The sequence below is a fragment of the Sciurus carolinensis genome, chromosome 3, assembly GCF_902686445.1.
Source record: "Sciurus carolinensis chromosome 3, mSciCar1.2, whole genome shotgun sequence".
In the NCBI taxonomy this organism is placed as follows: Eukaryota; Metazoa; Chordata; class Mammalia; order Rodentia; family Sciuridae; genus Sciurus; species Sciurus carolinensis.
Window position 1 is genome coordinate 117273081 of NC_062215.1, and position 1153433 is coordinate 118426513.

Consider the following 1153433-nt stretch of genomic DNA (forward strand, 5'->3'; position numbering starts at 1 on the left):
TGATAACTAATAACTTTAAAATTAATTTTTTCTTGACCTTAGATTAATTTGTATGCATGACAATAGACATGATATTTATTGCTCTTACTCCACTATCAATTATTTCATAATGTTACAACCAAGGGTATTTTTTTAGTAGACATTATGTTTTACTTTTATCAGTGTATAATCATTGGGTTTTTTGGACTACTATCAACATTGGAAAATGTATGAGGAAAATGTGGGAAAATGATTTTTCATGTATATATGTCTAAATCAAAGACATTTTCTTCCTGAAAAGTCAAAATACAAACTTTGAAGAAAGATTATCATGAGTGAAATTTAAGAAACAAGTTAAAAACAAATCACTAAAAGGAAAAGAGAAATCAGGGATTTTGAAATAGTAGAAAATATGAGGAAGCCAGAATTCAGATCTTTGAGTCATCAGTCAAATTCCGAGAGAGCAAAACTACCATAAGTGTCACCAGCAACCATATGCAAATACAAGAATAAAGTGAACCTTATTTATAAGATGAACCTCATAATCTATAATGTGCCATTTTCTTGTATTTGCAACAAAGTAAAATAATAATTTGCTAAGAAAATATTATATTGGAGTAGCTACTACAACCTAATAATTATTTTATGTCCACTATCTTATTTAATCTTAACAACCACCATTTAAAGTTAGTAAACTTAGTCCCATTCAGTCACAGATGAGTAGAGCAGAGCTTCAACAACATAGGAAACTTGCACAGGTCACAGAGGACAGTTGGTACCAAGGCTGCCTTGACACCCGGTACTAAGTCAGCATTGTTCCATCAGACTCCCAGCAACGGTGCTCTGCATCTGCCCTGTCTTATGCACACTCCTAATGTGGTTACCAAAACTGAGGGACTGAATGTTTTATTTTATTTTAATCAATTAAAATTTAAACAGTCACATGTGCCTAATAAGCTACCATACTTGGCATCTTATCATTAGATTATTCGATCTTACCAGTTCCTGGCACTGAAAAACTTTGTGGAAAATTCAGGAAGACTATTTCAGAAACTTTTTCATGCTCAGGAGGGTGGAATATCACTCTTTGATCTACTTTTTAATAGAAACCAAATTACATATGGAAAAATGTATCTACTGATTTTTTTGTTTTGTTTTGTTTTTTGCAATACTGGGAATTGAGCCCACTTGTGCTCCACCACTGAGCTACACATCCCAAGTACTTTCTCTTCTTTATTTTGAGACAGAGTTTCCCTCCATTGCTGAAGCTGGCTTCACACTTGCCTCATGCTTCAGCCTCCCAAGTCTCTGGAGTACAGGCATGCACCAAAGCACCCAGCTTATGCTGGTTTTTATTAGTAAACAGTATGGTAAATAGCTTACTTGTAAGTACTTTGTATAAAATAAAGAGTATGTAAACTAGGTGTTTCTCTTATATTGAAGGACCATTTCCTCTTTATCTGGGTTTATGCAGGTATACACCCATTAGGAAGATCATAGAAGCAGAGGGTGGAGGGAGCTGGCTACTTTTTATCTACCTAGAAGGTGTTCCATGTTGGCTTATGAAGCTGACTGGCAATCCTAGCTGAGGTCCTCTCCCTTCTTCCGAGTCAGGATGGCAGAGTGCTGAGTAAGGAGGGTGGCAGCAAAGGGTATTTAATATGATTCTCTCAGGAGCATATGAGGTGACTCCTTTTCCCTGCCTGCTCTTCCTCATCTAGAAGGATTTAAAGCTAATATTAACAGGCAGGGATCAGGATTTAAGTGTGTTCTTTATTCTCCCTAGAATGTCTCTCATCCCTCTTCCTTGTCTTTTTTTAACCAAAAAAGTACTTTCTTTACTAGTGTTTCACTTTATAAGTGAAGTCTCAGAAAGCAAACTGTTTTACATATGTAAGAACATTTTGTGAAATGAAAGAAATGTTTCATCTTCCCAAGTACCCATGTTAACTATTCCACCAGAATAAGTTGGAACTGTTTTCTACCTGCTTTATTTTCATATTCCTTACTTTTAAATGATTACAATTATTTAAAATGTGCAAGTAATTCAAGGTCTTAATCCCTCCATTTCCTCTTCCATGCTGATCATTTTTTAGACTTCGTTGGGAAGTTCTGAGTTGGCTGGTGGTCATGGCTTGGGCAAGGGATTTTGATTGACTGCACATGTGTTAGAGCCATGCATACATTACCAGGGACACTATGAGGCAGCATGCCCTCAGAGACATAGTTCTGAAAAGAGTACTTGACTCAGGCTCCACCTATACAGAGCTCAGTTCCTAAAAATAGGTGCTAAGTTGCATCCTTTAGACTCCCGGCTAAAATAAATTCAGCCGTCCCATCCACTTGCTTCATAGACCCTCAGTGGAGCTGGCCTCCACTCTGCTGGTTGCCTTCAGGGGACTGGGAAATTTGCTGTACTTGGAACAAGGGAGGAAATTACTCAGCGAAGAACTAGAAAGACGACATTTCCACGAACTTGGGGTTAAGTCCAACTGTCACAAAAGGTACGTGTAATAGAGTCATTGATACATGTGTGCTTCCAAGGTTGTGCAAAGTTCTTGCTGGTTCCTAAAGATCAATGAAGACCATAAGTCAAGTTGCAATCAACCCAAAAGAAAATATGTAGCTGGATTTTGTTTTATGATAATATTTAGCATTGCTTTATATTATGAAATTTAGGATCTCACATATTAACATCTTTGTAAAAAAAGGATTTTTTTAATTAATAATGAAGAATAATGAACCCATCTAAATAAACAGCCATGAGTTAGAATTCTACCACAACTTACAGTGAAAAGAAAAATGGGGAAAACTTAGGTTGTCTTTTATGTGTGTGGATCGAATGAATACATTAAGAAATATAAACTGTGTTTCTTGGAATTTGGTGAGAGAAAGGAAGAGTCTGAGATATTTTCAACTGTTGCCGTTTGCTTAGAGAAATGTAGAAAAATTATTCTTTTCCAGTCTTAGTTTGATTCTGTAGTTCTTGTTTCAGCCATGGACTATCTCCTCTGGGAGTTTTACTGGAGTAAGGATTAAAGAATCAGGTTCTTACATGTTTTGCAGAATTAAGAAAAGCACTGCCAGTTGGATCCGCCAGCCCTAATTATAGTAACTACAAACTTAAATAGAGAAGACTGAGATTGTACTTTAAAGGTATCGTGCCTTATATACTATTTCAAATGGATTTTTTCTGTCTCCAATCGCCTGTGAACACCTTAATTTGGTTCTGTTTTGATTTAAGTGTTTAGATGTTAAGAGACAGAAGTGATTTGGGAGAGACATTATAACAGAATCACCTAAGACACCATCTAACAGCAAGGACACTTTAAGATTACATAATGCTGGGTTTAAATTTAGCCAGCTGGTGCTGAACTGAAAGCTATTTTATTTTTACCAGAGCTCTATTTGGTCACTGACGAGCTGTAGGTTGTTTGAATTATTTTAAAATTTTATGTACAAGGTGCCAAAGGACAAGTAAAATATTTACCTCAACTACACTCAGAGTCATGAATTTTAATATGAAAGAGCACCTGTTTAGAGTCAGAATGATATTGCTAGTGCCTGGCAAAACATGTCGGGGAGAAAGCTAGAAAGTCCCAAATTTTGTGCTTGAGTATTTTCCTGCTCCTCTGCCTAGTTTTGAATATTTTTTCCTTCTTTCTAATCAACATGTAAACTAACAACTAGATCCATTCTTAAAAGTCAACATTTCGGATGTCTACACAATGACAAAGTGCTACCAACATGGGAACAATGTAGTCTGGAGTTTGGACTGACTGCTTCTGTTTCATCTAGAGTTGGGAAATTTTACTGTACAGGTTTCCTCAGACACCTGAAAAATGACAGTAGGCATTCTTCAATGATCATGGAGGAGCTTTACTTTAGAACATATTCTGCACAAACACCAGCCCCGGGGTTGCAAAGGAAGCCTTTCTTCAGGGCTGCTTTTGGGCAAGACCCCACAAAGTTCATGGATGATTTATGGAGATAACTGCTACCTAGTCAGTCTACTCCAGCATTCCACCTCTCTCTATACATTTGCCACATTCAATAAACGACATCAGTACTCTTTTCAGTTACTGGGAAAACACTACTTAGATGGCATAATTTGAAACCAAAGTCTTCCGACAACTTCAGTTCTGTAAACTGATATTTCCAATCTCTGTCCCTGGCACTCTCTCTCTTTCTCTCTCTCTCTCACTCTCTCGCTCTCTTGCTCTCTCTCTCTCATAGACACACTCACAACTCTAGGTATTTAAGGAGATCATCTTGTAATTCCCGACTGAAGATTAGGAGTCATGTCTAGATTCTATAATTTATAGAGCTACTGGGAAAACACTACTTAGATGGCATAATTTGAAACCAAAGTCTTCCGACAACTTCAGTTCTGTAAACTGATATTTCCAATCTCTGTCCCTGGCACTCTCTCTCTTTCTCTCTCTCTCTCACTCTCTCGCTCTCTTGCTCTCTCTCTCTCATAGACACACTCACAACTCTAGGTATTTAAGGAGATCATCTTGTAATTCCCGACTGAAGATTAGGAGTCATGTCTAGATTCTATAATTTATAGAGCAGGGTAGACACTTAATAAGTGCCTGACAATATAATTGAATGATTTTTGATAGAAGCTGTGGGGGGACAGAACTTAATTGGCAATAAGTTGTCCTTTTTATTTGCTTCCCATGCCCTCTTTTTAAAGTACTCAAGTTACATTTAGAAATTTAATTAAATTGTAATTTGTTTTTTCCTATTTCTGAAGCAAACACTTGTGCATTCAAATCACAGTGTCATTCCTTGCAAAGTCCTAGCTTCAGCCTTTTCTAATTCAGAAATGATGTTTTTAGAGCACAGCTCTATTCCTCCTAGGTCTTCAATCTTTATAAGACCACGCAGGTTGTTGTATTGCATGTTTCCTGACACTACTTCTGACACCAGAGGTTGTGTCTTTGCCGACAACAAGCAATTCAATTCTCTAACACCAACAGGTGTCCCACCATCCAATTCAGTTCTGACACTAATTCTCAAACATAGTAAAGACATCATGGGTTATTGTCTCTGTCACACAAATCTGCCTCCAACTTAGGAACCAGCCACAAATGGAGGACCAGGCCACCAACACCTCAGCCCAGATTACCACTGATTCAGGGATTCTTATCACCCACTCCTCCAGTTTGATAATTCAGTAGAGTAGCTCACAGGACTCACTCAGCAGGGTGCCCTGTTTACCATTATTGCTGCATTATAAAGGGTACAATTCAGCAAAAGCAAAATGGAAGAAATGCATGGGACAAAGCATGGGGGAAGGGCAGAAGCAGAGCTTCCTTCACAGTGTGCCCCTTCTGAGCCTCTGCCATGTGTTCACTATTAAACTAAAACTCTTGGAACTCAGGGATCTCTGAAATGAAAGGGTCTATTGAGTTGCTCCAGATGCTAGCTAGAAAAAAAGATTAGGTCCTAGGATAAGTTCCTCCACTACCAGCCACAGGCTAAATATCAACTGGAAAAAATGTCCCTTGGATCTAGAACAATTTTATAATGAAAATTTAGGGAACAGGAAGCATAAGTCGCTTACAGTGAGCCTGAATTGACTATAGATAAAAGTAGAATGACATGAAGCAGAGAAAACTTTGGGATAGGAGGTCAGCTCCTAAGAAGTGCTTGTCTGTTCTGGATTGGTTGGGGCTGCAGGCCGGGTGAATGGCACCTAGGGAGTCAGCAGCCTGGGTTTTTGAGTCAAGACTTTAACATGCATTCAGGAATGTAGAAAAGTCCTCCATTGGTTTAACCCATAGCTGTTAACTGAAAACCTTTCCTTTTCTATCCCATCTTTCATCTTCTGGCACTTTTAATTTAGGATACTTCAGAATTTTTCTCTTATTATCACCTACCCAGAAACTCATTGAACTCTGTCATTTTAAGGCTTTTTATGGAAGAGTTCACCTGGCAGCCCTTCTCCCCTTCTCAGAGGTGGGGAGTGCAGCTGAAGGTTCTAATCCTCTCATCTCTTGACTGGATTTTCTGGCAACCAGCCTCCATTCTGAAGCTAACCCCCTGACCCCTGACCACCCCTACTTGCCGTGAGTCACCCTGTTAATACAAGAAAAACTGTCACTCAGGAAACTGCAGGCTGTCTGCACCAGGAACTGGGGACACAGACCGCATATTTGTTTTCTGATATATCACTTGTTTGCAATGTGGCTTTCTTCTCTGAAACACCGCCTATAAATCCCTGCCTAAAACTTTGGTACTATTTATTTTCCTAATCATTGGAATTCATCTTTGCAAATTTAATTAACCGGAACATTCTTCCATTTGTATAACACCATCAGTAAGAATATTTTAAAGAACATGCTGTGACAATTAGTCAAGAAGCAAAAGATTTTATTTTGTCAAAACAAGATCAGCAAATTCAATCAATTGTCTTAGCGGCGATTCATCAAGTGACAATAAGTCTATATTTAATGACTCTTGGGATTTTGTGGGCCTAAATGATGGCACAAAAATAATCTGGCAGTGAACAGCTGAGTGGATAATCCAAATTCTTGCTATAGTAGTTATACTTCTCAAAATACTGTCAAGGATAAAAGGAACTTATTATGTAGATAAGACATAGAACCTCAGTGACTGTATGGCTTACCTCCTTTAAGTAAGAAAACAGGCACCAGAACTCCAACTAGTAACTTATATAGGGTTTAAGCATAGGAACTAGGAACCAAGTCCCTTGGCTGACATTTCAGTGTTACTATTGTTCTGTGAGTCTTTGTGCCATAACACCCAACCAATTCCTAGGACCTGGAACCCTGGTCCAGTTGTATCTTAACAAAGCTTTGTTTTTCCAACAGCAGCCTTTTCTTGCTGTTTATTTTGCATTTGATGCATCTCTTAAAATCAGAACAAACTGCGTGAGAAGAAACCTAATCCACATAGTCTTTTAAAACTCAAAAGGCAATAATCAGTTTTTTAATTTCACTACACATTGGTGTTTATCTTCTGTTAGATTCAATCTGCCCCTCAGCCCCAGTGTCTGGCCACTGGTCATTTGTCATTTTTCACTGCTCTTTTTGGCAGATTTTCCAGTAGGTATTTGCCTTCCAGTTTTTCTAATTGTGTACAGGGTATTTCCTTGTTGCCTAGAGAACCAAATACTTTAGCTATGTCTGATTGTACCAAAGAAAATAATTGCCAAATTGCTCTAGGCATATATATGACTTAAAATAAGTGCAACGGCTAAAATAACTCATTTTGAGAAATTTCTTTCTTAGTCAAAGATCCAATGGCAAAATCTGAATGTATCAGCATGTGTATTTCTTTTTTTTTAATTTAATTATTTTTAAAGAATTTAACCTTTAATTTATTTATTTGTTTTTATGTGATACTGAGGATTAAACCCAGGGCCTCACCCATGCTAGGCAACCCCAGCCCCAGCGTGTGTATTTCTAAATGAGTTAACTGGGTAGTTACCAGTGTAGAAAAACTGAAAGGAAAAAACAATCTTTTTAAATGTGCTCAAAAACAAAACACAATTTGACATTTGACATTGCAAATGACTTCAAATCACATGCTCAGTATTTTTCATAAATTGTGGACTAAACATAGAATAATGTTCAATAGTAATGATTTCATATTTTAATTTAAAAGGAACTTAATTGTATTGCAATAAATTGAAGGTAGACCTCACATTAAAGCACTTGGGTTTTTTAAACTTGTGTTATAAACATTGAATTTTGATAAGTATATTCACATTTAAAGAATTTAATTGCATTATAATTTCATGGGTAATTTATCAATATCTTTGTTGTTTTTTTATTTTTAGTCAGCACTGTCATAATAAGAATTCAGATTTATGTTATCTAACTATTAGGTCATTTAGACAAATAATTAGAAGTTTGTAAGCAACTACAATAATTAAGTGCTCCAGAGAAAGAGTGAAAAATCTTTTTGTAAAGTTAAGGATCACCCATTGATTTATCTGTGTTGTATGTTGGAATTTCTGAATGTTGACCTAAGGTCATAGTATCAATTTGGAATGTTCTGGGAAAGGGACAGAATAAAGTAAGTTTGTTGACATTATTCAAGGGTGTTGATTTCAACAACAAGATTTATTTAAAATCCATTGCCTTTGCTTATTTTGCCCCCATTTTCCTGGTCACTATATAGGGAAGAAGTCAGCTGTTTTTCTCCTAGGAAAAAGTCCAGCAGCAATCTCCAACAGGACCACAGGGAACGCGGCAAGAGACTTATGGAGGAAAGCAACTGGCATCAGTCACTTCCTTCTTTCCTCTGCACCATCCTAGGGTGCCAGAGTGGAAACAAGACTTCATTAGGGCTAGACTTCTTTAGTAGGAAGTATGCTACTCCTCTGGGCCCTAGGAGGACTCAGAAACATTTATTTTTAGGAATGGAACTGTACTAGTGTGCTGTCAGTCACTGACTCATTGGGAGTGGAAATAATTTCAAGATTCATCATTCCCTCATCATCCAGAGTTGGACAACAGCCATATATTGTCTGTAAAATTTCAGAAAGATGAAATTTGGAAGGTATATGTCACATCCACAGCCCAGTTATGACAAGGTAATATTGCAGGTTGCAAAAAGTCCAAAGAAAGTGCCTGGAAACAGCATGCAAGTTATGATTTACTGGGTAAAGCTTACAAGATATCAGAGAGTACTCCAAGAAGAGTTCAGTGGCAATAGGCTGATCAGATAGTACCTCTGTCCCTCAAGATGCTTCGCCAAATATTGCCTCCTCTCCCTCAAGGAGTTTTGTCCACTGGTGATGGGCTGAAGTGACACATAATCTTTCCACTTTGCTCTCAGCTCTGCACCCTTCCCCACTTAGAGAGGGATTTTATGTTAGGCTGCAGGAGCAGAAATCATCAGCACAAGCTTGCTTAGTTTGCTTATATGACCAACATCCTGAGGAGCAACTGTTGTTGTACATGCAAGGAAGTAGCTTTCTATAGTTACCACTGACTTGCACTTATGCCCAGTGTGCATGGAGGAAACATACAAGCTAATGTGTATCTGGATTCTCTGGCCCTGGCCTGCTGTCATTGTTCTCTTAACTAGGCTATATTTTTAGACACGGAAAGATGGGCAATCAGGAACATGATATTTTACTGTGCCCACTTTCTTTAGGGATAATATATCATGTTGTTGCATCCAAGTTACACTCTTGTTTCTCAAAAGATCCAGTTGGCCTATTGCAGTTGTCAATTCAAAGCTACTCTATAATTCCCAATTCTGTACCCTCTAAATAGAAGCAATACAAAACTCAAGCTTTAATTCTTACCTCTTTCACTTACCTCGTCATTTCAGTCTAACTGGGTGCAGATACTCATCATGCTATGTTCTTACCATTTATTTAAGTCATGCTCAATTGTCCTCACGTATACACACAGATATGTATGTTTAAGTGTGCTTCCATGTACATGTACATCTGCTTTCCTGGAAAGCATAGTATGACTAAAGTCCATATCATTTCCTATTCTTGAAGTTCGTTTATATATTCAAAGAAAGATGGGTAGTCCTCAGATAACAACCAGTATCTACAATATCATCCAGAGTGACCCTGCTTTTATTCTTTTATGTAATTATAAATAGAAAGCTTGACACAAAATTTTGCAAATATCTGTATTGAGAACATGTAAAGCTAAATCTTAATAATATTAATAGTAAAATGATTCCTATAGGATTAATCTTCTAGGGGTAGATTATAAAAGGAGTTCCAGGATTGAAGTATAAAGTTTCATTATTGGTGCCATCTTTACATTTGGAGAAATACTTGACATTTGAAAAATTTCATAAATTTTTCCTCCTCCCTCCACCTCTCTCTTTCCCTCCCTACTTCCCTTTCTCCCTCCCTCCCTTTCTTTCTAAAACTTCCTTCTTTTTTATTTCATTTCTATGAAAGACCTCTGGAATATCTTCCCTGAGCCCAGAAATATAACCATGTTTGAAATATGTGAAGGGTTCTTAGTTTACCAGAATCACAAAAACATCATCTCCCAGAGGCAGAAGAAGTTCCAGATGAGCTCCACATACACTCCACTGGGAAACCAGTGATGCTGTCAGGTCAACGTTAATGGGTGGGACGGACTTTGGAAACAGCTGTATAGGTCTGAATTCTGGCTCTTACACTTTACTACTTGTTGACCTTGGGAAAATGAAAAACTCTGCCTCATTTCCTCATCTGAAAATAGAAATACTAATAGTATTTATCTCATAGGGTTGTTCTGAGGATGAAATAAATTGGTATTTGTAAGGTGACTAAACTTTAGTACCTGGCACATAGTAAGTGCTGTATAAGATTTTGCTTTTAATATCACTCATATTATTTAATATATGAGGTTAAGGTGACCTGGTAATCATTACTAATACATTGCCAGGCACAAGATAAGAATACAAAATGCAAAGTTACTCTATATGCTGAACATTCAAAATAGCAACACACGAAAAACTATTTAAGAAAGAAAATTGCAATTCTGATTTAATAAGTTATTCTGTTGTTAAAGGCATCTTTACCTTTCATAGATTCACTCCTCAGTTCAGACTAAATTTCTGTCCTCTTTGGAGTAGTAGAAAGCCTTTTAAGTTCCCTCTTTCTATTCAAATTATTTCAGCACTTTAAGCATGTAAACTTTCAGTTCTTCTTGGTGTTGTTTGCATCATGTTACCTCGAGAAGCTGAATTCTTCAACCACCTCAGCCCTAATGATCCAGTCTCTTGTCTCTGCTCACAGCCACGTTTGGACCTTGTCTCTAATTTGACCTAGTTCTTGGATTTGATGTATGCCCTCTTATCTCAGCTTTCTTTCTTGATATGTCTTCCATTCTTCCTTTTGAATGGAAAGTGCTCCCAGCCCTCAGGGCCCTCTCTACACCCTCAGCATGGACCCACAATCCCCTCCACCATTGTCTATCTCATCTCCCTCCATCTTGGATCTACTCTCAGTGGCCCAGTGAACATGGAGTTGACTCTCACTAGGAGGCAGGCTCTGACAGAGGGACTGGTGGACCAGACTTTATCATGAGAATCTAAAGTAGAAAAGGCAAAGAAGAGTCCAGAAGTTGAACAGAAAGCAAAAGATAATGAGCCATTGAGAAGGTACAGTGCATCAGGTTCAAGGGTGAAGATAAACCATAAACAGGAAAGTAAAACACATGATCCCAAATAAAGGAACAAGGTTTGCTGGAGCCTGCAGTAGACTAAGGCACCCATCTCCTAGAGGAAGTCAAGATCAATCCACATGTCTTGGAAATTTCTTACTGCAGATTTCAGGAGTAGTTCTGGGAACTTAAAAGAGCTGTGTTATTCCCAGTGCCCACTCAGCCTGGACCCTAATGTCAGCACTAGCAGCAACACTTCCATTGACCCTCTGTCTTCACTGTCCTCACATTTTGGGCCAAATTCACCTCACCGAACACCGGTTCAGTCTTTTCCCATAATGTGCTATTTCCATTCTATGCTGCTGTGTGCATGTGTGTTGGATAGTTTCACAGGTTTGCATATATGTGTACATTGGGCGCTCAGCAATCATTTTCTTCCCTTTGAAGTGACTCTGTATTATAACATTCTCATTATTCCTGTCAACCCCAGATGTTCTCTATTTTAATAGACAAATGAGAAATTTGAGAATGAAAATGTGTTTGCAGGCTATATTAAGGAAAACAACCCATGTTGAATTTTAAAAGTTCTCACACCATAAGATTAACACCAAGTTACCAGAAATATATACTGAGTGTAGTGTGGATGAAACAGAGCTGATGGAGTGTGTGCTATAAAATGAAAAGAAACACTGAGGATGGAGCCCCAGAGACTATTCATGGTTGGGTGCCAGTATTTGTGTGATTCAGGAGACAAGTCGCAATAGATGTGTGTTGTGTCTGGTCTCAGCCACTCACCAACTCCATGCTCAGGGTAAAGATATTGTAAGGATCTGTGCAGACAGTGCTGCAAAGCATCGCATTTTGAATTCCTCCCTCTGTGATACCCTGTCTTCTGGCAGCCAAGTGTCAGACTTGGTGAGGTTTATGATGTTTTCCTGGGCCCTTCACTGTTGGCAAACTGGATTTAGGGCTTTGTACCACATCTGCTCTCCTTGGCAGGCTTCCAACTCAAGAGAGCACTGGGAAACCCTGAAAACCTACTGCTACTGAGGTCTCACAAAACAAGAGGGACACTGCTTCTGACTGCATAGTCTTCCAAAGAAAAAAGTGTGTGTGTGTGTGTGTGTGTGCTTCTGTATGTGTATTAGTGCTTGCATTTTCTGTGTGTATTGGAAAACTGGGTTGAGGAGGCTGCTGAACTTCCTCTGGACTGAAATGTGATTAGGGCAGGAATATATGTGAAATTTTTTACCTATAAAACTTTTCTAATTGAATTCTGTAGTTATGTAATAACAGGAGAATTTCTGGCAGAAATTATATTTGGCAGAAAGCCTAAAGTTGACTGGTTTCACTTTCCAAGCAAACATTTTTACACAGTTCTAATTTTCACCTGCTCATGTGGTGCCCTGCTGAGCATTTTGGGTGATGAGCTGGTTTTCATTGTGGGAGACTCACAGGTTCACAGTCAGGCATTTATTTTTGCTGTCTCCTAGAAGCTTTAATTCCAACTTTCACATAACTTCTCTGTTCCTTAATAAATTCTGTTGCAGAATTTAAAACTTGTTTTCTACTCTTTAAAAATAGCTAGAAGAGAGAAGGTAAGAAAATATGTCAACAGGAACCATTAAAAGATGGGTTTTGGATTTTGTAATATTATTTGAAGACAAATTCATTCAATAAATGTTTAATGGGCACCCAATGTGTATAAGTCATCATTTTGTTAAATGTTAAATACCCTTGAATCTGGCCATTTTAATCTAAAACATCAATTTGCTTCTTGGCAATTTAGGAATTTTAGTTCCAGGTAATAATAAAAATTTAATAACCAGTTCTGCAAAAATGTCAGGAAAGGTTCTACCTCTCACTAGTAGGGCAAACGCATGCATGTAGTTCTTAGAAATACTTTACTTCTCCCACCCTCACTTAAGGGCCCAGAGGAGCCTTTCTGGCCACTTATGTGTGTGTTGGTCACTTATGTGTGTGTTGGCCACTTACGTGTGTGTTGGCCACTTATGTGTGTGTTGCCATCAGGTGAAAGAATGATCCTGAGAGACATTTTGTCTGAAATCATGGTTCATATTGTTGTGAAGACTCCTTGATCTGGAGGTAGAAACTCACTGATGCTGAGTTACTGGCAAGTGGCCAACAATCTATAGTTATAATTAAATGTGTAAACTTTAAAGGAAAAAAAAAAACATCAAAACAAATAAAGAAATGAATGGATAAAGAAACTGTGGCATATTTATACAATGGAATATTACTCCGCAATGAAGAATGATAAAATTATGGCATTTGTAGGCAAATGGTCGAAATTGGAGAATATCATGCTAAGTGAGATAAGCCAATCTCAAAAAACTAAAGGACGAATGATCTCGCTGATAAGCGGATGAGGACATATAATGGGGGGTGGGAGGGGCTAGCATTAGGTTTAGGGTTAGGTTTAGAGTTAGGCTAAGGAGAGCGGCAAGAATGAAGGAAAGAAGGACTGTGTAGAGGGAAAAGAGGGGTGGGAGGGGTGGGGGGAGGGGAAAAATAAAATAAACATCATTACCCTATGTAAATGTAAAAAAATAAATAAATAAATAAATAAAAATGATATCTACTTTAAAAAAAAAAAAAAGAAATGCTTAACTTTAAAGGCTGATTTTTACATTTCACCCTTTATAAACAAGAGTGAAATAAGCAACATAAACTTATAGGATTAGGTTTTGAATTTGAGGCAAAAGAAACAAATGCCAATGCCAAATTTTTAAAGATAAATAACTTTAAGTACATTAAGGAATGATGCTTACTAACTGTCCATCCATGGATATCATAAGCAGGGAAGACTATTAAATTACCTCCACTCTTTGGACTGTTCCTAGTATAAGATATCATTAGGAATCTGACATCATGTCTTTCCTTTGAAATAACATGTTGCATTTTTATGCAAATGGTATTTAGGTCATGTTCATGGTGACAGAGGAGAGTCACCCAGAACAAATTTGTTCAGTTTTGATACATTTAAATTATTATAGGTTTACTACATAAAAGTCCTTGTTCTAAACTGTAAAAGTCTTATTTGGAAGGTATACAATGTTACCCAGTGTCTCTTCTAATGACTGGGGACAGTAATCAGAAGACACTCTTGACCATATGAACATTTAAACAAAATGTCAAGTATCTTTTATTTTAGAACACAAGAGAGGAAACCTAGTTTTGGTAAGAAAAATAGCATCCCACAAGGATTCTTAATATTTCTTCTTGTCATTAGTAGTTTCATCTTCCCACCTGAAATTGAATGATTAAAGATGATATTGGTTTGAATGTGTTCAAGGCTTTGTGTATGTTTTTTCAAAATTTATCACCACTTTGAAAGAATGAATTTTCTTCCAAAAGAATAGGTTATTTGCCAAGTAATGTGCATTATTTAAAAATCTTTACTTTTCTCCCTGATTAGCTTAGTTTTTCCAGAGAGTGTTAGGTAAAGTACATGAAATTCATGTGGTTTCCCTTCTTTGACTAAGCCTATCAGCTATTAAGTTCAAAGAAAGAAAATATCAAAGTAAAATACAGTTTGTGGACTTAGGTAGAGAAAGCATTTTAAGTAAAGATGTACTTAAGATCATTAAAAAGAATTTTTTCAAATTCAGGAACTAGGTTTCTCTATGACAAAATTGCATTGATTTAAATACACTTATTATCCAAAAGAAAAGTGTGATCAGGAGAAGAAAAGCTGCTGCTGCCTCTATGTCTAAGTTGGTGAGAGAATCAGAGGACTTCGGCTTTCTTTTAATATCCTTTGTCAGAATAAATTTCTGATGCTAACAGAGAAGTGAAAGTTCGGAAGAGAAAAGAACTGGGAAACTGAAAAATAGATTCAGATTCTGGCTGCTCCAGAATACTTCCAGAGGAGAAATTATTTAAGGTAATATCAGTAAATAATTAGCTTTCCTACCTCTGCCTACGCTCATACAACTTAAAGATGGGCATGCCAGGAAGATATTTTTCAAAGCTGCTAATTATTAAAGTTTCCTCTCTATTACATAACTAATACTTATTTTTTGATCTGTTAAATACTAACAGCATACTTGAAAGTGAACAAAGCAGTTCAGTATACATGAACTAGCTTCATATGAAACCTGGCAAAGCTTATGAAAGACAAGCTGACCATTCTAGGAAAAGACAGAGCTAAAGCTCTATAAGCTAATATACATGGGTCATCCCCATCTGCCAATGACCTGTTTCTGTTCCATAATGAGATCACTTTTTGTGTATTCTGGAAGCCCTGGGGGCTTTAGGCATGCTGATGAACATTTTAAGCAGTCTTTCAGATGCATGTACATCTTCTGTTAGTCTTCTTTTTCTTTCCTTTTTTAAATTGTTTTTAGTTGTCAATGGACCTTTATTTTTTATGTATTTATATGTGGCGCTACAATTGAACCCAGTGCCTCACACATGCCAGAAAAGTGCTACCACTGAGCCACAAACCCAGTCATTCTGTTAGTCTTAGATTGACCTTGCTGATGGTCTCCACTGCTGAGGGAGTGAGCATGTTTGCTGCCGGTTTCTCAAGTCTTCACAGCCAAGCTTGGGAAACAGAAAGAAGATGAAATTCTCCACATAGGGCAATTCCTCTTAGAAACTATGTCATACAAAAAGGAAGATTTGGATGTCTGAGGATCAGATGAAACACTGGGGAAGGAAGGAAGGAAGGTAGGCAGGCAGGCAGACAAGCAATACTTTTAGAAACCAAAGGGTATAAAAATAAGTTATACCAAGGGGTAGCAATTCAACAAACAGTGGACTAATATAGACTGATATGAAATTTTGGGATTTCTAGAATTAGAGACTTTACAAAAACATGATATAAATCAATTTATATTAAAAACCCTTAAATAGAAAGAGGTTTTAAACTAGCCAATGTATCACCTCCTTATTTAGGGGTATATTCTTTCTTCATCACGTGAAGTTTGCAGCTCAAGGGTCACCAGTATAGCAACAGTGCTCAGGATCATAAACAAGGGATGCAGATTCCTTCTCTTTCTCTTTGTATCCAGGAGGGCAGCAGGGATTTGGAGAGGTGCCCAGTCATCAACACCTGAGCAGGTTCAGGAAAAGGCTTATTGTGCCAAGACCCTGCTCAGAGGCTCCATAGGAAAAAAAAATGAATGACTTTTTTGAGTGATAGTTTTATGTTTGTACCTAAAGTACATAAAGGAAGAGAAAACATGAAGAACCATTTGGAGGAAAAAAGAGAAGATCTGTCCCTAAAGTATGGTGTCAGAAGGTAATTTCATGCTTCAGAGTTTCAGAGGACTTTCATATTGCTTGCTAGTGAATAACTGGTGGTTTATTGTCAAGTGCCCAATCACCATTAAAACAACTCTTTGAATATCAAATATATTGAGGATTTTTTTTCTCCTTTCTGTTCTTTTTCCCAACACCACCACCACATAGGTAGGACTACGCCATCTTCCTTGTTACCATCACATTTAGAAATTATTCTTCTTTCAGACATCATGGTGGAAAGTTGTCTCAGGAAGAAAAATGGAATATCCTCTTTAGAGGAGAGAAAGCTCTAGATTCAGATGGATCAGAATCACGTCCTATCTCTGCTTAATAGTTCTGAGATTTGGAGTAATATCATAACTTTTTTTATTTTCAGATTCCCGATCCATGAATTTTTATCTGCATAACAGTGTTAGAAATTATGTTACTTACAATTTCTAATTAGAAATTGTATTATTTAATTTTAAAATAATTTTCAAAAATCTGAAATTTAAGATATTTTTTAAAATAAAATGATTTTTAAATAAATTTTAAATGTTAGGGGGAAATAGCAGAGGGAACTATTCACTGCCAGGAGTAAGTGGGGAAAACTGGAGAAAAAAGTTGAGCCACATGTGACATTTCAGTTCCTTAGTGTGTGATGGGACTTTATTCATTTAACCTGTTTTCATCCTTATGCAAATAAGTGAGGCTTGAGGGGACAGTGGGGAGATGTGTGCCACCAAGTTCCTAAAGACACCCCACAAGTGGAGAGTCCCACTTGCAGTGCCTTCAGACCAACTGGCTAGCTCAGAGCAGCAGTCATCTGGGAACTGATTTTGGTGGGAAGTCAGAATTGAAACCACAAAAACTTATTTTAATTCTGGTTTTAGAGATAAGGCCAGATCAATACTTCTTAGGATACAATAATTCTTGAGGATCTCTGGTGCTTTTTTTTTTTTTTTTTTCCTTCTCTTTTAAAGTGGAACATGACTGAATTATTATAATGGTGATTAAATTGTCCATGGCTCTGACCACTGTCACTATCCAACAGTAAGTGGAAAGTTTGCTGAATGTATGACTAAAGCCTTAAGAGGAGAGTGTGTACCAGGGGCAGATTTACGCCAAGGGAACTGTACAGAAGCATCTTACCACCTCCCAAGCTGTTGAGCAGAAGAGATCACTAGCAAATGAGAGCAGTAGCCCTGACCTTGCATTTTCCATCTCGGGCAATAAAGTTCATTTCTTTCTCTGTTCACTTGGATCTATAACTTTACCCTTTTTAAAGTGTGATCTCTATAATGACCAAAGCAGTAGAGCTGAACAATTTTCTTTGATTTCTAATTCTAAACTCAATCTTAAAAGAATAAAAAAAGGACCACTTAGAGCTGTAGAAATTCACTAAATCGGTTTCCACTTGATTTATCACTAGATTTCACTGAAATCAATGTCTAGGAAGAATTTATGTACAGATATTTAAGAAGCAGAAAGGAGAATTCATGCCCTTAATTAAAATTTTACTCATAAATAAAAATGTTATATTTTAGTGAAAATATATATATATATATGAGACTTGTGGAGCTAAATAAACTTGTATGCAGAAATACCTGCAGACTATCACTTTTTCTTATGTTTTTATTAGTGAACTATATTTACATAATATTGGGATTCATTTTGACATAATCATACAAGCATGGAGTATAATTTTCTCTACATCAGTCCCCAGTACTTTCCCTTTTCCTCTCCTCTGCCTTCTCCCTGTTCACCTTCCTCTATTGTACCCATCTTCCTTTTATTTATAGTATTTTAATTAGTGCTTTATAGACACTTTCTATTTCATTTTATCTTTTGATCATTACTTCATCATCAGTAAAATGGGAATGAACCACCTACCAGATATGGTTGCTATGAGAATTAATGGCATAATGCATGTAAAACTATTAATATATAATAGTTACTCATTAACTGAGAGCTATAATTATTATAGTGTGATATGCCTGATTGTACTAGGGAAATGGTCAAGAAGAGACTTAGACTATAAAAATATGCATCACCTACAGGCATTTAATGATTCTAATTTATTTGACCATTTCAAAGAAACTTAAATCATTTTATTCAAATATTGATTTTTTTAAAACTGGCCAATTCTCCAGCCTAAGCAATTAATAAAACTGTTTAAAAGCAGTCTGATTAAATTTTCAAGGATGTCCAAATTGGCAATATTTTTACACTAATGATAATCAAATTTGTGATTAAATTCTGTTCATTCATTACTGCACCACCACCAGAAGTACTTCCTGTGAGAAGATAACAGATGACAAGTCTATACAACAAGAAGTAATTACAATTCAGAATGGCAGTTCTGTTAGATTAGGACCTAAATGGACACTTAACCTTAATCTTATTTATAAATAGGTGGATATTTCTTCTTTCAGGCCCAAAGAGTAACTTCAGTAGTTACTATACATGTATCTGTGTGATTTGGAAGAGCTGGAACTGAAATGTGCCTTAAGAAGAATCTAGTGTGTCATAATTTCTGACTTGGGCAGATACTATATGTGTACAGTTAATGCTTATGTCAGTTTCCTATTGTGGCTGCAGCAATTCACCGCAAACACAAAAGATTAAATCAACACAATTTATATTACAGTTTTGGGGGTTCAAAGTCAAATCTGGGTTTTCCCCACACCAAAATTAAGATGCTGGCCGGGCCGTGCTCTTTTCAGCTCTAGAGAAGAATCTGTCTCCTTGCCTTTTCTAGCTCCCAGAAGCTTCCGGGATTACTTTCACCTTTAATCCAGCAATATAGAATATGCCTCTCTCCTCTTTTTCTGTCATCACTTCCCTGTTCTCACTCTCTACCTCTCCTGCCTCCCTCTTTCATTTACAAGGACCCTGTGATTATAGTGAACCCACCTGGAGAATCCAGGCTAATCTCCCATCTCAAAATTCTTCACCTCTTCAAAATCCCTTTTGCCATATAAGGTAACATACTCATAGGTTCTGAGAATTAGGATATATTCAACTGATTTTCTGTCTACCACAATGCTGAATCTAGTCAACAGGATTTGCAGAATCTCTTCTAGTATCTGCTTAACTAGAAGAGTACCTGTTAGGAAAGAGTTAGTAAGGAAGCAACAACTAATTCTTCTTTTTCTTTAACCATAAGAGATATGCTTTTGTAATGAAGAAAGCATAGCACAGTAATCTGATGAATGGATGGATTTGCGGGGAGAGTAATAGGTGGTAACACAATGCTTTGTGGGGAACAGGACCATGGAGAGGTCACTTTAAGAAACAGACTCTGATCTGATGCTGGATGACACCACAGATAGCTCTTGCACTGTGATGGCATTCCCTTCCACCCTCTCATTCCTGCGTCCCTCCTCTCCATGTTCTTAAGGTTTGTGAATGATGCAGGACTGTGCTGTACATTTGCCCTTTCATTTTATTCTCCATCTATATCTTGGTTTTATAATATTCAAATGAGGATAAGAATATATAAAACCCAAATTGATTACAAATTTGACTTGGCAGCAACACTTTGAATGTTTAAACTCCATGAATCTTCTTATTAGCTGAGGGATATGCAAATATTAAGAATTATAGAAAAATTTATTCCTGCTAATGGCTCTGAGCCTATGATATGTCTATTGGTAGGATAGCCTGCACACAAATCCAACATAGGTCATATATTTAGATTTGATAAAATTTAATTCTTTGCTCTCTCAATTTAATTGTAAATCAATTTTCTGAGTACTAAACAGTTGACTTCTTTATAACACATCCAGAATAAAATAGCGAGGCTGTTGCTGTGTCACTAAAAATGGGCTTGCCTTCCTGAAAGTGACATCTAGGCTTTCTTCAGCTTTGCAGGCTCCCATAGGGCTCGCCAGTGCGTTCTGCCTGTTTCTTAGTTGGGATTAAATAAAGGTTTCTTGAATTGCTTTTAGCAAATTTGAAAGAAAAAAAAACAAATCATAGTTTTTTCTGTCAAACAGCCTACATTGCCATTAAAACTTAGAATTTCTCTTAAGTCATAATTATGCACTGGATTAGCCATTTAGGAATTTTAAATTTTTATTGCATATATAATTTGAGTCAGTTCACAACAACAACAACAAAGGCATCTTGGTTGTCTGAATTTTCCTTCATTTGTTAACTGTGGAGGGTGATTTTTTTGGGGGGATGGGGCACTTGTGCTTCTTCAGAGGTAGCATAGAATTGTGGTAAAGCCATAGGACCTCCAGTCAAACTGCCTGGCTTTCCTTCCCAGCTCTGAAGTTCAGCAGTCACCTGACTTGGAGCAGCAAAGTGAAGATGAAAAGTCAAAATAGTCCCTCCCTCATAGGGCGATTGAGATCATTAAATGGATTAATGTCTGACGCATAAAAAGAACTTTAAATGTATTTACTATTATTTTTCACTTATAAATCATTCTTTCAAGTCCATTATCCATATTTCTAAAATGTTAGTATTTTTTCTGATCTGTCCATGTGCATGGAAAATTAACACTTAAGACTTTTATAATTGTCCCCTTCCAATTCTCCTTTTCTCCTATAAATTTTGTTTAAAACACTCCTACTCTGAATTTTAATATAGTCAGAAAATCTAATTGAAATAGTTTTATAAATTACTCATATTTCTGAGTATAAATACTGTTCATATTTCTGTAAGATTTTCATCACTTTCTCTCAACCTGTTCTACATTTGCAATATGCTACGAGGTGAGCATCTCTTGATGTTTTCCTCAAAATCATTACTCAATTTTCACTATCCAATTTCTTGGTAATGCTGCAATTTCATCCTTTCTTCATCTTTTGCTCTTACACATGCATGTTCACATGACCAACTCCATAATTCAGTGCAGATGTCCCATCTTTCAGGAAGACATCTGCCCCATGGATATCCCAGAGGAATTGTGTTCTCCCTATGGACTCCCAACCCACCTGATCTGAACCCAGGAACATATTGACCTGTAATTGCCCGTCTCTCTCCAGTTAGGTATAAGCTCTGGAGGATAGTGAATATGTTGTATGCTTTTTTTTGACAGTGTTCACTTAATTATACTGAATAACTACATTAAATAAATCACATTAATTATACTATCCTCATCATGTATTTTAGAAAACTTTTCAGGAAAGATGGAATGAGATGTTAGTCACCCCAAAATTTCTTCTCTTATTGCTAATGGTCATTCTATGTTTCTGTACTGCACTAATCTGCATGTAGTGGTCTACCATTGCTACATCTGTATAGTGGAATGGTATTTTTTACCAGTAGACTGGCCTCCTATGTCATGTAGTAAAATTCTTTTTTATGAATAGTTTGCCTGAAAAGAATATTACCACAATAACTTTTCTTCATTTATATTTTCCTGATAATTTTTTAACTTCCTAATTTTATTTGTTTCATTTATATTTTCAGTAGCAGCACAAGCCAGTAATTAATTGGTTTTAAATCAACACTTGGAGCTAGGATCACACATAGTAACAGTCATGGTACTTGAGCTTCTTTGGGATGATTTTCTACATGAATAAAAAACTATTTGGGGAACTTTCCCCTGGAAAGTTGTAATTATTTTAGTCAACTTTATCATTGCTTCAACCAAAAGACCTGAAAAGAAGAATTTTAGAGGAAGAAAAGTTTATTGAGTGCTCACATTTTCAGAGGTCTGAGTTCACAGATAGTCAACTCTGGCACAATTGCTCTGTGTCAGAGGTGAGGTAGAATATCATGGTGGAAGGGTGTTATGGAGGAAGGCAGCTCAGGGCATGCCAATCAGGAAGCAGAGAGAGTTTGCCTGATAATTTCACCCAATATTTTCTTTTTAAATTCTGTTATGTTTTAGACTTATTTCTTGCCCATATCATCAGGTCGTGTTCATTTATCTTTGTCTTTCAATGTGAAGTTTGGCCTATGATTACTTTGATAGCAAACCCATTTGCTTAAATGTCTACCTTCATGTTGAAGTATTATATTTTAAGAGTCTTTGTTTTCTTTTTGGTGTTTTTGCTATTCAATGGACTGTGTTTGACTTTGTGCTGCCTTCTCTTATGGATGTCAATGTGGATTCATATAAACTCTTTGGATCACAGAACTAACATTTAAGTAACTGATACCTGGTTCTCTAATTACCTTTAGTGTGCAGTATTGTAAAGGAAGTATCTAGGAATGTCTGGATTTTGTTTCACCATCATAGAACTATTCATTTGTTAGATAATGGTGTGTTTGAGTTTTATTTTTGGGTTAAGGTAAATAATTTCAATCTATAAAGAATCATTTTCAACAATATAGTTCTTTTATCATAATCATATTTATTCTTTCCACTTCCTGTCACAGTGAAATGCTTGTAGCTTAGACTTTGTTCTGTTCTCTACCTTCAATGTGCATTTTGATTCTTGTAAATATCTTCCTAGCCCTAGTTCCACAGCTATCTTGTCTCCTGAATATACCTCAGCTAGTTCCGTACTGTAAGAGACATTAACATAACTCCCTCACTCAGACACTGCAAGTAGTCTATTAACAAAATTAAAAGTTCAAAGTACTTTCTACTTTAGACCTTTACCTAGGCAACATACAGAAGGAAAAAGGGAAAAGAAATGAGGTTATTCACACAAATTTAAACACTACTGAGTAAACCGGTTTTAAACAACCTAGTATTTAGTATTTATCTTTCAACTAATAACATCCATTGTGTTGTTATACAGTTATCCTTTTCATATAACTTTATCTAAGTCTATGGTTTGAGAATGTATCTCTCACAGTCTGAAAGCAATAAGAAATATTTGCAACTAGAAAATGTGCTGAGGTGGAAACTTTAAAGCTTTAAAGTTAGAGAGTGACAAAGCACTTGGTTTCATGAAACTTGCCACAATAGGCATCATTTGCATGGGCATTTTTATGCTTCCGACTGAAAATCTGGGCAATACACTGACCCTGTCTCCATGTATCAAGCTGTTGATTTTTATTTCCAAATTGTGACTCTGAAGATTTTTAAATCATATTTATAACTTATTTCACAATTTTAGATAGCTGTTAAATGTGATATGAGAATAGGCTTGTCACTAGGTAATGTGGTATGAACATATCATTTTTATAAACCATTGAATTCCAAATCCGAAATTCCTGAACAGCTAGATTAGGATGGTTAATAATAGATATATCAATGTCCCATTTGAAATGTCTCCTAATATTCATCGTTGCAGATTCCTAAATTTTCTTTCTTTGACAATAGAACTTGTAAAAGCAGAAGAAAATTTCAGGGTGCATTGATTACATTGGTTATTTCTCATTATTTTCTGTCTCTGACATCTAAGAGCTATTGCTTTATCACTTAAAAGGAAACACAGAAGGGTGACCACACAGTTTCCTCTGTGACAGACTGAAGATATGTAAACAATTGGTTAAGAAAGAAAGAGAGGATATTGCTTATAAATATTGTACCACTGTGCATTTTTTAAGATGCTTTAAACATGAACTCTCCATACAAACTAAAAAACAGGAAGGCATAACAAATTACTGCAATCTTGACCAAATTTATTGATTGACTGATTTAATTTGTTTTCAAAAACTGTAGAAGAAAATCTTATGTGTGGTATTTCAGAAAACCCAATTCTAGTCCCGCAGTGTCTTGTGATTTCAGAAAATAATAAACCTAAGTGGGATTTACCTGTTATATAACTTCTTATACTACAAAAATTACAATGTAAAGTATTTCCCTAAAAATCTCAGAACCCTTATAGAAGACATTGCTATATTTGTTATCTAATAGTAGTCATCATAACAGATTGCACTTTTAGTATGTAAATACGTATATACCTCATTCAGTACCTCTTTTCAAGTACCTCTCTTTATGTTATTTCTCCTTTATGGTATTTATTTTATTACACAAAAAATTAATATTTTTGTGGATTGACGATTACATTTGTATATGCAAACAAATGAAAGCTTTATTTAGCGTGTGATCGATTCCAAGCACAGTTATCCCCTTAACTCTAGAGATTCAGGAAGATTCACTATACTTCTTGTATTTTTGTTTACTCATCTGCACAATGAATTACCTATAAATCCCAGGGACAGGAAACTTCTAACAAAATCATTTTGTGATATTAATATTTATAATGCTTTCTAATGGAAATAGACATCTGAAATTTTATTTTTCCCTTTCTCTTTGTCATAGATCACTTTAGCCTTTTGGGTTGTTACTTCCCTGTCTTATCTGCATACTGATCAGTTTCCTCATTGCCTATTTTTCCAGGAGTATTATCTGACAGCAAGCATCTTTATTTGTTCATCTGTCTCCTTTCTCCCTAAAAAATATTCAAAACTCATTTTGTACTGCTCTCCAAACTCAATTGCATCAAGTTTTCTGAAATAAGGTATTATGAGTTCAGGTGCTTCCTGACACTCTCTTCTTTCCCACACATCCCTAAGGATTGGGCTGTCTTGTCAGCCCTGAAAATTTATATCAGGTGTTATCAGCACCAAGTAAAGAACACATGGGTACAATGTATTGCCACGGACTAAGCAAGAAGTATTGCCTTGTTTTGCCAATAAAATATTGGCAGACATTGACTGAGGAAATTCAGAAAACAATAAGGAATACAATCATTTGGCTCAAGGTGATTTTTCTACTCTATGATCCTACCTGAGTATGTTGTTACTGATGTGGGAAAAAGAAAGAGAGAGATAAAAAAAAAAATGTAACTTTTTCATTAAAAAGTTACTAAAAAGCTATGAAAAAGATGCTGAAAAGCTATGAAACAATGAAATCTAGATCTCTTAATACTCAGGCCAATTATTTTCTTAAATAATTACGTTGGGAATGTTCCAGTAGGTTGAAATGTGATAAGAATTAAATACTTGAAAAGTAAGTACTATCTGTAAGTTTTACCAAAAATAAACAGCTTGAGTTTCTATTAAGAATAATAAAAGAATGACAATATATGTAAATAGTAAACAAAAAGATTTATATGTAAAGTGAAAAAATTTTAAGCATCGTGTTCAATAGAAACTACATAGTGTTCATTCACAACCAAGTAAAAACAGTACAGGGCTGGAGTTGTGGCTCAATGGTAGAACGCTTGCCTGGCATGTGTGAGGCCCTGGGTTCAATACTCAGCACCTCATATAAATAAAATAAAATAAAAGATCCATTGACAACTAAAACAAATTAAAAAAAATAGTACAGTACAATTCATAAACTGAATTCATCTGTGCAGACAAATAATCCACATGGGGAAAATAAAGATACCTTTTCTTTAGTATGTGAAAAACTTTCAGCAATTTACAGGAATTGCTTTTTAATCAGAATTGACTGGAGGAATGAACTTCTGTGTGAATATGATGTTTTCGGTAACAGATAAATTTCAAAGACATCTGACCTTTTTGTGAACATATTAGTTTTATACAATCATGGTGTTGATTTAATGCAACTTGTTATTCTTTTATATTTTATATTTTTATGGCATACTAACATATTTCTACAACTTTAATTAAAACATATGAAAATGCTTATTTAACTAAGAAGTCTCTATAGATCTCCAAATACTCAGGGAGGGGGACAAAACACAAATGATTTTTCATTTTTTCTGAGTCATGAAGCGATTTCAACTACCATTGTTTATGTAAACCTTGAAGACACCAATTAAAAGGGTTAACAATTCAATAAGATGGGTTAGTGTAGAAGGCTAAAGGCTAAGTAGAAACAGAGAAAGAATGGAATGACTTGGCTGTTATTCAAGGTTGTTTGGACCTTGGTTTACTATGACATCAAACTAATCAAAATAATAAAGTATACCAAAGCACCCCACCTGCTGAGTCTCAGAAGTTCTCAACCCTAAAAGTGAAAGGAAGGGATGCATGAATGAAAGATGAATATACATAAATATAGACACACACACATACATGTACATACATTTATATATATAATATATGTACACATATGGTACATACACTGTATGTACCTCATTCAGTTCACTGGTCTCAGAAAGAGCCCTTGATATGATTTTGGAATCAAAATCACCTAAGGGTGAATAGTAAACCATCAAGCAGAATGTCCACATAGCCAAGAGCACTAGATCCAGTAAGAAAGCCTACTTGGAGACCAGCTCTGGCATATATGCTAAATAATGTTAAAGAATCACATTACCATGATGATCTTAATGTTCCTTTCACTTAAGGAAATATTTAGGCAGATGATTCCTTATGCCTAAAAGGATTTGGTTAGATTCAGTTAGACCAGCTGATCTCTACATCTTTCTGTTTCTCTCAACCGTCATTCTGTGATCCTGCCATCAATCATTTACTGATTCCAGGTGTGTGATTGCTACTACGCTGCATTGTCAGGAGGATGGTTTAATGGGAAAATATCAGACTCTGAAATGGGTGACAGACAAAGCTGCTTCTAATGATGCTATTACTTCTTTCTTACATAACACATTTCTCTATGAATAAAAGCAAAAGCCTACAGTCTACAATTCTCACAGCACGTGCATATTTTAGCTAGATGTATCTCCTTGAGGGTTGAGGGGTGAGGAGAGAAGCAAAGAGCAATTTTTAGACTTGCTAAGGATTTAGTCTAACCATATTCAAATCTGCCCCTTATGAATAATGAGATCCTAGGAAAGTTTTTTTAACTGCTATAAAATTCTGTTTTCTCATATATAAATTTTAGAAAATAATAGCACCTACCTCACCAGGTTGTTAGAGGAATAAATGAGATAATACTCTTATAGTAGCATAAATACAACACGGTGCTTGAGGAATGTTAATTATTAACATTATAAACATTATATACCTATTAATAAATAGCTACTTGTCTTCAAAATAAATATGGGAGTAGGAGGGAGGGACAGATTTCTTTATGTTTATATAAGCACATACTCCTATTTAAGCATTTGTTAGCATTGCTTCAAAACTTGAAGTAAAGAGGGTGACCATGAAACATCAAAAATATTGTGACATTGCAGTTTGTTTTGTGAAGCCAAGTATTTTAAGTAAGGTAACGCTATGCTCTTTTCAAGCCTGACACATAAGTAAGAATGCTACATTTGCTTTCAGGAACTGTTGGCCCTACTAAGCCTGCAGAAGACAGTGCTTCGGGGAGTGAGGGTGTTTCGGATCTGCAGCAGGTGGTCTCCCTGAAGGAGCGAATGGCAAGGTACCAGGCAGCTGTTTCCAGGGGGGACTGCCGCAGCTTCTCAGCTAACGTAAGCTGCTTTTGATGATTCTGTATTAGACAATGTGCTTGCTGTAGGTCCAGACCCCCTCCTTACATTTGCAAGACAAGAATACTATTAGGAACTGGAATGAAGTCCAAAGAGGACAAAAACAGTGCACATCAAATTCAGATCATTTGAATTAAATCTTCAGTTCTGCTACATATTGGTTGCATGAACTTGAACTACTATCTTAACCCATTTTTGAGCTTCAGTTTCCTTAACTGGAAAATGGGAATAATCATCTACCACATAGGGTCTTGGTGAGAAATCAAGGAGATAATTTATGTGTAAGCCAGAAGGCACGGTATAAATGTGTTATTATTGTCATCATTATCACTTAACCTATAGCTATTCTCCTCAGGAAGGTTGGGAATTAATTTCAAATTTTAATAATGTGGGTTTGTATTGCTGCCCTCCTTGGTCTCATATACGGTTCATTTAAATTCTCCGGCTGTATAATTTCTTTTGCTTTTCTCTGTATGCACTAAATCCATTAGGAGAGGCTTAATCAACATAGAAATGAGAGAGATTAGCAATGTAGGCACTCTGCTAAACCAATTATGATTATAAGAAACTGCAAGATTCAGTAAGACCACCAATTTTTAGAGCCAACACATAAAAAAGCCATAGTCAAAAGAATTTGTTGGATTCTGTATTTTTTGCTCTTCAGCTTAATGGAATATAAGAATTTCTTTTATAATTACAATCTCCAAATTAGCCAAGTTGTGTGTGTGTGTGTGTGTGTGTGTGTGTGTGTTTATGTGAAAGAGAGAGAGAGAGAGAGAGAGAATTAGTCCCAAAAGTAGTATTTTAAAATAGCTGCTCTTAACATTCTTTACAAATTATTTAGATACAAGACTGACTGTGCCAAGCTCATTAACAATATTGCAATTCTAGATGGCATTTAAGTTTTTACATAGTCATTAAAGTACATTTTAGACACAGCATATATTTGGAATGAATGTTCAGAAGTGACATAAGTAACTAGTTGGCTTCCAAAACAAATAGTAGCATTACAATGCCTCCTACCAGTCTTCTTAGAGAGTGCCCCCTGCTGGATATTCAGAACTTCCATACAAATAGTTTAAATTGGAGAAATGATTCTTGGGAAAACAGTGGATCTTGAAATCACCTGATTAAAGACTGATTGTTTAGTAATCAACCTTTTATTTATGAAGATTTTAATCCTTCCAGGTACTCAGATAATATGTCATAAAATAATTTGGTATCATGTATGATTTGTATCTTTCTGGTGCAAAAAAAAAGAGTGTTTAAAAGGAGCACATAGGTAAATTAGTCTATTATTTAATACAACAATGAAAAAATTAACAACAATCTGAAAGTTGTCTATGCATAAGGACTTTAATAGTCCTCCTTTATGCCAATTTTACATGCCAAAACACTGACTGAAAATTACTTGAGGAGACTATGCAATTAGGTAGTAAGGAAACCAAGGTCAATTTGTTATTTTTTGAATCTGGTAATCTTTTAATTGGATTCAACTTTGTCCTTTCATACAAAAAAAAAGTATTCTTTGCCCCTAAAATACCCTATTAACAAATATTGTGATAAGAATAGTACATACATAATCTTATAGGAATCCTGATAAATATGTAAAGCAAGGTAAAATAACTGCCTTGTTTAGTCAGTTGCATCAAAGGCTTGTTCAATCCCTTACACACACCAGAAAAAGAAAAAATCATGGAAACTGCCCATAACTGATGTCTACACAATTAACTGAAATATTTTAGGTATAAAATCTGAAAGTCATAGATTCAGACCCAAAACGAATCCTATGCATTTCATTCGTGCAGAGTTAGCTGCCAAACATTGGTTTCCCTTTGCTTCCCTTTGTCTTACACTAAGTCAGATGGCATTTGCTGGGTCTTAGATGAAAGTCACGTGTGGTCTGCAGAAACCCCTTGAAGAAAAAGAGGAAGTAATGTTTGTTCAGCAATGGGTTAAAAATGCTAGATTCTGTGCTGTGTGTTTTTATTTCTTTTTTCTATTTTAACACTCTAAACAAACCTGTGAGAAAGATACTACTATTTCCAGTTATTTTAAAAATAAAGAAGATTCAGGGAACTTTAACTCCAAGTTTTGTCGGGATTAGAATTAGACTCACTGTCCAATCCCAAAATGATGTTATTTTTATCAGGTTCTATAACCTGTGGGCAGTTCTTTGTAAACAAAATTCATAGCTATCTAGTATATTTCCCCAGGTTTGAGCATTACATATTTAAATGAACTTCTTATTATCGACATAGCTAATAGATTCCACATTGATATCCAAGCCAAAGAATAAGAAACGTAGAATAATAGTAAACCTAAAAAATTTCATCACAGAGCAGTCTCAGTTATGTGGTCATTAATATTAACATGGGTTAGAGAGGATATTTAGAACATGGTGCTGAGCAAGGTAAAAGTCACAGGAATGATCCTCAGCTGAGCAAGAGGTGCCCCTCCACCTCTGACCACAGACCGTTACTTGAGCAAATCAACCATCTCACATGTGTAGACTTTCCTCCATAAGCTAAGATCAAGGAAACCTTAGCACCACACTACCCACATCTTGGAGGTTTTATCTCACTTGGGTAGATGAGCAGCTGCAGTTGTCGTATGAGTACCTGGGCCAGCAGGGGTAGGGTGAATACAGCTATAAAAAATAATCAACTGTTCGAACTTTGCATGGTCTAAGGTCAATGCACAATGCTGAAAGGAAAGGAATGACAACATATAACCTTTAATCTATTTGGAAGATAGGAGGCAACCTGTCTGGATGGGAACTGAAATTTTTTTGAAAATGCATTTAGTGGGAGAGTATCCAGTCATTGACATAATTACTGAAGTCAGAATAATTTGCACATGATTTGTACACTGTTTATAGTTATTTGAAACAGTGAAGTCCTTCTTCACAATAATTACCTGAATTTCTATAATACTGATATATTACTTGTATATGATCTACGCAGTCATTTATGTAAATTAAATAGCAGTGGGGTAAAAGAAATATTGTGACTTTGACTCTTCTATTTCTCTTAAATTCAAAAGAGATGCCATATCTTTCACTACCTTCATGTGTATTTCAAACAGCAGTAATTCATTAGGACTAACAATGTGTCACAGAATTCAATAGCATATATATCTAGTACATAGAAATATATAATCATATCTCTTCTTCCCACAGTACTCTGAAATACATAATAGTCCACAAAAGTGGGGAAAGGTATTAACTCAGCAATGCAACCACTTGAGTATTTGCTACTAATTCAGATAATGATGAATATTAATTATCCAACATTCTGGCATATGGGAAACTCAAACCCCAAGATAGATGCTGTATTTTTAGTATTGAGAAATTATATATTTGGGTAAAGATTCCAGGAACCCAGAAATGTAGGAGTCCACAGTCCATAGTATGGGAACCTCAACTCACCAGGGTTCAATTTCAAGGTCTCAGGGCTTTCAGGGTTATGTCAGGACTGGACCAGACCTCAGGAGACCCGCTCTAGTTTGAAGTGTTGCTGAGTCTCCTCCCAGCTGCAAGCAGAACTGGAAGCTTCCTGGAGGAGGATTGGCATGAAGTCTGTTTGCTGGAAAGTAGTCATCCCATCTGGGTTTGAGTGCCTTCTGGGCTCTGGAATGTGTTGAATCATCAAAACCAAAGGCCCTAAGCTACTTCTACACTTCCTGATGGGGCTGAAGACCCAACAAGACCCATTAGGGCTCTTCAAGTTTCCTTCAGTGATATGTATTGGAATCTATTTATTCATCTGTCGAATGGCAAGGATATGCCAGGACCCTTCATACCAATGCTCAGAGATGAGACCTGGGATGTGCCAACCCTGACATGGTGAAGCTGCTGTTTTCCTGCCCATTCTTTAAGGCTAGTGATTAAGACAGGCTGATGTGATGCAAACGTCAATGCTAACACTCTTGTCCTAGCTAAAAGAATTTAACAAGCTATTTTATTTCCCAAACCACAATTTCCTTACTTTAAAATATGGATAATAGGTGTCCATATCTCACAGAATATTGAGAAGCATTAACTGACAGAATACACATGAAGATACAGAAAAATCATTCTAATGCTGTGACTTAGCAGTTTTTATTATTACCAATTAATATTTTTACATAAAGGATAATCTAAGATTCTTTGTTTGGTTCCTATTTGATAATTTTTAAAAATTTTGAACTGAATAAAAATGATTTTTATAATTTTTCTGAATAATGTGTTACCTATAGAGGTATTTGGGATTTTAATGAAAACCTTATTTTGGTCAAAATTGAATTTATTATTCTCATATCCACTACATTGTATATTATTAATGAAAGACATTCTCATAGGCCAAGGGATTAGGTGTGTAGCTTAGTGGTAGAGCACTTACCTAGCATGCACAAAACCTAATTGTATCCCTGGAGAAAAAAAAAAAATAGGTCTCACCTCCAGAAATTAAAATTTATCTGAAAGAAGGAGAATTAATTCCATATTTTGAAAAGTCTTCCAAGGGTATATCAAGACTGATCAATGAGATAACAACTTAGAGAGTGACTATTTGTATTGAGGTTTTAAGTAAAAGCCTGCTGAAATAACTGTGTGCTAATATCTTTTTAATATACCACCCATCAATACTTGTCAACTGTTAAAAAAATAAAGTGCCCCAAGAATCTCATCCCATGCAGATAAAAAGTTGAATTTGCCTTTTTCTTAAATCATCCTAGATGATGGAGGAATCAGAAATGTGCACAGTGCCTGGTGGTTTGGCCAAGGTGAAGAAACAATTTGAGAAGGACAAAAATATTTCTTCTTCCTGTAATACCTTTTCTCAGTACCAGTATCAACACCAGAACAGATCTGAGCAGGTAAGGCCACTGTGGGTGGTGGGTACATCATGTGTGCTTGAACTGTTCTCACCAAGGCAGGAATCCTGCATTCTTGACAGTAGGTTTATCTTCATAACTCATGTTTTAAAATTGTTATTTTAAAATGTTTTAGAAAAAAATCATCTTTAACACGTGTCAATGTATTGATTTATTTACTTGGATCATTTTGCCACATGAGCCATGCTGAAATATTCCCTCTTAGACTCTCACATCTCAGACATAAATGAAGATTAAACAGCCCAGGTTAGTCAAAAAGTAAACAGAAATGTTGAGAACAGTGTTTGTATTGAGCCCCTGCTTCTAGGTTATAATTCATGACAAACTATCTGCCAGTTGTTTGCATAGATTAAAAGTGAAGCATTATTCAGCTATTTGTTGTGGGAAATATTTTTTGTTTTCTTTAAAATTATCAAAAATTGAGTAGTTTGAACCCAGATGTTACATAAAACCTCATAATGCTACTTCTAAATGTTATATAAATTTCTACCCATTTCATTACTTCATTATCATATATCACCAAATATTTTCATGAGACATAATGATTTTTGAATGTGAGAGTCTAAATAATAAAACTCATCAGACAGAGCTCAGCACTTGGAAAAATCATAATTTCACCATAAACAGCTGTACTCAGGCCTCATTTTCCATGAGGAAGGAAGTAACTTGGGTATGAAATTTTGTAATGGTTGTGTGTTCCTTTTTAAAATCCACAGGAAATATAGAATTGCCTAAATGTTTAAAAGTGATGAAGTTGAGTGGTGTGTGTGGAGAGGGAGAAGAGTGCTTCAGATAGAATAATCAAGAACTTAACATGTAAACTAGTATTTGTTTTCTTGTTTTAGCTTTTTTGGCAAGTGAAATATGTGCAATATAGCTAGTTCAATAAATTTGTGGCCATATTTCTTTCTAATGTTGCCTAAGGAAACAGAATATCCATAAGAAAGTCAGAGTGGGTCTCCCTGTAATCTACAACATAGGAGTGAATCAAGTGTAGAGATGTGTGTTTACTTTAAATCTGTCAACAGTACAAAATATAATTATGTTCACAATTTAACTAACAAATTCTCCATAGAAGTATCATAATGTATTGACAGATCCTTTACTGTGTAGGGAAGCAGGGTGATAGACACCAGGACTATGGTCTTTGGAATTTGCATTCACACAACATCTCTTGCTACTTGCAAAGTACATAGATCCATGCCACTTATGGATGTGGGTTATTTGCAGTTGCACTGGCTTCCATGTTTAGAAGGGCCTTGCCTTAATTTAACACTCAACTGTCTCCATCCTGAAATTCTCAATAACTTTTGAACAGAGGATCCCACGTGTTCATTTTGCACTGGATCTGGCAAATTATGTAACCAGTACTACATGGACCAAATTCATAACCCCCTCAAGCCTCAATTTCAGATGAGTAAGAAAGGGAAGCTGCTAAGTGATTTGCCTATCTCATGGTCTGTTGCAGGATCTAATATGAGAAAGAGCAACTTATGTAAAAGTATCTCATTATCTTTAAAGCTTGTTATTAATTAAGACTCTTTAATAGTGCAAAAGACAGAAAATTCCAGGGAAAGTGGCTTAAGGAACATTGTTCACAATGTAAGCAGACAATTCAGTGTGAACAAAAGTTCATAAAACTGCAATCTTATAGGAGATTGGATTGAATCTCCAGTGGTGTATCAGCTGTCTTGAACCAACTCTTCAATTATTAAATTTTGGAGAATTTTGCAAACCACATGATTTCTTCTTCTTAACTACCCAGTCTTACTTCCCCTGGGTTGACCCGGTTCTCATCCAGCTTTCTTGAAATAGTGATATGCAAAGAAAGACTGTGTCCTTTTCACGGGAAAAGCTTAGAGCACTTAACAGGCTCTGAATGGAACATACATGCTCATTCTTGAACAAATTGCTAGGACCAGAGCAAGCTGATTGGTTTAGACTTCTGCATCTTATTTACCTAAGAGAAAGTTTTCCATATATGTTTGTCAACAAAGAATATATGATGGGGGAAAACAAACCAAACAAAAAATATATACATATATTTTTACCACGAAATTTTACCTGGTAATTTCCTGAGGAATGAATGAACTTAAACCATACTGCAATGCAACATAAATATGACATAAAGGAATCATAGCTACACCTAAACTGGTAAACACCATTTATTGAATACCCACTGTATGCAGAAGTCTGTGAGAAAATGAAAGAAAATAAGTCACACTTTTAAGAAAAGACTTTAACTTATAATCCTCATTGAAAATTTGAGATAAATGCCAAATTTTAGGGGTGAGTGTAAAAATAATTGTCTTACATATTTGTTTAAACTTTTTAAGCTATATAAATGCATTCTAAAAATTACTTGTTTTATTAGCAGGTATTGAGGAATGACATTTGCTGGTAAAGACAGGTAGTTAAATTCTGTTCAGATACTATTGACTCAGTGTTTTCAATCTCTTTGCTTATTCCAAGTACTTGTGTTCTATCTCTCTAACTCTGTCTCTGGACAAAAAATATATATACTAATTTTGTTGACATACAGTAACCAATACTAATTTGGAAGTCAAGTTTGAGTTCAGAGAACATTTGTTTTGGATTTCTGACAACATTTAATGTCACAATTAGTAATAATTTCATAAAGTGTAATAATTAAATACAATCTGTCTCATTCCTTCCTAACTTATTAGAATCAGGTGTTTCAAGGTAATTAGATGACTATTTGGTTACAGTTTGTCTGGGAGATCAGAAATTGGCCTAAACAAGGTTTGAAAATTAAGCTATCTCTGAGATTAAAAGCCCCTTCTGTTTGCTGATGGCTCAGAATGTTTTATACTTACTGAAAAGAGGGTTTTAAAGGAGGGGGATATAAGATATAGGCACATTCACTGATGCCAGGTGTTTTAAGCAGACCGATGTCCCATTTACATACATTCTAGATTTATACTTTATGGTTCTGCCTCTTTAACAGCTAGCAATGTCATTGCTGGCCTGTGAAGCTTCTGTTTGAAAGTTAGACATAGGAAACATTCTGGAATTCCTGGGGTGGTGGGGAAGTGGTGAGATAAATTAAGTTTCTTAAAAGAATAGGGTGGGAACTCTTGACTAGGTTACCCTACTGGTTAGTACTAGCACTTCTTGGTATTAGTTATTTAAGCTCTGCTTTTCAAAACAGCTGTCACTGCTTCCAGAAGATAGGGAGGACATCCAACTATTTCTAAGCTATTTTAAGCCACTCAATATGTCTCCTGTTGATATTTAGATTAGAAATATCATACTAGCATTGCTTTTTATTTTGTCTTAGGATTGAATTCTCACTGTTCTGTGCCAGTGAAAACCAAACCAGTAGACTTTTAAAGCTAGACTATGCAAAGGATCACTTGAGAGGGATGTTCTTAATCCACTCACTACAGCAGTCTCCATTTGGCAGGAACATTTAGTAATCCGTCCTCCCAGCCTCAACAGAGGTCTTGAAATATCCTGGAGCAGATATTAGAATAAATGTGTTATGCGTGTGAAACTGCCATTGTCTCTCTCCTGAGTTCATTTTCACTTGCTCATTCTGTGGCTTCTCTCTGGTATATTTAGGACTTTTTTCCTTTTTTATTTTTTTCCCTTCTTCATTTTCCTTATTTAGCAGCATTGTGAAGATACAATTTACACACCATAAAATGCACCTCCTTTATCACTACAACTTGACTGCTTAGTATGTTTGCATACTAAGATTTACATACTAGATTGCAAGGTCATCACAATCTACTTTTAAGACATTTCTATCCCCCCTCAAAAGAAACTTTGAACCCATTAGCAGTCTAAGACTTTTTTTGTGCCTTTTTCTCACACACAAGTTTTGACTTTCATCTTCTTATGTGAATTTCCTCTTGATTTTCCTTCCCCCATCCTTATGCAGTACTAAGAAGCTCTTTGCGTATTAATTGTGAAGCCCTGGCAGGCTCTTCTTTTCTGAAGTTGTTTTTTTTTTTTTTTTTCTTTTTAAGTGGCTTAAGTAGGAAAGAGCAGATGGAGCTCCAAACATTTTGGAAGTAATCAGTGCAATCCAGCGCTTAGGTAATTGCTTTCATAAGAAATTGCTGCACTGAATCCATGTCAAGAGTCGAAAGCATCCCTGACCTTCACCCTGCCGCCCACTCTGATGTGCTGGGTGACAGTATGTATCTTTCCACCTGCATCTGCCGTTACAAAAAATCCAAATGTAAACATTCGTACTCTGAAAGATTATGTGGATTTGGAACAATCCCTGGACAATTTTAGGTCGATAGAAAACATTTTCGACAGCTTGTGACAGATATAATCTGACATCTGTGTGTTTTAGACTCTTTAAAGGTGACCTATAATTATTTTCTAGCAAACTAAATATATTTTTATCAACTAAATCCACATTGCAAAGTGTTTCTTATATGTGCTTTAAACCTACCTTTAGGTTCTGCCACATACTTCTCTGTTCAAGGTCACGGATTGCTATTAACAGCTCCAATCTGACCTAGATTGCTATCAGCACACAAGGTTACAACCAAGAATGTGTCTAATCCACAAGTTAGTGTCTTGTGGATTGTATTGTATATTAATTGTGTGCACTATTTTTAGATTACCGTTATAACTTACATTATAAATGAAGCAGTCTAGAATAATGGTTAGCCCTCTGGTTCCAGAGTCAGACAGCCTGGGTTATCAACCCCTGAGTTAGTCACCTATCTTAGTATTTTTGTTATGTTATAACAGGATAGGACAGACTGGGTAATTTATAAAGAACAAAAAATGTTTTGGCTTACAGTTATGGCAGTGGGAAAATCCAGTGTGAAGCTTCCAGCATCTGACTAGGGTCTTCATACTGTATCATTTAACATGGCAGAAAGGGGGAGGGGGAGGAGAGAGAGAGAGAGAGAGAGAGAGAGAGAGAGAGAGAGAGATTCACTACATTCATAAAGGTAAATCCTTCATGATCTAAACACTTCATGGAGGTCCCATCTGCCAATACCATTATGCTGGTAGTTAAATTCAACATGTGTTTGGAGGGGACAAGTATTCAAACAAGGGCACAACCTACTCTCTCCTGTAAAATGATGAAACGGGGTCACTTTACTAATAAAACGATATGGTCCATGAAAATCTTAGTATAACATCTGGCATGTATTAATTATTCAGTAAACATTGGCTATTGTCATCAATAGTATTGCCATTAAAATCGAGAGAGCATAATCAAGTGGTACCTACTCTCAGTTTAGAATATGATTCACAGGAACTTTAAATATATGTAAAAAGACAAAGAAGGTCTGCATTTTTCTGAGCCTCACACCTTAGCATTCTTTCCAGTACTTTCTTTAGCTCTGGGAAATGATAATTTCTTAGAAACTTCATAAATAATTAGAAATTTGCTTAAAATGAACATACCTATACATGCTTTGGACATAGGTTACACTGGAGTAGTCAGCAATATAGTGCATATTTTTAAAATTATGATAATGGGTCTTCTTTTGAAAAAAATATGCTTAACCTCATCTCTGAGAATAAGAAGATGAGTTGGACCTCTAAGAAGGTTGAGGAGAGGAAGACACATAAACATACTCTGCACAGGTATATGGGGTCCTGTTTGCCACTGTGAAAGCAATTTTGTGTTTTTTAAGTGTAAGCATATGAATTATGTAGAGTTTACTTTTTGAAGACTGCTTTATTCACAGAATTGTAACAAAATATACTGAGAATAAAATACTTTATAATTAATATATAAATTGAAGAGGCTATACTACTTGAGTAAATGAGGGAAAGAGGAAGAATTGAGGGTTTGTTTTTTTTTTTTTCATTTCTACTAGTGTTGAAGCTAGTGTCTTGGAAATTGTGGTTTCTCAGCACATTTTAGTTGATGTATGGAAGAAAAAGAAAAGAATTTGTAAGGGGAAGAAACTACCTCATGACATTTTATGGTTTGTGCAGTTGGAATAGTCAAGATAGATATATTTCTACAATTGTCTTCCAAAAATACAGCAAGTGTTTGTTCAATATACAAGACCATTATGTACAAATGCTAAGATATAAGGGTTTCTATTTACCAGAGAATCATTTATTTTCATTTGACACAAGTGAGGAAATCTTCCCAACCTTTCTCCAGATAGGCCAGAGAATACACTAACCTTCCACTGGCTACATGGTCAGAGCAAGTCAAAGCTCTGTCTCAGGAAAACGGAAACAGCACACACCTCGTCCTCAAGAGGCACATAAATAAGTCTCATCAACAGGCAAGATATAACAGGTTCACTATGTGAAAAATTAAAACTCTAACAGCAAATCTTCCACTGTTTCTTCTTCCAGACCCAGTCCTTTAATCTGTTTATCCACCACAGCTCTTTCTCAGTGCCTGTGGCTGACTGGACCTTGGCAATGAGAAGAACACAATAAGATTAACTTTTTAATACTGACTCAGAGTCAGAACTCAAAGTGTTTGCTAAATAAAGCACAATAGCCTCAGCCAATGATTATCTGCAACATACACGTGACTGGATTGGTCGGGGCTGCTTTTTGCAGAATTCAGTTGACTGAAGTTGTTTATTAACTAAGCGTCTCAGTTCCTGACTATGCCACAGAGCTAACCAGCCTTGCTCTACATTCTAACTCGGATTTCTTTCAATTTAGAAAGAAGTGAACATGTAAATTCTGATCCCATTTTGGGTTTGTAGATGCATGTTAAGTAAATTGACTTTTTTCCTCCACTTTTGCCTTCAGAACTGTCCTATCGTGATCATGGATGCCCACGTCACTACTGCTTCTCTAATCTGTGTTCATGTTCCTCTTGCCTGAATCCTTTGAGGCTGGTTCTCCAGTTTCTCCATCTCTGGTCTCCTCCTTCTTACCCATATCCATCTTCCTGTAGCTTTGCAGGTCATGGCAGAATCCCATACTATTTTTACAGAAACTAAATACATCAAATTATATTTTGTGAAATTTTTCCTTGCTCGAGCTGTGAAACAAATTAGCTGCACTTACTATGGAGAAAACAAAAGCAAAACCACAAACCTAACCACATGAGAGCTTGTATTTCTCAGGATGAAAGGTAAAAAGACGTTCTCTATAAACTCAACAAACCACAGGCTCTTCCCTTGCCTCCCTTAGCCTACATGGAACTAATCTGTCTAGAAATGCAGCCCATCCTCCTTACAAAACCCTTCTACCTCCTTTACTGCAGGCTCTCTCTGCAGGTTGAAGCCCAGGGAAGTTGGTAGTGGGTCCCAGTAAGTTCTGTCTTTGGGTTCCCACATCTCTCAGGGCCAGAAGCAGGGCATCTTTTCAGACTGCCTGACACATCTCCTCCTACCCCTACCCTAACCCTGAAAGGATTTAGAATCTTCTACTTACTGTTGGGGTGGGTCATGGAATCTGGGTGGGAGCTCTGGGTATCTAAGTTTGTTTCCATGAGGGCAGCCTGGGTAGTTCTAGTTTAATTGTTCTGTAGTATGGTCAGAGATCAGGGAATTTTAAAGCTCTTCAGGTGATTCTAATATTCAGCAGTGAACATGGCAATGCAAATCTGAGCTAAGATTTGTTATCCCAGAATTGACCACTTCCCTCTTAGTTCAGGTCTAAGGCCTGTCCCCTGTCCACCTCCCTCTATCCTTCTCACCACAGGGCTTCTCTGTTCTTGTGATCATTTCTCTTGAGATGTGTATTGCAACCCAAGAATAGAACACAAGACTGGGAAGAATGCAGGGTTTTAAAGAAATGGTGAAAATCATGAATATCAGCAATCAATTCATGGGTCAAATAATCAATTCATGGGTACCCAACTCCATTTAACACTTTTGTTAATGGTAGATATATTGAAATAGGGAATTTGTGCATATATATGATATATTAGGACATTATAAATAAATAGTTAAATGCTTAAAATTTTCTAGGTATATGTTAAAACATAATAAACTACCTAATTAGATTAGAAATAACCAATGAAATTATTAAATTTCAGTTATTACATTGATACTCCAGGAATTAAATTCATTTTTGCAATATTTTATTAAAAATTATCTCAATAGGATTATACAATCTATATACTTAATGTCTCAAGTTTTTACCTTTGATATTTCTAATCAATGATATTTTGTGATAGACAAAGAGTTTTACTTAATTATTAAGTGAAAAACCATATTAAATGACAGATTCTCATAGTTGCCTGGTTTTTTACATAACTAAGCCAATGTGTGATCTTTCCCTGGGTTATAAGGTGCGCTCATGAAATATAAGACTGTCTTCTGTGATCCACTAACATCAATCACGTTACTTTATGGTCACACACTGTAATCTCAACCTCTTCTGTCCTCAAATGAGGTTAGTGGTAATTGCTTACTGCCTGCTAGGGTGTGACTATAAAGTCTCAGTCATGTCCCTTTGCAATGTGCCCTTTCAGCTTCTTGCTACAGAACCTGTTGGCATATGAGTTACTCTGCTGGTGCATACAGGGTTCACTCCTCCCTCTCCAGTAGGAACACCACAGGCCATTCTAGTATATCATTATAAATAAAAGGAAACTCATTTTCACCCCACACTGTGCAGACAAGGGCAAACATTGTCCTGGGTCTTTTGTGAAAATTTCATCTTCTTGGTTAATAGGGTAGTTTGTATAGTACATTGATGGAACATCAGTTCCTTTTCTGCTTTCATATAAAACTAAGTGAACTAATGTTCTTCGTGTCTTCAATGGGTTTAGGAATATTAACATAGGAAGAGTGTCCTGGTCCTGTTTCTCAGGAATTCAGGGCCTCAGTGGATGGTACTAATACCAATAAGTAAGACTTATTTCAAGTGCTTTTAAAACATCCTGAATTGGTTGCTTTTTTTTCCTACAATTCATCTTATTTATTCCCCAAAATAGGATTTGTGGGAGTAAGGTTTACCCTAGTTATTGGAGCTCTATTACAACAGCTTCTCTTCTTCTTAATGGCATTTTTAGGTCTGCTATTTCTATAGACCTATTTGTTCTTAGAAAATACCTTTTCAATTTCATTTAGAGAAGACAATGCACTTACATTTATATCCTTCATTCCTTTAAAGTAAAATGAATGGAGATTGCTTTAGGAACCGAGTGGTGTGTTCTCATACCAGGGTCAAGTTGTTGAGGAAGTGATAACAAACTCCTTTCTGAAAGAAATAAGACCAGAGAAGAGTAGTTCCTCCATACTTGTAAAGATGATCTCGGAAAGAAATTCATATTGATGAAGAGGTGAATGAAATACAGATTTTTTTACATAATGGAATTTTGTATCTTTTATGAGAGGCAGTGGACATTTAGGAAAAGTTGAAATAGAAGAAATAATTTTGTATTGGCCTTTCTATCTAAAAGCTCATAATAACTTAGAAATATGGATGATCTTTTTGTATAATTACATTGAAAAGTGTATAGATAATACTTACCAATATACTAATTAAATTCAAGTATTTTCAAGTTTTATAATCAAATAACTAGTTACATAATTTTCAATTCTTAGTTTTTGTTATTTTGTGAAAAGCAAGGAAATATATAACAGAAGAAAGTATTAATATTATACAATCATAACACTAGTAAAACTTAGTGAAATCTGTAAAATGTCTTTTCCACATAGTTACTTTTTTGAAAATGGATGTTTTCTCTAAGTACTTGACATCAGAGGATATTATTAGCTCTTTCCGCTTCTTCTGGGTCTGTATTTCTCAAAATAAACCCATCCTCATGGGTCTTTGAAAATGATTGGATTGAGTCAAGCTCATCTATTCTTTTGGATGTTCATTTGGTTATTAATTTGCATAATTACAAACAAATTATCATGCTAAAAAAAAACCTGAAAGAACACAAGGCCTGAGAAAAGGAAGCAGCACTAAGAGGTTCTGTCCTTAGAACTACACTGTTGTAGAGAGATGTTTGAGAAATTCTTTATTTTTTTCCAACTTCTTCACAAAACACCACAGGGCAATGAGCAAGATTATATCTTCTAACTGCCTTTCCTTGAGTTTATTCTTTCTCCGTCTCTCCTGAGTGATCTACCTGGACTAGTAAAGAGAGAGTTGTTCATCTCCTTAGGAATGATGAATGAGTGGAGGTGACTTCATTTCCCACCCCATCAGGAGAGCAGGGCACTTTATATACCAGCCACTAGATCGATACCAACAGGGGAAGCCAAACGCTCAATCGACCTTTCTTATCCTGAGGTAAATACCAGTGCCCTCTAGAGACATAGTACATCCTGCGACAGCACTGCAATTTATTTCTTGTCCTTAGGGTACAAATTACAATAATCTAAGGCAGCAATTCAACATATTGCAATGTTTAGAAACATTTGAGGGAGTGTGTTAGGCTGGGGTTCCATTCATGAGTCTTTTATCTTAAACATTTTATATCATCATTCTGAAAATAAAAACAAATAGAAGCCAACCAAATATTAAATCCTTTCCTTTCCTTTCCTTTCCTTTCCTTTCCTTCCTTTGAAACTCAAGAGAGTTTTCCTTTTTCTCCCTTGAGTCTAATACGTTCTTGTCCTCACAATATAAGCATTTCATTACTGTGGAGGATTATGATTATGAAGAAGCAAATCATCAAGTATATATTCCACATCCTTACAAATGCCTGTTGAATACCTCCCTTACTGCTTTTAATTATTTAAAAAAAAACTTGGTTCAAATATCTGGTTGATGGTATTCTAGTAATATATTATGGTATTTTTAAAATTGTGAGTAGCATTCCTCCTTAAACCACTTTTACTGGTTATGTTGATGTGTAATCAATGTGTAGAAAGCTAGAGTTGTGGAATTTTAAATAAATTTTGTGTTATTCAGTGCAATGGGCCTTGTACATTTTCCAATAATTATGAACAACCAATGTGGTCCTTTTGGTTTCTTTCAATGCTTCCCCAACCTCTGTCTCAGCACCTTACCAATGAAGATACTGATTGAAATTAGTTATGACTTGTCTACCTGATTTCTCAATTTAATTGATGACAAATTCTAGCCATAACCCAACACTCCTGCCTCCCTAATCACTACCCATTCCCCAAATTCCTTGTAAATACATTCACCAACAAAATTACAACTCAGTACCCTTATAGATCTCCCCATATTTCCTTGTTTTTTAAAAAACTAACTGATTGAACTAATTTGCTTTTAATCATAATTATGATTTTCCCTAAAATGTCTTGTTTGCACAGACAGCATTGTAATGCTTAGATCAAAGCCAAATCTAATTCATTCTTCCTCCTTGTTTGGGTTTTATATAAGTATTAAAAATGTCATTCCTCCCAACAAAATCACTGATGGCCATAAAGACTCAGAGAGATAGTGAAAAACAGGAGGCAGACTTATATAATAAAAACTCATGACACTTGGCAGGCACAATGTGTTGACTCAAAGTCTTCCTATGCATCTTTGTACAGTCACATGAAACAAATATTGCCCTAATAAAAATAAAAAAGCCCAAATTAGTTTCATTATAAGAGTTGATTGAAAGTGCTTTCTGCTGCACTCTCTGTTGTTGAAAATGAGGGGAAATAATTTTGTGTTTTAAAATGGTTTCCATTTGGTTAAGAAGACGTCGGTGTTCATGACTAATACTTTCTTAACAAGGGTTAACTTTTGATGTCTGAACTTCCTTCTGTTCCATCACCCAATAAGGCGGAACCAGTCACCACTAGAAGCTATAAGCAGGCACTTCCTCTCCTAGCCTTCCTGGGATCCAGATCTGTGAACTGGACTGCATTGATAGGGCACCTCCAGCTAAGAATGTGCATAAGAAGTTAGTGAGATTAGACACTGGGACCCCATAGAATCAATTTTGGTGATGACTGTGGCAGAGAATCACAATATCCAATAACAAGAAATAATGATTCCAGAAACAAGGCACAGCATGCACTACCAATGTTGCTAGCAGTGAGCCTGTCTGAATCACGTGGTAGCAGCAAGGATGGGTTCACCAGATTGTTCTGCAATTGTATTCTTCACTGTTACTGGTTACAAACCCTCAAAATCCTGGGGCTTCCTTAAGAGGCTCTACACTCGCCATCCCTGCCACCAATATCTCTTCAATAAATTCCCTTTTTCATTTTAATCAGTCAAACTCCAATGCTTGAAACTGGAAGTTGTGACTGATAAAAAGACATAATCTACCGAAGTTAACATTCTTCATTGTTGAGATGAGAGTCATGCAACAGCGTCCTTTAGGAAAAGAATAAGTGTAGAAAGGATTATATAATAGTAGATTAAATCACTGTGAACTGACCATTCACAAGGTATTAGTTCATAAAAGAAACACTGGATAGGGATCATGAATCCACATTCAGCCATATCTCCAGGGAATACTTCCATGCTGCAAGGAGCTGAATGGTTTGGAATGGGTCATAATATGTACAGGTGTCTTTTTGCTTCTCGTTCTTTTAGTTAAATCCCTGATCCACTACTCTTTTAGCACAGAAAAAAAAAAAAAAAACTTATGCATTGGGAGGTGTTCTCTTTTAGTTTCTGGACTTAATTATATCATGAGATTATCTGGTAAAATTCATTGACACCAATGCACTTTCATTCAATCTCTGCCCCCCCACTTTTGATCTTGTTTACTACTGAATACTGAACCATTAGGAAAATGTCTGACATAAATAAGTGTGCAATAAATAAGTAAAGATATTAAACACTGGTGTGGCATTTATGAGTCAGGGTTTTGCAAATATTAAGTTATTTACTCCTCACAATAACCTTCTGAGATAGGTACTTTTATTTTTCTGGGTTTTGTTTTGTTTTGTTTTTTGCTTTGTTCAGCAAGAAACAAACACATGGATGGTCTATATAATGTTTCCAAGGAAAATGAACAAATATGATACTTATCCAGGAAGGCTAGCTCCAAGTCTGTCCTGTACATTTACTTATTTATTTTTATTCAGCTGATAATCACTAAGGACCCACCATATGTCAGTACCAAAAAAAATTTAATAATGAATATGACATTATTTTGCCCTCAAGGAACTCACTCTATCGAAAAGACAGACATGTAACAAATAATTGCAAATGAAGTATGGTAGATGCTGTGATAGAAAATATAAATGAGACACACAGGGAAACATGGACACTGTGATAAACTTTAGTCTGGGTGAAAGATGGTCAAGAAGGACATCTGAGGGCAGAGAATGCTTCAGTTGAAACTCCAAATAATTTTCCAGGCATACATACTGTGATTTATTTGTGAATATACTTAGAAATAATTGAGGCATGAAGGTAGAAATATAGGCAAAGACCAGATTCTAGAGAAAAGTATATGCCATGTTAAAGAATTTCTTAATGTGTTCTCAGGAAATCAAGAGCCATTGAAGAAATACAGAACTAAACCAAATAGATAAACTTTTAAGTAAAATCATTCTGACTCTATAGAGTTGACACAAAGGAAGTTAAGATTAGATGGAAGAAGATAAATTAGGAGACTACTAAAATAGTCCAGATTAAACATCTGAGGACTTCAAAAGGTTAGAAGCTCTAGGGCTTCTGGTTCAATGTAAACAGCATTAGGTAGTAAAGGTGTACTCTTAAAATTTTGCTCCCATTTATTGTACTTTTATGTTTATATCCTAGTTATATATATGTATGTACCATTAACATACACCAACATAAAATTTCCAGAAGGTATTTTATTTATTATAAATTGAATGCTTTAATGTAAGTTTCTTTTTTAATTCATCAAATAAATGTTGTCATTTAGGTAACTAATATGTTTGAGAACCTGATCAAGAGTACATCTTTCGTATGTTCTTTTTGTGAATCTTCATCTGTATTGGACTCTGGGATATGGTTCCTTAAATGATACTTTTAGATAAGAAAATAGTCAGGGTTCTAACAGTTAAAGCTGACTTTTGCTTCTATAGAATCCTCCCTTCTAGAAGACACGTTTTTTTTTTTACTTTAAACTGTTATGATTTAGATATGAGGAATCTCCAAAAATTTCATGTGTGAGACAATGCTAGAACATTCTCAGGTGAAATGACTGGGTTACGAGAGTCTTTACCTAATCAGTGCGTTAACTCACTGATAGGTATTAACTGGATGGTAACTGTAGGCAGGCAGGGTGTGACTGAAGGAAGTAGGTCACTGAGGATGTGCCTTTGGGGTATATATTTTGGCCCTGGGTGAAGAATGCTCTCTCTGCCTCCTGACTATCCTGTCCTGAACTACTTTCCTCCTCCACACCCTTCCACATGATGTTCTGCCCCCAAAATTGTTCTTGTCAGGTCTTTTGGTCACAACAGTGAAAAGACTGACTAAAATATATACTAAGTATATTTTATTAAAAGTGACATTTTCTCTTTAAGTTAAATATGACCAAATTCTGATTGTCAAGAAATTAGTCATGCCCTTGATTTTTTTATATGCTTTTTACTATTGCAGCATTATGGCTATGCATAATAGTGGGGTTCATTTTGACATATTCATAAATGCATATAGCATAATGCTTCATTTCAATTCCCAGTACTTCCCCTTTTCCTCCCTTCCTCTCTGTCCCAATACCCTTCCTTTACTATGCTGGTCACAGCTATATATATTTATTGCTTTTTAATTGGTATATGATAGTTATACATAAAAGTGGAATTCATTATGTTATATTCATATATGCATGTGCAAAATTGTTCAATATTTTTCCACAGTTCCTCCACCTTCCCTTCTCTCTCTCTTTGCCCTAGATCCTCTTCTACTTCACTGTTCTCTATTCTATTTTTATGATATCTACCTTTAAAAAATTAAAAATTTCTCATTTCTCTCTAGATTCTACACACAAGGGAAAACATTCAACCCTTGATTTTCTGAGTCTGACTTGTTGTACTTAGCATGATATTGTCTAGTTCCATCCATTTGCCAGCAAATAACATAATTTACTTCTTATAATGGAGTAGAACTTGATCATGCATTTATACCACATTTTCTTTATCCATTTATTTGTTAACAGGTACCTAGGCTGGTTCCATAATTTGCCTATTGTATCTTGTACTGCTACAAACATTGCTTCACATATATCACTATAGTATGTTGAATTTAGTTCTTTGGGATAAATACCAAGGAATGGGATAGCTGGGTCATGTGGGATTTCATTTCTAGTCTTTTGAGCTAACTCCAAATTGATCTTCAAAGTTGTATTAATTTGCAGCCCCACCAAAAATTTATGAGTGTATCTTTTTCCCCACATCCTCACCAAAACTGATTATTATTTGTATTCTTAATGATTGACATTCTGACTGGAGTGAGGAGAACTCTCAATGTAGTTTTGATTTTCATTTCCCTGATTGCTAAGGATGTTGAACATTTTTTTTTCATATACTCATTGGCCATTTGCATTTCTTCTTTTGAGAAACATCTGTTTAGTTCATTTGCCCTTTTATTGATTGGGTTATTTGAGGGGTTTTGGTGGTGATTTTTGAGATCTTTATGGATCTCAGATATTAATTCCCTGTTATAAAAGTAGTTGGCAAAGATCTTTCTCCATGGGGCAACTTCTTTCTTCAAGTCATAAGTCTTTTCTTTGGTGTGCAGGAGGATTTTTAACTTGAGGTCATCCCACTTATTGGTCCTTGGTTTTATTTCTTGAGCATTAGGAGTCATATTAAGTAGGTCAGTGCCTTCACAAACATGTTGGCCTGTTAACTCTGTGTTATCTTCAAGCAGTTACAGTATTTCTGGCCTAATTCTAATTCTTTGATCTCCTTTCAGTTGATTTTTTTATGCGGTTTGAGAGTTAGGGGTCTAGTTTCATTCTTCTATATATTGTCATCCAGTTTTCCCAGCATCATTTGCTAAAAAAGCTATCTTTTCTCTAGTGTATGTTTTTAATACCTTTATCAAGGATTAGAAGATTATATCCATGTGAGTTTGTCTGTGTGTTTTCTCTTCTATTCCATTGGTCTTCATGTCCGTTTTTATGCCAATACCATGCTGTATTGTTACTATAATTCAGTCTAATTGGAGATAAGGTATTGCTCTTATTGCTCAGGATTAGTTATTCTGGGTCCATTCATATAAATGTAAAATGAGGATAGCATTGCTTTTCATTGTCATCATAAATATCTCAACTTAGTTTTTTGACATCATAGTAATTCTGCCCAATGCAATCTATTGCCGTTTATATGATTTATCAGCTCAAGGAATAATAACAATTCACTGCAGAAAGGACATAAAATTAGTTTGTTTAGTGCCATGAATATCTTCTAAAGGTTTTTTTTTTAAATTTATATTCTTATTTTAAAAGGTCCTCTACCTTTGTGTATGTGGCTGTTGCCTGTGTACTTATTATTTTCTTGGACAGCCTTCTCCTCTGATGATTCCGACTACCTTTTACAGCATCATTGCACTGCCCATGTTTTTCCATAGATGTTCTGATCACTTGAACTATCATCAAGTGCCCTCATTTTGTATACACTCTGTAAAGTGGTTGACCATTATTTTAATACACATCAGCTTTAGTAACTTCACCTTCCAATTATGAAAATATTCAGTATCAAGACAATAAGCCAAAAGACCCAAAAATAATCATATGTAGAAAAATCCAGAATCTCAAATTTTAAAGCAAGATCAAAACAATTATAAAATTTTCACACACTAAGGGGGAAAAGTGACAATTTTGCCATGCATCAATCCTTGACATTCTATTTCACTTCTCCTGTGCACTGAGAAGTTAAACATTGGGATTTGAGAACCAGAGTGAAACTCACAGTTCAGTTAAAGGAGAGGGTCATATGAGAAAGTGATGACTGTGAAACATGAGGGGTAAATAATAGAAATATGTACTGACAGTCACAGGAAGAGAAAGAAAGAAGAGGGAGAAGTGCGAACAGCCAACCCTGTAAAGAAAAGTCAGGGAACATTTCAAGAAGAAAATAATTTTTTGAGCCAAGTTTTCAAAAGGGTATAGTGAATGTGAAAAACTCAAGCACAAAGGATGTCAGAAGGTGTATAGTAACTTTTTGTGTAGTGTTTCCAAAAAATAAAGAGATAAAACTCAAGCAAAGGAAAGCATGCTTCAATTTGATATACACAAATCAGGACAAGCATAATGTATCCACCACAAATTTTTGTCCTCATCACTTAAAAGAACTGACAGCCCTTTCAAACCTTGCCTATATTCCCAATTTGGCTATGATAACTAGCATGTTTTTGTAGTTTAGGTCTGTCTTGCACAAAAATGCAAATGATGATAAAATATCATATCCCTTTCTAGTTCTATTAAAAATAAGATTAGTTTACAGGGAAAAATGTTGAACTTCTATTTTTTCTACTCTGGTGAGACAGATATCTACTATTCTTCCAGTCTTTCCTCATGTGCTTTTTCTACTGGGTATATTCCTAAGAATCATTGTCAGTCACCATAAAATAGGTCTTTTTTCTCATTCATTGCATTCAAATGAATTTGTATTTTTATTGGTAAAAGTTTACAATGTCTTTGCCTATAATTATTACGACAATGACAAGTTGGGTAGGCAGAACATGAACTATTGTCTGTGCTGGAAAAATCTCTTTAGAAGATGTGTATATCAACAATAGATTTTTTGTAATATACTTGGCTAATACATGAACAGATTGATGTGAGCCGTGCAAACATTATAACGAGTGCTTTGTAATTGTTAGAATTTCTTTTTTATACTCCAAAGTTAGAATATATATGTGTGTGTGTGTGTGTGTGTGTGTGTGTGTATATATATATATATATATATATATATAACTTCTTTTCTTTCCTGTAGTGACTGCTTGAAATGAAAGAGTTGAATTTAAGTGTGATTTAGTTATTTGTCTTTGATTACAATGAACCTAATAGAGGAAGGAGTTAGTAATAATCCCTGAATCCTGGTTACATTAATCCACCTGTGAACAAAATAGCATTTTGGTCTCTTGCAGCCTGGTCTATATTTGAATTTCATTTTCAGCAACCAATTTCATGAATCATTTCATGTGAGTTTATCTATGGTGTTCTGACTAGAATTCTTTATTATATTTTATTTGTGTAATTTGATTTCTGCCTTAGCATTATAATGATTCATTCTTTTACCTAACTCTACACTCTATAGATATCAAAAATTGGGAAGAAAGAAAGTCAGATGTAAAATCCAAATTAAAGTAGTTACAAAATGGGAAACAGAAAAAATGATGGAAACAAAATCTTGGGATATTTTAAGACAGATTTTATGTAAGTTACAGCAACCAGGGGGGCACTAAAATTGATGCAATGATTCTAACATACCAAACTACTGTAGCAATTACAGTTCTATTTAGTAATAGTACATAAATGCTGAAGTAGAAACTTACAACTATAAACAAAATTTACGTATGTTTGTACTGCTAATGTTGTGCCATTTCCTACAAGAAAATATATTTAGAGATGATAGGCATAGATTGTTTTCACTTGAATAGATGCACACTAACTATAAAGTGTTTGCTCCAGAAGATGATAAATTTTGAACTACATGACAAAAAATACATTTCTATACAGTTTTCCTACTTAGAATAGTTTACATTTTTTCTCCACAGAGATTCATGTCACTTTACTCTCAGTATGACAATTGGTAGAAGGTACCTGAATCTAAAATCTCTATGAATATGAAAAAGGGTTTAGAAAAACACCAGCTTGCTGTTAAACATTAGGAAGTGATAGGGACAGTGGCCTGAAAATTATATGCCTAACCAAAAAGCCAGCCCCTCTTTGTCTCAGCCAGGTACTTTCATGTTGGAATATGGACCCACAGTTGTGAGATCTTCAGAGTTTTCAAAAACAGGAAGAAACATTGATTTCTGTAGGTGTTAACTAATCCAAAGTTTTAAAAATGATAGCAGGGATCATTTACAGGATGTCATTAGAACACAGATGGCATATAGACTTCTGGGCAGAGACATGACTCAATGAAATATCTATGGTGCCCCTCAGTAAAGACCTTGCCTCTGTTCAGGTTCTTTTATTCTTCTTTGCTGCTTCACAGTCTGTTCATTACCACTTCCAACTTCTGAGTGTGTGCATAAGAACATAAGAATCATGAGAGATTTACACCCCATCTCTGTAGGTAGGTAGACAGATTGTCACTGTTGTAAGGAGTTGTCCTTTCTACTCAAGCATTTTTTTTCTATCTGCCTTATTCAATGACTACTATGTTCCCTCCAGTCCAATGCTATTAACACCCTTAAATAAAACTGGATTATGTAAGGCATCTTATGTGGAATTCTGATCCTTTGAACTGAAAGAAAAGAACATGGATTGCTTAGTTTCTTTCTATAATCTTTCTTGAGAAAGTAAAGCATTTTGTTTATTGTCCTATCCCCAGTTTCTAGACCACTCTTGAAAAGTATAAGTTTCAACAGAATTAATTTACTAATTGAAGGTTCTATTTCATTCACTCATTTATTCGTTATGTGGTAATGGCAAGATCACAATAAATCACAGAGTTGATCTTAAAGGAGGAAACGGAACCATCTTTATTGACCAGCTGGCAGGATAGAGGGGTAGGCTGCAAGTCTGCACCCTTCAACCCCCTCCAGGGGTTAGAGTGTACTTTTATACCATAAGTAAATCAAGTCAGTACATTAATCTTAAGTGGCTGTTGCTATGACAATCAGAGAATGGTTACTGACATTTAAACAAATGTTAACATTTTATGTGGTTAGGGTACACTGCCCAAGAAAAATGGAACCCAGAGGGAGAACAATCTTACATTGTATAAGAATTGCCATTTTGTGTTGCCAAACATGCCATGCTGAGCAACTGTTGATGGGTACAGAGGCGGAGTGTTCCCATAGGTGAAGCTTTTCCTACATGACATGGAGTCTCAGGGACTGTTTGGTCACTGCCCCTCTAGCCTGGACCATAACAATGTGAACCTTTTTCTTAGTAAAGTTTTGGTTCAAACATATTATCAAATATCATTTGAAATATATAGATCACAAACCAGGGATAGGAAAACATATTCAGAAAAAGAAAAAAAAAAAACCTTTAGTGTACTTTAATGAGTTATATAACCTAAATTTAAAGTGTAAGCCCACGTTTCCACTTTATTTGCTTATAAAACTTTCAGGATTGTCTCAACTTATGCTTCTTAATTCTCCTTTCTAGAAAAGTACAATAAAACCAGATTATATTATACATCTCTAAATAATCAACTGCTCCTTGGTTAATTAGACCCTTAACTTTATATTCCAAACACGTGTGGGGCAAACATCACATACTTGTAAGTCTAGTAGCAAGGAAAGGACCAGTTGCGATCTCATTAATTAATTTTACAGTTACTCTTGGTTTAAGGAATAAAAATGTGATAGTTTAAAACTATTTAACCAACTGTAAAAAAAATTAGTGATCCTATTTAATTCTTAATGATAATACCTTTGCTCACTTGACTATTCTTTACTAAAGCACATTTTTAAATATCAGATGTCAAAAAATACTATTTGTCATCTGGATATCTAGATAAAAGTAAAGTTCTAAGTTCAAATACATTCAAATACATATGTTCTTAAAGAGAGAGGGTGTCCATATCTTTATTTTTTGATGTTAGGATTTTTACCAGCATTCTAAGTACTTTTTGATATCAACCAATATTATACTCATGTCACAATAATATTCTGTAATGAAAGCAAGGCTGGATCACCAAAATTTTCAGGAGCTCTAAGTTTCCAATTCAGTTACAGTCACCTGTTTTAACTTGACCAAAGTCAAAAGTAGTTCCATAAACAAAGATAAGGAAATGCATAGTATCATAATATGGCCTATGTGTATTGGTTATATTTAGAGGTCAGTTTTTAATTGAACTCTAAATAAATCATTATATTGGATGACCAAATTGAAGACCAGAATGTGTTTTTGATAATGAAAATGTGACCTATGAACAACAAAATATATTTCTTTTTCAAGAATTTGCATATTCTTTTTGAAGTCCATCTTTCTCATACCAAATACAAGATGCACCACTAACATTTGGGATCTATGTCCTAATCCCCAAAATGCGAATATGTAAAATTATTTTGCAAAGGGAATTACACTTGCAGAAGGAATAAAACTGCTAATTAACTGATATTATGACAAGGATATAATCCTTGATTATCTGGGTTGGTCCAATGTAATCATAAATGCCCTGAAAACTGGAAGAGAGGATCAGACAGGTGGCAGTGGGAGAAGGTCTCAACCTGAGAAGAGGGGACAAAAACCTAGGAAGGTGGGCAGCTTCCAGAAGCTGTGAAAGGCAAGGGAATGGATTCTCCCTCAAGAATCTACAGAAAGGAATACATACCTGCTGACATCTGTCAGGACTTCTGAAGCACAGAAATACAAAATAGTAACATTATGCAATTTTAAGCAACTAAATTTTCACTACTTTGTTATAGCACCCAAGCAAATTTCAGAAACTTCATTTTTTTAAATATATTTTTTTAGTTGTAGGTGCACACAATACCTTTATTTTATTTTTATGTGGTGCTGAAGATCGAACCCAGGGCCTCACATGGGCTAGGCAAGCACACTACCATTGAACCACAAACCCAGCCCAGACATTTCATTTTTTTAGAATCCTCTATGAAATCTCATTAGTTTAGATGTTCAAACTTTTCTTAAGGCTTTGTCTATTTTTGTTTGCATTCTTATTTTCAGGAGGTAATCCACAGCAGTCAGGAAATGAGAAGAAATGAACAAGAAGTTTCCAAATCACATGGAATTGATATTCTCCAAACAGAAATGGTAACTAGTTAGAGATACAATACTTGGCAAACAGTTTCCAAAACTTTGTGCAAGTTTTGACTTTGTTGTTTTTGTTGTAAGTTTTGTTTTTATTGTCCTTTACATATTTAATACCTCTCTCTCTCTCTCTCTCTCTCTCTCTCTCTCTCTCTCTCTCTCTCTATATATATATATATATATATATATATATATATATATATCAGTGTCTCTATTTTAAAGTTGAAATTCTTTTAAAGATAAAAGGTACCCTAAGAAAATGATTGCACTTTAGTGATTTGGATTTTTTCTATCTCAAGTTCTTGCATTAAAATAAGTGATAGAAACTTAATTAGCATCTCTCAATTTATACTGAAGTCTTAGATGAAAATCACTAAAATGAAGAATATTATTTGTAGTGTTCAAAGCACTGACTTTTGAAAAACAATTACTTAGTAAAAATTATCTTTAAACACAGGTGTCTCATCTTGAAAAGCACACCCAGGAACTAAACCAAGCTTCTCAGTTCCATCAGTACGTTCAAGAAACAGGTAAGAGCCTGTTATTACTGGGCCCACTATCTTTCTCTTATTGATGTGTGTCTGTGAGTTTGAATGGAGAAATTCCAAAGCCCAACTCTTCCCACTAAGTAACTTTAGTAACTATGACTCATGGTCCCAAAGAGGGCAGGGTAGTGTTTCTACATATAATTAGATTTTACCTGTGGTAATAGATGCAATATGTTTTTAAAGGAGTTCACTGCTCATTACCCCTATGAGGTTCATCCTTATAGGCAGAAGGTGACAAGGTAGTCACTTTTGAATTCCCACTTCTGAATTCCTTTTTTGCCTCAGGGATCTAGAATACAACTTGATGGTATCAAATTCCCTGGTAATAGAATTATCTGTGTTATGTTAATTTTAGTGACAGATTTAAGTACTACTAAGCCTAGTTCTACAAAGTACAAATAGGAGATTAGAATAATCTTATGTTTGCATAAGACAAGGTACTGTTGTTCAGCTTATACTAGGGGAAAGATTTTTGCAGCCCTGAAGAGGTGAAAGTGAAAATGTAATCCAATCATGACCAAAACATTACTCAAATGATTTGACTATCTTTATTTTGTTTAAGAAACCGTCTACTCTTCTTTCTTTTGTTTCTGTTAATATTTTTTCCTAAGAAAAGAAGTGGAACATTCTTGAAAAATATTTGGAAAATATTCCTTCCGTGTATAACCACCAAAATTTTTCTTCCTGCATTTTTTCCCTATATTTCTTGCTATATGCCTAAATTATATAATGAACCAATAGCATATGAATAAATGTATCCCTTGAATCTTTTTATTTATCTTACATTTTTCTTTAACATAATTGTATTCATTATATAATATCCCTAATGTTCTTATCTGTTTGTAGTTATTGATACACCTGAGGATGAAGAAGTTCCTAAGGTTTCAACTAAGTTTCTGAGAGAGCAATTTGAAAAATCTGCCCAGGAAAAGGTCCTTTATTCTGACAAAGAGACAACAACCCCAGCCAAGCAGATTAAGGTAAGGTAATTTCTCTACATGGAAATATATTAAATGTAAAATCAGATTTAAGTGTGTAAAATTTTCAAGTTATTGGCTATTTGAGGTGTTTTTTTCAAGAACAACAAAAAAATCTTGAACTAGCACTTATTCTGTCCCAGAAGAAGAATATTGATCTACACAAGAAAAGAGACAGAGTAAAAACTTTTCCCAGTAGAGCAAATGAGGGAAGAAAAATTACATTAAGCTCTAAAGTCTATAACTAAGAGCAGATAAAGTAATTAAGTCAATTTTAAATGTCAAATACTTACTCTCTTCTGTTTAAAATTCCAAGGAAAACAAAACAACTCTCAAAAGTACTTCAAGACTTTTACTATTTCCCTGTGGATTGCTCTGCATAACACATTAAGTAAAGAGTGAAAAATCAAGAGTATGTGTAAATATTAAAATACTTGATCATTGATATTTTGATCATTGATACATGAAATTTTCTAAGTAAAAGCATATTCTAGGAAAGATAGAAACAAGCACTGAATATCACTCTTAAGGGTGTCTTTAAGGGGAGTACATCACCTGTTTTTCTTGGTGAAGATGTCACAGCAGAGTCCTGGTTGTAGATGGGTGAAGGGCAGCACACGGGAGCCTCCATCACTACAATAATCTTTATGAGCTTTGATTTTCTCTCCCCTAAAGATTGAGCATAAATATGAAGACACTATAAAGCCATCATCTGTTGTGGGTTCCTCTTCCTCTACTTATACTTCAACTAGTCAGAGAAAGGAAACATCTGCTTCAAGATATAATGATCACAGTATTACTTCCTCAACTCTGGCACAAGTTAATGGTACTTCTTCAGGAAAGATGGAAGAATTTCCTCCTCCACCACCTGATGTACTTCAAACTCCAATAGATGCAACAGCATTTTCCCAGTCCCCTGAAGTCCCCAGTCCTCCTAAGAGATTACCAGTCCCCAAAGATTTATATTCCAAGCAAAGAAATTTGTATGAATTAAACCGCTTATATAAACACATTCATCCTGAGTTAAGGAAAAATTTAGAAAAAGATTATATCAGTGAGGTTTCTGAGATTGTTTCTAGTCAAATAAACTCAGGGAGCTCAGTTTCAGCAGATGTGCAGCAAGCTCGGTATGTTTTTGAAAATACGAATGACAGTTCTCAAAAAGATCTGAACTCAGAAAGAGAATGCTTGGAATGGGATGAAATTCTGAAAGGAGAGGTGCAGTCCATAAGATGGATCTTTGAGAATCAACCATTAGATTCTATCAACCATGGCTCTCCAGATGGAGATAACACTTCTAAGGGCATTGCTGATCAAGAAATTATTGCTGGTGGTGATGTGAAGTATACTACATGGATGTTTGAAACCCAACCCATGGATATGCTGGGGGTTCATTCTTCTGTCACTGAAGTAAATGCTGAGAAATTACCTGAGCTAGCCAGAGGAGATGTCCGCACAGCCCGGTGGATGTTTGAAACAAGGCCATTAGACTCAATGAATAAAATTCATCAAAGTCAAGAGGAATCAGCATTAGCTATTATTAAGGATATAACTGGGGGAGATGTCAAGACTGTGAGATATATGTTTGAAACTCAACATCTGGATCAACTTGGACAGCTTCATTCAGTGGATGAGGCTAACTTACTGCAACTCAGGTCTGAGCTCAAAGAAATTAAGGGAAATGTCAAGAGAAGTATAAAATGTTTTGAAACTCAACCATTATATGTTATTAGAGATGGTCTGGGTCAAATGCTAGAAATTAAAACTGTTCACAGAGAAGATGTAGAAAAGGGGGATGTGAGAACAGCACGTTGGATGTTCGAAACACAGCCTTTAGACACAATTAACAAGGATATTACAGAAATTAAAGTTGTCCGGGGAATATCCATGGAGGAAAATGTCAAAGGTGGAGTGAGTAGGGCAAAGTGGTTATTTGAAACCCAACCACTGGAAAAAATCAAAGAGTCAGAAGAGGTCATCACTGAAAAGGAAACAATCATAGGCACAGATGTGTCCAAAAAGTGTTGGATGTTTGAAACGCAGCCATTAGACATTCTAAAAGAAGTTCCTGATGCAGATCCTGTGTCACCTGAAGAGATCATAGGGGGTGATGTACAAACCACCAAGCACCTATTTGAAACACTTCCAATGGAGGCTTTAAAGGATAGTCCTGATGTTGGAAAGCTTCAAAAAATCACTGCCTCTGAAGAAGAAAAAGGTGATGTCAGGCACCAGAAATGGATTTTTGAAACTCAACCTCTGGAAGAGATAAGAGAAGGTAAAAAAGAATACACACGAACAGTGAAGCTTGAAGAAGTCGACAGAGGAGATGTCAGAAATTACACGCATATCTTTGAATCAAACAATCTAATCAAATTTGATGCATCACATAAAATAGAAGTGGAAGGAGTCACAAGGGGTGCTGTGGAGTTAAACAAATCTCTTTTTGAGACAACACCACTGTATGCTATTCAAGATCACCTTGGAAAGTACCATCAAGTAAAGACAGTTCAGCAAGAAGAAATCCTAAGAGGTGACGTAAGAAGCTGTAGATGGCTTTTTGAAACAAGGCCCATTGACCAGTTTGATGAAAGTCTTCACAAATTTCAGATAATTAGAGGAATATCTGCTCAAGAAATACAGACTGGAAATGTGAAATCTGCTAAATGGTTGTTCGAAACCCAACCTCTTGATTCAATTAAATATTTCAGTAATGTGGAAGAAACAGAAACTAAAACTGAACAAACTACAGACATTGTTAAAGGTGATGTCAAAACCTGTAAATGGCTATTTGAAACCCAGCCAATGGAGTCTCTTTATGAAAAGGTTTCATTAACGAGTGGCAGTGAAGAAATTCATAAAGGAGATGTCAAAACCTGTACTTGGCTTTTTGAAACCCAGCCACTTGATACCATAAGAGACAACTCTGAAACAACAGTCAAGTTACAAACTGTCAAACAGGAGGAGATCCAAGGCGGGGATGTTCGTTCAGCATGTTTTCTTTTTGAGACAGAAAATCTGGACAGCATACAAGGAGAGGAGGGGAAAGAAACCAAGCCTGTGGAAATGGAGATCCAAGCTGGGGATGTCTCCAGCATGAGGTATAAATTTGAAAATCAATCCTTAGATTCTATAAGTTCCAGTTCAGAGGAAGTTTTGAAAAAGATCAAAACCCTAAAAAGTGAAGATATTCAGAAAGGCAATGTTTTAAACTGTAGGTGGCTGTTTGAAAACCAACCAATTGATATGATAAAAGCAAGCCAAGATCACAATGGATCAGTTAAGACAGTGACAGACATACAAGGTGGGGATGTAAGGAAAGGGTGCTTCATTTTTGAGACTTTTTCTTTAGATGAGATTAAAGAGGAATCTGACTCTACCAGCACCAAGAAGACAATTACTGAAGAAGTAATAAAGGGTGACGTAAAAAGCTACAGAATGCTCTTTGAAACCCAACCACTCTACGCAATTCAGGATCGAGAAGGTTATTTTCATGAAGTGACAACGGTTAAAAAGGAAGAAGTAATTCATGGAGATGTACGAGGAACAAGGTGGCTTTTTGAAACAAAACCATTAGACTCAATCAATGAATCACAAACTGTGTATGTTATTCAATCTGTCACACAAGAAGACATTCACAAGGGAGATGTTAGTTCTGTCAGATACAGATTTGAAACTCAGCCACTGGACCAGATTTCAGAAGAGTCACATAATATCGTGCCCACTGTTGACTGCATTCAAGGCGGCAATGTGAAGACGAGTAAGCAGTTCTTTGAGTCTGAAAATATTGGTAAGAGCAATTACGTAAGGACAGTAAGTGTCAACGAAATACAGAAGGGCAACGTGAAAACATCCACTTGGCTATTTGAAACTCACACAATAGACGAGCTAAGAGGAGAAGGATCAGAATATGAAAATATCAAGACAGTCACCCAAGAAGATGTGCAGAAAGGTGATGTTAAGCAGGCAGTGTGGCTATTTGAAAATCAAACTTTGGATTCTATTAAGGAGGCAGATGAAAGCCCCACCAAAATGACTAAGGAAGAAATCCCTCCTTCTGATGTCAAAACAACTACATGGCTCTTTGAAACAACACCTCTTCATGAATTTAATGAAACTATAATAGAAAAAGTAGAAATTATTGGCAAGAGCATTAAAGAAACCTTGCAAGATCTCTACTCTCAAAAAGTTATTGAGGCTCCTGGAATTATCATTGAAGCTGATGAAGTTGGAGATGTCCGGATGGCAAAATACAAGCTAATGAACCAATCATCTCCTGAGATACAGAAAGAAGAAATTATCAGGGTAGATCTCAGAAGTATAATGATGAACTTACTCTCCAAAAGAGACTGTACCAAAAGAGAGATTTGGGTTAGTGAAGAGGAGAAGGGAAATGTCAATTTCACTAAAACTCAATTATTAAACAGGTCAACTGAAGTTCATGCTGAAAAGGAAGAGATAGTGAGAGGTGATGTACAGCAAGCAATAAAAAACCTGTTGTCAGAGGAAAGACCTGCAAAGAGAGGCATTGTAATTCAGGAAGATGAAAGAGGAGATATTAACATGACTATCTATTGTCTTCTTCATGAAAATGCCAGTGACACAATTGAGCGTGAGGAAGTCATAGGAGGGGACGTGAGACGTGCCATTCATAATCTGTTGTCTTCCTCATCAAACAGTAAAATATCTGAAAGGGCTAAAATCGATGCTTCTGAGAGGGGAAATGTTCAGTTTTTTACAACGTGCATAGAAACTGGAGCTCTGGATTATCTCAAACAACTCCAGACAGGGTCTGATGAAACACTAATGACTAAGAAACCAGAAGAGGAGGAGATAATTGGTGGTGACGTTGAGGGCACAAAACTGTTACTAAAGAGAAGGCAGTCTCAGGTGGAACGCACTGTTAGTGAAGCTGACATCATTCCGGGAGATGTGCACAACACTGTTAAAATGTTTATGGCAGAGCCTCAGAGTTCATCTCATGAGACACACAAAGAAGAAATCATAAAAGGAGACTTGAAATCAACCCTGAATTCCCTCAGCCAGGCCATAAGTCAGAAAGCAGTGGCTAAAACAGAAGAAATTGTAAAAGGTGACATGCTAGCCACACTCAAGTCACTTCAGGAGTCAACCCACCGATGGAAAGGATCTCAACAGCCAAGTGCCATCCCGTGCGATATTGAGCAAGCTATTGAGTGCCTTGAAAAGGCTACTAACACAAAGACAGAAATCCTGAAAAAGGAGCTTATTCGAGATGATCTTGAAAAATCCTTGAGGTCTTTGAAAGAAGTACAGAAAGGTTTTAAAGAAGTCAACAAAGAAAGTATAATCAGAAAAGATGGCCATACTGGGATGGGTGGATCCTCAGAAAGGCAGGAAACAGAAGTCAATCAGGTGGCTGTGCAGAGGGACAAGAAAAGTGTTCTTCAGCCAAGGCCAGGAGCATTTGAACCAAAAGCCAGTTGGCAAGGGGGGGCAGAAGCTCTCAGTGCAATGACAGGTGAATTATGTCATGGGACTTTAACAGAAGAAAGATCTGAGGTTTCTCTCCCAAAGGCCCCAAAAGGCACGGTAAAGATTGTCATAGATCGCGAACAGAACAATGATGCTCTTGAGAAAAGCCTCAGAAGACTATCTAATTCACACCACCAAGATATAACAAATGTGTTGGAAACAGGCAGTAGAATGGGTGTGCAGACCGATACCACCAAAGAACAGCAGCTCAGTGACAAGCACATGAGCAGACAATTAACTTCCACTGTGTCTGTGAAGGAAAACCTAAAATCTACAGAATCAGAGACAGTGAGGAAGCTCAAGAAGGATGAAGTCTTCAACTCCACTGGATCAACTGACAGAACACTTGAGAAGCAACAGGTTCAAACCTGTGAACTGAAGAATGGCCACCAGAAGACTGAGACTTTCCATGAAAAGAGTCCTAAAAAGACCAAAAACATTAAAATACCAACAGAGACACAAAGATTCACACCTGGTCCTACCCAGCATCCAGGCCACATGCAAATTGGAGAAATGTATGAAGTCACAAGGGACTTTCAGAAGCAAACTCTGTTAAAGCAAGAGATGCAGTATTCTAATAAGGATATAAAGAAAAATAGTATGAACCTTCAGCCTTTGCCTGTAGATGAAGACATATCCAATATAACAGGAGTGAAAGTCTCTGAGAAAAACCACAATAAATTCAAGGCAACTGACAAAAAGCAGAAAAGTGATATTCATCTGGAAAGTCAGGACTTTCTAATGAAGACAAATACTTCCAAAGACTTAAAGATGGCAATGGAAAGGTCCTTTAATCCAATCAACTTTAACCCTGAGAATAATGGAAAAGAAAGTGAGGGCTCCCTTCCACCTCCATCTCCACCTCCTCCTCCACCTTCCAATGCATCATCTGAAATTGAATTTCCTCTTCCTCCTCCACCTCCTTTAATACTATTGCCTGAAAAAAATGAGTTTCCTCCCTCACTTTCAACAGAGAAGATAAGGGCTGAATTTGAAAGCTTCTCAGGCCTCCCTCTTCCTCCACCACCTGCAGATGAGAAATCTGAGAAAGAATCTCTGTCAATATTCCTTCCACCTCCCCTTCCTCCAGCTCAATCTCAAATACCAGCACATCTTCTTTCCTCTTCAGTTCCAGAAAAGCACAGTGAAGCATTCATACAACAGTATTCCCAGAAAGAAGCCTTGAGCTCTCAGGAAACTCATTCTCAATGTAAAGTCATTACAGGAAAATCACCACCTCCCACATTACCCAAGCCCAAATTTCCCAAGAGAATCCAAGATAAAAAGAACCAGCTTCTCCCAAAAGTTGAACTGGAAGATTCCCTGTCCTCCTCAGTTCCAGAAAAACATAGTGAAGCATTCATACAACAGTATTCCCAAAAAGAAGCCTTGAGCTCTCAGCAAATTCATTCTCAGTCTAAAATCACAACAGGAAAATCACCACCTCCCACATTACCCAAGCCCAAATTTCCCAAGAGAATCGAAGATAAAAAGAACCAGCTTTTCCCAAAGGTTGAACGGGAAGATTCCCCATCAAACATGGAATGTAAAACTACTCCCTTAAAGTATGAGAAAAAAGTAGAGATGGCTATGAGCAGTGAACACACAGAGACAAAGCAGAACACATTCAGAAAGAGCCTTGATGAGAGAAAACAGCTATCTGTTGACTCTGCAAAGTCTCTCTCACAGACAGTTCCTGAAACTTCTGCACTCAAAGGAAAGCAGATGGTACCTCTCATAAAATCTCACTCATTTCCAGCAGTTTCAGGACAACAAAGTCCAAAACCTTATATGAGAAAATTTAAGACACCTTTAATGATTGCTGAAGAAAAATACAGGCAACAAAGGGAAGAGCTTGAAAAACAGAGAAAAGAGATGTCTTATTGCCACATTGTCAGAACGGAAAACCAAAATCGAGACCTATCAGAGTTGGAAAAGGAAACAGTCTTGCAAAAAACAAATAAAGAGGTCCCCCTACCCACAACTGATTCAGTGCTCCCTGTGGCCCAGCCCATCCCAGTGCTTTCAGACTCTGAAAGCAATATTCAAGTTGCAGGAGCACGCTCTGATGACCAGCTTTCAACTGCATCAGCAGTGACAGTCGCAGCCACAAGGCTCCAGCATGCTCAAGCAGCCTCAGAAGAGAAGACTAAAGTGAAAAAAGAAGTCTTACAGAGCTCTAGGGATACTACACAATCTAAATCTGCTTGTGAAATTAACCAGAGTCACCAAGAATGTAGTACACAGCAAACACAGCAGAAGTGCCTTAGGCAGTTGCTCTCGCCTCAGAGCAAATCAGGTTCCCCAAGTTTCAAAGTGAAAACCATCAAGCTTCCTACTGTAGATCATGTAGACATCAACTATGAAAGTCACCGAAAGCAATCTCAAGTAGACGTTCAAGCCATTACCAAAGAGCAGCATCAGGAAACCAAGAAAACTGAAGCAAGTACAGAATACAGTAATAGGCAAGCTGTGACTGAACAATATTACCAAATACCCAAAAAGGAGAAAAGAGTGACAATTCAACTGCCTTCAGAATTTTCAGAGAAAAGCCATGAAAGTAAGTTCAAAATTGTTCCTGAGAAACAAAGAGATTTTAGGGAACCTGTGAGAGGGAAGTTTCTAGAAACTGAAGAAAAAAATAGGGGAACATCAATGATTAGCTCAAAAGAAGAGAGATTGATAGTTGAAGGACAACAAGAACATCTGAGTAATAGGTCAGCACCGAAGGCAGTCAAACAGAAGATTATTGATGCACACTGTGAGTCACAGACTCAGAATTTTCAGCAAACACAAATACAGACTTCTGAAAGTACAGTTGAACATAAAAAATTGTCCCAGTCATGTGATATTCAGCAGGAAAAAAAATGCCTCAGAGACAAGGGCATCCAACAGAAGCAAGTCTCCTCCAATACTAAAGATTCAAAGCAAGAGATTACACAGAACAAATCTTCATTTTCCTCTGTGAAAGAATCCCAGCAGGATAATGGAAAATGTGCTGTAAATATATTGGAATTCTTGAGAAAACGTGAAGAACTACAACAGATTTTGTCTAGAGTAAAACAGTTTGAAGCAGAGCCAAATAAAAGTGGCCTTAAAACGTTTCAGACACTGTTAAATATTATTCCGGTATGGCTGATAAGTGAAGAAAAAAGAGAATACGGAGTTCACATTGCCATGGAGAATAATTTAGAAAAAGTCAAAGAAGAAATAGCACGTATTAAAACGCAAGCTGAGGATATGCTTGTGTACTGTGAAAATAAAATTCAAACAGCCATGATCACCTCCAAAACTGGATTGCAAGAAAATAAACCTATTAGTCTTAAGGAAGCATCCTCAAAAGTGTCTAATACTAAAGCCAGCTATAATGAAAACATGGAACAAAAAGAAAATAAAATTGTAGAAGAAAAAATAGCGCACCACCAAGAAGCAACTCATCACGAAGCTACTGTTCATAATTGCACAAAAACCCATGAGGAAATTAAGCTGGATGACAGCAAGATTTCTCCTCCCTCTTTAAAAACTCGTCCACCATCACCTACTTTTATAACAATTGAATCTACTGCCCGACGAACAGAAACCTCAGCTAAGGATGAGCTTTCTCAGTCCCCTAAAAAGGACAGTTGTGTTGAACCCCCCCCAAGAGGGCCAATGCCACAATCACCTAGAATTCACAGAGCAAACACCTCCCCTTCTCCACCCAGGAGTCGCTCTGAACAACTTATCAAACTCAAAGACACAACGGCAAAGTTATCCAGAGGAACCGTTCCGTGTCCGCCAGCAACCCCGGTTCCAATTGTAGAGAAGAGGACGGAAATCATCAGGTCCCCAGCAACACTTCGTCGTCAAATAAAGATAGAGAGTCGTGACAGGGTCTCTCCACCGACAATCACAATACCTGTGCATGTGAATCACATTGGTGGTGCTTCCTTCAGAGAATCCATGGAAGCTCAAGAGGAAGTTAGGAAAGTGGAGAAAAGGGCGACATATGTTCATAAAGATGGAGTGAATTCCATCAACGGCATCGTGCCCGACACTGAGAGTTATGATGCAGTCGAAGTCATCCGCAAGGTGGAAGTGCCTCGCCTGTCAGAGCACACACAGAGATATGAAGCGGCCAATCGAACTGTTCAAATGGCTGAAAAGTATGTGAATGACCGTGAAAATGAAATAAACAGGTGGTTCAGGGAATTTGAGGAAGGCCCAGTTTTTGAAGCCAAGTCAGATAGAAGAGTCTATGCAAATGGAGAAGCTAACCATAATATAAAACAAGAGAGTCGTACATTTTGTAAGGAGGAATTTGGAGTAACATCTTCAGAAAACACTAATTTTGCAGACTTTTCTTACAAATATCCCATAGAATTCCAAGAAAAAATTTCTGTTAAACAGCCCAAAGTACGCTCAGAAACAAGGTCTCTGAGTGAACATTTCTCAGGCATGGATACATTTGAGAGTCAAGTTGTTGGATCAAAGGTGACGGCTTCATCCTCACATAGCTCTGAAGCTGGTAAATCTGGCTTTGACTTCAAGCATGCCCCACCCACCTATGAAGATGTTATTGCTGGCCATATTTTAGACATCTCTGATTCACCTAAGGAACTCAGGAGGAATTTTCAAAAAACATGGCAGGAGAGTGAAAGAGTTTTTCAAAGTCTGGGATATGCAACCTCAGAAACTTCTGCAACTGAGACCACCTTCCAGGAGGGATCTGCATTTATAAGTGGTAAATGAGCTTGAAAAGTGTGAAAGATTAACCTGTTTAAAGGCACGTGTACCAACACGATTTAAAGTTAAAAGAGCAATAACCAAATAATATAACCTAAAACTAACAACTTTAACTGTATGCTTCAGTCTTTCATACTATGCTTGCTTTTTACTAATTTTTGTTTGCAAAAGAATCTAGTGTGATCTACCTGCATTGTGTAAGAATAAGAAATATATTGATTACTGAAACCTATATTTGTCAAGGTAAATAAGGCTTTGCATGAATCCACAGATACAATAATGATCAACATTGTGATCATATTAGTAATTACATAGCTATATATTTGTTAATTATAGAACATAGTGCATTATTAATATTTCTTATCTAAATTTATTATTTTATCAAATTGTTTTAAAATATATTAGATAGAATCTTTGGACTAATGTTAATGAATCCTTAATAGCATACTTAAGTCTTTACCATGAATTCAAAATAGCCTGGTAATAATCCAGGAGAACTTAGACTCTTCACATGGGCTTTAAGGATTTTCATGAATCTGATAAAAGTGGAAGTGTGGGATTACAGCTTTCATATATTTAATTATTGTTATTGCATTTTTACAAGTTAGCTTTCTATAATGCCATATTTTTCTATAACTGCTTATTCACCTTTCTGAAAATGTATTCAATTGACCTCATTCACAGATGATCATGAACAATACATTTTTAAAAATTGATTACATTTGGAAGGAGGGAGATTTAAATCATATGAACTTAATGCATGTTTTCTAACGTCAGAGAACAGCTCATTTCATTATAGTTTCCATACTTTTCACAGTTAATGAGTTTTCATGATAAAAGAATTTGACATAATTAATATGCATCATTAATATAGTCCATTCTTTTAGACAGATCGAAAAAATAGCAAGGTTAAAAATAAAAACTGTTGAAACTAATAATTATGCCTCTATCATATTTGTAACATATGTGTCTAGTTTATCAGGCTAATATGGTTTCTTAATGTGCTTGCTTCTGGTATAATTAAGAAAAGCTGTCTAATTAATTTTAGATGCTCAGTTTCTGTTAATACAGTTCAAAAGCACAGTAAATATAAGGAAACTAATGTTGAACATAGAAATATGTCCCAACTAAAATCAAGTAGGCAAAGGAGTCCTCTCAGTCAGTAGCCCACACTGAGAATCCAAGTGCCAAAGTGTTTATTTTTTATTTTTTAATATTTTTTTGGATAAAGGAACTTGAACGTATTTGCTCTTACATGTAACTAGAGTGAAAGTTATCTTCATAGGATTGTTGTGAGGATTAAAAGCAACACTAAAATGAAATTTCTGTGTCAATTTTGAACCACTATATAAACACTAGTTAGTAATGTACTAGTTAGTACAATTTTATTTATAAGGATTAACATTTGCATGAAAGCAGCAGGAAGTGACTGTAGGAAATGAATAAGAGAAGAAGGAAATTTTCAAGAAGTAGACATGAAATCCAAAAATCTCTAAAATCTAAAGCCATTTAAGAACAAATGTCCCTGAACATCTCAATAATCTAAGTCCCACTACATTACAGTTAAGAGTTGGTGTCATAGTGTCAACCCCAAGTTGTTAAAAAAATATTTTAAAAAAATACTGTAAGGTATCCTTGGCTTAAGAAATACATATGTGTTTTTAAGAAATCTATGCAGAATGCTTTAAAAAATAAAAATGTTAAACCATGCTCAAAGTGGTGCTCACATGTAATCCCAGCAACTATGTAGTATGAGGTAGGGGGTTCACAAGTTCAAGGTCAGACTCAGTAATTTAGCAAGACTCTATTCCAAAATAAAAAAGGGCTAGGGGGGGTAACTTAGTGGTAGGGCAACCCGGGGTTCAATCCCCAGTAAATAATACACATACACAAACACACACACACACACACACACACACACACACACACACAAATAATAAAATAAAATAAAACCTTTGGATCAAATTAGATATAAACTTCTATATATAGGGAAAGTTCAGTTATCTGCAATGATAAGTTTTCTCAGGGCTTCCCATGACTGCTTACTACATATATCTAATATATTCAAGTTAATAAACACTTGCACATGTATGTTTAAATACTAGAAGTCAATTTGCATCATGTATGAATAGTGGAGACTTTAGAGTGATGGTGCTCAGTGCACCAAAGCCCAGAACCTGTTGATAGCATAGAATATGCTCAGAAGCAATGTAAAGACAAGTCTTATAGCTGTCCACTTTAACTGCATGGTCAATAAATATGTTGTTGTTTATTTTGTTGTTTCTACAGTTGATTGAAAGCAACACTATTTAAGCCTTTGTAAATTTTTATTTTTAGAAGCTGCTACTCCAAGACAAGGAAATATGTATACTTTGTCAAAAGACAGTATATCCAATGGAGTGCTTAGTGGCAGACAAGCAGAGTTTTCATAAGTCCTGCTTCCGATGTTGTCATTGCAACAGTAAACTGAGGTAAGATGCTTTGTGCTCTGTGATGCAGATGTTCAAAAAACCTGTAGTACACATATACCACGTGTCTCTGGGAAGATGCAGATTTTTCCAGGTCTTTCTGCCATCAGTGAACACCCCAGGGGATGTGCTCATGATCTTTATGTAGTGCTCAGTTAGGCTTTGACCTTTTTCCTTTAGGAATTTTGCCTTCCAAATCAAATCAGAAAGAACCCTTTGATTCAAAGGTGGAAATCACATGGGTAAAGAAATACCAAAAGTTAGTGTGCAAGTCAAGATTTTTAAGTTAGTACTTTAAAATCTAGACTCTAGATAAGTAAACTTTTCCTGTAAAGGGCCTGATAGTGATTATTTTCAATTTCTCAGACCATACTGTTTTCATTCCGTTCAAATATTATTGGAAGGTAAGAGCAACCACTGGTAGCTGAACAAATGGGTGTGTCTGTAATTGTATGGGCCTGACTGCGTTCCAAAAAAATTTCATATATCAAAACAGATGGCAGGTTAGAGTTTGCTTATGATTAAGCAAGTCTATACAAGTTTAAAAATGGAATTTAGAATAATACCAGTGACAGGTCAGAGAAAAACTCTGTTTAGTCTCTGTAGCAATAGAAATGCCTCATTGACACAGTCACGAATGCACTCATTTTCCAACACTCTTGAAATTAATGCAGTTAAATGAATGTGACATTTGTTAAGACTTTCATTAAAGATGCTGAAATGGAGTTTATTTTGCTGAATCTAATGTGCATCTCTCAGATTATAGCTTTCCTGACATTAATTGACAATGTCAACGTCAAACACACTCATTGTGATATTCTTTCCCCTTGGCTTCCATGAAAACTCGGTATAATGGTTTTACCCCCCACCTCCTGGGTGTTCCTTCTCAGTCACATGTGTGGGTGATTCACTCTTTGTCTATCAACAATATGTTAGTGTTCTTCAGAAATCTGTTATAGAAATTTGCTCTTTTCACTGTTTCTTTCTGGTGAATCACATCCATTCCCATCACTTAAATGATTATCCATCCATGTGGTAATGGTTCTGAAATTTATAACAGTAGCCCAGATCTCTTCTCCATGCCTCATATGCTTCTATCTCAATGATTAGGGTATTTCTCCATAAGAACAGCAAATTCAGTAATACACTTTTTTTTCTACCAAAATTCCTTCTTCAACTCTAGGGTCTGTCTTCCACTGTATTAGTAAATGACATTAATATTAACTCAGTGACCAGTACATAAAATTATTTTTGACTCCTTCCTATCCTTCATTTGCCACATCCAAGCCATCACCAACTCCTGTCTCAAAAGTACCTCTTGAGCTGTATACTTTACTCCATCCCCACAGCACAGCTATTCTTCAAGTGAGTGTCATCTCTCACCTGGACTAATGCAACACCCTTCCCAGCTAGTTGGTATTCCTACCTCCAGTATTTCCTACCAAGAACAACAACTTATCCTAATGCCATGTTCCATAGTATAGTAAAATGATTTTCCTAAAATGCTACTCTGATGTTACTTTACTATTTAAAACATATAATGGTTTCTCTGTCAAAAAAAATCTAACATTGAAACATCAATTATAAAGCTATTCAAAATTTGGTCCCTACTTCTTTCTATCCCGTTTACATATTACTCTTTCATATAGACTGAATTTATTTCATTTCCCCAAAATTGTCATTCCCACTTCTTGCGGGAAGTTTCCCACACCCCTCCTTTGGCTCTCTACCAGGCTAACGTTCACATGTTCTTCAGACCTCAGTCAAGATTGTATCATCTATGAAGCTTGCCTTGACCTCACTTATGGGTCAGGTAAGCTTCCCATTAGCTGTCATAATGTCTCCTGTGCTTGCCTCACACTTGACACATCTAATGTAATCACCCCCAATATTAGTTGTGTAAATGTTTGTTTGCCTTTCTAACATCTAGTAAAGGTTGACATTATACTCAAAAATATTGATTCAATAACTAATATTTTTAAAAATATGCATTGTACAAAAATGACACAAAAATTTTCATAAATCTATGGTTAATAAATTGTTATACAGTGAACACTTTGTAGTCACTATCAAGTTCAAGAAATACAGCTTTGCCAGCCCCTCCAGTAGCCCCTTTCATGTCCTCTGTTCTGAACACAAACTGCTCACTCACTCACTCTCTCCCATGAGTAAACAGCACTCTCTTTAATAATCACTTCTTGCATTTTGATAGTTTTGTTATCCAAATGTGCTTTCCTAGACACCAGTTTTTCAAACTTTAATGTCTTTTAATTCTTTTTTAAAAATTTTTAAATTTTTTTCTTTTTTGTAATATGTAGTTTTCCCCTTCATTCCTTTTCTTAAAGAATTTGTGAAGAGCCCAGGACATTCAACCTGTAGACTTGTCCAGTCTGAAACTGCTGATTCATGCAGTTCAACATCAGCCTCCACTTCTGGGTCCCCACAAGATCAGCCAGTGTAGATTCTAGATTAGGCTTACTTTGACACCTTTCACAAGAACATAGGTAGTGTTGCCAAGAGTACATTGAGCACATAATGTCTGACTACCTCTTCTTCTGTGATCATAGCAAACATTAAGAATTAATACCTATATTTATTCTTTGATGTTTACAAAATGTTAATTTTTAATTCTGTTCTTTTTCACTTTTTAGATTACTTTTACAAGGAAACACTTTCTGTCATCTGCTATTTGGTTATACAGAGGTACATTTGGTGGAAGAAAGACAATAAATTCATGAGTCTTTTTCTTTATTATCAATTAATATATTGATCATCTATTCAACATTGATATGGAATTGTTCAAATACAAGAATTACCATTACTGAAGCTGACATTGCCTCATGACTTATTCCTGAGTCACTTTATACGAGCTTAACAAGCTGTCTATGAGATCTTCTTCATCTGATAAAACCAGATATTCCAGGATATCTGGAAAATGCACTGTCCCAGGCCTGGATTTAGTTCTTTCTGCAAGTCCTGGTTTATTTTAGTGAGAAATGGTATTGTGGAACAACAATCTTGATGCTCATTCTACTGGGTTAGTCATTGTTTCTAAACAATTCTTTTAGTGGAAAGAGCTAGTAAATACTTACATATACCATATATAAGAAATTCATAGTGATATTTCTAACCCAAATTCAAAATTGCACTCATCTACTTAGCCTTTTCTCTACTACCTCTGTATCTCCTTTCTTCCACTTCAAGACTCCTACTTCTCAAAGACAATGGAGAATTAAGATATCACACATTCATTCATATGGCAGTCTTAAGAATAAGAAAAAATATTAGTATACTACTTTATATTCCAAATATTTTTAAAAATTACAATTGATTTTCTCATTTACTTACTCCCCATTTTTTATTACATTGTCATAGTTTATCTTCAGGGTCAGATCACAAGTCACTACATACCATATTATTTTTCTCTTTGCCCTCACTTCCTCTTGGATAGTAAGAGGATACTGATGCCCACCAGCAATCCTGACATTGATATTTCTATAATTATTCTGGTTACTGAAGCTTGTTTTCAAGCCATTTCTTCAGAAAAGACTTGTGGAAATTGTGGAAACATTTGCCCTAAGATTTTATCTACTGATAGCAGTTTGTGATCTTTATTAGAAAGCTAGTTTTGTTGACATTAAATGCTTGACTTACAATTACTTTCATTGAGTATCTTAATTGCATTTTTTTTTCATTTTTTCTGGCATAAAGTGCTAGAATAATCTGTTAATAATCCAGTTTTTTTCTTTATAAGATATATTCTTCTTTTTAAGATACGAAGTTCTTTTCATTTTTATTTAAAGTTCAGTAATTTTACTAGAATAATTTGGTCATTCTGGGTCAATAGTGTCAATTACCTAACGTGCTCTTTCAACATATCATATTTTCTATATCAAGAAAATTAATTTAGCTTCTTCTGAAGGAATTCCCATTGTGTATACATTGGCTACATGGTTTTTTGTTTGTTTGTTTGTCGTCAGTGCTAGGGATTGAACCCAGGGCCTTCCCCACTCTAGGCAAACAATCTACCACTGAGCTACATCACCAACTTTACATTGGCAATTTTTCTTTCCTTTTTCTACATTTGTCTCCTTCTCTGAAATCCTTTTTTTATCTCTTTCTTTATTTCTCTTTGAGTGATAAAAATTTTACCTTTTTACTCTTTCATTTCTCATGTCACTTTCTGTTCTATTTATTTGATCTTCTATTTGTTTGGTTTTTATGACTGAGAATTTTTTAAAACTCTCTTATTTTCCTAATTTCTATTTTTTCTGATTTCTTAGATCATTTATGAGTTTTTCTAATTCTGATGTATGCTGTTCTTTCAGGTCTTTTACCATATTCTTAATGTCTTTTAAATTATTTTGAAATAGTGGGTTAATTTTTTAATGTCTCTTTGCAGCATGTTCTTATGGCATGTTTTCCTTGTCTAAAGGAGTAATATAATACTCATTACCACTTTATTTTCTTATAATAATTACATAAAATTTTATCTCAATAGATTTTTATGGTTCACTTTTGTGAGAACTAGTTTTCCATGCTTAGAAGGAGATGAAATTCGGGACAGCTTTTCTGGCTTCATACCACTACACCTAGGCGACCGGGCTTCTGGGCCTAACTTCTTTCCTCTGCCCATTCTTGGCCCAGACCTTCATCTTCATATCTGTTATCATTATTCCACTCAGTTTTAATCCTACTCCCATATTTTCTTTCTCAGTTTGGGGTTCTGTTCTAAAAGTGAACCCTAGTGGTCAGTTTTCAGAGTTCAGCTTCACTAGTCTGTTCAGTCTTTCTTACTACAGGGCCCTCATAGCCACTGGTTTCCTGCTTTAGCTGCCATTCTCTCATTGCCTGTGACACTTTACAAGAAGTCCTGCTTGGTTACTTTGTGGTCTCATATTTTCAGACCTTTGGACACCTTCCTTGCCCCTCTGCTGTCACCCATACGGATGAGACTATCATGCTGGTCTCCTGCCTGAGGGTGATTCATTCAAAACCCCTATATTGTCACTCAGTTTTGTTTTGAACATTGCCAGATGTAAGGTTTTTTTTTTTTTTTTTTTTTGGTCTAGTTTATGTATCTGCTTTTATGTGTAAGTTCAGAGATAGTTAAATCTATGCTATTGCCTCAAACTAAATTCAATTCTAATTTTATCAAGCACTCTATTTGTTTATCTCCCTAAAGAGACCTGATTAAAAAGATGGCATAAGTAAGCTTTCCAATTCACTCAAAATCTAGCTAGCGAGGAAGTTCACATAGTTGATTCATTTTATGTGTATGATCCTCAATCATTATTGAGAACCATAACCCCTCACATAAATCATTGAGTTAACACAGGCTTGGTACTGTCATTCAATAACTGCATGTGAATTACCAAAACCTGATGTACATCATGAAATTCTAAATAGTGTGGATTATATATTATGAGGAGTATCAGTGATCACTATTATCTAATAGCCATGTGTTCAATTAATAGGGTCATTTCTATTGCTAGCAAATTAATTTTACTAAGTCTCTGACTCACTGTTAAATAATTCCCTAATTTGCTATGAATAGTACATATACAGAACATTAAGTGTTTCTTTTTTTTTTATTTTTGTTTTTTGGCAGTTTGGGAAATTATGCATCACTTCATGGACAAATATACTGCAAACCTCACTTTAAGCAACTTTTTAAATCTAAAGGAAATTATGATGAAGGTTTTGGACACAAACAGCATAAAGACCGATGGAATTGCAAAAATCAGAGCAGCTCAGTGGACTTTATTTCCAATGAAGAACCAAACATATGTAAAATGACTACAGCAAACACCCTCAGACTTGGAGATCTGACTAAACATTTAGATACTGCTAAAGATGAATGGCAAAGGGATGATTTGAGAAAGTTGGAGGAGAGAGGAAAATTAAAAATAATCTGGCCTCCTTCCAGGGAGATGCCTAAGAAAATCTTCCCCTTGAAGGAGAGCTCAAAATGAGTAAACCTAAATGGCCACCAGAGGCGACAGTGTCTGAATCCTCTGAATTTGGAGGCGAATCGCTGATGGAACATGTTAAAACTCTGGAAAATAAGGGACAAGAACAAAATAACCTTTCTTTACTGCAGCCATTTCTGCAGTCCACCCATATGTGTCTGAAAGAGGAGGGTACAGGAATCAAAGAAATGAAAATGAATGAAGCAAGAAAAGATGAGAAGAAGGAAGGAAATCAGAATGTGCAAGATAAGCTGAATGAGGCTGAAGAAGCAAGGGATAAGAGAAAAAGTGAAATGGATCTTAATGACAGCAATAATGTGGTTGTGCAGAGGGCTGAAAAGGAGAAAAATGAAAAAACTAACGAACCTGACAGTGGAGAAGTTTTACAGGTTGCTAACACTGATGATGAGGTGGTGCTAGAATATCACAAAGAGAATTTGAATAAGAATAATAATAACAATTATGTTGCAGTCCCATATCTGAATGACTGCAGGCAGAAGACATCTATTTTAGAATTTTCTAATCTGTTACCACTCTCAAATGACACCGCAAGTGACTACCAAATTAAAAAGTTAGAAAATGCGTCTAGAATCTCAGAGTTACTTGGGATATTTGAATCTGAAAAGACATATTCAAGGAATGTACTAGCGCTGGCTCTCCAGAAACAGACTGACAGAGAGACTGCTGGCAGTCCTCTACAGTCTGCTCCAACCCCAGGCCTACAGAGGCGCTTAATAGCAAAGGGGAAAAGTTCAATGGTCTCTTCCGATGCACATCTCTTAAACATTAAAGGTAACCATTCACATAACAAGAATTTACACTTTTTCTTTTCTAACACTGTGAAAATCACGGCTTTTTCCAAGAAAACTGAAAATATTTTTGAGTGTGATTTAATAGATTCTGTGGATCAGTTTAAAAACATGTATTTAAGGGAATTTGGAAACAATGTTAATCATTGGCATGGTGAAGTAGTAGGAGCAGCCCATAGTAATGGAAACACAAGTTTGGATGCTGTGAGCTGTGAATATGCAGCACAGTCTTCGCTCCCCAGCAAGGAGGGCCAGTCTGAACAACTGACAGTGGAAGAGCAGATTAAAAGGAACAGGTGCTACAGTGACACAGAGTAAAATCACACTGGTCCTTTGCCTTCCACACTCAGGTGCAGAGAGACATTGGCATTCTGAAATAAGACTTGATGGACTTCGAAAAGCTTGTCATCATCAACATAATGTTCAAAAATCTCATGTGTTTCACAATGGAATATTTCTTGTATTACACTTCATAATTTTTTTCATAATTCATTTGGCTCCATGTTTGTTCTGAATGAAATGAAGAGATAAAACAATATGGCTCTGTTTTCCTCTCAAATGGCACTTTTATATATCACTCTGATTTCCTCTGTTACGTCGTGGGTGAGAGTCTATACTGCTGAGATTTATCACAGTTCCTATACCTTCTCTATGATTTCTGTTGAAATAAAACTGAATCACCTGAGGTGCAAACCAAGATACTTCTGTGACTTTTCCATAATACATGCTGTCATTCTAAGTATTATGTTTTCTTCCAAATTTAAAAAGTATTTGTCTTGGGGCAAGGATTTATGCCCTCCCCACACACATATAAACAGTCTTGAAAAAAATAAAATACTAAACCAAAGCCATGACATTAATAGGAAATGCAAAATTTTCATTCTCTTTTGTGTTCTATATTTAAAGAGGGTTGTCATGGTTCTTTAAATAATTAACTATATGAAACTATCAAAGAATATGTCTATAAACAAAGAAAAATATGTTTTCCCCTAGAAGAATATGGAATCCATACTCAGAAATTAACTGCACTAAAAAGTTTTCAGAATTTGCTCAAATAAATTATACATATAACAATGTAATTGCTTACTCTATGGGATAAATTAGTATAAAATCGTATGACCCTTTGTCAAATGTTTAAAAATCATATTTGATAAATGTTGTTTTTTTCTTAGAAAACATTCTTTTGAAAATTTGGCTCCCAAATTATCTGCTGACTTTGTCTTTCCTCAAATACATTTGATGATTCTAATAGGAAAAAAACTTCATGAATGTAAGTTTTCATAAATTCAAAGTATACATATATAAAACAAGCCTTCACCCATTTTCTCCTGCATAAACACAGTTTACTTTCTATAAATATGAAAACAAAATGCAGTGTTGAAAACTCTTTCTTTACAGAAAGTATAATAAATTTCTTCTTGTGAGTTAGAATATTCTCAACGGATATCTAAGACCTACATTGTATTTGTTCACTAAGGCTGTCATAACAAAACACCACAGAATGGATAGTTCAAACTAAAAAGAGTATTTCATCATGGCTTTGTAAGCTAGAAGTCCAAGGTCCAGGTGGAGGCGGCGTTGGTCATGCCTGAGGTCGCTTTCTGGACTTGCAGGTGGCTATCCTGTCATTGTGATCTCACATGCTCTGCTCTTTAATCTGTACACTCACATCATGGCTTCTCTTCCTCTTCTTGAAAGGACCCCTTGTATTTGATTATGGAACACCTGTCCTAGTCAACTTTTGCATAGCTGTGACCAACATACCTGACAAGAACAACATAGAAGACAAAAAGTTTATTTTGGCTCATGGATTCAGAGGTTCAGGCCAGGGTTAGCTAACTCCAGAGCTCTGGGTTGGAGGTGAGGCAGAACATTATGGCAGAAGTGCATGGTGGAGGAAAGCAGCACAGGACATGGCCACCAGGAAACAGAGAGAACCCTGCTCAATAGGGACAAAACAGAAATTCCAAAGGAAATCCCAAAGACACGCTCCCAGTAACCATTTTCCTCCAGCCACACCCTACATGACTTCAGATACCACTCAGTTAATCCACATCAGTGGATGAGTGCCTTGATTAGGTTGAAGCTCTGATAATCATTTCATCTCTGAAGAATCTAGTAGTGTCTCATACATGACCTTTTGCGAGACACCTCATATGGAAATCATAACACCTCCCGTATTACATCATTTAGTTTTAATTACCTCTTAAAGACCCTATTTCCTAATAGTCATACTGAGTATTAAAGCGTCAACTTAAAAGTTTTGTAGGAGCTCAGTTCAGTTCATAACACACATTTTTATCCAATATAATTGAATACTGTGAAAGTCTGCCAAAAAAAAAATGGCAAACCGTGGGCCTACAACAGCAGATTTTTTATTTAAATTGAATTACAACACCTTGCTCTACTCTTCAGTATTCTTAATGACACAGCATTATTTCTACAATCATTTATGCTAAGACAACACAAAGGTTTCTATAGAGGAAGGAATAATTTATGAAAGCTCATGACATAACATTCTAAAGTATAGTTTCTTAACGTCAGTGATCCTTTTACTAAAGTGACTATTGCTTTACAAAAATCCTCTCTTGGGACTCAGCTCATTTAAATCTTAGACGTTCAGTTCTTTGTTCAATTATGTTAAAACTTAGCATTAAAATAAGCTAATATCAACATCAGGGAAAACAATGAAAATATCAGTTGTTGTTCTTCTGTTTACCTTTTATTTAAGTAGCAAAATATTTTTCTTAATCTTTTAAATCAGAAGCAGTATTATAATTGTTGGTTGCATCATATTTTTTAAATGACATGTAGGGTTCTATAAAAATTCAAAACTGCTTTAAACATTCAAATACATTGCATTTAGTAATGAGTTCACTCTAATTATGACAAGTCTTCCAGCTAAGAAGCAAGCTTTAGGAATTAGAACAGTGAATGACTAAATCAAGAGAAATCTACTTTCTCACAATTCTGGAGACTAGAAGTACAAGATCAAGGTGTCAACAGGGTCAGTTTGTTCTGAGGCCTCTCTTTGCCTAGATGCGACCCTCCCCCTGTATTTTCACAGATCTTCCCTTGTGTCCATGTCCAACTTTCTGCTTATGATGATGCCAATCTTATTAGGTTAGTACCATCCCTCATGAGCTCATTTTATCTTAATTACAACTTTAAAGATCCCATTTCCAAATGAAGTCACATTCTGAGGTACCATGGGTTAGGACTTAAGCATACAAATCTTAAATAATAGGCATAAATAATGCCCATAATAGGCATTAACCACATTTAATCTTTAGGGTTTTAAATACATTACTATTACTCTTTTGAATAACTCCTAATAATTTTCACTTACAATTTACATCACAGAAATACATAATAGATAGATTTATGCTGTAAAAAATTCTATTTCCAGGAACAAAATTCTCTTACAAAGCAATCAAGACAGGCCCATGATAGACCAAATACTATACCAGAGGAAACTATCATGATAGAGTTTGGCACATAAAGGATTTTGCATTATTTATTCAAGACTGGATCTTCCAGTGATTCTTGTAAAGCATTCTGTATCCCAGAATATTGTGCTGAATTGTCTTTTGCAGCTTCTACACAATCAATCCTTGTGACAGATTTGGGGCTCTAGGCAACACAGTCTATGGATTGGGACAATGGTTTCCCCACAGTGCAGTAAAACTGAAGAATGCAAACCTGCCACCCATTCCCAAATGTACAACCAAAGTGTGAATCTGGCATATTTTCCCCCAAACTAACCATTTTCTACAAACATCTCTAGAGTAATTTCTAAAGGCACATTAATTTTTCAAGGAACTGGAATAGGAAAGATTATTTTCTCTGCTGTGTTTTGATAGTTACTGACTGCTGGTTACTATGCAATTGAAGAAAATGAACTTTAAAAGATAATCACAGATGTTGAAGCAAAAGAGAAATGTGATATATTTCTCTCTCTCTCTCTCTCTCTCTCTCTCTCTCTCTCTGGAAATGTTTCTGAGGAACAGGATGATTTCCAAATCTAATGTAAAAATTTTGAATTCTGCAGGCATTAACAATAATATGAAATCTCATCTTCAAAAAGCAACTTACATAGAGATTAAAAATAGGATACAGATGTGATGCTTGAATTCAAAATAAAAGCCATGAGAACATTGGAGAATTCCTGAGGAGTGCTGAGCCTCAATCCTCTAAAAATTAACTCAATCAGAGGACAAAAAATATTTTTGAATAAATATAATCTAAAAGTAATTTAAACTCAACATGGGTACAGGAAAGGCTTATTTAAGCCACCTAAAAAGGTCCATTTGCTGTGGATGTTCTTCCCCTAAAATTTACAAGAAATTTCAAAATTTGTAGATGTTTGCAGGCAAATGAAGTACTGAAGAGAAAATACTAGTAGAATATCCACAGGATGGTCATTTTCCTTAACATTGTACCTTTTCTAGAAGGTAAAATCAATAGAAAATGGATAAAAGTCCTGAAAATATACACTATGGCATCACCCAGTGAATAGCCATCCACAAACATTTATGGAGCTACAAGGTATATGTAGCAGAGTGAATAAGAAAAATATGGGTAAATCATGATGTCTTCCATATAAAATTCTCCATCTAGAAAGAGGCATTCAAAAAATTTAAAAGATAAACTTTTTAGTATTCCATATGACTCAAGATACCCAGAAAAATGTGAACCATAGAATTCTATTAAATTGAAAGACTGTAAACAGGTGGAAAGTGTTTGACTGAATGAAGTCTTCATATCCTCATAATTTACTTAGTTGTAATTCTGTTATGGACTCGGATGCACAGCCAAGATTCCTCTTCAAGAATGAAGGATTTATTTGCACAAATGCTGCCTAGAGGAAACTCAACTGTCAGCCTCTACAAGGATTGCTTTAGCTGCCTCTCTGTGGTGGACTATACGTACTATGTGATCAGTGGAAGGATAACTGAGCACATTAAAAGCTACTCCAGTTCCAAACTCCCTGTAGAGTTGGCTGAGACCTCCCTTGAGACTTCATATCAACTCCACTTCAGTTCAATTCTGCTTCTTTTCCATCCTTTTCATTCCCTTGATATCAAGAGCACACCCTGGTAAACCTCCTTCATATTAGTCTCTAGTTCAGAATCTACTTCTTGGAGAACATATCCTGGACCAGCTAGTTTAGGAGTGTCCCAAGAAAAGCAGAAACTTTTTGGAGCTAGATTATTTTCTGCCTGACGGAATATGGGCACAAGGTGGCAGTGCAATTGTTAAAATCCTTAGCAAGAGTACATCGGGATGGTTACACTGGTCGAAGCAAATGTCCAGCTGGTTCCATGCATCAAATATTTGGGGCATGTAGAGGAAATAGCAATTACATGGAAAATGGAATTGGGGGGGGCATTGTTAAACCCTATTTAACAATGGGGGAGAAATGAAAACAAAGCTGAGCAAGATTAATCAACAATTAAAAGCTGAGTGCAATTTTGTTGTAAGAATAGCTGAGTCTCACGGCAGGTTAAACTATTGGCCAAAATTAGGGACTTTTTTTGGGAAAAAAAAATGCGATCCAGAACATGAATGGAGATAAGTTGACCAATACAACCAAAAAAACCACAAAGTCCTCTGAATCCTCTGAGCTTGCAAAAGTGACCCATTCCTCCTTGTTAAGGGTTATCACCTATATGCATCAGCTAGTCTGTTGAGAGCTGTCTGTTTCTCGGCTGTGCTTGACAGGAGCTCTGTAGCTGGGACTGCTCTACACTAGGTGAGTTTTATCCTCCCCCTGCAACCAGTGAGCTTTTCTGAGCATGCTCTTTCCATAGCAATGGCAGAAGAAAGGGAGAAGGGGAAATATTCCAGGCTCAGAACTGGCACAAAATTTACTGCTGCTGCCTTATTCTGGTGGTTGAAATAAGTCTTGTACTCAAAGAATCAAAGTGAGAAAGCATTGCAAAATGTATGAATACAGGGAGGGTCAAAGAATGGAGGCCACTAGTGCAATTTATTACAATAAATATTCAAAAGTAAATACATTTTATTATAAATAATGACATGCCTTTAGTTCTTCATGTATAACTGACCTTGTTTCATTGGGTAGTCAGGTTGTTTTGCAGGATAGAATATAAGATGAGCATAACTATGATTAAAAGGCAGGTAAGGGCCACCTATGGAAGAGACCAGTGCATAGTTCCAGGTGATTGAGAACACACAACACATGCACCTAGTTAGGTACTAGAACATTTACTTACAACAAGAGGAGGAAAAATACACAAGATCTGGGCCACACAATGGGTCTGTTCCCCATGGTCAGTGAAACCATTCCGAAGGTGACTCTGGCAGTATAATTCCACACATTCTTCCTGCTGCAATGGACAGTCCCAATCTGTGATATCTAAAATTCAGAACCCTAACAGGGGTGGGCAGAGGATAGTGCCAGAAGGCAACTGATGCACCATAGCTAAGCAGTTCAGAGACAGGTTTGCATGTGACAGATACAGAGGTAACTGGGATGGATTGGATAAGCTCTTTGTATGCAGTGCACTTCCTGATCTTGCCAGCTAGTCCTGTACCCAGCACAAGGTTCTTCTTGGCAATGAGGGGGTGTTATTTGACTGTACTTAGACCCTTCCCTCAAATTTTTATTTTAACTTAGCATCTTTTTTGATAAATGAAGATTTGAAAAGTTCAAACAGACGCTCATTGGTAATGACCACTATTGTCTCTACTCTAATTCCCTACATTGTAAAGTGGTGGCAGATGTTCATTTGTAAATTTCATGCTGTTCCTATCATTCCTATTAAATGATTGCTTCAGGAGAAGAGCAGGCTGGTAAAAGGACTGTCTGGTGAAAACACCTTTCTCATTGTCTTTATTTGCACATAAAGAGATTTCCTAAAACAAATTAGTTAAAAAGCAAATTCTAAAATAATTCATTATTTCCTGAACTCTACCTAACCTAAAATATTTATTGCTCAATAAAAGCTTCAATGATTTTGTAATTGAGATGATATATAAAACATAATTAACACTGACAATCTCTAAGAACAAATAATGAAAAAAATTTATTAAATGCCATGCCCTAGCTCATGATCTTTTAAAAACCTCATCCCTGAGCTATAACACTCTGTGTATGTTTATAAGTGTGAATGTGTGTATGTTTAATACTTAATATCCCAATTATGAAAATATCAATATCAGCAATTTTCAATGCTGTACAGCCTGTTTCTAGTCAAGGCATTCAATCTTAATGCCATCAAAGTCAGTAACAGTGAATACAAATTTGTTATAAATTAATAAAAACATTAGTTGGGTAAATATATGTCATCAAGTGGATAATATTTTTGTGTTACCATTGCTAATATTTAGTTTATTCATTTTACTCCCCTCAATTCAGATAATACCTGCATTGATTTGCTGCTCTTAATTGTAGTTATTGGGCTTATAAGCAAATGTGTATCCATTAACATAATTTCTTACAGCCATACTATATGCTCAAACTCTCTTCCTAATCTGTTTAATTTCTTACCTGTGCTATTCCTACCCCTTTTGTCTGTGCCCTGGGCTTCAATATGTATACATATGGAAAAGTCTTAATATCAGTGGCTCACAAATATAAATTACCTGTCTGATCTCTTCTCTGAGTTCATCTGAATCATTTAGACAACCACCTGCTTGATAGTTTCTCTTGAATGTTTCGATGGCACCTTAAGTCCAACATGTCAAAATCAAGGCATCACTCACTCCCAACATCAAGATTTTTCATTTTCCAACATTTCCTGTCTCAGACCCTATTATCCATCCAATTGCGGTAACAAGAAAGCCAGGAGTCATATTTTATACCCTTATTTCCTTCATTCACACTTAACTAAAATCTGTTGCCAAATCCACTTGATATTTATTACATCTCACTTTTCAATTCTGACACATATCACTTTTGCCCTTTTGCATATTTTTGTAAATTGTTTGATTAATGCCAGTCACACTCTCCTACCTCCATACTAACTAGAAGCTTTACCAGGATAAGGATTTGGTCTAGTTTTACTCTCCACATTTCCCCAATTCCTACATATTTTGGCATATGGTAGGCCTTTACAAATTTTGTTGAAAAATTTACCATATAAATCTAAACAGTACACATAATACATAAAACAGTGGATGAGTGGGTAGATTTTATTATTTCAAATAGAGATAGACAGATTTTATAGAAAAATATGTGTAAGGTTGCCAAAATAAATACAATATTTAAGAATAAACAATATGCACAAGAACATGTATGAAATATGTGTTCATATCTATTATAATAGCTCTTAAAGTATACATTTCCCATGAATTTGTCATGAATATTTTTTGTACACTAACTTGTATAAAACATTCAGCTGAGTAACCAAAGATTGGATGAATAGTAAGTTTTGACTTGGAGACTACATCTGAAAAACTACACCTACATATAAATAAAATACTGTTATAGATGGAATTTTGAAGTAACTTCTTTCACCTTTTCTAAAGTACAAGGATTTATTTGGTAATACCACCACTATTTGTTGACCATAGAAATGTATATATGAAATTTCCATAATCATTTAAATAAAATTAGAAAACTGTGCACCACATAGGTTTGGAAAGATTTCTAACAAGTATTTAAAAGGAAAATAAAAGGTCTGGATTAACTATTGTTTAGCCAGAGATTTCAAACAAGCAGGGAACCAATTGCAGTTAGAAAATGACTATCTGTTTCTATATAAAAATAATATTGAGTCAACTAATAAGGTAGTAGAGTGATAGAATTCTTGCTTAGCATACATAAGGTTCTGGGTTCAATACCTAGCTTCACAAAAATAATCACACACACACACACATATACACATTCACATATATACTTATACACACACACACACACACACACACACACACACCAGTACATACACAAACATATGTACTATGGTATAAAGCTGCACACACACACACACACACACACACACACACATATACACACAGATATATATCAGTAGCATCTTTTGCTATGTTCCAAGCACAAAGCAAGGACAAGCATCATGGTGTAGTATGATAGGTTTTATTATTCCTAGAGTAGTACGAGATAGGTTTTATTTTTACTAGTGGAGTGTCTTTAGATTTGGTAGGTTAAGTTAACAAGTTTACTCAACTTGTAAGTGCTAAGACACAGACTAACTGACCAAAAATCCACTAAATAAGGCTTTTCCAACACAAATGATCTCTTAACATTTTATTGAGCATATTAAACTCTATTATATATACAAAATATTCACATGTATGCATAAATATAAATACACATAAGTAGGGTGCCTATAAATATATATATATACATATATATTTATATAGTATACTGAAGACATACATAATGCATATATACATTGCATTTTGTGCATTTGCATATATGTGAAAGTGTATCTGTGTGCATATGTGTGTTTGGACATGCACACATGCCCATGCAAACCTAATGGACCATGGACACAGTCAGATACCTATGCCTATATATTCCAGAGATATACTTATAATGAATGCAAAGCAGAGAACAAAAAAAGCATTTATTCAGAATGTCATCAACTACGGAGAATGAATGTGAAGGAAATACATCAGTCTTCCTGTCTACCTTAAAGACAAGCAGAAAGCAGAACTGCTCTTTTAAAATCAATGAAATTAGCAACAGCAATTGAATGTGGCAGAGAGATGTCAGGTAGGAAGCAGCAGAGGTTGGACCTGAAGACTGTGAATAACTTAGAGAAAGACATCAATGCCTCCACTGCTAGTGATTACCTCACTCTCCATGAGGCTGTAAAACATGGCAGCATTTGTCCCCGTGCCAGGAAATGTCAGGACTTTAAAGGTTTCAGCCCTGGTTACGTGAAACAGGACAGAACTATTTGCCCTAAATACTAAACCTTTTCATTTTAAAAGTTATAAAATATTTAAACAAGAAATACTTCCAACACCAGAAAATGTTTAAATGGCTACTTTTTAAAGAAGAAAGGAAGAGAATGTGCCTTTTTTAATTCATAAGAAAATTATTAAATCACTAGGTTTTCAAGGAACCTACTTTCAATTACCATGGAGAGACTGCCTACAGAAAATGTTCAATTCCAGGTTGGCATCTCCATCCTGCTCAGACCACTGCTTCCCTCTGCCTTCACTGGTGTCCTTAGGGAATAAGAATGAACTTCAATATTAACAGAAGTAAAACATAATGGCCACATTTATGGAATAATTTCCACTGATATTTTAATTCCAAGGCAGAAGGAAGGGAGTTGTGAGAATAACTGGCACACCTGGATTTCTGCGGCTCCTGCTGTCAACAGTAGTCTTTTATAAGATCCAGAGAAATGCTTTCCCCATGGTCCCCCTTTTTGGCTTTCTGCTGACCCTGGGGTCACTTATTCCCATGCCAGCTTTTCCAGCTTTTCTCATTAGTTCCAGCGTTCTGCCTCTGTCTACCTGAACACTAGCATATGACAAGCACTCAATGAATATTGATGGATGAACGAATGTCTTATGTTCTTGTGGGAAGCAAATGGCAGCACCTTGCCAAAGAATCTTCAGTCCTTTCTCCCTCAATACAGATAATAATAGAAAGTAAGGGAATAAAGAAGGAAGGGAAGGAAGCAATAATTTCAGAATGTTTACATTTCGCCAAAGCTCAAGTTGTTTAAAATAATAATCTATTCATATTTGTTATGCTTGTATGTGAGGCGTCCCCAAAAAACTCACATATGAAACAATGCAAGAGGGTTCAGAGAGGGAATGATTAGGTTGTGAGAGCCTTAAACTAATCCGTGAATTAATCTCTAATGGGATTAACTGAGTGCTAACTGGAGGCAGGTGGGGTGTGACTGGAAAATGTGGGGTTTTGGGAGTGTGACTTTGGGGTCTATATTTGTATCTGGCCAATGGATTCTCACTGCTTCCTGATGATGTTCAGCCTCATCTGGAGACTAGAGGAAAGGAGCTGGCCTTCTATAGACTATGACCTCGGAAACTGTGAGCCCTCAAATCAACTTTTCCTCCTCTACAATTGTTCTGCTTGGGTCTTTTAAACAGAGCAGCAAAACAGTTGGCTAAAACAATATTTATTTGATGCTTATATTAAAATATGTAGGATACATTTTACTATCATTTTTTAATTGAGGTAACTGATGTTCATTTAGTTTTGACAAGATACTTCTGAGACGTTATATCCTGCCAAAACTTGAAGTCTTGAAGAACTGCCTTCCCAAGGTCACCTGCCAAGATTGTGGCAGATCACAGTGAGCTGTGGGAGACCATGGGGACTCTGGGTAAAAATTAATATGCTTAAATCTAATCTTAGGTATTTGGGAAGATAGCTATATGGGAAATATTAAAGAAAAAGTCACCCAGTGAAATAGCTTTAAAGTATACATTTTTTAAAGTATACATTTGTTTTTCCTTTAAAGGAGGTATGAATGGTGGAAAGTAAAGCAGCAACAAGATTACTGTGACTTTATCAGTGAGAAAAAGTGCAAAAAAAAAAAATAGTTCAGATGCTCAGATTGAAACCCCAGAAACAAAGGCAGTTAAAGGAATGTACTGAATAGAGGCAGTAACTGAAGGTGTAACAGGTAAACCCTAAATCCCTGTGGTTTAAGTTAGGACAGTTTTCATTCTCTCACAGGGCCTGGTCCAGGATGGACTGGTCAGAAAGAGACCGCCTCACACAATCCTTCAGGAACTCAGTCCTTCCACGTAGTGGCTCTGCCCTCCCCTGAGGCCCTGAAGTCATCAAATGGATAGGCATAAGGGAAACGAATAAAGCTTACCTGAGTGAGGCTTCTATGAGCCAGGCCACAGGTAGTGCTCATCATTGTGGCCTACATTTCATTGATCAGAATTGTCGTTGGCTCTCTGTGGTGCCAAATCCACAGGTATTTGTCACTGCCTGCAGCAACACTTTGCGCGGGTATAGAGGATAGAGGAAATGAGGTTTGCTTGCTTTGAGAGGAGAGAGAGAGAGAGAGACTTTGCTTATCGGAGAGAAAGACTTTGCTTAAGAGAGAAAGAGACTACACTTTCAGAGATCTTATCTTCTTAGGCTTCTGCTGCTGCTTCTTAAAGGTGCGTCCTGCATCCTGTGAACTAAGGGTGCATCTAGAGGTGTGTTCTCAATTCTCTGCTCTGTGATCTGCCTTCCGCCGCTGCCCCTACTTGCTGTTTCTATCTGCTTGCCGCTTCTTCTTCTTCCTTTCTGCTAATGGCTTCTCTGCTTCTTTCTGCTAGCTGCTCCTCTTACTGTCGCGCCTTACTTCTTGCCACTTTTCTCTACCTGCTGCTGCTCCTTACTCTTCTACCTACTGTCAGCTTATATTCCCTCCAGGAGGCGGAGGGCAGAGCCACGCCAGTTGAGATCAGGCGAGGAGCCAGCTGTCCAATCACGAGCAGGCACGAGCATGAGCACTCGGGAATACCTGTGCACGCTTACCTCCAATGTGATCAAAACAGCTTCTGGCTGGCTGCCAGGCACCATCTTCGGCGAGTTCGCATGGCATAGCCCCCAACACAGAATGACATGGACACACCTGTCTGTACATGAAACTGGGAAATGTGCTCCATCTTGGGTCCAGAAAGAAAATAAAACATTCACATGGGTGAACCTCTGCCACAATGAAATGGATGCCTAGACAACCCAATCACATTTATCTTTTGGTAGCTTTTAACTGAATATTATTGTTTAAAGTTTATAACTATGGTTCAGAGTCTAATTTAGCAAACCTCCATAAATATCTTTACATGGATAGATGAAGTGAACTCAAAGCAGACATGCAGGTAACATCTGGGAGGTTGGGCAATAGGCACCTGGAGGATCTTCCAGAAGACTAACAGAACACAGCTTTAGGAGTTACAATTTGTGCGGTATAGACCAGGCACATGGATCCTTTAACCTGGAGAATCAAAGCTAGATGATCAGGAAGGGGAATTTCAATAAAACCTGAGTGTCTGGAAAGTTTAGAAGGCTCCCTGATGGGACACAAAGGGCAAGCTCTCCAAGGCATGAGTATTGGCAACTTGGAATAAGTCAACACCCCAATATGAGACCTGGGGATGTGACTGAGCTGGCTACTCCCCTTACCCAGGAATTTTTCAAAATGTCCTGATACAGCCTGGAGGACTACTGCTAAACCTGGAAGAACACAGAAAACTGAACAGTGATAAGAATAGAGCTTATGGATGGGTTGACAAAGCTCCAGCTCTAGCCTCAAATTCTAAGGGGAAAAGGGACAAGTTTCCAAGTTAGTTACTAGTGTTTTTAGATAAACGTGCTGGGGAGCAAAGCATTCTAAGCCTGAGTATGAATGGGCTAACACTGGCATTAGCTACTGCTTTGCATTATCTGTGACCTTTGTCCCTGGCTACAGCAGATGATGGAACAATGCACATATTTGGAACCAGGCGATGGCACGTGACAGATCCATGGGTCACATTAGGTTGTTGGTGCATTACCACTTCTGCTGCATCTAACCCTCCTCCATCTTCAGGAGCACCTCTGGATATTTTGCTAAGACAGTTTACTTTAGTCCTATACTTTACTCTGTGTATACCCTTATTTTTTCCTTCCATTTATTCAAATATTCTGCCTATTTAAGTTTTATAAATAGAAAAATCTGGGAATGTTTTGGCAGGTGTGTTTTTACTTTCAATCCATGTCTTCATGCATGTTGAAAGATGCATGTTCTGTTCCTGCGAAAACAATAGAAAAATGTTCTTTCAGAGCCTGGGCACACAGAGCAGAAGATATTGTTAATATACAAATGACTACATTATTTTTTTCTTTCAAGTATTAAAATGTAGTTATATTTATAGAGATACCTGGCTTTGATGCCTAGTCAGACACAGATGTTTTCTAAAGCCTATTTGAATTCTAATTGTTGAAACACACTTCAAACGTATTAATGAACAAGTTAATTCAATTCTATTAGACATAAAATGACTAGAACCTACTATGAATAGTAAGTTGAAAGAGTTTAGGGAGAATAAATGAAAAAATTCTGCCTGTGGAAGAGGATTGGGAGCTTTAATTTTCTCTATCAAATAAACAAGTGATTTATGATGCACTAAACAGGAATAAAATTAATAAAATTAATAGATTCAGTTCTTACCTTATAGAGTTGACTTCTTCAGTGCTGATTTTAAAACTGCACTGTTGATCTGTCACACTAAATGAGCTTATTATTTTGAACATTTTATTGTACTGTATTTAGACGTATATATGTGTTTCGCATAAACTCCTCTAAATTATGAGGCAAGGCCTTTATACTGTGCTGTGAAATTTCACTTTGTTTCATCATATTATGAACAAAATGGAGCAAATGAAAGTTCCTCTTTTCCCTCAGTTAAAAGTCTCTGGAGCTAAGTTGTGACTAAACTTTCTTCATCTCTTTGCCTTTCCATCAACCTGCTTTTTCCTGGATTTTACTTCATCACTTGTGCTTCCTGCCTCCTGGAACTTTGACCTGTTCCCTTTTTCTGTTATGTTCTCTTCACTTGTTTCTTAAACAAAAAGCACATTCTCTGGTTTAGGCTTTCCCCTTCAACTACTCACAGCTCTCTTCTTCACCATGAAGCTGCTTGAAAACATTTTTAGTTACAGTTCATTCCGCTTCATTGTTCATACACAGCTTCACCAACTGTTAACTGGGAGAAAACAGTTTACCAATGACCTCCTAGATACTGAACCTAGCAATCCTATTTTAACCTGTGTGGCTCTGACCCTGTAAGTTATACCACCACTCAGGCCATCTAAAGTGATTTTCCTTGTCCTCCTGGCTCTGGGACTATTTTCATACAGTCATTCCCTGGATCTGGTATTTGTTTTTCATTTTTCGACTTTACCTCTCCATTTATCTAGGACATATTTCTTCATGCAGGAATCCCTGACAGGTCCCTCAAACTGTGGACATTCTTCCCAAAGCTAGATACATGGAACCAGCCCCTGAATAGGAGTACCAGTTCCTTCATTCCTATTTTATGCAATATCTGACATCCTTGCTGTTCCAACATTGAAAAATTTTCTACGTTGGTTTCTTTGATATACACAGAAATTGAGGGTTCTGTTTCCTTTTTAGATATTCATTCTCTGCCTTTCCCACGTGCTCCTCCTCCTGTACCCCTCCATGGAATGTCTATTCTACAGACTTTTCTGTTCAGCTCTCTCTCCCCTTCAGTCACTGTACATTCTACCTCCACAATTTATCTACATCCATATTCACCTTGTGTGGATAAATCCCATGGACCCATCTCCAGCTCTAAGGACTGGACCTTCCTCCTAAGCTCTGATTCTTTGTTTCTAATCATTTACTCTTCCATAAAGACTTCAAAAACAGCATGTTGAAGTATTCTCCACAGACATTCCTCTCTTGTGAGTTTGTGCATCTGCGCAGTAAAGAGTTTTCATTGAATGGGATAGTCACCGACTCTACTGTTCTTGCTCCTCCCTTCCTCCCTCCCTCCCTTCCTCCTCCTCCTCCTCCTCTTCCTTCTTCTCCTCCTTTTCCTCCTCCTTTTTCTTTTCTCTCTCTCTCTCTCTCTCTCTCTCTCTCTCTCTCTCTCTCTCTCTCTCTGCAGCTGCTGCTGTTGTACTGTCCTTTTTCTATGGAGGCCCTTTCTCTTTCTTTGACTATATTAACTTAACCCCATGTGTTTCTCAACATCAATTAGAGCATCACTTCATTTTGAAAACATTTTTCCCCACCCTAGACTGACTTAGTTGACTGTCTGCTATGCTTCTTAACAGTCAAATATTTCCAGGTCTCCACATATATATTTACCATGTCTGTATCTTCACTTACACGACTAAAGGAAGTCAAGGATAGAAAACAAGGGACATAGAACTAGGATTCATCCAAACAAAATCAGTGTGGATGTGGAGGAAACTGCCTATGCAGAACACACAAGGGCTGGTGATTGAAACCATCAGAAGAGTATATCAGCACAGCAATATGTTGAATTTGAAAGTTAAAGTACTGAACTTTGTATGTGGTACTTATGAGCATTGGATTTAAGACAAACATCACTTAACACTGAAAAACGAATATACAGTACGAGCAAATAAAACAAACATGAAAATACATGCTCAACAAGAAACAAAAGTCTAAAACAATAAGAGCAGCCCAAAAGGTTTTTAGAGATTACTCTAGTTCATGCTGACAAAATAAGAAGCAAATTTTTAAGAAATATTCAGATAATAAGAAAAAATGATTTAGTTAAGATACTGGGGAGGGGATATGTAGTGCCAGGGAGAGGATGGTACTTATACAAATTAGAGTAGGATAATCAGAGAAAGAATAAATGTGCCAAAGTAAACATGCCAGAGTCAGGTGGGTCTGAGAGTAAGAAAACAGTAATCAAATTCTCAAATAATAAAGAAAATAAGACATTGTTTATGGCATGTTCTCTTCTCATTACTAATTTTTAGACTCTGAGGATTTATTCGGATATCTTAGATTCCTATTGCTACTTTAACCAATGTACCAAAAGCTTTGTGGCTTAAAATAGCACAAATTTATGATTTTACATTTCTGGAGGTCAGAAGCTTCCAAATCAAGATATCCACAGAGTTGTGTTCTTCCTGTTGGTTCTAGGAGGGAAGCTGCTCTTTAAAGGTCTCCTGCAAAGTTTGACTTGGGTGTGCATCAGAATAGCAATCGAGGGTAATCTCATGACTTCAGTATCTTTAACTCAATTACTTCTCCCTTTAGTCATATAAATAATATACTAATAGGTTCTAAGGATGAGAACATGTGTGTCATTGGGGAGAGGATTAATCTATCAGAGAGAGACAAAAGGATAATAAAAATTAGATCCATTTCTGAATTTTATTCATTTGTTAAAATTTGAGAGTCTTCTATATTTTAAAAAAAAAATTACTTGGGAGGTTTCAAGATGACGGAATAGAAAAGGTTGCTTTCCTGGCTGCTTCCTAGCATGAAACCAAGAAAGCCATCAGGCAGCTTCTCAGCAAGGTGAGTGAAACAGAAAAAGTGGGGGGAGCCTTTAAAACTGGACATTCAAAGCAGATTAGGGACTCAAGAGGTGGGATATAATAAAATAAGGAAGAAATCCCCAGTACCACAGCCACTGCCATAGTCAGAGGCATCACCAAGAGCAGTTTATCCCTTATCCCTCCAGGATATCACTCCTTATCCCTCCAGGAGCAAAGTGGAGGGACAAGGGAATTAAAGGCAGCCACAGTTTTAGAAGACCCAAGCTGTGTCTGGATACAGAGAAATTAGAAATCAAAGACACTGCCTGACTAAACCAAAAGGCGCCCTGCACAAAAACCTCGTGTGGCAAAGAAGCTGAATCTCTCCTACTGGTGGCATGTGGAGTATAGAGAAAGGAAGGAACCATTTTGCAGCCACGGAAACTGGGACAGCAGCTGAAGGAGCAGCTTCCTGGCAAACCTGAGTTGGGCCCAAAATAAGGGCCTAGAAAACCCACACTGCACAACAGAGAGTGTGCCTAAGGGACCAGGAGAAAATCAAATGTGGAGAGAGGTTTACAAAGGGGAATATTCATCATGGAAACTCACCCAACTCTCCCCATCCATCCTCGGATCCAGCTGCTTGCAGGACCTGCTGAGAGAGACAAGCTGACCGGGAAGTCAAAAGGGAAGGGGAGGAAGAGACTGAGTTTGGAGAAGGAACACAAGACCAGGAAACATGGGATCTGCAGGGGCATGGTGGACTAAGAATTGGCTCCTCCACCACAGAGTGGAACCCAGGGGAGATCCCTGGGGTGCAGTCTTCCAGGACTGACCAGCTATTGCAGGGCCTTGGAGGTCTCCAGACCAAATGCATTTAGTGAAGGGGCTGGAGTCTACCTAAGCCTAAACCCTGCCTCCAGAAGCTCCAAGTAGGGGATTACCTCTCTAACTCCAGCAATCCAGAGGATAGAGCATCAGGATCCTGAAGACCCCACCTAAAACTGCTGAGAGGGGAAGATGAGAATCTTCAGCTCCAGTGGAAACAATTCTTTAACTTTTCATCCAGATTTTATTTTTCCCCCTCTTTTCTTTTTCTTTTGTTCTTTTATCTGTTTAATTGTGACCTTAGTGGTTCATGGACGTTTATACATATTCATATTACTTTTTTTCTCATTTCTAGCATTTTTTTAAAAGCCAGTTATTTTCATTGAATCAGTTTTTATAGAATCAGAATGAATGATTAATACATTTCAGGTTTGTTTTTTATTCATTTATTTTTATATTTTAAATCTTTATATTTTTTAAATTATTTTTTTATTTTTTATTTTTTACAAACTGTATTTTGATTCATTGTACACAAATGGGGTACATCATTTTATTTCTATGGTTGTACATGATGTAGATTCACACCATTTGTGTAATTATATGTGTACATAGGGTAATGATGTCTGTCTCATTCCACCATTTTTCATACCCCAATCCCTCTCATTTCCTTCTACATAAAGTTCCTCTATTCTCCTTTCACTCCCCATCCTCCCACCCCCATTATAAATAATCATTCAGGGAAAGCATTTGGCCTTTGGTTTTTTGGGTTTGGCTTATCACACTAAGCGTGATATTCTCCAATTCCACCCATTTATTTGCAAATGCCATAACATTATTCTTCTTTATGACTGAATAATATTCCATTGTGTATATATACCAAAGTTTCTTTATCCATTCATCTATTGAAGGGCGTCTGGGTTTGTTCCACAATCTAACTATTGTGAATTGAACTGCTATAAACATTGATGTGGCTTTGTTACTTTGGTCTGCTAATGTTAAGTTCTTTGGGTATAAACTGAGGAGTGCGATAACTGGGTCAAAAGATGGGTCCATTGACAAATTTCTAGAGACATACAACATACCCAAATTGAATGAGGAAGACAGAAAATGTACGCAGATCAGTTTTAAGCAATAAAATAGAAGATGTCATCAAAAGCCTACCAACAAAGAAAAGTCCAGAAACAGATTGATTCTCAGCAGAATTCTACCAGACCTTCAGAGAACTAATGCCAATCTTCCTCAAATTATTCCATGAAATATAAAAGGCGAGAACCCTTCCAAGCTGAGTCTGTGAAGCTACTATCACCCTGATACCAAAACCAGACAAAGATACATCAAAGAAAGAAAACTTCAGACCAATATCCATGATGAACATAGATGCAAAAATTCTTAATAAAATACTGGCAAATCACATACAAAAGCATATTAAAAAGACAGTGCACCACAATCAAGTGCAGTTCATCCCAGGGATGCAATGTTGGGTCAACACTGGGAAATCAATAAACACAATTCATCTCATCAATAGACTTAAAGACAAGAATCACATGATTATCCCAATAGATGCAGAAAAGACATTTGACAAAATACAGCATCCATTCATGCCAAAAGATACTATAAAAACTAGGGATAGCAGGAACATACCTCAACATTGTAAAAGCATGCTAAACTCAAGGCCAACATCATTCTAAATGGAGAAAAATTGAAAGCATTACCTCTAAGATCTAGAACAAGACAGGGATGCCCTCTTTCACCACTTCTATTCAACATATCCCTGGAAACTCTAGCCAGAGCAGTTAGACAGAAGAAAAAAATTTAGGGAATATGAATAGGAAAAGAAGAACTCAAACTATCCCTATTTGCCAATGACATGATTCTATATTTAGAAGACCCAAAAAAACTCCACCAGAAAACTTCTAGAACTCATAAATGAATCCAGCAAAGTAGCAGGATATAAAACTAACATCCATAAGTCAATCGCATTCCTATACACCAGTGATGAAACAACTGAAAGAGAAATTAGGAAAACTATCCCATTAGTGATAGTCTCAAAAAAACTTGAGGAATCAATCTAACAAAAGATGTGAAAGACCTCTACAATGAAAACTACAGAACATTAAAGAAAGAAATTGAAGAAGACCCTGGAAAATGGAAAGATCATCCATGTTCTTGGATAGGCAGAATTAATATTGTCAAAATGGCCAAATTTCCAAAAGTGCTATACAGAATTAATGCAATTCCTAGTAAAGTTCTGATGATGTTCTTCATAGAAATAGAAAAAGCAGTCATAAAATTCACTTGGAAAAATAAGAGGCCCAAAATAACCAAATTAATCCTCAGTAAGAAAAATGAAGCAAGAAGCATCACAATACCAGACCTTAAATTATATTAACTATGAAGATCAATGTAACAGAATAGAAGTCAGAGCTAGCTAGGATTTCCAGCACTGCATTAAATAAGAGTGATGAAAGTGGGCATCCTCATCATGGTTCACATCTTTGAAGGAAAGTTTTTAGGTTTTATGCATTCAGTATAATGTTAGATATCGGCTTCTCATAAATAGCCTTTGTTATGTTGAGGTACATTCCTTCTATACCTAATTTGTTCCTAATTTGTTCAATGTTTTTATCATGAAGAGATTTGAAACAGACGCCTTCTCTGCATGTATTGAGATGACCTATGGTTTTGTCCTTCAGTTTGTTGATATGCTGTACTGTTTATTAATTTGTATATTTTGAATCATCTTTATATTCCTCAGATAAATCCTACTTGACCATGACAACCTTTCTGATGTGCTGATAGATTCAGTCTGGTAGTATTTTATTGACAAATTTTGTATCTATATTAATAAAGAATATTGGCCTGTAATTTTCAGGGTTTTTTTCCTTCCTTCCTTCTTTTCTTCCTCCCTCCCTTCCTTCCTTCCTTCTTTCCTTCCTTCCTTCCTTCCTTCCTTCCTTCCTTCCTTCCTTCCTTCCTTCCTTCCTTCCTTCCTTCTTTCTTCCTTTCCTTTCCTTTTCCTCCCTTCCTCCCTCCCTGCCTCCCTTCCTCTCTCTCTCTCTCTCTTTTTCTTTCCTTATTTATTTTTGTGCCTTTACCTAGTTTTGTATCAACATAGCTATGCTCCTAAAATGTGTTTGTAACTATTCCTTCCTTTTCTATTTTTTGGAATAACTTAAAAAGAATTGGTATTGTTTCTTTTTCAGATATTTAGTAGAATTCAGTCCTGAAGTCATCTGATCCTGGGCTTTTACTTTGATGGAAGACTTTATTACTAATTCAGTCTCATTACTTGTTATTGGTTTGCTCATGTTTCCTAACTATAAAGCAAGTGTTCTTTCCACTACTCTGTTATACTTTCATTTGATTAAAAAGGGAAAAATATTCTGAGTTTTCAGGAATTTTCTCAGCAGAAAGGAAATCAAACAGATAGCTTATATATTACTCCATCATTATGCCTTTTATAAATATATTCTTCATTTTGAATGAAAGTGAGAAATTCGAACACATTTTCATTCATTTCAAATTTTGGATCTAAGACTTCAGTATAGTCCTAGGATGCAAAGAATGTATAGACTGCTATAGGTGTCACTCACTGCTTTAATCTCCCCTTCATGTTTGAAAATACACATTGTGGGGTAGGAAATACAATGCCCATGAACTCAATCAGGGCTTCTGAATAATACAAGATTTGGTAGAATAGTGTAAGCTTAGTCCTAAATAGTCACTAATGCTCATCTTTCAGGAGACGGATAGAGGGGAGTGTGAAGTCATTGTAAAGGGGAAGCTCTTCTCAGTGCTAGATTTCTGTTACTTCTAGAAAGTGGACCCATTGTTGGCAGACAATCAACTTTATAAAGAAATAAGCCAGAAATTTAAATTTTTATATTGCTAATAGCATTTTAAGTAATTGTAAGGCACTGAATGGCTAGAGAAAGCATGTATGAAGACCCAAAAGAAAACTGTGATTTCTAGCATAAAGATATTGATAGTACTAGACATATCCATCCAAAAAAGGTATGAAATTAAAGCAATGAGCAGGTTTTGACAGATAGCCAAGGAGAGGTAGAGAGAGGAATATTGTCTTGACTAGTTTTACATTTTAAAATTGACAAATGTTCATTAAATCTCCCTCTCTTATTTTATTATTGGAAACCTCAATTATTTTTAGCATTAATAATTATTTCAGAACAAAACAAACAAATGGAAGGAAGAAAGATTGAGGATTTAGGTGCAGCAGTAAGAAAAATATACCTTTGTAATTTATTTTCTAGAAGTATAGACACAAAATATGTCAAAATCACCAAATATTTAGTCTTAAAGAGGTGTTGAGAGATTCTGGGGTAACAGATTTCTCAATATAGTGGCAGGTAGTCTAACATTCCAAGACAAGATCTGCATCATTTTTAAGAAGTCAAAAAAATAAAAAATAAAAAGATAGTCAAAAAGCCAATAGAGTCCAGTATCCTATAGCCAAGCTACAAGGACATTTAGGATTAAGTGAGGATCTCCTCTGCCAGAAATTGCTGGGCGGTCAGGACGGATCAGAGCAGAGAGATATCCAGCAGCTCTGGCACCAGCAAAAGTGTAGATGGCCTTGGCAGTTGCAGTTTGCTGCTGTACAGTAGGAGAAAGCTGGGAGTCAAATAATAATGTACTTGGGAGACTGGAGGGAGGGACAGTAGTATTAGGCAGGGGGAGTGGAAAACAGAGAAGAGAGAGGCCACTTCCTGTTTGTCACTTTGAAGATACGGACAGAAATGAGAAGGTGTGCTGTGCTGATGGTGAATGTCACTTTGAGTGTGTCAATCCTGGTAAGAAGTAGTGTTAAAAGTAGACTTGAGTGTTTGAGGATTGGGGAAAATCTTCCTGAATTTTGAGTAGTAGAAGTTGTATCAGTCAAGAAATGCTTCAAACGGGATTTAGAATTTTGATAAGGATACTTACTTTTCTTGTTTCGAAATAATTAGAACCATTTTCAAAAAAAGTCAATGTAATCTCATCATCAAGAGATACTTAGTGCCATTTTCAGAATATGTAAAGAATATATAAATTATATACACATATCTTGTGTATAGTTATATATATATTGCATAACATGCTGTGCAGTTTTATATATGTAATATATACATAAAACTACAGATTTATATATAATACATAAATAAAATTTTTATATATTTTTCATAAACATAGACACATACACACATGCACACACATACATTTGCAGAGATGGACCAAACTCATAAATGATTTCATTCTAGCTTGCATACATTAAATCTCTCTGTTTCTGTTGTAAATATCTCTATGAGTTTTGAGAAATGTGTCATGTAACCACCATTGTAATTTCATAGAGAATAGTTTCACTGCCCTAAAAAATACTACCATATTGAGCAATCCCAAACTAAATCCCCGGCAACCACTGTTTGTTTACTATTTCTATACTTTTGCCTTTTCTAGAATGTCATAAATATGGAATAACACAGTATGTAACCTTTGCAGACTGACTTCTTTTAGTTAGCAACATGAATTTAAGTTTCATTTATATCTTTCTGTAGGTTGTTAGCTTATTGTCTTTATTTTTCATCTCTGAATAGCATTCCATTCTAGGGGATATTATAGTCTTTTTATCCACTCATTTATTTAAGACCATTTTGGTCACTTTAAGTTTCTGATTATGAATAAAATTACTATAGATATTTGTGTGTAGGCATGACTTTTCAAATCAGTTTGTTCAGTGTTTTTATCAGAAAGGAATGCTGCATTTTATCAAGCCTCTTTTGTGCAGCTATTGGTGGCTTTTGTCCTTCATTCTGCTGATATGCTGTGTCATGTTGATTGATTCGTGTATGTTGAACCACCTCATATCCCTGGGATGAATTCCACTTGATCATGGTGAATAATAGATGCCAAGGAGTGTAATTGCTAGATCAAATTTTCAGACTATGCTTAGCCTTATAAGAAATGGCCACACTGCCTTGCATAGAGGCAGCACCATTGCATTCCCATCAGCAGTGAGTGGGAGGGCCATAGTACATCTTCTTCATCCATCCTCAGTACTGTCGGGTTTGGGATTTCAAGCCACTGTAATATGAGTGTAATGACATCTCATTGCTCTTTTAATTCATAATTCCCTCAGGACATATGATGCTGAACATGTTTCAGGGGCTTGTTTGTCCTCTATGTATCTTCTTTGGTGAGATCTTTTGTTTGGAACTTTTGTTCATTTGAAAATTGAGCCGTTTTCCTATTCAGTTTTAAGAGTTCTTTGCATAGTTCAGATACAAACCCTTTATCAAATATGTCTTTGGCAATCTTCTCTCTGAGTACATGACTTGTCTTCTCATTTTCTCTACTGGATGTTTTAGAGAGCATAAATTTTAATTTTAATGAAGTTCAACTTATCAGTGTTTCTCTTTCATGGATCAAGTTTGTTTATTTAACCTGATATTTCCTCTTAACAATGTGTTTCAAACATAAGTCTTGTAATAAATATACATTTTTATTTTTAAAAAAACATAAAAAATACTTCCAAGCACAGTGAAAAAATAAATGAGAAAGGAGTGCTTTCTAAGTTCATCTAGTATAAAAGTAGAAAAACTATTCTATAAAATATAATTTTATAAAATATCAATTTTATAAATAAATGTTATTTCAAACACAATTTACATTTTTTCTATTTTTCTAATTATTTCTCCTTAAGTTAATTTCTAATCTGCTATTACTCTTGTTACAATGTCAATGCAGATGTTTAAAGATAATCAAAATTTCACCATGTCTTTGGTTAGGCTTCTTAAAGGATAGCACAGTTCTCTGATACAAAATAAAAAGCTTTTAAATCTAACAATGAGACTTCAGAGAGGAAATGACAGTGTGGAAGTGGATCTGAGTGATAGAATTACTGAATTTAAAGATGAAATTTAAAATCAAATTCAAGACTATGGATTGTTTGAGCCTTTTGGATCACTCTAGATTGATAATAATCAGGACAAGGAGTCTTATTACTAATTAAAGCCTTGCATTTATTATTCCACTCTAGAATTTGCACACAAACTGTCTTTCATTTCTGGTAATGTTAATCAAGTAAATTAGTATGAAATATGCACCCCCCCAAAAAAAGATACCTTGCCTTGTGCCACTACCTCCTATAATTTTCACGATTTCCCTTCAGAGGAACTAATATTATTCCACTTTACAAATGAGAAAAATGGATGCTGCAGAAAATTCAGGGATCTGATGTAATAGCTAATATGGTGGAGCTGGGTTTTGAATGAAGGCCTGACTGATAGAAAAGCATGTGCTTTCTCAACAAACCTTACAGAAATATTATCACGCAGAATCAAGTGTGTCGTATGCTGACAAATACTCCTCATTTGGGTGGGACACACATATAGCTCTTGGTATGGGAGGAAACACCTAATATGGTGTGATAGCAAGTGTAAGGAGAGGCCAGGAAGAACTGAAATAAATGGGGAGGAAGAAGTAGTAATCTGTTTAATAAGCTGATTTCCTTTCCTTCTGGACAGCTGGACTACACTTCTCAGCCTCTTATAGTTATTCTGACCATGACTGCATATCATTTCCAGGCCTAATCCATAAAAAACACCTAGATGATCTCTCTCTCTTTCTTTCTCTGTGCTTCTGTCAGACTGTATTCTCGAATACTTAGTAGTAAGTGCTGCCTAACCCTGATCAGACTTCATCAGTACAAAAAAGGGACTTTCCACTCCACTCTGCCAAGCTAATAATAGTTCCAAATTTGTCTGTCACATCTGTTAGTGTTACCTTACCTTGACTAACACATAAATTGATATGAGAAGTGGGTTGCTACGAACAAAAACCTAAAATATGTGGACAGACATAAAAAATAAAATATATTGGACAGGAGACTGCAAAAAAATTAGTATCATGAGTTAGTTAATTTTATAATGATAACATTAAAAGCCAAAATGTTTTGAAAAATTGTCTGCAATCAAATGAATAATACCAAGTTCCCACCAAGCCTTTAAAAACAGGAGAAGTTGTGAAATGCAATTATTAATAGTGTGTAATATTTTTTAACAGTTAAATTTAGCAAGATAATTTTTTACTCTTTTTAAAATAAATTTTTATTGGTGCATTATAATTATACCTAATAACAGGATTCATTGTTATATATTCATACATACATGCAACAAAATTTAGCTACTTTCATTCCCCTTTACCTCTTCTTTCCCTCCTCTCCTCTCCCCGCCCCCGTCCCTTCATCCACTGTATTGATCCCCTTCCTTTACTCTGTTTTGATGATATCCCCTACTTTTTTTTTTTCATTTTTTTCTCTAGCTTCAACATGAGAGAAAACATATGATCCTCCACTTTCTGAGTTTGGCTTAGTTCCAAATAATGTTCTCAAGTTGCATTCATTTTCTTGCATATGATATAATTTTGTTATTCTTTGTGGCTGAATAAAACTCCATTGCATATAAATATCATATTTTCTTTAGTCATTCATGTTGGTTCTAGTTCATACATATTAAGGATTATAATTTGAAAACACATTGAGCACCTTGGTTAATTAAATTGAATTGTAAGTGTATCTACCCTCCCCATTTCTGTTGATGTCAAAGAAGTTTCCACTGGGTTGAAAGTTAGGACCAGAAGGGCAAAGATTAAAAACAAATAAATAAGGTTTAAGAATTATGTCTGAGGAGAACTTCAAGAGTGAAGACTGACACACCTGACCATGTGAAAATAAGACAAAAGCATATTATATGTTTGATAACTTACATTGTCAGAAAAATCAGACGTTCTGGTTTTTAGAACAACCATGACAACAACAAAAATTCAGGATTTAAACAACCATCAAATTCCCAAATTTCCACCAGCAAGAAAAAGGCTATACAAAGATGACTTATGCCTCATCACCAGCCTCACACAGGATCACTGAGGATAGTTTACAAGGAAGAAGTTCCTGCAGTGGAAGAAGGGTACCAGAAAATTCCTCCCAGAAAGTGGAATAGAGTCTCATAAAGGATCTTCCCCTCACCCAGAATGGGAGGTTTCTTCACTCCACAATAATGTTTTCTTTTTTTGGTGGGAGGTAGTGGGGATTGAACTCAGGGGCACTCAATCACCAAGCTACATCCCCTGCCCTATTTATATTTTGTATTTTATTTAGAGACTGTCTTATTGAGTTGCTTAGCGCCTTGCCTTTGCTGACACTGGTTTTGAACTCACAATCCTCCTACTTCAGTCTTCTGAGCTGCTGGGATTAAAATAATGTTTTCTCAGTTATTATGGAACAGTATTTCCTTGGTGTCTCCCACTATGGCCACTTCTAAGAAGGCCATTTTTAATTACTGCAATGCATACTGTTGTGTGTTGGGTATGCAGGTGCAGGAAATTGTCTTTTAGTTATAGTTTATGAGGAGGCAAATCAAGTCTGATGGAGAATAATGTGCAGCACATCTCGATTTTGAGTGGAATAAAAAAGAAAGGGGCAAACTATAGTAGAAACTGATGAGATGTTCATTGAAAGCATCTCTCTTTCCTCCTGGGTACATGGCTAGACTGCTATTTCCAGATTCCTGTCTAGTTGATGTGGACATGTCATTGAGTTCTAGCCAATAAAATGTTAGTGTAAATGACACATGAGTGATCCTTCTTGCATTCCTCTGTATTTTGATTCTCAGAATGAGTTTAAAATCTATGTCTTGAAAATGAAAGAGCCTGAATGACAGCATGGAGCAAACCACTTCATTGCCTCCTCACTACACCAACAAAACAAGAAAGCAAATTTTCTATAGTATCAAAACATTGATATATTGGGATTCCTCTGTTGCAAGGTAGTTACCCTATTAAATACTTCAGGAAAAACTTTCCAGAAAAAGAAAAAAAAATGAAATGGAACCCGAATTTCTCTTGCAATGAAGAAACATATGTATATTAGCAGGAAAAATGAGCAAAAATCTTGAGACAGGATTGAGCTTTAAAAGCAAGTAAGGACATGGTGTCAAGTCAACAAGTTCAACTTTATGATGATTCATGATCTAATATATTAATTAATAATAATGATGATTGCCTACATGGCAAGAATAAGTTGAGCATTTATCTTCAAGATACTCTAGTAACTTTATTGTTATACCCATTTTACCAGTGAGGAAATTAAGACATAGAGATATAAATAACTTGCCTTTATTTAACATCTCCTATGATGTAGACTTAGAATTGTAACTCATATCTGTCCCTCAAATCCATATTCCTTTTATTTTTTATATTTTTAAAATTTTCAACTGATATACAGAGGTAAACTAAATTCATAATGCTTATTTCATTTCAACATTTAGAAAGCTAAACAGTTTAAAATTTCCCTGCTATTACCAATTAGATATGAATGAAAATGTACATATGATGATTGAAGTCTTGAGGTTGAATGTTCCAAAATGATCCAAATCGTACTTCCATTAAATATATTTTTAGTTGATCACTAAAAGCAACACTCATCTTAATGCACCATTATCAGTCAGTTAATAACAGAAAAACCCATAAAATACATATCTCATCTATGTTTGTCAGTTTACACTAACCACTGTACTTCAGTGAATATAGACATAACACATGACTAATTTTCATTTGTCTCTTGTGAAAATCAAGCACAGAAATATACCTGCACACATTTTAAGCCCCCCCCCCACTTCTTTTGGCCAATCTGAAATTGTGCTTCATGTAATTATTTTGTTACTCTCTAGAAAATTATGATGTTCTTGCCCCCCAGGGGCTAAAGCCCAACAAAGAGAATCTATGGTCTAATGCCAATACCAGCTGTTGGAAATTATCTTCCAGCTCAAATTCAGTCTGTTGTTTTTAGATTTCAGGGGTTCTGGTTCCATTCCTAGAAACAACAATTTTTTTCAAAGGCTAAAATAACATTAATTGGTTACATTAAATTTTCTGAGTGTGTACTATTAAGGGATTTCCAAGTTGCCACAACATTTTTACTTGACCAGGTGCTGTGACCCTACGGTGCTGTTAGAAGGACTTAAGATGACATGTGGCTTGGCACTGGATTTCTCAGAGAGATTTCCACTGAAGACTTAAAAACTATAGGGCAGTGGCTCTATGAGAGCTGATCAAGCAGGACATGGTGGGGCAAGATAAATAGTCAAATGCAAGGAAAATACATTGCCTTCTAGTTTTCTCTTACAAAATAAGATTAATTATAATGTGACATATTTCTAGAGTACCTAAAACCTAATAAAGATGTTTAAAATGTATCATGTTGAGAATCTGACTTATCTTACCCTATGCAGCCATGTTTCTCAATGTTCTTGTTATAAATATTTATAATTAATGTCTCAATTGAAAAGTGCTTGATGAGAACCTGAATTGCTTTTCTAAGAATGAAGTACTTGACTTGAATCAAGTACTATATAGGTCTAAATGGTGAGTATAATTAAGAAAAAACTGAATACAGTGAATACACATAACATATTTTAATCAAAACACTGAGTAATAAAAAATAAAAGTTGTTATAACTGCAATTTTTAAAAATTTTTAAAAATTGTGAAATAATGGGTTTTGTGTTTGGAGATATTCATGTGAAACCATTAATAATTCCCATCTCTTAAGAAAGAAAGATCAACTGTAAAAGAATAGATTTGGAAGTAATTTCAGACAGGATTGTAAGACTGGAACATGAGGATCTGGGTGATAAAATTTACAATATTCTAATTCACATAAGTCAGATTTTTTAAAAATTCTGAAATGTGAAAGCGGATTTTCACTTTATGATTAAATGAATATTACTAAGGAAATTAGATTTTACTACCACTTTTAAAAAATTTACTTCCACTTTTGCTTCTAATCACAGTTATAAGTCCTTTCTGCTAGCAGCTAGAGGCAAATGGTACATTATATGGTATTAAGCTCATAAACATGCTCTCAACTTCCTAGTTTATTTTAAAGCCTCAAAGATTCTTGACATAGCAGGGGCATAAAATATTTTGTTGGGTGTTTTTATTTTAGGGCTTCAACAGGGAGATGTGCAAGTCTATTACATTTTTCTCAGTGAATGTAAAAGTGTTCCATGGTGCTCACTGGCTCTCTGTGTAGTCAACATGCAATAAAACAAAAGCAGCAATGGTTTTGCATGCTTCACTTACCAACTAAACAGCATAGCTTACCTCCCACTAACATCACCAGGTCAACAGTTAGTACACTAGCAGACTGCAAAAAGGTACTGAAATATTTTTTTGCAACTTGGTGTTATAACCATTTAGAGACGTGGATTTAAAATATATCCTGTTATAAAATATCAGTCCATTGATAAATAGCACAGTTTATGAATGGAATATAACATACGCATGCAGCCAACCTCCATCACAATATGACAAACAATAACAAAAAGAAATTGCTAAAAGATAATACTTTAGGTTTATCTTGCACTACAGGTACAAATATTAAGGCAGGCTTTTAGAGCAAAGAAAGATTTTTTTAAAAAAGAGCTTTGCAAACTTTATTTCTAGAAAGTAATTATCAAGCTGCATGGCAGCATAAAGTCCTATTGATCCAAATTTCTCTTTCTGTATGAACTTCACAGACTTGCATGACTTGGCATCAGTAAAAGCTAATGATGATTCATGCTATTGGCTTCAACAGGCCTGGTCCCTAGGAACTCAGCTTTGACCTTTCATTAGCACTTCTCTCCCAAGGCAAGTAGGATGATTCTCTAGGCATACTTCCTAATCACCCTAAAACACTTGGATAATCAGTTAAAAGTCAGGGTGAGGGGCTAGTATGCTAAGGGAAAGTGAAGATTCAGTCTAAGGGGAGAAAGCACCTGACTGTGTAGTCTGGTAAACAGTCCTGGAAAACCTGGAAAACAATTTACATGTTAAAATTTGAGTTAGGTAAAGTTAAAATAGCCATAAGTACAAAAAATATGTTTAAGTGCTATCAGTTGGTTTTAACTTTTAGTGGCATTTACTTCTCTCCTTGCTCTAAAACCCCATGTAACATTTATGAATGAATTCATTTTTCCTTGATCAAACATTTATTGAGCTCCTAGCACAATACTAGGCACTTAAATAGCATTCTGCTATGATTATACAGAAGTCATTAATTTTTTAAAATTAATTTTTAAAATAAATGTTTTAAGTGGCTCCTGAAGCAAGGATTGATTAAATGAAACATAAAGAATGGCTGCACAAATAATTTGAAAACTTTTCTCTTTCTCTTACTCCTTCTCCTCTCTTACTGCCCCTCCTTCAATCTCCCTTCCCCTGTAACACACAAAAACACACCTGTATACACAGCCTCCTTTCACTGTCCAACTTCATGTTGGACCAGTGTAATGAGCAGGTGCTTTTAGCAATCAAGGTTAAAGGGAAAAAAGCAAGTTTGAATTCTTTTAGTTAAACAAATAACCTAATTCTTAATTATAAAAATAGAAAATGAAATCTAATAAGGCAAAGAAGTATTTTTGTTGCAATATTGGTAATGGTTTGATTTTGATAACATTATAAACAAACACTTATTGAAATATTGCATTAACAATATCAGCAGTAAAGACTGCCAGGAATGACAGACTTTAGGTCAGTCGAAGTTCTTGTACAGTATACGTTCTACTGCATAAATCATTAGTCCACCTCTGTTTCAAAACATTGAACTTAAAATAACCTCACTTTTTTCTAATATGAAATTAAATCCCACTTGAATTATCCTTTCTTCATTCTATATGGATCAAACGCTTTTTGCCCTAATCTTTCTACCACAATTCTCCTTTCAAAAGAGACCAAAGGTCTTCTCACCAGTCTCATGATCTCTTGTCAATACTTACAGTCAATATAGTTAATTAAGTTAATATTGTTAATATTGTTCACCTTCCAGACCTTCAGCAATCTTATTTCCCTTTTTTTATATTCTGCAATACAAAATTACTTTTTGTTAGATTTCAGATTAATCCCTCCCCCCTCCACACAAAAATTAACACCATCCCTGCTTTCTCCCAAATATAAATGGTCTCCCAGGCTTGTTCTCTGCTTCATTTTGTCCTTGGATTCTTTTACGATAGCTTGGATTCTGTGATTTCTCTCTGTTGATGGTTCCCAAACCTCAAGTATGATGTGACAAGAGCTTTGAGAGAGAGGAGTCTGAACACCTGCCTTTTGGGAGTCTCGTTTCCTGTAAAGTTTTGATGAGCAACTTTTCTTAGTCATTAAGTGTGAATGTGTGTGCACATGTTCTAGTAATGAAGTACATTTTAAAGAACACTAGTTATGATGTAACCTGAAGAATTCAATTCTATCTGCTAGTTTCTGTTGTTTTCTTTTTTTGATTTTGCTTTACTCTTTACACACACACACACACACACACACACACACACAAACTTAAGTAGCAATCTTTTAATATAAGCACAAATAATACCCATTGTTACAGATGACTTTAGAGTTTTAAATATGAAGTTTTCTGTTTGAAGTTATTACATTATTTGGGCAAACAGATTTATTGAAGGTGTAACTGACATGAAATTTTTAAGTTTTGCACTTCATTTAACGTAAGATGCAAACCTTTAAACTTGCATATTTCAATCATATTGGAAGTGGCACAGGAAAGGAACTAAGAGGGTAAAATTCCTAGCTGGACAACATAAACAGATAAAGTATACCAGGTAGTAAATTTATCATAAAATTGGCAAAAGAACTACATTCATCTTTAGAAATAGGTATTACCTGCCCATAATGAACAGGGCTATTGAGAGAATTAAATTAATTCACAGTCAAGAGAGGGTAGTATTATCATTAAATTCCAGTTCTCCACCTTTTTAGAAGGGCTTTGCTGCCAGAGCCCATTGTGGCTTACAGTTCCAATTATAAGTTAATCCTCACATCTGAGAAAGGCAGGTATAGGTTTGATTTTGTTTTTAATCTCTATTTTACAGATAAGCCATCCTGGGAAAGTTTAAATGACCGGCCTAAGATTACTCACTCAGACATAACCAGAAGTGGAATTTGGCTGGTTTCTCTCACTTATTTAGTTTTCTGCCCGCTGGATGTAACTTTTGTCATAACTGACTCCAAAGAAGTAATACAGTTCCTGTTCTTAATAAATATAGATTTTTCTTATCAGTTAATGTAAAATTATTTGACATTTTCATGATTAGTTATTATTGATAAAAACAGTGACCAAGTAAATTTCTTCTTCTACTAACAATGGGAGTGAGTTCTCTCAATGCACAGGGAGGAAAAAGAGATATGTCTAAGTAGAAAAAAAAAACACAAAACATAAAACAGTTATTTAATTGAATACAATTGTTAATTTAATTAAGTTATATGGCTGTTAAACAGTCATATAATTAACTAACACTGGATTTTCTGTCCATTCCATGAAATTCATAACAAGGCACGATCACCTAGCATCAATATGTGAAATCTTTTCAGTTACTTCTAAATTTTTTTCTTTATTTTCATCTTCATTGATTTTTAAATATTTCAAAGTTTTCACTGTCAATAAGTTGGGTGTTAATTGTACAGATTTGTTTTGCTCAGAGCTGCTCATAAATAGGGCCAGTGGTGTGAATATTAGCATTATACCTACATATCAGCTGTTGATTTTTATTAGGTTCTTTATTCTGTAAGGTAGCATTTATCTTAATCACTAAGGAATAAGGTTTGTAATAGAACTATCTATTTTCAGGGATAACTTGCAAAATATTAGATAACATGGAAAAGTATTATAAAATACTGGAAAATAACATATTGGGTAAAAAGTATATAGATATTTGTGTATGGACATCTCTGCAAGTTTCTTCCAACTCTAAAATCAAGATTAGCTTTTCTTTGAAGGTTGTGTCAAATTTATCTTTTATCAGGGATGTTTCTAGATTGTCATTGCATTTTAATTTTCCAGTAATTAGGTTTAAATTTTTAGATTTGTACATTTTACAAACTTCTACAGCTTCCCCTTTGAAGTTTGAATAAAGCACACATTTGTCTTTCTCTCCCAGACTTAAACTTCATTCCATTGATTTCCTCATATGGGGTGTTGATTTTATTTCAAGTTACACAATATTAGCAAGAACTACATAAGTAATTTTGAGAAACTCAACAAACAACAGTAAAACCTTCTTCACTTTAAAAATTCAAAGAGATGTGGTCCACATCTCTATTTTTAGCTTTTAAAAATGAACTTATTATCTGTATAGTAGAGCCAATTTTTTTAGAAGAGTAGGTCAGGTTCCTAAGCTAGATTCAGTCTGACTGAAAGAGTGAAAAGCACAAGAAAACTGGGAAGACAATGAAGATATGCATGCATTTACTATTCTATGAAAAAATGTCAATATACAAGTATATACCACAATAACATTTTTTTTTCCTACTGCTAATAAAATTTATTCAGGGGTTTGTTTTGGAAATCACAGTATACATGAGGGTTCTTTGTGTTTAAAGGAAGCTAAGTGAAAAAGAGGTGATTATTACAAAAAGAAAAAGATCACTTAAAAATATAATTGGTAATAGCTGCAGCGCATAGCTAAAACATAGTAAATTCCAACTACTTGTCAGACTACTACGTAGCTGATTTATATACTTGATTGTTGACCCTCAGGACAACCTGGTAAGGTAGATATGACTCTTCTCTTCAGATAGTGAGGTCACTTGGGGAAGACCCCTTGCCTATTAACACCTTCAGAGGAACTGGGTTTTTATTTATTTTTTCCCCTAGAATGTGGTGCACAGACTTACTGGAACTTTGGATTATTCACACGTATTTGCACGGAAGGGACTTAAAATGATCCACAAGGAAAAATCATTACCGTTTTGAGGAGAGTAGCATGGGAGAAGAGTTTGTCACGTTTTCTTTCTTGCTAAATAACATCACTTTGCTGCTGTTGAGTCAAAGATACACACTAAAAACAAAATAAAAGCCAAAAAAAAAAAAACCCTCTTATTTATTAATTTATTTTTGTTTGGTTGGAGGGGGGTGCAGTTGGCGGAAGTTTATTTGGAGCGAAGATAAGGAAGGTCCGCTGCTCTACCTACAACTTTTAAGAACATTGCTGCCTTGGTTTCTTTCAAAGCTCGGGCACACTTCTGGGCTTATTACTAGGAGGAAGGCAGAGAAGTACCACTCTTTTCAGCTGCCGAAGGGAGGACGGGGGCGCTGTCTAGTGACTGCGCGATTCCTTCAAGGAGGCGACCACCCCCTGGGATTCGCTCTCCAAGAGTGCCTTTGGTGCTCGAGTCCCACGACCGCCACATGGCGATGCCAAAGCTCTGAACCTCCGGGCCGAGGCTCTGGGGACAGTGTCACCCCGGGACGCCCTTTCCTGCCACAGGACGCGCGCTGCTGGCTGTCAGAAAGCGCCCCAGGCCCAGCTCGGTGGACAGGGCTTTCTCACTGCACCTAAGGATCCGGTGCCAAAAGCCCCTCACAACGCCCCTCTCCCGCTCCTCCCCCATTCCAAGCCCCAGCAGCACAACGCCGCCACTCCCGGAAACAAGCCTGCTGAGCAAAGGCGGAGGAAAACCTTGGGCCTTCCGCTCTGATTGGTCTCCCCTAGCCGCGCGGGGCGAGGCTGCGATTGGCTGCCGGGCGTTGTCAGTCGCCGAGGCCAGAGCCATCGCCGGGGAAGCGCAGCCGGGCTCGGGTGCTCGGGCTGCCGCCGCGGCTGCACGACTGGTGCAGCTGAGCGAGCTCGCGCGGGCTCTTCCACCGCCGCCTCCGCTGCTGCCCACCCCGCCGCGCCGCCGTCGCTGCCGGTCTTGCAGGAGGCCACCGGGGAGGGGCGACCGAGAGAGCTGAGCACGAGGAGGCGGAGGCGGCGGAGAAGTGATGCTGGCGCCGGGGATCCGGGCAAAGGCAGCGGAGCAGCAGCATCTTCGGGACCCTGGCTGCAGCGTCCCTGTGGCCCGTGGGCCAGTCCAGCCGCCAAAGACCACGCGCCGGGCGGGTAAGGTGCGGCCCCCAGGACCGCTTCTGTGATCTTTGAGGGTTATGAGGCTCTCAGTGGCCGGGGCATCATACAAGGGTGTTTGGGACCCGGACAGCGAGTCCCGACGCTAGGCAAGGCTGATGCCGGTGCTCTTGCGGCTCCAGCTTGTGTGTTCTCCCTTCCGCGTTGACAGACTTTGACAGCGCGTGGCTGGCATTGTGTGTGAGTGTATGTATGTGTATGTGTGTATGCGCGCGCACGCACGCGGTTCGGGGCACTTTGCAGGGAGAGCGATGGGTCCCCTTTCATGGACCGATGTCCTTCAGGGATCCAGGCTGGGATGGAGTGAATAGGATGCTCTTGGCTCAGCAGGAGAGATAATTCACAGAGCCCACAGAAAAGTCTACCGTGGCTCGTAAAAAGCCGGGCAAATTGAACTTTATTGCCTTAATGAAAATGAGCTGTGGATCTAGCGCGCCAGGAAAGAGGCGCGTTCACTGAGGCTCCCCAAAGTCCCACTTTGCGCCGGGGACTTGGGAGGAGAAAAGGAAAGTAACGGTTGGTTCATCTCGCTGAAGAAAAGGAGGAAAGAGAAATCGGGGCGGGGGGCAGTGTAGACTTGGGGAGTGGCGACTTTTAGGTGTCTGAAGCTCCTTGTAGGATGCTCACTACACTTTCTGGAGTGCAGATTTGAGAGTGGAAAGAATTCAGCTCTGAGGGACTGGCAGAGGCTCCTCCCGCCCGGTGGCGCCGTAGGGTGCAGGTGTCCGACACCCGACAACTCAGCAGAGGCGGAGTGGGGCTCTGGTGCGCGATAACCAGGTGTCCAGGTGAACCCACTGCCTCCCCAGGCCTCCTTAACCCGAGTGCCCTCGGGTGTTGGGACCAGCCCGAAGTGCTTCTGCAGCTGTCAAATACCAGGTGGGAGGCTCCGCCCTCCAAGAAAGTTCAAACCCGCAATCCAGACCTTGAGCACGTTAACCACCAAAGGTAACCTGGTTTATGTACCCAGCTTCCTCCAGAGATATTTTGCTTTTATTTCACATCACATTATTTTATCTTATAAAGCCACTAGGAATTCCATGTACGCTGCAACCCCTTCCGCAGAAGGCGACGTTTATGCGCTGCTCCTAACGAATCATTGCTGTAGGACTAAGTCCAGATCTCGGTGGCTTAGTGCAGTGGTTTCTCCATCCCTGTTCAGGACGTACAAACTTAGTCTTGGCGATTATTTCCTATGTGACCCTTTTGTCTCCGTAGAAATCTTTGCTAGGAAAACTTCTTGCGGTATCTTGGTACTAAGAAACTGACCCCTTCCTGGCTCAGATGGAAAGCTTAGGTCTTTCACAGAGGCGATGGGGTTTCAGGAAGGAATGGAGGTGGAGAGGGCAGCTCCCTGCCTGGCAGCTCTTGTAAAACGAAAATCGGCCAGATTCTGAACTGGGAACTGTACTTTACCTATGTCGCTTCATAATTTCTTTCACTGGAGGAAACATTTGTTCAAAAACCAAAACAAATCTCGACACAAAAAGACCCAAATCTAAACCGCAGGAACCACTTTGGCTAGGATCATTTTTTATTTGAGAAAACAGAGAAAATGAAAGTAAGGCACCTGATAGGAATACTGTAGAAAGTCAGGAGGGAGCTGTCCAAAACGTCAGGGTGTTTTGATGGTTTTTGTTTGTTTGTCTAATTGCAAAGAGTCTGTTTTCCCCAATTTAGTAACTAAGTTATTCTAAAGCAGATAAATAACTTACAGTAAACTAGCAGTGATGTTTGTTTGGTGTCTGAAAACTGTTGAGTGTTCTTTTCTTCTTTTTACTCACTTATTTGATGAGCTGTAAACGTAATTTTTGTATGATCTTAGTTAAACACATATTGCATTTAGGTTAGTAGAAAATAGGTGCTAAATATTTCTTCTTAGAATTTATCATATCTGGCTAAAAAGTCTATTTTTCTGATATAATTAAAGTATAGAGGTTGTTAGGTTTCAATACAACATTGATCTCCCTTCACATGATATTGCTATTGTAGCAATTGAAACATTGTTCAGGACATTGTTAAGGTTATTAAGCACATTAAGCTGTTGGTTTTGGTTTTGTGTTTCATTTATGCAGTCCTGTGGGCTGGTAAAAACTGTATCCCCTCATGGGTTTTTATGATGGAAATTGGATTAAAATGTGCTATACGTTATTAATAAATAATTTGTAGATAAGCTTAAATTAAAACTAAGTTACCAATAACAGCCAATACTAAAAATGTTGCTTCTAAAGAAAATTATAACAAATTGACTAAGGAAGTGCTTTTCACTTTGATATCAGGGAACATCTTATAAATCTACTACGTTATGTATTGGGGTAAACCACATATCTTAAAAGGGAATGGGTCTTTGTACTCATTTTGAGGTGGTCTCTTTTTAAGGAGGGACTTTGAGAAATAATTTTGCAGATAATTAAATGTATTTTTCATATATAATGAAGTGTAGATAAATGTGTCAATTGGCCTAAATATTGGGATCAAGCAGGCGGTATGTCTAAGTGTAAGCAGAAATAATTCAGGGTGTGAGGGTCAGGGTGGGGCACAGGTTTATGGGTGGTAATGTGTAGTGCTAGTTAACTTAGTTTATACAAGCAATTAAAGTTCTGCTGGTTCTGCTAATGTACTTCAATTTTGACTTGTTTTGCTTCAGGGCAGCCCATGAACTTAGAGTGCCATATATTCTGGATGGATTTTAGTAACTCAAGTAAATGTCAACTTGTCAAAGCTCTAGGCCCCTAAATTCACTTTTTGACCTATACCAAATTTTAATTTCAGTACTTACTGGTCAACTTTTCTAAAAAGATCATACTTCATATAAAAAGTAATGCAATAGATAACATTATCTTTTGAAATAGAACTTGTCAAATTAGAGTTCGTATGTGGATAATTAAGATAATGAGGTTTGGTTTTCTTTTATAGCAATTTGTTTTTATTCATGTTGAAGTCATTCTTTTTCTAAAAGGAACAATTTTAAGGGAATTATAGCCCTCACCCAGTATTAAATCAGAAATTCATTCTCAATATCTCCCTGTCTCTTCTGTCTGCCTGCTTACCTGTCTCTCTCTCTCTCTCTCACACACACACACACACACACACACACATACACACACATACAAACACCGAGGCACAGAATATAACCAGAAATGAATTCCCAAGCCCACTCTGAATGGTGAGTGTCCATAATAGGGGAATATTTCATTGTCCTTAGTAATCAATTATTAATTAATTATGATACTGGTTTATTCAATTAAAATATAATAATTTGTACTGTGTTCCTATTCTGTGTAGACCACTGTTCTAGTTGCTTATTATATATCACAGAATAATTCTGAAAAAGAACCCTGCCCTCATGAGATTTATGTTCTATTGATGATAAAATAGATGATAAAAATGGAATTATAACTAATATAAAATAATTATCTCCTATCAATAATCTATTTCTAAACCTTCTATTCCATGGATCAATCTCTTTGCATTTCATTTTCTCTCCAGCTAATGTATATATGGCTACACAAATATGCTCAAATTAATGTAAACACTCAAAAGTAATCACAATGATAATCCAAAGCATGTTGTTCCTGCAGGAGGACCACAAAAACACTGCATTTGATATGAGGTTACAGGCAAAAGGGAGGGATTCCAAGAAGATTAAACAATGAAAGAAAATGTATCTGTCCTTTAAAATATCTTCAAAATCAAACCAAAATTTTGTTCAGAGAAACTAGGGTGAAAATGTTTATCCTTTAACATATCCGTTTCAAATAAACAACATATTAAAAGGCATTTATGATTATGACTATCCAAAGTCAAGTCTATGTAACCTCATCCAAAGGAGATAAGTGAGTTGGTATTGATAAGGATGAATTCAAAAGCATAATTCAGGTGAGAAATATTTTCATTTTCTGCATTAAAAGTCTCACATTCATGTACCTCTGTAAAAATTGATCAAAAACCCTAGTGTTTCAGGTCAGAGTTTTTCTAAAGCTTATACTTCAGAAAATTTTTCCGACTAACTTTGCCTTTAGTTAAATATTAATTTGAGGGAATAGAGATGTAGTTCAGTGGTAGATTGCAGGAGTCTATGGGTCAGATAGCCAGTACCACAAAAACAAAACAAAGCAAAAACCAAAAACAAACAAATCAATATGGTTATCCAGACAGTCCAATTATGAATAAAACTTGGCAAAATTTATCTAGGTTCTATTCCCTTAGGTATAAAAGTTGGCAATTATTATTTCAATTTTTAAATTTTTCTTCCATTTCATTATTTTCTTTAGCGTCTTTAGCTTGCATATCAAAAGAATTATTACTGAGGTGCAGTCTTGCAAGCCTGCTTGTAATCCCAGCAACTATAAAGGCTGAGACAGGAGGAACACAAGTTTGAGGTCAGCCTTAGCAACTTAGAGAACTTGTCTCAAAAAAATTATAAAGTACTGGGGACTTAGTTCAGTGGTAAAGCAACACTGGGTTCAATCCCCATTACAAAAAAAGAAGAAGAAAAAAATTATTACTCCACCTCATATGAAGAATGAGAACCTAGTTTGATTTTTAAAAACTAGTTTGTGAATAACATTTTCATATTAGAGGAAAACTGAAATTATACTAACTAGAAGCTCTACTATATAATCATTTAATGCCAACCATTTCTTACATTCTAATGTGCTAGGATTATTAGTACAGGGCACACAATGCTGACTCATTTCTGAATGAATTTCTATCACCCGAGATGGGATTCAAGATTTCTGTGATACAATCCAGGTTTAGGAAATGAAGAAATCATTCTGAGATTGTCATCTCAATAATTTATTTCTCCAGAGTTGAGAATAAATAAATCACTCACTTAAACTTTTGCCATTTTTTTTTTCTTGATTTTTCTCTTTTCTGATCCCAGTGCAAAATTTTAGGAAAATAATTAAAAAAAAAATAACAACTAAATTAAGCAAAAGTATACAAGGACAACCATGTTTGATTATGAAATTGATAAGAGCTAAACAGAATCTGATGTTCTGAGCTGGGAAGAATCAGGTCATTATCCCAACTTCTATGCATAAGGAAGAATACTACTCTAGGAAGTTGAATCAGTTGCCGAAAGTTAGTTGAATGTGGAACAGGTCTAAAAACACTGTTTGTTACTGCTAAGTACATATGTTTACCCGCTGCCATTTGCTCATTACATATAGATCTATATTTTGTAAAATAGTCATGTAAGGAGAAATGACTGCATCTATTTGTGCATGTACTATTTTAATATTTGACATAATGTTATACTGCATTAATATTATGTTGGAACAAAAGCCAAAGAAAGATAAATAGGAATGCATTTAGAAATGCTAAGATTTATATGACTGGGGTAACTTTGCAAGTAAAACACTTGAATTTAATTCCTTTCTTATGTCTATAGAATATAGACATATATACTCCATAGAGGTATATCTATATATTCTATAGAATCTAGTTTATAGACTAAAATCTTTAAACCAGAATTTTCTAATTCCTAAGGTATACAGAATTAATTCAAAGAGAATGATAGTGAGCTTCAGGGACTCCAGAAATTCCCAAATTATTTACAAGCTTTTATAGTTCTTGAATGCTCTAGAATAAGGAAACATGGTAAATAAAAGTTTAAAAGTTACTGCTCTAAGTTGGTTCTATAAAACAACACAAACATACAGACACACACACACACACACACACACACACACACACAGAACAAGAATCATCAGAGCAGAAAGGGAAAACCTATATAGATGATTAAAAGATTTTAAAGAACAAGAACTTTTCTTTTGGTAGTCAAAGAAAAGAAAAACTATTGCTACATTCCATCAGAAGACTCCTCCTGCATAGATATGAAGAGGCAAATCATTGTCATAAAATGTAAATTTTTAACTGAAGAGATGTTTTAAAAATGATGTACTGTACTTAGTTCTGAGTAATTAGCATTTTGTTTATTTTTCAGCTATGGAGTGCTTTTATAACATCAGGGCTATACCAGTTCTTCACTGAACAAGACATGCAGGCAACTTTTTCCAGGGTCCTAGGACTCAGTCAAGAACAGTTGCCAGAGGCAGTTTCTTTGTATACAATTAGTTATAAATTTAGTTGCTACTAGACTTGAAAAAATTATGTTAAATGTATACAAGTTGCCATGGCTTTGTGAATAGGCTTCCTGGATTCTGTATGTATCCATGCCAGTAGTAGTCTAGAGATTAAGCACCACAGCCTATCACTGCTTTAGGTTCATGTCTATGAAATTCTGGTAGCATCGCTGATTGATTGACTTCCAATTTTTGAGGAGTTAGACGAATCAAATATAAGTAATATGTTGTTTCCCCAAGTGAACACAGCTTACCTAATTACAGACAGGAGAGGTGCTATATTTAAAATAAGCAACAACTAACACACAATGGATGGTATAGGTAAAATTATTTTAGTCATTATTTTGGCCTAATTTTCTTTATCAAAAAAAAAGAAAGAAAGACAATCCTCAGTTTCTAAAGTTGCTGACTAAAATACAAAATAGGCCAATCTTAAAATTGCTTTAAGTCAGCTAAAAATAGTCTTTCTTTGTTGGTTCCTTCCCTCTCTCCATATATATATGGAGATATATCCACATACACACATATATATAAACTTTATATTTTAAATGTTACAATTATTTCAATGCTGCCTGAAATACTCTTCTAATTTTATGTCATAGCCAAGATATTAAAACTCAAAACTTTACTCAGGGACATTTACAATAAATGTCAATAAGTGGAGAAATTTACAAAATAAAAATACCGAATGTGTATATAAATGTCATTTTATTTTTCAGAACTGGAACTGAGCCCAAGGCCTGGTATGTGTGAGGTACTCTACCACTGAGCTGCATCCCAGCCCAAGTATATAAATGCTTTTGCTAGGAACAGACATTACTTTAATAGTCAATAAAAATCTATACTAAAACAAACAAAAGAATAGGTAGAAAAATAATTGTGGGTTGGGGCTTTCAGACAGGCTGATAAACTTAATTTAGGAAAAAAGAGAATTAATAGTAATTCTTTTTTTCCACATTAAATAAATATATATCAAGTGAAATTTGACTGGTTTCCTAGTTGGGTAATTTTTCAGGAGTAATTTTGGAGTTTGCTTTTCAAATCTATCTCAAATTAAATTAAAATGTACTTTCATTTTGTGGACGGAAAGAATTATTTTTGAAACAACAATTTTTGTAAAATAATAAAAATAATTATACATGTTTTATCAGTTACCTGGGTCTTTCTGAGTTACTTAGGGCCTCACTGAGTTGCTTAGGGACTCGCTAAGTTGCTGAGGCTGGCTTTGAACTCACCATCCTTCTGCTTCAGCCTCCCTTGCCACTGGAATTACAGGCATGCACTGCCGCTCCCAGTACCTATTATATCTTAAGAGCATAAGCTATAGTCTAGGTCTGTTCTTTATGAAGTGCAATTAAAGATTCCATTAAATTTGATTATGATAAGACTGAAAACCATGTTTTTATATAGGTCAAAAAATAAAAATAGATTTTGAATATAAGTTAAGATTTTGAATATTCTTTACTCTTGGTTCAAACCTACAGATCATAAATTATAACTTCTAAAGAACAACAAAGGGGTCTGAATATAGGGATGAGTGGAATTATTTGAAGAGCACAAATGTGTTCTTCTTGTAATTTATTTTTTATGTTGCTTATGTGAGTTTATTTACAGCCTAAATGTCTATAGAAAATCAACATATGAAATATTTTACTATTGTCACAGGTATATAATTAATAAGAGCACCTAATTTAAAATTTGTTCTTAAGTTAAAGTCAGATTTATATGGGCCGGTTGTCTGTGTGACCATGTAATTAACACTCAACAATTTTTACTGTGTCTTTAGCTATTTATCATGATTCTCTTGCAATGTACTTTTGAGCAACAATTTACTTATGTAGATTGACCCAACTCTGCACAGGATAATTTTGATGATCTCATGAACTGTTCTTGAGTAAATAATGAAATTATTGGAAATGAATAGAACAAGAAAAAGGAAATTGGTTGATCATTGGTTCATTGTTACAGTCATTGTCTTCCTGTAATTCATTGGAAGGTGTAATCCGACAGCTAATTCCGTTTTAATGTATAAGGTATGGCAAATTGTGTTGTTAATGTTTTCCTTTGTTAAATTGATGAATTTAATTTTTAATAGATAATACATACATGGTACCAAAAATACACAGCAAAATTTCTTTTTCCTTTATCCCTCTACCATATACCCAGTATCATCCCCTCAAATAGGCAACCACTGCTATAATTTCTTGGTATTTTTCTTGATTAATTTTATTTGTTAGTCTGATTTGACTAAGGGTGTGAGGTGTCTCCAGAAGAGATTAACATTTGAATTGATAGACAGAGTAAGGAAGACCACCCAGACCATCCAGTGGGTGGGCTCCCTGGGAGGCATTGAGAGCTGGAGCAGAACAAAAATGTAGGGGAGGGGAAATTCACTCTGCTTGAGCTGAGACAGTCCGTTTTCTCTGATGCTTGGACATAGGCTTTCCTGGATTTGAGGCTTTGGGACTCAGGAACTTCAAGCATTGTCCTCTCTCTTTTTCAATTCTCAGGACTTTGGACCCTCAGTGAGTTACATAATTGACTTTTTTTGTAGTTTTCTAGGTTGTGAGTTGCAGATCATGGGTGTTTTCATGCCCCAATAACTGCATAAGCTTAACCTGTAATGAATCTCATACATATGTGTGTGTGTGTGTGTGTGTGTATGTATATACATATACACATATACAGAGTCCATCACTATCTCAGGCAATGCAGGGTTAATTCCCTCAGATACCTCTGGTGTTGAAATACCATTGGGAGACCCCTCAGACTTTAGGAACTCAGTATTACAGTTTCATCAGGGTCTTCCTACACTTACTCATCCCAAATTACAACTCCATCCTTTTCCCAATTAATACCCTCACTCTATCAGCAGACATCAGGCAAGTTTGGAAATTTAAATTGTATTGTAGCTCAGCACTTTCAACTCTGCAGTCACAGGAAATAAGTTTTACTTTAGGGCATACCTAAAAGCTCTTAGGTATGGGGTTTGATCCAGAATTCAAATCTAGAAGCTCATTCTTTTCTTTCACTAATTCTCCCAGAATCATCTTAAGACTCACGAACCAACATCATTATATTCCTTAGTTTTATAAGAATTGTTTGGACGTATCATATACAGAGCCATTTAGCTCCTTACTTTCTATAAGTGATTAATTAGGAGTATCTAATACAAATATTTGATATTATCTCTCTTGCCTTTCATGCCATAAACATCAGTACTCTCTTTACTTCTTGAAATAGTGAATATCATTTTAAAATCAAATCAGATTTTAGAACCAATTCCAAAAATCTAAGAACCAATTTAGATAACTCATCCTTAAAATTCTGTTCCTCTAGATCCACTCTTAGTAACCAAATCTGTATAAGTAAGGGCTATTTATAAAAGATAGATATAGGTATAGATATTATTTTGAGAATTGGCTTACATGAATATGGAGGCTGATGATCTTCCATCTGCAATCTGGAGAACCAGGAAAACTAGTGGTGTAATCCAGATTTGAGTCGAAGGTCTGAGAGTCAGTGGCATAAGTCTACGTCTGAGTCTAACTCAAGAGGAGAACAAATTCACCCTTTCTACATCTTTATTTTCTGTTCTGGTCCTCTAAGAATTGGATAATGCTATTGACACTGTTAAAGGTTATCTTTACTCATTATACTAATTAAATGCTAATCTCTTACAGAGATACCTCAAAAACACATTGAGTAGTAATATTTTACCAGTTATTTGGACATCCTTCAGCTCAGTCAGAAGTTGACACAGGAAATTAAGCATTACAGTATCTTTCCAGAGATTGTCTTTTCACATACCAAACACTATTTTTTTCCTTTCCCCCCAATTTTTCATACAAACGGCAACATATATGTATACTTTGCTTCTTGCTTTTAAAACTCAACAACCTAGGAGAAATATCCACATTTATACATAAAGAGCTCACTCATTTATTTTTACAACTCTATAATATAACATTTGTTAAAATACCAAAATTTATTTATTAGGTGTTCTTGATGAACAATTGTATTTTTTCCAATATTTGGTAAACATAGTCTTCTCTCTCAGAAGAACAAATTCAAATTGTGTAATGACTAATCTTGTATGAAAATCTGTAGGACCTAGCAAAGGAATTGCTCATTTAAAATGTAAATGTGCTTGTTTACATGGAAATGTACATTTGTTCATTTTCACCTTTGCTTATCTTGTCTTTAACTTCAGTTGCATGATTAATAGTGTGAATAGGACCAAAAACCTGGTTTGATGGCATTTCTCTAGAAACCCCTGCCCAAGACAGCACTGATCGATGAATATTCCTTCTACGTATGTAGTTTATTGTGAAATAAAATCATGTGGTGATCTCCCAGCATCTATTTAACCATCTTGACTACAAATGTAGCCACTTGAATAGAGAGCTGTTGTCAAATAGTATTTTTTTTTTAATTTTGAATATTCTCTTTTCCCATTCTATGATATACTAGTATGAAAGATGTGAGTACTAGTTATACACCTACTAAAACTGATAATATTAAAAATAATCATGTCCCATGTTGGCAAGGATATGTGAATCTGGTGCTATCAGACACTGTTCATTGCAATTAAAATTGGCACAGCCCTTTTGGAAAGCAATTTGGCAGCATGTAGAGAAAAAAAACCTATAAAAGTATTCGTACTGTCTGATCTATTAGTATCACTTCTGGGAATCTATCCTAAAGAAATAGTACAAAATGTAAAAAAGGTCATATGTTTGAAGATGTTGATGGATATATTATGTATAATAAAATATCAGAAGTAACTCAAATGGCCAACAATACACTTATGCACATACATTTGAGGATTATATACAATCATTGCAAGTAAATATGAGGATTAAAATAAGTAAAAAACATAAGCTATAATGTTTCTTGGGGGAAATGTGGTAGAAAAATATGCAAGTTTTATAACTAGGTAAAACACATAAAAACTATGATAATGTTCTCTGAAATGGTAGGAAAACAGATTATTCCTTCCTTTTCTGTCTAGTTCCTGTCTTCTATATTTTATGAATTTTTGAATTTTGAAAATGGAAACAAAACCCACACCTTGATTTTCCCTTTTGTCCTTAATACTTTTGTACTGAATATTGGTCTCAGCTCTTAGTGGTTCCAACTTCTTTGCCACTATTAAATAGCATGAGGTTTTTCATCTTATCTTTTTTTGTACAGGCAAGTTCATTCCAGAATTTGCAACCTAACCAAGTTTTTCAGAAGTGTTCTCTCACCTCTTTCTGTATATCAAAGGACATCTTAATCATGAACTTCCTGTTAATCACATTCCTCATGATATCCATTCTTTTAGAAGAACAAACTCAAATATTTCCAACATTCTTGAGTTTACTTCCTATCCACTTCTCAAATTACTCTAGCGTTCTTCCCTTGTGTTCTAAGCTCTTATCATGCTGAGTTTTCATTTCCTCAAAAACAGAATCCTATGTTTTTTTAACGTTTTAAAGAGATATCGTATCTCTTATAAGTGGTAATCTCTTGTTAAAAAAAGAAAAACTAGTTGGAAAAAAGACAACTATGATCAATTTAAAAAAAAAAAAAGTTCACCCAATTACCCAATTTGACTGTCTTCCAATTATTTAGTTCTACATATTGCATTAATTTAAACTTGGGGAAATTAATAAAGTAGAAAAATACCATGTATACAAATATACCTAACCTGCAGAACAGATACTTAGTAGATCAGATTACCTGTGGTAGTGGTAATAATAGGGGAGACAGACTTGAGTGGTGGGGACATTGAGTTAAGGGAATAATTCTATAAACTGTGCCCACTGTGCTGATCTCCACATGCTTCCTTTTAAAAAATAATTTGCCTGAAGCTCTGCCTGGCTTAAATCAATAGGATAAGTTACATTCCCTAGCAAAGAAGCTATAATCTGCAGAAGTGCAGGCCTTATAAGAACAGTTACCCTTAAGGGAGTGATTTTTGTGATCCTTACCCAGACCAGATCTCAACACTCAGGTAGATAAAGATAATTCTCTTAACTATAAAATCTGTAAGTACCAGTTCCAATTAGAACCCATGAGCATCAGCCAAAGTGACCTAGAGTTGTCCTGGACCTTAACCATGAGCAGTAGGGACTTGGAAGTTGAAGTAATGCTACTGTTAGTCAAAAGTTGAGGTCAACCTGGGACTCTTAAAAATTCTCTGGGACCTCCAATAAAGCTGGAAGGCAGGAAGAGCAAGCCATCCATCTCCTTTATGAGAGGACCCACTCTCTGCCTTAAGAGTGTTCCCTTTTCCTGTTCCTTCTGATAAATTTTGCTATTCTTTACTAAATTACTAAGTCTTGTGTCTTGTATGGAGTCCTTTCAAGCAAGAAGACAAGAATCTGGGGCAGGGACCTCTGTATCTCCACCAGAGGGTCTCCTCTTTAACAGTATATCTGAAAAAAAGAAAGAAAGCAAGCAAATAATTAAAATATAATAAAGAAGATTTCCTTTTTATATATGAATTAGTTAACTTACAGTAAAATAGAAAGAAACGGTGTGAAATATGTATCTTTCCCCTCTTATTCTGGGAAATGAATGTGACATTATCTCTTTTTATTGAAATGCATTTTATAGCATAGTCTATCTTGTTATCTTTTCCAGTTGATTATCACATTATCTTCAAAGTATTAAGTTCACAGTTAATTTCCAAGAGAATACAATGAGAATAAGAGTGTCATTTCTTATTTGAAGCACTATATTTTACAGTGTTATGTACTTATCTTTCCTGTCAAATGAATTAATTTTGAATTTCTCCATAATAAAGATGTTATTTTCCAAGTCAGAGCACTAACGAGTAAATGGGCTCATTTTGAAGTGATGGTGGAAGATGGTGGGTGGGAGTTGGGGGTTGTGGTTCAAATACCTGCTTTTCCCATGCCTTTTCCATAGTTTACCAGGACTATCATCAAAGAACACATGCAATTTAGAAAATCCATTTTGCTTATGTGGTGCAAACTTCTTTCTCTCTCTGATGTGCCCTCCAGGGACATCACTGCCAATATCATCTTCTCTTCTTTTCTTATTCAAACTCAGAAATTTCATTGTTTGCTGTTCCAAATTCTGCATCAACACCTGTTGATAGTTAAAATAGTTGTGAATCTCTTCATTGAAAATACTTTAAACAAGTCTTGGTGTCATGCTGCATACCTGTAATCCCAGCCAGGAGGATTGCAATTTCAAAACCAGCCTCAACAATTGAGTGAGGTGCTAAACAAAATTTTAAAAAAGGGGCTGAGGATGTGACTCAGCACCCCTTGGTTCAATTTCCACTACCCCTCTGTCTCACAGAAAGGACTTTTAACAGCTTTCCAAGTTATAGAAACATATTCATTTAAAATTCCATTTATAGTTCAGCATTCAGTCCATTATAAGGAGTAGGGATGATATAACAAAGTTTGATGAGGGATGAGGATGTGGCTCAGTGGTAGAACATTTGCCCAGCATGTGCAAGGCCCTAGGATTAATACCTAGCACTACAAAAGAATTAAAAATGAAGTTCAAATGTCATTTTAGTAAATAGGAAAATAATAAGAATAACAGTAATTTTTGGAGTGTCATGTATTAGATATAGAATTGCTAATCATTTTACAGGTGTTATATTAACATGTAGCAACACATGTAGAGGTGAATACTATTAATAACTACATTTTACAGTTATTGAAATGGAGAACAAGAAATAGGTTACATAACATTTCCAAAAATCCAATACCAGAACCCCAATCAAAAAGTGCACTCCTTTCATTTGTTTGCTTTTGGAATAGTGATTGATTTTCATTCTTTTCCACTCTGCTAAACAAACCTGATAAAGAAGGAGGTATTTCAAATACAAACACATACTCCTCATGATCACATATGTGTATGAATAGATGTATGTATAACTATATCTGTCACTATAAAGCACAGACCCACAATATAACAATTAATGAAATTGCCTCATCTCCCTTAGGCATTGGCTGTAATTTCTGTTATTCATGTCTTCTTTCCTATGTTCATCTTCTGTCATATGCTATGCTATTCTATTATTTTATATTTCAATTTAAAATCATGAAATAAAGTAACCGACATTTTAAAATGAGATTCCAAAGAGATTCCTTCCATGTCATCAGTTTAAAAATGAAATTGAGAGATTTGGGTGCAAACCAAAGCTGTTTTGGATAAATGAGAGGTGAGGAGCTGAGTTCATTTCTACTAATAGATTGGCAGGGGGAGTGGCTCATTTTATGTTGATAGTTTTTCCTCTTAATTATTATGATGATGATAGATGTTTTCCATCTGTGTGAAATATTGAAAAATAACCAAAAATATCTAAAGCCAGGATTTCAGAAACTCAGTGATTAACTTATTTGAACTGGAGACATACTAGAAACTTGTTCCTAGTTATTTTAAAATTGTATTCATTGTCATATTTTTATCTTCAACTTTACCAGTTACAAAACTAATTTAGCCAGTAATATCTGGTTTAACAGGGCAGCATAAATCTCAATTATGAGTTCTTTTGGGTTTTTTACTAATATATTAATGATTTAATTCAAGAAATTGACTTCTCGTAGCTTATGATTAAAGGAAATCATAGCAGAAACTATTAAAAGTTACTTGGTCTAAATTTGACATTAGATGCTGTAGAGCAGAAAGGTTAGATTTGGCATTAATCATTATTGCTCAATTTTTCTTTCCCTACATTTGCTTTGCTTTCTTCCAGTTACTTTTTATAGATTGACTGCTAGTTCTAAGCTAAATTAATGGACTGCAAAATTTGAAAAAATTAGCAAGAGTTGAGAATTTCTGAGAATAAAGAAATAGTATATGAGTATAGAAAAGATAAAAAGAGTTTATGAGCCCTAAAATTACATACTTCTTTGGTATTATTTTATATTCATGAAGACACTTTTCTCTGTGTGGCAGAATCAGTGTATGTTACCAACACTATCATCAGAGAACACATGCAATTTAATTAATCCATTTTGCTTATGTGGTGCTAAACTTCTTTCTCCTCTGCTGTGCCCTTCACAGACATCACTGCTAAGATCATCATATAATCATATGTCCTTGTGGAGTTCCATAGCTACATTAATCTCACATTTAATAATTATTTAGGGCATTTGGTAATTTTGGACATCTAACGAGTTAGAAAAGACTTAACATCTATTCTCTTACATCTGTGAAATTATGTTGTTATCCAAGAACCCATTTCAGTAACAGTAAAGGGTGAAATGATAAAAACAATTTGTAAAAAATTTACAGGGATGGTTTTGAAAAATTTAAGTAGGAAAATACGTATTTAGTAAAGCTAGTAATGTGACACGTTTTTATTTTTAAATAGGCCTTCACAATTTAAAATGCTCATTTTTTATTCAATGTTATCTTTCATAACTGTCCAAAATAGGCAAAAGTCACAACTCAACTAAATTAATAACTCAGACCAAATATTTGTATACTCCATGCGTGTAATACATTACTAGATTTAAAAAGAAATGTTGTATACCTACTACAAAAGCAGTACAGAAAAAAATAGAAGAACATATGAAAGATTTTCTGAGTAGAGATAAATTAGTTCCTTTTAGCAAGTAATATTGTTTATGATATATATTTTAATGAGATTTTATCTGAGTAATGTATTTGTACTTCTGAGTCTGTATTTCACTTATAGAGTATTGTTTTATTTTTATTTTATTTTATTTATTTGTCTATCTTAAGAGTAAGTCATTCAAGTTGAGAGTAGTGACATACACCTGCCTATAATCCCAGCTACTCAGGAGGCTGAAGCAGGAGGATGGCAAGTTTGTGAGAAGACTGGGCAACTTGGTGAGATACTGTCTTAAAATAAAATGAAAAAGGGCTAGGGAGTTAGCCCAGTGGTAGAGCACTTGACTAGTATGCAGAAGACTCTGGTTCCATCCCTAACAACATAAGCAAAAACAAAAACAAGTCCAAATAATGCCTTTTGAATTCAGTACTTTTGAGTTATTATTGTAATTCAATTAATTACAGTTAAATACTCAACTATCATTTGTTTGGTGCCTTAGACATCAAGTACTACTCCAGGGTCTGGGAAAATAGCAGTGAGAAAAAAAAAGTCCTCTTGTGCTCTTCTGAGACGCACATTCTGGGACAGAGAGAGATGACCAACATATCAACAAGACCACACCTCAGAGAGGGTGTGTGCTGTGAGTGAAGGAAGACAGAGGAAGGCCAAAGAGCCTGGAGGCTGGCTGGGCAGTATATTTTCATTAGGGTTAACAACAGTTACTGGAAGATATGATCTTTGAGTAGAGACCTGGGTTAAATGAGGGCCAAGCCATGTGAATGTCCAGGAATGAATTCTACAGACAGTTGCTGAGAAGAAATCATTCTGGCATGTTAGAGGCACTTCAAGCCATCCAGTATCCCTGGAATGGAATGAGTGAGGAATAGTGACAGGAAGTGAGATTGGGGGTAGCCTGAACCCACTACTGAGACCTTTGTAGGCTGTAGAAAGGATTTTAGTGTTTGTTCTGTTAAAGGTTTTGAATGGGAAGGTGGAAGGTGGCTGCCATGTATAGAACTGATAATCAGAAACAAGGAAAGGAGAGACCTCTAGAAAATGAGTTTATTTCAGAGACGTTGGTGAGAGATATGGCAGCTTTGGAGGCTTAGACTAAAAACTTCTCAGCTGTGTTCAAGTACTTATGGAAGTTATTTATTTTGTTGGCTAATGTCTCACTTTTGACACAACACTTTATGTAAGGACAATGCAGATACCAAGGCGCTGTGGACTCATTTAAAAGCAGTTTCATGCGTTTATCGTGTATGTGCATTTTACTTTTCCAAAGGCTACTTATCAATAATTAAAATGTTAAAAGATTTGACTACATAAAAATTAAATGTGCTGATTAGCATTTCTATCTTTTCTCCATAGAATTAATTCTGACTTTACTGTTTATCATTTAGTATGCCTTCTCTTCCTCATTTGATTATTGTTTGCTTACCTGCAAATATTGAAAGGAGAGAAAAACTGTAGGTTATACACAAAAGCTTTTTGTGTACAGAGTTTTAAACTTTTGAATCAGTACAGAATCTGAGTGGCAAAAAATAGAAGTCTAATTCAAAATAACTTAGAAGAATGTATTGGTTTGCAAAGCTGGACAATCCACAGAGTCCATTCAAGCATGGATCAAAGGTTCAGGTATCTATCAGCAGAATCTAATGATGAAGGAGTATCTCTCTCACCCTGAATTTTCATATTCTTTTTGTTTCTGGTTGACTTAATTCTCAGTTGCGTATTATCTGCCACATAATATCTACTATATAATGTCTATAGATAGAATGGTAATGCAAAAAGGGAAAGTGTTAACAGTATTTGAATCAAGGAAAGGTTATGTAGGTGTCCTATCTACTGTTCTCTTAAAAAAAATTATCATTTAAAGATTTTTTTTCAAATGACAAAAAGAAAAAATAGACCCATTAGGACTTAAAACATTGAAATGATCAGATGTAAGCTATAATAAACTATTATAAAAGTATGTATTTATTATTTTTATTGAGAGTTAAACCCAAACTTGATATGTGAAGATGACAAGCAGATTTGTAAAATAATCATATTGAAATTTCAAATTTAAATACAATAATTGAAACTAAGATTTCATTGAATGAGTATAACAGAAAATTAGACACAACAGCAGAGAGAATTAGTGAGCTGAAGAGGGGTAGACAGAACAACAATGATTGTAGCATGAAGATCTAAAACAAAAGTAAGAAAAGAAACAGTGAGAGGAACTTACATGCATTTAATTGGAATTTCAGAAGAAGAAAGAAGCAGAAGCAATATGTAATAGAATAATGACTGACCAGAATGGTTTTTTAAAAAACCCAAAGATTTAACAAGTACGTGAAATCATAGTTTATTTAAAAAGAAAAAAAAAAAAAGGAAGTGAAAGCAAACTATGCTGAGGCACATCATACTTACATTGCAAAAACAGAAATACAAAAGAAAAACAGACAAATTTTCTCCATAAGTTAGATTTTGACATCAAGAAATTAGTGGAAGCCAGGATACAGTGAAATGTTATGTTCAGTGTACTGAATAAAAATGACAAGGAAACTGTACATTTATAATCAGTAGAAATGTTCTTAAAGCAGTACAACAGCAAAAAAAAAAAAAAAGAATATAATCCATCTTAGACAAAAACAAAAAATAAAACACTCCTGTTTGTCACTTTTGAACCTATGCTAACTAGCTACTTTATAGGACTATTATCCCAGACAGACAGGAAGCAATAAAGAGCAAAAAGGGTGATAGAATTGTGGATACATCTAAATGAAATTTGATCTCATAAAATAATGTTGAAATGGAATGAATTTAATTGAAGGAACTAAAATATACAATAAAAATAATATGAGTCAAAGAGAAACTAAATGAAGTTAAATTGGTTCTTTGGTCCTTGAATTGTCTGAATAGGGATATAAGTATTTGATAAGTTAAGGATGTGTGCTATAATTTCTAGACTAAATTGAAGAGAATAGAAAACTGCATAATGTCAGAGATAAAGTAAAATGATAATTAAAGATAATATTCAGTCTAAAAATAGACCAAAATTATGAGAGAAACTATAACACAGAACCACAGAGACAAGTGAGAATCAGAGGTGGTACAATCATAACCAACTATGTTGATAATGACATAAAATGTAAACTTATTAAATGCTCTTGTTTAAATGTCCCAGTATGATGATTTGGCAGAGTATTTCATTTGCTAATGTCTTGGCTTTATCACATTCTGATTTTCCTCTCTTTCATGGAGAAGCCAGTTACCATCACTTTGTCTCTTTTCTGTGGTTATCTTCTGGAACTAACCCTCCCCTTTGACTGACATGCTATACATTTTTGCCTACCTTTTCCCACCTTTTGAATAAGTGAAAACAATGGACATATTTTGATGTCCATATCTCAATTCTTAATCCATCATTAAGTAAATGACTAAGCATGTTTTAAATAACCTTACCTAAAAAAAAAAAAAAATTAACAGACTATTCTTGACTGTGATCAACATGGTTAATGATTAATAAAACAGTTTTAATTTAAACATAAATCTATCACTCTCTATATAGAAAGACTAAGGGTATTTTAGGTATCTAAATCCAAGCTGAATCTTCCATTTCAAGAGGACTCTGGGGATTCTGGTTCTTTGAAGACCCTAGTCTAAGGGGTCAGGTAGAGTGTCCCTGTCTTGCCTACAATCCAGTTTGTTTTTTGACCTGATTAAAGCAGGTTCTCAGTCCACTGTTTGGATACTGTTATATGGCCTAACTTGATTTGGGACTGTCTTATCTGTGATCTTTGGTCCTATTTCTGTTTATCAGTTATCTTTTCTATCACTGTGACCCTGATGGATGCAAAGCAAGTTAGCTTTCCTAACAAAAAATGTCCTTCTTATGCAGACCTGCCAAAGCCCAGGTTACTTGTCCTCACTTAGATTTTCTTTTACCAGTTTTCCTCTTTGAACAAAGAAAAGTGCACTTGACTCTCCTGATTGCAGTGTTTGAATCCTGCAGTATTAGAGTATCTTTTCTCACTCTACACCCACTAATGGAAACGTGGCTTTGTCTTTAGGTTAACATCCTCAGCCAGATCATATTGTATTATGAACTTCACAGGCTGGGAGATTGGAGGGTCTTAATTCTTCATGCACAAGAAACATTGTCAACAATATTAGAGCGAGGGACTTTCGAACTGAGCTTAACAATGAACGTTTTAAAATGTTCTGTACTCTTGTATATATAAATGCTGCTTGGTATTTATTTTCAGATTTAAAATATTGAAAAATGAAATTTTTAAAAAGAAAGTTTGGGGAAATTTGGCTAGCTACTAAGAAATTGAAGAGTGTCTTGGGAGGGGAGAGAAAATTGCTCAAACAATATCTTTGCCCTGTAATAATTTAACCTGGTTTCCTACCAGCAGCAGACTTAGCCAGTCACTGTGACTAGCATATGCAATTTTACTTTGACTTGTATGAACATTGTAACTAATTGGTATGTGCCACTGTGTTCTGTAACAAATCTTCTTCTGGTTGTATATGTTCCCTAGCTCTTCTAATAAAGACATAATTTGTTCGGGAGTTGATGTACTACTCATGGTTTTGCCAAATTAATTGTTTGCATGGAATCAAACTATGGATTTATTTTGTTATTTTCAAAAGCCAAAATACTCAAAATTTTGAATAACCATTTCTTTGCTATTTTAAATTATCACTTTTATTAAAATTCATATGTTGTCTCAGCTTGCATGTAAACAGGAAATATTTTTCTATGAAAAAAAAGTATTTTTTAGTACTGGGAATGGAACTCAGGAGGCTTTGCCACTGAGCTACATCCCCAGCCCTTTCATTTTTTTAATTTCAATACAGTGTCTTACTAAATTGCCCAGACTTACAATCCTCCTTCTTAGCTTCTGGAGTAGCTGGGTTTTAGACTTGAGTCACTGCACCTGGCTTTTTTCCTGAGTGACAAAGCTGTTAACTTGGGCTATTGAAATATTCTAGGACATTTATGTTGACTAAATCATAGTTATATCTTGTATTTTAAAACCCTTCAAGATCCTGGACTTCCTCCTTCTCATAAATAAGGACTATAGAAAAGATATTTTGCGTAAATTATATGAATATATAAACTCATATCCTAATAAAACTCTCTTAAATCTACCTAAGTGGGTTGTTATATGTTGACTATCCATTTTTAATTACAGAGCTGTTTCATGGCTCAAGTAAAGTGTGTCCATTAAATTGCAAAATCTCTCCAAAATATGAACACTTAATAAATTATATCTCTTGAATATTATTAGAATAAATTATGCATATTTATGAAGAACTCTGTTATGATAGAGTGATATACCTCTTTTGGTTTTTGAACCTTAATTGAAATATTTAATAAATTTTTAAGAAATGAAAAGCTTATTCTACATAATAAAATATAAACCAGCAAATAATAAATGTACTTTCTTCTTCAGGTTCAACTCATTTTAAAAATCTGTTTAATATCAGGGACTAAGTATATTTCAACCTATTATAAAGAAGGTCTTGGGGGAGTAGTGAATGTGGAACCAAAATGAAGTGAGAATTTGTTTTAGACATATTATGTTTGTTTATATTTCAACAGAAAACACTGAACCTTTTCAGTGGAGTTGGTCTCTTCCAGAGTGCATTAACTATGGCCTATGGCATATTTGGTTTTCTGTGACAAAGATAGGATAAGCAAGAGCAGCTGTCACCAGCTTCATCACCCCCTGCTTTAAGTTGCTGCTTTTCAGGGCTAGCATGGAGATCTTCACTGTTCATAAAAATTGCTATCTAGAAAACGGAGGGAAGCAACACCATAGCTAGCTCAAATAAGTTGAGTCAAATGAGATATTTGCACCTCGAAAGCTTAGACTGATGGAATATAATTACTATGAAATTCAAAATGTCTTTTCTCTCCTCCTTTTCTGCCTCTGCTGCTAAACATAATGCCATTTAACTTGGCAAGTCGAGCAGAATTAACTCCATCTCGTAGACCTGACTTCACGGTCTCCTTGTTTACTTCTGAGGCACCACGTTATGCCAGGAAAAAACCCTTTGAGAAAACTAATGATGGTTTTACTTCCACATAGGTTGAAAAAAATGGTCCAATTGGTTTGACATGATAGGATATATTTTGAAGCATTTCTATGCATTATATCATTTTTCAAAGTATATTTTATATAATTTCTTTAATAAGAAAATGAAAATGTTTTTCAATGTTAGGTCCTTTACACATTTATGTAACTCTTCATAGTATGAGAAATATCTTCTTTCACATTTAACCAGGACTTGGACATGAAACTTTAAAATCCTGCTGAATTTCTATCAAAGTTATGCTTTTTAACCAAGATTGTGAGAACTGAAAGCGATGCGGGGAGGCAATAGCTATGTTATTTTATGTAAAACATGCCTTACCAACTTTATTTCAACATTTCCCCCCTTGGTAGAAGATATTAAGAAACTAACATCTAAAATATAAAAATGAATGTATTATAAGAAAAACAAAAACTACAGTGGGAGGTGGCTATTTTGTTCACACAAAACTTTACCGTAGGATTTTCACATATCATAGTGTTTCATGACCCACAACTGATAACTGCAAAATGATTATTGCATAAACATCAGTCTTGCTTATTTCATTTAAAGAATGGCTTCAGATGTTCAGTCATCATGGATGTACCACACCTGTTATGTACCAAATCTGGGGTATCCACCTTTTATAACCCACTCAACATTGACCAAGTCATCACATTTCATGATGGCAAGTCTTGTAACTCTCCATCGGGGGCTTTTCCTCAGACCCCATACCGGGCAGGTTGAACACATTCAGAGGTGACTGCATTATCTAATAACATGTTGAAGTTGAAGATAAACATTCGGCTTCCTTACTCCAAGGTAGGATAACTCTGAGGCACATTCTTTATGGTCTACCTGCAATCTCCAGCTAGATACTAGCCCAAAGCAATAACCTACTCAATAGTACCCTTTGTTGACTCCCACCCTTCTTCATCTCCCCTTTGCATTCCTTTTGGTACTTGCTGAGGTCAGCTCCCAAATAAGCTACTTGCACTCAAATTCTCATCCAGTGTCTGATTCTGACAGAATCCAAATTAAGATGCACACCTTCCACACAACTCTGAGGGAACTCACAAGGGGGAAGTCACAGCACTATTACCAGGGGGATCTACTGGTTAAGTTTTGTTTTGCATGTGTTTTTAAATGATTTTCAATTTTTGTCAATCTCTTGAATGTTGGCAATGTAGCTATTCCACTTACCTGGACCGCTAAAGATTGAATAGAGTGTATATCTTAGGTTGAAAGGAATAAATAACAATACGAACAGCTCTAATTATTTCATTATGAAGCACGAGAGGCATTTAGTGGGATACATAAATAATATTCTTATGTCAGATGATGGACTGAAGCATGTGGGCTGTTACAGAATCGATTGAAAATTGATGAGCATTACAGATAATGTTAGAGAATCCAGATAATCACTGCAGCTACCTGGGATGTCCGTGGAACAGACATGAGTGAGTATTTCAAGCTTTAAAGGGAAGCATGTACCAATGGGATTCAGCCACCCTCCAGTGGTTGGAGAAGGAAAAGTCAGCCTGCTTCAACTCTGCCAACACAATATAGTCACATTTTTCCTGGTGGTAGTTTTCAGAAACACATAAAAGCATGAGAACTTTCAGAGTATCCAGACCAAGATGGTCTACTAAGCTTCCTACAAACGTACTTATTTGATTTGCAAAAGAAACCTTTATGTTTTCCAAGGGAGCACGGTCACAAATTTGGATGAGTATATATTTCATGTTTACAATCTAACCTATTTTCTTAAAAATCAAAATTCAGATAAATAAGGACAACTTTCATTACAGCAATTACAAAGGTTGCTGTTTCTTGTTCATAAATGGAATAGCAGTTGTGGGGAAGTTGTGTATCTTAGTTTGGATTCTACCAGAACCAGATACTTATTTAGGTAATGGAACTTATTTGAGAATTCTTGGAAGTTGAGCTTTCACACTGCAATCAACTTTAACATGAAAATGTAAAATTTATTATTAGAAGATGAATGGAATTTGATAAAATTTTTGCTAGTGTTAAGATTAGTTGATTAATCAGCACGCCCAATATCAAAAGTATTCACGTGATTGAATTTTGTGCACCTTTAATGTTCTGATGCTTACCTTAACAAAATATTAGTAGTTTTAGTCATCTTTTTTTGCTGCTGTGACTGAAAGATCTGACCAGAACAGTTTTAGAGGAGGAAAAGTTTATTTGGTGGCCCACAGATTCAGAAGTCTCAGTTCATAAACAGCCAGCTTATTCCTCAAGAGTCCAGGTGAGTCAGAACATCATGGCAGAAGAGTGTAGTGAAGGAAAGTGACCCAGGACATCACACCAAGAAGCAAAGAGAGAGAGCTCTCCTCATTGTGACAAAATATAAACCCCAAAGACATGCCCTCAAGACCCTACCTCTTCCTGTCCCACACTACTTGCCTTCAGTTACCTCCCAGTTAATCCTTATCAGTGGATTAGTTCACCCATTGGGTTAAGGCTCTCATAACAATCATTTTGTTCCTAAGCCTTTTTGCACTGTCTCACACGTGAGTTTTTGAGGGACACCTCATAACTAAACCAACATAACACTACTGTAGTCCAGGTAGTAGCAAGCATTTACCCAGTTCCATTCCCTGAATGTGTCCAGATGTAAAATAGCATGTCTGTATTATTATTTTCACAAGACAAATAAGTGAGTGAAATTCTTACCTTCTGTAGCTCTCTACAATTAGGGCCATATCCTATTAGGAAATTTGATGTTTACAAGGGGAGAAAAAAATTCCACCTAATGTTTCTGTACTTGTTTTCTATTTAAGGCAGTTAAGTTATTTTTTTAAAGTTCAGTAAGTTTTCATAATTATTTAAGGTTAACTTTGTTGATCTTAATTACCCTCTTTGGGTTCAGGAATGTAAGCCAACTGTGCTCCTCGCCTAAGGAGAGGAAAAAAACTTTTCTAACATCCTGGATTCCCTGAGATGCCTGGGCGTTTGGCCAACCTCCCTGGGAGAAGGACTCAGCTGTCCTGGCCTGTAGACTCTGGTATGTACAGAGGCTGAGAAAAGCCTCTCTGACAAGCTGAAAATCAGCCATAGAAAGCCAGTTGCGCACAGGACAGAAGGGTGCAGGAAACCCAGAGCCAGCTAGTGAGAACCTGCAGGGTGTCATTGACTATCCAGAAGACCCCCCCCCTTTTTTTTTTAAATACCTTTTCTCTCAGAGGAACCCTAGTCACTTCTATTTGTAGCCATGAAGAAAGAGGCTGACTTCCAGACAGACAGGTCAAATGGTCATTAGAGAACTTCAGCATTAGAAGCCATTGTCTTGCTCTGTGATGTTTTTAGGACTCTGTGAAGAATAACAATGACCAGGGCATGCTGAAGGTTGACCTCCTTTTGCTCATGATGCCTGCTTAGAGCACATTCGGAATCAAGCCAACATTTATCTCCATGTCCTTGATTTCAGGAGGCAGCTCTGCATAGAAACATCTCTACATTTCTAAGAGAGCTCTTCTAAAAACCTTTCATTCATTCTTATTGTAGTTTACCTTTGCTTCCTTGATACCTGAGGTTCTTTTCCAGAGAACCTAGGTTGAATCTTCACATTTATGGTTTGGAGATGATGTTCACACACAAATTCAGCAAAAGCTTGGAATGACTTTCAGTTATTAAATACCTGTGCAAAGATGCAAGTGACAACAAACTTTCTATAAATGATGGCCACTGCAATTAAACAGAAAATGGGAGAGTATATAAAAACCTTTATGACCTATATGTTGGACTTTCTAAGAATCCTCTTACAGGAATAACAATATTGGCCTAATTAGTTTTCAACATGAAAAATAAAACAAGCAAAAAAGCAAAATACTTTATCCTTAGTTGGACCTCAAATTAAAAAAAAAAAACTTATTATCCTTTAATAGAGCAGCATTAAAAAGTTGTAATACATATGATGTTTGTGATTACCTAGACATAACCATAATACATGATTATTATATATGCACAAAGCAGCCTATCATTGATTATTAATAGCAGTTAATGCCACTGTTTACTCCTTGCCAAGGTCCTGTACTAAGCCTTTTGTTTCTGACTCTCCCTCTGGATCTTCCCAATAGGTCAGAGCATTAACACCATTGTGGGACGAGAACACTGACGACTCAGTGGGTAAGTTCTTGGTTTCCACACACCTCAGGTTCCACATCTTAAAAGTGATCAAGGCATTGTTTAGACCCATATCTATTAGAATCCTCTGTTGGCATGATTAATTGCTGTCTTTATAATTGCTTGTCTTCTTTTTGAAATATAATAACCTGCCTTTTCCATTTAGGTTAAAGAATGTTCTGATAGTATGAATTTATTCAGTGTTTCTCCATTTATACAACTCAATACCCTAAGGTATTTTTGAGACTCTGCCTCTTGGGTTTAGATATGCGCTTGCAGATTTATCATAGAACTGGACATTGCCAGACATAAGTGAAAGAGTAAAATCTGCTGTTTGCTATTATCTTTTTGTTCTTCTTCTCTCACAATGCTCCCTCCAATACTCAAAAGCATAAAACCATTTTCAAGGCACTTTGAGTAACGTCTCCTATATAGATTATAAACTAATATTATTTGGCTATATTTTTAGAATATGGCATGTTTTTCTTAAAAAAAAAAGTCAATTGAAAACACTTAAGTGAATAAGTGAGACTAAAGCAATTCAGGAGTGGACACTGCAGTTGTATAATGACTCTTGAAGAAAAATGTTCACCTCGTGTCTGCTTTTAGTTTAAAAAGAAAATTTCTAAGTTTAAATTCTTCAATCACCTTGACAAAGCTACCCTCCCCTCAAATATCCTGAACAAATAAATAATACAAAGTCAAATATCTTTAGGCAATTCTGGTAAATGGAGCAGAAAGAAAATCATTAAGAAGGCTTTAAAAATATAAACCTAGGTCAAAAAGTTAGTGTACATTAGAAATGAAGAAAAAGCAAAAATACAGCAATAAAGTTAAGACAAGATCTCTGTGTCACTCTTTTTTACTATTTACTTTTCTATGTATGATGTGACCCTCAAAATCTACTATTATACGTTATACTCATAAAGTAAATGTAAAAAACTAAGAAAGGATATTCATTGAAATGAAATGCATAAATGCAAGAACCTTAGTACTTAAAAGGTATTGGAGAAAACAAATCTTTGAACATTTTCATTTATACAGTAAGTAATTTTAGGAAAAATAGTTCTACTGCATATAAGTTATTGGTTTTAGCAAACCAATAATTAGACTATTTGTCTTAAATCATGAAGCTAAATACTTGCAATGTATGATGTTGTTCTTGTCTCCTGTATGACCTGCATAAACAAGTTTGAATCCCATTTCTTTGCCATTCTCACCTTATAACATCTCCTGTCAATGCACAGAGAAAATCAAATTCAGATAGCAGAGGGGTTCTCTCAGCATCCAAGTATCACCTCTAATGAGACACCTGCATTCCACCAACCCATTGATCCTTTAACCAGAAGAAGGTGGGAGAAACATCTCTCACCTTGTGCTACCAAGATTTCCCCCTCATTATTTGCTCAGAAATTTTACTTCCTTCTCAATTCCAACTTCTTTAAATGCATTTAGGTATTTACTTTTAATCTTAAAAACAACAACAAAGAAAAAGTGCCTGTATTCCCTATACCATTTTTAACTACCACCCTTTCACTTCTCTTGCAAAGATGTCAAAGTGGTAATTTAACTCATGTCTGTTTTCCTAACTTCCATTCACTCCTCAAACAGTCCCATTCCAACTTCTGTAGCTATTATTCGTGAAATGTTTTCAGTGAGGTCACTAAAACCTCCCAGGGTCTTAATATATGGAATACTTGTACAGTATTCAATACCTTTGGTTCCTTCTTTACTCAGAAACTCCTCCTTGGTGTATTAGACACTACACTATTCTGGCTTTCCTCCTAGGATTTGATTGCTTAATCTCAGTGTCTTTTATATATTCTCTTCCACTGTCAATTCTTTAAACAACACAAGATACATTTCATTTGTTCATTCTTTCAGTCATTCGAGTGATCTTTAAGAGCATATCTCATAACGAAGTACTTTTCTGGGACTATGATTTGTAAGTTCCTTGACGTATGGAAAAAATACCTTTCTTATTCTTTACCATGTCCTAATTGAGGCATCTCACTCAAAATATAACTTTAAATGAATCAATGTGCTATATTTTTTACTTTAAATGAATCAATGTTATATTTTTGGTAATATGATAATTTTACAGTATTTATATACACATTAACATTGATTAGGTTGCAGAAGGGTAAAGAAATAACAGATCAAATGTATAAAAATTAAAATTGCATACTTGTGCTTTTAAGGACATGGTGGTTCTATTTACCTTTTCATAGTTTTATGGCAAGCTTTTCTGTTGTTGAAGGGTTGAAGAATGTTAACATGCTATTTATAAGATTGCATTTTCTGCAAGAGGGTTGGCATGCAAAGTGATTAATCTATTACTATTAATCTATTATTTTTCTTAGAACAAACTTAGAAACAATAAAAAAACATTTTTTAGAATGAAGACTTTAGTTTTTTTTTTTTACTTTTTAAACTTTAGATTACATTGTTTCAAGTTTAATTTTGGTTGTAGCAAGTAAAAAAAAAAACTTCTACTTTTTATCTCTACACTGTGCATCCTGAGAAGTTAGCTTTTAGAAAAGAATAATGATTATCTGAAACAATTCATAAAACGAACTAGGCATGTCTTTCAGAGGTTCCGGTGTAACGAAGAATCATAATAAATTACAGTAGATTGAGTTATCTGGGGATAACCATACGTTTAAAAAGTTCAAAAATATATGCTAGTAATATTTATAAGCCAACTAATGAAAGAATAATAATGTTGAGTAAGTGTTACAAGAATATTTCATATGAGAAATGAATTATCTTTTAGTATGTATAGTCTAATTTTTTAAATATTAAAATTTTGAATGTCTCCAAGAATCTATTTTACCCTAGTGAGGTAATAAAGTAAGACTTTCTCCTCTTGTGTATTACTTATGTGAAATGAAGACACTTATTTTGAGAAAACTTAGGTTCACATTATTTTGAATATTTAAACAAATTTGCTTACACTTAAATGTATTGCCTAATTTCTGTGAAAACAAATACTTGGGAAATGTTCTTCAATGACATATTTTGAAAGGAATTATCCTGACACAAGCTATCCGTACTTTTCAATTAAAACATTCCTGAAAATATAATGAACAGCTGAGTTTTTGAAAAGAAAAACTTCTGTTACCACTGGAATTCAACTCCCAGAAAGTTAAAAAGAGATAAAACTCATAGTTATTTTATAAACACTGAAATTTTATATCTGGTTTATAATCCTATAAACATTAAATATAATATAAACATTAAATATAATATAAACATTAAATATAATAAACATTAAATATAATATATTAAACATTAAATATAATGTAGAGAAATTCATGTCTAAAGTAATATTTCACCTGGACCACTTCTCCAAACAAATATGAATGTGCTGTATTTTTCCTATAAGGGACTGGAAAATTATACAGCTTACTTGAGTGGTATTTAGAAAAATTAAAATAAGTGATTGGAATATTGATAAGTACTTGGTGGTAATTTTGCAAGGGAAAGAATAAGAGATCCTGATGATTACTACCATGGATTCTCATCAGTTTCCTTCAGAAATTTGTCAAAAGAAATGTGAGTCCCAAGTGTTCAGCTACTACTCTATGACACTATGAAGCCATCTCTGAATCTGAATTACTAGTGATCTTTTAAATCTAGACTTCTAAACTTATAATTTAAAATGCTAGTTTATTTTGTTCATCATGGGGACTTTCAGACAAAACCTTCAGTGATAGAAATCTGCACTTTATTTTTACGAGTTTGGATTGTGTTATTTTTTTCCTCATAATCAAAAACAGCCCATCAGCTTAGGATCTATCCACTTTTGGCATGACTAACCATTTTCATTTTGTCTCAATTGCAGTATCTCCAAAACAATGGCTTTCGATTTCCATTTTCAGGTCATTTTTTCTAAAATGAAGGCAAAGCACAATAAAACATTATTACAGTTGCTCAAACAATCATTGCCTCATAGACAAAAAATGTGTTTTATGTGAAAGCATCACCATGCAAAGCAGAGAGGCAGGTAGTCCCTCTGTTCAATTGCTTGAGTTTTTTTTTCCAACTGAAGTTATAAGGTCATAATTTAGCTAAGAAAAGAAAATTAAGAGTGTGAGTATGTTAGGTATAAAACTGTGTGGCATGCTTGTTCAAATTCATGAAAGATGGATTTTTTTTTTGAAAGATGTATTTTTGATGATAAAGTATATCCTAAATGCATGTCAGTTTCTATACTGTAAAATTCTTGGTCAAGGCCTGTGTATTCTTGTTTGTTCAAATGATTGACTTATTCAATCACTTTGAGTAGATTGGTCTTCAGAAAATGTTTATTTAATATGTGTATGAGTAAACAAATGAATGAATGATTTTAAAAAAAATGAATGAATGATTTTAAAAAAATCTTATTTGGAAATTCAGTAATTGAGCAAGGTAGCCATGTTAATCTTAGAAAATGCAGAGTGGGTATTAATAGTGAGCATGTATACTCCAAGGATAGAATTGTGATGGAACTCTTTAGGAGGGAATTAATGCAGCAGAAAGAGCATATTTTGCAGTGAGGCACATCTTCAATCAGATTCTGCTTACAACATTGAGAACTGAGAATTTCAATAAGTCACTTATACTCCCTGTTCTCTCAGTCACAAAACTGAGGCTTAGTTTTTCATTCATAAAATGGAAGTTGTTATATTTTTCTCATTAAATTTTGGGTGTAAAATGCTTGTTATCTTTGTGCTTCATGTTTGCTAGATATTCAGAAACTCTAGGTCCCTTTTTTCTTAATTTGAGAAGTTATACTTGTCTTTTGCCTATGTCATCTTTGTTACTGAGTCTGAAACTTAATGTTACTGAGTCTGAAACTTAACATTGGCTCAGCTGTCTGATTCCTTTTAAAAATTTGGTAAATAATATTGTCGTGCTGTCAAGAGCTTGATAGAAGCAATCAAGACCACCACCACTCTTCATGGTGGATTATTGCTATAGGCTAACATGACACTTGATTGCCAAGTGGTCTTTCAGCAGGTGCAAGATTTGGCTGTTAGTTTGACTGGAAATACACCAGTACTCTGCTTCAGAGTGAACAGTAATATTGCTTCAAAATGCAATTCAAGTGATCAGTGGGGTTTGAAATGCCTATAGGATATTGGCCAGAATCAACATACCTATAGTACATTTTCCTTTTTATTAGGCTAGTAGTTGAAATTGACAATAGTATTTCTGAAAAAAAAAATTCAGGTATGTAGATGGAAAAATCTAAATCTCTCAGAGTCTCTACTTATTTTAACATCCTTAATTTATGACATCAGTTCACAGTGCAAGGAACATTACTTTAGAATAGATGATAGAGTGTCAGTTTGATATGATGACTATTTATAGGTTGTCCACACAGCACCAAAAATGTACTTAGCATTTCTGCCTGGTGCTGGCTTCATTTGTTATTGTTTTAAAAGTTTTTGTTTTGAAATTACCTGGTGGTGTATTCTAATTACTCATATCCAAGGCTCTTATTTTATTAAAATCTGAAACTAATGAATATGATTTTTACCTCATAATACACTAATTTCTTAGTAAGAAATATTATGAAAATGTACAATTATGTGGCTACCTATTGTACTAACCGTGGCAGTTTAGTGTTAGATTATTAAAGAAGACTTAAGATCACAAATGACAGTGTGCCTAAATTTATAGTTTATTGCCTGATACATAATACAATATAGCACCAGCATTTTATTAAAAATATGCATTACATGTAATGACTATTTAACAGTAAGGGGTCAGTAAAAGTGAGGAGCAAACTTCTATTACCCTCATTAGTAAAGACCCTTCTACATGTGCTTTTTCTGTTTTCAGATTAGTAATCACTGTCATGTACATAAAATACATTGAACCAAGAATCCAAATATGAGATCCTGGTCAGACAACTTTGTTGGTTATATAGGCAGACTTTGCTACATAGCCAGCCCTACAGCAGGCCCACTAGAGGCCTCATGGAGACCAAATAGAAGTCATCAATCTACTTTTTATCAACAAATAAATGCAGATAAGCTGTCGCAAAACTCTCCAAACTCCTTGGACCCATGCTTATAAAGCAGCATTGTAATTAGTATATTTCCTGTCGTAATCTAAGGTGTCAGTGCTAGGCAGGTACATTTCTTGTTTTAGTAACACAGCACAAGTCAGTTTCAGATATGTTAGAATTAGTTTGTATGGAATGTATTTTCTGAAACACATTTAAGAAAAAGTAACTCTAGGTAATAATACAAAATTGGACATGTGCATTTACTTTCATTATTTTCTGAAAATCTGTTAAAATGATAGTAAGGGGAACATTTCCAAGACATGAATTCACTAGAACAAAAAACCAAGAGGAAACAAAAGCAATCCATTTGGGGCACCAAAAAGTGGATGGGCAAGTAGTAGCTAAATATCAAAAAACTTCAAATCTTAAAAGTAATTACACTAAAAGCCAAGAAACTGGATAGATCCCCAAGAGGCTTAGTTCCAGGAGGTAAATTTGGAAGCAGATGTGAAGTAGAACTAAAACCAGGAAAACTGGTCAAAATTCCGTTTTAGAGTAAATTAAATCCCCGGATCTCCTACTGTCTCTGCCTGTCAGAGCACGGTACAGAGGCAAGATTTAACAGTTGTCAGACTGATATTGGTATCATGAGTCTAAGGTCCTTGAACTTGCAGAGTGAGTCAGTGACGAGGTTTCATTAGGACTATGTTTGAGTTTGTTGCTGCTCGTATTGAACCTACCCAGTATCCCAGAAGGGTCATTATATCCCAAGGTCATTACAGAGGAAATGGGACAGGGCAACTCAAGACTTGGAGCTGGACAATATCTTGAGAAATAACTGGGTTGGCAGATTGTGGAATGGCCTAGGTCAGACTTAGTAAGAGGGGAAATCACAGAGGATTTGATTTTAGGGAGGAATCAAACTAGACTTGCTCAAACTGTGGTGAAATTCCTGAGAATGAAATCACAAGGCAAATTTAAAAGACTTAAAAGAGAAACAACTGCTCTTCTTAGAGTCGTTTGGTGCTCCTGGGAATTTTCCTGTTTGGATTTGAGGAACTTTTTCTTCTTTTTTAACTTTTCAGTGTGAAAGCATTACATTTTTTCTCTTACCATTCTCTTACCTTCCAGATAATAGCTAACTTATTTTGGTACTTTTTAAATTACTTGTGTACTTATTTTGGTACTTTTTAAATTACTTGTGTCAATTATTATATTATATTGTAATTGAATACACTTTAGCATGACCCTGTTTATATCGGAAAATAAATATAACACTGGGATTCAAGTAATTTAGGTACTTATAATAATTAGTTTACAAGTGACCCTCAAAATTACTCACACTGTGCACAAAAGAACTTAGTGATAGCATGGACCATTTGGCATTGACTGCTTTTAAGATTAGTATGGATGGACAACTAACCATCTGGTATCTTTTCCTAATCGTCTTCTAAGAGGAATAATAAGTTGGAAAGTTAAAGGCACTATATTCACTTTTAAATAATCCCTGCAAGGTGATTTAACCATGCTTTATAATTCATTACATTAAAGACAGTTGATGAAGCATAAAGCAGTCATTTCTGGAGTTAGTTTTAAAGGAGGTCATGAGCTGATTTTCAAGTTTTTAATTCCCTCTGAAATCAGCTTTCAACCAAACCTGTTTGAGGGTACATATACATATAAATATGCTTCACTGTTAAATGCACATATATACACCTATGTGCACATGAATATGTATGTATATGCATGTTTATCAGCGAAACATATTTATGATCCCTCTTGGGGATCTATGATGTAAGCTATATAGCTTCTTGGAATATGCATATAGGTACATATATGTGTTTAGTAGGGAAGTATATATATATGTATATATACACACATGCATGACACATACACATATCATGTATGTGTACATATACTAGATGTTTTAACAACTGAGAGTATTTGAATATAACCAAAAATGTATTCACACAAACTAATTCAGTAATAATCTCTTACAAATTATATGTTATAGATATGGGATTGTGTTTCTTTGTGGCAAAACAATTTTCTTAGGACTATTTTCTCATAAGTTCCAAGCGATTGGATTCTCTAATTTTATTTCCTTAGTAGCTGCACTTAGTTCATATTCTCATTTTATTAGATTTTCTATTCAAGTTCTACTACTGTTGCTGTCTTGCTAGAGTACTCTTGCTTTTTATTTCCTGCTATATATTTCAACTTTAGGTATAATTTGTGATTAGGTCTCTATGTCAAGCTCTAGTTCCTTTAAGGAGCCTCAAATACTCTCATTGCTTCTTAGTATCTTAGCTGTTTACTCAGAGCCTTCTCAAAAAGGAAAAAAAAAAAACACATCTAATTTTATTCTAAAAAGTGAACTGGTTACCTGTATCACTAATGAAAACAAATATATATTGATCATATATTCATTTAATATAGAAGTCTTATTTTTGTACAGATACCAGTTCTGGATATACTACCCATTTTCAACAGCTTGACATCTCAGAAATCATTACTGATAAATATTCTCTTTATAGCCCACAATTACAGTTTTAATAGATAGGCATACAAAGAAGTATAAATTCTAGTTTATCTTCAAGAATCATAGGATTTTAGTGCTGCAGTAATGTTTAGAGATCTAAAAATTGATACCTTCATTTCAGAAATGAGAAAATCAGGATCTAGGAGTTTAGAATTTTAAACAGAGATCATCACCTAAATGGTTGCAGATACTTATTCATTTGTTTCATTTATTCTGGGCTAAAAATTAGAAAATAAAATGTTTGATTTAAAAAAAAACTAGGTACTTTGCAAAGATTCTTGCTTGTTGTTACCTTACCTCATGTATGTTTGACAGGTAATGAATGAACAGTTTGTTCATATCTCAGTGGGAACTCCAAAGGGAAACCTGATGGGGGTCTACTCTATGTCTACACACTATGGTTATGGAGACTCACAAACTGAAGTGGTTTTCTACATGTCAACCTGAATCCTGTTTTATGCCTTCTAAAATGATAAAAAGTCTTAGTAATCACACACATTCTGCCCACCCTTTCAGAGTAGTGTTTTGGGTTTACCCAGAAAGATAAGTTTGCCATCCAGAGGCACTTGATTGAATGCTCATCAACAAAGATGCTGATCTGACTAAGTGATGAGTTGGCACTCAGTCTCACCTCCAGAATACCCTGCTGGTGCATCTCTGTGAGTTCAGTGTCATGGCCAGTACACTTTCACGTGAAAGTAGATCAGGTCAGCCTGCAAAACAGGCTGTTCATCACCCACAATTAATTGATGATTATTTCTTCTATTCCTTTTTTCAAAAAAATTTTATGGTGCATTATAATCATATATAATAATGGGATTCATTATGCCATATTCATCTATGCACCTAGTATAATTTGATCATACTCATTCCTTTTTTTCAGGTGTAGACATTTTGGGGTATTTTCATTTTCTATGATAATTCTTTATCTCCTTTTAAAGTATAGATTCTTGTTAATAATTATTTCCATTTTTTAGGTCCTCATTAGTCTACCCAGAAATCTATGGTAGACAGATGCCATTTATATAGTAATTTTTGTTTTCCTTAAAGCAGTAAGTCACTTGCAATAATTATTATTATTCTAAGTTTTCCTTCATGAGCTCATAATCAAGAATTTTGTCCTGAAATTGACCCAAGAGGCCCAGCCAGTTAGGAATTAAGTTTGTAGCCACAATTGAACCAGTATTCTGCCTAGAAATTCCTTCCTCAGATAGTGGAGCTGAATCTTGCAGTTCTCCTCAGCTTGCCATGGTTTACTCCCTTCTTTATTTTTCAAACCCCTTCTGTGGATAGGAGATGTGGAAAAGCCAGGACTAGTTAGAACTGGATCAGAATATTGAACAATACCAGTCTCCCATGAATTCTGATTAAAAACTATAATTAGAAGTTAAACTGTTATTCCATTTTAACTGAAAAATAAGCTCTACTACCAAAAGATAAATAAATATGTATACGTATATATGTATGAAATATATTACACACAAATATATATAATATATATTATATTACTATGTATAAATATAAATATAAAATATAATATAATATATTTTATATATATATGTATATTGCTCCATATAATGCAAGTACTTACCAGGAGATATAGGTAATATATTGTAAGGATTTTAGTATATAAAATTGTTTCTGGAGAGTGTGTTCATCTATCATTCCTTCCTTTGCTATACAAATATACATATCTTCAAGCCAGACACATGTATACACACACTCTACAAGAAAACTTTTCCTAAAATACATCTGTTTTGTGAAGAAATATCTGCCCAGCTGGGCTTCCTGTATAATTTATCTTCTAGCATAACTTCACATTTGGTATATATAATTAATTCTGACTGCTGAAATAGATTTGTGTATTCACTTGTTGTCATCCTAACAACTTAGAAAATAACAAAGAATGTACCTCCTCTAGTTTCAAATGTCCTTTCCTGGAGTAATCTATCCAGAGATGATGTTGCTACTTTCTTAGTTGCTGCATGGGATATCTGTATTTAAATGCTCTGGTTTAGGTACTCATTTATAGTTAAGTAAAACTAACATCTCTTTCTGTTCTATGGCTTTTTAGCATTTATTATGGAAAAGGCACTGAAAAGTAGTCTATTAAGGAAGCAATCTTCATATGCATTTGTTTTCTGAAGTTATTAATAATAAAGAACAATCAATGTTATTACTCTTTTTGGACCTGATTCCCTGGATTCCCAGAAACCAATTACAGGTGCCTTCTAAAGTATACACTGCCTTTATTTTACTGCCACATAAGAAAACTGAAACCAAAGCAGAGAGTGGGTCTTGCAATTTGATTGCATTCTCCTGTGTGAAAGAGAAACACTGAGTGTGATGGACTAAAAAGATGACAGGATTGCATGTTTCCAAGATATTTTTAAAGAATTGGCCTAATTTCCAATTTTAGGAGATTTTAATAAGGTGAAAATGATTATACACAGCAAGAAAAGTCAATCTATTATGTTCTCTAATATGGAAAAGTATAAAAAGGTTAAGAAAAGACTTGTAGTCATGTTAGTTTTTGGTCGTGGGCACATAGAACTTGTCAGATATTAGGTAGACTATCAAATTTTGTGGTGTGAATGCATCAACACAACAATCAAATCACTAATGAGCATAGCCTCACCTATCTCAATTAAGAAAATTGTTAAAATATATGAGAAGCAGAAAAAAATGCCAATGATAAGTTTGAAGACAAATAGATATAAAATGAAAGAGCAATTAGATGAATGGCATTGAACAGATTTTCCAGAAAAAAAAAATAAGAAACCTAAAACCTCACTATGTAGGTAACATTGCAAACCAACAAAGGAAAATAAAAGTATATATTTACCTTATACTTCATATTTTTACCTTATAACTTATTCAGATGACAGTTTTAGGTGGATTTAAAAATGTGTAAGGATGTGCAGTTATAACTTTTAGAAGAAAATTTCAAGAAGAAAATTCTTAATGAAGACAAAAATCTATAAGCTGTAAAGAATTAAAAGTGATAATAATTAATACATTGAAAATCTTAAATGTTTGGCCTACTAAATGATTCAATAATCAAAGTAGAAAATGAAAACCAGAGTGGAAAAAATTTTTGTAATACATATAATCAAGACAGTGTTAATATTTTGCATTTATAAAAATCCTTTAATAAATCAAATACAATTAACAAAATGAGATACCAGTTAATATCATTAGATTGGCAAAACTGTAAATGCTGATTAATCTAAGTATCAGTGAGGCTATAGAGGAATAGCAACTCCCTGAAAATATGGATGGCATTTAAATTGTATTGTTATCTTAGAGAGCAATTTGCTGAAATTGAAGATATACATAATTTCCCCCAGCAGTTCTCCTTCTAGGTATAAATTGTGAGAAATTCTTACATAGGTGAAAAAAGAAAACCCTCTGAGGATACTCACCTGAGGCTATTTGCAGGATCATTGGTTGCAGTGGCAAAAGAACTGAAAATTTCCAAATGTTCTTTGAAAGTAACAAAAACTACATACATCAACATGATTAAGTTTCAAAATACAAATGATGAAGTTTTAAAAAGCAAATTGCACAAGTCATACAATGTATAATATCATTTGTAAAAATTTGGAGACATACAAAATACTAAATAGTTTATTATGAATCCAAGTGCATAGATTTGGGAAAGAGGGAAGGATGAGCATTTAAGATGTATGTAAGAATGATACATATTAAATTTAAGAGAATAAATAATTTGTAATGAGGGACTTATATTCAGGGCCTTCCAAGCGTACTTATAGTGATTTATTAAGTTGGGAAGTGGGATGATTGGCAAACATTTACTTTTTAAAGCATGTGGAGGAAACTCTGATGTTTGTTATGATTTTATCTGTGTTTACTGGTCTAAAGTACTATATAAGCAAATAAGGGTTTCAGTTAAGTACTGGAAGTTCAAAACTGTGAGAGTCTCTCGTTTCCGAGAAGTATTGAATAGTTCACAGTAGGCCACATGGTTTGCTTAAAACAGAGAAAACAATTACAAAAATATCAGGGAGAAAGATTCAAGAGTGAGCTGGTGATCTACTTAGCTGGGGCCTGTTACTGAATCTGCACACAGACTACAAGTTATGAATGTAGGCTAGGCCCAGGCAAAGGGTCACTGCTAGGAACAAAGAAGAAAGCAGAGCGCTTTACAGCCTCACTGGGCTGGACAAATGAGAATACCACTTGAAGGTTCTCACACACAATATATACTTCCCAACTCTGACACATCTGGTTACGATTTAGATATGTGTCTGCAAAAAGCTCATGTGTAAATCAATGCAATCTTTCCCTCAAAACACTTGTCAAAATCTGAACTTACCCAAGATAAGAACTAATGTCAAGTATTAAATATTTTCAGTCCATCAGTGCTCAGGACACACAAATTCACAAGGATTTCCAAAGTCATGAAAGTTCTTTTCTTGTAGGAATAAAGGTAGGAGAGAGGTGGGCTGAGCCCTATGAAAGTGGCTACCTGGCCTTGACATAACTCTCTCCATTACTACATTGTTTATCCTCATCTTACAGCCACCCTACTTGACTTGCAAAGCAGAAGAAAGACCACAAATCTTCTGTAGTTGAAGACATCTTCTTCTGGGGTCTCTAACATTTGATATTTTAAATGTACAACATCTGGCATTCAAACAAAAGTTAATAGTTATGGAAAGGGAAGAGAACCATGAAATTTATGTTGGAAAATTAAAAAAAAAAAGTCAGCTGTCAATGGTTGGTATTGGTGGGCATTCATTTAAAAATAGCTATGATTATTATATTCAGGATAAAAAAGAGAATGGTAAGAGAATGTAATGAGGGAACTGCAACTCAAAGCAGGAATGTATAAAAATTATCAGTTGGAAACTAACTGAAAATTGACATTAAAAAACTCATGGATTTAACAAAATGCAAGAGAAGATAGAATCACACAGTTCGAGACAGGGTGATAGAAAACATCCACACATCAGAGATAAATCGGAAAGACAATCTGGGATATGGAGACAAGAAAAACATCCTGAAAGTATTCATCTAAGGCAAAAAATATGTAGTAGAATACTTGATTCCAGGGCTTCAGTAAGATGTGAAGCAACTCTGATCAGGTTTAGGACTTGAAGTCCCATGCACTTCAAATATTTGTTCACCTTTTTGTTTTGGTTTGGTTTTTTAAGAGAGAGGGTGACACCAGAAAAAGGTAAAAACATGGATCACTGCTAAGTCTTTACTCTTTCAGTGAACAATTCAGCTATGTCTCCAAATATGCATTCTTCACTTGTCCTTGTAAATGTCCTTCATCAGACTCACTTTCATTAACAAACTATTCAGCCATCTCTGTCTTTACCTGAGTATGACTTTTGTGATTTCACTCTTTATACATGGAGATTATAAAGATAATTCCAACTACATGGAGCATTCTTTTAGAGTAATTCTGATAATTACAGTTTTCCTTACCTTATTTCATTCCCATTAATTCAGGGAGTTTTAAATAAATTGATGGACATTGCTTGCCTTCCTATACCATCATGCCTTGGCCAATTTATCTTGAATTCAGTGTTATGTGGTAAAATCACATGAAAATTATGTGAAGACTTTTCTGAAATAACTCAAATAAAGTGAGAAAGTCTTTGAAAGAATCTGAAAATACTGTTTTAAGTAATAAAATAAATAGTAAGTTTGTAACACTGAAGGCTCCATGAGGTAATAAAGTAAGTAGCATGAAGTAAATATTTTAAAAAAGCAAAATAGATATATTTTGAAAATATCTAAGTAAAGGCAAAAGATCTTGGAATCAATGCTTCTTAACCTGATATGTAACTTATAGTTCTGAAAGAGGCAAAGACCTTGTAAAATGGTGTCTAAAAATGAGTCCATGTTGCATTCCCTGAATATTTACTTCCCCCTTTTCTCCTCCTTCTGAGTTTTATGAAACCTGAACCTTTAAAGGGAGTCCCAAATTCAGTGTACGTATCCTGGTAAGGAAGGCTGTGACTGGTCACAGGGACATCTTTTTCTATGGATGTTATCACAGTGTGTAACACCTTCATTTACTGATTTTTTTTTTTTTTTCTCACTATGCTTCTAGGCTCTTAAGAATTTGCTCAAAGGAGAAAACATAAGGAAAACAAATGAGCTCTTATGGTGTCCCAAACACATGACACCTCATGGGAGCATTCAGGATCCATTCATTGTTCTTTCTCAAAACAACTTTCTTGTTCTGCCTCCTGAATTGAATGTCTGTGAATATTGTAAACTTCAAAAATTCTTAGTAGTTCAGTCCTTTCTCAGATAATATATAAATCAAAACACTTGAAGTATGAAACAGATTAAGTAAAAAATTGAATAGGCAGCCAGTGAAGGAGCAAAAGAGGAAACTCACTTTATATTACACAAGTTTGGGGCTAATATAACTGTATTAGTTTTTGAAACATGCTAAGAATTATTTCTCCTGATGAAACTTGAAAGTTAGCATGATTTTCATTTTAAAACAATAATGTGATAAAACCAATGTTAAAATAAAATAATGTTTCACTTTGAATGTGTTGTTCTAAGTTTGGCAGTCTGAAACACTTGCAAAATGTCTTTGGCTACACACATCAGAAAATAGTCAACAATGACTTAAACAAACATGGACTCATTTTAAGCAATCCTGGATGGACATGATGACTCCTCAGTTTCAGAAGGAATTAGGCTCTGTCAGTCTTCTGAGCAGCTATTTTTATGATTATAGAAAAAGAAAAGCTTTATTTCCAACTTAGTCTGACAGTCTGCTCTTCACCAATGTAAGTTAATATCTCCCTCCAAATTGTTCCCATTGTTTTCACATTCATTTCTCCAGAACACCAACCTTAATTTAATTTCAGGGATTTTTTTTTATTAGTAAACAAGGAAGGAAGAAAATAAGATGTAGATTTTGAGTATATGGCCATCATTACCACTTTCATCACTATTTTTGTAAGACAACTTCTGTTTCTTCAGGTGTCAGTTCTCTTTTTTAGGCTAAATTAGAAAAGGGAAGGATAAAACAATCTTAAAGGCAAAAGATAAGAGAAGATATGTTTAAACTCTACTATAGGGCAACAGTAACAAAAACAGCATGGAACTGGCAACAAAATAGGTAGATCAATGGTACAGGATAGAAGATGCAGAGACATACCCACATAAGTACAGTAACCTCATACTAGACAAGGGTGCCAAAAACTTACAATGGAGAAAAGATAGCCTTGTCAACAAATGGTGCTGGGAAAACTGGAAATCCATATGCAGTAAAATGAAACTAAACCCCTGTCTCTCACCCTGTACAAAACTCAACTCAAAATGGATGAAGGATCTAGGAATTAGACCTCAGACCCTTCATCAAATAGAAGTAAAAGTAGGCCCAAATCTCCATCATGTTGGCTTAGGACTAGACTTCCTTGACAAGACCCCCATAGCGCAAGAAATAAAAGCAAGAATCAATAAATGGGATAGATTCAAACTAAAAAGATTTTTCTCGGCATAGGAAACAATCAACAATGTGAAAAGAGAGCCTACAGAGTGGGAGAAAATCTTTTCCACATACACTTCAGACAGAGCACTCATCTCCAAAGTTTATAAAGAACTTCAAAAACTTTACACCCAATATACAAAGAACCCAATCAATAAATGGGCTAAGGAAATGGGCATTTACTTCACAGAATAAGATATACAGGTGATCAACAAATACATGAAAAAGTGCTCATCATCCCTAGTAATCAGACAAATGCAAATTAAAACTACCCTAAGATTTCATCTAACTCCAATTAGAATGGCTATTATCAGGAACACAAGCAATAATAATTGTTGGCATGGATGTGGGGAAAAGGCACACTCATACATTGCTGGTGGAGTTGCAAATTGGTACAGCCACTCTGGAAAGCAGTATGGAGATTCCTCAGAAATCTTGGAATGGACCCACCATTTGTCCCAGCTATCCCACTCCTCGGCCTATTCCCAAAGGACTTAAAATCAGCATACTACAGTGATACAGCCACATCAATGTTTATATCTGCTCAATTCACAATAGCTAGATCGTGGAGCCAACCTAGATGCCCTTCAACTGATGAATGGATCAAGAAATTGTGGTATATATACACAATGGAATATTACTCAGCCGTAAAGAAGAATAAAATTATGGCATTTGCTGGTAAATGGATGAAGTTGGAAAATATCATGCTAAGTGAAATAGGCCAAGCCAAAAAAACCAAAGGCCAAATATTTTCTCTGATAATGCATGACAATATATACTGATAAGGGGTGGTGGGGGAAGAGAAGAATGAAGGAACTTTGGATTGTGTAGAGGAAAGAGGGGTGGGAGGTGGTGGGGATGGAAAAACTGTAGAATGAAACAGACAGTATTATCCTATAGATATGTATGATTACATGAATGGCATGAATATACTTTGTATACAACCATAGAAATAAAAAGTTGTACCCCATTTGTGTACACTGAATCAAAATGTGTCTGTAAAAATAAAAAATAATAAAAAATAAAAAAATAAAAAAAGAGAAGATATGCTTTAAAAACTGCCTGTGCAAAACCTGTCCCCACATACACTCTTTGATTCCTATTTAGTAAGCATTAGCCAAAGCTGGATAGCATTTCCAAATGCACCCTTGTATTGTAGAAGAAAAGGTAAAAGGAATTAGTGACTTTGGGGCACACAGTTTGTGTCTACAAGTTATTTCCATCTGTTTCTTGTTTTTTGTAGCTCATAAAAAATTAAAAATGTGTAAAATTTGATTGAAGAATATAATGAATAAATAAATAAAAATATAACAGGTGGAGAAAGTAATTTAAGACTATGATTGAAATAAAACAGATATTACCTACAAAAATGGGATGTTTGAGTCATAGTTTCATTATATATTATTAAAAGAAATCTCATCCACTTGACCCCAAATAGACTCACCTTCCCTTCCAAGAGTGAAGAGAAAGGATAAATAAAGCTCCATAATTGTAGTTTGTGTAATTTAAATTCATTTAACATACTGTTGTACTGATATTTTATTTTGATCATGTACTTATAATCAACATCTTTTTTCTCACTTTTGCTAATCAAACACTCTGAAATTAAATTAAACATGGGTCTTTGGATGGATGAACCAAATGACAATCAAATGACTCTCCTTGGGGATGTTGATCTATCTAGGTGCAGAGCCACATGCCAAGTACAAAAGAAGCAAGATTTTTAAAAATAATATCCTCATGGATATTGTAATAAACATAAAAATAGACTCTAAAATAAGGAAAAGAGGACCTCTGCAATGAGAGTTAGAGAGAAAGGGGGAGAGAATATTTTTCATGCTCTTCAGAAAGCCAAAATGTGCTAAGGTTATGAAAAAGGGTAATTATTTTGCTACATAGTATTTACTGTCTGAATAATTTTATATATTCACTATTAAGTGTAATCAATTCCTTAGTTCTGTAGTGTCTCTTGAACTGAAAAACAATAATGCTGTTAAAATAGAAATAGAATGTCCAAAATAATGCAGAAAAAAAGAAAGCAAATATATTAACTCCTATACCAATAGAGTTACTTTAAGTTTCTAACAGTTGAAGTTTAAAGAAATTGACAATATAGTCAGCTACATAAATCACATTTGATGATAAAAAGGCACATACCCATACTGATTCTGGGATGGGGAACATTTTCCTGATTTTAAAGTCACGAAAAAGGAAAGAGACAGTTACTGCTTGGCTGCCTGCAGGGAAGAGAGCATGAGGGACCCACTTCCACAATCTCAGTTAATATTTCAAATAAGCAGAGAAGGTTGCACGTTATTCTATTTGGGTGATGATGAAAGTGAGACATAGAAAACATCAGACTACAGTCAAAGACTGTGTTGCTAGTTAATGGCAGAGCCAGGTTCACTCTCAATTTAAAAAAAATTATTTTCAAATCATTTGATTATGCTTATGAAATTAAGCAAGAAGAGTATTTTCAACATGGGACTTATACCAATATAAAATATTTTAATCTGGAGATGTCTAATATGGGTTTTTGGTGAAGAATGAAGAAATTTAAGATCTTAATAAAATATTTTAATTTTAATTATTTATTTGACACTTTCTGTGTGCTAATTACTGTGGAGTGTTAATGAAGGTCACCAGTCATGAATCAAGGATAATTGCCTCTGAAGAATGTACGAGTTGTCTGTCCTTATAAGCATCTGTCCTTATAAGCATCTCTCACACATATTTTTAAGTTGGATCATTGATAGGAATGAAGTTTATCATTCTTACAAGAACAAGTATACTCTACATTACAGGTGGGTACTAGATCCAAACAGTATGGATGCATGAAGTCTAGGTGAAGTGGTTAATTTTCATTTGTGAAAATCCTGAAATCTGAGATCAAATGCATTCATACAAACTATTGCAACATCTTTTCAGCAGAAATTGGTTCTGACCACCCTCCAAGGATGACCAAGATATTTTCTAAAAAATAGATTTTGATCTAGTCAAGTGTGTGAATAAGTGCTTGATTGAAACCCTGGAGGTGCACACTGTGGAGCCCAGCAAGAAGTACGTAATCATACATTTCTCCTCGGGATTTTCTGGTTTTGAGCATCACTGCCTCAAATTGAGCCAACCAGGAGTAATCAACCACAAAATGTATTTTCTCTGGAATAGCTGATTGAAATGAAGTGCTGAATAGTTGTATTGACAGTTGAATTTGAATTTGAATTTTGGACTGATTTTTTTTTTCAGAGAGTTGATATTGAGCCATCCTATTTAAGAGTTGTTAAGGTGATACTTTGCAGATTTGACTCAGTTGAGTAAAGCTATTTGTTTTGTCTCATACCTGACTTCTCGTGAATTTCTTCAATGGTAATTATAGTTCAGTATTTCTTCCCCCTCTCCATTTCTCCTTTTAGGAGTAAAGGATCTATGCAGGTAGTTTATATAGTAAATTTTGGTTGGAAAATTTAGAATGAAATACATCAGTTGTTTCTTTGGTCCACTTTCTGATTCTGAGCTTTGTAATAGCATATTCTCAGCATAGAGGGGAATGTTTGTCTTCCTATTTTATAATGGAGATGGAATGCATCCAAGGCATCTAAAAAATGTTGGAAGGTTTTCAGATAACATGACAAGCAGGAGTCCAGCTTCTGAGACTGTATCTGCCCACATTGATAAATAACCTAAGAACTAGGCAGAATTCATATAACTTGGAACACTGTTAATTTCAGTTTATGAACTCAAAGACAGTAGTGCAATTTTTCACCAATATGAAAAAAAAATACAGCAACAAGCAATAATAGAATGATGGTGTGTCAGAATATGTCTTTTCTTGGAAGATACTTCATTGAAATTCTTAGAAGTTAGTTAATTAACCATGAAGCTGGCACAGTTTTGACTGAATAAGCAAGTAAATACACCTGGTATGTTTCTTGCCAGAAAGAGGTATATTATCTACAGTCATTTAAAAATAAAAACAAGAATTAATTAGCATGACAACTTTGGTAAGACCAGGACCATTACTTAAAGTAGAATTTTTGAGGTTTTGATGATAAAAATTAACAAAATTATTTTTAATATTTTTGTTGATGAATCAGGTAAGTTTGGTACTCAGTTGCCAGCCTGCTTAGAAGAGTCACAGGATCTATGTATTTTGAAATAATTATTCCAATAGTGCAGTACCATGAATGTTAGTTATCTACAATGCATGTTTTGTACAAATATTTGCTCGCTCTTATATCAGTTGGTGAAGATAAGATACAATACTCACATGAATTGATTGGTCACCTGGTAGACTCATTATCTTTTAAAATAGAGTATACTATGGTAGGTTCAATAATAAATAGTATCTCAAGGGCTTTAGAATAGCAGAGGAGAATGTGTAGAATGATACTGGGGGTTTCACTAAGGGGAATCTTATAAAACAATGTACTGTATGAGTTGTCTTGTTTTCCTACATTATCATCTCTGAAAACAAAGTTAAGTGGACTCTGTACATTTTCATTGAGGTAGGCCTGATTCGTGGCATATTTTTCTAGCCTAATTTAACACACAGGCAGATTGCCATAACTGACCTACTCATATGTATATTTTTCTTTGTTTTCAAACTGTATCAATGAAAATTTAAAATATTGTTAATTCCTATAGATATTTTGGCTAAATATTTTGCTTTGTACTCCCCCCATCCCTGCAGCAATTTCAATACAAAAATAACTGTTTGTGATTTGTAGGGAGGAAGCAGTATATGTCACCTGGGTGTTTTCCCTGAAAGGCAAAATTGACTTTTATTCAGTTCTCCTATTGACTTCCCCCACATACACATATTCTAAAGCATGTCATCCTTGGGCTCAGAAAATCATTGCTGGCTGTTTTATAGGTGCTTTCAGTTACGTATGCATTTGCATTTGTGTGGTATATTGCCTACAATGTATTTGTTTTCTGATTTACTTCCAAAGATCCAAAACCAAAACATAAAATTTTTTTCTCATAGTTCTTTAAGAATCTCCTGATCTCCACTTGCAGAGCCAATTCTAAACTGATCTTTCATGTCAGTTTAATATATAATTCTAAACTCTTTGAGTATAAAGAATTACGCACAATTAGGGAGATTCTGGAATTAAGTACTTTATTTGTACAATGCCAAGACTCTTTGAAATGTTGCTTCATTAGTTACAGAGGTAAGAAATATTAAGGTTATCATAGTTTGATTAAATATCTTGAAGGTTCATTTACTTTGGGTATATAGAAACATGATCACACACAGAATATCAACTTTGCTGTCATTAGTTACTCAGGTTTTCTTTTTATTTTTTTAGGAAAAGGCAACTTTGGCATTTGCTTTAACCAAATAATTTTACATATGGAAAGGATATAAACTTTTTATACATAACTCAAAATTAATGATCAGATATATATCAGGCATTATGACTAAGGCTCTGATGTGTCTTTCATTATGTTAGTGGAAGAATTGTGAGAGTTCAGGAAAATATAACAGTTACTTTTCCTTTGAATATAAATTCTACTGCAATTGCATTGTTGACTTTTAATAGGCAATGTACTCATTAAACTTTGGTGTATTCATCACCCATTAAAATATTAGGTAATGTTGACTGAAATGTAAAGAATTTGATAATCAATCTAGTCATATGGATTCTACAGGAACTGAAAATACTTTGGGACCTTAAGATATAACCAACTTATGATAGTGCCTCACGGATCTAACACAAAGCCATCTTATGTAGGTTATTACATCACTGATTAACTTCAGTTCTTGTGTGTCTGGTCAGAAGGGTCCAATAGACTTATAATTCACTAGTCCTGACTTAGATTAGGTGATGCATATAAATCAAGGGGGTGAGCCTAACCAAATGAAACTATGTGAAGCCTCTTTTACCTCATGGCTTTTAAGAATTCCATCAGTGAATTCAGTTCTTCAAGTATTATCCTTTGCCATAGGGTCTTGTGACCTGTGTTGTCTCTCTGATTTTCATATTTTATTTCCACCTTGTTTGTAGAAGGTATATTTGAGATTCTGTTAGTATTTAAAATGTAGAAAAATTAAATTATATATGCACTGAATTACCCTTCAGGCTCTATGTAATTTAGGATTTACCAGAACTGCTTATCTTTGAAGTGGCTTGACATTTTTCAATATCTCAGTCACTGCCAGTAGAGTTTGAATAAAAAGGTGGGTTGTTGGATGGATTCCTAAAAAAATCTACAATTCTGTCTTATCTTTGCTATAGTATCAGTGAGTTTTTTTGCTTTTCTTTGTAGACATAATTTTAATTTTTTAACCCAGAAAAGCTGAATTGGTTTCTAGAAAACCTCAAAGTATTAATATCTTTCAAAAGCAGAAAAACATTTATCTTCAGAAATGTTAGTTTGTTGTTTAGAGTAATAGAAAAAAAAAAAAAAAAGGACTCTAGTTTTGTAGCGTGGCTGACCTGGGTTATCCTCCCACATCCAAAAGTTACTAAATGGCCTTGGACCTTTCTGATTCTTAGTTTTATCTTCTGTGGAGCAGTCATTCTCAAATTATAGCACTATTTTGATGATCAAATATAGTGTATATAAACCCAAATTGAACTTAGAACCTGGTATGTAATATATATTCAGTAAAAATTGACTCTTAGAATATTATTGTAAAGACAAAAATTTCAATTTAATGCAAATTCTAATTCACCTGTCATGCATACTTAACATTTACTCAGTTTTTAATGTCTTTTCAACAGTTTTTATTATTTCACCTACATTACATGAAACATGAGATTTCATTGAGGCAGTATTTTCACAATATATTCATTTCCTTTATATTCTTAATAGTTATCACTACCTTTAGTTGCATAGACTTTTTATGCAGACATAGAACTTCATAAGATAAATTATACTGATGAAAGTCTTAGGACTTAAGATTTGCCAGAAAGTTGAAGCAATTGATAGAACTTGGGATACCTAATCATATTAACTGAGCCTAAATCCAAACTTGTTGTCAAGGTCTTCTATGAGCTGGTTTCATTCTTCTGCTTCAAACTTACTTTCTACTAATCCACTCCTAATTCATTCTGCCATTATAAATTAGTTTTCTTCATTCAGGATGTCAAAGCATTTCCACTTTTCAACATGTTCACGTCTCCATTCTAAAAGACTTAATTCTTAAGTTCCCTTGTATAGGAAGCCTCTTTAGATTCCTCCAACTCAAAATACTTGTCTTTCCTCTGAACCCCATTGTTATTTCTGCAGAGGTTTTATAATATCTAGGCTTTCTCATTGTAATATAATCATAGCACCAATCTCATTTTGCCTAATACATTCAAAGCTTCTTAAAGTGGGACCCATGCTTAATCAATCTGTGTTTCTGCAGTGGTGAGCAGGGTTTTGCTCCTACTAGGCACACCATATATATTTGTTAAGAAATTGGTTGTAATTCACATTTTTCAGTTCAGGATATTTGTATTGAAATATCTATTTAAATGATAAAGTGATGGCATGGATAATTATATACTTACTATTCTATAAAAATTCAGTTTTTATTTCCTTCCTATTGAAATGTTCAATGGAGCATACTCATGTTGATAGCATTTTATATTTAAAAATAACTTTTTTCATTTTCCTGTAAAAATTATGCTGAAGAACTGAAAATTGCAATTAAAATGCAATCCTCATCAATATCTACTATAAATGGAATATAAAATTAGAACTCCATTATAAAATACTTTTATAAAAGATCTGATACCAATGCAAAGAATTGTAAATGTATTTTTTATATTTCTAATCACCAGTTAAGGACTAATCAGCCTTTTCACAGGGATAGCAAAAAAATTTTTTTATTTCCAATCTTTAAATCTTAAGTAAAATATGGTAGTTGAAAAAGATTTAAATGTTTGTCAAACTGACCAGAATCATAATGTTAAATAATTCAACAACTGATTTACAATGGGTTTTTGGTAGATTCCCAAATCTCTTTGAATTACAGTTTACCCATCATTTGAAAATGACGATAATAGCATAAGGATGGCCCACCCTGTGTGTTTCTGGAAAGATGAACTGTGATTACATAAGCAAAGGAAATTTTAATCTCTGAATTGCTTATGAAATAAAAACATTATAACTGATGAAAATGCTTATTTGTAGTCTTTTAAGAAAAATGGTTCATATATCTGAGGGAAAGGTTCACACAGCACCCAATACCTTCCCAAGAAGGACCTTGTACTGAGTACAGGATGTGCTGGAAGTCTCACTAATCTATTACATGTAAAGAGCTCAGGACACAGATAGCATATTCCTCTTCCCTTTTCTTGAAAATGCTTAGCTATGTGCACATTGGTGGTTTGTGGTGCCATCTCTCACCAGCATTCTGTATTTCAGCCCCTACAGGGTAAGAGTTGGGGTCACTTAACTGTAACACAAAACAGGTGCATATATCCACATGGCCCGCAGGGGTTTACTAGCCATGCCAAGTGGCCAACACATTGCAAGTGGCTAGACTTTGTATGTTTTCTCTCCTTTTGTCCTAAATAGAGGCCCTACCACTCAAGCCTGGTGAGCATGTTTCCTGTTCTCAGCAATCTCAACTCATATCCTGGTTCCTTTCCTGAGTGGTCCTTATTTGTCTTTTAATCTTGACTGTCCTCATTTAACATACTCTCCTATTACACAGCCTGACCACCTAGTGAAACAAAATTTCAATTTTGTCACACTGGATGTGTTTTTCTAGTCCGTGTTACAACTTCTTCATGATATTGCAGATATAGATGGTACTCATGTAGTTTCCTCTTCAGCCAAAATAAAATGTATCTCATGACAATAAAAATGAAATTTTATAATTTTGCATTAATTCTTATTTATGGCATATAAAACAAAAAGCACTTCTCTCTCAAAAAGTAAACTTGCCTTTGTGAAAACAGATTTGGTGTGACAAATTAAATAAAGCACACAAATATGTGTGAGAGAATGGTCAAGATGCAATATTTGTTTAGTGTTCAGTGATATTTTTGCAATTCCTAAAGTTTGCACGTGTAATAAACAACGAACTGGTAAAAGAAAATAAGGTGGATGTGAAAGGAACTAAAAACCTTGAGGAATATGAAAGATCCACTTTTCTTTCTCCCTTACTTTCCAAACTATGAAATGAAAAGAGTTTTTTTTTTTTCAATTTTTTTGAAGTCCATTGCTATTTATTTTTACTGCATTCTCAATTATCAAGAGATATGTGCTTGGTTTCTTTCTTTTTGAGGTGTAGTCCTGTCTATAGAGTTTGTCTGTGTATTCTGTGAGTATCTGGAAACTGTCCAGAGAAAAAAAAGACTAGTGGAATGATAAATGCTCATGGTCCACAGAAGAGAGAGTTGGAGAATGGTGAAAATCTCAGTAGAAAGATTGAAAGGAGATATCTACTGTAATGTTCTGATAAGGAAATATAATACTGTAAATATTAAAATGGTGGGATTTTGAACACCACAAAATTTGATTATTGATAATAAAGAATTTTTTAAAAGGAGTTTTGTGGGGGAAAATTAAGAATGGAGTAGTGGAAAAGATAAAGAATATACTTCCTTTATTATAAATATGTATAATTTTCACTGATTTATTCTATCTTGACCAAACTATGAAATAACTGCATTTCCTTTGGCGTTGCACTCACTCTGATGGTAATAAGGCAAAAATAGTTCATTCTCCTTTATTTTCTTGCTCAACTGGTAAAGAAAACGAATTGCATATGGGATGACTGAGAAACAGATATTTCTTACAGTTTTATTTGGGGTTGGTGATTTGAGGTCTTGAGGTAGTGTATTTTGAATACAAGATTATTGACCATGGTTCCAAGTGGAAAGTCAACAATTTGTTCAATAGTGTCTACTAAAATTCAAGTCATTCTGAAAGTTAAGTAACCTGTGACTTACTGTTTCACAACTTTTCAAATATCACTTTGTTTCAGATGGTCAATTGACTGTTTTGTAGTATCCAACTATTTTACACATCACCATTGCTTAATATTGCTATGTAGAGCATTTTTTAAGGTCTTGGGGGTCTCTTATCTACACAATACAACTCAGCTAACAGAATACAGGTATTATGAGATATAGCATGTTTTATTATTTTAGCTTATATCATTGCCAATTTCTAATACATTAGACAAATGATAGTATACAATTTATATTAAATTCTAAAATCAGATTGAGAATAACAAAATAAGTGAAATAAAATCAGTTTAGGAGTCCACTTCATGATTTTTCAATTCTGTGTATTTTTCACCATATTGTATCTGGCTGAATAACTAGCGCTACCTAATACCCACATATAATAGGTGCCATATTTGTTGATTATCTGATACCTCCTACAGGATTGGGAGTGGAACTTGATGTTGGCAATTTGAATGATGGAATATCATTCCTCTTTTTGTTTCCTGTGGTAATAAATTGTAGTATGAATATGGTTTATTTGTGATATTAGTGAAATCTTAAGTACTTAGTTCAATTCATGAATCATGAAATGTGGATACTAACAACAGTTTTCCAGTATTTTTCTGGTTTTGGGAAGATGCTACCATTGGGGCACACTGTCTTACCTACAGGATACTGTAAGCTAGGAGAACCTTTCCATCACCAGTGGGTCAACTTTTTTGTCTGATAGGCACATTCTAGAACAATGTCCTGCCCAGGTTGACATGTTATAGAATAGCTTTCAGTTTTGTATAAGTCTTTTCTTGACTTATAATCAAGCTGTAATGCCATGATCTCTCTAAAATACCTAAAGACTCAAGTTACTACCACCTTTCCTTATTTCCTTGCCTCTCAGTATCCAAAACAATAGTTGTATCTTCCTCTGGTAAATCTTTCGTCTGTCCTTTTCTTTCTACTTCCTTTGCCACTGCTTAAGCCAAGACCCTGATAACTTACTACCCAGTTTATTAAGAGCCCATGAACAGGACTTTATCCTCCAGTCTATCACAGAAATACAAGTTGTTATTCCTTGCCTCAAGATCTTTGAACTATGTTCCATTGCTTATACCACATGGACTGTCCACTTACCCATAGTACTTCTTATTCATTCCATCCTTTTCACTCTAGTATCATTACACCAACCATCAGTTCCCAGAAAATTGGTTTACTAGACCTCCATGGCTCGCAGAGTCTGGACTTCCACCACACTTCTCATTAAACTTTCTCCTCTTCTTCCTAAAATATCTTAGTTCTTCCCAATTCCTCATAGGAATTTTTTACTGTCTCCATAACTGATGGCTCAACAAAAGCAACAAGCACAATAAAGGCTTTAAATAAAACAATATAGGAGATCAGCTGCATTTGTTACCTAGGAAGGGGTTAATAAGCATGAACTTCATTACCTCTTCTTTGAACACATCTCAAACTGATAATGTAATGATTTCCAATTTAACCTTGGCAGTGACTATTTTGTGGACTTTTGAAGGCTCTGAGAGTCCTAAGAGTAATTTGAAAATTACTTAATTAATCTACAGTTAATCTACAGATAGTCCAGCTAACATTTACGGATCATTACTGTGGAACCTGTGTTGATTAGAACTGCGTTACTAGTCAGAGGAAGCAAGGACTGAGAGGGGGCAATGCTTTCATGGGGCAAGCTGGTGATTCTGACTTAAAAAGCAGAATATGGTCTGTAATTGTCAAATACATGCCTCTGTCTATATATTTAACAACTTTACAGGGTGAATAAATACAGTGTATTTTCTAGAAATATCAGTCCTTTGCTTTTAAAAAATCTGAGTGTTATATGATATATAAACATAGTGCCATTGTGTGTACACTCCTAGTTTTGTTGTTCATTATTAGCCTTCCACTCTTTATCTTCCATGAAATGTATTTATTAAAACTAGTCCTTGTCCATGTCTCTTATGTTTCTGAAATTTAAAATACCTTTCTAAAAACCCAACATGGGTTCTTTTTGATACTAAATTCTAATTTTCTCTACTATTATATTTGAAATGTGTGCAATTAATTTGAACATTTGTACTGAATACCAGATGTCAGTGATGGGCATATTGTTTTATTTCTTTTTTCAAAAATTTTGGAATGTTTGTATTAGTGCATTGTAGTTATACATTATAGTGGGGCTCATTATGACATAATCATACATTCATGGAATATAATTTATACCATTTCAGTCTTTAGTTCTTCCTGTTTCCCATCCTTCTCTCTCCCTCTGTTCCCCCTCCTCTACGCTACTGGTTTTCTTTCTATTTTTTTTAATTGGTGCTTTAGAAGTGTACATAAAGATATAACTCACTGTGGTACATTCACATATGTGCATAGGATGGTTTTGTCAATTTCATGCCACAGTTCCTCCCTTTTCCTATCCCTCCTCCTCCTCCTCCTTGATCTTCTTCCTCTCATACGTTGACCTCCCTTTCTCTTTTCATAGTGTGTGCCCCATTTCTCCCCTTATTTTTGCTCTAACTTCTCCATATGAAAGAAAACATCTGACCTTTGACTTTCTGAGCCTGACATATTTCACTTAGTATGATGTTCTTCCCCTTGCATTCATTTACAAGCAGTGTACAACATACAAAGCATTATTTTTTAATGGCTGAGTAAAACTCCATTGCTTATATACCTCATTTTCTTTATCCAGTCAGCTGTTGACAGGTACCTGGACTGGTTCCATAATTTTGTTATTGTGAATTGTACTGCTATAAATATTGTTGTAGCTTTATCACTGTTGTATACTGATTTTATTTCTTTAGGATAAATACCAAGGAGTTGGATAGCTGGGTCATATGATGGTTCTATTGCTAGTCTTCTGAAGAATCTCCATACTGCTTTCCAAAGTGGTTGTACTAATTTGTAGTCCCATCATCAATGCATGAGTGTTCTTTTCCCCATCATCCTCACCAGCATTTATTATCATTTTTATTCTTGATGATTGCCATTCAGACCAGAGTGAGAGAAAAATCTCAATGTAGTTTTTTTTTTTTTTTTGATTCATTGTACACAAATGAAGTACAACTTTCATTTCTCTGGTTGTACACAAAGTAGAGTTACACTGTTTGCATAATCATACATGTACATAGAGTAATGATGTTTGTCTTATTCCATTATTTTTCCTCCCCCCCCCACTCCCCAGCCCTCACTTTCCTTTCTACAATCCATCCTTCCTATATTCTTGCCTCCTCCCTCACTCCCCCATTATGTATCATCATACACTTATCAGACAAATCATTCAGCCTTTGGTTTTTGGGGATTGGCTTATTTCACTTTTTCTCCAGCTCCATCCATTTACCTGCAAATACCATAATTTTATTCTTCTTTATGGCTGAATAGTATTAGAACTGCATTACTAGTCATTGTGTATATATCACAGTATATCCATTCATTTATTGAAGGGCATCTAATTTGATTCCACAATCTAGCTATTGTGAATTGAGTTGCTATGAACATTGATGTAGCTGCATCACTGTAGCATGCTGATTTTAACTCCTTTGGGTATAGCTGGGTCAAATGATGGTTCCATTTCAAGTTTTCTAAGGAATCTCCATACTGCTTTCCAGAGTAACTGCAACAATTTGCAAACCCATCAGCAATGTATGAGTGTACCTTTTTCCTCACATCCTTGCCAACACCTATTGTTGTTCATATTCTTGATAATAGACATTCTAATTGGGGTGAGATGATATCAGGGTAGTTTTGATTTGCATTTCTCTTATTACTAAAGATGTTGAACATTTTTTTCATATATTTCTTGATTGCTTGTAGATCTTCTTCTGTGAAGTGTCTACTCATTTCCTTAGCTCATTTATTGATTGGGTTGTTTGTATTCTTGGTGTAGAGTTTTTTGAGTTCTTTATAGATTCTAGAGATCAGTGCTCTATCTGAAGTGTGTGTGGCAAAGATTTTATTCCACTCTGTAGGCTTTCTCTTCACATTGTTGATTGTTTACTTTGATGAGTAAAAGCTTTTTAGAGTAATTAGACAGACCAAAGAAATGAAAGGGATACAAACAGGAAAAGAAGAACTCAAACTATCATTATTTGCCAATGACATGATTCTGTATTTAGAGGAGCCAAAAAATTCTACCAGAAAACTTCTAGAATTCAGAAATTAATTCAGTAAAGTAGCAGGATATAAAATCAGCACTCATAAATCTAATGCATTTTTATTCATAAGTGAAGAATCCTCTGAAAGAGAAATTAGGAAAACTATCCCATTCACAATAGCCTCAAAAAAATAAAATAAAATACTTGGGAATAAATCTAACACAAGAGGTGAAAGACTTCTGCAATGAGAACTACAGAACACTAAAGAAAGAATTTAAAGAAAACCTTAGAAGATGGAAGGATCTCCCATGTTCTTGGATAGGCAGAATTAATGTCAAAATGGCCATACTACCAAAAGCTGTATACAAATTCAATACAGTTCCAATTAAAATTTCAATGATGTGCCTCATAGAAGTAGAGAAAGCAATCATGAAATTCATTAGGAAAAAATAAAAGACCCAGAATAGCTAAAGCAATCCTTAGCAGAAAGAGTGAGGCAGGGAGTATCACAATAATGGACCTTCAACTGTACTACAGAGCAACAGTAACAAAAACGGCATGGTATTGGAACCAAAATAGACAGGTAGACCAATGGTATAGAAAGAGGACACAGAGACAAACCTACATAAATATGGTTATCTCATGCTAGACAAAAGGTGCCAAAAACATTCAATGGAGAAAAGATAGCATTTTTAATATATCGTGCTGGGAAAACTGGAAATCCATATGCAGCAAAATGAAACTAAACCCCTATCTCTCTCCCTGCACAGAACTCAACTCAAAATGGATCAAGGACCTAGGAATTAGACCAGAGACCCTGCACCTAATAGAAGAAAAAGTAGGTTCAAATCTTCATCATGTCAGCTTAGGACCAGACTTCCTTACCATGACTCCCAAAGCACAAGAAATAAAAATAGGAATCAATGTAGTTTTAATTTGCATTTCCCTGATTGCTATTATGTTGAACATATTTCTCTATATTTGTTAGCCACTTTTGTTTCTTCTTTTGAGGAATATCTGTCTTTTTCTTTTGCTTATATATTGATTGGGTTGTTTTGGTGTTAAATTTTTTGAGTTCTTTGTTTGTTCTGGATATTAACCCCCTGTCAGAGTAACGGGCAAAGATTTTTCTCTCATTCTGTAGATTCTCTCAATGCACTTGTTTCCTTTGCTATTTTGAGGCTTTTTAATTTTATCCATCTCACTTATTAGTTCTTGGTGTTATTTCTTAACATTTAGGTGTCATTTTAATGAAATTTGTGTCTGCACCAATATGTTAGAGTGTTGACCCTATGTTTTCTTCTAACAATTGAAAAGTTTATGGTATAATTTCTAGATCTTTGATCCATTTTGAGTTGACTTTCATGCAGGGTGAAAGGTTAGAATCTAGTTTCATTCTTCTATGTATGAATTTCCATTTCTCCACTGTTTCTTAGAATGGGTATCTTCCTACATTGTATGTTTTTGGCAACTTTGTTGAATATCAAATGACTATCTCTGTGGATTTTTCTTGTGACTTCTATTCCATGCCGTTGGTCTTCATGTCTCTTTTGGTGCCAATACCATGCTATTTTTTTTACTATAGCTCTATGGTATCATTTGAAGTCTGGTAATGTGATGCCTATAGCATTGCTCTTCTTGCTCAAGATTTCTTTGATTATTCTGGGCCCTCATATTTATCCAAATGAATTTAGAACTCCTTTTTCTAGTTGTGTGAAGAATGTCATGGGTATTTTAATGAGGATTGCATTGAATCTATATAACACTTTTGTTAGTATGACCAAACTACCAAAAGTCTTTGACAACACTTATCTGCCTATCCAAGAACATGGGAGGTCTTTCTATTTTCTAAGCTCTTCTTTTGTTTCTTTTTTCAGTATTCTATCATTTTCATTGCAGTGCTCTTTTACCTCTTTGGTTAGATTTATTCATAAATATTTTATTTTTTAAAGGTTATTTTGAACAGTATAGTTTTCCTGATCTTTCTCAGAAGGTTTATTTTTGGAGCATATGAAAGTTTTAAATTTTTATTGACCTTGTATCTTGCCACTTAGCTGAATTTGGTTATCAGCTCTCAAACTCTCCTGGTGAAAATTTTGGGGTCTTCTAGATACAGAATCATGTCATCAGCAACCAGAAATAATTTCACTTCTTCTATCCCTGTTTATATTCCTTTGATTTTCTTCTTTTACCTGTTTGTTCTGGGTAGAGTCTCGGTAACTATATTGAATAGGAGTGGTGAAAGTGGACAATCGTAGTCTTTGTCCTGATTAAGGAAATGTTTTTAGTTTCTCTTTGTTCAGTAAGATGTTGGCCTTTAAGTTTATTATACATAGCCCTAGAGTGTTGAGATAAATTCCATCTATCCTAGTTTCTCCCGATTTTTGACATAAATGTATAGTGGGGTATTGGCACAGGCTTTTTCTGCATTTATTGAAATTATCATGTGATTCTTTTCTTTCATTTTATTCATGTGGTGGATCACACTTACTGATTTGCATATTTTGAACCAAACTTGCATCCCTGTGATGAAGCCCATTCTGTCTTCTTAAGGTGTTTTTGAATGTGGTTTAACAATATTTTATTAAGGAGTTTTGCATTCATGTTCATTAGATATGTTGGCCTAAAGTTTTCTTTCCTTGATGTATCAGAGTGACAGTGGCTTCATCGAATAAATTTGAGATTGTTCCTTTCTGTTCTATTTCATGGAAGATTTTGAGAGAGATTAACATGAGCTCTTTAAATATTTGATAGAATAAGCTGAAAGATATCTGGTTCTGGGTTTCTGTTGGAATGCTTTTAATTGTCACTTCAGTATCATAACTTGATAATAGACTGCTTAGGTTTTTTGTGATCTCTTTATAAAATTTGGATGTCATACATGTCCATACATTTGTTAATACTAAGTTTTCCTGTTTACTGGTTCATACATTTTCAAAATCGTTTCTAATGATCCTCTGGATTTCAGAAGTGTTAGTAGTTATATGTCCTTTTTCTTCTTTAAATTTGTTAATTTGGGTCTTTTCTCTCCCTCTTTTGGTTAGTTAGGCCTAAGGTTTGTCAACATTGTTTATATTCTCAGAAAACGAACTTTGTTGTGTTGAACTTTTTTATTTTTTTATTCTCATTTTCATTAATTTTGGCTCTTAATTATTTCTGATGTTCTGTTCATTTTTGGAACTGTTTTGTTCTTCCTTTTCTAGGGTCTTGAAGTATAACATTAGATTATTTGGGATCTGTTTTTTTTGATGTAGGCACTTAATGTTATAATCTTTCCTATTAGAACTGCTCTCATATTGTCCCAGAGATTTTGAAATGTCTTTTCTCTGCTCTTGTTTGTTCCTAAGGATATTTTTAGTTTCTTCTCTAATTTCTTCTATGATCCATTCTTCATTCAAAAGCGTATTATTCAATCTATTTATGATGAAATTTTTTCAATTAATTTTTTCTTGTTCTAATTTGTTATGCATGACAGTAGAATGCATTTGTACATTTTGATACATCATACATAAATGGAGTATAGTTTGTTTATTTTGTTTTTGATCACAATTTTATTCCATTATGATCTAATGAGATTCAAGAAGTTGTCTCCATTGTTTTTATGTATTTGCTAAAATTTGCATTGTGTTCTAAAAATAGTCTATTTTATAAACAGTTCATGGTGCAACTGAGAAGAAAGTTAATTCAGTTGTTGATAAATAGAATGTTCAATAAATGCCTGTTAGGTCCATTTGATTTTATTTTTAGTTTTGAAGAACCTTTCCTTAGTTTAGGTGTGGATTACCTAACTATTGGTGAGAGAGGTGTGTTGAAGTCATTAGGTAGTATTGTATTGGGGAATATTTGATTCTTGGTATTGAGTTGGGTTTGTTTCATGAATTTAGGTGCACCAACATTAGAGGAATAAATATTTAAAATCATTATATCTTCTGGTTGATTTCTTTAACCAGTAAGAATTGACCTTCCTTCCTCTCTTCTGATTATTTTTTACTTGAGTCTACTTTGTCAGATATGAGAATAGGTGCCCCTGCTTGCCTTTGGTCTCCATTTGTATGATGTATCTTTTTCCATCCTTCACCTTCAGACTGTGGATTTCTTTATGTGGAAGGTAAGTCTCCAGTACACAACATATGGTTGGGATTTATTTTTTGATCCATTCTGCCAATCTGTGTCTTTTGATTATAGAGTTTAGACCATTTATATTCAATGTTATGATGGAGAGATTATTTGTATTTATTTCTGATGATTAATTTAGACTTGATGCCCTGTTATTTGACTACTGTTCTACTGAGATTAACTGTACACTGGTTCTGCTATTTTTTATTTATTCTGCCTGAAATATAATTAAATATTTTGTAGTGGTGGCCTAGTGATTGTGAATTTTTTTCTTTCTGCTTATCATGGAAAGTTTTTATTTTGTAAATTCTGTGGGATAGTTTAGCTGGATATAGCAATTCTGGTTGGAAACTCATCATTCAGGGTTTGGTATATATTATCTCAAACCCCCCTCGTGAGGGTGTGGGCTGAGAAATCAGGGCAAATTCTAATTGGGTTACCTTTAAATGTGACTTTTTATTTTATTCTTTCACCTTTTAGAATTCTGTCCTTGTTCTATATATTAGGCATTTTAATTATGTGTCTTGGAGAGACTTTTCTCTGTTTTTGTCTATTTGGGGTTTTCAATGCCTGCTATTTGGATTTCCACTTCATTCCTAAGGTTTGAAAATTTTTGTAATATTCTTTCACTGAAAAGGTTGTGCATTTCTTTAGTTTCTGTTTTAGTGCCTTTATCTAAATATTTCCTAGGTTTGGTCTCAATGTTTTCTCAGATTTCTTGAAAATTCTGGTTATGGTTTCTTAACATATTTTCTTTATTGTCTACTTTATATTGAAGATTTTATATTTTGTCTTTGAGGCATGAGAATTAGTCTTCAGTGTGGTCTAATCTACTAGAGGTGCTTTCAACTGAATTTTTGATGTTTTGAATTTTTCTTTCCAGGATTTCTGTTTGGGTATTTTGCAGAATCTCTGTTTACTAAAATATTCTTTCACTTTCTTTATATTCTCTCTTAGTTCATCCCTTAGATCTTTTGTCAGTTCACTAAACATTTTTTTATTATCAACTTCTAAATTCTTTTTCTAGCATATCCTCCACTATGGTGACAATTAGGTCAGTTGTATTGTGAAATATTTGGAGTGGTTTGTTCCCTTGATTTTTCATGTTGATAGTACTTCTACTCATCTTCTGAGATCATTATCCCTTCTACTTTTGTTTTACCAACTCTTTAGTGAGCTGCTTTTCTTTAGCATATATCCTGGATTGGGTCAATGACTTGGTGTCAATATTTTCACTTAATTTTAATTCACTACTCTGTCATGTTTGTAACATCACCACATGGAGAGGAGATATGTATCCCCAGTAGTTATAACCACTTTGGAACAAAGCATTTTGCTAAGAAATGTTTTAGATAACTTATTAACAATGTTCTTCAGTAGCCAACTAATCTATTATTTTTGGTTAGGTTTTTTTAAACAAACTGTTTTCTTTCTGGGTTTCAGTTATTTTGTAGTTTGTTCATTCTCAGCTCAGACCCAAACTGGTCAAACTTACTATGGGAGTGTGTGTGCAGAGTTTCACTGCAGGGTTTCCCTTCTTGACTGGACAACTCTGATGATTCCCTCTTCCTGGTAGTCTCAGACCATGTGCCAAGTGGAGAAGAGTGGAATGCCTCAGAGTATATTCCAGCCCTTTATAGGTTTGGAAGAGGTGACTCAGGAATCATTGATTCGGTCTCAGTTCCCACCCCCACATTCCCCAGTGTCAGCCAGGCTCCTAATCTCAGCATTCAGATCACTTGTTTTGAGTGAAGAAATTCTTTGCTCTTCTCAGCTTTGTGAACTCAATGTGCCAGTGCTGAATTACAGTTTTGATTCACTCTTGGGGAGCTGCTATGATAGTGTGGCTTCCTCTTTACCACTTATTCCATTCCCCAAAGGAATAAACTCCTCATGAAGCCATCTTCCTGCCATTCATATTCCAAACAGCAAAGCAGGTAGGAAGTGCCTCTTTCCACCATCTTGTGATCCCCTCATGTGATCTTTTGAGTATTATCCTCATCGTATACAATACTGTCCTAGTCTTTCATTCCCATTGTGCTGCAGGCCTCTTCAAAGCAGAGGTGGTTTCACTTTTTCAATTTGTATCCTGAGCATGTAGCACAGGATCTGTCATAAACATATGCTCCATACATGTTTATCTGTGTCAATGATGGCATTTTAATAAATTGTAAAAAATGAACACCACAATCTTCCTTTTCTTTGAAAAACATGATTAATAATTAACACCATGAGACATACAGTTGGGGTGGAAAGGGTAGGAGACTATTTTTGTTTTCAGTGTGGAAGAAAGTGATCAAATCCTAGTACTAAAGATGATTCATACAGTACAGTGTTTCTAAGTGCACCACTGTAATGTTTACAGCAACTGAGTATATCAACTTCTTCAAGGAAAATGAGAAACTAAGAACAACTGGTGGAGTGTGAAGCCCAAGATTGGTTAAATCTCCTCTGGCAAGAGAGTTACTGCCCTGACTCCTCTCTTCTGTGCACTGCAGGAATTGTTCTCGGTTTGATGATAGGTCGATATCTCATTTATAATACATTATGAACAGTGATGTCTGCAATGGAGATATTTGCACGTATCTCAGGATCTATTTTTACTTTGCTTTAAAACTGACTACATTAATGAAAATGAAATAGACCTTCAAAATACACATAATGTCTTTGGCCAAAAGTTGGAGAATGAAGGATAGATGAAGAAGTAGACTAGAATGATATATTTGACTTTTTAAAGTATCATTATCTTGCAACTGTAGCATAAGGTGCACTATTTTTCAGAGAGATAAAAATGTGACAGTACAGTTGTGCTAAATTATGTCACTTCTGTCACTCTGATTTTCAATTTCTGTGTCTGCAAGACTGAGAATAAATTGTGGAGTATGAACAAACTGTATACTTTGGAATATTCATATTTAATGAGAGCTAGTTGCAAATCCTTTTTAAGGTGAATTTTTTGGTAATTTAAAGAGTTAAATTTTGTATATTCTAAAACTTCAGACTTTTCTAAAACATTTGATCCAAACTTGGCTTTAAGGTAATTCCTAAAATTTGGTTTTAATAAAATTTAAATAGCTATGTATATGGTTAAATACATAGAGGTGTTAAATATTTGTGTATTTAGATGGCAACATGTTGCTAGTTTCCAAGTAATAATTGAGTCATCCATCATTAGGGTGATATTTGGTTCACAGATATCCACAAAGCAAATAGCTCTCATATTAATTAATAATTAAATGTAAATAAGGAAATTGTAAAAATAATTAAAATGGACAAATTATTAATCTTATTTTTAATGAAACTTGTTATGGCATCCTCAGTTTATGTGTATATAAATGTATGTGTGACTATATGCTTATACTGGTGAATCTACACATATACTGAATTATTTTTCTAGTAGTTTCTATCACTTTGCATTAATAATAAACAGAATCATATTTATATTTAATATCATTTTAGATATTTATTTTAATTTTCTGACATTCTTGTTTTTCCAATTAATTTTTTATAATAATAAGTATTTTGAAGTAAAACAGGTCTAGAATGTTTAATTCATGTTGCAAATCCAGGATGGAAATCTATGATTGTAAAGCCACTTTAACAATTTTTAAAACTTTTAGTCTTTTGAAAGACCATTTCAGTATTTTTGTTAGTACCACAAAAATGCCTAAAAATAGTACTACTGATTATTTTTCAGTTTTACTGAGAATAAAACTTTTGGTATATTGAATTACATTTGGATATAATTTGTCATTGGATAGTTTGTTAAAAAGGAATTTTCTTCCTCCTTTTTTAAGTCTCTGCCACTATAACTTTGTGTCAAGAAGCCAATCAATTCTGTCAGGGACCAAGATGGTGCTTAAGAAATTGAAAACATTTCTGCTGGCAGGTTCACTATTCATTTCTGACACTGGCTGGTACAATATTGAGCACTTTAATTTATTGAAGTTGCTATTTGGAAAATAAAAGCCATACATTCTCCTACATGAAACCTATTTTAACATTTCTTTATATGTTTGGACACAGTTGGTAGCTTTTTAATAAAACATTGCACATTAATCTTTTTAAACTGCAATATAAATGATAGGTAAAACTATAAACTAATTCAATTTCAAGATTCATTTTTAACATTTACAAAAATCATGGAACATCGAACTAAGAGCATTTTGGATGTGAGGTAAAGTGAATTTCTGTTTTGTTTTCTTTGGTTATATTTTCATAGTTTGGGTGTATTTTAATAGGATTGAAAAGCTAGATGCCTGTTTTTAAAAAGCCCACTTTACTAGTTTTATTCAAAGTTACTAAAAACCTCTTTTTGAAAGAGATGAGGTGAAACCTACAGATGTGCTGATCTCTTGGATGGTTGCTGGTAACCAGAGGTAAGATGGTGAGAAACAAAGTGTAAGCTAGTGACCTCAGAAAGAGCTGAGGGTTAAAGCAGAGGAAATGACATAAGCCTGTAAGTCCCAGGTCCTAAAGAAAGAAACATGTGTGGAGAAGTATGCTTTTTTTAAAAAAAGATTAAGAAGTCTCCTGGGTGCTTTCAGTAAATGGCATTGAAGTTTGGGATTTGCCTTCATGGGCTATTAATTAGAGGGGTGTGGGCAGATTAGATTGGCATAAAAGTAGATCATCAGACACACTCTATTTGGTATATCTATTTGGCGGATCTTATTTTGTTTTGTTGGGAACATCTATGCACAAAGTTTTTTTCATTAGTTTTCTATTTATAAATAAGCTTTTTTAAAAAAAATCTATCCAATTTTTAGAGTATGTTTATGAATTTCTTTTCAGTTAATAACTTGAATATTTTACAAAAGGCTCAACTTGAAATTGTTAAATCTTATACTCATTAAATCATATAACATTAAGAATCCTTTGTTGCAATATGATACTATATACTACATTTGACTTATCAACACTATACAATATAATGTGACAGGATTTTAATAAATTTTGCCTAAGCATGTTGCTAATTTCAGGTGGTAGATTAGATGCTCATTCTTGTTAACAGTGTAAGGAAAAATGGATTTTTTAAAGCCACAATCAAATTTTTATAATCCATACATCATGTGGTATCTTTAAAAAATATCATTCTAAATAAAAGCTCAGAAAGTCCTGTTGTCTTTGAAGGCACACTGGGACTTCGTAATAGATTTTAGAATACATGAGGGCAAACTTCAATCTGTTGAATTAGGATTAGACTGTAGTTCAGTGGTCAAGTGCTTTCTTAGCATGCATAGAGGGGAAAAAAAAGTCTATTGTTTTGTACTTAACACACTCCCCAAATCCAAATTACTAGCTGTATGTTATTCCACTCTCAGTACCCACCATAAGTCTCTCTATTACCCACACCTGCAGTGGTTCTAAAATTTTTAGGGTGTGAATTTTTCAGATATAGTTTAAAATTGCCCATTCCTAATATGGTAGGACTTGCCAATAAATGCTTTTTACACATAGGAGCTCCACAGAGAACATTATGAGAAGAGCATCACAGAACTGCCTACAGATGGCAACAAACTGTCCTGTGCCAACAGTGTCTCCTTAGCAGCTAAAGATGGGAAGTTTGCAATTTCAGTATGAACGCTTAGCACCTTGTTCTTTTGCTCCTTCAGGAGGAACGTCTGCATACCCTCCCAGAAGCATGGGCTAAATCCATCTTAACAAATGCAGTTATTGGTTTTCATTGTTTTCACTATAACATTTATCTAATTGAGCCAAGAAAATATTACCTTCTCCAAATTTCAGTGGTGAAGAAAGTGACCCTTAGCACAGCTGGAAAGCATAAGTACCCTTAGTATTAACATTTTTATTAGGAGAAAAATAAAGCCTTACATTGTGAAATGAATTAAGATACATCAATCAAATACTATCACCGAAGAAAACACTCAAAACTGTCAAATTTCAAAGAAGGTTTCTGTCTACTTTCTCCATGCATATCTGCTTTTCTTTTAAATATACATAATGGCAAATAATGGCTAATATATTCAGATAATAATTCATATTAAATATATATAAGAACTCATTTAAAAACTGCTAGAATATAACAGGGTAATATAAAGAGAAAGGAGAAATGTATTGCAAACTCTTGATTTTTATATACTTTGTAATTTTTACATACATTTCAACAAAGATTTTTCAGGTTAGGAATTGTGCTTTGCTAGATACAATTAAGTGTATATAGTACAAAACTATTTTGTGATTAGTAGTGATGGCGACTACTTTAAACATGCTTTCCGATTAAGGATATGAGCAGAGAACATCTTCATAATAAAGGAAATTTAAGTTCACTTGCTGTTGTTCCAGGTAGAGGGTTAAGTCCTTGAGAAGATCTAGCTAGTAGTAATGATCACATCAGTGTTTACCAAAGTGCAATCCTCACACCAGCAGCATCAGTATCACCTTTAAACTTCTCAGGAATGCAAATTCCAGGGCCTAACTTCAGGCCTACTGGATCAGAAACTGTAGCTGAAGTACTGCATTCATCTTTTAACAAGCCATGAAGGTGCTTCTAATGCTTATTTATTTCAGTTTTAGAACTACTGATCTGCTCAAATGGATGCATCACTTCTAAAGGGAGCATATGATCAGTTGTACCACAAGAAAGCAAGAACATTCTCCACTGAGTTCTTTTTCCTTACTGAGTCTGAGAAAATTCTTCATAAGGAAACAATCAGCAAAAGCTGGTGAGGCACAGGAGTGTGGAACCCCCCAGAGAAAAGAGAACCAAGATGAAAGTCAGGTGTTACTCAAGGTCCTAATAATTACATTGCCTCCCTCCGCACAGCAGACTGTGATCCTTGAACAAAGACCCAACAGGACAAGTGGAAAGAAAAAATCCCCTGCTTTTCCTTTGTCAGAGCCTCTGACTGCTTAGCATTCGTGGTGACTGTTCATCTGTTTCCTTCTTGTCAACGTGCTGACAGCCAGCACCAATCAACACTTATTCCTATTTCCTTGTTTATCTCCCTCCTCTGCTTTTCATCCTAAAGCCTTCTTTGTCCCAAATCAGAATTTTAGATTCTAAGAAAATTACCTGTCACACTGTAGCAGAGATGTTTTTAAAAACACATATTCCACAATTCAAAGATAGATGATATTTTCTAAATCCTCCTAAAACACCTTATTGTTTTTTTTCCTTTTTTTACTTTTGACTTTAAGAAGTCCTCAGGCATTGTACAAATGACAAAGATATGGTGATATGTAAAATTATGAATAAAATGTAATTAGTACCATGAAATGTAACTATACTTTCCTCTCTTTTCTCTTTTAGGGGGGCCTTTATTCACTTTTCTCACTTTCTTCATTTCTGGCCTTCTATACATATCTCGTAACTCTGAGATGTTAGCTTCCATTTTCACTTTATTTTGTATCTTTAGTCTCTTAACTCCTTTCAAACTTTTCTGCTTGAACAAGAACAGTTTCCCTAAGTCTCAAGCATGAGATCCTTTTTGAGTCATTGTTTCATTTACTTATTTGCTTATTCATTTTTTTAAAATTTCTCTACCTTCCCTATTCACATCCCCTTCTTTCATCTACTTCCCTTTGTCTCTTCCTTCTGTAGACTACCCTCTTTCTGCTGGGTTTAACTTAACTGCTGCATTTTGTTCTCGCCTTCCTGAGAAAATTCTATTTCTTAATTTTTTCTCTTACTCGCTTTATTTTTTTCACTCTTTTTCAATAAGACTGTCAATGCTCTTAGCAAAATGCATATTGTGTGCAAAGCTCCCGACAGGACTCTTCATAGCAGGATGAATAAAGCCTGTTCTTGCTCACAGAGAAAGCAACGTTCTTAATAACTTCTGACTTGAGCCTCCCAAATACATCACCTCCGTTGTCGACTGAGCACTCAATACTTGGGGATACTCATTTTACATTTTACTCATCTCTCTTTCACACTTGGTCATTTTATTTTCTTTGTGGAAGACATACCTTAGTCTTTCTTGCTGTTAAAAGATGACCTGCCTGTAGATTGACAAAAAAAAAAAAAAAAAAAAAAAAAAAAAATAGACACCATTGGTCGTACATTTTCTCAATTTCTCAATTTCCTCTCCTTCTCTCACTTCAAGCCTACAATTCGCCTGGTAAATCCTCAAGTTCATATGAAGTTGAAGATAGCCCTACTTTGTTTTGGAAAGCTTCACAAGTAATGACCCTCCTTCTTCCCTGTGCCATGCTGGGTTTTTTATGCCCAGCACCTGGTCACAAGAGGATCTTAAGTGTTTATGGAACCAAATTAACCACCTTTTCCCACCCATAGCCTTGATATGGTGTCTTCACCTCATATGCCCCAGGCACTTACTTTTGCATGCTTTTGTTTCCTTGATTTTAGTTTTCTCAGTGTTTAAATGCAGGGTTTCCATCTGTGATTTCTCACATCTTAGTATCTAGTACATAACTAAAGTTCTCACAGTTTTGCTCAAGGAAGGGGGCTATGACTTGGTGAATTTATCATTTTGCCTACTGTGAAAGCTGAAGGATTCCTTACCCTACTCTATTTCTAGCTCCTCTGCCATTCTGTACATTTATACTGAAGTTTTAGGAGTAATGCTGAGGTGAAGGTAGCATAAGCCTGAAGGCTATGTTCACCCACAGCTGGGTGTTCTTTTACTGTTTTCATACACACCAAGGTACCCTTGGACAGAACTTGTGCTTTTACATTGAGCTTAAGTTATAAGAGCTCATCTCTTCATTTTCTTTACTGTGTCTTTTCCAGTTTGCATACCATATTTATCGATAGAATAGGTAGAATTAAAATACATATGGTATTTTCCTAAAATCCACTGTAATTTTTGGGAGTATTAGGTATTATTTTCATAAACAACCTAGAGGGTCTTAAAGTGCTTCTTAAAAGTGGTTGGTTAGTAGGGCGGAGATTTTCCTGGGACTTCAAATATATGAATGCAACAACAACCAGAAAAATGTGTACTTTGGAATTGTTTTCTGACAGACATTGCACTATATCATTTTATTGGTACTAGCTCAATAACAGACTCCAGAACAGTTTGGGGACTTCTTGACTACAAGTAGTTCCTGGGTTTTACAGAATGAATTATAGTCTAGGAGATGAAACTACAGACTTGCATTTAGGATCTTTGCCCACTTCTCTTCATAGATCAGGAGCTGAAGTCTAAGAACAGTCTCAGAATGGGAAAAGATCAGAAAGAATTATGTTCTTCCTGCCCTTTCAGTTTGAGCATTTGGTAAAGCTGCCTGGAAATCTGGCTTCAAAAACTAGGCATATACTGCAGGTTATGTTTCATTTATTCTCACTAAAATATGAAGAGCTTGTTTCACTCTGAAAGAACCAGACATACTGGCTTGAGCATGCCTGTTCTTCTTGTTGCTGCTGCTGCCATCATAATGTAGTTTTCTTAATCACCCCTAGTTTGCAGGATGCCGAACAAAAGATATAAGAAGATCTCATCTCTTTCTTTAGGGAGCTCATTCATAATAGAGCTATAAATACACAAACGCAAATGCAGAGAAAGAGTTGGGACAGAAGAGAGAGAGGGTGGGGGAGGGAGAGGAAGAAATCTTTGCTGAATTCTCAGAAAAACTGTGCCTTGTTTTTGCTATTTTTGAAATTTTTGGTTTCTTCCATTATATTGCTTCTGAGTGAGGATAAACAGATTGTCCTAAAATCTCTAAACCATAAAAATGAAGACATACCTACTAAAACAGTACATAAAAGAAATCAGGATGATAATAATGATGATAATTATTGACTGCCATTTATTGAATGCCTTTGTAGTGCCTCCAACAGCAAATACTTATGTAGGACAGCAAGCAAGGCAGAAATCGTTTTCCTTAATTTATATAGAATGAAAATGAATCTCAGCATGATTAAATGACTGGTCAAAGACTACACATGTGTAAGACTACACATGCTCCTTTATGGAGAATGTCAGAATTAAGAAAGAATTATTTGCAGAGAACAATATGGGGAAATGTGTTCTCAAAGGTGCATTGAAAAATTTGAGAAAAAAATTTTGAGGAACTAATAATTTTGAAATGCCTGTAATTGTTCTCTAAAATTAAAATTGGCCCACTGTGAGTACAAGTCAGCATAGTAACACCTTGTTTATGAAGTATTGAAGTGCAGGTGATTCTGGCTCACTGACTTGAGATCACATGCAAAAAAAAGATATCCTCTAAAAGTTTATTTTTATAGTAGGCTTAAATGTGTGAAACACTAGAATGCATTTTGTGTCACTTCATCCATTTGATAACCCTGTGGTAGTTGGGATTGTGAGAAAATGGAATAATGGGTAGCCAAGCAACCAGACCATTGGTAGTTAATCTGGACTAGAACTACAACTTCTGAGGTCTCTTACATTCTTCAAAAACTATGGTGACCATGAGTCATTAACAGTGATCAAGTACACTTTCAGTTGTCTGATATCCTAAAACATAGTGACTTAGAACAACAGTGATCATTTGTTTCTTGTTTGTGTGCAGCTTGGAAAAACGCTGGGGATAGCTCAAATTTGAGCTGGGATGTCAGCTGCCTCAGCTCAGCTGGGCTGGATAATCCACTCAAGATGTGGTTCACTTGGTCAGTCTAGCTCAGGCAGTTGGCTAGAAGATCAACTGGGTCAGAAACGTCACACCTCCTCATGGTGGGACTCTCCACAAATTTCAGGAAAATTGCACTCTTTACAGGCCTCCAGTAGAGCACAGAGACAAAAGTTGCCAGGTCTGAAGTCTAAGGCATAGAATGGGTACAGTGTCAAGCTCACCCTAGTCTATTGGTTAAAACTAGTTATGGGCTAATCCATACATGGGAGTAAAGTACACAATTGGGAAGGAATGGAAGGTTGGGCCATTGGAAGCCACTAATGTGACTTATAAACCATTATACTACATTAATCTTAAAATATTCACATTAAGAAGGACAGACATACATACACTTTTGAAAGATTTCCAACAAGTCACATATATATGAGGATAAAGTTTAGCTAATGAGAAATATCATTTTATTCCTTCAATTAGCCTAGAAAAAGAATCAAAAGCATCCACTGTAATTTGAAAGCAGTTCTAAAATAATGCATTTACCTTTTTTTCTTTTAACCTTTTGACAATGGAAGCAAAATCTAATTATCTACCTTCAACTAGATATTTTCAGTGAGGGTATGATGGATTATCCATTGCTTAGCTTTGGATCTTTTGGGGGGTGAATGTCCAGTATTCCCAAATTTCTCTACTGGATAGAAATCCAGGAGAACAATCTGTCATTCATGTTATTATAGTACCTTGGAGAAATCAACTATATTTCATAAAGGTCATATTTTTGAGGACTATTAGCTTATTAAGCTCTATTCATCAATAGGAATCTATAATTCTATTAAGAATTGAAAAATCAACCACTGTCATCAATTTTGTGTATGAGGAAGATATAAACCATCTGGGAACAAGGACCTTTCCTCTTAAACATGTAGACTGACCCTGAGGGAGTATCATCAAGAATTTGAACAATTACTTGCAAACTAAATAAAAAACCTCCCTTTTCTCCCCTGAGCAAGAGTAGCCTCCTTCATGGGATATTTATCAAGTGTTATATCTCCCTTGCTAATATCCCCTTATGCTTGTCTAGTCATTCTTTAAATCATAAATAAGAATCTCTGGAGTGTTTCAAGGCATGGAAAATCAAATATAGCAGTACTTCAAAAGCAAGAGTTTTCCCATTTATTCTTCTACCAATCTTGTGAGCAGGAAAGAGAATTTCTGTCAGTTCACACTAAACTGTGGCACTCTGCTACGAATGTGCCTTCCTTTACAGCTGGGCTAAAAAGCAAGAGGACCAAATAGCTATAAGGGACACTTTTTTCCTACGAATAAGAGAAATATGACACCTTCATCTCAAATAATCTATAGACCAGAAAATGTGGCGATTCTGGAAGCACTTAAATGGGAGCCAAGAAAAAACTAATTTGAGAGAAAAATTGTCTTCTGGAGTATGTGACCAGAGTGCTCAAGTTCACTCAAGTTTTATCCTTGGTTGGCTTGAAGTTTTATTCCAATTCCTTCTCTTTTATAACTTTACTTAATAAGAGATGGGTAGTTTAAATCCAGAAGCCAGTATGAAAAATTCTGTTGAGTCATTACTTGTGATGAGACATAAATCCTGAGGGTTATATTTAAATTTTGGAAACCTTAAATCCCACTGCCTCCTACCCATAATTTCCATGTGCCTTGTCCTTATTCCCTGTGCCTGGTTCCCTCAACAGCAGGAGTTGCAAAGATTACTGTGAGCACTTCATGGTGATACAAAGATTATGTAAGTAAAATAAAAGTCTGAGCCAGGACTTGCTGCACATGATTCAGGCAACCCTTGTTTTGTAGCTCTGCATGGATCTAGTATTTTTGTTGCATTACATTATGCAGTTTATAGAAAGAAGTCACGCTCACCTGAAACATCTGATTAGGGAATGTTAATTAAGACTTTATACCATCTGCAATTAACTCTCTAAATTAAATCTTGTATGTGTGCAAAAAATGTTTTCCACACTGACTTGCCTTGTCATTTATAGGCTTCCTATGAATTCATGCTCTTTTAAATCTTATCATCCATACACCTCCTCTGTCTCAATGAAAAATGCTGCAGTATTTTAGTGTATCTATTAGCTACTACTTTTCCATCCTCTGTGTCTCAGTAGTCCTAAGATAGTAGATGAGAGGTAAAAGCAATCAGTTTAATATAAGAAATTTAATCATCAGATTAAGTATTCATTAGTAATAAGCTTGACTGTTTTTATCACAAAAATTTACTTATTCAACACTCATTAACAAGATATTTTTATATCTTCATAGGTACAACTCATATTTTTGTGCATGTGTTTTTGTGTGTGTGTGTGTGTGAGTTACATATCTTTGAATAAGGAAGGTATCACTCAATTGTATATGTGTATATGCCTGGCTTTGCACACAGTGAGGCCTCTGTGTTGTTGGGTGAGTGACAGAATGTGATCAATCTGTTTTGGATGCCTTGCCTTTTACCATCTCCATCTTCAGAATAGCAGGAGAGAGTAAGGGGCAAAGTAGTGTATGATTTTGAACCCCAGTGTGATCAAAGCAGAAGTTGCTAAGAATGATAAGATTTGCAGTATTTTGTATTTACAAGATGTGTGAAAGATGAAAATTTCTTTTTTCAGAAAGGGGTTATAACATAGATGTTTTATTTTGGATGATAACAGACAAGATTAAAGTTTGAAGTGTTGCATTGAATAAACTAGGGATCAGAAATATTTTACATCAACTCACTACCAAATCAACTCAACTGTGAAACAGTTGAGCAAAAATGTATACCTTACAAAGGTAGTGATAGTAACACTCGATTTTGTTTTAACCATTCAAGCATAGATTGGAGTACATTAGGTGGAGGAAATGAGGCTAGGGTGATTTTGTATTCTGGAAGAAGATTGCTTTTAGCTTCAATACAGTATGTACTGCAGCCAAAACTAAAATGGATATGTGGTATAAAGTACAATAGTAGTTATGATTAAATAAAAACCAAGTTTTAGAGAGTATCTTAGCAGGATCACATTGGACTCAGGAGCAAAGTGAAATTCAGCATAGTGTAAAGAAAAAAAAGATCCATCAAGTCAGTTCTTTATATTCATTTATTTATTTTGGGAAGGTGTTAAAGTTCTTTTCTTATTGTTCCAGTTCAGTTGAAAAATTCATTTGGTCCCAGGTTTTTGACACCAAAATAAATAAATAAACCAAAAGAGACCTAGTCCCATTACTAAGACTTGGTTTTCCCTTATTTGTGTTGGGTTTTTTGTTTGTGTTTTTAGTAATGGAAGCAGTGATGGTTGAAATTAACTGTAATTGAAAGAAACTGCAAAGCAAGTTACTTTTGGTTTTTTAAGCCAAAGTTTCTATTGCTATACAAATGTTAGTACATTCTCATTGCTTGTATTATGAGATTTTAATATACTTTACAATAAGTATGCAAATACTTGATTACTGTACATACATAGGAGTTCAGTTTGGATTCAGTCTCTTAAAAGGCCAAGATTGTGTCCACTTAACTGCTGTGCCTGTACAGACAATAGTTCATTTTGCTGAGCAAATGTTTCTTGCAGGGACACATATACCTGATGGCAATATCAGCAAGGACTGGATGACAAGCCAAGAGTTCCTTTAAAGATTTCATTGTACAAACATTTGCTGAACATATGCTTTCAGTCACACATCCAGGACTAGGCCCTGTAGAAAGAAATATAAGGAAACACCCCTGCCCTCAGTAGACTGTACACAGACTCGTGCTCCACTTTGGTGATTATAAGATGAAAAGATTAGTCTACTGAAGGAATTAGGGAGTTAGAGGATGACTACTTTTGATGAAATGGAGGAGAGGAGTTGAAAATGCAGGTATGTAATTAAATAGTAATATTCTAATTATTTGTTTGGGCTCTATCTCCATGATGTTTATCTTTTAAAATAAAATACCCTCTTGATTGTATAAAATAATTTTTAAATCACATCAGGATTCATGAATTACAAAATTGCAATCCTGTGCACCTAAAATCTGTATCTGGAATGGGAGAAACAGTGATGTAGTAGAAATTGATCCTTTGGAGAAACAGGAAAGGATAGCAATCAATGGAAACAGCCTTTGCAAAACTTCTGTGAATCAGAGGTATCAGAGCTAATTTACTGATCATGTTCTTATTTGTATTCATGAAAAGGGCAAGGCATATGTGTGTCATCTTGTTAAATACTTATCCCTCGTGTCTTATACAGAGAGGATGCTCAAAAATATTTCATGAATAGTGACACAGTATGTCATAGAATTATAAGTCCCACATCTTTAAATTTTTTGAAAATTTAATAAATATGTCCCTATACTAAAGACTGTATATATTAAAAGGGCTACATTTAGAATTAAAAAGCTAATTTACTTACTAATAGCAATATGATTAAATAGATGACTTAGTCTTAAGTCCTACATAATGAAAAATTTCAAAAATGCCTAAAATATTCTTGGGAAGTACTTTACAAACTCAAAAATAGATTGCATTAAGATTATCGGCAGACTAAATTTATTCAAATTCAAGGTGTAAAACATTTAACACCTTGTCTGAGGAAGGTAGTAAAATAACTTGGAATCATTAAGTTAATGGGTTTGGGTGAATTCTCAGAGACTACATAATACATTCCCTTTATTTCATAAATTAAGAAATGGAATAGGAAGGAAGAAATAATGAATTATCAAATTACCTATTTTGTAATGGAGAAAATAAGTTGTTTTTATATTCTTATGACTCAATTCTAAATCTCTAATAACAGGATAAGTTTTTAGATAACATTTTGCTGCATTAATTTTAAAATTCCTAATCAAACATGAAATTTTTGGAAAATTAGGTATTTTATAAAATACTTGCTAACAAAACAAAGGAGTTGGGTCATCTTTAAGATATAAACATGTTTGTAATAAGTTTTCTCAAAGTTGAGAGTAATCTGTAAAAATATGGCTAAAAGATATAATTGAAGCTTCAACTATTTGTTGACTATATTATAGAAAATGATTTCATAATAAAAATATTCCCACAAATTATTATGGTTAATTATCTTTAAAGAAGAAATAATACTAATTTTGCACAAACTCACCGTTTTCTGAAGACTGCATAAACTTCATAACAATCATGATCAGATCATTTGAGGAAGAAAAATCGAATGTATTTGTGTGATTTGTTACACTGCTACCTCTAGGTTTGAGGAAAGATTATGTAAACTACAATTAATTTAAACCATGAAAATCTGGCTTACCATTGCCAACTTTATGAATACATTAGGCATCATACAACAGAAACCTATAAGGAGTCAGTATAACTGGAGAGGGACTAACAAGTAAGGATTTTATAAAAAGCCTTTGTGGTGTTGAGGCTACAACATTGGCAACCAAGATGTCATTTAAGGGTTTGTTTACCTATAGTTTTGATCAACTTATCTTTCTTACCCTGATGATGTAGACAGCAGGATCTTTTATAATTTGGATCAGATACAGTGGGAATAGCCTATTACTTCAGTCACCAGTGCTAATAGTTGTGTTTTATTGGAGGAGGTTGGTGTGAGCCAAAGGTGACTGGTTTTAACACTATCAGTCATGTTATTGGACTTCAGTTGAGGCTATGCACTTTATAGTTGCAGGATGTCATCTTCTCATGTCTCCATTTATAGTCTCTTCAAATCACCTTAAATCTCATTTATATGTCAGTGAGCCACCATTAAATAATTTTCTCTCACATGGTAAGACTTCATTGGTTTAGAATTGATGACCCAATCATAGTTTTAGCATTATAGCTCTTCTCATTTCCATTCTAACTTGTAGTATGAGGTTTTTTCCTTCCTTTTTTCTTTCTTTCCTAAAGATTTAAATTCTCTCTTAATCTTCTTTATTACCTTTCCATTACTTCTTTAGTTGGCATTGTTGATTATGGTTATATGATGGTTTTAGGGCTTGGTGCCTCCACTTGCTGTCTTTCTTCTTACCTCTCTCGCTCTCTCCCTTTCTCCCTTTCTTTTTTCCTCCACCCCCCATATACTTATCAAGAGCCTCCTTATGAGAATTACTCAAAAACTAATTTGCCTTTTAACTTAGAATGGAAATCAGTGCTTTCAAAAACCATCACTGTTAGAAATACAGTAGACAGAAGAAACTGCACTAAATTACATACCTTAAAATTAAACTTGGTGACCTTCTTTGCAAGGGGAATTAATGAAGGAAGACTTAGGATAGTACGGGAAGTGGGCAGAGAAAGTCACATCTGCAAATTTGCATGGGTACTAAATATTTCTTTTATCATTGAGGGAGGATTTTACCTAAATGTTAACCTTAGAGGCTATGTTCACTGTATACCTTAGTTGCAAATACTTCCTTGGTTCCTTATGTTTTCACTAGAAGGGTTAGATTTGATTCCTTTCCTAATCTAACATTTTATAATCCTATGTGCAGTGTTTTATTTTGACTGAAATACATTTAGTCCCCTTTAAATAATATTTGCTTCCAAGGGTCAGGGGCAACTATGTTGCAATTCTGAGTGATTTTTAATTATAAGAGAAATAACCATTCAAGAAAGAAGCTCTGAAATAAGTCAATATGAGGGGTCAAATCAGAGATCACTTCTGGAAATAGGAAGTTTGCAAAGAATGGGGAATGGACCTTGACTGCTCACTGTTTAAAATATGTTCGCCCAAATTTCATCTTGCTTAACTCCTGCAGAGCCTGCAGGCTTGGGACACCTACCTTCCTTAGTTCTAGGAAGGATGAAGATTCTCCATCATAACAAGAAACACTGTGGTATAATTTCTTGAGGTACTTTTCTGACTTCTCCACTGAGCTGGGATAAGAGAGTATATTTTTTAGCTCTGAAACGCCAGCATCTAAGAAAGTATGAAACATGTTGTAAATGCACAGTAACTTTTTTAACCCTTGATATCTGGTTATTATGTCTGGCTGGAGTAACGGTCCATGTGTGTTTGTGCAGAAGGCTACCACAGTACTAGTGAGGTACATATTTCACATGCCCTGGAAACTAACATTATGTGATGAATTTGAGTGCTCCTCAGGGTGTTCAGTGGATCCTTTGAGACCGTTGGGCAGCTTAGACTATAAATTCTAATATTTCAAACCCTCTCTCCTGAGCCTCATCCACTCATTTCCTCACATGGTTCCGATCTTCCCTGATTCATTTAGAAGAAATCATTATGCAGTTGGCTAGAAACCTCTGACTCCTCTTCTTCCCTCCCCACATGCTCTCAGTCACCAGATTCTTTCCAGAGGTCTGTCATCCCCTCTTGCCCTTGCTGTTCCTATCAGTGCTGCACTGGGGCCACCTCTGCAAGTATCTCCTGCACCATTGTTGTAGCCCTGACTGGGCATTTTCCTGGGCATCCGGATTCTGCTTTCTACACAGTCATCCATGCTGCCGCTTGATGATACTTTGCTGTGATCACAATGCGCATCCATCTATAGAACCTCCATCTTATCAATTTCTGTACACTAAAAACCTAGTCTCTAATTTGCCCCCAGAGTTCCCCAAAGAGGTTGATTCCCTTCCTGCATGTTTAGCCCCTCTTCTTCCAAATCATCAGGAATGTCCTCAGTGTCATCCCCACCACCACCCTAGCAGCAACTGACCATATGACAAGCACTGTGCTGAGAATCAGCCATCTGCTGTCGTCTTTACCACAGTCATATACAGTGGTGGTTCAGCAGAGGATGCCACTGAAGCTTGAGGGGAGTTCAGTAAAATGCAGGAAGCAGTGTTCCAACTCTGGGCCATGAGACCCCACAACCAGAGCTCTTAAACTACTGCTCTCTTGCCACTGTCCCCAAAGAACAGGCACTCTTACTCCCCACTGTTTCCCCTGCTATTTTTTCTTTCCCAGATGTTCTTACCTCACCTTTACCTGTCTACCTCCAACTCTCCCTTTTGAGGTAATGCCCAAATTTCACCTTCCTTGTGAATTCGTTCTGTAATGATTCCATCCCCCACACAAATAATCACTTCCTAATAGCACTTGAAAATAACTACATTTAATCTTATTATCATAATAATTTATAATTATTTACCTATATGCCTCTTTTAGACTAAATTTTATCTTACTCATCACCATCAACACTCCCCCCCACACTTTTTTCTTATCTCTAGCACTAATTCAGTACTCCTACTTAGTAGGTGTTCCATAGTTACTGAGTTTACTGTATTGAACTGGTTTTCTCTGGCCTGAAAATTCAGACCTAGGGTGGAGTGATTTGAGTAGCAATGAAAGTAATGATAACTAACATTCATTAATTACTTGCTAATTAGAGTGTCAAGTGACTAAGGGGTTATGGAAGCTTCTAAAGGCTACATTGCTAGGAAATAACAAAATAGGGAATGGAAATGAAACAGCATAATTTCAGAGATACAGCTTTCCTCTATCAAAATGGTTGCTTTCAGGTGCACCAACAGCAAAGATTTGGAAATCATCCAAGGCAACCCCTTGGGGACCATAGAATTCCATATTCCCTCTCAATCAGACTTCTTAGAGGATGACTATTAAAAAAGTTCCCCAGTCCCTGAACATAGTAATGTTTAGAAAGAGGACTGCTTATGAACTTTCATTTATATTTGTGAAAAACATAGTTCAAGTAATGCAAATATTGCCCAGTTTTTTAGGCCTCTTCCCCCTTTTCTTCTTTGTCTTTCAGGGTGCAATGGTGAAGTGAAAATAAGTTGATTCCCTAATCTAAGCATTTAGTGACCTTTGCTAATTTATACAGATACAATGAGAATTCCGGTTATCTTTTTTTCCCACCTGCAGGAATCTAGTGCAACTGTTCCTCACTAGATACTAATGAAGTTCAGGTGGGTTTTGAGAGCACACTGGGTACCTGAGCAGGATAATTTGTGTAAGATTGTACTGCTTCCTCTTTATGAAGAAAGTAAGGGTGAAAATAAAATCCTGCTTCCCAGTCTTAGTAGATTAGATTACTGCCAATATTGCTCCCAGGTTGAGTAAGAAGTGTTTCAGATTTTAGAATTTTTAAAAAAATATTTGCTTAAATATAATGAGATATCTTAAGGATGAAACCCAAGTATAAACATGAAATTAATTTGTTTCATTTATATCTTATACACATAGCCTGAAGGTAATTTTTTTTTCTGAAGGAAATTTTATATATATATATATATATATATATATTTTATGTATACAAATGGGATACTTGTTGTTTCTCTATTTGTACAAGGAGTAAAGGCATACCATTTGTGTAATCATAAATTTACATAGGGAAATGATGTTTGATTCATTATTTTTTCCCTTCCCCCGCACCCCTTCCACCCCTCTTTTCCCTCTATACAGTCCTTTTTTCCTCCATTCTTACCACCCTCCTTATCCCTAACCCTAAACCTAACCTTAACCCTAACACTAACTCCTCTTACCCCGCATTATATGTCCTCATCCACTTATCAGCGAGATCATTTGTCCTTTAGTTTTTTCAGATTGGCTTATCTCACTTAGCATGATATTCTCCAATTTCATCCATTTGCCTGCAAATGCCATAATTTTATCATTTTTCATTGTGGAGTAATATTCCATTGCATATATATATGCCACAGTATCTTTATCCATTCATCAACTGAAGGGCATCTAGGTTGTTTCCACAATCTGGCTATGGTGAATAGAGCAGCAATGATCATTGATGTGGCTGTATCTCTGTAGTATGCTGATTTTAAGTCCTTTGGGTATAGGCCAAGGAGTGGGATAGCTGGGTCAAATGGTGGTTCCATTCCAAGCTTTCTGAGGAATCTCCATACTGCTTTGCAGAGTGGCTGCACTAATTTGCAACCCCACCAGCAATGTATGAGTGTACCTTTTTCCCCACATCCTCGCCAACACCTATTGTTGCTTGTGTTCTTGATAATCGCCATTCTAATTGGGGTGAGATAAAATCTTAGGGTAGTTTTGATTTGCATTTCTCTTATTACTAGAGATGTTGAACATTTTCTCATGTATCTGTTGATTACTTGTACATCTTCTTCTGTGAAGTGTCTGTTCATTACCTTAGCCCATTTGTTGATTGGATTATTTGTATTCTTCGTGTAGAGTTTTTTGAGTTCTTTATAGATTCTGGAAATTAGCGCTCTATCTGAAGTATGAGTGGCAAAGATATTCTCCCACTCTCTAGGGTCTCTCTTCACATTACTGAGAGTTTCCTTTGCTGAGAGAAAGCTTTTTAGTTTGAATCTATCCCAGTTGTTGATTCTTGCTTTTATTTCTTGTGCTATGGGAGTCCTGTTAAGGAAGTCTGATCCTAAGCCAACAAGTTGAAGATGTGCCTACTTTTTCTTCTCTAAGATGCAGGGTTTCTGGTCTGATTCCGAGGTCCTCAATCCATTTTGAGTTGAGTTTTGGGTAGGGTGAGAGATAGGGGTTTCATTTCATTCTGTTGCATATGGATTTCCAGTTTTCCCAGCACCATTTGTTGAAGAGGCTATCTTTTCTCCATTCCATATTGTTGGCCCCTTTGTCTTGTATGAGAAAATTGTATTTATTTGGGTTTGTGTCCATGTCCTCTATTTTGTACCATTGATCTACCTGTCTATTTTGGTACCAATACCATGCTGTTTTTGTTACTATTGCTTTGTAGTAGAGTTGAAGATATGGTATTGGCGATACCCCCTGCTTTGCTCTTTCTACTGAGGATTGCTTCAGCTATTCTAGGTTTTTTATTCTTCCAGATGAATTTCATAATTGCTTGCTCTATTTCTGCAAGGTACATCATTGGGATTTTAATTGGAATTGCATTGAATCTGTATAGCACTTTAGGTAGTATGGCCATTTTGACAATATTAATTCGGCCTATCCAAGAACATGGGAGATCTTTCCATCTTCTAAGGTTTTCTTTAACTTCTTTCTTTAGTGTTCTGTAGTTCTCATTGTAGAGGTCTTTCACCTCTTTTGTGAGATTGATTCCCAAGTATTTTATTTTTTTCGATGCTATTGTGAATGGGGTAGTTTTCCTAATTTCTCTTTCTAAAAATTCATCACTTACGTATAAAAATGCATTGGATTTATGAGCATTGATCTTGTAACCTGCTACTTTACTGAATTCACTTATGAGTTCTAAAGTGTTCTGGTGGAATTTCCAGGTTCCTCTAAATATATAATCATGTCGTCAGTGAACAGGAATAGTTTGAGTTCTTCTTTTCCAATTAGTATCCCTTTAATTTCTTTGGTTTGTCTAATTGCTCTGGCTAGAGTTTCAAGGATAATGTTGAATAGAAGGGGTGAAAGAGGGCATCCCTGCCTTGTTCCAGTTTTTAGGGGGAATGCTTTCAGTTTTTCACTATTTAGAATGATATTGGCCATGGGCTTAGCATAGATGGCCTTTATAATGTTAAGGAATGTTCCCACTACCCCAATTTTTTCTAGTGTTTTGAGCATGAAGGGATGCTGTATTTTATCAAATGCTTTTTCTACATCTATTGAAATAATCATGTGATTCATAACTTTAAGTCTGTTGATATGGTGAATGACATTTATTGATTTCCGGATGTTGAACCAACCTTGCATCCCTGGGATAAAACCCACTTGATCGTGGTGCACTATCTTTTTAATATATTTTTGTATGCAATTTGCTAATATTTTGTTGAGAATTTTTGCGTCGATGTTCATTAAGGATATTGGTCTGAAATGTTCTTTCCTTGATGTGTCTCTGTCTGGTGTAGGTATCAGGGTGATATTGTCTTCATAGAACGAGTTTGGGAGGGTTCCCTCCTCTTCTACTTCATGGAATACTTTGAGGAGTGTTGGAATGAGCTCTTCTTTAAAGGTTTTGTAGAACTCGGCTGAGAACCCATCTGGTTGCTGACTTTTCTTTGTTGGTAGGCTTTTGATGACCTCTTCTATTTCATTGCTTGAAATTGATTTATTTAATTTGTGTATGTCCTCCTTGTTCAGTTTAGGTAATTCATATGTATCTAGAAACTTGTTGATGTCTTCGAGGTTTTCTGTTTTGTTGGAGTATAGATTTTCAAAATAGCTTCTAATTATGTTTTGTATTTCACTCGTGTCTGTTGTGATATTTCCTTGTTTATTCTGAATTTTAATAATTTGAGTTTTCTCCCTCTTTCTCTTTGTTAGTGTGGCTAAGGGTTTATCAATTTTGTTTATTTTTTCAAAGAACCACCTATTTATTTTGTTAATTTTTCCGATTGTTTCTTTTGTTTCGATTTCATTGATTTTGGCTCTTATTTTAACTATTTCCTGTCTTCTACTACTTTTGGTGTTGGTCTGTTCTTCTTTTTCTAGGGCTTTGAGCTGTAGTGTTAAGTCGTTTATTTGTTGATTTCTAATTCTTTTTTTGAATGCGCCCCATGAAATAAATCTTCCTCTAAGTACTGCTTTCATAGTGTCCCAGAGATTTTGATATGATGTGTCTTTGTTCTCCTTTACTTCTAAGAATTTTTTTATTTCCCTCCTGATGTCTTCTGTTACCATTCATCATATAATAGTGTATTATTTAATCTCCAGGAATTGGAGAAGTTTGTGTTTTTTATTCTGTCATTTATTTCTAATTTCAATCCATTGATGATCTGAGAGAGTACAAGGTAGAATCTCTATCTTCTTGTATTTGCTAACAGTAGCTTTGTGGCATAAAATATGGTCTATTTTAGAGACGAGTCCATGTTCTGCTGAGAAGAAAGTGTATTCATTCTTTGTTGGATGGTATATTCTATATATGTCGGTTAAGTCTAAATTGTTGATTGTGTTATTGAGATCTATGGTTTCTTTATTCAATTTTTGTTTGGAAGATCTGTCCAGTGGTGAGAGAGGTGTGTTAAAATCGCCTAGTATTATTGTGTTGTGGTCTATTTGATTTCTGGAATTGAGAAGGATTTGTTTGACGTACGTGGATGAGCCAATGTTCGGGGCATAGATATTTATGATTGTTATGTCTTGCTGATTTATGCTTCCCTTAAGCAGCATGTAATGTCCTTCTTTATCCCTTCCGACTGGTTTTGGCTTGAAGTCCACATTATCTGAAATGAGGATGGATACTCCAGCTTTTTTGCTGGGTCCATGTGCATGGTATGTTTTTTCCCATCCTATCACCTTTAGTCTATGGGTATCTTGCAGGCAGATGTGTCTCTTGCAGGCAGTATATTGTTGGATTTTTCTTTTTAATCCAATCTGCCAGTCTATGTCTTTTGATTGATGAGTTCAGGCCATTAACATTCAGGGTTTTTATTGTGATATCATTTGTATTCCCAGTCATTTGACTCATTTTTGTTTTTTGACATGATTTGGTTTCTCCTTTATTTGGCTATTCCTTTAGGCTAGTTCCTCCCGTTGCTGATTTGCATCGTTGTTTTTCATCTCTTCCTCATGGAATATTTTGCTGAGAATGTTCTGTAATGCCGGCTTTCTTTTTGTAAATTCCTTTATCTTTTGTTTATCATGGAAGGATCTTATTTCATTGTCAAATCTGAAAGTAAGTTTTGCTGGGTATAAGATTCTTGGTTGGCAGCCATTTTCTTTCAGGGCTTGGTAAATGTTGTTCCAGGCCCTTCTAGCTTTTAGGGTCTGGATTGAAAAATCTGCTGATATTCTTATTGGTTTCCCCCTGAATGTAATTTGATTCTTTTCTCTCACAGCCTTTAAAATTCTGTCTTTATTTTGTATGTTAGGTATTTTCATAATAATGTGCCTTGGTGTGGGTCTGTTGTAATTTTATATATTTGGAGTCCTATAAGCCTCTTGTACTTGGTTTTCCATTTCATTCTTCAGATTTGGGAAATTTTCTGATATTATTTCATTGAATAGATTGTTCATTCCTTTGGTTTGTTTCTCTAAGCCTTCCTCAATCCCAATAATTCTTAAATTTGACCTTTTCATGATATCCCATAATTCTTGTAGATTCTGTTCATGATTTCTTATCATCTTCTCTGTTTGGCCAACTTTGTTTTCAAGATTAAATATTTTGTCTTCAATGTCTGAGGTTCTGTCTTCCAGTTGTTCTATCCTATTGGTTATGCTTTCTATGGAGTTTTTAATTGGTTTATTGTTTCCTTCATTTCAAGGATTTCAGTTTGTTTTTTTTTTTTTTTTTTCAGTATCTCTAACTCTTTATTGAAATGATCTCTTGCTTCCCGTATTTGGTCTTTTAACTGTTGATTGGTGCGATCATTTAATGCCTGCGTTTGCTCTTTCATCTCCTCCTTCAATGTCTGCATTTGCTCTTTCATCTCCTCATTTGCTTCCCTGATTGTTTTAATTATGTACATTCTGAACTCCCTTTCTGACATTTCTTCTGCTGTGCTATCTTTGGGTTTTATTGATGTAGTATCTAGGTTTGTTTGGGACATTTTCTTCCCTTGTTTTCTCATATTGGTCAGATGTCAGTGGGACCCTGAGATATTGCAGATTTCCTCTATTGACTTATAGTGTCTCTGTAGATTTCCAGTGTATCACCTCCCAGCCTTCAGTAGCCTGAAGTCTTGGAGGAACTTGATAATGCAGTGCTTCCAAAGAAAGCTGCCCCTAGCCTCTTACTGGTTCCAGGGCTTGGAGCTGGCTCTGTGCGGAAAGGCTCTCACTGGGGGTCTGCACCTTGCTACTGGCTGTGTGGGAGGAGCTCAACACCGGAGCATGCAAGGCTACCTGGGAAATACTCTTGCTGCCCTGCCCTGCCCTGCTCTGATAAACTACCCCTATCCATGCCTGCCGCCCAGGCCAAGCTTCACCCAGTAGGGGAGACTCACCCCGTGGCTCTATTTTAGTCCGAGTCTCTCAATGCCTCCCCTTCTTGAGTCCTGGGTTCTGGAGCGACTGGAGATGCAGTCACCCTCTAGTCCGCCATCTTGGATTCTATATATTATTTTTAGTGTGCCTGAAGTTTGTGACTTGCCCATGAGATGTGGAGTTCTCTACTTGTGTTATGTTGGTACTCAAAGAGTCAGTCTTTGGAGTATTTCAGATTTCAAATTTTTAGTTTAGGCATGCTCAACCTCTATTTATCATGGAAAATAAAATAGAAAACTAAGGAGTGACAACACACAAGATAGTAATGTACATTATGTTTTTTAATTGAGGAAGAGCAACAGACCAACCCAGAATAATGTATTTTAGAATACCAGCACAGTCATCTCTCATTTCCTCTACCTTCTCACTCAGTATACTTGGGATGTTGCCAGGTATTAGATTCCACCCCCTCCAAAAGCTTTTGAAGTAATTGTAATATACTATAATAGATTGGAAATGGGGGTGATAGTCTCAAACCATGTTACTATTAACACAGCCATCCTCTAATATTAAAGTTCTGTACTTCAGACATGCACGTTTACTTCTGCTGATATGTGAATCTTGCTTTCCAGTTAAAGACCTAGGACACATAACACGGGAGCTGAAATCCTATTATACAATGTTCTTCCATTCTGAAACTGGACAAGACCTTGACCAATCTGCATTTTAATAGTGTTCTAAATTAGTTTTAGAAACAACCCTCCTTTTATTTTCAATGAAAATAGCCCTAACTATAAAATTGATGAAGAGTTAGATTGGATGAACTGAGGACTACACAACTACTTTTAAGTTCCTCTGGTTCTTGAGAGACCCCTTGGTTGTCCAAGAGCTGCAAAAGGCACAGTTGCAACCATTGGCAGATAATCAAACTCATTTCACAGATGAGGAAACTGAGAACCAATAAAATTAGGTCACAGACTTTGAAAATCAGTGTTAGAAAGAAAAGAGAGTCCTCACTGCCTGTGGAATGTATTTTACATTAGTGTATTTACTTCTGCCAAGGCAGGGCATTAAAAGATATCCTCATTAACATTTTGATCAACAATATACCATTCCTAAACTTGGATTTATGATTGCTAAAATAAACAGAAAAATACGTGTAAAATTAAATTAGTTGTATGATCCCATTAAAGGAACAATTTGATTTTGTCAGTTGGGAAAAATCTAATAAAATCAGATGTTATGTTAATTAAGTAGAGTAATATAATGAAGCTTCAAATTTGTAAAATTGGATCTGGATAAGGCCCTGTAGAGAGCCAATATGTTATGGGAGGAAATGAAATCTCATGGGGTTTCCTCTTGTATACACTCAACAGCAAAATATATAAGTTAGTTGAGTCTCATTCCCTTTAGCCTCAACAGACTAGGGAGCATTACAAAAGGAAATGACTGTAAAGAAAACCAAACCATTTAACTCAATGTTATTCCCTTATTTTAGTAACCACTAGACTTACCTTCAAAGCTTCCAAAGAGGCTTGTCCTAAAAACTACAATTTAACCTGTTAAAATTTAAAACCTTGCAAGTTTCATTTTAAATTAACTAGGAAAGTCATAAAATGTGTTACTTTACTTAGTTTTAATAACTCTGAACCATATAATATTGTGGGTATATTTTGTGAAAAGGAAAGAAAAATGGTTAATTACCACTGCCAAATCCCCTCCCCCAAAAGAATTTAAGTGACTCATTTTCTGCAACTGACAGAATACAGAATATTGCATTTCAGAATTTGACTTTCTTTATTTCATAATAGCGTTGAAGGATATTTGAAAGGAACATATGTAACTTAATGGGATGCCATCTATTACATCACTAGTGGCATTTCCTAAAGAGCAAACCTTGAATAAAGATTTAAAACAAATATTGAATATTTTTGAATGGCAGGTGGCCTTGGGCAGAGAGAGAGAGAGAGTTTTCCTGTCAGCAGCATCAAATATCATTTTTTAAAAGAAGCATTCTAGATGAAGGAGACCATTGGAGGCATTACAATACTAAATCCTGCATTTATTGAAAGATATAAAATAGGGAGGCAATATAGGCCTCATACAAGAAAGTGAGCCAGGCCTGCATTGTGCAACCCACTGACGAGAGTGCAGTAGGTTGTACCTGGTAGGATTTAAAATTGCCTTGAAATCTGCTTTTGATGCAATTGTGCAATTTGAGGGAAAAATCTGGTCTCGAATCATCAAAGAAGTTAAAAATAGCAAAATGTTTTGTTAAGACAAACCATCTGTTCTAAAGCTTTACAAGGAGGAGACTGAGGAAATCTCCCAGGCAGGAGGCTCCTGGGGTTCAGGAATAGGAAGATGGTCACTGGAATAATGCTGTTCTGGGACTCAACCAAATTTATCATTTATTCCAACCTCTTCAGATGTGGAGGGAATGACCGAGAAATATCAAGTAAACATACCTAAGATAAATATTCCTTTCAGTTAACCAGAATTCTGGGCTTAATAACTGGGAAAAATAAAAGCAAAGTCACACAGACTATATAGCATGGTTCTCAACATGGACAACACAATAGAATCACCTGAGAAGCTCTCAGGGGGTAGGGGTGGGGGGCAGAGCCCAGTTCCAGCCCCACCTAAGATCAATTAAATTGAAGTCCTTAGGGGATGACACATAGGCATTAGAAGGCATTATTTTAAAAAAACTCATCAGGTGATTTAACATGCAGCCAGTCCTGAGAACTTCTAACAAGAATAGAAGAGCAATACTTCCTGTTAAATGAAGGAGAGCCATCTCTAATAAAATTGTACACCAATATTTGGCAAATTTGACTTCTGCCAGTACAACTAAAGGGCATGGAGGTCTTGATCCTTAAGGGAAAATTCATCTTTTTGTGTGTGGATTTTTTTGGGGGGGTGATTTCTGTGGACAAAATAATTTCCTAGAGTGTAAATTATCTTTTTTCTTTCTTTTTAAATTTTGGAAGAGACATTTCCAAGAATATATCAGCTTTCTGGCTGATGGGAGGAAGTCACAATCTGGTTACAGAGAGAGCCAGTATATTATATAAGAAGAACATCTTGTCATGGACTGAGTTCTGTGATTCTGGTGTGCCCATGAATATTTTTGATAATAAAGCCAAGTCTTAGCTACTGTTTCCCCCATAGCCAAAAGTGTTGATGAAAGATTTTGTGTGTGTTCAGTATCATACTTCTATTTGCAAGTCAGAGAATGAATTCAGATACATAGACATCAGTAGGTTCATTCAATAGAAAGCAGAAAAAAAAAGTCAATGAACCAACCTCTGAGAGGAACCAAGTGCCTGTCATTGCTTTAGTGCCATTTTATTATTTTTTGTCAGTCTGAGTATCTGGAATGCCTTTAGAAAACAACTACCCTAAAAAGAGTGGAATGGAATGAGTTGAATTGCCCAGCTTGCTGAGGCTACTTATTACCTCCTGTGAGGTCAACCAAGTACTTTAAGGCTTAATAGAGGGCAGCCTAAGTACCAGAAATATCCCAGAAATGGGAGATTCTAGGTCATTGTACAGTGAACTAGAATTGCATTGATGGTTTTAGGAAATTGGTTTATTCATAAAGTACCCTAGTCAGAAACCAGTGGTATGAGAAGCAAAGTCCAGCCACCTTCAGAAAAAAAAATGGGCAGGTGAGTTTATCAAAAGAACAATCCAATGAAGGGAGTTTCTGGAAATGGCTCCTTTTTGAGAAAGTCATGAGCTTTATTAAGGAAGAATACAGGCAAAATCTGCACTATACGATAGACCATGGAGGAAAGAGGAGAAAATACTAGCTAGATAAATAGGACCTTGGCTGAATTCCAAGGTAACACCAAGTTCCAGTAGGTGAGACTGATGAGATTTCAAAGCTTGATGTTTCAGTTTGAATTTATTCCAGAGCCTGGACTGGTGTGCAGGTTGAGCTAAATTGCTGATTTGAGTCTGCAGGAGCCAAATAGACATAGAAGAAATGAGGCAAGAACTGACGAAGTTGTTCCTAGTGTCCTGATCTTGCCACCTCCAGAACATTGTCTTCAAAGAAAATGAACTCATTTTCATCTGCCAAAAGAATTTGCTTTTTCTTTCCCTGCTCTCCCCATTGCTGGTAGAGATGGAATACCTGACAGGTTGGGAAAAGAAGATTCTTTTTGGGAATCTCAAGCTTTGATTTAGACTCTGAGCAGAGGTTCTCAATTGGTATATATGGGTTAACACCAACTTTGAGGTTTTTTTCAAAGGAAACACACTACAACTCTCTTACATTCATATTTTCCTGAAATTCTGCTCTGTCCTCTCCTTCCATCACTTGACCTATATCCAGAAGATTAAATGAAACACAGGAAGCTATTACTTTAGATATTCCACATTATTCACGATCCTTCTAATTATTTATTTAACATATCTTCTGCTTGAATGTTAGCTGAACTTCTGATTTCTGTGAGGGAAGTGTCTGTTTCTTAATCAAAGGAGGCATTAGGAAATACCTGAATGAATGAACAAAGGAATGAATCAATCAGCTGATCAATCAACTTGGTGTTTTATTCAAGACACTCATTGATCCTCTTTCCTGCTTTAACAATCACAACATAAAGGATACTCTAAGACTTTTTACTTATTTCTAAATTACATTAAACCTTGACCATCATTCTCGTTTGAAATAACTCTAGATAAGGGAAAATAGAACAGGTTTATTCCAATCTATACAATAAAATTCGCTTTGAGATAAAATTTCTCTTTTACCAAAATTTAAGGGAAAGGAATGTGGATACTGTGTGGGATTCTAGTTTGTTTGAGTCCACAAATGACAATTGCACCCTTAGTCCTGTCATCTACTGTCCTTGGTAAGACTAAGTACTTCCATTGTATTATGGAAATTCTGTCTTCTCAGAACACATCATTACTATGCAGATTAGTGAGTGAGCTGGGTAACACAGTACACTGTGTGGTGGTTTTGATTATAGTTCCATAGTTACTGTATGGTGATTACTTTTTAACTACGTGAACTCCCTGAGGCTTGTTTTTTGTTCCTTTATTATAACTCATTTGTTATTCAGAAACTTTTACATAACAGTTTCACTGCTTTGATAAGACTTAGAATTACCTTGTAATATTGGATTTTAGACCTAATAAATCTGTGATGAAGTACACTTGTATGAATCATGGGAATAACTGATGAAAGAAAAATGAATGCTTTTACACCCACTGCTGGTTGCTTTAATGATAGCTCTCATTAGGTAGGTGTAATTTTGCTAAAGCTCAATCGAGATTAACCTAATATAATAGATTTTTATGGTAAATGTGAGCTTTTAAAGTTTCCTGGCTTTATAGGATCGATAATGTATGAGGATTCTCCTCCCAACTATCATTATGATTTTTTGTTGTTGTTGTTCTTTGTCTATGAGAACTTCTTTGCCTTTTTCCCTGCAATGTGTTTGTTTTACCTCCTACTATGAATGAACTGTAAATTCTGTAAGGAAAGAGGTTGTCTACTTTGTCACAACTTTCCATCTCCAGCACCCAAAGCAATGCCTGGGAAAACAGAGTACTCAGTTATACCTGTTGAATTCTAAAAATGATGCATCCTTAACCACACCCATTTTGTGTTTTTTTTCCCACTCTTTTTTTGGTGCCTTATAGTTGTACATATTGATGGAATTTGTTTTTGCATATTCAGATTCATACATGCACACAATATAACAATATAATATCACTCCCCAGTGCTTCACCCCTCCTCCTTACCTCCCACCCCTTGGTCCCTTTCCTCTACTGATCTCCCTTTGTTTTTTAGGACATTCACTCCTGCCTTTCTTTTCCTTTTTCCTCTCTAGCTTCTGCATATGAGAGATAACACATGACCCTTGACCTTCTGAGTTTGACTTATTTTACTTAACATGATGGTCTCTATAGTGCCATTCATTTCCTTCAAATGACATAATTTCATTTTTCTTTGTGGCTGAATAAAATTCCATTGTGTACATATACCATTTTTTTTTTTTTGCCCATTTATCCATTGATGAATACCTAGGCTGATTACATAGTTTGGCTGTTGTGAATTGTGCTGCTATAAACATAGGCATATATGTATCACTGTAGTAAGATGATTCTAATTCTTCTGGATAAATACGAAAGAGTGGTGTAGCTGGACCATGTGATGGTTCCGCACCTAGTTTTTTGAGGAACCTCCATACTGATTTCCACAGTGGTTGTTCTAATTTACAGTCCTACCAACAGTATAAAAGCATTCCTTTTTCTCTACATCTTCTCCAGCATTTATTATTTGTATTCTTGATGACTGCCATTCTAACTGGTTTGAGATGAAATCTCAGTGTAGTTTTGATTTGCATTTCCCTAATCACTAATGATGTTGAACATTTTTTCATGTCTTTGTTGGCTATTTATATTTCTTCTTTTGAGATGTGTCTGTTTGATTCATTTGCCCATTTATTAATTGGATTATTTGATTTTTTGGCATAAAGTTTTTTGAGTTCTTTATATATGCTGGATATTAATCCTTTGCCAAAAGAGTAGCTAGTTTAGGTTTTCTCTCATTCTGTAGGTTCCCTCTTCACACTCCTAATTGTTTCATTTGCTGTGCAGAAGCTTTTTTAATTTGATGCCATTATTAACTCTTGGTAATATTTCCTGAGCTTTAGGTGTCCTATTGAGAAAGTTGTTGCCTATGCCTATATGCTGGAGTATTGACCCTATTTTTTCTTCTAGGAGTCACAGTGTTTCTGGTCTAATTCTGAGTTCCTTGTTACATTTCGACTTGATTTTTGTGCAGTGTGGTAGATAAAGGTCTTGATGGATTACTAGTTGTCCTAGCACCATTTGTTAAAAAGACTCTCCTTTCTCCAATGTATGTGTATAACTCCTTTGTCAAGAATCAGATGACTGGAGATATGTGGGTTTGTCTTTGTGTCCATTCTGTACCATTGTTCTGTGTGTCTGTTTTTATGCCAATATTATGCAGTTTCTGTTACTATAGTTCCATATAATTTGAAATCAAGTATTGTAATACCTCCACTATTGCTTTTTTGGCTTACAATTGCTTTGGCTACCCTGGATTTTTTATTATTCCATGTGAATTTTTGGACTGTTTTTCCTAGTTCTATGAAGAATGTCATTGGTAATTTGATGGGGATTGCATTGAATCTGTATATTGCTTTTGGTAATATGGCCATTTTAATAATCTTAATTCTGCCTATCCATGAACATGGGAGGTCTTTCCATCTTCTGTGGTTTTCTTCAATTTCTTTCTTCAATGTTACATTGTTTTCATTGTAGATGTCTTTCGCCTCCTTGGATAATTTATTCCTAGATATTTTGCTTTATTTTATTTTTAAGGCTATTGTGAATGGAATTGTTTTCCTGATTTCTTTCTCAACAGATTCTTTGTTGGTATATAGGAAAACTATTGATTTTTGTATGTTGATTTTGTAACCTGCTACTTTGCCAAATTTGTTTTTTAGCTAAAGCAAATTTCTTGGTGTTTTCTGGATCTTCTAGGTATAGGATTATATCATCTGCAAACAATGATAATTTGATTTATTCCTTTCCTGGTTTTACTACTTTTATTTCCTTTTCTTGCCTAATTGCTCTGGCTAGAATTTCTAGCACTATATTAAATAGGAGTGATGAGAGTGGACATCTTTGCCTTGTCCTGGATTTTAAAGGAAATGCTTTTAGCACAACCCACATTAAAGGAGATGGTGAATCTGATTTGCAAGTGTACACACCTTGAAAGTGATCAGATATTGAGCCTATCCTGTGATCTTACTGAACTTGACTATTGGCTCTCTGAGGAGTCTACAGTCTCCCTTAATTCTGTGTTTATTGTTCTCTAGTGGCATAGGCAGTATCCAATCAGGCAGATCTCTGCTTTGATTTTTGTGTGTTCTTATTCCTCTCCTCTTCCCTTTCAATCCTACAAGTAAATCAGATCAGAAATATCTCTCACTTGCTACACTGTAACTCTTCCTTCAGATTACTTTTATAAATTTAAAAAATTATTGAACATGGGAAGTTTGCTTTCCAGGACACAGGGAACATGAAAGAATCTGAAGAAAAGACAAGCCAGAAACAAAATAAAAACAGTGCCCCAAATAGGATCTTCTCACATTTTAGGATTACATACTTTTCAGGCCATTCACTTAATTCTTTCATAAATCTTGATTTCATGGGCAAAAGAGTGTAATATACCTTATGTGTAAAATTGCTCCATGATAGAAATTCATGTTATAAATATTATAGATGCAATTGTAATGATTTCAGAATCACCCATGATAGGAAGGGTTTACAGTCAACAGAATCAATATAGATTTAATTTTTTAATTTGTCTTCACATTTGCTAAACATTGCTGTTTCGAAGTTGAATTATTTTTAATATCAAGGAAAATATAATTAAACTTACTTGGTTAATAAATAAAAGAATATTAAAAGTTAATGACAATAGCAGAGACAGTGTTTTAATGCATTATTTAACAATATACCATGTATTGACTCAGTGGATTATTGCCTCTTTAAATTCCCAGAAATCAGTCATGCCAAGAGCAATTGATATTAATGGACATATTGTAACACAGTCGCCTCTAGAATGAACATTTCAGAAAAAGCTGTATATTTCTGGCTATTAGTGAACTATTAAAAAATATTTCTTGGGAGTGGAACTAGACAGTGGCTCAGACAGGTCTTCTGATAATCTCCCCACAGGTACACCAGTTTGGACAGCTATTCATCTACCAATCTGTCTTTACAAGAGCTAAGGAAGTCAGGAGAGAGACCGTAGTGCCTAGATCTGGTATAATAACAAGAAAAGAAGCTGTGAAGAAAGAAAGCAGAAAGGAGAGGTGCCAGTGTCACTCCTCTACAACTCCAAGCAACATGGAGCGAGAGGCCTCCTGCTTGGGGGAGGGAGGGAATTAAGCCTGGACCTTACACTTGACACCCAGTAGCCACCATAATGAAAACCAACACTGGCCAGAGCCCCATGACCCCTGCCTCCAGGCCAATACCTATGCTCTGAGCTGCTGCTGGGCTTCTGTTAGTCAAGTGGTAGAGACTGCTGCAGCCTGTCATCCTCTAAGCCCCAGCAGTAGAACAGGGAGCGAGACCCCATCACCTAAGGAGAAGGGCGGGATTGCTGGCACTTGGCTTGTCTTCAAGCTCAGTGCCAGGCCCACAGTAGTGAGGCCTACCACCAGGCAGGAAACAAAGGTGCTGTCAGAGCTAGAGATGGAGTCTCTAGACCTATCCCAGAATCAGGCAGAGACTTGCATATCTGCAGGACAAACTCAAGTTTTAGCCTTCATCATTGCCACCCCTGGCCCATCCTGCTCCCCAGACTGTGTGGGTCTCTGTGGCTGTGGGACACAGGTGTGGGACAGCTTAGCATCAGCCTTTGTAACCTTTACTACAAAGGCTTTACTAGCTAATCCTCAGCTTTGGTCATCACAGCTACGTATAACCTCTGAAAGAGCCCGGCGACTAGAAAGACACAGTCCCAGTCAATTATCACTTCCAGATCAGCCAGCATCACGTGTGGCTAGTTTCAGCAGCTGCGGCACAAATCTTCCTAAGCAGCCCATGGCACACAGTGGAGTGGACCTTGGTCCTACACCAGTTGTACACTACTCTTGGTCGACTCTGGCTTCAGGATATGACACATATGCAGCTTTGGTGTCCAGAGGCATGACATAGGAGCCTAAGGCTGGACCTTCCATTTTGATTGTGCCAAGAGCCAGGCAGAATTTTTCAGTGCTTAACCCATAGGCCAGTGACTATGGAGAAGGCATCTGGCCTATCCCAACCCTAGGGAGAGGCTTGTGAGGACAGGTTCTTTAATTGTTCCTCAGATTCATGTTGGACTACATACAAGTGCACATTTAGTACAAACTTGGGTTTGGATTGCCCTCTCAAGAGGAATCAGTAGCAGCACACTAAAAACACCATCAGAGCAAATCTGGACTTAGACACTATCCAGTGCTAAAATAGGGAAGAAGCTACAGGCTCAAAGAAAATAAGTGGCTTGCTTAGAATTTCTGGAAAGATATGCACAACTAAAGTGAGGTTACAAACACTAAGGTAAAAATCTAATCCTTCAATACCCAGACAGCATTGCACATCAACAAGCATCAAGAACTTTCAGGACCACTGTGATCCAATCTAATGGTCAAAATAAGGTGCTAGAAAAACCAGACAATGACCCATATGAGGGAGCTCTGGGATGGAGAGCTTAAACAGTTGCTTCAAGTAAACTCAATAAACTTCAAGAAAACACAGATAAATGATTCAATATGCTACTAGAGAAATTTAATAGAAAGATGGAAGCAATTTTTAAAAATCAAGCAAATCCTTGGGATGAAAGATATACTAAATGAATTTTAAAATGCTATAGAAGGCTGCAATAGCCAGATAGATCAAACAGAACAAGATACTAGTAAGTTCCAAGACAGGTTTTGGGAAAATATGAAGTCAGATGATGATGATGATGATGATGATGATAATGATGAAGAAGAAGAAGAAGAAGAAGAAGAAGAAGAAATAATAATGAGGAGGGATGAAGGAAAACTATGGAAACTTTGAAATAGCAGTAAAGGAACAAGCATTCAGGTTATTGGGAATCGAGTGAGAATTGAGAATGCCAAAGGGGGTTTAAAGTTTTTTCAAAGAGATAGTAACAAAACTCCCAAACCTAGAGAGAGTGATACAGATATAGGAAGCAGCAGGTACAGGAAGGTCAAAAGTTGACAGCTGAACTCAACCAAGTCTACTCCAAAACACGTTATAATCATGCTTTCAAAGGAAAAAGGTAAAGAAGATTCTCAAGGTAGCAAGAGAAAAGAAACAACACGGAAGTGTATCCCAATTCACTTGACAGCAGACTTCTTAGCATGGAAACATTACAGGCTAGGAGAGAGTAGCACGATTTTCACATTACTGAATGAAAAGAACTGGCAGCTGAGAATACTGTACCCAGCAAACCTGTCCTCTAAAAATGAAGGATAGAGAAAGACATTTCCACACAAATTAAGTGGAGAGAATATATCTCCATCAGACCCGTCCCAAAAGAAATGCTAAAGAGAGTTCATCAAACTGAAATAGATATTAATGAGTTAGAAGCAAACATCAAAATATATAACTCTCCCTGGTAAAGAGTTGATATAGACAATTCAGAATGCTCTAATATTGTGAACATGGTGCATTAAACCATTCATATCTTTGGTATGAAGACTTAAAAAAACTAAAAATAATAACTACATTAATATTTTAGGAGATAGGCAATATAGAAAAATGTAAAGTGAGATTTAAAAACCTAATTGTGGGGAGGAATGGAAGTACAGGGTTTCTTAATAGCATGTTATCTCCCCTCATTTCTCTTCTTATCTTATGAGTCTATCATTTCAGAATAGTTTGTTATAATCCAAAGATGTTTCCTATAAAGCCTCATGATAAGGACAAATCTAAAATATATAAATAGACAAACCAAAAATCAGCAAGAAATTAAAAAAAGAACTAGTAAAACAAATCATTTAATCACAAAGGAAGACTGTAAGGGAGGGAGAAAAATCAAGGAACTATAATAAAACTAGAATACAGTTGCAAAATAGTTATAGTTAGATTTTATTGATAAATAGTTATGAAAACAGGTTGATTCTCCAATTAAAAGATATAAACTGACTGAGTGGATAGAAAAAGACCCAATTATATTTTGCTTACGAGAAAGGAAGTGGTCTGGCAGTGAAGTGGCCGTGAAGAACATGCATGGACTGGAAGTGAAGGGGGAGAATAAGATGTTCCATGCCAAAGGAATCTAGAAGAAAGCAGTAGCAATATATACATCACATAAAGAGACTTTTAAATCAAAAGCAGTAACGAGACAAGGGAGTCCATTATATAATGATAAAGGGGTAAATTCAGCGTGAGGAAATAGAGATTCTAAATATATATGCACTCAGTATCAAGAATACAAATATACAAAGGAAATATTAATAGATCTAAGGAAGAGAGAAGCTAATACAATAATAGTTGGGGACATAAACACTTTATTTTCAGCAATGTACAGACCATCCAAACAGAAAAACAACAAACAGAAAAGTTACATTGCACCCTAGACCTAGCAGACCTAGTAGACATCTACAGAATATTCCATTCAATGGTTACAGAATACACATCCTTCTTATCAGCACATGGAACTTTTGCCAGGATAGATCACGTGATAGACCACAAAACATGTCTCAGCAAAATTTAAGACACTGAAGTTAAATTGAGGATCCCTTCTGACAACAATGAAATAAAACTGGAAATCAGTGCAAGAAGCTAGAAATATATGGAAATTGAGCAATTTAATTTTGAACAACCAATGGATCTAGGAAGATATCAAGACAAAAAATTAAAAATTTCTTGAAACAAATAAAAATGGAGATATGACATGACAAGACCTATAAGACTCAGCAAAAGCAGTCTTTAGAAGAAAGTTGATAGCAGTTGGCGATCACATCAAAAAAGAAAGAAAGATCTCAAACAACCTTTTGCTACAGTTCTAGGAACTAGAAAACAAGAATAAGTCAAACACAAAATTAGTACATGGAAAGAAATAATAAAGACCATCATAGAAGTAAATGAAATAGACATTAAAAATAAAAAACCTGGTTCTGCAAAAATATAAAATTGACAAAACTCAGCTTTATAAGAAACAGAGACTTTAGGACATAAAATCAGATATGAAAAGAAACTTATTTCCAACTGATACCACATAATATTAAGTATCATTAGAGACTATTATGAACAACTATATACCAACAAATTACTTTGCCTAGAAGAAATTCCTGGACATATATACCTTACCAAGGTTGAATGATGAAGAAATAGAAAACTTGTGCAGATAATAACAAGATTGAATCAATAATAAAAAGGCTCCAATCAAATAAAGTCCAGTACTAAACCACTTCAGTGCAGAGTTCCAAGAAGCATTCAAAGCTACCACTTCCTCTATTTAAAAAACAGTTCTTTATAAATTACTCCAAAAAATTTCAGAAAATTTCTCCAAATTCATTGAATGAAGGCAGCATTATCTGATAACAAAACTAAGCAAGAACACACACACACACACACACACACACACACACACACACACACACACGAACAGGCCAGTATCTTTTGGAAAAGGTAGATGCAAAAATCTTGAAAAAGTACCAGTGAACTGAATCAAACAGCACAGTAAGAAGATTTATTCACCATGATCAGATAGAATTCATCCTAGTTGGGTAAAGATGGCTCAACATAAGCAAGTCAAGAAACACAATGAAACACATGTACTGAAAGATGGGCAAAACCCATATGATCATCTCTACAGAAGCAGAAAATGAATTTGATAAAACCCAACATTACTTCATGATCAAAAAAAAAAAAACACTGATTTTTACTCCTTCATTTATTTCTAATTTCAATCCATTATGATCTGATAGAATACAAGGTAGTGTCTCTATCTTCTTGTATTTGCTAACATTAGCTTTGTGGCATAATATATGGTCTATTTTAGAGAAGGATCCATGTGCTGCTGAGAAGAAAGTGTACTTGCTCTTGGTTGGATGGTATATTCTATAAATGTCCATTAAGTCTAAATTATTGATTGTGTTATTGAGATCTGTGGTTTCTTTGTTCAATTTTTGTTTGGAAGATCTGTCCAGTGGTGAGAGAGGCGAGTTAAAATCACCTAGTATTATTGCGTTATCGTCTATTTGGTTTCTGAAATTGAGAAGGATTTGTTTGACATACATGGATGACCACTGTTTGGGGCATAGATGTTTATGATTGTTATATCTTGCTGATTTATGCTTCCCTTAAGCAGTATGAAATGTCCTTCTTTATCCCTTCTGACTAACTTTGGCTTGAAGTCCACATTATCTGAAATGAGGATGGATACCCAGCATATCATACTAAGTGAGATAAGCCAATCTCAAAAAACTAAAGGACGAATGATCTCGCTGATAAGTGGATGATGACACATAATGGGGGGTGGGGGGGTTAGTGTTAGGGTTAGAGTTAGGGTTAGGGAGTGGGGCAAGAATGGAGGAAGGAAGGACTGTATAGAGGGAAAAGAGGGGTGGGAGCGGTGGGAGGAAGGGAAAAAATAACAGAATGAATCAAACAACATTACCCTATGTAAATTTATGATTACACAAATGGTATGCCTTGACTCCATGTACAAACAGAGAAACAACATGTATCCCATTTGTTTACAATAAAAATTTTTTAAAAAAAGAACTTATGAAACCACACAGGAAAAAAAAAAAAACACTGAGAAAATAAGATATAAAAGAAATATGCCACAACATAATATAGGCCATATGTAATAAACCAATAGCTAAAATTACACCAAATGAGGAAAAGCTGAAAGCTTGTTACTTTTTAAAAATTGTATTTATTCATCTACTTCTTTGGTTTTTTTGTTTGTTTGTTTTGGTAGAACTGAGAATGGAACCATGTGTTCAACAAGTGTTCTACCACTGAGTTACATCTCCAACCTTTTCTATTTTATTTTGAAATGGGTTCTCATTAACTTGCCCAGGATGGGTTCAAACTTGCAAACCTCCTTCCTCAGCCTCCTAGTGTTGTGTATTGTTTTGTGATTTGACAAAAATCCCTCCTCAGCACCAAGGTCTGGAAAGTGTAATTGGGCAACATGAGATGGTCAAGTGCAGGGAGAGTGTGGGTGCCCAGTGGGATGATTTGGGGTTAGGGGCAATGAGGGCAGGTGAGTCTGTGTCTCCCCTAACGGAAATACAGCCTGAAACTAAGACATGTTAGAATACCACACACTAAGGTCTATAAGAAAAACCCTTACTTCTCTTTCAAAAATTAAATTTTACACATACTTTTTTGAAAGTACAAATGATTATGATAAATTTAACTTCCTACTTTCCTCCTTTAAAAAAAAAAAAGGTTATTCCTTCTCAGGAAAAATGTTCTATCTTCAGTGACACGTTTCTCTATTGTGTGACCTTGTGGAGGTCATCTCAACATAATCTTTCAACATGATGTAGTGTCTTCAACTGAAGTCCTGCATATGCCACCTCCTAAATGCTCATCTCCTACAGCAGAGATGAAAGGTATTCAGTGGACCAGAGCATGTCTCATCTTTTAGAACCCTGTTCTACTTGTCTGGCTTTATACTAATTTTCAAAAAATTGGACATGGTGTGAACATTATTACCCTACACTATTATGTTTAAATTAAATAATTTACTATTTCACAGTGTATTGCTCTGCATATACAATATGGTCAGATTTCTTCCATGTTTGGAGTTAACTTGTCAAATTAGAGGTGGAGATGGCTCACACTCCAGAGACATGACTTTATTCCAGTGAGAATTCTTATCTAAAATAAACTATTCTTCATGCTCAATTTAAGCTGTGTGATTAATCCAAAGTAAATAGCAAAATAAATTGCTGCCTTAATGTGTACCTTTTTTTTAAAAAAGATCTCCTTCAGTTGTAGGCGGACAACATACCTTTATTTTATTTATTTATTTTTATGTGGTGCTGAGGATCGAACCTAGTGCCTCACACATGCTAGGCAAGTGCTCTGCCACTGGGCCACTACTCCAGCCCAGTGAGTAGTTTTTAACAAAGAAACCTCCATCTACCTCTGGGATGTGGAGATTTTCAATGAAGTTGTATAAAAAACAAATTTGGCATCAGAAAGAAAGCTTAAAGCTAATTATTTCCTCTACTAGTTGGGACATTCATAGTTTTAGTTTCAATGTATGCACTTTGTTTTTGGTATCTATGCAGAAGAGTTTGGGGAGGTTTTCTACTTATATCACTACAAAAGCCAGATTATCCCAAAGTCATCATTGTGTTTCTGTCAGAAAAAAAATTCCCTATCCCAATTTTCCGTTGCACAAGGTATTCTCCGCTATAGTTCTGAGATAATAGATAATTGTAGCAATGAAAATTTTTACATATTATGATAGATGTGTACATGATATTTTGATGGTGCAGCTTTGATGCAAACCCGGTAAAGCTGAGGTCATTTTTTTTTTTTTTATGTTGGTAAGCCTTTGAAGTGGTCCTTTTTGCTAGAAGTTTGACGTGAGGACATTTTTATGTAACTTTTTTATAACAATAATTTTGTTCCGCATTTCATTTCTAAGGATAGGCAAAATAGATGTTTTCCCTTCACCCCTGAGATCCCCTCCTGGTACTCCCCACTTCCCTCCAGTGGAATTGGGAAGATGTGTTGAGTGGAGTGAAGATGTAGCAGGCAAAACTGAAAACCTCAGAGTATTACTCTCAGCCACTGAAACCTAGTGGTTTGAGTTTGAACTTTGGATTTGAAATTGTTTAGGACCAGTGCTATCTTCTGTCCAATTTTCCTCCCTTAGGAATGGAAATTTTGGAAACTATTATCCTGTGCTCTTCCACCATTGTATTTTGGGAAAGTTTATTTGTTCTCTCATTTCACAAGTCTGCAGGTGGAGAGGAGGTTTGCTCCAAGATGGTTCATTCCCAGAGTACCATCCACACCTGATTTCTGTAATCAAGATGACATTTAGGCCTTTTGAGTAGACAGTATTTAGATGAATGTTTTGCTTTGAATTGATGCTGTGATGGGCAGACACTGTAGAAGATAATGGGATGGGGTGAATGCCTTTTCATTTGGGTGGCTACTAATCTTTGGGAGTTGCTGCAGAGATATTCGTGTCCTAGTCCCTGGAACTTGTGTAGTTTATTTATTTATTTATTTTGTAATTGGGGACTGAATCCAGGGTCACTTTACCACCGAGCTACATCCCCATTCCCAAAAATATTCAATTATGTTTTTGAGATGGAGTCTTGCTAAGTTGCTTAGCCCCTCCGAAGTTGCCGAGGCTGGCCTCAAACTTGTGATCATCCAGTTGCAACCTCCCCAAGTGGCTGGTATGACAGACTTGTGCCACCACATCCACCTTGTGAAGGTTACTCTTAAAGGAACTTTTTTAAACATATTTTTAAATTGTGGATGGACCTTTTATTTTATTTATTTATATGCAGGGCTGAGAATCAAAGCCCATGCCCTCACGCATGCTAGGCAAGTGCTCTACCATTTAGCCACAACCCCAGCCCTTAAAGGAACTTTTGAAAGTTATCAAGTGAAGGATCTTGAAATGGAGAGATTATTCTGGATTGCCTGGGTGGGCCTGATATAATCACAGTGGTCCAAATAAAAGGACACAGGAGGAGTCAGACTTAGAAAAGAAAGTGTTGTTTTGTTGAAGGCAGAGATTAGAATGATATGCTCTGAAGGTGGAGGCAGGAACCATAAGCCAAGGAGTGTAATGCCTCCTAGTAGCTGGAAAAGGCAAACGGGTTCTTCTCTACAACCTCCAGAAAGAACTGAACCCCACTGACAAGTTAACTTCACAGTGAAATTTATTTCAGACTTATAACCTCCAGAATTCTAGTGAACTTGTATTGTTTTAAGACAGTGGTTTGTTACAACAGCAATGGGAAACTAATGTTGGAGGGCCACACTTTATGATAATGGGTTCTGGTAGCAAACTCATGCCCCTTAGATATGGATTCATATGTCTTGAAAAAAATCAAATGTAAAAAATAAAACTGTCTAATACGGTTGGGAGGTAGAAGTGAAGAAAAAGGAGGAATATCTACTGTATACATTGCTGATTCATAACTAAGAGTAATTTTATACCTGGGCAAAGTTGTTTTGACTCTTTTCCAAAAAACCGCATCAAACCATTATCTTAGTTCAGCCTCACCCTTCCAGAGGATTTCAAGTTGGACCTGCAGAGACTCTTTTGAAGGTTAAATCAAGTTCAAGGGCTTCAATTCTTAGTCTCCCTGCTGAGACAAAAGATGCACTAATTAATGGCTTTTATGAAGACTTGGCTTTACTGGAAATAAAAGCAAATAATTCCTCTGAAGGGTTCATAACTAATTGCTACTTAGCATAATTTGATTTGAATTTCTTATGGAAAACAGCTGAATGGAAACAGAGTTGGTTATTATGAATCCAAAAGTTCCTTCATTTTAGGATTAGTCATGCTATAAAAGCAATATATCATTCTAAAATTCTGTTCTGCAATGCATTTTCTGTTTTCTTGTACTTTCTATGTGGGAATGCTTATTAAATAGAGTGAGGCTTAGAAGGAATAAAGGGCTTATTTTATTAAGTGGAATAAAATAGTTTCTACATGGAACTCTCAGAAAAGTAAAATTTTCAAAATTGGAACATTTCCTGTACAGAATTCTTTAAATTAAAATCTCTATGTGTACTTTTGTGTACTCGTGGGGTCTTTTCCTCTTTTTAAAATGTTTTTATGAGACAGTCTATATGGCTTTTAGAACTCATAAGTGAATTCAGTAAAGTAGCAGGTTACAAGATCAATGCTCATAAATCCAATGCATTTTTATACATAAGTGATGAATCTTCAGAAAGAGAAATTAGGAAAACTACCCCATTCACAATAGCCTCAAAAAAAAATAAAATACTTGGGAATCAATCTCACAAAAGAGGTGAAAGACCTCTACAATGAGAACTACAGAACACTAAAGAAAGAAATTCAAGAAAACCTTAGAAAATGGAAAGATCTCCCATGTTCCTGGATAGGCAGAATTAATATTGTCAAAATGGCTATACTACCTAAAGTGCTATACAGATTCAATGCAATTCCAATTAAAATCCCAGTGATGTACCTTGCAGAAATAGAGCAAGCAATTATGAAATTCATCTGGAAGAATAAAAAACCTAGAATAGCTAAAGCAATCCTCAGTAGCAAGAGCGAAGCAGGGGGTATTGCAATACCAGATCTTCAACTCTACTACAAAGCAATAGTAACAAAAACGGCATGATATTGGTACCAAAATAGACAGGTAGATCAATGGTACAGAATAGAGGACATGGACACAAACCCAAATAAATACAATTTTCTCATACTAGACAAAGGTTCCAAAAATATGCAATGGAGGAAAGATAGCCTCTTCAACAAATGGTGCTGGGAAAACTGGAAAACCATATGCAATAGAATGAAATTAAACCCCTATCTCTCACCCTACATAAAACTCAACTCAAAATGGATCAAGGACCTCGGAATCAGACCAGAGACCCTGCATCTTATAGAAGAAAAAGTAGGTCCAAATCTTCAACTTGTTGGCTTAGGATCAGACTTCCTTAACAGGACTCCCATAGCACAAGAAATAAAAGCAAGAATCAACAACTGGGATAGATTCAAACTAAAAAGCTTTCTCTCAGCAAAGGAAACTATCAGAAATGTGAAGAGAGAGCCTACGGAGTGGGAGAATATCTTTGCCAACCATACCTCAGATAGAGCGCTAATTTCCAGAATCTATAAAGAACTCAAAAAACTCTACACGAAGAATACAAATAATCCAATCAACAAATGGTCTAAGGAAATGAACAGACACTTCACAGAAGAAGATCTACAAGCAATCAACAGATATATGAAGAAATGTTCAACATCCCTAGTAATAAGGGAAATGCAAATCAAAACTACCCTAAGATTTCATCTCACCCCAATTAGAATGGTGATTATCAAGAATACAAGCAACAATAGGTGTTGGCGAGGATGTGGTGAAAAAGGAACACTCATACATTGCTGGTGGGGTTGCAAATTAGTGCAGCCACTCTGGAAAGCAGTGTGGAGATTCCTCAGAAAGCTTGGAATGGAAACACCATTTGACCCAGCTATCCCACTCCTTGGCCTATACCCAAAGGACTTAAAATCAGCATACTACAGAGATACAGCCACATCAATGTTCATTGCTACTCAATTCACCATAGCCAGATTGTGGAACCAACCTAGATGCCCTTCAGTTGATGAATGGATAAAGAAACTGTGGCATATTTATACAATGGAATATTACTCCGCAATGAAGAATGATAAAATTATGACATTTGTAGGCAAATGGACGAAATTGGAGAATATCATGCTAAGTGAGATAAGCCAATCTCAAAAAACTAAAGGACGAATGATCTCGCTGATAAGCAGATGAGAACATATAATGGGGGGTGGGAGGGGTTAGCATTAGGTTTAGGGTTAGATTTAGGGTTAGGGATAAGGAGAGCGGTAAGAATGAAGGAAAGAAGGACTGTATGGAGGGAAAAGAGGGGTGGGAGGAGTGGGGGGAAGGGAAAAAAAATAAACATCATTGCCCTATGTAAACGTATGATTACACAAATGGTATGCCTTGACTCTATGTACAAATAGAGAAACAACATGTATCCCATTTGTATACAATTAAAAAAAATAAATAAATATATTAAAAATAAATAAATAAATAAATAAAATGTTTTTATTGGTGCATTATAGTTTTATACAATTGTGGGATTCATTTTGACATATTCATGAATGCTTATGACATAATTTGCTCCATTTCAATCCCAAGCATTACCCTGTTTCTCCCCATGGTCCCCTATCTTTACTATGTTGGTCTTCTCTCAATACATTTATTTTAATCAGTTCATTATATTTATACATAAAAGTAGAATTCATTGTGATTTATTCATATATGCACATAGCATAATTAGGTAAAATTCATTCAGCCCTTTCTCCCTGTTCCCATCCCTCATCCTTTCCCCTCCCCCTTCCTCTATTGCACTATTTTCCTTTCTATTTTGATGAGATCTCTTTAAAAAAAAATCCTTATTTGTCTCTAGCTTCCACATATAAGAGAAAACATTTAAACCTTGAATTTCTGAATCTGCTTATTGTACTTAGCATTATGTTCTCCACCTCCAGCCATTAACTAGCAAATACCATAATATCATTCCTTTTTATGACTGGGTAAAACTTCATAACTTATTTATTACTGGGTAAAGCAAATTTTCTTTATTCATCTGTGGGCAGAAAACTGGGCTAGTTCTATAACTTGGCTTTTGTAAATTTCCCTGCCATAAACATTGATATGACTGTATCACTATAATATGCAGATTTTGATTCTTTTGGATAAATACTAAGGAGTGGAATAGTTGGGACATGTGGTTCCAATTCTAGTCTTTTGATGAATCTTCATACTGCTTTCCAAAGTAATTGTACTAATTTGCAGTCCCACCAATGATGTGTGAATATATCTTTTTCCCCACATCCTCACCAGCATTTATAGTTTGTATTCTTGATGATTGTCATTCTAACTGGAGTGAGATGAAATCTTAATGTAGTTTTGATTTGCATTTTCCCAATTTATATGGATATTCAACATTTCTTCATATATTTATTTTGTATTTCTTTTGAGAAATGTCTGTTTAGTAATTTTACCCATTTATTGATTGGGTTATTTGTTTATTTATGCATTTATTTGTTTTTGGTGTTAAGTTTCTTGAGTTTGTGTATTTTGGATATTGGTCTTCTGTCAGAAGAGTAACTGGCAAAGATTTTCTCCAATTCTCCAGCTCTTTCTTCACACTCTTGTTTCCTTTGTTATATAGAAGCTTTTTAATTTGAAGATATCTCCCTTCTTTCTTGATTCTTGGTTTTATTTCTTGAGCTTTAGGGGGTCACATTAAGGAAGTTAGTATCTGAGTCAAAATGCTGGAATATTGACCCTATATTTTCTACAAGCAATTGTAGTATTTCTGATCTAATTCTTAAGTCTTTATTTTAATTTGAGTTGATTTTTGTGCAACATGAAAGATTAGACTCTAGATCCATTCTTCTGTATATGAAGATTTAGAGTGTTCCCATTACCACTTGTTTAAAAGGTTATCTTTTATCCAGTATATATTTTGGTGCCTTTGACAAGGATCATATGACTGTATCCATGTGAAACTCTCTTTATGTCTTCTCTTGTATTATTACTATAGCTGTATAGTATAATTTGAAATCAGATTTTGTGATGTCTCCAGCATGGCACTTCTTGTTTAGGATTACTTTGGCTATTCTGGATCTTATTCTTCCATATGAATTTTAGGACTTTTTTTTTTCCTAGTGCTGTGAAGAATATCATTGATATTTTCATGGGGATTGCACTGAATCTGTGTAACAGTTTTGGTAGTATGGTCATTTGGTAATATTCTGTCTCTTCAAGAACATGGAAGGTCTTTCCATCTTCTAAGGTATTCTTCAATTTCTTTCATCATTGTTCCATAGTTTCCATTTTAGAGCTTGTTCACTCTTTTGGTGAGATATATTCTCAGGTGTGTGTATTTTTGTGTGTTATTATGCCTGGCATGATTTTCCTGATTTCCTTCTCGGTGGTTCATTTTTGGAGTATAGGACAGCTATTGTTTTTGTATCAGGATCTTGCATCCTGCTACTTTGCAGAACTTGTTTTCCAGTTCAACACATCTTTTGATGGACTGTTTGGGATCTTCTAGATATATGATCATGGCATTAGCAAACAGATGTAATTTGACTTCTTATTCTGTTATTTGAGTTCCTTCTCTTGACTGTGTTTGAGTTTGAAGAATGATATTGCTTAACAGTGGTGAGAGTAGACATTCCTGTCTTGTTTCTGATTTTAGAGGAAATGATTCCATTTTTTCTTCATTCACTATGAGGTTGGCTTTGTGTTTATCATTTATAGCTTTTTTAATGTTGAGGTAAATTCCTTGTGTCCCTAGTTTCTTAAGCATTTTCAACACAAATGGGTACTGAATTTTCTTGAAGACTTTTTTTGCAGGTATTGAGATGATCATGTGATTTTTGTCCTTAAATATATTCATGTGTTGAATTACATTTACTGATTTTAATATGTTGAACCAATCTTATATCCCTGGGATACAAGGAGATGAAACCCACTTGATCATGATGTATAAAGCATTATACATGTGTTTTGGGATGTAGATTGCTAATATTTTATTAAAAATTTTGGCATCTATGTTCATCAGAGATATTGTTCCATACTTTTATTTCCTTGATGTTTCTTTTCTGAGGTGGAGGGTACCAGGGAACTCAGGAGCATTTGACCACTGAACCACATCCCAGCCCTATTTTGTATCTTATTTAGAGACAGGGTCTCACTGACTGGCTTAGTGCATTACTTTTGCTGAGGCTGTCTTTGAACTCACCATCTTCCTGCCTCAGCCTCCCTAACCACTGGGATTACACTTGATGTGTCTTTGGGTTTCGTATCAGGGTGATTGTGGCTTCATAGAATGAATTTGGAAGTGTTCCCTCCCTTTCTATTACATGAAATAATTTGAGAAAGATTGGCATTTTTTATTCTTTAAAAGTCTGGTAGAACTTGGATAAGCATTCATTTTGTCCTATGTTTTTCTTTGTTAGAAGGTTTTTAATTGTTGCTAACCTCTCATTACTTGATATTAGTCTGTTTAGTTTTTCTGTATCTTCCTGGTTCAAGTTGGTAAGTCATATATTTCTAAAAATTTGTCAATATCTTCTAGGTTGTCTTGTTTATTGATGTATAAATTTTCAAAATAGTTTCTGTGAGCCTCTGGATTTCAGAGCTATCTGTGGTTATATCTCCTTTTTCACCTCTAATTTTTTTGATTTGGCTCTGCTCTCTATATTGGTTAGTTTGTGCAAGGGTTTATCAGTCTCATTTATCTTAAAAAAAAATCTTTACTACATCAATCCCTATTTTTATTCTCAATTTCATTAATTTTGTCTTTAACCTTAATTATTTGTGGTCTTTTACAGATACTGGAATTAGCTCGTCTTACGTTTCTAAGGCTTGGAGGTTTTTCAGATTATTTAATTGGGATCTATCTGATGGTTGTTCACTAGGGTTGTGTTTTTGCTTTTTTTAATGTAGGCATTCAGTGTTATAGACTTTCCTTTTTCTCAGAGATATTGATATATCTCTAATAATCTGTTTCTAAGAATTTTTTTGTTTCTTCCATGACCCATTCCTAATAAAGCATACTATTCAATCTCCATGTGTTAAATGGTTACTGTTTTTTAATCTTGTCATTGAATTCTAATTTCATTCCATTATGATCTGATAGGATGCAATAATTGTCTCTATTTCCCTGTAGTTTTCTAAATTTTGCTTTGTGTCCTAAAATATAATTATTTTTAAAAAAATAATTCCATGTGCCCCTGGGAAGAAAGCAAATTCAGTTATTGACAGATGAAACATTCGATAGCTATTTTTTAGATCCATTTGATAGTAGTACTTTTTAGTTCTGAAAAGTCTTCACTTAGATTATGTCTGGTTTACCTATCTATTGGTGAGAGAAGGTGTGTCAAACTCACCCAATATTATTGTGTTGGGGTTTATTTGATTCTTTATATTGAGTTGTATGTACATACTTTATATTGAATTGTATGTATGCCTCAGCCTCCCAAGTTGCTGGGATTATAGGCGTGAGCCAACCATCTGACTTAATTGTGATTTTTTTAAGAAACATATGGAATAAAAGTTAATCTTTCCTTGGTGATACCATATTAGCAATAACAAGTCAAATCACAAAATCCCCTGCCTGATGAAATATGTAAGACTGATAATACACGAAGTCTAAGATTTGCTCAAAAAAGACAGATAAAGCCCTAACCCTTTGAAAATCTAGTATAAAAAATATAGTACCACTTACATGGTGTTAAAAAAGAAAAAGGAAAAATGCAACTGACCTTATTCTTGCCAAATGAAGAAATTTCTCAAGTCATTAAAATGACATGCTCAGATCAGTGGACAAAATTCTCAGAGCAGCCTCCTCATTCTTATTACTACAGTTATTTTATTGGAATTTTTCAAATAAAACTCCTAATGGCCCATATAGTAAGGCCATATGTAAGGTTTGAATAAAACAATGAGAATCTTCCATGTCTCCCAATCCAAGTCTTCTTACAAGATTTTGAAATTATAACTTCTTGAAGACAATATTATTTCAAACTAAAATTTGTATTTGTTATGATCTTTGGGGAAATTTGATTTTTGCATTATCTTTTGTCTTTTATTTAAGTTGAATTTTCTTCCTGCAATTATTTATTCTTCCTCCCTGTCTTTCATCTTCCTACATTTTCTTCCCTCCCTCTTCCTTTCCTTTCTCCCTTCTTTCCTCCCTCTTTTTGTTCTGTTTCCTTTCCTTCCTTCTATGCCTTTCTCTATCTTTCCATTCTATTTAGAATTCCTTTTTAAAAGAATCTAAATGCTGGGTCCAGTTTTCTAGGGCAAATATAAAGAAACTATATTTAGGTGATCCTCAAGTCATAAAAAAGGGAAGGATAAAAACCTTCTCTCTCTCAACTCAGAAGACACTGCATTAAAATATGATTAATGTAATTTAAAGACCTCTTGAAACTCCCTCCCTAGTTGCATTCTCCAGCCCTGAATGCAACCAGATCCACACCCAATTAAGAAAGGGAGTGGGAGAGAACTGATACTAGTGACCATTTACTATTTAATGTTTCATATTGTGTATATAACAAGTGAGTTAGTAAGAAATGGAGCAGTATCTTTTTTATTTCTTTCTTGATATTATAGTCACCTATAGAATGAAAAATTGTTTTCCTCCTACATACTTTTGTGCTCTCAGGTTCTACATTTTCATGCCCTGTGTGTACATGGATTAACTTTTATTCCATTCTAAAACAATAGAGTCCTTGTTTTTTTATTTATTTATTTATTTTTATTGTAAACAAATGGGATACATGTTGTTTCTCTGTACATGGAGTAAGGCATACCATTTGTGTAATCATACATTTACATAGGGTACTGTTGTTTGATTCATTCTGTTATTTTTTCCTTCCCCCCACCCCTCCCCACCCCTCTTTTCCCTCTATACAGTCCTTCCTTCCTCCATTCTTGCCCCACTCCCACCCCCCATTATGTGTCATCATCTGCTTATCAGTGAGATCATTTGTCCTTTGACTTTTTGAGATTAGCTTATCTCACTTAGCATGATAGTCTCCAATTTCATCCATTTGCCTGCAAATACCATAATTTTATCATTCTTTATGGCTGAGTAATATTCCATTGTATATATATACCACAGTTTCTTTATCCATTCATCAACTGAAGGACATCTAGGTTGGTCCCACAATCTGGCTATTGTGAATTGAGCAGCTATGAACATTGATGTGGCTGTGTCTCTGTAGTATGCTGATTTTAAGTCCTTTGGGTATAGGCCGAGGAGTGGGGTAGCTGGGTCAAATGGTGGTTCCATTCCAAGCTTTCTGAGGAATCTCCATACTGCTTTCCAGAGTGGCTGCACTAATTCGCAGCCCCACCAGCAATGTATGAGTGTACCTTTTTCCCCACATCCTCGCCAACACCTGTTGTTGCTTGTATTCTTGATAATCGCCATTCTAATTGGGGTGAGATGGAATCTTAGGGTGGTTTTGATTTGCATTTCTCTTATTACTAGAGATGTTGAACATTTTCTCATGTATCTGTTGATTGCTTGTAGATCTTCTTCTGTGAAGTGTCTGTTCATTTCCTTAGACCATTTGTTGATTGGATTATTTGTATTCTTGGTGTAGAGTTTTTTGAGTTCTTTATAGATTCTGGAAATAAGTGCTCTGTCTGAAGTATGAGGGGCAAAGATTTTCTCCCACTCTGTAGGCTCTCTCTTCACATTTCTGATAGTTTCCTTTGCTGAGAGAAAGCTTTTTAGTTTGAATCTATCCCAGTTGTTGATTCTTGCTTTTATTTCTTGTGCTATGGGAGTCCTGTTAAGGAAGTCTGATCCTAAGCCATATGTAGTAAAATGAAATTAAACCCCTATCTCTCATCCTGTATAAAACTCAGCTCAAAATGGATCAAGGATCTAGGAATTAGACCTGAGATGCTTCACCAAATAGAAGAAAAAGTAGGCCTGAATCTTCATCACATTGGCTTGGGACCAGACTTCCTCAACAAGACACCCATAGCACAAGAAATAAAAGCAAGAATCAATAAATGGGATAGATTCAAACTAAAAAGATTTTTCTCAGCACAGGAAGCAATCAATAATGTGAAAAGAGAGCCTATAGAGTAGAAGAAAATCTTTTCCACACACACTTCAGACAGAGCACTCATCTCCAAAGTTTATAAAGAACTTCAAAAACTTTATACCCAAAATACAAAGAACCCAATAAATAAATGGGCTAAGGAACTGGGCAGACACTTCACAGAAGATATACAGGTGATCAACAAATATATGAAAAAGTGCTCATCATCCCTACTAATTAGAGAAATGCAAATTAAAACCACCCTAAGATTCCATCTAACTCCAATTAGAATGGCGATTATCAAGAACACAAGCAATAGTAAGTGTTGGCGTGGATGTGGGGGAAAAGGCACACTCATACATTGCTGGTGGAGTTGTAAATTGGTGCAGCCACTCTGGAAAGCAGTATGGAAATTCCTCAGAAAACTTGGAATGGACCCACCATTTGTCCCAGCTATCCCACTCCTTGGTTTATACCCAAAGGACTTAAAATCAGCATACTACAGTGATACAGCACATCAATATTCATAGCTGCTCAATTCACAATAGCTAAATTGTGGAACCCACCAAGATACCCTTCAATTGATGAATCAATAAAGAAACTGGTATATACACACAATGGAATATTACTCGGCCATAAAGAAGAATAAATTTATGGCATTTGCTGGTAAATGGATGAAGTTGGAAACTATGCTAAGTGAAATAGACCAAGCCCAAAAAACCAAAGGTGGAATGGTTTCTCTGATAAGTGGATAATGATATATAATGAGGGGGATGTGGCAGGGGGAAGAGAAGAATGAAGGAACTTTGGATGGTGTAGAGGAAAATGGGGTGGGAGGTGGTGAGGGACAGAAAGATAGTAGAATGAAACAATGTATATTTATATTTATGATATATATTTATCATGTATATGTATATTATAAATGTATATTTATGATTACATGAATGGTATGAATCTACATTGTGACAATCATACAAATGAAAAATTGTACCCCATTTGTGTACAATGAATCAAAATGCAGTCTGTAAAAATAAAAAAAGTTTAATAAAAAATCTAAAAAAAAAAACTTATCCCGCCCTTCAATCATCAAGTGTGCCTTAGGTGCCCACTCTGTATCAGGAGTTGTATCAGTAGTTGTAGCTACAAAGCAAGGAAAACTTAGTTCTCACTCACCACCTTCTGCAGAGTATTAGAGTGTAGAGTATCTTGAGTGTCCCCCTTCTAGAACTCCATCTCCAGAGACCTCTGCTCTGATCCTAGTATATCTAAGGTGACATCTCTCAGCACAGATCTTTACGTGTCAAGACCTTATAGCATTCACATCTCTCAGGAGACTGAGCCGCTCTAGTATGGCAAACTGCCCTGACAAGGTCTGGCAGAAACATTTTTACAGTCATTACAGGGCAGGCTTCTCATTTCATTGAGATGCCTTGGATAGCAGTGGGGCAGGTGGCTTCATTAGGTGTGTAACACAAGGCAGTCAGCCACAGTCTTCTGAAATTTTAGAAATGCAGACTAGCAGGGCAGAACACATCAATTAAGATGGAAATCACCACTCCCTGCCCCAGAAATGATCTTCAAAATATATGTCAGGTTTCCCTTAGAATGCATTCATTGTGATCTATTTCTTTGAGCTCCAAATAGTTGTTCATTTATATGATAAATAGAAATGAGTTGGATAAAACAAAGTTTAAATTTCATTTTTCCTCTAAAGTATGAGTATAGCAAATATAAGTCTAATACAATGACACTTTTGCCACTGGAAATTATATTTACAGTTTCAAAGTTTGCACTCATTCTTTTCTTCATTTTTTTTCTTTTATTTCAATTATATAAGCATATTATGTAATTCTTTCAATTACTTTTATTGTGTTATTTTCATCATTTTTTCTTGAGATTCTTTTTGTTACTTTTGGGTTTTTGGGTTTTTTTTTTTAATTTTTACAGACTGCATTTTGATTCATTGTACACAAATGGGGTACAACTTTTCGTTTCTGTGGTTGTGCACAATGTAGATTCATACTATTCATGTAATCATACATGTACATAGGGTATTGATGTCTTCTTATTCCACCATCTTTCATATCCTCACTTCTTCCTCCCTCTCATTTCCCTCTACATAATCTAAAGTTCCTCCATTCTTCTCTCACTCCCCACCCCGACCCCCTAACCCCATTACGTATCATCATCCACTTATCAGGGAAAATATTTGACCTTTGGTTTTTTTGGGATTGACTTATTTCACTTAGCATCATATTCTCCAAGTTCATCCATTTGCTGGTTCATAGACACAGTATTTTTAATGTAGTATTCAGATTATTCACTTTTTTCTGTCATGTTATATGAGGAGTCCCCTTTCACCTTAGTGAGATCCCTCCATAGTCCTTTATTTCCTACTGTAGTATGATTTATTTATTTTCTGAATATGCTACATATTATGAGACTTCTCTTGGCTGTACTTCTGTGTTACAGACACTGTTTTCTTGGACTTTATACCTTCTTTTGTCTTGTTTTTGCCCTCATTTTGCAAAAGTATATCCTCAAGTTACTTTCTCAGAAGCAGAGATTGAAGTGTAATGTAGTAAAAGTATGGCATTTGCCTGCCAGAACTCATCTTTACCATACTCCTTTTCCTTGCTTAATAACTTTGCAAAGCATAAAATTCTAAACCTAAAATAATTTCCCTTTAAATTTTGAACATATCACTCCAGTATTATTTAACATTTTTGCTTATCAGAAGTTTGATACCAGACAGTTCCATTACAGGTAATCTGATTTTTAATCTCTGTAAAATTTTCTCCTTGGAGTTATGAAATTTTCTGTGTATGTGTGGAAAGAGAGAGAGAGAGAGATAGAGAGAATGTATGTGTGCGAGCACACAGACCTTTCCTCATGTGTTCTGCTTGAAACTACGTGAACCATTTCAATCTAAGGGCTTATTTTTCTTGAGTGATGTGTAATTTTTTGGTCACATCTTTGATACTATCTTCTCCTGTATTTCCTTTGTCCTTCTTTTCTTAAAAGTTTATTGTGAGTTTTTTGACCTCTGATCTCTCCTTTATTCCTTCTTAGGTTTTGTTCACATTTTAAATCTCCTTTTACATTTTTATACAAATTTCTTCCATTACCTTTTATTCATTAGCATATCTCTGTCCACCTTCTGTCCATTCTACCTGCTAGATATTTAGGCTTTTTCCATCAGGAGGGCTATGTATTCCCATACCTCTTCAAGACCCTGAAGGGGCCTATCTTTCAGAAATACGTTACATATTCCCTCACTGAAGATGTCCCTCTGGTTCTGTTTTCTTCACTGTTGTAAATTTATGCTTTTCTTCACCGACAATTCAGTGGAGTTTGGAAAGGGCTGGAGGAACAACCTGTGTAGCAATGTGACCATATTGAACTGAATAGGATGCACATTTTTAATAGCTTAATTGGGTGAGAAGCTTACTTCAAAATCTGACTTTGTGTAAGAAATATATCCCAAAGGAACTGGCATCACAGACAGGAAGCAGAAACTACAACCTAGACTTATACAAACATGAATTTAATAGAAAATTCTCCTTCTCAGTCAAATAGCTGGATTGTCTAGCCGACTTTGTTTTCCTTCAGTAGTCTATTTTTCAGTTCCTTTTTTCATGCCTAGATATGTAATTAGCTTAATTCAGTATGCAGGTCTCATAGGATATGGCTGGAAATAATTACTGTTTTTGTCTTCCACTGCTTCCTGAAATCTGATTGAGACTATAGGTTCCTGTCACTAGAAAAACCTAAGTCAAACCAAGAGTCACTTTAAATTATGAGTCTCAAGTAACTAAGATGGGTCGGTCCCAGATAACATTTAAACATTTCAATTTTTATTTAAAATTAGTCTTCCGTCTTTCCTTTCCTCTGTTCTCTCAACAGGGCAACATCAGTTTTTAGCTCATCTGGATTTATTACAAAGCAAAGAAAAGAGGGTCTTGCATTCTCTGAGTTTAGTAGATCTGTAAAACCAGTTCTCTAGTGTGGAATCTTTTGTGAATTTTGTGAAGAGTCCCTCACTGGTTTCTTGAGATGGATGCTGCTTCCCCTTTGCCAGATTTCCCCTGTGCTCTCCATAGTGTAGTACACCAAAATAGACACTTACCACTGAGCTGCTCTTAGTTTGTGGAACTGCTTTCTAAAATGACCCTCTTGCCTTCCCAACTTCAGGGATACACATCAAGTTCTCTGAATGATCCTTTAGAATTCGCTGTCACTTTTGTTTGGAGTTAGAAGAGAGCATCCCCCTTGGCACTTTCCTTTCAGAAGATAGATTTTGAGCCTAGTTTTCTTTAAAGAAATCTTTGTATCAGATTTCACCATTCATGGTGATCTGCCTCAGAATTAATTGCTGAGCATCAGCCCTAGTCCTTGAGTACCTCAGTCAAACTAAGACAGGTTGAATCACATTTTAACAGCATAGTTTAATATTTCTTCGTACACAGTATCAAGGACAAGTTTGAGTAAATTTTGGGAAACTGTGAAATGAGAAAGACTATTTAAACTTTAATTCTGTAGAAACTGGAGTAGAATCTCATTAGAAGCAAGGAATTAAGTGAAAACAAGGACATTTTTGCCAATAACTAATTTGAGACAGCCACTAATTTGGAGTAAAAAGTTCTGAGTAAAAACTGAGAATGGAGTGGCTTTTAAGAAATTTAAGTAAGAATTTAGCAAAATATCTACCAAAGTTTGTTAAGTATTAGATGCTTTCTTTGTACTTGTTATTTTAATTAAGTAAATCCTCGCCTAAATATGAAATAGGTATTATTATTATTTCCATTGCACAGATAAAAAAATAGGACACAGGTAGTCTAAATAACTTCTGAAGATCACACAACCTATAAGCAACAGAACTTGAATTAAAGATCAAACTGGCTGGTACCAGAGCTCTTCTTAATCATGAGGCTGCTGGAAATGACTAGACCCTTGTGAGCAAATGGAAGTTTGCATGGTATTAGTTAACCAACAAATAGAGACCATAAAGTCAGATTTCGGAAGTTCCAGAGTTTCCTGTGTTTCCATTTCATGAAATTTTGGAAGATGATTTGTAGGGCTTTAGAAACTTTTCAATAATGCAATATTGATAGAGCAATTAAAATTTTTAAAAAACCTAACAAGCACAATGGAAATAATAGGAAGACCTTCCCCACATACACACATTCATTGTATTTGCCTCTAGATAATCAGAAAGATGAATTAGCTAGCCTATTAAGAGAATAAAGTTTGTTTAAAATGAAAGGCTCATAGATTTGGTGTGCAAATATGGCTTTGGTTGACTCCGTTCAAGGCCCTGGAGTTATGAGAGCAGTATCACAATATGGCCAACACAGTCAGGAGGGCTTGTGGAAGAGTGGCAGGGATGGGGAATGACGCACTCTAATCTGCACTGACGTGGTGAGACTGAAGTCTGCACACAAGTACAGACATACTGACATTTTCATAAAGGAGAAAACTCTACATGGAAAGAACTAGAAATCAGGTTGATAAAGAATAGCTAACTATTATCTTGAAAAGAGAAGGAAAGGAAAGGGGAGTACATGATTTTTTTAAATATACAGAATATATAGTCTCTTCATGCAGAAACTTTATCTTTTGTTTGTTTTGGTGTTTGTGTTTGTTTTTGCTCGATCCCAAGAGGCAAGAACAAATGGATATAAAGACCATATAAGGAAGTAATTTGTCATAGTCAGAATGGACAAAAGTAAAATGCACTACTTAGGGATTAGAGGACATTTGTGTATTAAGCTGGAGAAAATTTCAGTTAATTAACAGATTGTTTTTTTGTTTTGTTTTGTTTACTGCTCAGTGTAATTCGTCTGGGACTTTTTGGCTGATAAGCTCAACTTAACTAATTATTTTGAGATTGTGAAGATGCATCACAATCGGTATAAATATGCTCACTATAATGTAAGTTCTCTTTTCATTGTGAAAATTTATGTTAGATGACACAGTCATTTTTCACTTAGTATACTTTGCTCAAAGACATCTCCATTAACAAAAGTGCCTTACCTTTGCATAGATTTCAAATGCTTTGGTGATTTGTAGTATGCTGAAATAAAGCACATTCTGGCATGAAAATGAATGAATGCCTCCTGGCACTGTGTGTATGTATTCCTCAGAGTTTATGATAATTAGGATGCTTGTTTAATTGCTGTCTGCTTATTTCTGCTTGCTTGTGGCAGCTAAAGAGCAACTTTCAAACCATGTGTGTTACATACATAGCTAATTCATAAACTCATTTTTGCCATTGTGAGCAGAGACAAAAAAAATTCAAAATGCCAATAAGTCACTCTTTTAATAATTTTGTGCCCACAGTTATTACTGATGATACATTTGTCCCGTTTTTTAGACATGAAGGATGGCTCTTTTTGTGACTATTCTTCTGAACTCTGTCATTTTAATCCTGATGGATAAGTATTATCTTACTCCAATAGTTCTTATACAAAAGTTCTTGACACTTCTCATAGGTGTAGCCAGTTTACAAATGCACTTATTTAAAGGTTAAGTATACAGTTAACTGCCAATAACATCAGAAGTAACTATTTCATTCATATTAGTCTTATTAAATAATATTATAATTTAAAAGGACTATGATTTACTAATGGCTTTCATAATCCTAAATATATACAATTTATGGTAGGAATGTTTAAAGGATATTGAATTTCTGAGAGTTGCTAATGTTAAGTACAATGCAAAAATTATTTTCCGAATGCTAGTCTTATTAGCAATCATTTTTTATTATGATGAGCCCAGTATCCTGGGGCATTATTATTTGAGGGTTAGAGGTTGAGGTGGTATTCCTTATAAGGAGATCATGTGCAAGTTCACATTAGAGGCAGAATGAGATCAAGATAGAATCTGAATCCCTTTGTTCCATTATCAAACAAAGGCTTTTCTTCATGTATATATGTTTGAAGCTATGGAATTAATCACTGAAACCCTCGTACCTTTCATTTTTATGTGAAATGTGAAATACGAAATATAGTATGTGGTTCTATGTAATTTCATTTATCTTCAAACTTAGTTTGCTTTTGGCTGTGATTTAAATTGAACTTCTCCATAGAGAATCGTAGAATAAACAAATCTATTATCCAGAGAAGCTCAAAAAAGCCATAGAGAATTCCACACTTTAAGGACTCAAAGAGCGGAGTTATTTTCAACAAATGTGGTTGAATTACTGAAGTATGTCAACATGAATACATAGGTAAATAGAAAGAAAAAGAGTGGAAAGAAATATCAGGAAATAAAGCAGCTATTGTATAGGAATGGATGGTATCTGGGGAAATATTTGCATTTTGTTAAATTTTAGATTAATTGAAATATGTAGAAGTGATCACTCAAAATGGATGCCCAGTGCACTTTCTTGATTTCAAGCAAGATGGCATAAAAATCTTCAGGAAAGGAAAAGATTGGAACTAGCAGAAAAGATCTTAGCAGGGACCTGGATCTAAAACCTTGCCTGTTATAGCTGAGGAGACTGATGCACAGAATCTGGTTTGCTTCAATTTTGACCCCTGTGCCATGTGGAGGATCACAGACTCCTAGTCCAACACTGCAGCATGTCAGTGTTCAAAGATTAACACTGAGGGGTGGGATGTAGCTCAGAGGTACAGCACTTGCCTAGTGTTTTCCATCCCTACACTGCCAAAACACAAAACAAAACAAAGAACACTGACTTTGATGGCATCCTTTCTAGTTTGAAGTTCTTTTTAAAAGTTATTTTAAATCAGTGGCACTATTTTAAATGGATGACACCATGCATCATTATTTGCTTCAAACCTGAAGGCAAAACCTGAAGCCATGCTACAACCTCCGAAAAGGATAAACTAGGCAAAGCCTGCTTGTCCTGAGTCTTCCTGGTGCCTCTGTCTTTTGCTCCATTTCTCTGGGTATAGTGAGAACACCTCTTGAAAGAGAGTCTTACATCCTTCCTCAGGTAAGAAGGGTGAGAGGAAGATGAGAGCAATTGTTGTGCGTCTGCTATTTTCTCAAACCCAAGGTGCTGTGTTTTAGGGCAGCTTATACTGAATCCTATCTGTTTTTCCCTCTAACAAGGAAAATATTTCACTAGTTGAGGAAAAGTATCATTTGTTGATTTAGTATTGATGTATGTATGTTTTAGATTAAGATGTAAACTATACTTTGTATTTTGGCTGATGATCAAAAGCGTTGAGAGCTGCAAGTGTAATCTACAGGGCCTTTTGGAAGTTTGCCATACTTTTCTTAAGCCTTCAGTTTATTTCTCTGTTCCAGCACATTACCAAGACTTTGTTGTTCAGATATTTACCTTGACACACACCTAGCAGTGGGTGGGTCTCAGAAAGGTTGAAGAGCATTCAGCTGTAAACCCCACATTAGGAATGCCTTAGCAGCCCCCTCTACTGCATTTCTCACCAGGTCTGGATTCTCCAAGAATAAACAAAAGTCATTCTAATCTTTGAAAATGAAGTCTAAGTGCAAATGCCAGGAAAAGCCAAAATCATTAGAATTGTTTTGCCTCGTGTGTTTCTTTAAGGGAAAAAAAGGGGTGATGGGGGAGGTGGAGGTGTAGCTGAGTGGGACATGGTAGATGGTAGAATGCTTGCCTGGCACACGGAGACCCTGAGTTTAATCTCCAGTCTACAGGTTTTAAAAGCAATGTTTACGATTTAAGAAAAAAAATCTATGTCAATCATCTGATATTCAGAATGACATAGCCAGCCTCCTTCTGTCTAATCAGTAATGGTTAATGGAAGCAAGAGGCCATGTTAGGAGGTTTTTTTAATGAAAACAGACTTTTAAATATTTACCACTGTTATATAAGCATTATGTTTACAGTGATTTCTTATTTTGAAACATCATTTTAAAGTCATGTGTCAGGGTTGTGGGTGTAACTCAGTAGCGCAGTACTTGCCTAAAATGCATGAGGCCCTATGTTTGATCCCCAGCACTGCAAAAAAATTATTTAATTAGTTAACAAAATCTTTTCATTACTGGTTATTGCACTACAGATAATTAATTGTCTTTAGGAATTGTAGACACTATTAAAAACTTGAAAAATACAGTTTTTATTGATAGGTACTACATCTGCTGATTCACTTACTATGTATTTTGATTGGTTGGCACTCCTATGTCATATTTTAAAATACTTTCATTATAGTTGGGAGTGTAGCTTACTTGGGGAGGATGTATGAGGCCCTGGTTTTAGTCCCCAGCACTGCAAAAAAAAAAAAAAAAACCTTTTATTTAACATGAATGATTAAGAGTTGGTTCTACAAATTTAATTTTCACAATATCCCATGACACAGGTCAAATATAAAATGTATTTACTATACAGGGAAATGAGGAAAAGGGAGAAGATTAAAATTTCTAAGAATAGTTTTGCTTTGCTTTTCTTATAGATCACACAAATAGTGAAGAAAATTCCTTCTTTCCCAATTTTGGGGTCCTGAGCCCTAGTAGTTTCCATGAAAACACTGAATACCACTTGTTCCTTCTAACTACACTTTTTAAAAGAACACAATAAATGGAATGAATGTTCCATCAAAAAGAATCAAAAAGATTTGAGCATATATCTTGACTTAGAATTGACTGACCATATAATATTGACCAAGTCACATGAGCACTTTGAGATGCAAAAATTTCATTTTTGTTAATTAACTCTAATTTATAAGGCACAAATTACCAATTAAGCTATAATGTTCACTTTATGGCAGTCATTTTGTTTACTATGTGTTATATTACTCCTAATGTATCCTGTAATTAACCATTTGCCCCCTTTCTGGTTGAATGTTTTTTATAAGATTCACCCAAAATTAAAGATGATGAATCCTACATTTCAACACTAAAAAGTAAAGTGGATTTCCTCCCTAAAAGTCATTTCTGTGAACTGTGGATTTGTATGTGTGTGTGTATATGTGTGTGCTAGAAATTGAACCCTGGGCTTTGTGCATGTTAAGCATACAAACTGTGAAATCCTACAAAGAAAGGTTACATTAAAGATTCATTGCACTGGAAACAAATGCATACTTGAATGCATACTCAATATAATTCCAACTGTGACACTATTAGAAACCATCAGTGAACACCTCTTTTTAATGTCACCAATGAGTTAGCGGTGTTAACTTAATAAGCATATTCACTGAAATATGCTTCCATCTTTCACCAGAATTCCCAAGAATTATATTAACAGTCTTGGTAGCCACAGGCATATTCCCTTACAGCATATACATAGCCTAAACTTCTGTTTTCATTTTTTTACCAAACATTTTTCAAAGTTAGTATACATTTATGCTTTTCAAGGGAGAAGAAATCATATTTACTGAGTGTTTATTAGATATCTTCCATGTATTCTCTTAATTTTATAGTAACTCAATGAGATAAATATACATTATTCTTCCTTTTACCCATAAGAAACTGCATCTCAGAGTTGTTATGTCATTTGTCCAGATTTATGTGATTAGTCAATTGCCAGGTTAAGATCTGTGCTCTCTTAAGAAGTGGTTAGGGGCTGGAGTAGTGGCCCCATGGAAGAGCACTTGCATAGCATGTATGAGACAGTGCATTCAATTCTCAGCACTGCATATGAATAAATAAAAAATAAAGGTCCATCAACAACTAATAAAAATAAAAATAAAAATAAAGAAGTGGTTAAAGGAAACTAGTACTATTTACTCTTTTCATGGAAAATTTCTAGATCTCATTGGCCTATTTTTCAGAGATGACTTCAGAAATAATGGTTAGTCTATAAAAGAAAAGTTTCATGATTTTACTTTTCCCATTAGCACAGTGCATTACAAACTGGCAGTTGTGGTCATTGAAGGTATGGACTTCCTAAAGGAATACCAAGTTCTGTAGTCATGACTCAGGTACCATAATGAGCATTATGCAGAACTTTGTCTGGTAATTGCATGAAATGAATTTCATGGCATAATCAGTTCAATCTATTACAATGGTAGCTTCTAATGTTAAGTATTATATACTGTTGCAAAATTTTCATTGTGCTTTGCAGCTCAAATGTTTCTTAGCTCTTGAAAATGGAAGACTTTGTTCATAGTTTAATATTCACTTAGCACTTGCATTTGACTTACTTCCATCTTGGACCTCTATCTTGGGGCCTATTTATGTTCATTTAACTGAAAGCAATTTCAGAAATCTTTATTATTTCCATCAAGCCACATAATCCCCAAATGACACACAGTTCCAAATTTCTGTGCTTTTCTAGCCCTTCCAGAAATCTCAGATCTTTGGAAATCTGTGAATTAACTTTCTGACTTTTCTAGTTTATTTCACTTTATCTTTTTATATGTGGGCATAAAGCAGCAACTTAAATAGGAAAGACAGCTTGATGCAAAGCTTGGTATTATTATCCTCAATATTGGGGGAAGTAGACACAGAGTGGAAGGTGTGAGAGTTGGGAGAAGATAGTGAAAAATGAGAATTACATTTCCTTATGGTATTTCAAGGGAACTTGCCAGGAGAGAACCCAAATGTCCCAGTGCCATAGAAAACCAATTTTCTATTATCTTCAGTATTATTGCAGAACTTCCATAGATCCCAACAACCCTAAAGGTAATTGTAGAATCGAGTTTGTACTCAGTCGTGAGTCCCCAACCTTTTTTCACAATCAGGACTGTGATGTTATCAAAGGCTATAGAATAAGCTATTTTCCCAATCTCTCCTTTCTTCCTCCTCTTTTCCCTTTTATGCCTCTCTGAGCAGGGAGATACAGGAGTTTTGCTGGAAAGGCCCTTACTGCATTGGAGAGTACAGTGTGTCTGCCTTTGGTCAGTGCACACAGCACCCAGATACCAGCTAGCCCTGGGGTCCAAAGTTGCCTCCATTAGAGTGTCTCACTGTCAGAATGAGATTGTCCTCTGTGTTAAGTGGTTTTCTTACTGCCAGAAAACAATCGTTAGAAAAATTATTCTGTGCCCTCTGGTTTAAGAATACTACATAGAAATAAAAATAACTTGACCACAGATCAGGAAAATATAACCAAATGAAAAGAAGATCCATCATCTTATCAAATAAAGAACTAATAAATAAGGCTCAGAATTTATCTACTGGGAATTACTGCACTTCAAATATGATCACACAGAAAGGCAACTGCAATGTTACTTAACAGTACCTTACCATCAGTAAGTGAGGTGCTAATGTTTTTTTGCTGACCTTAAAATGTAATACCCTTTTAAACTCTAGTTCTTCCTTCTCAGGAAAGGTTGGCATTACATCTAATAATGATACAAAACCACTTAGTAGGTGTTTTCTATTTGTCTAGTACCATACTAGTCACTATGAAGCATATAGTAAATGTATGAGGCGTGCTCCTGTCCATAAGCAGATTATATATGTGAAAGGCAATTATAGAAAACATTATTAAACTGCCAAATTGAATCATAGCAACAAGTGCCTAGGAATTTAGAAAATATAAAAAACTGACATGAGGTTAAGAACTTGCAATAATCTTCAAGGAGAAGCTAGGACAAAATCCTGTTGTTCATAGTATCATTCATATGCAAAGAATTGAGAATATTATTAATCATACCTAAATTGATATGTTTTAGTGCATCAAGATGTATCTGATAACCTCTTTATCTCTGAAACCGTACAAAGATAATTGTACTTTCTATTTGCAGTGGGTATTGACTTTTTTCACCACCTTTACTCAGAAAGAGTCCCCTGGGCCTGATTGTGTCAAAACCAGTGGGTCTGATAATAATGTTATTTCCCAGTAGATTCAAAAACTGTTGTATCAAATGATGTTATCAGACTAGGCTAAAGCCACTGCTATAATCAGAATAGCTGGTGTTAATTTAAACATATTTTCTTTGCAATTTGTTCTGAGTATTTAAAAGGTAATTAAATATCAACTTTATGGGATACTTCTTATAAGATTATTCTGGCAAACTGATTCTGGCTTCCTTCCATCCCTTAGAAAATCACTCCAAAATGAAACTCTAGATTGAACTGAGGACTTTGCAGCAGTCTAAGGTGATGTACATGTTGCAGATTTAGAAATGATTAAAAATTCACATATGACTTCCATGCATTGGCATGAGTATTCTCTCTGTGCCGCCTATAGTTTCAAATGACAGGATTAATAACCAAAAAATCCCAGAATGTGCTCATAACATACACAATATCAATGACTCTTCATGTAAATTGGTCAATAATAGAGAGCAGGTGGATGATTGGGCAAACTAATGAATGGAAACTGCAAAACAAAACCACAGTGACAAAACCCCACAAACCAAGAAGCATGAATACTATAAATTTAGTAGATGAACTACAAATAATGTGAAGACTCTTAGGAAGCCTCAGGAGTAGCTAGTTCAACATAAAGTTACCAGGGATGGTATGGTTTTTGTTTGTATAGACTCATTGTGTATTTCAAGAAGCAAGGAGAGATCCGTAAATCACAAAAACTCACTGCTCTTGTTAACCCCAGAAAAGACTAGTGAGCACTTCATGACTGAAACATGCCCCCCTTGCATCTGGGATATTTTGAAATAATTCTCATTTACCCCATGCCCAACATGGCTATGGGAATTCCTACCTTCCATGTTCATTGGCCTTAGGAACCTCATTAACCACTGTGCTCTCATCTGTTCTCTCAGGTGCACATAGACTCAGTGTTAGAACATGTATAGTCAATTTTCCAAAAGTTCTTTCAAGAACAAATGATATATATTGTATCAAGTCTGACCTTCTAAACTTATCTTATTGTGCAAAGTAAAAGGACATAGGCACAGGGCTGCTATCAAGTAGAAAGGAGTATCATTTATATTAGAATATTATCAAAAGTAAGTGACTTTAAAGAAAAAGTTTCTTGTACTAATAACACCAATCAGATATATTTAGGTATTATTTGCTGAAGTAAACATGATGAAATTAGAGTTATTCAATATTTATTGAATAGTATTAAGTAATACACTAGTAGTAATATATCATTATGGATATAATTGTACAATGGAAAAAATTAGAGATCAAGATGCTAATTATTTAGTACTGCACTATCTGATATGGCAGGTACTAACCACTTGTAGCTATTTAAATTTAAGTAAACTTCTAATTAGTTAAAATGAAACAAAATTAGAAATTCTGAGCTTTAATTGCACCAGCTAAATTGCATGTGTTCAATAGCATTCACTGGGGGTAAATAGTGACTGCTGTATTAGACAGGGAAGAACTTTGCATCTTCACAAAAGATCTGTTGGACAGTCGGTTTAGTCTAAGGCCAAGAGGTTTCTCTGCATGTGAAGAAGACAGAGAACACACAAAGCCATCACACAAATATGAATCATTAATATCATAGTATAAAAATACTTAATCAACTTTTAGGTTCTTCTGAACTTAATATAGTTTCTCTTTGTATGTAGTGTTTGCACTGAAACACTCCATCCTTCAAAGACAAATACTGGAATTCTTTTTAAATGAGACAAGTCTTACAAATGTTTTTTTTTAAACATTCACATATTAAAAAAAGTTCCAATGCTATTCTTCCCTGTCAGAACTTCAACTAAAATAAATCTACAAAGATGATGAAAATGAATCAAAGCACCCCACCAGAAAGAATTCCTAAACTGCACATGCAGTTTTTCAAGTGGTCAAAGAAAGATGGCTTTTATGAGTATTGGTCCATGGACCTCTACTATGGGCTGAATTTTATAACGCCCCCAAATTTAGATGTTGAATCCCTAACCCTTGTGCCATAGTGTCTGTATAGGGCACCTTTAGGAGGTAATTAGTTCATGAGTGTGGAGTCCTTGTGGTGGGATCAGTGCCCTTATGAGGAGTGACTTGAGAGAATACTTTCTTCCCTTCTGCCAAGTAAGGACATAGCAAGAAGGCAGCAATCTAAAACCAGAAGGAGAGCCCTCACTGGGGAAGTGAATCTGTTAGTACTTGGAACGTGGGCTTCCCTCTTCCAGAACCTTGAGAAATAAATGTCTGTTGTTTAAATCACCCATCTAAGGTACTTCATTATAGCAGCCTGAAATGAGTAAGACAACCCTCTTTTGACATAAAGGTTGATGAAACATGGTGGGATAGACAGGGTTTCTTCAGAAACAAGCTGATTACAAGGTTGTGGCGTTTCCCATCTTTCAGTGCAGGGTTCACTCTACTCCCAGTGAGGTCATCCCAAAGAAACCTTGACCATACTTGACTTCAGTCTTCTAAAGACTGGGGAAATGGTTCTGACTACCTGATGTATGCCTGTAAAAATACAAAGGACTGTCAGCTGAACAGGATTTCCTACCGGTGATAGCAGAGCCAACATTGTCACTCTGGAAATGACCCCCACTTCCAGAGATTATAAAGGTAAAGGTGGATTTTCTTCGTGAACTTGATATGCATTCTACAGAAGAGAGATAGACTGAGGTCATCCTGAAATGAACACAGGTCATGAGTTGTGGATCATCTTTAGGGTGAGGTGATTCCACTGAGAAGGTTGTGTAGGGTGAACTGCTGAACAGTATGACTGAGGAGAGAGATGGAAGCATCAACCAGGAAAACATCACCATGTCAGAGAACTGTAGCTTGGAGATCCCAGGCCACAGGAACCTGAAGGTCCTTCAAACACACCTCAGAGGAGGGAAAACAACAACAACAACAACAACAACAACAACCAGCCTCTGGGCACGAAACCCTAAAGGGCACTGATTTACATTACACTCAGTCAAGTGAAGCAAGTTACCTGCTTTTATCTTCTCAGATGTCTCCTCATTCCAGTCAAGGGGGTATGAGAGGCAACTGTGTAAATGGAGGGGGAAAAGACTAGTGAATCCAGGAGTGGAGGAGAGAGTAGAGAAATTGACTATACCTTCTATTCATGTGGGGATAAGCCTGGATCAGGCCTCAGCTGATAGAAATTTTCAACAGAATTTCTCATTACATTAAAAACTGGACTGATCTGTGAAATACCAGAAAGTGTCTTTAAACAGTGGAGCAGAGGAAGAAAGCAGTTATAGAAATTATGTGAAGAGACTTTGGTGAGAAAGAATTTGTTGACTTTATGCTTACAGTCCACCAGGACCAGTCTATGCAACCATATGCATATACCAAAAGCATTTTTCCCACTACAAAGAATAATCTGAAGTCATTTAGTATAAAGAGTTTGCAAAAAACGAACATGATAGATTATTAAGCTGAGAATGTCCATTTAAATTAGCAAATAATTATTTCAGTTCAGGGTTTGTCATCGGTGTTTTTTGCAATTAGTATCCATCCAAAGAGGGTCGTTAAGTAGCCCAGGAACCAGGAGCAGGGCCCAGAAGAGTCGATTACTAGATTTATCCCTGTAACTGCACACAAGGGGCCAAACTTAAATTGTTATTACCTCTGTTACCACATTTGAAGATTGGAATGAAAACCTTTAGAATATAACCCCCTGCCTCCATAAAGAAGGAAGTTTTCTCTTATTTATCTTTTTACTTCTAGTGCCAATGACAGTTTCTGGTGCACAGCAGATAATAAATGTTGAATGCCTTTCCTGCATCACTCCCAAGAATACTGTGAACATAAGATGAGGTTGTAGATGTGACAACATGCTTTAAGTTTTATATGCATGCCAGAAATACACACAAAGTATTATTACACAGGATGAAATTGATTTGAAATGTCCAGATGCTCTCTTTTCCAGGCAGATTTGACACCTCTCATCATTCAGCTGCAATTTATTAAGTGCCCAACATGTTTCGTTGTCTGCTCTGACGTGCCCATTCCAGCCTCTTGAGTACTGCATGTGCCATAAGTGAAAGGTCCTGAAAGTTACCAAAGAAGTAATTAGGAAGAAGTTGGGGGGCGGGGATATGCCTCAGATTAAAACAGAAGGGATTTCAGGATAACTCTCATGCTACAAAATGAGGAAAGGTGCCAGAAGACCTGGTTTTTATAGGCATCTATAAATGATGGTGACAATAATGTAATTCTAGATCAGTAGACTGGCAACTAGTATAATATACAGGGAAGCGCAGATGCTGGGGCTTCATTGATCACTGAAATGCCACCTGCTAAAATGCCAGCAGGAAACATAATTAAAATTATATAATCCAAGGAGGAGTTTTTTTTTTCCAACTTGAAACTTTCAGAAGTGTTCTCTTCAGTAGTGTGTGTGTGAGTTCATAGTAGTAGTAGCAGTAGTAATGGTAGTAGTAGTAATAGTAGTAGCAGCATCACCTTCCAAAAGGATGAAGCATAAATAGCTTGCGAGCCATATTTAGATTGAGACAGGTCCGTAAGTCCTCAGGCTCCCTCTTCTGCTCTCATTTTTCTATAACTGACAAGGAGAATGTATACTTTTGTAACAGTCATTCCCTTTTATAGCCTAGGGGGTTGTTGTGAGGGATCATGGAGTTATGGCAATAATAGAAGACTTACATATACTACACCTGATTTCTTGCAGCAGACAGACAATGAAATTTGAAAAGTATCCTGTTTGAATTCTATGCCTTGGGGTGAGCAAAGAAGGAGAAAGAGAACTCTTTTCCCATCATTTTGAAGTCAACATTGCTTTTTAACCAAATGCACACACATATGCCTGCATTTCTTTCACCAGCTGCTCCTTCTGGTTAATTTGTTTACTTCTACAAGCTACATCTTGCCAGTGGTTTTATCAGCCTCTCCTGCTCCTATAAATCTACCCTATTACCTAATGCATGGCAGTAAATAATTTGTATTTGTGACTGAAAACAGTGTTGGCAGCCGGACTGGATGATGGGCACTTGGCACAGCCTGCAGTCTTCCTTCATCCACAGCAGACAGAACCCTGCTGTTTGTGTTCTGTATTGAGTGCAAATCCAAAAATGTGAACTTCATGCATTCCTTTGGCCATTATCCATTTACCACTTCAATTTTGAAGAAGATAACTTCTTTGATGGTTATTTTGTGCATGACTCATGCTTTTCTCATACTTTTCATAGAGTAATGCAGTTATAAGTTGCATAAAATAATCAAGAGATTCTACACTATGCAATATTGAAGAATAAATTCCACCAAGGAGGGGACAGCTATCTAAAAAAAAACATTTATTTCAAATAATATTAGTTTAATATAGTTTAGAAAAATCACTTTCTCATATATCTCCAGATGATATATAATTTTACAGTAGTGTGCTATGCAGACCACTGCCAAACTTGGGTTATTGGAATTAACTCTTCTGGCAAATTAGTATGGGAATAAGAGAATTACTATGCTGCACAGTCTTTTCCTTGATATTCAGTGCCAGATTTCTCAGGTTCTTTTTGTTTTACTTTTATTCTGCATTTATGCACACAGAATGTATATTTGTATCTGCGTACCAAAGCTATAATTATTCAGTGCCTTTGTACACAATTTATATGCAATAATTTTATAATTATGAGCACAGTTGATGCGTGTGTAAAACCAGAGGTGCACAGAAGAGTGTCCGTTGAATTTAAATGAAATGAGAATTCCTACTGAAAATTTGAACTGATCAAATATTATTTTAACATAAAATATAACATATCATTCTTTACTGCTTGAATGTACCTCTTCTTCATTCCATCAGTAACTTGTCAAGGAAAGACATGTAACTTATAACCTTTAAAGAAACAAGCCAGGGATTATTTCCTGTTACTTCAGAGAGAGTATTATGCATAAGCAACATATATTTTATGCCATGAGAAGGGAAGAAATTTGAGCTGCTGCTGAATATGGTCTCTAATTATTACCAGCCGTATGCATTGAATTCTTGGTCTATATAGTAGGACTCTGGAAATATCATATCCATAGTTTGTTGGCCCACTAGAGTATTGGTGGATATCTGAAGCATGAGGGGTACTTAAAATTTGTGTATCATTCCTTCAGTTTATAATGGACACAGTGAAGCAGTATCTATTGTTCTCACCTTTGTGTTCCCAATCACTAACACAGTACCTTGGATATAGACATTCTTAATGATTATTGGATGAATGAGTGAACAGGATTAGTCATGTAAAAAACCTGACAAATCTAGTTAGGCAGTGAGAAAGCTGTCAGGGATGCTTATACACTGCTGGGAAGTATGTAAACTGTCCAAACCAAAAGGACAAAGCTTAATCTAATGAAATTGAAGATATGCATGCCCTGTGACTTTGCATTTCATTCCTAGATATATATCCTAGAGAAATGCTCATGTCCTGCAGAATACCTGGACAGATTCATTCTTTGCAGCCTTGTTTCATCTTTGCTCAAGCTGGATTTAACCACTAGTGGAATGTATACATAAATTGTGATGTCATAGAGTAGCATATTATGTTGCAGTTAAAATTAAAGGACAATTATAGCCCAACATTACAAACATTATATTGAGCAAGACTGAAAACCACAAAGGAACACAAAATGTGATTCCATTTATACAAAGCTCAAAAATAGGCAAAATTAAACTATTTTGCTTAGGCAAGCTACACAAAGGCAGCACAATTATCATAAAAAGGAAATTAAAACCAGAGGTATCAGATAGGTACCTCTATGATATGGTATTGTGACCGGGCTGGAGGGGGGTTTTTGACCTGATTTATTGTTACATTAGTGACTCTTTTAAAATATTTGATTAAATTTTCTATGAAGATTTTATGTACTCTTTTGTAAATAAAGTTCAATCTAATCATATTTAACAGAATTATCTAAAGCTGTTAGAAAATATAGTTGTCAAAGTGTTGCCAAAGCATAGCAGATCACTGATAATTTTCTCTTGATAATTAATATCATACTTAACAGGCCATGATCACCTTTACTGTTAGAATCATAAAATATTAATGTTGAAAGTCAAGTAATCCAAATATTCTTTTTGTACTAGAGATTGAGCCCAGGGGTGCTTAACCACTGAGTCATATCCCCAGCCCTTTTTATTTTTTTGATTTTGAGACAGGGCCTCACTAAATTGCTTAGGGCATCACTAAATTGCTGATGAATTCACCTTCCTCCTGCCTCAGCCTCCCTGGCCGCTGTAATTACAGTTGTGCATCACCACGTCCAGCAGTAGTTCAACTCCTTATGTCACTAGCAAGATAAAGCCACTGAAACCAAAAAGAAGTGTCCAAATTTAGATAACTTTGAGTATTAAAGGCCAGAAATAATCACCTTGTTGTGCCATGTTATTCCTAAATTCCTTTCTTGTCAATTAAGTTATTGGAAAAAAGTTCTTCCCTCTTGCTATGTCTGATTCCAGGTGAACTTGAAGACCATGTGGCTATTTATCTTATAATACTTTTCATTTCAACCTTCTTTTTCCATAGTCTAGCCAAAGAAGGGTGGATGGGATGCGGCTATAACTTCATCATATTTACTGATGAGCTAAATGATGTGCAAAATAAATCATTAGTGTCTTTGCATGAAAGGGATCAAGTGAAGATTTTGACCAAAGATTTAGGTTGGTGAAAAAGTTCTTGAGCCCATTAGACTACTAAAAACCTAAGGTTGGAAGTGATACTTTGAGTTTAGATCCCATAACCTACCTTCTTCACAAAGAGAAGATTCATGAGATTCTGATGCTGTGGCCCAAGTGAAGTAAAAATTGGATTTAGTTGACATGAAATCCACAGATCAGTAAACTATTGATGAACCAAAGTTTCTGTAAGTTATTTAAAAATTTACCAAATACTTTTATAAGGTTATCTCAACTTCAAGTTACCTTTTTCTTTTTTAGTGTGACTTTTGAATCACATATTTTTAACTTAAAAGTATAATAAGATATAACACTATGTTAATATTTATAAAAGGCATATACCATATAAACAATAAATAAAAAATGACATTTTCCACTGCAATAGCTTTTATAGAGCTTATAAAAATAGCCTGGTGCTAGGCGCATGCATGTAATCCCAGCCACTTGGGGGGCTGAGGCAGGAGGATTACAAGTTCAAGGCCAGTATCAGCAACTAAACAAATCCCTAAACAACTTAGTGAGATTAGGTGTTTAGTTAGATTTTTCAATGCTGTGAGTAAAAGACCTGAACAGAACAATTGTAGAGGAGGAAAAGTTTATTTGAGGGCTCATGGTTTCAGAGGTCTCAGTCCATAAACAGTGACTCCATTCCTTGGGGCTTGAGGTGAGACTGAACATCATGGCGGAAGAGTATGTTGGAGCTCACATGATCAGGAAGCAGAGAGAGAGACTCCATTCACCAGATACAAATATATACCCTACAGGCACACCCCAAATGACTCATCTCCTCTAGCCATACCCTACCTGCCTACAGTTATCACCCAAGTAATCCCTCAAGTGAATTAATGCACTGATTAGGTTTAGGCTGTCATAACCCAATCATTTCACCTCTGAACTTTCTTACATTATCTCCCACATGTGCTTTTGGAGGATACCTCACATCCAAACCATAATACCATGTCTCAAAATAAAAAATAAAAGGGCTGAGAATATGACCCAGTGGTTAAGTACCTCTTGGTTTAATCCTCAGTATCATGAAATAAATAATTAAAATAAATAATCAAGAGAGTTTGGGCCTAAAATTTTTAGCTACTTTGGATATTTTTATGTAGCTTTTATATAGCATTAATTTTAGGTGGTTTAATTAGAGAAAACTAAATGTTAAAATAACATAATCAACTCTGCCTGAAAGACTGTTTAATCCAATGCTCTTTATAAATGGCAAATTAAAATAGGATGTTTTTAAGAAATGTAGTGACAATAGACCTGTTTCATAGGAAGAGAATTCCTAGCCTGTGCAAGAGTACAATGACGTGGTACCTGCATTTTCCAATCCTATGTCCTTAAGGAGAACCCAAGTACCAAAGACAGATGTCTCAGAGGGCCGTGAGACAGAAATTATAGGAAAAGCAAAATTTGTTTTATCTATGACCGTGCTTCCTAGAAATTTGCCCTTCCTTCTTTACAGAAGTGATCCAAATTTCAGACATAACCACTCAGAATTATACCAGAAGTAGTGTTGGAAAGACACTAAAAAGAGCCACAGTCATTTGCAAGAATGATTTGTTCTACACATACAAGAGAACAACATTATGTGAGCAGAGGAATTTAATAGTAAAATTTGAATTAACTCAGAACATGATTGTGATCATTACTATTCAGTTTCCCATATGCTATAACTGTCTATAAAACAGCAAAAAATTAACAAGTGAAGAGAAATGATGCCTAAAGATCATGTTTCAAAATTCAGAATATAGAATGAAAATACATAATTAAAATAGCAACAACTATTTAGGTTAATTAAATTATTGGTTCCTTAAATTATTGGTGGTTCCTCACAACTGCATTGAGATACATCTTTCAGGAAAGAGAAATTTGATAGGGCAGATTTTAATTCTGCCTTCAGAGTACTCAATAGGGAGATAATCTGAATATCATTTAGAGATTACACTTCTAACCTTCACCTTCATATTCTAATTTCAAATTCTTTATCTTTTATTCATATCACTTTGTTTTTTTTATTACATATGTGTTTATTGTTTAGTTTGGACTGTGCCTGGTTCGAAAAAGATCTTGAAGGAGCTTACATCCATGTAGGGAATATGAATCCCAGTCCACAAACGTTTTCAATAATGTCACTTTTTGAAAAATTGTTTTCTATGACTCAACTCTGTTTCTGACCCTGAAGCCCCAGAAGCTGGCAAAAATTAATCTCCGTCTTTCCTGGAACCTTCCTCATCCCTAGGACCGTTGCAGAGCCCCAATGTCTTTAGAGTGCCAAGGCCATTTTTTTCAAGTCTTCATGTAGACAAGTGTCTGTAGGGAAGCTTTGTTGTACTAGGCTACATGACCCTCAGCTCTGCGCTGCTTCAGAGTGGGGGTGGACTCCGGTTTCTGTAAGGCCAGGGGCATCCAGCCCGCAGAGACACTCCACAAAGCCTCTCTGGGATCTGTCTTACTCCCCATGGTGCTGCCAGAGCAGGGCCCATCTCTACTGTTCTGGCCCCTCAGCCATTCTCAGCTTTCTCTTATTCCTTCCTTTTGCCATATTTCTCACAAGTTTTGCAGAGAATTACCTTCTTTCTTCCTTTTCCCCTTTTAAAAAATAAAAAACAAAAACCCAAAAACTTCTATGTTCTTCTTAAAGCTATTAAAGCCATTGGCATCTGGAAGACAAAAGTGAGAAATACTTGCAAACTGGTCTCCTCACTGCCTTTCTTCATGTCTTCCCTGAGGCCATGGATCACAGTCTGCTACCTGCCAGAATGGGGCAAAGGGAAACAGAAAAGGTTTGGAGAAAACATGAGTGAGTGCCATTAAATTGTCTTCCACCCACACATAAATATAGGTGGTACCATATGCTAAAAAAGAAAATGAATAAATGATCAAAGCCATGGGAAAATTGTGATAGGCAAAGAATATGGTTCTGGGAGCAAAGTCAATGTTTAAATGAGATCTCCCATACCTGTTAGAAAATGAACAGAAAACTGGGCCTTGAATATGATCAAAACACACAGCTGTAAATGTCCATAAGAAAAAAAATGTATCAATTATATAAGAGGCCCATAGCATGCCGGAAAGTTGCTGTCATTTTTTGTTCAAAGAATACTGATATGAAGTGTACAAGATCCTAGACAACATTTCTTGTGTCTACTGAATATACACAAAGCTTTAATTCATTTGGTTTGTGTGTGTGTGTGTATGTGTGTGTGTGTACATGTGTATTTATTTTTGTTTCTTGGTTACTTCTCATAGTATCTCACTCACAAGAGAAGCTGAGAACATAACACTAAAGGACAATTGAGGAAAAGGAGATTTTACAATGGTCAAGATAATTTACTGCAAGAATACCATTCTCTGTATTAAATTAATAAATATATTTGTCTATATTGTCATCCCATTCCAAAGGGGATTTGAGAAAGTTACAAAAATACAACACCGCAAAAGATAAAAGGAAATTGGAGTGCATGTGGGGGCAGACGCTTTTAGAAAGTAGAATAAGGCAAGGGTAAAGATGAACGCCCAACCTTGAGTGCTAAAACATAGCTGAAAATTTCCCTCTGACTTTCCTAGTGAATAACCTAGGTAGCAACACAAACATTTAGATACTTTACAATCTTCAAAATATAAAAACAAATGAAGTATCTAGAGAAATGTAGCTGGAGACTTGAAAGAAATTTCTTCTACAGTTCTGTAGGAGGGGAAATTATTTCAAATAGTGAAAAATGCCTTTTGCTTAAAACCATTAACACATCAAGTGCTTTATGAGTTTCTGATGAAAGCTAGTTACAGTTTTGTGGTTAGAGCAGAGACATTGAAGATAAAGAGATGAAATTTGGATTTCAGCTCTGCCACTTCCATTTGTGACTCCAGGTAAGTTTCCCTTAGTTTCCTCAAATGGAGAGTAAAAGCACCAACTTCAGAGTGACGTGAGGTATAAATAATTCCTATAAAGAATGATGTCAATGCCAAGTGGCAATTTATGTGTGTCTTGAATGTTGTTGTTATTCTTAGTGATATTTATTGAATGCTTGCTCTATTCAACCATCATCTATTCCATCTATTCCATTATAGCATGCTGTATTCCATTCTAAATACTAAACATAGAGCAGTGAACAAAAAGATCTCAGTCAATGATAGTTTGAGTTAAACTAGGGAGCAGGAGATAACAAACAATTTGTAAGTAGATGCATAGTATAGTAGGATACCGTAAGTAGATGCGGGAGGGAGTAAAAATGAGGATAAACAGTGTCTACAGTAGATGGTCTCAATCATAAATGAGGTTAGAGTTTATCAGTTAGAGAGTAGATTTGATACTCCATCCAGAGTCTGGACTACTTGTGTTTGAGAAAAATTGATATTTTGATGGAATCATCTGATTTCTCTCTGGAGAACTAGCTGGGTATGATAGAAGAAGGGAGTAAAAATAAATCAAGAGGCTTTTGGATGGGTCCACATGAGTGCAATATTAATTTAAGTCATGGTGGTAGCTGTGCGAGTGGTGGAAAATACTCAGCATCCAGAATTAATTTTTAAAGTTAGAAAAGTAACAAGCTATGATGAAGGATTACATGGGAATATCAGAGGAAAAGAAGATGGAATGATGGCCCCAAAACTTTTGGTCTGAGCAAATGAAAGAGTGTGGTCAATACTAACTGGATCATCTCTCTCCCATTTTGAATAAGAATAATATCTGAGTCAGCATTATCATTGTTCCTGTTTTCCTTGTAGTGAAGTGATAACATACACCTAACCTGTGATTCAGAGAATGCAGTGTAGCTGTGCTGCTTGTTGATAGTCTACCTAAAGCAAGACTAGAATTTAGGGGACTAGGAGAAATGAACTGCGTATCCTTCAGGCAACCTTCTATATTATTTCTTATAATTTTGATGATATTTGAACAACAAGATAATTCTTTGGCATGGAACCGTTGTGTCCTTTATACTACTACCTAGGGAAAATGCAGGCGCATTGATAGTCAATTGAGTGGACAGTACAATTAATTATCTGCACTGGAAATGAAAAGCAAAAAGTCTATGTTGAATAGCTAATCAGCTCACCTTTACACAGAGATAAGTGAGGGAGCAAATGATCAGGAGTAAATAACTTTCGTAGGAAAAAAACACTTAAGCAAATGGGAAAATCAAGTCCCTGCAATTCTTTTCCATGGAGCATTGCTCTAATAACTTTAGCCTGGCAAAATTCCAAAGCAATTTTACCAATCACCCATCATAGAAAAATGTCAATAATAGACGCATGAGAGTTTTAATTTTAAAGTAATATAACTTCTTGATGAATTCTTCAGGACTAATTAAATTGCAAAAATGCATTTCTGAATAGCTAAGTGGGTTAACCTTCTATACGGTGTTATGATTCAATTTAGTGTTGGAGGTACCTCCTCCAAGAAGAGCTTTTTTTTGCTTTTAGAATATTAGTTCTTAGTCATATTTTTGCAATAATTGGACATCTTATCTGGTTGTCTATTGAGACTCCTTTGGGATAATAAATGTAGATCATTTGTAGCATCCTATTTACTGTGGTAGAGGTGCATGCATGCAAATTAGTCCAAAGCCATTTCAAGTCATTAGGATACATGTAAAGAAAAGAGAAGCCAGGCATACTGCTCTTTCAGACCACTTAACATTATTATCAGAAATTTTGTCAATCTTCCAGAAAAAGAAGATAGCATGAGAATTTTCTAGGGGATTCAAGTCCCTGTCTTCCAAGAAAATATACAAATAGGGAGAAATCTTCAACACAACAATGTCAACTAGAGAATAAAGTCATGAAACTGCTGCTAACTTAACATCCTTTTACATGAATCAAGGTGGATGGGACATGAATAAAGAAGGATCTACTCTTTAGTGACTAGCCAGGAGGATTGTTTCAGAGGAAGTACCGGTGGGTATCTTGGAGAACATAAACCTTACTGGGCATGGACATGGAGAAGTGAACTACAAGAATGGCCACATAAACATTACATAGGACCCTCTGGAGTCAGGTGAGTGGTCAGATCCTATACACTATAGGAGCCCTGGAGCTGGGAACTCAGATTAGCAAAAGCAGCAGAAAGCCTGCAGCAGTGATGAAGGCAAGAAGTTGGCACAGTACTCTAGTGACAGAGTACTGTGACTAGTTGACACAGTACTCACGATAAAACTGAAACAGGACACCAGTAGCTGTTGATCTGGAAGAGTGGTCCTCTGAGACTGAGTGGGAGGTTTTGTTGACTGAAAATTAGTATAATTCATCAAAAGGCATAAAACTGTTGATACACCTGGAAGAAGACTGGGTCTCAACAAGTGTAGCCACTGACCCAGACATGTCTACAAGGACAGGAGAATGCAGAGATGAAGTTGGCCTGCTACTCCCCTCCCCCTTAAACACTAGGCAACACATTAGAAGCAAGCCCTCTCTGGTCTGGGCTTTAAAAGACTGTCCCTAACAGCAAGCAAATAGAAAATGAGGAAGCCTAAGAAGAATTCCCTTACCCATTTTTGGAGGGGAACACCAGGCATAAGATATAGTTGCCATGTTTTAAAAGCAAAAATCAAAGAGGGCCTGTGAAAATATTTTACAATACAACAGAGCATAAAATATTCAAGAGACAGAGTAACTTATATTCCACACATGTATGACTATGTCAAAAAGAACCCTGATATTATGTTTAACTATAATGCACTAATAAAAACATTTAAAAAGAGATGGAGGAAAACATTTTTAAATAGACTTCATGTTTTAGGGTAATTTTAGGTTCACAGGAAAATTGAGCAGAAGATAGTCTCCATATATCCTGCTCCTACAGACACATAACCTTCTCCATTATTAACATCTTACAACAGAGTGAAACGTGTAACAATTGATAAATGTATGCTAGCCTATATTAGGGCTCACTCTTGGTGTAGAATATTCTATGGGTATAGACAAATGAGTAATGACAAATATTCACCATTATACTATACACAGTACTTTAACTGTCTAAAAAGTCCTCTGTGTTCCACATGTTCATCCCTCCCTTTTCCCAATCTCTGGCAACAACTGATTGTTTTGCTATCTCCATAAATTTGCCTTTTCCAGAATGTCATAAAGTTGGCATCTTACAGTATGTAGTCTCTCAGATTGACTTCTTTCACTTAGTAATTTGCATTTAAGTTTCCTCCATTTCTTTTATGACTTGATAGGTCATTTCATTTTAACCCTGGAAAATATTTCCTTGTCAGAATATGCCATGGTTTATTTATTCACCACCAAAGAACATTTGGTTATTTCAACATTTTGGCAGTTATGAAAAAAGTTGCTATAAACATCTAAAACCATATTCTTGAAAAAGTAATTTATGTCAAGAAATTTCAAACTCTATTTACTTGTTCTTTTGATAAAGGAAGAAAACAGACTATATAGGAAAGGAGAGGAAGGATAAGAGATTATGAAAATGAAATTGAGAGGCAAGTGCATTAGAAGAGATCAGTGAGCAGCTAAGATTGTGAAGTCATGGGACAATCTCAAATGCTTAAAAGTAATTAAGAAAGAAACTATATGACAGAAAATTGAGTTCCATTGATCTCAGAATACAGATAATAATAAACCTTTAAGCAGAAGAAAAAAGATATGACTTGGAGAACAACAGAAGTCCTGAATAAATCTGTACAAATTAAACAAAAATGATATTAAAACATTTAATAGAAGAAAAATTTCAAAGCTTAACTTGTAATTTGGCATATAAAAAACAGCATTAAATTTAAAATATCAAGACATGGACATAATAGATATATTGAAATTTAATCGAAAGGAATCCAACAAATCTTCTCAATGGAAATAGTGAATAATAACATGTGCTTGCCAACAAAGCTGTATTTTTAGCTCTTTCTTCCATGGTTATAGGAAAAAAAATAACACTCCATTTGTATCTTGTTCCATTATAGAAAATTTTTAAATCTATATAAAAATAGAGAGACTTATCTATAAACCCAAATATACCTATTCCCAGTTTCAGCATTTTTTGACTTATTGCTACCTGGTTTCCTCTGTATCTCCATCCACTCTTCCACCCCCGACCTTATTAGCAGTTCCAAAATATTGTATCACTACATCTATAAACTCTTCAGTGTATATTCTAAAATATAAGAAATCTTTTTAAAAAATATGACTGCAAATTACCAAAAAAATGAATACTTCTGATAAAAATGTTACCATTCAATAGCTGAGAGTATACATTTTTGCCACCTTATGTATTTCCTTTTGGTTTGTTCAAAGCAGGATCCCAAATACATTCAAAAATCATGATAAGTCTATAAGCATAATCTGTGACTGTCTATCCCATTGTATATCCTTGACAGTTTATTTGCTGAAAAATTAGTTATTCCTACCAGGAAATACCATAATTTAAAATTTCTGCATTTAGTTAACTAATCACTTATTTGTTTAAGAAAAGTAGATGTATTATCTGTCTCCTGAAAAGCAATGGAAATAAAGAATCTTAAGATGTAAAAGCCGTGATATACAACTGGAAATGAAAATAAGTTTAAAAATTAAAATCATACTGAATTTTACACCATACAGTCTAAATATGCTGAGTGATTCTGGAAAGTAAAGAAATATAATGTGGAAGTCTCTCATTCTCAATGATTTTGAGAAAACTATACTAAACTTATTTTTTCTTACCCAGAGGCTAGTCAGGCATTTCATATTGCTGGACATAATGATGCATGCCTGTAATCCCAGAAGCTCAGGAGGCTGAGGCAGGAGGATTGCGTGTTCAAATCCAGCCTCAGTAAAAGCGAGGCAGTAAGCAACTCAGTGAGATCCTGTCTCTAACTAAAATACAAAACAGTGCTGGGGATGTAGCTCACTGGTGGAGTGCTCCTGACTTCAATTCCTGGTATAAAAAATATCATATTAATTATTAAAGTGAATAATTTAAAAATACAAAATTTAAGAAAATGAAAGCAGATTTTATTTTGAGATGCTGGGGCTTGAACCAAACACCTGACACTTACTAGGCAAATGCTATACCACTGAGCCACATTCCAAGATTAATAGCAGATTTTAAAATATATAGATATAAATTTATTTTTCTTTAGTTTTTTCACAAGAACAAATATATTGAAGTGGATTTACCTAATTGTTTATTGCTTATTACTCAGCCCTGGGCTCAACATTTCTAAGAATACTACATTTTTATCTTACATCTTTTTGCAATAATAGATCATTCAAGAAATGTCTGAATTTTTTGCTCAGTTGGGTACTAAAGAAACTGAAAAGTTTCTTCCTAGTATAATTTTTTCTCATGAGAACTCCAGCTTCTTTTCCATTTTGACTTTAGGAATGTTCTATCCTTGGAGTGAGACTGAGGAATGAGTGTGTCATTAAATGTATTCTTTATTGAGTCATCTGAGAGTGTTATATAAAAATGAGTCCTCATGTGTCCTACAAGTGCTGTTCTATGAGTAATGGATTTCCAGTGTTTATGGCACTAAGTTTTTTCTCTAAATAAACTATATGGTGTTCTGCAAGTGGATTGCCTCTGGTGGTAAAGAGAACTCATACAAGTGAGAAAACCTGTGTCTGTAATCACTGTGGAAGATCCTTTAGTAACCATTCATCCTTCAAGCAACATGGATAAAGTCACACTGGAGAGAACCTATATGAGTCTTATCTATGTGGTAAAGCCTTTACAACACAAAAAGAAATATGCTAAATATGGAGGAGACTTCAACCCCAATGGTAAACTTGATACAGGTCAGAGGACTCATGGGGCATAGAATCCCTGTGCTGCAGCCTTCAATCATACTTATCCTTTAAAATTCATGAGCAAAATTATACTGGGTAGAAGTCATATGAATGTCACTGACGTGGACAAATCCGTACTGCACATTCTGTCCTTAGACAGTATCAGAGACGTCACACAGGAGAGAAAACCTATAAATGCAATCAATGAGAAAGAGCTCTCACGGCGCCCCTATATTGATGCCAGCTAAAGAGCACAGGGAGGGAAACTCTAAATATAATGAGTATAGAAAAGACGGAAGCCAGAGAATTAACCTTTATTTCCACCAATGAGCAGAGGGTAGAGAAACTATGTCTATATCATTATGAGAAGATATTGTTGAAATTTTTTCCTTTAAAGAACACAAGCAAGTCCATGTGGGAGAGCAGCTCCTGTCCTGCTCTCTGTGCAGAGGAGCCTTAGTCAAGCTCCAGATGTAGTGTGTGCAAACGTGATCTGCAATGGCACTAAAATAGGAAAGAAGGCAGGGAAGCCTTATCAGTAGATGCATGCTTCAAACATACGGGCCTCCAAAGAAGAGGTATACTTTTAAAATAATGGGAGGTGGAGTGTGAGGAGAAATGATAATGAGGCCAAGACAAAGAAAATTTTTTTCTTAGACATATCTGAGAAACTTAAGCCTCTTCATTTTGCAGACTTACTCTGTGCCTGGACAAATGAGAGGACTGGCAACGTGGGTCCTAGTTCATTAAGAACTTGTCAGGTAGTAAGCTCAAAATTACATAGAGAACTTAAAATGTTTTCAGTGGCCTAAATTTTTTATCTAGTTTAACAGTGTTCATTTTAAGTTCAGTTTCATTTTGGATAAATTTTTGCCTATAGCCATTGTAGTTTTTAGGACTGAGTTTTAATTAATTTCCTAGTAAGTGAATCACTTTTATAAATATCACACAATTGTTTGAGAAGGAAAATGTAGTCTATTTGGTGGGTGTGAATGTTTTCTGTCTTTCTCCATCTCTATTCTACACACACACACAAAACCAATCACCATTTGCCATTTTGACTACTACGATTAATCTTAACTAATTTCCATGCCCAATGCATGACCCCTTTGTAAGATACATGATCAGAAAAATACTTTAGAAAATGACTGATGTCATATTCTCTGTGAAAAGTCTTCATCTCAAAATAAAATTCCATGCACTTAACAAGACTGAGAATGACAAAATTCTGGTCACTTCTGCTACTTTTCTCCTTTCTCTAACTCTTCCATGTACTATGAACCTTGCTCTTCCTTCAACTGGCAGGAGTAGCCCCACCCCAGGACTCTTGCTAGAGCTGCTGCTTCTTTATCACACCTTTCACTAGATATGTGTAAGATTTATTCCCTTGTTACTCTCTGGTCTCTACAAATACTTGTCCTTATTAATGAGTACTTCTTTGTCCAACCAATCAAAAACAACACCACCTATTCTCTTACTATGATTTAATTTTCTTCATTGCTCTTCATCACTACCTGGAACACTACACATTAATTAATTCATTGAAAAATTAAAATTATTATCTTCTTCCCTCCATTGAATGTGAACTGTATTGTTAGATCTCCAGTTCTTAAAACATCACATTGACTGAATAAATAATTGCTTATTTATTCTCATCTCACCCTTTGTTTACAGGTAGACCTAACAGAAGACTTGGTATGACTTCTTAGTCAGCATCCACTTCACTCTTACCCTGCGATTTCTGATCTCAGAGCAGTGCAGCAATTCACTCCAGCTGGGTGCCATTAGTTAAGTAGCCCAACTACTACTGATAGAAGTATCATTCCTGAAATTTGTCCCCAAGGTTAGCTTCATACTGTTTTTTGCATATAAAATTTCAACCACACACATTATATAGAGATCAATGCACAGTTGACTGTGTTTTTCTGGAATGAAACCAGGGAGTAAGTAACTGCAGAGTTCTCATGGCATTTTGAAGGAAACATATCCTAAGGTCTGTTCATTCTTCTTTCCTTCCTTTCTTTTTGGGGTTTTTGTCTTTTTGTATCCATTTATTTATTTATTATAATTATTAACAAACATTAATTTTACAAATTAATAAGTTTGATTGTGATATTTCCACATATACGTAGATCAGGCTTTTTTCTGCTTTTATGATGGAGTATTATTTTACCATAGAGAGGAATGAAATCATGTCATCTGCAAGAAATGGGTGGTTCTGTAGGTCATCATCTTAAGCGAAATAAGTCAGACAGAAAAACAAGTGTTTCATGTTTTTTCTCATATGTGGAAGCTAACATCAACAACAACAAAAATTGAGTTACTACTTGAAAAGGGGAGAGCATCTGGGAGGGAAATACAGGGGAGTGTAAGCAGGGGTGACAGGAAAGTGATGGTAGGCAAGTGCTCCTCTACCAAGCTACATCTCCAGCCCCAGGTGCCATACTTGGATTGTACCCACTTTCCCTATCACCCTTGCTTACACTCCCCTGTATTTCCCTCCCAGATGCTCTCCCCTTTTCTAGTAGTAACTCAATTTTTGTTGTTGTCGATGTTAGCTTCCACATACTCCATTATGTTTATGTACCATATTTTCTTTATCCCTTCATCTATTGACAAGCACCTAGGCGGGTTCCATCCCTTGGCTATGTGAATAGTGCTGCAATAAACACGGACATGTAGTTATCTGTTTCGTATGCTGATTTCATTCCCTTTGGGTTTACACTCAGGAGTGGGATAGCTGGATCATACGATAGTTCTATTTTTAGATTTGCAGACCCTCCGTAATATTTCCCATAGTAGCTGTGCTAATTTACATTCCTGACAACAGTGTATAAGCGTTCCTTTTTCCCCACATTCTCGCCATTTGGGGGGAACACTCTATGCACCCATTTTCTTAGTAGATTTTCATTGAATTTCTTTTATCAAAGGTGCATCTGGAGAGGGAAAGTGGTATTCTGAATTTCTGAACTACCACTAGGTGGAGCACTTTCTATACCAAGGGTTTCTGGAAATCCTGCAGGTAGGCTCACAGAGTGAGCACCATTTTTGTTTGTATTTTTGTTTTGAGCACCAGTTTTATGCCACTAATCTTGTGTAGGATATGCTTGGGCCTAAAAGGTGACATTCAGCCATAGTTTCTAGCTACCATATTTCAAGGATAAAGACCTTTACACACGAATCCCAATGTTTTCTAAATTGCACTACTCTGGGTGGACCAAACATTCTGCTAGAAGCAACAGACACAAGTTTTTCATTAGGGTCTATTAACTTGTGCAGTGTGGTGATGGTGATGGGGAATTGATGTCTAAATTAGTTTTAAATGTTACTTCTCCATTTGTATATACAAAATCATGTAACATTCTCAACATCAGGGAGGTATTCATGAAGTAAAATCAATTATACCCTCTGACCTTGAATTGAAAAAACAAAGATTATTTTTGAACTTACTCTCTAACTTACATTTTGGGACTTGGACGTGGATGTGTCCATTTGTTCAAACAGCTTAAAGTTTTGCTCTTTCATTTATCACCTGAAGTGATGGAGGCAGTACACCTTTTTCCTATTGACTTATATTTGTCCCCTGCAGCCACATCACCAAATGCTCAGCAATTCCTTCATCAAGAGTGTCTTAATCAGCCATTGGATCCCAGGTTGCCTTGCCTGTCATGGAAAACAGTTTCTATCACCTCAAATGGAGATGTTTGCATCTTCACTCTGATTTCTGATCTATAATGGACACTGGAAAATTTAAAGTCTGCTAAGGTGAACCCATTGTGCCCAGTGCTGAATCATTATGTAACAGAATGAAATGTAAAAATGGGACTTTAGTCTTAGTTTCTAATGAGGATGAAAAGAGTAGAAAACAAGAGGTAGCAGTTTTCATGTTCTGAAGCAACATGCCATCTACACTTGCCTTGCAAAGGAGGATTGTAACTGCTAACTTCTGGTCACCCCTAAAAGAAGATAGAAAGGATACAACGGAATTAGAGATTGGAGAGAGAACTTCTTTCTAAATGGTTGTTAGACTGATGTGTCATATCCCCACATAGACCATGAGAACAGGAAGGGATTTTCCTCCTCTAACCTCAAGTGCATTAAGGGAGGTTTCTAAGAGACCATTCAGAAAGCATGATGTTTTCCCTGAAGCTTTAGTGGCACACTGTTGATTGGCATCTGGCATGGCTCAGAAAAGCAGGGCAAGAAACTGAAGTTGCTCCTGGCAGTAGAAGAAGACTGTGATTGGAGAATAACTGTTTTCTCAAAGTTTTATGAAAAGTGCATGTTTTCTATGAATATAAGCAGAGAGAACTTTCCTTGAGATTGTCTTACTGGGATTTTTCCTAAGAGTGCAACCTGGAGATCCAATGGAATTCCAAAAGACAAATTCTTGGATGGAAATGGATTGTTAAGAAACAAAATCTGAAGCCATTAATACTAGTCACCATAAACCACCAATAGAAAGTACATCAAAGAATTTCAGTGAGATCCCAAGCAGGGAGCACTCTTCAAGGAACCCACAAAGCACACTTAGGAGTGGAAGTCAGCACTAAACATGCTGAGTTAAAGGACGACTAACTACAGCTGAACACTCTCACAGCTCAGGAAGCTGTTCTCTGCTCTTTACTTTTCTCTTCCATTTTTCTTTTTTATTGTAAACAAATGGGATACATGTTTTTTCTCTGTTTCTACGTAGAGTCAAGGCATACCATTTGTGTAATCATAAATTTACATAGGGTAATGTTGTTTAATTCATTCTGTTATTATTTTCTTCCCCCCACCCCTCCCACCCCTCTTTTACCTCTATACAGTCCTTCCTTCCTCCATTCTTGCCACCCTCCTTAACCCCAACCCTAAACCTAACTCTAACCCTAATGCTAACCCCTCCCTCCCCCCATTATATGTCATCATCATCTTATCAGCAAGATCATTTCTCCTTTAGTTTTTTGAGATTCACTTATCTCACTTAACATGATATTCTCCAATTTCATCCATTTGTTTGTAAATGCCATAATTTTATCATTCTTTTTGGCGGAGTAATATTCCATTGTATATATATATGCCACAGTTTCTTTATCCATTCATCAATTGAAGGACATCTAGGTTGGTTCCACAATCTGGCTATGGTGAATTGAGCAGCTATGAACATTGATGTGGCTGTATCTCTGTAGTATGCTGATTTTAAGTCCTTTGGGTATAGGCCGAGGAGTGGGATAGCTGGGTCAAATGGTGGTTGCATTCCAAGCTTTCTGAGGAATCTCCATACTGCTTTCCAGAGTGGCTACACTAATTTGCAACCCCACCAGCAATGTATGAGTGTACCTTTTTCCCCACATCCTCGCCAACACCTATTGTTGCTTGTGTTCTTGATAATCGCCATTCTAATTGGGGTGAGATGGACTCTTAGGTTAGTTTTGATTTGCATTTCTCTTATTACTAGAGATGTTGAACATTTTTTCATATGTCTGTTGATTGCTTGCAGATCTTCTTGAAGTGCCTGTTTATTTCCTTAGCCCATTTGTTGATTGGATTATTTGTATTCTTTGGTGTAGAGTTTTTTGAATTCTTTATAGATTCTGGAAATCAGCGCTCTATCTGAAGTATGAGTGGCAAAGATATTCTCCCACTCTGTAGGCTCTCTCTTCACATTACTGAGAGTTTCCTTTGCTGAGAGAAAGCTTTTTAGTTTGAATCTATCCCAGTTGTTGATTCTTACTTTAATTTCTTATGCTATGGGAGTCCTGTTAAGGAAGTCTGATCCTAAGCCAACAAGCTGAAGATTTGGACCTACTTTTTCTTCTATAAGATGCAGGGTTTCTGGTCTGATTCCAAGGTCCTTGATTCATTTTGAGTTGAGTTTTGTGAAGGGTGAGAAATAGGGGTTTAATTTCATTCTGTTGCATATGGATTTCCAGTTTTCCCAGCACCATTTGTTGAAGAGGCTATCCTTTCTCCATTGCATATTTTTGGCCCCTTTGTCTAGTAGAGAAAATTGTATTTATTTGGGTTTGTGTCCATGTCCTCTATTCTGTACCATTGATCTACCTGTCTATTTTGGTACCAATATCATGCCGTTTTTGTTACTATTGCTTTGTAGTAGAGTTGAAGATCTGGTATTGACGATATCCACTGCTTTGCTCTTTCTACTGAGGATTGCTTTAGCTATTCTGGGTTTCTTATTCTTCCAGATGAATTTCATAATTTCTTGCTCTATTTCTGTAAGGTACATCATTGGGATTTTAATTGGAATTGCATTGAATCTGTATAGCACTTTTGGTAGTATGGCCATTTTGACAATATTAATTCTTCCTATCCAAGAACATGGGAGATCTTTCCATCTTCTAAGGTTTTCTTTAATTTCTTTCTTGAGTGTTCTGTAGTTCTCATTGTAGAGGTCTTTCACCTCTTTTGTGAGATTGATTCCCAAGTATTTTATTTTTTTTTGATGCTATTGTGAATGGGGTAGTTTTCCTAACTTCTCTTTCTGAAGATTCATCACTTATGTATAAAAATGCATTGGATTTATGAGCATTGATCTTGTAACCTGCTACTTTACTGAATTCACTTATGAGTTCTAAAGTTTTCTGGTGGGATTTCCAGGTTCCTCTAAATATATAATCACGTCATCAGTGAACAAGGATAGTTTGAGTTCTTCTTTTCCAATTAGTATCCCTTTAATTTTTTTGGTTTGTCTAATTGCTCTGGCTAGAGTTTCAAGGACGATGTTGAATAGAAGTGGTGAAAGAGGGCATCCCTGCCTGTTTCAGTTTTTAGGGGGAATGCTTTCAGTTTTTTTCCATTTAGAATGATATTGGCCATGGGCTTAGTGTAGATAGCCTTTACAATGTTAAGGAATGTTCCCACTATCCCAATTTTATCTAGTGATTTGAGCATGAAGGGATGCTGTATTTTATCAAATGCTTTTTCTGCATCTATCGAAATAATCATGTGATTCTTAACTTAAAGTCTGTTGATATGGTGAATGACATTTATTGATTTCCGGATGTTGAACCAAACTTGCATCCCTGGGATAAAACCCACTTGATCATGGTGTACTATCTTTTTAATATATTTTTGTATGTGATTTGCTAAAATTTTGTTGAGAATTTTTGAGTTGATGTTCATTAAGGATATTGGTCTGAAATTTTCTTTCCTCAATGTGTCTCTGTCTGGTGTAGGTATCAGGGTAATATTGGCTTCATAGAATGAGTTTGAGAGGGTTCCCTCCTCTTCTATTTCATGGAATACTTTGAGGAGTATTGGAATGAGCTCCTGTTTAAAGGTTTTGTAGAACTCGGCTGAGAATCCATCTGGTCCTGGACTTTTCTTTGTTGGTAGGCTTTTGATGACCTCTTCTATTTCATTGCTTGAAATTGATTTATTTAAGTTGTGTATATCCTCCTCGTTCAGTTTAGGTAATTCATATGTCTCTAGAAACTTGTTGATGTCTTCGAGGTTTTCTGTTTTGTTGGAATATAGATTTTCAAAATAACTTCTAATTATGTTTTGTATTTCACTTGTGTCTGTTGTGATATTTCCTTGTTCATTCCGAATTTTAGTAATTTGAATCTTCTCCCTCTTTCTCTTTGTTAGTGTGGCTAAGGGTTTATCAATTTTGTTTATTTTTTCAAAGAACCACCTATTTATTTTGTTAATTTTTCTGATTGTTTCTTTTGTTTCAATTTCATTGATTTTGGCTCTGATTTTAACTATTTCCTGTCTTCTACAACTTTTGGTGTTGGTCTGCTCTTCTTTTTCTAGTGCTTTGAGCTGTAGTGTTAAGTCATTTATTTGTTGATTTCTACTTCTTTTGTTGAATGAGCCCCATGAAATAAATCTCCCTCTAAGTACTGCATTCATAGTGTCCCAGAGATTTTGATATGATGTGTCTTTGTTCTCCTTTACTTCTAAGAATTTTTTATTTCCCTCCTGATGTCTTTTGTTACCATTCATCATATAATAGTGTATTATTTAATCTCCAGGTATTGGAGAAGTTTCTGTTTTTTTATTCTGTCATTTATTTCTAATTTCAATCCATTATGATCTGATAGAATACAAGGTAGAATCTCTATCTTCTTGTATTTGCTGCTGAGAAGAAAGTGTATTCGTTCTTTGTTGGATGGTATATTCTATATATGTCCGTTAAGTCTAAATTTTTGATTGTGTTATTGAGATCTATGGTTTCTTTATTCAATTTTTATTTGGAAGATCTGTCCAGTGGTGAGAGAGGTGTGTTAAAATTGCCTAGTATTATTGTGTTGTGGTCTATTTGATTTCTGGAATTGAGAAGGATTTGTTTGACGTACATGGATGAGCCAATATTTGGGGCACAGATATTTATGATTGTTATGTCTTGCTGATTTATGCTTCCCTTAAGCAGTATGTAATGTCCTTCTTTATCCCTTCTGACTAGTTTTGGCTTAAAGTTCACATTATCTGAAATGAGGATGAATACTCCAGCTTTTTTGCTATGTCCATGTGCATGGTATGTTTTTCCCCATCCTTTCACCTTTAATCTATGGGTATCTCTTTCTATGAGATGAGTCTCTTGCAGGCAGCATATTGTTGGATTTTTCTTTTTAATCCAATCTGACAGTCTATGTCTTTTGATTGATGAGTTCAGGCCATTAACATTCAGGGTTATTATTGTGATATCATTTGTATTCCCAGTCATTTGACTCATTTTTGTTTTTTGACATGATTTGGTTTCTCCTTTATTTGGCTATTCCTTTAGGCTAGTTGCTCCTGTTGCTGATTTGCATCGTTGTTTTTCATCTCTTCCTCATGGAATATTTTTCTGAGACTGTTCTGTAATGCCAGCCTTCTTTTTGTAAATTCCTTTAGCTTTTGTTTATCATGGAAGGATCTTATTTTGTTGTCAGATCTGAAAGTAAGTTTTGCTGGGTATAAGATTCTTGGTTGGCATCCGTTTTCTTTCAGGGCTTGGTAGATGTTGTTCCAGGTCCTTCTAGCTTTTAGGGTCTGGATTGAAAAATCTGCTGATATCCGTATTGGTTTCCCCCTGAATGTAATTTGGTTCTTTTCTCTCACAGCCTTTAAAATTCTGTCTTTATTTTGTATGTTCGGTATTTTCATAATAATGTGCCTTGGTGTGGGTCTGTTGTAATTTTGTATATTTGGAGTCCTATAAGCCTCTTGTACTTGGTTTTCCATTTCATTCTTCAGATTTGGGAAATTTTCTGATATTATTTCATTGAATAGATTGTTCATTCCTTTGGTTTGTTTCTCTAAGCCTTCCTCAATCCCAATAATTCTTAAATTTGGCCTTTTCATGATATCCCATAATTCTTGTAGATTCTGTTCATGATTTCTTACCATCTTCTCTGTTTGTTCAACTTTGTTTTCAAGTTTAAATATTTTGTCTTCAATGTCTGAGGTTCTGTCTTCCAGGTGTTCTAACTTATTGGTTATGCTTTCTATGGAGTTTTTAGCTTGGTTTATTGTTTCCTTCATTTCAAGGATTTCTGTTTGTTTGTTTGTTTGTTTTCAGTATCTCTAACTCTTTATTGAAATGATCTCTTGCTTCCCGTATTTGCTCTTTTGACTGTTGATTGTTGCAATCATTTAATGCCTGCATTTGCTCTTTCATCTCCTCCTTCAATGCCTGCATTTGCTCTTTCATCTCCTCGTTTGCTTCCCTGATTGTTTTAATTATGTACATTCTGAACTCCTTTTCTGACATTTCTTCTGCTGTACTGTCATCGAGTTTTATTGATATAGTATCTAGGTTTGTTTGGGACATTTTCTTCCCTTGTTTTCTCATATTAGTCAGGTATCAGTGGGACTCTGAGATATTGCAGATTTCCTCTATTGGCTTATAGTGTCCCTATAGATTTCCAGTATATCACTTCCCAGCCTTCAGTAGCCTGAAGTCTTGGAGGAACTTGATAATGCAATGTTTCCAAAGAAAGCTGCCCCTAGCCCACTGCTGGTTCCAGGGCTTGGAGCTGGCTCTGTGCGGAAAGGCTCTCACTGGGCTGTCTGCTCTGAGAAGCTGGCCTTGGAAGGAGCCTGCTGCCGGAGGGAGCAGGGCTGCTTGGAGAAGTCTCTGGCTGCCCTGCCCTGCTCCCAGAGGCTGCCTGCGGGCCAGAGCTCGCTGCTGGCTCCAGGACTTGGAGCTGGCTTTCTGCAGAAAAGCTCTCACTGGGCAACCTGCTCTGAGAAGCTGGCTGTGAAAGGAGCCTGCCACTGCAGGGTGCAGGACTGCTTGGGGAAGTCCCTGGCTGCCCTGCCCTAGTCCCTGACGCTCCCTGCAGGCCGGAGCTTGCCACTGGCTCCAAGCCTTGGAGCTGGCTCTGTGCGGAAAGGCTCTCACTGGGCTGTCTGCTCCGAGAAGTTGACCATGGAAAGAGCCTGCCGCCAGAGGGAGCAGGGCTGCCTGGGGAAGACTCTTGCTGCCCTGCCCTGCTATGAGAAGCCGACCCTGTCCTGGCCTGCCGCCCAGGCAGAGCTTCACCCGGTGGGGGAGACTCACCCCGTGGCTCTATGTTAGTCTGAGTCTCTCAATGCCTCCCCTTCTTGAATCCTGGGTTCTGGAGTGACAGGAGATGCAATCACCCTCTAATCCACCATCTTGGATCCTCTCTACCATTTTTCAAACTTCAAAACATGTTGGCAGTCTAGTGATGCATTTGCTATCTATGAGAATATCCAATCAATATCTATAACCTCTCCTGTGCATAAGACATTTAGAAAATTTTTATCCATTTCTTCTTCCTCTCTGTTTGCCTTTTGGATTTTGTAATAATTGTGTACAAGTTTAGTCCCAGTATGTATATGACATTTTCCTATTATTCCTCTTTCATGAGCCCTTATGTAATAAAAGAGGGCACCTCATAGCTACTTTATAAACAGTTACTTGGAGTTAAATACACATTTTCCTGAGCTCTTAGATACCTTCCCTTTATCCTTTTTATTGCTATGTCTTGGAATTTTGTTTTGTTCTGTTATTTTGATAAATATTATTAAGGAATAATTTTAAAGGTCCATAAATCCTAACATCTTACAACTTTAAATATATGAATGTGGATGTGAATATGAATATAAATTCAAACTACTGATTTAACTGGGAACAAGAGTTAAGGTTTGAATTAATCTTTCCTTCTGCCTTGTAGGTATTGCCTTTTTTTTACTAAAATGTAATGTTTTACCTTAAAAGTTTGATACAAATATAATTCCTGTACCTGTGGAAATAACACATTTTTATTCCTATATGGTTTTATAATATTTTTCTTTATTTTTAGTTCTTAATTTAACTTAGCTACATCCAATTGTTCTCTTTGTTCTCAACATTGCTCTTTATTTTTCTTCATTTCTTCCCCCCTAATAATTCTTTGTCTCTTTCTGAAGTAAAACCATTTTGGTTAGTTATTTGATATCATAAGGTGATTCTTCCTATCTCATATCTTATTTTTCATAAGTTTCTTTTCTCTTTCCCTTAATATTATATTGAGTTAATTTCTTGTTTTGACTTTCCACATCCTTAATTTGATCTATGCTTTTTTTGATCCATCTTTTTTCTTGTGTAATCTTTATTCAATTTAATTCCTTCCTTTTGACATTCAAAAATAATTATTGCATTTAAATTTTAAGAATTCTAATTAAATATAGTTATTGATTAACATGATAAAGGATAGAGCCTATGTTGATCTGTATTTGTTGCTTCACTGGATTTATTTATCTCTAAGTGTTCTCAGGGAAAGCAGACCTAGATTCTAAGATCCCTGGCTATCACCTTTTGTAGGTATATGTTTGACAAAGTGAACTGTATTAGGGTATACAAGAATAGGTGAAAATCAAGGTTCATGAAGTGATCCAGAAGTTGCCTCAGGCATGAATTCACTTTTGGCTTTGGTTCCAGCACCAACAGGATGAATCTTTGGTGAAAAATGGCTTACTTTAGAGTGCTATTCCTTCATCAGTAGCTGGTACAAACTCTGGAGCCAGCAATTCTGAGAGTAGGAGAACAAAACAGTTTTTCAGAGCCTTTTTATTAATGGACCCCTGATTGCCCATCCTTCAGTCTTTCTCCCTGTTCCTGCTGTCTCAGGTCTTATTGTTTACTGCAAAGAACTGAGAAAGTTCACCTTTCGGCAGTTCTGTTTTTTATACTGTTGTAAGTTTTTAATTTTTGCATGGTTTTTCCACCAATTCTATATTATGTACATATTATCTTCTGGATATTCTTTAAGATTTGATTTGCTAGTACCCCCCTCATTAACCATTGCTCTATTAGATTTATTTTTACATTTATTTATAGCTAACTTTTCAGCAGACATTGAGAAAAATATATTCAATGCCCTCTGATTTTAATGGCCTGCATTTTTGCACTTAGATATCTGATTATTAAAAAAGCAAATGTATCTTTTTAAATAAAATGTCTCATAAATTTACAAAATAAGTATTTGAGAGCCTTGGGTTTCTGACATTTAGTTCTCTGAATTATTTGACTTGTAAATAGTTAATATAAAAGACTTAGCTAATTTGAGTTCTCTTTCTCGATTTCTTAAATTGGGGATTTATTTTGAAAATCTGCCAAGATAGCACATTCAGAAGCAGAGATGCTCAGAAGAATATCAGCTGTCTTTGCTTCCTAAGTTCACATCAAAGATTTAAGCCTTCCCAAACAAGGGAGGGTGGGTGAGGAGAGAGAATCGTTGTTCCTTTGACACCTTCAGCAAATAATGGTATCATGTCTGCATTTTTTAATTCACTAAAACAAACAACTCTAAATATATTATTCAAGGTGCAAATTCTACTGGAAAAATGTCACAGCATAGCATCCTATACACAATTATTTGGTTATCAATAAATGTATTTTGGGAATCATACCTAAAAAGCTTACATTCAAATGGTTCTCCAGTGATAGCTCTTTCTTTCTGGGGTACTTCATGAGTGAGGAGGCTGAATTCATTGATGATCAGGTGTTTTTCACCATTTCCCTTAAATGACAGGAGGTTTTTTTATTCTCTTGCTTTATAAGAGCATGAACATTTAAGGACTTGTTATCTACCAAAGAAAGAAAAATGAATATGCACTGGGTAATTTCAAAGCACTTTGTCCTTTCCCTGGAAAAGCCTCCCAACCATGCAACCTTCAGAATGTAAACAAAAATGAATGAATGATTTAGCAGTAATATTGTTTTCAATTTTGATGTGAGTTAAAAAGTGAAAGTTATTCAGAGTATCCTTTCATTCAAATTAATCTTCCCTGGATCCCTCATACATTATTCAGAGCTCTGTAGTGGAATGACCAATTCTGCATGAATACTGGATGGTTAATTTTCTTCTGAATAGAGCCTTTGTCAGCTGCACAAATAACCATAACTCAATGACAGATTTTTTATATAAAATATTTTTAAATATTTAAAAAATTTTTTCCATTCCTTTTTAGTAACTACTTATATTGCCACACTGGCTTCTTAGTGGCTAAATAACATCATAGACTCATTAAAGAGAGAATTACCACTCCACTAATATTTTGGGGCTAGATAATTAATTTTAAATTATTTCATATTTTTGTAAATAACTCATCATGATGGTTTCTGTGTCTCTCAGGAGTATTCACAGTATTTTTAATGACAAAAGAGAAAGATGTGAGAAAGTAGTCTCAGTAGAAAGCTGGCTAGCAGCATACTGAGGGACTCATTGTGTTCAGTTTAGGTAAGGCCCACACATGTACATTTATAGCATCATTCAAATATCCAAGTATAGGAATTGTACTTTGAGAAACATTGATGCATATTGCTTCTCAAACTTTAATAGGCAAAAGAACTAAATAAATATTTTGTTAAAAATACAGATTCTTTTCAGTAAATACAAATTCTTGGACCTACCCCGAGATTTTGCATTTCTAAAAAGTCTCCCAGATAATGATGCTGATTCAGAGAATCACACTTCAAATTTAAAAATGTCTAGAGAATAGTCCTCCACCTTGCAAATCCAAAAAGTTCCAATTCGATTGTGAAGAAATGACACACAATAACCAGAGACAAGAGGCTGATTGATGTATAGTTCCACTTGCCAGCTTAATAGGACAATGGTTCTTATCCTTGGGTATCATGAGAATCACCTCCAGAAAGTCAACATTGAGGCCTAATTCCAGGGAATTCTGATTGAATTGGTCTTGAAGTGTCTGGCACCAATATTTGTTAATATTCTCTGGGTCATTTTGACATGCAGCCACACTGAGGATCACTGAATTACGTCCAGAATAATGCCATGTAGATGAAATTCCATTGTTAACTAATCAGCACCTTCTCTTTCTTTAAGTGATGTCTGTATATAGGGAGTCAATATAAAGTTGGTGAATTGCCTGAGGAACGTGACCTCACAAGACAAAGTGTTTAATAATCTATGGGACTGACCTAACCAAGCCTGATGCAAACACCTGCACCATATAATACTCTGGCCAGGCAGGTTGGGGTGCAAACAGGCCCAGCAGGACCTTCTCCAATCCATACATTCTTGCATCTTGAGCTCCTGTTTTCTGCATTAAAGTACACCATCCTGCCTCTCTTATCTTTCTTCTTTAAAACATATTCTCATCATTTCCCCCCAAAATTATAATTCATTTTGTCCTGTTTATTTTAATCATTTATTTCCAGCTCCCTCAAATTCTTAGTCTCCTAGAGGGAAACTTAATTTTCCAAAATCTCTTTCACACCCCACTTCATAGTTGAGTTTTTAGGGTGAGTTTCCTTTCCATATGTAGCACTCTTTTCTATTTCCTGCTTTTAAAATTTCTTCTTAGAGAGATTAAGACTTATTTCTAACTTGCTAAACAGGCTTGCTGACTTTATACTCACTAAATCACTTATTATTTATCAATTAAATAAATATATGAAATTTACATAGTGTATATGTATATGTGCATGTATGTACAGTATATGTATGTATTATATAATATGTAATATATATGTATTACTAATTTTCACAAGGATAATGAAAGAGTCGTAATATTTGAAGGCAAAACTGAAACATGGTTTATAGAAGATATCTTGGTTTGAGATCAAGAAATAATCCTACACTTTTATTCTATTTAGGAAAAAGTGTTTAACATAAAAATGAAATTACGTGTACAGAGACACTTTTATACAAAGACACTTCAACCTGGAAAATGGACAAGTGCAAATAGAGTGTTTAACTGACTTTCTTTTTTAGGTGGGGAAATGATTGACCAAGAATTCTTATTTTTTTTTTAGATGAACTTTTACTGTAATCAAACTCGGTGGAAATTTTAACAACAGATCATTTTTGAAGACATGTAAAAGGAAGGAATTAGTAATCAGGATTTCTTTGTGAAGTTCTGTCAGACTAATTGAATTTTCCTCTCTGTCAGAATGATAGGACTGATATATCAGTTAAAGTAACAGCTGCAATTTACCTTGACTTTAAATGAGTTTCAGTTTCTACTTGTTTGGCATACAAATTACAGATTTTTAGGACTAGACTCTTTCATGGTTAGAGTTTTATTTATCCACACTAGAGAATTATCCAAGGCTAAGATTTTCTGTATCTGTGCACTGCATGTTTTTTTAATAGTATAACTGTGTCCATGTTATATTTGTCAATCTCTACACATGATGGCAGATGAACCAGTTATCAAATATATGAAATAAAAAGAAATCTGTGTGTTTGTGTATGTGTGTGTGTGTGTGTGTGTGTGTGTGTGTGTGAAAGAAATAGAGAGAGAGAGAGAGAGAGAGAGAGAGAGAGAGAGAGAGAGAGAGAAGAGACAGAGAATGAAGCACAATCTACATATTTAATATCAACATATTTGGGACTGGCCTAGAGAAGCCAAAACACACAGCAGAAATGGATAGCCACTTCTACCTCAGTTCTCCCCAAATGTCTTTCCATTTTATTCCCTGCTGGCCTGGGAAGACCTAAAGTCAGACCCATCACTTAATAAATGGAGGAAAAGGAGGCATCTAGACAGCTATATGGTAGGATACATATTTTAATACTACAAGGAAGGTGTGATTTAGATTATGCCTCATCTAAATCTCATCTTCTATTTAAATATCAACTTTTTCTCCTAGAAAACTGAATATACTAAAAGAGGAAAGTAATAATTGAAATAATAACCTTTTGAATAGGATTTTATAGTAATAAACAAAACAAAATTCCCATCTGTTATCTCATTGCTCTTCAGAACATTCCTCTGAGGTGAAATGACATCTGCTACTGTAATACTGTGTTTTCATATGAGAAACTTAGGGTCAATGAATGTGGATCTTTACCGTGCTGTAAACAAGCAATTTAACATACATATATTAAATGCCTGCTGCTTTACAGGCAATGTTCAAGCCTCACAAACAGGGACCTGCAGATTCTGCATTCCTGTGCACAACACCAAACAGAGGGCAGCAATAACTCAGAGATTCTCCTCCTGGAGAACATGTTTCAAAGTGCCAAGCCTTTACTTTCATAATGACCAACTCCATTTGCAAGAATTTTATGTACCTAAGTCCAATATTTCTGAATTGAAACTCTCCCACTCATATGGGTCCAGACTTGGGACAGTCCATACTTGTCTTATGCCCTATGGTTGTTGTAGATTGAAACCCTTTGAAAAATATGCTTACAAGTGGTCCTTTCAAGTAGATGATGTTCACTTTTAGGAAACTGTAACTGGATCAAGGCTGGCTTTTAATATATCTTCAGATTTGAATCCAGGTTTCACCAGATTTGGAATATATAGCTAAATCATTTTGTCACAAAATGAGTCACAAAAATATGTCCAATATCATACATATATAGTAGATTCTGGTAGGCTTGAAGAATGAGGAGTAAAGTAAAACTACCATTGCTTCATCATCTTAAAGCAGAATTCTCCATTATTTTTAATGGATCACTTTTTAAATAGATTATTCTGAAAGCTTCTCTCTCTCTCTCTCTCTCTCTCTCTCTCTCTCTCTCTCTCTCTTGGATCCATATCTATCTATCTATATATGTATATGTATGCATGTGAGATTTATGATAAAGATACCTATGCACAATGAGGGGAAAGAAATATTTAAATAAGTGGTCCAGTGAATATAACTGAAATGAATATGACCCCTAACACAGTCACACATATAAGCTAACTACAAATGGTTTCAGATCTATATATGATGCATAAAAAATAAAGGTTTTGGGGAAAAATACAAAAACATCTTCCTGATAATCAAATATGCACATTTCCTAAATAAGAAACATTTTTCTTAGTGAAAAAGGAATAAAAATAATAATAGAACTATATTAAGATTAAGAACTTTGGTTCATCAAAACTCACATAATTATGAAAGTGAAAAGGTAGTGCAGAGACTGGGGGAGAGATAGATGACAGACATACAGATAGACAGACTGTAGTTAGATACACAGACAGATCCAATGAAAGCAATATCTCAAAGTTCAAGAATTGTCTTCAGAAATTAACATTGTAAAAGTCAGGGGTTAAGTCTTTTGTTAAAGCATATATGATATTAAATTTTCAGTTATTTTGAGAACTGCAATTGATAAAAACAACCTTGTTATTTTTGTGTTTTCTTGAGATATAAAATGCACATTTCAGGTTGGAATGTAAAGTATATACTTTTTCTTGATGGCAATAAAACAAACTGAAATTTTTTGCATTTAATTATGAAGTGTCACCTCAGGAACTTCTTATAGACTCTTTAAAAATGTTCTTAGTTGTAGATGGATACAATACCTTTACTAATTTTATTTGTTTATTTTTATGTGGTGCTGAGAATCAAACCCAGTGCCTTAACATGTGCCAGGCAAGTGCTCTACCACTGAGCCACAACCCCAGCCATAGACATTATTTTAAAAAGCAAAATGATCTCAGACACGTGACCAGGAATACTTTGCTTCATGAAGAATTTAGGTATATTACTTCAGATAGCTTGTGCTGTAAGGAAAAGAAAATTCAAATCACATTATCCTTAAATAATACTGACAAATTTAGGGATCTCTACTAACTGAATAAATTTGGAAGCAATTCATTTCTCTGTTCTTTTTGTGTCTCTGCTTTCTCTGTGTGTCCGTTTGAACTGTTTTTCATTCTCAACACTTTTGTCACCCAGATGCGTGGGGCTTGTTTTCCCCACACCAACCAATTATTTGACACCAACGAGGTATCTCTACAATTCAATTCAATGCTAATACTAACTACCTACAATTAATACCAGACTCCACTAGTTTAAGGATTCAGTCCCACAGGAATGCTCCCCTTTCAGAAGTCCAGATTACCCACACTTCTTGGATAGAAATCAAGGGTTCTGTCAGACTTGGATAGAAAGCCATGGGTTCCCTGACTCCTCCCTCAGGCTTGACAATTTGTTTGAATGGCTCTCAGAACTTGGGAATGTACTTTACTGATTATTACCAATTTATTATAAAGGATGCAACTAAATTAAAAAAAAAAAAGAAAAGAAAACAGCCAAGAGAAGAGATGCATGGGGAAAGATGTGTGGGTGGAGGAGCTCCCCACCGTCTCCAGGAATTCCAAGCACATCCACATGTTCACCTGTCCTGTTATTGTCCAAATCCTGTACTTTAGGGCTTATTGTGAAAGTTCCATTATATAGGCATGACTGATGGATTACATCATTAGTGGTTTAGTTAATCTCAGCCCCTCTTCTCTCCCTGGAGGCCAGAGGGTGGGGCCAAATGACCCAACTCCCTAATCATGCTTTGGTCTTTCCTGAAGCTGTCTAGAAGCTCCCAACACCAGTTAGCTTACTAGCATAAAAAAGACTATTATGACACCTGAAATCCCAAGGGGTTTAGGGGCTGTGCTGCCAGAACAAGAGATAAAAGTCAAATATACATTTCTTTTTATATCATGGTTATATCTAGATCTGGATTCAAACCCTCAAACTTCAGAGCAACTAATTAATCACAAAGGGTTGAAATGTATTTTAGATATAGCCATAAATTCAACCACCCATGAAGCAAATAAAATATATTTGTCTGATAGAGAAAATTTTTCAAAAACATCATGTTTTATCAAATAAACATATAATTTCTTGAAATGAATTCTAAACAAGATAAATTCTGGTTTATTTGGACTGATTTATATCATTTTTATTCAGATTTGAAATTGTGATCCTTTTAGATGATTTTAGAATTACTTTAATTTTTTTATGTATTAGATTTAACGTGGAGAATAAAAGTGAGTAGAATAGAAAATAGAGTAAACAGAGGGTTGGAAATGTATTTCAGTTCACATACCTAGCATGTGAGACCCGGAGATTAATCATTAGTACCACCAAAAAAAAAAAAAAAAGAAAGAAAGAAAGAGAAAATGAGTATAGCATTGTGGCATTTCATTTTAAATATATATTTATATGTATGAATATACATGGTTTACTAGATTGCAATATAGATGTTTAACAACTATCTCTCTGGGAGCCAAATACCCTGGGTTATTGAGCTTTCTAATTTCCACGGAAGAAATAAGCTGCCGCTCCTTAGGATATCAACCTACCAATGTGTCACCATTGAAGAGGGAGTTGGGCAAGAAGACCATGACACCATTATGTAATGTTTCATCAACAAACCTTTAAACACATAAGAGATGTAAATAACTTTAAGAGTATTTAGTAAAATGTAAAAAGAATGTGGTAAGCTTTCAGTGTTTACTACCTTTACTTTTAATACAATTTATTTCATTTAAAATTATATGATGCTTAATAATGGCCTTTCTTTAACAACTGTCTCACAGCCTTCCTGAACAACAGTCAGCTCCTAGGAGCTGCTATGAGCCAGCTCAAGCCCACAATTGAACTGCACTATAAAATTTGAAAGCCACTGGTTTAGGCCATTCCCATGCTCCTTACTGCTGACTCAAAATTTATGAGAGAAAATGACAAATGTAATAAACCATTTCAGGACCTTTAGCCTTTCTCTGGACTTACTAAGCTTCTCTATGAGAAGAAGAAAATCTGAGAGCTGGGGACACTCAAGGGAGATGGGAGATGACTTGCCTGGGACACTCAAGGCCCTGTGCCTGATCCCCAGCACTGTAATTAAAAGAAAAAATGAAGAAAAGAAGAAACTCTGATTTCCATCCACTGATATTTTTAAATAATCAAATTATTTCCCTCTAAAAATCGTGAACTATGTTCATCTTTGTTCTAGTACGCCTGTGGATTGGATCTAGACACTGAGAGAAGGATGATATTTCACATCACTAGCTCAACGGAGACAGGAATAAGAAATACGTGCAGTGGCCTCTGTGTTTGGTGTATTTTCACCCTTCTCAGGATTCCTTCAATATAGATTTTTCACATAGTAATCTTTAGCTCACTATCATGTATTAAATAGTTTAAAAAGCTAATGTTAATTGTACCCATTCTGTCCACATTATGTCTCAAATATTGTAGTAAAAGACATCAAAGGAAGCACTTTAATCAGGGAATTAAATTTCAAATATGGCAATTGGATAAGTGCCATATGAGTTTATTCTCTGGCACTTTTCCTCAGAGGTTTTTGAGCATATTAATAGTAATACAAAGGAGAATTTATTTGTGAATGAAATTTAATTTCTACTTAAGCTTCTAGAAAACAGCATAGCTTTTCCCTCAATGCACAACTTAAGTCCCATCTTCTTTGAAACTCTTTCTAATGACTTTCCCTAGTTTATTTACTTTTTCTTCTATCTATTGTACTCTGTGTGTGTGGCAAAATTAGAATTCCATTGCTTTTTCACCACTATCTTACATGAGCTAAATTTTAAAATCCATTAGAGCAGAATCTTTTACTTTGTGTCCCCCCATAACTCTTCCCAGCATCAGGAGCAATCATACTATGCAGTCCTTTTGAAGTTTACTAAAAGAAGTATAATGTTGTGTTCATGAATCTATATAATCATCCCCCCAATACTATTTGTTTGTTTAGTGCTAACTAAATACTGAGCACTATTCTAAGATTTTACATTATTCTCATAACTTAGGGAAAAAAAATCTTATTGTCACAGTGTATAAAATGGCTCACTGGAACCCAGACAGTTTAACTCTAAAATCTGGACCCATAATTAATCAGTTTACTACTTCACATGCAGATATGATTCAGCAATAGCAGCAAATTTCAAATGTCTGCCAACAAAATTCCTAACATTCATGGATTTCAGTGCTCTTAAGAGTATGTAAAATTAGAATGGAAAGTTTGGGAAGAAGCCAAGTATAGTGGCGTAGGCCTGTAATCCCAGCAGCTTGGAAAGCTAAGTCAGGAAGATCACGAGTTCAAAACCAGCCTCAGAAACTTAGTGAGGTCCTGTCTCAAAAAATAAAAAGGGCTGGGAATGTATCTCAGTGATTAAGCGTCCCTGGCCAATCCCTGGTACAAAAAAAAGCAACAAAACAAAAGTTTGGAAAGTAGTATAAGAATAGCCACGCAAAAGATATGAAAATGGTAAGCATGAAACCAAATGTAAGAATACACATGAGGATAAACTCAGAATAACGTAGAGAGCTGATTTGAGCTTCTTAGAGAGTGAGAAACAATGAATGCACTATAATTTATTGAAATATTACAAAAAATACAGGAAGCATTTGTAAAGTCAGACCTGACATTTTGGAACTAAAGAGCTATGATATGCTGTGCTTTGGGGTGGACCAACTTTTAAGCTTCTAGCTTATTCAACTCTGAGAAACTAAATTATTCCATCTTTAATTTAATTTCTGCGAAAAGTCAATGTGAAAGAAAAGGTCTTTGTCAAAGCATAGTTAATTTAAATGATTTATATAAGGAATTCATTACTAGAATCCTGTTTAATAATTTTTTGAAAAGAACCTATTTTTATTTAAAATGACTTAGGGTGCCAGGTTGGTAGCTCAGTGGCAGGGCACTTGCATAGTATATGTGAGGCCCTGGGCTTTATCCTCAGCATGGTAAAAGAAAGACCCCAACACATCATGGGTACAGTTATTTAATATTCTTATTGAATTCTCAGGTATTTCTTAAAAGGGTGTAATTGAAAATAAGACAATAGAAATTCAAGTTATTTTCAGACAAGAATACAGTTTATACTATTTTAAATTGACTTTTTTTCTTATGAAGTTAAAATTGTTTTTTCCTGCATCAGATTTTAGTTCATCAACTGAAAAGTTTCATATTATAATTAAGACAAAAAATATATCCAATCCATTTCTAGAAACAATATATGTCGACTGTTAATAGTGACCAGTCCTTACCTATGGGATAAATAGAATCAGAACTCATCCTGCATACAGTAGAGCAAAGCATCATAGCACAGTGGTTATGAGCATGGGACTGAAGTTAAATGATCTGAAATAAAGAGTTCAGCTTTCCTGATTATTAGCTGAGTGACTTTCAGTTAACTAAAATTGTCTGTCTTTCACTTCCAAATCTAACATGGATATGAATGGAAATGTTGACTCAAAAGATCCTGGTGAGAAATAAAGGATCTAATTGATATAAAACCTTGACTGCAATAAATGAAAGTTACAATGATATAATGTAAACTCCACATTCTGTGTTTCATTCATATGTTATTCACAACATAATTGATCACAAGAACATTTTTCAAATTTGTATTTGGCACTGTGGTCCATTCAGTTCAGTTCTTCATGTGATGACATAAAATACTTGCTTAAAATAACCAAGTAGTTCTTCAAAGAGAATATCCTTGAATAATAATTAAAGGAGTAAATAAATACATTGCTTTTCAAGACAAAGCATTCTCAAGTTATTCTGGAGGTACCTACTAATTGCTTTATTTTAGTCCTTAGTATGAATCCAATTTTTTTTCATTCTATAGTATAAAAAGGAATGTTATTTAAGTATTAAGAGGAAAGTAAGAAAGAGAAAAATCAGTCCATTAAACTTGTTTGATTTTATTTTTTGTATTGCTTAAAGTGTTCATAAAAATATTAAAGATATTGTTTCTGTCTGTTCTGGCTGCTATAAAAAAATATCTTAGACCAGGTAATTTCCAAATAAAATAAATTTATGCCTCACAGTTCTGGGGGCTGGAAAGTCCAAGATCAAGGGCCCAGCAGCTTTGACTGTGCTTCGTAGATGGTGCCTTCTTGCTGTATCCTCATATGGTTGAAGGAGTGGAAGGGGTAAATAGTTCTCTCTCACATTTTTATAAGACCATTAATTCCATTCATGAGGCTCCACCTGCACAAATTAATTACCTCCTAAAGGCATACCTTGTAATACTGCTGCATTGATGATGAAGTTTCAACATACAAATTTTGGGAGGACAACACATTTAGACCATAGCAGATATATCTGTTATATATTTGTATATATATATATATATATATATATATATATATATACATACAAATGTATATGTATATATAACTCACATACATACAAAATATATTTCAAAAAGAATTCCAATAAACAAATACACATGTAATTATCTAAAACACTGTCTACTGGTTCAGATTAAAATGTAAAACTTAATAGCATTATGTGATAGAATATAACATCATCTGAAGGGAAGGTGGACAATTTAATAAAGATGTGTCTGGATTTCTTTTTCTTCCCTTCAATAAGGTTATTTCTTTCCATCTCCAAGGACGTTTCTCACAACAACCTTTTGAAAGAGAAGTTCAATGACATTGCCTGAAGAAATCATCTGCTCCTTCCAAGTCAGTCATAGGTTTCGCTGCAAGGCAAAAAAACACATTGCTCCCAATCAGACCCCAATGTGCTGTCTTCAGAAAGCTCACTCTATTATGAATGCAACTCAAACTCTTACTGTGAATATTTTTAAGCAAAGAAATAAGATGCTAAGATATCAAAAACGGAAACAACAAATTTGATGATCAAATGCAGAGATATTCAGCATGCATTAGGAAATTTGCATGCTATTTATGAATATCTTAAGCAGGACAGTCTTGAAAAGAAAAGAAAAGCTACTAATTTGGTCTCAGTATGCGAAGTACCATGTTTATATAATTATTAACTGCTATCATAGTCCTTAAAAAAAAAAAGAAAAGAAAAGACACCACTGCTCTGTACGGGTAGGCCTTTGGATGGGTACAAATCTATCCACAGTTTCCTTTCTTAGTCTAATGGCCCAGGGATGGGAGGTATTCACATTCTGCAGATGAAAATGAATTGCAGGGAAGAGCAAGCAGTATGCTTAGCAAAGAAAAGAGCAAAGGTGACTAATCCACTCAGGGCCTCATTAATACCAGACATCTGTATCTGAGTTATTCTAGAACCATTCTTTATTCTCCCAGGAAAAGTAAAAAAATCACAGAAACCAAGTGTTCCTTTGGCTTAATACTTAATGTAGGGCCTTCCCCAGACATTATTTTTGATAACTCAAATGCTTTCCAGCAACTCTGTTGAGTTATAATAATACCTAGTAGAACAAACAATAAAGCACAAGAATGTTACTTTAAGATTCTCAAAAGAAGGCTGCCTTACTTATTTGAGTTATTTTCCCCATGTATTTGAAATCCCTATGTTATAAACTGTTGGCTGGTGATTTTTTGTTTTGTACTGTCAGACAGATCTGACATGATGACAAATGACTGGCGGGGTTATGTTCTTTGTTAAGGATGACAGCAGAAAGCCATTTTGTTATAAAGAGATTAATAAATCAGCTTTAAAATCAAAAGGCCATTTTGTATATTTTGTTTGTCAAAAATATTTGTCTTCCACAACTGGAAAAAAAATATCAAGTAAGCAAATGAATTTAACATAGACTTTATAAACTTGATAGCATATGCACATATAGATAAGACTTAGAGTATATGTTATGATATTAATATATTCATCCATTCAATACTGTACACTAAAATGTCTAGTATATGACAGGTGATGTTTAAGACATTCAAATAAACTGGTGACCTCATTTCATGAGCTAAGTCTAGGAGAAGAAAATAGAAAAACAACCCAATAAATTAGATGTCAGTTGGAGACAGTACTTGGAAGATGTATGAGACATAGAAAGGGAGTAAGAAGGGACAGATAGTGGTGAATTTGTTGGTCAGCAGAAGATGCCTCACAGACTGTGGAATTGTGAAGAGTAGGTCTTTCCAAACTGATGCCAATTTGGGGAACATTCTAAGGACTACTGACTTGCACTATATGAAGCACTATAATGTCATAGAGTAGGATCTTATGACCTTAGGTCTAGGACAGATAATTTTTCAAGATAAATTACTTTTGAGAAAAGGCTATTAAATAGTTTTTAAAATCAAATCTAATCAAAATCTGACATGAACATTACAATAAAAGGTAATTGGAGGCAATTCTTCCCCAAAAATAAATGCAAAAACTCTTACCCAAAATGTTACAAAGTTCCTTGGTATGGAATAGCACATGCACTCTATTCTGTACTGTTGATCTATCTGTCTATTTTGGTACCAATACCATGCCATTTTTGTTACTATTGCTTTGTAATATAGTTGAAGTTCTGCTATTGCGATACCCCCTGTTTCACTCTTCCTGCTACGATTGCTTTAGCTATTCTGGGTGTCTTATTCTTCCAGATGAATTTCGTGATTGCTTGCTCTATTTCTGTAAGGTACATCATTGGGATTTTAATTGGAATTGCATTGAATCTGTATAGCACTTTAGGTAGTATGGCCATTTTGACAATATTAATTCTTCCTATCCAAGAACATGGAAGATCTTTCCATCTTCTAAGATTTTCTTTAATTTCTTTCTTGAGTGTTCTGTAGTTCTCATTGTAGAGGTCTTTCGCCTCTTTTGTTAGAATGGTTCCCAAGTATTTTATTTTTTTCGAGACTATTGTGAATGGGGTAGTTTTCCTAACTTCTCTTTCTGAAGATTCATCACTTATGTATAAAAATGCATTAGATTTATGAGCATTGATCTTATAACCTACTACTTTACTGAATTTGCTTATGAGTTCTAAAAGTTTTCTGGTGGAATTTCCTGGTTCCTCTAAATATATAATCATGTCATCAGCAAACAGGGATAGTTTGAGTTCTTCTTTTCCAATTCGTATCCCTTTCATTTCTTTGGTCTGTCTAATTGCTCTGGCTAGAGTTTCAAGGACAATGCTGAATAGAAGTGGTGAAAGAGGGCATCCCTGCCTTGTTCCAGTTTTTAGGGGGAATGTTTTCAGTTTTTCACTATTTAGAATGATATTGGCCATGGGCTTAGCATAGATGGCCTTTACAATGTTAAGGAATGTTCCCACTATCCCTATTTTTTCTAGTGTTTTGATCATGAAGGGATGCTGTATTTTATCAAATGCTTTTTCTGCATCTATCGAAATAATCATGTGATTCTTGACTTTAAGGACTTAAAATCAGCATACTACAGAGATGCAGCAACATCAATGTTCATAGCTGCTCAGTTCACAATAGCCAGATTGTGGAACCAACCTAGATGCCCTTCGATTGATGAATGGATAAAGAAACTTTGGTATATATATATGCAATGGAATATTGCTCAGCCATAAAGAGTAATAAAATTATGGCATTTGCAGGCAAATGGATGAAATTGGAGAATATCATGGTAAGTGAGATAAGCAAATCTCAAAAAACCAAAGGATGAATGATCTCGCTGATAAGCGGATGATGACACATAATGGGGGTGGGAGGAAGGAGGGACTGTATAGAGGTAAAAGAGGGGTGGGAGGGGTGGGGGGAAGGGAAAAATAACAGAATGAACCAAACAATATTACCCTATGTAATGTATGATTACACAAATGGTATGCCTTTACTCCATGTACAAACAGAAACAACATGTATCCCATTTGTTTACAATAAAAATAAATTAAAAGAAATAAAATCTGAACCATGGATCAAAAAAAAAGAATAGCACATAATAGTCAAATTGTCTTTTTTCTTATGAGAGATTTAAAAAATCAATGTAACCTTCTACATATTTAAATCAAAAGAAGAAATGAACGTTCATCTAAACAAATACTGTAAAAGAATGTATTCAAATTCAGCATTTTTTTCATCATTTAAATACCAACTCTTAATCTATAACAAGAATGCATTTTCCCAATCTGACAAAGCTTCTGACAGTTGTCAAGTGTGAATTACTAAACTTACTCCATAAGACTAAAGTTGACATTAATACGATGAGCTCATTGCTGCACAATGCTGTGGTGGTTTGTCTATAAGGATGACCACCTACCATATGTAATCATATTTGCATAAAAAAAATAAATGTTGAACTTGTAACTCCTAGTGCTTCTGAAGGTGATCTTATTTGTAAATTGGGTTTACATGGACAATGAAATTAAAATTAAATGACTAGAATGGGCCTGATCTAATAAGAGTCACGTGCTTATGAAAAGGAGAAATTTGGAACCAGAGACATGTGACATATACAGAGAGAAGACAGTCAAGTGACTGGAGTGATGAAACCCAAAGTCAAGGAAAACCAAGGATTGCAGCAAAAACCCCAGCAGCCAGGAAGAGACAAGGAAGGATTCCTTACCAGTTTCACAGGATGTGGGAATCTGATGACACCTTAATTGCAGACAGTCTCTAGAACTGTGAGGTGACTTCTTCGCAAACCACCTTGTTTTGAGTTCTTTGTCATAATAGCTTAAAAAACCAATACAGTTCAATATTATTTGTCACAACTAAAACATTTGGAAATAATCCAAATATCTCTCAATAATATCATGGATTTTTGTTATAGTCATACATTGGAATAGGTGTTTTCACATTTATAATAGGAATAGAAATAAAACCTTACTAAAACACATACAAATAGGTGACAGGTAGATTCATTTATATAAAATTCAAAACCAAACTAATTTCTCATCTTAGAAGTCAGAATAATGATTATCTATTAGGAAAAAGGAAAGAAATAGTGATTTGAGGAGACAAGAGGAGTTCTTTTGTGGCACTGCTAATCCTGAAATAGCCTGAAGCATTCAATGTAAAACTAAGAATTGTAGAAGCCAAATATCTAAATGCACTGCTTAGTTGTATCCTGAGAGGCATGAAATTGGGCACTCTGGAACAAACTTACTGAAATACAAAAACTTGAACCTATGCTGGCTTGGAGGTGGTAGCTCAGTAGTAGAGCAATTGCCTAACATGCATGAGCCCCTGGGTTCAATCCCAAATAACCTACACACACATACATACATACATACACACATACACACACACACAAAAATTCAATCAATTGAAGTGTACCTTATCACTCACTAGCTAAGTAACTTTAGAATGTTACTTTCTTTGCTTCAGTTTTTCATCTGTGAAGTGAGAATAACCATATCTACTTTCTAAGATTAGTATAAGGATTAAATGAATTAATGCCCACAAAACATTTAAAATACTGCCTGACACATGTTTAGTGTACTTTTAATACTTTGAAAAAACAATTACAATTTGAACTATGAACCTTCAAAATGTTAGATTTAGAATCTAAATGATTTACTTTCTTTATACTATCTGTGGTCTAGTCAATAAGTAGTACATGTATAAAAATGTGTCCATGATAAAACGCATTCAAATATTAATAAAATATATCTTAAATCACTAAAAATAGCACTTAAGATATGATCTAACAAATACATTGTTTAATAAAAGTTAGAAATAGTTCCTACTTAAAGTTAAAGGACTTTGATTACATACTGTCAAACAGTAATTGCCACCCTGGAAACATGAAACTACATTGAAAGCAGTTTCTAATTATCATTCATATTTCCAATGTAAACACATGATTTAATTAATATGTATGATTATTAAAAATTCATGGCAGGTAAAAAAAAAGCTATTGTTCACACTACAGAAAAGACTAGCCTTTTATACTTCTAAAAATATTTTCAAATTGTCAAGTATTCTCTATTTCCTAATAGCAAATTTAATAATAAAATTTAGTAAGATTTGCAACAAAACTCTTTCCCATAATGTTGCTTCTCAAGAATATAATTGTTATTTGTTTCTTAACAGTCATTTCATCCACTTTCAAAAATGAACTACCATCAGAAAAACTTCCCATGAACTATAATCCTGATATATATTCATAAACTCCAGTAACAAGGGCTCAGCAGTGCATCTCACCAACTTCAAACCCCGTGTTTTTCAGTTTGATCCATGCTATATCTCAAAGGAATGTATTTGATGTCATCAATTTAATAACTCCATGAAAGCTCACCAAATTCACTGATATAATCATCCTTAAGAATGATCCTATTAATCTTTCTGCTGTCAGATATTTTTAGGAAACCCTAAAATTCTGTTAACTCAATGTTCTAGGTTCTAACAACTATAAATTAAACAAAAATAGTAGTCTTTATCTGTTCTCTCTTACCTTTTTATAATTAGGAAATAGATTTTAGGCCCAGCATCCTAACTTTAAAACCTTAATAATAATATGTAGATCTATTTTTGACCCAAAATTTAGTTCATCAAAATGTGAAGATTTGGATTTTAGATAATACTTTAGATAGTGCTGTGAGACTGTTTTAATAACTAATAGTTATTAAGTATTCTATTTTGATTAACTTTGATGTCTAAATTGCAGTTGGAACAGAAGGAGCTGTTCTGAGACAGAAGGAGGGCTGGAACTCATCTTTGTGAGTTGATATTTGCCCTCTCCCATAATTTCTACAGCTCACTTGTATGCTACTGAACAGTTATGATCCATTCGATGCATGTTGAAGACTATAACATAGTTCAGATTTATGCTCACCAGTTGTATAGATTTACTTTATGAGATACAATAGAGTAGTTTCTTGGAACTAATTTCTATTAAAGCATTGAGGAGTTGAAAAATTAGAAATAAAACATGTACTGACTTTTCCACAGGGCTTGATCAATTTTACATGGCTATTATAATGGAGTATTCACAACCTCTGTCCAAAGGATTCATTATTCTACATGGGAAATATGCTTTTTGAATTTTGGCAACTTGATATTTTGTTATGCAGGTAGGAAGTAGAGTGGACTGATTGAAGAGATTTATTATGATGAAGTTACAGTTCCTTGGTGCTATCCACTGGGGAAAAGTGAGGAAGAATCTGCTAAAAATAGATAAGTAGAATACAAACAAACAAAATAAGGAGGTCCTTTCTTCTTCAGGTTTCTTTCCTGCAATGGCCTGTTATTTGTAAACAAGACCGGCAATTTAATTAGCACATGTTAAACATATGTGCATTTTGAAAATAAAAACTGACATTTGATTCATTTGCTACATAAATAGAATTAAGACTGTTCTTTCATAGAATAGTTTTATCCTTTCAAAGTTAACTGGAAAGGAATAAAAATCTGTATAATGAAACCCATCTTCTAAATTACTCCCAATGAAAATGAAAGATGGGTTTTTGGAGTTGAAGATTTAAGAGAGCAGATGTAGAAACTAAGATTTTGGCAACCTCTGTCACAAACTAATGAGCTTTGGGGAAACCCAGCTGATACAGAATTTGGGTAGATTACTATCAAAGCTACAGAGTGTCTAACACCTATAGTGAACCAGATTCCAGGTGGCATATGGAAACTGACCAAGTTAGCCTTTCCAATTATTTGTAGGATTATTCAACGTCATCAAAATCTACTCAATAAAATATTATCAATATATCTAGAATACCTAGAACTATATTTCCTATTAATATATACATCACACACACATATTCTTTGAAGGACAATAAAAATTCACAGTACATTAAATTCTTGGTGGTGCTTTATATGGTCCATTGGTTGATGAAACTCTGAATGGCCTTTCTTTATGATTCCTATCTAGTCTAATCCTATGAATGGTATCCAGCTGAAGAGCTCTCAGTGAGAGGCCTTAGAACTTTTGACCAGGTGGTAGGAGATCAGAGCACCTAACCACCTTATGAAATAATATAGTACCTGAAGAAAGTCCATGAAAATTCAGGTTCTTACACTAGGTGGTCCCCCTCTGTGATTGGTTCCCCTAATAGTTTTGCACTTTCTTGCCATGAATGGCTATATACTAGTAAGCTAATTTCAGTGTGTGGGTCCTAAGTATAATTAGTACATATTTGATGTTACTGTTCTGCACATCTGGATTTAGGTTTCATAAGGATATACAAATGAGGCAATCTCTATATGTTGATGCTGTTTTGGGACTTCAAGTCAGAATTCATACATAAATATTTTCAGTTATTCAGTTCTGCTACATCAATGTGTGTGTGTGGAAGGGTATGAAATGAAAGTGGAAGTAGATGTTAACAAGAATCAGTAAATCCCTGTGCTAAAGATTGTAGCCCTCAAGCTTATTTGACCTTTCTAAATCTTTCTAGCATTCTACCAACATTCCCAATTTGTGGGTCTAAGCTAGTATTTCCCATAAAATCCCATCTTATGTGGGTTCTGTCCCTTAAGTCCTGCAGATCCATCTTGGTGATTCATACCCTGATAAACCTCCAATTACTTTAGGATAAAGTTTACATCTCTGAACCTAGTCTAAAATATTCTACAAAAGTCATCCTGTCCACCAAATCCTTGGTATTGTTTGGAAAATACCCAAGTCTCCTTTCTCTTCTGGAATGTTCTGTGTTCCTCCTGTTTCAGAGCGTTTGCCTTGTTCTTTCTCACTCTTCATTTTTATAACTGAAGTATAGTCTTTCTTTGGCAGCATCAAAGGAGCAAAGCTGTCAAATGTTAAGTGAAACATGGTGAAAAATGGCAGCCACCTGCAGTGATATCAGTATTTCCATTTGTTTGAAATTCCTTATGACAAATTGTCATATCCATGTGGGAGCTTTCTAAATGTCCTTCCTCTTTCTTGTGAAAAAAAAATGAATAGATGTTAAGTCATTTTCCATGTAGATTATTAAAGCTGCCTAAAGAAAATTTAGCCTAAATTTGACCCCTTATTTATATAATTAATTTTTTTCATTTGTTTTTAATTTTTTTTCTTCTTTTACTTTCTTTTTTTTCCTTTCTTTTCTTGTGGTATTTGGTATCGAACCCAGGGCCTCATCCACTCTAGGCAGGTGGTCTACATTGAACTATGTCCCCAACTCCTTAATTATGTAATTAATAATGAAATCTATATTGAGTACATTTTGTATTTAGAAATTTACTATGACTTCTACCTAGCACCTTAAAATCCATTTGCAAAGATTAATGATTCACAAGTTCAAGTCTTGTGAATTCATTCCTTCAATCAATAAATATGTATTGAACAATTAATATATAATATATTGTTGTATATGTGTGTGTGTGTGTGTGTGTGTGTGTGTGTGTATGTATCTTACCAAATTCCAAGTTTTCTTGTAGATTCTTTTAAAAATGACCTGAAAGAACAGACAGATTGGGAATAAGCTGTGAAGATATTTCATTTCTTACAGACGTTACCCAAGAATATGTTATGCATCCATCATTGAAATAGTCACTGAGAATTAGAGTCCTTGATTTCATCAAGCTCATGATCTTTGGCGGAAACAGATTTAAAGAATAATTTCAACATATTATTATAAGGACTATAACATAAACTTGTTAATGGTACAGTGTAATCATTATTTGGTTAAAAAAGGTGTCAGTGACTCATTGGGGACGTTTCCCTAGCCTATTTGAGAGTGTTTGAGTTTTGAAAAGAAAAAGAACACATGTAATCAAAGTGATTTTCTTAGCCTTTCTTTACTTGCCACTTGGAGATACAGGTGCTTTCCTTAGTTTTTTTTTTTCCCTCCACTGCTCTCCTAGAAAGGTTTTGTCTTTGGCTGATCAGTTCACTGATTATGAAAATCGAGAGAGGTAAGAAAGGGAATACATGAGTGAACCCGACTGGAGAGGAGTTTGGGGGTAATTTAAAAGGAAGATGAAAAAAGGTTGCTATTGTATGAGAGGAAAATAAACAGAAGAAAAATGATAGAATTAGTTTGGTTCTTCTAGATTAAGTATCAATTTATGGTTTCAAGAACTTAACTATCCCAGAGTAATGTAGAATTAATATAAACAAATATGCTCAACCCATTACTTTGAGGTCTTGGGTTGAACCATGCAGTGCAGAGAAAGGTAAGAGGACATTTACTAAGAAGGCAGAGGAATGACATCCAACTAGAACAACCTAAACAGCACAGGTACCATATATGAAATATCACAGGCTATTGATCTGACTCTAAGAAAATTGCTATGGGCTACTGCACAAAAGGAGAGGGATTCTGCCTCCAAAGGATGGGGACATTAGTAGATGAAGCCATGTCTGTGGAATATCCCCTTGAAATATTGAAAATTGCCAATAAATAAATGAGTCCATGACTTCAATAGTTATTTTGACTTACTGTTTGTATTAAATTTCCAGATTGGTTGGCTAGGTGATTTGGCTTCTTGGCAGTCTTACTTATTTACTTGTTGAAAGATTCTAGCATGAAAATAGACTGAATTGATCCCTGTAGAACATTTGCAATTTACTTTTGGTATTGCCATCTATCTTTCCTTTTGCACTGTGTTGATATAACCGTCCCTTCATCCCTGTGAATCTAGTTGCATTATCCTTGGGCCATAGGGTGGCTATCTTCTCTCCAGAGGTGGTTTTAAGTAGTATGTAATCAAGACAAAGCTTCAGGAACCATCACTTACGTGGACTCATTCTATGTGAATCTCATTTATGACAGATAATCTTTTTTTCTTTTTTAAAACAGGAATCCCAAAGTTGTATAAAATCCAGGCTCTCTAGAACCTGTTTCTACTCTTGCATTTACCTCTGATACAGAAGATGTTGTGCAAGCTGAAATATATATCAGCAGTACTTAAATCAGTTTTTGAAGCCACACCGTAGGTTCTTATTACACCATTTATTAGACTCCTAAGATTTGATGTGACAAACTCAGATGTTAAAATGAAAATTATTCAAGGTGTAGTTTGTTCTCTAAAGATAGTACATGAACATTATTCTAAAGTGATTCTAAAATTTTTGAGTTGCTAATTCAGGTGTCTTTACAGAATGATTAAAGATTTTGTCTTCTCATAATAATCAATATATATGCTATCCATTGTGAATATTACATCCAATTTTATATCTCCCTACTATATAATGGTATTAGCTTACTAGAGCAGCCTAATAAAGTACCAAAACTAGGTAACTCAAACAGCAGAAATTTATCATCTCACAGTTCTTGGAAATAAAAGTCTAAGATTGAAGCAACAGCAGAATTGGTTCCCTTCGCAGACCACGAAGGAGGATCTGTTTCAAGCACTATCCTGGCTTATGGTGGTTTGCTGGTGATCCTTGGTGTTCCTAGCTACTGCTGCATCATCCTGATCTCTGTTCTGGTTGTCACATGATGATCTCCATAACAGTACATCTGTGTCCACTTTCTCCCTTTTTATAAAGATCCCAGTCATATTAGATTGGAGGTTGACCCTACTCCAGTAGAACCTCATCTTAATTAACTGTATCAACAACAATCCTATTTCCAGAGGTCCCATTCTGAAATACTGGAGTTTAGGATTTCCTTATATGAGTTTGGGGTGGACACAAAAATTCAAGCCCTAAAGGCACAGGATAGTAAATACATGAGAAAGAACACTCAGTGTCCATTCATTTGGCTTACTCCTGCTGCACAGTGCTTAGCATTCAAGCAAGCAACTGTAAGCATTAATCATCCATAGCCACAGCCAGACTCAGGACAGCTGAAAGTATTGAACATTTCTATGATGTCATTGGACATTATTATAATCATTTATTATTTTTTGATCTAGAGTTCAGAAAATATCATATCTTGCCCTGTTGGTTGTAGCCTCAAATCACATCAATTTGGGGTCTTGCAATTAAAAACTAAAAAATCACCTCATGCTGAAAGATTCAAATCATGTCCTATTAAACTCTTAATGGTTTAGTTGTCCCCCAAAAGCTAATTTTTTTTTATAGGCAGGAAGGGTGTGGCTGGAGAAGATGGATCCCTGGGACATGCCTTTGGGGTATATATTTTGTCCACAGTGAGGGGAGTCTCTACCTCTGATTGTCACATCCTGAGACACTTTCCTCCTCCAAACCCTTCTACCTTAACGTTCTGCCTCACCTTGGGCCCAGAGCAAAGAATTTGTCTCCTTTGGACTGAGACCTCTGAAACCAGGAGGACCAAATGAACTTTTCCTCCTCTAAAATGCTTTTTGTCAGGCATTTTGTTCACAGTGACCAAAAAGCTGCCTGAAACATAAGCCTGTACAATTTGAAGGGGTTTTTCCTTCAAGGATGGAACACTGTTGTCAGTTGTGAAATTCTGTGAATTATTTTTGAGTGTGTAGACCTTTTTTGCATTTTTTAATTGGGTCTTTTTAGTTATATATGACACTAGAATCCATGTTGACATAATTCTAAAACCATGGAATGTACCTTGTTCTAATTCAGTCCCTAGTACCACTTCTTCCCCTTCTCTACCCCACACCCTGTGCCCTTCACTCTATTGATCCTTCTGCCATTTACTCATAGTTACTTATTTTTTAAAATTAATTTCTTGTGGGTGTACACAATGGGTGAGGTTCACTGTGATATATTCATATATGTACATACAAAAGTTATGTCAGATTTATTCCACCTGTCTTTACTTTTCCCATTACCCCTCCCTTTCCTTCATTCAATGAAACATGCTACGTGAATGTTTACTCCCTCAATGAAAAGTATAATAGCCATGAAGTAACATTTGAGAATTCTATCCTCAATCCCTCTCACTAAGAAAGTGGCTTTCTTAAAATTTTGAACAAAGTTAATCAATTAATTTCATCACCAACAAGACATTAATTTTAACTGATGAAACAGAATCATTAACAAGAAATAAATTAAGGAGAAAGAGGCAAAGAAGAAAAAGAGAGGATTTGCGAATGTAAAGAAAACACTTTCTTTTGATTTTCTGAAAGCCTCTCTTAAATCAGTATTGTAGATCTATAAATAATTCTGTCTACAGAGGATAAAAGGAGCAGATTGGCCAATTACTTTCAAACTGTTTGATATGTCTATGTTTTTATTAATTATTCGGGCATCAGGAGTCATCAGAGATCCTATTGCACAACTCAAATGAGGATGCAAAGCTCAAACCTTGGCAAATGCTTTTGTTTAAGAACTCCCCACTTAGGAGCTAATGTGCTTTGGGTGTTGGGCTGATTTAAATCCTTGTACATCAGAGAAAGGTTGACAATTTAACCTTTTGGGCAAAGGGTAAGAAGGATATAAATTGAAAGTGCTTTAAAAGCTATGTTGGCCATGTGTCATCTATGAACCAGGAAACCCTCACCAGACAGGATCTGCTGGGCCTTGATCTTGACTTTCAGCCTCCTAAAATGTGAGAGGTAAATTCCTGTTGTTTATAAGGAATAAGAAGAAGAAGAAGAAGAAGAAGAAAAAGTCCATATTAGCAAGTAGAGCTCAAGGTACAGTATAAAACACCACTGGGATAATGTACCGCCCCCCTTAGGTTCTGTTTCCTTGTGCCCACCCACTAGGCCTGGATGCACATCTGTTGCTCCAAACCAGATAGTGATTGAGCATACAGAACAATTGGACCTGAATCTTCAAACCAAACGTAGCTACAAGAAAAGTATAAGAAACCGAAGGGGAAGGAAATTACAGGAATACAGTGATATAGCGAGATGCTATCATGATGGGAAATTAAGTTCCAAAGAAACATTTTTACTAAGTCTGTAATATATTACTTCAGCTTTATCATGATTGTAAGTTACCAGACCATTTTATGTGCACTATAATGTCACCAGAAGTGCATGTCTAACAAAATAATAGAGTGCATTACCAATTCTGCTGTGATGACCACTGCAGAGAAACTATTAGAACCATTTGTCAATGTACCATGGTGTCTCATAGTCTTAAAGAATGGGTAGTTGTGAAAACTATTCAACATTTTAAAGATATTATTTCTCTTCAGACATCTTCCATTGAATCATCAATTTGGAGTATGTCTATTTGTTCACAGATGCCTCTCCAGTAAGCTAATTGAAAACAACAAAAACACATTTTGAATGACATAAGAGAAAATACTAACACTGTGTGAAAGGTCTATTTGTTGTTTCAAACAGGATGGATGTTTTGTTACAGTTTGGGCGTTGTGCAAGTTAGCACAGAACATTAAAATAACTTATATACAAAATAGATCTTCAAAATAATAAAGATCTGCTTTGCAGTGAAATAACTCAGAGAACAGAAATATTAGTATTGGTGCCCGTATGAAGAATCCCTTCACAACAGATATATTTTGCAAGCTTTTTAAAAGCATAAGAGTTTTTAGTAGTACATTTACAACAAGGGATTTGCTTTACCAACTCTACCCTCAACCTTCATTCATTGATCTTGTGTTCCCAGTCCTTTATTTATTTTCCTAAACACCAGTATTCTTTACCTTATAACTCTTAAAAATTACTAAAATGGGTAAGAAAACAAGAGGAGAAAAAAAAAAAAGAGAAAAGATAACATGAAGGGTTTCTCTTAAGCAAAAAACTATTCACTATCTATGTGCCCTTGAATAAGTTAATGTCACCAATTGTTAAAGAAAATTCTAGAGCAGACAATCCATAAAGTCCTTCCTAGATCTACCATGCTATGATACTAAGAGAAAGCACTAAAATAAAGACACTAAAAGACAAATGAAAACAAATAGCAGTGTGGAGCCAACTTTCGATAATTTCCTTAAATATTCAAGCACACTTTTTAAGACTCCGCATTTCAATATTTTGGATTATGCACTCTTCAGTTCCAGATATTCTATTTACAGTCTTTGGGATCTCGGGAAGATCACTTAGCCCCACAATTCACATTTCCTTATGCTCCAAAATAAGAATAATACTATTACTGCATAAGAAAATGAAGATTAAATAAGGTAGTACAAACAAAGATTTATTACCAACAAAATGTTTAACAGTATTAGCATTTGTTACTTATCCAGATGATATAGTCTTATCCTGATAATGATTAATTTGTTCTTCAGTTACTTATTTAAAAATGTCCATGTATGTTTTACATCAGTCATTGTATTAACTTTTGGTGATTCAGTAGCTACAGAACAATCTCTTCTGTCACTTACTATTTGATTATTGAAATTGAACTAATAAGTACTTATGGAAGAGTATATATTGTACATTTATTTGATATTATTTTAATACTGATAAAGAAATGTAAAAAGTCACAGATTAAAATGGGTAAAACAAAACTCTTATATTCCAATAAGTACAAGTGAACTGTCTGGTCCTTTTTTGATTAGTAACAGAAAATGAAGTCTTTCAGGTTTATGTAATTTAGTGATCTCCTGTCTTAAACTGACCCTCTTTGGATTCATTTCAAGATTTCCCACCACCACTTTTTTCTTCCCTCTGCCTTCTTCTTCCTGCTGAATTCTTATGTGTTTTCCTAGACCCAGGCTGTCTGGTGTATGGTAGCTGCTCCTCCTCTGTAGTCTTGGTTGTTCTTTGACATCTGTCATGTGAGTGATTCCACGAAGGCTGCTCCGGGGAACCTTGGAGTACTGCCACTACAGACCTAGGCACCTGCCTGGCTTTTACCTACCCTGTGGTCTTTAAGGGTTTAGCAGCACCTGAAAGCCAGGGCTACCCTATCTACCACTTTACTCATGTTTGGAGTCCCCTCATATGAAGTTCAGTGATTCTTCGGGTGTGCTGATTCTTAACTCTGAGCTCTCTTTTGTTCTCAGCCATGGTCTTGAGAATTTTTCTGCTGACTCTACTTGGGTGGGAGCTGAAGAAATCCTGTGTAGGATGTGAGCTTAACCTAGCACCTCTTTTTGCCTCCACCTGCCTGGCTGACGTTTCTACTTGCTGCCATTACCTAGATTGAGGAAGGGGAACCAGCAAGGATGTCTTCTCTAGTAGCTGCGGGAAGAGTCCTCTGTGACAGAGTTACTTCCGATTTAGGGAAGATTTGTCGTACAACTCCCTGGAGTTTCAACCCCAAAGAAGATTCAGTAAATAGGACCTGAGTCTTTTTGTTTTCTTTTTTCTATTTCTCTTTCCTTTATGTTGTTGGAAAATTGCTTCTGTGGCATCTCTTATTTTTGCCCCTTTCACTATGGACTAAACCCTTTGCTCCAAGTCCTCTAGGATTTGGCTCTTGATATTTAAATCCAAGCATTTGGAATAATTTTTCTCTCCAGCTGCTGGTACTTGCAATTCAAAGCCTTGGTTTTAAAGACTATTGTCTGCACTGTTGACTTACAAAGGTCAAATTAATTGCTCAAAGGCCAAAAATGTGGTTCTTTATTCTTTCTGAATCAACCTTACCCTGAGGCATAGAGAAACTCTTCTTTGCTACTTAAATATAATAGAAAAATAGAACTAAAATAAATCGAAAAAATCAGCACGTACTTTAACATAGAAATACCTCACTACAGAGCAAAATCCATGGTGGAATAAAATGATATCTCTTCTCTATTTATCTATATTCATTTATATCCATATGCTCAAATAAAAACCAAACAAAAATTGTGATAGTTATATTTGTTCATAAACTACCTTAAGTAATACTCTCCAATTACTGCTAAAATGTTTTTGCTACAGCAGGGCTACAGCTACTATCACAGAGTTGGAGTTTCAGAATCTTTTGAAATGAGTGTGCTGCCTTAATTTAATCCCTCTAGCTATAAACATAATTTATAATATTTGCAAATTTTGTACTAAGCACTAGTAATAAGTAAAAATCAACAAAGGATATATCCCTAATCTACTAACTGGTGAGAATTCCTTTGTAACCAAATGAAGGTCATCTCCCAGGCAGGAAAACTTCCTAAAACCTTCCTTTTCAAGAAATTCAGGACCACACCTGGTTCCTCACTTGTTCAGTCTAATAGAAGTTACCTGTATATTTGTATTTTTTCCTCCACCACTACAAAGAACACTCTGTGACTTTTATATATATATATATATATATATATATATATATATATATATATATATATTAAAGCATACTTCCAACCTAACAGTTATCCCTTTCCCAAGATACAAGTTGTTTTTGAAAAACAGCAGATGACTTCATTAGTTTAAACATGAATTCAATGTAAATCCTTTCTTCTTGATTTATTGCTTATAAATGGCTACAGCATAAATTCATCTCTCCTTGCAGTCACTTGCTAATAAAATAATCTCAGAGCCTGACTCTAATATTACTAAACTCAAATTAATAATAACATCAGAAATCTAAAGAAATGAACGTTATTTTATAGCTGTACTGGGGAACTTTCAGGGTTCTATTAGGTGTAGGTTTTTAAAACAATGACATTTATTTTGAGCCTTCTTTATCCTTAGAGTACATGATCTGATGAGAAGCCAGCACGAATTAAAATTAAAAACAGTAATGAATTCGAGAAAAATTAACTCTTTCAGGACACCAGAGTTTTATATCTTAAGGACTCAATTTTTAAAAATGCAAAATTTGCAATATACATTGTTCATAATCCTCTAGGTCACAGTTTCTCAATTATGTATAGTCTTAAAGGCAAAAACAAAGACAAAATCTTTTCCTTTGAAGACAGTGTTACATCGTTTTTATTACAATACTACCTAAAAATATGCAAACATAAATCCAAGCAGAGCCAGGAAGCTGAGGCAGGTGGATCACAAGTTTGAGGCCGGCCACAGACTTAGGACTTAGTACACATAGGACTTAGTAAGGTCCTATGGGCCTTAATGAGATCTTTCCTCAAAATAAAAAATAAAAAGGAAAAAGAAAAGACAAATAAAAAGGCCTATGGATGTAGCTCAGTGGTAAAACACTTCTGGGTTCAATCGCTAGTAACCAAAAATAAAAAGAAAAGAATGGAATAGAAAAGAAAAATATACAGACATAAATACCTTGTACTTATGCCTGCTACAAAACCTAATTACATCACAGTGTGTTGTGGGAGGAAAATTCTCCTAATGTCTAGGGAAGTCTCTCTTTGCATGATATCATCATTGGCATTAATAATAGAGCTTCTTATTAATATTTCTTGAAACCAAAATGATTATATCTACAAATGTGAACACTGGGTTCATATGGCAGAGTTTGATTAAATTATTGTAGCAAATCCAAATAAAGATAAAGGATAATTTTCAAAATATACCAACCCAAGGTTTTGATATAAATACTTTAAAGCTATTAAGCATTTTAGTTAATCATTAATTAGGAAATTAGTAAAATATTTTCAACTGATTTAATATAAAATTCAGATTAATGCACAGGCATTTATTAAAAGATTAGGAATCTAATCTTTCCCCCTAAAGTTGGAATGGGGAGAAAGTTCAGTTTTCCTTTCACCAGAAGGAATTTGCGTGTCTTTGGATAAGTTTCACTTAAATTGCTATTAGTTGTCTACAATTTGTAGTCAGTAAAAAAGGTCAGTCAGCCCTCATAGAATCAGATCACCCAGAAAAATACCTCCTTTTCCAAAGAAGATATCCAGTGTTCTTTTGGTACATTTCATCATCTTTCATAATTTGTCTATCCAGTAAATTTAAGAAGAATATGCATGGAACCTACCCATGAAATCTACTTCCCTATGGAAGCTCTAAAGACCTCCTCTCTACTGCAGACAGCAAAGCCCCCTCATTCAGCTATCTCCCTGAGAACTGACCTCTAGGCACATATGTGTCCCATGTGAAACCTTAGTCTTAAAGGATTATGTTGCTTGCCCCTCAGATATGAGCGCCAAGGAACCTATTGGCATGAGTTACATGATTTCTAAAAGAAGAACTATGAAAACTGTCTTCCCAGAGCTTTATACATAAAAACTTTTGCCTCGGGACAGATACTTATATAGATAAGCCAAGGCTTTAATAGCTAGCTTGCTTGCTTCCTTTCTTATTTTCCTCCCTCTTTTGTTCCTTCCTTCCTTTCTTCTTTCCTTCCATCCTTCCTTCCCAGATAGAGGCAATTAACCACATACCAGGTACTACACTAAACACCTTATAGATATTATTTAATTAAATATCATAATAATCCTATAACTGTGTACATTTTTTGGATGAGAAAAATTATGCTTGAAGTAGCCATATGGTGAGTATTAAGGACAATATTATTAAAAAACAAACAAACAGAAATAACCCAAGTGTATAAGTCTATGAGTGCATGAGATCTGTCAATAAAATCAGGACAGTATAAGAACTGGTTTCAATGATACCAGACATGTTCTTTTCCCAAAGTCAGATGCCCAGTATTTATGAAACATATTCTAGTCATTCATATTTCATGTAAGAAATTGAGTGCCCAGCCAACCTGTTTCATAGCCCTGTTTACACATTTATCATAGTATTTGACAAATGGCATTAAATTATCTTTATACATGTTTATGTCTCTTTATTTTCATGTACTAAGCTATGAGTTACTTTAGAGGAAGAACCATATGTCTCCAATACCTTGCAGGAAAAATGGCACATAGTAAGAGCTCAATATAAACTTCTGAATTTATGTAACCTATGAATATGTAGTAAAGTTTATCTCTAAAATTTGAACCTCCGGAAAAATTTAGTCCCCACTCACCAGTTCTAAAGTTCTAGTTCTGCTTTTAAAATGGTTTCAGTTCTCTGAAGCAGATTTTAGTACTCAATAGATTCAGTAAGTTGGAACTACTTAAAATTTGTTTAAAAGGACATGGGAAAGGATTATTCCACTGTATGTATATAAGCCCTGCAGAGTGAAGGTCTCTGGCAATCACTAGAGAAGAAATCTGTTAACTATTCAAAAATCATTTTAAAATCATCCAAAATTTTGTAGCACAATTATCTATCCAGTAAGTTGAAATTGGAGAAGACTTAAGTACTTGTATTTATGAGATTCTCCAAATCCTATAACTGCAAAACCTAATATCTTTAAAGCATTTCTAGAATACCATGTACATGAATGCATGAATATCAGAGAATGACCAGGAGAAACAGAGCCAGTTCTCACATTGTCAGAAAGAAAGAATGGAAGCCAAAAACATTAAACTGGGGTTGGGTAGCAGAAATTGGAAAGTAGAAGGGAAATTTTGTGAGCATGCTAGGGAAATGCTGCATTATGGTAAGTCTTCTAATCAACTCTTTGGTTCTAAAACACAAGTAAAACATAGATTTTTTTTTTTTTTACAGGGATATTTGTGCAAATTATATACTTTTCTTCAATATTAAATATGTGAAACACACAAATAAGGAGCATAATTCCTAATCAGAGACTTCCTTTCAACTTGTCACCAGAAAGGGTGAGAAAGTAAAGTGTCATTCTGCAGTATGGACTGAAATCTGTCAGTATTTTCTGAGATGGTGGAATGGCTCTCTGACTTGATATAGTACTTAGAGTCCCACTTACATTGGAGTTCAAGTGGCCATTCTCAGTCTGGCCAGAAGAATGTAACACAAACCCTTACTTGTTTGGTCAGAGATGGGAGAGATGATTAGAGACCAGTGAGAATGTGATGCTGTAGATGTTTGATTGACAAAATACACAACAATTGTTAACCATATGACTTTTGTTCAAAGTAAGCCAATCCCAGAAACCAAAGGCCAAATGATCTCTCTGATAAGTGGATGATGATACGTAGCGATGGTTGGAGGGGGACAAGAATGGAGGAAGGATGGATTGTATAGAGAAAAATGAGGGGTGGGGAGGGTGTTGGGGGGAGGAAAAATAATAGAATGAGACAAACAGCATTACCCTGTATACATGTATGATGACATGAATAGTGCGACTCCACTTGTGTACAACCCAAGGAACTATTGTTGCACCCCATTTGTGTATAATGAATCAAAATTTTAAAAAGTAAGCTTCTAAGCCCAAAGTTAATTTTTCAACGATCCTATTACTAGCATGTTCGTCCTTCTCTTACTTTTCTTTCTTCTTCTTCTTCTTTTTTGCAATAAAGGGGATGGAACCCAGGTCTTGTTCAAGCACTCTGCCACTGAGCTATGTCACCAAACTTCTTAAGTTACCCAGGCTATCCTGGAACTTGTGATCCTCCTGTCTCAGTCTCCCAAGTAATCATGAGCCACCAAACTTGTCTCTTAGGGCATTCTTTAGCAAATCATGTTGTTTTCCTCTAGATAGTTTCACAAAAAAAACAATAGAAGAGCCTTCCTTAGAAGGATTGAGAATTCAGTAACCTAATTGTGTAGTTCATATTTTATTTAATTTTACTCTCCTTAATTATATTCTTTTATCTGTTTAATCTTCTAAATAACTCCTCCCATTTGGAAAGAATTTTAGACAAATAGGTTACAAAACTGAGAGAGAAATTGAAACATGGTACTAGTTAGACTATGGTAATTTCCCATGTGCTTTCAAAGTGATCTCACCCGCAGAGAGATTTCATTTAAAAGTGTGGGGCTGGGTGGTGGTAAGGAAGATGTATTTACCTGAAAGCATTTTTACTGGAATGCTACTCTATAGAAAGTTATAATTTGTTTGTATATCAAATACTGCACCTGTTACAGCCTGGATTTATCAAGAGCATGCTTAATGCTGTTGTTAGGAGGGTCTACAAATCCCTTTTTGGCAGCAAAGTCACCAGAAGTAAATGCACCTGTCTTCCCAGCTGGGACTTACTCATGGGAAAGAAGGTCACTTAACACCATTTTATCCTTCCTCATGGACAGCTGTGAATATAAACTGCCTTGGGTGAAGAAAACCTAAATTCTTAAAAAAAAAAAAAAAAAAAAAAAGATCATCAATAGTTAAACAAAAGTTGATTCAAAATTATTTTGATTCACTACATTTATAGAACATACAGGATTGGTTTAATAGAAATATGTTTTTTGTTTTACTTTTTGGTCTGAATATCAACTTTTAATGACTCAGCCAACACCAATGTTTTCATTGCTGATTAGCTTGGGGTTTAGGATAGTTTGTTCTGTTTTGATTGAGCCCCTTGGTAAAATGTGGGCCTTCTCTCAAAGTTGCAATCATAATTCTTTATTTTGCCCATTTCAATTGTTTAGTTTGCCCCAACAGACGCCAGGCTTTGCAAGAGTGGGACTACTTTTATTTTCTTAACCACTATTTTCCCTACCACTCTGCCCTTGTGCTAATTCCAGTTATAGTTATGCTTAGTAAATCTTAAGTGGCTGAATAAATGAAAAAGATGAAGAATTGGTTTGTACTGGTCAGGAAAGAGGTAAAGACTTCTTGATTCAAAATCATTCTAAAAATCAATAAGTGCCTTTGAGTCTCATTGTTTTTAAACTGAGGCATAATTGTACAAATTTCATGGGCTCAGTTCCATGACATTTGCCAAGGGTAAAATCAGTACGATCCAGAATTTTTCCTTTATAATAGAGAGTTTCCTCTATATTGTGTTCCTGTTAATCCCCTATGGCAGTCATTGTTCTGATGTTCTGATTACCATTATAGTTTATTTTTGCCTTTTCTAGAACTTTATATATAACATATATTTAGTAGATATTTAATTATAGTTCAGAAATTACCTATGTTACAAATAACACAATTTGTAATGAAAGACTATGTTATTTATATTTTAAAAATAAAAAACCTATGCCTCTTCTGCAGGATTTATTGGTCTCATCTTCCCCAGTCTCCAGGGATTTGCTCTTAATTACTCCAAAGATAAACAGAATGATTCTTCCAAATAGAGTTTGGGAGTGCCGTGAATCTGACATCATTGTACTATACACCTCCATAAGCAGATGATTTTACCAACCAAGCAGATCAAGAGTGACCACTTTAGAGCAGGTGTCCCAGCCCGGGATTCCTGACCTTTCCCTAGCTTGTTATCCCTTTTCCTGCAGACACTTCTGTTGATGGTGACATATTGTGTAACAGGTTGTCAGGTTAAAGCAGAGCTCCAGAATTAGATAATCCACTGAAAGTCTTCTTTAAAATGTATTTTCAGTAGTACAGAACTTTGGGGGCGTAAATGGTGGTGTTTGGGTAGAATTGCTAAAAAGGTTTACAAAGAACTGTACTCAGTTTGCAGGCAGTGGAAAGAGGCTTGCTAAGGAAAGTCTGTGGAAAATGGACTCATTGAATTAGAGCACTTTGTGATCGACTGCCAAAGCCAGCTTATTTTCTTTGCTAGTTCCAAAAAAGGATGCCTGGAACTTTGAGTTGATGGAAGGCTATCGTATGGAACATGCCAGCAGAGCACAGTATTTCACTATCTTAGGTCAGCATTATTATAGACTTGATGGGGTACTTAGGGCTCTGGTAGGGATTTTTAGGTCAGAAAAAAGTTAGGCCTAGGAGATTAGGGACCAAAATGTGTTCGTTTATCTCACAGAAGAGTACAGCAATAAAATAGTCTTAGAGAAGCCACAGACAAGAAGTAGAATAAGCCTAACCATATTCCACTTCTCTTGCAGAAACTCCTGCTATTATTAACAAGACCACAGAATAAAATTCTGTATAGGAAAAGTAAGCAAATAATTGTGGGAAATATTTAAACTAACTTTATAATATGTAAAGACACCATTCATTCAAAAGTGTTTAAAAGGGAGATTATAATTATGTAAAGGAAGAAAATTCCCCTTCAAAGTGTGTGTTTTACAGATGTTTATTATTTTGCACAAGATAATTTGATGCAAAATATGTGGAAATTTCACTAAGTGGCAAAAAAAACAAATCTAAACAACTTGAACATGGTGCTAACATTCTCTGATGCTCTCCAGGGTTACTTACATACTTTTCTTTCTTCTCAGTTCTGTTAGAGACACTTCAAGAATTGCTCAATCCAGGAGTGAAGGGATTCTGTGAACACATGGACTCTTTACCCTGAGAGGAGTGCAGAAGTTTTCATCAGAAGGTAACGACCAATTCCTTTCTTTGGTTTTATAGTCTTCAAAATGTAATGAAACTGTAGTATAAAAATAGATGATATTATAGAAAATATAAAGTACAATTTGCATTTGTTTCTAGCCCTGTAGTATTTCATGCCTTAACCTCTTTCATGTGCAGTATGTTCAGAAATAATTACTCAGCAAATATCCTCCTTACCTTTGAAGTATGATGATATCTAGAAGCAAGGATAATTGCAGTGCACCAATCTGGCCACTTTTGAATAGAAGCACCATTAGCAGAGATTATGATAATGTTCCTATGATACATTGGAGAGGCTGCTCACAATCAGGGATGCCTGGCACTGCTGAACATCTCTACGGCTGGAGTGATCAGACCTTCATACATCTGTGAACCACCAGGAGAGGAGGCTCTTTGGGGAAGCAGTAGATGCTGTTCTTTTTGAAAGCCTCACAGGATTTCCTGCTTTTTATTATTCTCTATGATTTGATTCTGGGTTTAGAGGAGCTTCTTGTACTGAAGCAGCAGGTATTGCAATACCAGAACTTCAACTATACTACAAAGCAATAGTAACAAAAATGGCATGGTATTGGTACCAAAATAGACAGGTAGATCAATGGTACAGAAAGAATTATATTTTGAATTCTAAATTTTCTTATGAAGCTAGTTCTTTCTAAAGATGTCCAGTATCTCTTATCTTGTTTCAAGCTACAACTGAACTTAGAATATTTTCCCCCTCTCTCCATCATCATAATGATAAAGACACCCTCTTCCAAAGGACACAGATGCATCAAGGACCTCTTGTTGTCCTACAGCCCCAGGACAGTTTACACAAGAAAAATCTCCCCAAAGTTTATGAGGATGCCCCATGAGCTGAGATACTCTTATACTTCTAGGCCTATCTTCAATAGTCATGCAAGCCTGGGTGAGTCCCGACTCTGTAGTCATTCAAAAACTGATGATACATTCAATGAGTTAGGGTTTTATTCCATGCTGACTGCAGAATGGTAGGTTTGAAATGTGTGGAGCCTGGACACTGGTATTTCCTGTGCATTATTCCAGTGTCATTGAAGATTCTGCCTCAGAGATGAGAGGTATCAACTGGAATGCCTTGTACTGTCAACTTGAAAGATGCCAAAACTGCTGTCTGGTCACCATTATAGAAACTGTTCTAACTTACCAGGATAATTGTGTCTTATTTTTGGTTTTGTGTTTCCAAGATTTCATTTCTCAGCTTTTGCTTTATTATTATTAACAGATTCTCTTTTCTTAGAGCAGTTTTAGGTTTGCAGGGAAATTCATGGGAAGTACAAAGAATTACTCTATAATGTTCTCTCCCAACTCAGTTTCCTCCTTTATTTACTCCCTGTATGGGGTAGTGTATTTGTTGTAATTCAGGGCCCAATAATGATACATTCTTATAAAGCCCATGGCTACATCAAGTGTTCACTCTGTTACATATTCTGTGGGTGTTAACAAATGTATACTGATAAATATCCATCATTATTGTTTTATGCAAAATAATTTTATTTCTCTTAAAATTCCCTTTGTTCCCCCCATTTATCCTTCCTCCCTTGGCTGAAGCTCTGGCTATAGCCAGTCTATTACCTCCATAGTTTGCTTTTCCAAAATGTCATTTTTGGAACCATACTGGATAAAGCCTTTTTGGATTGGCATATTTCACTTAACAATATGTTTTTAAGGTTCATCCAGGACTTTCGATGGTTTATTAGCTCATTTCTTTTCACCAGCAAATAGTATTCCATTGTATGGAAGTAGTACAATTTTTTTATTCATTTGTCTACCAAATTCTTTGGTTGTTTCCAAGTTTAAGATTTATTCTTTCTTCAAAATCACTAGAAACACGTATCCTTACACTTTTGTATAGAAATCATTTTTCAATATAGGAGGGAACATACTTATTGGCTCAGGTAGTAAGAATATCTAATAACAAACTGCCAAAGTGTATTTCAGAGTGGCTATAACATTTCACACTCCCTCCACCAATGACTTCTGTTGTTCCTCATCCACAAACATTTGGAATTGTCAGTGTTTTCCTTTTAGTCATTCAAATAGATGAATAGTGGTTTTTCATTACTTTTTGTTTATTTCTGATTTTAATTTTTTATGATACTTGGGATTGAACCTAGGACCTTGTGCATGCTAGGTAAGTACTCTAACACAGAGTCATATCCCTAGTCCTGTCTTATGTTATATAATTAATTATAAATCAATTATATTAAAACAATGGTAATATCCCGAAAGACTCTGGGTTCTTAGCTATCAGCTGCTTCTTGAGTATTAATTTGGTAATATCTGAGTATTAATTTGTTAAAATCTTTGACTAAAAATATGAACTTTTTCCTGGCAATATCCACTACTCTAAAGTGATTTTGTGAGATAAGTGTGTGTTACACCTGTGTGTATGATGTGTGTATACTTACTCTTCTCTGTCATAATAGACAATGATTCTAATAGTACATCATTGAAATGAAAACATACAAAAACATACCAAAGATGTTTTTGTTTCTAAAAACAAAATGTGCACATTCTATAGATGATATGAAAATAAGCCATGTTTGATGCTGTTCAAAGCTGACTTCCTGCCATGAGCAGTGTTATATACAAGCCATATCAAACTAGCCATCCCTAATTTTTGTACAAATAGTCCCTTACTTACAATGGTTAAATTTATAATTTTTGCACATTATAATGGTGTGGAAGTAATATGTGTTCAGTTTATTGCATTCATTCAGCTGTTTGAATTTAGATTTGAAACACCTCCATGCTGTAAAGATTAGAAGTGGTGAGAAAGTAAGACCTGAAAACACTTAGTGGTGGTGAGAAAGTGTGGTACTATTTGGGGATGCCAGCTTGTATTAAAAGTATAAACCCTACAAGCACAAAACAACAGATGCAGACCTCAACAGATTCAGGGAAATCTTTTATTCATTCATGGACTCGGGCACCATCGAGGCACATTTTCTGAATGCAAAAATGACCATCAGTTACAGAGGGGATTTTAATTTTATAGGGTACAATAAGGATAGTTCAATCACTGGACACTATGGACATGCAGTTTGGACAGTCAAGGGCTAGTCCCATTGGTTAAACTTTTAACTTAGGAAGGCAGTTGTAAAAAGGTTGAAGCTCACTGGTGTCTGGGGAGGTAAGAGAGTCCAGATCCCGAGGGATGAGTACTCAAATCTTGCCCATTGTTTTTCTTTCTCTGGGATTCATTGTTTCCCAGAGTTTTTATATTTGCTGTGCATTTAGGACTGATCTGCAGTAGGGAAAGGTCAAAGTCCAGGACCCAGCATTCAGTATCTGCCCCTTTCCTTCAGGGCCTATTGTTATTAGGAATATTATTAGGAATGGATTTACTGGGAGATTAATCCTTGGCTAGTTTCCCCTCCCTCTCCACTTTTCTTTGGGGGCTATCTTTTAGGAATATTATTTTCTATAACCCTTCAAATCCCACATCTCTTTTGCAGACTCAGGTTCTCCTCCAGGCTGTTTCTCCAAGTTGGACCCTGGTTTTTCATTTCTTTCTTTCTTTTCTTTTCTTTTTTTTTTTTTTTTTTTTTTCAGTGCTGGGGATCAAACCCAGGGCCTTGTGCTTTCAAGGCAAACACTCTACCAACTGAGCTATCTTCCCAGCCCAGGACCCTGGTTTTGAGACAAGGAGTACCTCCTGGGAGGAAATGCCACTCAGAAATTTTGGATGAGAAGGCATATGTAAGCCACGTATCACTGTTTCTTATATTGAGAGGAAGGAAGGTGAGGAAAGGCACATCAGAATATTGCGGAAAGAGCCAGACATGGTGGCGCATGCCTGAAATCACTGCCACTCCAGAGGCTGAAGCAGGAAGATGACAAGTTTAAGGCCAGCCTCAGCAACTTAATGAGATCCTGTCTCAAAATCTCAAAAAAAAAAAAAAAAAAAAAAAAAGACTAGGGATGTATTGCCCCTGAGTTCAATCCCCAGAACCACAATGAAACACTATTTGTGGAAAGACAAACCATTTGTTAATTGTGAGGCTTAAGAGGCCTTTAAAAATGCACAGAATCAACCAGAATAAATTAAACTTGAATCTTTAAATATAGATATGAATTGCTTGCTTGGAACTTAAAAGTGGATACAAGAGGCATTTCAGTAATGTAACTGTCAGTATTTGGGAGTTCAAAGAGATCTCCAGGAATGGAAGGGATCTCTACTCCAGCCTTCCAGATGCTTAACCTGTCACAGAAAATAATTTAAGGTCACATGATTAAAAAAACTGCAGAGAAGTTTATTATAAAGGGAAGGTACATACTCAAGAATGGGGGTGTCTGCAATCACGGAGCAAGTTAAGTGTCTAGGTCCATGGCCCTACTCTTTGTAGTAGGACAGTGCTTAGAGGGCTGACCTAAGGGAGGAGTCAGGGTGGGGTTTTGGAGTTTGGGACCTGTGTTCCATGCATTTGAACACTGACTGCAGGTGTTCTAATCACTGTGTGTTTCCTACATGGTGCGTTTCATTAGCACCTTAAATCTCCATCTAGGGGTGTGTATCTTACTATTATGCTGAGGCTAGTGGTCATTTCTCACTCACAAAGTCTTTAATATTTAAATTCCGTAAAGGCATGGTCTCTCCAGATTCCTTGGGTGAGGATGAGGTGCAGGGGTGCAAGAACATAGGCTGGGACAGTTGCTAGAGTTTCTGAATCTGCATGCCAGTGGTTCATGGGAACTTTCTGCATTCTAGTGGTTCATGCACATATGTCCTTCGAGACTCAAGTGTTTTCTCTGTGACCTTGAATTCCCATCTCAGGACCACATACCTGAGTAAATAAGTCAAGTATCTTTCTTCTATGGTCTGTTTCTTAGTGCAAATGTTATTAAAACTTTCATTCTTCCAATTAAAGTTACCTAAACTCACAATTATTTTTGCTATAATTAGGACCTAGGAATAGGAAGTCAACAAATTTATCCTAAATGAAAAATAAATAAATAAATAAATAAAACCCCCACCGTACCAGCTTGTTTGAGTTGATTGAGGAGTGGACAGATAAGGTTGAATGTGAATGGTAGCCATATTGAGCAGAGGCTTAAATTCCAGAATAAGGCAATTTGACTTACAGTGAAGGTTTCTAAGAAGGATAATAAGATGATAAAAATTGGTTTTGAAGAAGAAAATTAGGCAACTGTAAAGGAGATAATAGTAAAGGAGTAAGGCGACCAGGAGCAAGAATTGCAATTAGCATGCTAATTAGCTAATTACCATAAGAAGAAAACTGGACTTAGGCTTTTGGCAATGGAAAGGAAAGGAGGTGGTAGACAATAGAAGGTTGTTGTTTTTTATTTTTTCTTTTTCAAACCTCAATTAGGGTAAAAATCATTGATCACCTACTAAGTGCTAGTCATTATTCCAGGCCATTTTAATGAACAAATTAGAGAATATATTCTATCAGCATGCTGTGAACTGAATGTGTGTGTCTTCCCTAGAATGCATATGTCAAAGCCCTATTTGACATTAGGAGTACTAGGAGTTGGATCCTTTGCAAGGTATTGGGAATAGTGCTCTAGTAAGAAGAGGCCAGAGAGCCAGCTTTCTCTTTCTGTCATGTGAGGGTACAGAGAGAGGCAGGGGTTCTGTAATTCAGAAGAAGGCTCCTCTAGTACCCTGATGTCAGACTTCCAACCTCCAGAACTGGGCAAAATAGATTTCTGTCATTTATAAGCCACTCCAGTAAACAGAGTAATTAACTAATAAACATAATTGAAGTATGTAAAATATGTTGAAATTTTGCAATGTTAGCAAAAAATACAAAATTGACCAGAGTAGGTATGTGGGAAGAGACCTGAAAAGGAGAGATCTGACCAAATAGCTCACCAGGAAGAAGGGAAGCTGGTGAGCTTGTACTCTGAGGGAGAATATTCCAGGCAGGAGGAAAAGGAAGTACCAAGAGGCTGTTGTAGGAGCATGTGATGATGGCCCAGAAGCAACCACAGTTTGAATTTAAAATCTTTCTCAAGGGAAAATGGTCAATTATACCAATTGCATAATGCTGAAGTAAAGACTTTACCTGCTAGAAGGAAAGTTTTTCTTTGGAAGTTCTGCTTCAGGCCAGTTGTTCAGTTTCTAAAGGACAAAAGAGATAGAAGATGATTGAATTAAGAAGTCTGCTTCTGGGCATGTCCAGAGATAAAGCCAGTTAGAGAAAATGGGTGAGATTTGAAAAGCCAGGAAAAATCGGGAATTATACCTGTCCTTGAAACTGTGTCAAGAGGGCTTGACTAAGAAACAGGATACAAGGTTTCAAATGCAGCAAAAGATTAAGGAGAATAAAGATGAGACAATTGAAAAACCAATGGGGTACACTCCTGGAATTCCAGCAATTCAGGAGACTGAGGCAAGAAGATCACAAGTTTGAGGCCAGCCTGGGCAATTCAGTGAGACCCTGTGTCAAAATAAAAGATAAAAAGGGCTTGAGATGTAGCTCAGTGTTAGAGCACCCCTGGACCCGGTCCCTAATACTGTACTACAACAACCAAAAAACAAACAAAATTGGGGTGGTTGGGGAATGAAGGGTAGAGGTTATGAAAGTCATTGTGTGAGCTGGTATCAGGGAGCATCCTGTGGTATCTTGCTGCTCTTATATTCTTGCAGGAGAAAACGTCAAACAAGACACAAAACACAGGAAAAGTATAGCAAAGTTTATTAGAAGAGAAAAGAAAATGTCCACAACAGAGGAGATGGGTCATTTCAAAGAGGATGGCAATAATACACCCTTGTTCCCTAGTTTTTAAACCAGTCTGACGGAAGTTTCTAGAGAGTACCCCACCCCAAGGTATCAGCTCAACTCTTAACACCCAGTAGGATGGCATCAGATTTGTAAGACCATCCTACATATGATTTTCCCACAGATTCCCAAGCAAAATCTATGGGGTGTTAGAGGGTAGAGATTTTCCTAACATAATGAGATTAAAATGACATACTAAAGATCAAGGCAAGTCATGGTCATTAATCGAAACTTGTTTTTATATATTTTGTGGTTGTCGAGCTGTGCTTTTAATTATTCTGTCTTCCTGAGTCTTGGAATCCTTGTTCTGTATAAAGGTCGCAAAAGTCCACTTTCACAGTAATTTGTGCTCTTATCAGCAGGGAGGATCCTTACATTCCTCAACCCTGAGAGAATAGCCTTGAAGATAACAGATTGTTTGTCCAGGAATGTCACATATCCTATTGACTTAAACCAGAGCGGGGCCAGAAAGACTTTTTCTAAAGAAAATATGTGGAGGGCCAGCAGGAAGCCTGAGTTTAAGAATTATCCCCTTAACTTCATATTCCTACTGCTCATGTCTGTCTTCTACGTATCAGTGGACGGCTCGGTGAAGAGCAGTTTCAGCTGATTAAGAGCACAGGATTCTGAAATATATAAAAGGAGTGTTTCCTATACTAGATACAATGAAAAATTTGAGCTGTGAAGAATTAGTCATACTTTAGACAAGGACTATATTAGTTTTTAACTATACATTAAAGATATTTTAATAACATTTTGAAATCCGTCTTTGGTAAAAAGTGTTGACAAGTTTGAAAGACTAAAATTAGATGAGTTAGGCTTCAAACTGGAGGTGTGTGCAACTTCTGCCTCCTCCTTACTCTTCCTGTCTGCTCTGATTTCATAACAAGGCACAGTATTGACATGCTCAAGAACCGAGGTCTCCGTGTACTTTGTGGAATGATATTGCTGGATTGTTCGGTTTGCAGAAAATCCTTGGCCTCTTCAGTTCATCACCAAAGTTTGTATTTTATTAATGTATAAAGCTTTTTTACACGTTGATTTTTTTTCTTCAAAAAGCCTGAAGAAAAACATAGTTATAATAGGATTAAGAGTACAGCCTGTCAATATTTGATAGTTTTCTCAATAGCGTCTTATTAGATTTTTTTTTTTTTAAGTTGGTGGGAATTAAAACACAGCAATAAGTAATGACTCAACACATTCCTGTTAGAATGTTAATAAAAGGGTATATGGCAATCAGGGATTTATAAAATTGGTACAGTCAGCTTTGGGTTTTGCTGTCTATATGACCTAGAATTCATTTTTTAAAAACATGTCTCTATGTTATATAGCAAGCCTACCAGAAAAAGTGCTTTGAAAGAAGTGGGGTTTTAGACATTTTAAAAATTGGAAGATATCTTATTATAAGAAAAGGATGGGCTTATTTTTCTGGGAAACAAATTGAGAAAGTGTGTTAAGGTTGATGTAATAGACAGCAGTAGTTATTTGGAATTGCAGGATTGGTCATAAGGAACTGTCTGAAGAAGATCAAACTCATATTCAAGGTCAAACCCTTTCCCCTTCTTCTCCTTCTTCCTTCACATCCCCATCATGCTGCCCCTATGAAAACTCCCTGACAAGAAAGGATTAACTATCAGTTTTTTATAATTTCATAACCTTCTAAGAATTTTAAACAGTTTGTTATTTCTCCAAAGAATATTTACATTTTAAACAGGGAAGGACGGTGGTATCTCCATTTAGAATAATTACAAAACAGCCTGCTCAGTCTGTATGCAAGACCTGAGGAATTTTATTGGCCATTTTTTTATTTGGTGGTTGCATTTTTATATTTATTTTTTGCTTCCATTTTACATTAAAGGAACAGTGTAGTTCCTATAATTGCAACATGATGAGATTCTCATTGCTTTTAATTAACCTGCTTTTTTCTTTCCCAGCTCCACAATTAATTTTGCTGTGTTTGTTAGCAAATGAAAAACTCTAAGTGCACTAGTTACTTGCTGCTTTCACTATTTACTACTTCCATTATTATGTTTTGAATGCAAAAAATAAAATCTCGGATTTTGTATTCTGATATAAATCACCATTTTATCCTTGAAGGCGTTGTCTCAGAAATGATTTTTTAAAAGGTAATGGTATGGTTTTAGTTCATCAGAAGGAAGAAAATGTTAGAATAGTAAGATTGTAATCTAATATATGTAGTATTATGAGTCTTAGGGGTTTAGTAGTAAAAATAAATCTTTCTTAAAGAAAAAAATGGCATATTATATTAAGAGAAAGAGATTTGAATTGTATTTGGCAGCAAATCCGGCAATACTAGAAGTGGTTACTTAAAATAAAGACTTTTTAAATGTTTTTATTTCAATTACTCATTGCAGTTCCATCAGAAAAAGAATTCTTAATTTCTATAAGAACAGAAATATGCATGAGTTTTTTCCATCATTATCACAAAATACTTAAGCCTTACAGAAGCAGAGTAAGAGAGAAAATAACATTTATCAAACATCTGAAAGCCCTACTTGAAAGACTGAAATAAATTGTTTTTCCTCTCCCAGCAAAGAGCAACAAAAGAACAATTTGGTTGGAGAAAATAAGTGAATCAAATGAGTGTGTGTGGCTGGTCTGAAATATAGGGATATCATAGTAAAATTAACCTATGTATTCTACCAGTAGAAGCAGCAGAATCCTGGGATGTAGGGAGGGAGGAGGTGGGTGTGCACATGTATGTGTGTTTCTCCATAGGAGAGACAGCCCAAGAGATAGGCAAAATGGCTTTTGTTGCTTTGGAAACATCATTTCACCTCCTTGCATTTGAATTTTTCTGAGAAAAACATCCACTTAATGTCAAAATAGCCTCAGAGGAACAATTTAATAGTTCCTGCTAAAAGCCTGTAAGGACTCTTAGGATATTGGGTGCAGTTTTTTTCACAAAGACAGTCTCAGTCTCCATCAATCTTAATTTAAGGAATCGAAAATCCGATGGATATATTTTTACCAAACCACCAGTGGCAGAAAACAGAAGTCAAGAATAATTCTTTGGGAATTGTGAAAATGTTAGTTAAATAATGGCCAGATAATTATAGGTTGGCTTTGTTCAGTGGTGATTTTAAAATAGTGTGTTCAATATGACCACTTTTACTTTGCCACTTTACATGACAACTAATGAGAGAGAATTCCCTTGGGGTGTCATTGAAATGAAATTTCCAGCAACTTCTTTTCCTTTGTATCTGTTCTGAATCGTGAGACCAGTACTGACACTCTTCTCAGTCTAGCCATACCTGGGTTTGCTGGTTTTATGGTCCAATAGAGTAACCACAAGGATCAAAGAGACTCTGTGCTTTGGTAGGAACTTAGGGCTTTACTTGAGAGGGAAAAATGCTCACATTGTACTTATTATTCTGGCAAGGGGGTTTTCCCATTAGTATATTTTTTTTGTAAATCTCATTAACTCTTAAATGCATCACTACTACCTGGAGACAAAGACAAATATGGCTGACCATCTTTGAGCTAACGACATTAGAACTTTAGTTCACTTGCTGCAACTAACTCACTCCTGAGGTGAGCAGCAATATCTTTTGAAGAATGAATCATAGGAAGAGACTGCTCTCAATTGTGTAATTAACAGATGATGTTAGAACCACAGTCCTTTTGTAATAACAAGTCTTTCATGCTGTCAGGGACAGTGAGACCCTTACTTTGAATCATTCAGAGTACATCACAGGTTTGCTGCTAAATTCCTAGATTGAAAACAGGGCACCTGTTAAAAATTGACATTTTGGGAGCCAGTGAGGTAATAAGCTTCAGGATAGATGTTAATAAGTTAAAGTACAACCATCAGTTCAATGACAATCCTTTTAACTAACTGTATAAGAAATTGTGTGGTAGAAATAAATCGAAATAGACTTGAATTTACAAAATTAGAAAACTCCCTAAAGTGAATATTTTGAATTACTTATTGATTTTTACTGCCATGATTGAGCACAAATTTATTTTGTTTCTTTCTAGTTTCAGTTCTCAAGTTCTTAGTTTTTTCCATTTATGGGTTCAAATTTTTTAAAAATTCTCATTTTTGATTTAAACTTAAAAAGACAAACATAAAACAAAGATTTTTAAAAAATCAATAAACTTTCTTTACAAAAAGAAAAAAGAAGGAACTTTAATAATATGAAGCAGTTTATGTCTGCCTTTCAGTTACAATGTAAATATAAAATCAATTTGAGCTTTTCCAAATATTGAAGATTTTTGCTTCTGAAGAGTGTGCAGAGCTATTAATTTACATATCTGTAAGTGCAAAAAAGAATATTGATGAGACTGGATTATCACCAGTCTGCATTGTAGTATTTAAATAACTTGGACTTTACTTTTAGTGCCTGTTTACTTTTTGACATTTAACTTTCAAAGTAATGTTGAGTTTGAGACAAATACATAAATGAATCACATATGACAATTTATGGCATGACTAGAGTATCATTTCTATTCTAAACTCTTCATCCCTTTTAAAATCTGTTCTGTTTAGATATACATGACAATACAGTATGTTTTGATATATTAAATATACATATAGTATAACTTACTCTAATTAGGATTTCATTTTTGTGGTTGTACATGATATGGAGTTTCACTGCTGATGTATTAATAATATATGAACATAGGAAAATATGATCCAATTTACTGTATTTCCAATTTCCATTCCCCTCCCTTCCCTTTATTTGTCTTTTCTATTCCAATGAACTTCTATTATTTCCATCCCCACCTCCCCTTATTGTGTGTATGCTACTGCTTATCTGAGAGAACATTCAGCCTTTGATTTTTTGGAGATTGGCTTATTTCACTTAGCATGATATTCTCCAGTTCCATCCATTTACCAGCAAATACCATAATTTCATTCTACTTTAAGACTGAGTAATATTCCATTGTGTGTGTATACCACATTTTCCTTATCCATTCATCTGTTGAAGGGCATCTAGGTTGATTTCACAACTTACCTATTGTGAATTGAGCTGCTATAAACACTTATGTGGCCACATCACTATAATATGCTGATTTTAATAATTTGGGGCATATACCAAGGAGTGGGATAACTGGGTCAAATGATGGTTCCATTCCATGTTCTCTAAGGAATCTCCATAAAGCTTTCCAGAGTGATTGCACCAATTTTCAGTCTCAACAGCAATGTATGAGAGTATCTTTTTCACATCCTTGCCAACATTTATCATAACTTGTATTTTTGATAATTGCCATTCTGACTATAATGAAATGGAATCTCAGTGTAGTTTTGATTTGCATTTTTCTAATTGCTACAGATGTTGAACATTTTTTCATGTATTTGTTGACCATTCATATTTCTTCTTCTGTGAAGTGTCTGTTTAGTTCCTTTGCCCATTTATTGATTGGGTTATTTGTTCTTTTGGTGTTAAGTTTTTAGTTTCTTTATGTATCCTGGAGGTTAGTGCTCTATCAAGTGCAGGTAGAAAAGATTTTCTCCTAGTCTATAGGCTCTTTATGTTTTTGATTATTTCCTCTGCGTGAAGAACCTTTCTAATTTGATAACATTCCATTTCTTAATTCTTGATTTTATTCCTTGTGCTTTAGGAGACTTGTTTAGGAATTCAGTTCTTAAGCTAATGTGGCAGAGATTTTCACCTACTTTTTCATCTAGTAGGTGCAGGATCTGTGGTCTAATGCCTAAGTACTTGATCCACTTTCAATTAAGTTTTGTGCAGAGTAAGAGAGAGGGGATCAATTTCATTCTGCTACAAATGGATTTCCAGTTTTCCCAGCACCACTTGTTGAGGAGTCTATCTTTCCTCTAATATATGTTTATGGCACCTTTGTCTAGTATGAGATAACTGTATTTATTTGGGTTTGCCTCTGTGTCTTCTATTCTGTTTCATTGGTCTTCATATCTATTTTTGTGCCAATACCATGCTGGTTTTGTTACTATACCTCTCTAATATAATTTAAGGTCTGATATTGTGATGCCTCCTGCTTTAGTTTTCTTGCTAAGGATTGCTCTGGCTATTCTAAGGCCTTTAATTTTTCCAAATGAATTTAATGACTGCCTTTTCTAGTTCTGTGAAGAATGTCATTAGAATTTTATTGGGAATTGTATTAAATTTGTATAGTGCTTCTGATAGTATGGCCATTTTGACAATATTAATTCTGCCTATCCAAGAACATGGGAGATATTGCCATCTTCTAAAGTCTTCAATTTATTTCTTTAGTGTTCTGTAGCTTTCATTGTAGTGGTATTTTGCCTCTTTTGTTAGATGGATTCCCACAGATTTTTTTTTTTTTTTTTGAGGCTATTGCAAATGGGATAGTTTTTCTGATTTCTCTTTCAGCTGATTCATCATTGATGTACAGGAATGCAATTGATTTATGGGTGTTGATTTTATATCCTGCTACCTTGATGAATTTGTTTTTGAGTTCTAGAAGTTTTCTGGTGGTGTTTTTTTTTTTTTTTTGTTCTTGTTGTTATTGTCTAAATATAGAATAATGTCATTGGCAAATACAGATAGTTTGAGTTCTTCTTTTCCTATTTGTAACCCTTAAATTTCTTTCTTTTGCCTAATTGCTCTGACTAGAGTTTCAAGGACTACACTGAATAAAAGTGGTGAAAGAAGTCTTAGTATAGTTTACAGAGGGAGTTCTTTCAGTTTTTCTCTGTTTGCAATGATGTTGACCTTGGGTTTAACATAGACAGCTTTTATGATGTTGAGGTATGTTCCTAGTATCCCTAGTTTTTCTCCTAGTTTTTCTAGTGTTTTGAACTTGAATGGATGTTGATTTTGTGAGAAGTCTTTTCTGCATCTCTTGAGATAATCATGTGATTCTTGTCTTTAAGTCTATTGATGTGGTTAATTATGTATATTGATTTCTGTATGTTGAAACAAACTTGCATCCGCAGGATGAACCCCACTTGATCATGGTGCACTATCTTTTGATATGTTTTTGTATGCACTTTTCCAGTATTTTACTAAGAATTTTTACAACTACATTCTTCAGGTGTATTGCTCTGAAGTTTTCTTTCTTTGATGGGTCTTTGTCTGGTTTTGGTATCGGGATTATACTAGCTTCATAGAGTGATGATGAAAGTGTTCTGTCTTTTTTACTTGATGGAAAAATTGAAGGAGGATCAGTGGTTCTTCCATAAAGTTCTGGTACAACTCAGTTGAGAATCCGTCTGGTCTGGTGCTTACTTTGTTGGTAGGTTTTGATGATGTTTTCAATTATATTGCTTGAAATTTCTCTGATTAAATTTTCTGGATTCTCTTCATTCAATTTGGATAGGATTTATGTCTCTAGAAATTTGTTGATGTCTTCAAGATTTTCTATTTTATTGTAGTATAAATTTTCAAGATAGTTTCTGATTGTCATCTGTATTTCAGTAGTGTCTGTCCTGATACTTCCTATTTTATCACAAATTTTATTGATTTTTCTCTTAGTTAACTTGGCTAAGAGTTTATCAATTTTATTTATTTTTTTATAGAACCAATTCTTTGTTGATTTTTAAAAATTTGTTGTTGTTGTCATTGTTGTTTGTTTGGAGTAATTTCATCTATGACATTTTTTGTACAGGGGATTGAACCCAGGTGTGCTTAACCACTGAGCCACATCCTGAGTTACTTTTGTGTTTGGAGTTATTTTGTTTTTTGTTTTGAGTTTTTTGTTTGGAGTTATTTCAGATCTCATTTTAATTATTTCCTGTCTTCTGCTTCTGGTGATGATTTGTTATTTTTCTAGGGCTTTGCAATGTAGTGTTAGTTATTTATTTGGTAACTTTCTATTCTTTTAATGAATGAGCTCAATGCAATGAACTTTCCTCTTAAGACTGCCTTCATAGTATCCCAGAGATTTTGATAAGTTGTGTTACTAATCTCATTTACCCTAAGTATGTTTTTATATCCACCCTGGCTACTTCTACTATCCATTGGCCATTCAATAGCATATTATTTAGTCTCCAAGTGTTATGGTAGCTTCTATTTTGAATTTTATCATTGATTTCTAATTTTGTTCCATTATGATCTGAAAGAATACAAGGTATTATCTCTTTTCTTTTCTTTTTTTTTTTTTTTTTTTTTTTTTTTTTGTTAAGAGTTGCTTTGTGGCCTAAGATTTGGTCTATTTTAGGGATGGTTCCATGTGCTGCTGAGAAGAAAGTGTACTCAGTCATTGATGGATGCAATATTCTACATATGTCTGTTAAGTCAAAATTATTAATTGTATTTTTTAGTTCTGCAGTTTCTCATTTAGTTTTTGTTTGGAGAATCTATCCAGTGATTTGAGAAGCATGTTAAAGTCACCACTATTGTTGTGTTGTGGTCTATTTGATACTTGAAATTGAGAAGGACTTGTCTGTTGTGTATAAATGCTCTACTGTTTGGAGCATATATATTTATGATTGTTATGATATATGATTCCCTTAAGCAGTATGAAATGACCTTCTTGGTCCCTGCTGATTAACTTTGGTTTAAAGTCCTGTTTATCTGATATGAGGATAGAAACCTGTTATGGTTTGGATGTGAAGTATCCCCAACTCATGTGTGAGACAATGCAAGAAGGTTTAGAGGAGAAACTATTGGGTTATAAGTGTCTTAATTTACTCAGTGAATTAATCACCCTGCAGGGATTAACTGAGTGGTAACTAAAAGCACATATGATATGGCTGGATGAGGTGGGTCACTGTGGGTGTGCCTTTGGGGTATTTATTTGCTATCTGGTGAGGGGAGTCTCTGCTTCTTCATCATCATGTGAGCCACTTCCATCCACCGTACTCTCTTCCATGTTGTTCTGTGTCACCTCGAGCACAAATGAATGGAGCCCCATATAAACATTTCCTGCTCTACTATTGCTCTCTTCAGGCCTTTTCATCACAGCAGTGAAAAAACTGACTAAAACAAAACCCCTGTTTGTTTATGTGATCCATGTGAATGATATGTTTCTCTAATCCTTTTACTACATCTGTCTGTGGATGTCTTGGCCTATGAGGTGAATCTCTTAAAAACAGGATATTGTTGGGTCTTGTTTTTTATCCAATCTGCCACTCAGTGTCTTTTGATAGATGAATGTAGGCCATGAACATTCAATGTTATTATTGAGAAATGATTTTTATTCATTTTGATTTATCATTTTGTCATTTTGATTTATTTCTGGTTTTTAATTTACATTTTTTCTCATTTGATTGCCTCTTCTTCTAGTGTAATTCCTCCCTTTGCTAGTTTTCACTTTTATTTTTCATTTCTTCCTCATGAATATTTTATTATGTTTTGTAATGCAGGCTTCTGGCTGTGAATTCTTTTAACTTTTGTTTATCATGGAAAACTTTCATTGTCAATTCTGAAGCTTAATTTTGCTGGAAATTCTTGGATGCAACCATTTTCTTTCAGAGTGTGTATGTATTTTTCCACAACCTCCTATCTTTGAGGGTCTGGATTGAAAAATCAGCTTAGATCCAGATTGGTTTCTCTGTAAATGTTACTAGTCATTTTCTCTGACAGTCTTTAAAATTCTATCCTTATTCTGTAGTTACGCACTTTCATAACAATGTGCCATGGTATTGGTCTGTTGTAATTTTGTGTATTTTGGGTTCTGTAAGCCTCCTGTGTTTGATTATCCATTTCATTCTTAAGGTTTGGGAAATTTTCAGATATTATTTCATTGAACAAATTGTACATTCCTTTGGTCTGTATCTCAAAGTCTTTGTCTATCCCAATAGGTCTTCAATTTCGCCTTCTCATATTATCCCACATTTCTGGGAAGTTCTCTTCATGGTCTCTTAACATGTTTTCTCCATGGTCAACTTTATTTTCAAAATTATATATTTTGTCATCATTGCCTGAAACTGTCTTCCAAATTGTCTACTCTGCTGCTGCTGCTTTCAAATGAATATTTACTTTGGTTTACTGATTCCTTCATTTTGATGATTTTTGCTTGATTTTTCTTTTTTTCTGAATCTTTTTCTCTTTATTGGAGTGTTCTTTCACTTCTTTTATTTTCTCCCTGAATTCCTACATCATCCTTTACCTTGCAGATCAGTTTATGCACATTTTAAACTCCTTCTCTGACATTTAGGTCACTGTGGTGTTGATGGATTATTATTGAAGTAGTTTGGTTCCCTTGATTTTTCTTGTAGTTTATATGTCTACCCATCAAACACCATGGATCTGAGAGAGTAGAGTTCTACCCTATGTACTTATAGAATCCCTGAAGGTTTCCAGTACCTCACCATTTATGGGAAAACAAATAATAACAACCAATGAAAACAATACAATGTTAAACTAAATAGTTCCTGGTATCACATCTACAATGTTAACTGTCACAATAAACAGAAATGATCAGTTATCACCCACAGTAACAACAGTAAGTTTGAAAAAGGGTTTACAATTTTAAATACAAAACAGGGAGAAAACAGAAGTGATATAGAATGTGATGATTATGAGGGAGGAGGAAAGCAAATAGAAGTAAAAAAAATTAAAGGAAGCATGAAAGAATAGAGATTGACTGGTAGCAGAGGAAAAGAGAGAAAGAGAATCAAGGGAAACAGATAGTGAGAGAAAAAAAATATGCAAAAAATAAAATATGAAAAAGTAAAATAAAAATAAAAGAATACCAGAACAAAACCAAAATATACTAATCAAGCAACAATCTTCAAAATACTGATTCATGAAAACTAACTGCCTTCAAGAAATGTCAGAAATGAGAAAGAAGAAACAAATTTAATATGTGTAAGTGTTTCAGGTCACAATTGAACAGAGAAAAGAAAAAAGAAAATAAAAATTAAAAAAAAAGATCTCAATGAAAAGTTATAAAGAATTGTTTTTGTTGGAGTTCCACAGATTCTTGTCTTCCATTCTCAGCAGTGTTAGGTGGGTTTGCTGGAGTGTGAGAGGAAATACTATATACAGAGCTCTTGGAGGGAAGGTTTAGACTTAGGTAGGCTCCAGGTTCTTCACTGAATGATGGTTGGTCTTGCTGAGGAATTGCCTATCTTCTTTCTTGGTTTTCCCATGAAGTAATCATGAAAGCATCCTCCTCTTTTCTGCCATCTTGAAACCCTAAACTATAAAAGTGTTAATTCCTTTGAAGTTTTAAGATTTTTACAGAAATTTGTGTATTTTACTGAAATATGTATAATGAAATGTCACATTACTTCTACATTCCATTTTTCTATCTGTGTATAATAAAAACAAATGATGGAAGATCATGGGTAATTCATTTATTCACTCAACAAATATTTACTAACAGTCTTCTGCATTCTAGGTATGGACGGTTTTAAAGGCTTACATTTTACTAGGGAAGATACACATTGATGAAAACATTTTGCCAATCTCTTCATAGTTACAATTATGAGAAGTGCTAAATAGAAAAGAAAATGATGAGATGTGTAGATGTAACAGAGTGCTCTAACATAGTAAGAGATTTGAGGAATCCCTATGAAAAAGAAGGGTAAATCTAAGAGAAACATCCCAGGATGAACAACCAATGTGTTCTAGGACTATATTCATTGGGATATTTCCTGACAAATAGTAGGGCCACAATGTACTCTTATATGATATTGATTAATACTTTGTGACATAAAAACTATTCCATGATACTTTTAAAGTTGAGGTTACTGACACACTAACCACTAAAACTTCTTAAATGTTCTTTTCATAATTCTTAGTGTGCAATCAGGGACTGACTGAATTATACAAATGCTGCACTAGCACTGCATAAACCTAGAAAGTATTGAGGGGTGATTATTTGTGAAAAGCTCAGCAGCATGTATAGTTCAAATCCAGAACTGCACAGCATCCACTTCCCTTCACTTGACTATCAGTGAGGCTCCTACTGATTTCTGATAACTTGCCAAAAAGAAAACCATATATTAAGTTTTTATCACATTAAACTCTAAAACCTTATAGCTGACATACTATATGACATAATGTCAAAGTAGAGTAACTTGCCCCTGAATATTCTTTACAATGATCTCTAATCTACATTTTCAGCAACATCACCTACTACCTTCAGACACAATTTGTATGCTTTGGTCAAACTAATTTTTGTGTGCATGTGTGACTATGTAACAACAAATCTCACTAATAAGCGTAATCATAATGCACCAATAAAAACATTTTTAAAAGAATACAATGCCCATGCAATTTTTCTTCTTCAAAAGGCTTCTCAGTCTTCATAATATCACTGGCTGCCTCATTTCAGAGTGCACTTGTTTTCATTGAATATACTTTGTACACTTTGTATCTTCTAATTTCTGAACCATATGAATATATTAACTAATAAAATTTAAATCCAATTTTTAAAATTATACAATTTTTCTAATACCATCCCCTCTGCCTGGGTGTCTGTCCACTTGGTAATGGATGTCTTTCACTTTGTATGATACTGTGGTTGTTTTCAGTGTATTATAATTTCAAGTGCACTTTATTCTTCTTATTCTGTACATAGGTTCCATTTACACAGTAGATTCATTTATTTTCTTATATTCTAGTGTTCTAAGTTTCAAATTCATTTTCTACCTTTTTTGTTTGTTTGTACTTATAATTGAACCCAGAGATCTTTACCACTGAGACACATCCCCAGCCCTTTCTATATTTTATTTTGGGACACTGTGTCACTGAGTTGCTTAAGGCCTCACTCCATTCCTGAGGCTGACTTTAAATTTATGATCCTCCTGCCTCAGGCCCCTGAGCTGCTGGGATTATAGGCCTGTACCAACATAACCAGCTTCTACCTTGTTTTTAAGTGCTTAAGTCAGAGTGCTCTCAGTGCTGAATGAATTCATGCTGCTGACATGGTGAAAGAGAACAGAGACTTAGCCATTAAGTGTCAAGCAACAGATCCCCTGCATGGTCACCAGAAACTTCCTGGCTCCCTTGGTTATTATGCAATGAAGATTCTTTTTTAATTCTGTGCTAAGTCTGTAGATTGAATGTCTACTATTATTTAGTTGCCTTATTTGTTTCAGGGTAATTATTTCCTGAGACTATGCAGAGCATTGAACTGAAATGGATACAATTCTAACCTAGAGTGTGTGTCCAAAAATTAGTTATAACTAACAGGATACTAGATATGTTATGCAATTATATGTCAACTATGAGAATAAACATTAGCCAGTTTTCAGAATCTCAAAGGTATTATTTTATGTTTCCATTGTGATTGGTTTACATGGGAAAGAAAATTATAAGACTATTTGGCACATAAAAAGGCCTCTATTCTCTTAAAGTAGTGATAAAGGAAGAATTGAAAGAAAATGGCTTATCAGAAAGGAAATTACTTCCTTCAATTTCTGTTGATTGCTGACTAATTAAATTATACTTCTATACAACATAATACATACAGCCATAGAGAGAAGAAGTATATATTTTTCTATGCACTGAAATAGACAGGTCTCCAAATATATTGAGTGAACAAGGTGCAGATCTGTGTGTATTAGGTGCTACCATCTGTATAAATGTAAGTGAAAAGGAATATGGAGAATCTACGTATGTGAAAAGGATGTTTTGGGAAGATTATCCAATGGGCTGATTATTCTGAATGCCTTTAGAAGGGAGGGGGGGATGATTAAAATGAAAAGGAAACTTCACTGAATATTCTTTGTACACTTTGTATCTTCTAAATTCTGAACCATGTGAACATATTAGCTGCTAAAAATATCCTTAAAAATAAGAGAGGAGGAACAAAAGAAAGGAATAATTTTCTTAAGTATGATGAAGCCAATGAAAGTTTTTTGAAATAGACTTCACATTGAGCCTGTAAGAACCTGAAAAAAAATCTTAAAACTGTATTCTTGAGATGGTCTACACAAATTTGCCAGTTTTGGACTCTGGAAGTGGGATTACAGACTCTAAGGAGAAGAGCAATGGAGTATAAAATCCTGATTCCCTATCAGAGAGCGTGGGCATAGATGTCTGTGCAGCTGATGTACTTGATCATGAGGTGTCCATTCTATGTGGAGTCTGAGTACATATTTGAGTCATGATAGCGAGCACCACCTAGAGCTCACCAGTTCCCTTTCATGAGGTCCAATTGCGGGGGTGGGGGGAATAGAGTACAGCTAGAACAAAAAATAGTACAGACAGACTCTGTCTCTACTTAGCAAATCTTAGGGACCCAGAGGGTAATTCCATTCCTTCCTAGAGTTCATCCACCAATTTAAGCAGTAACCCTCTGTGAAGTCTTTTCTGTCACCCCTAAACAAACATAGTTTTTCCATCCTCCACACACCAGGAGCAACCCCACACACCTGTTTCAACATTTAGACATAGTTCATGCTGCCCCACTGCAGGTGTCTTTCCATGACTGCTGTCCTCAAAGAGTTTTCTTTTTTGTCTTTATATCAGTAGCATATAATACAGTGCAATGTGTAGAGATTTAATATTTGTTAAGTGAATGAATGATTTTGAAAGGAAAAGGAGATGATGCAAAATGAAAGGTTTCCTAGAAAGATTTAAAATTTAGTTTGGTTTTCTGAAAAATGAATTGCCAGGACTCATGGCAAAAATAGAAATTAAAAAAATAAAATCAAATTCCAGAAATGCTTAGGGAAAAGTGTTAGGTAAGAAACTTGATGAACTGATAAGAAAAAGATAGAAGTAAACAAATTAAACTCCATGTGTTGAGAAAGGATGTAGAACCATATACTGTAAGGTATGGTAGACACGATATATGCTGAATCATTCATGTATGCAAGTGCTAGGATTTTTAATAGATGAATAAGACTTATAACTTATCAAGACTTTATTTTTTAATATAGGAGATAAATCATGCAAATAAATATCCACAGTACAAGCAACATGGCAATATAGAATATAAAAAATAGTCATTTTATGTGACCTTAAAATATGGGTTGGATTTGGTTAGTGGAGAAGGTTATTCAAGGTAGACACATGAGAACAAGTGCGAGGGCCTATGTTCTTGGCCCATATCACAAACATCAGATTTCCTTGACCTGAGTGTGGCATGCCTGAAGCAAATGAGTAGAAGATCAAACTAGAATGATTAGGCAGAGCAAGTCTCTGAAAGTTTTACATGTCCTACTATCACACTATGACTGTTTTCAGAATTAACTGTAGAACCATTAAAAATTGAGGGGCATGGTCATAATGTGCTTTAGCAAGACTTATATTATAGATCCAACATAAAAAAGAACGATGATGTAGCAATTGCCATATATTGCTTAAAGAGAATTAATACATCATTAAAAGAGTATAATTCGGCCCCAAGAACAGAAATGTCTGTGGAACAGAAGAGAAATTCCAATAGCTGACCTTAGCAAATATAAAAAAGTAGAATAAAGTAAGGGTGATGTTTAAAAAAACACAGTAGGATTGGAAAAACTATTTAGTAAAACTTACTGGATACAGCTGGACTCAGTGGTACACACCTATAATCCCAGCAGCTTGGGAGACTAAGACAGGAGGATCTCCAGTTCAAGCCAGCCTCAGCAAAAGCAAGGTGTGAAGCAACTCAGCCAGACCCTGTCTCTAAATAAAATACAAATTAGGGCTGGGGATGTGGCTAAGTGGTCAATTGCCCCTGAGTTTCATCCCCAGTACCCACCCCTCCAAAATAAAAACCTACTGAATCAGACATTTATTAGGGTAAACCTACCATTACTACTTATACATATATTATAGTAGTTAACCAGCACCAGCGGAGGCAAACATATTTAAGGGATCATAAAACTATATACACAAAGTCTGGTTTTATGTTTAGGGATGGCAAATACTAAGTACTTCACAATTACTTCATTTGTCTTATTATTATAATAGAGATTACAATCATCTTAATAATGACAAGACATTATGGTTAGAAGATGTCTTACTTTGGTCTGCTCAACAAAATGCTACAGACTGAGTGGATCATCATGAAATCAAATTTATTTCTTACAGCCCGAGAGACTGGATGTCTCAGATGGGGTAGCAGCATTGTCAGAACCTTTCAGGTTGCCACTGCCAACTTCTCCTTCTCTACACATGACAGTGAGAGCAAGAGAACTCTCTGTGGTTGCTTCTATAAGGATACTAATCTCATTTAAGAAAGCTCTACCTCAAGAACTAATTAATTCCCAAAGACCCCCATAGCCTAATACATTGGAGGTTAGGGTTTAAACCCAGGTTGTGTGTTGGAGGAGACACAAATATTTAGTCCGTGATACTAAAATTCATTTTCATTCAAAATATATCTAAACCTAGAGATGCTTCTATATTGTTTTCTCATCAGTGGATATTGGAAGTTATACTCTAAAGAGAAACTATCTTTCTTAGGGCTCCTCATGCTCAAAATTTGGAAATGACTGACATGTAGCAACATATATTCTATAAAGTATTAAATAGATTCATACAAAAAACAGTTATTAAATGTTTGAAAGAGGATATGTGGAAACATTTATTTTCTAAACTTAAATCACAAAGGAAATGTTTGATGAGATCTAGTTAACACCCATTAAGTTTTCTTATACCAAGTACATAGAAATAAATTCAAAGGTAAATGACAGCAATAAAATGCAATTTCAAGAATTGTCCCTGACATATTTACATAAGGATTTAATGAACTTCTCTCTCTTTTTTTCCAGATGGATTAAGGGAGATAACAAGTTACAGGTTTACTGTTAACCTTTTCATTCCCAGAGAGTCAAAGGTGAATTTCAGGGTTTTATTCCCCATCTTAACCACTGGAAGGATGGATAGCATTTAACTGAGACGAGGGACACAGTGTGAAGAGCGGTTCTCTTGGAATAAAAATGCATAGCAACTTAAGAAAGATTTAATGACATTCACATGCAAGAGTTCTTACAAATCAAAAGTAAAAAGATCAACACCCTGGAAGAAAAATGAGTTAAATCATAAACAGTTAATTTAAAACTAAGTAAAATGGCTAACAGTCATATAGAATTCAACCCCACTTATAATAAAATTCAAATTAAACACCACATACATATTCAACACTAACTAAATACCAGGCACTTTTCTAGATCCTGAAAACAAGAAATAGCAAGCAACAAATAACAAAAACCCCTGGAGCTCACATTGTAATGGGGGAAGACAGATTACAAATTATAATAAGTAAGGAAAAGACATTATATTAAAGAGTGAAATTGTTAGCAGAAAAAAAAGATGAATAGGAAATGTTTGAGGTGGAATTGCAATTTTATTAAAATGACCACAGAAAAGCTTTGTGGTTTTTTTTTCATTTTGAAAATCGGTTCATATTAGTTATACGTAACAGTAGAATGTATTTTAACATACTATACATGTATGGAGTGTAACTTCTCATTCTTCTGGTTGTATATGATGTAGAATTACATTGGTCATGTAATCATATATGCACATAGTTAACACCCATTAAGTTTTCTTATACCAAGAATTCATTCTACTATGTTTCCTATTCCCACTCCCCATCCCTTCCTTTTATCCCCCTTTGTGTAATCCAAAGTACTTCTATTCTTTCCTACCCCTGGCCCCTTATTGTGAGTTAGCATCAGCATATCAAAGAGAACATTCTGCTTTTGGTTTTGGGGTTTGACTTATTTCACTTTGCATGATAGTCTCCACTTCCATCCATTTACCAACAATGCCATAATTTCATTTCTCTTTATGGCTGAGTTGTATTCTGTTGTGTATATATACCATTTTCTTTATCCACTCATCTGTTGAAGGAGACCTAAGAGGGTTCCGTAGTTTAATTATTGTGAATTGAGCTGGCAAAAACATCGATGTGACTGTATCACTGATTTTAAGTCGTTGGGGTGTAAATCAAGGAGTGGTATAACTATTCTGACCGGAGTGAGATAAAGTCTCAGTGTAGTTTTAATTGCATTTCTCTGACTGATAGAGATGTTGAACACTTTTTCATGTATTTGTTGACTGACCCTATTTCTTCTTGGAATGGAACCACCATTTGACCTAGTTATACCGCAGAAGACCTTTCTGAGAAAGAGATAGTAAGTGAAGTCTTAAATAAAACAAGAGTAAGTAACATACATAAATCCAGCTGAAAGCATTAGCAAGTGCAGAGACCTTGATATGAGAGCATGCCTGGCATGGTCAATGAACAAAGCCAGTGTGGATGGAGCAGTGTGAGGTAGGGTCGAGGAGTGGAGGATGAGGAGGAAAAGTCAAGGGAGATGGAATTACCAATCACCTAGATTTGCAATTTTTTTAAAGGATCTTGACTTTTACTCAAAGGGATTGGAATGATTTGAAACTTTTAGAACAACTTTTAGAAACTTATATGATCTTATATTTTTTAAGGATTGATTTTTCTTGCTGCTGTAGAATAGAATGAAAGAGGTCAAGAGCAGAACTAGGAATGTCAGAAAGTTCATGAAATAGTCCAAGAAAGAGATGGTAGTGGTATGCTGGGAATCGGAGGTGGGTAGCAGAATAGCAGACATACTTTGAAGGTAGATACATAGGATGTACTGACTTATCAGACATGGACCATGAGATAAAATCAAGGGTCAGATTGTCAAAGCAGAATCAAGATCAATTATAGATCTTGCCCAGGATGAATTTTGTCAATAAATCATAGATAAAAATAGTAGCCAAATACAAACTAAGCATTGTTCATTTGGAAAGATGTGAAACTGCCATATGTGGCTTTCTGTTACATGTTCTTTTCTTAACTAAAGAAAGGGTCTGGTTTAGACTGAAACTTTTAAGTAAGCTATGTGCTATTTTGCTTGCACAGAAGTTATTTCAGTTACAAAACACCATCTTTATCTCTTTAATTATGTGACTTCTGTGATCTTTTCCTTGGAACAACGTCTTATAAATCCACAGGCTTGTTTTATTGTTTCCTTGGGTTTGTCTCACCATAAGCTGTTCTGGTAGACCAGATACATCCTATTAGGAGCATTCCATAGATAGGACTCACTAGTAAATACCATTTGTGTTTCTATAGGATTGTCATTGGCATGTTTACAAGGGGATCTAACTGGGTCATCTTTTTCCTTCCCAGATGGGTTAAAGGAGTAAATAGATTGCAAGCCTGTTTCTAACCCTTGCTTTCCTAGACAGCCAATGATTTTCAAGGGTTTTCACCTGAACAAGTAGAAGGATGGAGTCTCTGTTAACTGATAAGGAATACAATAAGAGGAGCAGTCTCTGTGGAGTAAAGGTGTAGGAGCTCAGTTTTGAACAGTCTAAATTTTATATGCAAATTAGACATTAGTTATAAATGTCAGTTAGACAATTGACTATATGAATCCAATTCAGGGACAATCAGGAATGTAGATATAAATTTGAGAATCATTAACATATAAGTAGTATTTAAAGCCGTGAGATAGGATGTGATAATCAAGAGAATGTGGATTTAAAAGAGAAAACTTTTAACATAGAAACAACAAATAAAAAAGGAAAGAGAAAAAGGTAAATCATGAGTCTTTAAATATGCATATTATTTCATTTAGAAATTTGGGGTTTTGTATATTTTCTTATGGAATAATCGTAGAAATAGCAAGTAAAATAGATTCAAAGTTCACTTAATTTTACATACACCAAAAGCATATAATTTTGCATATTTTTCTTTTATTAGTGCACTATAGTCATATATAATACTTGGGTTCTTTTTGGCATAACCATAGAGGCATGGGATTTCATTCAGTCCATCTTAGTCTCCGGGCCCCTCACTTCCTTCCTCCCCCTAATGCCTTTGCTCTACTCTACTGGTTTTCCTTCTACTCTTTTATTTTTATTTGGTACTTTGTAGATATTCATAAAGGTGAAATTTGCTGTGATATATTTATACATGCACATAGGGTAATTGCCTCAAATTCATTCTGCATTTCCTCCCCTTTCCTGTTCCCTCCTTCCTTCCCCTCAATCTCCTTCTACTCCACTGACCTTCCTTCTGTCTTTATGATATTTGGACCCTGAACCTTTTGTTTTCTTTACTTTGTTCTAGAAAACATTTGACAATTGATTTTCTGAGTTTGATTTATTTCACTTAGCATGATGTTCTTCAATTCCATCCAATTACCACTGAATGATATAATTTTGTTCTTCATAGCTGAGTAGAACTCTATTGTGTGTCTATCACATTTTATTAATCCATTTATTTATTGACAGGCACTTGGCCTTTTTCCATATTTTAGCTATTGTGAGATGAACTGCTGTGAGCACTGATGTGGCTATATCACAATAGTTTGCTTATTTTAATTCTTTTGAGAAAATACCAACCAATGGGATAGCTGGGTCATATGGTGGTTCCATTCCTAGATTTTTGAGGAATCTCTATACTGCTTTCCACAGTGGTTGTACTAATTTACAGTCCCCTCAATGATGTGTGAGTATACCCTTTCCCCCATATCCTCACTGACATTTATCATTATTTATATACTTGATTGCCATTTTGAGTGGGGTGAGATGATTTTTGATTTGCATTTCCATGATTGCTATGGATGTTGAACACTTTTTTCGTATATTTGTTGACCATTTGTGTTTCATCTTTTGAGAACTGTGTGTTTAGTTCTTTTACCTACTTCTTGATTGAGCTATTTTTAATTTTTATTGATTTATTGATTCATTCATTGATTATTTGGAGTTAAACTCTTTTAGTTCTTTATATATTCAGAATATTAATGCCCTGTCATAGGAGGTGCTGGCAAACATTTTCTCCTATTCTGTAGGTTATCTCTTCACACAATTGTTTTTTTGTTTTTTGTTTTTGTTTTTGTTGCAGTACAGAACTTTTTAAAATTTGAAACTGTTCCATTTATCTATTCTTGGTTTTATTTCTTATATTTTAGATCTTGTTAAGGAATTCAGTGCCTACATCAATATATTAGAGTGTTGACCTTATGCTTTCTTCTATCATTTACCATGTTTCTGGTCTATTTCCTAAGTCTCTCATCCATTTTGACTTTATTTTTGTGCAGGGTGAGAGATAGGGATCTAGTTCCATTCTTCTATATATGTATATCCAATTTTCCCAGCACCACTTGAAAAAGCTATCTTTGCTCTAACATATTTTTGACACCTTTGCCAAGTATTAGATAACTATAAACATATGGGTTTGTCTTTCTTTTTGTCAATTACATTGGGCTTTATGTCTATTTTGATACCAATACCATGTTGTTTTTGTTACTCTAGCTTTGTAATATAATTTGAGATCAGGTATTATGATCATACTACATCACTCTACTTAAGATTGCTTTGGCTATTCTGGGTCTTTCATTCCTGAAAATGAATTTTAGGACTTTTTTTCTAGTTTTTCTAATTCTGTGATAGGCATTACATTGAATCTATATAACACTTTTGGTAATATGGCCATTTTTCCATATTAAAGTCTCCTTCAATTTTTCTTTTTTGGTGTTTTATAGCTTTCATTGCAGAGGTCTTTTGCCTCCTTGTTAGATTAATTCCCATGTTGGTTGAGATAGTTTTCCTGATTTCTTTCTCAGCAGATCACTATTGCAGTACAGAAAAGCTATTGATTTATCAATGTTGAATTTTATATTCTGCTACTTTGCATACTTTATCAGCTCTGGAAGTCTTCTGCTGTCTCGTTTTAGGGTCTTACAAATATAAGATCGTGTCATTAGCAAACAAATTATTTGTCTTCTTTTCCTATTCATGTTCATTTAATTTCCTTCTCTTGCCTGATTTCTCTGTCTAGAGTTTCAAGAACTATACTGAATAAAAGTGGGGAGAGTGGACTTGTTCTTGATTTTAGAGAAAATGCTTTCAGTTTTTCTCCATTTGATATGATGTTGGCTTTGAATTTGTCATGTCTAGCATTTATTATGTTGAGGTAAGTTCCTTCTATCCTTAGTTTCTCCAGCATTTTTAACATGAATGGGTATTGAAGTTTATCAAATGTCTTTTATCTTTTGAGATGAACATATGGTTCTTGCCCTTGATTCTATTTATATATTGAATTACATTTATTGATTTGTTGAAGCAATTTTGCATCCCTGGGATGAAACCCACTTGATTATGGTGTACTATTTTCTTGATGTGATTTTCAATGTGGTTTGCTAATATTTTATTGATATTTTTTGCATCTGTGTTCATCAGGGATATTAATCTGTGTTTCCTTTCCTTGATGTATCTTTGTCTGGTTTTGGTCTCAAGGTTTTACTGGCTTCATCTTCTGTTCATTCATCTAATAACTAATGGAGAAAACATGGAAAAATAAGTAAATTAGATTCAAAGTTCACTTAATTTTACATACAGCAAAGCATATATATATTTACATTTTTTTTCCAAATCAGAAAAGTCTTCCAAATGTGCCAAGGACTTATTGCTGAGTGGTAGGTTTTCTTTTTTCTACTTTTCTATATTTTCCAAATTTTTACATAAATTATATATTCAGAAAAAAACCATCTGAAATCTGAAAGAGAAATGAATTATGTGAAAAACATAATGATAACTAAGAAAATGGGTTTGAATTTTAATAGAAAGAACATTTGTGAACTTGTTACTTTTACTCATTTAAGACACATTTATTACTAAGGTACCTACCATACTCCAGGCATAAAGTTCCTTCCCTCAGGGAGGGAAGACCCTTCCCTCATAGACCTTACATTCTGACAATGACAGAGATAAAAATTAAAATCTGCCTTTTTTATATATATTAAGAAATAGCGAACATTATGAATAAAATTAGACAGTAGAAAGGGCAAATTGCCAAAATAATGATCCATTTTGAACTGAAAGTATAATTTGAAATAGGTGCTATGATATCAAACATTCTTTTGGGAGAATTCACAATCTTATCTATGAACTATGTGTACTAAAAAATAATATACATGTTATTATTTATAGTTATAATAATGATATATATTATTTTTAAACTAATTAAAATTAAACTAATTTAGCTATTGGTTCCCAGAAAATTTGGGAGACTCAGGAATAAAGTAAATGATACATGAAGTAACCAATCGTACTAAATAGCAGAAATGTTGTAAGATTAATTGACCTAGTTTGTTCATCTAATTTAATGGCAAAATATTGAAATCTTTCCATCTAATATGAGGGATATGAAAAGGATGTTTGTGATTACAATTTCAACTTCAAATTATAATGGATAATTTTTAGTATATAAAGGAAAAGAGAGGAGTAGAGGCTTAAGAGACCCAACAAACATATATAAATAGAGATAATTTTTGAATTTTAATTTAAATAAATCCATGGCAAAAACATCTTTGATACAATGTGGAAATTTGAATAGAAACTGTCTCTTAGAAGACATTAAGAAATTATGGTTATTAAATATCATAAAGGTACTATCATTCAAAAGTTATCTTTTAGAGTTATATAATGAGGGTTTTCAAGGAAAATGAAAAGATTCCTGTGATTAAAACACTTCAGAACTAAAGCAAATAAAGGGAAATTGAAAGTAGGAATGGAGATAAATAAACCAAAAATATTGAACTTATTGAAGTGAAATTATATGTAATGTATAGATTCATTATTCTAGTCTTTTTAATTTTTTGTAAAAAATGTCTATAATTAAAAAGGGGTGAATTTTTTAGGGGTTAAAAAAAAGAGATTGCCAGTTTGTACATAAGCAGTGCTTGCTTCAATCTCATTTCTACTGCTGGTGTAAATGTATATTCCTTGCTCTTCTCTACTATACATGGTTTATTTTAACCTTTAAGAAAATTTTCAAGATTGATGACAAGCTACATTGTTTTGGACACTTAAACCACATTTTAAAGAGGACACCAATTATTCCATTTTATAAAATAAAAATAAAATGTTTGGAACTGAATAAGAAAAGTCATTTCTGTTTAAAATGTTTTTCATTCTTGAACGTCAGATAATTGTTTGTAAGCATATACAGTACTTGCAAGGAAACAGGTACAAAGGTGTCCTTTCTTTTTTCCTGCTTTTTTCTAGTCTCTTTAATGCCCCCTACCCAAAAAATCTCATTGGAAGCCAAATGGCAACAGAAAGTTTAGAGTCACGGCATCACAGAGCTGAGTACAACTGAGGCTATTTGGAGATGAGACATAACAATAACTGCAAACTCTAAAACCTGACTTTATGCAGGGAAATATAATCTAGCATAAAATTTTGTTTGTAATCAAATAATGTAAACTTTATAGAATAATGATGAATAATGTGGACTTGGGAATCAAGCAGCTAATCTTGGCTCCTAACTGAGAAAATAGGGTAAATTATTAAAACTCTCCAAGCCACAGTCTTTTCATCATAACATGCAAATAATAATCATATCTGCTTCCTAAGGTTGTTATGAAGAAAAGGTAAAATGAAAAATGAGCAGTAGTACCTGGTTAATTATTGTAAACTGCTGTATCTTTCTTTATAATAATTATCTTGTCCTCATACTGTGATTTGTGTATTAAAATTATCCAATAAAAGTTTAGTTAAAACATAAGAATATCAATATTTTGATAATTTAGATTTATTTGACTACTTTTAAAATTTTTCACATATTTATCTTACAGGTTATCATCTTTACGATGCTATGTTTAAATATCAAAAAAATACTGAGTAACAAGAATAATTAATGTCTTCATTCAAGATTAACCTTAAAAGCTTGGAAAATCTAGAGGGAGACAAAAATAGAGCCTTTCCTTTAGGGGTAAGGAAGTAAATAAATTTCAGCACCATACTTCTGGAAATGATGTGCATATCTATTTCAAATTTTATTATTGCATTCAACACACTTAAGGCTAATCAAGCATCCTTTAAAAACTGAACACTTAAAATAGGAAGGTGTTTACTTCAAATTGTCCTCATGTTTATGTTGGAGTTTACAAAAGAATGGTGTTAGTTAACATAGCTTTACTGATGAAGCATCAAGTCATAAGTCATAAAATTACAGTGACTCATAAATCAAAATGCTGGAAAGTGCCTCTGTGTACAGATGACTCCCTCAAGAATGATGTGCAGCTATTTATTGTTTTGTCTTTGCACTGAGAATAAAGCCACCTCCAACATTGTTTATTAGTATGAAATATTTATGTTGGCTTTGATTTTATCTTAAACTGCCTTCAATTACTTTATTTTCCTAAGGAAATTAAATGCATCATAAGACAAGTTCAAGTACAAACTTTATTCTAAAATGCATAATGTAATAACTTCATTTTTGGACCCTTTTCATGATATGTTTACCACATGAATCTCCTCAACTTTCTGAGCAATCAAGATATTTTTATCATAAAGTAACCTTTATGTTACATGGTTGAGGAATATTCTAGTCAAACAATTACTTTTAAAAATCAATTTTATTAGGTCACAAGATAAAACTTCCTAAATTTTCCAGGCCTGCCTATCTATTCTTTTTTGTCATTGTTGTTCTTTTTAGGTACACATATCAGTAAAGTGTATTTTGACTTGTTATATATACATGGAGTATAAATTATTTTAATTAGGATCCCATTCTTGTGGTTGTACATGATGTGGAGTTTCACTGGTCATGTATCCATACATGCGCGTAGGAAAGTTATGGTATTCTATTCTTTCCTATTCTCATCCCCACTCCTTTCCCTTCATTCTCCTTTGTCTAATCCATCCAGTGAACTTCTGTTCTCCCCACACCCTTTTTGTGTGTTAGTATTCACATATCAGAGAGAACATTCAGGGTTTTTTTTGTTGGGGGGGGGGATTGGCGTACTTAAAATCAGCATACTATACTGATGCACCCACATGGATGCCCTTCAACAGATGAATGGATAAAGAAAAAGTGTGGTACATATGCAAAGTGGAATATAACTCTGCCTGTTTATTCTGAAACAAAGATTAAGCTAAATGGATTTTATCTTCTTCTTACCATTAATTTTTATTTACAATATTTCCTTTTCCCCTACTTATTTCCTCTCTAGATCCCCTATTTAACTGCCTGTGACACTGTACATAGCTAGTATATTCTGTTAGTTATGCTGAAACATTTAACAGAATTTTTGGTTAAAAATAGAAATGAGTTGCTAGTGGACATTTGTCATCTGCCTCCTATCCAGCCCTTGTTATTTCCTGTTTGGATTGATGTAAGAACGTCATTAATGATGTCCTGCCAATGTCTTTTTTTCTTTGTAAGCCATGGTCAACGTGTCTTCCTAGAGAGTTCTCTAAAATACGTATTTGAGTTTTGTTTTTGTTTTTGCTGAAACTCTGTCAGGGTTCTATTTCACATGGCAACACACAGTCTGAGGCTTGCCACTCCAGTGTTTAACTCTGACTGAAGTGCCTATAGATAGGCAAATAACATGCTTAGAACTGTGCCTGACACAAAGTAGGAACTAAATAAAATTTTTCACTATTTTTATTTTTGTTGCTTTTTCAGTTCCTATTTGTTTGTTTTGTAAAGTGAGAGCCCTAGGCAGTCTGTGAACAAACATGTTGCAGCCGTAATGACCTGATCATACACTTCTAAACACTCTTAGTGTCTAACTCTCACTTGCTCTTCACAATTTATTTCTTTTCAATCCCATTCCCATGTCCATATAGATAATCTGCTTATCCTAGATGATGTATACTTACTTCTTTATAGTATAGCATTTAGCATTCTTAAATTTCTGTGTTACAAAAGTGTAAATACTTTCAGGATAGGAACTGGGTGATTGTGGGTTTTTTCATTTGCTTAAATCTAACAGAACAGAGTCTGGCATATGCTTAATAGATATTTCAGTGATTATTTTTTGTGAAATGAAGGGAAAGATACAGATTCTCCTCAACTGGATTTTTCTCTTATTAAGAAAAAATAGTTATCACTCCTATTTTGGCATGGTATTATTGGTAGTTTTTTTTTCTACCCAACTCTCAGAACCTGCCTTTCCATTTAGGACTGATTAAAACATTACTAGCAACAACCCTTGGTCATCTATAATGTGAACTTATTCTGTTTGTGTGTAGGAGTTAGAAAATCTTCTCAAAGCAAAATAGGTTTCAGTTAAGAAAGTGTTAAAATATAGCAAATACTATTGCTGAAGACATTTCTACTTTAACCAATTCTAGCTAGTTAGCAAACTGCCCAGGTAATCAAGAACTGGTTTTCTGAAGTTTTATATGCACTTTTTGTTTCCTGTTTTATATGTAAGCCTCTTACTTTTTCATTGATTTCCATTAGAGTGAGAAGAGCAATGGTCCAGAAACAACCCACAGATTGCATTATCTAATTTAATTAAGGTGAACTGGAAGTTTCTTTAAAGATTCAACAGTCAGCAGACAACTAAAAATGAAACTTTAAACTGGCTTTGTAGGGGACATAAGCTTCTGCCATTTGCCATGATCATCCACTATTACATTCCTTGACAGGTTTATGAATAATTCCACAGACACCATGGTGGATTTACATGAGCAAAGCAGGTGTTGCCATAGGTTAATCTATTGTCCTAAACAACCCTACAAATCCTTATCTTTAATTTTATGAGCCATACCTCTGATTGTGTGGCACTCAAGTCTATTAAAACTATTTTATTATACCAATGTAATCTCATTTGATTCTAGTATCTGTGAACTCTCCTTGCTATGGATTTTCTGGTCAGAGAATGCAATGCGCTTGCATCGATAGAACTTTGATCATAAGTGGCTTTCAGAGAAAAGATTAAGTTCCCAGGGCAAGGAGAAAGGTTAAGACTATAAGAAGAGAGAGCAGGCATTAACCATTTTTCTTCCAATGCATTTCTAACGAATTGACACACCTGGGAAATCCTGACAAATAGAGAATGAGAGATTGACTGACGGACTGCAAATCACCAGACTGTGTTCTAGATTTTCATCTGACTAGAGCAGACACATATCTTCCTGAGATAAAACATTGTGAAAGCAGTTCCCAAGTTGATGGTATCATCCACTGAATGCAATTCTTACTTAGTTATTTACTTTCTGTTACCTAGACAGAGCAAATATTCAGTACTCAATGCTTCTGTTTTTACTCACCTTTTACCCTAACATCCCAAAGATTTCTTTTTTCTTGTTGAGTTATTCTTTAAATCAATTTTTACATTTATTTTTTGTAAGATTTCAATTTACTTGTGTAAAAGTCTTACAACTTCAATGTCTTTCATTATTATAAATCTCTTGTTAGAAAGAATGAGTGGTGTTAATTTATACTAAACTTGAGAAAATTTTTTTTCATTTACCAACTTTGAAATAAGTAAGCAGGAGTCAGCTAAATTGGTTAGAACATGGTGTTAATGAGATTGAAATGACATATTTGACTCCCATATAGAGTACTCATATGTGGAAGAAACCTATTCAAATACCATAATTTGGATTCCAGTGAAATTCTTATTAAATAAGATGAAATGAACTGAGAAGAGCTTTTGGCAAAGTAAGCTTTACTTCTTGGGCAAAAGAACACAAATACAATTGTTTTTTTTTTAAATTTAGAGCATATAGTTTGTCAACTGATATCATTTTATATCAAACTACGTATTATTATTTAAGTGGACACTTAAGTAGAATATGGATCCACCTCATTTCTCCTTTAGCTCCACACCACTGGAAATCACTTAGAATCAGTGGGCATAGGGAGCACAGATCAGAACTGCAGAATGAAGAGCATAATTGAGAAATGACCCCCTGCTATAACAATTATTAAAAATTAGTCCTTAATTGCTATAAATGTTCTATCAAACTGAGGAATACCAACTTGAAAGTATTTATATTTTCATGAGATTCATATAAGAAAATAAATGTAACTGAATGCAGTTTTACCCTTTTTGTTTCCAATATGGCAATCAACACAGATATTGTAAAGTATATTTTATGCATGCCATATATTTTCTGCATATTAGTCAATTGTTGGTATATTAAAGGTTGAAAAATACAAACTAATTTTTGGCTTACTAACAGTATTAAATTACTTTTCAAGCACTTGATTTTTTTCAAAGTAAAAAGGTCTAGAGTTGGGACTGGGGTTGTGGCTCAGTAGTAGAGCACTCACCTAGCTGTGTGAGTCTCTGGGTTCTATCCTGAGCACCACATAAAAATAAAATAAAGGTATTGTGTCCACTTACAACTAAAATAAAAATATTTTTAAAAAATAGTCTATAGTATTTTCCAACAGAAATACATGGACATTGTAGGGAATTTGGAAAATATATAAAAATGTAAATATAATAAAAATATGAAGTATTCATCATTCTATCCAGTAAACTTAATTATGTCAATATAGTTCCTTTAGTTTCTTTTCTTTTCAAAAGAAAAAACATTAAAAATATAATCAAATATACATATGATTATATGTATATAATTGTTTTCTCTTCAAAAACGTCATTCTGCAAAAATAACACTTAATATCTTTATACTCTTCCACCTTAGGTATGTACTATGATTTGCTTAACTATTATGCAAATCCTATTTCATTGTTAGAAATGATGCTGCAGCAAATATCTTCACATCTACAAGTCTTTTCAAACTTTTCTTTGTTTCTTTAGTCTTAGGACCATTGTTTGGTTAAAAGTTTTAAATACTTTCAAGTCTTTTATTGATTGCCAGATTTCTTCTCTTTCTCTGAAATTGACCTTGTTTGTCCTGCCACTACCACAAAACAAGCATACTCAGTTCTTCATAGTCTTTTACTTCTACTATATTGTTTTAAAGTCATAAATACTACAATTTTATTGAGTTCCTAGAACTTGTTTTCCATAACTCCTTTTGTTTCTAAGAAAATTTATCTTGTAAAAGACATTTAAGTCATGTATTTTTATTTCATAATTATGAAATAATGATCATACTACATTGTTTACAATGATTAATTTCAGTCACAAAGCAATATTAGTTTTTTTGTAAGTTAATGAATATAGACATGTATCAACATAAAGTTCCTCTATTTGTGACATTTAGAAGGTAAAATTATTGAAAATTGCCCCAAATATATTAAGTATTACTAATATGGACATTATAACCATAAGAAGACTACAATGTGACATCAACCCAGAAGATTTTTAGAAAAGAAATTACCTAATTTCTATGAGACAAACTTTCAGAATCTTTAATAAGGTGTAGTTATTAAATACCCAGACTAGGGAGCAAAGGAAGTGCACAAATTCTTTTCCAGAGTGAGTCATGTGTTTCTAAGTTTTGCCTTTTCTTCCCCTAGCTTTGTTCTTTTATCATTTTTTTCCTTACAGCTGTTATCCCCATTCTAGACAAATGTATCAGTCACAATTAAAATCATATTCCATTGAGCATGCTTAGTTATCAGCAGATTGGCTAATTTTCCTATTGCCCTAGAGTTTTTCTATAACCAAACTCTAAGATGTTTGTGAAAGTTTCTGCCTCATTCTTGGGCTAATTTTTTTTTTTTTTTTTTTTGCTGTCCAAAGACATATTTAATTAAACAGAAGAAAGATTCAGCAGTAATATATTTTCCACCAACTGTGCATTTATTCATGTTTAAATACACTGCTACTAACAATTTTTAAGTTTCTTTCAAGCAAGACCTAAACAGTGTTTCAGAACCTGAAGTACAAAAACATCACTGCATATTGAAAAGGGAAGTGCAGAGATTAAGTCATAACTGAAGCTTTCTAAATTCAAAATGAAACTTTTTCTTTCAGTTGTCATTAGTGTAAAATTTTGAATGATTGCCAGTGTTTTTTGATTAATCTGTGCCTGTATGTTCCACAAAGCATGAAAGTGCTTTCAGTAAGGAAGGAAGATTCCTGTAAGTACTCTAGAGAGACTTCCGCATAGGCATCACCCAGAGCACAGTGGTGAACAGAACCATGTTGGTGATCTACGGCACTCTTTCTCTTTAGATGCTTGGACACCTACAACTCCCTAGAAAGTACCTGCTGTCTCAGGAGCACCTATCCTCCAACAGTTTTGACGTTCCCCCAGCCATAATTCCATCCTCATTTTCATCTAATTCTTAATTCCCTGCTAATACAATTGAGAGTACTTACCTTATATTTTCCGAAAGTATGATTTCTACAAATATTACAAAATCCCAAAGTACAAAAGGGTGCATAAGTGAAAAGTAATTTTCTCTGCCATTCTTGACCCACAAAAAGCCATTCCATTTCTCAAGAGCAGTCACTGTTGGATGTCTCTTGTATATTCCTCCACAGTTATCCCACTCATGTGTAAGTATTTAAGTGAATTCCATAAGGTTTTTATGCAACTGAGTGCAGTATATACATAATGCTCTGTACTTTGCTCTTTAAAATGTAACAGTATCACTGATGTACTTTAGTATATATAGAACCACCTTATTCTCTTTGATGAACTCATAGTCCATTGGATGATTCTTTGTCATTTATTTAACCAGTCACTATTACAGGGTAGAGAGGGTTTTTTCAAACTTTATAAGCAAAATTGCAGATGACTCTTCTTTAGGATACAAAATATTTTCTTGATCATAGAATGTAAACATTTTTTAAACTTCTAATATATGATGTCACATTGCCCTCCATAGAGATTATAACAAGTGTTCACCAAAGGTTGTCTTTATCTTCACCAACATAGATGTCAAGCATTTTGATTTTTGCCAATGAGAAGCAAACATTTTAAGAGTAAGTTACTTATATTTTAAGAATAAATTTCTTTTTATGAGACATTGAATAAGTTATCATATATATACATAGTCAATCATAATACATGCTATAGTTATTTTATCTTTTATTTTTATTAGAGCTTGATGGTTTTATATAGTAGTTAGGTTCATCCTGACAAACCCATACATGCATGGAATTTGATTTCAGTTCATGATTCCCCACTTTTCCTTTCTGATCCCTCCCCTCTCCTATCGTTCCTCTACTCTACTTTCTATTAATTTATGTTTTATTGGTTCTTTCTACCTATTCATAAACGTGAAGTTTGCTTTCACATATTTATATATGCACATAACATGATTTTTTAAAGAATTCATTCTGCATTGCCTCCTTCCACTCTGCCTCTTGATCTCCTTTGTCCACGTTACTGATCTTCTCTTTATCTTTATTATCCTATCCTTATCTCTCCCTTTCTTTTATTTTACTCTAGTTTACATATGAGAGAAAATATTGGATCTCTGAATTTCTGAGTTTGACTTCTTAATATGATATTCTCCATTTTAATCCATTCACTTGCAAATGCTATCATTTCATTCTTTTTTATGGTTGAGTAGAACTCCACTGTGTGCATGTATGTACATTGATATATACATATCATACATATATCATAATTTCTTAATCCATTCATCTATTGACAGAAATCTTGGTTGATTTCATAATTTAGCTATTGTCAATTGTGCTGCTATAAACATTGAGGTGGTCTTATTGCTGTAGTATGCCAATTTTATATTTTGGGTAAAATACCAAGGATTGGGATACCTGGATCATATGGTGGTTCTATCCCCAGTTTTTTTGAGGGATCTCCATAATGCTTTCCAGAAACGGTTCCTTCATTCTACCATGTATATTTTTTTATTTCGAATAATACTGGTAATAGTACTAATAACTAGTCTTATCTGTGTGCCCTTAAAAAGAAGATTCTGTGACATTTTTGGAACCTAGGTTAACGATTATCTAGAAAGAAAGTAGATCTAATGTGTATAGCAGGTTCATCACTGTTTAGTGAATCCCTTGTAATATGAAAATACTCTCTCAACATTTTCTTCTCATTGCAAACAATTCCTTTTCCAATGAGTATAAAATGATAAGTTAATATAGTTCATAACTGATTGATGAGTTAAAACTATTTATACTTCTGATTGATTTGTGAAAATATCTACAATTTGTAAAATTGTTTAACTCGTTAGAATAAAATCAAAATTTTATCTTCTTCATTAAGTGAATTATATTTTGGCAACATTTTGTTGATTTTTTTCAGTTTTCGAAATACATAATCCATTAACATTGTGCAAAAATCAAATTCAGAATGGGATACACGAAAACAACTCATTTATGCTCTTTCATCTCCCTGTAGTTTTTCTCCCAGGAGACAGCACTTAATTATCTGTTCCAGAAGACTCTGTGTGTGTGTGTGTGTGTGTGTGTGTGTGTGCATGCACAAGTACAAATTGTTATCAAACCAAATACTCACACTGTCAGTACCTTGCTTTCATTCCCCCTGCTAATATAGTTTGGACAAATTTTGTTTCAGTATGTATAAAGCCATATCATTCTTTTTAACAGTTATGTCGTATGTAGGGTAAAAATATTGTACTATACGATAGTGGACTTTTAGGTTATTGGCAACATAAATTACCTAAATTACAAAAATGCTATAGTGAATTTTCATGTAAACATGACATTTTATCCATGCAAAGAAGCATCCGTAGTTATAAATTATTAGGGAGAACTCCTAGGTAAAATAGTGGGTACATTTTCTGTTGATTCATGATGTTGAATTGCCCTCCACGACACTTCATGTCAATTATACTTCCATTGCCACATGCCTCTATGTCAGAATGCCTCTTTCCCATACTCTGAACCACCTAGTGTATTATCAATATTTTGATATTGTCAGTTTAAGAGGAAGTAAATTGTGTTTTACCATAGTTTTTGTTTGGGGATTTGTTTTTTTGTTGTTTTTTGATACCCTTTCCTTTTACTTTTCTAAGTTGGACTTATGTTGTATGTTTGATTTTTCAGTATGATTCGTTCACTTAGCAAATATTTATTAAATATTTTTATAAATAATATTTTATTAAACTTATTTTGGAATAATTTTGAATTCATAAAAACATCATAAAGATAGTATATTTAATATTTATTATTTATTTACATAATTATGGACAAATTAGGTAATGTCTATTTATATATCTATAATTATTTCTGTATCTGTTCTGTGTGTAGATTTATATACATGTGTGTGTATACATATACATAGATGACCTCTGGTTTATGTCTCCAACTCTAATCCATTCATACAAGCTTCATTCTAGTCTCCCTTTCCCATTTATTTACAACCTTTCTCTCTGACAGTGTAAATAATGTTGCTCTCTCCATCCACCATACATTGACTTATTTATTCAACTCCAAAAAAACATGTAAAGCAGTTTCAGAATTGTTAACCTGTATCCCTGAGAAAAACAATTTGAACAACTAGAATTTTTGTTGTAGTCTTACAGGCTCTTTTCAAATCATCTAAGAAATTGAGTGATCTTTTCATATGTGTAAGTAATATTTGAATTTTGCTTTTGTGTTAAGCATTTGTTGTATTCTTTGTGCGATTGAAAGTTGATGTATTATCCTATTTTTATTCATTTGTAAGTACATTACACACTAGGAAAATTAGCCTTTGATCTAGGATGTGAGCACAAATACCTTTCCAGTTTGTCATTGGACCATATGTACTTTTTATCCACATAAATGCTTTTATTTTATGAAGTTAAATATAGCAATCTTTTATATATCTCTGAATAAAAGAATTTTTAAAATTTAACTCATTTTTTTTCCTACTTGGAGGACATGCTTAATGTATTCTTCTCTATGATTGGGCAAAACAACTACATATAATACTTTTTTTTCAAAACCAAATGTTAAGAATGATTTCCCAGTCTTATATATCTAATCTTTGATTTTTGTGTATGTGTCCATAAATCTCACTTACATGAGATTTAGTATTTACTCAGTTCTTATTTTGGTTTGTATTTATTCCTAAAAGAACTTGACCTAGTTATTGTCTGAATCTCGACAGAACTCCTTTTTTTCCTGCTTAATGATTAATTTACTCTCACAGGTAAGTACATATAGTCGCACAGAGGTTTACAAACAGTTGTTGCACAGTCTCTTACAGCCTACCAAGAGCTCAGTCTATTTCACATCATTATAATTAAATAACTGATATTTTATGGAGAAATATCATAAAATAAATAAAATATATGTGATCTAACACAAAACAGGCAATGAGATGTTTTCATCTCTAGAGGGAAAACACCTGACAATTTTCCTTTGTCAGGTTCTCTTCTACACCTAATTACAGTTGTCCCTCCAAATACACAGAAGGGTGGATCCAAGACACACAAGGATACCCAAATCTGTGGATGGTATATAAAGTCTCTTACATAACATAGCACATATTTTCATATAACCTGTATAAGTCCTCCCATATTATTTAATTATCTCTAGATTTCTTACAATACCTAATACAATATAAAGGCTTTGTAAATCACTGTTACACTATTTTGTTAAGGGAATAATGACAAGAAAAAAATTATACATGTTCAATATTTTCAAACTAAGTGCACTCATCATGAAATTTATTTGACCCCATTTTATACTTCTATATGGCACAATAAGAAGCCTAACAGTGTGCATTTGTACATGATTTTTTTAGTATTTTTAATTCATGATTTATACAATCCCCCCATAATCTTATGTTTTTTTCTAATAGCTGAAGCCATAGAGGCATTTAAAGTTCAAGTGGCTTCACTAGATTAGCTTCCTATGTAATGGCAATATCTGGTGTAAGTCTGCATGTTCTAACATGAAAAAGAATGTTTTCAATGTTATTTGATTGTATTAAGTTATTTCTAGAATTGCTTTTTAAGAAAACAATTCAATAAATTGTTCTTTTTCAATAAGGAAGGGGAGAAATTGGGTAAGAGTGTGAAAGATAAGATTTAGTGAGAAATGAGAATAGAACGGAAAAGGTATGTTGCAATATTCCAAAGAGAGATGGGCCATGTGTTTTGTTTTCAGCTTCACAGAAGACAGCACAAAGAAATAAACATAATCTTTCACCTGCACTTAGGGTAAAGGCTATACTGCTTACTCTTATTCACAAGGCTGGACATGATCTGGTCCTTACCTGTCTCTGTGGCTATTAGTTTAATATTAAAAAAAAAAAAGTCAACTTTTTCATTATTGCAGGGTATTGTATTTTGTAGTTCTTCTACCTGGATCAAAACTCTGCATATCTGATTCCTTTTTATCCTGGATTGAATTTGCACCTCTGGAACTCCCTGGTATGGGAGGCTCTCCTCCATTTATTCTCTATCAGATCACCCTGTTTATTTTCCTCAAAGACACTCCTACCAATAGTTGAGGAGGGACCTGTTCACTTCTTAAGGAAGACAAAATTGATTACTGTCAAGTATATATACTCTGTGGCCAAATTCTACTTGATGGCTTAAGGTTGTATGACAATATGCAATCCACTTAGCATCTTTGTGCCATCTTTTTCTCATATATAAAATATTCTTTATGATATAGTCTGACATGAGATAGAGCTACATGCTTTATACAGGTATTTCTTTAATTCTTCTATCATCAGTTCAGGTCTATGGAATAATGGTAATGTGTAACAAGGAAACCTTGTACAATTTTACATAAAATAAGGCAATAATTATTGAAATAGTTTTTATTTTGTTTTGTTTTCAAAACAGAAATCTTAAAATGTTTAGAATTTCTAGGAGATCTCCCATCTTTCACTTTAGTGGTCTGTGGTCTTGACCTATGATCATCTTCTCATTCCTTTGCACCTTTTTTAGTAAAACTTCTCAAATGGTTTTCTACTCTCCCTGCCATTTCCCTTTATGTTATGATGCCATTTCAATTGGATTTTCTTCACTACCATTTCACTGATTTATTCACTGTTTCCAGTGACCTCTGCCTCATTCAAACCCATGTTATTTATCAGTTTTTATTTTGCTTGACCTACAACAGAATTTGACACATCTATCACTTGGTCCTGATTGAAGAAATTCTTCACCTAGCTCCTAGGATACAAACCTTCCTGGGTTTCCTTCTGTTTCTCCAGCTCTTCCCTTTCAGCTTTTATTGCTAACTGCTCCTCATCTACCTAATTCCGTGTACTGGAATACTGAAAGGCTAAACCTTTGATTCCTTCTGTACCTGCGTTATCTTGCTACGTGATTCTTTATCAAAAATTTTAAAATAGTATCTCTACACTGACAACATCCAATTAACGTCTCCAGTCCAGACCTTACCTTGGTGCCACATCCTTGACATTTACCTCCTTCATATTTCCAGTAGGACATCTCATCTGATAGAACTCTCAAACTCAGCGTAGGCAAAACTTCCCACTCTCTTTCCAAAAAATACCACCAATAGCTATCCCTATCTCAGTTAAGAGCAAAGTCATCTTTTCAGTAACTCAGACCAAAACACTTGGGATCATCCTCGTCTCCTCTCTTTTTCTTATGGCTGAGGGCTCATCTTTTACTGAATACTTTTGGTAACATCTTGAGATGCGTTGCAGCATCTAACCACTTCTCATCCTACTCTCCAGAAACCACTTTCGGCACTTCATTACCAACATTCTGGTAATCACCAATTCTCCCCTGATATTTTAGTAGCCTCCTAAATGGCTTCTCTGTCTCCACCCTTACCTCCAAGTCCATCCTTCATATGGCAGCCAAAGTAATTCCTTTCAGTTATAAAAACCATCTTCTTTCAGCTTGAATGCAATCCTATTTTGTTTTAGATAAAATCCAAAATCTTTACTTTAGCCCTTGAAACTTTACTTGATCCAGCCCATTTACTTTGGTGAACTCACTTCCCTAGGAATTTCCCCTTGACCATTCCTTCCTTGAACCCTAAAGCCCATCCCATCTCTGTGACATTGATCTGTGCTTTGAACTGTCTTCCGTAAGATATTTGGTGATCTTATACCCTCATTCAGGTTTCTGCTTAACTGTTGACTTCTTAAATATTTCATAACTCTACTTTGCTTTACTATCTAAAATGGTACTCACATCTCCCTGTCTCTTGAGTTTTTTAAATTACTCTTCCAGTACCTACTATATCTTTGTCTGTTTCTCCCAGTAGGATGTAATTTTCTTTTAAGCACAGGCATTCTATCATTTTCCAGCTCCAAAATCAGTGCTCATCAAACTTCTTCTCAAGGAAGAATGAAAGACTAAATGGCCTCTTTACAAATACAGTATATACATGGCATTATACTAATTTCTTGAATAGAATTTTGCTCCTCTCTGGCAGTAGATTGGACTGAATGATCCGCCCTCTTCGATATTTTTTTTCAGTGAGGCCTTGAAATAGCACTTATAAACATGAGAATGGAAGAGAACCACAGCACTTTTCTGAATCAGCTGCCATCCTCTTGCAGGTATAGCTCTCTGGGCAGTCTTTCACAACCTATGTGGGTAGACTTTTCCAATGCTTAATTATTCTTGCCTGTGTTTCAAATGAAATCAAATATGATCAGAAGAGTTAAGCTCATTTTTTTGTTGTTGATCTTTTGAGGAAATAGAGTTCTGCATACAGAATGCTCAGGGAGATAAGCCTGCATTTCGGTACAGGGGTACGTAGTAATGGCAGTGGTGCTTGTTACCTGTGGTAGAGTGAACTATGTGTATGGACAGGAAAGAATATTTAAGCTATTTCAACCACTTGAGGGTTTTGATCTTTTTTTTCCCATTTTTCTTAATTGTAAACAAATGGGGTACAACTTGTTTCTCTGTTTGTACATGAAGTAGAGGCATACCATTTGTGTAATCATACATTTACATAGGGTAATGGTGTTTGATTCATTGTTATTTTTTCCTTCCCTCCTACCCCTCTTTTCCCTCTATACAATCCCTCCTTCCTCCATTCTCTCCTCCCTTCCACCCCCCTTTATGTATCATCATCCGCTTATCAGCGAGATCATTCACCCTTTGGTTTTTTTTGAGATTGGCTTATCTCACTTAGCATGATATTCTCCAATTTCATCCATTTGTCTTCAAATGCCATAATTTTATTATTCTTTATGGCTGAGTAATATTCCAGTGTGTGTGTGTGTGTGTGTGTGTGTGTGCATGTGTGTGTGTGTATATATATATATATATATGTATATATATATATCTCCACAGATTCTTTATCCATCTAGGTTGGTTCTACAATCTGGCTATTGTGAATTGATTAGCTATGAACATTGATGTGGCTGCATCACTGTAGTATGCTGATTTTAAGTCCTTTGGGTATAGGCCAAGGAGTGGGATAAATGGGTCAAATGGTGGGTCCATTCCAAGTTTTCTAAGGAATCTCCACACTGCTTTCCAGAGTGGCTGCACTAATTTGCAACCCCACCAGCAATGTGTGAGTGTACCTTTTCCCCCACATCCTTGCCAACACCTATTGTTGCTTGGGAGGGTTTTGATCTTAAGACCTGTTTTTACCTACTTTGTTTGTTGTTTAGCTTTAAATACTCTGTTCCATTCTCCACCAAAACACAGACACTAAAGTTCACCTAGCAAATGAGCAACACTAACTTTGAAATATTAATTTCAAGTTGTTCAGTGTCAGGTAATAGTTTATCTCAATGGTATGTTATAGATTTTTTCTTTAATTTTTTAAATTTTTTTTTACAGACTGCATTTTGATTCATTGTACACAAATGAGGTATATCATTTCGTTTCTATGGTTGTACAAGATGTAGATTCATACCATTCATGTAATCATACATGTACATAGGGTAATGATGTCTGTCTCATTCCACCATTTTTAATACCCCCACCTCTCACTTCCTTCTACATAGTCTAAAGTTCCTCCATTCTTCTTTCACTCCCCACCCCCCACCCCCATTATATATCATCATCCTCTTATCAGGGAAAACATTTGGCCTTTGGATTTTGGGAATTGGCTTATTTTGCTTAGCATGATATTCTCCAATTCCATCCATTTATTTGCAAATGCCATGATATTATTCTTTTTTATGGCTGAATAATAGTCCATTGTGTAGGTATACCAGTTTTTTTTAATTCATTCCTCTGTTGAAGGGCATCTAGGTTGGTTCCACATTCTAGCTATTGTGAATTGCACTGCTATAAACAATGATGTGGCTGTTACTGTAGTATGCTGATTTTAAGTCCTTTGGGTATAAACTGAGGAGTGGGATAACTGGGTCAAAAGGTGGGTCCATTCCTAGTTTTCTGAGCATTCTCCACACTGCTTTCCAGAGTGGCTGCACCAATTTTCAACTCCACCAGCAGACATGTTATAATTTCAAATAATACACTTCTGTTTGGCTCCTCGAAGTGCTCAGCATAAATCTGAGGATTGGAGCGAAGGTGACAGGGGGAAATGGGAGAAACACAAGAGAAAGAATGATAATGTCTAGAAATTGAGGGTCTTATTGGCTTTTGTTACGTTGAAAAGGATTGAATGGAGGGTGGCACAGCTTTAAAATCTGATCATACTTTTTTCCTGCATAATGTCCTAGAGTGAATCAACTGATGTGGCACCAGGTTGAACATTGACGTGCAGCGGTGGGAAGTACCATGGTGGGACTGCATTATTAAAACCAGTCACAGAGGCATGTTTCCAAGATAGAAAATCTAGGTCAATCCTTTTTTTCCTTAAGTAGTACACAACTTACTTCTGATTTTAAAAATAATATACATTGTTATTAAAAAAACATAAATTTTAAAAGGAAAGTAAAACACCATAAGGCCACCATCTAGATAGAATAATTATTAATATTTTCACACTTCCTTGATGTCTTATGTTCTATACTTATTTTTAATCTTAATGAGGGTATGGTATTATACTCTGTATATCATGATTTAATTTACATGAACATATAAACATGTTCCTTGCAAATATCTAATTTCAATATTGTGTAATATCATCTTTAAATTTATCAAGGTCTAATAATTTATTTTGTCATTTACTTATAGAGATTTTAGTTACTTCTCCTGTTAAACACCATTCCTTTTTTTCTATTCTTTATTTGTTCTTTTTAGTTATACCTGAATACTAGAATCTATTTTGACATAATTATGAAAGCATGGAATGTATCTTGTTATAATTCAGTCCCAGTACCCCTCCTTCCTCTTCTCTCCTCTCACCCTCTGCTCCCTTCCCACTAATGATTTTTCTGCCATTTAAACATGGTTATTCCTTTAAATTAATTTCTTGTGGATGCACACAATGGGGAGATTCCCTGTGGTATATTCAGATATGTACATAGGAAAGTTATGTCAGATTCATTCCACTGTCTTTTCCTTTCTCATCCCCACTGCCTTCCCTTCATTCCCCTTTGTCTACTCCACTGAACTTCTATTCCTACCCCACCTTATGCATTTACAGGAAAATGTCATAAGGTCATTCTTCTTTATTGTTCAGTAATACTCTATGGTGCATATATACCACATTTTCTTTATCCATTCATCTGTTGAAGGGCAACTAGGTTGGTTCCATAGCTTAACTATTGTAAGTTGAGCTGCTATAACATTGCTATAAATATTGATGAGGATGCAGCACTGTAGTATACTGATTTAACTCCTGTGGATATATGCTGAGGGGTGGGATAACTGGATCAAATGGTAGTAACATTCCTAGTTTTGTGAGGAATCTCCATACTGCTTTCCCAGAGAGGTTGCATCAATTTGTAGTCCCACCAACGATGTATAAATGTACCTTTTCCCCCATACCCCACCTGCATTTATTGTTCCTTGTATTCTTCGTAATTGCCATTCTGACTGTACTGAAGTGAAATCTCAGTGTAGTTTTGATTTGCATTTCTTTAATTGCTAGCGATGTTGAACATTTGTTCATATATTATATTACTTCAACATCATTATTTTTTTCATAAAGCTTTTAAATTATAAGTTCCTTTTAATGAAGAAGAATTTGACGTCAAATATCTGAATGTTTGTCTTCTTAAGAGTAGTGGGTATTTTGATCTTGTACATTTCTCATAATTTTTAAAATTGTTGATCTAAATATATAAGTTTTCAATGGAGTCTTGTGGTTATTTTGATTTGGTTATCTTTGCTATAAATGAGGTTGAACATTTTCTTGTGTTTTTAATCCTTGTGTTTCTTCCTTGGGGACATTTTCATACAATATGTCAATTCATCTGTTGGGTACTAGTATTAACATGAATCCATCAATACATAATTTTTCCCATCAGGGCAAGAAAATTTAGTCTCCCACCTATTACTTATTTTTTTGCTATTTGGTTTCTGTTAGTACTATAGAATGTTAGAAGGAAATGTTCAAGACCTTGAAGCACATAGTGTGTTAGAAAATATTCTTTGTTTAGACTATATGCAAACATTTTATAAATCAAACAGCATAAATCCTTGAATTTATAGACAATATTGCTCTACACACATTTGTCATATGTATCTTTTGTTTGCTACTTCAAATCAAGTAAAACACTGTTTTCTGTCCACGCTTTCACATATTTTCTTACTTCACTCTGTTCTCACCTACACACACAAGCACATAAGCACATAAGCACACATTCACTCATTCACTGTTAGCCTTTCATTTTTATCCCTTAATTTTTGGAAAAGGTGAAAAACAAATAGAATTTATAATCACATACATGTTATGCTTATATAAAACCTAGGCATATGAATGCTTTTCTTTTAAAAACCATGTAAAGTTCTATTTTATTTTCAGATCCTTTTGTTTCTAATCAACAACTGTTTTGTTTTTTTTTTTTATATTTCACTTTTCTCAGGGCTTCCTTATGTCTTCATATGTCTGTATGTGAAGAAAGACAGTTTACTTCATCTTTTCCAACCTGCGTATCTTTAATTTTCTTCTTGTTTTATTGTACCAGCTAAAACTTCCCTTATAATGTCTGCAGTAGGAGTGAGCATCCTGACATTGAGTCTTTCAACCTTACATTACTTGCAAGTTATTCTATATACCTCATATTTTTACTCAATTTATTCTTAATTTTTGGAAACTTTATCATAAATGAGTGTTGGATTTTATTAAATACTCTTTCTGAATCTTTTAGTTTAACAATGTACTTTTTCTCCTTTATTTTATCAATATGGTATATTACTATATATAGTGAATTTCAGATATTAAATCAACCTTGTATTACACTGTTGAACTACAGTTGTCATGATCTACTATCATTTTTTTGATTTACTGTATTTTACTAATATTTTCTTAAGAATTTTTATATCTATGTCAATAAGGAATATAGGTCTCTAGTTTTCTCTTGATGCCTCTCTTATCATTAAGTAAATGTCTAGTGTTTTAGTTCTTTTTTTAACCACTGAATTTGGACATTATTATTATTGTGATAGTTAATTGTTTAGATACATATTTACCAATTTGTTTGCTCATTCTTCCTCCTTAAATTTCAGTCCTCCCCTTTACAATCATTTTCCTTCTTCCTGAAATACACCCTTAAAAAGTTCTAGTGAGGTACATTGGTGATAGTATTTTCTGTTTTACATTTGTCTAAAAATGTCTGTCTCTCTCTGTGTGATTGGTTAGGCCAGAGTAAAATTGTAATTTTCTCTTAGCACTTTAAAGATGATATCCCTCTGTCTTCTGAATTCATTGTCACTCTTGAAATGTCTGTTTTATAATAATTATTCATTTGTGGTAGTTTGACTTTTTATTAGTGATATTAAATCCTTTCTTTATCTTTGAGATTTTACTATTTCCCTATAAGATAGAGGTATGAATTTTTATTCATTTGGTTCAAGGCTTGCAATTCTCAGAATGCATGTCTTTCATCATTTTGTAACACTTACCTCTGAAGGTTTTGCCCTCTTTCATTCATTCTTGACCCCCCCCCCCTTAGATGTAGGTTGGGCCTTCATATTGTATCCTCTGCATCTCTTAACTTTCATTTCATATTTTATGCTTTTATTCTCTCTTTATTGCACACTAGTTAGTTCCCTCAGATCTATCATTTAGTTCAATTACTGCTTTTTAATAATCAGATGTTTTATGGAAAAGAGAAAGGGCAAAGATGTTGAAATTTGGGAATTGAAGAACTGAAAATAACTCATTCGTGATTTGCCTTGATTTATGCAACATATCTGGTTGAGAATTGAGAAGTTAAAAATACAATGAGTATTACAGGGAACAAACCAGAAGAACACCCCAAGGTCATAGTCAAACCAACTCATGAGCTTCTGAAAGGACCTTTAGTTTCTCTGTCAAGCAACCTATGAACACATTTAGAGAAAATAATACACAGTTGGTGTTTGTATTGGGGAGACACAGCTACAGTTAAATTGGATAACATAAGTAAATTCTTGAAGTGTTACTTGTATCTTTTCCTATAATTTAGTAATCAAATTTGTACTACTAAATGTAAGGGAGAGGAAATTAATATTTATTAAGCATTTATGATATTCTGCATTAGGGATGATATATGTCTAATGACATTCCATAGACATGGAGGTCTTGAATCTCAGGGAAAATCAATCTTGGTCAGCTGACAGAGTTAATCTAGTGCTTCAACATTTTACTGACAGGCAGCTCATTTTACTACAGTAAAAGTCAGCTTAATCCCTTGACTTTGTTCAGTCTAGAAAAAAGGCAAAAAAACGTAGACAAAATGCATAAGAAGAGGAAGGGGAGGCAGACCCTGTAATCCATGCAAATTTAAAAAGTGCTACATTACTTCCTAAGAATCAATGACTAGCATTGTGTTCTCAAAGTAATTAGATAAGCACATTTTTCTTCTGTATTAAAGATTCTGTTCATATTGTTTCTATTGAATAATTCTTATTATAGAGAATATAATAATAAAAGCCATTATGAGTCAAACTATATTTTGAACTTAATTAGTATACAATGTCAAAGGTCCAGTTTCAAAAGTACCTTACTCAACAAAATATGTCCAGTGTACCATCATTACAATTAGATATTGTGACTTGTGCTAGATATGCAGTTTCTTAAATGTTAGGGGGAAAAGTGAGAAAAGAAGATAGGAGAAAGAGTCAGCAAGATAGGAAAGAAAAAAGGGAAGGGAAGGATAGGGGGAGGAATCACAAAGGAAAGGAAAGGAAAAGGAGTGAAATGTAATCTAAAGTTCCTCCATTCTTCTCTAACTCCCCTCCCCTCCCACCTCCATTACATATCATCATCCACTTACAAGGGAAAACATGCGCTTTTGTTTTTTTGAGATTGGCTCATTTGTGTACAATGAATCAAAATGCAGTCTGTAAAAATAAATAAATAAAAAGAAAATATTTTAAAAAAGAGTGAAATGGCAATGGTAAGAATTCCTTTTTTTCAACATGCTGTCAATTTTATTATCCATGTCATCCAAAAGCACTCCAATTGACATTGAAACAATTGAGGCATGTGTCACTAAAAAGGACAATTTGTTTTTATAATGCTGATTGAAAAATGTTTTATTTGTCCTAAGATGGTCAATGTGAAAAAAGAAAATAAATACACAATCTTACTCATCTCTATCCTATAACTTCTTCAAACCTGTATTTGAAAGTTTCTCAAGGTAACTCACTACTCTTCCCTTCCTGCCTCCTTATCCCTTGGGCTCTTAACCAAAATATTCTTTTACTGGAGATTAGAATGTGTTTTCTGATGAGAGAAGGAAGAAGAGAAAGCAGAATGTACAAGAAAAAGAGAGAAAATGTCTGGTGTATTTTATACAGGGTTTGTGCTCCTGAGGGCTCCAGATGAGGAAGGGATAAACTCAGGCCCTTCCACTCTGCTACTCCAACTTCCAGGAAACAGGCTACAGTCATGCAGAAAGGAAAGAGCATCCTGCCACTTGTAGGGGAATGGGCTGACCAGGAAGCTGGAAACTGACCCAGTAAAGTTGCAGAAGTTTACAAAAGTTTTAGCTGCCTTTCACCCCATTATTGACACCATATTTTGGGTGGCAGACTTGACCTGCTTACACTTTGTCCAAATTGAATGTCTGAAAACCTGCCAAATGTCTTATATACCTGGCCAAAGAAACTCTTATGCTGCATGGTAATGAAGACAAGAAAATATAATGTCTGTAGAGGCAGCATCTCTGAAAGAATAGAAAGGAAAACAGAATAGGAAAGGATACAATCACGAAAAGTCTAAAGATTCCACAGATGACGGGTGTTCCTCCTTCAGTTCCCTCCCCTCTAAATCTATAAAAGGGACAATAACCAACCCACTCTGGAGCCAGCACATAGGGGTCATCCTCAATCAAGCCCCTGTCCTGCCCCACCAGCAGACTCTCAACTGTGCCTCAAAAACCTTACTTGCCTATTGTTTCCACAACTGTTTGAACTGTTCCCCAGCTTCCACTCCTATTGTGGTACTTCAGAAGCTCTTTCTAAATGTGATTCTTTAAATTCTTGGATGTTTGTTCTGAACTTGCATATGCCTCCAGGTTCTTACCTTGGTGAATGCTTCCTGTGATCCACATCATATTGATTTAGGTATTCTAAGATTTATGCTATACTGGATCCTAGAGGATTCTTAAAAATTTTATAAAGTATATATTAAAAACTTGGTTTTGCTGAATAAACTACATACTCACAAGCATACAAATACAAATATCTGTATGTGTATGTTTTAAAGTGTGTGTATCATTCTATAGGTATCAACATACATGTATATGTGTGTATGGATATGCTTTTTAGAGTTCTGATAATAGTAGACTGGTGGAATATGAAATCTGAAATGACGACAGCTTAACCTTGGTGCACTTCTTTTTATTATTTTGCCGCTCTCTGGTGTACTTCACTGCTGTGGACTTTAAAACATTAGTGATCATATCCCCTTTGAGTCACCTTGGATAGGACAGCTCAGAGCAGACGACTTGGATTATTGTCCAAACTACATTCACCTTACTCATCAAATAGAAACGTTAAAAAAGAAGACAACTCCATTTCACCCTTCTATAACTCAAATATGATTTTGAAACATTATTGAAATCAAACACACTGTTAAATTGAAACTAAAAAGATAGATTTTTAGTAGGAAATCCTTTGAAATACTTACCTGAGTTTTTTTAGTTTTCATGCAAAAAAAAAAAAAAAAAAAACATCCACCTATACCTGCAATACAGTTGATGCTAGACTTAAGTCAATAAACATCATTTATCTATCAGGTTTGATTGCACCTCAACATCTGTGTGAAAGATAATCCTTGTGCCACAATGCCACAAGTTATTACCTTGTTACTTGTAAACAATCCAAAGGAAACAGATCTGATTACACTCAGTTTATAACAGTGTACAAATGGAAAAAAAGTAAATATTCTACTTTTGTTAACTCTTAAAGACACTGTGCTAAAAATTAATGAAAAACGAAAGCATTACAGCAAGAACAATGAAAATAGGTTCATCTTTCTAAGCTGCTATGAATTTTGTCAGGTCCCATTCTTTTCCCCATAGTACAAACATGATTAGAATTCTTTTAAAAATGCTTTAGTAGAATATAGTCATTTCTTTTTTCTTTTTAAAAAGGATTTAGACTAGGACAGAGTAAGCTGTGTCAATGAAAAATCTTTGCAACTATGTACAAAGCAGACAAATGAGACACACAAAAATCGAAAAATGCAAATATTTATAATTTATCAAAGGGATAAAGGTATAGACATAAAGCAAAGGTTAGACAAAATTTTTCATTATCCTAAATGGCTCAGAACCATGCTTTACTTTGCAAAAACTGGTTGACCTCTTTAAACAAAGGGATACATACTTTGAACCTCAACCTGATATGATTTATGGTACTCATATATTTTGGAGAAGACAAGATAGTGCTGATTATTCTTTGACATTACTGCATAAACTGTAGGTCATATAAGATGCAGAATAAAATTATGGTAAAATCATTTGTGGAGCTATACCTATGACTTTCTCATATAAATCTGTTCAGATTTAACCAAAAAGAGCCTTCATTCTCTTTCATATAGATTTATTTTTGAGATTATTAGTAGGTAATATGAAGCAAAAAAATATATAATTTGGTTTACACAAAATATTAATGAAACAATAAATAACTAGGTACAATTTTAATAAGAATTAAATTAAATTGAAATGATTCCCTTGAATGCCCTTAATTATTGTTTTCCAAACTGTGACTGATCATCAAATCAATAATGAATTTTTTCTTTCTCCAACAATTAAAAATCACCTCTGTTCTTTTCAAAAAAGATGATTCAGATTTTCTTTATTAAGAACAGGTAGAATCCATTAGAACCAATTAGTTTAAAGTGATTACAAAATGATCATTTCCCTTGTCTTGGGCTTGGTAGATTACTAGTCATCATTCTTTTCCCTAAGGAATCCTGCTGTTTTTGTTTCCTCTGAGTGCCCTAGTCATGCTAGGATGACATCAGTGGGAAGGAGAACCATCTAGGTCAGAAGTTGCCTCAGTCCTGGTTTAGTTCATTCAACCCATGCACCAAAAAGCACCTGCAGTTGTTCCTACCCCATGTAATAATACCCTGATACTCAGCAAGTGGCTCCTAGAACATCAACAGTCTTGTCTCCTGGGATCCTATAGAAGACACAAAATTCTCAGGTGTGAATCAGAATTTACTTCTCAGGGTGATTCCTGTGTACATTAACCTTTGTGAGCTGCTCCTCTGGGACACTGTGTGCTCTCTTCCTGGCAATAACTCTAAGGCTCATGGGTGTTCTTGTAAGTATTAGAAACTATCATGCTTTTTTGATCCAATTTAAGCCAAAAATGCAAAGTTATTTTTTTCCCTGTTATCTCTTACAGACTGCAATTAGTATGAAATTACTTGTGTGGGTTTTATTATGATGATGATTATTATTTTTGTTGTCATGCCATTGGCTCTATCAGGTTGGTAAAGATATTTCATCTCACATATTTTTTTAAAACTACCATTAAATCTACTTTTATATTTTATCTCATTCTCCATGAAATCCAATTCTGGAGACTTAAATTATTTTATCTATCAAGACTTGAATAAAGGAGTTTGGGACAATGGGAACATGAAGACAACCTCATTCAAATAGGCCACCAACCAGTGACACTGGATATTCACATTAAATACCTGAAATTGTCACTTTATAGTTGTAACACATAAAAACCAGTCATTGAAATAATTAAAACAAAAGCATATTTTGTTTGAAATTCTGAAATTACTTTAAAACAGAATTATTTGCTCTACCCAACTTGTAGAATTTTTCTAATTAATGGCTCATTCTTATTTTATTTTAAATAATCTCTTCATGACTATTTTTTCCTGAAGAGTAAGTCTGAGCCTTAGTTTCAAACACACTTCTCATTTTGCTTTCTTTTTTCTTTTTGTCATGTTAATTTTTTTCTTTATTGGTCCCATACATTAGCTATTAAGCAGATAGAAGATATTAGGATAATCAGTGTGTGTCTAATAACAAAGGTTGTTTCTTACCATTGCACTCTTTAAGACAGAAAACAGTTTATTCCTCTTCTGATTTTACTCATTATATGATCAAGAGAATTGACTGTCAATTTTAGCTTTTCTGACTCACTTTGACAAAGATAACAGTTCTTGTCCAGGTCTTATTTCTTTCATTTCAGTTCTTCTCCCTCCTCCTTAATTAATGTTCTAGTGACTAACTTACATATAAACTAAATCAGATGAGAATTAAATATCCTATGTAGGTAAATTGAAGTTGGAAGATTTTTGTGAGTGGCCTTTTTTTCCCCACCCTTTTCCTATGTCTAACATCATAATTTGAACTATGTACACATTAATGAAGTAGGTAAACATTTGAAATAATTCAAGTTTTCCCAGAGTAATCTCAATATTTCAATTCTGACTTAGAAAAGTCTAAAAGATTTAGAAATCACTTCAATTCTCTGCTTCTTTTATTTCCATGCAGACAGAATTTTCTGGAATCACTGCAGTAGTGCCAACAGAACATTGAGAGACTGTCTCCTAGATTTTTATATGTGATGATTACATCATCCTCCATGTTTATCTCCTAGCTCAGCCCTGACTTCCAATTGTGGCCACATAGGCCGCAGTTATTTAACTCATTTTTCCTCATGAACCTGTCTTGAATTTCCATAGCTGTTCATTTATTTAATATGACACATTCCCTTACATGATAAGTCATCTAGTGGAAGCAGATTTGGATTCAGAAGTCACAACATGAGGCTTTTGGCCCTGAAGCTGCTACTGGTGACTCTGGGTCCAGAAGGAGCTAACTGAGCTCCACTTGTCTATGGCAGTGTTAACACTGGCCCTGAACTTAAAGGGCTATGTGAAGACACTAACTGCTTTTTATAAGTTCTTCTGAACCAATGTTTAAATAAATCTAAATTACAAACTGTTTTCTACTGCTTTTATTGAATCTCACCCATTTTTCTGTACATTCTTTTAAATGTTTCACTTGCTATCTTATATAAATGATGTAAAATGACTTTTCTGCCCACTCTGATAAAAGAATCTGCCTTTCATAATTTATATTCACTTTGTGTTTTGAATGATTTTGCTCAGTTGTATCCAATTTTCTTTTCTAAGATGTATCCAGTTTTAAAATAAGGATTAAGAAGTGATTCTGCTGTGAGGTACCCCACAAAATACAACTCTCCACCATTGGGAACCCAAGTGGAGGTCTTTGCCATATGCTTGTTCTGCTTAAAATGTGGTCCTGTCAGGGTCTCACATTTGGAAGAGGAAGAAAAACTCAGGCCCATTTTCTGCCAATGAACAGAAGGACAAATTGTGATTTAGAAACTTTTACTTGTGTTTATGCCAAAATAAAATGAGATGTAAATCTAGCAGAATGCTTTCACAAAGAAAGGAAATACTATTTGAAATGACATTGATTTCATAGTTTGAAAGGCACTCTGTGCTCAAAGGTGGTTAAGAACACACCCAGGACATTGATGGAAAACAAGTCCACAAAGTGGAATCTGCTGTGTCTATCTGGTTTATAAAATGTATATATTGCATAGGATGGGCAAAATCTTTTAAGTACTATAATATCCTATAGATCTTTGTATTATTTTGTATTAAGACTTTTCACATGTATTTTCTCTTAATTTTTACAATATATGTTAAAAATTCTCAAAGTAGAATATTTTAAACCATGAATTTAACGTTCTGCAAATACTCTCATAGGTTTCCCAGCTAAACGTGAATAATAAGGAATCAGACTTAAAAGTGATTGATTCATAGGTTGATATTTAGTTCAGACATTTTGGAAGGAAAATATGCTTGCAGCTGGGTAAATAACAGAGGGAAATTATAATTTATGGACTATATCCATTAGAATTATGGGATTTATCCTCGAGAACAGGTCTGCCTATTTTTAAATAAACATAATCTGAAATATATTTAATAATTAATCAGAAATGCAGTCAATTTAATATTTATTTAAAATCAAATAAGAAATTCATTTTGAGCAAGGTCTGCATAGATGCTTTCAGGCAGCTGAGATCAGATTGATACTGTTTTTCCACATTGGTGCATTATAGTTGTACATAATGGTGGGATTTGTTGTTACATATTCATACATGAACACAAGGTGATGCCCTTTTTGAAATTCTTTGAAGTCTTAATGCTCTGGCAAATGGAATAAACTGGATTTAAGGAAAAATATATATAACATGATTATGCACTGCATATGAATATATGCAGTATGTTGGGATGAGAGTTGGTAAATTTCCGGAGAAAATGATGTGTTAAAAATTTAAGAAAATAAAAGGTATTAGAAAATGAAAAGTTAAAATACTAACCAAGTTAAATCTCTTTTTTTGAGGTTCTGGTAATGGAACACTGAGCTATGTTATTTACATAACTTATGTAAAATTTCTGTAACTTGAACTTAATTAATTTTGAAGAACAGTGTATAGGACATTATGCCATTATGCTCATTGTCATTTGTAAGACAAGGAGTAAAATTGGGTCAAAAGAGTGTATTGGAAAGGTGTTGTGGTGGGAAGAGGCAGTCTTGGTGCAACCCATGACCTTGAATGTGGTGCTTTCCTTTTCATTCCTTCTGTGAGGACTTGTACCTATTTTAAGTGCAGTTGGCTACAACAGGGAATCAGATATTTGTTGGCTATAAACATATGCAGTTTTATTTCCCTCACATAACAAAAGTTTGAAAACGTGTAACCCAAGGCTAATTCAGTGGCTTAAAATTGTCATTAATGCCCCAGGCTCAATCTAGCTCTCTTAGCACATTGGTTTTCAACCTTCTTGTCTGTCCTCCAGGCATTATGTCACATTCAAGGCAAACAAACCAGCAATAGAAGAAACACTACACATGTCTCATCAGGAAGGCAAAATCTTTCCCAGAATACATGTACTCCCAGAAGGAACTGGTTTAGGACTCAGTGGCCAGAACTGGATCACATGGAGATGCATGGATAAAAGAGAGAACAGAAAACAGAATTTTTCATCATTGACTTTGACCAAAGCAGATCCAACACCTGGCTCAGATTGGTGCAATGCTGTCAAGGAAAAGGCAAATGGATTGCAAATGTCGAACTAACAGTATCATCCACAAGGATCTTATAACCCCTACAGAAGGAGAGGTTAGATGAGGGCCACCCAGAGTTTAACTCAAGATTGAAGCACAGTCCTCCAGATCACCAAGTCTTCCAAAGGTGTTTGACACCAACTGTAATGAGCTTGCCAAATATTGAGGCTGAGGTTGCATGTTCCACAAAACTGCCCTCACTTCAGACCCCAGCCACAAGTCCAGTGGTAACCAGGGATACCCATATATCAGACCATCCAGCTACATAGTCAGATTCCTTACAGACTTCCAGGTTCAATAATTTGTTAGAACAACTTTTAAAACTGAAAAAGTGCTTTAGTTTAAATTACAGTTTTATTAAGTAAAAGGAAACAAGTTAGAACCATTCCAAGAAAGAAACATGTAGGGCAAAGACATGGAAGAGTCCAAATATAGAGCTGCAGCCTCCTTCTGGTAGGAAGTCCTGAATGGCATCACCTCCTGCTGGGTATGATGTGTGACACAACTCAGCACTGCCAAGCCGGGGAACTCACCTTAGCCTTGGTGGGCAGAGCTTTTACTGGGACTCTGTCACATACTGCCCATGTGCTGACATCTGGTCTCTCTCCCATCCCAGAGGTACAGGGATTAGTTTCTAGTTCTGGAGATCTAATTTGATGAATTATGTTCGTAAGCTCCCATTGTATATCACATGGTTAGACTGTGGTGACCAAAGCCTTTGGCACTCCTATCAGGCACAACAGTCCAGGTGCTTCGATATCACCACCCCCAGTCTGGATTAAGCTGTCTTTGGATAAAGCTAATAATTTATTATACAAAAAGAACTGGAAACATATGATATACTTGCACATAAATATAGCTTCCAAATGTACCACCCACCAATTCATAGTGTGATGTCCCTGCTTAATGTAGACGAATATCCCTCTCCACATTCTCCATCCTCCATATATATATGATATAATCATACATATATATATATATATATATATAATTCCTTTTTTTTTTCTTTTAACTTTGAACTTTTCCTCCTGCTTCATCTTCCCCTGTGGTGTAATCAAGCTTCTTAAAACACCACGAGTGTGAAGGTGTGGGAAGTATTCTTTTTTTTTTTTTTTTTTTTTTTTTTTTATTGTAAACAAATGGGATACATGTTGTTTCTGTTTATACATGGAGTAACAGCATACCATTTGCATATTCATACATTTACATAGGGTAATGATGTTTGATTCATTCCATTATTTTTTCCTTCCCCCCCACCCCTCCCACCTCTCTTTTCCCTCTATACAGTCCCTTCTTCCTCCATTCTTGCCCCCCTCCCACCCCCCATTATGTGTCATCATCTGCTTATCAGTGAGATCATTCATCTTTTGGATTTTGGAGATTGACTTATCTCACTTAGCATGATAGTCTCCAATTTCATTCATTTGCCTGCAAATGCCATAATTTTATTATTCTTTATAGCTGAGTAATATTCCATTGTTTATATATATATATATATATATATATATATATATATATATATATATACACACATACCACAGTTTATCCATTCATCAATCGAAGGACATCTAGGTTGGTTCCACAGTCTGGCTATTGTGAATTGAGCAGTTATGAACAATGATGTGGCTGTATCTCTGTAGTATGCTGATTTTAAGTCCTTTGGGTATAGGCCGAGGAGTGGGATAGCTGGGTCAAATGGTAGGTCCATTCCAAGTTTTCTAAGGAATCTCCACACTGCTTTCCACAGTGGCTGCACTAATATGCAACCCCACCAGAAATGTATGAGTGTACCTTTTTCCCCACATCCTTGCCAACACCTATTGTTGCTTGTATTCTTGATAATTGCCATTCTAATTGGGGTGAGATGGAATCTTAGTGTAGTTTTGATTTGCATTTCTCTTATTACTAAAGACGGTGAACATTTTTTCATATATTTGTTGATTGCTTGTAGATCTTCTTCTGTAAAGTGTCTGTTCATATCCTTAGTCCATTTGATGGTTGGGTTATTTGTAGTCTTCGTGTAGAGTTTTTTGAGTTCTTTATATATTCTGGAAATTAGTGCTCTATCTGAAGTATGAGTGGCAAAGATATTCTCCCACTCTGTAGGCTCTCTCTTTGCATTGCTGATAGTTTCCTTTGCTGAGAGAAAGCTATTAGTTTGAATCTATCCCAGTTATTGATTCTTGCTTTTATTTCTTGTGCTATGGGAGTCCTGTTAAGGAAGTCTGATCCTAAGCCAACAAGTTGAAGATTTGGACCTACTTTTTCTCCTATAAGATGCAGGGTCTCTGGTCTGATTCCAAGGTCCTTGATCCATTGTGAGTTGATCTTTATGCAGGGTGAGAGATAGGGGTTTAGTTTCATTCTGTTGCATATGGATTTCCAGTTTTCCCAGCACCATTTGTTGAAGAGGCTATCTTTTCTCCAGTGCATATTTTTGGCACTTTTGTCTAGTATTAGAAACATTCTTAGTACCAGAAAATAAATGCCATTTTCACCAGTGTGTCTATGTTGAGCCAAACCTAATCAAGGTCAAGATGCATGCTAATCCTTTCACTTTCCTTTGCCATCCCCCTGGCCATCCCTCAGCATTCAACAGCCTAGCCTGAATTCTGCAGCTCTGCCCCCACAAACTGGGCACAGGCTGCTGGAACAAACCTCTCTCTAGCTTGGGAAGATGAGCCATCACCTGTGCTGGTTCATTCTTGCCACAGCAGCACATCCCTGGTCTCCTCAATACCATGAAGAGTTGCCCTGCAACAGATGCTCTCCTGCTGTAGCTGCTGCTACTGCTAATAGAACCTTCCACCTGGGGCACAGCCATATGTTTCACCAGATCAGTGGTCATTTTCTTTCTCACATGGCTAACCTGCCTCTTTAGTGCTCACCTGCACATTAAAATATTTGCGAGGCCCTCAATGAAGCAGGAGACCTGTGTGCTACATTGTTTTGTTGGGATATCTGCAAAAAAAAAAAAAAAAAAAAAAATGCACTTAGTAAAATTGAGACCCAAAGAAGTTAAATAGTTTGGAAAAAGCTACAGAGGTAGTAAGTGGCCAAGCCAGGAAAGAAATTCTGAGTCCTTTGCCTTCTTTGCCCAGGCTCCCTGACACAAAGAACTGGGTCCACTGGACTTTGCTGCATCAGATTTTCTGTGTGCAGAAGCTTGTGAAGCATCAGTTCTACGACTCTAATGACAGTTTCTCAAGCTGGGAATGAACCAAGACCAGTATTGCCAAGGAAGGGGACCTCTACCTTCCTGACTCTGCACTCAGCCTCTGTCTGGCTCAACGACCTAGTTAATTTATTAATCTAATCTTTTAAATTCTTGAATCTTTCCCATTTCATAAAGTCACTTGGTCCAGTTTTATCAGTCCGCCTTTACTCATGATGGAATTGTAGAGTTTCAGATCAATTGAAGAATCTAGCCTTCATTTTACAGATGAAAAAAGGAAATGGAGATCCTCACCAAATTAGCAGCACAGCCAGATAAGAATGAGAGCCCAAATCTGCTTCTTCCTTTCCCACCATCTTCTATGGGCATGTTTTATTTTTCTGCATTGAGAAATAAAATTATAAGTCAATTCTGTCAGAGACTTTCCACCCTCTTCTACAGTCCCACCAAATATTCATGTCTATCTGCTCTAATAAATGATTAAAGACTCCAGTTTCCGGAGGTCCTACATCTTGGTATAGCCAAATGACTAAGTTCTGACAATGAGCAGTAAATATAATTTGCTATTTCTAGAGTGTCTTGGAAGAAGTGGAGTGGGCTCCACCCACTACCTGGAATGTAGATATATTGCTGGAGCTGTAGCAGCCACTATGAACAATAAGGTAACAATGGAAATGGAAGCATTAAGATAGAGATCCTGGAGTTAGACGGCAAGAAGATGCCATTCCAGTCCTGGATTGCCTCTCTAAACATGTTTAGTCTATGTGTAAGAAATGAAATTTTGTCCCAAATGAGTTTGCTTTTATTTAGGTTTTCTGTCACATGCAACCAAACCAATTCAACTAAACTTCTAGTAGTAAACTGAATCTAAAAGGACTTAACCTGAGTGATCTCTGTTTTTATCTTTTGCTTCTTAATTAATAGTTAAAATCTCTTATTCAAGATTATATTTGATCCAATTAAATTCCTCTCTCATTTTGAATTATTCATCATATAACTCACATTCACACTTAACCAACATACAATTTTATATTAATACTTGTTACTCTCTGAGCATGTCTTGAATCTCCAAATAATGGCATGCATTGCTTAGCGAAGGGGACATGTTCTGAGAAATGTGTCAATGGGTGATTTCATCATCGTGCGATCATCATACAGCATACTTTTGCAAACACAGACAGCTGTGATGTCACTGGGCAAACTAATCTCCTGAGATTCATGTGTGCAGTCTATCCTTGACTGAAGCTTGGTTATTTGGCACATGATTGCATGTTATAACCTATTTGGGACCAGGTTCCAACCATCTCTTAGAATCACTTATAATTTCTCATTACTGAAAACACATACCTCAATATTGTATTATGAATTACCGATGTTTGTTATCAGTGTAAGTTATTTATAACAGCCCAAAGCAGCAGAGTGGTGTGTGTGAGAGAGAGACAAACTTGTGAAGCAGATATTACTGTCACGATTTTTCAAAGAAAGAAACAGAATCAGAGAGGTTCAGAATCTGCATTCTAACCTTCCTGGGATGCTCATCTTGGAAGAGGTAGAGCCCGACCAAGACCCAGCCTTCAGACACCTATGGAGCTTCTGCTGCACACTGCTGCCTTAAATTCACAAAAAGCATATGCTCTTTCTTCATTCTGTATTACATACCTCAGATGGGGTCCCTGACACCTAGAAGCTGATCATTAAAACCATTAATACAGTTCCCTCATATTAGTAAACAATCGTCCCTTTCCCCTGCTCTGTTCCACTCTTAGCCGCATCCCCTGGAATGCTGTCAACAGCGGCTTTGCTATCCACAGCAAGGCTGTTTCCCCTTCCCCAAGGCAGGTCATCTCTAGGAGCTGATAGCTGGCTTTTCTACTTGCTGGAATGTCACCTGGTCACCAGACTTCCATCTAGCACTCGAGGCCTGCTCATTGAATGTTTCAGTGTGTGTCACAGCAGCAGACTTTGCTGCCACATAGTGAGTATTTTATCAACTCAGGGAATCTGAGTCTGCTCCATCTGAAACTTAACAGAAATGACTATGGTCTCCCAATCTACTTTTTGTCCCTTTATATATTACCATTAAGGTTCATAATTGCATTTTCCCTTTTAATGTTTGTATTACATTATACCAAAATGAAAGTGCTTCCAAAGGGAAAATATACCATAAAATTATTTTCCTTCATTCTTGCTCTTTGATCAGATGAACAGCTGTACCAGAATCACCTTGCAATTTGATATTCTCTACAATATTTTAAGGTGTTTGGTTTTCAGTTCACAATTTTCAACTCTAGTCCTTTATTATCTGTAAGAGTATTTCCTTCCATTTTTTGTTTTGTTGTGAAGCTACTTATTTCACTATCATCTCAAAATTCATTGTAACAGGCAATCCTAATCTCAACCATGAACATCCTTGCCATCTTATCTCTCCTCTAAGAGAGTGGGAGAAAGCAATGAAATATGCAAGTTTATCTCAGTTAATTTGTTGAGATGAAAGTCTGAATAGAAGAAAGAAGTAAAGTTTAAGGATCCACCCTGGATTTTTTATCTGAAGTGTGATAAATCTCTGGAACTTAGTTTTAAGGATAGCCCAGTGGCAGTACAGCTAAGATAAAATAAACTCCATGTGTTATTTCCCAGCAATCCTGAAGGTATTTCAAGACCAGACATAAGTCAGTTCTTCATAGCAGCATGAGAAGGTAGAAATCACATGATATCCCAAATTTTGATAAGCTAGAGCTACTGTTCATTTTTCTTTAGCCTTGGAGGTAGAGAAAGGAGTTATGTTGTCAAGTTTCTTGTGCCACATAGGAATAGCAGCCTCTAGCAGACCAGTTCTTTCCCAGAGCCTAGCAAATGGTAGAAAATGGTACACTTTGCAATGGGTTTGGTGATGCTTCTTTTTTTTTCTCTTATTGGCATAATTTATTATTTTTATTTGTGCATATTAATTATTCATGTGTAAAACATAAATTGATCAATTTCACTCCTTATTATAATGGCCACTACCTCTCCCCCTGTCCCTTTCTTCTCTCCTGTTGGCCTCCCTACCTATGTGCCAAGAGGAAAGGGGAAAAGTATTGGCACACAACTGGGTAGCCTCTGCCATAGGATGATTATAAACTCAAAAAGACTCAGTTTACAAAAAAAAAATGTGAAAATAAGTAAAAAGATATTTGTTTAGGCTAACAGGAGATGAAATAGAAGTCATGGTGTAAACATTGACTTGTCAAGGGGTAGAAAAGTCCATTCTCTAAGTCCAGAGAGCAGGTAATATAGAATGCTGATAGGTACCTAATAGGGATCCAATTGAGGACTCTATGACCACGACATTGCATTCTAATCACCCAGGGACCTTGGGAGACAACCAACAGATTCAGAAGTAAGATCACCTTGCAGAGTTGAGCTGTTTAGGTATTGCACAAGAGTGTCCTGCCAAGAAAGCAGGAAGGGATGAAAATCAGCCAGTAGTCTGCCATTAAGCCACACCCTCTGGGAGTCGTCTGTATCTTCTGAATGTGGAGTATGTTTTTCTTGCCCAAAGTCATCTCCTGTCTGAGGAACTGCAACAAGATGAGGTTCAACAACCTAAAGGAGCCACCTTATCTGAAATTCACACAAAGGTGCCATGCAGGCTGGCAGCAGCCCGGCTCAAGAGTAGGGGTGACTTGGACCAGTGAAAGCAAATATGTGAGAAGTAGTACTTTGTATCCCCTGGGTGGGCTTCCTGGAGCACACTCAAAGGGGCATGAAAAAAAAAGGGTTCCAGTGTCCCAGAGCTTGGCCTTCACATTATAGCGTTGCTATTTTATTTGAGATAATCCTTATTTCCAGTACATAAGATGAACTATGGAACATTTCTGTTATGTTCTTGGGTTTTAAAGACTTAGTAGTGTAAGGAGATGTTTGTTCTTAGACCCTTATCGTCACTGCTTGTTACTGCTAAGAGCTTGCAACTACATCAATTTTTGCTTGCAATGGAAAATTCCCAGAATTCGAGGCAAGAAGAAGTGGGTCTAAGTTTGTCCCTAACTAGCCGAATGACCTTAAGAGTCTTTTCATGGTTATGAGTCTACATTTTCTCAGCTGCAGAATGTCCTCATTTTGTTAGTACTGACGATTCCTTGAGTGCCTGATTATCAATTTCCCCTTCAGATCTGACATTTCTAGATTCTAGGGTACATAACAAGCATAGTAGTTTCGACAAAGGTATTTTGTGTAAAAATTGAGAAGACCTAGAAATGTACAGCCTTGCCTTTATCAAGGAAATGAAACTTTATTTCAAAAACAAAAGTAAGATATCTTTTAAAACATGTGTTTTCAAAGATATTGTACTTAGTAACACTAATATTTTTACTTAGTAGATATTTCACTTAGCTCTAAGTACTAAAGATATTTTACTGAATAGTACTAATATAAAGCACATAAATAGAATAATAAATTCATAATTTAATGTGTGCTTATACATGTTTTAGAAGGGCATTTATTACATAGCAAACACACTAGAGGTATATATTATTTTCATTATAATTTTCCTGTTATGAATACTCTTTTCTCACTGGAACAAGTATTATACAGTAAAGATTCCAACTGTAATAAAAAAAAAATACTTGAAAACTGAAATTGCATTTTAGCAGAATTGGAATGAGTTTCTAGGTCCCTTCATTCTGGTGTTGCCTTCTCCAAGGATACCACTGAACCTTTAGGGAAATCTTTTTTCCTTTGGGAAAACCAACTAGAATGATTAGTACTAATGTGGTATATTTCCAGATAACATATTATCTTTACATCTTAATCAAATAGTGTGTTATATTTTGTTGTTCTATGAAACATTTCTAGTCCTTGAATTTCTTCATTGTTCACCTTTATCTTCTCATTTCATATTCTTTCATTGCTTATCCCTTAATAGCAGTCCTCATCAAGTCTTAAGTACTGAACGTGTTGTTAAACATCTTCAGGAAGATACTATTCTATCCCTGATTATATGATCAAAACATAGCACCAAATGTTTATTGTATCATCATTATTAAAATATTTAATCCCCATGCAAAGAAGAACCTTAATTTTAGACAAGAACGTCAGATTTTTAAAAAGTCTTCAAGGATAATTGAATCCAGGACAACACTTAGATCTTAACCTAAAAGCTATTCATAACATAAAAGTGAATGGGGGCATTGTTCAGAATGGGAAGAGTGGTAGACTTCAACATGAATAAATAATAACAGGGTCTACCTGAAGTAACCCAATAGGATATGATGTAAGGAAACTGTGGTTAATAAAATGTTAGAAGTAAACAGAACTCAAATAGTAAGGGGTTCTTTTCACATAAGGAGATTGAGGTCCAGAGAGGCTTGGCAACATCCAAGAGAGCACAGTTGTTGCGTGGCACACCTGGACATACAAGACCCCTAACCATAATCAGGATCTCTTTCTATCTTCTGTGCTTCCAAGAAAACATGCAGAATCCATGGCTGCATTCTACCCAGCTCCACCTAATGGTGTGCCCTGGGCACAATCAAGGAACCCTTCTGGACCTTCTGGACCTCCCATCTGTAATACTGTAAGCCTGGACCAGACAGGGGCTTAGAAACTTTCTTAGACCTAAATTACTCTGACTCCCCAGCCACAGTTCATTTTTCCTGGTAATAGAAACCAGATCTTTTTCTTTGGCACAATTTAAACTTGTACTTTTGGAACTATAACTATGAATGTGATGCTCTTAATCATCAAGGCTTTTTTCTAAGCACTTAAGTTGATGTGATTTTCAGAAATTCAGAAAACAAATTTTGCAATCATTTTCCTAGTGATTGAAAGGAAGGTAAAAGGATGGATAAAAGGGATGTAATTACATGGTACATTTAGTCAACAACTGTACCACCAAAATGTCAAAAATAAGGGCACCATCAGGTGTTTCAACTGTCCCATGACTCACCATGCTATGGATTTGCCTCCAGGGATCTATCTTTATTAGGAGAGTAGCAGCATAACCTACTTCAGATCATGACCTCTATGCACTGGCCTAGATTCCAATTATGATTCTCCTACCTGAAAATTATATGACTTTGAACCAATGATTTTTCTAAACTTTAGTTTTCTGATATGCATAATGGGAATAAGGACAATACTTACCCCATGGTGACAAAAATAACAAACAGTGGTAATATATAGAGAGACATTTACTATCATGCCTAACATGTAGTTAGCACTTTAAAAATGTGCTTTCTGAGTAGTTAGCTCCTGTGCTGTACAAATTGTTTAATACTTTGAACATCTCCTATCTACTGTGAAGAGTAATTGGTTAGGACAGCGACATTGCCTAGCACACAGCCTCTTGCTCGGTGCCAGCTCATTGAGGGTGAGCTCAGGAAGCAGGGGTCAGGTGAGCCAATGGTAGATGGCCAGTTAACAGACCAAGGTAACACTAAGCATTGTCTCAAAACCAGCAGTCTTAGATGTTCAGACTTCCCTGACATTCATACTCTTAGTTTTATCCTTTTCCCTCCCCTTCTATCATAGGGCTGGTATAAAGATAAATAAGTGTATGCAATGAGAATAAAGAGTATTTTAGCAATTTGGATCTCACACCTGATTTTCATTGCTAATCTATAAAACTCATAGCAAAGCTTCCACAAAAGGCTTTGCTTATTTGTCTGAAAATTGCTTTAAGCCTATCCTTTATTTTCTCCTTACCAAAGCATAAGACTATATTACTAGTTCAATTGAGCAAAATTATCTGATGAATGACTTGCATGGCACCTACTGATTTTAATTGAAAAAGTTCTTTCTTTATATTCATTCAGAGTATTATTTTACATATCTTTCCATTTGATCACCAGGAAAAAATACTACATCATTTAACATTTATTTATCACATATGAGCAATGCAATATTAGGTAAGAAGCATGGCTCTATCTTCTGGGTCTTCTACCTTAAAATAAATGGCACAGAACTGACATGATGTGCTAAATGATATACAAACCCAAATTTGTGTTATAGATTTATATGTCAAGAAAGTGACCTATGCCCAAGTAGTGCACAAAATACTTATACTGTACATAGGTTTTAGTTTTCAAAGTCACAGTTCTCATCCAGTCTATTAGGGAAGCCTCAGGGAGGCATGAGGATGTAGAAGATAGGACCAGACAGTTATCAAACATACTTCATTTTAATTCTGTGCCTGGCATCCATCTGTGTGACTTTTGCACATATCACCATGCATAAGTCTTGCCCAATCTCATGCAGTGTCCTTATCTCTCCTGAGTTCAGAAGTAGCTTTCCCACAGGTCACATAACTAGTCATAGCTGAGATAGAACTGCAAAGTCCCAGCACTTTCCATTATACCGTGTTTCTGGGATAAAGTGAAATTCAATCTTTTATGGCTATTTTCTTCTTACCAGCACATAGCTCAACTACTTGTCAATGAATTACCACATCTGGAGCTATTTCAGCTTTTTGCTTACATTTTACTTTTATGCACTGTTATAAAAGCTGCATTCCAGGAAGAAACACAGGCTTTTATTCAGACATAAAAATAGGCTAATGGCAATGACAGGGATGACTGTGAAGGGGGAAGAAAAGCAAGTGATATTGCCAAATCTATATTAGGAGTTACAGTCTTCATTAGAAAAGAACTCAAGCATGTCATATTGTGAAATAGCATATGATAGAAGATACAATGTGGTGCTACGATGAATTCCATTTACCATATGGTGTGTTAATATATCCCATTTCCTTGGGGAATGTACTAAGGATGAAAGGAGAATAGAATCCTTCAAAAATGTATTGAATAATCATCTCAGTCTGAATGGATTTTGATTATACCAACATGCACAATGACTCAACAAGGATAAGGAAATACCAGACTCTGAATGTGTGTTCACCCTTCTCTTAACTGTTGACTTCAGTCAAATATGAATTATTTCAATAGGATAGGACATCCAAGGAGTATTTTATGGACCTCAGGGACAACTTGGAAGGAACCAATGCCAAATGCTACTTGTTTGTGAATTTCTGTATATCCGATTATACAAATAAAGATTCCCATGTTCATTGGTAATTGGAAGAACAAATAAAAAGAAAAATCTCTCTTTGAAAGGATTCAGCAACATTGTTTAGAATATGTTAAAATAATAATTATGAAGCATTCACCTACTCAAAGGTTAGATAAAAAGAATACTGATTTAATTGTGATACTTAAAGCTTAGCACAAATGAGACATTGGAATAGAAGAAGCTAAACACTCTTGTAAGAATTGAATGAAGCACTTTAAAATATTTTAATGTGGAAAAGCTCTACTTATCTCCCTATCTATAGTGCAGGATAATGGAAATGTACAATTTTCTGGAAACAATTATTGTCAAGCATGCAAGCTGAAGTATTAAAATGTAATATAAGGACACCGTGAAGAGATTAAAGTGACATAGGAAGACCTTTTAGAATATTTCATAAATTTCTGTTTTTTAAATTTGTCTTCTTAATTTCATTTGAAAACTTATTGTGATCAAGACATTTAGACTCAAAAAATCTCACCGCTTCATTAAAATCTGAAGCTAAGACAGTGAAGGAATATTTTAAGGAGAAGAGTTGCAAAAACTGGCATAGTGAATAGACTCTCCATCCTTCATTTTCAATAGTCAATGATGCTCTTAGTTGGGAAACGTTCCCTAACAGCAACTTCATGGAGGAATGAACATTCTGCATCTGCTTCTTTACTCTTGATGCCATTCAGGGATAATTGTCCTCTGCAGAAAAACTGATTTATTCCTCATTGTATGGCAGCTTCCTACAGTTGACTATTGTATTTAATTCTCTCAATAACCCTAGAATGTAGGAAATATCTGTTTTACAGTTGAAATTTGGGGAGATGAAAATGTGCCCTTAGGTCCAGACAGGGTTCAATTCTGGATCTCTGAGACTCTAGAACATGTCCCTTGAAATATTTGCTACATGTGTAGGTCACTCTACATTATAGAATAAGATAGACCTACTGCCAGAATTACTGAGTAGACAAGCTAGATAAACACACACTCTTTAAAGATTCTGTTTGTATACCTCAAAATAAATTTTAAAGTGGGTTTGGAGGTGGACTGTGTGATCAATAACATTTTCATTTAAACATTTTTTGGTATACTTTATGAAGTAAAAATTGACCAACCAAATATTCTTTGTTGCCAAGAGTGTCATTTTTGCTAATGTAAAGACACAGATATTTTCACCTTCTCCACTAAAACTTTATCATTCTGATAAGTAATAAAATATTTGGCCACAGAATGGAAGTTACCATACCAGATTGTTTTATGTTTGTTATATGTTATTTAACATCTAAATTGTTTGACTTCAAAAATTTCAGTAGAACTGACAAATCGTATGTCTTGGATTCAACCACAAACAAGTATTTGGCAGGACATAGAGCAGCTCTTGTTCTTTCCTCCTAATCAGAGAGGGCAGAATGAAGAGTAGAGAAGTCTGTGGTCCAGCCCCAGCTCTGCCCCTGCTGGTCCTGCTGGGTCAGAGTGATGATGGACCCTCCACCCCAGCCATCAGATGTCTGTCACTCCACCTTGGTAGCTGGTGTGGGAGACAAAGGGCATATACTATTTCTTTAACTCGCCAAAAAATGAATATTATATACTTATCTATTCCAAATAAACAAACATCATTGGCTTGACTGGGACTAAGGAGAGTTTTTATTGAAATTTCATCCTGGAAGGGAAGAATCAAATCTATTTGATGGCCTCACTTTCATAGTGGTTTTATATATTTATTCTAAACCATGGCGGTACTAGGATCTTGCACCTAACTTCCAACTGCTTTCCCTGTTAGGAAAATGGAAGGAAACTCCAAAATGCATTGCATTCCTTTTCTTTATGTTTATTTTTTCTTCCTTCAGAATTTAAACCTTTCCTCTGGACTGGTGGCCTTATCAAGTCATTCACGAATTCAAGTGCAGTTAAGAGGAAATCATTTGAGTTCTGGTTAAAGTCATGATGATCTCTAATTTTATACATTGTTGATGTCTTATTTTTGGAAGAGAATGGAGACAATGTGTGGTACTGTGAAAAAGATAAACCTTAGGTTATCAGGAAAACTGCCTGCAAGCTCTTTTTTTGAAAACAAACAGTTAAAGTAAAATAACTGAGAAAAATGGAAAGGAAAAGCAAGTTTATGCCAGATTTACAGAATTTTGAAGCTAATTGTGATTTTAGGAATAATATAGTATAAGGTAATCTCCTTTTTTGAATTACATGAGCTTTAGTGAAGTTCAGAGGTTTGCTAGTCGGGTCATATAACTAGTTAATTCCGTTTCTGGATCAGGAACTTACACTTCCGGGCTTAACAAAGCATGACTGAGCACGGGTGGAATGGGAGAGAAGGGTTTATGAAGTAAAGAAGGACTTTTCTATGTTGTACTGAGAAACCCACAATCTCTCCCCATCCAGGGTCATGACTGATTTTGCTCTCTACGAGGGGGAAGGAAACAGAATTTAAATAAAACTAAAATTGGTTTCTCCTCTTGACTTGCTCTTCAATGACAATTTTGGAATATTGAATCATGACCCACCCTGTGACTCACCTGGGTACTTAATAAATTTGGCAATTCTAGTATTTCACCCAATATGACTGAATCAGAATCTCTGGGAAATAGCCCAGATAATCTGCATTTTTAGCAAGGTTTTTGGTGATTCATGTGTTCATGGGTTTGAGAAAGTGAAGTTGAATTTTAGAGGGAAGCGATCTTTTCCCTGCATAGGATCTGAATGTATCTTTTTTTTTTAAGCTGAAGAGAATATGGCTATATTAAATTGAACCATGACTTTGGTGATTAGAAAACTGTATTTTAAATCTTATTTTAAAATAAGAAATAGAATTACTCTACAGACTGTGGCTAATACTACTTGATTATTTTTCAAATGGTGCTCAAATAAACGTAATCCTTTGACTTAAATATGGGAATTGTCTTTTATTATGCAAGGAATTTTTATTTGCTTTTCATAATCCAAGGCCATCTCAAGGATGTATTAAGCTCTCTATGCCATTTTAATGAAGGAATCCTTCCTGATGTTTTGAATTTTAAATAAAGTGAAATGATAGTAGCAGTGATGAGTAAACTGATTTTTGAAAAAATATCTACTGTTACTATGCATGTTTTGGCAAATGCTTATTGTAGTGATTTTATATTTTCTTTTTAAATTAATGGATTCACTTTTTTAGATTTTAATGTTTTAGCCAAATTAAGAATCAAGTACAGTGATTTCTTACCTATCTCTAACCCTACACATGCATTGCCTCCCCCATGTCACCATCCCCCACCAGAGTTATACATTTGTTTAAACCAAGACTACACTGACCCATCTTCATCACCCAAAGTCCATGAAGTCCATGGTTTATATTATGGTTCATGCTGGAGTTTTGCATTGTACAGATTTGCACAAATGTGTAATGACTTTTGTCCCCACTACAGTATCAAACAGAGTAGTTTCACTGCCTTGAAAACCTGCTGTGCTCCTCCTATTCATCCTCACCACACCCCCAACCCTTGGCAACCTCTGATCTATCATATAGTATGTCAATTTTTTCAGACTGGTGTATTTCAGTTAGTAGTGTGCCTTTATATTCCCTCTTTATGTTTTCATGACTTGAAGTTTATATCTTTTTATGCACTAATAGTCCCTTGTCTGAATGTACTACAGTTTACCTGTACATTCACCTACTGAGGGACACCTTGGTTAATTCCAAGTTTTGGTGATTGTAAGTAAAGTTTCTATAAACATCAGTGCACAGGTTCTGATGTGGACATAAGTTATCAGCTCCTTTGGGTCATTACTAAGAAGCATGACTGCTAGTAAATTCCAAGAAACACTCGGTATGATAAGAGTACATTTAATTTAGTAAGAAATTGTCAAATTGTTTTCAGACATGCCTATAACATTTTTCATTCCCACCCTCAAAAAACAAGAGTTCCTAGTACCCCATATCCTTGCTAACATTTTATGTTAGTGATTCTAACTGGTGTGCAGTGATGTCTTGTGGTTTTAGATTATATCTTCCTGAAGACACATGATGTGGAGCATCTACTTATATGTTTATTGTCCATTGTATACCTTCTTTGTTAAGATGTTTGTTAAGAAGGAATTGACCTATTTTTAAATCAGGTTGTTTGTTCTCTAATTTTAAGAGCTCTTTGTTTATTTTGGAAAATAATTCTTCATAAAATGGATATTTTGCAAGTATTTTATTAGAATCTATGAACTTGTCTTGACATTGACTTTCACAGAGTAGAAGTTTTTAATTTTTATGAAGTACAATTTATCAAGTATTCCTTGCACGAATTGTCTTTGGTCTTGTATCTAAAAAGTCATTACTATATCCAAAATCATCTAGGTTTTCTCCTATGTTACTATCTAGGAGCTTTGTACTTTCCCTTTTTATGTTTAGGCCTGTAAGATGTCTTAAATTATTTTTTGTGAAAGATGCAAGGTCTGCGACTAGATGACTTTTTTTTTGCATATGTATGTCCACTTGTTCTAGTATCCTTTGATGAAAAGACTGTCTTTATTCCATTATATTATATGATCAGTTTCTATTTATATAGGATTATTTCTGGGCTCTGTATTCAGTTCCATTGGTCTATATGTCAGTTCTTTTGCCAATAACATACTTTCTTGATTACTGTAGCTTTTTAGTAAGTCTCGAAGTTAAACACTGTCACTTTTCCAACTTCATTCTTTCTCAATATAATATCAGCTATTGAAAGTCATTTGCTTCTTCATATAAACTTCAGAATAATTTTTTCCACATATACAAAATACCTTGCTGAGATTTTTATTGATTGAATTAAATCTATACAGAAAGTATGGAAGACCCAACATTTTGATAATAATATTGAGTCTCCTATCCATTAATATGAATTATCTATTTCATTATTATTTGATTTTTCTCATCCAGTTTTATTTTTTTCATATACATCTTACATATTTTGTTACATTTGTATGTAAGTATTTTATTTGGTGGGCATACTAATGTAAATGTGTTATGTTTTAATTGCCATTTTCTCTTATTGTTGGTATATAGAAAATCAATTGACTTAATCCTATATCCTGTAACCTTGATGTAGTTTATTAACTCTAGAAAATTTTTGTCAAGTTTTTTGGATTCTCTACATGGGTGATAATGTCATCTGGAAACAAAGACAGTTTTACATATTCTTTCTCAATCTCTCTAGTTTAGTTCCCTTTCTTGTTTAATTGCATTAGCTAAGATGTCCTGTATGATCTTGAAAAGGAGTGAGGAAAGGGTACATCCTTGCCTAATTCCTGAGCTAATTTTACCATTAGATAAAACTGTGAGTTTCTCACCATTAAGTATTATAGTAGCAGGAGATTTCTTGTGGATGTTCTTAAGTTGAGCAAGTTTCCCTCCAGTTCTAATTTACTGAGATTTTTTTTTTAATGATGATGAATGGGTGTTGGATTTTGTCAAATGCTTTTTCTGCATTTATTGATATGATCATGTGATTCTTCTTTTTTAGTCTGGTGATATGATAAATTACATAAATGGATTTTTAAATTTTGCGTACAGGGGCTTGCGGGATTGAACTCAGGGGCATTCAACCACTGAGTCACATCCCCAACCCTATTTGTATTTTATATAGAGACAGGGTCTCACTGAGTTGCTTAGCACCTCACTTTTGCTGAAGTTGACTTTAAACTCATGATTCTCCTGCCTCAGTCTCCTTAGTCTCTGGGATTACAGTCATGCACCACAGCGCCTGACTGGATTTTTAAATTTTTAAACAGTTTTGCATACCTGGGATAAATCCCACTTAGTTATAGTATATTCTCTCTATACATTGTTGAATTTGATTTGCTACTGTTTTTGAGGATCTTAGCATCTTTAGTCACCAGAGATGTTGCTCTGTAGTTTTATTTTCTTATAATGACTTTGTCTGGTTTTGGTAGTAAAGTAAGGCTGGCCTCACAGAATGAGTTAGAAACTATTCTCTCTGTTTCTATATTCTAAAAGATATTGTAGATGATTGGTATAATTTCTTCCTTAAATATTAGAATTCATCAGTGAATCAATCTGGGTCTGATACTTTCTGTTTGGGAATGTTATTAATTATTGGTGTAACTTATTTAATGGGTATATGTCTATTTCTGCTATTTTGAGTTTTGGCAGATTGTGTCTTTCAAGAAATGGGTCCAGTATATCTAGGTTATCAAATTCATGTACATAAAATTTTATTACAGTATTGCAGTGTTTTTAATGCTATGTGTTTGGTTTTATGTGTTTATGTTATTTGCTTTCAAAATATTGTAAGGGATAATTATAAAATAATGTAATTTAGTATAGGTAAGGATATATTGAATATTGAGTATTAAATAGACACTGAATTCTCTCAGCAATATATTTAGATATATCAAATATTGAATATTCAATTACATATTGAATACTTTCAATGATATATTTGAATTTGTGCTGCTAAGAAGTTAAGTTAAAAAACAGAATGCAAAAAATATATAATAGTGTTCAAAACCATGTCCTTTAGTATCTTTTAATTCTTTAGAAAAAATTAGTATTCTAAAAACAAAGGGTTGTATCCTATCGTATGGTGAGCTGCTAAATCTCTGTGGAGACTCTTGGTACACATTAGCAAATCAAAGTCCAGGACATCCTATAATTGAGAAATCTGTTTAACTTTTGAATTTTGATTTTGGAAACTTATGTAATTCTCAACCCAATAAAAAGAAAAGAGCTATGTTCAAGGGATGCACTTCTCCCAGGTACCACATTCTGAAAGAAATTTACCATGGGAACAGAGGTCATTGAAAAACAACAGAAACTTCAACAGAAAACACAGAAGTCCTTGTACAATCATGTCTTAAATATGCCTTAAAATGTCTGCATTCACAATCAAAGATAATACTACATAGGTGATTCTGTAGAGGATGATCTCATGTAGTTCAGATGTGCTCCTTTCCAATCATGCCGTTTGTCACAAGGCTGAACTCATGCCATCTAGAAAGAGCATGTCCCTCAAATATCTTTATTAAATATCATTTATGACAGCCAAATACTTGATATGTCTGGAGAGAACAAATAGAAGATGATACATGTGAATGTTCTGTGTTTCTAATTGAAGGGTAACACGAAGATAAGGAAACAGGGTAGGACTGACATTTAATTAGTAAGGAAGGAATCTCTCTCTCTCTCTCTCTCTCTCTCTCTCTCTCTCTCTCTCTCTCTCTCTCTCTCTCTGATCTTACACAGAGACCCTCAGACAAAGACATGCTGCACAGTTTCCTACAGGAGCACATGGCTCTGATCAGATACCTGGATTATGGTTAAGGTTATGAACCAAAGTTCCAATATATGGAACAAGATGCTTTTTTAACTTGGACTTCTCAGATAATCAATCATAAGGGTCGTAATAATATTCCTAAGGCACATCTGAATTTAAACAAGTTTTTTTTTTTTTTTGCAGTATACATGCCAACATCAGTTAACCAAAACATGCAACTCTAGAGAACTGAAAATAAATGACCTGCTAAATTGAGTAATTTAGAAACTTGAAATTATATGTAATTATAAATATGGAAAAGAATAGGGAGGAAAAAAGAAGAGAAAGAGAAGAATCCAAAATCAGAGTAGAAAGTACACAACATTTGACAGAAACAAATAAAAATATGCCACAATCTAGTTACATGAGAACTACAAATAACAAGAAAGAAAAGGTATTTTATACTGAGATGATGTTAAAGCAGTAAAGAATATGAGCCCTGGACATTGCTTCTTTACATTATTAGGAGTCAATATGCAATTAGTACACACAAAAGTAAAGAGAAAACAGAATAATTAAAATGAAGGACATTCTATTTTCATTATTAATAAGTATAGGCAATTATTATAATGTTCTTTCCTTCTGTAAATGTCTGCTTGCTTTTAAGTCCTTCTTCTTTAATAACAGCCCATGAAAAATACATAAATGCTATGTGTTCAGAAATATTTCTAAATAAGTAACTTTGCTATGACTGTTCCAGTTTTTAATTATTGGTCATAAAACATCCCCTTTTTAAAGATTGACATTTTCAACTTTATGGGAAGACTCTTCCAGAAAACATTTTTCAGATTTGGGATGTGGAGCAGACAGATGTTATACTTCTTTTATTTTATTGAGGATTAGCTATTCTAGTACATTAAGCTTGCCACAAACTATAAGCATATAAAACGAAACAAGATTTTGTCTTTTTACATATGTCTCATTGACCAAACGAAGATAGGAATCCATGAATATTTAAGTAATTCTTTCTGGCTGCTTGCATCTCTGGTACACATCTGTCCCCTGAGGTCACTACTTCCACTTTGCAGAGTGTTTCTTTGTCTGGGATTGGATCTTTTGTTATTAATACTGTTCTTGATGTGATCATCTAGTAGGTGGCTGTACTCAGTTTACAATGTATACATTCATACATTTTAGTTCTAAGGCCACAGCTTAGGTGCCAAAGGAGCCTATCAATGAGTTTTGAAGGTACCTGGTAAGTTGGTGAAATATGCTGGAATATGGATGCCATCGATTAAAGGGAAAGAACATTGCTAGTTGCCTTGTTATTAGAAATAATAAAAGAAAGTGAATTAAATCCTGCTATCTCCTTTCCCTGACTCAGAGAGACATTGATCAATTGAAGCTTCTGAAAGTTCCCTCTCAAATTATCCCAAGTCCAATAATAACTTACTCAAGTTCCTGTTCCCAAGAGTTTCTTCTGAATGTTCAATTTTTGCTGTGTCAGAAGGTGATCTGTGAATCAAAAGGATGGGTGTCAAGATAAAGCAGGTGTGAGACAAGATGAGGAGCTTTTCCCACTTGCAAAAAGACACATTTATCCTGAAAATAATTTCAGAAGAAAAGTAAGAGCTCTTTTCATTAAAGAATACAATATTCATATTCACAGAAATATACTTTCAGTGTTACATGATTATCCTAGAAACTACTTTTGGATTCCATTAAGTGAATTGAAACATACAAATTTATAAACTTTTAAAAACTATTTAGAAGATTATTGAATTTTGTTTGACACTAGAGATGACAGCAAATGTGATTAATTGCCACTCATAATTGCAGTTTCATTCCAGTGGTTATTGCTTGTCAGTATCAATTAATAGCTCAACGAAAACCTCATTCATTCTGGAATATTAAAGAATGAGGGCTTCTGGGAATTATGCTAAACTAGCACTTTCAATTAGATTTTGAATTTTATAGGGTACTGAATAATAGTTTATGAGTTTATAATAGTAATACCAGTGAGTTATTGTTCAATTGTAATTACTATAATTATGTATATTTATCTGGAGAGTTATAATTAGTATTGTCTTTGTGTTTAAAAATAGACTATTGTACTTAATTTTTCACTTAATGTATAAGTTCTGTAGTTTATTGTATAAGGGAATAGGCTACAAAAATGACATGTTATAATAACCTTGGAGTGTACAGAGCAGGACCATTGACTTAACCATGGGAAAAGAGATCAAAAAACAACCTGACCAGGTTCAAATCAAGACATAAAACTTTCATGCATCCTGTGCATAGCCTGAACTCTCTGTTGCAGTTTTCCTTTTGTATTGTATAAATAATTTGCCATATGAATTTATAAAAACAGGGATGTATGAAAGAGTAAAATGGAATGCAATACAACTTCCTAGCTGAGACAATGGAAAGCTGAGCTTTAGTCTGCTTCCAGAATCTCTTGGAATTTGTTTCCAAAATTATTTTGTTGATAGAATTCAACTTTCCATCAATTCTCAGAAGATGAGAGCATATAAATTTCAAATTCAATGCCATAAAGTAGGAGCTATGCACTTATGCTGTAATACTGTATAAAGAAAATAGGTTACAAAAGCATTTTATCATTCAACTAACACCCGAAAAATGTATCAGAGAATTCATTAATTCAAACCTGAATTTAAAATTCTAAACTAAAATCTGATGATATTGTTAATCCTGAATATTTGGAGTAAATTGAAAAGTAAATTCAGAGTAAATTGAACCTGCTAAATCATAGTCCAATTCCTTTTTTCACACTTGTACCAGTACCATTCAACTAAAAAGAAGAAGAAAATGGGATCATTTGATCAAATTAAATGAATGTTGAAAGAAGGTCTGATCATTTTAGAAAACTGAAGATCACTCAGTTGATCCAATTGACAATGTAGCAGTTGTACATTAACATGTTGAAAGAGAAATGAATCGACTAAGTCCCAGGGTGCAACTTCACTGTATCTAGATTGCTGCCCTCATCAACTGACTTTTTTGAACTGCTCAAACTTTCTCACAATTTCATCCATGGAGCTTAAGTTATTCCATGCTTTATTTTATGTAATTGTTTCTTCATCTTCAAATTAAGAATCTCATCAATGTCAGTGTAAGTACAGGAAGTGTGGAGAGTATAATATTACAGTGTGGATGGAACTACATAGAAAGTGTTTTCCCTCTTATTCTAGCTGACTTTCTTCCACCAGTGGTGTTGAGATACTGTGAACCATCCTGGAAACACTGATACCTCATGAAGGGCTATTAAACCATGGCCTAAGGATTGACTCCTGAAATGTAGAACTTATGGGTGGTGCCTATAGAATCAAATGGCCTGTGCTCTCTTCACCCATCTCTGCCTGTTGGCTCTATGATTTATAGAGAGGAGATTACTTCTCTTTGCCTTGGTTTTGTCATCTTTGAAATGGGAACAGTAGGCTGTGCCATTGTCCTATTTTCAGGATTAAATAAGTTATGCATGGAAATGTGTAGATGTGTTTTTGAACATAAGTTATGGCTATAGTAAAACGTAATATAGATTTTATTCTAAATTCCTTTTTGTTTATTTATGGCAGTGCTAGGGACCAAGCCCAGGGGCTTATGAGTGCTAGGCAAGTGCCTACCATGATTTTATTCCTTTTATATGAGGGATTGGATAGTCAATCACTGACTTCACAATCTTGGCTCAAACCTTGAAGTGAATTTTCTCTAGCCACAGATGCCTTCCCATTGGTTTCAGTAACTCATTCTAGCCTGTCAATCTGCGTTAGGACCCTGATGCTATTTTACAGTTTTTAGCTCTGCAGAATCTGCAAATATGACAGGAGTGTCTTCTACATCTTCATACAAGTCCTTCATAATAGTGTTCATCAAGACATGGCTGAGTACAGAGCTCTTTGGCACACCAGCAGGGTTCTCCTTGCCAGAGTGAAACTGATCACTAATCTCACACTCTTTATGCTGTGCCATCAGCTTTGCATTTGCTTAGCCAGTTTATCATTCAGTGCACACGTATCTATCTTGTGCATGAGGAAAATCATGACAGATATTGTGAAATGGCTTTCTGAAGTACATTTTAATAAAATTAACAATGTCTGTCTCCAAATCACCTCTTAATTAAAGTTTAACATAGGCATCCTGTAGGCTCACTCAATTATCTCATTCACTCTACATCATCCACAAACTAACAACAAATGAGGTTGAACCAACAATAAAAATTATTATCATCATTTTAATTTCATGGCTTCTCCGGATGTTTTAAAAACAAGCAGTTCATATTTCTGAGTTGCAGAATTCACATAAAATCTGTATGTTTAGGCATATCTCTTTGTTTTGCAGTTACTCCTTCAACCACGTTAATTATATCTAAATAATCCTATATTTTTAATAAACCCCATAAATGAAAATCCATGCATGCAACATATGATAAAATAAGTTAGAACCATAGTTCTCAAACTTCCAACTTATTAAGCTTTGATGCAGCCAGGAAGCTAGTTTTTCATTCCAGGTGACTTTGCAAGAAATTCATAGGCCTTTTTATTTAAACACTGAAGGAGGGATTTTATTGACATTCAGCAAAATCCTTCTCTTTCCAAAGATGATTCATTATAGATTCCTGTAATAAACATGCTTTTCTATTACTTTAAAAATTAATATGTCAAAATTTACCCTATAAACAATTTCTTGATCACATAAATATTGTGTATAGAGAAATATGTCTCTACAATTAAAACAGTACACTTTGAAACTTTAATTAGACTGCTCTGATTGACTTAACTAGGTAATTGCTGATCTCAATTATACACTGAAAAGGCACAGTCTAAGAAGATTTTTTTTTTTTTTTTTTTTTTTAGGGAGGGCAGGTTTAGTAGGCTTACTAGAATGGTAACCTTTTATTTCTTCAGTTCTCTGAGTAATATTTAATAAAATTCAGGGCAGGGGTCCTAGCAAAGTGTTTCAGTTCCAATCACAGTGACTGGCAAAAGACAGACAGCCACTGAATATTTGTGGAATGAATGAATGATTGACAGGGCATCACTTATAAGAAGCAGTGTTTGTCAGCAATTGACTGTTTGTCCTGACTATTTCCCTTGGCTTTGTTCCCCACTTGCATTGATACCATTAGATTCAAGTCTGCCTATTCCCTATCTATTCAAGAGTAAGGGGAACAGGAAATTAATGCCACTATCACCACATTCACACTGCCTGGATCCTTTGTTACTCTCCCATGATGGAACCTATCCTTACACTTCAAGTCACACAGCTTGTAAGGAGAGTGTGCTGAAGATTAAAACACTGCATGACCTGAGGAATAAAAGAGTCCCACCTCTGAGTTCTCTCACCTGTCATTAATCCAGACCTCCAGCAGCACCATGCTTAGTATATTGAAGGGCTTCATTATTATGTTCTCCCCTCTTTTCTTCTCCCTTTCCCCATACATTAAGCACTGTCTTCTTGAACAGGCTTCTTGGTCATGTGAACAGCATGTGGAAATGACATCTTCTTAGTATAACTGAATATGAAATCTTAATTAACCTCAAGGGGCAATCATGAAGTTTCCTTCTCCATGTGACATATGATACTTTTGCAACTCCTGCACTCTCCTCACTGCACCACAGTGTTTAAGAAGTGCCTGGTACATAGAAGGACTTATATAATGGGAAGACAATTAAATTGAATCAAGTGACCAGAATTCTAGTGCTAACAATAACATTTTAAAAGTTCCTTCTTTGTACCTCAAGATACTCATAAACTAAAAAGATGGGACTAGGTTAATAATGGTATATATATCAATTAAAAATGAGCACCTTCATTTTCATTTCTATGATGGATAAAGTGTGGAACAACATGCTTAAGAATGATGGGGCTTTCACTTGCTTTCAAATAATCAATCCAGATGCATCAATTAATTAATCAATGCTGCAGCTACCTTTCACAAGGAATGTTTCTATCCCTCCTTTAAAGCAATTATGTTTCTGATTTGTCTATAACATAGTGGCATTTTTGTGTGTGTACAGTATGGCTTCAGACCTGGGCACACCTTGGGGTGAGCCACCTACATCAACAGAGTTACCAGCTATGGAGAAGAGGCTCTGGGATGGTACTCAAGAAGAGAGATGGTTAGGATCATTTGCAACTTCAGTATGAGCTGCCGCCATGGGGCCACAGTTTCTTCCATTTCATCTTGTAAGTTTCCACAAGAAAAATGAACAAACAGAATTCTGGAGGAGCTGTTTCCAGAATGTAATCTACAAAGCAAGTGGATCCAGGTGGCACAAAGTGTGCAGTGAAATGGATTCTGTGGTGCTCCCCCATTGCCTCTTTAAGGCTGAGGGACACCCTACCACTTATTGATGGGTACTCTAAGAACAGGAGAAAAGTCAGTCATTTTGTGTCAGACTGTTTCTCTTTTGAGAAAGCCCAGATAAATTCAGTTGACTGCAGCCTCACTTTTGTCTGGGTTAGGATATGAGCCCCTTCTTCCTGCTTCAGGATGCAGGGGATCTTCCTGTCTTGCTGCCACTCAACACAGGTTTATATCTAAAAGTCCCTAATCAATTTCATTCTGTGAAGGAAAAAAAAAAAAAAAAAAGGATATGACTTCAGGGATTATAAACATTTAAGTGATTTCCTACAGGTCATGCAGTATGTTTTAGAAGAAATATCAAGCAGCTTGCTAAGGTTACTTCATTCAAGAACATTCTTAATTAGTAAAATTAACTTAGCTTCCCCATAGTAATTTATTGGAAAAGGGTAAGAGAAGTCAAGCAAGATGTTTCCTAGAGAACATACACAAAATCTGCCCCTATTATACACTTAACTTGTCAGTTGTCCTCTGAAAATGATTATAAAATTTTGCATAAATGAAGCAATAAAAATTTTCCTACCCACATAATTCTATGCAGAGATTTATTATTATGTTTCAGAAACCTTAAGTAACAGAAATGTTAGCAAATAAATTTTATTATTGTCTTTTCTTTTTATGAGTACTCAGCAAAACACTGGCATGTGAGTAACCACAGTAAGCACAGCATTGATTCCTGCAAGGCCATTCACATGTCACCTAACCTAGCTCCCTGGCAAGTGGAACATACCCAAATGATCTCAAAGGAATAAGAGGACACATTTCCCATTATAGATGCAAAAATTTGTTAGTGGAAAGTTCTAAGACTCTCCAAGAATAAGTCAAAATGCAGTGGTGGCAATTGGTTGTGTTAAGGCCCTAGATTCCCCAGACCCACATTGTGTTCATTAACCTTACTTCTCTAACGAGAAATGAATTGTAAATGCTCCTGAAATTAACACTAAATAAATGTTAGGCAAAACATTTTCCTCTTTGTATCAGTTCAAACTTAATTTCCTTGAGGTTTTCCAGGTAAGAAAAACTCACATTTCAATATAAAGTACAGATATCTTCAACTTTGTAATAAATGTCTTTTCTCCAGAGAACAGAGCAACTGAAAACACATATTGTAATAAGGGTGTCTTAAAATCCTAATAGGTGGCAAGGCATGGTGGCACATTGCCTCTAGTTTCAGCGATTCAGGAGGCCAAGGCAGGAGGATCTCAAATTCAGTAACTTAGAGAAACGCTGCCTTAAAATAAGGAGGGAAAGTGGTAGAGTACCCCTGCGTTCAATCTCCAGTACTGCAATAAAATAAAATTTAAATGTATATTTATATATATATACACACAAATACATTTACACATTATGTATGCACCTATATATATATACACATACCCACATGCATACATATAAATGTGTGTATATGTACATACACACACACTTTTTTTTTTTTTTTTTAAGAGCTAGAATGTAGCTCAGTCTGGGTTCAATCTCCACTACAGAAAAAAAAAAAGAAGAAAAAAAAAATCCCTTCCAGGGCTAGGGATGTTGCTGCTGAATAGTAAAGTGCTCCCCTAGCATACCTGAGGCTTTGAGTTTAGTTTCCAGCATCCCTCCCCCCACTCTACACACAGACACTCCTTGTCCCAATGTAAGTGAAGAAACAACACAGCCTAGGTGGAAATGACTTGATGCCCATGAGCTTTAACATGATCTTTCTTTTTTTTTTTTTTCCATTTAAACATATTGCAGGGAAATATCAGAATCTGAAAGTTAGTGGTGACCTGGAAGTTAACAAGGACTGAGAGAAATGGGGACATTTGGAGGGCAAATATTATTTTTCCTTGCAAAATTCTGATATTCAAACCACAGAACAGAATGTGTATAATAGGAAACCTAATAATATAGTGGGAAGCATTTCCTTTCAGTAGAAAAGAGGAAGATACAAAGGACCAGATGGTGATAAGTTTGTGGAAACGAGGGAAGCACTAAATAGTCTTTGACAGAACTTGCCCCCAGATAGGATGGCAGTGGCAGGACTTAAATCATTTTTTACGTTGCTCATTGACTTTCTTTGCCTACTAATAAGTCTTCAGAGACAGAATGTAGTTTGCAGCTTGACTTTGCCTTTCTCTGCTAATGTCACATGTCCTCTGCTGAATTTGTTTAACCCAATGACCCCAATTTTGGTTTCTGTACCCTTTTTCAGTCCTTTCCTCTCCTTAAATGAAGTTTTATAAAAAGTAGCTTTTACCCTCAACTATTGCTCTTTTCTTTTTAAATTGTGTGTGATAACCAGACAAAAATGGAGAAGGAGATGGCTCTCAACATTAATTACGCATCAGAATCATTTGGGAAATTGGGTTTCATTTTGTTTTCCTTTTTGATTCTGAAACCCTGTCTCTACCCCCAAACAATCAGATCTCTAGAAATCTGTAGGTTGGGCCATGCAGATGGGATATTTCAAAATATTCTCAGGGGAACTAATATTCAATAAGGCTTGAAAACTGCTGAGGTCCAGTCTCAAAATAGGAAAGGACTTACCTAGGCTTCTGATACTGGCCTGAGACACTGAGGGAACTAGTGATATAACTGAATTGAAAGTCACTGTGCCATCCTGATAAAACAAGCTTTATGTTATGATAATTACTATACTCTGTCTCTCCCACTCTCAGAGAGCAGGAATTAGATTTTATTATTATTTGTTTCTGTTTTTCAAGTCCCCAGCCTTTATAAAATATATTGTCGAAAGCCAACTCCTAGATGGCAGGTAAGGACTAGTTCTATTTTTTGTTGTCTTCTTTCAAGTTCATAAACTTTATGTAGGCAATTGATAGTAAGTGATTAATAAATGGTGGGGTTCAATATTTTAACTGAACTTCAGCTGTTGCAAGTGACAAGTTAAGTCAATTCATCCCTATCATTCATACATTGTTTTCACAATATGTGGTAGATAAAATAAAAATACTGTGATGAAGTTCCTTGGTATTATACTGCATCTTCTGCAGTCAGATTCATCTTATGAGAAGCTACAAATGGGTCCATGAAAGGATGACTATTAAAATATGTTTTTGCTTTACTTAGATTAAGTAGTCTACTAAGATTTTATAACCTTTTCAGATGATGAAATTTAAGAAAAAATTCTTATAGAAATACACTTTGCTTTAGTTCTGATAATAAAACCAGATTATTAAAAGTATTCCATTAATTGAATATTGTCTTATGCCCTTGACTTCTCTCAACTGGGCATTTAACAAGATTGTTATTTTTCCTTTTCTTTGTCTGAGAAAAAAAGAACAAATCCCACTATTCCCTTTTATTAAACCATTTCCAGACTTGGAAATCTTTCACAATGAGACAGAGCCCTGAAACCTGCCCACCCAACCATCCTGTAGAAATGCAGACCACTATGAGGGGGGTCCTGTCTATGTCAATATATAAGTAAGTGTTTGAAAATTTTACTTATTTTTGCATCTCTTTGTTTTGTTTAAACTGATAAAAAATTACTTCCTAACATTGGAGAGAGTGGATTTTCTTCATCAAATCCCTATAGTCTCTTTGGAGGATATGCTAAGGGTCCCAGATGAAGATAGAGTGAAGTATCTTCTAAAAGCCTTTCACTCTTAACAATGGTCAGGTGATGTGAAGGGAGAAGTTTCAAGAGACTAAATAGTAGGTCTGTAAGACACTGAGATATTTTTGCTATACTTTCTACTGTTATACTTCCAACAAAAATTGGTGAAGGGAGTCAGAATTGTCACTATTTTAGTTCCTTATACACTGCACTCTCCTTTTTCATTCACCCCATTCCAAGCTCATTATAAAAAATAATAGATTCTATTTATTGCAAAACATGTCTTATTAATAAACTCCTGAAGTTACTTAATGGTATTATAATTTGATGCTAAAGGTTTCCTTTCATACAAATTTAGGGATCATTTGTAATCATTCAACAGCATTGATTGAGTGCCAGTATCACAGTTAGATTTTTAGAACTATAGTGTTGAAAACATGCTCACATTTAACTATGGAAACCGCTACATAATTTATATATGTGTGTGTGTGTGTGTGTGCGCGTGCACATGTGTATGTGTGTGTGTGTTTACATGGATATATTGTCTGTGTGTGTGAATGTATATATATATATATATACAAACATATATATATGCACTTACATAATATGTATACATGCATGTATATATATTTATGCATACATACAAAATGTTAAAGGATAGACGTTCTTAGAAATGCTAAATTGCTAATAATCATTAATTTCATACTTCTCCAACTGCTATAAATTATAACAACTTATAATAATTTTTATACACTGAAAAATATATTTGCCTTGGATACAACTGAAACAGACTAAATATGCCTGTGCATTTTCTGTTGCTTTACTACATTTCTTAAACAAACACATCCAGACATCACTAGGTCTGATAGAGTTCTTATGCACTGGGTGTTTCCTGATCCGAGCCCTGGCAAGTCTCCTGTGCTATTCATGCACTTCTATCAAGTGAAAATCGTGAATAACAAAGTCCTGACGGGGAACTATATTGCACATCCAACATAATGTCTATAAAATCAGAACATTAATTTCAGGAATGCAAAGACTTTTGAAAAACCATAAAGTGGCTTGCAAATTATTTGAGGAGCCACACTCCAAATATTTCCAGAAGGTAGCTACCCTTGTTATTTATGTGTTTGTCTACTGGGAGTCACATGAGCCTGGAAAATTAGAGTGCCCAGAAATCATTCCTAGGTCTGCATTGTGTTCGTGTTTTGTTATTAACGGTCTCCCTGGATGTACTCTGTCTCCTATGTGTGTGTCATGGTGATACTGCAGTGTTCTTTCTCTGCCACAGGTTATCAGCAGTTTGCAGAGTGACAGTGTAAGATTAGAAGGATAGCTCTTCTCCAATGAACTGATTTACAATGAAAGGAAAACCAAGCCCATGTTTTCCAGTGTATCTCCCAGATTACAGAAACTGACTCATTAGTGATTAAAACACCAGCTGTTATAATCTTGGAGTCGGTTGACCAGTTTAATTATCCTGAAATCTGGCTAGAGTCCCCTTCTTTTAGCCAACATGGGGATTTCATTCCCTCCAAATTCACCCTAAAGCAAAATATTTCGAATGGTCCTCAAATGAGAGTGTCATTACCTGCCATGGACTTCCAGGCATGGTATGCTTTGGCTGTATTAATAAGCGTTATGCACCTGACTTTGTGGTGAATACTGTGCTAACATCTTAAATTTACTCACATTATACACAGAGAAGCCAAGAAAATATATTGTCTTTATTCTCTAAAATGGCTCTTAGCTCTTTCACTAGCCTTTACACACTAAGGAGTAGAATTAAAGTACTAAAGTTAGCCCAAACACAGCCTGAGGCCAATAATTTAGTCTCTCCTTTAAATCTAGTTAAATATTATTTTAAAAAAATATATTTGGCTTCACTCTCCTTCCCTTTCTTATTTTGATCTTTCCCAAGGTAGTGTGTGGGCAGTGGGCAGTGCTTGGGTGATCTGGGACATTGGCCTGGAGGGATCCTCCAAGCCCCTTGCTGATCCTTGGGAATGAGCTAATGGGAGTCTACACATAACTGGTTCATCCAGTCCCTCCCTGGGCACTCCACAGGGATAGGATTTAGATGCCAGTGTAACCCATGAGTGAACTTTGAAGGTCTCCTGTCTTTTTTCTATTCAACAACTCACAATTCATGATGTAGTTGAAAAAGGAGCATGGTCTTTACATTAGAAGAGAAATTCTATCATCGCTCATTTTCATAATTAGAGGATCTTGTTCATGTGAAGAAATTTAATACCCTGATTCTCTCTCCTACCTTTCTTTCCTTCCCTCCTTCCTCCTTAATCCCCTACTTTTCAAGTTTCTTTTGTTTTTGTTTTTCTTTTTGTTTTGTTTTTTCCTTGCTAAAGTGTCAAACACCTGCCCCTTCTCTGGGATATCACAAGACTAAGGGACTCTCTTTTAAAAAGCAATTTACAATGTAGCCATTTATATTTACAAATGTTGTATCTGTGACTTTAATTTCACTATCCAACTTCAGATATAAATACCTCAAACTAGTGTGTATTTCTCCACCATCTAGAGTATATGAATGCTTTAAAACTTGACAGCAGTACACTTGAGAAACTATATTTAATATTGATCACACATACTTAATCTGTAAGATCATAATGAGTCACTTTAAATATTCAGAGCAATAATTCTTAAATTTTAAAAATGCCATAGCATAACTAGAATAAGTTATACTCCAGGTACATATAATCTGTCAAAATACACTCTACTGTCATGTATATCTAAAACCAACAAATAAAAAATTTAAATTAAAAAAGAGAAACTGGCAAAAATTACAAATCCTCTGCTACTCTCCAAATATTTTCACACTCACAAAATTCTGCTTACATCTTAGAAATAATGCCAGGTTATGAGTCCCATGTCCAGTTATCTACCAGCCATGACAGAATAGCTTATATAATATAGGCATGATTGACTGGATTACCAGCCATTGGAGATCAACTCATTGTTCAGCCTCTCTCCCCTCCCCAGGCCTTCATCCTCACCCTCTAATAATCCCTTGGTCTTTCCAATGTCCATTTCACATCCTGAAGCTACCTAGGGACTTCTAGCCACCTCAGCATGCAAAAGACACTCTTTTCCCAAAGGATGTTCCAAAGGTTTTAGGATTTGTATGTCAGGAAACATACATTTACAGAGACCTAAGTATTTCACAAGATGACACCAAGCTAAAAGCAGAGCTCTTAGTAGAATCATGTTCCTAAGCAAATGGAAATTAAAGTTCAAGGTCCAAATTCAGAATGACCAGAGAATTTATGCCCAAAATATATATGTAGGTCCTACAAATCAATTAAACAGAAACAATAGAAACCCCTTTAATAAATGGGCAATTAATTTGACCAAACACTTCACAGAAGAGTCTATCTAAATGATCAGTAAACTCACAAAAAGAGTCTCATATTCATTACTTCATTTGTCATTGGAGAATTTTAAATTAAATCCAAAAAAGATACAAGAAAATACCCACCAGAATGGTTAACATGTAAACAAATGATAAATTAAAGGACTTGGAGCAATGTGAACACAGATATACTACTAGTGAGAACGTAAATTTATATATCTATTTTGGAAAATTGCTTTGCCAAGCCTAACCAATAGAAATGAATATGTGTCCAAAACACAGATACAAAAAATTAATGATAGCATTATTCATATTAAAAATCGAAACCAATTCAAATGGCCATCAATAATATAATAACTAAATTTTAGAACAATGTGGAAGATTTTAGAATAAATACTGTGGAAGAATATACAACAATAAAAATGAAATGGATACTTATCTTGAACATAATGTCATGGGAGTTAAGCACACTCCAAGTTTGAATAATTATAATGAAAAAGAATTCACATTATATCAATCTATTTTTATGGAACTGGAAACAGACTACACTGCTCTATGGTAAGAGCTCAAACTAGTGGTTATGCTGGAGGGAGTAGTGCCCAGGACAGCACAAGGGAAGTACCTGGGTAAGGGCCATTTCTTGGAGTGGCAGGTTGTTGCATGAGCATATTCACTTGGTAAACACTAATGAAGCCATGTACTTTTATTTATGCATTTTTTTGTATTTTTACTATGCTACCATTTTTTAGAAGATTACTTAAAAAGAGTTATTCAATTTATATGAGAATTTTTGTTTGAACAAAATCCTTTAATCCTTCCTTATTCCAGGAAGCAGTGATGAACAAAATTCATAATTCCCCTTTGGGATATTCTGTACAATAATGCAAAACAGTCATATTTTCATAGATGCTCTCAACTGCACAAAGTTGATCATAACAAAGAGCTAGGTGTTTGAAGTCATATGTTAATCAATATGTCACATGAGACAACAATAGAATATTAATATCCAGTTTTAAGGTGAGTATAGGAATATGGGGACTCATTATACTATTTTTCTACCTGTAAGTGCTTTTGAAATTTTCATAAACTTTTTTTTTCTTACAAGATGCAAAGCACAATCATCTGCCTATGTGAAAGAAACTAAAACTAAAAAACTATAGCCAAAAGAATGTCATGTCACAAATGGATTCCCATAGGGAAGGAAAAAGAAGAGTCAGAAAATAAATAACACACTAAAATTGGATGATAAAACTTGGTTTGCTTCAGCTGCAAATTTCAGTAAACATGTTGTACTCCAACTTTTTTTTACATTTTTATTGGTACATTTTAATTATACATATTAGTGGGATTTGTTATTATATATTCATACATGCACACAACATAATTTGATCAATTTAATTCCCTATTATATTCTTACCTTCTTTCTAGCAAATTGAATCCTATTCTTATTCTTAGGGCTTATTTTCACCCCCTCCTCTCTAAGAGGTCTTAATTACTACTCTTGTCTCTGAACTCCAGTTTCTCTATTATTATTTGTTATCGCTTAATTGAGCCTCATTATATTATATGCTGTACTATGCCAGTTATGTTTTTATAAAGCATTGCTATTATTCTTTGAAATACTTTACACATATGTCTAGGAAATACTTTACACATATGCCTAGGAAATGTCATGTCTGAGAAATATTATTCAATATATTTTTATTTATAATTTTCAATCAAACTCCTTATCACTTTATCGATTCTTTATCATTTAATGTGCACCTTCCCAGACATGATTTGTTCTTCCTGGATGCCACACATTAACTTATTTAATTCTTATATAACTCGTATGAATTGTTACTGTTGTCCTCATTTTATAAATCATGTAACTGAAGCACAGAGAATAGGTTGGAGGAAGTCACATAAGTGCAGTAGCTCCAGATCTGTTGTTAAGTCTACTATATATTTCTTTTTGATTTTGTTTTCAAGCCCAGGATAGCAAAGTAGGAAAGGAACCTTCCACATTCAAAAATCTAAAGGATTTTTCTTAAAAGTTTATTGCTTTTTTCTTTATTATAACAAAATTTACTTTAGAAACTATGACTTTTTATTATTTTTTTTTTAATTTTTTGCAGTTCTGGGGATCAAACCCAGAGCCTCACATATGCTAGTCAGGCAGTCTACTCCTGAGCTACACCCCAGACTGTTTCAAAAGTTATGGGACCTAAAGTCCATTCTCATTAAATAATGAATTTGTATTTTCTTCATAATACTATTTATATTACAGTAACAAAATTTGAATCTCATCATCTGCAATTAATGTTGAGCTATTCAAAACTAATTATTCTATTTGCAAATTCTCCAGTCTAGTATTTCAGTGTACTTATATTAGAAAAAAATTCTACAACCTTATGAATATAACTATTTTACCATCCTTTGGAAACAGAATCAGTTCCCTTAGCTTGTGGAGTCAGAGAAAATAGCTGCATATCATATCACAGAAGTCCATTCAATGGAAGGTGAGTGCACTGTTAAATATTTGAGGACCAGAAGTTGACACTGATAAGAATTTGTTCACTGATCCTGATAAAGTCATTGCACTTCTACAAAATGTGCTTTGCTCTTCTTGGTTACCATATATTCATTGTGTCAGGAAACCCACCACCCCTGAAAACAACCATCTCAGTATTATGCCCAGAGATGTGTGCCTGTGTCCAGGGCTTCTGGTCAAAACATATGGACACAAAAACAGAAAACTAATTTAAATCAACTGCAGTCAAGCATCCATATTACCATTTATAGCAGTAGTTTTGTCTCCTTTTCCTAAACAAAGTAAATTACTTTATTAATTAAAGTAAAAGAATAAAAAGACAGTGTCATAAGTTCCCATATGTTTGCATAATTGACAAATTATGGGTATAAAATACTGAAAGACTTGATTGAATCAATGCACTTTTGAGACATTTTATAGATACTGTTAAACTGCTTTCTTGAATTTTTGAACTAACTTATAATACCCACAATAGCATATGAGAACACCAGTTTCTCATAACCATACCAATGATGCTTATTAGTGTTCTAGCTTTACCAGATTAAATAGCATCTTAATATTTTACTTTGTGTTTACTTGATTACTGAGAGTCAAATGTTTTCCATGTTTGTTGACATATGAACTTTTTTTTGAGAGGAATGTTTATGTCATCTGTTGAATTTTTTTCCATTATGTTTTTTTAGATTTTTTTAATTTGTGAGATTTCTATCTTTATATATATACACACACCCATGTATATATATATCCATTTGTGTACATGTAACCATTTAATAAATATTATTGTTTTTCCTTAGTATATTTTTCTTTTTTATGATTTTGACATATAGAAGTTTTGAATTTTTAGTGGTTGAACCTGTCGGTCTTTTCTATTATGGGTTTTTGCTTCCAGTGTTATGCTTAGGAGAGACTTCCATACCCCCAGTTTTTAAAAAAAAATGTGTGCACCTCTTCTATTGTTTTATGATTTTACTTTTACTTTCAAAATAAAACATGCCTCAAATTTATTTTGTCGCAAGGGATAAGGTGGGGATTAAAATCTTTTTGATCTAGAAATAGCTTTTCACTAATTCTAATATTATTTGCTAAATAATCTACATTTTATCTAAAAATTTATATCCCAATTTTTTCACATACTTTTCATATAACTGAGTCTATTTCTAAACTTTTAGTTTTTTCCACTAATCTGTATTACTTTCCTGACACTAGTACTATTTGAGATTTTTATTAGACTTCTTTAAAATTATACATTATTTTGGAAATAATATATAATGTACTATAACCTACTTTATAATTTTATTATGGATACAATAAAACACTGGCAGTTTTTTAATGGCACAAAATAGAGAATTTTAACTCTTCTTATTTTGGGAGTGTCTAAAGTTCTTGTGCTGTGAATAATAAGTATCTTAGCAACAGTACTTGGGTCCATCCTCAAGAATTCTAGAGAGTTTTCCGTACTTATATAGTATATTAACCCTATCTTTAACCGCATCATTTTCTTCCATCTTTAATTTCTCCCCATCTGTTTCCTAATTTTATTATTTTTTAAGATATTTTGTATTGTGTTCATGTCTGCTAAGCACTTTACATCCTGTTTTGAAATGACATAGAAGTATACATAAAAGCTTTCAGCAGATTCCCAAAGGAATTTATAACTGTAAAGATTAAGAACCACTCTTCTAGACTATTTAAAGCATCTCATTAGTGGCCCAAACTGAATGTGATTTCACCAATTTCTTGACACAGAGCTACTTTAAAAACTCAAATGACTCAAATGGCTCTGACATTATTTGAAGAAATATATGCAAAGTCTACAGGGCTAATGCCAAAATAAAGTACCACCCACCATCTATAGCATATTTCTTGTTTTCAGAATAACTGTACTAAAAACTCCCATTAGTTCTTAGAAAAGAGAGAATATAAAACAACAGAGAGTGGTATCTGGTCTATACCACATGCTGTAACCTGATTGACAGGAATTCATTCATTCATTTTTCACACATTCATAAAATGTACTCCTTATGTGCCAGTCACTGATAAGCACTGGATTTATGGAAAGGAGCAAAACAAAAATCTTTGCTTCTGTGAAGTCATCTTTCTTACAGGAGGACATAAATAATTAAAACAGAAAACTTGAATGAGTTAAATGTTGCTAACTATAGTAGAGAATTGGGAAATTGGTAGTGTATGTGTGTGCAAAGGTAGAAATTTTAGAGTGGCTGGAAAATTCTTTCTGTGAAGATGATATGTGAGCAGTCTTGCTGTCCAAAAAGGTGAGGTGAAACAAAGTGAGGTAAGCAATGAGATCAGAGAGACAATAAGGGGGGATTTGTGAATAGTTATATACCCTTTATCTTCTTAGAGAGACATGTACAGCACAGTGTCACCTTAATCTGACCCATGTTTTATCAGGATCATGATAGCTGATGTGATGAGAGTAAGTAGAGAGGTCAGAGGCAGATCTAAGTTACTTCAGTGACCCCAAGGAGAGGAGATTGTGCTTTTACTAGAATGACAGACATCAGGGGAGCTATTGAGAGGTGGTCAGATTCTGAATATGTTGAAGGTAGAGCCAATATGACTTGGCAGTGATATGTTACAGGGTTTGAAAGGAAGAGAGAAACTAATGGTAGTAACAAAATTCTGGCCTAATCTGGCCTAAGGTAAAAATGTGCTGTAAGTTCCTGGGATGGGGAAGTCTATGGGAGATACAGGTTTGAAAGGGGAATATCATGATCACACAGTGTAGATATTGATGAGGTAGAATATATGCATCTAGTATTCAGAGTAGAGGTCTGAGCTGAAAAGATCAATTTAGAGGATTTCAGTATATGTGTAGTACTTAAACCTATGTGGAAATCCCATTGACAGTCACGCCCTACCCTAACAGTGGAATGACTTTCATGCTCAGTCAACTTCTGATACCTAATCTAAAAGGATCTCCCTTATCCATTGCCCTCCATCAGGCAAGTACTATGGAAGATACTTCCAGCAACAGTAGCAATGCACCACATATGTCTTTCAGCCCACTTTCTAGTGGTGCAAGTTTGGGATGGAAATTTCATTGAGTATGCCATGGAAGATTCAACTGGTTCAACAGACTTGGTGATTTTCTGCAATTACAGTGCTCTCAATTGCTTAATGATCTTTCAGTCTCTTTTCATTCTCTGAATTCTATGGACTAGTTATCAAAGCCAGAGATGTTGCACAGTCATGGCTCTGGAGGGTAGAACAATTTGTGTGAGTGTCTATTTCACAGAAAAATGTCCTTTGTTCTATCAGTCCTTCAGCCTGCATGTTAATAGTCTCCATCTTGACCTTTCCTTCCACCCTGGTTTCTGACTCTAGGCAAGTTAAACACCAGCCTAAAGTGTAGGGGCACATTAGGCAAAAGGCATTAGCAACGTATATGCCAGGCAAAGGGCTAATAACTCCCTTAACTTGTGCAGAGAATACTGCAAAGGAGAAGAACAAAGAGTACACAGCAAAAGAAGCAGAAAAATAAAAAATGGTCAATGTCATGCCTAATAATATAAATTTAAGGATACCATTTTCACCTATCAAACTGACAAAAGTTTGTATCTGAGACAGGAAGTGATAAAAAGGGGAGATTTAAGGGACAGCAAAATAGTCACTAAGATACAGATAATGCATAATTATTGCAAAAGCATAACAGATAAAGCATGACAGATAAAGCATAACTTTTTGTCAGGGAATGTGAAATGTGAAAACATCCATAACATGAGATCTAGTATTTCCTCTTAGATATCTAAATGCTTAAATGCAGAAGTGCTTGTGCAAGAATATTTCTAGCATTATTTGTAATAGAAAAAATAGCAAACTTTAATATATATAAATAAAGGAGAGGCTAGGTAAAACACAGTGTATTCATATGATATTGTATAGCAGTTAAAAGGAATGAACCCATTCTGTATACGTATCAATGTATTTGGATCCAAAGATATCATTGAGTGAAACAAGGTGCATAAATGCACATATAAAATAATTTATATTAAAGGTATGTATTCACTCATATAATACCTCTTTATTTTGTTACAAAGGTTTGTTTTAAATTAATTTTTTAAAGTCAGAAAGTATATTCATAAAATTTACAACCATGGTTATAGGGGGTGGACCATGAAACCAGAATGTGGATAATAGTAAAATGATTTCAGCTTTCTGATAAATTTGAAATATTTTAAAAATGAATTCATGTGTGCCCATGAGATGAAAAATTGATCAGAGGTAATTTAGTATAGTATAAAAGAAGAAATAGAGAAGAAGCATTTGAAATGAAAATTCAATAGCAAGAGATAATATGAGTGAGGAAGAAGGCCAAGGAGAGGTGAGCCCAGGGCAGTGCCAAGTCACACTGCCTGGGTAATGGGTGTGGTTCACGGTGAGCTCGGAAGAGGATCCGCTTTGGTAAGGAAGCTTTTAGGAATGATGGATTTAAAGTAATAGAAAAAAACTGCCAGGCACTGTTGAGCATGCCTATAATCCTAGCAGCTTGGGAGGCTGAGGCAGGAGGATCATGAGTTCAAAGCCAGCTTCAACAAAAGTGAGGCCCTAAGCAACTCAGTGAAACCCTGTCTCTAAAAAAATACAAAATAGGGCTGGGGATGTGGCTCAGTGGTCAAGTACCCCTGAGTTGTATCTCTGGTACAAATAAAAAAGGAATAATATCGAGTGAAGGGCAGAAGGCATCAGAGATATAAACTGGAGAGTTATCAGAAACAAATGGACTTAAACCATGAGAAGGGACAAACCACCTAGGGGTAGAATTAAAAACACACACAACAAAGCAGAAGCCTAAATATTTACATAGTTTCCATTTGCTTTGTTTTGACTGTACATTTATTAGAAAAAAATGAATTCTTATTAGTACCTGGCTCCAGAAAATAAGTCACTTAATTACAGGTGTACAATACAAGAACTAGAAAGCCCAAAGACAGTGGCCACCCCAGGTGGTGGCTGTGGGAGGCTGTGCAGTGCAGACCTCAAGGTCACAACTTGGCTGCTTCCTGCTTATGGGGAGTTCCCCACACTGAGACAATCCATCAGGCCTTCTCATACCTTGCTCAGCAAGTCTCAGAGGTGGCCTTCTCTGGATATATTTTGCATCGTTCCACAAATTTCTTTATAATTGGTATCATGAGAAGGTCAACACTGGAGGATTAAAATTGGCTGTGAGGTTCTCGGAGAATTATAAGGCAAAAATATACAAAAGTAAGACTGCTCTAGACCACCCACCCACACCTTCTGTTGACTCATTAATAAGTTTTGCTATTATAATTCTTCTTGGAATGAAATTAGTGGAGAAAGAATGATCCTGTTAAATCATAGACTAGTTAAAAACCTCAGACTGTCCAAATATTTTGAAATGTCATACCTTCATTCACATATGAGAATATGTACAGCAAGAATTGATTTAAAATATTCTACACTATTCTGTCTTAGATGTAAACTGAAAACTGGAGAACCTCTGATCTCGAAACTCAAAATACCATGAGAACTCTTTCAATGATCAGTGTCTTTTACTGATGACCTCATCATGGGGACACATGGAGAGGTTAAAGCATTCGCTTTAGAAATATAATCTTCAACATTAATCCCACAAAAATGTGAATACCACACAGTTTAGTACTTGTGTGAATTAAAATATAAGCTTATGTATTCTGTTGTAATAAAAATGAAAGTTGTTTTTCTGCTTAATCTCACAGACCCATGCCAGAGAGATTAAGAGGGTTGTATTGTCCCTCTTTGTTCTGGTATGTAATGGTTATTCTCATTTATTCTAGAGGGATTTAGACTTTTCAATTCTCCTGACTTTATCTTCTTACCTTCTAATGCTGCTGTTTAGTAGGAGAAAGGAAACAGTCCTGGGAGCCTTCCTAGAAGAGATAATTGTGCAGGACTCCCTGGTCTCCATCCTCAGCTGGTGATGGTTAATTAGTTTGCACTCTTATAGTTTGGTCTCTGGAGGAAAGAAATTTAATTTCTTCCTCTTAGCTTAGAAGAGCATAGTTTTTTTTTTTGTTTGTTTGTTTTTTTTGTATGTTTGTTTGTTTTGTTTTTTGTTTTGTTTTGGGGGGTTGTTTTTGTTTTGTTTTTAATGGTCTCATTTATACCTAAGGACAGTGCCTTGAGCATCAGTTGAGGGGAATGGAATGGAAGGACTTCAACTCAGAGAATAACAGGTCACATGCAGTGCATGCTGGTTATAGCAGAACACAATTGAGGTGTCCAATGCCTTATTTATCTTTGCCTGATGATGCTCACGTTGGACTCTAGATAGAGTTGCATTTCTACGTACTTGTTCATTTGATTTAAAAAAGAGTGGCAGGGTGCTACAGTTTAGAGAACACACTTTGGAGTCACTTTTTTATTGATTCTTTTTTGTTATATATGACAGTCGATCCATTTTGATAAAATTATACATGCATAGATTATATCTTATTCTAATTAGGACCCCATTCTCTCTCTCACCCTGCACAAAAATTAACTCAAAGTGGACCAGAGACCTAGGCATTAGACCAGAAACCCTGCACCTACTACAAGAAAATGTAGGCCGTACGCCCCAACATGTCAGCTCAGGAACTGACTTCCTTAACAAGACTCCTAAGGTGCAAGAAGTAAAATCAATAATCAATAAATGGGATGGCATCAAACTAAAAACCTTCTTCCCAGCAAAGAAAATAATGAAGAGCATGAAGAGATGGGAGAAAAATTTTTGCTACCTGTACCCCAAATAAGGCATTAATTTCCAGGGTATACAAAAAACTCAAGAAATTTAACACCAAAAAAGCAAATAACCCAGTGAGTAGATGGGCAAAGGAACTAAACAGACCCTTCTCAAAAGAAGAAATACAAATGGTCAACAAATATATGAAAAAAATGTTCAACATTTCTAGCAATTAGAGAAATGTAAATCAAAACTAAACTGAGATTTCACCTCAGAATGGCAACTATCAAAAATACAAGCAACAATAAATGTTGGAAAGTCACTTATTATCTCAGCCCAAAATGGTTCTGCTGCTTACTAGTTACACAAACTTTGAACATGTATTTAAACTGTTAGCCTCCTTGTTCTCATCTGCAAAACAGAGTATAGACCAAAGGATAGTTGATTTAGCAATGAAGTGTATGTACTAGGATAGTACATGAAATGTAAATATTCAATGATACAATTTTATCCTTATTATTCTTGAGATTCACATAGTTTCTCAGCCCCTTAGTTTTGCCCCTGTAATACAAAAATAAGAAATATTGCAGAAAACATTAAATAAATATACCCCTTAAATAATAGAACATGTTAAGATGACTGCATTGGTGCCACAGCAGCTTAATAATAATAATAATAATAATAATAATAATAATAATAATAATAAAAACCTTTAGCACATTTACTACAGGGTTTACTTAGGGAGGTCTCAATGTAATTATTTATAAAATAAGAATGGCATAAATAACAAACAATGTATAAATTAAGTGGTATAAGTAGAAATATTTGACAAGCTACAAAGGGTTACAAAAATGTCAAATTGGCCCTGGAACACCCTTTAAAGTTCATAGGATTCCCTATGTTAAGGATGTGAGCAGTGAGAGAGAATGTAAGACTTACCCAAGAGTACACAATTAGAGAACAGCTGAGCAAAACACTGGATTCAGGGACCACCGTTCCAGGGTATCTTTCACTGTGGTTGCTAATGTGTATTCATTGTCACGTTTTAACAGACCATTTCAAAACCTTCTAGTTCTCTAATACCATATTACTATAGCTGTCATTCAAGGGCAGAATGTGCAAAATCAGTATGAAGTAGTGTTACCATGGACATTTCAGAAGGTCTGAGACTGTCTCAGAGAAACAAGGGAGTCGTGGGATTTCCATATATCTTATTGCATCACCTGCACTTGCTGATCTAGCTCCACTTTGCAAAGCTACCACCACAGCTTGCCTGGCACATGCACTAGGATAAAGTATTATTGAAGGAAAAGCACTATGTTTTATAGTTTCATTCAAGAAATAAAAAAGTAATTCCAAATCTAGGGAGCCATTATATGATATTTGTTTGAGGTGACTCTTTCTATTCCTGGGACAAAACATGTAAAAGGAAACTCCAGTATTGCCATCTTTGAATATAATCAACAGTTTGGAGAAAATAGCATCCCCAAGTTATTTTCAGAAATCTAAATCTCATTGGATTTCTTGGCTTTTATATGAAAATGTATGTAAGGTTGAGAGGTAGGATGGCAGTTAAATCATAGGCCTGCTTCCTAAGAGGAGCTTGCACACACTAGCAAAATGGAAATTCACTCTAACCCTGATGTGAGGACAGCCTTGGTATTTAGTTAATCTGTATATCTCTGGAATTGATTGATTGATTGATTGATTGACTGATTGATTGCTGTTCAAAGGATTGAACCCAGGGCCTCCTACATGCTAGGCAAGTGCTGTACCACTGATTTACACTCCCAGACCTATTGGTGGAATTTACAGAGTATAGAGTACAAAGTACCCATGAATGTGTTGAACTAAACAATCCTGCCAGATACTATTTGAATCTACACTGACAGATAAAAGCTTATTTCATTATTGAAATGAAATGGAAATTGATAGCCTGATTAGTTACATAATAAAAGTAAACTTTATGTTCAAATCCTAAATTCTGATTTTCTATGTCTACTACATATATGTACATACATATATAATGTACATACATGTACACTGTATATGTACATGTATTCATTTGTATGTAATACTGCATATAATAGAATGTATTTGTTTTATTATCCCAAAGCAATGTCTAGATAAACTATTGATTTATCAAAGTCAGGGAGACATGGCTATTGTGAATGGCAGATTCATTGTGAAAAACTTTCAATATTGGTGTTATGTGGAATTTAGGTATTCTCCCTATAGAGAAGTACACACAAAATAAAGTTCTTCCATAAACCCTCAAAAATAATGTTTAGAAAATAGGCATATCATAGATTCAAACATAGACATGTATAACTAATTTAGCCTACTCTAAAAAACTAGAGAAAGTTGGGTCTCTCTAACATGTTCTGAGGTTATGTGTGCAATGTTGATGTCTTATGGAATAAGGCTTCCTTTATCAGATCCAGGCATTTATCACATATATAAAATACCTCTTTGCATTAGTACTGGAAATGGTTCAGTTATTTCACTCTTGTTAGCTTAAAAATCATAAAACTTAAGGCTCTTTACCAGATAAACTCAATTACAAAGGGGGCTTCATTAAAATGTATTAGAAAAAGGTGTGCATTCTCTTCTGTTTATTAACCTTTTAAACTATCAAGTGCCATGTCACAGAATTATAGACTTCCAGAGTTTAAAGCAATGTTGGGTAGAGAGAATTCATCTCACCACACAGCTTTCCCATAAATGAGAAGACTGAGGCTTCGAGGTGAGCCATCAACAAGTAGAATCAGTGCCCCTCAGTTCAGAATCCTCTCTATCACAAAGCCGCATCTGCCTCATTTGCTGTCAATACTGGCTGTTAGCTGCAAATTACACAGTTATCACTGATTCATAAATCATTATAATTAATAATATTTTATGATGAACAGAATTTTGTTCTTTTTCACTATGTTTTGTGTGACTTTTACAGCGTGGAGCATAGTTCATCAAATAGAAGATAAAATAATCAAAGAAGTGATTAATAATGAGATTCACATAACGAGATTCACTTTATGAAGATAACAAATCCAAAAACAGATCACTTTTCTTTTTGTGGTTTCCAATGATGTTATCCAGATCTCTATCTGTACATCATATTCAAAAGCCCATTCTGAGCTTTGTCATAGACTAGACTACACATTGCTTCAGTGGCAAATGACAGGAAATTTTTAATGATTTATGTGTTGTAGAAAGGTGTGATTTTGTGAGTATTCTCCCTAAATGTCATAAGTTTACCCAAATGAAATAATTTTGTAATGTGTCACCAAACTATGTGCCAGTTTATGTCAGTTGGTGGTAGAACATATCATTTTACATGATATTCCTAACTTATGTATTCCTAACATATATTCCTAACTTTAGATAAACATATACTAAATTCAGATCCTTTATCACATCATATACTGCTTTATTGCCAAAATTGTTACTGCAATAGAATTGAATGATTCAGATGCACTAATAACTGAACATTTGTTTTCCTCATCACTACCTGAGTATTTCTGTGGGAAAGTTATTTGTACCTGGGTATAAACATTTGGTTGTTGATCATTAATTATACTTATGGGAAAAGACATCAGTATGTGAAAATGGGACATTTATCTCATGTTTTTATCTATTGTACTAGTGTGCCTTCCATATGTAGCTTGCCTTTGTAAGCATTTGCAATTATACATTATTATCAATCTACCCTTTTGTTACTTGATGCATTATTTATTTCTTATTTCTGTTTTGAATGGAGAGAGCCAATTCAGAATAATAAATGTCTGAAAGGAGGAAACTTCTACCAGTAAGATAAAGATTGAAATGAACTTTAAGAGCAAAGTAGGAAGAATTTCAGCAAAAACCTAAGAAACAACCACAATGAAAACATGCCAGAATCAGGCCTTAGCCTTCTTTTATAACGCCAAGGCTACTCTGTTACTCTAAGAAGCCAGTAGGCCAGGGTAGCATTAAAGTTTCTTAGCTTTAGTAGCTTTTTCCAATATTTAGTCCTTACTTTTTTAATCAAGATATAACTCCTATACCATAAAATTCACCAATTCAAAGAATGCAATCCAGTGGTTTATAATCTATTCTCAGAGTTGTGCAACCATTACCACAATCCATTTTTTATAATTCTCATTACCTCAAAAAGAAACCTGTACCACTTCACTATCACTCCCCAATTCCCTCTCCTCCTGTTCTCCCAGATCTAAGCAACAACTGATCTATTTTCTGTCTATAGATTTATCTATGCTGGATATTTCATATAATGGAATCATATAATGTGTAGTCTTTGTGTTGGTTCTTCTATTGAGTGTAATGTTTTCAAGGTCCATCCAGGTTATAGACTGTCATTTCATTCCTTTTTAGCTGAAAAATGTGCATATGCATATACCATATTTTGTTTACTCATTAGTTGAAGGATGTTGGGTTGTTTCCACCTTTTGTTTATTATGAATAATGCTGCTGTGAACACATTAACAAATGTATGTGTGAATGTATTTTCATTTCTCTGGAGTATGCACCAAGGAGTGGAATTGCTGAATTGGTTAGTCACTTTTAAATTTTTTAAAATAACATTTATTTTAAAACCTAACCTGATCCTCTTACTGTCAGATTCTTTTGTTTTGACCTCTATGAGGAACAATTAGATCCTCCTTTATACCTGTGTCACAAGTCGTATAGAGGATGATATTATTGTTTCCTCAATTCAGATTTAACAATTTCAATTCTCTAAGTACTTCAGGTTTTAAAAATCTATTGCTCTGGTGACATTCGTTTTAGGCTGAAATTGCTCTCAAATCTCCATTACTTGTTTTTATGCTTCTGATGAACCACCTTTCACTGTGGAAATTTAGTGTCCATTTATTGATCACTTACTATGTGCAGGTTCTATGCCAAGTATCCTACCTATATTTCTTTAGTCCATAAAACAATCAAATGAAATAAAGTGTTAATTATTCCAGTATTACAGGTGAGGGATCTGAAACTCAAAGAAAGTAAGTAGCTTAGTCATAGCCTCCAGCTAAACAAGTGGTAGAGGCCCGTTAGAAACCAAAGGTCAGCCAACATTATTCTCACAGCCTGTTCTGTATTGAGAAGTAGTTGACCAGCATATTGTTTTCATAGAAATGCTTCAGTTTCCACTTCAACACAGACACATCCAACAGTGAGGAAGCAAATCTTAAAGATGACTCTCAACTATCTTCCAACACTTGAACACTTATATACCTACATTAAGTAACATAGACAAGTAACTTTCACTCCTTCTTATTAGAAGTCAAAAAATTTTATACCAAAACATAAAATACTACTTATAAACAGATTTTCAATCACAGATACATATTCCATGCAGATTTCAAGACATAAGGGTCTCCAACCATAATTTTTAAAACATTAGTGTAGAGTATATGCAGTTTGGAGCAGACATTTTTTAATGCCAAATTGATCTGAAAGTTATTCACTATGAAAACTTCCCATTGCCTGAGGAGCATAAAGCAGCTGAGTAAAAGTTAGGGGGTAGATTGGAGAAACAACAGTGTGAAAGAACTGCAGCTGGCGTTTTTCAGAGCTAAATGAGCTCCCAGCAAAGAGAGCATATCAAAAGAGAAACTCAGTGCCACACAAATGGAGAGTTCTAGGGGACTCAATTGCTCATCCTGGGCAATGTGTAGAACATCTTGAAAGAAATTAAAACTACAGTAGAAATATGGCTAAGACTCTGTTCTCAAAGAACTGCAGACTTGGAGACAAAAACTGGCAGGATTTTCTGCAATTTGTGTTAAAGGCTTTAATATAAGGAAATATTCTTCTAACAATAAATCAATGTAGAAACACAACAAGCAGAAAGTAGATCAATGATAAAGAAAAAGGGCCTAATAATACTAATACCAGTCTTGGTAAAAAAAAAAAATTCTATTAACCACATGTGTTTAAAGGTTTTTCATTAGTAAAAATTTATTATCCTAATCTTTCTGTTGCTTTTACAGAATCCCTAGGTTTTTTTTTTTAAGTGTTTATAGAGAAGGCTATTTATATTAGGTTGTCCCAAATGACAATTTGGGACAGATGTCCCAAGAGGGCAGATGAGATAAACAGCACCCCTGTCTATTTCTTTTGCGAGATTTGTTCTTTGTGTACTATATCCACATGAGTGAGGTCATCACTTGACTCAATAATTGACAGGATCAGATAGAATAGCACTGTTACCAGATCTCCTGTCTAGAGAGCTTCCATGAGTCTCTCCCTAAAACTAACAGGGATGTCACACAAGTGTGGTTTTCTACGCATATGCCATCAAGATTTTAATAATAAAATGTTTTAAAAAACATACCTCCTATTAAGATAACACATGCTAGTTCTTCATCAGTATCAAGAAGATGTGATCTTCAATGTGACTTTTAAACTTGTACCACCTCCACTCATACTTTATGTATCTCAAAATTGAATAGAGCTGCAGAATGATGCAGTTCCCTTCCCTAGGAAGGACCCAGGTCTCTGAGTCAAAAGAAATAAATGCTACCTCTGTCTTATTAGCTATGTTTTATTATCTCCTAAATAAGTTGTTGTGAGGACCAAATGAAAAAAGGATATGAAAATTCTTTGCAAGTTGAAAATTGCTACAGCAATGTAAAAACGAAAGGAACCTCACTGGGCTTCTTCCTTTGCACCTGTGACTCTTATGAGCTGATCGTATAAATATGACTACCCAGGATAATGACAAGTTATTAGAACTGTAGGCTTGGCCTCCTTGTTCAAGTTCAATTGCCTCCGTATGTGATCTTCACTTCTTTGATTTTTCTGGCTTTTAGATCAAGTTCCCTTTCCCTTAAAGTTTTCATTGTCTTCACTTGGAGATTTTACTATTGCAAATTGCAAGAGATTGCTACCACATGAATGCATGTAGCTGAGACTTGTATCCAAGGAGCAACCATGTAAAACAGTTTTTCAAACCAATGTCTTTAAAAGAAAGTTGTTGTTTTTTTTTTTTTTCAAAATCATATAGAACAAGAACTACTGCAATTTGTAACAGCTTCAAATTTCCATGCTTAGTTATCTCAATTAAAACAGAACAAGAAAATCTTCATAGGAAAATCGCCAGAGAAGAAATAATTAAAGGAACATTTTCTCTCATATGCAGAAACCAGACCAAAATAAGCAGTGGGAGAGGGGAAGCATGAAAAATGGAAAGGGATTGAGGGGGAGGTAGATGGGATGGGAAAAGAGAGGAAAGGTGGAATGAATTTGACCAAACTATGCTATGTACATATATGAATATACCACAGTGAATTTTGCCTTTACATATATCTATAAGCACTAATATTAAAAAAAAACATAAATAAATAGAAGGAAGACCACAGAGTAGAGGAAAGGGAACAGGGGGAGGAAGGAGGGAAGGGACAGAGGAAGTACTAGGAATTGAAGTGGAACAAATTATATTCCATGCTTGTATGATTATGTCAAAATGAAACCCAATATTATGTGTAACTGTGATGCACTAATAAAAAAAGAATTGCTAAGAGAAAATTTCTTGAACTGAACATCATTTCAAACTAAAAATCTTAAATCATTATACTCTATAGTGATCATTTTCTTCAGATTGCAAATGCAGTCAGAACTCTGTTCCTAAATTGACTATGTCCTCTTTTGGTAAAAGGTAGCTCCCAAAGCATAGAAACTTTATAAAGTATGGATACTTGGCATGCCACAAGAATTGCTCAGCTCCCCTGAGTTGTTGCATTTGATTACAAACCCCACGAAAGATGGCAAGAATTTGCTCCCTTAGAAGAAGGAACTTTCAAAGGATTCAGGAGTTTGGCTAAATATTAAAAATAAATTATCTAATTAGTTACTGAATATACAGTTGTATATTCTGTTACTATCACCTCTATTAGGAAATTTACATTGAGTCACTAACCATTTTGTTTTAGAGATTATTGCAATTTATGCACTATGTCTTATGGAAAAATTTTGTACGCATTTCACCCGAAATTAAAATAATATGGCAATAGGTAGGCCTAGAGTCACTCTTGGCATAGCAGGAACGATTTAGGGTAGAGATAGAGAGGCCAAGATTAGAAACTGAAAAGAGTGTTTATTAGATGTCATAGATTTATGGAGGTAACTAGTCAAGGTCAATGTGAGGGTGGGAAACCATGAGCAGAGGGAGTTTAAAAATATGTTAATAGGAAGATATGGGAAGTCTATGAAGGTAGGAATTGGGAACAGATAGGCGTGCTTGGTGTTGGTTCTGTGATGTTCATAAAGATCCACAGGGAGAGGAATGTGGTAAAACACAATATAAATCTGGGAGGGTGGAAGGCAGGAAGAGTGAGTGAGCCTTTGAAAGCTACACCCTTTAAAGAGGTTGCAGTATCTGATTTTAGGACAAATTTATTTTCCATTCTTCTGTTTATGGTCATGTAAGAACTCACCAGTGCATGTGAGATAATGAAAGGATGTTCACTACAGAGGGGGTTACAGAGGAAAGCACCAGTCCTTCTAGAGGTCTTACCTTTCAGTTTTTCTTCTTTTTTGGCACACCACCTACTTTTTGCCCCAATGTCTTGGCATCGATTGGCAGGACAGGACATATTGACACTAAAATCTATCAGTAGAACAAAGAAAAAATGCACCAACATATGCTATTTCTCCTCAGGGAAAACAGTGACAATTGCTTCATTTATTGAGTGCTGCTTTAGTTATCTATTTCTCTGTAACAAACCGCCCTAAACTTAGTAACTTCAGAAAATAAAACTATTATCTCTTACGCTTCTGTGGGTTGCCTAGGGGTCCCTGGATGGTTCTTTTGCATGTGTTGTTGGTCAGGGCTGCATTTCTCTGGAGGTTTGATACATCTAACACATCTAACACCAAGGTAGCTCACTGCCATGATCAGGGCTTGGTACTGTTAGCTGAACATTTAGAGAGGGGTTCCCAACCAAGTCCCTGTGTCTCTCCAGATAGCCATTGTGTATGGCATGCATTTCTCAGTACCTGGTGACCAGGTTCAAATAAGGAGCACTCCCAGCACCAGAGTGAAAGCTGCAGATCTCTTATGGCCCAGTGACTTTGGAAGTTACACAGTGACATTTCTGTCTTATTTTTTGGTTAAGACAAGCCTCTGGAGAAGCCCAGGTTCAAGATGGGTAGAAGGAGACTCTTGTTAGGTATAAGGAGTAGCAAAGACTTATAGCTATTTTACCACAACTACCTACCATGTTCCTAGACCTCTGGGAGATGCTTTATCTGTAGTAACTTTCATAAACCTTAAAACCACAGAGCAAATTACATAATATATGCTCAGTTTGTCAATTTAAAAACTTAATGCTCAGAAATATTAAATTATGGATTTAAAAATTGAATTAGATGGGATTTGTATCTGACTCTATCTCCAGAGCACAAATAAGCTATAAAGAAAGAATTCAGGGATGGCAATGGCTCTTGCATTTATTAGGTAAATTGTTTGGCTCTGTTAGTGATGCTAGACTGTGAGATGGTTTCCCTCCCTCATTCCTATCATCGTAAGATAACTAAGTTATTTTTTAAGCTTATAAGGCAAAGTTGATTAAATTGTCTAAGATTTTCAGTGGCATAATTTTCTGCACTAGCTGTCTATGCCCCTTCTAATTCTTCCAAGTAAATGGGTGCATTGAGTTCTCACTATTCATGGAATTACAAAGAGAGGTTAGGGCAAATCATACACCTCTAAGTTTTTCAATCATATCCAGTTCCGGTCTGATCAAATATACTTAATTGAAAGAAACCTAAGGGGAATGTGCCTAGCTGAATTGAAAGTAACTATTATTATGACTAAATTAAATCCAAACAAGTTGTACTATAAAATATGCATAGACATCTAACACTTTAAGTCCATGAAAAAATTATTCCCGTAAAGCCCTTCATTACAATTTTCCTTGAATACTCTCTTCCAGATTTTGTACTTTAAGGCTATAAAAACTGTATAAGAAAGAAGCATTCAATTAGAAGAGTTTTGTCTATATAAACAGCTGTTGGGATGGATTTTTCTGCTGCACTTTACTTTTCTACCAAATAGATCAATTATGTCAATGGTCTTATGAAAGAGAGATACAGAAAAGCTGGAACTGTTGGAAGTGTTGAAACTCATTCATAAGGAAAGATTAAAAGAAAGGTGCAATTTCATTTATCCCAGAGAAAAAATGGTTGGGGAAAAACTGAAAAGTGTTTTCGCTAATAGGAAGAACTTGTATGTTTTATTGAAAGGAAGACAAATGGAAAGTGATGAAATGAAAGTAAGGGGTGGGTAGACATATTTACAGGTAAGAATATTGTAAATGCTGGGTTCAACTTTAAAATAAGAATGTGGATGTTTTTTTCCATAAGTGCCTTTAAAAACAATGATGATTCTTATGTAGTTCATAGCCTTTAAAGAGACAGATTCTATGTGAAGGTGTGCAGATGGAGCAGTCAGCCTACAAAAGGTTCTATAGGTTATAATCTTATGAGATCCTATGATATGAACCCCTAAGTCAATAATTGGAAATATGAAGTCCAACAGGGCTAATGAGCTTAATCAAGATTCCTGAATCAAAGATGAGAGTCTAAGAAGGTGATTTCTTTCATTCGTTCTTTGGTGGGTACATTCCACCTAAAAACGTGGAAGGAAGGTCAAAGGAAAAAAGACACAAAGAAAGAGAATGAACTCAAGGTAAGTTTACTGTATTGCAATAAGTCCTACATTCTCAGAAATTTAATACTACAGTTTTCCTTAACCATCAGGTTTTAGAGTCCTCTCTTGAGTCTCCTGTTTCATGCATAGAGAATAAAAGAGAACGTGTAGAATTGTGGGGCAGGTTCTTCTGCATCATGAAATCTGCTCTCCTTCCATTAGTCAGAATTCAGTGATTTACCCTACCTGACTGACTACTGCTGATGTAGGGGGCACACATGGCCAGGAGTACTGTAGTGTGTGGGGTGGAGGGTTGTGCAGGCAGAAGACTAACAAAGATGAAAACAAATTCACATACATTCTTTCAAAGCAGGAGCTGTGGCCCTACTGGTGCAGTACTAAAATGTCTTATTGCCTCAAGGATAAAACCATTTTTAATCCTTTAAAAATACAGTTTGAGAAAGCCATTGAATTTTTTAGGCTGGACTCCTACTATAATTTCATTTGAAAATCAAACTTGCTGTGAATTCCACTAGAAATTCTTAGGGCTGAGCAATGAAATAGTGTAATTTTTAGCAAGTGCCAACAATTTCCATGTGAATGGGACCTTTATTAAACATATTTTAACACTCCTGTGGATTAATAATGTGTTAGCAGAAAAAGACATGTTGAGCTTAGTGCAATTATCCTTCCATCCCAATTATACTGTGACATTAAATCTTGTGACATTTAATAAGAAAGGCCATTTCACCCATGGCTACCTCTAGTGCAGACAATTTATGCAACAGTGTTCCTTTAGAAAAAATTATGAAAAGAAGGCATTCTAACATGCTGATATGTCTAACTGCCCATGTAAATTAAATAAGGTGTAGCCAAATATATAAATTGTTAATATTATGATTACCTGGTACCTGAGACAAAAGAAAGATGAACTAACAACCCTGGATTTTAATCCATTACAAAATAAAACAAATGTAAATGGATAACCAAAAGGAGTTGCTTAGTATGCAGAGATTCAGGAAGTTATTTTTCCTTCCATAGGAGGCATGTAAAGCTTTCTCTAAAATACATATTCATCTGGTATATTTAACCTATAACATAATATTTCTTGAGACTTAAACTTGACTTTAGAGTTATGAAGTGCCTTGGTTAACTTAAAGAGTTCAAACTCTTGCATTTGAGATTTAATTTCTGATCTCTCTCTTAAAGTGATTTGATGTCTTGAATGTGTAAAGTGTATATTTGTATATGTGTGTGTGTGTGTTGGTAGGATTATCTAAAACATGATGTGTCTAACACTGAAGATGAATTTACTAGTATTTTACTGTTAAGCAATTTTTTTGGCATCTAGTAATAAAAGTATAGGAAGTGCTGATCAAATACCTGTTAAAATCCTTATTTACCTTTATTTCTGATTTTTATATTGTTGACATGATGGAAGAAAAACATCAACTGTGACAGAAAACCAGTCAACTATATGTTTGGAGTCTTTGTTAAACCTCAAATGATAGGAAAAAGAAAGTAGAATGAATCAGAAATAATTTTCCTATGTATTTATATGAATACACCATAATGAATCCCACCATCATATACATCCATGAGAATGGGGTCCTAACTAGAATAAGATATAGTCCATGCTTGTACAATTATATCAAAATGAATTCTACTGTCATGTATAACTAAAAAAATAAAATAAATTAAAAAATTGTACTTTTAAAAAAAAATTCAAATAACCAAGAGGAATGTTTTTATTTATATAAATACATTTCTCAATTATCTTTACTTTTAAATAAAGCTTTCAAAGAAATTGCTATGTTTTCTAAAAAGACATATCTCGAGGAAGCTGAAAAGTTTGTATGATACTGTGACTAGAGAATTGGACCAGATTGATTTGTTCTCATCTGACAGGTAAAAGTTCCTCACTGACTTAGTGATGGGATTGGCTGATAAGGATCCTGGCCTAGTTTATCATTTGAGGAGAAAAAATCATATTTATAGATGATTCCATTTGCTTAGTCCCATCCTAAATGTTCCTTCCTGAGTACAGAACCCATAACTTATCTTTATAAACTCATGGCTACTATTTGGTCTATTACTGTTAATGTAACCAGAAGCTCAGTAATTATCATGATCATATAAATATTTTTTGGATATCCCAGCTACTTAATAGAGAGACCAATAATAATCCATTTTCTTCTCCATTTTCATGACTTAGACTTAAAGGCTAACAATAAAGAAATAAAGCCCTAGTTCCCATTATGGAAGTCTTCACCAATGTGACCACTTTCCAACCAGTAATATATGGAGCTAACCTTTTAAGCAATAAGGAAGCAGAGTATAAGATTGGGTAAGTGCAGCGGCTCCATAACGTCTTCAAGATCCTGGAATCTTTCTTTCTCTCTCTCCTAAAATTTAGAGTATTTTCTTCATTCTGACACTGGTTCCCTTGATTTAGGACAATTTCCAGTGGTAGCTGTGTATTCCCTCTTTAAGTTAAGAGAGAGATAGAGAACTGAGATTCAACTGTTCTCTCCTAAGAGTTAGGAAGAACTTTCTTAGGGGTCACCAACAAGTATCTCATATCTTGTTGTCCTTTATTGTGTCAAATACTATTCTTGAACCAATTGATAATAAAAAAAGATGGAACTCCTAAAGACCAATTGTAATAAGCTTAACTAATTAAACTTTTGCATCTTTTTTATTATTATTTTATTATTATTATTATCTTTTAATTTTTTACAGACTGCATTTTGATTCATTGTACACAAATGAGGTACATCATTTCATTTCTATGGTTGTACACAATGTAGATTCATACCATTCATGTAATCATACATGTACATAGGTTAATGATGTCTGTCTCATTTCACCATTTTTCATACCCCCCTCCCTCTCATTTCCTTCTACATAATTTAAAGTTTCCCCATTCTTCTCTCACTCCCCACCACCCCAATCCCCATTATATATCATTCTCCACTTATCAGGGAAAACATTCTGCCTTTGGTTTTCTGGGATTGGCTTATTTCATTTAGCATAATATTCTCCAATTCCATCCATTTATTTTCAAATGCCATAATATTATTATTCTTTATGGCTGAATAATATTCCATTGTGTATATATACCACAGTTTTTTTATCCATTCAACTGTTGAAGGGTATCTAGGTTGGTTCCACAATCTAGCTATTGTGAACTGAGCTGCTATAAACATTGATGTGGCTGTATTACTGTAGTATGCTGATTTTAAGTCCTTTGGGTATAAACTGAGGCGTGGGATAACTGGGTCAAATGGTGGGTCCATTCCAAGTTTTCTGAGGATTCTCCACACTGCATTCCTGTGTGGCTGCACCCATTTGCAACTCTTGCTTCCCCAATGGAAGGGAGTTAGAATGGATGTTGTGATACCAACCACACTGTTTACTGGATAGAATAAGTGCAAGGAAACTAAGCAGGGAGAGATTGGAGAAATAGATGTGAATGAAAGTATTAGGAGACAATGGACCACTTTTACAAAGAGAAATACAAACCAAGTACAAGAGCAATGTTAAAACAAGAAGAGAAATGCTAAATCAGTGATAGGTAAATACTATTTCATTTTAGAAGTAGACGGCTAAACATTTATTTGTATTTGTTAATAGAGATTATTTTATTTTTTTGAGAGGAAGATGAGAATATAGTAAAGATAAGATGAAATAAGGAGACAGTGCTGTCTTGAGTTATGTTAACTCATGTTTTGGGGTAGGTTTAGACATGGAAAAGACCGATTGTTCCTGTTTTTGTAGATGTCTTTTTTAGTATGAAAAGTTTTAACCACCTGTAGGTTGACATATTGGATGTTTGTTCCAAGTAAAGCACAGGTAATGAGACACTCAACTGCACTGAAAACCAAGGGCTTGTCTTTGTGGTATGCTGAAATAAGCTGTCTGTGCACTCTGGAAAGCAAGAGGTTTTTGTAGCAAACCTAACTCCAAATCCCCCTTTGGATTTCTGTTTCTAGGAAGATATTTATCATTTCATAACCAAAATTGTGTGCAGTACTACTTCCAAAATTGTATGCAGTTGCTATCCAAACATGTCAATAGTAGGCCAAGGAGACTGACAGATTCCCCTGTTCAAGGAGGAATTGTCTTTAAGGCAAGGCACAGTTAAGTACTGGAACCACATCTGGTAGCGAGGATCATCCCAGTGTCTGCCTCTTCAACAAGTTTAATCCTGAACCAACACAGCTCAAAATCTCAGGAAAGGGAGAGATATTTGTGTTTGGAACAAGTATCTGTGGCTAGTGATGAGACCAAAGAGGAAACCACATAGAATCTAGGGACCAAAATCTAGGTCACAAGACAAGCAAACTGTCAGATATTAGAGGTTGCAGAACTAAATTGTTTTCAGGATACTTCAGGAAATTTTCTGCCTGGTTTATTTGGAAAATTAGAAAAGTCTACTATCAAGAACCCAATTATGTGATTAATTATTATGTTGAGTTTTCTATTTAACTGTTTCTCCGATCATATTGGCTATGTAGCATAATCATAAGTATATGTATGCTTTCTCACAGTATATTTGTTTTTAAAAAAACAGACTTTTATAATATAGCATTTTATACCTGTTAAAGTATAGCAAGCTGCCCTTTCTGAAGGTTACCTAGAGCCCTTCTTCATTTTCTTTCATTTTCTCAAAATTCTCCTTCCGGCCAAATCGAGGCTGCATGTTGGAGTTTTGCTTATGAAACTGTTGAAATGTACAAAGATTATTTTTGCCTTAAGTACCTGGCAGGACAGCTGGTTTCTGTAGAAATATACATAGAAGGATTATTTACAGTGTAAATAGACTTTCTCAGGGAGTTGTAGTTAAGCAATGGTGTACCTGCTGTGTCCAGTGAAAGAGGGATATCTGAGAGTAGTCCCCTGTGCTAAGCCAATTGTGAAGTGAGGAGTGCCCTGGGGTCCCACAGGTCCTTCCCGACCAAACAAGATAAAGCTTTGTGGAAACATGAATGAACAATAGTATCACAGACCTGCAGTGCACCACAAGACAAATTGCTTTGTCTAGAAAGGCTGAATATTTTCCCATTTAGTATCCATGACTTCTAAAATGAACATCTAATATCCTCTCATTCTGTTCTATTGCTGCAATGGTACAACTGGGTTAGTGTACCTGGAACACATTACTTTAACGATTTTGCCTTAGCAAAGAATTTTTCCCCTTGTGGAGTTGAAACAGAAATATTTCAGATATGGCAATTCAAATAGAGTTTACAGACTGGGAAATGAAATCCATTATATTTCTACTCTGAAGAAATGACTATCTAACATATTGTTTAATTTGAAAAAAGAGAACAAGTGGCCAATTGATGAATTGCTTTAGTTCCTAACATTACCAGGAGACAGCTGATAAAAATGTCTTCACATATAATCATTAACAAGAAGACTTTTTAGGGGATTGGTGATAGCCTGTGGATAAACAAAAGAATTAACTTACTTCATTGGAAAGCAGAATGCAGATCCATCTTCCATTGTTAAAGGGCAGTTAAGAAAACTTCCAATTTCTTTGAGTGATCTACTTTGTGGATTCTATCACTAGATGGTTAATTTATGAATAGTGAACCCGAAAAATTCAATATTTTCTCTCCTGTGGTAATATGTTTGCAGTAAATGAGACATTAACCTTTTAAAAGCTTTTGCCTGAAACCAAGAGTCAAATGGTTTTAGCAGGAATTGTTAGGGCTTTTTTATTACCTTATTTTTTGTAGTTGTGAAGTATGTTTTCTAATACAGCTTGAAAACTGTGCTTTTGCATGATGTATGTGCATAAAATTCCATAATGCAAATCAATCAGTTTTCCAATGATCCTTTCTGTTGCAGTTCTCATCAAAACATTTAGTACACTGGGCTCTATACTTGATTTGCATGGAGTAGGTAATACAGCTTCTTTTGGAATCTTGAAGTCTGATATTGAAAATCCCAACTTCCTTTCATTTTCTTTTTAAAACTGTTAAATATTATTTACTATTTCTCATATTCCATAATATGCTTATGTGAGTTTTACAGTATACATGTTTTCAAATCCTTTATGCATTGAAGAATAATATGTTCATATTAATAACAATGTCAGATTCTAAAAGAGAATCTATTAGAGAAAAATGACCAAGATTTACTGACTCGAGGAATTATTTTTTTGTTGTTTGTTTGTTTTTTTGGACTGCAGATTGGACCCGGGGTGCTGTACCACTGAGCCACATCCCCAGCCCTATTTTGTATTTTATTTAGAGACAGGGTCTCACTGAGTTGCTTAGGGCCTTGACAGATTGCTGAAGCTAGCTTTGAACTCTTGATTCTCCTGTCTCAGCGTTTCAAGTCGCTGGGATTACAGGAATGTGCCACTGCACCTGGCTTAACTTGAGGAATTCTAAATCTTATTTTTACAATATGCTGTATTAGACATTGTCAAGGAGTTGCAGTTAACTACAACTACACAATGGTTTGTATAGGTAGCGACTTCTGTAATAACACCTGTTTTATTTTGAAAGCAATATTTAAATATTTTAAAAATATATTCTGTTTCTGAAGTCTCTCAAAATTAATTGCTGTTACTAAGCTATATTATTAGAATTCTATATAACAGGTAGAAAATAAATATAATATTTTAATCAATGTATCTTATTCTATGTCCATGTCTTAAGAGAGGTAACCATTCAGAAGAGACTATTAGAAATAAAACTATCAGCCTTGAAGAGCCCTGTGCTGGAGAGTCTCTACTACTCCCAATATCCCTGAACTGGAAAGTATGGAATTACTGATAGAAGCAAAGAGATTCATGACAAAAGAAAGAATTTAATTATTGTATATGAGAAAATAGAGAATTGGGCATCAGATATTTTCCCCAAAGTAATGAGAGACAGGTAAAGGAAAAGAATAAAAGCCTATAAAATACCAAGGAGAGAAGAAAAAAGTGAACTAGGTTAGCATGCTATAGAAAACCTTTAAAATGCACATGTTCCTCTGCACAATAATTCAACCTCTACAAATTGTATCCCAAGTAAATAATTTAAGAAATATGAATTTTAAAAATTAATATTAATAAAGTTCATTACAGGATTTTTTAAAGTAATATAGGAAATTCCACACAAAAATAACTAGTAATAGATAAATGATAATATAAAGTACAATACATCCTTCCTGTAATGTTATGAGGTGAGGGCCGTGAAATTGTAGCTCAAGATTTTATGACATAGAAAGCTATTCATGGCACATATTGTTAAGTAAAGGAACAAGAAATAAAATATATTTGTGTTTTTTAAAATATTTATACACACATATTAGAAAAAGAAAACATGTGAACCACAAATGCCTAATATTGAATGTTAATCATCTCCTGTTTATGAACTTATGAATTTTTGTTTCTCTTTTGTTTCCCATTTTTATATTAATGGAAACATGTTTCTTCTCCAAGGGAAAAAAACACACTGTTCTGGAGTTGTCTATGAAGACACATTGGAAGGGAAATCCAAATTTCACAGAATTGGAATTGGGCAACTAACTGATTTCTTTTAGTGCTTTTGTCTTTTAAGACTCAAAATAAAAATGGATTAAGAAACTGCAAAACTCCTCTATACTCTCCATACTCTCTGTGGATTTTATTTTCAGAAATATTTATAATGTATAAAAGATCTTACAAGAAAATATTGTTTGCATTAAGAATGTAATATTTTTAAATCAAGTGCTTTTGATTAAATATAAGAGAATGAACATATTTTTCTAATAAATTTTTTAGGAAACTAAAATCGAGATTTTTTTTCTTGACATTATAATCTATCAAAAGCCAGGAAACAAATATTAATATCAGACTTATTAAAGGCTGAGACAAAATTAATATTCCACTAAAACTATTCTCATTCAATATTTTTGGGAAGTTCTAGTACATAAAATAATAACAGTAAATAAATATATAAATTTAGAAAAAAGACCACATTATGAAAATGGTTATTATCTGTATATGATGTGAACAGTCTCTGAGCAAGAAAAATAGCAAGTAAATGTTTTATGAAAAATATTAAGTTGGCTACACTCAATTACTCAAAAATTCAGTGCCCCCAGTCTGTGTCATTTGTAATCATAGTGAAAAAAAATGGGAGAAAGGCCTTTCCATTTAAAAGAACTATTAGAGGGCCGGGAATGTAGGTCAGTATAAACAGGTACATAAAATAACTATTAGATGAAAAACCTAGGAAGATATTTAAAAGAGACAAATGGCAAAACCTTTTTATTAGTGACTAGTAATTGTCCAAGATAATGGGTTCACCGTGGCACTGGTACAGGCAAGAGCATAGTTTTCCCATATCCACCCCACTTCCCCAACTCCTTTCTCTTCACTGAGTCTCCCTTTTACTTCCCTGTCATCTTTGTTACCCCCTAGATTCCACATATGAGAGAAAATATATGATACTTTTACTGGGTCTGGTTTGGTTCACTTAATATAGTTATCTCCAGTTCCATCCATTTTTCTGCAAATGATAGAATTTTATTCTTCTTTATGACTGAATAGACTTCATTGTGTATATATACCATGCTTTCTGCATCCATTCATTTGTGGACAAATGATTCTATAACTTGGCTATTGTGAATTTTGAAACAGTGCATGGGTATGCAGGTATCTCTATAACAGTTTTTCGAGGAACCACCATACTGATTTCAGTAGTGACCATACTAATTGGCATTCCTACCAACAGTGTATAAGGAAGGGTTCTTTTTCCCTCCTCATCCTCTCCAGCATGTTTTTTGTTCTTGACAGTTGTCATTCTAACTGGGGTGAGATGGAATCTCAGTGTAGTTTTAATTTGCAATAAATGGCAAAATCATGAGGACAGACATTAAAACCAGAACTAGGTGTAGTGTCCAAATATTTAAGAATGATTAATTCTCCCTAAAGCCATTGTCAATGTAAACAAATCCTCTTGAAATTGTTGAGGAACTAAGAGATCTTAGAAAAAAATGAATCTCAAAGGAATCTAGCAAAATATTCTAAAATAGTTTTTGAAATATTTTGGAAACAAAGTTAATGCAAGTGAGCTTGTTGAAGTGTATTCTGGAGTGCTAATATTTGAAACAGTGTAAACATAAATATTCAGGAAATTTATATATTTCAGTTGGACTATGCAATGTCTAGAAGCTGACTAAAGTTCAAACACAAATTGGCAATGTGATAAACATATTTGAAATACAATAAAAGGGATAAAATAATTAGTAAGTCAGAGGCAATTGATGCACAGTAAAGACATCAGATGGATTTATAGATACATAGATGCATGGATGGTTGTATTCATAGCTTACTCCTAAATAAAGTAAGTTCCAGATTGACATGAATGTAAAAAATATGAACTATACTAAAGAACACCTAAGAGTTTAAAAATAAGTATTGGACTGAGTTGATTGCTCCAGGCTAGTACCAAAATAAGAAATGATAAATGAAAAAAAAATATTTGATTGATCTCATAAACATGAAAAACTTCATGGGTCTCATATGATAGCTTTTTCTGGAAGTACTGGGGATTAAACCTAGGAATACTCTATCACTAAGCTACACCCCCAACCTTTTTAATGAAAAATATTTCCTTTATCAAAATGGAAAAATATTTTTTCAAAAAAGAAAATATTATAGTCAATAAACCCTTAGAAAATGTTAAACATTAATGGTTATCTAAGAGCCAAAAATGAAAGGGGATTAAATATCTTATTTTTTCAGACCAGTAATGATTAAAATATTGATTGAATATCCTGAGGAATGAGATGTGGGGAAACAGAAAGCCTTATGTTGGTAAACATTATTATAATGTTTTTATTTTGTGACTCCCTCACTAAGTTGTCCTGGTTGGGATCAAACTTGAGATCCTCTTGCTTCAGCCTCCTGAGCAGCTGGAATTGCAGGCATGTGCAACTGTGCCCAGCACATATGACAGCATTTAAAAAGTTGAAATCAAGGGATGTGTATAAAGAAACTGTGGTATGGATACAAAATGGAATACTACTTAGTTTTGAAAAAGAAGGAAATTCTGTCATTTGCAATAACATGAGTAAACCTGGAGAATATTAAGTTAAGTAAAATAAGCCAGGCACAGAAAGAAAAATATTGCAAGATCACACTATAGGAGCAGAAAATAAAATAGTGCTTACCAGAGCCTGGGGAATAGGAAAGTGGGGGAATGGAGAGATAGATGAAAGGTACAAAATTTAAGGTAAATAGAAGTTCAGGAAATGTATTGTAAACATGGTAACTCATATAATATGTGTTGTGACTTGAAACTTGCTAAGAAAGTACCTTTTTTTTTTTTTTTATGGTGCTGGGGATTGAACCCTGGACCTTGTGCATGTGAGGCAAGCACTCTAACCTACTGAGCTATATCCCTAGCCCCAGAAAAGTACATTTTAACCACACACACAAAAAAAGTATGGCACATGATAGATAATGTTCCAAAATGTATTTATGAATCAAAACCTAGTGTTTTATACCATAATTTTACTTGTCGATTAAATATAAATGTAATTAAAAGTCAAAAAATAATATAGACAATGAGAATGGAATACAAATATCATTTAAAAATAAAAATAATAATAACCAGCCATATGTAGTGTTAAGCATGTATCTAGCACTGCTCTTGGGGCTTTAATTTAGTACCAATGCATTCCTATTAGAGGTCCCAGGGACTAGAGATATGGCTCAGGAGAAGAGCACTTGCCGAGCGTGCATGAGGCCCTGGGTTCAATTAAAAAAATTGAAGACCTCCCTGTGGTTGATATTATATTGTCCTCATTTTGCAAGCAAAGCAACTGAGATATGGATACATTTCTACTTGCCCAAAGTTAGACAATAGGTAAGTGGTAGACCCAGAATTCAAACCCAGAGAGACTGGATTTGAGACTGTTCCTTTCCCTTTCTGCTGGCATATGCCACTCAACACTGGAGTCACCATCAGTTAAAAAATAAAATAAAATAAAATAAAAGATAAAAAGTCACTTTTTCAAAAAAGGAAAATATTATAGTCCATAAACCCTTAGAAAATGTTAAACATTAATGGTTATCAAAGAGCCAAAAATGAAAGGGGATTAAATATCTTATTTTTTCAGACCAGTAATGATTAAAATATTGATTGAATATCCTGAGGAATGAGATGTGGGGAAACAGAAAGCCTTATGTTGGTAAATGAACACAACATTTCTATTGGGCGATTTTGAAAACCATATAAGAATTTTCAATCACATACTTTGACCCAGTAATTACTGCCCTGAAGAAATCATTTAGCAAGTGTGTGTGTGTGTGTGTGTGTGTGTGTGTGTGCGCGTGCGTGCACTTAAAGAAAGACATGCAACAAAATGTTAATGGTGGTTCTTACTGATGTGAATTTTTTTTTCTGGGATATTTTAAATTAGGGTTTCATTCTTATAGAAGCATAAAAATACAGTTCCTTTTGATAGTTTTTGGATTAATTCAAATTTTCATCCAAGAGCAAAACAATTTTATCTTACAAAGTAATGCATTTGATTACATTATATAACTGGACTGTTAGAAGGAGGAGTCTTCAGATTTGATATAGTAGCTAAGTAATACTATCAGGTAACCAGGAATTTCCTGTTTTTCCTTGCCTCCCCGCCCCCCAATCAGCATGTTGGGTTTTCTATTTCACACTGAAAACCTCGTGATTATAAGATGGCTGCCTCAGCTCTAACCATCACATTCATCATACAGCTGTGCTAAAGGATAGAAAAATATGGTGAGGGTGGGGAGAAATGTTTCCTCCCCGTGAATTTCTTTCTTCTTATCTGAAAAGAAATCTTTCCCAGAATCACTGTGTCTCAGCCAACTTTCCTTCATTATCATAGGCCAAACTCCCATATCTACCCTAAATGTACCACTGACAAACAGGCATGGAAATCCCACTGCGTGCTTAGAAAAATGACAAGTCAGCCTGGGGCTGGAATGGGTTCACCCCTGCACTCTCTCTGTAGCCAAGGAATAAGCCAGTACTCTGCTCTCACCTGGCGAGTCAGAGTTCTGTTAGCAGAACAGGGTAAAAAACAGAGTGAAGGCTGTAGGCAGGCTACCATTAGGGTCTGCCACAAGACTCAAGTGTTATCATGACCACAATAAAGCAAAAGACTACAAAACCTTGGAGAAACTTTTATCATGTGTAATTTGGAAGATACAGAATCATAGAACTTTAGACTCATAGGGGACCTTAAAAATCACCCAGGATAATTCGCTTAATTAACTAATGAGGAAAGTGGGTCCAGCAAGTTTATAATCTACTCATATCACTTAGCTAAAATTAAAGAGCCAGGGCCAGCCTCCCAATTTTCTCTTTAATAGATCACCTCTGATGTTCTTGCCTATAGCATAATTGAACCTACATATTAAAAGCAATGTTTATTTATTTGTTCTGAGCAGTTATACATGACAGTGGAATGCATTTATGTACTATGTACTTTGATACATCACACATGAATAGAGTATACTTTCTTATTTTTCTGGTTGTACATGTTATAGAATCACCCTGGTCATGCAGTCATATATACACATAGGATAATCATGTCTGTTCATTGCACTATTCTTCCTACCCCCATACCCTCTCTGCTCCCTTCACTCCCTTCTACCTAATCTAAAGTAATTCTATTCTCTTCCCTAGCCCCCCACCTTGTTGTGAATTAGCATATCAGAGAAATTTGTTTTTTTGGGATTGGCTTATTTCACTTAGCATGATATTCTCCAACTCTATCCATTTACCGGCAAATGCAATAATTTCATTCTTCTTTAAAGCTGAGTAATATTCCATCACACACACACACACACACAAAACATTCTTTATACATTCATCTGTTGAAGAACACTTAGGTTGGTTCCATATTTCAGCTAGTGTGAGTTGATGTGCTATGAACAACTAGGATCTGACTTCCTTAACAAGACTCCTAAAGCGCAAGAAGTAAAATCAAGATTCAATAAATGGGATGTATTCAAACTAAAAAGCTACTTCTTGGCAAAAGAAAAAATAATGTAAAGAGAGAGCCTACAGACTGGGAGAAAATCTTTACCACATGCACCTCAGATAGAGCATTAATCTCCAGGATATATAAAGAACGCAAAAAACTTAACACCAAAAAAACCCCAAATAACCCAGTCAATAAATGGCTAAGGAACTGAACGGATATTTCACAGAAGAAGAAATACATTCAACCAACAAACATATGAAAAAATGTTCAACATCTCTAGCAATTAGAGAAATGCAAATTAAAACTAAGATTTCATCTCACTCGAGTCAGAATGGTAATTATCAAGAATACAAGCAACAATAAATGTTGACAAGGATGTGGAGAAAAAGGTACACTCATACATTGCTGGTGGGACTGCATATTGGTGCAACCATTATGGAAAGCAGTATGAAGATTCCTCAGAAAACTTGGAATGGAGCCACCATTTGACCCAGCTATCCCACTTCTTGGTTTGTACCCAAAAGACTTAAAGTCAGCATATTATAGTGACACAGCCACATTAGTGTTTATAAAACCAATGTTTTAATGAACTTCTCATTTATTTTTTACCAGACATCTCCTTGCTTTCCCTCATTTTATTCCTTATTAAATTCAAATAAAAACTTGTTGAATTGCTAAAAAAACAAAAACAACCAGAAACAAAACTACAAAATACTTTGAAATTTCTTTTTTCTTCCTGATGCCGGTCCCATGTACTCATACTCTGCATTACCTGCATCTAATGTTCTACTTTTACCACGTTTGCTATATTACATCTATGGTGTAGATTTTTCTGAACCTTTTAAGAGTTTAGACACAATACCCCTTTAGATTACTTCAGTATGTATTTCCTAACCTAAAAGACATTTTATTGTATAATCAAAAGACAATGATCAAAATAAAGAAGTAACAGAGATGCATTGCTACTATCTAATCTATTTTATTCATTTTTCATGAATTTTTCCATTAATGTACTTTAAAAAATTCTGATTGAGAGCAATCCAGTGTAACATGTTTTATTTGGGTTCATATCTTTAAATCTCCTTTTATCTAGAGCATTTCTTAGTTTCTCTTTATTGTTTTTGGAAGAGTACAGGTCATTCATTTTATAGACTCTTTCAAAGTTAGTTTGTCTGTGTTATTTATGATTAGATTCAAGTTAAGCATTGTTGTTAGAAACTTTAGAGAAGTGAAAATGGATGGAAATGGAGAATATCATGCTAACTAACATAAACCAAAGAAACTCAAAGATCAAATGTTTTGTCTCCTATGCAGACGCTAGAGTAAAATAAAGGAAAGGGGCGGGAAGGGTGAGATTACATAAGGAATCAATCAAAACCAAATTAATAAATGAGTGAAAGGAAGTCTAATGGAGGAGAATGGGAGAGGGGATGGAGGATGGGAGGGAAAAAAAGGGAGGAAATGGGGGATCACAAGCTGAAATTGATTTCCATGCATGTATGAATTTGTGGGATGAACCCAACTACTATGTATGACTATAAAGTTGTAATTAAAGCAAATGATGCCAATTTTTCTTTACAGATGATGTTAATGGTAATCATTTTATTTAAAAGGTATTTAATATTTCTTTCCCTTTTGTAGGTAATATAGGAAAATAGAAACAATGTATATGTTCTCCTTCTCATCTACCACATCCATCACTTTAATAATTATTCCTTTGGTGATTGACAAATAATTTCCTGACTCCATTATTTCCAGTACATTTATTAGTTGGTGTTTGTACCCGGTGGGCACAGTACAAACAATCCCAGCAACTAGGGAGACTGAGGCAGGAAGATCACTAATTCAAGGCCAGCCTGGGCAATTTAGGGAGACCCTATCTCAAAAAATAAAAAGGGCTGGGGATGTAGGTCAGTGGTAAATTGCCCTGGGTTCCATCCCCAGTGCCAAAAAAGAAAAAAAAAATGTTGGCATTCTACTGTAAGGAACATCTTCCCCTTCTCTTCCATTTATTTATTCTTATCAACATAGATTTCCAGATTTTTTTTTTCCCATAGGGTATACTAATAATTATTTTGACATTCAAAATTTCCCAGATTTTGGCAGTGGAAATCTTCAAACTAACTTCTGTGTCCATCCCAGCTCTACCCTTTACTGGCTAACTGACCTCAGCATAAATTGCTTAACCTCTCTAAACACCAGAGTCCTCACCCAAACAGTCAAGTGCTTCCATGTGTATAGCACCTAACTCTATGCCGAACAGCATGACCACATGGGATGAAAACTTGGTTCCAAGACTGATTCATTGCAAATGCTCAAAATCTTTGTGAATTAATACTATTTACCAAAGGTATAGCTATAGACATAGAACTGGGGTAAGTGCAAGTTCTGCTTGAAGATGGGCAGGCTGATTTCTCTTCCTCTCTATGTGATGTCCATAATCACAGAGTTTTAGAACAAGGCTATATTACAATCTTAATCCTGTTGCTAGATGCCTAGCAACCACTCTCTGAAGTATTAGAAGTTTTTGTTTGTTTCTGCTCTGTTCTAAATGTGTTAAGAACTTACCATCTCCACTGGCTTTAAAACATACCAGGATTTTGATGACTTTCACAAGTTTAACCCCAACTCAAAAATGCCATCGGTTTCCCCTGCCCCACTGAATGACCACTTAGCATTTTCCCTTCACTCGCTGGTACTTATCACAGTTTGCAGTTAGATAATTGTGTGTAATTATATGTAATCATGTAGAATCGCCCTCACACTAAAGGGAACTAGATGCTAAGGTGCACGAGGGCAGGAACCAGGTCTCCCTCATTCAGCATACAGTGGAGTGCCAGGCTATAACAGCTGCTTTTTGAAAACACAATTCTATACCTGAAAATATTTTTAAGGACTTAAACCTGTATGTACATTATGCTATGCTTTCTTACCCTGGCATTGTCGCTGGAAAGAGATAATGAGCATGACAGATTAGGAAGTGGTTTTAACTGGTTCGCTGATCTTGCAAGGGGGCATCTCTTAGACATTTTATTTCTACCTTGCATATTTGTGTGTGGAGACCCCAATACAAAGAAATAATAGCATTGTCTCTCATTCTGCTACAATGTAATATTGTTGTCTTATATATTATCTTCAATGTCCTGTTCTAGGAAGGGGTGGTGCTCAGGAAGTATTTGTTCGATGGCTGAGTTTGTTTACAGAGCTGAAAAACTTGTTGGAGAAATTAAAAAAAAAAAAATGGCAAATATGTGTGTCTCCCTTCACAGCCGGCTTTGGAGTTCAGGTCCCCTGATTCTGTTATGTTTTGGCTGAACACCTTATTCCCCAGGCATGAGCCAGTGCTGTGTGTGGCACCTTCTGCCTGCAGTGTTTTGCGTCACACTGTTGCATTCTGCAGATGGATGTCACCAGCGCAGATTTCTGGGCTGAGTACAGGATTGATGAATGGTTTAAGTCTCACATAAGTGTTTTTCCCAGGTACTAAGTGTCAATTATAAGAAAATTTTTGTGTACTGAAAAGTAATTAATCCTTTAAAGCCTTATTCATTCATTTGTTCATTCTTTCAGTCAGTCAATATTTATTAAGGGACTGCAGTGTCCAGACACAATGACAAGGTTAGGTATGCAGTAGCCATCAAAAAGGGGTGTCCCTCTCTTCATCATGCATCAAGCCCAGTGAGAGTGATAGGCATTTAAAAAATAAATCTCTACCTAAGAATCTCTTTAAGCTATAAAAAGGAACAAAGTAAGAGAAACCTACTTTAAATTGGATAATTTGGTGTTTTTGTTTTTTGGTTTTCTGGAGGGTTTTGGGTTTCTTGTTTGTTTTTGCTTGCTTATTTTTGGTTTGTGCTTTTGTTTGGTTTCTTTGGCTTAGACAATAGACATTTGTGTCTCACAGTTTGACTAGCTGGGAAGTTCAAAATTGAGGTGCTGGCAGAGTCTGTTATAAAGGAGGGCCCCCTGCCTGTCTTGAGACACTGCCTTCCCTCCATTCTTTCAAGGGCACAGTGAGAAAGGGAGCACTCTGGCATCACTTCCTGAGAATAGAAGAGTTTAGCTGAGATCTGATGGACAAGAAGAAGGCATCAGCTGTGTGAGCAGTGTGCGTGCGCATGCACATTTGTGTGTGTGTGTGTGTGTGTGTGTGTGTGTGTGTTACATGTGAGCTAGGAGGGAAAGAGAGGACCACCTTCCAGAGTGGAAGTATAAATGTAAAAACAGGTATAAACATGAAAGTCTACAGGTGGAGTCAACCTGGGATGCCCGTAGAAAAGTGACCAACCCACTGCAAGAAGGACAGGTGCTGGAGGTGAGTTAAGCTTATCCTCCTAGGCTGTGTTAAGGACTTGGGTTTGTACTTATTTTTCTTAGGGAAATGGAAGATCATTAATGATTTTAAGCAGAGACGTCATGTGCCTTCAAGTACAGTGAATTCTCCTTGTTTGCAGATTTCATGTTTGCAAATTTACTTACTTGCTAAAATTTGCCTGTAACCCTCAAACTAATACTTGTGGCACTTTCATGGTTACAGAGCAGCAAAAGACTTGAGTCACTTGATGCTCTCATTCCCTGTGGCAGAACAAGGTGACACTATGTCCTCTTATTTCAGCTCTCATTTTGCTTCTTTTGTGGTTTATGTAGGAACACATTTTTCAAATGTTTGTGCTTTCTATTGGTAAGTTAGCTGTTTAAAATAACCCCCTAGTGTAGTGTGGAAGGGCTGTCGAGGGTTTCTGAGTGTAGGAAAGCTGTGATGTGCCTTACAGAGAAAACGTGTCGATAAGCTTTGTTCCGGCATGAATTTATAGTGCTATTAGCCATGAGTTCAATATTAATGGACTAATAATACATATTAAATATGGTGCTTTAAAGGGAAAAAAAAAAAGAGGTAAGGTTATCTATTGATTGGTTGATGAAAAAAGTGTCACAGGAAGGTAACACTGCATTTCCTCTAAGGGCTAGTATTCACTAACTTTGTTTTTACTTTATACTGATTTTTTAAAACATAACTACTGCAAATAATGAGAATCACCTACACATATTTAAAAGATTACCCTGCCTACAGTATCTATAAGAGTGGAAATCCTAGTAAGAAATATCTCAATGGCCAGTGTGGAGATGCATGTGGCCTATTGGGATTATGGTGGAGATAGATATTAACAGACAAATTAAGAATCTAGGATTGACTGGAGATACCCAGAGTGAGATTTCTTTAGGTCCTTTTGCCCATGTCAGATTTTTAATTTCAGGTACCCAGAACCCATTCTTCTAACAAAGTTCTCTAAATGTAAGTATTATGAGAAAATGAGAGAGATGTCTTATAATCTAACTATGTAGCTAAATATATAAATATGATTTTTAAAGAGTCCTCAAAGAATGGTATTGATATTGACCATTTTCAATGCACTGTGATTGATATTGTTAGTGTAGTCTTAATTCATTTATTGTTTTGACAGGTGTTTAGTTACCTTTCAATGGCTATCAAATCCTTCTCTGTCAGGAAATGTCTTTTTCATTAACTTGTAATACTGCTACTATTCATTCTATAAAAGCAAGATTTTTTTTGCCATATCATCATCTAGAGAACCTTAAAAAAAAAGTTATTTCCCTCTCCACCATCAAGCCGAAGATGCTTTCTTTTCCTTAATGGGGGGTTTGGTATATTAAGCAAAACAGTTCTTGCTGTCTGCAGTTGTGGTATCTATTAAGTGCCTATCATTTACACTTTTTTTTTTATCAATTTCTTTAAGGCTTTATTCCTTGATCAGAGAGATCTCTTAAAAGAAAGTAGTCATTGATGAATCTTTTTGCCACTAAAACTTAAAAGTCAAGAGATTTTAGTTAACAAAGATTAAATAGTGAAGGCAAAACACATTACTTTGGCAAAAAATAGCTTTAGAAATATATCCATAAGCAGAGATATGAATAAACACAGACCAGACTTGCTGGTTACCTGCTCAGATCACTACTCCCTTCTTATTAGCAGTGGGTCAGCAGTGTGTAGGTGATCTCCTCTACATGTTCACATCCTTGAGAAAGACAACTCCTCCCTAGATCAGGAGATTTAGAACTTGAGCCACTTTAGCCAATGATGATAACTGCATCCTTTCTACCACCAACTGACTTAGGAAAAACATAGGAACCATCACTGGTCAAAGAACCATGAGGAGAAGTCCATCGAGGTAACTTGTGAGAAAGAGTGTCCACTGATAAAAAGGTATATGAAAGGAGACACATTTCTGATTGTGAGGTTGTCTGTGGCAGTGTTTCCAGAAGATGTGTAAGCCGTTTACACCTATCATGACTCAAGCATGAGGACACAGCATTTAATGCCTCAGGAAATATATTTAAAACCTGATATATGATGTTACTTCTGAGTCTTTTAATTAACCAAACCTACAGAGGAAATTTTTTTTTCTGCAGTTTCTTATTTTCCATATTTAAGTCATTTCGATATGAGTCCTCTCTGACTCACAGCCTAAAGCATCCTAAGAGAGACCTCCATGTAGGATTTTACTATTTCATACTTTATCAATTGTGAGATGCACATATTTGAACATTTTAGTATCTCCGAAAAGGAGATTAATCTTAGAGTTGAGATTATCTTTGATTCAGTGAATTTGAGGAATTTTCTTCTTGCTAAGTTTAGCATTTGTTTTAGTCAGCTTTTTCACTGTTGTGACTAAAAGATTTGACCAGAGTAGTTTAGGAGAGGAAAAGTTTATTCGGGGGCTCATGATTTTAGAGGTCTCAATCCACAGAAATCAGGCTCCATTCCTCGGTGTTCAAGGTGAGGCAGAACATCATGGCAGAAGAGTGTAGTGGAGGGAAACAGCTCATATGATGATCAGAAAACAGAGAGACAGACTCCACTCTCCAGATACAAAATTTATACCCCATAGCCACACTGCCAAGGAACCACTTCCTCCAACCACATCCCACCTGCCTCCAGTTACCACCCAGTTAATCCCATCAGGGATTAATTAACTGATTAGTTTAAGACTGTGACCCAATCATTTCTCCTCCAAACCTTCTTGCTTTGTCTCACACATGAGCTTTTGGGGGATACCACATCTAAACCCTAACAGCATTCAGCATTATACAAAAGCATATGGTAAGCAAAGGCATGCCCATGACATGCTAAACCAATGTCCCATTGATAGAACATAGGGAAATCAATATTCACTTGATTAAAAAAATAAGAAAATCCATCACACATTAATTACAAAAAATGTTGATAGAGTACAAACCATAATCATGGACTTAAGATGAAAAAGGTTGTAATATCTTTTGATTTTCCCCAAATATATTTTAAATATGGTTACCATTCCTTCTACTGAAAAAAAAAGAATCTGTTTTTGCTGCACAAACACAAACTTATATCTGATTAATTAAACATAAATTATTGAATGCCAATTGTGAATATTGCATAGCAGGACGTTTTCACTGGGCATAAAGGATGCAATGCACTAACTTATAAAACTTTAGGGATGCTAAGACTTGCAAACAAGTAACTATAATGCACAGCAGTGTTTCAATCATAGTTTTAATTATTAACTGCTACCAGAACACAACAAAGTCAAAAGTCAAAGTCAAAATCCTTTTCAGGAGTAGTGAGAAGTATGCAAGGAGAGGAATCAATCAAGCTCAGTTTTGAAGAATGTATACACTTAAGCAGGTCAAGATTCAGCAGATTAGGATATTCCAAAGAAATTTGTCCAAACAAAATCAGAACCTACAATGGCCAGAAGGTGAGGCCTCAAAGGAAGGTGATAAAATGGATAGAATAATGGGGATGGAGTTAGAAGCCAGTAAATTGGAGCTAGATGTGCACTCACCACCAAGTTCCTTCTCCCAGACTTTCCAGAAAGACAGAAATTAAATTCTAACCTTTGAGCCCTGATGATTATCACCTTTCCCCTTTCATTTATATTGAAATTCCTCAAAAATAAGAATATCAAGTTTCTTTCATGTTCTTTACAATTATTCCAGGAAACAGAACAGCACAGTATAGCACTGGAAAGGAACCTGCAACTGAACAGTCACAGTAATAGCAATTGCAATAAAAATCAAGACAACAATCTGCTTATTTTGAGGATTGCAAAAGCATTTTACAGCTCTGTGCAAAGCATTTTACATATTACTTTATCTAGTATTCAAAACAACCTTATGACATAGACATAATCATTTTATTTCTGAGAAAACTGAGTTTAAATACCTTGCCCAAGGTCAAATAATTAGTAAACAAGAGCTAAAATTTGACTACAGGTCTGTCTATCCCCAAAAGTAAATTTACACCTACTTTGTGATTCTACCTCCCAATCTCTTTTCAAGCATGACTTTAAGTTGGTAAGTTTACCTCTTCATTTTGCCATATTGGAGAGTTGGTTTAGAGGTATTTTTCTCTTTCTTTTAGTTTATTTGCTCTTTTTGCAAAGTCCTGTTTGCTTTCCTGTCTTATTTGCATTAAGCCATATGAAGAATGTTTATGAGAAACATCTAGTATTTATTACTAGGAAATAGCCTATAATTACCTATTTTATTTATTAAAAATTACTGAATAGCTGTCTAAGGATTGGTCAATCCCAACTGATCAAGCAGCTAGTGATTTTCTATCAGTTTAAAGTATTTACTATTCTCTTGAGCCAAATTTCATTCCATAAAGAACAGAGGGCTAGGCCTAATTGGAGAATAAATCTCAGGCATGCATCATGAGGAATATAGATTTTATTATATTTTCTACAAATAACTTGTCATGGAGGTACCTTGAGCTTCAGAAAAATTCTGGAACTCTGCAGACACAAATGCAAGAGAAATAGAAAAGTATGAACCCTTCCATCTTTTTCTTTCAATAATTTAATATCCAAGTCATGTACTTTTTATTTTTTTTTTAAGTGTAGACCAGTCTACAACTCCAAAGGCCACAAAATGCCATAGAAATAAAAATGGATGACTAACCTTTCAGGCAGTACTAACCTGGCCGTACTCCTTCTGACCTTCACCAGTTCAATCCATTTATAACAGCTTTTTATTCCTTTATTTTGAGTGCTTTAAAATATTATATAATAGGCTAAATCAATTGTCTTCACTAAACATAGTTATTTAATGGAGCAGTGCAAAACATCTGTGCTTATATAACATGATTTTTTGATCAGTAAAATAAAAATATAAAAAGGCTAAATATCAGAGGAAGAAAATGGTTATTAAACACTAAATCGAAGCCACCCACACACTGATTTGTATTTTCACATTCAGATGGAAAAATTCACTAACACCCAACTATTTTCCATGTCAAAGGAGGACTTTAGATTTGTGTTGTAATTAGCCCTATGGCATGATTTATTCCAAACTCTGCAATTTGCTTGTAATTAATTTTCTTCTTTTTAATCTTTAGAAACTGACTTTTATTTCCTTCTTCCATTTAGTTAATGTAATGATTGTCCATTGACCTCAGAATTATCTCTGGGTATGGCAAATTGAGATGAACCTGCAGAAATCAGTATGTATATAGATATTTGGATTTTTTTTTTCTTCTTGAAACCAGGTCATATAAATTAGAAACCACCAGGATGACAGAAAAATCAACATCTATGCTTATATATATATATATATATATATATATATGCTTATATATATTATATTATATATATTATAATATATATATATTATATATATGTGTGTGTGTGTGTGTGTGTGTGTGTGTATTTTTTTTTCACATCAGGAATTTCAAAATCTAAACCACAGCAGTATTTGCTGAAAACTCCAAAACAATTTCACTTTGAAGGGAACAATTTTCAGCTCAAGTGAAACTACAATAAAGGGGTTAGGAAAAAGAAAACGAGAAGATCTGAAGAGAAACATAAAGTTAGTCATGAGCAGAATAAAAAATATTTCAGTAAATGCTATTTTTAATTTTTTTGTTAAAGCAACAGTTCGTCGTAAGCATATAAAGATATTTAAAATATTTTAGTTAAATAGTAATTTTATAAGGGATAGGCTTATAATAATAGCCCTAATTCTAAACCAACCTTGCATGACTCTTCTCTGCTGCCTCCTAGTAAGTGTGTGTAGGAAGGTACCCTCAACTATACTCATTTGCATCATCCTGCAATATTCCAAAACAAGCATAAAAGTAAAACTCAAGATTTATTTGTGGTTCCACGTCAGTAATTTTCGTGTCAGGATAATGTATTTTGAGGCTTAAAATGTTGCTAAACAGGAAGATTTTATTAGAAATACATCTGGAGAGATCACATAGTTTCTTTCAGTTCCCAATTCATTCACTTATTCTGAGACAGAAAACTGGAAGTAACAGATAAAGCTATATTTCTTTTCCCCTCTCAGTGGTTCTGGCTTGCCTTCTAATTTTCTAAGTAACATCAAACTAGAGAAGAAAGTTAAAATAATTGAAAAATGGTTATTTTATTCATGTGTCTCTTCCCATGTAGTATTCTGTGAGATACTAACAAGCAAATTAGTTCAGTCAACTACAATTAGTAAACATTCAGTAAAATGTATCATATAGCCACAGTGGAGACTCTGGGGGGTCCTTAATATGTTAACGTGATAATGAATATGTAATTACCACTTTATTAGCATATGTTAACATGCTAATGAGCCGGGGGAGGGGGCAGAAATGATAGATACCATGTATAAGTCCTCCTAGATTTATTTAATCAAGAACAGTCTACTTCATATAGTTTTCTTCGAAACATAAAACAACTATTACAGTATGTGATTTCATACTTATGCCATGGTTGAACTAATGTCGCCTCTAGATGAATACTCTAGGAAAGTGTGGACCATGTTGTTTTTCCTCATCATTTTATTTCCAGAGCCCAGCATCATGTAGGTGGTGTAGATACTGTTAGTCTAGTGGCGGTTTGAGGTCAGTAGGGCTTAGGTCTCAATAATACAAACGCATCCCATTTATGATGTGGTAGGTGTATTTGTGTGTGTGTGTGGAAGTAATTTTTTTTAGGTAGAATTTATATTTGATAATGTTTGATTTTTTAACATATCATTCTGTGTACTTTAAGAAACCTATTTGGTTGAGTAATCTTCACCACAATCAAAATAGAAAATATTTTCTATTAATCTGAAAAGTTCCCTTATGCTCCTTTATAGTTACTCCTATCCAATACCCTACACCATCTCCTCCAGTCAACCAGTCATTGAAATTGGTCCCTAGGTTCTTGTCCTTTCCAGAATGACATATTGATTCATAGTGTGTAGCCTTTTGAATCTGGCTTCTTTGTCCTGGTAAAAGGCACTTGAGAATTACCCATGTTGCTTCATATATCCAAAGTTTGTTCCTTTTTATCACTGAACTATGTATCATTGCACAAATGTAACACAACTTGTCTTTCTCTTTACCTTTAATGATATTTAAATTGGTTTTAGTCTTTGGCAGTTTTGAAATGAGCATTACTGTAAGGTTTTGTGAGGGCTTATGGCTTCATTTCTCTTGGATAAATGCCTGAGAATGGAATGTCTGGGTCATATGATAAGGACATGCTTAACTTTTAAAATAAACTAGGAAACCAGTTTCTGATGAAGCTGTACCATTTTTTATTCCCACTAGCAATGCATGAAAGTTCTAGTTGTTTTCCATCCAAGTCAGCATTTTACATCATCAGGTTTTTTTTTTTTACATATACCCTAATAGGTATGCAGTAGTATGTCAATGTGCTATGAGTTTGCATTCATCTAATGACTGATAATTTTGAAGAACTTTTCACGTCCTTATGTTCTATCTGCATCTATTTTTGGTGAAGTTTGTTTTTTGGAAATTTCTTTTATCCTTTTTTTAAAAAATGAGAATGATTGAGACTTGAGAGTTCTTTGCATTTTGTGACAAGCAATCCTTTATCATACATGTGTCTTGTAAATATTTTCTTCTACTTTGTAGCTTGTTTTTTCATTCTCCTAACAGTTTTGCATTGTGTTTTTGACCTCATATAATTTTTATAATCTCTGTGAATTGGAAAGTGGAGGCTTCCCTTTGTATAGCAATATACATATTGATTCCACTTTAGTTTTGGGGGGGCAGGGTTTTGATAGCTGCTTCTATAAGCATTCCCATGATTAGGAACTTGGCTTGTAATACCACTTAATCAAAAACTCCCATTGTATCTCTAACCTCTACTTTAGCCATCAATGGATATGTGGCCAACCTTTGAAGCTAAACTTTGAAGTTGGTCATACCTGGCCTCCAGGTTTCATGATTCATAGTCACCAGCAGGATTTATCTAAAATAGTAAAAATAAAAGTCAAACTGGTTAGTGAATTTAACCTTAGAATCGCTTAAATAACTTTCCTTGTTTTAATTTCAAGATCTCTCTACAGGCAGATGATTTACTCATCACACAGATGAAAGTGCCAACACACACAACTGCTCTTATTTCTCATCATGAATTAGTAAATTTAAACTCTAGCTTGTTTCATGCAGGAATTATGTTAACATGAGCTCACCCTAAAAGACAAAGCTCCTCTACAGAATCATTCCCTTCCATTATCAAATCATTATCATGATTTTCCCCCAAACTATATACCCTATCATTATTTTCTTAATGTTTTTCTTTCAGTTGACTCTAAGTTAATTCATCTTTGTTTTTAACTGAACCTCAAACTAAGTAATAGTATCTGGGGTTATTATGCCAGTTGTATCATTTCACTAAGATGTATAAAAATAATTAACTGTGAAAATAAAAATTGCATGGACTTAAAATTGGCTTCACTACCACACTTTGTAAATGCTGCTCTGTACGTTGACAATTTTGCAAATGATGTGCACCAGTGAGAAGCCAGTTGACCTTCCCCAGTGACACCAGCTCATTATGTAGAGTTCACAGCTGGAAGTGATGTACTAAATAATTACATAACTAGGCATATCACACAACTGGTCTCTCTGGGTCTCTCTTTTTCTTCATATTTAAAAATTAAATATGTCCTAGCTCTTAATCTTATTGTGGTATGCAAAATTATATGTGAGACACATAAAAAGAAGGGGAAGAAAACAATAGTATATGACCTCAGAGAGTTAAGTTAACCTGTCTTTCATTTCTCATCAGTAAAATTGATGTGCTAGCATCAGTAACATCTGTGGCTTGTTGTAAGGATTAAATGAGATTAGATGCATAAAGTACACCTACCACAATTCATGATATGTAGCTATATTTGTTAATTATGCAGAATAAGAGGGAGTAAAGGATCAAGTTAAGCAACAACCTGAGGAAATAGGCAAACAAGTTTGATTTGTTGATAAAGTCAATGTCTTTTTTTTTAAGAAGGTAAAGGGAAGCATTTTTCTAGATTATAAGACTTAAAGACTTGAAATCCAAATTCAAGATGTGCCGCTTAATTAAATACAAGTTCCATCAAAAATCAATTAATGAAAACTGGGAAATATTTAGATATACTTTAATAGTTACTAGGTATTAGATTATATTTGCTAATTATTGTTAATTGGTTAGGCATGCAAAAATGGCTATATAAGATAATGTTCTTGGTTTTGAGTAATAGGTACTAAAGTGTTTAGGAACGAAATGCCATGATATGTGCAGTTTACTTCAAAATGATTCAGCAAAAGAGAGAGAGCAAATGATTGAAGCATAGAATAAGGAAATAGGGCAAATTTTTTAATAATTTTAATACAAATGGAGGTATATGGGTGCTTATGGTACCAAATTTTCTGTAGATTTGAAAATTTCATGATAAAAACATTTTTTAAATGATCTAAATGAATTGATAGGGAAAGAGGTTCAGAAATACTAGAGAGAAAACGAAGCAAAAGGATAAGGAATATACAATAATCTCATCGTGCACATTTTTCTTCCTTTCCTCCTTCTTTCCTTCCTTTTTTCCTTCCTTCCTTTCTTCTTCTATTCTTTCTTATTCAGGAAGAAAAAACAGGAAACTCTCAATTCTGGTTTATTTTTCAGAAGAATAATTGTAGTTAGGGGACAAAAGAAAGGAAATGTTACTTTTCATTTTATTTTGTTAAATTTCGCTTGAATTTTTTTTCCATATTGCTGTAACTTTATTTTTCAGTGCTTAAATAAAGTCACAACCAAAAAATTTAAGTTCATTACGACTAGCTCCTTAACCAAACTTATTATTGTTTCCCTGAACACTAATATATCTTGGAATCTCCCCTTGGGTATGACAGGGCACACACTCTGAAATCAATGCTGTCACGCAGAATGACAGCTAGAGATTCAACCATAAAGAAAATGTGGGTTCACCAAAACACAACTGTGCTGGTGAAGAGAATGTGTTTGCTACACACTTGCCATTTATTTGAATAGAAAAAAATATCTAGATACTTGTCCCTTGGCTTCGTCAGTTTGTCTCTTTAAAAGTACAGGATTGTTTAAATGGTCTTTTTCACTGTGATAATGCCATTCTTAAAATTTCTTTTGTGGTATATTTTTCTTGGCTGCCTGAGTTGCACAGCAATTTTTTAGAGTAGGATAGCTACAAGTTTTCTCAAGCCTTTTCCCCCCTCTCCCTCTTACCTACCTCTCCTTTCCTGAAGAGATTAAAAAAGAAATTGAACTGAACTAGGAAGTAATGGGCAGGCTAAAAGCAACTTTGTCAGCAGCTGAGGAGATTAAGACTCTCCAGGCAATATTAACTTTCCATTACTGGTCCTTCTCCTGCCTGCTCTGAGCATGACAGAACAGCTCCAGAGATCAGTGAAATACAGAGGCTTAGCCCAGTCCCACCTAGGAACTAGGGAGGACCCTCTTCACCAGACCGAAGAGATGCTCTGTGACAAGGTAGATATCCTGCAATATGCCGCAGAGCCGTTCCCAACCACTCTGATTCATTACTGCCCAGGCTATTGTAGTTTGCTACTCTTTAGGAGTCTAAAACATTACAGGCACTCTTCTATCACCAGTGTCCCATCTGCCCCAGCGACATCACCACCATACTGATGCCCAGAGCAGCGGAACACCTCCACTTTTGATCCATTACTGATTTGCATGCTTGTATACAATACATATGTACTTTATACTTCTCTTTTCTGAAATCCCTGACCCACAGGTACCAGGTAAAAAATGAAAGTAACTTGGAATAAATCAATAATAGCAGCAAGGGTGAACAAGGCAGGAAGTCAGAATCAGGCAAGCTGTTTCCTTTATTAACCTGTGACAAGCAGTTATTATGCAAAGGACACTACATAATACTTCTTTGGCTTCAGAATAAGAGCAATAAGTGTCATATCTGTAAATTCCAGACCTGAAGATGTGTTATCAAGGTGGGTACATGGATAGACTAACTGGATTTTATCTAATCAATTCTCAAATTAAGCTTGGAGAGCCATAATTTCATGAGTATTTCAACAAAATAAAACTAAAATACATCTGTGCTATTCTAAGATAAAGAAATTTTTATATATTTTCATTGCTAAATAAAATAGCACTGGCATGGCTGTCATATTGTATAAATGAAAGTGCAGTTTAATGAAATGACATTTTATGAATTTAAAGCAAATTTGAATTACGTTGTTAAAGCAAGCTGCCATGCTCCTTGGCTTTCTATAGTCAGCGAGCTGTCTTGTTTCATGTTTCACTCTACCATACAATGAGATTTTTGTTTGAAACCTCATAAGTCAGAAAGAGAGAAAGAAAAGAGGGAACAAATTCTTGATGGGCCCACAGGAATGATATGGCTGTCAGCACTCAGTTTAAAATAATATAGCCATCATTCAATAGATGATGCAAGATCCTAAACTTTTAGCTTTTGATCAATGATTTTGAAATTAACACTGGATCCACTAAGTTCTATGATTTTGTTGTATCTTTTATCCCTCCATTCAAGAAAATGGGTGAACAAATATCCAAAGTTAATCAGAAAAAATTAATTAAAATATTATTTATAGTTGTCAGGTCTTTCTTAAATATCATGCTTTTAATTTTAAAAGCGTCATTAACACAATAAAAATAAACAGTTGAAAAATGTAGGATTTTAGTTGCAACCCTCCCATTGAATAGCTGTGCAAATTTGGGCAAGTTTCTTTGCTGTCCCCTGATTTCCTGGCCTCATAAATCTGTTCTAACATTAATTCCATAGGCCTGCCTATAGTAAGATCTAGAAGGTATGCCTGCTTAAAATTTTCACCTGGTTAAACTTTAGGACATAAGTTTTACTTGTGATTAAAAATGCTTAGAGATGAGAAGTATTCATAGATGTCTATATGGATTCTTCCCTGCTGAGACATATACCATTTCTAGGAGAGAGAAAGATAGAAAGTTACATATTATAAACCATGATGGACCACTGAGATATGGAAAGTTACTGTTATTATAAACCATAGTGGATCATTGTATTTATACACAGACCTAAGCAATGTCACATTGCAAATTTTTTTTTTTTTTTTTTTTTTTTTACGTTTACATAGGGTAATGATGTTTATTATATTTTTCCCCTCCCCCCCACCCCTCCCACCCCTCCCACCCCTCCCACCCCTCTTTTCCCTCTACACAGTCCTTCTTTCCTTCATTCTTACTGCTCTCCTTAGCCTAACTCTAAACCTAACCCTAAACCTAATGCTAGCCCCTCCCACCCCCCATTATATGTCCTCATCCGCTTATCAGCGAGATCATTTGTCCTTTAGTTTTTTGAGATTGGCTTATCTCACTTAGCATGATATTCTCCAATTTCGACCATTTGCCTACAAATGCCATAATTTTATCATTCTTCATTGCGGAGTAATATTCCATTGTATAAATATGCCACAGTTTCTTTATCCATTCATCAACTGAAGGGCATCTAGGTTGGTTCCACAATCTGGCTACGGTGAATTGAGCAGCAATGAACATTGATGTGGCTGTATCTCTGTAGTATGCTGATTTTAAGTCCTTTGGGTATAGGCCAAGGAGTGGGATAGCTGGGTCAAATGGTGTTTCCATTCCAAGCTTTCTGAGGAATCTCCACACTGCTTTCCAGAGTGGTTGCACTAATTTGCAACCCCACCAGCAATGTATGAGTGTTCCTTTTTCACCACATCCTCGCCAACACCTATTGTTGCTTGTATTCTTGATAATCGCCATTCTAATTGGGGTGAGATGAAATCTTAGGGTGGTTTTGATTTGCATTTCCCTTATTACTAGGGATGTTGAACATTTTTTCATATATCTGGTGATTACTTGTACATCTTCTTCTGTGAAGTGTCTGTTCATTTCCTTAGCCCATTTGTTGATTGGATTATTTGTATTCTTCGTGTAGAGTTTTTTGAGTTCTTTATAGATTCTGGAAATTAGCGCTCTATCTGAAGTATGGTTGGCAAAGATATTCTCGCACTCTGTAGGCTCTCTCTTCACATTTCTGATAGTTTCCTTTGCTGAGAGAAAGCTTTTTAGTTTGAATCTATCCCAGTTGTTTATTCTTGCTTTTATTTCTTGTGCTATGGGAGTCCTGTTAAGGAAATCTGATCCTGAGCCAACAAGTTGAAGATTTGGACCTACTTTTTCTTCTATAAGATGCAGGGTCTCTGGTCTGATTCCGAGGTCCTTGATCCATTTTGAGTTGAGTTTTGTGTAGGGTGAGAGATAGGGGTTTAGTTTCATTCTATTGCATATAGTTTTCCAGTTTTCCCAGCACCATTTGTTGAAGAGGCTATCTTTTCTCCATTGCATATTGTTGGAACCTTTGTCTAGTATGAGAAAATTGTATTTATTTGGGTTTGTGTCCATGTCCTCTATTCTGTACCATTGATCTACCTGTCTATTTTGGTACCAATACCATGCCGTTTTTGTTACTATTGCTTTGTAGTAGAGTTGAAGATCTGGTATTGCAATACCCCCTGCTTCACTCTTGCTACTGAGGATTGCTTTAGCTATTCTAGGTTTTTTATTCTTCCAGATGAATTTCATAATTGCTTGCTCTATTTCTGCGAGGTACATCATTGGGATTTTAATTGGAATTGCATTGAATCTGTATAGAACTTTAGGTAGTATAGCCATTTTGACGATATTAATTCTGCCTATCCAGGAACATGGGAGATCTTTCCATCTTCTAAGGTTTTCTTGAATTTCTTTCTTTAGTGTTCTGTAGTTCTCATTGTAGAGGTCTTTCACCTCTTTTGTGAGATTGATTCCCCCTAAAAACTGGAACAAGGCAGGGATGCCCTCTTTCACCGCTTCTATTCAACATCGTCCTTGAGACTCTAGCCAGAGCAATCAGACAAACCAAAGAAATTAAAGGGATACGAATAGGAAAAGAAGAACTCAAACTATCCCTGTTCGCTGATGACATGATTATATATTTAGAGGAACCTGGAAATTCCACCAGAAAACTTTTAGAACTCATAAGTGAATTCAGTAAAGTAGCAGGTTACAAGATCAATGCTCATAAATCCAATGCATTTTTATACATAAGTGATGAATCTTCAGAAAGAGAAATTAGGAAAACTACCCCATTCACAATAGCATCGAAAAAAATAAAATACTTGGGAATCAATCTCGCAAATTTTGACTATTATCATGTCCTATACTAGATATCCAATATCTGATTTACCTGTGAGTAAAGAACTAATCTACATTTTAGTAATGAGTTTGTGTTCTTAATTTGAACAGCGAAGCATATTAAAACTATTCAATTTTAAATATCACATAACAAAACTGCAAAGATTATTTAGTCAAAACAAACACATTAAGAAAAGTCTATTCATTTGGGTAATTTCTTCACATTGTTCATTCATTTTTTATGAGAAAAATGAATTTCCACATTTTATGTACTGTTATGACCATAATTTAATCCAGGAACTACTTATTAAGTGATCACTATGGATTTAACAGACAGATAAACAGAGGGAAATATGTACCATATTATGGGGAGTTGACTTCCCTCTAACATATGTATATGAAAATACAATTACTTTCCAACACCAACACACTAAAAGCCCCAAACTGCCTTTTTGGGATTTTTTTTTAAGATACATAATTTTTCACATAGAGTCTATCTATGTGAAAATTATATATCACTCCACAGACCAAGACAAAAATGTATTCTGCTACCATTGTTGATCAAAAGAAATAATTTAGTTGACATCCAAATCATTGCATGGCCCCTGCTTGTTGTTACCACCTCAGTTCCACACTCCCTTGATGTTAAACCCCAAAGACCCTACCAGCAGAAATGGTATGTCATGTATAAGTGGATAAAAGAGGTTTGAGGTTGCCTAAGAGACCAGAAAAGTCTCACTTTAAGATTAAATGATAAATTAGAATATTATTTGTCAGCACTGCAACAGGTAGTAGTTTTGTATAAAATTATGTTCCAAATAACATCTCTGCAGATATATTCTTTTGATCTAAGCAGTATGCTGTGAGATGTGCCAAGTCATGATAAAATATTTACCTGACTATAAAAGATTCTTTTTCCCTTAGAAAAAGATGACCTCATATCCTCCTATTTCTGTGAATGCTGCCTAAGGTTATCACCTCAACAGTTGTCTCAGAGTGGAGACAGGATAAGAGGTATCACAATTATAAACATTTTGGTAGTCCTCAGAGCCACCCCATGCATTTGGGTGCAGTTCTATGTTAAATACTATTGATGTTAGGTTATCTGTGTTTTTATTTTTTATGCTCATTGAAAGTCTTGATATATCTATATATCTCTATATATGTATGTATATACATGTGTATATATATATGTAAATATTTTTCCAGTGACATATTTTTAAACTATCAGTTGCTTTGTAAAATTCTGATAAACTATATCAAAAAATCTTTAAATCACTTGTTTTACTATAAATTTGTTTTTCCTAAAAAAAATCAACTCTTTTCATTAGCTAAATTGACACTATACATATTAGAAGTCATAAACTAGTGTCCTTGAACAGGATATATCTCACAGTCATGTTCTTTATGAATTAAACAGTATCATCAAAACAACTGAATTAGATGCCAGCATTTGAAAATGGGGAAGATTTTACATAAAACTTTTTATCTTCTGGCTTTTCTCCAGTATGTCCCAATCTCCTCATTCCCAAGTTTAAAATTGGCTCATTTTCCTCATTTCTATTGAGTCTGGTCTCTGTAGGCTTCTGAGCTTTGGACCTCCAATTTAGACAGACAGAGCCATCACCCATAAGTACACATTTTGTACAAATTACTGACCTTAACATTTTATAAAATTCTATATATTGAGCTTAGTAATGGTTTGACCATCTTTGAAGTATTATCCTTGGCCTTTCTATCATTCAAACCCTACCTATCTTTAAAGGCATCTCCACATGAATTTCTTTCATTAACTTGATCCTAATCTTACTTCCCATTTTTCCATAGACCACTTCAGCCAGTCTAGCTTCCACTCTGGTCAACCGAAAGAGCTCAGTTTGAGGTCAACAGCTTTCTCCATCTTCCTGGATCAATATAGTTGGATTCTATGACAAGGACAAGTTATTAATCTCTCTCCCACAGTTTTCTCATTTGTAAAATTTGTACGAGACAATCCATTTAAACCCTCAAAACAATGTTTGGCAGATAATAAGGGTATAATATAGGTTAGCCATTATTATTATTACTACATTACTATTATATTTTGTAGCAATAATTTGACATAGCTGGGCATTCTCTTCTCCTTGAAAGACTGTCTTTTGGTTTCCTTTTCCTGACATCACACTCTCCTGGTTTCTGTATAATGTTACTGGCCTTGGTTTTCTTTGCTGGCTACTTTTTTTGTCACATTGGCAAAAGTTAAGTGTTGCAGGGCTTGGTATGGTCCCCTTTATGTTTCTGTCAACTCTCTCCCCATAGTTACCATACTCAGTTCATAGATTTAGATGCCATCTATTCTTTCATAACTGCCAAAATATGCCTCCATCCTTGATATTTTTTTTTCTTAAGACCCAAACTGGAATAATCAAGTGCCTTCTCTGTGTTCCTATCAGGCATCTGCAATTTGAATTCCTGATTTCCTTCACATGTTTGTTCCTCCCATTTTGACTCTCTCTCCCAAGGATCCTTTTTCCATAAAATAGCAGAATGATTTTTAAGTTTCAAATCACTCAGTGCCTCTCTGCTGGTTGACTGATTGCTGTGAGTACCACGTAGTTTGTTGACATTCTTGCTGGTGTGTGACAGCTACTAACTCTCACTCCAGAAGTGGAGAGACTGAGTTCTACAGCATTCGCTGCTTCCAACTGCTTCCTGGGTTATCACTTGCTAGTAAAATTCTAGAAAAAGAATGGGTAGTGGTCACTTAAGGTTTCTTACTATGGAGTTCCAGTCAGAGATTTTTATCTTGCCTTTAAAAACTAGTGAACCTAAAGCCATAGCTCAGTTTACATTCATGTGCCATGATGCCAGCTAAAATAAAGAGTGAAAAGTTCAGACTATAAACCATTTGTTTTGTCCATGTTCATTAAACCAATTAGCTGATTTAATTTTATTTTCTGATTGCCCTCTTAGATTAGTGCCTTATAACTGGAATCCATCATGAGATGATACCTTCTTTCAGTGATTCTCAACCTTCTCCTTCCTGAAATCTCCATTCACATCTCTGCTCATGCATCACACCAATATGGAAGTTGTCCCTAATAAGCTGATGTGAAAAGATAGACCATCACTCTCTCACTCAGGAGAGGAGAGGGCAAAGTAAAACTAAAACCCAGCTATAGTTTTCTTCTAAGATACTATATACTTACTTATGGAATGTTTGTCATAGCAGTTTTTATTTGGGTTGTTATTGTTGTTACCTTCTCCCTCTTTAAAAATACAAGCTCTGCAAGAAGAGGGCTTCACATTACATATTTTTATTTTATTGCCAGCACACCTAAAACATTGACTACTATTAAATCCTCAGTAATCAAGTATGAAACATATAAATGGATGAACACTATTGACGTGTAAAATACATAAAAATGTACTGAATGAGTGCTTTCAGAGAGCTCACCCTACATCATTTACCACATAAGAATCTAAGACCATTGTTACATGTAAGAATGTAAGGAACTCTACAGGTTAAAAACCCTTTCAACATGAAAAAATATTTCTTCATGGAAATAAGTTTTATTTATATATCACTTATGAAATAATCAGTTACAAAGAAAACAAACTAATGTACAATAAATCTGTCTTTGGGTTTTAGAGAGAAATGATTTATCTGCGTTAAGAATGAGAAGTTCAAAGATTGTCCTTTATTTTTGCCGATGATACATAGATTTTGAAGGTTTCTTTTTTTCTTATTAAATTTTTCTAAATGTTGTATCAGCATGTATTTTTTTAAATTTTAGTTTTACAGACTGAATTTTGATTCATTGTACACTAATAGGGTTCAACTTTTCATTTCTATGGTTGTACTGTTAGTATGTATCAATGGTGCACATTAGTGGTTTACAATGTGATATTTCAGCACATGAATGAAGCATGTACTGATCAAATCAGGTTAATTAGCATTACCCTGTCCTTACCATTTCTTTATATTTGGAGGCTTTGAATTCTGGTGTTCTAGGTCTTCATAATATATATAATAATTTACTGTGAACTATAGTCTTTCCACTATGCTGAGGAACACCAGAACTTATTCCTTTCGGTTGTTTTATTCCCCATTATCCAGCCTCCCTCTATCTCTTCTCCCCACTTTCCATCTTCTAGAAATAATTATTCTATATTCAAGTCAACGTTTTTTAGTTCCCACATATAAAATATTGTTTTCTGTATTTTACTTAATTCACTTAATATAATGTCCCCATTTGCATCTATTTTGCTCCAAATGTAGGATTTCATTTTTCATGGCTGAACAATACTAGTGCGTATGTACTCTGCATATTCCTTAATTATTTATTACTTGATGGGCACCTAGATTGATTCAATATCTCAGCTATTGTGAGCAGTGCCACAATAAATATGGACATGCAGGTATCTCTTTGCTGTGCTGATTTCATTTCCTTTGGATATATTTACAGGAGTGGAATAGCTGGATCATTATGTTAGATCTATTTTTAATCTTTTAAGAAAACTATGTACTGTTTTCCATAATGTCTATACTAATTTACATTCCCACCCTAAGTATATAAGCCTGCCTTTTTCTCATATCCTGGCCAGCATTTTTGTTTGTTTGTTTACTTATTTATTTTCACCTTTTTAAGTAATAACCCATCAGAAGTGAGATGATAACTCATAGTAGTTTTAATTTCTATATCTCTGATGGATAATGATACTGGAGCTACAGCCCCGGCCCATGTATTTCTTCTTTTGAGAAGTGTCTCTTCAGATCACTTACCCATTTTTAGTTGGATTATTTATCCATTGTTAGGTTTTTGAGCTGCTTCTTATTCTAGCTGTTAATTCTTTGTCAGATAACTGGCAACTCTTTTCTACCATGCTGTGGGTTGTCTCTTTACTCCATTTATTGTCTCCTTTGTTGTGATATTTATCCCAGGGATGCAAGGATGGTTCAACATACACACACCCAAAAGGTAATATATCATATCAACAGAGTGAAGGATAAAAATCATGTGACCATCTCAATAGACACAGAAAAAAAATTTGAAAAATGTTTTATCATAAAGCATCTCTTTATGATAAAAACCCTGAACAAAATAGATATAAAAGTATTGTTCTTCAACATCTTAAAGGCTATGTGTAAATAAACCCATAATGAACATCACACTGAATGGAGGAAAGCTGAAAGTGTTTCCTCTAAGATTTGGAACAAGATTAAGTTATCCACTTTCACTGCTTTTATTCAATATAGTACTGGAAATTTTATACAGAGAAATTAGGCAAGAGAAAGAAATAAAAGGCACAAAAAAGAAGAGAGAAAATTAAAGTCTCCCTGTTAGCAAATGATATGGTCCTATATTGAGAAAAACCTAAAGATTCTACCAAAAGATCATTCGAACTGAGGAATGGATTTAGTAAAGTTTCAGTATATGAAACCAACATAAAAAATGAGTAACAATTTTTTATAAACCTATTCCAATCTTGCTGAAAGAAATCATGAAAGCAATTCCATTTAAGATAGCTATCAAAAAAATCAAATAAAATACCTAGGAATAAATCTAACCAAGGAAATGAAAGACCTCTACAACAAAAATTACAAAACTCTTATGAAAGAAATTGAAGAAGACCCCCCAAAATGGAAAGAACTCCTATGTTCATGGATAGGAAGAATTAATATTGTTAAAATGTCCATACTACCCAAAGCTAGTTGTAATCCCCATCAAAATACCAGTGACACTCTTCACAAAATTAGTAACATTCATCCTAAAATTCACATGGAAGCACAAAGGACCCAAATAGCAAAAGTAATCTTGAACAAATAGAACAAAAAAGGGAAGGGGAATCACAGTATCTCATTTCAAGATCTTCTTCAGGGTCACATTAACCAAAATAGCATAGAACAGAAACATAGACCAAAGGAACAGAACAGAGTAACCAGAAACAAATGCACACATCTACAGTCAACACATTCTCAACAAAGGTGCTGAAAACATACATCGTAGAAAGGACAGCCTCTTCAATAAAAGGTACTTCAAAATGAATCAAAGACCTAAATGTAAGACCTGAACTTGAACTACTAGGAAAAAAAAACACAGATACATTTCAAGTTGCTGGTATAAGCAATGAATTTTTGGTTCCCAAAAGCACAGGAAACAAAAGCAAGAATAGACAAATGGGATTTCATCTCTACTGCTATTGATCACATTTATAAGTGGCAGTGAACACATATTGGGATTGGATCAAAATCCATGACATCCATGATTTATAATATGGTGGGCATTGCTGGTCATGGAGGTGCACCGGCATGACTTGGGATCTCAGGACTTTTCTCATGTGAAGTGATAGAAGCAAGAAAATAAAAAGTGTGAAGCCAAAGCAGTCTATGAAGCATTGGACGATCATTCTGAAACCTGTACTTGGGATCCTGACCCAGGCCACTGAAGATAGAAAAAGAGGAAGGAAGAAAAAGGCAAAGATGCTAAATTACACCAGACTTACACAAGCATGTCAGAACCACTCCCTCTTAGTCATCATGCTAAATGAAAGAGACGCCACACCTACCCGATTCCTCTAGATGTAGCACATTCTTCCAACAAATTTCCCTTTCATGAGGTCCACTTAAACTGAACCTTGTCTGTTTATAAATGTAGTGTACATGAACTGACAATATGATTAGACAGGTCTCAGGACTTCAGTCACCATAAGCAGACAGGCCCGTGGGAGCAGTAATACTCCTGGCTGTTATCATAACAGGCAACCTGTGGTCACAGCTCTTTGCACAAAGTGAACTGGAGGCCTGAAGCAGTTATTCTGAATTGTTTTGTCATTGCCTCCATCTCTCTTTCATGTATAGATACTGTGAATGTCTGTCAATTGGATGGGATTAGCAACGCTGAAAGAAGAGGAACAAAATCCAATTCTCAGTCAAAAGTAAGATAAAACAGCACAAAATAACACTGAGAGTCCAGAGTTCATAGTTCTGAGGAAAGTGTTTAGAATTGTTAGCAGTAATTACTCTTTCTATCATGCTGATTTTTTTAATACTGGAAGTCAATGAAATGCCAGTTTTGGAGTCAAAAGACAGTTACATCTATAGCAACAACACATATGAACAAGGTTAATTAAGATGTTTCAGATGACAGAGGACAAGTTCTTACTGGTAGAAAACAAAGAACCATATCATGTGGTTAATCAAAATGGGGAAGAACTGTTTCCTATAAGACTTGAAAGAAGTACCACCATTGATTTGATTCACATCATTTTCCAATAAAAAGCCCCGAAAACCCTGTATCTCCAGACATTTAAAGAAACATCTTTCAAGCTCATCTGTTGAATTGATCTATAAAACATTTTACCAGCTTTCATTCTGACTAATATATTCCTAAAAGATTTTCTTTTGCACTTCCAAACAGGAGCCTCCTTTCCAGAATTCTCCCTATTGAGTTTGTTATGTAAGCTCTAGTACCATTCAGACTGAGAGCTGTGTTGAACTACAGTGCTTAATTGCAACTGAATATTTACTAGAGAAAGTTTGAAACTTCACTTTCAGAATACTTTTTAATGTTTCCAATTTGTTCTGAACAGTACCACAGAGAGGACCAAGCCAAGGGCCTTCTTTATCTCTTACCATAAGCCATTCCGCTTGTTATCTTTTTAAGCAAAACTCCTATTGAGAAGGCGAGGCTTAAGGGTCTGACTTTTGAGTGGGACTCAGCCATCCACTGCTGTTCAGGAAAGGCTGCCTGCAGAACTGACCACCATATGCTCACCAGCTGGATTTATTTTTCATAGCTTTTCCAGATCTTTTCTAGCAACACACACACGCACACAAATTACTATAATGAAACGTAATGTTTAAACTTCTTGGCAATATTAAATTCTTCTCTAAAAAGACACTAACAGCTTTTTTGGCAAAGCAAGGTGGTACAGACAAGATATAATATTTAACTACCGAATTATGAACTCAGAAGCAGAGAGCTGTGGACCTTATCGGGAATAACAAACACTGGTACACTGAAGGCTAAGTTGTCAACACATCTCACGATGCTTCAGTGGTTTTAGAAGCATTTGCACTTATCCAACCCTCTGCCACTGCCAATAAAAATTTATAATTGGGGTTGTGGGAGGGTACTTGGCGCTGTGGTGAAATGTCTGTAAGTTTGCCACAAGGAGAATGGCTTGAGAGACTGAATGAAAACGGAGCAGTGGCTTGGTAAATTGCGTCCGCCTCGAATGCCATTTCCTAGCGAACTGTTTTCTGTACCTTTGCTGAAATCATGAAATTTTAAGTTGGAGAAAAGCTTAGAGATTATCTCTTTTGCCCCTTCCTTTTACAGAAAGGAGGCTCAGTAAAGAGACACAGTTTGGCACAAATAGCGAATTACATTTCCTGCAGATAAACTGTGAGAGGCTACTGCAACCTCAGTCAGTGTTGCCACTGGCCTAGTTAAGATCCGAGAGCCACCCTAAGTGAACCAGGCAAGTTGGGGAAAGAAAGAGAAGGTCTCCTTGTTTCAGACTTTGGCTTGCTAATGGGTAGGACCAGAGATTCCTGCCAAACTCTCCTCAGTTTCATGTCTCCATAGGAAGGAGCCCTTTTCTTGGGGATAAGGGCACAGAAGGGGGTGACCCTGTCCCGCCCCCTCTCCCTCTCCTCATCCCTACCCACCTGGTGAGTTTCTGGTTGCAGGGTTTTGCTTTGTTTCCCTTCCCATCCTCAGCCAACATCACGTGATCTAATTAAGACTCTTGGCCACAGCAGTGGAAAATGAGATACTTGTAAAAATGCATTCATCTAGCAACACTGAATCAGCACAGTTCTGAAGACCTCCATTCACTGAGAGCGAGTGAGGACCCACTCAGCCTTGTGAGAAGAAAAATGGCAAGGAAAGAAAAGAATAGCAATAGACTGGTCTGTGATCATTAGTTAGCCAAATGTAACGTTTCTTTGACAATGAGTTTTAGAAGCTGGTGATGGTAACAGATTTGTATAGATTTTTTTGCAGCAGTTTTAAGATCTTAGTATTTAAAGTATGATTTTTTTTCTATCACTATGTTTCATATCCATATAATCCTTTCTCTAAATCTGTGTGACCACCCTAGCCCCATGATCACCTTGACTAGATTATCACCACACTGTCCTAACCAGTCATCTCCCTATTTTGATCTCTCATGTTTTAAATTCATATTAAATACTATTAAGTCAACCTTCAAAAGTCAGCTTTTATAATCTTATAGCCTGGCTCAAAACCTTCTAATGGATTCCATCTGCATGGAAGATAAAAATAATGACCAAACTCTCAGTGATTAGGAACTTTATCCGGTCTACAATGCATATCCAAACTTAGTATCTTTTCTTGTCCCACATAAACTATTAAACTCAACAAAGTCCTCTCATATATGATCTTTTCCCATGTCCATCTACTTCTGCTCATTACTATCTGTGACCAATTCCAACCCATTTGTTAGAGTACAATATAAATCCTATTTACCATGTAAAATTGCTCACACATCTTTACCCAACACTAATCTATAAATTCTTCTTGTGTTTAGAGAAAAGTTATGTACAATTTAGCAAGGAATTCTTTACTTCCTATGCACTCATTGTTCAAGTTAAGTGGGTGTTCTTAGTGGCACCCTCTTTAGCCAAAGCCACAAGTGCTTTATAAATGTTTTTAAATTACATTATCTGTATTTTTTCCATATGCCACTAATTTATCTTCTTTTGTGAAAACTCTCCATTTCATCTGATTACCCAATTTAATTACTTTGGCTCATTCTCTGCTTATCCTCATCTAAACGGACTAAAACTAGATGCTTTCCCTTGATTTGTTTTTCTCCTTTATCATTCCTCCCCAAACCCATGAACCCTACCCCCTGCCTGAATCAGGTCATAATACTTTTCCTGGGTTGATTGCCTTGCTTCCTGCCAATCCAGGACAGGCTTTGGACATATGGTCAACTCTTTTTTTTTTTTTTTTTTTTTTTTTTGTCTATGCATATTCATTTATATTTCTAATTATTTTATTAGTCTAGATTCTTAGAAGTAGAATTATTGAGTCAAATACCACAGACACTTTTACTATGAAGTACTCAGTGTTCTTATGTTTGAGACTGGCTATTGAATCATCCCACTGTAAGCGGTAATATTATATCTATCTTACAATATTGTATTTATCATTTGAGCTAAAAAGCTTTTTGTTTGTTAGTCACTTATACTCCCTCTTTTCTAAATTATTTATTTATGACCTTTGAGCATTCCTGGATGGGTGTTTTGTTTGTTTGTTTGTTTTTTGTTTTTTATTCTCCTTTTTAACCAAATCAGTAATTGCAGAGAGGGATAGTAGATTTTAGTCTTTCAAGTGCTCAAACAATACAATGTCATGCTGTAGACATAGTTCAAGCAAATATGCGTGTTGGTTGACTGATCAGGCCTGTAGTAGAGATTTTCCTGTCAACACAGCTCTGTGACCTCAATCTATCCATAGACAGTCCCTTCCTTTTTTATTTTTTTAACACTTTTATTTTCTTTTTAAATATGAGTCAGTTTTTCAAAAGTAAAGTTTAGTATTCTCCCATTTGCATTGACTCCAGTCCAAGAGGAACCAATGTGGTACAGAATTTCCTTCTTTATTTTTAATTGAGTCAAAAATTGCATAACAATATTAGCCATTTTAAAATGGACAATTTAGTAGCATTCAGCATATTCCCAATGTTGTGCAATCATTACTACTTTCAGGTTCTAAAATACTTTTTCACCCTCAAAGGAAGCCAGTATCCATTAGTCACTCCCTAATTTTATCTTTCCTCCAGCCCCTGGCAAACACTAATCAGATTTCTGTGTTTATGGATTTACAGGCTCTGGAGTATTTCACATAAACTGAATTATACAGTACATGATTTTTGTGTCTGCCGTCTTTCACTTAAAATCATGTTTTAGAGGAGCCTCCATGTCATGGCATGTATCAGTACATTTCTTTTTATGACTGATTAGTATTCCATTTGTATTGACATACCACAATAGAATTCTTCTTTTGATTTTTTTGTTATTTTTAGATATACATGAAAGTAGAGTATATTTTGACATATTATACATACATGGAGTATAACTTATTCTAATGACTTGTGGTTGTGCATGATGTGGAGTTACATTGGTCATGTATTCATATCTGAACATAGGAAAGTTATGTCTAATTCATTCTACTGTCTTTCCTATTCCCATCCCTCCTTCCTTCCCTTCTTTCCCATTTGTCTAATCCAATGAACTTCTAATCTGCCCCTCGCAACCCTCCCTTGTTGTGCTTTAGCATTCACATATCAGAGAGAATATTCAACCTTTGGTTTTTGGGGGACTGGCTTATTTCATTTAGCATGATAGTCTCCAGTTACATCCATTTAGCAGAGAATACCATAATTTCATTCTTCTTTAAGGCTGAGTAATATTCCATTATGTATATATACCATGTTTTCTTTATCCATTCATCTGTTGAAGGGCATCTATGTTGGTTCCACAGTTCACCTATTGTGAATTGAGTTGCTATAAACACTGATGTGTTTGTGTCACTGTAGCATGCTGATTTTAAGTCCTTTGGGTATAAACCAAGAAGTGGGAAAACTGGGTCAAGTGGTGTTCCATTCCAAGTTTTCTAAGGAATCTCCATACTACTTTCCATATTGGTTTACAGCAATTTGCAGTCCCACCAGCAATGTATAAGTGAATCTTTTCCCCACATTCTCACCAACATTTATTGTTACTTCAAAGAAGAAATATGAATGGCCAAAAATTATATGAAAAAATATTCAACATCTCTGGCAATGAGATAAATTAAAACTACATGAGGTTCCATCTTACTCCAGTCAGATTGGCAATCATCAAGAATACACAGTAGAATTATTTTTTAAATTTCACTTTTCCATTGACCATGGCTCTTTTTTAGATGTACAATTGTTTTTTCTGTATTGATTGTATATACTGCAAATTTACCCAATTTGGTATTTTTGGTTTTGTGGATTCTTTGGTGTTTTACATAGATAAGATCATTTTATTGACAAATAAATAGTTTGGCTTCTGCTTCTTCCTTTGTTGTTTAGATTCTTTTAAAAAATGTCTTTTTCTCCCTAATTGAATTTACACAGCACAATGGGGGGTAGAGTGATGGATGCAGGCCTCCTCTTGTTCCTAAACTTATGGGAAAAGGTTTTAGTCTTTTACCCTCAGGGATGATGTTAGCTCTGGGTTTTTAATAAATGCCTGAAATCAGGCTGAGGAAATTCTCTTCTATATTTACATTGTTGAATGTTTTTATTTTGAACCAATGTTGGATCTCGTTACATACTGTTTCTGCATAATTCAAGATGATTGTATATTTTTCTCTTTATTCTGTTAATGTGGCATAGTACACTGATCAGTTGGTTTTTGTGTGGTTTTTTTGTTTGTTTGTTTTGTTTTGTTTTATGATAAACCCCCCCTTTTCAGGGATAAATTCTTCTTGATTAGAACATATAACCCATTTAACACACTGCTGGATTCAGTTTGCTAGCAATTTATTGAGAAGTTTTACATCTTTATTTAAAAAGAATATTGGTCTGTAGTTTTCCTTTCTTGTGATGTTTTGGTCTGGCTTTGGCATCAGGGTAATGCTGACCTCACAGAATAGGTTACAAAGTTTTTCTGTCTCCTCCTCCTCCTCTCCCTCCTTCAGAAGAGTTTGATAAAGAATGCTTACTCTTCTTTAAATGTTTGCTAAATTTGCCACTATTCAGGAGGCTGAGGCAGGAGGATGGAAAGTTCAGAGTCAGCCTGGATAATTTAGTGAGATCTTGTCTCAAAATAAAAAATCTGAAAAGCACTGGAGATATAGTGCAGGGGCAAAGCACTTGCCTACCATGTGCTTGGCCTAGGTTCAATCCCCAGTGCCAATTGGAAAAAACTGACCAATGAAGTCATCAATAAAGGGCTTTTCTTTGTTGGAAGTTTTTTGATTATTCATTCAATCTCTTTTTTATTTGGATTTCCTATTCTTACTTAAACAAGTTTGGTAGCTTCTGTGTTTCTAGGTTCCCTTAATCATATTTTATTTTTTACATTTTCAAAGGTTAAATAAAGCTGATGGTCAGAGGAAAGATGGTCCCCATTAGGAAGTAAATCTAAATGGAAATACATTAACAGAACTAAGCCAGTTTTTCTCACCAAAACAAACCAAACGAGATAAAAAAGTATTTTCTCCTTTCATATAATAAATTGCTACTAATTATATGTTCTTGTAGCAAAATTCCTAAAGAAAACAGGTATTAGATTTGACTTCTCAGAGTCTTTTTTAGGGCTTTTGAGTTTTTGCTCTTTTAAATTTTATTTTGTTTTGTTTTGTTTAAGAAGGTAGATTGTCCTGAGATTCTAGTTGTACAAAGCACTTGGTGTGCACTGAACCTTTGGTAGGGAATTCAGAACACACTTCTCCAATCTGTTCTCTGGTCATAGTCTCTCTCCTGGAAATTGTGTAGCTGCTTTATATATATATATATATATATTTATCTAGAACTGGAACAGGAGAAAGGGCGTGTGTGCTCAGGTGATACTGAGAGAGAGAGAAAGAGATGGAGGTTGTAAAACAGATTCTTTGTGATTATTACTACTATGAAAAAGGTAGAATTTCATCAAGACAATAGTACTCTGTTATACACCAAAAATGCCCTCCGGTCTAACCTGTATCTTCATTACTCTTCGTATGTATCTATTCTACTACCTTTTATAATCTGAATCAAACAAATTATCTTTTAACCCATATAGTCAACATAGATAATTGTGCTTTTCCATTCAGAAGAAAAGAGATAAGTGCTATCACACACACACACACGCACACACACACACACACACACACACCTGCTTCTCCAAGTTCATTCATTCAATAAACTTTTATTGAACACCTTCTATGTGCCAGGCATGCATTATGTTGAACTTTGAATTCACAAAGGTGATCAAAACAGATGTGTTTTGTCAAAGATTCAGCTCATGATTCCTTTTGTTAAATACTCAGTTCAGGAGAATTGGACTTCCGTCATGTGCAGAGTTCAATAGTGCAGCTGAACAAAAATGAAGGCCCACGTACCAGTGGAAGTTAAAGGGTAATTCAACAATGGTCCCAGAACTTCTGCTGCCCAGGAAACAGTTAATGACCTTACCCAGGAAGTATTATGACATCATACAATGGGGCATGTGTTTGTAACTCTAACCCTGACAAAGAAGCAATTATTTCTGCCAAAGAGAGTAGAATAAATCTTTCCTTTGCCCCAGCAGGCCCCACACTGCCCATCCAGCAGAGAATGCAGAATGCTCACAATAGACAGAAGGCTGCAGGGTCAACCAAACCAAGAGCCACACCAGGGGTTAACAAGGAAAGCAGGAAGCCAACATTTTGCTGAACATATGGGGGAGAAGCAAACCTTTGAAGCCATTGATACAGGCTGTACCCCGCATAATCTCAACAGCCAAGAGTGACATAATCTCCCAATAGCTAAGAGGACAGAAAGAAGGAAGCAGCCAATCTCAGAACAGATAGCCTGGGAAAAGAGTGACCCTGGTCACAAAAGAGAGAATCTGCAGAGCCAAAGCCAGACAAGCTTGTTCTTGTTGTAGTGGCATAGAATTGTGGCCAGCCCTAGGATTGGATTCCAGCTCTGCCACTCTCCCGCTGTGACATTGTGTAAACCACTGAACCTCTCTGAAGCTTAGATGTTCTGTCTATAAAACAAACTTACAAGGTTGGGAAAATGAATGTAAAATAGGCATTCAATATATGGCAGCTACTCTTATTCTGAAGGCTGTGTTCCTTCATCACAAATGAATCCCTTGGTAGTGTTCTTAAAGTTCCAGTCTGTTTTCTGCTATTCAGAGTCAGGTTTCAAATCAGGATGCCTGCCTTACAGATGGCTTGCAATGTTTATCTCTGTCTCAGTATGACATACCTTATGATGCCCTTATTACATGTGTATCTGTCTCCCTCACATCTCCCGTCTCCTACTGCTCGATTTAGGTACTCCTTAGGGCTAGACCAATGCTCATTTTTCTTTGGCCCCAGTGACTGTCATAGTTTGTACACAGCAGGTACTCAATAAATACTTACTATTTTGTATGCCATTCCTTTATCACTATATGACACATTTGTGTACACTTTTTACTTGAAAAAGTCACACCTTGAGAAGATTGTTTATGTGCATACACATAAATATATGCACACGTGCACTTAGGTGTATGTTTTTGTGTAGAGTACAAAGGTAAACCTCCTCACCTGTGAAAAACTGGATATGTACACATTCTAAGGCTTCACAGAAAATTTCATTCCTACATTGAAGAGCATACCCACAAAATGGGACTGTTAAAGTATTTCTATATATTAAATGTTAAAAAAAAAAAGTATTTGAAGACTCTCCTACTGTGCATCAAAAATAAAGAGTGGTCATTTAATTTGGGTAATTATTTATCTATTTATGACATGAAAAGCTTTTAAAAAGTCTAAAGAAATGAAGATTTGAAACAGTAGGCAGTTACTCAGCTTGATGAAGGTGTACATTAGCCACAATGCCGAGTTGCCTATTCATTGTTGCTATTTTCAGTCTTCAGGCTCAGGTACAGCTGTTTGAAACCCTGAAAGTTCCTGGAGCTCCTTCACTAAGGCTCACAACCTTGCCGGTGATGATCTCACTGTTAATTATTTTTTTAATAAGTGGCTTCAAGCATTCCAGAACGTGTTTGAGCTGCCAGAGTTTAAAGATAAAAAAAATGTGGAAGGAACAGCAATATTTCTCTGCAATCACAGGATTATCAACACTTTAAAAGCAAGGGACTTTAGAAGTCAGTAGGTGCAACTTCCGTCCCAGATGCTGCAGTCCTCTACTATTTAATTCAGAGGAGATATTGCAGACTCGGCCTTCTGATAGCATCCTTGTCTGCTGAGCAGGGCCTGCATTCGGGGTTGAGAGTCTATGTTTGAGCTTCCTTGAACCCACAATAATTAAAGTATCTGAACTATTTTAACAGTAAACTTTGTATGTGTCACCACTATGAGAATTCCCCAGTTAGATCCTTCTAGAGCCTCCTCATTTAGTTCTCCATCCACCAGCTATCTGAAGTGCCATCACTCATTCTTTGATCTTATGGAAAATCACCCTGGATCACTGAAGTGGGAGCCGTCTAGATACATGAGGTTGTTAGGGAACGCCCTGAATATTACTCTTGATAGGAAAGAAGCAAGCTACACAAAGCCTGGCATCTGAATGAATCATCTTGAAAGACAGGAGAGCGGTGGTTAAAAATAGCCTCTGACCTTAGATTGGGTGGGTGACATCCTGGCTTCAACACTTATTAGTTGTGATCCTGGACTTCTCAGTTTCTTTGCCTTTGTTTCCCCTTCCATAAAATGAAAATAATAATATGGGGCATAAGATTATAGTGAGGATTAAGTAAGTTAATACTCACAATGTGCTCTGATTGTATGGTTGTTTAGATAGCTTTTTTGTCACTGTGACCAAAAGCAGCAAGAACACCATAGAGGAGGAAGAAAAGTTTATTTTGGCTCACAGTTTCAGAGGTTCAGTCCATGGATGACAGAATCCGTAGCTCTGGGTCTGAGGTAAAACAGAACATTAGGGTGGGAGGGTGTGGTAGAAGAAAGCAGCTTAGGACATGGCAATCAGGAAGCAGGGAGAGCTGTGCTCACCAGAGGTAAAATATATACCCCAAAGTCATGTCCCTAGTAACCTACCTCCTCCGACCATGCCTTACCTGCCAACAGTTACCATCCAGTTAATCCAAAGCAGTGGATCAGTTCACTGATTAGGTTAAGGCTGTCATAACCTCACATATCACCTCTGAAAATTCTTGCATTTTGGTCTCACACCTGAGCTTTTCAGGGACACCTCACATCTAAACCATAGCAATGGTACTTGGAATATATTCAATAGTAGTACTAGCTACAGTTAACCTCATTAAATGGAACTTAGATGAACAGAGTACATAGCTCTTCATTACCAACTTCTGCTCTGTGGTACATTGCTCAGGTTGAATGCTGAGATCTCACCCTGTGAATATTTTCCTAGGCTTTCTGCTTTCCACCTCTCCCAGCCCAGGAATAACTAAGAAAGGAGAGTTAAAAACTTACTCTGCAAGTCTGTATTAGAATTTCCTTTCTTCTACCTAAACCAACTTATTCTCTTCTTCTTCTTCTTTTTAACTGTAGATTGTCCTTTTTGACTTCCAGGTTCTATGATAACTTTCCATATAGTTTCCACCCCAGGTAACTACCCACTACACCAGAGTCAATGGCTCTGACTGCCTGGGCAGAACAGACAATTCCCCTGTGGTAGAATTAACCAACAAATTTAACCTGTACATAGAAGCGTAGGAAATTGATGACTATTCTTTGAAACAGTATTCTGTTATAAAATTTGAAACAACTTCTTACCTAAAGAGTTATACTAATATCTTTTTCAGACCTACTTAATCCTAAAGAAAAAATTTACCACACTCATTAAGATACATAAATTTCATCTGGTGGAAATTATTGGCTATACATGTTTTTAAGTTGGATCTTAGCACAAGACTAAGAAGATTAGCAATAAGACTGCTTACCTGTATAATCTAGAATCTCAAACAAAATTCAAGCCTAGGGCAGGCTGCTGTGTAGTGCAATTCCATGACACAGCTCTAAGGAGCAGGAATTAACTCAGTGGAAGGAGGTGTGCATTGAAGAGTTAAAAAAATAATAAAATTGAAGTAATAACCCACACATTTGACCTAATCCAAATCACTTTTCTTTGATTCTCAGCACAAATAACACTGTCTAAATTTGATTTTGCAGTCTTAAAAAATAATTTCAGGCCTCAAAGTCAACATATTGTGACACATATATAGAATTATGGAATCACATGGAAATTAAATACTATCCCTAGCAAGGGAGCTCAGAAAACATATTTTGGGCATTGGAAATTTATTTTGGGATGAGAATTCATTTAAAATTGTTTATTGACAGTTGGTAAATCATTTTTTCTCATTTTTTTTTCTGTGTGGTACAGATGGAAGGCTAACATCTTCCAAATTCATTTCTCGGTTATACATATGTGTAAATTAGCCTGTGCAAATTACAGTTTTCTTTTTGTGCTTTATTAAATTCTGTCAAAGCTGTTATTAGAACTGATTTTAAATTGTCTGGTACTTGTGAAAATTGACAATATAGTCCAGTGAGCTAGTAGTGCCTCCAAAAGACTTAAATGTCTAATCAAATGTCAACAAACTAATGAAAATGCCTGAGTGTATAAATATCCAAGCTCATTCACCACTAACATTTTCATTTATATAAATACCATGCTTAGTTTAGAGAGTGTCAGAGTACTTCATACATTGGGCCAGCCACTCAAGAACACTCTCCTCTTTTGACAAAGATAGTAAGTCCCACAGTCAGGTTAGGTATCAGAAAGTCGAGGGAAATCAGATAACCCCACTTTTCCTTTTCTCATCGCATGAACATCTTCCAGATTTATGGGTAGGCAGACTGTTAGGCCTTCAAGGTAGTATAGCCCTTCAGACTGAAAATCACTTGATAATCTCCCTCCTGCCCATAATTTACCTATTCATATGGTGTCTCCTTGCCCTCCCAAGGTTCCAGTAGAGCCTAGTTTCACTTTTGAGGTATTAATAGATTTTAGGTCTTGCCTGTGGTTCAATAGTTGGGTCTAATCAATGAGTCCATGGGGAGTTTAAGATAAAGAGAAAAAAAAAAAAGTAACCACAACAAATTTAGGCATAAAGTTCATTGTTGAAAAGAGAAATTTTAGAGTCTGACTTTTTTCCTTTTAGAATTGTCCTTAGTAGAGTTCAATTTGCCTGCAAAATATTAACAACTTTTCAATCCTCTTCTTATATGCATTTGTCTTAAAATTCTAAGGAATCTAAATTTAAATCACTATGATATTAAGGAAGAAGAATCGTACTTCAGTGTCTTGTGCTTCAAGCATGTAATTGGAAAGAGAAAGGAATAAAAAATGAGAATAATGACAAGGCATTCAGGCAATGAATTGGCATATTTGAAAGTTGTGAGTTATACTGGATTAGTCATCCTCAAGCTTATTGTTGGCACCATAAAGAGAAAACTGATTATAGTGTGCAACCTATACCAAATTTTACCATATTCACTTAAAAATACTCAATTTTGGCACTTCCTTAGTAGATGTAGCGGATTTTGGGGAGGAATAAAAGCATAAAAGGACCCAGAGACCTACTTTTTAATTCCTCAGTGAAATAATAGCATTCGATAAGTCTTAAGAACCTGTATTTGTTGTTCACAGTGCTGAATCCTAGAGAGAACACAGTGAAGAAGATGGAACTCACTTTCTAGTGAGGGAGAGAAACAGGAAAGAGGTGACTCAGAGAGCATGAATCAGGGCTCTGATGGGGAGAGGTGGTTTTCCCACGAGGTGGATGGTAGTACCATTCTCTGAGGTGGGCAAAATTGGGAGATAGGAATGTGATTTGTATAGAATAGAGAAAGACCTATTCAGTTTGTACCTTTCCCTTTGAGTATCTGTAGAACATTCAAATGGAGTTGACTCGTGAACAATTGTGTTTGCAAGGGAGAGATTTGAATTGGAGAGTAAGATCTGAGGAACTGTTGGTTTTTGGTCATTGAAACCTCAGAACTGGCTGAGATCAATAGGCCAGAGTAGACAGAGTGAAAAAGTAGAGACTCTAGGAAAGAAAGCTTAAGGTCATTACCATCTAAGGGATGGACTTGGGAAGGAAAGCCTATACAATAGCCTGAAAGTAGATATTCGTATTGAAAGATATGTACCAGTGTATCTCTACAGCAAGAAGGGAGCAAGGATCGCTGTGATGAGTCATCTATTACCAACCTGCGTAAGAAAAGCATCAATTTGAATTCCTACAAAATGGTATTGGCTAAATTTAGAGTCTAGTGCAAAATATATGATGTATTAAATTTAGAAAAATATATAATAATTTATTAACAAAAAGATATAGCCAAACAAGTAATCAAGTTTTTTGAATCCTTCCTGACCATTGGTGGTCACGATGTTTACCAATAAACATCAATTCAACTTAATGTTAAATTATAGCATTATGGCATAAATCAAATATGCAACGTGTAAGGATCTATAAAATAAAAATCCTCAAACATGTATTTTATTAGTTATAAATTATTATGATTCCTTTAAGTAACTGGTTAAAGTATTTTGATGATTCATGCATATATTATTACTTACTCTTTAGATGATAGGCCCACAAAATTGATTCATTTTTTTCAGTAGCCAGAGCATATCTAAGACCAATGGGTAGAATTAGAAGATCCATCCCCACCAGTGTAAAGAAGAAATTTTTAAAAACAAGGGCTATCAAAAATAAAAGTTTTCTATTGGTTCCATAAATCAATAACTATTTGTTAAGGTTGTACTGCATCTTAGCACTATTGTTTATTATGAGACAAGGCTGTGAAGAAGATAGATGAGACCCCTGCACATTTGAGGCTGGAAGGACGCAATATAAATGTGATTAAAAATTTAAACATACAAGAAGAATGATCAGGCAGTCCTAAGAGTTATTGAGAGAATAAAATAAGTGCTGTGATCATACATAACATGTTAGATGTTAGCAGGAAAAAGTTTCCAAAAAACGGAGAAATTGATGATGTAAAAAAAAGAGAAGTTTAATTGTAAGTGTGAAGTTTTTAGAAAGGAAGAAGGAATTGGACCCAAATCTCAAGTTGAGACTTTATCATACTATCACAAGGGAAGGATTATTTGTAAAATAAGAACAGATTATGTACAGCTCTTCCCTACTCTGCTTTCAGAAATTTCACATATTGACAGCCTGAAATCAGAATTTACACCATGGGAATCAGCAAGTGATACAAATTAGCTTTTATGTTTTGGACCTTTCCCACCCCAGCTCAGGCAAACTTTTATTTAAATAAGTAAATGACTTTGACAAGAACATCATAATTTATGAGTGTGTAAACTATTTTATTGGTTCTTTTTAGTTATACATGACAGTAGAATCTGTTTTGACATAATAATAAAAACATGGACTATATCATGCTCTAGTTCTTTCCTCTTTCCTCCCCTACCCCCTGCTCCCTTCCCTCTATTGATTTTTCTGCCATATTTCCACAGTAATTTTTAAAATTAATTTATGAGGGGGTACTTGATGGTGAGATTCACTTTCCTATGTACATAAGAAAGGTAGGTCAGATTCATTCCACTGTCTTTTCCTTTGCCATCTTCCTTACTTGCTTTCAATCCCCATTGTCTATTCCACTGAACTTCTACTCTTCCTTTCCCCCTCATTTTGGGATAACGTCCACATATCAGTGAAAACTTCAACCTTTGGTTTTAGGGGTTTGGTTTATTTCATTTAGCCTGATAGTCCCCAGATTCATCCATTTACCAGCAAATGTCATAAAGTCAGTCTTCTTTATGACTGAATAGTATTCCGTTGTGTATATAGACCACATTTTCTTTATTCATTCATGTGTTGAAGAGCACATAGGTTGGTTCCATAGCTTAGCTATTGTGAATTGTTCTGCTATAAACATTGATGTAGCTGTGTCACTGCAGAATGCTGATTTTAAATCCTTTGGTTATAAGCTGAGGAGTGGGATAACTGGATCACATGGCGAGTCCATCTTACTTTTTTTGAGGAATCTCCTTACTGCTTTCCAGAGTGTTTGCATCACTTTTCAGTTCCACCAACAATTTATGAGTATACCTTTTCCCCACATCCTCACCAATATTTATTGTTACTTATATTCTTGATAATTGCCATTGTGACTGGTATGAGATGAAATATCAGTGTAGTTTTAATTTGCGTTTCTCTAATTGCTACAGATGTTGAACATTTTTTTCAGGTGTTTATTAGCCATTCTTATTTCTTCTTTTGAGAAGTATCTGTTCAATTCCTTTGCCCATTTATTGATTGGGTTATTTGGTATTTGGTGTTACATTTTTTGAGTTCTTGGTATATCCTGAATATTAATGCCCTATCTGAGCTGCAGGTGGCAAAGATTTTCTCCCATTCTGTAGGCTGTCTCTTCACACTCTTGATTGTTTCCTTTGCTGTGACAGAGCTTTTTAATTTGTTTGCTTAACACTTACCAACACATCCCTGACAACATACAAGAATAAGCTAACATTATTCACTGTAGTAAGATAAGACATTTCCTGCATTATGATAATCTATTAATTTCTATAAAATATGAAGCAAGGTCATCAGGAGAGTAGTCTGTGTGAGATTCTAGACATTTAGATAAAATCTGAAAGGCTGTTGATATTGGATATAATGTACACACCAGATAGATTTATGTGCCTAGTAAAAGTTGGAAATAGATGATCCCAGAAGTTCTACGCAACTCTGAAAATTCTTTATTTTATTACAAAAAGTAATTGCAAAGAAGCAACAAATTCTGGTTCACTTTTTGTCTTTTAAAACTATTTTCCCCACAGATGTAAATATAAATATGAGTCACTTAAAATTTTTCCTGTTTCTGTTGTTTATCACTACTATTCAAGTTTTATTTTGAAAAGTCTATAATTCTGTGATGTAGAACTCTACTGCAATTCAGAAAAACAAAAGAAACGACTCAGAGATAGAACAAGAGGTATGTATTTGAATAGTTGAAATTGTGAAAATGGCATAAAAGCTTTAATTAGAGAAACTTGAGCTAACTGTATGTAGTTTTGTTTGTAATTTAGCCTTCTTTTAAAAAATATTTAATTGCTGACCTTTGCTAACCATTGTTTAGCTGTGTTTCTTTGACTCAGAGTTGCAATGCAAGGATTACAGGGTGGTTCAGTAAATATAATTAGACATAAGCTTTTGGCAAGTGAGCAATCAGATGAAAATTTCAATATCGATGTCTTCCTAAATGAAAACCCTGAAAATTTACCAAAATAAGACATAAGGGAAGCTTGAAAAATTGACAGCATGCATGTTAGAAATTTTGTCAACTCTCTGGAGAATATTTATTCTACTTATTGTTTCTCCAACACATTCTAGATGACCTTCATTCCTCAGTCAGATAAATTGTACAGACAAGAGGAAGAAATGTAAAGCAAAATAATGTTTCACGGGGATTCACGGGGATTGTGTGAAATTAAAAAGTCCACTTGCAGTAGGATCTCTCCTCTCGCTCCATGGCAAAGCCGGAGAAGCATTTGTAAAGAGATCATTTTAATCACTCCAGTTGTACAGTATTTCTGTAGTTGCACGTGGCTTGTTATGTGAAGGTTCTTTTTAGGGAGTCACTATAAAAAATCCTTCACATACCAGCTCAGCAGTAGCTGTCTTAGGGCATTTCAAAAAAAGAATAGTCTCCCCCCCTCCTTTTTTTTTTTTCTTTAGTGGAAAGGAAAAGTGTCACTCACTCTGGATGCTTCGCTCCAGCAAGTCCTGCTAGTGAACAATGACTGGTAGTGATGCTTCCCTCAATGCCAGAACTGACTGGCACCCAATTATAATATGGTGGTTTTAGGAGGCCTTTTGGTCTTGATCTGAATGTGGTCTTCTTCAAGAGAGTTGTTTCCTGGAACATACCATCACCATACAACTTCCCCATGTCACTGCCCAAGCCCAAGTAGGCAGTGTGCCTGTTTGTAAACTTACTGACATTTCCTAACATAGCTGTGCTCGTTGGCAGGAACACATGAAGATTTTTACAGCATGTCCAGAAAGTGGATTTTACCACCTGAGCTTTTAGAGCTCTCTCTTGTTATAGATGTTTCCTGATCAAAGATTCACACCTTAAAAGTTAGCAGAGGAAGCTGCCCCTACCCGACGTTTTGCCCTCTTCCTGTTCGTCCATTCTCCACTGTTTGGAAATATTGATGGGCACTGTGAGGTATTCTCGCCCTGTGTTTTAAGGGTCCAGAAACAGTCTGGTATATCAGGGTAGAACTTCAGTGCAGTTAAGATAAGTTCAGGGGAGATTCAGGAGCAGGAACTCACTTGCTCTTCACTAAGATTGGGAAGGTATCTTGAGAGAAGATTCCATTATTATGATTTGGTTTTTAAGGTCTCAGGAGCCTGAGTACTCTCCATATCCTAATTGCTTGCATACTATTTGTAGAATAATTCATGAAGGGGCTCTGGAATTAATATCTGTGAAGAATCTTTTAAAATACAAGTTATGAAGGTCTGGACCTTCCTTCCAGGGTACTTGTGAATCTTCCTGTTGGCAGAAGATGTTGGTGACATCCTGTGTGCCGACTTCTAAATAACCACCTCACACTGTTGAACATAAGAGATGCTGACACTGACGTTTTCTTTATCTTATCAAATGGGTTTCACATAGCTGCAGCATGGCCGCTACCCAGCTGACAGTGATTGTACAATCGTATTTCATCTTAAGATAAACCTTGTTTCAGAAAGGTTAAAAATTGAAAATATGTGCAGCTGAAAAAAATTGATGAAATAAGGAAATGAGGAAATTTTTCCTGTATTGCTCCATCACATTTACCAATTTGATAAAAAGCATTTGAAGAATTGTTCCTGATAGATTGTCGTTGTTAATGCAATTTGTAGTCGTCAAATGTGTGTTTGATCAACTGAAATGAAAAGCAAAAAGAATATGCTATGATTTCTGGTTATGTTCAGAGTGCAGTGGAGCTTAATCCCCAATCCAGGATGGACAGTCACCACGATCACTCAGGCCACAAAAGAAATTAATTGAATAAGTGGGAAAGTATTCCTTTAAATCTGGAAAGCAATGTTATCACCCTCTTATCCCTCAATTACAAAGTGTGAAATCTTGTTAGTATTTTATTGAAGATGCTTTTATAGTGTTCTGTGTTTCATGAAACCCCCAAGCAATTTCTGTAATACCTATGGCAAGTGGCGAACTGCTGCTTGAACTACTCTACGGAAAAGCCCATTGTGGAGTGATATTAACTCTCTCTAGCCCCAGGAAGACCCATCTGCATAGACTGATTTCTTCAAACTAATGAAAACCTTCAAAAGTGTAAAGGAACTTCCAAAAACACAGTATTCAACCTTCTTCACTATTCAATGAATCTTGGCAGTGTATTTTTTTTTTCACAGATGGTATTAAAAAAAAAAAAAACTTGCAAGTTTTTCATCAAGATAGAGAATTAAAATAGTGAAAAACAACAAAGACTTCAAAAGAAAAGATTATTCTAATAAGATCACCCCTGCCCCATTAGTGGTTTTTCCCATCCATGTGAAAATACTTTAACCTAGAGGCATACCCACACATACACCTTTTTGTATACCAGTAACCTGTTCTTTAGGGATTCAGTGGTTGAGCCATTAGTTGGCAATGGTTTCTTTATTTTGTTCTCCAAGAGTTTATTTTTGTAAAGAAGTTTTAAGTTCTCTGCAAAATTGAGAGGAACATAGAGATATCCCATTTATCTCCTGTCCTCACAAATACCCAACTATCCTCATTATCAACCTCCCACTCTGAATAAAACTAAGTATTTCATCCATGCCAACAATCCGTGCTCATTTGACTCTGATATAGATTGATATCCTATAGACTACTACAATAGCCCATTTACCGAATCCGTGTTTCCATCTTGCTCCCTTAAAGTCTGTTTTCCACTCCGTAGCACACATAGCAATCCTATGAACATTACAGGATCATGTAATTCTTCTGCTCAAAGCCCTCCATTGGTTCCCCATCATGCTTAATGTAAAAGCTAAAGACCATACAAGTCTCTACAAGGCTCCTACTCTCTAGCTTCACCTTTTATCACTCCCCCTTTTGCTCATTTCATTCCAGCTACCTTGGCATCAGGTGTTCATAGAACACATCAGTTCTGTCTCAGGAATTTTGCAACCAGCTACCTGTTTTAAGCATGATGTTCTTCCTAGGTTATACACAGACATCACTCCCATGTCTCAACATGTCTGCTTTAATGTCACATTTGCAATGAAGCCTCCTTTGAATGACCTCTGTAAAGCTGCTCTCCCTTCCCGTCCCTGCACCTGTGCCTTCTCTTCATCTCTTTACTTCCTTCCATAACATGTATCTCCTAATGCATCAATTCATTTTGGGGAAGGAGCAGGGTTGGTCTGCATCCACCACCTCTCCCATGAGCAAAATTAAATGACAACAATTTTGTCCCCAATTGTGTCATGAGAAATTTACAAAAGATGTTAGTATTTATTTACTGAATAGGCTCAAGGTAAGTTTCAAAGTAGGCTGTGACATGGTTTGAAATTTATGAGAATAACTAACTGATATTATAAATAAAATTTGCTTTCAAAGCATCAAAATCAGAGAAGTCCAGTAAGTTTCAAGAGACCTTGATATTGAATTTTTTGAAGAATGGAGCTTCAGATATGTGGGATATGGTCTGCTTTATATCCCTATTGCCTTAAGAAACAAAGCATTCAGATCTGGAGAGGAATAATAGATAACTCAAAAAAATTCTCATTAGGAAACATGAAGTTGATGAAATATTTTTTAAATCAACATGATTTTGAACTGCACATACATTTTGTACGGAAAATATCAATCAGTGGCTTATTATCTTTTGACTTTATCAAGTTGAATCTAAAATGTGTTGTTTTAATTAATTTATTTCCAAAAAAATGTATTAAATGAGGCTCACCATTGATTTATCTATGGGCCATGGATAAATATACATAAATGTACATACATACATGTATTTATGGATGTATGCATCTGTTATATATACATGTTATATAAAATAAATATATGAAAATATGTATAACTATATATATATTTTCTGAGAATTTTTTATTGTTTGTTTTATGTAGTTATACATGACAGTAGAATGACAGAATACATTTTGATTTAGAGCACACAAATGGGGTACAACTTTTCATTTCTCTGGTTGTACATGATGTAGAGTCACACCATTCATGTAATCATACATGTACATAAGGTCATGATGTTTGTCTCATTCCACTATCTTTCCTTCACCCTCCTCATCCCCTCCCATTTCCTTGTACATAGTCCAACATTCCTCCATTCTTCCCTTAACCCCTCCTCCCTCCCAATATGTATCAGCATTCACTTATCAGAGAAAACATTCAGACTTTGGTTCTTTTGGATTGGCTTATTACACTTAGCATGATACTCCCAACTTCATCCATTTACCTGCAAATGCATAATGTTATTTATTTTTATGGCTGTGTAATGTTCCAGTGTGTATATATACAATAGTCTCTTTATCCATTCATCTATTGAAGAGCATCTAGGTTGGTTCCACAATCTGGCTATTGTGAATTGAGCTACTATGAGCATTGATATGGCTATGTCACTGTAGTATGCTGATTTTAAGTACTTTGGGTATAAACCAAGGAGTGGGATAGCTGCGTCAAAATGGTGGGTCCATTCCAACTTTTCTGAGAAATCTCCATACTGCTTTCCATAGTGGCTGCACCAATTTGCAATTCCAACAGCAATGTTTGCATGTTCCTTTTCCCCACATCCTTGCCAACACTTACTGTTGCTTGTATTCTTGATAATAGCCATTCTAATTGGAGTGAGATAAAATCTTATGGTTGTTTTGATTTGCATTTCTCTAATTACTAGAGATATTGAACATTTTTTCATATATTTGTTGAATGGTTGTATATCTTCTTTGAAGTGTCTGCTCAGTTCCTTTGTCCATTATTGATTGGGTTCTTTGTATTTTGGATGTTAAATCTTTTGAGTTCTTTATATATCCTGGAGACTAGTGCTCTATCTAAAGTGCCTGTGGTAAAGATTTTATCCCACTCTGTAGGCTCTCTCTTCACATTATTGATTGTTTCCTTTGCTGAGAAAAAACTTTTTACTTTAAATCCATCCCATTTATTGATTCTTGCTTTCATTACTTGTGCTTTGGGAGTCTTGTTAAGGAAGTCTGGTCCTAAGCCAACATGTTGAAGATAGGCCTACCATTTTTTCTATTTGGTGCAGGGTCTTTTGTCTGTTCCTAGGTCCTTGATCCATTTTGAGTTGAGTTTTGCACAGGTGAGAGAAAGGGATTTAATTTTATTTTGCTGCATATGAATTTCCAGTTTTCCCAGAACCATTTGTTGAAGAGGCTATCTTTTCTCCATTGTATGTTTCTGGCACCTTTGTCTAGTATGAGATAACTGTATTAATGTGGGTTTGTCTCTGTATCTTCTATTCTGTATCATTGGTCTGCCCATCTATTTTGGTGCCAATGCCATGCCGTTTTTGTTACTATTGCTCAGTAGTACGGTTTAATGTCTGGTATTGTGATACTCCCTGCATCACTCTTCCTTCTAAGGATTACTTTAGCTATTCTGGGTCTCTTATTCTTCCAAATGAATTTCATGATTATTTCTGTGAGATATGTCATTGGGATTTTAATTGGAATTAAACTGAGAGATCTTTCCATCTTCTAAGGCTTTCTTTAATTTCTTTCTTTAGTGTTCTATAGTTTTCATTGTAGAGGTCTTTCACTTCTTTTTTATTAGATTGATCCTGAAGTATTGTTTTTTGAGACTAATATGAATGGGGTAGTTTTCTTAATTTCTCTTTCAGAGGATTCATCACTAATGAATAGAAATACCTTAGATTTATTCATATTGATTTTATATCCTGCTACTTTGCTGAATTTATTTAGTAGTTCTACAAATTTTCTGATGGAATTTTTTGGATCCTGTAAATATAGAAACATGTCATTGGCGAATAGTGATAGTTTGAGTTCTTCTTTTCCTAGTCATATCCATTTAATTTCTTTGGTTTGTCTAATTGCTCTGGCTAGAGTTTCAAGGATGATGTAGAATAGAAGTGGTGAAAGTGGGCATCCCTGCCTTGTTCCAGTTTTTAGAGGGAATGCTTTCAACTTTTCTCCTTTTAGCATGATGTTGGCTGTGGGTTTAGCATAGATAGCCTTTACAATGTTGAGATATGTTCCTACTGTATATAAATATATATATACTATATATATATATTTCAAAAGAAAATGAGTATGTAGTGCATGAGTGCTTGGCTTCCTCAGCCATGCAAGAAGACGGCTCAAGAAGCCCACTTCTTTTTTTTTTGGGGATTTATTGTACACAATGAATCCAACTATTTCTCTGGTTATACACAAAGTAGAGTTGCACCATTTGTGTAATCATACATGTACATCAGGTAATTATGTTTGTCTCATTCTGTTATTTTTCCTTCCCCCATCCTCTCCCCTCCCCTCTTTTTCCTCAATCCGTCCTTCCTCGATTCTTGCCTCCCTCCCACTCCCCATTATGTATCTAGCTCACTTAGCATGATATTCTCCAACTGCATCCATTTACCTGCAAATGCCATAATTTTATTCTTCTTTATGACTGAGTAATATTCCATTGTGTATATATACCACTGTTTCCTTATCCATTCATCAATTGAAGGGAATCTAGGTTGGTTCTAAAATCTAGCTATTGTGAATTGAGCAACTATGAACACTGATGTGGCTACATCACTGTAGTATGCTGATTTTAAGTCCTTTGTGTATAGGCCAAGGAGTGGGATAACTGGGTCAAATGGTGGGTCCATTCCAAGTTTTCTGAGGAATCTCCACCCTGCTTTCCAGAGTGGCTGCACTAATTTGCAGCCCCACCAGCAATGTATGAGTGTACATTTTTCCCCACATCCTCGCCAACACCTGTTGTTGCTTGTGTTCTTGATAATCGCCATTCTAATTGAGGTGAGATGGAATCTTAGGGTAGTTTTGATTTGCATTTCTCTTAATCCTAGAGAAGTTGAACATTTTTTCATATGTCTATTGATTGCTTGTAGATCTTCTTCTGTGAAGTGTCTGTTCATTTCCTTAGCCCATTTGTTGATTGGGTTATTTATATTCTTGGTGTAGAGTTTTTTGAGTTCTTTATATATTCTGGAAATTAGTGTTGTATCTGAAGTATGGGTACCAAAGATTTTCTCCCACTCTGTAGGCTCTCTCTTGACATTACTGATAGTTTCCTTTGCTGAGAGAAAGCTATTTAGTTTGAATCTATCCCAAATATTGATTCCTGCTTTCATTTCTGGTGCTTTGGGACTCATTTTAAGGAAGTCTGATCCTAAGCTGACATGCTGAAGATTTGGACCTACTTTTTCTTCTATAAGATGCAGGGTCTCTGGTCTGATTTTCAAGGTCCTTGATCCATTTTGAGTTGAGTTTTGTGCAGGGTGAGAGATAGGGGTTTAGTTTCATTTTGCTGTGTATGGATTTCCAGTTTTCCCAGAACCGTTTGTTGAAGATGATATCTTTTCTCCATTGTATGTTTTTGGCACCTTTGTCTAGTATGAGAAAACTATATTTATGTGGGTTTGTCTCTGTGTCCTCTGTTCTGTACCATTGATCTACCTGTCTATTTTGGGACCAATACCATGCCATTTTTGTTACTATTGCTCTGTAGTATAGTTGAAGTTCTGGTATTGTGATACCCCCTGCTTCACTCTTCCTGCTAAGGATTGATTTAGCTATTCTGGGTTTCTTATTCTTCCAGATGAATTTCATGATTATTTCTCTTTTTCTATGAGGTACATCATTGGAATTAATTGAAATTGCATTGAATCTGCATAGCACTTTTGGTAGTATGGCCATTTTGACAATATTATTTCTGCCTATCCAAGAACATGGGCGATCTTTCCATCTAAGATTTTCTTTAATTTCTTTCTTTAGTGTTCTGTAGTTTTCATTGTACAGGTCTTTCACTTCTTTTTTGTTAGATTGATTCTGTACTACTTTTTTGAGACTATTGTGAATGGGGTAGTTTTCCTAATTTCTCTTTCAGAGGATTCATCCCTGATGAATAGAAATGCATTAGATGTATGAGCATTGATTTTATATCCTGCTACTTTACTGAATTCATTTATGAGTTCTAAAAGTTTTCTGGTGGAAATTTTTAGCTCCTCTAAATATAGAATCAGCAAATGGGGATAGTTTGAGTTCTTCTTTTCCTATTCGTATCCCTTTAATTTCTTTGGTCTGTCTAATTGCTCTGGCTAGAGTTTCAAGGACAATGTTGAATAGAAGTGGTGAAAGAGGGCATCCCTGCCTTTTTCCGGTTTTTAGGGGGAATGCTTTCACTTTTTCTCCATTTAGAATGATATTAGCCATGGGCTTATCATAGATAGCCTTTACAATGTTAAGGAATGTTCCCACTATCCCTATTTTTTCTAGTGTTTTGAGCATGAAGGGGTGCTGTATTTTATCAAATGTTTTTTCTGTATCTATTGAAATAATCATGTGATTCTTGACTTTAAGTCTGTTGATATGATGAATTACATTTATTGATTTCCAAATGTTGAACCAACCTTGCATCCCTGGGATGAAACCCACTTGATCGTGGTGCACTATCTTTTTAATATGTTTTTGTATGCAATTTGCTAAAATTTTGTTCAGAATTTTTGCGTCGATGTTCATTAAGGATATTGTTCTGAAATTTTCTTTCCTTGATGTGTCTCTGTCTGGTTTAGGTATCAGGGTGATATTGGTTTCATAGAATGAGTTTGGGAGGGTGAAGTACAACTTTATTGATGGAACAATTGATGTATTTCTGTCAATAGTATTATAAACTGGGTCTTAAGATAGATGCAGTATGGATGCTTCCTGACCAAAGAAGAGATGTGCACCGCTGCCTCCTGGCCTAAATGAAAGTGATGTTGAATGGAATTCTGAAGAGGAAGCCATACTAGAGAAGTCTGAACTTAATTTACAGGAAGATAAAGAGGATGGAACCATTAGAGAAACAGAAATCTCCAATTTCCCTGCAGATGAACCAATTGGAAGCAGAGGCCAATGCAAATGAAGAGTACCTATCTGGAATTCCCTTAAATTTGTGAAACAAATTTCAAGAGTTGTATAAAGACATTCTGAACAGAAAACCTCAAAATTCAGAGGGAGAAAGAGAAAATGCTCCAGATAAATGAGCAGTCCTTAAATGAAATTCAGTGGCAGGAGCTTACTCAGTCTGTGGAGCCAGTGATAGATTTGAGCCCCCTATTAAAAAGAAAAAGTTTGCCAAGTCAGGCCTTGAAAAGAGGATAGTCCAGGCTGTGGAGGAGTAGAACTCAGCAACCAGCTTGCTACTTGGGAGCTTCATGTACAATTTGCCAAAGCAATTGCTTGCCACAAGTTTGTTAAAGCCAAAAAGGAGGCTGAAAACTTAGAGACTGCTCAAAATAAGGAACTCACTTGGGGGTTCAAAGCAAAGAAGAGATGGAAAACCAAAGCAACATGGGATATATGTAATTTGTCAGAGTTCTTCAAGACACTTGTTAGACTCCTGTGCTCAATTTACTGAAAAGATTTTCTTGCTTATGTTAAATATGTTAGAAAATTGGTAGAAATAGAAAAAAGTAAACAAGTAACTTTGGAATTGAGTGTCAATTCTTTTCAGTCTTTTTCTAAGGAGTTCATTCTATTAAAGTGAATGAAATGAAACATTTTGTTATTTCTGTAAGAAACCTAAGCATACATACAAGAAAAAAAAGAGGATAGGATTTCATTTGTGTAGACCTACAATATAAAATCAATTTTGCTTTCCTTGTATTTGGTATAGCATAATCTGTAAGGTCCTTGTACCTTCTTATTTGTTTTTTTTCTGAAAAAAGTTTTTAAGACTGTCTTTTGTTTATAATGGATTAGTCATACATGCAAATAAGTCTGAATTGCTACTGTCTTTACAAATGTCTTTAATTACTTTGATGCTGTAAGAATTCTTTTTATTCTTTAGAAGAAAGTATTGTAAAGGATTCAAGTTTGAGGATGAAGCTGCTCTGTAAAATGGGATATGGTTTATGATTGAGAAGGTATTGACCAGGGCCTTAGGATTATTCCTTTAATGTATTGCTTACCAGTGAATGTGGAGGTCTACATATATGAACTTCAGAGTGATACCTTAGAGAGTTGTCATTCTAAATTAGATATATAGACATATTGCAATTTCCAGGTCACTGATGATTTCAAATATTTAAAATACCCTCAGAAGTATTTCTGAACAACAGTTGTGAAAAATAGCATAAGCAGGCAGTATATGAAAGGAATGAAGAGGCATATTATATGTAGAAAATATTCTATTCAAAGATGTTAGTGTGATAATGTGATAAATTCTTGTGAGTTATCACTGTTTATAGGTGACTAATAAAAAGTTGAAATGGGAACATTAAAAAAAAAAAAAAGAAGCCCACTTCCTTCTTGACCCACCCAGAAACCTGAAGGTCAGGCACAGTGGAAGAGCCTTCAGGCATCTAGGAACAGAGAAACAGAGCATAGGCTGACAGCAATGAAGGTGCAGAATTAAACAAATAATCACCTCACCAACTACACAGAGAGACTTGCTCAAACATCTCATAGGATATATCCCCTGCTGATTCTTCCAGATGTTCCATGAATACCATCATTCCACATGCTCCTCCTTCCCCTATAACTGGCACCTAGCATATGCCTCAACTGATAGTGCTTGTGAGTCTCTATAAATTGTGCATGAATTCATACAGTTGCCTTGACTCTGCATTATTGGGAAAAGGCACTTTAACATTGAAATCTTAAGGGCACTGCCATAGGGAAATCAAAAAGGGGTTTCTCAGTCTGCTTTGCAGGATTGAGAAGGCATGCAATCCTAAGACTTCCCCTCAAAGAGTGAAGAAGAGGCATGGAGCAGGTGCACACATAGAAAAGTTCTGAAGATCACAAAATCTCTATCCAGGCTGACCAGTAAAGGTTCTTCCCAAAACCCATCAGTAAAGACTGAAAAAGTTTACTGTTTCTTCAAATGCAAAGACAATAATACAAGATTTTAAGAAACAAACAAAAAAAAAAAAATCAAGAAAGCATGACCACCAGAAGAGCATGTTACTTTTCCAGTAACAGTCTGCAAAGAAATGATGATGTATGCATTGTTTAACACAGAATTCAAACTAATAGTTTTAAAAAGCTCAGTGACCTACAATCGAACACAGTTACATGACAATGAAACCAGGACAATAGTATGTTAACAAAATGAGAAACTCAACAAAGAGAGAAAATTATTTAAAAGAAGCAAACTCTGCAACTGAAGAATACATGAATGAAATGAAAACTACAATAGAGGGTTTCAACGTAAGACTTGATTAAGCAGAATAAATAATCTGTGAACTTGAAGGCAGGATATTTGAAAATAATTGGTCAAAGGAAAAAACAGAAAAAAGAACAAAGAAGAGTCATGAATGCCTATTGGATTTTAGGACACAATGAAGTGAACCAATAAACAGATTGTGAGAGTTCCAGAAGAGGGAAAGAAAGTATGTACATTAGCTAAAAGTGAAGGGATAGAAAAATACATTCCATGAAATTGACAATCACAAAAGAGCAGAAGTGTTTTATATATACACACAGAGACTTTAAAAACTGTAACACGACCGAGAAGGTCATTATTGAATAACAAACATAGATATAACAACTGATAATATATATATACACTCCATATTAGAACACCTAAGTACATAAAGCAAATATTAACAAAACCAAAGGGAGGGACAACAATACAATAATAGTAGGGGACTTTAATACCCACACTGAACAATGAATAGATTATCCAGACAGAAAATTAATAAAGAAACAGCAACTCTATCGACAAAAATGGCCTAATAGATATTTATAGAATATTTTATCCAACAGCATAAGGATGTAAATTTTCAAGACCAGAGGGAATATTATCCAGCATAGATATGATAAGCCATGAAACAAGTTTTAACAAATTTGAGAAGACTGAAATCCTATGAAGTATCTTTTCTAAGCACAATGATATGATAATAAAAATAATGGTGGAAAAGTGGAATATTCAAAATATGTGGAAATCTAACGGTGTACTTTTGAATAGTCAATAGGTCAAAGAAAAAATCAGAAAGAAAAATATTTTAAATGTCTTGGGAGAAATGATAATGGAAATACAACACATCAAGTATTTGGGATGCAGCATAAGCAATTCTAATAGGGAATTGTATACTAATAAACACCAACATTAAGGAAAAAAAGAAAGGTCTCATAAAAGCAACCTAAATTTAGACCTCAAGGAACTAGACAAAGAATATACTGGACATAAAGTGATCAGAAGGAAGGAAATCAAAAAATTTAGAGGAAAAAAATAAATGAATTAGAGACTAGAAACACAATAGAAATAATCAACAAAATCAAGAGTTGACTTTTTGAAGAAATAAAGATTGACAAATATCTGACTAGAATTCTTTTTTTAAAAGAAGGAGATTCAAATAAATCATTTAAAGAAGAGACAACACAACTGATACCACAGAAATTTGAAGAATCATAAGAGATTACTAGGAATCATTATAGGCAAAGAATTGGATAGCCTAGAAGAAATGGACAAATTCCTAAAAACATACAACCTACAAAGACCAAATCATGAAGAAAGAAAATGAGATCAGGCCCATAACAAGCAAAGAAATTGAAGAAGAAATAAAAAAACCTCCCAACAAAGACAAGACTAGGATCAAATGGCCTCGCTGGTGAATTCTATCAATTATTTAAAGAATTAACACCAGTCCTTCTCACACAGTTCCAAAACTTTGAAGAGAAGTGAACACTCCTAAATTTATTTGATTATCATAATACCAAAGCCAGATGAAGTCACTATAAGAAAATTACAGGTCAATATCCCTGATGAACATGAATACAAAAATCCTCAATAAAATACTAGCAAACCAAATTCAACAACACCTTGAAAGATTCATACACTATGATCAAGTGAAATTTATCCCTGGATATGAGAGTGGTTTACCATGTGTGAATCAACTAATGTGTATATCTTAATTAAAAACTGAAGGACAAAAATCATATCATCATCTGAATAGATATAGGAAAAGCATTTGACAAATTTCTACATCCTTTAATGATAAAAACTGTCAGCAAATTAGACATACAAGGAATGTAGTTCAGTATAACAAAGGCCATATATGACAAGCTCAACATTAACATATTCAGTGGTGAAAAGCTGAAAGCTTTACTTCTAAGATTAAGACAATGATGTTGTCTCATTCCATTTATGCTGCTGTAACAAAAATGCCACAGACTGGTTATTTTATAAAGAACAGAAATTTATTTCTCACAGTTCCTGAGGCTAGGAACTCAAGAGCAAAGTGCAAACAAATTTGATGTCTGACAAGGGACCTAGTCTCTGTTTCTAAGATGGCACCTTGTTACTACATCCTCAAGAGGGGAGGAATTCTGTGTCCTCACGTGCAGATGGGGCAAAAAAGCAATAGAGGTAAACTCTCTCTGAAGTCCTTATTATAAAGACATTAATTCATTCATCAGGGAAAATGTTCCTTCCCCAAAGGACCCCACCTCTTCCTTATCACCACAAAGAAGATTAAGTTTCAACATAAATTTTGGAGGGGACACATATTTGAACCATAGTAGTTTACTACTCTCACTTCTAGTCAACATAATACTAAAGCCTTAGAATAGTTAGGCAAGGAAAACAAATAAAAAACATCCAAATTAGAAAGGAAGAAGTAAATTTTTCTGTTTCCAAATTTCATAGTCTTATATATAGAAAACTCCAAAAAGAGTCACCCAAAGCAGAACTAACAATGAAATTCAGTACAGTTGCAGGATATAAAATCAACATACAAAAATCAGATACATTTCTACATATTAACAAAGAACTATCCAAAAAAAAAAATTTAAGAAGACAACCTCATTTATAATAGCATCAAAAATAACAAAATGCTTAGGAATAAATTTAACCAAGTAGGTGAAAAATCTATACAATGAAAGTTATAAAAATTGATGAACAATATTGAAGAGTACACAAATAAATGGAAAGTAGCTTATGTTCATGGATTATAAGAATTAATATTGTCAAAATGTCTAGACTCCTCAAAGCAATCTATAAACTCAATGCAATTCCTTTCAAAATTCCAATGACATTCTTCACAGAAATAGAAAAACATTCTGAAATTTATATGGCACCAAAAAAGACCCTGAATAACTAAAGCTATCTTGAGGAAGAAGAAAAAAGATGGAAGTATCATACTTGCTAATTCCAAAATATATCACAAAGCTTCTGTAATCCAATAGATGCAATACTGGTCTGGAAACCAATAAATAGACTAAGGGAACAGAATAGAAAGCCCATAAACAAACCCTCTCTTATGGTCAACTGATCTTTAACAAGTGTTCCAAGACTATACAACAGAGAAAGGATAGTGTCTTTAATAAATTATGTTGAGAAAACCGGATATCCACATGCAAAAATTAACACTGAGCTCTTCTCTCCCATAGTATACAAAAATCAACTCAAATGAATTAAGGACTTACATTTAAGTCTTGAAAGTATAAAACTAAAAGAGGAAAACCTAAGAAAAAAACTTCTGGCCATTGCGCTAGCCAATGAATTTTAGATTTGACCCAAAATCATGAAAAACAGAAGCAAAAATAGACAAGTGGGATTACCTCAAACTAAAAAGCTTCTCCACACAAAAGGAAACAGTCAACAGAGTAAAGAGACATTCTATGGAAAATATGTGCAAGTCATACATCTGATAAGGTGTTAATATACAAACATAAATAAAACCTGAAAGAATTCAACAATATAAAAGTAAATAGTTCAATTTAAAAATGATCAAAGGGCCTGAATAGATATCTTTCAAAAGAAGACATATCAACGATCAACAGATATGTGAAATGTGTTCAACATCACTAATCATTGAAGAAATTCAAATTAAAACTATAACGAGATATCACCTCACTCCTGTCAGAATGGTGTTATCCAAAAGACAAAAGATAACTGTTAGTAAGGAGGTGGAAAATATAAACCCAAAGTACACTGTAATGTAAATTGGTACAGCCACTTTGGAATACAGTATAGATTTCCTCAAAATAGTAAAAAGTGCAACTACCATATGATCTAGCATCCCACTTCTAGATATATAACCAAAGAAGATAAAATCAGTATCTCGAAACTGTACCTACATGCCCATATTCATTACAGCATATTCACAATAGCCCAGACATGAAAGTAACCCAAATATCCATTGACAAAATAGTTGATAAATAAAATGTGTTGTATCTATATCTGTATATACATACAATGGAATATTATTTGAGATTTTGAAGAAAGGAAATTCTACCATTTGACAACATTGATGAAACCGAAGGACATTATGCTAAGTGAAATCAGTCAGACACAGAAAGACAAATAATGTATGATCTCACTTATATGTGGAGTCTAAAATTTTGAAATCCTAAATTAGGGAATAAAATGGTGGTCGCCATTGACTGGGATGGGGGATGAGATGGAGAATGTTGATGTCTAGCGATATAATCAATGCACTGCATAGTGACAATCATCTTACTGTATGCTATACTGGAAACTTGCTCAGATAGAATGTATTAAGTGTTCTACCACATACATCCAAAAAGGCCACTATGTGAAGTAATGGGTATGTTAATTTCCTTGAGCATGGTACTTGTTTCACAATGTAAATTTATATAAAACACCAGGTTTTGTGCCTTTAATTTATATAATTTTAATTCACCAATTCTACCTCAATAAAGCAGAAAAAATAATCATCATAATGAGTAAGTAATCCTTCAGATCTCCTTGAAGGCCTGGAAAGTACCAATATATTCTAGTGGGAAATCCATATACACAAAGAATTTGAGAACTGAATAAAATGTAGTGATTCTTGTAAGGCATGGGAGGAAGTTGTGAAATGAGGAGGAGAAAAAGATCCCTTCCTACTAGAAGACCTCAGAAAAAGTTTTGTGGAGAAGGTGATGGCATAGAGTACAAAGGAAAGAGGAAAATGAGTCAAAAAAGCAAGTTTCCATAAATGGTAAACTAAGGCACTGTACTTGTTAATGTGAAACTTAAAAACAAATGATATTCTCCAATGTCATCCATTTGCCTGTAAATGCCATAATTTTTTTATTCTTTATGACTGAGTAATATTCCATTGTATATATATATACCACAGTTTCTTTATCCATTCATCAATTGAGGGTCATCTAGGTTGGTTCCACAATCTGCCTATTGTGAATTGAGAAGCTATGAACATTGATGTGGCTGAATCACTGTAGTATGCTGAGTTTAAGTCCTTTAGGTATAGGCCAAGCAGTGGGATAGCTGGGTCAAATGGTGGGTCCATTCCAAGTTTTCTAAGGAATCTCCGCATTGCTTTCCAGAGTGGTTGCCCTTTTGGCATTTGCAGGTAAATGGATGAAATTGGAGAATATCATGTTAAGTGAGATAAGCCAATCTCAAAAAACCAGAGGACGAATGATCTTGCTGATAAGCAGATGATGATACTTAAGTGGGGAGTGGGAGGGAGGCAAGAATGGAGGAAGGAGGGACTGTATAGAGGGAAAAGAGGGGTGGGAGGGGTGGGGGGAAGGAAAAAATAACAGAATGAATCAAACACCATTACCCTATGTAAATGTATGATTACACAAATGGTATGCCTCTACTTCATGTACAAACAGAGAAACAATTTGTACCCCATTTGTTTACAATAAAAAAAATAATTAATTTAAAAAAATTGAGAGAGAGAACCAGTGTTACCCCTGGCAGAACATAAGGAGGTCTTGAAACAGAAACCAACACTAACTCTCACATGAGATCAAAGGGCTCCTTGTTTGATTCTGACTTTGGAAAGAGTAATTGCTGTTCATCAGTTTAAACACCCTAGTTCTACCCATTTACTCTCAATAATACATGCACTTAAGCATGAACTTGAACAAAATTAGTATCTTGCCCAATACTTTGCCATTAGTGAATAGTTAATAAATAGGCATTTATAATATTAACAACAAAATCTTTATGTTATGAGAGTCTAACAAATATTTATTTTTAAGAAAGTAGTAACATACCAAATTGTCCAAATAGTGATGACAGTCATTCAGAAATACCTACTTAGATATTTAGAATACATTTAGAATATAGGTAGTTATTATTATCTAGTTTGCTAACTGGCAAAACCTTTTGGGGCGAACTATTCCTAAGATCCTCTGAATAATCAGAATATCTGTCCCCCTCATTACATTGCTAAACAAAGATAAGAAGTCATTACTGGTTATTGTAACATTGCTATGCATGATTAATTCTAAGTTAGGTAACCTGGAAAATAGATATAAACTAGTTCTAAGATAAGCTTTGTTGTTTTATTCATTCATGGAAATGATTGTTTTAATTAAAGATGCAACCATAGTAAATAGCAATAAGTAGTCTCAGGATCTGCATGAACTACCAATTACCAGGATTTAGTATATAATATCACTAATAGTGGTATTAAAAGAGAAAGGAAATTTGCATTCATATTCAGGACCCCATGACTGTGAATCAACTATTTATACTTGTTATTAAGATGGTGCCTACCAACACTTTGTTCAGAAATACCCATTAAAGTTATAAAGCAAGAATTTATTTTAGTTTATTAATGGAAAGCTAATGAGTTGAAAGGATAGTCTCTGGCTCTCCCTCTCTATTTCCTATCTCATTGTAGGTATGTATCTACTGGGGGTGTATAGCTCAGTGGTGGAGCACTTGCCTAGCAGGCACAAGGTCCTGGGTTCCCTAATAGGACCAAGGTCCTTTGGTTCCCAGCACCAAAATAAATAAATAAATAAAAAAGATACATGTCTTCATTTTCTTGGAAAAAGAATTTTTAATAAGTGTTCTGATTTATTTCATGTAAGGCAAAGGTTAATGCTTACAAGTGTACTTGTAACATAAAATGGCCATTTTATGGGCATGAGGTCACATCTGAATTGAAAAACATTTTGGTCCAGCCTGCAGAGGACAACAAATGAATCAAGCAAATAGTTCACCTGGAGTTCAATTGTTCAGAGGGTACAGAACCAAGTTAACTCTAAAAGATCTAAAACATCCTGCTTTGGACATATGTCAATGAGATCCTGACAAGTGCATTATTGACAAACTGGGCATAACTTGATAAAAAAATATTGAACAAATGAATTGAAGGACCAAAGGGGAAAAAAACAAAATCTGTTTTTTTTTTTTTTTAAGAAATACTAATTTTAAAAAGAATTTAGATTTTCACTATTTTAAACTACTGGGTAATTTGATATTAAATATAATGGACAGTTGCCTATCTGTGATTAATTTTACATAAAATATTTTATCAAATTATTTCAAAACCACTTTCCTCCAAAACATAAGGCAAAGTGATAATATATCACTTTCTGAAATTATTTTTGACTGGGTTTCAAGACAAGCAGCTGGCATGAGACCTGATGCTGGAAGTACATTTTCCAAAATTACAGACACATAACAGCCTCAAGCATCTTGTCCAGAACTGTAATCTGGACCTGCCAGATACCCGCTCTGCACCTTGATGACTGAGACCTTGTGTAGCATTGATGCACATGGGTCTTCTTGCTGTTGGTGTGCTTTATTGTCTTACATTTTCTACAGTATTTGAATAAAAATGGTCTCTGCTTGGAAACATTAAAGTCAAATCAAGACGTGAACTTGATTCCCAATTCACAATAGTAGAAGAGAAACTGAATGATTTTGTTACTTTGACACATTGGCTCTCAACCTTGTCATACTCCAAGCCCTATTTTTATAGAAAATATTTTATGAGACATATTTATTCTCCTAAAATAAATTCAGAGACAAACTACTCACGCAGACTGTTTCAAAGGAATGAATACAATGCTCTACCTGCAATATAAAGGAGAAATATATAAATGCCCTGAAGCAGAGCTACATGGGTGACATATGAAGTAATTAGGTACATTTATCTATGCAGAGGTGGACTCGCTGTAGTTTCATGGTAAATGTGGCAGCTGCAAAGACAGATTGGTTTAATTGATTGTATTAGGAATTCAAATGCCATGAGCAGCGGTACTACCGTGTAGTTATTTTTCAAAATGGTGAACAGCTCCTAGCAGGAACAAAAACAAAACCCTAAACAAGACGTAGTCTTTCCTCCATTTATAACAGCTCCATTTCTGAGAAATTCAGTATATATTAACATCATACCAGGTAGTTCTATGCAAAAATACTTGGTTGTAATCTCTGTAGTTACATCCAGATTTTTCACCTTTGTACATATAGGGAAGCTTTGAGGGAGGAGTACTGCTCTGTACATTGTCTAGCATCCCTGGTCCCTTCCAAGTAGTATGGCTCTATTTTCGTATCAACCAAAAGCATCTTCAGAGATTTCCAAAACAGCCCCCAAGGAATGGTACTGAGGCTGCAGAAGACATTCCTGGTTCTTAGCTTGAACTTGACCACCCACCATGTCCTCCCCATCCCAGGACTGGCATGGCCTAGACCATGCCCATCCCAACACCCACCTATCAAAATGAGCAGACAGTGCCTTGTGGCTGTGCAGGTCTCTCTTATGCAGGCCTTGGTGGAATGCAATGCTTTTACCTCTTCTAGTACTCTGCATACTTCTCTACCAAATGCCTATTCTCTTTCTACAAATAATTCCCACCAAGTGTAATGTACAAAATAGTGAAAAACAAATTTCCCAAAATATTTTAAAAGTTTGTTGTTAAAAGTATATGAAGGAAAACTAAGTTTTCAAAGAAGCAGAAAGTCCTGATAAAGAAGGGCTTCTTTTTTTTAAAGTAAATACATAAAGGCTTTTGGAGATAAAGATGCATTGATGACTTGTTAAGGAAATCTCTCATCTTATTTTCTCACCTCCTCCCATTTAACTTCCATTAATTAATATTTATGAAATGTCTAGAGCAGCTTCTGACATGTTGTAAGTTCTATGTAATCTTTGCTAAATAATTAAATAAGTACTCAAAGTTATTCTAAAATTCAAATCTGATATTTCCTTTTTGATCAAAAGTTTCAGTGAATATTTATTTTAAACTCAAATATTTTTAAGAAAGCCAAGTATACAAAGAGAGAGAATAAAATAGTGATTATTAGGGACAGAGTGTGTGGAGAGGGAGGATATGGAGTATAGGTTAAAGGATATGAAGTTTCAGAAATGAAAGGAAAACAAGTATAAAGAGTGAATATACAAGAGGAGGACTGTGTAATAGCAGTGTACTGTACTGTTTTGCTAAATGAGCACATTATAACCGCTCTTGCCACAGGTGGGAAAATGAGCATGTGAGATGTTGGGTGTGTTAATTAATCTCATTATAGTAACTGTATACACACACATACACATACGGGCATGTATATATGTATGTATCTCATAATATGTTGTATACTTCAAATATACACAATAACATTTACTTTATAAGTTTTTTTAATAAACATCTTTTTCTTCAGATAAAAATTTTACATGAAAACACACTATACTCATGTGCTGCATAACAATATTCCGGTCAATGATGGATCACATCTACAATGGTAATCCTGTAAGTGTATAATGTAGCAGAAAATTTCCTATCACCTAGTATTTTTATTTTACTTTTTCTGTGCTTAGATATGTTTCGTTGAACAAATACAGATGTCACAGCGTCTGTAGTATTCAGTTCCGTCATACACGGCATGGTTTGTAGCCCAGGAGCCACAGGCTGCTGCACGCAGCCTGGATGTGCAGTGGGTCAGCCGTCTGGGTTCACATACGTAGACTCTGGTGGTCACACAGTAACAACATTGGCTAGCAAGACATCGCTCAGAACGATCCCCCTTGTTCATCAGTGCTTGGCTGTACGTAAGAAAGGGAAGCACCTCTGCTCTGGCTGGAACCAGGTTGAGAGCTGGCCCCATTCTGACCAGGCGTCTCCTTAACAGTGTCTGAAGCAATTCACAGAATTCTCTCTCGTAGGAGGACACTGAGCCCCAGGAGTCACAACCAGCTTTTAATAAGGCCCGCGTGGCCCTCAGGCTCTGGCCCCAGAACCCTTCCCTCAAGTAGACAGTGTCACGCTGCAGCGTCCAGCCAGACCCTGCTGTCTCCTTTGTTTTCACCTAAGGCTGTCTCATCTAGACACCATGCAGCCAGGTGGACACCTCCCCACCTTCCATTCTCTCTGGAATGTTTTCCTTCACACTCCAGATAATTGGCCTCCGCCCCTCTGCCTTCCCATCCCACTGCGCTCTGAAGTCCCTCACGGGTTTCACAGTGCAGCTGCTGCTGACAGACAGGGACTGTTCTCGGCTCCTCCCTACTTCAGCACAAGTCTTCTGCATAATAAACTTATAAGATAGATGCTAATCCTGTCCTCATTTTATAGACAAGGAAACCGAGGCCCAATGAAGCTAAACGACTTTCCCACCGTTATTCATCACCGGGAAGTGGAAGAAGCACCCTGATCTGAACTTAGGAAGTCTGCTGGATGAGGCAGCTGTGCTTTTCTTAATTTTAACGCCAGCTAACTTCTATGCTGTGACTCCGGGAAGCATCAGTTTCATCCTGTTTATCTTCCTATATGCAGCACTCAGTAAGTCTCAAGAAGTACTTTCAAAAGAATCAAAATGAGTGCTTTCCTCCTGGGCTCAACCCACGGAGGGACTTTAACTCAAAGTTCATGTCTATTGACTTTCCTACAACAATTTCTCATTTTCTAATTTTCCCCTTCTTGTAAACTGATAAAACTAAGAAAGCTAGATCCTAGTACAGCAGTTTGCAGCTTAAATAGAACAGAGATGAAAAATATTTCAAAGTAAATTCAAATAATAGATTTTATATTAACTTTATGTTAATATATTAAATGTGCTTATTTGATAGAGAATCTGTTTATGTAATATATATTATTGTGTTTTTATATTGAATGGACTTTTTTCCCTATAAGATATTTTAAAATAAGGAATGAATTTATTTCTCATTGTATTTTTTCTAAGACTTAGTTATGTATTAACTGTGTATAATTTGAACTTTCTCCATATTGTTATACCTATTCTTTGCATCACTCATATTGATTACATTTCTTTCTCATCAGCATATCTTCTTAACTCAGGGTATTATACAGGACTCTAAGATTTTCCAGATTTTCAGATTTCAGAGTGCTAGTAGTTAAGACTGTGGGTCTTGGAATCCATCAGCCTATAGCTCTGCCTTTTTAAAAAATTGTTCTAATCAGTCATACATGACAGCAGAATGCTTTTCAACTCATTGTACACAAATGGAGCACAACTTCTCATTCCTCTGACTGTACATGATGCAGTCACACCATCAGTGCAATCATACATGTAATTAGGGAATAATGTCCATCTCATTCCACCATCCTTCCCATCCCCACACCCCCTCTACTCCCTTCACTCCCCTCTGCTCAATCCAGAGTTCCTCCATTCTTCCCTTGTCACCCACCCCCATTATGAATCAGTATCTGCATATCAGAGAAAACATTTGGACTTTGGTTTTAGGGGATTGGCTTATTTCGCTTAGCATGATATTCTCCAGTTCCATCCATTTACTGGCAAATGCCATAATTTCATTCTTCTTTAAGGCTGAGTAATATTCCATTGTGTATATATACCACATTTTCTTTATCCATTCATCTGATGAAGGGCATCTAGGTTGGTTCCATAGTTCAACTATTGTGAACTGAGTTACTTTAAACATTGATATGACTGTGTCATGGTAGTATGTTGATTTTAAGCACTTTGGGTATAAACCTAGGAGTGGGATAGCTGGGTCAAATGGTGGTTCCATTCCAGGTTTTCTAAGGAATCTCCATACTGCTTTCCAGAGTGATTACAACAATTGCAGTCCCACCAGCAGTGTGTGAGTGAAACTTTTCCCTCAAATCCTCACCAACACTTATTGTTGCTTGTATTCTTGATAATTGCCATTCTGACTGAAGTGAGATGAAATCTTAAAGTAGTTTTGATTTGCATTTCTCTAATTGCTAAAGATATTGACCATTTTTTCATATGTTTGCTGATCAATTGTATTTCTTCTTCCATGAAGAGTCTGTTCAGTTCCTTAGCCCATTTATTGATGGGGTTATTTGGGTTTTTTGATGTTAATTTTTTGAGTTCTTTCTATATCCTGGAGATTAATGCTCTCAGTGCCTGTGGTAAAGATTTTCTCCCATTCTGTAGGCTCTCTCTTCACATTATTGAATTATTTCCTTTGCTGCAAAGAAGCCTTTTAGTTTAAATCTAACCCATTACTGCTTTAGGAATCTTGTTAAGGAAGTCAGGTCCTAAGCCTACGTGATGAAGATTTGGGCCTACTTTTTCTTCTAGTTCTAGTGCCTAAGTCTTTGATCCAATATGAGTTGATTTTTTGTGCAGGGTGAGAAAGAGAGGTTTAATTTCATTTTTCTACACATGGATTTCCACTGTTTCCAACACCATTTGTTAAATAGACTATCTTTTCTCCAATGAATGTTTTCGGCACCTTTGTCTAGTATGAGATAACTGTATTTATTAGGTTTGTCTCTGTGTCTTCACTGGTTTTCATGTTTACTTTGGTGCCAATACTATGCTGTTTTTGTTATATAGCTCTGTAGCATAGTTTAAGGTCTGATATTATGATGCCTCCTGCTTCACTCTTCTTGCTAAGGATTGCTTTGGCTGTTCTGAGTCTCTTATTTTTTCAAATGAATTTCATGATTGCACTTTCTATTTCTATGAAGAATGACGTTGGGATTTTAATAAGAATTACATTAAATCTGAATAATGCTTTGGTAGTATGGCTATTTTGACAATATTAATTCTGCCTATCCAAGAACATGGGAGATCTTTCCATCTTCTAAGATCTTCAATTTCTTCCTTTAGTGTTCTGTAATTTTCATTGTAGAGTTCATTCACCTCTTTTGTTAGATTGATTCCCAAGTATTTTTTTTTTGAAGCTATGTGAATAGGGTAGTTTTCCTAATTTCTCCTTCAGAGGATTCATCACTGATGTATAGAAATGCATTAGATTTGTGAATGTTGATTTTATATCCTGCTACTTTGCTGAATTCATTTATTAGTTCTAGAAGTTTTCTTGTGGAATTTTTTGGATCTTCTAAATATAGAATCATGTCATTAGCTAATAGTGATAGTTTGAGTTCTTCTTTTCCTATTTGTATCCCTTTAATTTCTTTCATTCATCCGATTGCTCTGGCTAGAGTTTCAAAGATGATATTAAATATAAGTGGTGAAGGAGGGCATCCCTATCTTGTCCCAGTTTTTAGAGGGAATGCTTTCAAGTTTTCTCCTTTTAGAATGATGTTGGCCTTGGGCTTAGCATAGATTTTACTATTTTGAGGTGTTTTCTTACTATCCCTAGTTTTTTAGTGTTTAGAACATGGCGGGGTGCTATATCTGTCAAATGCTTTTTTGGCATCTAGTTCTGCCTTTTATTAGCTGAATGGCACCAAACAAAGCTACTCATCATCTCTGAGCATCAGTTTCTTTTCTGCAAAACTGGGTTGCGATGATCTCTACCTCAATATCTTCAAAATGCTTACTTTAATATCTGGTTCATAGTATGTGCTCAATAAATGTTAATTACTTTTAAATTCATATTCATCTTATGGGCAAAGGTTGCTTTTTGAAAGCAAATGTTTCAACTTTCTATTAGATACAAAAGTGATTGAACCTTCTCCATCACTTCCACTGCAGCCAGCAGCGTATATTTCTTTCTTAGTTTTCCTTTATTGATAGAATGTGTTGTTATCTGATATTGGTCCTTCTAATTCATAAACATATGCATTCTTTCTACTTAATAAACCATATCAGTGTCTAAATTACTTTTCTATCACTGCTCTTTGTTGAAACCTTGGAGCTTGGCATTTTCTAAATGCTAATTGCTTTCTTTTCTCACTCTGGTAATTCATTCCAAACACACACTTTTGATGTAGGATTAGTTCTACATAACTATTTTGTGACTGCAAAATATCAAGTTAAAAAGTTAAACATTTGTTTTAGTTGCAGAGGGCAGATATATAAATATGTATCAGTGATTTAGAGTCACCACACCACCCAGGAACAGAGGTATTTTAAAATTTATTTTATTATTATCATTATTAATATCCTAATTATACAAATTAATGGGATTTACTGTGATATTTCCATATCACAGTAAGGGTCTTCTACCCTTACTCCCCACATCAGCACCCCTTCTCATTCCCTACTAATCCCATAATCCCTCTTCTACTATCCAGTTTCTTGGGGGGTTTTTTTGTTGTTGATGTTTGCTTGTTTCTACTATGAGAGAGAACGTGCAATATTTATTTTTCTGTGTCTTATTTTACTTAACATGATGTCCTCCAATTGTGTATTTTGCTGCAAACAACAGTTTTGTTCTTCTTTACAGTTGAATAGTATTCCATATATACACAATATGATAGATACAGATATAGATATAGATAGATATAGATATAGATGTAGACATATCATGTTTTCTTTGTCCACTTATCTGTTGACAGGCACCTACATTATTCCATACCTTACATATTATGAATGGCACCACAATAAACATGGACATGCAGGTATCTCTTCCTGTACTGACATTATTTCCTTTCAATATATAGCCAGAGATGGAATTGCTGGATCATGGAGTAGTTCTATTTTTATATTTTTATTTTTTGTGGAACTTCTATGCTGTTTTCATTGCAGCTTTGCTAATTTATCTTCCCACCAACAATGTATAGGGTTCCTTTTTCTCCACATTCTTACCAGCATTTTTGTTATTTCTTCTTTTTTGATAATAGTCATTATAACTGGGATGACATGGCATTTCACTGTAGTTCTGGTTTGCATTTCCCTGATGGTTAATAACATTGAGCATTTTTTCATATATGTGTTGGCGGTTTGTATCCCTTCATTCAAGAAGGGTCTATTCATATCTCTTGCCCATTTTTAATTGGATTACTTGTTATTTTGTTGTGAAGTTTTTTGAGTTCCTTCTATATTCTGGATATTAACCTTCTGACAGCTGACCAATACCTTCTCCAATTCTCTGGACTATCTCTTCACTCACTGTTACTTCCTTGGCTATCAAGGGTTTTTTAGTTTGATACAATCCCATTTGTCAATTTTTGCCTTTGTTTCCTGTGCTTTTCAAGTGCTATTCAGAAAATCACTACCTGTACCAGTATTGTAAAGTGTTTCCCTTATGTTTTCCTGCAGTACATTTAGAAAGTCAAGTCTTACATTTAGGTTTTTGATTCATTTTGAGTTGATTTTTTGTACAGGGTCAAAGACGGGATTCACATTTCAATCATCTGCATTGAATAGCCATTTTTTCAACATCATTTGTTAAAATGGCTGTTCTTCTCCAGTGTATGTCTTTGGCACCATTGTCAAGAATTACTTGGCTATAGATGGAAGGATTTTTTTCTGGCTCTCTATTCTGTTCCATTGGTCTATATTTCTGTTTCTATGCCAGTATCATGCTATTTTTGTTACTATGGAACTGCAGTATGTCTTCAAAACAGGCATGGTGATAACTCTAGTTTTGTTCTTTTTGCTCAAGATAGTTTTAGCCATTTGGGGTATTTTGTGCTTCCTTATCAATTTTAGGTTATTCTGGTTCTGTTACAAATGTCATTGGTGTTTTCATGAGGACTGTATGGAATCTGCAGATCGCTTTCAGTAGTATGGACATTTTAAAATATAGTGATTTTTCCAGTCAATGAACATTGTAAGTCATTCTACCTTTTAGAGTCTTCTTCAATTTCTCTCTTACATTTTTTAAATTTTCATTACAAAAGTCTTTCACTTTCTTTATTAAACTTATCCTTAGGTATTTGTGTTTGTGAATGTGTGTATCTGTATGTCTGTGTGAGTTGGCTTGCTTTCATGATTTCTTTCTTAGCAAATTCATTATTGGTGTATCACTGACTTTATGTTAATCTGTATCCTGCTACTTTACTGAATTTATATAATTTTATTTTGGTTAGGGGTAACAGGGATTGAACTCAAAGACACTCAACCACTGAGCCACTACCCCAGCCCTATTTTATATTTTCTTTAGAGACAGGGTCTCACTGAGTTGCTCAGCACCTTGCTTTTGCTATGGCTGGCTTTGAACTCTCAATCCTCCTGCATTAACCTCCCAAGCCACTGGGATTATAGGCATGCTCCACTACATCAAGCTGAATTCACTTTTTGAATCTACTAGTCTTTTAGTGGGGACCCTATGTTTTTCTATATAGAATCATATCTGCAAATTTGGCTTCCTACTTTCCTGCTTGTATTCCTTTCCTTTCTTTCTCTTGCCCTAAAAGCCCTGGTTAAAATTTCTAGTACAATATTGAATAAGAGCAGTGAGAGTTCACACCCTTGTTTTCTTCCTGATCTTAAATGAAATGCTTTCAGTTTTACCCTATTCCATGCAATGTGAGATCTGGGTTTCATGCATATATGTGTGTGTGTGTGTGTGTGTGTGTGTGTGTGTGTGTGTGTGTATAATTATGTATACATACATTATATATAGCTATTATATGTAATTTTTATATATATAAAATAAAATCTATGTATATCCAAATATATAGCCTTTCTTAGCTTGAAATTTGATCCTTCTATACTTAATTTGTTCAGTTTTTTTATCAACAGGATGTTGAATTTTATCAAATTTTTTTTTCATCTATTGAGGTTCTCTATGATTTCTATCCTTCATACTATTTATAGTATGTATTATGCTTATTGATTTGCCTTTATCAAACCATCCCTGGAATGAGACCAACTTGGTTTTGCTGCATGGTCCTTTTTATATGTGCTGCTGAATTAGATTTGCTAGTAATTTGTTGAAAATTTTTTGCACCTGTGTTCATCAGGGATATTGGTCTATAGTTTTCTTTTTTTGTTATGTCCTTGTCAGATTTGATAATTGTGTCACTGGCCAGGAGATCTAGTTTAGAAGGGTTCCTTTCCTTTAAATTCTATGAGATAATTTGTGTTTCTACAGTTCAGGAAAATGTTACATAAAAAGTTATTAAGAAGTCAATCTGTTGAGGTGTTTTGTGTTGAAATCAGGAAATAAGAACTTGAAGAGGAAGAGGTGTAGGAGGGAGGAGGAGAGGGAAAAAGGAGGCACTGAGGACTGAAATGGAGAAAATTAAATCCCATGCATATATGATTATACCAAAATGAACCCAACTATTATGTATAATTATAATGCCCTAATAGAAGCATTTTGAATAAGAATTTGAAAGAGAGAGACAGGATAATACTTTGTATGCATTCACAAGCATACATTAAAATCTACCAGTGGTTTGCATGATGCAACATGGGAGGGTAGACTTTCTAATGTCCAGATGACTAAATAACCAAACTTCATAAGCAGTGGACATTGAATGAGATATTTTTTGAAGGAGAGTGGAGTATAAACCTATTTCCTTCACTTCATTCAATGATTTTATGTATTCAAACTGTTTTCCTAAGTTCTTAGTTTATGAAAAAGCTAGGTATTTGTGTTTCATGTAGTTTTTAGTGAGTGAAGTCTATATCCCAAGAAGATAAGGAATTTTTCTAAGCCAAGGTGACAAAAAATGTGAAGACAGGGCTAGAATAAGGATTTAAAGACATTTTTCACATTCTCCCTGACTACTGATGCAGATTTATTCTTTCAAAGAAGTGAAAGCATGAAGAATTTTTTTCTCACTATACTTCTCATAAAATAAAATATATAAAATAAAATTAATCTTAACACACAGTAAGTTGAACATATTGCAGAAATCCGATCTACTATACAGAAGTAGAGGTAAATTGCTTTTTGATTCTTCTACAAAATGCTTTCTAATCATTTTAAAAAATTCTATAGGTAAGTCGCTTATTTTTTACTTACACTTACAAGGTTGTTATAATTACTGTTATTGTCTAACTGAAGGCATAAAGCGTGATAGCAAAGGCTATGACAAGAAACCCTGGGTAAATAGAAAGGAGACTGGGAAGGGATGGTGTGGTAATGCAAAAGCAGGTCATGCCCACTGCACCGTGGCCAGCAGGCAGCTTGGGAGAGGGCCACTGATGTAGAAATATCAGCCCCACCATGGCATTTTCCTTTCAAGGAATGAGTTTGCAGCCATCAGATATATTTTTCCATTTATCCCCCAAATCCATTTTAAATTGGCATTTTCTGCTGGGTAAAGCAGAGACTTTTGAGTCAATTAATTTTTTCCCTATCTCTGCTTTAATGACCCTAATAGTCTGTGAAACCGGCTCCATTGTGAAGTGCCTCCCACAATCTCCCAGTGACCCTCTGAGAGAAGGGTTCCAAGGCAGCCCGTGAGGTCCCTGAGGGGTTCCCATGGTGCTCCTCTCAGAGAGGAGTGTTGACAGAAATGGCAAGGGCAGGGGCTGTGGAGTCACACAGATCCAGGTTTCCGAATGTCTTCCAAGCTCTGTCACCTTTTAGTAGTGTGACCTTAAAGAAGGTATTTATATTTCTGAGTCTCCATTTATTAAAGTATAAAGATAACCTTACCTCCTATGTTCACCATAAGGATTAAACACAATGATATTGTGGAAGACTTAGCACAGTGCTCACATTTAAACAAACAGTAGCAATAAAGCTTTTTTGTAACTCAAGTTCAGACTCACTGAGCAATTATTTTCATTTAACCACTGAAGCTTCTTTCTCAGCTTCACTATGCACCATGATTTACATAGAAATAGGCTTGATGTTCATTGAACAACCAGTAAGGATACTTGCTGGTTTATATCAGATAACTCCATTGGACAACATCTTATTAATCATAAATATTGGAGAAAATAAAAGAGAGAGATAAACTCCACAGAAATAGAGGAAAAATGTTAAAAGAAATGGGCAATAGCTGGGGCGCGGTAGCATGTGCCTATAATTCAGTGACTTGGGAGGCTGAGGAAAGAGGATTGCACATTCAAAGCCAGCCTCAGCAAATTAGCGAGGCCCTAAGAAATTCAGCGAGACCCTGTCTCTTAAATCAAATATTTAAAAAGAGCTGGGGATATAGCTCAGTGGTTGAACTCCCCTTGTTCAAAACCCAGTATACCCCCTGCCCACCAAAAAAAGAAACAGAAATGGGCAATAGGTGTAAGTGAAAGAGTAAAATAAGCCCTTAATCAAAATAAGCCCTAAATAAAATCCTTTCCTGTTAGACGTAATGGCTCAGGAATTGGATTTTAAAACTTGGCTCTGCCCTGCTTAACCAGTGACCTCATACATCACCTGACTTGTATGAATCTGAGTTTTCTCGTTTATAAGACAGGTATTAGATGAAAGCACCTTGCAGGTCCCATCCAATTGTATACTCTAAAATCATCTTGAATTGGGAGGATGTTGTAAGTAAAGTCTTGAAAGTAAATCTGAATCCTTTGTAGTTCCTATACCCTTGTAAAGATTCAATTAAGCAAATATAGCTGCTGTCTTTACAAATAACAATACTTTCACTCTTTCTATGCAGTAGCTTTGCAGAAGTCAATCTGAAAGACCAGGGACAAACCCAGGTCATTTCTCCAAAGTCAAACTGATGGCTGCTGCAACCAGAAAAAACATCTGGAAAGCCATCTGCTACAGTTCACGCAGGGGCTCCCAGCCTCAGACTACTCCCTGCTATGACATGCAATGTCCTAATAACTCTGTGAATGACTGGAGCACCTTTCATTTGGCTTTTCCAGTGAAAAGTATAAGAACACCGTCAGAGGACAACAGATTTGTGTGGGGGGCATTTAGGTATGACCTTGATTTGAAAACAGAGGCATGCATTAAGGGTTCTGGGGAAATTATTTTCAACCAGAAAGTGCTACTTCCAATCAGAACCACAATTAACTAATCGATTTGTATATTCTAAAGCCATGCCTGGAGAGCCTAGTATCTGCAAATTACCTTAGCGATATACAAAGAATGTGAATCCTACAGCTGGGCTGCTCCTAGCACAGGGCCAGACTGGCACAAAATCATACCATTTCAACAGTGACTGAGGCCCAAAGCAGAACAAGCTTAAAGTCATAGATGCTAACAAGCTCTTGGTCATCAGTGCAGTTTGTTTTCAGAATGGTAAAAAAAAAAAAAAAAAAAAAAAAAATTATATTGAGCTGTATTTTTTTTGTCTGCTTCGCATTGAACCATTTTTGTGAGGTGATCTCATTTAACTGAATCATATTGAATCAGTTTTACATTCCAATAATTCCAAAATAATGAATTTTTTACTTTTAAATAAAGGCCACAGCTATTTTTTGCTCTTTGTATTTTCCATTTAATTGGAGACCAAATCCTTTAATTTCCCTTTGGTGCTGTGTGACTCCTCTCTCCCCATCCTGTTACCGTCACCTCACTTCCCATCCTCCTTACACACTTTCTTTGTTCTTGCCTAGCTCCAATTTATTGTCCTTTTTGTTACCTGATATTATTGTCATGGCCTTTTGATTCAATGGAATAAGGTTTTACATAAGATAAATAAGTAAAATATTAAATTTCAACTAATTAAATTGATCAAATAAGCTGTGAAGCTAATTCTTCATCCAAATCCTATATATCATTTCATCTCTTTGCATCTCCCATCTTTCATCCTATAATTGATGCTGTCATGTTATCAAAATGGTCCAGTTCACATTGCAAAATTAAAATGCCTGCTTCTGCCCCTCCACCAACAGTCTGCATACTGCTTGTCCAAGGCATCCAATGAGGAGTTACCTCATTCTACCTCTTGCCCCCAAATCTTCAAGGAGCTTTTAGTGCCAAAAGTTCTCACAGCTGAATATGTGTAAGAATAAGCTGAGAAACTTTTCTTAAAAGTTGAAATTCTCAAAGCCAAATGTCCTGAGGATGTGATTCTGATCAGTGGTCAGGGCTGCGCTAAGGAGTCAACCCACCACCACTGTGTGGTCCTCCTGGTGTCCTTTCCTGGCAGGGTTTCTACTTCTACCCTCTCCCTTGACTCTCCCTCTCTTCCCTGGCTGTACATTCCTCACCGGTGGGAATCTATGTCCCCAGCACCAACCAGAACCACTGGGAAATGGATGGCTTTCTGTAACTGATTTTAAATGAAAGAAGGAAGCACTACCTGAAGTTATTATTTGATTTGAAAGAACTAGAAATTTGTGAGATTTTAAAAACTATCTGAAAAGAGTGTATCATTTGCTGGGTGCAGTGGCACATGCCTATAATCCCAGCAGCTCAGGAGACTGAGGCAGGAGGATTGCAAGTTTAAAGCCAGCCTCAGCAACTTATGGAGGCCCTACGCAACTCTAAATAAAATATTTAAAATGGCTGAGGATGTGGCTCCGTGGTTAAGTGTACCTGGGTTCAATCCCCAGTACAAAAAAAAAAGAAAGAAAGCGAGTGTATTAGTTGTTCAAAGATTGAAAGAAAACATATAGAGCATTCAACTTTGATTCTGATGAACACTATTTCAGGATCTCCTTAGGGGAGGAAGTTCTAATTTATGACTCTTATGATTATTGGCAAGATGATTCATAAACATGTAGATTTTTTAGAAAAGCAATTCACTTGCTTTGAATTTTAAGAGTTGTTAATTTACAAAGGCACAGATTCCCTAAATGCTTTAAGTGATGTAGAATAATGTTGCTCATCCATAGCAGCATTTCGGTATTGTCAGGCAGAGTGCATCCTTCTTTCCTTTAAATGGCCTGTGGCAGTAGGCACCAAAGATTTTCAAGAAAGGCGGGGAATGGTCAAAATGAATATGAACCTAGATTTCTTCAACTATGTAAAGTTCTGCCCGTCTGCAGTTCTGGCCAGTGGAAGCTGTCTATAACCCACTTTGCCAGGGTGTCATGTTTGTTGTAAAGTGACATTCCACATCAAAGTACATCCCACGGGATCTGGTCACTGAAGTACCATGTGTGATTCCTCACAAAGAGTCATAGTTGACAGGAGCAGAGGAAAACAGGCCTGTTACCTTACTTTTGTCTCGTGACCTGTTGGATGAGAAGGTACACTCACATGCCCACAGCGCCTTGCACGCTCTTCTCTTTACCTGGAACCACTTTCCTCTTCATCCAACTATTTCCTGCTCATCCTTCAGATCTCAGCTTTGAAGCCATATTTTCCAGTGAACCCTTTTGTCTTTGCCACTGGGTGAACTGCCACAAGTCTGTGCTCCCTGGTGCGTATCTTTATCATAGCACCTGACCCAGTGTATCAAAATCACACATTTAGGTTGGTCACTCTGTAGGACTGTAGGTTCTCAGAAGGAGAAATCTTATCATGTTCTCCACTGTATCCCCGTGTCTAGAATAGAACCTGCAATAAAACAGGCACTAAATGCACATTTGTCAAGTGAATCAATGGTTTATACATGTTTAATACAAATCATGAATATAGTCACGTTCTACAAATTAAATTTTTCTCTTGTTATTGTTTTTGTGCCTCCAATCCCTGAAACATTACCCAGTGTCTGATTTAATTTCAATACAGGAGTAAATTGTATAAACTGAAAAAAAAAAAAAAAAAACTGAAAGGGCAAAAGAAAAAAAAAAATCTGTGAATTCAAACAGAAAATCTTCCCATTTCAGGAAAAATACCTGCTCTCATGATAAGACTTGATTGTTCTCCCAGGTTCAATAGAATTTTTCATGGTAATAATTATGTAACACAAAAACACAATGACTTTAACCAGATAGCATCTTTTCCTTTGATTCTAAGCAGAATTGAGGCAAAAGAAAGAAAAGATGACCCGTGCCCAAGAGGGGTGGCAATGCCTGGGCGGTCAGATCGGCAGCACTGGTGCCAAGTGCGGGAGGATTGGTTAGCAGAGTCCACACAGCCAACTGCAGTACATGTGCTGCTGCCCCATCAGTTAATCAGAGCCATCTGGGGCTCATAAAAAGTGGACATATGACAGTGAAGGGCATCAAAACAACATCAACCACTTAAGTCTGGGTCTGAGTCACAACATAGCCACTTTCTACTCTAAACGGTAGCAATAAGGATAATATCTTTACTTTAATTGCCTCTCAGGTTGTATAAGAGTCTAAGGATATAACAAGACATTACCCACTGAAATATCAGTAAGTTGTAAAATGACTATGCAAATGACAGTTCTTAGACAAATTCAAACTGCCATGGAGCCTTCCTTTGAAATAACTTTGGTCAGTGTGTAACTACTTGTTAAGCATGTGACAGATGTCAAAAAGTGCTCAGCATGGTTCTAAAAAGAAGCTCATTCATTCTTCAAGTGAATATGAAACAAGAACATATGAAAACAAATAAATAATTAAAATTGTCTTCAAGGCTTCTAAGAGGAGCTCAGAAAAGACCTATGGTTTGAGTAGAGAGCTGCCAAGATCTGATGAAGAGAATCCCAAGCAGATACAAAGGCTCTGAGGCAGGAATAAGCCAGACCATACAAGTGCATTGTGGACCAAGGTTAAGAGTTTTCCCTAAGCTGGGCATGGTGGAATGTGCCTGTAGTTTCATCTACTCAGGAGGCTGAGGCAAGAGGATCATGAACCAGGAGTTTGAGGCCAGCCTGGGCAACATAAGGAGACACTGCCTACAAAAAAAAAGAAGAAAAAAGAAAGAAAGAAAGAAAAAAAAAAAAAAAAAAAAAAAAAAAAAAAAGGTGAGCTTTACTCTAAGCAGTAGAGAGTTTTAAAGCAGTGGCCCAAACTTCTGCTCTTTAAGGTCCTTTTTCCCTTCAGGGGAAAGGGCTAAGCAGATAAGCAGAAAGGCAGTCTCTCAGGGAAATTTAAATCAACTAAGGACACTCACTGTTCTGTTTGCTTTCTTAAACCTGTTTAATATTTTATTCCACCAGCTTCACTTAAATGAAAAGGTCACTTTTAATTTATTTATTATTGGTTTGCTTTACTGAAAACCAAAATAAGATCAGGAGTCATTTGCAATAAGTAGTGAGTGTCATCTATGATCCTGGAATTCAAAATGAAAGATTATTGGAATTTTTTCCCTGCTTATATTTGTTAATTATTTTTCATGTTCTCTTTTGAGAAAAAATGGAGGCAGGAAGATTAGACAGTGCATTAGGGTTTGTGAACAACTGATTTTAATAAAACATTTTCATATTCTATGCAAAATTAGGTATACTATTAAAAACATGACCTACATATCATCCTAAAAATTCCACACATTTATCCACAATTGTTTACTGGCCTTTTCAGTAAACTTATTAAACTTATAAAACAACTAGTTTTATAGGTTTCATCAAGGTAAAAATCTCATCTATTTAAATGAAGATTTTTAATAGATATTGAAACATAATATTAGAAAATACATTAATACTTATTCATTTTTATATATTTTTCCCTACTAGAGGAACATGTTAGCTATCAGAAATATCTAGATATATTCGAAGGAATTATTTCAATGATCAAATCTAAGAGTCATCAAGAACAAACCAATTCTTTTTCCTTGTTGTATTGTTACCTAGCGATTTGTTTTTTATTTTGAGTCAGCAGTATTTGAGTAAGATACAACCCCACCTCAAAGACATTCAGTTTTTCTAAAAAGAGCATCCAAGTAACCTGGAGTATGCACTGTCCTCCCGTTGGTCCTCTTGCGTGTTCATTCCAGCTTGCCCATGTGCACGTGTACTTGCAAACACAGTAAATTCCTACCCTTGTTCCCTGAGGGTTCCCAGAACAGAGTTGACTCTCAGTGAACTCCCAGATGACTGTTCTGTCTCCGAAGAGCTGGCTCCAAGCAGCAAATCAACCAGCTCCCTTCACACCACCAGAGGGTGAAGGGACCCTGTCTATAGAGACATTTCTGAATCAATGGAGGAGACCTTATTGTCATTTCAGCATTTTTCCATTTTCTAATGTGGGTGTGTGACTGTGTTTTGTAGGAACCAACATCAGTGCATACATCTTGTAATTTAGGGAAGATTCTACAAATTTGTTTCACAACACAAAAATTTTGCTGTTTGTAGGGACAAATTCCTACACAACATGGAAAGGGCTTTTAGATGTTGGACTTTAAAAAAAAAAAAACTGGCTTTGGAGGAATTATGAAAACTAGAATAGATAGATGTTGCATAGCCAGCAAATCTCTTGCAATTATTCTCATTGAAAGAGTGAACTTGAAACTTATCATATAACCACTGTTTTAAACAAAAATTACAGAGTATCCCAAATTGCTTAAGTCACATTTCTAATTTAACAGTGAGCATATTAAAATGAAGATGAGCTAAAGGGTTTGGTAGTCATGGCAACATGATGTGAAAATATACCATGTCATTCAAGTCTATTAGAAAAAAATATATTATCATTCCAAAGGTTTTTGTTGTACTTTAAATACTGACTGCAGAGGAGGAAGGAAGAGAAGAGGAGGAGAGAATAGAGAAGCTTAGGAATATATTTAATTTTTATTAGGAAAATGCTAGTTTGAAAATAATGGGATTTAAATTCTAAGTAAATTGAACTAAAACCAAATTTGATATTAAAATAAAGAGCATGAGAAATAAATGGAAAACACATTTGCTCCCTTACAAAATATGCTAAATTGACTTCCTGCAAGTAAGAGTCTAGATGTGGAGAGTAATTTCATATTTTTTACCATTTAAATGAGTTGCTTCTAAAGTATGTAATTTGTGAATATTAATCTAAGAAACAAAACCCTGAGGCACAACTTTCAACAATTTCAAACAAACATGCCAGATATTCATCACTTTATTCCAAATCATAAGAAGGACTGGTGATTAAATGAGATTATTGTAGATCATTTAAGACACAGACAAAAATGGAAATCATCCAAGTCATATTCATTAAAATCTCAGCTAACATTTTGAGATCTATTCTTAACTTCTTTTCTATGCCAGAAATCCATATCTAGCTATACATTTTTTTCCTTATAAAAATAGAATCACACTCTACATATTTGCCTGTAATTTAAGAGCTTAAGAGCCTGGCATTTATGTCAGACACACTTGTATTCTACTTTCAGTCTCAGATCCATTTCCAAAGATATGTTCTGGGGCTCCTCTGAGGACCAGTTCCTGTATGTGGAAAAAAGACATAAGAAAAGCACGTCTGGCAAAGGATCATTGTTTGACCAGGAAGATATTAAACAATGGAAAAGGACCATCAATAGACACCAAAACAGGCCAGACAGAAATGTCAGAATCTTCTGCCAAAGATTTTAAAGCAGCTATCATAAAAATGCTTCAACAAGCAATTATGAACACACGCAAAACAAATGAAAAAATAGAGTCTCAGCAAGAATGAAAAGTCTAAGCAAAGAAACAGAAAATATAAAGAGGAGATTGGAACTGAAAAATAAAAGAAAAATTTGACAAGTCATTGAATAGTCTTAGCAAAAGAGTGGAGGGGAACCAGAAAAAAAATAGTGAACTTAAAGATAGAGCAGTAGAAACTGCTTAATATGAATGATATGGAGAAAATAAACTTTAAGAAAGGAACACAGCCTCAGGGACCTGTGAGACTCATACAAAAAAAAAAAAAAAAAAAAAAAAAAATCTAGCATCCTCTGAGGAGAACTGAAAAAAGAGGGTGGAACTGAAAAACCAATAGAAAATAATAATAGGTGACTTTTCTCAAATATGACCCAAAAAAAATCTATACATTCAAGAAGCTGAGCAAAATCTCAAATAGAATCAGTCTAAAGAAATCCATATCAAAAAACACTATAGTCAAACTTCCCAAAAGTAAAGGCAAAAAAATCTTGAAAACAGCAAGAGAAAAAGACATCACTTATATGGAAAAATAATTTGAATGACATTGGATGTCTCATCAGAAACCATGAAAGGCAACACATTTTAAAATGTTGAAAGAAAATAAAAGTCAATCTAAAGTCTGATCTAGCCAAAACAAACCACAACCGTGTGTGTGTGTGTGTGTGTGTGTATGTGTGTGTTTCAAGAAGAAAGTAGAAAAATTAAAACCTATCACCAATAGACTTACTGTAAAAGAACAACTATAGGAATTTCTCTAAATAGAGAGGACACAATAAAAGGAGGTATTGGGGAACATTCACAAGGAAGAAAGAACAAAGGAACAAAAATATGGATAAACAAAATAGTCTTTTGCTCTTGAGTGTTCAGCAAGGAGTGAGGGCTGGTCACTTTGTAACAACTTTTAGACTTCAAAAGAAATGGGAGGCATCTGGAATAGAGGAAAGATGTGATCAGACCCAGGATTTAGGAGTACCCTCCGGGCAGCTCTAGGGCACCAGATGGGAGCAGAGAGATGGATCATGGTAACCCAAAGTAAGGCAATAGGGACAGAGACCAGTGAGTCTGCAGAGGTGGTGATTAGTCATCTATTTCTGGATGTACTTTAAGGTAGAGTCAACTAAATTTACTGTTGGATTAATTGTATAGGAAGAGGGAAAGAGAGACTTTGTGCAAAACTGTGCCAGGATTTCTGGTTTCAATAACTGAATCAACTGAGATGGAAGAGGATTCTGGTAAAACAGAATTGGGAGATCATGAGTTTAGTAATAAGTAATTAAGAAATAAAATTTTGAGAAAATTTAAATTCCTGAATACTTTCTTCTCATCCAAAAATCCAAAAATTCACATTTATCTGTTTGCATATTAGCACCACCCTCAAATTTGAAGATTTCAAAAATATTCAAAACCATTAATGTTTTGAACTATAGCTACACAATGATTCAGTACAGGAGAAAAATGACTTAGGGTTTAGATATGATGTGTCTCCCAAAAACTCATGTGTCAGACAATATAAGAATTTTCAGAGGTAACATGATTAGATTGTAACAGTTGTAACCTAATTGGTGGATTAATTAATATGAATTGACTAGGTGGTAATTGTAGGCAGGTAGGGTATAGCTAAAGGAGGTAGGCCACTGGAGGTATGCCTTTGGTGTTTGTATATTGTCCCTACTGCCATGCCCTTTCAACAGTGTTCTCACCTGGGCCCCAGAGCTACGGAGTCAGCTGACTATAGACTGAACCTCTGAAATCAAAATAAACTTTTCCTCCTCTCCATTGCTCTCGTCAGTCTTTTGGTCACAGCAATGCAAAAACTGACTAAAATAATGACAAAATTGTCACATAAAAATATTCACAATTCGTATGTTTTAGCTACCCCTTTCCTCATCGTGACAATGCCTGAAAAGAACAGCTTAGAGGAGGAAAAGTTTATTGTGACCCAGGGTTTCAGAGGTTCATCCATGGGCAGTGGGACTCCATAGGTCTGGGCCTGAGGTGAGGCCGAACATCATGGTGACAGAATTTGGGAGAAGAAAGCAGCTCAGGACTTGGAAATCAGGGAGCAAGAGAGAAAGAAAGGGCTCCACTTACCAGTGAGAAAATATAACTCCCAAAGACACACCCCCAGTGACCTAGTTACTCCAGCCACACACCACCTACAGTTACCACCAGTTAATCCACCAGTGGATTAATCCACTGATTAGCTCACAGCTCTCATCTAAGCATGTACCTCTGAACATTCTGGCATTGTCTCACACGTGAGCATTTGGAGGGCACCTCATATTTAAACCATAACATTGAGATTTAAAACAAACAAAATATATTAAAATACAAACACCATGAAACATCAAGTAATAATTGACTATAAAATGAAGAATGATAAGCATACCTTAACATTCCAATGAAAATAATTTAACGTGTGCAAATGCAACAAACCACTCACAGGGTAAAACATAAATGAAATTTGACCTTTAAGGAAAACAAAGTGGAATAATATTTATTCTTCAAAAAACTGAAATCCTTAAAAAACAAGATGTTTTTTTTTTTATTTTTGAGTATTTTTTTGGTGCATTTATTCTAGCTCTTATAAAAAAAAGTGTCTTTCTGAATCTATAAGGGTTTGGGGAAGAGTCAGGACATTGTTATGAACCAAATCCCAATATCTTCGTTTCACTCCTTCATTTTCAAACAATTCCATGTCTTATTTGATGTTTGGAGATCATTTTTAACAACGTTTTGTTATACACAAGAGTTGAAATGTTTTGACTGAAAGCTGCAATTTGTGTTTCAAAGAATATAGTACCAATTTATCTTCCCTTAGCTTCGTCATTTACAGATGGAGAGTCCACTTTTCAGAAAGTCTTTGAACTAAAGTAAGAATTAATTGTGCAATTGAAGCTTTGCTCTATCAATTTTCATTGTTCTTTTTCTTTTGAAATTTATTCAGACGCCAAATGCTTTCTAAGCAGGTGCATCTCTGTGTATGTAAAATTTTAATGAGTTTAAATTTCCTGACCAAATTAGAAAATGGACATAATTCAAATTCACATATTAAAAAAAAAACTTAAAAAACAAAATTACAAATGAAGGTTGAGGGTGTAACTCAGTAGTTGAGTACTTGGCCTATCATACAAGAGGCCCTGGTTCAATCTCCAGCACCACACACACACATACACACATGAATACAAATAAAAAAATCAATATTTTGATTATTTGCAATAGCACAAAATAGCAGAGCATTTGAATATAGAAATTTGGTGTATTAAGTGTTCTACTAAATTACAGCTGAGTTCTCAAAAACTGAAATCCTCATAAGTAGTTACAAATGGCTTTCCTATTTCTTTCTTTCCTCTACCCACCTCTCCCCTCTCTTTCTCTCTCTCCCTCTCCCTCTTGCCTTTCTTTCCTCTTTGGAGTTAGTCAGAGCTCACCTTTGTGTTTGCTCAAGATGACCTTTGTTTCAAAGTGTATTCAATTTAAACTTTGAACAGTTTTAACTCCTTCCCACATGGGATGGGGCTTCTTTAATCACCATTACACATTCCCACCTGCAAGTGTTAAATTTGTCTCTTACCTACAACCAATATAAAAAAGTGACATTTTATTTTCACTGTGTAATCACCTTTTTTTTTCATTTTGAGAACATATTCAAAATTTAAGTATAGGATTAACTGAAATTTTTTCAGATTTAGTATCAAAGATTAAGAACAAAAATCTCAAAATGATTACAAGAAAATTTTAGAAACGTATTGGAGCATTATCATAAATGCAAAGTTTTGTGGGGTTTTTTTTGCATTCTAGGTTTTTTTTTATTTTTTATTTGTTCTAATTAGCTACACATGACAGTAGAATGCACTTTGACCCATCATACATAAATTGTACATGATATAGAATCACACTGGTTGTGTAGTCATATATGCATATAGGGTAATAATGCTTGATTCATTCTGCTATCCTTCCTATCTCCATACCCCCACCCCTCCCCTCTGTACAATCCAAAGTTTCTTCATTCTCCCCCACAATCACCCATTATGGATTAGCATCTGCATATCAGAAAAAAACATTCAGCCTTTGGTTTTTGGGGGACTGGCTTATTTCGCTTACCATGGTATTCTCCAGTTCCATCCATTTACTGGCAATGCCATAATTTCATTCTTCTTTAAGGCGAGTAATATTCCATTGTGTATATGTACCACATTTTCTTTATCCATTCATCTGTTGAGGGACACCTAGGTTGATTTCATAGTTTAGCTCTTGTGAGTTGAGCTGCTATAAATATTGTTGTGACTACCTCACTGTAGCATGCTGATTTTAAGTCCTTTTAACAGAGGAATGGGACAGCTGAGTCAAACGGTGGTTCTATTCCAAGTTTTCTGAGGAATCTCCATAGCACCTTCCATAATGGTAGCACCAATTTGCAGTCCCACCAGCAATATATGAGTGTACCTTTTTCCCCTCACCCTTGTCAACATTTGTTGTTGCTGGTATTCTTCATAATTGCCATTCTGACTGAAATAAGATGAAATCTTAAGAGTAGTTTTGATTTGCATTTCCCTAATTGCTAAAGGTATTGAACAATTTTTCATATATTTGTTGATCAATTGTGTTTCTTCTTCTGTGAAGTGTCTGTTCAGTTCTTTAGCCCATTTATTGATTGGATTATTTGCTTTTTTAGTGTTGAAGTTTTTAAGTTCTTCATATATCCTGGAAATTAATGCTCTGAGTTGCATGTGGTAAAGATTTGTGGAAAGTTTTGACCACTGAAAATTCACTAGAACTAAGAAGTCAGATGTTTTTGTCAGCTTTGTTCTCTGTTGTATCCTCAGCACTTATTAGTAGATATTTAATGCATACTTGCTAAATATATTTTGTATAAAGTGTGTTTTGCTGTATTTCAGAATATTTAATTCTGCTATGGAATACAAGAAAATAGAACGGATGTGTTAGGTATGGATAATGAATAATTTAGTATCTTATTCAGCATAGGCAAACTTAATAAGGTGTTTTATGTAGAAATAATGAATAAGTGAGCAGTTTTTGAAATACAGGCCGAACTTATGTGTCATTTTAAGTGTATTACGCAGGGTTCTCCAGAGAGACAAACTAATAGCTAGATATAGATATATGAAAAAAGAAATTGTTAGGGGAATTGGCTCACATGATTATGCAGGCTAACAAGTCTCATGACAGGTCATCTCTAATCTGGACACTGTAGGATGCCAGTAGTGGGTCTCAAGGCAAGTTCTAAAGCCTCAGAACCAGGGAAGCCAATAGAGTTACCCTCGGTACAAGAACAAAGTCCTACGAACCTGAGGGGTGCTCTGGTGTAAGTCCTGGAGTCCAAAGGCCAGAAAGCCTTCAGTGCTCATGTCTAAGGGAAGGAGAAGTGCTCCAGCTCTGGAAAAGAAGAGATCTTTTCTCTGCCTTCTTTGTTCTATCTGCCTACTCCCATCTTAGATGATGCCAGCCCATATTGAGATCTGATCTTCCCCATTCAGTCCACCAAGTCACACACAAATCTCTGGAACCGCCTCACAGACGTACCCAAATATAGTGTTTTGCAAGTTCTCTCTGTATTTTTTACTCCAATCAAGTCGCCATCTAAAATTAACCATCACAATCAATGCATTAATAACCTACTAGACAAATTAGTCATGCATAAAGTAATTAGAGCATTATGTTCTAGTACCTAATATGCATCATATGCTAAATATATGTGGATACACGGGATGGTCAATATCCAAGTGTATCAAGTTGTCCATCTCTGAATGACATACATTATGGAAAATAAGACCTATTGCTGCTCATCGAACTAATAGTAACCTCTAGTTGTAGCCAGGTATATTAACCTCTTTTATAAAGTATGTGTGTTGGTCTAGGTGCCTTCCATCTGCCAAGCCCTTCTGCTCACAATTTACCCTTGGTCCTCATGACCACATCATCATCGGAAAAGAGAGAGAGAATATATAACATTGCATCATCCAAAACTCCAGTAGTAGCCTCCTGCTGTGCCAGAGCTTTTTCTGTCCTATCTCATGCCTCTTTCCTCTTACTATGTGTTTAAATTGATTTAATGAACCAGGTGATTCAAAGCATCTTAATGTAGTCTGTGAGCCTTTCCGTTCCATGGCCTTTAGGGTAATTTGCTTAATCATGTACTCAGAGTCTACCTTGCATCATATCCCACATGGTATAATTTTCATGATATTATTATATATGCAAATATGTATTACTTGGTAATAAAAAGAGCAAGCATACTCACTTTGTAAAATTTTAGAACTCAGCACAGTTTCCCTTTCTTCATTTCAATGAATGGTTTGGGAACTAAAGTACACTTATTAACTTGCTGCAAGCTTTGTAAGTGCCCTGTAGTTTAAATTTTATGTCCTTCTTTGCACTTAAACAGATATTTTTACTTTCATCGGCTCAGATATTTTTTTCTGATTAAAAATAACTTAAGAATAATAGAACTTCTCAAGAGTTTTAAAATTACCCTGATCATAAAAATCAAATGCCAAGTGTCATCTACTTGATAACGTAACTATAAATAAGTGAATCTAAAAGAAAATATTATCTTAATTATTTCAATCATTTGTGGCTCTGCTGTTTTAACTCAGTGAACTCCTCATGGCCTGTGGGTATTCCAAGGGAAAACTGATGAGATGGGCTCTTCTTTCAAGTTCCCCAGATATGCAATTCAGGCCAATTTCCAACAAGTTTGATGAGCCAAGAAAAGAAGGAAGACTGTAAGAACTCAGACTGACAGCACGATAAGTAAAATTATAACCCTTAAAGAAATAAAAGCAACATAAGGGGTTGCTGAACGTGTGATTGAATCTTCTGGGGCTCTCAGTAGGAGCACTGAGATGTTGGTAAGCCAAATGAGAATTCACAACACAAGAGTGCCCAAGGTCCTGGTGTAATACCCTGTAGAGTGTGGGTAAATGGTTATCTAATTTCAGTCATTTCAAGAGGTTTTTTAAGAGCCAGACGGGCAATTGAATACCAACTTGAAAATCAGTGGGAGTTAGAACACAAAAGAGATAGTAGATGTTGTAGCAGATGCTAATGAGCATGACAGTCTCTCAGAAGAGCCTGGGAAACAGAAACCTGATATTTAAAAGGCACAGAGTCTTATGCCCTATTCCTTAGTGGAAGACTATGAGCGAGCACCATTAGTCCATTTTGTACTATAAGGGAACTTGAAACTGGAAACTTTATCAAGAAAAAACATTTATTTAGCTAACAGTTTTGGAGGCTGATAGTCTAAACAGCATGGCACTAGATCTGAGAAAGGCCCACTGGCTGTGTCGCACCATGGTGGATGGCATCATGGCAAAAGCATGTGCAATAAGGAGGTACCACATGTGAGAAAAGAACAACAGAGACTAGGGTTCTACAAGGAGAACTATATTAATTCCTTCTGAGGTCAAGTCTCAATGACCTAATGATGTCCCATTAAGCCCCACCTCTTTAAAGTTCCACTACCTCTTAACAACTCCACACTAGGGACCAAGCTTCCAATACATAAGACTGTAGGGAACCATATCCATACCACAGCTGTGAACTTGGACAAGCTGCAATAGACGAAGGAATCTAGAACTTCAGACTTCATCCAACCTCATGAAGAATGGTGAATAAAGAAAAGGAATGCTGTTTCAGGATGCTCAATCTACAAGTTCTTTTGCAGAGACAACCATAATTTTAAGGAGAGAAACTCTCATAATTATGCTTCATTAAATAGGACAAAGAGAAAATGCACCTTTTACAAAGTGAATACCCTTGACATGTTCAGATATTTCACTTTGCTGATCAACCCTCTGCATAATAATGATGTTTTTTAAATTTGGCATGTTGCCTGACCACTTGATAATATTTGATACTGTAGATTGGTCCTTATGTAAAATTCTGTCTTCCATATCCTTCCTTAACACTCCATGATTCTGATTCCTTTTCAGCTGGTTCAGATTTTTGTCTCTCCCACTGTTTCAGTCAGCTATTTCTGCACTATCAACCACTACAAAACACAGAAACTTAAAACAACAACTGACTATTTCTCAGAATAATACTGGTTACCTGGCATAAGCTCAACAGTTTTCCTTTTCATGTGATACTGGCTGGAATTTCTGTTCAGCTTGACTGAGCTCAGCTGAAATTGAACATTCAAGGTGGACTCAGTCATATGTTTAGAGAAGCTATGGCTATTGGAAAAGGTTAAGGTTGGCCAGGTCTTTCTCATCATTAATATGTTTAACATGTGCAGACCTTTAAGGTCACAAAAATGGAAGGTTCAAGACCTTCCAAGGTATGGGTATGAAAATTCTCCAGTGTTACTCCCAGCACATTCTATTAATAGAAGTAGGTTACCAGATTCAAGGAACAGCTAGGATTCAAGGTAAGCAGCATAGACCCTATCTCTCAATAGGAGAAATGGCAAAGAATTTGAAGCTCCTTTTATATAGCATATTGATCTGTTGTTCTTTGTATTTCCAACCAGTAAGTGTTTCTGTTGTTTAAGGGTTAGATTTTTAACCATTCCCAAATCCTTTGATTAGAGAACATCACCAGAAATTTCCTCATGTATCTCCTAACACTTTCTAGTCTGACTATTCCGGGTGGCTTTTGATCTTGGAATGGGCCATGCATGCTCTCTCATTCAAGCTCTGCCCAAAATATTTTCTACCATGTCACTTCTGTGTTCTTATCTTATTTACTTGTAGTCTCCCTTTAGGTCTCAGGTTAAGCATCACCTCTTTGAAATTTTTACTTATGGTCTTCAGTTAACATCCCATTTTCTCTTATTTGTGTGTGTGTGTGTGTGTGTGTGTGTGTGTGCGCACACTAGGAATTGAACCCAGGGTCTTTTGTATGCAAAACATGAATTCTTTTTCTTTTAAATTCATTTTTATTGTAAACAAATGGGATACATGTTGATTCTCTGTTTGTACATGGAGTAAAGGCATACCATTTGTGTAATCATATATTTACATAGGGTAATGTTGTTTGATTCATTCTGTTATTTTTTTCTCTACCTTCCCACCCCTCCCACCCCTCTTTTCCCTCTAAGCAGTCCCTCCTTCCTCTATTCTTGCCCCCTCCCTCCCAATTATGTGTCATCATCCGCTTATCAGCGAGATCATTTGTCCTTTGGTTTTTTAGCATTGGCTTATCTCACTTAGCATGATATTCTCCAGTTTCATCCATTTGCCTGCAAATGCCATAATTTTATTATTCTTTATGGCTGAGTAATATTCCATTGTATGTATGTACCACAGTTTCTTTATCCATTCATCAATTGAAGGACATCTAGGTTGGTTCCACAATCTGGCTATTGTGAATTGAGCAGCAATGAACATTGATGTGGCTGCATCACTGTCGTATGCTGATTTTAAGTCCTTTGGGTATAGGCTGAGGAGTAGCATAGCTGGGTCAAATGATGGTTCCATTCCAAGTTTTCTGAGGAATCTCCACAATGCTTTCCAGAGTGGCTACACTAACGTGCAACCCCACTAGCAATGTATGAGCGTACCTTTTTCCCCACATCCTCTCCAACACCTATTGTTGCTTGTATCCTTGATAATCACCATTCTAATTGGGGTGAGATGGAATCTTAGTGTAGTTTTGATTTGCATTTCTCTTATTACTAGAGAAGTTGAACATTTTTTCATATGTCTGTTGATTGTAGATCTTCTTCTATGAAGTGTCTTCATTTCCTTAGCCCATTTGTTGATTGGATTATTTGTATTCTTTGTGTAGAGTTTTTTGAGTTTTTATATATTCTGGAAATTAGTGCTCTATCTGAAGTATGCATACCAAAGATTTTCTCCCACTCCGTAGGCTCTCTCTTCACATTGCTGATAGTTTCCTTTGCTGAGAGAAAGCTTTTTAGTTTGAATCTATCCCAGTTATTGATTCTTGTTTTTATTTCTTGTGCTATGGGAGTCCTGTTAAGCAAGCCTGATCCTAAGCTGGCATGTTGAAGATTTGGACCTACTTTTTCTTCTATAAGATGAAGGGTCTCTGGTCTGATTCTGAGATCCTTGATCCATTGTGAGTTGAGTTTTGCATGGTAAGAGTTAGGGGTTTAGTTTCATTCTGCTGCATATGGATTTCCAGTTTTCCCAGCACCATTTGTTGAAGAGGCTATCTTTTCTCCATTGCATATTTTTGGCCCCTTTGTCTAGTATGAGAAAATTGTATTTATTTGGGTTTGTGTCCATGTCCTCTATTCTGTACCATTGATCTACCTGTCTATTTTGGTACCAATACCATGCCGTTTTTGTTACTATTGCTTTGTAGTAGAGTTGAAGATCTGGTATTGCGATACCCCCTGCTTCACTCTTCCTGCTAAGGATTGATTTAGCTATTCTGGGTTTCTTATTCTTCCAGATGAATTTCATGATTGCTTGTTCTATTTCTGTAAGGTACATCATTGGGATTTTAATTGGAATTGCATTGAATCTGTATAGCACTTTTGGTAGTATGGCCATTTTGACAATATTAATTCTGCCTATCCAAGAACATGGGAGATCTTTCCTCTTCTAAGGTTTTTTTAATTTCTTTCTTTAGTGTTCTGTAGTTCTCATTGTAGAGGTCTTTCACCTCTTTTGTGAGATTGATTCCCAAGTATTTTACTTTTTTCAAGGCTATTGTGAATGGGGTAGTTTTCCTAACTTCTCTTTCTGAAGATTCATCACTTATGTATAAAAATGCATTGGATTTCTGAGCATTAATCTTATATCCTGCTACTTTACTGAATTCACTTATGAGTTCTAAAAGTTTTCTGGTAGAATTTCCCGGTTCCTCTAAATATATAATCATGTCATCAGTAATAGGGAAAGTTTGAGTTCTTCTTTTCCTATTCGTATACCTTTAATTTCTTTGGTCTGTCTATTTGCTCTGGCTAGAGTTTCAAGGTCAATGTTGAATAGAAGTGGTGAAAGAGAGCATCCCTGCCTTGTTCCAGTTTTTAGAGGGAATGCTTTCAGTTTTTCACCATTTAGAATAACATTGGCCATGGGCTTAGCATAGATGGCCTTTACAATGTTAAGGAATGTTCCCACTATCCCTATTTTTTCTAGTGTTTTGAGCATAAAGGGATGCTGTATTTTATCAAATGCTTTTTCTGCATCTATCGAGATAATCATGTGATTCTTGACTTTAAGTCTGTTGATATGATGAATTACATTTATTGATTTCTGAATGTTGAAACAACCTTGCATCCCTGGGATAAAACCCACTTGATCGTGGTGCACTATCTTTTTAATATATTTAATATATCCTCAAATTTTAGCGATTTGTTAAAATTTTGTTGAGAATTTTTGCATCAATGTTCATTGAGGATATTGGTCTGAAATTTTCTTTCCCCTATGTGCCTCTGTCTGGTTTAGGTATCAGGGTGATATTGGCTACATAGAATGGGTTTGGGAGGGTTCCCTCCTCTTCTATTTCATGGAATACTTTGAGGAGTATTGGAATGAGCTCTTCTTTAAAGGTTTTGTAGAACTCGGCTGAGAACCCTCCTGGTCCTGGACTTTTCTTTGTCGGTAGGCTTTTGATGACTTCTTCTATTTCATTACTTGAAATTGATCTATTTAAGTTGTGTATGTCCTCCCCGTTCAGTTTAAGTAATTCATATATCTCTAGAAGCCTATTGATGTCTGCGAGATTTTCTGATTTGTTGGAGTATAAATTTTCAAAATAGCTTCTAATTATGTTTTGTATTTCACTCGTATCTGTTGATATTTCCTTGTTCATTTCGAATTTTAGTAATTTGAGTTTTCTCTCTCCTTCTCTTTGTTAGTGTGGCTAAAGCGTTTATCAATTTTCAAAACATGAATTCTACTCTGGATTACAACCCCAGCCATCAATCTCTTATTCTTGAATGCAGTTCAGTATGAAAGTCTCTAATTTGTATATCAGTACTCCATATCTATATTATTAGATAATCTAACTTGCATTCCTGTGTCCTGGCTATTTCTTACTAGTCATTTCACCAAATAATTAAATATTAGTTATCTCTAAATCTTTAAGAACAGAGATTTTTAATCATACCACTCAGACTACATATGAACATATATTTGATGAGGAAGTAGTGAATTAATAAATATACAAACATTTGCTCAAATCCCTTTGAATGTTCTTATTTACTAAAATGCAAATCTTGTACTCCTCAACTAAACCAAAGAACTTCCTTAACAACCTGAATTGTAATTTTAAGAATATTTTCTGCTGCACATCAAATGCAGCCTTGACTTTCATTTTTTCCCCAACATATTTTTTATTACTGCTTCTGCCTCTTAACCTCTGTTGTTTCACTTGATGAGTTCATTAAGATAACAGATATGAGGCTAGAATATTAAAATCTGAAATGACAGCAACTTAAGCAAATTGGAAGCTATTTCTTCCTTAAATAATAATCGAAAGATTCCAGGGTTGGCCTTGCTACCCATGGTGTTGGAAATCTCACATCCTTCTCACATCATTCGAGATAGATAGTCCAGCTTCCACTATCAAGTCCACTTTCCAGCCACAGAGAGAAAAGGGGGGGAAATGAAGTCCATGCACTTTCTCTGAAGAAGTTGTCCACATCCATTAGGTTATTTCCCACTGGTTAGATTGCAGGCACATGGCAACACTTTGCTGTAAGGAAGCATAAAGGTAAGTACACTTGAACTGGCAACCACAAGCCCAAGTGCAGTTGGAGGATTCTATTCCTAAACCAGAAGAAAATGGACTTTGGGAATAAAAAGTTATCTCTGCAACACATTATTTACATATTTGTCATCTTTATATTTCAACTATCTTATATTCTTGAATTGGACAGAGAAACATTCAAATCCCAGTCCCACTTCTTATTAGTAGTAAGACCTTAGGCAAATTATCTAATGTGTCTTAATCTCCTTGGCAAATGTGAAAAGAGCATGTGCTAGTCAAAGTTATTGAGAGGAATAATGTATATAAAACAGCTAGAACTACACTCAACGTGTAGGAATAGGTGGTCAGTAAATGGTAGTTACTATGGTGATCACACTGTATTACTTCCTTCATTAAAATTTTGCTGACTGCCTTACCTCTCAGGGAATTCCTTGTCCTTCGAAAGAATTTCAGACATTTAGTAATCTGTTCCATGCCATCTAATAAGGCTGCCCTTATTTCCTGTGTAGTGCTTCTTCTCTCCAACTATGAAAAGAAAACCATGTTGCATTTTTGTTCTATAGACTTTGCCCACTTTGTCAACCCAAAGATAATGACATATTTGGTCTAATGCCATAATAATTGAGGTTAATGTAGAGAAACTTTAAGCTAGGATCACGATCAAGAATCTTATCCACATTACAAGTTTTCCGTATTATTTTGAAAACATGTTGAAATTCTGCTGTACATGGGAACATAGATGAGAGCAGTGTCATATCACAGGTTTTATAGTTATTAATACTTTCAAGAACACTCATCAACCTCTTTTATCAAGAGATAAATTATGGCACAATGACTTTTGATACATTTGATCTAAAATTAATATAGTTATTATTGTGGCCCTAGGACTTAATCTTTGGTCCTCTATTTTTTTAATCTACAAAAACAGGTATAGTGATTCCTAAGGTTATTGTGTGGATTAAATAACATAATACATGTATATTATTTTGCACAGTTCCTTGAACTCAGTAAGAACTTAATAATATTGAGCAGTTGTTATTGCTGGTGTTGTTTTTCTTGCATTGCTCTCAAGACAGAGTGGCCTTGATGGAGTGATTCAGTTCTGATACATTGCAAAACCCTGGAGAATTAGAAAACTGACTGAGATAAACAGAGAATGAGTCACCTGGGAAAAGCAAACCATGTCTCAACTAGCCATTCAGTTGTGAAGAACCAGCCCCTTCAGTCTGAGCTTCAGAGGTCCACACCTGAGCTGTGACGGTTCTTTGCATCCCACTGTAACCTAATTGGGAAATTTGGGATCCTATTCAATGAGATAGCCCCCTGTGTCTAGCTTCCCATTTAAGCGATGTGTTCAGTCCTCCACATTGAGGGATTGTTGCAAACACATCTTGCTATCACTTAGAGTGAATTCCTCAGTCCTAGTTGATCTACTGTCTTGATGATACAACTTCCTTTTACTATTAAAGCAAAGAAGAAGCTCTCAAATGGTGAGAGAGTTAACCAGAAAATCAAGTATTATGATGCAGTGACCTAAGTGTTATAATAGATAGTTACTGTTCGTTTGGAGAAGAAAAAAAAAAAAAAAAAAAAGATCAGAGATGAGCTGCCCTACATTTTCCCAAGGAGAGCATAGCTGGAGAAGCAGATACATGAAAGTATTGATTATATTACTTCTTAGAAACAAAGAAGTTAACTAGTTGGTCATTAAAGAGTTTTGCCACTTGAATTGATATCTCGCCCATCAATACATTTTCTTCAGAAACACAGTTATGCAGTTTCAGTTTTCTTATTCTCCTGAGGAAAAGCTTTTAAAATTTAAATATGTAGCATTGAAAATGTATTTATTTACTGGAAATTGTTGTGATTTTTCTTCATAACTGTGAATTTTAAACAACCATGTTTATTTATGTCTGCTCTGTGGCTCCTGGGCCAGTCTTAGAAAGCTTGACAGTTTGACTAGGGAGTTATTTTCATTACTTAACAATATGGTTTTGTAAATTAGTAGCTTTATGTAAAGAATAAAAATATTTTGAACCATCTTGGTCAAAATATTTTGTTTTTTGGATATTTTATTTATAAACAAAATAGTTTGTGGATTTTTTCTTATAAGCAACTCAAAGTTTTGTCTGTGGTTCAAATTTTATTTATGGTTCATTAAGCCATACTTCCAAATTCAAAAGAGATAAACTTAGTGAGAAAAAATAGAAAGTGATTTTTAAAGCACTTATTTTAAGGTCATCTGCTTCCTATTCTGCAATCCATTAGTGTGTAAATGGATTTAGATGAAAAGATATTTTAAATGGGGTATTAGAGATGATCTCCTGCAAAGTCCCTCATGTTACAAATTATCATAGAATTCAAGGTTAAGGGACCTACCCACTCCAGGTAGAGGCAAGAACTGAACCACAGAGGTCATCCAACTACCTGTCCACAAGGCTTTTCTCCACCCCAAATCATTATTCCTGAGGAGAAAAGAAAAATAAAATAATAGATTCATTGACTTTTAGAGTTTCTGAAAGTTACATGAAGCTTGGAGTTTTGACAAGTTCATTCAAGGGTAAACCATTCCAAGAAAATCTTATGGAAACAGGATTGTTATAGCATAATTATTCACAATAAAATAACAAACTAAGAAAATACTACCATTCAAAACACATTTGCCATTTAGAGGTTTAGCATTTGCATTTTTGCCCCCAAAGGCCCATGGCTTGCTCTAAGGCAGGGATTTGAGGCCTTTCAGTACCACTGTATTTTTCTCTCCTTACCTTTGAATATATAATAGATCTTCAGAGGATACTCTTTATGGAATTTCGATCCCCAAATGGAATTCATTTGTTCTATGAATGGAAATGAAGAGTAAAGAAATCTAAAAAAAAAGAGTAAAGAAATCTAAAAAAAAAAAAAAAAAAAAAACTCTTCTTAGTTAAAATAATTTTAAACTAGTTATTATGGTTTAGATTTGGTATCCCCCAAAAACTCAAGTGTGAGATAATGCAAGAAGTTTTGTAGGAGAAATGATTGGATTGTGAGAGTCACTCCAATCAGTGAATTAATCCCCGATAGGGATTAATTGATTGGTAATGAAAGTGGTAGGGTGTGACTGGAGGACATGGGACTGGAGGCAAGGCTTTGGGGTATGTATTTGTATCTGGCAAGTGGAGTCTCTCTCTGCTCCCTGATCATCATGTGAGCTGCTTCCCTCTACCACACTTCTCTGCCATAATGTTCTGCCTCACCTCAAACCCCAAGGAATGGAGCCTGCTGTCTGTGGATTGAGACCTCTGACCGTGAGCCCCCAAGTAAACTTTTGCTCCTCTAGAATTGTGCTATTCAAGTCTTTAAGTCACATCAGTGAAAAAGCTGACTAAAACACTAGTCTATATTTAAAGAACCATCAGGAGTCAAAAGGGAATCCCCACTTTTTTCAATAATGGGAAAAATAGTATGCCATAAAGTCATTGTGAATTTTCAAAGATTTAGTTATCTTTATCTCTCTTTAGATTAAAAAAACATTCACTGTGTTTTTAGTGATATTATAATAACTGAATTTTTGAATGTTTTTCACACAATTAAAAAATAATAGAGGCACATCTATACATAAAAAGATTTGTAAACATCAGGATGGATGGACAAGGCACATATTTTGAAGATTTTTTAATTTGTTAGGGGGTTTTTGTCATTATTCCCAATTAACAACAGCCACCTGTGTTAGAGATGTAGCTCAGTGGTAGGGTGCTTGGCAAGCATGCATAAGGCCCTGGGTTCAATTCCCCATCACCATGAAAAAACAAAATTGTTGACTACAATCCCATTTATCCATAATATTATCTACTCTGTTTTTAGTTGAAAGAGCAAATGATTAAAAGATGAATAAGAAAATTTTGCAAATATTAAAGCAAGTTTCTCAGATTGTGGCAACACAGGTACATATTTAATTTGCTATAATAACTATGTCTAAATGTTTAAAAGTAACAACTGAATTTCACAAAAAAAGTTACTTTTAGTCACCATAGCGTCATGATTATCATTAAAATATTAGGGAACACAAAGTACACTTAGCTTACAAAGTCAAGAACGTGAACCAATGTATTTTGACAAATTTTAAATCAAATTTTAATATAGCTATTTCTATATGATATTTCATCAAGTATAACATTAGTCAGTAAAGTGATAAAAATGGGAAGGGTAAGCTTTTTTGATCATTTATGGTTCCTTCATTTATATTTCTCTCCACTGAAAAAATAACCTAGAAAAATAACTCCCAAGGAAAGTACATTGTCATCCACTAAAGAGACATAATTTTTTGAAAGATCAACTTTGGGAACTAATGACTAGAAAAAAAAGTGTGTTTTCTGAGATTTAAAATCTAGTTCTCAATGGATGAGTTTCTAAAGTTTATTGGTATCATAAACATTTATCTATAAAAAGAGAAACAGGGAATAAATTAGTGGAACACTTATTTACTGTTGTAGCTCACACAGTTTCAAAAAGTATGTTACCTTCTCAAGAGAGTCCAAAGCAAAAAAGAGTAAGCAGAAAGTCTCAGTGCATCAGGGTGGAATTACCACTTTGTGGAGAGTGGAGAGAGTCGGCCAGGAATAGCCTTGGCACTAAGTGTGGTGGAGTGAATAACTGAAGGTTTCCAGTCTAACAACCTGTGGGCAAAGAGACCACAAGTCCTGAAGCCAACAGAAGCCAAAGCTATCAACCTGTTCTTTATGAAAACTACCCACTTCCTATGAGGACACCTATGATGGTCATAAAGTTTCCTTTGTAAGTGCATCTGCAGAGTAATGAATGCTGGGTTTAGTAACAATAAAAATAAGTTATGTCTCAAACCCAATTTTCCCCCCTAAGGGTTGTTAAATGGGAAGAAGTGTTAAGAGCTTATGACTTCTTTATGCTCCTTTGTTTTTACTGAAGCAGATGTCCTTGATCAAAATTTAATTAGTTACAATATAAATCTGTGGTTTTTGATAATTGCAAATAGTGTTCAGTATGCAAGGCGTTTTCTTTGACAGAAATTCAGATAAGCTTTCAAATTTGGCATGAAGTTTCTCGGCCAGGCATTTTGAGGACAGATGCTGCTTGGCAGGGATCAACACACTCCATCAAGCCTCTTTTGAGTCCTTTGTGAGCACTCTGTTGCTTTACTACGGCATCATATTTGGACCTGTTAACACCTGTGATAATTTCTCATCCATTTCAAATTATGCCCACTAAAATTTGGCATGTCAGCTACCAGTCTGAGTTATGATTGAGTTCTAAAGGAGTTGAGACTTTGATCCTTTACAAAACAAAAAATATACACTCATAACATTAGGACCTACAATTGTAGTTTATAAGAATCTCTACATGATACAGTCTTCACTCTACCAGAAGTCCACCCACCTAGTGACTCCTTGAGAAACTCACCCTACTTTGTCTCAGGATGCCCTAGGCTCCAAATTCTTTCTTGGTCACTCACCAGCAACTCTGTCAAAAAAGACACAAGAGAAAATATCATATTGTGCAGTCAAACCTAAGTTAGATTCATTTCTGTACCCACCAAATATTATACATTATCCCTATGTAATATAATTTCTCTGAGAAATGTTTTACTTGATGAAGCAATATTCTTCTATCTTCAATTTCTGGGAGAGTGTGATTAAAATAATGTGCATATATGTTCAAGAGCAGAGGATGATATTGCTCAGTATAGATGGAAGAGTCATTGGTTTGTTTTACATCCTATGCATTTTTAATAAGCAAATTCCCATTTACAGGAATTAAATGTTCCACATGTTGAGTTCAAAGGGATAATACATAACATGAAAATAAAATTTGGTAACATTATGCGATGATGTGTAATTCAATATAGCTAGAACCCTAGAAAATGAATAATAAAGCTATATCTGTTGAAATTTTTCAGAAAATCAAATTCATATCCTGAAGTACATTGTAATAAAATTGGAACACTGTTACATGATTTACAGCCCTCTAATTCAGACTTTTAAAGCAATTTTATGTCAAAGCAAGGGATTATTTCTTCCCTTCTCTCCAATCCTATACATAGTCTGTAATGACATAAGAAAAGCTACAAAGAGACATTACAAAGCAGATGTGCTCCTAAGTTTGTTCCAGTTTAAACCTTAGCTTTAAGTATCCCATGGCTATAAAACATTCATATGTAAGTACACCTGGTTTAGATCAAAGACACTTGTGGGTTTTCTCATAAAATAACATATTTAATCTTATTATTTTCTATAAAGTAAATGTTCATTGTGTAGTTTTAAATTAACCCCTCAGGGCATTCAAGGGGTAACTAATTAAGTTTATTGGGTGCCCATAAGGGTCAGATACTCTTACAGATTATTCCACTTGCTCTTATTTCATCCTCCCAGGACCCAGACAGGTAGGTGATGTTTTTATCCCCACTTTTTAGGAGAGAAAAAATAAGCTCAATAAGGCTTTAATAACTTGCCAGATGTCATACAACATGGTAATGGAGAGAGCCAGGTTTTGGATTTAGCAAAAGGTGTTGCTCTGACCACCGGGCCACTCCAGTCTCCATCTGATTCCCAGAAAGTACACAGATGGCTGGGATAGGGGGACTGACTTCCATGAATGGCCATGAATTTGACTTATAAATCCCGTACCCATGCTAAAATTCCCAGGAGGAACCTGGTCCTGGGAAATTTGGTTTTATTTTTATTTTTTTCTCCTTGACAGTTGGTACTGATGGATTAAAATTATCTTAAGGTTTAAGAAAAAAAGAGTATTTGAGGATTGCAGAAAAAAGATTGTTCTGTTAAAAGAAATGACATCTGCCGCCTAGCTACAAGTCATTTTAAGATGACACAAAATGACGCTACAGAGACTACAGAGCTTTCATAAGAAAGCACAAATTCTTGGTCACTTTTCCTGTAAGTGACATCCCTTTATGGGAAGATGAGCTAAATCTGGAATGCCTAGAAATGATTGCAAGGACAGATCATTTTAGAGTAACACATATTTAGCAATGAAAGACCACAGGAGAAACTCAATTGGAACTAGAGCAACACAAAATAAAATCTCCTACTGAACCCTGAAAGACTCTTCCTGACCCCTCAAAAGCACCCATGTGTCCTTCTCCACTACTCTGAAAAGGTAATACACAATTAGAACCTAGTAATTCAAGGTAGCATGAAGTTTCTTTCTCACTTGCCAACTAAGACAGCCTGTCAAAATATTTAAAGTATAATGATGGGTAGTTTTTATTTTTAACAACTCTTTATTATCAAAATATTACTTGCTTACTGAGTAACCCTCAGACAATGATAGTATGCAAAGGATAAAGTGAAAATGAAACACTACCTTCATTTCCTAGGGGTAACCTAGCTTTCCTCATTTTTCTGAAAAAAATATATAATATCACAAATATCTATTTATATAAGTAATATCACACACACACATACACACAACTGTTTAACCTATTTCTTTAAAAGATAACAATGCATCGTTTGTATTAAAGATTTAGCTTCTAAAACCTTTGATTGGACTGAGCTGGGATTACTTTAGAGAGCTAGTGTAAGGCCTCAAATGGGTTAGCATCAGAAAGACAAAAGTTAAATGAGTGGATTTTTAAATAAAGAACATGAAAAACTTTAACAAAAGAGGAAAAGTAACAAAATTAACACATTGAAACTAATTCTCCCATTGCCTCCCTTGGAATATCAAATAAATTATTAAACACCACAGTGAGTATTCTAATTTCCAGATATCCAAAGTAGCTTACAGATTTGCCACTAAAAGGTGTGATTAAAAAAAAAAAAAAAGTTTTCCAAAGAAGGAAGTAAAAAAGAACCATGAGAGCATCATCTTTCCAGATAGAAATGGTTTTTGTTTGTTTGTTTGTTTTTAAGCATTGGTTCATTATCACTTCCAGAAAATAACAGGAAGGAGGAGGGAAGGAGAGAGAGCAGGGTAGAGAAAATGAGAGATACTGGCATAGTCAGGATATATTGAATTACTAGTCTTATTTCTTCACTCTTTTGTAGTGATGTTCTACATCTTCCATACCTTATAGTGGGAAAAAGGTATTTTCTCACTCTTTGACCCTTGGATTGGCTGTGTGATTTGCTTGAGCATATGACATCTCTACCAGAACACATCCTGAGATAGAGTGTATAAATCAGCTTTTCATCTCTATGGCAGAATACTTGAGATAATCAACTTATAAGAGGGAAAGATGTACTTTGGCTCATGGTTGGAGGTTTCAGTCCATGGTGGCTAGGCCTCATTGCCTCTAAGGAGGCAGAGTATCATGGTAGGGAGCACATGGTCAAACAAAGCTGCTCACATCATGGTTACCAGGAAGTGAAAGAGAGAGAAGAGCAGTTGGAGGTCCCAATATCCCCTTCAGGAGCCCACCCCCAGTGACCTTCCACTAGGCTGCATCTCCTTTTCTAGTAAAAACCTGCCATGAATTCCATGACAGTAAGATAATATGCATAGCTATGTCTTTGGTAAATGAAACTAACCTCATAAAATTTAAGTGTTCAAGATATAAATCCAGAGTCCAGTTAAATTCTTGAGTTCAATTCAGTGATGTGGCTAAACTTATAACTGAACATATCTAAACATAGAAGAGGTACAGTAAAAATACAGTGAAAGATAATAAAAATGGTACACCTGTATAGGGCACTAATCATGAATGGAGTTTGCAGGACCTGAAGTTGGTCTCTGTGAGTCAGTAAGTGAGTGAGTGAGTGGTGAGTGAATGTGAAGGCCTAGGGTGTCACTGTGTGCTACTGTAGACTTTACAAATACTACACACATAGGCTAAAGTTTTTTCTTTAACGATAATAAACCTTAGCTTTCTGTAACTATAAACTTTTTAGGTTTTAAAAATTGACACTTTTTTTAATAATACTTAGCTTAAAACACAAACACTTAGACTGTACAAAAATATTTCTTTATATCCTCATTCTACAAGTCTTTTCTGCTTTTAGAATTTATTTTTTATTTTTACTGTTTAAGCTTTTTTGTCAAGAACTAAGACACAAATGTGCACATTAGCTCAGTCCGACACAGGGCCAGGAGCATTAGCATCACTGTCTTCCACATGCACACTCTGTCCCACTGGAAGTCTTCAGGGACATTAGCACACATGGAGCTGTCATCTCCTGTGATAGCAATGCCTTCTTCTGAAATCCCTCCCAAAGGACTTGCTTGAGGCTCTTCTGGAGGACATGTCACTTTTTTCAGAAATATGTCCATAGTGGTTTGCTTGGTTTGTTTCTATTTTTGTCAAAGCCTTGCCAGTAATCACATAACACACCAGGAACATTCCTATTGATGGAAACCTTTCAGTGTTGGGCTCCATGTTTTCAAACATCTAAAGAACAAATTGATTTCTGAAAAAACTATTACTTAACCTTTTACTGAGAATTTTCTTGGCTTTTTTTGGGGGAGGGGGTTGTTTGGTTTGGTTTTTGTCTTTTGCTTCTCCTATTGTTTCCTTTACTCTAGGCTCTTCTTCATCTGTGCATTGCTGCTTGAATTTCAAATCCTCACAGGTCAATTCCTCAAGAACCACTTTTGGGAGCTCCTCTCCCACACACAGGTTAAAGCTGTTTGCCATCTCAACCAAGTTTTGTTGATTTTTGCAACCTTTTAATTCTTGGCAAATCCTTTAAAGTCATGGAGGAACCTCTTCAGTGTCCTCTTCCCAGATGCCATTCACACACTCCTTGGTGACTTCACAAGATGAAGCAAAGTTCTTGATGAGATCATGGATATTGGAATCCTTCCAGAATTGCATGAGTGTCTTCTCAGTGTCTGCCTCAGTTGCAGCAATGGCCTGGGGAAAGGTTATCCTCAGGCAGTAGACTTTAAAATCTGCTGGTAACCTTTTTATTCATTAGATGATTCAAATTAGTATGTAGCAGGAGAAACACCACTGTGATCATGAGGTAAAAAGTAGGATGTACAGGAGCATTCTAAACAATTAGAAAACCCTGGAGAGATATGTTATTCTCTAAAAAGCACTTTTCCATTTCTCTAGCATAGCAGTTCAGGAGGGCATCTTGGAAGAGGAGCTGGGTCATAACTGCTGGTTGCCCATGTAGCACACTGGCAGTGTGTGTGTACTGATATGCTCAAGGACCCTAGGTTCTCACTGTGCCTAGAACACAAAGCCTTTCAATATGGAGTCTACAACATTGTCCCCACGCAAGACTGTTATCCTGTCATTAAAAGCCTTGAAACCTGGCCTTGACTAGACCTCCTTATGGATGAAATTTCTTTCAGACATCTGTTTCCAGAATAGGAAGGTCTGGTCCACATTGAAGATTTGCTTTGGTGCGTAATTTTACTCTACTATCAGCTCATCTAGTATTCAAAAAATTCTTCTTCACTTTCACAGTATGTAATGAGTAATGATTCTTGAGTTGTTTAAGCCACTCAGAGCTAGCAGTTCATTCAGCTTCATGTGGGGGAAAGCACTTTGGGCCCAGTTTATAGAATTTTTCCCTTAACCTCACATTCCTACCACTCTCATCTGTCTGTTCCCTATCATGAAGAAGACCAATAGGCTATGGAGAGATATGTGCAGTCTAGAAAGTGTTCCAAGGCCGCAGCCACAGCTGAGTCCCAGCCAACTGGCTAACACCTAGTACAAATCTTTCAGCCATAGGAATGAACCCTCTTGAAAGTAGTCAGGCCCCAGAAGAAGCATCCAAGCTGATAGAGTATAGTACTGAGACAAACTGTCCTATTGACCCCTGCCCAAATTGCAGATTCACGACCAAAATAAAGGATCATTGCTATTAAACCACTAGTAATGGGGTAGTTTATTATGTAGTGAGAGATAACTAACACAGATATGCTTTTTGCTGCCATTAACAAACCTAATGGCTTCAAACAACACAAATTTTGTATCTTAACGTTCTGTAGTTAGAAGTTGAGCCTGAGACGTACTGGGCTAAAATCAAGATGTTGGCAAGGCAGAATTCCTTTCTAAAATTTCTACATGAAAACCTACTTTTTTTCTTCTTTTCTAGATTCTAGAGGTAGCCCATGTTCCTTGACTCTTGCCCTCCTCTCTTCATCTTGAAACCAACAATGGCACAGAGTCTTTCTCTCCCAGCATCATGCAGGGCCTTTTTTCTGCCTCCCTTTTCTTTAGGGACTACCTAAGTCGTCCAGAATAAACTGTCCTTTAAAGACACCTGATTACCAACCTTAATTCCAACTGCAACCTTAAATATCCCATGCCACTGATACTGGAGATTGTGATGTGTTCTCAGTTCTTCTGTTCTTATGTGAGAGAATTTTAGGTGAGACAGGAGACTTAGCCAAAAGTATAGCAAATTTTATTAGAAAGGGAAAAAAAAGGAGGAAGAGACACTCAAGGAAGAGAGAGGGATCCTCCCAGAGAGGAGTGACAACATGCTCCCTTTGTTTCCCAGTTTATTGGAGGTCTTGGGGAAGTTAATAGCTAGCGTCCCACTCAGGTACCATCTCTAGACTTTTGACTGACAATAGGATTGACAGGTTGCTATTGGACAGGTTCTTACCCACGAGTACCCAAGCAAAACCCACGAGGAGGATATTATTATAATGACATGCTAAAGATCTAAAGGAAATCGAGGTCACCTTGGCCTTGCCCTCAGTTCTACCTGACACTAATTCTTACAGAGTTCATGGTTCATGGTCTTTGTTTTAAATTATCCTGCCTTTATGAGTCCTGGAATCTTTGGTCTGTGTAAAGTTTATAGACGTTTCCCCTTCAGGGTAACTTGGGTTTTTATTGGCAAGGAGAAATCTTAAATTCCTGGAGCCTGAAAGAATAGCCTCACCCTGAGAGAACAGTCTGGAGGATAACAGGTTGTTTGTGGAGAAGTGAACAGGGCAGAACCAGAATGTTCTTAGGAAATTGCTTTTTTTTAAAGGAAGGCATGGATTTCCCATTTTTCCAGCACCATTTGTTGAAGAGGCTATCTTTTCTCCAATCTATGTTTTTGGTGATTTTGTCTAGTATGAGATAACTTTTTATGTGGGTTTGTCTCTGTGTCTTATATTCTATTCCATTGGTCTTCATGCCTGTGCATCCCCAAGACTGGGATCCTAATTAGAATAAGATATATTCCATATTTATCAATATTTATAATATATTTGTATAAACATATCAAGATAGATTATACTGTCATGTATAATTAAAAAGAATGAATTAAAAAACAAAATAAGATTAAAAAAAGAAAAGAAAGCTTGTGGAGGTAGCACAGCATCCCTAACTTCATGTTCATAGGGCTCACATCTGCCTATCTCCAAGTAAGCCCCAATATCCACAGGTTCTATGGTTTAGGATGTGGACATGTTTGTGTGACCACTGTCTGTCACCAAAATAAGCAGGGGTAAGAACAATTGAAATCTGCATTACTATTGTAAAATAGCAGTTGAATTGGTCAATGGCCTATGGGTACTAGCTGAAGCACCCCCCCATTGAGATGTAAATGAAATTGGTCCACAAATCTGGTACAGTGTGGGGTTTACATTCTTTCTAGTCATCCCAGGAATTCTAGTGAGGAAGAGGATGGCTTCCATTGTCCCCAGTCACCTCTATTTTTATACTCTTGTGTCTCCTAAATTTATAAGGTCGTGAATTTTCTCACTATCCTACACATAGGGTCCCAGTTCTATTACTATATCTCACTTAGTCATAGTTCCCCTCTTTTCCTTGATTGCTGTGAAATAGCAAATTAAATCAACCCAGATATAGACAAACCTGCAGACAGATTTTATGAAAGGTGCAGGGAGATGGAAGGGTCTGCCTAACAAGAGCAACTCAGAATTGCGTGTTCGACATTCCGATTGAATACCAGTTCTGCTACAGGGCAGTTGCCCCACAAGCCTCAGCTATCTCTTCTGCAGCAAAACAAAAGAAAATGGAATCCTTCTAAGGCTGCAGCCCCTGTGCCCTAGCTCAGCTGCAGCCCTCTCCTATGGACATAGAGTTCATTTCTGTGCTCCACTTCTCATTTCTCCTTCCCTCACCAGTGTCCCTGTAAGAGAAAGGGACAGAAGACTGAGATTTATATCCAGACTACTGTAAATAATGCCACCACCTCCCTCTATCCCCCAGGAAGGTAAAAAGGGTTAAATCCATTTTGCTGTAAAATATATTTCCCCTCCAGTTACATGAACATAAAGAAAATAGATGTAACCTTGATATTTGGAGAATCCTATGGATTCAGGGATCTAGGGACCTTAGGATAAATGTTCTTCTGAGTTGTTTTGATCCTGTGCTACTTATGCTCTCCTGGAATCCAGAGACCAAAAGCAGGCAGGACAGGCAGACAGGAGATAGCTAATCAGCAGAGTGAAGTACCTGTAAGGAGTGCCTGAGAAACAAAAAAAGCATTCTTACCAGGAGCTGGCCTTGGCCCAGGGTAGCATGACGCCAAAGGCAGAAAGGATAACAAACCCAGATGTAATGCGGAGTCTACAGGAGTGCTTTAGAGTTTCCAAGGAAAATTAAAAACTAATAGCCAGATTACACTTTCTGAGCCCCATGCCCTGTGGACTTCTGCTGAATTTTGAATGAGGTGAGAGAGAGAGGGAAACAAAGGTAACTGGGGAAAGAAATAGGCCTTTCAGGACAGTAGTCACAGGTGTGGCATAAACCCCTGTTCTCACCAGTACCCAGAGGCTCAAAAACTCGTGGGGTTTGGAGTATACTAAAATTGTGTTAATATTTATTTAGTAAGATATATTAACTTTGATGGAAATTTTTGGTGGGCCAGTAGTATGAATAATTTGAAAATATGAGAATGGCTACAGCCTCAAATAGCACAGAAGGTGTAGTGCTGCCTGCACCCCAGGCTGCTGCGGGAGCAGCTGCGGGGGACACTGAGTGCAGTGAGTGATTTCACATATCACATCAGTTTAATTCTCCCAGCAGCAGAAGTAGGTATCTTTCTCCCATTTCCAAGGATACAAGCCTGGCCAAGGCCACCAGCAGAACCGGGCTGCCATCCTAGTGCCACAACATGCTAAGATCCAGATAATTCATTTGTGAAATGAGGTAAACAACGCCTGCCACTTCTTATTGTGAGGATTCATTAAGCTGATATGCAAAAATCCCTCTTTACCACACGATGTGTGACCCATAGCACATGCTCAGTAATGGCAACCATGTTTATATTTATGTACATATACATAGTACATATTTCCCACTCAAGGGAGGTGACCTTACAAGGTAGTTACCCAGAAAGGAAAAACAAAAAAAAAAAAAAAAAAGCCTTCTTGTGAGAATAAAGGCAAGTATTCTAATTGGGGTTTATGTACTTCTAAGAAAAATAATTTACCCCAGGCACTGTGTTCAAAAAGCAATTTACTTTCTGTCAGTTCAGAAGAACTATAAATACTAAACCAAGAAAAAAGATTAATCCAGAATTAAGTGTGGGGATGAAACAGTAAAAAAACTGGAGATCTTTATTACCGTAACCTTCTTATTATATATGGCTTACACACTCAAGAGCCCTGGAATAGGCCAGGTGGGGTATTAAGACACAGACATTTTAAATTAAAACCAAACTTAGGGAATATCTACTTTAAACTACTAATGTCACAGATAGGAGGCTGTGGCTCTTCCAGCAGGGAAACTCCCGACTGTGCTCCAAAGCTACCCAAGGGCTGGTGGAACGGTTGAGGAAGTTTCTGTTAGGAGCTTGCCCTGTATACCTTTTAGAATTGATTGTACCTCTCAAAGTGTTGTCTGAAGGTCCTCCTAAGTGGACAGCAAATCAATCTCTTGATACATAAATGTTTAAAATAAAATGCATATACCTAATGCAATATAGATGTCACTTCACTGGAATTTCATCAAATGCATCTCTCTGTCATTCATTTTGAAAATTGGGAGTATTTTTACAGAGTTGTTAGGTCTATTTAACATGATCATCCTTGATTTTTCTTCACCTTTTATTCCTCACCCCATCAGATCAACCAGCAAGCTCTGCTAAAGCTGCCTTTAAACACATACCCTATTCTAAGATGCCATCATCTTTTGCCTGGGCTAAGATAAAAGCCTCACAGCTGGTCTCCTGGCTTCATCTTGTCTCTCACAGTGACGTGATCTTCTAAGTGTAGATCAATTTAGCAGATGTGTGTAAAATCTTCCAAGGTTTTCTGCTGCATTGAGATTAATATTCAAATGCCTCACACTGCCTGCAAGACCCTGTGTGAACTGGCTCCTTCTGCCCCATCAAGCTCATGTCTTACCCACCATCCATTTGGTCCTATATGTGCTCCATCCATACTCAACTTGGTTCTTTCTTGAACACTCCCAGTTCTTTCCCGTCTTAGCACCCTAGTGCTATGTTGCTTCTGTTTGGAACATTCGCCTACCAAAGTCTCCCGTGGCAAATTACTTCAAGTCACATCTCTACTTACTTGTCACCTCCTCAAATATGCCTTCCCCCAACCACCCAGTCTAAACAGGGTCCCTAGTCACACTCCATTACATCATTCAGTTTTATTTTCATTCTAGCGTCTAATATCTTCATGTGTTATTTACCTGACTTATCCTTGTAATCCCAGCACATGTATCAGTGTATGACAATAGCAGATGTTCAATAAACATGGATCTAATGAAGGAATGAAGGACAGGCACCACCAGTAGCAAAGATGATACGTGAAGTTCTGCTGAGTCCCTGAAGGAGCTCCTGGACTGTCAAGGATATATGAGAAAGAGACTTGGAGCACCAGATGTTAAGGGCTAAAGTGAAATCACTCAGTATTATTTCCATAGTCTTAACCTGCTATTGTAATCTCCAAGTAGTAGGATATTTTATCCCAACCAGTTATTTATAACTATCCTAAATCTGGTAAATAAAACTAAAAATTTAAAAAGTCACCATTTCCTTGAATATATAATGCAAAACTTTATCAGCTCTATTGTATTGGGTTTATTTTTGTTTTGGCTTTCATTCCTTATTTCTTAACACCTTTCTGAAGCATTCTTTCTGCCTTTCAGTTGTGGGTTCATTACCAAATTTTAACCCAAACTTTTGGTAATTTAGTAGGAAAACAGACAGTGATCAAGGAGCTAGGACCCTGAACCTGATTTTGCATCCTTGAATCAACCTACTATTTGCATTTTCAAAAAAGCCTCTAACTATGCTGCAGAATGCAGTAACCACAATACCTACCAGATGGTTTCCAAAGTACAAACCCATATGTGATTAGCATGGAATGAAGAAATGAGAATAGAAATTATGTCCAATCTACTGAGTCTACCTGCCTGTAAATAGCACTGCACTATCAAACCCTGCCAGTAGCCAATCATGCCATAGATCAGCCAGCCAACATTTTTCAGGAGAGCAAAACACAGCATTTTCTCTGAGAGACCTGATCCTCAGCTTGGCCCATGCTTGAAGTGCTTGAAATAATGCTTAATGTTTAAGACTTTAATTCTGTTGGGTTTTTGGGTTTCTTTTTATTTGTTTTGAATCTGTAGGTGCCTTATTCACTAAACATGTTAGACTAAATCTCTTGCAAATTGCAGGCTCTGTGCTTACTTGGGAGAATTTGAACTTGAAACAAGATCCTTTCTCTCTTTTCCTTTCAGATCCTATTGTGGACTCTACTGCCTATGACCTTCTTGAAGCCAGGAAGATTGCCTGAGGTGAGGGATGAAGTTATCTTTATTTCAAACTCTAAGGGAAAGTATTACTTCCTGTTTAAGTGACACCCATCTCAAATAGTGGAAATTAGGGAAATTCAATGTGTTCAAAGCTAAATTTGTTTAAATAGATGCAGTGATTAGCTTTTCTGTTGTCAATAGAAAAAAAAATTACCGAATCAAGGGATGAGATCAATAACCATTTAGAATAGAAAATACCCCATGAGGCTATTAGATAATAATTGGTCATTGGAGAAAGAGGCCTCATGAATTTTTCAGATGCACATATGGAAATTATCCCTTCTGAGCAGGTCAGACAAATGAGTATATGAATCTCACAATTTTAGTCACAATGCGTACTATTAATGAAACCCGGGATCCATTTATAAATTCTTGTGCTCATTTCCAAAATCTAGGAACAAATTATTTCACAGCTTATTAACTTACTACAAATTTACTTAAAACTATAATGGAAAAATATATTTAAATTCCAAAACTAAAATGTAAATAAGGTATTATGAAAGATTTCTTGGAAAGGGGTTCTTTGGATTGGGAGATAAAAATGAGTTCCAATTATTGTAACTAATCATTACTCTAAAATGACGTGAAAATATTATAATATGTTTGGAAAATACACAAGAAAACACACATTTCCATTTTCCTTTGTTGACACACTTGTCCTCATAATTATCCATTTTTACTTGGCAATAAAATATTCTATCAAGTACCTCGATTATAATTTAATTAATATTGCCACTAGTATTTGGTATTTAAGTCACTATCAGTATCAAAAATATTAGAAACGGGTATTTTCATAGGTCAGGTTTATTTCCCCTAATCCTTTGGTTGGTACCCTTCTCCCTTCCTTCTTTCTTTCCCTCCATCCATCTTTATTTTTCCTTCCTTCCTTCACTTTTTTCTTCCTTCACTTCTTTCTTTCTTTCCTTTTTCTTTCTTCTTTTTTCTCTTCTTCCTTCCTTGCTTTCTTTTCTTTCTTTTCTTGTGGTAGGGAATTGAAACCAGGGGTGCTCTACCATTGAACTACATCCCCAGTCCCTTTGCTTTTCAATTTTGAGACAGGGTCTCATTGAGTTATTCATTCTGGTTTCAAACTTGCATACCTCCTGAGCCTCCTGAGTAGCTGAGACTACAGGTGTACACCACCATGCCCGGCCTTTGGTTTCTTTTCTTAGGATAAATTTATAAAAGTCAGATGATCATATCTATGCTTCTGAATATTTTTACAACTCTTAGTATAGTATTTTGAAAAGGCAAAACAATTAATCCTTTCTCCAGTAATACATGAGGATTTCAGATTCACCTCAGTCTCACCAACAAAGGATTATGTATTCATTTTTTTCTCATTGCAACCTAAAATATAGTAAATGCTATTTTTTCATGTTTTAATTTTCCTTTCTGTTATTACTAGGGAAATGCTTTCAACATGTTAAAGAATAATTATATTTCTTCTTTCATATGGTTTGTTACAGTTTTTTGAAATTAGTTTCCCCATTGTGTTAGAGAGGTCTTTTCACCAAAAACCCAGGTAGATGAAGGCGCAGGTGCAGAAAGGCAGAGGATGTTGATTGGGTCGGATTATAGAATTTAGAAGAGGGAAGAGCAAAAAATGAAGACACAAATCAAGCTGTCACCACATAACAAAAGAAAAGGCAACTTTCTCAATATGACTTAAGGATTATTTTCTTGTGTCAGAGGTATATTAGTAGTTCTTAAATAGGATTTATCTAAGTTAGTTCATAAACAGTAAAAAATCCTATGTCCTCTCTTCCTTATCAGTCACGAAACAACTAAGTATGTCCTTCATTCTCCATGACAAAGGTGGTATAAAAACATGTTAGCGTCTCTCTGCTTATGTTGAATGCGTTCTCAATAAGAACTGCTTCAGAATGTCAATGTAGGACCATGTAGAGTAGAAAAGTAATGTCTTTTCTGACCCAGTATTAGAATCATGGCTGAGATTCCTACAAAAAAAGACAGATTAATAGGAAAAAGGCATATAAATTAATTCAGTGTAAATTTTAGGTAACATCAGAGCCTTCAGAAATGAAGACCCAAAGAAATGTCAAAACAGTGTTTTTTATGGTCAGTCATGCAAAAGTATGCTTGGAGGACAAAGGGCATGATCTGATGATAATAAACTAGGGGCAATTTAGCAAGGTCCCTAAGTTCAGGTTTTTTTTTTTTTATTTCCCTATGTGACATTCCTACCTTCCAGGTGTTAGGTCTGACACTCATCACAGGAAAGTCTTCAAGGGTAGAGGAAACAAGGCCTGCTTTAGGAGACAAGGGTAGGGAAATAAAAAAAACTTCTGCTTATAGGCAGTGTGTCATATTTGGGAATAGAATGTTCTAACCTCATCAATAGTTAAATAAGAATTCTGGCTTACAGTATAATAACATACACTAAAATAGGTAAGATATTTAATAAATGCCATATCTTGTCATTAATAGGTTTATTATCAATATATGAAGCAATCTGAAAAATAACATTACTTATTCTAGTAATCAAGGTCAAACAAAAAGGTGCAATATGTTCAATTTAACTACCAAAGCACATCATCACACCTATTCAGAGTCTGAAATTATCCCAAATTTCATAAGACAACTTAATTTTACACATTTTCTATTTTTTCTGCATCAGGTGTGTGTATATGTGTATGTGCTCATGTGTGTGTTGGTTTTGAGATATCTTTTAAAATAAGTTTTACTCCTTTAATTATAAATTTTATCAAATACTATAATGTTTTATGTACAGACAGATTCAGTGAATATGTTTTTAATGTACTTTAACACTAGTAATAAATAGTAACTGATTGCAAATACTTGCACCAAACTTGGCATAACATAATTCAATAAAAGCTTATCAAGTCTATAGAAAATACTATATCATATCTATGGTTACCATCTGTTCTAGCAGAAACCTAATCCCAAACTCATACCTACAAAGGAAAAAAATGGTTATTCACCCCACAACTGCTTCTTTTGAGAAGTTTAGTTCTTTGTTTATCAGAGCAGTAGGTGATAAAAAACAGATTGCAAATTCAAGGCCCAACCACAGCAACTCAGTGACACCCTGTCTCAAAATGAAAGAGAAAAAGTGCTGGGGATGTAGTTCAGCAATAGATTGCCCCTGAGATTAGTCCCCAGGACCTTAAGAAAAAGAAAAGAAAAAAGGAAAAGAAGTAGGTGATAAAGATGAGAGTAGTTTAAAAAGCCAGCCCTGGTGGCAATTTCCTTGGTGCATGAGAATAAGCAGCCACTGCTCTTGAGCAAAGTGAGTTGTATTTCCATTTTTTGGTTTGACCAATGATATGACTATCCTTATTAAAACAATTGCATTATTAAAATCCATACATCAAGAAGAGCAATGTTATGTGCTCTCTAAAATTCTAGCACCCTATACTGTAATTTTCTTTCCCATCCTATATAATGGATAAAATGTGATTTTTCTTCCTCTGAGCTTTCTTGGTAATATAAACATGCAGAACACGTTTATTTAAAAAGTACTCATTTTATCTCAACATGTTCTATTTAGGAGTGGTTTGATGTTGGCTATTTATTTGCTGATTTTGTCTTTGCTGGCAAAAGGCATATTATGGAGACATCAGCTGAAACATTTGGGTGGATGTTAAACATGCAATTATTTGAATACTTTACCTACAACGTACCAAATATCTGAACATGGAAAATTGTTCTTAAATTGTTCAAATGATTAGAAATCATTCCAAACTTAGTCACTGTCTTGCATTAAAGACTGCTTGCATTAAAATATAAGGCCCATATGACTTGCTTGTCATCCATGGAGTAGATCTCAGTTGGGGAGTTCAACAAAAAGAAGGTTGCTAAACATCTGAATAGTCACCAGGAAAGGCTTCCAAGGACAGAACATGTAAGAGCACCAATCACCAACTCAATAAGTCATCCAATAATATATGAAATGCTTATACTTTGGAACAGACTCTAGTTTTGGAGGTACTTTTAGAATGTGACATATTTAAACTTCCTCCAAGAAAATTTCCCCTGCCACACATTTACCCTTCTTATAAACATTGTAATTTTGGTTTGGTTGACTATTGACCAAATGTATTACATGGTACCTTCTGATTGGTAAATCCCTGCCTTTTTTGCACTGAGAATACAATATATTATTCTAAAAGTTACCCTAGAGAAGAGGTACGAAGAACCCATCATCCACTTGGAAAATGTATTGAGAACCTCACATGAACCTTCTTATAGAATTAACATTTAATGTGTATTATGATTGTTCAATCTCTCTCCCTCTCTCCCTCTCCCTTCCTCCCCCCACCCTCTCTCCCTAGCCCCCTTCTTTCTCTTCTCAGCTAGAAAATGCTGTGCAGGTGTTATTCATCATTTAAAATACACTCTGTTACAGACAATTTAGTTTATGTGCCAGAGCAAATACACAGTTACAGACAATTTGTTTAATGCAACCAGGAAGTCTTGGTATCTGACCACAGCTCCTATTGGAACAAGAGCAACTAAGGACAGCAGGAAAGAATTTAGCAAATTTAATGCAGGGAAGGGAGAGCTTGTATACCTCACTGCCTATATTGCCTTTGATGATTTCCTGTTGTAGAAATTCCTCTTTATGGACAAATAAGGACAGAAGTAGAAAATAACAGTACAATTTAGAAATTTTTCCCTGTCAAAGAACAGCAGATGTATCTTAAGAGAAGTACAGTGGTGTTATGTTTTGTGGATGAACAACTTAAGGGAACAAGAACCCAGGCAGCAGCTACAAATTGCCAGGATAAGAACTACACCTCAAAATGAGGAAGGGAAAAGAAATTGGGGAAGATGTGCAAAGTGCCAGAGCCTAAGCCCATGTTTCAAAACAAGAAAGACACAACTCAGGAGAGAAGAAGAAATCAAGGTAGATCTCAGGGACATGGCTGTGACTGACACACTTCAGGGACTCACAGATGCCTAGAGCTCCCAGCACACAGTCATTGGGCAGCAATGGCTCTGAACCTGAGCAGAACTGGTCCTGTCAAGGATGAAATCTGGTCCTGTAGAAAAGTAGAGGTTGAGAGCAGTCAGAGACTGGCATTTGCCTTAATAGGACTGTCATTTTCTTGTCAACGTCTGACCTCTCTGTGGGTAGGTTTATTTGACCCCAATCTTTTTCTAATGATAACTATTTTCTAATGTTAACTTTTTTTGATTCATTTTGATTTTAAAAAAAAATTACTTTTGACTGTGGTGTTCACTTTTGGTTGCTTTTATTGAAAAGGAAATGTGTTTTATCTAAAGGGGATGAAGTCTACTAATTAGTCTTCTCAAATTAATTGTAGTACCAGTTCTTATTTACTCAGAATCTTAGTATAATGATCATAGGCTCTGAAGCAGGCTACAGTCTAAATGTACTGTAATATAAAATAGAGATACCATTTGTAGCAGAGAATTTCCTATCAGATACTCTGAAGTTAATGAATCTATGTAATACATTTCAGACTAAGTGCTCCTTCCTTCTTTGATATGATGTGAGTGGATTATGAGTTACATAAACAATTGACTCCTCTTCTCAAACAAAGTCAAGAGGCTGAAATTATCACAAGAGAAAGACTTCTGTGTCTTTGACCTGACATTGACCACAATTTTCAACTTTCCAGATGTAAAGGATAAGTAGAAAATATCAGATATTCGAAAATCCTCATTCCTTTTAATTATCTTTTAATTAACTTTCTATGTCCTTTTAATGAAGATTCAAGTTTTTTATAATCATACAGAGTTCATGACTCCTGCATATCCTTAATGCCACTGAAGCCAGAATTTTACATAATAATTGGTTACTTAAAATGCAATAGCATAGTGGACAAGCTGTAAGCTGATGGCTTTGAATTAGCATAGTCTTTGATAAGATTTTCATTCCACTGCCTTGGGATTCATATGCTGTTGGACAGAGTTGTCTAAAACTGGACAACAATCACGAATAGTGAAAACTGAAATCCCTAAATCAAATGGCACAAACTTCAGTGAACCAGAGAAAAAAATCAAATTCGTCCAAGAATGATTACTTCTTTTCATTCTGTCTGCTCTCCACTTGCACCACTTCCAAGGTAACCCAGGAAAAAAATGTGTAAAGGACTTTAAAAACTGTTTAAGTAGATGGAAATGGTTAACAACCCTGATTTGATCATTACTCAGATCCCACAAATATGTTCAATTAAAATAATATATACATGTATTTTTTTGAAACCAGGGATTGAACCCAGGGGCACTTTACCACCGAGCCACATCCCCAGTTCTTTTTATTTTTTATTTTGAGATAAGGATCTCACTGATTTGTTTAGGGCCTCACTAAATTGATGACTTTGAACTTATGATCCTCTTGCCTCAGCCTCCAAAGTTCCCAGAATTACAGGCATGTACCACCACACCCAGCAATAATAATCAATTTTCAGAAGTATAAAGGGCAAAGAATACTCAATGGCAAGTGAGTCCAAAATTATTTTATTAAAAAAATCTAAATTCTTAAGGAACAAAAATTCTACTCTGTTTCAAATACTATTTTAGTCAGCATTTGCATCACTGTGACCAAAAGACCCAACAAAAACAATTAAAGGAGGAAAAGTTTGTTTGCCTCATAATTCCCAAGGTTCAAGCTATGATTAGGCAACTCCATACCTCTGGCCCTGAGGCCGGGCAGAACATCATGGCTAAAGGCCATGGTAGAAGAAACCAGTTTAGGACATGGAAAGCAAGAAGCAGAGAGAGAAAGATCTGTTCACCAGGGACAAAATATAAAACCCAAAGGCATACCCCTAGAGATCTGCTTCTTCCGGCTACTTCCTAGCTGCCTAGATTTACCATCCGGTTAATCCCTATCAGTGAATTAATCCACCTTTTAGGTTAAAGCTCTTATAATCTAATCATTTCATTTCTGAATCTTCTTGCATTGTCTTGCACATGAGCTTTTGGGAGACACCTCCATCTAAACCATAACATACAATAATTGTCTTTGAAGATTTTCTTCAGGTCCTCTATAAAATGACAATTACCTGGTGTTACCATTTCCCTATTTTTAATAATCTCATCTAAGGTTGTAATATCTGTTGCTTTTGAACTTTTTAACAAATTTAGTTTACAGTGTAAACAAAAATGATTATAACCCAGCAGTATACAAGTTTTGAACTACCTGAGACAATAGACTATACCCAGGAAACCTGCTCTGCTTATGGCTTGCATAGGAATGCATGTTAGGCCTGGTGATAATTGATGTAATCTCTTCATTTAGTAGATGTAAAAACTTAAAAGGAGAGAGACTAGATGACTTGCTCAAAATCTCAAGTTTTACTTTCATTAAGGTAAGTCCAGTAATTCATATATTTTTAAAATTTTTATTATTTAGTAGCTGAAACTATAACAAATGCTTCAAAACATTAAGATTTTATTTCCTAGGACTGGGGTTGTAGCTCAGTGGTGAGCAACTTGCCTAGCATATATGAAGCCCTGGTTTCAATCCTCAGCACCGCATAAAAGTAAATAAATAAATTGAAGGTATAAAAAGATACCATCAAATTTTTTAAAATTTTATTTCCTTTACTATTTTATGTGAAAGTATTATCATTTTAAATTTATATTCTATACTCCCGCTGTATGTTACTATACTGCCCTATCTATAGTATTTATAGTATTGCCATACTATATTTATTTTGGACTTCATCTCAATTAGCCTTGTTTACTGAGATTGGCCTATACTCATAAATCTGTTTGCTCCAAAGATAAAGCTTAACACTATTGTTTACTGTTTCCTGAAAATTGCACTCCAGTGAATTATTGAGAGATATTTATACATTTGATATATTTGTGTGATGAAAGTTAAACCAGTTACTTAAAGATATTTCAAAATATAATCTTTCACACCAATATCAATAGATTTTCCTTGCATATCTCTTAAATTTTTCTTCATTCAATTCAATCATGCAGGACACTTTCGTAGATCATTGGGTTATTCTAGAAACTGAAATGTAGGTGAATAGTGAAAGCCATTCATATTCTAAAGGTTGAGGCTTACTCTTAAATTTGAAGCCAACCCAAGGGGGAGAGTTCAGAACCCTGAAGGGAAAACCTCACATGCCAGATGGGTCAGCCCTTATCAAACCAAGTGAAAAATCTAACTATCTAGAGCCCACCCCTATGTCTCCCAGACAACTTAACATCTCCTAAGAACTCGGAAACTAAGAGTTTGTTCACTTTTACTTTGTTATTTAAAGACTGGGTACTTATTCAAAGAAACATTAATTCTGATACCTCTATAATCATGATTCTCAACCTTTTTGATCTCTGAACCCTTTATACTCTTATAAATTTTAAAGACCCTACAAAGTTGCCCCCCAGTACTGGAGATAGAACCCAAGGATGCTCTACCACTGAGTTATACCCCGGCCTTTTTTCTTTTTTTTATTTTGAGACAGGGTCTTGTCAAGTTGCTGAGGCTGGCCTTGGATTTGTTATCTTCTGCCTCGACCTCCAGAATCCTTGGGATCACAGGCATCACCATGGCCATCCCAAAGAACTTTTTATTATGCATGTTATATTTATCAATATTTACCCTATTTATCAATATTTACCCTAATTAAAACTGAGAGTTGAACTTTTATTTAATTTTAAGAAGCAGTCAACATACTATATATTAAAATAAGCGACATCTTTTTGAAAAGAACATAACTACATTCTCTAAAACAAATTAGTAGATACATTACTTATAATTTTGCAAATGTCTTTACTACCTGGCCCATTAGAAAAGAACTGGATTCTCATATCTTCTTCCATAACCAATTTTTGTGACCCATTATTTTGGTCAAATTATAAGTGAAATGTAGGACTTGTGGATATATGTAATTAGAAAAGGCAGAATATTTTGAACCTCCTCAAATGGTATCATTGACTCACAGGGGTTCAAGGACCACACTTGGATAATCACTGCTCCAGAAAATACAAGGCATTCTTCCTTTCAGTGGTTGGAGTACATGACCACTGAGACATCTCAATTTCATTATTCAGAAGTGAAATGAGAACCCTTTGCCCAGAAGAATACACAAGTCTCTCAGTCACATTTTTTCACAATGGTTCTTATAACCCAAAGTCTGTGCATCTGAGCAGGGGCATTTTATTCAACAGCTCTCCTGTATTCTGATGTAGTGCTCTTCAGACATATGAAACCTTGTGTGGTTAGACAATCTACTGAACTGGATGTTGAAACATTCTACAGTTGACCCCACTAACCCTAATTCTCAATATCAGAGTCATGTTGAGGGAGATGAGAACCTTCCTGACAGAACTATGAATTAGTTAAGAAACTTTAAGAATGAAGATCAACCCCAAGTAAAACCAATTAACGTCACAATAGACCTCCTTCTCTATCAAGGAGAAACAATTTAAAACAATTCTGTCCAGATGTTATGCCATTCATCTGTTTGGAAATATCCAATGAAAAAAAATTTCTTAGATATTGAGGATCAAATAAACCTTAATAGGTTTTGGTCCTGTCAGCACCTTTATAGTACCTTCGGCATAAAACCAGTTTTTTTTATTGTAAACAAAGGGGTACAACTTGTTCCTCTGTTTGTACATGAAGTAGAGGCGTACCATTTGTGTAATCATACATTTATATCGGGTAATGGTGTTTGATTCATTCTGTTATTTTTCCCTTCCCCCACCCCTCCCACCCCTGTTTTGCCTCTATACAGTCCCTCCTTCCTCCATTCTTGCCTCCCTCCCACCCCCCATTATGTATCATCATCCACTTATCAGCGAGATCATTCATCCTTTGGTTTTTTGAGATTGGCTTATCTCACTTAGCATGATATTCTCCAGTTTCATATATTTGCCTGTAAATGCCATAATTTTATTATTCTTTATGGCTGAGTAATATTCCATTGTATGTATGTACCACAGTTTCTTTATCCATTCATCAATTGAAGGGCATCTAGGTTGGTTCCACAATCTGGCTATTGTGAATTGAGCACCTAGGAACATTGATATGGCTGCATCACTGTAGTATGCTGATTTTAAGTCCTTTGGGTATAGGCCAAGGAGTGGGATAACTGGGTCAAATGGTGGTTCCATTCCAAGTTTTCTGAGGAGTTTCCACACCGCTTTCCAGAGTGACTACACTAATTTGCAACCCCACCAGCAATGTATGAGTGTACCTTTTTCCCCACATCCTCGCCACACCTATTGTTGCTTGTATTCTTGATAATCGCCATTCTAATTGGGGTGAGATGGAATCTTAGGGTAGTTTTGATTTGCATTTCTCTTATTACTAGAGATGTTGAACATTTTTTCATATGTCTGTTGATTGCTTGTAGATCTTCTGTGAAGTGTCTGTTCATTTCCTTATCCCATTTGTTGATTGGGTTATTTATATTCTTGGTGTAGAGTTTTTTGAGTTCTTTATATATTCTGGAAATTAGTGCTCTATCTGAAGTATGCGTGCTAAAGATTTTCTCCCATTCTGTAGGCTCTCTCTTCACATTGCTGATAGTTTCCTTTGCTGAGAGAAAGCTTTTTAGTTTGAATCTATCCCAGTTATTGATTCTTGTTTTTATTTCTTGTGCTAAGGGAGTCCTGTTAAGGAAGTCTGATCCTAAACCGACATGTTGAAGATTTGGACCTACTTTTTCTTCTATAAGATGCAGGGTCTCTGGTCTGATTCCAAGGTCCTTGATCCATTTTGAGTTGAGTTTTATGCAGGGTGAGAGATAGGGGTTTAGTTTCATTCTGCAGCATATGGATTTCCAGTTTTCCCAGCACCATTTGTTGAAGAGGCTATCTTTTCTTCATTGCATGTTTTTGGCACCTTTGTCTAGTATGAGAAAACTATTTATTTGGGTTTGTGTCTGTGTCCTCTATTCTGTACCACTGATCTACCTGTCTATTTTGTTGCCAATACCATGTTGTTTTTGTTACTATTGCTTTGTAGTAGAGTTGAAGTTCTGGTATTGTGATACCCCCTGCTTCACTCTTCCTGCTAAGGATTACTTTAGCAATCTAACAAAAGAGGTGAAAGACCTCTACAATGAGAACTACAGAACACTAAAGAAAGAAATTAAAGAAAACCTTAGAAGATGGAAAGGTCTCCCATGTTCTTGGATAGACAGAATTAATATTGTCAAAATGGCCATACTACCAAAAATGCTATACAGATTCAATGCAATTCCAATTAAAATTCCAAGGATGTACCTCACAGAAATAGAGCAAGCAATCATAAAACCAGTTTTGAGTTGCCATCTCTTCTGGGAGGAAGAAATGAGTTTCCATGGAGCTGTCCATGGTCCTTATCTCAGAGACTCACTTTTCAACCTGCCTTTCCAGCTTAGGTCTGCCTTGCTTCCAAGTATTTCTAGACTACCAAACTTCTTTGTGAGTCTTGCTATGATTATTTCTTGAAATGGTGCTTGTATTTCCTCTGCCTATAAACTTTTCATTGCAGGTTAATATCATCAGCCCTACCTTCTACCTATTCCTCTCCTGCTTTGTGATAGCTTCATCTTTGTCAAGAATCTGTCTACCAGCTTCTATTCCTGGACTGGCTTCCACTGGTCCAGGCATACTGCCCTGCTTGATACAGAACACCAGCCAAAAATGAACCTAAGAGTAACTAGTAAGCATGATTTAAAGATGACTGAAATCCTGCTCTGCCCCAAGGCATCTCCTTTGAGACTTGCAATGTGACTAAACTCCCAATTGAGAATGTAGCATCAAAGAACAATAGTGACTGAATTTACACAATGGTGCCCTGGATTACACAATGTTTTATGAATTTTGTCTAATTAATATTCACAATATCTCCAACAGATCAATATTATAATCTCCAACTTACAGTTGAGGCCCAAGACTCAAACAAGTTAATAAGGAGTCCAATTTAACACAACTAGTATATAGCACAGGTAGTCTCATACTGTCTGTCTCACTTCACCTAGTGCATTCTGCCTGGAAGAATAGTCTAGAAGAAACTGAGGCAATACTTAAATTCATGAATGTTTACATGTAAATTCATGAAATTCATACATGTGAACAACACATGGCATTCGACTTTTAATATCTCTTTGATTTGGGCACTTTTTCATTTTGATGCAGGTTTATTCATGTTTGACCAAGGGTAGGAAAGGTATATATGCTTTTTGCTAACTGACTGATTGAGTGCAGGTATAAAGCTATGTCATTAAAAACCTCTAACCCCTTTCTCTGTACCAGGTGCCAGGCAATTAAATCAGAGCAACTTGCTCCAGGTCAGAAGTTCATTGACCAACACAAGGCATCTTATTGTTTGAGCTTATAAATTCCATTAATGACATAGGCAGAATGAAGGAAAGTTTTGCAAGTGATGAGCTGGAATCATCCTTTGAGAGTCAGATGTGGTCATCTCCATCAGTTTTTTTCACACTTTTAAGAGTTCATTTTCTAGTTTTTATTCAATCTTCAATCCCTTCTATTTCAAAATTCCAGAGCTCAGAGAACAAACTCTGGATTAAGCACTTCCTTGGCCCACAAGCTAATAGTAACACAGGGTAATCACTTCCTTTCAAGGTCCTTTACTTAGTCCCATTGTTTGCCATATAAAGTATAGTCCACAGTTCTGGGAATTAGAAAGTATATTTTAGGAAGGGGCATCTCTTCCAGCCAACTGCAGCCCATCCTCTGGTCTCCAAAGATTCACATCCACTCATGTGCAAAATACACTCACACCATTCTGGCATACTCACAAATCTCAACCTATTACAGCATCAATTCAAAATCCATTTAAACCTCATCTAAAAGTCTCATCTAAATACCATTGTCTCAGAAGTCTCCAATAATTTAGATTTCTCATCTAAATCATCTATATCAAGAATGGGTTAGATGCTGAGTATGTTCCATCCTGGGGCAAAATTCCTCCTGTCACTTCTCATAACACACAATTTTTATCTAGATATTTTTCCTTCAGTGTTAATATTAAAGTTTTGAGGAAAATCAAAGCTTCCCAAAGACCTCATAGGCATTTTTTTTTCCCATTTGGCTAGAGTCAGTTTTGTTTTTTGCTTAATTGTATTACAAATGGATGAAAGTTAAACAGCTCCTCTTCAAAGTGAGCCAGAAGTGTTTGATATGTTGGTGCCTGAAGTGAGAGTCCATCCTGATATCTTAATCAGTCACATTAGCTTCTCCTGGCTTTGAAAATCCTATAATCTATTCCTGGAGATTTGACTGTTTCTGCTGCCTTTAGTTGCATTATCTACCATGTAACAGACATAATCTTCTCTATACACAATATTTTCTAAGTCAAAGCTGTATGAAAGAGTATTTTAAGATAATTAAGTTGACAATTAAAGTGATAATTAGATGTACGAACTTGGATGATGAAAATTCAACATGTGCAGTTGTATCATTTCAGGTAACTAAGTGACACACAGATAAACAGAAATCTTTCTTTACATACAACTACATTGCTCATGCAGACATCTTAGGTCACAACTGACTTATCTACTTAGCAACTGTTGAATTATTTGAGGTTAAGTAAGAGATATTTTCCAACATCAGAAATGTGAAAATGCAAGCCATGTGTCTCTCAGATTTAAGTTATTTCTATATAATGAAATATTCTTTCTTAGTGTCATATTCAATGCCTACACATTATTTTATTGTATTGTATACAACCAGTGCCTTTTTTTCAAACATGAAGGCTGTTTCCAATATTTCTTTAACTGAAGTTTGCAATATATACTTTCATTTGAAATAAATTTCACATATTTTAACATTTATTCCAGAAGGTAACTTAATGGGAATTTAGAAGATATCTTGTATTAATATGTTAATAATAATAAGGCATTTTTTAAGTCTCAATTTCTGATTTGTTGTCTTCTTAACACTTTTTTTAAATTTTTTAAATTTTTTACAGGCTGCATTTTGATTCATTGTACACTTATTTTAACTTGCCAAGAATATTTTTTTGTTTGAATAGATTGGGTAGCCCATTAACTCATTATCAATCATGAATATTTAGATGTTAGATGTCCCCCAAAAGCTTAGGTGTGAGACAATGCAAGAAGGTTTAGAGATGAAATGATTGGGTTATGAGAATATTAACCCAGTCAGTGAATTAATATCTTGATAGGGATTAACTGATGGGTCACTGTAGACAGGTAGGGTGGGGCTGGAGGATTAGGTTATCGAGGGCATGCCTTTGGGATTTATATGTGTGCTTGTTAAGCAGAACTCTCTCTGCTGTCATGCCTCCAGCTGCTTTCCTCCGCCACACTTCTGCCATGATGTTCCTTCTGCCTCACTTCAAGCCCTAAGTAATGGAGTCTGCCATCTATGGACTGAGACCTCTGAAATCATGGAGAAAAACTTTTTCTCCTCTAGTTGTTCTTATCTTGTTCTTTGGTCACAGCAGCAAAAACAAAACAAAACAAAATAACTGACTGAAACGAACATCTTACTTATACACTTGTCCATTGGAGGCATTTCTTTGTAATAGAATGACCTGGCAAAGAATGGCCCTGGTGAGCTGTGGGGAATGAGGGGCTAGGGGAAAGACCTGCCTCATGAGGGGTAAGTGTGTGAAATGCAGCCTTGCCCATCAGAGTCACCTAAGAATCACTAGCAGATAAGCTTGTTGAGTGGGCAAGAGAGGAAAGATGCTAGAAAGAATGATGGAGGATGGTGGAAGTCAACCAATATCTAATTCTTAATTTGCCCTAAGGATTCACCATGTGTAATTCAATACACTTACTACTACCCTTCCTCTGCTGTGAAAGGGCAGGTTCAAATAATGATCAGTACGCCATTATTAGGCCATTAGGAAAAGTGTAGGCAGCATATTGGCTTCTGCAGCACCAGCTCAGAGACCAAGTGTTCACAAGCATGGGGGGAAGGTCATAGTCTGGAACGGTGTCCAGGTTCACACACCATCCCCCCGAGTAGTGGGACTTTCTGCTAATGTAACCAAAAGCAGTCCTTCTTCCCAATGCCAATTCAATAACAAAGACATGATTTTTGAGAAAAAGGATAGAGAAATTTTATCCCTTTGCTATCAAAGGAAAAACAGAGGGTCTCTGGCCCTAGAGGCTGTGATTCTGCCCATCAGGGAAAACTGAGAACTTTTAAAGGAGCTATTCAAGGGCTATATACAGGTGTGCTCTGGTAGGGAGTCCCAGGGTGCCCTGATGGTGTTAGGATTCACTTGTTAATTTGGGAGATATTCACTCCCTAGATCCTCTGGCAGACATCTCCTTTCTGTGGAGCACAGATAACTCAAGGTAATCTTGTTCCCTGCCTCCAGGTTAAGGGTGGGGAGAGGGAGAAGAGGAAAAGAACAGGTCTTTTAAAAATAAGAGCATATATTCAAAGCTTATATTCAAAAGATGAAGTGGACCACAGTTACACTAAGAGAAAAGCATATCTATTTCACAAATTTCTTCCTTTTTCTATTACTTAAGATTTTTATTTAAATCTTTAATAAATGAAGTCTGGGTTTATTCTTCAATGTGTTGCTTTGTCCAATTGTATAATTCCTTTCTATAAATCACTGTATTCTTCCACCCTTTCTAATTTATTCCCAATGATCACTTCTTTTCTACCTTCTGTCTGTATACTCAAATCATATTCAAATAGAGCCAAAAGAGTCACGTACAGAGGTGAAATGGCCAAAACCCCTGATAAAGGCACAAAAAGAGCTAAGAGGCATTGTGTTGACCTGCAAGACTGCAAGTCAAGTTGTGGCCCTCTCCAGGTCTTCCCCTACAATTAGATTCCTTTCTCCCCAGTACATAGAATGCTAGGGAAGGTGTATGTGGTGGAATAGGAATCCTGGCCTCACAGCTGACCTGCAGTGCCCAGAAGGGGACTCAGCAAGCATTGTCCCAACTCCAAAGGAAGAAAGGAGCCCATTGTCTCTTTATAAAACCTTAAAATAGAACTGCCCTTTTAAATGCTGCATGACATTGTAAAAGCTCCCCTCTATTTTCTGGCTTGTTATAACCACTGGGTCACTCATCCATAATGTTGCTCTCTAGGTTTCTGGAATCTAATTCAGAGTCCTTTCCTCATGTATACCAAGTTTTGTTTTTTGCGAAGTTGAATTGCCTTTCATTTGTGTGTTTGTGTGTGTGTGTCTCTCTCTCTGTGTGTGTTTGCTTTAAGCTAAATTTAGTACACTGTGTCTCAATTCTTAATGGTGCCTACAACTCCCAAATTAGAAAGCTCTCCAAACTTTAACAGCAATGTTATTTTCTTGTTTCAAACCTTCTCACTTGTGTTAGCTTAGCATAGTAACTAATATTTTATAGTGCTTTACAGTTTACAAAATACTCTTAAACATATCATCTCCTGAAAGGATGTATTATCAGGAACTATCTTTACCAAGACTGTGGGTTTGATCCCCAAAATCTCTCTTTCTCACATGTGCACATACACACACATTAATTGGTTTGTTAAAGACTGCACAACTACAAATAGTGGGGATTGAAACTGGTCATCTGCCTTTATACAACACAGTGATGCTTCCCTTCTTGACCAGTTCCTGTCCATTTATTTGCACACATGAAGTTATGGACAGCAAATATAATTATTATTTAATGGAAAAGAGAACAAATCTCCGTGTCTAGAAGACTATTTGACCATAGATTTTGGTCAAAATATGTTTTTATGTTTTTGTCCACATGAAAGCAAGACACACCAAACAGTGGCAGGTGTAAGGCAGCTTGGGACCTGCAGCGATTCTAGCCGCCACTGCGCGTTCCCGCTGAACTGCTGCCCGCTCACTCGTCTCAGTTGCGGCTCGCCAATAACTCCCAGAAAAATGCACGGCAGACACAAGGTCTCACGCAAGAGACTTTATTATGTGGACGACTAACACGTCTGCTCAGGGTGAAAAGAAAGGAAAAAAGAGAAAGATGGCGTGTGCGCTTCTCCCAGATGTTGGAATCTCCCGGGCTGGAAGGAACCAGTAACGGAGGAGAATACTTGCAAGCTGACTGATGAACCAATAGCTATTTAGCATGTTAGGACATAACGTGGGAAGCAGGAAAATGGCGGCAGTGTAAGCCGGAAATTCCTGTAATGTAAGAGGCGGGCAGAGCGCAGATTGACAGGTGGTTGGGAGGCCGGAAATTCCTGTAACGTAAGAGGCGGGCAGAGCGCAGATTGACAGGTGGTTGGGAGGCGGAGTATCGGCTTTATATTACAGCAGGTGCTTTAAAAGATGTGAATGACTGACATTTATTCAGTACTATGGTGCACAATACTCATGAAGTGCTTTCCAAGTACTAGCTCAATTAATCTAATAACAAACCTATAAAGAAAGTACTCATGTTATAGACAAGGAAGCATAGTTATAAGAGATTATGCAAGTCTCTCAGGCATGTAAGTGGTAGGGACTTAAACCCAGCACATGTGGTTCCAGTGAGCATGCTATTAACCACTGAACCATTGGAATAAAGAAAACTGGTTCCATATTCAATGTTAAGTTAAAATTTCTTCTGCACATTGACTGATTGCATTAACTTAGGAGATATTTAATCTCCCTGAAGTTTGGCTTTTCTATTTGTGAAATTAATAAGTTTCAGAAATCAGCACCTAATTAGTAGACAGTAAATACCAGCTAGTGTTCTACTGACATTACCCACCTCAAATATGTATTGAGCAACTGCTTTGTATATTGGACTAATTCTCTGAACACTTTGTTTCTAGAAGTTCCTTTTCTTCTGAACACCAGAGTCCAAGGCTAACCAGGCACTGTTCCTTCTTTTCTGTATTTGAATAATTCTCTCACTGTACAGAGTCAGGGTTACTAATTTTCAGCCTGGTGTGGGTCACTGCTGTTTCAGGTGAGGGTGTAACTGTAGCATCTTTTGTTTTACAGCATTATTACCACTCCATCTTTTCTAAATATCTTTTCTTAATATGCCTATTTCATTTGATTATTTTTCTAGGGCTATTTGAGCACACTATACATAAAAGAAACCACTTTTCACTACAGCCATCCCTATTAATATAATTTAAAATCAGAGGCTTCATCTCAAGGTACCTCTCCTTCCTGATCCATCTTCTTTTTTTCTGATAGACTGGATCATGGACTAATCCCTTGGAGACAGAGCATGACTTTTGATGGTTCTCTGCACTTGGGTGGATTTGTTTTCAAACCCATTTGCCCCAACTATTAATGGTCTTCCTGCAAGATTTTATTTTTCTCCTTCATCAGCCCCTAGAATTTACTGGACAGATTTTCACTTTGCTTTTGATTTACAATGCTTTGATGCAACTCTTGTGTTAAGACTCACTTCAAAGGGCAGCATTTTATACACAGTATGGCAGTGTCTATTGCATTTCTCTAGGAATATGGCCAAAACAAAATCTCTAAGCTCAATGTCAAATCTAATGCCATTGCAATAAAACAAATTCAAAATGCCTTTAATTAGAACAGATGTTTTATGATCTGAATATTTCTGTAAACTCAGTCCATACGGCCAATGTAGCCAAAATTAGAACACATTAAAAAGCATAAAATTGTAAATTGGACATGTGGATAAGCTTTATTGATATTACAAGTTATTATAGTAAGACTTTTTGTCAGATTTCCTCATTTGGGGGCACCATATTGAAAAAAAACAATGCAAGTATGAGTTGCACAGACATGATTAGAAGTTGAACCTATTTGGATTCACAGTGCTCACTCCAGACAATTACATTTTTAAACTTTTAGCAGATGGCCAGAATTAAGTCATCAGTGGAGCCAACATGCAGTCAGATATACCATTGGCAAGGATTTAACTTCCCCTAGAAATAAGCTTGTGGATGGAATCTGCTGAATCTGATTCTGGCCTATCTGTAACTTTGGCAGGAAAGCTGCTTCCATTGTTAAGTCCTGGTGTCCATGCACAAGACTCAAGCCATATTCAACATGGTGGGAAACCTGTCATTGAATGGGGGTCGGGGAGGTAAATGAATCTGCTGAATTGGGGGTTTACTTTGTATAAAATATATACATAAATATATATATATACATACACACACACACACACACACACACACTTCAATGGAAGGCATTTTCCTTCCATTAATAATTTTCATACTCTTGACATAATTAAATGGAAGAAAAAAGAAATAGCAAAGAATATTCTTTTGTAGACTTAAGATGATTATACTAACAGCCAAAGCTTCTTGAGTGTTTATTGTATGTCAGGAATGGTACAAATTCTTTAGATGTTACCTTCTTAATTCCTCACAATGTCCTGTGAAACAGAACTGTCTTTATTCCCATTTTGCATCTAAAGAAAGTAAGACAAATGGATTTCACACAGTTGGTAATGGCAGGTAGACTAAAAAGAATCTGCAGAGTCTTGTCCTAAGGGGGTTTATCTGTGACCTCTGAGAGGGTAGTTTTAGGAGAGTTACTGGTGAGAGTAGGATGAGAACCTGATTTTCTTATTAGCAAAATCTTTGGAATCAAGGATATGAGGGAAGCCTACAGCACCTACACCTTCATCTACATAGTTGATGACAACCTCATGCTTCTCACCCAGGCTGTTTGGTTCTAGTGTGCTCTTCACCTTTACAGTACCTACCTCTTGATTTAAGTGGCTCCTAACTTTCTAGAACAAATTCAGTTACAGTTTGAATACTGCAACAATCCCGTCAGACATACCATCTTCTTTTTTGGACTAATAGCAGAGGCACAAAGAGATTTCAGGTGACTGATCAAGAATGCAGGGTTAGTAATTGGGGGTCCATATGAAAACTCATTAACAGCATGAGACCATTGAACTTATCATGGAACTATTCTTCAGAACTATTGTTAATCTTTGACTCAGTTTTCCACAGATGAGACTGGTGGGGTTGCTTCCTCATGTCTGCAGTGAAGTCCTCTATAACAATTGACAGGATCCATGATAACCTGTCACCCTGCAAGGTGCTAGGCCCATAACATGATACTCTCATTTGAAAGTAGCAGGCATTTTGCCATCTCCTGATTTTACCTAACTCATGTTACCTAGCTTTCAAAGCCAGGGAAGTAAGAAGGAGGCAGTATAAATTCAAAGTCATAGTGAGTCAGAGCAGATAGATCCCAGGCTGTTCAGTCCCTGATCAACACATCTCTCTCCCTGTGCATAGGCAGGACATTGAAATAATGTGTTTGTTGACATCTGAGACTCATATTTACAGGTTTATAAAACTATTGATTGCTATAAAGTTACAGAAACATGACTCCAGAGAATGCTCTGCAGAAAAAAATGCCTAGTCATATTTTTTATAACAAATCAGTAAGGAAGTAAACATGTTGGTCCAGTCACTCTTCACCCAAGCCATGATGTAAAGGTAGAAAAAAGTAGCAGTGGTCTTTCATCTCATTTCCTACCAGTACATAAGTTTGTTTGCTCGCAGGTGCTATTGAAACATCAAGTTAAAGCAATTTCAAGGCCATTATTGCTCTAAGGCAATAGCAAATTTTTAGTAGCTGTAGTCATGGCTTGAACGTCCAGGAATGCTTCAGAGACTATTCAGATAGCAAAAAGCAAATGATAGGAGGTGTTCCATGCACCATATGGATTCTTGGCCATGAAATGAGCACTAGGACCCATTGCTTTCTGAGGGCACCCAAAGAGGTGCTAGTAGTTCCAACAGCCACATGGTAATTTTTTAAAGTTCTCGAATATGCATCTGAAAGAGATAAGAATACATTTGAAAGCTTCTATTTCAAAATGTCTTTCTTGCTAACCATCCAGGTCCCCAGACATCATTTCCAGACTGCTTTTCTGTTAAATCAAATGGATAAAGTAAACAGGAGGGAGAAAAAGAGAAGAGAGAAAGAGAAAAAGATGCTTAAAGTCACATGACTTATTTTTATCATATCCTCTCTTTTATTCTTCCATTTTTTCTCATCTAAAAGGTTTTCTATATTTGATTTTCAACTATTTTCAAATATTTCATTCATAATTGCCATTTTCCTGCCTTTCTCTGATTTTTAATATGTTCAGTATTTTTACTTTTTTTCCCATTCTGGTTGAGATGCCAGCATCTCACTCTCTGTCCAAGTAACTGAATTTACACATGGTTTTATATTTTTAAACAATCACTCCAACAATATTCCAACTGTCTCTGGAGGAAGGAATACAATCTTAAATATAAATCAGCCTGTGCCAAGTGAAAGCATGCTCAAGTAAGGCATTAAATCCCCTTCCGATTTCCAAAACCACATTAAGAAATAGCTGAGGCCAGCTAGAGAGGATGTGGCAAAGGTGAAAAATGATAGTGTGAAGAGCCCCTGGTTATATCAAATTTTGCTTTTTTATTACTTTGGACTTGCCAATAAATTCTGGGAGTCAAGCCTTTTTAATATATTTCCTAGGTCCCTGCTAACTCCAGCATTTGGCAAGATGAAATTCCAGTAGGCTGTTTAGAGACCTCCTGCTCCTACAGCAGCTAAACATCTCAATGGGCCAGCCGTGAAGCAAGAGCAATGAGCGTGTGAATTCCAATCTATTTCTATGCTTCCTTGCTGTCTTAGCAGGACTGCTTATGTTTGATGATGTGTAGCATAATATTTAAGAAACATTTTCAATGGGCTCAAAGCTGGCTGTACAAAAATAGGGAAACATACATCTTTCCTACATATATTCCTATGGATCTGGAGAGATATCAGTAAACATTGGGAAAGGGGTAGAGGGAGGAGGAAAAGAAGAATGCATGATGATTCATTGGGTCCCTACTCTGTCCCAAGTATGTATATTTATTAAATTTAAACTTACAATTTGAAGTAAATATATATATATATATATATTTATACACCTATATATTATATATATAATAAGTAAATATATATTTACTTATATAAATTTAAATATATATAAATTTATATATTTATATATTTAAATTTATATATATAAGTATATATATAAGTAAATATATATATTTATATACCTATATATTATATATATAATATAATATATATTATATATATACCTATATATAATATATATATTATATATATACACCTATATATAATATATATACCTTTCAAAAAGGTAAAACAATAGAGTTTCAAGAAAATTAAGTAACTTGCTAATGGTAACCCAGTAAGTGGTAGAGTTATCTATGAATGAATCCATCAGATGAGGAGAAGGAAGACTAACATTTGTTAAACCAGACCTTGTACTTAGCACTTAATATACATTATCTCATTTACAGCAATTCTCTAATGTAAGTAATGTTACCTCTAATTTATTGATGAAGGGCAAAAAGATAGTATAGGTGAAAATAAAGTGTCTAAGTCACAAAACCAGTGGATGAAGCCTCCAGGATTTAAACCACAGCCAGCCAACTTTAGATCCTGCTGTGTCAACCCCAAATTCACATGCTTTTCACTAGATAACCAAGTCACTTGAGACATTCTAATGGAAATTTTATGGCAAAAATATTCTTATTATATTTAAGAAAACTGAGTCCTTACGGATACTATATTGAAAATTGATTCATTCATGAATAGCATGTCATTGTGGCCCAAATACTGAGATGATTATGTCAAAAGATAACTCCACACATCTGAAAAGTATTCCTTAACATCTTATCCTCACTACAACACGGGTAGGACTTCTCCAGCATGCATTAGGGGTTCTAGATAGTGATGAGTAGGGAGAGGAGAGAGCATTCTAAACTTGCAAGCCAGCAATCTAGTTGACTCTGTTACTCATGCAGAGTTAGATTGCTGTTGAATTGGATTAATAAATTCAAAAGATTTCAAGAATTCAGCTAGAATAAATTCTAGATGGTAGGTCTCTTGATAGAATTAAATCACTAAACTCATTGTAATCAATTCCTTTTACAGGAGCAATTAATCATGCCTTTTCTTTTCTTTACTGAAACTATTTCCAAGCAATGTAGATCATTTTTTTTTTTTTACAAAAATTGTTTTCTTGTTTAACTCTTTAGATTTCCTTATCTCTTTTCATGTCAGTTTTAAAGAGGTGAAGAAAGTAGGGATGTGCAGAAACATTCCTTTGTTGAGTATTTAGTCTATGTGAGGCATTGTGCCAGGTACTTTACTTCTAGTAGGTTATGTGAGGTAGATTTTGTTTAATCTCTATTGAAAGGATGAGGAAACCGTGGCTTAATGAGGTTTGTTAATTATCTTGTGTCACATCACTAAAAAGAACTCAGCTTCAAATCCAGATGTTTCTGACTGCAGAGCCTGAGCTCTTAATCAGCATTCATTGAATTCATAGCTGGTCAAATCATTATATTCAAAAGAAGTAGATTAAAATAGATCACCACCATCAGGAAAGTGCTGTGTATTCTGTTGAGTTATGCTCTTGCAGTTTAGACATAATACACATAAATTGGAGTGTGCTCAGAAAAGAACAATTTAAAGGGCAAAGGGCCCACAACCACTTCAGCTAAAGAAGAATCTCAGGAGTCAGCAACATTGAGCCTGGAGAAGAGAAAGCTCAATATGGTCCTGTCTTCAGATATTTGAGGAGCTGTAATGAAGGAAGTGAGGTGAGCCTGTGAATGGAGAGGCCTGGAAAGTCCATCTCCATGGTTCTTTGACAGTCTATGATTCTGATATGTTCCTTATGAATTTGAAGGCTATAGCCAGGGGAAGTTATGTGGTAGCTAAGCATGGAAAGACTTCTCTACCAGAGCAAGTTGATGATATCGGTTGTGCCTCAGACTTAAACCATCATTGGAGTTTCTTACATAGCCCAGAAAAGTACTTGGCAGGAATTTTAGGAAGGAAATTTAAATATGGAATAATTGATTAAGCTAGATGTCTTTCCTGGGTCTGAGAACCATAAATGGACACATAAATGCTTCATGATTACAAACCATCACAATAATGTGCAGAGAGTCCTCAGAGTATGAGATCCCATGTTTACTCTTCTCTTCCCGAGAAGCTTCTAGTGTAAAGAAAAGACTTGAGGAACAATGTATGACAATACCATCAGACTTTCAGATCTTGTAGTAGAGTTCTAAAATGACAGAGACAGGTTGTGAGAAAAGCCATGCAAGAACTAATGAGATAGCTCATAAGAAAATGTTTTGAATGGAACAAAAATCCATTGAAATCATAGGGAATATTAAGAACAATAACAAATTAGAAAGGCAACAGTCTTAATTAATAGGGAAACTTTCTTGATTAAATACCATTGTGCACTGTATATATGGAATAGGTCAATGAGTGAAAACTTCAAATTAATTGAAAGATCAAATTCATTTTTTAAATGTAGTAAAGTCTGTCTTCACAATGTGTGCAACCACAAGATAGGATCCACTCAGCAAATACCCTAAAGGTGGAGTCAGTTTTATCTCTAGCTTTTATCAAGGGATATTTTCCTAAAGAAGAGCACACATAATTGTTAGAAGTTATCACAGTAGCATTCCTTTTATATTTTTTCTCTTTTGATCTCAAATACACTAGTAGCTTCTATGTGACACATGCAAAAGGATGCACGCACACACACACACACACACACACACACAAATAGTTCAGGATCCTTCTCAGAGACAGCTTCCAATTCAAACCTCTGAGACTTCAAATAATACCCTGAGATTTCTGAGCCTCTCAGAATAGCTAGAAGTTTCAGAGAAAAGTTAAAATCTCCCTTTTGATTATCTTGTTGCTCATGTATTTTCTATTGTGGGACCAACTGTTACCTATATTTGAAAGCAAGAAACAATTGCACATTGAACTCCGTATATCCTTCATGTCTTCCACATTCTGATACGCATATCTTTCCAGGTTTCCCCATGATAGTTCTGGTTGAAACGTACAACTGTTTTAAACAGCAGTATAAAATCATTCCTTTATGAACATGAAAGATCTGTCTCACTATGTTCCACCTACTGTATTTCTCAGTTTCCTCCTGGTTAATTTCAGTCCAGTTTCCACCCCTCCCCTATTTCTCAAGATTATGATCCTTTCATTGCCTAAACTATAATAATTAAGGTCATGTAAAGAAGAAAAAAATTATCTGTTTTAAAACTGCACCCCCATTGAATGGGGATATGTTTAAGTTGAATCATTATTCCTAAGTTTTTCCCAAGCAACAGTAATTTTGAAATTTATGATTCACATATAATTCTAGTGTAACTTGTGGGATAGCTTGTATCATGATAAAAAGTTTAAGTAATTCCTAAGATGATAGATCAGAAACCTAGCCATAAGATGTAACAGCCTTCTTGTTTCAAAGAAGGAAAGCCTGAGGGAGGATGAGTGAAGATGGGAATCAGGAGACATCTGTCCACAGTGCCAAGGCCAAGGACTCTTCCTAAAGGCTGCCATCAAGAGGACTGTAGTCCAGATGGCTTTATTTCCCATATTTGGAAAAGTACAGAAAAATGACATGTGTTCCTTTCAACCACATATTTTCTACATATATTGCATTTTTCTCTTCTCTGATTCCAGCCTAATTTATTTTCTCCATAATACTTCTCTCCAACCAACATATTTATATTATCAGCCTATCACTAGACTTTAAGCTCCCCATAATTTCAAAGATGAGCCCAAAGTAGAAGCTCAGTAAATGCATATTCTTCTCCACTTGCAGGGTGGCCATGTCCCTAAAGAACCTATCGTGAGTTGAAAATATCATAATTTTATGTATTTAATACATCTAACCTACAGAACACCATAGCTTACCCACAAAGCACACCATGGAGTATTGGCTGTTTACTCTTGATTACATGACTGATTGGTAGCAGCAGCTCACTGCCACTTGTTGACTCTGGCCAGCATCAAAATAGAATCTCATACCACATGACCAGCCCAGGAAAAGATCAAAATTCGAAACCCAAAGTATGATTTTCACTGAATGAATTTCACTTTTTCACCATCATAAAGTTGAAAAATTGTTAGGTCATGCCACTATAAGAAGTCAAAGACTTTCTATATTTGTAAAATGAAGGAGTGCATAAATGGTGAGAGCTTGTTTTATTAAATTCTATATTGCTTTAAAGCAGGTCTAGTAGGGGAACTTATAAAGCAACATACTTGGTACTATTCAGATTGAGACATATGGAAAACATTTAATAGCATCTCTGAGAGGTCCACTTTTTGTAATAGTGATAACAAATGGTACCTACAATGTCTCCAATCAGGCCAGAAAGTGAAGCATATACTTTAATATATAAATTCTGATTTTTTTAGAGTTTCTTGACCTATTTCTCTCCAAGAATATGAGCACATGCTTCACTTGAACACCAGTAAAGTCACTGTATATTGATATGTGGTTGGTCCTATTGTCATTCTTGACTTGGATCCAAAATGATACTAAATTAAACTTTTATGGACTTTTCTTTTAATCAAATTATATGTGGCAAGTAAAACAATATTATTATAGGATGATAATAAATAACACTTTTTTAGATATTTTGAAAATGCATTATATAAATGACCCACATAGTAAATTGGAACAAATAGAATACTGAGTTACAGTATCTTTCCTGAATACTCCTCTGAATGATAGCAAGGAGCAGATAATATTCCTTTTATCCAAACACTCTAAAAAAGCAAAATATCACCAATATAAATAAGCCAATATATAAATAATAATTTTTTTTATGAATGGCTCATAGATATTGGATCATTTTTTAAGATTTTGACCAATTGGTCATCATAATCTGTCTTTCAATCAAAACCTTAAAACCCCACTATACAAGCAATTACATTTCAGTCATTTGATTGGCACTGCAGTGGCCCCTCAACTTCCATTCCTACTTCATCTGATAAAAATGGTAGTTTTCCTTCAGTCTCTGGGAGGAGGTCTGTTCTTCCCTGTCTCTAGATGTCTTTGATTCAGGGATAAGAATATGACCCAGGCAAAGCAATGAGAGAACACAGTTTGGAAAAGAATCGTCCTTGCTCTTCTGAGGACACTTCTGAAACCACATTTCTTTCTCTGTGTCATGGACAAGGACTTATGTAGCCCCTGGAAGTTTTGGCAACCAGTTTGTATCTATGTAGGTAATATGATATCCCACCTCATAAGGTAGGAAAAAGAAAGTGGGTGTTTGATGACATGGTTGAATGACTGAAGCAAACCTCTCTTCTCTGTCAGTTTATTTGCTTTATTGTAAATATCAGCATAAATTGGATGTTTGGTTACTTGCCATCAGGTAATTCCTAACAAATTAAATTCCTTTCTTCAACAAACATTTTCTAAGCATCTACTAGGCTTTGAGGTCCAAAGACAATTAAAACATCTTTCATGCCCTCAAAGATGTAACAATCTGATAAGAAACACCAGAGAGTAAATACCAAGGTGGGTGGTGATTCTGAAGTGAGATGGCCCATCAAAGATGCAGGAGATAAGGGAGTGTATTATTTACAGAGCATTTTAATGATAATAATAATAATATTGACTAAAAGTAATTTTTTTATCACCATGCATTCCCAATTTTAAACAATGTCAGTGTTAAAATACTCTCCCTGTCAGGGTAGACAATTTCTACTGCCTTCACAGCCCCAAACCTTGTACAACATTTTTAAATAACTACTTAAGAATCAAACTAAATATCTGTGCTAGTCAGCTTTCTGTTACTAGAAAACACCTGAGATAATTAACTTATAAAAGAAAAGCTTTATTTTGGCTCAGAATTTTAGAGGTTCTAGTTCATGGTTTGCCCCTTTGCTTTGAGCCTGTGGTGAGGCAGTACACTGTGTTAAGAGTGTGTGGCAGAGAAAAACTGCTCACCTCATCAGCCAGGACACAAAAGGGAAAAGGAAGAGACCAGGGTTCCATAATCCCCTTTGAGGTCATGCTGCCAATGACCTAAAGACATCCCACCAGTTCCCACCTTCATTATGTCTCATTACCTCCCATTAAGTGCACAAGGAGCTTTGGGGGACCCTTATCCAAAACACATAGCAACATCTTTGTGCCATAAAGTTCACACTTTACAAAAAAAAAAAAAATGCCTTCTAAAAAATACTCTTAAGCCATAGATATTGGATCACTTTTTAAGGTTGTGACCAATAGGTCATCCTAATCTCTCTTTCAATCAAAACCTTAAAACTGCACTATGCAATCAATTACACTTCAGTCATTTGATTGGCACTGCAGTCTACTACAGTAATGTAGTAGAGCTTTCTAGCTATTAAAATATTGGTAAAGAGAGAGTATTTCAGTGCTGGATGAAGGCAGCTTAGGAATTTATTGAAACTATATGAAGGTATATCATAAGATAAGGAAAATACGTGCCACAAAATATTAATGTCACAAACTGGAGAACTGATATATACTTCCAATTTGTCTTTACTAAGGAGATGATGATATCTCTTAACTAGATATGGCTAAACGAAAAGACTCTATAATGAACCTAAATGACTCTAGGAGGTTCTGCTAACACAACTTACATCTATTGAGACTCCTTTGTGCATCTTACATTGGGCTGAAATCTAGTCCTTACAGGAAGGTCACTCCTATATCAGTGCTTTTTACTTTCACTTTCCAGTGTAGTCATTATCCATTGTGCCCCAAGGTTGCTTTAAGTGTAGTCATTATCCCTTGAGGTATGAAAGATAGTTGCTTGACCATTATGACTTGACTGATTTCTACTGAAGGATGCAGAATACACTGCAGTATAGGTACAAGTAATAGAGTGGGGGGAACAGAAGCTGGAGAATCGAGTCCTTACGGGAAAGATGAATAGCTGGATCCTAACAGATGAGAATGGTTTTTATAGAAAATCTTCAATAAAGTGAAGGTATTGAAAACTAAGGAAATAGTTCCAGATGCAAGAACATAAACAATGTACATTCCATAAAAGATAATAAAGCAACAAGGCTAAAATATGGGGGAGTGGCACCAGATGGTGAAGTAAAGAAATCTGTTCTGACTTTGCATAAAGATGACCTCCCATAGCAAAAAGAAGCTGCACCTAGAACTTCATGCTAATTACTGAGGACCTTATTTGGTAAATAATAAGGACCCATTTTTAAAAAGGAAGATGGCAGAAATTGCATAATTCTGTTTTTCATTTTGTATCATAGAATATTTGAACATTCAAAACTATATTTCAAATATCTATGTAAATTTTTATTAATAATATGATTAACATCTATGACACTACTACCCAACTTAAAGAACCAAAATAATTCTTATACTATTGTGTATGTAATTTGCTTTTCTTCCAACCTGCTTTTTACCTCCTCCTCAGAGTTATCTACTATGAAGAATTGTTTTATCATTTATTTGCTATTTATAATGAAAAAGGATGTATCATATATATAACCCTAAATAATATATCATTTGGTTTTCCTTGATTCTGAACTTTATAAAAATTGAATTACTCTACATATAGTGGGTTTTTTTTTTTATATTTCTTTCCTCCAAACTTTATTGAAGTAAATTAACAAATAAAATTATGCCTATTTAAGATGTATGGTGTATGTATAACTTTAATGACTTGCTTTTTCTGTGAATGTTACTTTTAAGCCCTTAGCTATACATCACTCATTTTCATCACTACCTGATAAGCCAATTTGAACATCCCATATTTATTTATCCACATTGCTGCTAAAGGATGTTTCACTTTTTGGTTATTACAGCCATAGCTCCTGGTGCACATGAACAAGAATATCTCAGGTGTACACCTCAGAGATAAATTATTGTGAGTTAGGGTTATGAAGGTTCAACTTTACAAAATAGTATACCACTTTTTTCTATGGTGATTAAACCAACTTAAATACCCACCAGCATTGAACCACATTAGCACCAGTCTTTATTTAGTATTATCAAGCTTTTGTCTTCTTTAACCAAGGAAGAAAACAATAAAATGCTCACCATTATAGTATTTATTTGTATATCCCTGATTGTTAATGCAATTTTTAAATATATTCATATGCTATTATATTATTTTATTATATTATTAGTATAGTATTTTTTCTTTTAAAATATGTATGTTTTTATCTTTTGCCCATCTTTCTATTGCAATGTTTTTGTAATTTTAGAACTATTTTGCTTTTCTATATTTTAAATCAGTCTTGATAAGAACGGTTCCTGTCCTTTGTCTACATTTTCAGATTATTGCCATTACTTCCTTGAATATATTTTTGTAATTTTTAAATATCTGACATATCTGTTCTTATGGTCTCACTTACATTCTAATTTTTTTATTTGTATCTTCTCTCTTTTCCTCCTAATCTGGTCACTATTTAGAACATCTTAATAATTTCTTCAAAGAAATAACTTTAATTTGTTGTCTTTTGATTTTAATCTATTTACTTCACTTGTTTTTTAAAAAAAATTATCCATATTATATCTGTTATTCACTTTTTGGAGTTTTTTTTTTTTTCTAACGTCTTCATTTGCCCTAGAAATTTTAACCCATATGCTGAGTGAAGTCTAATGTCACTCAATATATTAATCCTACACTTAAAAAAAAAAAAAAAAAATACAAGGATCTTGAAATAACCTCGTGATTAATGTCCACATTGTGGTTTACCTGTTTTTAAATTTCCTAAATTAGAAATACTCTGGTTAGGTATCTCACAGACAGTGTTGATTTTTTTTATTTATTTACTCACTAGACATATTCTTCTCACCATCTTCTTGCATTTTAAACTGTTCTTTTGAGATCATTTTTCTTCTAAGAAGTATATAACTTTAATATTCCCCTAGTGATTACTTATTAGATCTCCTAAGAAGTTGTTGTTGTTGTTGTTGGAGGAAAATGTATCTACTTTGTGTTCTTCAAAGATAATTTTGATATTTATATTGAAATTATTTTTCCTTAGCACTTTGAAGACATTGCTCTATTGGCTTATGGGTTTTACTGGTGGCTGTTGGAAATTTTGCAATCAAATTTTCATCTTTTTCAATTGCCCTGTCTTTTCTCTCTAGCTACATTGAGGACCATTTTTGTATTTTTGCTGTTTTGCTATCTCAGATATTATGTCTAGATGTGCATTTCTCACATGAATCCTGCTGGCACATGGTGTGTTTCCATTATCCATTATTTCATTTTTTGTTTTTGTTATTGTTATTGTTTTTGTCCTAGGACTGGAACCCAAGGGAGCTCTACCACTCAGCTAATCGCCCATCCTTTTTATTTTATATTTTGAGATAGAGTCTAAGTTGCCCAGGTTGGCTTCAAACCTGTGATCCTCCTGCCTCTGAGTTACTGGGATTGCAAGCATGCATCATCATGCTGGGCTTAGAGTCATGTCTTTATTCAGTTCTGGAAAAAAAAGTCAACCAAATATTGAATTTAAATGTTGCATCTCCTCCATTATCTGTAGTCTCTCTTACTGTAACTTCAATTATAAATATATGATTAATATCTTATGTGTTCCCCCATGTCTTTTAACTTCTCTCCAATAATTTCCACCTTCTTGTGTCTGCATCTTTTTATCAAATCTAAATCTTCATCTACATCTAATTTTCTGAGTCTGAAATGTTGATCATGAATAGAAATGAAGTAGAGTGAAGGATGATTTAGGAAATGGTAGTCATTCCAAAAATAGAAGAGACATTAATTCACTTCCTAGGTAACTTAAATTAATAACCACTCTCATCACTCTTCTGTTTCTTATAGGATATCTCTAAAACTCATGCTATACCATTAACAATTTTTCACTTTAAAAGAAATTTTAACTTTGTTCCAAGTTTTCTGAAAAATATTTGTTGTATTTTTTTAAAGGACAAATTATTAAGTATCAAAATGCAGCAAAGAAACTAAAAGGTCCATGCAGTAACATGGATTTGCAAGCTTACTGAATTGATTTATTTGATGCATAATAATCTCCTAAGCCCACTGGAACCATTTCTTTCAATCCATAATATGGTCTGTGGGACCTAATCAAAGGCCAGCACCATGGTTTTTGAGTGTGTGATTTGTTGTTTTCCAAAATAAATAAAATAATTTTTAAAACTTCCTAAAAAATCATGAGTTCAGCAAGTGCAGCTGAATTTTCCTGTTATTGAACAAATTCTTTTATTACTGACCGTCTTCAGCAAATAATGACTGTGGAGCTACTATTCCACTATTCTTAGCAATAACAAATAATATTTGCTAAACAGCTCTGAGACATCTGTTTGTAAAAATTAGTACTTTTTGTTATGTACTAACTTAAAATACAAAGCTATCACTGTGAAATTAATTTTTTAAATTTTAACATCAGATTTAGTAGTCTAGCCCTTGAACATGTATATTTGTAGTCTCCCTTTCCTCCAAAATTGAATAAAAAAAGTAGATCAATACATATTTTGATCTCAGAAGAGCTATTTAGAACATATGAATTCTATCTACCTTTCATATATTATAATTATTCAGATTAAGGAAATAATTCTTGCACTCCCTATCTTGCTGCCTTCTCCCTGTCTTCCTGCTGTCCTTTCTTCCCCCTCCCATACCCCACTCCTATCTAACCCAGTCCATAAATGACTTGGAGTACTGTGCTCAACATTAGCAGTGTCAGCATTTAGGACTTCTATCTAAATAACTTCTTGATCCCCCTGGCGATAAAGGGAGACAGCATGGTGGGAGTGGGGTCCCCTGCACCACCAGAGCAGGAAGTCAATATTGTGGAGTGGGAAGGCTTTCTGACCCTGTTTGCTTCCCCTGACGACTTAAATTCTAATATTAGCGATTTATTCCTTTGGATCAGGGCATTGCCCCTTATCAAAATGCAAATCTCTTTGGGCCAAAAAAATGGCCTTAAGCTGCTATCATTCATTAACATCATGCAACTAATACATGTATTGGAATATTTCTAGCAGAATCAGGCTGGAAGTAATATTTTAAAGAGAACTAAAGAGATCTAGTTTGAAATTGATTCAGGACTATATAAGAGGTTGCTAACCATCCAGAGAGAAGTAGGAAGCCATTGCAGGCAAGGAGGAAAACAAAAGCAACCAGAGGTTGAAGAAACTCATCTGATTCCCAGTTTTTTTCATCCTTGCTCCTGAGTGTGAACTTTCCAAACAGTAAAGAAAACAATAGCTACCTGAACACCCCATGGGTCTAGCCCAGGGGACATGGTTTCCTGCATAGTTTCATCTGTGATCTTATAAGGCAAGAGTCATGGAGAGTGGAAAGCACCCATGGAAATGAACTTAGAGGTGATCAAAAGTGTGAAGGTGCCAGGGGGGAGCTAGAGGTTGTTCATTGCATTTACAGGAGTTTCTGACACATGAATAATTCTGATCATGACTACTAAAACTAAGCACAAAACTGGTCAAAGTCTTATTTCACTCTGGAGCTTCAATATGCATCTCACCAAACTATTACTGGGTATGTTTGGTGAGAACATGGTCCCTTGTTCTCTTTTTACATTTAGTTAAGTACTTCTGGTATTTTCATTTGTACAAAGTTCACTGCCATTGTTCAGGGGAATACAATGAATAAAAAATACAAAAGAGCTGTTCCCAAGTAGCTACTAAAGGGCTGTAAGAAGAAAATAAAACAATAAATATAATGCCAGTTAAGACTATGATGTGAGCTCTCTGGGAAATACAGATGAAGCACACATACGGTGTGCTGAGTGTTAAATAGTGCTCAACCCTTTAGTTATAAATAAACTATTCAGCCATTGCCATAAAGATTGGCAGTTGGGAGTGTCAGTTACTTTCATGCAGATCACCTAAAGCAAGCCATCAATTATCCACTGAGATGAGAAGTAACTAAAAAAAAATCTTGGAAATTTACCATTGATTAAAAAAAAAAAAAAAACTGTCTGCTCCCACCTCTGCTAGAAATTCCCAAAGGTCTCTAAAGCATAAAAAAAAAGGAAGTGGAAATTCGAATATCTTTTGAAGCTTTTTCTGACATTGTGCCTTTTGAGTCAGGAATGTTCCTTGTCATGTACAGTAGGGTTGGGATTGAGAGATGCCAGAGTGCTTGAGGTTAGAGCAGAGATCTAAGTGGAGGTAGCAGAAGGTATCGAGGCTAAAAGAAGGTTCAAAGTGGGCCACTATGTGGAAGGGCATGGTTCAGAATTTCAGAAGATGAAATTCAATGAAATGCAGGTGAGAAAGAGCCAGAAGCTGGTATTGAAGTCAGAGTACAAAGCCAGGATTCTATGTTAAGTGACATTGAACCCCACAATAAATGTTAGCACTTGAGACTTGCTTTCATGGAGTGTTCAGGAGAAATGCAGGAGGTCAAATTTGTTGGACCAGAGACTGAGTGAATGTTTTCAGACAAACCAGTCTTAGTTGGATAAGTCAGCATCTCCTTGTGTCCTCGTGTTGCTTGGTAATAAGTGAAAATCACTCTCACAGTCATTCATGTCATACACATGTATTAAGCAACTACTGTGTTCCAGGTTCCATGCTGAGTGTGCACAGAAATTCAAATGGAAGCAAAATGCAGTGTAACACATAGTCCAAGCATACAGTCGAGCTTAGCTGAATTGCACCTATTTTCCTGAGGCTGGCCAACAGCTGACCTTAAAAGACTAACTTCAACTTTCAAATAGTCCTGACTAAGCCTCTCACAGAACTCATATGATTAATCACAAATGTCCTTTGGTTCACAACCCTTTCAGAGACAGATGTTTTATAACAATTTAACCTTGAGGACACATGCGTTGAAGTACTGTTGAGCAAAAAACCACTAAGCTCTTTTCAGTTGACACCCAGATTGTTGTGTCTGTCCTCTTGCACCTACGTGTCCCGTCCTCCTGCCCATCTGTTCCTTTCACTCAAGTCCCAGAATCCTACGCCATGGGCAGGATTTTCACCTCTCAATATAGTACTGTGTATCTTACCTCATAGTTCAACTGACTTCCTGAGAATAAATCACTGTCCTTGTATTTCGTAAGCAACAACGAACATTGATTTTGTTGTTAACATATGTGAGGCTTTGTTCATTCAATAGGTTACATATTTTAATCACCAATATCTGTCCTGAGATATCAGATGATAAGTCCTGGAGGATCAACTTTTAATCACTTTATGATTACACTTTGAGAAGCCCCGTGTCCAGATTAAAAGCAGTGTGACTTGTCCTGTGGTAAGTAAATCTGCTCCATTTGAAGTCTTGAAGTTGTTTTAAGTGCCGTGAACCAAGTTTCTCCTGTGGTGGTTTTCAAGATTGTGACATTTTATCCTAGTTTTACAGTGAAAAGGGTTCTTTAGCAAAGTGTTGAAAGGCAACACGAGTTCACTCTGAGGCTTTGATTATGTTTAATAGCTTCGCTGTCAGACGATGAGTCATGATCTTTCTCTTCTGTTTTACAGTTTGTATTTACACCTCCTTGCATTTGATAAAAGCAATGTGACGGGCTCTGCCCATTGACAATGATGACTCCTTTATTTTAATAAGTGCAGAGGAAAAAATAAAACTTAGTGTGGTAGGGTGTAAAACCCCTTCCTTCAGCCATCTTCAATTTCAGGAGTTTTATTTGCATCCTGGTAAAATCACTACTTTGCGGCATTAAACCGTCAGCACATTCATCATTTAATTTACATGGGAAGTTTTGCTTTCTTTCCATCAGGTTCAATTTAGCATATGAAGTTAAGAAAAATTTCTTATCTTGTCTATTTGCAAGCCTGCGTGAGGTAAACATTTATAAGTATGCTTTTGTAATATTTAGTTTTTTGGGTTTTTTAATATTTTTAGTTATAGATAGGTACAATACCTTTGTTTTATTTATTTTTACGTGGTGCTGAGGATCAAAACCAGTGCCTCACATGTGCTAGGCAAGTGCTCTACCACTGAACCACAATCCCAGCCCCTAATATTTAGTTTCATGGGAAGAAATCAACGCCAATTCTCTCTCCAGTCCAGTAAGGCTGAATTTGTCTAGCAGCAGGGCGTGGTCAGTGTAAATGGTTCTAAAGAGGTCACCTACTGAGGAATAGAATTGGTATTTTTAAACTCATATTGGACTTACTAATTATTAATAATTCATACCAAGTTTATTCTTTCTAGGCAGCCTTTTTAAAAGTCATTTCTTTTAGAAGTCTTAGAATTTAGCTTTGTGTTAATTTTCCATATACCATCTTCAGTCAGATGTTACTAATTTGAAAAGAGGTTTCATCCCCTTTGGTGAAAATAATTTGAGGTATAACCAAGTTGGTACCTGAGTACCTGTAACTCACCTCTCAGGTAGGAGTCTCTTTAGAATTAATGAGAGAGATGAAGTCATGAGTGAGTATGAGAGGGTGGTAAACTTTTTTTGTAAAGAAGCAGATGGTAAATATGTTTGGTTTTGTGAGCCATACAGTCCTTGTCCCAACTACTCAATTCTGCTATTGCATCTCGAAAACAGGCATAAACAACATGAGCAAATCAGCATGACTGTGTTCAAATAAAACTTTATTTACAAACAACAGAGGGCAGAATAGATGAGGCCTGTGCAACGTAGTTTGCTGACCCCTGGTAAAAGATATCAACCATCTGGTGATTATATTTTGGCACATTGCTAAAGAAACAGTGACATGAGACCTTTTCCTGTTACGTTCACACAGAGAATATATTAGAGTTCCTAGATACAGAACAGGTATTTAAAATGTGTGCTAAAACCAGGTGAGTGGTGCACACCTGTAATTCCTGCTATTCAAGAGGCTGAGGCAAGAGGACCACAAGTTTGAGGGCAGCTTCAGCAACTTAGGGAGATCCTGCCTCCTATTTTTTTTAAGTATGTAAATAAATAAAGTGTGTCCTGACACCAGCAAGGCTTTGCTCAAGTTTGTAGGAGTTTAGGCAATAAGTTCTTGAGTGCAAGGCCCAAGAAAACCAAAGGAGATCCAGGCAGAGGCACTAGATACTTGTACACCATTATGTTCTCTCAGATATTAAAAGTGCAGGGTGAGCACATTGAGGTGGGAGTAGAAGAGGAAATCTGACTATGGGAGAAGTTCCAGACAGTCACTACTTTTGCTACTATGTCCATTCCAAATAAGAATCTATCCAGGGGCTTGGGGAAGTAGGAGTTACGCAGGTAATTGGGCCCTGGCCTAGTAGGCAGTTCAGAGAAGAGTCTATCCCAGTAGGAACAGCAGACTGCTCAGTAGGTGCCACTTTGGACTGGTAGAGGGATGCATGTTAGGTGGGAGGAAGTTTGGGAAGCTGATGGAAGAAAAGACATGAGAGAAATGCAAGGAGTGATTGATGAGTAACTCAGAAACCTAGAAACTGGAAACTTGTGTTATCAGCAGCTAACTTTATCAGGCAAATGCTTCCCAGGCACCAAATTCCTGGGGTATAGCAAGATTTAATTAAGGCACCTCTGGAGTGTATGAGCCAGTTGCTGATCAACAGATCAGGTAGATGCTAGCATGTCCTCTGCAGGGACTGGGGAAGAGGATCAAGACCCAGGAACCATGTAGCACTGACTGAATTAGGGCTATAGGCATTATGCTCATGTAGGGCCAAACTGTAAAAGCCTGAAATGGACACTTTTTTGATAAAGTCTCACTTGTACTTCCACAGGAAAATCAAAGACTTTGCCTAATACTGCATTGTTCCATGAGAATCTTATCTACAGAAAGTCATATTGTCTACTTTTTTTTTTTTTTTACACATAAAGAACTTTTACATTGTGAGAAGAGTTTAAGAGATGCAGTGAGAATTTGACTTGGACATTGAACCATTTTCAAGATGAAAAGTGGAAACAAAGAACAGCATAAAAGGTATTATGTACAGTAGACATTTCAAGTTAAGATGAATTATTGTAATGTAGACTACTTTAGAAAGTAAGGAGAATAATACTTTTAACCTTATGTGTATATTTAAACACTCAAAAAAGCATTTCTACTTTTTATGACAAGTGAAAGTAAAGGAAAATACTTGATATTAATTTTATAAAGGCAATATAAATGTAAAGCATTTTGCTTTTATAGCCACAAGGAGACCCACGTGACTTTGTGCACCATTTATATAGATTTAGTGTAGACTTTACAAAAAGAGATACTCTATTTGCTCTTTAATAAAATGCAGTCTTTCCCATCCTACAGAATAATAGCCCCCTTTAACATCACAATTAGTGGCTTCTCCAGATAAGATTTGCCTGGAAGGAAAAGTGTACCCTGGTTCCAAGAAATTAATATCTCCTTGTTGAACAGATTTCTAAAAAGAAAACACACACACACACACACACACACACACACACACACACACCTTAACTTAGAATCCCATAATAGTTGGAAACAAGAGAACTGACACCTTAGTCACATGGCTCTCTTACAACCACATCTGAGGAGCTGTAGATGTAGAGGAACTGATTTTGAGATAATCAAACTGTGGCATCTCCTAAGTGAGCCGGGAGAGACAGGATAGCTAGCTCAATTCTCACAACACTAATTGTACTGAACAACCTCAACAGCAAGGATAAATCTATATGTGAAGAGTGGGTATGGATAAGAGCCAGTTAGAACACTCACCTCCTGATTTCTGGAAAATAATCACATTCAGAGCAGCTTGCCAGCATTGACAAAGGTCCTAGTGCATGCAAAACATTGGAGAGAGGAGCATTTGCCATGTGTTATAGTCAGCTTTTTTGCTGTTGTGACTAAAAGACCTGATAAGAACAATTTTAAGGAGGAAATGTTTATTTGGGGGCTCACAGTTTCAGAGGTTTTGATCCATAGACAGCCAACTCCATTCCTTGAGACTTGGGGTAAGGCTGAACATCAGGGCAGAAGCTGTGACAGAGGGAAGCAGCTCACAAGATGATAGAGGTACAACATATCTCTTGTTGAGTATACCCAAAAGGCATACCCCCTGACCCACATCTTCCAGCCTCACCCTACCTGCCTTCACTTACCACTCAGTTAATCCCTATCAGGGGATTAACTCACTAATTGGGTTAAGGCTTTCATAACCAATCTTTTCACCTCTAAACCTTCTTACATTGAAGGCTTTTGGGAAACACCTCACATCCAAACCATAATACCACGGAAAGTGAGAACCCAAATGCAACAATACAAATGAGTGTATTGAAATGTAGGAATCTGAGCAGCAATCATTTTAAATAAAGAAAAATATAGTGAAACGAAGGTAATAGCGAAGTCTACTCACACATGTCCAGAATAAAGCAATGCCCAGAATCATGTCCCTCAGTAGAAACTGCTAGTGAGTCTTGGGCACCTCAGTCTGGGGTGGCTCTTAGACCAAAGTCATGCAAAGGCAGGAGTATCTCTGACCAGCAGAAACCCAAACATACAATTTTCAGAGCATAGGTTTGGTTTGGGCTCTGAGGTTCTTAGTCTTCATTGATCCTCCCATTTTCCATGCAGAGAGGCGAAATCAGACACCAAAATAAGCTTTATAAAGCTTTTTCACTTCCAGAAGCACCTGTGTCTCCACTGAGACAGCATCTTTTGGAGGTTCTGTCCCCCAAAACTCTTCTACCCTTCCTGTTAAACGTGCAGAGATTCACTTACCAAATGGTTTGCCTCCAATCCAAACAACCTTCTTTGTAATTATTTTTATTGTAACAAATTAGCTTAGCAATGATTTTGAAAGTGTTATTCTATATTGCAGACCCTTGCTCACACAAACTGCTTCATCACAGACCAATTTGGAGACTTTAGAGAAAAATAAACTCTTCTGGTTGCTAATCTCAGGGAAGACCTACCAGATCACATTCATTTCACCTCTCCACTCAATTTGCCCTGTGATAAACATGGCTTTGCTAGTTTTCTGCCTGTTTTATACAATAGGGATAATGGATATGAAATGAATACTTCAGAACAAAGGCAATGAAGTATTATTATAGCTGATGAAGGAATGATTTATTCTGAATGCCAATTGCTTAGAGCAAGGATTTTGTAAAAATCGAATAATAAATGCATACCATATTGGCAATGTATTCCCTTATTGATCTTTTATGGAAATCAGATTTCAGATAGAAAAATGCCTGACATGCTTAAGAATAGATTCTAGAGCAAATATCTATGATGAATTGTTATCAAGCTTCTAACTTGCTTACAGTACATTTTCAGAAGCACCCAGATACTTATAGTTTTCCTTATGTTCGTTGATTTGTAGGATCTATAAGTTAATAAACTTTGAAAGTGAAACTTTTGACTCAGAAGAAGCCTATAGGGCAGCAATTCTTGTGTTGCATTAGATTCATCTGGGGAGTTCATTTAAAAGGGATTCCCAGTAACTTATTCTCCAGTGATTCTGATGTAGAAGTTTTAGGAAGGCCTAGGAATCTGCATTTAGCCTAATAGCCCATGTGCTTCTAGCCTGATGGCTCTTGATGAGAGTTTGAGAAAAACCACAACAGAGTACCTCCTACTTTTGAATCAGGTTTCATAGGACACATATAAGAAAGAGGACAGAAAGTTAAGAGGCTTAAAATAGCTGAAATCAGAGCCGAGATCAAGCCTCTGGTTCAGAGTGCCAAAAGAGAGGAAAGGATAAAAAGAAATATATATAGCCAGGCCACTCACCTTGCTCCCCTTCACCTGATCCACACTGAGGCCACCTCTTATAAGAGAACCCAGCGCTAATCCCCTGCAGGCTCTAACACACCCACTGAGTTCAACACTCTTCATTTCTCAGGAATAAAGGCAGGTTTTAGTAAGCAGCACTGCAGATAAAAGATGAGAGCTACTTAACACCAAGATAAAATAAAGGAATAAAAACACAGTCACACAAATGGGTTGCCTACCCTACCAAGTATTTAAAAACATCTGGATAGTGTACTTAGTTTCTGTTCATCCAGATGTTCCAGCTCTGGGGGCAAAGCATGCCATTCATTCAAGCCTTCCATTCAGATGACACTTACATGCTCCAACAATGTCTGAAGAGCATATTACAGGGTGTGGGGTGATGGTACAGCTTAGAACCATACACAGGCACTCCCCAGTTCCAAACAGATTCTGTCCGACAGGTCGATTTGTGACCCAGACATTCATAATTCAGAATCTAGCTTCCTCTGGAAACCATGTTCCATGCTGTGGTTAACGGCTCAGGCCAGCCCACAGAAGACCCTTTAATCCATAGCACAGCTAGAGTAGGGTAGGCAATAAAACATCCAGCTGGGGTCTGGCAGTAGAATGCTCTTATGAAGCCCTGAGAAAGAGATGAAGAATTTTTCTGTTTCCTAGATTCAAGGATGATCCCAGGCAGAATTTTGAATAGAACAAGCCTGGTTTTGCTATTGCATTGCTTATTCTCCTGAGCATTGCTTCTGAGCCTTCCATACTCTCCTTCCTAAAACTGGCCCTCCCTTTCCCTCTGGAGGATTCCATACTCCAAAATGTACTGTCTCCTTCCCTCCCTTCCAATCAAAACTCACATTCCTAAATGCAGTTGGTATGAACTAAATGTAAGGAAGAGAAATTTGGACAAATTTGATTTAGTAGGTAAATGGTTAATAGCCCCCTAACCTTATAAGAAATATTTGCCCTTTAAAAGAGACTGATAATCTTTAAAAAGTGAAACCCTAATTGTTGAAATTGTAAGCAATGCAACATAATATTGGAACTACATGAACACTAAAGAGAAATATTCAGATTCTTTTGGGGGAAGGGGGATAATAGGTGAGATTTGCCTGGGAATCCTCTCCCAAGCTGTCCTTCAGGATGCTTCTCACATTTATACCAACAACTTCTTTTTTTTTTTTTTAATTTTTACACACTACAATTTGATTCATTGTACACAACAACTTCTATTATCCTACTTCCAAATGCCTAGATTTTACAAAGGCTATATATTAGGTTTTGAATCATCCAATATGGAGGCAGTGAGATCACCAATATGTTTGTGGTGGGCAAGGACCAGGTAGAGATATAATATATACCATCACTGAACATAAGAATCATTTCTGAATTGAGTTCTGCTGCTACCGAAAAATATATTGGCCTATGTAGACAAACACCCATGCTGATTGTATGTAAATATACTGAGTGTTGATGCTGAGTCATGTTAATTAACACAGACCAACACTTCTTGGTGATATACTACAATCAATATTGTTCTATTATGTTATCATCTCTAATTAATTTTGGCTCTGTCAGCAAAACAGCAGACTTTAGCTACACCAGGAAGGGAATTTGAAATATACATTGCTTTACTGTGGGCTAAGCTAGTGACTGACTAAGCTTTGCGGGGTGGAAGAAATCATTTCACATCACTGCTCTCTGTTGTTGTGTTTCAACCAGAAAGCTCTGCAGAGAGGAAAAAACATAATCACTGCAGGAGAAGAATTTAAGAGGCGGAAAAAGAAAGAAACTATGTGACTGTCCAAGAGAAGCTTGGAGTTTGAGTAGAATTCAACCGGAAGGATGGGTCAATTTACTGGCATTTATTGCAAAAGCTAAACACTTACATGTTTCACCCCATTCTCTTTGTAAGAGAGTGAAATGTCTCTTTCTAATGTTGGGAGGGAGTGGATTGTAGCAATAAATAGAGGGGCTCCTCAAATCTAAATGAGCAGGTTCAAATCCCATCTCACCACCACTTTTCAGACATCTACTTTGGGACAAGGTCCTTATTCTCTCAAGCATCCTTCTCCTCATCTGTAATATGGGACTAATAATAGTTATTATCATCCACTACCTTGGAGAAAGCTATAAGGAAGAAGACATGCCTGAAGGAGCCTGGCACCCTTTAAGCATTCACGAAGTGTAAGCTATTATTAGGTTGAAGGAAATAATTTTGTGGCCTGCTCAGTTCAGTGTAATAATGGGCTATGTATAATAGGCCCTTAGTCTACCCACCCAGACAAAATCGTTACATTCTAGGCCAACTCTGCATCTCCTGTGACCATGGGGGTTCAGGGTGACAAAATCCACTGTTCCTTAAAGCTGCCCTTCAGTGACTTCAGGTTTCTTCCAGTATAGGTAGCATGGTCATGGGTGGGGAAAAAATTGACTAGTTAACTTTCTGAAAGAATGTGGCCATCTCCATCATAATCTAAGGACAGGACTAATGCAATCTGAAAAAGAAAGGGGCCCTTTTGCTGCCTAGGTCTTGTATGTTTAAAAATCAGTCTGTGGTTGATTTAATTTGATTTCCTATTTACCTTTTAACTGTGGGCCAGAGTTAGCACTGGAACATCCGGGCTGCATCTCATAAAGTCAGCTTACAGTTCTGTATATGATTCTAGTCCCCCCAAGTCAAGGCAAGGAGCAAATTTCCTGGCTCAGGATAAAGCAGCCGTCACGGATTGCCTCTTCATTATGCACTGCTGTAACTCATTTGCTATTTGTCCCTCACTCTAATGAGCACTGAACTCACTCAAAATATACTAAGAGATAGTTTTTATTAAACATGATATTAAGAAAAAGGTTAGCTTCTCTTTTAGCACTGCAGGCAATTACTGAAATATATGAATTCAAATGGGAGTAGAATTATAATAGGTTTCTTTTTTTTTTAAAGTCATCCCAGATTCCACCCTTTCCCTTCCTCCCCTTTTCCTCCATTTCCAGCTCTGTCAAATAAAACTGTAATAAGAACATATAACAATGTCCCAGGAGTCCCTTTGAGAGAGCCTTAGAGAGATCATCCAACCAGTCCCGAGCATACTCAGTATTAGATTATAATCACCTGTGAGTATCTCTTCTACCTCATTAGATCATAACTCCTCAAAGACAGGGATCATATGTTTTTATAACTATTTTTTTACCTCCAGCTCCCACCCCTCCTTGTCCCAGTTCTGAGACATTCTGAGATGACCTTAGTGCTGGGGACAGAAAGTAAGCAAGCAAGCCCAGGAGGAACCCACAGCAGCTTGCAGCTTGCAGCCTGGCATTTCATGGAGAACTGAATATTTCCTGGGGACTCTATAGCACCTCTGTGGATGAAACAGTGACTCCAGCCTCCTCTCTGACTTAGCTGCCTCTGCTTCTGTCCCTACTGTTGCTCTGCTGTCTGCCCGAAAACCCATTGTATCACATCTTCCATTATTATCTCTTGGCCTGTTCAGTGCATTTTTTTCCTGTGTATCTCTTGGCATCAGCACTTTCTCTGTATGCCTTACATTCAATTTCTCAAAGAGGGAGGATATGCTTAACTTAATTATTACAGTAGCACCTATATCAAGTCATCTTGGAAGCCACTGACTGGTATATAGGAGGCCATATCTCTGACCAGCCAGCTCTGGTTCAGGGTAACTGTGTTCCCTGGACCAAATAAGTCCTCTTGGACATAGCACTCTGTACTAAAAGAAACTTTGGGTGTGGTTGGTTCTCAGCCTTATAGTACTTTTCCTCCAACAAAGAACAAAAATTAATTTCTCCAAAAATGTCTCCTGAATGACCAACTGGCTGTAGGCTAGACTTTTGCTTTTGGTTTGGAATAATAGACTTCTATGGAAAATTAGTACAAACCAGAAAACAACTGCTAAATGCCAACACTGCACAACACAGAAGAGAGATTGATTGAATAAAACCCACAGCAGCATTTCTGAAAGAATGTGGCCTGATCCCTGATCCCTGATCTCTAGATGCCCATGAAATAACAGCCTATGACAGTAGCTAAGAGCATAGGCTTTGGATACCAGTTCAAATCATGAATTTTTCTACTTACCAGTCAAGTGACCGGTTACCTAAGCTTCAGTTTCCTCATTTGTACAGTAGGGCTTTGCACTCGGAAAATACAGGGAAGTGGCAGCATCTTAATCAATTTAGTTTCTGTCATGAACTGTCTAAGACTGAGTAATTTAAGAAAGAAAGACATTTATTTTGGCTTATGGTTCTGGAACCCAGGAAGTCTAAAATCAGGTAGCTGGTAAGGGCCTCTTGCTACTTCATACCATGGTGGAAGTCAAAAAAGGAGAGAGAGCACATACACAAGGCACAAAAGGGAACCAAACTCCTGCAAAACTAACCCATTCCTGAAAGGAAGGCATCAACCCGTTCAGGAGGGCTTAACCCCCACCAAGAAAACCCTTCCATACTGGAGAATATCATGCTAAGTGAAATAAGACAATCTCAAAGAACCAAAGACTGAATATTTTCTCTGATATGCAGATGCTAATTCACAATAAGGGGAGATGGGGTAGAGAAGAATAGAGGTACTTTGGATCAGATATGGGGAGTGAAGAGAGGGGAGGGTATACAGGGGTGGGAAGGATAGAATGAATCAGATATTGTTACCCTATGTACATATATGATTACATGACCTGTGTTAACTCTACATCATGTACAACCAATGAGAAGTTATACTCCATTTATGTATGATGTGTCAAAATTCATTCTGCTGTCATGTATAACTAATTAGAACAACAACAACAATAAAAAAAAAAAATACCTTCCATTTGGCCCACCTCCCAACCCTGCCAGATTTAGGAATTAAGTCATCAACACATGAACTTTGGGGGGACACATTCAAACCATAGCATCTAGGAAATGGATTCCACAGCCACACAACCTGGTGCTTCATGAGAATCGGAATATGGGAACAATAATCCCTTACTTGGATGTTGCTATGATTTATAAATTCATACATAAATCATTTAACATAGATCCTGCAGAAGAACATCCATGTATTTTCCAAGGTAACCTAAATGCTAAAATGAAAATATCCATAAAGTGTCTTGGAAGGAGAAAAAGGATAGAGTGGGGATCAGAGAAGCCTCTACTAGGAGCTAGTTGTTAGGACCAAACCAGTTGTTGGGAGGGTTGAGGCTGAAACTATGGACACAGGAGTGCTTTTTGCCCTGTGGCATCCCAAGCTGTTGCAGCTTCTCTCCTGGGGTTTGACAGGAGACCAGAGGCAACCGTGGAGGTATACAATGTATTAAAGGGCAACTGCAGCCACATCTGTGGTAAACAACTCCAGTAGTTGCAAAGTGCATCTCCTGTTGTAATGGGAGAGGTCAGAGTTTCTATAGATTTGCATTGATTTTGTGTTCTTCTAGGCCTTTCTGGATGTTATTATTGCTGAGCCACCATTTTGAGGGTTTGTTTACTTAAGTTTAACTGCTCTTAGGGAAAACAGTATGAAAAATACATGACGATGCTCTTGGATTTATTTAGCACAAGTTTTTCTTCCTTGTTGGAGTCTCAACTCAGGGTACTAGTTTGAAAGTCTAAATATCAACGAAGAAGGTTGTTAGAGGAGGAAAGTTCATTTTAGGATACACCCACACTTAGTTTGCATCACATGAAAAGTTAAACACAAAACTGATAGCCACAAAGATTTGGTTTTGCTCTGTAATTGTCTTAGACCAGATAGGGAAAACTTACTCTTGTCTAAACTTCTGATTGAAGTAAAATGTCCTTTTTTCATAATAAACGAACAGAACTAATTTTTAACTAGAGGTCACAATTTGTACTGTTAATATGACCAGAATCATGATGGCAGTGAGGTTTCTGTGAATCACCCAGAATATAAGGACCCTGGGTGTGGGAAAACAAATTGTTTTGATGAATGAAGGAGCTAGGTGTCATGGCAGCAATTGTCCTCTGTCATAGTCAGGCCAAGCTACTACGGGCAACATGCTGAGCAAGTAGATGATCAGGGACAGTGCAATGCATTAAAATGACAAGGAAGATCTGCTAGAACTCAGGCATCACTTTCGCCATTTTATTTTTCTGAGATAAAAAGTGCTCAACTTTTTGTACTTCTTACCATCTTCCTTTTATGCATAAATAACTATCTTTGATTAATAAGATCAATTTTACCTTATATATTTAAGACATAGATCCAAAGAAGAGCAGTTGATTGACCCTTGAAAGACCTTGGCTTCTTCATTACTTTGTTAAGCTATCTAATAAACAGAACACTTATTTTTTGTAGTATGCATTAGGATGCATAATGAATATAATGACAATGGTTTCAAATTGTACAAAAGGAAGAATAAGGGAACACAGAAGTCACCCATGTCCCTGGCATTCATGCAGAGTTCATAACACTTTTACTAGTTGACACTAGTTGCACACATTGGAGGCAAGATTTGAGATGCAGCACTTTTGAACAAAAAGTGCAGCAGGGCGCCTTATAATTCAATGTCATGTGTGCCTCTTTGACCTTAAGTTCCCTGAGATCTAAGGTGCATTCTTTGGCAGCATGGTTCCCAGTCTCTAATGAAAGAGGAATTGAAAACACTTTTGAAAGTCATCACATGGTGATACTTCTCCCTGTTATCCATACCTTTTTTGTAATAACACAAAACAAATAAATAATACAAAATACAAGTAAAAAATAAATAATGCAAAAAAAAAGTTCAAGTTTGAACTTAAGAGGCAGTTTTTGGTTCTGAAACAGAACAAAAAATGGATTTTCAAATTATGAGGTTGGATTGATACAAAGTACTATTTCCCTCAGAACATTGTTCTCTTGCCATTATCAGATCTCCCTCTCTGGAGAAATGACATTCATGAAAAAGGAGTACATTTATAAAAGTTAGAAATAAAATTATAGGTTGGGCACATCTTCCTAGAAGTAATACACATCAGATCAGTAGATTCACTGCATTTTCCATTTCCTTATGTTTGCATTTACTTAATTTTATTCATCCTTATGGTAGTGTTTTGTGATACTGAGAATCAAGGTATTTTTACATTTGTCAGCTGGATATTTGAAGGGAAGAGGTGACATTGTGTGAAAGGGAACCCAGGGCATTGAGCCAACGCTCCAAAGATCTGTAACTAACCTGGGCACCCAAACCCCTGGTATTTCATAGGCATCTTTCTGGTTCTTTGTTCAGAGGTCCAATATTTCCAAAGAAATGCAGTCCCCCATCTGGAAATAAAAGAGATTGAGTCTCTCCCACTTCTAACATCTTCATAGAATAAAAAGTCCTACCAATACACTCAAAGTATTTAAGGAAAGCTGAGTTTGTGGCACACTCTTGTAATCCCAGCAACTCAGGAAGCTGAGGCAGGAGTATTGCTGGTTTGAGACTAGCCTGGGCAACTTATTGAGGCCCTGTCTGAAAAAAAATTAAAAGGTGGGGGGTACAGGGTCTCCTCTCATAGGCTGTCATATTTGTTACCTATCCAAATGCTAAACAACTTTCCTTTTGTTCCTTATTGATTCCCTACCACAATGCCTGGCATACAATAGACACACAATAAATGTTAGTTGAATTGAACTTTGAAGGATTAAGAAATCCGAAATTCAAAAGGGAAATTTTCCAAGAATTCAAATTTTTTTCCTTTTTTAATTAAAATAAACGTCCATATGGGATAATGCAATACACACAGACACATCCATATTTGTATACATTCATATAAACACATTCAACAAGAAATTTAAAACTGAACATCCCTGTAACCACCACCTGGTAATTTCAACCTCTTTGCTTTGATTTCAAATGTTTCACTTTTATTCCCTTAAAGTGCTTAACACAATGACATGTCATTTGATACTTGAGATGAAAATAAGAATTTAAAAAATATTTTCATGTAAATTCATTAAAATAATACCAATATATGAAATTAGTAGACCAAGAATATGGCATTTCCAATGAATACTGTGATTCCTGTGCAATTAATTGTAGGTACCTTTGGAGAGAAGTTTTACAGTCTCATGCAAAGCTAAGATTATAACTTCAGAAATTCCAGAAGAATAAAAATGAATCTTCTTCCTTGGGAGCAGGTTCCTATCCTGTCTACTTAGGTCAACCCAATGGCCTAGAAGTTTTAATACAACTTTAAAGAAAGAAATGACTGTGTGCATGCAAAAGAAGTCCAGACCAATAATAATAATAATAATAAGAAGAAGAAGAAGAAGAAGAAGAAGAAGAAGCACTAATGAATTGAAAAGGGAAAATTTAAGAAGATAGTTGTTTCTTACTTAGTGATTTATTTATATGCTTTTGGGGAGAGAGTCCTTTCACACTAGACTTTGGGATGGGTCCAGACTTCTTTCTGAAGAAAAGTACCACCAAAGTTTTCATGAGAACTTGGAGAGGGATTTTGGTTAACTCATTAAGTCCTAAGCTTTCAATCCTGGGAAAATAATAAATATTCAAATAGTATTTCAAAGTTACCATAAGTGGTATATTACTCAATTAAGTTTTTTGAGTGTGTACCTTAACTATAAAATGTAAATATAAAGTATATAATGAATAATTATATAATTATGCCATAATATGTTAATTCAAAAACAAACAAGTTCTAGATTGTGATTTCCCGCCTATTTCAATACACCTGTTTCATTTTCACTTAAATATCCACACAATTGTAAACATGGAATTTAATGAGTGTAACAGGCATGTGAAGGCTTTTAGCTGGTGCCATTTAGCTAACTTAAGATTGAAATACTGAAAAAAACAATAAGAATCTCACAGGAAAGATTCTTCTGTAAAATCGAATTTTTTGCCCCAAACTGCTTGCTTTAGAGCACAAAAAGAATTCAGTTACAGTTGAGAGTTTCAAACAGTTGCTATCATTCTTGCCCAGAGGGTGAGTAAACCTGAAACACATCAGCCATGAAGAAAAATTGCATCTGTTAATAAAATGCATTTTTCCTTCATAGAGGATGCTCATATGTATTCCCTTGTGACCTCTGGATTTCATAATTATTAAACTGCATTTATAGTCAAAGCACTTCAAAACAGTGAACACTTACCAAGTACCCAGACTTCCTATAGTATATTAGCCACTCTGAAAGTGCTGAGTGAATAATTATGCAGACTCTTTTTTTGTTTATATGTTTCTTTGTTTGGGTACCAGGACTTGAGCCCAAGGGCTTTCAACTACTGAGCCACATCCTCAGCCCATTTTTTTATTTTTTATTTTCAGACAGTGTCTTGCTGAGTTGCTGAGAGCCTCACTAAGTTGCTGGGGGTGGCTTTGAATTTGCAATCCTCCTATCTCAGCCTCCCAAGCCACTGGGATCACGAGCATGAGTTACTGTGCCCTGCTCTATCTTGAATTATAAAATAAATGCTGAAAATTTTTATGGAAGCAAAGATTGGAGAAATGAACAGTTTTATAACCTTTAGCTGACTCTTTCTACTGCTAGTGATTAGATGGGCATAAAGGAATAACTTTGTCTTAATAAGTTTATCAATAAAATTAAATAACCATTTTGGAATGTATGTGGTAGCTACAAATGTTAAAAAGCAGAGGCTGGATGACATCTGTGAACACAAAAGAGGAGACAAGTTATGGTCTGCTTTTCCTTCCCTATAACCTACTGTACATCCAACAGAGTCATTTTAAGATCTCTGGTAAAACTGCTCAGGTGTGTGAAAAATAGAAGCTAAGGTTTTTGTGTTTTTGAAAACAGAAAGAGTTTTAATCACTGGATTCATCTCCAGCACATACAGAAAAGTCCTAAATAGTCTTAAGAAAAGCAAAGGAAAACCTGAGCTGTGTCATGTCCTGAAGACAAGGAGTTCCCATTCTGAGGGTGCTTACACAGGATTAAAAGTAGAATAAAACATGGCCAGGAGACATTTACATGGAAAGATAGGAGGTGCTTTGGGAAATGAAATCACTGAATGTGTAAAAGACATGCAATATACATGTCTCAAGTTTGAAGTGCTCTGGGAACGAGCAGCCTGCATTTAAATATACAATTATCTCTATTTTCAACAGCGAGATTTGTTGCAACAGAATGTTATCTTTTTTTTTTTCCTTTCTTTCTTTTTTGGTTTAAGAGCTCCAAATATCTCTGGAGCTTATGCTAACCATCAAATGCTCCTTTGTTCTCACAAAAGTCTCCTGATCTGTTCAAGTCCCTAAATTCCAAATAATCTTCATTGGGTACCAACATTAGTCATCATTATCATGTTCAGAAAGTAATCTGGAAGGTATTTCAATCCTTCAAATTGGCTTCTCATTTTCCCTTTTCAATTGTATGGTATAGTGCACACTTCCTACTATAGTTATTAATAATAAGAGGGTATGGAGTATCAGTTGTCTGCACAGCTGGGGGAGAGTTACATAACCAGGTGTAGGTATGCAGATGCATACTCATGCCCAAAGACATGAATGAGTTATTCCCCAAAATAAGCCTGCCTTCTTGTTGTTTTATAAAAGTCTAAATTAGGTTGGCATAAATAAAAAAAAACTCATTTTTATTTATGCATCTTGAATTCACTTTTATAAATATGTAAAATAAATACATTTTGAGAGTTTAATGAGTTTTATAATTCTGTTTCTAGATAAACACACTTTTTGCAGAGAAAAAAACATAAAACAATTATTTCCTGATTTATTCCAAATTAGCTAAAGGGCCTAAAACATAAGAGAGCAAATAATGAATACAAATAAGGAAAGACTCCACACACTGCTTTCCTTCAGCCCCAAATGTATTAGAACATGAGGATATGAAAATAACTAATGACTTTCTGCACTGAAACTTGATCTATGCTGATACAATGACTATTTGGATCTGAACCAAGAAGGTTTGGTGGTCCTTGCTTTACAAAGGCCAGGAAAAGCCAGTTAGGGATAGAATAATATAACTTATTTCTTTAGGTATGGCTAGCACCCCTGCTTTTGAGTAACCCATCACCAGATAATGTAGAAAACAAAATCTTTATTCACTTCAAAAGCCGGTTCTCACTGTCTTTCTGGAAAGAACAGGTATTCCTTCCAGTTCTGAGGTCACCAGACTCAATTATCCTGGGAAGTAGCTTAACTATAAATGCAGCCTGCAGACCCAGAAGGGTGTGAGGGTGATGACCACCTGCAGTTGGTCTGCCTTGCAATTCATAATTCGCCATGGAATTACTACCTGGCTGACTGTGTACATTGTCGTTTGCATGTGTGCAAATGGAAGACGAACAGTTACATTGAGGGAAAACAGAGGCCCAGTTTGAGACCCTTTCATTGCACATGGAGCTCCAGAAAATGTGCGAGTCCAAAAGGAAGTGGGAGCCCTTCAGGTGTAAGTGTGTCAAGACCAGTTGAAATAAATGACATTTTGCTTACAGAGAAATAAGAATGTTTAATAAATCTCCTGTGCTTGATACAAGGTAATTCCAAATGGTTTTGTTTCTAAACAACTGTGTTTATAACTAGAATTTGCCTATTTGACCAAATGAACATTACTCTTTTCTTATTTGACTTGCCTTAGTTTAACTAAATTTAAAAAGAAAATCATGGGCAGGAGTTGTGGCTCAGTGGTAGAGCACTTGCCTGGCATGTGTGAGGACCTGGGTTTTACACTCAGCACCACACATAAAGAAATTAAATAAAAGGTCCATTGACAACTTAAAAAAAAGTTTTTTAAAGAAAATCATGAATATATGGAGAAAATATGCTGTCATGTCAAAATAACAGGATACCAAATCTGACTAGATAATACATACACAAAAAGATTCATTAAACCCCAAGATTAAACTCAGATGATACATCTTAGAAAATGCATTTTCTTCATCAGGTAGGGGTAGACTTATCAAACTGGGGACATTGCCTTTCCATATCTAAAGTGCATTATTTACTGATGAAACCTCTTGAGAGATTCCTCATACTTTGGCTAAGGATCTTTCACAAACATTCAAACTCTGCTGCTAACTATTAGTACAGAGAAGTGAATAACACCTTGTGACCAAGTGGCAATATGTCCTTTACCATGCAGCCAGCTCTCTGGGCAGCCTCCTGTGTCCAACAGTGAGGGAAGATATGGTTTTCCTAAATATTCCAAGGTATTTAAAAGGAATTCTTCCCTCAACCCTAGTAGGCAGGATGCAAAATGAACTGGCTCCCTTAGACTGCTGATGTATTAAAGATCTTTCTACCTACTTGTTCTGTATGCAAGGAAGGAAGGTGCATATAACTTGGTCTGACAAACCTATCAATGGGAAATCAAAGTTGAAACCAGTGTCAAAGAAAGGATTTGTGAATGACAGGAGGATCATGTAAAATTCAGTGATCTGAACTCACCAATGACACCTGAATCTCCTAGCATTATTTCTATTCATTACTTCTAGGAAATGAAACATAAGTCAGGGGAATAAATCTTACTGTAGAAACTTCAGCCATGTAGAAAAGTCTCATATATTTGCTAACTTTCTAGGTAGAAGAGAAACCTAGCAATTCATTGGAATTTAGGTTACCAGGAACACCCTCATAAACACACACCAAAAAAATGTTTGACCAGTTATCTGGCATCCCTCAGCCCATTCAAGTTGGCATGTAAAATCAGCCATCATAGAAGGCATTTGCTAAATATCTCCATGCTTCCCAACAACAAAAATCTTTGTCTGCTCCGAATTATAGGACTGGGTTTATTTGTATCTGCTTAGATTTTTTTGTTTTTGATTTTGTTTGTGGGGGAGGATTTTCCTTAAAGAAAATAAAGTCATCATGGTTTGAAAATATGGTTGAGAAAAAATCTCTCCACTTAGTATTTATGACGTTACCTTCTGATAAAAATCTGTTAACTTGTGTGGCACATTTCCTCTAGTTCAGAGGCTATGGAAGGATCATGTAGTTACAAATTCCTCTGATAATAGAAGCAATTATTTCGACGACAGGAGCATATTTATTCTTGAAGATATCAGAACATAAATTTAAATGTTATATGCTCAAATTGACATCGAGAAAAACAAAGGTGTGTAAAGGAGATATTTGCCTATGACAAGTTCATAAAATCGGCCTTTTCTTGGTATTGTCACCAGCAACTCACCTAGACACCTGAAACTTCCCTACTTTTCAAATACACTTAAAATTACCTGACGTTTATGAGAGACATTTGCAGATTGCAAGGTTTGACTGTGCTTGATAGTGAATGTGTAAAGATTCTAACAATAGCCAAGGTGCCTTTGGATCCTATTTGCTTTTACTAATGCCTTGATCATAAATTAGAATCTTTTGCTATTCCATTTAGGAAAGTATTGCTTAACAGGATCCTAGTCATTTTAGAAAAGTAATATACTTTCAAATTACCTAATTTTCTCACCTTTAAAGGACTAATATAAGAAATTTTTCTATTGAATCTGTCTTTAAAGGGTTTGGTGGAGGAAGGAAAAATATGCATTTGAAATTGCACTAAATTAGTCGGATTCTCCTGGGGGTAGCTGGTGCCCAGGGCAAGGCAAACCAGCAGCTCTGATATCCTGGACCAGTGGCAGAGAAATCTCTGAGCTCGGAGAACTTTTGGCTGCACCTTTAGCCTGCACAAGTCCTAGAGTGTACAAGATATGCCATGCTGCAAGAACTGTGCCTGCAGCCAGGCTGCAGCCCTGCCCCCGAGTGCCTTCCATGCTTCAACAAGGCTGTGTGGGGAGGAGTAGAGTCCTCTGCTGAACTTCATAAACCTTAGTGTCTTCTCTTCTTCTGGTTTGGGATTTTCATTTTCACTCTTTTTAAACTTTATGTACAGTCACATTTACTTTCTGGTGTAGGCATTTATGAATTTTGACACAGGATAGTATTGCATAAACACAACCACTATTTTTGTATAGAATAGTCCTATCACCCTAGCTCCCCAATCCATCATGCTACCTCTATCTAGTCAAAACCTCCATTCTCCGTTACTAAAGAACAAAACTATTCTCTGATCCTGTAGTTTTGTCATTTCCAGAGTATCACTGCTATAGCTTGGATCTTGAATAACCCCCAAAGCACCACGTGTTGAAAGCTTGGTCTCTAGCTCCTGACACTATTGGAAGGTGGTGGTACCTTTAAGAGGTGGGGCCAAATGGAAGGAAGTTAAGTTACAAGGGGACCTTAGGGCCCTGACCCTTCCTCTCTTCTCTGTCTCTCTGCTTCCCAGCTGCCATGAGGTGAACAGGCCTTCTCCACCACATATTCTTACCATGATGTACTATGCCACCATAGACTCAAAGCAACAAGTCAAGCAACCATGGATTGAAACTCTTGAAACCATGAGCAAAAATAGACCTTTACTCCTTTAAAGTTGATTGTGTCAGGTGTTTTATTACAGTAATAAAAAGCATATTAACACAATCATCATACTGTATGCAGCCTTTTGAGTCTGGCTTCTTTTGCAGCTCTAATGCATTTGAGCTTCATACATGTTCTTGCATATATCAATAATTTGTTCCTTTGTGTTGCTGTATTCTAATATATGAATGTACTACAGTTTGTTTATCTATTTCTCAGCTGAGGGACATTGGATTGTGCCAGAATTAGACATAGATGAACTACAAATTCAGGATTTTGTGAAAATCTGGATTTTCATTTCATTTGAAATATCTAGAAGTGAAATTTTGGGGTCATATGGTAAGTATATATTTAACTTTGTAAGAAACTATCAAATGTTTTCCAGGTGGCACAGGGCATTTCCAGCAATGTACGAGGTATCTAGTTGTTCTATGTCCTTCTTAGTACCTGGTAATGTCAGTTATTTTGTTCGCTAGTTTGTCTTGTTTTGTTTTTATTTTAACCATTCAACTAGATATATAATGATCCTTCTGTGTGACTTTCACTCCCCTAACTTTAATTAGGCATTATTTCATGTATTTGCCATTTATATATCCTCTTTGACAAAGTATCTGTTCAAATCTTCTGTCCATTTTTTAACTGGATTGTTAAAAAATTGTTGAGAATTCTTTAGATATTCTTGACACAAGTAGTTTGTCATATATATGATTGGGAGATATTTTCTCCCTGTGTATGTCTGGCCTTTTCATTCTGTTAGCCATGTCTTTCTCAGAGAAAACAAAATTAATCTTCATAATATATAATTTATCTATTTTTATCTTATTTTATCTACTGCTTTTTATTAATGGGTTAGACTATTTGGTATTAAATCTAAGCAATCTTTACCTAACCTAAGGTCACAAAGATTTTCTCTTATGTTTTCCTCTAAAAGGGTTATAGGTTTTATATACATATCACCAACCCTAATGAAGCTGTTAAATACTCTGTGAAATCTGAGTATTATACTTGGAAATAGAAAGTGTAAGATGTCAGGGAAATTTTTAGATTCCCAGTTAGATTTTTAGCTCCTTGAAGGCAAAGGCTGCATCTCACAGTGACATCACTGTGACTTGTCCTGTCCCTGTCCTTGTTAACAGCTGGATGTTTAATAAATACTTGTTAGGAATTAATAAATCCTCTTGGATAAGCTAACCTATTATTTTAGCATTGTTAGTAAAACAAAGATAGGCTCATATTTCAGCCTCATATCTCGCTGGTGCTCTGACGTTGGAGGAAGGTACTGAAGTTCTTTGGGCTGCGTGTCCTAACTTAAAACTTTGGACTAGTAATACATTCAAGAATATTTTGGAAACATGTAGGAGTGTCCTCATAGTGTCTGGCATATTTTGGGACTCTATGAAGAGCTGTATTCTCCCTCTTTCTTTTTCCCATCCCACTCCTAAACTACATATGTGTTTAACAGTCCAGTGGCTCTGGTTTTGAATAACTGAAACTACTATACTGTGAATTGGCATATTCCATATTTTTTCATTGAGTATCTTCCTTCATATATTCATCATTTTTAGTAAAGGCAACTAAAATGGCTAGATGTATCTATTTGCAATAGCTTCTCTTCTTAGGACTATCCTAACATTGCACAAATGTAGAGGGAAAGAGAAAGGTCCAAGTTGGTATGGAGAGTAGATAGAGGGAAAATCCTCGAGTGAAGCACTAATGAGAAAATTCCTTCTCATACATATTGAAATTTGGCAAGGAGTCTTAATCAGGACCTGACAACCAAAACTAATTATTAACTAATATTTAACTAGTTGTGAACTAATAAATAAATATAAATTTGAGTAAAATGGTTCTGCTCACGATTTGTGTACCAAATCACTACCGTTATAAGTCAAGTTACAATTTCTTATAAAATCCCAGAATTTTTTTCATTGAACTAAGAGGATTTTCCAAGTTAGCAGTATTCACTAATGACTAACCAAGGGAATCAAAAATGCTGGCATAGCTTCTGGTCCCAGAAATAAGGTTAGTAAACTAAATCTTCATGTTGCTTGATTGACAGGCAACAAAGTAATCCCCAAAATTAGTTAGCTCAGAAGCACAGGCCAATTCAATGTCTTGAAATGCTCCTAAAATTGATGTTTTTGAAAAATGACCTGAAAGAAAAGCCACAGTGATATTTTTCAATTAATGGTGTTATTTATTAAGCACTTGTTCAATGCAAGTCAGTATCATTGAAGCTTTTTGTATATTACCTAATTTAGTTCTCATAACAATCCTGTGAAGTGGGTGTTATTAGACTCCTTATTTTATGAACAGAAAAATTGCAGGCTTGTGGTAAATATCTGCTTCAAGGTCACACTACTAAAAAAATGATTAATGCCGAATTTGAACTCAAGGTTGTATAAGTGGAAGGACCCTGTTTTTAACTGCTGTCCTTTATCATCTTACCCTATATGGTTTACAGCTTGTAGAAATGCTCTCTAAAACATGCACCCTAAATATTGGAGACCCAGTGAGTCAGGAATATTCCAGACTTTTAGATATGCAGCACAAGACCTTTGATTAGGTGCATATATATTACAGTTTGCAATTATAAGATTAAAGGTCACTCTAGTTTTATGTTTCCTTATTAATCTCCAAACATTTTAGCCCTTTCAAATGCATAACATACCACGTGTGTTACTCTTCTCAAGATCATCTAAACATAAGCAGTGATACTGATTAAACATTATTGATACCTGTCAAAAGGTAATTATCATTTAGCGGAGCTGTCCAAATGTTTCCTAATTTGTAAAATACAGAATTTCTCCAGCCAAAAGAAAACATTCCCTTAACCCCTTAGGCGGAGAAGATATGGAGTCTCTACTTTATCAAAAGTTTTCTCAAGCTTCTTCAGGAAAGAACAATATCCTATTTATCAAGGCACAGTATACTAATCTGAAGAGAGAATCAATAAATATTTGTCATACTGGTGAATGAATGAATGGCAAATGTTAACTCAGTAAGTGTTTTTAGGATGGATGAATAAAAGAATTAATTGCTTTGTTTATAAATTTTAGTTCATAGAGCAAGTTTTAGCCATTTAAGATAGATTTTAGAAGTAAATAATTAAACAATTTTTGATAGTATCTATCATATTTGAATGTAAGAACATAAATATGTTATGCATATATGTTCAAGAAAAACATGACTATGAAGTTTAACTTGCTCTAATTTACTTTGCACTTTTATAATATTATATTTATAACTCAGAGATGTGTCACCATGACTGACATTTTTAAATGGCTTACTATAAAGTAGATCACCATTGCAGAAAAACTGCATGAAAGATTTATGAAATAACAGAAGTCATAAGCAGCAGGTGCATTTTGTTTTGGCACATTATATAGGACTAAAGATAAGTAAAACATAAATTCTCTGAAGAAGAGCAAGACCCCACCCATAAGATAGCGATCAAACCCTTCAATTTTACAACTTCCCCGCCCCTGGATAAAGACTCAAAATTCAGTGGCAAAATCATTTCATGCTTCTTTGACCTGGTAGATTTCTCTCTTCATGGAGCCTGGTCAACTACACTAAAGGCAATAGGGGACACATAAAACCTCAAAGACTTTTATCTCCCAACTCTTCTGTGTATGCTTCCTAGCAGACTTCAAAGTAAAACAATAGGGAAGCAATAATTATCAAGCTCAAGTGGCCCTTCATACTTGCCATTTGAGTAATCTGGATGAGATTTTTGTCTCCTGACCAAGAAGAGGCCCAACCCCAAGCCTGGACATATTGATAATTGAGCTAATGGAAAGGGTAAGCCAATAGCTAGTCATTCTGAGTGCTCAATTTAAAGATCCATGCTTCAGATACTCCATTTTATGGTGTTTGAAAGACTGTTGTTTATGCCTAAACTTTACAGCATGTTTTTTTCATAGTCTGATGTTCACTTGTTTATTTACCATGTGGCTGTTAAGCAGGTGATAATGAAATCACTGAAAAAGTAATTTCTTTTTGGTTCAAGAGTTCCACATTACAATAAAGCAACCGTGTGAGCCAGCATGTTCCAATTCTATAATAATTATCATTTGAATATTTATTGTCAGTCACTGTTAAGATAAATATGTACTTAAGAGTCAAAGTCCCTTACTTTTTTTAAAACTCACCTTGGCAAGCACCTATATCCCACTTGGCAAGCACTGAAAATAACATTGAAGAACCATTTTCTTTGCTTTTGTCATTCTAAGAGTTTTATCTTTCTGTGTATACCTGGAGAAACCACTAACCTTTGGATATTTGCTTCTGGAGCTTCCTTGTGTTTATTCTTAAGCTTGAACTTAAGCTAATGAACTGGGTTTTCTTAATTACATTAATAAATATATTAAAAATCAAACTCACTAACAATCAAAGGAATGCAAATTAAAGTAGCAATAGGCTATTATCATCTGCCTCTCAGAGCAGAAGCACTAATTTTTAAATGATAATGTTTAATGCTGATGAGGTTACCTTTAGATAATCATTCTCATCTCATCTTATAGTAGGAATTTAACCCCCTTGGAAAGACTTAAAAATGTTTCCATCTTTTGATCCAATAATCAGGTTTCTAGAACTCTATTAGAAGGATGATAAATAAAGATATAAAGATTTTTGAATAAGAAAATATATTGTTGAAGGGCTGGGGAGATAGCTCAGTCGGTAGAGTGCTTGCCTCTCAAGCACAAGGCCCTGAGTTCGATCCCCAGCACCGCAAAAAAAAAAAAAAAAAAAAGAAAATATATTGTTGAGACAAAAAATTTTAGCTAACTAAAAATTCATAATATGAAATAGTTAAATTATGATACATGCAAATGATAGCTTATGTTTCATGCAACAAAATCTGTGTTTAAAAATAAAGAAATTCATGATATAATGTTAAATGAATGTATAACTTTTAAAAAGTATAATTCTAATTTATTTTTTAAAGTATACCTAAACACATGGGTGTGCACTCACACACAAAGAAACTTAAACAGCTGCCTCCATAGCCAAATGTATGAAGAAATAATATGGCATGTATCACCAGTTTCTGAAAAACTAATTATATTACCAGCAATGTCTCTATGTAAGTCAAACAATAATAGGAAATGTGCTTCTGCTACTATAGATCTCTACTGTAGGCACTGTCAAAAGCCAAGAAAGATTATCAACCAAGTTCTTACACTTCAAGGACCTGTTATTAATGAAAGAGACTTGGGTGTAAAAAGAACATCAGAATGTTTAGTAAGTACCTACATACATAGATTATTATGCAACCATGTTCACACACGAACAATTACAGGAATCTAGAATGTTCTGTCACCTTTGCAGACTTTTCTGATTCCCAGCACCTCCAGACCTGAATATGGTCTCTCCCATCCATTTTTGAGCATGTATGTAGTTCACATGACTTGAAATACATGTGAATGAGGAGGGACTGTGGAGATGTAAACCATGTGGGGGAATGTTGGTGGGGAAAATCCCATGCCTTTTCCCCCAACCATCCTTCTCCTGAGATTAACAAGGTGTGGAGGGAAAGCCCTGACTTTAGAATTAAAAGACCCCTATCCACACCCCAGTTCTGCCGCTCACTGACTTTCTTAAATTACTTTACCTGACTACGCCTGTCTTTCTTCTCTCAAGTTTGAATGACGGAACTGATGACATGGGGTTTTCTGAGCAGTAAATCAGAGAAAACAAGTGAATGAGCTGGGGGTTGTATTGACCCAGAGTAGATGGTTGATAAGTTTACCTGAAATTAGATTCAGAACCTAGACATGGATTAACTGGGGTAGACAGACCAAAAGAATTCATTTTGGTTTCTTATCTTTATTTAGCACCCTAGTTGACATACATGCCACAGAATATATCTTCTTCAGCTGCCTTGGGTTTCTGGTTTATGAAATGGGAGCACTGTATAACTAATTCCTACTTTTTATATATCTGAGGGACTACAGAAGAAAATATGACTTAGATGGTAAAAGAATTGGGAGCAATATTTAGAAAAACTTTCTAAATATATTTCAGAGTTGTTTGCCTTACTTTTGGTGTTACTTGGTTTTGTTTTGTCTTTGAAAGATAAAAGCTTTCTCTTCAAATACTTTCATTTGGTTTTTGTCTCCACTTATGTGTGTTACTTCTATGTGTAGCTCTGAGTAAGTTTTTTTGTTTTTATTCTTTGTTTTCTTTTTTAAGATCAAGAAATGAGGGGCTATGTTGTAGCTCAGTGGTAGAGCACTTGCCTAGCATGTGTGAGGCACTGGGTTCGATCCTCAGCACCACATTAAAAATAAATGAAATAAAATAAAATAAAGGTATAAAAAATACATTAACAAAAACATGTAATGGTGACACAAGCGGCTTGGGAGGCTAAGGCAGAAGGATTATGTGTTCAAAGCCAACCTCAGCAATTTAGCAAGACTCTAAGCAATTTAGAGAGTCCCATCTCAAAATAAAAAAAAAGGGGGGCTGGAGATGTAACCCTTGGGTTCAATCCCTGGTACCAAAAAGCAAACAAAAATACAATAACAAAAACAAAAACCAAAGATCAATAAATGATCTTATAATATGAGTGAAATAGATGATAGTAACTTCCCAGTGATTGTTGAAGAGGACAAGAGGAATAAGAGACAAAGTAACTGTCGCTGTTCAATTTTTATGAGTATCATAAACATAGCAGATTTAAGAATAAATATACAGTCCCACAGTTTAACAGAGTCTGTGAAAAACAGCATATAAAAGAGTTTTTATAATAACAAAATTGGAAAATGAACAAATGAGAAATCCTATATTTAATATGGAAATGATACCCAATAACATTTACCAATGCATCAATTTTGAATGATCATTATTAATCATTATAGTCTATCAATAAATAATTTTTTATAAATAAAAAACTATTCTATTGTTGCAGAATTCTTCCAAAGGAAGACATTGGCAATCCCATGAGACCAATTAACTACAATGATTTCTCAATTACCAACATCGTACCATACTTTTATCCTTGTGTCTACACAGCTTAATAACTCTCAAGTACATTTCTTTGCACTGAATAAGTATATTCCAGTGTGCACCAGGATACAACAGCATATCTCAAACAGGCAATTTTGCCCACAGGAGACATTTAGCAATGTCTGGAGACATTTTTGGTTGTCAGAATTTGCAGGGAGCATAGTGTTTCTGGGGTCTCAAAGGCAGAAGCCAGGGCTGCTGCTAAACATCCTACGATGGAGCCCTCATGACAAAGAATCCTCTAGCCCAATATCAATAACTCCGAGGTTGAAAAACTGAACTAGAACAATAATGAACTGAGGGACAATTGTGATATTTCCACACATTTAATCCATATGTAGTGACTCCCAATGCATGGCACCACAAATAATTTAGATTTTTGGTGGATGAACATTTGTAATTGGACAAGATAGTTAAAAGGTGCTTCTCCTCAGCTCTGACTTGGTTCATCACTGTTCCTCCCTACTATCTCTTCTATATTTTATTTTCTCCATTTCTTTCCCCTTCTCTTCCCTTCCATCCACTCCCCCATATCAATTTTCTTGTTTCCTTACAGCCCACTCTGTGTTTTATCACCTTTCATACTTTCCATCTTCCTGTCCTGTTTTAATTTCTAATTTTGGATTAATTTTAAAGGATCTCTAAGATCAAAGTGTTTAAGCATTCATCTCTATAAATGTATAAACACTGTGGAAGCACAGAAATAGTATTACTTGTTACTGGACCAAGGAGAAGACTACAGTCTCTTCCACTGACACCTATAGTGACCCAACAGCTATTTGAATTATTTGGCTATCCTCTCCTTGTGTGAGTATTTTGAGAAACAGTATTTTTAGGTATCTTGGTCCTTTTACCAAGCAGAATCTTCTAGGGTTTTTTAAGAGCACATTTCACACACACAGAAGGAGAGTGTATAAAGGAGTACCAACCTGAATAAATGGGTGTGGGCAGCAAATCCTTTAGCATGCAGCTCTCTAGGGACTGATAACAACATTACAGCCATCCATTTTACCTAACTCAGCCTGTTCTTCTGGGCTGAAGAGAGGGGCCCACACAGGGTTGCTCAGCCCTTGTTGGAAAGGTCAGGGTAGATGGATACAGAGTCTCACTTGCATCTTCCCTTTACCTTCCGATGAGGATATATGACTAGGTTTTTCTGGGACACCTAGCAAATGCTGCCACTTAACAATAACAGTGCATGTAACGATCTGACCACAGATTCACAAGGAGGCTGATTCTATGCAGATAGACTATTCCAGAAAGCCCAGGAAAGCACCAAAAACGTTTACCAAACAGAAATATATCTTTTCTTTACTCGCTTGTTTTCATTCAATCATTGACTGTTACTATATGCCAGTTATGAGTAAAGAATTTGGATAGCACATCAGGTTATTTTTTCTCTCTTTTTCTCCACACATATTTGGAGGCTTTTTAAACAAGCCATGTAGTAGGAGAAAGACATTTGGAACCACTTGAAATTGCTTGCCATGTGTAGGTATAATCTGAATTTAATGATCTGCATGATTAGAAGGGAATGACAGGCTCATCAGGAAGCTAGTAGAAATGTTTCAGGCTGGTAAATATTTTAAGGCCCACAGATTTCTTTAAGTTACCTGCTATGATAGATGCATTTTCTTCCCATTGTAGAAAGGTTCTGAATTGCATAAAATACATACACAAGTCATTTCCTGCTTTTCTGATGGAGTTAGCCCTGATCAATAAGCTTTCTTTTTTTCATTGTTTGATGTTTATTGATCAGAGCTACTACACTGAGGCAGTTGAAATACAAACCAAGATGGATGCTCTGAAGGATTATTAGTGACTCTCACTAATTTGTAGGTACTGGTCATTTCAGGTGTCCAGGGTTTCTGCAGTTCAGTGCCTAGCATGCAGAGACAGACCCAAATGTCTGTTTATGAAAACAACCACCAAAAAGAACAGTGAGAACTGGAGCATCACATATTGTATTGTTCTCACTGTGCCACTCAAACTCATAACTGTTATTAATTTTAGAGTAATTACTAGATGATAGAGTTCTGTCCATCTGCTCAGAGAATTGTGGGAAACTACTAAGATACTTAGCACACATGTGGTCCCTTTCATTTAATATCACATATCCTAAGAACATTCAACATTTTAAAATATGTATCAAAATGGCATTAGGAGAATTATTTGATTGCTAATTGCCAAAGCCTGTCTTACTGCACGTATCGAAAATCTCAGGCAAGTTTCAAAGAGATTCAAGAAAACAACATAATATGAGAGTTTATCTTTACTGTGTAATCTCCACCATATTCTACAAAGTGCTTCCAGACTTCTAAGCAAGAGTCCAAAGCAGTTTTTGAGAATGCAGACTTTATGTGGCTAAGAGAATCCTGAATGACAGATACTGCACTGCACAAAATGTTCAGATTGGAACTCTCAAGATTGTGTACTAAGATATTGAGCTCTGAGTCCTAAAGGGGCATAAAGGACCTGGTGGCCAGAATCTCTGGTTCCCTCCAGACATAATCAGCTCTGACCAGTGAGCCCAAAGTGCTCTAGCATCATTTCCTGTGTGTCTATTGGCATGGATGACTCAGAGTGCTGCCCTTAACAATTAACTCTGGTAATCATACTATGCGAAAGGCATTTTGTACTGTTCCTGGCCCACTAGAATTTTAAGAACCTGCTGTCAAAGAGAAGGCAGCTATTTTGATGACATCTTTACATAGCCACCCATTACTACACACTTGCAAATGGGCCATTAATTTCAACAACAGTGCTGTAACCATAAAGCTTCTAGGGACTTTCGCCTCGTTCAGTTGGCACATCTTTGACATACTCTTACAGATGCACACTTTGTTGATAAAGCTGTATTCATTGACTAGATTACTATATTTTAGAAGCATAGTTGTTCCCTTGAATTGTTTCCTGACACTACCAAAATGCCACTTTTCTGAAACCAGAAATGTGATGCATGTTGAATTTCAGGTATGGACTTCAACTTGATTTCAACTCTGCAGGCATTACTATATCTGACAGGCAGGTTCAGTCAGTGTGTGAGGTGTTTTTCTATGGTCCTTGACAGAGTACTCCAAGAGAGACCGGGAGACGCTTTTCAGAGTTACCTACAAAAGTTACTATATCTATGTGTGTGAATCACAGGACTGAAGACAAACAAGAAGAAAGTTCTTTCAAATAAAAGAAGAATTTCAAAGTTGAAGATCTCCAACAGAGTATGACTCTTCATTTCTTTCAGTAACACCGGGATTGACTCAATCGATGCAGACACCACATGATGGAAAGACGCATTCTGTAGTTTTTGGGTACACCTACGCATTCCATTGTACTCTGTTTTTCTAGAAATTATACATAAAATATGTCCCCGTGAATCTATTAGCTTTGTGTTGATTTTCAAACCACATCTAGAAAGAATTAGGACTCAGGTGCTATTAAAAACACATGTTGTCCCGACCCGCGGGACATCAACGCGGACGGCAAACCTAAGAGAGAAGGAATGAAGGGACAAGAGATGCAGGGAGAGACAGCAAGACAGGAATTTTGATCAAGCTGCAAATTTTTATTGTTCTCACGGGTATTTATGCTGAGGGAATGAGGGGTATGACGAGGTGCAGCCTGGTTGGTTGTGTTCTTCTGCTGGGTTCCTGATAGGGTGCAAATTCGCGCTGGCGGGAAGGTGAAGTTCGCGCCGGCGGGAAAGTGTAGTCCCGGAAGAGAAGCCGTGGACGCCATAGGCGCCATACTGTCAGAATTATCAGCCAGGAGGGGGGGGAGGGGCGCTGCTGCTTATTGTAAAGGTCAGAATGTTCTCAGAATGAGAACTTCTTGGTCCCTGACAACATGTGGGAACAAAGTCCTGAGACTGCCACAACATGGAATCTCAGAGCACTCTGCCAAGTGAAAGAAGTCAGACACACAAGGCTTTAACATCTTTAATTTTATATTATGTGAATTCTATGAATTTAACCTCAATTTTAAAAATAAAAAAATTCAACACATTTGAAATCAGAGAAATGAAATATTATGGAGGGCTCAGAGCCCACCTATCCTAGCCCATAGAATACCCCTCAGGATAAATGAAGTTATATACAAAAGTTTTTCTTTTAAATAATTAAATAAGCATAGATTGTTTATCAGTCATCTGTAATAAATTAATGACTATAAATTAGGCCTGCTCAGAATTTTTAGTACTCAGCTTTCTGTAACATTAAATTCAGGGACAAATAAAGAGAATGATGACCATTTTTTTGGATCAAGCAAATACTTTTTAAATATTTTGGGCAGTGGACTCCTGGAAGACATGGTGGCATCCCATCCTTACTTCTCTGAAAAGTCTAGTAGATTTCTTTATAATATTTTTCCCAAAGCTAAAAGTTTGACTCCTATTTCTGCTTTAAGTTCAAGTTTGCCCAGTGGGTACAATACTCCATATGACAGGGCATATTACCATTCTTCTGAAAATTACATCTCTGTATAAACCTTCAGGAACCAAAGAGAAATAGGAAGATGCAAAGGACCTGGAAAGTCAAAAAGATTTTGACTCAACTTCCCATAGCCCCCTTCCCTTCCCAGGTAGAGGATGCAACGTGGTTGGGGATTTTCCTGATCTGAACCCCAGGGCTGTGAGGGGTATTGTCTGCCTATTGTGAATGACAGTGATGGGAAAAGTAAGAGACCAGAGACTATGACTCTGGCAGACATTTGAAATGGAAAACTAGAATAGCAAGTCTCAAACTAGGTCCAGGAGACAGATGCCTGCTTGGGCTACACTAACCCAGAGTCCTGGTTTAAGGAAGATGCTGAGATGAAATAGCAACCACAGAGCAGGCAAACAAAAGTGGCCTCGGGAATTCTGAGGAGGGATGGTGACATGGCTCTTGTGAGTGTTCAGGGCTGTCTGAATGAGTTCAAGTAGGACAGACATGGAGAACTCTGAGACTCAGCACGGGCCAGAAGGCAAGACCTGGCATCTGCTAAGTCACATCTAGGAGTGTCAGTAGTTGTCTGATAAGATAGGACACTACTCCTAATCCTCCCATGTGGTAAACACACATGCTATCACAATGTGAATTCCACCTTACAAATATCCTTTCCAAACAAACCAACTCCTGACTTTTTAGTACACTAATACCATAAAAGTATTTTCTCATCCAAATGACTGGTATATTTATGTCAGTTATTCCATAAGTAAGACAGGTCCTTCTAAGTTCCTGGGTGGGAGGAGATAAAAGAGCATTCATGTTAAGATTCTCAGTAGTAATATGTGCAAATATTTTTCTAAACATAATTTCTAAAAACATGGAATGTGTTGTAAAAACTTCCTAAATATGTATAATTATATTCTCTATCAAAGTCCCTTTGAAAGCTCTGTTCATAAAGTCACGAAATTATTTTAAGGTGAAGAAGAAAGAGAATAAGAAGAATATAATAAGAAATAAACATTGTAAATTAGATACTAGACACAGCTCCTGACTGTATGATCTGTGTGATTACTAAGGAGCTCTCCCAAATGTATGGGCAGAGAGTCTGGTGAGATGTTTAATTTATGGTGGTCGGACAGAGAACAAGAAATCAGGCTCTCTGCTGCAAATTCTGTATTCATGGGAGAGTTAGGGAGACAATTTTAAATTTACCACTTCTGCCTTCTGTGATACCCCTGATTTCATTGAGTTGAAATGAAGTTGGAAAGAAAAGTAAAAGTGATTAGAAAGAATAAAGAGGGTATAAAGAAAGTATTGCCTCTCTCAATGAGGTTTAATCATTGAACTCAACAGGAGTACACGGAGGGAAGAAATACCAAATGTTTGTGACCCACCGGGGGACATTTTTCTATTTATCTTTGTGTCATCGACAGCTGCTGGTGGTGAGGGAGAAGATGGAGAAGTCTGAGAGTTCGTACAGTCATTATTTCCATGAGCCAAGTGAGGTGCAAGATCCATTATACTCCCTTCACACCTCCACCCCACACCTGACTGAGTCACTGTGTAATGCTTCCACGGGTAGAGTGGGGGTGGAGTTGTTTTCTAGAAGCTGAAGGGGGGAAAAAAAATACAGTCATTTTCTCCACACTTTCTTGCCCTGAAGCCAGTTGGAAATTTATTTTCTTATCCCCAACAGAGCTGATGGCTTTAAGAGTCAATAGTAAGGACTGGCGCAATGACTACTTAGAACAGGGTGGGAAAATGGGAGGAAACTGATTCCCCAGTGACTGGAGGGTAGAGCAAGAATAGAGGTCAAAGACACCATGTGGCCCTCTAACTAATCTTGGTTTTAAATGCCAAGTCCTACAGTCAGGTGAAATAGAATTCAGTGAAGTTGCTGTGGTCATTAACTTTCTTGAGAACAATACCCATCTCATTAGATTTAAAAGCAGTTTTTCCAGGCCAATAACCTCTGGCAGAAGCCAGGGCTGGTGTCTGCATAGAGCAGAAATAAACAGGATCATTTGCAACAGCGACGGGCGGCAGAGGCTGGGGAGGAACCAGCAGCATAAATGGCTATGATATAGATGGCATTGAGGAATTTGAATCTGAAAACACCAAAATCCCAAGCTATCTTATCTAGTCTATTTTCTTCTCAAACTCCAAACCATTGTCCCTGGGTCTGTCCTCTTAGCAGTCCCCAGAGCGTTGAATTCCAGGCCATCTGACAAGCACAAAGGCCAAATGATGAGCAAGCAGGAGACACACACTGCAGCAAAGTCTGTTTGGCACTTGACTGCTGAGAATTTGTCCAAAGCCTATTGTTTGGTAGACATTTGAAGCTATGTCATTTTTTTTCATGATAGTATAAATATTCACAGAGGTAAAATTTAGAAGTGGAGATGCTCAGGTGCCCTCTTTCATTAACAGTGACACTGCTAATTAGAGTGTTATTTTTAGAGAGTATTCTGGCACTGCAAGGGCTCAATAAAATGAGCAAGGCCCTTGAGCTATGCATTCCCACCTTGGGGAATTGTCTAAAGAAAGTAGCATTTAAGCCTGCTTGTACAAAGCCTTTATAGCCACCCTGTTTGTAATAGTACATAACTGGAAACAAACCAAATGCTCAACAATTAGGGAGTGATTAAGCAAACTTTGAAACTTTAATATGGTAATAAAGTCTGTGGCAATGAAAATGATGAATTTCTGGACCATGCGGATACTCGGAAAGCCAGCATAAAACAATGTGGCATTAAACAGGAGACTGCATGGTATTCCAAGCACAATGTAAAATCACAAACTTGATTAAAACCATGTCAATCTCATTTCATGACAATGATAAGAACAGAAGAGGCCACAGTCTTATACAGGTTATGTATCCCCTATCTGAAGTGCTTAGGACCAAAAAAGTATTTTGGATTTTAGATTTTTTTTTAAATTTTGGATTATCTTCATATATATCTTGGGAATGGGACCCATATCTAAAATTTATTTATGTTTTAAATACACCTTAACACATAGCCTGAAGGTAATTTTATACAATATTTTTATAATGCCTGTGTTTTGACTTTGATCAGTCACATGAGATCAGGTTGGAATTTTCCAGTTATGGCATCACATTGGCATTCAAAAGGTTTCAGATTTGGGGACATTTTGCAGTTTGGACTTTTGGATTAGGGATGCTCAAATCTGTATGTATTTAGTGTTCAGTATAAATGAAGACTTTGTATTTTTAAGGTAGTTTAAGGTATTGTTTTCATATAAACTGTAAAGCTATTTCAAAATAAAGTATCTAACAATACTATCATTACTGTGATATAAAAAGCATCAAAACAATACACACATTAGTCTGCCTGTTCATTTGCCGTGTGCTTCTTAAACCATGAGATCAACATGAATTAGCGGCCCTGGGGGAGTCAATGAATTAAAACAATATATAACTGGCCTTACCTAGAAGTAAGTGCTAACTTTGCTTTTAGCAATGTTCACCACTTGAATCAAGATATAAATCAAGGTCAAAAATTCCATAGCCAAGGAGTCAAGCAGAGGGAGACTCAGAGCTGGGACACTGAACCTGAATTAGAAGCACAGGGGTCTGTGGAGAGGTGGGAGGCACAGGAGTGCAGAAGAGGAGCATAATACCAGACCCAAAGATAAACAGTGAATCCAATGAGAGGCAGAACCCCCAAAGGGCTTTCCGTACCAGATTATCTCAGGAGCAGCTTTAATTCTCCTTACTCTTGATTTCAGATTTCAGAGGCTAATGCCACAGATACCCCTTGGACAGGACCCACTTCAATCAGGTTGCATGATAGTGAAGAGGCCATGTGAAATCTGAGATTCAAATGAACAGTATAATTTTCAGTAAAGGACATCATGATGCACTGGAATAAACTGTATTATTAGCAATATTTTATTTTTAATGGGTGGAATAAATAACAGCTAATTGAAACAAACTACATAAGATCCTTGAATGACACACTTCACTAGGCATTTAGTGGTGGTGTTTGGATCTAGAATTATTCATATAGGGATTTCCTTGTGAATTCAGTGACCAGTCAAATTCCAGCTTCCCTCTTGCTGGGGGACTTCTCCTTTAGGGAGTGGTGTCCATTTTCACTCTGCTCACTGTTCACAAAGTCAAATGAGAGAAGTCAAAAGCCCTCTGTGTAGGCTGACAAAGCTTTGTTCACCCTTGGGGCTTTTCCACAACTGCTTTTCCAATTTCATATCAGTAAACTCTTAACAACTGTTCAAATCAGCAAGAACCATTGATTCATGGGTGCTACATTGAAAGCAATTTCCACTGCTCATTTCAAGTCATTCCTACTAGTCAGCTTTTCTGAATCACTATAGCTATTAAATCAACACAGATACAAATGGCAGACACCTCTTGCTCAGAATTTGGGTCAGGTTTGAAATCACAAAAGATCTCTTGAATCTGGATACTTCCTGTTAGCATGAAGTGGTACAAACAGTACAATTTTCATAAGAACTTAAGGCTTTAGCTCAAACCTTTTCACTACCCAAAATTTCTGAATCCTTACCTGTTACACAGGAATAATAGCATCACTTTTTTTTTTAACAGAACTGCAAAGAAGGTCAAATCAAATAAATATGGGGAAGTAGTAATTCAGCTGTACAGCACCATTTGGCTCCCTTGAAGGGAGTGATTCCGTGGCAGCTTTTGGGTTCATTTTCTATATTGGCTGCATTCTTATTACTCCTGTTCAGAGCTTATTCAATAATATGACTTCAGGTTATTGCCAGAAAATCTTACTCCTGTTTTTGGTCTTCCTTCTACATTATAATAAGTATTTTAGTCAGTTAAATGGTAATTTGAAATAAGTTAAGTGACGGGCACTAACAAATATAACTGAATGCATCTTCATTCCTTTGTCACAGGTAATAGCACAGAGTGGCACTTAGGAATGTGGAATACAGTATTTATAAATGAAAACCAAGGCTGCACTATTTTGTTAGTTTCCTTTTGATGTTCTAAACGTGTCTCCTAGTATTTCACTTTCAAAAGCTTTTGTCTGTTTTCGTAGCAACCATAATGCTCCCCTCTGATACAGGCAAGTACTCAAAGTAAGCAGAGAATACTTCTCAACCCAGTTGCAATTAGAAATACCAGGGAGCTTGGCACACTCCAGGCAGAAGCCCATCTGCAGCCTCGAAGACTCACTCGATTGATTTAGTGTGGGTCTCAGCCATCAACCAGTTCCCCTTTCTCTCTCTCTCTATCTCTCTAGGAGGATGTGTACGTGTGTGTGCATGTGCATGTGCATGCACACGCCTGTGTTTGGTTTTTGTTTTGTTTTGTTTGTAAGCTTCCCACATGACTCAACTGTGTAACCAAGGCTGATTAACTGGGCCATGATTATACCCTGGCCAGGCTGTTTTTTGACCAAAGAGAAGACCATCCATAACCACAATAACTAAATTCAGCTGTGGACATAAAAGGCATTATGAGTTTGTTGCCAGCCTGAGCTGAAATCTGGATTTGCCCCATTTTGTTACCAAGAGTGAGTGATCTGATCTCTCTGTCCACATCTGTCACATAGAGATAAGAGCACTTATAGGACCACTGTGAACTTTATAACAAGAAGTATATACCTGCAGTCTCTCAAAAATGATGGCTTTGTTGATACTTAATGCAACAAACCAGCTCCTATTTCCTCATCCTTGAGCAAACTGAATTAAGAAGGTTACAAATACCTGGCACATGATTATAACCTGATTGGCAAATGGAAAAATTTCCCAGTCACTATCTTTAGGGAATAAGGTCTGCCAGCTAAGTCAAGTGAAAAGTTTCTGATCAAAATGATATCTGATTACAGTTCTCTTGAAATAATAAGAGATTAAATGCAATACAAATTTGTCTCATTGTCTTACATCTCAGCTGAAGCCTCAAAGCTAACACATTAGGGACTCATGTACCATCACATGTTAAAGAGAAGTATTTTCCCACTCATATAAGACATAGCAGCATGTAGCAAACTTGGTTCTGTGACCCCAACCCCATCACCATGCCAGGGAGTGGCCAGTTGCTAAATGAAGGATTTCTCTCAAGAGGACTCTCTTGAGGGCAGAGCAGCCTTAGCTTAAAGATCAGGAGCTGAGAGTTGGTCATCTGGAGAATGCATCACGGGTATCAGCAATGAGCATATGTAGAGACTGGGGACATGGGGTGGGAAGTAGGCAAAGAGTGAAGAGACCCTATGCTTGTCCTATGAGCTAAAGAGCAAGCATTTAGGTATCTGCCCTTAATAAGAATACCTATTCCAGATTACAGGAGCCCCATTCCAGTGGGTCTTGCTTACCTCACTCATCTCCTTCTCACCCCTGGTAGGAGGGGGGGCAGCACAGTGAGTGGGGTGTGAGGAGAGGAGAGAAGAGGGTAGAACGGTAAAGTACAATAGTGAGGCAGAAGTCCATGCCCCAGCCCTGTCTAACTGCTGACTGGCTCCAAGCTAGGAAATGGTGTTTTTTCAAATTGAATGAAAGGTTGAGTTTTGATTTAAATGGCAGTTGACTTTTCAATAACTTGAAAACAAGACTCTTAGAATGTTGCAAAGTGACCAGCAAATCTAGGGGATGAACCAAGATAAAGATGGAGAGAAAAGGAAGAAATGATAGAACAGATTCAGTGCAGAACAGGGTGAGGGACGTGAATTATAATTTGTGACTGCATCTACCCTGTCCAGCCCATACCATACTCCCGTGTCTCTGTCCCTGCAGAGAGTTCAATGCTCCCTTGCCACTTCCAGATTCCCAGTGCATAGACAACTTGAAATGGCACTAGGGCTCTTCCAACACAGACCATTCTAGAGCTCCCTTCTTCCAAGCTAAAGACTTTCCTGACATTTAGATCACATGTCACATAACTTATTTAATTCTTATTTAATTTGATGCATCAGGAGACAGGCCAATGCATCACTTCTAGTTCTTCCTGCTCCAGCAGAAGATGTGTGGCATTGTTGTAGAACCCGTTCCTCCTGACGGTAGTCCTGAGCCCCTGGACACACAAGGATGTAGAGAAAGTTAGGAGTCCAAGGTTGGGCATCATATTGATCTGGAGTTTAATCCTGCCTCTGTCACTAACCACACCATATTGGTATGTTTCTTAGCCTCTCTGGTCTTGATTTCCTTGCCAACAAAATGGGCATAATATCTGCTTTATAGGACTGTTTAAGGATTGAATAAACAGTTTAAATGAAGCCTTTGGCACAGTGTGTTGCACACTAATGCTGCATAACGGAAGATTCCACACAGAAATGATGATTATGGTATTACAATAATAACCATTGTTATTGAAAGGATATTACCAAAGCCAATGTCTATATTTATCATTGAGTAATAAGTATTATTACATCAACACCAAATAACAACTTTTCTTCAGTACATGTTGGGGGAAAAGGAATGTCATTGTAGATCCCTCCAGAATTTTCCATCCCTCTCTACTGCTTCTTTATATTCCTCCTCCCCCACAGCTCTCAGCTACATTATGAATCTACATTATGTCCACTCCTGGGTCAGTCTGGGAATTGTAGATCTGGGCCCCTGGGCACAATATCATCAACCTGCACAGATCTACACAGAAGGGTGGGCATGGGGTTGGCCCACACCCCTTTTGCCTCATTCCTTTATTTTCTACACAACCACCACCATGCAAAGAGGGACAAGTGACCCCAAATCAGACCTCACTGGGGGATTGCTATAACCAAAGAGAATTGTGGAAAAGACAGGGACTTTTGAAACCACTTATTTCATCAGATTATCCCCTAGTCCAATGAAGCTCCAGAATAAATGAGTCCTCTCACTACTGCCCTCCATTCCCACGCTCACTCCCCTAATCAGACATGTCTACCCCTCCTTCCACGTCTCTACCAGCAACCTGCCAACTACTCCTTAGACCTCGCACTCTGTCTAGCAAGGGTCCCACTCAAGTCAGCTCCTTTTCCTGAAGGCAGTTTCCAAAGGATGAGTGTTTCAGCCTAGAGTTGCCCTCCACAGGGTCTCCACCAGGACAATCAGGCTGGTGGTCTGTGTCCCAGGTGCAGTGAGGCAGGACAGGTGCTACTGAGCCTGGATCCACACAGAGCACACTCTCCTGTGCTGAGTGCCTGACAGAAGACTGAGCCACCCATTGCATCCCCATCCCCACCTACCCACTTCACACAACCACAAACTCCCAAGCACTAACTGAGACTCTCAGAGGCAGAGAAAGAAAAGCACTTCCCTCATGGAAAGAGGAAAGACCCCATCTTCTCACATAGCACCCACAAGGGCATCAGGCACACGTTCTTGTACAAAGCCAGGTTAGTGCCTTCCATCAATCTTTTCCTCCTTTTCCTGTCTAATTGTGCCATTCCTTGTTCTTAGAGGAACTTTTTTTAAAATAACAATTTTCTACCTTTTAATGGCTGTTCCCTCAGCTATAATAAGTGCCCAGGCACAGCTTTGAAATTACAGTTTGTATTGACCTAATTAAGTTCTTAAACAAGGTGCCTCTTTTTTCCTAGTTATGTTATTACATTATTTTCTTCTAGTTGCCCTTTTATGTAGATGTGGCATAAACTCAAGGATCTCCACTTCAGATTTCTATTTGCTGGAACTGTGTCAGGAGATGAATACAAATTACTGTTTATCCACCAACACTTACATTGCATTTCCTGTGTGCCAGGCAGTATTCTAAGTGTTTTATAAACATCAGCACATTTAATTCCCATGACAACCCTGGATAGGCATTATCATCATCCCCACTTACACGTGGGAAAACTAAAGCCCAGAGAGGTTGAGTAACCCATCTAAAGTCACATAGCTAATAAGTGGTAGGATTCATACCCACGTAGCCTTACTCTGGAGACCATATGTTTTACCAATAGTCCATCCTGCCTGGTTTTGTTATATGAACCAACTTCTCATTCTTTATCTCACTGAAAAGAGAACTCCTGATGAAGGCAATTTTGTCATCATTTTTAGATATGGAAAGAAACTGGTCTTTAAATGGCTAAGTAGATTTTTCATGTCACAAATAGGCAGATCTTGAATTCAGGGCAGTACTGATAAATCTAAAATCTGGCTACAGTAGACTGCCTACTGCTTGACTGGGTTTATTCAGGCTAGTCTCTGGGGAATGAATGAGAGGGAAGTTTTGCTATAGAATCTTACTTTCTCACCTCACTATGCTATCAATACAGTTATTAGATCCAGCCTTTAACTAATACAGAGTACAGATGCCCAGAGGGTCCTGTAATGAATCCATTTTGTAAATTACAGAGAAAGCCATAAATTATCTCCATGTAGTTTGATCATAGATCAAGGCTGCCATATTCCTATGAGCATTGTGGTGCACACTTAACTGAAATTGTATTTTCTCCTTGTAAATGGGGATGAAAATTACATTGTTTGGATCTTTGGATCATTGGATCTTGTATTTATTTTATATATTTCTCAAAAGAATTCACAAAGATATTTAGTCATTTAACCTGCTCCTAGAAAAAATAAATAAATCAAAAATACGGTCCATGTAATAGACTTGCAGTAACTACTTCTTTATGGATTGAACTATTGAACAATTAATACTTTGATCATTATTTAGTGCAATTTATGATTTCTAAGAGGCCATTTATCAATAACTCCAGAATGATTTTCCAAAACAACTGCAAATAAAAAAAAAGAACAATTTACTGTAATCTCTTTGATGGGATTGTTATTATCGTGGTATTGATCTCACCTTATCATGACATAGGATTGATAGCATCAGGTAGAGATAGAAGGGATGCTGTATACATTTCTCACATTGACACTGTCTTCAGTTTAACTTTTCTACCTTTGCCCTAGAATCCTTTCTGCAGATTCAGTCATGAAATATAGGCATACTGGGCTGGGAATGTAGCTGATTGGTAGAGCACTTGCCTGGCATGTGTGAGGCACTGGGTTCAATCCTCAACACCACATATAAATACATAAATACATAAATAAATAAATAAATGTATTGTGTCCATCTACAGCTAAAATGTTTTTTAAAAAGAAAGAAATACAGGAAACCTTTGGTATCTACCATTTATATGGAACAGCACTATATTTGCATATAACCTATACATATCCTCTCATATACTTTAAATCTTCTATAGATTATTTATAAGACCTAATGCAAGGAGAATAGTAGGCAAATAGTTGTCATATTGTAGTGTTTAGGAAATAATAACAAGAGGGAAGAAGTATGTACATGTTCAGTGCTGGCACAAATTTTTGTTTTCTGGATATTTCCGATCTATGGAGAATGAATCTACAGATGAGGAACCTGTGGACTTGTTGGGCTGATTATACTTTTTTCTTTTTAATATAACCATTTTATTTACTTCCAATTTTGTGGGTCAGGAATTCAGAGAGAGCACAGCAGGGTGGCTCGTTTCTTTTCCTTGTGGAATCTGATGGGTTTGGGAAGTCCAAGGAGCCTCTTCCATTCATATGTCTGGTGCTACCCTGCAAGGTACCTGGAATGGTTTGGCTCTGGTTACAGTAGCATAGCAGGGTAAGTGGCAGCACCATACCCTTGCTATTGCTGGGTTCTTTGTGTTGCAGGGTCCTCCTTCCTGCCAGCAGATACTTTCATGTAGTCTTTCCACATGGTCTCTCCACAAGGTATGGAGTGGGAATTTCATATGTAGGCTGTAGGCTCCCAAGAGCACAACCAACTGTACCTGCTTGTATGAATATGTACACCTTGTATGAATAGTTTACTAGACTGAGCACTAGAGATGTGGAAATAAATAAAGCCTGACCTCTGACTGCAAGTAGTTTAGTAAAGTCAGGCTTGCAAACAAATACAAGAAATATCATGAGAAAAGTACTAGTGAAGTTACCTGCAAGGTACTGAGGTGGCACAAAGAAAGGGCGATCAGTTGACCTGAATGCCTCATCAGTAACTCAGAGAGAACCTCTTTTTTGCTATCTCTTGCAGGACAAGTAGGAAACAATTGAAAAATGCCTAAAAAGGGCATTTTAAGGTAGAAAACTTGGTGAGAACCAGATGATAAAACACCGTGTAAGCCATGAAAATAACTTGAACTTTGTCCAACATTCCCAACAGTTAGATACTGTGAAAGAATTTGAGCTGAAGAATGAGAGGATTTAGTTTGTCTTCTAGAAGTGGTACAATGATCGCAGGCTGTTGGGTGGATAGAGAGGTCCAAACAGATCAAAATCACTCTAAAAGCCCCAAAGAAAGACATTCAGGAACAAAACGAAGAAAAAGGGATGGGCGGGGGCAGGGGGGCAATAAAATAGGATTGGAGGAGAAGAAGGGGGAAAATGGAAGATGACTATTCACTTGTGTGGCTTGGTGGAAATAGTGTCTTTTTCTAAGACTGGGAAAGAAATCACTTAAATTGCTTTCAATAAAAAATAACAAAAAACTCAACTAAAAAGACATAAATCAAACTGGACTTTATCCTCTTGGGTAACCACAAGTGTGCAAGTCAGAGAAGCCTGGGATTGGTTGATTCAACCAAGACTGCCAGGACCTGGGTTCCCTTTCTTTCCCACCTTCCATCATTTCACTCTCCACACTGGTCACAGACAGCCTGGTCTGTGTCCTGGGTCCAAGTGTACATGCAGACACATCGACCTGGGTGATGGTGGCATGAAAGGAGGATATTCTCAGATAAAATGGGTCATTCCTAGAATTGCTCAGCAGCCCTCCTCTCAAGCCTCCCTCCCAGCAAAGGGTCAAAAGTCCTGCCAAACCCAATCAGTGACAGAGGAAAATGAGGCCCTTACAAGACCAAGGCCTCCACCAACTCTGCTGAGGCCTGGGGCCTTTCCTCAAGGACAAGGTAGACTGAAACAAAATCCCATGACCAAGAAAGGGTCAGGACAGAATGGGGGCTGGGCAGGAAATGACCTGGGCTGCTGCAGGGAGGTCACAGTCAGGCTGTGGAGGCCAGGTGCATGGGGAGGGCAGAGAAAAACTCTCCAACTGAGATGGTGAATAAAGTTTCCCAAGTACAAATAGCCCAAATGATCCATGTTTGGGAGACTAGAAGGATAAAGAAGACATCTTCCATTACTTTTATTTATAACAATAAAAACTTCAGTCCCCTAACCTGATATTCATCCTGCATCTCTAGCCCTGAATACTTAGCAGACATCTGAGTGATAGATATTCGTTCACCTCATTTCAATTGTTAAGATGTCCCTAGCTCCAGACTATATTTCTCTATAAATGTTGTGAACTCTTCCTCTTTCAAACAAGTTCCATTCAATCCCTCTTCACGGGGGACAGGTAAACAAATCAGACCTGAGACTTTGCCTTTACCTCAAAACCAGTCTCAAAGGAAACTTTTCTAAAAGGGGGGCATTTAGAAAGGTCTGCACCACCAGACATATTAGTAGGAAGGAATCTCAGCAGACATAGGCACTTCTGGGTGCTTAAGTCCTCATACCCACCATGGAAGTCTCCATTCTCTGCACCCTGATCAATTCTGGAGGTCTGTGTCTATCCACTTAAAAATATTTCTAATGTTTCCTGAAACCCAAGATTGTTCTGGGTTTAACACTCATCTGGTTCAATTATTTTTCAGCTTTATTATCACTAAATGAGCTAAAACCTCACAGTGAGCCTAATCAATCTGTGTTTTATTCAAATAAGTCTGGTTAAATTGGATGGTTTTAATAAAGAAATGCATGCTAAAGGACATGCCCCTTTAGTTCATGAAGTAAAAGAACAAAAGTATTTCTGTCAATTCACTACTGCATCAAAAATTGCATTAGGAGCACCAGGTCCTTTGCTAGAATTTGTATTTTGTTAACCAGAGCACTTAATAAGCAAGTTATATGTAGAAAATTCCCTCACTTCTCAGACACACAATTTAATTGATAGCTTAAAAAACTGACCCTTCCTGGCTAAAGACCAAAAGACCAGAAGCCTTTGCTGTCTCTCAATTATCATCCTCAACCTTGAAATTTATCCACAAGGAATTTAGTAAAGCCCCTTTGATGTAACAGAAAGGTCAACTTCATTGTCACTGTTTTTCTAATGTGCTATTTGTTGAACAAATCCTTTTTATTTCCCCTCTTAAAAAGTTGAAGTTGGAAGGCACTAATGTGATAAACTGTTGACTTTCATCCTGGTCACCCAATCCACAAAGTCAGACTGATCAAAGCCTAAGCTATTTCCTACCTTGCTTTAATCTCCCTGCCTCCATGGAAGATGGAAGGTAAACAGTCAAACAGAGCTTCAATTACCAATATCAAGATAAAAAAAAGAAAAGGCTTTCCTTTTCTACCTTTGAAAATTACATATGGATTGATGTAAAATAAATTTCAGAGCCTGAGGTACTTGCTGACTTTCTTGTTTCAAACAATAGGTTCTGAACAAGAGCAAATAAAACAGTTGACTGGGAGGAGAGGTGCCCTGGCTGCAGGGTGGTCTCGATGGGCGCCATGACAGCATGGGGAGGCCTGAACAGCTTTCCACTGTCAAACTCAGCTCTCCTTTGTTCCTTGATTATTTAGATTAAGATCCTATTGGCAAACAGTTACTTATATTTTCCCAAGAATCTGTGTAGAAGGTATATGATTAAGAGAATTAGGAGAGCAAAATTATAAGTAAAGATAGAAACACCGATATTATTTCACTCCAGAACAGAAACCTAAAGGAAGCATATTCTAGAATTCTATGACACTAATGCTCCCTTCTGAAATTTTTAATTAGGAGAATTTTTTAAAAGCCATGAAACTACTTTCTTTTGCATGTGGGGATGCTCCCTTTTTGCCCTGTTTAGAATCGTCACATGTTTTGGGGTTTTTTTGGCAGAACTACCCTTTATTTGCCTGAATTTACTAAAATAATTGGTTATTTTGTACCTGCTTTTAAAAAAAAATCCCCCACAAAACCATTTCTTCTCTGTTCTGTGGCATTGCTCAGGATATTCCTTCAAGCCTTAGAATCCATCCTGAGGTCTTTGGCTAAGATAGGTTGCGCCCACTCCCTGTGCAAGCAGGGGTCTCTGCCGGCTGGCATTCTCATTCTTTAGGTAAACTATAGCACCCATCAATTTAAATTCCAAACGTGTAGATCCACCATGATCAGCATTATAGAAAACTAACTCTCCAACATTTTCTCCCAAGAGTAACCTTAAATTATCAGGGATAGAGATATTTATAATGCCAGAAGAAAAAGTGATTTGAGGGAAAGTGGAGGGCAATTGATCTATCCATCTATCCATCGTGGGCCATGTATTCACATTGTAATGATCTGGTTCCTCCTAGAACTGCCTTCACTAAATTGTGTTTTAATATTTGTCCTTGGCTTTTATTGGAGTTCATTTAATAACTGGTTGTATGAAATATGCTTCAGCATTTAGATAGTACTTATTATATAATTTATCCTCCCCTCTCCATGTGAAATTTATCCAGAATCTAACATCAAACATAACTTCAAAAATGATATGGTTATTATTTTATTTTATATAAATATGCAACTAACTTGTTGCATGTCTTATCGTTACACTGGCTGTCAGGAAGCTCATTGCAAATCTAAAAAAAGAAAGACTTCCAGCTATTAGTGACAGTAGTAACTCTCATGACTAACTTATCTGATTCTTTTATAATTTTGATCTGTTTTTCCATCTTTTTTATTTGCCTTATGATTATGTCTTCTGTTTTATGTTCATGAAATCTTTGTTGCAAACAGATGGCATGTAAGTAAATTCAACAACTAAAATATTCTTATTTTGGTGTAATAATTTTCTGATTTTAAAATCTATGAATAGTTTATAAAGAAATTGCAATTAGGTATTTTACCTTTTTCTCTGAAAAACAGAAATGAGCATGATGTATTATACTAGACATTAAAAAGAAATGAGGAAAAATGAAGATTGAGCAAAAATGAGCTAGACTGAATATTTTTCAGAGGCCATGAAATGGAGGATAGGTTTGGCAATTTTTTCACATCTCTTTAAATATGTGATCATTATAGCACAGAGTGATACTTAGATTGTCTGTTTCTTGACTCCTCATTTGGCTGTTGGCCTCTTCAAAATATGACCCATGATTTAGTCATTCTCAATAGATAGCATAATATCTGACCCATCATGGGTCTCCAACAAGTATTTTGAATGCAAAATTATTTTTCACATATTCAGAAGCATTCCTCTCTTAAGAAATGTTTTAAAGGACTGGGATGGAACTCAGTCTGGTAGAGCACTTTCCTAGAATGCAAGTGACCCTGGGTTTAATCCCCAGTACAGGAAAAAAAAAAAAAAAAAAAAAAGAAAAGTAAAGGAAAAGAAGAAATCATTTCAAGGTGCTTTCCAATTTGATGATTTCAATGAGTGTACTTTGATCTTACATTGCCATAGATACCATTTCCTTAATATGGCTATTTTGGCAGTCCCTGATTTTGAAACCATTTCATTTGTGGGCAGGAAATTATCAAACTAAAAGAAGTCCACATCCAAGCATTTGTCTTCTTGTTGATAAAATTTTACCAAAATCAACTCTGAAAAACAGTCATCTTTCCAACTGAAGAAAACTAACAATCAATTTGGAATATTTTTCTTTCCTTTCATTCTTTTTTTTATACTAACTTTTGCTAAAAATTTTTGTCCAGAAAATAAATATAAATAGAGTTTGGAAAATGTTTCAAGCCAAATTATTAAACGTGATTTTGAGTTTTGAGAAGTCATGCTTTCTAGGACATCCTAAGCAGCTTTTTATGGTTTTATTTCTTTGCTTGGTGCATGTTCTTATTGAGCTATTAAAAAATGAGGGGAAAAGTTTAAAGTAAATGTTAAAGGGCAAGCTAATTGCTTTGTGAAATCTGAAATGTGTTCAAGACCCACAGAAGGTTGTTAGTTTTAACCAAATTTTCACCTGACTTCAATAAAAGTTCTATTAATACAACATAGTGCTGAAAATAGTACCTGACAGGAATCTGTTCTCTGTAGACATTTGTTGAATCAATATAAAAAGTTCATGCTGAGTGAAAGCTAGCATATCACTATTAGTTCATATATTGCAGTACAATTAAAATTTTCTCATCATTTTCTTTTATGGCTTTACAATCATTGGGACAGGAAGACCAGGAGGAAAATCATGGACTATAACGACCAGTTCCCAGACAGACAGTTCTCAGCATCTTTGTATGATGCCTCTTAAAATTCATAAACTCAAGATTATTTCTTCCTATGTTCAATAGCTTTTTCTTACACTTAAATTAAGTGTTTAGGAAAACTGCCACCTGAAGCCCCTTCCTCACAACCTTCCCCCTGGTCCTCCTCCCCAATGCAGCAAACTCTGAGCAAAACATAAAGACATACAAATGTAATTAAGTCCCAACCTAAAAAGAAAGTACTATAAACGCTAAAATTATTATCTTCAACTCAGCATCTAGCCCAGCTAGCCATGAATCTTTGAAACGGTAAAATTACCTCTTAGTACCTACAGGCCCTCTGAAAGCAACTTGGTCTGATGCTATTTGAACTCATATTTTCAGCTTCACAAGGGAGGTTGCTACTGAGGAACCAGAGGGAGTCTGTTGGTCCTTGTCTTTGTGCCTAGGGAAGGGCAATTGTCTGAATGAGACTTTAGAAGCGATGAAGAGCTTAAATCCACAGCTTTTGTGATGTAGGCTAGGGGCCCTAAGTTTATTTAGCTTTGAGAGGCAGAGTTCAGAGAAGTTGTTTACAGAAAGGAGACTCTCTCTGGACCCGTGTTTAGAAACCATACATGAAAAACTACTTCAAAAGAGTCACTCGCTGAATATATCCACTGAAGGTTGTTTCTGTGAGACAGAGTGACAGGTGGAACAGTCAATCAAACATGTAAATAATGAGTTGATATGTTGGCTATTTGGCAAAACCTGCTCATGATTCCATTGCAAGAACAATCTATTGGTTGGACATATACAGAGTCTCAAATACTCTCCTGCAAACATCAGGGCCTGAAGACATAATAACTTCAGGACAATGGTGAAAGCAAAAAAAGCTGATAAATATTGGTCCTAAATTAAAGAACACATCAACAAGAAAAATCACCCATCTTGTTTGTCGTACCTTTCAATGAAGAAGGAAAACCACTGTAGATATGGAAGATGGAAGAGAAAACATGAGCCTTAGATTTAAATAATTCATTTCCCCCAGACTACACTTAAAAGATAAAGGTCTTGTTTTTGGATAAAATAAGAAACATGAGTCATATTGATGATGTTTTTATCCATTTCACTTACACTTTACTAAAATTTGACTAAATTCCTTAGATTAAAAAAAAAATAGTGAATCTGCTTTCCATGTAATTTCCTTAAAGAACAGAAATGTTTTCATGTGCTAGATGAATTACCTAAATGTCATGCCATAATACAAAATGACAATACATAACCTAGGGTAATTCAGCATGGCAGCATTTGGGGGGAAAAGAATTTAAGTATTTTAGGTTCACTTACCAGACAAGCAAGTGTCGCATAGAATTTGTAACAGCAAATTCATTAAAAACCACACGATCCTTGTGCATCCTAACTCCAAATACCAGCTTTCACAGAATTATCTTGGGAAGAAACCACTATAGATCAGCCAACTATAATCTCCTGTTTAAGACAGAGTAGAATTTCCTAAGTGCTCCTAGAAATGTCCCAACACACGTTTGATGGCAGGAGGTAAAAATCAGTCTTTTTTCTCTGTACTTATTTATAGGTGTGCCATCAGTACAGCAGGAATATATTGTAGGCCAGTAGCCCTCAAATGCATAGACATATTGGTGTAGAAGCTTGCACTGAAGTCATCTCTGTAGATTCAGGCTTCATTTAAAGTGTGCAATCCAGGGCCCAGAACATGCGCATAGTATGTGCTTAACATGATTGCCAAGTTGGGGCAACCACTGAGTTTACAAGGAATGAAAATCAATTCTCAGTTTCTAAACAGAAGTGGTGGAGCCTAGTTGGGGGAGAAAAGGTAGAAGAGAGGGGCTGGAGTCAGTGCCTTCCAGGCCTCCACAGAGGCTGTCAAACTCATTTTATATGACTATTTTCATTTTCAGCATTTTAAAAAATATAAATATTGAATGCACATAATATCAAATGCTCATTTTAATAAAGAATTCAAACAACAAAGAGGCATAGAGAACAAAAAGAAATCCCTTTGCACTGACTGTAATACAGTTCCACTCCTTTCTCCAGAGGTAATTAATGCCTGTTAGTTGTTTTCTAAGTGTTTTATTGGGGGGCTATGCCTAAATATTTTAACTTAATATAACTGAGTGTTTTAATGATTATTTTAATGGGACTCATCATAATTTAAAAATTCATTATACTTATCATATTCCCATTATATTATATATCCCTATTAAAACCCTATTAGAACTATTTTATCAGTAACTCTTAAAATACACTAATACATCACCACTGGTTAGGGTATTGCATCTAATCCAAAAAACAAAAAGGACAAGTCCTCTTTTTTTTTTTTTTTTGGCACTAGGGGTTGAATCCTGGGGATCTTTACCACTGAGCCACACCCCCAAACTATTTTATTTTATTTTTTAAATAAAATAGGTTCTCACTACATCACTGAAGTTATTAAGTTCCTAAGGCTGGCCTCAAACTTGTGATCCTCCTACTTCAACCTCCCCAGTTGCCAGAATTACAGGCATGTGCCACCATACTGTTCTCAAGTCCTGCCTAATACTTAAAATTCTGTGGTTGCCAACCAGTAGTTGCTACATTTTTATAATCTGAGGACTGAAAAATAGTAATAACAAAAATTTACAATGAACTTAGCAACATTTTTAAATGAATCAAAAATTTTGATACCTACATGTATGAGACATTATTTAGGCTATAAATAATGACATACAGATAGATCATGAGATCATCTGAGGAAATAAATCAACTACTGTTAGCCCACAGCTACCCACCCACAACACACACACCTAGGCTGGGACGCAACAGCATCAGACTATAGAAACTCTCCCTGATATGGGAAATTCACTCAGAGTAAATCATGAAAAACTTGCAGTGAAGCATTTGTTCTAAATGGGTCATCATTTAATTTTTAGATATTTATGTGTTTTGAAGAGCAAATAGAGTTTCTCTTCCAAAATACCTCAATTATGTTTTGATTGCAACATCAGATTTTCCAAGGATCTTGAATCTCAAATACTGTAATCATTTATACATAAGTTGATAATTGCTTTACAAAAATAAAAACTGCCGCTGTGGTGGTGGTTATCATGTGGGCATATGTGGTGTTTTCTATAGTCCTTGAGATTTCACAATAGGCTTAGCGCTGTTGTTTTTGGAAAATACATTTGTTAGATTCTGGATGATTAAGGTGTCTTCATTTTCCAGGCAAGGAAGAGGAGAAATTCTGTAGGTAGGGGCTGTGTGTAGCTGCTCACCCATCTTTTGACTTTGAGCAGATGTTTTTGCTCTGCACACTAGACTTCAGTGGCTTCCTGAGCAAAGGCCTTATAATGAGAGAACTTTCTGCCCATCCTTCCAAACCCTCCCAAGGAATGCATTCTCCATTTATAAAGTGCTCTTAGTGATGCAGCCATGATTGTGTCTCACCACACATATCACCATCCCACTGAGTAGAGGCAGTTCTAGGGTACACATTTAGCCCATGAAAGGACTGTGTTTTACTCTAATGCAGGTATACTTCTTGGTTCCTCTTGTATTTATTATCACTTTTTCCAGAGGAAAATGTACTGCAAGGAGTATGCACACACATTTGCCCTGATATGTGACTCTTCTCAAAATTTCTCCCCCTACTTTCAACACTGAAAGAGAAAAGTGAACTAACTTATTGGTATTTAGGAGGCAAGACTGAGAAGGTTTTAATAGAGGGAACAGATGGTCTCCTTAAGGGACCATAGCTGAAGTTAACTATTGCGCTGTGTTTAGTGAACATAGGTAGAACCGGGTACCTCTTAATGTAACTTAATTCTAACAGAGATCACTCTAGCCATCTGTGTTCTGCAAAGCACATCATTGTTTGCTAGCTAGAGTTTAAGTAGCATCCAGCTAAGCTTACTAAGCCTCCTAGGTCCCACTTTTTGCCACACACAAAGAAAACGCTCAGACCCAGAGACAGCTTATCAGATAACTTTTAATAGAGTTCCAGAAAACTCCACATATTCCCCAAGGTCGTCAATTGTAATCTTGGCAGAAAAATAGTTTCTTCTCCTTAGATCTGCCCAGTTAAATGTGCATTGTCCTCTCAGTAAGAAATCAGGCAAAAATAATAACACAAGACAAAAGCATGAGGCTGCAACTCACTCACCTACTCTCAGGGAGGAACCGGCTGGCTATCTAAACATCGGAGAAGCTCAGTGCAACCAGAATGCAGTTCACCCAGGTGATACATTGCTGTTGAGGTAGAAAGATGTAAGAGCCTTTAGGATCCTTTGCAAACAGAAGGTTCTAGATCTCAATTATTAGAAAAATAATAGCATTCATCCAAGCACTGAAATAAATACAAAATTGCATTCAGAATTGTAGTGAAAATTGTAAGCCTTCTCTTATGAACCTATTTCTTGGGTAACTGATATTCAGATGTAGTTCTTCTGTGAGACCTTTAGTCTATGGGCTACAACTGTCTTTATTTTGAAAATAAAAGGACTTTAACCATTTGCCTATTTTTTCCATGGCATTTCTAAACTGACTTCTCTCACAACTTAGCCAAGGTGTGGAGAACACTTTCACAACTGCAGGTTTAACTCTCCAATGCTTAGGAAGGCCCACTGAGGAAACCGTGCCCACTATGGAAGTAACAGGTATACATTTTCCTTTCACACCTAAGTACTCATCAGTAAAAACCTAGGGTAAGAGAAAAGTTCTGTTTCACAGGAAAATACATACTGGGCCTATTGCTTGCCAGACTACAACTTTAGCAAGACTCATTAATCTTAGAATAAGGAAATCCCCCTTCAGTGTGGGGGATTTCAGTGTGATCCATGTAGGGCAAAGGGGGAACTCTCTGTGAATCCCAGCTCCCAGGTCCCTCCCTTCCATGAGAGCTGCCACAGGTTTCTGGTCATGCCTCTCTCAGGTCAGTGTGACTGCTAGCATCCATACCAGATGGACCTGAGTTTGGGGAACCACTTAAATAAGGAAGATCATTTTCCAGGCACACATCAGGTCAAGAAGTTACCCTTTGAATAAAGATACTGCTGCTTCAGCTATAGATAGGGCATGTGCTTAAGCTGTTGGTTTTACTTTGCTGTTTTTCAGTGCTAGTGATATATGTGTACAGATACTGGCCTATTGTCACATCCATTGTCCCTAGTGACAGATGCCATATCCATTTATAAAAAGATTGATCTAAACAAAATGTCCACAGAAAATAAAAAAGCAAAAAAACAAAAGCAAACCAACTGCCTATAGATGGTTCAGCCTCAATTCTCATCAAAGCTGACTGGATCCAGAGAGTCTATGTCAAAATCAGAAGTCATGTTCAAATTCCATGAATGACAGGGCATAATTTACCATGAAAGTATTTGCAAACTATATTGAGCACCTAAGAAATCCAGATGGGAAGCTGTGGGCTCAGTCAATATTCAAACTTTGCAAAACTCCTGGCACATATGCCTTATAATAATCTTATTCTAAGAATTAACTTCTGTCATCTAAAAAGACAGAGACCTAAAGCTACAGCTCAAAAGTCCGACAACCAAACATGAACAAAAGCCTACCACATTGTTCTGTTTGCTTGTTATAAAGGTAAATTCTTGTTTACCAAAATCATTTATGAAACAATCCACTTAATCTAGGCTGAAGTATTCTAAGTAGCTGTAAACATTTGTATTCCTCAAAAGTATCATGAAATTATATTAAAATTTTTAAAGACTCATGGCATACCAGATATTTGGAATTTCTTGTTTAGAAATACTTCTGGACCTCACATGTGACTTACATGTCAAAGGAAAATGGAAATATTCAGCTTAAAAATCAGGAAAAATAAGCCAGATTATTTTTAGGGCCCAGGCTATATTCCTCATCTTCCCAATATCCCCTATTTGATGAACAGAAATACTGACTGTCATATTTTTCAGTCAGAAAAAGGGAGTTTTTCTCTTAACTATCAATATTTTGAATGCCGCATTCAAAATAAAAATGCATTTAATCACACACTAAGACACACATACACAGGCATGCATGCACACAATTAGGGTTTTTCCTATATGCCTGGATATCTCCATCACTTTACCTTATTACCTGATTTATCCCTGTCTAAAAAAGGATACAAGTTCCTCCATAGCCTCATCTCCTGATAATATATGGTAATACAGGAAATACTAAACATAATTTTGCTGATAAAAACAAAGGTTATTACAGGCAAGGAATTGAGAAACTGATTATGGGATCTAATTGTGCTCCTGGCTTTATCTCACCCAATTCATGTATGAATATATTGAGATACACTGAGTCCCTACTGTGTGCAAGGCCTATGCTAAGTTATAATGTATAAGACAGCTTGCTTCCAATAATATTAAGTCATGAAGGAACATTTGTTGGAAATCTCACTTCCTGACCTCTTTGTGCCTGTTACAGAAATGTGGTAGATGATAGAATAGATATCAATTCTGAATCGCTTTTTAGTTATGAATTTCAGAATCAACCAAACACCTTACTGAGTTTCCTAATTCTTGTCCCATAGACTAAAATCATATAAACTTATTCATTCCATGCCTATTATTTTTCCTAAACTGGACTATCAATATTCTGAATACCTAATTTAATAGCAAAAAATACATTTAATTGTACACCAAAACATGCATATAGACACTGTTAAAGAGTTTTTCCTGGGGTTGGGGAGATAGCTCAGTTGGTAGAGTGCTCTTGCTTTGTAAGCACAAGGCCCTGGGTTCGATCCCCAGCACCAAAATAAAAAAAAAAAAAAAAAAAAAAAGAGTTTTTCCTTTGTGCTTTAATGTCTCCATTACTATACTGTCTGAATTTTATCGGTTTCAAAAAGGATTCCAGTTCCCCTCGATATATTAGGTTTTCTGGTGTTTTTGCAATTGCTACATTACCAAGATTTAGCATGGGTATAGGGGCTGCAGAGCAAAGCTGAGAGGAATTTCTATTTACCTTGTGTCAGTCAAATCTTGTCTTCCCTTATTTCCCCTCACCCTGAGTAGGGTAAAAAGATGCACAGTTTGGAAATAATTTTGATAGGTAAAGAAGAAAAAATAACTTTAATGAATGTGTATCTTTGTTCATAATAACCACCCCACCAAGTCTCTGCTGTCCTTGAACTCTTTCATATCAATTCTTTGAATTTCCTAAAGTTATAGGTAGTTATATACAGTATTTGACTTACTTGGTCTTCTCAGGAATTAACTTTGAAAATAGCTGGACTAATTTCAACCTAAAATCTTTGTATAGCTTGGATAACAGATCTAAAATCTTCTGTCACTTTATGATACACAAGCTAAACTAACTCCAAAAATATTTTATCACTTTATTAAACAAAGACATATTACAATTATCGGAGTATTTTTGCTTCATTAATATGAATGGTCATGTTTACTACTAAAGAAATGGCAGTATTTTCAAGCAAAATCACTTCAGTTTGTTTATTTTCTAAATATTTAATCCAGGATGTGGTTCAATCATTGTCAGTACTTACTTCTTTAATAACTTTGTCACTTAGGCTTTGGAGGTCATAACAAAGAATTATGCCCCATAGAGATGGTCAGCTGTCTCTTTCAAAGAAGGGAAAAAATAAATATCACTGACAACACAGCAAAACTAAAACATTAAGATTATAATAATACTCTGGAGAAAAGAGGACTTGGCCTGACAAAGTTACAGCAATACAAGACCCAGGAATGTAGTGTAGAACTCCCTTTCCATGGTCTCAAACATAATCAAGAATTCATGATGTGGATTTGGGCACACATTCTTTCCTGAGGGTTTGCTGACAACTCAACTTTGAGTTGAGGACTTGGCAGAAGAGAGTGGGAAAAGCTCTAATTTTCAGCATTTGCTTATGACTCTGTAGTAAATATCTGCAGGAAACCATCCATGAATGGTGTAAGACTGGGCAAAGTTGGAGCCATTAGACAGGAAAGCTGGTCTCAGGAACTCACAGTCTGACATCCACTGTTACAGAGTGCCTGAGTCATGTGGTATCCTGCGCTAGCTCACCACTCAGGTTCAAGCACAAGCACTGGAGATGGGAGTGATCTGCTAAAGCCAAACAGCCTGCTTACCCCCACCTTATCTTGTTTTTCCTCCAGGTAGCTTCTACCCATCCCTTTTGATCTGTACTGCTATAAATAAAGCAAGCACAGCCTTCTTCCTTTGTTAGACCAGACCCTGCTGTAGGATCAACCAGTCACGTCCCTGCTTTTAAGATATTCTCACCTTTGTCTTATTTTCTGATATATAAATCTCATAGCTTTTATTTCACAGCCAGCCCATCCCTCCAACAGGAACCCTTTCCCTCAGCCATGTAGGACATGAGTGAGAAATATCCTCGCACAATTTCAAGATACTATGATGTCCCCAGTGTGAAGTTGGAAAGACATGGGCACTCCCAGCTCTGTCTGGACCATGCAGTGGATTCTAGCTCACGTTGGATTCTGCAGAACTGTCCAGCTGCAGGGCTTCCTGGGGTTCAGCTCAGGTCTCTGTTGACTTGTGTCTGGCAGTGAGCTTCTCCCTTTGCCTTTTCCATCTCCTCTCACCTCAGAATCTGGTTTTGTTCCTAGGAACAGGCCCCAGTAAACTTTCTGCATGGGACTACCAGAGTCTCAAAGTCTTCCCAGGGACACCCCTTACGACAAAGAGAAATGGAAAGCACAGTTCATTGTCATTGAAATTAAGAGAGTGCAAGTTCCCAGTTCTCTCTCCTAAAATCATTAACTAATGAGATCAACTATTGCCTCCACCTGGTTTCCTACTAAGTCACATGGTAAACCTTGATAAGTTAGTAAGTGGGCAACTCAGAAGAGTTTGTTTGGTTCCGTTGGTCTCTATTCAAGTCCTTTACCCCAGACCACATACAGACCAGGATCAAATGTGGCCAGAGCTGACATTAAAAATCATGATGCAAATTTTTTTGTTGCCACAAAAAGTGCTGTAGCAAAACTCGGGAGATTAAATCTCATATCCAAACATTATTACTATCCTATTTATCCTATTATGTCACTAAAATTCACGCATAGCTAACCTTGTAAATTCACAAAATAAATGAATATCTTACCCACAAACAGCACTGGGAAAATTCCTTTTTTGCCACCAGCAGCTAAAAAGAAAGGACAATTATTAACGAAATGTAATATAATAATGTAGTAGAGAAACAATAATTTTTAGACCTGGTAAAATTGTAAACTAGATTAAAATGTGGGTGACAAATGTTGAGTCTAGGCTATTTCCCCAGAAAAACACAACAATTTATATAGTCAATTTTCAATTATCTGCCCAAGGAGAAATAGTAATAATGGCAATTATCCAAAAGAGTAGATAATGAACAAATTCATTTCTATATGACTTTGAAATATTGTTTTGTATTCTGAAACCAACATTTGAAGGTGGATGTACTTTATATTCTACAAAGTTATAAAGCTTCCAACTTAAATACTGAAATTATACCTTAGAAATCAGACTGTAAAAAGTGGCTATATTTTTCATCCTGTCTCATAAAATACATTCCTGCTTTCTATATTATTGCTATGAATAGATGTCATTATTTTTTAGGATAATGTTAAGTTTATCCTAAGGCAGATAAAATTTGAGTCTATATGTTTGCTAGTTACTATTTTCCTGGCATTGATGATAACTAATTATTTTGGTTTAAAGAACTTTTCTTACCTACCCGTATTTGGCAAAATCTAATATTTTTTAGATGTGTTTTAAAAAATTCAAACAGAATGAGTATTCAAGACCTAAGGGACAGCTAAATAAGACTCAAGATATTTAAAGTGTAATATCTACCCATGAAAAATTAAGGTAGCTAAATTCACATTTTCTACATTAATTTGTTTTGTTTTGTATTGTTTTGTGTTTTGTTTTTGGTTTAGTTATTTTCACTCAGTAAATGCTATGATAAAAATAACAGCATCTAAAAAAGTAATAAATAAATAAATAATAAAAAACAAGGTAACCAAAAATAACAGTATCCGGCCTAGGGTTCAACTATGGTTTCATTCAATAAGTTCTCATTTCCTTCTTCATTCAAGGAACAAAGTGTATATCATACACTTTTTAATAATGTTTATATTTTATTCTACTCTTTTTTGCATAGTAAATTTTACAAAAGCAAGGAAATTATTTAAAATATGCTGTAGTAAAAATATTACTGTTACTTCCACAAACTCAACATTCAGTACTTGTTTAATTTCTTAAAAGCAACTTCCATGGAAATTACTTTATCAACATTACACAAATAACGTATTAAGAACTATAGAGGGGCTGAGGCTGGGGCTCAGCGGCAGAGCACCTGCCTACACATGTGAGGCACTGGGTTCTATCCTTAGCACTGCATACAAAAATAAATAAAATAAAGGCATGTTGTCTATCTACAACTTCAAAAGAAATTAAAAAAAAAAAAAAGAACTATAGGATTTAAACATTTTTAAAGGGAGAGAACAAGGGTTCATGCAGACCTAAAATTAACTGCATCTTCTCGCATGCTCTTAATTACATGGAACATTCCCATTACTTTCTTTTTTTTTTTTTTTTTTTTTTTTTTTTCAGTACTGGGTATTGAACTCAGGGATGCTCTACCAATGAATCATATCCCAAGCCCTTTTTACTTTTTTTAATTTTTTCATTTGAGCCAGGGTCTTTCTAAGTTGTCCAGGCTGGTCTTGGAACTTGCAACCCTCCTGCCTCAGCGTCCTAGGTTGCTGGTATGATAGGTGTAGACTGCCACATCCACCGGAATAATACATTTTTAAAATGAAGTAAAATTGTTCCACATATTGTAGTGCTTTTGGTTGTTTGCTTTGGGACTTCTTGGCTTTGGTGTTTGACTTGGTGAGTATTTGATGCTGGATAAAATTTGATTTGCTACTGTTAGATGGACACTAAGGCACTGGAAAGGTGGGGTAGTGAGTAGGCAACTGAGCAGACCTAGGCTCCAACATTGGTCCTCAATACCTTTGCACAAGAGATTTGTGCAATCAACACCATTGATTTCCCAAGCATGGTTTTCTCTTTATTAAGTACAGATCATGTAAAAACTAAAAGGATTTTGGTGATGATGATAACAAATGTAAATAAATTAGAGCAAAGTAGGAATTCAGCAAATATTAGCAATTGTTACCATATTACAACAACTAACATTTATTTTTACAAAATGGATAACACTTTCACATACCTTGTGCAAGTGCCATGCCAAGCACTTTGTATATACAGATCATTTAACCTTCAATATGACTTCATGACTCAGACACTGTTGTTTATCACTCTTTTGCATATGGGGACCTAGAAAGGGTAAGTCACAATTAGTGTCTGAGTTGATATTTAAATGCAATTCACACATAGCCATCACAAAGCATAGCCTTTTATATAGGAAATCAGCAAATGTATCCAGTAGAACCCCAAACACCACCCTAAATAGGGTCCTGTGATCAGAGCAATAACTCTCCTCTCTTTTTTTCTTCTTCTATTCTTTTCTTTTCTATTTTTCTTTCTTTCTTTCTTTCTTTTTTTTTTTTTTTTTGTGCTAGGGGAATTGAACCCAGGGGCACTTTACCACTGAGCTGCATCCCCAGCCCTTTTGTTTGTTTGTTTGTTCGTTTTAAAGACAGGGTCTCTCTAAGTTGCTTAGGGTCTTGCTAATTTGCCCAGGCTGGTCTCAAATTGTGATCCTCCTCCCTCAGCCTTCTGAGTCACTGGGATTACAGACGTGTGCTCTGTGCCTGGCTCCCAGAGTACTAGTTCACATGAGGGACCATCATGTTTCACCCAAATTCACCTAGCATTCCTTCCAAAATATGAATTGTGAGAACAGAACATTACGGCTCCATGATGAAGCCTTATATACATCTTGAGATCAAAATATCAGCTCAACAGAAGTTATCTGCTACTTGGCCTCCAACCTACTATTTAAGGAGGTCCTGTAGCTTCAGCCAGTCTTAAAGTGGTCATTAATGATAGTGAAAGGTCATAAGTGGAAGGGAAAGTACTCATGCCTATAACCCCAGCTCTGCCGAAGATGAGCTGGGTGTCCTTGTTGAGGGGCGCTGGCCCTCTGAACCCATTTTCATCACCCGGAAGTGAAGACATTGCACTAGACCACAGATAAAAACTGGCCATCATGGGCTAACCCTGACCCTTGTGTGGTCTTTGGTTCCAACTGGCTTTGAATTGTTTCCTAAATTCTAAAATGTAAAACTCAAAAACTTCCACATAAAAATCTACACTTCTGTTTTCCCCTGAAAATCTGAAGTTGTGACATTGATGGGCCTGTTCTTACTTACAGCATTAATGGAAGTCATCAGTCAGACCTGGATGGCTGCCCCCTCCATGCAGGGCACGTGCTCACTGGATCACCACTGTTCCTACCATTCCCCAGCACCGCACATTCAGGCTGCTCTCACTTATCCTACTTGGCTAGTCCCATAGTCATTTGGGTTTGCAATTCTAGGGCTTCTTGAACACTCATTTATTCATTTATTAAGTCTTTTTTTTCAGTCAATTAAACTCTCTATTCAAGGCTTACCTACATGCCATTCTACTAAATAGAAAAAACAATTTTTTTAAAGTTACAGAATTCTGGTCTTCATTTCTCCCAACCCAACTATTTTTCATCATTTCTAAAGTCTTCCCTCTTCTTGGTGTCCACTTAGGATTCTTCAGTTTGCTAAGCAGCAACTTCTGCCAAGAGCCCCTCAATTCTCCTCAGACAGATGGAGACCATGCTTGGGCTCTGCACCTGTAGTAAGAAGAAAACAGCACACTTGGTCCAACAGGTAGGAGAGGAAAACACAGCTCATTACACAGCCCACCCCTGAGCAAAAATAACAGCCATCCTAAAAATCCAGAAGTCAGCATCTAAGGACTAATAAATTTTAAAAAGCTTAGTTTCTTTTTCTTTTAATTAGTTTTTATCTGCTACAGTATGTAAGATACCCTTGTCATAAAAACCTTTATTCCTGAATGACACAGTAGAAACAAACCATAGCTTAAAAGGGATGTTTTTTAAAATCATATTTACAAGTGTCTATGAAAACTTTGACTAATTTTAATAAAGGCCTCTTTTATGATGAACTATTAGGGACTAAAGTATGCTTCAGATGACCTGAGAGTATTCTATTTAAGATCCATTGCTCCAAGGCAATTGATCTTCAATCATTGATTCTTGAATAACCTTGTCTCAGAGGCAATTGTACTTCAATCATTTCTTGTTTCAGTTGAAAATAATAGAATTTTATATAGAACATGATGATATAGCTACTAAAATATCTAAAATAAATGTTACAATATTTTTATTGAAAGTGATAAAAAGTAAAACAAATACTCAGAAGATTCCTTTATATGCTTTTCACCCATAATAGCATGTTAAGTCAATAAGTCATTGCAGCCCTCCCTCTATCCTAGCAAGATGACACTTCTTTCCCCTATCGCCCCCTGTGACCTGAGGCTGACCACTTATCCTCTCTAAACTGCAGTTTCCTTGTTCACAAAATGAGCATTTATTTCAAAGTGATTTCTAGATGCCAAGCTCAAGTTGACATGGAAGTACAACAGTAGTACAAGATGTGGGATAGAGAGTTCAGAGCTCATTCCCAGCAAGCTCATTTGCCAAGAGCAAACTCAACAAAATGCCAATTCACCAAAATCCTTTCTCCTTCTCATTATTTACAAACAGCATTTTATACCCAATGGGTTGCTTTTTACAGCCTTTGTAGATTTCTGTGAGGTTTTAACTGATCATCTTTCCCCCTTTGCTTCATAAGAGCATTCAAAGGAATGCCCAGTGGTCTGTTGTAGGCCCTGCCACACGTAGCCAGGGGCCGTGATGAGGAACAATGGAACAGATTCAGCACACAGCCAAAAGGACGGTCACAGACTGAGGGGCACAAGGTTATAGCCATAAGTGATACCACCGTTTACCGGTGACAGTCCTGCTTCCTCAGGTGTTGAAGTATAACGCTAGAGAAGTACACCAAGGCAAGTGTAGAGTAGAAAGTAAGCTTTATTAAAGAAAAGTAGAAGCAGACTTCTCCTGGATGGAAGAAGGGGACCCAAAGGCGGAATCCATCGGACTGAGCAAATCTTGTCCTTTTATATGTTTTATTCTCCCGTTCTTTCCCCCTTATCTCTTTCCTTCCCGCCTATGTGATTAGTCCCGGTTTTGCATAAAATGAAAAGCGATGGGCAGGGGGAGGGCCAAGGTGATTCAGGGAGGTAAGGGCCCAGGGGGCATTCATTAGCATCTCCTTGCCTGTAGTCCCTGACAAGGGCAGGTAAATTTGGTTATCAATGGGCTCTGCAGGTCCTTGACATTCCATTCTCCCAGGGTGGTCTCCAACTTCCAGAGGCAGATGGCTTTCATGACCCCCATTTCCAGATCTGACCTATCCCCTATTTCTACAATAACTGCCTGTCCCCAGTTATGGCTTCATAAGGATTCTCAAATTCAAGACAAATGTATTCAGTATTTAAATATATCAGGCAGATTGAGCACATAGTCATCCTGCCTGTGTGGTCCTTTCTCTTAAATCTAAGAGATCAGTGGAATAAACAGACTAAAAACAGAAAGTAAACAAATAATGCAACTATGGTAAGTACCCTGAGAAAACAAACAGTGCTCAGACTGTGAACTACAGGATCACACGTTACAAAGGGTGGTCAGGAAAGGTGCCTCTTCCTTCCAAGTGTGTGATTCCATTGCAGAACCTTTTTCTCTCAACGGTTCCTTGGGATCATGGGCAATGATCTGGCCAATGAGTTAGTTATGAATAGAAATACTGTCACTTCCATGCTGGATCATTTAATTGTTGTTGCAAGGCACTCTAGCTCCTCTTCCCCATGGCATTCTGACTGATAAGATGGCTTAAGATGTGGTTCCACATTCAGCTGGAGCCTGTATGACCCCAAAGTGCACCCCTCCCCCAGCAATTCACAATGGACATGTAGCATGAGCAAACAACAAACCAAGCCACCAGGGTCTGGAAGCTTTTGTTAATGCAGCATAACCAAGACTGTCCTGACTATGCCAAGAGGCATCTCTGAAGAGGCAGACAGATGATTTACAGAGGTTTTAAGACAAAAGAAGGCTTAAGCTTGGCTGGTTTACAGACCTGAAAGAAGGCCAATATGGCTAGATTACAGTAAATCAGGACAAAGTAGCAAACAATCTTCAGAGTTCCCTTCTGCTCTAGGCTGACTGGCTCTTAGGCTGTTCTGATGTTTATATTCCTGGCAATGCTTGAAGGCAGATTAAGTAGCTTGACTCTAAATGCCTTTGATTTGTTTACACAAATCAAACTCTCATATTTTATCTCATGCCTCTGGATTATGATCATTTTTATCAAGAACTTTGCATGTGGGCTATTGATATGGTAATGTAATCCTTATGCTTCTCAGGAGCTAAAGGCCTCTAGCCTTCCAGTCAATACCAAGATGCATTTGGGTGTATAGGCCCTTCATAGCTGAGCTGAGGATCAGGATGGGCAAACCACAGCATTTTCCAGTAAATAACATGTAATGTTGTACTCTCAGCTTCTCAAAATCAATTTCTTAATATTCTGGCAATAAAACCTAGGGAAAATCCCAAATTTTTATGGGATTTTTCATAACTCCCTTAATGTTCATGTTGCAGAGCATGATTTTTTTACTCCTAAGCTCTTGTTTGCCAACAAAACAAAACAAGAAGCCCATAGCAAAGAGTAAACTGCATGAAATGTAGTTCATCCTCTTAGAAAGAAAAGAAGCGCTGAGTCAGCCCTCGTGGGATTAGACAACTAAGGCACTGCTTCATCCTTGACACTGCTAAGATAGAGCCGCTGATATTATAACTGCTTTTATTGAAGTTTGGTAGATTTAGAGGAAGTACATCCATCTGATATTACAGTCATTCTTATATGGTTCTTAAAGTCTTAAGGATTTTTATTTGAGGTGAATAAAATCCTGCTTTAGAAAAAGAAAGTAGGGGAAGGAAAGGGAAAGGTATCCAAAATTAAAATTGAGTCTTTAATATAATATAGGCTTAGTGCTAGATGCTTTCATATGCATTATTATCCCCATGCAGTGGAGGAAGCAGATGAGAAAGCTTATGGTCACCCAGCCCATGAGTGGCCGCGCACAAAAGGGATGGGGGTTTTGTCCCCCACCCATCCCTTCTGAAGACCTTGCTCTTTCCTCTGTATCATTTAGACTAGAGTGTAAAAGTGTCCTATACCATCGCCACAGTCAAACAAAATGGCCAAATCTGACACTTAAAATCTCCAGAGTTTTCCTCTCAAAGATAAACACTAGATCATTATTGATCTATTAATTATAGAGAATCAGAAGAGCTTCTAAATAGAGCTGGTTTGTAATAAGCTCTGCGCTGCTAATTGTGCATCTTCCTTTGTTCAGCCTCATCCTCTATAATTAGCACCGTCTTGAAAATAGAAGTTGTCTATGACATTAAAATTCTTGCAGAGCACAACCCCTAATTATTTCATATCTTCACATTAGGGACCAAGATACTTATGGTGAAGGGTGAAATTTTGTTTGTTATTTAATTACTTACAAAAGGAGCACAGGAAAACCAAGACAAAGAGATTATTAAAATAATTTCTACTTGACTCCGAAACACATACACATGATCAAGACACAAACACACCTTTATCTCCCATCCTGGCTTCCACCTGGCCTCAGACCTCCTTTCCATTGACACCATCTCAGCTCTCCCTGCTACCATCTCTTCCTGTCAAGGACCTACTTATCCTTTAAGACACACTCAAAACCACCTCCTTCACAGAACTTTCCAGATTCAGAGTGAAAATTAATCTCCCACTTCCCATGCCCCAGGGTGCTTTGTACTAATCTTAGAGCATCTCTCTGCCTTGTATTATAAGGATGGGGATGGGACAGAGACTGCTGGTGATTCACTCAAACGTTTTCTCCTTTGTTTTTCTGGGCATATAAATAAACAGCATTTTCTTGCCTTCCTTGGAGTTGCATATAATCATATGATGAATGTCTAGCATTGAGAAGTGAGCAAAAATGACATGCTTTGTTTGGGGACCAGGATTTTTAGGCAGTAGGTTATTACCTCCTCATGTCTCTTAACCTGTAGCCATCAGTCAGAGAACTCAGGCCCTAAGGTGAGGGAACCATGGGAGGAAGGGTATCTGGGCCCCTGGGTCACCCGATGAGAAACTCTCTCACCAAGTAGCAAACCCCATTAGGCTGTTACACAAATTAGAAATAACCATCCATTATATAAAGGCTCATAAATTTAGGACTTATTTGTTACAGCTGTGAGTGTATACTTAACACAAAGTATGTGAGTTTGTGTTTGTCTGCGTTAATCCCTCTAGGACTAGGACTAAAAAAAGAAAAAAAAATCATCTTAAACTGTGAGTAAAATTAAACTGAATTGATGCCTCATTTAGAAATGGAGCAGATGGTCATCAAAATGAAGAGTGGAAGATGCTCTAAAGCATCTCTAGGATTGGGAATGCCATCTTCTCATTTGCAAGCAGCTGTTTAGAATTTTGTAAACAATCTCATAGGTGACTAATTTGGATTACAGAACAAAAAGAATACCCCATTAGTTTCCATATTAAAAATGTGCCTTAATTCATTAGTCATTCAAATATTCATTATTTCAATCAACAGCTATACCAAACACATTTACATGCCAGGTCATCCTCTAACAGGGATGATCAATAATACCCTGGCTCCAGTTCACTCCAAGTTCACTGTCCTCTGGGGGAGCCAAGGATCTACTGAATTATCTCACTGCTGAATATGCACTCAGCTTATGACTCAGGATATCAGATTTTTTTCTGTAAAATAAAAATGACAATATTGCCTGCTTCTCAGATTTTGTTATAATTTTTAATTAGATAACACTTAAATATAATGATCAAGTATTTAACATTGTGCTTAACACTTGAGTTTAACAAGTTGATAAATCAACGATGTTAATACTCATATTAACTTAGGTTAATAGCATGGTTTGTGCAATAGTGGAATCTGATTTTACTGAGGGAGAGGTGTATGGAACATGTGTCCTTGAACATGACTCTCAATATAATAGTTGAAAGGTTGGGAAGAATGTTCCAATTTTTAAAAAGTGAAATAGAACAAAAAGTAGTATTAAACAAAGAAACTGTGATGGGGGGGAAACATTTTGAGGAATTGAAAAAAAAATAAAAAGTCAGGTAGCTAGAGTGTAGACAGTGAGGAAGACCATACTGCAGGAGGAGAGACCCATGCAGAGCCTCAGGAACCACATATAGTCATGCTCAGAAAAAAGCATACTTCCTAAGCACAACAGAAAATCACTGAATGGTTTCCAAAAGGTGATGGCACAGATGGTGTGATCAGCTTTGGTTTTTTGGAATGATCACTGTAGCCAAAGTGTGGAGAAAAAGGATTAGAGACTCATATAATATGCAGATAGATCACTTGACAAGTCACCATAGGAGCTGAGATAAGAGATGCCCACAGCTTGAGTAAGGTGGGTAAAGAAGAAAAGATGTCAGCTCTTAAGAAGGGCTGCTGGTCTCTATGATGGACAGAGGCACATTTCACAAAGATAGGCACCCTGAGGGTCAGGATTCCAGAATCTTGAATTTGCCTTTGTGCATATTGCATTCAGGTGCCCCTCTGACACCAAGGACCCAGTCAGGTATACAACTGGCTGGATGACCCTGGAGTTCTATCAATATCTCTGAACTAGAGTATCAGTTCAAGAGTTATTGCGATGCAGGTGGGAACTGAGACCATTGGCAGGAAAATATTTGCTTGGAAAACAAGCAAAACTTGGGGATGGTGGGGAAGGTTCTAGGACATACCCTGAGGCACTCGTTAGCAAAGGAAACTATATGAGACTTCTCCAGAGAAAAAGAACCGATAGGGTGGTGGTGGTGGTGGTGGTGGTGGTGGTGGTGGTGGTGGTGTGTGTGTGTGTGTGTGTATACATGGTGTGTGAAGAAATTTATTTTAAGGAATTGGTTCACACAATTGTTCAGGTTTGCTGAGTCCAAAATCTGGTGTGGGAGTCAAGCAGACTGGAGACTTGGAGAGGATTATAGTCTGAGTCCAAAGACAACTGCTGTAAAACCAGGAAGAGATGAAGTTGCTGATGAACCTCAAAGGCAGTCTTCTGGACAATTCCCTCCTGCTCAGGAAATGTTAGCCTTTGTTCTATGCAGGCATTCAATTGACTAGATAAGACTTACCCATATTATAGAGGGCAATCTAAGCAAAGTTCTCTGATTTATATGTAAATTTCACCCAAAAACCCTTACAAAAACATCCAGAATAACAGTGGACCAAATATATGAGTACTGTGACCCAGCAAAGCTGACTCATAAAGTTAATATCACAGAGACATGAAAGAAAATCCAGAAAAGTGACTGCTTTCCAGGGTGTACGGTAGGTAGTAGGGAGACGAACTATATACTACAGTTTTCAAAGAGAGCCCTGGAGTCAGACAGACTGGATTTCAATTCTAACTTCACCTTTTATTTGTCCTATGACTTGAGGCAAATTGTTCAACAACTCCTTGCCTCATCTTTAAAATGGACATATAATTGCCTACCTTCAATGGTTATAAAGACTAAATTAGCAAATGTAAAAACCATAAAAACTGACTAAACCTAGTAAGTGTTCAGTAACTGCTAGCTCTTATTCGTAAGATAAACAAGATTCATCATAGTTAAGGACTGGTAGCAGCAAGGTCTGAGGAGCACAGAACAATGTTAAGGAGAAAATGCTGCAGAGGCCACTGACCTCTTCCCAGACTTGGGTCTGACTCATAAAGGGGATATCTGCTGGAACCTGTTTATCTTCTACCTCCATTCCAAGATACCTGCCTCATGAATGAGTGGTGACACTTTTGAAGTAAATACCTCCTTCATTCTCTTTTGATAAGGCCCGAAAGGATTCCCTGTTAAAATGCAATTCTTACCTGAGACCACCAGTATCAACTGCTGCTCCTAGTTTTATGTGAATTCCTTTTCCAGTGAATTGCTCAGCTGCTAATGAAGTGAGGCCCTTCTCCAGCTGAAACTTAATGCAGGATTGTAGAGGCTCCTGGTGGTTAGGAAGTGAATGGGAGATGAAGTCGGAGGGAAGGAACTGGGAGGGTAGCAGGAGAAAGCCAGGAGACAGCAGGAGCCCTGAAGCTTCTTTCCCACTACCCCACCCCGCGAACACTCTCTACCATGTCTCATGCCTCCCACATGGTGCTTTTAAATTACTTTGTGAAATCCTTTTCCTGTTTGTCTATTTTAAATAAGTATTAATTTTGTTTTTGGTTTTGTTTTTTTCTACAGTGAGCCAATATAGTTTGTTCAGAGATAGGCTACCAATTCTCTTGCTAATTTCACATTGTCATACAGAATATGCCATAAATAGCTTTACCATAGGGCATCCTTTTCACTCTCACCTCTGAGATGAGGACTCATTCCTTTTCTCTGATCTATTTAGAGAAGTTGTTTAGAAATCACACCAATCTTTCCCTTAGCTCTTTCAGAAATTAGAGAAATTATGAATATACATTTTATTTTTGAAGTGCTGGGGATTGAACCCAGGGCCTTCGCAGCTCAACAAACTGAGCTATATCCCCAAGCTCATGAATATACTTTTGCTGTTCTGACTCCAGTGCTTTGCCTTTGCTTACCTGACAAGAACAACGTAGAGGAGGAAAAACTTATTTGCAGCTAAAAGTTTCAGAGACCTTAGTCTATGGTTGGTCTCCTCCACAGGTCTGGATCCCAGGTGAGGTCAGACATCTTGGCAGAAGGGTGTGGCAAAGGAAAGCAGCTCAGAACATGTCAATCACGAAACAGAGAGTGAGTTCTGCTCATCAGGGACAAGGCACACCCCCAGTGACCTAAACCACAGGTCACTCCAGCCACACCCTTCCTTCCTGCATTTACCACTTAGTTCTCTACACATTACAAAGGTGTTGGACAAATTTTTCAGCTCATAATTCAAGAGCCTCTGTGAAGGTGGCAAATTGTTTAGTTTTTATTTTTAAATTAAATACTGATAAAGATCTTGGACCATGATGAACTTATAGCTAATTATTCAAATGTTTTCCCTCTGATTCCATTTTTTTTTTCTTTTTATTCTAAATAGAGTCCTGTGCCACACAGCTTTCCTCAAGGTGAGCTCTTTTTGACATTTTTCAGCTGGGAATAGTGATAGGCCACATCTGCATTTGGTTTCTACATTTCTCAGCCACTTGTCCTCAAGTTACCTGGGGTAGGCCTTGGTCACACAGTGGGAATAAACCAGGTCCCCTGACCCCAATCCTGTGCTCTGTCCCCACCATCACTCTGCCCCAAGGTCCTCTGGCATATTCTTCTCCTGCCTAGAAATCAGCACCGATCAGGATTCCCCTCACACTTTCGGGGCCTGAGGAAGAAGAACTCAGAGGGAGGGAGGGCTCCACTACCTTTTGGTTTCTCACGAGCCCCTTCTTCTGGGACAGTTCCCCAAGCCTCTGAGCCAGTGCTGAGGAAGAGGAGATGGCAGGCAATTCTCTGATAGAATTAACTCCCTTGCTCTGGCAAACAGGCTTAGTAAAATATTTGCCTCTCTATACCCCTGAGGGAGTCTCTAAGGCCCAAACCGTCAAGGAAACCAATGAAGAAACACTCTGTCAGAGTGGGGTGAGGGCAGTGGTGAACCCCAGTATTGAATGAAGCTAAGAGGAAGGATGAAGGGAGGAGGTGAAAAGCAAGACTATCTGAAACACAATGGAATATTTGTAAGTAAAATGATTTTCTCCTGTAATCTACCAAATATTCTCTGCACCAAAGTAATCATGCTTCATGTTCAGAGGTGGAAGCCCAGGTCCCAAGAACACAAACATATCAAAATGCTCAAAGGTTGACTCAGCACAAATGGTACCTCTTCTGCATGTCAGTTGCCTCACAGGTCATCTCCTTTATTGCTCAGGAGAGTCCTGTGGGGTGGGGATATAGCTTGGTGGTAGACACTTGTAGCACACACAAGGACCTGGGTTCCATCCCCAGCACAGGTAAAAAGGAAAGGAATACAGCCCTTCTAGTAAGTTTACACATCCGTCATCCACCAGCCAATTGAGGAAACGAGGCTCCAAAGATTATAGTACAAAGAACAAGACAGATACCAGTCACAGCAAACAGCATTCGTGATAGTCCATTTTAGTCACCAAGAATAAAACAAAATGTAGTTGGTTTAGTTCCCACAGGCTGAGCACAATATCAGGTGGAAATCTGACGAGATTATCAGCCATTGTGTTACTGACTTCAAGCCCCTGAGTTCTCCCTGACTAGGGAACTGGATTGGTGTACCTTGGCACCTGGGTGAGACAAAACCAGCAAGATGAAGCTGAGCACTTCCCGCAGTGGACAGTAAAAGGTTAGGAAGCAGGAAGTCAGGCATGTTCTCTGCAAATAGTATTTGCCTGTACCCTCTCTCTGGCTGTGGGCATGGCAATTCCCCTTCACTGTCTGACCGCTGCCCAGCAGTTTGCTTTTCTGATGGTGTGTTTGTTTAGGGCCTTGAGTGTACTATAACCAAAGTCCTTCCCAAACTTCTCAACCACTGAACAAACTGGATTGGAAACCATGCCATTCCACAATTCCTGGGTTTAAAGATATTAAAGGCATTGAGAGTGGTTGTTGGGGTTAGGATTTGGCCACATCAGAGTATTCTTGGCTGGAACTTTGTGACAGCTATTCTCAGCACGTGTCAAAGAATCCTGGAGAGATTGCTAAAGAGATAGCACAGAGATCTGGAAACATAACGAAGACCTCTGTAGGCAGCAAAACTGCCACAAGCATATCAGTGCTTCTCCCCGACCTCTTAGTGCAGGATGCTCTGAGCTCTCAAACAATACTTAGAATTAAGTAGTGGTTTATTTCCTGGGTGCCTCAGCAAATATTTATTCATCTGTGAGCCAGGACTCTTTGTTTCTCATCACACTATGACACTGCCTGATGTGCCGTTGGTTCCCTGGCACCCAGAGTTTGAAAAGAAGTCAGTATTCGGTAGATGTTGACCAAATGAGTTGATATAAACTATACGTAGGATGTGGAGAATGTCCTCCAATAGGAATGGTAACAGAATCCTCCTTCACCAATGGAGTCCACCTGCCGTTCCACGAATGGCTTCTCTAATCTTTCCTAACAGCACGAAATACCCTTCAGACACGAGTGCAATGAGTCTAGCATTTGATGGACTGCCTTATGAATTAATGAACACCACTCTGTAGAAAAGGTTCTGTGAGCATTCACAATGGTCTGAAATATGACTGACAGAGGTCATATAGTTGAGGAGAAACCACCATAGTGGTTCCAGATATTTTTCCTGCTACAGTTCATGTAAGAGATGAATCTCTCATGGGTCATACAATCCTAACAGGCAAGGGAAGTCATGTCTTTTTTTTTTTCCACCCAGGGAAGTAAATTGGAAGCAAATGTGTCAAACTGATATTTCTACAAAGACAAACTTCAATCTGCTCTAATGATAAAACTGTAATCCCAGAAACAGCATTTAGTGAATATTTACTGTGCTATGCACTGTGCCATGCATGAATTTTGCACATATTGGAACTAGAAACAACCCTGAGTGGTTGGTTTCACAGAAAACACAGGTCTATAGAAGTTCCTGAATGTTTCCAAGACTGTATGTGTTTCATGCTCAAATTCCAACACTTGGCAATTACCTTTATAAATGATCCCTCCTGTCCCTCACAACTGACTACCACAATCTGCACATTATAGCAGAAAGAAACTGTTACAAAAACTGTGCTGCTTGTATAAAAGCTTGATTTTGCCCCCTGGTTCAAACCCAGTTCTCCTATGTTTGTGTGAGTCACTTCAGGTCCTGAAAAATAACAATAACCATCTTGTATTGAGTGTTTGTTATGTTCTACTCACTAGGTCAGCCATTTGGCTGAAATTATTTCTAAAAATAACAGATATCTAAAGTATTAAATATGAAGTTGGATCAGAGTAGAAGGTGGAGGGACGAGACCTACCCCTCTTAAAGAGTTTGATCTTTCAGGCTCCTGGGCCTCAGATTTCTTATTTCCCCATCTTTGCACATCATTGAGGCCTTTCCCCCTCCTGTTAATTTCCTTCTCCACTGGCCTCATCCCCAGCCCTCCCCTCCTCTGATTTGGGCTGTGGCTTTCTAATGGATCGTGATAAGTAGACGGTGTGGGGGTAAAGTCTTCTGAGATGTGTAGGAGGAAAGTAGACAACTGTATAGAATGTGGAAGGAAGAACTGTGAGAAAGAGAAGTCCTAGGAGGGTAAGTGCCCAGGAGGGGCACAGAAGGCCAATACAGTTAACAAAGGAAAGGAGCAGGTGGAGCAGGCAGTGAGCATAGGGTCCCCAGAGCCAGCTCTCTCCAGGAGGAAACTGAAAGGCAGCAGAGGGGGTTGGTTGTCAGCATCACAGAGTCTTTAGGAAAGAGAGGAAAGGGGAAAGAAATCTCTAGAGAGCACTGATGAGTTTTCATGAAGAAAAAGAACTATCAGAAAGAGGAAAAGTAGCTTTTCCCCGGCCAAACTCTGTCGTGTGTGGGAGTCCTGTGACAGATGACTGCATCATTTCTCTCTGTCGTCCTCAACAATCACCTGCCTCAGGAAGTTATGGCTCAGGGAAATGCCTTCAAAGATGGAGCAAAAGTGGGTTCTCTCCAGCCCTTAACACTGGAGCCCTTCTGAGTGACGAGACTCATGGGGACCAGCCCTTTTCTCAGACCCAGGAACAAGACCAATAGTGGGCAGGCTGTGGGGCAGGCATATCATTTTCCAGATTTAGATGTGGAAAGACATCAAGTAGGTATGGGGAGGGGTAGGGATGCATTCATGATAAAATAAATAAATAAAGGCTTTGGTCACAAGGAAAATCAAGGAGATACACAAAGTTTTTCAGCCTTTAGCAAATGTTTCCAAGGTTTCAGCTGAGAACTTTGCACACTCATTTTTTTTCTTTTAATTTTTTTATTTGCTCTAATTGGTTATACATGGCAGAATGCATTTGACACATGGTACACAAGTGGAGCATAACTTCTCATTCCTCTGACTGTACAGGGTGCTGAATCACACCAGTAGTATAATCATACATGTTTATAGTAAAGACATCTTTTTTAAAAAACTAAATTGACAAGTTTCAAAAAGTCACAAAATATGAGATGACCCATGAAAATAAACCCTATTTCTATATGCCAGCAATGGAAATTTAAACACAGGCACTATAACTTTTTATGCACAGGCTGTCAGGAGCACCATTCTGTTCTTACCGACTAAGTGGATTTGTGCAAATTACTTTGCACACTCATTTATTTCACACTTGTTCACAATTTTGAACCATCAATATCAAGATGAGTTCATTGTGCTGCACAGTTGTAGATAATGCTACCAGGGGTGAATATCTAGTATGTATATAGATTTACTTTAAAAAATTGGTTCATGTCCAGCAGTTTCTTATGTTGCACAAAGAATTGATTTCAAACTGTAATCATTTGAAAATATCAAAACCATTTTTACATCAAACCAAAATTGAGGGCGAGGGTTTGATATAAAAATAAACAAGCACTTCTTCACCTGTTTTTACAAACAGCTGACTTAATCACTTTGATTTTAAATTAACGAGTCAAAAGGTCAGTCAATTTGATTAAACACACACATGCACAGTTAATTGATTTGGCAACTGAACTTCCTATTCCTATGAAGAAGCAGGGTGATGTAATGGTAAGAAAAGAGAAGTGGCAGTCAGGCAGACTTTTCTTGGGCTGGGGCTCTGTACACAACAGCACTGAGAACTTGAATGAACTTCTGAGTATCCCATATCTACATCCAGATTCTGATGGTAATCAAATGAGATAAGTATGTACACTGGAAGGTTTCCTTGGAAATCCAGTTATTACCATTGATAACTGTCAAACCCTAAAACCAATTGTTCGTTAAACCTTAGAAATGCCAACACTTCCTTTCATGCTCTTACTTATGGGAACCTTCCTTAACTTGATGACTTCTGTCCTTCTCGTGTTTGAATCATACTTCCTAATAGTTTTCAATAGTGCCCTCTGTTAGTAATTTAATTCAGCACTGCTACAGATTATAAGCCTAACTACTGCTGCAGTAAATGGAAAGTCTCATTTTTATGAGGTGCATCTGTTGTGACATCTGTCTGAAACCCATGGAGATGATTCAGTGTTCATGAGCAAATTGAGTAATTACTATGTAATTACAACCTAAATTGTATAGTCACTGATCTGCTCTGAAAATTCATATTTTTGAACATGGTATTAAAACCATTTGGGTTCTTCCAAAATGAACAAACATGTCCTTAAAAATGGTCAAAATAAGTATTTGATGTAAATGACTATAAACCAAAAAAAACCTAATAAGAGTATTATCTCTGGGAGTGAGAAAGTGGTGGAGAGAGAAAAAAATGAGAGTGTGGAAATAAGATGTTAATAGGAGAAAGAACTGGGAGGGATATTTTAGAGGTGAATTTCTAAGTGTTTTCTCAGTCATCCCATAAAACTTGTGAAATCACTAAGTATCTCTGGTTAGAAAAATAGAGAAATAGGGAGAGAGAACCGAGATGCAAGATTTCACCTGTCCCAGGAAAAGTCCATCACTAGTGACAGCTACTTGAGCTTTGGAAAACTACTCTATATGTCAAGTAGAGGAATTAATGAAATCAAGACCGAGTATCTAACAGGCCTTGATAACCACTAGAGTTACAGTGGTACAAACTGGGACCAGTGCTTGGCTAATTTGTTACAAGACAAATCTGTGATATTTTCTTCAAAATCACTTAAAAATGTAATCAACAAATATTTATTAGCCATATAGTATATTGAGTGTGTAATACATGCAATCTCTACTCTGGAAACAAGACAGAATACAAATAAATAAGTCAGCAGCATGTGACAAGGGACGGAAGGCTGACATTAAGCCCTGGCTGACCTGAGTTTGAATTCTGGCTTTCCTGAGTAGTTAACAGGTTAAGTCATATAAAGTTGCTGATATTCGACCATTTTTAAGCTGCATAAATGATAATTGCAGGTGCCTACAACAAACAGAATTAGAAAAGTCTCTAAAATATTCTGTCCTTCAGTTTCATCATTTCTAAAAATGAGAGAAAATGTATAGTATCTGACACAAAGTTACTACATGTTAGTAGCAGTAATAGCTCAGTTATTATTGTATAAGCAAAGGAAGAAGTTATGTAGAAACCTCCCACCATGAATGTCAGAAGTGACACTATTACTATGCAATGTGAATGGGGACCAAGTAAAGACAATGCAGCAGAAGCTGCAAGGGTCTCACTTTTGACCACCATCTATTTAATAAAACGAAGTTTGTCAATAGTTAATGTTAAGACTTTCACTAAAATGAGAGGACTCATGTGCTGAAGCACAGGTATTTTCATAACCAGGCAAACAGGTATATGATGTGTGTGCTGATGGGGACAGAACCCACCAGGGCTTCGTGCCTGCTAGGCAAACGCTCTACCACTGAGACACACTCCCAACCCCATGCGTCCAGTTTTTAAATTGAAGTTCTATGCTGAACACCCACCTTTAATAAGTAGCCTATTAAATATCAGTTACTCTACAATGGAATTAACATTGTATGGTTACAGTTTTAACAGCAAAGCAGTTTCTTAACAAAGAAATTCCTCAAAGTCTTCAAAAGTCCTATCTAGGGGTGGGTGGGAGAGGTGCAGTGTAGTAGTTAAATTTATGAGCATTTCCCCCCAAACCAGTCCATCACATGGACATCAGCTCTTTTCTTTGGGGAAGTGGCAGCTGCAAGCAGCAACATCAGAAGTGGCAGCAGGGGACGAGCCAGAGCTATTAGTCAGTTTACTAAGTAGAGACAGGAAGCAAGTTCAATGGAGCAGAAAGTTTCCTGCTCTGTGGAGTTGATGGAGAGAAGGAATGTGATAGGTTTCTTAAGGGGCAGGCAGAGGGCAATGCGTAATTTCGCCTCCCTTCACTAAACATGCCTGTTTACCAGAGATGAATCAACACCTTAGATTACACATTATGCAAATGACGGTGGTAATTTGCCACCTAACATAGTCTCCCTGCCAGAATTTACATCCACTCCCACTGTTGTCTGTGCAAAGTGAAAATAAACACATTCCCCTTCCCGCATTTACTATTTTATCTTTGAAATAGAGTTTCCTCTCAGCTCACAGCTCAGGGGACAAGCTCTATGGCAGATGGCATCGTCTCCCACAGAGGTTTTGAACCTGAAACTCACAGGCTTGGAAATTAATTTAACAAAAACAAAAATAGAAGCACCAGTGACTCTTGAAGACCATACAGTGAGTATCTCAAATGAGATTCAGAAAGATCCTGAGAGATTTCAGTAATTACAGATCAGATAAAAATCACTACCTGAATGTAGCTATTTTCTGATTTGCTCATTGAAGTAACACTGGACAATAAGAACTATCTGTGGGGTAAAGTCCGTTTTCCCCCACCACTGAAATAGGCATGGGTTAATGTGGAAACAAGTTAGAAGTTACCGGTCCATCCTTAAATAAGTGCTATAAAAACATCACTGATTTGCATGTCCCAAGAAAAACTAGAAGATAGTTGCTGAAATTATATGAAGAGCTTCTCTACATATTAAAAATGATATCTGTAAGTAAACTTGATCAGATCCTGGTACAAATTCCCAAAGGAAATACTTAAAACTCTTTCCCTGTAGTTCCTAAAATACCTTTGCAAAAGGTTCTGGTAATCCCTGGAGTCCTAAATCATCTCATAAAACTACTTGCAACCTTGAAATTCAGGTTTTAAGGGCAAAATCAGAGTTTTTAATAAAGACAAGTTGAAGGTTGCATTTCTATATTACTGAGAGTTAAACTCTATTCTAGAGAGGATTGTTATAAAGAAAACTTTGTTGCACAAAATAGAGTGTGTTATTTTCCATTTCAAAAACACTCTAATGTTGATCAAGTCAAGGCAATGGTATTCTTGGGGCCATATGGTCTTTATATATTCTCAGATAAAAAGAAATCTTTTTTTCAATCATAAAGATTTAGTACATGTAATAGTGCCTAATATAAACATTATATAAATATCTGTCCACTTTGGAAAACAAAAGATTTATGTTGTCCAAATGGAGCCTAAATTTCTCTTTTTCAAAAGCCAGTAACGTCTGAATAATGATCACCACAGAGTGCATCCTTTGTAAGGGCACAACATGGAGAGATGGAGAAAGATCAGCTTGTCCCAGTTCATCTCTCCCTGAAAGCCACATTGGAATCTTTTTTCCAGAAGACAGCAAATCTCAAAGTATAATCAAAGACTTGTGCTCTAGCTTCAATTCCACAGGTTCTTTTTCTTAGGTCACAAACAGCTAATCTTTCTCCCATAATATACAGTCATGAAGTTTCTGAATTAATCATGTTTCATAAACATGATGGCATCCTCTGATTCAAACCCAGTGCTTAAGGACAGGGCTGACATTTTCAGGCATGCTAAGAAGCTCCACTTCCATCTACCAGCTATGTTAATTTTACTGAGAATGACAGAAGATCCACATGCCTTTGTGATACTCATAACCTCCTCCAAAAGATTTTTTTGAAACACCTTTTAAAAGAGCTATTCAGAACCAAAATAAACTCTTCCTTCTCTAAAAAACAAAACAAAACAAAACAAATAAAAAGAGATATTCAGGAACAATCTCCTACACTCAGTATTGGGGACAATAAAGGTAGGCACAAGATTCTCACCTTTCCCTTTCCCCTTTCCAGAAGAAAGTAGACTTTTCTGGTTCTTTCACATCTGACATTCAATCATTGCGAACCCCATTCGTGTCTGAAGAGAGACCAAAAATCGGGATAGTGCATTTAGGACAAGAAAGGCCATAGGATTAAACCTCTAATTTGGCAAATTCCCCAGAGACACTGAGATTATTCAGGTACTCTTTATCATTTTCCAATTAGCAAACCTGGCCAAAATGGCATCACTACACTTGCTTGAGCAGTTCTGCAAAAAGTACAAATGAAATGTATCAGCCTGATGAGAATCAGGCCCCATCCAGCTACCTCATTCTAATAGACAGTGAGAAGCATACACCAACTGATTTTTAGCCAGCAGCCACTGAGCCACGTTCCTAATTAGGAAACTTACCTCAGACAAAGCTACATGAAATCAGAATGGTTAAGATGAATATAGGTTTTGAGATTTTGTATTTGCCAAGAGAATATTTCAGGGGGAGGGAAAACAAGGTTAACCTTAGGAATTAAGGATGGGAATAAATAACTATCTGGATCATAATGTATTTCTTTTAAAATAACAATTGTCTTTTCTTTTGCTTGTTTTTGCTTCATTAAACAGTAGACACTATTGACTTGACTTTGTCCAGGTTTTTAAACACTTGAATAGGATGTGATTCAGCATAAATGTTAACCAAGCTGAAAAAGAAAAGACTAAATGAATTAAAATTCATTTCCTGAGGATAAAATTTATTCCCTGGGTACATAAAGACACGTCTTACTACAAAAGTTACTTTATACTGAGAATGGTGAGAACATACTTTATCACGTCTTCTGTAAGAAAATAAAAGTTACTGGTCAAAACAAAAGGAGATGAAAACAGTTCTTCAGATATGAGCCTGAGTTTAAAATTCAGGAGGGAAGCAGAAGTCACAGCCTTTCAGTCACATTTACTGCTACCTGTGAGTAAAATTCATTGCACATGCAATATGACTCCCGGAAATACCCTAGACTCTGCCTGCACAAAGCAGTCCACCTCACAACATCTCATACACGTGTCCATGACATTTATTTCATTACTCCCTGCACTTCATTGCAATAAATCCTAAGTGACTACTCTGTAGACTTCTTCTCCTTAGAGGATAGTAGTTGCAGACACATAGTAGGGATAATAATAAAAACATTCATAAAGGATAATAAATTACATTAAAATATTTTAAAGTATTTATGATTTTCTTTAAATACTAAAATTAATATTAGTACTTATTAAGCCTGATTGTCTGCGATTGGTATTGAGTGCTTTCCCAAGATTTATTTCATTTTATTTTTATGAATCTGAAATAGGCACACTTTTCCCATTTTAAAGCTGAGGAAGTTATTGGAGAGTAATGTTACAGCCCACAGACGGCAGAATTTGAACTCAAGTTGTCTGATTACAGGATCGACAGCTTTAACACTTCACAGTTCTGTCTTCTGGTTTAAGACCCTTACATGCTTTTCAAAACCTCTGACAAAATCTAAAATCTCAGAAAATTTTTACTTTTTGCATTTTTAAAAAATGTTTGTAGTTGCAAATTTTCATAAACTTTTAACAATCAGAAATAGCCAGGTATATCTAATCCTATTTGACTTCCTTTATATGAATATTATTTCAAGATGTTTCATAGATAGGTAAACTAAGATGTAAGAAAATCAAGATATGTCTGTAAGATAATGCGCCTGGGGCAAAGTTTCACTTGGACCAGGGAAATCCAGTGCACCAGGCTCCATTAGGCCACATTTGACCAGATGCCCAGAGGATTCTTGTGGTGAATCTCCAGACAGGAATACTCAGTACTTATCAATCAAATCAAATCATTATTGGACTTGATTCATCACTGACTACCAGTATTGCTGTTCTCAGCCTCATAATAACTGCCCCTATGATGCTGAAGATGCTATTTAAAGTGTAAGTGATATGGGCATTCATTTCAGGAAAAGTTCTGAGATAAATAACCTATAAGACTTCAAAGGAAACAGGGAACTGTTTTATACTGCCACTCTAAAGACTCCAGATTCCATACTCTTCTTATCTCAACACCAGAAAGGCTGACTTAGTGCTGTTCTGTGGATTTGAACCATAACCTACAGGTTTCAATGGTTGGAATTGTTTCTCTGAAATACTAGTGGCCTGGGAATAAGTTATAGTTGCAAATTGATGAGCCAGTTTGGAAAGTTATGACTGGCACTAGTGCCATGAGTATGATTTCAGGGACTCCAGACAGCAGATCTGGTGACTTTGTTCTCACACTCCACAATTGAGACACGTGAAGTCCCTAGGATAAGGCTTTATAGAACCAAGAACGTTGTCATCTGTTCCAATAGTCACTTCACTATAGTCTCTGAGAATGCTAATAGGTTAGACTTGGGAAAAGTGTTAGACTAAATATCCGACTGTGGAGGAATGATTACATAAATGGAATACAGCAGTCACTGGAAATGAATGGCATGAGAGTACATTATAGCATGCAAGAGTGTTGATGATGCTTGTTAACAAGGAAAAACAGACATGAAAGTGCACAGAAAACATGATCCCATACTTACAAAATACAAATAGAAAAACAACTACATCTACTTGTCAGCAATGCATATATCTGCTTGGTAGGGTTATGGTTGATTTTTCTTTTCCTTTTTGCTTCTACATTTTTTGTCTTGTGCTTGCATTGGTTTTGTAACTCTAAAACAAAAGCTTTCTTAAAATCAGCAGTCTTAAAATATGCTATTAGAAAAAGAAAGTAAAAAAAGTCAAGAGTAATAAGGTACTAGATTTATAGACTTTAAAAATATATATATTTACTCAAACAGAATTATGTTTACCCCATCAAGCAGACAAAAGACTATGTCCAGCCCTCCCCTCTCTTTTCTAAGAAACAACAAAAAAGTACATTAACAAAAAAGTAATGATAGTCATTTACATTTTCAAGAGGGAAGTCATGGAGTATCTTAACTGCCTACTAGGTATGGCATCCCAAACTGTGTCCTGAAGAAGGTTCTAGAAAGATGAAATTCTGTGGGCCATGTTAGAGTTCTGTCTTAAGATCTTCAAGGGAACAGATAATTTTAAAGACTTCCTGCAGTGACTAAATCTAATAAATTTTGTTTAACCCAATGCTTTCACCCATTAGCATCTCACAACCCAAAGTAATAAGACAGGACTTTGAAAAGTTTCTCTCAGACCTCTGTGAATATACTACTCCTACTGTGCATTTACTGACATGCCTAGCTCTATAACCCAAACAGAAGATCAGTAATAATTCTGATTTCTGACAGTTACTTAGAACAATGTTCTAGAGCTCTCCAGGGACCCAGAAGCATTGGTACTTCTCCTTTTGTCTTTTGGGACTGACATATGCCTGGGGAGCCATGGAGACCATTATTACAGTGGTGCATCATGCCCTGAAAACTTTCCAATTATCAGAGAATTATTCTTCACCCCATTCCTATTACCCCAAAATGCAATCTATGCCCTTGAATCTTTCAGTAAATGACTTCTGAAAAGAATTTTCAAACCAACTTAACAAGAGCTCTCAAGGTAATTTCCTGGAAAGGCAGTTTGGGCAGTGAAGTTATGTTGTCTTCAAACTTTTCAGTGTAGATATTCTTACTAGTAGTTTGAATATGACATGAGGTGAAGCATCTTGTTAGGGGATTCGTAGAAGAACACAGCACAGTAGCTATTGCAAATAATGACTGTGGCTATGGTAACTCAAGGTGAAAAATACTATTTGCATCACTTTATCACTCCTTAGAGATGCAATTTACACATGCTGCTGCTGTAGCTGGACAAGATGGATGTAATCACCAATGACCCACCACAATAGCAAGTCAGATAATATATTTTTTTAAAAATCAGTTCAGAAAGACATTCAGGAAAGAATAATTCAAAGATTTGACAGTTGACAACCTGTAAAAAACATAAATATTCACCTCAGAGAAGGGTCAGATGCTATATTATATTTCCTGAATTTCTCTTGTGTTCATGGCATGTGTATGTGTGTGTGTGTGTGTGTGTGTGTGTGTATTACTTCCATGAGGACTATTTTCCTAAACACAGAAATTTTATGTTTTATCCAGAATATCTATTTTTAATCTAAGAAGATTATAATGAAGTGGTATTTGTTCAGGAATTAAATCAGAGGCATTGCTTTGAATGGCATTGTGCAAAGAATCCAGTGTAGGGGAAGATATCACATACTGCAAATGTAGAACAACTTTTGGGGTATCTTCCCAGCACATCACATAAATACTTATCTATAATATCTCATCAAAGGACTCTTGTTGATGCTATTATCAGATAACAAATTACTGTTTATGGCCAAGTGAATGCCATTTACTCAAATTATTTATTCATCAATGAGAATGCACTTTGTACTTTGCTATTATGCTAAAGCATAGTGATAAAGATAGACATAATAATGAGAGGGGGAAAAATAGTGAGAAAGATACAATCATTGCCCTGAAAGAGATTATAGTTTATCAAAGAGGCACTGTTAAAAGCCATTCAGAAATTAGCCTATTGATTGAGGCATCTTCCCTTATGATATAAGGAAATGATCTACTTAAAATACAATCGATGGTAAAGTCATGGAGGTATACTGAAGATGAAGAAGTGATAATGTGTAATGGCGGAAAAGGTAGACTCTCAAGCAATGACTCCCTTTCATTCTCAATTTCAATTACATTCTACCATGAACCCCATGGTCAGCCATGCTAAACAGCTCTCTATTCTTGAAATAAATCAGATAATTAAAAACTTTGTTTCTTTGCAAATGCATTGCAAATACTTTCCCTTTACTATTCCCTAAAAACCAATTTTCTCCTATTGAGCTTTCTTTATTCATTTTAATTCTATTTAGTTATTTAGCAATACCAGGGATTAAACCCAGGGGCACTCTGTCACTGAGCTATAGCCCCAGTGGTTTTTATTTTATATTTGGAGACAGGATCTTGCTTAGTTGCCCAGGCTGACCTTGAACTTGAGATCCTCCTGCCTCAGCCTCCAGAGTTGCTGGAATTACAGGAGTATGCCACCATGCCTGGCTTCTATTTATTTTTAAATTTTGGATATCAAGTTAAATTGTGTCTCTTCAATGAATCATCCAGTCATCCCCATCGAGAATTAAGTGTTTCACTTATAATAACACATAAATAGTACCTCTAATTATCCCTCATTTTCCCACATATAATTAATATATCTCTAAGCTCCTTAAAGATAGGGGATTTACATTTTAGTTTGTATATTTAGTATAATGTTAATAAAATTTAACAGTGGAATTATCAAATGTAATATATGAACAAACACACACAAAATCATAGTGGTTCATTTTCAGTACAAAAAGGTGAAGGGGGATAGAGAACAATAAGTTGTCAGCCTGTCTCCAAAGTCACCAATAGGACAATGTATGCTGGCATGTATGATTACAATGTAGAATTAGCATATCGTAAAAAAGAACCAAATAAATTTTCAGCAATTTTTCAGAGTATACTTATGGCAGCCTATTGGAGGGGTAGGGGGCTGAGAGAAGAATGGAGGAACTTTAGATTACGCAGAGGGAAATGAGAGGGAGGGGGTATGAAAAATGGTGGAATGAGACAGACATCATTACCCTTGTACATATATGATTACACAAATGGTATGAATCTACATCATGCACAACCATAGCAATGAAATGATATACCCCGTGTGTGTACAATGAATCAAAATGCAGTCTGTAAAAAAAAAAAAAAAAAAAATGAAGCAAGACCTTCCTGGCAGATAATGGTTGTCATTCAGGGCAAGATCACATGAGGGCCATGGGACATCATCAAAAGACACATGCCATACATCTTTAGAAAACATGAAAAGAGAAAATAGTGCTTTAAAATATATTTCTCAGTTCAAAAGGCTGCTCTCACATGAAAATGCTATGTAATATTTTTCAATATGAGCACAGTAGGAATTTATTTATTTTATTGTGGTTTGTAATTCTGTCAGACAATGCCAAAGTGACCAAACATAAATATTAACAAAAATTAAACTCTATGTACCATTTTACAGTATAACATTTGCCTCACAGTCTGAAAATTAGATTATCATCATCTCATTTTATACTTAAAGAAGTAGAGAAAATGGTGTGTGGTGTAGGATTCTTCATTGCAAACAGAATCCACTCTATCAGACCGTGTAGAAAAGGTATTAGGTAGCCTGGGGCTCTGGGAAGGCAAGACCCAGATTTGGCAACTAGCCAGCTAGAACTGCAGGGTCATGAACAAGGCAGCCCAAAGGTACATGCATCCTCTGGAGGTGTTTCACTGGACACTCCGCCACCTCCTCTGCCTCTATTGCTATGATATTTGCTTGTGGAGGCTGCAAATCTTTTTGCTGCTCCTTCAGGACAATCAGACGCCCTTGTCTCCCATGTGCTTCCTAGGATATTCAAAGAGTCAGAAAGTTGCTGCCTCCTAGTGTTGCTCCCTCCTGCAGCTATGTCTTGCCCAGAGGTATCTGATGGTAGAAACTACGTCATAGGACTTTATCATAGTTGTAAAGGAGCCTGGGAGACTAAATTGTAGATTTCAGCTTCTTTTACAATTGGTCCATTTCCAGGAAGAAATGTTAAAGGGGTATTGGAATGAGAAGTGAGTTACTGAAACTAGCAAATCTTCCATAAATGGGGAAATTCTTGATGACAGTCACTTTTCTAGTTAAATAGCAGAGTCTTCTGGTACTAAATTTTATAGTCTTCCCAAATAAATGAGTGCCCCATTATGGTAGAGATGAGTAACTCACCTGGCCTTCAGAGCTTAGTTAAAATACACCTTAAGAACAACTGTTTTCTTTTTATGTAGAATTTCATGAGTTCCAAACATTATGACAGATTTGACTTCAAGATATCTTAATATTTTGAAGGGACTAGTCCAGCAAATGGAGATGGGTTCTTCAACCTGTGTTTAGTTCTATTAAAAATACTGACTGACATATCTACACAATGAAACAGAAGCTCAGAGCCAAGGTGAGAGGCACAGCTGCTTTAAGTCCATTTTCCCTACCCGTCATTACTTCACGGATAATTAAAGGAAATACGAAAAATATTTCTTCTACCTACTATGCAAAAAGTGAAATGCACAATGTGGTATAAAGATTCACATATTACAGTTTAGTGAATTGTGTTCAAATTCAGGCTTATTCACTCATTATTTCTATGAAGCTAGACAAACTGCTTTCTCTCTCTGGGGGACTCACTTTCTTCTATAAAACAAGAACTATGACACTTACTTCTTAGTAAAAAAAATTGTTAGCAAAATGTGTTAGACTGCTTTTTATTGCTGTGACAAATATCTGAGAAATATAACTTAAAGGAGGAAAGATTTATTTTGACTTACAGTTTCAGAGGTTTCAGTTCATGGTCAGCTGTCTCCGTTGCTCTACACCTGAGGTGAGATGGAAAACGACAGCAAAAAAGTGTGGAGGAGAAAAGCTGCTCAGCTCATGACAGTCAGCAGCAGAGAAGCAGAAACAGAGAGGAAGGAGCCTTGGACCAAGTTAAAGTCCTCAAGAATATGCCCCAAGAAACCATTCCCTTCTACTAGGTCCCATCTCCTACATTTTCTACCACCTCCCAATAGACCATTCAACTTATGATGCCTCAATTAACTGATCCACTGATGAGGTCAGAGCGCTTCTTAAAGACCCCTCCTCTGTCCTCTACTTTGGGGACAAAAACCTCAATATATGAAACTTTGGGGAACAACCCAGTTCCAAACCACAACATAACATTATATTTGTAAAATATTTTTATAGCCCTAAAAAGTGGTAGGTATTAATTAAATAGAAACCATTGGTTTAATATATTCATTCAAAAGAATTAAGGATTAAATGTTGTAAATCTGATTCTGCAAGTCTTAGGAATTATATGCCATAGTATTGTATGCAATCATGAAAATGGTTACCCTTCTGACTGAAGAGATAGAGGAAAGAATGGCAAGAAATATTTTTTTTCCTTTAATTTGTACAATCCCATGTTTATTTTTAAAAAGGACTATTTCCTTTTACAACTGACCTGTTTCTAACTATACTTAGAGACCTTTCCTAAATTCTCCTACAGAACTTGCAAACTGTCTGATGGAGTTTCAAATTATGTACTAAGAGAGAAAGATAGGAAATAACTTAAAATTTTCTTAGAAAAATCACCCGTACCATCTGACCAGGACTTACTGAATAAAGGACTATTAAAATGCAGTCTTTCAGCTGGGTGTGGTGGCACATGCCTGTAAGACCAGTGGCTTGAGAGATTGAGATGGGAGGATCTCAAGTTCAAAGCTAGCCTCAACAACAGTGAGAGGCTAATCAACTCAGTGAAATACTGTCTCTAAATAAATTACAAAATAAGGCTGGGGATGTGGCTCAGTGGTTAAGTGTCCCTAAGTTCACCTCCGAAAAGAAAGTCTTTAAATTTAAAATAACCTCAGAATTTCATAGAAAGTCATCTCTAATGGTCCAATTAAAAAATTCTCCGAATGGGAATTTTTACAATCTTTAGCAGTTTTAGAAATAACCTGGCATCTTAAATAAGAAAAAAAAAAGCTCACATCTATATAAGGGTCATTTATTTACTTATTAATTTATGTTTTACTTTTTGTTGTCTTTAACAAAATCTGTCTTACACACAGTTTTAGTTTGTCCATGAGACAAACTTCCCAGTTTGTAAGGAAAAGTAACAAAAGAATGAGAATTGAAAAGCGTTTGGATTAAAACACTGTGCTCTGAAATATATCATCTTCTTAAGGGGGGAAAAAAGGAAAAAAAAAAAAAAAAGAACGGAAAACTTCCTTCCGTATAAGAAAAAAGAGCGGTACTAAAAATGGGAAGGATATGAGTGCATTGACCCAGCTTCTGAGAAGCAGTGTTGGAGAGAAGTAGCAGAAGCCATGTACTCAAGGGTGTGAGCTCCCAGTGCTGAGGCTGAGGCTGTCGCAAGTGTTGCAGGAGTTAAGAGTGTCCCAGGGTTTCAAAGGCAGCTGACAGCAGGGAGGAAGGGGTTGGGAGAATTTCCTGCTTTCCTCAGAATGCCATTGTGTGTTGTACCGAGAGGTTCAAGAGTTAAATATGTGAGGAAATGTGGAAGACCCAGGAGAGAGCACTCATTTATGCCCTGGTGTGAAATCAAGAAGGAAACCGATAATAATTGAAGGTAATGCCAGGGTCAAGAGAAGAGCTGGTTCTTGTCGTTTTTCTAAGCAAAGGAAAGATAGCATTTCTAGAAACCAAAGAGGAGCTAGCAAATAAAACCCAAATATCAGAGGTCTTTCTTCAGGGGGTTACCAAGCAAGTACTGGCAGCAGAATTCCTCATCAGTGAGGGTGCATAAAATTTTGAACCTAAGAAATATTTTAAGGAAAAGAGATTCCCCAAGATATCATTGCAGAACTTCATCTGTAATGTTTTCTTTCAACTATTGATCCTGTGCTTTGTCCAGGAGACTAGGTTGTCCCATCTCTCTTTGATTATCAGCCTTTACACCAAAATGTTCTCAGACCCAGGCATAAAAGTAAAGATGGTGGACAAGAATGGAATTGGTGCAGAGGGGAAGAGAGAACAGGGAAGTAACCATTGAATGAGAATTTAAAAAGCAAAAGCCTTGAGAGAGATTAAAACTGTGATCCCTGGGCACTGAATTCAAGTTAGAGGAGTCCGTGTAGCTCAAAACAGATTTAAGAGCCATGTCAAGTTGATTGTGGCAAAGAGTTCAGAGGGGTGAAACCATAGGAGAAATAAAAATCTTTAGTTTAAAAAAAAAAAGGAGTGTACCAAAGGGGAATGTATAGATACAGAAGTTTGAAGCACAGGGTAATATCCAGTTGAGCAAATGTTGGGTGGATACCTCATGTGGAACAATGCTGGGGATGGCAGAAGTAAGGATCCTGAAGAGCCAACATAGACGGCTAAGGATGGGAAAGAAACAAAGGACAGTGATTTCATATGATTGGCCAGTATGGACTAAGAAAATCATGCACATAACCCAGAATTCAAAAACAAAAAGACATTGAAAAGCTACTCTGCTAAACAAGCCTGTCTGTCATCATCACCCAGGTTTCCATTTGAGTGCATTTCTATACCAATTTATCAATCCAATTCTATTACTAAAGATTGATAAATCTCATGGATAAGTTATTAAATGATAACATCCCAGACAGGCTCCATTACAATCTTGATAAACTTATGAAGAAAAAATTATAAAGTTATATTTGATGTTGGCTTTGTCTTAACTCTGCAAAATAATCATGGTATAACCATTTCAGACAATTTTTATGTGCATAAAATGTTAATTGTGGTTATGAAATTGCTATTCAGAAGACCAAATCTGTAGGATTCTAATAATCTGAAGCTATATTTGAAAAAATTCTAATATTGTGTCACTTAGTGCTAATGATAAATAGACATAATGACATTTCCTCTAACCTACATGCCCCTTCCTTTTTTCTCAACACAAGTGCAAGACCTTTTTATAATTGACCTTAAAAAATGAAACTGAAAGCTTCTTATGAAAACAGTCAACTGGAGATGCCAAGTCCTATTTTTTTTTCCTTTTGAGGAACAGCCAAGTAAGAAAACCACTTTTGTACCAATTAGTCAAGATACATTGGCTGATCTTTCCTCATGAAACATTTTATAGGCAATCCTTTCTGGTTTTGCCTTTATTTATCATGTTTATATTAATAGTGATGATGCTGTACATTCATGTAGCCTATTTGGCTTATAAAATATTTTCAAGCACAGTATTTCACTTGATCCTTACAATGACTCTGCGAAACCAGACCAGTTGTTACCATTCTCATGAGATCAATAAGGAAAAAGAAGCATAAGTTTGCATAGGCTTCAGATCTGATGACTAAAATTGAGGAGTTGAATCCAGGTCTTCTGACATAAGATTGATTAACTACAAAATAACTTCCACTGACAGCAGCTACATTAAATTATTTTTGGCCATTTTGGATTCTAATAAGCTGATATTGTTAAAGGAGCATTTGAGTTAGAAAACAAAAGGAAAGGAAAATAAAAATTCCAAATTCTCCTCCATATGTTATCAGTTATTACATAGTATTAAAATTATTCTTTTGAAATAGGACATAATATTACCTCTTTGTGATGAGCTGTCTGTGAGATATCTCCCTAGACTTTTACATTTTGGATAGTAAATACACTAAATACAGTGATATTTTTCTGGTTTCTAAAGATGGCCATTTATATCAGCCTCCCCCCCAAAAAAATAATATTAATGGGACAAATGAATACTCTTTTGGTATTGCATAGCTCATCATTTTAAAATTCTCCCAGCTGCTGTTTATATTAGTCGGATGTCTTTCCTCTCATCCTCTTCCACATTTCTAATAAAAAATACTGGCATTTCCTTTCCCAGTAGAGAAGCTCCACCGGAGGCCCAATCGCGCTTGCCAAGCTTCCAGGCGCCTATGATTAAATAAGTGATTGCTCTTCCCGTCTTTAAAAATGAGTCTTATATAAGATACAATATCCATCACTGCAAAGGAAGCCAAGCATTTATTTAAAATAATGAGATATCCTCATTTTCATTTTTCCCTGAGAGGATTGTAGCGATGTTAAGAAATTCTCTGAATTCTAGAACTAGGGCAACACATTGATTTGAAGAAAGCTATAATCTTCCCTTCTAATTTGAAGTGCACATTCTCCTTGTGAAATAAAGTGTGGCTTTCATAATAGCAAGAGCCCTGAGCCCACACGAAGACATTCGATCCCTCTTCTTTCTCAAGTTGGCCCTATTCTTCCCAATGCAGGGATTTATAAGATCTTTTGAATAAATGTCAAGATATATAAACTGAAAAGGAGAAAGGTTCAAATCATTTCTTCCAGATTTGGGAGGGAAATGATTTCAGCTGCCAAGTCATGATGAACTTACCATTTGCTTTTTGCCACTTCCTGTTGGACATGATCTATTAGGTAAGTTCAATTATGAGTTCTCTTTGAAAGATTCATAATTAAATTTTTAAAAGGAACAAATTAGCTCCTTGTCTGTCTTTGCTCCTAGAGGCACTCGGGGATTCCAACTTCTGCAGATGGGCTTTATGTAGCCAGGGGACTTGCTTAAAAGAAAGACCGGGACAAGTCATCCCCTTTCACTCAGAAAGATAATAACTTAGCAAGCTGGATAACGTAGTGGCTTATGAAATTCTTCCTTCAAGCACCATTATCTAGTGTTAATTGTACTTTATTTCTTTCTCTCCTGTGCTTATTTACAGCATAATTACCAGAACAAGAAAAAGGGAGGGAGCTGGGCACATCAGGCTAACCATATGCCAAATTAATGCAGCCTACTAGAAACTCTGGCTTAGGGAGCTCATTTATCAATTAGTTCTGTTGTGTCTGAGTTCCTGTATTTCCCCAAAGAATGAAGATACTTTGATTTCACTCATCTACCTGCTCTGAGGAAAGTCATTAGAGATGAAAACATTTTTCAGAAGGGAACTCTTTTTCTCAGTACTGTGAAGTACCAGCACCTCGCCCACTGCAAGAACATTTCATAAACAGAAGTAGTTAGTGCTTCCTTGCTTTTCCTCCCCTCTCACCCCATTTTCCTGTCTTGCTTCTCTTTTAACTGGTTACAAGGACTTTCTACTTTTTTTCAACTGTTCTCCCTTCACCATGTTTTTAATGTTACTATGCACTTTTTTGTTATTGTTTTTGAAACTACTTTTGTAATGCCATGTACTCTATATGAATATCCAAAGTTGGGTCTCGATAATAAAAATGCTAGTACTTTGAGATGACACAGGAGAATTGTCCTTTATCTCCAGAAATCAAGCAAGTATCTCTTGAACTGTTGGTTTGGGAACTGTGCCACAGTCCTGGCTTGACTTTCTGGACTAGTATGAATTTTGCAAGGACTCAGAGGAAAGAGAAGGTGGCAGGAGTAAAGGACTACTTTAAACTATGACACACTTCATATGGCCTTATGTTGACTTTTCTTCTTTCTTTCTTTTTTAATCTAAAAATAAACCAGATTTTGTGTCCATTTTCACACTTACATTTTATTCTTCTTCAAATGCTAATTACAAGTTTTTCACCCTTTGGAAGTTAGTTTACCAAAAACCAAGAATTTGCTTGCTTGCTTACCAGCTTAAATCAGGAAAAATTTAAGTGTGAAGGAGAAAAGTCTGAGGAACAAAGTATTTCATTGCTGCTACCCAGGAAAATGGATGCGACAGGTAGAACTGTGTCCTGCAAAAAAGAGACATGTTGAAGTCTTTAACCCCTATACCTCAAAATGTGACTCTATTTGGAAATAGAGCCTACACACAAATAAAGTTACAAAAAAAAGTCATTAAGGTGAGCCCTAAGGCAATATGGTATCCTTACAAAATGGGGAAACTTGAGAACCAAAGATAAGCACACAGTGAAATGCCACATGCTGATGAAAGCAGAGATCGAGTGGACACATCTACAAACCAAGGAACGGTAAAAATTGTATGCCAACCTAGAAACTAGGAGAGAGGTGTAGTACAGATTTTTCCTGATAGTCCTGGGGAAGAACCAATTTTGAAATCTCCTCAAACTTGTAACCTCCAGAACTGCGACATGATATGTTTATATTGTTAAACTTCCCAATTTGTAGTACTCTGTTATGGCAGCTCTGGCAAAATAATACAGCAGGTAACCTATAGCTCTGGATGCAGAGAGGATAGAATGGCCACAGCTGGGAAATACAAAGAGAACAAGATCCAAAAGAGCAGGAGGACAGAGGTCAGAAGTAGAAAGATACTCCTAACGAGGTACTAACCACAAAGAGCCAAGCAAAGGAGACAAAATTTTCTAAAAGTCTCAAAGGCTAAACCAGAGATAGCTATCCACTCCTTAGAGTATCACTGATTTATTTATTTATCTATTCATTCATTCATTTAGTGGTGCAAGGCATCCAATCCAGGGCCTTGCACATGCTAGCTCACTGTTGACATCACAAGTCTACAATATATCTTAAGTATCCCCTCTCTTTCCTACCTTTGTTTAGTCTCTGTCCCATCACTTCACTTTATTTGCTTAATGGTATTTCTTACTACCTGGGACTAATTTTCTACTTTTGTAACATATTATCATTATTTTTGGCCTCCTAGTCGTGGAAAATAAGCTCCCACATGTCCAACCAACTCAGTGCCTGGCACCTAGTAGGTGTTCAGTTCATCTTTGATGCACAAATGAAGCAGATTTTAAAATGCAAAGCAAATCAGAACTAGAAATATTGTTTGAGACAGTGGAGGTACGTGGGTCATTTGTTGAGGTTCCTGCGAACTTGCCCATGGTGAGGGAAGTTAGAACCATAGCTAAGCTAACTCAGTGTAAGTGGCAACCAAGACATAGGAAGTCAGTATTGACTTGTACCTGATTGTTTTAGTTAGGACTTTTCAAAGGCATAGAAACAATGAGATATAAAAATGCAATTTTTGATTAGCTTTGTTTTTCTGTGACCAAAAAACATGACAAGGACAATTAGAGGAGGACAAGTTTATTTGGGTTCATGGTTTCAGAGATTCAGTCCATGGTTGACCAACTCTATAGCTCTATGCCCAAGGTGAGCCAAAACATCATGGTAGAAGAGTGTAGCAGAGGAAAGGAGCTCAGAATATGGCCACCAGGAAGCAGAGAGAGCTCCGCTTACTAGGGACAAAATGTAAACCCTGGAAGTGCACCATCAGCCACACCCTAGCTACCTATAGTTACTGCCCAGTTAATCTATACAGTGGATTAATACACCAAATAGGTTACATCTCTCATAATCTAATCATTTCACCTCTGAAAATCCTTGCACTAACATATGAACTTCACATCTAAGGGACACCTCACATCTAAGCCATAGAGATATATAGGAAGAGATATAATGAAACATTGGCTCACAAGATTATGGAGATTGGGAAGTCCCATGACCTACCCTCTACAAGCCAGAGGCCCAGGAATGCTGGTGGTGTAATTCCAAACTTGACCCAAAACCCTGAGAGTAAAGGAGAAGCCAGGGCTATAAATCCCTGTCTGAGTTCAGAAGTACCCATCTCCAAGGGCAGAAGATGAATGTCTCAGTTCACAGACAGATAGTAAATTTGTTCTGCCTCCACCCTTTCATTCTATTCAGGTACTCAACAGACTGGATGGTACCCACTTGCATTGGTGAGGGAGATTTTTTCACTCAAACCATGAGTTCAAGCACTAATCTCTTCCAGAAACACTCCCATAGACACACATAGATATGATGTTTCATTAACTGTCCAGGCATCCCTCAGACCAGTCAAGTTGATACATAAGATTAACCATCACATTGCTTGCACCATGATGGAGATAGAGACCCAAATACACACAGTTCACCAGAGACACTACCCACGTTCCTGGGCCTCACCTCTGGATGGATAAAAAATAATTTTAGCAAGGTTTTGGGTCTTTTAAAATAAATTATTCAAAACAGCAGACAGCTTAACAGTTTCTAGGAGAAACATGTGCTTCTTAAATTGAAAATTCTGCCCCATTAACTTTCTGAAAGGTAAAGGTGGATATTTACTGGAGAGTTCTGTGAATGAGGTAATCTGCAATACAGTATGGCCCTGGGGGAAAATCTTTCAAGTGTTCTAGCTCAATGTTCCTATTTGGAGGGATTTGTATTTAATGGATGACAAGTTAATGTGTCATCAGTGTCTTGCCGTTGTGGTAAAGCTGCTAAAAGGAATGACAAATGTTATATGTGCACCTTTACATTTCACTGATAAATTAACTTGCCTGTTAAGAAGAAATTTTTAAAAATCCTGTAAAACTAAAAGAACCCCCCAGAAGATTCTACTTTGTGACATTCAATGACTTCCCCAGATCTTCTCCATTGATTTTTTTTTTTTTTTTTTGAGGGAGGGTCTCTTATTTTCCACTGGGCCTTTGGCTTTGAGTTTTCTAAGGGGATAAAAGATTTCTCTAGAGGAAAATCTGTATTGTGGGGTGGGAGTTGTGACTCAGTGGTAGAGCACTTCCTATGTGTGCACAAGGCTATGGGTTTGATTCCCAGCACTAGGGGAAAAAAATCTATAAAACACTGATAGCAATCCTACTAATTTAGTGGAATTTATCAATCCATGTGCCAGGTTCCCGAATGATGAACTGATGAACTGTCATCCTCTCATCCCCATTAGGTCCTACTCTTTGTATCTAACACTGCCTCCATAGAACCCTTTCCCCAGAGCTCAAATGATCTGCCAATGGTTGTTAATACAGCCAATGTATTTGGAGACAAGGTAGATAAAACTGCTTGCTTTTACCGTATATTTTTGGCTACTAAGAAAAAGAAAATCCAAATCACAAAATAGGATTACTCAGAGTCATCCAGAGCTTCTGGCCTATTACCCCCAACTTTGTCCAATACACATAAAATTGATCTTTGGAGTTCTGTATATCACATGACTCTTTCTTTAGTTGTAGTACTACTTCCTGCCCAAAGGTGTATTTTTGTATTTATTTGGTCACCTGAGAAATCTGTTCTGTTGTATGCAAAAAGGTAACTTTTTAACACTCAGGTCCATAAGTCCACATTTTCCTTGGCCACTCTTCAGATTCTACACTGGTTCCTTATCACATTTCTGGTTCTTCATTGTTGCTTTTTAAACAGAGGATTTGGTAAATACTAATTTCCATTTACTGTTGACTACAATGTAATACAATACCTATTTTTGATCTCATTTTTGAAGGAAAAAGGAAAAAGAAAAGATCAATAGAAATGGTGATTCTTTCAGTGCATTGTGTACATGCTTCAGGATCACAGAGAAGAGGACCTGCTAAACACTTCAAAACCTCTCCACCCAACCCACAGTGTCTTCAAGCTTTAATGTGCTTTTTGCAAAGCATTAGTTCTAGTGACCATGAATCTCTACAGTGGTAGCATAGTATAGTGTATAGCAAACCAGGATAAACCAGACGGACACACATATAAGGAAATAAATGTGTGGATCACTAGAACAACAGCAGCCTGAATAGACTGGGATGGCTTTCCCACCAGAGACAATACCGGTGATCCCAACACGCCTTAGGAAGCTGGGGAGTGACTACTTACAAGGTTATCCACTAGCTTCATGATCTTGAACAAACTATAATACCTCTGAATTTCCATTCTCTAATTTGTAAAATGGAGAAAATGAGACTTCTGTTATAACACTGTAAGGAATGAAGCTCTATAAAATAGTTTAGAATGGCATAGAACACAGCACATAGTGCAGTGTCTATGCATTTAAAATCAAAGCTAGCAATAATAATGGCAAGAAGTCTCATGGTTATTAGCTGTCCAGGAGAAATGTTCATTCTTCTGTAAAACAGTGCTTATAAATACATACATTTTCTTCATGTTCTCACCTGTTTCTCATATATCTCCCTTTTCCAGTCCTTTCCTAACCTTTCAGGTACCTAAATTATGCAGTCCCTTCCTCTAGAAAATCTCACAAAATGGTATCAAATAAAACAAATTCTTACTTATTCTTCTAGAATATAGAGCTACAGGAGAAAGAAATCCCTGACATGGAAGAAGTAATTGCTATTAAAGTCAGTGAGTAGGATTTGGGGAAGTAAAATCCTTCCTCATACCTTTTAGATTGCACAGATGGGTAACCAGCTACTCCAAGCAGAGTGTCTCTGGATGCCACTTCCCATCCGACCCTGCTCTCTCTATCCCTCCTCTCACACCCTTGCTCCTCAACACACTTTTTCTTCTCTCAGCTGTTCAGACCCTGCTGCATATCATGCTCTCTCTCCTTTTATACCTTTATATTTGATGTTCCCATTGCCTAGACTGCCCAACTTCCATCCTACCTGTCCTTGAAGATTTGGCTTAGCTCGCATGTTTTTCAGCTCTTCATGCCATGCTCCCCATGGTTCCCTCATTATTTGACTCTGGGATGGGGTAGGGAATGAGATGCACATTATAGCCTATGTGAATGGTGGCCCCTTGGAGCTGTCCTGTGCATGGGCTCCAGAATTATACCTTGTCCTCCCATGTTCTGGTCTCCACCACACCTCTCCTACCTACTCCAATAACCTCATGATAAAAATTCTTACATCATTTATGTAAGACCTCCTAGACTAGGAGTGTTTGAGACAGGAATATGGGTTCCATCTCTCTTCTCATTACTTCACATATAATAGGCCCTCAATAAATATATGATTAATTGGTTATTGGTGAATAAGTGAATTCACAAATGACTATGTAAATTCAAGAGTTAAATGAAGGATTACCTATAGAAGTGAGGATAGTAATTTGATTTCTAAGGTCAGAAAAGAGACAATAAGTAGGAGGTCAAAATGTAGAAGAAATAAATCCTCCATTAGTAGCCTGATTAATGCCTCCTGAAGATTACCTTTCCTGTTCCAGGTGAGGTTGTTTCAGAGTCCCTTGACATCTTAGTCATAGGTGCCTTGAAATTTAATAGTAAGAAGGGAACAAGAGCAATAGGATGAGATGTAGGCTAAGACAGTAGACGAAGTTTGGTTTCTAGTACCATCTTGGGACTCACAACCCCTTGGAATTGAATGGAGACAAAATTTGTATATCCCAAGTCGAGAAGCCCTTTTTAAAGTTCTTTCTTACTAGTTTTTCTCACTTTCCTTTTCTTACTGTCCCATGTTTCAAAGCTTCCTTCTTGACTTGAGATCATTTGTCATGTCCTTTTTATCAGCTTTCGTGCACCTTAGAGCAGAAAGTTCCTCCAGGAGGCCAAGAATACTGGATAGTGCAATTACAGAGTACTTACTGTGGGCCAATGGGCCTGACTTTGCCTGCAGTCGTGTTGCTGGGAGACACTCTAATATTCAGTTAGAACCCTAACCACACTGAGTTATTGCTGTCTCAGATGGATCGCACATTCATAGTTGGCTCTTCACTCATTTGAGAATATGTACTTTGTCTCTGCTATTGCCCATCGTGTCTTTTTATTTCATTCTGATTATAGTGCTTAGAAGCCTGATTTTCAATCTATAATCCTAGTGAAATTCCTTCAACACAGCTTACTTTTAAACATAGTTTTCTTTGAAGCAGACTTTGTTGAAATTCATATCTATCATCTACTATCTCTGCCTTCCAGGGCTACTACATTCTGCTCTAACTGGGAAGGATGAAATGATTTTTATATGAATGAACTTTGTAACCTGGCATATATTTTTAACTGGCATAAAATTTAAAAGTTCTAGGAAATACTAAATTTCTAGAAAGAATTAGTGTTCCTGAGGACGACTTCTTAATTTGAACACCAGTTACTCTTGTGCCACATTGGCATTGAATGTGTGGCCCTCAAGCTCAGTTGTCTCTCTCATTATACTTCTACAATGTTTATAGACAAGTGTAACTAAATAAAAAGAATTAAAAGGGGTCAGAATAATCTTATCTGGGGAACATATGGGTGAATTGTTGAAAACCTCAAAAGACAACTTAAACCTACTCCAAGGTGAATGCCACCAGTTGTCCGAAAGGATGCCTAGGTAATGGTTTTCATGCCCAAAGGGTAAGGATATCCCCCACGGGAAGCCTCATAGCAAGTAGAGTTATAAGCTAAGAGTTGTGAGAGCCAAAGTAAGGAGACAGTGAGGAACAGTTGGGAATTCTTTCTAGTCAGATCCAAGAGAGACACAGTATTAACAGAGATTTTCCAGTGCTGATCAACACATTGTCAAAGGTACATTTAGAAAAAGCAAAGGACAATTGATTCCTTCATCAGAATCAAGCAAACAAAAGCTCAGATATGAAAAAATGGGAAAGAGATCTGAGGCCTGTTTGACAGAGGACTTTACTGCCCAAAAACATTTAAGTGCAAAGAAATTCTCTTGTGAAGAAGGGGGTACTGTTTAAGTTTTTCTAATGCTGTTTACCTCATATTCATCTAGAGTTTATAGTCACTGTATTTGCTTATTGGGTATATAGATTCATAAACAACTTCTGTCATGGGGAGAGGAGAAGGGGAGTGATGATTGCCAGGAGTTTTTAGGACTTATGGAAATGAACGATAATGTTTATTTTAGTCATCACAGATATTTCTTATACCCCTACTATGTTTACTTGAGGATAAAAAAATGACAAATAAATCTGAACAAAAACTGTACTTTATTGATTTTTCAGAGTTAAGAGGAAGATTTATGACACATGGTAACTTCCGGCCAGTTTGGAAGAAAGTAGACTGAATACAGAGATGCTAGACTGCTGCTAAGGCCCACGGACAATCCCCAACTCACTCTTCTCTATGAGACTTAAAGATTTATTAATAATATGCTGCCTCTGCAAAACAAAAAGAGCCTAGTGCCAAGAAGGTGTATTCTTCAGTATTTGGAGTAGACGTGCTCTCAAGACAATGGCTTCGAAGGTCTCCTGCTTATATGTTTTGACCGTCGTGTGCTGGGCCAGCGCTCTCTGGTACTTGAGTGTGACTCGTCCTACTTCATCCTACACTGGCTCCAAGCCATTCAGCCACCTAACAGTTGCCAGGAAGAACTTTACATTTGGCAACATAAGAACTCGACCTATAAACCCACATTCTTTTGAATTTCTAATAAATGAGCCCAACAAATGTGAGAAAAACATTCCTTTTCTTGTTATCCTCATCAGTACAACCCACAAGGAATTCGATGCCCGCCAGGCAATCCGGGAGACATGGGGGGATGAGAACAACTTTAAAGGGATCAAGATAGCTACCCTCTTCCTTCTGGGCAAGAACGCAGACCCTGTTCTGAATCAGATGGTGGAGCAGGAGAGCCAGATCTTCCATGACATCATCGTGGAGGACTTCATTGACTCCTACCATAATCTGACCCTCAAAACTTTAATGGGGATGAGATGGGTAGCCACTTTCTGTTCAAAAGCCAAGTATGTCATGAAAACAGACAGTGACATTTTTGTAAACATGGACAACCTTATTTATAAACTCCTGAAACCCTCCACCAAGCCAAGAAGAAGGTATTTTACTGGCTATGTTATCAACGGAGGGCCCATCCGGGATGTCCGCAGTAAATGGTACATGCCCAGGGATTTGTACCCTGATAGCAACTACCCACCATTCTGTTCTGGGACTGGCTACATCTTTTCAGCTGATGTGGCTGAACTCATTTACAAGACCTCACTGCACACAAGGCTGCTTCACCTCGAAGATGTATATGTGGGACTGTGTCTTCGCAAACTAGGCATACATCCTTTCCAGAACAGTGGCTTCAATCACTGGAAAATGGCCTACAGTTTGTGTCGGTATCGCCGTGTTATCACTGTGCATCAGATCTCTCCAGAAGAAATGCACAGAATCTGGAATGACATGTCAAGCAAGAAACACCTCAGATGTTAGAATTTTTACCCATGTAAATATGTTTCTTTTCTTTTTTAAGAAATGGGGAGTAAGGTGTTGGTATTTTACAAGTGTCACCAGGGGAAATGAACCGGTGAAGGGGTTTTGTACAGATTTTGCCTCCCACTCCTAGCTCCTTCTTGGATTACCAATTCACAAATGCTAAACTTTGGTCTTAGAAACAATAAATGAGTTAGAAGGATCAGATTTCATTCTCAGGTCCTAAGACATGCCATTTATCTCAAAAAGTGACTTCCAAACAACTCCTAGGATTTATGCGCTGTGCATCTGAGATCAAAATTTGGTTCTGGGAAACTGAAACTCACAGTAATATCTTCATATCATCTCCGCAAATAAATAAGTAAATAACTTTTTCAAAAACAATTCAGAAATGATGCACAGTCAGGAAGACACACTGGATGTGATTATTAATACTGTGTGTGTTACTGTTACATTGAATTTTTACATATGTTGCCATGTAATGTGTACCGTATTCGTGGTTCCAATACTGGCAGGGAGGCTGCAGTGAAATGGATGGGAATTTAAACTTGAGAATCAAACAGTCCGTGTGTTTGAAAGACAACTCTGCTTGCTCATCCGAGGATTAAACCTGGTCAGCAGGTAGAATGTGTATAAAATGCAACTTAAAGTAAACAAAAAAAAATTTTTTTTTGCTCTTTTGGAACATTACATGGTGCCTCCAAGGAGACTTTGCCAAATGTAATAATCTCGCCTGCTTCCTTCTGCATAATGCTGCTAAGTGCATTTCAGTTTCTGCATCAGGAAAGCACATGTCTCCATATGTAGAAAACAAGCTGGTAGGAAGCCAGAGAACAATGAATCGCATTGAGAAAATATGAATTTAGGTATACATTATAATTAACATAAGCTTAGTAATAGTATAAGATGCCCTTCCCACACATTTGCAAGCTCATGAGAAAATCTTTAACAGGTACCATATTATTGAAAGATTTGGCCCTACTGTTGATAGAAGTGATAGTAACACTAGAAACATCCAAGTACCCTTTAGCAGCAAAGCTGTTATAAGGTGTTCTCGGGGCTATATGATTGAGTACCATAGGAAGGAAGGGTGGGGAAGCCTGGGTTCAGATTTTATTGATGCCACCAAACCACATGAGCAGGCCTCTTAACCTTGCTGTACTTCAATATGCTCACTTGTACAATGGCTGTTAAAAAACACCTACCTCACAGGTGCTGTGAGAGCAAATTGCATTTGCTAAGATTTTTGAGATCCTTAGTTTAAAAGGTGCTACATAATGCAATGTATTATGCATTATGCCAAATGCTAAAATGATTACAACAACTATAATGATGGTCATCAGTAGTAATACATCATCTTAATATAAAATCTATCAAAATAAAGATTAACTATGAACTATCAGTGTTCTTAATTCTTCCAAGGCTTTGACTTTTCCTTGGCTATAACTTAATTGTTTGGTGAAACTTCGATTTCTTTGCCATCTCTTCTGTTTTCAATGAGTAAGCTACCTTTTCCATGTGTTTCCTTGCTAACCCCAGGAGCTGTAGGTGAGGGCTTCGGTCTTTCTTAGGGGGAAGCATTGGCTGGGAGTCTATTACAGTAAGTGAAGCATACACTTGCAGAATGCATCATGGCAACTTAGATCTCAGGAAACGTTTCGCTTGAATTATCTTCAAGAACTTTGAGGACAGATAGAGTTACTTCTATCAGAAGAATAGGCACTCAGCAAACCTACACATTGTAGGTCTCCCATTCATTAGAAAACTCATTGTTCTCAAAGGAAGTCCCCAGCTGAAAAAGTACACCTTTTAATTTATTTATTATTTTTTAAGCTGACCCTTGGAAGCCCCCATAGAAGTTGATGGCAAACAGGCAAATAAAATGAACAAATAGAAGTCAAGGCCTATTTCTTGAAGACACTGGATCTCTCATCTCCAGCCCCCAAATTCCAAATTTAAGACAGAATTTCCTGTCCCTTAACACATCTCATTTCTGGTCAACAAGACTGATGATTTTGATTACAGAACAAAGTTAGTGACCTTGGGAGATATGGAGCAGCACAAGGTGAGCCTCCCACCCTGTAGCATCAACTGCTGTGAGCTCCAGTTACTGGGGAAGTCTCATTCTTGGCTCACCTCCCAACCATGCAGCTGAATCAAGTCCGCATCTCATACTACTGCCTTGCATCTACCCCATGCTCAGCCAAGCCACCTTTGGTGTCAAGGAATTGCACATTATAAACATCATATATGTACATCTATGAATTATTTTATATAGGTGTGTATAGAGTAAGAATAGAGCCCTAATCTTGAAAAGGAGCAAAAATCAGAAAATTCTATGTCTTAAAAAACTATCTCCTAACTTTTTTAAGCTAGGTAGTGCCCATGTGACAAATATGTAAATATTCATCAAAGACCACATGTATATATTTTAAAGTCATTCTTTTATTCTCCCCAACTGTATGTACAGCTAGAATCTGCCTGCTATGTAACATTTTCTTCTGCATGGAGCTCGGTAAGGCAGGGCCATTTGTCCAGTATTTCAATAGCCTTAAGCATGTTTGCCCTTTTGTTTTTGAATGTTCAAAAAAATGTTTAAGTGATCAAGGAAAAGCTCTAACTTTCTGCTTTTGTTAGTTTTATGACATGACACTGGCCAAATTGTCACAATTATTTGTGAAGCCATTATTATTATTTCCCTATTATTATATTTCATAATAATGGCAGTATTCGGGGGCCAGGGATGTAACTCAGTGGGAGACCTCTTGCCAACCATGTATAAGGCCCTGGGTTCCATCCCCAGCATTGCAAAGACATAAATAAGTAATGATAGTTTCCACAAAGAGTCAGTCAGACAATTTTTACAAAACCGTCCCTTCACCTATTTTTTCATTATGCACTCGAGAACAATGGGTACCAATTATCAATGTCTATGTTCTTAAAGGTTTTTTTTTTTCAAATTTATTTTGTGAAAAAAAGTTTTATCTTTGGTGGCTAGTTTGCGTGGCTTTGTGTCTTCTTATATTGGAGCAGTTTCAATACACAATGTTTGAAATAACCAGAATCAAAAAAAGAAGATCATTTTCAATTTGGAATAAATTCAGAAGAACAAAACCCCTTGTGTGATACGATATGGGGAAAATAAACTCTTTACAGAGAAGCCAAGGAAGGAGTTTTTCAATCAAATTTCTTCTATCAAAAGACAATGAAATATTTACGTACAGCATCTGGGATATTTTCTACCTTTCCTAATATGTGGGTTCAGTGGGGGAATTGATTATGTCATTTCTTCTGTAAAGGTGAAGATAGTTTTTATAAGCAACAAAGTAACTTGTGAATGAAAGAAGTAATTTACTAGAAACGCTTGTTGATAATTGACATTTAGGTATATCGTTATATATGAATGATTGTATTTATGTATTTATTTGTTCAAATTGTACATATGATTTTGCCAAAAGTAATTGTCTGTAAAAGTGCACTCTCCGGGTTTGTAGTACTATTTAGGGTTACATGGGTTGCCAATCAAGCTGCTAATCAGAATACTATTTTTTTGTATCTGTTATAAAACTAAAAATGACGAATAGATGCTGAAGATGTCTTTACATTCAGTTTCTTCACCTTCCTCTTGAAATGTAAACTGTTAATTGAAAGCACGATGCTAATGTACAGGCCCATCTGTCCTGAGGAAGAGTACAGTTCCATAAAGCTGATTTTTTAAACCATTGAGGTAAATAAACGGAAGGAGAACATAACCCATTTTGTTTCTTTTTTGCATGAATCTCTTTGGGGAAATGTGGTTGTGAAAATTAGTTGATGTTCCCAATTTACCAAGGTCTCCATAATCTCAGTGTAAGTGATGGCTCAACTCATTCACAGCTCATCCCTAGAGTCCAGAACAACCCCAACAGTCAGCTTGGAGCCTGTTTGGTCCTATAAGTAGAACTTGGGCCACTTAAGGATTTTAGAAAACAGGTGTCTCCCTTGCCCTTGATGGCCTCAGGGAAGCACTTTAACTGTTCTCTGTTTGAAGGACAAATTCAAATGGCATGGAGGAGCATTAAATTGATAATGTACCTGATGAATTAGGGCAAGTTAAATCTAAGACAAAAAAGATGTCATTCTTATACCTCACCCACATATATCCTGTGGAATACTGCATACATCCTTAAAGTTTAATGGGATTGAAAAGAGCTCTTCAGACATTCTTTAACCAAAGACAAATAGGTACTGCTAATGCTTAACTCTATAAGGAAGAGACTAAGCTATTTAAGAAACAAAATGATGTTTCATTGTTTGTTTTCTTCTTTCCAATCTTGATCTAGCTAAGCAGGTACTCATTTTTTAACTAAAAGTTAACTTTGGATTTATTACCCCTGTTCCTTGCAGTTCCAAAGGTAAAATCTATCAGGTAAGGTAAAATATGTGAATAAACAACAAAAACACAAATATACAGATTTGTATTTCACTTGACTTTTTTAAAGAACTAACATCAAAAGCAGTGTTCTAAAATATGGTTCCCAGACCAAGAATATTTTATTCATCTAGGGACTTGCTAGAAATGCAAGCAATTCTTGGGCCCTACTAAAAACTTGAGGGTGTAACTCAGCAATCTATTTCAACAAGCCCTGTAGGTGATTCTCATGCATGCAAACTTAGGACCTCACTATGGGCTCTTTATAGGAAAAGTTTGACAATCTCTGACCTAGAGAAATAGGGAAACATCTGAAAAGGGTGTTACAGACAAAATTTCTCCAGGTATGAATAAGGAATCACATCAATAAAGCATGTTGGAATCACTTCTCCATACAGCTAAGAAAATGGCAATGCAGGCATGATAATGAATTACATTAAAAACTGACAGCTGCATATATTTTTAAAATATTTCCTTTTTCCTCTCTCAGAGTGATTTTTAAAAATGATAAAAGCTTGATTCTAATTGTCACAATTACCCACAGTTTAATTAATATATTGCTTAAAGATGCATGGGTATCAGACCTAAGAGGGTGGGTTTCATATCGCTTGATTATCGTAATTACAAGCATTTTATTTTCTCATTTGCTTAATTGATTGTCATAGATTTCCAAATGAATTCCCACTGCTGGAAGAGAATTGAATACATTTCTAAGTGAAAAAAATATTAGAAATAGGGCTATTTAGAAGAGTAATGTGTACCAGAATATAATCCATGTGAGCATGAAAAATGGCCCTTGATAATATCTCCTCACCTCTTTGCTGGTTAAAATGGGCAGTTTTGTGAAATGAAAAAGAAATGAATGAAAAAGTATTATTGATTCGACAACATCTATAATAACACTGGCTTCACTGTCTCTTCAGCCAGAGTTGCCCAGCACTCAAGAAAATTTTTCCATTTAGTTTTCCTTATAAAATCTATTAGTTTGGTGCATTATGTCAACTATTTGTTATGCTTTTTGCAATGACCTCAGTCCTCACCTGGAGGGAGCATGGCATAAGAGGTGATTTATTCTCTCTCTGAATTTTATTCTAGGGCATTTACTCAGCAGTGGCTGAGGGATATGGCAGACTGGGCAGAGTTACGTTGAGGGGGTGATGACTATTTTTTAGCAAAGGCAAGGATGACCTCAGCAACTATGAGGTGAGGGGAAATCTGCTAGAGAATTTCTCCCATTGCAAAGCCTTAAGCTTTCAGTGCCCATTCCTCTGTGCTGTAGTCTGTTGTTTCATCCTATCAGCCCCATGAAGTATATTCCGTTGTTATCACCAGCTGAAAGATTAAGAAACAGGTCACAGAGAATATAGTAATTTACAGGGTGAATTCAGGTCCTCTGGCCCTAAAGACCATATTCTTAACCAATATAGCACATTGCCCCCCCAAAATAAGAAATAGGTACCCCACGCTACCCATACCACCCAGATCCTGGTTCCCGTGGAACTCAGTGGGTCTTATTTTGCTTTTCAGATTGAAAATGTGCTTCCCTTTAAAAAATAAAACTGAGTTATAATTGACATGCATCAAAATTCATTCGTTTAAAGTACACAGTTCTATGAGTTTTGACACATGCACCACCACCATAATCAAGATATAGAAGAGTTCTATCACTCCCCCAAATTTTCTGTTACCGTGAAAATTAACCCCCTCATCTTGCCCTGAGAAATCACTGTTCTCTTTCCAAACTTCTATTTTACATGACATGTGCATGTTTTCCAGGTGTTATACATAATGATGTAAATAAAATGGTTCTACAGAAAATCTATATGACATCTTAGTATGAAAGAAATGAAAAAACTGAAAAGGAGTAGCAAATGAGAAAAATAAACAAACCACATTTAAGTACAGGTGAAAGATTCAGGAATTTTAAAATAAATCACCATTGATTAAAAAATACAGAATCTAGTGAGTAATAATAATGACATGCAAGTCCCAAATCTATAGTTGTGCTCACCCAGGTCAGTCCAGTTCACTAGGAGCTTTCCTAGAGCTTCCATCCTTCAGAGCCCTCACACACATTTCAGTAGAGAAAACAATCTATAAGTTCAATTACACTTTATTTCCCTCTTGGAAGCAAAGGATCCTCTGGAGAGGTATCCATCACTAGCTAGCTCATCAAAAATGCCAGCCCTCTCTGAACTCTGGATTTGTCTCCACCCCTGTCTCAAACCGCACTCAGATAAACTCTTCTGTATCTGCTTGTGCCTCTGTTCCATTGGTTTCTTCAACATATGCTAATTCACAATTCCTTTAGGAAAAGGCAACTTCACAGCTACACGGTGTCCTTCAAACTTGACTGAGAGAAGCATGTGAGTTGACAGGAAAAGCATGCTACTTGCAACAAGATGCCTCTCAGTCCTTGTGGGAGTCCAAATCATAGGAGGCATGTGTAAGAACAAAGCAGGATACTGGAGCACACAGGATGAGGAATGTGCAGACTCCATGACACATTTCTTAGATTGCGTGTGCCTAGTGATTGCCTGGGAATCTTGTTAAAATGCTAAGGGTAGTTCTGGGTTCTTGGGTTATTTTCCTATAAACTCCCAGACAATGCTGATGCTGCGGGTGCATGGCCTGCCCTTTGAGTAATAAGGCTGTAAGACTCAAGGCTAAATTCTACACAGGTGTACTTGCATTCATTAACCATCTATTTGGAGCCATACCAACAGCTCTTGCATATATTGCCTCTTTAAATAGTCACAAAAACCTGTTGGAATTAAACTTTAAGATGAAGCTTGAGTCTCTAGTGCAGTTTTAGGTACAAACTTGACCTTTTTATTTCTTATGGATAGTTTTCCCTATAAACCTCATAGGGGAAGGTTGAGATCCTAAGAAGAAGCAGCACATTCAAAAAACAAAAACCCTGGAAGCAAACTATCACATTATTATTTTGAGAATCTAGTACCCAGTAGTCACACAGAATTCTTTATTAAAATGAAGTGGGAGCTCATAACCTAGCTCAGGTCAAAGTTGGGCCTGATGGTTTCATCTTCCCACTAACTACCAAACACTTACCAAGACAAAGAGTGGGCATGCCAAGCAGCAGGCAAAAGAGATCGAGAGGGAAAGCATGTATATCCAAGCTACTGGCCTCCTGATTCCAGAACATGGAAACGGGAAGAAAGGCAGAAGAAAGAACCCTATAAGTATATCACCTGTCAGCAAATGGCCACCCATGCATATGCCCCATGAAAATGGCCAAATATCATTCATAGAAAATGGCCATACAGGGGCTGTGGCTGTAGTTCAGTGGTAGAGTACTTGCCTACCATGCATGAAGATATCAGTTCTGATACCTAATTCTAAAACACAAACGCATGGAAAGAAATGGTCATCCGGGTCAGAAATATGACCGCTTGAGAGGACCAGATAGGAAGTAAGCTTGTTTTAGGCATAAAAAAGGAAAAGAAAACCTAGATTGTACCTCCCTAAAAAGGGATTCCACATTTATCATTGTCACCATTTTGAGGTTGAGGAATGCAAGAGTCAGAGAAGTTACGTGGTTTTTCTAATTTAAGAAATTATCATTTTATTATCTGGAGGCTGGGTATGGTGGTGCACACCTGAATTCCCAGCTACTCAGGTGGCTGAGGTAGGGGGATCACAAGTTCAAGGCCAACTAGAAGCCTTAGCGAGACCCCATCTCAAAATAAAACATAAAATGGGCTGAGGGGATAGCTCAGTGTAGAAAAACCCTGGGTTCAATCCCTCATAATGAAAAAAAATTGATAACTGAAGAGATAGTATTCAATCGCAGGCCTTTTTGAGTAGAGTCTAGTGCTTTTTTCCCATTCTATTGTACTGCTCTCAATTCTATTTGCAATTCTAGAAACAAAGTAGCAGAAAAACCTAGTTCTAAAGGTTAGAATCAGCAATAAATCCAAGGTCAAATGGGCAGTCAGTGCTTAAAGTAAGGGACAAGTTTGAAAAGTCAGCATTAAAAAAAAAAAAAAAATGATCTGGAGTCCAGACATGCGGCCCAAAGGACATGCAAATAGCTGTGACAATGGGGTCAGAATTCAGGCAAGAGCCAGAGAAATAGATTCAGAACATCCATCAGAGTTACTTAATATTAAGTGGCAAAACACAGAGAACCAGATTTTTCAGGCCGAGCTCTCATCCATGAACACTTCTAACCACTATGAGTTAGGTTGGTTAACAGGCAGAGAGCGGACTGTACCTCTGCTTTGGAATGTAGAAATAACTCAATCAAATGTAGCCATAAATAAGTGTTTTTCAACAAAACATAAAACACACTTTGCTGTGGCTCTGAGTGCACTTTTTATTTCCAAGGCAATAGAGGGAAGAAAAAATAACTCTAAAGTAACCAAAGGAGAAGGAAGAGTTAGCAATAGAGAAAAGGAATGTTAAAAAGAGAAAATGAGCCAGGAGCAGGGAGAATAGGGAAGGAGGAGTACAAAGCAATAATGCAGGGTGAGATGGAAGATGAGGGAAGAGTCAAAGCTGTTTTGGGGACATATTAGGCAACATTCTTTTGCTTTTGCCATTGTGAAAAGTGTTTGCCATAGATACTGTATCTGTCATAGCCACTTTCCATCAAGTTCTCTTTTAACTTGAAGAGGGATGGGAGGAGGTGTTTCCCTGAGGCGGATAGAAACCCATGCTTTCTGCTAAGGTAATATGTTCATCAAATCATATTTTCTTATTTATCAGTTTATTTTTTCCTTGTTTGTTTTGCTCATCTTTATTAAACTCGTTTGATTCTGATGCCCAAATCAAAAACATGACATTTTCTTTCATTAAATTTTTCAGACATGTGGTAGATCAGATCCCAGAGATTAGACCTGCTTGGATTTCCAAGGACACGGACTAAAGAATCATTGACATCTCTAACATTTTAAGTTGAGAAGGTTGTTATTAGATAATTTGCTCTCTGCTGCATTAGAAGGCAGTTACAACCGAAAGCAATTCTCACTTTAAAATCTAGCTTTGAAGCAAAATAGTGAGATTCATATTTAGCTTTTGATAAACTATAAAATCAATTTCAATTGAGAAACCTGTCATTTTGCTTTATTACCCTTGGATAGATGGCAGAATGTTGATGGAAGTCTATGGAAGCATAGTCATCAGTCAACCCTTTACTATTAAATATTTCTTGAAGGCTGACAATGACCAGACACAATGTTAGCACCGAGTACTGCACATTTAGGAGCTGGTGGTCCAATATTTGTTTCAACATTCAAGCTACTTTGTGAAAATATTCAAAATCAAAATATACTTCTTCAAATCACCAGTTCCTGGATGTCTTTGTAGGTGATGTTTCATTCTTAATCAGACTTGTGATCTGGGTTCACCAAACCAGAATAGTTTGTAAATTAGTTCTTAGAATCAGCATTTTTGTTTCTGTGAATAAACTCTATTGGGTTAGAATATGGGTTAGATTGGTGTCTGCTAGCCAGAGAAGAAGCATAGTAACACGCTTAGTCCTATGTATTTAAACCTCCCAGATCTTAAACTCATTCTCATTCTCCAGTCACAGCAAAGAGCCTGTAAGTTTAATATACATTTTGAGGTAATACTTAGGTGTCATTGAACAAATGGAAGATTAAAGAGAATTGAAAGTAGGTTTAATAACTTAAAATAAAAACATCTGTGAAATTAAAAGAAGCTTATGGTACAAAGGGCAATAGTATTTGATGAAAAGCTTTAGGGGAGCAGATATGTTCCAGTCCCCTGCTCTGAGTGGGAAGCTATGTCCAATCTATATTCACAGTCATAAATGTGCTGCTGGACATGATTTGAAATCTCCAGATCATTCATCAATTGCCCCCCAAGGGCTGAGGCATCTCTTACTTAGCTTTATTGAACTCCACATAAATACTCAGTAATTTTGAAAGCTGTCAGAAATATCCCCTACACAAATAACTTTTCCATGGTCTGGGATGACCCTACCACACCACATCTCTATTTCACCCAAACTTAAAGACCTAACTCAAATGCTCTCCACTCATGAAGCTCTTTGGTATCCTCTATCACTCAAAGATAGCATGCAGGTGGGGAAATCAATCATATGCGATGAGGGTTGTGGGCTCCTCAATGCTTTTGATAATGCCATTTAATCTCTGCAAACATGAAGTTCACCAGATATAATGCTGAAGCCACAAATACTTCCTGGTATCAATCCAGCAGTGTAAGAGAAGGTTTCCTGGATCATTTCCCTTCATGTTTAAAAAACTGGTGTGTTCCTTTAGAATGAATCAAAGCAATGATTACCAAACTCAGACCTTGCAAACAGTATTTATCATCTCTCAAATATGTCCCCCACCTCAAGTCCCAGTTGCTCAAGTTGGAACTGTGGGAACTCCCCTTGACATCTGCTTCCATCTCACCCAAGGAGTCCCTTAGCTTTTCTAGTTTTATCAGTACAATATGTTATTAGTAGCTTGATTGCTCATCTCCCTAAACTACCATCCCTTCCCCAATCTTTCACCCACAGAGCATCCAGCAAGAACATGTTTGCAGAGATTAAATGGCATTATCAAATGCATTGTGGAGCCCACAACCCTCATCGCATATGATTGATTTCCCCACCTGCATGCTATCTTTGAGTGATAGAGGATACTAAAGAGCTTCATGAGGGGAGAGCATTTGAGTTCTTTGAGTTTAGTTTTGAAAACATCAGAACATAGTATATTCATATAGCCTGCAAGTCTTGCACGATCCTATTTCTGATGAACTGTCAACTCAATTTCAGTTGGGAAACCTGTTCTTTGGAACTCTGACTACATATGGGACCTAGCCTTGTGCTGCTACTGCCTCTTCTCATGCCAGTCACACAGACCTTCTCTCCTTTCCAAGAACCTAGTCAGAACTCTTCTTCCTCAGAACCTACTTCTAATCTGCTCATCTGGCCTTACATCTCACAGTTCCCCCTCCCCAGGGAATCTGATAACTCTTAACCCACCCTATCCAGAACTTGGTATAGGTATCATCCTTCAGAGAGACCTTCCCAGATTCTTCTGTCTGAAATTAATCCCTCGTCACTCAGTTGCATAGTACCTGGCTATTTCTTTTCATGTGCATTAATATTTATATCTGTTCATCTCTTTGGGAATTTATTTTCTTAAAGTCTACCTACTTATCTAGACTGCCATCTTCATGAAGACAGGACAATGTCTGTTTTGTCCACATTTTCTGTCCAGCGCCAAATATGGAGTCAGACCAAGAAGGTATTCAGTAAGCATCTGTTGAATTAATTAAGTTTTCTGTGATCTCGAGGAAAATTCCAAATAGTTCTCTAAACTAAGCTAATTTTCCCTCAGTCTAATTTTCTTTTTAACTTATTCAATCCTTTCAAAGTGATAGGCGGGAAGAATCATAAATCTAATTTGATAATTTCAATATCCAAATCCATGCTTCTCCCCTTTTGCTTCACTCAAATGCAGGAGTTCACTCATTCCTAGGACCAACCATTTCCTTTCTGTGAAGATCACTGACTTTCCCTAGCTACTAGAAGATAATTGTTTTTGTCCCTCGGTCTTCTATTATATTATTTACTCCCCATTGTTTATTACTGGGAGACTGCAGAAGGAAGGACAAAGGCTTAAACAGAGTTGACCTGGTCTTGGTAGAGCTGGATCCTTTTTTTTTTTTTTTCACACCTTTCTCTCTTGACTCTGTACTTTTCACATTATCCTCTATGCTTATAACTCTGCATTAGTCAGCTTGTCATTATCTGTGACCAAAATACCTAACATGAACCATTTAGAGGAAGAAAAGTTTATTTTGGTTCACAAGTTCAGAGGTTCAGTCCATGGTCAGCAGACTATATTGCTCTGGGCTTGGAGCGAGGCAGAACATCATGGCAGAAGAACATGGCTAAGGAGAACTGTCCAGCTCATGGTGACCAAGGAGGTTAGAGAGAGAAAGGGAGAGAGAGAGAGAAGGGAAGGAAGAGCCATAACAAGATATATAATCCTCAAAACATGCCCCCAATGAACCACTTCCTCCAGCCACACTCCACCTTCCTATAGTTACCACTCAACACAATAATCCCTTCAATTTATTAATCCATCAAATAGATTAATCCATTGATTAGGTTTCAGTTCTCATAAACTGATCATTTTACAGCCAGCATTAACACAGGAGCTTTGGGGAACACCTCGTCTCCAAACCGTAGCAGCCTCCTTCCTCCCTCTTCTGTTCTCCTACCTGTTTACCTGATACCTGCTTCTTAGTTTGTAGTTTCCACTTCTGAAGACCTTCCTCTGGAAGATTTGCTTGACACACCCTCCATTTCACTCTAAACTTTCAACACACTCTTTCTAAATCTATTGCTCACACTTCAAGTTTATCACCTTCCTACCTCTCTGTATCTCCCACCCAGACAGAGCTCCATGAAGGCAAAAGCCTTCATTCATTTGTTCAGTTAGTCATGGATTTACTCAATCATTCTTCACGGCACCAATTATGTGCCAGCCACTATTTAGGCACTGGGAAAACAGCAACAAAAGAATAGACAAAAAAAAAATCTCTGCTGTTATAGTTTTCACTTGTTCATACAGTAACTCATTTTAGTAGTGCCAGTTCCTGGAACAGTGCTGGGCAGTTAGCATATGTTCATTTACTCGTTTGTTAATTCAACAAATATATACTGAACACTTGTATCATGCCCAGCACTGTGAGAAGAGCTAGGAACATAGTGCTGAATAAAATCAATTCAGTCCTTCCTGTCATAGAGCTTATGGCATAGTGGAGGAGACAAATTTAAAACTAATAAATCATATGAGTAAATAAACATTTAACACTCAGATTTCAAGCCACATATGGTGGTGCATGCCTGTAATTCCAGTTACTCAGCAAGCTAAGGCAGGAAAATAAGTTCAACAGTCAACTTAGCAAGACCCTGTCTCAAAATGATAAAAAAAAAATTTTTAAATGTCTGAGGATGTGGCTCAGTGGCAGAGTATATACCTAACAAATGCAAGGTCCTGGGTTCAATCCCAAGTACTGTAAAACAAACAAGAAAAACAAGCCCCCAAGATGTCAGATACTTTTCAGAGGGTTATTTATTTTATATCCTGAATTTAAATTTCAGGTCTTCATTAGAGTGAGAGTCAGCAAAATAAGGCCCACCACCTGTTTTTGTGAATGATATTTTACTAGAATTTCACTATGCCCATTTGTTTACAATTATTGATAGATGTTTTCATGCTAGAACATCAGAACTGAGTAGTCACAACAAAGAATATTTCCCCATGAAGTTTAAATTTTTACCATCTGATTCTTTATGAGAATGTTTTTCAACCTCTGTGATAGGGTATAATGAAATCAATTTATTGGGTTCTGTGAGCAAATTTCTTTTATGAAATAAGCGGGACAAGAATAGATAAAAATAGAATTAATCAGAAAAAAATAGAATAGAATAGGTACACCAAAGGTAGTAAGGATTTTATTTTGTGGGGAATTATTTCAATTTTTCATGTAAATACATATAAACACTGCATTGAAAAGTAAATGTCTTTTTTACTCTGAGCTGTTTGAAACATACTTTCTAACACATAAGAGTGAAAAGTTCGGTCTTACAGTGTTTCTGTTCTTCACTCTGGACTGTTCCTCAGTGTTGAGAGGTTTGCCTTGAGTCTGAGCTCTTATCTGGACAACTGCTCTCTGTGGTACTGGCTAATGCATATTTCTTTGAGTCCCATAATTCACTCCATGAAGGTTCTTGCCTTCTTGAACTAGAACTTCAATCACTGATCTATTTACTGTCTCTATGGATTTAGTCATTCTGGACATTTCATATAAATAAAATGAAATATGTGACCTTTTGAATCTAGCTTTTTTGTGCTAATTATAATATTTCAAGTTTTATCCATGTAGTAGCAGATAAAAGAGCATCATTCTTCTGTGACTAAATCATATGCATTGCATAAATCAACCACATTGGTATGGTTTTTTAGTATTCCCTACAATCATTTATAATTTCCATTTTGGTAGTGATATTCCTCCTTTCAATCTTGACTTTGGTACTTTATGTCTCTCCCTTCTCTTCTCTTGATGGTCAGTAAGATAAAATTTTATTAATTTGATTGATTTTCACAGATGCAAGATTCAATGTCATCAATATTTTCCCTATTGCTTTTGTTTCCCTATTATCTTGATTTGTACTTTGGTTTCTATCATTTAATCCTTCAGCTTACTTTTGGTTTAATATTTGTTTATTTGTTTGTTTTGATTTTTTTATGGTGAAATTTAACTTACTGATTTTAGGCCTTTCTGGTGTACCTATTCTATTTTATTCTTTTTTCTGATCCATTCTATTTTTATCTATTCTAGTTCCTTTTATTTCATAAAGGAAATTTACTGACAGAACTCAATAAATTGATTTCATTATAACCTGTCACAGAGGGTGAAAAACATTCTCTTAAAGTGAAGTTTAATTTACTAAATTTAGACCATTCTTCTTTTCTAATACATACTACTTTGGGCTTTATATTGCCTAAATTCACTCAGTTGAGTGCACCCCATAATTTTTTATACATGGTGTTTTTGTTTTCAATGAAAATATTTTCCAATAAATATCTTTTACGGTTTTTCATTGACTTATATATTACTTAGAAGTGTGTTGTTTAATTTTAAAATATTTGAGGATTTTCCAGTTCTTTTTCTATTACTGCTTTCCAATTAAATTGCAATGCGGTTGGCAAATATATTTTTAATTATTTCACTTATCGTAACGTACTGCAATTTGTGTTTCATGGCCAAATATGTGGCATAACCTGGAAATTGTTTCAAGTGCTCTTGAAAAGAATTATTGTTTAATTCCTTAAAATTAATTTCTCTGTATTGATATTCTTTTTGGTGAGGAATTGTTTTGTTTTAATATTTTTTTCTTCTTTTGAAATAGATTCTTTGATCTTTTTTAACATATTTACAATAACTGATCTAAAGTCTTTTACTATTAATTCCAATATCTGGACTTCCTCAAGACATTTTTTATTGACTGGTTTTATTCTTCTAACTGGACATTACTTCTTATTCATTTACATGTCTCATACTTTTGTTGATATTGGAAAATTAAAATAACATAATAATAAATATACATATATATTAGAGTTCTTAAAACTCTCCTTCTAAACATCTCATTCTCCATATTTCCTTTTTTTTTCTTTTTTTTTTTGTAAACAAATGGGATACATGTTGTTTCTCTGTTTGTACATGGAGTAAAGGCATACCATTTGTGCAATCATAAATTTACATAGGGTAATGTTGTTTGATTCATTCCATTATTTTTTCCTTCCCCCCACCCCTCCCACCTCTCTTTTCCCTCTATACAGTCCTTCCTTCCTCCATTCTTGCCCCCCTCCCACCTCCCATTATGTGTCATCATCTGCTTATCAGTGAGATCATTCGTCTTTTGGATTTTTGAGATTGGCTTATCTCACTTAGCATGATATTCTCCAATTTCATCCATTTGCCTGCAAATGCCATAATTTTATTATTCTTTATAGCTGAGTAATATTCCATTGTATATATATACCACAGTTTCTTTATCCATTCATCAATTGAAGGACATCTAGGTTGGTTCCACAATCTGGCTATTGTGAATTGAGCAGCTATGAACATTGATGTGACTGTATCTCTGTAGTATGCTGATTTTAAGTCCTTTGGGTATAGGCTGAGTAGTGGGATAGCTGGGTCAAATGGTGGTTCCATTACAAGTTTTCTAAGGAGTCTCCATACTGCTTTCCACAGTAGCTGCACTAATTTGCAGCCCCACCAGCAATGTATGAGTGTACCTTTCTCCCCACATCCTCGCCACACCTATTGTTGCTTGTATTCTTGATAATCGCCATTCTAATTGGGGTGAGATGGAATCTTAGGGTAATTTTGATTTGCATTTCTCTTATTACTAAAGATGGTGAACATTTTTTCATATGTTTATTGATTGCTTGTCAATCTTCTTCTGTGAAGTGTCTGTTCATATCCTTAGCCCATTTGTTGATTGGGTTATTTGTATTCTTTGTGTAGAGTTTTTTGAGTTCTTTATATATTCTGGAATTAGTGCTCTATCTGAAGTATGAATGGCAAAGATTTTCTCCCACTCTGTAGGCTCTCTCTTCCCATTGCTGGTAGTTTCCTTTGCTGAGAGAAAGCTTTTTAGTTTGAATCTATCCCAGTTGTTGATTCTTTCTTTTATTTCTTGTGCTATAGGAGTCCTGTTAAGGAAGTCTGATCCTAAGCCAACAAGTTGAAGATTTGGACCTACTTTTTCTTCTATAAGATGCAGGGTCTCTGGTCTGATTTCAAGGTCCTTGATCCATTGTGAGTTGATTTTTGTGCAGGGTGAGAGCTAGGGGTTTAATTTCATTTTGTTGCATATGGATTTCCAGTTTTCTCAGCACCATTTGTTAAATAGGCTGTCTTTTCTCTAATGTGTTTTTGGCACCTTTATCTAGTAAGGTAACTGTATTTATGTGGTAACTTGTATTTTGTACCATTGGTCTACTTGTCTATTTTGGTGCCAATACCATGCTATTTTTGTAACTATTTCTCTGTAGTATAGTTTAAGGTCTGATATTGGGATGCCTCCTGCTTCACTTTTCTTGCTAAGGCTTGCTTGACTATTCTGGGTCTCTTATTTTTCCAAATGAATTTCATGATTGCTTTTTCTAGTTCTATGAAGAACGTCACTGGGATTTTAATAGGTTTTGCATTAAATTTGTATAGCACTTTAGGTAGTATGACCATTTTGACAATATTAATTCTGCCTATCCAAGAACATGGGAGACCTTTCCATCTTCTAAGGTCTTCCTCAATTTCTTTCTTCAATGCTTTGTAGTTTTCATTGTAGAGATCTTTTACCTCTTTGGTTAGATTGATTCCCAAGTATTTTTTTTTTTTTTTTTGAGGCTATTGCAAATGGAGTTGTTTTCCTCATTTCCCTTTAGCTGTTTCGTCATTTGTGTATAAAAATGCTTTAGATTTATGCGTGTTGATTTTATAGCATGCTATTTTCCTGAATTCATTGATGAATTCTAGAAGTTTTCTGGAGGAGGTTTTTGGATCATCTAAATATAGAATCATGTCATCAGCAAATAGTGACAGCTTAAGTTCCTCTTTTCCTATTTCTTTAATTTCCTTTTCCTATTTCCTTTAATTTCTTTGGTCTGCCTAATTGCTCTGGCTAGAGTTTCGAGGACAATGTTGAATAGAAGTGGTGAAAGAGGACATCCCTGTCTTGTTCCCGTTTTTAAAGGGAATGGTTTCAGTTTTTCTTCATTAAGAATGATGTTGGCCGGGCTGGGGAGATAGCTCAGTTGGTAGAGTGCTTGCCTTGCAAGCACAAGGCCCTGGGTTCAATTCCCAGCACTGCAAAAAAAAAAAAAAGAAAAAAAAAAAGAATGATGATGGCCAGGGGCTTAGCATAAATAGCCTTTACAATGTTCAGGTATGTTCCTACAACCCCTATTTTTTCTAGTGTTTTGAGCATGAAGGAGTGTTGTATTTTGTCAAACGCTTTTTCTGCGTCAATTGATATAACCAGATGATTCTTATCCTTAAGTCTATTGACATGATGGATTATGTTTATTGATTTACGGATTTTAAACCATCCTTGCATTCCAGGGATGAACCCCACTTGATCGTGGTGCACAATTTTCTTAATATGTTTTTGAATACGGTTTGCCAATATTTTGTTAAGGATCTCTACATCTATATTCATCAAGGATATTGGTCTAAAATTTTCTTTACTTGATGTGTCTTTGCCTGGTTTGGGTATGAGGGTGATATTAGCTTCATAGAATGAGTTTGGTAGGGTACCCTCCTTTTCTATTTCCTGGAATACTTTGAGAAGTATTGGAATGAGTTTTTCTTTGAAGGTCTTGTAGAACTCGGCTGAGAATCCGTCTGGTCCTGGGCTTTTCTTGGATGGTAGATTTTTAATGGCTTCTTCTATTTCATTGCTTGATATTGATCTGTTTAAATTGTGTATGTCCTCCTGGTTCAGTTTGGGAGGAACATATGTCTCTAGAAATTTGTCAATGTCTTCGGTAATTTCTATTTTCAAAGTAGCTTCTCATTATGTTCTGTATCTCAGTGGTGTCTGTCGTGATATTTCCTTTTTCATCATGAATTTTAGTAATTTGAGTTTTCTCTCTCCTTCTCTTTGTTAGTGTGGCTAAGGGTTTGTCTATTTTGTTTACTTTCTCAAAGAACCAACTGATTGTTTTGTCAATTTTTTTGAATTGTTTCTTTTGTTTCGATTTCATCAATTTCAGCTCTGATTTTAATTATTTCCTGTCTTCTACTACTTTTGCTGTTATTCTGTTCTTCTTTTTCTAGGGCTTTGAGCTGTAATGTTAGGTCATTTAGTTGTTGACTTTTCATTCTTTTCTGGAATGTGCTCCATGCAATGAATTTTCCTCTTAGTACCACTTTCATAGTGTCCCAGAGATTTTGATATGTTGTATTGTCATTCTCATTGACCTCTAAGAATTTTTATCTTCTCCCTGATGTTTTTTGTTATCCATGTTTCATTCAATAGCATATTATTTAGTCTCCAGATATTGGAGTAATTTCTGTTTTTTTTTTTTATTTTGTCATTGATTTCTATTCTCAGTCCATTATGGTCTGATAGAACACAAGGCAGTATCTCTATTTTTTTGCATTTCCTAAGGGCTGCTTTGTAGCATAACATATGATCTATTTTCGAGAAGGTTCCATGTGCTGCTGAGAAGAAAGTGAATCTGCTCGTTAATGGATGGAATATTCTATATATGTCTATTAAGTCTAGGTTATTGATTGTGTTATTGAGTTCTATGGTTTCTTTGGTTGGATTTTGTTTGGAAGATCTATCTATTGGTGACAGTGGTGCATTAAAGTCACCCAGAATTATTGTGTTGTGGTCTATGTGATTTCGGAAATTGAGAAGGATTCGCTTGATGTACAGGGATGCACCATTGTTTGGGCATAAATATTTACTATTGTTATGTCTTCCTGATTTATGGTTCCCTTAAGCAGTATGAAATGTCCTTCTTTATCCCTTCTGACTAATTTTGGCTTGAAGTCCACTTTATCTGATATAAGGATGGAAACCCCCGCTTTTTTACTGAGTCCATGTGCGTGGCAGGTTTTTTCCCACCCTTTCACCTTTAGTCTGTGGATGTCTTTTTCTATGAGATGAGTCTCTTGCAGGCAGCATATTGTTGGGTCTTTCTTTTTAATCCATCCTGTCAGTCTTTGTCTTTTGATTGATGAGTTTAGGCCATTAACGTTCAGGGTTATTATTGAGATATGCTTTGTATTCCCAGTCATTTAGCTTATTTTTGGTTTTTAAGTTGGCTTGGTTTCTCCTTTGAGTGGTTTTTCTCTAAGGTAGTTCCTCCCTTTGCTGACCTACATTGTTGTTTTTCATTTCCTCCTCATGGAATATTTTGTTGAGAACATTCTGTAGCGCAGGCTTTCTATTTGTAAATTCTTTTAACTTTTGTTTATCATGGAAGGATTTTATTTCATATTCAAATCTGAAGGTTAGTTTTGCTGGGTATAGGATTCTTGGTTGGCAACCATGTTCTTTCAGAGCTTGAAATACGTTGTTCCAGGCCCTTCTAGCTTTTAGAATCTGGGTTGAGAAGTCGGCTGCTATCTGTATTGGTCTCCCCCTATATGTAATCTGATGCTTTTCTCTTGCGGCCTTCAAAATCCTATCTTTATTTTGAATGTTAGGCATTTTCATTATAATGTGCCTTGGTGTGGATCTGTTGTGATTTTGTGCATTTGGTGTTCTGTAAGCCTCTTGTATTTGATTTTCCATTTCATTCTTCAGGTTTGGGAAATTTTCTGATATTATTTCATTGAATAGGTTGTTCATTCCTTTGGTTTGTATCTCTGTGCCTTCCTCAATCCCAATAATTCTTAAATTTGGTCTTTTCATGATGTCCCATAGTTCTTGGAGATTCTGTTCATGATTTTTTACCATCCTCTGTGTTTGGACAACTTTATTTTCAAGATTCAATATTTTGTCTTCATTGTCTGAGGTTCTGTCTTCCAAGTGGTCTAGTCTTTTGGTGATGCTTTCCATTGAGTTTTTTATTTGGTTTATTGTTTCCTTCATTTCAAGGATTTCCATTTGTTTTTTTTTTTTGTTGTTGTTGTTGTTGTTTTGAGAATCTCTATCTCTTTGTTGAAATGATCTTTTGCTTCCTGCAGGTGCTCTTTCAGCTTATTGGTATTATCATTCATTGCCTGCATTTGTTCTCTAATCTCATTCTTTGCTTCGCGAATCATCTTAATCATGTATAATCTGAAGTCCTTTTCTGACATTTCTTCTAACATACTGTCATTGGATTCTATTATTATAGAATCTAGATTTGTTTGGGTCATTTTCTTCCCTTGTTTTTTCATGTTGTTCATGTATCTTCCCTTTTAGCAGTACAGATATGGGGTATTGCAGATTTCCCCCTATAGGCTTACAGTGGCCCTATAGGTTTCCAAAACCCTTTCTTTAAGGGGAAATCAGTATTAGCAGTGCCCACTTCAGACACTATGCAATCCTAGACCAATTAGCCCCTATGAGGACAATAACGAAATTGTCATAATAAACAGAATGAGTTCAAATATTATCTTCGGTAAAACAAACAGGTTTGCAATAAGGTCGGCAGTTTCTAATGGAGGACAAAGAGGATGCAGAGGGATGTAGAATGTGGCTGTTAATGGGATAAGAAAAGAATATAGATAGAAGATAGAAGTTCTAGATAATAGAAAGAAGATAGAAGTTCTAGATAATAGAACGGGTGAGAGTGTAATCAAAAGAAATTGGATATTAGCATGCAAAAAAGGGAGAAAGAGACTCTGAGGGAACAGGTAAACAAAAGGAAAAGAGAGCAAGAAAAGTAAAGAAATAAAAACTTAAAAATTTTCAATACGGAGAAAAAAGAAAATCTACGGTATAGCAGTCATATAGTAATGAAACCTCCCAGTGTCCAGTAGCCTGATGCATGAGAGGTACCTGACAATGAGCCTAAAGCCTCCAGCAGGTGTCTCAGGATGGGATTTGCCCCACCTAACGATCGGAGCTACGACTTCCAGGATTATCCAAGATGGCCACTCTGGCTTCGAAATGTGTTGGCAAATGGGGAGCTGCAGCTCGGGGTGTGGAGGTGTTCAGCTGGAGGTCCTGGAGGCGGGATGCAGTTGGTCAGGCAGGGGTCCTGGAGGTCGGGTGTGTTTGGTGTGGTTGCGGGATCCTGGAGGCTGGGTGCAGTTGGTCTGGGGTCCTGGGGATAGGGCGCAGTCAGTTGGTCTGGGCGTCCTGGTGGCAGGGAGTAGTCAGTTGATGTGATGGTCCCAGAGGCAGGGAGTGATCAGTCGGGTTGAGGGATCCTGGAGATGGGGCTCAGTCAGTCCGGCCAGGGTTCCTATGGGGCCTGGCTGTTGTCTCAAAATGGTGGCAGCCATGTGTAATCAAACCTGCAGGTACTGTAGCAGTGAACTTCCAGGCAACAGCAGGCAGCTGGTGCTCCACTGGCGATAGGCAATCAGTTGGCTGACTGTTGTCGGACAATCGGGAGGTGAACCTCGTGCATTGGATGATGGATAGGTGTAAGGCAGGCGATAGACAGGCGAGAGGCAGGCAAATGGTGGATGATAGGCACCTGACTTTGAGCAATCTGCACTCAAAAAATGCATCGATATGCTGGCAGACTGCAGTTCATCACAGCAGACAAATGGGGTAAACAGCAGGGGATCGATAAGCAGCAAAAACTGCCTCGCCGAGAAACAGATATCCTCTGCTTGATACCGGAGTTACAGAGCAACAAGGAATGCAGCCTCCCTCTAGTCCACCATCTTGGATCTCTGAGAGAAAGCTTTTTAGGTTGAATCTATCCCAGTTGTTGATTCTTGCTTTTATTTTTTGTGCTATGGGAGTCCTGTTAAGGAAGTCTGATCCTAAGCTGACATGTTGAAAATTTGGACCTACTTTTTCTTCTATAAGATGAAAGGTCCCTGGTCTGATTCCGAGGTCCTTGATCTATTGTGAGTTGAGTTTCATGCAGGGTGAGAGATAGGGGTTTAATTTCATTCTGATGCATGTGGATTTCCAGTTTTCCCAGCACCATTTTTTGAAAAGGCTATTTTTTCTCCATTGCATATTTTTGGCTCCTTTGTCTAATATGAGAAAATTATATTTATTTGGGTTTGTGTCCATGTCCTATATTCTGTACCATTGATCTACCTGTCTATTTTGATACCAATACCATGCTGTTTTTGTTACTATTGCTTTGTAGTAGAGTTAAAGATCTGGTATTGCAATACCCCCTGCTTTGCTCTTTCTGCTAAGGATTGCTTTAGCTATTCTGGGTTTCTTATTCTTCCAGATGAATTTCATGATTGTTTGCTCTATTTCTGTCAGGTACGTCATTGGGATTTTAATTGGAATTTCATTGAATCTGTATAGCACTTTAGGTAGTATGACCATTTTGATAATATTAATTCTGCCTATCCAAGAACATGGGAGATCTTTCCATTTTCTAAGATTTTCTTTAATTTCTTTCTTTAGTGTTCTGTAGTTCTCATTGTAGAGGTCTTTCACCTCTTTTGTGAGATTGATTCCCAATGTTTTATTTTTTTCGAGGCTATTGTGAATGGGGTAGTTCTCCTAACTTCTCTTTCTGAAGATTCATCACTTATGTATAAAAACGCATTGGATTTATTAGCATTGATTGTGTAACATGCTACTTTACTGAATTTGCTTATGAGTTCTAAAAGTTTCAGATTTCCTTTCTAAAATTTTTGGTAAACCTGTTGTCACTCCAACCTGGTAGCATTGCCAAGATAGCCATATTATTAAACAATTGCCACTGATTGTTTTGGACAAATTCCTGTGAATAGGGTTGTTTGCACAAAGTGAGATCTATGTCAAGCTCAGTAAATGCAAACCCTGAGAGTGAAACTGACTGGCAAGTTGCCAGACAGATTAAATGATAACATTTCTCTGGTAATTGGGTATTTTGGAAGCTCTAAACCCATTATACCTCGTCCAGTGCACTCTAGGCTGTTGGTTTCTTCAAATAATGTAATTACCTTTGAGGACATTGATTTTCAAGATTATTGCAGAGCAAGAGAGAGGTGGATGGGATTGGGTAAATAAACCTCTTCAAAGTCAGCTATTCCTATCAAGCCTAAGCCATATTTCTTAGATAAGCCTCTTCCTCATATTATAGCAAGTCTTCAGTTAAATTAAAGAGTTCTAAAAATGTTGCAAGTCTTTAGTTCATTTAGAGTTCTAAAAATGTTGATTTTGACACCTGATAGTTTTTGCAAGTGTTCTTGTTTTTAATAGATGAGTAGATTGTCAAAGGTCCTTACTGCCCTATTCTAGAAAAGGATGTTGACTATTAATTCAGTCATTAATTCACATAGTAACTGATGAATGAATGCTTTTTCATTTAACAAATATTTATTATTATTTATTGTGTGTCAAAAAATTTATCACTATGCTGTGTATAGTAAGATTAGTAAGGTAGCTTTCTTTCCCCAGAGGAGTTGAGTGTGCTGGGACAGAGGAAACAAACATTAAGTAAATCCTGATGATACAAAGTGATTATTTATGTATTAAGGATCAAAAAAAAATGTGAGGGAGGAGGAGGTGAGAAGGCAAGTCACCACATGGTGGCTTTATTGTAAGTGCTGTAGAATACGTGACTTCTAAGCTAAATAAAGTGATTAAAAGCTTATCAAGGAAGAGGGAAGACATATCAGGTAAAGAGAATAGTGTGAGCAAAGGCAGAAGAGATAAAAATGCCATGACATTCTATTTGAGTGAAACAGAGTGGCCTCAGAAAATGGGGAGTGGAGTTACTTAAATGCTTTAAAGTAGCGTAGGTAATGGCATTAGGGTACTCAAGTAGCAGCAGTGGACGTTGGACTCTTCAGCAACTGAGAGTCAATTGGACTCAAGTAAAACAAGTTTAGGTGGCCACCCTAAACTCAGTGCAGGACTGAGAAAGCAGGTGTAGCAACATTTTCAACATTCATTTTCCAGTGTTCCTCCTTGTTGGTATGATTTGTCAATATTCTTTGTAAGATAGACTATCTCATATTTAATACAATGGTCTAGGTATGCTTAGTGATCCAGCACCCCTAAGTCTCCTAAATCATTCGGGACAGACGATTCCAACTTTTAAATCTCTTTCTTATACATTTTCACCTTCTTTATTACTCTTTGAATGAAGGACTATGTGAGGAAAGAGAAGACAGGGAGGTAGAGATGGTTGCTCAGGCTGTGAGATGGTCCTCACTCCATTAGCACTCATTCTTTTTTTTTTTTTTTATCTTTTTTTCTTCTTTTTCTGTGGTGCTGGGGATTGAACCCAGGGCCTTGTGCTTGCCAGGCAAGCACTCTACCAACTGAGCTATGTCCCAAGCTAGCACTCATTCTTAACCACAGTGATAATTTTCTAAAGTGCCTTACAGGATGTATGAAAAAGAAAAAAAAAAAAAATGGCCCATCAATCCCACCTTTCTAATGTACTCATTATTTTTAGTATATTTTTATATTTTATTGATACAATACATATTTATGGACTATAGTGTTACCTTTCAATACATGTACACAGTGTAAATGATCAGATCGGGGTATCTGGTGTACCCATTATCTCAGACATTTATCATTTATTTGTGTTGGCAACATTCAAAATCCTCTCTATTAGCTGATTTTGAAATATTCAACGAACTGTCTTAATCGTAGTTACCTACTGGTCATGCACTTATTATTCTGTACATTCCCTTCAAATAATCTTCCTGTGTCTATTTTTACATATTGTAGTATTTTCCACATTATCTTGAATACTATTTTAAAGACATATTTTATGTATTATTCCACTCTTTGTAAATATTATTTTTAATGGGTACATTGTATTTCTGCGAGGATACATATTATGATTTTATCAAAATGTCTACCATTATCAGGTATCTCTGTCCAAAAGGTGAATCATCATTCCAAGAAGACTGAATCCCTGGGTTAAGAATTTTATATTTAAATTATTGATGATTTTCCTGCCTTTAAAATAGAATTGCTATCTGCCAAATAATCGCACTAAGTTCAGTGAGGACCGTTGCCTAGGCTGACTTGTCCTGGACTTACCTGTGGAGAGCAGAGCACAACCTAGTGTCTTGGGAGCAACCATTCTGCTGTTGTCCCCTAGGCTTGCCTGGTGACAGCCTAACTAAGGAAATATTGGTGTCCAGAAGAAGCATTCTCTTCCAGCAACTCCGGGATCACTAGCAATTTCAGACCATTGTGTTGCTCTCAGCTTCCCCTTAAGAGACCTAGGTAGGTCTTAATTTCTCACAGACAAAGGGAATCAAATGCATCTAGCAGGAACATTCATGTGGTCTGGAAGCCACACATCCCTCAAGGCAACTCTCTGCCATGCTTCTCAAAGTTTATTTCATTCTATTCCCAGGAAAAAAAGTCTGTGAAATTTGTTAAAAAGGAGTCCCAGTGTACCCTCTTTGTATGCAAGATCTCATTCAATTTATTTTAAAATAAGCTCACGCTGGGAAGGGTTGCTTTTTTATAAAGCTTGGGAAAGGAAAGAGACAATAGCAGACATTTACTTGCAGGTCCAGAAAGGATAGAGTGATCAAATACATTGTCAGCCTCCTTCATTAGATAATTAGCAATACTCAACCTATACCAATTATCAGTCAGCCAAAAAAAGAAGTAAGTTTCTTTTATCCCATTCCCGTTTCTCATTATGTTCTTCACTCTGGGGAGCACAGGCAACCCAAGTTTTACATGACTATGCGAAAACAAACCAGAAACTATTTTTTCTTTGCCTGAATAAGCAATTTCTTCAAAGACTCACTCCCAGCACAGAGATTTGGGGTGACTCTGGGTGCATAACCCAAAAAGAGGTTGGTTTTTGTTTTGTTTTGTTTTGTTTTTTGTTTTTTGTTTTTTTTTTTCTTTAGAAGAATGGGAGAGGATAAGCTTAGAACTGAAAAGGGCCGATGAGATCATCCATTCCAATGATCCTCAAGTGACCTCCACTTGCCAGAGCAACTGACTGCAAAACACTCACCACTGGAACTTTTAAAAACACAGACCACCGTACCTTGGCCCTGAATTCTAACAACAGGATGACTTTCACAGGTTATTCTCCCACTCAGTCAGGTTTGACAACTAATACAATAGTCCAACTTTGTTATACTTCAGATGGAAAAATGGATACCCAGATAGGATGATATTCAACTGGTTACTTACAGCAAGATCAACATTTCCAGCCCCATTACACTGCCTACCTAAAACTATAACTACCTGTAAGGGCTTTCTAAGACAAGTTGAGGGGATGCCAGGTAAAATACTGATGAGTTAAAGACCCAGTCCTTTCAAGAGCAAAGCTGTGCTTTCCTGAACACAGGCCCAGGTGACTGATTACATGAAAGTAGATTTCTAGTCATCATGACTGCTATATTTCCTATACCCTCCCTTATTACCTCGATACAGAATCACCTATATAAGACAAGGAATACAACGGGAAAAATTACTCAGCAAATATTTATAGGTAAATCCGAGCACCACTCAATGTATCAGACTGTGCTAGGCATCGGAATTAGAACTGATGAACAAAACAACAACAACAACAAAACAAAAACAAAAACAAAAAACGGCCCCTGCCATGATGGAGTTTACATTTTAGTGGTAAGAATTGTTTCAGTCAGCTTTCTCACTGCTGTGACTAAAAGACCTGACAAGCAAATTTAGAAGAGGAAATGTTTATGTGGGCGCTCACAGTTTCAGAGGTCTCAGACGACAGGCAACCAGCTCCATTCCTCAGGGTTTGAGGTAAGGCAGAATATCATGGCAGATAAGTGTGGCAGAGGAAAGCAGTTGGGGACATGATGCCAGGAAGCAGAGAGACAGAGACAGAGACAGAGACAGAGAGACTCCACTCACCAGATACAAAATATAGAGCTGAAAGGCAGCCTCCAATGACCCATCTCTTTCAGTCACTCCCTACCTGCCTACAATTATCACTCAGTTAATCCCTATCAGGGAATTAATGTACTGATTAGTTTAAGATTCTCATAATCCAATCATTTCACCTCTAAACCTTCCTGCATTGTCTTATACATGAGTTTTTGGTGGACATCTCATGTCTATATCATAACAACATTTATCATTTAACGTGGTGACTGATGTGATTATGGGGATTAACCACATCTGTAAAGCCTTTCTATAATTACAAAGAAATGGTTTTGACAAACAGATATTTCCTCAAAATGGTCAAAGAAAATAAAAGGTATGCATATGCACATAAGTAACTGTAATTTTTGCATTTCAAAACACCCAACCATTGGCTATAGTAGAGTGAGGAGGTTGGCAAATTCTCTCCCCACCCAAAATAGCAATAACACTGAATAAAATTACCATGACTGTTTCAGGGCTCTGGAAATGAACTAAAAGAAAACAACAAAAGAGAAATGTTAATTCAAAAAAGTGCTAGAAATCCAACAGTGGAACAACAGTGGGAGTCTATGACTTCCTTGCCCAAGTGGTTCATGGTCCTCCCTCCTACCCCCTGCCCATTCAGGAGGGTCACTTTGCCAGGGTAAGGTTAGCCACCAAAAGCTGGATGGGGCTGATTGGAGTAAAAGTGGTAATCCATGCCCCACTCAGCTATTAGTAACAGTGACGGTGCTGATAATCAGCAGCCCTACCAAGGTAAAGGCAGCAACTCTGCTAGCCAGAAGTTGCAGCCCTGGTTCTGGGAACAATTCAGAACTTTAGTAGGCAGTTCTGGAAAAAAAAAATAAGAGAGACATAGAATGGCTATAGAAACTCTCCTAACATCTCTGACTGGAGGGAAACTCACATAATTCACACTGGAGACCTAAGATGGCCGAGAAAATAACAAAAGTTGATGCAGACTTGACAACTGCCTGAAATTTGAACATATTCCCCCAAACCAAATACAGATCCATCAGCAGAAGAATAAGAACGATAGGCAATCTCTCACAAGTCATTAGCTGACCATTAAGCTATACAAAAGCAGATGTGACTCCCCTAAGCATCAGGGATGAAAATTAAAATAAGAATGTACATAAGCTGAATAGAGACATTAGTAGCCACACATTATAGTTAAAAAAAAAGAGTCCACAGATTAAATCTAAGATGCTGTGGCTGGGGATGTAGCTCAGTGGTACAGCACTTGCATAGCATGTGGTGGGTTCAACCCCCAGCACTGAAGGAAGAAACTAAGGCGCCAAATCACCCAACCAAACAAAAATTTACCACTAACAATTGACAGGGAAATGATAATCATAGCCCAAAATGTCTATAAAGTATTATTTATAATGCCCAGTTGTTCCAAGAAAATAATCTCTAAGACATGAAAAGAAACATTCAAGTATTAGCTATAATCAGGAAAAAAGAAATCAACAGACATTGATTCTGAGTGGGATTAGATATTAGATTTAGTTGACATAAAGTAGCAATTATAAATATATGGAACAATTTTTTTTAAACCATGTTTAAGGAATTAATAGAAAAGACAATAAGAATAGTTCATGAGAGGAAAACCAATAAAGAAATGTAAACTATACTGTGGAGATGGCAGAAGAAACAGTGAACACTAAAATAGGTTAATAGGAGTTATACATACTGAAAAACACAGAGAAAGATGGAAGAAAAATGTCCCTCAGAAACTTGTGGGACAAGCATGTAATGGGAGTCCCAAGAAGAGAGAGAAAATGTAAATAAAACACAGTGGTGCGCCACATAACTAGACTGTGATCAATGATGGGATCATGTCCATGAGAGAGGTTCATAGAATTACAAGGGGGTAAAAATAATTCTGTCACCTAGGGAACATATCACTGAAGAAGAGGCAAGAGAAAGGCAATTTTGGGAGAAGAGGGACCCCCCAAAAAATTCACAGTGAAATGTTTAGCAGAAGTGTTTGCAGACCTCAACAAGCTCATTATAAAGATTGAAGACATGGACCCCAGCACAGAAAGACTTTCATTAATGCAGAGGAATAGTCATGGTGCATTATCTGCTTGAAAGCAAATCCATGATACAAAAAGAAATGGATGAACAGCCCACATGGACATATTTCTGAAGACAGCACCACTTCATCAAAAAGAGCCTCAGGCAGGTGCTTTAGGAAGGATTCCAGAAGGAGGCATTGCTGTCGCAGGACGTGGCAGTTGCATGTCTGTTTCTGTTCCTGAAGACTTTACAGCAGGACAAGATGTAGAGGTGGAAGACAGTGATACTGATGACCCTCACCCTGTGCAGACTAGGCTCATGTGTGTTTGCATCTTGATATTTGTCACAAAAGTTTGAAAAGTAAAATGAATAATTTTAGAATAAGGATATAAACAAATTTTTATACATCATGTACTTTGTGTTTGAAGTTGTTTTGCAAGAGTCAAAAGGGGTTTTAAAAGCTAGTTTATAATGAAAAATTGTTATAGTAAGTAAAGACTAATTTAATATTGAAAAATAAAAAAATAATTTCATAACCTTAGTGTAGCCAAAGTGTATAGTGTTTTCAGTCCACGGGCCTTCACATTCATCCACTACTCACTCTCTGCATTACCTGGACCAATACTGCAAACACAACTCATGGTAAATGCACTATATGGGCATATCATTTTTTTCTTTTATAGTGTACTTTTACCACATTTTTCTACATTTAATTATGTCTACTTTTTAATTTTATTTTTTAGATATGCTTAGAAACACAAATACTATTGTGTTACAATTGCCTGCAATCCTTCCTAAAGCACCTGCCTGAGGCTCTTCCTGTATTAAGTGCAGATTCATAATGTACAGGTTTATAATCAATGTTATGTATATTATGTCATATAGCTCAGGTATGTAGGAGGCTGTACTGTCTATGTTTGTGCAAGTACAATCTTACAATATTTGCACAAGGACAAAATTGCTAATGACACATTTCTTGGAACATAGCTGCGTTGTTTAGTGACATGTGAATGTGCTACAAAGCCAAAAGCATTATGCAAAAAGTATTGCACTTCATGACCAGGTAAGATTCATCCCAGAAATTCAAGGTAAGTTTAACATTTGAAAATCAATTAATGTAATATACCATATTAATGAAATAAAAGCAAAAACTACATGAATTTTTCAGTAGACAAAATATTTGACAAAATCAAATAGGAAAGAATGCTTGCAATGAAGTAGGAATAGAAGCAAATCCCTCCACCTCATAAATAGCATCTACCAAAAAAAAAAAAAAAATACTACTTTTCTCCCAAGACTAAGAAAAGGCAAGGACGTCTACTCTCTCTGCTTCTGTTTAACACTTAACTGAATGCTTTAACCAGTGCAATAGGGCAAGAAAAGAAAAACTAAAAGATTACAGAATGAAAAGAAACAACAAAAATCCAACTTTTTACTGCTATCAGAACTTACAAATGAGTTTAGCTAGGTTTTAGTATATAAGATCAACTTACAAAAATTATTTATAATTCCTTTTTTTTTTTGGTACCAGGGTTGGACCCAGGGACCTTAACCACTGAGCATATCCTCAACCCTTTTGTATTTTATTTAGAGACAGGGTCTTGCTGAGTTGCTTAGGACCTTGCTAAATTGCTGAGGCTGGCTTTGAACACACAATCCTTCTTCCTCAACCTCCTAAACTGCTGGGATTACAGGCATGCACCACTGCACCACTGTGCCCGACTATAATTCTTTATACTAGCAATGAACAATTAAAAAATGGAATTAGGAAAATCATTCATTTATTATGGTGTCAAAAAAGAATGAAATCCTTAGGAATAAATTTAACAAAAGGAGTGCAAAATCTGTTTGCTCAAACCATAACAAATTACTGTGTTAAATAAAGAAAATCTAAATAAACAGAGACATTTCATACACACAGATAAGTTTCAATATTTAAAATCCAAGATGTTTTCTTTCTTCAGTGACAACCTGATCATAAGATTCATATGGAAATGTTAGGAACTCTGAATAACCAAAATAATGAAAAAAATTAAAAGACAAACTGGGGGAACTTACATCACCCAATATAAAAATCAGAGCAAACTAAATTAAGTGTGGTCCTCATGTAAGGACAGAAATATAGTTCAATGGAATAGAATTGAGATTCAGAAATAAATCCTTAATTTTATGGTTCCTTGATGTTCAACAAAGGTGACAGGCAATTCAGTGGGGGAAAGTATGTGCATTTTAGCAAATGGTCTGCAGCAGTCAGACATACAGATGGCAAAAAATGATTTTGGACTGCTACCTCACACCATACACAAAGGGTCACTCAAAATGAACCACAGACTTATACAAGAGCTGAACGTGTGGTCTGATTATATTATCCTAATTTTCAAATCCTGATAAATTTCACTTGTGCCACTCTGATACTCTTACCAGGGAATCAAAAGATGCTCAAACCCTGCCCCCACTTATAACTTCCAGAGGAAGATAAAAGCACAAGGAAAAGTGACCAAGGAAATCAAAGCAGCATTTTATGATTAACCTGGTAAAAGCCCCAAATCTGAAATTCTAGCAAACTCCATTGGAGAACCTGAAATTTTACCACCACCCGCTGCCTTCATCAATTGGTACTCTTCCATTTTAAGGAGCAGATGATCTTGTACAAACTGGTTTAAGAGGGAATTTATTGGTTATAAAGAAAAAGTTCCAGAGTGGTGTGGCTTCAGGGATACTTCATCTGGTAGCTCAATGTCACAAGACGGGGTATCTTTTCATCAATATCTGAACATATCCTGTGCTCTGGCTCCATCTCAGGCAAGCTGTCTGTCCGATTGTGATTGGAAGGCAATTTCCAGAATACATCACTTCTCAGCTCAAACCCAGTGGAAAAGAGTATTTGTTCTTAATAGTCCAGGAAAATTCATGTTGGTTTCTGATCCCTGAAAGAAGCACTGTGACCAGGCCTGAGTCACATGCTCCATGAAAACCCAAAGAGCATGAATTGAGGGTAGATAGGAGAGAAGTGTCCCAGAAATAAACTAGGTCGTTATTGAGTGAATGGGCCCTAGGAGGTAAAATCAACAAAGGAACAGAGCTCCACTACAACCTTATTTTTCTAAGCTTAGAAATCTCAATTTGTTTCATGGAAAAAGCAAGTAAAAATATCCATCAGATACAGAGAGAGAGCAAGACACAGCAGTAAAAAGTATTTAGGAATATCATACTAAAAAAAAAAGTTAGGAAGAGAGAGAAAAAGGAAGCAAAATTTAATTTAGAAAATTTTAAATACACCTTTTACATTTGTTTCCAAGTCCTGTTGCTTAACCAGACAAGCTGCCATAGCTCAGCTGGTATGGGGGAGAAAGAGAAAAAAGAGAGAAGAGAGAGAGAGAAGAGAAGGAGAAAGCAAAAGAGAGAGAGAGAGATGGAGGGCTGAACTGCTATCCTTTATAAAGAGGATCCTAGCCCTAATCACACCAACTGTGGTGAAAAGAAAACCAGAAGTCCAGGAAAAACCAATAGCAACCAGAAGGCAGGCAGGTCTGCCAGGATGCAGCAGACTGGAGCAGTCAACCAGATGAATGAAGAGATGACAGACCAAGGCGGCAGAGCCTCCTCTTGTGAGCTCCTGAGTCTGGATTTTTAATATTCAAGCCAAGAGAAAGAAAGGAATGAATGGAGAGAGCATCTTTTGATCTGATCCCTTGATATGCCGTGATTCTGCCTACACTGAAAGGAAGTCAATCATCAGATTGGCCTTGTGCCTTGGAGAGCAATAAGAAGAGTGTGGAGACATCTCTCCAAAATATCTACAAATTTGGAGGTGGTCTTCGAAGCCATGGATATGAATAAGGGAGATGGTGATGAGTCTTGGGGGTCCTAGGGAATCCCCAAACTCTAAGAAATGGATAGACTTTCTCTTCCTTCAGAGGTTTCTTTGTCTTTGGTTTTCAGAGTCTTTGAAGGAGAGGAGCCGTTTGTCCTCTTAATTCCTGATTAGCCAACCACAGGGAGCACGAACTGGCGCTGGAATTACACAGATATTTGACCACCACTGAACCACACAACATGCTCAAGATGGAAGCCAGAATAGCCCATACAGCTAGTGCAGAAAACTAATTGCATTTTCTGAATTTGAGAGGAAATATTTTCTTTTTTAGAAATCTTGTTTGGCCATTAGCAGTCTCATAAGGTACAACAATGAGAAAGTTACTAATTCAATGTTTGCCAGAATCCTTGAATCAGATTTTCTGAGTTAGCAGATATCATGGGAAAGCAGTGAGGTGCTGGGGAAGAGCTTTTGGGAGAGAAAGATATGGGCTGTCTTGTGAGAAAGAACATCATAGTCTAAGGATGGAATGCTAGCAAGGCAAAGGGACTTACAGATGTGAGGCTTTTGAACTGCCTGTATTTCCTAAGGGTAAACAGTGTCTGATGAGAGAGAACAGATTGGAGAAGAAAACTGATTGCTTTTCAAATCCAGAGTCAATTACCTGTAGACAGATTGTACCTGCCTTTGGGAATCTTTTGTTTGAAATCCAGGGGCAGATTGTGTTGAGGATGGAAAGGCATAGTAAAAAAATATATATCCATGAGGAAATCATTCCTTAAAACCCAAAATCACCTAAACCTTTTGCCAGGGTTCACCCTGAAACCTTACAAAGAAGGGGCTATGCATATTTTACAGAAAAAATAAGCTGTTTGTCCAAGGTCACAGATCTAGTGAGAAGTGGAAGTAAGACTAGAGCCCAGTGGTGCTGGTTGCAGAATCAAAACCTGAAACCATCAAGTCTGAGGTTGGTGTAGGGACTTACATCAAACCTAACATCCCAGAGGCTGTGGACAGAGCAGATACCTGTCCACACCCAGTGAATACCCCTTGACTGGATCAGAGATTTAGGGCCCTAGAGCTGCTTGTCTGAGAATGACAGACTGTCAGAGTTGGTGGGGCAAGGAAAGGAAGATTCCTATCTTTAAAGAAAGGGATGCATTTCACACCTGGCACTGAAGAATCAAATCTGTGTACTCCTTTCCAGATACATTTTCCCTTCACCGAGCACACTTAAAATGAAGAAAATAAATTCTGCCCACCGAAAAAGGGCACAATGTAATGAAAAACAGCTTTGAAGACACTTCAGCACATAAAGTCTTCGAGCTACATCACTGACAATGGTTTACAAGTTTATTTTCAATTTGCGGTTATGCTGAGAAGACATTTTGGGCTGTGCGGCAGTAATTTAGGCAGCATGCTGCAGCGCCGTCTCTGAGCGTCCATCTGTACAGGGCTGCGTGGTCACAGACCATCAGGTGCAGATTTACCCAGACACATCATCTGCAAGATGGCCAGACAAAAGAACTTTCAAAATTACTTTCCTCACCATTTCTGCTAAGTATACAATTCTAAGAAAGCAGGTTTTCTAGAGAAAAAAATGGTTTTCTCCATGAAGAATAGACTAGACTAAACAGAAGAAAAAAAAAAAAATGACCTTTAACTTTTTGTTTGAATCACAGCGCTGGCATTTGCTAATTGGCAACCCTTGAACAAGTTATGTCTCCCTCTGAACTTGACCTCTTCTTTGTAAGATGGGAAGAATACCTGGTTTATAAACTGGGGTTGTGGGAAAAGTAAAGGAGAAAATCACTATTATCTTCTTGGTCCACCGTTGTATCCCCAGCATTTAGCACAGCAATGGCACAAAATAGATGCTTAATAAATAATCACCTGGATGGATGAAGGTGTGAATAACACTGCATGAAATCTGACACTTAGGGATGTATCAGAGCTAGTTTCTTCTCAATTATTTCTTCCAAGGGGCGGGGGCACAGAAAACTAGCTCTCCTGTCAGTCTCTGTTCCAGGCTAAGGTGATTGCTTTCCACAGTTGCTCCATGCCTGTTGTCCTAAGAATTTCTTCAAGTACTGCTGCTTTGGTTTGGGGGTCGCGTTGTTCCATCGTGTGCCTTCTGCTTTATTTGCTTATTCCCTTGTTTTATAGTAAATCATCTTCCCTGGAATTTCTAAAAAAACGAAGTGAAGTTGAACTTTTCTGAGTAGTTTCATGTCTACACAGGTCATTTTTCTATCCTGCCCTTTAGAATTTTAAAAGCAATTTGCCATTGTTTTTTATAAGGTAGTAGTACCTATTGTGGAAAATTTGGAAAAGGTGGAAAAATATAAGAAAGAAAACTAAAAACATCACTAAGTGTACCACCCAGAGACAGCCCAATTAATATTGTGGCATATACCCTTCCAGGACACAAAGTGCACACACCTGCAATGGTGTATATATGTAGTTTCACATCATGAGTTTGTTTAATTTTATAACATGCCATTCTCAAGTCATTATAAGATCCTTTTTAATACTAAGGGTCGAGAAATCTGTGATTTCATAAGGATAGATTGTGACATATGAATAGTTTCAGTAAAAGTAGCAAACAGTTTAGGAGTTGGTTTCATTGATACCAGCATGAAATAGCACTGTGGCAAAAGAAGATAAGGTTAACTACCTGCCAAGTGCTTTTCATTTAGGGATACAGAAGGTTCTCAGACAGCATAAAGGAATCAAAGACATATTACAGATGAGACTCGATAAATCACCTGAGCAGAGCCTACAGTCAGAAAAGCATGTTAGGTTTGGAGAAAAAGGCACTGCCGGGCCCTCTGGGGGTCAGCGGGTTTATATGAATCCTTAAGGATAAAAGGAGGCCACGTGTAAGCAAAGTGTTTAAGGTCCTGAATGGGAATCAGGCCACCAGTGCCAGTTTCCAAGGCCCACAGTTAAAGACAAACAATAACATTAATAGCTGACCAATGGAACATAGAAAGTCTTTGGGGGCTGCAAGAGCACACAGCCAAGGTGGGCTTCAGAAAGAAATGGGAAAAAAATACTGCAAGTGGCTGGGGTGGAAAGCAGTTTGGAGAGCTGAAGGCTCCAGCTAAGGACAAAACCAGAAAGCACTACACAGCCAAGACATCTTACAGAGGGAACTTCAGGTTACCATCATGGTACTGATTCACCCCATTCAACATTCCTGTAGCAATAACAATAAAAGGCTACCATGAGTCATGAAGGTGTGACAGCACAGGAAATTGGAAATATTTATCAACAATTTGACACTCTGAAAGGATTTTCTACAAAACAAATCCCAGATGAAACCAAGTAGTGAAAATAGAAGTAGAAGGCAAATGCTTCAGCATGTGATAGACAGTAGATCCGTGGGGGAGTAGGAGACAGAGAGAGAGAGAGAGAGAGAGAGAGAGAGAGAGAGAGAGAGAGAGGGAGAAAGCATTAGTTTAAGTCAACTTGTTCACTGCTGTGAGCAAGAACAAAGACCCAACAAGAACTTACTAGAGGAAAAGTTTATTTGGCTCACAGTTTTACAGTTCTCAGTCCATAGATGGCCAACTCCATAACTCTGAACCCAAGGTGAGACAGAACATCATGGCAGAAGGACATGGCAGAGGACATTATTTAAGAAGTTGGTGCCAGGAAGCCAAGAGAGAGCTCCATTCACCAGGGACAAAATATAAACCCCAAAGGAACATCCCCGGTGACCTCCTCTTCAATCTACATCCTCCCTGCCTATAGTTATCACCCAGTTAATCCATATCAATGGATTAATCCACCAATTATGTTACAGCTCTCTTCAGTCACTTCACTTCTGAACATTCTTGCATTGTTTCACTCATGAGCTATTTGGGAACGCCACACATCTAACCCATAATAGAAAGAGGAGAGAGAGCGAGAGCGAGAGTGAGAGAGAGAGAGAGAGAGAGAGAGAGAGAGAGAGAGAGAGAGAAACACTTTAGCCTTATCTTTATCCAAATCTCACTCAGAAGATGAATACACAGATACACAGTTGGGTTTTTAGAGAGACTAGTTAGAGTTTGTTTTCTTCCTAGTCATCTCCTGAGCCCACTTCACAACACTGAATCCTATTGCTGTTATAACAAATTATTAAAAATATAACAATTTAAGCCAGTATAAATTTATTATATTACAATTCTACAGCTCAGGAGTCCTACCTGGTTATTATTTGGCTAAAATCAAGGTGTTGGCAGGTCTGCATTCCTTCTGGAGACTGGAGCAGGATTGATCTCATCTTTTCCAAGCTCTAGAGTCCACGGTATTCCGGGGTCATGATCCCTTACAAGGTCAAGTCCTTCTCATATCACATCACTGACCTCCTCTTTTTTTGGTGGTGGTTTTGCTTTTTTTTTTTTTTTTTTTTTTTTTTTTTTTTAAACAGACTGCATTTTGATTCATTGTATACAAATGGGGTACAACTTTTTGCTTCTATGGTTGTGCATGATGTAGATTCATACCATTCGTGCAATCATACGTGTACATAGGGTAATGATGTCGGTCTCATTCCACCGTCTTTCCTACCCCTGCCCCTTCCCTCTGTCATTTCCCTCTGTATAATCCAAAGTTCCTCTATTCTTCTCTTACCTCCCCACCCCCATTATGTATCATCATCCACTTATCAGAGAAAACATTTGACCTTTTGGAATTGACTTATTTCACTTAGCATAATATTCTCCAATTTCATCAATTTACCTGCAAATGCCACAATTTTACTGACCTCTTCTGCCTCCTATTCTACCTTTAAGAGTCCTTGTGGTTTTATCAGGTCCACCAAATAATCTAGAATAACCTGTATATCTTAGAGTCAACTGGTTAGTAATCAATTCTATCTGCTACCTTTATTCCCCTTTGCTATGGAAAATAATGTATAAGTTCTACATATTAGGGCTTCTGGAAGTGGGGGCATTATTCTACCTACCATAGCCACAAACAGTTGTTCTTTTGTAAAAGGAAACATTTTGAATCTTGGGTACGAAACTTTCATGAAGTGTCTGGTCCCTATCAGACACTCCCTGGGAAGTGGGAGGTGGGTTACTGGGAACATAAATACCAGCACCATTTATTCACTCTTTTGTTTTGTTGACTTTTCATTAATCAGTAATACATTCTTATGGTCAAAAACTATAGCTACTATTGATTTATTCTTGAGTATACTATACTGTTTATATATATTCAAATAATTACAACACATCTATTCATCTTTTAGCCTTTACTTTTTTCAGAGAAGTCTTACATTAATGGAAAAAAAATTAGCTAAAGGTATGGATATATGCCATTAACTCCTGCCTCCCTACAAGCATAGTCTCCTTCATTATCAACATCCACTACCAGAGTGATATTTTTGTTACAATCAATAGCAGTGACACATCATAGTTACCCAAGGCCATGGCTTACATTAGAATTCTCTCTTGGTATTGTACATTCTGAATATTAACAAATGCATGTGTACATGTGTCCACCATTGAAGTGCCATACTGAATATCTTCCTTGCCTCCAAAATCTCTGTATTCTTCATTTTTTATCTCTCCTTCCAGTCTAATCCCTGGAAACCACTGATCTTTTTTATTGTCTTCATAGTATTGCATTTTCTAGGATGTCATCTAGTTGGAATCAGTATATAGTCTATCAGATTGACTTCTTTTACTAGTACCATGCACTTAAGTTTCTTCCATGTCTTTTTGTAATTGGAACTCATTTTATATTAGTAATGAATAGTTCACCATCCGGCTCTACTGCAATTTATCCACTTATCAACCAAAAGACATCCTGTTTGCTTCCAAATGTTGAACTATTGAATATTGGTTATTATGAATAAAACTTCTATAAACATCTATATGCAGGGTTTTGTATAAACATAAGCTTTCAACTCCTTTAAGAAAATACCAAGGAGCATGGTTGCAGGATCGTATAGTAAGAGTATGTTTAGTTTTGTAAGAAACCATTTGATTATCTTTCAAAGTGACCTAGCTTTTTCCATTCATGACAACAGTGAAGGAGAAACCCTCTTGCTCCACACCATTGCCATCATTTGGTGTTGACAGTATCCTGGATTCTAATAGATGCATAGTGGTATCATTGTTTTAATTTGAATTTATCTGATGTGGAGAAATGCGGAGAAATATGATGTGGAGCATCTTATCTGCCATCCGTATATCTTCTTTTGTGAGGTGACTTGTAAGATTTTGGGCCTTTTTAAAAAATCTTATGTTCTTATTGTAGAGTTTTAAGAGTCCCTTGTGTATTTTGGGAAAATAGTTCTTCATCAGATGTCTTTTACAAATATTTTCTCTCAGTCTGTGACTTGTCTTTTATCCTCTTGACAATGCATTTCACAGAACAGAAATTTTGCATTTTAAGAAGGTCCAGTTCATCAGTTCTTTCTTTCAAGGATCCTGCCTTTGGTGTTATAACTAAAACATCATCACTAGAACCAAGTTGCTCTAAATTTTCTCCTATGTTATCTTCTAGGAGTTTAATAGCTTTGTTCTTTTACATCAGGTCTGTGATCTACTTCTCTGTGAGTTAATATTTGTGAAGGGTTTAAGGTTTACAACTAGATATGTCTTCTTTTTAATGTTGATGTATAGTTATTTGATATTATTGAAAAGAAAACACATCTATTTTAACCCATTTATTATCTCTGAATTTTCATACTCTGTACCATGATTTTTATTGTAAGAAAAATATTTATCACAAAATTTACCATCTTAACCATTTCTAAGTGTACATTTCAGTAGTGTGAAGTATATTCACACCTTTGTGCAACCCATCTTCAAAATGTTTCATCTTATAAAAACTGAAACTACCCATTAAATAACTCACCATAGCCCCAGGAAACCATTATTCTACTTTCTGTTTCTATGAATTTGGCTACTCTGAATACTTCATATAGCTAGAATCATATAGTATTCCTTTTTGTGATGACTTACTGCATTTAGCATAACATCCTTCAGGTTCCTCTATATTGTACCATCTGTCAGGATTCTCCTTCCTTTAAAGCTAACAGTCTATTGTATGTTTATGCTGCCATGTTTTATGTATCCATTCATCCTTTGATGGACACTTGGGTTGCTCCCATCCCTTGGTTATTGGGAATAACTATAAACATGGGTGCATCACATGCTGATGTTTTCATTTCATCATTGTTATAATTTGATTTTCTCAAAATCACATAGAGAGTTTTGCATTTCTTCCTTTTAAAAATACTATTCTAGTATTCTGTTGTGTGGATGGACCACCTATCTAGTCCACTAGCCCATGTTGATGAACATGTGTGCTCTTTATGCTTATAAGGGCTATGACGGTCGAAATGTATCACCAAAATATACTTATTTCCAAGTTGTTTTTCTTAGGAGAAATTTACAGTAAGTGACTTTCAGGTATTTTAACTGAACTTCTCTGAAATTTTAAAGATATAGTCTTGTTGATGTAGGAAAAAATATAAAAATATTACATTCAAGATTGGATTAGTACTGGTAGCTAGCATGGAAAGTTTAAACAGAAGATTAAGTAAATATAAATTTTATAATAGGGCTATATAATTTAAAATGTTTCAAAATTAGAAATTAAAGAAGACTCAATATTAAATTAATGATTTCAAAATAATCTGAATGAAAAAACAAAAAAAAATGTGTAACAAACACTAGAATGTATTAGAAAAATTGAGGAGAAATAAAGATTTACTAAAGTTCTTAGTCTCTGTAGAAAAAAAATCTTTTTTTTTTGTTTCTTTCTTGTTTTTGACAATTAAAGAAATATAAAATCAAGCCAGGCATGGTGGCACATGCTTATAATCCCAGCTACTCAGGAGGCTAAGGCAGAAGGATCACAAGTTCAAGGTCAGCCTCAGCAACTTAGTAAGACCCTATCTCAAATAAAAAGAGTCAGGGATATAGCTCAGTGGTAGAGTTCTTGCCTAGAAAGTGTAAAGCTCTGGGTTCAATTTTCAGTGCTGAAAAGAAGAATAAGAAATAATGTGTGTATGTTATACACACACACACACACACGTACATATGTATACATATGTATATTAAAACATGCACAACATAAAGATTAGTAGTAACAGGCTTTAATTATACACATGCATCACATGTTATCAGAAAATAACAATGCATCTCTACCTGAAAGCCTTACAGAAAGAAGAAAAGGCAAGAGCATTGAAAAAATAACAAAGAAAATGAAAATATTAAGGTAAACTGTAAAAAAATTTCAAACACAATATCCTCAATAAGGCAAAGAGAAGTCCTGGAGTCATGGAGAAAACTGTGAGGTCACAGGAAATCTTATCCAAACAAACAAAAACCACCCAAACTGGAAAAATAATACAAAAGAGTGGAGGAAACTCAAAACTGCTGATACTATCAAGCCATGAGGAAAGAAAAAAGCAAATGTCATATTTAAGTAGGGAGACTAAGAAAAATGTAGTTGATATAAAGGGGCTTAGGACTCCCCCAAATGCATATTAGGTAAAGAGGAACCAAAGGGGCTTATTCCTGGGTAAACTTTTGGATCATCAGTCATATGCTGGAAAATCAATTAAGTGTGTATTGAAAAGAGAGTGCACATATTTGAATTGGAAAAGGCATAAATCAGATTGCCAAAATGCATATGCTCCCGAAAGAAATGTGCAGAGGAGGGCTGTAGATGTGGGTCAGTAGTAGAAGGCCTGCCCGGCATCCTGAGGCCCTGGGATGGATCCCAGCACTATGGGGTGGGGGGCGCAAAGGTCTTTGAAGGTTCTGCTCTGCTTCCTCATACAAGATGGCATAACCAGTTCACTGCCTTCAGACAAACCTGGATGGACACCAAAGTAACCTCCAAAATTGAATATGTGAAATCATTGTAAGGTACACTTTTAGGAGAGGACACATCTTTAGGTATATGCTTTAAGAGTCCAAAATATAGCTACATAAGAAAAAGCTGGCTAGTAGCTTTAGTATAATTAATTATCAAGGTAAGGGAAAATCTGTAAGATATAAAGTGAAAGGCACAATCTTTTTCTGATGATGCTATGAAAAGAAACAAAATTCATTTATTAAAAGTGAATAATTCAAATTCATATGGAAGAGGAGGCAAGTCCTTGTGATTATATTTCAGAAATGGGAATTTAAGAAACATCCACATTAACACTGTATTAGAAAATAAAGACAAAACCATCTATGAGAAATAATGAAGAGGCAGAAAACAAATTAGCTTTTAAAATAGCCAACAAAAGCTGGTAATGTCTAAAACATTCTATTTTCTCAACAGAAAGAGTAAAATCAAAAGGTTAGAGGCAAGAATTTAATATCCTTATTTGCAAGTAAATTTAATTATGTGCATAAATAGAAAATATAAATAAGGAAATAAAGAATTTTTTTCAAAAGTAGCAAGTACTCTTGTAAAGATTATGGGGAAAAAAGAGAACAGAGGGCAAACAAAAGCAAAAGCTTTTTATATTCAGACACTTCAAATAATAAGTAAAAGTCTTATGGGTCAAATAAGTAAAAATAAATGATTTCAGATGGCATGGAAGGCAAATCCACAGATGACAAAGGAGGTCTCCAGTTCACACAAGGACAAGAGGACCCTGAAGGTGTGAGGTCATGGGAGAACTTTGGCTAGGATGGTTTAGGTGATAGAGAATGAAAGGACCCAATGAGAGGTGCAGTTGAACTGAGTCAGAAATGGCATCGAAGTCATCTGGCAGTGTGCTGTCTTCCCCACCCTCTGGTATGCTCAGAAGCTCAGACACTGGAATAGCAGGAAATTGGGAAGTTGCCAGTATGCCACTGGGATTTTCCCTGGAAAAGGAGGATTTCAAATCGACTCTGCCAGGGCCCCTGTGCAGCCCACTTCATTAGGACAGTTGGATCAGATCACAGGTACTGATGGCTCCTCTCTTGGCTCCGCACACTGCAGTTTGGGAAACAATTATCCTCTCCTCAGAAGTCATCAGAATAGGCACCTGGTTCCTTGGAATGATTGACTGGGAAGCACCCCAACCTGAAATGCCTCCTACCATCTCTGTAATCCCATCAGAGATCCATTTGTGCTTTGTCAAGCTTCCAGCCTTGTACGCACCCTCCCTGTGACCTCAGAAGCCCCTTTCCTCCCAGATCTGGCTGATCACATCCTCGTTACCCTTCACAGCTTAGCCTGATGTCATTCCTCAAGAAAGATGTGCCTGAATTCTCTTCACAGTACTGTCACAGCTGCAGTTATACCTCTAGGTACAAAATAAACTTGTATAACTTAGCCTGATCATCAAAGGACAAACCCAAACTTGGTTACTATTGAATCGTCAATAAAGAGCACAGTGCATACTGATTATGTGAATGAGTGAATGAATGAAAGTATAGAAATTCCTTAGAGGAGTAATATCTTAAAGCAGTGATTCTCACTTATAGACTACTGGTGAAATTGTAAATTAGCACAACCTCTATGGAAATCAGTACAGAAGGTCCTCAAAAGACTAGGAATAGAACCACCATATGACTGAGCTACACTACTCCAGTATTTGTTCCAAAGAATTAAAGTCATCATACTACAGTGATACATGCATGTTAATAGCAGCACAATTCACAGTAGCCAAACTATGGATCCTGCCTAGGTGTCCATTGACAGGTGAAAGGGTAAAGAAAATGTTATATATATATATATATATATATATATATATATAACAGAGTTATAATATATATAACAGAGTTTTATTCAGCATTAAAGAAAAATAAAATTATGTCATTTGCAGGAAAATGGGTGGAACTTGAGAACATTATGTTAAACAAAATAAACCCGACTCAGAAAAATAAGGGGCATGTTTTCTCTCATATGTGGAAGCTAGAGAGGAGAAAAAGGGGTGTCTCATGAAAATAGAAGGGATACCAGTAGAGTAGAGGAAAGGAACTGAGGGTAGGGAGGAAGGGAAAAGGGAGGACCAGGGAATTAAATCAACCAAATTATGTTATATGCATATACGAATATGTCATAATGAATCCCCATCATTATGTATGATGATAATGCACCAATGAAAATATTTTTTAAAAAGTCAGGGTTCAAAGGATGAATGATCTCGCTGATAGGGGGATGATGATACATAATGGGGGGTGGGAGGGAGGCAAAAATGGAGGGAGGAAGGACTGTACAGAGGGAAAAGAGGGGTGGGAGGGGTGGGGGGGAGGAGAAAAACAACAGAATGAATCAAACACCATTACCCTATGTAAATGTATGATTACACAAATGGTATGCCTCTATTTCATGTACAAACAGAGTAACAAGTTGTACCCCATGTGTTTACAATTAAAAAAAAAAAATGTCACAGGTTAGGGTTCCCAGGGAGCAGTCTCTGAGATGGAAACAAAGGTGCTGGATTATATTAAGGAATATTTGGAACTAACACCTGTGGGTCAGAGGACTTCCAATAACTTGGGTAATAAGTTCTTCATTTTGAAGGGGTTTTGGGTGACCCATCAAAGCATTTACCATGGGAAATTATCTCCATTCCAAGAAAAGAAAGCAATAAAATGACATAGTTAAAAAACAAAACAAAACAAAACAAAACAAAACAAAAACAACCAAAAAAGTCAGAGTTCTCAGGGTTACATCCCCCCTTAGGCTGGGGATGTAACTCAGTAGTAGTGCAATTGCCTAGCCTGTGTGAGACCCTAGCACCACAAAAAATGAAATTAAAAATAAAAGAAAGAAAGCAAACTATAGTCCCCTTCCCTCAACCTGTCGTATCAACATCGGCTAAGAAACTAGTTAAAGATGCAAATTTTCTGGTTTTGCCTGAGACCTATGAATCAGAAACTCTGGGAGATTAGTCAAGCCCTTTGTGTTTTAGCAAACTCTCCAGCTGATTTCAATATATGGTAGAGCTTAAGAACTACAACTTTAAAGTTAATTCTCACTTTATTTCTGCTTTAGGACTGGGGACACAGATTCAAATGCCAGCAGGAATAACAAAAGCTATATAAATGAGTGAACATAAAGGGAACAGCAAAAAGTTGTACAGATTGTGGCAAAACTAAGAGCAAGAGCATATGTCCAGCCTAATGAGGTGATGGCTGTGTTGTACTCTAATTCCCATAGGCCAAATTTTTCAGTTTCCCAAGAGATCCTGCATACTTGGATTTTGATGTGACGTTTACCAGTGGTTACCTCTGTACAGACTACACAAAATGCATTTGTCAGTCAAATGTGACCTATGAGGAATGCTAACTTTAGGGTTTACACAAGGATTCACAGATGCTTTGGGTTTATTGCTGGGACCCTAAGCAAGGGCCAAAATAATAGAAGAGACAGTAACATCTTGTGCCTGTTTAGTCCCCCAAACACATTGGATATGGTTGTGGTTATGAGACAAAAGGAAGGAAGTATTTGATCTTATCATTAGGTGAGTTTTAACTCAGCTAGCACAGATTTGATATAAAAACTTATTCAACATGGCTCTTGCTCTAAGAATTCACTGGGGGATTGGATATAGAAATTTCACAGGTGGGAAGAGTATATTACACTCACAACAAAATTATAGGGTTTTCACTCTGAATATCACCCCAACCCCAAATTATGCTGAGAGAAGTTGAGATTAATGGTTTGAAGGATTTCATTTCATTTTGTTTGGTCTAGTTTCATTTTTAGACAGTTCTTTTCCTTTACTGGTGATGTAATTGCTCAAACCTTTATGGGAAAAGCTAGATCTTTAGAAACAAAAACAAAGCAAGAGAACAAAGCCTCAACTAGCAAGTAAACCAAAAAACAAAAGACATATTTGCAAGTGTTTTATGCCCATCCCCCAAATTTGAAATGCACCAAAGCACCAATAAATTTCAATTCAGTCTCAGAAACTGACAAAGAATCTAATCAAAGGAGTCCCTGTCTGAGATATGAGACACAAATCTTGGGAGTTCTTTATTGAGATTATTTCGGAGAAATGGTTTTAATTTTTTAAGAGGTTTTATAATGACAACTTGTGTCTCCACATCAACAGGTAAAAGGACAACAAAAACTCAGAGGAATCTAGTAAAATCCACACATAAAAACACTAATGAGACAGTTAAATTACCCATTGAAGGAATAGCAAAATCAACAGGTTTTTATTTGAAGGAGTGTGAGTGAAGAAAAGGAAAAAGAGTACCCATTTTCTTAAGAACTATTTTGAGGAAAGCTTGGAGATGAGCAGCCATAGAAACTAGGAAGTACAATGAGGCCTTATGCCATGTACTGAAAGAAAAGAGGGGGAACCAAGAAGAGTGAGTCCCACACTCAGTTCCAGGCAGTAAGGCAGAGCCTGGCAGAGGAGTGCAGACAGCCACCTGGCTTCCTTCAGTCCAAAGTCTTGAAGACTGCACTCTCAGAAGACTATGTACCCTCCAGAACCCTGCCAGAATACTGAGGAGTACGGCAGGTGATAAGAAGCCCAATCCCAGCTCATGCCAAGATTGCTCAGTAATGACAGCCTTTGCCCAGTGGTTTCATCTTCAGAGAGAAATCATTTTTTGAGATTACAAAAATGATACATGCAATTATCAAAACCTGAGAAAATATAGGAAAGCACAAAGAAGAAAATCTAAAGAACCAATACTATGACTTAGGTATAACAATTAATTAATATTTTATGCACATCTTCCAGTCTTTTTTAACTATATATAGATGACAATGTAGCTAAAGACATGGTCATGGATATTGATATGAGATCAAATTATGTCATCTTTTTTGAAACTGGCTTTATCACTTAATATTTTATATAGAATATAAAATGCCTCTATTTTAAACATTTTATTAAGACATTAATATTCTGATTTAGTCCATCTGACTTTAATGTGTTCATTGATTTTGAGTATAGAATAATTTATGTTATAAACCTCCTGTTTTTTATTATTCTTACTTGTGAATCCTTGTTAATGCCCTGATATTTTTTTCTGATAAATAATTTGGATTGGAATTGCTAAACCAAACTCTATACCAAAGATTGAGGAGATATTTCTTTTTTAAAAAAGTAATTCAAACAGAATGGAAATGGAGAAGAGCTTAGCCACCAAAGCAGTACAAACAAAAAGAAAGCAAGGGTCATGATCTTAATATCAGGAAAGGTATAATTCAGGACCAAAAGCAATAAAAGTGATGTAGAAGGGCACCTTATAATATTAAAGGTGCATAATGAGGTTATAATAGCTATGAATATCTATGAAGCAAGCAACTTGACAGCAACTTTCATAAATCAGAAGTTTCAGGAATTTAAGGAGATAAAGGTAGAAACACACTAATAAGAAGAAACTTTAGTTCATCACTCTTGGGTAGTGACTAAGTAAGCAGATAAAAGAATAAATATGAATATCAATTTCTGTGTACTGGAAGCAGAGAACATTTCTACTTTTCAAGAATCTATAGAATGCTCATAAAAACTCTTTATGTTCCAAAGGTAGACACGGTCAGTATAATTACTGACCATGATGCATCAACTAGAAATTAATAACAAAAGCAGGAAACAAACCCAATTACCAAAGAGAAACTGCAAAACAAATTTTAGAATACCTTGAAAATAATAAGAATACTACATGTCAGAATCTATGCAATTGGGTAAAGCAGGACTCAGGAGAAAATGCAGGGATTTTAATTTTTATATTAAGAAAAAAAAGGACAAAAACAAGTCCATTAAATATTCAGCATTAGGACTTAGAAAAAGCAACAAAATAAATGGAAGAAAAGCAGAATAAACTAAAGATTTAAGGAGTAACAGTTTAAGAAACAAATAATAGAACTAAAAAATAATAACACATAAACCCATAACAAAGGTAATCAAAAAAGGAGGAAGCATAAATACACAAAATAATAAATACAGTCAAGAAATTATACTTAAAGGAAAAATTAATCACAAAACATAACTTTTCTCAACTTCATTCAATTAAATTTGAAAATCCTGATAAAGTAGATAATTTTCTAGTAAAAACAATTTACCAAAACAGATCCACATACAGGCAAAATATATAAACATATTAAATAGAAAAAGTAGAGAATTGTTTTAAAGAGTTGTTCCTGTTCCAAACCCTCCCCACAAACCATACACACACACAAAGACCAAATAGTTTTATGGGGATTTCTACAAATCTACAAAGAATAAGTTGTGTAGTATAGGAAAAGAAGAAAAGCTTCAACATTTTCTTTGATGAAGTGAAAAGTAGCTTAATTCAGAAATTCAGAACACATTTTCAAAACAAAAGTAGTTACAAGGCCTGGCATGGTGGCATATACCTATAATCCCAGAGGCTTGAGAGACTGAGGCGGGAGAATCCAAGTTCAAAGCCAGCTTCAGCAACTTTGGGTGGCCCTTAACAACTTAGCAAGACCCTGTCTCAAAATAAAATATAGAAAGGGTTGGGGATGTGGCTCAGAGGTTAAATGCCCCTGGGTTCAATTCCCTGTATCAAAAAAAAAAAAAAAAAAAAAAATTGTTACAAGCCAATCTGTCTTATGATTATCAATGCAAAATACACCTAGATAAAGTATTACCAGACTCATCAAGTCCATTGGTTATTTTCAAGAATCTTAATTAGAAATAGATGAATACTTTCACAACTTGATGAAATACTATGATGGAGAAATATTCAAATCATCCCCACTAAATTTAGGAAGAAAACAAACATTTTCATCATCATCACTGTTATTTAATATTTTGGGGCATTAGACAATGGAATTAGAAATGAGAAATAAATCAGACAAAAAACTATATAGTAAAAGATGAAAATAATATTGATGGTATAATTTATATATTGAAAACAGAAGAATCAACTAAAAATTGGCTTATGAACAATGAGGATTTATTGAGGTATCTGACATAAGTGTTCAGAAATTAAGTGCACTCATATAATAAGCAGGTATAAAATCTAATGAAAATAACGATCCCATTAAAAACAAATTAAGTATAACAAAATATAAAAAATTCTATGAATGGAATTTGAAAATTGTCTTAAATGAAACAAATAAAATTTTGTACTAATAGAAAAATATAACTAGTTGTTGATAAAATGGTTGATATCAGAAACAAAGATATCAATTCTGTCTAAATTAATTAATAAATTTAATGGGACCTACATATATTTCAAGGGAGAGCAAAATAGGGAATAAATCCATTCTTAGGAAGTTCAAGTAGAAAGTGAACAAGCAAGAACATCAAGAAAAATTCTGGGGGGAAAAACACAAAAGAGTAGTGAGGGGTGACAAGTTCTAATAAACACATGACCCACAAACTACAATAACAAAAACATTATGGTGTGTGCAGTCAGATCACAGTGACAGAAATTCAGAAACTGGGACTAACATGGAGATTTCATCTATCAGAAAGGGCAATTAAAATTAGCCAAGAGACAAAGTTTTCATTAAACAACTGGTAAACCATCTGAAAAACAATAGACCTAGAGGTCTTTCCTTACACTGCAATAAATTCAAAGTGCATCAAAGATGTGAAGAAGGAGGAGAAGGAGAAGGAAAAGGAGAAGGAGGAGAAGAAATAGTAGCTATAAAACTACTACAAGAAACAGTACAATTTTTAGAAAAAAAATAATTTCTAAGTGAATAGGCCTTTCTAATTACAAAACAAACCTCAAAAATGATGGGCTGGAATGAGTCTCAATGGTAGAGCCCTTTCTTGCATGCAGGATGCTCTGGGTTCAACCCCCATTTTCACTATGGGGAAAAAAATACTCAAAAATTTTAAAAGACTGATACTTTTGGGCGGGGGACTGGATAACGGGGATTGAATTTGGGTCACTAGACCACTGAGCCACAGCCCCAGACCTATTTTGTATTTTATTTAGAGTCAGAGTCTCACTGAATTGCTTAGCACCTCTGTATGAACTCATGACCCTCCTGCCTCAGCCTCCCAAGTGGCTGGAATTACAGGTGAGTGGCACCACGCCCCACAAAAGACATAATTCAACTACATAATTAGAATTGTGTACATTGCAAATGAACTACCAGAGAAGGAGAGTTCCACTCAACAAGGACAAAATAAATACCCAAATAATGCCCTAATAATCCACCTCCTCCAGCCACACCTTGCTAACCTACAGTCACCATTCAGTTGATCCTATCAGGGGATTGATTCACTGTTTGGGTTTAGGATCTCAGTCCCATCATCCCATCTCTGTGCCTTCTTCATTGTCTCACATATGAACTTTTGGGGGACACTTACATCTAAACCATGTCATATATAAAGAGAGAATTCTCAGGAACAATACCCAAATGACTAATTGCTGACCTCGTGCAAGAGACTTGATGTCTGTATACCTCAGATTTCACATGGATGAAGTGAGGACTGCAGGACAAACTACCTCCTTTAAAATACTTATGAAGATTCAATGAGTTGGTATTTGTGAAATTGTTCTGAACTGTTCTAGCACATATTATGAGCAGTCATATAATATTATAAAAGTGAAATAATCACAAATCAAAATTATACTGCTGTACCATTATCTTTCCTATCACATATGCAAAGATTAAACCATTAATAATGCATTGTTCATGGAAATATGAGGAAACAGGCAGACCTGTTTCTCCTACATGGATAAACTACATGGAAGGCAATTTGGCCATATGTATAAATGTTACAGATATACATACCTTGTGAAGTACCCATTTTCTTTCAGGGAATTTATTGTGTATTATGCCTGCATGTGAATGAAACAAGATAAGTACAAGGCTATTTATTACAGCAGTGTTAGCAATAGCATTTGATTAAAGACAACCTAAATATTTACAAGCAGGGAATGAATTAAATAAATTGTTTTATGTCCACATATAGTGAATCCCTTAAAAATAAATTTATCTTTTACTGATAGGTAAAAACATAAAATTTGTACATATTAATAGTATACCACATGATGTTTCAATAAATGTATGCATTGTATAATGCTGAAATCAAGTTAAACATTTCTGTCTCCTCAAACATTTATCATTTCTATATGGGAAAATTTCAAATCCCTTCTTCTAGTTTTTGAAATATATAGTATATTGTTATTATCCATAGTCACCCTGCTATGCACTAGTTTACTAGAACTTCTCTCTAACCATAACTTAGTACCCACTGATAAACCTTTCACCATTTCTCTCTTCCCCCTACCTATCCCAGCCTTTTAACCTCCACTCTCTTGGCTTCTATGAAATCAACTATTTCTAGATTCCATGTATGATTGAGATTACGTAGTGCTCTTCTGTCTGTGTCTGGCTAATTTTACTTAACATAAGATGTCCAGTTCCATCTCTGTTTTTGAAAATGGCAATATTTCATTTTTTATGGCTCAAGAGTAAAATATTTTTCAATGAGGATGCTTCCTTGGAAAAGCGGCATGAATGATAACCAGTGTAGTTTTGTGAAAAGAACCAAAAATCCCCAATATGTACAATGTGCTTTTATCAGTGTAAAAAGAAGGAAAGTGTTATTTATATGGAATATTTTTGGACAGAAACAAAAGAAGTGATAATATTGGTTATTGCTGGAGGAGGCAACTTGGTGACTGGGAGACATAGGCAGGAAAGACATGGTTTGTTGTACATCTGCAGTGAATGCTGTGGTGAGCCATCCCAAGCACATCACATTTTCCCAGCTGTGAAAGCATCAGGTACCCAGGTAAGTCCCTCTTTGGGAAGTGCCCTCGGCTGGCCAAGGGAGTCTGCTTTAATAAAGATGATGGTCCCCTTAACTCAAGGCAGGACACATCTTACCCCAGGACTCCTCATGGGTCTCAGATGGTTTTATCAACTGAGGCCTTTGTTTTTAACTGATTCATGGGTCAGCCTTTACCTCTGTCCAACCTGATTTCCTTCATTCCCCAACTGATGGAGATACCCAAGGCTCTGACCATTGACTTCTTATAGGCAAATCTCCATCTTACATTCTATTTACCTCCAGGACCCAACCTAAGATAATGTTCTTTTGAAATTTTGAATTTCAAATCTTTTTGGGGGGGGGAGAAGGGGAGAGCAAGGATATTTATGTAAATGGATTAGTCAATCTTAAATTGAAATTCTTTAAAATTTTTTCCATGGGACTGATGTTAACTATTTCCATTTTCAATATGATGATATTTACAATTTGTCCTCCAATTTTATTCCATGTTTTTTTGTGTTTGGAGATTTTTATATTTTGGTTGCACATCTTTCAATCAACAACATTCTGAGCACTAAGTATGTTGAAGAGCTGTGCTGGGTATCATAGAATATAACAGCAGATATAAAAGTTGGACTGCTGCCCTCAAGGCAGTACAATATAAATAAAATACCAGCTTCTCAAGATGATTATTAAATAAGGTGGTTTTAAAGTACCTAAAATAGTGCCCAGACTATAACACCTGTTCATTTAAAAAATGTTGAGGAAGAAATATGTATCATATAAAAATACAGGCAGGAAATGCTAAGTGCTAAATTGACAATCATTACTATAGAATTCAGAGGAAGGAGATTATTTCTAGGGGAATGTGGTCATGACATATTGATTGAATAAATAAGAACAGAAACTAGAGCCTGCAAGGTAAGTAGCCTATGGAAAGGGATTGGATACAGGAATGAGCTGAAAATGTTTGGATATGAGCAAGAACCCACCTGCAGTAGAGGACATACAGCTAGAAAGATAAATTGTGGTCAGATTAGAGCAGGCACTAAATGCCAAGCTAATGAGCCTGGGTTTTGCACATAGGAAGCTTCTTCAGATTTACGGGCAGAGTAATAGCATGATGGAAGTAGCGTTTTAGACTGATGACATTTTGGCAGCCGGCCATATAGATTGGGGTCAGCAGCAGAGGCAGGAAGGTCAGAGACTGGCTCAAGCTGTAGGTCAAGCATTAGCTAATAAGGGCACTGATAGGGTACAAATAGTGGAAAGAAAATGAACTAAGGGAGAATTTTGTGAGAAACATGGAAAAAAGAACTGGGGGAAAATATAATTTTGATTAAGTAATTCTAAATGGTGTCAATGTGGGAGTCTTTAGCAATGAAGTACACATTTGACAAGTAAGAGTACTGTTGAACAAAAGCAGAGGAGAATAATGCCTGAGCAATTTGGGGGAAATATGATTCATTGGTATTAATTCATAGTGAATTTGAAGTGCAGGTGAGATACTCTGGTGGAAAAATCCACCATGCAGTTGAAAATTCCCACCTGGCACCAGCAAGGACCTTAGAATCCGAGCTTTAGAACTAAGGTTCATTAGCAGATACACAACTGAAAGCATGAGGTGAAGGTTAAAACTGCTGGGTGGCAAAGTCTCAATGACTGGTGCGTGGGCCAAGCTCATATTTTTTAAGAGAAGGACATGGAACTACTGATGAAAAAAAAAGGAAGAAGAAGAAGGAGGAGGAGGAGGAGGAGGAAGAAGAAGAAGAAGAAAGAAAGAAAGGATAGTAAATACAGTAGCATACACTTGGGAAGCCAAAGGAGAGGGTCAGGAACAGAGGACAAAAACAGATCAATTGTCGTGATACTGCAGAAAGGTGGATGAGAAAGAGGAATTGATCATGTCAACAGACTCAGCACTCACAAGGTCAGTGCGCTTCCTGCATGTGGACTCAGAACGCTGGGGTAGGATGTTGGGGGCTGGTTGCAGGACAGGAGAGAAAAGCCATACAAGATAGTGGTGCATGCTGTGGTCCCAGAGATCAGACTGCCTGGGTCTCAATCCCATGTCTGCTGCAAGCCTGCTATGTGACCTATGGGAGCTATTTGACTCTTTTATGCCTCAATTTCCCCATTTTTAAAATAGGGACAATAATGGTTATCATTATACCCACATCACAGCGTTCCGTGAGGCTAAAGAACAATGTATGCACATTGTTTAAACTCAGTGTAGGCGCAGAGTAGGAGATCAAATGATATTTATCATTCTTATTGTTAGTATCACTGTTAGTGGATGGTGGGTGGCATTGGCCAGGGACCTCAGTAGGAAGAAGCAGAGGCACACACACAGGTGTGTGTCTATCTGGAGGCAATAGGGAAAGGACCAAGGTGGGAGGAGAAGCTGAAGGTCCAGGGAAAAGCAAATGTAAAGGAGAACAGCCCCTGAGGGGAAGAGAGAGAAGTGGAATTAAGAATTCAGGTGACTAATCAGCCTGAGAAAGAAGAGTCAGACACTACCTGAAATAGAAAGAGAGAGAAACAGAGAGAGAGAGGGAGAGAGAGAGTAGTCACATGAAGATGGAATTTTGAAGAGCCTGGAGGGAGAACAAGAAAACATAACATTTGTCCTACTGGTAAAAGGAAGCAATGAGGTCATTGGTCCAAAGTGAGAAGCCATGAGTAGGAAAGGGATCCCCGCAAGCATTTGCAAAGAATCATTTAAACATTTTTTTTTTTTTTCAAATTAAACTGCCTTCAAACACTTTTTCTCCCATCTTGGCTTCAAGTAAAAAGTAAAGAACAAAAAAGACTTGAAAGTAATCAGGAAATATGGCAGGATTAACCTTGTGCCACCCAGTAGTATTGATAAGGGAGCTGGCAGTAGAAATCTTCCCTCAACCTGGGAAGTCTGTGTGTTTCCTGCTGGGAGGCAAACCAAGGATAACCCCCCACAGCAGAGGCCATGACTCCATCAAAGAGCTAAGTGAACCATACAAATACTTTCATCTGATGGTTTGAACAATAAGCCTACAGCCTGGAAAAGCTGATTTCTCGTGGTCTTTTTAGACCTATGGTTTTAGGAAGTTTTCCATGCCCACCCAGAATAATATCTGATGCTAGATGGTCTTCCTGGTTTAGCCTCTTTACGAAACTAAAAATCCTCAAAAGCAACTTACCCTCTATACACACACACACACACACACACATACACACACACACACACACACACACACAATCTTTATACATATATATTTATTTATTTAAATTGTATCTAGTGTGAACAAACCAACTAAATCCAGTGGGTTGGTTCCTTGTTTCCTAAATGGTGGTTGGTCATTGGAAGGGAGCATATGGTCATTCTCAGGAATGGTCCTGGTAGCCAAAATGTATCCATATGTGCCTTCATCTGCTTCCTGAGTTTTCTCTATACAACAATTTCTGGTCATGCAACAACTTCAAATAACCCAAATGTGTAGGAAAGAGTTTATCCTGCAGGGCTACAAGCCCATTTGATCCCAAGAGAATATGAAGGCTTCAGATGCTTTAACCTAGCAAAGGGAAGAATCTGATGAAGATAAAGCACTGTATGCCATAGCTTGTTATTCTGAGCAGCATTGAGGCCACCTGCCCATTAGACTTGTTTCTGTTTTTGCCATCAATACTGCCCTGGAGATAGCTTATTTGTAAAAGGAGCAGGACATAGGATATGCATTCATTTGTAAAAGATGCCACCACACACATTCGGTTGCTAATACTGTGTTCGTGAACATTACCTGTGACTAAATACATTTTATTTCTTACAGCTGAGCTTCAGTAATTGGTTTTTGCAGCCTCCAACACATCCAGCAAGGAAAATATGAGAAGCCCAGCTCTCTCTCTCTCTGCTTTTTGAAATGGCTTTTGCTGCAGATGGGAAAAGCCATCTCCACTCTGAGTTGGCAGTTCCCAAGGTCAAATCTCAGAGAGCTGGCACCTGGGAACTCAAAGGCAAGGAGCAGGTGGCTGTGGAAGAGTAAGTGACCCTGAGGGTACACAGCCAGGGAGGGGGAAAGCAAAAGGGAGCAAAGAGAGCTGGTGGTCAGGGAGAGGGAGGACTGGAGTCCCCGCAGACACCAGCCTCACACCCGTAGTTCACGCGAGCTCAGGGCATTCTTTTCTTCCAGGTCTCATGCAGTCGGAGAGGTCTCCGGAAGTTGCTAAGCCACCAAATCATATAGAACAACCAATTCCAGATTCAACTGCCATTGGGGGTTGGAGAACATTATCGTGTTATGTGAGATTTGGCTGTGCAAAGAAAGTGTAGGCTCATCCAATGGACTGATTAGTTAATTTATTCAGGAAAAAAGGAAGGCTTAGTGTGCACCATTTGCTCTGGCCTTGAAAACACTTTAACGCTTTGGTTCATTGGGTCCCACGTTGCCAGAAGAATTAAACTAGTTCTTATACCTTTAATAATCTACATGGAAATCTGAGACTAAAATAAGCACCAGGACTCCAAAAATGCACTAATGATATATGCAGAGTGATCATCTTTTTTAAAGATAGTTATGATATAAGGAAATTTGTAATTCACCCACCCCTTTCCTTTATCCTTTCTTCCTCTACTTAATCAGGCAATGTCTATGGTCCTGCCTGGGACTCCATGTGGTAGGCACTTTCAAGTCCCAATCGTTGCCAACTCCTTTCTTCCCTGAAACTTCCTGTATAAATTATTTCATCCTATACTAACAGAGAAGGGTTGATGGAGAATTGTTTTCTTCATGTTATTTGCATTTTCACAACTCCTGAATTATATTAGAAGCAGAGCCAAGAAGGAGAATTTAGGAATAGGGGAGTTATTTTGAGAACATCTTAAATCATACCTATCAAAAAGGTTGTTCATACCACTATCTGCCTCTAACTTTCCATTGCTTTTTTTTCAGACATAGGAAACAGAACTAGCATATGTCAGTAATACTTGGTGCAGAGGCCCAAAGATGGAAAAAACAGCTCTTCTCATAGGCTCGAAATTTAGTGGAAGAGCAAGTCCATAAATAATCCATTTTAATGTAGTTTAGCAGGTCTTAAAACTGTGGTCAAGGTATCATCAAAGTCCCAGGAGGGGGATTCTTCCTGTCAAAAAAGAAACTTATCACAGTTGGTAAGGTTTAAGTAGGTATTTTTTTAAAAATTAGAAAATTGCCTGAGAGCAAAGAGTATGGATGTGAATCTACCAAATGTAACTCACAATCATTCTAGAGGAAAAACATACAGATGGCTTTTGATCAACTGTGCCAAATCTCCCCTACCTAACAATAAAACCAAGAGATTCCAGGACCTCAGCTATCAGGTAGCCCCACAATGGGAAGTGGGTGGAACACTTTGCTGGCTTCCTCTGAGCTTACATGTAAGAATGTGAAGGTGCCAAAATGTCAACACTAGTGACAGATTCTTCTTCTGAGTGATGAGAAAAAGAAACCCAGTAGCACTCAGCCATAAAGAATGATAAAATTATGGCATTTGCAGGCAAATGGATGAAATTGGAGAATATCATGCTAAGTGAAATAAGCCAAACTCAAAAAACCAAAAGACGAATGATATCGCTAATAAGTGGATGATGACACATAATGGGGGGTGGGAGGGGTTAGCGTTAGGGTTAGAGTTAGGGTTAGGGAGGGGGGCAAGAATGGAGGAAGGAAGGACTGTATAGAGGGAAAAGAGGGGTGGGAGGGGTGGGGGGAAGGGAAAAAATAACAGAATGAATCAAACAACATTACCCTATGTAAATTTATGATTACACAAATGGTATGCCTTTATGCCATGTACAAACAGAGAAACAACATGTATCCCATTTGTTTACAGTAAAAAAAAAATCAAACAAATCTTGTAATTGGTAAGTATGTCTACCCAAAAAAAAAAAAAAAAAAAGAAACCCAGTAGCAACCTAGAACCAGATATGCCAGACAAGTTTCTCCCTAATTAGACTCCAAGCCAATAGTGCAGCGCTCCAAATGGATCACTTTAGACGTCTACTTAGTTCCACTCTGTCTCCAGCCCAGGAGATCTGATGGTTTGGGGCATGTGGTACAAAGGCACAGAAAGATAATTGGATTTATTTTTCTCCAATTCTATTTGCTTAGGGGTCATGTGCTATGGATAGATGTATAAAAACAATCCCTCCCTGCTTTAGGCCTTGCTCACAATTTTAGGGGACCCAGAACCTAGGCTTGAATCCTTGGCACTATATTTGAGATAATAAAATAATACCATGGGCAAGACCACAGGATTTTCAAGATAAATGACCTGGTTCTAATTCCAGTTCCTTTAGTTACTACACATGTGACCTTGGCAAGGTCATTTAAAAGTTCCTACATCTATAACATGCAAATGATATGAGAATTAAATGGTTTAATGTGTATAAAAGAACTCAGAGGTATGCCTGGCACATTATAAACTTCAATTATTTATCTGTCTGTCTATGTATCCATCTATCTTAGCTATTATCTTTCTTATTACCAGGCATATTCTTTCTTTCTCATAGTTCATTCTATTACTTAGGTAGGATGAGATATAGTTTATTCCAAGAAGCATCAAGAATTTCCTGGACACATACCTAGGGGCCACCCAGAATAATGACTCTCTTATCTTCTCCCCTGGGTCTAGAAGTCAAACCTTTTGGTGGGATTGTAAGGTGGACATCCTGGATGGGGGAAATTCTTTCCTTTGCTACCTATCGAGTGGTAAAATGTGTCCACACTTGTCCTCTGTTCCACATGCCCTCAGTATCAAGGGGTAAGTACCCCCTGCTAAAAGAAAGATGAGGTCTTTATGCTCTTTGGGAAAAGTTTAAAGGGATCCTTGATGTTCTCAATGATCCAGACCAATAGACAGGATTCTGAAATCATATTAAGAAAGTGTCTCTGTGCTGAGTTGGGAGTATACTCTGTATTATGGCTATTGGTATCTATTGCCATGTAGGTAACAGAAATTAAGACATTAATATTTGGGGGGAGGGTTACCAAGGATTGAACTTGGGGGCACTGACCACATTCCCAGCCCTATTTTGTATTTATTTTATTTAGACCTATTTTGTATTTATTTTATTTAGAGACAGGGTCTCACTGAGTTGTTTAGTGCCTCGATTTTGCTGAGGCTGACTTTGAATTCACAATCCTCCTGCCTCAGCCTCCTGAGTCACTGGGATTACAGGCATGTGCTACTGTATCAATATTTTTAATTAGTCCACTTCTCCCACCTAGAACCCAATCTAGACTCTCACTAATTCTCATGGAATGTACAGGTAGCAGCCACCCAACTGCACAGCTTTCCAAGTTTGTCTCTCTCCTTTCTAGTTCACTCTCCCAATGGTAATCAGATTGATCTTCCTGACCAATCTCTATTGAAATCACCTCATTTTCCTTCCAGAAAATCTCCACTGGATGGGTAGTTGATACCTATCTTTCATTAAGACTTGATACAAGAAATAACTTACTTCACTACTATATGAAAACTCTGCCAGCCAAAGGATTGTGCAAGTTAGCATGTTGGTTTGATTGTTTAAAGGGAGATCAAAATATAGTAACACAAGATAGATGTATTTCTCATTCACATGAAGGTTTATACTGTCAGGAAGCCCAGGATGTGTGGGGTTAGTGGGTTCTGCTTCATAAGATCAAATGAGGATCCTGTTTTCTCTCTCTTTCCTCAGTAGTGGTTCTGAAAGTGAAGCCCATGGACTCTTGGGAACCCCTGAGAACCCACTTAAGAGTTTCCAAAGTCAAGATGATTATTATAATCATTTTATAACCTTTCTCGTTTCCATTCCCCCCTGAGTACATAGTGGCATTTTCGAAAGATTATTAAAAATAATGAGAAAGTTTGAGCTAACAAGGTCCATTTCAGTGAATGTGGATGTTTCTCATTTATTTATTTAATGATCAGGTATTAAGCATTTGTAGAAATGTGGTCCATTTCTGCATGTTCATGCGACAGATACTGATGGCATATTCATGGGTAAGGTCTAGTGTTAACTGCTGTCTTGTGGACTCTGAGGACACAGTGAGGAATGAGAGACACAGTCTTTGCCCTCAGGGGGACTACTGGTCTAATGGAGAAGTCAGATATCCAATGACTAGGAACACAATTATCTAATTACAACTGTGATAATGTTAAGAAGAAGGATAGAGCTATAAGAATGAAACACGGGGCGGGGGAATCCTAACGTGATGGGGAGGTCTGATGTAGGACATTCCACTGCAAGGCTGAACAATACTGATGTTAAAGCTGTGAGCTGCTTTAAAACTCCTCATTCTTAGACATGATTGATGATGGCCAGCCCTAGTCAGATTCTGAGATAGAGTACTGGTTAGACAGAAAAAGGAGACTTTCAACATCAATGCACCCATATTTCATCTATGTAGCCAAGGCGAACATACATCCCAGTTGGCTTAAGTCATATTTTTGCTCTTATCTCAGTGACATTATTAACATTTATCCCAATATAAACAGTTATATGCTTATTCTACTTATAGTTTTTACCAGATTGCTAACTCTACAGATGATTTTGACCACATTATCATTATTACATCTTTATCAAATAAGGAAGCCACTATTCAGCTTTAGAAGGTATTATGTATTGAGATATACTACCCAAAAAAAGATATGATGGCAGAAATGCATTGGTGCATAAAGATACTTTCTATGATGGTTAATTTTATATGCCAACTTGATTGGGTCATGGGGTTTCCAGACATTGGATTAAGCATTATTTTGGGTGTATCTAAGAATGTGTTTCTATAGACGATTAACATTTGAATTGGTAGACTGAATAAAGCATATTGTATTCCCCAATGTTGGTGGGCCTCATCCAATTAGCCCAGAGAACAAAAAGGTGAGTAATAGAGAAATCAGTCTTTCTGCCTGTTATGGTTTAGATGTGAGGTGTCCCACAAAAGCTTATGTGTGAGACAATGTAAGAAGCTTTAAAGGAGAAATGATTAGGTTATGAGAGCCTTACCTAATCAGTGAATTAATCTGATAGGATTAACTGAGTGATAACTGAAGATGGGTAGGGTGGCTATAGGAGGTAAGTCACTGGGGGTGTGGCTTTGGGGAATATATTTTGTATCTGGTGAGTGGAGTCTCTCTGCTCTGCTTCCTGATCATCACGTGGGCTGCTTCCCTCTGCCACACTCTTCTGCCCTGATGTTCTGCCTCATCTTAAGCCCCAAGGAAAGAAGACTGCTGACTATAGACTGAGACCTTTGAAACCGTGAGCCCTCAAATAAACTTTTCTTCTAAAATTGCTCTTGTTGGGTCTTTTAGTCACAGCAGCAAAAAGCTGACTAAAACCCTGCCTGACTGTCTTTAAGTGGGGACATCAATCTTCCCTAACCTTTAATTCAAACTAAAGCATTGCTTTTTTCTGAAGCTTGAGCATTTTGGGTCTCCAGGTTTAATATATATATCAGTTCTTCTGATTCTCAGGATGGGAATCACCCTCCTGGTTCTCCACCAGGACACACCCAGATCTTGAGACTTGTCAGCATTTGTAATTACATGAGTGAATATTATAATATCTGTTTCTTCCCAACCTCTTCCCCCCACCTCTCTCATTGATTCTTTTTCTCTGGAGAACTCTAATATATCTTTAGTGTTAAAAAAAAAAAAAATTCTGTTTGCACATCTACATATGTTCAGATCAAAAGGCTTTGTTAATGTCAAAAAGACAGTAGAATGAATCAGACATAACGTTCCTATGTTTATATGAATACATGATCAGTATAACTCCACATCATGTACAACCACAAGAGTGGGATCCTAATTAGAATAAATTATACTCCATGTATGTATCATATGTCAAAATACATCTATTGTCATGTATATCTAGAAAGAACAACAAAAGGCAGCATAGGACCCCTCCTACCAGTTGAGCATTTCTGCAATTCTGGGTATCATTTTGCTTTTCCTCCAGCTCCTAGACTTAAGTTTGAGTGCAGGAGTTAGAAGTCTCTTTGCGGTTATATTTATCTGTGCTCCATTCTCTGTCAGGAATATAATGACTGACACATGATAATACATTAACTGGTGTCTCACTATAAGGACATTATGTTAAAGAAACATAACTGAGTTTCCAAAGGGGAGGAAAAGACTCTCCACATCACTATGTACCCAGTTCAATCTTGCTTTCTTTCACTACTTTCACACTGTCACTCTGTAATCAGTAATACTTAAACAAGGTATTGGGGACTGGAGTTGTGACTTAGTGGCAAAGCACTGGCATATGTAAGGCCCTGGGTTCAATACTCAGCACCACATATAAATAAATAAAAATATTTTAAAAATCCATTGACAACTCAAAAAAAAAAAAGCCAAGGTATTGGGGGTGCAGTTGAAACTTGGAAAATATAGGTTACCATAAACATGTTTACCATGTAGCCAACTACAAAAGCAAGTAAACTATAAGTGGACTTAGTAACAATGTTCAATTGGATGGGGTCCATTCCCTGACCTTTCTAGTATTCAGGATTTTGGAAGATTCACAACTAACATCAAGCATAATTGTTTGCATCCTTAAAGTATTTAGCAGTTTCTCAGATGGATTTAGCACTTATGGAAATCCAGCAAGTCATTGGTAAAGTATTGGAGGGGTAACTGATGTGAAGGCCGACACCCTGGGAGTGAAGTTATGAGTTCTAATCTTGGTTCTAATCTTGTTTCTACTGCTAATAGTGAGTGTCCTTTTTTCTGGGTTTAGCTTTCTTCATATTTGAAAAGATATGACTGGGAATGGAATTCCCAAATTTGTGACTGCTATGGGAATGTTCTCCTGACTCTTAGCAAAGAAGCTCTCTGACATTATTATGTCCATTAATTTCAAGATCCAAGAAACGAAAAAAAAAAAAAAAAAAAGTAAGAGCTTAGTTTGACTAGATAATTATGTTTTTCCATTCCTTTTACTCACAAATATTTGGTAGGTGTTTGTTTAGCCCCCAGTCAGCTTAGGGAGACATGATTACTGACTATGGGAAAGATCTACCTCATCCTCAGAGCTGGCTGCAGTGCTGTTAGTACTTGCAATTGCAGATGAGAAAGGATAGGTTTAGCTTTAGATATGTTCACATGGGATCAGAAAGACTCCTTGAGTACATAAATTGGTTCATGGTAGAATTAGTATGGCTTGGAATTATTTTTCTACTCTTTCAATAAAAACTAAAAATGCTCATCTCTTATGTTCCTTTTAGTTTAATTGATAGTTTTGCTATATTTTGTATTTCCCATATTGGTTTCATTTTAAGTATCAGTAATAACTGGTACTCAATTTGAGTGCTATAATAAAAGCAATTGTTGGTTAGACACATTGTAACATACACAAGATAAAAAGAGCATATATTGACTAAGATATATTTGTAATATTGTTGTGTGGTAGGGTTGTAGGAATAAGGTGGGGTTTGAGAAGTTACATGTTTGGGATTGTAGTGGAGACAACGGGCTTAATTTCTTCACTAAAGAACTGTGTTTCATTAACATATCAATAGTTTGCCATCTGATTGAGTTTTAAAATGTAGTATTTGTGTGTCGACTTTTCAGAAAAATCAATATAGTTGGAAAATACAGGCTTCATTTTAGAGTTGGGACCTTTGTGTCTTTCATTTTGGGATACCATTTCCTCAAAAACCATTGCAGATTGGTTTTTGTGACAGTTTTTAGTAGTAGAAAAGCATTCCCTGGCAGCTGCACTGTGTCAAGTGTGCCAGGAGAGGCATATGGAGCAAGGAACTTCTTCAAGAAGACATCAAGTGGATCTAGGGCATCTATTGGGTTAAGGGAAAATTAAGAAAATGCTTTTTCTTTCATCTCTTGCTGTGTGTTGTCTTATGGGCCTTCTCATTCATCTTCCCTCCTATGATACCCAATGACATATGTAGTCACACAGTTCACCATCAAAGCTGAGCATAGACTTGATTTTTAAATATGTGGATCTTTTCCAGAAGCCCCTCCAAAACACAGAGCGTTAGGGGGTCTTATGTCCTGTCCCCGTTCAAGTAAAGAGAAGCATTATCTCAGACATTATCCCACTTTTTACCCACATGATTCATTTTCACATCCCCAAAGGTATTTGGCAAACAAAAACGTAACGTTTGTTCGCATTAACCCATTTTAAAAACACTTCAGGAAGCAATGCAAGGTTGCCTAATCCCCACATCAGTGCTACCAACTAATGACAGCTCTCGGAGCTCCTGCTTTAAAAGAGAAAACATTTGGTTCATTTTGTGAAGGAAATAAACCGAGACCTTGCCTTTTCTGCAATGCCTTTTATTCCTTGAAGCCTGCAGGGTACAGTGATGAGGTCGCTTTGCTACATGAGAGGAGAAATGCAACTCTGGGAATGCTTAAAAGAATTTCATTTCTTGGTGGCAAAGCCAGACACACCTTCCTGATCATGGACAGTCTACCTTAGGCTAAAAGTAAACACATTTATTAAAAATTTCTTTTTAATTAAAAAATCTTTTCCTACCCTCCTGTATTAGTGAAACATATACCCCAAACCCAATATCAAGACTGCATGAGGAAAATTTCTGGGGCAAAACAGTCTCTTGAAACACTCTCTCCAAAGACAGAGCCCAGAGACTCAGGGGACCTGGTGCCTGTGTGACTCAGTGAGACCAGGTGGAGGAAGGCAGGGGCATTAGTTCAGCCACTGCCTGGGACCCTTGCCCGGTCCCTTCTTCACTTTGGGAACCTGGGTAGTTACCCAGTTAGCTAAATGTTAATTTTTTCGTTTGCAGAACAAGGATAACACCCACCTGTAGGAGCTATTGTGAGGATTACATGCAGACTTGCTTGTACAGTGCTTGGCGAGGAGTGAGCATTGAGCAAATGGTGTAATTTATTGTATTATTTACTGTAGAAGATTTAAAATTCAGACTGGTTTGTAAAGGAATTTTCAGTATTTCTGCAAAGGCATCTCTCTGTTTGGCTTGCAGGGACACAATGCCCTGAGAATTCAGAGGCTTTCTCATTCTATTCTCTCTTCCTTGTTTATCCAGAAATCTCAAATCACACAACAAATACTCATTCAGTTTCTGGGAAAATGAGAGGAAAATGATTTCATTAAATTTCTCTATGGAATGAGAATAACTATAATGATCACGAACTTTATTGTGTGAGCCCCCTCAATATATGAACTCCACACAGCTCCTCATCATTATCCTAAAGTTGTTTGGTTCAGGTCTTGGACGTATCTGCAATCTCTGGACTCTAAGGTAGGTTGTGTTGACTCTAAAAACAGCTTGAACATCAACAATCCAACAATCATAAAACAGCCATAGAGCGATGTTTGTGTGGGCTGTGACATTGACATTATTCATGGTGGCCAAATAAATTATGGAAGTGCACAATGTTGGCCAGTGAAATCTGGGTAGCTAATCAGCTGGACTGGTCTGTAGTGAGCTACATGGGAAACAGAATCATTCTTTCTAGATGAAGCCAATCAGATAAACATTTTCAGTGTCCTGGCAAGAGACACATCAGGCGATCCAGGAAATCAAATACCCATCCCCAGTCCCATTTACTCCTCTGAACAAGTTGCTGCTGGGCACATTTGGGGACATAGGCTACATTTGGCCGACAGATGTTAACGATTTAAGGGAAGGGGTCATTGATCTAAACAAGTTTCTCTTGGAGAGATTCTAAAAAGATCATCACAGAAACTAAACATTAATATGAAAATGTGGTTTCACCACTCCCATCTCTCCAAGCTGAGCTCTACTATGCTGCTTAATGCCTCCCCATTCTGGCTTGCAGTCAGGATTTCCATGGTCCCTAAAATGATCTGTATTCTAAAGTTTCCTAAAGTCCCTCTGATAGTCCCGTTCTCATCAGGAAGCTAGTCTCTACAAAAAGGAGGAAAACATGGTAAGCTCAAATCGACTCACAGTATTGTGTTAGTAATTGACATAGCATCATTACCACAGCATTTATATGTTAAAAGACAAAATTCCTTAAATAAATCCATAACTGGTGAAAATTTAGGCTGTGTGCTAAGGGCATATAAAGAGCTCCAAGGTGGAACTTCCCTAGTTGTTGCTGGGTTCCCTTAGCTGTTGCTTCACAGCTTCCCCTTATGTTTTCACTTAAGAAATCCTTTGTATTCATCCATCATTATTCACTGAGAGCCTTTGATATTCTCCTTACAGTTCTGGGAGTTAGAATATATCAGCAAATAAAACAAAGGTCTCCAACTTTGGAGAGCAACTGAGATAGATAAGGTATACTAGACATAATAAGTAAATTATATAGGCTGTTAGGTGAAAAGAAAAGAGAAAAGAAATGGGGTCAGAGGGCTAAAGATGGGCTGAAGGTTACCATTTCAATTGTGGGATCCAGGGAGGGCTCATTGAAGACATTAGTGCAAAGACTTGAAGAAGAGGAGAGAATTAACCGAGGAGATGTGCAGGAAAGCAGTCTCTAAAGAAAGAAGGGCTAACGCACTAGCCCTCCTAGGGGAACAGCCAGGAGACCAGTGTGGCTGGGGTGAAGGGAATAGGGAGGATAGGAAAAAAGAAGGCTACTTAAGGGTCCTCAGTTCCCCACCCTGACTCCCAGCACAGCAAGGGGATCTTGACAGAGGTCAAGAAGACAGCAGCAGACAGGCAATTCATCTTCCACATAAGAAGCCTTCATAGGCTGGGGACCGCACTTTCTCAAAATCAATACAAGGTAATACACAGCTTCATATTCCAACAAGAAAAGGAAGTTAGAGAAGTTATTGGAACCTACATTCCCAACCTCATGTGTTCTGAGCTGGGTAGACAATGTATATGAAGACCATGTTGGATAAAGTCATCATAGTTGAGTGACTGACTCTTTTTCCTCATCTTAGCTGGACTGTGGTCAAAGAGCTTCTTAGAGGTTGACTTTACAAAAATATGGCCACCTTATAGACATTGATTTTAAACTCAAGGACAAGGAATGGATACAGAGCCTCTGTGTCATAGTCTTCAATGCCAAACAAAAGTGTAGACAAAGTTCCCTGGCTTAGTCATTGTTGAAAATTATTTCTCTGCAGCCAAGGGCTTCAAGGTGATTTGGTAAAACATTAAAGTTTATATGTCAAATATCTGCCTGTGTACTCATGTGCTTACTCTAGACTAGGTATCTCTGGGTTGACATTTTTAGGATCATTCTACATTTAAAATATTTCCTCTGTGATTAAAAGTTTCAGAAACATGACCTTTGGCCTCACTTGGAAAACTGATTTCATATTTGCATGATCTTTCTTAACAGTAGGTAAATTTCTTTCTGTGCATTGTGTAAGAAATACAAGGCTGGGAGTCAGAAGTCAGAGAAAGTTCCAAGGAAGATGGCCAGATTTGATTGATAATCTCTGAAATTCTGCAATCTATTAAAGGAGTTTAAATTTGAGGAAATTGGTATAAATAAGCCATGACCATTCATTTATTCATTTGTTCATTCCAAAGTTATTGCATAATTCCGATAAGTTCTATGTATCTTCTCATGGATAAAATAGATACAAGGTTCTTGTCTTTTAGGCACTTGATAAGTGCCAGTTTTAATTGGTTGGGGTTGTCTGAGTTGCTGGGTTGAAAAATACTTTAATGACCAATGAGGGTAAGAGCTGTGACTGATTAGACCTATCTGTTGTGAGCAAAGTTTCCTTGCATTAATGGGGCACAGACACCAATGATACACTTTTGAAAAGGCAACAATGAACTACTTCATGAAACTCAGAGGGCCCTACAAGATAGAGTCCAGCAATACATCACTGTTTAAAAACAAGACCCTCCTCTTCCCAATGGAAGGCAAAGAGCTGTCTAAAGGATTGACATTCAAAGGTGATCTCCTTGTGATTATGAGCATTGTCCCGTTGACATTTTGAAGAGCTGTTTAACTGTATTCTTTATCATGCTGGTACCAAAAAATTCAAGAAAAAATTGACTGATACCTAAGGTGGTTCTAGTAATAAGTAAGTCAACTCTTTTCTTTTTAAACCCATCTGTGGGTTAAAAAACAATGTATGTCTCACAACTCCTGGCTGATCTTTTCAGCAATTTGCCACTTAAGGTCTACTGATCTGTCAATCACTCTTCATTTTGCATGACTGACTGGGTTCTATGGCAGTCTTCTTCCTTCTAATGCATTTAATAGTTGTGACTTTGAAAGGCTGCCAATACAGAGGAACAGCAGAAAACATTACCCTTAGTCAGACTGACCTTTTCTAGATCTGTCTGCAACTACCATTTGCAATTTTTATATCCCGAATTTGTTCTTGGTCTGACTGCAATCATTGCCTTTCTATAATATACTTCTCCTGATGTTTTTTTGTTTGTTTAGTTAATTGGTTTTGCTAGTTAGACTTACTGGATTTTTTGACACATGTTGAATCAAGGTCCATACCAAATCATTTAACATCTCCAAGCTTCATTGGAAACAACTCCTATAAACTTACACTCTGTTGGTGGTGCTGAAAAGCAATCAAATAAGAGGAAATGCAAATTGAACTGGCAGGCAATGGGGGATGAGAAAGATACATGTGAGTTCAAATTCCAGTACTTCCATTTACTAGTGGTGCAGTCATGGGTAAGTTACTTGGCTTCACTGAAAAGTTTTTTTATCTGCAAAGGTGACACAGGCATACCTACCCTGCCTGATTATAATCTTAGGAGATATAAAACATACGACAAGTGCCTGGAATATGCAAGTGCTCTGGTTACTGTTTTTAGTAACTATCTTTAATATTTCTAATTATTATTAAGAATTCAGTAAATTAAAATGCTAGAAGTACTAGGAATATACAGTTTCCAAGATTTGGGTTTTGAATGGATGTGAGTAGTCAACATGGAGACCAGATGTCGCAGAAGAGGAAAGAAACAGGAGCATTCACCAGGCATCGTCTCCCTCACCTCTCCTGTCCACAACTGGCCCAAGATTTATTTTGACCATTCACTCCCCAACTCAAAAGAGGTAAGCTCAAAGCGAGAAGGATGATGCTTCAGACAATATCCACAGAGGCAGCTCTATCCTGACATGTTCTATGTTCATAGCCCAAGACTGTTGATGATGTCTGCAGTGAGAAGACCAGGGTGCACCTTCTCGCCCTCACCCCTCCAGCAGCTCTCTTTACAAGGCTCCAGCTGTGTGGTACAGCCCTGACCCTCCACCACGCCTCTCTCCCAGTACAGATCCCTTGCTGTAACAAAAGATCCAAGTTAGCTGATTGGAATTTCTAAAATCTAATTCAACAACAGCTCAACTGTTAAAAGGGAATGGATGGACCAGTTCAGTCAAGCAGCAACTGGTTTATTCCTTCTTCTGTTCAGTTAGGCCCCTAGAATGTTCATGTTGGAAAGGAAGTTAATGATCAACGAATTAATCCCTCTCAATCTAAAACTGAGTACTGTGCGCCTTAGTGGAGTGGAACGGAAGTTGAGTCCCTCTCACAGACAGGGAGGCTGGAGCGGAAGGCACTTTGGTTTTATATATTAACACCATGGAATGTAATTAATTTATTTTTTATTTAAAATTCTGTTTTTAAGGCTAAGATTAAAAATCAGACTGAAACGGTCTCTTCTCATTTGGCTGTCTGGTTTTTTTGATCTTGGGGAAAATGACTTACCTTCCTGGATTTAGAAGCCAGATCACAAGAGTCTGATGAACAACAAAAGTTACACTATAAACAATGACATGAAAAGCAAAGACAGTGCCTATAGCACTGTGGCAGTTGTCAGGGACAGTCTTCAGCACCCCTTCCAAGGCTCTAATTCTGTACACACAATTTTGTATCTGAAAATTTTGAGTCTCCTACTCCAAATTGTCTCAAATTCAGGGTTAACCATCCTGAGTCACCCTCAGAGAGCCAGCATGGTACAGGGGAATTGCTTTGGGCACTGATTTGGGTTCAAATCCTCTTTTATCAACTAGCTGGCTGACTGATTTCCCAGAGTTGTTATGAGGCTTAAGCAGGGTAATGTGGCAAGAGCCTCTGGTTAATGCCTGGAACAAACCTGCAATAAAATGCTCTTGTATTATATAATAGGAGGTAGATTTGATGAGTAAGCATATAGGCTTTGGAACCAAATACACCCACATTCCAATTCCTGCTTCATATCGCAATACTTATTGTGTTATCTTGAGCAGCTTAGTTTTTCCAAGGTTTTGTTTCTCAACTTTAAGATGGGTGTAATAAAATCTAACTGACAGAGTTGCTTAAAGTTAAATGAGATGATGGCAAGTACTTTGCAGAGTGACTGACTGCTTAGGGCCACAAATAATAACCAAAATAGAAAAAAAAATATATACACACAACAAGAAATAAAAAAAAATGATCAAAATGGCTTAAAGCAGTTTTCATACTTTTGGGCATACTCCATAGTAAAAAATAGATCTTATGTTGTGACTCAGTACATATATAAATACATCATCGCAGAACTATTGTGTGAATCAAATTTTTAAAATATGTAAAACTATGCTTCATTTATGTTCTAGAATGGAAAAATAAAGAGAGATGGATCCAAGTTCAGGCTTTCCTGGTAAGTGTTAGCAGTTGCCATTTCAGTATGTCACATGCTTATACTTTTCCTCATCCCTCCATTTCATTTTGATGAACTTATTTCTATTTTCTAGAATCCTACAAAGTCTGGAGGAGGAAAAGACATATGTGAAAAATCTACCTGAATATACTCAACCTAATTCTGATTACCTGTTGATTTTGAACTTTATATTACTTAACCCATAGAAATTTTGCTGCCAGAATTTTTTATTACCAAATTCTTTGGGTAAGGTTGGACCAGAGTAACGACTTTGCCGATTTTTAAAGAAGGGCACTATCCCACTTCTCCAAGATTATGGATCCACTAGTTTACGGAACATTCTATTTAAGGAGCCACTTTCCTCTGATACAAGTCTTGGTTTCTCAAGCTGACATTCTAAATGTGATATAAAAGTATACCATGGCAATAATTGTTCTACACTGACTTTTCATCATTATGTAGCAAATTCGATTTATAATAATATAAGATTGTAACTCAATAATATCATTGCTCTTTAATGAATTGTAAGTTAAACTATGTGGGCTCAATGATTGGCTAGTGATGCTTGTTTTGTGGGCTACATTCATGTCTGATGAAGTTCTGTGCACTTTTCCTTGCTATATGATTCTTGTTCACTTGCAGATGCTTGATTAAAATAGTACAGATGCTGAGAACAATGGGTACACCTGTAATCCCAGTGACTACAGAGACTGAGGCAGGAGGATCACAAGTTCAAGGCTAGTCTGGGCATCTTAGTGAGGCCGTTTCAAAAAATAAAAACGGATGAGGCTATGGCTTAGTGGTAAAGTGCCCCTGGGTTCAATCCCCACCACCACAAAACAAAAAAAACCAACTCTCCCAGCATCCACTGGCTTGGCATAAAATGCACAGTAGTAATGACGTGATTATGCAGATTTTTTTCATTGTTAGATTCTCAAATTATCCCTAAGTAGGTAGATAGGAGGTAGGTAAAGGGACATAGCTGTTGCTTAACTATGCATTCTTTCCTCAGCAAAATAGCACTGGGACATTTGGAGACAGGTACTTTTGACCATCTTTTATGGCTCATCCACTCTAGTCGGGGGTATGGGTCATCCTATTTGAGGTGGTATTTGGATATCAGTTGATAGATACTGTTTCTAGCATGATGAGGATGAGTCATTTTATCGTTTTAAAAGAGATGCTTTTATAATACACTTAATTTATATGGATTGACATATCCTCATTCCTGGTAGTGTACATCCCAAATGAGAACTCTAGGAAGTACTGCACAATTTAAAAGAAACACTCTGAAAACCATACTCACAACACCTGAATTTTTAGTTCATGTCAATACAAGATGGAAACTGTCAGTTTAAAACTATTTGTTTATGGTCAATGGCTGTCCTTCACTTTTTAAAGAAAAATTGTATATTGTTAAAGAGCATCATGATGTTTTGATACACTGAACTTATTACTACAATGAAGCCAATTAACATATTCACCTCTTCACATAATTACCATATTTTTTTTTACATGTGGCAAGAACACTCAAGATCTATTCTCTTAGCAAATGTCAGCTTACAATACTGTATTATTAACTATAATCACTGTGCTGTACTTGAGCTCTCTGGAACTTAGTCATCATATGTAGTGGACACTTGGCATCTTTGACAAATGTGACCCCATTTCTCCTGTCCTGGCAATCACCATTTTACTCTTAGCTTCTATGAATTGGACTCTTAGATTCTACTTATGAGATCATGCAAAATTTTCCTGTTTGGCTGAGTTCATGGAACATAGTATCCTTTAAGTTTGTCTGTACATGATTTCCCTCTTGCTAAAGTCTGAACAATACTTCATTGAGTGTATATGTACTGGATGTGCATACAACAATTTATCTGTTCAATCACTGATTGATGGATACTTTTCTCCATATCATGGTTACTGTGAATGCTCCTTCAATGAACACAAAAGTGCAGATCCTCTTTGAGACACTGATTTCATTTCTTTTGGATAAAGACTGAGAAGTGGAAATGCTGGATCAAATAGTAGTTCTATTTTTTTGAGGAAACTCAATACTGTATTCCACAGTGGCTGTACCAATTCACATCCCTGTGTATAGGGGTTCCCCTTTCTCCACATCTTCACCAATACTTATCTTGTCTTTGATGACTGTCATTCTAACAGGTATGAGGTAACCTCTCATTGGGGTTTCAATTTGTGTTTCCTTGATGATTAGGGATTTGGACACCTTTTCATGCACCTTTTAACCATCTGTATGTCTTTGAAAAAATATCTGTTCAAGTCTTTCATTCATTTTAATCAGGTTTCTGCTACTGAGTTGTATGAGCATTTCAGATATTTTAGATATTAACTCCTTAGCAGTTTTAAGGTTTACAAATATCTTCTTTCAATCTAGATTCCCTTCTCATTTTGTTGGTTGTTTGCTGTGAGGAAGCTTGTTAGTTTGACATAATAAAACTTGTTTTTACTTTGGTTGACTGTGTTTTTGGTGTCACATAAAAAAAAATTACTTCCAAGATCAAAGGCAGGGAGATTTTCTTCCTTTTCCTCTAGGCATTTTACAGTTTAATGTCTTACATTTTGTCTTTAACCCATTTTGAGTTGACTTTTGTATTTGGTATAAAGAAAGTTTTTAATTTCATTCATTTGCCTGTAGATATCTGGTTTTTCAATATTAATTGTTGATGACCATCCTTTTCCCATTGTATATTTTTGGCATTCTTGTCAAAGATCAGTTGACTGAATATGTGGGTTTATTTCTGGGCTCTCCACCCTGTTTATTTGGTCCACATGTCAGTTTCTTTGCCAGCACTATGTTGCTTTGATTACAAAAGCCTTGTAACATATTTCGAAGTCAGGAGATGTGATGCTTCCAGCTTTGTCTTTGCTCAGCATTGCTTTGTTTGTTCAGAATATTCTGTGGTTCCACAGGAATTTTTGGATTCTTTTTTCATTTCTGCAAAAGATAAAATTTTGGAATTTTTGAAGAGATTCCATTGCTTCTGTAGATCACTTTGCATAGCTGAGTACTAAGTTAGTATGATGTTAGAAAGCTGTACTCCAAATCTATATATTTTTCTAGGAACTATGCAGGTCCTCATGGTGAACTTGTGTATTCTAATATAATTCTTGCATTCACTTGGTTAGCCAATTCTTATTGCTCCTTCATCTTACATTATCTGTGTTTTAAAATCTTCATCCTATTATATGAAAGTATGCAAGCCACCTCAAATGCCATTAGGAAGGACATGGGAATATGGGTATAAATTAAATAGATATTAAATTATATTTATTACCATGTTGCAAAGTTCTCCGGTTATTCATGTGCATTTCCCTCTCTGAGTAGAAGATGAGGGTCTTGTTTTACACTGTATTCACCCATGAGTTGTACACAGACTGTTAAGAACATGCTCTGGATGACAGGAAACCAGGACCCCTACAGTCCAGCTCTGTAAACAGCTCTGTGAAGGGCCTTGGAGAAGCCATTTAACCGCTGCCTATTTCAGCATACCTAGCACTTAAATGAATGAGGCATTCAGAAGGAATGATTCTCTATTGTCCCCTGAAGCCCTATGTTTTTAATTCAAAGACAGTGTGTCTACACAGAGTGTAGATGTTTGCCTTTCATTCTCTCCTCAAGCCAATTCGAATTACTTGTCAATCCAACTGGATGCATGCCCTATTCTTCCTCTAGGGCATTTCTCACTAGTTAATTCTTACTAGGTATTTTATGGAAGTGCTAAATATCATTGCAACAGAGCAGATAATACCTAAAGGAGGAAAGAAATGGTGTGACACAGTTTCATTGTGCAATACACTTTTATTTTCCTTTTACCTTTGCAGTCATCTTTGAGTAATCGTTGTGTAAACAATAGAATGGAATGAAATTACATTAAATTGTATGCAAATGGCTCTAGAACACCTTAACAATTATGACAAGGCAATTATAAATAACTTTTTTTCCTTAGTAATATATATTTGCTTTTTAAAGTACATTAAAGAGCTGCCGTATCTAGGGTTAGCTAGGAAAGAGCCAAGGTGCCATCCTGGGAGCCCACCTCCCTGAAAGTTTAATTTCCAATTGTGAAAATCCTAAGGTGTACTAGTTCCAGAATATATAGTCAAGCAGAAGGCTACTTGGGTTGAAAGTATTTATTCTTGAAACTTAACAGTATTTTACCTTTTAGTCATTGCACAAAACCCTTTCTATTATTTTCACTCCACCTAGGTATTCTGCAGAATTTCAAGTAAAACTCAGATTCTGGTATTTTCAAGTTTATCACCTTTAGAATAACAAATCCTATCTTTTAAGGAGAGCCAAATCAGAGATGGTTAGCAACCTAACAGAATGGCAACATTTTTTTTATAGTATTCTAAACGTTCCAATGAAGCAGATCTTACATATGCCACCTTATGTAGAGGAAATTTTAGATCTGAGACTATTCCAGAGGAAAGCAGCCTCAGGCACATTCTCCATGTGAAAGTATGCAAGGCACCTCCCTCTCCCAAGAGACAATCAGGTTGTAGATTGGTTTTTAGGCAAACGAACCAAAATAATAAGCATCCAAGTTCCTAATTCAATCATTTCAAAAATTAGAATTTACAAATACTCCAAAGATAGACCTGAAACTTTTTGTTTAAATAACAAGAGATTAACTGCAAGAAGCATATAATCAAAAACTTTTTTTTTCTTATAGCTAAGGTGTGTAATGCATAAATATATGAAAAATAAAATTCACAGTCAGTTTTAAAACTAGAATTCAAGTTTGGCTAATAAATCTTAATTTTATAAGTATATTAATTTCTAAGTACAACATAAAAGAGGCAGTATTGTCAGATGAACAATTGAAGTATTATAACAGAAATAACAACAATGAAAGGAGAAATAGGCTTCTGATAGAAAATTCCTTTTGTTGCCAGTAAATAGGACCACCTGAGTGTATTTCAGATTCTTTTCATTTAAGGGTTATCCGAATTGAATGCTAAGAATATTAAATAGCTTTTGGAAAAATCAGCAACAGTCAGGCAGCTGTAGCATTTGCTTGTTCTCATACAGTGGATTGCTAGAGAATAAAGCAGAACTCGGAGTGTTGTAAGTTTTAAAAAATCATTTTTTATCCCATTTCATTGAAGCCAGCCTCTTCACAATCTTCTGATTTTGCTGGGACAAGGAGTGAGGGGGTGGGAGGAAGTGGACAGGAAGTGGGTGTGGGGGGGGCACGACAGATCAGGGTGACAGCAAGGAACATACATCAGCTCACACTCAATTGGGCAAACCCAATCAGCTTCACTTCATCAGGAATCTCCGACCCATCACAGCCAGAAGCCTGGAAAAGGGAAACCAAGAACGAGAACTTCAATGCCGGTTTGTCATTGCTGTGGGTATTTAAAAACCTGTTAATGTGAGGGCAGATCCCAGCAAAGGCACAGTTTGTAATGGGACCACGTGTTCCATCTTTTCCAGAAGAGATCCCAAGAGTCACCCTTTAGAATGACTACTGCTGTTGGGAATTTGGTCATTGTGCCAACTAGTACAGAGCAGAGGTGCCACCCACACCCAGGCTTGCAGCTCTGAACTGCTAAGGAAACATGACTGCCGAAGGCTGCGCTCAAGATTCTTCAACAACTAAAGAGTTATTCTAAATGTGCTTTCTAATTAGATCCTCTTTGTAATAATAAAAACAGCATTGTGAAAATATGCAGAAGGGATTGAATAGTTCACTCAAGTAATTTTGTTTTTTAACTCCCATCACTTCTATTGTAAATCTGGGAAGACAGGGAGGGAGGGAGTTGGAAGGGAGGGAGTCATCTAGTATTGGGATGGCTCATTATAGACAACTGCTCTTTTAGTGCTAGAGAGTACGTTTTGCAGGGAAAACTACTTGCTATAGTTGGGCTGCTGAGTGTACCCTATAGGTCTATGTGTTAAAGGCTTGGTCCCCAGGGAGGTGCTATTGGGAGGGGGTGGAACATTCAAGAGGTGGGGCCTAGTGGAAAGTTGCTAGGTCTTTGGGGAATGCCCCTGAAGGGAACAGAGGGACACTCTTTTGCTTCCTGACCATGAGATGAGTGGTTTTGCTCTGATTGTGCTCCTGCCAAGATGTGCAGCCTCTCCCTATGCCCAGAGTAATGGGGTCAAATGATAGTGGACTGGAACCTCTAAAACTGTGAGCCAAAATAAACCTTTTCTCTTTATAACTGGGTTATCTTTTCTGTTACAGTAACAGAAAGCTGACTATTATTACAGTGCTTTCCCATTAAAATTTTTGTTTGTAATATTTTAGGACATATTAATTGCCTTAAAAGGGACAAAATTATAGAGCATCAAAGGCTTTATTATTTTTCTTACTCCAAAATTAGAAGGAATTTGAAATAAGCCAATGCCCTGCAAACTGCTCTATGGTTCCAACTTTTCAATTTTTTTTTACTTCCTCTGTCACCCACTCTTCCCTTTCTTTTACACTTACACACACACACACACACGGCATTCAGATCATCATTCTAAGCTATAGTACATAGATTAGAATTGAACATTATATAAGTACCACAAGTAAGAAGAAACAAATTGATGGATGACTGGGAATGGATGATTAATCACCAAAGGACCATATAAACCTTTTCTGGGCCTCATTCCTGCAAAATTACTGTCACAGTGATTTGTTTGGCATGGAAAAGGACTCTTTCCAATCACCACAATTAACCTGTTTTGTATAACTTGTATGTGTTTCAGATATTCAAATAAATAGTACATAAAACCAGTCTTTATGAGCTATAGCATTTTCCATTTGTAAACAGTTAATTAGAACATACTTTAAATATTATTTTAAAAATCTAAATAACTGACTTTAAAGTTACATTCAGTGTAAGTTATTAATGCTTATGCAAGAAAATTAGCAGCCTAACAGGTAGGAATATTAGTATTTGGAGAAAAGCATCCACTCTGTGTTTGTCCAGTGAGATCTCCAGTTTCACTTGACAGATGAGCTCTTCAGTGAGGTACAAGGGCAATAAGATCAGAGGGGCTCCTTCATGTTTCACAAGCAGGCATTTAAACTGAGACACTTCCTGGTGGTGTCAGTCACACTGATGGATACTGGAATCTTCACCTACTCTCTCATCCTGCTGCCACTGGTTCTTCATCTACCTGCCAAGTCCTCTCTTCTGTCCTGCATGGCTCCTGCTAACATCACCTACTCAACCCACTGCCTGTGGCAGAGATGATCTTTGGGATGAGGAGGTGAGCAACAAACCTCTAAGGACAAACTCCTGCCACTGCTGGTGAAAAAAAGGGTCAGGTCAGGTCACTGGCAAGAGTGAAGTTTGTTTAAAGTGTCAAAGCTACACCAGAGATTTGGCAATGCAGATATCAGGGGAATAAAATGATGAGGAATAAAAATGAAAGATCCAACGGTAGTTAAACTGAAGAGAAACCAAAGAGAAATATGAAATCCACTCTCATGGAAAGAAGAGGAAGCAGGACTTCAGTGACAGCAGGTTCATCCCATGGGGTATCTTCCCACAGGCCCTGTTCCCCACAGTGTTACTGAGGCCTGGCAGATCCACTGACATGCTGGTTTCCTGGACAGGCCGCGTGGTTTGCTTGCTTCAAGATACTCGCCCTACCCTCTCCTAACCAACTTGGGCCCATGTCTCCCTCAGCCTCCAACACGAAGAAGGGCAACATGCAAATGGTCCTGAAACTAGAGACAAGGGACCAAAGATCCTTCTGAGTACCAAACTTTTGGGTCTCAGGATTTCCTGGTACTCTTAAAATTTAATGAGGACCCCCAAAACCTTGTGGTTTTGCAGGTTGTTATTTATTGCACTTAGAAATTAAACAGAAAATGTGAACAAATTTTGAAATTATTAAAATATATTAAAAAATAATATTAACAAAACATTTATGTAAATTACATTTATCATACTTAGAAATTAAGTAATTTTAAAAATACCAAATTCATTAAACATAATAATAATAAACTCATTACATGTTAATGTAAAGTTTTTATGAAAACTAATCACTGCCACCACCATCCCCACCCCGCCCAACCAAGAAACCATTAACAACAACAACAACAACAACAACAACAATAAAACCTTGGGAAAGTTGACACTGCTTTCCATTTTACAAACTTTTTTAGGGTCTTACTTAATAGACGGTACTAGCCTCACAGAAATACGTAGTTAGAAGAGCAAAGGGTATCTAATGGTTTTTCAGAATAGTTGTGGATATCATTGGCTACTATACCTAAACTTTCTTAAAGGTTAGCTGCAACGTGGAATCTGAAACCATAGCATTGAACTTTGCGTCCTCTGTTCCATTAAAATCCATTGGTCTCCCTTGCCCTTTGAATGGACCCTTTACCTGCACATGAATTTTAAGCATCACTGCATTTTGCAGATCTTTCAAATGTTGACATTTTTCATGATAAGATATGAAAGTTTCATTATACAATGTCAACAAATCATATTCATTAATATTGCTCATCACTAATCTCTTCAGAAAATTATTTAGGTACTGGGGGGATGTCAAGCAGATACATGTTTTCCAAAATTCTGTTTTTGCCTGAAAGCTCAAATTTATTATGGGCAATAGATACTGTCAGGTTTTTTAAGGGTCAACCATACTGTGTTCATTTTGGAAAACAAAATATGTTTTCCAAATACCTGAGTGTGAATAATAATACACTGTCAGTTATTCTTCTAAGAAAAAAGGTGTTTCATGAAAAACAAAAACAAAAACAAAAACAAAACGGAACAAAAGCTAGCTGAGCTCATAACCGATCAATTTCACAAGGGCTTTTCCCAGACACTGTCAATGTAATTTGATATACTAAAGAAGAAGTATTCCCATTTCATCTCACAGAATATTAAAAAGATGTGTCCTCGAGTTGAGAGTTAATAAAACAAAAAACACTGGGTGCTTCATTAGGAAATGAAGTAAAACTGCCATTACTTTTTTCAGTGAATAGGGAGTGAGTGAGCAATGGCCATAGTGCCCTTTGAGGTCACAGCCTGGATTAGTGCTGACATTATCAGTTTTACCCACTGGGGCTTTTACACCAGTATCAACACAGTAGGAAAGGCAAGTAACATCTTAGTAATGTTATGAAAAGGGTTTTGACTTACAGAATCCCCTGAGAGGGTCTCAGGGAACCTTAGAAGCTAGAGACCCAGCTTTGTGAACCTCAGCTTCAGAAGTGAAGAAGTTCAGACCACCATGCCACCCCAAAATATGCCCTCTGGCATGTGGACTCTTTAAATGAATGATTCTTTAAAAACAACAATAGCAGGAGCGGGGAGTACATTCTGATCTTCCTAAAACAGGAGCTGGGACTCCCATGTGGAAGCCATCTGCCCTGCACCTGGCAGAAGGTACTCTGATCCAGAGGTGGGGAGTCAAAGCCAAGATTAACCTGTACAAACCTTGTTAAACTAACCTTTATGCTCTGAGTCACTTGTCCATGATTAATTGTCCCCCTCCAAGCCTTCCTACCTCCTAACATTTTCACAATTTATTGTTCTTTGTCCAAATGCACGTATAAATTTTCAACTCTAATGGCTTCCTTTGGGTCTTCATTTTCTTACAAAAGTTCCCGAAACTTATGTTAACCTTTTTTTTTGAAATGGGGTTTCACTATGCTGCTCAGGCTGGTCTAGAACTACTGGACTCAAGCAATCTTCCTACCTCAGCCTCCTGAGTAGCTGTAACCACAGATGTGTACTACCATACCCAGCTTATATTAAATAAATATGAGTGCTTTCCTCTTAATTGTCACTTTAATTCTTAGGACCAGTCAAGAAACTCTTAGAGGGTAGGGATAAAATTTTGCTTCCCCCACAAAAGAAAAGTACACTGTCAGGGACTTAGTGTGACAGCATATGACATCATGCATGTCATCATTCAGTATCTACTATGATTTCTAAAAATCCTCCTGCCAGGCCAGTGGCATGGCCTGTGCCCCATGGACTTGCTGAGGATGTGGTTGCTTAGCACCAATCTGAAGAATTCCCCCAACCCAAATGTGTACAAACTGCAGAACAGACGAATTTGAAAACATGCCCGTGCCTGTGTCCACCCCCGGCTATGACTGGACTGGTCTAGGGTGTGGTCTGGGCACTGGGATTTTTTGAGCGACCCAGATAATTCCAAGGTGCTGCAGAAGAGAGAACCACTGCTCTACTCCAGCACTTCCCAAAGCACGAAGCTCCCTTTCCCACAAAGCCTCAATTCTCAAACTTTAATCTGTATCAGAATCACCTGCAGTTCCTTGAGCTTGGGAGGTCCCCAAGGTTCCCCCTCCTTGGGCCCCAGATGGGGCCTGAGCATTTGCATCTTTATCAAGATGCAAATTTTCCAAGCTTTTCTGTCTGGGAGTCATCCTTGCAAAGTCACTGCTATGGACTTGGAGCAGGAGGCACAGGGCGCAGGGCTGCCTCATGAACAAACCTGAACTGGCGGTTTCCCTTAAGATCACTGTGATATCTTTCTCTCCTTTCAGTACGTGTAGAAAGTTAAAACTCTTAGGAGGTTTTACCCCGTTTTGGTCTCAACTTTACCTGCACTTTGGCAACTGTTGCAGACTCTAAGTACACCTGAGCACCCTCTAAAAATAAGCCCTCTAGTCATTAATTGCCAAAATGCTTATGAAATCTCTAACTGCAAAGCATATAATGTTATCAAATTTCAGCAACTAAAATCTACGATGCTCATGTAAATGTGCACCCATTGGGTGGTAATTACATGTACTTCAGTTGGTATTCTTTCAAGGGTAAATCAAATATATTTCATTTCAAGTTTTCACTAATGCAATTTCAAAATCTTCACATCGAAAAACACCAAGTTTCACCTACATTACAAACTTCGAGGTATCAAATTTAAAAATAAAAATATTTGTAAAAACCTGTTTGAAGGCTTAGAAGAACATGAATGCAGCGCTGATAAGTCAAACTCAAAGCTCACACTAGAGCTGAAATGCCCTCCATGCATTTAACAAAAGTTAAAAGTGAAGATTCTAATCCTCCAGCCCTGGGCCATACCACAAAGGAAAGAGCATGTTTTATCTTATCTGTCAACTAAGAGGCTAAAGATCTCATTGGGTGGGGAAAAGGAAAAGAACACTTTTTTATATAACCAATATCCTTGGCTCTTTAGGCTATTGTTATTCTTATATAAGCAGATATATAAGATAAGGACGAACAACTTTCCAAACCTGAACCAAGTGGTGGTTAGGAGAGACAGTGATAGAGCCATCTCCAAATGGAATGCTTCTCTGCCTGGGCTAACACTGGAATCACTGAGAAGTGATGTCAAAATATTCAGGAGACCTGGTACAGGACCTGGGCATTAGTGATTTTCTTTTAAAGCACCCCTATGGGCCTGAGTGAAGCCCTGGTGCGGTGAGGTTAAAAAAAAAAAACAAACAAAAAAAAAAAAAACACAGTATCAAGATACTACCGTTCTTCAGAAAATTTTCAGGCCCCTGTCGTTCTCCTTTAGAAAGCAATGAAACCTCTGAGATTAAAATCATGATAAACAACTGAGAGATAAAAGGATCATGCGCAGCAGTGGCAGCAGCTTATGAGGAAAAGTGCTGCTGAAATACTTTGATCTTTTATTCTTCAATAAAATAACCAAATTGATGAATGAAGGCAAATGCATTTGAATCTCTGCAGTTTCATCAGGATGTGAGTGGCCTGCAGAAGATTAAGCCAAAAATCAGTTCAAATTAGCTCTGTCAAGTGGATTTCAACCTGGCCAGCTGCTGATAACAACAAAGAAACCCTCTCAGGCTCTAACGAAGGCTGGACAGAGAGTGAAGCGATAGAAGTAGAAGGTCACTCTTGAGTTTGGTTTTATTTAACATCTTTAACTATCTTTGGGAAAAAGCCATCAGTTTCCATTTACTGAGAACATCGCAGGACGACACTGTCAAGCTGTAATGGGAAGGAACACATGTATGGATTTGTTTCCAGGACTCTGCTGTGCCAGGCGGTAGTGCTCAATCTGTAAGGTACAAAGGAGACTCAGTCCTAGCCTAGGTCGATGTGTCCAGTCATCCAAAGGTGGATCCACAAAGAAACAGAGAGCTGTGAACCATGAGGCTGGGGGGCTGCCTTTAGGGGTGCACAGTGAGAGCATGGGCTCTGAGGCTGGACTGGAGTTGAATTTGCAGCCTCCATGTTGTGATCTTGGCCACCTGCACCCCACTGAGCCTTGGGTTCCCAAGACATAAAGGGACCCACAACCAAAGGAAAGGTTCAGCGGGGGACCTCAAGGTAGGTCTGATCAGGGAGAGGTCTGAAGCATGTTCAGGGGTGTGGGTTTGAGAAGAGGAGAGCTATTAACATCTTTGGGACCTTTTAGAACTACAGAAGGATTACTCTGGTTACAGCCATCCGGCTAGACACTGGTCAAATGTCAGCACACCAGTTTCTACAGGTGACAGTGTTCTACTAAGGTGCTGGAAATGGAGATGATGAGAAGCTGAGAGAATCGAGAGAGATCTACAAAACTTACAAACTGACTGGAGAAGGAGATGACGGAGAGTGTGACATTATTCTTCCTGTTTACCTAAAGACAGTATGCAGCCAGGGTGAAAACTTCAAATGCTTATCTTTGTCTACATATCCCAAATCAGGAAAATGTTCTGGAGATAGTATAAGAAAATGAATAAAGGGACATTATATCACAGGCAAATTAGAAACACAGAAGTGACAGTATTAGTCCCAAACCAGAAGATGGATTTTGCAACTTGTTAATCTAGCACTCTGTCTGAACAAAATGTTCTTTTATTATAAAAAGAAAAAGAATGTCTTCAGATATACTCTTTCTGTGAAAAATCTTTTGTGTTTTTCTTTTATCACATAGTCTAGTTATCTGAAATTAGATGAAAGCAAGACCCAGAAAGTTAATTAGCACTAGGCTCTCATTTACTATAACTAATCATTTAGCATTTTTGGCCACACACATTTTCCATTTAATTTTCACAAGAGACAAAAAAGGCAGCTCATCAATATATGTTGTGCACAGCAAAGTGCTGGTAATTCAAATCCTAAATTGCTTGTGGCATTCTGACTCGTTCTTGATAAGATTAATTTATAATTTTCAAAATGAGCCACTTATTCGGCCTTAACGTACTGTTTACTAAAACTTTCAGGCAACAGTCAACTTTTGAATATCTGGTCTTCTCTCCATTTCCAGCCATGACCATCATCTCTTGTCTTCACAATGACTGCAGTATTCTGTAGCTCTATGGCTCTGTGGACTTACAGACTGTAAGTTTAAAATCTACTGGTGCATAAAAACTGTTGGAATATCTGCTCTCTACTGAAACCTGTGCTGTGATTTGAAAGTTGAGTGTAAAATGTGATGTCTTTGTTCACCAGCCTTCGCTGGCCTGTTCTGCAATCACTTCCAATTACCTAAGCCATTTCTACAACAATCAGCCTCTATTTTTTAAAGTTAGAACCACTTGGCTTTTACCTCAGGAAAGCTTTAGTTAAGAGCAGGGCTCTGAATTGACTTTAATTTTGTCTATATGGTCAAGTTGCTACACAAACTGAAAGTCAAATGGAACACACAGGCTTAAAGATTCCTAATTGGCTGCTCTTTAGTTAAGATGTGATGGTGGAAGAATGAGGATATTCATGGCAGAGGAAATGTCCACTCATGATCAGAAAATGTTCCCAAATGTTGCAGAGAAGTAATGATGAAAGCAAACATCCATCCCAAAACAACGAAATTACAGAGCAGGTTATTAAACTATGTTATTACTTGTTGATGTCAAGAATATGGCAAAATATTACCCTTTTACGAAGCTTCCCACTTACCAACTTAAATGTCAATGTTTTTAAAGCTTTGGGATCATCTACGATCTTCTGTAAGTTAGCAGCCACTGTAAGATACAAACATGGAAGCAAAGAGTTCAGATTATTTCTAATGACACTGGATTTTCACATCAGTGATTCAGAAAATTTGGCTAATGATGCAATAAACGGTAAAATCATTTCTTTCTCAGACATTACAAAGTCCATATAAATTACCAAATTACTCTCATACGAATATATCATTTCAGCAATCTTGTATCTATGTGCATCTGAATTAATCACTGTATGTCAACCCCACGTTTCAAGTAATAAAATTTGAAATTAACTTCTACTGGAAAGTAGAGATGATAGCAGCCCTCAGAGTCTCAACCATTTGGTTTTTCTAAATACTCACGACTAAGAAATTTATTAGCCAGGAGAGGGCAGTACAAAAACAAAGAGGAGAGGTACTGCAAAAAAACTTTTTCAGGAAATGACAGGTCAGCACATTGAACTCCCGGCCTATAAATTCACTCGATTCTGTGCACCCATTTTTATCAGAGCAACAAAATGCAGTGGACAACCTCTACCACTCAGGCGTATGTTTTCATGCTTGCAGAGCACAGTGATCTGTCAAAACAATGAAGTGCCACCTTGAACAAGACCCAAGTCAGCGGAACAGGGTCAATCACTGGAGGCCGTCAGTCTGGAGCTCAGTACTGAAGATCTGTTCTCTGTGCCAGCTTTGGGACTCATCAGAGACCTGTCCTGCTCTCTACCGTGTTGGGGTACATTCGATACTTCACTAGACACATTGGATTTTCCTGGTTACTCCTCTAATTTAGGGCACTATTTATGAGCAGAATTATCAGAAGGTAATGGTGATGGCAATTTAAAACTCTGCTCCTTCCAGATCCAAACTTCAAGGATAATCCATGGAGAGTCACGTAAGGGCTACTGGTCAGGGAAGCTACTACTGGAAAAATTAGGGGAAGGAGGGTCCTGGTTATCATTTTTTACTTGTCATGAGAAAAATCATCTGCTGCTTTAGCAACTGGATATCTAAAAAGTTATCTGAATTTTCTGATATAAGAAATTTGAAGAGAACACAGTATTCAGAAATATTCTGAAGAGAGTCTCGAATAGGAAGTTTATAAGTAGAAAGAAGAAGGAAATCTGTGAGAATTTTATTTTTCTCTGAGGTTGACAGAAAACACCCTAAGTACAGGGATTTTCTGCAGATTAGTTTATTTCATTTAATTCATCAGCTGCAGAGGAGGAAAAAAATGAAAATTATATATTCGATGTGGCCTATTTCTCTTTATAAACCATAATTACAAGCATCATTTTATCTTCATTTGTTACCCTCTTAGTAGTTCCATTCTGAGCAATCTGCAGGGCTACATTTTCACCAGCACAACCCCCCCCATTTTTTTCTTTTGCCCAGACAAGCTGGCACGTGCGTGTGTGTGTGCACACACATGAGCGCGTGCACACACACACACACACACACACACCCCAGGTATCGAGGTAAATGCTGGGCCACCACCCTAGAATGATTATCACCACTAAGCTCCTTTTGGCCTTTCAACAGTTTCCTGAACATACTTTAGATGCTAAAAGCATTCAGTAGTTCATGTAGGAAACACTGACTCCCAAAAGTTCTGCTCTAAAATTCTGTTTGCTGAGGCTAGTGTGGGTGATGTCAGGCATTCTGCGTGCAAACCACAGCGCACAACCCATTTTCTTAAAACATAAAAGTGTTCTGAGATTTCCTCTGATTTGGGTTGGTTTTATGACTAGCCATAAAGTCTTCACAAGAATTTCAGTCCTTTCATTAGAGTCTCTGGGCTAATGTGGATGATTTGTCACACTGTTCTGGGTCATCTATTTCCAGGCTGTTCTTCAATGTTCAGCCCAAAGCAGGGCTGTGTCCTATACTAATTCATAACCCTTTCTGTGGTGCACATATGTGTGTACCAGGGACAAATTTCAGGGAATGGCTAAGCAAGTTGGAGACTGGAAGGCATGACTGAGCTGCTAACATCTTAAACAATCATCCAGGGATCCAGGCTCCCCAATTGTGAGTCCCACACCTCCAGGACATTAGAAATTCAAATTCTGTCTTCAGCTCAGAGCAAAAATAGCAAAACTGGCCACTTACCTGATTACTTATCCCAGCTGCTAGGCTTATTTTCAATTTAGTTGATTCTAATTTGTTGTAAAGTGCTATAAAACACCTTCATTTAACTGACATCACATAAAATTCAGGGTGATGCTAATTTCTCTTCCAGTAGCAATGCTCATTAAAAAGATGGGTGTCACTGTTTTCTCCCTTCTCCTCACTGTGCACCTGGATTTCAAAAATAAAAATGCTCCTTACCTGGAACGTGAGCTGAGAAGGAAGGGCTGGGTAGGGCTGGCTGTGACTTGAGGGCTTTTTGGTGCATGTGTGAACAGAAGTTGGTGCTTTGCAGGACACTAGTTTCCAAAAACTAAGGGGCTTCACAGACCTGCTTACTCAGGCCATCAGCTGATTTCCAATCCCTCCCAGTTTTCCCAAATAAAACTCACTGCCCTGGTTTCTGGTGCAGACTGTTATCTTCCTTCCCAGGCCACTGACTTCAGGACTTCAGGCCCAAGTGACAGAAGACAATGATGTGCCCTGTCCTTTGGGAAAATGTGGGCAATAAAATATACACTGAGGGCCCTGAGACTAGGGCTTTATAGCTCTGTTTTCTGTTTGTGTTTCCTTGTATCACACGATAGGACTGATTACCTCTCAGGGATAGAGGTTCTTATTTGCTTTTTTTTTTTTTTTTTTTCTTTTGGGAAAACATGTGGTCTAAGATGATAGGTATTATACTTTATCAAACTGTTATAATATTATTAGCAGCCAAATGGAGAAAGCACTGATGTTCAATACCTCCCTGGATCTAAACAGAGAAAGAAAAAGGATTGTCCAGAGATGATCTATCAGAGGCCACACAGTGCAGCCCAGGTTTCCTTGGAAAAGTAAGTATGGTGGTATTCAGACAGTTTCCTCTATGAATTCCTAGTACTACTCAGATGCTCCACATTTTGACAGTTAGAAAAGTAACCGTTATTTAATGACTATTTATAGTCTGTGATTGTATTCTAGTAATTAGTCAAAAGACACACTTTCCTCCCCAGATACCAGTTTAGTTTACAACAATCCATAGATTACTGATGTTCTAGAGATAGTGGGTTAATCAATAATTCAGGCGAGTTCCAAACAAAAGCTGTAGGGAAAAGAGGACCAATGGACCCTGAGTCTGAGGTTCTGAAAATGGTAAGAAATTCTAGGAGAAGGTGCAAGAATGGTCTGGGATACCTTCCAAGGCAATGACTTCAAAGTACTGTTTCACCCCTAAACATCTGCTCTGAATATCCCATTGATACAGAAAGGCAGCATGAAAAGACAAAGGAAGATGGAGACAACACAAGTTCTAGGCTAGGAGAAAAGGAGATGAGATGAGGGGGCATTTCTCAGAGGCAATGCTATGACACCAATGCAAAATCATGGCCATTTACATTTCACTTTCAGACAAAATAAGAATTGGCCCCATTCTTTTCCCTAAATTCCCAGGCTCCTATCTTCACAAGCAGCACTGAAGTGTGCATCACTATACAGTGTGTAAGAACCTGAACTCGAGAGCCAGAGGATCTGGGTTCAAATCCTGCCTCCTGCTCAGGGCCGTGCACCCTCCAGGAACTGGGGCAGGTTTGCCTTGCCTCTTTGTGCATGAGTACATCTGTGAAACACACATAGTAATGGTGCCTACCTGATAGGGTTGTCTTGGGATTAATCAGATTAATGCACATAAACTGCTTAGACTAGAGCTCTGTATGCTGCAAGTGATTAAGGAACACATGCTCATGATCTCTGCCCTGGGCACTACGATCCCGGAACTGTTTTCCTTGCCTCTGCTCAGTGCCTCATAGCCCTCTTCCTCACGCTTGTCAGTTACTGAGAGAATTGTGGTCATGAATTAGAACATGCTGCTTCCTTAGGTAACACTGCTTAAATTCCAGATAACATCCAAATTGTCATCGTGGTCTGATCTCAAGGTACCTGCCCAGTGTTTCTTTTGCCATCTCCTACCCTGATTCTTCCCAGGAACAGGTCCATAACTCCACACTCCTCTCGGGGTCTCTGCCACTGGTCTTATCAGTGTGTGCTGAAAACATTGGTACCAATCTGATTTCCTGGTCAGACTCAAACCTTCTGATAACCCAGAATAAATGTATATGAAGATACAGTTCAGAAAGAGATATCTCTTCATATACAGAATATATCTTTATATATAGAAAATGATAAATTTTCACTACCCAAGGGAGGCTGCCACCATCTCTCCACTCCATTTCCACTGGGGCTCCACAGCCAGCCTCCACCCCGCAGTCAGGTGAGCCTTCTAACATGAGGTCAGACAATGCTACTTTTCTATTCAAAACTCTCTGATGGTTTTCCAGTTCAGAGTAAAAAGCATGGTCTCATGCCGGGATACAGCTCAGTGGTACAGTGATTGTCTAGCATGTACAAGGCCTGGGTTCTATTCCTAGAATCATGGGGGTGGGGGAGAAGTCATGGTCTCTTCAAAGGCCTCACAAGCCATCTGACCTGAATTCCAGGTCTATCTCTGAGCTCATCCCTCACCATTCTCTCCCTTCTTGCCCCTGCTCCGGTCACAGCGGCCTACGTGCTGACTTCTGAGCACTCAAAGTAGGCTACACTGAGAATGCGGGACACGGCCACGCCCTCTGCTGGAAGGGATCCTCCTCCATGCCTGCCTCCTCCCTTCCAGGTTCTGCTCAAATGTCCCCGGATGCCCTGTCCACACCTCACATCCAACCTAACCTTGCCTCACTCTTTATCCCTTTCTCATAGCACTTATTCCTACCTGACATGTTAGATATTTATGAATTACTTTTGGATGTGCCTCTTTACCTAACTCCACGTGCCCAGAACATAAACTCCAATGAGTGTAGAAACCTTCTCCATCTCGTTCATTACTAGGTTCCTGGTACCCAGCAGAGTGTGTGTAACTCTGTATTGAATACATGACTATGTGAACAAACAAATCTTTAAGACAAGAGCACCCAGCTAAAGTTGGTAAAAATCCTATAGGCCCTCTCCCCAGAAGCATGCATGCAAAAGTTTGTATATAATTTTAGAGGGTTCCAAGACACTAAAATCCCAGGTTAAGACTCTCTAACAGAAGAATTATTCATATTTTAGAAAGATTTCTATGTGTCTCCTAAGCAATAATCCTGTCAGTTTTCCCAAAGCAGATAAATTAACTCTTGGCTCACTCAACTAAATATATTACATACTTAAACTATATACTTATACTATAAGTTATCATATATTACACGACCATGATTTTAAAGATTCACCATTTTCATTCATTTTTTTAAGAGTCTAGATTACATCCTCCCTTCCAGGTAAACCACTGAAACTAGCAGTGGCATTAGCCCTGATGGAGGGACTCTATAGTGGTTAGAAGAGAATGAAGATGATGAGTATCAGTGCAGCTGAGGACTAGGTGCTATGGTGTACACCATAATTCATGCCACTAATCTTACCACTTACAACTCCACCAGGAAAAAATATTGTTCTTGGAAGAACTGTTCCCAGGTGCATCTAAGCTGTACAAGGAGTAGACTGTAGTGATACTGTGGTGTGTTATCTGAACCTTTTCTTTAGGAATCTGAGGTCACTGTCCTCCCATCTGCTGGGGCTATTGGTGGCTGATAACTCAGCTTAGTCCCTCTTTAAGAACTCCCCTTGGCCACAGAGGTTGTCTCAGCCCAGTTCAGTTCCCTTTTCCAGAAGCAGGTTGTATTCAGTGACCGGTCACAAGAGTAAAAGGCTTTGTTGCCCCAAGGCTGAGCAGTCCTAAGGGGCATCTCAGCTTCAAAGCTCCCTTTGCTGACGGAGGTCTCTGTTGTAGCTTCAACACAATTTAATTTCTCCATCTGCCAAACTCTACTTCTTCTCTTCCCTTACAGATATTGATCTTGAAAGTACTACTCAAAAAACTACCTGCATACAAATCTCTGCCTCGGATTCTTTTTCCTGGAAAAGCCTAAGACTATGTCTATGGACAGACACAATACAGTCACCTTAGAATGTGTTTCACATTATTGAATTTATGAGACAATGCAAATGAAAAAATATTGGTGGAAAATGGGATATTACTGTAATTTTTCTTTGCATTTCACAATTAAAATTTTGGATGGTGAAAAAAAGCAAAAGTTAGAAGAAATTCTAGGAATATAACAGGTACTACAAGCAAGCAACTTTTGGAAGCAAAATGTCAAAAAGGCTTGAGTATTAGTATTATTTACATATGGGAGGAAGGAATTAAGGAAAATAAAAGAAACAAAGACATACACCTGCTATTCTCCTTAAGGTCTGGATAAATTCCAGTTTGGTAGCATTATCTTGGGCTATGTGAGCTCAGTGTGAAAATCTGAGGCAGTTTGGCATAGCAAAACTGACTCATACTGAATCTGTCCTTTAAAATATAGGCGTAAAATTGGTATTTTGATCATGAATTTCCTTTAATGTGTTTAAGGTAGAGTTTTATGAACTGGCTGGCAGCATGGTACTGGAAATGTCCAATAATCATTATGTTATTATTGCTCATTTTGAAAGCAATGAAATTGTATAATCGATAAAAACGTAGCCTCATTTAGCTAGTGGTGGTAATATACCAGTGAGTTTATAGTTCAATTCCTCTACAGAATGAAAATGAAGAAAGTAAAATAAATAAAGAAATGAATAAAAATAAAAATACCATGTGAAGGATGGCTAAAATTTATTTTTTTGAATTCCTTTTTTCTTCTTTTGAGATGGGTCTCACTATGTTACCTAGATTGGCTTCAAACAAGTGATCCTTTTGCCTCAGCTACTTGAGTAGCTGGGATTACAGGTACCCCACAAAGGATGTCCAAACTTTAAAGTCATCCTTGCTGGGAATCACCAACATTTATTTGAGATGAAGAATTAAGTTATTCGCTTAGAAAAACAAAGAAGATCATAGCTCTAAGACATTAACTGTTGAAAATTACTTTGTTTCCTTCAAAAATATAAAGAACTCTATAGGAAACCTAGGTTTTCAGTTTTAGAACTCTTTTAAATTGTGTGCACATTTTTGTTTTCTTTGTGGTGCTGGGGATTGAACCCAGGTCCTCAGGCACGCTACTAACTGAGTTATATACCCTGTATGCACATTTTTAGGGAGAGGATATATAGCTTTTGGCAGATACTTGGTGGGGCCATGTCCTTTAAAATCTTAACACCGAAAATGCTTCCTAATATCTTTTCTTATACTGACATAAGAAACTCAGAGGTGAGGTCTTTTATTTGTTTTATAAGAGCTTTAATGATGTATAACTGACATTCTCTAAACCACACATAACTTCAAATATAGAATATAAGTTTTGAGATCTGCAGACACTGGTGAAACCATCACCAAAATCAGGACAAAGAACATAGCCATCTCACCTTACCCTCCCTGTCCCTCTCTTTACTCTCAGGAAACCACAGATTTATTTTTTGTCACTATAGATTAGTTTGCATTTTCTAATATTTTAAACAAATGGAATCATATAATATGTACTCACTTTAGCACAGATAACCACTGTCTGTTCCAGTATTCTTATATATACACCCACATTTAATATGATCAGTGTTTAATCTTAGTTATTCTAATAAAGGCACAGTGGTATCTCATAATTGTCTTAATTTGAATTTTCCTAACAGGACATCTTTTCATGTGCATAGTTGGCAGTGTCTTTTTAGGGCTACTTTCTGACAATAATGTAAGTGTGGTTTTTGTTGCCTTTGTTAAGGAGCTATGGGTGTTTCTTCATCAGATAAGTGCCTGTCAGACTTCCACCCAGCCAAACAGGTATCAGACAGAGTTCAAGTGGCATCAGTCCACATCTTGGAAAATCTCCTAGAGCAACCTGTGTAGCTTCAGAAACCTCAGCTCTCTTCCACTGGGGATTTTAGATGCACAGGTGAATTTGAGTAGAATTAAAGAAGAAAAGGAAGTGAACGTATCATGAAAGGCAGAAGAGATATAACACAGGAAATGTGTTCCTCCTTGATTTCTAAAGGCAGAAAGGAAAGCTTTCCCAGGCCTTTACAGACTGTGGCAAGGTCTTATTTAATTTTGCTAGATGTCTAGATTCCCAAATAAGAGTTTTACACCCAGGAGCATATTCTGAGAATATCAGCAAGACTATCCGCATCTAAGGCGTGAAAGTAAAGCACTCAGGGATTCTACTGACAACCCCACAACCACTGTTGAGGGCCTGAAGACTCACAGGCAGCAAGTACTATAACTGAAACAACAGGACAAACTGCTCTCCAGTGTAGCCTACATAAAAGACTAAAAATAATGTGTGTCTCCCTCAATCCATATAATCACTTGATTAAAAACAAAAACACAGAAATAAGCTTTAAGCTGTCTTCACAACCTTGTCAAATCACACAAATTGCAGAAAAGTTCTAATCAGGCAGAGGAGATACAGCAGTGGAAAATGAGAAGCAATGCTCCACTTCATGGGATCAACGCTTTTTATCATCGCTCTCCATTTTACCTTGATGGTTTTATAGAGAAGTTTTTCACATAGTCACATATTAATGGGACACACAAAGCTTGAGATTTAGCCTAGTGGCTTCTGGACTGGGAAAAGCTTTGGAAAAGTTAAAATTAATGAGACAGTAAATACACTGATACAAGGAACACTACCTGAATTATGAGCCAACCCAGCCAACTGAGGCAGAGCCATCTGGTGCAAGCACAAAGCCTAGAGAAACCTGAAGGACTCTGAGCCCAGCACGTGGTGGCAGCCTTCCAAACAGAAGCATTTTCTTTTGCACTTTTACTTTTGTGGTGCTGGGGATCAAACCCAGGGCCTCGAGCATGCCAGGCAAGCACTGTACCACTGAGCTAAACCTCCAGCCCCAGAAATAGTTCTTGCACATGCAGCCAGGCATGTGGAGGGGCCACCTTGGCTCAGAGTATGTGGCACTGCCCCAGAGAAGGGCATCTACTTTATCTTCATGTCTTGAGTTATTTGTTTCTTTATGATTTATTCATAACCCTTTAAAAGATCAAGATTGGATAATTCACTTCTTTAATAACAAAGAATCAAATTAGTTCAAGAGTTAACTAGGCCTAAAATCTAAGGACTTAAAAATCTAATCCTATTTCTAATATTTAATATGAGACTTTGGAAAATAATTTTCCCTGTGCAGCCCAAAGTAGCCAGTTGCCAAAATATTTGTCACTGGTCCACATGAGGTATAAAGTATGTACCAGAATGTAAATCAACTGCTATTTCCTTCACTGAAAAATTCGTGCTACAAAAATGAAACAACAACAATAACAAGACAGTCATACAGTGTGCTTAATCAAACAGCTGGTTGATACTGAGGCCTTTACACCTTGAGTAGAACTGTTTTAGACTTCCCCTGAGTATCCTGCCCCTCTTCCTTCTACCATTCTTGCTGGAGTGGTTTGGACTAAGACCTCTATAGCAAAACCAGCAAGGTGTGCTATAAGAGCCAATATCAAGGTAGAACATCAAATGGAACTTCTTTGCAGAAACTTCACAATCAGTGGTAGAATAAGAGATGAATAGAGAAATTACAGGAATGTGAAAAGCCTATATGAAATACCAAAAACAAATACTTTGCTAAGAGCCAGGAGTGGTGGTGTGCCCCTGAAATCCAGGTTACTCAGGAGACTAAGGCTGGACGTTCGCAAATTCCAGGCCCACCTGGGCAACTTAGCAAGATCCTGTCTCAAAATTTAAAAAATAAAAATGAAAAGGGCTGGGGTGATAGTTCAGCAGTAGAGTGCTTGTCTGGCATGCATGGGCCCTGGGTTCAATCCCTGGTATTAAAAAATATTCAAAAAATTTTAAAAGAGAAGCATTAGCTTCTTTAGGGATTAAACCCAGGGCCTCACAGGTGCTAGGCAAGTGCTCTACCACTGAGCTACATCCCAGTCAAAGAAGCACTGTCATAGCCAATTTAACATTTGCCCCACATTTTTCATATTTAATTAAATTATTGTTAATTGTTTCAAGAATACAAGTTGGGATGGGTTTGGCAAACTTTTACTATGTATTTCCAGCTTCAAATTTGTAACCATACTGAACAAAGTCTCACTTTAACACAGGATTAAAGCTGGAGATCACCGTGATAACTCTGTCCCTACTTCCCCTACGCAGCCACTGCCACCATGTCCCTTTCCTGCAGCAAGGCTGCTTGCACCTCTTTTTGAAAGACAGAAGTAGGAAGGGGCTGCTAAGTGGTTCTAGTTTGGGAGAGGGTGAGTGAAAGAGTCCATGCCTGCCAGAAATTTGAGGGGCCAGCTGGTTGTTCTGAGGGTCATCAAAAGGCCTGAGAGACACAGAAAGCTATTAGGACTCCAATTGGTGGAACAGTGAAATCAGAGGTTAATAAACATAAAATATATGCAGAAATTAAAACCTCCCTAGTCCTGCCACAGGGCACAGAGGGACACTTGTTATAGTTATCCTGCCATTTGTTGTATGGTGTAAGTCTATAGTTATTTATTTATTTTCTTGATTAGTAATCCTCCTTTATTTTGCATTGAATTCTCTGACATCAATGAGCTTTTAAAAAGTGCATGTCTAGAGGTTGAATGTTTTCTCTGATATGTGGAAGCTAATTCAAAATAAGGGTGGGAGAGATAAAAAACAAGAAAGAAAGTGGATGAGGCTGGGGTATAGCTCAGTCGGTAGAGTACGAGGGGTGAGGGAATTTCATCAAAATAGAGAAAAGATTAGTAGAATAATTGAAGGGGATTGAGGAGGAGGAAGAAGAAGGAATGGGAAAAGGGAAAAACAATGGAATAAATCTGACTGAACTTTCTTATGTGTGTGCATGGGTGTGGCATGGTGGGTCCCCACAACAGGTGTAGTCACAGGACGCTAATTTAAAAGAAGAAAGAAAGAAAGCACGCTGTAAATGAATTGTGGAAGGATCTGCATTGTGGAGGGTGGGGAGCAGGGGAGGGGATGCTGGGGACTGAATCAGAATGGGCTGGATTCCATGCTTTTGTGATCATGTCAAGGTATATCCTGGTATTGTATATAACTAAAAAGAATCAAGTAAAATAAAACATAAAAAGTGCATGTCTAATACAAAATTAAGAGTTGGATTTGTTTCTCCAGAAAGCCATGGAACCCACACAAATCCCCATCCTTCCTGGGAGCTGAAATCATTTTCACTGATGCCACCCAAGACTTGGAAACATGAGTTGGCTGAAGAAGCATCAGAATCTCCTTGGAGAAGCGGCAATCACTTGCAGAAGGCTGTTCCCAAAAAAGATGACTCCATGCAGCTGCAGAAAGAATGTTTGTGTCACTCAGAAAGGGATGCCTTTTTACCCTGTACTGTCAAAATGCCCTAGTTTGGATGATAAATTGATATAGACATCCGAGTTACAAGGCAGCCAGACTGGGACTCCTGTACAGTAGACCCATCTGTCATCTCCAGGTTCCCAGTCAGCACCCAACATGTACCTGGCACCAGTAGGCATGGGATGAATTAACCTCTGTGAGCATGCCTGGTGGCCAAGAATAGGAAGCACCCTTCAGAAGTCTCCCATAGAGATGAAGATTAGCAGAACTGATCAGGATGAAGTTATAAAAGCTCGTAGTTTCAGATCTCCAGCTTCTCCTTTATGCTACCCACTCATCCTACAGAGATAACCGCCCCAACCTATGAGATGCTTAAAAACTCATTCCCTCTCTCAAACCAGCAATGGCCAAGGTAACACAAGGACAGAGACAAATGCTGGGTTCACTGCTATACACCCAAAATGTAGCACATAAGAATGGAATGAACAAACAAAAATAAACTAGGGGCATGTTATATTGAGGATAATATGTTAATGCTTCCAAGCATCTGTGACTAAGTTTGAGGTAGAAAGGTATATTTCATTTGGACGATCTATCCAGTGGTGAGAGAAGAGCGAAGCAGGGGGTATTGCAATACCAGATCTTCAACTCTACTACAAAGCAATAGTAACAAAAACGGCATGGTATTGGTACCAAAATAGACAGGTAGATCAATGGTACAGAATAGAGGACATGGACACAAACCCAAATAAATACAATTTTCTCATACTAGACAAAGGTTCCAACAATATGCAATGGAGAAAAGATAGCCTCTTCAACAAATGGTGCTGGGAAAACTGGAAAACTATATGCAATAGAATGAAACTAAACCCCTATCTCTCACCCTACACAAAACTCAACTCAAAATGGATCAAGGACCTCGGAATCAGACCAGAGACCCTGCATCTTATAGAAGAAAAAGTAGGTCCAAATCTTCAACTTGTTGGCTCAGGATCAGATTTCCTTAACAGGACTCCCATAGCACAAGAAATAAAAGCAAGAATAAACAACTGGGATAGATTCAAACTAAAAAGCTTTCTCTCAGCAAAGGAAACTATCAGAAATGTGAAGAGAGAGCCTACAGAGTGGGAGAATATCTTTGCCAACCATACCTCAGATAGAGCGCTAATTTCCAGAATCTATAAAGAACTCAAAAAACTCTACACGAAGAATACAAAGAATCCAATCAACAAATGGGCTAAGGAAATGAACAGACACTTCACAGAAGAAGATGTACAAGTAATCACCAGATATATGAAAAAATGTTCAACATCCCTAGTAATAAGGGAAATGCAAATCAAAACTACCCTAAGATTTCATCTCACCCCAATTAGAATGGCGATTATCAAGAATACAAGCAACAATAGGTGTTGGCGAGGATGTGGTGAAAAAGGAACACTCATACATTGCTGGTGGGGTTGCAAATTAGTGCAACCACTCTGGAAAGCAGTGTGGAGATTCCTCAGAAAGCTTGGAATGGAAACACCATTTGACCCAGCTATCCCACTCCTTGGCCTATACCCAAAGGACTTAAAATCAGCATACTACAGAGATACAGCCACATCAATGTTCATTGCTGCTCAATTCACCATAGCCAGATTGTGGAACCAACCTAGATGCCCTTCAGTTGATGAATGGATAAAGAAACTGTGGCATATTTATACAATGGAATATTACTCCGCAATGAAGAATGATAAAATTATGGCATTTGTAGGCAAATGGTCGAAATTGGAGAATATCATGCTAAGTGAGATAAGCCAATCTCAAAAAACTAAAGGACGAATGATCTCGCTGATAAGCGGATGAGGACATATAATGGGGGGTGGGACGGGCTAGCATTAGGTTTAGGGTTAGGTTTAGAGTTAGGCTATGGAGAGCAGTAAGAATGAAGGAAAGAAGGACTGTGTAGAGGGAAAAGAGGGGTGGGAGGGGTGGGAGGGGTGGGGGGGAGGGGAAAAATATAATAAACATCATTACCCTATGTAAACGTAAAAAAAAATAAATAAATAATAAAAAAAAAAAAGAAAGGTATATTTCATACAATATAAACTGTAAGCTATTAGAAACTAGTAGAGATGGAATTATTCTTCTTTGGGGAGGGGAGTGGTGGGTTCACTCTGTCTCTTCAATTTGGTTAAATCTAGAGAGAGTTCAGTCATCCTTGTGTGCCTCCTGATTACAGTGCACCCAACCTGAGACCTCCTCAATGCTCCCTCTGCATGATTTCCCAGATACTGGAGGTAGGGGATTCACTGCCAGATTACACCTTCTATCCTGACAACCTTCCTTAGTTATTTTCTCTCTTAACATGCACTATGGGATTTAAGTAAAGTTCTGCCTTTTCATGCCCACTTCCAGTCCATTTTGAAAATGCAAAAGGCTTCTGGTCCCAAATTTCAGTTGCTTCTAACCTGCTTCCAGTCCATTTTGAAAATGCAAAAGCCTTCTGGCCTCAAATTCAGTTGCTTCTAACCTTTGGGCATCTTCAGGGAACAGGCAGTAGTACTTCTTCAAGACTCTTCAGATTGTACATTTTATCATGTAAAAGTAGCTCATGAAGACAGCACACAGAGGACTTGGCCTCTCTGAATTGGGGTCAAGGTTGTGGGGGACTTAAGAGGGTGGGATGGTGAGAGACTGCATATGAGGAAGTTCAAATTGTTGCCTATTAAGGTGCATGGGTTAAAAAAAAAACAGGCCTGTATTCTAATATGTGCACTATGATCATTACTTTCCTAAATTATTTTTTATAACGTGTGCACCATAAGCTGGTGTTCCTGCTAGTTGTGGAGAGATATAAACATAAGTAATGCAAACTTCGCCTTGTGTTTTGCAAACAAATGAATACAGCACATTCCCAGGAGAGCACCTGTAGGAGCAGGAGCAAGGTACAACTTCAGCCCAGAGGCACAGTGCCTGGGAGGTCTAGGTCAGATCCCAGGAGCAGGGCACACTTAATATGCCTCTTGAAAACAGAGGCCCAGCACCCTGGAGCAGGAATGGAGCTGGGGGGCAGGGGGACGCAGGTGGATATACTGACACAGTCCAATATTTTTTTTTTTTTTTGGTATCAGGGATTGAACTCAGGGATCCTCAACCACTGAGCCACAACCCCAGTCCCCACCCCCACCTTTTTTTGTATTTTATTTAGAGAAAGGGTCTCACTGAGTAGTTTAGCACCTTGCTGTTGCTGAGACTGGCTTTAAACTCACAATCCTCCTGCCTCAGCCTCCTCAGTCGCTGAGATTACAGGCATGTAACACCATGCCCAGCTTGACACAGTTTAATCTTCTAGGTCTTTCCCCCAAAGACTGTGAACTTTATCTCATAGTCAAAGGTTTTAAATATGATTCTAGTTAATAACAATATTAACTATACACACTGAAAAATGTTATTGCTAGATAGGCTAATCATATTGATTTCATTACACAATGTACATATGTATTAAAATCTTACACATCCATTAAAAATGAAATTTTAAAATGTTAGTATTTACAAAAAGTTTGGGGGGAAACATCTAAAATTTTAGTTTGAATTTCATAAAGATAAAAATAGGTTAATAGTCATGATTTGCTGGTTGGGATTAAGCTTATCATTAAATATGTTGAACTAACTTTTTTATATGTCTTAGAATGAAAAGCTTTATATACATAAAATCAGTCTTCATAATTAATGCCCATGTAGAACGATATTCTCATTCAAGTGTAAAGAGACATTAAGACAAGGTGAAGGAGGCATTTTAAGGACCTGGCTGAAGAGCCTCAGGCAGCACTACCTCATATATTGAAGACACCTGTGTGCATAGTGCATGCGTTCTAATGCAATGAACCACATGCAGGGGAGGTTTTTCCTCCAGATGATTTGTGAATCGAGAAATTTACTGTATCTCAATGTATTCTACCAATGTATTCTACCCTAATTGACAGATAAGAAATCCTCTATCAGGGAATTCATTTTTCTTTCCTGATGTTGTTCTCTTAACACTAAGGTAATAGAGAAGATCCATTACTGCAAAGAAGATGCAAATAGGGATTTGGGGTGTAGTTCAGTGGTACAGCAGTGCTTAGCATGCACATACCCTGGGTTTAATCTGTGGCACTGGAGGGTGTGGGTGGAGGGATATAGCTACACTAGAAGAAAATCATTCTTCAGTGGAAGAACTTCCAAGTTGTTTTTTGTTTTTGTATTTGTTTCATACAACACTGCATGAATAAATTTAGTAGGGGAAAAGCAGCAATGATGTGTCCTCATGACTGAAGGGACATCTTGGGGTTACTGGCTTGAGTCTTTCATCTTCAGGCAGGGCTGTCTGTGTATCACTTATGATCAATAGGAAGCTGTTTATCCTACATTGGAGATTGTCTATAGAAGGAAGTTCCAGTCTTCCATAGTTACCCATTTCCACAGTACACTGGTTACAACTTTATTACCTAGCAGTGTATCTTAATGAAACCACTAGCCTTATTGAACTCCTGGTGGATACACGACATTAATTTGGGAGAAAAGTGGTTATCTACATAAATAGTAAAACATAGCCTAAAAGACTCTATACATGCATTACTATTAATAACAAATACTAACTTGCATGCTTTAGGAAATCAAAATATTCATTCAGCATCTACCATAATATAGAAGGTATTTTCCAAAAATAAATACTTTTGAAATGTAATAGCTTTGAAACACCTTTGTTTAAAAACTTTTAGCAGCCCAAGAGTCACTCTTGTAATGGCCTTCATTTTTATCTCATTCATTAAATGAAACATTATTTTGGGAAGAAAAGAAATACTTGGTATGCCAAATACATATGTCACAGCATCCACAGTCATGGCTCTTCTAAGTCTTTATTTTAGTTGTCAGTGGACCTTTATTTTATTTATTTATTTACCCGAGGTGCTGAGGATCAAACCCAGGGCCTCACACATGCCAGGCAAGTGCTCGATCACTGAGCCACAATCCCAGCCCTCTTCTAAATCTTCATCCCACTTGTATTTCTGTAGATTGGAATTCACCTGTTATAGGTACATGACCAGCACCAGTAGCTTGTACAATAAACTGATTTATTAGAAATTCCAGTCTTGTTTGAAATGGAGGAAACAGACACCCTCTTAAATGTATGCATCAGGAACACCATCCTTAATGTCAACTACAATCATGATCATGAAAGAGATTATTTGTTGTTGTTGCCATTATCAGAAATTGTTTGAAAAAGGGAAGAAGGAAGAAGGCAAATTGTAGTAAAGATGTGCTGGATTTCTAAGGACTAAAGGGGGCCTAGATCACTATTATGCTAAAACCTAGAGAACCAATGCAATCCAGGGAACAATCATTTTGACTTTTGCTTTGGACCCTGCAGTGATAATTAAACTTCTGAAGTTGGAACTAATTGAACTTCCAGAAATGTTATATGTTTATAGAGGGATGAGACACCACAAGTTCCTCACACACAGATCAAACATAAGAAAATGATTTGAATTTTGGAATTCTACTCCTTCCCTAATAGATGAAGGGCATCAATTTGCTGTCTTGCAGCCTTAGATACCTGAGCACAACAAATGGAGCAAGACTTTCCAGGTTAAAAAATGAGGGGAATAGACGTCACATTGATTTTGGGAATAAAATACAGAAGAAGACAAACAAAACCTGCTGGCAAGGAAATAGACAAGAAAGGAACACTGTGAGGTCCTTAGGAGATGCAGGGAGATTGCTGCTGTGTCAATAAAGCTGTTGGCTATGGTTGGGAAGGAGGCACTGGTAGGATGCGGAGAAGGGGCTCACGCATGTGCGGTAATGAGGGTAGGTGTGGAGAGGTGTCACAAGCAATCAAAATACACAGGAGGAGCCAGGGGACAGATGCTGACTTGGGGATGATCATCAATAATGCACTAAGGAATAAAAATCAGAAGAGTGTTTGACAGCAGTGAAAAGGGCAAACAAGGCTTTGGGCTGCACGTGTAGCACAGAGAGAAGGAGTTGGCGCTGCTTATGCCCGTGCTACTTAAGGCAGCCTGACCTCATTACCTCTAGGCAGATCTGGCTTTTTCTTACCATTGGGGAAAAAAAAAATTGACTCCAAAACAGTGAGCTGCAACTCAAGTCGATTAAAAAAACAGGGCACACGTGGAGACAGTGCAGTTCCCAGCCCACCACAGGTCTACTACAAAGCCGATGCCTCCCTCCTAGCCCCTTTCTTGGGCTTATCATAATCCTCTACTTTTAGGGTGTTAAGAAGAGGATTAACAGACTTAGATTAGCCAACTGTGGAAGAGTGAGGATGTCTATACTCCGCAGCCTTTTTAAATTCTGTGATAACATCATTCCTCTTTATAGAAGCTTCTATAGAACCAGGGTATTTTTAGAAGTAAAACCATAGAAAGCTCTGGAGTATTTATGGTAAAATAAAGATATGCCAATCCTGAGAATAAATAGAAATATTATTTCTATGTTTCCTTGCAGTGTTCATGGCTATCCAATAATTCAACAAAACAAATCATTAGGGAGATGTCTGCTGAGACCCTAAACAGATCCCAGGAGTGGCATGGCAGGGGCAACCCAAGATGGCTGAAATCCTGATGAAGTCACAAAGTCCTTTCTGCACTATATTCACAGACCTGCCCTGCATTCAACATCCCAAAGGGTAATGGAACTCTATGCCATGTCTATGTTCCCTTTAGTGAGATTTTAGTTTCACTGATGGCTAACGACTACTTGTTAAACAAGTACCTGATTTGGCAATTCCTCATTTTGACTTTGAGAAGTTCCACAAACTAGTATAATGAAATAATTCAGAATAAAAAAAAAATTATTATTAGTGGTCAATGATAACCTAAGTTTTTAGATTTAAATCCTTACAGCCACCCTGTGGGGCTGAACCTAGTATTTACCCCATTTTACAGAGGAAATTGAAGCACAGAGAGCTAAAGCAACTTGCCCAAGGTTACACAGCTTGTGAGAGACTGATGCAGAACTTTAGCACATGCAGTTTTGTCCCCCATCACTTGTATAAATAGCCAGAGTGCATGCTGCCTCTCAGTATCTACTCTCTTAAAACAGATGGCTATCGCTCTCAGATAGGTACTTAAAATAAGAGTCAGGAATTGAGAGGTACTACTGGTGGTATGCAAGGGTCCCCTCCCCCATATCAAAGAGCAGGTGCCAGTGTGACTTGCAGCTCATCCCAGGCTGTCTATGCTCCTGCAAAGCAGTCATGAGGCATGTGTGAAGATCACGTTGGGGACCCAAATAGTGAACCCAGAAACAGAGCGAAACACATCAAAAAGTCCTCCATATTCTCCATCATGGCCACTTTAGAGAGAACCGGAGCTAACACTTCCCACCATGAAATACCATCATTGTTTTGATCTTATTTCCTTTCAGCCAAGATTTTTCAAACACTTCAATACTCAAGAATTTGACAGCTGGTCCCATTTAAAGCTGTAGCAAAGTAAAGCTGCTTTGAGGATTATTTTGCTGTTGATGCTTCTACATCTTTATTTATTTATTTATTTTCGTGCTTTAAGGAAGATTAAAAAAAACCTCTCCCTGCTGTAAGGGGAAAATTTCTCCCCCCATAGATTAACGCTTCATCTTTATTAATATGCAAGAAAAAAAAGCATCACTGGAATAGAAGGTGGTGATGGAGGTGACAGGGTTTGTATTATTTACCAATTTTACACATTTATATGTAAAACTTGAGAGATCACAAGCATGTTTAAAACTACCTAAAAAATGACAGTACGCAGATGGTTTAGAAGAACCAAGAATACCAAATTTATGTAAATGTCACTCATCAAGATCAAAACACAGACCAAATCCAAACAAGCTTTGGAAATCACATACAATATGGACAGCCTAGCATAGCAATATAGCTTACCTCCCTACCCAGGCATCAATATTATGGAACACTTTTTCAGGACCTAAAAACTGGAAATATTTACCTAACTCATTTTTAAGGCTGTTTTCTTAAACGAGGGTCATCATAGCTGGTAATTTGTATAGTGAATTCCCACACCACAGCCAGGTTGGTTTTTAATTTTGAGCAGTCAGAAAACACCTATTATATGCTGCATACTCTATCACACACTGATTTTATAGAAGGGGCAGGAGAAAGGGACGGAGGGGGTGGTTTCCTGTCCTTCAGGAGCTCATAGAAGAGCAGAGAAGAAGTAAAAGGGCAACGAGAACTTCATTACATACTTAAAATCTCTTCTTCCTTGATGAAGATACTTCACTGTTGTTGGAATAGCAACATATGTAAGGTGTCCCCCAAAAGCTTATGTGTAAGACACTGCAGGAAAGTTCAGAGGAGAGTGATTGGGTCATGAGAGTCTTAACCCAATCAGTGAATTATTCCCCTGATGGGATTAACTGAGTGGTAACTGAAGGTGGGGAGGGTGTGGCTGGAGGAGGGGGTTTGGGGGTGTGACTTTGGGATATATATTTTGTAACTGGTAAGTGGAGTCTCTGCTTCCTGATCATCATGTGAGCTGCATCATCTCTGCCATACTCTTCTGCCATGCTGTTCTGCCTCACCAGGAGCCCCAAGGAATGGAGGTTACTATCTCTGGACTGAGACCTCAAAAACTGTGAGCCCTGAAATAAACTTCTCCTCTTCTACGATTGTTCTGGTTGGATCTTTAGTCACAGCAGCAAAAAAGCTGACTAAAACATACCCATCCTCAAGATGAATCATGATTACCTTAAGTTATTCAAAGTACTTTGATTTCCCTATGCTAAACCTCACTTTCCCAGATTCCCTTGCAAGTAGAAATGGTCATTAAGATGACATTCTGTCCAAAGAACTGTAAATGGACATCTTCTTGAAGGTTTCTGCGGAACGTTTTACTAGGTTTTCTCCAGCCTGCTGAGAAAACCATACACCCTTGGCCTTTGACCCATAAGTGTAAGGATGCCATGCCTGCAGCTAATGTAGCTACCTTGCAACCATGAGGCGATAAAAATGCCTCATGGTTGCATTTAGAACACACATATTCTAAATGGTGGAGCAAAAGAATGGAAACATTTTAATTTTTTTCATTAGATCATTGAGCCATTTAAATGGAACTACCACCTGGAACTTCCACCTCCAGACCTCATGATAAGTAAACAAAAATGTCCTATGGTTTAAGCCACCAGTAGGTTTTCTGTTACAGATAAAGGGATTCACATATATTGGGCACCTACTATGTGCAAGGAAAAATATGGTGCTTAACATATTTTATTTTATTTAATCATCACAATGACCCCCTCGGAATAGATATTATTCTTACTCTTTGAGCATTAAGACTGAAAAGAGGGTCAATATCTTGTTTGAGGCCACAAAACTATTCCATGATAGGACCAAGATTCAAACTCATGTATGTACAACTCCCAAATTTTCTATGTATCTACTACTAGAATACAAGACAGAAAGTAAAATGGTACCTGTTAGTTCTGTTAGTCAACTTTTGGTCACCATAACAAAATACCTGACATTATTAACTTATAAAAGAAAGGGTTTATTTTGGTTCACAGTTATGGAGATTCTAGCCCATGATCAATTGCCCATGTTGCTTCGGGCCTGTGGTAAGACAGCACATCATGGCAAGAGGATGTGACAGAGCAAAACTTCTTACCTCATCAGAGAAGAAGCCAAAAGAGAGAAAGAGGAAGAGGCCAAAATCCAAAAAATCCTTGTTGAGAGCATGACCCCGAAGACGTAAGGGCCTCCCACTAGGCCCTACCTTGCAAAGGTTCCACCACCTCCCAATAGCACCACTGTGCTAAAGGGACCAGACCTTTAGCACATGGGCCTTTGAAGGCATTTAAGGTCTAAAGTACAACAGTGCCTTGAGGGTCAAGCCAAAGAAGAGAATCTTTCCAAATAAAGAGGGAGGTGCCATGAAAGAAGTAACCTGTAAGCAGGGCCCTGAAAAATGGTAGGAAATGTTTTTTAAAAGGAAGAATAAAGCTAAAGGATGACCTAGGCCAGTAATTATTACCTTTTATTGTTATTTTTAGTTAATAGCCTCTTTTGAAAATCTAAGGAAAGTTCTGGATTCTCTCCTTTAGGAAAAAAAAAATCACATATTCAACGACTCATAAAATTCTGCACAAAATTTATGTCTGTTCATGGACCTTTTGAAGCTCTTCCATTGACCAACAAATTTCAAGTTTCTGCTCTAAACAAATGAAAGGAACATGAAGCAACACACTAAGATAGGAGGGTACAAGGCACTGAATGAGGCCATAATTAGGGTTTGGTTGATATAAAGATTACTTTAATGGAATCTGTGGGAATAATGTCACAGAGATTAAAAATGGTCAGGATTTAAAAAGTCCCTTGGATGACAGATAACATAATTTTAATGTTACCTGTAGGGCAAAGGGTTTTTTTACATACAGAAATGGTATGGTCAAAGGTCAAGAAAAATAATGACAGTATTTGGGTGTATTCAGAAAAATGCCTCTAGAGGACTTATGGAGCAAACAGAAGGTGAGAAGATGGGTTGCTTACCAGCTTGCACAGGGCCATGTTTTATGTGAAGGGCAGCAATAATGAAAGATAGGAAGCAACCGGTGACCTACCACTCCAACCAAAAGCAGCACTGAGGATACCCAGAGTGCTCAGCCCCTACAAAAGCAGCAAATATCTCTTACTGTTTCTTTTCTTCCTCATTGTCAACATCACTTAGCTGGTACAACTGAGAGGCTGGGCCAGGGAAGGGGTAGAGTGTGTGATCAATGTCCATCATTCATCAGCCACTCTAGGGCTTTGCACGTACTCTCATTCTCCAAGCAATAAAGGTAGCCACTTCCCAAAATAAGGAATAATCATCCGAGGTGAATGTGGGACTCTACATGGAGTTTCTAAAAGTCTAATGCTTGCTAATAATATCAGTTAGTTATCAAGAAGGTGAAACATCAAGTAAGTTGCCTTCACTAACTAGCTCTTCCCAGATGGTACTTCCTCTGCTACCAGCCCATTCCCATTCACTGTCCCCAAGCCACCATACCTGGTTCAGGGATTTCATTTGATTTTTATGCAAGAACAAGAAACACAAAATCAGGATGTTAAACAGTCAACCAAGGCTGCAGGAGAGGTGGTCAATTTAATACCTGAGAATGTGCGGACAGACAGAGAGAATGTGTAGGACTGTAGAATAATTATGCAAGAAATTTAAAAACAACTTTGGATCTTATAAGTTTTCTTCCCTATATACATATCCAGAAACAGAGATGTTCATCTAAAAAAGTAAAAATAAAGCAGTCGCTCAGTCCAATTAAAAGTTATTTATATCACATATATTTTAGACAGTAATTTTTTAAATTCCAGGAAATCTGAACCAAAAAAAAAAAAAAAAAAAAAAGGAGAAGGAAACCACATCAATCACCCCTTAGCAGCATAGTTAAATAAACAGGGTGCTAAGCAGTAGGAAAATCATTATCAAGGTTGTCCACCCAGATGCAAAGAGGAAGCTTATTTTTAAAAACTATTGATGGTAGATCAAAATTTCCAGTTGGTTTTAAAAGAAAACTTATGTGAGATATAATTCAAAGGCTAATGAAAAGAAGCAACGGTTGAAAGTTGAAGAAGAAATCAGAAGCACGTTTAAACACCAACTACATGGTTATCAGAAACTAAACTAAAAAGAAAAATTCCTCACCTCACACACTTCAATTAAGGTGAGAATGCTGCTAATGACAAAGGAAAGGGTGACAATAATTGGCCTTCAACAACCAGACAGTGAAGATGCAGCTTCCTGGGAGAACAGAAGCAGAGGGGACTGCAGTGGCCTGGCACTTGATACACAGGCTCTCCCAAGACAAATGAGGGGCTCTGTCCACAACCAAGTGACATTCTGGCAAGATTATGAAGAGGATTTATTTCTGGCTGGCTAAAGGTCTGTCACACATATATATTCTCAATTTCCAAAGAGTTAATCTGCTGTAGGTCCACAGTGTGCTGTTCAAACTTACATCTGATTCTTCGTTTAGCAGAAGCTGAAATTTGGCACTGTTCTGCACAAGATATTGGCATTAGGCTTTTAATGAGAAATGGTGAGATAAAAATGATGAATTCATTCTTGCCTGGGTAATGTAGTAAAAAACGATTGCACATCTAACTTCTGGTTTCTGAGACATAATTCTAGAAGATAGAAACCTCTAGAATGCCCATCCTGCTTAGCCTGTAAATCTGAGCTGTGCGAATGTGAACCCCCAGTTTTGCTGTTAGGACATGCCAGCAATTTAAGACCAACAACAAAATCCAATAGCAAAAAGAACCCCATATTTTTTTATACTATGCAGAATGGCATGTATTAAGTCAACTCAATAATTCATTCACTCAAATATTTACTGAATAAATATTTCATTATTTTAGTGCTCTAGGAAACATTGGTCAACAATGCCAACAAAAATTTGTGTACATGGAGCTCAGTCCACTGATAAATGAACTCCCTCTCAAAAAAGCCATAGAATGACCAACGTTTTCTAGAAATTATATTTTTACCAGGAATCACTAGCCACCGTGCTGAATTAGGGTCCAAAGTGGCAATGGTATCAGAAACCTGGGTAGTGGAGGGATGCCATGATGAAATAGCTTCAATTTTAAGGACAATTCAGATTACATAGCTAAGCAAAGTTAAAAAAAAAAAAAAAAAAGAGCCTGGTATATTCTTGGCAGATTTTATAACAAATTTTAAAGCTCTCTAGTCTGTTAAGGAAGTCTGATCCTAAGCCAACATGTTGAAGATTTGGACCTACTTTTTCTTCTATAAGATGAAGGGTCTCTGGTCTGATTCTGAGGTCCTTGATCCATTTTGAGTTTCATAGCTGCTCAATTCACAATAGCCAGATTGTGGAACCAGCCTAGATGTCCTTTAATTGATGAATGGATAAAGAAACTGTGGTATATATACACAATGGAATATTACTCTGCCATAAAGAATGATAAAATTATGGCATTTGCAGGCAAATGGATGAAATTGGAGAATATCATGCTAAGTGAGATAAGCCAATCTCAAAAAACCAAAGGACGAATGATCTCGATGATAAGCGGATGATGACACATAATGGGGGTTGGGAGGGATTAGTGTTAGGGTTAGGGTTAGGTTTAGGGTTAGGGTTAGGGAGGGGGGCAAGAATGGAGGAAGGAAGGACTGTATAGAGGGAAAAGAGGGGTGGAAGGGGTGGGGGAAGGGAAAAATAACAGAATGAATCAAACAACATTAACTTTGTAAATGTATAATTACACAAATGGTATGCCTTGACTCCAGGTACAAACACAGAAACAACATGTATCCCATTTGTTTACAATAAAAAAAAAAGCTCTTAGTCTGCAAAATCCTGTTGATTGTACAAATAGCATAATGGATAACAAAGTCACTACTGAGAGAACACAAAAATGTTTATTCCAATGTCAAACAAACATGGAACTTGTCATGATAACATCTAAAGCAGAGTAGTGAAACTAAGCCAAGTAAAGATTATACTTTAAGTGGTATGCCTGGTCTGTAACGTATTAGCCATTAACGTATTAGCCAGCCCTGGGCAGCCTGCTGACGTTAGGAAGGGTGTGGATGGTGACAGAGGGAGTAATGGTCTGCCTGAGGACAAATGCAAAGAACATGAGGTCAAATTGGAAAATGAGTCTATCTGGTGGGAGTGGGAAGAAGTCTTAGAGTTAGGTCAGACAGCAATGCCCAAGAGTAGTAGGGAATGTTGTGATGAGACTGCCGTCGTCTTTGAGCGAGAAGACCATGGACAGTACTGCTGTTTTATTATTTGGTCGTATTAATGTGGTCTGTAGGTGAATGCTGTGACTTTACATTTCAGGTGTGGAGCACAAACTGATTCAGTTAGTACTAATGAGTACTAACAATGAAGTTTTAATAAATGACCAGGTAAGCTGGATAAGAGACTCAGTATCAGAAGAAGTAACATTTACCTTGGCTGTTCTTGAATGGCTTCTGGTAGATTCGCAGGACACCCCACCTTTGGGAAACAGTTTAACAGGACAGGACTTCACGTTCTAATGGTCTAGCATTAATTAAGCCTTTTCAAAAACTGGACAATAAGATGAATAGTATATTCTTCTGGTTCAAGATCTTGTCTAAGGATGCTGGTGATTTCTGATGAGTTATCAGGGAGACAGCTGTAACCTCATAGGCTGGAACAAGCATGCTGGTATTTTGCTTAAAAAAGTATTCTTAAACTACCCTTATCTAAGTCTGAGGAGATGGCATGCTGTGTTTGTGGGATAAGCACAGGATGGCACCAGTGAACACGAATATGCTCAGAGGGCTCAGAGACTCCAACCCCTTCAGGGGCCTGGGAGTTAAGTGTACATAGGTGAAGAGGGCCATTCAGGATTTTATGCCCAACTGTTTTCAGATCTTCTGTGTTTTCTAAGACAAGTCACAGCCAGATTCCTATGTCAATCGTCCTACTTTTTTAAATGTTAGACACTAATTCCAAAATCTTGTTCGTCAAGACCAAATGAGATGTTTTTGCACCCAAGATTAGAACCTTGGTCCACTAGGCTGCAACCTCTACATTATGGAGAAACCCCAAAGAAACTGTTGGGAGCTAGAATCAGAGCAGAAGAAAAGGATGTGGGATGGATTATTGAATAAGATGTGGTTTAGAGGCTTTGTGGTAAAATCCTGAAGCTCAACAAATTTCAATTTGGGTATGCCAACAGAGGAAAAGAATTCCACAGGCACAGAGGCACTCAATTAAGGCTGCCTAGGTTCATTTCCTCAAGAACGGTGATTAAATTAAGACTTGAGATAGAAAATGTGGGCTGTAGTAATTTAAAAAATCAGTTTTTCACAGTTTGGGATTTACTTTTTAACATATTCAAACAAAAGGAGTCATGGTTTAAAGTCAGAGAAAAACCTATAATATATAATTAAGGTTGAAATTCTGCATACCAAATAGAGTTAAGAGAATGGAACAAAACAACACAATCAGCAGTGAAGCGCCAACTGCACACCCACTGTAAAAGAGGACTCGCCTATTAAAAATAAACACACATCGCACGCAATATCCAAAGGAAAAATGCATAAACAAACTAGGCTTTGCTCTCCTGTCAAGTACAAGACACTCACCAGTGAAATATGAGGACCATTGAAGGCACATGTTGGTTTCTCCTCCTCTTTAATATTCCTCACTTTTGAAAATGGGCTGCAAATAACACATCTCAACAGCACATTTGAAAGATATGTTATGCTACTGTGGCATAACCTAAAAGCAACATAATAAATTTTCTGAAGAACCGTCTACACCTAGAATGAGTGTTCTGTGCACGACGTTTTAAAAGAGCTAAGACGAGAGGATCATGGGGCCTGCAGTGGAGACTGTGGCTGATGCCCCACAGTCAGGCCCTGGGGGATCTCAACTCTGCACCCTGCTGGGCCTGGTTAGGGATGGGCAGTAAGCCAGCATGGACAGTGGGAGGAGAGGCTTAGCGGGGAGCTTCTAAGGGAGATGCCAGGCTCCTCACAAGCACCACGGAAACCTGTGAATCAGGAAAGATGCAGCACTGTCTGCCACTGGCAGCCTGCTAGGACTCTGAAAGGAAGGATCCCTAGAAGGAAATCAAGGCGAGAAGAGCTGGGCTCAGCAAAGGAAAGACCCAGGTCTCGGCTGATACCACGGAGATGCTAACCAACCTGAAACCTCCTTTCCTCTGGATTTCCAGTTAGGTGAGCTCAAGTCTTGAATTAAACTATTCTGAAGCAGAGTTTTCTGTTATTTGAAGCCAAACCACTCTAACTGAAAAGGCATTTTCTTCTAGAGAATCATTCAAATTCTTCAAAATGTTAAGGGGCAAGTTTTATACAATGTGGTGTTCTGAAAGGCACTGATTGTTTTCATGTGAAAGGTGTAGAATCAGAAGAAAACGTTCCCCTTGCCCTATCTTTGTCACAGTTTTATAAAACACCCTCAGAGGCTGGGAACAATCCATTCTATTTTGAAATGAATGTTAATAGGCTAAATACAAATGGAGATTTTTGTACAAATTGGTCCAAGAGACATTCTTTAGAGTCTCCATAAAGGAAAATTTACCTGGTTTGATCCGACCAGTGGTTTAGGTGGTTTATGACAAGGGAGGACATTCTAGTACCTAAAATACTATTTTAAAGTACAGAACTTTCCATTTTTGCCATGAGAAAAATGAAGCCACCATCTCAGATACTACATGAACCTAATTTGTTCTTGACACACAATTTATCTGTAAGGATTACAACCTTACAGAAGATATAAAACCATCTCCTGCCTTCCAAGGAAAAGCAGTACTTCAGACTGGGAATGCAATAAACAATATTTGTCAAAAAATTCCTATAAATATTAATACTACTGATTTCAATATCCTAATTCCCTAAATTCCATAAACCCAAAAAGTCATGTCACAACATTTACTTTTATTGAGATGAAATTTACATAATATAACATTAACTTTTTAGAGAGGACAATTCAGTGGCATTTAATACAGTCAAAATATTGTACAAGTACCACCTCTACCTATGACCAGAATATTTTCATTGCTTCCAAAGAAAATACTGTGTCCCTTAAGCAGTCGCTTCCTATTACCAACTATCACGCTCCCTACGTGGATTTACCTATTATGGATATTTCACAGCAATGGAATCATACAATATTGGACCTTTTGTGTCAATCTTCTTTCACTTAGCATAATGCTTTTTAGGTTCATTTCACAGAATTTTAATAAACTTAAATAGCATGCCAGAAAGAGAGCTGGTTTTAGAACTCCCTGGAGAGAAGTTTCCAGTATAGTGACACAGACTCTTAGGGACCCAAACAGAGTTAAAGTCTCAGGCCACAGAAATCAACTATACACATTATGAAAAAGAGCAAATCAGGTGAGTAATGGCCAGTTGGAAAAGATATTAAAAGGGAGGGACAGAGAGATGAAGTAGCAATTAAATCTCAATGAACAGTGCCTACATCTATAGTATTTAACATACTTTTCTCTATATTTATATTTCATAACAAAAACATTGAAAATTTTAAACAGAGTATGTTGCTAATAAGTTCTGAATAAAATAATGTATGTATTCTATCTAAAATTCTAATGGAGTATTTTTCCCGAGGTGCCTGCAAGCTATGCCATCCTCATATCACTGTGGGAGTTCAGAGTTTATATACAATGAGGGGGGTACTGCCCATGAGGACACAAAAAGACACCAAGAGAGTATTCAGTAATGAGGAAGAGAAGGTTTTAGAAACTATATTGCTACCCAAAAAAGGGCATTAGAAAAACAAAGGGGGCCTTGGCGGTTTCCAAATACTTAAAAAGGGAACTGGGTAAGTTTTGCATTGCTTCAGAGGCACAAATTAAAGGAGAATGGGTTTGGGCTCCGTATAAAGACATTCCAAGCAGTAGTTCACCAATGGGCCGCTGCCTCTCACCAGGGGAAGCTCTCTGGCACTTCTCAAGGAACAAGGCAACACTCCCCAGGGACCTTTCTTTCCCACAGCTTTGCATCCTCAAGGACTATGTTCTCACCAGACACAGAGGGCCCAGGCTCAGAGGGTGCTGGGTGTCTAAGGCTCTGCTGTACCACCTTGAAATTCTTAATTTTTGAAAAAAGAAGCCTACATTTCCATCTAGTACTAGGCCCCACAAATTTCATAGCTGGTCCTGCCTCTACTTATAGAAGAAATGTTCATATCTGATGAAGCTGGGAGTACCACCAAGTTGGTTAATGTAAATAGTTTCAGCAGAAATACATAAAACTATGATACAAATGAGCCTTAAATGTAATGGTTTAACATTTGCAGTCCAATCTTGGGGTGCGGGGCCCAGATCATATTAAAAATTCTGGATTTTAAAAACTCTTCTGTGTTTTTAGAGTTATCTTTCCCATACCTATCTAATAACAGTTTTTGTTTGATAATTGCCTTTATCAAGATTTCCCATTTCACTTATGTTTTGAAGAAGTACCTCACTGTTTGAACTCACATTTTTTTCAACAAATTAAATGCTATAATTCTAGTAAGAAGTAAACCTGTACAAAGAAGTTTGGGAACAACCCCTTTTTACATGTAGAATTTACCTGGTGGGTGCAGGAACGAGGGTAGGAGTGGCCACACTAGAGTGTCATCTCCCACAGATTAGCATCCAGCATGCCCTGGGCCTCATTGAGGCACTTTACAGAGGGGGCTGAAAACATTGCTTAACTCAGGGGATAAAGTTCCAGGTGGCTAGCTAGTCCTGGATAAATATTAAACTTACTGCCTTGTCTTCTAACTGGCTTATGAGCAAAGCTGCACACCATGAGGTCAGCACGCAGACTCCCCATGAAGCTGGTGGACAATCCTGTTGTCTAGTATGAGAGGTTAAGTGTCCAGCAAAAGAATCAGAACTCACAAAGTGACAAAGGTAGATCATTGGCTAAGGAACTGGAGCTCAAAGGATGAACCTGAGGAGGAAAAGGAAATCTGCACTTTCTCTTGGTTCTCCACTTATATCTAGATTTTGAGGCCCTGCACACATGCTGGATGGTCCTTCCAGGCAATGGGAAAGGGCAGAGGTGAGCAGGCAGAAAACTAAACAAGGACACAGCCCCAGAGTCACCTCCAGGCAGACTATAAGCAAACTATTTGGTTAGACAAACTTATTCAGTTGCCTATTTCTGAGTGTGTTTTCATTTTGTTGTTTTTACAGCTCTTATTAGCACTGTTTAGGGCAGAGCAATGAGGAGAGAAAGTAACTTCCACCACTAGCACAGAAGTGGCAGAAAGCAATATATGAATCTCACGGACAGTAAGTAGGGCTATAGTGGTTCCATCATTATTTCTCATGCAGAATTTCTACCTCTGCTCCTGCCAGGGAGCTGAGTCTCATTTTATTTGAGAAGTTGCAGGCTTGCTTTGTATTCTCTGACTGGTATGGTATTTCATAAAAGAAGCCTGGTTTTGGACAGGAGACCAGGTGAATTGACTCTAAAATAGAAAGAGGAAAGAACTACCACTTACTAGTGCTGCTGAGAGGCTATCATCACACTAGCCTCTCCTGTAACCCAGAAGTCCCCATATAACCTGTGAGCTAAGTGGGTCACCCCAGGGGTGGAGAGGACATTGAGGACAGGAGAGGTGAACAAACTTGCCACTGCCACAAACAGTGACTGACAGAACTGGGATGTGTCTGATTTTAACACCTGTGCTCCTTCCCCACACCAGATCCTGAAAGCCTAAATAAAGATGGAGATAAGTTTTAAATGATAATCACAAAAGAGTAGTATGAGTTGAACATCCATAATCTGAACATCTCAAGTCAGAAATGCTCCAGATTCCAAAATTTTTGGAGTACTCACATGATACCACAGCAGAAAACTCCACAACCTGAAGCACTGTTTCATGCAATCAGTGAAAATATCAAATAAAACGTCCTTCTAACTATGTATAAGGCCTATATGAAACAGAGACTGATTTCATGTTTATATCTGGGGTTTATTCCCAAGATATCTCATTATGTACATGCAAATATTCCCAAGTCTGAAAAATCTGATGTCTGAAACACTTCTGGTCCCAAACATTCCAGATAAAGTATATTCAACCTCTATACAATGTGGAGAGCCATGCAGTCACTCAAGACACAAATACAAATGGATTTTACTAATGACTATTTTCATTGGTTGCTGAATTACCAATAACCAATCTGAAATCAGTTATTTAAGGAACTATGGGAGAAGTCAGATAATGGAAACCACAGTTCTGCATAGTCATTTCTATGCTATTAAATGTGTTTATTCTCTTGATTCCTCAGAACTTTGCAAAGCTTTTTCCCTTGAAAGAAAGTATTGCAGAAATAATAAGTAAATTACAGGGAGGGTAAAAACAAAGAAACGACCAGTAATATCAGAAAGCTTTACCGACTTATAAATTTTCCCACAATTGTGGGAAAATATTGCCCCAGCCCCAAATCCAGTTCACCCAGACAAAAGGCAACTAAACAAAGACTTATTTTATTGAACCTGCAATTCTGAATATGAGGTCCACTTTAATTTAGATAATTAGAGTGTTATTCCCTGAAAGAAAATTCACGAAATTCAATAGCAATTAATAGACTTGAAATGGCAGGTTTGCTTTAACTCAATGAACATGAATATTTTATGTATTCTGTACTCTATTATGATAATAGTTCTACTGTATGTATAGTGCTATCTCAGACCATTCCACAATTTGTGTGAGAATAAGGCAATATTATGAAATAGAAAATACACTTCATCCTTTTGGGACTATACATGAAAGCCCTTTGGTTACCAATTAATATAAAGAAAATGCCTGCAATTAATGCCTAGGTTTTTACCTTTTCTAAGAATTCCAATTTCCTTTTGATAGAGTAATTGGATTCAGAATTACTAAATGGTATCTCTGCAATTCTCCTGGTCTCCAAACATTAAATTGCAAGTCACTTTTCAATGCCCTCCAACATAAAGGAACCTAGAATGTGGAAACATCATCTTGGCTTTTATTTCTCTGCTCCTCCAGGGCAGCGTTCCTGTCCCTCTGTAGTTCCTACTCACCTCGGTCAAATGGCAGTCAGTTCAGGCTGCAAAGGGACTAAACCCAGAGAAAACTGCAGAATGAAACAAGTCTAAAGAAAAGCATTCATTTGTCCTCTTTGATAGGAAAAAGATGAGAAAGGCACACAATTCATACTTTACACAGGGACTCAAACCTGAAAGACTGGGATTTCGTTTTCACAAGTCAGCATGGCTAATGGCTATTTACAAGGGCCTCATGATCTGGCTCCTGCCTCTGCCCAAGTCTTAGTTCATATCCATCTCTGCTCCCTCACCTGATCTGTTCACCCTGGTCATCTTTTACAAAGTCCATTATCTATGCACGTGCCCAGTGTAGACAGGATTGAACTCAGACTTCACACAGATGTTTCTTCAAGAGGTCCTTCCTTATTCTCAAATCCCATGTAGGACTTCTGTTTACTGCTCTTGTCTTTACTGAGCACATTGTTTGTCCCTTAAGAGAGCTTCTCACAGCTGGTGACTTCACTGACATCAGTGTGTCACCTAATGTCCACCTCTCATGCTAGACTGCAGACTTCATGAGGGCAAGGACCCTGTTTTGTTCATCACATGTACCCAGGAGTAGCCCAGATCATTTATTTATCAAATAAATACATATAGAAACTTTAGGACCTGGGTGACAAAGGTTGGCAGAAGGCCCTTCTCCCTACTTCTGGCCTGGGAAGTATTCTAGAAACTTCTGGAAGCAGCACTGTGTTGTGGACACTGGGGCTCTCACTGGGGTGCTCATGCTGGCTGGTGATACTGGTGAGCAGTCTCTTGGGAGGGGACAAGTGGAAGCCAATTATACCAGCACATGCTAATCAGCACTACCAAAGTGATTAAGGACCTCTGGGACATCTCCTTTTGGAGACTCCCAGTAATATCCCAGGCATATATCTATGAAGAGTGGCTCAAAACTATTTAGTCTGCAGACATTTGAACTGCAGAGGTATTTCAGATTATGACTAGATCAAGTTATGGTTGCTAATTAAACATACAAAGTCACTGTTCAGAGTTATTTTAAGTGCAGAGTTCTGTATTTTTGACATGAAAAATCCATCCTGAAAAAATATCAAAAATTAATTTCTCATACCATCTTTTACCTGATAAAAATTTTTATGAGCACTAAGAAAAGAGCCAACATTTTTTAAAAAAGAAATCCTGAACTGTGCCAGGGGCAGAGGACCCCATCAATCAGAATATCTGTAGCATTTTTAGCCTTCCCAAGAGCAACGCTGTCCAAATTAGACCTTCGTAACCTTTACTCTACCTTTTTAACAGGTGTTGTATTCTCACGTATGTCCTTCTCACCTTAGCACAAACAAATACAAGAACCAGAAGCATATTATGGAGAAGGATATGTGAAAGTTAACAGATAACCTGTTTGGGAAGGGAAGTCAGGTTAGTTAGTGCCTCAGCAGTTTTGACATCCTGTCCTGACCCTGCAAATAACAAAAGACAAAAATGTACAAAATCAACAGCAGTTTTCTGACCTTGGACCCACCCATCCAATGGAGAAATGAGTCATGGGCATATGGAATTTCTAAAGACCCAGTCAACAATCACAAACTGGTAGCCCTCCAGGGAGGGGTCTATACTGAAAAGATACTTTGAATCTGATGTCCCCATTTCAAGTAACAAATGTTTCATGGCTGACAAGTAGGGTAGGGATTATAGCATTTTACTATTAAGAAGTTAAGCAGAAATACACACACAACCACAAACACAACACACACATGCCCCAAGTCTAATGGACAGCTCCTTCACTTCTGCCATAGCAGAACAATGTACAGCCAGACCCATGAGTCGGCACCCAGGGCTATTTGAATACTTTTCCTGACTGAATTCCTGCTGGATGGATCTATGGCCATCAGATACAGAATACAGCAGGAAAACCTGCATTCACAGGATGATTACCATGGGTTATAAGACATACTGTGTGCTTCTGAAAACACTAGCTTAAGAACAAAATTGGACTCAAATATTGATCTTGCACTGGAGGGAGCATAAACTTCCAAGTTTCTCACTCCATTAGATAGAAGGTGACCAGATAAAGTGTCGCCTTGTCTTAAAATGAATCTGTGGTAACAGCATTCTCATGTAAACTGTGTGACATTAAACTTACAAAGTACAAGATTAAGAACTATGTTCTTAGGATTGGCAAGGAAGTCTTTGTTTAAAAAAACAATGGTAATCAAATTCAAGTTGCAGGATCAAATTAAAGTCATAACTAGACATGATGCCACAATAGCGATAAAAAGTCCACATTGAGCCAAAATGTGGACTTAATTTTCTTTCTTGACTTAAAAATTACTTTGATGAGGTAAACAAGAAGTTTGATTTCTTGTTATATAAGAAATTATTATGAGGCACACCAATAAAGTTAAAGAACAGCAGTGATATTTAATTTTGAAATGGGGAGACCTGTCTGTCAGGCTATCAATAAGCATAACTGACCATCTACTTATATCTAGAATATTGTACTACTGATGGTATAGTTAAAATGTATGTAGACCCAGAGATTTCTGAAGTAGGTAAGCACACACACACACACCCACACACCCACACCCACACACACACTGACAGTCAAAGATGGATCAAGATACTAATGGAGTAGGTTATTTAAGAAAAGAATAATTTAACTTAAATCCTACACAAATGGATTTTATATAAAGAATAGACTAGATTTCTTCATTCTAAGTAACCCTATTGTACTTCCATCAGAAAAACATTCTTATTATAGGCAGGGACTGGCAATAGGAGGCTTATTGTAACAGTCAGAAAGTTTGGTTGGATTGAGTGTAATCTTCAGGCATATCTAATTGCTGAGTTAAGAGATAGATTAACATTTTAATTAAAACAGGACAATTTGAAGTAATTGAAAAGAGCAAGACTCTAGTGACCAAGACTAATCCACTAGCAAGCTTTGATTTCACTTAAGTGAAATTAAGTAGAAGTCTTAACTGGACTCTGTTTGTACCAGTGGTTTTTAAAGAAGATACCCAACTCCTAACTAAATAAAAAAGGACAGCACTAATTGGAAAATCAGGGCTTGCAGTAAGCGTGGTTTACCGCTGTACTGATTCATAATCACCTAATATAGAAACAGGGAACATCTTTAGGGAAATTACAGATATGATTTTTATGCTAGAACTTCCTGGAAATATTTGTCCATATTTTGAAAGGTAGCTTTGCATCATCCTATTCTCTCCCAAATCAAATGTTCTTTATAAAGGACAGACCTGCCAACCCTTGTCTGGACAGCTGCTCATTTTGCCTATAATCTGCATGCAGATAAGCACAGGGAGTGGCTGGCAGAGGACTCATGGGGGAGCGCTGCAGCTCAGCTCTGACAGCTTGCTAGCCACACTTTCTTCTGGTCAGGGAAGTATGGTCACCAGATTATGAAGATGACACTATTAAAGCAAGCATTCTACCCATTTTGCTTCGGTCTACTTGTCTTTCTGTTGCAATTAGATAAACTTGAAAAATACATTAACCTTTAGGTCTGTAACCAAATGAATGCTGAATTTGTGGGGGGTGTGCGTGCCTATGCACAACCCCTTCTGCCTTGGTTTCCAGCATTCCACAAAGCAAGCAGTTTTGTGGATGGTGAAACAGTGACAGTGTAATTCCATCACTTCTCCAAAGAGTTCAGTTGCTAAATATTTTAACTCATTTAGAGATGGCATTCATTCATCTTAACAGAATTAGAATCAATAACCAATATGCATGGTACTTTTATATTAAAGTCTAGTCTATCACTCGTTAATATTTAAAAATAATTTTTGTATATCAAATTTTAATGTTACTGTGATATTTTCCTATTTAGGTAATAAGTGTTTCAATAAAGACTTTTTAAGAGGAAAAAAAAGGATATTTGGAAACCAGGAGCAATGAGTTATAATCAAATTGACAGCAGTGCTTTTTTGAAAATGGAAAGCCTGAGTCATATTTAATTGTTGAACATTTCTGGTAAAAAGAATATCAAGGAAAATAAGCTGGACAGCAGTCCCAAGGCATGCAAAGTTCCTAATTCCCGGAAGGATTAAACTTACGAAACAGGCCATTTAAAATCAGGAATTGCTGGACTGTAATTATCAACATCATTCAAGTAACTCCAAGTATGTCTAAACCTGGAAAATTCCTTATCCCATTATATCCTGATTTTTATAGGTATCCTATATATGGGGCACTGGGACATGAGGGGTTAAGGAGTTTTCTTCCTTTTTAAATGATTTAACACCATTTGAAAATCATAGTACAGTTATCAAAGACACCATTTTGTTCATGAAAGCTGCTCTTCTTCCCTAAATGTCAACATCAGTAAACACCACAGCATAATCACTGAACTGAATATAAGAGAGACACGTTCACTCTTTTTCTATTGTAAAAGTGCAATGCTGCTCAAAAATGCAATGCTGCTCAATAAATTCCAATCACTCATAAAGACTTAAATTGCCCTGAAAAGAGCTGGAGAGCAGTACAGCCCATATACATCCAACCATATGCTCACGGATGAGCTGACTCTGTTGCTTGCATACTCTGGAGCCTAAAGATACTTTGCCATTGCACAGGAAGATAAAAGCTGAAGCCACCTGGAGGAACTACTGCACCCTGAGCAGCAATGTTAGTTTTAATAAAAACTGTAACTACTCATTATGGTAAAAACTTAGACCAGTGAGGCTCTTTCACACATGCAACGTCCACACTGAATGGATTCATGCAAACATACTGTTTTAAAGTGGACTCCTAATGAGAGAAGAGAATCAAGTAAAGTAGAAAAACAGAGGTGATTAGCAAGATTGGGAAGATACAAGTGACAAAATGAGCTAACAGCAGTCTCCAAAGGTTACTACAAGCAGACGCTACACGTGTGACCATGAAATTCCAGTAGTATAAGATGTTCCTGGGATGCCTGTTAAAAATGCAGAGTTCTACTCCATGCCCAAGACTCCTGATGTCTTGACACTAGGCTGAAACCTGGAAATGTGCATGTTTAATAAGCACCCCAGGTAAGAACCTGATGCAGACATCACACAGCCCATGGTTTGAGAAACACTCAGCAAGCACTAGGGGACAGGAGGCCCTCTAGCCACCCTGTCATAGGTTATACGGTATATCAGTTTCTGAGATGGGGGGGGGGGAGGGAGGAGGGGAGGGGAGGGAGGGAAGAGAGGTAGGAGAGGGAAAAGGGTGGGGAGAAAAGAGCAATCAGGGTGAATCGCTCTTTCATTTTAAAGAGTGTAACAATATTTCCAAAATTATCAATTCACATGCTTATCCAGAATTACATCTGTCAAATAGAATTGAATGTATTTCTTTACCCATCATATTTATTCAACACCTCTGTGCAACAGCGATAATAGAGGCAATAACCGAAAGCAGGTCTCGCCCTAAAGGCCCCTTCGACGTCCTCATGAAGAGAAGACAGGACCAGGAAGCACTGTGTGATGAAAGCCTGTGTCACAAAGTGGTGAGAATCCAGTCCTTCACATTCTAGATGAGGACAGTCTGTGAAAGCGAGTGGCAGACAGACAGCAGGCTTCATGGAGGTAACATAAATGACAAGTCTTGCAAGGCAAACAGGTTTGAATATGATTCTTCTAGAACAGAAAAAGAACATTCCAGAAACATAAACGATGTATCCAAAAGTCCACAGAGCAAGTTTGTGGGAACACATACAGCTAAAATAAGCTTTCATTTCAGTGATAACAAACCAGCCAGGCTCAAAATCCATCAGAGGAAAATTGTACAAATGAATGCAGAAAGAGTTCTTTTATTAGGAAACAGAATTTCCAACATCTGGCTCTAAACTGCACTTAAAGGAAACAGACATATGTTCTTTATTTTTTAAATATTTTTTAGTTGTCAATGCATCTTTTATTTCATTTATTTATATGTGGTGCTGAGTATCAAACCCAGGGTCTCACACATGTGAGGCAAGCACTATACCACTAGGCCACAACTCCAGCCCCCAGAGATATGTTCTTACACAGCCAGGAAAAGGTGGTAGAAAGCCCCAACAGGAACATTCAGTAGTCAGGTCTCTGAGAGCATTGCCAAGGTTGCTTCCTCTCCTGCATGGATGCACAGTGTTCTACCTAAGACTCCGGTGGGCCTTGCAGGAGCTGCTGAGTAGGCCCTGCAACTAGCTAGCTTAATACATCTGCTCTTATCCCTTTTTTGTGCTGAGGCTCTGAAACTCATTACAAAGAGAATAAAAATATCATTTGTCACAAGGTCTGAACAGAATTTAGAACTTTTGTTTCCTTTTTACAAATGAATTTTTGTTCTTCTTCCCCGCTCCCCTAAACCCTTCCAGAGAAAACTTCTTTTGAATGGGTTGTTTTTAACCATAGGCAAAGGAGTGTCTCTACTGCCTCAGTATAAGTCATCCTTGGGAATCCTCTTTGAAACAAGTTGAATCCCAAGGACTCAGATCTGGTCTATTTACATTTTCCAGCCAACCCAGTCAGGCAAGATAAGTAAACTTGAACATGCACATCATCTAGTTTTTCATCTTGCAAACTTACTTTTTTCAAATCAACACCCACCCAGAAGGCACTGCCAACCTTACGAATATCTATTTACACAAAGCTTAAAAAATGTTTCCTCTTCTTGCCTAAGGTAGTGCTGAATATAACCACAGCTGAAGTGGGCTTATGATTTCAGTCTACAAACTGTGCATTTAATTTCTGCACTGCCCTGCTTCTGCATGAAAGTAATCACTCCATGTCACTATACTAGCCCTTCCTCAATCCAAACTGTGCTTTGTAAAGGTTGTATACTCCAGGCAGATTGCCCTGAAGGTAAGCAATGAAGATTTTTTTGTATCCTATGTTTGCTATGCTATGGTCAACGCCATAACAGTCACAGCTCCATAACATAGGCTACTGCTTTTTCAGTCCTTTCATGCTTCCATAAGCATTTACTTCAATTCAAAAGAAAATGATGATGGGGGAAAAAAAAGGATCAGATTTTTAATCTATTTAAATGTTAGGTATTTTATTTTATAGAAGCTGAAAAAATACACATGTAAGAAATCATCAAATCTCTACATGAGTTGGACTTTTGCACGGCCTTCCTTAAGTGAGCTTATTTCATATTTACCAACAATATCTGAGATTTTAATCTTGACAGTAAGATTCTTAGAACACTATAATCCTATATTCAGAGTGTGCTTTGTTTCTAAAGAAAGTATTATAAGACATCTATGTATTTTGGAATGGAATTTGTTTATCTCTTATGTATTTGTTGAGGATATGCTAAGAGAAATGAACAGATACGGGCATATGACAATTTGCAAAACATAAAAATCTTGACCTTCAAGAACCTGATGCTCAGGGGGAATATATATATATATGTATATATATCAAAATAATATATATTATTATATATGACATACAATATATTATATATCAAAATAATGAAGTGAAACATGCAGTCTCTGGACAGGAAGCAAAGTAAGTAAAAAAGGGAGAAGAGAGCTGGGGTTGGCATGCAATTTTAAATAGTCGGGTCAGGGAAGGCCATTTGCAGGTAGTATTTAAGCCCCAGGAGGCATGGGCTGTGCATACCTCCAGAAGGTGCATCTGGAGGTGGTTCAAGGTCAGTGTGGCTATGGGGAGGAGGAGCAAAGAGGAGAGCAGAAGTGACAGTGCAATGATCACAGGCCACTGATGTGTGGAATGGAATGCCACAAGAAAGTTCTGATTAAAGCATTAATGTAATCTGGTTCTTTTTCAATTGAGACGTAGCTGCCATCATAAATGTTACCATTTTAAAGTGCGCAATTCAGTGATTTTTTTTTTTTTTTTTTAGTATTGTCACAGAGATTTGTGTCCACTATTACTTTTAATTCTAAAGTATTTACCACCCCCAAAAGAAACTCCATACATATTAGCAGTCACTTCCCTTTCTCCCTTAATTCTAGTCCCTGGCAACCACTATTCTCTGTCTCTATGGGTTTGACTACTCTGGATATTACCAGGATCTCTCTGGCTGCTAAAATGAGCATAGGCTGAAGGGAGGCAAGGATAGAAGCTGGAACACCAGTGAAGGGACAAGTGTAATTTTAAAAACAAGAAGGGATTGAAATAGGACAGGAATCACAATGGCTGGTGACTAATGACACATTCAGATATGGCAGATATGGGGCATGAGGGAAAGAAAAGTCAAGCCCAAATCTCAGGTATGTGGCCTTTACACCTGGAAAGCTGCAGGTGATGTCCCCAGTGTGCCAGGCCACTGTAGGAATAGGTTGGGAGAAAATACCTGGTGCTGGGTTTTGGAGATGTGAATTCAAATTTCAGATGCCAAGTGAAGATGCTAAAAAGGGGACTGGATGTGAGTTCAGAATTCAAAGGAGTAGCCTGGATCAGAGATACAAATTTAGAAGCTAGAAAGCAGAAAATGTTTCATACCAGAAAAGCAGAAGAGATCACCAAAGGAGGAAGTGACTAGAGAAAAGAGAAGAGGTCCAAGGAAAGAGTCCTTGGACACATCAAGATTTACAGGTCAGAGAGATGAGGACCAACCAACATAAAAGAGTGGTCTTCCCAGTGGAGTGGAAGGACCAAGAGAGGATGAAGTCTTAAAAGCCAAATGAAAAGTGTGTCATGGAAGAGGGTCCTGTTAACTGTCAGCGCTGCTGAAAGGCCAAGAATATGAGCACTGAGGATCAGCCCCAGATTTAGGAAGACAGAGTCCTCAGAACACAGGTCTTCCCCACTTGTTCACCCCTTCCCAGCGGCACCTACCTTTGCACCTGCCATCCCATCTGCCAGGTGTGTCCTCCCCAGACAGGGCTTTGAGAAGAACAGTTCGAGTAGGAGCAGGGAGGTCACAAGCCTGGCTGCAGTGAGTTAAGAGAGCACAGCAGGAAAGGAATTGAAGGCAGGGGCAATTATTCTGACAAATAAGGGGATGAAGGAAAATAAAATATATCAAGAGGTAAGGTGAATAGAGGGAGAAATTTTTTAAGACAGGAGAGATAAAAACATATTCATGTGCTGGTTGGACATATCCAGTAAAGAGGGAAATAGGTGAGGAGGGAGGGAGTAAGAATTGCTGGGACGGGTTAGAAGGATGGGATCAAACACATTTTATCTTTCTGTCAATAATTAACAATTAAAATATAAAATGGTATTTAGTGCTCCAGGAAATAAAAAACAAATAAGCACAAGCTATTTTTTTTTTTCCCCAGGAGACCCAAGAACCACCACCCTCGAAATAACATGGATCCACCATACAAGGTTGAAGATGTAAGACAAATCGTATACAGAGTATCAGGGTCAAGGACAGGCTCTGGACTTGGAGTCCAGGACAAGAAATTCAAGGACCATTACATGCTGTGATACTCCAGGCACTTCTTTTAACCTCAGTTTTGCACCCATAAAACAGTGATTAAAAACAACCTGTTCTCTCTACCTCACAGAATCAATGTGATTATCAAATTGTCAAGTCTCAGGTACGATGTCCTTGTGTATTATCTAAGGAAGAGTTACACAGGCCTGTTCTTAACTCCAGCATCCTACACATGGCAATACTTCAGCTCCAAAGGGAAAAAAGGCAAAATGAAGACACTTTTAGAAGAATAATTAAGTCACAGAAAAATAGTAGCTTTCTGGTTATCTACTGTGCTTAAAATGCAATTTAATAAATTATACATGAACTGTGTCTTAAATTTTTAGTTTCTTCCTTTTAAATACTCAACAACCAAAAAACCTCTCTAGTTTAGAGTCAGTTGAGTGTGAGGCAAACAAAGAAGTACACTGGAGCAAGGCCATGCCTAAAGACAGATGTGACCTAATGCCTTCCCACAGATCTCTTACTTTCCATATTTCAACTGCTTGTCAGGATCAATGTAAATTAAGATAATGCGGTCCTTGACTTTGTGCCCAATGGAAGACATCAGCAGGTGTTTAAAAGAGGGTTTTTAACTATTATTTTCACTTCATTTGTTGATTAATTTTTAATTCTGGCTGCTCAGTATATGGGCCATAGTTCTCTTTAAGGAAAATATATCTTGCAGATTATTCTGATCTAGCCATTAACTGTTTTCTGTACTTCTGTGGTTGAGCTAAGATAAGAAAGTGTGTGCTTCTTTTTTCTAATGAGAATGTGAGTGTTCACCGCTATCAAGGAACTGGTGGGTTAACAGAAAGAAATCTGAGATGGAATTTAAAGTAGACACCCAAGTTGAATTGACCTTTTCTCTCTGCCTCCCCCTCACATTTGATCTGAAAACTTAGGCAAGAACTCAGCTGGCCATGAGATCTCACAAGACTGTAAAAGAAAGTGTGAAAGGCAGGACATATATGGAGACAAACATATAAATAAGTGTATGAATGTGTGTGTGTGTTTGTGTGTGTGTGTGAATTTCCTCTAAAATATGCCACCTCTCCTCTTGTGGGCATCACTTGGCAAAAGAATTGGAGCTTCCTCGAGAAGTCACTGTGAACACTTGATTATAATCAACATGAAAAAACATGTATTTCTAATTTTAAAGGTGTCTCAGTATTTATGATGTATTATTTGCATATGAATAACATAGATTCTGATTCTTTAGTCAGAATTATAATTTCCCACTATAAATCTAGTACATATTCTTATCTACATAAAATACAGTAATTTACTTCCTAATGATTTATGTTACAAGTTTATAGGAACAGATTATTCCAATAGTTGTACATATCTACCTCAAATTCCCTCTGTCACATACTTCAGCATTACTGGGGAAGAACTTACTTTGAATAAGTGATTTTTTTTTTAAAAAAAAGTAAAACATCATTTAAAGGGTGCATGTAAATTCAAACATTAATTTTGATTTATATATTTTTGAAAGAAGTTTTATCAGAGCATACATTCTTTTAGTTCACACTATTATAATTAATATATTTAATGTAATGTTTTAGCACTAATATGTTAAACACTCTTGATTACTCAGGGTCATGAAGATGACTATACACTAATAAATAACATAAAATCTTTATAAACTCAGAATTTGCTGAGGAGAAGGAGCTATCCATCCTCACCAGATAGAACCAGCTATCCCAGGTTTTCTTTGGTGACCTTGCCTTCCTCCTAGAGCATCTCTCCACCTCCTTGGCCTGTCAGGAGGTCCACCCATTGTTGCTTGTTCCTGTCAGTGTGCTCAAGTCCAGCAGGCTCTCCCACTTACATGCAGCTATCTTTTGATTCTCAAAGTGGTAGAAAGATCCACAATTTCAAAGTGAAGTGGCTTTGCCAAAACCCAGTTGCATGGCTCTGGGCAAAGCTCAGAATGTTTTGGGGAATTTGTTTCTTTAACTATACAACGAAAGAACTAGCTTGAATAATCTTAAGGTCCCCTCCAACCTAGATTTTATGATAATTACTGCTGAAGGCTGGGAAACTAACATCTAGATTTATTAGAAAGGCCAGAGAAACTCTGAGAAAGGACATCAGAGGTTCCCAAATTTAGGTGCATGGAATTTACAGTGTCTTATTTTTGCTACATGGTGGACTTTGGATCTTATTTCTGGATTCTTTGTTATATTTCCAATAAGTGAGGTTCCTCATTGGATAAATCACATTCAGGTAAATGGGAGAGAATTATATTAAGAGCTTTTGACTTTCACATAAAAGGTAAGAATTCATCAAGAATTTTTAAAAAATGTAGAATGAATTATTCCTTAGTGAAAATTTTTGCTTCTAAACAAACACATTTTCACGTGATATATCAAGAAAATGACACTACATACTAAAAAACAATTTACCTATAACTACATCATGACCATCAACGAGGCCAGCAGAGAAGAGCTCCTGAGATACACCATCTGCCGTATCTGTCCAAATGTGAAATGAATATGTATTAGTAACCATAAAATAAAAATCAACAATCCGGTACAATGTAAAATATATATTTTTCATTTACTAAAATCACCCACAAGAGTTTTAATTCAGTAATTCAGATTCTGTCAGGAGAAAAAAAATCAGAAGCAACATGAAATATATTTTGCCATGTACACTTTGCATCTTGCTATTTATTCAACAGATGTTTCACAAAGTTGTTGTTGGTTTTATTTTTTTCCACTTTTGATGAACCAAAAAACTTCTGCCTTCTGGCTAGCATCTGAATTCTTCCTCAAATGCACCTCTAGAAGATAAAACCATTCCCTGTGATGCTGCTTTTCTTCTAACCAAGGTTAAATCCAGCCGTCATCAACCCCTTTCTAGCTACTGAGTCAGAATTTATGGCAAAGGCCAAATGGGTGGCATCTGATACAACCTTAAATTTGGTATAAACAGCCCCTGAGCTTGTTGGACTATTAAGATGAGCCATTTAGTTTTATGCTATTAAGAAACTCCTTTAACATGACATTGATCATCTGATAGCAATAGATTCATTCTCTTAGAAAATGTGGTTGAGTAAAATAATGTAGTTTCTCGATGATAAGTGACAGGAGTTGGCAATCTCATAAAGACGGGACTGAACAGGCTGTGGCAAGTGAATATAGCTGAAATTGCTTAATTGAAGGGTTATGAATGAACATGATAACACTGTTATCTTCTATTTGAAGACTTTATGAAGAGGAATTGAGAAATTACCACAAGCTCAAAAGAACCATTACAGACCCCTATGTCTTTACAAGAGAGGTGACTTGGTCTCCGCAGCCTCTGATAGTGTCACAAACATCCAGAACTATAGCTGGATACAAAGAAACTGGCTGGGCAGCCTGTAGCCATAGATGGAGGCTTGATATCAGTGCCTTCCAAAGTCAGGAAGCATCTGAAAGTAAAGCTGTTGAATCCAACAGGCATCGAATCCAGATTACAGTTTGACATGCCAAAAGCTGCCCTCAGCAAAAACTGGCCCTGGTGGCTTGCAAATGAATTCCATGTATATATGTGTGTCACATGCACACACACATGTGAGTGTGCAGCTGGAGATACAGTTGTCTTTCACAATTCTTGGCATTTAAAGTGTTCTGGCTAGTGTCCGCCACATAGAAAGTACTCAAGAATGGCAATGGAGATGTCAATGCCAATGGCAAAAAGTTTATCTGAAACGCACCTTACACACTCTCCTGCTCTCTGTCTCCCTTTCGCACCTGGCCCAATTCCTCAAATCACCAGTACTGATTTGAAACTTAATGTATATTCTTCATACTTTCAGAGAAATCATGTTATTCTACCATTTTACTGGTTTCATTTCATAATGTAATTATCATACAATGGGGGGCACTATGAAGTAAATGGCAAAGAAATATATAGAAACCTTACTAACTATGAAATTCCATATAAGGTGAACTTATCTTGGGCCTTGTCCTTTTCATCAGCAGTACAAAAGGCATCTTATAAAGTCTCTTTGTGATGAAATGACCCCCTACAGTGGAACCCAGGCTAGCATAATGAAAGGCTCTACCCTGAATGTGATTTCACTTTCTGAAGCTGCAGGGACATTCAGCCTTGAATCTCCACCTTCCTGGATGCCACCCAAGTCTTCAGGAAGAGAAACACATTGAATTAAAGTATCTAACACCTAGTAGGCACTGGGCATGTAGAAGGCAGTCATTATATTTCAGTGACTGATCATCTGTTAAAGCGTTTCAATGTGTTATACCAGCTGTAAAGCAGCAATAAGATCTTACACCTGAGTAAGAAGCTGCAATCACAGAACATAGCAGAAAATGGAATAGTCAAATAAAGGCACATGGAGGGTTAGCACTAAAACAGTACCACAGTGACAGACATTCCCAAATGATTAAAGTGTACAGCATGTCCTTCTATTTTCAGGACTCTTGGGCACCAGATGAGTCATATCAAAATGGCAAACGTAATACTAAGCTGGCCAAAATGGGAAGAAGTCCACATCTGTGTGTGCCATTATGCACTCATCTTGTATGCATGTAAGTAAAGCATAAGTAACAATTTAGAACAATTTAGAAATGTGAAATAATTATTTCATGTTTCAGTAATCTATTTTTTCTTTCAGCTGTTTAACATTCTTTTTATACCTACACGGATCAAATAGTCAAATATTAAAGTCTGGCTTCCAGAGTATATAGTGACAGAGTAAACACAAAGGACTTGCCCTCCAATGAGGACAGAGAATATTTTACTTGTGTTATGTTTTATGCCATATATTCATATTTACATAGAGCACAAACATAGGGTCCAGCTGGTGTGCATTCACAGATTCACTGCAGATCAAGTCTGAAATACAGACAGCATAAGGAATCACAGAAGTGCAATGATAAGTATGTGGGGCTTCCCTTAATAACAGGCCTCTGCTTGGCTGCTCAGTAAGGGTATACTAGCATCAGAAAGTCAAGGCTATGGTTTCTGTCTGGGAAACAAAAGCAGACTCTCAAACTAACCCTGGAAAATGAGGCTGCTAAAGCCGGTGTGAATGAACCAGTAATGCAAATGCACTAATGGGCCATCCTATCCAATCTTTAACTTGGAAATGTGTTCCTTTGTTACCACTCAAAATTAAAATTGATTTTCATTGCCATAGTCAATTTCAAACAATTAGATGAAAGGAAGCGATCTTAAAACAAGAATCTGTTCTTTCTACTTACTGTATTTGAGATAGTGTATAATTATTGGATTTTGTCTCAACACTGCCTGGTATTTTTCTTTTTTTCTTTTTTATTTACTTATTTATTTTTGGTAGTGGGGATTGAACTCAGGGGCACTCGGCCACTGAGCCACATTCCCAGCCCTATTTTGTATTTTATTTAGCGATAGGGTCTCACTGAGTTGCTTAGTGCCTCGCTTTTGCTGAGGCTGGCTTTGAACTCGTAATCATTCTGTCTCACAGTCGTGCGCCACCACACCCAGCAGTATTTTTATATCATACAAAATAAATAGCTTTTTTTGATAACCATGACTAGTGCTGTATAATTTCCACAGACCAACTCTAAATTGTTAAAGATGGAGATTCCTGGAAAGAAAAACCAATTAGCAAATTCATTAGGGCCCTATGGACATTCATTTTGCAAAAGATACTTCATATTTTAGTTTAACATAAATATACTGGAAATCACTAAATCTCTGTCTTTACAGAAGACAAGAGAAAAAAACCAGGAGTCAATATCCACATACAGCCCAGGAACATATTTTGTTTAGCTGGTAGCATTTTGTTTTTTTTTTTTCAAACTGAGCATCCACGTAGTAAATGAGATTGCTCCATCTCCTGAAGTGCCCCACCATTCACTTTGGCTCCCAAGAGTATTTGAGTTTGTTTCTCTTCTCCTTGCAGGTGACAGAAACAGGATGTCAAGGCAGTTTACTGAGTGAATAGCTATCAAGCTAGAAAGTTCTTGCACCTCAGAGTTTTCAGAATTTTAGCATTCAATAAATTTATTTAGTCAAATTAAAATTTATGTGAAGCTCCAATAAATAAACTGTTATTACATATATTTGTAAATTAGAATGTATGAGACTAATGTATTTTAGAAAGGTCTTCAATATAGACATCGAGGAAATCGTTTTCATCTACGTAAAAATCTGAACCTAGAAATCACAAAAATCAGTTATAGTATTAACATCTGAGTTTTACTTCTCTAGTTATGTTGGTTATAAACTAAGTAGTGGAAACAGTAATACTTTTTTCTTAACAATTAGTATTGTGATTTCTGAAAACTGTTATAAATGTTATTTATCTATTACTATACCAAAGATTATTTTAGGTTCTACTGCAAGCCAAATTTTTATGCTAGGTGCAAAAGATAACATAAACTAATACAGGTCCTTTCTTTCAGGCATGAAGGAGCTGAAGGAACAATCAGACCAGCTTTCAAGCAGTTTGCATAACTTATTTAAAATACTCAAACTGCACACTACTAGACAACTGGCATTGTTCCTATCAAGCTTACTGCTGGTGCCCAGAGCTAAAAGAGGCCACAATCACACCCCAAGAGAAGTTTCATGAAACCCGAAATGAGACGGAGAGTAAAGTGTGCTACCTTTTTGGATGACACCATTGTTTGCTGCTCAACCCTCATTAGGACTGCTGGTGCTTCTCATTATATATTCATAATTTCCCATTACCATGCCAGTACTTATTTTCATGGTTGAGCTAATATATCCAATTTATATGTGTGTGTGCACTGTACCGCATGTGTCAACGGGATTCATGCAGTCGGTAGTGGTTCAATTTAGAATCCTTACAATTATCAAAACTCCTTTCTCCCTTCCCTCCCTTTCTCCTTCCTTCCGTTGCTTTTAGACAAAGCATTTTTGAATAGCAAATTATAACCACATGCTTGCAATCAATTTCTGAAATGCTTCTTGTAGCACTAAAATAATAATTTCAATTAAAACTCACCTCTTCCTGGAGTAAACTCAAATCGTATATCATTAAGTTCCTTTCTGGAGTTCCTGAAATACATAACACATAGCACATTAAAATCTAATGAGGCAGAGTTTAATCAAAGTAAATAAATCCCAAATTTTACAAGATGCTACTAACATATAGATAGCATTTTAGTTTGAATTACCTCCAAATATTTTCTCCACTGGAAGACCACAGTTATGACAAAAATGAGTGAAGAGATTTGTTCATTTAATTGAATTTACCTCATCTAAACACAATTATATCACAAAATTCCAAAAACAAAATGTTAATTTCATAAAATCTGTACTGAATTTGTAACCATATATCTGATTTCATAATTTAAAGTTTTATATGCCTCTAGTCTAAAATAAATAACCTATACTTTTTCATATTTTCCCTGGAAAAACAGTTTTTGTTGTTTAAAAAAAAAAAAAAACAAAACAGGGGCAATAGTCCCGTTAAGACAACACTATACATTAAATCAAACAACAAAATGCCTAAAACAAGGTATGCATATTTTTTATTATTTTATTTTATTTTATTATTTTTTAATGTGGTGCTGAGGATCAAACCCAGTGCCTCACATGTGCTAGGCAGGTGCTCTACCACTGAGCCACAATCCAGTCCAAGGTATGCATTTTGTAGTTTATCTAAATAAAACAGACCTCTGAATGTTGTAGAACTGTCCACTGAATACATAAAACTTTAAGTATAAAATGCTTACATAAAACTGTAACACACATACATATGCAATTAAAAAATAAATGACACTCTGGAGATAAACAAGTAATAATCCAGGATACAAGTTTTCTATTCATATGAATATCAAGAAATGATTATAAGAGGCAGCAAGCTGTAATCAGAAATGTTTTAAATTCTCATAATACTAAAATATTATAAGCACCTTTCAACAAATGCCAGAATTAAAGTTAAGGAACTACATTAGGAAACTAATAATTTCCATCAGAATTCAACTTAGCTCAGCAGCAGAGCGTCCAATACAGAGAGACAGAGATGGCCTGAACACCCTGCCCTGAAAGTCCTTCTGCCAGTGCAGGCCAGGCTGAGCAGACCCTGTTCCGTACTTCAGCTTAAGTTCTCTAAACCTCTGTAAGATCTCCTGGTCTCTGTGAACAGTGCCCATGCCATGACGATGTGGTCTCTGGGCCCCTCTTGGTCAAAGGCCTAATCTCCATGCTTTATGTCCTACCTAATCCTACTGCACTAAGTGCACAGCAGCCTTAAAAAGGCAAAGTACCTAACACCCAGTAGAAGAAAGACATTCTCAGTGCCTAGAAAAGCTAACACCTTTCCACAAGTGATATGAAGAGAAATAAAGAATGCAAGTTCCAACATGTGGGCTTGAGCCCTGATGTTGAAGCTCCCTGAAGGTTTCCCACCTGGACTTTATCACCACTCCTCTTGGGGACAGAATGGGACTAGGAACCTTCTGTAATTCCTATAGGTATGCTTCTGTTAGGATCTTCTGGGAATCTGACAACTGTAAAAATGGTGTATTCTTTTTTACCATAAAGAAGTAGACACATGATCAATGCATGAAACTGAAGATAATTATAGAGTATTCACAGATCCTCTTGGACCCCAGACTACATACTCCTGCACTGGAGGTAGAATGTGCCATTAACAGTGACTACAGTGGAAGGGCTGTCTGCATGCTGCATTATTTGAATAGCCTAACGTGACTTAATAAGCTATATGTATCATCACATATTCATATAGTGCTCTTATATATCTGCAGTTCTTCAACATTTTGGTCTTAGACCCACTTTGCATTCTTAAAAAGTATTAGGTTCCCTACAGGGCTTTTGTTTACAAAGAACTCTATCTATCAGGATTTACTGTACTAGAAGTTGCAGGGTACAGTGGCACATCCTGCAATCCCAGGTACTCAGAGGTTAAGGCAGGAAGAGAGGATAGCAGGACAGAAAAGTTTGATGCCAGCATGGGCAACTTAGCAAGAGCCTGTGTCAAAATAAAACATATAAAAGGGCTGGGGACATAGCTCAGTGGTAGACCACTTGCCTAGCATGCATGTGTGAGGCCTTGTGTTCAATATCCAGCAACACACACACATACACACACACACACACACACACACATGAATTTACTGTATTAGAAGTTAAAAACCATAAAAATTAAAACATTAATTGAACTGAGAAAGACAATAGTCAATTTATCTCATGTGTCATATTTTTATGAAAAATTACATTCAGGCTGGAGTTTAGCTTAGTGGTAGAGTGCTTGCCTAACATGTGAGGCCTTGACTTTGGTCCACAGTAGTGTGCAAGACAAAACAAAACAACAAAACAAAACGACAAAACAAAATAAAACGAAACATTTTCTTTTTCAAAAGAAAAAGTGCATTGCTTTACCTTTTTGCAAGCCTCTTTAATGTTTGGCTTAAAGTAGATGAATTTTTATAGCTGTTTCAGAGAACTATTGCAATGTTGAATGTCAGGTAGGTAGCCACTGAAATCCCACTGAACATGTGTGAAATAATGAGAGTGAAAAGGTAAAAAAATTCTTAATATTATTATAAAGATAGTTTTGATTTCATGAGCTCCCTAAAGATCTAAAGAACTCCCAGGGTGACCGGGCTATACTTTAAGCTTTAAGCAATACTGAGATTCCCCCCTGCCCCTCTTATATATATCTATTCATAGATGGATATCTCAATCAATATATCTCCATATATACACACACACACACACACACACACACACACACACACATGCATACACACAGTTAGTCCTCTGAATTCACACGTTTTGCATTCCTAGGAGTCAGTCAACCATAGGCTGAAAATATTCAGAAAAAAAAAAAGGTATCTGTACTGAACATTTATAGACTTTTTTCTGTTTATTGTTCCCTAAACATTATAGCAGCTATTTACATAGTATTTACATTGTATTAGGCATTAAATGTAGGCTAGAGATGATTTAAAGTGTGTATGAGAACATTTCATGAAAATACTATGACATTATATGTAAGGGATTTGAGCATCTGCAGATTTTAGGGGATCTATGTAGGGGATCCAAGAAACAATCCTTCTCAGATACCAAGGGAAAACTCTGTGTGTGTGTGTGTGTGTGTGTGTGTGTGTGTGTGTGAAATCTCATTTGATTCCAACAATCAGCCTTTGAGATATGCAAAGGGGTGTTGCTAATTTTACATTATTCATCTTTCTTCTGGCTCTGCCCTGCCCCATTTTTAGTTCATTACATTCAATGGCTTCTCTGAGTTTACAAATTTAATGAGGGGGCAGAGTGAAGATAAATAAGTCTATATTAGAAACCAATAAAAACAGCAATGCTCAATTCCTATCATTTTTAAAAGAATAAGATTCCCTAAGATTGTGTATATTACCATAAAACAACCACCACACATTCACATCTTTAATCGTCTTGGTGTGGTATGCTGCATATGAGCAGAGGTTAAATTAGAACTAAAGAAGTCCAATAAGAAAAAACGATCACTAGGAAAACAAGTATTGTAACGTATTTAATAATGAAATGGTGTACGGAGGAAAAAAATACAAAAGAATGTGATTCAATACTAATTGGTATCCTTTAACCTCTTTCTTTTGATTGGTCCTATTTAAATTAGTTTGTTCTACTAAGTCCATGGTAAGAGAGGTATAAAAACTGTACTGGGAATATCATCACACACTTCCTGATGCTTCATATATGAATATCGCAAAACTCACATCCAACATCCACGATATCTGCCTACATCCACTGTGGTTCAAGTCACGGGGATGGCCTAGTCAAGTCACTCTTTTATGACTCCGAACCTAAGATGCTCACCTTTGAAAAGATCACAGTGATTGATCGTGAGTAGTAGACTTGTCCCATCAAGTTGAAATATAGTTGGAAAAATGCCTAATTGGATCTAACTACTGAAGGTCATCCTTTTATAAAGAATTAATCTTTTCAGACTCATACTTAACACCTCTAATTGAAAGTACATCTACTTTAATTGATGTCGCACAGGACACTCTTGATTTCAGGGAAGCTGAAAATAGGTATGAGTTAAAGCTCAAAACTAAGTCAGTGCAACTTCACAGAAGAAATGATAAAAACTTGACAGTAACAGTTTTAAGGTCCAGCCTGCTTGTGATGACTTTTATTAAAAATCCTCTTAATTCTAAAATAAAAACACTTGCATTTGGTAAGGTATACCCCCCCACACACTTTATTGTTCACTGTATGCATATACTACATCGAAAAAAATGCCTATAGGGCTCAGGAGGAAATTTATTTTTTTAAATAGGTGATACAATCAAAAGGTTTTAAAGGTCAAAAGTACGATAGGTTATTATGTGAAAATTAGCTCTCCCACACACTTTACCCAAATATCTAGTTTCCCTGTCAGAGGACATCAGTATATTATACTTTTTGTAGATTCTTCCTAAGGTGTTCTGCATATCCTAGCCAACATACATAAATTAATGCACAGGATAGCATACTATACCCACTGTTTTGTATCTTGTCTTTCTTTTTACTTAATACTATCATATCTTAGAACTTCTCTATATTAGTTCATTGAAAGTTTTCTCATTCTTTTCTGTACAGCTACATAGTTTTCCTTCGTGTGCTATATCCTTTTTGAACTAGTTCTCATTCTATAAGCAAATTGTTTCCAATCTTTTATTATTATAAAGAATGCTTCAGAGAATAACCTTGTTTTCATGTCGTTTTGTAAATATCTGAGTATAACAATAAATTTCTAGAAGTGAATTGCTTGGCCAAAGTTTATGTGCATTTGAAATTTGATAGGTATTGTCAAATCTTCCTTCATTTAAGTTGCACCAATTTATACTCTCGCTGATGATTTTAAGCACTGTTGAAGGAACTTTAAATGAGTAAAGCAGAGAGTGAACTGAAAAACAGAAAGATGTGGGGGCTGTGCCAGCAGGAAAGCATCTTCCTTATTGTAAGGGAGGCAACCACTACTTAGCACCAGCTGGTTATGGCCAGGTAGGAATCTGGGCTAACCGTTGCTAAGTAATCAGATGTTTTTTTTTTTTTTTTCCCAGAGAAATAAGAAATTTGACATTATATATGAAATTCCATACTTTCAAAGTGTTAATACATAATTTAAAAACTTTGAGAGTTATGTGTGGGGCAGATTCCATCTATTATCACTCATTAAGGAGGTTAAATATAAGTTATAATTTCTGCTGATATTAACACATAAACTGTGGGCAGTAGAAGTGCACAATGTATCTGAAATACTAAGACTTTGATGTTATTTTTAAGACTCTACTAAAAAGAGTCAAATAAATAATGCATTGGCCTACAGACTGAGAGCACCAGTCAGTGCTTTCTACGAGACAAATTAATCACGGGAAAGAAAAATAAGGTCACGGGAATTTAACCAGATAGAAAATATAAGCAATAAACTAAGAAGCTTGAAAATGATTTATTTTTTAATTTTTGGTACAGGGATTGAACTCAGAGGCACTTTGTTACTCAGTCACATCCCAGTCCTTTTTATTTTAAGACAGGGTCTGGCTTAGTTTCTGAGGTTGGTCTTGAACTTGCAATCCTCCTACCTCAGCCTCCTAAGTCACTAGGATTACAGGCATGTTCCATTATGCCTTGGAACTGATTTTTTAAAAGTTTTTAGTGACTGCTATCCAGTACTGATAACTTTTGGGGGGTTTTTTTGCTATGTGCGTTCAATATAAGAAGTTATACACATGGAAAATTTTTCTTGTTCTTTCAGTTTATCTTCAAGTGACACAGTGAACACTCACATGAGCAGCTGGCTAAAAGGGTGGTGTCAGGGACCACCTGAGAGGGCAGAGCTCTACCTGGAGGTAGTGGTTGAGAAGGCTGGTGCGGCTAAAGTACAGATTTCACAGGGTGCAGCACTCATCTGTGTCTCTTAATGAATTGTGTCAGGACCATCTGACAGAGTTATTGCTCCAGAAGGTTCAAAAGCCAAAATGCCAGCTCAGGACTTTGCATTCTCCAGCTTCACATGGATATCTCTCAGTCTTTGCCAACAGAGGTACACGTACCCCAAGAAACAGATGTGGCTAAAAGGTATAGAAGTATAAAACCCACACACGTTGAGAGCATCAGAAAGAGTACCTGTCATTGCATTAGTGCCCTACAGCACAGAATGATTAAGGGTGAGGAATAGAGCCCACCATTTCCTGAGCTCTGAGGCTCTAATGCCCTGTGAGCAAGGCAGGGATCATATTTCCCAGGGACCCAGAAGTGGCCCCTTCTTCTAAGCAGCAGAAAATTTCTTACAAAATAGCCTTCTTATCCCTTATTTTTACTTGTAATTCCAGATCAGGGTATGGTCCTTGGTGTCCAGGGAACTCTAAAGAGACACCTGCATAACCAGCTCCTGAAATGTCTCTCTCAGTGAGGGGCAGAATGGAGACCATTCAAGCAGGCTGAGCTAGGGCTCAGTTAGGATGTCGTTTTAGTTCAGCCTGCTTCTCGTCCTACTCTGCGGTGCTCTGAGCTGGAGTCCATCTTCACGGGTTAAAGAGGAGACGTGGACTCCAGCTCCGTGGAGCTGGCCAGACACATTTTCCCTCTACCCCAGAAGGCAGCCAGTACAGGATGAAGAGAGAATGAGAACTGTGGAGACAGGTCTCAGTTCAAAGTCGCAAACGACTGTTTCCTCCATTGTGACAAGGAAGCAACAATAATTCATAGCTGCTATGGTTTGAATGCGTCCCCCAAAGTCTGTGTTGGGAACTTACTAGTGTATCAGTGTTGGGAGGCAGGGGTCTGATAAGAAGCATTTAGGTCAAGTGAAATCCTCCCATGTGAATGGAAATGCCCATTATAAAAGGGCTTGAGGTCGCCAGTTTGATCTCTTGTTTTCTTGTCTTTTTCAAAAATATTTTTTATAACTCTATTTTGTTTATTTTTATGTGGTGCTGAGGATCAAACCCAGTGCCTCACATGTGCCAGGCAAGCGTTCTACCACTGAGCCACAACCCCAGCCCTTTTCTTTGCTTTTCCACCATGGGATGTTACAGTAAGAAGACCCTGACCATATGCAGCCCCTTGATCTTGGACTTCCCAGGCCCCAGAACTGTAAGCCAGAAAATATCTGTTCATTATAAATGGCCGACCTCTGGTGTTTTGTTATAACAGCACTAAACACCCTCAGATAATAGCACTTACAGTCTACTGGGATGCGAGGTGTTTTACATGTGTCACCTCCTTCCAGGCTCAAAATAACCCTTTAATAAGGACTACCATCATCCCCTATTATCTTGAAAATGAGGGAACTGGGGCTTTGAAGGAATGTAGGGTGTCACCAAAATCACTTATCCAGCATGTACCCATGCCACCTGTCATCTGCTCCAGTGCAGAGCCCTTACCAAGGTACTCCCAGCTTCCCAAACATTTGTCTGCACAGGCGCCAAAATGTTCTCTCCACTTTCTCACTCAGGGTCTTCTGGAGCCAATTATCTTACTGGGAAATCAACTCCAATCATGCCACTTTGGTGCATTTTCTTCTTATTTTTCTTAAAACAAAATTTAAAATCCTTAGCAGATCCCTCCCAGTCCTGGCTACTGCCTGTCTCCCCACCCTCTTCTCTCCCACTCTTCTCCTGCTCCTGTGTTGCCAGCTCTCACCTACTCTTGGTTCCTTCTCCTGATTCTTGAGCTGTAGCATAAGGACTTCCAAAGGAGGCCAGGAAAGGAGGTGAGAGCAGCCAGAGGAGGGTAACCCCCTTTCCTACCTGCTCTCCGAGCCCCCAGTTCTGCAGAGTACCTCTTACATAAAGTAGTTGTATGGTTATTACTTCAATGTCTGGCACCCTCCCCACTAGCCAAGATGTTCCAAGTCCCCGCCCCATCTTGCCATGTTCCCTGTTCTTCCCTGAAGTACCTAGCATGGTGCCTGGGGCGCCCAGGCTACTGTGTGTTGAAGAATGAACAAATGGATGAAAGCAGTTTATAAGTCTGTCTTTTATAAAGTGCCTTTCCCTCAGCTTCTGAGGAACCACCTTCTAATGTTTCCAGTTCCCTAGCTGCCCTTTGTATCTGACCCCAATACTTCTCTATCTCTGTCTGCCTATCTGCAACAATTATGCTCCATCCTTTCTCTTCTTAATCCCTTCCTGGATGATTAGTTCCAAATCAATAACTCAATCCCAAGGACTTCCTCGGAGCCATAAATCCATTATGCAAATGCCTATATGGTATTGTTCCACAAAATGTCCAAACAGATGTTCCCCCAACCAAAACAACAACAAAAACCCAACTCAATATATTCAAAGGAACTCATCACTTCAGTTAAATTCCTTTATCTTCTGTTCTTAGGGAGTAAATGGCAGTGAAAGTCAACAACTAAGGAGAACTCTATCTCAAGAATTCTCCAATCATCCATCTCTCTACGACTTCACTGCCAAGTGAAGGTCAGATCACCATCACAGGTCACAAATTAGACTAAATGATTTAATGAACAAAGAATACTTCAGGCACACACACAACATATATGTGCACATATAGATTGCTACTGTAAAAGCTAAAGGTGTTCAGAGAAAAGAAAAAGGACCATTGAAGGTTGAGGGAGCTATTTTTCAGGGCTCAATGCCTGGCAGAAGAATGTGTAGCTAGAAGGAAGATTCTTGTACTTAGTGAGCCATCAAAAACAATGCCAACGTAAGAATAAGTTGAAGGAACTTGCAACATAGGCCGGAAACAGGAGACCCAGGAAACGTTAGCAGCAGCATGACAAGAGTTCCTGTTCAGTTTTGGCTCCCCTGGAGCACAGTTTTTAAGTCAATTCACTAGGAAGCCTTAAGGACCACGACTCACACCCAGAGACTGGTTATCGGAGCTCAATTTGCAGGTCAGCCACTTACTAGCAAGACTTTCAGCGATCCACTTCGCCTAATCTTCAGTTTTCTCCGTGGTAAGCAGCAGAAGTAATGCATCCCTTGCAGATTGAATGAGCCTCATGAAAATGGTGTGAACTCCCCAGCATGGTTGCGAGGCATTATTATGCCTTATATTTTGAGGCACACAGAAGCAGGGAAAAAAACAAGTCCTTAAAGAGTTTGCAATCCTCCTGGAGAATGACAGCTGATCATGTAAACCGGAGGGGAAACCCAACGTAAGTAAGTGCTTAAAAATGGTAGTAGAGAAGGAAACATGAGATTAATTCAAAGAAAGGGATATTTCCCCTCTCTTGGTGCTCACTCTCATTCATCCTTCACACTCCTGTCAAATTAATCTTCCTCTGAGGCAAAGGTACAATCACAGAATCATATAATTTTACAACTGAAAGGGGCCCTGGAGGTCACCTAATCCATTCCTCAGGTAAGGAAGTTGAAGCTAAAGAGATTAAGTGGCTTGCCTGAGACTACCCAGTTAGTTAATTCACTCGTCGCTCCATAAATCCTTATTGATCACCTACTAGGTGTCAGGCCTATAGTAGGAGCCATTCATGCAGAAATGACACCCATACTTGGGACTGAGACTTGTAGACTACTGCTCTTTAATCTAAACTAGTGGTTTTCAAACTCAGGCAGGGTGATGAGAGGTGCAATCTCTGGTAAGCGCCCCCGCTCCATGATACCCCTACACCCAGTTAAGAACTACTCCAGGCAATGAGAGATGTTACAGATGGAAATGTGCTCTACATGAATGATGTGGCAGATTTTGAGATTGAGGGCCACAGCTGTACCTATCAGCATTGTGCCCCAGAGTTCTGCTTGAAATCAGGTTCTCCTAGCCAGTATGTATCTCCAAGCATCAGACACCTTGTGTTCCAGGAGCATGAGGATAATGAGTCACATATCCCACCCTCAATCCCCCACCCTTGCCCTTGTATTGATTTGCCTCAAGTCTTTTGGATCAATGAGTCTTCTAAAGGGCAAAAATTCCTTTCATCATTACACTTCAACAAACTCCAAATACACCCTTGTCCTAGGAAATGTTGGTAGCATCCAGGATTCTAGTCTCCATCAAGTCATGCAGCATCATGAGGCCCAAGATCAATGTCAAATAGATCAGAAAGTCACAGTGGCCCCTGTAACAAAATGAGCAGTGACTGACTGATATACATATACATATGTATACACACACGCACACACACAAATATTTTCTTTAATGTTGACATATTAAAGGGTGTGTTCTCATGTGCTGGTTGTCTGCAGGCTTTTCTGTAATTAGAACTTCAGACTTGGGCCTCTGACACTTTGCATTTTAACACGGCCTGAAGGACTGTTTTAGATTTGCAGCCTGTAGAGAGCAAGCAGTCTGGTTGCCTGTGATTTCACACAGTTGCTATCTACCTGAGAGGTGTGCAGGTGGAGCCCTGCATACAGAAACCGTGGATGTGCAGAACAGGGCTGACGCCTATGAATAAATCGCCTACAAAAAATTTCTCACAAGTAACTGGCTTTTCTATCCACAAAACATTGTTTTCATCTAGAAGTAATTATACTAAGTTAAGGTGCTTTTCTTTAGCAGAAACCTCTGGAGGATCTCTGTGCCCACCTGGCAGAGGGCATAGCCATTTCCTTTGCTCTATCTTAAGCATCCTCTAACCTAAATGAACAGGTGTGATTCTTTTTTTCACTACTATCTAATACTTTCTAGGATTATTTTTAAAAACATATTTCAACACACAGTGCAAAGTGTAAAAGTACAAAGACTAACAAAACGAATACACATGTACCTACCATTCAGAATTTTTGAAATGGTCACATTCTGTCCTATTTACTTCAGAGCTGAACACATAAAAATTTAATATTCCACCTACACAGCATAAAATCAATTGTGTTATGTCCCAGCCATGATGAATCACAAGTGAACAGATTATTGTATAAAGGCTCTGTTTCCTATCAAGATTATGGAACTAAATTTCCATGTGTCACAAGTAGTCTCTTTCAGCATTTACAATGTCCAGTGAATATGTTTGTTGAACTTCTTTATACTTACAGAGAAATAGGGAAAAGGAGTGACCACATAAAAACTACGCTTATGTACAGCCAGGAGGACAAGAAACATAACAGTCTGGTCAAAGAGCACACTTATTTTGTAGCAGGAAAAAAAATAGTTAGTATGCTTATTAGGTAGGGGTCTTTCGATATGCCTCTTTTTTTTAAATCAACTGATATCAGTATAAAACCAGCCTTCATTAACATCATTTATTTGGGGTTTAGGGTGTGATAGGTTTTACTGCAGAGAAATCATAAGCTCATCATTTCCATGAGGTCTACTTTTGTTCAATGCACTGGGCTCCCAAGCCAACATCCTTTATAATAGAAAGATAAAGTCACCTCTAAGACATGGATTTACTAAATGTCCATTTGGGATCTAAACACCATGTCAGATAGATGTAGGTACACAGTCTGATATGGCACACCGGGAGGAGAGCAGAAGAGCTCTATATATCTGCAGGATTCCAGGATGGACATACTTTAAGATGAAGGAAATTTCCTTCAAGGCACGAACCACTACCAACTCTAAGTAGTATGGACAACTATGATAGTCTTTGCCTACTACTATTTATTTAGTTTATTTAATTCTTGCAAAATGGATATTAAAATCATTTCAAAATTAAACTAGATATATAACTGAACATTATTTATTAAAAATAACAGGCTATTGTGAACAGAGTTGTTTTCCTTATTTCCCTTTCTGATGATTCATTGCTTATGAATAAAAATGCACTCGATTTATGTGTGTTGATTTTATATCCTGCTATTTGGTTGAATTCATTTATTAGGTCTAGAAGTTTTTTGGATCCTCTAAACACAGAATCATGTCATCAGCAAATAGTGATAGCTTGAGTTCTTCTTTTCCTATTCATATCCCTTTATTTTCTTTGGTCTAATTGCTCTGGCTAGTATTTCAAGGACAATGTTGAATAGAAGTGGTGAAAGAGGGCATCCCTGTCTCGTTCCAGTTTTTAAAGGGAATGCTTTCAGCTTTTCTCAAGAATGATGCTGGCTGTGGGCTTAGCATAAATAGCCTTTACAATGTTGAGGTATGTTCCTACTATTCCTATTTTTTCTAGTGTTTTGAGCATAAAGGGGTGTTGTATTTTGTCAAATGCTTTCTCATACATTGCTGGTGGAGTTGCAAATTGGTAGAAAGCAATATGGAGATTCCTCATAAAACTTGGAATGGACCCACCATTTGACCCAGCTATCCCACTCCTCTGTTTATACCCAAAGTACTTAAAATCAGCATACTACAGTGACACAGCCACATCAATGTTCACAGCTGCTCAATGCACAATAGCTAGATTGTGGAACCAATCAAGATGCCCTTCAATTGATGAATGGATAAAGAAACTGTGGTATATATACAAAATGGAATGCTGGTCATAAAGAAGAATAAAATTATGGCATTTGCTGGTAAATGGATGAAGTTGGAGAATATCATGCTAAGTGAAATAAGCTAAGCCCAGAAAACCAAAGTCTGAATGTTTTCTCTGATAAGTGGATGCTGATACTAAACAAGGTGGGGGTGGGGGTGCAGAGAGAAGAATGAAGGAACTTCGGATGGTATAGAGGAAAATGGGGCAGGAGGGGGTGGGGGGAGGTAAAACAGTAGAATGAGACAGACGGTACTACCCTATGTATATGTATGATTACATGAATGGTATGAAACTACAATTGTGTACAACCACAGAAATGAAAAGTTGTACCCCATTTGTGTACAATGAATCAAAATGCAGTCTGTAAAAATAAAAAAAAAAAAAAAAAGGGAGAGAGAGAGAGAGAGAGAGAGAAAGTAACAGGGACTGGGGGTGTAGCTCAATGATTGAGTGCCTGCATACCATTTGCAAATCCGGGAGTTTGATCCCCAGCACCTCAAAAATAAATTAAAATAAAAATAATAAATTAGTTAAAGAACATACAGAGATAGTACCACACACTTGAGATACAGTTACTCCAACGGAGCACTGAAGTTAACTTTGCTTGCAGCTAAGGAAGAGAAGAGAAACTACTGCATTGTATAAGTCTTACTTTTCCAAAAAAAAGAAACATGAAAAGCAGTTTATTTCCTTGGCATTAACTTCAAGGACAAATTTTTTGTGGAACCTCTCTTTTTGTGGTAATTTTTCCTTTTTAATTAGAGCATTACAGTTAGACATAGTAGTTGGGTTCATTCCAACCAATTCATACATGCATGGAATTCGATTTCAGTTCATGTTCTCCCCCTTTTCCCTCCTCCCTCCCCCCATTCTCCTTCTTCTATTTTGCTGATCTTCCTTTTGCTCACTTATTTATTTTTGATTGTTCTACTTACACATAAAGGTGAAATTCCCTGGGTATATTTATATATGCACACAGCATGATTTTTAAAAATTCATTCCACATTCCCTCCCCTTTCTCATCCCTCCTCCTTCCCTCATCACCTCCTCCTTCTCTACTGATCTTTCCTGAATTTCTGATATCTGATCCTCCCCTCCTTTTTTCCTTTATTTTGCTCTAGGTGGAAGCTCCTTTATAAGGGACACTGAGCAATGTCTTCAATTCTATGTTGTAAAAGAGATAAAAGTCATTTTTTTTTTCATATCAGTGTCTCCAACTATATGGGGTAAAAGACAGAAATTCATTCTCCCAGGTGCTGAAGGCACAATATCATTTCTGACCTGAGTGATGGTATTTCTTCTGGAAGCTGAAATAATACAGCCAAAGTACACCATTTCTTGGTGATTTACCTCAACAGTATAAGCTTCCACAAAAATGGATGACCTACACTGACTCCTTCCTGGGGCCCCATGAGTGTCTTTGCCAAGTGCTGCAGAGGGCATTTCAGGACCATATTCTCCGTATTTGAAGGGCCTGATAGTCTACGTGTTGACTGAACACAGATATCTCACTTTGGCTGAAACATTTCATGGGAAGCAGAGGTAACATCTCTCCAAGATCATGTGGGAGGTGACATCCTCCCCTGAAGAGCCAGCTGACTGACACCTGAAGGAGTTAGCTACAGAGTGTCTGAACTTCCAGTGGAAACCCTGTAGTTGGCTGACAATTTGGATACATGCTCAGCTGAATCCCCAAACTTTGTTGCTTCAGAACAAAGAAGTAATTTTTTGCTTAAAAGATTTATTCAACAACGAATTCTTAAATTTCAGCCAGGCAATCACAGAAGCAGCAAGGAACTATTCCTGAAATTTTACTACTAATTTACATGAATAAATCCAGGGAGAGCTATATAAAAATTAGCAAATTAAAAGGAAAATAAACATTTTCAATGAGGTTTAAAATGTCTACTCAACAAAGAAAATCTTGAAGGGTTAATTTCAAGAGGTGGTAATTAATATCAGTATCTTCAAGTTTAGAAAGGCAAAAAAAGAACCATCTCTATTCCACAGGTGGTATCATAAAACAATTAAATTTGATAATATGAAAATGAGCACGTATTCTCTTTTTCCATCCATTTAGAGAAATGGCCTATAAGTAAATGCATTTAAGTCCAGTATTGATAGCCCTCAGGGCAAAGCTACCATAAATCCTCAGGTTGGACTTTCTGATATTACTTCAGCAAATGACCATCTGTGGAGTTGCAAAGAAAACATTGCTACTAGACATGTGATAGGCTGCAGACACACAACAGAAGGAAACACATATGAGAGCACATCAGGTCACACCTGGATTAGGACTGGACTTTGATTCAGAATAATGTCAAAAGAGGAACAAAGAAATCTAAAAATTTTCTCAAGGAGAAAGGAAGGAAGGAAGAAAGGAAGGGACGTCCATTTGCTTTTGAGACTTGGGATTATGTGATTCTCCAAAGACTAAAACTCCAGGGCTGAAAAGGCACAACTCCTCCAGCCTGCAGGGGGAAGAGCAGGGTGGACCCCTCTGAGGGAGCCTGGGAGGCTTCCTGTACTTAATACATCCTGCAAGGGTGAGTGTGATTTGCATGACAGAATTTAACGTGAGGACAAATGCCTGACAATTTCCACGTAAGATTTTTGGAAATATGTTCTCTTTTTAAATCTGAAGATTCCCACAGTGAGAAAGGAGAAACCTGAGGCTCAGGCTTGACTGTTTCCCATAGATGCCCCTTTGCAAGTCCCACTTAGGATCTGACAGCACAATTCTTCCTGTTACTGCAAAGTGACCCTAAAGATGTGGCCACCATGTGATTGATGCCTTTTCCCTTTTTACCTGTTATGGTTGAAATCTGTCCCACTCTGTAAGAGCTACTCAGGAGGCTGAGGCAGGATGATTGTAAGTTCCAGTCCAGTCTCAGCAACTTAGTAAGACTGTCTCAAAATAAAATAAAAGGGATGGGGAGCTGAGGGTGTGGTTCATAGATAGAGCACTTGCCTCCCATACCCCAACCCCCCCCCCCCCATTCAACACTCAGTATTGCAAAAAACAAAACAAACAAAACCTCAAAATGGGTCCCTCTGCCAAAGTCTTAACCTCCAGAATCTTAGAAGGTGCTTGTGCTAGTGATAGAGTCTTTAAAGAGGTAATTAAGATTAAAAGAGGTCACTGGAATAAACCCTAATCCAATATAATGTTGTCCCTATGGAAGAGGAGATTAAGGACACAAATATGTACCTGCAGAAGAAAAGACCCCATGAGGACACAGTAAGAAGGTGGCTTTCTACAAGTCAGTCAGAGAGACCCAAAGAGAAATCAAACCTGAGAACATCTTGATCTTGGACTTCTAGGTTCCAGAAGAATGGAAAAATAAATTCCTGTTGCTTAAACCACCACATCCATGGTACTTTGTCAAGACAGTCCTAGCAAACTGATACACCATCTGATTCTGACAAATTTTAAAAAGTCAACATTTGTCCCTCTGTCAAAAATTAAATTGGTTCTCAGCCCCTGGAGTGCTATTTTATGACATTCATTATCACAATAGTTTGGGAAGAAACCATCCCTTCATCAGTCCCAAATAAAGAAAGCAACACCAATCATTTGGCATAGAAATCAAGTCATTCTGGTTGGAAAATTCCAAGTACCTGCAGTTTGCCAAAAGTGGAAAAACCCTCAGTTTACTCATGAAGTCCCATCTGAATGGGGCAGTGCCACCTCTTCAATGGAGGGCACACCTGAGGACAGGACTCCAAGGCAAATGTGGGTAAAACAGTCCCATTTCAAAGGCTCGAAGTCTGTGTTTAGTGCTGTGTGACTGTCGGGTAATGGGCTGGTGGTCATGGGGGAGCCTTGGAGCCCAAGCTTCAGAGCCTTCATTCCCTTTTTGATGATTTTGAAAAATGTGTTTCAGGATGTTTAATAAGCAATTCCCGCGTGTGCAACTGCACCGCAAAGAGAAGGACTTAACAAGACGGTGGGGGAATGCGCTTTTCTTACCTAACCACTAATAAAAAAGATGTACCCAACAATTTCCTTCAGGATGTTTTTCAGTGACTAATCTTTATGTCCAAGATATTGATCTCTGACAGGTTTTCAAGACTACCTTAGTTTTCTTGACCTTTTTTTATAAGTGTGGTTTATTTTCTTATTTTCATAGAGTTAAGATGGAATATCTTTGTATCTAACTTTTAGTCCTTATTTGATTACTTTTCTTGATGTGTTATTTATACAGAATGGTGGGTTTCAGTGGGGCATATTTATATACACATAAAAATGTAATTTGGTCAATTACACATCCCAACATCTTTTTTTTTGTACCAAGGATTGAACCACTAAGCCACATCCCCAGTCCTATTTTGTATTTTACTTAGAGACAGGGTCTCACTGAGTTGCTTAGCACCTCATTTTTGCTGAGGCTGGCTTTGAACTCATGATCCTCCTACCTCAGCCTCCCAAGCCACTGAGACCAACACCTCTTGACTTAAGTAAAAATTTAATAAAGGAGGTCAGACTTGACAAAGAAGAGTTCTTAACCTACAGAAACATATATACATCCTGAAAACAACATGTTATTTGCTTCTTTACAGTAAATTTGAGCTGTGCTTTTTAGACAGTGACTACTAAAAAAATAAAATAAAACAGGGCCCCTGGAACTGAGGGAGGGCAGTGAAGGCAAAGCCAAGAGGACCCCTCTCAAGGGGCGAACAAACAGCAGAGCTCCCTCGCCCACAAGTTTGAGGCAAACTGAATAATCATTGATTCATTGTCAACTTTAATTTAAGAGAATTATTTGATTAAAAAAAGGCAAACTGCGGAATGTCAATCTTTATAGAAAGATAAAGGGATAGTAAATGAGTCAGTGATCAGTTAGTTATAAGCCTTCTAAATAAATACATAAGATCTAAAAGAGGGATCAGAGGAGCTACGAAGTCAGGTGTGTCTCCTCCAAGGTGCTTCACACAGTAGAACCTGACGGTTTGACAAGTTCTCAGTAAATACTTAAGAAATTGAACGGACTCAGGGCATCTCACTCCTTCCTGCTGCAACAGCATTTTGCAGAGTGGAAGCACGCTTGACAGAATTCCCAGGTGTGGAGACGACCGACCCCAAATGACTACCCAAATAACAATAGAAGGCTTTTGGAATGAGGGCACTTCGGTTGACGTACAGGTCAGAGCTACGATCAGGGGAGTAGGCATCATGCTAGGTGTGGGTCTGGGAGAGGCAAATGGGACTGTCCTGTGGAGCAGCGGGCGAGTCAACAGAAAATGAGGGGACTGAGGGTTCAACATCAGCAAGACACGCCAGTGTGTATGCTTGGGCCTTGCATATGGACCAGGGGTCTGGGTGGCTGAAAAAATGGTACAATAGTGGTTCTAGAATGCTGCTGCTGAGCCCCCGGGGCTGAGCTGGGCATAAGGGAAGGGAATGCAGCTCCCCACAGCCCACCTCCCCTCCTTCCCTGTCTCCTCAAAATCCTGAGTTGGTTCTAAGGGGAGTCAAACGAAAGCAAAAAAAAACATTTTGTTACAAGGTCCACTCTGCCTGCCAGAGCTTGGTTTCTTAAAGAAGTACTTTCTAGTTTAAACAGGATTATCACACTGACTAGCCACAGATCTGAAGGTGATCGGTTTTACTTTTAAAGTCTCGGTATCTTCATGTATGAAATAAGGTAGTCACAGAAACGACTTCACAGCATAATTGAGAAGATCAGTCAGGGGTGCACACCTGTAATCCCAGCTCCTGGGGAGGCTGAGGAAGGAGATTTTCAAGTTCAAGGTTACTGACCACTTACAGTGACACTCTGGCTCAAAATAAAAAGTAAAAAGGGTGAGAATATGGCTCTAGAGCTTAATGGGAAGGTGTTCCTGGAATCAATCCCTAGTTCCAGGACAGAGAAAAAAAAAAAAGACAATCAGATGAGAGAAGGCGTGGATAATGATACTTGGGGCAAAGAGCAAGAATTCAGTCAGTATTCATTAAATGACGCCAATAAAAATAAATACCAAATTTAGCTGTTGAGTTCTTCATGTTAGATCTTAGTCCCCACCCCAAGATCTTTTCTTCCCTATCCTTTCAACTAACTAAGCACAGCTGTAGTTGTCAAATCTTCCACTGAGTCCCACAGCAACTGCTAACCATAAATGCCTACATATATATAGCAAAAGTTCAGAGAGGTACAGTCTTCTTTTAACTTCTCAAGAATCTCAATATTGCTTGAATAAACAGGACCTGGTCATTTGGAGGTAGAAATCACGAGCTAAAAGTTTAAAAGAAACAAAGACTGATCACTAGGACTGATTTGGAAATCTTGAAAACTTTCAGAGAGTTAATAAAACCATGAGAATCAGAGGATACTCCTGATGACCTATCTTGCACTTCTTTCTATTACTTCTTTCTATTGGTTTTGTTGGGTCAAATCCACGTGTGAGATCATCATAGGAAAGGTATAACAGAAGACTGAAACTTGCCTAGAGCACAGACTCCTGGCTGTCAAATAAGGAGAATTCTCTGAGAAAGGAGAAACAAGAAAAGCACCTATTTTGCTGGTTTTAGCCAGCACATCTGGCCACTTTCTGCCTGTGCATGGAAAGATGCCCCGCAAGTGCCATTGACATTGTATGCTCTCCACCATCTAGGACCTCCCTGGACTCAGGAACACCTGCAGGAACAGTGCTCTAAACCCAGGCTGCTATTTAATTGTGACTCTCATCATCACCGTTATTACAGCTCTGTCATTCAGAATTGCTCTCGGCTATCAGTGACAGCACGGAGGGAGCGTATGAAGATGACATTTCCGTGTTTTGTATTCTGAACATTAGAAATCAGTTTGGCTTACCAAATGAGCAGCGGGTGCCATGCTAATTATATAACTTTTTAGAGCACTAATAGGATCTCCTACTGAGCCAACTGGGAGGGAAAAAATATCATTCTCATTTTTATCTGTGCCTCACCATACTGACCTCCTTCAGCCTGTTGATGTGGCCATTAATAAAACATTTTAAAATGACCTGAAAAGGCTTTTTATGAACTAGAGCATGGATCTGGCTGCCAAACAGCTGTGTATTTGAAAGACTTAGAGCTGGTATCAAAGTTGGCTGTTGATGATTCAAGTTTGGCCTGGGAACCTCCTGTGTCCAGAAAGGCTGTTCACACTTTTCACTGGTTACAAAGGAAATGAAACAAAAAAAGATTTCTGCTCTTGAGGAGTCTCAGAAGATGGAAATATAAATGCTTGTGATGGTGGTATCTTACTATGCTTGGGACACAAAAGGAAATTTTATTGAACTACAGTATCTGACACATGGTCACCAATATGCTTCCTTACAAGTTTCTTTCAACATTAGAATAATTATTACCATAAAAATAATACTAGTATTCCAATTCTAAAATAACCAAAGGATAGTTCTTGAAAGCAAGTCAAAGAGGAGAGAGTTTGGCCCTTTCTTGTTTTTTCCTTCCCGTTTCAGAAAATAAATACCAAACACAATTGTTTAAATTTTGAGAAACTGTAAAAACAGGCCATTTAATTAAGTGGATGTGATCAAGTTAATTCAGGAAATAACACGGATGTCATACTGACGAGTGAGTTAAAAATGAGATAAGCAAAGAAAAATCACTCATTCAGCTCAGATATGTACAGAACACATGTTTGGCATAAAGCAACATTCTAGACTAAAGAGACGTGTAGAAATGAAATGACATACACATTGGGCCCAAAAAGCTTATGATCCATCATGGAATTCACAGCTGGAAGGAAACTCTACATAGGTAAGCAAGCTAAGGCTTATGAAAGGTGTTTGATCAGCTGTCCTTAAGAGAGTTCCCATCCCAGATACTGAGGGCATGAAGGCCTCTTTCTTGTCCTGCAAAATTTCCACCACATCACTTCATTGCCACTCCTATCTCCATTATTTTCTCAAACATGTATTTAGTGAGCAAGAGAACTGTTTCTACTGTGAAGCAAGCACTCACAGAACCAGGGTCATTCCCAGTCTTCACATTTCCTCACATTAACTGGCAAATAAATGCTTAGCATGGAGAGAAGTCAAGTTCTTTAAACAACTGAAGAATTTCAGTGTTCCTTTGCAGAGTTTCTATATTAAGACAGAGAAGGATGGGATGGCCAAGAACAATGCACAACTCAAAATATTCTTCTGTAGGATTAGCCCAAATTGGAAAGGCCACTTTGCTAGTACCAACGCTTCAGTGCTGTGAGGCCATACAGGAAGAGTTCTTGCTGCCTTGGTCCTAAGATGTTCAGGCAGAGGAAAAAGGCTCATGGAGTGGGTGCCCCACCCTTACTCATTCCTATAAATTTCAATCACTGGGAGGTTATACTACAGGACACCATCAGAGACAAAAAGGTGCAACCCTGTATCTTTGGAGGAAAACAAGTGCCATCATGCAATTACTTTCTGGCATCAAACAAGCCTGGTTTATTTGATATAGCTCTATTTTAGCCTTAAAGGTGAGTACGATCCAATAGCTCTTCTAGGCTCTCTCTAGAAATGGTTTGGTGTTCTTGGGTGAAAGCAAGAATGTTTGCTCATCTAAATAGATGCCAGGCTCAGGAACAGAGGTTTTAAAGGGAGAAATGGCATTTCTCTCCAGACTCACCTGGTATCTCTGGCTGGCTGAGCTTCAGCAGAACAGCACCTGCTGTAAAGGGTGAGGGAAGGAGCATGCTCTCATCTTTTCAGGGAGAGGCTGGGAGAAGAGACAAGAATGACTGCTATGAAGAGACTGTGTCGCAGCTGCTCATTACTGAAGGGATGAGCTGAGAGATTCTAACAAGGAAATAATGACCACTGGACTTTAGCAGCTAATCACTCGACAAATAAGTTCAGAATAACCTAATTTCTTTCTTTGCTATTATAATAAGTATTTTCATTTCAAGAAAAAGCCTTAGGCTGGTTTTGTTTAGATTAAGGTACATTTTGGAACATGGCATAAATTATTTTAGAGATGTCAATTTCCCAAAAAGTATGTACAATTTTATGCATCATTTGAAAATAAGTTTAATTTTTAAAAACATCATTTTTTTTTTTTAACATAGGAATGAGTTACAAGTTTGGAAACCTCATCTCTGCTCTTTCCGTGCTCTCCCCCACTTTGTTTACCTGGGTATTTCAAGATTGGGCTCAGCAGAAATATAAACTACAAAATTTAATCACTCACTCCTTTCTAATCTAACAAATTAAATTAGCAAAGACTACAAAATGAATGTAGGAAACACAAAATGCTGGCAAGGATATAGCCCATTAGACTTTCCATCACTGCCATCACGGGCAGTCTCTGATACCATCTTATGAGAGGCTTGTTTGGAAGTGTTCTTCCAAATTTTCTCAGAGGATATACCCCTTGACCTACCGATTCCACAATCCATGTATCTGCCATATGAAATAAATTAGAGATCTGATAGTTTTCTGAATAAAGCCAGTTTTTAGAGCATTGTTTATGGTAGCAAAAATCTGGGACCAAATTAAATCTCCAATGATGAGGAGATAGTTAAACAAACTGCAGTGAAATAACCACAAGATGCAATATTATGGAGCTATTAAAATTTTGTTTATAGAAGGGATTTTAATGACATGAGAAAATGGTTACAATGTAATCCTAAGTGTAAAAAACAGGATACCAAACTGCCTATGTACTATAATTGGAATAATAAAAAGAACACGTAGAGTAAAAGGAATAGAAGGAAATATACCAAAGTGTTAATTGTCCTTCCTCCTGAATGATGGTCCGAAGGGTAATCATTTTCTTCTTTATAACTTTCTGTATTTTTCAAATTTCCTCTAATGAACATGTATTACTTTTATAATAAGAGAGGAAAAGTTCCCTATTCCCTTTTAAAGTTTCTTAAAAAAGATCCACTAAGATTTGAAAGCTAAGCTGTGTGACAATGACTCATCACTTGAGTAATAAAGACTTACAGGCAGGGAATTGAGCTAAAGTTTAAAAAATAAAAGCATCTTTATACCTCTAAGTGAGAAAATGTTTATAATTTTTAAAACTTAGAATTATCAAAGACTTAACCCATCATATGGAAACGATTTCTGTACATGTCTATCTTCCCAAGGGTTATTTTCTATTGAAACTTAATACAGCACTACTTTGCTACTAAGTAAGCACTTTAAAAAATACTCATTGCCACTGAATAAAGTGATGGAGGCTTTTTGTTAACATGTGGAACTGTTAACCCACAAAGTTGCTCAGGTCCCATGTTTGTGCTCCCTTAAATTTTATGCATAACTGAAATCAAGGGCATAATACATCTAACATATCTCCCATCAAATCTTGCTTTCAAAAGGGCTGTTCCCCATTTCCCTTTCATTGACTGCATCTAAATAATGTCTTGATTTTTAGATTACTTGGTGTAATGCCCATTTCACATAGCATATATAGGAAGGTAAGAACCTGATGCACATATTTTTTCAACAAAAGTCAAATAAGCTCTTCTGTGTCAGAAATGGTGCTAGGCACCTCAAGATACAGGGTGAAAACAATAGACCTAGTCCTGGGCCACATGTAATTCAAGATCTAGGGGGAAAAAAAATCACAGGATCTGACCTCCCTAGGTATGTCCAGGAGCAACTGTTTGTTCATTTTAGACTTTCTTTTTAACATCAACACTCGAAAACCAATATTGCTGTTTGTGATAAACAATTGCTAAAATTAAAACAAAAACATGCAATCCTTCTAACCCTTAAAGCCAAATTACAGGAGATGTATTTAGAATGCAGCATTTAAAATAATAAAAGTTCCAAAGCATATACATGGGTTATAGAAGAGAAAGTCATTTATTCATGCCTATTTGGAAAATTATATCCCATGCTAAAATCACGTCTTCTATAACGTATGCTTTAGAAGTGCGATGTTCACTGAACAACTGGGAAAAATATTTCAGGGTCTTTAAAAACAAATTCATGATTTATTCCCATATCCTTCTTTGCAGCATGTTGAAAGTGGGGGCCCCTTTTGTCTGGGAGACAAAAAATTCTGATCCTATGACTTTCCTATGAAAATGGTGACATTCTAGTTGCTCATGTGGTATCTGAACATAAGAAATCTCCTCTATCTGCACTTAGCAAACAGGCACCTGGGCGGCTGTCACACTCTACTTGGACTACTGCTAAACATTTTGTCCCTGCCAAAAGCATTTCCTTAACTGTAAACTCAGGGCCTTCTCTCAGAATTGATCAGTAGAAAGGAAAGAGATCCAAACTGGTTTATGCTCTGAAGAAATAAATTCATGCTGTAATTCAATGAAGACAAGCCCTTGACTGCTAAGGAGGGTCAACCTAAGAACAAAATACTTAAGAACATTTATGAACTTTTGGCAAAAATACTATAGGCCAAGTTCTCTGCTATGTCATCTAAGATTCTTTATAGAAAGAGTCATGAGATAAACTCCTCTTGAATTTAGTTTCAACCGAAAGCTTGCCACTATAAAATCTTTAAATCTTACAGTTTACTTGGATCAGAAAAGGAGAACTATTTAGACTGCTCTCTAATTTCCTGGTTGCTAACAGTTGAGAACCAAATTTCCTTTTCAATGATTATGTCACTTTGGGTTTCCAGATCAATCCTCTTTCCCCCTCTCAAGATGGTTTTAAAATTAATTTTACTTTCATGTACATATCTACGTCATGTTGTCATATTGTAGGTTACCTCAAATCTTCCCTGGAAAAAGGAAAAAGGTAGTAAAAACAGATTATTCATTTACATCATGTGTTTACATTAATGTTGACTCAACTTTGGGTTCCTCGAGATGTTTCCATGGTACCTCACATCAGTTTCCTTATCCTGTCATTATTCAACAAGCTATTTTCCATGAATATTGCAAAGCTCCTCTGTTTTAACAATTCTTGCTTAGTTTAAAATAATGCAATTTAAAAACATTTTTTTTTCCCCCTCACAATGTTTATACCCCGCTCTTGTTTCCAATAGGTGGCATACTCTCAAAACACAAAGCCTTGCCGTAGTTTGACACTAACTGAATATCTAAGTTACCAGCACCCCTTTAGAGTGAGCCTGGGGACTGGCCTGTGTGGGAGGCTTCTGGCCTCTGACAAAGGAGGACAAAAATCCAAAACCAGAGGAAAAAGCAGAGCTGAGAGCTGTTCAGGAACCAAAAGAACCTCCAGAAGGACATCCAAGGAGTCACCAAGCCAGATCACCAAAAACAGGTACAGAAGTGGAGGTATGACCTAGGGCTCTCGGAATCAGAGATGGGGAAGCAAGCAGGAAGTGGAAAGCCAGTGGGGTGGGTCCTGGGCGACAGCCTAAGATAAAGACTGCTGACCCAGGTTTATGGGATTTCTACGCTCAAAAGAATTTTGGATTTTATTGGAAATTATTTATTTCCCTTCATGTCTCCGACTTGAATCAGTGTTTACCTACTCTTCCGCTTCATTTCCCACAAACATCAATGAGTGTTAAGCAAAAATAAATACTGTAAAGTGATCGCATGCAAAAAAATCTATTTTCTGAGCATTTATGGAAATTTCTATTCTTCTTGGCCAGGGGATTATTAGTATCACCCCATCTGTCCATCTGTGTATAGAAAAGTTATCCCTTTAAAAATCATCAGTGCATACAACCTATATTCAAAGGAGCAAATACTCTTCTTTTTGTATATTATCATCAAGCAGGTAAATTATGATACAGTTCTTATTTCAAGTTAAGTTAGCAGATTTCAAAGGCAGGGATTACAAAGGAGTCTGGGCATTCCTGGAAAACAACAGTAACAACAGTTTTCAAAGGTCTTAAATCTAGCTCCCATCCTTCTAATTTAGGAGCTTTGTGGGGGTCTGTAGATACTGGTTTCTGCAAAATGCTATGTAAATGTTAAAGAGGCACTTGGGCAGGGAGAAAGCAAGCTATTGCTTTAAACTGATTTTTTTTAAGTTCATAATCATCCCCAATGGTTAGGAACTATTACTTCTTTGACCTTTATGTCTCCACTGTCTGATTCCCCACCACTCCCATTCAGTCTTCAACTAAATGACTTTGGACTGAAAATACAAATGATAGTTTGAAGCCTACCTTTTACTCAGAAACAAGAGTGTTGTCCTTTATCATTTAACTTGCTTTATTTACTTTTTATACATGTGGCACATTGTTTGACATGCGGTAACTGCTAAAACAAAATGTTTGTCGAACAAATGGAACTAATTAATCCAAGTTCTATTTATTAGTCATTGATAGCAAAAACCACTCACCAATAACTAATAGAGGCAAGTCTAATCTGAAGGCTGATGATTCTTAATTTCTTAATTGAAAATAAATAAAATAAGCCACAGTAACAGGGGCAATTAAGTGTGTATATACAGAAAAAAGACAAACAAACAACCTCTAAAACAATATTTCCCTGCTCAATTAAATCATGTCGCAGCTGCTTCTAAATCTTAAAACAGGGAAGCAATGCAAATGCGAATTTTCTCTGCAAATTCTCCTTGCAGGGGTGACACTGCAGGAAGCATTCAACACCTTACAATTAAGCCAAAAGCACAACACAGACACAACTTCCGACCACCGCCAAAGACATAGGCCTCTGTTAACAGGAACATGGTCCTCTTTTAATCCTTTCCCTGGTTTCTGACCTGAACTTTGTCATTAGTGCATATTACTCTATGAAGATTTTGATCTTCTTGTAATATCTGACCCCCGTAGTTTCAGTAACATTATGATGTCTACTTTAAAGCAAGAGGATTTCAATTTCCTTTTTTCATTTGTGCTGAGGAGGCTGCAGATTATGCAGTTATAGAAATTCCCTAGAGTGAGGATCTCTTTATATAAAGTAATTCTCCACACTTATAATTCTTTCCATCAGAACAATAACAGATGTGGGCATTATTAGGAGTGTTCAGCTAGTGGAAAGCAACCTCTCAAATTGGAGAGAAGGTGGCACTTTCGTAAAATAATTATTTTTCCCTTGTCTGGGGAGGTTGTTTGAAAGTCCTTGTTCATCTCTGCAACATGTTAAAATGTTTTTCTATGGCTCCTTCCTTCTGAGTTATGCAGGTGCATCAGTAAATAACAATAGCTGACTTGAGGGACGGGGGAAAGGTCCTTGCCATACTGTTGAGTACATCAAGAGTGTTGTCAGTTTAACAGCAGAGATAACCTCCCTTTAAGGTAACCTTAGACTTAATGGACCTTTCCATAGTTTCAACACTAATAATATAGTAGAGAGTAGACTAGGAAAAAATATATGTCCTTTCCTTATCACTCAATATGCAACTGGAGTCCAAGGCCACTGTGATAAGTTTGGAGCCCTTAAACACAGTGATTTACTGAACATCATAAAGTCAATTTTAGCCTAAGAGAAGCTACTGAGAATCTGCTTGATTTGTCCTTAAAGTAATCATGATAAATTACTGGAATATGACCTAAAGGCTGTTTATAAAAAAGATGCCAACACTGAAAAGAGCAGCCTTTAATAATTCTGTAGGAAATAGGAAGGGAACTATGAAAGGACCAGTATTTCAGAAAAAGAGAAGAAAGTGGAAGATTCAAATGTACACTCCACCAAATCTACAAGCACACAAATTCCACACTTCATCTGTTATGCTGTGGGGTGGGGCAGGTCCATGGAAAGCCATGGGACTGTATGGCAAGCTGCGCCAGGGCTCTGTGGAGGCAGAGGCAACATGCACGTGGCTCGGGTCACAGAAGGCGAGTACCTCCAGGGGCAGGACTGAGAACTCCAAGAGGTAGCATTTCTAACAAGCCCATTGCCAAAGAGCACAGTTATTTAAAATTCTCTTTTCATGTAAATGTAGGAAAAACACAGGAATGCATTTACTCCTTTCAAGTAAGTATAGAAAATAAGTACCCTGAAGAGGAATTACTCTGAACAGAGAAGAGAAAGAAAAGCATTCAGTACACAGAAAATTCCTTACAATTTTCACTGAATATTTGAAAAACAAAGGTACAGTCTTAAAAATGCACTACAGGTTGAGACAATAACCTGAAAATTTGATATCCAAAAGTCTGAAACTTTCTGAGCATATATCTGCCACAAGTGGAAAATTGCACACCTGACCTCATAGGATGGGTTGTAGTCAAAACGCAGGTGCACTAAAAATACTGTATAAAATTACCTGCAGGATATGTGTTTAATGTGTATCTGAAACAAAAATGAATTTTATGTTTGAACCCCAAGATTTCTTATTATATGTATGTAAATATTCCCCAAATATTTGAAACCCAAAACATTTTCTGTCCCAGGCATTTTTAATAAGGTATACTCAAGCTGTACTCATTTACATCTTAGAAACTATTATAGACAAAAAATTATAAACAAGAATGTAAATATTTCAAAACAGTCTCGTTAAAAAAAAAAAAAATCAAGTTGGTCCTAAACTGTACCTTGGTACCTTTTCACATTTCTTCCATACTCTAGGTGTTCCCCTCCTTTCCATCTAGAGAGTAGCTAGAAGCTACACAGCAGATTGGGGAGACACTCCAGAGCACAAACACCTGGCTACCACCTGACTTGCTCACTGCAGATCCTCCACTGCAGGCCAGAGGGCCTTGGTCTGCTTCTCCAGGTCACACTGCAATTCAAGAAACTATACCATTATTCTTAATTATACTTACCTGAGTAATTTACCATATGTTACCTCATATATTTAGTTTTAGTTTTCTAGGTTCCTACCTTTATTTTCTTAAACTAAAGTATAATAAGATTCTTTTTTTTTTTTTTTGCGGTGTTGGGGATTGAACCCAGGGCCTTGTGCTTGCAAGGTAAGCAAGCACTCTACCAACTGAGTTATCTTCCCAGCCCCATAATAAGATTCTTAAAGGCCAACGCTTATTCTCCATGGTAACTTGCCCAAAAGCTGTGCAATATACATTAGAATGAATCTGTGTGTCAGTGGATAGTGAGTGAATCTTCTCCTTTGCCCCACGGGTGGCTGCTAGGATGCTTTGCTAAGGATAAAAGTCATCAGGCACCCCATATTCTAAAAAGTGCTGCAATTATTATAAAGAGGTCAGTCCTTCCTTCATACCTTATTAATAATTGGCCAAAATGGCTATGCTAGCCCTCATCATGACCTCTGACTCCCTCAACCACTATCCACAAACAGAAAATACAATAGGAGGGGTTAGAAAATTTAGAGAATCATCACGCATTATTAGTTCCAGGGAGTGTGCAAGGGTTCCCCACTATCAACTCAATGGCAGGTGTCCCCCAGAGAGTCATTCTACACATCAGAGGTGACAGCAAGGAGGGAAGGAAGACTGGCATCTCACTCCCTAGATTGTTTCTTGCTTAAGGAACAGATTTACCCATTAGCATTACTAACCCTAATGACCCACAGGGAAAGAAAACTAGCAAGACTAACAGGGGCTGAGAAGGAGCAGACTTAGAATGTGCATACATGCATGTGCATGCACACACACGAGCGCATGTGTACACATATGCGTACACAAAAACACACGCACGCAGCTTGGTGTGGCAATGAAGCCAACTGGAAGATGGACACAATTAAGCCATTTTGTCATTACCCAACTCCAGAGGACCACTGCTAACCTCTCCCAGGAGAAGAGAAGAAGTGGAGCTGGCTGAGATTTCTTCTGAGTGTCCCCAGCAAAGGGCTAGCCTTTGGACACCTGCCTCAGAGGAGAGTGGCCACCAGTTAAGTCTTAGAGAAGCAGTGACAACCAAGAGGACAAAGCAGCCCAGAAAGGGGAAAAAAGGGGTAAAAGAGCTGTGTCCCCTTTTCAGGCAGAGGGGACAGATGGGTGAGAGGAAGAGAGGAAAGATAAACTGAACACAATACAGAAGTTTAAACTAGACTTAACTTTCTTATAGCCAAAGTGACAGGAAAATTATGGCCTTATGCCCAAAATGCCATTAAAAGATGGAAAAAGAAATTCAAAAGAGCTCTTTGAAGGTAGTGACCAAAGAAAAACAAAACTTTCATTTTTTTAAGCCCAGAAAGATGGTTCAATAAATTGATTAAAAAAAATAAATGAAGTATTGTTAAATATATTTTGGCCCTTATTTTTTCAGTTCCCCATTTTCTTCTTGACCTTCTGAGAGGGGAGAGATGAGGGAGAAAGGATATTCTGAGAAGCAAGAGTCTCCTTAGCCACTTGGATATTGGTACAAATAAGCAAACATGCCACCTCCCTACAGCAGAGCTGTTAGGCTAATGCAGTCAAAAGGCCAATCTGACTCAGATCCTTGGTGTGATTTACAACGTGAGAGTTTAAAATGGTACAGCCCATGCTGTGGTAATACACATTCATTCTGAACCTTTTAGGGGACTAATACTTCATCTGAACATTCTCAGAGAAAGTCTCTTCTTTCAGGGGAGGGAGCAAATTGGTGCAATCTAATCACAGAAAGAACAGATAGAAGGCTGAAAGCACCATCAGCTTTGAGACTGAGCTGACCTCTGCAAGACATTCTAGAACCAGCCCCAGACGGACATGCCGGCTTTGATTTAATGGAAGTCTCAGAGCTTCTCCATTAAGACAACAAAGGTAAACAGCTGGCACACTGGCAAATGCCCCGTGTGGGGTCTTGAAGAGTGATCCTTGAGGAGTCACTGCAGCCTGCTCTGCTCAGCCTTGGACACAGAACAGGCTTCTTTGGGCTGTGGGAGACCAAGCCCCCTACCCCAGGCCGCTCTGCCAGTGATTTGTTTTCTGAGTTAGGGCAGAAGTCCTGCAATGTTTTTTCAAAAAGAGACATAACTGGAAATAAAAATAAGCCAACAGGTTTTGAAGAAGACTTACGCAAATATTTTGTGGTCAAGTACATTTTACAGAATCTCCAATATCCACATTCATTAAAAACTTCACTGAAAGTCTTTATTGTCCTTTGGAGATTAAAGTCATTTACCTACTAACCTCACTGAGGAAACTTGCCAAGGTAAGTAGATTGTCAATGGAGAGTATAGAGTTTTATTTTCTGAAAAATTTTAGAGAGTAGTTCTCATGTTTGTGTGATAGTCTGACTTCTACATGGCTCAGCAGCTAGAAGCTCAGAAAATAATCTCTATAGTTACTCTATGCAGTCAAATTCTGATTAAGATCCTTATCAAGTGATGAATTTTTATTGTGCCACAGTTCCCTAAACTATTGTGGATATTTTTGACTTCTTTTTCAGTCTGTGCTTTCAAGTTCAGGAAAGTTGGTGTTCTTCGTTGCTTTCATAAATGCTGGGCCAAGCTTGGCCACCTCTCAGAGGGTATCTCCATCCAGACCCCAGCAGACCAGGGCCAAGGTAAAAGAAAAATGCCAGGGAACATGTGTTCCCATCATTGGCTCTTACTTTGTTTCTTGTGCCTTCTTTGTTGTTGACTGTTGGTATTTTCCATTTATATCTGTGCTTTGTCCTTTTAGACTCATCACCATCTGTCCACCTGTTACTGGCATCCACGCCTGGCACCATGGACAGGTACTGATGTCATTTCTTTCCAACTCTGAAGTTCTTTGATAATGCTTCCCAAGTGATTTGGCCCCAGAGTTTCCTATTTCCAGGTAATACCCTCAACAGAATCCCATGGACTAAGTGTGGTGAACTCTAGCAATGACCTAATGTATCATGCTATTGATAAGATGATTTTCATTACCATCAGCAAATGAAACAACCAATAATAGTCCTGATAATGCTGATCACTGAGTACCTTTTAAGCCATTAGGCCCTTGTCCAGGTAGTCTCTGAACTGGGCACAAAGGAAAAACAAGCATGAGCCAGAGGAAGTGCAACCTATAATCCCAGCTACTAGAGGGCCCAAGCAGGAAGATCAAAAGTTCAAGGCTGGCCTGAACAACTTAGTGAGACCCTATTTCAAAAAATACAAAAAGGCTGGGACTATAGCTCAGTAGTAGAGTGCCTGCCTAGTGTGCATGAGGTCCTGAATTTAATCCCTAGTATCACATGCATGCACATATACACCAAAAACAACAAAACAAAACAAAAACCCAAGCATGAAAACTATATAAGACTCAGGATACAGGAGAGTGGACTAAAGAAGGTGAAGACTCCCGGAGGTTAACCAGTTCCCTCCCAGCTACCATGTAACATCCAGAATATACAGCTAATGTTAAATAATGGCAGGAATAGAGGCAGTGGGACAATATACTTCATCTTCTAAGTTAGCAAAAGCCCTGATGATTCTCTTAATGTATTGCCTCCAAAATATTTTTATTATTCCATTACCTAAAGAGTAACAGAATGCATAATCTAGTCTCTACCAGTCTCTCTCTCTCTCTCCCTGTCTCTCTGTCTCTCTCTTTCTCTCTCCCTCCTTCCCTCCCTCCCCCTAGCCTTTTCTTTCATTTCAAAATACACAGTATAGTATTTAAATGAGGACCCACCAGGATCAGATAACACAAATGGGAATTCCTGTTTAGATACCATACAGGAATGTAACTCTCTAGGCAACTAAGTTAACTTTTGAGCTTCGGGTCTTTTAAATCTGTAAATAATAATATTAGTATGTATTCTGCAGCATTGTTGTAAGTAAAGAAAATAAAGCATGGGCATTTAATGCATTACTTTGCATGGTGTTAAGCAGGAATGCTATTTTTTATATATGTAAAAAAAACTATCTTTTATATATATATTTTATACATTTTATATCTACATATATATCTATATACCACATTATTATATGTTAGAATAATATATATATATTATAAATAGGATAATATACATGAGATACATTAGAATATATTATTATAATGGTAATTATTAATCCAGTCACCACTAGGAACTTACAGTTCCTGACTGTGCCCTGTACTCTCCTGACCTGTCTCTGTGTTCACTCAGCCTTGGGAAATAGTCAACTGTGTGTGGGCTAGAGTTGCTGTGGTGTAAAGGCTGGACCCCTGTGTACTATACCAGCAGAGAACTGGGTGTCAGATGCCAAGGAAGGAGCACATGGGAACCACAGATTCGCACCTCTGCCAGAGACACTGTGGGAGGCACACATCTACAAATTACTTGGTATTCCTAAGAATCCCTCTTGCCCTCTAAAAGGAATAAGACAGGCAACTGCATATTTCCATATGACTATATCTTACACATAATGATAGCAAAAGGTAAGATGCCTATATAGGCCTATCTTCTTCATAGCATCTGGGAAATACTGGGGCACTCTACAAGTGTTCCATAATAATAAATCAAGGTCACTGAAGTTCACTGGCCCAATTCAGGGGAGTCTGAATATTAGCAATGTGGCAGGTGCTGCATTTGGCTCTGTAGTATCAAGAAATGTGGAACTAGAAAGAAAGCATAACAAAAGCTAGGGACAAAATGATACCCCATGAACTGAAGAGAGATTTAAAAGCTTTCTCTACTATTAGAACAATGCCTCCCCTCCCCTGCCACAACATGTCCATGGCCAAATCTCAGGAACCTATAAATATGTTACTGTATGTGGCAAATGTAGATGTTATTACAAACTTTGAAATGGGAGGCTATCCTGGATTATCCAGGAAGGACCATTCTAATCCCACAGGTCCTTTAAAGCAAGAGAACCTTTTCTTACTGCAGTCAGGGGAAGAGAGGTGATGACAGAAGCAGTGTCAAAGTGTTTGTAATGTGCTGACTTTGCAGATGGAAGAAGGGCATCAGGAGGGAGGGATGCTTGCAGATTCTAGAAGCTGGAAAGACTGTCCCCAGCGGGCTCCCAGGGAGGAATGCCGCCTGTGAATGTTCTGATTTTAGCCCACCGAGACTCCTGCTGAACTGCTAACCTATAGAGCTGGATGATAATGAGTTTGTGCTGTTTTAAGCCACTGGGTTTGTGCTAATTTTTTATGGCAGTGATGGAAAGCTAATACGAAGACCAACCAATGAAATTCACTGAGCAGCAAAGATTTCTCACAACACAATGAGTTAACAACTATATGAATTTTACCAAGGAGAACAAAGTTTTCTAGCACTTTGGGGATTGCCAAATAAAGTTGAAATTATATTCCTGAAAGTCTGGTTTCAATGGGGAAAGAAAAGTTACTGCAAAGAAAGCCCCCAAACTGAAATATTCTTGTTACCTTTCCAAGACTCAACATTTGAGGGAGAAATCTTACCATTCGTTATCTCCAGGGATATGGTAACTGAGAACTGAAATAACTTTGCAAACAGTCTCCAGAATTATTCAGCTCTGATCAAGAGGACAAGTCCTAAGAGACAACCTTCCCTGATAAAACTGGAGAGGAGAATTTTTAGAATGCTAAGAGCAGCAGGTTACCTCATCAGCAGCCAGTAAAGGTGGAATATAAAAAAGGATAAGGGAAACAGGCTCTGCAGAGCAACAGAAAGGATAACAGAAAATACTAAAGCATTTGTTAAAATTTCAACTAAAATAATATTGACTTAACATTGACTTAAATGCCATCAAAGTTTTTAAGGGAAGCACTGTTTTTCAAGGTATGTGCATTTTTTCCTCATGCCTCTCTGTGATATGACATTCAAAGACTCATGATAAAGAAGCGAGAACCCATGGAAGATGTATGAATCTCAAAAATGTATGATCCATTGGTCCAGCATGCAAGACCAACAGCCAATCACCCTGCAGTGGACACTGCACTGAAGGGATAGCAAAGAGGTTGCCCTGCAGCTCCACTCTTTAGGCTGATGTTGGGGCTCAGTGCCTGGTACTGACACTGACTAGTCATGCGACGCTTCCCAATCCACCCCACTTCTCTGAGGTAAGATGAGGAGCTCCCCTGAAAACACTTGGCCCAGGGCTACAGGTATGGGTGTGCTCCACAGAGACAGGCAGGCTTCTACCTTTTAACCGCTTACTGGTTCCTGGTTCCATCACCGTTTCCATGGGAAAATGGAGAATGAGGAAGACTCTTTATTTACTAGGGAACATTCTGCCAGAGAGGGGTCCAGGGAAAGAAGCATATCACACTGGTATTAAACATGAACACTGAGACTTGAGACCCAGAGATAAGTAAAGCCAAGGAATACTAGTGACAAGCCCAGGGGAAGCAATCCAGGTTAGGGTAATATGAAGGGCAGAGAATGCTCAGGCAAGGTTGTGTGCAGCCTGATTTCTTTTACGTCTCAGCAGGGAGTTCATATTTATTTTAAAGGCAGAGTATTTAAAAGGACAAAAATATAGAGGTTATACCCAAATTATTAATTTGCTTAGGAATTTCTGTAAATGAAATGTTAACAAGTATTTTTGTCCACATTTCAGCTATAATATCAAGAACAAAAAGCTGCCCCCAAATATCCCCACAAAGTTTGTGAAATGTCCCTTTTGTTAAGAATCATCCAGCTGGCATTTGTGTAACACATTTATTGAGGTCTAATGCACACTGGGCACTGTGTGCGGCTCTAAGAGCATAACACTGACCTCTTACTTCCTCTGTTATATCCCCATGTCACTGCCACGGTGCTCACAGCAAGCAGCCAAAGGAGGATTCTCTTAAAAATATACATTGAAAGGAAAAATCAAATGGAGGACTTTAAAACGGAATTCCTTCTTTGTGTTCTATTACTGATGAGCAAGTTACACACACACACGCACACACACACACACACACAAAAATCACTTGTTTTTACAGCTTCTCAGTGCAGGGCTTTAGGTAAAATCCTGCTCTAAGAACTCAGTCCTGTCACAGACTGAGAAACAGTGACTGCTTCTACAGGGATGTTGACCCAGGAGCCACAACCAGTCCCTAGGTAATTCCCCTGTGCTTTGATCCTGGGCTCACTCAGTTATGCATTTTCAGGTTTCCTAAAGTGTAAGAGCATTTCACTAAGGTCAAAATTCAATGCTAATGGGATTTTTCTACTGGACAGTTTTCAAACATCATCTTTACACATGGTATAAGCTTTTATATGCTGCCATACTGAAAGACCAGGAAATCCCTAAATATCACATAATACATTTTCTCCCCATGGTGTTATAGACCTAACCCAGGTCCTCACAAATGCTTAGGCACTGAGCTACATCCCCAGCCCCATACTTTTCAAGCAATATAAATTTTTAGCCCATCAATGAAAATATAAAGCTGCCATTAAAAATGAGTATATGGAGTCATATTCATTGATATGTAAGATATCTAGGACATATGGCAAAGCAGATGATAAACTAATGTTTTATAAAAATACTTATAGAATAGGATTTTTTAGAATTTAAAGTTTGTATTGATATGTATATAGAAGAAAGGTCTAGAGAAATATTTATCAAGAAGATAATAATGATTTATTTCTGGGTGATGCAAATGTGTAATTTTATTTTTTGTTCCCTTTTTCTTTTAGTTTACTGATTTTCTAAATCTCTAGGATGACCACATATGGCTTAAAAATAAAATAGGAATAATATCTTTAAAGACTTCAATACAACCCCTACTGATGATAGTCTTTGTCATCAATATCACAAAATGACAATCTCACAATGAGTGGTTTTAAATTCTTCTATTTTGCTCTCCTTGTATTTCCAGATCGTTCTGAGTATAAGCCTTCCTTCCTTTACCATGTTTACCAGCACCCAAGTTTGATATACAAAAGGCAACACCCTACACTACCCTATGCCACCTGTATTCAAAGTATCACACTGCTGGATTAGCATCAGAAGCCTCAGATGCCTGCCAGGATAGACAAAGCAGCTTCAAGACTATCAGAAATCTACCTAACATCTCTGATCTTTCTTTCTTTTTCATCTTTTGGCAGCAAATGTAGGACGAATGGAAAAATTAAAGCAGGCAAGTGATGTGACCATGCCTTTAAAATTATAAAACACCATAAACGCTGGCTGCTATTTGAATCATCATCTTGAGCATCTCCTCCAAGAAAAACATTTTCAGGTATTCCTGTCACAATATTTAAAGATGAGTTTATCAGGAAACATTGTTAAAGGAAAATTTTCATGAAATGTTAATGAGAAGACAGGTAAATGTGACATTCCTTTAAGCACATGAGTTTCTTACTACATTCAGGAAGGACTAAACAAAGCAAGGCCAGAGGGTCAAGTGGAAAAGAACAAAGACTGGCATGTTAAACAGAGCTAGGTTCAAGACCTATTTTTGCTTCTGAAGAGTTTTATAGTGTTGGACAAATTATTACGCAACTTTGAAACATGACCTCCTCACCTGTGGAATGTCAGTAATGACAACACTGGTATTATGGTGGTTGATGATGATTAAACAAAAAAGTACATAACATGCTATTGTATGTGTAATTTTTGACTTAAGTCGGAAATTTTATTACCATCTCCTGACAGTATATAAATTACAAGGTAGCCCACTTGATATCTTTGTCTTCCATGTGTCTTGGCACATAGAAGGTACTGCATTTCATTGAAGGACACCACTAATAATAAAGTGAAAATGTTTAACAAGTATTCTAAGTCTCAAAGGAAAGAAAATGCCCAAAGAGAACATCTAAAAATTTAAGTAAAATGCAAATATTTTTCAGGCTAAAAAATCATATTTATAATAATTTGGCACTTACATAATAGTACATAACACTCACTGAAAAACAAACGTGGTCCTGTCAGAAATAATTGAAGACTGCAAGCCCCTCACCAAAGCCCATGGCCTGACATTGCCCCTGGATTCGCCCTACCCATTACTCTTCTCGAAATGTGGTTGCTGAAAAACATAAACACCAGTTACTATGGGAACAAGCAAACGAAAGATAACATCCAGACAAAAGGCCTCTCACCTTCCTCTAACTACCCATAGCTCTTCTTTTTATCTGTCTTCATATTGCATTTATCACTTTCTACCTTGCATTAGAGTCATTTGTGCGGGATCTGATCTCTCCGCCTACATGGTAAGCTCTTGGAGTGCAGAAACCTTGTTCTATTCATCTTGGGGTTTTCAACAAAGCCATGCACAAAGAAAGCAGCAAATAAGTAATGTATTGAGGAGGGGGAAAAGGAACATGTACTAAAAAGCAATGCACAACTGAACACTATGCCTGTACTTTCTAACCTTTTGGAAAAAAAAGTAATCAAGCCTCCCAGTCATTTAACTAGTAAGAATTTTGCAATTAACCCTATTTTGCAGGATGGAAAATAGCCTAAGAATTCTAATTTCTCCTGAATAGTGAAATGATAGAATTAGAATTAAGGCATACTAATTCTTAAATAGTGATCAACATTGTTTCTAACAGATCTAGCTTTCCTTATGAAATCATAATTTACTAATAAGCATTTTACCTTTTAATAGAGAAATTAAAATAATGTCAAATTAGGCAAAACAAATTAGTCAAAAATTGTTATACTGTTGAATTTTTGTTAAAATCATAACAAAGCCACTGCATTAACTGGTGTATCAAGGTCTAATGATACTACTGTATAAAAACAAGGCAAATTCAATATAAGCTGGTTATGGGACACACCATATCAGAATATCTGTGTGTATGACAACTGTCATGTCTGTGCTCAGCAAAGCTGTAAATGTAATCCATAGAGCTGAGCTGTCAAAGATGAACAGCGCTGAATACAAAGGAATTAAGAATTTAACTGATAAGTTTAATATTTTTCCAAACCAATGCCCTCATTATAAAAAAATGCATGTTTTATATCAAATATATGACTTTTTAAATTATGAAAAATATACTAATGGCAAAATATATGTGTAATTTTTGACTTAAGTCAGAAATTTTATTACCATCTCCTGACAGTACAGTAAATTACAAGGTAGCCCACTTGATATCTTTCTCTTAAGATGTGTTTAAGAACATTTCCTTATCTCATACCTGACTTTATGATACTTGTTTTTTTTGTGTGTGTAATAGAGCACATTTACATACCTAATGGACAAGAAAACATTTGCAAAGTACATATAAAAACAAGGAAAAACCGACACTTTATCTCTAGTGTTTAACATTGAGACCTAAAGTTTAAACCTATTTTTTCAATCTTACATATAACAAGTCACTTCTAAAAGCAAATTAAAGCAAAAATACATTTTCTCAAGAAAGGAATTAATCTTTTGCCTATGACCACTAGAACTGAATAAATAACTGGGAAATAAAAAACTACCTGTATCCACAATAAATTTGTCTTCCTGTGGAATGGGACATTTGGGAAAACAATATTTCTCCATTTCCTACTCACATAATGAAGACAGGCTTTTCAAAGAGAAGGGAAGGAGGTAGACAGGCAGGCAATGAGAAAGGAAGTCATGCTCCTAGAAGGTGGGTCTGTAAAGTGCTATATCAAAAAAAAGTCAGGGTGACCTTTCCAAGAGGTGAGGACAGCCACCCATATAGCATTAGTTTAAGATTGAGAGAAGGTTGACTTGAACTGAAGTCTCCTACCCACTAATCTGAGGAACAAAACACACATGAATGCCATGCCCAAGTAGCCTTGGTATAAAAAAGGCAAGCACACCTGCTGATAGCCACAGATTTTATAGGCCAATGATTGATGGAGATGGAGGGAAGGCATACATAAATGCATATGCATATTATGCAAGTATGTACATATGTGTGCATATACATGTAAATACGTGAAAGTGCATGTATGTACATATGCACACACATATCAGAACCCTGACATGCAATGGAACTAAATGAAAGGGTTACAAAAGATTTTAGTTTCAAAATCTGATAAACACTAACTGAGAAGAGCCTTCTATCATCCTACCATACAGGCTGGTTCAGGAGATAGCTATTTGGGCCTAGAGGAGTTACCAATGATCCAGAGTAGATTTCAAATGCGGAGTGGGTGTGAAGAAATTATATAGTAGGGACTAATACCAGAGGGCAGGCTTTTGATTCTGAAGGAACCAGTAGCTTTGAAGGTTCTAACAGAAAGAAGTCAGACCTATAAGCAGGTAGTGGTGGTAAGAAGAGAGGGCCAGGGATTGCCACCTGCACATAAGAGATCATCTTGATGGTAATTCTATGACCTGTTTTACTTATTACTTAAACAGTGTTTCTCAAAGGACCACTATGACTATTTTTAAATGTGTTTTCATTTCAATCAGACTCTCTCTCTCTCTCTCTCTCTCTCTCTCTCTGTCACACACACACACACACACACACACACACACACACACACTCTTACATTTTGGGACATTAGGATAATGTCCATTTCAAGGACACTTAAAGTTCATAGTCATTAACCTCAAATGATCTCTGTGCATCCTATTAATCTTACCACATTCCCCTGAAAGATTTACTCTCCTGCTGTCTTACACAATTACCTTCCTCTCTTTCTTATACCTTTAACACCTTCTTTTCCTTCCTCTCTCAAATGATGACATTCCTTATTTTACTGGACAGTACAAACAACAGAAGAGGACTTCCATACCTACCTCCTGGGAACTCTTGCTGCCTCCCCTCATGGGCCTGCACTGTCCAGCACTGGACTCTTTATTCTCCTGTCCAACGCTAACACCTACATGGCTACCTGACTTTTACCCCTGCTTACCTGTTGAGGGACATAAGTCTTACAATGTCCCCACTCTCAATCTTTTGTTCTCTAGTGGATTTTTCCACTTACTTATAAACATGCTTTTAAAAAATCTCTCTTTACCCCATAATCTCATTGACCTATCGCCCCATTTTTTTGCTCCCTTGTATGAAGAATTTCTAGTGAGAGTTACCTGGGCTAACAATGATCTTCCCTTGGTATCATTCTTCCCACTGTGTCTTCAGCTCAGTGTAATCGTGCTCTTGCCCCCATCATTCCCCTGAAACAGTTCTTGCCATGGTCAACAACGTACTCTGTTTTGCCAAATACAATGGTGAATCCTTTGTTCTCATTGTAGATGATCTATTATCAGCACTTCATGCAGCTTTACACTCCTCCATTCTGGAAACACTTCCTCCATTTGGTTTATAGGAGCCCCACTCTCCTCTCCCTGGCCAGCCTCTGCCTCTCAATCTGTGACTGCTTACCTGTGTACTACATGTGATACTAGCCCTCTCTCTACATTCTCTCACTCCCTAGATGATTCATCTAATTTTATCATTTTAAATGCTGTATGCACCAACAGTTGTCATATTTACATCTCTAGCCCAAACATCTTTGAAATCATGCATCCAAATGCCTACTTGACAACTCCACATTGATGTCTAACAGATGGTTCAAGCTCACTATGTCCAAAACTAAATTCTTGATTCTACTCCAACTCTCTTGTCCAACTCAGGAAACAACTCTAGTAACCCATATTTTCAGGCCAAAATCTTGGGTAGTCTTTGAATTCTTACCTCCAACCCAGAATTCAATTATTATTTGCCACTTCCATTAGTACCCACCCTGGTCCAAGTCACACCATCACTCACTGAATGAATCATTGTAGTCATCTGTCGAGGGACTCTCACTGCACTCTAAGTGGTCTCTATACAGTCAGTTCTCTCTCAAGCAACTGCCGCACTCTCTTTGAGATTTAACTGAGATCATATCACTCTTCTCATGGGCCAGCAGCTTCCCATCCTTAAAGAGTGAAAGCCAAAGTCTTCTCCACAAGCTACAGAGCCCTACCTGACTGGGTTCCTGCACTGACTACGGACCTCATCTCCTACCACATTGCCCATACTGTTTTTATAACTGCTTAAAAGTTGCTTCCCAAATGGAACCTTGCTGTTCACTCTACTTGTGGCTTGATTCCTCACCTCTATCACAGAGTCTCTGCTCAGTTATCACTTTATTCAGAGAGGTCTTCTAAGAACTCTTGAATGGCCACAATAGTTCTGTTCCCTGGTATACATGCCCTGCACAATCTTCTCCCCTGGAGTATAAAAAGACCTGAAAATAAGATGGGATGTCACTCCTGTGATTATGTTACACTATGTGGCAAATGTGAAGGGATTTTGCAAATGTAATTAAGGTTTTGAATCATGTGGTTTCGAGTTCATCAAAGGGGAGGTTTACTAGGTGAGACTGCTTTAACAGGTAAAATCTTTACCAGAAGGACTGAGGCCTTGGAGGGGAGGGAAGATGGTCTCCTGCTACTCTTGAGAAAGCAGTCATGTTGTGGAACCTTCTGCAGAGGGGGTGGCCTGCAAGAGCTCAGGGCTTCAGCCCACAATTGCAAACAACTAAATTTTGCCAACAGCCCAAATGAATTTGAAAGAGGACCTTCGGCTCCAGCAGAGCATGCCTTATACTCAGCCTTTGAGACAATAAGCAGGTAACCTAGCCAGGTTGTGCTCACACTTCTCACCCACAGACACTTTGAGAAAACAAATGGCTGCTGTTTGAAGTCACTACACTTGTGATAACTTTTTACATAGCAACAGAAAACTAATACGCCTTTTATAATGTAGAATAACATTCCCCTTACTTTCTATACTCCTGACATGAACATAGACACAGAGTTTCCTTCAGAGAATTTGTTATGACAGACACAGAATTTGAATACTTACATTTTTCCTCTCCCTGACTTTAGAGCATAAGCTCCCTGGGGTCAAGAAATCTGTCTTTCCTGTCTGCCACCATTACATTGCAACACGTAGAAGAGTGCCTTGCACTTTGTAAGTGCTCAATATGCACAGGATGAATAAATACTTTTAGTTTACATTTACTTTAACATAGAATGATCGCAGAAATATAAGAGCAGTTAACTTTTAATTTTCAAAGGCTACTTCTCAATGAAGTACAAGGACATCCCTCTCAACAACACTAGCCATTAGGGAAATGCAAATCAAAACCACAAAGAGATATCACCTCACCCCAGTTAGAATGGCTATTATGACAAAGACAAAAGAAAACAAGTGCTGGCAAGGAAGTGCAGAAAGGGAAACTACTTTTGCTGTTGATATGAATATAAATGAGTACAGCCATTTTGGAAAATTCTATGGAGGTTCCTAAAAAAATAAAAATAAAAATAGGACACATATGATCAAGCAACTCCACTACTGAGTGTGTGTGTGTGTATACACAAATCCAAAGGAAAGGAAGCCAGCGTGTTGAAGAGACACTAGTACTCACTTGTATGTTTACTGTAGCACTAGTCATGGTAGACAAGAAATGGAAACAGCGTAAGTGCCCACCAGCTAACGAATGTATAAATAAAATGTGGTTCAAATACACATACCATGAAGTACTATTCAGTCACAAAAATAATGAAATCCTGTCATTTAAAGCAGTACGAACTACAGATCATTATGATAAGGACAACAAACCAGACACAGAAAAGATAAGTACCAAATGATCTCTCTTATAGGAAGAAGTTTTAAAAGGTGGATTCTATAGAAATAGAGAGTTGAATGGTAGTTTCTAGAGGCTAGAAGGGTAGGAAGGGAGGGAGACAGGGAGAAGTTGGTGAACAGGTACCAAAATACAATTAGAAAAGAGGAATAAGTTCTAGAGTTCATAGTATAAAGGAAGAGTATACTTTATAATAATTTATTATATATTTTAAAATAACCTTTAAGAGAAGATTTTGAATATGCCCAACACAAAGAAATGATAAATGTTTGAGATGACAGAAATGCTGATTCCCCTAATTTGATCAGTACACATTATAAAATATCAATCATACTCCATAAATATATACAATCATTCTGTGTCAATTAAAAATAAAACAAATTTTTTTTTTTAAAAATGAGTGGCTTCAAACAAATGTGAGACCACCCAACCCTCCCTTAAAGAACTAAATACAGTAATCAATGTTTTCAGTAATGATTAAAAGAGAGGTTTATCAAAAAGGCAACTGACATTTACCCAAACATTGTAACTAATATGATACACAGATGATCATGTCTGAAATACAAGGCAGGCAAGACATGAGTCAATGCAAACAGGTTGATATTCTAATGATACCTAAGTCATACTCAGAGTTTCAAAATGAGCTGCGGTTCAGAACTAGGCTTGGAAACAACAAAATGACTGTGTTGGTTGCTGCTGTATCATGCTAACTGTGTCACCAATATGCACTGATATTTCAGAAAACAATGAAAACCTAAGCTGATAAAAGAGAAAGAGTGTGCACTGCAAAAACAAGACCTCACTACTATTTTTCCACCCTGCTCAGACAACATGGGAGTCCTATTTAAACATGGGTGCTACATTGAAATGGGACACAGTTAAAACTGGGAAATAAATTCATGAAAATACCTCTGAGTCAAAAAGATTTAGATTGAAATAAAACAAATTCCTTTCATGTGGAACTTTTTAGAACATTTAACGTTAAATGTTCCTATGCTTTCCAAAAAAGGTGTGTGTGTGTGTGTGTTGGTATGTGTTATGCAAACTGATGAATAGTATATATTAGTTCTTAATTTATTTAAATGTAGAACCTTTCTTCATGGAGTATCTTGCAGGATCAGTGATCTAAGTTCCAAGCTTATAAACATGACAACCTAGACTCCTAAAAGAAGAGGTGACCAAAGCAGGTACAAACTAAATGTTAACAAAAGTGAGCAACCAGGACTACAGGGCAATGAAGAAACTATATTATAAGAAGCAAGGCTAAAGATGCAGCATTTTTGCCTAGGAAAAGGGAAGAACAAACCTTGAAAATATACAATGACTCTCTCAGAAAAGTGAGGAAATGCATTTGTTTTATACAGTTCTAGTACCTAGAGCAAAACAATAACGGGGCAAAGTTCAGGATCATACATTTTGGACACATATCAAGGGAGACTTTTATCCAGAGAACCTGACATTTACTCTAAGGGGCAGAATTAAAGCCCATAGGAAGGTCATTTGAATCTTTAGAAGGATAAGGAATCAACAAAGTTTTTCAGTATCATAGGGGGAATCGTGGAAAAAAGAGAGCTGAAGTATACTCAGAGGCTGGATGAGTATCCAGCAAGAAAATCAGAGAAAAGATTCCTGCATATACAAAGCAGGAGACTGGATTATTGGATGCTCAAGGTCACTTCCAACCCTGTATACTCAAGGAGCGAGACTGAACCTCCGTAGTTTCACTCACCCTGCACCTCAATATCAAACACTGGACCTGGCACAGAGCTCCTGGCACAGAGTGGGTTCCTCGTAAATATTGGTTGAATGAATAAATAATTGAACAAGTAGAAAATAAATGAGAGAAATATCTGATTCTAAAAGCAAACAAAAGGGAACAGTCTACTTCATTCCTTGTCAATAGCTAAATTCGCTAATTATGAATAATAATCAAGTTTACTTTCAAATATCAGGAAAAGAGTCTTGCAATAGTTGCACTTCTTAGCTGGGAAATCAACTCTGAATTAAATCACACCAAGGGTTCCTGTGAGGTCCTCCTGGTAAGTATGTGAAAATGCACTGCAGAGGAACTGACCATCAGAAGTTCGAGGTGACTGGTGGTGATAATGTGGACATGATGACTCAGAGGGCAAAAACTAATCATGACCATAAACCCACTTTTTGTAGTTCTGAACATGTGAACATGTCATTAGTCACACTTGCTTTATTTGTACAATTGTCAGGAGAACACACACACACACACAAAACTTCCTTTAGAACGCCTCCAAAATGTGATAATATTCTGATTGATCTGGTAAATTAAGCTGTTCACAATTAGGGTTAAGTAGTTTTCTTTTCTCTTGAGATACCAAATGCTCAACAAAGAATATCTGCAGACAGACCTTTAAATTAAAAACTTCTTAAAATAGCAACAGCTTTCATTCGCTAGGCTATCAACTGTCAGGGACCATATTTGTATCCATTTCCTAGAAGAATGAAGGTTCTTTCAAAATATATCTGTCATTTCTCCACAGTGGCTGATCAAACCTGCCACTGAAAAATGTTCTGAACAGGCAACTTGTAGTACAAGCATGGTTTATTTCTGTCAGAGACTGACTGCTGGAGTGTGAAAGAAACTCATTAAAAATCTCTTACTGTGATCTTACATTGTTAAAAAAAATAAAAGGAAAAACCCAAGAAAGAAAAGGAAAGGAGAAAAAGGAAAAAAAAAAGCTTAATGACGGGCACCCTGAGCCTGCAGACTCTCATATGGTGCTTTTCTCCCTTGGTCTTCTTTAGCAAGCAATTAAAAGAGCACAATTAGTTCTGGGAATATGGCATACACTGGTTGTTTGGGGAAATCAAGTAAGTTAAAACAATTTTATTTTATGCTAATGTCATGAAAAGTTAATGAAAGAGATCAGCATATTGCACTATAAGAAAAATGATAGAAAATAAACAATCGTATTATTTACCTCAATCTTAAAACAAGGTTCACAGCGCAAGAAGCTTCTCTGTAGTCTTCACTCGCATTGGGTTGGCCCTTTAAAAACACAACAAAATGGTGTTGTAAACTTTACTGGAAGAGGAACGAATAAAATTGCATCAAATCCCTTGAACCATACCTCCCTTTCCAGAAATTTCAAAACTAGGACTTTAGACGTGCAGGTTTTGTTTGGCTTCATAACACCTCTAAGTGCAGATCAGAATGATATCCAATTCCCATCACAAGTGTGGACAGATGTTTCATAGAGAGAGCCTCAGTAGTATAGTGGACACTATGAATGACTGGTATGATCTGAAGTAAGTCCAAAGTAGGGTCAGCCATCCAAAGTGGAACCATCAAAAGTGGTGCCCTACAACTAGAGCAATGGACTCTCACCCACTGGGCCTTGGTGATGCACAAAGGTTGGGCACCTTAAACCTTAAGATGCAGAGGAAGACAGAACCAGTAGGACAGGCAACCATTTATCTTTCTTGCCTTTCTCACCCACAGCCTGTTTCCTTGAATATAGATTATCAATTTCCAATGCCTACACCACATAGCCCCACCCTATTCCTATGAATCCTTGGACACTAGTAGGTTTACTTGTTGGAGTAGGAAAAAATAACAAGATTTCAGGTCAAGAGTCTGCTTTTGCCACTTACCAGCTATGCAACCATAGAAAAGGCTCATGGAAATATCTTGTTTTCCCTTTTACAAAGCAGGGTGATATCTTCCTCAAAAGATGCTGGGAAAGTGAGCCATAAACTATAAAATGTTTAACAATCCTAGTTATTCTAATCCCTTTTGCTGTTTCCTTTGCTCACTTTGCTTTCTGGCCCATAATTATTTTTGTTATTATAATTATTATTATTCGCCTTTCATCATTCAGCAAATTCCTACTGTTTATCCCTTACTGAGTTGACTGACACAGCACAAATCCCTAACTGAACTCCGGATCTACCTCTGACCAGTGCTGTGACTTTGCACAAATCACTCAACCTCTGCAAGTCTTGATTCCTCAGCTATAGAATAAAGGTCAAGGACTAGGTTATCAGACCTCAAACAGGCTGCCTACAACCAAGAAGCCTCATTGCTCTAGCCATCGCCCCAATAAATAACTGCTTCCTAAAACACAGATCAGGGAAAATACAAATAAATTTAAATGAAATACACAGATTTAGAAAAAAATACTGATTTTAAGGTTGATGATACTTACAGTACAATCACTTTAAGTGATAGGAATGCCAATTTTTTACTGGTTCTTTTTAGTTACACATGATAGTAGAATTCATTTTGATACAATTTTACAAGCATGGAATATATCATATTCTAATTCAGACCCCAATACCTCTTCTTTCCCTGCCCTTTTCCCACCCCCTGCCCTCTTCCCTCTATTGATCTTTCTGACTTTTTCCCATAGGTGTTTTTTTTTTTTTTAAATTAATTTCTGGTGGATGTACACGATGTTGAGATTCACTGTGGTGTATTCATAAGTGTACACAGGAAAGTTAGAGCAGGATCATCCCACTGTCTTCCCTACTCCTATCCTCCCCTCCTTCCCTTCATTCCCCTTTGTCTAATACAATGAACTTCTGGTCTCCCCCTGTCCCTTATTGTGTGTTAGCTTCCACATATCAGAGAAAATGTTCAACCTTTGTTTTGGGGGATTGGCTTATTATAATCTCTTTGAGAGCAGAAGAATTTTCCTATTAATTCTACAGCAGAACTAGAATATGGGCCTGCACTATGTCCACAGTCCTTGCCCCAGATTGCTCAGCAACCTTCACTACACCCAGCATGACTCACCACACAGGTCTTCTGTCATACACCTTTTATAATAATACATTATAAATGCATTTCATTGTCACTGGACTATTATTTTTACAAGGCAAGTTGTATAGATGAATTGGCCCATAAAATTCAATGATCAAAGAATTATGAAAAGAGGTTACAGAAATCCAACCAGGAGCAAAGAGAAAAGTATCAATTAGTTACAATGCTTTGTGGCTGGAATATAACAGAACAGTGAGTCATTTTCTTTCCTTTGCTTACTATCCACAGTCCCAGCAATTTCAAATGCATGCTAGTAATTTTTTCTTGCTCTTGAACCTATTATTAAAGGCTGGAGGTCCTGAAAAGGATGATCAATAATAACCATACTCGTTTTTCCTTATCTATTTAAAGGGAGAGTTTAGCAGCCCCACATTTGGCAATGTACTCTGAAATTGTCTACCTGCCTAAAATGGTGGGTTTCTTGAAAGGTCTGCCTACAAAGTTTCTCAAATGGAAATGACTGGTAAAGGAACATACCTGAGAGTCGTGCACGGAGAGGGACTGTATTTGCTCTGGGATACTGCTGGCATTCACAGAGATCTGTTAAGAGAACCACCATAATACTACTCAATGAAGCCAAAAGGAGACTTTAATGGTCAATGTGGTTACACTGTGTACCAATTGCCAGGGACAATAATATTCAGATCTTAAAGCAGCAGTACTTCCTAAACTATATATCTCAGGTGCTTCTGACTACCTGCATTGGAATCACTCAGGGAATGTGCTACAGATACCTGGTCCCACTTGGCCTTTGATTCAGAATTTTTGTTTAGAGGGGAGAGCATCTGTGTCTTTAACGGGTCCCCAGAATAACATGTATGCTTGGACAGAGTCACTCAGCTACAGTGAAAATGCACAGACTACTTGATATTTTAAACTAGATAGCAACATTTTTTCTTTGGACAATTTCATCTAAAGTTAAGGGACCTTAATGAGAAGATGATAGGCTCAGTAAAACCTGCCCCTTTAACTATTACTTTGAATAACTATTGATTATATTTCACAAAGTGTAAGGTTAAGTAGGTTTTTTTTTTTTAAGTTGGGAAGTTTCTTTTTTTTTTTCTTTTTTTTTATTATTGTATACAAATTGGATACATGTTGTTTCTCTATTTGTACATGGAGTCAAGGCATACCATTTGTGTAATCATAAATTTACATAAGGCAATGATGTTTGATTCATTATTTTTTTCCCTTCCCCCCCACCCCTCCCACCCCTCTTTTCCCTCTATACAGTCCTTCCTTCCTCCATTCTTACCACCCTCCTTATCCCTAACCCTAAACCTAATCCTAACCCTAACGCTAACCCCTCCCACCCCCCATTATATGTCCTCATCCACTTATCACCGAGATCATTCGTCCTTTAGTTTTTTGAGATTGGCTTATCTCACTTAGCATGATATTCTCCAATTTCATCCATTTGCCTGCAAATGCCATCATTTTATCATTCTTCATTGCGGAGTAATATTCCATTGTATATATATGCCACAGTTTCTTTATCCATTCATCAACTGAAGGACATCTAGGTTGGTTCCACAATCTGGCTATGGTGAATTGAGCAGCAATGAACATTGATGTGGTTGTATCTCTGTAGTATGCTGATTTTAAGTCCTTTGGGTATAGGCCAAGGAGTGGGATAGCTGGGTCAAATGGTGGTTCCATTCCAAGCTTTCTAAGGAATCTCCATACTGCTTTCCAGAGTGGCTGCACTAATTTGCAGCCCCACCAGCAATGTATGAGTGTACCTTTTTCCCCACATCCTCGCCAACACCTATTGTTGCTTGTGTTCTTGATAATCACCATTCTAATTGGGGTGAGATGAAATCTTAGGGTAGTTTTGATTTGCATTTCTCTTATTACTAGAGATGTTGAACATTTTTTCATATATCTGTTGATTGCTTGTACATCTTCTGTGAAGTGTCTGTTCATTTCCTTAGCCCATTTTTTGATTGGATTATTTGTATTCTTGGTGTAAAGAACTTAAGTAGGTTTTTAAAAATAGTTTTCCCCAAAAGAAACGCCAGAAGGATAGGTTACATTTTTCTCTCAAAGTTGGGATTCTGGCCCTAATGTGACCCCCAAATCATTTTTTTGTTTGTTTGTTTGCTTTAGTATATTGGACAGCTTTCTAATATAAACTATGAAAAAGAAATTCTGGTTTAAAGGAAGAGATGCTGAAAGATTGAAGATTAATGTCATTCATTATTAGCATGTAAAAGTAAGGGAAAGATCAGTGAATTGTGCTCATAGAATTTTGCCCCCATGGGAGATGGAAGGGTCAAGTCCAAAGTCACTGATTGGAAAGATGAAGAAAAGATGAACTCTCAGAGCATGAGTTTCTGGCTAGAATCTGTTCCTTGCTCACTATGTCATTTTTTTCTCCCAGTCCCCTCAGGTTGATTCTCTAGATTAATATGGTAGAGATCATGTGTGCTGTAGTAGAAGAAAGAAAGTGATAGGTTGAACCCAGTGGCAGTGTTGAAAAGCTTCCTAAGTCACACTTGGTCCAGGCTTCTCCAGGGAAGATGGACACAGAGGGAAAGGAGGTACTAGCACCAGGTGAGGGCTTGGGATAGGGCTCTGGAAAGTTCAGAGAAGCTGGAGGCCCAGGGGGCAGGACACACCTGGATAGCAACAAACTCCTATGACCATGACAGTCTGCAATACAAGGGACAGCGGTGCAAATCCCATCATGCATGAGCAGATGGAGTCATATGGGGCATGACTAAGGGACTTGTCCTAACCTCTCTCCCATGTGGAACTGACCCAGTCCCATTAAACCCATGGTGGGCAGCCCAGGAGAGTGGTGGTCAGGGTAGCCCAGTTGTTGGACAGAACACCATGGCAGACAGATCCCATCTGGTTTCTGAGGACACCCAAATCATTTTACCTTAAGTCCTACTTTTGTAAACTTTGTCCTGTAGTAAACCTTGAAAGACAAAAACTAAAACAACAAACAAAAAATAACCTCAAAGAGAAACAGCATTGAAAACTGAAAAGAATCTTCTGTTTCTAACTTACTACCAACTCTAAAATAATCAGAAATTCTTTCTGGCAAAAATTGTTTAAAGTTTAAGAATATAAAATTCGTACTCTCTGTGCTTCTTCAAAAATAACTACGTTCATCCTGAACTAACAGGGAGAAGTATATTGAGGTCTGCAGTTTACTTTGAAGTACATCAAAAAGTTTAGGTGGGAATATGGATGAGTCCAAGGATTTGCATGTCATAAAGCAAGCGTAGTTAAACCTTGGTGATAGGTATATGGTGCTCACCATGAAATGCTTTAATGTTATATGTTTGAAAGTTTTATAATAAAATGTTGGGGGAAGATGACTATGTTAGGAGAAAAAACAGTATCTGCTCATTAGTCAGGGGGCAACAGCCTACACCAAATGACCTCTTGGGAAGAATCATTCGGGTTCATTCCCCAGTCTGAATTAGGTTTGACGTACAACCACAGGCCACAACAGCACTTACAGCATATCCTACCTTCAGCCAAAGAATAATGGTAAGCTAAGCACCCTCACTAGCATTTACTTAGGGGAAAAAAACCTCTCCTTCCCCTGGGGAGGCCCAGCTCCCTTATTCTTGAGCAGTCATCCTGATAGAGAGTTTGTTATTGGACTAGGCAAGAGAACGGCACAAACCCTACAACCTCACTGGGTAGGTTAACCTGGCATGAAACCACTCTCAATGGGGTAATGCAGTTCATTCCTTGTAAGATGTTCACAGGTGCTCAGGATGCCAAAAGCCCCCCATAAAAAATATCTTCCTTGACAATCTAGTAGCCCAATGTCACTGTGTGAACCCACTCTATAAGACTACAGGATGGCCTTTTGGTTAGACTCTTAAATGAAAAACTTGCAAAAAAGAAGAAAAAAAAAAAAAAGGCTACCATATTAAGCAGCTATCATTTAACAACTGCATGACAGAAATTTATCAGATATCTTCCCCGCTTTGAACAGGATTCCCCCTCTTTGAACAGGTTTCTCCCCCTCATATAGAAGGGCATTTGAAAGAACAAATGTTTCAGTAGGAAGGGGAAAGAAAAATACAAATTAGTATTGGACACCACTCTATGACTAAACTTCAGTGGGGATCTGGGAGAGGGTGAAAGAGAGGAAAATATCTCAAAATGAACAGAAGAAAGAAACAACATCTGCTTTGCAACTTTCATAGAACTCTGTCTAATCTTTTCCTTTTCTATTTTTAACACGCAGCTAAATGTAATGTGTTATCTTGGCTTATATCCAGGAAGAGAAAAAGAACATTAATGGACAAACCAGTAAAAATATGAATAAATTCTGGGGTTTAGTTGATAGTTAAGTAACAGTATTGTTTTCTGAGTTGTGATACATATACCAGGATTCCAGGAGAAACTAACTGTGGGAAAAACCAGGTGAGGCATGTAGGGAAACTCTGTACTTACTATCTTTGTAACATTTCTGTGTTCAAAATAAATATTATTCCAAAATAAAAAGTTTATTTTCAGAAATACAGCAGATTTTTTTTAAATCACAAATCTAACTTCCATCATTACTCAGAAGGTCAGTCACTTATAGTGATAACACACTTTATAAAGTGGTATAATAAAAATATCATACTAAAGCAATCTAAGATGAATAAAGCTAACTATAATAAATTTAGAGGGAGAAATGAAATATTTTCTCCTTCTATACATAGATATAAAAGTCAACACAAAGCTAATCACAATGGTGCACACCTGTAATACCAGTGACTCAGGAGACTGAAGTAGGAAGATTGCCAAGTTTAAGGTCAGCCTGGGCAATTTAGTGAGGCATGGTCTCAAAATAAAAAAGGGCTGGGGGTGTAGCTCAGTGGTAGAGCACCCCTGGGTTCAGTTCCCAGTACCACAAAAAGGGGGAAAAATAATGTTTAAGAGTTGCCAGACATTTAGAAAACATGCTTTCATCAGAAATAATTTTAAAAGGCTAATGGAAGTCTTAAAAATCATCAGGCAACAGTAATGAGTAATATAAGCAATAAATTTAACCTTCACATTTTATCAAATCTCTAGTAAGACTATCCTCAATCTAAATCCACACCAAATGCATCTTCTTCTTGAAATAAGATCTCAGAGTAAGGAAACTGGAAGATTTTCATAATTAAGCTAGACATGACTCTCCATGGCAAAGCTCTTCAACATACTTCTTGTGGGTTCTATCAAAAATCTTTACCCTGTTTCATTATGCCTGGTTGAATGAGGACGACTTCTCCAAGAGATTTCTCAAGGTATTTCTGAAATGTTTTTTCTTTTGACTTTCTTTTCTTTCTTTCTTTTCAAAATTTCTGATCAGCAGATATTTAAAAAACAGAGTGTTCCTGATTTCTCTCTGGGTTTCTCGATTCAGCCTGATTTGTGATGTTTTCATAGTCAGTAGACCTTGATCCTGGCCACAAATCAGAATCTTGAGGAGTCCTCTAAAAATCAGTGTTGCCTGGACATCACACCTAACTACTAAATTAGAATCTGTGGCTTTGTGGTTTAATCCAGGCACCAAATTTTCTAAAGCTTTCACCTTCTCTGATGTTGAGCAGGACTGTGAATCATTTATTTTCATGCCATCTAACTGAGGTGCTGCTGCAAAAAGAACATTGCTTTAACAGAAGCCCTAGTGAATGTCCTCTTTTGTTAAATGAAACCAAAGGAAACTAAATTTAAAGATAAAGTGAATTTCACTTTTTATGTAGAAAATTAATGTATAATGTAAAATTGACAAAAAGTCATAAAATGAGTACTTATTATCTCAGAGCCTGAAAAAAGAAATGCCAAAACCACTGGTCAAAAGAAAGTCAATAAGAGAATAACAGATGAAAAGTTTTAGATAAGAAGACATATAAGCTAGGAAATACTACCCACAGAAGGCACTCTGCTTCAGGCGTTCATAAACGCTTCCAGAATGCAGGTACTTCTTCTTCTCTTCTTGTTTAATTCCCACAATGGCTAAACCCAGTTCCACTGAGACATTGGGTACAGTTAACATATTTTATCAATTACTTAACTATATTATCATGAACAAAAATATAATTATTAAACTTCACTATCTGAAGGTTTCCTCCACCCAAGTAGAATAAGATGATAAATAAATGAGTGTAATTCTGTACTTGTTACAAATTTATTAATTACTAGTGGGTAATTAATAATTTGCAAGACTATATAAAAAATATTGGGTTAGAAACACCAGATCAATTTTTCAAAGTACCTAGCTGTGAATCTTTTTTTTTTTTTTTTTTTTGTATTTTATTTAGAGACAGGGTCTCACTGAGTTGCTTAGGGCCTCACTTAGTTGCTGATGCTGATTTTGAACTCACGATCCTCTTGCCTCAGTCTCCCAAATCGCTGGGATTACAAGCATGTGCCACCACGCCCAGTTTATCTATGAATCTTAAGATAAATGGGGTAACTCTGAAAATTTGCTGTTTATACTTGAAATTCTCTTGGATATACATAGAAGGGCCTCCAAATATACCCCAGGATGAGCAGCATCTTCCCAATATCCCTCTAACAAAGATCCTACTCTGGCTTTCTCTATCTTCACCAACTAATGCTATAATATTTTGTACCCCAGGATTCCCCAGAGACCAAATAGCACCTCACAAATTAGGCATTCCTAAAATATTCCCCATTTATTGTAGCATGTTATTGTCTTAGCACTACTAAGGCTACTTTTTCTGCACTTCACCTCAATTACATAACATCTGATCTTTATTCCTGTTTCTGAACTTCTCAAAAACACTACATGCCTGTTCATGCACTTGCTTGATTTTATTTCAGTGCATGGATATTCATGTCACCAGCAAACATGTATTCAGTGTCTCCTCAATGCAAGGGGAGCACAAACCTGCACAGAACACTTTCCCAGGTTTCTACCAGCTTACGGTCAAAACACAACTAGACTGCAATTTAAATGACAACCATTATTGAAAGGCTTATCAAGATATTAATACTCTGGCATTTAAATGTGCCATTTTGCACAGATAAGCATTTCATTCTTAAAGATATTTAAAGATATAGGGTACACTGTCAGAGGATGGACACATTGGCATAGTTACTGATAGCAACTATAAAAATCCAAAATCTGCAGACACTTCAACCAAGCAATCCCATTCTAAGTATCTATACTGTACTTGTATATGTGCTCACCCAAGTGCATACACAAGGAAGTTAAGGGAATGACATCTATACAACAAGCTATATGACTGCCAAGGAAGAAAGGGTTAAATGAACCATTTCCATTCATCTAATGTAACACTACACCGCAATTATAAATAGAGGTAGTTATCGTATTTAATGTGAAAAGATTTCCAAGAAAATAAGGCATATTACAAAAAAAAAGTTATAGTTTTATCATTCATGTTTTTAAAATGATAGCTAGATTTAAGTGCATGTTTATAGAGAAATGAACAGGAAAAGGTCTGTAAGGAAACACTACCCACTGACAACTTCTGTGGAAAGAAATGATAGCCACAGGGGCAAGAGGGGTTGCAGGATAAAAGCAGTCTTCAGTTTTTATTAACTTGAATTCTCCTATGCCCTTTTCAAATCTCTGCTCTCTGCTCCCTCTCAGTAAGGCCTGCTCTGACCAACCCGACGGGTATCGCAGGCTCCTCCCACACTACACCTCCTCACGTTCTTTTTGTTTTCTTTTTACCTACTGCTCCTATCCTACTATAACAATAATTTGCTAATTAATCATTTATTTTTTCTCCCATTAGAATTTCACAAGGATAGCGATTTTGCTGTTTCTCCCACTGATATGTCCCCAACATCTTCTAAAACATAGCAGGCACATGTTTTAAATGTGTGTCAAATATTATAAGTAATATATACATACAAACATGTATGTTGAGTATTTATACATTTAACTTTTAAATTCCCTTTATAATAGATAAATAAAAATACCGGATGTTTCACATAATTACAGAAAGCAGTTAGGGGGTGGCTAGCAAATCAGAGGACTATTTTAGTTAAAAGCTGAGAGCACCTGGTAACACAACTCAGGATACTGAAATGACAGTGCTATCAAGAGTTTAGAATACTGGCCTGAGAAACTGGGTCAGGTCATTCCTAAAATGCAGTGGTAGTGTTTACATGCAAACATGTATCCTTCCACAAAAATGAAAAGTCTATTCATACCCTTCCTTAAATTTATACCAATACAGGACAGACAAGGGCCACTGGGAAATCAAATGAGTCTAGATGCTATGCATTGCCTACAACTTTTGAATCCCCATCAAGACCAACAGTGATACTTGAGGATCAACTGACAGTTTGCCCTACATTATTCCCTTCTTATCGGTGCACAAAATATTCTTTCCAAAAAGATCCTGCCATTAGCCAAATCAGTTATCAGACCAATTTCAATGAGCACATAGTAAGATACTCTCTTAAGCAATCCTCATGAGGAAAAACCTGCACCCATTACTAGCAAGGCAGGAGTCAATGAATATCTCCCAGTGAAGATGTCCTGGAGTGAACCAATAACGAATCCTTTCTGGGTCAATGATACTACCTGAAGCATCTCACTATGCTCTACTTTTAAGAACTCACCATTTTAATTAGAGATACTCTTAGATATAGGTGAAAAATTCAAACTCTGCTTCACTGCAGATAAAATAGGAAACCAGGCAATGAGAGGGAAGAGTGCATGATACCTAGTTAAGATAATTCTAAAACTCTAGCACAACATCTGTGTAGCCAACATGTCCTGCTTCGAGGCTCTGTCACCATTTCTCCTAACAGAGGAGAACAAAGTCCTTAACCAAAGCTTATATTTTACATGTTAAATGAAAAAACATAATTCATATGATGAACATGGAGGGATGATAATGAGAGAAGAGAAAGAGGAAAGACCAGCAGGGCCCACAGCTCTGCCAATCACTCTTACAATGCCCAGCTGGCTACTGTCATTTGAAACCAGGGGTGAGATGTGCTCCTCCCAACCAAAAGGAAATGCCTACCAATCGTAAAAAGTTGGGATGGACATCATTTGTATCTCAACATTTTCTGTTTTAACAATGAGAAGTTAATAAGGTATGTATTAATTACTAAGACTATAAAATATCTGGAGCTATTTAAACATGTTCAAATTTCCTCTGAGGGAATTAGTGAGCTATAGTCATGACTAGACATTAAGCATTAGGATAATTAATCAGATGGAGGAATAAAATGAAAAAATGATCCCTTAATCAAAAGATGACCAATTCTTAAAAGGAAGTCATTAAATGAGTGCACCTTGCTTACCTAGTTACCCCAGAGATTTAAAAATCAAGACAAATAGCATTTCTAACCATTTAGTATCTGCATTACTATAAATTAAAGATCCAGAAGAAATTTCGCCTGTATGCTCACTTATGTTTGCTAAATGTCAGTAATACAAAGAGTTAAAAGTAATTATTACCCAGCTGGGGCCAAGGACTCCACGGAGTGCTTTACGAACATGATTTAATCAATCCTCACAGCAACCTTACCAGTACTCTGATTGTCCCCTGATCTAATGGCAAGGGAAATTGAGGCTCAGAGAGTAAAGTAATTTGCTACAATCTGTGCAGCCCAGAAGAAACTCAGACAGAATTGGGACCTTCAATGTCTATGTGTCTTTCCTTTTTTTCCTACTCTGAGATTTTGAAGTCTATCTTCCAAATGGATTAGACTGATACCACAAGTGGGGAATGAAGTGGTGGAAAAGTACACACTCGCGTAGATACAGACAGACAGGACTGCCGCTCACCTCTGGATTTTCTTCTTTTACTCTTCGTGACTGTAAAATAAATATGGACCCATTAATACGCACACACATACATATTCTGCATAAATAAAATGCACACAGATTTGCTACTGGTCACCGGTGTCATTTACCTTTTCCTGAGAAGCAGCTGCTTTCCCCTCTTCACTTTTCTCATCCATCTCGTCGTCACTCCACTCCCAGTCCCCGTCTTCGGTTTTATGGAGGTGACCACTTGACCCTGGAACTCGCCTTACCTGAATCAAAACAAGCCCACACCACACTTCACTAGTTGAATCTGCAGGGCTCCCTGTTGCTACTATGTGGGTTACACAACACACTCACACCACCTTGAAGACGACTTCAGGGGCTATCAGTCCAGGGATAGCTAGAAATCAACACTCAAAGTTTAGACCACACAGCCTCCAGACTCCCACACTCACTCTCCTTCCAAAAATATTGTGTTCTTGGAAGCAAACTGTTTTGGAAGAACACCCCACACATAAGCCGTTAATCACTGTTCACTTTTACTTAGTTAACAACTTTATCAGTTACTACATACACAAGACTACGTGGTAAGCTTCAGAATTGCCTAAAGAAACACACACAAGCAACAGGCAACTGACTGAATGAAGGCAGGGCAATCGGGAAGCCCAATGAAGCACACTATATGGGGTACCAGCAAGCTAAAACCTGTGACCACAGAGCAAACACCCTTCTGTGGTCGCCTGGCTCCTTTTCAGAACCTGACATCATGTGCATGTTCCAAGGATCCCGCACAACCTACTTACTCAAAACAAAACAGCAACGGGCTAATCCTAACATACTCTGAAGTACATTTGAGACTTGTGAGATTGTAGTCACGCAGCATGATTATCCACAGCCTTGCTAGTGCTTAGGTTATAATCAGTCTTCCTCAATTATTTCAATTTCTTTTTTTTTTTTTTTTTAAAGCTAGGATAGACATGTAATCCACTGGGCATGCCTTCCAGATATTTGTGGTAAAAATCACATTTTCAAAAGGACAGGATAACTGAAAATGAGCCTCTGACCAAAGTAATTGACCTTAAAAAATAGGACCGAAACAAAAACTAAATCTTAAGGTTCAAGGGTCTACTTCCATTCTAGAAGTAAAATAAAGGATAAGAATTGAAAGTGAAAAAATTATACTGAGTTATAATTAAAGAAGGCACTATAGCAGATGAAGATTTAATACCCAGTGGCCCAGGGAATCAGAGGAACTTGGAGTGCAAATGGACCTTTCTGTCTAATGCGACCCCTTCATTTTACAGATGAGGAGATGAAGGCCCAGAAAGTGCCCTGAGATCACACTGCTATGAAGACAAAATCAAGAGAAGAACAAAGCTTCAGACTACCAAACTCCTTATGCCATTGAATGACTATCAGAAAGAAGCTGACTAAAAATGTCCTGTGAAGACTCTGAAAGACCATGATGTGAAGAAAGACCATTTCCTACAATAGAAACTATTTAATTATATCACAGGCACATCATTAAACACAAGGAAAGTACCAAAGAACTGAAATCTAAAGCAAGTATTTATACATCTCAGGTCAATGGGAAGCCATAAGCAATACATGCTTGTGGCTGGGTTAAATTGGAGGGCATTACCGTGTAGAATCTGTAAAAGTAATCCTGATCTAGAAGATCTGAGCTCCAACACAGAAAGTTAAAAGGCGAGTAAAAAGTTATTCATAATTGCACACAGTTATGATTATTTTTAAAAGTCTTTTCCCACTCAAAAAAAAATTTTCTTAATGAATTCACTTCTGAAACACTTAGGATGTAGTTAAAACCCCTTGTGTGCTTGATGTAAGATATTTGTTCCACCTGGATTTTGAGTTTCTGTAAAAACCTGTTCTAATGATACTGATTTTAATGGTGCTTATGGATGCCAGCAAAGTACTATAGAAAAAAAATGCCAAAATGTACTTCAGAATTTTCAGAACATATTACACATTTTGAAGCTATAACGAAATCACTAAGGGAAAAGAAAATAATTTTCTGTTGATATATACAATAAATGATTTTCTTGGCAACAGGTCATGCAAGGGGCATGTGTTAAGGACTACATTGAAAAGAAAGAATTTAAAGCCTTATCTCTTACGAAACACACTATTATCTAACAAGTGAGAAAACAAGGAAAACTATGTGTCAGAAACGGAATAAAACTCCACCTTACTAAAATTATGAGAATTAGTATTCTTCAAGAGATTACACCAAGGAAATCTCTCTCTTCCTGGAACCAGTCCAGCTTTACACCCTAGTCCATGCCCTCTGCTCTCTGGATCTACATTTGCAAGATCAGTTTCATTTCCACAAGCAGGATCAAACTACAAACAAACAAAAAACATGGTTATCTTCTTCCATTTCTATTTTATCTTAGAACCCTGGTTGTCTCTTTCAGTTTTATTTGCTAGAAAAGAGAAAAAAAAAGTCTAGGATTGTAGTCCTGCACAAAGAAATGATGGGATGAGCCTTTAAGTAACAAATATTAAACAAGTAAGTATAAATATTGACTAAATTAAGACAAAGAACATTCAAAGGTCCAGGTAGGGGAAAGTGTTATAGTGGCAAGAACAAGAGGCCAAGTTTGTCTTTGAGAATGTCCTCCTGGTCTACTCCCAGGAATAAACCTGCAGCAAAATTTGAAACCCAGGTTTCATGGTGTATTTATGTGACAATGACTTCCAGTGAAAGAACAGAAATCAATTTTACAATTTTACAAACTCCTTGTAAGGAGTTTGTAGCAATAAACAGACAACTTTTATCTTTTAGAGGCAAGGCACCTAAGCCTCATTTAGTTTAACAAATGACCTTCTTATTTAGAAACCAGAGAAGAGTTTTAAAAATTAAAAACTTCAGAAAAAGGTTTGTGAAACTTTTTATTCTCACTCTATCCCCTCAATGACGACAAGGAGATTATTCACCCTTAGAATTCTACTTGCATAATTCCTGTTCAGTTAAATGATTTGCTCACTTACTAAAACCAAGAGGAAGTAGAAGAATTTATTCTCTATTTTTGATCAAGAATTTTTTTAAAAAATTCAGTGCTTCTCAGAGAAACAAGCTCGACTTAAGTGGCACCAAGAGGAATCCATAATTCCACAAATTCCTCAAGTCACAGTGGACAATAATGAGGTTAGAAAACGTTTTGCATGCAACACCACTTATTCCCATGCTGGAAATAAAATACAATTAAACGGTTATATTTATACGGTACCTGAAAAGGAGAGTAATATTCACATTCTCTATACAACATCTTTATGAAAATTCAGTAAAGACAGGAACCAAAGTTCTGGTTCTGACAAGGAAAGAAGATCGGCTCAGCTAGACTGACAGAGGAACAGTGTGGTGCCATGGTCAGTTCTGGTAGCCACCAGGCCAGATGTCCAAGGCGGGGTTGGGAGGCAGCAGCCAGGGGAAGGAGAGGGAAGCAAGGTAAAAAAGTCACCCGAGTGCTCTGCCCAATCATTCTAGTGTTCCTTTGAGCAGGAGCTTTCTATAAATATAAGGAATCACAATCCTGGTATAGCATCACTGAGAAGCTACTTGACTTCTGACACCAGAACAGGAAAGAAGGATTTGGGGGAGAATATAAGTGGGCCAAAAGATGAACTTTCTAGACAGGGCATTCAATGCCATAAATGAAACCGTGTGGTTCCAAAATACTACGATGAAATGTGACCCAAAGAAATATCGACCCAGCCACGGGGTCATCCCGGGAGCTCATCCTCTCAGTCCGCCCATCGAGGATGGAGGGGACAGAATAGAAGGCAGCACTCAGTGAATTTCTGGTCTTAGGCATTCCATTAACTAGAAGTATAAAAAAATGTTTCTAATTAATTGCTGTTTATAATGTACTTGAGGCACTGCCAAGCAAACAAAAAGCCTTCTAAATGATCAAATTTTAACAAACATAATGAGACTCGAGAAGGTTTCAGCAGTAAATATTTTACAGTCTCCACAGCTCATGCTCTGGCATTGCCCCTCTGAGCACCACCTCTCTCAGCAGCATCTCCACTCTGTGCCTGATACCTGGACTCACTGTCTCCCCTGACCTGGGTCCTCTCCTGCATGCCAGCTTTACTTCCTGTCACGCAAGATGTCACCATAGCTTAACCTTGATGCTGTACTTCCTGGAACCCCCAGTCCTGGCCCCTGGCCAGATGGTCTTTCCATTCAACCCACTCCTGAAAAGTCAGCCCTGGGATTATCCCAGACATTCATTCTCTACCTCTTGCAGACACAGCTGACCCTATTCTTTGACCTCAAGCCCTCAACATCCTGTGTTCATGACACGTTGTTCCTTCTACCTCTCTTATCCTTCTCTGCCTCCTATTCTTTGTACTTTGTCTTTACCTGAAACACGGCTGCTCCTCCCCCACATACAACTTGAGATGGCCTTGGAAACTTCATCTCCTAGTCTTGTTTTTCATGTGCTTGGCTAGATATGAACATCTCAGCCATTTCCCAAAACAGAATTTGCCACCTCCAACCCATTTGTTAATCCTCCATCCCCTGCTTCCTTCAGACTCTTCTCCAGTGTTGTCTGAGTTAACACCTCCCCATGCCTCCCCCACGCCTGTGCGGTGGCAAAGGACACAATCATACAAAGATCCTAACACGATGACTAACACACAATAAACACTTAAGACATCAAGGGGGACATGATTATGAATATGTGGAATCTTGCTTCACACCCAGATCTATCTGACATTACATTTTGCATATTGACCTCCTCAGCTGCTACTATGCATGGGCAGGTCCCTTCAACAGTGATCTCTGGACTCTCCTAATAAAAGAAATTACTAACCACTCTCTGGGCCTCTAACTGCATCCCTATTTTATCCTTTGTTTTGCCACAAAGAGCACAGAAGCACTTTCTTTAAGTATTCACTATCATCGACAGGATGGGTCCTGAGTCCTTAACATTCAAGTCTCCCATACTCTACCCCAAAAGTACTTTTTAAAAACTTTTTTCCCACCATTACCCTTCAGACACCCTACCATCCAGTTGTGTATAAACTGACACATTTTCCCCCACTCTACCATTTTACATGTATATTACATGCACATCTTGGCCTGATCTGCCCTTCTGCAGATCAAATATTCTATTTTTTGCCCATCCAAGGGGCTTTAGGGGAGCTCCCACTTGCAACTTTGCCTGTATCTTTATGCCGTTTTGCTTTGCATTGCCTTTGATGGATGAACTATCAACTGCACACTTCCTCAGGGCAGAAAGTTTGCTTAGCCATTTTTTAAAATCACTTTTTTATTCATTCAGTCAACAACATTTTATTGAACGCCTACCTTTGTAACAAGTTCTAGATCAAAGATGAAGAAAATCAAAGCCTGTACCTTGAGTAATTCATAGTCCAGAGAGATGAACAGACATTTAAGCTAATAGTTTCAATATAATGTGGGTACTATAACAAAAATATAAATCTTGTGAGATTGTGGAAGAGAGGATGACTGTCTGTCAAGGGAGAGTACTGGAGGGTATCTGTTAAGGGATAAATAAGAGCTGGGCATGCAGAGCAAGAGAAGTTATTCTACCCAGAAAAGGTAAGCACTTAATGACTTCTACTGTCTTTGTAACACGGATGGATCATAAGATGCTGGGTTCTAGGGGGAAATGGCTAAAAATAAGGCTGGAAAAGCTGTGTAAAGAACCACAACAAATCCAAAGGCCTACGAGAACTAATCAGAAAATGCAGAAAGCCAGCCTGCAGAAGACATGGGTGACCAGGGCAGAACATGTCTCCCCATAAGGGAGCATCCAGGTTGATTGGTAGCTGCCTCAGGCAGGGAGACCCTGCATTGCCAGATCTTCTGATTTTTCTGAAGTGGATAATTTGGATTTTTACATGACTTCTCTTGATTTTTGTAAATGTTAATGAAAATATTTAGTTTTCAAAAAAATTCCTTTGCACATCCTAAAGAATAATGTGTCAACAGGGCAAGTTTGGCCTGTGAGTTCACACCCTCTGTTGCACAACCCCATCAGAAGGTTTGGAATTCAGACAATAGGAAAATGAAGAAAGCATTCAAGCATGTATGCAGGATGGAGGAAAGGTTGAATTTGGGATTTCTGAAAGTAGAGCAGAGGCTGTACTGGGACTTGAGGGTGACAAAACAGAAAGAAATCAGTAAGTTAATTGTTCCAGTCACTATGGACACCTAACTAATCACCCAAAGCTGAGCAACTCAAAGTAAAGCAATCACAGACACCTGTGGCAGTCAGATGTGCTTCCACGGTGGCTGACAGAAAGCACTGAGAGACCCCAAGTCAGGACAAGTCCTTTCCAAATTCCTGGCACACAAAAAACCACCCAGTGCAAGATAATGAAATGACTGTTGTTCATTTAAGAAGGTTGTCAGCAAGGGCTTAGAGAAAATGTCACTGGAAGCTGGAGGAATGGGGGGGCTTTGTTACGCAGTGACACTGACATCTATGGTAAAGGGGGAAACAGAAATGTACCTCACAAATTCAATGATCTAGCTAAAGAGATTTCCAGGCAGAACACTTAATAAAATGACACCTGGATTGTGCTCACTGCCTGTGATAAAATGTGAGCCGAGAGAGATGAGTTAAGGAACAAAACCATGAAATATAAAACTGCTTCTCATTCCCAGCCCCTCCAAACATCAAACAGTTCTCATACCAAGAAATAGTTTTAGAGCAAGCACCAAAGCCAGGGTGGAATGGTATGACCCATTCTTAAGACTTCAGAAAAACCTAAGGTGTGGTCTCATAGACACTTTGAAACACACCTGAGGTCTAACAAGGATCCTCAGAGCTTGCCTTGCAGAAGCTCTGCATTACATGACAGGTCCTTCCAAGGCTCATACTGGTGTTGTTCCCGTTCCACCTCACAGGGAGCCCTTGATAGACAAAACACCTGCCATGTGGAGCTTGTCTAGTGCAATGAACCCAGTAAAATCCACAGAAAACCCACAAAGTTATTTAGATATGTGTACTACAAAATGTTGCCAGGTTAAATGAAGTAAAAGAAAGAGGGAGTACAAAGTAAAAAAGGCCTTCAAATTCCCAAACTTGACTGTAAGAGGCAGTCTGAGAAGGCTACTGAGCAATAAACACTGGCTCTTTCCTATGGAAAAAGGAAGGATGACTTAAAGAGCAAAACTAAGAGCACAGAGATTGAAACCAAGAGCCACAGAAAACAGTGGAAGAGGACAGTGCCGTGGTCAAGGAAGTGGCACCATGCACCTGGCTAGATTCCTGAATTATCATAGACTCATGTGCCCCCTGCTTCCCCTTTTTGGGTGAGCCTTTAAGATGGATCTCCCCCTGTTTATTTGGGTGGGTGTCTGGCAGATATCTGTCTCTTTAGTTCACAGGTCTTCATACTGAGACTAGTACACAAGGGGCTACACCCATGGAACTGGTACTGAGGACCTGTATCTGTACTCAGGCCTGGTTTAGATGATGAGTCCTTGACTTTAAGCCTGATGCTATAATAGGAAGAGACTCTGGAGGATCTCAGTAGTGTGAAAGTATATTTGTATGTGGGAGAGATGTGAACTGTCATGGCCAGAGGATAAAGGAGAGATCGTCTTTTCCAAAGATGCCTTTAAGGGTTGGGGTTGTAGCTCAGTGGTGGAGTGCTTGCCTAGCACATGTGAGGCACTGGGTTCAATTCTCAGCACCACATAAAAATAAATAGATAAAATAAAGGTACTGGGTCCATCTACAACAACAAAATCACAGCATCTGATAATAGACCTGCCTTACCCTTGCCAGATAACAGATTTGCCACACTTTGCTTCTTCATCAGTGTTTTCCAAATATGGACTTCTGGGCCTCTGAACACTCAGGTTTTAATTTAAATTTACAAATTATTTCCATCTGACCAAGCTATTATACATTAAAATACTAAGAAAAGAGCCCATTTCTATTAATCATAGATAAGTGGCTACAGCTAAATCTTGACCCTTTTTGCCAGTGATTCCCATTAACATTTTTCTGACCCCTTGCTTATCTAGTTCTGCTAAAATTTAGCATCCTTTTCTCTAGAATGGAAAAGAACAGAATAAAGATATGAGGATATGAAGTTTCTATAGATTATTCTAAGAACATCTAGAGAAAGAAAAGACTCTCATAAGTTAAAAATAAAGGATTCAAAACACTGGGCTAGTTCATTGAAGGACACCTTGTAGCAACTTCCTTATAATGTTTTACCGTTTTTTAAAATGAAAAGAATCAAATTTGATAAATCTTGCTCTTCAGATAATGACAATGGAATTTTGTAACTTTGGAACTTCAACATGAAAAGGCAGTCTCAAAAGAGAATGTTCTGGAAGCTAGAAGGGAACTCTTCTGAAAAAGTAGCACAAAAAACAAGCAATTAGATTTCTTCTTCTGTTTTAATCCTATCAAAACTTCAATACGACATCTCCCCAAGTGAGGGCGACAAACAACAATGGCAACAGCTACAAGCCAAGAAAGCAGCATCCAATTTTGCAACTATTGTCTTTGGGAACTAAAGCGTCTGCTGGAATGGGTGCCAAGTGGATCTGTAACTTTAGTTAATAAGGAAAACAATAGGAACGTTCCGTCCTGTAAGACAAATAACACAGATGAGAAAATGCTTCTCACTTCTCGTAAAACCAAAGAGAAAAAAAGGAAAATCATGTCAGGCACTGGAGCGGAGTCAAAGCTGCCTGGATACGGCAGCGAGTTATGAGCTAAGTTAACTGCAGAAGAAGGAGCGGTGGGGAGTGAGAGCAGCTACAGTCAACTGAACATGGCTGCAGACCGAGACTGCTGGAACCAGAGGAACGCTCAGAGCAACACAGAAACACTGCAGTGGTCAGTTCCAGGTGGTCAGTTCCACAACTATTCTGCTGAACCATCACCTAAGCATGGTTGTGAAGGGTTTTAGTAGATACAATGAAAGACCACGCCTGACTAGAAGCCAGGGGAATTATCCTTGATAATCTGGGTGGGCCCCACTCAATCATTTGAAAAGTTTTACCTTGGGTTCCCACCTGCCCCTCCTAACAGCCTGTCCTGTGGACTTCAGCCTTGCCTAGCCAGCCGCCCAGTCCAGTAAGCCAATTCTGTGCAGTACAGCTCTTTATATGACTCTTACTGGCTCTGTTTCTCTGCTGGTAGCCTGACTGATCCACACACTAAACCCAGCAGCCTCACTATGGGTATTTATAAGCAAAAGGCAAATTAGCTAACAAAGAACAACACCAATAACAGCACCCACAGGTTTTGTTAATGGAACATGGTATGTCTCCAAGTGAAAATATTAAGAGGAACCAAACAGAAAGGACAATAAAATGAAAAGTAACTAAGGTGATACTAACTATCGTAACATAACAGAGACTGGATTCTTACCTTGAAAACCAAACCTAACATCAACACGAGGGGTTAGTTACTGGTTAAACATCATTTATGTTAAATCTGAAGTAATATAATTGACTCAATCACCTTGGTAAACCTTCTGTCAAGAGCTGACTCTGATTACAGAATAATGACCCAGGAAAAAAGCTTGGAAAGATACTCAAATGTATTGATTTTTGTGCAATGGAAACTGCGTCCAGACCCAGCAACTCTCACACAGAATGTACTACGGAAGATAGCTGTAATATTATAATTTCACTAAGACATCGGATTTTGAAACATACATTTATACGAACATTTTAGAGTAACTTTTAGATGTCAGTACCAAGGAATTTCATTGGAAAAACTGATTACTAACTGCCCTACAGATATATTTTAGATATTACTTACCTTATCATCCCTGGTTAAATGACAAAAAAAGTACCTCCACACACAGCAAATTTCCAGCACGCTGGCCATTATCAAGAGCCAAGTCTCATCACCTGAATAGACCGAGACACATAATATGCCTCTTCCACAAGGAAGAGAATGCCTGGGAGGCAACTGCCATCTGTGCTCCTTGTAGCAGAGCTCTGCAGCATCTTACTACCGATCAGGGTAAGGGGTTCACACGGAAGCATGGTTATTCTTTCTGGTTATAAAATTAATAAACATCCATATTATGGAATAGTGTGCAGCTGATTAAAAGCATCAAATACATCACTGAGATAAAATTAAAACAATTAGAAAAACCTAATAGTTTCCATCACTGTGTAAAAGAAATCAAAGGGAGGGATACATATATATTTCTGGATATGTCTATATGCACAGAGAGCGTTTCTGGAAAGGTTTACAGGATGTAGTGATGGCTTCTGGGTTGAAAGGGGAATTCTTGTTCGCTATGTTGTACACAGAGAAAGGAACCCCAATAAATAAGACCTCTCTCCCTAGCCCTGCACTAATTTAGAAATAAGACCAATAAGCATATTAGGGCCAAAACATCACCCTTAAATCTCAAAGGTGCTGTGGCTAACAGTGAGTGAGCAGTCTTTCCGTAGGAACAGATCCCTGGATTTAGATGAGACTCACCTATCTGGTCCCCAACAATGCTGTCCAGCACATTCCTCTTTCACACAAACAGGACCACAGTTACCCAGGGCACTCCAGGAGAAAGGAAGGGGGAGGGAGAATGGTGCCTGATTTCTCCCTCCAAAGTCACCAATCAGACATGTCACTGGGCGGAGAAAGGCCAAGAATGCTTTGCTGAAGGAGCATCAGGAGAGAAGAAACACTCCCTGTTTTCTTTGCCCAGTATGTCTTTGACATTATCTGGATAATTGTCATTATGTATGACACTTGTCCAAAAAAAAAAAAAAAAAAAGAGAGATTTTAAACTAAAAATTACAATTTTAAAAACCTTGAAAACATGGCAGTGTATATGACCAAAAAAGATGAAGACTTTTGTTTCAGGAGAGGAGACAGTAGTATAAAGATGAGCTACCTAACAACTTCTAAGATGAAAAATGAAAAAAACTTTAAAACCTTGACATGACAATAGTGTCAAAACAAGAATATCAACTTACCTTCATCTGCATTTATTGTATAAATGTAACAACTTAGGATTCCGAACATTTTTTAATGTCTCATTTTATGCTATGAATTCTGGACTGAAAGCTTACAAAACAATAAACAATTTGGTCCAGTCAGTGAAACTATTATCAAAAATTTTAACACACAGGAAATGCTATTAATGGCAAGAGTTCATGTTAATTAATGCTCTGGCTTTGCAAATTAGTCAGGTAGCTAAGTTTGTGGTGTTGTTCTACATTATGTCTATAACAATGTGGTTTTTGTTAAGATGGCATTTACTACAAAATTTCAAAGATGTCAAGAAAATGTTCCAGCATGTCAGAAAACATGGAGCTATCCCATGACCCAAGGGTAAAATGTAGTTAAACCTATTCTGGACCCTTATATTTAGAATATCTTGTACTTAGTAGGAACCAAATATATATTTGTTGAATGAATGAATCAATGAATGACACTTTGCTGCTGCCCAAAGAAAGCAAACCTTGCCCTATAAGGGAACCTTTCCCACCAGTTTCCCTTCAGGGATGCTGGGGGTTAGTAACACAGCATCAGAGTTGCTAAGGGGTAGGAAGAAAAGGTGAATTAAGACCACATTGTTGGGTATGAAAGATGGTGGAATGAGACAGACATCATTACCCTATATACATGTATGATTACAGGAATGGTATGAATCTACATCGTATACGACCATAGAAATGAAATGATGTACCCCATTTGTGTACAATGAATCAAAATGCAGTCTGTAAAAAATTAAAAGCTAATAAAAAATATAATAATTAAAAATAAATAAATAAATAAATAAATAAAAAAGACCACATTAGTTCCTGAAACCCTGTAGCCCCTCACATCTATGATCCCCAGACCCAACATAACTGAAATTTGCTACAGGAAACAGAAAGCCCAGGTCTGTGAAGAACTAGTCACCCCTGTGAATCAGCATCCAGTATAGACACTACCAGTGCACAGTGGGTACTTGGAAGTACTAGCTGAAGTGAAGAACTGATTGATCCTAGGCTAAAACACAGACACGGGAAAGTTCCAGGCCAATCTATCTCACCCTGAAACCCAAAGGCTCGCCATCATGTCCTCAGAAAATTACCACCCTTTGCCATCATGGCTCCTCCCACTGTGGTGCCATGTTAACAGGAAAGGGCACAGGGAGGTTGAAGAGCTTAATTTATTCTATCTGCTTAAGCAAAGCAGCAGCTGGCGTCAAGAAAACTCTGGGCCTTCCTCTGAGAAGATATGAAGACCCTGAGAGGAAAGGAACAGATCTAAATGCCAAACAAGAGTGGAGCTGATGATCAAAATGGATGGGCCCTTCTGTCTCTGAAATGATATATCAACATCCTCTCATGCTGGGAATAAGTCAAAGAAGCAAACATGTCTGTGATGGTTTGCCGAAATTATTTTCCTGTGTAACCAACACATTTCACAACCATGCTGTCTGTAAAGGTCAGAGTCTTCAGATGAGAGGTTAGTTCACACACACACACACACACACACACACACACACACACACATACACGGCACTTACTTCTACTTTGTTTTGAAAAAATTGAGGGATCTGATCCCAGTGCAGGTTTGAACTTACAAGAAAGAAGAGTCAATAATTGTACCACAAGTCCATATGCAGATATCCCTTATATTTCAAATTTCTACTGTCTACTGTTCCATTTCTTTATAGATCATACCTCCAAAGAGCTCATCCCATGTCTCATTCATTCAAAAGTCACAAAAATGTCAGGAAAACAAAGAATCCCCTGCATTCCCATTTCCACTTGAGGCTGAAGCCAATGAGAAAGAAGGAATAGGAACTGCCCAGAAACCTGCCCACATTCCGGGGGAGTACAGTGTCACTGTCACCCAAACAATAGTCCAGCTGGGGAGTCATATGCCTCAGTTCTTGAGTCAAAAAGGTTGTTACCCTACGGTTCAGGAAGAGTGACAGATGTCAGTTAAATGTCAAAACAGGAGAGAACAGACCTTCAATACCCTCCTTTTCTCAGTTACCACATTCACTTTGGATAATCTGTTTTGTTTTGTTTTAAGGTATTAGGAATTAAACCCAGGGCCTTGTGCATGCTGCGTAAGCACCCTACCACTGAGCTACATACCCAGCCCAGGATAAACCTTTTTTTAATGGTGTTCATAAATGAATAAAAAGTGAAAATAGTACAACAAAAATCTTTTATCCAACAACAGCAATTATTAACATTCTGCCAGATTTCATCTATACATCCTTTTTGCCTCAATACTTTTGAAGCAAATCCCAGATATCATACCATTTTTCCTATGATACGGATGTTTAAAACACAATCACAATACCATTTTAACAGCAACAAAAAAATCACTAACAGGTCCTTACTAGTAATACTGATGTACGATTTTTTGCCCCACTGTCTCAAAAATGACATTTTTAGTTTATTTATTCAAAACCAGGATTTAAACAAAGTGTGAAAATTGTCCCTACCCTTAAATCTTTAACAGATCACTGTGGGGTGTTGCCTAAGAAACTGGCCAACATATCCGCTCAAGCAAGCTCTGACTTGGCAACTGCTTTTTCAACCTAAACAACAGACTAACAGCTTCATTGTTTGTCCTATTGCTTACAGAAAACATTACCTCTACAAAGATAAGACTCCTGCCCTTTACATCACCAGGAAAATTAATCCTCAGTAATAAATGAAAGCTATGGTATAGGCTCCAGTGCAAAAATGCTCCAGACAGGAGTCTTATTTCTGGAGTAATGTCTCAACTGTGCTTCAATTCAATACTGAAAAGGGCCATAAATTCTATTTTTGTTAATTTATTTCATACTAAAAAGAGACTGCCAGAGCAGCAAAATAAATAACATAGGTTTCCCTGTAAAAGGTTCTAGAAAACCATATATTCTAATTCATGTATTTTCCTAACAAAGACAGTATCTGACCAGTCACTGATCTGAAAAGAAACAAAGAAATAACACAGTCATATATTATCGTGGGGTTAATAAAAAATAAAATATAGTAAAAAAGAAATCAGAGCCTGAGGGTTCATGGTAAAGACAGAGCAAGAATTGGTACCAAAGTGAGCTTCCTAATAACACAAGCCTCACTGTAGGATACAATCCTTCATGGCGCCTACTAATCAGTAGTAAAACCAAGTGTATTTGGGTACCCCAGTGGTTTTTTCCTCCCGCCACCACACCCCAGTAAAAGTGCAAAGGCCAAATTGTAGAGCTAAAAGAGGAAAGGCAAGAACGCACCCAGAAAATTCACAAAACAATTGGTTCATGCACTGAGAGGCCTTGGGTAGGCCACACACCTGTGGTGTCTTGCACACAATGGTCTCAGCCTCCTCTCCTGTGTTGTGAACATACATTTTTCTCTCTACAGACCACAGCCTTTTATGATTTGCAAATGTGTATTTGTCTCTACCTGGATGTACCGTAAGCACCTCAAGTTCCACACATTCTGAATGTTCTGCATCTTCCCCAAAAAACATTTCCTCCCACCTTGCAAACAGCCTCCCAAGATATAAAGCAGGAAATCAACCTCAGACTTTCCACAGATCTCACCCTATCCTTCAAAATCCTCTCAACCTCCCACCCCCAGGAAAACCTTTCAAAACCTAAGTGATGTCAACTCTTCCTGCTAAATCCCTCCCTAACTCCACATCAGTTCTCAGCTGCATGTGACACCAGTCGACCAGCCTGGTTTCCCTTCTAGTCCTGCCTCTCCTACCAACCAACACGCTGCTGCCAGGGAGCTCTCTCCATGGGCAAATTGGATTGTTGCATATCTCTGCTTACATTCTTATCACAGTTCCCCAGCACTCCCAAGAAACAAACAAACTCTCAGCTCCTCATCAAGACACAGTGTTCCGCCTCCTGCCCATGCAGGCGGCCTCATGCCTGCATATCTTCCTCTGCTTCGTTGATAAAAACCATGACTTTTCCAATATGTTTCCAAAGTATCCACCAAAGCTTATAAGCTTCACTGTCATCTAGAGAAGGACGACCACCATCTATCCTACACAGGACAACAGAAGCACCACGTCCTCTATGCAGTCCCTGCCTACCACACCCTGCACCCTCCACCCCAGCACCACTCCATCACAGCATCTGCTCTGATACTTGCTTCTCCTTCCCTAATTTTCAGGGGCATCACCCTCCCAGTCAACCAGACTCCAGACCACACTGTCAACTCCCATTCTTACATTATTCAGAAAATAAGACCGTCTTACCTCCAGCCTGAGCCCAGTGCTGGTACGTGACAGGTGAAAAAATAAATGTTCACTGAATGTGTCTTTGTGAACCACTGCCCTCTAGGCTCCCCCACAACTCCTACTCCAGCTCACTTATCTTCGATATTTCCCCTCCCCACACTGAGCTTTTGGATTAGCACAGGTCTCCACCAACCTCAAAACCTCACATCCCAAACTGTAAATGTCTCTTCTTGCCCTTTACCATCAGACTTTGAAAAATTATCCACTCAAATTCCCTCATTGTCTCTTCGCTCATTAACCTGGCTGTCCGGCTTCTTCCCTTCCTATGAAAACGGAGCCAAATCCAATGTCCTTTTGTAAGCCCTCAGTTGCCTTGACTTCTCTGCAGCAGGCAAAACTGTTGACCAGCTCCACCTGCTGGGTTCCTGTGACAGCACTTTCTTTTTTCCCCTTTCAAAGCTCTCTATCCACTGTGCTCCCTAACTATTCCGCCAGGACATTGATGTCCTCTGTGGTCACCTCATCTTATCATACGGTTTCCACAATCACCTCCATAGAGAAAACTCCTAAATATAGTTCTCTGGGTGGAAGTCTCTCTTGAGCTACACACCTCTATCTACCTACTTGGAGACCTTCTCCTTGAAGTCCTAATGGAGCTCCAAACTTGAATGCATGCTCACAAACTCCTGCTTCGTCACTCCTAACCAGCCCCCCTCCTAGCCTGCACCATTTTAATAAAGGTGCTGCTGTCCTTCCATCAGTGTAGTCTCCCACTTCTTCTGTTGTCTTCCCCCTCCTTTGCTTTACTTCTGCTCTCTAACAGGCTCCTTCAATTCTAGCACTTCAATGTCACTGGTTCACTCTTTGCTACACTTCTGCCACAGGTCTGGTTCATACCATCATCCCCTTAGGCCTAGATGTCCTTATTAGTGTCTGCCAGTCCACATCTCCAGTTGTGTCCCTGACTCCAGGTGCTGTCACAGGCTTCTCAGAAGTGAGAGCAACTGCATCCCAAGCCCAGGGCTTACAATCTCAGGCCCTTCACATTCTGGACCCAATCAAGCATTACCACCTCATTCCCTACTGCCTCTCTTCATGCAGGCTTTATTCTGGCCCAGCAGCTCTCAAATATGCCTGGTCATAAAACTCACCTAGGTCATTTGCAAAGAAGACAGATTCCTGGTTTCTATCCAGGAATCACTGGGGTAAAATCTCCAAGGGCTCTTTGTGGTAACTCAATGCCAAAAAGGAAGGTGCTTTTGTAGAAGGTGGGCTGGATTAGGGAGAACTAAAAACAGCTTCAATTAGTTGGTTCAGTCATCTACAATTATTTTTTCTCCTACAGTATCCATAGCTGCTCCTGAAATAAAGTTAGAGCATTGGCAAAGGAGGTGAAAATGTTCAATTCCTTGCTATCATCAAAAACCTGTGCTGAGTCTAAGAGCCTCTCAGGTATCGTTCTCTTCCTTTAGTCATCAAAATTCCTCAAAAATCGCCTATGACCTTCCCACGTATGGAAATGCCTACCAAGGTCGAGGATGTGAAAAGACAATTCTCTAATTATGTTGACAATGAAATATGAAGGTTAATTTAGAATCTAGGACTAAAGATCTTAAATCAATATGTGTTATTTTCCTAAAAATAACTGAAGCAGAAACCTTAATACTTATGTGTCTCTTGTATTTTTAAGATTATTGTAACATCTATTTAATACAGTGTTCGGGTTCAGGTAGTTTTGTGTTTTTATACCACATACAAAAGACATATGGTTTTATATTTAACAAAATCACATGTATTAAATAATGCTGTTGGCATTTTTAATACCAGGTTGATTTATATTAATTATAGAAAATTTAGGAAATCAAGAACAAGAATGAAATTAGTCCTTCCACCAAGCAGAAGCATGGCATGGTGATTACTATTACATGGGCTTTAGTGTCAGACAGATCTGACACTAAGTTCCATCTGTCTGACTGCTTGTTAGTTGTTGCTCTTTAACCACTAAATCTCAGTTTCTTCATCTGTAAAGCAGACACAATACCTACCTCATCAGGTTATGATACAGATGAAGATGATAGCATGTGTGAAACATTTTAGTCCAGTGCCCAAAACTTAGTGTGTGTTAAAAAAAAAAAAAAATGCCATTTGGTACTGAATTCTGCTCTGGAAAAAAAAATTACTAAGTTCTTCATCTTCAATACTTCTTAGAGAATGAATCCCTGTGGACTAAATCCAAACATGTGGAATTTAAAAAACTACTGTAGACTTATCTATTTTCTTAGAAATATGCAGCCTAATAGAACTATTTTTGGATATTTGAGATCATCATTATGGATACTGATAATTAATGAATAGATGACATCAGGTCACACAATTTTTCTCTTAAGTTCTCCACACAGGAAGAAAGATGTGGCATTCAGGTTACAATGTTATAATGAGATTTAAAGTATTAATGATATAATGTCTGAGTTAAAGATAAACTTTCCTATAAAACTTTCTCATATTCATACTCTGGATCATGTTCTTATAAATAGATAGGTTGAATCAATGAGCATAGGTGTAATTATGCCCAAAGATTCTAGAGGAGAGAAAAGAACAAACTATTAATTTACAATTTGATGAAACTTTCTTAACACATACTGCTTCAGGTCCTAATCTCAATTTCCTAACACCAGCCATGGTTAGCTGGGGAGTACCTAGTGAAGCATCTTCACCAGCTCCTGATAACTATTTGGGCAACACCACAAAGAGATGACTCCTTTGAAAAGTATAAGGTAGACATCTTGGTTGATGTCCCAGCAAAGAGCCCTGTTCAGTTGCCCCAGTCATGTGTGAGGCAAGCCTCAAGAAGTCACCAATCAGCAGGTGCAATCTTATAAGAGGGCTCACACAAGAGCACCTTTCCAGGTCCAGGGATGAGAATACGAGAGACCATAATAAACTGGGTGTTGCCAAATCAACCAACGAGTACTGGGGTGACTGCACTGACTGTTATAGCCAGCGGGTAATAATTAATAGTGACCAAACGCATCAGAGTACATCTCGACATCACAGAGTGAAATCAATCCAGACACGAATGGGATTGCTAACTTGAAGAGCCAACTTCTTCATTAGCTTTTTATTAAAATGTAATGATACTTGGTGGCTTCTTTTATGCTCCAAAAAGGGTCCTAATACAAAGGCATCATTCCCCAACTTCTTCTAAGAAGAGAGCTTTCTAGAAACCTAAGTATTTCTGAAATTTAATTTTCAGAAAGCTTCTACCTTATAATATTCATCAAGCCCTCAGTTACATCCTCAAAGCACTAAGTTTTATAGGATGCAAGCTAAACATACATGTTTTCCAGGTTGTTGATCATTTGTGAATTTGTGTGTAGGTGTGTGTGTGGGTGTGTGTGTGTGGGTTTCTTTTTCCTTTTTATTTTTTTGTAGTTCGGGGGATAGAATCCAGGGTCATACATGCTAAGCAAGCGCTCTCTCACTGAGATACATCCCCAGCCTGTTTATTTGTGTTTTCCAAACGCCACTCTATAGCAAACTCATGTAATTTAAATTATATAAAATCCGTCAGTTTTACTGAATTAAAGTATCAGGCTGACACTGACCTTCATAATTTCTTCATGTAACAATGTTGGCAAGGCCCAAATGCAAGAAAGCACTTTCAATACCATATAAAAACATGCCAAAAAATTCTAATATGAAACCCAAATTTCACTTTACACCAAACAATACAATTTCAAAAGTTACATGAGATTTGCTGTTATAAGACATCAGTCTCCACTACTTTTGGTTGTCCTGAGAATGTGAAAATGAAAGGACCACAGACATCTCACATGGCTTAAAAGGCCAAGGCCAGAATGCCTGGGTGATTCTCAGATGGGCTGATCAGTCTCTGATGAGTCAATGGCAGGCAAGGCTATGAATCAATTTTTCAAACAGTTTATCATAGCTAATTGAAAATTCTACAGTTCCAAGGTTTATTGCATCAGCAACTAGAAAACTTAAAAAAAAAATCATTATGAAAGAAAGGTTCAAGGCCAAATGAAACCAACTGAAGGCAAAGCTAATGTGGGCCACATCAGAAGGAAAAGCAGGTGCCATGACAGCTTTGGCAGGGGCTTTCCTGCAGGGGAGGAAGCCTGTGTCAACTTCAAGGAAGCTGAGGTCTAGTGTAGAAATGCAGTCACATGATCAGGATAAGTCAGTTTCCTAATATTTTTCTTTAAAAGGACTATATTTATTAAGTGTTTATTTAGAATACTTATTGCACAAAACTAAGAACTTTGTCGTGCATTTTCTGTTTTTATTTGTAGTTTTTTTTTGAGATATGACTCACCTGCCATACAATTCAACTATTTAAAGTGTACAAGTCAGCAGTTCTTAGTACATTCACATAATTACACAACCATCACCACAATCAATTTTAGAAAAATTTTAGCACCCCCAAAGAAACCTCCATGTCCATTAACAGTTATCCCCTATTTCTTCCCAGCCTCTGGCCATAGGCAACCACTCATCTGCTTTCGGTCTCTAAGGACTTGCTTATTATAGATATTTCATATAGATGAAATAGACAGATATAGACAGATATTTCCACTTTAGGTTACTATGAATAACACTGCTATGAACATTCATGTACAAGTTTCCATTTCATTTCTCTTCAGTATGTGCCTAGGACTAGAATCTGGGCCATATATTAATTAATCTTTTGAGGAAATGCCACACTGTTTTCCAATGTAACTGCACCAGCATTGTGTGAATATTGTTTTAATTTCTCCACATCCTGTCAATACTGTCTTTTTTATTATGGTCCTCCTGTTGGGTATGAAAGGGTATTCCTTTGCCATTTTGATTTGCATTTCTCTCCCTTGCATTATCTTATCTGATCCTCAGGACAACCTTATGAAGAAAGAACCAATTTCTATTTGGTACACAAGGCAACTTTGGATTGGAAAGGTTGGGTGACTGACTCAAGGTCAAAGTCATAAGCAGTCCCCATCCCCCAGAGCCCACTCTAATGCACAGCACAACTACAAGGTCCTGCCTGCTCCTAAGAGGGCTACACAGGTCAACCCCTGGAGATCATTCCAGCTGTGACATTCTAGATCATGAATTTATACTGTTTAAATAACTCTTCTCTAAGTAATTGTCTCTTTGGCCTTAATATCAGGAATGTTTGGTCTTCCTCTGAGTAAGAGGCTTGTGTTTTAGTCACAACAATGATAAGGCTACCTCTCCATCACCCAAGCTTAGAGCCAAATCTGAACAAGTACATAGGACCCAACATTATGGCTAAAGCAAATAAAATCACTCATATTCAACTGCTTTGGCTGCCAATGATGGTAATTTCATCTTTCATGTGCATTATATGAACTAACTTCACTCCTGGCTTCCTATTTACTATCCTGTCCTTACGTTCTTCCTCTCATCTATCAAATAAATGTTATCTAGCTACACTGTTTGCATCTTTGTAACCCATCTCAAATCTCTTCTGAAATAAAGTGAAGTAGTAAAGAAATAAACACACCAAAATGTTTTCAAGTAGGCTTCAAAATAACCCACAGCTGCAGGCCCCTTTCATTAGACTGTGTACTTTCCTAAGCACACTATTCTCCAAGAAACAGAAAACACTGCTCTTCTCTGTACTTTGGCAGGAGGAAAAATGCTTTTATAATATTCTAAATTAGACAAGTGTTCCAAAATAACTTGCGGAAAGAGAAAGTTAGGTAGTTAGTGCCCAGCAGGATAAAGGAAGAAAGCAATGATTCTTTTTGTACACTCATGAATACATGCAAAGGTTATTCCTCCTAGAATATCTTAGGATTTTTCTTCCTTTTAGTTATGTGTAAGATTTCCCAACACTTTTTGATGGCTAAGTGGTGCTACTGAAGGCTATAACTAATGATTCGAATTCCACTGCTTCCTAGAAAAAGTACTCAACAATTCTGTAAATTTTCTGTTTTTTTTTATAAGCATTTATTTAGATTCCACAACAAGTTCACCTACTTTAATGCATTTCTTTCATGACTAAGCCTTTCCTGTATCCAAAGATTAAGGCACCATTACCAAAACCTAATATATTCCCCCAGATACAAAATTAAAACCACAGATGTCAATCAGTCCCACATTGGTTAAACACTACATGTGCATAAAAACAACTATATAGCCATTAAGAATTATATAGTAGCATGCCAGTTGACATGGGAAAAGGTCTAAGTCTTTCATTAAATGAATAAAAGCCATTCAACAGTTACAATAGTATAAGATCATATGTAAAAATGTGCATATCTATCTGTGTGTGTATGTACATACATGTTCATAAAAAGATAACTGGGAGAATGCATAACAAAATGCTGACAGCTGTTATCCCTGAAGGCCAGTATTTGGGGGAATTTTTATATATCTTGGCACTTTGCTTTGCCAATTATGTTTTTCATAATAGGCATGTATCATTTTGCCAAAACGATACATCTATTTTCCTCAAATGATTTTTTTTAATTGTAATAAAAAATTGTCCCGAGTCATCAAGGGGCAACTCAAAATGAGAAAAGGAAAAACATGGCAAAAGAAATAATTTTTGCAGATCATGTAAGAATGAGTGTCAGGGGCTTCGGCTGTACCCTGGCAGTTCAGTGCTTGCCTAGTGCACACAAGGCCCTGGGTTCAATTCCCAGCAGCAAAAAGAAAACCCATATCAAAGTGAGCACACTATATTCATGAATCCAAAATTCAGGGGGAAAAAAAAGGTGACAGGAACTGTAGACCTATGAGCCCCTAAGATGAGTTCCACATATGGATTGGGTTTGCAAAGATACAGAATGGAACTGAAGAAAGTAATGCTTTCAGAATTTGGAAAATATATTTTCCACAGCACCTACACTATTTAGGGCTTCAGTTTAGCTGAAGTCTAACGTTCTTATTGAAAAATAGTAGAGGTGAAGGTTTTATAAAACATGATATTTGGGCAATATCAACCTAGTTACTAACATGTGCCTCTTTGACCCTGCATTTCCAGTTTCACTTGGCAGAAAAACTTAAACACATGCAAAATGACACATATACGAGAATCAATAATGAAACCATTACTTGTAGTTACAAACATCTGGGACTACTCAAATGTGCCACAATAGATGACTGATTAAATAAATTATAATACGTCTTACGAAAGAACATCATGTAGCAATAAAAGAAGTGAGGAGGTTGTGTGCAGATGTGGACATATATTCAGTGAAAAAAAGCAAGGCAAATAAATGGATCATATTTTACCTTTCAAGGTTAAAATGAGTAAGAACTAAAACTATTCATGTTTTGAGCAGATAAATAACATGGGAAAAGGAATTTCAAAAAGATGATCCTGGCAGTAGTAGGCAGGTTAATTTTTTTTTATGACCTCTAATATTTGCCCAAAATTTGTTGGTCTGAGAATGAAAGAGAACAGAGGCCACCCTAGTTATTCCAAGAGACTGCATGGATGGCTTCCCTACATACCCCACCAACCTAATACTCACTGGGAGTAACACAGGGGTGTGCTGTCCTAGGAACAAAATAACTCAATGATTCAGCAAACCAAGGACCAGCTCTGGACCATGCCAGTAACTTGGAAGTCATTTTATACAACAAAAAAGGCAGCAGATTAGACAAAGTCCAAAACACGGACTGACCTATTTTTGTTTGGGGGACACTTTGGAAAATGCCCAAAATGTGATGTTACCTTTCTGATACAGAAATAAAGGGAATTGCTAAAGGGAAGTCAATTTCAAAAGAAAGCTCAGGCTGACAATGTGCAGTCATAAACCCTGCAAAATTAAAAGGAAATTTTTAAATAAACACGATTTCATAGAGGAGCTGACATCCTCAGGAAATACCAGTTGTGTCTTTGGAAAGACTGTAAGCACACTTAATTGAGATTTTAAAATCCAAGGTTTCAGGATTAATCACCAAAAGAGCAAGACCTCGTGTGAGAAATGACTCCAATTCTGGGAGAAATGAAATTGGCTGTGCCCCACTGAAGGGACCATATGTATTCCAGAACCTCACTTTAGCACTGAAATTCAAGATAAAAATTCCATCTTCCTTTAGAGAATACTGAAGATTTCGTTTCAGGCAGTCTCGTTTTGCAAACCCTGCGAATTATAATACATCAAGATGCCAATGTATTTTTAAAGTAACCATGGTCAGTTTGAAGGCAGGATTGCATAACATCTGGAAATAATAGTTTTGAAGCCAGACTACCTTTGTACAAATCCGCACTCTACCACTTACTAGATGTGAGACTGGATAGATTACATACCTTTTACGCATCTCAGTTTCCTCATCTGCAATATGGACATACAATAGTACCTGCCTTATGAGAATCTGTGTTGATTCAATGAGAAAATATCAGTTAAACCCTTAACACAGTATTTGACCTCACATCAGCTACTGTTATGGTTATTAATATCTTTTCTCTTATTGACTAAACATACATTAGAACAAAAAGAACAGACTAGATCCCAAATTAAGTTTCATTTGAGCTAAAGCTTAAAATATAATCCAGAATTATGTGAAATACATGATAATGTAAAACCCAAACAAAATTCAAGGACTTGTTTGATGATCTGTTGTTTTTCAATAACAGATTTGTCACCTGGAGAATGGTGGTTGCTTCATAACTTTAAATTTAAAAAATTCTCTCAGCTAGGTAGTTTACCAATAAACACCTATTTAGCATTAATGGCAATGTTTATGAAGTACTTCATGCTTTTAAAATAATCACCAGTTAACTCTGTAGCTATTAAACTGAAAGTCACGGGTGACTGTGATTTTAATTCTCAACTCTTATTCTCAATATTCTAAATTTGCTTTTTTTAGGATTCTAATCCCCCTCTGAATAACTTCACAATATGAGAATGGAGCTTGTAAAAACCCTTTGGTCTTGAATTTGACAGTTCTTCTCTAACATGACTTGCCGCACTGAAACATTGTGAAAGGTTTTGGGAATCTGGAGCTTCCTGGAAAGATTTCTAATCTCATTATCACGTGCCTATTAAAGGAAGAAACCATGGGTCCTAAAGGACATTAGATGAATTATACTTGGTGCCTAGCAAGCACCATTTGTTTGTCATCCTCCGGGAAGCACTTAATTGTGGAATTAGCTTGAGCATTTCTTATCAGGAGTTTTCATCAAATAAAGGAACTCTGGACTCATTGACTTGCTACTTGACCTTAAAAACATCATTCCACATGGATATACCTTCTTAACTTTGTAACACTCAGTCTGCCCCCTGAAACAGCTGACCTTTTTCTTTGCCCCAAAGGTACACTTAAAAGTAAAATAAAAAAGCTTGTGAAAATAACCCAAACTCTGGGACAATGCTGAAAATTTTACTCATTTTCACATTCCTTATTAATCCAACTGGTAATAGCTTCTGTACCACCGACCACGGTGTTTATGCCCCGTGATCACACATAATGAAAATGTTTACATTTTCCTACACCATGAGTAAAGAGCCAAGAACCATGTTGACTCCTGCTCTTGTACCAATAATGCCATAAATGACAAATCCCATTTAGTGATTGTCAACATGGGCAAACTAAACATTTCCAAACCAACCAAATTGTAAATGATTCTTACCTAACTATAACACGACTGCTTCCACAACCCTGGAGAAATCCTACCCACTGTGGAATACACATGCCAACTGAAAAAACCTATGGGAATCACTCTTTCTAACACGTCTTCCAGTATTGCTGAGTCTCGTTCGTAACTGCTGGAGGTAGAACGTGATAGCCACTAAGGCAAAAGCGCCATGTGAGAGATGTTTCGAACCCTTGATGTAACAACCTGTGACCCACTTTTGCAAAACTGCTTTCCTCTGATGTTCTTTCACTACATTTAAGTGCAGCATTTTGCTAATGTTCTAAAAATTAAAAGACTCAGGGGCCATAAAGGTTGCTCCTCTCTTCAGAGGCAAGGAACCTCTACCAAACACTTCAGAATCAATCGATATGTTTTATTTATGCATATTTAAATTCATCTTCTCAACATTTCATTTCCATTGTACTGTCAGTTTAGAAGTACACTCTGTGTAGGAGCACTACCTACTTTATTTCTAGGCAAATTATATAGGACCACCCATCATGTTTTAGTAAAAAGATAATGAATTAACAGAAGTTAAATTTACTGTACACTTACTCTGTGTGAGGCACAGACTAGAGTTTTGTGGAGTGTTCCATTTAATAATCACAACTCAGTGATGTAGGTACTATTAGTACCGCTCCATTTTCAGTTGAGGAAACAAGTTTTAAAGAGGTTTGTAACTCACCCATTGTTGCACCTTTGCTAAACAGACGTACCCTAACCAGAACTTAGAAACTCTGGCTCTTCATGTTGTGGTTATATATGAGTATATACATATAAACAACATAGATTTCATTTATCTAAGTTACAAAGCACGATAAATAATAACCAACTTAAAATGGTGTTACAGTGACATACCCCATCCTGACCTATCCCCGGGCATTACCATGACTTTTGTGTTTATCATTTAATGGTTTTTTTAAAAATCACATTATCTCAAATGTATATCCCCTAATCTTATATCATTTAGTTTTGTTTGTTTGTGCTTTGTAAAAATGGTAACATTTTGGGGCTGGGAGTGTAGTTTCTGCCTAGCAAGGTTGAAGCCCTGGGTTCAATCTCCAGTACCACAAAATAATATCAACAACAAAAAACAAACTGATATCATTCTGCATACAGTTTTCTGTAGTTTGATCATTTTTGCTCCATATTACATTTCTGAACTTATCTATATTGTTCACTTCCACAGCAACATGATATCCCAGTGTATGGATATACAACATTTATTCATTCTCCTGTATATTTGTTTATATTTTCCTCACCTTTTGACCCAGTTATCCTACTCCTTGGTTTATACACAAAGGACTTAAAATCAGCACACTACAGTGACACAGCCACATCAATGTTTATAGCAGCTCAGTTCACAATAGTTAGATTGTGGAACCAACCTAGATGCCCTTCAACAGATGAATGGATAAAAAAACTGTGGTATATATACACAATGGAATATTATTCAGCCATAAAGAAGAATAATATCATAGCATTTGCAAATAAATGGATGGAACCAAAGAATATCATGCTAAGTGAAACAAGCCAATCCCAAAAAACCAAAGGCTGAATGTTTTCCCTGATAAGTGAAGAATGATATATAATGGGGGTGGGGGTGTGGGGAGGGAGAGAAGAATGGAGGAACTTTGGATTATGTAGAGGGAAATGAGAGGGGGGTATGAAAAATGGTGGAATGAGACAGACATCGTTACCCTATGTACATGTATGATTACATGAATGGAATGAATCTACATCATGTATAACCATAGACATGGAATGATGTACCCCATTTGTGTACAATGAATCAAAATGCAGTCTGCAAAAATTAAAAAATAAATAAATAAATACTTTAAAAAAAAAAAAACCACACACATGGTGGTCTGGACATTTTATAAAAGTCCCCTGGCACGGTGTGTGAATGTTCCTCTGGTTGTGGAATTCCCTACAGAGTTCCTGGGTGCCGGATACAGGCAGTGCCACATATGCTTCCAACTTGAATGAGCCACTTTTACTCCCACTAGGTGTTCACTGGAGACATGTGACCATGTGACCACGATGTGGAGCCGCCGGACTACTTAGTTTTGCTGACCTAATGCGGGTAAGGTGGCAGCCACCATTTGAACAGATTTACATTCTGTTCAATACCAATGGCATTGTGCATCCTTTGACATGATGTTGAGCCATTTGTCTTTCTTCATTTGGGAAATGGCTGCTTTTGTGTATTTATATTCATTTTTCTACTGACTTGAAAAAGTGCTTTATGTATTTTAGAGACCAAAACCTGTCTGTTGTATTTCTTAAAAATAACCTTTCCCAGCTTGAGGTTTGTCTTTCTTAATATGACATTAATGGTGTCCTCTGATGAACAGTTGTCCTTAACTTTAACACACTTGACTTGAACAGTCTTTAAGAACAGACTCTGGATTTCACTTAAGAAAACCTTGTCTGGTTCAATGTGATATGTTTTCTTTTTCTAAAAGTTTTAAAGTTTTGCCTTTCACATTAGCTTTTTAATAGTTGGGAAATAAGTTATATGTATAGTGTAGGATAAGGATTTTTTCCTATGGGTGTAAATCTTATCTCAGAACTCTTACTTAATACAGCAGCCCCTCCTTTCCACACAGATCTTCTACCCATCTCCATCCTATATCACTTTTTCTTTATACAAGGTTCTATTTCTGGGTTATTTCATTCCATTGATCATTCGACTATCCCTAATACCACAGTGTCATGCTGACATTACAAGTTCTTGAGCCTTTGTACTTCAAGTAAATTTTAGAATAAGGTTGTCAGTTTCTCAAAAATCTTTGTAGAAAATCTAGCTTGCAACAATCATGACTATCAGTCAATCTGGGACAACTGACTTCCTTACTATACCGTCTTCTTATACACAAACATGTATTCCATCCATTTATTAGGGCTCCTTCAATGCCTTCCATTAAAGTTTATAGTTTTTCTCCTCAAAATACTTACACATTTTTTGTTAGATTTGTTTAATAAAGTACTACCAATAATAAATAATATCCTATTCTATTACCTATACAATTTCTTAATCTTTCAATTTTTTTTCTTGACTCAGTTTTGATGTTATCTTTTTCTTGGCACTTATCTCATTTAGATATTTGTCATATAGCAATTCATAGTGTATTACACATTTTTCAAATCTCTATTCAAACTATAATTTTTTGCCACATCTTTTTGTTATTTCAAATTTCACTAAGTTTTGTCCACACCTTTATCAACTCTATTTTCTTCAAATTATCATAGCTGTTTTTATAATCAAATGAGATATCTAGGTTGTTAATTTTCATTTTCCTTCTTCCTGAAGTTCCTTTAATACAGGTTCATTAAGTCAAATTTTCTTAGTTTTTGTTCATCTAAAAATGTCTATTTCTTCATTTTTGAAAATTTTAATTTTGCCTCAATACTTAGATGATAAGAAGTTATTCCTTATCTTCAGTCTTTCGTTATTGCTACTGACATTACTGCTGTCAGTCTGATCCTTATTTTCTTACAAGTAATCTGGTTTACTTTTCTAGCTAATTTTAAGTTCTTTTCATTTGTGGGGTTCTGTTTTATTTAAAGTTTCAGAGGACGGATTTCTTTCTTAATTTTCTATCACACTATTTTTCATATTTCTGTGGACTGATACCTTGCATAACTTCTGTGAAATTGAAATGTTACCTTTCCTGCATTGTCTCTATTATGTTCCTCTAACTATGATTAGATTTGTGTCATAATTTCTTATGCCACATCTTTTAACCTCTTTCCCCTAATTTTTATCTTCCTGTCTCCCTGGGCTACGTTATTGGTAATGTCTTCATTTTATCAATTCTCTTTTCATCAGTGTCTACTATGTCTAATCACTTAACCTTTTTTCATCTAAGCTCTTCCTGTGAATTTGTTTGCCTGCTTATTTATTTAGTGAATTGAATCCAGGAGTACTCTACCACTGAGCTATATTCCCTGCCATTTTATTTATTATTTTATTTTATTTTATATTTTATTTTTTATTTATTTATTTATTTTTATTACAGTACTAGGGATTGACCCAGGGGTGTTCTACCACTGAGCTACATCCCCAGACCTTGTATTTTATTTTTATTTTATTTTAAGATAGGACCTTGCTTTAACTGCCCAGGCACGCCTCAAGTTTGCGATCTTCCTGCCTCAGCCTCCTGAGTTAGTGGGATTACAGGCATGCACCACCACACATAGTTGTTTTATATTATTTTAATGGTTAGCAGTTTCATTTCTGAAAGCTATTTCTTTTTCTAATCTGCCTAGTCATTTTTGACATTTCGTTACTTGCTCATTTTGGTGATCCTTTTATTTCTTTAAACATTTCATATGTGAGTGTTTATCTATGATGCAGAACATAGATAATTCTAATATCTGAATTTCTTGGAGAGTCTGAATCAGTTGTTTACTTCTAATGTTTTATTTATCTTTGGAGGAAAGTATTCTCTCAAAGAAGATTTATTTTTGCTTCTGCCAGAAGCCAAGAGATATTATCCACTTAGGGACACTTTAGGCATCTTTTAAGTCTCGGGATTACTGGCTTAATTCAAGAGTCTCAGGCTCAACTTTTAATTGTCAAGTTTTAAAATAAATGAAATTTCAATGTATGGGCTCAACAAAGGGCTAGACACAGCTCTCCTCCCACAATGCTACAGAGCAGGCACCCACACGCGCCCTCAGGCAACCCTATCCTTCCTGAGCAGCACGCCACCCTAAAAGCCTCGGGCTTTTATCTCCCTCCCTCCCCTCGCCTCTATTCTCCATGCAATATAAAATATAATCAGTGTTTGAGGCAGAGCCTACCCCTCAGATTATCCAATCTATCATAATGCCAGAAGCAGGGGTCCCTGTCTGCAGTGCTGCACCTAATACTAAATGAGAGGCTATGGTTTTGCTGATACAATAACCAGCTCATTTTATTTCTAACATGTACACAGTGTGGGGGAAAAATACTCCAAAACCAGCAAAATTCATTCCAAAAAAGGAGCAGTTTTCTCCTTATGAATTCAAAAAGGAGTTTTTTGTCTATTTGAATTCCTCTGTCCAAGTCACCTGATCATTCTAAGGCTGTTGGAAGTATAAATGTGATGTGCAATATAACAGCTTCGCTCTCCTCAATTCCAAAACAAAAAACCTGCCGTCTCCCTCCAAAAACTGACAATAGATAAGAACTTCACTGAATCCTTGTTGGTGGAGTCTTGGAAAGCATCTGCCCAACCTCCCAGGAAGGACAAAATAAGTCCCATCACTCGGCCAACATCTACTAAGCACCTATTTTATCATCTATCCTGCTGAGCGCTGATGACAGAGAACCAAATAGGAGGTCCTGCTCTTCAGTAAACTCACATCCATTAATTCTCACTTCTGTCACCTTGCTTAGGCTTAAGCAATGTTTTTTTTAAAAATCACTGAACCAGGAGTCAAAAGCAGGAATTCAGGCCTTAGCCACTAATTAAAAACCCACTCGATCTCTACTCCAGGAGGACAGGGTCAGACCAGTGGTCTTTAACCTGGACTCTTCAAATTCCTATTTTCTATAGTCAAAATTTTAGACTACCAGCTAAGGTATTTTTTGAGGGCTCACAGGGCTGTAACACTAGTGGTTTGGATCACTTTCTTATCATATTGTCTACCTCACAGTATGTATAGAAAGTGATACCATTTGCACAGCATACTGAGATCAACTGATGAAGTGACTCATCCAGGGACCATAGGACTCCAGCCATCACAGGCCCCGCACAATGCCTTGAGGGATGAGGCTATCAATATCCTGGCTCACAGGTGCCACTCAGAGTCTACCAGTGTGCTCTGGTCACAGCTGGGTAGTGCCCATAGAGAGCATAGCTAGGATCTCCTTTAATTTCAGGGATCCTTTATGATTTTAATTCCAATTTACATAATCTTTGCATAGTTTGCAAATCTTTGCACATTAGAAACTCTCCTATAAAACAAGAACCAAACTGCTTCTTGACCTTCTCTTCAAGGTCCAAATAGAAACTCTCTGTACCCTGGTACCTTCCACTCTATGAAGCTATGCCAAAGGCTCATTCATCCATCTTGCCTCCTCAACATACTAAACTGCCACACATCTTCTAGCATTATGTAGAAGGTGAAAATGAGTGCCTATGTTAGTAATGCCAGGAAAAATCAGAGCATGCTGGCAGCTATAATAATGAATATAAGAACTATTATTAACAAAAGAAGATGCATGAAGGAGATACAGCAGTTTTACCTCACTCTAGCTTAAAACTGGTGGGATGTTAACAAAGAAGACTGATATTACATGCAACAAGGAGGGAAATGTATGGGAACCACATGGCCCAAAGGCTGGTGGTTAAGGATGAAAAGCAGCAGACAAAACTCAGGTATTTAAGCTATAACTATACAACCATGTAGCGTAACTAGCAAATAAACGTTTTGTGCAGTGAGCTTAACATTGTGGCTTCCATCCAGGAGACAGAGCAGACAGGGTCTGATTCCATCACTTGCATCACCATCACCTGGCCTGCTTATTTAAACGGTGAGTCCTGGATTGTGTTAGTCAGCTTTTCATTACTGTAACAAACAGATGAGATAATCCATTTTTAAAGAGAAAAAGGTTATTTTGGCTCATGGTTTCAAAGGTTTCAGTCCATGATCACTTGAGCCTGTGGCAAGACAACACATCATGGCAGGGAGCTCATGGTCAGGGCTACTCACCTCAAAGTGGCTAGAAAGCCAGAAACAGATAAACAGACAAACATACAGACTGGTGTTCCATAGTGCCCTTCGAGGGTAAAGCCCTAATGGCCTAAAGACTTCCCACTAGGCACTACCTCTTAAAGGTTCCATCACCTCACAAAAAAGCCACTCTGGGGACCAAGCCTCTTACACATGGGCCTTTGGGAGCCATTCCAGATCCAAACTATATTATGGGTTATGTGCCCAGACCAGCTGGATGTGAATCTCCAGTTATGGAGTCTGGGTATCTGCACAGTGAGTTTCAGAGCCACTGACCTAGGCATTAAGTACCTGTGAGGAAGGGGGACAGGTGAGTATCTCTGTAAGAGGTATAATAAGGAAAAACAGAAGGAACCCCAAAGAAATAGCATCTGATCACTGAAAACTGGTGGGAGAGCGACTGCTTCAGATGTATTTATTACTAAAAACTTACACTTTGTCCTAACAGGTAGGTAAGTTCGTTGTAGTTGTTAAATAAATACATATGTGAGAACTTCCCTAACTTTAATATTCATCAAAATTAAGAAATCAGAAATCTTACAATTAAAACAGAAAAATATATAGTTTTTCTAAATGAACTTCAATAATTCAGAGTCCTTAAGGAAACTGTCACTGCTGTGTGTGTTGGCAGAAGAGTGAGACTGGGCAGCCTCAAAAGCCAGGCTGTGGCTGCTGAGTTACCATGCTCTGCAGAAACAGGAAGGAAGAATGAAAGAGTGGAATGAAATCCACTAGCCTTAGACATTCATTTCCTTAAGAAAATAAAGGGCAATCCTCACTTGACATTTAAATACTTCCTTATGCTCACACGTATAATACACCATTCCTTCCTTACAAAATGTTCCCTGATTCACAACCAAAAAAGGGAACAGGCAAGGCGGGAGGAGCCTTTATGGAATCCCTGTAATGATCCAGTCGCTGCACAAGCGTTGGATATAAATTGTCATATTTCAACTTCACAAGAACACTTAAGAGTCGGGAAGGTGAGGGAATCAAGACTCTGAGAAGCTGGGTGACTTCGCCCAGGTTCAAATTCAGTCAAGGGCCAGTGAGATGTAATCGCAAGGTTATACTTTTTAAAAAATGGCCTAGGCAATCATTCAAGGGGAAAAAAGAGAAAGAAAAATGGACTTCACAACTCTAAATGTTACAAATGGCAAAAACCATAGGGGATTTGAACCAGGTATGTAACCAAAAGAAATAAAATTGGAAAACTCAGCATCCAAACTGCAGTGTTATCTGTGACTGGGAGGGCTCGGCATGCCCAGCACCTGGGCAGCACGAACGGCTGATGTGGCACCTCCATAACGGGCGCTCTGAAACCATCAGCCAACGGACCAGGACAATGGCGACATCACTACTTTCAGGCTGGCAGCTGGTTTATCATTTGTTTGTTCTGAACAGAAAAGATTAATGGGCAAAACACCTCCCAACACTGCACAGTCAGCCAGTCCCCATGCTGAAAACAGTTCCTTGTCCAAGAACAGGCTTCAGAACCAAAGGGCTACTCCTACCTCTCACTTCCAAGGACTCTTTCCTAATGCCCATAAAGGCCCTAAGAGTTCAGGACCCCAAGCTGTGACCTACATCACATTGATTCCACATTGATCAGCTTTCATATGCCGTATATTCTAGTCTCTCTTGGAGTTACTGAAGGTCTCAAATTGCAGAACTGCCAGGAATTCTGGAATTCTCTCTGCAAATCAGCTAACGAAATAGCTAGGAGAATAATGAAATGAAATGAAATAAATGCACCTAGGTAGCATTTAAATACTGAAAATAAATAATAATATTTAATAATATGCTAGACACTGAACTAAGCATATGTACTTCTGTGTGTGTGTGTGTGTGTGTGTGTACGTGATCATGTAAAAGATTCAGGCTTGAATTTGAAATACAATGCCTCCCATTTTAAATATCAGTAAAGCAAGATAAACCAATAATTACAAGCCATATGTTAGGTGCAATGGCATGTACCTCAAGTACCAGGTACTCAGGAGCTAAGGCAGGAGGACTCTTTGAGCCCAGGAGTTCAAGACCATCCCAAGCAACATAGCAAAATCCCATCTCTTATAAAAGAAAATTGTAAGTCATATATTCTTTAATCAAGCAATTCCATTCCTAGGACTATATTCAAACAAATTTAGGTAATATTTGAGCAATAATCCAGGTACAATGATGTGCATCCCATTGTGGTTAACAATAAAAAACTGGAAATAATCTAAATATCCACCAAAAAAAGAATCAACTATTAATTGTAGTCATTCTTGCAGAATATTGTATGGTCATTAAAAATGATTATATTAATCTGTCAACCAAAAAAGATATGCATAAAGATCTGAAGTGAAAATGCAGGTGGGTTACAGAGCACTAACTACAGCATAGACCAATCTCATTTTCTAGAAAAATGACTCTTTGAGCTGAAATACAGGTCTACTGAGGATGGAGGGGGCTGACAGTCCCAACCAGAGGGAACAGTCCCATGCACAAGGGTCGAAGACAAACAGAAACATGGAGAACTGGAGGTAAAGAGTGCAAAAGGTTTAAGAATGAGAAAGGAACTGGTCCATGCCCCACACAGCAACCTCCCTTAAATGCAGTGGCACATGCCTGTAATCCTAATGACTTGGGAGACTGAGGCAGGAGGATTGAGAGTTCAAAGCCAGCCTCAGCAACTTAGAAAGACCCTAAGCAACTCAGTGACTCTCTCTCTAAATAAAATATATATTTTAAAAATATATATGGGGGATGTGGCTCAGTGGTTAAGAGTCCCTGGGTTCAATCCCCAGAACAGGGGGGAGGGGGAAGATTCTGGTTTTCACCCTAGGAAATCAGTGAGAAACCACTGAATAGAGTGCATATCACAGAGGAAGCGCAGGGACGAGAGCAGCTTTTCAGCTCAGTGGCTTGCTTGCTTGCTTGCTCTAAGAGCAAGTGGCAGAGCCAGTCTAGCTGAAATCTGTCTCAAGAACTGGTCTGACCTTCACCCTCAAGCACTGACTTTGGTGGCTCCAGCTCCCTCACCAGACCTGCTCCTGGGCCTTTGCCCGTGCACCTCCCACAGCTTGCCACAAAGCCAGCACATTTCTCTTAGCCCACAGGGGCCCTTGCAGTCTTAACAAAACAGGACTTTCCCTGGTCCTCCCCAGTTTACTTACATCTGTTAACAACTGGCTACAAAACAACCAAAACGACTTCAGATGACCTTTTGAATTTGGGTTCAATTAAAGGCTGCTGTTTGCATTTCTTTGCTCGATTATTGCTTTGTAAGTTATACAAGAACTTCATTACTTTGTGTGTGTCTGTGAGAAAAAAATAAATAAAAATCATTAGACACACTTCTAAATCAGTATTTGAATCTGTCAGAAGTAATTCAATAGAAAGCTTAAAAAATCCTTTATCAAAACACAAACTTAACTGGGTTCCTTCAATTTTAATTTTTTTTAAAACTACTGAATTTCAAAGTTTAAGAAAAAAAAGCATTTGCTTTTTCAAAAAAAAAGTTTTCAAAAAAAGAAAACATAATTTAATCCTGAATCTCTATTAAGTCAATCGAATTTTATTAGACCAAATAAGCACAGCATGCCCCCAACCCCACGGTGACTTTTCAGTGTCCTGCACCCCTGCTCACCTCAGCACATTCCCTGTGACTGAATGACCACAAGCGAGGGAAGGGGGAGCAGGAAGTAAAATACTTGGACTTCCTCCCCTTTCCCCAGGATGCACAAAATTTCCATTTTTTTCCAAGTCTTTCTCCTTTCCTTCTCCAAAATGCCATACTCATTTTAAAGATTTGCAGGATCATGATAAAGAAAATTTTAAACTATCTCCCCTAAATGAGGGAATAAATTATAAGTAATCCAACATTAGAGAGAACTACAATTAATTCAAATCTAGTTTTGGAATACCTCATTAATTAAATATGGCTTCAGGTAACAGGAAAATGTATGTACCTGCTGGCTGAGAGAAGAAAACTAAAGCAGAAAATATACTAAATGGAAGATACAAAATTTTTTGCATCAAACAACCCCAAGTCCATAATTCATGATGATTAGATGATAAAATCTAACCATTCTACTTTAAAGGAGGGTGACAAAGGTGAGTCAAGGTAATTAGCTAGACCAGGACTCCTGGAAATTTGATGAAAATAAAGAATTGTAAACCTAGGATCAACTACACCTGAGTCCTAGCCTTGACATGCAGGCATACAACACCAGCTGGAAAACACCTTACTCTTCTCCTTTAAAACTAAAAGACCTGCTTTACTCCCCTGGTGCTCTAACATTAGCTCCCGCAAAGGAAATCACTATGATTCCACAATTTTGCTCCCCAAGCTTCTATCCAAAAAATAATTAATTGACCAAGACAGTGCTGGACACTAGGGACACAGGGAATAATGTGACACTGACTCTGCTTGCAAAGAGCTCACAGGCTGCTGCAGAAGGTAAAAGAGTAAGGAAGCAAACTACAAGTGACGCCAAGTACAACAAGGAGTTAGGCCCAAGAGGTAGAAGTTGTGCAGATGAAAGATCAAACCCAGGAAGTGTGTGTATATTGGGGGAGGGGTGTGTGGCAGGTATGAGAAAGCTTTGCAGAAGAGGCCTTAAGGCCTGGAAAGGTGCAAGTTCAGGGGGAGGTTTTCCGAGCAGTCAGGCTCTGGTGGATTACCAAGGATGCTCAGGGAGCATGTGAGGCACAGGTGGTGAGGTAAGCAGGCATGCATGCACTCCTCTCTGCACCCAGATGTAAAGTAAGCTTCAGAAAAGTTAGTTCATGTACACGAGCATTTGGAAAAAATTAGCAAATCTCCCCAAAGCAAAAATGGTTGTTTTTGAATATGCAGACCTCAACCTGTAACTGAACGTGATGTGAGGACACTGACAGGCCCATTCAGTTCCAGTAAAAGAGAACAGTCAGTTCTCTACAAAGTTGTAAAAAAATGGTATCTCTTAAAATACTTTCAGCATATGTACCTTTGTTTCTGAATCTCCAAAAGTTGACCTCTGAGATCTGTAAATGCTTACAAAGCTCAGTGCCTTCAAAGATACTCCAATCTAAAAATACAGACATTTTCCATAAATGAGGACCAGCAAATCACAATTTCCAGGGTGAAAAGCCAATGCTTCCAGTTAAATGCAATCAGAAAGGAGCCACTATTCCAGAATATATGTTTTTTTAAAAATCCCAATTCACCTTGTGCATTGAAAACAATTCTCTAGGATGCTTTTCCCTTGTCCTTTCCTCTGCACTCATCTCTGTCTAATTTGCCCCCAGCACCAACACCAATCAAGTTCTAATAGCAGACCCAGTCAAAGGACTCCACAGCTGCAAGGGTTTGTATAGGCAAGTAAGCAATGCCTGTCCTGAATCTGAAATTTGCTATTCTCATAGCACCCCCTAGTGACCAAAAGCACCATTCTGACCAAACTCTTGTCTTTGAAACTGAATAAAAAGAAAGCATTTAAAATTTAAAAATTAACGAAAATATCCATGAGCTTACACTCTGTGAATACCTGCCCCAGTTACAATCCCAGTTAAGCCAATAGCTTTGCCTCTCTAGTCTACTTTTCTCTCGGCTCCAAAATAGGAAAAATAATATTCTCCATCACCATTATCCTACCTTTTATCCATGTGGGCTCCTGGATGAGATATATTACCAATACAAACTGTTTCTACACAAAAGGATGGGAGTAAGAAACAAAGCAGAGAGAAGTCTGAAATCTCAGGCCCATTTGAATCATCGGGATTATTTTATATTAAATTCATAACATGTGGAAATTACTGTAAAGGTCGGTTTACTGCCCTCCGTGATTATCATACACTTTGAATCCCCCCTTAACTTTATTTACCCAGTTCTAAGGAGAACTGCAAAAAAAAAAAAAAAAAGAACTTTCTGGAAATAGCTTGCCACCACCCAAACTGTATAAATTTGGTCCCAAAATACTGGAAGTTCTCTAATCCTGTCTTCAAAATTGAGATTTTTTGTTCTCACATGAATAATGTATGTTACTTGGATTTGGTAATAGAAAATATAATATAAATTAGTATTTTTAATTTAAAATAAACGTGGTAATAATGAAAAGTACTTAGACCACCATCCTTAAATCCCCTGCCAAATTAAACATCCCCAACTGACTCAGGTTGCTGGTATTCATAGTTCAGTAGCGGACTAACCTGCCTTTTATCTCTTTACTACCAGGCTGGTCTGATACTTTTGAAAAGCCAAAACTTTTGCTGTTTGACTAGAACTCACTGCTGCCCTCTACTGGGAAAACTTGGAACAAAACTAAAATCCCTCCATCAAGCATTTAAAATCATCTTCTCTGGTGTCTTGATAATCTTCAACATCTTATAAATTAATTCTAAAGATTCCAGGAAGTAAAAAAGCAACTTTGCAGTAACTCAGATGTAGTTTCCCTCTTTATCAACTAAACAGAGACTAAATGGGAGCAAACTGGAAAGTTGGCTTTAGACTCCGGCACTATTTGCCAAGGTAGCCCATCCTCCCTAGGTCTCAATTTTCAGGTCTGCAAAATGAACAATTGTGAACCAGGAGATAGTAATGAACTCTCTCCATTTTAAAATCTTGTAACCCTGTAAGGAAGGTTTAACTTGCTATTAATATTTGGTTTTCCTCTTCCACTCATATTTAAAAAGTTAGAGCTTACCTTTAAACATTCTTAATACTCTGACATATCTTATTCTCTGAGCTACCTTATCTAATACATCTCATACATAGAACTTCACTGGTTGTTGTAAGGGTGCAATGATTGATATAAAGGTGAACCAAGTGTCTAACATGGTGCATATACACAGTAAATATTATTTTGGTCTCTTTTCTCTCCAAGTCTTTCCATCTACCAGCTCCATGGCCTTTCCCTGTACCTGTAGCACATATGCTATAGCCACATCCGGAAGCACCTGTTCTCTGCTACTGTTTGCATTTCACATGTTCTTTGATGCTTGTACTGCATTTCCCACTGAAAGGCAAGTTTCATAGCCTATATCCTGTCTATCTGCACTTCAGAGCCCACTGCTGGAAGCAGCTGTTACAGTAGCAGCAGAAACAGAACAGCAGCAGAGGTGTGGCCCACAGCAGCAACAGTCCTTCAGACTTACAAAAACAACAATGGCACCATAATAAGGAAACTGTAATAATAAAAGCAGCATTTGTGATCATAAATAGAATGGCATTTTTTTATATGATGATAACACACATTTATTGAGTATTTTGTCCCAGTCAATGTGCTATGCACATCCTGTGAGTTGCCAAATTCGGTCCTCCCACATAGGAGGTATAACCTTTGCTGCTTAAGAATGAGAAGATGAGCTTTTGACAAGTGCTTAATGACTTTTGATGCTATTAAATTCTCCCTAGACATCTCTCTCCCCTCCGAACTCTCCAAAGCCCTTTTATCACCTTACTGCCTTCACACCTGCTCAAACTCTGGCAAATCTCCCAGGTTCCTACTGTGATGCTTTTAGCATCTCCTAGTGCTCATGAATGGAGTGGACACCCTTGCTCTGATAATGACAAATGTACACCCCTTTTCCTCCTTAGTCCATGTAACTCTGCTTACTCTTGTCCACTCCTTTTTCCTCTTCTTCCTCCTGAGGTATTATTTAGTAGAAAGTGAACAGAACCTGACATAAAAATGGAGGCTCGCTCCTGCCTCTGCTAGTCTTGGGACTTTGGGCAGGTTCTTCCACCTCACGCACTTTCATCTTCAGAGTATGGTAATACACTCGCCCTGTCTCTCTTCAAGTGCAACTGTTCAGAACAAACAAGGAAGCTATGAAAGAGATCTGCAAGTCATTGAAGAATATCTGCTGTGTGTGCATTTAATTCTTACTGCTCTAAGTCTCTTCACAAACACACACATCAAACTTGTCATTGGCAGAGAGGGTTCGCTACAGTGAAAGAAAGCCCTGGTTCTTGTCCACTGCCTGCATCTTGATGAGTCAGGAAAGAAAATATGAAGACAGTTGAACAGGAAGCAGCAGTGAAATCACAATTGTATTTCTTTTCTTTCTTATGGTTTTCAATGGACTTTTCTTTCATTTCATCTAAGGCAAGAGCAACAGAAAGCATCTCCATTGCCCAACCCCCTTCACTCCACTGTCAGAACTCTCTTCAATCCTGCCTTCTCTACATACTTCAAAAAAATACCCATTATTCTGCAGACACAATAGTCATTCTCCTTATTTACATGATTATTATGACATCGCTGTGGACCAACCACCCACTACATGTCAAACACAGGGCCAGGCATCCTGTAGAGATCTGCGTTCCTCACCCTGTAGCACTGAGTAATGTCGATGGCTCCACTGTGTGGTTAGGCCCAGAGAAGGTAGGCAGCTCACTTGATGAAGGGAACAGCTCTGGTATGACTCCTTCCAACCCAGATGCAGGAAGTGGAGCAGCAACATCTTCACTTCCTGCCTAAATCTGCTAGCAAAGTGCTCTTTGTGGACATGATCATTTAAAAATCATAGGGAAATCCTAGCATTGCCATCCAATGAATGTGAAGCCACAAAGACATAAAGCATAAACATTTTCTTGTAAAAGGAAAGACTGTTCTAGAATAAAGGAGACATAACAACTAAATTCCAGATTGGGTCCTAGATCAGATAAATGACATTAATGGGAAAATTGACAAAATTAGCAAAAATTTGGTTAAGATCTAAAATTAAATAATAGAATCGTATCAATGTGAATTTCCTGATTTTGTAACTGTACTGTTATCTATGAAAGTTTTCTTGTTTATAGGAAATTCGCATTGAAGTTAGAGGTGAAGAGCATCCTATCTGCAACTTACTTTGAAATGTTTGAAAAGAGTGAAAGAGAAAATAAATGCAGAAATTCTTTGTACTATTTCTCTAAATTTTTGTAAGTCTGAAATTATTTCAAAATAAAAAGTAAAAGCACACAGGGCAAGTTATCAATGCATGGTATTAAATAAATGTGAATTGTAATTATTTCTACTCATGGATTCCTAAGCACACAGGAGGATCAAATAGGGCCAACAGCCTTGGGTCCTTAATATGAAAACAATCTCACAATCTGATGAAAGAAATTCTGCTTAGTGGTGCATGACTATAAAATCAACTACTTAAGAGTCCAAGGCACAAGGATTGCAAGCGCAAGGCCAGCCTGGTCTCAGTTCAATGAGACCATGTCTCAAAATTTAAAATAATAATAATAATGAGCTGGCGATGTAGTTCAGTGGTAAAGCACCCCCAAGTTCAATTCCCAGTACCTCCCCACAAAAAAAGACAGAAAGAAAGAGTCTGGGACTCCACAAATATGTACCAATCTTTCCAATTCACAGTTGTTCTACCCACATGTGGCAATGATGTGATATCCCTTTCACCTTCTGATAATAACTAACCATTTCTAAGTTTCCTTATGTGGTTAAGAAAATGGCAACTAAAAACCCTGCAGCAATTCTACTTCCCATGAAAACACAGACAACCACACAAAAAGCACTGTGTGCTGAATCTCCCACCTTATCCCTTTTCTGGCCAATACACTCTTCACTGAGCAGTTGGCATTCAGACATCTGTGTAACTACCAACCCTTTGCCTTTGGTCCCACCACATGTGGGTTTTAGGAAGCACATGAACATGAGGATGAATGTGCTGATGCAAGGTTCCTATCACTGGCATAAAGCTTACACACCAGTCAATGCTAGAACTGCATTTCCTACAGAAGATGCATATAGCCCTAAGTATCTGCATTCAATTTTAACAGAATGATTGACACCCTTCCCCACCTACTGAATTCAGTAAATGACAGAACACCACATGACTGAGCTTCCAAACCCCCAAAGCTGTCTAGAGACGGCCCCTAGAGAGCCACATGAGAGGCAGTAATGGCATTAAAGCCTTTCCTTCTCATGCACAAAGATAAGTGAAAAGTTGAAAAGAAGTTATACAACTGCACTAAACTCTGTTCTCAAGGGTCTTACTGGCATGTTCTCACTTAAGACTATATGGAGCACCTTGGGGTCCAGGAACATCAAATCTCTCATTACCCTTCACTACAGGCCTCAGGAAAGAGAGAATTTCCATTTCACAGACAGAAAAATTAGCACCAAAGCATCAAGAAGATCCCTAAACAACACTGTCTGTAGGCAAAAGAACCCAAAAGGAACCAAATGCTCTTCAAAAAGAAAACAAATATCCTTAATTTCTACAATTAACACATACGCACGTGCATGCACAGTTTACATCACTAAATTAAACAGTGATATATATATATATATATATATATATATATATATATTTTTTTTTTTTTTTTTTTCCCCTGAATTAGAACCTGAATGAAGACAAATTGCCCACCCTCATGGGATTATGTGGCTTCCAACCAATGCATCACAGCCTGGCCAAACATCATTGTGAGAGGCTTCTAGCTCTCCCTTGCAAAAGAACAGCACTGGTAGATTCCATGGAATTTTCTGAGAGCAACTACAAGACTAGCCTATCTTTTATAAATATGAAAAACATCTGTGTTAAAGAAAAATCTCTCTTAATTATAGTCACCATAAGGGAGAAAAGAATGTTGCCTAAATGTCTAAGAACTTTGCCAACAAAACCAGGTATCATTTAAACACTAGTGCATCCATGGACTACCAGTTTCTATTTTAAAACAACAAACTGAAGTGACAAAAATCAAAGTACCAGCATCAATAAGTAGCTACTGAGGAACAAACCCACACTCTGGGAACCAGAGCAAAATCAACCTGGAGACACCAGAGCAAACAGGAAAGCAAGTAGCTGAAAAGACCTCACTAAAAAGACTCAGAACAAAAGACACCAATAATATGAAAAACCCCTGTACAAAATTTAAACAAAAGCAAATTAAACACTGTAAAAACCAGGGGACTGCGAAGACATCCTAGGATAATGGCTTCTGATGCACTCAATGATTAAATTAACATTTACCTTCTATGGCCAAGTCTGCACAAGAAGGTTCCAGGAAGGAACATCAAGGTTGCCCACCAACATCACAAGGCAAAGCAGGGAGGGAGGTGCCCACTACTAACAGGAATCCTAGAAGCAAGAGTCTGCTGAGCATGTGGGGGTTCGAATGAGTGAAAAACAGTTCCAAACAGCCTTTCTTCGGTTTACTCGAGAACATGTGATCACTCAGTCAGCACACGCCTCTGGGCACATCTCAAGGAAAATGAAATGCACTCTGCTGCTGCCGGCCACGCAGCACACCTGCCAGCCCTGTAATCCCAGCTCCTCATGAGGCTGAGGCTGAGGCAAGAGGATCAAGAGTTCAAGGCCAGAAAGACCCAGTCTCAATATTAAATTTTTTTAAACAGGTTAGGGATGCAGTTCAGTGGTGAAGTGCCCCTGTGTTTAACACCCAGTTCTGAGGAAAAAATAAAAATAGAGGAAGAAAAGGTTCCCAGTGAAATCATGGAGGGATATGTGGAGAGGACCTTGTGAGTGATCATATGGGACAGGCAAGATAGAGAGGCAGTTCCACACAGAACTGCAGTGTGCTGAGGCTGGGGGACTGAGGAAGAAATAGAGTGCAAAGATTAGGTGGGGAGAGATGGCCAACTGTTTGCACACAAGATGACTAAAAGGCTGGCCAATTGTGTAGCATGTAGACAGAGGTGCGAGGCTAAATCTCTGCAAAGGAAGCAGGCCTGGAAAAACCCACTAGCTATGAGGAAACAGTTTACAAGATGGGAACAGATGAAACCTCCAATAACGAAGGCAAACCCGAAGACCAAAACACCAGTCCTTTGCAGATGCATACTGTGTAAGCCAATGGCTTTCAAACTACTTTTATCCTCTCTGGCAGAAAGTTTAGACATCCCATCAAAGGACCCAGGGTCAGACTCCAACACCGGGGGTATCACTCAGGGTTCCACCCTTGGTCTGCTATTAGGAGTCCTCAAACTCTGGTCAGGCCACTTCCAGATTCTAATCTGCTGTCTCAGACAGAAGTTTCTCTGTGCTGCCCCTGCAGATGTGCCACAGGGTGGACTGTCTACCCAGCTTCCCCTGTTCCCTCAGAGACAACTGGGGGACCAACATATCCAAAGGCAAATACAATAATAAGCCTGCTCCACTGAGTTCTGCTGGTCCAGGGGAGGAGCTCAGATACCTACCCAGAGTGGGCCTGTCCCTGAAGTCTGCTTTAAAATCTGTTTAAACAACTCTAAAGCATCATCTAAATGTGTTTTCTACAGAATGCTTTAGAAAAGGCAATGTCTTAAGTTAACCTTCAGTTACTTTTACCTAGGCATAATGACATGCATTCTCTAAAGCACATTTCTTTGCCAATTTTATTTAGAGCACAGACAACTCAGATTCCCCATTAGCTTTGTTAATAACTTTAACAAGGGACAAAGGAAGAACCTCCCTTTCTAAATCTGTGACTATGTAAACACTTTTAATTATATATATTTAATATAATTTTAAAATCAAGCTAAACCAAACCAGGGGTTAAATTATGTTAGATTTCATACCATAATGAATCCATAATTACAAATAAATAAAACTCTACATAACTGCAAATATAAATAAATACACTCACATATACATACCATTTTAAAAATCTAAAAGCTAGAATGGAAAATTGTTCAGATCATTAATATAACTTAGTTAACATAAGGCAAACTACAAAAGATATCACAAGATCTTTTATGATAAAAGAATTATGTCCCCAAAACATTCAAACAACTATGAAAAACAAGAGTTTTTCATTTTCCATTTAAAACTGTGTTTAAAACTGACCATCTCCCTTCTGTGAATTGCAAAGGAAAGATATTCAAAGGTATTTTTACCTCGTCAGTATTCAAACCCCATCCGCTCTGACCTTCTTTCAACAAAGATGATAAATGGAAAAATGAAATCATTTGAGTTTCACATTGTTTCCACACCCAAACACGTAACAGCAAACCAAGCTAACCAAAAGGTAAAGGCAGTGTATCTCGGTAATTACTAATCAGATCACCTCGAAATAACATGTACTGAGTACGTGGGAATATTTTTCTTATTTTCCTGGTGTCATTTCCCTGGGTGGGGCTCAGCTCCTGCAGGGCAACTGGACAGTGGCACTTACCTTCTTGGCTCTTTGGGCTATGTCTGGTGTTCTGGTAAGCAGCTTCTCAATCAGGTACTCTCTGTTCTGCAAAACAAATGATCCCAACAGTTTAACACCAAACATGATACATATGAATTCACAGTGATTTCAAAATAGCAGATTGACTTGGGTTTTTAAGCATGTTACCTTGGCTTTCTGGAAGAATTTGCATTTTAAAAGTTCTGCTGCTGTGGGCCTGAAAGATCAATAATAAATCAGAGTTGAAACAATGACCACTTGATAAATACACTGCCTTGATGATACAACTTAACCTTACAGTATTTCTGGAAGACTAAATTTAGGACTAGCAAAACCAGAAACTAAATTAATCATGAGTCAGCACCAAATAAAATAGTGGCCAGTTTTCCAGTTCTTTCTAAACACCTCTATTGCAAAACACATAAACTCCTGTAAGTTAAAAGCTGGGGGCATGATCAATTTTTCATCCTTCATTCTTACACTTCACTAAGTGAATTCAGTGTTTCTAAAAGGTGACAGACTGACATGTCTGTAAGCTGAATCCCTATGTTTATTAAGAAACCCTACAAGCAGCAATGTGACCCTGTCAAAGACACTATAGCCTACTGTGTTCTGTGATTGCCCAGGAGCAGCCGTTACTGAAAGGGCCCACAGATCTCGTGTCCAAGCTCTGTCTGCCTGGTGAATGAACCTGCTTCAAGTGTGTGTGCACCACTGTTCTCAGAGGAAGGTAAGTGTGGAGATTAATAAAACGCAAGTTCAGCCAGGTGTGGTGGTACTCGCCTGTAAACCTAGGTACTCGGGAGGCTGAGGCAGGAGGATGGAGAGCTTGAGGCCAGCCTGGGAAATTCAATGAGACACTGTCTCGAAATAAAAATTAAAAATGGCTGGAGATGTAACTCAGTGGTAAAGCACCCCTGGGTTCAAACTCCAGTACCATCAATCAATCCATCAATCAATGCAAACTGTGGTGTTATTTAACTTGTTTCTCTAGCCTATATTTCCTTCAAACTGAAAGTTAGGTCTAAAGAGTTAATTAGGCTTCATGAAGCATCTTAATGCTGACATGATGCTAACAGAGTTTCACATTTTACAGCATTTCAGATTTCAGATTTTTGAATCAGGGATATACAACTGGTAAAGTCTGCAAAGATTCCATGATCCAAAAACCTCAGAAATCTGCAATCCTACTGGTACAAGCATTTTAGATCCCAGGTACTCCAGCTGGACTTCCTACACAGTACCAAGCACTACTTGCTGCAGCACCTCAGGGACAGGTACTGTGAACTATTTCACTGTTGGTTTAACCACTTGGTCCCAGGCTCCAAAGCTCTCCACTGTAAATGTACATTTTTCCACTGCAATCAGCAAGTATTCTGTTGGGTAATAGTTTGGCTCTGTAAGAATATCATGTCCCTGAAAACCTTTCCCCTAATTGCTTCAGTATCTTTGCTTTAAATAATTGTTTCATGTGAAGTGGCAGAAGACTAGCTTTCTACTTCTAGTACTCCTTCTATATTTAAGTGACATTCCTCCATAAAGAATGATTTCCTTCATCAATAGCTCCTTCTAAAAACTTGGAATTGTGAGCTGGGGATATAACTCAGTGGTAGAGAGCTAGCCTAGCATGCCCACAGCCCTGAGTTCAATCCCCAGCACAGAGCAGGTGGGGGGCACCAGTCATGCAGAAAAAATTTACTCAATCTAGAGTACAGGAGAGTTGGCCAGAGAGCTGACCTAATATCTCCCAAAGGGGAAAAGGGAAAGACATGAGGGAACTCTTCCAGAGTGCAACAGACTTAACAAGACATAAAACCAAATGTAATATATGACCCTTGATTGAATCCTGGATTTGGAAAGGAAGAAACAAAAGCTACAAAAGACATTTGAAAATAATTAGAGAAGTGTGAATACGCTACATAGCAATAATTTTAGGAAACTACTGTTCATTTTCTTAGGTGCAGAAAAGTATCATGGTCATGTAGGACATGTTCATTTTGTAAGTAAGGCAAACTGAAGTATTAAGTCTATTATTCACTTTGTTTTAAACAGTTGAACAAATGTTGGCAGAAAATATGGAAAACGTTAATAACTTAAATTTAGATGATAGTACAGAAATAAACATTTTACTCCTTTTTTCACATTTTCTGTATGCTCTAAATCCTTCATAATAAAAAACTGGGAGGTGGGTAAGCATCACTGAATATCACTGGGCATTCTCTCAGGCAGTCATTATTAAAATTATAAGGAGTATTACATTAAGGCTGGGGGTGCAGATTTAGAAGGTGCCTAGTACTTGAAATAATCAGAAACCATGCTTTGGAAACAGGAAGCTCCTCTGAAATGTTCCTAGGGACCAAACCCAAGTGTGAAAAAGAATTAGGAAACATCATTGAGCACTTTGGTGCCACAAACAGGGACCGTAAGTGTATTTCTGTGCAATGAAATTTTCTATTTAAACTGTTATTGCTTTTTTCCTCAAATTTCCAGTGGAACACTGACTACAGGTATCTGACAAAGTACCCTGAATCTCCATATCCACTACAATAAATAGTTGCAAATTGCTAATTGCTTTGTGTAAATAAAGGCCTAAACAACAGGTGGGCAATATTCTTGGTAAACTCATTATATTCATGAATCTGCACCTTGTTTAAAAAGCACAAAACTTAAGAAAGGATCTAGCTATTTTTCATGAAAAAACTTGGGTTGTTATTTGAATGCTGACTCATCCTGATCATCAGCGATGTTTTTGCCTTCCAGCTACACAAAATCATCCTTTCATTCTCTGAGTAAATATTTATTGAGCACCTACTATTTGTCAGGCATTTTGCTGGGTGTTGAACACAACTGAGGACAGACAGTACCTTCCACAGCTTGCAGCCCGGCAGGTAAGGCAGTTAAGGGTCAGGTGTGCTGCTGTTACAAAACGGGCAGTAGCACATTCAAACCTTTGCCTTGAGTCTGGCTGGAGCAGGAGGGCTGCTGAGGGATTGTGGAGTAGAACCATCACACACAGGCAGAGGTGGATTTTGTGTCTCATGTGACACCTCAAAACATGAGACAAAAATTTAAAAACTAAGAAGCTGGCTGGGTCTGGTGGTGTGCACCTCTAATCCCAGCACTCAGGAGGCTGAGGCAGGAAGATCACAGGAGCCCAAGAGCTGAAACCAGCCTGGGCAACATAGCAAGAAGCTGTCTTTAAAAAAGAAAAGACTATAAATAACTTAGATTTATCTTTAAAAAGTGAAAAGAACTCTTAAGAAGATTAGGATGATCAAGAAAGCCAGGGCCGCTATTTCGTTTGAAACCCTCATGGCCTCATCTCTGGCCAACCGTTAAAACAGCCCCCTAGCTCGTCTCTCTGCCACCCCTCTCCTCCTCATTCCACCCCATCATCACGATGCTCCCCACCTTAGTGCCTAAGAGAGAAAAACACAACTACTCTTACTCATCCTCAGAGATTTCAGTGGCCTGAGGTAAAAGCAAGTGTCCTAGATCCTGACTCCTCCATCATCTCCCTCATGCCCACGTATCCTCTCCTTCAACTACAGTGATGTTCTCACCCATCTCCTGATCTTTTATGACACAGTGATTTTCCTACTTCAAAATTTTCCATAACCACTGGTACACCTTGCTCATCAGTCAAGAAACAATTTAGATGTCATCATCTTCAAAGACACCTGTCCCAGCTCCTAGAGGTGGAGTGCACAGCTCCCAACTGGGTGCCCACCTCGCTCTACACACACGCCCACTCTCCACCGGTCTGGATCTCTGGCCCTGCCTCCACTTCACTAGGTCAGGAGCCCTTCCAGATCAGGAACTATACAGGATTCATTTTTATTTTCCCAATGCCTAGCACAGAACAGAAAACCACTGTAGCTCAATTTCATACAATCATCACTAGGACGTGAAAGTGACGTTGCTGGACATCTAGACCCAGTACTATAACGCCTGCAGCCGGATTTAGTCAGTACCCAAATCTAAGCATCTGTTCAGCAGAGTGGGGACTGTGAGAAAGATGCAATAAAAATGAGACTTGAGCTTCTGAAAAAGAAAAAAAGTAGAGGGGATGTCAGGAGAGACAGGTGCTGGGCTGGGGAGTCAAAATGCCTCCCTACCCTCTCACTTCTGCTCCTCCCATTCTCCTTGTGCACAGGAGGGGTCAAGTCAGCACCAAAGTCAAGAGGAGGCTGGGAAATGCCAGGCATACCTTCAGCTCCAGGACTAGGAAAATGCTTTCCCTTCCCCTGCAAGGTCATTTCTATGGTAACCAAAACTGTGAAGGGTAAAGGCACACTATAAAGAAAACCCCTTTCTCTGTACTCTTCGACACCCGTGGCCTTCATCAGTAAATACAAAAACAGGATGATGTAAGAAATTGGAAGTGGTTCAAAGAACCCACCATCTCCCCGCCAACCCCGGCAGTACACATAAATGGTAAGCTACAGGTCATTCCAAACCTATCCAGAGAATAATTAAATAGCAGGTCGCTGGTTCCTTCTCCTGCTCAAGTCAGCTGAAGTGGTTGTAGCTTTGGGGTACAATCCCACATGTGCCAAACATGTGGGAAGTATGGGGACAAGAGCAGGAAAAAAATGGACAACAGAGGGAAGAGTGTGGCAGAAGGTGACAGGAAAGCGGAGGTGCCTGCTGTTCTTAGATCACAGGGTTTGTTTTGGGGCCTTTATTGTGTTTTGGCTTTTAGTCATTTACATTTGCTTAGTTTTATGCCAGTAACTGCCAATGCACGGTTAATGTGGAGTTGTCAGTACTCCTGCCTTTCAGCTGATTTTTCAGGAGAGAGAATTCTGCACAGTCATGTCTTCCATGGTCACTAACGTAATATAAATCCAGACGCTGTTTCACAAGAAATGCTAAAATGCTACCAGCAACCAATATAATGGTCCAGGCTTTCAATGATGTTTCCATTTTAAATCCTTAAAAACAATGCCGTAGTCTTCAAGTACTAACATTCTCGGAAGAAAATCTCTTAAAGGATTCAGTTAATACATATGGATGAACCAAAGTCCACTGAGACTTAAAGTAATGCTCAAAGGATTCAGGATGAATGTGCTACAGTGTACATGGTTCTACAACTTGCATTAGTAAGTTTTAACAGCCCACTGACCTCAAGCAGAGCTGCTTTTCTTACCCCATCCTCACCCCCAAGAAATATTCAGTTCTTATTTTTCTCTAAAAAATTAAATCTATATGATATCTACTGTATAGCTCAAAGAAAATATTGGTTCTTTTTATTGTTTGTCATCCACACAAAGCATGTAATCTGTAGATCATGGCTCATTTTTTAAATAGCAAGATGTTCTGCTACACAAATATAAGTAACTGTGTGTCTACACTACCACATAGACCTCCAAGAAGCAAAGGGTTCCAACACCCCAGCTCTCTTACTAGGCAAGTCCCATGAGCTCTCAAGGTTGACAAAAAGCACAGCCGTCTACAGCCAGACCTAGAGCTCCTATACAGGAGTCAAGGAGTCCTAGTTACTGTTCCCCTGTGACATTTTTTTGCTCATTGATCAAAAGATTCTCAGCAACACCAGAGCTTTGGTACCAGTCAACTACTTTCAGATTACAGGTAGATGAGCTACGTGGAGGCAACAGAAATAAAAATTACCCCAAAGATTTCCAACAACTATTCGACCCACTTGAATCTGGTTCTGTTTCTGAAACTCTTTTCAATAGGCCCAAATCACCCCAAATTTCAACCCCCCAGTCATTTCCAGGTGTTCAAGAAATAGCATTGAGTACCTAAGACTGACCTGGCACTGTGCATGTGAACAGCACAGGTCCTTCTTCTAACATACTTATAAATTCATGGAGAATGTGGGTGTGTAAATCAACATGTACACAGTGTAAGCGTGTACATGCTACAAAAGCCATGTAGTCAGCCCACTGTAATTATTGCATAAAGTTGCAGCAGCTCCACTTGGTCAGGGGGAAAAAAAAGGCAAATAACAAACAGCAATCTCAATTTCCTGAGCATTTAAGGACTCCCAGAAACGGTGTCATCTCTGCCTGCTTTATGTGCCTGATTTTATTCCATCCTCTGGCAAGCCTGTGAAGTCAGTATTACAGACCCATTGTACCAACCAGGAAATGACTTTCAGGAAGATGAGGCTAATACAGAGTTGGGATCCCACCAAGATGTATGCCACTTGAGGAAGTGCCATGTGAACTGAAGATGGAAAGACGGTGGGGAAAGGAAAGAGGGAGGGCAAGAATTCTTGAATGGCATGTATAAAGGCACAGGGGACTGAAATATTCAGAATTTCAGAATTGTGTCATGCAGTTAAATCCTTATCAATTTAGTAAGAAACACGTATTTTATTTTAAAAAAATAATAGGACAATATAACTTTTTTCCATTGACACATTTCATGAATCATTGTGTTTGTGTGTTTGTTCTTTTAACTCACATACATTATCCAATCTGTGTCTTTCCAATAAAATAAAGAGCATCTCAGGAAGTGAATGGACCTCTAGTAGAGACTATAACTGCTGGTTCTGGAGAACAACTGCACAATCATAAGTGCAGATTAGGTTACAAAGAAAATGCCTAAGCAATTAACACTTTGTGCATCAATAATGTCATTAAGTACTCTAAGGGAAAGATTTCACAAGAATGTGAACACATGGCATATGGCACTTTTCTAAAGGATTTTACTTATTTACTTATTTATTTATTTACTTATTTATGACATAGAACCTTATATTTCAGCTCATACAATATATGAAACCTGGAAAACCTTTTCAAGATTACTAACAAATAAAAATGGTCTGTTAAATACATTGCATGTCAATCTAATTTATTTTGACCAAATTAGAAACCTCCTAAAGAAATATACTGCTCCATCATTAAGTACAGCAACAATTTCACCCTTACAGAACCATGTGCTTACCAGACTAGAATTAGGGGACATTCTGCATCACAACCACTAGGTGGGATCTCAACTTCAAAACTCTTATTAAAGACCATCAGAAGCAATGCAGAATTAACTGGAAAAACAAGTAATTCTCTCACTGGGCTACAAAAAATCAAACTCTGTCTTCTTGGTGACATCAAAAGTTTCGCCAATGACACCAAACAGAAGCGAAAACAAGCAAACACTGAGGGTCAAAAATGCAATGTAGGAGCATTTCTACCCAAAAGGAGCAAAGAAATAACTTCAACAAGAAATCAAGAAACACTGAGGAAATGAGTCCTATGCAACAAATGTGAAGGACAACTGAAATGTTTGAGAAGAAACAGCTTATAGCATTATTTACAATAAATAAATTCAAGATGCTGAACTTTTCAGTCTTCTGGACTATTTGCTCTTCTAAAACATCATGCAAAATGTGTTTAATCCAGAAAAAGCTAACCTGGCTCACATAGGACTTTACTGTATAATGTTAAAAGGCTTAACAAGTTCCATGACAATTAAGGTGAGAATAAAGGAATCATTTGTTAACAGGAGGGTCCATCCCTGAGAAAGAACGTTTCAGAAGAGAAGTCAAGTTACTACATTTTAAAATCTAAATATGAAGTAGGATCCTGGAGTGGGCTAGGGTGGACTTCAGGTGGACAGCAGCTTTTCCAGGTCTATGAGGATGACACTACACACAACCAAATCCTTACAAAAGGAACTTTCCAGGCAAGGCATGTGTGTGGTACACACTGTTAACACTCTGCTTTAAAGGAAAAGAGCACTGAGCTACAAGAGCACTACCCAGGATATTTCAAAGTCACAGAATGTAAGAAGGAAGAAATGAAATCAGCAATAGACACAAGAGAGTGCAGGGCAATAACCCACGAATAAATAGGAAAACACTAAAGTTAATTCAAAGCCATTTGCTTCTGTTTATAGGATTAATCTTTCTAGGTAAAAATCTCCTTAATCTTCTTTACTGATAATCTTTTAAACAGCACAAACAACTTGTTCTGCAACTAAAAGGAAACTCATGCAAAATTCAATAGCTGTGCCTGGTTTAGACTGGAGCTAGCCGGATATTCAAATCCTGAGAGGTCAGCTCAACCTACAGTGCAGAATATTAGCTCAGCTTCTGAATAAGGCACTGCCAATTTCTTTTGATTTCGGTTTTACTTCATTTCCTTTGATGACAGAGCCCACACCTAACAAGCACAATGAATCTTATTAACAAAAATTTTCCGCTGCCTCCGGGTTGTCTACTCTTTCTCCCCCTTGGACAGATGCTGTCTTCCACTAACAGGATGGAAATCTGGGGGCCAGAGCAGGGTTCCCTTGAGACTAGAAGTGCCTTCCCAGTGTCCTCACGCAGCCTCTCCCCATCTACAAACAAAGCTTTGTCAGGATTCAAACCAGGTCATTAACTCCTCCACAAAGTTTGACATACCTTTTGGAAGGATCTTTTTGAAGACACAGTGAAAGTAATTTTCTAAAGGACTTGCCGTACTTTTTCATCATTTCTTTATCTTCTACTCCAGTTTCTAAAGTGGGTGGATCATTTTGCAAAGTCAACATTAACACCTGTGGCAGAAACAAGCATGAAGACAGTATCTCAGTACAGCGATTGCTACAATGGAATTTGTCATTTTTTACAAAAGCATCAAAGATCCTCCTTAATTAGGGTACAAACATGCTTTTCAAAGAGTTTTAACTTTTCAAAAGTTGCATGCTAAAAGTATTAATTTCCCTCTACAAATTTGTTCATGTACCCTTTAACCTTTATGTTATTCCACTGACAGAACTTACGAAATGTGCTCTACATATTAAAAATGATCTCCCAAAAGCAACCAGGACAGAGCTTTCTGAGAACTGGCTCTCATAGAGCCTCAAGGAGCACGTAGCTCCAGCCCTAGCTGGTTGGGAAAGAGGGTGGTGAAGGGGAGAGAAAGGCACATTCATGTGCGCAGGCCATTCATAAGCAAGGAACTGCCTGTCCTCAGGGCTTCTGTAACATATTACCAAACCTAAAAATAAAACCACAACATCCCAGGAGGTAACATGATTTCCTTTTAAGAAGGAAAAAAAAAGAGAAAGAGAGAGAGAGAAACATACAGAAAATTGCTAAAAAGCCCTGGCAAAATTGAGAAAACAAGATACTGAAAGATAGCCAGACTATAATTGAGTTATGAAAAACCATAATAAGACCAAAAGGCCATGCTACATCAGAGGGGACAGGACAAAATGAAACACAGCTTCTAATCACAAAGGTAAAAATTCCACTCTTTCACACTAACTTCAAAATTGCTTTCAAAAAGTAGGATGTGTAGAAAACTCTTGACCTACAAAATGAGTAAACCTCATTAATGCATAAATCAGTCCTAATTTATGCAAATGCTATACATGTCAAGACTCTTTTCAAACACTTTCAAATGTGTGAATAGATGAAGGATGAAAGTGACAGTTTATTGTTTGTGGAGGATAATAGCCAAGAGCAGAATGTGGGGGACTGCAGATTCTGGAGAACTGTCCTAATGGGCTTCAGGCTGGGATGGCAAATGCCACTTTGGATTCAGATGGAAGCACCAAGCAATGAGAAAGAAAGAAAATAAGAAAAACTGGGTGGAAGAAAAAGTCCTCGGAGTGACTTCAGTGCTTTATCTTCAAAAGGGTCATTTCAACTTTAAATATTCTGCTAAGAATCAGGTGTGGACAGAGAGACAGACACACATACACACACACACACACACACACACAAACACACTAAAACCTTAACCATGTTAAAAATATAAAAGAAATATATATAGGAGTAGTAGAAGTGTAGTCAGTGGTAGAGCACATGCTTAGCACTCATGAAGCTGTGGATTCAATGCCATACACCAAATAATAAAAAACAAAGAAAATAACTACACTGAAATCTTAATACAGATTTTCTGTGATTGATGAGACAATGGATGGTTACTCTTCTTCTTTGTTCTTATTTTTACTTCCAAATTTTCTACAATAATAAAGTATTACTTTACGGAGGGCAGCGGGTACTGGAGCCTGCACTTGCTAAGCACATGCTCTATCTGGAACTACATTCCCAGTCCCTACTTCCTTTTAATCAGTAAAGCTATTTGACTTATTTATCCTTGGTTTTTTAATTCTACTCATTTTTTCCAATAAACATGAAATAACCACAGAACATATTCTTTTAAAAATATCTTCATAATTTCTACCACTCTATTTCAGCCTCAAAACAAAATCCAATTGATGAAATTAGCCCTTATGCTACCATCTCAGACCTAAGAAAAATAATGAGGTGGGACTGATAAAAGAACAACAAAATCCTGAAAATAGTATCCAAAGTACATGTTGCTTTGTAAAAGCATTGTGATTCACTCACATCAGAGGAGCTACCAATGTTACACTATGAGGGCCGGGGTGACAATGGTGTAGATCATTGAAGAAAAAAAAAAAAAAAAGGATCTTAAAATCTGGGAAATCCATCTGCAAAGATGACATCACCACAATCTATTATTAGATTTTCTTTGAGGACCTGGGATTAGGCTGCTCTCAAAAGATTAATGACCAGTATTTGTCATAGCTATAGACCTCTATCGAACAATCTGATCACATTCTTTCCTCAAGTCTGTGCTAAGAATGTAAATCAAGCTTCAAAGCTGGGAACTGTACTACTTTTTGTCCATTCTGCCCACGGAGAAAATCAGACAGCATTCAACTTGACTGCATCCCTCCACTCACTCTCCTCAGGTCTGAGAGAAAAATAAATATGTACAAGAGAATTAGAGAATAGATGCCATTCCATCACATTTCACACCCGACATATTATTTCCAACAGTAATTACTTTCATGGGAGGGTATTTGTGATAAGGTGCTGCTCCTGTTGCTAATTCAATGGCCGTTATTCCAAAACTCCACATGTCAGCCTTGAAGTCATAGCCTCTCACCTAAGAAAGAAAACAGACAGGGAACAAAAAACCATAATGATGGAGCAGGCATGGTACACATCACAAAGTCCATATTTTGTCAGAAATCCAAAGTTGTTTATGCATAACTTTCAAATCAGTTTGCTAAGATCTAGCAATCAGGAATTGAGTCAATGTTGTAATATGCATTCTATTAAAGTGACTGATGTAAATGAAATGCTAGTGTGTTAATGATATGTGCTAACTGTACTATGTCAACCAAGATAACCTCTATCATTTTTTTTTTTACCTGTTCCATGACTTCAGGTGCCATCCAACACGGGGTGCCAACAAATGTTTTTCTTACTTTATTCCTTGTAACATCACCCCCTGTTGCTAAGAATGCACTTACCCCAAAATCTGAAAGGGAAAAAAAAAAATCAACATTATTTTGTGTAAGATATTATTGCTTATAAATTCTGACTCTTTGAACATAGCTCTTCTGGTAAGCACTACAGTAGCAAGAAATAACTACAAGCATGTTCCTGGAGCTCTCTGTCATACAAGAGGGTGGTCCTGTCATCTACTATCCCTCACAACCTAAGGGTCAGCAAGTCCCAGCCCCAGAGCTCCGCATCAGTATGTTTCTACTTGTAAGTTATCAAAAGTCATAATGTATCATAAAGAACTACAATACCAATGAAAATATAAATATGTTTCCAAAGCCCTAAACATAAAGTGTCTTAGATTTAGCCAAGATTCATGTTAGAAAATCATTTAAAAGAATTATCACTGGAAAAAGTGAAACTATGTGCTATGGTATGTGGTATGGTTCCTTTTCATATTTTTATTATGATTTTCTAGCTGCTTTAATTCCAAGTTGTCAATGCTTAGAGAGGTATTGTTTTAAAAATAAAAGATGAAAAACATCCATCTTCCACATTTCCCTATCTTCCCTTGACAGTGTTCACCAAAACCTTAGCAAAATCGTAATGGCAAATCCACAAACCCTTGAATACAGAGCCAACAAGTCCAGGTTTGTTCACATGCAGCAATCAACACAAAGGAAAAGCTCAGTCATCAAAGACTGTTTTTTTTTTCCTAATGTTTGCTTTCTGAATAATTTTCTTAAATACAGATGGAATGGTTTGTAGAATCAAAATAACACTCAACACCTATTGTAAAGTTCATTGTGTGAGATTAATTAGGCACACTGTAGATGCAGACAAGCAAGTCTGTGAGAGTTATCTCTATATATGACAACAGAGAAGAGAACACCTGGTGCTTATTAATGCATGAAATCATAAGTACATGTTTGCATAAAGGTCAAAGTAGTTAATACATTAAAGTACCAACTACTTGGGACTAGTGTACTTAGTAATAGCCAAGTCAAAGACCCCTGGATAGTGAACTGGTAAGTAGTAATAAGAACAGGTAGTCAACACCTCAATACCACACAGAATACTATGGAATGTGGCTCCTATAAACTGTTTTGATATAATTCTCCTTTGCCAGTTCCCTTTGTTGACTGTTAGAATGACAGCAATTACCAAAGAACAACCTCAAGTACAAACCAAGATCAAAATGTATTAACATTTGCTTTAGGCCTATAATATTAAGTTAAGCAACTGAGTGATTTAATACATCATAACCAGTTCCCTAAGTAGAAACATGTTGACAGTTTCATTTTATTTACATTTAAATATGCTCTATTCCCAAAAGGATTTCAATTACAAGTAAAGGAAATGAAAATTGACAAATGGAATTTTTGTTCCAACTGCTACTGTGATGTTAATATTAAGCAAAAGTACATTTTGAAAAACTAATGGCCATATAATTTAACTTGCATATATAAGTCCAACTCTAAAACTCTTTAAATTCTTATGTTGTCATCAGAAAACAAGCCTTTAGAAATCTCTAGAACTAGTCAATCAAGTCTCTTGTGGGCAGAAGAAGATGTAATTCATCCTCTTATAGAGAATTAGATGAACTGAATCATTTGTAGGCATCTACTATTTTGGCTAGAGAAAAAATAATATAAAAATGCTTTCAAAAATATTAAGTTCAATGAATTCACATTCCATTTTTTATTAAAATTATTTTATAGCATGACAATACAAATAATTATATATAATCTATAAATAGTTAAGGATATTAGTAAAGGCTGCTTTAAGGAAAAATAGATTCATCTATATGTAGCTAAAGCAACCCTGGGCCCTAAAGTCTCTTCCTGAAAGCCATAATCCTTATAAAAATCCATAATTAACATTAGATATCTTTTCAATTCCTTAAAAATACTATGTGCTTACATTAGGTACTTTAAAGGCTGGCAAAACAACTGAGCGCGATATATAGTAGCATTTCATTATTGACATTACCCCTGCAATGTATCATTCCTGATTCACATATTTATTCATAGCCTCCACTTAGAACATTCTCTTTAAAGTTATAAACAGATGGTTAAATGTCTTAAAGCTCAGAACAAAAATTCCAGAAGCAGAAAACACCGATCTTAACATCCACTTGCTCTTGTGAACAGAATAAATACAGTTTGCTCCTATGTATGGCTAATGTGTATAGGGAAGGATTTATATGTACAGAGGAATAGAACATTTTGACCCAAGTACACGGTGTGCCTGTACAACAGGAAAATTGGTGTATTCTATTGAGATAGCTTACATATGACTGTGAGAACAGGGTGGCAGAACAGTACCATGAAAGCCACCCTTGCTTCCCAAGGAGCATGTCTATGTGGCCAAAGGGAATACTGGGTCAGAGAACAGGAGTGCTTCTCTAGCAGCATGGAATCAAAGGCCCGTGTTCAGTTAGTTAGCCAGCCCATCTTCCTGCCTGCAGGACAACTGGAGGACATGGGTAATAAAAGTGGCTTTAAGGAAGCTATCATCCTAGTAAGGAAAGGGCTCCAACATGTTTTGAGCCCATCCACTTCTTCCCTTGCCCACAGCTCCTGCGGCAGCCTCCTAAGTCCTTACTGCCTGCTCTCCCCTGATCCAGGGTTCAGCAACCAGGCTTTTCTGGCACACACCGGAGCCCTCCTTAAAAGTCTTTAAAGTTTCCAACTCCCTTCAGGATGAAGTCAAAATGTGTTAGCCTAACACATAAGCCTGACTCCCCTTTCCTCTCCCACCTCACTAGTCACTACTCCCAGCTCCAGACACTGAGCCTGCAACCCTGGTCAGCTGCTTACTTTCCACTCCTGACCCCAATGCCTGCTTAGCCTCACCAGTGATGCTACTGCACATGGTGTTCATCATCCTGTTCACTGTGGAGAGGACCAAGAGCAGAGGGCATTCTGCACGTCCTTCTGAATGACATAAGCAGCTCAGACATCTTGACCTTGCAATTCCATCAATGCACAGCCATCACCTTTGTTTAATTTGTCAAGTACCATTTGAACAACGCTGTTCCTTGCTTTATATTTTATGTTTCAATGCTAAGCCTTGAGGAGATCTACAAGATTTTGAGGTATAGTTATCTGATTTTAAGAGTGTTAGATCCACCAGGAAACAGCATGCAGTGACAAGCAAAGGTGGAGAGTCACGGTGTTCACACCTAAGACTAAACTACTCCCCAGCTGTGTGACTCCAACAAGGGACGTAACCTTTATGGTCTTCTGTTTCCTCATCAGGGTTCTTACCTGCACCTATTTTTATTTTACTTTCATATTTGGAAAGTCTCCTGCTTATTTTTTACCATGCATGAATGTTCCTTACAATAACTGTTAGGTGGGTCAATAAGTTACTGTTTTCTGCCTTCTAACCAAGGATGCATGTGGGATGAGGGGTCAGCATTAGCAATTTTCAGAGATAGATGAAAAGAAAAAGAGAGAGAAAGATATGTTTCCCAACCGTAAAAATGTTACCATCTCAGTAGGATAAGACATGAAATAATCAACAACAGAAGATGTAAAATCTAACACTATGTTGTCTGTGTAAAGGCATGGGGGCTATGACTATAATGGTCAAAGACAGCAACTGAGGTGGGACTTAGACCTGGCCCTGAAAATGAGGTGAAGATCTGACAGTCATGCCTAACAGGAAATGAGTTCCAGACAAAGACACAGCATGAGCAAAGCACAAGTGTGGAGCCAAGAAGAAAAACTGTCTGACAGTTGCCAGGGTCAAGAACTCAAATACCTACAGGGGCCAGGCAGGAAAATACAAAGGAGGGAGGAGGGTCCTGAAACCAGCAGCAGGAGCCCAGTGATCAAGGCACTTGACATGATCTCAGTAAAGTCAGTGCTGGGCCTTGGAGTCCACTCTCAACACCCTCCCATTCAGCCTAAAACAGCTGGAGAAGAAAGTCACCATAGGGGAAATGTGGACCTGGTGTCCCCAGATCTCCCAGTTTTCCCAGAGAAGCCAGACATAAGAACCTTTACGTAAAAGCTCCTGTTTTTGTTGTTGTTGGCAACAAATCCATTAAAACTTAAGAAAAAGAAACTGGGAAAGCAATTTCTCTGGACTAATTTAGTCTGCAAAACTAGTCTGCCAGCTGTGTTGTTCTGATGTCTAAAATTTACCTAAAATACTTCAACATATACTGAGTGACTTTATGTTGGCAATCCCATAACTCAAGTGGTCAGCTGGTCTTCTAACCAAGAATGCCCAGTGCTGAGGGGTTCTGGTAGCACTTGATTCGGGGCAGCTGCTAGAAATATTTCTATTGTCTGTATCTGAATACAGACAAGTATGATCCAGGCAAAATGTCAAAAAGGGATCGTTACTAAGAAGAACAACACCCTGTTGAGCATCAAGATGCGGGTCAGAAGTGGGCTTGCCACTGGCGAAGACAAAGGTTTCAACATACTGAGAGCAGTTAAAAATTTTAGACATTCTCCCCACCCCTGCATGTATAGAATAAAAGGATCTAGTCAGGTCCGTGTATAAGCTAAATCCCTAACCAGTTCTACGTGTATTTGGATTCCTGATGCCAAAGATAAGGGCAAAAGAAAAGTGCACCTGGAATCCTGGTTTGTCTGCCTCAAGTGAATTTCTCATTCGCCTACAAGGAAAGAGAGCTGGGATTGCCTTGGGCTTACAGAACAAATTGTGAGAATCATTCAGGGGTTTGCTTGCTACTCAAGGCAAAATGAGTCTGAAAATTGATTTCCTTCAAGTCTAGGAGGGAGGTCATGCATGAGTAAGGAAAAATCCTCACCTACCTTAAATTTCTATGGCATCTACAATTATCTTTGAAAAGGAAACTAGATTGTGCATGGAAAAACTGACTTCAGGTCAATTCAACATTTGGTTGGAGAATAACAGAATCAATGTTTGATAGTGCAGAACTTACTAAACGTAGTCAAAAAGGGTTAAGAGAGACAGTCATTCCTTCAGTGCTCTAAGAGGCTGGTTGGGAGACAGAGAGAGCCCTAGTCACTTTAGGAAGTCCTGAGAGTTCCTGGCAACAAAGCGGCCTCTTTTTCCCAAAGGCATGGCTTTACAGAGTCAGGAAGCACTGGGAAGGACCATTGAGGAGCCCAACCACAGTGTGAGCACCAGGGAAGGGAATCTGTTGCACTTTTTCTCTAGAGAAGAAAATGTGGGAAAAGTAACCATGCAGAGGTGTTCAGGAAAGGAAAGGGCAGGGCAGACCACTGCCATAACCCAGCAGTAAAATCAACAGGGCCGGTATGTGAAGGGGTACTCTTGTAAGGGGAAGGATCACACAAATTCTTGAGAAAATAGGACAATTTAGTGGATATTGGAATTGAAAAAGAATAAGGTATCAAAAGATCAAATGACTTGCCAAGGAACACAGAGCAAATTATTGAGAGTTTGAAAAAACTCCACAGTCCTTCAAAAAGGGAGCTAGCCCCTTAGCTCACAGTCTCCTTTCAGGAAAGTTCAATGTAGTTTACTTCAATGGAAAGGAAGTTCAAAACAGGATGATGGAGTTAACAGTCCACAACTCTAAGCTCTTCCCTGATTAATGATCAAATTATAATTACTCAACTCAGGAAAACTAGTTTGAGGTTCTCTGGTTAATCCTCAATGTCATATTTATATCATCAGAAACAATTCCTTTATAATTTGGTTTGCTGCCCAAGTATTTTTCCCCCTTTCTTTCTTTCTCATCAGAGACTCTCAAGACTTCACTGGCAAAACTGAAATATACTGCTAAACCCCCAGGACCATTCTTAGCACTGCCAGCATTGAGCCCCTGGGAGCTCCACAGGTTTCTTTGAAATTAAAATGTTGCAATCCCAAGAAGCATGTCAAGAAGTGCACTGTGACTTACATTATGCAAACCGCACAACAATGGGTATAAAGCAGAGGCAAGTATTTTCTTAATTCTATTAGGAATAGACTATAGTATTTTTCAATAACATATTTCATTCTTTTCACTCTGTATTGTACTGGGACCTTATGCCAGCTAAGCATTGCTGCTCAGCACACAACAGTGCACCACCTAGGTTTAGACAGAATTCTGACACAACCCTGATCTCCCAGTGACAGCTAAAATGAGAAAATAGAGAGTGCTACTACATGACCTGAACATCCACAGAAGGAGCGTGCTTTTGTGCTACACTCAGAACTGGAAGTGCCATCTTCCTCTGGGAATTCCCTGGCAAGAGAGAAGTCACACAAACCAAGGAGAGCCCTGGCCATCAAGTGCAGTTGCAGAATCAGAGGCCTGTCTTTTTTCACTACGATCCAGCCTCCTTGTCCTGCTCTTTCTAAAGTCCAGGTCTGGTCATGGCACTCTTTGGTCAGAACTTTCTCCTTCCTAGGCACAAAATAACAAGGAAGCTCAGCCCCGGTCATGACTCAGCCTGCCTATGGGAAGCAACAGGCTTCTAGATGGTCTCCTTTGGACTGCAATGCTTATTATCCAATTGTCACATACTTTAACCCCACAGATCACCATCTCTCAGGTTTTACTTTTTTAATAAATAATCAAATTCAGTCTTTGTCTACCAGTGGTTGCTTGTTTTGTGTTTCTAAATTAAATTGGAGCAACTTTTCACCTTCCTGGAGTCTTGCCATCATGGAAATGTCATCAGACCTCAGGGCAAGTCTGAATGGCAACAGGGAGCTGTGCCCTCCTTCACTCCTGCTGGGGGAACCTGCAACCGGAGGCAGGAGAGAGCCCTGTGGATGCCTGAAGAGTCCAGATGGACACTGGGCCTCTGGGTACCTGAGCCATGCTCAGTAGAACTCAGCACAACCCAGGGCAAGTAGCAGAACACAGAATCCTCAGGGCCAAGCCAGGATGTGGCAAGACCTGGGATGAGAGCCACCAACACTCACTGCGCTGGCTTCCTTCTTGAAATAATGCCACCTCACTCACAGCAGCGGTTTTCTCTCTATTATCACAGTGGTATTTCAGCACACTGTGAACTTGAGCCTGTCAGAAGGGCAAACAATGACACACATGGTGTAGCATAAGCGGCCCTCATTCAGAGACACTCTGGGGTCCTGACCAAAGATGCCTCAGACTAAAGGGAAAAGAAGAGGCAGCAAAGGGAAGATCCAGGAGTAGAAAGGAACCACCTACATTTCCACTTTGAGGAAGCACTCTGGAATCAAACCTCCCACTGGGGGTGCAGAGGGAAAGCAGGGAAGAGCCCATGATGGCTGGGATTTCCCTGGGCCTCTCCACCAACTCTGAAACCAAGTGCCCCAGACTTATTGTTATGGAAGATAACCAAACATTTTTGTTGTTGAATCTCATCAAGAACTCTTTTATATACATCCAAGGGCTTCCTAAATCTTACTCCTGTTTCCTGTCTTTCTCCAGGCCAGTCAGGTTTCTTAGGATCTCCTAACTGCTTAGACATTGCAGAAGCCAAAGTCATTGCAATCCCTAAAAGAGTTTAGTAGAAATCAGAAACACACGCTACACACACACACACACACACACACACACACACACACACACAAAATAGTTTAGCACACAGAACTATTTCAGATTTTAAAACAACTCCAGTATTAAGCAAGGCTTTTAATGCTAGAGGCAGAAAGCAAAACAAATAAGTGCACAGATGTCTCAAGGGGGGTGGGGCACATGCTGCAATAAAAGTATCATTTACTTTTTTTGCCAGTTGTTGCTACTTGGGGCAACGCTTACCAACAAACTCAAAAACAGAACAATACACTTCCAGGAAATAGGAGAAAGCAATATCTTCAATGCTCTAGTCTGGGATCTTGCTATTCAAAGTGGGATCCACACTCCCCTGGGGGCCTAACACATGCAGAATCTCAGGTCCCACTCCAGAGCGATGGGATCAGAATCTGCTCTGCAGCAAGAACCTCAGCTGACCCAATGCACGCAGGACATGACTCATGATGTCTGGAAGACCCCAATGCACAGTCAACTACACAGCTTCCCTCTTTCCCCTCTTGGATGAAGAGAACCACAACCACGAAAAGAAAGTACAGAAAAAATAATTTATGTATGAACATTCATGTAGTCTATGACATGTACTTTACTAAGTACAAGGCCAATACAAAATGTGTCACATTCCACACAGAAATGTCCAACCCAGTGACTCTAGTGTGTCCAGTAAGACAAACGAATTCATACACATGACATGCCTCATGAGAATATTCAGACTTTTATAAAATTCTTTTTGTAAGTACATAAAAATAATTCACAATCCCAACATTTACTAACTATCCATCACTGTTGGCTGCTCAAGGGAGATGATATGACACAAGGAGAGAAGATGCTGGGAGGTAAACATCATTCTGAGCAGATGTGTCTACAGTATAACTGCTTTCTCTCCCACTAGTGAAGATCTCTGATGAATCAAGAGTGGTATCATTATCCTATCAGAGCAAAAACCTTGGATCTGCTCACTTTTAAAGTGATTCAGTAAATATGATGGCACCTGATCTACCATTAGCAATCACTCACACACCATCTGTCCTGCTCAGGAGGACCAGACAAAACCAAAGACAGTCCTCTGACACCCTCACTCACAACCCAATCTCCTCTGAGCCTCTTGACAGATTCCTGCTTTTCATCCTGCTTGTTCTTTCTTTGTAAGCCAATGGTGTTCCAAAGCCGTGTTTGGCTCTTTTGGCTGCCACCCCTATCCACAGTATGGTGTCCAAGGCATCCATCCATTCCATCCTTTGGGATTTCCTGAGTCTGGGTCCTGGAAAGTCACTAATCAGCTGTTCTGGACAAATCTATGTTTCCCATCAATGAATGGGGACAGGCAGTTCTGATTTTCTCTGAAACATCGGAGAATGACAATTTCACAGCCTCTTCTGACAGCAAAAAAGGAACAAAGTCAGAAGACATCATCTTTTAATTCCCTAAAGGTGTATTCTCATCTGTAAAAATAAGAAAAACACCAAGAGGCAAGCCTTCACATGCCTGGGGCCTCAGCTGGGTAGGTTCTAGACATTGCCATCAACAAGTTTCCTCCAAATGTGGCTGGAAGGCTGGAGTCCCAAGCTAGCTTTCTCAAGTCCAATCACACACTGATACATGTGGTCAAGAGGTCACTAGTGGTCAATTTGCTATTGAATATGATACTGAGAGCAAAGGAAAAACCAAGATCATCCCCAAATCACATGTCCATGATTCTCTGGCTCCCTAGTGGGTAGGAGGGATATCTTAAAGATGCTCTAATGACACTAGCCACAGGCCAGACATTTGGCTTAATTCCCTCTATGACCAAGATCATCCTCTGATCTGAATTCTTTAAAATAGGACTGAGAGTGCCAGCTAATGAACATTTTGATGCAAGATAGGTCCTTGGAGAACATGTTGTCAACTTTTCTTATTTGACAGCTGGAAGAACTGAGCCCTAGGGCAGTGAACTGTCAAAAAGTATAGAGTTAAAAGTCATAGGGGAGGTGGTGGTGGGGAGCCTATTGGCAAGGACTGAAATGAAAGTCTGAAGAGATCTGAGAGGGATCAGCTTATGACCTTCAGAATGACCTCAAACAAGTCCACAGGTGCTCAGCAGTCATCAGTCCCTTGTCTATGAGGCCTGTTCTGCTAAACTGTCAGAGCTACTGTAAGGAGACCTCTAGATGAGTGTATTTTACAGGTGCTATCATTTCCCAAGTCAAGGACATGCTTTGGAAGTCAACAGGGGCTCCTGGCTGGCCTATGCACAAAAGCAGGCACAAGAAACTTAGATCAAATATTAATAAGTCTAAATTTCCAATGTGATATTTATATCCCTGCAGGTGGTCTCTTTCATACAAATCTCCACTTAACTAGCTCTGCTATCAGAAGCCTCCATTGAACCACAATAGCCCATCTGTACACTTGAAAGAGTCTGCTCCAATGGGAAAGGATTAAAATAACACAACTCAGATAACACAAATATTTAAAGAGACAATTGACATCCTTTTCACAAAATTTCAAGAACGATTAGTTGAGAATGACATAATTTTGAAGATTTTCAAAAGAACTTTGTATTTAAAACTAACAATGAAGGGTCACTGAATGATGAGGATCATACATTTAACTCTGTTTCTCTGTATTCTTTTAATCTACACTTACCATACAGCCATATTGTTATGGCTTGGATCTGGGATGATGTCCCCCAAATGCTGATATGTTGAAGACTTGGTCCCTAATGCAGCAATGTCCACAGGTGGGGCTTTGGAGAAGTGATTGCATTATGAGGGTTCTGACCTCATCAATGGATTAATCCAGTTAGTGGATTAATAATCTGAGTGGATTACTGGGAGGTGGAGAAAACTGCAGGTAGATAGGGCATGGTTGGAGAAAATAGGGTGTGCCCCTGGGGACTGTATCTTGTCCTTGACCCCTCCCTCTTTCTCTCTCCCTCCTCCTCCCCCTCCCTTTCTCCTTCCTGGCTGTCACATCCTGAGTGGTTTTCCTCTGCCACACCCTCCCCCCATGTTCTGCCTCACCTCAGGTCCAGAACAATGGAGCTGATCAACCATGGACTGAACAACCTCTGAAGCCATGACCCAAAGTAAACCTTTCCTCCTCCAAGTTGTTTGTGTCAGGTATTCTGGTCACAGTGATGAAAAGCTGGCCAATATATGTGTTTGTTAATTCATTTAATAATTATTTACCAGGCTGGGGATAGAGCTCAGTTGGTAGAGTACTTGCCTCGCATGCACAAGACCCTGGGTTCAATCCCCAGTACCAAGCTCTCACTCAGTGCTATTTCTAGTTCTAGGCACTAAGACTGTCTGCAGAACAGAAACTCATATCCTTGTGGAGCTGACATTTAAGTTGGGGCTGGGGAAATGGACAAGATTAATACAGATAATAAGCAAAATTACTAAGAACAGCATAGAGCAGCATTTTTTCAGACTTTAGTATACATTGAAATCAGATTCTTAAAACTCAGATTGCTGGCCTTACTTTTATTGTTTCGGATTCAGCAGGTGGGAGAGCATAAGACTGCATCTTTATCAAGCTTAGACTGCTGTTGCTAGGGGCACACCTCAGTGACCACTGATTTAGAGTAGAGTGGTATACACAGTCAGAAAAAGCAGAAAACAGAGAGTTTGGGATAGGAGGGCTGCAATTTACCATATGTTGACTATGGAAGTATCACTGATGCAAAATTTGAGCCCAGATCTGAGGTAGATAAGGAAAAGAATATTCCAGATGGAGGGAAGAGCCAATGCAAAGATCCTAAGGCAGGAGCGTGCAAGACAAGGAGGCCCAGTTACTTAGAGCAGAGTGAGGTAAAGGAAGAATCAGAAGATGAGGTCAAGAAGATAATGAGAGGACAGATCTTGTAAGGCCCTATGGGCTGCCTTAAGGACTTGATTTTTGCTCTGAGACAGAAAGGAGAGAGGAGGGTTCTGAGAATAGGCATGATATAAGTCAGCTTAGTTAAACAGCATTCCTCTGGATGCTGTGGAGAGAATAAAACACAGAGGTAAGGGCAGAGGAAGAGAAGCCTCTTAGGAAGTTTCTTTACCAACCCAGACAAGGACTAATGCTGCCCTGGACCAGAGGGTAACAGGGGAAGTGGTGAGAAGTGATCAGTAACAGAATTTACTAACACACTGGATGGGCCATAGGATCTGATGGAAAGACAAGGGGTCAAGGAACACCACAATTTGTGGCCAATTCAACAGAAGGATGGTCCTGCCATTAAAAGCAGCAGGAAAGACTGTGAGAACAGCAGGCTTTTGGAGGGCATCAGGGCAACAGAGTTCCTTTGTACTGAGTTGTTCAATTTTAGAGTTGGAAGTAAATTGAGAGCCTGAGAGTACCATTTCACAGGTGACATAAGCCAGGACCAGAAAAGGACTTGGCTGAGGACACAGGGCACAAATCAATGATGGAGGGAGTTAAGTAGATAATCCTTGGCTACTGTGACCTCAAGAGAACTCTGCAAGGACAAGGGTTAAATTAAATACCATGGAATATAAATACATGCTGACACTATTTAAATTTCAAAAAAAAATGTAATCAATGCAAAATGTATGCAGCAATTTGTGTTACTGATCAAAACCCATTCTATTTATAATACATATTTAAAATTTACCCCCGGGACAACCTATTAAAATAATCTAAATCTGACTAGCTTCAATGCCCCAAAAATAGGTATTTCCCTCCATACATACAAATAGGTATTTCCCTCCACAGAGTTAACTGTTTAACACTAGTTTCACTTGAACTGTAAAGTCCATGATAATAAACATCTCCACTGCTCACCACTCCGTCAGCTCAGAGGACTGTGCCTAGTTAGTGCTCACACATATATCAATAAACCACATAAGACACCAAACCCAAATACCTAAGGTTCACCTTTTACCAGGAAGGGAGCAGACTATAACAAATAGGAAACAGAAAAGTAAATAAAAAATAATCAAGGGAAGAACTGAGTCAAATTGCTCTGCTTTCAGAAAGTCTAAAAATGTGTTTTACCCAGACTTCTGTAGTTTTTGATAATATATGAAATTGAATATAATAATGATACTTCAGGCAAAGGAAGGGAGGGAGGGAGGAAGAGAAGGGGGAAGGGAAGGAGGGATGGAAGAAGAACAAGTTGCATCTGCCCCGGTCCCCCTAGACACAGACCCAGTGCTTGAGCCTATTCCTGATGCAGCTGTAAGTGCACAGCTGAGGACAAATTCCAGCAGGGGGGCAGTGTGAAGTGATTCTTCTCCTCTGAGTTCACGCAGTAAGACTTCCTTATGTTGTTGCTTAAACAACTGCTAGCAGCTGTTAAGGGATAGGAAACTGCTCAAAACATCCCCAAGTATTCCTCGCTGATGGCGGGCAGATGGATTGGAAAGCCAAGTTTCTAGAATGGATGGCATTCACAGGAGTCACCAAATGTCACCATTTGTCAAGACCCCCAAAATTCAGCCAGAAAAGAAATTAATATGAGACTTTTATCTTAATTCATTAAACCATAATTTACATAACTATAAATTTTTCCTGAAACACGAAAGAAGTATTCTGGTTCACCATAAAGCACTTTATACCCTGCAAAAATTTTGCCTGTGTACTCTATTTTCTGGGTATATCCAGTGTTCCTTACTTCATGATCTCTGCTTTACTAAGCAGATTAATAATAATAAGCCTATTAATCATTTAATTGCTAGCTGCCTAAGACAGAGCATGCCCAAGATGAGATGAAAAATGTTCATTAAAAAACTATTTTCAGCTTAAAAATATGCAATAGTACATGTGCCTAAATACTTTAAATATTTTCACTCCCACCACCACCCTGTCTGTTATATATATATATATACAAACATGCTTACTCAGTTGAACTTGCAGCTTGACCTTACATCTGTGCTCTCTGCCACTGACAGACACATGTATTTGCACAGCCTGCTGGTGAGGCAGGGCGTCTAGCATGTTTCCAGTCAGATCACACTGACCCAAAGCTCCTGAACACCTGCCATGCCTCAGCACTATCTGGAATGTGGAGATGAGCAACACAGTTTCCATCTCTGGCAAGTATCCAGTCTGGAGGGAAGAGGGGAAAAGGGAGACCCCAACTTCAGCACAATGTCACAGCCTGGCAAGTGAAGATATATACAGAGCACTTGGAAGTGACCAGTTTGAGGGGATCAACCCAGTGATGGTGAAGAGCATGGGGAAAAGAATCAGGAAAAATTTTGCAGGGAATGAGTGCCCTGAATTGAGGGGCCAAAGGTGAGGTGAAGTTAGCCAACTGAAGAAGGGCAGCCATGAAGCAAAAGCAGAAGCAGAAGCACTGCAAGTTGAAGCAGAAGCACTTTGGGCAAGAAGGGGAAACTGGCAGTCCTTCCTCTACCATTACTAAGGAGTTAGGACTTTATTTCACTCACTACAGTTTTAAACTTTATATAAGGGAATGAAATGGTCAGAACTGCCCTGTAGATTCTTCACTCTGGCAATACGGGAACAACTGATGGGACAAAGAAAGGAGAAGAACAAGACAACAGGACAGGAGGTCAGATGGAAAGCCGAAAGCTTTGCTTCCTTAGCCATCTCCTTGGGATCCAAGGACATACCTAATAATTTAAAGAGCCCACTCTCTTTTTCATACAAAAGCAATAACAGTAATTCTAAAGTGGAATGTGTTTTAACTGTGTTCTAATATTATTATGCAGATGTGCAAACTGGGCTAGAAGGAGCAACGCCATGACCGAACCAGGCTGTCCAGTACCAGAGCCCATGCTCTGCACCATGGTGCTCATAAATAAGATGCCGTCAGCACTGTCTGATTTGAATGCCTTGGGTGCTTTCAGAGCTTGCCAATACTCATCAGAGGACCAGGTGATCGTGCTACCTTGCTCAAAGCCGCAGCGTCTCCTCCCCATAACACAAGAAGTGTGTTGAGTCTTCACTTCCAGCCCTTCCCATCCATGTGATTTTATCAGGGTCAAAAAGCACAGAGGAAACATGAAAAGAACCCAGATGACACAGAGAGAAAACCTCAATCACTCTGTACACCTTTCTTCCTCTGGCTCCTTAAGAATAATAGCTAGGTGTTGGAAGAAAGTCTCATTGTGAGTTTTCCTGGCAGTTTTAGTTATGATGCAGACTGAAGCTGAAAATGTATTCAAGGCTGATAAGAATCTAAACTCCCTCCCAGAAAATTCAGATGCTACTCAAAGTCATCCCAATCTTCCTTAAACAGTAAAATCCCTTGATTTATCTGAGCTCAGATACATTGAGACAGGTGTGAGGAAACCTTTCTAGAGTTCTAGGTTATTTAACTCAATACAAGATTTGACTTCTTTGTCATGAAAAACTAGGGATGGGAAATTCACATGCATACACACAAGCACTGTCTGTGTTCGCTCTGGATGCTACAATACAACCCTTTACCCTGGGTAACTTAAAGTTCAGAAATGTACTTCTCAAAGTTCTGGAGGCTAAGAAGTCCAGCATCAGGACACCAGAAGACTCAGTATTTGGGGGGGGGGACCTGCTTTCTGGTTCATAAATGGTATTTTCTTGATGTTCTCTCACACTGTGGAAGGAAGAAAGCAGCTCTCTTGGGTCTCTTTTATAGGGCACTAATCCCAGTCAGTGAGCACTCAGCCCCTATAACCAAACCACCCTCAAAGGCGCCACCTCCCACCACCACCACATTGGGGATCAGGTTCCAATCAATGGCTCTGGGAGGATGCAGATATCCAGGCCACAGCATGCTCGACTGCACGTGCGTGCGCGCGCACGCGCGCGCACACACACACACACACACACACCCCTAAAAGGCAAAAGGATGTGAAAAGGAGCATAAAATCTACCATATATAATACAGCATAGCATTACATGTCTAGAAAGTTCTTCAGAAATCAAATGTGCCAAAACCAACGTTTTTACAATACCATAAGAGTGGTCCAGCTGGGTATACTGGCACATGCCTATAATCCCACCTACTTGGGAGCAAGTCCTAGGCCACTTTAAGTGACAGCAAGAAGACCCTGTCTCAAAATAAAAAGGGCTGGGAAAGTAGTTTAAAAGTACAGCACTTGCCTAGCATGCACTAGGCCCTGGGTTCAATCCCCAGTACCACCAGAAATTTAAAATAAAAATAAAGGAATGATCCCTACTGAAAAGAATCCTAGAATAAACAGATTTGCAGTAACCATTCTGAAGTGACTTGTTTGATATTAGTTTCTGTTTGCTTAGAATAGTGTCTCTCATTAATTCTGGACCAACAGGCTTAGCCAATTGCCAGACAAAGTACTAAGTTCCTCTAACATGACACAGCATCCAATTAGAAAATAAAATGCTATACCATGGGAAGAGCATGATTTTCAAACAGCCGCTCCCCCTTCTATCACATATTGTAGCAAAACCTATTACATTTACCAAGGCATTCTATCCAAATTTATTACCAGGGAGTCACACACAGGCATCCTAAGCACAGAGGACACAATAGGAAGGAAAGCATTTTCTTTCAACCCTGGGTGGGCAGTCCTCTGTGTTTTTGTTTTGCTTTGTTTGTTTGCTTGTGGTGCTGGAGATGAAACCCAGGGCCTTGCCAATCCCAGGCAGGCACTCCACCACTAAGTGACAGCCCCATCCTAGTCCCTGGTTTTAATTCACTACATCAAAACTGAAGTTTACCAGTCTGGAAAGAGTACAGTGACACTGTGCTTCATTCTATGCCACATGACACCTAAGATGATTGCTTCTCTCACCTCCTAAAATCTTACTAGGGATGCTGTATGTTTCAACTTGAAGGAACAAGAAGAAAGACGGTGCCAAATACGTTCCCTGGCCTAAAGCAGAATCAATTTATGCAGAGTGAGTAGGAAAGCTAGTAACTATTACTGATGTTCCATCCAAAACTGAGATCATTTAATTTTAGATGCAGGGTCCTCTCCCTGGAAACCTCACAGATACGGATGGATTGACAAGTTCTGGAGCGGGCCTGAATCTAAAGCTTTGGTTTACTGTGGGTCCTACATGCCACCTGGGCATATTACTTCCCAGACTTTGCACCTTCACTTCTTGTCTGTAAAACAGGCATAATAGAGGCAGTCACAGTGGCACATGCCAGTAAAGCCAGCGGCTCAGAATGCTGAGGTAGGAAGATGACAAGTTCAAGGCCAGCCTCAGCAACTTAGTGAGGCCCTAAGCAACTTGTAGTTACTAATTCTACATCCATAGTCAAGAGACAGGTGTATCCCTCCCACAGATCCTGTGCTGTTGTAAATACAACCAAGCACATTAGCCTTACCACACTCCTAAGGTACATAAGAAGGTGAGGGTTCCTCATGGTCTCACTCAGGCTCCTGTATCCACCCTTGTCAGACAAAGCTCTGAGAAAAGGAATCCGTGTGTCTGGTAGAGTGACTGATGTCTTTAAGTAACAAAAACACCCTTACTTTAAAACAAAGTACATAATATTCTCAAGGTACATTCAAAGAATATATGCACACAAAACTCCCATGAATGTTATTTAAAATATAGGGCCTAAAGAGGCATAAAGATACAAAGAGGAAAAGGCAAGGACCATCCAGATTAAAGCAATGTATTATCTGCTCACATATACTAGGTAGCAACAGAGACTCAGTTTCACTGTTATTGCTGCCATGGAGTCTCTACCTCTACTTTCCATCCACATACCCTATTTTACCTACCAAAAATACCAGCAAAAGACCCAAAGACTCCTGGTCCTAATTTTTGTTCCAGCAGCAACTAAGTGCCTTACCAAGAAGTCATTCCCTATAAAACAGGGACAGCAGCAGCATCTACCAATCCAAGGAGACTAGAAAAATGCTTTTTTAAGTCAGTAACCTTATGTTAGAGTTGAAACTTTAAAATCTGAAATTCTAAATTCTATGTAAATTCAATGTTGTGCTGAGGTCAAAGAATATGGAAAAAAAATTAAATGTGAATTCTAGAAAGCTCTAGGTCCAAAAATGTAGAAAATGCATTTATTTAATGGTGTGTTAGACCACTCTATGTATTACGGGAATAGTAATTCCAGTTCATGTTATTATTCAAGCAAGAAGTCTCATGTACAAAAAGAGATCAAGGAAACTGTGAACAGCTGGAACACAAAGTCCTCACTAGGTACCAGGCACATAAAAGGCACAGCCCTTACACACCGACTCACTGAATCTGCATGACACCCCCATGTGGGGGCTTATTTGTAAGTATCCTGAGCCAATGACCCCCAAGCGTAACCTCCTACTGGGTCACAGGCACCACAACCACCCACAGTGAGGAAAAAACCCAAAGGCCTGAGACAGAATGAAAAACAGGAAACTTTACCTTAGAGGATTCTCAGCTTAGAAAAAGAAAAGGACAACATGTTCCAGAGGGCCCAGGGAAAGAGCTCAGATCATTAATCTGACAAGAATGATAGGATGAGGTGACTAGCAAGGGACAGAGTAGCAGAATAAGGCATGGGTTGACCTGCCTTTGCATTTCAAAGGCAATTCACTCTTACCTTGACCCTATTGGTGAGACAGGATCATTTCATCACCAGAGAAAACTAGTTGCACTTTCTTATCAGCTTAGAGCAAGATTAATGGCAAACTTACTTCCAAATTCCATTTCTCTTAATAACCCATAAACTCCCTCAGAGCTCAACCTCAAGGTTTGATAGTCTCCAGGTGCATGAGAGACATTGTGATCCTGCTGGCCATAGTGTTGTGGTATGGATGTGAGGTGCCCCCCAAAAGCTCACGTGTGAGATGGCGCAAGAAGGTTTACGGGAGAAATGATTGGGTTTTAAGAGTCTTAACCCAATCAGTGATCTAATCCCCTGATAGGGATAAACTGAACGGTAACTGAAATGGTAGGGTGTGGCTTGAGGAGGTGGGAATCGGGGCATGGCTTTAGGTATGTATTTGTATCTGGCAAGTGAAATCTCTCTCTCTCTCTCTCTGCTTCCTGATGATATGAACTGCCACACTCTTCTGCCATGATGTTCAGCCTCACCTCAAGCCCTAAGGAATGGAGTCAGGCTTCTGTGGATTAAGACCTCTGAAACTGTGAGCCCTTAAATGCAGGAAGCCATCTATGTGCCATATGGGAACTGAGTGATGTTGAAGCCTAGTTTAAGGAACTCCTAGTCAGAATTTACTGGTTCCAGGATGCCTGATTCACATGACGCCCTGTCCTAGCTCACTGCTCACCTTCAAGCACAGCACAGGAGATGGGAGTGACCTACTAGAGTCAAACGGTCGGCTTACCCCCACACATATGCTGTTTTTCATGAAGAAGCAAACACTGAGACAAGACTCCTCCCACGGTGAAACCTTATACCTACCAATCACCTTTTTGAGAAGCTGTACTCCTCTGGTTGGCTTAAACTGTTATTGCCCCCAGCTGGTGCTACTTTCATAGCTTTATGTCACAGCCAGCCCATCCCTCCAACAGGAAACCATTCCCTTGCCCACACAGGATGTGAGCAAGACTCACATAAACCTTTTCTCTTCCATAGTTATGCTGGTCAGGTCCTTTTGTCACAGCAGCAAAAAGGCTGACTAAAACATGTAGTAACACTGATTATGATGGCAACACCAGTGACAGTAATAGCAGCAGCTGCTGCTGCAGTGGAGCAGCACTGACATCACTGTGAGCCTACTGTGCGCCAGCCACTTAAGCTCACTGGATATGAAAAGCCTCATTCCATTTCACAGAGAAAGGTGAGGTAGGTTATGATTTCATCCCCTTTTAAGAGAACAGAGCCTGAAGACGTGGTAACTTGCCCAAGGTCCCAGAGCTAGGAGGGTGGTAGCCAGGGAATTCCAACCAAGCTAGTTGATACCACAGTCTGTACTCTTAACACCTGGACTGCTTGAAGCTGGATGGTTTCAGAGTCTTGCGCACCAATTTTTTCCAGCTGATGCTTGTTTTGTTGAAGCATTTTTTTTCCGAACTCTCCCTAGCTTGTGGGATAAGGGGCACTCCCTAGAGTGGTGAAAAAATACATATATGTAAGGCACTAACGTAGTTTAAGAACAAAATCCAACATAGATAATAATGACAAGAGCCGCCAAAGTAGGGCAAGAAGGGGTAGATGAGTGAAGCACCGTGGGAGACTGATAATGACTAAAGCTGAAGGGAAGAGGGTCCTTCCTTTTACTGTGGACTGCCATTGAAAGTTTTTCACAATAAAAGGTTTTTAAATGGCTTTGACTTATTGACAGTTTCAGTTTATTGAGTCATTTCCTTTCCTTTGTTTTACTAGATCATACTTGCATATGCTTTAAAATTCAAAATGTGATAAAAGGTTCACTCCGAACAATCTCACTCCCACATGATTACCCTTCACTGTCTTTGTACAAATACAAACGAATAGAGATTCTTGTTTCTCCTCCCCCACCTCCATTCTTTCACAAAAAGTAGCATATTATCTCCCTCTGTTGTTTCCTATCTCATTTTCTTATTTTACTCACTTAACAAGGAGTCTGGCAATTTTGTTTTTAACATCAGTGTATAGAGAGCTTTTCATTCTCCTTTGTAGTTGACGAGTATTCCACAGTGTGGCTACAACATATACCACGTTAAACCAGGACACCTATTTCCAATCTTTTGCTATCACAAATGATACTCCAGAAGTAACCTTATGACTATGTCATTACAGATATAAACCAAATGTAACTGGAGGATAAATTCCTAGCAGTGAGGTTGCTGTAGTGGTGTGCTAGTAAATGTTCAACCATGAACTCTCCCTCAAAAAAAAACCACCCTGACTGTAGTGTCTGCAGATTCCCATGGTGTGAGTACTTCTACCAGACTACTCTCAAGCAATTTGATTTCACCAAACATGGAATTGGGAAGAGATGCACACAAGTACATAAGTGACTTCTATGAGCTGGCTCCAAGGTCCCACTTGGTTGCTGAGACAAAGGGTAAATTGCACCTTGAGTTTTGAGAGATATCAGCAGATTCCTCTACCCTACAGATTTAACTTTGTAGTAATACCAACAAGTACTAAAATGTCTATCTCCTGAAAGTCTCACTAACAGAATATTGCCAAACTTTTGAGTTTGTAATAGAGAGTATCTCAATGTAGTTTTATTTTTCACCTACACTAACAGCCACTTCCATTTTGTGCTCAGTGAAGTGTTCCTGTCAGTTGCCCATTTTACTGGGTGTACTAAGCATTTTGAACATTTACCTAATTATTACATCAACCCTATAAGCAGGATTGGATCCATGTTTCATGGGACATGAAGCTTATACAGTCTGAACAATCTCTTTAAAGTAGAAAATACAGTAATTAAGTATAAATGTATTTCTTTAAAATTAAAAAAAAATTAACCATTGGAGTCTTAAAGATTCATCCCCTTTATTCTAGGATCCTGTTAAACCACTTAACAATAATGCTTACATAAAAATGCTTCCTGGTTACAAAGTGGCTGCCCCTCTCCAACTCTGCAACTTGCAAATCACAATGTACTTACAGATCCCTGAATCTTAAGTTTCAGAAATTGCCTGAAAGATGAACATCATCATCACCATCTCTCAAATGGGGAAACTAAGACTTGAAACAACATGCCCTAAGTCATGAAATAGGTGTCAAATAAGGACTGTTTGATTCCAAAGCCTTTGGGCTTAAATATTCCCCAGAGTGCCTTTCCACTGGTGTTAAACCAACCACTGCACATGACCAAATCTATCTTTCCAAAGATAATAACTTTCGTTATTAGTTCTCCAGGGGGAAATACATGTTATTTGAAACAAATTCCCAATTTCCACTTGTATTTTTAAAATATGTCTTCCCTCCATTAAAAAAAAAAAAATCAAAATCAAAAGTCCCTTCCTCCAAAGTGTACCTAACTAAATATAGAGGCTGAGGTCAGCATCCCACTTGCCAAAACTGGCCAGGGGCTCATCTGTGAGGTTCTTGACACCCATAGAGGGGCAAACAATGAGACAAGAAGACACGAAGCTTAGCCCTAGTATTGAGGTTGGCACTCTACTGAACTCTTCCATCTCCCACAAACCCAGATCCTTAGATTTGTCTTGAAACAAGACTGTGACCAAGGACTAAGATCAACATTGGTCTAATAGCTAAACATATGAAGACCCTAAGTCTATGTTAGAAGAGGATTCTTCCACACCAACTCAAAACGAAGGCAATTAGGCTGATCAATCATCTGGGGCAAACTTCAACATTCTTAACAACAGCCAGATCAGTGATTTTTTTTCCAAGGGCATTGCTAGCAACGGCTCCTAATTATATTTCATGCCTGGAAACCAGAGGGCAGAACAGCACCCATGGCAAGGATAGCCCAGTATAGCAAAGGCCATTCAGCCAAATATACCTAAAGTACCTCCATTGAGAAATAGTGACAAATGAGAGGAGACCCAAGATGGACCCTCAAGATATGGGGTAAAACAACAGTTGATACACAAGTGGGTACATTTTACCCCAGGCCTTTTAGGTTCTCTGATAACCTAGAATAACAAGGAATGTGCTCACCTGATGAGTTCACTCAATAGACATTTGCTGCAGCCCTGCCCACCAGCTGTCAAGAACAGCCATGTGGGGTCAGATGCAAGAACAAAGTCAGTCCTGGCTTTTGTGAGTTCATAACTCTTTCATCCACCTCTCAAGTTAGAGGTTTTTAAATTAATGTAAATTAATTTAATTGCTCAAAACTTCTTCTATAAATAAAATGCTTTATATAAATGGTTATGTAAATATCACCACTATTCAATCTGAATAGTGGAAAACATAAAATTGAAAGTACAATCATTCTTTGTCAAAAGGTTCTACATATTAAAAAAAAAATAAAACTTATTTGAAGATCTAAAACAATCACTGGAAAACATGCTTCAGACCCAAACATACTCTAAATGCATGGCCTGTGGGACAGAGCATCCAGACGCATTCTTAAAAGAGATTACATGCATTTATTCATTTCATAGGTATGAATCTACAGTCCTTGAAATTGTAACATTTCTGTAAACAAGTAAGGAGTTTTTATTTTTATCAGGTTTACCTGCTATTTGTACTGAACCATCCTCACCCAGAAGAATATTACCAGCTTTCAAATCCCTATTAGAAAAAAAAAAAAAAAAAATGGGGAATGAATTTTAGAGTGTAGACATTGTGTTACACTGACTCACTCAGGAATATTTTTTAAACAACATATGATTATTATTATTATTTTATGAATATTAAAATTATACCATAGATTTTAAAAGTTACCAGGGTACATTGTCATTTATAGTTTGCTCCTAGAGCACAGTTAGAATTCACTTCATGTGAAATCATTATCTGTATTTAATTAAATCACTACTGAGTAGATTATTTTGTGTTTTGGAGTTACAGAATGTCCCTAAACTGAACAGTGCTATTTAATCAACAAGAATTAAAGCCTTGTGCCAGGTGTGGTGGCACATGCCTGTAGTTCCAGCAACTTGGGAGGCTAAGGCAGGAGGATCACAAGTTCAAGGCCAGACTAAGCAACTTACAAGGTCCTCTCTCAAAATAAAAAAAAATTTTTTTAATTAACCTGGGTGGTTGAATGCCCCTGGGTTCAATCACCGGTACAAAAAAAAAGAATTAAAGTTTTGTCTGTGTAAAGCTATTCCAATTCCACTTAAATTTCTCCAGGGTGCTATTCCAAATAATCCCATTACCCTCTAAAAATAAATTTGATCAATGTCCCCTCTGGAAAGATAGTGATGATTAATATTAATTACAATATTCTACATATAATTTATTTACTATATAGAAGCTGTATAATTATAATACTTAAAGAAAAATGATGATTTATAAGTTTGATTTCTAAAGTAATATTTTCCTAATTATTGAAAAATACAATAAAGACCATTCAATAAACAGCCTGCTTCTAGTTCAAGGTAGAGAAATTACATTATTAGCATTACTGATAAATGCTTGTACTTGCAAAAATTCCTATGAACCAAAGTAGCACTACCCTTTTTGAAGTACCAGGCACTCATATTCTATGCTATTTAGCTATTTTCAAGAATTAGCATTCTATGTCACAAAAGAAGATGAAATTAGTGTCTCTTACTTCCCTCTCACCATTATGTCAAAAATAATTAACATAATGTTTGCCTATATTTCAAAGTTGGAGCAGCTATTCAATTCAACTGAGTACACTTCAAGGGTAATTGCGTTAACCACTTTTTTAATGAGTCCACTCAGCACTTTTTACATTCAGTTCTTAATTCAGTGAAAACAGATAAATCAATCCAGAGGATAACAATATAATTCATCAAAATGTATTCCTGTTTCATATGTTTTGTTTTAGTTTGGGATGATTTTAGTGCTGGGGATCAAATATAAGGCTTAACACATGCTAATAAGCACATGCTCTACCACTGAGCTAAACTCTCAGCCCCTGGTACTTCATTTCCATCTACTTAGTTGGTTTTAGCATTTTTTTTCCCTCTCCTTCTTTTGGTGGTGCTGTGTCTAGAACTCAGGGCCTTCCCCATGCTAGGCAAGCACTCTACCACTAAGGATAGCCCAGCCCCTAGTCTAAGTTGGAAACAATGCCAATACCTATCTGAAATGTGTGTTTCCTTACAATTCTTTACAAATTAGGACTAAACAAATGAAGAGTTGAATTTCGGGTGATACCATACCTGTGAATCTGACCATTTCTGTGTAGATAGTCTAAACCTTCCAAAACCTCTTTAAGAATTGTTGCTATTATTGCCTCTTCCAGAACTCCATTCTTGTGCTCTCCCCGGTTGACAATGTATTTGATGATGTCCAACATTGAGCCTGAGTGAAAACACAGAAGATGAAAAGAAATGGCTAAGCAAGCACCTTCATTCCGTTTTCAGATTAGAACTCCATTATTAGAACATTAATGGGAACATCAAAATATTTTTTTTTCGTAGATTTAATGCAAATACTCCCAAGACATACTAACAATTGAATGGCAGTCCCATGAGCAGAAGCACTAAATTTGCACCAAATTTGCAAGAGTACTTTCAGCGTGAACTTGAGGAGAATGATTCTCATTAAGGGTTAGGGTCCATGAGCAGGAGGTACAGCTCAGCATGTGCCATGGATTCAATCTTCACCCCAACTTTAAAAAAAAAAGGCCAGGTGTGGTGGTACACACCTGTAGGCCCAGATACTCTGGTGGCTAAAGAGAATGAATTGCTTAATCTAGGAGATGAGGATCAGCCTGAACAATATAGTTAATGTCCCATATCATGAAAGAGAAAGGCAGGGGGTGGGGGGAGAGAGAGAGAGGGAGAGGGAGGGAGGGAGGAAAAGAGGAAGAGAGGGGGGGGGGCACTGAGACTAGAAGATCATTCAGGACTACTTTCTATATGTATAATTAAGTGCAAACTCGGAAGAGGGTTCTAGATAGCTGAACTGACAAAGGAGTTGGAGGCCAGGAGAAACAAAGTAGTGAACTGCTGAGTAAAAAAACAGCTCTTCCTTAACACCTGAAAGACAGGTATGAGGTAAGGAAAGTATGTTGCTGCTAGACCTCAGTTTATAACCAAAGATCCCTCTCCCTGAGTCTGAGTCATCTTTATTTTAATCTCCCTGAGGCTTCATGTACTGACTTTTATAATAAAGAAATAAATACCAATTACTATGCTACCATAATATACTGACTGGCATCCTTGTTATTGTGAATTCATGTTTCAACACATGCTAATTAATATTCAAAACCTCCTGGTCATTCTAAAAGCCATAATTACCCTGGGGCTCAACATTTCTGAAAAGTTAACAAATGACTTACCTCAGTACCTGAATTTGGCTCTGTGCTCTTTCCGATTAAATAAGAAGATTGAGTTTCCCCACCAGATACCACTGAACAGACTAATGGCCTGCCTCTCCTTAAGACATTCCATGTGATAAAATAGTATAGATTTTAAAAATGCATATTTTCCTCTCCAGAGAGGAAAAAGAATCTGCTTATGCATTGACTCTTGGATTTGGGGGTCATTTAAGAGAACAATAATTCCAAAAACTATAATTATTCTTCTAAGGATATACCACACCAAACACATATGCACCCCCGGCCTGAAAGAAAAGGGAGCAGGAGTCCACACCTGCCCACGTTCCCCTTGCCTGTGGAAACCTGCTGAAAGCCTGTTCCTCATACCTAAAGCCCTGGGAGCCTGGATTCGACTCCATGAAAATGACAATGAATGTTCTATCACGTCCTCAGAAGAGAAGACACGTTTATAAAAGTGAAAGGTTAATTGAGGTAAAAGCTCCAACCTGAACAGAGGACTTGGGACTTTTCCTAGGCCAGCTCACCACCATTTCTCATTCTCCCCAAGGTGGTGGAACCCCACAAGAAGAAAACTGGTCACCTAATTGGCAAAGCACCACCCCTCCACACAAGGAAGGTGCAGTTCCAACGCAATACTGCAGAAGTGGCTCTGCAGAGGGGGTGGGGGGTGGGATTTCATCCTTTTTTAATTAAAAACCAAAGTAGGCATTCAAGAAAACAAAGACTAATAACAGGACTAAGGAGGACTGGGAAGAGAACAGAACTTGGATTTCCAGGTTCCCTACTGAGACCCACACAAGCAGACTCCAGCCAATTATAAAGCTTTTGTCATCTCATTTCTGGGTCTCTGCTTGATCCAAGAGTTTCTTCAAAAAAAAAAAAAAAAGATTAAATTAATTAAAATGTGTCCCTGATTTCACCTTAGTTGGAATTAGATTTACAGATTAAAATGGGTACTATCATATGAATACAGCTGCACCAGTTGTGGCTTTGTCCAGGCACTACAAAATGTTCTCCTCTGCTCTAAACCACACTTCACATCTCAGAACAAAGGGAGTTAAGCCTCTGAAGACAGCACAGAAGAGATCTGAGTGTGCTAAGGAAACCAGTTGGGCTTTCTAAGTTTCAACATGGGGATCTGCAAAATGAAAGTGAGAATATTTGCAGTACAGCATAGTTGAGTTTTTATTGTTGGCACAGTACTGGGAATTGAACCCAGGGGCATTCTACTACTGAGCTAGATCCCCTTCCCTTTCATGTTTCATTGTGACATAGGGTCTCGGTAAGTTGCTGAAGTTGGCCTCAAACTTGCAATCCTCCTGCCTCAGCCTTCTGTCATTGGGATTACAGGCATCTACCACCATGCCCAACCTTAGCATAATTTTTAAGTCAACAGGTCCTGTGGTAACAATTCCAGCACCAGCAGCTATGTGTTTTAACCTTGAGCAAGTTGCTTAAATCCTATGAGCTTTGGTATCATCTCTGAAACCCAGAGACAGTCAGCAGTCATTCAAGAATGCTGTCAAGATTGAATGAGATAAGGTAAGTAAATTGCCTTGAACAGAATCTAGCCACAGAGCAAGTGTTCAATGAAATTAATGGTTACTATTCTTATTCCCTAACAGTGATGTTAAAAGATTTTTCAAAAATTAAATGCATAAATGTTAAAAAAAAAAAACCTTGGAAATTAAATTGTCAATGACTTGCATAATTCAGGGGAACTGAGGCAGACAGGGGAAGTTGTTTTCCCTTCTCAAATACAACAGGATGAGAACAGTGCCACTTCTGATGACAACTGCAAGGAAATAACTGAGTACGTATTTCTCTCCCTATGTCAACTGAAACAGCACTTATTAAGGACCCACTGGAAGGAAGCCAAGTGCATTAGACAGTTCTTTCTTCAGGAAGTCCCCTGAAGAAGGGGATTATATGCACAAGGTCCAGTACCACAGCCATGAGCCACATGAGGTGAGTTAAGGGAAAGTGAACAGAAACTCAATCCCTCAGTCATACTGCCACCTTTCAAGGACTCAAGAGTCCTTACTGGTAGGACATGAACAGCATAGGAACAGAACACTACAGTGCTAATAAACTGTACTTAAATGACTCAGTATATTGCAATGTATAAAGGAATGTTACAAAAGAAAGGGATTAAAAAGAAAGGACTAGGCAGGGATGTAGCTTAGTGATATAGAACTCACATGGTATGAGCAAGGCCTTGGGTTTGTTCCCTAGCTCTAAAACAAGAAAAGGAAAAACATCTTTAAAGAAACTAAGTAGTTGCTGTACAGAATGACCTCTTAGGACTTGAGTACATGGAAAAGGAAGAAAAGACCTCTAAGGCTGAGCTCAGGGAAGGCCCTGGAAGCACTGGAGCACAGAAGGTACTCAGGGGCCTGGGTCTTACCTAACCTAGAAGGTTGGGGTACATAACACAGGGAGAAGGGGACAAGGATACTTCAGGAAATTAAGCTCAATTATGAAAGGCTTTGAATATCAATACTAAGAAAGCTGATGAGGCACAGTGGCCCATGCCTATAATCCTAGCCACCTAGGAGTCTGAGGCAAAGGATCACAAGTTCAAGGTCAGCCTGCACAACTTAGAGAAACCCTATCTCAAAATTTTAAAAAAAATTTTAAAAGGGCTGGAATGTAGCTCAGAGATAGAACACCCCCAGGTCAATCCCCAGAACAAAAAGGAAAAGGAAAAGAAACATGACATCTGGACTATTCTGTAGGCAATAGTAAACCAAACAACTCCCAACTATAGGAATGAGGGATCAAACTAAAGTGTCACTCATATGTGCTGACTGACAAAAGAGGGAAGATGAAAACAAGCAAACAACAACAAAGCCCACTTACCTCCACTTAGCAATTTCATGACCAGCCAAAGTTCATCTTTTACCACAAAAGAAGTGTAATAGGTCACTACGTTGGGATGGCTGCACTGACTCATGGCTTGAATTTCTTTCTGCAAAAAGAACAAAACATGACATAGTACTATGGGGAACAAAGGAGAAGGCAAAATCAAGCGAACCACAGTTGAACACTTGGGGAACTTTGCTGGATAAAAGCATCCAGGAGGGGCTGCCTGAGCCCTGAATTCAAAGCAGTTACATAAGGGCTCACTTTCTCCCTTGGCAACTGGAAAAATTAGAAAGTCCTCTATGGGATGCCACAGAGTCCAGTGGACCAGCCACAGGACAGGGGGAATTCAGATCGGTGTACGGCCCAGAAGACCCTCCAGAGTGCTAGTAGAGAGACCTGCTACGGAGAACAAAGTTCCTCCTGCCTGAACCAAAGGCCTTGGCATAGAGAAAAGAACAGATGAGCCATTAGGAGATCAGGATTCTGGTGCCAGCCTGAACTCCAGTGGGTCTCATCTCCTTCCTCACCCAAAAGGGGACAACAAAACTGTCCATTTCTCAGGACTGCTGTAACAGTCAATCAGAAAAACACATGCAAATGCTAGAGCATCATTTCCCAAACAGTCTTCCATGACAGATATTCCCTCCATAAAAAAAAGAGGATGGGGTGGGTCAGGCAAAGTAAAATAACCTTGGGAAACATCGGGTACTGTATTTCACACTGAGAGTCACAGCCTCTGAAAGTCCTGCCAGAGTTTAACCCACATTAGCACAGCAGAAAAATAATGCTTTATGGGTCACATTTTGGAAACATCGCTAGAGGAAAAAAAATTTTATGTAAAGACATAAAATGACAGAGCTTTGAAATAAGACAAACACATTTTTCTGCAGTGCTCAAGTTCACATTGCTTTTGGTTTTCTGTTTCAAGGCATTGCCAGATGACTCCCGTAAAGCTGCAGTTCAATAGCTAACTCTCCATTAAAGGTACCAACCAGTGTGACTCACATTCAAGGTGCTGCCCCAACCACAAGACCCTAAGTCATCAAAGGAACCTATTGTGCAGTCATGACGAACGAAAAGCACATTTATGCATCCTATGAATATTTTCAATCCTAATGAGCTGCTCAAAGATTACTGACCAACACATTCTAATATGGGCTGTTATCTTTGCATATCTAATACTACCTAATCGTCAAATTACTAAGAAGATCCTGTTTGTCAGAAAAGTTTACCAAAAATCCCACAACACGTAACACATCTACATACTTTGTGTGTATATATATAAGCACACACATATATATATACTTACTATATATATATATGTACTTTATAATATATATGTTTATGTAAAGTGCTTCTTACTGAGGACAAACACCTATGAAATTCAAACTTTTCTATTTTCTTTTCAATTCAACACTTTCCTTCTATCATTCCTCTCCCCCATTTAATTGGTTACAGGTTTTCTACATCTGACACTTTTTAGTTCAACATCTCCCAGCCTTTGAACAAAATCTGAAACCAGAGGTCCAGTTTCCATCTGTTTCCAGTGTCAAGTTCTGATATCATGAGATGCTTCTGAAGGAGAAATGGAACACCGCCTGGGACCTCACTATTCTAAGTCATCAGCATTCGCTCTGTGGGGGGATGGGCCACAGGAAAAGCATACAGCATTAGGTAGGATCCAGTTTAAAGAGGTGCCCCATTGTTCACATAAATGGGATGATGTAGCTTCAATGCAGGTGTGCTCTAAATTCTCAACATTTTATGTTCAGTGTAGTGAACGTCTATCTTCCTAACTGCAAACTTTAAAATCATTAATCAAAATACACAATAAACAACCAATGCTCATGTGAAATAAGATTCTTTTGCATCGAAGCAGGACTTACGGGTAAGAGTCTAGAAAAACACACTTTTTATTTAGCCCTTTGCATTAGATGGCTTTAGTATCACCTCCTAACCATCCAGAGTATCTTCGACACTGCAGTGAACAAATTGTGAGTGTGTGAATATAAGTGTGTTTGTGTGTGTGTGTGTTCAACTCTTTCAGAAAACTGATGCATATGACTGACAAATTCTAAAAGGAGGGGAAGGAGCTATCACAAAGAGTACTCTTTCTAATACAACCACAGCAGCAGTTTAAAGGCAGATCAGAGCAGGGGTGGGGTACGTGCCAGTGCATTGCTTCAGGCTATAGGTTCACAACCTATCCCATCCAGTTGACTTCCCAATGCAGGGACACCTCTGATACCTAAGGATGACACTTGCCTCTGGGAAAAATCTGGTCGCTGTGTTTTACGACAAGTCCCAAATATGGGATAGAAATACACTGAAGGAAAGAAATAAGGTCCTCATCAGGCCTATATAGCCCTCAGTTTACATCTTAACCTTTTGTTTAGTTTCCTTCTAGAGAGATATAACAAAGTAAAAATTTGAAAAATATAAACATTTCTTGAATTGAATATTTTTTCCACAAAATATCACCTCCACACACACACACCCCAGGGGATACAACTCAGTGTGCATGAGGTCCCAGGTTCAAGCTCCTATACCAAAAAGGAAAAAAGAAAAAGTAGACTCCCTCTACTTCTTTTCAAAACAGTGATAATGTTGCTGTTTGAATCCTCCCTTGGTAACAGTCTACCCACCAAATTATCCAAGCTTTTCCCAATGCTCTAACTTCATATATATGATTAAGAAAGATATTTATTCCTAAACTATTCATTTGTTCCTATCCCTGAAAATAATTAAAGTATTGCCCAAAGACAAACAAACAGATAAGATGAAATCTTTTTATCCATTTCTTCCTATAGAAGGAATGGGTTCAAGCTCCCTTAACTAAGTCACAATCTATGAAGAAGCATAATCTGGAGCAGTTTCCCAAAATGGAACGTGTGCACCAGTCACATGGAGAGTTTAGTAATGTGCACGCTCCATTCAGTAGACCAAAACTGGGGCCCAAGATCTGCATTCAGAATAGGCTTCCAGGTGATACTGATGCTGTGAGTCCAGGAACCAGACTTAGAGTGACAAACTGACAGAGACTGAGCTTTGGGGAAAGACAGAAAGGCACTAGGGCTAAGAGAAGGTGAGAGGAAGAAACACAGATGGCTGCTATGATGGGGATAGGGCAAAAAGAGCCAGGCAGGAGGACAGCCCAAGGGCAGTGTGTAGCTAAGGCCAGGCTGAGGAGAGGGGTGGGAAGCCACAGTTAGACATAGGAAGACATAGGAAGTATTTAAGTGGTTTGAATTTCACCCAGACAAGGGTTAAAAAAACAAAAATCACATGAATGGACAACAAACGGTAAAAGTTGGAAGAAATCAATCACAGAACTCTGAAACCCAGGCAACAGATCTGCCTAGACCATAGTTCAGGAATATCACCTAGTGGCTATCCTGCAAGTTCAGTGAAATAAGACAGACTTGTCATCAAGTGCCAAACCAAGCTATGGCCCAGGATTTCATCTCTGCTCACACGCCTTCAGCTGAAATGCATGGCAAGTGATGTTTCACAAGAATGGGAAAGGTGATCTAAAACGGGGGGGCCGGGACAGTGCCCTACCCATCTGCTGAAACTGAAGTGGCAGCCACAGAGACGCCCCTCTGCTGGGCAGCATGCCAGGGGAAGACTGATAAGGGCCACCCACACACGTCTGCTGCAGCAGCTCAGCAAACTTTACAGACCAAAACATGGTATGGTCTTTTAGATGGACATGTTAAGGTTGTTGGGGGAATACAATGCATATGAAGAATCCTATCCTGGAAATGTGAAGGGTTTGGATGAAAAATAACCTCCAAAATGGGGGGAAAAAAACCTGCTTGAATAGAGTACTTATGACAGATTTCCTTATAGCTTTGTTTTCTGACCCCCCCCCAAATTATTTCTCTTATATCAATGGTACTGTGGACAAGCAGGAATTCTGATTAACAAGAATCTGATCATCCAAGAACTACCTAAAAAGGGCTACACTCTAAGTCACACCAGGCTCTGAAGCTTGGCTCTGCCACTGGCCTGCCTGCATACCCAGGCAGGTTATCCAAAGTCTTTGAGCCTCAGTTTTCCTATCTGTAAAACAAGATTAATACTAGCATGTGCACAAAAACAAGCAAAGGTAAAACTCCTTGCAGAAAGCCTACTACATAACATAAATCTTAAAAGTTCATTTTGTCTCCCATATTAATTCTCAGTTCTTTGTGAGCATCCCTATGCTGATCACTAACCTCAGTCTCCCAAGTTCCTGTGTCTCACGGCACAAAGAGAAACCTTGGCAGCGGCACTCCCCTCTTCCTGAGAAAGGTCACCTGACACAGTTTGGCCCTGCAGGCTCAAGGACTTTCCTGTAAGGCAGGGTTAGGTCATTTGGTTATAATCTTTTAGCTTCTCTCCTTCCTGCACTGTTCCCTTCTGTGTTTTCCTAATGATTTCACCCTATGTTTAACTTATGTTACTTGTCACATTCTCCATATCCTGGTAAGCTGCCTCAAAGTCTTTCGGAATAAGGACTCTAAATATATACTTACACAAAGGGTTCAAAAAAGAAGGAGAACTAATACAAATTTAAAGATATAAGGCTAGGCGTTATGGTGCACTGCCTGTAATCTCAGCAGCTCAGGAGGCTGAGACAGGAGGATTATAAGTTCAAGGCCAACCTCAGCAACTTTAGCAAAGCCCTAATAAGCAATTTAGTCAGATCTTGTCTCAAAATTAATTTTTTTAAATGGGCTAGGGATGTAACTCAGTGGTAAATTGCCCTGGGTTAAATGCCCAATATCTAAAAAAATAAAAATTAAAAATTAAAATATAAGAATTAAGAAACACCTAAAAGTGGTTTCTTTTTTCTGAGAACATGAGATTTACAAACACTAAAAAAGATTTTCTTGCTGAAAGGGAAGAGTTTAAATGGATTCTGAATTCAAAATATTAAACCATACTTAATTAAAATTATATTTTCAACTTACACAAATTCTAAATAAATACTTATTTATCAGACAATGGTGGCAAAGTATCCTGTTCAACCTTCCTTAAGAAATCAAACCTGTTCAAGCTCCAACATTATTTGCAGGTAAATGTAAGGAGATACTATTCCTTACTTTATTCTAAAGCAGTGGATCTCAACCTTAGCTGTACAATGAGATCAGAGAGGAACTTTAAAATATACCAATGTCTGGGTCCCAGTCCAGGGAGGCTGATGCAAATTGGCTTAGGATACAGCCTGGGAATTAAAATTTTAAAAAACTCACAGGTGATTCTCCTGTGAAGCCAAGGCTGAGAACCTCTGCTTCAAGTTAAGTACTGAGATGCATTTTCTTCCAATGAAATGGGGAAAGGTCTAGCTATCAGGCACATTTTCACATTGCAACTTAATCTAAACATATATATGTAATATATACTATATATGTATGTCTATATATTACAATTATTATCAAATAAAACATGTGTTTCCAAACAGAAGAGATAACCAAATATACTCTGCAATTTAAAGAATTCCTTAAATGACAAGGGGGCAACCTAGTTTAATAAAAACACTTCGGAAAGTGATTCTCCAGCTTGCACTTCCATAATGTCAGCATTACTAGGCAAGGTAACTTAATCAATATTCATAAATAACTAAATACTGTAAGTAGCATGATTTAAAATAAACTTCAGTGATTTTGAATGTCAGCCAAGAAATGGAATAAAAAGATTAACAAAACTCTTTCAAAAGCAATGTATTTTTCTGGACTATCATTTCCAAGCATTAAAAATGTCATTGTGAGTTTTTTAATTATAAAAATGATATACTTTTATGCAATAAACTCTGGCCTCTTTTAGGAAAAAATACCAACAGAGAAAACCTATTCAAGGAAGAGTTAATCAAATATCATCTTGAACCACTTACAAATGAACCAACAAATTTTCCTCACCACTTAGCTCTATAATTCTTTTCATGTGATTTCATATCTGAGTTTATGCAAGCATAGTTTAATTGGAGACAGGAATAGAAAGGGAAAATGTCTAGATATTTTGAAAACATATCTTTTATATGGGAAGCATAATTTCTGCAACAGCCTTAACGAGTACTTATAGAGAAGTCTTTCAAACTAGACAGAACTGTTGTTGCAAAAGTCTAAAGTGTCATGGCATTTGGAGGTCTGGAAAATCCCCCCAAAACAACCAGGAAATCACAATGGGTAAACACTACTTGCTAACAGATTAAAATGTACAGCCCAGAGCTTACTTGCTTAATTATGGTGTCACGGAATTGGAAGCTCTGCAAAAAGTGAGAAAACTAAAGAACTTGCTGGAAAATGTAGAAACCACTGACACACTTACTTTCTTCCAAAGAAATGGGAAAGGCAGGTCAAAGAATAAAATACTGATTTTTTTTTCCCCCTGCGGTGCTACTACTGAGCCACACCTCCAGCTCCAGCCCTAAAACAATAACACTGAAATGCTATAAGAAAACTCAGTGATGGGACTGTGGTTGTGGCTGTGGTAGAAGACTTGCCTTGCATGTGTGAGCCCCTGGGTTCCTCCCCAGGAAGGAAGGAAGGAAGGAAGGAAAGGAGGAGAGGAGAGGAGAGAAGAAGGAAAGAAAGAAAAAGAAAACTCAAGCAATTTGTTTCAACATTAATATATATTTATAATATATATCTATATATAGATATAGATAAAGATATAGATATAGATATATGATAACATCTTAAGGGATCCAAAATTTCTGTGAGCACCATCATGGAATGGGATTCAGACACTGTCATCCACAACAACCTTTTGATCATTTAATGAACTGTGACAGGGAGCACTTGAAAAAGTTAAGTTGAAGACATCACTGAAACAGAAACAGGAAAAATTTTTCTTTTCAGCCAATCTGAACTGCTGAAAACCAAAGGGCCAGCTTTCAGGACTGCTGTACAATCTGGTTTCCTCAAGAAAAGACTGAGAATGTGAAGCATGCTATGTCTTTTCCTAGTCCCCGAACAGGAAAAGCCACTGGGGGTTCTTCCAGGGAACCTCCCCGCACCAGTCAAAGGGGCAGAGACCCCTCCCCCACCTTCCCCTGAGTCCTGCAGAGTCCTTTTCAAAATAGCCCAGGAAGGGACAAAAGCATTCCTCTCAACCCAAACCTTTCCTGTTTTTGTCTATGAGGATGGCAGCGGTGAGGTACAAAAAGTGAGGGTCATTACGTTGTGTTCAATCTGAGGGGTGCTACTCTGAAAATGAGCTTGTGCCGGGTCTCTGTTACTGAGAACAAACAAGCCCAGAAAAATGTCTTTGCCATGATAATTTTTGGTTACTTTTTGAACAAAGAGCATGAGATCAAGCCCTCTTCATGAGCCATCTCTAACAAATGTATAAAAACACTTAAAAGTAAATTCAATTATGGTATTTAGTATCTGAAGAAACTATGGTATAACTTTTAAATTTGATGTTCCAAAAAAATGAAAACTGCTTTCTCCAAATGAATTATACATATTTCTAAGCTAATGTAACTTTAGAACTATAAAAATAAATTTGTTTTGCATATAAGTATTCATTCTCTAATTTCTTAAAATGTTTTCATGTCTTCAAAACAGCCCCAAATTTTCCACTTCTAATTCTGCCTTGAACTAGATGATAGATACTTGGATAAACACAAACATTAAATCACATGGAAATAATCACAAAGCTGAGAGGCAAGAAACAAACAGAACAGAACTTAGTGGTTCAGACCTGAAACATTCAAAATAGTACTCTATTTAGTGCAGCAGGTTTGCTTCTCAGTGTTAGACCCTTGGTGTATACAACAAGCAGACAAACACAATTTGTTCCCATATATGATGAGGAATATTCTGAGATATGAATATTTACTACTTTGAAAATTCTTAAGATTAAAAAGAATGGAAAAATACTTTCATAGTATTCGGCAATAAAGAAGACATACGGATTACACTACTTGTGATAAACTTAAGCTGGAAGCTTTTTAACCAGTGCAATCTTTCTACAGAAAAACAAGATTTCTAAGGTTTATTCATTTGTTGTTGTTACTTTCCTATAAATCTCAATTGAAAGGAAGAGAGGGGCAAAATTTCTGCCTGGAGGGCCTGCTTAGAAATCCCCAAATATTATAACTTCATTTAAAAGAAACAGGATAAGCCTGTGTCAGATAATGGTTAGGAGAGAACTGTTCCCTTCAAATGATCATGAAACCAGTTAAGTATCTAGAACTTTATTCTCCAAAAGAACCTACAAATCATAGCTAATCCATCTGTTCCTCTAAGGGAGGGCAGGCAGCAGGTGGGAAGAGAGAGAGGGAGAGAAGGAGGGAGACAGGGAGGGAGAGGAGGATGGAGGACAAGCACAGCAGATAGAGAGAAAAAAGAAATAACAGCAGAAAGCAAAATGATAGCAGTGGCTTTATTCTGATGGAAAAATGCTTGATTTACCTATAAATCCATTTAGAGAGATACAGCAAAACACCTTTAAAAAGATGATAGAGGAAGACAGGGCAAACCCCAGAATGCATTGGGTTCAGGGCAGCTTGATGACTGAGGAACTCTTCACTATGTACACAGGAGAAGGGTCAGCACACTGTGCATCCTAGTCTTTGACTTACAGGTTTTTGCCATACCACAATACCACAGTGACCTGACTCTATCCTAAATTATAAAGTATGACTTGCTAGTAATTCATATTTTTATTCAAGTGAATTTAAAAACAAATTTTCAAATATACACAATCATAGGACTTTGGTGAGAAAAAATAAAATTTTTCCTTAATTCCTCAATCAACAAAACGGGGACTGAGAGCCAGAGGTGAAACTGATTTGTGTAAAGTCCTTGGGAGGAGATTGGTGGGCAGACAGGAAAGCAGATCCCAACTCAAGGAGAATCTTCCCTCTGCTGCAGTGCCCAGCACTCACCACTTCTTACAGTCACCACTTCTTTGAAATGACTTTGTTCACATCTGTCATCCATCACAACTAAAATATTTTAATGATCATTACATAATTTCATAACAATCACTTAATAATACTTTTGGCCTTCTTCCTTTCTTTGTTTTCACTTCTTTTTTTTTTTTTTAAGAAAACAATACCCTCCCTGGCACCTAGGCTGTGATTTCTCCCACAATTATACAAGCATAGCTCTCCTACCTCTAAAACTCTTACGTTTTTGATGGCATTGATGTATATATAAAGATCAAAGAATAAGACTGAGTTTTCTGTGACTAAGTACCAAAGACACACTAAAAATATGAGAACTCAAGTGTAGAGAGAAAGGCCAAGAGGGATATGGTTAAAACCTAAGAGTCAAGGACAAGTAAGGGGATGAACCAAAACGTTCATCGATCCCTGGATAAACCATGGAGCACACCCTAAAGGCTGGAGAGAGTGTGTTTTAGGGTAAATAAAAAGAAGGACTATGTCATATCTATGGCATTTATTTTATCAACCAATAAGAAACCGAAAAGACAGATGACTTCAAAAAAGACTGATTAATTGTCTATTCATGTAGTGAATTTCAAGGGAAATCAAGTGTGCTCTAGGGTAGCATCAGCCTTTAAGGCTGACCACAAAAGAGAGAACCAAGCTCTTTCTAGAAACCTCAAGCAAAGTCATCTTTACATAGAATATATTAGTCTGCAAGACATGGGTCAGACCCATTTAGCAAGTCTTAAATTCCCATTGGAAGGCAAGGACCCCTCTCAGTGGGAGACACACTGGAAAACAGTAATATGTCCACTAACTTGCTAAGCCATTTCTATGTAGATAGTGGAGAAGGGGGCAGAAAAATATCTGTGACTTAAAAAGTCACCAGGTCAGCATGGTGGTACATGCCTATAAACCCTAGCCATTCATGAGGCTGAGCAGGAAGATCACAAGTTCAAGGTCAGCCTGGGTAAGTTAGTGAGACCCTGTCTCAAAATACAAAATAAAAAGGGCTGGGGATGGAACTCCTTGGTAGAGTGTCTGCCTAGCATGTGTGAAGCTCTGGATTCAATCCCCACTATTGCAAAAAGTCAAAAATAAAAAATAAATATCTTGCCAACACAAAACAAAAGCGTAGATACTCATTTACTAGTCCATGGGTTCCTCAAAGACAGAGACCCTCTTTGTTTTCCCATCACAGAGCTCAGTGTCTAGCATGTAGCAGGATTTAATAATTATGGTGTTAACAGGTTCCTGCTCTAAAACTATAAATATCTTCCAGAGGGTGTTAGGCTAATTAAAATGAGTCACTATTCCACTGTGGGATTGACAAAAGTGGGAGTAACAACAATTGTAGGATTAACAAATCTCAGAACTTATCAGTGCATCTGTGCTGGGTGGTCAGGAGTACATAAAATAACCAGCAACACCTGCTTAACCAAATCATTATACCCAGACAGATTAGGATCAACTAAGGGCAAATTTCACCACATAAGAAAATTCACAAGAACACACAGAAAAAGTATTAGTTTAGATTAATTGAATGCTACTCTGATCATGTCAATTGAAACATTTACTCTAGTGTTCCAACCTAATCGCTATTAAAGTCAGTTTTTAGTGAGTATACTATCTTATACTCCCACATACACCCTCCAAACTCATCCCTTTAACAGGCCTAAGCACACAATGGAAGCTCTGCATCTGCCAAATAAATAAATAAATGTATTTTAAATATGTAACTACCTTGCTTTTGAGAAATGTTATGTACTCATCTTAATGGTCTCAGTTTAAATCACCAATTACTTAGTGCCAATGATCTCATCTAACTTTTCTTTTTCCTCTCTGCAATTTTCAGAGAAGCTGGCACTGTAATTATCACTTTGTTTCAGAAATGAGGATGAGTTGGATCCTTCTTAGCAAAATGTGGAACCAACTCCATGACCACAGAAACATACGCTGACAGCCTGCTGACATAAAGAAGCGGGCTAAGGCCAAGTGTCCAAAACTGTCATACGCCATCACACCTGGCCTCTGGACAAGGGAGGTGAGGACAAGGCAGAGAAGGGGGGATAGGGACAGAGGGGCTGGGGTGAGTAGGTATGGAGCAGGGATTGGGGGTTGGGAGGTGACACTTTCATCAGGAGAGGCAGATGCTCCAACCACCAGCAAATAGTCGATAATTGTGACTTCTATGACATAACACTTTCACAAGATAAAGATCCCAGTGGCCATTGTTTCTTCGAAGAACAATGGTTTCCAGTGAACTCATGGCACAGTCTGTGAGATGATGCAGTGCACTGACCTGTATATAACATGCACCCATGGAATTAAAGGATTATTAGGATGCCGGATGTCCAAACACTGCCAAAATGTGAACCCACAGAAATAATAAAAGTGCAAGCAATGGCAGTATTAGAAGTTGAAAGGATGACAGCAACTTTGCTCCACACAATCTCATGTGTCAATAAACCAGACCACAAAAGTCTGGCAAACTTAGAAAGACTATACTATGAGTTCTATTTCTCTTTGTTTGAAAAGGACTTGGGAATAGTACATCCTTAAGAACCAAAAGCCATTCTTCTCTTCTCTAAATATATCAAGACACCAAAAGGTCAAATGTTCAAGGTTAAGGAAAGATCAAAACAATAAACTTATTTAGTATCCTTTCACATGAAAAATAAATAACGATGCATACACACTATATTACAACTGGACATCACAGGGAGAATAAAAAGGATGAGAGAAATAAATTAACCATTGCTAGTAGGCAAACTCATAAATCAGACTAATGGAGCTAAGCACACAGTCATAAAAATACTAGTCCTTAGACAGCCAGCTATGTTACAAGTACCTCCAAATGACACTGCTATGATAACTGGCCCCAGGAAAACCAAGGACAGAACCGGAATGATGGTCTCCCTGCTGACCTCCACTTGGACCCTTACATAGCTCCCATTCCCGGCAGCCAACTGCTGATGAAAATGTGGAAGTTGTGGGCAACTGAGGGCTCAACAGAGTCCAGGGAACATAGCATTTGCTAGCCCAGGAGACTGGGTCCAGGACCACCAACTACACACAAGAGCACAAGAACTTCAAATATATTCCACAGAAATATTCTGCTGATAGTTAAAAGACGGCTGGGACCTCCAACACAGCACCCCCAAAAACACAAACATCGGGAGCAATTTCTCGATATAACCAAACAGTGCATAAGTACCTTATGCACTCTGTACCTCAAAAAAAAAAGTTAATGTACTTTTATGTGCAGTCACAGATTCTGAGAACTCTTAAAGGCATCTTAGAGATCTTTCAGTTTAGCTCTTTTAAAATAACCCAGAGCTCTTCAGTAACTAAAGTTAAAAACAAGTTAGTAGCAGAAGCAGAACCCAACTCTCCCCAGTTTTTTCAATGCTTTTTCCACTCTGGGAAAGTGACCTTGAAAACCGGTTAAATGACAAAGGCACAATTTTATTGGTCACCACTAATAAGAAATAGACAAGCATGCAGTAGCAATTTCCATAAGAGCAAAGCAAAGTTGAAATTTTAAGAGTAAAAGTCTTAAATGTATGCATGCTTTTAAAATTAACAATGAATTGTGGAAGCCCTAGCTTCCATCTAAGTTTTGGTCAACAATCTGTTGCTTCACTCCCAGCAAAATCTATGCACTATGTAGCCTAATTTAAAATGGAAAGCCAAATAGATCTGGAAAAGTACAGCTTCATCCTTGTGCTTAATTTATACTATAGTGTACTGTAATTAAGCCTGAAATAAAAGCTATATTCTGAGTAAAGACAAAAAGCTCTTGTTAATGACATTCCATTCCCAATGTAGACTATAACAAAAGGCTTCTTTATTTGGAGCCAACCGTCATTATACTTTGTAGCTTGTATGGAGCTATTGGACTAATATTTGTACTGGGATTAGTGTTGGGATAACCAATCAGTTAACTCCTCCACCTCAGTTTTCTATTATCCTCAAACAAATGGCCAAAAGGGAAAAAAAGAAAATTGGCAGGCAGAACAACAACTATATTTATGAGATTAAACTCTCAAACCCTTCACAGTTTGCTGGGCAACTAATAACCATTTGCCAAGCTATTCATTTAATAATGAGTCAGTTAAGCCAAAAGCAAATGTTCCTTCAACCAACCGATGCTCCTACAGTCATACCCACACTGAAGGGCTCCAATTATTTAAGTAACATCCTTCATCCCAAATAAAAGCAAGTTACCATGTAAGAAAAACAAACTCCTGCCATCAACCAAATGCAAGCTGCCATGCGTTGTTTTAAATGTCTCTAATTTGTATGTGTTTTTGTAATTTATTAAAGCCAAAAGGATTAAGGAATATTTTAGGGAGTAACCCCTATGTATGTCATACATTCTAGAGGGAGGGCCAGAAGCTCATCATCCAACTCTGCAGTCTAAAACGACGTGACTTCTGGCATCCTACAGTGTGTTCCCAAGATGTATATAACAGTGTCAACACTTGAGACCACTAGGATTACACAGACTGAGCCAAATGCTGTTTGTCAAAGCAAGTAAGGCAAACATTAGACAACACAATAATAGAATGTGGTTAATCAGAGGAGCAGGAAGTGATGTGGGCTTGCTTCCCAAGAAATGCAGGTGTCAAGATAGAAGATAACACCAACCCACCCAGGAACACTTTGATCTTCTCCCAACCAACTCTGCACACCCAAGGGTTAAGAAAAGGCCAGCAGCAGATACCCCTTCTCTTGTACTTACTAATAGTTCATCCATACTGGTCTGGCATTTTTCCAGGTTGATCCGCTTTATTGCTACGCGTTCTTGCCTGGGCTTGCATAGGGCAGCCTGCACCACAGCAGTAGCTCCACTGCCTAAAATGAGATAAAAACAACATCAGCTATCACATGGTACACGGTCTAGCGACTATTTGTGACTTTTGAAAATAAGTACCTAGTTTTTTAATCTTCTATTCAGGGAATTCAAAATGTTACCACTTGTTATCTTAAGTTCTAAAGTAATTATCTGGTGGGGAAAAAAGGAAAATCTACATGTTTCTACACAATGGATGACAGAAGACACAGGGACAAGGGCGTGGGCATCCACGCCGCTACCCTGCATGGAAGCTATTACCGTGCTGATACTTTCTAACCACAGTGCTTTTGCAATGGATCAGGCTCTTTTTCCACTTCAGCCCAAACCAAACCACTCCAGCCCAAGCTACTTCAGGGCTTCCACAAGACACTGGGACAACCTATCTGTGCTGAGCCCTCCTGGAGCTTATTCCTTCAGCACTTTAAGATGAGAAAAATGAGATCAGCCCCAGTATTCTCGTGTTGAAAGCACAACTTTCAAGGAGGCCAAGCAAAATGATGCAAATATGTAATCACAAAAGCTCTAGGCATACAATAAAAATAAATTTAAAAAAAAAAGCTTTAGGCATTCATGCGAATCTCCCATTTCTAAGGTTTCGTGATCCTTAGCTGATGCACTCAAATTCCTAAGAGACAGGCATGTCATCATCCATATTTTATAAGAGCAAAATGTAGACATGTAATGATTGGTGGCAGAGCACAAAGAGCTCCTAATTGGACTTCTATTCCACAGGGGCAAAAAAAGAACCCATGTTAAGGCATCTCAATTCTGCAAATAAAACCAAAAATGTATCCCAATCACATAAATCCAACACTGCAAGACCGCCAAATGAAAGAGCCTGTGCTTGGGACTGTGCAAACCTCTCTAAAGGTTTTCTTCAGGAAACACTTCTCAAATGAGTCACTGGCCATCATTAAAAATGGGAAAGGGGGCACTGGCCATAAAGAAGCTTAGCTTCCCCAGTACATGTAATAAAAAGGCATGATTCTTGTAATGCAAACAAGGTAGTCCCCCACCCCCAAAGACACACCCAATTGAGTGTTGGTAGAGTGAGAGCTCTACCCTTTCTCCTTCTGTGGTTTCTTCATCAGCTCTGACCCCCCTCACTCTCGTGCTCCAAAGCCAGGTCTCAGTTCCAACACTCCTATTCTAGGGAAGCCCAATCTGTGTTCCCCAGGGAGAAGATTCCCTTGTCCTGACCACCCACAGTACAGCAAGCACTTTACTCATGAAAGTTACCTTACAAACCTGTACATTTTTAGCATTAGCCTCATTTTATATGTGAGAAAACTGGACTCAGAAAACTCACCCAAGGCCTCACAGCTAATATGCACCTAAGCTGGACTCTGAGTCAGTCTGCCTGATTCCAGCATCTTGCTTTTTTTTTTACTTCCCAATAGCCACTTCCTCACCTGTTTTGGCCTTGCTGGGAAAATATTTTCTTTGGTCCCAAACCATTCAACAGAAGAGAACCAACCTGCAGGGAAGGGTCATGTGAGCTCACTTTCTGGGCTCAGACTGGAAGAGAGTGTTATCTTCAGAGGTTGTTTAAATGACCTTCCCTTCCTCTCCTTGACCTCTCTGCTCCATGGGCGGCTACTCAGAGTCCCACCAGGTTGGCTTCATGGGCCCTGCAGATCACAGCCTGCTGGATTCCATTCAGAACCCTCCAGATACAGAGCCAAACACTACAAAGGTCCCTGGTGATAGTAAAGTATATTTTACAGTCTCACTGAGGGAGCTGCAGAGACAGTGCGGCAGCTGGTTAGCACTGGGCCTGGTACCCAGCAGAGAAACCAACAAACAGCTTTAACTAGCTGCTGATGGGAAGCAATTTTTGACTCTACCTGCTGTAAATCTCCCGCCAACCCCACTCCATCATTAATCCACAGGCAAGAATATTTTCAAGTCAGGAGAACTAAAGAACAGAAAAGAAGAAAATCAACTCCACAAAGGACAAAACAGGTGTCTGTAATGGGGCTACCTCTCATGGTCAAGTCCTTGACTATAAAAGTCCCCTGACTTCCATTAACACATGCGAGAATACAGGCACAAATAAGAAGTCCAAAAAAGCCAGCGGGAGTAGTAGAGAAGGAAAGTCTTTCATTAGAGCTTTAGAACTAGAGAATTGTTATCCTTCACAATTATAGCTGACTGAAGAACAACTGGCTCTCATCTCAAGACAGAGAAAATGCGAAGCTTCCTGACCTGAGGTCACTGTCACAGCATGAATGGATTTTATCATTCATTCAACACTCTGGGAGATTCCACCCTGAATCCAGAGATGTCCTTCAACAAAAGTCATGGAGATCAAGTTCAACCCCTCACATTATGGATGAGGAGGCAGGGTCTGCGGAAGGATGAAAGATTTTGTGGGGTTGTTTTTTGTTTTGTTTTGTTTGGGTTTGGTTTGGTTTGGTTGCCGTTAACCGAATAACACAGGATTAGGACCCCAGGACCAAGGTTTCCTTAATTCCTTGTCTACCACTATCTGCACTAGGCTGGTGATTTTTCAGATTGCCACTCAGGATCCATTGGTCAAGAAAGCAATTTACTGGTGATAGAAACTAGCACTTTTTGAAAAGAATCACCAAAATGCATCTTACATATTAAGGGCAAGAATTGCTTTATTAAACTTTGGTTTCAGTTATATCCAAGCTGCACCAAGACATGTTCTGTTGTGAGTCATGATCAAAAACTAGAAACCTGCTGGACTAGATTAAGATACCCAGGATTAGAGTAAATCCACGCTTTGGAAGGAAAAGAGGAAGTGACCTAACTGCATAATTCCTAAGGACATTTAGAAATGATACAAACAATTTTGCTCTTATTTTTATACACTTTGTTGATTAGTTTAACAGGAAGCTAAAAATGTGAAGTTGTAAATCCAGGAATTAGACAATCTTGAGCAATGTGAGGTAAAATAGTAGCAACTAAATGTTAAACGGCAACTTGTCTTTACTTTGAACAATACATATAACTCACTAACATTTGGTCCTATGTTTTCAGTTATGTATCATTTACTGTTTGGGGAATAAAAAGCTCTGAACATTTCAGGAATTTCTCATTTATCCTAACTCCCATTTCAAATAAAATAAATCATTCTATAGGATTATGGTCTATATGCCCAAACTAAGAGAGTATGGCTTTCAATGTTTTCAAACATTGCTTAAAGTCCTTCTATCTCAATTCACTTTTGGTAAAAAAAATTCCTGGTTAAACACAGCTGCTTTCAAGTTTCGGACAGTAGTTATGTCAATGGCAATCAGAGGTGAGAGATTCCTTTGAGTTCATTACCAAGATGCAGACTCTTTGAGTAGACACATCTCTTCTTATTTCCCCTTTTGTGCTGCTGGCAGTATTAAGAAAAATCACCAGAAAATTGCATAGTTGCATTTTACACTTTGAGTTATCCAAAAAAATACTTCATGGAAAGATAATTTAGTATTGTAACTTCGTATTTCACTAAGTCTACATGAAACTAACACAAAGACTTCAGTATTTCTTTTGTAAAAATCACTACTATTGCTGATAACAATCTAGACAGTGTTCAAAGTTCCTCCTTCTATGACCCACACAATGAATTCCTTTTTGTATTTAATACTAAAGTTAAAAAGGTCCCCTTCCCAGATAACTTAATGGATAATGAGAAATATGTAGCATCATGTTTTCCTTTTTTTGTCCTGACAGAAAGTTCAGACCTAAATTTCATGCTTAATAAAAAGCAATTATCCTTAGCCCAGATTTCCTGTGACTTCTTCTTGCCCTCTTCATTATCCAGCCCTTATTCTTTACGCTTAATTTAGTGGTACTTCCACTATGCACACAATGTTCCTGGAGCCTACTAGAGTAACACCTTCTTGAAACATTACTACCTGGCCACTTAACGTGAAAGAAAAGGCTTATGCTTAACACCCACAAGAAAACTTCAGGCACAAAAAGGCAACAAAAAGATGTTTACCCGAATTAATTCATCAACAACCAGTAATTAAAACTCTACCAAGTGGCAGGCAATTCACTAGATAATGAAGGTCCAAAGGTGCCTGCTCCTCTTACAAGTAGAATACATCCTTTTGTGGGATCGTTTCCTACATAGCAGTTAAGAGCAATGACTGGAAAGTTCCTGTGAGCTGAATGTCTGTGTTCCCCTAAATTTATATGTTGAAGCCCTCCTATGGTTTAGATATGGGGTGTCCCCCCAAAGCTCGTGTTAGATAATGCAGGAATGTTCAGAGGTAAGGTGATTAGATTATGAGCTGTAACATAATCTGTGGATTAATTCATTTGATGGATTAATAATTGAATTACTAGGTGGTAACTGAAGACAGGTGGGGCATGCTTAGAGGAAGTAGGTCACTGGGGGTGTGCCCAGGGGGGTTATATATCTTGTTCCTGGCTCCCTGAGCTCTCTGCACTTCTCATTAGCCATGAGAGGAGCAATGCTCCTCCACCATGCCCTTCCACCATGATGTTCTGCCTCACCTTGGGTTCAGAGCAATGAGTCAACTGACCATGGACTGAACCTCTGAAACTGTGAGCCCAAATAAACCTTTTCTTCCCTAAATTGTTCTTGTCAGGTATTTTGGTCACAGCAATAAAAAGGTGATGAACAAGCCCTACTCTGCCCCTAATGTGACTGTAGAGATAGGGCCTTTGTGTAGGTGAAGAAGGTTAAAAAAAGGTAGAGAGTTAGTATCATTATTAAGAGAGAGAATAGAAAATTCACTTTTCCTCCCTCTCCCTACCATCTGAGTACGTGGAGAAAAGGTGCCCATCTGTGAGCCTGGAAGAGTCCTCACAGAAAATGAGCCAGACAACACTTTGATCTGGACATCCCAGCCTCCAGAACTGTGGAATTAAATTTTGGTTGTTTAAGCCACCCAGTCTATGGTATTTTGTTCTGGTATCCCAAGCAGACTAATACAAAAAGTCTTTAAAAATTGTTCTAAGTCACTCTCCCACCAACATCTAGTGTAAATAATGCAATACTAATTACAAGTCCTCAGAAACTTCCTAATTAAGTTGACGACAAGAAGCAAGACTCAACGGAAGGGCCTCTGGCAGGCCATTGTAGAATTCCCAACTATGGGAGGAATTCTCATCGATGGTATTGATACCCTGTGACTGGACCTAATTTCTATTTGAACTTCAGCCCCCTTAATGGTCATAATAAAATCTACCTGTGTGGCTCAATAGTATAATGTGTTTCACATCCCTGGAAAACATCAACTCAATGAACATGAGGCTCTCTCTGGGACTCGCTGCTCCATCTGTAACATGAAAGAGGGAAATGGCATCACTTACATGGTGCCCAAGGGACAAGAGGGCACAGCAGGCCCAAGTGTACTAAGTTCATTCTGCTTAACACCAGGAAGATTCTGCTGGCTTTAAAGAAAGGAAAGGAGAGCTAAATTTGGAAAGCAAGAGACCAAATGATTTCTGAGATCTGATACAGCATGTTAAGAATTTAAAATGAAAAAGAAATCAGAGAATTCAGGGACAGCTATAAACTAATATTCTATAGCAAACTTCTGGCTTATAACATACTTTAAAATCTAACCTATATAATGATTTTAAACCATTTTTGTCCATCCGGGTACATAATTTTTATATCTAGCCCTACCACACACTAACTGCTTAACCTTAATAAGTTACTCGATTTCCCCACACCTTAGTTTCCTCATGCCAATAACAGTACCTAGCTCATAGGGTGGTTGTGAATCAAATGAGGTAACATGTGGGAACCCCTCAGAAATATGCCTAGTACAAGGTAAACACTAATTAAATTTTAACTAGTACTGCTCCTTAAATCTCTCCAGATCAACTGGTTTCCTGTCAACTTGACATTTTAATGCTATATAGTATTTCATGATAGTGATATATTATAATTTATTTAGCCCTTTACTGTTGATGAGTATTCTCTTTATTTCTAGTTTTCCTCCCAAATATGGCAATGTTGAAGCAGCAGGATCACAAGTTTGAGGTCAATCTGGGCAACACAGCAAAACTCTGTCTCAAAATAACAAAATAAAAAAGGGGTGGAGGTGTAGCTCAGTAGTAGAACACTTGCTTCACATGGACGAGGCTCTGGGTTCGACATCCAGCACTGAAATCACACACATACACACACACACACATACACACACACACACACACACACACACACAACACACAACACACACCTTAATCCATAAGAGCCGTTCTTTATGTTAAAGTGGGAAGTGGTCAATTGTCCAGTAACTCCTTTCTGTAAATGACCATATATATATATATATATTTTTTTTTTTTTTTTTCTCTTTTGGTACCAGGGATTGACCACTGAGCCATATCTCCAGCCTATTTTGTATTTTACTTAGAGACAGGGTCTTACTGAGTTGCTTAGCACCTTGCTTTTGCTGAGGCTGGCTTTGAAATTGCAATCCTCCTGTCTCAGCCTCTCAAGCTGCTGGGATTACAAGCGGGCACCACTGCACCTGCCTAATGGCAAGATTTTTTAAAAGGCATTACATTAGCCTCTGACCTTCATCATGGCCAACGGAAAGAGGTTCTATCATCACATCCTACTTACATGAGGAGTACCAAGCCAAAATTTTAATATGAGCTTGACCATCTCTTAGAACATGAAAGAATTCCTTCATTATGTTTAATGGATATGGAAAATAAGAAATTCCCAAAATAAAGAGACCTGAGAAAAAGAAGTAAAAATGAAGGCCATGCACTGACAGCCTTCATTTCCCAGGACAAATGTGTTCCAGGTGCCAGACAGCTGCAGACAGGGAGGAGGTGTTTTATCATCCTCAAAAGAAACAGTCTCTAGGAGGCATTATCTCCTCCAAAGTAAATCCTCTTCAGGCACTGTCTGCAGACCTTGACCAAAAAGGCCCACATTCCTGACTGTCCAAGCAAACTGATATATGTTCACTAGACCACCCCTCAAAATAATCTATATAAACCCAGTTCCTTTCTTTGTTCCACCAGGAGAGTAGTTCCACGGGCACCATTTTTCATCCCCCTGAATAAAGAGAGTTGGCATGATGCATGTGGTTTGTGTCTTGCCTGGTCTTTTTGCTCTAACAATGCTCACCTGTCCTTTGCCAATAAGCAGAGTCCAGAGTAGTATCAGGCTTTCTTTTAAGAGAGGATGGCTGGTGGTGTGTAGTAAACAAAACAAATAGCTTTGGATCAAATGATTTCTTCCAGTCCTCACTTTCCCCAGTTCACTCTGTGTGTTCTGTTTATAACATGTGGCCAAACTCCAACCTCAAAGTCCACAAAGCCAGTCAATCACATTAGGGCCAGAAATCAACCAGGGGAAGATTCTGTTGGATGAACCCATGTGAGCTCTACAGGGCCCAGCTGCTTAGCATGGCAAGATTGTCTGGATTTTACAGAATAGCTAAAAACTCATATTTTGTGTAAGGCTCTACTGACACTTATGTTTAATTTTGTGTGGGGGAGGTGGGTGCTGGGAATTGAACCCAAAGTTTCTGCATGCTAGACAAGCACTGAGTTATACCTCTAATGCTTGAGATTAATACTTAAAAATTAAAAGTTTTGTGACTCAAATAAGGGCAGGTCACATTTTGCCCAAGTATGTGACTGCTATTTAGTTTCAGAGGTGTACCCTTTGTAACCTGATGATCCAGATTTAAATTTATTAGATTGCAGCTGTAAAGTTGCCATTTTTATGAGTCAAAAATGGTCACATTTTAGAATGGGAATTTGGTTCAGTGGTAGAGCACTTGCCTTGTATGTACAAGGCCCTGGTTTGATTCTTACCAGAATAAAAAAAAAAAAAAAAAAAGCGATGTTAGGGTTTAAATTTGAGGTATTCCCCAAAAGCTCATGTGTGAGACAATGCAAGAAAGTTTAGAGGTGAAATTATTGGTTTAAGAGAGCCTTAACCCAATTAGTGAATTAATTCACTGATAGGGATTGTGTAGCAACTGTAGGCAGATAATAGGGTGTAGCTGGAGAAGGAAGGTCACTGAGGGCATGCCTCTGGGGTACATTCTCTCTCTCTCTCTCTCTCCCTCTCTCTCTGTGTGTGTGTGTGTGTGTGTGTGTGTGTGTGTGTGCTTTCTGGTGCCATGTTCCCAGATGTTTTCCCCTGCCACACTCTTCCACTAGGATTTCTGCCTTACTTGGGCCCAGAGCAATGGAGTCAACCATATATGGACTGAGACCTCTGAAACCCTGGGTGCCAAATAAACTTTTTCTCCTCTAAAATTGTTCTTGTCAGGTCTTTTGGTTACAGCAATGAAAAAGTTGACTGAAACAAGTCATATTTTACATGGTTCAACAAAATATAGGTATGTGTTCAGGGCACTGACCCAAAGGCACTAACCCACACTGTTTAGCCCATGTTGCTGTCCATCTCCCCTTCCCATTTTACACAGAGAAAGCCTCATCAGAGCTACTCTTCTCTCATCTGCTATTTTATGTGAGAGGAACATATGCACAATAAAATCTCAAGTCAAACATAAGGAACTGTAATTGAGAGGCAGATGTGACACATGACTTGCTACACACATAAATTTACAAAACAGATTCTAACAATGACCTGTCTAAATATGCAGTACAAAACCGGGGGCTACCTTGAGCCTGGCACAGCAAGACCATACTTCTCAAGGCAGCTATAAACCAATGGACCCTCCTCGGTGCTCTGGCATGTGTCACAGCCACGCTGGCAGAGTTATGGCCTTCTGTGTGCCTTGGCTCAAAGAATGAGTTAGAGCTTCCTTCTGGGGTGTTGGAGATTTCGAGCTTACTTTAAAATGGCAAATGCCAGGCCGAGTTGGAGAAACCGAAACTTGCAGAATGTCCTTATGTCTCACTTCTGGCCTGGACAAACTACCTTACCCGGGAAAGCTGGCTTATTAAAACACTTAGAGGTCACAGACCCCACCAAGAAAAGCAGCCCTTAGATGTAACTCATCACAGAAAACAAAAAGCAACCCAGGTTCTGATGTGAAAAGAGAGAGAAAGAAACTGGGATGTGGAATCAAACTGGAATGAATGAAAGAAATGCTCCTTGGAACTCAGGTTACCTCTAATCCAACAAGAAAAAAAGAAACCTAGTCTATATTTACTAAATATGCAGAAGGTACATGGATTGGGATTATCTCACATACAATATAAAGAAAATCAATAATAATTTTATGATTTTTCAATGATAGTTAAAATTATTATTAGAGGGTACAGTTAAATTCTAGACACCAGGTTAATTAAATAGGAATGGCATGTGCTAAGGAGCTATTAAATAGCAGACTCTACTTTCTAATTCATTATGATTAATATTGAGATTTATTCTAGACATTTTTGTTTTCTGAATGATACATGGTAGATAGAAAAATTACTTTGCATATGATTATTTTGCCAATTGAAAATACACTGAGCACTCACTGGTGGAACACTTGCCTACCATTTGCAAAGCCCTAGGTTAATCCCCAACGTCAGGAAAAAAAAAAAAAAAATTAGTCTTAAGAGCACTTACTTACAGGTACAGCCCCTTAATGCTGAAACTTTTTCTAGAAGATTGATTAGTTCTAATGTTGAGACTGGCCCAACATAACTATAACCTCCCCATCAGTGAATGTTCTACTTTTTAAGAAAAAGTCTACCTGATTTTGATATGGGGCTAGAGGAATAACCTGCTCCAGGGATTAGTTATGGATCATTTGGGGTGCCTTTCCAAACACCCCGACCCACAGAGCCAGTCACTTCCTTAAGGCTCCCAAGGCCTCTCCTAGCATGCATATGCTCATGGAGCCTTCTCCTCCTGCCTTCTTTTTCCTAGATTCTGCCCTTCTACCCAAGCCACTGCCTGGAACACTGGAGGCCCTCAGTAAGGTTCAATAAATGAAACCCATTCAAACCCACCACTAGGGAGGGTGTGAACTATGGAGGTAAAGTCACATTCCAAGTTGGGTCTGGTGGGCTACATGCCCCATGTGCAAGGAGCAAGCACACTTCTGCTCCACGTGGTTTCTCTTCACTGCTTACTGTATGTGAGTGGCTATGTAGGAAGTTGTGGAGCCTGTGGCAGTTAACTTCAAGAAACAATCCTGGGAGGCCATCTGCCTTGAGGGTCTGATTTGCAGAACACCCAGTTCAGTTCTGAAGCCAAGTAGAACAGGACAGTTCATTCTAAAAAGCAATGTTCCATTAAAATGTTCCACATTTTAAGCAGCCAATCCACTGGCCCCTGCTCGGAATACCAGAGCCAAACAAAATATGATAGGCTAATGTAAATTAGGGCCTTCGATGATTCTACTTGAAAAGGGGATAGGCAGCAGGCCATGTCAGCCCTGGGGATGGGTCTTAGGAGACACTGCATCAGGACCTGGATTACAGGATGGACACCTTCAGATAGAGAAAATCTAAGTTTTATGCTGAGCCAAAGGTCACTTTTGAAGTCCTTGCCTCTATACACGCAAAACTCCAGGATCTGGCAGGACTGAAAAACTTCCTGGTCTGCTCTGAGCAAGTAGCACAATTCCTCCCAGCAAAACCCATTCATTTTACTGATTAAATCAACCAAATAGAAGCCAACATTCCACAAAAGAATGTCCATTACTATTCACACAGATAAAGAGATACACCCACTGGTAAAAGCCAACAGACACAAGTGTCCTACTTTGAATATGTATGGCATGGTGGTGACCTCTGATTCCTTAACTGCTTCAGCCTTAAGCCACCTGGATTTGGGAAGGGTTCTAAATACAAAAAGAGGAGCTAGATCTACTTTGAGGCTGGTTTTGTCCCATCCCATCTCAGCTACATGCATCTTGGTTGGCTTTGTATTAAGAAGAAAAAGGTATCCATCTGGCTGGACACAACCCAGGAGGTGCAGAGCCCGACAAGTGAACGATGCACAATTAGTGGGGAAAGCTGCTTTCTCCCAGCTAATTACATCAGAAATTGTTGGCTAAACAGGAGTTGAATTTTTAGCTCCAGGGGCAGTGCACAACTTGGTGGCTTTCAGTCAAAAGTTATTAGCATATTCACAGCTTCCATCTCACTTAAAAAAAAAAATAGTTTGTGTCTAAGCCCCACATGCCCTGGATTTGGGCAGATTCAGAGACAGGGTAACTATATCCATAACAAGTAAATATTTGGAAAATAGATTCTTGAGCCCATCTCCAAACTACTGAATGAGAACTATTGCAACTGGAGGCCTAGCATCTGCATTTTATAAAAGCATTTTAGCAATTCTCCCACACTTCTAAATTTGATAATCACAGCTCCTAGGTATTGGTTTCTCTCTCCATTCCTTCACCAGGATTCTTGGGCTTAAGGAAAGTTTATCAGTCAGGGGTTGGTTAGAAAAATAGAAACACCACCAGGTATAGCACCTGATACTATTTGGTATAAAGATTTGGTCCACTGGGTGCTAGAAGACTGAAACACAGAGCAACACTGAGTGGTTTCAGGAACAAACTACTGCCAAGAGGGCTGAAGGGCCAAAGGAAGGAGAAAGGGGCAATCAGAATCTAAAGCTCAGGGGAGGAAACCCAAAGGGCTGGGGCTGGGTCCCAGATATCTGAGAAGAAGGTGCTAGCACTTCAGGGAGCTGAGAAAAATCTCATCAGACAGTCTACAGGGGCTGAGAGTCACACAGGACTCGCTAGTGAGAAGTCTCTAAAGGGTTCCAAGATGTATAAAGCTGGAGAGAAGAACTGAGAACTCCTGGCAGAGATTTGAAAGACCCTTTCTAAACAAAGCTGACAAAACCAATCAGATGAAGCCTGTCCCTTCTTCCCCCCAACTCTGCCTTCTAGAATACCCCCTCAGGGGCCCCTAGTAGCAGAGTTTATGAGGAATACAACCGGCAAAGGAGGAACCTGGTCTGCCCATTACCAATCCAACAAAGGAAGCAGATTCTAGAAAGGTCTATCAGGAGCTCTGAGGCAATCATTTAATAAGGAGTCAAGGGAACATGATGTCCATCAGCTCCACCAAGAGACAAGGGCCTCTCCAAGCTCTGCTAACAATGTCAGGCTTTATTGAAATTCTCATTTCTCTCAGTTTTCAAACTCAGTTCCTAAATGACCCCTTTAAATATCTACACTCTCCCCAAAAGGGCCAGCCAGTCCCTCTCTACTTCCTGTTGGTGGGATAGTAGAATCCTTACTAGGATTGAGGGTCTGAGGTCAGAGAGCCTGAAGCCAAGTGACCTTGGGCAAGTTGCTGATGTGTTATGCCTCAGATTCTTCTATTATAAGAAGCAGATGGCAATACCTACCTCACAGGAAGGTTGTCAATGTTAAATGCAATCATATATGCAAACGTAATAATGTAAATGTATCTGAGTCATACGTGTTTAACAATGTCTAAACACTGTTACTATTACCAACAATATGATTATCCCAGAGACAAGGGTAGAGACTAGAACTAAGTCTACTGCAACCTCTAGAGAAAATGCATTTTTATCTCCGTTTCCCATGATAATCTCTGCTCCCAATGAAGCCCAATTCCTGCTGGCTTCCTATCAACTCCCCCTCTCTTCAAATCCTACCCCTGAGAGCCAGCACTCACAATTTCTGTCTCATAATGATGGGTGTACAGGAAATTATGCAGAAAAATGATTCATTATTCAAGATACAATTAGCCTCACTTCTCAGATAATTCAACATCCCTGGCATCCCATGAAGCAGCAAGTAGCCTTCTCCTAGCTCAAGGACAGAAGGAAAAAAGTCCATTTACTTTAATGTCACCCACCCCACCCTACCTCTCCATCTGATTTGATTGTCCTCATAATCTAACTCCTGCTTATCTGGTCTCCCCTGGCAACTTGACTTTCTCCCCCAGGTTACAACTACAGAACAGGAAGTAAGGTCAACCTCTGCATGAAAAATGTCTCCCTTCCTCCCTCCTTCAATACACTCACCCAGAAGTGGACATGGTGATATAGTCTGAGATGACAGCAGAACACAAGAGCCACAAGGGAAGAGATGCTAATTACAGAAATGCAAATGCCTAGTATCGTGGACTTCAGGGTCTTGACAGCCCCTGTAGGCCTGAGAGCACTGCTGAGCAGGAAGGAAGAGGCAGAAGGGCCAGACCACAGCTAAGCCCTGAGGGAAGCAGCAGCACGATCTGTGTCCACCAGCCCCACTCTTGGGATTCCTCCAAAAGGAAGCCACCCTCAAATCTACAACATCATCAGTGGAGGCTGGTGGAAGATCAAGAGACTGCTCCCTCCTGCAATCCTGCCAGAAGCCAATCCAAAGTATTAGGAGGATGTTGGAATTAAAAGACATGGAGATGGCACGAGGGGTCACCTGAGTATCCTGTGAAAATGTAGATGTTGGTTCAGGCCTGGGGCATCTGAATTCTACATTTCTATGATTCCAGGTGAAGGGATGCTGCCAGTGCATGGACTACAGATGAGTTGCTAGAGCATCTCAGACACAGCTTCTCTCCATCATCCCCTAAACTTCTAAGCACCTACCTCCTAAGGAGACACTAGAGCACCTGGAGACTTTCTGACCCACCTCCTAGCCCCTGTGTGGCCCAGCAGGGAGGAAAAGGGCTCCCCTGCTGACAAGAATCCAGAAGAAGCAAATTCCTCTATAAGAAACCATAATTTGGGACTTTACGTGTATGTAGCTCTTCAAAAGTGAAGATACATCATTCCCTCCGTCCAATAACATGTCAGTTAACTCTCTGATTTTTCAGGTGCATTTTCAGAAATTCACTACACACAAAAGATGAGGACAATTCTACTTCCCCTCCTTAGCAAGAAACACATAATTCAACTTCAAAACTATTTCCAGCAATATGGTTCAAATTAAGTGGGACTCCAGTTAAATGGACATTTATTTTATTAATCCAGAAAACATGATGCATCAAACAGTATGGGTAACTAAGGAAACATAATAAATAAAGCTGAACAGCCAGAGCACTGCACTCACTTTTGTTCAACACACACTGAGCTCCAAGTCACACATTAAATAAACTTCCTAATAGCAATGCTATGTCTACACTCAATGGATATAGATGATCTGGCAAGATATTATAAGAAAAAAGAATCATTACAAATGTTGTCCACTAAAATTGCTTTCTTGCAGCACAAAGCCAGCATACCCAAATCTACCATCTATACTAAGTCGCAACAGACTTTGATCAGCAAGGAACTGCTACCCAGAATGGTACGAGTTTCAGTAAAGGTTACAGTCAATCACTTAATCATTATTTTAAACCACTAGGCTGATATGATTGATAAGTACTTATTAAATTGAACTGTGTTCCCTTTGTTTTATTTACTTCACTTATTTTAACAAAAGCAGTTTCATATCTCTGCTGTCAAGTTCTTGGTTACCTAACATTTCCACCTTGAATTTTTCATCTGTCTTAGAAGACAGTTAACACTCCCTGATTTGCCTTGTTTGCTGTCAAGATAATCCTACCTACCCATAATTTAATTTAAAAAAAAAAAAAAAAAAAGCCTGTAGGCTAAGTTCTCAGGTTTGGGTTCTGGGCTTTGACCTAGAATACAGTATATGAACAAAAATCCTGGAAAAGTCCGAAGTTTAGACTCAGTCTCCTAATGTGTTAGTGTCACATTTTTATATGCCAAAAATGAATTTTCAACCCATCCAGTAATGACAGCAAAATTGAAAATTATAACAAGTAAGTCCTTTACCATTAACAGGAATGGATGAGGAGAAGTGACCAAAAACATATGATCTGCTGACTTTTTTCTACTAGTTATATAATAACTTCACCATGCAAATAATAAATAGCATCCTGGAGTTGAAAAAAAAAAACTTCAACTTATATCTCAAACAATAACAATGACAGATAATACATATTTGCTTATTCATTCAGCAGATTTTATGGAGCTTCTAACATGGCTAGGCAATATTTAAGGTATTGGAAGAGAAGAAAAGAATAAAAAGTAACCTGGTTTCCTACACTTTACATTTTAATTTAGGAGGGGATGTAGATTTCAAAACAAAAAGAGTCATGAATGGGATCATTTCAGATTGCAGTAAATTATAACAAATAAAATTGGTGGGAACAGCACTTGAGCTATGAGAGCAGGCAAGTTATTCTGAGTTGGCAATATCTGGGGTGTTGAGAAGGAGCCACCATATAGAGATCTATGGGCAGAGCACTCCAAGAAGAGAGGACGGCATGTGTAAAGGGCTGTGGCAGGAACAAATTTGGAAAGTTCAAAGGACAGAGACAAGTTTGATGTGTTTGGAGCTCACTGATTAAGAAGGTAGGTGGGAAAAGATGTTTGGACAGGTACAGGTAGGCAAGAGAAAGAACACACACAAAGTCATGTAGACAAACACGAGTACTTTGGAGTGTTTTGAAAAAAGAATGACAAGATCTGGCTTACATTTTACAAAGGTCACTCTGGCTGCTACATGGAGGCAAGGTATGCCAGGCAAGGTGCAGCATGACTGGTCAGGGAGTTGCTAGAGATGTGCGGGCTCAAGTTAATCATGGCAGGAGCAGGACGTCCAAAGTGGAAAAGAGAAAAGTGGTTGGAATTGGGGACTTAGGTGGACGCAGAACCATAGCACTTGCTGACCAACAGGAAGATGATTGCAGGAAGAAAATATTTGGGTACTAAGTCTGAATACAGACTCACCACCACCATAATCACCACTGTATTTCTAATGAATATTCTTGATTGTCTCTTCCCCTTCCCAAAATTCTGCCAATGCTGGCCCATCCACTGGAATATGGTCTGCCTGCTCCAAGTAACAATTTTAAAGGACCAGCTGCCATGCACTGTTCAACCAACCTCCAACACCAAGAACAAGGAAGAGTAAGCCCCAGCGAAGACCAAGGGGCTGCCCAGGAGGGATGACCTTCCACAGAGTCAAGAGATGTTTCCGGGGAAAGAATTGTCCCAATACCTCTTGCAGATGGATGTTCACATGCCCTGCCCTCCTATACAGAAATGTTTTAAAATCCGAAAGAAGACATATTTGGCATTTACAGGTGTTTTTTCCACCCAACTCTTTTTCTTCGAGAGGCTTCAAAGAAATAATTAAATAGTAAATGAAAGTTCGTTTCCTTCCTTCCTGAAAATTACGCCATGCTACACAACATGGACAAAGTGTATATTTTTTAAACCCCATTAGCCAAACATAACCCTGGCTGTGTATTCCATTCTTCTGCTTATTCACACAGTCACACTCACTCACATTTAGAGTCACAATAATTACGGCTTCATATTTTGCTGTTCTCATTGCGAATTAGATCACATTTTATGTTTATAAAACATGCTTATAATTACATTAACTGTGGTACAACATCTCAACTTGCTACTGAACCATGAACAACTGCCTTTAGTCTTTGCATCTTCCTTTATCTCAATGCTGCATAATAATTTCAAAGGGATAACCCACCTGTGGTACAAATTAAAACTAAAACAATGCCAGGTGCATAATTTCAAGGCTCTTGTAAAGTTGCTGTATTTGGTATTTCACTAAATTGCTTATAAAACCCTTTAACTGCCAATGATTTGCCAGACCAAGTGAGTAAACAAACGAAGTCAATTTCACTTAAAGATTATTTACCTAGGATACTGCAATAACTCACAAAGCACAGCAGGAAACCAGCTGAACCGACACCAGAGAACGTGCACTTTTCTAAAATAGGAGAATCGAACATGAACTTAGAGGGGACACGCCACTCTCCAGAACTGTATCTCCTCCAAAGCCTCAGTGTTCGCTAGGTAGCTAAACACTTTCCACAAGAGTCCACAGATGAAATGCCACGAGACTATACTGAATGGTTTTAAAGATATATTTACCCTGAAGTAGATCCCTCTCCTTGACCACATGGAACTGTATATAGAATAAACATATAACACACACATATATATAACATAGATAAATGGTATACACAGATTACTACACCATGTTCTAAAGGTGTCTTTCCCTTGATGCTTCCAAACTCTTCAGTGCACATCTAAAACAGTATCATGTTCTCTTGCAATTGCCACTTTCCCGCTATCCTCTAGACTCTTCCCTTTGGCACTATATTTTCAGCAATACTAAAAGGAGCAGGGACAGGGGGTGCTTCAGGGGCTTTAGCCTTGGGAGATGTTTAAAAGGAAAATCCTGTATCTCTTGATACACTGGTATCTAAAGCATTACACCATTCAGGGGATGACACCCCTGGAGTCAGCTCTCAGCCTTAAAAGGAGGCTAGCAGCGGCCTCCCTCTGGAGATTCAATAGCCTCAGACCCAGCATGTCACCTGTCCCCTGCTTTTCTTTGCTAACCCTAAGTTGTGAGTCCAACCACTTCTGGAGAATGAATGAAGGAGAAGCAGAGGTAGTTATCCACAGACCAGATACTATCTCTGGAGAACCTGGACTCCAGCCTGGAAAACTGAGGAACGGTTCATCTTTCCAAAATTGTATCATGTTTCAAAGGCATTGGTGGAGAAGCGCCATGTTGAACCCCATGATGATTCCCTTTGTAAAAGAAAACCGTAACCCTGTGTGTTCATGTTTATGTCAACACAGAGTTTCATGTCGTCTGGCAGGAGCTTAGACCGAAAAAAGAACCCAAAAGGATGTCCAAATTCTTCAGACAACTGGTATTCTGCCATATCAAATATTGCTTGAAATAATTAAACTGTCAGCAGAGCCATGGAAATATTCAGGCTACAAAAGTCAATGGACGTCATTTCATGATAGTGTCTGACCTGCACTGCAACCCATCACATTCTCTAGCAAGAACCACAATGGCAGCAAAGGGCCAAAAAAATAATGTCCCCTTCTCCATTCATTTGTGTTTCTCTCTTGAACTTAAAAAAAGAAAGGCGTTCATGAAAATGTTAATCATCAAGGGGAAGGAGAGACAAGACCTCAGGGAGACAGCACATGCCTAACATGTGAGAGGCCTGTTTGATTCCCAGCACTGAAAAATAAGTAAATAAACAAATGCACCAAAAACTATGCATCAAAATATTTAAGAAGCGGTAAAGACTATGAGTGATTAGACCAAAAAATAAATAGGTAAATAAAGGAATATTAAGTCATGCCTTTAGACTTAGAAATCAAAATCAGCACATTCTAAATTTATACGACAAGTACATACCAACCTACCACCTTACCTCAGTCTCAACTCTAAAACATATTGAAAGGATGCCACGAGATAAAATTGGAATAAAAAAATCTATTCAGTTCAGCAAATTCTTTCTCATTTTCAGTGCCATGTAACCACTAAACATTTACCATTTATTTTTGTACCCATTTATAAACAATCATATTGCCTTTACTTGATTTCATTATTATAAAATTCGCCAAAATACCTACCTGCCATGGGCTCAGAAACCCAACATTATCAAACAAAAGTATCTCCCATTTACTCAGATAAACTAACACTATATGACAGACATTGTAAATGCAAGAATTGGAAAATATCAAACCTGAACAACATGACTCTTTGGTTTATGCTTTTCATCTAAGATCCACATTCATTTCTTAGAACTCATTAAATTCAACTGACAGAGCTTTATTTTTTTTTTGGGAGGGGTGCTGGGGATCAAACCCAGGGCCTGTGCTTACAAGGCAAGCACCCTACTGACTGAGCTATCTCCCCAGCCCTCTTCTTTTCTTTTTGAAACAGGGTTTCACTGTGTTGTCCAGGTTGGTCTCAAACTCCTGGGCTCAGGAGACACTCTTGTCTCGACCTCCCAGGTGGCTGGGGATACAGGTATGTACCACTGCATTTGGAAACCTGACAGGACTACACAGGGAATTCTTGGGGGAGGAGGAAAATTGCCAAAAAGGAGTTAAAACTTTGAGGAACAATTCATAGCTTAAATTTTCCAACTAAACTTCCCAGTTGACTTTTAATTTCTACATCACACTTTCATTTATTAAATAAATAATGGAAATTTTTCCCTTCCGAGATTTTCTCTTTAAATATTTTGGATTCGTAGCCCACATCGCAGAGGCCAAACCTTAACTGGCAATGAAACATAGCTATGTCTGACAGAAAGGTGTGGGTGGAATGTGTCCCACAGAAAGAGACCTCTGAGAACAGACACTGACCCAGAATTTCAGCACAGAGAGGCACTGATATATATTTATGGGCAGGTCTAGGTCATTTATTTTGTCCATATGTCAGAATATTACAAGCATTCATTTCAGGAGTGAGCAAGTTCTGGTCATCACGGGTGCACTCAGAGAGCCAGTGTCTCACCCCTCAAACCATGGCTGCAAAAAGAAACTCCTTAAAATACTACTGCAGTCAACAGATAAAGTAGACATGAATAATTTACAAATGGATGGAATATAGTCACTTTAATTCCTTTAGGAATGCAGTTTGGAGTTGAGAGAAATCCTGACCATGTTTCACTCTTGTTCCCAGAGCCTTCCAAGACCTACTGAGAATAAATACCACCTCTTTCCAATCGGCCCTTTTCTTGCCCAAATCATAATTCCATCAGCCAATGAACAAAGAAATTTTTCTAGCCTGGGTTCCTGAGATAGTTCCCAAAAGACTTCTTAGGACACTGAGTCAAAATAATGTTCAAGGAGACCATCCAAAATAAAGATATCTCCGGTTGTCATTAAAATCAAGAACAAAGAACAGGTTTGTACTGCTTCAAAGAGCTCTGAAAGACTGTTCTCTGTCAGTGGTCCCAGAGAAACAGAAAACAGCTAGCAGGAGGTCAGGCTTCCTGAGAAGACTGAGGCCCCCTCCTTTACCTGGGAGTCAGAAAGCCAGGGTTTCTCCAGGTTATCTATATCTGCAGACCACTGGCTTCCTGGGAAAAAGATAAATTCCCTTACTCGACCAAACTTCCCTAACAGAATCTGAAGGGATGTTGCCAGAGGACCTAAGTTTTTAACAAACTCACAGGGAATCCTCTGCTTAGCGAAGTTTGAAAACCACTGTCAAATTCAAACTATGACCCCAAGTTCTGACCAACAGAACTTCTCTCCAACAGAAGTCACTGATACAGTACATTAGACACCAAGTCCTGCCAATCGTGGTGGCACATGCCTATAATCCAGTGACTGGGAAAGCTGAGGCAGGAGGATTGCAAGTTCAAGACTAGCTTGGGCAAACTTAGGGAGACCCTGTCTCAAAATAAAAAATAATAATAATAAAGGGGCTAGAGATACAGCTCAGTGGTAAAACACCCCTGGGTTTCAAGTCCCTACGTACAAGTACTACTGACCATATGAACAGACATGGTTCCCATTCACTTTATACTCCCAACCACCCCATGAGAATTTTAACCTCATCTTATGCCTGAGCACACTGAGGCCCAAGATCATATTTTCAAAAGTGGTAACGATTTGTATCCAGGTGCCTCTGACATGAAAAAAAAAAAATTCTCCTTCCACTTGAACCCCTCTAAGAAGCAGAAGTAACTGCCTCTTGCTCTCCTAGTGGTCCTCACAGATGGTCAGTCATGATACCCCCAGTTCCACCTCACAGATACCCACTTCATTATAGGTGGCAATGGCTAGACTGCTAGAACAATGGCTCTGGATAGAGTCACTGCAATCTAAGAGACATAATACATGAAAAATTGGGGAAACGCCTAGTGTTTTTTAAAATGAGTAAAGAGGCTGTATGAAAATAAATCGACAAGTGAACTGAGATGAGGGCGGGAAGGTATGGTCACACACAAAGGACAGTGAGCACGCGCACACTTTCACCTGCACTTCAGAAGCATCAGGGCTTAGGTTACAGGTGCAGATGGCCTTTCTGATAGGGAACAGCACAGGTTATATAATGCCACTGCTGGGAAGATTTCCAGAAAGGACTTCTATATATAGGTCAGGGTTTCTCAACCTCAAACTACTGACATTTGAGGCCAGACGATTCCTTGTTGTGGGTCTGTCCTATGCACTAAAGATGTTTAGACACATTCCTGGTCTCTACCCTCTAGAGGCGAGTAGCATGTCCCTCCAACTCCTACCAAAAATGTCTCTAGATATTGACAAATGTCCCAAACGGTAGGAGGAGAGGGGTGGAACTCTCCCTCAGTGGAGGACCACACGGCTCTCAGAGTGGGGGCAAGGGGCCTCCACCTACAAGAGGGAAGAGAAAGAGGATGGAATGGTAAGTAATCAGATGTCCTTTCAAGGTCGTGGCTAGCCCAGTCACTAAGAATTGAAATTGCCTACAATGGAGAAACCTAACACTGGATGAACCTACCTGAGACGGCCAAGAATCAACCACTCTTAGGAAAAGAACAAAGAAGGAAGAGATCAGTCAAAAAAAAAATGAGGGAAAAAGAGCATTTTCCTTATGGGACCCAGTTATATAAAGTCAGGGCTTCATCTCCGAGGAAGACACTTTATCCAAGGTTCGGTTTATGAGAAAGAATATGTCAGAGCTGTCACCAGTGTCAGAGATTAGGCTCCGTATCGTTTTAAGAGGTGTTGACGTGACACTGAGATTGAACACCCTGGAATGTGAAACATGGGGAGTGAAGGGGGAAACACAGAGCCTGCTCAATCTTAAGGGCCTCCTGCCACTTAAAAACACAATAAAAGGTTATAAGGTCTGAAGAGCAGATGTGTGTTCTTGAACTGCTTGTGAAACGCACCAGGTGCTTGCAGAGTAGAACAAGTCCGGGGACTCTGAGGGTTTAACAGGGACAGTCAACCTGTCAATGGGCATTTATTAAGTGCCTAAATACATAGGTGCTATGCTGGGAACTACACCCAAAGCAAGGTAGCCGCACCTAGCCTCACCCTGTAGGGCAGACACCTTAAGCAACTTTAAAAACAAGCATTGAAGAGATACAAGAGGTGATTTTGGTGTCCACCAAGGTTGTTCCACACTGTTTCCTGCCCTCTACCAGTCAACATGAAAACAAAGAAAAGAACTAGTCATTCAAACAGAAAGCCCAGGTAAACTGCCAGAAAAATCTCTTACACCAGAAGCAAGACGGAAGTTACAAGAGAGCGACAGTACCTCATTCCCCTGCCTAGGGAACCTGAGGTTAACAAACACAGGGCAGTCAGGCCCCACCAGCTGGCTGGTGGAAACCACTTGAGTACTTGTGCTTACCAAGGAGTCGATCCATGGTCCCTGTTTACTAAGCATTAAGGTCACTAATGGTGGTGCATGGTAGCTCTCGCCCACTGTCCCAGCTATCAGAAGACTGAGACAAGAGGACTGCTTGAGCCCAGGGCTTCAGAGTCAGTCTGGGAACAGAGTAAGACTCCTATCTCTTTAAAGAAAAACAAACAAACAAACAAACAAAAAGTTTTTAATTCTCTCAGCAAGTTCCATAGGTTTTCCTTTGAATCCAGATGTAAACGAAGCACAATTATGAAGATAAACCAGTTTGGTTAATAGTTACTACAATGCATTAAAATTTATTTTGAAATGTATAGAAAAAGAAACAGTAAGATGGATCCGTGGGTAAACAGGCAAGTGATAAAGTAAGTATGGTAAGATATTAATAGAATTCATTGAGGGGAAGCTGGCGATGTAGGTCAGTGGTAGAGCATGCACAAGACTTTAGCACTGGGTAAAAAAGGAATATAGAAGATGGACAAATTTCAAATGCATGTTTGAAATTTTTCATAATAAATGTTGAAAGCAATTTTTTTTTTTTTTTTTTTTTTTGCGGTGCTGGGGATCGAACCCAGGGTCTCGTGCTTGCAAGGCAAGCACTCTACTGACTGAGCTATCTCCCCAGCCCTGAAAGCAATTTTTAATACCACTGTGCTTACCTTAGAATGAAAATCAATACACTAAATAAAAATAACAGGTTAAAATTATGTATAATATACTCTCAAATTTGTGAAAATGTAATAAACACCAAATGATTAATTATGGTTATCTTCAGGACATGGAATTATAGGTAACTTATTTTCTTCTTTGTGCATTTATATATTTTCTAACTTTTCCTCAATGACCACATATTGCACTGCCATCCAAAAATTTACTTCACATTACATTTTATTTTGTATTTTTCTGTAGTACTAGGGATTGAACCCACAGCTTCCTGCATATTAGGTAAAGCACTCTATCATTGAGCTACATCCCCAACTTCTTCCCGGGGGGGGGGGGGGGAATTAAGAGCTGAGGTTGTAGGACAATAGTAGAGAACTTACCTAGCATGTGCAAGGCCCTAGGTTTAATCCACGACACAATGAATTAATTAATTAATTAGTTAATTAAAAAAATCTGTCATGAAAAAAATTGAGAGGAGTCTTGAAACAGTCATAACAGTGATACTAACATCTTTTGAGCAATTAAAATGTACCACATCCTGTGTTTTGTGTGTTTCTGCATTAGTTACTAAATACAGGTTGAGCATCCCCCACCCCACTCACCTGAGGGATCCCACTCCTGCCCAGGGATTTCCACATTAGGGATGTGCAACCTTGGGAAAGTCAAGGATCAGAGACGGGCCACCAGGGCAGTGAACACCCTGAGGTGAGGAAGGAAAAGCTCTGCACTGGGCTCCCCTCATTATTCCCCTTGTACCCAGAGCTGACAGATGAGAAAGTCACAAGATGTAAGCAGCCTGAGTTGCTGCAGAAAGGAGAGCTGACCTGGAGCATTTTCCAGACCCACAGAGGGCTTTGAGAGCAAGATATACCCTGGTGTTGTGTTAAGCTCCGGTGATTCAGGGGTTGCTTGATACCACACCACAACCCAACCTAGTCTGAGTGGTAGAACAGACTTGGTGGTCTTCCCAAGGGTAAAACACCATCTAAACTCACATTCTCCATCTTATTCCACCTACCTACCTACCTTCTATTTTCATTAACACAGGTTCCTGACTTCTGCCCTGTCTTTGCACTCCTAGGTCCATGTGAAGCAAATGCACAGAAGTAGTGGGACATATTTACTGATGGTGATGAAAAGTCTGAAGCCAAAGTCAAAATATTAAAACAAGTTAGGCTTCTAAAAGAATGACAGAAAATACAAAGAGATCACTAGAAGAAAACATTTATTGTGGAAGAACTGAGGCTCATTCATGAAGCTGAATATCTACTTAGATATATATCTATTTGAAACTATCCTCTTAAGAAATTAACCAGAAAAATCTCGAGTACCATCTATGCTACAAAAGGATATGTCAACTCTGAAGGCATCAGAGAACATAAAGTAGGCATTTACATGTACTTACATTTTTTAAAGGGTCACATCTCCTCTACTAAGAACATATTGGAAACTGATGCTCTTCACAAATATCACCAACAATTTTAAAAATTAAAAGTTTAAACCCACAGAATTGCAATGCAAATATCAAAAGTCCACCTCAAAGGTCATTTATCATCATTTTTTTTTTTTTACCAACCCTTCTTGAAAGGGCCCACACATACTGGCTCATAAAACAGTTATGAAAGAAAATGTATGTTGTGGTTTCATAAAAATTTCTAGCTTTAGAAATGTTATAAATTCATTATCATTTCAAGCTAACCATACACAAAGGCATTCATCCCCATTTGTTTGTATACTAATTAAGCAAAGAGTCACACTCTGAATAATGAATTTGAAATCTGAACTTAGGAAAATCTTAAACCTTCCCCCCCACACCCCTCACCCCCGTACTAGGGAATGAACCCAGGGCTCTGCACATACTAGGCAAGCTCTCTGCCACAGAGCTACAGTCCAGTGTTTGTTCATTTATTTTTGAGACAGGGTCTCAGTAAGTTGACCAGGCTGGCCTCAAACTTGGGACTCTCTGACCTCAGCCTCCCTAGGAGATGGGATTACAGGTATGTGCAGGATTACAGACTCCTTTTTGTTTTCTGTGGGAACATCAAGGAAGGTTTTCCCCCACTTACAAAAAATGTACACAAATGACATATGATTTGATTACCACTCTATTTGTATTCCTCTGAAATAAAGCAAAAATATAGTCATCAAAATTTTGATAGTGAACAGGCATTATAGTTTAAAAAGTAAACAAAGAAAGTGTAACTAATTAGCCTGTTTGTCTATTCACCTAATTGCACCAAACAACTGAAACTTCAGTTCCTCTCAAATCATCTTTAAAATCCTGCACTTCAATAGTCTAAACAAAATATAATTCTCAGATGGCTATAAACCTAGACAATAAAAAAGTTTTAATTTGGATTCGCCCACAAGGCAAAGCATTACTCTTACCTCTCACCCACCTATCTCAAGAGTATCACTAAATATGGCAGGATCACTCCACTTCCCTGCTCAACACAAGCAGGTATTAAAATTAGAGGGACTATCTTTCAGTTCAACCATATGAGTCAAGAGGAAGTAGCAGTAAGTATCTACTGGCAGGAACATATCCATCATGCACTTACCACATAGGTGCACCTACTTCTAAGGGTCATTTCTGCTCTAGAGTTCACAGAATTCACCAATCCTGAGAACAACAGATAAGCCACAGTTTCTGCCATCTCAACCATGATGTGTACTTTTAAACTCTTAACCAGTGAGTTCTGGGTATTCCTTGCCTTAAAAAGGTGACTTTAGGATAGGGGCTACAGCTCAATGGTACACTTGCTTACCATGCAGGAGTCCAAAAGTTCAATCCCCAGTATCCCCCAAAAAAGATGAGACTTTATATCTGCATCTGCCTGCCGTTGGTTTATTTTTTAAATTTTACTTAGTTGTGTGTAACTTTACATGCATCGTCAACATCCTGTCTTGTGTCTCCAGGCAGTTCATCAGAGGAAATGTGTACTCACTGCTGTGTAGGAGTGGAAATGAACCCACTGCTCTAGCTGGGTGCAAACCCCTCCCCTTTCTGCATGGCACATCCATTCACTTCATATAACTATCCCTATGCCTGGTTCTGAATGTAAGACTCAGGCACAAATATGCACTGGTTCTCTTATCAACAAAGCTGTAAAATACAGTCAGGATGATGGAGAAGGTGACTGGGACCAGGGACAGATGTGGGAGAGGTCATATTTAATTTCCCTGCCCTAGCACACTTACTTTCCTCATCATTATTCATTTGAACTCCAGAGAAAGAATAAGGTATCTCAGTTGAAACAAATATCTAAGAGGAATGGGAAGGGCACCTTTGATTGTCTTAGATCAACCACAACCTTTGTTACTCTTACTTCAGAAGAAGTGAAGAAGGAAGCTTGAGTCTGATTTGGAGACCACATACTTTCTTTTTATAGAAAGAGAAGCAGCTTGTAAGGCAAACAGTACCTTAATACCTGAGTGCAGTAAACACACCAAAGGAACACGTTCATTCAGTGAAGTGTTTGCATAAGGAAGTTACTAAAACTTGATCTGGAGAAGGCTTCCTCAACCTCACCTGCAGGAAAACAGCAGCAAGCACACCCACACCCCAAACCTTAACCTTCCAATCAATAATTACTCCAGAAAGAAGCCCTCTACTCTGACGCACTTCTCCAGTTCCACCTCCCCACATCAAATTTGGTCCACTTTCCTGACCCCATGCCCTATAGAAAATTGCTTAACCTCTCTGAGCCATCTGAGATGTGAGGGCCCCTCTAAAGAGAGCTTACTGGTATTTCTTGTGGAAACTGTTGAGAGAATGCCTCAGAGTACACCAGGCTGCAAAAGAACTCATTCCATGCTCCATGACTAAGTTTAACCCACGCATTACAATCCCAACTGTTTTCACTGCATGTAATAGTAAACTTGAGGAAGAAGTTCTGCTTTCAGACCTTTTTTAAATAGTATATTATAAAGACAAATTACACACAAAAACATTCTTCTTATACCATATTATTTGATGACAAATAACTTCAAGTGTTCTCTGACCCTCATGTCCCTCCTGGTTCCCTTGTAGATGTTCCCAGTGTTGGCAGTTTGGTGTATACCTTTCTTTTCCTTTTCCTAGGTGTTCATACACATACCTTTGAGATCACATCAAAGATTAGAGCATAGGTGTACAGACTCCAGCACAGCCATTCTGGGGAAGAATATGCCTTTTTTGACACTTAGTCAAATTAAATATATGTATGGCCCTTGATCCATTATTCCATTATCCTGTGCCCTGATATGTATCTCCTAGAGACACCTCCCTGGACTCACATACAGAGGTGTCCCTGTAGTGCTGTGAGGGGACCACAGTTAGAAGAAAATAAGGAAACCATGGTGAGATCAAATGTCTAGATAGCCACAGCAAGGTATGTGGACAGATTAATCCTAAGAATAGAGTCCATGATGAATTTAACCGGGTATACTGTGCATGCCTGCAATCCCAGCAACTCTGCAGACTGAGGCAAGAGGATCACAAATTAAAGGTCAGCCTCATCAACTTAGCAAAGCCCTAAGCAACTTAGTGAGATTCTGTATCAAAATAAAAAAATTAAAAGCATTGGGGATGTTGTTCAGTGGCAAAGTATCCCTGGGTTCAATCCCCAATACTTAAAAATACATAGTTACACATACAGTGCTGAATTTTTAAAACCAAGAAAGAAGAAGAGGTGGAACACAAAACCAGTTGTGTAGATTTCAAACAAATAAATTTATTCTGCTATAATAACCATATAAACCTCACACAGTTCCTGTGAAATGGTGTAATACACTTAAGAACAGGATCATAGTTCAAGGTCAGCCTTAGCGACTTAGCAAGACCTTGTCTCAAAATAAAAAATAAAAAGGGCTGGAGATATAGCTCAGTGGTAGAGAGTCCCTGGGTTCAATCTCTGGTACCATAATAAATAAATAAAGTTCCTACCACATTTTTAAAACTTAATAAATATTCACTTTTATTAATTAGATAAGAAGATATTCATGGTACATTGTAAGCTTCTATTATAAAACTTCATTTACAATATCATTCTCTCTCCTAAAGGACTTCCACCCCCTATTTAAAAATGTACAAAAGAGACTGGAACACTATGTTAAAAACTGTCTACAGTGGTTACCTCTGAGGAAATAATTTATATGTGTGTTTTAGCTTGTTCTCTTGGCTTGGCTATATTTTCTCAATGAATATGCATTACTTTAGAAATTTCTTGGTCCTTAATGTTCCTTTCAATATGACTCATGATAGCAAAAAAAGATAAATAAATAAAACATCCTAAAATTCCATCAGTGGGGAAATAATTCAATTATAGTATACATGATAGAAGAATACTTTAGAGCAGAATATTTCATGGCCACTTTCTGTCAGTGTGGGGGCAAGCAGACTCTGAAACTGTACATGTCAGAAACTAGAGAGGCCACTGGATAGCAGGATCAAGCAACATGGACTCTGGAGTCAGCCCACCCACATTCATATCCTACACTGCTGCTCAGAAGCCTTGCCCTCTCAGCAGCCCTGAGACTCCATCCTCACCTGTACAACAGGGATGATGATAGTACCTGTCCCTCAGGGTTGTGGTAAATAAGTGTAAAAGATGCAAAGATAAATAAATAAAAGCCAAAAAAAAGCATCAGATCTTACTAAAAAGAAAGTGGGTTTTTGTTTGTTTGTTTTGTTTTGTAATGCTGGGGATCCTACTAAGGGGCTTGAGCATGCTAGTCAAGTGCTTTAACACTGAGCATCATCCCAACCTGTGAGTATATTTTAAAATATCTACATGTACACAGAAAGGTAACATGGCTCAATAGCCAAAGCACAGTCGCACATCCCAGCTACTCAGGAGGCTGAAGCAGGAGGATCTCAAATTCAAGGGCAGCCTAGACAACTTAGCAAGAACCTATTGAAAAATGAAATTTTTAAAAAAGGGCTTAGGCTATAGCTCAGTGCTAAAGTACCCCTGGAGTCAATCACCAGCACAAAGAAAAAGAAAAATGGTGATATACTATGCAATTCCATTTATTTGAAATATCTAGAATAGGTATGTCCTGAGAATATTAAAGCAGATTCGGAGGTTATCAGGGTCTGGGAGAGGGGAGAATGGAGAGTAACTGTTTAATGGGTATAGGAAATGATGGGAATTTTTGAAACTATATAGAGGTGGTGATTACACAATATTCAAATGTACTGAAAACCACTTAAGTGTTTGTTTTTGGCAGCACTGGGAATTGAACCCAGTGTTGCTTTATCATGGAGCTACATTCCCAGCCCTTTTAACTTTGTGTGTGTTTGTTTTGTTTTGAGACAGGGTCTCATTAAGTTGCCAAGACTGGCCTCAAACTTGTGATCTTCCTGCCTCAGCCTCCCAAGTCTTTGGAATTACAAGTATGTGCCACAGTACCTGGCTTCAAGGGTTTCATTTAAAAGGAACAATTATATTATGTGAATTTTGCCTCAGGAAAAGAATGCATACACAATAACATGTTTTACAAGAACACATACAAGTTAAAGGACATATGTATACATTCAAAACATTGACAAAAGGGAAAATAAATGAGTAAGGAGAATAAGGACAAAGCAAAAGTTCATGCAATGGTACAATCGAGAAGGGCTTTAAGCAGACCCCAGGTAACAGTGTACCATAAACTAAGACTGCTTAAACCCTGTGCCCCCTTCATTCTCCCCCCCCACACACACAAAGAAAGTGAATTGGTTTGCTGACTTTAAAAACCAAGAGAGAGAAAGATGGTATTCCACTCTATTTTTCACTTGACCATTTGCCGTTTGCTGGTATACATCCTGGAGTTCTCTTCACTCATACTACACGCCACCCTGAACAGCCTGTGTGGCAACCCTGGAGATGAACAAAAATCCATGTTTTCAACTTGCTTTACTCAATATTTTTCACTTATCCATACCCATAATATGCCATATTAATGAAGGTTTCATACTAAAGGATCAAAAATGGTAGGCAACAGCCTATGTCAAAATGAAACCTATTCTGTCACAAGTTTACATTTTCATTATTTTTTATGTATCCTTCATAGTCAACCCCCCAAACACACCACTGCCACTACCAAATAGCCAAAGTAATTCAATCTCTCTCTCTCTCTCTCTCCCTCTCACACACACACACACACATATAATTTTTATATCTTCCCAAACTGAGGTTGATTTAATTTGATTATTAGCTAGATAAGAGTTCATGTATGATTCTTTCTTCCACAACAGCCCTTCCATAAGACCAGTGACCACCTGAGCTGTCTGTCTGGTGTTAGTTTAAACTGGAATTAGGTCAGTGGATACACACAGCATCAGTCGTAAGTCCACCAAGCTGGCCTTGGACTCCATGGCTCCTCCAACTACCATGCTAAAAACCCTTCTTCTGGGTCTGTTTCCCAAACCTCAAACACCAACAGGTCACCTGCTCAAATACAGTGTACCTGACAGTACTCTCTGGGATTTTGTCTTCATCAAAATAAACTATGAGGATGTCCTTTTAAGTAATTAGTCACGAATGTCAGCTGCCTCAGGGTGACACAGGAGAAACAAAACTGACATTTGTGAAGAAACAGCAGCTGGAAAGAATCACACAAGAGGGGGAAAGCCAGGGAAACATTCCCTTCTGGGCTAAGGAAAGATGTGCATTTTAGGAACCTAAAATAAGCCTTTTATCAGATTTGGGGTCAGGGTCATGACCGTGGTCCTGGGTGGAGGCCTCTGAAGGGCAGTGCCCCCTGCTCTCTCAGGGCTGTCAGAGAGGAGGCTCTGGTGGGTGCCCAGGGCAATCTGGCATCTCTAAGGACTGGCCAGTTATGCAATACAATTATTTTTTTGCATAGCATCCCTCCCACAGGGCATTCCAATAAGCTTGACAAAGGCAATCATTCACAGAGTGGATAAAATTAGCAAAATGAGGAGAAACTTAGTAACAAGAGGAAAGACCGGAAGCACAATTCTGATATGTAGGGGCTCCCTGGCACTTTCCTCCTGGGCCTTTGCCCAACTGCCCACCCAATTTGAGGGGCAGAAGTGAAAAAGGGCAAGGTGACGGAAGATATGTGGAAAGTCAAGAGTGGATCAACTCGAACGGTGACAGAGGAAAGGCCTGCTGTCTCCTAGAGAAGATGCATCCTTACTTTGGGCTAACAGGGAAATGATCTTGAGGCAACCGACTTGGGGTTGGCTTGAGTTTTTGTTTTTATTTTTGTTTTGTCTTGTTTGAGGCCAGCTATTTATCCTGCTTGTTAAATAACAAGCACAATTTGAAAAAATATTTCCCTAATTTATGATTACCAGCCTAATTTATTTTGACAGAAACAGAAGTGTGCCTGCAACCAAAGCAAAAGTTGGGTTTGGCTGTTTCAAAAGTTCCTTGGAATTCCTGCAAGAAAATCCTGGGTTTGGACAGTCTAGGGGAAGTCTAAATGCCTTTCTTCAGTGAGGCGAGTCATCTAATGAAATGGCATATTGCCATCCTCAGCTTGAGTAAACTTTAGAGAAATACTAGTCTTTAGGCAGAGAAACATGAGAAACATTGTTATAAGCCGCCTTTAAAAGGAGACATTATTCATGTGCTTTCAACCTTCTGAAGGCAAGGCTAATCCCGCCACACCTCTTAGGCTGGTTGATCTCAGGAATAGCACAGGACTTTGATCTCCCCAGGAGGAGATTAGGTCACCTGGTCTCCCCCCCCCCCCCCCCCCCGCCCCCGCACCCCTGGGCTTAGTGAACCTGCATGCCTACCCCTTCAGCATATGGGGAAGTTTTATTTAACATACCTCCTGGAACGGAAGCTTTTTAAAAAGTCAGCCCAAGTGCCTGGGGTGTGGGGCAGGTTAGATAAATTCAGTCCCAGTTCAGGGTTCCGAGCAGCGGGTGTGCCCTCTCAGGTAAAGGGCACTCCTCCCACTTCCATGGAGAATTACCTGATGAATCTCAATAAACTCACAAAGTCAAAGCTGGTGGTTATGTGTTTAGCACACTCTGCTACTGTCTTTAAAAGCATCCCACTCTGAAGTTACTAAAGAAAAACATTCTACAACAGGCACCGGGGAAGTACTGAGTTTGAATTTCTTTTGTCACACAGGGAACACGTGCCATTACAGGTCCACTGGCTTGATTTCTTATGGACCTTCATTACCAGAGAAGGAGATTCAGTGAGTTAGGAACCCTCATAATCAGAGAAAGGTCAGTCTCAGGATGCACAAAAGGAGCAAATTCATTGTTCAAAATGATGGACTGATTGATTGATTGATTGCAGTACCGAGGATTAAACCCAGGGGTTCTCTACCAGTAAGCTCTATCTTCAGTCCTCTTTATTTTTTATTTTGAGACAGGGTCTTACAAAATTGACCAGGTTGGCCTCAAATTTAAGATCCTCCTGCCTATGCCTCCTAAGTAGCTGGAATTATAGGAGTGCAACACCACGCCTGGTCCAACTTCTTATTTATAGTAACTTCTACCAGCAGAAATATAGACCTGGAAAATTTTTTAAGTCATACTTCAGAATCATCTCAAAGAGGAATACAGATTATCCTATCTCATCCCATTCCCCACCCACCCACAAGCGTGCGTGTGTGTGTGTGTGTGTGTGTGTGTGTGTGTGTGTATTTAATCGGCAAAGCCAATGTGCTCATTCTCATTCTCTCTCTCTCTCATACACACACCACCACCATCACATGAGTACTTACTGATTTCAAGGTCACTTCCATGTTAGCATCATGATCTGGACAAAATTGCTTGCTAGTAAAAAATCAACTAAAGTCTCTCTTCTTTGAAAATACTAGGATATTTAGAGGAATCCAGTAATACCATGTCACAACTAAAAAGGCAACACAAAGTCAGGCATTGCAGCGTGCACCAATAGTCCCACTTGGGAGACTAAAGTAGGAGGATGGCAAGAGCCCATGAGCTGGAGACAAGCCTGGGTAACATTAACAAGACCACATCCCCAAAACAAATCAGGCAATACATGGAAGTTACTGGCATGAATTTGCTGGTGGGAATCCTGACAGAGAAGGGCTTTAAGCAGCATGTGATCACATACATCCGAAGAGGATGCTGTACATGGGGCCTGTGTTCTGCTCTACAAAGCCTCTCTTCTGAACCACCAGCACTGCTGCTGCTGTGTGCCGATAGCCCCCAGGACAGCAGAGGGTTTTGTTTCTTTGCACATAGGGACCAGCAGTGTGCCATGAAGGTCCAAATTAATTTGATGAGAAACTTATATAGAACCACAAAGATTGAGAAAATTCCCAAAAGGATGTCCTGGGAAGGGGCACTCTCATAGTATTCACCTGTCTTTCCTGGGGAAGCTGGTGGCACAGAAGCACCCCATGGACCAGAGTGAGAACACAGGACAGAGGTATTCATGTCCTCTAATCCCCCGCTCCTCGAAGGCAAATGGTCAAGCAAGGTGGGAACACCAGAGCATGGGTCAAGTCTCCTAAAGAACATGATTATCCGTACAGAAACTCCTGCACATGAATGGAAAGGCTCAGAAGCAAAATCAACACTGTCCCATTTCTTTGAAAGGTAATTCCAAACACAGAGAGCAAAGGAAAAGCACAGAGTACAATCCCTACACAGCCCCAAAAGGAAAAGCAATAAAAGCAGATTCCAAACAGTCCAGAATCACAGAAGTAGGGTAAGTATGAATTAGACACAGAAAAGATCATTAAAGAGTCAGAAGACAAATATAAATTCATGCAGCCATTTAACAAACAAGGACCAGCTCCCACCAAGTAGCCTGAACCAGTTAAACTTGACCTGGAATTTAAAGCTCAAGATAGACATGCTTCCTACTCTCCAGGTCCTTAGAAGCTACCAGAGAAAATAAGCTTTGTGCCCAAGTAGCTGTAATATATAACTTTATGTGACTTTCCTTAAGAATCCTATTCATCATGAATTTGGAGGCTGGATGTATAGCTTAGTGGTGGAGTGCTTGCCTACCAGGTGTGAAGCCCTGGGTTTAGTCCCCAACACTGAAAACTATCATCATCATCTGGGGTGGGCATCAGGTTGAATCTAGAAAAACTCATATATTATGTACACTAGGAGGGAGGGGAAAAAATGGGAGATAATAGCATTCCAGAAAGTGGACAGAGGAGCAACAAAAGAAAGAAGGTGAGATTTTCCACTTATTGTTAGGAAGGAAAATTCCTCCTGATGTGGAATAATGAAAGATTATTTGAAAGAACAGACTGAGACCAGACCGTGGCATGACTTAAATAAGATGCAAGAAAAAAATAAATAAATACTCAAGCAGAGATCCATCAGGGCAAGAAATACCAACAACTTCCCCTGAAAAAATATGAGATTCCAAAGATTTTTGGAATGAAATCAGAGCAATAAGAAATATGGGGTGCTTTGTGCTTTCTTGTTCATTTTTCACTGAGTGCTGTTTGTTTAGGAGAGAAGGGTTCAATTAGGATCGGAGATGGACAACAACCCCAGGTACCCTAGGGAAGCAACACTAATCCATGTGGAACACTGTTACTCTGATGGCTGGTAACTGAACAAACACCCAAGCAGAACTCAATTCTCTCATCACAGCCTATGTGGCATCTAGAGCACCTCAGTGGCCCAAATGTCCATATATGTCCAGTCAAGTTAAAAAAGAAGTATTTTGGGTATTCTAGGTATGTTCCCTTTCTATATGGACAGTTCCTGAATAAAGATGGTTCAATCCAATGATTTTTTTTTTTACTTCATGATGGTACAAAGGCAATATATACACAATAGAAACAGTACTTCAAATTTTGAATTTTGATCTTTTCTTGGGCTAGTAATATGAGTAACTTCTTGAAATGCTGGACTGCAGCTCATAGTGGACCACAGGATCAGGAGGGTGAGCAACTGATGCTCACAAATGCACTGCTGCTTAGCAATGATGTTCTGCAGGTTAAGTGTACTAAATGCATTTTTGACTTATGATAGCTTCAATCTTCATTGGATTAATCAGGAAATAACCCCATCGTAAGGGAAGCATCACTACACAGAACTCTCAATTTATTGGTCAACACCCTATTGCAGAGTACAGTTAAGTCATACTATCGGGAGACTTCCAGAGGTCTCCAGCTCTGTCACCTTCTTCCAGGAGGGGAAGGTTTTTCCTGTGGCCTCTTTTACTTCCCTCCAAATTGCAGGTGGTGTTTTTAAGTCCCCTCAGTGCTTCTTTCTACTCTCCAGACCTATGCCAGATAGACAGATGGCCTTTGCTAAAGAAGAAAACATAACTAATCCTGATATCCCTCCAAGTGGTCTGAAGCAAGCAAGTACTCCTCTTAATGCAAAAACAACCTCTCTCAATTGTTTTCCTAGCAACCTTTTGGTATCTAATCGTCTGGGTTTAGGAACTAAAGAAGCCATTTATTGGAATCAAGCTTTAAAAGGACTAGATGAACAGACTTCCTTTCCTTGGGTACTTTCCTCGGGTATGCTGATGGTACACTGATAATGAACAACAATGCTCTTTGTTAACAGAAGTCATAATGTGAGAAAAAAATGGAATGAAACTAAACACAAGGCATGACAGACTCTTCTCTTCCCAACAAAGATGCCCCACAGCCTACTGTTATGTGTTGGGGAGTATTACATAGTAAGATGCACAAATAAGCCTTGAATGATAAAGTCTGAAGCAAACCTGAGAACCAAATAGCAAAAATGGAGGCTGGGGGTGTGGCTTGGTGGTAGAATGCTTAGGGCGGGGGCAGACACAACTAGATGAAAGCAGAAAGAAGTTGATTTCCTCTTCTACCATTAAGGTGAGGGCACTGAAGGCATCAGTGAAGCCAAGAGCAATCTCAATTAACAAAAGCAGTCAATGCCAAACAAAGTGAAAATTTCTCTGCTGAGAAGCTGCTGTGGTGAATATGCTGTTGGTTCACCTGGTGAGAGATCCCTTGCTAAAGCAGTATAGCAATAATGGTAAAGTGGACGTGGCCAGTGTAGAGGTGCAGATCTGTAGTTCCAGCTACTTGGGAAACTAAGGAAGGAGGATCACTTGAACCCAGTTCAAAGACAGCCTGGACAACACAGGGAGACCCCATCATCATAAAAAAAAAAAAAAAAAAAAAAGATGGGGATGTTCTTAGGAAAGAAAGAAACTTAAACTCAATCTAACCTAGGATATTGGCTTGATGTGAGTACTAAAAGAGATATGCCTAAGGAACAGGGGCAAGTAGCTCAGTGGTAGAGTGATTGCTTAGTATGCAAGAGACCCTGGTCCAAGCCCCAGCACCACTGAAATGAAACAAAAGAAAAAGAGAGAGATGTGCATGTAAAGTACTTGCAGAGCAACCATCACAGTAGTGATGAGCTGGGGGATATGACTAACAACACTGCTACATACGGCACCTTTACTCCAGGAAATGACAGGGTGAGTCAATATCAAAATCAAAGCAAGTCAATTCAACTGGGTCAAAAACAAATAATTCATAAAACAAAGTTCAAAATTTCTAGGGAAAGTTCTAGTTCCAAACAGTGTTCCAGAATAACGCTGATTAGGTTCAAAGAAGAAAAACAACAAAATTTTTTACTAAAATCATCAATGATAATATAATTGTACATGCATCCAACTGAGAAGATTAAGGTATACACACTATCCCACTGCTGGGAAAATAGTGCCTCCCACTAAACCCAGGCTGCTCTTCAGGGGCCGCTTTAAATAGACTACCTTACATGATATTTTTGTAGTAAGAGGTAAAAGTCTTTGGCTTCAAATGCTGATCTAGAAGACAGCCAGAAATAATGTAATCCATGTTGCTTCCTGGGTCTGTTTCCTTTGCACTGAAATTATTTACTTGGTTAAGTCATAATGAACTGCTCTTGATCTCAGTCTAGGCAAGCAAGTGAACATGTGAGCAGGGGATGAAGTAAAACATTCCACTACCACCAGGACACCTCTGCTCAAAGCACAAGTGCATTAAATTCACATCTTATAGTCACTTGTTGAGTTCTTGGAACAGTGGTAAATTTAGTTCTTGGAACAATGGTAAACAAAAGCCATTGTTTCTTTTCATTATTTCTCTTCCTCATTGAAAGTTTAAACAGGGATAACCTCAGAGTCCACAGTCTACATACAAGATAAAAGAATGATAACTAATACATGCACATCAAAACACACACATACACACATTTACATATACATTCAGTTACTGTTAGCACTGAATCAGGTTAGTAGAGGCAGCACCAAACTTCAGGAATTGTTTTTATGAACAGAATTGCCAAGTTTGATCAACACTTCAATTCTACCTTGGAACAAGCTTTGCAACACAGTGAGTGACTGGAATTTTGCAAATTGGTTATAAAATCCTTTCCTTTCCTTTAGGATCATAGAGTACTATGTAACACGCTGTCAGTGAATGAACAACTTTAAAGATGGGTGATTAGTTTCAAGATCTGCATGCCTCAACCAGAGAATTAACCTCACTGGGATGTAATCATTTCCTTGTATTTCTCCTGCAGACTTCAAGTTTCTCAAGATGAGATCCCAAAAGGAATCTTCATATCACCAAGATGTAGCAAAGCCTGGCATCCACTAGTGCTCAGCAAAAAACAATAGGTGGAGGATAATCAAACTGTCCTTGAGAGCAAATGCTGCCAGTCCATGATTGCTCAGGTCTTTCTAAAGATTAGACTTGCCATTCTCCCACACTTTTTCACAATTTGAGAAGCATGGTTCCACTTTTACAAACAAGGAAGAAGAGGTTTCCCAGCCCACACAGAGTCTGTACTACCTGCCAGAGGATTACAGACATATTTATAGAGAATGTTGAGTGTTTTCTTTTTTTTTTTTTTTTCTTTTAAATTTTTAAAAATCTCTGTTTGGTTGATTTTTTTAAGTCTGGTTTCAGCCTGGGGAACTGTTTGACCAAAACCCTGGGCTTTTTTCACTTGGTATGGGAATGTCTTTCTTCTATACTGAAATTTATATCCACTGACAGAATTCTGTGTTCTTTATAGTGTGATCAACATTTTAGCATCAGTGCTAATAACTTTTTTAACCTCTCAATGTACCCATCACTGATTTAGGCAGAAGACAAGTCATGACAATTACTGCATTATGGAACTTATTTGCCAACTGTGTTTTCAGATACTTTGTATGACAGAAGAAAGGACAGATAGGGACAGTAGAAAGCATTTCTTAAAGATGCCTCACATCGCCTTCAGAGCACTTTCTACCAATGTAGTAGCATTAGGTTTTTTTCCTTTCTTTTTTGTTTTTATTAGTGCATTATAGATATACGCAGTAATGGAGTTCATTTTGACATATTCATAAGTTCATGTAACATATTTTTCTCCACTTCAATCTCCAAGCAGTGATTATTTTAAGGACACAAAAAAATGGTTTGGAATGTAGGCACTTATATCCCTGATTTTCCTATTTGTAAAATGTTTGAATTATTATAAAATTAATTCTTTTCTAATCCCTCAAAATAAAACTATTGTAATATTGCATAAATATGTGAAAAGTTACCACTAAAATATAAAACTTGGAAGGAGAACCTTTATCCACCTTGAATATCATGTAGTAGGAACTTAACTAATGTTTATTGAATAACAGTAAATTCTCTACTCAGTGAATTTTCAATTCACCATATCAATGTAAAGGTATATTTCTCATACTGATGAGAGAAATATAAACTATAAGGGCCCACATATTCTGAGGACTTTCTATGTAAAATCTGGATAGTAGCAATAGATAAACCTGCCCATTGGATTGTTATAAGAATTAAATGAGCTAACTATGAAAAGCTTTTAGCTGAGAGGCTGAAACACACAGCTCCTCAGTGCTAACTGCTATTTTAAGTATCATTATCATTTTTACTTACTATACATTATATACTCATGAGTTTCAATTCTTAACAACAACCCTGCAAAACTAGTATGACAGTCCTGATTTTGATGATGAAACACAATGAGGCCAAATAACAGGTTCACAGTCACAAAGCCAACTGTGATACCACTGGGGTTGGAACCAGGGTCTGCCGGACTTGTAAGTTTCACCTCTAGCTGCCCAAATGATCCACCTCAAAAATAAGAACCTTTCTCAGAGAAATTCACTCTGTCCTGATAGTTTGAGAATCCTAAAGGGTGCACAGATAGCAAAAGCAGATGAGGCACAAGAACCCTGGAAACAGCAGGAGCTTTACAACCAGACAGCACAGGATTCAAACTCAGCCATGTGACCTATGATAGACTGTAGGACCGCCAAAGTACTAATTCCCAATATATAAAATCAGGATACTCACACCAACCCTGGAAGGACTGACATAAGAATCAGACAGACACAAGGTGTGTTAAGTAGATGGTCTTGTCCTTAGCCAACAGTAGGAGGGCCACAAAAATCAATGAGCACACAAAAGACTGGGCATTTTCCCAATGATTACAATATATCAAGTGATACAATAAAATTCCCCAGGAATCAAATAACTGTTATTACATGTAACTTTTACTTTTATACCCCCATATATACAAATATAGCTTTTGCCTGTATACAGGTAAAGAAAAGAAGAGGTGTAGTCAAACGTTCTACATAAAATCAGATTCACACACACTTGGTCACTTCCAAGACAAGGAGAAAGAAGACAGTAATGAAAATTAAACCAAAACAGGAATAGGAAATTTTTTTAAGTTCACTTCTTAGAGCACTGTCATGCTACAGCAATCTATAAAGAGAAATCTACATGTACACTGTGCACTGATAAGACCCATCAAGCAGAAAACCATAAACAAAGGGACGTGTGTAGACAAACGGGAAAATGTTGAAACTTCTTATGTAACTCCAGTAATCAAACAGTCAAACCTACAATAAAACAACAGTAAGAAAATTCATTTTACTTTGTCACAACATGAGAACTAAAAGAAGCACACTTACAAATACACCCTAAGCCAGACACTAGGTGATTTTTCAATTCCCAGCCAAAGCAATCAAATACAGATTAACATACCTATCAGCTAGAACCAGGCCGTCAAATGAAGGCTTTAAATTGCACCATGTCCTTACCAAAACGTAAAAGATTTTTCTCCTAAACAAGAAAGAGCATTGTGTAGTTTTTAATGAAATAATGTTTAATTTTGCTTATGTACTAAAAAGGCATTTTTAAGCAGATTAAAACAAAGAATTCAAGACTACCAGAAGAAACTTTCTAAAATGTTATCAGACCATGGAGTGTTCTCATCCAAATATGTTCTTCGCTTTTCTTTCACCCAACAAAAACTCCTACAAAATGATAATCAAAACAACCTCTCGGTAAGCAGGAGTTGAAACGCTGCCTCTCAAATCAGATTACATTTCAATTGATCTGAAACCAGACTAACAGCATTTTATGAGCATGTTCCTCAATTAAAGAAGTAACAGGGAAACTGCCCTTGAGATTCCAAAGGACGCAGGCACCAAAGTCAAGGGCTGAGAGGCTCAAGGGTCACTGAAACATTCTACCCTCTAGCTACTGCCTTGGAGTGAAGCAGAAAGAACAGGCAAAAAAACAAAGGGTACTTGATGGTGACCCTCAGGAGAACAAAGCACCTTAGAGGACTCTTCCAGAAGGACACTAACAGGCTTTCATGCCTGGAACTCTGACTGCCAAGTACATCATAAAACATGGGAGGATCAGATTCTCTTCCAATATCCAGGGAGAAGATACTGCTGAGATAGACTATTGACAGAGGGAAATGAGCTCCTGCAGCAGCCGCCAGTTCTGGGTATGTTTTTTCAGAACCTCATGTCATAAACATAATGAGCTATTTTGTGGTCTTTAAATCCAGCAGGAAAGGTAAGACAGGACCTCATGATTCAGGTATCTGCATCTCATGATTTAAGACAATTTACAATTGAGACTGGACATAAGCTTTCCCAATTTACAGTCTACATAGAAAAAGGGAGGTTGCTTCCAAGGGAAGTATTTACTGACTTAAAAGAATAAACTGTGTTTTAAGTACATCATAAGAATATGCATTTTTAAATTAAAAAGGACATAACATAAGGATTATGATTGCTGATTGGGGTGATATTCTCTCTCCCCTTCCCTCAATATGACATAAATGACTACCTCAAGTTACCTGCCACACCTGAGGTCCCTTCCCAGTCAGGAGCTTCTGATGTTATGCCCTTATCCAAGAAGGATGTCCAAGGCTAGGGCAGTTGGATGTCCCATGAAGGGACTCTGGCAAAGACCAGAATCTTAGTCTTTGGGATTAAGATTGGGAAATAATGAAGAGAATTCAGCAATTGGCAGCTGTGACTGTGGCTAAAAGGAAAAGAGTGAGAAGCTACATGGGCCAGAGGGGCATTCAATAAGCTAAAATACTGACTCTGCAGAAACTACATGAGAAGAGATGCATAGGAGAGAAGGAAGTCAGACAACAACAGAAGAGAAGCAAGCAGACATGCACACAAGCAAACACCACCGTGCTAAGGCTAAAGGATCGAGAAGAGTGAATTTCCAAAAATCCCTGCTGTTAGTCTTGTTCACCTCCAGGGTCCAGGAAAGTTCATTTTTACTGCAATTCCCAAAGATCTGGATAGATGCTGGGTGTTTTCCTGGGATGCTGCAAAACCTGGGATTGTGGATGATATTCCTATCTCCCTATTTCCATATCTATCTTTATAACAAACACCCTATTACTTTTTTCATTTTAGGGAGTCCCTATTCCTTGTAACCAAATGATACATTCATCATTTTATGGTACTGGGGATTGAACCCGGGACCTTATATGTGCTAGACAAGCACTCTGCCACTGAACTAAATCCCCAGCTTTTAAAAAAATTTTATCTTGAGATAGGGTCTCACTAAATTGCCCAGGCTGACCTGGAACTTGGATTGTCCTGCCTCAGCTTCCTAAGTAGCTGGGATTATAAGTGTGCACCACTGTGCCTGGCAGGAATATCTTAAAATGAGCTGAGGCCATGAGAAAGGAGCTGGAGAGGTACCTGTGAATACATATCAAATGTACATTTTACTACAATATACAGAAAACATATGAAAGTAAAATATATGAGTAACATTTTTATGTTAGAAGTAAATGCCCTAGTTGCAGAACAATATGTATAGTTGCCACATCACACTCATAATGTGCATTTTGGAAAAAATATATATATGTATGTATACACAGAAAAGCATCTGAAAAAATACATAGCAAATGAGCCACAGAGGATATCTCTGAGCAATGAAAACTGAGGGTTGTTATTTTTACCTACTGGATACTCAAGCATTGTACTATTTTAACTTAAAACCATTTTTTAATAAAATAAAGGCTAGTCATGCCAATAGCTATTTCATTCTTTTGTTCTAAATACAGTAAAGTCCCTGAAATTTAAAAGGCCAAAAATTTCAACATTCTTTTCAAACTAAATTCCCAGAGATTCATTTCTTCTACATGTTCACTAAATCAGAGAGCTAGTTCTATAAAAAGACATCACATATTTAACCAAATCTAGAAAATTCTCACACTGCCATCTCTAGGTTGGTACTGAAGGGTCATTGTGAAATCTGAAAGTCATTATTCTGTTCAAACACACCCATAAACAATAAGGAAGTTACCTACCCTTTGTTTTTTTCCCCAGTGGTGCTGGGGATCAAACCCAGGACCCAGGAACCTAGGCAAGAGCTGTACCACTGAGCTACACTACTTTTAGCCCAGAAAGTTACACTCAACTTCTATTCCAAAACTTTCTATAAAGTCATTCCACTTTCTAGTAGGGAAAATACCAAATATCAAAACAAGTTGTTTCAACAGTACCCAAGAGACAAAAGGCAAAATATGATAGGTAATTTAAAGAAATATTAAATACAGATTTCATTAGATATATTCCGTGATTCTGAAAACACTCAAGTATGAGAAAAAAATTCACTTACACGGTTTTTTCAGTACATGTACCAAATTCTCAGGAAAAGAATCGGGCTGGGGATGTAGCTCTGCCATGGAGTACTTGCTGAGCATGCATGAGGCACTTGGGTTTGATCCCCAGGCCTACACACAAAAAAGAAGAATCCAGCAAGTTACTCTGACAAACAAATATTAATCTAAAACTAGCTAGCTTATCTTTCTTGCTCTAAACAAATTCATGTGAAAGAAAATGCAAAAACTAGCAATTTCCAAAAATACCAATTTACATTTTTTTCCCAAAGTCCCATTCCATTTAAACTTATATTCCTGACACCAAAATTCAAACAGTACCTATCTAGTCCTAGGTTATAAGGTTACTAGTGACTTACCCACCTTTTAATCATCTATATTATCCAAATTTTCTTCAATGACCATTTTTTATTGCTTCTATAATATTTGGGAAGCTTAAAATAAATAAGATTGAAGATTTTTATAACCTCAGAGGTATAAGTAGCATATCTTTTTCTTAATTTTTTTGGTGGGGAGATGCTGGGGCTTGAACCCAAGGACCCTCTACCACTGAGTTCAATCCCTAACCCTTTTCATTTTTTCTAGACAGTGTCTTACTAAATTGTTGAGGCTGGCCTCAAACTTATGATCATCCTGTCTCAGCCTGCTAAGCATCTGGGATTACGGACATGTGCAATTATACCTGGTAATATTATTTTTAATATAATGAATAAGATGGACCATAACCTATAGGCACAATCAAAAAAAAAAAAAAAAAGGTGTCTGATTGTAACTTTTACCTACGAAATAGGTGAAACTTCAATATCCCCCTTCTCCTTAAAGACTTGTTAAGCACACATAGTTATCTATTTCTAGAGGGCCCTAAAAAAAAGAACATGAAATCAGAGCCTTTAGAAAGTCCTGCTGCTTCTATGAAAATGACGGGAAGACAGCTACAGATGAACTGAGAAGCTCATCAACTTTTAGCCAAGACGGCCATGACGACATTTTTTTTTCAGTGCTACGGACTGAACCCAGAGGTTGCACATACCAGGTAAGAAAGCACTGTACCACTAAGCTACACACCCAGCCAGGAGTGTCACTTTTTAAAAAACCCATGAGTATTTATTTTAGTAAAGGTAAATAATCTATTCTGTCTTGATGTGTGCCAAAAATATTACTAGTCTTAAGTTCATCCTAATGATCACGATTCAAAACTACACAAAACACTTCCTCTCCGCCCTTTAGCCACAAAACTAACCAGGAAAGTTGCCATATTAGAAATGTTTCCACAACAACTCTTGTCTAAGACTCTGGGTTTGGGAAGCTTGACAGGGTGTCTGTAAGAAAACATTTTAAAGAGCATCACAGAGTGAAACATTCTCTGTTACAGCCCCAGTCACTCAAGGGACCCTAAACGTGAGAAAGTACAGGCTGTTCCTCCACTGCCCAAAATTAAACCCAGTTACTCTCCCCGTCCAGCTTTTTTTTCACCTCTCAATTGTCAGTCCCTCATCCCTGTAAGGCAGGTATCCAACCCAAACAGTAGTTATTCTGTATGAATTTTTATTAAGGTACTGACTCACACACTGGATATTGTATTTGATTTATGATGTATAATTTAGGCTAAACCATTAGCCTAAACTTTGATCACTCAATTACCAAATTGTTTTCAACTCAAGGGAAAGAAGAAACTCTTCTTTACTGTTGTGGTGGTGATGGTGGGGCTGGGGATCAAACCCAGGGCCCTGATTCCCCATACTAGGCAAACCCTCTACCACCCAGCTACATCCCAGCCCTATACCCTGTTTTAGAGACAGGGTCTCCCTGGAACTTGCAATCCTCCCACCTCAGCCTGCCAATAGCTGGGACTATAGGTGTGCACTACCATACCTGACAAAACTCACATTTTAAGTGACTAAAATCATCATAGGTATTATTTTCTTAAGTAGGATTAATTTCAGACCTTATTTGTAATTTCATTTTAAAAAGCTATTCAGTATTTTCTTCATAATATAAACAAATTATTCTGCTATCATCCAACCCCAAGACTTCAAAGTGCTTTTATTTTTTTTAAAAGAAATGTAACATTTTGATGCTTCTGAAAATACTTCATTTCATTTGAGAGGAATCTCTGCATTTACAGAAATCCAAAGAACACTGTCAGAATGAGTTAAGTGAGTAAGATAAAAACTCATGCCTTAAAACTGACTCCCTAAGTCAAAAGGGGTGTCTGTTACCACACACAACAAGAATAACTCTTCTCCTGAAAATATGAAGATTAGCTTCCCAACCAAGCACAGAGTGAAACCAAAGACTTTTATACAGTTCAGGCTTGGGATGCCTGTCTCCTCTCTGTACTTCTACAGCAGTGGCGATGACTGAGAGTGTTTAGGAGGTAGCCTAGAACCACTCACAGTCAGCGTAACATTATCCAGCCAGTCTCTGAATGTTTCTGAGAAACTGCCACCCAGTGCTGTCACTCGGAACTTTCTGCAACAATGGAGATAGCCTGCACCTGCACCTGCAGTACCCAACAAGGCAGTCGCCAGCCACAGTTGGCTACTGGGCACTTGAAATGTGAGGAGCACAACTGTAGGACTTTCTCTTACTTCTTCAATTTCACTTAATTTAAATTTGAACATAATCTAAATGTAAACACGAGGTTAGTAGCTTCCACACTGGATAGTTCTTTGCTAGCCACTCCCAGCCTGGTGGAAGGCTTTGCTCCTGCAGCCTATCTATTTCAGACACCTTTCTTCACCCACCACATTGCTGTTTCTCAGTCTTATTTTGCAACACACATACACACACACACAGGAGCACACACCATGCATCCATGTCTACCTCACTAACAGATCATAACCAAAGACTAAGACTATAATCTATTATAATACATACAGCAGGCAAAAGATGATGGTTGAAAGGAAGGTACTGTGAGTTTATATACAACCCGTTTACATGTTAAACTACCACAATGATGAACAAAGACACACGAAAATCATTTTAACACCTCTAAAGAAATAAGATTTTTACTACCTGGTAAATATGTTTTCAGATATATATTTACTCTATTAAAATGTTCAGGGCTGGGGGTGTTGTTCTTCGTAGAGTCCTTGTCTAGCATGCACACCGTCCTGGGGTTGATTGGCAGCACCACAAAAAATAAAAAATAAAATAAAATAATAGTTAATAAATTATTTTTGGGGAGTGTATGCTGGGGATTGAACCCAAGGCCTTGCAAATGTTAAGCACACACTCTTTATCACTGAGCTATACCCACAGCTTATATAGTTAATAAATTCTCAAGTCTATAGTCCCTTCTTTCCCACAAACAGGGAAACAATGACATATACACAGAAGAAAATACTGAACTAGGTAGGAATCATGACCCTGGGAGTCTAAGGACTTTGGGTCACAGACAAAATAACTCAACTCTGATCTTGTGAGTCTTCAGTTATAAAACAAAGGTCCTGCAATGGATTTTCTCTTCACTTTCTTCCAAAACTGAATTTCCTTATTCTCTCTATATGCTTAAGCCATCTCTCACTTGGGAACTCCTTCCCCTAAGAACCCTCTTCTGCTGCTCCTCTTCCTGTTTTCTGAGTCACCCCCTAATCACACAACAAGGGAGAGAGGTATTGCCTGGGGAAAAAGGAGGAAAAGAAAGGTGGAGAAAGAAAGGAAGAGATAGTTGGTTCAAATTAAAATCTAAACAATACAGTTCGATAGGTCCCAACCAGGAAAATGTAATCCTTTTCCAATCACCAAACTAAATAGGGCAGGAAAGAAAGCAATTAGGATGCTCCTTTTTTACAACCCTATACAAACTGAAGTTTCCAGTTTAAAACAAAGATCATGAGTTCTTCCAGGATCTCAAACATCAATACAGTGATTATGAGAAGTCTCGGATGTCACAGTTCACTGGTTTCCAACATACTCTCCAGATGAAGATCTATCATTTACGTGGCAGAAAGTCATCCATCTCCACTTTCCATCCAGTTTTTCTGGCAGAGTTCCAACAGTGACTAAAGGTTGGAAACCTAAAATACTGTAAGTGTCACCAAAATTTATAATTTTACCTAAGGGAAGGACTATATGAGTAGCCCTAATTCTAGGCTTCTGAGAGTCATACTAAATGTCACTTACTGGAAGAAGTTCAAAATAAAATTGAAGACAAAATGAATGTCAGGATTTCTACCAATTCCATCTTTTTAATAAGTTTTTTAAAATATTCATCTAGTTGTCAATGGGTGTTTAATTTTTATTTGTTTATTTATATGCAGTGCTGAGAAGCAAACCCAGTGCCTCATGCATGCTAGGCAAGTGCTCTACCACTGACTCCAGTCTCCCAATTCCATCTTAATATGATGTTTTCCCACATATCAAAATACACAATCAGTTTAAAAGGTCAATTCATCTACTTCTTCAATGTCCAACACATTTCTTTAAGCTAAGCCAGAATTTATTCTCAAATAACTGTTTGGCAAATGAGAAGAAACTTGAAATACTTCAGCATTTACTCACATTGGATTCCAAAGTGTGTATCTAAATCAATTCTAGAAATTAAGAACTGCCAAGTCATTCTCTAAAAGACTACTATTTCTCTTCTGCTTTCCTGTTAAGCCAAGTCTGAAATGCCTTTGTAATTAATAGAGAATCCTTCTCTAAAATAAAAAACTGAATGAATGGCAGATTTGGGGAAACACACACACACAGTTGGATCACTTGAATCATTTCAACCATCTTAGAGTTGTTTTGGTATAATTTAAACAAAACTGTATTAGGGGGAAATGTAAACCCTCATGTGATGATCCTATCTAAATAAGAAAAAAATAATAATCTTTCCCAAAAGATACAATGAAGAGGAGTTACAGCATCCATTAGCATGGTTTCAACTTAAAAATTAAACCCAGTTCTATGGTCTTGGTATGTACCCCTCCCATTCTATCACTTTTGGTCCCTCATAATACATAATAATACAACTCTGACCATTGTAATAACCTCTGAAAGCCACTTATTCTGCAATTCTGCTCCTGTGTTTCATCTGTGCTTCTGATCCTCTCCAACAATCCTGATTTCTACACAGCAAGAGGCTCTACAGTGCTTAAAGGTGAGGGTTATAAATAAACACACAACAGGACAGAGATCCTGGGTACATTCAAGAAAGGAAAGCTCTAGGGCGTTTGAGGGGGCAGTGCTAGACTTCCCTGCCTGGCCCTGTAATGTCTAAGTGAAAGGACTCCTGAACTTTGACAGGCAGGCCTGGGTCCTGTAATCTGTAGAGGCCACCTCTCAGTCCCCTGACCTCAGGAGAGCCAGGCCTCTCTGCTGCTCCACAATACAAACAGGTGGAAGCACTCAAAGTGCTTACTCTTGATCTTCCAGGATTAATGAGCTAATTTCTACAGAGTACTTTAAGCTGATTGGCCCAAACTCAACTGAGTAAGTGCCACCATTAACCACAGATCAAATCCTCAGGATCCAGGGAGGCAAACTTTTGAGACATCAGACAATGTTCCTCTTCCACCAGAAGTGGAGGGACTATCTATCCCCAGAACTCAGGCCTTCAACCAGAAAATATTTACCAAAAATGCCATGTGAGGCGTGGAGCATAGAAATGAGATTCTGTCCTCAAGGAGGCATTAACAGCCTAGTACCACATTGGGCATGCAGGAAACAACTGGCCTAAGTGTGAGGACTGCAGGGATGGAAGGACCCAGCAGGGCCAGAGGAGGATGAAGGGAGGGTTTGAGAGATTGTTTCTGTGCAGAGAAATTCCGGGTCTTAATAAAAGAACCCAGTAAGATGTGGTGGTGCTTACCTATAACCCCAGCTACTTGGAAGGCTGAGGCAGGAAGATCCCAAGTTTGAAGACAGCCTGAGCAACATAGTCAGATATTGTCTCAAAAACAGACTAGAGTTGGCTGGGCATGGTGGTGCACACCTGGAAGCCCAGTGACTCCAGAGGCTAAAGCAGGAGGATTCCAATCCAAGGCCAGCCTCAGCAACTTAGCAAGACCCTAAGCAACTTAATGAGACCCTATCTCAAAAAATAAATAAATAAAAGGGCTAGGGATGTAGCTCAGTGATAAAGTGCCCCTGTGTTCAACCCCCAGGAGGAAGAGGGGGAGGGAAAGGGAGAGGAGGACTGGGGTTGTAGCTCAGGGGTAGGGCAACACTGGGTTCAATTTCCAGTATCACCAAAAAAAAGACAGATCAGACAGCTAGTTATATGGGTGTATTCAATTTGTGAACATGCACTAAGACAAACAATTGTGTCTGTCCTTTTTTTTTTTTTTTTTTTTTTAAGTAAGATCAGGTCCCCTGTGTTGCCCAGACTGATCTTAAACTCCTGGGCTCAAGGGATCCTTTCACCTCAGCCTCCCTCCAGAATAGCTGGAACTACAGGCTGCCTTAGGTATACTTTTCAATATGCATATTGTACTCCAACAGAGTAAAATGTAAAAGGAGCCACAGAACTCTTACATAGACAAAAGGAAGGATAGTAGAGGGAAAACTTGCCCCACAGAGGCTACAGAAGCATGAAGCATTTCAGCAACCGCACAGGGATCCCCCTGGTTGGACGTCGATCCTGAGGATGGAAATGACAAGATATGGCTGGAAAGGGAGACAGGAGACAATTTCCAAGAGGCCTTAAAAGTTCCAGAGCCAGTGAATCTGGAGGATGACAGGAAGGCTACTAAGGCAATTTAAGCCTGTGAGCAATGATAAAAATTTTGGCATAATGATACCACTTTGTTGCAATGCAAACCGGAGCTGGAAACAAGAATGGGGGCAAAGAATGAAGATTAGAAAATTATTATAATAATCCACATAATACATGAATTAAACCAGTGGTGGCTAAAATGGAGAGTCAGAAACAGATCAAAGATTTCAACGATGCTAAATATTTAGGACTTTGATCAACTAGATGTGAACTGGTGAAGATGAGCAAGCACAGAATGACCAAAATATTTCATACTTCAGAGTTTCTAAGAAGATGGAGAATGTAGAAGATGAAGACTGTAGAAGGATTACGAGTGAGATTAGGGTGGAAAGACACAGTTTAATTGTGAGAACAAAGTTCCTGTGAACAAAGACATTATAAAGGTAGTTCAAACACCAATCCAAAGTCAGCACTTCAGACTCAGACATAGAGGTGTGGATCTCAGGGAGTTGTGGCAGTCAGGGAAGTAGAAGGAAGAGCAAGAGCCAGAAAGGGCACCAAAGCCCAGGCCACAGTCATTCCAGCAGAAATGAAAGCTGGTTCCCAGTGCTGCTGAGAGAGGAAGACTGAGAGGCCCCGCAATGCCCATGGTTCTGGCCACAGAGGGACTGCTATGATTGTACAGCATGGGTTTTTCATAGAGAAGGCAGAAAGAAGCCAGATTGCAGTGGGCTGAGAGTGAATGGGAGGCTCCTCCTAACAGCTTAGCTGTCAGTGGAAGGAAAGAGATAAGGGACTAGCCAGAGGGGGAAGGAGCAGAGAGAGTAGTGGATTTCTGTTGTTGTTCTCTTTTATCTTCTAAGAAAGGGAAGAAAGAGGGCTGAGAGTGTAGACCAGTAGTACACTGAGAGTGTGGCAAGTGGCAGAGCACTTGCCAGCAGGCAGGAGGTGGTTTCAATCCCCAACACTGCAAAAAAGAAAAAACAATGAGAGACTGACATGAGAATATTTGTAAGTGAGGGAAGAAGAGAGGAGAGCAAGGAAGATGACTTTATCAGGAAGCAAAGGCCCCTTTCCTCTCACTCACAGGGACACACAGTGAATATTTCTTTCAGTCAGCAGCATTTCCTGCCAGCATGGCACCCTCCAGGGCAAACTCAGAGATGGAAGAAAAGTGCAGTCTTAGCAGGTCACTCTCAGAGCCCTTCCATAATGGGCTGTTCCTCCCCAGCAACCTTCCCGCAGGATGCGCTCACCATTTGTCAGAGGGCCATTTGGCACCCAAACCCCTGAGCTATCCAAATCGCCAAGAGCTCCACAGGTCTCTCCAACTTCCTCCTCACAGCAGCAGTGGTGTGGGTGGTGTGCAGCTGCAGAGGTGCAAGAAGCCAGCCCCACTTGGGCCTCTGGCTCCCCTTGCAAGGCACCCACCAGAAGGAGACGCAAAGGCAAACTCTCCCCCTCCCTCTCCCTCCTTCCTTCACTGGCAGAAACCAAGCAAAGAAACTCTTCAAGCCACTTCAAAGTCTTGCTAAAGACAGGGCTGTGTTCTGTCCTGATAACTTAAATCTGATTAGCAAATGGAGTTTATAGTAGTTATGGCTAAGACTAATTGAGAGTGTGCCCTGTGCCAAGCACTATTACAAGTACTTTACATTCTCTTCATCCTCACAACCCTATTTTTATCACCTTCATGTTACCAAGGAGGAAACTGAGTGCAGACACATCTAAGTAATTTGTTCAAGGTCACAAATGCCAGTGACCGCCATGGCAGGACATGAAACAGACCAGACCGTCTGGCTCCAGAGCTGGCACTGCTGCAATTTATTTTCAAACACCATCCAAAAGCATAGTGTACAATAAACCACAAGAGTCAGGGGGAAATGTACATTGTCAGTCACAAATACATCAACAAAGCAAGAATTTCAGTCCCTCTCCCATAGTGTCTTTTTACCTCAAGATTTTCTGCCTCTGAGACAGAAGCCCAAACTTAAAGAGTCTGAACAGCATATTTAAAGAGCATTCCTACTAAGAATATAATAAACGCCACTGACTTGCACACCTCAGTGGTAGAGCACTTGCCTTAGCATGTGTGAGGCCCTGGGTTCGATCCCCAGTACTACCAAAGGGGACAAAAATAAATCAAAACAGGCTGGGGTATAGTACAGTGGTAGTATGCTTGAGTAGCATTCTCAGGGCCCCAGGTTCCATCTCTAACACCACAGGAAAGAAAAACATTTTTTAACGGTTAAAATTCTAAAACTTTCTGAGATAATATGTATATATATGTATGTGTATATATATATATACACACACACATATATATATACATACATATATAATCAGATATATAATCACAGTAAATAAATCAGATATATATAATCACAGTAAATAAATGCAAAACAAGCATTTTTCTCTTTATATACATTTTTTAAAATGAAATCATTAAAAACAAGGCCTGTCTTCAGCAGGCCTCTTTAATTATTAAAAAAAAAAAAAAAAAAAAAGCCAAACTAATCAAAATCAAAGGACCAACAGCAGCAGCAAGGCAGCCTGGTATAAAGCTCTGTGAGACCAGAAAACACACTCAGTGCTCCAGCTTCCCCAGGCACACAGTGTCACCACTTCCATCCTCAAATGGCCTCTAGGACCAGCTCTAACCCCTGAATGATGGATCTCCCCTAGAAGCTCTAAGCACAGAGCAAAATGGGAAATCCTTGGGCTGCCTACAAATCTCATTTTAGGAGATGCTGCTGCTCCTTTAAGACCTGGCCACAGGTCCTGTTACGGGAGTCTGGAGAAATGCACCTGAAGAAGAACTCTATCAAACCAGGCTACCATTCCAGGAATCAATTCTTTTAGTTGACTAAGATGCAGATTGTTACCTGTAGATCATTCTAAATGACCACCCAGAACAAAAGTGAAGCAATGCTGAAAAATCAAGTGCAAAAAACTACATAAAGAAAGGCTCATCTGGCAACACACACTAAGAAAATCAAACATTCTGAAACAGAAGTCTGTTTAGAGTTTCTCAGGGGAATATAAACAAAGATAAAAGCACTTCTGGAATTACCTGATTCAAATACACAAACCAATATGGAACACGGCAAGACTGAACTCTTCAAAGGAGAGTTCACCCAGATTGTTCCATTCTCCTGCAGATGCCCAAGTCAATGTTTACATAATTCACCTTTTATTAATTAAGAGACTCAAGATGATACTATTAATAAACCAACAAACTAATTTTTCAACTGGCATAACTCCAAGTGCCCCTTACACTTCTTCTTCTTCTTCTTCTTCTTCTTCTTTTTTTATTTTTTACAGACTGCATTTTGATTCATTGTACACAAATGGGGTACAACTTTTCATTTCTATGGTTGTGCACAACGTAGATTCACACACTTCTGAGGAAGGAATTTGGGGATGGGTTGAGATGAGGGTGCAAAGCAAAGATTAATGAAGATAAAGACACAAACTGACTAGAAAACCTGCAAAGAACAGTTACTTGTATGGGAGACAAGGATATTTGAAATCTACTAACACAAGGATATCAGCTGACAAGAGGAATTTCATAATATCACATTTTAACCCCCTCTGAGTATTAAGCTTCCTCCAACAGATTTTTACATCATTTCTAGGTCACACATAAACTTCTGAACCAGATTACTCTTAAGAGCATTACAATTTCTCCCCTGCTCTTTAACATCACAAGAATAACAGTGCAACAAAAAGTAAACTTTATTTTTAGACTTGAAAAATGCTATGTTTTATTTTTCTAATAAAGAAAAAAAAAAAAGGAAAAAAAAACTGCTGTTTGGATTTCAGTAATCCTAAATTTCTCCTAAATTCTGGAGTCCAAACCTCTAACGAGGAGGAAAGGAAGAAAAAGTTCTCAGTGCTCCTGTGCCGCGCTGGAAAGTTAAAACACTGTGCCTCCCTTTGGCTTTCTGCTCAGGCACATTCAAGCCTCCTGCTGGTCACGGTTCACACTGCTGGAGTCATATCATATGACACCTGCCTTATGGTGGGCAGAGAGGAAAAGGCTGTCGACTTAGCATTCCTGTGGAAACCAGTTCAGTGTGTGAACTACCAACTTCTAACATGTAATGTTTAAGCAAAAGCGCTTAACCACAAGTTCACTCAACTAGTAGTATACACAAAATGCAAACAGGTTTGTAATTCCCTATAAACATTAAGGCATTCCAAAACCCCATTCCAGCAATTTGATTTTTCAATATCAGGACCTCCACACAGAACACCTCTTTTAGTTTGGAAAATATAAGATAAATTTAAAATGTAGAAAAGCATTTCCCACAATATGATATGCAAAAATAAGAGTAGAATAAGCAGGTGTTTCTGTTCTTAAATTCCTCCCATATATTTTTTATTAATTTGATCAACCATAATTAACGATGCTGTAACTACAAGCAGAAAGAGGTCCTGCAATTAATCCCACTTACACCAAGATTTTATTCATTAGCTCACAAAAGTGGTCAACTCAAAATATCATCTTCAAAAGGCAAAGCTTGCATTTTAATCCTGATAATTAACAATATAAGCATATAAATTGAGTATATGTAAATTCTGGTCCAGATCCTATGGAAAACTATGAGGTAGATACCATCAATCAACCTTTGGACCAACTTCTCTATGTCAGGGACAGAGGGATAAATAAGACTCGAGTTCACAGCTGGTTAGGGAAAGTAGCAATAGCACCTTACAAACTCACTCAGACTTTATGACCCAGCTCAACTATGACCTCTTCTGAGGTTTAGCCTGTTTCCTGTCTCTCCTATCAGTCACTCTCCCTCTGGGGTCTCCCAGTGCTCACTCATCAGATCCTATGGAATCCTTCACCTTCCTACCCTCCTCTCCTACTAAATCCTGAAGGTCCTTAAGGACAGGGACCATTGTATATTAATTTCTCTACTGCTGGCAACTATCAACTAGCACAATGCTTGGGACTTGGTAGGCCTTTGGATCTTGTTGAGCAAATAAACACTATGGGGTTACATGCTTTGAGGTATTAAGAAAAAAAAAAAAAAAAAAAAAGAGCAAGGAGTGGGGGAGCAACCACCACACTTTACTGAGGGAGAAGCAGAGCCTTCTCAGAAAATATTCACCCTAGACTTGGAAGCTGAGTAAGACTTACTACACAAAGAAAGGCACTTGGGCTTGGTGGGTAGCTGAGTGCTTAGCACGGGTAAGTCTTCAGGAAAAAAATTTAAAATTTAAAGATGGGCCCTCAGAGGAGGAAAAAGCCTGCAGAGAGGGCAAGGATGAAGACCTGAGGTGTTGGCAGGACACCAATGAATCTGTTACAATCACTGAAGAATATGGGAAGAGGCACACAGATTGGTGAAGGGGCTTATAGGCCAGGTTAAGAACTCTAGGCTTTGAGAAGCACCTGAAGTTATTCAATCCACGCAGTGAAATGAAGATTAACCTTGGAAATCTTTAGCCAAAAGTTATAAAAGATTTGGTACTCAAAGAATTTTGTCTACAAATGTCTATACAGGTTATCTGGAACTTTTGTATCCCAGGTTATTATTCTGTCCACCATTTTCATACACACACACACACACACACACACATATACACAGATATATATACGCACACACATATACATGCATATATGTATATATGTATTTATTCCATAGATTTATGAAATCCCAGTGCTTACTCATGAAACTGAGTTTCATCTGCACGGTAACAGGCAAAAAAAAAAAAAAAAAAAAAAAAAAAGGCTCATTTAAACACCTAATGAAATTCCTTTAACAATAGGTTTTCAAAGAGGTAAGTAAAAAGAATTAAAATTTTCAAGTAAAAGGCTAAAAAAATATTTAACATAGATACTCTGAATTCCTTTGTATCGCTATCCTTTAATAGTAAGATTATGGGACAGCAGCATCCCATCCCAGTGTCACTAAGGACCCGAAGGCTTCACTAAGTGACAAGACTTAACTGAATGATCCAATAGGGAAGGTTCTAAGAGAAGGTCCTTCACGTGCTTGGCCTAAGGAAAAGTAAACCCGGCTTCTTGCCGTTCGACTTTGCGAGGCATTTCAAAAGGTAAGATAGGGTGATATTTTTGAGTCCGTTACAAGGAACCAAAAGACAGAGCAGATCACAGCCAGCCTCAGGTTCCACTCTAGCAGATCCGCCCTGGACCAGAGGAAAGCATCCGCACGGTGCCGGGCAGGAAGCCAGAGCGCCCGCTCTCCCCAGCAGCCCGGCTGGGCGGCAGGCGGCGCGCCCCGGCACGGAAGGAGGCGGGTACCCCGGCGCGCCGCGCGCCGCGAAGAGCTGGGCTGCAGGGCGGGCGTGGAGTGGCGACTGTCAGGAGCGAGGCCAGCATCCTCCTGGCCTCGGAAAGGACCTGGGCCTCCGCGGCTTCTACGTGGCCCTATTACCCTCGGCGAGAGGGTCACGATCCGAGGCAGAGGAGCGGCTGAGCCCGCAGGGTCCCCCAGGACGCAGCCGGTCCGGCGCGGCGCAGGGGCGCTGGAAGCCCAGGGCGGCGTCCCCGCAACCCCACCCCACACGCGCTGTCTGCTCGCGTGGCCGTCGGCCACCGCTGCGGCCCCCGCGCGCGGCGGGGGAGGGAGATGCGGCGGCGTTGCCGGGTGCCCAGCTCCGCCGCCCCAGCGATCCGGGAGATAAAAGTTTGCAGCATGCGGCTCGTCTGCAGTGCGAGTCACATCCGCCGCGCCGCCTCCTGCAGCACTAGCGCTCAGAGAACGAACAAATAAATTAAAAAAAAAAAAAAAATGTTAGGGCCAGTAGGCCCCGAAGCCGGCCCTTCTGCCTCCTGGGCATGCAAGCAGGCGAACCCAGCATCCCGCACCCACTCCCGCCCACGACCGCACCTCCCTCCGGGCCTCGGCGCCCGGCCAGGGCCGGCCCCGCCGCGCCCGCTGCACTGACCGATAACCTCCTGCAGCTCGTACGCGTCCCTGCAGATGGGCCAGCCCACGGCCTGTGCCGCCGGGGCCGGGGCCGGGGCTGGGGCCGCGGGCGCCGCCGGAGCTGGGGCGGGCGCTGCTGTCGCGGTCGCCGGGGCCGCTGCCGTTGCTGTCACCGGGGCCGCCTGCTGGGGAAGCTGGACGTGCACGGGCGAGCCGCTCGGCTCCGCCATGATGCTGCCGGAGGAGAGCGGGAGGACGCGCCGGCCGGCGGACGACCTTCCACTTGAAACTTCCCTTGCCTCGCCGCCGACACCTCTCGGCCGGCGCACGCCCTCCCCGCCCGCCGCCGCCGCCGGAGCCAGCCACGAGGGGAGGGAGCTAGGGAGGCCGAGCCGTGCGGAGGGAGGAGGCAGCACTAGCGGAGGCGGGGAGGGGAGGAGGCGGCGGCCGCCGCGCTTGCAGTGCGCCCGGAGCCTCGCGCGCGCAGTTCTCTGCCTCGGCGAGGGGAACCGCCGCCCCGCCGCCCCGCCGCCCCCTCCCGCTCTGCGCGGCCTGGGAAGTTTCCACCCACGGGGAGCAAGACTGCTTTATGTGTGCTTTCGGGACCCGCGGCCCTCTCCCGTCTTACTCCCTGCTTTCCCTGCGCCTTCGCCCCAGACAATCAGACTCTGAGAAGACGCCCCCTGGGACCCCGAGGGCGGGGTCGTTGAACGGCCGCCAGGTTCTCAGCTTCAGGGTACACTCGGCTGAAGAGAACCTCAAGTTCATTTACAAGTTAGCGAGTGAGACACCTACACGGCGTCCGTTTGTAGGACTCCAGTTAAAAAATAACCCAAGTTGTAACTTTCCGGCGCTTTACCTGCCAATATCCCTTTCCCACCTTGCCTAATCTAATCTCAATCCTTCTACTTTTTCTTAGTACTTGAAACCTGATTCCTTAAATCCCTCACTGTTCACAGACTGTCTTCCTTTGTTCAAAGCCGCTTGGATCCCAGGGAGGTGATGTAAGAGGCTGTGAAGTTAGAGTAAGACATTGGAGAGGGGCTGAGGGGGGGGCAAAGAGCTTGCCTAGCATGCGCGAGGCACTGGGTTGAATCCCTAGCACCAAAAAGAGAGAGAGAGAAGAAGGAGAGATTTAGAGGGTTTACCACTAATCCTGTGCCCTTAACATGCCACATTAACCCCTTAGGACACACAAGCCTAATGCCAGGCGTTTCTTATGACAGAACATAAAGAATTCACTGAAGCATAAACTGCACTGAAAAGTTTTAACTAATTGCTGCCTTTTCAACACCCCCCAAATTGCCTCATCCTTAAAATTGCTATGGTAAAACCATAGATCTTTCTAATTATAAGTGTCATATTTAACACTGAATGTTCCCTGTGTTCCCCTATAGAGGGACCAAGATTGCACCATTCTTGTGAGCTGAAATAGTTCAGTGAGCCAACAATCAAAGTGATTATTTGGCAAAGATTTTCCTGTGCAGTTCTCATGTTGATGAGTAACAAGAGCAGGTATGAATAATGAACATGTAATTAAAAAAAAAAAACACCTCTAAGAAAGATCATGACTTCAACTTTATGTACAAAGATTTCCTTAAAATTTTTGAAAGATAATTAGGGGGAAAAAATAAAACCAAATTCCCCAGGAGAAAAGCCAGTTGTCTATCAAAACATTAATGTAAACTGAGCATAAGTGTATTTAACCATTTAGAGCATTATGGAATAATTAGGATAAAGCACCACCAGGTTCTGATCTTTGAGTTGAAATTTATGCTAAGTAAATGTACATTCTTTTATGCAGAGAAGCTAAAACATGTATTGGTTCTAATATCTATCAAGAAATAGACTCTTTCACAAACAAATCGTAGGCCTCTTATGAATAGGGAAGTTCTTTATACCAAGCCCTACTGGCTCACCTCTTCAAGAGTTGCTCCTGTCCTTCCTGAAAGAACTTTTAAAGGGAGAAAAATCATCAGGTGAATATGACTTGTGTTTTATCATGTGAATTTATATTTTGACCTTCAAACCATGAAGTGGGATTATGAAGGCCTGAAAAATTCTTGGATCTTAATAGGAAAACATGATTCTGTCCAGACCAATATCATAGATTGGAATCAAACACAAATCATTTAGTTGCCCATAAAAAACAACTGGTCTATAGTCACAGACCAGATATCTATCCCCAGTGAACCACGTTCCAAGTGACTCCCAGAAGGACAGTTTGAAAGAGTTTTCGCGACCCCATCACCTCCTAAAGACTAAAGGCTCTTGAGGATTTGTTTTAACATACAAAATTTTTGTGGGGGAATCCAAAAACTCTGATCACAGCACAGGGAAACAGACTTCTACAACAAAGAATCATCTAGCACACAATAGTGCTGAGGTTGAGAAATACTGATACATAATGAGGCAGTTATATACAATTTTTAAAAATTAGATCCTTGTTTTCCATTCTGTTTTAGTTTCTGAATGAATGCATCCCTTACGCATTGAAATAAAACCTGGTTTTATTTTAAAGTCACCTCCCACCATCTTTCAATTTAAAGTTAGTAATGAATTTTTAGGGAAAATTGCATATAAGTTGACTACCTCTTAAATGCATATACTTTCAAGTTTTAAGTACTACTTTACTAAATTGTTTATGGAAACATTAACTTATTATACATCAAATCTATTTCTTTTTTATAATTTAAAAATATTATTCATGTTCCATTCTTCATATGTAAAACTAATGCCAAAAGTCACTGAGTATGAACTTCTTTAAACTGACTTATTGGTGGAAGGGATAGATGTGCCCTGAGTTGTGCACTCTTGCAATTGACCATGCTGGCAGCCATGTGGAAAACTCCAGCTGGAAACAGATATCTAGTCTGTGATTATGAAACAGTTATTCCTTATGATTTTTTTTTCATTTTTTATTTTTTGTTTTAGTCAGTACTGAGGACGGAACCCATGAAAAAAAATTTTTTTTTTAATTTTGGGACAGTGAGATTAAGTTGTCCAGACTGTCCTCAAACTGATGACCTTCTTGCCTTAGACTCTGAGTCACTGGGGTTACAAGTGTACACTATCACATCTTGCTAAATGATATGTGGTTTGATTTCAGTCTGGATATTGGTTTCAACAATATCATATCATGTTTTCCGACCAAGTGCCTAGAACTTTCCTGACCTTCATTAATCCCACTTCATGGTCTGAAAGTCAAAATATAAATTCATGTGACAAAATAGAAGTCATAGTCACTTAATCATTTTTCCCCTTAAAACCAGTCCTTAAAAGTTCATTGGAGCCTGGCACAGTGGTAAATACCTGTAATTCCAGCTACTCAGGAAGCTGAGGCAGGAAGATCAGAAGTTTGAAGCCAACCTGGGCAATTTAGTGTGACCCTGACACAAAATAAAAAGGAGTGAGATGTAACCCAGTGATAGAGCACTTGCATAGCATAGGCAAAGCCTCTGGGTTCAATTACCAGTACTGAAAAAGAAAAAGAGAATATTCCCTTTGTAAGTTCATTGGGGTAGATGGATGCAGTCCCCAGGCCCCCAACCCCCAGTGCTGAGAATTAGGAAACAGCTCTTAAAGATGTGAGTAGGAAGAGTGGCTTGGTAAAAAGAGCTCTTCTGTTCATGGGGTTAGTGCCCTCATAAAAAGGGCCTAAGGAGAGCTGGGGATGTGGCTTAGTGATAGAATGCTTGCCTAGCATGTATGGATTCCTGGGTTTGATCCTCAGCATCACTCATTTTAAGTGCTGGGGATTGAACCCAGGGTCTCTTTCCCAATTCATGTGCTTTACTGTTGAGCTACACCCCAGCCTCAGCTGCGGAAAATTGTTCAACCTTCCACCACGTGAAGATACGGCTAGAAAGCACTAGCTGTGCATCAAGAATTGAGCCCTCATCAGACACCCACTTTACTGGCACCTTGATTTTGGACTTCCCTGCCTCTAGAACTGTGAGAAATAAATTTCTGTTGTTATAAGCTATTTTGTTTAAGACATTTTGTTACAGCAGCCTGAACAGGTTAACACACATGATCTCCTCTCACTAGATGCCAGTAGCACTCCTTCTCTTTTAAAGTTATGACTAGCAAAAATGTCTCCAAACACTGTCAAATGTCCCCAGAGAGCAAACCACTGCTTAAGGTGAACAAGCACACAAAGTTGTCTTGCTATAAACACATTATGTCAATTGTTACCTGCTTTGCAAAAAGCTTCTGTAGGGTTCAGTCACTTACTTATAAAGCCTTTGAACATCTAAAAGAGAATGGGTCATCCAGGAGCCAAGGCCTTGATGAAAAAAGTGCTGGATCTCAATCTTGCCTCTGACATTTTTGAAATCTCCAATTTTGGACTTAATTAAACTCTCTGGGTCTCAACTTCCTCTTGCACATCAGCCTAATAAAAACTGCTATGCATGTCATTGGGACATAATTAATATGTAAAACTCTTAGGGTAATGGCAGACCCATCATAGATGTTCAAGAGAATTAAGGTCACTACCACCATCATCATCACTATTCTTCTCTGGCAGGATTTGTAACAAAGTACATAGGATGAACACAGATGATAATGTCAATGAGGACTGTTAAAGAAGTAAACTCCCCAGGGCCAGGAATTTTTCTATCTAATGTCCATTGCTATATCCCAGTACCTGGAATAACATCTGGCACAGAGAACACTTGGGAAAACAAGTGATTATAGCACTTGTTTTCAGCACCAGGGATTGAACCCAAAAGTCTGTATATGCCGCTCAAGCACTCTATCATTGAGCTACATCCCCAGCCAGGGACAGTGGCATATACCTGCAATCTTAGCCACTTGGGACAGTGAGACAGAGGATGTAGAGTTCAAGGCAAGCCTAGATATCATAGCCAGACCCAAATTAATAATAATAATAATAATAGTAATAATAATAATGTATAGTTTCTCAAGCATCAGAATGAATCAGTAATGTCAATGGTGGCTTAGATGGGAGGAAACTAAGACCTATTTGGAAGCCACAGCCCTCGTCAAGTTAGAGAAATGTGGATGTGAATTAAGCCATTATATGGTAGATAATGATGAAGAGGTAGATTTAAAAATTATCTGAAGAGCAGAAAAATTGGACTTGATGACAGAAGGGATTCCTTTTTAAATTTTTGCCATATTTTTATATATATAATTATGTGTAATTGTATATCATATATAACATGTACATATTATATATAATAGTGGGATCCATTGTTACCTATTCACACATGCACATAATATGATAAAATAATTTGGCCTTTATCATTTCCCTGTACCTTCCCACCCTTCCCCTCTTCCCTACCCTTGGTCCTCTTCTATTAGTCTCCCTTCTATTTTCATGAGACACCACCAGCCTTTTTTTTTTCTTCTTTCTTTCTTTTCTCTCTGGCTTCCACATGAGAGAACACAGACAACCCATGACTTTCTGAGTTTGACTCTTTTAATTTAACATAATGCTCTCAGGTTCCCTTCATTTTCCTGCAAATGACATAACTTCATTCCTTTTTATGTCAGAATAAAGTTCCATTTTCTTTATTTTGTTTTAATTAATTTTGCCGTGCTGGGAATTGAACCCAGGGCCTTGTACCTGCGAGGCAAGCACTCTACCAACTGAACTATGTCCCCAGCCCTTCTTTATTTGTTGATGGACACCAAGGCTGGTTAAATAATTTGGCTATTGTGAATTGTGTTGCTAAACATGCATGTATTACTATAGTATGTTCACTTTAATTCTTTAAGATAAATACCAAAGAGTGGTTTAACTGGGTCATATAATGTTTCCATTGCTAGTCTTTTGAGGAACCTCCATACTGATTTCCATAGTGATTGTATTAATTTACAAGCCCAGCAACAGTGTATAAGTGTTCCTTTTTCTCCACATACTCACTCTCTCTAGTATTGTTTTTTCATGCTGGGCATTAAATCTAGGGCTTTATGCAATGCATAACAGGCAAGTACCACAGCCTTTATATATTCTTAGAAACAGAGTCTTGTTGAGTTGCTTAGGACATCACTACACTGCTGAGACTGGCTTTGAACGCAAAACCTTCCTGCATCATCCTTCCCAGCTCCTGGAATTAAAGGCCTGCACCACCCCTCCCAGCTATTGTTTGTATTCTTGATGGACTGCCTTTCTAACTGCAGTGAGATAAAATATCTGTGTAGTTTAGATTTTAATTTCCCTAATTGTTAAAGATGTCAAACATTTTTTTCATATATTTGTTGACTATTTTTATTTCTGCTTTTGAGAAGTGTCTGTTCATTTGTCCATTTATTAATCGGGTTATTTGTTTTGTGATGGTAAGTTTTTTTTAGTTCTTACATATATATATCTGGTTATTAATCCTCTGTCAGAAGAATAGCTAGCAAAGATTTTCTCTCATTCTGTAGGTTCTCTCTTCACATTATTAATTGTTTCCTTTGCTGGACAGAAGGTTTTTAATTTGCTACCATCCATTTATACATTCTTGGTGTTATTTCCTGAGCCTTAGGGTTCTTACTGAGAAAGTCATTGCCTGCACCTATGTGATAGAGTGTTGAACATACATTATCTTCTAGGAGTTGCAGAGATTCTCTTTAAATTTCTTGGTATCTGTTCCATTTTGAGTTGGATTTTGTGCGAGGTGAGAGATAAAAATCTAGTCTAAATTCTTCTACATATGGATAACCAGTTGTCCCACCATTTTTGCTAAAAAGGCTATCTTTTCTCCAACATGCTTTTGGTGCCTTTGTCAAAGAACACATGATTATATCTGTGTGGATTTATCTCTGTGTCTTTTGTTCTGTTTCATTAGTCTATATGACTGTTTTTATGCCAATACCATGCAGTTTTTGTTATTCTCTTTCTGTAGTATAATTTGAGATTTGGTATTGTGATGTCTCCCTCCAACATCACTCTTCTTGCTCAGAATTGTTTTGGCTATTCTGGGTCTCTTATTCTTCCAGATGAATTTCAGGACTGTTTTTTTCTAGTTCTGTGAAAAATACCATTGGTATTTTGATGAGGATTGCATTAACAATAACACTTTTGGTACTATGGTCATTTTGACAATTTTCAAAGATCATTATTTTAGTCAGTTTTTTTTCTGCTGTGACTAACGGACCCGACCAGCACAATTTTAGAGAAAAAAAGGTTTATTTGAGGGCTTATGGTTTCAGAGGTCTTAGTTCACAGGAGGCCAGCTCCTTTTCTCAGGGCTGTGGGTGAGGCTTAGCATCATGGTGGTAGAGTGTGGAGGAGGAGCTCACATCATGATGATCAGAAAGCAGAGAGGTTTCTACTTGCCAGATACCCCAAAGGCATGTCCAAATTCCCACCTCCTCCAGCTACACCCTACCACTTCAATTACCACTCAGTTAATCCCTATCAGGGGATTAATTCACTGATTGGGTTAAGATTCTTATAACCCAATCATTTCTCCACTGAACCTTCCTGAATTGTCTTACACGTGAACTTTTGGGGGACACCTCACATTCAAACCACAACATTCCACCTCTGGCGCCCAAAAGCTCACAACCATCTCACAATGTCACATTTTGTCCATTCCCAAGAGTCCCCATAGTCTCAACAGTTCCAAGATTGCTCAAAGTTCAAATCCAAAGTCATTTCTGAGGCTCAAGGTAATCTTGCATTGTGATTTCCTATAATAAGCAATTTAAAGTATCCAATATATAATGATATAGAGAAAATATTTCCATTTACAAAATTATGGGCATAGAAAGAAGGGATAAGACCAAAGCAAGACTGAAATCCATTTTGTCAAACAAGTCCTGTAGCTCCATGTTGGGTGTCTGGGGCACATGGCATCGTGATATTCTCTCCAAAGGGTTTGTGTAGCTCTATCCCTGTGGCCTTGTTTGTTGCAACCCAAATGGCCTTTCTGTTGGGTTGTCTCTGCTCAATTCCTGCAGCTTTCCTAGGACCATGTCCCACATTACTGGCATTCCTTAATTCACTGCAGCTTAAACTTCCTCCTTGAATGGCCACACTTTGCCTTCCCAGTGGGTGCCCGCAGGGACTTGGACTCTGATGCACCTTGCCTAGGCTCCAAGGCCTTCCTTTGAAATCTAGGTGGAAGCCTCCATGGCCCCCTAACTCCAGCATCCTGCATTTCTGCAGAACCAGTACCATGTGGTTCACACTAAGGTCTGCTACCATTTCAAGCAATAGCCAAGCCTCCAGGGACCCTGGCTGCAACAGCCTCTGAGTGCTTGGGTGGCTGAGCACATTGAAAAAACTTCCTAGGCCCTCTTGTGCAAAAAGGGTGCCCTCCTGGTCTCTTGTCAAGAGAATTTTCACTTTTACTCCTTTGATCCTAAGGTGGGTGTGATCTTGCCATCTCCTGAGATGCCCTGAAGCCATCTTTCTTATGTTTCTGGGCAAAGTCTTTAGCATTTCTTTAGTGGCAGTAATGTCTTTAACAAATGCATCTTTCTTAGGCCCAGTTTTACTCCTACCTTTCCAGTTCAAGTTTTTCAAATCTTTCTGCTCTGCTTTCTCCTCCTGATTATCACAATAAATTTGGCTAAAAGCCTCCAGCAATATCCATGCCACTGCCTGAATGCTATGCTGTCTAGAAATTGCTTCCCCCACATTAAGAAGTACATTGCTTTTTAAATCAGCCTCAAAGAAATTCTCAGTACACCGGCAAAATGCAAACAACTTCTCAGCCAGAACATAACATGAATGACCTCTAGTTCATTTACCAATAGTGTCTTCCTTTTCCTCTAAACCTTCTTGAGCCCTATCTTCACTGTCATTCTGGTCTTCCGAGCTCCCACCAGAATTAGCAGTTAAGCTTCGCTTGCAACAACCTAAAGAATTTCCAACTTGCACTACTAAGCATCTCAAAATTCCTCCCACCAATACCAAAAAGCTCAAAAAGCTTCTGAATAACACAGGCAGGTTAGTTACATCAAAGATCATTTTCAATTTCTTAAGTGGTCTAGAGTTTTCATTGTAAAGGGCTTCCACCTTCTTGGTTAGATTTATTCCTGGGTATTTTATTTATTTTTTTTTATTTTTATATTTTGAGGCTATTGTGAATGGTATTTCTCCTTGTAAGGAGCAAGATATAAAATAAAACTCAATTTAACTTATTAATGTCTTTTCATTCATTAAATCCTTTTGTTTCCCCCCAGTGCTGGGGATCAAACGCAGGTCAGCACATGATGCTAAGCAAATGTGATACCCCTGAGCTACAATGAGCCTCTCATAAAATAAATATGGATAGTGTTTTGTCTTGTTTGGTTTTATTTTGTTTTGGTACTAGGGATTAAACCAAGGGGAACTTTACCAATGAGCTGCATCCCAGTCCTCCTTTTTAGTTTTTATTTTGAATCAGGGGCTTACTAAGTTGCCCAGAGTGACCACAAACTTGTGATCCTTCTGCCTCAGTCTTCTGAGCAACTGGAATTATAGGAATGTACCCTATACCTAGCTCAATAAATACATTTTTAAAATTTATATAAATACAATTTAAAATTAAATACATTTGTATATTCTTTGCTAGCTGTCATGGAAAAGAAAAGATAAAACTAACTCAGTCCTTAAGAATTATATAAACCAGTAAAAACCCATTTTATCCAGTTGCCAAGAATTCTGGAACCTCAACTGCCTCCCAAAGTTACTAAAATACGTAAATAAAATTTGAATTGGGGAGAAAAGTCAAAACAGATCACGGAGTCAGAAATATAATATAATTGACCAGTCTGATGATCAAAATGAATAACTTTTCTTACTATTGACCGGCAAAATTTTTAAAACACAAAGCAAAACAGAAGTGTTCTTTCAGTTCACGTGAAAGTCAAAAATTCCAAGAGAAATGGCAGGAATGACAAGAAAATTAAAATGAGGCCTAGGGATGCAGCTCAGAGCTAGAGCATGTTTCTCGCATGTTGTGAGGCCCTGGGCTCAATCTCTAGCACCAAACAAAAAATAAATAAGCATAGAATTAAAGCCACAAATAAGTAAAAAAGAGAGTGAGGAGGCAGCTGAAGATGCATCTAGAGGTGCACAACGTTGACTTAAGCACTCAGAGTTCAGCAGAAATGACCTTGAAGAAAATAATAATTATAATGAAACAGAAATCATATCAGCAGCCATACCCATGTCAAAGGAGAGAGAGTCCAGCTGCATGTGAGAGATGGTACACTCCGGCCCAGCATAGCACGTTGTCGTGCCAGAAAGTCATCCCAGTATAGCCAGATCTTTGTGTCATTTCAAGAGAAGTCAACAAATCTGTATGTGAAACCTCTCAGATTTGAAACATTGGCCCAACTTTATAAAAATATTCTATCAAATCTACTATTACTATGTAATATTAAATATGTAATATTTAATATGTAATATTTTATTATATTATATTGAATACAGTCTTTGAATAAACCCATATGTAGTGAAATAGGGATTGGAATAACAAACTCTAAATCCAGTTGTTGTCCCTAGAAAGGGAGGGAGTGAGGACGGGAGGGGAAAGGCACATGGAATGTGTCTTTGCATCTTTAATGCTTTATTACTTTAATAAAAATGAATATAGCAAAATTATAAGATTGTTAGACTGCACAGTAAGTACTTGAGTTTTTATTACATTATTGTCCCTACTGTTTGCAACATTTCACAATTTAAAAAACACTAATACTTTTCAGGCCAAACAAAGCACTTATATCTACATCAGTCCAGAGAAAAGTCATTGTAGTTTTTGCATAGCATATGTCCATGGGCATAGGGCCCATACTCAAGTCAGATGAGGGAGAACAGTGCTTTGGTTTCCTCCAGAGCAAGGCATATATGATCCGAGTGGCCTTCAGCCTGTTTGTTTATCAAAATCACATATGCAGCATATGAAAAATCCTCATGCCAGCTGGGCATGGTGACAAGTGAGTCTGTCTCCCAGGTACTCATGAGGCTGAGGCAGGAGGATCGCTTGAGCACAGGAAATCAAGACCAGTCTGGGCAACACAGCAAGACCCCGTCTCAAGAACCAAAAGGAAACTGACAGGGGAATGGATTTTGCAGGGGTAGCTCAGAGGTAGAGTGCTTGCCTAGCATGTTTGAGGCCCTGGGCTTGAACATTCCGATGATTTTGATGTGCAGCAAAAATTGAAAATGTCTGTGGTGGCCCTAAGAGTAATGCTGTAAGACTGGAAGCTAGTAAAGCACAAGGACCAAGGGGCTCCCAACAGAGCAGAAACTTTCAAAGGCTCAATAGTCATGAGTGGTTTTCTGGAATTTGACATAAGAAATGACGATTTTAGCAAAACAACAAAAAGAACTAAATCTTCTTGAGTTAAGAACATGAATAAGAACTATTTGTTTTAAATACTTTATTTTTTAGCACTTGATGCTCACAGCAAAATTGAGAGGAAGACACAGAGATATCCCAAATGTCCCCAGTCCCCATGTATGCATAACCTGACTTGTAATCAACGTTCCCCACCAAAGGGATACATCTGTTACAATAGACAACCCTACATCACATCTTTATAATCCAGGCAAAAATTATACTATAGTGGTAGCTACATGCCATTATGTAAGTATTATACAAGTATCCAATCCCATGGGACATATAATAACAAGAGTCAACCAAAATGTCAAAAAAATTTTTTTTGCACTGCTAGAGACTGAACCCAAGACCTCATGCATGTTACACAAGCAATCTACCACTGAGTTACACCCCCAGCACTAAGTTATTTTTTAAAATACTTCCATCAAATTCTTAGAATGCAATAATATTCAGGGCATTGTTTTAGAAAAACAGACTGTGCACCTCTACCTACCCAACACTTTCTGCATGGGACTATAGATTGATGAAAAGATGAAGGATGTAATGTCCCTATTCTCAAAGGAAAAGAGAGTAGAGAGACATGTAAGCAAATAATTTTCTTCCTTAGAATTAAGGACATCTGTGATATGCATAAGATTATTTTTTTGACCAGGCATAGTGACATCCATCTGTAGGATGCTGAGGAGGAGGATCACCTCAGGATCCTCAGGAGGCTGAGGATCAAGGATCACCTCAGACCAGGAGTTTGAGTCCAACCTGGATAGCATAATGAGAATCCCTTTCAAAACAAAACAAAATGGAGCTGTGGTTGGAACCCAGTGGTAGAGTGCTTGCCTAGTATGCATAAGGTCCTGGGTTCAACCCTCAGCAACCCTCAAAAAGATTATTGCTTTGTCCTCAAGACTCCCAAAGTAGAGCATTCATATTATTAGGCCATGGGATTCTGTTTTAACAATTTCATGATGGTCAGGGATTAGTAGAATGCTGAATTTGGGACCAGAAGGGCAGAATTAGGTGGAATGTCCACTTTAACAATTTAAACTTCATACAGACTTAATGTATAAAACACTCTGAAAATGGTATCTTTCTAGAGGATGCTTTGGCCTTAAATTAATCAGCTTTATCCAATTACACTTTTTTTCTTTGCATAATGATGTTTTTTTCTTTGATTATGTAAGGGAAACATCCCAATGTGACTTTCTCTTTTAGAACCCCACATGGGAATGAATACAATTTTAATGTTCTTAACAAAGATAAAGTTGGATGCCAATGTATTACTTTAGGATGACTTTCAGGAACCTCTATAATTCAAAACATTTCCTCCCATAACAATATGATAGCAACAGCCACAGTTTATGAAGACATTGTGCTTCATCTTCTAGATGCACTCATTTCATGCTCACCTACAACCTACTGAGTTAGAGATCATATTATGTGTATTTTTACAGATGGGAAAACTCAATTTCACAATGGTTAAGTAACTTAAACCGAATTCTACTCTCAGTATATCTGTAGCAGAGCCAGGATCCAAATTTGCACTAACTCCAAAGCCTTAATTTAAATTCTGCGCTAAGCTTTTTTATCGCTTGACAAAATCATATGTATTGCTATTTTGCATTAAAATATTTAGCCAAATTTGATTAATTTAATTAAATTATTTAAAAGACGTACTATGCTGTTCAATGCCATGTAAAGCAAGGGCAGAAGAGTATTGATAGCCAGGAAACAAACTCCAAGAGTGGAATATTCTTCTTAAAGCAGTATTTTTATTTATTTATTTATTTATTTTGTAATTTTGAGTTTAGAGAAATATTTTATAGGTGCAACTGTTCTTCCATCCAAATATTATAAAAGTTAGTTCTGAAGCAAACTACATGCACCATTAACAATACTCTGTGAATAATGCTTTCTATTAATTTGTGTTTTTAAAGTGCTAAAGTAGCTGTAAATTTGAATAATCAATATAAATGATGCATTCGTTTGACCCAATGATTGTTAATTTTAGTTGTCAACTTGACTGGATTTAAGAATACCTATAGATTTGGGTAGAGGAGTGCATGCCTATGCTTACAGCTACTTGAGAGGCTGACGCCAAATGATCACTTGAGTACAGGAGTTCAAAGCCAGCCTGGCAACATAGCAACACCTGTTTTTGTTTTTGTTTTTAAACAAATTAAAAACTTATAAAGCACTATTTTTGTATGTGTCTGTGAGGGTGTTTCCAGAGGTGATTGTTATGTGAATTTGAGCAACCTTACTCGTGCTAGGCAAGCACTCTGCCACAGTCCCCAAGGATTCTGTTTTTAATACTACAGAAAACACTGATAGTCCATGGCATGAACTGTTTATAGAGATACATAAAATAAATGCATTTGATACTCCAATTTACCAATTTAGTAAGGAACTTGGTGACTTTGTATATACTTTCAAACATTTGTGGAAAACTAAGGAATATGATGATGTTATTTGGTTACTTCTGATATCACGGGACAAAGTGATGAAAGAAACACATTAGAGACCCAGAGGCGGTGGTGCACCCCTGTAATCCCAGCTGATGTGTGAGGATTGCAAGTTCAAGACCAGCCTGGGCAACTTAGTAAGACCCTGTCTCAAAATTAAAAAAATAAAAAAAGAACTGGGTATGTAGCTCAATGATAAAGTGCTCCTGGGTTCAATCCCTAGTACCAAACTAAATAGGTAGATAGAGAGATAAATAAATAAATAAATAAATAAATGGGAATGCAACTCAGTGGTAGACTACCCATGGGTTCAACCTCAAGTCTGGCAATATAAAATACAAAGAAACCAAACAAAAAAACAAAATTGCTTCCCTGTTCTCAAATGTCAAAACTGTACTTTCTGTAACTCGCACTTTCATATTCCCCATTTTATATCTGTTTATCTCTATTTCCAGACACATTTACATCTGCATAGGTATTTGTGGAGAGCAGGCTGTGCCCTGCTCTGAGTTACTCCATGATGCAGTTTCCAAGCTGTGCTTAAACCTGTGTTACACCTTTCATAAAGCCATACTTTGCCACAAACTGTTCCACTTTGAGTTTAAGTGCTACCACGAAATGACTCTATACCTTGTTTGTGTAAGTAAACAATCACACCTGCCTGGTACAACCAAAAGGTACAAATTGACAAATAAATGAATCATGCTAATAAAAATGTCCACCTGTGACTTACTAATCAGAAGCACATGGATGCATACTGCATTAAACTCTAATCAGAAAAAACAGGCCAATAAGCTTATGGAACACACCTGACCACAGAATGAAGCAACCTCTCACTTGAGGCCCATAAAAGGAGGGGCACCCCAAGACTGGACACAGTGGGAACCTGACCTGGTCACCTGGTCACTCATCACGAGCCTTGCCCAGGAAAATTGCCACAGTGACAAACCTCCAAATCTTCATCATCAGGCTTTAGCAGAGTGCAGTTTCTCCTTCCAGGCATGGACCACTCCAAACTGACCTCTCAAGCTGATGCTCCCAACTGACACTGTGGAGTTTTCACCCATCAGAACCTTGGCCTAGAATAAGATCTTGCACTTTGACAGCTCTGCAGTCTGAACACGTTCTTTGGCTGATTGGTAATTTTATCTGACCACCTATAAGTCACCCTTTTTGTTTATATCTGTTCTCTGCCTTTGCTCTCAGTTCAGCCTCCTGAATCCCTGTGGCTGCCTTAACCCTTTTTTAGTCTTTATATAACATTTAGATATAAGTATGTAAAGTGTGATGTGTGACTTGAGTGTTAAAAATAATAGAAATTAAGATTGGAATGAAAGAACCTGTGATTGTCCAGCTTATCACTACCAGGTGATCCCCAAGTCTTCAGTGAACTGTCCCTGATGAAAGTGGTCTAGCCTGTGAGTTTATTGTTCAATGAATTCTGATGTAGAAAGACATAAACATTTTTGGTCTATGTTAATGACATAACTCATTCACGATGGTATTAAAACTTCTGCTCAAACCCAGAGAACCCCCGTAGAAAATTTTTCATTTTCTCCATGAAGTAGATAAGAGCAACAGGTATCCAATGAGAGGACAAGGCTGTATATGGGAGAGTCAGCTTTTTTCATGAAAACAATCCCTAACACTTAAAGGGGAGAATGGCTTAGGCCCCATAAAAAGAAGCCCACTGTAATACCTGCCCTGTCTTTATACCCCAGGAATAGGAATTCAGATTTGCCACTACATAGATATTACTTCCCCACATTCTCTTCCTTTCTGTCTTTTCCACCTTATTGTTATAATGTAAACTACTGAGACGTAGCACCCTTTCCAGATGTAATCAGAGTAATCTAGTGACTAAAGGTCACTCCCAGGAGGAAGGGGTTGTATCTTTACTTAAAAGAACTTAAAGCACCTTGCATTGTGATCTGGACTCAGTCCTTACTATTAGAGTACTTTTATTGCAGTGACAACATGAACAAACATAGATGCCACATCATACCAATCACCTTCCAGTCCCCAACTTATCCATGACACAATCTTAGTGGAAGGAAAACAACAACAAAAAAAACCCTTACGTCATAGAACCATAACATCTGAGTTGCGAATACGACTGACAGAAAAGGCTTAAGGCCTCAGAGACCTGTGGAAGGAAATTATTTAATGCTGCATATTGAATGTATATTATATTCAAACATGCCCCCAAATGCAAAATCATTTTTGTTGGAATTAAGTCAGATCAGCAGTGAAGTGAAATCTAAATATAAAAAGAAGTTGAATACTAGGTACTATAGTTTGGATCTTTTTCTCCCTGCTTCCTCTTCTTTGTTGCCCAGGGTATTGAACTCAGGGCCTCAAGCATGCTAGACAAGTGCTCAACCACTGAGCTATACCCCAGCAGTTTGTAAAATTTTATTTTGACACAGGCCCTCCCTAAGTTGCCTATCTAGACTCAAACTTTTGTGATCTTCTTGGCTCAGTCTCCAGAGTAACTGAGATTATAGTTAGAATTTGGAAGGTGGATGGAAGAGTGTCCCCCAAAGGTCCCTAGGATAAAGTCTTTCTGCCCAGGGAAGCACCACTGGAAGGTTGAGCAAACTAAGAAATGGAGCTTAGTGGGAGGCCTTTAGGTTACTGGGAGCTTACCCTTGAATGGGATTTGGGGACGAGAAGCCACTTCCTATTTCTCTCTTTAACTTCATCCCAAGAGCGAGCAGTTTTGCTGTCCCCCATGACATAACATGGTACACTGCCTTGCTGAAAACACCAGGGACAACCCATCAAGGACTATGAACCTTAAACACGTGAGCCAATGAAACCTTTTTTATTTATAAGTTTATTATCTCATGTATTTATTATAGTAACAGAAGCAGACTAACACATAAGGTAATGTTTATGGACAGGGGAGAGAGCAGTTATGATAGGGTGTGAGTAGAAAAGTGAGGTAGGAGGAGTGGGCAGGAGGGTAAACAGGGATGAGGATGGGGAGACAGTAGAAAAGTAAACATGGATGGTGGTGAGGAGGCGGAAGACTGAGACGTGATGGTGGGGAATACCTGGGAGAGAGAATAGTGATAGGTAGGTAGGAAGAGAGGGAGCAACGGTGGCGGGGAGTGGGTGGAGAGGGTGCCCTGGTGGTGGGAGTGGATAGTGTGCAGTAACTGGGGACAGGGTAGGAGAGAGCAGTGAGTGCTGTGTAGTCGAGAGTGACACCAATTAGTGTTTTCACCTATTAACTGCCTGTAATCCTGCGGTCCTGCCCTGTCTCAGGGGTCTCAGCTGCCTCTCTTCACAGTTTCTGATGTTGGGACTACACTTTGTCTTTCCTTCTGTTCAAAAACAATCCCTCCCACCTGGGTGTCATCCGAGTGTCCCCCTTTGCCTTTGGGGGTTCCAGGAATTTGCAATGTTTTCAAGTTTATCCATTATCTCTTTAACTGCTACTCAAAAGAGCTTTGGTTTTTCTCATGAGGGTATGGATTTCTGGAGACAGTGAGAATATGCTTCACAAATAATAAATAAGCAGGGGGAATCGGGAACCTCAGCTGGGTAAATTTAGATTCTGAGGACGTTTCACAGCTGGCTCTACCCCCACACCTGGCAATAGAGTGCCCGTTTTAATATTTCCTTTTCAACACTGAGTGTGACAAAAAAAAAAATCTAAAGCCAGGCGTGATAACACACTCTAGTAATCCTAGAGACTCGTGAGACAGAAGCAGGAGGATAGCAAGTTCAAGAACAATTTGGTCAACTTTACAAGACCCTATCTCAAAAGAAAATTTTGAAAAAGGATGAGGGATGTACCTCATAGTAGAGTGCCCCTGGGTGCAATCCCCATAAAAAACAAATCAATTTAATAGCCGAGAAAACTAGTTTGACTAGGCAGATGAAAATTTTAATCCCGTCTGTTTTATTTAGCATTTTTTAAAAATCTAGAATATTTTCTCTTTAAAACACTATTTTTCTCTGTGAGCTGTCCACAGCTGATGGCCTACAGTAGGTATGCTGCCTACCCCTCCTGTGTAGTCAGGGCCAGCATCATGGGCCAGCTGGGCACCATGCATCTGAACAGGATAGCCGCTCTGCAAAACCCTAGTCTCCTGGGCTCCAGGAGCTACTCAGGAGGGGTTTTGCAGGAGTGCTGGTTGCTCATTCTGTCCAAGGGTTTGTCCTTGGATGACTTGTGTTTTGGTTGATTAGAAATTTAAATTCTTTGTGAGAAGGAGAAAATTCCCGTAGTAACCATTGCAGAAGAGAAGGCAGATTTGTGAGTTGGTTTTTGAAAGTTAGCTCATCGAGAAAACAAACTAGAAGAGCAGGTGGGTAGGTGGCACTCTCAGGTGAAGGCTGCAGGACCTACTTCAATGTGAGATGCCACACCTGGAACAACCGTGCCTTCATCTGTCAGTTTTCCTGGGGAAAGATGACTTATTGGGTCACACAGGCTAGTGGTAAAGGAGGAGGCTGTCTAGGGCATAGGATCCTGACAGGACCTGAAAGACAAGAGTGAACTCCCTCTTCTGCCTCTCACTACCCACTGTGACCTTAGGTAGATATCTTTCCTGAGTCTCAGTTTACTTATCTGCAAAATGAGGTTGAAGAGCCAAGAACCCTGAGGGAATGCTTCGGATGTTGGTTGGATTCCAGAGTGAAGCCTAAGTTTCTGAAGTCACTGAAAGCTAGCTCTTCACAGGCCTGGGCCACCATGAGACCTGATTCTGTGAATTTCTGAAACTCTGGCAAGGTCTTCTGGCACTTCTGGGGCTATCACAGTGCACATTCCTCTTGCTACCTATGCTTACTCCCTAACTCTGCCCTTACTTTGGAGGCTGCTGAAATTTGCATTGTTTGCAAATCTATCTCCTGGAACTTCATCTTCAGCTCATAATATTCATTGCATATTTCGGACATGGTTTTCTGAGGTCCATTCAGAGCCTGCTCTTTCCTCTTGTCTTTTACGTGTTTTTATGGGAGAATCAATACTTTTGCCTCCAGACATGGCCTGCCAGGTGATGTAGCTGCTCTGTGGCTCTCTGGCCTTTTCTCTTCCTCTGTCCATTCTCTGTGGGTGTTAGTCATGTACTGTTTTGGTTTCTTTTTACTTTCTTTCCTTTTTTTCAGATGAGGTCTCACTATACTGCCCATACTGCCCTTGATTCAAAATTCTCCTGCCTTAGACTCCTTAGTGACTGGGAGGACAGGCATGCCCCATGGGCTGGCTCTGTGGGGTTCCTTTTCTGTGGATGAACATAGATTCTTGTAGGTCCTTGGCTCCAGCTTCCTTAATTCTTTCTACACAGCCTTACCTCTGGATATTTTTATGATTGGGACTCTGTCCCTTGCATAAAATTGAAATTGCTAGAAACTGGGGATGTAGCTCAGGGGTAGAATGCTCTCCTAGCATACATGAGGTCCTGGGTTCCATGCCCAGAACCAGAAAAAAAAAATTTTAGATGCAGAAAGGTATCACAAAAGAAGGAGTCATCTAAAATTGTAGTCCAAGGTCATTATACTGTTCATATTTTGGAGGTTATTATTGATTGTGTGTTTAAAGCATCACATGTATTCCACAATGTAAAATAAATGAACTCATTTGGTCTTTTTTTGTATGTGTGCTTTCAGTCAAAAATTTGTCCTAAACCTTTTCCCTCTTGGTAAATGTAAACAGAAAAATTTAGAACGGTCTATGTAAGATTTCAGATGTACACAAAAGTGGAGAGATGGTACTGGTGCCCCTTGTCCTTGTCTTGGATAACTATTTGTGCATGGTCAGGGCAGATTTTTCATTAAATAGACATTAAATAGTCTACTGTGTATCTCCTAAAGATAACCCTCCAAAAACTATCTAAACAATTAACAATTCATTATTATTGTCACCTCATCAGTGTTGGGATGAAAATGTTTGAAAATGTTCCTAGGTCAGAGTTCAGGTTATTATTATTCAGGGACTCTGGTATTTTATCTGGACCTGCACTGAGATGTTGAATACCTGCCCCCTATGGTCTAGGTCAAGGGGAGAGGCCTTTGGAAGGTTACTAGGATTGGATGAGGTTGGACTGGTGGGCAGAGTCCACGGAAGGGTGGAGTGCCTTTATAAAGGGAACTTGGTGCCTCTTTGGCTCACTTAGTGTGAATTCAGATGAGAAAACAAAAGACTTATGCAACAGGGAAGCAGTTTCCACCTCTGCCTGAGCTGCTTCAGAACTATACGAATAGTTTGTTGTTTGTAAGGTTCCTTGGAGATGGTCTTTTGTTGTAGAAGCCTTGACACATTGAGACCTGGATATTTCAGCTGTTCTTAAAAGTTTGCCCTGAGCTAAGCAGAGTTGTGCTAGTTATGCTTGTGAGTTGGGGCTTGCTACCTCTGGAGGGGTTCTTGGAAATAGTTACCTGATCAAGAATGGGGACTGGAAAGAGTGGCCTGGGAGTGCTTGGTGCTGGTCCCAGGGTCTGTGCATCCTCATATCTCTGCCGAGCAGCTAACTGCAGCTGACTGGAAGTTTTCTTTGCATTTCTTTCATCACTGGGGTGATGGAACCCGGTGTCTTGTGTTTATTAAGCACCTTGTTGTTTGTGTAGTTTTCTATAAGGTGTATCTCTTTTATTTGACTTATGGTTTTTAATCTGGGAACAAAGTTAACGGCTCCATTTAGGTGAAGTGTTCTTTCATTTTACAAAATGATGACCTGTGGAAGAGTTTCGCCACGTTATAAATAAATACATTGCATGTAGACTTTTCTGGTAGGTATTGCCTACTTGTGAAATTGCTGTTACCTATGTATTTTGTACCCATTGTATTTTGTTTTGTTTTGTCTTGAGACAGGGTCTCCCTTTGTTTTTCAGGCTGGCCCAGAATCGCTGGGCTCGAAATACTCTACTGCCTCAAGCTCTCAGATGGTTAGTCTGGCTCCCATCATAGTTTCTAAATTATTGTTTATAAGGTCATATTTGTTTTGAAGTATGCTTATGAAAAGCTTTCATGAATGATAACATACATACTTTTGTTAGGGGAAAAAACTGAAACTATTTCTATTTAACAATGTTTTCTTAAGCAAGGAAAAGTTTTATTTTAAAATGAGTTTGAACTCCAGGGAGAGCTAGTTTGGACTGGTCCCACCTGCCTGCTAGTGAGCTGTATTTATAAGGGGAAACATGAAATGACCTACAGAGATCATGTGATCCTGTGATTTGTGTTGTTTGATGTTTGCCTTATTTGGCCTCAGTGGCCTCAGCTTGGGATTGTCTGTAGGTCTGTCTGCTCAGTTTGGCTAAAACATTTTTGATTGACTGGGCCTTGTGTTAAGACAGGTTACAGTTTCTTTCTTTCTTTTTCTGTTTTCACAGTAATTGAACTCTTGGTCTCATATTGTGACCAAGTGCTCTACCACCAAACCACATCCTAAGACCTTTTCAGTATTTTTATTTTGTGTGGTACTGGGGATTGGACCCTGTTCTTGGCCCCTGTTTGGCAAGTATTCTACCATTGACTTATAGATCCAGGCATTTGAATTTTTATTGAAACTGGAGAGAGGATCAATGTAAAACAAAGTTTCTGAATTGCCCAAGCTAGCTGTTAATTTGCAGGATTCCTGTTTCAGAGCTTTGCAAGGGTTAACTGAAAGCACGTATGGCCATCCCAGCCATGCTTTGTCCCTTTTATTCCAATATGTAGGGCTTATTTCTCTATTTGGTAGATAGTCCTGAGTCAGATTTGCATCTTGCAAATATGGTTTCCCCATGTGTGGCTTGTTTCCTTACCCTTTTGTTGGTTGCTTTGTTTTCCATTTCTGGGGATTGAACCTGAACCTGAGGCTTCTTGCTTGTGATGCAAGCACTCTTACCTCTGTACCCGCAGCCATAATGGTTAACTTTTGATGGAGAGAAGTTTGCATTTTATCCATTTTTGCCATTTTCTCTTTTCTGTTCTATCTTTTCTTGGTCCTTTGTATTCAAAGTACATATTACTATGCCTTCTGTCATTGATCTCCTTGCCTCTCATTTTTTTCATTTTTCACCCTTTTTTTTCTGCTCCAAACTGGATGTTTTCTTTAGGTGAGTCTAAGGCACAGTGATTTTATTTTTTTCCATTCTGGAACTTCCTTTTGTGTGTGTGTGTGTGTGTGTGTGTGTGTGTGTGTGTGTGTGTTTAGATTAGGTCTTTGTATTTACCCAGGCTCTCCTTGGACTCAAAGTCCTGCCTCAATCTCCCAAGTAGCTTGGATTTACAGGTGCATGACACTGTATCTTGTTCCTTGATTTCTTGTATGGTTTCTGGTTGTTTGCTGAAACTCTGAACTCCCCTCCCACCCAAGGCACCAGGGTCTGCTCTTGTGCCCAGCACGGCCTAGCTCTCATGGAGTTCCTCATTCCTCAAGTAGGTAGAACTCTAGGCACAGTATTCCTTCTTTGTAACTCTCCAGCTTTATTTTTAATTTCCCTAACATATTTTTCCAACATATTTTTTAATATATATATATATTTTTTTCCAACATATTAATCAGCAATTTTATTCATTTTTGAAATGTGTTTTTCCTGTGATGCCCGGGCTGGCCAGAAGCTTCTAGTATAAAGTGATCCTTCTCCTTTAGTCCCCCAACCCCCCAGACTACAGTCATGGGTCACTGCACCAAATTATTAATCATTTGTTTCAATGTATAGTTGCAGTGATCCAATTATCTGATCTCTGTGAAGTGATCCCCTGGTCTGTATTCTTGAGTTGACTTTTTTTCTACATTGGTAATTTTTCATTACTCATTGGACATTTATATCCAGAGTTGTACAGGACTCTAGATGCTAGAGCAGTTGCCTACCATGTCTGAAATCCTGGGTTCGATCCCCAGCACTGTCAAAATAAAAAATAAAAAATAGCATGGGGGATGCAGTTCAGTTGCAGAGCAGAGCACTTGCCTATCAAGTACAAGGGTCTGGATTCAATCTCCAGTACTGCAAAACAAACAATTTTTAAAAAGCAACAAAAAAGTCAGTATTTGTGCTGGAGATACAGCTCAGTTGGTAGAGTGCTTGCCTTGCATGCACAAGGTCCTGTGTTCAGTCCCCAGCACCACAAATACAAAAACACACACACACATACACATACACATATATAAATAATAAAAAAAAATTATAGAGAAAATTTGGGACCTTGGATATTTCCTTTTCTTCAGAGGTGAGCAATTTTGGTTTTTGTCAGCAGCTAGACTGCAGATAGTGACAATGCCAGATCCCTTAGTCCTAAGATTGTCAAGACTGGGTAAGAAGCCCACCTGTTTACACTGTCCAGCTCTCTATTTTTAGGTGTGGTTTTAGGGGTCCCAGACCCAGAGCTGGACCTTTGACTAGTACCCTTCTCCTTAGTGGTGAACTTAACTCTGCATTTGTTCTTCACAGCTTTGGGAGTCTTAGTTTAATAGCCCCCCAAACCCCTTGCCAAGAGCTGGTTTGGAGTTGTTGAGCTCAAGGCTGGAAGAATGGACCTGGCTAATTCTCCTGTACTTCTGTTCCCTCCTGAGGGTAGAGCTTGACCCATTATTTCTCCTTGCTTTAAAACTGCTCTGATCTAGTTGCACAGAGTTAACTGTATATATACTTATTGATTTATTTTGTAATTGTTTATTTTATTTATTTTTGTTTGTTTGTTGCCAAACTGGAGATTGAATCCAGGAGGGTGCTACCAGTGAGCTACATCCTCAGCCTTTTTCATTTTTAAAGACAGGGTCTAACTAAGTTGCTGAGGCTAGCCTCCAACTTGCAATCCTCCTCCTTCAGCCTCTCAAGTAGCTGGGATTAAAGATATACACGACTCTTTGTAATTGCTTGTAATTGTTTTCAGCAGCAGGGTTGATCTGAAGCTCCCTGCTCTACCATTGCTAGGTATAATATTGCTTGAGTTTTTCCATGTTATTTTTTTATTCACTTGGAATATTTGTGTGATGAGCCTCAAAATTTTCCAGATATGACATTGTCCTTTGCATACCCCAATTGTAACCTATTTCTTCATAATCGTACCTGAATAGTCTTCCCTAAAATGGGGCCTGTGTTGGAATTTGTAACTGAGAAAGGCTGGACCTGGTTGGTGACGCGGGATCTCTACCTCACAACTTAGTGACTTGAAATCCAATACTCATTGCCTCAGTTTCTGCAAGGAGCCTGGATCCCCCGCCCAGGGCCTGTCATATTCTGCAGAAAGGGCATACACTGGCTGCGGTGTGGTTGCTCTATATGCTGTTGGCTAAGCGTTGCCCTCAGATCCTTGCCACATGGGCACCTTTACAGGGCAGCTTGTATCATGGTGACTGTCTTCCTCAGAGCTCTGGAGAAAGAGAGAATGTGTGGACCAACATGAGAGAAGTCACAGGATCTGGAAAACTAATCTCACCTTTGCCAGATCCTGATAATTGGAAGTCAGTTAGTAGGTCAGCCCACACAAGGGAGGGGCTTGAACAAGGCTATAAAGTCCCATGGATGCCATGGTGGAGACCATCCTGGAGGGCTATCCACATTACTTCTGGGAGATGTATTCTTTGCAGACATGTTCTTTAGGTTCCAAGAGGGCTACTGGCAACTGTATGCTGGGATCCCAAAGTGTTACAAAACGATGAAAATAGGAGATGATCAAAGTATGGTTTCCTGAGCCGTAGTGTTTATTGCCTTATAAAGAGAATTTTATTATGTTCACAATGCTTAAAGGGGAGAGAAGTATAGGAACAAACCTCACAGGGAATATACCTAGTAGATGAGATATGCTGACCACATAGCAACTTCCAAGTCCAGTTTGTTCAGTTAGAATGGCATTTCCACAGGCTCATGTGGAAAATGGTCTTACTAAAATTTCAGATGTGCCTTTCTTCAAGTGGTTTTCCAAAAAAGCTGGTTTTTCAAAGAAGCCACAACAAACAGGTACATGCTACATGAAAGATGGTGTTTGTTTTGTTTTGTTTTTTGCCATAGCAGGAGAGTTAAGTAGTCGTGACAGACTGGATGACCCTCAAGCCTGAATTATTGACTGGGCAACCTCCTGAATTCTTCCCCATCCCTTGTCAGGACTGGCTTGTGAACTCAGTCAGTTCAGATTGCAGGGCTCTTGCTTCAGCCATTTTCTTCCCAGGCAAAATTCTTGCTCTTAGATTTCTGTCTAGTGGGGGAGAGAGAGAGGCAATAACAAATGAATTAGTCAATCGGACAGCATGAAGGGAAGGGACAGCAAGGAGGTAAGAAGGGGAGGCATCCTAACAGGCAGCACTGAGTTTCTCTTGTATTTGTGCCCAGACTATTCATCTTCCACCCGTGTGCTGACACCTCATTCCTTCTTCAGGGAGAACCTTCAAGTGTAACTGGACTGACTTCGCACCTTCCATCACTTCCCCAGCTGCAGCCAGTGCCTTCCTCAGTCTCCTTTACCTGTGAGGCTCCAGGGGAAGAGCCCTGGCCTGAATCCCTGGAGGAGGGGTGGGCCTGGAGTTGTGACAGGGCTTCATGGCTGGGACGTTCAGGGATTGAGATGGAGAGTGAGCGGGGAGCTGTGTGAGGCGGGGCCTTACCTCAGTCCCCCTGCCATCTGTCTTGCCTGCAGTTTGCACTTGGTCTGTAGGAGAGAGTACAACTGCAGGGTTGTGAGGACTGAGTCACTTGTGTGTGTTAAAAAGTGATGACAGCGATAGGATCCCACTTAGCACTATCCAAGAAATCAGTCGCATTTTAAAGCCTGACATATAGTGACCACTAGCAAGGTTTGCTAAATGAAGTGATATACCCGTATTTCGTTTTACAACTCTCTTTCATTTGGCTTTTCTAGCACCAAGATGTGTTTTGGAAATGTGCATTTTCCAGTTTTTGCTGCTACTAATACTACTGTTTTTTTCCACTATAAGAAATAATCAACTTTTGTCTCCATTAATTACAAATGTAAATGGCCTAATATAGTTTTTCTGAGAAGAATTAAATTTATTTATGGACAAAGAATATATTTCCCATTGGTTATATGATAATATATTTAGTAACTTGATATTTCCTTCCTGGGAGGTAGATTTGTATCTTGAGAATAAAGACTTCCTAAGAAAATAATTCCAGTGTACTTACATTAGAATCAATAGTAATTTGAAATATATGTTAAAAATTAAGCAATTCATGTTTTAATGCTTGTCATCAGGTTCCTGTAGGTTATAACCTATGGGCTACTATGTGTTAGAAAGACTTATGTGAGTGCTGTTCTGGATAGTGTCAATGTAGTAAAATTTTAAGTCAATGTTTATGGTTATTTGATTTAGGTTTGTAGTCTTTACAGAATATCAACATGTAAAAATGGGTTCATATTAAAAATGACAGAGGCTATCATTTGACCTCTTATACTGAAAATTGTCTACAATTACATAATTTTATATGACCTTGGAGTGTCTTAATAGCTAAAATGTCAGTGGAGACTCAAATTGACATGGGTGAGGACCACGGGGTTGGGATGGGAGAGGTTATAGATGCTAGGTGTGTTGTAGTCAGGGCTTCTGATATGGTGAGGTTCACTCAGGATTTTGGGGATTGTCATTCAGCTGTAGATTTTTGAGATAAAGATGAGCAAGTTCACATGAGTGCAGTCTAGCATTTTTATTCCATTTCTGAGAGCAGAGGCTTGAATGCTGAGATCATTTTGCCATAGGAAGTAGAATGTACACAAGAGGCCGTGCTCAGCAGGCTGGTGTGCACCCCTTGTAAACAATGTTAATATTGATGTTTGTACGAGACAGATCCTGCATGATGTTACTATTAAGCTCCATGGAGCAACTGGCATTTGACAGCTAGCCTGGGGCTTACCTGACTTGAGCCCTAGAGTTCTACATCCTAGGATTTCCTCTTTGTCCCAGACAGAGCCAGATGGTTAGTTCCACATCCCCCACCTAGAATTTAAAGTGTTCACACATGACTAATCCTTGTGGGGGGCTCATGATCTTGTCCTATTCTTCAGGCAGGAATGGAAACCTAGGATCTCTGCATACTTTCCTCCTTCCTGGTAATGAAGTGGAGCCAACAGTGAGAGCAAGTGGTCCTTTGTAAATGTGAACAGCCCTGAATGATGAATGACAAGTGTTAGGTTTTGGACAGGGGAATGACTGACTGAACTTCATTATGGTTGTACAGGACTTCAGTGGGGTGTTAGAGTTACCCACAAATTGGAATTGAGTCAGCAGTGTGGTGGTTTTCTTTTTTTAGGGAGGACTAAAATATTTCCTGCTATACTTGGTTGCTTCATTCTGTACTTCATCATTATCGAGCAATGAGGTCTGATTAGATTATACTAAAGTTGTACTTTGGGGTCAGCTTCTAGGAAGGAGGTGGAGATTTAGGAAAGCAATCAACAGTTATGAGAAGGTTGAAGATGCACTGCTTCAGGGTGGAGGGTGGGATCGGTTCTTACAGAGGATAATGCCAGTGACCTTTCCTTATGGATCATGAACTAGCTTATGATTGAAGATTCCTTCAAAAATATACTCATTGACTTAACTTGGTTGTTGAAAACAAACAAACACTATTTTTATGTTCAAGAGAAAACTGTCTTAGTATCAATTGGTATGAAACAAAACACCCCAAAATTTAATGGCTAAAATGACAATAGATATTTATCATTCCACACAGTTTCAGTGGGTGAGGAATGAGAGAGCTGCTTGGTTGGGTACTTCTGTCCTACAATTTCATGAATGGCAGTTAACATGTTGCCCAGGTCTATAAGCATCAGAAGGCTCGTCATGTCAAGAACTGGGATTGTGCTACCCAGATAGCTCTCCCCAGCTGCTATAGGCAGGGTGTCCAATTTCTCACCACAAGAGCCTATCCACAGGAATTTGCTCACGACCTGACCATCAGCTTTCCCTAAGTGAGTGATCAAGAGAACAGAGAATGTTCCAGCTTCAGAAGTTATGCTCTATCATTTCTAATCTCCTGTAGATTAACAGCAATCAATTCATTTAGAACAGGATGACAGAGATGGCAGTGAGGAGGTAGGAGTCTGTCTTAGTTCCATCAGGCTGCTATAACAAAAGTACTATAAACTGGGTAATTTAACAACAGAAATTCACAGTTCTGGAGGCTCAAAGTTAAGGCACTAACAGATTTCAGCATCTAGTGAGGGTCAGTTTCCTGGTTCATAGATCATACCCGCTCTGCCTCTCACATGGTAGATGGTTCAAGGGAGCTTAATGGAGCCCTTTCATGGGGCACTAGTAGCATTTAAGAGGGCACCACCTTCAAGACCTAATCACTGCACAGAGGCCCCACCTCCAATTCCAGGACATTGGGATAGGATTATAACATATTAGTTTTGAGGAGCACAGAAGCATTCAAACCAGAGCAGAGCCCTCCTGGGGCCTGTCTCCAGCGGTCACATTCTCAGTTGCCCTGGGTGTGCTAGATCAGGTTAACAGAAGTCTACATTTCAAGGTTGAATCTCAATAAGAAGATCATTCTCCACCTCTGGCTTGTGGAAAATTTTGTATTACTGTTCTTCAGATTATCTACAAATAAGAGAATTCTAGATTCCTCTTTGTGAAGACATCAGAGGAAATAAGCACAAACTGGTTACACTGTCACTAGTATACAGTGTCACTAGTCAAGTCTACAGTGTCATCGAGCAATATATTTTTGTAGGATCACCAGCATATATGCAGCCTGTAATGAACCACACTATTGTTTTGTGGGACCTGACTGTACCTAGAGCCATAGATGTTGAAACTTCTGTCAATAGCCGGGCACTTGTCTATGTTTTCACATCATCTACTTCTCATTCCCCAATAGCTGCCTTTATTTCTTGGTCCATGTGCCTTCAAGTTGCCCTTGAGCTTTATGTCATCAAGTCTTGTGGGGAAAGCCTGTCACCTTCCTCTAATCTTGGACTTTAGGTAAGGGTGAAGGTAGTCCACTGCTGGCCAGTTAACTCTGGGCAGGTGCTGTGAGAGTTATGAGGCTGAGATGAGGAAGAAGCATATCCTGGAAGGAAGGAGGGCTGTGCTCAAGACCACACAGGGGGGTGTCCCAAGAGCACAGGCCCTGAGTCAGGGGTGGGTTTCCCCTACTACTGTGATGGGGGTGAAGTAGACCCTGGTACTTTGAGTTTCCTGGGATTGGATTGCTGTGGAATTGCTGAGTTGCTGTCGTACCCTGGCCTTTGACATAGGAGCAGAACTGATAAATATCAAAGGAAATGTGCCCTACAGCTGGAATCTGGGCACTGGGGTTGGGGAAAGATTCCAGATAAACAGTGTAGGTGTGCAGATGAGGACATGACTGAACCGTGTAAGTGGCATTGGGGATGAGATCCCAGGTGGACCATGTAAGTATGGGCATTGGATATGAGGAAAGGCTGCAGCCCTGGGACTGAGGCCAGGGTTTCCATTGGGCAAGGTGGTGAATAGCTTTCTTTCAGTGCTGATGTTGGTATATATTAAAAATCAACTTCCGTGACTGATGATAAAGTGTGATTAATAAACATAAACACAAAATTTGCCATCACTGTTGGGCCCGTACTGAGCTGTGCTTGTGTTTACTGTATCCCAGGCACTAACCCTTTGTGATGAACCCTGACTTGCCCAAGTCCCATGGAGGCCAGAAGCATCCATGGGCAGTAAATGGATGCTGTTTATGTGGTATTGCCTACACATTCTACAGGTTTGTTTTAGCCTCCGTCTTCATTTCTGATCCTTTGCATTTTATAGTGTCTCATGGTATTTCTTCATTTGCTATCTATGTTGATGCAGAATGATAGTAAATAATGAAGTTGCCAGCAAATTAACTTGAGAGACAACCCTTTTATAGCAACTGCAGGAAAGAGATGGGAACAATTATAACTAGCAGAGGAGGTGGGAACAAGACACTCTTGGCCTTGGCACCAAGAAAGTGAGAAGTGGTTTTCCTATGGCTACTGTTTGTCTGGAGAAAGGTGAGCTTTTCCATTAGATCAAGATGGTGACCATGGAAGAAAGGTAATAACATGAAGTGACTATATCCTGTGCTCTGCATCCCAGAGCACTCACCAAGAGATTATTTGCAGCCCCATGTGTAACCGAGGAAACCAAGGATAGGTACCATTATGTCCTCATGACAAACCTGAGCAAGGTCACAATCTTTAGGCAATATACACCTGATCTCTTCATCCTTGTATTACTTACCTGACTTTAGTACTGCACCTTCCCCAAATGTCTTACCTTTATGATCTTAATTAACCCCACCTTGCCTCAACCCCTGGTCAACATACTTGGCCTTACTCACCTGATTTAACCAAACTGACTTTAATCCAGTTTGTGTTGACCTCCCAGCCTTACCCACCTGGCCTTAACCGCCTGGTCATATCCATCTAATACTAACCTCCTGGAATTTATTTCCCAGCTTTACCAACCTGTCATACCCAAATGAACTAACTCACCTAGATTCAGGAAATTCCTGGCCTTAATCTCTTGCCCTCAACATCTTGGCATTGTCTTCTATAACCACAATATCCTAACTAGGTCCACTTACACATACACAGAAGCTATTCCCTCCCCCAGTCCAGCCTTACCCTGTTGGCCTTACCAACTTGGGCATACTCATTAACTTGCTGGCCTTATAGACCTCGTCATGACCACCTGGTCTTATCTACTTGGTTATATCCACCTGGCTTTATTCACTTGGCCATATCTATTTGCTATTAAACTCTGGACCTTAATCTCCTAGTCTTACCAACCTGGCATATCTACCTAGTCTTTCTTACCTTATTAAGCTCCTGGCCTTAATTTCTTGGCCTTAACCCCATGGCCAGAACCCACAGACCAGACAACCCTGGTCAATCATTCTAGGCTAATACCCAGCCCACAATCACTTGGCCTTGGCCACTGGTCATAAATTCTTGTCCTTATTCATCATGTCTTAACCATTCTGGCTATGCCCATTTGCCTTTATCTACCTGCCCACTGACTTTGTCCAATAAGACATTATTTTCTGGCCATTATCCCATGGCCAAAAAACACTGGTCATAACCTGCTGGCCTTAACCTGTAGACAGATAGCTGTATGCTCATATACTTTACCCTCTGTCCTTGACCCCTGGTGATACTCACTGGAATTAATGACTTCAGGCTTAGGCATAAGTCTTAACACTTGTGGTTATACCCACATGTCACTCCTCTCCTAAAGTTTGTTCTCAGGCAGTGTCCTTGGACCTTCCTCTCTCTGACCTTGGCATGCTAGCCTCAGCTCTCTGGCCTTAACACCAAAGACACTAGGTGCTAGAGCTAATATCATGGACTTAAAATCTCACCATGTCCATCTGATATTAATGTCCTTCTGATATAATCTTCTAGGATCACCCATCTGGCATTACTCACCTAGATTTATTAAGCTCCTAGCCTTAATCTCTGGGCTTCAACTTTCTAAGCTTTATACACTGGCTAAAAACTCCAGACCAAAGTTCCCTAACCAGGCCCACATGATATTCCCTACAAAAAGCCCCCAAGGACATATACCCCGGGTCTTGACAATCCTTCTTTGCTTCAATGGTCTTAATGACTTTCTTGCTTCAGGCATCATATTTTAATCATTCTTGTTATGCTCATGTGGAATTTGACACACGGTTTGGCCACCATTATTGGGCCCTGGACCTAATCCTTTTGACATTCCCTCTTATACATATCCCCTGGTTTACACCCCTGGATTTACCAACTTGTCATTGCCTCACAAACACCCTTTCTCCATGGGCTTTATGACACTTTGGAAAGGTTATAAGACCTGTGCTTGTGGTAACATATTGTTTGGTACGGTGCTGTTGTCCACCTGGAAACCCACTTTGCTTTCTCCCTTTGCCATTTGCACTTGTTCAGAAAACAGCTAAGGCTTCACTGGTGTCGTAAACCTGTCTTAGTGCATTTAGCTTTTCCACTGTCTAGAACCCTGGCCCAGACCCATAGAGCAGACCCTCTTCTCCTTACATCCTGCCCAATCAGTCCTGGACTTGCCCACCTGACATCCCCCCTGGCCTTTATGACCTCATGGCTTGACCTCCTGATTTATTCACCAGGTCTTAAACAATTTTAATGCACAGTTGTGCTTAATACATGGCATTGTGACCCTGGCCTGGCCACTCTGACCGTGCCACTCTAGTTGCACCCCATGGACTTGACCCTGGCCTGTCCATACTCTCTCAACCCATGGCTTTGAGCGCTGGGATTTTCCACTAGTCCTGATTGACCACCAAACCCCAGTTATAGACAACTAGACTTGAAATCTCTCCTTACCCACTTGGTCTTAACTGCTTCTTTGACTTCTAGGTGTTTTTGACTGCCATCTACCATGGTCCTATACTCATTTAACTCCTGTACTTCTTGGCCTTACCAGAGCCTTTCCCCAGACCCACAAGGTGGACCATCTTCTTTTTACACTGTATCAGAATCCCTCAGACTGATCCTTTGAGGCCTTTCCCACTGCCCTCCCTGCTGGCTTTCATGAGCTCCTAGGCTTATTCTTTAAGCATTACTCATTTTCCATGCCCATCTGCCCTTTTCAGTTGTTGTCCTGGCTGGCCCTTGTTTGGCTCTTTTACTTTTTCCTATTCCTATACTATTTTCTTATTCCTATACTATTTTCTGCCTGTGTTTTTTCTACCTTGACTGGACTTTTGACTGTGCACCCTGGATTTTTTCCCCCATGTTCCTGGCTCTCCACTTTACCATTTATAGCTCTCTACTTCACCACACTTGCACATCTGTTCTCACCCATTTGTATTTTACTTTCTCATTTTAAGTTTTGTGGTTATTTACCTGGCATCCCCTGTGGCCCTACACTAATATTAATCATCAAACTCCTGGCTTCTTAGCATTTTTTTTTTGTATTAATCTCTATGCCAAGTTTTTTTTTTTTTTTTTTTTTTTTAATGAATTTTGTGACCAGTTACAATGCTGTTCCTTTCTGACCCATTCCCTATGTCCGTACCCTCTCATTTTTGCCCTTTCCTCCTTATCACCTAGTCTTAGTCTTAATGACCTTTTCATCTTGGTGATCTGTTTCTTATCTTTTTGTTCCACCTTTGTGATGTTTCACTCCTGGTCTCGTCCCTATGCCTTGTTTTCACTGACTTTACCACTGGAGCCTTGCACCCCTGATCATTCCCCATTGGCCTTAGACATTTGGTCTTTCTCAATGCCCTCATGTCACCTTCCAGGACTATGGTCTTCTTCTTGTGTCTGTGGTATGGACCTCTTGGTTTAACCTCTTATGTTTATAGACTATTATCCCACTTAGTGTTATGCCTTGGCAGACTTCATAAGCCTGCAGCCTTAACTTCTTGGTCTTATCTTTAGCTTTTCCATTTTCTAGAGCTCTTTGTCCAGAGACATGAGGCAGATACACTTTCCCTTTACCCTTACCCAATTCCCCAAACCTGAACCCACCTCCTCGCCCACCTTTCTTTACTGCTACAGGTCTTAGTGACCTTTTGGCCTTAGTTTTTTGTCATAGCCTTTTCAGTTATGTCCTCTTTCAATTTGCCAATTTGTTTAGTCCCCTATACCCCTACCCTGTGAGTTTGCCCTCATGGCCCTGGCCCCCTTGCCTTGCTTTCTTGTACCCAAGGTCCTTCCTTTAATCCCTGGCCTTCATTCCCTGTTCAGAAGCACCCTCCTTGTCTCCTCTGAAAGTCCTTCCCTTAATAGAGGGGAAGCTGCAGTGCTCCTTCTCAGATAATGTTGCTGAGGTCACTGTTCTGGAGCCTTTGCCAGGCACCCTGCCCTTGCCTATCAATGTCAAGATCCAGAAAGCTCAGAGCTCCTCTGTTCCTCCCTGGTCCTGCCTAGTGACTCACTCTTGCTGTGTATAGCAGGTACCTATATGATCAGCATGAGGTTCACACTATTCCTAGCAGGTTTTCTTGTTAGGGCTCTGGTCACTGTCTCTAGGCAAAGGTTCAGAAGAGGGAGGGGGAGGTTTGACCAGGTTTCATTGTGTTATATCCCCCTCTGTCTTTGTACCCCAACCTGGGTATGATCTTTAGTTCCCAGGACCTTGTGGGAAACTTTCAGTATCCTTTAATTCTCCTGAAAATTGGAATTTGGCTGAATTCCAGGAAAATGTCCCAGGGTTTTGTGTACTTGCCACCTGTCCAGTAGCTGTTGCCCTTTACCATGATAACCTCTGAGTTATATCTGGCGTCACAATTTGATACCACACGTTCTTCTAGGGAACGGCACATTTGAGTGTGTTTGGTTTATTTAGTTTTATATGAAATGAAATCTGTAAACCACATCTCTGCCTCTCAGTACCCTTGCCTGAGCTCGTCTCACATGGTTGAGTTTGGGTGTTCAAGGATGCTGTACCTGTGTGGACTCTGCGCTGAAAGCTCTCTTGCCTGTGTTGTAAAGATGTTTTCTCATAGACTGTGTCCCCCATGCTTCTTCCTGGGTTGGGGTCAAGTCAGAGAACCCTGCCCCTGGGTGTAACATTTGGTCAGAATAAGTACTGATTAGAAGGTATTCCTGGCTTTCCTGATAAAGGTGGATGAGATTGAGGATTTGCATGAGAACTTTAGGTGTTTAAGTTCCCTGAGTTAATTTTTTCTTTTTGTGAGCATTTTTCTCTGTCATTAGCTTTTTTGCAGTACCTAGTATAGAACCCAGAGCCTCAGGCATGCTAGACAACTCCTCCACTGCTGATATACACCCCATCCCAAAAGCTTCTTGATTTTTATTGATTATATGAATTCTTTAAATCATAATAATTTACCAGTGAATTGTGTCATTTTGTTATTGGAAGTAACCACAGAATCACCATAGCTTCTAATACCTGGGTGATTTCCTGGTTGTTCCTGGAACTATGTGCATGACATTGACCTTTCTGCTTTTCACATTATTTTTCAGAATCCTTTGACTAGGATGGTTTGTTAACAACTTTAGTTTTGTAACTTCTTTACATATTTTGTTTATTGTTAGTCTTTTTCTTTTACATATATTATTTGCAAAAGTTTGGAAGGAAAAAAAAAGTGGGGCATGGTGGTGCACACCTGTAACCCCAGCAACTTGGGAGGCTAAGGCAGGAGGACTGTGAGTTCAAAATCAGCCTCAACAGATTAGCGAGGCTCTTAGCAACTCAGCAAGACCCTGTCTCTAAATAAAATATAAAATAGGGCTGGGGACATGTTTTAGTCAGTTATTTCATTGCTGTGACTAAATGATCTGACCAGTACAATTATAGAGGAGGAAAGGTTTATTTGAGGGCTCACAGTTTCAGAGGTCTTAGTCTATAGAAGGCTGGCTCCATTCCTCGAGGCTCAAGGTGAGACAGAACATCATGGAGGAAGAGTGTGGCAGAGAGAAGCAGCTCGCACCATCAGGAAGCAGAGAGAGAGAGTCTCCACTCTCCAGATACAAAATATATACCCCATAGCCACGCCCCAATTCCCACTTCCTCCAGCCACACCCTATCACTTCAATTAATCCCCCTAGGGATTAGTTCACTGATTGGGTTAAAACCCTTACAACCCAATCATTTCTCCTCTGAACCTTCCTGCATTGTCTCACACGAATTTTGGGGGAACACCTCACATCCAAACCATAATAGGATGTGACTAGTGGTTAAGCACCCCTGGGTTCAATCCCTTGTTCAAAAAAAAAAAAAAAAAAAAAAGTTGTATTCTTTCTACTTCAAGTTAGTGAACACCTCAGCAACAATGTGGGCACTTCAAGGTCCTTCCTCTGTGACAGGCCTCACTAATGCTTTTTAAAACAAAAGATGAACCCACAATGGGATCACATGCTTCACATGAACTGAGCATATTCTCCTGTCAAGAAGTGTTGTGTGTGTACGTGTATGTACATGCATATATTTTTATTCCTAACTTTCATCTAAGTGCAATGATCCAAAATGGTTTCAGATGTTCTGGAAATCATCCATATCCAGGGAGTGCAAGGAGTCCTCATGAGGATCCCACTGATCCAGGGCATATCTGTTCCATCTTTATTGTCTTCAACTTCACACTGAATTTGAACTTTTAAAATTCCATAACCTAACAAAAGTTCAGACCTAGCTGTTCACTTGAACGCCTCTTGTGTTCTCCTCTTTCTGGCTATGTGCAGCCCATCAGCCCAAGGTTTCACATACAGTGAGACGGAAGTCTTAGCACCAAGCGCAGGTGTCTTTGCTTTCCTTGATTCATACTTTTCATCCTTCCCTTCACCTCTTGTTTCTTTACTTTTGTCCTGTTCAGATCTGAGGAGGTCAGTGTCCTCATCATCGTTACTATCTGTGACTCTGCTTCCTGTGGTGATTTCCCCTCAGGCAGGCTCTTACTGTCCAAAGCTGTGTTCTCTCCTGACAGTTGCATTTCCCTCTTCATGAGACTTGTGATTATCCTAATGTAGGGCATGAGTGTGCCGAGAAGTGGTGGCTAGAGAGTGCTTCAAACAGTGCTGCATCTGCTTATGTTGGCACATGCAACTTGCCATCGCTCTTGTCTGCCAGGTAATTGTTGCCTACTTGTAGGACAATGGGACGTTTTAAGTCTCTGTGGTCTTGAAAGTATTTTGGAGTTGAGCAGAAGTGGAGGTAAAAAGTGCAAGAGAAGAAAAAGTCATCTATATCTATTTATTTTGCACTCTGGTTACCCATATTTTTCTGTGCCTTGAAGGAAGCTGGTGGAGCAATTAAGAAAGTTAATGTCCCAAATCTCCAATGGTCCTGCAGTTTGCAGAGTTTCAAAAAATAAAGTGACACTGCATTGAGCTTCTTCTATTGTGTTTGTCTATGTTCACCTGATTACTTCCTTAGGTGAGTTCCTGGGAAGGATTGCTGGATTGGAAGAACATTGCTCTTCAAAGTATTAATGCCCCTTGCCTAGTTTGGTGTTAGGCTGCATTTGTGTTAGGTTGTGATTGTGTGTGGAAGGTGGTTTTAGTGCCCTGTGTTACAATATTGCTTATAGACAAACTTGTGGAAAAGCCCACTATATTCTCAGAATTATTTTCTTGCCAAAACGCAGTTGAGGTCATTGAGTGTCCTACTCCAAAACATCCACTGAAGTGTCATGTGTTTAGGTTCTATTTGAGTATTAGTTGTTTCTCATTTTTCTCATTCTTATATATAAAATTCATTCTACTCTTAACAAACCACAACATGGTAAGTCTCCATTGATGCTTACTATAACATTGGTGGAATTCAAAATTGTGACCTGTTTCCCTACTTGGTCTTATAACATGTCTCTGCCTTTGGAGGGCCCTTCATTTCTGGCCAGCATGAGTCTGGGAACCCATTGATGTCATTCTTCTCTGGCTACCCACGCCACCATGGAGACTGGCCCAGAAAGCTCTTAGGGATCTTTCCAGTATCCTACACTGTTCTCTTCCCTAGTATAGAGTAAAGGGTGCACGAGGACTTGGCATTGTGACCTGAGCAAGCCTGAGCCTCCTTGATGTCCTCTCAGGCTCAGCTGCTCCAGATCCTCTGTTCTTGGTAGTTGTGTCCCTGACCCTCTCACAGTACTGGTCACACTGGCTTACACCTCACTCTGGATCTGAAGCTTGAGTCACAGGCTGCTTCCCTGTGTTCTCAGCTAAGAGTTCCTGGAAAGCTCTAATCACATGGTGGTGTGTTTAGCACTTCAATGAGTCCTTTTCTTACATTGGTGTAGGAAGGTGTGATGTTTTTGACATGCAGTAACCTTGTCCATACAGTATTGTGACTTCAGTTTTCTGGTCATGGAGGGCCTTCCTGACACACAGTTTTCAATGGATGCATGATAATATTCACTACCTTTTGTTAATCCAGGAGATTCTATCAACTTCTTTTCCTATTCCTATTCTACCTTCCACATACAATCACAACCTAACACAAATGCAGCCTAACACCAAACTAGGCAAGGGGCATCAATACTTTGAAGAGCAATGTTCTTCCAATTCTAGTGTCTCTTTGCTGATTATAGAAATCTTTTTCTCTGGAGAAGTCAGAAATCTAAGGCACCCATAGTAGACTTAGGGTTTTGAGTACTGCACTGTAGGTCACCCAGTCTGCTGGAGGTCAGGGCCTGAATCTCCAGGTTTCCTGGAGTTCTGGGAGTGTCTTGTGTATGTGGCCTGTTGCTTATTTTTTCTTCATGTGCTCTTCATTTAGCCCAGAAGCTCTTCCCATGACATCCTCTGACTGATGAGAGAGCATTGTCCTCTATTACTTCTTTATTTTCCTTCTGCTTCAATGTCATGTCTTTTAGCTTTAGGAAAGGACTTTAAAGGAATTATGGGAAATACAGCAATGATAAGTGAACAAAAATTTAGTGTTGTTTACATAATTCTTGACATGTGGTAACTGTTCCTTGTGAACTGCACCCTCTGAAGTTCATACAAACACACACAGATTATGGGTAAATTCAATCTAATCTTTATATAACAGGAAGAGAGATCTCTATTGAGAAACAAGTGGCATAACTTTTGGTCAGTCCTTTCCAATGGCTAACATCCTAGGAAACTTCCAGGAGATTCTATCAACTTCTTTTCCAATTCCTGTATGTTTACCCTAAAGGACATTTTAAAACTCAGTATTAATTTTCAGTCTAGTACCTTGTTAACACATGTGAAATGATGTCTCATCAGTGAAATGCCACTCTAGGGAGCTAATGGCTTCCTTCAGAGACCCCTGCCTGGTTTGCCTAGAGCAATTATTTGGTCACTACTGGGATATGTTGTGAACTTGGAGTAGCACCTGTGGGTCCTCAGCACATTCTGCCCATAGGCCCCAGTGCGTGTGTGATTTGTGCAGTTGAGGAGTTCTGATTCTGCCTGAGAGCAGCTCTTGGACTGTGGCCTTCTCAACCAGAGTTCAAGTAAGTATCACACGTGACGCCCATTTTCCTCAGGTTTGTGTGGAGTCCAGTGAGAGCCTCATGAGAGAGATTTTGTGTATGGTTCCAGTAACCTTTCTTTGATTGCTGAGGTAGATTTCTCCTTAGCACTGAGAATGCAGAGAAAAGTTCTGTTTTAGTTGTTCTGATGACGACAATCACTGTGGTCAGAACCACACACCACAAGCTTGCAAAATGGCTAAATGTTAGTGACCCATTTGGTCATAGTAGCAAGCAATCTATTTCCAGTAAATCCAGTAAAACCAAAACTCTTAAAGATAATTTTTGGAAATTTAATAATGTCTAGTAAAAATAACTTTTGAAAGAATACTAATATTTTGTTTTCACAATTTAGGATATCTCGAAACCTGTAGATATATATGGAATATGATCTGGAGTTATAAAAATGTAAATAGAGGGCTGGGGTTGTGGCTCAGTGGTAGAGCGCTTGCCTAGCATGCCTGAGGCCCTGGGTTTGATACTCAGCACCACATAAAAATAAAATAAAGGTATTGTGTCCAACTACTACCACAACAAAAACATTTTAAAAAATGTAAATAGAATATTTGTGGACTCATTTTGCTGTTAATGGATTATAATAACTCAGCTTATATTTTAACTAGTTTTTATACTGAGAAATTCTCCATTCATAATGCTATATTTTAAAATATTTTATTATATAATTCCTTTAAAAAGGCTTTGTATTTTAGATTTTAACCAACAATATTTGTGAGTTATTTAACCAATATTTTAAGTGATTTGTTTCATACGCTACATCATGATACCCATTTTCTAACTGAAATGTTAGTCCCCCCATATAAAAGGATTGCATATACCATTCTTTTTATGAGGAAATTGTGTTATGCATTCTGATTTATATTGTCAAGTTAAACAAAAATTGAGGACCATTTTACCCTTGAGATTTTCTAAAAGTGACCTGTCTTTGAATCAGGGGTCAATCCTAACTTGCTTTGATGTGTTTGTTCTGGAATGGCACCATGAAGGCACTTGGCAAATTCCTATACTGAGGGCCACACCCCAAGCTATTATGTCCACACAGTTCAGTATTCACAGACTGCATTTTCATGCAGTATCTATGTTTATATGATCATTTTGTTATAATGGAGTAACAGTGAAGGAAAGCATTGATGAAAGTCACCCAAATCCCTGCATTAGTTCTAAAATCCATGGAAGCAAAATTGCAAAGTACCTAAAATATATACCTTTTTATAAATTTTACACATATACAGAAAGCTTATGTTGTTCTTGTGTTCAGGTACGTGCCTTGAAATGTATTTAAAAGTGAACTGAGCATGCCCGTCAATGTCCTGATATTCCCATGCTAGGCACAGCTGGAATTGAGGTGCTCGGAAGAGTATAATGTTAAATAATGTTCATGTTTCTTCTTTTAAAGGAAATTTAAAGCAAATGTAGTATAATGACTGTTAATTTAAGTATTCAGAAATGTAATGTTGTTCTTTGTACAGTCTTGCACTGCATCTCGACATTTCTGTCAAGGATGGGCGACTGAATGAAGGTGGTTCTGTAAGATTGTTTCACCCAGTGACATCATGGCTGCCTTAGTTTGTGTGAATAAGTGCTCTGATATTCCTACAAGTAAATTGCTAACAACACATTCTCACCACCTGTCTCCATTGTGAAGTAACCTGTGGCTTTATTTAAAAAGTTTCTCACTCAATATAAACAAACGGCCACCCAGCTCCAGTAACTACAAGCTGGCTGTCCCTTTCAGCCTGAACTCCCTGGGTGTGGGCCAAGGAGCCAGGTAGGTCTGAAGGAAGAAGGAATGTCTTCTTAGCAGGTGAGTGGCCTGGTGGCTTCTAGCTCTGCTCCTCTGAAAAGTTGGACCTGGGAGGCTGGGAAGTAGCTTTATTTTTCACCCTGATAATTTCTTTCCAGTAGGACTTCTTTTCTTTGTCACTAGTACACATCTTGAGTGTCCATGTGCAAATTTTCCACCTTCTGTTCTTTGTAGAGTTTGTACAGTGACACAGGAGCATTGCTGGATTGTGCTAGATTCAATTTAGGCACAGAGGTTTCTCTGATGGTTCTTGTCTAAGCTTAGAAGTTCACTCTGCTCGACAAGTCCCCAGTGGCTCAGAAACCCCTCACCTTTCTGCTAATGTGGCATTGGATCCTGGGGTGCTGGTGTGGGACAGGTTGGCAAGTATCAGGAGCCAGAAGTGCATGTGTGACTTCACTCATTCTACCCTTAGTACCAGAGAGGAGCCTTTTTTCTCTGAATTGTTTCTCGCTCTTTTCTAGCTATAAAAAAGACCCTTGGAAGTTCACCGTTGATCGTCATCATGTCGACTCCAGGGGCCAGGAAGGGGAGACCTTGATTGGATGTGCAGATGTTGTGTGCAGGCCAGTTGACTAGCCTGTTAGAAGAGCAGATAGAAACACAGGGGTAGAGATGTGTCCTACCTGGACCTGGGGATCTCAACTTTGCTTCTGTCTCAGCTCTGCTCAGTGTCCCCAAACTCCAGGGTTGTCCTCACCTCTACAGAAAATGGGAATTCTGGGTTGAGCATAATCAATATTCAGTGCTGCTGTATTGTCCTGTGCAGTGTGTGTGTGTGTGTGTGTGTTTGTGTGTGTGTATGTTTGGGGTTATGGGTCTCAAAGATGTTGCCATACAGGATGACCTCCTAGTTCCTATAATTAATGTGTTCTGACTCCTACATATTTGACATACAAAATAAACTTGGAAATATAACATCTTAAGAAAGGCATGAGGTGCTGATATTGATGGTGATTCCACAAAGTTTTGTGAATTCAAATTTATTGGTGTTATGGAATCATATGTAAAATGAAAAAAAAAAAACAACAAAATGTTACCTTTGTTGCATATCAATCAACTCAGTATTGTTTGCAATTTACTATTTGCTCATTTGTATGTGAATCTTTAAATTTATCACTGCAACGTAGAATAACTTTATTTTAAAAATATCTTTCACTGCTAATTGTTACACAGTGTATACATTACATAATATATACCTTGAATATATGCAATCTTTTTCAATTAAACATTCTAAAATAAATACCTCTCACATAAAACAATTAAAAAGTAAGTATTTTTCTTAAGATGAAGGTTTGGATTTTTTAATGAAAATTAAAATCCTGAAGTGTAGATTCTTTTAGTTAGAGAAAATACTTCAAATATGTGTTGGCATTCATTGGTAAAAGTCTTACAATATACCCATGTGGATTTAAATGTGAATATCCTTCCAGTAAGTTCCTAATCATATTTCTTAGTCAACTTAGGTTGTTAAAAGAATTTATTCAGTGGTTGTATGAACAGTGAAATTCATTACGTAATGCATTTTATAAAGTCATAGATTTCTTTAAAAATGCATGGATTACACTGGAACTAAAAATGAGAATTCAGATAGCACAAAAGTGAAGATGATGTATTTGAAAGCCTTATTGATTATTTGGAGGTCGTTGTTGTGATGATTACCTGGTGGAAATTAAGGGAAACACCTAACAGATAACTTCTGTGCCAGGAATTTGAAAGCCTGCACACTCTGCCTACTAGATTCAGACGGGTAGTCAGCCCTGGAGAAGGCTGGACTTTTTCAAACGGTTAGGAGGAGGTCAGAGTATTGACAAGACAGGGGTTCTTCTGTCTTAAAGTAATGAACTGAAAATTGAATTTGTTCTTCACCTGAATATCAGGCACTTCTAAATACTGTATGATGTGGGCCACCTGTTCTGCTGAGATTCCCTGCAGGGGCTTTCTCTGACCACTCTCTGGCATCCTTCCTGATGTTCCATGATGTTGCCACCCATTCTACACATCCTCTGTTTCTTTTCTAATTCTGTTTTAAAATTTTTATCATTTCTACTTTATTTGATTATGTATTTTGTACAATCAGATACTTTGTGGGGTTTTTTGACAGTTCTAGGTATCAAACCCATTGGCACTCTACTACTAAGCTACATCCCCAGCACACCTACCCTCTATAAATTTTGAGACAGGGTTTTGATAAGGGTCCCAGGCTGGCTTCAAACTTGGAGCCCTCATGAGGTGCCTCTGAGTCTGGTTTCTTGATTTTCATTTATTAGTATGGTTTTAGAATGAGAATAGTGCTGGACATATAGAAAAAAAATACAATAAGTATACACTCATTAAAGGAAAGAATATTTGTATTTCTATGAGATCTATTATCCTGCTTTATTTTTGTCCTGAGGTTGTGTGTTTAATGAGCTTGTGGCTTCCTCACAAGGCATTCTTTCTGTGAGATTCCTCTTAAGAAAAAGTGGATTATTAAATTTCTGATCTAGTTTTTCAACCAAAAGGAACAATGTTAGGATAAATAATAATTCTAATGTAAAAATTCTATTCTGCTACTGACATGCACTACAGAACTTCAAGAGCTATGATTTCTCATCGTGTAGTTTCACTATCAAGCTCTATAATAGTCACCATCATGCTTGTTATGGGGCACTTCAGCCAGAAGCATCCGAGTCCCAGGTTCCATTAGGGTCTAGGGAGTAAAATGGCAGATCCCCTCCACCATCTTTTTTTTAAAATTGAGAGAGTTAACAGAAGTATTTGCAATTGGGACATAGATCTACAAGGGTAAAAATGAGGAAAGTTAAGAAATTTCCAATTAGATGTATTGTCTTCATCAAACTGTCCATGTTAGCTTGACTTGGGAAAGCAGGGTGGATCTTACCTTCCCTGTCCTTGAGTTGTGGGTGTGGTGTCCTTTGTGGCTGCTCGCCCTTCCTGGTTAATGCCACCCGGGAAGCAGCTCCTGACAAAAACATTCAGATTGTCCAATGTCAACATTGCGCAGCAAGTGTTAAGGTTTATAAAAGACAAAGATCCTGGGGGCAAAATTGGGGGTTGGATGAGTTTGTGACTCATACAATTGGGGCGTTCACAGGTCTACTTGAATTTTGACTCAAGTTGGAATACAGAAGTTTCCGTTCTGTTCATTGTGGACAATGCTGGATGTTTTGCCTTCTTCATGGACTTCTGAAGCAATGTTGTTACATTAGTGACAGTGCGCTCGCTCTGTGTGTGGAGGACTGTTTTTGGAGGGCTTATGTGTGACCCACTTTGTGTAATCTGGGCTGGGGAGATAGCTTAGTTGGTAGAGTGCTTGCCTTGTAAACGCAACGCCCTGGGTTCGATCCCCAGCACCCCCCCCCAAAAAAAAAAAAGAAAAAGAAAAAGAAAGATGCACTTTGTGTAATCTTACTGGGGCCATTAATAAAAGGAGTGTTTGATAGATCTGAGGCAAATGATGAGACACCATCCCAAGTCAGAGGCAGCTTCCTGCTATGTGTCCTTCCTCCACCTGGTGTCGATAAGGGTCTGATGTCTAGTCCAGTAAGGATTTCATCTGTGTTGAAATGAGCTGAGAAGGCAGAGTGTTTGCCCTGAGCTTTCTTTTGGATGGGGTGCTGGGGTGGGCGCCTACTGAGCCTCAATGACTGGAAACCAGGGAGGGAGAGAGGACTGTGGCTGGGTAGGCAGCCCTGGGGCAGCATAAAGACAGGGGCTTCTTCAAGGTTCAATCCTAGGAGCCAGAAGTGGTAAGTTTCAGTCCTGGGAGACATTTCTGGCTTATTCTTTGCTCCACAGTGTATAGGTCTACTACTGGTTATTAAACATTCGTGGTGTTCCCCCCTCTCTTTGTATGAATTTTTCCTTTCAGGTTGATGGTTGTAGGTATGAACATATGAATGACAAATAATTCATACAGAATCCTGATGTCCTGGGAATTGGGAATCCTAGGTTCTGGGTGGCACAGCTTTTACCTATGCCTGAAGTTTGTCATTAGGATGCTTGTTTACAGCCATTCTGAGGGCAAAATAGGCTTCCAGTTTTTCCTGAGGGACCTCCTTCATGGTGGTCAAAGGCTCTTTTCCTGCTTAAGACATGAGTTTCCCTTCCTGGTCAGCCTAGGCTGTAGGGATTGCTCCAGGGTCCCTTGCCACATCCTGGGTTTTAAGCCTGGGTTTGCCCCTCACCCCTTCTACTCCTCCTCCCACTGTTGCCCCATCTGCTCAGCACCCCTGCCCACTCTCCTGCCATCTCCACCTGGCTCTGTGTCCTCTTAGGAGCCTCAAGGCTCCTCTAGCCTTGCCCTGTCAGGAAGACAACCTGTGTTTGGAGTGAGAGTTGCTGCACTGTCCTTCAGTTGTCCCCCGGGTGTCCTTCCGGTTGTTTGTTAATCGTAGCAAGGGTTTCATTTCATTTACAGTATAAATAGGTGTGTGGAAAATTAACATGGAGTTTTATTTATTGATGCAATTTAAACTTTATCAATCAAGAAGTTTTGGGTGGAGTTGTTTTATCCCGCACAAAATTCCATTGCTGTAAATTAGAACTTAACATTTCAGAAATCTCTTCAACGTGCGTGCACACACACATTCACACCAAAAGTTCTTTCTCTTTTTTATTTTAAAGATATATTCAATTTGTTCTGACTTGGAGGGGGCATTAAATCCTTGACATTCACTTATCTCTGCCCTTGGTGCTTGTGAGAATGCCCTGAGATATCTTTCAGAGGTCTCTTAAAGCATTAAGAGTTTTTAAACCCATCATATCACAAAATTTAACACATTTTCAGAAAAGTGCACAAAACAGAATGTGCTTAACTCACTGCAGCTGTCACCTCATGAGCACCTCCTTGGTTAGAAAGAGGGATTGAGGTATTTTGTACTCCTGGGCCTCAATGAACTGCAGCTTGTCCCACAAAAAGGAGCATTTTATGGTAAAAAGTACCATAAAATCCTTGTAGTTTTAGCACTTGAGCATACTTTTCTGAGCACTCAAGTAAACTTTATTTTTGGATTGATTATGAAAATAGAATATCACACTGTATACTGAGATTAATCTCAGTTTTTAGAATAAGTAAAATTAAGGGGCAAAATTAATGTATTAGTAGAGGACTAATCCCAATGGAAACTTAGGTTTTGACTTTTTGTTTCCTTCTAATAGGAACCAGTTAAGGTTTCTTGGTCTAAATATTTCTTGTAAGGTATGGTCACCTTGCCAGTGGTAGCTAGCACCTGTCTGAAAGGCAAGGTTGCTTTTTGCCTAGAGGCAATTTCATTGATAGGAGATAATATTTCTATTATTATTGGCGTGGTGGCTTTACAAAAAGGGAACATGTTTTTTTTTTCATTGTATTCTTGTATTCACACTTTCATATTTAATTCTCTTCTGAAAATTTAAATTGCTCTAGCACCAAATTGAACACTTCAGAAGACTCTAACTCACTCAACTATTTAACTGATATTGTTAAATGCCCAAATAGACTCGTACAAATTATCCAGTTTGTAGCAAGAGAAATACAGTTGTCCTGTTAGGTTTTGCATCAGAAAGTCAAAATGAAAGGATAAGATATTCATCTTTCTGTTTGTGTCAGTTCTCAAGTTTGTTAGTGATAAAATGCCATATCATGGACCAGCAAAGAGGGGCACTGAACTCATGGCTGGGAGGGTGGATTTTAACAAAGGTGACAGTAGGACTGGTTTTTCGTTGTTTTCTGTTTGTTTTTGCAATTTGGGGGATTGAACCTAGGGCCCGCACATGCTAGGCAAGAATTCTACCACTAAGTTCCCCTCCTACCCAGTCCCTCTGGAGCTTTTGAGGTAGAGTCTGAGGCAAGGATTAACAGGCAGTGGGAAGGCATCTACAAATTCCTGGAGGAATGTTTAGTCCAATGATCATGGAAGGGTCCAAGTTTGGAGACCAGAGATGTGATTAAGACAGATTCCGGTCTAGTGATTTTTGGCCCTGGCTGCACACTAGAAACGTTTTGGGACCTGGTAAAGAAATTCTGATGTTCAGACACCACCCCAGGCCAGTTTATTATCAAGACTCTAAGAAAGGGCAGGGTCCAGACATGGGTGTGTTTAGAAAGCTGCCCAGGTGACTCTACTGTACTGCCAAGGTTGAGATGCACTCTCTTTGTATGCAGTTCCAGAGGACCAAGGCCAAATCTTACCACCTTGCTTTCCTAGCACCTGCCCATACATAGTAAATACATCACTATCCACTTAGGAATTAGCTCATGGATGCAATAGGCCTCCTGCTTTTCTTCTCCTCCTCCTCATATCAGATCTATCAGTCATCAACTCCCTCAGATTGAAGTATTTGTAAGTGTAAGGACATGCTTAAGAGTCAAGTTCAAGCCAGGCTGTCTAAGTTGAAATCACCTTACCACTTAGGGAGGGTGGTGGGGGCCATGAGGATTGTGTATAGAAACTTAACAGTCTCAGCTTAGGGTATTAGGTATTCTCGAAGATTAATGAGTAAATATGGTTAAAGCATATATATAAGTATATGCAAATTAAATATATGTAAACTACATATATATGTACACACAATGTGGATAAAATGAGTAACTATATAAAGGTATAAAAATATGTACAATGCCTGGCACAGCAAGCCCTCAAAACAGACTGCTATCGGGTTTTTTTTATTTTTCTCATTTGTCTTTTCAAATATTTTCCTTACTCTGTGTAACTCCTGCCAATTCCTGGTTCTCATTGTCTATAGTTAAATGGAAGAAGTAAAAGATTTGAGAAAGAAGACAGTAGTTTCCCATGTATTTCCTCCTATAATCCTTAGCCTTAGTAGAGGGTGAAGCCACCCCAGGGAAAATGGGAGGAGAGGGAGTGGAGGCAACATGCCTGAGTTGGGTAGGGATGTGCGTGGATTTCTTCTGTGAGGTCGACTAGGAGAAATCCATGGTACCCCCATAGCTGGAAGTTAGATTTTAGAATTTAAATAGCTGGTGAGGTAGAAGATAGAAGTTGTTTGGGAGTGGGCCATGGGAAACAGGATCCAAGGCTTAAGTAGCTGGCTGACCACAGTGGGGAGAGGGAAGGTCAATGGTGGAGGGAAGAAGTCAGAGGTGAACCCATGGTAAACACCATGGAGAAGCATGTGCCAGCCTTAGGCCCTGAGAGCAGGTCCTTGGGAACATCAAGGGGAAAAGTTTGGAATTAGTTGTGAATTCAGCAACCTTACATGCTGAGTTGGGGATAAGAACTTGCACAGAGCATTTGGTGGCCACTCTTTCAGGAAATAGTTGAACTGTATGAACTAAGCATGTCCTGTCCATTAGAGATAGGTCATTCTTACTCCAGTATTCTGCACTGTTGCATCACTGAACTAATGCATGTAAACCTTCTAGATGTGTGTCAGTCAGCTCTTTGTTGCTATTTTGAAATATTTGACAAGAACAACTTAGAAGAGGAGAAATTTGTTTGGAACTCATATCAGTCCTTGGTCAGTGGACTCCATTGCTCTGAACCCGAGGTGAGGCAGAACATGCTGGTGGAAGGACCTGGTGGACAACAGCTGCTCAGCTCATGGCATCTGGCAGCTGGGAAGCAAAGAGACTGAGGAGTCAGGGACAAGATATAATCCCCAAGGACACACACCTAGTGACCTACCTCCTCTAGCCATGCCCCACCTGCCTACAATTATCACCCAGTAATACCTTGAAATTATTAATCCATCAAGTGGATCTGATTTAGGTTACAACTCTCATAATCTTCTCATTTTACCTCTGGACATTTCTGTATTATCTAACACATGACCTTTTGATGAGGAGACATCTCATATCCAAAGAATAAGAATGTACTAATACAATGGGTGAGTCAAGAGGAATAGGAACAAGTCAAGGCTGAACAGGATTTGGGTGATACACAGATGAAATCAGTATTGCAGCCAAAGATGTTATTTGATCCCATATTTAGCCTATTCAAGTTAAATTTACTCATTTCCTAAGAAGAATAAGTTTAATAGACTAGAATAACTAAATCAGGCTAGATCTGGACTCAATGAGAAATGTTTAAAAGAAGAAACTGGATAGTTTTAGCTATATTTTATAATTTGTATAATTTTAAGACAAATATTTGCTCCTTTTTTATTCACTGTGTGCATGTCCTGCCTTATGTGTTCTTTAGGAGAGGACCACAGTACTGAAAACAGTTCTGAAAGCCAGTCTGGTAAGATCTGTTTCAATTTCATTAATTATAGAAATATAATTAATCATAGGAACCTTTATTTTTGTTTTGAAGGAGTGTGCATCTCACTTGCTAATCATTACTCAAGGACATATTTATTACTAGCATGGTGTTAGAGAGTACTTGCATGGTAAATAATCCCTTGCTAGCAAGCAAGCTGGCAAAGCAGGCCAAGTAGAACACAGGACTCAGAGTGTATCAATCTTATTTTTTTTTTTTAAATTGAAGAACCAATTCTTTGTTGCATTGATCATGTATGTTGTTTTTTATTCTCAATTTCAATAATTTTGGCTCTAATCTTCATTATTTATACTATCTTCATTGTCTTCTACTGATTTTCGAGTTAGTTTGCTCTTTCTTAGACTTTCAGGTGGAGCATTGACTTATTTATTTGGAATCTCTCTCTCTTTTTTAACAGAAATTCAATGCAGTGAATTTTCCTCTTAGTATTGCTTTCATACTTTCCCAGAGATTTTGATAATTTGTAATTTTGTTTTGTCTAAGAATTTCTTATTTCTTCTCTCATTTCTTTTCGAATCCATTCTTCATTTAAAAGAGTATTATTTAATCTCCATATGTTTTCTATTATTTTTCTTGCTACCGTTTTCTAATTTCACTACATTATGGTCTGATAGGATGCATAGGATTATATCAATTTTTTTTTTACTCTTTCCTAAGACTTATATTGTGACCTAGAATATGGCTTATTTTGGAAAAACTTCCATGAGCCACTGAGAAGATACATTCAGCTGTTTTGGGGTGAAAAATTCTGTAGATATCTATTAGATTCCTTCGATTTATATTATTTAGGTTGGATATTCTTTTAGTCAGTTATTTCATTGCTGTGACTGAAAGATCTGACCAGAACAATTGTAAAGAAGGAAAAGTTTATTTGAGGGCTCATGGTTTCAGAGGTCTTAGTCCATAGAAGCCTGGTTCCATTCTTCAGGGTTTGAGGTGAGGCTCAACATCACTGTGGAAGAGTGTAGCAGAGGGAAACAGCTCACATTGTGATCAGGAAGCAGAGAGACACTCTGCTGGTCAGATACAAATATATACCCAAAGCCACACCCAATTCCCACCTCCTTCAGCCATACCCTACCACTTCAGTTACCAGTCTGTTGATCTCTATTGGGAGATTAAATCACTGGTTAAGACTCTTAAAACCAAATCATTTTTTCTCTGAATCTTCTGGCATTGTCTCACATGTGAGCTTATGGGGGACACCTCATATCTAAACCATAACAGATATCTATTGATTTTATGCTTTGATAACCTGTCTATTGATGATAAGAATGTGTTGAAATCACCCAGTGTTATTGTTTTGGGGTCTACTTGGGATTTAATGTCAAGGAATATGTTTTTAATGTAACTGGGTGCATTGACATTTAGGGCATACATATTTACTATCATTTTGTCTTCCTGTTGGATCATTCCCTTTAGCAGGAAGTAATGACCTTTTTTGTCTCTTATGATTATTTTTTGCTTGAAATCTGCTTTGTCAGGTTTGAGAATAGCTAATCCAGCTTGTTTTTGGAATCCATTTTCATGGAATATTTTTTTTCATCCTTTTACCTTCAGCCTATGAATGTCATTGCCTATAAGATGAATCTCTTGCAAATTACATATGGTTGGATTTTGTTTTTTAATCCATTATGCTAAAATATGTGTTTTAATTTATCAATCAAGACCATTTATATTCAGTATTATTATGGATATGTGTATGTGGTTTGCTTCCATTGTAAGTTTTTGGTATATATGATTCTGTCTTCTCGTTTAGGTGAATTGCTCTTATATTGATCATCTATTTGGAAGTGGGGGGATTTGTTTTTAGTTCCTCTGTGTGCAATTTATCTTTGAGAATTCTTTGTGGTGCTGGCTTGGTTGTCTTGTGTTCTTTTAGTTTATCTTTATCATCGAAAGTTTTTATTTCTCCATCAAATATGAAAGAGAGCTTTGCTGGATAGAGCAATCTTGGTTGGCAATTATTTTCTTTTAGAACCTGGACTATCTCATTCCAGGCCTGCCTTGATTTCAGTGTCTCAGTTGAGAAGTCAGAAGTGAGCCTTACTGGTTTGCCTCTTAATGTGACCTCAAGTTTGTCTCTTGCAACTTTTAATATTCTTTCCTGGTTTTCTATGCTAGACATTTTGATTATGATGTGTCATGGAGAGCTTCTCTTCTGATAAGTCTATTTAGGGTCCCGTATGCTTCTTGTATGTGTGTGTGTATCTCATTTCTGAATATGAGGAAAGTTTTCTCTGACTATCCAATTCAAATGTTTTTAATGCCATTAGATTGTATCTCCATGTTCTCTTCTATCCCAAAGATTTTCAGGTTTGGTCTCTTGATGTTGTTCCATAGTTCTTGTATATTCTGATCATGTTCTATTATTTTTTTCCCTTTAGTGTATTCTGTGTTCTCAAGTCTATGTATCCTGTCTTCAATGCTTGAAGTTCTGTCTTGCATAGATTGTTTTCTATGCAATCTAATCTGTTGGTGATGCTTTCAAATGAATCTTTTTTTTTTTTTTCATTGTAAACACTTAGATCATTGTCGTTTACTTTTTTTTTTTTTTACGTTTACATAGGGCAATGGTGTTTATTTCTTTTTCCTTCCCCCCATCCCTCCCACCCCTCTTTTCCTTCTATACAGTCCTTCTTTCCTTCATTCTTGCCACTCTCCTTATCCCTAACCCTAAACCTAACCCTAAACCTAATGCTAACCCCTTCCACCCCCGTTATATGTCCTCATCCGCTTATCAGCGAGATTATTCATCCTTTAGTTTTTTGAGATTGGCTTATCTCACTTAGCATGACATTCTCCAATTTCATCCATTTGCCTACAAATGCCATAATTTTATCATTCTTCATTGTGGAGTAATATTCCATTGTATATATATGACACAGTTTCTTTATCCATTCATCAACTGAAGGGCATCTAGGTTGATTCCACAATCTGGCTATGGTGAACTGAGCAGCAGTGAACATTGATGTGGCTGTATCTCTGCAGTATGCTGATTTTAAGTCCTTTGGGTATAGGCCAAGGAGTGGGATAGCTGGGTCAAATGGTGTTTCCATTCCAAGCTTTCTGAGGAATCTCCACACTGCTTTCCAGAGTGGCTGCACTAATTTGCAACCCCACAAGCAATGTATGAGTGTTCCTTTTTCACCACATACTCGACAACACCTATTGTTGCTTGTATTCTTGATAATCACCATTCTAATTGGGGTGAGATGAAATCTTAGGGTAGTTTTGATTTGCATTTCCCTTATTATTAGGGATGTTGAATATTTTTTCATATATCTGTTGATTACTTGTACATCTTCTTCTGTGAAGTGTCTGTTCATTTCCTTAGCCCATTTGTTGATTGGATTATTTGTATTCATTGTGTAGAGTTTTTTGAGTTCTTTATAGATTCTGGAAATTAGCGCTCTATCTGAGGTATGGTTGGCAAAGATATTCTCCCACTCTGTAGGCTCTCTCTTCACATTTCTGATAGTTTCCTTTGCTGAGAGAAAGCTTTTTAGTTTGAATCTATCCCAGTTGTTGATTCTTGCTTTTATTTCTTGTGCTATGGGAGTCCTGTTAAGGAAGTCTGATCCTAAGCCAACAAGTTGAAGATTTGGACCTACTTTTTCTTCTATAAGATGCAGGGTCTCTGGTCTGATTCCGAGGTCCTTGATCCAAATTGAGTTGAGTTTTGTGTAGGGTGAGAGATAGGGGTTTAATTTCATTCTGTTGCATATGGTTTTCCAGTTTTCCCAGCACCATTTGTTGAAGAGGCAATCTTTTCTCCATTGCATATTTTTGGAACCTTTGTCTAGTATGAGAAAATTGTATTTATTTGGGTTTGTGTCCATGTCCTCTATTCTGTACCATTGATCTACCTGTCTATTTTGGTACCAATACCATGCCGTTTTTGTTACTATTGCTTTGTAATAGAGTTGAAGATCTGTTATTGCAATACCCCCTGCTTCGCTCTTGCTACTGAGGATTGCTTTAGCTATTCTAGGTTTTTTATTCTTCCAGATGAATTTCATAATTGCTTGCTCTATTTCTGCAAGGTACATCATTGGGATTTTAATTGGAATTGCATTGAATCTGTATAGCACTTTAGGTAGTATAGCCATTTTGACAATATTAATTCTGCCTATCCAGGAACATGGGAGATCTTTCCATCTTCTAAGGTTTTCTTTAATTTCTTTCTTTAGTGTTCTGTAGTTCTCATTGTAGAGGTCTTTCACCTCTTTTGTGAGATTGATTCCCAAGTATTTTATTTTTTTCGATGCTATTGTGAATGGGGTAGTTTTCCTAATTTCTCTTTCTGAAGATTCATCACTTATGTATAAAAATGCATTGGATTTATGAGCATTGATCTTGTAACCTGCTACTTTACTGAATTCACTTATGAGTTCTAAAAGTTTTCTGGTGGAATTTCCAGGTTCCTCTAAATATATAATCATGTCATCAGCGAACAGGGATAGTTTGAGTTCTTCTTTTCCTATTCGTATCCCTTTAATTTCTTTGGTTTGTCTGATTGCTCTGGCTAGAGTCTCAAGGACGATGTTGAATAGAAGCGGTGAAAGAGGGCATCCCTGCCTTGTTCCAGTTTTTAGGGGGAACGCTTTCAGTTTTTCACCATTTAGAATGATATTAGCCATGGGCTTAGCGTAGATGTCCTTTATAATGTTAAGGAATGTTCCCACTACCCCAATTTTTTCTAGTGTTTTGAGCATGAAGGGATGCTGTATTTTATCGAATGCTTTTTCTGCATCTATTGAAATAATCATGTGATTCTTAACTTTAAGTCTGTTGATATGGTGAATGACATTTATTGATTTCCGAATGTTGAACCAACCTTGCATCCCTGGGATAAAACCCACTTGATCGTGGTGCACTATCTTTTTAATATATATTTGTATGCGAGTTGCTAAAATTTTGTTGAGAATTTTTGCGTCGACGTTCATTAAGGATATTGGTCTGGAATTTTCTTTCCTCGATGTGTCTCTGTCTGGTTTAGGTATCAGGGTGATATTGGCTTCATAGAACGAGTTTGGTAGGGTTCCCTCCTCTTCTATTTCATGGAATAGTTTGAGGAGTATTGGAATGAGCTCTTCTTTAAAGGTTTTGTAGAACTCGGCTGAGAACCCATCTGGTCCTGGACTTTTCTTTGTTGGTAGGCTTTTGATGACCTCTTCTATTTCATTGCTTGAAATTGATTTATTTAAGTTGTGTATGTCTTCCTCGTTCAGTTTAGGTAATTCATATGTCTCTAGAAATTTGTTGATGTCTTCGAAATTTTCTGTTTTGTTGGAGTATAGATTTTCGAAATAGCTTCTAATTATGTTTTGTATTTCACTCGTGTCTGTTCTGATGTTTCCTTGTTCATTCCGAATTTTAGTAATTTGAGTTTTCTCCCTCTTTGTCTTTGTTAGTGTGGCTAAGGGTTTATCAATTTTATTTATTTTTTCAAAGAACCAACTATTTATTTTGTTAATTTTTCCAGTTGTTTCTTTTGTTTCGATTTTGTTGATTTCGGCTCTGATTTTAACTATTTCCTGTCTTCTACTACTTTTGGTATTGGTCCGCTCTTCTTTTTCTAGGGCTTTGAGCTGTAGTGTTAAGTCGTTTATTTGTTGATTTCTACTTCTTTTTTTGAATGCGCCCCATGAAATATATCTTCCTCTAAGTACTGCTTTCATAGTGTCCCAGAGATTTTGATATGATGTGTCTTTGTTCTCGTTTACTTCTAAGAATTTTTTTATTTCCCTCCTGATGTCTTCTGTTATCCATTCATCATATAATAGAGTATTATTTAATCTCCAGGTATTGGAGAAATTTCTGTTTTTTATTCTGTCATTTATTTCTAATTTCAATCCATTATGATCTGATAGAGTACAAGGTAGTATCTCTATCTTCTTGTATTTGCTAACAGTAGCTTTGTGGCATAAAATATGGTCTATTTTAGAGAAGGATCCATGTGCTGCTGAGAAGAAAGTGTATTCATTCTTTGTTGGATGGTATATTCTATATATGTCCGTTAAGTCTAAATTGTTGATTGTGTTGTGGAGATCTATAGTTTCTTTATTCAATTTTTGTTTGGACAATCTATCCAGTAGTGAGAGAGGTGTGTTAAAATCTCCTAGTATTATTGTGCTGTGGTCTATTTGATTTCTGGAATTGAGAAGGATTTGTTTGACATATGTGGATGAGCCAATGTTCGGGGCATAGATATTTATGATTGTTATGTCTCTCTGATTTATGCTTCCCTTAAGCAGCATGTAATGTCCTTCTTTATCCCTTCTGACTAGTTTTGGTTTGCAGTCCACATTATCTGAAATGAGGATGGATACTCCAGCTTTTTTGCTGTGTCCGTGTGCATGGTATGTTTGTCCCCATCCTTTCACCTTTAGTCTATGGGTGTCTCTTTCTATGAGATGAGTCTCTTGCAGGCAGCATATTGTTGGATTTTTCTTTTTAATCCAATCTGCCAATCTGTGTCTTTTGATTGATGAATTCAGGCCATTAACATTCAGGGTTATTATTGTGATATGATTTGTATTCCCAGTCAATTGACTCATATTTGTTTTTGACATGATTTGGTTTCTCCTTTATTTGGCTATTCCTTTAGGCTAGCGCCTCCTGTTGCTGATTTGCATCGTTGTTTTTCATCTCTTCCTCATGGAATATTTTGCTGAGAATGTTCTGTAATGCTGGCTTTCTTTTTGTAAATTCCTTTAACTTTTGTTTATCATGGAAGGATCTTATTTCATCGTCAAATTTGAAGGTAAGTTTTGCTGGGTATAAGATTTTTGGTTGGCATCCATTTTCTTTCAGGGCTTGGTAAATGTTGTTCCAGGCCGTTCTAGCTTTTAGGGTCTGATTTGAAAAATCTGCTGATATTCTTATTGGTTTCCCTCTGAATGTAATTTGATTCTTTTCTCTCGCGGCCTTTAAAATTCTGTCTTTATTTTGTATGTTAGGTATTTTCATAATAATGTGCCTTGGTGTGGGTCTGTTGTAATTTTGTATGTTTGGAGTTCTATAAGCCTCTTGTACTTGGTTTTCCATTTCATTCTTCAGATTTGGGAAATTTTCTGATATTATTTCATTGAATAGATTGTTCATTCCTTTGGTTTGTTTCTCTAAGCCTTCCTCAATCCCAATAATTCTTAAATTTGGCCTTTTCATGATATCCCATAATTCTTGTAGATTCTGTTCATGATTTCTTACCATCTTTTCTGTTTGGCCAACTTTGCTTTCAAGATTAAATAATTTGTCTTCAATGTCTGAGGTTCTGTCTTCCAGGTGTTCTATCCTATTGGTTATGCTTTCTATGGAGTTTTTAACTTGGTTTATTGTTTCCTTCTTTTCAAGGATTTCTGTTTGGTTTTTTTTTCAGTATCTCTAACTCTTTATTGAAATGATCTCTTGCTTCCCATATTTGGTCTTTTAACTGTTGATTGGTGCGATCATTTAATGCCTGCATTTGCTCTTTCATCTCCTCCTTCAATGCCTGCATTTGCTCTTTCATCTCCTCATTAGCTTCCCTGATCGTTTTAATTACGTACATTCTGAACTCCCTTTCTGACATTTCTTCTGCTGTGCTGTCATTGGGTTTTATTGATGTAGTATCTAGGTTTGTTTGGGCATTTTCTTCCCTTGTTTTCTCATTTTCTTCCCTTGTCAGCTGTCAGTGGGACCCTGAGATATTGCAGTTTTCCGCTATTGGCTTATAGTGTCCCGGTAGATTTCCAGTGTATCACCTCCCAGCCTTCAGTAGCCTGATGTCTTGGAGGAATCTGATAATGCAGTGTATCCGAAGAAAACTGCCCCTAGCCCCCTACTGGTTCCACGGTTTGGAGCTGGCTCTGTGCGGAAAGGTTCTCACTGTGGGCCTGCACCGTGCAGCTGGCCTTGTGGGAGGAGCCCACTGCCGGAGTGTGGAAGGCTACCTTGGGAAGACTCTAGCTGCCCTGCCCAGCTCCGATAAGCCACCTCTATCTGGGCCTGCCACCCGGGCCAAGCTTTACCCAGTGGGCAGACTCACCCATGGCTCTATTTCAGTCTGAGTCTCTCAATGCCTCCCCTTCTTAACTCCTGGGTTCTGGAGCGACTGGGGGTGCTGTCACCCTCTAGGCTGCCATCTTGAATCGCCCTGTGAAGAGAGCCTGCGGCCAGAGTGTGCAGAGCTGCCTGAAGAGGTCTCTGGCTGCCCTGCCTTGATCCCAGAGGCTGCTTGCGGATCGAAACTCTCCGTTGGTTCGGGGGCTTGTGGCTGGTCCTATGTAGAAAACCTCTCACTGGGCGGTCTGTTCTGAGAAGCTAGCCTTGAAAGGCACCTCCCACCGCAGGGGTCCAGGCTACTTGGAAGTCTCTGGCTGCCCTATCCTGGTCCCTGAAGCTGCTTGCGTGCCAGAGTACGCTGCGCTGCGCTGGCTCCAGGACTTGGAGCTTGTTCTGGTAAGAAAGGCTCTCACTAGCGGGCCTGCTCCGGGAACCTGGAGAAGCTGGCTGTGTGGGCGGGGCCCACCGCCTGAGTGCGCAGGACTGCCTGTGGAAGACTCTAGCTGCCCTGCCCGGCTCCGATAAGCCACCTCTATCTGGGCCTGCCACCCGGACCAAGCTTTACCCAGTGGGCAGACTCACCTGTGGCTCTATTTCAGTCCGAGTCTCTCAATGCCTCCCCTTCTTAACTCCTGGGTTCTGGAGCGACTGGGGGTGCTGTCACCCTCTAGGCCGCCATCTTGGATCGCCCCGTGAAGAGAGCCTGCGGCCGGAGTGGGCAGAGCCGCCTGAAGAGGTCTCTGGCTGCCCTGCCCTGATCCCAGAGACTGCTTGTGGATCGAAGCTCTCCGTTGGTTTGGGGGCTTGTGGCTGGTTCTATGTAGAAAGCCTCTCACTGGGCGGTCTGGTCCGAGAAGCTAGCCTTGAAAGGCACCTCCCACCGCAGGGGTCCAGGCTACTTGGGGAAGTCTCTGGCTGCCCTATCCTGGTCCCTGAAGCTGCTTGCGTGCCGGAGTACGCTGCGCTGCGCTGGCTCCGGGACTTGGAGCTTTTTCTGGTCAGAAAGGCTCTCACTAGCGGCCCGTTCCGAGAACCTGGAGAAGCTGGCTGTGTGGACGGGGCCCACCGCCGGAGTGCACAGGGCTGCCTGTGGAAGACTCTAGCTGCCCTGCCTAGCTCCAATAAGCCACCTCTATCTGGGCCTGACATCCGGGCCGAGCTTTACCCTGTGGGCAGACTCACCTGTGGCTCTATTTCAGTCCGAGTCTCTCAATGCTTCCCCTTCTTAACTCCTGGGTTCTGGAGCGACTGGGGGTGCAGCCACCCTCTAGGCCGTCATCTTGGATCACCCTCCAATGAATCTTTGATTTGATTTATTGTGGCTTTCATTTCCAGAATTCTGTTTAGTTTCATTTCAATGTTTCTATTTCTTTATTGAAATGGTCTTTTATCTCCTATATTTGCTTTCTTAATTCAGTCCTTAGATCTTTTTGTAGTTCGTCGAACATTTTAATAGTCAACTTTTTATAATCTTTTTCTGGAATTTCATCCACTTCCATATCTGTGGGATTCTTTGTTAGAGAATTATGAGGTTTGGGGGGACATTTATTTGCCTGTTTCCTCATGTTTTCAGAGGCCCTGGATGTGCACATCAATTAAGATTGATTTCCCTTCTTCTCTTATATATGCATCCTTACATATGTAATTCTTTTCTATTCCCAGATTTCTCTTGGTTTTTGATAGATTAGTAGATGTCAGAGAGGGAGGAATCTGTAGTTCCCCTCTGGTTGTTCTTTCTTGGAGCCTGCTTTTTGGTTTGGGTTTTTATTTCCCCAATTCTATGATGTGAAGTAATGTTTAGGCTCAGGTAGGGCTAGATCATGTGTGGGGTGAAATTTGCTATTGTTTGACTGGGTCATTTTTCTCAGCAGCAGGATATTTGTCTGTAATCTTGAAGTGACCTGAGAATCACTGGAGTAGAAGAGAATATGCAGATACAAGCTAACGGCATTAAGAACATTTTCAATTGGATAGTCACTTTCCAGAGGGTAAAACCAGTAAGAGCAGTAATGTCAGTAACAGACAGATAGTTGTAAGATAAATGTCCAGTGCTACTTTGACATCTGTAACATGAAATGCCAACTGTGGAGGAATGGTAGGATCAGCATTTAACATCAGTATCAATACAAAACTGTGAACTAGATATCATCAAATGGCTGATCTATATTATCCCTTGTATTAATAATCACATCAAGATGAAAGGGGTATGAATTACACAAACTATATAATTGTATTATTCAGAGAGATAATAGTTCCTTAAGTAAAGAGAAAATAGGGTGAAAAGGTGAAAGAAAGTTTGAAGTATTTTCAAAACACCACCAGCAGAGAGGCAGAAGGTAGGTAGCAGCTGTTGACTCACTGAGGAGCAGTCTTCCCACTTTGTAAGTCTGGTGCTGAGGAGCTGCTGGAACGTGCATCCTTACTCTAATCTACCATCTTCTCTCCCCTTAAATCCTGTATTTTTTTTTTAAATTTGGTTATACATGCCAGCAGAATGTATTTTGATTCATTGTACACAAATGGGGCACAATTTTCATTTCTCTGGATGTACAAGATGTAGAGTCATACCATGTACATAGAGTAATGATGTTTGTCTCATTCCACTATCTTTCCTCCCCTCCCGATCCTTCCCCTCCCCTCATTTCCCTCTACACAATTCAACCTTCCTCCATTCTTCCCTTACCTCCTCTCTCCCCTCCATTATGTATCAGTATCCATTTATTAGAGAAAACATTTGGCCTTTGGTTTTTTGGAATTGGCTTATTTCACTTAGCAGGATATTCTCCAATCCTATCCATTTACCTGCAAATTCCTTAGTTTTATTCTTCTTTATGACTGAGTAGTAATATTCCCTTGTATATATATATACCACAGTCTCTTTGTCCACTCATCATTGAAGGGCATTTCAGTTGATTCCACAATCTAGCTATTTTGAATTGATCTGCTATAAACATTGATGTGGCTGCATCACTATAGTATGCTTATTTTAAGTTCTTTGGGTATAAACTGAGAAGTGGGATTGCTGAGTCAAATGGTGGTTCCATTCCAAGTTTTCTGAGGAATCTTCATACTGCTTTTCAGACTGGCTACATCAATTTGCAGTCCCACCAACAGTGTATGAGTGTATCTTTTTCCCCACATCCTCGCCAACACCTATTGTTGCTTATATTCTTGATAATAGTCATTCTAATTAGAGTGAGATAAACTCTTAGGGTAGTTTTGATTTGCATTTCTCTAATTACTAGAGATGCTGAACATTTTTTTCATTTATCTGTTGATCACTTGTATATTTTCTTCTGTGAAGTATCTGCTCAGTTCCTTAGCCCATTTATTGCCTGGGTTCTTTTATTTTTGGTGTAAAGATTTTTTGAGTTCTTTATAAATTCTGGAGATTAGTGCCCTATCTGAAGTACATGTGGTAAAGATTTTCTCGCACTCTGTAGGCTCTCTCTTCACATTATTGATTGCTTTCTTTGCTTTTCATTGTTGTTTTTCATTTCCTCCTCTTGAAATATTATGCTGAGAATGTTCTTAGTGCAGGCTTTCTATTTGTAAATTCTTTTAACTTTTGTTTATCATGGAAGGATTTTATTTCATCATCAAATCTGAAGGTAAGTTTTGCTGGCTGTAAGATTCTTGGTTGGCATGCATATTCTTTCAGAGTTTGAAATATGTTGTTCCAGGCACTCCTAGCTTTTAGGGTCAGGGCTGAGAAATCTGTTGACATCCATATTGGTTTCCCCCTATATGTAATCATGGTCTTTAAATTCTATATTTTGTATGTTGGGCATTTTCATTATAATGTGCCTTGGTGTGGATCTGTTGTAATTTTGTACATTTGGTGTTCTGTATGCCTCTTGTACTTGATTTTCCACTTCATTCTTCAGATTTGGGAAATTTTCTGATGTTATTCCATTGAATAGCTTGTTCTTTCCTTTGATTTGTATCTCTGTGCCTTCCTCAATCCTCATAATTCTTAAATTCAGTCTTTTCATGTTTATTGAAGTGATCATTCATTACCTGCATTTGATCTCTTATATCATACTTTACTTCTCAAGTCATTTAAATGATGTACATTCTGAACTCCATTTCTGACATTTCTTCTACCATGCTGTCATTGGATTCTGTTAATATAGCATCTTGGTTTGTTTGGGGCACTTTCTTCCCTTGTTTTTTTCATGTTGTTCATGTATCTTCCCCTCTAGCAGTGCAGATACAAGATATTAGAGTTTCCTCCCATAGGTTTATAGTGTTCTTACAGGTTTCCAATACCTCACCTTTTAGGGGGAGAGCAACGTTAGCAGCACGTGATACAAACAATATGCAGCCTTAAACCAAATAGTCCCTATGAAGACATTAGCAATATTGTTGTAATAAACAGAGATGATGAGTTTGATTATTATCTACAGCATAAACAATAGGTTTGCATTAAGGTACATTTTCTAATGGTGGACAAAGAGGATGGGGAGGGTGTAGGATGTAATGTTAATGAGATAAGAAGTGAGTTTATAGAGGTACTAGATCACAGGAAGAGTGAAAGTGGAATCAAATAAATTGGTTGTTAGCATGAGAAAAGGGAGAAAGAGACTCCAAGGAAATAGATAAATAAGAGGAAAATAGAGCAAGAAAAAATTAAACATCTACATCAAAACTGTAATATACTGTTCAAACCTCCCAGTCTTCAGTAGCTTGATGCTTGAAAGGTGCTTGATAATGAGCTTCTAATCTCTAGCAGGTGTCCCAGGCTGGGAACTGCCCCAACTAAAGATGGTGGTGTCTGCATCAGGGATAGTCCATGATGGCAGCAGAGGTGTCCCAACACTGGTAGATGGGGAGCTGCAGTGTGGTACTGAGTCTGTGCAGGGCTGGCCAGCACTGGAAATCTGCATGAGGCTGGACCTGGATGGGCGGTTGCTGCAGATCTGCCTCAAGTGCTGTTTTTTGAAGCTGGTTCTCTGTTGCAAGCCCTGGTGCCTGGACAGTGCCCTGATGGCCTAGAGATCAGGAGCCTTGTGTGACCCCAGGCTGAACTACATATTAAAGCACTGTCTGAAACTTCTTGATACTGGTGAGGCCCAAAGACCTTATAGAATATATTGAGGAAGGGGGAGTTCCTAGTTACCCACAGGGTGACCCTCCCATGGCAGCTCAGAGTATGCAGACAAAAACCCAAGCATTAGACATTCTAGGTGTGACCCCAAGTGAAGACAGTGTTATCTACCAGATAATTGTTATATTTTTCAATGATTACATCCATCCCTACAGGAAAATAATTGTTAATAACAGTAACAAATATTCACTTGTCCTTTTTTACAGCCAGGCACAATTCCTATGTATCGTTTAGTTCTCATAACTACATGGGGGTGGTATTATTCTAATCCTATTTAAGAAGAGATCAGTCATAGAGTTAGTGACATAATTAATTTGAGGGCCCCCCACTCATGAAAATAGTGGCCAGTGTATATAATAGGGAAACTTTCTGAGGTTCTCTTCCATAATATATTTCATTTTACTTTTTAAAATTTGTTCTAATTAGTTATGCATGACAGTAGAATGCATTTGGACATATATGGAGTAGAACCTCTCATTCTTCTGGTTGTACATGACGTAGAATCATGCTGGTTGTGTAATAATATATGTACAGAGGGTAATAATGTTCAATTCATTCTACTATCCTTCCTACTCCCGTACCCCACCTCCTCCATTCACTCCCCTCTGTCTGATCCAAATTACCTCTATTCTTCTCTAGCCACCCCCTTTGTTGTGAATTAGCATCTGCAGATAAGAGAAAATATTCAGCCTTTGGTTCTTTGGGATTGGCTTATTTTGCTTTGCATGATATTCTTCAGTTCTATCCATTTACTGAAAAATGCCATAATTTCATTTTTCTTTAAGGCTGAGTAATATTCAATTGTGTCTATATATCATTTTCTTTATCCATTCATCTGTTGAAGGGCACTTAGGTTGGTTCCATAGTTTAGCTATTGTGAATTGAACTTCTATAAACATGATGTGGCTGTGTCACTATTGTATGCTGATTTTAAGTCCTTTGAGTATAAACCGAGGAGTGGGATTGCTGGGTCAAATGGTTGCTCCATTCCAAGTTTTCTTAGGAATCTCCATTCTGCTTTCCATAGTGGCTGCATCAATTTGCAGTCCCACCAGCAACGTACGAGTGTACCTTTCCCCCCACATACTTGCCAACATTTATTGTTGCTTGTATTCTTGATAATTGCCATTCTGACTGAAGTGAGATGAAATCTTAGTTTTGATTTGTATTTCTCTAATTGCTAGAAATGATGAACATTTTTTCATATGTTTGTTGAGTGATTGTATTTCTTCTTCTGTGAAGAGTCTGTTCAATTCCTTATCCCATTTATTGATTGGGTTATTTATTTTTTGTGGTTTTTTTTTTTGATGTCCATAATATATTTTAATATGATGGAAATATGTTTCTTTAAAAAATCATCATTGAGCACTTCCCAGTCCCCAGGGATACAATCCTCCTGTCACTTGCATTCTAGTAGGGTGGGAATCGGGAAACAAATGCCACAGTATATTATGTGCTTGGGTGGAATGGGGTAAACAAGTCTTAAAGCGCAACAAGTGGTTGGTGTGGGCAGGTAGTTGTTAGGCAGGTGACCAAGAGAGCCTTTCAGATTCAGTGAGACACAGGGTGTCAGCACAGGACATCAGCATGAATAGTGAGTGAGCAAGTGAAAAGGCCCTAGGTTGGGCGTGCTCTTTCCACGTGGATAAATGGCAAAGCTTGCCTATGGGGGAGGTCGACAGGGCTTGGAAGAACAGAGGGCCTTGAGCCACATGCCAGCTATTGCTGAGACTCTTCAAATATTGTTAGAATTTAAGAACATCTGACACCACATGTGAGTTCCTTTCTTATCTCCAAACTCTCTCTATCTGGATGAACAACCCAGGGCTGATGCCAGCCAACTGTTTTCCTGAAGATACCAAGTCTCTGGTGGTGTTCTGGACTCCACCTCACCCTGGAGTCTCACCACACGTCCGCGTGGATGAGGGAAAAGGTTCCTGTTGGAGGGATGGGCTGGCTGTAAATTAATCACTAAGAAATTTATTTAACAGAAAAAAACCACAGGAGACAGTTACCTTTTGAATCAGGGAGCGTGAGGGGTTGAGCCATGCTCAAGGGTCTGGCTCTAACAACATGCAGGAGCCCATGTTCTCTGTATTTACAGCGGTGCAGATCAAAGGACGACCGGGAGGAGTTTCTTCCTTGAGAAACAGGATGGGGTGGAGTTAAACAAGCCATTTTGCTCTAGCGGGTCATCCCAGCAGGGCCTGCAAATTCCGGCGGTGAGCCACTGCACGGAAACCACATCCTCTAGGCAATCTGGAACAATCTCTCATGATTGTCAGTTCCTGGGAGCCAGTTTCCCATGTCTGATAGCTCCACCAAACCCGGTTTTATTTGCTGGAATGGATATGCCCCACACTGGGTAACTCCTGAATGGAGCCGAAGCTGTCCAAGTGAGGTACCAGCCTAGGTGACAAGTGACTCTAATGAAGAGTCCCAGGCCATGTCCTTACACCCTCACTGTCTCCACCGGTGGGGAACTTGAAAAGGCTTCCCCATGACTCTCCCCCTACTCAGCGTAAGAGGCAGGCAGTGTTCTTGTCTTTTTCCTTTCCTCATTCTTCCCATTCTACCTGGGGCCCGTGAGGAGGACAAGAGGATGAGGTTGAAGGATGATGAGAGAGTGATTGCTGCCCTGGAAAATGACCCAGTGGAGACTGACCTGCTGGAATGTGCTGCATTGAAACTGAAAAACAACATTCAAACTTATTTTCATGCCTTAGATTTGCATTGGAAATCACCAACAGGACAATTCAATGTCATCGAATTAACTTCTTGAGATATTTATGCGTCCATTTCATGTCACTCTTAGTTATGAAATGCTGGTGACTCTTAGGGTACTCAGTGATTTGCCAGGATCAATTGGGGCCTGTACATATGTGAAGATAAGTTTTGTAGCAAAGGAAAGGGAACTAAGCTTTACCCATAGGTCACTGCAATTTAGGAATGAACTTATATTTTCTAAAACAGTGTTTTAAATTCCAGTATTTCTCAGGAGTATGTACCTTTGCATTTTTAATCTGGAGATATATATTTATTTAAAAACTGTATGTGAAATTGTTAATCACATTTGTTATGGTTTGAATATGAGGTGTTCCCCAAAAGTTCACGTGTGAGACAATGCAAGAAGGTTCAAAGGGGAAATGATTAAGTTGAAAGAGTCTTAACCCAACCAGTGAATTAATCCCTTGATAGAGATTGAGTGATAACTGAAGTGGTAGAGTGTGGCTAGAGGAGGTGGGAATTTGGGCATGACTTTGGGATATGTATTTTGTATCTGGAGAGTGGAGACCCTCTCTCTCTCGGCTTCCTGATGATGTGAGCTGCTTCCCTCTGTCACTCTCTTCTGCCATGATGTTAAGCCTTACCTTGAGCCCCAAGGAATGGAGCCAGCCTTCTATGGACTAAGACCTCTGAAATAGTGAGCCCTCAAATAAACTTTTCCTCCTTTAAAATGGTTCTGGTCAGATCTTTCAGTCACAGCAGCAAAATAACTGACTAAAACAACATATATATAAGTAGTACCTTTTCTCTGTCACTTAGGATTAATAACATTAATTAATTAATTAACACAGTACTCCTGAAAATGAAAGTATCTTGATTCTAAAATATGACTCTTTAATGTACTTGAGGAAAATGACAACGTTTATATAGAGAATGTTTACATAATATGTAAGTGCTTCTTCTCCAGAAACAAAATTGAGCCAAAGACTCCCTGGATCCTTTCCTGGTGACAGTTTTTGTAAGTATGAATATACAAAATGTAATATTATCTGTAATTTTTTTTACATAAAAATGACTCTAAGTAGTTCAGAAGAATATGAACTCATGTTCAGTTCATAGATCTTATGCAATTGTTTGGATTATTTTTCTTTGATAATGATACTTCTTTCAAATGCAACAGAATCCCCTTAGTGTTTTTGGATGAAATTAAAACCAAATACTTTAAAGAAGTCTTCTCTTAAGGAAATATGAGGACTAAATAGTTGTTCTCATCTGTCCAATATGAACAGGCAGTAGATATGGAAGGAGTTTGCTAGTGTATGAAAACTGGTCTGGTGTTTGAACTGAGCAGAAAATTCAACACCAAGTTTTATCATAGAGAAGGGCCTGGGTAAGATAGAATATCTTTCCTGGCTCATGTTTTATTTTTATAGCTTCCTTCTTGGGTGGATTTTTTTTTTTTCCTATGTAAAAAATTTCCTTGAACTTTGCCTTTAGGAAACCAAAAATTTAAGTTGAACTCTACAGCTGCTTTACCAAGAGAGCCTGGGCTAATGGTTACATTAACCTGCCAGTGTATTCAAACAATACACATAAAAAATCAAAGCAAAATGAAGATAAAAGTGAAATGAAAATGAAGATGTGAACATGAAGGTGAAAACATACGGTACACAGAACCAAACTCTGGGGAGAAGTGGAACAACATGCAGTAAAATAGTTGCATTCAATTCACATGGAAGGCTTGTCTTCGGTGCACACGTGTGACACTTGTGCCCAGTTAATTTTCTCATATCCTTTTTTAGGAAAGTGTTGGTGCCACCCTGGAGCCTTTGGCTGTAGTGTTTGTGAAGGAAAATATTGGGAGACCCAGGTGCCCAAAGGACAGATGGAAGTAGCAGCTTCTGTGGCGTTTACTTTGAGCTCCGTGACAGTGAATCCATTGCTCTGAATTTGTAGGAGGAAAAGGGAGATTCAGAGCAGGCAGAAGCACACACCTCCTGGGATCTTATAGTTCTGATACTTGTTACCTTTCAAAACCAAACCCCATTTCTACCAGTAGAATTTTTCCAAGTCTGCAAAACTCTTCCATAAATTAGTGACAATCAGAAAAACACTTATTTGCCAGAAGTTGTTGCAGAATGGGAGGAAATATAGACTGATGAGTGAACCAGAAACCGAACTTCCTCCAAAAGCATAGAATTTAAAAACCAACTTGGATTAACCACAGGATGTCTGTTTATAGTTATGATATCTTGAGTTTTTAAAAATAATGCATCATATTCTCACTTTTTATTTCCTTATTTCTGAGAAAGCAATTGTTTTTCTAAACCTGCAATTTTATGTTGTTGGATTTCAGAAATAATCTCCAGACTCTGGCACACAAGCAGATTCAGGGTCCAGACAGGGCAACCAGAGACTTCCCCAAGTAGTCTGGACCTCTGCGCTGGGAGGTGCCGTTCAAGGCTAGCCTCTCGGAGCTGACCGCCCAGTGAGAGACTTTCTACATAGAACCAGCCACAAGCCCCCGAACCAACGGAGAGCCTCGATCCGCAAACAGCCTCTGGGATCAGAGCAGGGCAGCCAGACACCTCTTCAGGCAGCTCTGCCCACTCCGGCTGCAGGCTCTCTTCTCGGGGCGATCCAAGATGGCGGCCTAGAGGGAGATTGCACCCCCTGTCGCTCCAGAACCCAGGAGTTAAGAAGGGGAGGCATTGAGAGACTGGGACTGAAATAGAGCCACGGGTGAGTCTGCCCACTGGGTAAAGCTCGGCCCGGGGAGGCAGGCCCAGATAGAGGTGGCTTATCGGAGCCGGGCAGGGCAGCTAGAGTCATCCACAGGCAGCCCTGCGCACTCCGGCGGTGGGCCCCGCCCACACAGCCAGCTTCTCCAGGTTCTCCGAACGGAACTGGCCCGCTGGTGAGAGCCTGTCTGACCAGAACAAGCTCCGAGTCCCGGAGCCAGTGCAGCTCAGCTTACTCTGGCACACAAGCAGATTCAGGGTCCAGACAGGGCAGCCAGAGACTTCCCCAAGTAGTCTGGACCCCTGCGCTGGGAGGTGCCGTTCAAGGCTAGCCTCTCGGAGCTGACCGCCCAGTGAGAGACTTTCTACATAGAACCAGCCACAAGCCCCCGAACCAACGGAGAGCCTCGATCCGCAAACAGCCTCTGGGATCAGGGCAGGGCAGCCAGAGACCTCTTCAGGCGGCTCTGCCCACTCCGGCTGCAGGCTCTCTTCTCGGGGCGATCCAAGATGGCGGCCTAGAGGGAGACTGCACCCCCTGTCGCTCCAGAACCCAGGAGTTAAGAAGGGGAGGCATTGAGAGACTGGGACTGAAATAGAGCCACGGGTGAGTCTGCCCACTGGGTAAAGCTCGGCCCGGGTGGCAGGCCCAGATAGAGGTTGCTAATCGGAGCCAGGCAGGGCAGCTAGAGTCTTCCCAAGGTAGCCTTCCACACTCCGGCAGTGAGCTCCTCCCACACGGCCAGCTGCATGGTGCAGGCCCACAGTGAGAGCATTTCAGCACAGAGCCAGTTCCAAATCGTGGAACCAGTAGGGGCCTAGGGGCAGTTTTCTTCGGATACGCTGCTTTATCAGATTCCTCCAAGACAGCAGGCTACTGAAGGCTGGGAGGTGATACACTGGAAATCTACAGGGACACTATAAGCCAATAGCGGAAAACTGCAATATCTCTGGGTCCCACTGACAACTGACCAATATGAGAAAACAAGGGAAGAAAATGTCCCAAACAAACCTAGATACTACATCAATAAAACCCAATGACAGCACAGCAGAAGAAATGTCAGAAAGGGAGTTCAGAATGTACGTAATTAAAACGATCAGGGAAGCAAATGAGGAGATGAAAGAACAAATGCAGGCATTGAAGGAGGAGATGAAAGAGCAAATGCAGGCATTAAATGATCGCACCAATCAACAGTTAAAAGACCAAATACGGGAAGCAAGAGATCATTTCAATAAAGAGTTAGAGATACTGAAAAAAAACCAAACTGAAATACTTGAAATGAAGGAAACAATAAACCAAGTTAAAAACTCCATAGAAAGCATAACCAATAGAATGGAGCACCTGGAAGACAGAACCTCAGACATTGAAGACAAATTATTTAATCTTGAAAGCAAAGTTGGCCAAACAGAAAAGATGGTAAGAAATCATGAACAGAATCTACAAGAATTATGGGATATCATGAAAAGGCCAAATTTAAGAATTATTGGGATTGAGGAAGGCTTAGAGAAACAAACCAAAGGAATGAACAACCTATTCAATGAAATAATATCAGAAAATTTCCCAAATCTGAAGAATGAAATGGAAAACCAAATACAAGAGGCTTATAGAACTCCAAACATACAAAATTACAACAGACCCACACCAAGGCACATTATTATGAAAATACCTAACATACAAAATAAAGACAGAATTTTAAAGGCCACGAGAGAAAAGAATTAAATTACATTCAGAGGGAAACCAATAAGAATATCAGCAGATTTTTCAATCCAGACCCTAAAAGCCAGAAGGGCCTGGAACAACATATACCAAGCCCTGAAAGAAAACGGATGCCAACCAAGAATCTTATACCCAGCAAAACTTACCTTCAAATTTGACGATGAAATAAGATCCTTCCATGATAAACAAAAGCTAAAGGAATTTACAAAAAGAAAGCCAGCATTACAGAACATTCTCAGCAAAATATTCCATGAGGAAGAGATGAAAAACAACGATGCAAATCAGCAACAGGAGGCACTAGCCTAAAGGAATAGCCAAATAAAGGAGAAACCAAATCATGCCAAAAACAAATATGAGTCAATTGACTGGGAATACAAATCATATCACAATAATAACCCTGAATGTTAATGGCCTGAATTCATCAATCAAAAGACACAGACTGGCAGATTGGATTAAAAAGAAAAATCCAACAATATGCTGCCTGCAAGAGACTCACCTCATAGAAAGAGACACCCATAGACTAAAGGTGAAAGGATGGGGAAAAACATACCATGCACACGGACACAGCAAAAAAGCTGGAGTATCCATCCTCATCTCAGATAATGTGGACTTCAAACCAAAACTAGTCAGAAGGGATAAAGAAGGACATTACATGCTGCTTAAGGGAAGCATAAATCAGCAAGACATAACAATCATAAATATCTATGCCCCGAACATTGGCTCATCCACGTACGTCAAACAAATCCTTCTCAATTACAGAAATCAAATAGACCACAACACAATCATACTAGGCGATTTTAACACACCTCTCTCACCACTGGATAGATCGTCCAAACAAAAATTGAATAAAGAAACTATAGATCTCAACAACACAATCAGCAATTTAGACTTAACGGACATATATAGAATATACCATCCAACAAAGAACGAATACACTTTCTTCTCAACAGCACATGGATCCTTCTCTAAAATAGACCATATTTTATGCCACAAAGCTACTGTTAGCAAATACAAGAAGATAGAGATACTACCTTGTACTCTATCAGATCATAATGGATTGAAATTAGAAATAAATGACAGAATAAAAAACAGAAACTTCTCCAATACTTGGAGACTAAATAATACACTATTATACGATGAATGGATAACAGAAGACATCAGGAGGGAAATAAAAAAATTCTTAGAAGTAAACGAGAACAAAGACACATCATATCAAAATCTCTGGGACACTATGAAAGCAGTACTTAGAGGAAGATTTATTTCATGGGGTGCATTCAAAAAAAGAAGTAGAAATCAACAAATAAACGACTTAACACTACAGCTCAAAGCGCTAGAAAAAGAAGAGCAGACCAATACCAAAAGTAGTAGAAGACAGGAAATAGTTAAAATCAGAGCCGAAATCAACGAAATCGAAACAAAAGAAACAATTGGAAAAATTAACAAATTAAATAGTTGGTTCTTTGAAAAAATAAATAAAATTGATAAACCCTTAGCCACACTAACAAAGAGAAAGAGGGAGAAAACTCAAATTACTAAAATTCGGAACGAACAAGGAAACATCACAACAGACACGAGTGAAATACAAAACATAATTAGAAGCTATTTCGAAAATCTATACTCCAACAAAACAGAAAACCTCGAAGACATCAACAAATTTCTAGAGACATATGAATTACCTAAACTGAACGAGGAGGACATACACAACCTAAATAAACCAATTTCAAGCAATGAAATAGAAGAGGTCATCAAAAGCCTACCAACAAAGAAAAGTCCAGGACCAGATGGGTTCTCAGCCGAGTTCTACAAAACCTTTAAAGAAGAGCTCATTCCAATACTCCTCAAACTATTCCATGAAATAGAAGAGGAGGGAACCCTCCCAAACTCGTTCTATGAAGCCAATATCACCCTGATACCTAAACCAGACAGAGACACATCGAGGAAGGAAAATTTCAGACCAATATCCTTAATGAACATCGACGCAAAAATTCTCAACAAAATCTTAGCAAATCGCATACAAATATATATTAAAAAGATAGTGCACCACGATCAAGTGGGTTTTATCCCAGGGATGCAAGGTTGGTTCAACATTCGGAAATCAATAAATGTCATTCACCATATCAACAGACTTAAAGTTAAGAATCACATGATTATTTCAATAGATGCAGAAAAAGCATTCGATAAAATACAGCATCCCTTCATGCTCAAAACACTAGAAAAAATTGGGGTAGTGGGAACATTCCTAAACATTATAAAGGCAATCTATGCTAAGCCCATGGCTAATATCATTCTAAATGGTGAAAAACTGAAAGCGTTCCCCCTAAAAACTGGAACAAGGCAGGGATGCCCTCTTTCACCACTTCTATTCAACATCGTCCTGGAGACTCTAGCCAGAGCAATCAGACAAACCAAAGAAATTAAAGGGATACGAATAGGAAAAGAAGAACTCAAACTATCCCTGTTCGCTGATGACATGATTATATATTTAGAGGAACCTGGAAATTCCACCAGAAAACTTTTAGAACTCATAAGTGAATTCAGTAAAGTAGCAGGTTACAAGATCAATGCTCATAAATCCAATGCATTTTTATACATAAGTGATGAATCTTCAGAAAGAGAAATTAGGAAAACTACCCCATTCACAATAGCATCGAAAAAAATAAAATACTTGGGAATCAATCTCACAAAAGAGGTGAAAGACCTCTACAATGAGAACTACAGAACACTAAAGAAAGAAATTCAAGAAAACCTTAGAAGATGGAAAGATCTCCCATGTTCCTGGATAGGCAGAATTAATATCGTCAAAATGGCTATACTACCTAAAGTGCTATACAGATTCAATGCAATTCCAATTAAAATCCCAATGATGTACCTTGCAGAAATAGAGCAAGCAATTATGAAATTCATCTGGAAGAATAAAAAACCTAGAATAGCTAAAGCAATCCTCAGTAGCAAGAGCGAAGCAGGGGGTATTGCAATAACAGATCTTCAACTCTACTACAAAGCAATAGTAACAAAAACGGCATGGTATTGGTACCAAAATAGACAGGTAGATCAATGGTACAGAATAGAGGACATGGACACAAACCCAAATAAATACAATTTTCTCATACTAGACAAAGGTTCCAACAATATGCAATGGAGAAAAGATAGCCTCTTCAACAAATGGTGCTGGGAAAACTGGAAAACCATATGCAATAGAATGAAATTAAACCCCTATCTCTCACCCTACACAAAACTCAACTCAAAATGGATCAAGGACCTTGGAATCAGACCAGAGACCCTGCATCTTATAGAAGAAAAAGTAGGTACAAATCTTCAACTTGTTGGCTTAGGATCAGACTTCCTTAACAGGACTCCCATAGCACAAGAAATAAAAGCAAGAATCAACAACTGGGATAGATTCAAACTAAAAAGCTTTCTCTCAGCAAAGGAAACTATCAGAAATGTGAAGAGAGAGCCTACAGAGTGGGAGAATATTTTTGCCAACCATACCTCAGATAGAGCGCTAATTTCCAGAATCTATAAAGAACTCAAAAAACTCTACACGAAGAATACAAATAATCCAATCAACAAATGGGCTAAGGAAATGAACAGACAGTTCACAGAAGAAGATATACAAGTAATCAACAGATATATGAAAAAATGTTCAACATCCCTAGTAATAAGAGAAATGCAAATCAAAACTACCCTAAGATTTCATCTCACCCCAATTAGAATGGCGATTATCAAGAACACAAGCAACAATAGGTGTTGGCGAGGATGTGGTGAAAAAGGAACACTCATACATTGCTGGTGGGGTTGCAAATTAGTGCAGCCACTCTGGAAAGCAGTGTGGAGATTCCTCAGAAAGCTTGGAATGGAAACACCATTTGACCCAGCTATCCCACTCCTTGGTCTATACCCAAAGGACTTAAAATCAGCATACTACAGAGATACAGCCACATCAATGTTCATTGCTGCTCAATTCACCATAGCCAGATTGTGGAACCAACCTAGATGCCCTTCAGTTGATGAATGGATAAAGAAACTGTGGCATATTTATACAATGGAATATTACTCCGCAATGAAGAATGATAAAATTATGGCATTTGTAGGCAAATGGTCGAAATTGGAGAATATCATGCTAAGTGAGATAAGCCAATCTCAAAAAACTAAAGGACGAATGATCTCGCTGATAAGCGGATGAGGACATATAATGGGGGTGGGAGGGGTTAGCATTAGGTTTAGGGTTAGGTTTAGAGTTAGGCTAAGTAGAGCGGTAAGAATGAAGGAAAGAAGGACTGTATAAAGGGAAAAGGGTGGGAGGGGTGGGGGGGAACGGAAAAAAAAAAGAAACATCATTACCCTATGTAAACGTAAAAAAATAAATAAAAAAAAATAAAAAAAAAAGAACATTTAAAAAAAAAAAAAAAAAAGAAATAATCTCCAACCACTGCAAAATGAACTATTCAGTCTGGTTGCTTTAAAAAAAACATCGATTTTTAAATTTCCCTAACAATTTTAGTGTCAAAAGAGTAAAAACATTTAGTTGAATTTGAAGTCACATAGGCCATTAAATGTTAATGGAAAGGAGTAGCTATCAGATATTGAGTTTTTATTTTTTACTGGAAGGCAGTTGAGAAATAGTTTATGGGAAGAAATTGTCATTAAATTTACTCACCGTCCATGCCACAATATTTTTTTTTAACCTATTTTTTTTTCATGCCACAATATTTGTAAGTGATTTATCTTTCTTGTAAATGACTAATTTATTTTTAAAAACACTTTCATTATTTGCTGTGAATGTGTATAATTGCTTACCTGACCTACAGATCTTTGTGGAGGTTCCTTTTGTACACATCTTTTTGTTTGTGTGTTTTCTAGCTTATGAAAAATTGAAAACATGTTTCAATTACATCAAAGTAAAATGTGTGTGTCTAGAGAAAGCTAATGCAATGGTCCATGTTTTGTGATTTTATAATAAAAGCTAAATCTCATATAAGCCATCAGATTGTTCTTAATCTTCCTTAACTTCAATGTGGACAGGCCTTTATAATTTCCAAGGGTCTCTTTGCACCTAGTGTCAGTTCAACTTCAAAAAAAAAAAAATGCATTGAAGAGTGAACATGCAAACGAGTTAGGGGATCTGCCCAAGTGGCATACTGAGTCAGTGGTAGAGCCTAGCCCAGATCTGTTTGCCACTCCACCTCCTGTCTCATGCCACGGGACACGCAGTCATTGGGATCTTATAGGTTGATGCTCTATCTTTTCAAACTGATCAAGTCCTGGCAGATATATCCAGAAAATCCTAAGAAGCAAATGTTATCCTTGCCTGAGAAGTGCCATTCACTTTGAAGGGTTTGCTGAGAACAGTAATTTATAACATTTGCTGCACAATGGAATTACCTAAGGAGTTTTTGGGAAGACTGTGCCACCAGAAATGTTAGTTTATTGCTCTGGGAGTAGCCTGGTCTAAGGGCTTGTTAAAAGCTCCCACAGTGATGGTCACGTGCTGCCAAGATGAAGAGCCCTACTGGGAGAGGGCATCAGTCATATTGAATGTGGGAATCAACCCAAGAGATGGTCCCCAGAGTTCTTTTCTTACAAAAGATATTGATGACTGGAGTGTTTTAGCATTCCAGTTCTGTCACTAATTGTGTGCTCTCCCTTAAGCAAGTTTCTTATCCTGTAAAGGGGGATGTTTACCTAAGATTGCTGTATGGGATCATGTAATATTTTGGGGGTTCTCTGAAAGTCGTTACCACTGTGGGAGCATCTGCCTATTAATGTGTGTTATACAATTCATAATCTGTTCGATAAATGTTGATGAAAGTATCTATGAGAAGTTGACCTGGATGAGACTATAGAATTGGAAAAGGAACAAGACATAGTCCTTTCTTTCAGAAGACTCCAGTGCAGTGGGAGCCATCTTACGCTGATTTCCACACAGTATGTATTATCACACAGGTGGGGACAAAGTGCAGTGGGTTTCTGGGAACATGGGTGACATTTATTCTGGGCTTAAAGGGTGAGAGACTGGCTGGGAAGAGTTGATCTCTCCTGGAAGGGAAGCACAGGGTCTGAGAGAGGAGATGGGAATGCATCTGGGACCTGGGATAGTTGCAGGGAAGGAGTACCTTTGGGGGTTTTGGGAAGATCTTGTGTTGAGGAGGGTTTTTATTTGGGTTTATGAGCTCTTTTCATCTTTAAATGTTGTGAGGATCCCTAATATTTCCTAGTAACCTGGAATAGAAAGAGACAGAAGCCTGCTGAAGGCCATCAAATCATGATAACAAGGCCCAGTGTAGTGAAGTGATTTGTCCATAGATTTTCCTGATTAGCTAGTTCATCTGGAGATGAGCAGACGAGGTGGGAGACAGGTGGCCCTCTATGCAGTGAAGCAGACAACAAGCATAGGATTAGAGGTGTGGTTTCGAGTTCCATTTCCTTTACTTCCTAGATGAGGACTTGGACAAGTTCATGAGCTTCTCTGACATTCTTTATCCAAAAAATAGTAATGAGAGAGAATTAGTTGGGGGAAGGCAGCTAAACTTACTCATGTTCTCTAAACGTTGAATCAATTCCAGATTGAAGAACACTCAGCAAAAGAAGGCAAAGAGTTGAAAAGCACTTAGAAGGGTGGTGAATGTGTGAGCACATGTTCTAGTTTTGGACTATGAATAACAGAAAGCAAGGAAGGCTCCAAAATTAGGCTTCAGAGAAACAGGGCAGAGGAGCTGGAACCTCAATGAAGTAGAGGGTGGAGTCCAGATGGGCTGGAGGCAAAAGTAAAGAGGGTATGAAGTTGAAGAGTGGGATTTCCATGGTGAAAGTGTTAGTTCCACTGAACCAAGCACTGGCCCTGTGTCATTATTCCATATCTCAATATTTTATATTATCAATTGATGAACCAATATAATTTAAAAAAATCCCTCTTAAAGGAAATTGTATTTGTTATGGTTCCTTCTCAGCTTGAAAAGTTATTCTGGAGCATATCTGGAGCGATCAATGGAGCTTAAACTACTTTTGGTTGAAAATGGCTTCTGAGGATATTGCATGGACAGCAGAAGTGAGAGAACATGTGTTCCATTTCTTGAGTGTGAATAAGTTAGGCAGTGTGCTGGTGTGGGTGCAGGTGGGGGTAAAAAGTAAGAAAGCAAATGTAATTGTTCTGTGACTACACGTTTAAAGGTTGTGTTAAGAGGAAAACCAGAGCTGCTGGAATATCAGTGCTGGTGCTGGAGATGGTTCTGTTCTATTATTATCCCTCATCCATGTTCCTGGAGGGCAGTGGTCTGTATAGCATTGTGTGGACACCTCCAATTGTTATGTGGGTCAAGTCAATAGCACAGTCAGTTTTGTTTAGTTCTAACAGCTTCTAAGTTTGCATCCTAGACACTTCAATGTGAATGAGGTGTGTTGATACAAGATCTCTTCTTCACCCAATCTATACCCTGGCTGAAGACCTAATTTCCCTAATCCTCTCTGTGTGGTCTTCAAATAGTAGCACCCACTCTGTGTGGTTCTGGCCTTGGCAAGATTCTGCACTTCCCATTTAATGTGTTGGTGCTCAGAAGCCCTGTGGCAGCCCCTCTGTTATAGAGGGGGGACCCATTCTAGAGAACACAAGATGCCCCCTCAGCCTACTCCAGTAGGTCTGACCTAGACCTCTGATTCCACCTGAAGGAAGTTTTCAGAAAAACACTCATTTGTTTAGTAAACACACTATAGATCTTAAAGGGCAAAAACAGTAGGTTGGAAGTGAGGTCTCATGAGTTCTAGTTCTAACTAGAACTAACAGGCTTCATGTGAGAACCTGGGCCAGTCTCGACCCAGGTGGTTCTGCAGTGTCCTTATCTGCAAATAACACTCAGGTCTCTACTGCCAACACAAATGTTTAACAGAGATTATTTTTGCATCACTTGCATTTTGGATTATGTATTTCAATTCTTTCCTATTGTTACAGATAATCAAATGTTGACTACAAATTGTTCTAGAAAGTTGAACAATTGATAAAGTAGTTGGACATTGAAAGAGTTTTGGCTATTTTATACTCCAATATTTTTATTTTGCTGCATAAAAATAATGACATCAGGGTTATGTTAAGTATTCTGCCCATCTTTCTTATCCTCTAAATACTTTGGGATCCTTCTTTAATTGGTTTTCATTGTATGCATGGAGTTTTGGGAGAGACAGTTCACCTTGGTAACTATCCTTGGTGGTCTAGAGTGTGCTAGCAACATGATGATGGACTTTCTTTCCAAGATGGGTACTGTTCATTAGGGGATATATTTCCTGTCATGTCTTTATCTCTAGAAATAAAGTCGTTTTGGAATTTCAGTGATTTGGAATATAATCACCTACAGTATTTGTAATGTCTTAAGTTTCCTTAATTCAAATTCTACCAGTAAAGTTTAGCTCAACCAGCAGAAAAGGTAAAAGTAAAAAGACTGTCTTAACAATAAGGCTAATATTTTTTATGCACATGCCTTTTTGTATCATACAATGAAGTGAAAAAAAAAACAGTGTTTTATTCTCCTGTGTTCACTCAACAATCAACACAGAATATTTTTGTGACCACATTTATGGAGATCACCCCACTCTAATCAATCAGTTCTCCAGCAGATTCTTCTGCTACACCCCAAACAATCGTCTGTTGAGCTGCATGCAATCCCACAAAGTTTTTAGAATTTCTGCATAATAAGTTTGTGTACTTGACCTTGTGGATTAATGCAGCATGGACAATAACATTTATGTTGAAGAAGGAAATTAATATTGTCTTCACTTGTGATTTAGAAAGGCATATTTTCTTTTTTTTTATTGTAAACAAATGGGATACATGTTGTTTCTCTATTTGTACCTGGCGTAAAGGCATACCATTTGTGTAATCATAAATTTACATAGGGTAATGTTGTTTGATTCATTCTGTTATTTTTTCCCTTCCTCCCCACCCCGAAAGGCATATTTTCTTAGTTCTTTGAGTTTTAGGAGTTTTTCATTCAAGATTTTGGCATCCTCTTTTCAGATCATACTGGAAATACCAAGCTTCCTCAAGTTTCCATTGTCTTAAAAACCACATTACTGTGTCCAGTTTCTGTTGAAAGGTCAGAATAAATGTCAAGTCTCTGTTTCTTTTCAGCACTTTAAATGCCTGAAACAATCTTCATAATAGCTTTGCTTTTGCTCAGATTTTCTTGCAGAGTGAAGCTGCTCCATGACTCTTAAACATTAGAATAGATGCCAACATCCCTCCAAATGAGAAAAACAAAATTAAAGCTATAATCACATTTTTTCCATCTACCACATGAGCAAAAATCAAGTTTATTAATCATGGTATACTATAAAATAAATCTTCATAAATTGTTCACAGATGTACAAGTTACAGATGTATTTTTGTCATGCTAAATTACTATTCTACAAGTGGAAGTATGTATTACTAGATTTATGATTAATTATATATGAACTGGCTGATTTGTTTTGTAATTTTATCACTAACTTTATTTTTGTACCCCAGAACTATCTTTACATACAACTCATTACCTTAACATTTGGTATATGCTCTGTTTATCAAATAGGGACTAGTGTTGGGCATAATAGATTTTTTAAAATGGTCAAAGAACATTCCCATCCCTACATGTCAACTTCTTTCATGATGTGACTTCTCAACTCTTCCCATTTACAGATGATCATGTCTCCTGTTCCTGGAGTCTGAGTTGGGTTAATGACTTACTTTGGGCAACAGAATTCTCCAGAAGCAATGTATACCTTGTTCTAGCCTAGACCATAAGATTCCTTGCTGATTTCAGGAACTTGCTTGTAAACTTGCTGAATGACTACATGCCTGAGCTTGGGTAGCCTGGTAGAGATCTGAAACATTGTGGAAGAGTATCGAAATACCCCAGCCAACAATGAGTCAGCCCTAGTCAGCCTGGCAGCTTGATCACAGTTGGGAGTTAGCCTAGCAGACAGTAAGAAACACTAAGCTTTCTCCAGCCCATAGCACTGACCCTCAGAATCATGAATTCAATAAATGGTTGTTATTGTAAATGGTGGTTTAGGATTGGTTTGTTAGGCAGCTAACTACTATTCTCAGTTAACATTATTTTAAGTTTCCTGACTGCTTAACATTTTTGAATTAAATCCTTCCGAGAATAACCGTTATTTTTCTATTATTGTAATTTTATTATGGAAAAATTTAAAAATAATGAAGTACAGGAAGAAGAATAAAAGTAGTATAACTTCTGTTAAAATGCTTGTGTCTATCTTTCCAGTTCATTTTCCAAATATAGACACATTTTTATATAATTTGATGTATCCTCTTTTTAAATAAAAAGTGTGTTTTGGAACATTCCTGGAAACTTTTTTCATACACTTGATGTCCTGCTATTTTTTAAATGTTTGCTTAGTATTCTATCTTACTTATATAATAATTAGCTTGAAAATACTGTCAATTTAAATACTGAATTCCAATTAAATGGTGTTAAGAATGATAAACATTATTTACACATTAGCATTCTCATCAGTAATGTATAACAGTGTTTATTTTACTGAACTCTACAACATACTATATATTTACATTGCAATTAGATACTAACTTTGCCAGGATTGGTGAAAAATGTTAGATGTGTGTGTTAGTCAGGCTTTTCATCACTGTGACCAAAAGATCTGACAAATTAAAGAGGTGAAGTTTATTTTGACTTGTGGGTTCAGAGGTTCAACCTATGATTAGCTGACTCCATTGCTCTGGGCCTGAGGTAAGTCAGAGCGTCATGGTGGAAAAGGGCAGGGCAGAGGAAAGCTTCAAAGCTCATGGTAGTTGGGAAGGAGAGAGAGAGCGATCCAGGGACAAGATATAATCCCCAAGGACACCCCCTGCTTACCTATAGTTACCCAGTAGTCTATTCAAATTAATCCATCAAATGAATTAATCGACTGATGAGATTACAGTTCATTGCCTAAATTCCCCACCTCTGAACCTTGCTGTACTGGATACCATGCTTCCAAAACATCTTTTGGGGACACATTTCTAGATCCAAACCAGAACATTCCAGTCCTGACCCCACAAAGCTCATACTCATTTCATAATGCAAAATTAATTTGTTTTAAGAGTCTCCATAGTCTGAACAGTTCCAGCATTGCCCCAAAATCCAAGTCCAATGTCTTCTCTGAAATTCCAGGCTCCTATCTATGAGTCCCTGCAAAAATAAAAAAATGTTGCATATATCCTCTATGTAATGGTATTGAGTAAATATTCCCATTCCAAAAAGGGAGGAATAGAGCATAGAAAGAAGAGATGGGACCTAAACCCAGATGAACAAATAAATCCTTAGCTCCCCATTTAGCAACTGGGATACATTGTGGTAAGATGTGATTTCCAAAGGTCTTGATCAGACCTACCCCTACTGCCTTGCCAGTTGCACCCCATGTGACTGTCTGTTAGGCTAACTGTCCACAGCAAGAAGCTTCTCTTTGTGGATGTTCCATGTTCCTACCATCTCTTATTTCCTGGGATCTCCATTTCACCTTCAGTTTCATTCCCATAGCTTCATGTGTTGCCCCCTCACTGGCTGCCCACAAGGATTCTGACCCTGTTAACACTTGGCCTGGCCTCACAGGCCTTCTTTTGAAATTATGGTGGAAATGCGTATGACTCCCTAATTCCAGCATCCTGTATTCCTGCAGAACCGCTGCCACATGGACAACACCAAGATCTGCTTCCAGCTCAAATAGGAGCTGGGCCCCCTTAGTTCCCAGCTGCAGCAGACTCTGTGTGCCTGGACGGCCGAGCCTGGTGAAATTAATCCTGGAGAAACAACTTTCTGGATACCGGTATGGGGGCAGGGCATTCCTTTATATTTGTATCCATGATTTCTTCTCAAAAAAGTTTACTTTTACATGCTGAGCCTGCCATGGGTGTGGTCCTGATGATTCCTGAGATGCCTTCAAGGTATATTTCCTATTTCTCTGTGTAAAGTACTTATCTTCTCTTTGGTGGTGCAATCTCTTCAACAACCACATTTTTCTTGGTCCCATTTTTACACATGCTTTTCTGGCCAAAATGCAAGTTTTAAAAATCTTTCTTCTCTGATTTCTGCTCTTTATTCTCACAGTAAGCCTGGCTTAAAGCCTCCAGCAATACCCTACCACTGCCTGAATGCTGTGCTAACTTGGAATTTCCTCCACCAAATTAAATAATCCACCACCTTTAAATTCAGCATCACTGAAAGTCTCAGGGCATGGATAAAATGTAGACCAGTTCTTTGCCAAAATGTAACATGTGTGGACTCTAGTTCAATTTCCAAGAGTCCTCAATCCCCATCTGATATGAGCACACTCTAATGTTCTCATTCCTACCAGCAAACTGGTCTTCTGAGATCACACCAGAATTGTTCTTTAAGCTCCACTTACAAGACTCTAAGGATTCTCCAGCCTGCTTCTCAAGACTTTTCCAAACTACTCCTGCAAACTAGTTCCAAAGGTTTCTGAACCACCTGGTTAGGTTAGTCATAGCAATGATCCCACTTCTTAGTACCAGTTTCTCTGTTGGTCAACTTTTTGTTGCTGTGACCAAAATAAGTGATAAAAACAACTTAGAAGATAAAATGTTTATTTTAGGCTCATGGTTTCAGAGGTTAAGTCTCAGGTCAGCTGATTTCCTTGCTCTGGGTCTGAGAGATGAGGTAGAGAAAATCATGGAGGAACAGTGTGGTAGAGGACAGCTGTTAGCTCATGGCAGCAGGGAAACAGAGGGAGGGAGGGAGAAGCCACAGGGACAAGATATAATTCCCAAGGGCACACCCCAAGTGACCTACTTCCTTCAACCACATCCTGCCTGTCTACAGTTATCACCACGTATTCTATTCAAAATATTAATCTAATGTTATGGTTTGGATATGAAGTGTCCCTCCAAAACTCATGTGAGTTGTGCAAGAAAGTTTAGAGGTGAAACGATTGTGTTATGAGAGCTGTAACTCAATCCACTTGAATAGATGAACGGGTGGTAAATGTAGGCATATAGAGTGTGGCTGGAGGAGGAGGTCACTGGGGGCTTTCCTTTGGGGTTTTTATTTTGTCCCTGGTAAGCAGAGTTCTTTTTCTGCTTCCCCATTGTCATGTCCTGAGCCACTTTCCTCCTCCACACTCTTTGCCATGATGCTCTGCCTCACTTGGGCCCAGAGCAGTGGAATCAGCCATCTATGGACTGACACCTCTGAAATTCTTAGTGCCAAGTAAACTTTTCCTTCTCTAAAACTGTTCTTGTCAGGTCTTTTGGTTGTAGCAGCAAAAAAGCTCACTAAAACATCCATCAAATATATTAATTCACTGATTAGGTTACATAATCATTAGGTTCTCATAATCATTTCACCTCCGAACATTCATAACACATGAGCTTTGGGGGCCCATAATATCCCCAACCATGACAATAAGTGTACCATTATAAAAGCTTTGCATCTATATAACTCAATCCCCTATCCAAACACTAAACATTCCCATCTACTCCAGAAAGTTTTCCCATCCCCTCCTCAGTCAATAGTCACCTTCTTTGCTGCAGAGGCATTCACTTTTTACATTTTTTCCATCATCAATTCATTTTACCTATTCTAGCATTTCATGGAAATGGAATCACAACATATATATTCTTTTGTTTAGAATTTCTTTTGTTTATGATAACGTGTTTGAAATGCATCCTCTGTGTTACAACTATGCATTGCCTCCATTTTCTCCATCAGTAATATTCCATCATATCAATAAGCTGTAGAACATTTAGCTGTTCTCCTGCTGAAATCAAGTACAGCTCAAATTTCAAAAGGTACTAAAGACTATGTAAGTAAAAGGCAAAGACTTTACCCTACCACCTAGTTTCTTTGGTGTTCTTTCAAAGATAGTCTATGCAGATCAAACTATGTGCAAGTATGAACCCTTTAAAAAAGATTTTCACATGAAACTACATATTTTTTCTGCAGTACAAGGAGTTGAACTTAGGGGTACATTATCACTGAGCTATATTCCCGGCCCTTTTTAAACAATTTTAAAATGTTAAGATAGTGTCTCACTAAGCATTGAGACTGGCCTCAAACTTGCAATCCCCCTGCCTCAGAGCCCTGAGTAACTGGGATTACAGACATGCACCAGTGTGTCTGGTGATATCTTGTTTAACCTAATCATGTTTAAGGTAATTTTTCATCTCAGTATCTATAATCTTTAACTAGTCCTCTGTTTCTCTACATTTAGGGTGTGCCTAATCTGGAGTTATTTAAAATGCTACAAATGATTTTCTGTGTCCATATGAAGTTGTATATGTACAACTGTACTCAGAAGTGAGATTGGTGAGTGTGATAGTTTTTTGTCATCTGTCTAGGTTATATTATACAGTTATTCACTCAAGCACCAATCTAGGTGTTGTTGATGAGGTACTTTGAGGATATGGTTAATATTTACAATCAATTTAGGCCTCATTCAGTCAGTTGAAGCTCTTAAGAGTAAAAACTGAGGTTTTCAGATGAAGGAAGAATTCATCCTAAAGATTGTCTATTACTCCTGCCTGGATTTGTAGCCTGCTGGCCTACCCTACTTTAGACTCGCCAGCCCCCACAGTCATGTGCACCAATTCCTTTTTTTAAAAAACCCTTTAAAAGTACATCCTTTATACATATATCATTTATCCCTATATCCCTATGGATCAGCTTAATCTGGCAACAGTGAGTCAAAGAGGATGAGTATGCAAAAGTTTCATGGGTATTGCCAAACAGTCCTCTAGAGGGGATATATCAATTTATACAGCAGAAATAGTATTTAAGAGTGCCTTTTCCCCCTACATCTTCACCAACATAAGGTGACACCAACCTTTCTTCCGTCTAATGACTCTGACAGATCTATTCATTTTAGTTTGCAATTCTGTCTCTCTAGAATTCTGTTTAATAGGAAGAGGACCATTATTTTCCTCATCATGTTATTATCCCAGTGCTGTGAATTCAGCAAATCATATATTTCTTCACTCTAAAATGCTACTATTGTCATGTATTAAAAAATGTATATATATATATATATATATAAATTTCAGATTTTACTTCATACACATCTCAGTTCAAAAGATATTAATAGTTTCATGGGTATATACCTCATGTATTGTTTTGGTTGTCCATTATCCCTTAGTTCTAAATGCTGCATTTATCATATTCACATATATATATATGCATATACACATTTATATTTATATGAATCTAGGTGTATATTTGTACATATAATCTTGTCTGATTCCACATTTTCCAGTTTGTTCTGTTATTTTGCCTTCCAATTCTGGTTTGATTCCCACAATTATTAATTTTTATGTATATTGTATATGAACACTTTTGAATATTATTTCCACTATATTAATTGTTATAACCCCTCGCCCAGAGGACACTTAGCTATTAATACCAAACTCCCAATTTATTTTTCAGAATTTTAATAGGTATTTTTTCTCATTGATAAATATTAGAATAGAATTTTTTTATTATAGCAGTTTCCAGATATTTACTTAAATTTTGCAATGATGGCAATCAAACCCAGGGCCTCTCCCATGCTTGGCAAGTGCTCCACCAACAAGCAACACTCCCAGCCCTAGAACAGTTAATTTATTTTCTACTTGGAGTTTAGTCCAAAGTTGATAATTATGCAGATTAGGCTGTGGAAAAATGGCCTATTAATAGTACTAGGTTTTCACCCAGTTTTCACATGATTATTTCAAGCAAATTTGTTTCTCTGAAAATATAATTGTATCATTTATAAATAATAATAAATTGACACAATTATTTTCAGTACTTTATTTGTTTTTATTTGGATGAATAATTGTATTGACTATCTCTGAAAAGATAAAATTACTTAATTGATTACACTGATATCTTATTTGTGATTTAATGAGAATTATCTAAATTTTCCACATGAAGTATAATGCTAGTGAATATATGTGTATAAATACTTCTATGTTTGGATATGGGAGGAAAAATTTTCTTATTTTTACAAATATTTCATTTTTATTCTGCTAACGCTGTCCTCTGTATCCAGTTTCATTTCATTTTATTTTATTTTATCAAAGGATAGTCACAAGACCAAGGAAGCAAGCTAGATTTAAACATTTCTGTATTTATGTTGTTCAAATCCATCTACTAATGCAGTGATTTTTTTACTGTTTAAAAATCCCTTACAGGGCTTATTAAACACAGATTACTGTCCCCTAAGAAACTCTGATTCTTAGATATGGCATGGTGCCCATGATACTCATTTCCAACAAACTCTCAGCTGCTGCTGCTGCAGATCTACAGAGCACAGTGTAAGGAACACTGTACTGATTGACAGTCAGGTGACTTTCCCAAGGTGCTCTTAAGCAAGCTGACTCAGGGCTGTATTGCTATCTAAGCATTCCTGTGTCCTTCAGAAGTCTCCCACATTTTACCCAAATCCTTTCTCCCTTTGCATTTTGGGTCATCACATGTTGCAGTACTGTTAATTAATGGTTATATCATGGACACAAGTCTTTTTTTTTTTTTCATTTTAGTATGTTGTATGGGTAGTTGACACCTTGATTTGCAGTAACAGAATCTGATAGTCCCAAAGTCTGGTTTTTGCATCGTATTGAAAGATACCTCATCTGTTTCTCAATGTGTCTTCTCTTTCATTCCACCATGCTACCATATTTCATTGAGTCTGTAGCAGTCAGGAAGAAAAGAACACTTCTGAGCCTCCTTGGTAGCTAAGCTTAGTCCTGTGGTCAAGGGGATAGTTATGGTTTGGATCTGAGGTGTTTTCCAAAAGTTCATTGTGAGACAATGTTTGAAGGTTTAGAGGAGAAACGATTGGGTTATGACAGCCTTAACCCAATCAGTGAATGGATCACCTGAAGGCATTAACTGAGTGGTAACTGGAGGCAGATAGGGTGTGGCTGAAGGAGGTGGGTCATTGGAGGGCATGCCTTTAGGGTATATATTTTGTATCCTTTGAGTAGAGTCTCTCTGCTCTGCTTTTTGATCATCATGTGAGCCGCTTTCATCTGCCACTGTCTTCTGTCATGATGTTCTGCCTCACCTTAAGCCCCAAGGAATGGAGCTGGCTGCTTATGGACTGAGACCTTTGAAACCTTGAGCCCCCAAATAAACTTTTTCCTCTCTAAAATTGTTCTTATCAAGTTTTTTTTTTTTTTTAGTTACAGTAGCAAAAAAAGAAAAACAAACAAACAAACAAACAAACAAAAACTGACTAAAACAGGTATTAAGAAGTAGATGCAGTATGGCATCTTCCAGGACCTTGCTTAAGAGACACCTCTGAAATACCCTCTGTCCTTTTGTTGGTTTGGATGAGTTGCTACCACCATAAACCTGAAATTAAGGACATGCAAAGTAGAAAATAGACAGGTCCCAGGTCTCTGCCACAATAGTATACTTTACCCTGGACCATCTGACGAGAGCTATACAAGAAAGTTTTATGTAAGAAAACTACTAGTTTTTATATTGTTCAATTGATTATTACTTTGGGGTTTCTATCATTTGTAGCTGAATCTAATCTTGACTAAATCACTGGTAATTAGAAGTGGTATCTAAATAGTTAAGTTTTAACAAAGAATCCTGTGTTCCAATTCAATGAACCCCAAGGTCTCATTTTTGTGGTTTGTGGGGTTGTAAATATTCAGTTGCTTCCTTCTTATCCTGCCAATGTGTTCATACATTTAATTGACCAAAATATGTTCTTCTCATAAATCCACTAATTTAGTACATTCTGTTTCTATTGCTTCATAATATATAACATGCCTGAGCTTACATAATTACATAGTTGTATGCTTCTAATCTAGCTAAGTAAATGCATTTATTTATCATTCATCTAAAACTTTACTCTTATGATAGGTATCAATTATGATTTCCCCGTCTACTGCATGAGTCTTTTAAAATTTCTCCTCTTCCATGAAAGTATTCTGCCTCTACTCACTCCTGCTTCCTATGTTTCAATGTTCCCCCTCTCAAAGAAGAGGCAATGATGTATACATTTATGGATATATATTTAAACATTTTAACTTTAATCCCATCATGTCCTAATTTTTTTTATCATTTGTGATTGCTACATTTCATATGGCCAAGAACTAATATTCAAAACAATGAATACTTCTGGGAATAAATCTTTACACATAAAAAAATGAAAAGTGACAGAATTTATGTTAAAATTTTATATGAGAAGCTTTAAAAAAGAGAATAGTCTGTAGATGCCAGTACTCAGGTATTAATTGAAATTACTCCTCTTGCATTTTTTACATTTTTATGACCCTAAATATATTATAAACAACATCATTGGAAATTGGCAAAGGCAGTAGGTTTATATCAACGTTTGCTCTGTTTCTTTGCTCGTTATCAGTTCCAACCTTTTTATTTGATAAGGGAAAATGAACTTATATGACACTAGACTGTTTACACATAAAGTTTTTGCTGTGTCTCTGGAGAATGCAGTGTTTATCCATGAAGCTTGTGTGAATTGAAGACTTGTTAGACTTGTTCATGAATGGAAAATGTGTTTTCGTCAAGTAAGTCATTAAACATGTCAGTCACATGCTACAACCTATTCACACTGACCATCACCAGGTTCCAAACTCTGCCTTCAGTGACTTCCCATTTGTAGCTTGCAATCAGTCAGAATGGGGATGTTTACACAGAGAAACAGGCCAATGCTATAAATCAGAGCCCTTTTCTTTCCATAGAGAGCTCCGTGTAAAACAGCTACCAGTACACCACTGAAGGTGGAGCACTCCAGTGGCACCCACAAGGCCTGGGTTCTATCCCCAGTACCGCCACCAATGAAACATCAATCTCTTCACTGAAGGTGTACACCAACGCACCAGATTCGTGTGAATTAAGTGACCATTCTTATTAAGCATAGAGCATTTTGATTAAGTCTCTTACACACGTAGAAAAATTAAAGTGACTTATGGTGGGGCTTTTTCAAAAATTCTTTCTCTATACTTGCTTTTTCAATCGTGTCCATTTCACAGTTGTTATGGTTTAGAGGGAAGGTACATGTGTGACCACGCAAGAAGGTTTAGAATAGAAATGACTGGATTATGAAAACCTTAACCCCATCATTGAATTAATCACCGGATGGAGATTAACTGAGTGGTAACTGAAGGCGGGTAGGGTGTGGCTGGAGGAGGTGGGCATTGGGGGCACAGCTTTGGGGTATATATTTTGTATCTGGCAAGGTGAGTCTCTCTACTTTCTGATCATCCTGTGAGCTGCTTCCCTATGCCACACTCTTCTGCCATGACATTCTTCCTCACCTTGAGCCCCAAGGAATGGAGCTGGCTGTCCTTGGACCAAGAATAAACTTTTCCTCCTCTACAGTTGTTCTGGTTAGATCTTTTAGTCACAGCAGTGAAAAAGCTGACTAAGATAATTATTTTCTTTTTGTCTACTTGATCTATAAAAACAAAGTACATTAAACATTCCTGCTAGTAGTTTTGTCAGTTTCACTTCTTATTTGACATTCATTTATTTATTTTACAGGTATATCACTTAGTATATACATGTTATTGAATATTATATTTTCATTGTGGCTTTCATTGTTCAATATAAAGTGGTTATTTGCTCCATTTAATGATGTTTGCCTTGATACTAATAATGTCATTTTTCTTTGCTTTACCTTTTGTCCATAACTTTATTTTGGACCTTTTTTGATTATTTTTGTTTTAATTAGAACTTATTAACAGCTTATATGTGGAGGTGGTTTTTTGACCCATTTTTTTAGTAGAATTCAGGCTATTTGTATCTATTGTGAAATGGATACATTTGAGTTCTCCCTTTTTTATTCTTCTTATTTTTATTATTATTTTGCAATGCTGGGGGATTATATCCAGGAGTTCACGCATGCTACCACTAAGCTATAGCCCCAGTCCTCTTTTTTTATTTATTTCCTGCTTTCTTGTTAATTTTTAAAAATTCATTGACTATACTGGGTTAGTAATTTTGCTTTTTTCCCTTTTGATGATTTGAATTTTTAATTTAGTTAAAGACTGAGGTTGCATGCAGAATAATGCTCACTTCCCAAAGAAAATAGCAGGCCTTAATTCCTAGGAGCTGTAAATACAAAGTATCTTTGTAGATGGAAGATTATCCTGAATTATCCTGGTGAGCCCTTAATGCAATCAAAACAGGCCTTACAAGAGAGAGAGGAAGATCTCTCTTTCTCTCTCTCTCTCTCTCTCTCTCTCTCTCTCTCTCACACACACACACACACACACACACACACACACACGCACACACATGCACACACACACACACACGCACACACATGCACACACACACGCGCACACACACACACACACACACACACACACACACACACACAAAAGGAGGAGAGGGTGATGGAATGCTGGAGGCAGAAATTAGCATGATGTGGCCACAACTCGAGGAATGCCAGCAGCCACCGGAAGCTGGAAGAGGCAAGGAATAGGTTCTCCTCTGGAGACTGGAGGAAGCTCAGCCTGCCAACATGGTAAGATCAACCATGTCCAGCCCAGGCCCCTAAAACTTTGAAAGAATAAATTTTTGGTTGTTTTAAGGCATTAAGTTTATGGTAATTTGTTACAGTATCATGGGAAACTAAGAGTAACATTTAAATTTTTTGAAAATCAAGCTAAATAAATCTTTTACTTTGTGTTCTCATTCATCCATATAAGTTTGATGATTTTGTGAAAATAAAAAAATATTTAAAATTTTTTTTGTATTTCCACAGTCTTTTGGTTTCTGTTTGGTTTTGGTACTAGGGAGTGAGCCCAGTGACTCACACATTAGGCAAGCACTCTACCACTGAGCTACACCCCCAGTGCATTCTTAAAGTTTTATTTTGAGACAGGGTTTCACTAAGTTGCCTAAGATGGCCACCAACTTGCAACCCTTCTGCCTCAACCTCCCAAATAGCTGAGATTATAGACATGTACCACCTCACCTGACTTTTGTTTGATTATTATGGGATTATCCAGGTCTTTAAATTCCAAGTGTTAATTTACGATTTATATGCATATTCATATCACATTGGTGTTTTCAAAATGTTTATTTATTATTTGTTTTTAAAACTATTACATTTTAAAACCATTACGTGTGCATGAAGAGTTCAACACTATAGGTTTCCTTAATTATCACAAATTATTTGAACTAAACTTCCATATTTTAATTTTTTTTATACTTTTGGACAATCTTTCAAGGGAATAGGTTATTTATTTATTTATTTATTTATTTATTTATTTATACATACCAGGGATTGAACTCAGGGGTGCTATCCACTAAGCCACATCTCCAGTTCAGTTTTTGTTTGCTTGTTTTGTTCTTTATATTTTATTTTGAGACAAGGTTTCCTTAAGTTTCTTGGGACCTCACTAAGTTTCTGAGGCTGGCTTTGAACTCCTGATGCTCCTGCCTTAGCCTCCAGAGCTGCTGGGATTACAGCTTCATGGGAATAGTTTTTTAAAGTGTATATGATTAAACTGGAAAAATATTTGCAGTTGGTACTGTGAAGTATGTTTATCTTCCTTTTTGATGGCATTGAGTACAAATAGAAAGTACAGCCCTTGTTTTTTAGTTGTGGACTAGTTTTTTCTGAGCGCAGAAAGGTCATTCAATACTGTGTAACACTCATACTCCTGGATTTTGAATTGCCAGTCTGCTTTCATGAAGTAGTATTCTTCTGAACTTAAAGAGAGTTCTGGGATTCTGGCCTGCGTTCTTTGGTACAGTCTGCAAGTGGCCTAATGTTGCTCAGAAGCCAGTCTCCAGGGGTTGTCACTGAGAGGCGGCGCTGTCTTTCTGAGGAGGCTCTCACACTGTGCTGTGTTGAATACCTATTTGAAGCTCATACTTTACAGCGGAACTTTCAGGAAAGTTTTAGAGGAAAAGAGAATGACTTTGTAAGAATACAACTAATTGACAAGTGGTTAATTTATTACAATAACCAATAAAATTAGAATGGAGAATGGCATTCCCTATCAGAGTGTACCGTGTTAGTATTTCACAAGAACGCGACTAAGATTTCTTTTGAGGATAAAGGTATATCAAGGACGATGAGAGCATTGATGTTTCTCTAGGGCTTGCTTTTCTATTTTGGAGAGTGTATCATTTCTGAAACACTTACATTAAACACTTTTTACCAATACGAAGTATCCTTTCACTTACAAGTCTTTCCATGCACTTCTTAGAGTAATTTGAACTAATTAAGAAATGTGAATTTAAAAAAAAAAATGTGGAAGCTGGGCATAGTGGCACACACCTGTAATCCCAGCAGCCTGTGAGGCTGAGGCAGGAGGATTGCAAGTTCAAATCCAGCCTCAGCAACTTAGCGTTAAGCAAATTAGTGAGACCCTGTCTCAAAATTAAACAATAAAAGGGCTGGGGATGTGGATCAGTAGTTAAGTACCCATGGGTTCAATCCCTGGTAACTAACACACATACACACACACACACACACACACACATACACCAAAAACGAAAGAAAGAAAGAAAGAAAGAAAGAAGGAAAGAAAAGAAATGTGGTGCAGAAAACAACCCTAAATATTAAGATATTCTTCTTTAATAAGATGAAAAACAAATCTTTGTGATTTTCCAGAGTCCCTCTGGGAAATCTCAAAGATAGTTTTAGTTGAAAAAGACATCCTAAAAATATGGCTTATTTGTTTGTTTGTTTTAAAATTTAGGGACTAATCTTGGGAAAGCAAAAATTAAAAGTAATCAGAGTAATCTGGGCCACTTGACAAGCTAAAATCATGGAAGCCTGAGACTAGTACCTTAAAACTTCAGCCCACCCCACAAGATTTCCTTTCAATAATTAAAAAAAAGTGACAGGATAGGGGATTTTTTTTGTTTCTTACCATCAATTCATAAAGGAAGTTTTTTTATTTAAATTGATCAGCACACTTAGTTTATCTATCATATATATCTATATATCTATATATAGTTTATCTATCATATATATATATATATATATGTATATATATATTCACATCGAAAGAAGAGTGAAAACTGAAGGAAAGTGGAGGGACAGAAGACAATAATGAGGGATGGGACGTGGGTGTATTATGTCATCTATTTCTTCCTCTGCCCCTGAACAATTGCAAGTCTCTAGTCAAGTGAGCGTTTCTAATTTTTTTGTTAACCTTTAATTGTTTTCAAAACAAGGTGATGTTTTTATATGATGCCATCTTCCTGGTCAAGTTTGGTCTAGGTTGTCACCTGATGCAAACTGCCTCAATTATAAAATTGTGCCCTGCTGGACACAGGTAATTGGACCAGCTCCCAACGTCCCTAGAACTTCTCCAACTGAAACTCAAGAGTGTCAAGATGGTATATCCATGGTAGAAGATACCAGTTATAACATTTGGGATCCTAGGATGGATACTCTTCTTCCAGATGAACAAAGTCTTCTTCTTGTGAGAGTAAAGCCAACACTGGGGAGGGGCTTCCCTCATTCACCTGTTCCTGAGGCCCCCCTTGTCCATGAGTATCTCATGTGTGTGCTGGTTCCCTTAGGCTCCATGAGTAGCAGTTTCTGCTTTGAGCTTAAAGTAAAGGGGTTTTGTCACTTGCAAAGACTCAAAGACAAACCTCCTATTTCACAGATTACTTAGGAGTTGCCTCCTAATGAATGTATTCTGATTTTCAGTTATTACACAATTCAGGTATCTTATCTCCTCTTTAAGACATTCACATTTCTACAAGTCATATCTTCAGAAACCTATTTCTGTTAAATGCCTACAGTGCTTGTGAAAAAATTCTTTTAAAATTTATTGGTAATTTTAAAATTACCAGTGTTTGTGGCATTCCAGTTCCCTACCGTTATGAAATTCAAAAAATGAGCATTATCACATGTCTACCATATTAAAACAGCTGTGGTGCCCATAAAACTTGTCAGAATGTCTTTTAGTTGAAGATTCTGTTTTTCTTAGAGAAGTAGTTGTGATGACACCCTCTTGCAACAATTCTTTTACAATTTATTTACTTACTATCATGATTTCTTAATTAAGCATGGGTAATAGGACATCATAAAGATTTCATTTCTTTTTCTTTTCTTTCTTTCTTTCTTTTTTTTTTTTTTTGATACTGGGTATTGAACCCAGAAGCACTCACCACTGAGACACCTCCCCAACCCTTTTTATATTTTATTTAGACACAGGGTCTCACTAAGTTGCTTAGGCCCTCACTAAGAGGCTGGCTTGGAACTTGAAATCCTCCTGCCTCAGCCTCCCAAGCCACTGGGATTACAGGTGTGTGCCCCCACACCCAGTTCATGCATATTTCTTAACAGGATTATGCCTTGGTCTATATTACACAGGGTATATGAAATTTGGACTGGGTTTGTCTGTGAAAAATAGTAATGTTAGAATGGTTTAGAAAGTTTAAGGAGACATACCTGTTTGTATTTAGAAAGACTGGATTTTCCATGTACTGACTCTTCTGACTCTCTGGTAATTTAAAGCTAATTCATTACGAATGATGGATGACACTTTCCTTTCCAGGTGTCCTCTTCACTACAGTGACCAGAGAAGGGCATATATGCTCAGATGCTGCTAAGATGAGGTTGTAGCACAAAGCAGACAATTACTCAGACTGACTCTGGATGAGCCTGGATACCTCCACATAGGAATAGGCACAAGTCTTCAGGGTTCCTGCATGACCCTGGTTCAGTCATCTTTTGCCAGGACTTTCCTTAGATGCTGTTAGATTTTTGACACTGAGTAAGAAATAATCACATTTGCTTCAGTTAGAATAATTGCTAGGGAAACTTTCCTATTATAGGCCAAATGTTAAACCAGAATTGAAGAAAACTGTGTTGATGGACAGAAAACTTTAAAGTCAGTTCTATTCCTGTGTCCTGTTTTTCTTTGTCCTACCTAAAGATTTACAGGAGTGCTGAGAGGTTGGACTGAAAAAAGTTTCTATCTACTTATTTAATGCTCCTTGACCTATCATGGGGTCAAATACAATAAACCCACTGTAAGTTGAAAATGACTTAAATTGAAAATGCATTTAGTACACTTACTCTACCTGGCTAAGATGAGCCTACCTTAGATGTGCTCAGAACATTTAGATAAAGTCCAGAGTTGGCCAAAATCTTCTCATGCAAAGCCTACTTCGTGATAAATGATTGACTATCTCATGCAATTTATTGATGCTATACTGAAAGTGAAAAATAAAATGGGTTTATGGGTACTCATCATTGACATATGAGTAATGTACTTTAAAGTATGGTTTCTACTGAATGTGTATCACTTTCACACCATGATGAAGTGGACACATCGTAAGTTGAACCATCATAAGCTGAGGACTATGTGTGATTGTTTTCATCTGTCAACCTAAATAATAATCATAAAGACCCTCCAAAGAACAATACTTTTTTTGGGGGGGGGGAATGGAAAAGCATCGTAGTGGGAATATGTGTGCTGTAGCAGACTGAGCATATTCAAAGAGGTTGACAGAAGGGGAAGTTATTAAAAGGCAAAAATAAGGATGATTACATAAGTTATTTTTGAAACAAAAAGTCTTGGCCACAAGAATTAATACCAAGGGTGGTGCCAGTTGAACGGACAGTTGTTGGGCAGATGTCCTTGCAGAAATATTTTTTTATGTAAGATCGTGGTGGCCTTTGTGAAAGGTTGTGGCTCTGAGAGAATCTTTTGTGTGATATTTACTGTCAAGCAGTCATGCATGAGAACCTTTTCTTCATAATCTCTTGGTTTTATTTACTTTTGTTAGGGTTGACACAAATGAACCCATTTTGATTCTGACGACTTTCACACATCTGAAAACGAGGAGCCCTTGGATGTTTAAAACTGTTGGAATGGCATCATCGCCACGAGCGTGCTTCAGTGAGTTCCAGAAAAATGCTGGCGGTTCCCAGAAAAATCCATCATCATAAAACTTCTCATCCCTCTATTATTCACTGAGATTGAGGGTCTGTAAGCTAAGTGGTTTGGAAGGAGGCTGAAGAAAATGTGGTCCTATTTGTAGGCATGGATTCATGACATTGCTATAAAAGCTTTTGCCTGTGAGTCAGTCTTGGTTTGCTTCTTGGGTCAAGGGCATTTCATGATGTTTTGTGAGCCCAAGAAGTCTTCAACATCTCTCTTCTATTTCCCAGGTCTCTAAAAGATCAAGACTTCAGAGGAAAGACCCCCGATGTCGCTAACATCTGTGTTAGTCCATTTTCTGTTGCTTTAAAAAAAATACCTGAGATTAGGTATTTCATAAATAAAAGAGGTTTATTGAGCTCACAGTTCTGGAGGTTTAGGAGCATAGTACCTGCATTCTGGAAAGGGCCTCCTGCTGTGTCATGACATGGTGTATGGGCATCATGGTGGGAACTTGTGTGAAAAGGAGAGATCACCCAGTGATACCAGAAGCCAGAGAGATTCAGGGGCTGGGCTTGCTCTTTTTATAATAACCACTCTTACAGGAACTAAGGAGGGACCTACAAGAACTATTAATCCTTTGCCAAGGCATCGCTGTAACCAACCTGATTACCTCCCTAGGTCCCACCTCTTAAAGGTTCCGCCACCTGTTAACATTGCCACCCTGGGGACCAAGCTTCTAGCACACGAACTGCTGAGGGAACATATTCAAGCCATCACCAAACCATGGCACTATCTTGAGTGGCCTAACCCAAATTTGTGTATTAAATTTTTATCAAGTGAGACCTCATATGTTCTCACATATTCTGTGAAATTCCTTATCATTAATAAATAAATATCAATCACATACATTTTAAATAGAGTCAACCTAAAAGTAGAATGTGAAAGTATTAGTTAACTTTTAACTAAATTCTCATCATCAAAATTTACTATTTTTCTAAAGGTGAGAATTAGAGTATCAGAATACTGATAGCTTTTTAATCAGTACTATGGAACATGTAGCTGTTTATTTTTAATCAACTCCATGACATGATTCTCTGCAGCATCCCTTCTGCAGGAAAGGCAGTTTGTTCTCTAGTGGAGTTGTTGGTTGGATATACTTAATTATAATTAGGCAAAATAAATGGATTCCGTGTGTCCTGTTTTAAAATTTTTTCTGATTAGCGGAAAAACACCATACAAGGATTATCTTCTGGGTTTTCGTTCTATGCATTCATGTGTTTAGTTAACTTGTTCTGCCTTCATGGCAAGACATCAGTGGGTTTCACTTGTGTGTTGATGTAAGTATTACATTTCACATCAAGAAGCCAAGTTCAACAAATAAAAATTGTTTCAGTGGATTTGACGTCATATTTGAACTTAAAAATAAACAAATGAATAGTCTATGAGAAAAGGGGTAACTACAGTTCAAAAGATTAGGAAAAAATATGTTCAGGCTGGGGGTGTAGCTCAGTGGTACAGCAATTACCTATTCACGCACAAGGTGCTGGGCTTGATCCTTAGCATTGCAAAGAGAGGGGAAAAAAAGTTCTATGTTAAAATATTTCTGGAAGTTGTTTTGATCATCTCTCTTGGTTCCTTTTGGCTCCACAATCTTACAGCTCTTTAGTAACATAGACTAATTTTTTTTTTTTCAGCATAAGGATATGGAAGGTATAACTATGATTTTAGGTTTTTTTTGTTTCTCAGCTCATTGTAATTAACTTTTGAATATCTTTTGCCCATAAGATACCCTCTGAAATCTGTCTCTCAGTGATAAGGTCTGACATGGCTTGATTTTTTTGAATAAAATGATAATCTCAGCTTGTTTACTTGTTACTCATCTCATAAAAACAGAAGCAGCAAGGCACAGACAATTCAGTTTGCTGTTCAGCTTCTTGATTGCTGGAATTGTGGTTATATAAAAATGTTTCACTTAATTATATGTTATATTGAGAGATTTGACAATACTTTTTCTTTATTTCCTTTTCAACTTACTCTGCTTATGGATTCAAACACCCTGAAAGTCCATAAAAATATAAGGAAACACTCAATATGAGTTTATTGCTATAATATCTTGCTGAATTATTTGTCCTTAGTCATTGTTATGACATATCAACTTGTATTTTTAGTTTTAGAAAGTAATTATTCATTCTAAAATGGCTCACCCTTTGTTTACATAACAAACTAGCCCCAAACTTTGTGACTTAAAAAAAAAAAAAAAACTGTTTTATTTTATCTCATGGTTATGAAAGTTATAGATTTGGGCAGGGCTTGATCAGGTGAGTTTTTCAGTTCCGCATAGCATGAATGGATGCCACCCAGGGGTATTGTGTCCAGCTGAGGTTTTGAGGGTCCAAGACAGCCTGCCTCTCTTATAATAGTAGAGCCTTAGCAGGGGACAGCGGGAAGGCTGGGCTCAGCTAGGGCTGTTGGCTGGAGAACCTACATGTGGCCTGGCCAACATGGCGTCTCAGAGTAGTTGGTCTTCATTCGTGACTGCTCTGGGAACTAGTGTTCCAGATCTGAGGGCAGCAGCTTCACCCCGGCCTCTGCAGTCACACAGCCTCCTGTCTGATGTCTTCTGTTGGCTGACGCTGTCACAAGCTCACACAGGTTCAAGAGGAGGAAACATAGGTCTCATCATTCCATGGGAGGAATGTCCCAGAACAAGAATGCAGAGTGGTGTTTTGAAACTGCCAAAGCCTTCTTTAGGAGATTGATCTCTATGCCTTTTTCTAATTTTTAAAATATTTTCTCTTTCCTTATAGACTCCTAGATATGGTGCTGTGTTATGAAACCCTTCAGCTTAGGTTCACTTGTGATGCAGTTTATAGTCTCAGGATCTATGAATGTATGTATTTCCCCCCCCCCCAGTACTTCTTGCCTGAAATAAGGGTGCCAATTTCTGTGTTTGTTATATATAAAGCCGGAAACACTAAGAGCTCTCTTCAGCGGGAAAATAGCTCATTTAATAGTGGACTTCATGTTCTAGTTTCATGACCAACTACAGATTGTCCTTAAATACCAAAAATATAAAAACATAAATTCCAGCTTGTTCCTAAGAAAAACATAGAAGGAGAATACTCTCAAAGTCCTGGATTTTAATTTTATAACAAATATAAAGATTTTCTACTTGTAACCTTTTCTCTCAGCATTTCTTTACAAACAGCAAAGTAAGCATTGACTGACAGATTAGGCCTGTTAATACAACTTACCCGTCACTAAGTGAGCTATTCTACTTTTTTGACAGTTGAAAAATGACTGCTTGCCAACATTCTTAATGATATGTTGAATAAGAAATTTCAGTCTTCTGTATGGTTTTCTAACCTCCCATTTTCTTACTTTTTCTCTTCTTTTCCACTTCATATTCATTGTCCTTATTAGGATGAAACAAAATGATTAGGAATTGTCCACCTTCCCTCTCACAAGTCCATTTATGCTGATTTAGTTCGTAAATTCATTTTTTTAGAAAAGAATATTAAAGTTGCTACAATTCTGCTTGCTCATCCCCATAGTGATAACACTGTTTCATCTAAGGAACTCTGCCACTGACAACCCCACTCCACAGGGCTTGAGCTCATGACCCTCACTCTGTTTGGAAGAAGGGCCATAGAACATCTTTATCATGTTCTGGTAACACAGGACCAGACGACCTTCTGGAACACCGTGTGTATCCCAACACTGAGTCTTCCAGCCCATGTAACACATTAATCTCTCTCTACTTAATTAGTCTTCTATTCTTGGGAATATTTTGTAGTTCTTGGTATACAAACCGTTATGAGTTTCAGTTTTGTTTGCTATTTATTTTGCAATATTAGGAATTGAATGCAAAGCCTCATACATGCTAGGCACGTGTTCTACCACTGGAGCTACCTCCCCAGCCCTTTTTATTTATTTATTTATTTATTATTTGTTCTATTAGTTATATTTTTGAGACAGGTCTCACTAAATTACTCAGGCTGGCCTTGGACTTGGGATCCTGCTGCATCAGCATCCCAAGTAACTGGAATTGTAGGCATGTGTCACCGCTCTCAGCTGGTACATGAATTTTGTACATATTTTTTTTAAGTGTATTTCAGGACTGGGGATGCAGTTCAGTGGCAGAACACTTGCCTAGCATATACAAAGCCCTGGTTTCAATCCCAGAACTGGAAAAAAAAAATATTATCTGGTGTTTCAGGTTTTTGAAACTATTACAAGTAGTATCTTTAAATTTTTAAAATTTTGATTGTTACTAGTATACAGAAATACTGATAAGAACCTGGAGATTTGGCTCAGTGGTAGAGTGCTTGTCTAGAACACATGAGGCCCTAAGTACCACACACACAAAAAAGAAATACAGTTGATTTTTACATTTTGCTATCTGTCATGCTGGTTTCATTTACTAGTTCTATTAGCTTATTGACAGATTCCTTGAGGTGTTTTTATATGCACATCATGCTGTGATAAAGACAGTCATATTTCTTCTTTTGAATATGTATGTTCATTTTCTTTTTGTCTCCGGTACAACACTACATAGAAACAGTAAAGGCAGATATCAGTCTTGTTTATGATCCAGAGGGAAAGTATATGGTATTTTACCATTAACGATGATGTTAACTACAGAGTGTTTATAGATACCATTTATCATATCAAAATTTCCTTTTATTTCTGGTTTGCAAAGTTTATGGGTGTTTGTTGTATCATCTTTTATTTTATCATAAATGGGTATAGAATTTTAACAAGGGTTAAACACTTGGATATTTTGAAATAAACATATGATTTTTCTCCTGTATTTTGTCACGATGGTGACTTGGTGACTTATATTGGTTTTTAATCTCTAAATACTGAGTTATACATTTGCTTAAAACAAGGACTTTCTCATATAACTATATTATAGTTATCTACACTAGGAAATTAATACTGATAAAATAATATGACTTAATTTACAGACCTTATTCACCTCACTGACACCAGTGGATGTTCCCACTGTTTTTGTTTCCAAATATTTGGGAAATTCTGGAGATTTTAATTAGTAGTTAACTTCCATTATAACAGAAACACACTCTACCTGATTTTAATGCTTTTATATTTATTAAGATGTGTTTTTTTGTGTGTGTTTTTTTTTTTTTTTTTTTTGCCATGCTGGGGATCGAACCCAGGGCCTTGTGCTTGCAAGACAAGCATTCTACCAACTGAGCTATCTCCCCAGCCCTTAAGATGTGTTTTATCAGGCTAGGGAGTTGGCTCTGGGGTAAAGTGCTTGCTGTGCTCACAAGCTCAAGGCTCTGGGTTCAAGCCCCAGCAATGAACACACGCAGTGTGTTTTATGTCCAGCATTTATTTATCTTGATTAATGTTTTATGTACATTTCAAAAGAATGTGTATTTGTCTTGTTAGATGGAATGTTTTATAAATGCCATGAAGTGAAATTATTTGATAGTGTTATCATATCTTTGATCAATGATTTTCTATTTGTTTTGATTACTGAGAAATGAGAGTTAAAATCACCAATTACAATTTAGATTTATCTACTATTTCCTTCTGTCATTTTGCCTTACATATTTTGGAGTTCTCTTACTAAGTACATACATATTTCATGTTGGTATGTCATTTAGAAGAATGAACCTTGATTCGTTATGTAAAAGTTCTCTATATTTTTGGCAATACTTCTTGTACTGAAAACCACTTTGCCTAGCTACTCATTCTAGCTTTCTCATGATTAGGGTTTTCATAATATATTTTTTTCATTTTTAAAAGTACAGCTTTATTGAGTTATAATTCACATACTGTAAAATTAATCTCTTTAAAATATACAAGGAAGTTGTTTTGAATATTAGAGTTGTGCAAATATATTACTTCTCTATTTAGTTTATTATCTAGAGCTAGTCCTATTTTTTCAGTGATTGCTCTAAGGTTTACAGTTACATGTTTCATTTATGGTTTGTCTCCACAGAAAAATATATAATTTCTCATATAAGAAAATAACCTGCAACAAAGTATCTTCCACTTCCTCTCCCTATCTTTTTCCTTTTATTAATTTTATGTCTAAAAATGTGATAGCTCAAAACCAATGGATATTGTTTTGGTTAAGAAAATCAATTATCTCTTAAACCATTTAAAAATGGTAAAATTTATTTTATATCGTACCACATGATAGCCATTGATGACATGCTTTATTACTTTACCCATATTTGATCTTTATTTAGTATTATTTTCCTTAAATCTGAAGAACTGCTGTTAGCATTTTTTGTAGTACAAGTTTGCAGACAAAAAAAAAAAAAAATCTTCCAAGTGTGTTTTTTTGAGGATGTCTTCATTTTACTTTCATTTTGAATGATATTTTTGCCGAATAGAGATTTCTAGTTTGACAGAGTTGATTTTCTTTTGGCATTTTAAAAGAATGTTTCCTTTGTCCTTTGATGAATATCATTTCCTATCATACTTCAATGATTATTTTTAAATTCATACCTCTGTATATAATGTATCTTCTTTCTCCTGACTGATTTTAGGATTTTTTTTTATAACAACATTTTAATCATGATATACCTTGGTATTCGTTTTCCGGCTTGAAGTATGTTGAGCTCTTCAGAGCTCTAGGTTAATACTTTCAATTAAATCTAGAAAAATTTCCAAAAAAAATTGGTTGTTTTTTCAAAAAACTTTTTTTTCTAACTCAACCCTCTTTCTGGGATTCTAAATGCACATACATTGGAACACTTCATATTGTTCCATAGACAATGTATGCTGTGTTTCTTTTTTAAAAAGTAACTTAATTCAGTTATAATTTAAATTCCATGAAATCACTCATTTAAATACACAATTTAATCATATGGTTTTGGTAGATTCACCATTTGCTTTTAGAACATATCTAGTACCCCCCAAAGAGTCTTATGCCTAACAGTTACCCCTCCCTAACTTCTGCCCTGTGCAACTGTTCTTCTACTTTTTATCTCTGTGATTTGACCTTTCCAGGCATTTCATATAAGCACAATTGTATAATTTGTGTCCTTTTATGTCTGGCTTCTATCATCCAACCTACTACATATGAAGTTTGTCTCTTGATCTTTTTTTTTTTTAAGTTCCTTTTTCTAGATCTACTTTTGTTTGGATGGTTTGCCTTGTCTTCAAGTTCACTCATTTCTTTGAGTTCTGCAGTGTCTAATACAACAAATTAATCTAGTGAAATTTTTCATTTCAGGTATTTTAACTTGCATCTCTGGAAGTCTGACTATGCTAATTTTTATTGTATGTTTCTTTCCTCACTGTGTACATGCTTTTCTTAAATGCTTAATTATAGTCTATATAGCTGATTTAAAGTTCTTATGTATTAATTTCACCACCTGTCATTTCTGGGTTTGCTTCTCTACTGATTTTCTTCTGGTTACGTGTCCTATTTTCCTGCTTCCTTGCAGTTCTAGTCAATTTTATTCCATGTCTTCTTTCTTCTTATTGAGTATAGGAATTTTGTTGTTTTTGTTTGAAGAAGCCTACATGTTTATTCCTGTAAGGAGTTAATTTATTGAAGATCCTTTGGGTTTTGGAGGCTTTCTGCTTTGGGGTGGGGTCAGTATGTGTAGCAGAACCTACACTGTAGTGTAAGGTAGCCCTGATCTTAAAGCAGGGACTTCCCAGGGTGTCTACTTAGTATCCCAGTTGTCCAAAGAGATCTCTCTACTTTGGCTCACACAGAACTTGAATGTCTTGTGGCCCCGTAGAAGCTCTAATGAGTTTTCAGCTTATGGTTTCCTGGGAGTTTTCTTTGACCTCACCGAGTCTCAACCTCTATAAGATTCATACTCAGCCAGAGACTCATAGGGAACACTCTCAAGATTTCTGGAGCTCTTATCCTGGGTCATTCCCTTTTCACTTGTTTCCTAGCCCACAAGAGCAAGCCACTCGGCCTCCCTAAACTGTCTGCTGAACTCAGCAAGCCCACTGTGTTTTCTTGGGTTCTCTCTCTGTAAAGAGAACCCTCTGGCCACCTAGATTCCTATATAAAGAATCTTTTCCTTCTTCTTTTTTTTTTTTTTTTTTTAATTGTAAACAAATGGGATACATGTTGTTTCTCTATTTGTACATGGAAACAAGGCATACCATTTGTGTAATCATAAATTTACATAGGGCAATGTTGTTTGATTCATTCTGTTATTTTTTTCCCTTCCCCCCGACCCCTCCCACCCCTCTTTTCCCTCTATACAGTCCTTCCTTCCTCCATTCTTACCACCCTCCTTATCCCTAACCCTAAACCTAACCCTAACCCTAACGCTAACCCCTCCCACCCCCCATTATATGTCCTCATCCGCTTATCAGCAAGATCATTCCTCCTTTAGTTCTTTGAAATTGGCTTATCTCACTTAGCATGATATTCTCCAATTTCATCCATTTGTCTGCAAATGCCATAATTTTATCATTCTTCATGGTGGAGTAATATTCCATTGTATATATATGCCACAGTTTCTTTATCCATTCATCAAATGAAGGGCATCTAGGTTGGTTCCACAATCTGGCTATGGTGAATTGAGCAGCAGTGAACATTGATATGTGGCTGTATCTCTGTAGTATGCTGATTTTAAGTCCTTTGAGTGCAGGCCAAAGAGTGGGATAGCTGGGTCAAGTGGTGTTTCCATTCCAAGCTTTCTGAGGAATCTCCATACTGCTTTCCAGAGTGGCTGCACTAATTTGCAACCCCACCAGCAATGTATGAGTGTACCTTTCTCCCCACATCCTCACCAACACCTATTGTTGCTTCTGTTTTTGATAATCACTATTCTAATTGGGGTGAGATGGAATCTTAGGGTAGTTTTGATTTGCATTTCTCTTATTACTAGAGATGTTGAACATTTTTTCATATATCTGTTGATTGCTTGTAGATCTTCTTCTGTGAAGTGTCTGTTCATTTCCTTAGCCCATTTGTTGACTGGATTATTTGTATTCTTGGTGTAGAGTTTTTTGAGTTCTTTATAGATTCTGGAAATTAGCGCTCTATCTGAGGTATGGTTGGCAAAGATATTCTCCCACTCTGTAGACTCTCTCTTCACATTTCTGATAGTTTCCTTTGCTGAGAGAAAGCTATTTAGTTTGAATCTATCCCAGTTGTTGATTCTTGCTTTTATTTCTTGTGCTATGGGAGTCCTGTTAAGGAAGTCTGATCCTAAGCCATCATGTTGAAGGTTTGGACCTACTTTTTCTTCTATAAGATGCAGGATCTCTGATCTGATTCTGAGGTCCTTGATCCATTTTGAGTTGAGTTTTGTGCAGGGTGAGAGATAGGGGTTTAATTTCATTCTGTTGCATATGAATTTCCAGTTTTCCCAGCACCATTTGTTGAAGAGGCTATTTTTTCTCCATTGCATATTTTTGGTCCCTTTGTCTAGTATGAGAAAATTGTATTTATTTGGGTTTGCGTCCGTGTCCTCTATTCTGTGCCATTGATCTACCTGTCTATTTTGGTACCAATACCATATCGTTTTTGTTACTATTACTTTGTAATAGAGTTGAAGATCTGGTATTGCAATACCCCCTGCTTCGCTCTTTCTACTGAGGATTGCTTTAGCTATTCTGGGTTTCTTATTCTTCCAGATGAATTTCATAATTGCTTGCTCTATTTCTGCAAGGTACATCATTGGGATTTTAATTGGAATTGCATTGAATCTGTATAGCACTTTAGGTAGTATGGCCATTTTGACAATATTAATTCTGCCTATCCAAGAACATGGGAGATCTTTCCATCTTCTAAGGTTTTCTTTAATTTCTTTCTTTAGTATTCTGTAGTTCTCATTGTAGAGGTCTTTCACCTCTTTTGTGAGATTGATTCCCAAGTATTTTATTTTTTTCGATGCTAATGTGAATGGGGTAGTTTTCCTAATTTCTCTTTCTGAAGATTCATCACTTATGTATAAAAATGCATTGGATTCTTGAGCATTGATCTTGTAACCTGCTAATTTACTGAATTCACTTATGAGTTCTAAAAGTTTTCTGTTGGAATTTCCAGGTTCCTCTAAATATATAATCATGTTATCAGCGAACAGGGATAGTTTGAGTTCTTTTCCAATTCGTATCCCATTAATTTCTTTGGTTTGTCTAATTACTCTGGCTAGAGACTCAAGGATGATGTTGAATAGAAGTGGTGAAAGAGGGCATCCCTGCCTTGTTCCAGTTTTTAGGGGGAATGCTTTCAGTTTTTACCATTTAGAATGGTATTGGCCATGGGCTTAGCGTAGATGGCCTTTACAATGTTAAGGAATGTTCCCACTATCCCAATTTTTTCTAGTGTTTTAAGAATGAAGGGATGCTTTTTCTGCATCTATTGAAATAATCATGTGATTCTTAACTTTAAGTCTGTTGATATGGTGAATGACATTTTACGGGAACCTATGAGGTATTGCCTATAATCCAACAGTGGATGACAGTCATTGAAAATATTTTGACTGGTTTTGTAGTGTTATCCAGCACCAATTCCATTATGTCAAGAAGAATATATTCCAAGACTGTAAATTTTAAAATCAGAAGCATTTTTTTCCAAGAGGTATCTTTTAAATTAAAAGAAGTAATTAAAAATCATTTTTAGATTAGTAAAGGGATATTGAGGTAAATAAAAATGAAATGTGAGAAATCTCCAAGATATTTAACTATTAACTATAGTTACTACTAAGTTCCCCAGGTCTTGTTAAGTTTCTGAGACTGACTTGCAACTTGTGAACCTCCTGCCTCAGTCTCCCAAATTACTGGGAATATAGGTATATACCACTGTGCCTGGGTCAAAATAAAAATTCTTCTTAAAGGACTGGAGTTGTAAGTCAGTGGTAGAACACTTGCCTAGCAAACAGGAGGCCCTGCGTTTAATCCCCAATACAGGAAAAAAAAAAAGTCTAAATGGAAACCGTATTAGCTAGATTATTTCATGAGTTCAGAATAAAAATAAAATCATTCTATTGATTTAATAATAATGACAGTGTTAATAGTAATAATAGCTGATACTAACATGGACTTTACTATGTGCCCAATAATCTAAATTCTTTTCAGTTGTTAACTTGTTTAATAAGTTTATGAGGTAGATGTTATAATTTATTCACTCAACAAATGAAAAAACACAGCTTCAGAGAATTAATTTTCCCAAGGTCACATAGCTGGGATGATTCAAAAGTATTCTGAGTAAATTTTGGAAGAGGTGCCTCTATCCTGGCCAAAAAGAAGACTTCATTAGATGATGTAATCATTTAAATTTCAATTCCTTTTGATTGCTGGCTCAAATCCAAACTTACATGTAAGGAAAATCTTGCCAGATTAAGTCACTTGCCTGTGTTCACTGTATAAGATTTGTACCATCGAAATATCCTACTACTCCAACTAGAATTTAGACAAAATGGGGCCATTCATATCAACAGTATTTCTTGGATTGAAATAATAGTCTCTTTTGCTAGTATAGGTTTATTTAAGATATTGTTCTTATTTACTTAAATGAGACCAAAATTCTGAGATGATTCACTAAAAGCAGTTTTATATTTTTTTAAAAGCTTGGAGGTTGAGAGACCTGGAAAATACCTGTTCAAAATACATTTTGAATTCTTGGTGAAAGACAAAAGTTTCTTACAACACATAAAATCTTAATGCTTGAATTTTATGTGTGTCAAAAGACCCTGGAGGAGAATTGCTCATCTTATTTTGTAGAGAATGTACTGATGGAGGCAAAAAGTAGTATTCCAAAGAGGTGATAAAAAGACACCCCCCAGCAAAGAAAGGAAGACTATTTGGAGACAGGGTGCCCCAGTGCAGACTCACCTTCTTTGGAAAAGGAGGAGGTATCACCTGGGACCCCATCCCACCTACTGCAAGCTAACTTTTCTTTTCTTTTTAACACTAGAATGATAAACTTTAATGGGATATAAAACAGGATCTTTGAAAATATTTAAAACTCTCTTTTACTAAAATGCAACATCTTTAGATAAGTTGATAATTCAGAGATAATCCACCAAGTCACACAATACACAATGAACTACCCAATGTGTTAAAAGTTCTTAATTCCTGATATTTTAAAACCATGAATGTATCCATGCATCATGACAACTCACTTCCAATATAAAAGAAGTATTTTTTGGCTGATGTGATTTGAATATTCAGTTGAACACATTTGGGATTTTCTTAAATCCATTCTGGGCTAATAAATCATTATACTTTTTATCTTGGGTTGCAAAACAGTGGAATGTACTGGTTAACATTTCCTAAGGAAACCAAACACCTCTTCCAAGGGAGTATCAAAGGCAGTTCTGAGATGGGTACATTATTAGATACCTCTGTATAAAATCAGATATGCAATATCTGTGAAATAGAAGAGAAACATGAGAATAGTCTTCTGAGCTCTTGAGAAGTGAAGACAAGAATCTTTGCATTTGTTTTCCTGGATAAGTGTACAATGACTCACTGGAGTTAAGCAAAACAAAATAGCACTAAAACATGGCCAATTCAATTATAAATGTGATTCCACATGTAAATTCTAGTTTCTGGATCTCCAGGAAAAAAAAAAAAAAAAAAAAAGCAATAGAATACTCAACCCAAAAATGCTTTTAAACTAAAAAAGATAAACTACCTATTTTCTTTTTTTTTTAATTTGTTCTAATTTGTTATACATGACAGTACAATGCATTTTGACACATCATACATAAATGGAGTAGAACTTCTCATTCTTCTGGTTGTACATGATATAGAATTACACCAGTCATGTAATCATATATGTACATCGGGTAATAATGTCTGATTCATTCTACTATCCTTTCTACCACCATACTCTCTCCTCTTCCTTCATTCTTCTCTGTCTAATCCAAGTACCTCTATTCTTCCCTATCTGCCCCCTTATTGTGAATTAGCATCTGCATATCAGAGAACATTCGGCCTTTTTTTCTTTGCAATTAGCTTATTCTACTTAGCATGATATTCTCCAGCTCCATCCATTTACCAGCAAATGCTATCATTTTAATCTTCTCTAAGACTGAGTAATATTCTACTGTGTCTATATACTACATTTTCTTTATCCATTCATCTGTTGGAGGGTATCAAGGTTGGTTCCATAGTTCAGCTATTATGAATTGAGCTGCTATAAACATTGATGTGGCTTCATCACTATAGTATGCTGATTTTAAGTCCTTTGGGTATGAACTGAGGAGTGGGATAACTAGGTCATACGGTGGTTTCACTCCAAGTTTTCTGAGGAATCTCCATATTACTTTCCAAAATGGTTGCACCAATTTGCAATTCCACCAGTAATGTATGAGTGTACCTTCTCCCTCACATCCTCACCAATATTTGTTGTTGCTTATATTCTTGATAATTGCCATTCTGACTGGAGTGAGATAAAATCTCAGTGGAATTATGATTTGCTAGAGATGTTGAACATTTTTTCATGTTTGTTGATCAATTGTATTTTTCTTCTCTGAGAAGTGTCTGTTCAGTTCCTTAGCCCATTTATTGATTGAATTATTTGTTTTATTGGGGTCAAGTTTTTTGAGTTCTTTATATATCCTGGAGATTAATGCTCTATCTGAGGTGCAGGTGTTAAAGGTTTTCTCCCATTATGTAGGCTCTCTGTATACATTCTTGATTGTTTCCTTTTTTGTGAAGTTTTTTAGTTTGATTCCATCCCATGTATTGATTCTTGATTTTACTTCTGGAGCTTTAGGTGTCTTGTTAAGGAAGTCTGGTCCTAAACCAACATGATGAAGATTTGGGCCTACTTTTTCTTCTATTAGGTGCAGGGTCTCTGTTCTGGTGCCTAAGTCCTTGATCCACTTTGAGTTGAGCTTTGTGCAGGGTGAGAGAGAAGGGTTTAATTTCATTTTGCTACATATGGATTTCCAGTTTCCATAGCACCATTCATTGAAGAGGTTATCTTTTCTCCAATGTATGTTTTTGGCACCTTTGTCTAGTATAGATAAATGTATTCATGTGGGTTTGTCTCGGTGTCTTCTCTTCTGTATCATTGGTCTACCTGTCTACTTTGGTGCCAATACCATGCCATTTTTACTATTGCTCTGTAGTATAGTTGAAGGTCTGATATTGTGATGCCTCCTGCCTCACTTTTCTTGCTAAGGATAGCTTTGGCTATTTTATTTTTGTTTATTAATTTATTTATTTTAAAATTTAAAAAAATTTTTAGTTGTTGATGTACTTTTATTTTATTCATTTATTTTCATGCAGTGCTGAGAATTGAACCCACTCCCTCACACATGCTAGTTCTCTAGCACTGAGCTACAACCCCAGCTCCTTTTCTGGGTGTCTTATTTTTCCAAATAAGTTTCATGATAGTTTTTTCTAGTTCTATGAAGAATGTCATTGGGATTTTAATAGGAAATGCATTAAATTAATGCTTTTGGTAATATGTCCATTTTGACAATGTTAATTCTGCCTATCCAAGAGCATGAGAGATATTTTCATCTTCTAAGATATTCTTCAATTTCTTTTTGTAGTGTTCTATAGTTTTCATTGTAGAAGACTTTTACCTCTTTTGTTAGATTGATTCCCAAGTATTTTAATTTTTTTAGATTATTGTGAATGGGGTAGTTTTCTTAATTTCTCTTTCAGAGGATTCATCAGTTATGAATAGATATGCATTAGATCTATGGGTGTTGATTTTATATCCTGCTACCTTGATGAATTCATTTATGAGTTCTAGAAGTTTTCTGGTGGAACTTTTTGAATCCTCTAAATATAGAATCATGTCATCAGCAAATAGAGATAGTTTGAGTTCTTCTTTTCCTATTTGTATCCCTTTAATTTATTTCGTCTGTCTAATTGCTCTGGCTAGAGTTTGAAGGACAGTGTTGAATAGAAGTGATGAAAGAGGCGTCCTTGTCTTGTTCCAGTTCTTGGAGGGAATGCTTTTAATTTTTGTCCATTAAGAATGAAGTTGGCCTTGGGTTTAACATATATAGCTCTTACAATGTTGAGGTATGTTCCTATCTCTAGGTTTTCAAGTGTTTTAAACATGAAGGTGTGCTTTATTTTTATCAAATGCTTTTTCTGTGTCCATTGAGATGATCATAAGATTCTTTAAGTCTATTGATGAGATGAATTATGTTTATTGATTTCCATATATTGCAACCACCTTGAATCCTGGGATGAGCCCCACTTGATCATGGCACACTATCTTTATAATATGTTTTTGTGTGCAATTTGCTAGAATTTTATTGAGAATTTTTGTATCTATGTTCATCAAGAATATTGGTCTGAATTTTCTTTCCTTGATGTGTCTTTGTCTGATTTTGGTGTCAGGGTGATATTAGTTTCATAGAATGAGTTTGGAGGGTGTCCTCCTTTTCTATTTCATGGAACAATTTGAGGAGTATAGGTATTAATTCTTCTTTGAAGGTCTTGTAGAACTCAGACAAGAATCTGTCTGGTCCTGGGCTTTTGATGGCATCTTCTAATTCATTGCTTGAAATTAATCTGTTTAAATTGTGTATGTCCTCCTGATTTAGTTCGAGTAGGTTATATGTCTTTAGAAATTTGTCAATGTCTTCAGGGTTTTCTATTTTATTGGAGTATAAATTTTCAAAATTGTTTCTAATTATCTTCTGTATTTCAGTAGTGTCCATTGTGATTATTTCCTTTTTTATCATGAATTTTAGTAATTTGAGTTTTCTCTCTCTTTGATAGCATGGTTAAATGTTTAATCAATTTTATTTATGTTTTTAAAGAACCAACTTTTTGTTTTGTCAATTTTTTGAGTTGTTTATTTTGTTTCAATCATTGATTTCAGACCTCATTTTAATTATTTCCTGTCGTCTTCTACTTTTGTTGTTGTTTTGTTCTTTTCCTAGGGCTTCAAGATGTAATGTTAGGTCATTTATTTGTTGACTTTCTATTGTTTTAATGAATGAGCTCAATGCAATGAACTTTCCTCTTAGCACGGCCTTTATAATGTCCCAGAGATTTTGATATGTTATATTGCTAGTCTCATTTATTTGTAATTTTTTTTTTATTTCATCCCTGATTTCTTCTACTATCCATTCATCATTCAATAGCATATTATTTAGTCTCCAGGTGTTAGAATAGCTTCTATTTTTTATTTTATCATTGATTTCTAATTTCATGCCATTATGGTCTGATAGAATACAGAGTATTATCTCAATTTTTTTGTATTTGCTAAGAGTTGTTTAGTGGCCTAAGAGATGGTCTATTTTAGAGAAGGATCCATGTGCTGCTGATAAGAAAGTGTAGTCACTCAATGATGGATGAATATTCTATGTACGTCTGTTAAGTCTAAATTATTGATTATATTATTTAGTTCTAGAGTTTCTTTATTTAGTTTTTGTTTGGAGGCTCTATCCAGTGGTGATAGAGGTGTGTTAAAGTCACCCAGTATTGTTGTGTTGTGGTCTATTTGATTCTCGAAATTGAGAACAGTTTGTTTGATACATAGATGCTCCACTGCTTGGGGTATAAATATTTATGATTGGCGATCCAAGATGGCGGCCTAGAGGGAGACTGCACCCCCAGTCGCTCCAGAACCCAGGAGTTAAGAAGGGGAGGCATTGAGAGACTCGGACTGAAATAGAGCCATGGGTGAGTCTGCCCACTGGGTAAAGCTCGGCCCGGGTGGCAGGCCCAGATAGAGGTGGCTTATCGGAGCCGGGCAGGGCAGCTAGAGTCATCCACAGGCAGCCCTGCGCACTCCGGCGGTGGGCCCCGCCCACACAGCCAGCTTCTCCAGGTTCTCGGAACGGAACTGGCCCGCTAGTGAGAGCCTTTCTGACCAGAACAAGCTCCGAGTCCCGGAGCCACCGCAGCGCAGCGTACTCCGGCAACGAACCAGTGAAGAGCCTCGATCCGCAAGCAGCCTCTGGGATTAGGGCAGGGCAGCCAGAGACCTCTTCAGGCGGCTCTGCACACTCCGGCTGCAGGTTCTCTTCACGGGGCAATCCAAGATGGCGGCCTAGAGGGAGACTGCACCCCCAGTCGCTCCAGAACCCAGGAGTTAAGAAGGGGAGGCATTGAGAGACTCGGACTGAAATAGAGCCACAGGTGAGTCTGCCCACTGGGTAAAGCTCGGCCCGGGTGGCAAGCCCAGATAGAGGTGGCTTATTGGAGCCGGGCAGGGCAGCTAGAGTCTTCCCAAGGTAGCCTTCCACACTCCGGCAGTGGGCTCCTCCCACACGGCCAGCTGCACGGTGCAGGCCCACAGTGAGAACCTTTCCGCACAGAGCCAGCTCCAAACCGTGGAACCAGTAGGGGGCTAGGGGCAGTTTCCTTCTGATGAGCTGCTTTATCAGATTCCTCCAAGACATCAGGCTACTGAAGGCTGGGAGGTGATGCACTGGAAATCTACCGGGAGACTATAAGCCAATAGCGGAAAACTGCAATATCTCAGGGTCCCACTGACAACTGACCAATATGAGAAAACAAGGGAAGAAAATGTCCCAAACAAACCTAGATATTAGATCAATAAAACCCAATGACAGCACAGCAGAAGAAATGTCAGAAAGGGAGTTCAGAATGTACGTAATTAAAACGATCAGGGAAGCTAATGAGGAGTTGAAAGAGCAAATGCAGGCATTGAAGGAGGAGATGAAAGAGCAAATGCAGGCATTAAATGATCGCACCAATCAATAGTTAAAAGGCCAAATACGGGAAGCAAGAGATCATTTCAATAAAGAGTTAGAGATACTGAAAAAAAACCAAACTGAAATCCTTGAAATGAAGGAAACAATAAACCAAGTTAAAAACTCCATAGAAAGCATAACCAATAGGATAGAACACCTGGAAGACAGAACCTCAGACATTGAAGACAAATTATTTAATCTTGAAAGCAAAGTTGGCCAAACAGAGAAGATGGTAAGAAATCATGAACAGAATCTACAAGAATTATGGGATATCATGAAAAGGCCAAATTTAAGAATTATTGGGATTGAGGAAGGCTTAGAGAAACAAACCAAAGGAATGAACAATCTATTCAATGAAATAATAACAGAAAATTTCCCAAATCTGAAGAATGAAATGGAAAACCAAGTACAAGAGGCTTATAGAACTCCAAACATACAAAATTACAACAGATCCACACCAAGGCACATTATTATGAAAATACCTAACATACAAAATAAAGACAGAATTTTAAAGGCCGCGAGAGAAAAGAATCAAATTACATTCAGAGGGAAACCAATAAGAATATCAGCAGATTTTTCAATCCAGACCCTAAAAGCTAGAAGGGCCTGGAACAACATATACCAAGCCCTGAAAGAAAACGGATGCCAACCAAGAATCTTATACCCAGCAAAACTTACCTTCAAATTTGACTATGAAATAAGATCCTTCCATGATAAACAAAAGCTAAAGGAATTTACAAAAAGAAAGCCAGCATTACAGAACATTCTCAGCAAAATATTCCATGAGGAAGAGATGAAAAACAACGATGCAAATCAGCAACAGGAGGCGCTAGCCTAAAGGAATAGCCAAATAAAGGAGAAACCAAATCATGTCAAAAACAAATATGAGTCAATTGACTGGGAATACAAATCATATCACAATAATAACCCTGAATGTTAATGGCCTGAATTCATCAATCAAAAGACACAGACTGGCAGATTGGATTAAAAAGAAAAATCCAACAATATGCTGCCTGCAAGAGACTCATCTCATAGAAAGAGACACCCATAGACTAAAGGTGAAAGGATGGGGAAAAACATACCATGCACACGGACACAGCAAAAAAGCTGGAGTATCCATCCTCATCTCAGATAATGTGGACTTCAAACCAAAACTAGTCAGAAGGGATAAAGAAGGACATTACATGCTGCTTAAGGGAAGCATAAATCAGAGAGACATAACAATCATAAATATCTATGCCCCGAACATTGGCTCATCCACGTACGTCAAACAAATCCTTCTCAATTCCAGAAATCAAATAGACCACAACACAATAATACTAGGCGATTTTAACACACCTCTCTCACCACTGGATAGATCGTCCTAACAAAAATTGAATAAAGAAACTATAGATCTCAACAACAAAATCAACAAGTTAGACTTAACGGACATATATAGAATATACCATCCAACAAAGAACGAATACACTTTCTTCTCAGCAGCACATGGATCCTTCTCTAAAATAGACCATATTTTATGCCACAAAGCTACTGTTAGCAAATACAAGAAGATAGAGATACTACCTTGTGTTCTATCAGATCATAATGGATTGAAATTAGAAATAAATGACAGAATAAAAAACAGAAACTTCTCCAATACCTGGAGACTAAATAATACACTATTATATGATGAATGGATAACAGAAGACATCAGGAGGGAAATAAAAAAATTCTTAGAAGTAAACGAGAACAAAGACACATCATATCAAAATCTCTGGGACACTATGAAAGCAGTACTTAGAGGAAGATTTATTTCATGGGGTGCATTCAAAAAAAGAAGTAGAAATCAACAAATAACGACTTAACACTACAGCTCAAAGCACTAGAAAAAGAAGAGCAGACCAATACCAAAAGTAGTAGAAGACAGGAAATAGTTAAAATCAGAGCCGAAATCAACGAAATCAAAACAAAAGAAACAATCGGGAAAATTAACAAAATAAATAGTTGGTTCTTTGAAAAAATAAATAAAATTGATAAACCCTTAGCCACACTAACAAAGAGAAAGAGGGAGAAAACTCAAATTACTAAAATTTGGAATGAACAAGGAAACATCACAACAGACACGATTGAAATACAAAACATAATTAGAAGCTATTTCAAAAATCTATACTCCAACAAAACAGAAAACCTCGAAGACATCAACAAATTTCTAGAGACATATGAACTACCTAAACTGAACGAGGAGGACATACACAACTTAAATAAACCAATTTCAAGCAATGAAATAGAAGAGTCATCAAAAGCCTACCAACAAAGAAAAGTCCAGGACCTGATGGGTTCTCTGCCGAGTTCTACAAAACCTTTAAAGAAGAGCTCATTCCAATACTCCTCAAACTATTCCATGAAATAGAAGAGGAGGGAACCCTCCCAAACTCGTTCTATGAAGCCAATATCACCCTGATACCTAAACCAGACAGAGACACATCGAGGAAAGAAAATTTCAGACCAATATCCTTAATGAACATCGATGCAAAAATTCTCAACAAAATTTTAGCAAATCGCATACAAATATATATTAAAAAGATAGTGCACCATGATCAAGTGGGTTTTATCCCAGGGATGCAAGGTTGGTTCAACATTCAGAAATCAATAAATGTCATTCACCATATCAACAGACTTAAAGTTAAGAATCACATGATTATTTCAATAGATGCAGAAAAAGCATTTGATAAAATACAGCATCCCTTCATGCTAAAAACACTAGAAAAAATTGGGGTAGTGGGAACATTCCTAAACATTATAAAGGCAATCTATGCTAAGCCCATGGCTAATATCATTCTAAATGGTGAAAAACTGAAAGCGTTCCCCCTAAAAACGGGAACAAGGCAGGGATGCCCTCTTTCACCACTTCTATTCAACATCGTCCTTGTGACTCTAGCCAGAGCAATCAGACAAACCAAAGAAATTAAAGGGATACAAATAGGAAAAGAAGAACTCAAACTATCCCTGTTCGCTGATAACATGATTATATATTTAGAGGAACCTGGAAATTCCACCAGAAAACTTTTAGAACTCATAAGTGAATTCAGTAAAGTAGCAGGTTACAAGATCAATGCTCATAAATCCAATGCATTTTTATACATAAGTGATGAATCTTCAGAAAGAGAAATTAGGAAAACTACCCCATTCACAATAGCATCAAAAAAAATAAAATACTTGGGAATCAATCTCACAAAAGAGGTGAAAGACCTCTACAATGAGAACTACAGAACACTAAAGAAAGAAATTCAAGAAAACATTAGAAGATGGAAAGATCTCCCATGTTCCTGGATTGGCAGAATTAATATTGTCAAAATGGCTATACTACCTAAAGTGCTATACAGATTCAATGCAATTCCAATTAAAATCCCAATGATGTACCTTGCAGAAATAGAGCAAGCAATTATGAAATTCATCTGGAAGAATAAAAAACCTAGAATAGCTAAAGCAATCCTCAGTAGCAAGAGCGAAGCAGGGGGTATTGCAATACCAGATCTTCAACTCTACTACAAAGCAATAGTCACAAAAACGGCATGGTATTGGTACCAAAATAGACAGGTAGATCAATGGTACAGAATAGAGGACATGGACACAAACCCAAATAAATACAATTTTCTCATACTAGACAAAGGTTCCAACAATATGCAATGGAGAAAAGATAGCCTCTTCAACAAATGGTGCTGGGAAAACTGGAAAACCATATGCAATAGAATGAAATTAAACCCCTATCTCTCACCCTACACAAAACTCAACTCAAAATGGATCAAGGACCTCGGAATCCGACCAGAGACCCTGCATCTTATAGAAGAAAAAGTAGGTCCAAATCTTCAACTTGTTGGCTTAGGATCAGACTTCCTTAACAGGACTCCCATAGCACAAGAAATAAAAGCAAGAATCAACAACTGGGATAGATTCAAACTTAAAAGCTTTCTCTCAGCAAAGGAAACTATCAGAAATGTGAAGAGAGAGCCTACAGAGTGGGAGAATATCTTTGCCAACCATACCTCAGATAGAGCGCTAATTTCCAGAATCTATAAAGAACTCAAAAAACTCTACACGAAGAATACAAATAATCCAATCAACAAATGGGCTAAGGAAATGAACAGACACTTCACAGAAGAAGATGTACAAGTAATCACCAGATATATGAAAAAATGTTCAACATCCCTAGTAATAAGGGAAATGCAAATCAAAACTACCCTAAGATTTCATCTCACCCCAATTAGAATGGCGATTATCAAGAATACAAGCAACAATAGGTGTTGGCGAGGATGTGGGGAGAAAGGTACACTCTTACATTGCTGGTGGGGCTGCAAATTAGTGCAGCCACTCTGGAAAGCAGTGTGGAGACTCCTTAGAAAACTTGAAATGGAACCACCATTTGACCCAGCTATCCCACTCCTTGGCCTATACCCAAAGGACTTAAAATCAGCATACTACAGAGATACAGCCACATCAATGTTCATTGCTGCTCAATTCACCATAGCCAGATTGTGGAACCAACCTAGATGCCCTTCAGTTGATGAATGGATAAAGAAACTGTGGCATATATATACAATGGAATATTACTCCGCAATGAAGAATGATAAAATTATGGCATTTGTAGGCAAATGGTCGAAATTGGAGAATATCATGCTAAGTGAGATAAGCCAATCTTAAAAAACTAAAGGACGAATGATCTCGCTGATAAGCGGATGAGGACATATAATGGGGGGTGGGAGGGGCTAGCATTAGGTTTAGGGTTAGGTTTAGAGTTAGGCTAAGGAGAGCGGTAAGAATGAAGGAAAGAAGGACTGTGTAGAGGGAAAAGAGGGGTGGGAGGGGTGGGGGGAGGGGAAAAATAAAATAAACATCATTACCCTATGTAAACGTAAAAAAAATAAATATAAAAAAAAATAAATAAATATTTATGATTGTTATGTATTATTGGTGTATAATTCCCTTAAGTAGTATGAAATGTCCTTCTTTGTCCCTTCTGACTAACTTTGGCTTGAAGTTCACTTTGTCTGATATGAAGATGCAAACCCCTGCTTGTCTATGTGGTTCATTTGAGTGATGTGTTTTTTTCATCCTTTCACCTTGGGTCTGTGCATATCTTTGCCTATTAGGTGAGTCTCTTGGAGACAACATATTGTTGGATCTTGTTTTTTAATCCAATCTGCCAGTCTATGACTTTTGATTGATGAGTTTAGGCTATTGATATTCAAGATTGTTTTTGAGATATGATTTGTATTCCCAGTCATATTGGTTTATTTCTGGTTATTAATTTGAATTAGTTTCTCCTTTGATTGACTAGTCCTCTATTGTAGTTTTTCTCTTTGCTGATTTTCACTTTTTTTTTTTCATTTCATCATGATGGAATATTTTTTGAGAATGTTCTGTAGTACAGGCTTTCTAGTTGTGAATTCTTCTAACTTTTGTTTATCATGGAAGGTTTCTATTCATCTTCAAATCTGAAGCTTAATTTTGCTGGATATAGAATTCTTGGTTGGCATCATTTTCTTTCAGAACTTGGTATGTTATTCCAGTATATTCTACCTTTGAGGGTCTGGGTTGAGAAATCAGCTAAGATCCAAATTGGTTTTCCCCTATATGTAATCTGATATTTTTCTCTCACAGCCTTTAAAATTCTATCTTTAGTCTGTTAGGTATTTTCATTATAATGTGCTACAGCTGTTGTAATTTTGTAAATTTGGGATCCTGTAAGCCCCTTACATTTAATTTTTCCATTTCATTCTTTGGATTTGGGAAATTTTCTGATATTATTTCATTGAAAAGATTGTGCATTCCTTTGATTTGTATCTCATCTATTCCAATAAATCTTAAATTTGGTCTTTTCGTGTTATCCCATAATTCTTGGAAATTCTATTCATGGTTTCTTAACATCTTCTCTCCATGGTCAATTTTATTTTCAAGATTACATATTTTGTCTTTATTGCCTGAGGTTCTGTCTTCCAAGTGGTCTAGTGTGTTGGTGATGCTTTCTATTGAATTTTTAATTTGGTTTATTGATTCCTTCATTTCAAAGATTTCTGGTTGATTTCTTTTCAGAATCCTTTTATTGAAGTGAACTTTCACCTCCTGAAATCAATCTATGATTTCACTCCTTACATCATTCTTTATGGTGTGGATCAGTTTAACTATGTACATTCTAAACTCCTTCTGTGACATTTCTTCTGTGCTGTCATTGGATTCTATTATTGAAGCATCTTGTAGCACTTTGTTTTCCTTGTTTTTTCACATTGTTTGTCTGTCTGCCCATCTAGCAGTGTGGATCTGAGGCAGAACAGTTTCTATCCTATACACTCATAATGTCCCTGAAGGTTTCCTGTACCTCATCTTTAAGGGGGAGATAAATAACAACAGCAACCAATGCAAATAATATACAGCCTTAAGCCAAACAGTTCCTATTAAGAAGTTTACAGTTTTGTTGCAATAAACAGAAATGATGTGTTCAGTTATTGTCTACAATATAAACAGTAAGTTTATAAAAGGTCTTACAATTTCAAATGGTGGACAAAGAACAGAAGTGGTGTAAGATGTGATATTTATTAGGAAGGAGGAAAGAAGATAGAAGTAAAAAATTATGCAAAGAGTGAAAGTGAAATTAATAGAGGTTGACTGTTAGCAGGAGAAAAAAGAGAAGGAGAACCAGGAAAACAGATAAGTAAGAGGAAAAAAATGTACAAAGTAAAAATTTTTTAAAAAGAAAAATATTAAAAATAGAAAAAAGTAAAAATAAAAGAATACACAACAAAACTGTAATATAATATTCAGATATGCCAGTCTTCAATAAAAACTGATGCATGAAAAATACCTGGTTTCAAAATGGTAGAACTGTGTGAGAAAAAAAGGGAATCTCAATGAGAAATTGATCAATTGTTTCCACTGGAGTTTAAAAGTTTCTCAGCCTCCCTTCTCAGCAGTTAGGTGGAGTTGTCTAGAGTTTGATACTAGCTTCAACCTCGGGATGATTGGGGTTGTTAGGGTGAGAGGTTTAGTCCTGGAGGTGGAAATCCTAAAAGCAGGTGTAGGCTTAGGTATGCTGAGGTCTCTTCACTGGGTGCCAATTGGTCTGGAGATTTTGTCAGCACACCTCCAAGACCCAGCAATTGCTGGTCCTGATGGAAGTTTGCACCTCAGGAATCTCCTTTGGGTTCCACTCATGTGGTTTAGGAGCCTGTTCTAAGTCCACTGTTTTGCCTGTGGACACCATGATTCCTGGTCTCTGATTCAGTCCCTGAGCTTGATCTCTCCCACCCAAAACCTTTCAAATTCTCAGTCAGGCACTTCTCTCCCAGTCAGTCCTGCAAACAGCCAGATTGGAGGGTGAGGGGACGACAGATGGGTTTCTACCACAAGTATTCCCCTGTGTAAATCTCTCACCATGCTTGATTTTTCTCCTGGTCACTTAGGCATGGGTTTTCCCAGCTTGTTTTTCAGTCCAGACTCGGGTCTGCCAGTAATTGGCTCCTCTAGCTGGTGGACCCATGCCATGGCTGCAAAATGATTCTTTTAGCTGTGTCCATGCATGATGCTGAGATAAGGTGACTTCCCTCTCATGCAGATACAATGCAGCACAACTTACTGTTTTTTTGAGAAGTGTCTCTGATCTCTAAGCTCTCCATATCCCAACATGCCTCAGTCTTCCTGAGAATGAAAGTTCCTTCAATTCCTTTATTGCTTTACTGCATTCACATAATAAATGTTCTAGCTAGCAGCTCCAACCACTGTCATGGCTGTGGGACTGGGGATCTTTCCTACTTATTTTACTATGCAAGGTCTTCTGAGTCTCCAATCTGTTTTGAGTGTCCAGTATTAAATTCCAGTAAAGTCCTCCCTAATTCTTGACCATTCACCCATCTTGTTGAAAGACTGCCTGTCTGCTTTTCTTGGTTCACACTACAGAGCCACCAGGGAAGTGACCCCTCTATTCCACCATCTTCACATGCTAGCTTTTGTTCACAACCAAACCAGAAAGGAGTGCTCCACTTGGGTGGATGAAGTCTTCCAAGAGATAAGTTTCTGTGGATTAGAAAGGCCTATGAATTCTACCAGCAACATCAGAAACCCTCTAGACCTGATTTGTTAGGAATAGCTAAGGCATCTTTTAGGGACCTGAGACCCAGGATCACATATAGTTAGTACTATAGCCATGCCTAGGTTCCTTCCAAGGATTCGATCCAGGAGTCCGCACCAAGCAAATACCAAAATTCGTGGTTGCCCAAGTCTCTTATGTAAAACGCATGTATCTGCATGAAGCTTACACCCTCCATGTACTTTAAATCATCCTTAGATTACTTATAATACCTAATACAATATAAATAATTGTTTCAGTGTTTAGGGAATAAATGGCCCCCCCATAATAGTCTACATGTTCAATATAAACCCAATATTTTTTAAAAGAATACTTTCCATACATGATTGGTTGAATTCTTGGTCATGGAACCATGAATAAGGAGGGTCAATTGTATTTCCTAAGGGATTCCCTTTCATATGGGTCCCTAGCTAACATGACCCAAGAACACATACTGATTACATTTGAAATGACATTCAACACGGTCTGGCAAGATGGTACATGCACATCTTCCCTTAATGGGATGATACCAAAGAAACGTGTCCCTTTTTGAACCTCTGAGCGCTGAAAATAATTGGTAACCCTTTGGACACATATAGCTGAACGTAAAAACAATGTACACATTTTACATTACAGAGAGAATTCTAGATTTTTAGGTTGCAATATTCTGATAAATTCACCAAAGGTAAACTAATGCTTTCTCTTTTTTTGATGCCTTAAGCTTGTATTTAGTTTGCCTGCTAGTAATCACAGCCCACAGGCCAGCATGAGTGTGAAAGTTTTCTGTATGTCCTATGTTTATTTTACTTTTGAATTTTCTTGCTTGTCATTCTCAGCAGTATACGAGATTGAATTGTTGTATGAGTGTGTAACTAGAGCTGAGATAATAATGCTTACTTCTGCAAGCTTTCTTTTTTTTTTTTTAGTGCTGGGATCTTTTGCAAACTTTTATATAAATGCTCGAATTTTAAAAGAATTTCTGAGCTCTCTTGCTTCATCATCATAAATGTCCTGGAATTGAAACTGGGATTTAGAAGCCAGAGAAATACACTGTGGAGTCAGACTGGGGTTGTGGTTGGGTGAGGCTTAGCACACCTTCTGGGAAACAATGGACCTGGGTGATTATAAACTTTGCTATGGAACTGTATATGGAAATACCAGTTAGCTACCTGTAAAAGTTACATTCCAGAGAACTGGAACACATTACAGTGAATGAGAAAGCAGAGAGTCAATTTATGTATTAATACAAAACTGATGCCTTTGTAAGTTTGTGACATTGTTAATCTATGTGCAGTAATGAACATAATTTTGTAATTATAAAATAAGGGAGTTAGATTTCTTAAAAAAGCATTCTAATTGAAATGATTAAAATATTTCAGATCATTATCCTTGAAATAGGAAACTTTAAAAAGGTAATTTTGTGAGAATAATGGAAATATTTTAATTCTCCAAAATCTAAATCAAGAAAAAATCCTCATTGCAATTCTGAAAATGGATTAACTCATTTGAAAATGAAATGACTTTAACAGATACATAAAGTCTCTTATGTATAGAATTACAGGCAGAAAGTGGTTTCTGCAATGCAGGTCATGAAACTGCCTAAGTGAACCAAAAATCTTCTTTTGCAACTTGGTAAACAAAAGAGTTAATATTTATAAATATCTATTTATGTCAAGATATCATGGGTTTGAAATTGCTAATAAAAAACTATGACTTACTGGAACTTAAATATATCTTTAAATTTTTTGTTTATTCAAGAGGTGTTTTAAAATGAACTTCACTGCTTTCATCCTTGAATTAAGTTTTGTTTGGCAAGAGAGCAGGTCCCACGTTCTCATTTACCTGAGTTTCTTGCCAATTGTTGTATTTCTAAAAGTGGGCTATTTATACAAAAGCACAGCAAGAAATATCAGACTATATCTGTTTATGTCTTCATGAGCTAAGCATCAACTGCTCAGCTGAACTCAGGGTGCAAGTCTTATCAAATTGATTTCCTTTTTCCCAAGTTAAATTACAATTGACTTAAACCCCTAGATGCCAGTCAGAATAGAAATTCTACAATATGCTCTTGTGCACTTGACTGTCCACTTAACTCTCCAGAGCCACAGGGGAGTCAGCCTTAACCAACATTTGCTATAGGTCTTCCTATGCTTTCAAAGGAGACCACATCAGTGGGTGGTTTCCCTTGACCCAGGTGTCCTCCCTGGGTTTCTTAGACACCACCTAAATACCTGCTTAACTGGATTCTTCTACCAAGAGGTGCTACGCTTGAGCTGATTGGAGGGTCAGCCCATCTCAGGATAGGCACCTCTGTCTCTTATCTTGTTATCAGACATTCTTAGGTTGGGGAGGGAACTTGCACCCTGAGTTCAGCTGAGCAGTTGATGCTTAGCTCACGAAGACATAAAGGGCCAACCTTTTATCTTTCCCAACTCTCAGAACAGAGTGCTCATTCCACATCCTTCACTGGGAAAAACAGAGCTGGGGGCTCTTCAGAAGGACCCAGATTATTGTTATTAGGAAATACTTTCTCTGCTTCCCTGATCAGTCACCCTGTCCAGGATCATACAGGGGGATTCTCTGATGTCTTCCAACAACCACATCACTGCTACCACTACCAACAGTAATACAGCACAAAACAGACACTGCATCTTTTGGGGTACATCACCTTTATATCATGAGTCTGCAAGTGTGTCTGTTTTTAAAATATCTACTGTTCCCAATTAATGATCTGTACATTCTCTTGGGGATTAGGGTAGAAATTTTAGATGAGTCTTCAAGTAGGAGGATAGAGAATAGTGCTGGCCAGCAAAGCCCTCTGTCACAATGGAAGTGTTCTGCATCTGGGTTGTTGAATGTGGCAGCCTTTAGCCACACTTGAAATGTGGCGTGTGCAACTGAAAAACTGAAATTTTAATTTTACTTGATTTTATTTGTTTACATTATTGTTGTTATTGTTGTTGTTGTTATTATTATTATTATTATTATTTTGGTACTAGGATTAAGCCCAGGGTTGCTTTACTACGGAGCTACATTCCCAGTCCTTTTTATGTTTTTTTATTTTGAGACAGGTTCTCTCTAAGTTGCTTGGAGCCTCACGAAGTTGGTGAGGCTGGCCTCAAACTTGTGATCCTTCTGCCTCAGGCTCCTGAGTTCCTAGGATTACAGGCATGCCTCATTATGACCAGAAAATTTTACTTGATTTTAAATAATTTAAATAGCACAAGTGGCTAATAGCTTCTGCGCTTGGACAGATAATTTGCCTTAATTATTCCTAATGAAAGAAATTAATCAAAATTCATTTCCAGAGTGAATCTTTCCCGAAACTCTGAGTTTAAATGTGAATTTAATAGACTCCTCTTTTTATAAAGCAAAGCAAAACAAACACTCCATCTGGTGTTTAAAATAAAAACCTGAAAAATATGTGGTTTTTGTTCTTTTATCAAAACAAAAGCTTGTTACCAACTTAAGAACCAGATATTTTTGCTGGATGAGGCTTACCCATGAGCCTTTCCCTCTTCTACAGAGTGACTTTTGTAAGTTAAACATTTGCAGTGGTAACATAAATAATTTCTTTCCAAAATTAACACACACTGATTCTGAGCGCAGAGACGGTCCACCACTCCACCCTCCTCAACCTATCTTTCTGTCAACATGATCTGTACCACAGAGAGTTTCCATGAATGCATTCACTTATGAAGTGTGTTTTTTGCCTCTTAAGTAATAAGAACCTACTGTGTAGAAAAATTAAATTTAAAAATAAATGTGGACTCATGTTATTTCTTTAGCCGACATCTTTGAAAAACTTGCCTTCAACTGAAACAGGACTAAGTTTGGTTTATAGACTCACCCAATAGACTTGGACTTAGGTCCTACCCCAAAACTAAATATATATGAAGCTCAATTGTCTTTAGTAGGAGGTATTTTAATTTACCACAAGGCCTCACTTTTGCCCACAGTTATTTTTAGATGCTCGTTCATATTGGACAATTGTATCCTCTGCCACAAGGGCTAAACTTAGTTACAAAATCCATTTATCTTCTCTGACACTCACTGGGCCCCCATTCTCTGAAATTAATTTTTAAATGTCTGACCACTCAGGCATAATTCCACTGTTCAAATATGCATTTTTGGGTAGCCAAAAAGTGAATGTCCAAAGAAAAATGATTCACTTTTGATTCTGTGACAAAAAGGTTACAGAAATTCACTTGGGAAAAATATCTACATTCAGAAAGTCTAATTTATGCAATTCGTTGTCAATGGGTCTTTTAATAAACAATTGGCATACCTGAGTCTTCAGGAAATATGCTTTAAAAGCTGACTCTGTTAGAAACTGAATAGGATGGCAATTCCAAATTAGTTACTAGTTTGCCCATCTAAATATTTTCTACTCAGATGAAAAATTATAGCTGATTCAAAGAATATGATATTTTCTCCTCAACTTTGTAATATAGTGGCCTAGTAGATGTGCCATGACTTTAATAATAGCTTATTCAAGAATTCAAAACCTATGCAAGTCTATATATATAGTCCATAGAAGTATCATGCAGAATCATGCTTCTTTTAAAATCCTGCTATTGAAGAAGAGTTGTACATCAGAGATGTACCAAGGGGATATGTGAGTAAGCAAATGCCTGGAAATTCAGGCTGCTGCTTTAGGAGTTTCCTCCTATGGGTCCAAACATTAAAAAGAATTACACACTGAAGGAAGCATACTTGTACCAAAAGGTAATAACAATGCATCAGTGGCTTGTCTCTGAGCCCAAATAGGGATTGATTAAATCTCTCATCCACACAATATGGCTAGGGACAAGTGCATGAGAAACATAGACATACATTATTTATTCCTGTTGTACTTAGCACAGTGGGATTTGTGCCCTTTTAAAAATTAACTACTTAGAGACTGAGATGGATAATTTGGAGTCACTGATAGATTTTTTCTACAGAATCTGTTCTTTGTCTTCACCAAAGAATCGATAAAAATAAAGGGACTCAAATTTCTGCAAGAACTTTGCCTAAGGGGAGACAAAAAGTTCCTAAATGAAGTAATGAGATATGAAAACAACTCCCTGAAAACTGGTATAATCTCTGTCCTTAAAATATTTCAAAAATAGGGTACTCCCAGTTATCTGATGGGGTGCTATAGGTGCAGCTTCTTTCACTGCAGCCAGGGCTGGCAATACCCGCGTGTGGCCATAAGTCAGGGATGCAACTGTTTTACTCTGTCCATGGATGATCCTACCAAGTATCTTGCCACAGACCTTGCTTTGCAATTGAGCCAAAAGTCTTGTATCAAATGAATGAATGGAGAAAGAATTGAAGACATTAGTTTCTATTGCTACATAATGATAGTATTATATATACAGCGGCTTAAAACACAGATATTTGTTGTCTCATAGTTTGTCCAAAAATTAGAAATTTGGTCGTGGCTTAGCTGGGCAGTTCTAGTTCAAGGTCTCTCACAAGGCTCGGGTCTGGGGCTGTGGTCCTCTGAAAACTTGACTGGGGTTCTAGAATCAGCTTCTAAGATGTCACATTGTTCTGTGCAGGAGGCCACAGCCTCTCCTGGCTGTTGGTAAACACTTTCGATCATGAACATTTTCACCACATCATGGTAACAACATTTCCAAAGAGCAAATGATCCACAATAGCAAGTCTGAAAATGCAAGGTCTTTTATGACCTAATCTGAGAGTCACACTCTGTCATTGTGCAACATCCTATTGAGATTTTGGTTACACAAGTCATTCCTATTCAATGTGAACAGTGACTGACTACACAAGGGGTGTGAGTACTGGAAGTGGGCATATTTTACTTTCATGGAGGTTGACTTCCATAGAAGAGGTTTTAGAACTGCCAAAAAGTTTTATACACATGTCCATTGTGATGCTTAGCTTGAAAATGATGGATGATGGATAAAATGAGAGGGCTCATCTGTGACCCATTATCCTGGTCACCCTTTCTTTTCCATCCTAGGTGTGGTTCTATGCAAAATTGTGACAGTGCTCCTCCACATCTTCCTTCTCATATTTTTATTTGCTGGTAGTATTCCACAGTTACATTCCTATTCTAGATAACTTTCCACCAAACTGTACTTGTTCATTTTTTCAAAGTAGAAAATCAAATATTTGTTTCTAATTAACAGGTATTAATATGCCTAGGTATTGCTGGGTGTGGTGGAGCACACCTATAATCCCAGAGGCTCTGGAGACTGAGGCAGGAGGATTGTGAGTTCAAAACAAGCCTCAGCAACAGCAAGACACTAAGCATATCTAAATAAAACCAAAACAGGGCTGAGGATGTGACTCAGTGGTCTAGTGCCCCTGAGTTCAATCCCTAGTACCCACCCCCCAAATATGCCAATGTGTTAATACCATTCAGTGAAACAGGAATTTCTTTAAGGAATGTTAGGAGGATGGACCGGTGGAATTAGGGTACCTGTATTCAAATGCCCTCTCCAGTGGCATACTTGCTGTCTTTTGTGCAATGTTCTTAAATTCCTTTGCCTTTAAAATGTGAGTAAACAGAGAAGAACATGGTCAGCCCTGATTAGGCCTATGGCACTGAATTCTCAACTACCTCCAGTGACACAACACATAACAGAATGCAAGCGTGTATAATTGTGCCATAGCAAGAATTTTCTCCTATGCTGGTGGACTGGCCCCTGGAGGACTGACAAGACTCATCACAACTAAAATGTCAAGAATATGTTCAGCTTGCAATTCTGGGTCTCTTGGACATTGTGGATTTTCATTTTGTTCAAACTAGGTATACTTCCTTATGGTAGGAGCAAAAGAAATACCCAAAACCAAGTCCTTTACACTCTCTATATGCCTTTTTGCCGGATTGATTCTTATTTAACCTTGTTTATATTCCTTGATAATTTTGTGGACTGAGCAATCCTTATAAATGTCATAATACAGAGAGTGAAGGAAGTAATCATTGTAGTGGTAATGGATCAGGACTCAGAGATTTATCTTGGGAGCATGTTACTCTCTGTAATGGTTAATTTGAATTGTCAACTTGATTGGATTAAGAGATGCCAATGATTAAGAGGCTTCTGGGTGTGTCAATGAGGGCATGTCTAGGAATGATTGGAATGTGGGATAGTGAACTGAAGTGAAAATCCTCCCCCAAGCATGAGCAGCACTGCCCAATAAGATGGTGGCTTAGATGAATAAAAGTTGGAAGAATAAGGAAGCAGATGCAGATGCAAGTTTGACTCTTCTTGAACGGGTTCTTGATTGATGCTTCAATCATCTGAGGATATCAAACTCTTCGCTTCTTCACTCTTCCAGAGCAGACTCTGCCAGTGATTCTCCAGGTAGTTTCCAGAAGCTTTGGTCTAGGACTAGCGTAGCACTGTTGATCCTTCTTGATCTGGGGCTTCCATCTCTTGGACTGTGCAGTTACTGGTTCTTCCAGCTCTCCAGCTGCAGATGGCCATTGTGAACTATCCAGCTTCTCGTCATGTAAACCAATCTAATAAATCCCCTTTTTATAATCATACTTCCTGTTGATTCTGTTCTTTTAGAGAGCATTGACTAATACACTCCCTAAAGAATCTTGGTGGATAGATGAGTATGGCAAGAGCCAAAAGAACCACTGGGGCAAATGGAAGCAGACACTAAGCTCCATCTACTATAGGATTTTGGGCACCAATGGAGCAGATATCAAGGAATAGAGAAATGAGAACTGAGTAGAGATCCCAAATTTAGATGTATCTGGATTTAAACCAGAGAAAATAGTACTATGTAAGGAAACACCAGGAGTCAGAATTCAATGCATAATGAGGAAGAATAAGGGGTGGGCATAAGGCTTAGAGCAGAGAAGGCAGGAGGGCAGTTCCTAGGGTGGGAAAAGAAACCAGGCTGCCAAACACAAGCAAGAGCACCCTGACTTGGGTCCTCTGCTGTTCCAAGTGCCTGTGTTTGCTCCAACAGGCAGCAGGGATGGCTTAAAGAGCAGAGTAGGTGGAGGAGTTGTAGGAAAAAGTTTAAAGGGAAGGATTTATTTTTCCCCCAAAGGCCACTCTCTGTAGACAGTTGGCTATCACCCTGGTGTGGTTTTGGCCGTGGTTCTCTCTTGCATTTCCACGAAACATTACCTCAGCCCCAGCCCCTGACCTTGCCAGGGTTTCACATGTGACATCATGCTACAGCTTCTGTCACCATGGGATTCTGAAAATATTGATTCACAACCATCATGAATAGAACATAAAATCAATAAGCATTAGGGTCTCTGAAAATGCTGCTTTTGGAAATATGTAAAGAATCTATCTTTTATTATTTTGAAAAACAACTGAGGAAATTAGGATATGGACTGGCTAGTATGCAATATTAAGTAATAATTATTAAGTTTTCTAGATGTGACCAGGATAATTGTGGTTACAACAGAAAGAATTATTGGTGCTTTGAGTTCTAGAGACCTGGTCTGGTATCCAGATACAATCTCACTAGAAAGACAGTGGAATGTTCACCCAATTTTCCTGTGTACATATGAATACACCACAGTGAATCCCACCATCGTGTACATCCACAAGAATGGGGTCCTGTGGGGAGCCATCTATGACTAGCAAAATCAGGCTTGGTTGAGCCATTAGACACAGAAATATGACTTTCAGGAACTGGCAATCATTGAGAGATTGTTCCAGATCTCCTGGAGTATGTGGTATCCGTGCAGTGACTCACTGCTGGAATTTTCAGGTCCTGCTGTGATAACCTAGTAGAGCAAATGACTTGCTTAACTCTACCTCACCCTGTTCCTCACAGAAGAAGATCCTCCTGTTCCCCCTTTTACCTGTACAACTATAAATAAAGGACAGGAGGACTCTTCCATTTTGTTGGAGCCAGATTAGCAGGGTTCAATCGGTCATTACCCTGATTCAAAAGAGATAATTTTCTTCTGTGATTTTTTTCCTATTAAATAAGTTTCTTAGTGATTAATTTACAGGCAACCCATCCCTCTGACAGAAACCCTTTCCCTCACCCATGCTGGATGTGGACAAAACTTGAGAGGGTCCTAATTAGAAAATGATATATTATATGCTTGTGTAATTTTATCAAAATGGATTCTATTGTCATATATAACTAAAAAGAACCAATAAAAAAATCTAGAAGTAAACAGGAGAAAGATCAGTAGAGTAGAGGAAAGGGGACAGAAGAAAGGAGGGAGTAGGAAAAGGAGAAGTACTGGGGACTGAATTAAAACAATTATATTCCATGATTTTATAATTTTGTAAAAATGAATCCTATGTCACATATAACTAAAAAGAACCACATTTTTAAAAAGCAAACAATCCTACTAGAAGATCCCCAGTTTGTATGACCTTCATCTTCAACTTCTTTCCCATGGAGCTGACACTATGTGTTTGACATTCCTGTACCAGGCATAGCTCTCATCCTGATCCCCTCAACTTGCTCTGCCTCACCCTCTGACCGTCAGTCTTCTAACTCCTGACACTGCTATGTAGCGATGGCCTTGTCTCACCCCTTAAACCAGAAATTGGGCATTGCATTTCCAGCATTTCAGCATTTTACTTCCTTCCTCAACTATAGCAGAAACTCTCCTAATAACTATGTGACACGAGTTTTCCTAATATTTATTTTGGGGCCTTACATCTTGGTTTGGAAGAGGAGAGGTATTCTTCCTGCATTAGTCACAAATATGAGATGAAATCTTCACACTGATGACTACATTGCCATCGCTGAACTCTGTCTGAAACATTTCACCCCTTATTTGTCTAGAGCAAGGTCCATGCACCTCTTAGGACCACCTACTAAAACTATTTTCTATCTGCAGAATGCATCTTATATTTAACTTTTTGATTGGGCAGAAATGACTGACATGCATTAAATACAATGAGTAAGCCAACTTATCCTGGCTTACAAGGTCAACCCCATTTATATCTCTTTAATAACTTATCAATCATGTTACTCTAGACATCCACCTCAGCATTCCACCCTTGTAGATCATCAAATTATGTCATGCCTTCTACCAAATGTTTGTAGTAGTTCACTGTCTTAATAGAAAATGCTTCACGGAGTGTCCTGGGTTGGTAAACTTTTAAATCTCACAAATCCATAACTTAAATTCCCAAATTCTGAAGTAAATATTCATAGAAAAAATATTTAAGTTACTTAGACCCGTTGAGAGTGGCAAATTCCTCACCTTGCTAATCCATAGTGTCCGTGTTCAAAGAACAATTTCCTAAATGATGGCACATTGAGTATTTTGAATTGAAGGAGATCAGAAAGACCTCAGAAATAAAATCTTTCTGACTTCCTCCTACCCACCCATAGTCCACCCCTTCTCCCCTATAGCAACTTAGAGAAATCTGAACTATTCTTCTCCAAGGTGGGTCACACAAACTAGAACCTCTCTCCCTCTTGAAGACCCTCCTTCCAGAGAGGTCCTGCTCCAGACCCAGGAAACTACGCGGTAGGCCAAGAAGAATCTGAACAGGCAGGTCAGACCAGGTTTTCCCTTAGGTCTACTACTGTTCCCTCACAGTCTTTGGTTTAGTCGTTTTTCTACATAGTTCTCCAAGCATCGTTGAACCTAAGCATAAAGATAACAGCTTCCCCTGGGTCCTTGGGTCTTCATTTCTGACAGCACTTGGATCACATAAAACTTAGGTATCCTGTTAGGTTTTTCTCTTATTATCCTTACCCTCACTGTGGATGAGGTTCTCTCTGCCCTTGTGATAGTGAATTCAGCAAACACAAAAGCATTTTGGAGAAGCAGTGATATGAGTTGATATAATGCATATTAGCTACTTGGTCAGGAAGAATTCCAAGTGGTACCTTTGAGTTTGCTCAATTCTAGGCTCCTCCTTCCCCTGTATCCTGGGTCCCTTGCTTCCCTGGAGCTCCTTGGAGCAGCATAAACTGAGGCCAGGGCAAAGAGAAAACAATCATTTTCAGGAACCTAGGAAATGACTTCTATTTGACTCTAATTGAATTTTATTATTAGTATTTAACTAAGTTTATTTGATCTATAACCCATCTTACAAAATGGGATTATTTATTTATTTATTTATTTAGTTTTAGTGAAAGAAAATCTTTATCTTCAAAGAACTTTCAGCTTAATAAAAATCTAAACATAATTATGGTACAAAAGAGAAAAGTGAGAAGTCTAGGAAAGTCCAAAAGGGTCTTGAGGGGATTGAAGAAAGGAAATTTTGGGGCATTTGGATATCAAAGAGGAGGTGTGAGACTGTATTCAGCATTGACCTGAAACAACAAATACAATTTTCTTTTCCTGGATGATAGCAGTGTGAGGTATTGGCCAACTTTTTCTGTAAAGGGCCAGATAAATATTGTAAGGTCTGTGGGTAACATTCACTGTGTCACTTATTTTTTTTTCCACTCGCCTTTCACCTCTCTTACCCCCTTCCTCTTTTAAACATGTTAAAAAAAAATCTTAGTTTATGGGTTGCACAAAGACTGTCTGCAGATCAAATCCCACAGGACATTGCTTGCCAACCCTGGTTCTAGGTCATATGAGCACAAGTGTGGATGTAGGAAGTTGCTGTATGTTTCCTTTGGCTGAAGGCAATGAGAGTTTACAGTGAGAGAGTGGAGATAGGATTGGAAAAGTTGGTTAAACTCTACCATGCAGGGTCCTGGATGCCAATATAAGCTCACCAGGCAGAAGAGAGAAGCTGAAGGCTTCCAGGCAAGGAAAATATGACAGAGCTTCAATTTAGGAAGATTAATTTGAAGAGAGTAGGTAGGATGTAATAGTGTGGGGCGAAGGGGCAGAACATAGAAAAAAACAAGAGTTTAAATTAGATAATTGTTATGGTAATTGAAAGCTGCAGACAAAAGGGGGGACCTGGGGCCTTTTTATTAAGGACTGAAGTAAGCTTATTGTTATGGAAAGCCCATTTGCATAAATAAAGCATGGCTTATGAATGCAAGATTTGGTGAAACCAAATGAATCTTGAATGCAATTATTAGTAAAACAGGATTACACAATGTTACTGTCAAATTTTACCCCACAAACTGGAATTCTGATTCTTAGGCTGTTGAAGGCAGCAAAATAAATTCCCATCAAATTGACACCTGACCAGGTGGGATTCTGTCCAAGATCTCACATCTCCTGACGACCCAGTGTTTATTACAGATTATTTGTCATCACAGATGGCCATATTTCAGAAGGGCGGACAATAGTCATGTATGAAAACTGGTTGGAGGACAAAGAAAAATTCTAATGTATTTTTTAGATATGAAGAAAACAACTGAAATGAATATAATTGGAATTAATTCACAAAGCTAAAAAACCCTTAAATTCTCTTTTGCAAAACTGCACAGAAAGAATGAATAAAAAGATCTCACAAGATCTAATATCTCTGACCAAGAATCTAACCATCTCGACATTTCTTGTCGTTTTTGGGACTCAGAAAATAATATCTCAAGGTCTGATGTTTTGGCATCAATGCTTTGAACAAAGGGAGAAGCAAGATCTGGCTGACCTTCTGCCATACATGTCCACTATTGTCTCTTGCCCCCTTTTTTCTCCCAAAGCACAGGAAAGGGCTCTCCCTGAAGTTCCCCTATCTGCCTAGAAACTCCCAGGAGGAAAGGATAAAAGCGACACCATACTTAACCTAGGTGAACTCAGTCCAGACTATTATCTGTTCTTCAGGTTCATCTATTTACTTTTTAGGTACCTAAAAATCATTTGCTCTTTCTAATATTGCCTACAGTCTCCACTTCCTGGTGCCCTATGAAGAGAGTATTTAAGGTTCAACCATGGGGCCCTCCTTTGAGCTTCATACTTTCTGACACCCGTGCATTTGCATGTTGATAGGATCATATGCCTTTTCTGTGGATCTTTCTATTGTCAGTGTGCTTTTGGGGGGGCACTTATCAGGGATTGAACTCAGGGACACTTGACCCCTGAGTCACATCCCCAGTCCTATTTTTGTATTTCATTTAGAGACAGGGTCCACTGAGTTGCTTAGCACCTTGTATTTGCTGAAGCTGGCTTTGAACTAGCAATCCTCCTGCCTCAGCCTCCCAAGCCACTAGGATTACAGGCATGCACCACTGCACCTGGTTTGTCAGAGTGCTTTATAGATTCAAATTACCAAACCTTCAGAGGGAGAGGAAAGTAAATTCTTTTAGTCCTACATAGCCATCAGAATTTTCCATTCTAGAAAGAATAGAGACTAAGTGCCAATGGTGCTTGTCCCCTTCTGTGACCGCCCTTGGACACTCTTTATACAACTCCAAAGTCAGCTTTGAGTCAGCTCCCTGAGAAGAACGTTCTCCATCAGGACCGAAAGAACTTTGAGGGAATATGGGGTAAAGGGTGAAGGGAGAGTCCTAATTCTTTTTAAATATAATAGTGAAAATAGTTATTTTGAAAAGATAAACAGAAACTAGGAAGTACTCTGAACATGCTGGTACATATTTGAGAAATTTTTCTAGGAACTAGAACTAATTGAATCTTTTGGGACACAAATCAGAGCAATGTTCTAGAAGGTTCTAAATGGTTATTGGCTGTCTGGTAGACACAATCTTTAAATACTAGAAGATCATTCCTCTCATGAGAGCTTCTTGGGCAGAAGATTTAAAACACTTTCTAAGGTAGATCTAAGCAACTCTCCACCCCTACTCCTGTAATGATAAATTTTGAATTTAATGAAAACAACTTCCTTTCATACCTCAAAACAAAATTACAGCATGACTTTAAATGTGATTTTTTTAAAAAATTTGGCCCATATAGCTAAAAATGGCAAACTTAAAAAACAAACAGATTTTTTGTGTCACTGTATGCAGCCTGTCAATTTGCAGCAGCACTACACACTCATTTCAAGTGCAGAAATATCAAAGATTTGTATCATTTTAAAGAAATAATAACACCACTTTCAATGTTTAAGATACTTTAAATTACATATAATGATTGATGGGGGAAGTTTTGTGCTTGTAGCTTAAAGGGTACAATTCTCCAGAATCTTCCCAATTCTCTTTTTATCAAAGAAATTCATTGAAAACCAGTACATTCATTATTCCCTATTGAGTGCACTTGACCACCAATTACATGAAAATGTATTATAAAAATAATTGCTTTTCATCCTCATTAACCAACTATTAGGAAATAACTGATAGAAAATCATTCATCATTTTATTAATTCTACAATGGCATTTCTAATGAAACTTCTTATCAAGTTATATGTGAAAAAAGCATTTCCCTCCTTATTTTCTAGTGAATTAGGCAGCACTCGAACAAAAAGACAGATCCTCCGGTTATGAACACATTACAGCATTCATTCCCCTTGGACTTTGGAGGTTCTTCAACATGGAGGGGGATTAAATCCTGCCTTCCCACTGTTCCTTCCATTTTATAGAAAATGTAATTGAACTTGGCACTCCCTCCTAGCTCTTCTATACAAAATTCACTATTTATTCCTTTCTGGGTAATTGCAAGAAAGCTGGCACATCCTTTAGATTGTGTGTGTCATAGCTTGAAAGAAAAGGGGCGTATTCTCAGACATCTCCCCAAGCCCACAGGGAATGGGGCCAGGGAACCAGGGAAGACTGCACCTGTGGCTTTGTTTCACCCATCTGCTGGTGGATTCCGGCTGGGATCTCTCGCCCACCTCAGCTCCCCATTTGCAGCTGCAACCCAGTTTCGCTCCTTTCCTAAATATATGTTCATCAGGATGCTTACCAGATTAATTTCCGTACCTGTTACCTACCTCTGTTCAAGGCTGGAATGTCATGGCTGGATTTCGGTCTGAATTATCTTGTTATCCTCTTTAATAATTTGGGAGTGGACTGAAATCATGGAGCTTTAGCAGTTCTGATGGGACCAGGGCTATAGTTTAGTAAGTTCCTCAGCTGCCTCTCCCTGCCCCCACCTGCTGCTGGGCACCGAACCAGACCTTGAGCACACTAGAAAAGTGCTCTTCCACTCGGGTGTATTGTATCCCCAGCCCCCTCAACCTTCTTGTAAATCCAGAGGAGGTTAATCAAATCTACTTAAATCAACAAAATTCAGTCTTTAACTGCCATGTGCAAGATACAGAGACACTGGCCTATGCAGGATGAAGTGCACAGAGGCTCCCAGAATAAGCTCATCTGAGTCCAAAGCTGAGAGGGGAATTGCTACAAACTCAGCAGAGGCTGTGTGAAGAAGGCAGCTTGGAGGCCACATGGGATTTGGATGGGCAGAAAGATAGTAATGTGTGGCAGGTGGGATTGTATGAAGATGAATTCAGATAGCAGTATTGTTACAGAGCTGGGGCCTCCCATGAAATTCAGGCAACACCAAGACCCCCCACTTCAAACCCTGATTCTTGCAACGAAATCAAAGATTTTAGACATGTCGCTCAGAGTAACAGGCATGAGTTTATTGAAGGGATAGGAAAAGGGAAAGGGAACATTCTCAAGGGGGACAGTGGGTCCTCTTAGGAGAGGAACAACATGCCTCTCCTGCATTGCAGTTTTGTTGGGGATCCCAGAAGTGTTTCCAGGGAGTCCTGCCCAGGTCCCCCTCTTGACATTTGACTGACAGCAGGATGACATCAGACTTTCAAGTCCCTATTGCCATGGCAATTCTAGGTCCTCTTGGCCCATGCTGAGTGGTTCCAATTTGATTCTTAACCATACTTTATGGATTTTATGGTTAGGAGGAATTATCCTTATCTCCCTAAGTTTCAGGATCTGGTCACAAAGTCTCCTGTGTTCCTTCCATCAACATTATTTCGAGTCTGTATTTCTCCTGCAGATAACAGGTGGTTTGCTGAGGAAAGTGACATATCCTGTCCACTTAGGCAGGCAGGGCTGCAGGTAAATTGCTTCTTGGAAAAAAAAAAAAAAAAAAAAAAAAAAAAAAAAAAAAAGCATGTGCAGGTCAGCACAGTGAGCCCGTTTTATAGAATTATTCCCTTAACCTCATGTTCCCACCATCCTCATTTGTCTGTCCTCTAACAGTATCAGAAATGTTTTTGGAGGACTGTCGCCATGGCCCGCCTCAAAATCGCCTGGACGGCTTTTTAAAACACAATTCCTGGGTCTTCTCACCTACCCCACCCCCAACTTTCTGATTGAATATGTTTGAAACCAACTGAGAATTTGCATCTCTAACAAGTTCCCAAGTAATGCTGATGCTCCCAGTTGAGGGATCCCACTTTGAGAAGCCGTGGACCAAAGACAGCATTTCTAGAAGGACAAGTCTGAAAGGATGAGTAGAGAATAGCTCTGACCGTCGAGCTCAGGAGTGTGGGTTTTATTGCTTGGGCTATGAAAGCTCTGAACATTTCTCAAGAAGGGATGGATTTGAGAAACGAGACAGGTGTTCTAGGAAGAGCACACTCACCACTGCGCTGAGAATGACCTGGGAAAGGAAAGGACTCGTGAATGATTGTCACAGCAGGAAAGACCCAAGGCTTTGGTCCCTGAATGTGGATGTGGAAGAGAGACTAACTCAACAATGGAGACAACCCAAAACTCCACTCATTCATTCTCCTTTAAATGAAAACAAAATTTAAAATACACTTGCACAAGATTTTATAAAACATTTAACTAGCAAAGCTTCTAGCAACCAGCAAAATTTAGGTCAAGAGTCTCACTAGAGAAGCTTATTAAAAATGCAAATGTCTTCTAGGTCTATAACCAAAAGAAATGAAAGAGGTTCTAACTGATATTTGTGTACCCCAGTTCGGAACAGCATTATTCACAGAAACCAGAACATGGAGACAGCCCTAAAGCCCATTAATGGACAAATGTATAAACAAATTATATATATTTGTGGTATATACATAGAATGGGATCTAGTCTTAGGAAGGGAATTTTGATACATGTTACAATTGGAATAAACACAAAAAACATGCTAAGTAAAATATACCAGGTACAAACCAAAAACATTATATGATGAACTTACATGAGTTACCTAGAATAGTCAAATTCATAGAGACATAAAGTACAATAGATGTTAGTAAGGACTGGGAAGAATGGGGAGTTAGGGTTTCATGGGAACTGAGTTTCAGTTTGGGATGATTAAGAAATTCTAGAGGAGATTGGTGGTGATGGTTGTAAAACAATGTAAATATACTCAATGCTACTGAATTGTGCATTTAAAAATTAAAACAGTAAATTTTATGCTTATCTTATCATAATTTTTAAAAGAAAATGCAAATATCTACAGCAGTCTAGACTCAGTTGGTCTAGGTTGACCCAGGAATCTGTACTTTACCATATGGTCCAGGGGATTAAAAAGCAGGCACTGGAGGACAATGCCTCTATCTCAGCTCCAGATAAAAATAGCTCCTCTGAAGTCTTTTGCGATTGAGGGGATAGTGTTTTGCTTAATGGTAGAGCTTTTCAGGTACCACTTAGACCAAAGTGGTCTACCCAAGGCCATGCTATTCATAGCATTTTTCTGACTACAAGAAACCCAAAGACCAACCTTCATCCAGGGCTCCACTCACCATTTGAAGAGAGCCGCATGGGAGAGTCACCCCTCCTATCTTTCTTGCATTGCCTGTTTTCTGCAATAATAACTGCTGGAGGCAGAAATAGAGCAACAGAAACACAGTTGATGAACTTTGTGTGCTTGAAGTAGAACGCCTTCTTTTTTATGTCTTGAACTTTGTATAAGTATTGACTGACTGAGAGCTCTCCACAATGAGTATTAATTAATATGAGACAGGAAGCAGCCCAGCAGGAAACCGAATGGAATATAGATGAGGATAATGGGGATTGGAAACATGGAAGTAGGAAAACAAATGTGAACAAAGATCTGCATTAGGACCCAAATGACATCAACCTTAAGACCACAGACGTTAATTCTCTCCAGCCTGAACTTGTGCATAAATAATTCTAGTATAAAGCAGGTTTACTTCTTGAACCTTTTCAAGAACTGAAAATTCTAGGATCAAATATATATGACTCTCTAGCCACTCCAAATAGTAATTTAGGGAGAACTCTGAGCTCAGAAGATACCAGAAAGGCAGGCAAATTTTATGACAATAAAATAAGATGACTTTTTAAAATATTTTTTTTAAACTGAGAATGGGGTATAAGGTTAGTGTCCCAGTCAATCTTCGGTGATAACTTGGAGTGCCCACATATTTGGTCAAACATTATCATGGGTATTTCTGTGAGGGTGTTTTGGATGAGATTGACAATGAAGTCAGCAGACTTTGATTAAGTTATATTTACCCCCATAATGTGGGTAGGTTTCATACAATAAGTTGAAGGTCTAAATAGAACAAAAAGAAGGGCCTCCCATAGCAGGAGGGGATTCTCTATCAGGTTGTGTGTGGACTTCATCTGCACCATCCTCTCCTGGTGGCAGCCTGCTGGACTGTGGATCTGACCTGAAGCACAGGCACTCCTTGGTTTTCATCCTGCCAGTATGTCCTGCAGATTTTAGACTTGTCAGCCTCCATGATCATGTGAGCCAACTCATGTAACAAATCTCTTCCTGTATGTATACACACAGATGTTGCTGGTTCTGTTTCTCTGGAAACTCTGACTAATATAGGTGATAGATGAGCTCTGTAAATGTTTCTAATCATTGAGGAGGAATAAAATGTATGATTATGGTGTTTTTTTCATAGGTCTAAAATTCTTTGCCATTCTTCTAATCAAGAACTGAGGTGAATCTCAGTGGGCTTGTGACTGCTTTGAGCAAAAAATTAGGGCAGAAGTGTCACTATGCAGCTTCTGAAGCTTTATGATAAAAGTCATGCAACTTTCACCTTGTTCACTGAACACACCAACTCAGAACCCCGAGGGGCCATGTAGGAATTCAGAACACTCTGCAACTGCCATGCTATGAGGAAACCCACATCACAACAAGAGATCCTGTGGAGGTTCCCTGGCAACAGCCTCAACAGAGCCCAGCCTTCAAGCTGCCCTGACCCAGATGTCAGGCAAGACAGTGAAGAAACTCACAGATGGCTCAGCTCCCAGTTAATAGGGTCTCCCCAGATGAGGCCGCAGACACTCTGACGAGGAATGAGTCACTTCTGAATTCCTGATCTGTAGAATCATGAACTTACCAAATTATTATGTACAAATATGTAACAAATCCCACCATTATGTACAACTATAATTCACTAATAAAAAATGTGGGAAAAAAGGAATTTCTAGAAATGTAAAGCAAATTTAACCTAAATCAAACAAGAAGAATGAAATGATAAAGATTACAGAATAAAGTAATGAAATTGAAAAAAGAAAAAGCAATAGAAAAAAAGCAAGGCAAATGAAAGCTTGTTCATTGAGATGCTTAATAAAATTGGTATGCCTCTACTTACAGTGATCAAGACAAAAAAAAATTTGCCTATAACAGGATGGGAAGTGGAGGAACCTCACACAGACATCAGCTCTCAGAGCTGTCCCGAGTGTTCCAGGAATTTACCCTGAGGACAGCTTATGACCTCAGTGTGAACACAGTGATGGATTTCAGAGTCATGGCTATTGAGGCTTATTCCCCAGATTTTGAAATCTGCAAAGAAAATTCTCAAAAAAGCACCTCAAAAACAAAAACAAAAACAAAAACAAAAACAAAAAACAACCCTCTGTTATAGAAGGAAGGTTGTTCTAGGTTAGAAGAGAACAGATAAACCGTCAAATCCAATCTGTGATCTCACATGTTCAAAAACAAATAAACAAAAATTATAAAATACATTCAGTCAGCTATTTGTGGTAATGTGGTTTATCAACTACATGGCATACAGACTAATTGACATTTTTGTTGATCAGTGTTAAATTTTTGGATGTGAAAATTATGTTGTGGTTATATATAATGTCTTTTTAAGGAAGAAATATGCTAAACCAAGTGTGAAGTATTTAAAACTTAATTTCATATTGTTAATAAATATGTAATAAAAAATTTTAAAAAGAACCAAATTCTATAGATAGATTTTGCTCTTCATCTTTAGTTTTGAGAAGCCTTTAAAATATCCTTGTACTATTCTGAATTGCTAACAAAGTCAGAAAAAGACTTCAGTTTTCTTGAATTTTGTGTTCAGTATCAACTTAGCGTCTCCGTTACCAATTATCTCATTCATACATATGTAACTTTGACTTTGCTTTAGCTATACGTAAAACGCACAGTGAACTTGTACTTTAAAATGAACCAAACAATTTAAGAACAAGACCATCTCAAAGGTTTAAAAAAAGAGAATCCATTTTTATTTAACTTCATAAAACAGTTAAAATTTTTAAAATCAAATTACTTCTTAACTTATTATCAGTGACTTTTCTACCTGGGGAATCTTTAAGGATAAATCCATTGTATATTTGTTAGTTGTTGGCAAGTTGTAAATAATTAATTTTTAGGAATATTTTCTGTCTTTCTCAGCTTTTCCTTTCGTTACATTTATAAAATACAGAATTTTATAAATACATGCAATTGCAATTAAGGGAGCTCACTAAATAGGTATTAACCTTATGTGCATTTGAAAGTACCATCAAGGAGATCCAAGATGGCAAACTACAGGGTGACTGCATCTCCCGTCGCTCCAGAACCCAGGATTCAAGAAGGGGAGATATTGAGAGACTCGGACCAACATAGAGCCACGGGGTGAGTCTCTCCCAACGGGTGAAGCTCGGATTGGGTGGCAGGCCCGGGCAGCAGGCCCGGACAGCAGGCCCGGACAGGGGCAGCTTCTTGGAGCAGGGCAGGGCGACTAGAGTCTTCCCCAAGAAGCCCTGCTTTCTCCAGCGGCAGGCTCCATCCACAGCCAGCTTCTTGGAGCAGGCCGCCCAGTGAGAGCTTTTCTGCACAGAGCCAACCCCAAGCCCTGAACTCAGCGGCAGGCTCCAACACGCAGGCGGCTTCTGGGAACAAGACAGGACAGGGAGAGGCTTTCCCCTAGCAGCCTGGCTCCCTTAGGCGGGGGCAGGCCCTGTCTATAGCCAGCTTCTAGGAGCAGGACCACCCAGTGAGAGGATTTCCACGCAGAACCAGCCCCCAGTGCTGGACCCAGTAGCGGGCTAGGGGTAGCTTTCTTCAGAAGCACTGCATTATCAAGTTCCTCCAAGACTTCAGGCTACTGAAGGCTGGGAGGTTATATACTGGAAATCTATAGGGATACTCTAAGCCAAAGAGGAAATCTGCAATATTTCAGAGTCCCACTGATAACTGACCAATATGAGAAAACAAGGGAAGAAAATGTCCCAAACAAACCTAGATACTATATCAATAAAACCCAATGACAGCACAGCAGAAGAAATGTCAGAAAGGGAGTTCAGAATGTACATAATTAAAACAATCAGGGAAGCAAATAAGGAGATGAAAGAGCAAATGCAGGCATTGAAGGAAGACATGAAAGAGCAAATGCAGGCATTAAATGATCATACCAATCAACAGTTAAAAGAGCAAATATAGGAAGCAAGACATCATTTGAGTAAAGAGTTAGAGATACTGAAAAAACAAACAAACAAACAAAAGTCCTTGAAATGAAGGAAACAATAAACCAAGTTAAAAACTCCATAGAAAGCATAACGAATAGGAGAGAACACCTGGAAGACAGAACCTCAGACATTGAAGACAAAATATTTAATCTTGAAAACAAAGTTGAACAAATAGAGAAGATGGTAAGAAATCATGAACAGAATCTACAAGAATTATAGGATATCATGAAAAGGCCAAACTTAAGAATTATTGGAAAGAGGAAGGCTTAGAGAAACAAACCAAAGGAATGAACAATCTATTCAATGAAATAATATCAGAAAATTTCCCAAATCTGAAGAATGAAATGGAAAACCAGGTACAAGAGGCTTATAGGACTCCAAATATACAAAACTACAACAGACCCACACCAAGGCACATTATTATGAAAATACCTAACATACAAAATAAAGACAGAATTGTAAAGGCTGTGAGAGAAAAGAATCAAATTACATTCAGGGGGGAACCAATAAAAATATAAGCAGATTTTTCAAACCAGACCCTAAAAGCTAGAACAGCCTGGAACAACATTTACCAAGCCCTGAAAGAAAATGGCTGCCAACCAAGAATCTTATACCCAGCAAAACTTACTTTCAGATTTGATGACGAAATAAAATCCTTTCACGAAAAACAAAAGCTAAAAGAATTTACAAAAAGAAAGCCGGCATTACAGAACATTCTCAGCAAAATATTCCATGAGGAAGAGATGAGAAACAATGATGCAAATCAGCAACGGGAGGAACTAGCCTAAAGGAATAGTCAAATAAAGGAGAAACCAAACCATGTCAAAAAACAAAAATGAGTCAAATGACTGGGAATACAAATCATATCACAATAATAACCCTGAATGTTAATGGCCTGAATTCATCAATCAAAAGACACAGACTGGCAGATTGGATTAAAAAGAAAAATCCAACAATATGCTGCCTGCAAGAGACTCATCTCATAGAAAGAGATACCCACAGACTAAAGGTGAAAGAATGGGAAAAAACATACCATGCACATAGACACAGCAAAAAAGCTGGAGTATCCATCCTCATTTCAGATAATGTGGATTTCAAGCCAAAACTAGTCAGAAGGGATAAAGAAGGACATTACATGCTGCTTAAGGGAAGCATAAATCAGCAAGACATAACAATCATAAATATCTATGCCCCAAACATTGGCTCATCCATGTACGTCAAACAAATCCTTCTCAATTCCAGAAATCAAATAGACCACAACACAATAATACTAGGCGATTTTAACACACCTCTCACACCACTGGATAGATCTTCCAAACAAAAATTGAATAAAGAAACCATAGATCTCAATAACACAATCAACAATTTAGACTTAACCAACATATATAGAATGTACCATCCAACAAAGAACGAATACACTTTCTTCTCAGCAGCACATGGATCCTTCTCTAAAAAAGACCATATTTTATGCCACAAAGCTACTGTTAGCAAATACAAGAAGATAGAGATACTACCTTGTGTTCTATCAGATCATAATGGATTGAAATTAGAAATAAATGACAGAATAAAAAACAGAAACTTCTCCAATACCTAGAGATTAAATAATACGCTATTATATGATGAATGGATAACAGAAGACATCAGGAGGGAAATAAAAAAATTCTTAGAAGTAAACGAGAACAAAGACACATCATATCAAAATCTCTGGGACACTATGAAAGCAGTACTTAGAGGAAGATTTATTTCATGGGGCACATTCAACAAAAGAAGTAAAAATCAACAAATAAACGACTTAACACTATAGCTCAAAGTCCTAGAAAAAGAAGAGCAGACCAACACCAAAAGTAGTAGAAGACAGGAAATAGTTAAAATCAGAGCTGAAATCAACGAAATTGAAACAAAAGAAATAATTGGAAAAATTAACAAAATAAACAGTTGGTTCTTTGAAAAAATAAATAAAATTGATAAACCCTTAGCCACACTAACAAAGAGAAAGAGGGAGAAAACTCAAATTACTAAAATTCGGAATGAACAAGGAAATATCACAACAGACACGATTGAAATACAAAACATAATTAGAAGCTATTTTGAAAATCTATTTCCAACAAAACAGAAAACCTCAAAGACATCAACAAGTTTCTAGAGACATATGAATTACCTAAACTGAACCAGGAGGAGATACACAACTTAAATAAATCAATTTCAAGCAATGAAATAGAAGAAGTCATCAAAAGCCTACCAACAAAGAAAAGTCCAGGACCAGATGGGTTCTCAGCCGAGTTCTACAAAACCTTTAAAGAAGAGCTCATTCCAATACTCCTCAAAGTATTCCATGAAATAGAAGAGGAGGGAACCCTCTCAAACTCATTCTATGAAGCCAATATCACCAGAGACAGATCAAGGAAAGAAAATTTCAGATCAATATCCTTAATGAACATCGACGCAAAAATTCTCAACAAAATTTTAGCAAATCGCATACAAAAATATATTAAAAGGATAGTGCACCATGATCAAGTGGGTTTTATCCCAGGGACGCAAGTTTGGTTCAACATCCGGTAATCAATAAATGTAATTCACCATATCAATAGACTTAAAGTTAAGAATCACACGATTACTTCGATAGATGCAGAAAAAGCATTTGATAAAATACAGCACCCCTTCGTGCTCAAAACACTAGAAAAAATAGGGATAGTGGGAACATTCGTTAACATTGTAAGGGCCTTCTATGCTAAGCCCATGGCCAATATCATTCTAAATAGTAAAAAACTGAAAGCATTCCCCCCCAAAAATGGAACAAGGCAGGGATGACCTCTTTCACCACTTCTATTTAACATCACCCTTGAAACTCTAGCCAGAGCAATTAGACAAACCAAAGAACTTAAAGGGATACGAATAGGAAAAGAAGAACTCAAACTATCCCTGTTCACTGATGACATGATTATATATTTAGAGGAACCCGGAAATTCCACCAGAAAACTTTTAGAACTCATAAGTGAATTCAGTAAAGTAGCAGGTTACAAGATCAATGCTGGAGGGTTTTCAAGATGGTGGACTAGAGGGCGGCTGCATTTCACGTTGCTCCAGGACGCAGGATTCAAAAGAGGAGGTAGTGAGAGACTTGGGACCAACTCAAAGCTGCGGGGTGAGTCTCTCCCATTGGGGAGGCGTCCCGGATGGGGCGGTAGCCCCGGAACGCAGGGAACTTTGTGAAGTAGAGTTGCCCGACGAGACGCCCCTCCCCCCACTGGAGCTGTAAACATGGACCACTGGGATCATTACAGAGGAGGCGGCTCAGCACAGAGCTTGGACTCGGAGCAACCACTGGGGCTCCGGGCGGCTGCCTGAGGAGGAGCTGCGTGGCGAGCTGTTTGGACTCGGAGCGATCGCTTCTGAACACTGGGGGGCTGCCCAGAGGAAGAGGAGAAGCGCGGCGGGTCGCTTGGTCTAGGAGTGACTGCATCAGAGCCACAGGCGGTTGCCAGAGGAGGAGGCGAGTGGTGAGTTGTTTGGACTCAAAGCGACCACTCCTGAACACCGGTGGCCTGCCTGGAGGAGGAGCACGGTGGGTCTCTTGGTCTTCGAGCGACCGTTCCTGAACACCCGGGGGGGCTACCCCGAGGAGGAGGAGGAGGAATAGGGCGGGTCACTTGGACTCGGACTGACTGCCTAGGGCTACAGGCGGTTGGCGGGAGAAGGAGACGTGAAGTGAGTTGCTTGGACTCCTAGTGACTGTGTGGGAACACCGGGCGGCTGTCCGGAGGAAGAAGTGTGTGGCGGGTCTCTGGGTCTCTGAGCTATTGTACGGGGCTCCAGGTGGCAGCTCAGAGGAGGGGCCGCATAGCCAGGCGATTACGTGCAGAGCAGGGTCCCAGGACCTAGGCAGCTTCTTGCTGGAAGAGTCGCACAGAGACACGCCTAGGGGCGGAGCAACGTTTCCAGGA

At 37.2% G+C, this 1153433-nt stretch overlaps 4 protein-coding genes and 1 pseudogene across 16 annotated transcripts; 4 read left to right on the forward strand and 1 right to left on the reverse strand.

Moving 5' to 3' along the window:
- The first annotated feature begins 2344 nt into the window (after positions 1-2344).
- Xirp2 (xin actin binding repeat containing 2) lies at positions 2345-74120 on the forward strand. Of its 3 annotated transcripts, none has more exons than XM_047544782.1 (9): positions 2345-2483; positions 27405-27553; positions 32288-32428; positions 54054-54140; positions 54595-54667; positions 55532-55665; positions 56338-65899; positions 68239-68372; positions 73981-74120. In XM_047544782.1, exons 2-8 carry the CDS (start codon positions 27497-27499, stop codon positions 68331-68333), a joined length of 10149 nt encoding a protein of 3382 aa, XP_047400738.1. In that variant the 5' UTR covers positions 2345-2483; positions 27405-27496; the 3' UTR covers positions 68334-68372; positions 73981-74120. The 3 variants fall into 3 exon arrangements, with proteins under 3 accessions (XP_047400738.1, XP_047400739.1, XP_047400740.1); XM_047544783.1 differs by having other exon boundaries at positions 27405-27504; XM_047544784.1 differs by lacking the exon at positions 27405-27553 and having other exon boundaries at positions 2351-2483.
- Positions 74121-74175: 55 nt separating this feature from the next.
- LOC124979904 (xin actin-binding repeat-containing protein 2-like) lies at positions 74176-75688 on the forward strand. The gene has a single exon (XM_047544785.1). The coding sequence runs from the start codon at positions 74341-74343 to the stop codon at positions 75466-75468; it is 1128 nt and encodes a 375-aa protein (XP_047400741.1). The 5' UTR covers positions 74176-74340; the 3' UTR covers positions 75469-75688.
- A 34841-nt stretch (positions 75689-110529) lies between these two features.
- On the forward strand, positions 110530-668045 carry B3galt1 (beta-1,3-galactosyltransferase 1). 9 transcript variants are annotated; one of them, XM_047542778.1, is made up of 5 exons: positions 110530-110852; positions 299686-299789; positions 303374-303520; positions 530853-530909; positions 663084-668045. In XM_047542778.1, the coding sequence occupies exon 5, from the start codon at positions 663313-663315 to the stop codon at positions 664291-664293; it is 981 nt and encodes a 326-aa protein (XP_047398734.1). In that variant the 5' UTR covers positions 110530-110852; positions 299686-299789; positions 303374-303520; positions 530853-530909; positions 663084-663312; the 3' UTR covers positions 664294-668045. The 9 variants fall into 9 exon arrangements, 8 of the variants coding, with proteins under 8 accessions (XP_047398734.1, XP_047398735.1, XP_047398733.1 ...); XM_047542781.1 differs by lacking the exons at positions 110530-110852; positions 303374-303520 and adding exons at positions 289404-289437; positions 291861-291992; XM_047542779.1 differs by lacking the exon at positions 303374-303520 and having other exon boundaries at positions 110530-110857.
- LOC124979479 (protein FAM204A-like) lies at positions 426568-473872 on the forward strand (annotated as a pseudogene).
- Positions 668046-733731: 65686 nt separating the features above from the next.
- Stk39 (serine/threonine kinase 39) lies at positions 733732-1008242 on the reverse strand. Of its 3 annotated transcripts, XM_047542775.1 has the most exons (19): positions 1007627-1008241; positions 951379-951491; positions 937739-937847; positions 933753-933894; positions 932135-932190; positions 909583-909692; positions 909213-909314; positions 906812-906945; positions 898606-898654; positions 898438-898503; positions 853958-854080; positions 853830-853859; positions 844556-844618; positions 842235-842302; positions 796843-796895; positions 792284-792352; positions 748534-748598; positions 739952-740027; positions 733732-737656 (listed from the first exon to the last, which is right to left on the reverse strand). In XM_047542775.1, exons 1-18 carry the CDS (start codon positions 1007835-1007837, stop codon positions 739953-739955), a joined length of 1638 nt encoding a protein of 545 aa, XP_047398731.1. In that variant the 5' UTR covers positions 1007838-1008241; the 3' UTR covers positions 733732-737656; position 739952. The 3 variants fall into 3 exon arrangements, with proteins under 3 accessions (XP_047398731.1, XP_047398730.1, XP_047398732.1); XM_047542774.1 differs by lacking the exon at positions 733732-737656 and having other exon boundaries at positions 739947-740027; positions 1007627-1008239; XM_047542776.1 differs by lacking the exons at positions 733732-737656; positions 844556-844618 and having other exon boundaries at positions 739947-740027; positions 1007627-1008242.
- Positions 1008243-1153433: the final 145191 nt, after the last annotated feature.

What these genes read in the sequence shown, in the direction of transcription:
- Xirp2 (XM_047544782.1), top strand. Translation starts at nt 27,497, where the DNA reads ATGGCAAGGTACCAGGCAGCTGTTTCCAGGGGGGACTGCCGCAGCTTC. An exon ending in TCAGTACGTTCAAGAAACAG is followed by an intron (nt 54,668 to 55,531) that starts GTAAGAGCCTGT and finishes ATCTGTTTGTAG; the next exon opens with TTATTGATACACCTGAGGAT. An exon ending in GGGATCTGCATTTATAAGTG is followed by an intron (nt 65,900 to 68,238) that starts GTAAATGAGCTT and finishes TTTTATTTTTAG; the next exon opens with AAGCTGCTACTCCAAGACAA.
- LOC124979904 (XM_047544785.1), top strand. Translation starts at nt 74,341, where the DNA reads ATGAGTAAACCTAAATGGCCACCAGAGGCGACAGTGTCTGAATCCTCT.
- B3galt1 (XM_047542779.1), top strand. Translation starts at nt 663,313, where the DNA reads ATGGCTTCGAAGGTCTCCTGCTTATATGTTTTGACCGTCGTGTGCTGG.
- Stk39 (XM_047542775.1), bottom strand. Translation starts at nt 1,007,837, where the DNA reads ATGGCGGAGCCGAGCGGCTCGCCCGTGCACGTCCAGCTTCCCCAGCAG. An exon ending in AGAAATGGTCAGATTCACAG is followed by an intron (nt 932,191 to 933,752) that starts GTATGGTATCAC and finishes TTTTTCTAATAG; the next exon opens with GGATTTGAAAGCTGGTAATA. An exon ending in TGGTTCAGTACAAATAGCAG is followed by an intron (nt 909,693 to 932,134) that starts GTAAACCTGATA and finishes TTTCCCTTTCAG; the next exon opens with ATTTTGGGGTAAGTGCATTC.